Source organism: Giraffa tippelskirchi, chromosome 3 (assembly GCF_054371585.1).
Source record: "Giraffa tippelskirchi isolate mGirTip1 chromosome 3, T2T-mGirTip1v1.2.pri, whole genome shotgun sequence".
Lineage (NCBI taxonomy): Eukaryota > Metazoa > Chordata > Mammalia > Artiodactyla > Giraffidae > Giraffa > Giraffa tippelskirchi.
This window is the reverse complement of record NC_137277.1, coordinates 96441097-97586325: the sequence shown is the minus strand read 5'-3', so window position 1 is coordinate 97586325 and position 1145229 is coordinate 96441097. Positions and strand designations below refer to the sequence as shown.

General features: G+C 37.3%; 5 protein-coding genes, 3 long non-coding RNA genes, 2 other non-coding genes and 5 pseudogenes across 54 annotated transcripts; 8 read left to right on the top strand and 7 right to left on the bottom strand.

Annotated features, from left to right (window-relative positions):
- Positions 1 to 111509: 111509 nt before the first annotated feature.
- On the bottom strand, positions 111510 to 117329 carry LOC145540765 (uncharacterized). The gene is made up of 3 exons (XR_014078542.1): positions 117287 to 117329; positions 114263 to 114394; positions 111510 to 112184 (listed from the first exon to the last, which is right to left on the bottom strand). It is a non-coding gene; the product is annotated as an uncharacterized LOC145540765 (long non-coding RNA).
- Positions 117330 to 117341: 12 nt separating this feature from the next.
- Positions 117342 to 287413, top strand: LOC145540764 (uncharacterized). Of its 9 annotated transcripts, XR_014078537.1 has the most exons (7): positions 117342 to 117462; positions 118621 to 119065; positions 121182 to 121336; positions 156456 to 156624; positions 205389 to 205509; positions 219811 to 220027; positions 237054 to 238211. XR_014078537.1 is itself a non-coding variant. In XM_081575844.1 (6 exons), the coding sequence occupies exons 2-6, from the start codon at positions 119050 to 119052 to the stop codon at positions 184378 to 184380; spliced, it is 453 nt and encodes a 150-aa protein (XP_081431970.1). In that variant the 5' UTR covers positions 117342 to 117462; positions 118621 to 119049; the 3' UTR covers positions 184381 to 184792. The 9 variants fall into 9 exon arrangements, 1 of the variants encoding a protein (XP_081431970.1); XR_014078538.1 differs by lacking the exons at positions 205389 to 205509; positions 219811 to 220027; positions 237054 to 238211 and adding exons at positions 182963 to 183027; positions 184355 to 184792; XM_081575844.1 differs by lacking the exons at positions 205389 to 205509; positions 219811 to 220027; positions 237054 to 238211 and adding exons at positions 182963 to 183027; positions 184355 to 184792 and having other exon boundaries at positions 156434 to 156624.
- LOC145540763 (transmembrane protein 126A-like) lies at positions 206767 to 208505 on the bottom strand (annotated as a pseudogene). Its single transcript, XR_014078533.1, has 2 exons — positions 207116 to 208505; positions 206767 to 206898 (listed from the first exon to the last, which is right to left on the bottom strand). The product of XR_014078533.1 is annotated as a transmembrane protein 126A-like (transcript).
- A 91119-nt stretch (positions 287414 to 378532) lies between the features above and the next one.
- On the bottom strand, positions 378533 to 412281 carry LOC145540452 (transcription initiation factor TFIID subunit 12 pseudogene; annotated as a pseudogene).
- Positions 412282 to 423871: 11590 nt separating this feature from the next.
- TANK (TRAF family member associated NFKB activator) lies at positions 423872 to 518283 on the top strand. Of its 30 annotated transcripts, XM_081581639.1 has the most exons (12): positions 441430 to 441493; positions 468167 to 468314; positions 479251 to 479425; positions 482303 to 482424; positions 484955 to 485076; positions 485675 to 485753; positions 486972 to 487080; positions 488184 to 488302; positions 506959 to 507035; positions 507673 to 507797; positions 513395 to 513975; positions 517428 to 518283. In XM_081581639.1, the coding sequence occupies exons 6-12, from the start codon at positions 485685 to 485687 to the stop codon at positions 517602 to 517604; spliced, it is 1257 nt and encodes a 418-aa protein (XP_081437765.1). In that variant the 5' UTR covers positions 441430 to 441493; positions 468167 to 468314; positions 479251 to 479425; positions 482303 to 482424; positions 484955 to 485076; positions 485675 to 485684; the 3' UTR covers positions 517605 to 518283. The 30 variants fall into 30 exon arrangements, 26 of the variants coding, with proteins under 26 accessions (XP_081437768.1, XP_081437758.1, XP_081437753.1 ...); XM_081581637.1 differs by lacking the exons at positions 441430 to 441493; positions 479251 to 479425; positions 482303 to 482424; positions 484955 to 485076; positions 485675 to 485753 and adding exons at positions 447719 to 447902; positions 449609 to 449779; positions 449918 to 450084; XM_081581636.1 differs by lacking the exons at positions 441430 to 441493; positions 479251 to 479425; positions 482303 to 482424; positions 484955 to 485076; positions 485675 to 485753 and adding exons at positions 447719 to 447910; positions 449619 to 449779; positions 449918 to 450084.
- Positions 427183 to 427581, bottom strand: LOC145542576 (large ribosomal subunit protein eL36 pseudogene; annotated as a pseudogene). Its single transcript, XR_014079949.1, has one exon. The product of XR_014079949.1 is annotated as a large ribosomal subunit protein eL36 pseudogene (transcript).
- On the bottom strand, positions 440522 to 441764 carry LOC145542577 (uncharacterized). Its single transcript, XR_014079950.1, has 2 exons — positions 441191 to 441764; positions 440522 to 440602 (listed from the first exon to the last, which is right to left on the bottom strand). It is a non-coding gene; the product is annotated as an uncharacterized LOC145542577 (long non-coding RNA).
- LOC145542578 (uncharacterized) lies at positions 468815 to 475514 on the top strand. The gene is made up of 2 exons (XR_014079951.1): positions 468815 to 468851; positions 474839 to 475514. It is a non-coding gene; the product is annotated as an uncharacterized LOC145542578 (long non-coding RNA).
- Positions 518284 to 558840: 40557 nt separating the features above from the next.
- On the top strand, positions 558841 to 558922 carry TRNAS-CGA (transfer RNA serine (anticodon CGA)). Its single transcript has one exon. It is a non-coding gene; the product is annotated as a tRNA-Ser (tRNA).
- Positions 558923 to 569139: 10217 nt separating this feature from the next.
- TRNAE-UUC (transfer RNA glutamic acid (anticodon UUC)) lies at positions 569140 to 569212 on the bottom strand. The gene has a single exon. It is a non-coding gene; the product is annotated as a tRNA-Glu (tRNA).
- An 8288-nt stretch (positions 569213 to 577500) lies between these two features.
- PSMD14 (proteasome 26S subunit, non-ATPase 14) lies at positions 577501 to 678969 on the top strand. Of its 5 annotated transcripts, XM_081581616.1 has the most exons (14): positions 577501 to 577665; positions 585216 to 585342; positions 587670 to 587721; positions 614890 to 614927; positions 621513 to 621638; positions 635139 to 635210; positions 635439 to 635558; positions 637581 to 637651; positions 638642 to 638792; positions 653054 to 653161; positions 659181 to 659255; positions 665252 to 665377; positions 676074 to 676136; positions 678559 to 678969. In XM_081581616.1, the coding sequence occupies exons 7-14, from the start codon at positions 635439 to 635441 to the stop codon at positions 678655 to 678657; spliced, it is 813 nt and encodes a 270-aa protein (XP_081437742.1). In that variant the 5' UTR covers positions 577501 to 577665; positions 585216 to 585342; positions 587670 to 587721; positions 614890 to 614927; positions 621513 to 621638; positions 635139 to 635210; the 3' UTR covers positions 678658 to 678969. The 5 variants fall into 5 exon arrangements, with proteins under 5 accessions (XP_081437742.1, XP_081437741.1, XP_081437740.1 ...); XM_081581615.1 differs by lacking the exon at positions 614890 to 614927; XM_081581614.1 differs by lacking the exon at positions 621513 to 621638.
- Positions 678970 to 684042: 5073 nt separating this feature from the next.
- Positions 684043 to 693354, top strand: TBR1 (T-box brain transcription factor 1). The gene is made up of 6 exons (XM_081581610.1): positions 684043 to 684734; positions 685332 to 685486; positions 685845 to 685966; positions 686549 to 686707; positions 687655 to 687716; positions 690835 to 693354. The coding sequence occupies exons 1-6, from the start codon at positions 684043 to 684045 to the stop codon at positions 691691 to 691693; spliced, it is 2049 nt and encodes a 682-aa protein (XP_081437736.1). The 3' UTR covers positions 691694 to 693354.
- A 1017-nt stretch (positions 693355 to 694371) lies between these two features.
- On the top strand, positions 694372 to 1144982 carry SLC4A10 (solute carrier family 4 member 10). 2 transcript variants are annotated; one of them, XM_081581598.1, is made up of 33 exons: positions 739475 to 739600; positions 785808 to 785873; positions 787769 to 787835; positions 824794 to 824882; positions 898065 to 898206; positions 901804 to 901877; positions 911994 to 912101; positions 924319 to 924454; positions 952258 to 952339; positions 976382 to 976528; positions 990692 to 990830; positions 1000741 to 1000901; positions 1011759 to 1011947; positions 1021171 to 1021262; positions 1022223 to 1022312; positions 1030431 to 1030588; positions 1034594 to 1034681; positions 1038510 to 1038656; positions 1045311 to 1045411; positions 1048376 to 1048550; positions 1049124 to 1049257; positions 1049659 to 1049904; positions 1100254 to 1100359; positions 1106000 to 1106161; positions 1107652 to 1107765; positions 1108770 to 1108931; positions 1116486 to 1116737; positions 1117646 to 1117714; positions 1123802 to 1123975; positions 1124686 to 1124808; positions 1134496 to 1134563; positions 1137150 to 1137266; positions 1142907 to 1144982. In XM_081581598.1, exons 8-33 carry the CDS (start codon positions 924374 to 924376, stop codon positions 1142971 to 1142973), a joined length of 3444 nt encoding a protein of 1147 aa, XP_081437724.1. In that variant the 5' UTR covers positions 739475 to 739600; positions 785808 to 785873; positions 787769 to 787835; positions 824794 to 824882; positions 898065 to 898206; positions 901804 to 901877; positions 911994 to 912101; positions 924319 to 924373; the 3' UTR covers positions 1142974 to 1144982. The 2 variants fall into 2 exon arrangements, with proteins under 2 accessions (XP_081437725.1, XP_081437724.1); XM_081581599.1 differs by lacking the exons at positions 739475 to 739600; positions 824794 to 824882; positions 898065 to 898206; ... (2 more) ...; positions 924319 to 924454; positions 1022223 to 1022312 and adding an exon at positions 694372 to 694908.
- LOC145542573 (ATP synthase F(0) complex subunit f, mitochondrial pseudogene) lies at positions 749533 to 749797 on the top strand (annotated as a pseudogene).
- On the bottom strand, positions 1068206 to 1068846 carry LOC145542501 (ribulose-phosphate 3-epimerase pseudogene; annotated as a pseudogene).
- Positions 1144983 to 1145229: the final 247 nt, after the last annotated feature.

The following is a 1145229-nucleotide window of genomic DNA, read 5'->3' as shown; positions in this document are numbered from 1 at the left end:
CCACTATTCACCCTTTGGTGTCTGACATTCACTTAGCATTATATCCTCATGGTTCATCCATATTGTCTCATGTCAGAATTTTCTTCCTTTTTAAAGCTGAGTAATATGCTATTGCGTATGTATAGACCACTTTTTGCTTGTCCTTTTATCTTTCTATGATCATCTGAATTGTTTCCAAATCTTGACTGTTGATAATGCAGGTTGCTGTTATGAAAATGGGAATTCAAATATGTCTTTGAGGTCCTGCTTTCAATTATTTTGGAAGTATAGCCAAAAGTGGGAGTTTGCAAGTTTGTATGGTAATTCTATTTTTCATTTTTTGAGGAACTGCCATACTGTTTTCCATAGCAGCTATGCCATTTTACATTCCCACCAACAGTGAACAAAGATTTCAATTCTCATTAACAATTATTCCCTCATTTTTTGTAGGAGCTCTTAATAGGTATGACATAATATTTTGTCATGATTTTAATTTGCATTTCTCTAATGATTAGTCATGTTGACCATCTTTTTATCTGCTTATTTTTGGCCATTTGTATATATTCTTTGGAGAAATTTGTCTATTTTTAAGAATTGGGTCATTGGGTTTTTTTATTGTTGAGTTGTATGAGTTTTTTATATGCTGTGGATATTAACTAACTCATTATCAGATACATGATCTGCAAATTTCACCCATTCTGTTGCTTGTTTTTTCACTCTGTTGATTATGTCCTTTGATGTATAATCATTCTACTGGTATTTTGATTTCTGAGAGAGGTATATTAGTCTTTGTTATGATAGAACATTTATTAATTTCCCCTTATAGTTCCATCATATTTTGTGTTATATTGCCAGTACTCTTGCCTGGAAAATCCCATGGATGGAGGAGCCTGGTAGGCTGCAGTCCATGGGGTCGCTAAGAGTCGGACACGACTGAGCGACTTCACTTTCACTTTTCACTTTCATGCACTGGAGAAGGAAATGGCAACCCACTCCAGTGTTCTTGCCTGGAGAATCCCAGGGATGGTGGAGCCTGGTGGGCTACCATCTGTGGGGTTGCACTGAGTCAGATACGACTGAAGAGACTTAGCATCTAAAGTTTTATTGTTTGCTGTGTGAAGTTTCTTGATTGACCATAACTCTTACTAATGAAAAGTATAACTTTATTTGCCCATTCTTTAAAAATGTTTTTTTCTAGAATTCCATTTTGTCTGGCATCATACAGTCTTAACATTTCCAAAGTTGCTATTAAAATATGATTCTTGATTCAAAAAAACTTTTCAGAACTTTGATAAACCTCTCTACTGTCTTCTTATCCTTGGCATTGCCAATAAGAAATCTGCTACCAATCTGATTTTTTAGATGATATTTTTTTTCTTCCTGAAAAGCTTGAAAGTTTTCTCTGTAGCTTTAAAATTTCACTACAATATTTCTAAGTGTTACATTTCTGTTATTATTCTGCTTAGCCTTCAATGATCCCTTAAGTCTGAGAAACCAAGTCTTTTTAAGTTAAAAGACTTTACATTGTGACTTCTGGAGGACCTCCCAGGTGGCATTAGTGGTAAAGAACCTGCCAATAGAGGAGAAATAAGATACTTGGGTTCAGTCCCTGGGTTGGGAAGATCCCCTGGAGGAGGACATGGCAACCTACTCCAGTATTCTTGCCTGAAGAATCCCATGGAAAAAGGAGCCTGGTGCGTTACAGTACATAGGGTCCCAAAGAGTTGCAGATGACTAAAACAACTTAACACATGCACACACAGATTTCTGGACGAGAGGAAGTTCTGGCCAATATGGGGAGGAAGTATGGATGAGTGGTCACTGATGAAGAAAGAAACACCCAGAGCTCACACAGGGGGAGGGAGCTCATGGGCTCAGTCCATGGTCCTGATTCAGCTTCTGCCTGAATAACTTTCAAGCTTCCAGTTATTTATGGTCTATATTTTAACATAAGGAATCTCATATTAATTTTTATCTTAAACCTGGTATAGATGGGAGCAGACCCAGCACTGAGCTCCACACTTCAGATGTGATCCCAGACCCACATTTTTGAAGGTCTGTCTAGTGCCCAGCACTGCACATACTACCTACTACATGTTCACTGAAGTTTTGTGATTAAATGAATAAAGTGCAAACAGACAGCTGAAAAGGAAGAAAAATAAATAGATTTTAATAGTAAAAAAGAAGATGTAAATGAAGCAATGGGTAAAAATAAAAGAGATCTACAATAATACATGCATGCTAAGTTGCTTCAGTCATGTCTGACTCTTTTCGACTCCATGAACTGTAGCCTGCCAGGCTCTTTAGTCCATGGGATTCTCCAGGCAAGAATGCTGGAGTGGTAGCCATTCTCTTCTCCAGGGCATCCTTTCAGAACAGGGATCGAGTCTAAGTCTCCTGCATTGTAGGGGGATTCTTGACCACTGAACCACCAGGGAACACAAAATAAATACAGACATTTTTAAAAGTACAGTTTTAGGTTCAAAACAAAATTGAGAGGGATGTATAAAGATTATCCACATACCCCTTGCCTCCATACATGTATAGCCCCCTATATTATCAACATTAAAATCACACATTTTTTATAATTATAGCTAAGAAATAGGACAAATGTATTTTACTACAGTTATCTACTGCTGAGTAGCAAATATCTTAAAAATATAAAATAGCAATCATTTTAATATGGCCACAGATTCTTCTGGCCAGAAATTAAGCAGTCTGAGCAGGGACAGCTTGTCTTTGCTCTACAATGTTAGGATTCTCACTTTGGAAATCCTGAATGCTTGAGAGTGACCGAATCAAGTGATCCTGGAGTTACTTGGAGTCTCTACACAGATTCCTGGTACATGGGATGGAAGGACTAAAAGGGTGGGTTCAGCCAGGACAATTAGCCACAGGTTCTATGTGTGGTCTTAACATGTAGCTTGGGCTTGCTCTCACGTGGTGGCTAAGAGGGGCAACTTCTGAGGGAGCATCAGAAGGATGAGAATTCCCAGAGAATCAGGTGTGTTTGAATGACCTGTTAAAGTCCAGCAGTAGAAATTATGTAGCATCACTTCTGCCTCATTCTATTGACTATCAGTGAGTCCCCCAGGCCAGCCCTGACTCAAGAAAGTGAAATGGGGGAGTGACAAGGACACATGCAGAAAAGCAGGGGAATGGAAGATGTCATTGCAACCACTTTCAAATACAACAATCTGCCACACCTATGACTCGTGTTTGGATAAGAGAACAAGAAACTGATAAATGTTTCTCTGGAGAAATTGGAATATGTGTGCATATACCTCTTAAAATTTTTTTTTTATAAATTGTTTGTTTTTGCAAAAACATTTTTTGGGGGTGATCATGCCCCTTGGCAATGTGTAATCTGCACAGCAATGTTGGCTCCACTTTCCGGTCTACTTATCATATCTTCCCGATAGAAGAGGCAACTGTAGCACTTGTTTCCTAAACTAAATTGAACTTAAGAAAAAATGCAAAGGAGAGCTATTATCTAAACAGGAGGGATGTGGCTTATTTGTCTTCAGGGTTATCACCGTGACTTATTAGAAATGGTTTAAACTATTGCTGAAATGATTTAGAACCAAAGAAGAATCTCTGGTACAATAAAGTTTGTTCAAAACTTGAATGAGTTTTCTGGAGGAAGATCACGAAATCCCCTTTCTTTTAACTGTCAGTCTCACTTGAAAGTTCGCAAAAATGTGATAAACACAGAATGAACAGGATGAATGATAGCCCATTAGTAGTCAAGCAGATGTTCTACCTTGACCTTGGGAGGCCCAGCTCTCTCAGTGAGTACTGCGGGACTAAATTTACTCTTCCGGAAGAGGGAAGTGGAAGGGAGGTGTTTGAACTCCGAGGTAGATTGTTTCTCTCTGTGCTTTGAGCCTAGAATTTTCCCAAGTCTTGTAATAAGGATGATTGAGTTTTGTGGTGTCATTAAAAAGATTCCCATTGCTTCTATTTAGAAAAGCATTGCCTAGATTTTGCCCAAATATTAGTTTATGAGTTGAAGCATTTTTCCAAGTCTTAGTAATTTTTGGTGAACTTCTGCTACTTCGTTATAGTAAGCCAATGTAAATGTGAAATTAAATCCATAGAACTAAATAAATGTGCATGATGAATGGAACTTTGGCTTGTGTTGAGTAGTCTCACTTAGAGTATTACTGAGCTTGAAGAAACAGGGAGCAGCCATCAATGGAAACGTTGTGCTCTGCAGAAACCGGCCTACATAAATATTTTATTTAGCTGAGATAATAACAGATTCTTAGAAGACCTTTTTTTTTTTTTTTTTACTGTTGCAATCAAATGTGACTTGGTCCATTAAATTTTGACTATAAATTTAATACCAGTGAAGTTAAGCAATTATTTAGGCTCATCAAAGATTAATTTTGATTAATCTTTTAGAACAATACACAGAATATCATAGCTAGGTGAGATCCATAGCTCTTTTTATGAGTAACCGTTTTCCCAGTTACGCTGAATATATTTTGCATATAATTTTTCAAAAGAGTAACTTTAGGGTTGTTACATAAAATGTAATTTTTTTCCCTAAAATAACCTAGATTTTTAATAATTCAGCGAAGTGTGAACTAATAGCTTACATTTTATACTTTTGAAACTTTTACAACCTTCAAAAATCAAAATAATTCTTAAGAAACCCAGAGATTTATATTTTGGAAAAAAGCATTATGATCTGAGAATTTCTAGGAGTATAAAATGCAAGTAATGGAATGTCATTAAGATATGCTACCCGTCCACAGTCTTCTTTATGCCCCCCCCCCCCAGATTTCTGTCCTTCATCTCTACTGGAAGAAAGAACAAAGGAAAGCAGTTTAATCCCCAAGAAGAGAGATTATCATTAATTACAAGGCAGAAGAGCCTGTCCTTGAGAGCTATTAAGCAGCAAGCACTGCTGTTTGGGAATATCCTTTTCATATTTTAAAGTTGGATAAGTTCCCAGGTCCAGGCTGGGAAGATGGACAGCAAGCCTGTCACTCTGCTCCCAAAAGAACAGCTTCAGTGCTGGAGCACTCATCAGTCAATGTTGTCCTACTCAGTCTTGGTCCCCAGAGACCCAGGAATCTTTGCAAACCAAAATGACCAGAAAAAGAGTGTTGTCTCCCAGCATAGAGACAGAATTCACTTGTTTTCTGGCTCCCCACTCAGTCTCAGGACTCTTGTTCTATTTTCCTGAAGATGGTGGTACAGACATGGAACATCAACAGCAATTCTGATACCACAGCAGCAGCAACCACAACCACAACCACAACAAAGACTATGGAATCCACTCATGGAAATGGCACCACCTCATTCATGTAAAGCCATGTACAATGAAGCCTTTACATTTTATTCATACTTGGTTTTAAAATAATGTTCTATTTTGATGATTCACTAGAAACTACTGAAGTCTTTTCCTTAAGGGCTAATATTGGTACCCATACTTCTTTTTTTGTAAGACTAATCATGTAACTCAACTGATTGTGTTTTTTTTCAATCACTGTTTCACTTAGGTGGATAAAACAACATCAATGAGATTGATGAAAATTAATAAACATTAGTAATGGTGAACATATATTGAGGTCTATGTGCCAGGCATTGTGTGTGTACTTTTATCTCATTCTATATTAATAGTCACCAAAAGTCTATGAAGTATCACTCATTATTATCATCCCATTTTACAGGTGAGTACCCTGAAGCTTACAGAGATGAGGTAAATTGCTTGAAATCACAAGCCAGTAAGTGGCATAGCCAGAATTAGACACTAGCTCTGCATGACTCCCAAACCCAACCTGGTAACTGTCTTCATGCTCATGGGGTTATGAAGAATGACAACCAAATACAATGTCATGCTGATGTGGCAAATTCAGAAATTGCTTGGTTCCAGTGATTGACAAAAACAGTTAGCTCAAGACAATTCTTATCCATCTAAAACTTCAATTTAAGGCACGCTGAAGTGATGCCAGGAGGCCAGGGACATTAATTTGACAAATGAGGAGTGTACATTGTCACCCCTGGGCAAGGAAGTATGCTTTCAGAATACTGTTGCCTGTCTCTGTACTAGCTTGTAAATCTCAAGCTTTCTATACTCCAACACTGAGGTAAAAGTCCAGTTGGGCATTACAAGTTTCAGACCTAGACTGGGGCAATGATTCATGGCCAATTCAAATATTCTGCGAATTAAGCAAAAGACACACTCTCAAGGTAGAAAATCCTCATTAAAATCGACAACTTGTAACAAAAATATTGTCTAAAACTTTTTATGTTCTGAAGGTAATCCTTAGCAAATATTAATTTCTCCAGATATTAGTTATGCTAAGAGATAACTTTTATTGAGCATTTACTATATATCAGATACCTTGCTGAACTTTGTTATGTATCGATCCACTATATCCTCATATCTACCTTATGCATGAAAGACTATTATTAACATTGTTTGCTGCTGAGAAGATTTAGACTTAAAGAAGTTAAAGAACTTTCCCAGTCACATGGTAATTAGGAGAGCTTGTATATATGATTCAGTAGTCAGTGCTTACAGTGTAAGGAGGACACACAAGAAGAGAGAACAAGCTAAATTCAGAAAGGGAAGTGAATTTCTACCTCTTCCTTTTTCTTTATTTATGGAGATAAATCCTTCAAGGGCAGCCTTCAGGTTGATAGGAGTTAGACATTCCTTGGTCATTAATTTTCTCCTGTCTTCTAGTGCCTTCCTAGCTCCTCTTTCCACCTCTGCAGCTAATGCTCTATATTCTGTATCCTCACCTATCCTCTCCTCTGCACTGTCATTTTCCTTTTCTCTTGTTTTCTCTCAAAACCTGGCATATAAACCTCCAGTCCTGATGAATCCAGCTTTTGCTTCTCTTCGAACAAAGCCCCACCAGCTCCCAGCAACTGACAGAGAAAACTCTCCCAGCCAAATGGACGTCTCACTCCTCATGCTTGAGTAGTACTTAATAGTACAGACCCCTGGGCATGTGCTTAGTTGTGCTTAGTCACTCAGTAGTGTCTGACTCTTTGTGAGTCCTTGGCCTGTGACCCACTAGGCTCCACTGTCCTTGGGATTTTCCAGGCAGAAATACTAGAATGGGTTGCCATTTCCCACTCTAGGGGATCTTCCCACCCTAGGGATTGCACCTGCTTTTCTTGAGTTTCCTGCATTGGCAGGTGAGTTCTTTACCTCTTCTCCACCTGGGAAGCCATCCCAGGGCAGATGCTTCGTTAATTCTCCTTCATCTCTTTGCTGTATTTTTACCCCTTGCCCTGTTATTGCACATCTGCCCCTCAGTCCCAAGAAAAGAACTCCCATCTTCTTCACCAAGAAGCTATCTAAGCTTGACCTTTTTTATCTCATCGCTACCCTCACTACTGTATGGACCCGTACTTCATGGGAACTTCCCATGGGAAATTGTATGGATGACAGCCAAAATCTTGAGGATGTGTGAGATTGCCCCAGTGTATAGTGAGAATCTAAAGGAACTAAGATAGAAGTTGACATTTATTAGATGGTCAAAGCAACAAAGATAGTGAAATGGGGAAGAGAATATCAGAGGAGGGATCCAGGAGGAGGTGGTGTTGGATAAGACAGCAGAGGAATGGAAGGTCTGTAGTGTTAAAGATGTAGAAGGATCGACTTAATACTTGAAAGTCAATTGGTAGATTTCATTGTGAGAAGTTCAGCAAGTACATGTGCCCAAGAATATTCAGTGAAAGGACAGGAATACAAGGTCAGAATGCTGTGGGTTGAAAAACAAATGGTAGATTTCATGAAAGTCGTGAATCTAGAACACTCTGTGTTTAGGGGAGTGTTCAGGACTCTATCATACTTTATTTTCCTGGTCTCTACTTGCCTTCTCTACCTAACTCCAGTTCTGCATGATTTACCAGCACTTATAGGCAAAGCACTAGAGCATCTTTCAAGATGTTCAGTTATAAACAAAGCAGAAATAGGTAGAAGAGAATAAAAATGAATGTGGGGCTGGCAAGAAGTTATTTTCATTTTTTAAGATGGGACAGGCTCATGCATCACCAGATAATTGGTTCCTATCTACAAGAATATTTTAGCTGAGCTCTGTGCAAGGCTAGGCCCTAGCCCTCATGGGGTCAAAGTCCATCATGATTAAATAATTATATTAATTAATTAATTAAATAATTCTAAACAAATTATAATTGGATAAACCATGGCATAACAGATACTCTGAGACTATAAGAGAAGGATTGCCTGTGGGTTTGAGGAAGGACACATAAGAGCTAGCCAAGTGAAAGGAAGAGTGGAATGAAGAGAGTATTCAACCATAGTGTAAAGCCTGTGCAAAGGCCCTGAGGCAGGAGGGTGCATACCTGGAACCAATAGGCAGTACAGTGTGGCTGGAGCACAGAGAGAGAGAATGAAGAACAGCTGAGGTGAGGCTGGAGATGCAGATAGGAACCATGCTGGGAATGTAGCTCCAACATACAGGGGAGGAGCTTACAGAGAAGGTAAGATTGGAAATAAAGAAGGGAGGGGATAATTGCCATAGCAACCTCCTGGAAAAATCAGAAAGAAATGGACTACTGACTACCTTTAGTCAATTTCACATTGGTTTTCCAGAGTTTTCTCCCATGCCTCAAAAATGGAATTCATCTCTTCTCTTTTGTACCCCTCTTCTTAGATTTCCTCCCTACTTCACCCTTCTGTGCTAGCTTTTACCCTGTATTCTCCTTCCTGGAAAATGAGATCAATCATGACCAAGATGCCTAGTTTAGAAAGTCATGAACCCAGAGGTGGGATTACTCTAAACTGCTAGTAACTCTTATCTGCTTAATGTGATCAGGTCCTGAGTCCTTAGATGTCTAAATCCTAACAGCTTTCAGATCTGTTCCCTCTTCTCTACCCCCAGACACTGTCCTATTTCAGTCTCTCAGCTTCTCTTGGCTGGACCATTGTAACAACCTCCCAAGCCCTCTTCCTGTCTCTAATCCATCAAGTGCGCAACTGGTAATGCAGCCTTTTTTATATTTGCATATATGGATGTGACTCTTTTCTATAAGAGAAAGAAATCTTTCCTACTTTCTCCATTATCTATAGTGTAAAATCCAAACTCCTTAGCTGAACATGATACCTCTGGAATCTGGAAGACTTCCATATCATCTCTTGCTTTGCTACCTCATGCGTATTTCAGAGCTATTTGCAACCTCTTCACTTATGCACATCAGCCTGGAAATCCCCATCAGCCTGGAAATCCCCTCCAATTACACGTATCAGCCTGGAAATCCACAGATATGTGCTAATTCAAATCATCCTCCAGGTCAAGTGTTAATTCCTCCAGAATGTCTCCCCTGTCCTTCCCACCCCAGGCAGGTTATGGTCCCTCCTCACTCTCTCAGAGTGCCATGTGTGTGCACCGCCCACATCACTTATCACACACTGCCATGGCTGTTGGCTTGCTCTCTGATTTTTCTACTTAACTGTGCACCTTGGGGCTAGGAACTGACATAGACTTCTTAATTGTCAAGTTTCCAGAACTCAGCACCGTGCCTGGCATAAGGCAGATACTCAACATAAATGTTGGACTCCATATACAGTCCATGAGTCACAAAAAGGCTCACACATGACTTAGCAACTAAATAATGACAACAATGTGAATGATGAATTGGATCTATTTCTTTGACAATTAACCAGGAATAGGAAGTATGTATAAAATTTTGCTGGAGTGCCCCAAATTACAGCAATGAAACAGTGTTTAGATTTTGATTTAGAAGTCAGATTAGCCAGGAAATTATATCCCATACATCTGAGTTGTGATTACATGGTATCAGAAATTATCTGAGAAGCTTTTGTAGTAACCTGTCACAATTTGATGTATCTAATTTGTTGTTATGACCTTTCAGATCCAAAGAGATTTAAGGTGGTTTGTAAAAATAACATAAAATTCCAGAAGATGGTTATGTTGGTCTCTACTGATTGTGAGCTTTCTACTCTTTCTAAATCAAACACGGATTTTGTCCATGTGGCAATGGGCCCAGCAAAGCAAATTCATTTCCCAGTGTTCCTTCCACCTAGGGTTGGTCACATGATAAAGTTTTGGCTAATGAAAATAAGCAGAAATGGTATGTGCCTTTTATATTTGTGTTTCTTCTTCATTTTTGGAGTGAGGATTCAGTGCCGGAGAAGAATAGCCACCTTGAGTGCACACAACTGTGGAAAGGAAAATCTCCTTATCTACTAAAGGAAAGATTCATGGTTATATGAGCAAAACAAAACTCTCTTTGTTTGGTCTTCTATTTAAGGAGTTTCTCAAGTTCACAGCCAAACCTAATTCTTAATTGATAGAATGTTGTTGTTGTCTAGTCACTAAGTCATGTCTGACTCTTTTGTGATGCAATGAACTGTAGCCTGCCAGACTCCTCTGTCCATGGGATTTCCCAGGCAAGAAGACTAGAGTGGGTTGACGTTTTCTTCTCCAGGGAATCTTCCTGACCCAGGGATTGAACCCATGTCTCCTGCACTGGCAGGTAGATTCTTTACCACTGAGCCACCTGGGAAGCCCTAATTGATAGGATAATGACTATTAAAAGTAGATGAGAAATATGAGACAAAGGTCATGTACATAAAATAGAACCAGGGATGTATTTAATACAAAAGGTCTATACTGTGAAGTACAGTATACTTTGCATGGGAAGACCACACGTTTGTTTCTAAGATGTCTAGAAGACAATGGCAAGAGGGAAATGTGGTCAGTTATCTATCCATAAGAGAAAAAGCAAAGTCACTTAGAAGAAGAAAATGAATTTTGATAGCAACACAAGACAGATATTTCCTTCCAAGGCTTCTTATACAAGGAACAGCATGACATAGTAAACAATGTCCTTGTTAGCTTCCTTACAGAGGCAAACAGCTCTGGGTTGTCCCAATAATTGATGGCCTCATCCAAAGTGCAGTGAAGCAAAACAGAACATCTAGACAAATGATGGGTCACACTCCAGGCAATCCTCCACAGATAAACTTTCTTTAATTTTTTAGATGACTACATTAAAAATCTGATAAAAACTGTAGGTCTTCCAACAGAAAATGCACATGTGCACCACACTTTAACTACAATTTCAAGAAGCTGTGGACTTTCTAAGGATTAAGAAGTTCTAGGCTAAGAACCCAGCTTCAATCTGAATTTTTTGTACCTAGTAGCAATGAGGACTTATTTTATTACACGTCCGTGTTTTCACGTAAGAAGGGTAATTAACTATCTGGTTTTAGTTAGTTAGACCGAGGGGTTTTCTGAGATGCAGGACTTTAGTGCTAAAACCAGGTCAGTCTCAGGCAACCTGGTAGAGTTGGTCATAGTATATATAAGGGAAGAACCACATGGCTTAACATTCAGCCAAGTTTCTGTGTATGTGTGAGTTGTAAAGGTAGGCAGACTTCTTTCTATGAAAATTAAGGAATTCACAAGGATACATGTTTGAATTCATAGTCATCTATACCGAGGAACTCTCACTAGCAAATCCAAGAAGCTTCATTAAAGTCAGTTTTGAATGTACCCAAATGTACAAACAAACAGATAAACATGTTTCCAAAATCCAGTCCTTTTTCATAAATCTACAATGATTTGTATCCAGTACTCATCTTGATGGTTTTTTGTTGTTGTTGTTGTTGTTCCCGGGTACTGATAATTGTAGCTTCTTGGTATATTTTCTGAAATAAATATTTTGCAAAATGTATTTCAAAGTAAGTAAATTGAGAGATTTGCTATGTGGAAATAAGTAGCCATAAACCATTTACTAGTTGGGGAGAATTATTAACAGTATATAACTTTGGTTGTAGGATGGTTGGTTTTAGTTTTTAGAGTCAATGAGGTTCTTCTTTGTGGTAATATTTGTGTAGCAGGGCCAGACTTTATTAAAGGCACAACTAGACTCTCATAATGAAACCATATTACTAGGTGCAAAGCAATTGTTAATTTTATAATCTCTCTAACAGGAAGGTTGGCTCTCAAAAGATGGTTAAGCAATAAAAATGGTTATTAAATTCAAAAATGGTTGTTATATTGGTAGAGAAGTCAAAATCTCTTTGCTTCATCTGTTTGGCAGTTGTTAACTGTCTGGTCAAGAGGGCTTTCCTACCATCTTTTTCTTACAGTAGGTAGTATGCTCATAAAATTCTGAAGGAGCTTCGATGGTCAGTGTTCTCAATTCAAGTTGTTTGCCCATCCCCCAAATTCAAACTCTTGTAAAAGTCAAGAAACACTGAAAACAATCATGTAATATTTCTGACGATTTCTTCACAAGAAAGATAAGGAGCCTCTCACTTGTAGGAGATACAGAGGATACCGGCAGGGACCGGTCATGTTTGGATTGGGAAGAAGCAGCTAGATAGTGGCTGAAAACCTTTTGCATGAGCATTTCTGGCAAGAGAGCTCCCAGAAAATCTCCAAGACTCTCTAAATTTCTTGTGATTGCTTCTCTCATTCTAAAATGTACCTGATTTTGTGTTTGTAATTTTATATTATTCTTATTAAAAGTGGCCTTCCAAATTGTATAAGCGTCCAGTGCCACAAAACAGGAAACTGCCTCCTGCGAAGACCACTAGATCCTTCTTTCCCTGAGACACTCTCTGTCTTGCCAACAAGAGACTTGCATATGTCTTTTCTATAGAACAGTTAAGAAACTAACTAAGGCCAAGGTCTAGCTTTTAGTAAGTAACCTGTTAGACCTTTTGGTTCAACTCCAAGGAGCAAAGGCACTGAAAGGCGGAGCACAGAAGGTTAATACTCCACAAGTTCCTCTGAGCACCAGAAACGGCTATTTATCGTGACTTGGGCAAGTTCCAGTCCTTAATACAGAGTAAGCTGGGGCAAAGTAAGAACAATAGGCATCATCCTGGTTGAGTAGGAGAGAAAAGTGATAGAAGTGGAGCCAGAGGCATTATTTTGCATTATACAAATAGAAAGTATGGCACTGGGCTTGCCTAGAACAAACGTACAGCTCTGTTAGAAAAATTGTGTGTGCATGTGTGTATATCGAATGTGGGCTCTCCTATTGTAAAAGATAAAAATCATTCCAGAGTCTTCTTGAGTTGGTGATTTAGTCAGTATGTCATATCTGACGCTTGTGACCCCGTGGACTGTAGCTTCCCAGGCTCCTCTGTCCATGGGATTTCCCAGGCAAGAATATTGGAGTGTTTTGCCATTTCTTTCTCCAGGGGATCTTCCCCGTGCAGGGATGGAACCTGTGTTAGATCATTAGATATTATCACCAACTCAATGGACTTGAGTTTGAGCAAACTCTGGGAGATAGTGAAGGACAGGGAAGCTTGGTGTGCTGCAGTCCATGGGGTCACAAAGAGTTGGACAAGACTTAGCGACAAAGCAACAACAACAAATCAAAGTAAATGACCTCCTATAGAATTGATCAGTCTGGGATTCAAGTGTCAGAAGGCCATCGGGATAAGAATAAGAGCATCAAGAAAAATAATCTTTGTGTTTAGCTTTATGGATAAAAGATATCATGTTGATTTGGTGGAGCAGTGGTTAATTACGGGAAGATGAAATTTCCCTTAAAACCCCAAACAGCCATTGCATAGGTAGAATACACTTTACCTTTCAAAACTTTCCTAAGATTAGAGGGGCAGATGAAAAGAATTTGTAAGCAAAGTTAGTCTTAGCACCAGTGACATCGAAAAAACAGCACCTGTTTGCCAAACCCCAGGTTATATCCCAATAGTGTTTGAAAAACTGGGAGTTAAGTGTATTAGTCAGTCAAGCACATTATCAACATGAATGCAGAGGTGCTTTGTCATTCATTCCTCATCTCATGTCTCTCATTGCATGTTTCCAGATTACTGATGCTTCCCTTCAAAGGAATAAACCACTGGACAAAGAAAAATGAATACATACCACTTTGGGATACCAGGTATGGCTTTCTGAGTCAATAAAATTTGACATTTTAGGTGTCCAAGTGAAGAAAGAAAGATAGAGGGTGGGAAGGATTTTTTTTTTTAATTGTTGTAAGCTGAATACGAAGAGCTTGGTGACTTTGGGTGTTAACTTCTTAGTTCTTCCAATTGAAATGGTGTTTTTGTCTCTGAATTTCTGCTACATTATATAACTTAGGATTTGTGAATACCTTTATTTTCTTTTTAAATTAAAAAATGTCTTTTACTGCCTTACCAAATAGCTTTTCCTGCTGTTTGTGATGAGGGCTCCATTTCCCTTTGGTTAAGGGATACACGAATTGGTCTTATTATAACAACTAATCTTGAGCCAAATTTGAAGCAACATTATTAACACAAACCTAATCTCTTCTATGTGTCTCTGTTTTACAAGGGCATGTTCTGAAACATGATAAGAAAAGCTATCCTTGAAGTATTTCTAGACAAATTAAAAGCAGGAAATACCAGAGATTTCATGTGCTGAACTCTCATGAGATTTACTGCCCAATTTAGCAGTTTCAGCATGAGCCTGGGACATGCCTCTGTACATTTTGATTTGAATTCCAAGTGGACTGAACTTGTAAAGCTTTAGAATTTCATCCATCACTTAGCATTTCTTTGATTTGGGGTTACATGTCACCATTAATCATAAAAATACAAGATCCCTTGAAGTATGGCTACTTGGGCTCTTCTGTGGAATTAATGGGATAAAAACACAAACCAACAAACAAATCAAGCTGATCTGGGAGTATAATGATCCAGATTTAAGTCTAAAAATTACATTAAAATTTTCAAATTATTTTCAGAATGACTTAAGTATAGCATTCTCTGAGGAGTCTGATGTGACTTTCTGGAATGCTTTTCTTTGTCTTGGTGAGGAAATTTAGCAGCAAATGTGAAACCTGAAGCCACATATGAAGTCTCTTGGGTGTCCTGCCCTTGATATAGCTATCACCACACTGCTAACGCCCCTCTGACATCCTGGTCCCCACATTGTTAAGACAATGAAGCAGGCGATTACATGAAATAAGAACAAATATGTGTGGAACTCGTGGCTAATGGTTCCAGTGAAATATGAGTTATTTTTATCTAGAAAAAAGGAAGGTTGTTGAATTCTCTTACTCGAAGTTTTTCATTAGTTCTTCACTAGCTATATCTAAGGTTCTAGGATTCAAGCTCATGAAATAAGCACTAATCTGTGATAAAAGTTTTAACATATTGAGGTTAAAGGAGAAGCAAAGATAATTATTGGGAGTTTCTTTTGCACGGAATAAATTTACTCATTTAAAGGATCTTTGCTGGGATTATGTTCTTTATACATTTTTTGACATTAAAAAAATTTCCTTTATGAAATGCTGGTATTTGTAAATGTAAATTTGAGGAAAAAATGACTCAGTTGGACAAGAAAGACTTGGTAATCTTAAAATGTCTTTGAAATTTACTGGTCTGTAAAAGTCAAAAGTTTAGGAATCACTGCCCTGTGAAATGACAATTAACTTCTTATTATGGCATGTAAGACCCTTCCTAGTTAGGCCATTGTTTGTTTTGTAACCTCATTTTCACCACTTTAAACACAGGAATTGTGGAACAGAGACATGCTTAATGAGTTGTATCATACACTGTGAAATTCCTTCCATTTCTTGTCCTTCTGGAAAACTCCTAATTATTCTTCAAAACTCAGGGAGGAAAATGTTACCTCCCCTGTGAAGCTTTCCGGGACAACCCCATCTGATCTCCCCAGGAAGAAACTGGACACTCTTCGTTTTCCGTTCCTCCTGCTTCCAGGTATGACCCTGGTCACATTTCATCATAACAGTGTGTTTGCTTGACCACGTGCTCCATATAGAGTGAGATGCTTAGACTAGAAATTTTTCTTTTCTTGTTTATTTCTTTATCTTCAGCATATAAACCAATGATTGACACATTGTAGGTGCACAATAAATGTATGATTGGATTTTGAACGGATGAATGACTGAATTTTATTTTGCAAATTGTCTTTTCATTCATCTCTTTAGCCATTTATAAGGAAATATTTAAGTGCCTATTATGAAATAGCTTTATGAAGCACCTTAATAATGCCTAGTGTAAAATACAACCTTTATTTGTGACTCGCTTATAATCCAATTGGGAAAGACCAAAAAAATTCACATAGAAAATGTTATATAACCAACACACAAAATGATCAAAGATGAGGGTAGCATGTTATATGTGAATTAGTGGATCCCAAGGTCAGTGTTTTCTACTTTTATTAGGAGACTTTGTAACAGTTTACATTGGCCAAATGTTTCAAGGAGGATGTGGGAATTGGTACAAATATTATGATCCCTCTGTGCTATGTAGCCAGGGCCACATAAAATCAGAACTCTTGTTCTCTGTCCCAAAGTTGCTCCCTCCATCCACTCCACAACCCTTTGACTCATCTGCCTGTTTATAGCCTCACCTCATCCCTCATGCTTGACATCCAGGACTGCTTCTCTGTCTCTGATCCTTCAGTTTTTCTTTCTCAATAGTAATTGATACTTGCTGGTTCATTTTGCAGCCTTTCATAAAGGCTTAGGGTAAATAATCCACCTGGTATTTTCCAATCCATCCTTTTATTTTGTTGACAAGGAATCTGAGACCTGGGGTGGCCACGACTCACCTGGGATCCTCCAGCTATGATTAAATTTCTACCTCCAGGATTCTTCCCACTCTCTTACTCTGTATGCACATGAAACATCCTTAAGATGATCAAAACAAATTAAAATGTGGGTCTCTCTGAATTGGGTTTTGTTGCTTCCATGAAAGCTTGGTCACTGTCCTATTCACTTGAGGGCAAAGGATCTATAACTTATTGAATCAAATGTGCGTTAGATTTTTTTTATATGAATTATACTTGACTTTGATACTTTTTATTAAAAATATTAAATGTTAAGTAGAAATAAAAATAAAAAGAAGCTAAGAGAAAACTGAATGATGAAATTTGCATTGTAAAGGGCTACCTGAGTGCCACACTATACTTTGTGTGTCTTTTCTTGGTCTCAGTTCACTCATATGTAGGAGGAGGCAGAGATTATTTATTTATATACAGCTGCATGCATGGGTGCTCAGTCGTGTCTGATTCTTTGGGACCCCATGGACTGTAGCTTGTCAGGCTCCTCTGTCCATGGGATTTCCCAGGCAAGAAAAATGGATTGGGTTCCTATTTCCTTCTCCAGGAGGTCTTCCCGATCCAAGGATAGAACCCATGTCTCCTGCGTCTCCAGCAATTGGCGGCAGATTCTTTACGACTTAAGCCACCTGGAAAGCCATTATATATACCTATTCCTAACATAAATATGTACATTACACACACTCACATGCACAGTCATACCCAGAAATGTAAGACACTGATTTCCCTTTATTCAAATTCACTTGTCGGTTATCTTTCAGACTAGTTTCCCTAGGACGCAGAAAGTAAACCCTAAAATACCTTTCTTTCTTCCTAATTTAGTCTATGAAAAGTGGCATTCAAATAATAATAATTTACAGAATTAAACACCATTGAATCTTAGCAATTATTTGTAAGGAAATAACTACTTTCATTCCTAATTGCAATAAAGTAGAAAAAATTCGAAGGTCATTTTTTATTCAAGCCGCTGGGTTTACTTTATTTCTTTTAAATCAACTTTCAAGCAGCATTTAAATATGATTTTGTTTAATTTAAACCAATTTGTACCCTATTTGTATTTATTGAGATGTGACAGAAGTCCCAGCTTTCCATGGTTCTGTTTTTGTTTTTGGATGAAATCTTAGTTGTTTAATGAACTTCAATATTTATATTTAGTTAAAGCTCTGCTATCATTTATAACCAGATGAGACAGCCATGGGAAGATAAATTGATAATTTATTCCTTCTGCATTAGGGAAACAGTTCTTGTATTTACAATATGCTTAGCATAGCAATTCCCTGCCTAGCCTCCTAATATTTGTGTACATTTTATGGTGGAGTGTGACTTTCAAATTAAAAATGATTTGTTGCAAGAATATTGGCTAGGAAATACATTCAGAGAAGAGGTAGCAGAGAAAATGTAATGAAAATTTTCACCACTCTTAGCCCTGGGCTATTCAATAATTTTTGTTCTTTAAAGCTAAGAGGAAGAAAGGGAGCCTCAGACTGAGTGGCAGATGTTAAGTCAGGAAATGGGAACTCCGCCTTCCTCAGAGCTTCCAGTCTTCTCTCTGACCTTTGTGACCTTGTTGAAAGGATTTCTCTGAATTGAATGACAAGGCAGAGGCTGTGGGTAGTGTTGCAAATCAGGGAATGCGGGTGTGACGGAGAAGCCATGACCCTTGCCCTGCATGGTAGTTCAGACCTAGGTTAGGGGAGAGGTGTGAAGGACTTTGCAGCACTGGGTGGTCTGGTGGGGTCTGAGGTCCTCCCAAAAGGAGGACTCAAGAGGCTTACTCCCTGTGCTCCCACCCTGGCTCCTCCTCCAAGTCTCTGGGTCTATCCTCCAAGTCTTCCTTCGGTATATCTCCCAATCGAGTAGCGTTTAATGCTCAGGCATGCAAACGTAGATACACAGAATATGTCAGAAAATCATTCCTCTCTCCCACCCACCTCAGGGTGTCCACACCATGGTGTGGCTCAGAACAGATGCAAAGTCTTAAGTAAGAGGACACCAGTTGGTACAGGATTGAGTGACAGGAAAAACCGTTCTGAGAAGAGTCTTCCCTCCCACTAGCTTTACTGGGATATGATTGACACATAACACTGTGTAAGTTTAAGGTATAAAAGGTGAGGGTTTGATACACATTTATATTGCAAAAGGATTACCACCATCCGTCATCTCACATAGTCACCTGTTTTTTTTGCAGTGAGAACTTGGTGAATTTCAAGTACTATATACAATAAAGTATTGTGAACTGTAGTCACCATGCTCTTCATTCAGTTCAGTTCAGTTCAGTCGCTCAGTTGTGTCCGATTCTTTGCGACCCTATGAACCACAGCATGCCAGGCCTCCCTGTCCTTCACCGACTCCCAGAGTCCACTCAACCCACGTCCATCGAGTTGGTGATGCCATCCAACCATCTCATCCTCTGTCGTCCCCTTCTCCTCCTGCCCTCAATCTTTCCCAGCATCAGAGTCTTTTCCAATGAGTCAGCTCTTCGCATCAAGTGGCCAAAGTATTGGAGTTTCAACTTCAACATCAGTCCTTCCAATGAACACCCAGGACTGATCTCCTTTAGGATGGACTGGTTGGATCTCCTTGCAGTTCAAGGGACTCTCAAGAGTCTTCTCCAACACCACAGTTCAAAAGCATCATTCTTCGGTGCTCAGCTTTCTTTATAGTCCAACTCTCACATCCATACATGACCACTGGAAAAACCATAGCCTTGACTAGATGGACCTTTGTTGGTAAAGTAATGTCTCTGCTTTGAAATATGCTATCTAGGTTGGTCATAACCTTCCTTCCAAGGAGTAAGCGTCTTTTAATTTCATGGCTGCAATCACCATCAGCAGTGAGTTTGGAGCCCAACAAAATAAAGTCTGCCACTCTTTCCACTGTTTCCCCATCTATTTGCCATGAAGTGATGGGACCAGATGCCATGATCTTAGTTTTCTGAACGTTGAGCTTTAAGCCAACTTTTTCACTCTCCTCTTTCACTTTCATCAAGAGGCTCTTTAGTCCCTCTTCACTTTCTGCCATAAGGGTGGTGTCATCTGCATATATGAGGTTATTGATATTTTTCCGAGCATTCTTGATTCCAGCTTGTGCTTCCTCCAGCCCAGCATTTTTCATCATGTACTCTGTATATAAGTTAGATCTCCAGAAATTACTCATCTTACAACTGAAAGTTTGTTTTGTCCCTATTTATCACCTTTACCCATTCTTGTTGTTCAGGGTTGTCCAACTCTTTTCAACCCCACGGACTGCAGCATGCGGAGCTTACTTGTCCTTCACTACCTCCCACCTTCCAAACCCCTAATCATCAATCTACTCTCTGTTTCAATGACTTTGGTTATTTTAGATTCCACATATAAGTGAGGTCATATGATATCTGTTTTTTCCTGACTTATTTGAACAGGGTCTTTTGAGGTAGAACTCTTCATGCCATTTTTGTTGTCATTACTGCAAAAATCAATGAAATAATCCTGTAACAATTTAACTTTTTAAGTAGGAAATTTGAGAAATTTTTTTTTTTTTTGCTTATATGTGTTTTTAAGAGATACCAGTTACCAACTCTAAGCAATATATTGCCTTCTTTATTCAACTTGGTCTATTTTTCCAAAACCTGCATCTTTTACAAATATCACAGTTTGAGTCACTCCTGTCTCTCTGAATGTATTTGTCCAATATGTATTATCTTGTGTTCTCCCATCATTGCTTGTTAACCTAGTAACCCATTAGAATATGTGGCTTTTAGCAGCTTTCCCTGTGCTTCCCTATGTGAAACCTACTGCCAAGCAGATGAGAATGGTATTTATCACAGAGGGGCAGGTTTTCACTGCCAATAAGCATCAGCTGTCTAGAGATCAGGCATGGAAAAGTGATAGAGCAGTTTCTATGAAAAGGAGAAAACATGGAGAAATGAGGACCCTAAAGGGAATTCCCAAGTGGGTTGAAGAGAAGGGGAGTTCTATGAAAAAAGGGATTCTCCAGAAAGTAAAGTAGTTTAGAAAAGAAGAGCATTAGCAGAAAGGAAATACCTTAGATCTCAGAATGTGGCACAATGATTTTATCTGAAATGATTGGGCAAGGCCATCAGCTACTGGGTTTCTGAAGATATACCCTGTTACTTTTCTTTTATGGGGTTCTTTTATTTTGGAGAGAGGCTGAAATACATTCCCTTCCCAAGGGGTTAGGATTTACTCTAAGAAGACTCTTTTGGACTTCTGCTGAACTGGAAAAAGAAGGGATTAAAAACCCAGGCAATGGCAGGATCAAGGTATTGGCTATGATGAGACCCTGCAATGGAGGCACTTCTGATTTTGAGAGTACAGTTTCTTGTGATGACAAGTTTCGGGGTGTGGCAAGGGCAATGGGAAGCAAGAATGAAGTAGAGATGAAAATCATCAAGACTCAGCAGTAGAAAAGCTTTAAGTCAAGATGCTGAGGTTTGTCCACATTGAGTTATGGAAAAAAAAAAAGACAAAAATTCAAACAATGTAGAAAGGTGTAAAATGAAAAGTGGAAAGTTTCTATCCCAAATCCGCCCCCCACCTTCTGACACTTGAGGTGTTCATTATTTAAAAATATTTTAATGTGGGTGGTGTTGGAGGTCCATACAGTGCATAACCTTTGCAAGGGACTGGGAACTACTGTGCTGGTGGTATTATGTTTCTTGATCTGGGAGCTAGTTATACAGTTGTATTGAGTTTGTGAAACTTTTGTCAAACTTTGTACTAATTTTTTTTTTGCCTATATTATACTTAAAGTTTAAAAGTTGATTTACTTAAGCTGTATTTATTTTTAAATATTTCAAACTTACAATAAGATGCTAAGAATAATGCAGCAAGCACAAGCATGCACTTAACCACCATTTTTAAGAGATGCAGTATTACAAAGACCATATTCATCTTCACTTGAGCACATTTCCTTCCTCTTCTCCAGATAACTACTATCCTCATTTTGTCACTTTCCTTTTCTCATGAGTTTTTCCAAATATATATGTACCCACATATATATGTAGCAGTTCCCTCCCACTATGGGACAGTAGAGCCATTCCTATGAAACCTTTCACAAGCAGAAATGGTGCAAAGAGGAGAAGCAGTTACCTTAAGACATCTTCCTAATGGATGCACAAAGTAAATCTAGATAAAGCACAGAGACTCCCGCACTTTGAAGCTCTGGTGGCCCGTTACTGAGCTGCTGAGTTCGGTTCCAGGGAAGAAGCTTGGCTGTGTCACTCTTACTGCTTGGGATGTGCTCCCATTCTACAGTGGCTCCCTGTAAAACAAATGCTGAAGGCTATTTTCACTTTTTGCGTTTTTCCCTAAAAGCAAAAATCCACTTTGTTTTCTCTTGGTTAGTGAAACAGGTACTAACATAAGTCTTTTGTAAAAGCGAAGTGTTATAACAGGTACTTTTGAAAATTAGAGATGCTTGTATTCCTAAACAATTTACATATTGTTTTGAGTGTTCCATGGTTTCCTCCCATATGTATCTCTTCACAATTTGTCTCATTTTTAAAAACTGAGGTAAAATTCACAACATACAGTTAACCATTTTAACAGTACAATGAAGTGATATTTAGTATATTCACAATGCTGTATAGCTGCCAGCTATTTCTAATTTCAATACTTTGTCATCACCCCATAAAACACCTCATACTCATTAAGGAATCACTCCCCATTTCCATCTCCTCTTAACCCCTGGTAAACTCTATAATCTACTTTCTGTCTCTAAGGATTTGCCTATTCTGAATATCTCAATAAAAAGGATCATATTATATGTGACCTTGTTGTCTGTCTTCTTTTACTTAGCATAAAGTTTTCAAGGTTCATCCAAGTTGTAGCACGTTTCAATACTTCATTGATTTTTTTATTAAAGCCATCCTACTGGGTGTGAAATGGTATCTCATTTTGGTTTAATTTGCATTTCCTGACTAATTGGAGAAGGCAATGGCACCCCACTCCAGTACTCTTGCCTGAGAAATCCCATGGACGGAGGAGCCTGGTAGGCTACAGTTCATGGGGTCACAAAGAGTCAGACACGACTGAGCGACTTCACTTTCACTTTTTCCTTTCATGCACTGGAGAAGGAAATGGCAACCCACTCCAGTGTTCTTGCCTGGAGAATCCCAGGGATGGCGGAGCCTGGTGGGCTGCCATCTATGGGGTCGCACAGAGTCAGACACGACTGATGCGACTTAGCAGCAGCAGCAGCAGCAATGACTAATTATGCTGAACATCTCCTGTTGGGCCATTTGTATATTGTCTTTGGAGAAATGTTTATTCAAGTCTTTTGTCCAGTTTTAATTGGGTTGTTTTTCTTTTTATTATTGAGTTGTAACAGTTCTTTATATATCCTGGATACTAGACACTTATCAGATACATGAGTTGCAGTTATTTTCTCCCATTCTATAGGTTGTCATTTTCACTTTATTAATAGTTTCCTGTCATATACAAAATATTTTAATATTGATGAAGTCCATTTGTCACTTTTTTTCTTTTGTTTCTTGTGCTTTTAGGGTCCTATCTAAGAAGACTTGCTTAACTCAGTTATGTAGATTTACTCTCATATTTTTCTGAAAAATTTTAGAGTTTTAGCTCTTACATTTAGGTATATGGTCCATTTTGAATTAATTTTTGTGTACAGTGTCAGAAATTCATTTTTTTTCACTATGAGGCTATCCAGTTGTCCCAGCACCATTTGCAGAAGAGACTATTATTTTATCATTGGATTATCTTGCACCCTTGTTGAAAACCAACCATCCTTGTGTCATTGCTGCACAGGTTTGACTTCTGTAACTTTGCATTAAAATTTGAAATTGGGAAATCTGAGTTCTCCAACTTTGTTGCTCCTTCTCTGGATCATTTTGGCTAATCCAGGTTCCTTGAGTTTTCATATGATTTTAAGATGGCCTTTCAATATCTGCAAAATACCAGCTGGAATTTTGATACAAATTGCCTTGAATCTATATATCTGTTTGGGAACTATTGCCATCTTAGCAATATTAAGCTTTCATAAACTTGGGATGCCTTTATTTAGGTCTTCTCTAGCTTTTCCCAACAACATTTTGCGGTTTTCAGAGTGTAAGTTTCACATTTCTTTGTTAAATTTATTGCTAAGTATTTTATTCTTTTTGATGGTATTATAAATGCAATTTTTTTCTAATTTCATTTTTGGAGTTTCCATTGCTAGTATATGGAAATACAATTGATTTTTGTGTATTGATCTTGTGCTCTGCAACTTTGATGAACATGTTCAAATAGCTTTTTAGTGGATTCATTTGACTTTCTTTGACAAGGTCATGTCATCAGCAAACTTATATAGTTTTATTTCTTCCTTCCTTTCAAATCTAGATGACTTTCGTTTCATTTCCTTACCTAATTTCCCTGGCCCTACCTCCTGTACAAGTGGCAAAAGTAGACATCCTTGGCTTATTCCTGATCTTATGGGAAATTTCATTGATTTATGTTCTCATATTTATTATAATCTCCTTTCTGCCTGATTTAAGTTTCATTTACTCTTTCTTCTAGTTTAAGTTGGAAGCTTAGATGAATTATTTTAGATATTTTTGCTTTCTAATATATGTATTTAATGCTGCACATTTCCCTCTAAGCACTGTATAGCTGCATCCCACGAATTTTGGTATTTGTATTTTTACTTAGTTCAAAATCATTTAAAGTTTCCCTTGAGATTTCTCTTTGACCCTTCGGTTATTTAGAAGCCTTTTCTTTGATTTACAAATAGTTAGGAATTTTACAGACATCTTTCTAGTACTATTTTCTGTTTATTTTTATTATTGTCTAAGAACAAACTTGTATGATTTCTAATATTTTAAATGTGTAAAAATTTTGTTATTGCCCAGAATATGGTGCACCTTAGAGAATAACTCATGTGCACTTGAGAAGAACGTGTATTCTACTATTGTCCAGTGAAACGTTTTATAAGTATCAATTACATCAAGTTGTTTGATCATGCTGTTCGGGTCATGTTTATTCTTACTGGTTTTCTATCTACTTGCTCTATCAATTCCCAAGAAAGGAATGTTGACATCTCCAAGTATAATTATGGATTTGTCTATTCTCCTTTCAGATATATCAGGCTTTTGCTTTGTGTATCATAAAAGTCTGTTGTCGGGCAAATACACATTTAAGATTCCTATGTCCTCTGGGAGAATTTGTTCCTTTGTCATTGTGTAGTATCCACCTTTATCCCTGATAATCTTGCTTGTTCTGAGATTTACTTTGATTGAAATTACTAGAGCTATTTCAGTTTCCTTAGATTAACATTTAATAGTTTATCTTTATTCTTTTACTTGTAAACTTAGTCTTTATATTTAAAGTGGTTATTATGAACAGTATATAATCTATAGTTTTCTATGTAAACTAATGCAGTTTATGAATTTTCCCCAAGAAGGTCAAGATCTTTTTCTTCTTGAAATACATGTAATCACTGGACTATAACAGAAAATTTTTATAAACAGTTTCCTTGGATTTTCTCAGAGTCACAAATACTTATTTTCTAAAGATGCTTCCTTCAGGTGCACTTGTTTAATATTGAACATGATGAGTTGACACAATTATGTGGCTAAGGGGCCAGAGGACTCCAGGAAGATAAAATTACTAATCTGAGGAATCCTGAGTTTCAGGAATCTTTTCTTAAATTCAGAAAGGAGTACATCATCATATGCTTATGCCTTAACAGAGCAACAATTTGAACTGAGTGCAAGCATAGAGTTTAGATGAGATCAAGTTCAACACTGTTTTGATTCACAGATGCTGCTGCTGCTGCTAAGTCGCCTCAGTCGTGTCCCACTCTGTGCGACCCCATAGACGGCAGCTCACCAGGCTCCGCCGTCCCTGGGATTCTCCAGGCGAGAAGACTGGAGTGGGTTGCTATTTCCTTCTCCAATGCATGACAGTGAAAAGTGAAATTGAAGTCGCTCAGTTGCGTCCAACCCCATGGACTGCAGATGAGGAATCTGAGAACAAGAGCTAAGTGGCTCTTTCCATCTTGTTTTCCTGGTGGTCTCAGCAGGATGGAGAAAGTTACATTGTTATATTGTTTCTGTGATTGTTTTACCAGTAAGATCCACCCCAGCAACTACTTAGATGGACGCTTGTGAGTGATCATGAGCGTAGAGAGAAATTTCTTTCTCTGCTAAGGGTTGGAGTTCAGGAAGTGCGTTATAATAAATAATTTGTACCAACCTTGAGGTGTGCTCCGTGTCTAGTCTCTTTTTCAGCCATTTCTCAACATTCTTGTGTTGATTTTCTTATTTACAACTTTGAGATTTGAATGAAGTTTTTCCATTTGTATTTGCCAATTCCAACCTAAATTGCCTTTTTGTGAGACTAATTTTCTCTTTGTTTCTGCATCCCTTATCTTCCAGCTAGAAGGTTTATTGTATAAATGACTACTACTTGGCTATACACAGCTAACGTTTCAGACTTACCATCTCTGGTGTAAGTTATATAAACAAGGGCCTGAGAATTTCAGAGTCAGTTTTGATTTGGTTACAAAATAGTCCAAAATTAAAAACAAAATAAAAAACAAAAAAACCCACAAAGATCAGAATTGTGCAAAGCTCAAATATAATGTAAATATATTTTATATTTATATTATAAAAATAACAAGAGCTCTTCCTTAGATATTTTAAGTTTTTTATTCTAATTATTCATGATAACCAGCAAATAAAAAACATCTTTGATTTAGAGAAAACAATCACCAAATATTTGCAGCATTTTTCTTTTCAAACGTTTGAATTGTTGGTTTTGTTTCAGCATGGTTCTTAATTTATCCAAAGAGACTTCTCAGCCTGTGCTATTACAGGGACTCCTCACAGTATAAGCAGAATGACAGTGTTAGTATGTCTTTCCATTATTACAGAAACTCTATTTTTTGAAAGTGCCTTTAGCAGGATTCTGGGAATTCAGTGTAGGTTAACAGTGGGGCTCCCACCATTTAGAATTCTTTTCTCCTAATGAAAGGAGTCTGAACCCTTGAACTCTGTCAGGGACTTAGGCATGTTCCCTGGGCCTGATTTTCATCCTCAGAAAATGGAGGTCAGACACATGTCAAGAATAAAGGAAGGGCAGATTAGAGTACTTAAAGACTTTGTATATGTCCAGATGACGCTAAAGTGTTGACCATGGTGTCTGGAACCTGCTAGGCACTTGGTGAGTGAGTGAATGAACAAACGAATCAATGAGTAAATAGTGAGTAGAAATGACAGCGAATAATCAGGGAAGCAACTAATTATACACATGGTAGAATGTCTTACTTTCAATGTGTTAGCCTGGGCTAAATGGAAATTGTTATAAAAAATGTAATGTTTCCCAGAGATGCTCCTTTTCTAAGGGATTAAGGCAGTATAATTTGGCAATACATTTTCATAAAGAAATGGTTACTGGAGATGTTAATATAGGATGATAAGAGTTTCATCATTTCTATGGAAATTGGCTTTATGACCACCTTACCTGATGATAGTACTTGTGCTCCTCATAGCCACTTTCTTCCTTCATTGATACAGTTTGATAAACATGTGACCTAAAATAAAGAGGACAATAATGTCTGCATTCTACTTTTGTAATTACGATACTTGGTTTATAAGTGCAGGTGTGCAAGACATAAAAGTTTCTTCATTGACTCAACTTCTATTAGGTTGGCAGAAAGGGGGGAAAAACTCGAAATCTTTGTTAGACTCCACACACACACAGATACACTCGGCTCTTGGAATTGTGCCAAGTTTCTGGGAATTTACATCTGAATAGCACTCAGATTTGAATGGGGGGAAGGTGCAACGTACATTATTCCAGTCATTGTACCTACCTGATACTGCCAAGATGTCCCTCATCCTCGTATGTATGGCTTCATCAGGTCCAGATGGAATCCTGGCTCAAACCTGAGCTACAGGAATTTTTTGGTAAAGCTGCCTAAAAGACCATTTTGCTAGATGTGCACCCTGGTGCCCTTCCTCTTTGGGGTCTTCCTCTGTGGGGCTTCGCTACCAGCCTGGTGAGCTTCAAGGGATGTGTTTCTCTCCCTCATCTCAGCCTCCCTCATCTCAGCCTGCACTATCTATCCTTCACTTCTGCTGCTGCTCCCCAACCAAAGAAACAACTGTAGCAGAGCGGTGATCCATCTGTATGTATTTCCAAGGCACTCAGTCAGTGGCTTTTAGTGAAACATGATGAAGACTTACAAAGAGCTTTAATATTTTGCTCTGCCACTTACCACCCTTTCACCAACTCCCTGCTTGAAGTAGGACAGGAAAAAGAAGCTGACAAGAAAAAAAAAAAAACCACCCAAACAAAAAAATTCTTTTAATCCATAAACAAATCTCTCAAAGTAACAACACAATCAGAGTGAAGTACAAGGGGGAGTCAATGTTATTATTTTACTATGTTCCAAGCTTTCTGCTAGAGTCTTTCAGATGTTTTACTTCATTTCATCATTAAAACAAGACTGTGAGTGGACGTGCTAATTCCATTTTACAATCAGGAAACCGAGAGTTAGAGAGATTAAATAGCCTACTCAATATTAAATTTAAAGTTAGGGAGTGAAATTCTAAATTCTGTACTTTTCTCTATCTACTTTGTTTCACTTCATAACCATACACATGTGATGATCAAGGAAAGCAAGCATTGCAAATGAGAAATATGGGAGGATAGCTATTTCGGATTATATTTGACCAGTTAAAAGCTATATGGGGACATATGGAATGAGAATGAAGGTCAGAAACTTAAAGTTCAGTTAACATGGACCTCACTCTTTGCAGAACATACAGTACAGTGTTGCTCAGCCCAAATATCTGTCAACTGGGGAAGTGAAAAACTAACTGTGGTGCACCACAATGGAATATTACTCAGCCACAAAGAGGAACACACCACCGATACACTCAACAATGTGGATCAGTCTCAAATGCCTGATGACAAGTGAAGAGAGCCAAACTAAAGGCTGCCGAGTCTGTGATTCCATGGATATGACTCTCTGGAAAAGCCAAAATTATAAGGATTGTTTCATACTTTGATTGAGGTGGTGATTACATGACTAAACATGTTTGTCAAAAATTGCAGAAATGTACAGTAAAGGAGTGAATAATACCAGGTGCAAATTATACTTTAATCTTTAAAAATAGAGAAAAACACAAAGTTGTTTAAAATTAGCTGTTTTACTAATTTCATTAGAAATGTCTTACCTTATGGTTTTTAGGTAAAATTTGAAAAATCGAATGAATTCAATCCCTTAATAACTAACTTCTTCTTAATATTATGTAAAACTCACAGACATAAGGTACCCCAAAGGTCATGTTTCCTCAACTAAGTAACGATACATGATAAGTTGCTTCAGTCATGTCCGACTCTTTGAGACACTGTGGACTATAGCTTGTCAGGTTCCTCTGTTCATGGGATTCTCTGGGCAAGAATACTTGAGTGGGTTTCCATTTCCTCTTCCAGGGGATCTTTTCCACCCAGGGATTGAACCTGTGTCTTTTATGTCTCCTGCATTAGCAGGTGGGTTCTTTACCACTAGTGCCACCTAGGAAGCCCATAGTGAAATCGAGATGCTTCTTAAACTGAAGAGAAGAGAAAATTGTCAGGTGCCTACAGACCAATAAGTTTTGAAGTAGTTCTTATTATTTGCAAACATATAAAATGTACAAAATGAGCCACTAAGTAATTAATAATTAAACTTAAGTTTATTAATTATTGCTTTAAATACTCATAAAACAACTATACTTGGCTGTATGATATTTTTACACAGAAGATTGACAACTGCCAGTAATCCAATTTAAGGCAGAAGAAACTGCTCAGTCCTGCATAAACAAGATGCTTCAAAGCTGGGAGAGTTTGGGGGCCATCATTTAATGTTTTTGGAGAATCATTACTCAAGCCCTGAATATCTACCTTTGATAAGACAACATAAGCCATCAACTCTCCTTCCTGCCATGGAGAAGTCTCTTGATCATCCCCTTGGTTTTTGGGCTTTGTAGTGGCAATTTCATGGTAGGCGAGAAGAAGACAGTCAGCTTGGCTAATCCACACTGAGAAAAGCAAAGGGTTTCTTAAGGATGGGAGAAAGAGACCCAGAAAGACGAGGGAGGAGAAGAAAGAGAAGGAGAGCCTAAACATACATGGAGAAAGAATATTCGAATTTATTTTTATGTGTGGTATAAACAAACGCCTCTTCTGGCATTTTTAAAAGACTGCAGTAAAGATTTAAATTGCTTTTCCATTATTTCTGGACATGAAGATTGCTTTTTCTCCTGAAGGTGACACCATGCCAGGGTGAGCTGTGAAGAGGCTCAAGTTTTATAAGTAACATATCTGTCAAAAGCTTCAGGCTGACTTTCAAGAAAAGCTGTTTAACTTCCAGTGATGTGTAATTTAATGAAGGAAAAATATAAAACTATTAGTTTAACCAAATAGGAAATGCAGAAGAAACTCTAATATTTTCAGCATCTCTCAGAATTATACTGTCAATCTTCAAGAGCTAAAGAAACCAAAATGATGAGCCCTGGTGATGCAAAACAGCTTGTCAACATGATTCCAGGCATATCTGTCAAGGGTGATTGTGAATCCAAAGACTCTTTAGACAGCATATATGAACAAATCTTTGACTCAAACTTTGGTCATTACACTGAAGAGGGAAGTTAGTTTGTAATTATCTGGGTGCTTAAATGCTTTTTCAGTTATTAAAAGTACACACTTACACAATTAATATGTGGGCCTCCTGAAAAGCTACTATTAAATCTATGACACATCACACAATTTAAGTCATCTTAGGATTGGGTGCACGATACTCCAAAAGTAATTTTTCAGCTACCATATTTTTATTCCAAGAGACTCACAGAAGATATTTGACTAGCATGTTTCTTTGGTCCACATCTGTTTTCTAGTATTGTTCTCACTACCTCCACACATCCTGAACTGTTCCGATTTTGGATGCTCCAAAAGTTTGACTAGCACCTCGTATAAGAATTTAACTGGATGGGGGACATGAGTGGAGGAGGAGGAGGTGGAGAGGCAGTAAAGGAACTGATGGTGGAGAAAGAGGGGTAGGAGGAAGAGAAAGGGCAAAAAATGTTGGCAGGTGTGCCCTGCTTTTTATAGAATGTGGCCCTGAACACCTGCCCTCAAGCATGGTGTGTGTGAGAGACAGAAGGGTTGACAATAAAGTGACAGTGCTCGTTGGTGGCTCTTTTCTTTTCATCCATACCCACAGGGTTTGGCAGGCTTTGCTGCTTGCAGTTTGGGATCCTGCTTTCTTAACTATTCCTGTGGTTTGTGATGGATCCACCAGGGATCACAAAGCAAGAGTCCCCTCTTGTAAATTTGGAGCTGTCTGTCCCCTGCACCAGCATCTGGGGATATTTCAACTAGGGTTGTGGGAAGGTATGGGCTTATTTGACTGGCTGAACAACACCTTGGGAATTTTTCTTTAGTAGGAAGCATGTCTCTGCATTGCCTGTATACTTGGTTTTTATGTGCTTTTGGCTTGCACCTTGCACTCTTGTTGATCAAACTCATTCGTATTTGGAGGGAGCAATAATGATTAAAAATAGCTCTATGATTTGAAAAATTCATCATTTTTTCCAGAATTCTAAGTGATAAGACTGATCTCTGTTTCCTTAACTATTAACAGCTTGGTAGTGTTTAATTACTTGCTGGGTGTACATCTCCTATCGAGGAAAATCAAGACTAAAGCAAGAACTCAAAAACCCAAGAATTCAGTTCAGTTCAGTCGCTCAGTTGTGTCTGACTCTTTGTGACCCCATGAATTGCAGCACGCCAGGCCTCTCTGTCCATCACCAATTCCCGGAGTCTACCCAAACCCATGTCCATCGAGTCGGTGATGCCATCCAACCATCTCATCCTCTGTCGTCCCCTTCTCCTCCTGCCCCCAATCCTAACCAGCATTAGGGTCTTTTCCAATGAGTCACTTCTTCGCATGAGGTGGCCAAAATATTGGAGTTTCGGCTTCAACACCAGCCCTTCCAATGAACACCCAGGATTGATCTCCTTTAGGATGGATTGATTGGATCAATCAAGAAAACCTGACTTTATCAGTAAAGCAAGTATCATGTGCTCTACTTGACATCAGCAGAAGATCAACTAAAGAGATCAAAGACTGACTATGTCCTTAAATGGGAGGAGTCTAGCATTTAATTATAATTTATTCAGCAAATGGCTGTGCCAAGCGTTGCTCTGGGTGGTGGGTTTACAACTAGTCCAGAGCAACTGAGTCTTGGCTCGGTTGCTGCCTATGTTGTGGTGTAGGAATAATGCACAACTGTGGTTAGCAGTGTGCTGTATTCAGAGCAGGTTTCACATTGAACTTCTCTGAGCTCATTTCTCAAAGAATTTCACTTATTACTTTCTGTCAGTTGTTCATTATTTTCCTTTATAAATGAATTGGCTAAGTGACATGCATTACAGATATATCATATTTCTAAACCTCCTGAACCTTACTTCTGGTAAACATAAGCATTCGCCTTGAACAGAGGAAGTCACAGTAGCAAGCTGAAATTGTTATAGAAACAATGAGAACACTTCAATATTCAGGAATCATCATGTTTTCTAGAGTAAATGATACGATTAATGCTTGATGCTGGATTGTTTACAGACTTCCTCCTGACTCACAGCTCTTCACCTGTCAGTCCCAAAGAGATGGAAGGGTAATTCAGAAGACTTAAATAATAATTCAAATATTGGTATATGGTGCTGCTTTAAAAAATCTTGACAGGCTTTTGCCTGTGATAGATTTATACTTCTTTCACTATTGTAACAGAACATCAAAAATCGCATCTAAGAAAATTAAACTTTCTTCCTTTCTTCAGAGGACAGCTAAAAGATGCTCATTTAAGTAAGTATTTTTGCGTGTCCAGAGAAGACCATGGAACAGTAGAAGAGCTTAGCACACATGGGCTGTGGAGCCAAGTGGGCTGGATTTGGGTCCTGGCTCTGCTGCTTCCAGCTGAGTGACCTTGGGCAATACTCTCCTTCATACTACCTCAGTTTTCCCATCTGGACTATGAAGATGGTAAAGTAAACTTCTTTCATGGGGTTATTTTGAGGCTAATGTACATTACACAAGGGCATTTGCCTGAAGAAAGGATTAAAAGAAAATATTTCCTTTTCTAATATCTGGTTCACGCACACTAAGTAGCTTCAGTCGTGTCCTACTCTTTGTGACCCTATGGCAGTGTAGCCTACCAGGCTCTCTGTCCATGAGATTCTCCAAGAAAGAATACTGGAGTGGGTTGCCATTTACTCCTCCAGGGGATTTTCCCAACCCAGGGATCCAATCAGCGTCTCTTTTATCTCCTGCATTGGGAGGTGGTTTCTTCACCACTAGTGCTGCCTGGAAAGCCCCTATATCTGATTCACATATTCACATTTGTGTAACGTTTGATTCTGGCAAGATGACGATGCTATTATAGTTGCTCATTACCTTCTTAAATTTCTCTATGGAACAAAGTATTTTATCTAGAGTATCTTCCCAGAGTATGGATCAAAAAGTTACTTAGAGTGCTTCAGTGTCCTCTCTGTTTTTGCCTGTGGGGATTAAATGATGGGAAGCAGCATGGAATTATGGAAGGAACAAGGTCTTTGGAGTCAGGCTACTGTGGTTCACGTCTAAGCTCTGCCACAGACAATGACTTAAGTACATTTACCACCTGCAAATGGAGGCACTGATACTTACCTCCTAAGACTGTTGTGAGGTAAGTGCAGTATATGTACTTAGCATATATCCTAAAGATTAACAGATGTTGGTTCCTGATTGGAAGAACAGTCCTAATCCATCCCTTGAGCAGAATGGCCAACATCTGACTCAACTAGGCCCATCCTCCTTACATTCTATTTTGCCACCTACAAACCTCTCAAACCACTATAAACACAGCCAATTCAAACAGAAGTCAGACGTTTAATAGGTTGATCTACAGCCTACAAAGTCAACTGGTATGAAAAACTCTCTTCAAATCAAGGTGATGAGATCAGCTTGACCAATCAGCACCTGTTTCAGTAAAAAAAAAAAAAAAAAAAAAAAAAATGAAAGATTTATGGAGGGAAGAAGCAGGAGCTAAAAAGCCAAGACTTGAAGTGGTCAGGCCAACAGATATGTTGATGTGATGAGGAAGCAGAATCTATGGGTTGGCATCAGACTGTGAGACAGCAAGACAGAGTTAAGGGAAGAGAGGGTGAGTTGCTTGGCCAGCAGCATGAGCATCAGGACAAACAAAGCCCAAAGATCCAAGCCATCCAGATGGCAAAACCTCCTTCACCTCCTGCTCCTGAGGGAGTTCCTAGAGGGACGCTATACATGGACTCCCCAGTTGGTTAACCTCCTTGAGATTGACCCTCCTCACTTTCCCTTCTTCCATGAAACTAGGGGGTTCATATTCCTACGCATTCCCAAGAAGGTCTGGGCCAATGGCAGAGGCTCTTGTTTTATCCGTTTCTATTTCCATTCACAATATAAATTACCTCTATTTTATTTGGGTCCACTTAAGTAAGTTCCTATTCCTCTCTCCTCCAAAATCAGTATTGTACCTTCTATGTCTGATACCAAAGGAAGATAGTCTCTGAGTGTGGGGTCTCATGTTGCCTGTGGAATTGTCCTGTTTATTTCTGGGTCCCAGCTCGGCTAGCTTTTTTTGTATAGATCTTAGTAGGAATTGGCTTCCTAAGCTTGGGTATTAGATGTCAGACACTTGTAGGGACTAGTGACTAATTAACTCTTCTTACAACCTTTAATTTTTGTGCCCTTAGATAGAGGCAGTGTATAGAGAGGTTAAGAACATGGGTGTGACATCAGATTACTTGTGTTTTATTTCTGCCTCTACCACCTACAAGCTTGGACAGGATTCTTATTGCTCTATGTCTCACTTTCTTTATTACTATATGCTGTACTTAAAAATTATTGCTGAATATCACCTATCTTCTATCAAAACACTTATTTGTTTTATCTGTCTGCTTAGTTATATTTCTCTTGTTTGACTTTTATCTCCTTGAGAGTAGATGGAAATGTACTTTTGCATTTCCATTACTTAACACATAGTAGATGCTCAATAAATTATTTTAATATCTCCTTTTTGAAAACAGCATTCTTGAAAAACTGTCATCCTGCTAACTTTTGGTTCTCTGAATCTTATACAGACTTTTATATCTCTAATTCTTTTACCTTGTAAAAGAATTGGACGTAAACATGCAGTATGTATTACGCTTACTTTATTAATTAATTTTATTAATTATTCTGTTATTTAATTAACTTCAGTTCAGCAAATTTAAGGCCCTTTAGAGTTCACTTTTATTTATCACGCTTGTCCCATTCTTCTAACATATTCTTTTTTGCTCTACTCTAAATTAATTATTGTGCTTATCATTCTTTATTGTTTAAATTAAGGTATAATTGACTTATACCTAATGTTTTACGTTATGTTAGTTTCAGGTCTACAACATAGTGATTCTATATTTTTATACATTACAAAATGATCACCACTATAAGCCTAGTTACCATCTGTCACCATACAAAGTTATTACAATATTATTGACTATATTCTCTATTATGTATATTGCATCCCCTGACTTATTAATTTTATAACTGGAAGTTTGTGCCTCTTAATCATATTTACTTATTTTGTCCATCCTCCTCATCCACCTTCACTCTGACAAGCACTAGTTTGTTCTCTTGTATCTATGAGTCTGTTTCTGTTTTGTTTGGTTGGTTCTTTTTTCTTTTTTTAGATCCCACGTTGTGTTGATCATTTTTGCATGTCTTTCTGCTGGATCTATCTGCTTCTCCAACTTAGCAAGGTCATTTTGAATTTCAATCTCATCTGCTTTGGAGTACACTTTTTCTCCAGGTAACTATGCCAGCTAAATCAATGAGTTACTATTTCTTTTTAAAAATAAATCACTGATAGAAGGTTAAATAAATAGTATCCACCTGATTTACAAATACAATTTGTATGCTTGAAAGCTATAAAACCATAATTAGATATGTGAAGAACCATGTTTAATGAGAGTACAATTGTTTTGTAGAAAACATTTTTAAAAATGTATATATTTATTTAATTTTTGGTTGCACTGGGTCTTCATTGCCCACAGGCTTTCTCTGATTGCAGTGAGCCAGGCCTACTTTCAGTTGCCACGCACAGGCGTCTCAATGTGGTGGCTTCTCTTTTTGCAGAGCACAGGCTCCATGCATATGTACTTCAAGTTGCAACACATCGGCTCAGCAGTTGTGGTTCACAGGCCTTAGAGTACAGACTCAGCAGTTGTGCACACAGGCTTAGTTGCTCCACAGCATGTGGAATCTTCCTGGATCTGGGATCAAAAACCATGTCCCTCGAATTGCCAGGTGGATTATTAACCACTGTACCGCCAGGGAAGTCCCTGTAGAAAACATTTTTATGTAAGAAAAACTTTTGTTTGTGAGGACGAATGGTCCAATAAATTTATAATTGCTCAATGCCCTAGAACCCAACATTTCAATTTATTAAGCCAAGAATTAGCCTCATGTAATTGAAGAAAGTAGGGAAAACCACTAGTCCATTCAGGTATGATGTAGATCAAATCCCTTATGAGTATACAGTAGAAGTGACAAATAGATTTAAGGGACTAGACCTGATAGACAGAGTGCCTGATGAACTATGGACAGAGGTTCATGACACTGCACAGGAGACAGGGATCAAGACCATCCCCATGGAAAAGAAATGCAAAAAAGCAAAATGGCTGTCTGAGGAGGCCTTACAGATAGCTGGGAAGAGAAGAGAAGCAAAAAGCAAAAGAGAAAAGGAAAGATATTCCCATCTGAATGCAGAATTCCAAAGAATAGCAAGGAGAGATAAGAAAGCCTTCCTCAGGGATCAATGCAAAGAAATAGAGGAAAACAACAGAATGGGAAAGACTAGAGATCTTTTCAAAAAATTAGAGATACCAAGGGAACATTTCATGCAAAGATGGGCTCGATAAAGGACAGAAATGGTATGGACCTAATAGAAGCAGAAGATATTAAGAAGAGGTGGCAAGAAGACAGAGAAGAACTGTACAAAAAAGATCTTCATGACCCAGATAATCACGATGGTGTGATCACTCACCTAGAGCCAGACATCCTGGAATGTGAAGTCAAGTGGGCCTTAGAAAGCATCACTACGAACAAAGCTAGTGGAGGTGATGGAATTCCAGTTGAGCTATTTCAAATCCTGCAAGATGATGCTGTGAAAGTGCTGCACTCAATATGCCAGCAAATTTGGAAAACTCAGCAGTGGCCACAGGACTGGAAAAGGTCAGTTTTTGTTCCAATCCCAAAGGAAGGTAATGCCAAAGAATGCTCAAACTACCGCACAATTGCACTCATCTCACATGCTAGTAAAGTAATGCTCAAAATTCTCCAGGTCAGGCTTCAGCAATACGTGAACCGTGAACTTCCAGATGTTCAAGCTGGATTTAGAAAAGGCAGAGGAACCAGAGATCAAATTGCCAACATCTGCTGGATCATCGAAAAAGCAAGAGAGTTCCAGAAAAACATCTATTTCTGCTTTATTGACTATGCCAAAGCCTTTGACTGTGTGGATCACAATAAACTGTGGAAAATTCTGAAAGAGATGGGAATACCAGACCATCTGACCTGTCTCTTGAGAAACCTGTATGCAGGTCAGGAAGCAACAGTTAGAACTGGACATGGAACAACAGGCTGGTTCCAAATAGGAAAAGGAGTACATCAAGGCTGTATATGGTCACCCTGCTTACTTAACTTATATGCAGAGTACATCATGAGAAACGCTGGGCTGGAAGAAACACAAGCTGGAATCAAGATTGCCAGGAGAAATATCAATAACCTCAGATATGCGGATGACACCACCCTTATGGCAGAAAGTGAAGAAGAACTAAAGAGCCTCTTGATGAAAGTGAAAGAGGAGAGTGAAAAAGTTGGCTTAAAGCTCAACGTTCAGAAAACTAAGATCATGGCATCTGGTCCCATCACTTCATGGCAAATAGATGGGGAAACAGTGTCAGGCTTTATTTTTTTGGGCTCCAAATCACTGCTGATGGTGATTGCAGCCATGAAATTAAAAGATGCTTACTCCTTGGAAGGAAGGTTATGGCCAACCTAGATAGCATATTGAAAAGCAGAGACATTACTTTGCCAACAAAGGTCCGTCTAGTCAAGGCTATGGTTTTTCCAGTGGTCATATATGGATGTGAGAGTTGGACGGTGAAGAAAGCTGAGCGCCTCAGAATTGATGCTTTTGAACTGTGGTGTTGGAGGAGACTCTTGAGAGTCCCTTGGACTGCAAGGAGATCCAATCAATCCACCCTAAGAGATCAATCCTTGGTGTTCATTGGAAGGACTAATGTTGAAGCTGAAACTCCAGTACTTTGGCTACCTCATGCAAAGAGTTGACTCATCAGAAAAGACCCTAATGCTGGGTAGGATTGGGGGCAGGAGGAGAAGGGGACGACAGAGGATGAGATGGTTGGATGGCATCACTGACTCAGTGGACATGGGTTTGGGTAGACTCTGGGAGTTGGTGATGGACAGAGAGGCCTGGCATGCTGCAATTCATGGGGTCGCAAAGAGTCGGACACGATTGAGTGACTGAACTGAACTGAGTTTTTTTTAGTTGTTTTAAGCTTAACTCGAGCCTGCCCACATCTGGATTTATCCAGTATATACACATAGTATCCTATATGTGGGTGTAAATAAAAATTTAGCAAACCAGCAATGAAGAATGTATCCTAATTTTAGCGCAGTTTTGATGAACAGCAGTTACAGTCTGAATTAGAACAGTTTGCATAGATTTTCAGTAATAATTGGTAGAGGTGAAACTCTGACTCCGAGGTATGTTACTCTAAAGAGAAAGATGAACCAACAGATCAAAATCCTTTATTGTTTCATTTGATGAAAGTAATAAACCTCAATAATGTGTTTTCAGATAAAAGGAAATCATTCTTTTTTATCTTGGAAAAATGCATCCTTATTAGAAATCTAAGATAGCATCTTATGTAAAGTTATACTCCAAAACACCTCGCCTTATTTAAAAGTGTGTTCAGCTTTCTTGGTGTTATGCTACTCTGCAGGTCACAGAAAGTGACCTGAGCTCTTTACCATTGGTTCTTACAGGTTTCTGTTCAGTCCTCAGGAGAATGTCATTTCATTGCTCATTCAACCAAACAGACCTACAGCAGTTTGTTTATACGATCACCTCCTGAAACAGTAGAAAGAATCACGACAAAAGTGATGATTTACAGTCATAGTTACAATTTAGGCTGAATTTTAGTGGATTAATTTGCTTCATTGAAAAAGTCTTCTGCAGAGGTCTGAAGCCCTGTATTCAAAGACTGAAACAGTCTTCTGGGGCTTCCAGCTTGATTTTTTTGTTTTGCCCAACTGGGGCTTTTCCTTAGGTTGTAAATTCCAGCTTTCTAATGTCAGATCCCTCTTTTGTTGAGCTTTAAGGCATTTCTGGAATTACTCAGCAAAGGGACTCTGACAATTCCCTGCCCTGTTCTTAGGTCATAGAGCTGATTTATGTCTGAAGGAGGTTCTCTAAACAGTAGATGAAATTGGTGAAATGTTATCCATTTATTAAAGTGGGTTCAAGAGTTCCTCCTGCTGATCAGTGGGAGTTGTCCTAAAAAAAAATCGACCCTGAGTGCATTGATGTATTGTTATTTTGTGTTTTATTACAGGAAAGTGAAAGTCACTCTTAAAGAAATTGTTTAAGGTTGAGTAAACCAACGGTGTTTGGCACATTCTAAATATGCTATTTCAGGTTGGTAGCACATAAGCAGTTATAGGAATGACTGTTCTTATTAACATGAATGCACAAATTAAATATTTATTTAACCAACATTTATGAAGTATCATTTCTCTTCAGGAACTGCTCTATGTACTGTGGACATGGCAGCGAATAAGTCAGACAAACTCTCTGCCTTTGTAACTGAGTGGGGACAAATATCAAATAATAACAAATAAATGTATAGCAAAATGGTAGGTAATGTTCAGGATTGTAAAGAAAAGCACAACCTAGCATGCAGAATTGGGAGTCATAGTCCTTTTAGGTATGTAGACATTTTCTACTGCTGCTTTAAAAAAATTACCATAAATTTCATGGTTTAAAGTAATTTAAATTTATTATCTTATAACTCTGTAGGTTAAAAGTTTTACATTCTTAAAATCAGTCCTAAAACCAGAGCATCGGCAGGCCCCAGGGGGAATCCTTTTCCTTGATTCCAGATGCTTCTCAACATTTCTTGGCTTATAGTCCCCTTCCTCCATCTTCAAAGGCAGAAATATCACATCTCTCCTATCTTTCATTTGTTATCATATCTCTTTCTGACCACGGCTGGGAAAGGTTTTTCTGTTTTGAAAGCTCGTGTGATTAGATTAGCCCACCCAGATAATCCAGGACAAGCTCTTTCTTTTAAGGTCAGTTAATTAGCAACCTCAATTCTAGCTGCAACCTTAATTCCCTTTGCCACATTAGAAAACATATTCTCATTTATTCAGATGCTCAAAGTATATCAGATTTCACCAGTGGGAGCCTTTTCAAGCTAGGACCTGAGTTCTTCTGACATGTGTCTGCCATCATTTGAGCACTTTCTCACTTCCGGCTCAGTAAGACGATCCAGGTTCACTTTTGTACATTCCCAGTCCCAGCCCAAGAAGCAGTCATTTCTCTAGGAATTCTTGGTTTCTTTTAGTGAAAAACTAGTTCTTGGCTGCTAGGTCTATTTAATGTTTTTGAGGTCTGGATATGTTCTGAAGACGGAGTCTGAAGGCATGAGTTTAAAAAAAGGGAAACAAGATGAGTCCAAATTTTTTATTATTATTTTTTTTACCTGAGCTAACAGACGGATGGAGTTACCATGAACAGAGTTGGGGAAGCCTGCAGTGAGAGGCAGTTTTGGAGGGAGGTTCTGAACTCAGTTTAGCCACATTAGGCTGAGATGCCCATTAACCATTGTAGTGGAGTTGGCAAATTGGCAGTTAGATATCTGGGTCTATAGTTTTGGAGAGAATCCTGGAGTGGGAATCATCAGAGTATTGGCGGTATTTAAATCCACGGGGAAGGATAAGAGCATCAAGGAAATACGTGAAAGGAAAGGATCCGAGGTCTGAAGTCTGGGGCACATCTGCAGACTTCAGAGGTCAGGGAGAAGAGGAATGAAGGAGACAACAGGAGGGATCACTGAGGTAGAGGGAAGGCAGAGAACTTGGTGTTCCAGAAAGTGAAAGTCGCTCAATTGTGTCTGACTCTTTGTGACCCCATGGACTGTGGAATTCTCCAGGCCAGAATACTGGAGTGGGTAGCTTTTCCCTTCTCCAGGGGATCTTCCCAACCCAGGGATCGAGCTCAGGTCTCCCACATTGCAGGCGGATTCTTTATCAGCTGAGCCACAAGGGAAACCTAAGAATACTGGAGTGGGTTGCCTATCCCTTCTCCAGGGGATCTTCCTGACTCAGGAATCGAACCAGGATCTCCTGCATTGCCGGTGGATTCTTTACCAGCTGAGCTATGAGGGAACACCTTCTGGTGTTCCAGAAGGCAGATGGAAAAAAACATATCAAGGAGGAAAGAGTGATTGACTGGGTCAAATGCTGCTACTAGATTAAGTAAAGAGAGGACTAAGAACTGACTGTCATTGGGCAGCAGGGGCAGTTAACTTGGTCAGCATGGGTTTAAGCCAGAATAGGAAATATGGAATTACATAGAACAAGTGTAGACAAATTCTTTTAAGGTACTTGCTGCAAAGAGGAGCAAAGGAATAGGGTAGTAACTACTGGAGAATTAGGGTCACAAGAAGGTGTTTTTTTTTAATAAGATGGAAGAAATACCAGCATTTCTGTATGTTCATGGAAGTCATGATTGAGTAAGGAGTGGAAAAACTAATAAATGGCAGCAGGTGGGGTGAGCAGAATCTGTTTCTTTGTCACATCTAGCCGTGTCCCTTGGCTCTTGTCTGCCTTTTGGCATTTTCAAACCGGTAGTAACAGGTGAGTCCTTTGCATACAACTTTCATACCTCTTCCTGTTACCTTCTCTCTGCCTTTGCATCCAGGGAACATTTCAGATTTTAGGATTCATATAGTTAGTTTGGATCCACCTGACAATTCATGAGTGTCTCCCCATCCCAAGGACATTAACCTTGATCACATCTGCAAAATCCTTTCTGTCATGTAAAGTAACTTAATCACAGGTTTTGGTGATAAGAACTCCCTAGGGTCATTATTCTATCAACCACAAAATCCCAGGGATATCAGAATTCTTGAAATAGATGGTTTCTTAGTTGGTTTTGTTTATTCCTTTAACCTCCTTAGCTAACTCTTTAATTATTTAAACTGAAGTAAACTTCTTGTAAATTTGCTTGAATTCTAAATGGCTAGGGCTCAGTTCTATGTGCACCTATACACGGGCTTCATGGATCTGTCATTTAAGTTATGCTGACGAGCTTTGCACTCACTCAACTGTCATTGAAAGAGAAGCTCTCAGGTTCATTTCCCAATCTTCTCATGCAAATACTGTTTTCCAGACTTCCTTGCACCTGGCTTCTAGCTCTAAGTTCCAACAGCAGAAGCCTGGTTAGAGACTAGATTGCAGGATGAAGGAAGGAGCCTCTATTTCTATTTCTAGTCCTGAAGTGACTATATTTGTTTGTGGTTCCCACTCTCCTGGGTAGCACCATGGTTCACGGTTCCAGCTCCCACTGGAGGCCGGGCTTCTGGATTCTAGTACCATCATCCCCTCTCTCAGAATGGTGTGGCTTCCTGCTGTTGTTAGTCTTTTGGTGGCCTCCGTTCCCTGTTTGGTTTCTTAGCTCTTCTGTCATTGTGTAATCCATTAATTATATTAAATTTCCTCTATTTGAAATATCTAGAGTAGTTTCTGTCTTCCTGACTCAACTTTCACTGATAGAATGGAAAATAAAACTATACTAGTTTCAATCTTGCATTTGAAAAATAATCTTCTCATCAATCTGAAAGGGACTCTGGCATTCTTAAAAAAGAAAAAGTTCAACAGAAAATCCATTCCGCTTGTTTAGAGGTATATAAAGATATTTTAGCACCCTCTTGTCATTTCTGACATGAAATATGCAGCTTGATGTTTACTTACTGAGACTGATGTCATAGGGTGAGCTTTACTGGTACATGAGAAAGGAATTTCAGGAAGCCATTCTGTGAACTGCTGGGGATTGTATTTCTGAATGATGAGCCCAGTGGTGTTGGTATAGCAGAGAATGGGACCATATTCCACTGACAATGCCAATCAAGGACACTCAATCATGGCTTTAGGGCACAAAGAACAGAATAAAGAGAATTCCACATGTCTGAGAAGTGGTTTCCTCTATTTCAAGGAGAGGGAAAACTAGGGCAAGAATGCAATCTGGGCTGCTGGGTGGTTGGCTAATATTCATTGCTTCTTAAAAAAAAATTATACACACACAGTGGAAAAGGGACGAAGGGAAGCCTGCTCTCCTCTGAATAGCAAGGCTATTAGCAAGAAGAAAGAGATTTAAAAATAATTTACATACATGATTATTAGGACGGAAAAGGATGACTCCAACTGCAGTTCTTGACACAACTTTGTGGCTTTCTGTGGTTGAGATAATGTACATAAAGCAGAGACCCCACCATCTGACTAATTAACTCGGCAGCAGGGAGGGAATGGATGAAAGGATAATTAATAGGTCAAAGACCCAATGCTGTGTTATGATTATTTGAATAATATTATGATAATTTGAATAACGTACAAGAGTTTCTGAAAATTGGTTGCCGGCTAGGACTCCAGCTGACAAAACATTTGAATCATACTCATTTTATACCTCCTGGGTAGCTTTCCTTCCTTCCTGAAAGTAGTAAGCATATGTTTGAATATGGGGGGAGGAGAGGGAAGAGGAGGCCATGGGGAATGACTGTGGAAAGAGAGACTGTTTTAAATGTCTGTGACAGAACGATACTGTTGTAAAAGTCCACAACAGAAATCCCCCAGTTCAGTTCACATTGAAGTGACCTTAATTGGCAAGCACGGGTGCAGGCCGAGACAATAGATACGTTGGTATTCAAGTTCACAAGGACTGTTCAATGAAATGAAAAACCCCGTGCCTATTTCCCGGTTAAAAAAAAAAAAGAAAGAAAAGATGAATTAATTAGTTTAGATCTGTGGTTGATGGATTTGTATCTTTATTTAGAAAAACAATACCAAAGGATCATTTTTATTTCAAGCCAGTAGGGGTTTTAAACCAGGACATTTATTTAGAATTTTTTAAGCACGCTGTATGTTGAAACTGTCCTACACAAAAATTTGTTTTAAAACTCATTCAGGTTATTGACAAATGTGGAAGCATTTATAATATAATATTCCCACAATTGACAATCGTGCTGCCCCATATAGTATATCAGGCTTCCCTTGTGGCTCAGCTGGTAAAGAATCTGCCTGCAATGTGGGAGACCTGGGTTCAATCCCTGGGTTGGGAAGATCCCCTGGAGAAGGGAAAGACTACCCACTCCAGAATTCTGGCCTGGAGAATTCCATGGACTATATAGTCCATGGGGTCACAAAGAGTCGGACACGACGGAGCGACTTTCACTTTCACATATCGTATATCATGCCAGTGGCTTTTTTCCCCCTTAAATTCCTTTTACTGAGAAAATGGACTTCACTGTCAGCATCCAAGCAGCAATCTAGAAGGAAGCATGAGGGTCTTTAGGGCAACTAATAAAAAGGCCAACCTGTTTTCCTCTGCATGAGTTTATTTCCTGCAGGAGTTCTGTGTGAGTTTTATTACTTATATGAAAAGAGTAGCTTCCATCTACCTTCCCATTAATCCAGTGATTCTCATCTGGGGACAGTTTTGTCCACTAGGGGACGTTTGACAATATGTGAAGACAGTTGCAAATGTCACGATTTAGGGGAGATACTGGTAGGGAAAACCGCTAGACCATTCAGGTATGACCTAAATCAAATCCTTTATAATTATACAGTGGATGTGAGAAATAGATATAAGGGATTAGATCTGATAGACAGAGTGCCTGATGAACTATGGACAGAGGTTCATGACATTGTACAAGAGACAGAGATCAAGATCATCCCCATGGAAAAGAAATGCAAAAAAGCAAAATGGTTGCCTGAGGCGGCCTTACAGATAGCTATGAAAAGAAGAGAAGCAAAAAACAAAGGAGAAAAGGAAAGATATTCCCATCTGAATGCAGAGTTCCAAAGAATAGCAAGGAGAGATAAGAAAGCCTTCCTCAGCGATCAGTGCAAACAAATAGAGGAAAACAACAGAATGGGAAAGACTAGAGATCTCTTCAAGAAAATTAGAGATACCAAGGGAACATTTCATGCAAAGATGGGCTCGATAAAGGACAGATAGTATGGACCCAACAGAAGCAGAAGATATTAAGAAGAGGTGGCAAGAATACACAGAAGAACTGTACAAAAAAGATCTTCATGACCCAGATAGTCATGATGGTGTGATCACTCACCTAGAGCCAGACATCCTGGAATGTGAAGTCAAGTGGGCCTTAGAAAGCATCACTACGAACAAAGCTAGTGGAGGTGATGGAATTCCAGTTGAGCTATTTCAAATCCTCAAAGGTGATGCTGTGAAAGTGTTGCACTCGATATGCCAACAAATCTGGAAAACTCAGCAGTGGCCACAGGACTGGAAAAGGTCAATTTTCATTCCAACCCCAAAGAAAGGCAATGCCAAGGAATGCTCAAACTACCACACAATTGCACTCATCTCACGCTAGCCACGTAATACTCAAAATTCTCCAAACCAGGCTTCAACAGTACGTGAACCATGAACTTCCAGATGTTCAAGCTGGTTTTAGAAAAGGCAGAGGAACCAGAGATCAAATTGCCAACATCTGCTGGATCATCGAAAAAGCAAGAGAGTTCCAGAAAAACATCTATTTCTGCTTTATTGACTATGCCAAAACCTTTGACTGTGTGGATCACAATAAACTGTGGAAAATTCTGAAAGAGATGGGAATAGCAGACCGCCTGACCTGCCTCTTGAGAAACCTGTATGCAGGTCAGGAAGTAACAGTTAGAACTGGACATGGAACGACAGACTGGTTCTAAATAGGAAAAGGAGTATGTCAAGGCTGTATATTGTCACCCTGCTTACTTAACTTATATGCAGAGTACATCATGAGAAACGCTGAGCTGGGAGAAGCACAGGCTGGAATCAAGATTGCCAGGAGAAATATCAATAACCTCAGATATGCAGACGACACCACCCTTATGGCAGAAAGTGAAGAAGAACTAAAGAGCCTCTTGATGAAAGTGAAAGAGAAGAGTGAAAAAGTTGGCTTAAATTTCAACATTCAGGAAACTAAGATCATGGCATCCGGTCCAATCACTTCATGGCAAATAGATGGAGAAACAGTGGAAACAGTCGCTGGCTTTATTTTTGGGGGCTCCAAAATCACTGTAGATGGTGATTGCAGCCATGAAATTAAGAGACGCTTACTCCTTGGAAGGAAAGTTATGACCAACCTAGATAGCATTTTAAAAAGCAGAGACATTACTTTGTCAGCAAAGGTCCGTCTAGTCAAGGCTATGGTTTTTCCAGTTGTCATGTATGGATGTGAGAGCTGGACCTTAAAGAAAGCTGAGTGCTGAAGAATTGATGCTTTTGAACTGTGGTGTTGGAGAAGACTAGAGAGTCCCTTGGACTGCAAGGAGATCCAACCAGTCCATCCTAAAGGAGATCAGTCCTGGGTGTTCATTGGAAGGACTGATGTTGAAGCTGAAACTCCAATACTCTGGCCACCTAATGCGAAGAGTTGACTCATTGGAAAAGACCCTGATGCCGGAAGGATTGGGGGCAGGAGGAGAGGGAGATAACAGAGGATGAAATGGCTGGACAGCATCACCGACTTGATGGACTTGGGTTTGGGTAGACTCCGGGAGTTGGTGATAGACAGGGAGGCCTGGCGTGCTGCGATTCATGGGGTCACAAAGTGTCGGACACGACTGAGTGCCTGAACTGAACTGAACTGGTATCTAGAAGATGAAGACTAGGGATGCTGCTAAACATCCTACAATGCGCAGGACAGCCTCCACAATGAAATCTGCAAAGGGCTGAGGCCGAGAAGCTGTATTAATCCAAATGTGGCCTTGAGTGAATGCAAGAATGACGCTGCCTAGTCCAATGGCTGCACAGTTGTCAAGTGTGAATGGAAGCATTATAAACACTGCTATATTAGTTAATAGTAATGAATTTTTACTTGGGACCCATCCAGCATTCAATGTGTTTTGAATGTTCAAGTAATCCTTAACATTTCTGTAAGCTTTGGTCCTTCACTTCTAAGGTTATACTTCTAAAAATAGGGGAAATGGAGCAGGCACCCCATTGCATATGACTAAACGTCTAAGCTTTTACACTAGCATGTTAGGTATAGTTGTTGTTGTTATTGTGTAATCATTATGTCTGATTCTTTTGTGACCCCATGGACTGCCAGACTCCTCTGTCCATGGGATTCTCCAGGCAAGAATATTGGAGTGGATTGTCATTTCCTTCTCCAGGGAATCTTCCCAACCCAGGGATTGAACCCGAGTCTCCTTTTTGGCAGGCAGATTCTTTACCACTGAACAACCAGGGAAGCCCAGGTATAGTTGTTATATGGCTATGATTTGGTTATTAAGGATTAACATTAGTGAATGAGAAAGTGCAAGTAATTCTCATTTCCAAGAAGTCATAGGTCAAAGACGAACCTAGGCAGTAGAAAGAGTATATGTTTCCAAAGGGCTGTTCAGATAAGCAGCAACCCTCAGAGGAGCTATAAGACCACTGGCACTGCTTGTGCAGCCTGATGGGATAGAGCTGTGAGTACTGAGAAAGGCAAGCAGGACCTCAGAACAAAGCAGGGCTCTGTGCCCCTAAAGATACGATGTAGGTGCCCACCTGTGCAGGGATTGCAATTCTGTATGTTCTCCCTTGCTATTTTAAAAAGTTTTCATTCTCAAAGATTCAGTTGAGGGTGTGCCTGCCACATATTATTTATTATGACTGGTAGGTAAATGAGACAGACGGCTTTATTTCTGAAGTTGAACCACAAACAGGGACTACACACTTTCAGGGGACAGCATTGAGAATAAAGAAAATGCTGCTTCGTATTTAAGCATGCTTATCATACAATTTGGTTAAGAATTTTACTTCAATTTTGGAAATGGTGGCAGGACTTTAGACTAGATTAGAATTTCAGTTTTCCAGCTTAAATATTCTCTCCTTGTTTTCATCCTAAAGCAAACATTATTAACATATAGGTTGTCAAGCAGCCCACGAGAAACACCTGTGTCCACCATCCAGTTTCTGTAAATAAATAGAAAAATCTAAAAGGAGAACAAGTATCACTTCTATATAGTCAAGTTGCTTGATGTAGAGCAAGAAATGATATATATTTTAATAATTAGAATGTAATTATTGAACTATAAATATCTCTGGTTATGTACTGATATGTAATGCTTAAGTTACAAGGGTACATAGTTATATAGCTATCTTTGAGAAATAGGAGTCATCAGATGCAGAAATTTTCATGATCTCATGTTGTGAGGATGTGGAATAATACATTCTCTCCTGCTTTCTGTCACTTATTAAGCCTTATATTAATATTATAAATGCATGTTTCTTATTTTTGTATCCTTAATCTAAATGAAAATTTAATGAAGTCTTCCTGTGTTACAAAAATGGAGAATGTAAAAAAAATATATTGACTTTTGCTGTTGACAAAAGGATTAGGAAGTAAGTGATAAAGGTATACTCCCTGACATCCATCAACACAGTGGGAGATAAAATATGTGGGAATGCACTTTAAATTTCTATTACATAATAAACTATATTTAAATAATAAGCATTTACACACATTGTGGGGCTTTCCCAATGGCTCAGCAGGTAAAGAATCCACCAGCAGTGCAGGAGCCACAGGAGATACAGGTTTGGCCCCTAGGTTAGGAAGATCCCCTGAAGGAGGAAATGGCAACCCACTCCAGTATTCTTGCCTGGGAAATCCCATGGACAGAGGAACCTGGTGGGCTACAATCCATGGGGTTGCAAGGAGTTGGACATGACTGAGCACATGTGCACCATGCACACTGTGGTGTTAAGTTATGAAGAAATGATTGTGATGTTTAGTTCGGGAATTTGAAGTAGAAAATTAAGTAAAATTTTGGTAGCTAGAAACAGTATTTAAAAGCCAGAATTCTGTTGGACTGATATTATGAAATCCCATTGATAATACATTGAATAACATGACTCTTCTGTAACATGAGGATTGTCAATATATGCTAGAAAAAGAAGCTGAATATTAAAGAAGGAAAGTTATTTTCCTGGAGGGAGCATAAACAAAAAACAAGCAAACAAATGCTAGAAGACTATTAAAAGCTATGATCTGCGATTGATGGGCCAAATGGTAAATGATAAGAAAAACAAAGAATGAGTGTGTGTGTGTGTGTAACAGACATTAAAGAAGGGCCACTAAAATACAGAGGTCTTGCTTTCTAGAAGATTCCTTCTCCAAAGCAGAGATCAGTTCTTAGGATACAGATGCAACCATGAACAAGATCAGTTGAAGTCTTTTTTTAATTCAACAAGGGTCAGGTAGACATACGAGAAGTAGTTTCAAAAGGGACTCCCCTGTGATGTTCCTTGATGGGAAGTACTCTCTCCCTGGGGCTGGGAGGATGAGATTTGGCAGAGAAGAGGGTGATCCTAAAGCCATTTTGTCCTAGCTAGCTTTGATAGGGCTTTCCAGGTACCGCTAGTGGGAAAGGATCCACCTGCCAATGCAGGAGACATAAGAGATGACAGGTTCGATCCTTGGGTCGGGAAGATTTCCTGGCGAAGCAAATGGCAACCCACTCTAGAGGAGCCTGGCAGGCTACAGTCCATGGAGCTGCAAAGAGTCAGACTCGGCTGAACACACAACACAGTCCTTGATAGCTCTGAGAAGAGCAACTCTATTGACTTGCTAACATCAATTAACATAAACTGACAGAAAAGAAATAGTGGGCATGTGACTTACTGACTTCATGACACACTATTATAAAAGCATGTCAGCCAGAAGTGTATTTCTTACCTGCGATTATCATAATATCTAGCAGCTCCTGACTGAATGGAATTTTCAGTAGGGACTCCGGTTTTTTCACCAAACACAGTCACTATTTGCTAGCGGTAGTGTATCTGTGATTTGTAATAGACTCTTACTTCATCTCCTAGCTTCTAATTTGAACCCAACTCCAAACTGAGGGTTCTGGTGCCCAGCTCACCAAGTTTCTCTCTAGTTCAACTTCTAAAATGATCTCGGGTAAACACAGCAGGTGTTATCAAAGCAACAGCTCTACCCCTTGGCACTCACTGCTGTCAGATCCACTGGTAATGCTGATGACAAGCTCCTGTGAATCTAGTCTAACGACAAGAGTGCCTCGAAGTTACTGCTACCAGGAACTGCTCTTCTGTCAATGAAAAAAAGAGAGTTTGGGAAAGAAATATCCCAGCTTTCCAACTGCTAGAGGGAGTGTGGATCACTGTGACAGGTTCCCTGAGGTCTCTCCTGGAATCACCCAGAAGGAGTGAGCCCCAGTTGCCCACAGTGGTAACCTGCTAAATAATGCACCATAATGTTGGTTTCTTTCCTTTTCCTCCACTTCTCCCATTCTCCTGCCACTGCTTCCTGGGATCACCTCCCAAATAAACTTCTGGCACTCAAATCTTTATCTTAGGGTTGACTGCAAGGAAAGGGCTTCCCGGGTGGCTCAGTGGTAAATAATCCACCTGCAATGCAGGAGACTCTGATTTGATCCCTGGGTTGGGAAGATCCCCTGGAGTAGGAAATAGCACCCTACTCCTGTATTCTTGCCTGGAAATTCCCATTGACAGAGGAGCCTGGAGAGCTACAGCCTGTGGGGTTGCAAAGAGTAGGACACAACTGAGCACTACTTTGAGGGAAACCCAACTGAAGAAAGTAATTGTGAAATACACATGGACAATTTCACTAAGACCCTGACACTAAGACTCTGTAACTCACTTCTCCTCAACTTGGCCATTCCAAATCTCCTCTTTGAACTTATCTACATCTGCAGCCTTGGGTCTCCTCTGAATTTGATGTCACCTTCCCCATATCCATACCCACTGTTGGTCAGTTTAATTATGTTCACTTGCATCCTCTATGTTCTTTTAATCCCTTGATCACCTTCTACTCTGGTCTTGAACATCATCAAACATAGGTTAACTAGATCATATTCTTTACATTCAACTTCCTATCACCAATCTTGCCCACATGCTCAATATATTCCAGCTACATACATCACCTCATTATTTACTGAAAATACTATATTTTTCCGTACAACTCAGTCTGTGTTTCTGGTATGTTCTTCTGGTCTTTGGAACTCTTCTCCTGCTTAAAGATCACCCCCTCAGTGGTGCCTTCCCTGACACTCCCAGGCAGAATTAATTGCTATCTGCTGTGGGTTTCATATCATTTTTATACATGACTGTTACAACAGTCACCACATGGAACTGTAATTATTTCCATGTCTACCCTCTTAGCCAGAGTAAGAATTTGAGGACAAGGATAGTCTTTAATCATCAATATCCTGAATTCCTAAGACTAGATTGGCTGGAAGATAGTGGGCAATAATTTAATGTGAGATGAATGAATAAAAATTACTCATTAAAGTCATGGCCCTTGTTTCCCCAATACACTGATTTTCACAGAAAACAAATTTGTCTCTTCTGTGGGACCTAGTTTTTTTTTTTTTTTTTAAATTTAAAGTCCTTTATTTTAGCTTATCTTAACAGATGGTTGGTATATGTCATTCCCAATTCTGACATGATTGGCCCACTGGTTTGTTCTGCTCACATATCTTAAATTTCAGCTAGGTATTTTAATTACTAGCTTAGCTCAGACTGACAGAAATCAGATTGCCTTCTGCCACCACAGAAACCATGAAGCAGCTTAGTGTCTAATTTGATCTGCTATCTCCCAGGCATAGTTCTACTTCTAGACTCCTGTTTTGGTAAACAGTAGATGTCCTTATGGTTTAAGTCATTGTTAGTTTGGCTTTTAATTAATTATAGCTAAGATAAACCCTAGGTGATGATCATATGAAATACTTTTAAGTTGTATTAAGGGATGGACACGTATTTAGAGAAGAAGACCAGAAGGAGCAGTAGAGGAAGTGAGAAGAGTGAGCGAGAAGTGAGGAGTGAGGAAGAATTGACCTATGGAGGCTTTAGGTCCTTGACAAGTCTTAAACAGATCATTAACTACAACAGAGGCATGGTTTGATAAAAAGGAGACGTGAACATTCTTGAATGGGCATTTTCAATGACTTAGAGATGGGAGAGAGTAAGGGAATTCATTTTTCCCAAAAAACAATCTACTTAAAAGCAAACATTTGGAACACAAGTGTTCATGAATTAGCAGAACTCTATACCTGACTTACCCGACACAGTGTTTATGTGAAGAGCACAACATTATCGGGGCATAATGGAGAGACAATTGTATTAGACACCGTATGGGAGCACTGGGGAACAGGGTTCCACTGCTGCACGGGAAGGGACTCAGGAACACCCTGGCATTACTAAGATCATGTGTTCAAGAATATGTGAAGCAGATCTGTACTGTCTTGGTTACAATATCAGATAATAGTATGATTTAAAGCTAACCACTTAATACTGCTCAATTCATTCATTTTAAAAAAACAGAAGGAATCTGATGATTCAGAGTCCTTACAACTCTACATTCATGGCTTAATGGTCCCAAAGCTGAAAGATACTTCCTCCTACAAATTCTGCCTTAATAACTTTATATTTTCTAAATCTTTGTTTAAAATATGGTGAAATTCTTAAACATTACAAAATAAAAGTGTAAGAGTAGGGCACTGGAGAAGGTTATCAAGAAATATTATATTTCATATTCAATAAACTTTCTGAACCAAATTACTCTTAACAGAGGATTTTCTGCTTTTGCTACTTTTAACTGCTCATTGCTTTTTGCCCATTAGATGTGTGATAAATGCTCTGAGTTGTACTTCAAGCACTAAGTTTTGTCAATACTAAATAAATAATTACAGCATTTCCTTTCTGCTTCTGGGATCATGGGCCATGATCATAAAATTTTTTAATTTTCAGAAGAGTGAAAACATTTCCCTTTCTCAAAGAGCACACAGTTTTGAGGATAACATGTGCAATATAGAGTACACCTCAATTAGAAAAATAGCTGCTTTATAGTAGAGCAGCCTATGGCAGCCTATGATGCACTGGACAGGTTCTGGGTCTTACAGAAACCAGTGTTCGCAGATTCTGACAGCTCATGACCACCTGCTGATCTTGGATCAAACAGCTGCACACAGCATCTCAGTCTACATTGTCAAATGGAAAATGACCCAAAACTCACATCTAAAAATCCATGAGGCAACCTGACAGATGTTGACGATGGTCTTGGACACAATATTTCAGACACAACTTAGAACCACCAGTGAACATTAGAAGAAAATCTTGAGATATTAGATCTATCTGCCTGTAAAATTGTATTTGTATGGGTAAGTAAATTATACTTTCTCTTTTTTAACTGTATATGTCAAAATTTCTTTGACTAATTGGCTCCATGTAGAATGTCTTTTTAAAAGCAAGACATGTATTTCTCTAAATTTCCAGGTGTCTACCTAAGGATTGTCCTGTATGCTCTTTGGTAGTGTTTAGCTTTGTAATATATGTGGATGTGCTCAGTCGTGTCTGACTGCAACCCCATGAACGTAGCCTGCTAGGCTTCTCTGTCCATGAGATTTCCCAGGCAAGAATACTGGAGCAGGTTGCCATTTCCTTCTCCAGGGATCTTCCTGAATGGAGACAGAACTCACATCTGTCTCCTGCAAGTTAGGTGGGTTCTTTACCCACTGAGCCACTGGAAGCAATTTGTAATGTATATGGACGGCAGATATTTTGGGCCTACACAATAATATAAGTGATTAATTCTAACATGACTTAAAAGCCTTTGTTTTTAACCTTGGAGAGTATACTTGTATTGAGGGTTATGTTTAAGTTGTTATTGTTTTGTTTTGGTCTGAACTTCATCTCACTTTTTTATCCTTATGGCTGTGGCATGAAGGATAATTAAATCTGTATTGAGTTTTGTGAACCCTGTGGAGAAAAGATTTATATCCACCTAGGAAATCTTGGAGCATGAAGTTTTGTACACAAATTCTGGGATTTCTGTTGCTAGCTTGTTAGAAATCTTGAGATTTAGCCCAGAAGTAGAAATGCGGAGCACATTTAGAGAATCTGGGAAAAAATTAGGTATATTGACATTCAAAAATGTGAATGTCAGAATTTACCCTGAAATAGCTGAAGTAGATTGTCTAGATGAGATTGGGTCAAGAATAGAAGCATAGTAAGAATTGATTTTTGAGATCAAAGATATGAAGGCTATGAGGGTATATAATCACAAATAACAGAGTTTATACACAACTGTTTTAAATATTTAATCATGAACATTTTTTATCAATCATTTTTTACCATTGGTGAATTTTTTAGGAGGGCATACAATTAGATTCAGTAGGAAAAAATTGTAAGCTGAAATTATAATAGTAACATATTCCCTAAGCCTTTTCTTGTGTATGAAATAGGAATGTGTGTTTGATACAACATATGATGGTTAAATGATCCACTGAGCACCGGATGTATTCAAAAAACATGTTTCCAGAACATTTGAAGAACACTAAAGGTCTGAATAAATTGTTTTATAGAAGCTGGCTTTATTAGAGAAATGATTCACAAGAAACATTGTTAATTATTAATAAAGAGTACCATCTGAAAAAAACACAAAGCTGAGTGGTCTACTGAGTGTGTGGACATAATGGTGGGGAAAAGCCAGGTTGGTACAGCTGTGTATTACCTTAGAAGGCAGGAAAGAGCAGACAGGTTAAACGTTTCCTTTTCTGAAAATATTTGTCTGTAACTTCCTGCTGGCTGGCTATTGCCAGAAAGACAAGATACAGGCCAATTCTTTTGATTTGTATTTTGGTGACATTTCCCAACTTTTTACTGGTTTATTAAAGTGAAGTGAAAGTTGCTCAGTCACGTCTGACTCTTTGCTACCCTATGGAGTATACAGTCCGTGGAATTCTCCAGGCCAGAATACTCGAGTGGGTAGCCTTTCCCTTCTCCAGGGGATCTTCCCAACCCAGAGATTGAACCCAGGTCTCCTGCATAGCAAGCAGATTCTTTACCGGCTGAGCCACAAGGGAAGCCCTTGTGTTTATTTAAAAGGTCTATTAAAAGCCAGACCTTAATGGGGCTTCTCAGGTGGCACTAGTGGTAAAGAATCTGCCTGTAATGCAGGAGACACAGGTTTAATCCCTGGGTCAAGAAGATCCTCTTGAGAAGAGAATGGCAACCTGCTGCAGTATTGGAGAATGGACAGAGGAGCCTGGTGGGCCACAGTCCATGGGCTTGTAAAGATCTGGACTTGACTGAGCACACACAGACTTTTCTGAGTTACCTTAATTGATATTTTTGCAAGTGCACCTTCCTTGTGATCAATTAAGCCTTAGAAAACATTCCTTTCCACTGAAAACAAAACAAAATAAGATAAAAAGGTCAGAGAGTCAGCATAGACTATTTTCTCACAAAATCTGTCCTTGACTAAAACCTTCGCTGAGTTTAAAAGTATTATTGTATTCATTACTCCATGCTCATGGATTGGAAGACTTGGTGCCACGTCTTCCCCAAGTTGATCTCAATGCAATCACAATAAAAATTCTAACAGGTGTGTGTGTTTGTGAAAACAACAGTTTGACTCTAAAATTTATATGAACTACATAGACCCAAGAGTTACCAAGACAGTCTTAAAAAAGTGCAAAGCTAGAAGCCTTCCACTGCCAGATAGGAAGAGTTATTGTAAAGCTACCAAAATTAAGACAATGTGGTTTGCAGCAGGAATAAACAAATAGTCTGCAGAACAAGATAGAATTTCCAGAAACAGAACTACACATTTATGTCACCTGATTATGATTGCCTGATTCATGACAAAAGTAACCTTGCAGTGCAGAGGGGAAAAGGTGGTCTTTTCAATAAATGACAATGGATCAATTTGGCTATTTGTAAAGGAAAAGTTTATCTTTACCCCTATGTCACACTATACATGAAAACAGACACACAGAGATCACTCAAAATGGATGAAAGACTTGTGTAAACATATAACCTGGAACTGTAAAACTCCTAGAAGAAAACATAAGAAAAAGATTTTTAAAATGGGACACAGAAAGCACTAACAATAAAGAAATAATTTGGGAAATTGGCCTATGTTAAAAGTACAAAATTCTCTTTATCCAAAGACATCATTCAGAGAGTGAAAAGGCAAAGAACAGAGCAGAATATTCTTTTCAACATATAAAACTTACAAAGAGCTCATATACAAGATAATCCCAACACATTGGTAAGAAAAATATAATAAACCAACCCAACAGAAAAAAAATGCAACAGACTCATACAAGCATGTTTCAAAAGAGAATATATAAATGTCAATAAATACATAAGATTTGTGTTGTATTAACCTCAATAGTCATCAAGGAAATGAAAGATAAACTACAATGAGAAATAGCTTCACACCTACTGAAAGGACTAAAATGTAGAAGGCCAGTAATATCAAGTCTTGACAAGGATATGGATAACTGAAACTCTCAAACAGTTGGTAGACAATTTTGTAGTATCTAATAAATTTGGACATAAAACATGCCCTATGACCAGCAACTTTTACCCTTCAACACATGGTTGAAAATAAATTCATATCTATGTTCTTGAACTGTGGTGTTGGAGAAGACTCTTGAGAGTCCCTTGGATGGCAAGGAGATCCAATTAGTCCATCCTAAAGGAGATCAGCCTTGAGTATTCATTGGAAGGACTGATGCTGAAGCTGAAACTCCAATACTTTGGCCACCTGATGAGAAGAACTAACTCATTGGAAAAGACCCTGATGCTGGGAAAGTTTTAAGGTGGGAGGAGAAGGGGACAACAGAGGATGAGATGGTTGAATGGCATCACCGACTTGATGGATATGAGTTTGAGCAAGCTCTGGGAGCTGGTGATGGACAGGGAAACCTGGCGTGCTACAGTCCATGGGGTCGCAAAGAGTCGGACATGACTCAAGGACTGAACTGAACTGATGTTCACCAAAATAGATGTACAAGAATATTCTCAACAGTATTGTTTGTAATAGTGTAAATCTGAGAAGAATGTATTGTTCATCAATATTTGAGTGGACAAATAAATTGAGTCAAATAAAGTCAATAAAATAAACATGTTTTTACTACATGCAGCAGTTATGGAGACCATCACAAATGAAATGTTTTACAAAAGCAGCCACAAAGAGTTACACACAGTATGATTCCTTTTATATGAAGCTCAAAAAGTGGCAAAGTTAATCATGGTATAGATGTCAAGAGAGCAGATACCTTGAGAGGGCATGAGAAGGACTTCTGAAGAGTTGGCAACTCTGTCGATCCATTTAGGTCCTGGGTACATGGGTATGCTCGCTTTGTGAAGAGCTGATGCTGTACATTTATGAGTTATTTACATTTCTGTGTTATGTCATACATTAATAAAATGTTCATTAAAAAGAGTCATTATCTTATCTGCACATAATTCAAGCTTTGTGGTAGAAAGTTTGGCAAATTCTATTAAAATTTTATTGCATTTATAGCCTTCAATCAAGCAATTTCACTTTTAGGAAATTATGCTACTAAAAGACTTGAACAAAGGGACAGATACATGTTTAATGCCCACTGGTCATTCCTTTCCACTGGCACATTGTCATTTCTGTTTACATGGCACAGCATGCCTCTAGTTTCTCTCTGTGACATTTCTTCTCGGTCTTCTTCACTCCCACCTCTTCATCCACCCTCTAAACTCAGGCGAGTCCCCCAGCTCTGTGTCGTGCCTTCATCCCTTCTCTCCAAGTTCTTTCCCCACGTGACTCCTTTCAGTCTAATGGCTTCAAGTGCCACCTGTACACCAGTGACTCCCAATTTATTTCTCTTGTCCCCGGGTTTCCCTTAAACTCTAGATTCATATGTTCAACTTCTAACTTGCCATCTCTAATCGGCTTTCTAATAGGCATAGTAGATTTAATACATTCAAAAAGGCAGTCTTTATACTTAGCTTGATCAAACTCGCTTCTGCTCAGTCTTCCCCATCTCAGTAAATGGCATCCTCCCCCCCGTTTCGGACCCAGATCTAAGAGTCTTCCATTACACATCCCCTTCCTTTACAATCCATTTCATTCACCAAGATGATTGTTGTACTTGAATCTGTTTGCTTCTCTTCATCTCTGCCACCATCACTGGAGTCATTAAATCCCAATTAGGTAATTTAAATATGCCCTTAGATGGCTTCTTTAATTCAATTCTTCCCTTTTAAAAGTTCATTTTCTAGCCAGAGTAATATTTTAAATCATAAACTAGACCATGCCACTCCCTTTCTTGAGACCTTAAATGGTTTCCTATTGCTTTTACTTGAAAATCGAGACTCTTCCCCACAAGTCTACAAGGTCCTGCCTTTTCCAGTTCCTCCTTATATGATACACCTCTTATCATCCACTGTTTCCCCTTGCTCTCTGCGCTTCAATCACACTGGCCTCTCTCTGTTCCTTGAACATCCCAAGCCTCTCCTACCGTCTGGGTCTTCGTATTTGCTTTTCCCTTTGCCAAGAGGGTTTACCTCTGCAGATAGCTGGCTCCTTCTCATCTTTTACATCTCTGCTCAAATGTCCACTACCCAAAGAAATCTGCCCCCACCACTCCACCTAAAGTGGCCTCACAGCTTCCACACCGTCTCACCCTTTTATTTCCTTCATGGCATTTATCATGAACTGAAAAATGTATGTCTATTCACAATCTACAATTTACATATTTTCTTTCTTAAGAAATATAAGCAGAATGAAGGCAAGTTCTATGTTTTTTTTTCCATTAACTGCATCTATTACATTTGATGGAAATGCTGGACATTCAAAAACTTTTGTTGACTTAAGGTAGTGGGCCCTAACCTCCTTGGCACCAGGGACTGGTTTCGTGGAAGACAGTTTTTCTACAGACCCAGGATGGGTGATGGTTTGGGGATGATTCAAGCACATTACACTTATTGTGCTCTTTATTTCTATTATTATTATATCTGCTCCACCTCAGATCACCAGGTATTAGATCCTGGAGGTTGGAGACCCCTGACTTAAGGAATACCTAAATTGCAACATTCCTTGTAATTATGAAAAATTGTAAATAGCATAATTACTGGTTAAACAAGTTGTGGTGTGTTCCTATAATAGAGTGCAATGAAGGCATTAGAAAGAATATCTGAATATATTGAAGGAAGTACATATACATATACATCTTATGTAATACAGCTGAGAAATTCAGAAAGCAATATACCCAAAAAGGAGAAAATGACTTAAAGACAAATTCGATGACAGACAATATGCACGTGGGTGGGTTCCAGGGCTTCAAGTGATAAGTCCAGAATTTCTCCTGGTCAGTGTTCTCATCTGAGGGTGTCTTGGTCCCCCAGGAGATATTTGACAATGACTGAAGACATTGCTGATTTTCACAACTTGAAGAGGGAGGAGGTGCTTCCGGTATCTAGAGGGTAGAGACCAAGGATGCTGCTGAGCATCCTGCAATACCCAGGACAGCTTCCACAAAAAAAGAATTATCCAATTGCCAGTAGTGCTGGGAGGTAGGGAAACTCTGGATGAGGGGATGCTATGTCTCTGTCTGTTACTAGTCAATGTCTGTTTCGGGACTTGAGCTACATGGAATGGTGGTTCAGTTTTAGGTCTTTACTTTTTAAAAACTGCCCACATCCAGCAGCCATCCAGACTGATAGAAACTGATATATTTATCACTAGCTATTAGAATGGCCAGGATTTTCCTACGTCATTCAGCCTGAGTAATTTCCTAATTTTTAGTATTTTCTGCATAGTTCAGACTAGAGACATATTTTTCAAATATTTTAGGAGGCATTTGGTTTGTGACTGCCCTTCTGCTTCTCTTCCCCAGTGGATAATTAGAAGGATTTATTCTCTGGAGATGTCAAGTAGGCACCTTTCTCATTACCTAAATTCACTTAGAGAAAAATAAATCAGTATCCAGATGAAAGTGCAGGAAGTATCCAAGGGAGCTGTTGCAATCCAGAGAAAATATTTTCTACTATGTATAGTCAGAAAGATGCCAAAGAATTCTTTACCTCCTCTTTTTGTAATAACCTTCCTACAGTCCCCAAAACTGTGTTGAAGCAGAATTTATAACTTGCTTAATTTACAGTGAAAAAAAAAAGAAGCCTCTACTCCCTAGCATTTTTTTTTCAATCAGTTCCAGGGTCATGTGAGGTGGGAGGTGATCACAAGTTTCCCAGGACAGAGTGAGGATATCACTTTCAGTAGAAATAATGTTATCATCTACCTTTTACAAGGCTCCAATGAGAGAAAAATCAAATAAGTGCCAGGGAACAGCGCTTTCTGGAAGTTGCTGCATAAAGAGAAGAAAAATAGTATAAGAAGATAGAGGGGAAGCCTAAAATGGCATTTCTCCAATTCAAAGTCATGGCTCTTGAATTCAGAAGGGCCAGGCCACAGAAAGACTGTCGTGGTGTGTGTTACACCCCTCCCTGTCTTAAGCATGACAAGGAGGAGAGAGAGAATGAAGAATCTCTTTCTCAGGTGACACTACATTGGGAGCCCTTGTCTTGGTCATTTCATACTGCTGAAACAAAGTATTGTAGACTGGGTGGCTTATGAACCACAGACATTTATCTTTCATGATTCTGGAGGTTGGGAAGTCCAAAATTGAGGTGCCAGATCAAAGTGAGTTCTGAGGAGGATCCACTCCCTGGTTGCAGACTACTGATTTCTCATAGTATTATCACATGGCAGAAAAATAAAAACGGCACTTTTATAAACACACTAATTCCATTGATGAAGGCTCCACCCTCATGACCTAATCACCTCCCAAAGGCCTTACTTTCTAATACCATTACACTGGAGCTGAGGACTTTGTGGTGGGACACAAAATTTCATTTCATTGCAGACCAAGCCCTGATTTGTTTTGGTCTCTGACAGGACAGAGAAGCTCTTAAACTTTGCTAACACAAGGTAAAATGGTAGAACTACATTTCTGTGTTGTGCATCCCCAGGAGGCAATCATTTAGATTTCCTTTTTCCCTTCTACATGATGGGAAAATGTTGAGGGTGGTGAATATAGATGAAGAGTATCATGTCTGAAAGACTCTTGGGATCAACCTGAACACTGCCCCAGCACCTCCCCCACCCTGCCCATTCCTCTCAGAGGACGGTAGAAGCATTGGATAGCATACCTTCCTGCACAGCCTCATTCAAACACTCCTGATCTCCACCATCGCCAAATAGACCAGGAAAGTCAGAATACCTGAGCTGAATGAGTCTAACCTCTCTGAGTGAATTCAGGCTCGGGGGCTGGGCTCCTGTATTTAATTCTCAGCTTCAGCACCCAAGTCAGTGCTATCTGGGGGAAGCAACTGCCTCTGCTTTCTTATCTTCAACGATTGTGTCTGCTTCTTGGGTTTAGGGGGCGGATTAAATGACTGAATGCATGGAAAGCACTTAGCATGGTTCCTGACACATAGTAAAGCCTCAGTAAATGTTGTCAGCTGCTATTACCGCTGTTAATAATTCTAACAGAAACAAGGGATCTGCTGCTAGATGGTGAATAAGAAATAAAGGAGGAGAAGATGTGTCACTTCTACTAGAATCCAAGTGGGCCCTGCTTAAGATCGAAGAGGGGATAATAAAAGTAGGGAACAGCTCATCCTCTATCTCGGAGAAGGCAGTGGCAGCCCACTCCAGTACTCTTGCCTGGAAAATCCCATGGATGGAGGAGCCTGGCGGGCTGCAGCCCATGGGGTCGCGAAGAGTGGGAAACAACTGAGCGACTTCACTTTCCCTTTTCACTTTCATGCATTGGAGAAGGAAATGGCAACCCACTCCAGTGTTCTTGCCTGGAGAATCCAGGGACGGGGTAGCCTGGTGGGCTGCCATCTATGGGGTCGCAGAGTCGGACACGACTGAAGCGACTTCGCAGCAGCAGCAGCAGCATCCTCTATCTTAAGAGGCACTGAACACTTCACCCTGAGCCCACCTTACAGATGACTTGAGCCACACTCACCTCACTGCTATGCCAGTTTCATGTCCTCCAAAGCCACCTTCCCTGGCTTCCTCTCTTTTCCTTCTCTGATTCCACCACTTCTATGCCTAAATGCTATACTTCCTCTTCAGAATGCCCCTCAAAGTTGTCCTTGTTCCTCCCCTCATTCCAGTGAGCCGGCCTTTCTGCATCACAACACTTGCTTCTGCTCCTCTCACTCCAGGCCCCTTGAAGGCAGAGACTGTACCTTTATCCCCAGTGACTCTCCCAGTTTCCAGCACATGGTGGGTCCTGAACGGCCGTTGGTGAAACAGTCCCCAGGCACCATATGCCTGAAGACACTGCTTCAGATAACTGGGGATTGGACTATAACTCTTCATATGTATGCTGTATCCTCTTAACCAGAATGGAAATTCCTTAAGAGAAGGAAAATACATTTATTTGTCTTGGTCTAATGATATTGCACAGATGCCAGCAATGCCCTGCTCCCACATCCCCAGACCTCACCACTGTGTGCACGCAGGCTCAGCTTCCCGATCCCAGCGTCCCATCTCTTTGTCTAAGGGTGTTCTTTGACAGCCAGCATCTACTCTGTCCCCTGTGCTTGAGCACATGGCAGGTCAGAAATGTCAGAGGACTAATACTCACCACTGGGAGCAGCCCTCAGCCGATTACTGATGGAACTGGTGTATTAATACCTCACCCTTTGGTGGCATAATTCCGAACTGGATGTTGTACACTGACTGCCAGAAATCCCAGAAAGATGAAGCTCCAATTACCCAAAGAAGTACCTTGATACTACGTATTTTACTGGTGGCTAACTTAATCTGTTTGGGCTGCTATAACCAAATATAATAGACTGGGTGGCTTATTAACAACAGGAATTTATTTCACATAGTTTTGAAGGCTGGGAAGTCCAAGGTCAAGTTACCAGCATGGTTGAGTTTTATGAGAGCCCTCTTTCTAGTTCATAGCCAGCACCTGCTCACAGTGTCCACACTGTGTCATAGGGGCATGAGATCTCTATGGGGTCTCTCAGTTGTGTCTCCTCTGTCCATGGAATTTCCTAGGCAAGAATACTGGGGTGGGTTGGCATTCCCTTCTCCAGGGGATCTTCCCAATCTAGGGACTGAAACTGTGCCTCCTGCATTGCAGGTGGGTTCTTTACTGTCTGAGCCATCAGGGAAGCCCTGATAAGAACACTAATCCAGGGACTTCCCTGGTGGTCCAGCGGTTAAGGATCTGCCTTACAATGCAGGGGATGAGGATTTGATCCTTAGTCAGGGAACTAAGATCCCACATGTTGCAGGGCAACTAAGCCTGCATGCTGCAACTAAGACCCAGTGCCGTCGAAAGAAAAATAAATTCATCAATAAAATACTTAAAAAAGTTTTTATAAAGAATACTAATCACAATGATGAGGGCTCCACCCTCATGACCTACGTATTTCCCAAAGGCCCTACTTCCTAATATCATCATCTTTGTGGGTTAGAATTTCAACTGATGAATTTGAGGGAAGACTACAGACATTCAGACCATGGCAGCTGCCTACCTACCTTTCCCCATCTCCCCTACCAGTGTTTTCTAGGTAGGTGTACCTTCCAAATAAACTATCACACAGAATCCTTGAATATCAGAATCTGCTTCTGGGAGAATCCAAACTAAAACAGATATGAACAAGCTGTATGAGAATCCCACCTTCAGTGTCAGTGAGTGATGACACCAGGAACTGAGAAAAACAGATGGAGTTGCTCTTCCATGAGACAAGAAAAAAAAATATGTTTGCTCCAGAGAAGTTGTGAGATGGAGTAAAGTGGCACAAAGTTGTGCACTGGGATGATGGAAAGGGAAGCTGAAGCGAGGCTGTAAGGACTGGGGTGAGCCTCATGTCAAGTGAGGTATAAATGGAGCTGTGGTAGGTGCAGTAGGCTCTTTCTCTGCCTCTTGTGGGACCTTCAGTAAACCTGCTGTGGCTCTCTCAGGAGATCAGTGGAAGTGAATTCTATTTGCAGATGGTCAGAGGTGCTGAGTGCCATCTAATGGTGGGTGTGATGAAATCACATGTTGAGGCAACTGGACATTTGACTTATATTTGTGTCATTCACAACACCTAGCTCAGGGGTAAGGTGCACAAGAATTATTTACTGAATTCTTAATGAAAAACTGCATACATAAATGTATAAATTTCCACCTTTGATCTTCCCTGGTGGCTTAGTCGGTAAAGAGTCTGTCTGTGATGCAGAAGACCTGGGTTCGATCCTTGGGCCGGGAAGATCCCCTGGAGGAGGGCATAGCAACCTACTGCAGTATTCTTGCCTGGAGAATCCCCATGGATAGAGGAGCCTGGTGGACTACAGTCCACAGGGTTGCAAAGAGTCGGACACAACTGAGCGCGACTAACACTTTCACTTTCCATCTTCTGATAGATATGTCGATTAATAATCAATGATAATCATCTTCTGTGCTCTCTGGTTGAAACTGCTTCAACTTCAAAGCATATCTGTCTACTTATAGTCGTTTATTTCCTCCTTCTACCCTTATGTTAGTATACATACACACACAGAGCACAGCTCTTCTAATACAATCACTTAAACAAACACTCACAGAATTTAGTATTGGTGCTGCCCAGGAAAGACCAGGAGAATAAAACTCATTTAATCATTCAACAAATATTTATGCAACAAATATTTTTAAGTTATTGGAGACTCAAAGATGAAAAATAGGGTTCTTGTTTTCAAAAAAGTCTCAGCCTGAATTATGGTCATTATTCTCCCTCCAACACTCTTCTTTCACTGTAAACCAGTGGTGAGTCACTCCATGGAAAATGCCTGTGTCTCATTCAGTTCCGTTCTTTGAAGACAGACTTGCTTTGCCATTAATGTATCACCAGTCTTCTTTCTTTAAAGAAAACTCTTGACTATACTTCTTTTTGTCCTGGGAAGGAGGGCACATAAACTAGAACATAAGCCCATGTATTGCAATCTTTTTCATCCCCAGACTTTCTTTCAAACACCCACCTCCCCTGATAACTTGCCCCAACGGCAAAGCAGAGTGGCTGGACATTTGATTAAAAGAAAAAAGCTGGGAAACACACAGCTTCATTTATTTGGAAAGCACAGCCACTGTGGGTTGATGGCTATTACAATGTAAGGCAGTTACAAGTCAAAACTGAGCCAAGAACTCTATGCAAGGTTGGAGGAAGAGGAATAGGGAGCAAAGGGGAATGGAGATGGTTTTAAAGCACAATGTGAGAGGACTTTGTGAAAATCTATAAGCTTTCTATAAAAAAGTAATTTTACAGTTTATTACTGGCTTTGGGACTGTCAGTGTTATTCTTTGGAAATTACCCATTTGAACGTCTCAGAAAATCTGATGGATAAAACGAAAAAGAGAACAGCAAAAATAGTAAAGAAGCTTAAGTTGTAAGTTACAAATCCAGTGATTTTGACTTTAACCTTCAAAGAGAAAGAAAAATAGTTTCTGGCTTGAAAAAGAACAATTATGCACTCTTGCCTGTTCTCAGGCTCAATTTTTCTGTAAGCCCTTAAAAGATAAATCTGACCATAAATCACCTTAGAAAACGGACTTGGAATCTGAGAGGGACTATATTGTTTGCTTTTTGTTCCTTTCTACCCTTGATTTGTGTTTAAAAAGTTCTTTGACCCTAACAAATTCATCTCATGGATTTCAGATTATTTCTCACTAATGTACAGTGGTACTTTTAACAACTATTTTTATCATGCAGTTGTTTCTTTTTAATAGCAAATAATAAAATGTACATTTTTATAAATATAAATATAATATATAGTATAGTATTTTATAAGACAAATATGAATATATATATATATACATGCACACATACATAAAGGAAGGCCAGTGAGTACTAAAGCAGATACTAGGTTCTTGACCATGTTGTAAAGGATCTGCATGGTGGTTTTCTCTGGCTCTCTCGGTTCTTTTTGATGCCATTTAAAAAGACACACATAGCATTGTCCCTGACCTTGAAGGAACTTACAGTCTTACTGAAGACATAGTATTTTATTTACATACAATAAATGGAAAATAATACAGAGCACTCTATGTTTGTTTTTAAAGTTGAGAACTATAGGGATTCAGAGAAAGGCAAGGTCAATCTAGGTTATAGGAATGTGTCAAACTTTAATCAGTTAATTCAATGTTCATTCATACAATGGCAACTAGAGGACTCTGTGATTGGAGCTGGGCATCAGGAAGGTGCGAAAACCATGTGCTGCCCAGAAAGGTGTATGTATGGGAAGGGTGATGTGGGCCCGGGCAAGCTCTGGTTGAGAAGAGAGGGTTCAAAAAATGTAATATGATCAGAGAGAAAAGATGGAGCCTGGTGACAAAGGGACTTGAAGGAGGGACATGACAGGGTAATTTCCTTGATGAATCTATGGCAAGTAGTAACTTATATCTTCAAAGAAGCTATTGTTACAGTTTTTCTTGATTAAATCAGTAAAATCTCTAGTCTTTTAATGAAAAAAAAAAAAATCAGATTTTCTCCAGTTGAAAGAATAAACTTTCCTGAGGTTTAAGTAAACACTGAAGTGAGAAATCTAGTTATTTTTTCCAGCCATGATTAAGCAAAGAGTTATTCCTTTCAAAAATCATAATATATATTTAAAAGCATAGCTTGATTTTCAGGCATCTTAACTACATGAAGAGCCAGTATTTCTAGGCCCTCCATAGGAACCTAAAATATGCAGGGAAAGAGAATTTTTTAAAAGTACAGGCACAGACAAATACATTCCTCCTCTGCCGTCTAAGCTAATATAAAATTCATGCAACTCTGGCTAGTGACGTGAAATGTGCTATACACAAGAAAAGTATTAGGCTGTACTTCAGGATTAGATGACTGATTTGAACATGTATCTTACCAAAACTAGTTTTGCTTGATTATTGAGAATCTTGAAGGTGGAAAGTTCAGCTAAATAAATACCCAAAGATATTTTAGAATTCCTTGGTATTTATTTTTACCTCATTTCCCCTGTGTACAAATCTAAGACCATTTAACTTAGTTAATTATCACCTTCAAATCTATGTAAGATTTGCAACTTCATTTAAAAAATATACTGCTAATTTGTTTAAGAGAAATAACAGTAACCATCATCATTTAAGCCAGAGGTTGGTAAACTTTTTCTTAAATGGCTAAATAATAAATATTTTAGACTTGAAACTAAACAGCTCCACTGTTGTGGAGTCAAAGAAGCTGGTGGGAAAAAAAAAATTGGCAAGGATGTGTTCCAATAAAAACAAATACATGAAAACAGGTAGTTGTCTCAGGATTGCAGTCTGCTTATTTCTCATCTAAATGATATTGCCACCATTCAGGTAGCTGCTAAACCTCTTCCAAGTTGAACACCAGCATAAGCTCTCTCATCTCTAATTAGAACTGCTGCTGAGGGTGGGGAGTTAGTATGTGGAAATAGCAGGGGAAGGGGAGAAATAGGCTATTGGCATAAACAACTGTATTTTATCCATAAATACTATGTATTCCTCTTCATATTTTAATTTTTAATTCTGAAATATGTCAAGCAGGTAGATAAGTAAAAAAGTAATATAACAAATACATTATCCTTACCACACAGATTTCTCTCCACTTAATGTTTTTATATTTGCTCCAGGTAAACATTCAAATATTTAAATATTTTTTTTAAAGAAATAAAATGTCACAGATATAACTAAATGCTTGTTCCAATTCCATCCTCCTTTCTCCATTCTAAAAGGGTAATTAGTCCTTTATAGATAATCTGTCTTTTTTCTCTGGTTGTTTTTAGGATTTTCTTATTGTCTTTAATGTTCAGACATCTGTGGATTCATATCTTCTCTCAGTGCTGAAAAATAATTGGGGAATATCACTTTGAATGTGGTATCTTCCCATACTCTATTCTCCCTCCTTCTGGAACTCCTGTCTCAACATATGTTGGATCCTCTCTCCTAGAGGTTTCTAACCTCTGTTTTGTACTTTTTTTTTTTAATGTCTCTGTGTGGCAATTGGGGTAATTTCCTAGATTAGTTTTCCAATTTCTTAATCCTCTCTCAAATTGTCTAATCTTTATTTACGTGAATTGAATTTTTAATTTAAATTTCTAAATATACATATTTCTTATCTAAATCTGTCATATATCTTAAAGTGTCCTATTCTTTGAAATTTATTTTTATTCCTTCTTAAAAAAATTCTACTCATTTAGTATTACAGATTATTTCAGATGTTTTTATTATATCATGTTTGATTAGGGGAAGAAAAGCTTACCTAATCCTCATATATGTTGTATATGCTGCTTTCCCTCATGGCTTGCTATTTGTGTGTGTGAGAACGCATTATAACAAACAAATATTCTTGTCTTTGTGTGTTTTCTTTGTTTTCCTGTTGGAGTCTTTGAACTTACAGAAGTGCTATTTTGGAATGATTTTGTATTTGTTTTTACTGGCTGTTCCAGGGATTTCACCAAACTGAGATTAGTCTTATTATTGCTATCTCAGATTAGGCATGTCCATACCCATGGTTAATAGAAATTTGGACAAGCTTGGAGGTTTTTTTTCCGTAGATGAGTTCATTTTTTCCTTAAAATCCTAGATAAACACGTTTCCTTCTTGGTTTCTTGTGCCAGTAGGTAGAATTCTGTTCCCCCCTTCACTAAGAGGATGCTCTTCCATTATCCTAAATTTACAATGGAGTGTTATGCATTAGCTTCCCAACCTTGCCTAAGCCCAAAGGTATGTCTTCTATACCTATATGGGCATTAAAAGATTTTTAGGTATACCTCGGGCAATTTTCCTCTTGGTTGCTGGAGTACTAGTTCCTGAATTTACCAATCTGATTTTCAAGATCTCCCTTATATCTGTCATTTTCTTGCTTTCTAACCCAGATTTGTAAAAGTAAACATTATGCTATTGTACATATGCATCATTTATTAATATATGTGTTTGTGATTGAACAATAAAGCTCTGACTTATTCTATCATATTGCTGGAACCATTCTTTAAGTCACCATGGTATCATTTCAAAGATTTATATATTTATGATATATTTTTAAAATTACAAATCTCTTTTGCTTTTTTTTTTAATTTAAAAGATGCTTTATTCCTTTTTTGCAAATTATATGTTCTCTCATAGAATTTGTCCAGTTGAGTTGGGTCTGAACAAAAAACTTTGTTTAATAGTTATTTAACTATAGAGAAATCATTTGAAAAATTCTTGACTTTAGGTACTATTTTCCTTGAGTGTATAATATACAGTATTAGTAGTACTATACATTCACTTTTTAAAAAACTTTAAGATTTCACAATTTTCCCCTTGATACATAATTGAACATGTTGTTTACCATTATGCCAAAAGAAAGCCAGCATACTCCACAGTCAAAGATGCTTTTGCAAGCATTTTTGGAAATTACTTTTTTACATTGTAGGAAAATGTACGGCATTATACATTTGCAAATGATACTCACACTGCCAGGAATCCAAACATTTAATATGACTTGGAAGCAGATCTTGCATATTACATCTATAATTTTGTTAATTCCATTCCTAATAAGGATCAGCATTGCAGCTAAATTTCTGCTTAAGGTGCTTCTTTCTAATGACTGGACCACAGACCATAGCCCTCTGAAATTGGGAGCCCACATGAAAGTTGCAGACTGGTCGTCCTTAACATCCTCTCCTCCTCATCATCCTACAAAACAGAATTTTAGAAAGTGCTTCTGAATCCAGTTGTCCTCACATGGTTGGGATTGTGCCTAGGGAAGCACCATGTGCTGAAATGCTAAACTTAAATGATTGTTAACACTAGGTCTTCCTGGAAGATGTAACAGCAAAATGGCTCTGCCTCCCACCCTCCACAAAAAGTTTATAGCATCAAATAAATATCACAAGTTTAAGTATTTTCAAACTGGAAATTTAAAAATCACGTGACAGCTAGAATCATTTTGTTAATATATTTAGGCACTCGTGTTTGTCCGATTACAGCATGGATAAAACAGACACTCAGTCTGGGTGATTGGCGCCAACAGCCAAGCTTTTCAGGCAAACAGATTGGCCTAATCCTCACTTGTTAAAATTTGTTTCCAACCCTTAGCTCATTAGCTTCTCCTTTTCTCCTGACCTCATCCTTTTGTGTTTTCTTGATCATTGGAATGCCTCCCTTGGAAATCCAGACTTCAGTCAATTCTAAACAGAGCTACAGAAAAAGTGGTAGTGCTTTCATTGTGTTTTCTTTACTCACTGAATGAGGCCCAATTTTTCCCCTCCTCTTGATATAATTAGCATTGTTTTCTCCAAGAGTCACTTGAAGAGTGATCTTTCTTCTTTATCTCTCATAAAACTCATTCTAACTCAGGTAAGTGTTGGGAGAACAGAAACTAGGACAACAGATCTTTGCAATCAGGCTTAGGGCAAAATAACTTCTTTCTTCTGATTTTCTCAAGTGATCTTTAGTTTCTTCCTCTTAAATGTATCTTATCTGATACCATAAAGGTTTTCAGTCTCAACAATGCTAGAAGATTACAGAGGTGAGTGATTTCTCAATTTAAAATGCATTAGAGTTATTTCTATGTCTTTTTGGCTTTATAAGTGCTTCCTGATGTATTTCCTGAAAGTGAACTTTTTCATTTCTCTTTATACCTCTAAACTCAAACCATCATTTTATCTCTATAAAAGATGCACTGACCTACTTCCCTTTTTGCATACAGAAACATTTGAGCTTGACCTTAACATGAAAAGTAGGTAATATACTGTGCTATAAGCTGGCTCTTTTAAAGTAGTCTATAAAATAGGTTATTTACCAAATAGTGACAGATAACTATAGAATGACCTTACCCACTACCAGCATATATATTTAGATATAGTTATCTAATAACTCCTGAGTTCTAAGATGTGCATAGCAAAATAAAAGGAAGTACAACCTCTAAAACTTTTCAAGATCAGTAGATATATAGAAAGGTATAATATCACCTTTCCTATAAAGGAAATTTCAATTCACCAATAAAATTGGTGAATTCCCGTTAGTCACAGATTTCCTCTATTAATCTTCCTTCTGAGGTTGGCAAAGTCACCCACATTAGTGGTTATATCTTTTTAAATGTCGACATAAATCAAAGGAATCAAAATGGATCACAAATATTTAAGATAGTGAAAACTGCCAGGCAAAAAAGTCTCTTGAAACTTAAATAAGAAGAATAAAAATGATATATGTGGATCTGGACACTTGAGTTTATACTTTTTCAAGCCCAGGAAGAGAATGTGTCAGACCAGAATCACACTTAACACTCAATCAGGAGAGAAGTAACCACAGGAAATGAAAATGTCTTCCCTGTCCCCTGCAGTTCTAGAGAAAGTGTTAGGATTAGAAGTGTCCTTAGAAAGATGGATCATTAAGCAAGTGTTATCAGTGGTGGAATATCTGAGGAACAGGGCAGTATATCTTCAATAAGAGAATTCCATTAAGCAGCAAAAGCTTAACTTTTGAAAAAATAATTTACGTCTTTCAAAAAAGACTAAACCCACTTTTAACTCTTACATTGGATTTTAGGTAGGACACATTTTTTCTGAGCTACGTCCAAGACTAGTCTTAAAGAAAAAAACAACAGAAACCTTATCTTGTGTCAGAGTGTCAATGAAGTATTTTCTGAACATTTCAAATGAAATTCAAGATAGTGAGTATACTTTTTGGTCCTTGTGGGCATGAGCAGATCTTATATTTTTGTAACTCGTCACTCCTAACACCATTTGTATGCTACATATATAATAGATTCTTAAAAACACTTTGTGATAATTTTGTGATCAATCATTAATTACAGAACAAATTAATGTTAGAGCTGGGTATTCCATGTCCCAGTTCAGAATTTTTTATAGACACCAATAAAAATAATTTGATTGGGGAAAAGCAAGTAGTATTGCCTAAACAGTTTATATGAGAATTTCTTAGCTTAATATTTAATAAGACTTTTAAGGATTTAAAATCAACCATCTTTCCAACAGAAATAAATGCAGCCCTAAATACTCTTGGTGAGTTACCATTCAACTGGTGAATTTTACCCTGACTTTTTTCACCACTTATTTCAATGAGTGACTTTTCATCTGCTGGAAGTGCTGGGACAGTCTATCATCCATTAAATTCAAATGCTGATTTCTCAATGAACTCTGAAATATGAGTATTAAATTTGATTAACATGGAATGTAAGGGAATAGAATTTTAGTCAAAGACAGTAATTTATATATAATTGAGGATAAAACCAAAATAAGGCATGTTTTCTAGCATTAGCTACTGTAATTGCTTTGAAACCTTCAGGAATACTTATCATAAATGAATCAAAGGATGATTATATTCTCACAGTATCATTTAAAACAAAAACAAGATCATGCTGTTCTCTTGCATAAAATATTCCAATGATTTTCCAAGGGATTTAGAATAAAATTCAGACTACTTACCATGGCCTCACAGACTCTGAGTGATCTAATCTAGTCTGTGCCTACATCTCTTACCATCCTATTCTGCTTTCAAGAGGCCTTGGCCATTGGCTGCCCAAACAAGCCACACTCATGCCATCTTAGGACCTTTGCAATTGCTTTCATCTGCCTGGAATCCTCTTCTTCTATATCCTGCCCCTCTTCCTTATTTCTAGGGCTTCCCTGGTGGCTCAGACAATAAAGAATCTGTCGTCAGTGAGGGAGACCCAGGTTCAATCCTTGGGTCAGGAACATACCCTGGAGAAGGGCATGGCAATCCACTCCAGTACTCTTGGCTGGGGAATTCCATGGACAGAGGAGCCTGGTGGGCTACAGTCCCTAGGGTCACAAAGAGTTGAACACTGAACAGCTAACACTTTCACTTTTTCAGAGTCCTTCCAAACCACCAAAGTTAACTTATATCCCTGAGCATGCACATGTGCCTGTATACACACACACACGCACACACACACACACACACACACACACACACACACACACACACACACCACTCATTCCCTCTATCATTTTGCCAAGTTTTTTAATCATGGTACTTACATTTTTCAGGGTCTATCTGTGTTTGCTCAGATGTTTTCACCTGTGATAGCTGCCTCGGGGCCACATGTCACACCCCTTCAACCCACCCTGATTTTAACTGCAGCTGCAATACACGTTTCCCTGAAAGCTCAGGCTTACCTCCCAAACGGTGACCCTTCTTAGCATCTCCACTGGTCTTTCTACTTTCTTTTCTAGGGTTTTCTCTGGCCCCAGGTGTTTTTTACAGCCAAGCATAAGCACAGCCAATGGGAGATGGGAACTAGTGTCTGAATGCTTCAGTCTCCCAGTCTTCAAGGGAACCAGCCTGGCAGGCCTTTGGTAATAACTTCAGAGATACCAGCAGAAGCCAAGACCCTGATACCATAGCAGCAACCTTAGTATTGGCTGTTCCTCTTTTCCCATCATGTACTCTCCTTCCCCTTATGCCTGTTTCCTGGGATCACCTCCAAACTTACCATCAGTAACCAGTATTCAAGATTTTGCCTCATGCTCTGCTTTCAGGGGCGCCTTAATTAAGATATATTATATAGTGTTAATATATATGGTCCATAAGAGCCAAAGGCCTTATCTTTTATGTGTTTTGTTGTTGTTTACAATATGCAGGGCTTGGCATACAGTGAGTGTATATTTTTTTGAAAGAGTTATAGCAAAAGCAGAGGTTATGGGCAAATTTAGGAAGGAAATGATATTCATGAGAAAGGGATGCTAGAAGAAAAAAATTCAGAAGGTATAGAATAGTAGGTATAGGATAGTATGAGAAGAATAATGCTAACTAAACAAAGAGAACATGTAAAACATGTGTAGAAGTTACTACAAAGTTCTAAGACCGTCAATCAGATACAAGAGGGTTCAAGATTGGAAAAATCTGGGAAATTTCTATTATGTGTTGATCATCCTGTCAGAGAAGTCAGGTGGTGTTATTATTTTATTTTTAGTTGTTTGAACACTGAAAATTACATTTTCTTGGAATTTCCAAGCTGATTCACATGATAAAAGGATGATTTGGAATTCAAAAATAATTTGCTAACTAGTACTTTTTTTAAAACAGAGGTGCAGGTCTCAACATTCATTGCAGCACTATTTACAATAGCCAGGACATGGAAGCAACCTAGATGTCCGTTAACAGAAGAATGGATAAAGAAGGTGTGGTACACATCTGTAATCAAACACTACTCAGTCACAAAAGGAACAAAACAATGCCATTTGTAGTAACATGGATGGATCTAAAATTGTCATAATGAGTGAAGTAAGTCAGACACAGAAAGACAAATATCATATGATATTGTTTATATGTGGAATCTTTTTAAAAAATGGGTACAAATGAACTTATTTATAAAATGGAAGTAGAGTCACAGATAAAGAAAATAAACTTATGGAGAGGAGGATAAATTGGGAGATAAAGATTTACATATACACACTACTAAATATAAAATAAATAATAAGTACACCACATTACCAAATTGAAAGATAAAAACCATATGATTATCTCAATAGATGAAGAAAAAGCCTTTGACAAAATTCAACATCCATTTATGATAAAAACCCTCCAGAAAGCAGGAATAGAAGGAACATACCTCAACATAATAAAAGCTATATATGACAAACCCACAGCAAACATTATCCTCAATGGTGAAAAATTGAAAGCATTTCCCCTAAAGTCAGGAACAAGGCAAGGGTGCCCACTTTCACCACTACTATTCAACATAGTTTTGGAAGTTTTGGCCACAGCAATCAGAGCTGAAAAAGAAATAAAAGGAATACAGGTAGGAAAAGAAGAAGTAAAACTCTCACTGTTTGCAGATGACATGATCCTCTACATAGAAAACCCTAAAGATTCTACCACAAAATTACTAGAGCTAATCAATGAATATAGTAAAGTTGCAGGATATAAAATTAACACACAGAAATCCCTTGCATTCCTATACTCCAATAATGAGAAAACAGAAAGAGAAATTAAGGGAACAATACCATTCACCATTGCAACAAAAAGAATAAAATACTTAGGAATATATCTACCTAAAGAAACAAAAGACTTATATATAGAAAACTATAAAACACTGGTGAAAGAAATCAAAGAGGACACAAACGGATGGAGAAATATACCGTGTTCATGGATTGGAAGAATTAATATAGTGAAAATGAGTACACTACCCAAAGCAATCTATAGATTCAATGCAATCCCTATCAAACTACCAATGGTATTTTTCACAGAACTAGAACAAATATTTTCACAATTTGTATGGAAATATAAAAAACCTCGAATAGCCAAAGCAATCTTGAGAAAGAAGAATGGAACTGGAGGAATTAACCTGCCTGACTTCAGGCTCTACTGCAAAGACACAGTCATCAAGACAGTATGGTACTGGCTCAAGGGCAGAAATATAGATCAATGGAACAAAACAGAAAGCCCAGACATAAATCCACGCACCTATGGACACCTTATCTTTGACAAAGGAGGCAAGAATATACAATGGAGAAAAGACAATCTCTTTAACAAGTGGTGCTGGGAAAACTGGTCAACCACTTGTAAAAGAATGACACTAGAACACTTTCTAACACCATACACAAAAATAAACTCAAAATGGATTAAAGATCTAAACATAAGACCAGAAACTATAAAACTCCTAGAGGAAAACATAGGCAAAACACTCTGCGACATAAATCACAGCAGGATCCTCCATGACCCACCTCCCAGAATATCGGAAATAAAAGCAAAAATAAGCAAATGGGACCGAATTAAAATTAAAAGCTATTGCACAACAAAGGAAACTATAAGCAAGGTGAAAAGACAGTCTTCAGAATGGGAGAAAATAATAGCAAACGAAGCAACAGGCAAACAATTAATCTCAAAAATATACAAGCAACTCCTGCAGCTCAATTCCAGAAAAATAAACGACTCAATCAAAAAATGGGCCAAAGAACTCAACAGACATTTCTCCAAAAAAGACATACAAATGGCTAACAAACACATGACAAGATGCTCAACATCACTCATTATTAGAGAAATGCAAATCAAAACCACAATGAGGTACCATTTCACACCAGTCAGAATGGCTGCTATCCAAAAGTCTACAAGCAATAAATGCTGGAGAGGGTGTGGAGAAAAGGGAACCCTCTTACACTGTTGGTGGGAATGCAAACTAATACAGCCACTATGGAGAACAGTGTGGAGATTCCTTAAAAAACTGGGAATAGAACTGCCATACGACCCAGCAATCCCACTGCTGGGCATACACATCGAGGAAACCAGAATTGAAAGAGACACATGTACCCCAATGTTCCTCACAGCACTTTTTATAATAGCCAGGACATGGAGGCAACCTAGATGTCCATCAGCAGACGAATGGATAAGGAAGCTGTGGTACATATACACAATGGAATATTACTCAGCCATTAAAAAGAATACATTTGAATCAGTTCTATTGAGATGGATGAAACTGGAGCCCATTATACAGAGTGAAGTAAGCCAGAAAGAAAAACACCAATACAGTATACTAATGCATATATATGGAATTTGAAAGATGGTAACGATAACCCTATGCAAGACAGAATAAGAGACACAGATGCATAGAACAGTCTTATGGACTCCGAGGGAGAAGGTGAGGGTGGGACGTTCTGAGAGAATAGCATTGAAACATGTATATTATCATATGTGAAACAGAACACCATTCCAGGTTCAATGCATGAGACAAATGCTCAGGGTTGGGGCAATGGGATGACCCAGAGGGATGCGATGGGGAGGGAGGTGGGAGGGGGGTTCAGGATGGGGAACACATGTAAATCCATGGCTGATTCATATCAATGTGTGGCAAAAACCACTATAATACTGTAAAGTAATTAGCCCCCAACTAAAATAAATAAATTTATTAATAAATAAATACATAAATAAATAAATAATAACCTGCTGTAGAGTACAGGAAACTCTACTCAGTACTCTGTAATGGCCTATATGGGAAAAGAATCTTAAAAAAAAGAGTGGATATATGTATACATATAACTGATTTACTTTGCTGTACACCTAAAACTAATACAACATTGTAAGTTGACTATACTCCAATACAAATTTTAAAACAAACAAACAAATAAAAAACAAAAAAGCAGGGATGCAAGGACTTCTAGTTACAGTTATGCCAGAATAACTGGCACTGGATCTGTCCCACCATAAACAATGAGACAATATACATGAGGCAAATGTTCTCAGTAACTAACACAGGGACCACAGGATTGGGAACTTTGAGAGAAGAAAAACATGTAAGTTGAGCCCCATATTTACCCTGGATTTCTGCCTGAAGACACTTACCAGCTGGCACAGGCTGCCAAAGGCAAAGCTTTGCTGAACAGAAAAAGCTGAGGTGAGAGTTTGGGGTGGCGGAAGTGCCTAGAATTAGCTGAAAAGAGTGCCTGATAGGAAGGAGCTGCCTGGGGAAGAGAGGTAGCTGGGAGAGGCACCTGCATGGCTGACAGCTAGAGACAGCATCAGAAGTCTTGCTGGGCCAGATAATATTGGAGCTCCAGTCTAGCCACAGTGGAGAGAGCTCACTGAATTCCTCAGATACTCAGTTTAAAACCTAGAAAGGCCAGACCTTCCAGGTATGCACCATACTCTAGAGCAAGAGCCACACCCTCAGACTAAAGCAAAAACCAAAATAGATGTGAACTAACAAAGAATAACATTAAGCTTGACAAGATCAAAGTTGTCCACAAGTCATTTAATTAGTTGCTGGAACATAACTCAACACTCTTTAAAGGAGGACACTGTAATCAGGACTCTTTACAACATGTCATATATAATGTCCAACATTCAGTAAAGAATAGTGTTTTGAAAATAACTATTATAGTGATAAAACCCTAATTAGATTAATAAAAAGAAAGCAAGCTCAAATTACTAATAACAGGAACGAAATAGACTATGTCTTACAGATCCCACTTAAAGTAGAAAGATAATCAGGGAATTTTATAAACAACTTTATCTTAATACATTTGACAACTTAAAGGAAAAATTTAAGTAACACAATTTACAAAGATGGACACAATAATCCGAAACTTTAATAGTGTGTGTGCATCTCTTTAGTTGTGTCAGACTGTTTGCAACCTCATGTGCTCTAGCCCACCAGGCTCCTCTGTCCATGGGATTCTCCAGGCAAGAATACTGGAGTGGGTTGCCATGCTCTCCTCCAAGGGAAACTTCCCAAACCAGGGATCCAACTCATGTCTCCTGTGTTCGCAGGCGGGTTCTTTACCACTAGCACTACCTGGGAAGCCTCACAATTTAATAGCAGGGGCCTGAAAGTCAAAATTATTCCTATAATCATATGAGGAACTTTGTTTCTTTCCACTTTTAGTCTCTCACAAGCAGTTTCCCAGAGACTGCTATCTTCTATTAATTTATACATTAAAAAGATTGGTAAAAACAGAGGACACATTTTTTCGTAAGACACATCTCAAGAGTGTTTGTCAGTGATTCATTATTAGTTAAAACAGAAGACTCTGTTACTTAGATATCTCTTACTTAGGATCCCCTAAAGGTCAATTTTTTTTCTATTTCCTTGCCGATGGTACATATTTATTAAATGAGTAGGCATCAAGGAGTTGTTTGGAAATAATCAGATTCTTATTTAGCCTTTTTATCTCAACTACTTAACTCCTTGGAATCAATATGTTGACATACTTCTGGAAAAGTCTCTTGCACACATCAAAACTTTAAAAAAATTGAGACAGAATGTATGAAGATGAGTTATTGCAATTAATTCTTGTGCAGAATATGGATATCCACAGCCATACAAACCAATTTAGCTTTACCTGCTACCAGACAGATGAGGGTGAATAAAACTGCTAATATTTCAGAAAGCATTTCAAAGAGCTCATGAAATTACAGCAATGAGTTTCTAATATGTCAATAGATCAGTTAATAAAAATTTTAGGATCTAAAGGCAGAAAAGTGTTTCCCTGGTACCTCGGTGGTAAAGAATCCGCCTGCAATGCAGGAGATGTGGGTTAGATTCCTGGGTGGAGAAGATCCCCCCTGGAGAAGTAAATGGCAACCCACTCTAGTATCTTTGCCTGAAGAATCCCATGGACAGAGGAGCCTGCCAGTATACAGTCCATGGGGTCGCAGAGTCAGACATGACTTAAAAAACAGCAATAACAAAAGGCGGTAAAGAGCATACAAGAAGGAGAAATAGAACTTTCATTCTATACTAGACAGTCATTCTCAGACTTGGAGTGTGTACACCTCCTCTGCATTTATCCTATAAAACCAAACTCTCTTGTGACAGCAGAGTTGGGAAGCTGGGGGGTGCTAAATGCTAAACAAAAGCAAATATATCTGTCATAATCCTTTATTTCATGGAATCCGTTGTATTAGAGTGTGCCGTCCACCAAGTAAAGGTTGATTTTTATAAACTCATCTTTCTAAGGCCAAAATTCCATTTAGAATAAGAAAATATTCCTTGGATCTGTCTATTTGAGCAAAAGAAATGCCTCAAGCTTATGATAAATACTTGTATTGCACAGTGCTTTACAAAGTCAGCCAATTTGTGGCCTCTAAAGAATTTCTCCAGTAACTTCCTGAGTCCATTCCCTTGAATACGCATATTTGCCTGACTCAGTCAAAGATGTCATCAATCAGGATTATGCAGTAAATAATAGTGTAGAGATTATTCCCTGAGCACAGTGAGTGATTGTTCCAACACACAATCTTCAGGATTATTAGATGAGAAATAAAGAGTTGTGGCAGGATGAATTTTGCCCAGAGCTGAAGGCAGGTGACTCCTGCTTGCTACTGGCAGGAAGCATGTCATGGGGAAAAGACTAAAATAATATGAATATGAAATTCATATTGATCTTATTCAATAGGTATAAGTGCCTATAAAGATGACCAACACAAAGTCCTTGACTGTGGAAATGCTCAACATTTTACACGTTATGAGAGCCACAGGTCACGAAAGTATTTTCCTTAAAATTTCTGCAACTTTGACATTAATTTGAAATTGCTTTTTCTATAACATACAAAACTTTATCAACATGTATATATATCACTTGTGAAATGCCTTTGAATAAGTTAGGTGTGTGAATATCCAGTAATAATTGTTATCCTCTGTCCCTAAATAAGGTATGGACTACTTGGAAAGCTTTCAATCAACCTTCAAGACAGCTTTTCTGTCACTTTCTAGGACTTTGCTTTTTTTTTCTTTTACACAGGAAGATGAATTGCTCCACCAGCTTGTGCCAGCAATTATAGTAATAGCAATAATAGTTCACAATTATCAAGTGCTTTCTATATGTCAAAGACTCTTCTAAGAAGTAAGTCATTTAATTCTCATAAAACTGTATAACATGAACATTGCTATTGTACCTATTTTACATTTAAGGAAAACGAGGCATGGGAAAGTTTATATGTTGCTCAGGGTCTCACATGGGCTTCCCAGGTGGCTCAGTGGTAAAGAATACACCTGCCAGTGCAGGAGATGCAGGTTCCATCTCTGGGCTGGGAAGATCCCCTGGAGAAGAAAATAGCAAGTCAAAGTGTTAGTTGCTCAGTCATGTCTGACTCTTTGCAATCCCATGGACTATAGCCAGCCAGGCTCCTCTGTCCATGGAATTTACCAGGCAAGAATACTGGAGTGGGTAGCCATTCCCTTCTCCAGGGCATCTTCTAGATTCAGGGATCAAACCTGGGTCTTCTGCATTGCAAGCAGATTCTTCACCGTTGGAGCCACGAGGGAAGCGGCAACCCACTCCAGTATTCTTGCCTGGGAAATCCAATGGAGAGAGGAGCCTGGCAGGCTACAGTCCATGGGGTCGCAAAAGAATCAGACATGGCTTAGTGGCTAAACAACAACAACAGTCAGTAAGTGACAGAGCTGCCACGTGGACCCGGCTGATTGTATCATTTTGCTATGCTATGCTCCTTCTCACTAGCACTCATATATATCCATCACAGAGTATTAAGTTGGAGTTTGGGATTTCATTTCACTGTAGACTCTTTTCTCTGTTAAGAGTAGGGCTATCCTTCATTATAGAGGACAATTAAACCCTACGACAATAACATCCAGGGTTCTTGTTTTTACTTATTCACAAGTCACTGTCTACCAAATTTATTCATGACCCCCTCCTCCCATGCCCAAACAAACAAAAGCACTCTTTGTCCTAGCTAAAGGAGTGACCCACTCCAGCATTTTATAAAAACAATACCCTGTTTCACTCCAGAGAGATTACAGGTTAGGTTTTAATGACGAAGGAAGCACTTTGTGCGAATATTTGAACAGTACCACCTGTTGAAACTTGTAATGTTATTGCCTGAGACTCTTCAGAATCCAAGATTTAAGCTTTCCTTTAGTCACAAGAGAGCTTATGTGAGTATTGCCAAGAAAATAATGACCAGATCCTCTGTCCCTGAAACTCAGACATTTCTGAGTCCAGCTTCAGGGAGAAACAGCTCTCTGCACCAACAGCTGAGGCACGTTGTGTCAACAAGATGGAATGCACCCGATTTCACTTTGCAGCGTACACTGGAACCCAAGCCACGGCAGGATGACTTTTTTGACGTGTGCAGTTACTTGGGAATAATGGCAGCACCCTTGCAATGTGCTGTGATGGGAAACAGCTGTCAGATTTGAAGCCCTGGTTAGATGTGGCCATCCTTGGTGTGTCCAGTGACTGCTTTTGTTCAGTTCCTATTGGTTAAGGAGAACAAGGGATGGAATTGTTTATTTCTTCAAAAAAACGATTGTATGTATAGAGACTTTCTGGGCAGAGCTCAAGAAAAACAAACATCAATGCTTACTGCCCATTATACAGAGAAATCTAGTAGTCTGGTTTTGAAAATGTGGTATTCAACATAAATCTACAGTGACTGTAGTGAGAGGGCCATAGGCTGGAGGTTGTTCCTTTATGCAATCTATGTTGCTCTGCCCAGCTGGTTCAGAAAATATAGATTTAACTAATTTTAAGGGAAATGTTTTATATTCTTTCTGTTTATAATTGACAATTCCATGGGAAATACGGAGGAGATAATGGAAACTGATGGAACCAACAACCGTAATAAAAAGTGGAAAGGATAAAAAGTCATTTTGTTGTTCAGTCCTAAGTCATGTCCAACTCTTTTGCATCCCCATGGACTGTAGCCCACCAGGCTCCTCTGTCTGTAGGATTTCCCAGGCAAGAATACTGGAGTGGGTTGCCATTTCCTTCTTAAGTCAGTGAGAAAATGAATTTCAAAAACAGATGTCATTAACTTTTCTTTCAAGTCCTTTATGTTAATGGGAATAAGAAGGAAGTGAAACTCAAAACATAGTATTGTATTATCTATCTATCTATTTTTAGTCCAGTTCCTTGATTCACCTTGTCAGAGCCCAAGGACTCCTTTGCCTTCGGATTCAAACAAGAGCAAGTTTCCATTCATTTCCCCATGTTTCTGAACATTTTAAAATGATAGCTGAGTTATGAGTCATTGCCAAGCTCTTCAGCATCATTGTACCAAAAGCACATAACATGTTTTCTACCTGTCGATGTAAATTATTGCCTGTGTGTAGAACTCCAGGAACGATTTGGCTTCCTGCCCACACAAATGACTTCTCATCATTCAGGTTTCAATTTAATGCCAGTATGTACTGTAAGATGTATGTTCAATCCTACAAATGAGTTGCATGTGCATTTCCATTTCAGAAAACCTGGACTGAATTTTAAAAGAAAGCATTTGGGATCTATTGTATTGGAGGTACTTCTGAGTTAAGTGCATTCTCCATAGAATGTAACACTACAGAAATAGAGTTAGACATTGGGTACTACACCAAATTTTTTGAAAAGAAAAAAAAAACCACAAATGATGTCTTCAGTTTTTGAACTTCCTTTTCCAGAGAATGAAAAGATATATTATGAGTTTTCTTTTTCCAGTTACCTTTGCTTTTTAAAATTTCTGTTTGCTTTCTCTTGTCTGTCCACTGGCCTAAGAAGTCAAATCAACTTGAAGAGGAAAAGGTCTTAAATAGAAAGCTAAGGATTTAGAAAGTTTTGTTGAATAGGCAGAATCTACTCCAAGCTCTAATAAGAAAGATGTTAATGCTTTTAGACTTCCTTGCTTCTTATTAGTGAATCTGTTGATGTATGAAAATATATATGAAATGAATTAGAATGTACTCTAAATTTAATAAATTAAAAATATTGTCAAAAATGCCTTTTTGTAAATGTGGCAAAAAGTACTGCGTGTGCAAGCTAGTAAAAAGGTTCAAGGACTTAATAATGATAATAATAATAACACAAAGAAATATGATCATCTACAAAAAGAGCATCAAAATATAAGATAAATCAGAAACAGGAGTGTTCTGAAATAACTGAAAATAAGGAATGTCTTATGTTGTTTTTTATTACCAAAAATAGATGCAGCATTCTACTGACCAAAAGTACATCAGTAACAAGGATTAAGGCATTCTTCTTTACAGTATGTGTGTAACTTCTGTAAAATCCATCATCTCATTCTGCCACATAATCACACAGGTAATAAATATTACATGTTATGCCAATATGTTTTAATGGCTTCTCTTTCACTCAGTTATAGAACAAAACCAACAAAGTAAAACAGAAGTGGCAAGAATACACAGAACTGTACAAAAAAGATCTTCACAACCCAGATAATCATGATGGTGTGATCACTCACCTAGAGCCAGACATCCTGGAATGTGAAGTCAAGTGGGCCTTAGAAAGCATCACTATGAACAAAGCTAGTGGAGATGATGGAATTCCAGTTGAGCTATTTCAAATCCTCAAAGGTGATGCTGTGAAAGTGCTGCACTCGATATGCCAGCAAATTTGGAAAACTCAGCAGTGGCCACAGGACTGGAAAAGGTCAGTTTTTGTTCCAATCCCAAAGAAAGGCAATGCCAAAGAATGCTCAAACTACCGCACAATTGCACTCATCTCACATGCTAGTAAAGTAATGCTCAAAATTCCCCAGGTCAGGCTTTAGCAATATGTGAACCGTGAACTTCCAGATGTTCAAGCTGGTTTTAGAAAAGGCAGAGGAACCAGAGATCAAATTGCCCATATCCGCTGGATCATCGAAAAAGCAAGAGAGTTCCAGAAAAACATCTATTTCTGCTTTATTGACTATGCCAAAGCCTTTGACTGTGTGGATCATAATAAACTGTGGAAAATTTTGAAAGAGATGGGAATACCAGACCATCTGACCTGTCTCTTGAGAAACCTGTATGCAGGTCAGGAAGCAACAGTTAGAACTGGACATGGAACAACAGACTGGTTCCAAATAGGAAAAGGAGTCTGTCAAGGCTGTATATTGCCACCGTGCTTATTTAACTTATATGCAGAGAACATCATGAGAAACGCTGGGCTGGAAGAAACACAAGCCGGAATCAAGATTGCCGGGAGAAATATCAATAACCTCAGATATGCGGATGACACCACCCTTATGGCAGAAAGTGAAGAAGAACTAAAGAGCCTCTTGATGAAAGTGAAAGAGGAGAGTGAAAAAGTTGGCTTAAAGCTCAACGTTCAGAAAACTAAGATCATGGCATCTGGTCCCATCACTTCATGGGAAATAGATGGGGAAACAGTGGAAACAGTGTCAGACTTTATTTTGGGGGACTCCAAAATCACTGCTGATGGTGATTGCAGCAATGAAATTAAAAGAGGCTTACTCCTTGGAAGGAAGGTTATGGCCAACCTAGATAGCATATTGAAAAGGAGAGACATTACTTTGCCAACAAAAGTCCGTCTAGTCAAGGCTGTGGTTTTTCCAGTGGTCATGTATGGATGTGAGAGTTGGACGGTGAAGAAAGCTGAGCGCCGCATAATTGATGCTTTTGAACTGTGGTGTTGGGGAAGACTCGTGAGAGTCCCTTGGACTGCAAGGAGATCCAACCAGTCCATCCTAAAGGAGATCAATCCTGGGTGTTCATTGGAAGGACTGATGTTGAAGCTGAAACTCCAATACTTTGGCCACCTCATGTGAAGGGTTGACTCATTGGAAAAGACCCTAATGCTGGGTAGGACTGGGGGCAGGAGGAGAAGGGGACGACAGAGGATGAGATGGTTGGATGGCATCACCGACTCGATGGACATGGGTTTGGGTAAACTCCGGGAGTTGGTGATGGACAGAGAACTGTCCATCACCATGGCATGCTGCGATTCATGGGGTCGGAAAGAGTCGGGCACGACTGAGCGACTGAACTGAACTGAAGTCACCATTGCTTAAACTGAGAAAAAAAGAAGATTGGGATTTTATACTCTAACACTTCTTTATTTTTTATTTTTTTTCTCTTAGCAGAACATTTAAGTTTGTATTTTCACTGAATACAGGGTCACAATATTTTCTACTTAGTAGAATTCTACTTGGTTTCAGAGAATACGTTGTTCTACATTATATCAAAGTCTATGGGCAAAGAAACACTGGAGACATGATGGTGTTGTTGGTTGTAAACTACAACCTCATGCACTCTTCCGACTCTTAGATCTAAGGTGATGTTTGTTCTTATACTTTATTATGTATTGCCATGTGCTATTTCTCTATGTTTGTATTATGGCCAAAAGTAGGTGGGAAGTTTCTTGAAAATAAGAACCATTTTCCTGATTAGTTTTATAGTATGATGTCAGACTCTGACGCAGTTTTGGCTTTAACTCTGTGTTCACTCAGAGTTTTGATATAGGTCCTGTACTATCGGTATCAATAATCTCTTCCTTTGCTATCAATCCTAATGTTCACAGAATTGTAGAACTAAAACATGCATTCCAGATAATCAAGCTCTTTATTTCACAGACAAGAAAACCCAGACTCAGAGCCATTAAGTATTTGGCTCAAAGTCAAAAGGAGATTCATAGCTTTCAAACATAGGAAAAGAGTTCATCTTATATTTGAGTAAACTCCGGCCCAGACACCTGCTGTTTCTTGGCAGCCTGCCGTAACAAGGATCATAACTGATGAATGGACATTTACAGTTTATTCAAATTAAGATAAATTTCTCTCATCAGTTGGAATAAGGTAAATTAATCCCTAAGCGTAATTTTTAGAAACCAAATGCTTTGGTGCAAATAAGGAAGCAAGCTCAGTAGCCTAGGTGAAGATGCCAAGTTTTCCTATAAAGTCTCCCTATAAGGGTTTAGCAAACTACTTAAGAATCACTTAATTGCTTTATTCACTCATGCATGGACATATGTGAATACAGCAATACATCTGACAGCCTCCTTTCTAAAGATTTTAAAAGAGTCATCAAATTCTCTAAAACATGCTGTCAGGATTTTCTAGGTTAGAAGGATTTGATTGAAATGGCACTGAATATTTTTCAGAAATAATTGCTTTTCCTTGGTGTTGAATGAAAAATACTTGCTGAAGTGATTGATGTATGAATTAGTAAAAGGACTTTGGATAAAAGCTTTCTGAACTTTAAATAAACAAATATTAGAACAAGATAAAGGGCATAGGAGGAGTTTCATAATGGATACCAGGTATCTTGCTTTCTTTTCCAGGTTGTGCTGGTTGCCTTGTGGCAAATCACCAAGTTTCTTAACATTCCTCTGGGTAAGGGTAGAAGCAAAACTTGAGCCTGGAATTCTTTTCTAATAGACTTTCCAAGAGAAGCCAAAGGGGTTAAAAAGTTAGGAGCATAAATTAAGCTGAAAATTAATAGTGCTCTTATGCAATAGTCCTCTCTAGTCTTATTTCTACAGTATGTATAGAGAATACATATGCTCCATGTTTTTTTTTGAAAACTCGAAGTTTAATCTTGATATGGATTGAGACCAAGTTCTCTAATCAATTTCTTTGTACTTTCTATTCTCAAAAATCATAATTTGATATTAACATCAATAAGCAGGATTTTCAACACTGCACCCATCAGATAATTTGTTCTAATTATCTGTGTAGAAAAAGAGAATACTTGAAAATGGATTTGACTTTCTGTCAAACTGTCAAGACAACAGAGGGCTGCATTTTTCTTTTCTAATAAACCAAGAATATTTTTTCCTCCTAATCATATTCCTTTTTATTGAGATATGATTTACTTATAAGGAAAAGCATGTATTTATTTAATTGTATAATTAAATGATGTTGGAAAAAAATCACATCTGTGCAACCCTTAATTCGGAAAGGCCTTTATTTTTGAGTGCAGTCACACATTTGTTTTGTTTATTTAGAACTTTAAATAAATAAGATTGCACAGTAAGCACTCATTTTCTGTCTGACTTTTGCCCAACGTAATGCTTTTGTGATTTGTCCATGCCATTCCAGACATCAGAAAATCATTCTTTTTCAGTGCTGAGTGGCATTCCATTAAGTAAATATGCCACAATTTGCTTATCCATTCCAATTTTGATGGTCAATGAGTCGTTTCCAATTCGGGGAAATTATTTTTAAAAATCTATTATGAACATTCTTGTACATAACTTTTTATAAAATAGTTTGTGTCTTAGGGTCATGATCCCTTTTAAAATACATTGCTGGACTACTTCCCACCAGGTATGTGTGAAGAGTTTCAATTGTTCTACTTCCTCATCGTTATCTGATATTGTCAGCCTTTCTAGTTTTTGCCATTCTAGTGGATGTGAAGTTAAATCTCATGGTTTTATTTGCTTTTCTCTGATGTACCATTTCATGTACTTATTGGACATTTACATTGTTTTGCTGATTTATGACCTAGCATGAAGTATGTTTTGGTGATAATCCCATATATGCTTGAGAAGAATCTATGTTCTACAGTGATTAGGTATAATATTTTATAAATGTCAGTGATAGTTGTTCAAATATTCCACATTATTACAGATATTTTTGGTCAGCTTCTGTCCTCAATTACTGATAAAGCGAAGTTAAACCTCTGGTGAGGATTGTAGGTGTGTCTATATTCCCCTTTAATTATGCTAGTTTTTGCATCACATACTTTAGAGTTCTATTATTAAATACATATAATTTAGGTACATTAAGCTTTTTGGGGAAATGACTTTTTAATCATTATGAAATGTCCTTCTTTATGGTAATACTCCTTATATTGAATATTGTATATTGTATATTGAAGACAACATTTGTCTGATATTAATATAGTGCCACCAGCTTTCTTATGCTTAGTAGTTGTATGGAATATCTTTTTATGTCCTTTATTTTTTAAAATAAACTTTAATTCTTTGAGCATTTTTAGATTCATGGAAAATTTGAATAGAAGACACAGAGATTTCCCATGTACCCCCTTCCCCCCATACACACAGTCTCTCCCACTGTCACCATCCTGCACCAGGGTGGTTCATTTGTTACAACTGATGAACCTATATTGTGAGTGTGAAAGTTGCTCAGTCATGTCCGATTCTGTGACCCCACTGGACTATATAGTCCATGGAATTCTCCAAACCAGAATACTGGAGTGGGTAGCTGTTCCATTCTCCAGTGGATCTTCCTGACCCAAGGATCAAACCCGGGTCTCCCTCATTGCAGGCAGATTCTTTACCAGCTGAACCACAAGGGAAGCCCAAGAATACTGGAGTAGGTAGCTTATCCCTTCTCCAGTGGATATTCCTGACCCAAGGATCAAATTGGGGTCTCCTGCATTTCAGGTGGATTATTTACCATCTGAGTTGCCTACATTAATCCATTAGTATCACCTAAAGTTCATAATTTACTCTAGGTTTCAGTCTTGGTGTATACATTCTATTGATTTAGACAGATGTATAATGAAATGTATCCACCAATAGAGTATCATACAGAATAGTATAACAGCTCTAAAAATCCTCTGCCTACTGTCTACTCATCCCTTCCTGATCCCTAAACTCTGGCAACAACTGTTCTTTTTTTACTATCTTCATAGTTTTGTCTTTTATAGAGAGTCACATATTTGGAATTATACAGTCTTTAGCATTTTCATATTGGTTTCTTACACTTAATAATATGCATTTATGGTCCCTCTATATCTTATGGCTTGATAGCTCATTTCTTTTCAGCACTTAATAATACTCTATTGTGTGGATTTACCAGTTTGTTTATATATTCACCTACTGATGGACATCTTGGTTGCTTCCAAGTTTTGACAATTATGAATAAAGCTGATATAAACTAGATCTGTAATTTTCTTTCTTTGTAGTCTTTTCTTTCACAATAAACTGTGGAAAATTCTTAAAGAGATGGGAATAACAGACCATCTCACGTGTCTCCTGAGAAATCTGTATGCAGGTCAAGAAGCAACAGTTAGAACCGGACATGGAACAACAGATTGGTTCCAAAATGGAAAGGAGTACATCAAAGTGGTATATTATCACTGTGTTTATTTAATTTATATGCAGAGTACCTCATGAGGAATGCTTGGCTGGATGAAGCACAAGCTGGAATCAAGATTGTTGGGAGAAATACCAATAATCTCAGATATGCAGATGACACCACTCCAATGGCAGGAAATGAAGAAGAACTAAAGATCCTCTTGATGAAAATGAAAGAAGAGAGTGAAAAAGTTGGCTTAAAACTCAACATTCAGAAAAGTAAGACCATGGCATCCAGTTCCATCACTTCATGGCAAATAGATGGGGAAACAGTGGAAACAGTGACAAACTTTATTTTGGGGGGGCTCCAAAATCACTGCAGATTGTGACTGCAGCCATGAAATTAAAAGACGCTTTCCCCTTGGAAGAAACATTATGACCAACCTAGTTCAGTACAGTTCAGTCATTCAGTCGTGTCTGACTCTTTGTAATCCCATGAACCGCAGCACACCAGGCCTCCCTGTCCATCACCAACTCCTGGAGTCCACCCAAACCCATGTCCATTAAGTCAGTGATGCCATCCAACCATCTCATCCTCTGTCATCTCCTTCTCCTCCTGCCCTCAATCTTTCCCAGCATCAGGGTTTTCAAATGAGTCAGCTCTTCACATCAGGTGGCCAAAGTATTGGAGTCTCAGCTTCAACATCATTCCTTTCAATGAACACCCAGGACTGATCTCCTTTAGGATGGACTGGTTGGATCTCCTTGCAGTCCAAGGCACTCTCAAGAGTCTTCTCCAACACCACAGGTCAAAAGCATCAATTCTTCAGCACTCAGCTTTCTTTATAGTCCAACTCTCACATCCATACGTGACCACTGGAAAAACCATAGCCTTGACTAGACGAACCTTTGTTGACAAAGTAATGTCTCTGCTTTTCAATATGCTGTCTAGGTTGGTCCTAACTTTCCTTCCAAGGAGTAAGTGTCTTTTAATTTCATGGCTGCAATCACCATCTGCAGTGATTTTGGAGCCCCCCAAAATAAAGTCAGCCACTGTTTCCACTGTTTCCCCATCTATTTGCCATGAAGTGATGGGACTGGATGCCATGATCTTAGTTTTCTGAATGTTGAGCTTTAACTCAACTTTTTCACTCTCCTCTTTCACTTTCATCAAGAGGCTCTTTAGTTATTCTTCACTTTCTGCCATAAGGGTGGTGTCATCTGCATATCTGAGGTTATCGATATTTCTTCTGGCCATCTTGATTCCGGCTTGTGTTTCTTCCAGCCCAGCGTTTCTCATGATGTACTCTGCATATAAGTTAAATACGCAGGGTGACAATATACAGCCTTGATGTACTCCTTTTCTAGCCTTGACAGCATATTAAAAAGCAGAGACATTACTTTACCAACAAAGGTCCATATAGTCAAAGCTATGGTTTTTCCAGTAGTCATGTATGGATGTGAGAGTTGGACTATAAAAAAAGCTGAATACCAAAGAATTGATGCTTTTGAACCGTGGTGTTGGAGAAGACTCTTGAGAGTCCCTTGGACTGCAAGGAGATCTAGTCAGTCCATCCTAAAGGAAATCAGTCCTGAATATTCATTGGAAGGACTGATGCTGAACCTGAAACTCCAATACTTCGGCCACCTGATGTGAATAAATGACTCATTGGAAAAGACCCTGATGTTGGGAAAGATTGAAGGCAGGAGGAGAAGGGGACAACAGAGGATGAGATGGTTGGATGGCATCACCGACTCAATGGACATGAGTTTGAATAAGCTCTGGGAGCTGGTAATGGACAGGGAAGCCTGGCATGCTGTAGTCTATGCAACAAGTCGGACATGACTGAGTGACTGAACTGAGTCTTTTCTTGGTTTGGGTTATTAGGATAATTCTGATCTCATTCAATATATTTCCTCTGTTTGTATCCTCTAAAAGTGATTGTGCAGAATTGGTAAAATTTTTTCATAAATTCTTGGCAGAATTCATAAGTAAACCCATCAGAGCCTTGTTCTTTCTACTTTAAACAGTTATTAATTATTGATTCAATGTCTTTATTGAAAATAAGTTTATTCAGATTGTGTATTTCTTCTATAAGTTTTTACAGATTATGCCTTTCAAAAAATTGTTTTAAAAGTCCATTTCATCTTGGTTACTGAATATGTGAGCACAGATCTCTTTATGGTATTCCTTTATTATTATTTGTATCCATAGAATTTGTAGTGATATCCCCTACATTCATTTTGGTACTAATGATTTGTGTCTTCTCCTTTTTAAACATTAGCTTGGCTAGAGATATTAATTTTAATGATGTTTCCAAATAACAAGCTTTTCATTTCAGTTAGTTTCTGTTGATTTCCTGTTTGCATTTTCATTGATTTCTACTCTTATTTTTTTAATTAATTAATTTAAATATTTTAATTGTAGGCTGATTACTTTACAATATTGTAGTGGGTTTTGCCATACATTGATATGACTCAGCCATGGGTGTACATGTGTCCCCCATCCTGAACCCCCCTCCCAACTCCCTCCCCTCTGCTCTTATTTTTATTAATTGTTTTCCACTATGTACTTTGCATTTAATTTGCTCTTTTTCTAATTTCTTTAAGTAGGAGCTTAGATCATTGATTTTAGATCATCCTTCCTTGCTAAAATATACATTAAATAGTATAGATTTCCCTAGAAGCATTGTTTTCACTGCATCCCACAAATTTTGTTATGTGTTCATTTTCATTTAATTCGAAGTATTTTTCACTCTCTTCAGACTTCTCCTTTAACCCATGTTATTTAGAAGCATGATATTTAACCTCCAAGTGTTCAGGGATTTTCCAACTATCTTTCTATTATTAACTTCTAGTTTAATTCCACTGTGTCTGAGAGCATATAGTGTATGATTCTTTTTTTTTTTTTAATTTGATGTGTGCTTTATGTGCCTATTTTAGAGATTTTTGTGAGGCTGGTTATTTGGGGAGAGGGTATTGCTAAATACATGAAAAATTGGTTAGACAATGCTTATTGACTGGAGTGCTTTACTTGTAAACATCTTGACATTTAATACTCAATCTTAGACTTTAGTCTGCAATACCAATTGTACCTATAAGTAAATGAAAGTCGCTCAGTCCTGTCTGACTCTTTGCAACCCCATGGACTATACAGTCCATGGAATTCTCCAGGCCAGAATACTGGAATGGGTAGCCTTTCACCTCTCCCTTCTCCCCGGGAATCTTCCCAACCAAGGTATAGAACCCATGTCTCCTGCATTGCAGGCAAATTCTTTACCAACTGATCCACAGGGAAAGCCCAAGAATACTGGAGTGGGTAGCCTATCCCTTCTCCAGCAGATCTTCTTCACCCAGATCTTCCCGACCCAGCAACTGGGGTCTCCTGCATTGCAGGCAGCTTTACCAACTGAGCTATTAGGGAAGCCCAGTTGTACCTATAGGCCAGTCTGATGCTATGTTTTGGCAACTTGTCCCTGCTCCAAGCATTGTTTTGTAGCTTTGGCTGGTATTCCACTATTTTAGTCCAGGAAGTAGTTGAAGGCACACACATTTTGGCTGGGTGCAGATTACTCTGAGAATAGCTCTCCTGCTCCAGCATTGCAACAAACCTATGACGCATCTTTTGAAAAAAATATTTCCCCTTTGCCATCACTGGTTGAGACAGGTCAGGTCTGACATTGCCAAGGGAACCACCTGAGGGCTTTCCTCAACTCTCTAATGGCTGCTGGATTCATAGAATTTTATCTGTAATTAAATCTATTTTGTCTAATTTAAGAACAGACTCTGGTAAAGATTTCAGTTTCAGTGTGAAAGACAGGTAGAATTCTTTTTAGCTGCAGACAGTTTAGAGCTGTATAATCTTTTATTCTCATTTTGTTTAGGTTTTTCCAATTTGACTTTGGGTATTTGCTTAATCTTTTTGTGTCTCAATATTTTAATTTTCCAAAGGGGCAGCCAATTTCAAAAACGTTTGAAAAAGAGTATATATTGTTCTAAAATCTATCTTTGCAAAAGTATTAAAAATTTAGCTGAATTGTAATGAGGTGAATTGGCTTAATGTCAGTGCTGCGCGTTCAGTTAACCTCAAAGTCACAAAATCTGACTTATAAATAGAGCATAATTCTACATAAAAATGATGTTTTGCACTTCATTAGATTTGACTGATCTCAAGCACAGTTATGTATATGCTACAGATTAGCTTAAATAGGATTTCAACTTTTAGGTGACTCCTTAGATTCTAAAATATCTTCCTAATTACTTGCCTCCTGATAGACTAGAAATCCTTGTACATTGAGGGGATTAACTGTTACTGTGCTTTTAAAGAGATTAGGTTCTCAGAGAGAAAAAAATGGGACCATTGAAAAATGGAAGCTTATCACCCTGTCTGAAATACAATTCTATCCCTGTATGGGGAGGCATACAGAACAGTTTGGTGAACCTTCCCCCAAACAGCATTTTCTTGCTTTATATCATGTTGTAAAATAGAGCTTAAATTTATTTTTTGAATATCTATGTACAATTTTAGTGAGTTCAAGTTTAACGTGAAGGATCTCTCAAAACTGACCTCAAAATTAGATTTACCAGCTTAAATCTCAAGGCCTGGAAAAAAAAAAAAAGGCTAATCTTTGGTGCACGACGAACTTGAGGGGGCCAGAGAGGTTTCTTTTCACAGGCAACTACAAGCAGCAATGATTTGATCACTATTTGTCTTTAGTGCCTGCACAGACTGGGATCTTAACAATAAAACCCTTTATGTTTCTTTAGCATGCCGGTAGTCTTTAAGAGCAGTGAGCGTCTCACAGAGCGTATTTGTAAGATTGATACATTTTCTTGTATCAGTCCTTCTTAAATCCAGTCTCTTAGCCCTCTTCACAAAACTCAATAAAATAGCTTCCTTGATTTAAAATTTTTTTAGGAGAAAAAAAGAGAGTCTGTGAAATTAAGAGCCTAATAATTACACCATTTTAAAACCCAACATCCTCCTTTGATGATATTCTTTCCATTCCTGACTCCCTTTCTCCCAATATAGGAGCATAAACAAGCAAACTTTCCAAATTGGTAAGAGTTTCAGAAAAAAAAAAATGTTCTAAAGCATAAGACAGTGTAGCACAAGTGATTAATGGTCCCCTATACAAATTTCCCTCTTTTTGTGTGGCAGTAAAATCTCTAATTTTTATCTGGGACTATGTCTACTCAGAACAAAGATAATTTTCCCCAGCTTTGCTTTTATCTATATGTGGCTGTATGGCTAAATTCTGACCCGTGAGTAGTATGCGGAAAATTCTCATGGCAACATTTGAGAAGTTTTCTTAAAAGGAGCTGGTGTGTATCTTTTGCTCTTTCCTCTTTATCCTGTACCGTCTTCTAGATGAAATTCAGATGTCATGCCTGGACCTGATATAGCCAAGAAAGACCATTGGCAATGGCACCTGTTTCTCTGAAGGTCCCTTCTTTGAACTGCCTGCTACTAGAATTCTACATGAAGAAAAAAATCAACATTTATGTTGTTTCAACTACTGTTTTTCAGGTGCTTTTTACTTGCAGATAAACCTACCTCTAACTAGTATATTTAGTATTTCTCATCCTTATTGGAAAGATTTTCCCCAAAGTTATAATTATAACAAATACCATTTCAATTACTGTAATTTGTGAATTAAAAGTCAACAAATATTTGAAATGTCAGTCTTTTTTATTTTTGTGCACCAATAAGAAAATTTGCATTCCTAACTCAAAATGTATTTGTATATAAATTTTCATCTTTGAATAATCTTGACAAATAATCAATTCTTCCATCTCCTGAAATATCACTGTTGATTTAAGGATGATCCACACTGATACAAATGATCATTGGGAATCTACTTCATCCCAACTTTGTGTCCAGTTACTCTGTGTCTCTATTATTATTTTTTGAAACATCCAAAAAAATGAGGGTGTGGTTTCTAGTTCTACACATAAGGAATTTGGAAGTCAACATTACATCCTAACAGCAAGTGAAAAGCTGAATAGACTATAAAAATCAACTTTCTTTTTTGATTCATAAAGGATATGAAGACACAGGACAAACCACTGCTCCTGATATTTAAGCGGAAGACAAGTAAATACAAGAGAGTCACAGCTAACCAGGGCAAAGACTCACCAGAAGCCATTGTGGGAACCAGTGCCAGGATAGGAAAACCTGAACTGTAACTGATAAACTGCTGGAGGCTCAGTGTGGACAATTCTGACAGTTAAAAACTCCAGGACGACCCAGTCATAATGTGGGATACCACAATACTGTGATTTACCTCTAGGAGCTTTAAAGGGTTCCCATGGTAAATATCAGAGAAAATACTCCTTGAACTTCTGACAGGGGGAGAGAAAAAGAAACAATTTTGAAATATGCCATAGCAGGCTGTTTTTCTTTAAAAGTTTGCTCTCATGAGAAATTGGTTAACCAGAGCCTAACCTGTAGGGTATTATCAGAGCCGAGCAGAACTGGGGGAAGGGGAATGACCCAACTCCAGCCCACTCTAACCCCACTGCAGCCATCCTCTCACAACTGTGGGAGGGAAAAAGCCCTGAGAAATACTGGTGAAATTCATAGTGTGGGGACATAAGCTCATTAAAAGACTGAGGCCTAACTAAGAGACTACAGAACACTTTCTGCCCCCCATCTCAAACCACATTACTAATAGCCTATATACAGCAACTTTGTTTTTTATATCTAATACATGGTATCTAGCTACCAAGAAATAATTACAAAGCGTATCAAAAGGCAAATGACCCAATCTGAAGAGGTAAAATTAGTATCAGAACCTGCAATATTGGAATTATCAAACTAGGAGTTTAAAACTACCGTGATTAATATAAGGCTTCCCAGGTGGCTCAGTGGTAAAGAATCTGCCTGCAATGCAGGAGATTCGAGTTCAGTCCCTGGGTTGGAAGCATCTCCAGGAGGAGGAAATGGCAACCCACACCATTATGCTTGTCTGGAAAATCCCATGGACAGAGGAGCCTGGTGGGCCACAGTCCATGGGGTCACAAAGAATTGAACATGACTGAGTGACTGAGCACAGCACAGCACATATTAATTCAATATTCTAAAACTCTAGTGGATAAAATATAGGGCACTTAAAAACAGATGGCACGGTAAGCAGGGACATGGAAATCCTAAGAATGCACTAAAAAGAAATACTAGAGATAAAAAACACTGCAACAGCAATGTAGAATGCCATTGATGGGCTTATTATAAAATGGGACATGGCTGAGGAAAGAATCTCTGAGGATATCTCAATAGAGTTTGAGGCTATCTCAATAGACACCTCTAAAACTGAAAAGCAAAGAGAACAAGGGCTGAAGGAAAAAGCCAGAACAGAATATTCAAGGACTATGGAACAACTATAAAAGATGTAACATAGGTGTAAGAGGAATAGTAAAGGAGAAAAAAAGAAAAGAAAAGAAGAAATAATTGAAACAATAATGAATAAGAAATTCTCACAAATTAATGTCAGATGCCAAATCATGGATCCAGGAAACTCAAAGGGATGCCAATCAAGATGAATGCCCCAAGATACACATAGCCATATCATTTTCAAACTATAGAAAATCAGAGATAAAGAGAAAAATCATGAAAGAACCTAGAGAGAAAAAGCACCTTACTTTAAATAGAACAAAGATAAGAATTACATTCATTTTCTATTTATAATCATGCAAGCAAGTAAAAGAGTGGAGTGAAATATTTGAAGTATTGAGAGAAAGAAATCACTGATTTTGTACCCTGTGAAATTTTGGACCTAGATTTTGTACCCTGTGAAATTATCCTTCAAAATTGAAGGAGAAATAAAGATTTTCTCAGACAAAAATTGAGGGAATTTGTTGCCAGACCTGCCTTATAAGAGATGTTACAAGTAGTTCTTCAGAGAGAAAGAAAGTAACATAGGTCAGAAACTTAGTTCTGTATAAAGAAAGGAAAAACATCAGAGAGAGAGTAAGTAAAGGTAAAATTAAAACTTTTGTTTTTCTTAGTTGATCTAATAGGCAACAATTGGCTCAAATTAATAATAGCAACAATATTTAATTAGGTATGCTTATGTACAATATATGTCATATATATGTAAGCAGAGAAATACTTAGGTGTAAATCTAACAAAATATGCATGAGATCTATGAGAAAAACTAGGAAACTGATGAATGAAATCAAAGAACTAAATAAATGGAGAGATATTTCATGTTTCTTGATAGGTAAACTCAATATCATCAAGGTGTCAGTTTTCTTCCCAACTTAATCTATAGATTCAATGGAGTCCTAATCAAAATGTCAACAAATTAATTTATGGCTATTAACAAACTAATTCTACAGTTTATATGAGGAGACAAAAGACTATTCTTATTTCTATGAGTTCAACTTTGCTTTTTCTTTTTTTAAGATTTCACATGTAACTGCTATTATACAGTACTTACCTTTCTCTGTCTGGCTTACTGTACTCACAGAATGCCCTCCAAGGTCATTTTCATTTATGTTGCTGCAAGTGGTAGGATTTCCTTCTTTTTTAAGGCTGGATAATATTTCAGGTGTATATGTGTGTGTGCCACATTTTTTTTATCTGATCATACATTGACAGACCCTTAGATTGTTTCCAAACTTTAGCTATTGTGAATAATGCTGTGATAAACGTGGGAGTTCAAATCTCTCCTTGAGATAATTATTTTGTTTTCTTTGGATAATTATTCAAAAGTAAGATTGAAATTAGGATGTATGATGGCTCTAGATTTGTTCTTTTTCGAGATTGCTTTGGTTATTTGGGATCATTTTGTGGTACCACACAAATTTTTGGATCGTTTGTTCTGTTTCTTTGAAAAATGCCATTGGAATTTTGATAGGCATTCATAGAGTCTGTACATTGCTTTGGGTGGTATTGATATTTTAACAATATTAATTCATTCTATGAATGAGCACAAAATATCTTTCCATTTATTTTTGTCATTTTCTTTCATCAATATTTTATAGTTAGATTTTTCAACTCTTTGGTTAAACTTATTCCCAAGCATTTATTCTTTTTGGTGCTCTTAGAAATGTTATTTTTTCTTATTTTCTCTTTCCAGTAGTTAGTATATAGAAGCACAACTGATTTTGTATATCAATTTTGTATCCTGCATCTTTACTAATTTTTTTATTTCTAACAACTTTTTGGTAGAGTTTTTAGGATTTTTTTATATATATAATAAAAGTATAAATAGTGTAATAATTTACACATTTGTAAATAGTGATAACCTTATTTCTTCCTTTCTGATTGGATGACTTTTGTTTATTATCCTTATCTAATTGCTCTGGCTAGGACTTCCAGTACAATATTGAATAAACGTGGTAGGAGTGGGCATTCTTGTCTTGTTCCTGATCTTAGAAGAAAAGCGTTCAGTTTTTTACCTTTCAGTATGATATTAGCCATGTGTATGTCATATATGGCCTTTATTATACTTCCTTCAGTACTCAATTTGTTAAAGTTTTTATCATGAAAGGATGTTAAATTTTGACAAATGCTTTTTCTTCATCTATTGAAGTGACCATATGATTTTTATCCTTCATTATGTTAGTGTGATATATGTATCACAGTGAATGATTTTCAGATGTTGAGCCATCAGACAGTGAAGTATTATTCAGTGTTAAAAAGACACAAGCTATTAGTCCATGAAGACATCAGTTCAGTTCAGTCGCTCAGTCGTGTCCGACTTTTTGTGATCCCATGAACCGCAGCACACCAGGCCTCCCTGTCCATCACCAACTCCCAGAGTCCACCCAAACCCATGTCCATTGAGTCGGTGATGCCATCCAACCATCTCACCTTCTGTCATCCCCTTCTCTTCCTGCCCTCAATCTTTCCCAGCATCAGGGTCTTTTCAAATGAGTCAGCTCTTTGCATGAGGTGGCCAAATTATTGGAGTTTCAGCTTCAGCATCAGTCCTTCCAATGAACACCCAGGACTGATCTCCTTTAGGATGGACTGGTTGGATCTCCTTGCAGTCCAAGGGACTCTCAAGAGTCTTCTCCAACACCACAGTTCAAAAGCATCAATTCTTTGGCGCTCAGCTTTCTTTATGGTCCAACTCTCACATCCATACATGACTACTGGAAAAACCATAGCCTTGACTAGACGGACCTTTGTTGACAAAGTAATGTCTCTGCTTTTCAATATGCTGTCTAGGTTGGTCCTAACTTTCCTTCCGAGGAGTAAGCGTCTTTTAATTTCATGGCTACAATCACCATCTGCAGTGATTTTGGAGCCCCCAAAATAAAGTCAGCCACTGTTTCCACTGTTTGCCCATCTATTTGCCATGAAGTGATGAGACCAGATACCATGATCTTAGTTTTCTGAATGTTGAGCTTTAAGCCAACTTTTTCACTCTCCTCTTTCACTTTCATCAACAGACTCTTTAGTTACTCTTCACTTTCTGCCATAAGGGTGGTGTCATCTGCATATCTGAGGTTATCGATAATTCTTCCAGCAATCTTGATTCCAGCTTGTGCTTCCTCCGGCCCAGCGTTTCTCATGATGTACTCTGCATACAAGTTAAATAAGCAGGGTGACAATATACAGCCTTGATGTACTCCTTTCCCATAGCAAAACATTAAATGAATATTGCTAAGTGGAAGAAGTCAATCTGAGAATATATATTGTATGACTCCAACTATATGATATTTTGGTAAAGGCAATACTATAGAGACAGTAAAAAGATCAGTGGTTGCCAGGAGATGTAGAAAGTGGGGAGGAATGGTTAGGCAAAATACAGACAATTTTTAGGGGAGTGAAAAATACTTGATAAAATACTATAATGGATACATATCATTACTGTTACTGCTAAGTCACCTCAGTCGTGTCCGAGTCTGTGCGACCCCATAGATGGCAGCCCACCAGGCTCCGCTGTCCCTGGGATTCTCCAGGCAAGAACACTTGTGTGGGTTGCCATTTCCTTCTCCAATGCATGAAAGTGAAAAGTGAAAAGTGAAAGTGAAGTCGCTCAGTCGTGTCCGACTCTTAGCGATCCCATGGACTGCAGCCTACCAGGCTCCTCCATCCATGGGATTTTCCAGGCAAGAGTACTGGAGTGGGGTGCCATTGCCTTCTCCACATATCATTACACATTTGCCTAAACACATAGAACATGCAACACCAAGAATGAACTCTATAGTAAACTATGGACTTTAGCTGAATTCAATGTGTCAATGTTGGTTCATCAACTATAAAAAATGTACTTTTGGTGATGGATGTTGATAAAAGGAGAGGCTATGCTGTGAGTCAGGGGATAAATGGGAAATTTCTGTATCTTCTCAATTTTTCTGTGAATCTAAAACTGCACTAAAAAAAAAAAAAATCTATAAAAAAATGACCTCAAGAAAAATAGCCTCCAGGAACTCCCTGATGGTGCAGTGGTTAAGACTCCACTCTTTCGCTACAGGAGGCTCAGGTTTGATCCTTGGTTGGGGAACTAAGATCCTACAAGCCATGCAGCAAGGCCAAAAAACAAAACCATAAAAGACAAGAAAGAAGAAAAAGACAGACAAAATGAGGCTGAGAATGAAAGTAGTTTAGAGTAGAAAGTTTAGAAACAAATAATGCTATTTAGGTGTCTCTGCCTGCAGTAAGATTTTTACCCAGATGGTATCTGGTTAAACGTTATGGATCAAGAAAAACTTAGAGCTTAAACATCAATTAGTAGGTATTAGTCATGTAGGGAAGAATTATAGTCAAGAACAACATGCTCTCAGGAGATAAAATTGAGAAATTTGGAAGGAATATATAGCTAAGCAGCAGCAACTGAGTTTTATTCTAGTGTTTCAGCTATTACAGACCTGCAAACCTCACTTTCTTTCAAAACAAGACCCTAATGATTGCTCCAATCTACTAATCCCAATGGATGTCTTAGAATAATAATAATAGTGGTTTTCTTAAAGTCCAAATTCTTAACCTGTCATGACCAGTAATTTATGACATGATTCCTGGCCATTTTCTCACCATTTTCCCTCTGGGCAACCGCATGCAGTCTATGTGTCCTCCAAATAAGCCCTTTTGCATCTTGAGTTTTTGTGCAATATTGTTCTCCCAGCTTTAACTACCCCACTCTTCTTTTTCTTATGGGTGGACACTCTCAGATCACAGCTCATATATCGTCTTGTGGGTTAAAGCATTCTTCAATCTCTCTCCTTGTGTCCTCCCTAGAGGGAGGGGGGAACTACCTTCTCTGTGTGCCCACAACACCAGGTATGTGGTATGTCTCTAACTTACCACAGTTTATTATGATAAAGTGTGTGTTTGGCTTTCTCTCCCACTATGCTGTGAATTCTTTGGAAGCTGAAGCAGTCTTATTCCGATACCCACTAGGTTTCCTGGTATTACCTCTGTGAGCCCCGTTGCTGCAATACATGAAACATGACCCCCTGGCAGAAACATACCACAGCAACCACATCATTTAACACTGCATTCCTTAAGCGATCTGATTCTGGGTAGAAAGTATTTGAAGTATAGGCCAGAAGATCTGGAAATGCTCTTGTTAGGGTATAATATCACAAATCAGGGATTTCTGATAGGGTTGGATATGACCAGATTCCTATGTTGCATATTTTATTTCAAATGCAAATGCATAAGGGGGAAAATACTTACGAATATATGTATTTAATATATTTCTAGTATCTCCCAAATGTAACCACCTTGCTATTCCCAAGTCCTCAGCTTCAGCAGTCATTTTTGTCTTTCATATTTAAATAAAGTAGCTCAAACTTCCCTCTTTCTCCCCAATATCTCTCAAGATTATTGGGTGCCTGATCCTTTTCCTGATTACCTCTGATTCTAATTTCTCATATTGTGTTTTGATCTCTGATCTGAAAGTCACTTCTTAATCCCTTCTCTTCCCTCCTGCATCTCTTGTCTACTCTCTACCATAACACTTAATATGACCCGGCATCCTTCATTTTCCTAGTAAACTATTATCATAGACTTGTGTGTAAATCAGATTTTACTGAAGTTTGAGGGAAGAAGCATAGCATACTCTAAGCAATGACTTCAAAGTTAATATTTAGACATCACTGGCATAAAATGTCAACATTCTTTGTTTGCTAAGGGAATTCCTTACTAGCTAGGATTCCTTCAGCCAGAACTTGCCATCTTTTCTGGACTCTATTTTTCCCATCAAGATATTTCAGCTGCCAGCTCACAGTATTCTAATATACTTATATTTTGTACAGAGAATTTAACCATCTCTACTCTAATTCAGCCTCCAATATGTTTTCAATCTACTTTTCATTTCCAGAAACTAGTAGGAAGCTCTGAAAAATGGCATGATCATCTCTAGCATTCAGCAGCATAAAGAACCTGCAGATATTTTGAAATTCCAATTTCTATTCTTATGTAATTAAATTCTTAGATGAGACTCCTTCCATACCAGTATGCAAAAAAGAAAAATACTTTTCTCTCTATGTACAAAGTCTCCAGAGGTCATGAATCTCACATTCACATGCACAAGCACACAAATACATTACACTCTGTAAGTACCAAAATGTTTAGTCAGGTTCTTGCATATATAGTTTCTGAGTGCTTGATGAAGAGATTCATAATCCACATTCTGGTCATGTTTAATAAACTGATAGTCTCAGACTGGAGAAAGGGTTTTCTTAGCCAGGAATCAGAGGCTGAGAGTTTCTTTTGACTTTCCAGAAAAGGTGTATGCACCAAGCCATTCATGAGGGTATACAAGATCCATCTTTTTGTGTGGGTTTTTCAACAGCCTTGAGAATATTGTGTACATTCCCAAGGGCTTAGACCCAGAGCAGTCTAGAAGTGAGCACAAAGGCAATATTTTGTCCTGCTATTTTGTGCTCCAATGAGAGGCTTGTCTGAGCGCCGAGGTACTACAAGACAAGCCTGCTCCATTTGGCTGCTTCTGATGAAGAAATATGATGAGTATTATCTGACTCCTTGTTCTTATTGTCGTTGTCTTCATGGTACAAGGAACGTGCAATCAAAGAGAAAAGCAACGTTTTTGTGGCCCTCAACATCTTAATAACACAGCTAATTTGACTGGTGTACCGGCAGGAATATAGCTAGGCTAACAGAGCATTAATAAAGGTAGGTCTCTCCTTTGTTGAGTCCTGCATCCAGCACATAAACATCAATTATTTACTTAACATATGTTAGCCAGTGTTGTAAAGAGGACCAAGTAGAGACATAGGTACTAATACAAATCTCATAATTATCAAAATCAGAAAACAAGCCAATGAGCAAACTAATAAGGATAAGGAGTAAGCATATTGTTACAGGCTTTTTGCAGAAATCTCTTATCAACTCTACAACTTAACAAGTTATCTAGGAGGAGAAAGTGGGGGAATGGCAATGTATATTAAGCTGACTACTGTTTCACATTTATGAAGCAGAATGGAACTTAAAACTTGATCACTGTAATCTAAATTGTTTTATTTAATCCATGCTATCTCCAGTTCACAGTTAAGGAAACTAAGATTCAGAGAAGTTAGGTAATGTGACCAGGACCACAAAAGTGCCAAAGGATAGAGTGTGGACTCAGATAGGTGTTATGACTCTGGTCTAGATTTTCTTCCACGTGCAATTGCTGCTTCTGAAACCAAGTTTACCTTGTACATAATACAGAAAATTCTATTAATATTATTGTCATATAATCTAATGCCAAGGCTTCTCAGGTGGCTCAGTGGTAAAGAATCTGCCTGCCAGTGCAAGAGACGTGGGTTCAATCCCTGGGTTGGGAAGATCCTCTGGAGAAGAAAATGGCAAGCCACTCCAGTATTCTTGCTTGGGAAACCCCATGGACAGAGGAGCCTGGTGGGCTGCAATCCATGGGGTCACAAAAGTGTTAGACATGACTTAGTGGCTAAGCAACAATCTAATGCCAGCAATTTCCAGAAACCTCTGTGCTGAATGATATGCTCAGCTCTTAGGTAACCTTCTTGCCATTCTTTTTTTTTTTTTTTTTGCATATGTTTATATATTTACAAGTCTTTACAGAGTATCTTGAATAGATGAAGAAGATTAGGGTTTCAAAGAAGATAATGATTTGTTGATTCAGACCTGAGTTAGACTCACCCCAGGTAAAGTCATACTTCAAATATAAGCAAAGCTAGAAAACTTCTTGGTTGTGCAGTTTCCAAAGGAAGCAAAATACACACTAGTGACAGGAGGTACAGCTCTCATCAGAACCCAGGTCCTTTGCCTTGGGAATAAATAGGAAAGAAGTTGTCCTCTTTTGCCCTTGAATCCAGGAACACTTGAAGTTCTTCTATATGTGGATGAAGTGGGAGGAGAGAAAGACTTCAGTTGTCTTCTTATATCTCATCTCTTAAATGAAATTCTTGCAAAAGCAGTCATTTCATAGATGAAGTTCCTTGAACTTTGCATATATTCAGAATAGGGAGTACCTTTATATTGCACAATTTCACTTATTTTAAATATAGTTCTAGGAGGGAAAAATAGTTCTGTGAAACCCAAAATCAACATGGCAAGAATTTGTTTCCCTTATTCTCTTCTGAGCACATTTATTTTAAGATAAGTTAAATGTGGCAGTGTGGGGCTTCCTGTCTATTCTCTTTTAGCTTTGAGAGTAATAGCTCACAGCAATGATGCACTGGAAATGGGCAGGATGGAAAAGAGAAGGAGAGGAAGAGGGAGCAGGAGAAGAAAAGAGAGAAGATCAGGACAAAAAGCAACTTGTGTCTTGACCACAAGTTACTGGAGCAGATTAAAGCTGAATACCCCTTGAGAGAAGAGTTGAAAGGAATAAGTAGGGGGATTTTCTAGTATTTATGTGATGAAAAGACTACTTCAGGCTACCAGGGGAAACTTAACCATCCAATGGGCTTAAAATATATTTATAGTCAGCTCCAGTGAAGATGAAGTTTTTTCGCATGATGGACTGAGCTCATGCATTTTCCGTCTTTGTTCAGTGGGGCAGTAGGATTATGGATATAATGTTTGTATTATTTTTATTCATATTCAAGGAGACATGTGACTCCAACAGACTGGCCATCCTGCTAAAATGCTAAGTACCTAGATTACGGAAGCAAACTACCTGCTGTATGGTGATGCATCAACCTCTCTTTCTTCCCTAGTAGTAAAGCTAGTGTTGGATAGTCTCATTAGATAGAACACTAAACATGTGCTTATGTCACACAATAGCAGGAGCAAAATTCCTGGTCAGATTCAGGCATTTGATGTTTTTAAATATGTTAAAGGCAAATAGGCACATGAAAATATTCCTAATGTCACTAATTACCAGAGAAATGAATATCAAAACACAATGAGATCCCATCAACATAAAAAGATAATAAAGAAATACTAGGGAAAAGTCTATGTCCTTAAGTTTGATAACCTAAATAATAGGGACAAAGTCCTTGAAAGATACTATCAGCCAAAATTCATGCAAGAAGAAGTAAGCAAACTAAATAGTCCTATATCTATTAAAGAAATTAAATTAAGTCAATAATTAATAACCTTCCACTGTACACTTAAAACTAACACAGCACTGTAAATCAACCATACTTCAATTTTTAAAAAAAGAAAAAATAACTGATAACCTTCCAAAACACAAATCACCAGGTATAGATGGGTTCATTAGCAAATTCTACCAAACATTTAAAGAATAGACTATACCAATTCTATACAATCTCTTCAGAGGGTAGAAGCAGCAGGACTACTTTCTAAATCATCATATAAAGCTGTATTACCTTATACAAACAAGCAGACATTGCTAGAAAACCATAGACCTGTATCTCTCATGAACACACATGCAACAATCCTTAAAAAATATTAGCAAATCAATCTAATAATGTATAGTGTTAGTTGCTCAGTCATGTCCAACTGTTTGTGACCCCATGGACTGTAGCCTGCCAGGCTCGTCTGTCGATGGAATTCTCTAGGCAGCAATACTAGAGTGGGTTGCCATGCCCTCCTGCAGGGGATCTTCCCGACTCAGGAATCGAATTCGGGTCTCCCGCGTTGCAGGCAGATTCTTTACCGTCTGAGGTACTGGGAAGTCTAACGATGTATAGAAAAAATCATATACCAAAACCAAGGGGATTTATACTAGGTATGCAAGGCTGATTCAGCTTTGCAAAAATCAATTAAGAATCAATCCATCACATCCAATAGGCTAAAAAAAGAAAAATCATATGATTATAACAATAAATACAAGAAAAAGCATTTTACAAACTTCAACATTCATTCATGATATACACTGACATTAACTTCATCAACTTGATAAAGAATATTTATGGGACTTCATTGATGGTACAGTGGTTAGGACTCAGCACTTTTCCTGCTGTGGCCCCACATTCAATCCCTGGTCAAGGAACTAAAATCCCAAAGCTGCACGGAGTTGCCAAAAAAAAAAAACCCAAACGTAAAATTTACAAAAAACCTTCCGTTAATATCATTCTTAATGGTGAAAAACTTGAGCTTTCTCACTACGGTCAGGTACAAGCCAAGAATGTTCCCTCTGATCATTCCTATTTAACATTTTGCTGGAAGTCCTTGTTAATGCTGAAAAGTAAAGGAAATAAAAGGTACACAGATTTGTAAGGAAAAAATAAATCTGTTTTTCTTCCCAGATAAAATGATTGTCTACGTAGGAAATTTGAAAGAATAACCAAAAACCTGGAACTACTGAGTGATTAAAGCAAATTTTCAGATTACAAGGTTAATATAGAAACATTAATTGCTTTTCTATAACCAGTAATGAACAAGTGGAATTTGAAATTCAATACACAATATCATTTACATTAGCATCTGAAAGTGAAATACTTAGTTAGAAATCTAACAAAATATAAGATCCACATGAAGAAAACTATAAACTTTTATGAATTATCAAAGAAGAAATAAGTAAATGGAGAAATATTTCACACTAAAGGATAGGAAGGCTCCTATTATTATTATTATTATTATTAAAATGTCGGTTCCTCCCTACTTGATCTATAGACTCAACACAATCTCATTTAAAATCCCCAAAAGTTATTTTGTTGATATTGACAAACTAAATGTAAAGTTTATATGAAGAGGCAAAAGACCCAGAACACCCAAGACAATGTTGAAGGTAAAAACAAAGTTAGAGGACTGATAAGACAATGTGGTTTCAGCCAAAAAAAGAAAAAGAGAGAAAAGAAAAGATAGATCTGTGGAACAGAATAGGGAGACCAGAAGTAAATCCATGCACTTATGGTCAGTTAATCTATGGCAATGGAGATAAGAATACACAATGGAGGAAAGAGAATCTCTTCAGTAAGTGGTGCAAGGAAAACTTAACAACTTTATGTAAAAGAATGAGATTATATTACCTCACATTATGTACAAAAATAAATCCAAAATGGATTAAAGAACTAATGTAAGACCTGAAACAATAAAACTCCTAAAAGAAAATATAGGCAGAACACTCTTTGACACAAATCGTAGCAATAGTTTTTTTGGATCTGTCTCCTAAGACAAAAAAAAAATAAAAGCAAAACTAAACAAATGGAACCTAAACTAAATAGAGTATTGTAAATCAACTACACTTCAAGTTTTTTAAAAAGTCTTTATTCTTAGGAAATACATGATGAAATATTTAGGAATATACTGTCAAAAAGTATAAAAATTACTTTTAAATGATATGCAAATGTATGAAGCAAATATGACAAAATGTTAATCATTTAACCCAATGGTGAGTACAGAGTTTTTGAAAACTTTCATGTTAAAACAATGGTATCAAAAGGAAACTGAGCTCTAATCCTGGATCCAAGGTGGGTGAGTTTTCCTTAGCCTCAGTTTCCTTATTTGTAAAGTGAGAGAATTGGACTTCAGTGCATCTGTGGTCCCTTCCACTGTTCACATTCTGTAAGTCAGGAAAAGTTGGTTTCCTTTATAACAGATTTTTTTTTTACAATAACCACCTTCTACTTTGAAATCTGTCACTCCAGGATATCAAGAGGTGATTCATCAATCTGGGTGACTAAATGGGGGGCCACTTTCTCCCTCACAACTCCTTAGGTGTCTCATCCAAAACAGCAGTCAAAGAGGAGAACTTCCAAGACTGAAAACTGTATATATATGCTCAGACACTCAATTGTGTCTGACTCTTTGTGACAAAATGGACTGTAGCTCACCAGACTCCTCTGTCCATGGGATTTTCCAGGCAAGAATACTAGAGTGGGTTGGCATTCCTTCTCCAGAGGACCTTCTCCACTCAGAGGTCAAACCTGGGTCTCCTGCATTGCAGCTGTGGATCCTTTACCAACTGAGCCACCAGGGAAAACTATACTTTGATTGTAACGAATTCTACCTCTCAACATAGATATTTCCCATGGAGTGTAAGAAATTATTTGAAAATCCAATTTATTCTGTTTGTTTACTTTGTCCTCAACTATTTTTAAAATAGTTTTGGGTGATCAGAAAATTCAAAAGATAGTACTGAGATTTCCCATATACTTCACACCAAATTTCTCTTATTGTTAGTAAGATATATTTGTTACAATAAATCAACCAATATTAATATAGCTTTATATAATGTCTATACTTTATTCAGTTTTCCTTGGTGGTGCTGGTGGTGGTGGTAGTTCAGTCGTTTCAATCGTGTCTGACTCTTTGCGAACCCATGGACTCTAGCCTCTGTCCATGGAACTTTCCAGACAAGAATACTGGAGTGGGTTGCTATGCCTTCCTCCGGGGGATCTTCCCAACCCAGGGATTGAACCCACGTCTCCTGTGTCTCCTGCATTGCAGACAGATTCTTTACCGCTGAGCCACTGGGGAAGCCCTCAGTTTTTCTTAGTTTTTACCTGATACATTTTCTCTGTTGCAGGATCCCATTCAGGATACTACATTTAGTCATCATGTCTCCTTAGGCTCCTCTTGATATTGACCATATCTCAGACTTTCCCTGTATTTGATGACCTTTGACAGTTTTTGAGATTACTGGGCAAGTGTTTTGTATTATAGATGTCTCAAAGTTTTTCTCATGATTCAGTTCAATTCAGTTCCATTCAGTCACTCAGTCAAGTCCAGCTCTTTGCGATCCTATGAACTGCAGGACGCCAGGCCTCCCTGTCCATCACCAACTCCCGGAGTCCACCCAAACCCATGTTCATTGAGTCGGTGATGCCATCCAACTATCTCATCCTCTGTCATCCCCTTCTCCTCCCACCTTCAATCTTTCCCAGCATCAGGGTCTTTTCCAATGAGTCAGTTTTTGCATCAGGTGGCCAAGGTATCGGAGCTTCAACTTCAGCATCAGTCCTTCCAATGAATATTCAGGACTGATTTCCTTTAGGATTGACTGGTTGGATCTCCTTGCTGTCCAAGGGACTCTTAAGAGTCTTCTCCAACACTACAATTCAAAAACATCAATTCTTCGGTGCTCAGCTTATTTTTCTCCTAGGTATATTTCAAATTAGTTACATTTACCCTCCCATTGCCCAAATCATAAAAGGATTTTTCTTCAGTCTTCACAGGAAGAACTTGTGGGGTTCTTAGAAGTAAAACCCATCAAAGTGTGACTCCTCCAAACTCAAAACTGGGTCTGCTGGAGTTTTCAAGTCTCAGCTGATCTACATTCAGCCATCAGTGATTCAAGGTTACCAGTAAGCGTTCCTACCAGTTTATTGCTCTAGTAGCTTCTGCTCCAGGTAAGCAGATCATGGCTGGATCTTTCTGGAGATAGCTGTCTTTCCAAATTTGGGGGTGGCTTTTTGTCCTTTAACCTTAGTTTTCTGATACATTCAAGAGAAGTCATTGATTTTCAGTTTGGACAGCTTTTTCATGTTGTAAGGCCAGAAGTGATGTCTTCCAGTCCCTTTACATGTCGAAGCTGCATAGTTCACTCTGTTTTAATGCAAGTTTATTCAGCACTACTCCTAAAGGAAATAAAATTAGTGGTCTAAAACCCTTACTTTAATAGGCAAGTGATCTTTGAATTGAGTTATCTGCTAAGCTGCTTTCACTGTATGAAATTTAGAGTGCCTTGGAAACCAGCTTTCAACTGATTCCTCTGGACTAATTTGGCTTCATTCTGTTTAGAGGTACATGGTAAAAGATAAAAGCATCATATTTTGAGTGCAAAGATAGAGATTTAGGGGCTCTGGAATAAAAACTTACTAGACCATCTCTATCTCTGTGAGACTCAGTCTCCACATTTTTAAATTTCTTGGCTACAAGAATGTGTCATCTGATTTATCTTTTTACCTTAAGTGTCTAGCATAAAGCCTGACCTAGAGTAGGCCTCCCTGAAAATTGAAAATGCCTTCTCTATCAATCTCAGAGTGTTGTTTTGAGGACTAAATAAAATAATGTACATGAAAGCTCTTTGCAGACTTCAAAGAGCCTTACGAATGCTACACCTTTATTTATTTATCAGTCATCAATCTTGAATGCCTGTCTACATGTAAGCATTTCACATTACTGGAGAGTTTGTTTGTTTGTTTGTTTGTGATATTATGCAGATAAGGAGGAAGTCACTCTAAAGAGTTAATTTTTACTCAAATTGTGGGTTGATTTCTGTTATAGCAACAACAATATACATTCCTCAACGTGTCCAATTTAAAAACCTGGCAGTGTTTTGATATTTGACAGCTCTGCTGTCAAGTAATTTTGTTCTACAATTAATCATGCCATAGCCATTTCTTCCACTACTGCCACAATATAATGGCATCATTGTCTATGCATACATAGTACACTTGTATACTGTTTAAAAGGAGACAGAGCAAATGAACTTGAAAAATTTACTACTCTGTAGATTGCAGTTATATTGCTAAGATTTATTATTAAACCCATTTTATTTTAATGCTATTACTGCTCCAATCTGAGCTTAGATAAAACCATTCAGACATTGCAGTTTTCTATTTCCTTGGTCGGGAAATTGAGATTCTATGTTCTTTGAGACGTGTCAGCTAGGTGTGCTGTACAAATGGCTAGGATCTTTAATGATTGAATGTTAGCTCCTGGGTTTTGATTGCTGTTTGTCTGGATCAGTGCTAGATGCAACTGTGGTGTCTATTCCCTCTGCACCCCCACTGTCAGCCACCTTCTGAGGCAAATGAGTTTGCCACAAATCAAGATGCTTTCAACAAACATCTCTATGAACCTGTTCCATCTCTCCTTGGCAACTTGCCACTTTGCCTCAGTCTTAACATTGAAACCTTTGCTTTTACCAAATGTCTTGGCTTCTTAGTCGATTAACTATTTCATGGGAACCCTAGCCTTGTATAAGAATCATATGTTTCTTATAGGCAGACATCTTACTTTTTCAGTGATCTCAGTTAGGTTTGAACAAATACATCATCGCTATTTTTCATTAAAGATCACTTCATGTTTAGATGCCTAATCAGTCAAGAATCCAATCACAGATCACATAAAAGACAATCTAGAAAGTACAGATATGTGTTGGTCAAAAATTCATGTAAAAATAGATTTAATCTGTTGCCTTCAGAGGTAATTGAACTACTTAACACTAATGCTATTTTGTGACTTTTCAACTGTCTTGGCTAGTATTTTTATGCAACTGTATAATCACCTCTGGGAGAAGAATGCTATGAATTACTATGAATTGCTCAAGACAAATGTGATGCAAACACAATCACAACTTCATTTTAAGGGTTAAAAAATATATCAACAGAGAACTGCACTTTATGTGTATACTGATAAGTACCAGAATAAGGTACCGTGGTCACTTAGGGAAGCAAGAGAATGTAATTACTGAGTAAACATGGTCCAGATCACATTGACTCTGTGTGAGGAAAGAGGGGGTGGCTGTGCCCAAGATTGCATGTGCACTGTCAGGATTTTCAAGCTCTTAATTTTATTTTGCCTCCAATGATGAGTAGTTTGATCTTCAATAATTTCTGGAGTCTTTTGTTTTCCTTAGAAGAGATTTTTTCTTAAAAGAAATATTATTTCTTAAACTAGAAATACCAGAAATATATGACATAATTTTGCACTTAGCTCTGCATTTGTCAAGAGAAAATGAGTTCGGTTTCATGCACCACTCTGTCATGGTCATAGAGGCTGTATGTTATGGTAGCCTCATGAGATAACAATAATTCCAGGTCAGGTTGTTCTTGTTATGGTCACCAATCTTCATGTGTACACAACTCAACTACTCCTAAACCAGTACTCCTACAACCAGTGTTTCTCTGGCTCCACTACTGAAGGAATAAAAATGAAATTGTTCTCACTTTGTTTTGTTTTCCAGCAGTAAAGATTTTCATTGCTGTGGCCTCTTATTCAGTTCCTCTTGTCATCAAGAACTTAGTTGAGTGATCACTATACTTTGTAGTCATAGAAGAAAGCAAATTGAAAAGAATCTTTCAGGAATCAAGTTTACACGTGTACCATCATTAGTACCCATGTCCATTTATGTAAGGTAACTAGCAATTTATTAAAATGCTGCACCAACTCAAGTAATGGAGTCAAAGTCTTTGCAGATAGCTTCCTAGCTACTTTTTCATCAAGAATGTAATGAAATGTGGTTTTGGAAATTTAAGTCAATACTCAAGAAAAGACTGTACCCAAAGTATGTAATTTTTAACTTTATCTTTTAGTCATATAAGTTCTCTGAGTCTGAATTTTCTCACTTGGAAAGTGAGATGTTTATTACCTACCTTCTCTGGTAATAATAGTTATCAGTTTTAAACCTCTGCCTTGTGATGGATGCTATGAGACAGTCCATAGTCATCACCATAATCCATTCTATTTTGTAAACTAATGTTACATCCATTTTACAAATGAGAAAACTCAGGTAGGAGTTAAATAACTTGCCCTAAGTTAAAGAGGTAAATGATGGAAGGGCTAAGATTTGAACTGATGTCTCTCAGATGTTAAACCATCATGAGCTATCTTAGGGGATTATTAAATTTTGAGGACATACAAAGAAAAATTAATATACCATATATAAACTGTCAGAATATTCTGTCAGTGTTTCTGAGGTTTCAGTCACTTGCTCCCTCTACCTTCATGATTTTGGCTCTATCTACTTACTATATTTGTTATGTATTTAACATTTTAAGTTGACTCACTTTTTAATTTGAAATTTTAAAAAATTTATTTTCTCCCTCTATATTTATGATCTGAGTTAGGACCCCTCAAAGAATATTTTTTACAAATCGTCGGCCCCTTACTGTAATCCATGAACTCGCGGATTTGTAAAAAATCTCTATGTGTAAGACTATTTAGGCAGGGACAATAATATGAAAAGGAAGTAGCAAAATTCACATACTCTAATATATGTAAATTGACTTTCACATTAATATCTTTCAGGTAAGTTGAAATCAGATAGACCGAGTAATTATCTGTCTCCCTTATATATAGTGTCTTTTAGAAGCAGAAACGAAGGAAAGGGGAAAAAAACATCTTTTCTCCGACATATACTAGTGAGACACAGGCTCATATTATTCCAAATCATTAAAATGTTGAAGGAATTATCAAATCTAAATTATCTCTTTTTTGCTCCATTATCCATATTATCTTTCTGGGTTGTTCCCATTTTTAAAGCAATCATCCCTTTGGAAAACTGCAAAATGGAATCTCTGTGGCTGAAAAGTCATTAGTCATCTCCTTCAAGTACATATGTAGCTCAAATTCTGTAAGCTAAAAGATCAACATTCAGAGAGAAGATTGGAATCAACAGTTCTCATCAGCTTATCCCTGCCTAAAACTACCCCAACAAATTAGTATCCTGTTAGCTGGGTACACCAAAGTATTAATTTAATGTCTCATCTACTACAAATTGATCTAGCTCTCCCTTCCTCCAACTGACATTTCTTACTAGGACTTTGTTATTTCTCTATTAGTAAGTGTCATAAGTTATAGAACACTTTTTTTTTTTAGAGTATTTTCTATTCTTTAGCTCATTTGATTCTCCTATGCATGGTGGGAGGCCCAATAAGTATATTTTTGTTTAGTCACTAAGTCATGTCCAACTCTTTGCAATCCCATGGACTGTGGCCTTTCAGGCTCCTCTGACAATAGGATTTCCTGGGCAAGAAAACTGGAGTGGGTTGCCATTTCCTTCTTCAGGGGATCTTTCCAAACTAGAGACCAAACCTACATCTCCTGCATTGGCAGGCAGATTCTTTATCACTGAGTCACCAGGGAAGGCCAGTAAGTATCATGGTGGTGGTGGTGGTTTAGTCATTTCTGTCATGTCCAACTCTTGAGCCCCCATGGACTATAGCCCATTAGACTCCTCTGTCCATGGGATTTCCCAGGCAAGAATACTAGAGTGAATTGCCATTTCTTTCTCCAGGGGATCCTCCTGGCCCAGGGATTGAACACACATCTCCTACATTGTAGACAGATTTGTTACTGCTGAGTCGCCAGGTAGGCCCAAATAAGTATCTTACCTGCCTATATTTACAGAGGAGCAACTTGAGGTGGCTTGCCCAATATCACAGAGCAAACTGGTGATTGGACCAAGTCTAAATCCAGTTCAAGTTCTAGGTTCTTTCTCTTTCTACCACACAACACTGGGTGGTCTAGAATACAAAAAAAAAAAAAAAAAATCCTTTCTATTATTTATGCTGCTTTTTTCCCCTCAAAGCTTTTTATAAGACTATTTTTCTTTCCCAAGACTAAAGAAGTAGCCATTACAACACTGAGGCTGGCATAGCATTGTATAGTTCTTCCTGATAGCTCTAGTATCTGAGGCAGAAAAAAATTTATCCCCTTTGTCCTCTGACCAGTGCTGCTGCTGCTGCTTAGTCGCTTCAGTCTTGTCTGACTCCGTGCGACCCCATAGACAGCAGCCCACCAGGCTCCCCCGTCCCTGGGATTCTCCAGGCAAGAACGCTGGAGTGGGTTGCCATTTCCTTCTCCAATGCATGAAGGTGAAAAGTGAAAGTGAAGTCGCTCAGTCGTGTCCGACTCTTCATGACCCCATGGACTACAGCCTATCAGGCTCCTCCGTCTGTGGGATTTTCCAGGCAAGAGTACTGGAGTGGGGTGCCAGTGCCTTCTCCCCTCTGACCAGTGAGCAAACTTTTATTTCTATGAATTCAAATAACTTTCTTCGCATGCTGAGGGAGCCAACTTCGTATTTCAGTTAGCTAGTTACTCCTCCCTGAAAAATCCAGTCATTAGTAAAGAGCAGACTGGAGGCCTGAACGAGTTAATATTGCTTCCAAAGGTGAATTTATAACCTAGAAGTAATTTAGGCAGCAAGAAAAAAATGTCTCACTTCAAAGATGGCAATGCTGAAGCATGCATACAAACGTGACTGCTAACTCGTGTGTGACTCAAAATCAGCAACCGTGGATTCCAGGGACTAAAAAGGACCTCAAGAAGCCATCTGGTCCGCCCCCACTTTCACATAATTAAAGTCTTCTCTTCAGTTCAGATGTGTAGCACCTGAAGCCCAGAGGAGTAAGGGACCTGGTAGCAGAAAGGCTGGTGAGAGAGAAAAGATGCCTAGAATTCAAGTCTCTACTTGCCCACTTGTAGTGCATTTCTCTTTGCTATGGACACCATCTTTTGGTCAGCCTAATTTGCTTCAAGAATGAGAGAATGAAATATATGAAATGAGTTAAATGATCAAGAAAGAAAAGGTCACAATAATCCTTTAGATTTGTCCATGTAGGGACCTTAATAAACACAATGTTAGTGCCAGGGTGGAGGGGAACAGAAGACAGAACAGAAAGTTAAAAACAGCGCTTTCAAGACATTGGCTTTGAAGATAAGGAAAAAGATAGAGCAGTAGTTGGAGGAGAAATGCTGAGGGGAGGAAGCTCTGAGGGTTTTGTTTTGGGTTTGCTTTTAAGGAGACAAAAGAGGGAAGATTGCCTTTAAGATTGAAGAGTCTACAATCTTTTGAAGTGATGCTGGGAAGAATCCAGTAAAGAGAAAAAGGAATGTGAGAAACAGGATAAATAAAGTGTTCTTGATAAATTAACCATGTGTAAGGTGCTTATTTAACTTATATGCAGAGTACATCATGAGAAACACTGGGCTGGATGAAGCACAAGCTGGAATCAAGATTTCTTGGAGAAATATCAATAACCTCAGATATGTGGATGACACCACCCTTATGGCAGAAAGTGAAGAAGAGCTAAAGAGCCTCTTGATGAAAGTGAAAGAGGAGAGTGAAAAAGTTGGCTTAAAGCTCAACGTTCAGAAAACTAAGATCATGGCATCTTGTCCCATCACTTCATGGCAAATAGATGGGGAAACTGTGGAAACAGTGTCAGACTTTATTTTGAGGGGCTCCAAAATCACTGCTGATGGTGATTGCAGCCATGAAATTAAAAGACGCTTCCTCCTTGGAAGGAAAGTTATGACCAACCTAGATAGCATATTTAAAAGCAGAGACATTACTTTGCCAACAAAGGTCCGTCTAGTCAATGCTATGGTTTTTCCAGTGGTCATGTATGGATGTGAGAGTTGGCCAAAGAATTGATGCTTTTGAACTGTGGTGTTGGAGAAGACTCTTGAGAGTCCCTTGGACTGCAAGGAGATCCAACCAGTCCATCCTAAAGGAGATCAGTCCTGGGTGTTCATTGGAAGGACTGATGTTGAAGCTGAAACTCCAGTACTTTGGCCACCTCATGCGAAGAGTTGACTCATTGGAAAAGACCCTAATGCTGAGAAGGATTGGGGGCAGGAGGAGAAGGGGATGACAGAGAATGAGATGGTTGGATGGCATCACTAACTCAATGGACATGGGTTTAGGTAAACTCCGAGAGTTGGTGATGGACAGGGAGGCCTGGCGTGCTGCGATTCATGGGGTCACAAAGAGTCGGACACGACTGAGTGACTGAACTGAACTGAACTGAAGGTCCAGAGGACAGAAGGAAATACGGAGGAAAGGATGCCTAATGCACTGTAATAGGAGAGAGCAAGGAGGATGAAGAAACCTCACAGGTGGAGCTGCAGACCTGGTGGATTAGTAATTCAGCAATTAGTTTCCAAAGGCTTCTAATTTCTCTATGATACAGAAGGCAAGGTCAGTAGACTGACAGTAGGGAGGCATGTATTGCTGTTGGGAAGTGGTCAAAGGTTTGAGAATAGGAGAACTTTGTGGTGGTTGTTGAAAAGGGTATAGAGAAGAGTAGCCAGGTGGTGTTGGAAAACCACTTTAAGTTGGAGACATGAATGTGTAGCAATCCGTGCACCCTCAATTGCCCAAGTATATTCACGAAGAGAAAGTAGAGATCCTCAAATTGTTTTCTCTTTTTAAATGTGAATGTGATGGAAGGAAAAGGTATGGGAACTTATCATACATTAAAAAGAGTGTTTAAAATAAAACATGGATCTGAGCTGTAGAGAGAGGAAAGTGAAACAAGAGGAGTTCGATAGATGAAGAAGGAGTATGGCTATCAGTGTTTGGGAAACCCTGATGAAGTGAAAGAACACTGGCAGAGGGTGTACTTTACCAAACAAATTGGAAGTTTAGGGAGTTGCCATCAGAAACGGAATGTTCAAATCAGTGACTTCAGAGGTGGGGCCGTACCACTGACAAGCTTCTAAGTGCGACTTAGAAAGAAGTGGCTGGAGTGGAATGGCAGAGACTGCCATTGGAAATGAGGAATTCAAGGGCTGAAGAAGCAAGGTTGAGAGTCTTTAATGAGAGGAAGACTAAACTGTGGGTTTTCACTGAATAGAGAGAGGAGAATAACAGAAATGAGGAGTATGGTGAAGAGTGCTGTGGTCCGATGATCTGAGTCTCATGGGAACAGACATTTGTTTGTTAGCAAAGGAGTGAAGATCTAGTCTAGGGCTGAAAGGCCTTGTTGTAGTAAAGACAATGAGGGGGAGGAGAAAGCACTGACTTTACCTTCTAATCCTGATGGCTGTGTGCAAAAAATCTCTATCTGAGAGCAATCTTACAGGGACAGTCAGATTTTAAAGACAGAAATATGTCAAGGAGACTGAAGTATAGGAAACTTTTTTAAACTTGATTTTTTTTTTTTATCAGAGCATAGTTGCTTTACACTGTTGTATTAGTTTCTGCTGTACAGCAAAGTAAATCAGTTATATGCATACACATATCCCCCCTTTTTTGGATTTCCTTCCCATTTAGGTCACCACAGAGCACTGAGTAGAGTTCCCTGTCCTATACAGTAGGTTCTTATCAGTTATGCATTTTATACAGAGTAATATAAATGTCAGTCCCAATCTCCCATTCATCCCACCCTCCCCTGTCTCCGCTGATAATCATAAAGAACTTATTGATCGTAAGGGGTGACTTGAGAGGGCACAGTAGGAGGGTTTCAGATGGAGGGAAGGAGGGTAAACTGGGTCAAAGAGGAGACACATCAAGGTCCAGTGCAGACCAGCTCTCTCGTGGCTCCCTACACGGAGCAGTTCACTAAACCCCACTCCACTGCTCCACCAGCACTAGACTTAACCCCTCTCCATCTCTGCTTTCTTCCCATGCATTTATGTCAATTACTCTATTCTTTCTTCACATCAAATTTTTCCTAAAATAGGTTCCCTCAATCGTTTTCCATCAGTCCTCATGGGCAGAGCATTCATGTCATAGCATGTACTGGCCAGGGGCCCAGTCCTGGTTCAGCTCTCCAGAGTGCATGGTCGCATGTACCAGCAAGGGAAGTTATTTGACTTGAATTCCATAGAAAGAACCTGAGAAACTGGAACCCTCATATTTTGTTGATGAGGCTATAAGATAGAAGAGCCATTTTAAAAAATACCTTGGTAGTTCCTTGAAAAGTTTAATATATACTTAACCCAACAATTTTGTTTCTAGGTACCTACCCAAGAGAAATGAATATAACGAAAGCTATGAAAACTGAAAGCAATCTATGTGTCCATCATCTGATGAAAAGAGAAGCAAAATGTGGTATACCATATAAGGGAATATGACTCAGCAATGAAAAGGAACAAAATACTAGGATATGCAAGGATATGCAATGACATGGATGAGCCTCAAAAACATTCTAAGTGAAAGAAGCCAGATACAGAAGACTGTTTTTATTATTCTGCTTGTATGAAATTTCTAAAAAAGGTGAATCTGTAGATTCAAAAAGCAGATCTATGGTTCCTGGGAGTAAAAATGTGGATTGATGACAAACACGTAGGAGGGAGCTTCTGATCAGATGGAAATGTTCTAAAAGTGGATTGTGATGATGGTTGCAAAACTGTATGAAGTTATTAGAGATCACTTTGTATTCTTACAATGGATGAATTTTATGGTATGTACATTATACTTTAAGTAAAGCTATTTTTTTAATTTTTAGAATCTTTTAAAGGGTAAAAGATTTGAACAAACAATTCATCAAAAAAGATATATGGGTGGCATTTAAGTACAAAAAAAATATTCAACGTCATTAGTCATTAGAGAAATGCAAATATAAATCACACATACCCATTCAAATGGTTTCTTTAAAAGACAAACAATACCAAATGTAGGTGAGAATGAGCAGCAACTAGAACTTATTTATGCTGTTGATAAGAATCAATGATTCAGTCATTGTGGAAAACAGTTGAGCAATTTCTTAGAAAGTTACACATAACACCTATCATACAACTTAACCTTCCCATTCCTTTGTATATATCCAAGAGAAATGAAGACATACATCCACAAGAAAACTTGTCCACAAGTGTTCATAACAAGTTTGTTTTTAATAGCCACAAATGCAAATAATCCAAATATCCTTTAGTAGGTGAAAGGATAAACAAATTATGTATATCCATATTATAGAATACTCTCACCAATGGAAAAAAAAAACCATGGATTCAGATAGCAATATAGATTAATAACGAAATAATTATGCTAAGATCCTCAATAAATAAGAGTATATACAGTATGCATATGTGTATGCGTGCACGCTAAATAGCTTCAGTTGTGTCTGACTCTTTGTAACCCTATGGACTGTAGCCCCTGAGGCTCCTCTGTTTGTGGGATTCTCCAGGCAAGAATATAGGAGTGGGCAGCCATGCCCTCTTCCTGGGGATCTTCCCAACCTAGGAATGGAACCCATATCTCTTAATATCTCCTATATTGGCAGATGGGTTCTTTACCACTAGCACCACCTGGGAAGCCCATATATAGTATAATGCCATTTATATGAAAGCAGATCACTATTTGCTGGGGATAGATGTGGGAAATTAGGTTGTGAACAGAGAGATTACAAAGGGTTGCATGGGAACTTCTGAGAGTAATGGGTATATTCATTATTTTGATTTTGGTGATGGTTTCATAGGTGTATTAATATATTGAAACTCATCAAATTGTGCATTTAAACAATATGAGGGTTTTTTTTTTATATCTGTTATACCTCAATACACATATTTTAAAACTGCCAGCCACCACTACTTTTCCCTTCCACAGGGGCATCAGTATGTCATAAGAGAAAACTGAAGGGTCCCTCCTCAGTGTCCTTTGCCCAAGCATTGCTATAACATCAAAAAATCTACCACTGACTCTTTCATTCCCCTTGAGATCATTACTGTTCCATAAGGCAGCACACTTGGGTGCATTTTTCAACCCCAATTTGAAACCTAACTTGAACTCTCTTGAATTAAAACAGGGATTTTATTGAGCAAACCAAAGACAGAAGAGACTTGGAAATGGCCTTGGGAGTATATCCTGCACTCCACCACAGTCACTTACCGCTGTCTCATTCTCCTCTCACTCTCCCAAGTGCTCTCACTCTCATGGTCTCTCTCTCTTACCTTTCTCTCCACATTTCTGGAATGTTCTAGTTTGGCTACATTCTATCAACCTGGCTATCCCCAAGAGATCAGAACAATGACCTTAGTCAGTTCAATCCTGCCTTCTTAAAACTTCAGAGCCAAAGAAGAAAGAGGGATGTCCCCACAAGTTCAGCTTTATTTAAAAGCAAACAAAAACAAAAACAGAACAATGCAGCTTATATTCCAGGCTTGTGCTAACGAGTGGGCAGGCTCACAGTGATTGGAAGAGTGAGACTTGAAAAGTCTTTACTGCATACTCAAGGGAGTTGGGAGAAAGGGGAGAGTGAATTAAAATGAAGAGCCACATGCAATGAATTTTCTATTTCATGATCTTGCTTAGTATCAGCCTAGATCCCAAACTCTGGCAAGATCAAAAACTGTTGTTTGTTTTATTTTGTTTTTACTGACTGTGGCACCAGGCATGGCTTCCTTTCCCAGAACTGCCTTCACAAGTAGCTAACACTGCTAATAGAACCCTTGAGACCACTTCTCTGCCTATCTAAAACTGTCTTATGACATTCTGTTTTTCTCACCTCAAAAACAGGAAACTACCTTAATGCTCATCCTTCTCAACTCCTTATGAAATAGTGATTATAATTTTTCATCTTCCAGAAAGATTCCTCATACTCTCCCCATTAGATGAAAAAGCCAAGGATGTTTGCATGCAAAATGACTCAGAAAGGAAGTGTTGCCAAAGGCTGCTGGCTCCTTCTGCCCTAGGAACATGTTCCCGCCCCTTGAGAAGGAAGTCAGTTCAACCTACAAATGTGAGTGAAGAACTAGTTAACAAATAGTTGAATATACCCATGCTGCATTGCCCAATAACAGTGAAAATGATGCAACCTACTATTTTGTTACTACCAATTATTGAGTTAGCAATAGGAACCTATTTAGGAACCTATAGTTAGCAAATAGGGACTTTGTGCAAAAGTACAAAGATTTTTCATTTTACAAATGTCAAAACTTTTACATTTCAATTTCTGTTTGGTTTTGAAAAAAAGTAAAGTTAAAAATTGCTACTTTTTATAAATTTTTGTTTTGTTTCCCATTACCATTAAAAACACAAAAACTCCAACTACAATCTTCTCACATTTTATCTTGAAAGTGTCTGACTCTTTGCGATCTCATGAACTGTAGCCCACCAGGCTCCTCTGTCTGTGGGATTCTCCAGGGAAGAATACTGGAGTAGGTTGTTATTCCTCCTTCAGGGGATTTTCCTGACTCAGGTATCAAACCTGCATCTCTTATGTCTCCTGCTTTGGCAGGTGGGTTCTTTACCACTAGCACCACCTGGGAAACCCCTTAAAATATGCCTATTTGCCTCCAAAAACGGTCATGAAAATGGGAACCATTCCTGTCCTTGTCTAACCCCCCCCCCACTTCAAAGAGGACATTCTTTGTAAATTATTTTTCAGTATTTTGAATTCACTTCAAAGAGTCTGGATAATATTTAAAAGGTTTTTTCCAAAGTCTTAGACATTACCACATGCACAGGTTTGATCTCATAAGCATTACTACTGCAAGCCAACTGGTAATTCTATTTGAAGAATTCAAGTTTCTCTTGTTCTGGACCATATCTATTGACATTTCTTGAAAATATCACACACACACACACACACACACACTCCTTGTGGCATGGCTATATAGTTTCTAAACCATGCAGCATCGAAAAGTGCGTTACAAATTTGGCTTTTAAATCTTTAAGTTTATCTAAACCACTGTGCCCCCAAAAGTGTAGTAGATGGATGTCATTCACAAATGTGATAGGAAGATCTTCAGCATAGCCATATACTTTCCCCCAAATTCATAGAGAATGGAGCAAGTACAAGCCTGAATTGTTTGCTTGTTTTTGCTGTCATCATTATTATCATTATCTAAAATATTTAGATAGTTTTATTATCACCAAAGTCATTTATCAGATAGTATTAAAACATCGCGGCTTCGCAGGTGGATCAGTGGTAAAGAATCCTACCAATGCAGGAGAAACGGGTACGATCCCTGTGTCGGGAAGATCCCCTAGAGAAGAAAATGTTAACCCACTCCAGTATTCTTGGTTGGAGAATCCCATGGACAGAGGAGACTGGCAGGCTACAGTCCATGGGGTTGCAAAGAGTCGGGCACAACTTAGCGACTGAGCACACACGCAGGCACTAAAATATTGACAAGAAAAACAACAATCCCTTTCTTCAGGCCCCATGCTTCCTAACTTACCAGCTCGATTTATTAGAGGCAGCCACTATATATTCTCTTTGCTATTTCATCAGAGAGTTACCTTCTTGCTGCTGTTGCTGCTGCTAAGTCGCTTCAGTCGTGTCCGACTCTGTGCGATCCCATAGACGGCAGCCCACCAGGCTCCTCCGTCCTTGGGGTTCTCCAGGCAAGAACACTGGAGTGGGTTGCCATTTCCTTCTCCAATGCATGAGAGTGAAAAGGGAAAGTGAAGTCACTCAGTCGTGTCTGACTCTTCGAGACCCCATGGTCTGCAGCCTACCAGGCAAATAATTGCACGCTGCTACTCCTCAATTTGTTGATTTTAGACATTGGCTTCCTCTTATTATAAACAGGATTTAGCTCTCGTAACTGGATATGCAAATATTATGTCTTAAATTTTTTTCCCCAAATCATCATAATATCTTTCAACAATTTATCTCGCTTTTGTTTTGTTTTGTTTTTCCAAGTGACCTCTCTTATCAGATGACCCATTTCCTGGTGGCCTCCTCTTGGCACCCTCTGTCCTCTGGCTGCATTCAGGACCAGTCACTTCCCAGATGCGCCGTTGAGCTGTAATCTGAAATATGTCTTTCCTGTGCTCTTAAGTTTGATACACAGCTTTCTGGATCCTATATCACTCTTGTGCTTAGTTTAGTACTTCTTTTCATTGGAACCTGCCCAGCTTCTCAGGAAAGGGATATGGAAAGTAAATTTCCTGAGTCCTTAATGTCCAGAAATGTCTTTTTCTGTCCTCAGACTTTATTAATGATTTGACATTCCAAATTGAAGATCATGTTCTCTCAGATTTTTGAAGTCATTGCTCCATTACTGTCTAACATCCAGTAGTGTTGTTGGGGAGTCTCACCTGAATTTATTCTACAACTGGGTATTGATTGCCTGCAATGCAATAGGCAGTGCTGGAAATACAGCAATGTAAAAAGAAACAAACCTCTCACCATCATGGACCTTACATTTCAGTGTTGAAAACAGAACCCCCCCCCCCAAAAAAAACAACCACAAGTAATAAATAAATGAGATGATTACAAATTATAAAAAGTCTGTGAAGAAAACAAGATGGTATAAAGGAGTAGAAGTGCATGTGCTGCTTTCTGATGGCGGTTGGGGGGAAGCGGTACTAGGGGGGTGGCATCTGGGCTGAAACCCAGACAGTGGCTAATGGGTCTGGAGGTAGAACCAGGTCACACTGAAGCAACCTCAATGACTGGAGCCTGGTGAAGAAGTGGTGAGAAGCCTGCTTCTGGGCTTACATCATGAAGACTCTTAGAGAGCAGAGTTCTTCTTCATGGCAACAGAGAACCACTGGAAGGTTTTAAAATAAGGTAATGAAGCAGTCCAATTTAAGCTTTTAAAAGATCATGAAAGTATGAAAACTGTAAGAGTAGAAGCGAAAATACTGGTTAGGGAGCTCTTTGTTGCTCTGGATTCTGTGAGAGGCGACAGTGGTCTGGGATGTGGCGATAGCAGTGGAGCTGTGAGCAGTGACTGTATTGGGGATATAGTTGAGGAGCAAATCCAACAAGATCTCCTAAAATTAACATGTGGGAAAAGAGGGAAAGAAAGCTTCAAAGGAGTCTTCAACATAAGAGTGATATTTTGTGTCTTTAAAAATATGTATACAAAGAGAATAAGGGAAATGTTAATATATTTGAGAAGCCTGGTTTGAACGTTCATTGTATTCTCTTCAATTCTCTATTATGCATTTTTTTTTTTGCTCCCTTGTTAATCGTGGCCTTAAAGAGCTAGCTAGAACACCACATTTGTGGATAAAACTTGCAGCTTCCCTGAAGGGTGGCTGGCAGAGACTGGTACAGACAGATGTGCAGACTTTCAGCTGCTCCTATGCTCAGTCTTGCATTTCCTTGTGAGTCCCAAGCCTGTCCGTTTCAGGATGTCTTGAGTAGGGATGGACACAAATTTTATGGAGCCTGAAGATGTTGCAATATGGGACTCTCTTGAATGAAAAGAATACCAAATCAGGAATCCAAATTTAGTATGAAAGTGACTATAATGAGAAAAATTTATGATAAACGCTACATTTGAAAAAACTGACAAATTCCACAAATTTCACAAAATCTGGGGATTTTATTAATTCATTGTATAAGACCTTTTCTCCTACATTCTTTTGCAATAGACTCTGCCTCTTCATATAATAGTCATATAATATCATTTCTGTACAGAGACTAGGAAAATAATTCCTCTAGCTTGACTGAGGACTTCCCAGGTGGATCAGTGGTAAAGAATCCACCTGCAATACAAGAGACGCAGTTTGACTCCTGAGTTAGGAAGATCTTCTGCAGAAAGAAATGGTTACCCACTCCAGTATTCTTGCCTGGGAAATCCCATGGACAGAGGAGCCTGGCAGGCTACAGTCCATTGGCTCACAAAAGAGCTGGACATGACTGAGCGACTAAACAACAACAGCTTGATTGAATATTTGAAAAAATAGTGATAGCTTAGTTGCTTCTTTCAGCTTCACAATTCATGGCTGATGTCATGTAAATTAAGATTGCTGGCAAATCTGAGGAGGCTTCTGTTATGTTTCTTTCATCATAAGGTGAGAAATTTCAGAGCATTTCAAGGTGTCTTGTGAAATGACTAGTCTTTAAAATTTTTAAATTGATGACATTCATTAACTCGCTTGTCATCAGTGTCTGCATTGTGGTGGCAATTATGAATTTCATATTATCTTTACAATATCAATATTTTATGTAAAACCGTCAGAAATTAAATTTTTTTCCCATTGTGTTCACAGGATTCTCTTCCAAAAGTCATTATTTCTATTTAAATTTTTTTTCTCTCTCAGTGAATTATTGCCTTAATATAACCTGAAAATTGCTTGTTTCAAGTTGCTTCTTTATCTCAGAATAATTTCTACCAATGTCAGCTGTCACTGTTACCACTTTCGTTTCATGTTTCTTTAAATGTCTGTCTAAATTTTCTTTCAGTCGCTAAATAAAGACCTATACTACATATTTTGTCTTACTTTCTAACATATATGAATTTTAACACTAGAGCCATTTGTTTTAGAACATTTTGCCTTGAAGGAAGTCTGATCCATTGGGATACCTAAATCATGTGACTTCACACAAACACACTTGCTATGTGTATGTGTTTGTATTCACACACACAGGAATTCTGACTTTTATTCTATTTTGTGCAATTCGCATAAAAATACATACATGTATAGTGTATTTAAAATTACACAAATTGCATTATCGTGGATGTTTCTGACAAGACAGAATTTCCATTTTGATCAGATATTGATGGGAACCAAATTTTTTGCTTTCTATTTATAAGCCTGCTGATTGGAACAATTTTTCATAGATTAACTTGTCTTTTCTCCATTATTTATTATTCCTTGTACTCAAAACCATTCCATTGTTTGACTTTTGTCCATTTAATTGATACACTGGATGGTAGTTGATACAATGGACTGCCCCTTCTACATTGGGATAACTAACACACTTTAACTATACACAGAAATGCCTAAAACCACATAAACCTATCCTGTAAATCCATGTTAAATGGATGTCCAATTCAACTTTCCCTTAGATAAGTCCTCCAAATGACATAGTCATTCCAAAGTTGTCTGAAATGAAAGAGAGTGTGATGGAGAGGAACTTGACTTGGGAAGAAATAGAAATCTTCAATAATTGTAGTTAATACGTTTTACTTTTGCAAAGTTTAAAAAATACACATGGCTGTGTGAACACAGCTTAGGGCCCCTTCCAGGTGCTCTCTCTTACAATGGGCCCACACTTGTGTGGGACTTTGAAGTATAAGCTTTATTACCCTCTCAGTAAATCTGCCTCTGCTCTCTTGAAGAAAGTTCTGGTGTCTTCCTGTGTGGAGAAGGTAGGAATGCATAGGAGAGCATTGATCTGTTGCTCTGTGTGGAGGGGCTAGTGTTGGGAGTGACAGTCTTCTTACCTAGTCTTTAGTTCAGTGTCCATTTGCTCCAACTGGGGCTTCATCTCCTCCTCCTATGGTGCCTCCAAATGCTGAGCTTCCCATTGGTTCTGTGGTGCCAATCCATCCGCTTCATCCAGCCTTCCTCTCTGTAAGCATTATAAACCACGCCTCCTCCTCCTCTTCAGTCAGCTACCACACTTCTACCTGCCCCTTGACGGCTTTAAATCTTACATGCACCTGGATGCCTCAGCAGGTAAATAGGCTGCTCTAACAGGACTTACGATCCCAGGCTGACCAAGCAGAATTGTTTATAACCTAGTCGTAGGAGTCCGCAATTTTGTTCTATTATGAATAGACATAATTAGGTTGGTGTATATTAACTAGGTTACATAATAGATTAGGTGAGTATATGTGAACCAGAAGGAAAGAGAGTCATTTGCACTCCCACTACAAAGTAAATTACAAACAAAAAATTCATATTTCCTAATGTTAAGTCTTCATGTCTCTTGTTCTCAAGGGTTCATGCTTTCTGTACTCCTTTTTCTTCTGATTTTATTGAGATAAAGTTGACATATAACACTGTATAAGTTTAAGGTATACAGCATAATCATTTGACTTGCATATGTCATAAAATGATTACCACAGTACCTTTAGCAAACAGCTATAGTCTTGTATGGATACAAATTAAAGAAATAGAAAATTTTTTTCTTGGGATGAGAGCTCTTAGGATTTACTCTCTTAGTAGCTTTCATACATAACACAGAGCAGTGCTAATTCTATTTATCGTGATGTACACTATGTCCCTAGTACGTATTTATCTTGTAACTGAATCTTGTATCTTGTACTTTTTGACCATCTTCATTCAATTACCCCTCTTTCTGCCACCCCTGCTTATGGTAACCACAAATCTGATCTTTTTCTATGAGTCTGTTTGTTTTTGAAATATGCTTGTTACTTGAATAAAGTGATATAAATGATATCCATAATTATAAAACTGTTTTGGTTGACTTACTCTATAACTGTTTTAAAAACCCCATTATATGGCAAGAATTGGTTTTTAATCTCCATGAGACCAGAGACTTGATCTGTCTTGTCCACCTTTGAACCAAGCCCACAGAAGGCCCACAGTATACAATCATTGTTGTCAAATAAGTAATTGAATATGTAATAGCTAATTGGGGGGCATAAATAAATGTAGTAATCTACTAGAGAAACCAGATAGAAGCATATCTAGTGTATTAGTTTGTTATCACTACTATAACAGATTACCACAAATTTAAGTGACTTAAAACAACACAAATTTATTATATTACACTTGAGGAGCTCAGTAGTCCAAAAATCGTTATGTTGGTAGGACTTCCTTCTGAAAGCTGTAGGGGAGAATCTTTTTCCTTGCCTTCTTTAGCTTCTAGAGGCCACCTGCTTTCCTTGCTTGGGGCCCCTTCTTTCATCTTCAAAGGCAGTAGGGCAGCATCATCAAATCTGTTCTCTCCCTCCCTGTCCTCCCACTTGTTCCTCTGATTGCATTGTCACAGCGCCTTCTCACTCTGACATTTCTGTTTCCCTCTTGAGCTTACATTGAGCCTATCAGATAATTCAGATAATTTCTTACCTCAAAATTTTTAACTTAGTCACATCTGCAAAGTCTCTTCCACGAGGTAAGGTAACATATTGTAAAAGTCCCAGAACTGTGGACATATGGGAGGTCATTTATTCTTTTTGCCACACCTAGGACACAATGAGCCACAGAGGCAAGGAGTTTCATTTCAACTGGAATACAGAAAAAGGTTTGTGGGAAGGTTATTGTTGCCCCAAGTCAAGAACATAAGCAGATAACAAAGAATTTTAAAGCACCGAAAACAGCATGAGACTAAGGAAGAAGGCAAGAAATAGCAGGTTTTGTCTGATGACCTCATGAGGTTTAGTAAGATTTGAGTGTGGAACAAGATGGATAATTGGAGAGCAAGTGTTGAAGAAAAAAATAGCTAAAGAAGTCTGTCATCAGCATTTCATGAAGAGTATTGTAGGACTTGCTAAGGAGTTAGGACTTTATCCTGTAGACAAGTTTAATCAATGAAGGATTTTAAAAAGCTTAAAATGTTTCAATGGTTTCTCATTGTACTTGGGAGAAAACTTAATATCCTTAGTATGGTGCCATGTTGGTCCCCTGTGGGAGTCTGTTGAAACCTATGAACCCCTTCCCAGAATAATATTTTACATACATAAAATTTAAAAGAATGTAGAGTTACAAAGGAAACCAATTTCGTTGAAATGTAAAGTTATATCCATCGGCCTACTGGGAGTCTGTGGATCCCAGGTTACAAACCACTCAAGTGTCTGGCTTCCCTGGTGGCTCAGTGGTAAAGAATCTGCCTGCCAATGCAGGAAACACAGGAGACCCGGATTTGATCCCCGAGTCAGGAAGATTCCATGGAGAAGGAAATGGCAACCCACTCCAGTATTCTTGCCTGGGAAATTCCATGGACAGAGGAGACTAGCGGGCTACAGTCTGTGGGGTCGCAAAGAGCTGGGCACAACTTAGCAGCTAAACAACAAGTGTCTGACTTCTCTTTCCTCTCTCTCTTTCTTTCCTCTCCCATCTTGAGCTCAAAACTCCAAGAAGGATCTTTGCTCTATAAAAATGTGAAATTCTTTCTGCCTTAGCACTTTACAATGTAATATTCCTTTGTTTTTAGTGTTTTTCTTCCCCTCAACCCCTTCCCAACCCACACCTAGATAACTCCTACTTGGTTTGACTATCACTTTATTGGGAAGATCCACATAACCCTCAGATTAAGGTAAGTCTTCCATTAGGATATCATATCATTCAGTAACTTTCTTTTAAAAAATTAGGAATATTTATTGTTATTAATGTGATTATTTACTAACATCTGTCTCACTGACCAGACAAGAATTTCCACGGATGCAGGGGCTATTACCTGTATTCCCAATGTATAGCTCAGTACCTGGCACATTGTAGACACTGCATTTTTTAATTGTAAAACAGCTTTAGAGAAAAATTACAAAGAGCTCAACAGCTTCTCCTATTATTAATATCTTACATTAGTATGTTTCATCACAATAAATGAATAATATTGATATATTTATGCTAAGGCACTTTAGTTGTGGTCAACTCTTTGTGACCCTATGGACTGTAGCCCATCAGGTTCCTCTGACCATGGAATTCTCCAGGTAAGAATACTAGAGTGGGTTACCATGCCCTCCTCCAGGGGATCTTCCCAACCCAGGGATTGAAACTGCATCTCTTATGCCTCTTGCACTGGGAAAAAAGCGAGAGAGTTCCAGAAAAATATCTACATCTGCTTTATTGACTATGCCAAAGCCTTTGACTGTGTGGATCACAACAAACTGTGGAAAATTTTTAAAGAGATGACCTGTCTCCTGAGAAATCTGTATGCAGGTCAGGAAGCAACAGTTAGAACTGGACATGGAACAACAGACTGGTTCCAAATAGGAAAAGGAGTACGTCAAGGCTGTATATTGTCACCCTGCTTATTTAACTTATATGCAGAGTACATCATGAGAAACGCTGGGCTGGAAGAAACACAAGCTGGAATCAAGATTGCTGGGAGAAATATCAATAACTTCAGATACACCACCCTCATGGCAGAAAGCAAAGAAGAATTGAAGAGCTTCTTGATGAAAGTGAAAGAGGAGAATGAAAAAGTTGACTTAAAGCTCAACAGTCAGAATTGATTGGCAGATGGGTTATTTACCACTAGTGCCACCTGAGAAACCTTATCGATATATTCAGTTCAATTCAGTTCAGTCGCTCAGTCGTGTCTGACTCTTTGTGACTCCATGGACTGCAGCATGCCAGGCCTCCCTGTCCATCACCAACTCCCAGAGCTTACTCAAACCCATGTCCATCGAGTCGGTGATGCCATCCAACCATCTCATCCTCTGTCGTCCCCTTCTCCTCCTGCCCCCAGTCCTACCCAGCATCAGGGTCTTTTCAAATGAGTCAGCTCTTCACATCAGGTGGCCAAAATATTAGAGTTTCAGCTTCAACATCTGTCCTTCCAATGACCATTCAGGACTGATCTCCTTTAGGATGGACTGGTTGGATCTTCCTGTAGTCCAAGGGACTCTCAAGAGTCTTCTCCAACACCACAGTTCAAAAGCATCAATTCTTTGGTGCTCAGCTTTCTTTATAGTCCAACTCTCACATCCATACATGACTACTGGAAAAACCATAGCCTTGACTCAATGGACCTTTGTTGGTAAAGTAATGTCTCTGCTTTTTAATATGCTGTCTAGGTTGGTCTTAACTTTCCTTCCAAGCAGTAAGCGTCTTTTAATTTCATGGCTGCAGTCACCATCTGCAGTGATTTTGGAACCCAAAAAAATAAAGTCAGCCACTGTTTCCACTGGTTCCCCATCTATTTGCCATGAAGTGATGGGATCGGATGCCATGATCTTAGTTTTCTGAATGTTGAGCTTTAACTCAACTTTTTCACTCTCCTCTTTCACTTTCATCAAGAGGCTCTTTAGTTCTTCTTCACTTTCTGCCATAAGGGTGGTGCCATCTGCATATCTGAGGTTATTGATATTTCTCCCGGCAATCTTGACTCCAGCTTGTGCTTCATCCAGCCCAGCATTTCTCATGATGTACTCTGCATATAAGTTAAATATATTATGATTAAGTAAATTCCATACATTATTTAGATTTTTCTTTTTAATCTAGTGCTATTTTTCTGTTCCAGGCCCCATCCAGGATATCACGTGACATTTAGTCATCATGTCTCCTTTGGCTCTTTTTGGCTGTATTTCTCAGACTTTCTTAGCCTCTGATAACCTTGAGAATTTTCAAAAATACAGGTCAGGTATTTTGTAGAATGTCTCTAATTGTGGTTTGTCTGATGGTTAAACTGGAGTTATGGGTTTAAGGGAGGAAGATCATAAAAGTAGAGTTATTTTTATCACATCATATCAAGGGTGCAACTTGACATCACCGTTGTTGACCTTGATCACCTGGCCAAGGTCATGTTTGTGAGCTTCCTCCATGGTACAGTGACTTTATTTTTGTCTTTTGCATATTATATTTTTGGGAGAAAGTCACTGCACTTGTAAGGAGTAAAGATTTATGCTCTAACTTCTTGAGGTTGGAGTATCTACATAAATTACATGGCTTTTTTTTTTTTCTGTGTGAGACATTTGCCTATTCTGCCCATTTATTTCTTCAGTCATTTATTTATAACAATATTAACTCAAGGGCTTCCCTAGTAGCTCAGTTGGTAAAGCATCCACCTGCAATGCAGGAGACCTGGGCTCAATTCCTGGATAGGGAAGATCACCTGGAGAAGGAAATGGCAACCCACTCCAGTATCCTTGCCTGGAAAATTTCATGGACAGAGGTGCCTGACAGGCTATAGTCCATGGGGTCACAAAGAATTGGACACGACTGAGCAACTAACAAACACGCATATTAACTCATGGTTTTTATTTTATATTTTTTGTTACAATCCAATACTACTTTATCTTTTTCCTCAAATTATTCCAGCTTTGGCCATTGGGAGATTTTTTAGTTGGTTCCTCTGTCCCTTTTATATACCCCCATTAGTGTGTGTGTGAGTGCATGTGTGTGTGTGTGTTTTCCCTCTCACTTCTTTATTTTCTGGTATGAAAGGATACTCAAAGCTCATCATGTACACTTCCTGCCCCAGTCCTAGAATTGGCTATTTTCCAAGGACCCCTAGCTCCTTTCATTGGAAAATCAAATTAGAAATCAAGATCTGAGTTCATTACTACCAACAGCTGGGCTTCCCAAGTGGCACTCACAGCACCAATGGTTATTCCTTCTAGGTCCTCTCATCTGACACAACAAAGAAACACGTTTGCATACTAATTCATGTCTGTATATATTTATATATACAGATATTAAATATATATAATATTTAACATATAAATATATGTAATATTTCCATAAATATTTATCTGTGTGTCTGTATACAAATGGAGCTAAACATGAGTTCATACTCATGTCTCCAACCCTAATTCATTACCACAGGGCAATTCTAGCCTCCTCCCCTTGCTTATCTGTAACTTCACACTGCATTATTGGGAAACCTGGCTCCCACCATATGCCATTCATTAACAGAACTGTTCAATTCCATTATACACATACAGTAGATTCAGAATTGTTAACCCATATACCTATGGGAAACAACTTCATTAACTAGATTACAATGCTTATGTACAGTTCCTTTTACCTTTAATCTCATAGATTTCAATCATCTCCAAAATTACTGAAGTCAGCACCTTTTTCCTTCATACACCATAGTAAGGTTGTTTCATATATTTGTAATACCATTAGATTCTTTTGTCTCAGACTGCATCCCATTCTGGGACCTCCCTGATCACCTAAATGATTTTTAAATTTGCATAGATTAATATTCACTCACTATAAAGTTTTAAGCTTTTGACAAATGTACCATGTCACATTTCCACCATTACACTGTTATGCACAATGGTTTCACCATCCTAAAATACCTCTTATGCTTCACCTATTTAAGTCTTTCTTCTTCCCAACCCCTAACCCCCTGACAAACACTATTTACCATCTTTACAGTTCTTCCTTTTCCAGAATGTCATATAAATGAAATCATATAATGTGAATTTTTTCAGAGTGACTTTTTTTAACTGAGCAAAACACATTTAAGATTATCCATGTCTTTGCCAGATTTAATAACTCATTCCTTTTTATCTCTGAAGATGTCATTTTATGGATGTACCACAATTTATTTATCTACTCACCTGTTGAGGGACATTTTGATTGCTTCCAGTTTCTGATAATTGTGAATAAAACTGCCATAAACATACTTTTCAGGTTTTTATATTGATATGTGTTTTCAAATCAGCTGGGTAAATACCGAAAGGCATAATTGCTAGATTGTATGGTAAGATCATGTCTAGCATTGTAAGAAACTGCTAAACTGTCTTCTGAAATGTGTGTGCTTCAGTCCATTCTTAATGGATTATGAAGAGGTCATTCTGGAGGCAGTGTGCAGATGTCAATAAAATTGAAAACTGGAGGTTAAATTTAGTTAAGAAACTGCTGCAATGGTTCTGGTTAGAGACAATGAATGTCTGGAAAACAGAGAACCTGGGAGGATAGAAGGCAGTTTCATAGCCATGAAGAGATAAGGATGTAGCATCCTGGCCACTAACTAGATAGGGGACTGTGATGATGGGTGGGGCTCCCAGGTGTCTAGTTCAGGTAGCTCAGTATTTGGGAATAGAGAGGAGAGGCACTTTGAGAAGACTGGGGCTTTGGGGGACATTCTGATCACATGAGTCCAAAGTGCCTATGGGACTTGCCAAGGGAAATATCTAGAATGCAGTTGTATGCAGAAGTTTGAGCTCCATAATAAAACATGTTTACTAGCATAGAAAGAAATAAAATTATTCACAGCTGTAAAGAGAAGCCCGTAGTAAATTCTACCTTAGTAAACTGTCAATTTTAGTTTAAGAATCACCATTTCCAGTAAATTTAAATCTTTTCTGTGCAATGTATTCGTCTGTTAAGTGACAGAGGCTTTAAAATGAAGATAGATACCTACATCTCCATCCTCGTATGCTGGATTGCTAAATTATTCTACCTGCCAGCCTGTATAATTCAACCTCCATTCACCAACTGTATTCTGAATATTCCCTTAGAGTACCAACATTTTCTAATTTAAAACCAAGAAAGAGCTTGGAGACCATCTAGTTTGACCACTTATTCTTGAATATAAATTTAATTGTGTATGTAGTTGAACCTAATCAATTTAATTACCATCATCTTGCTATACTTCCTTGCTTCTAATTAAATCAAGTATCTAAGATATCTTAAAGAAAAAGCAACATTAATGTTGAAGTTCAAAAGAATAAGTTGTTCCAAACCCTGGAATGAAAATAGTGTTGCATTTCTTCATTTTTCTTAATCTAATCAACCCTAACTCCAATTCTCTGCCTACCAAAATTTTTAGGAAGTCCAGGTCCAGTGTCAATAGATTCTGGGGACCCCTTCTCTTTCTTGGGCATATGAGGTCCTGGAAAATGAGAGCAGAACTTGGTCTCAGGTTTTAGAGGTTGCTACTGCCCTTGTACTTTGCAGAGGCCCCTGAGGGCTGGAAAAAGATGATGGCTCTAGAGTGGCTCTAGTTCTTTATGGCAAGCTTAGTTACTGGAAACTCTTACCAAGGCTGAGCAGTTAGTTCTTAGGGCTCAGAGGCCCTTTCCTGCTCTGGCCATATCAGACATGTGCCTTCCAGAAGGCTCTTTACCATGCTCCCATTATTCTTATTCTATTCCCAGAAGATGCAGCTTCACTAGGGTTAAACCACTCTCTTCTTTAACCTCAAATCACAAACTTCCATTTCTTTGACTCTTCTAGACAATCTACCTTAATTTTCTGGAAAAGCATAGACAAGGAATTGTAATTTCTGTTGATCAGAACTTTTGTTGATGAGAGCAAATAAGGTGTAAACTGGCCAGGTATATGACTGACAAGTTAGGGACTACATACTCTGTCTATAGGGTACAGACACCACCCAAAAATACCAGATATTTGGTTCAACAAGAGAAGCCACTGTAAACTCTTATAGAGAAATTCTTCCAAGTTTCAAAAGTTGGTGACTATTTCAAAATATTTTAAAATTCCCTTTGGACCAAACCAAGAATATCTGTAATGAATGGGCCACCATTTTGAAATCCTTTACCTTGATCTTCTAAATGTACTAGTATGTTAAAAAAAGGACACATTCCAGAAAATTCTACAGTCCAACCCTAGAATTAAAAAATAAAAATAAATGATAGTTACTCCTAACTGGAGTTAAGGGAAATTCACCACCTAAGCAACAAAGGCTAAGTAGTGAGTGAGAGAATTCAGAAAATAATTTTTTATAATGAGTGTTCATTAAGTCTGTGCCCCAACCAGCAATGCTGAAGAAGTTGAAGTTGAATGATTCTATGAAGACCAACAAGACCTTCTAGAACTGACATTCAAAATGATGTCCTTTTTATTACAGGGGATTGGAATGCAAAAGTAGGAAGTCAAGAAATACGTAGAGGTAACAGGCAAATTTGGCCTTGGAGTACAGAATGAAACAGGGCAAAGCCTATTAGAGTTATGCCAAGAGAACAAATTGGTCATAGCAAACACTCTCTTCCAAGAAAACAGAAGACTCTACACATGAACATCAGCAGATTCAGATCAGTTCACTTCAGTTCAGTCACTCAGTCGTGTCTGACTCTCTGCGACCCCATGACCTGCAGCATGCCAGGCCTCCCTGTCCATCACCAACTGGTGGAGTCCACCCAAACCCATGTCCATTGAGTTCGTGATGCAATACAACCATCTTATCCTCTGTCATCCCCTTCTCCTCCTGCCCTCAATCGTTCCCAGCATCAGGGTCTTATCAAATGAGTCAGCTCTTTGCATCAGGTGGCCAAAGTATTGCAGTTTCATCTTCAACATCAGTCCTTTCAATGAACATCCAGGACTGATCTCCTTTAGGATGGACTGGTTGGATCTCCTTGAAGTCCAAGGGACTCTCAAGAGTCTTCTCCAACACCACAGTTCAAAAGCATCAATTCTTTGGTGCTCAGCTTTCTTTATAGTCCAAATCTCACATCCATACATGACTACTGGAAAAAACATAGCCTTGACTAGACAGATCTTTGTTGACAAAGTAATGTCTCTGCTTTTTAATATGCTATCTAGGTTGGTCATAACTTTCCTTCCAAGGAGTAAGCGTCTTTTAATTTCATGGCTACAATCACCATCCACAGTGAATTTGGAGACCCCCAAAATTAAGTCAGCCACTGTTTCCACTGGTTCCCCATCTATTTGCCATGAAGTGATGGGACCAGATGCCATGATCTTAGTTTTCTGAATGTTGAGCATTAAGCCAACTTTTTCACTCTCTTCTTTCACTTTCATCAAGAGGCTCATTAGTTCGTCTTCACTTTCTGCCATAAGGGTGGTGTCATCTGCATATCTGAGGTTATTGATGTTTCTCCCAGCAATCTTGATTCCAGCTTGTGTTTCATCCAGCCCAGCATTTCTCATGATGTACTCTGCATATAAGTTAAATAAGCAGGGTGACAATATACCGCTTTGATGTACTTCTTCTCCTATTTGGAACCAGTCTGTTGTTCCATGTCCAGTTCTAACTGTTGCTTCCTGACCTGCATACAGGTTTCTCAAGAGGCAGGTCAGGTATTCTGTTATTCCCATCACCAGATGGTCAATACCAAAATCAGATTAATTATATTCTTTGCAGCCAAAAATGGAGCTCTATACAGTCAGCAAAAAGAAGACCAGGAGCCTACCATGGCTCAGATCATGAACTCCTTATTGCCAAATTCAGACTTATATTGAAGAAAGTAGGGAAAACCACTAGACCATTCAGTTATGACCAAATCAAATCCCTTAAAATTATACAGTAGCAGTGACAAATAGATTCAAGGGATTATATCTGACAGACAGAGTGCCTGAAGAACTATGGATGGAGGTTCATGACATTGTACATGAGGCAGTGATCAAGACCATCCCCAAGAAAAAGAAATACAAAAAGGCAAAATGGTTGTCTGATGAGGCCTTACAGATAGCTGTGAAAAGAAGAGAAGTGAAAGGCAAAGGAGAAAAGAAAAGATCTACCCATTTGCATGCAGAGTTCCAAAGAATAGCAAGGAGAGATAAGAAAGCCTTCCTCAGTAATCAGTGCAAAGAAATAGAAGAAAACAATAGAATGGGAAAGACTAGAGATCTATTCAAGAAAATTGGAGATACCAAGGGAACATTTCATATAAAGATGGACACAATAAAAGGACAGAAATGGTATGGACCTAACAGAAGTAGAAGATATTAAGAAGAGGTGGCAAGAATACACAAAATAACTATACAAAAAAAGATCTTCATGACCCATATAACTGCAATGCTGAGATCACTAACCTAGAGCCAGACATCTTGGAATGTAAGTCAAGTGGGCCTTAGGAAGCATCACTACAAACAAAGCTAGTGGGGGTGATGGAATTCCAGTTGAGCTACTTCAAATCCTAAAAGATAATGCTGTGAAAGTGCTGCACTCAATATGCCAGCAAATCTGGAAAACTCAACAGTGGCCACAGGCCTGGAAAAGTTCGATTTTTATTCCAATCCCAAAGAAAGGCAATGCCAAAGAAAGCTCAAACTACCACACAATTGCACTCATCTCATGCTAGCAAAGTAATACTCAAAATTCTCCAAGTTAGGCTTCAACAGTACATGAACCATGAACTTCCAGATGTTCAAGCTGGGTTTAGAAAAGACAGAGGAATCAGAGATCAAATTGTCAACATCTGTTGGATCATCGAAAAAGTGAGACAGTTCCAGAAAAACATCTACTTCTGCTTTATTGACTATGCCAAAGCCTTTGACTGTGTGGATCACAACAAACTGTCGAAAATTCTTAAAGAGATGACCTGTCTGCTGAGAAATCTGTATGTAGGTCAGGAAGCAACAGGTAGAACTGGACATGGAACAACAGACTGGTTCCTAATCGGGACAGGAGTACATCAAGGCTGTATATTGTCACCCTGATTATTTAACTTATATGCAGAGTACATCATGAGAAATGCTGGGCTGGATGAAACACAAGCTGGAATCAAGATTGCTGGGAGAAATATCAGTAATTTCAGATATGTGGAGTTTATCTAATAACCACCCTTATGGCAGAAAGAGAAGAACTAAAGAGCCTCTTGATGAAAGTGAAAGAGGAGAATGAAAAAGTTGGCTTAAAGCTCAACATTCAGAAAACTAAGATCATGGCATCCGATCCCATCACTTCATGGCAAATAGATGGGGAACCAGTGGAAACAGTGGCTGACTTTATTTTCTGGGGCTCCAAAATCACTGCTGATGGTGATTTCAGCCATGAAATTAAAAGACACTTGCTCCCTGGAAGGAAAGTTATGATCAATCTAGACAGCATATTATAAAGCAGAGACATTACTTTGCCATCAAAGGTCTGTCTAGTCAAAACTATGGTTTTCCAGTAGTCATGTATGGATGTGATAGTTGAACTATAAAGAAAGCTGAGCTCCGAAGAATTAATGTTTTTGAACTAGGGTGTTGGAGAAGACTCTTGAGAGTCCCTTGGACTTCAAGGAGATCCAAGTAGTCCATCCTAAAGGAAGTCAGTCCTGGGTGTTCATTGGAAGGACTGATGCTAAAGCTGAAGATGGGAAGAACTGACTCATTGGAAAAGACCCTGATGCTGGGAAGGATTGAAAGCAGGAGGAGAAGGGGATCACAGAGGATCAGATCATTGGATTGCATCACTGACTCGATGGACATGAGTGTGAGTAAGCTCTGGGAGTTGGTGATAGACAGGGAAACTTGGCGTGCTGTAATCCATGGGGTCACAAAGAGTCGGACAAGACTAAGCAACTGAACTGAACTGAACTGAATGAGTGTTCAGCAGGAGAATTTATTTGAAAGTTAAACTTTCTACCTTGTTACATATACCATACAGTGCTTCATATATATGATCTAATTTGGATAGGTGAATGATATATATTTGTGTTGTAACATATGGCATTTGGGTCAGTATTGAATCCCTGACTTCTCTCCTATTGACTTTGCCCAGTGCTTTCCTCAGTGAGTTCAAAAACTATATAGATAATTGATGGGTTAATGGAAAGGAGGAAGAATAATCTAGTTACTATTTCCTGGTGATATAACAAGATAACTGAATAATGCATTTCTGTTTGAATAATTTTTTTGATAATGATGTGTGAGTTTGTGCGTGTGTGTATATATATGAAAAAATTTGGTTATGACTATTTGTCTTAGTCCATTCTGGCAGCCACAACTAATTACCACAGACTGGGTGGCTTATAAACAACCGAAATTTATTTTCACAGTTCTGGAGACTGGGAACTCCAAGTTGCTGACAGATTCAGTGTCTGGTGAAAATCTGCTTCCTAATTTATAGACAGCCATCTTCTCTTTGTGTCCTCACATGATGGAAGGGTGTGAGGGAGTTCTCTTGGTCTCTCTCATAAGGGCACTAATCCCATCATTAGAGCTTCACCCATAGACCTGTCCACATCCTACCTAGGCCATCAGCGTGTGTGTGCTCAGCCACACTCTTTGCAGCCCCACTGACTGTAGCCCACCAGACTCCTCTGTCTGTGGAATTCTCCAGGCAAAAAATACTGAAGTGGGCTGCCATTTCCAATCACCTCCCAAAGGCCCCACCTCCTAATGCTCTTACAGTGGGAGTTAGAAAGGAGTGGGTGTCACAAACACTCAGTCTAGAGCAGTATTGAAGCATTTTATGAAAATCATTTGGAGGCACAGGCATAAGTCCAATCAGTGGACTCATATAACAGAGCATGTGTGCATGTTCAATCGCTCAGTCGTGTCTGACTCTTTGCGACCCCATGGACTGTAGCCCATCAGGTTCCTTAGTCCATGGGATTCTTCCGGCAAGAATACTGGAGTGTGTTGCCATTTCCTCCTCCAGGGAATCTCCCTGACTCAGGGGCCAAAACCATGTCCTCTGCATTGGCAGGCAGATTCTTTACCACTGAGCCACCTGGAAAGGCGCCATATAGTAGAAAGATACCTGCAAAATGAAGAGGCCTTTCTCACGGAACTGAGATGGAGTAATGGGACCCTTCCTTCCCGCTTCAATTTGGGAAAACCTGGTTTTTGACTTACTGAAATGAGTTAGTATCTCCGTGTCTTGAATTTTTAGAAAGTAAAAACTCATTCTAATTTACCATGATTGCAAAAAATATTCACAGTAAATCACTGTGCACCTTTGTTTTCTTGAAATACAAAGAGCTCCATGCTTAGTATTCAATGCAATATGATTCTGAATGACAGCCAGCCCTAGGAGGACCACCATATTCCACACTCAGAGGCCTCCTTAACTCAGTGGTATGCACCATGCATTCATTTCCTCATCATCTAATCAACTCTGTACATGTTACCCTACCGTGCCTCTGTAGTATTCTTCCCCCAAACCCATCATCTTGTTCTAATCGTGTGAAAAATATCAGACAAACTCAAATTGAAAGACAGTTTATGAGATACAAACCAGTGCTCTTCAAACTGTCAAGGTCATGAAAAACAAGGGAAAAATGGAGAAACTGCCATAGACCAGAGGAGATTAAGAAGATATGACAACTAAATGCAATGTGATATCTTAGATGGAATTCTGGAACAGAGGGAAAGCCTGAGTGGGAAACCCAAATAAAATCTGGTAACTTAGGTATTAGCAATGAGCCAGTGTTTTGACAAAAATGCCATGGTTATGTGAGAGGTTAACAGTAGAGGAAACCAGGCAAAGAGTTTATGGGAACTTTCTGTAATGTCCTTGCAACTTTTTGTAAATACATAATTACCAAAACCAAAAAGGTTATTTAAAGCAAAAAAAAAATTTTTTTTAATTGTTCTTAACTTCCTGGATACCCAGTCTAACTGGGCTTCTTTGATCAAGCAAGTTGATAATAGGCTTTAGACATCAACACGAAGCTCCACGTGAAGTTTTCTTCTTCATTATCTTATGGCCTCTAGAGAGTTTGTCCTAAATCAATACATCAGTCAGGAAGGAATCTTTTGGTTTCAAGTGACAGAAATTTCAAATTGAAGCAACAAAAAAAATGACAATTTCTTGGTTCATGTAATTGAAAGTCCAAGGTTGCACTGTCTCTAGAGTAAAAGAAATGTTGTCACCAGTTCTTCCTAAGTTCTGGGTCCTGCCTTCTGCTGTGCCTTCATCCTGACGTCTTTTATCATGATCCTCTGCAGATCCAGACTCACATCCCTAGGAAAGGGAGGGGAGATGCAAACAATAAACATATGAACTAAATAATATATACTTCTAGTGCATGATGCATGCTTTGTACAACAAAAAAAAATGGACTGGAGTAAGGGGTATTGGGAGAGTTAGTGGGGAGAGAAGTTGTACTATAAATTGGATGGTCAGAGCAGGTTTTCTTTTGGAGGGGACTTCTGAGAAAAAAAACTAGAAGGAGTTAGCCAAATAGTTATAATAACACAGCTAGATCAAAGTTCCTAAAGTGGAAGCATGCCTGGCCTGTTCTAGCAGCAGTAAAGTCAGTGAGGCTGGAGCAGGGTGAGAGAGGAGAATGAGAATTGGGAAAGTCAGAGGGACATCAAGTAGCCATGTCATGGGTGGCCTTGTGGATGATTAGAAGAACTGTGGTTTTTACTGAGTGACACAGGATTCATTGGAGGATTTTGAGCAGAGGAGTGTCATACTATGTTGTGGAATAAATTACTGGCAATAAGGGAAAATAAGGGAGACCAATAAGAAAGCCTCAGCAGTAATGCAAGTCGTTACAGCAATAAATGAGGGGAAAATGCTAGTAGCTAGCACTGGGTGATAGGAGCAGAGATGATGAGAACTGGTAGGGTTATACATACATTCAGAAGAAAGAGCCTACAAAAATTCCTAATGTATCAGATGAGACATTGTAGGGAAATAAATGAGTCAGGGCATTTCATCAGAGCAATTGGAAAGATGGTGTTGTCATCAACTAGATAGGGGAAGGCAGCTGGCAGTACAAGTTTGAAAGTAAAACACGGAGTTTAGTTTTAAACACAATGAGATGAGGAATAGGCAGTTGGATGTAGGAGTCTGATCAAAAAAGAGAGTTCTGGGCTTAAAAGGTTCAGCATATAGACCACGTATCAGTCAAAGTCCTGGCATGAAACAGAAGGCCAGTTCAAACTGAATGACTAGTTTGCATTCCCACCAACAGTGTAAGAGGGTTCCCTTTTCTCCACACCCTCTCCAGCATTTATTGCTTGTAGACTTTTGGATAGCAGCCATTCTGACTGGTGTGAAATGATACCTCATTGTGGTTTTGATTTGCATTTCTCTAATAATGAGTGATGTTGAGCATCTTTTCATGTGTTTGTTAGCCATCTGTATGTCTTCTTTGGAGAAATGTCTGTTGAGTTCTTTGGCACATTTTTTGATTGGGTCGTTTATTTTTCTGGAATTCAGCTGCAGAAGTTGCTTGTATATTTTTGAGATTAATTGTTTGTCTGTTGCTTCATTTGCTATTATTTTCTCCCATTCCGAAGACTGTCTTTTCACCTTGCTTATAGTTTCCTTTGTTGTGCAAAAGCTTTTAATTTTAATTAGGTCCCATTTGTTTATTTTTGCTTTTATTTCCAATATTCTGGGAGGTGGGTCATGGAGGATCCTGCTGTGATTTATGTCGGAGAGTGTTTTGCCTATGTTTTCCTCTAGGAGTTTTATAGTTTCTGGTCTTACGTTTAGATCTTTAATCCATTTTGAGTTTATTTTTGTGTACGGTGTTAGGAAGTGTTCTAGTTTCATTCTTTTACAAGTGGTTGACCAGTTTTCCCAGCACCACTTGTTAAAGAGATTGTCTTTTCTCCATTGTATATTCTTGCCTCCTTTGTCGAAGACAAGGTGTCCATATGTGCGTGGGTTTATCTCTGGGCTTTCTATTTTGTTCCATTGATCTATATTTCTATCTTTGTGCCAGTACCATACTGTCTTGATGACTGTGTCTTTGTAGTAGAGCCTGAAGTCAGGCAGGTTGATTCCTCCAGTTCCATTCTTCTTCCTCAAGATTGCTTTGGGAGATTCCTTAAAAAACTGGGAATAGAACTGCCATATGACCCAGCAATCCCACTGCTGGGCATATACACCGAGGAAACCAGAATTGAAAGAGACGCGTGTACCCCAATGTTCATCGCAGCACTGTTTACAATAGCCAGGACATGGAAGCAACCTAGATGTCCATCAGCAGACGAATGGATTAGGAAGCTGTGGTACATATACACAATGGAATATTACTCAGCCATTAAAAAAAATACATTTGAATCAGTTCTACTGAGATGGATGAAACTGGAGCCCATTATACAGAGTGAAGTAAGCCAGAAAGAAAAACAACAATACAGTATACTAATGCATATATATATGGAATTTGAAAGATGGTAACGATAACCCTATATGCGAGACAGAATAAGAGACACAGATGCATAGAACAATTTTATGGACTCTGAGGGAGAAGGTGAGGGTGGGACATTCTGGGAGAATAGCATTGAAACATGTATATTATCATATGTGAAACAGAACACCGTTCCTTGTTCGATGCATGAGACAAGGGCTCAGGGCCGGGGCAATGGGATGACCCAGAGGGATGGGATGGGGAGGGAGGTGGGTGGGGGGTCCAGGAAGGGAAACACATGTAAACCCATGGCTGATTCATGTCAATGTATGGCAAAAACTATTACAATATTGTAAAGTAATTAGCCCCCAACTAAAATAAATAAATTTATTAAAAAAAATAAAAAAAAATAAAATAAAATACTCTCGGGAATCAAAAAAAAAAAAAAAAACTGAATGACTGAGAAGAGAAACATCAACAAAAGTGTGGCAGGATTAAGGGAACACAACAAGGAATGGTAGAAAACTCCAAAGGTGAGAACATCCTGGTGTAAGGCATGTGGAGACAGTACTCATCATCCTGAAGAGGGTGGCTGTGCTGAGGGGCCAGTTTGACAAGAGATGCAGCCTTCAGTGGAGGACCTCACCCAAGCTGTGGAACCTGTCTGGGAATAGACCCTCCAGGCTAGCTTTCCTTCTACCCACGAGTCTCATGCCAGTGCCTCCCATGGGCCAAACCCGAATGAAAAGTAGAGATCAAGGGAGTATGTTGCTGTGCTTCCAGGAGAGCAGGGTGGAAATGGGTAAAGAGTGAGTCTAGGAAGATCAACAGAAAAGATGAAGCATACGTACTATTTAAAGCTAAAGTGTCTGGATAAGATTAGTAGAGAAGTACATGTGGAAAAAGAATCAGGAGGACTAAAGTCTAAGCCCTGAACATTCCAGCATGAAGGGGAGCTGAGGATAGTGGTGAACAGGGAAGTAGGAGGAAAATCAAGCACCGTGTCAGTGACTCAGGGAGGAGAAAATAACTTTATTGAAAGCTGTGGCAGCATCAGATAAGATGAGGGCTAAAAACCAGCTATGGATTCTGTAGCATGGAACTTATTGGTCCTGTGCACAGGAGTGGTGTGTGCAGAACATGAGGGCACACAGCTGGCTGAGTCAAGTGAAGAAGAAATGGGATGAAGGGACTCGCCTGCACTGAGTGTTATTTCAAGGCATTTTTCTGCAAAAGGAATAAGAAACAGGATGGTAGCCACCAAGGGAAGTAGAGTCAGGAAAGGGGTTTGTTGTTTTCTTTGGTTGTTTTGTCTTTAAAGAGAGAAGAACTAACACTATGTTTGCTTTCCAATGGGGATGACCTAATGAAGGTGCCTAGGTGGCACTGGTGGTAAAGAACCCACTTGCCAATGCAGGAGATGCAAAAGACGCAGGTTCAATTGCTGAGTCAGGAAGATTCCGTGGAGAAGGGAATGGCAACCCATTCCAGTATTCTTGCCTGGAAAATCCCATGAACAGAGGAGCCTGGCAGACTGTAGTCCATGTGGTCACAAAGAGTTGGATGCAACTAACACCATGTTTACCTTCTAGTGGGCATGATCCAGTAGATAATAATTAATGATGTAGGGGTGAGAGGGGAGGACCAATGTCCTCTCACTATATAAAGAGGTAGAGAGCTGGTACAAAAGCACATATTAAGAAAAATTTCAGTACAGAACTCACAGGCCTGCAGTGAGGAGTGAAAGAAATAATGCATGAAGACTAGTTGTTTCTAGCATAATAGTAATTATTATAATTTTATAATTAAAATTTTAATAGATTTTTCTCATCTATAGAAAGAAGCCGGCATATACTTTTTTTTTTTATAAATTTATTTATTTTAGTTGGGGGCTAATTACTTTACAATATTGTAATAGTTTTTGCCATACATTGACATGAATCAGCCATGGGTTTACATGTGTTCCCCTTCCTGGACCCCCCACCCACCTCCCTCCCCATCCCAACCCTCTGGGTCATCCCATTGCCCCGGCCCTGAGCCTTTGTCTCATGCATCGAACAAGGAATGGTGTTCTGTTTCACATATGATAATATACATGTTTCAATGCTATTCTCCCAGAACGTCCCACCCTCACCTTCTCCCTCAGAGTCCATAAAATTGTTCTATGCATCTGTGTCTCTTATTCTGTCTCGCATATAGGGTTATCGTTACCATCTTTCAAATTCCATATATATGCATTAGTATACTGTATTGTTGTTTTTCTTTCTGGCTTACTTCACTCTGTATAATGGGCTCCAGTTTCATCCGTCTCAGTAGAACCGATTCAAATGTATTTTTTTTAATGGCTGAGTAATATTCCATTGTGTATATGTACCACAGCTTCCTTATCCATTCGTCTGCTGATGGACATCTAGGTTGCTTCCATGTCCTGGCTATTGTAAACAGTGCTGCGATGAACATTGGGGTACACGCGTCTCTTTCAATTCTGGTTTCCTCGGTGTATATGCCCAGCAGTGGGATTGCTGGGTCATATGGCAGTTTTTTAACTGGGAATAGAACGGCATATACTTTTAAAGTGCTGTCCGGCTCTAACAAGTTTTGAGATAAGGTAACTCGGGAAGCTGCATGTGATGTCTAAAGAAAACCTAATTTCCAGGCTGAAGTCATGAGGTCACTTGGTAATATTTAAACTGAAATGTATATACAACTTAAATGTATACAATTCAACAGCAGGCACCATGAGGAATTATAATGCCATGGGGTTGATTGCTATAGTAGGAAAACGGTTAAGAAAAAATTCTTGGAACACCTGAGTCTCTAAGACTCTCTAAAAGCAACTGAGTCGTGCAACACCAATCCTAGCCTGGGTTGCTATGTAAACTGTGCTCCATAAGGCATTTAAAGACTTAGCACAAGTGGCTTGACGTTTAATCTTTTAATTCCATTGCTCCATGAGTTCCTTGTAGGTTCAGTGAACAAGGAATTTAGACATAATATTAGAAACCTATTTTCAGGAAAGGGCTTAAGCATGGAAAAAATGCCCTGCATTTTAGTGCACAAAAGAGGCTCCAGACTAATCTCTAGATTTACTCAGTCTAAGGGTAATTCTCGTGCAGGGATCCTGCTGCAAAGACTCGTGCTTACACAGTAAATTGTCTGAGCTGTGCCCCTCTATCATCAACTCTCCTCCCTCAGCACCTCCAAAGAACTCTTTCATTAAAGGACTTGTGTAGATGGAAAAGCTCACACACACGCCAATTTGGGTCATTTTCTCTCTGATGAAAGCCCAATTCACTGTGAAATATCCTGTGCCACTTACGGACTTCGCGATACTGGCACTTGCGAACAGCACATGTAATCACGTGATGATGTGATCAAGCCCAGCGTGGATGTTCCTACCACTTACCGCCCAGCCAAGCAGAATGGTGTCCGTAACTCCCTGAAACCCCAGATGAACATTCGATGCTCCGTCTGCGGCGCTGCTCCCTGCTTGGGAAAAGCTGCACACCCAGCCTTAAAGCAACTCTGTGACGATCTCAGAGGTTGATGGGATGAAGACCAGTTAAAGTCATATAACCCACAGAGGCAAACAGACATGTTTCTGTGACATTTAGTAACCACATCCTATATTGAATATGTGCACATTAGCAGCCCTGTAATAGATGGAGAAATAGAGTGTCAGGAAAAACAAGTCACAATTTATCCAGCCTGAATAGGCAAAGCTAGTTTACATATATCAGATTTAATTTTATTTTTCACGAGTCACTTGAGGGCACATTTTGCCTTTGAGCTTTGAGGAAGTGCTGAATTTGCTCTCCTCACTTTCCCTCCTTCCCCTGGGAACTTGACGAGTTACTTGACACTTTCTAAAATAACTTATCAGAATCTTCTTCAGTTTTTAATTTTCAGTTCCTTTAACTGCTCAGTAATTCTAGGTGCTTGGACCAGGATTTATGACACTGGAGGGCCACGAGTTAAGTCCCTGGGATCAGGGGGGTCGGGTGGAGAGCTTGTAATAAGCTTGTGGCCCACACATGATGTCCCAGATTTCTTGTTTGGACAAAGAAGATAATTATCTGCACTTTCATTTTCCTATCTGGAAAACCCAGACAATGATAATCCCTTCAAAGGAATGTTGGACGAATTAGTAAAGTACTCTAAAATCTCTTGGCATTTCTGGACTCTAAATTCCACTACTATTATTTTACATTATTATATATATTATGCTTTATTTTGATAATGGTACTGTCATGGATGTTTCTTCTTTAACCCCTAGTTCTGTGTATCATAGGGTTTAAAAAGAAAACCTCATCTAAGTTTGCAGAGAGAAAAACACAAGGAAAGTATGTTTGATATAGTAAAGCAATTTTACTCTGAGCCATCAAGGCATCAGGGAGAGAGAAATTGTGGCATGTTTTATGACTTCAAGATAATAAACCCAAATTTCACTGATGTTTATAAAAGTTTAACATTAAGCCAAATATCATTGCCGCTTATAAAAGTGTAACACTGAAACAAGAAAATTCTTTTAAAGTAAAGATTTCTATTAGAACTATTATTGTATGTATTTTGCCAGATGGCTCAGTTGTAAAGAATCTGTCTGCCAATGCAAGAGACATAGTTTCCGTCCCTAAGTTGGGAAGATCCCCTGGAGAAGGAAATGGCAACTCACTCCAGTATTCTTGCCTGGAGAATCTCATGGACATATGAGCCTGGCAGACTACAGTCCATGGGGTTGCAAAAGAGTCAGACATGACTTAGCAACTACAACAACAACTGCTATGACAAGAGTTTGGAATTTTCATCTCCTTTTTGCTATATTGGTGCTCAGACCTGCCTAATCTTGGTGGCAAACATGCTAGGATTACCAGATTTAGCAAATAAAAATACAGAACACACAAATAAATAAGAATATCAGATAAATAACAACAATTTTTAGTATAAGTATGTCTCATGCAGTATATGGGACACATGCTGAAAACTCATTTGTTTACGTGACATTCAAGCTTAACTGGATGTCTTGTGCGGTATCTGCCAACCCTAGCATGCTGACATTGTTTGACACATCTGTGGAAGAGGGGTGAGCATGCTAGCATTGTCTAACAGACCTGTGGAAGAGGGGTGAGCTGGGTTTGGCAGAGTTAAGGGACCTAGGGTCAGATGCTCCCCCAAGAAACATGGATCACAGTGCTTGAGGGCTATCGTTACTCTTGGTGAGGCCTGACTTGATACTGAGAGAGCAGAGCTGGTGGGTGTGGGTAGCAGAGGCAGGAAGAACAGAAAAGATGGAGCTTCTGCCCCTCTGTGCTCAGGCTCAGGTAGGCGGCCTCACACAACATTCCAAGGACCTGTGTGGAGCTGATGCTGAAGTCCTGGAAGCAGCAGTCCAAGGACTCATTGGGGAATTCTGGCCTTGGATGGCAGAGCAATTCCAGACCTTACCTTTCAGGTGAAAAGTTTAGTTCTTGCAGCCAAAAGGAGCTAGGGCAGGTCAAGTGGCCTGATGTACAAATGTTTTCACATTTTAAACTTCAGCATAGAATTATTATTATTATCACTTCATGCTTGATATTTCACTGGTATAAAATGAGGATCAAAAGTACTGGCTTTCAAGTCAAACTGACTTGGGTTTGAATCCTGGCTTCACCTTCTAGTTGTTAGACTTTGAGAAAATTGTGTGAACTTCTGAACTCTGTAAATAAAGGTACTAACGCTACTTCACAGGGATACTGGAAGGATTAAAATAAGTCATTTCTAAAATTCTTGATACAGTACCTGTCATAGTGTAAAATCTCAGTAAATAGTGTCTATGTAGGGTGGATGTGGTCAGTTGCTCAGTCGTGTCTGACCCTATGCACTGTTGTCCATCAGACTCCTCTGCCCATGGGATTCTCCAGGCAAGAATGCTGGTGGGGGTTGCCATTTTCTACTCCAGGGGATCTTCCTGACCCAGGGATCAAACCTATGTCTTGTGTCTTCTGTATTGGCAGGCAGATGCTTTACCACTAGCGCCCCCTGGGAAGACCCAAATAGTGTCTGTGTGTTATTACAAACTTTTCTAAAGGTCAAGTCCTTAATCTGAACTGAAATCACACAAGAAGCTGTGTTCCAGTTGTAGACTTAATGATATTCATTGACAATCTCTGATGAAAAATCCATAGCAAGTGTTAGATTGACCCTTAATCATTATCATCCTATTAGGGCAGAGAAGCCATTAGAATCCAGTGATTAAACTTTTTATTACTTAAGCTATAACCCCATAATTACTGATGAAAAAAAGCTTCTCTGAGTAACTAAATGCATGAGCTCCAACCAAAGAAAATCCTTCAACTCAATACAGGTATTTGTATTGATCAAAATGAGCTATTTCATTGATTCTTCAGTAACATGTCCAAATGTGAACACTGCTTGCCCATAATATTGTCACTCCCCAGACACGTCTTGGGTGCTGAGAGTTAGCTCATGTGGAGTTGGTGGTTCTCATTTTGGATGTACTAAAGCATCGTCTGGAAGGCTTCAAAAGAAAATAAATAAAAGCAAAAACAAACACAAACAAACTAAGAAAGACCAATTTAATTAAAATCTTCATGGCAAATAAATGGGGAAACAATGACAAACTTCATTTTATTGGGCTCCAAAATCACTGCAGATGGTGACTGCAGTCATGAAGTTAAAAGACGCTTGCTCCTTGGAAGAAAAGTTATGACCAACCTAGACAGCATATTAAAAAGCAGAGACATTACTTTGCCAACAAAGGTCTATCTAGTCAAAGCTATGGTTTTTCCAGTCATCATGTATGGATGTAAGAGTTGGACAGTGAAGAAAGCTGAGCGCCGAAGAATTGATGCTTTTGAACTGTGGTGTTGGAGGAGACTGTTGAGAATCCTTTGGACTACAAGGAGATCCAGTCAGTCCATCCTAAAGGAAATCAGTCCTGAATATTCATTGGAAGGACCAATGCTGAAGGTGAAGCTCCAATACTTTGGCCACCTGATGTGAAGAACTGACTCTAGAAAAGATTCTGATTCTGGGAAAGATTGAAGGCAGGAGGAGAAGGGGACGACAGAGGATGAGATGGTTGGATGGCATCACTGACACAATGGACATGAGTTTGAGCAAGCTCTGGGAGTTGGTGATGGACAGGGAAGCCTGGCGTGCTGCAGTCCATGGGGTCATAAAGAGTCAGACACGACTGAGCAATTGAACTGAACTGAGCTGAACTGAACTGAATTGAACTGAGGTAAGACATGAACACCACTATGTATCAAAAGCTTCTAACTGATTGTAACAAGTCAATTTGAAAATATCAGGTAGAGGAAAGAGCATGAGTTTTTGAGCCATAGCAGGTTATGTTCAAAACCTAGTTTTTGTGTTTGTTAGCTGTGTTGCTTTGTACAATTAACTAGTTTTTCACAGCATCACTTCTTTTTATGAGAAAAATAATGGAAATACTTAATCTCCTAAGAGATCCATGAAGTTACTATAAAAATTGTTATTATTCTAGGGTTTGTGTAGAAGAAGGTGGTCTTATTTAGACATCTCCAGCCAACCAGAGCATTCCTTTCTTTCCATTCACAAAGACTGCCAAATTACAGGAGTTCACCTGGGAATTCTGGCCTTGGACAGCAGAGCAATTCCAGACCTTACCTTTCAGGTGAAAAGTTTGGCCTCTGCAGCTAGATGGAGCTAGGGCAGACTGAGTGGAGTGATGTTCAAATGTTCCCACATTTTGAACTTTGGCGAGAAATGTTTAGTCTCATATGTTTAAGTAAGTATAAAATAAGGATCAAAAATAAAATATCCAAGTATTATATATAACTATTATAATTTTTTCAGTATTTGTCTCTCTTGCCTTTCTCTTTCTATTGTGTGCTTGAAGTCTGGTTCTAACTGTAAACATATTTCTCAATTATAATATATATATATATATATACATATATGTATATATATATATATTATTTTGTCATCTTGGCACTTTCCAGAACCATTTCTGAAAACTGGACCTGAAAAACTGAAGATTCTGGTAACACAATTTTAATAAAGGAAATTTAAATTGGCTTTACCATACTTTTATTATTATGTCCTTATGCTTCCCGCCTTTAGTTTTATAGTAGAAGAATTTCTCCTATTGTGCCCTTCTTACTAAAGAGTTTCCACTTTCTCCTCTTAATCCCAAATTTCCAGATTTGGAGGTTGATTCTCATACTTAATATTTATTTCACGGTAATCTCTCTTGCTAAAATTACTGTTTAATACAGGTTTATTTTTAATTTTTTATACACTTAATTGTCAGAATATGCTTTAATTCTCATTGCAGCCCTAGGGATTCTGGTGACAAAAGTGTCACATAGTTAGGGTTAGAAACCCTATCTCCAACTATCTTAGAGATAAATGGATGTAATGGTTGTAAAAGAGTTGACATCAAAGAATCTTAAAAACCAGCACTATAATATATATTATAAATAATACAATTAAAAGTGTAGTTTCTCCTTTTATCAAATGTAACCATATTTATGGTAAAATTATTATTAATCAAGTAACATGAGATGTAGCAACAAATCATCTTATCAACTCATTTTGATAACTTCCAAATAATTTATTGGTTTTTAAAAAATGTATTATCTAGATTGAAGGCAAAAGGAGAAGAGGGTAGCAGAAGATGAGATGGTTAGATAGCATCACCCACTCAATGGATATGAATCTGAGCAAACTATGGGTATAGTGAAGGACAGGGAAGCCTGACGAGCTACGGTCCAGTTCAGTTCAGTTGTTCAGTCGTGTCTGACTCTTTGGGACCCCATGGACTGCAGCACACCAGGCTTCTTTGTCCATCACCAACTCCCAGAGCCTACTCAAACTCATGTCCATTGCATCGGTGATGCCATCCAACCATCTCATCCAACGTTGTTCCCTTCTCCTTTCGCCTTCAATCTTTCCCTTCATCAGGGAGTTTTCCAATGAGTCAGTTCTTCACATCAGGTGGCCAAAGTATTGGAGCTTCACCTTCAGCATCAGCCCTTCCACTGGTTTGCTCTCCTTGCAGTCCAAGGGACTCTCAAGAGTCTTCTCTAGTACCACTAAAACATCAATTGATTGAAAACATAAATTCTTCGATGCTCAGCTTCCTTTATACTCCAACTCTCACATCCGTACATGACTACTGGAAAAATCATAGCTTTAACTAGATGGACCTTTGTTGGTAAAGTAATGTCTTTGCTTTTTAATATGCTGTCTAGGTTGGTTGTAACTTTTCTTCTAAGGACCAAGTGTCTTTTAATTTCATGGCTGCAGTCACCATCTGCAGTGATTTTGGAGCCCCAGAAAATAAAGTCTGTCACTGTTTCCATTGTTTCCCCATCTATTTGCCATGAAGTGATGGGACCAGATGCCATGATCTTAGTTTTCTGAATGCTGAGTTTTAAGCCAACTTTTTCACTCTCCTCTTTCACTTTCATCAAGAAGCTCTTCACTTACTTTTCACTTTCTGCCATAAGGGTGGTGTCATCTGCAAGTCTGAGGTTATTGATATTTCTCCCAGCAATCTTGATTCCAGCTTGTGCTTCATCCAGCCCAGCGTTTCTCATGATGTACTCTGCATATAAGCTAAATAAGCAGGGTGACAATATACAGCCTTGACATACTCCTTTCCTGATTTGGAACCAGTCTGTTGGTCCATGTCCACTTCTAACTGTTGCTTCCTGATCTGCATACAGGCTTCTCAAGAGGCAGGTCAGGTGGTCTGATATTTCCACCTCTTTAAGAATTTTCCAGTTTGTTGTGATCCACATAGTCAAAGGCTTCGGCATAGTCAATGAAGCAGAAGTAGATATTTTTCTGGAACTCTCTTGCTTTTTCTGTGATCCAAAGGATGTCGGCAATTTGATCTCTGTTTCCTCTGCCTTTTCTAAATCCAGCTTGGACATCTGGAAGTTTATAGTTCATGTACTGTGAAGTCTGGCTTGGAGAATTTTGAGCATTACTTTGCTAGTGTGTAAGATCAGTACAACTGTGTGGTGATTTGAGCATTCTTTGGTGTTGCCTTTCTTTGGGATTGGAATGAAAACTGACCTTTTCCTCCTGTGGCCGCTGTTGAGTTTTCCAAATTTGCTGACATATTGAGTGCAGCACTTTCGCAGCATCATCTTTTAGGATTTGAAATGGCTCAACTGGAATTCCATCACCTCCACTAGCTTTGGAGAAGGCTATGGCACCCCACTCCAGTACTCTTGCCTGGAAAATCCCATGGACGGAGGAGCCTGGTGGGCTGCAGTCCATGGGGTCGCTAAGAGTCAGACACGACTGAGCAACTTCACTTTCACTTTTCACTTTCATGCATTGGAGAAGGAAAGGGCAACCCACTCCAGTGTTCTTGCCTAGAGAATCCCAGGGTCGGGGGAGCCTGGCAGGCTGCCATCTATGGGGTCTCTCAGAGTCGGACAGACTGAAGCGCCTTAGCAGCAGCAGCAGCAGTGGCAGCCACTAGCTTTGTTTGTAGTGATGCTTCCTAAGGCCCACTTGACTTTGCATTCGAGAATGTCTGCCTCTAGGTGAGTGATCACACCATCGTGGTTATCTGGGTCATGAAGATCTTTTTTGCATAGTTCTTCTGTGTATTCTTGCCACCTCTTCTTAATATCTTCTGCTTCTTTAAGGTCCATACCATTTCTGTCCTTTATTGTGCTCATCTTTGCATGAAATATTCCCATGGTATCTCTAATTTTCTTGAAGAGATCTCTACTCCTTCCCATTCTATTGTTTTCCTCTCTTTCTTTGCACTGATCACTGAGGAAGGCTTTCTTATCTCTCCTTGCTATTCTTTGGAACTCTGCATTCAAATGGGTATATCTTTTCTTTTCTCCTTTGCTTTTCACTTCCCTTCTTTTCACAGCTATTTGTAAGGCCTCCTCAGACAATCATTTTGCCTTTTTGCATTTCTTTTTCTCGGGGATGGTCTTGATCATTGCTTCCTGTACAATGTCAGGAACCTCCGTACATTGCTCTTCAGGCACTCTGTCTATCAGATCTAATCCCTTGAATCTATTTGTCACTTCCACTGTATAATCCTAAGAGTTTGATTTAGGTCATACCTGAATGGTCTAGTGGTTTTCCCTACTTGCTTCAATTTAAGTCTGTGTTTGGCAATAAGGAGTTCGTGATCTGAGCATGGGGTCACAAAAAATTGGACACAACTTAGTGACTGAACAACAACAACAAAAGGGACTTCCTTGGTGGTCAGTGGTTAAGACTTTGCTTTTCAATACAGGGGGTGAGGTTTGATCCCTGGTCAAGCAGTTAAGATTCCACATGCCTCACAGCCAAAAAACCAAAACATAAAACAGAAGCAATACTGTAACAAATTCGATAAAAACTAAAAATGGTCCACATTCAAAAAAAATCTTTTAAAAAATGTGTTATCATTTCACTCACTTGGTTTTTTGGCTTTGCTGGTTTGTTTAATATGGTTATCACTAGTTAAATCACAATTTCATCTGAGCTGTGACTTAACACAAAAAACTTCGTAAAACTCCATTGAACTCTTCCATTGGCTTTGCCATAAAGTAGATTGTCATCAGTCTCAGAGAGAAGAGTGCTTTTTTAATATTACGGGTGTTGCACATGGGACAGAGCCTTAGAACCTTAAAGTTTTTTAACATTTTTATTTTCTTTTTATAATACTTTTAAGAGAAACAGTTAAAGTTTCATTGATCGTCATTTTAATGCATTAAGTTTGCTCAGATGGTAAAGAATCCACTTGCAGTTCAGGGTTCAATCCCTGGGCCAGGAAGATCTCCTGGAGAAGGGAATGGCAACCCACTCCAGTATTCTTGTCTGGAGAATTCCATGGACAGAGGAGCCTGGTGAGCTGCAGTTCATAGGATCACAAAGAGTTGGACACAACTGAGCAACTAATACTTTCACCTTCAGTGTTTAATGCATTGATTTATAAGCTTTCAAAAATGTTGTTTTCTCATTTTGGTAGATAAAGATGTTACCAAGAGTTAGAAATAATTCCAGGTTGTAAAGACCCACTCATACAAACTCACTTTAAAGATAATCCTTTAAGTATCTTATGACTATGTCTTGTTAAGCTTTTTTTTTTTAATAAAATTTTCAGTTTTGGAAAAATTTTTTATTTTCAGAATAGTTGCAAATATAGTACAGAAAGTTTTCACATCCCTCTACCCAGTTTACTTTAATGTTAACATCTTACATAAATAACCATTGTCCATTTGTGAAAAACAAGAAATTAACATTGGCAAAATACTATTTACCAAACTATAAACTTTATTTGGATTTCAGTAAAACTCAAGTCCCCTTCATTACCAATTGCACATTTCTCCATAAAGGTAAGTACTATTACTAGTTAAGTTTGTGTGCTTATCATATGCATATCTATAGACCTACCTGTAGAATTATAGTGTTCCATTTTATGGTTGTGTTGTTAGATATTTTTTCACAAAATGTTATCATATTGGTCAAGTTCTCTTTATTCAAAGACATGCATGTTATTGTGATTTTTCCCAGCAATATTTCTTCTTTGATGTCTGTCTGATATCAATATAGACACTGTAACTTCCTTTTGATTAGAGTTAGAATGACATAACTTGTTTCATCATTTTGTTTTTAACTTATCTATGTCTTTATATTTAAAGTGGTTTCCTTGCAGATGATATTTAGTTGTGTCCTGCTTTAATATGCAGTCTGACAATATCTGTCTTTAATTGAGGTCTTCATACCATTTATGTTTAATGCAATGATTAATGAAGTTGGGCTTCCCTGGTGGCTCAGATGATAAACTGCCTGCAATGGAGGAGATCCAAGTTCGATCCCTGGGTAGGGAAGATCCCCTGGAGAAGGAAATGGCTACCCACTCCAATATTCTTGCCTGGAGAATTCCATGGACAGAGGAGCCTGGCGGGCCACAGTCCAGTGGACTGCAAAGAGTGGATATGACTGGGTAACTAACACTTTCACACTTTCTTTTCTTTGATAGAATTGGATTTAAACTAGGAACTTGCCAGTTACTAGTCTTATCTGTTATTTATTCCTTTTTCCTTCTTTTTCTGCCTTCTATTGGATTACTTTTTATGGTTGGTTTGATTTACATTATTTGCTTATAAGTTATACTTCTTTTAAAATTTTTCTGGTGGTTGCTGTAAGGTTTGCAATATACGTTTTTAACTTGTCACAGTTTATCTTTAAATGATATTGTAAGATTTGCTATATAAGAGCCTTACACCAGCATACACTCTTTTTCTCCTTTCCATTGTTCGTGCTATTTTTGTCATATATTTTACTTCTACATAAATTATAACTCCATAATAAATTGTTACTGGTTTTGCTTTAGACTAAGTATCAGCAAACTATGGCCTATAAGTCAGTCACATGTTTCTGTAAATAAATTTTTATGTGATTACTGCCCACTCATTTATTTACATTTTGTCCACATCTACTTTCATGCTGTAGCAGCAGAGTTGAACAGTTACAGCAGAGACTTTTATGGCCTTCCAGTCTAAAATATTCACTGTCTGGTCCTTTAAGAAAAAGTTTGCTAACTCTTATCTTAGACAATTATTTTTTAAGTTGATTAAAATTAAGAAACAATTTTTTTTATGTTTGCTCTTATTTTTGTACTTTTTGTCCTTTGTTTTTAACACTGTACTTTATGTAGATCTAAATTTTTATTGAAATATAGTTGATTTACAGTATTAGTTTCAGATATATAGCATTGTGATTCAGTAATTTTACAGATTATACTCTATTAAAAGTTATTATAACATAATGGTTATAATGCCCTATTCCATACAATATATCCTTGTCACTTATCCATCATATACATAGTAGTTTGTGTCTCTTAATCCCATATCCCTATCTTGCTCCTTTTCCCTTCCCTCTCCCTACTGGTAACCTCCAGTTTGTTTTCTATATCTGTGAGTCTGTTTCTGTGAATTTGGTAGAACGTTCACATGTATATTATTCTTTTTAACTGTGGCATTGAATTCTACAGTGAGACGTATCATGGTCCAAAAGAATTTATCCCAAGTGGTTCAAATAAGGAGACTTTATTGAAGGACTATTCATAGATGTATGAACAGGTTTAGGGGAATAAGTAACTTGCTTGAAGTTTCTAGTATTTGTGTATGTTCCTTAATCCCCAGATGCATGTGGAAGTGGGAAACATCATAAGCATAAACCAAGTGAGCCTGCTGTCAATTGGATTTCTTTTGTTTCAAGGCAGTTGTATTAGTCGGGGTTCTCTAGATAAATAGAACCAACAGGATATGAACATGTAGAAAGAAATTTATTTTTTAAAGAATTGACAATTATGGGGGCAAATCCCAAAATCTGCAAGGTGAATTGGTGGGCTAGAAACAGGGAATGATTATGAGTTTATTCCAGTCTAAGTCCAAAGTCCTGAGAACTAGGGGAATCAATAGTGTAGTTCCTGTATAAAGGCCGGTAGACTCAAAACCCAGGAAGAGCTAATGTTTCAGTGCAAAGACAGGGAGAAAAAAAAAGGCCAGTGTCTCCATATTAAGGCAGTCAGGCAGGAATAATTCTCTCTTGCTTGGGGTCAGCCTTTTTGTTCTATTTAGGTCTTCCACTGATTGTATGAAGCCCACCCATATTAGAGAGGGCTATCTGCTTTATTCAATCTAGTGATTTAAATGTTAATCTCATCCAAAAACATCCTCCTAGCAACACCCAGAATAATGTTTAATCCAATATCTGGGCACCCTATGGACCAGTCAAGTTGACACATAAAATTAACCATTATAGCAGGGAATAGACCATCTGCTTATTTCAATTCATGAGGCACTTTATCTTTGAGAACTGTCATTCTTTCTAATTAAGAGCTGATGGTGATGTCCTTTTTGGGTAATATAGGCATGACAGCATGTGTGTGTGTAATACATGCTTATATATGCACACATACATAGTTATATATTTTTTTATAGGAAACACAAGATCTTTGGACCAGAGAACAAACCATTTATTATTCACTGAGCATTTAGCTACGTGCTTCAGTCCCCATGAGGGCTTGATGCCACTGTGCACGTGCAGTAGAATTGCACCATAAGAGAGGAACCTCAAATTATGAAACTTAGAGCCTTTGTAGGTTGTTCACACATTCATTTATCTTCCCTTCCAAAGGGGGAGGAAGACCTTTACTCCGAAATGTATTAATAAACAAGATCTTCTCTGGAGGGGAGAGTGGAAGGAGTCTACCTTTTTTTTTTAAACTATCCTGGAATGCGAAAAAATGATGCCAGCGGGGATAAGTGCTATACTTTCTCCAGAACAACACACTGTGTCCAATTTCCAAGGCACATTTTCCTTTCAGATTTTAAACGCAATGATCTTCCTTTCTGATTTCCTCAGAGTGATTATTAATTACTAAGATTTCAGTTCAGTTGGCAAAATAATCTCTGGCAAAATAAGGTGCCAGAGATCTTTATAAATCACAAATAAAGACAATTTTTCTCTTTAGTTGGTTTTCCTAATCCTTTTCCCCACTGATAAGCAAGAAATGTAGACGGCCTTAGAAGTTTGCCTCCTTTTTTCTTTCTGTAACTTAGACGAGAGCTGGCTCAGCTGAACTAAGCCAGTCTGCAGAGGGGTAGAAAGCCTTTGGTTGATGTCAATACTCATGGTAGGCAGGGTATTCCCAGGGTCCAATGTGTATACTCCTGAGGGCTTTTTGTGTCTAGAAGACCCTTGATATATTTATTGCAACTTAGAAAAATTATATGTCTCCAATCCTTCTAAGGTTAACCTACAGGTAGGTACTACGGTGCAGGAATGGGACCCATTTTTGTTGTTGGAGTGCTCTCTGACTGTTGGTCAAAGCAGGACCCTGTATGTGGGAACTTGTCCATGGTGGAGATAGAACATTTCTGCCAGGAATGTGCTGTGGAATACTTGAGGGGTTGAGAGATGACATGTTTTCTACTTCTCTGGGTTTTGTTTTTGTTTTGGCTGCACTAGGTCTTCATTGCTGCATGCAGGCTTTCTCTATTTGCAGAGAGTGAGGGCTGATCTCTAGTTGCGGTGCACAGGCTTCTCATTGCAACGGCTTCTCTTGCTGTGGAGCACAGGCTCTAGGGCACTTAGGCTTCAGTAGCTGCAGTGGATGGGCTCAGTAGTTGTGGCACAATGCTTAGTTGCCTCACAGCATGTGGAATCTTTCCGGGCATTGAACCCATGTCCCCTGTGTTGGCAGGCAGATTCTTAACTACTGGACCATCAGGGAAGCCCACTATTTCTCTATTTTTAAGATTTTCTCCCCATCAATATAATTTTGTACCTTTGCTGTGTATTGCTAGTGTGACCATTATGACTGTATGACAGTAAAGACTGCAGATCTTTTATTTTGAAAGCCAAAGACAAAGCTTTCAAAAGCTTTTTTAAACTTTCTTTGCCAGGACCTTTTTCCAAGAAGCAGTTTCCTGGTGATCAAACAGCCCATATTCATTCCCTTCAGGTTGAAACTGCCTCATTCCACTTATCCTAATTGGAAGTAATAAAATTACTGTTCTCTCTGATATCTTCATTGAAATACTTTGTCATTTTGCTGTCATCAGTTTCTAGAAGTTTCTGTGAGTGAAATTTCACCCCTCTGATTGTCTCATTTTATGGAATATGATTTTAAGTATGACGTTTTTCTTCCTCATGATTATAATTTTTTCTATCTAGAGAGATTATGGATAACTGAAACACAAATCCTTGTATCATATCTCAGACATAATATCCTTCTACAACAGAAAATATACTCAAAATGCTAATGTGCTTACCAAGCAGGTGGTGTTTGATAACACTAAGAAATATCACCATAATCACGTCTGCCCAGTGGAAAAGAGGAAGTTCTGTTTTTCATCTTGCATCCCAAACTGGAAGCTACTTTTCTGTGAAAAGGAGAGGGTTTATATGATTTTTCCACAGTGACAGCCAGAGAAAAGGGACTAACTTAGGTTTAAAGCACCAAGTCAACCTGTCCAGGACCGCTGAAAGATTTGAGCATCAGAATAGATACTGCCAGAAACAGAGCCTCTCAAACAGAGAAGCTAGACCCAGATGTCAAGAGAAAATGTGAGACACTTTTGTAGTATATGTGAGGAAAGTCTAGCCCTTTAACAATAAGCTTCAGCTTAGGGAAGCACAAGGAATAATAAACCTCTAAGGTCCCTAGAAACCAGTACAGTGGCTGGAACATGGTAAGCACTTAATAAATGCCAGCTGAATAAATAAATGAATGAATGACTATCCCTGAGCACATGGCCCAAGGGTGCCAGGCTTACTGTATTGACTTTTCAGGAGAGGTTATTCCAGATACCTTACCTCTCTTAGGCTACATGCTTGGTAGTCTCATTCCCAGTGATGTGGTAAACTTCACGTTCATTCATCTGCTCTTCCAGGAAGAACAAACCCACCACTGATTTCTCACTACTAGCCTAGGATCCAGGGTAGAAAGATCCTGGATTGATAGCATTGTTCTAGAAAGACTGCAGAGAGTACTGGGGGACCAGATGAATGGGGTGGTGGTGGTTTAGTGGCTAAGTCGTGTCCAACTATTGCAACCCCGCGGACTGTAGCTTGCCAGGTCCTTCTGTCCATGGGATTCTCCAGGCAAGAATACTGGAGTGAGTTGCCATTTCCTTCTCTAGGGGATATTCCTGACCCAGGAATCGAACCCAGCTCTCCCACATTGCAGGTAGATTCTTTACCTACTGAGCTATGAAGGAAGCCCCATGGATGGATAGGGAAAGTTAGCACAATTAAGTGATTTATGAGCAATCTGGACCCTAGCTGTGTCTCTTTCTGTGGTAGGGCCATTCTGAGGGTTTAACACTCTCTTAACAGATCATCTTCTCAAAGAAGGGACACTTTTGTTCCTGCATCACTTCAAGGATGTAAAAACCTTATCTGCCTCTGTCCTTACCTAGGTCTACCTTAATCCAACTTCATTCTTATAGCATTTAAGCTAATTGCTTCTCCAACAGTCATGGAACTCACCCACTGTAGTCACTCTAGGTTGCCTCCATGTGGATGCTTTGGAGAAACTGACCCCTGCCCCATTCCATTAAGACTAGAAATTGTTTAAAAAAAAAAAAAAAAACCAACACAACAGATAGAAGATGAGAATAGTGATCTAGAGGAAGGAATATCACTGAGAATTTGGATGGTCAAGGAAAGCTTCATTGAAGTAATGACCTCCATTGGGTCTTGCAGGGAGTATCGGTAAGAAGAGGAGAGTGTTGGTAGGAAATGGTGGGGGCAGAGGCAGATGAGGGATGTTGTCTTCTGAAGACAATCAGCAGACCATCAGACAGAAGATGTAGGTGTGGGGTAAGAATTGTGGGTGATAGGGTGGAAAAGTTGAGTGTGCAGCTCAAAAATGGCTTCAAATTTCAGGCTAAAAGGTGAGACTTTCTTCTGTGAGCTAGACTATGAAATTTTCAGGTGAGTTTCACAACTCAACCAACTTTAGCAAAAAGAACAGGATATGGTTAATGCACTTAGGAAAAAAAAGTCTAAACATCTTACCATAGCTAACAAGACCCCACAACATCTGCCTACCTCCCCAACCCTGAAGTGAAGTGAAATTAAGAAGTTGCTCAGTCATGTCTGACTCTTTGCAACCCCGTGGACTATACAGCCCATGGAATTCTCCAGGCCAGAATACTGGTGTGGGTAGCTGTTCCCTTCTCCAGGGGAACTTCCCAACCTAGGGATCAAACCCAGGTCTCCCAGTTTGCAGGCAGGTTCTTTACCAACTGAGCCATCAGGGAAGCCTTCCCCAACCTTCTATCTCCCCAAAGAAGGTGGACAGCTGACAGCCTCTTCCACAGCACTCGCAACAGTGGGGAAAACAAATCCTTTACTGAAGGACAATCAGGATGGGTATCACACCTGGATTGGGATCACACACGAGGAGGAAGTGACCACCTGCAAACCTGGAAGCAGTTCCTCTCCAGGAACAGAAATTGTCAGCACCTTAACCCTGGACTTCCCAGTCTCCAAAACTATGAGAAATGAACGTCTGCTGTCTAAGCCACTATGGCATTTTGTTATAGCAGCCCAAGCAAACTAAGACATGGGCATTGTGGTTGAATGGTAGAGAGGAAACACTGCTTTCTTTCTCTCTCTTTTAGAGACCCAGTGCCTTCTGCTCTTTAAGTTTAAAAACCTCTCCCCTCCCCCCATCCATTAGCCTTCTGCTTTATTGTTCTCTTTTTTTCTTTCCAGTACCCCTTTCTCTTGCCATGCCGCAAATTGTGGTGGTAAGTAGGTACATTTAAGATGTGGAAGCAGGAAACATTTTAATATACCATTTCCTCCGACTGGCAGTACTGCCAGAAGCACACTGTTTTGTTTTCTCAGTTCACTCTCTTGCCTTAGTAACCAGATTTTGTTTGTCATCTTTTTGTTTTTTTTTTTTGCCCATTCTTAAGTTATACAGTAGGTACATTGAGTCCCGTTATATCATGCTTACTTGTGAACCCTTTTAGTAATCCTATAATTTTCTTGGGGAATAACCTATAGTTCGTAAAATGGGCCATAAAAACCTGGTATAACAAGTCATCCTTAAATTTGAGTTGTTTCCTACATTAGGGAAGAGTAATACTTGGCACCTCAGGATGCCACCGAGTACTTCACGTACTCATCCCTGTTCATCATTGTAAGCTGTTTATTGACACCTAGAGTTCATAATATTGTACAACAGATCCCGGCACAGGGTCTTGAGCAAAAGACAATAAATCCTGACAGCTTTTAAAGAGTGCCTTACAAGCTACAATCTCTTAGGAGATGGCAGAATCCTAAAATACTTTTCTTTCCAAATAAGTCCGCAGTATTATCCCAAGTATTATAATTACACCATTAATTTATGATGATGCCACTTTTAAGTCAAGTAGAGCTTCATAATTTTCAGCTTAATTTGCAGGTATAGTGTATTTGGAAGTAGGGCAGTGGTGGATAAGGAAAACATGAACAAAACTGTTGAAAAAGGAAACTTTGACCAGCGCAGGTGAGAATAAAATTAAATCCTGTGTTTACTTTTAAAAAGGTCATTAAACCCTGATTTGAGACTAGTTGGAAATTATTTAATTCTGCCAGCAGTTAAAGGTTTGAAGCGTAAAGCCATTGTATTTAACACTTCAGTTTAAGGTGGAGGATGAGAACAGGAGCTGGGTTTAAATACCTCCCAGGGAGCTTGTGCTCTGTGTGTGTGTGTGTGTTTGGGGGAGAGCAGTGGTTGACATGCAAGACATTTATTTTATAATTTAAAGGCTGTGGGAAGACTTTTGAATCACTAATTGGGGGTCATGACATTAAATGTGGGCTTTAGTAGGATAGGGCTTAGCAGGATAGGAGATTCAGTTCATTGTTGGGCCTGTAATTTAGGGTTTGAGTATTGCATGTCTTTAAGCAAGACTGGATCTCATGAGTCCTGGATGATCTTGAAATTCTAAAATTCTGTAGTCTCTGTATTATTTGTAACACTGAAGAATCCTAAAATAAAATATCAGAAGTGGAAAGAAATTTGAGGACTGTAGGATCCAATCTTTTGGCTGTGAATATAAAAAGAATACAAAGAGATCTTTCCAGATGGTACAGTGGTAAAGAATCTGTCTGCCAATGCAGGAGACGCAAGAGCTGCAGGTTCAATCTCTGGGTCGGGAAGATGCCCTGGAGAAGGAAATGGCATCCCACTCCAGTACTCTTGCTTGGAGGATCCCACGGACAGAGGAGTCTGGCAGGCTACAGCCCGTGGGGTCACAGAGAGTCAGGCACGATTGAGCGACTGAGCACGCACACACATGCTCATAGAGAAACCAGAGCCAAGCATGGGAGCAAACTAACTCGGGATAATTCTGGTAATTACTGCAAATTCAGGCTTGGAAACTGAAGTTGGTGACTCCCGGGCCAGTGTTCTTCCTGATGACTCAAGATAGGTACCGAGGAGCACCACAGAGTTTCAAGTGCATGTTCATGGCACTCCCTTGATGTCCAGCTTTTGCGTCATCCTCCTCCTAACACCTGCTTTCTCTCCAAGCTGTGAACTGTATGTGCATATAAGAAGTATCTAGAATGGAAAAAAATTCAGAATTTCTTCTTAAAATCTAGCTTGAGGCATCTACCTGGGTAGACTTTTAATCTCATTATGAACCTGTAACTTGTTGTGTTTGAACTGTATCTTAATGTGTGATAACACAGTAATATTCTGGTGTGATGAGATAATCTCAATTCACTATAAAACATCTGTATGTGGTGCATTGTCTGATGCTCTCAAGTAGGAATATTGCTTCTCTAGGTAGGATTCTCAGCATCTCAATTTTCTGTCTGGCTTTTAAATTGTGCCTAATTAAAGGATTTCTCATTCTTTCATAATATCGCCTACTCAAGCAGAAATGAAATGACAGAACCACTTTTTTGTTTTGTTTTTTTGTTATGAAAGACATTCTGTTAATATTTGGGTGGGTTATTTCTCCTGAAATGTGTTAATTACATTAATTAGCCTTACTTCAAGAACAGTAGCTAGAAGTTGCTGGAATGAATCTGAGCTAGATTACTGCCCTTGGAAAACCTCCCTTCCCTTCCTCATCCCCCACCCTTCCCCAGTCTTCCCACCAAAAAGAGACCAGAATATTGAAACGTCCTACTCACTTGGAATTGCCATCACATCAAGTGTGTTATTTTTGAGAGGAAAGCATAGAAGTTAGAAAATAATATTCAATAATTTTATTAATCTCACAAAGAATGATGAGGATCACAGAATAAAAGCTGCACAGGAATCATGCACACATAATAGAGGATTCTAATCTTAACAGAGGTAAGGCCATCTTATGTTTTCCCCACGTGTATTCATTGAGTCACCTACCAGGAAAAGAGAAGAAAGAAAGAACAATCTGTGGGGTGGCAGCCCTGAGCAGGCAGGGCACCGTGAGCTTCCAATCACCTTTATTGAAGCAGAAAATACTGTGGGCTAAACTCCCTCCACAGACATCACTATTTATGGAAACTAAAAAGGACCACAATTTTTTTGTGTGTATGCTGGCTGCTGATGGAAAAACATTACAAAATCCTGAAAGAATAAAGAACTTGGCTGATGTAAACTCTGTCATCATTTCCAAGGCAGCCATGCCCTATGGACTTTGACAAGGGTCACCTCCTATTAAGGCAGGCGAGGAAAAACAACCGTGATGCCAGGTCTCTATTCAAACTCTGCAAAGGTCACTGCCCTCACTCCAGCTCTCAGTGGAATGCAGAGACTGTATTTTACCCGCTTGTAGGCTCAATGAAGCTACCTGCCAAGATGGAGCTTCTGTCTTCTATGTATATGTAAATCATTTGAGGATCCTGCTGTAAAATACAGATTCTAGCTCAATAGGTTGGGGGTATACCTGTGTCTCTGACAAGCTCCACCAAAGCTTATGCTGTTGATACACATATCATACTTTGAGCAGCAATAGTCAAGGACAGTGGCTTTTAAAATGTGTTGATTATGACTCAAGTAAGAAATATATTTTATATTATACATTATATTTATATATTTTATGCCATAATTTTGTATAAATGCATATTATGTGTCTGTGAATATGAATATAAAACAAAACTGAAACAGCAGCTTCATGGAGCAATTCTTATCTTTACTAGTTGATTATTTTCTAAACTAATTTTATTTCTGGTGTTATCTTGTGTTGATAGGGGCTTCCCAGGTGGTTCAGTGGTAAAGAATCCACCTGCCAATGCAGGAGATGCAAATTTGATCCCTGGGTCAGGAAGAGCCTCTGGAGAAGGAAATGGAAACCCACTCCAGTATTTCCTGCTTGGGAAATCACATGGACAGAGGTGCCTGGAGGACTATAGTCCATGCAGTGGCAAAAGAGTTGGGCACAACTTAGGGACTAAAACAACAGCAACAATCTTGTGTTGGCATTTTCATGAATCTACACATGCGATAAAATTGCATCTGTGAATGTATATGCACAGGGCTTGCCAGGTGGCGCTAGTGTTAAAGAACCCACCTGCAAATCCAGAAGATGTAAGAGACACTGGGTTCCATCCTGGGGTCGGGAAGATCCCCAGGAGAAGGTCATGGAAACCCACACCAGTATTCTTGCCTGGAGAATTTCATGGGCAGGAGCCTGGTGGACTACAGTCCATAGGGTTGCAAAGAGTCGGACACAACTAAAGCAACTTAGCATGCATGCATATATATGCACACTCAAATATACATGTATTGTTAAATCTGTAATGTAATTATATGTAATGTAATCTGAATAACTCTGAGAGCTGTACCAATGTCAAGTTCCTGGTTTGGATATTGTGCTCTAGTTACATAAGACGGCAACAGTGGGAGTGGCAGTCAAGTGTGTGTGGAGCCTGTCTGTACATTACTTTGTAATCTCCTGTGAGTCTACCACAGTTTCAAAGTAAAAAGTAGGGTGGTATGGATTGGGAGATTGCAATTGGCATATATACACTTGTTGCTTAGTTGCTAAGTCGTGTCCAACTCTTTGGGCCCCCATGAACTGTAGCCCACCAGGCTCCTCTGTCCATGGGATTTCCCAGGCAAGAATATTGGAGTGGGTTGCCGGTTCTGTCTCCAGGGGCTCTTCCCAACCCAAGGATGGAACCCAGGTCTCCTGCATTGGCAGGTGGGTTCTTTACCACTAGCACCATCTGGGAAGCCCACTACCATGTATAAAATAGATAACTAAAGAGAACTGACTGTACCACACAGGGAACTCTATTCAGTGATCTGTGGTGACCTAAATGGGAAGAAAATCCAAGGAAGAGGGGATATATGTATACATGTGGCTGATTCACTGTGCTGTACAGTAGAAACTAACACAGCATTGTAAAGCAACTGTACTCCAATAAGAAAAAATTAAAAGTAAGAAATAAATAAATAAATGGATTGGAACATGCAAAATTGTTATCAAGACTACTAATGCAGTGAAAGAGTTTGGATGACTCTAGGATATTGTGAACTTTGATGGGTTGTTTTCCCAGAGCAGCTGCTAGAGGTGGGTGGGGCTGATCTGAGCCTTGGACTGGGATGTGAAGGTGGCCAGGGTATGAGAGGAATGTGAGGAGGAAGAGAGGAGCCTGGGAAGAGGCTCTCAAAGGCCTGCTGGGCAAGAGATGACACAGATAGTGTCTCACAGAGCTTCGGGGGTAGCCCACAAGGGACGGGAAATAAGAAACACTCACCACTGTCAACTGGCTGCCAAAAATGTATCTCCTGACACTTCCAGCCTTTCAGAGTGGAGCCCATTCAGAGTTTTGTTTTTGCTTGCGTGTGTTTTCAAAGTCTGTGGTGCTGTGTAATGCAATGTAAACAGGGACCCAAGAGGACTTGAAGGAGAGGTTTGGGGAGGAGGGAATCTGGAGGATATTTGGAACATAGAAAGTGGGAAATACTTGTATAAAGGCAAGCCTGGAAATAGGGTCAGGGCTTGGGGAATGGCCATGACTGTTAGCCCAAAATTCAGATGAAGGAATCTAAGAAGCAATTTTATGTATTTAGCTTGTTAGATATTATAATAGAGCAACAGTACCACGCAAACCACAGAATTGTACGGTCTCATTTTTCTCAGAATAATACAAATCACAAGAAAAAGAGTAAGGAAAAGTACATTCTTTGGTCAGAGGCTCATGAATGTAAAACAGGTGACAGGGTGTGTCTTCATCAACCTTTACTGTTGTTCAGTTCCATTCAGTTCAATTACACAGTCATGTCTGACTCTTTGCAACCCCATGGACTGCAGCATGCCAGGCTTCCCTGTCCATCACCAGCTTCCAGAAATTACTCAGACTCATGTCCATCCAGTCAGTGATCTCATCCAACCATCTCATCCTCTGTCATCCCCTTCTCTTCCTGCCTTCAGTCTCTCCCAGGATCAGGGTCTTTTCAAATGAGTCAGTTCTTCACATCAGATGGCCAAAGTATTGGAGTTTGAGCTTCAGCATCAGTCCTTCCAATGAATATTCAGGACTGATTTCCTTTAGGATTGACTGACTTGATCTCCTTGCAGTCCAAGGGACTCTCAAGAGTCTTCTCCAACAGTTCAAAAGCAACAATTCTTTGGTGCTCAGCTTTCTTTATAGTTCAACTCTCACATCCACACATGACGACTGGAAAAACCATAGCTTTGACAAGACAGACTTTTGATGGCAAAGTAATGTCTCTATTTATAATATACTATCTAGGTTGATCATAGCTTTTCTTCCAGGAGTAAGCATCTTTTAATTTCATGGCTGCAGTCACCATCTGCAGTGATTTTGGAGCCCCCAAAAATAAAGTCTCTCACTGTTTCCATTGTTTCCCCATCTATTTGCCATGAAGTGATGGGACCAGATGCCATGATCTTAATTTTCTGAATATTGAGTTTTAAGCCAACCTTTTCACTTTCCTCTTTCACTTTCATCAAGAGGCTCTTCAGTTCTTCTTTGCTTTCTGCCATAAGAGTGCTGTCATCTGCAAATCTGAGGTTATTGATATTTCTCCCAGCAATCTTGATTCCAGCTTGTGCTTCATCCAGTCCAGCATTTCTCATGATGCACTCTGCATATAAGTTAAATAAGCAGGGTGACAATATACAGCCTTGTCCTACTCCTTTCCAGATTTGGAACCAGTCTGTTGTTCCATGTCCAGTTCTAACTGTTGCTTCCTGACCTGCATACAGGTTTCTCAAGAGCAGGTCAGGTGGTCTGGTATTCCCATCTCTTGAAGAATTTTCCACAATTTGTTGTGATCCACACAGTCAAAGGATTTGGCATAGTCAATAAAGCAGAAGATGTATTTCTGGAATTCTCTTGCTTTTTCGATGATCCAGCAGATGCTGGCAATTTGATCTCTGGTTCTCTGCCTTTTCTAATCCAGCTTGAACATCTGGAAGTTCATGGTTCATGTGCTATTGAAGCCTGGCTTGGAGAATTTTGAGCATTACTTTGCTAGCGTGCTAGATGAGCGCAATTGTGCGGTAGTTTGAGCATTCTTTGGTATTGCCTTTCTTTGGGATTGGAATGAAAACTGAACTTTTCCAGTCCTGTGGCCACTGCTGAGTTTTCCAAATTTGCTGGCATATTGAGTGCAGCTCTTCAATAGCATCAACTTTTAGGATTTGAAATAGCTCAACTGGAATTCCATCACTTCCACTAGCTTTGTTTGTAGTGATGCTTCCTAAGGCCCACTTGACTTTGCATTCCAGGATGTCTGGCTCTAGGTGAGTGATCACACCATCATGGTTATCTGGGCCATGAAGATATTTTTGTACAATTCTTCTGTGTACACTTTTCACCTCTTCTTAACATTTTATGCTTCTGTTAGGTCCATACAATTTCTGTCCTTTATTGCACCCATCTTTGCATGAAATGTTCCCTTGGTATCTCCAATTTTCTTAAAGAGATTTCTAGTCTTTCCCATTCTATTGTTTCCCTCAATTTCTTTGCATTGATCATTGAAGAAGGCTTTCTTAACTCTCTTCTTGCTATTCTTTGGAGCTTTGCATTCACATGGGTGTATCTTTCCTTTTCTTCTTTGCCTTTCACTTCTCTTCTTTTCACAGCTATTTGAAAGGTTTCCTCAGACAACCATTTTGCCTTTTTGCATTTCTTTTTCGTGGAGATGGTCTTGATCACTGCCTCCTGTACAATGTCACGAACCTTTGTGCATAATTCTTCAGGCACTGTATCTGTCAGATCTAATCCCCAGATTCTATTTGTCATTTCCACCGTATAATTGTAAGGGATTTGATTTCAGTCATACCTGAATCAATTCAGTTCAGTTCAGTCACTCAGTCATGTCCGAATCTTTGCGACCTCATGAAACACAGCACGCCAGGCCTCCCTGTCCATCACCAACACCTGGAGTCCACCCAGACCCATGTCCACTGAGTCGGTGATGCCATCCAACCATCTCATCTTCTGTCATCCCCTTCTCCTCCTGCTCTCAATCTTTCCCAGCATCAGTGTCTTTTCAAATGAGTCAGCTCTTCACATCAGGTGGCCAAAGTATTGGAGTTTCAGCTTCAACATCAGTCCTTCCAATGAACACCCAGGACTGATCTCCTTTAGGATGGACTGGTTGGATCTCCTTGCAGTCCAAAGGACTCTCAAGAGTCTTCTCCAACACCACAGTTCAAAAGCATCAATTCTTCAGCACTCAGCTTTCTCTATAGTCTAACTTTCACATCCATACATGATGACTGGAAAAACCATAGCCTTGACTAGATGCACCTTTGTTGACGAATTAATGTCTCTGCTTTTCAATATGCTGTCTAGGTTGGTCATAACTTTCCTTCCCAGGAGTAAGTGTCTTTTAATTTCATGGCTGCAATCACCATCTGCAGTGATTTTGGAGCCCAGAAAAATAAAGTCAGCCACAGTTTCCACTGTTTCCCTATCTTTTTGCCATGAAATGATGGGACTGGATGCCATGATCTTAGTTTTCTGAATGTTGAGCTGAATACCTGACCATACCTGAATGGTCTAGTGGTTTTCCCTACTTTCTTCAAGTCTGAATTTGGCAATAAGGAGTTCATGGTTTGCGCCACAGTCAGCCCGCAGTCTTGTTTTTGCTGACTGTATAGAACTTCTCCACCTTTGGCTGCAAAGAATATAATCAATTTGATTTCGGTATTGACCATCTGGTGATGTCCATGTATAGAGTCTTCTCTTGTTTTGTTGGAAGAGGGTGTTTGCTATGACCAGTGTGTTCTCTTGGCAAAACTCTGTTAGCCTTTGCCCTGCTTTCTTTTGTACTCCAAGGCCAAATTTGCCTGTTATTCCAGGTATCTCTTGACTTCCTACTTTTGCATTCCAGTCCCCTATAATGACTTCCCTGGTGGCTCAGATGGTAAAGTGTCTGTCTACAATGTGGGATACCCGGGTTTGATCCCTGGATTGGTAAGATCCCCTGGAGAAGGAAATAGCAACCCACTCCAGTAATCTTGCCGGGAAAATCCCATGGATGGAGGAGTCTGGTAGGTTACAGTCTATGGGGTCGCAAAGAGTCGGACATGACTGAGCGACTTCACTTCACTTCACTCCCCTATAATGAAGAGGACATCTTTTTTGGGTGTTAGTTCTAGCGGGTCTTGTAGGTCTTCATAGAACCATTCAACTTCAGCTTCTTTCACATTACAGTTGGGGCATAGACTAGGATTACTGTGATATTGAATGCAACTGTTGTAATGTGAGGGAAAGAATGACATAGCCCAAGACACAACATAAACTGATTAGAATCAAATGGATCCAAGATGGCAGACAAGTCGACTTTGATTAGACCTTGATCCTCAATCAGCAAGCTAAACGACACACCCAATTACAAGTCACTTCCAATGACAGTTCCAAGGCACTGTCCAAAGACCAAGGAGTGGGCAGTGGCTGAATTCCTGGAAATCTCCACCCCTTCCCCAAAGTTCAGTTCAGTCACTCAGTCGTGTCCTACTCATTGCAACCCCATGGACTGCAGCATGCCAGGCTTCCCTGTCCATCACCATTTCCCGGAGCTTGCTCAAACTCATGTCCATCAAGTCAGTGAAGCCATGCAACCACCTCATCCTCTGTCATCGCCTTCTCCTCCTGCTTTCAATCCTTCCCAGCATCAGGGTCTTTTCCAATGAGTCAGTTCTTCACATAGATGGTCAAAATATTGGAGTTTCAGCTTCAGCATCAGTCCTTCCAATGAATATTCAGGACTGATCTCCTTTAGGATGGACTGATTGGATCTCCTTGCTGTCCAAGGGACTCTCAAGAGTCTTCTCCAAAACCACAGTTCAAAAGCATCAATTTTTCAGTGCTCAGCTTTCTTTATGGTCCAACTCTCTTATCCATACATGACTACTGGAAAAACCATAGCTTTGATGAGAAGGACCTTTGTTGGAAAAGTCTCTGCTTTTTAATATGCTTTCTAGGTTGACCATAGCTTTTCTTCCAAGGAGCAAGCGTGTTTTAATTTCATGGCTGCAGTCACCATCGACAGTGATTTTAGAGCCCAAGAAAATAGTCTGTCACTGTTTCCACCGTTTCCCCATCTATTTGCCATAAAGTGATGGGACCAGATGCCATGATCTTAGTTTCCTGAATGTTGAGCTTTAAGCCAACTTTTTCACTCTCTTCTTTCACTTTCCTCAAGAGGCTCTTTAATTCTTCACTTTCTCCCCTCCATTAGCACATGAAATTATCCAGCCCATAAAAACTGACCACACCACATTTCACTGCTGCACTCACATTCTATAATGGCCCAGAGCCTGTCTGTGGTGGAGTGTGCTTCTTCCTGAATCTGAATAAATCCACTTCTTATCTATCACTTTGTCTCTCACTGAATTCTTTCTGCAATGAGACATCAAGAACCTGAGCTTCATTAGGTCCTGAAACCAGGTACCGTGCATTTTGGCTGGGTTCGAGTCCCAGCCACGTGGGTTCAAGTCCTAATCTGAGATAAAGGGTTTCACTGTCATGAAGTGCTGAAAATATGAATCATACAATTGTTTGAAACGAATACCTCATTGATTTATTTAGATTTAAGGATGAACTTACACCATTTTTGTCAGGCTTGTTTTCTGTCATTCACTTTATTTTTGCTGAGATGCATAGTTCTTTTCTAACTAAATAATTCTGAAGCATTATTTTGCTCTCATAATTCAGTTGCAGGTAAATCAGAGATATCTGCAAAGTCTAATTTAGAAGAAAAGAAGGATTTTTCTGCCTGGTATAATAATCCATTTCAATTAGCATGATGAAACCAACTGCAGAGTCATTTTTCACTGAAAATGTTGTGGTGGAGTTCAGGGAAATATTAAAGACATTTCTAGAAGCACAAACAAGCTTACACACGCACTTAGTCACCCTAAGGAAAAAGAGATTACAAATCATCTCATCACACAGATAAGAATGCTCTGTCCTCTTCAACACTATGGTGAAAGGGGATTGTATGTAGCTTATTTAGAAGCACTCATCATGATCCCAGGACATGTCCCATAAAAAGAATCCTTTTATTTGCATTCTTCTTTTTTAATGCAGTTATCTAAGGAAAAGATAAAATAGAGTCTATTGTAGGTTTTAATGAAAATATTATAGAAAAATATCAATAAGAACAGATATCATTTCCAGGAGCCAAATGATATTGAATAAAACTGATATAAGTAAGTGTTCCCAAGAAATTTCTGATACAAGCTTAAGGAGATTTTAAATTTTGTAAATAAGAAATGTAAAAAGATAAATCTAATTAATGTAGAGTCTGTCTTGCCCGTGAATATATGTGTTGGTAGAGATGGAATGAGCAAAGCCAGTTGACTTGTAACAAACTGAAGAATGAAATAGTGGGAGGGCAAGACGAGCTGTAAAACTAATTGGGGTCCAATATGTTTTGGGCTGCATTTAATTTTCTTGAGGGGAAAAGAGGTCAGGAATGGAATGAAGTCAATGAGAACTAGAATAAGACTCACCGGAAAAAGTAAAAAGCAAAATAGCCAACATTGAAAGGTCAGTGAATATCCTAGAGACAGGAAATGAACTTTAAACAAAATAGAAGGTGGTATTTCTATCTGTTTGAGAGCTGTTAAAATTGCTATTGAAAAAGGCAACATAAATCGCCAGGTGTTGCTTGCATGAAATCTATTTAACTTATTAGAAATATCAAAAACATAGATGTTTTGCACTGGGCCATAAAAGAAATATTAAAACTCACAGCAAAATTGGTGCTATTTATCAAAACTCACTTCAAATTTTACTATGATACTTTTTCTTGAAAGGAGAAAAAAACACTCCTAAATTATCTCACCTAGGAAGTCTTCATTAAGCTAATGATTATTAGTATAAAATTTTACCCATAAATGTGAAATCAAATAAGCTAATTTCCTTCTTTCATTAAAAAGCTGCTGCCAGTCAAAACCTTTTAGGTTTGATATCTGACATGCAGCATTTTATATCAGAAAAATATGACTGCAAGTTTGGTTGATGTTCTCTTGCACTCACTGTCTTAAGCAGTAGCAATGACTGAATAATGCAAATAACAAATTAACGTCCAAATACTTTCAAAGTAAAACTAAAGCAAATAATTGCTACTTTGAATTGCCCCATCTAAAGGCATCTTTTGATTTTAGAAAGACTGGTTTTTAGAAATAAACATTCATGGGGTTTTTTTGAGGGTTAATAATCTATCTATAATGCAGGAGACTCAGGAGATGCAGGCTCCAACCCTAGGTTGGGAAGATCCCCCGAAGGAGGCCATGGCAATCCACTCCAGTATTCTTGCCTGGAGAATCCCATAGACAGAGGAGCCTGGCGGGCTCACTTCAGTTGGACATGACTGAAGTGATTCAGCACAGCACACAGCAATCATTAAAATTAATACCAATTGTTAGATGGTTTCTCTCCTCAAGGAGGCATTCATAATTGTGATGTATTGGTGTCCTTGTCTTCTGCCTTCCTGTCTGATGCTATGAGATTCTGGGAAAGACCATATGATGTAGCAGGATGATGCTGGGGTAACAGACAGCATAAACAGGCTTCTAAAACTCCAACAGGTCGCCAACAAACCCGGTGTTGTGCCTAGAGCTTCCAGTTAACACTCGCGTTCTCTCTTTTCCCCCAAGCATTCTGTTAAGCTTTTTTTCATATATCACTATTGCATGTAAATATTTGGACTGGCCCTTTCTGGCACTATACACCTATGTTATGCTTTAAAAACTGTGACTTGTCCGCTTCCACCCACTTGTGGCAAAAACTGTTTTGCCTACATTTTTTTCCCTAGTCACACGTATTCTGAATCTTTTTGGCATCGCCGCCACGCGACAGTTCGCTCTCATTTGGCTCTGCAGTGGAGTGTCACCAAGGCTCTCTTTCCCCCTCCCTTTAAGTAAAGGAATGAATTGGAAAATGTGCTATACTTTGCTATCTTGGCAAGAGATGAGGAGGGTCAGAAAGGAAACAGGAATGTTCTTTGCTCATGCAGGTGGAGCTCTTATAGAAAGTTGGAATTCAATGGAAAAGTAGCCTGGTGGCATTCATTATAAAGACATATACCCAAAACTCTTCAAAATTGCTTAAAGGCAGCACTCTGATTGTTGAGGGGACAAAGGGACTTGCTTTGAAGCCATATTTGTTCCACAAATGTGCTTTTTTACTTTGATTGTATGTTTATTTGGGAAGAATGATGGGGTTTGTGGATTAGGATTAAAGATCTAGAGTTCTCCCCTCCCCACCACTCCTCCTGCAAAATAGACCTCCTGCTGCCCCAAATTTAGCCATCACAAAAATCTACTGACATGTATTTATAATGTACTTGAACTATGAAAGTATAATATATGTTTACACACTATATATGTTTTTTCCCTTCAGTCCTTTGTTAAGCACATGAATGGTAAACAGAAAGAACTTATCTTAAAAATCAGCAGGGCAGCACTAGCTGGAATGTAATTTTACAAAACCTGGCCATCTTTCAACAAGAGTGGGTGGATTTTTAGCGCTACAAATGTTTGTGTATTATGAAGTATTTGCCATGGTGACAAAGCTGGGAGAAACATCCCATTAGCCACAGACGGGCTACAGATTGTTCTGATTATCCATGTCCAAAACTCAGTCTGGCTACAGCTTTGTGTTATTTTCAGTGTTTTTAAGTGCTACGTTTTTTTCTCTCTTTTTTTTTCTCCTAACACACTAACCTACAACTTAGCAAATATGGATATATGTAGGCATTTCATTTAAAGTTATCTTTAAACATGTTTAGGACTTGTTCGTATAACACATGTGTGGATTCTGTGTGTGTCATAATTACGTTTAGAGTGAATGTCTTTATAGTGTTAAAAATAATAAGCTTTGAAAGAGAGAGAAACTTGTGAAAAACATCCTGCAGCACTTATTAAAAATAAAAAGGGTCATGGAGAGGGAAAATGAACAAGAAGCAATGAAGTATCTGCCCTGATTTATTTCCAGAGATTTCTGACTATTGATTTCAGTTTTAAAAGTTATAGCCTCTATTTTTAAAAGTGACTTTTATCTCAAATACATGGGGAGAAATGTGAATTATAAATAGCCAACAGAAGATCTGCCACTGCATGTAAAGAATCCACATTTTTCTTGTTCCAAACATTTCCCTGCTAAGAAAAACATAGGAAAAATTTTAATGACTCCTTTTGCCCCTATTTTTGGGGAGAAAGTTTATAAGCAAACGTTGTTTTATATAGTAGAATGAATCGCCATGTAACCAAAACCTAGTATCAGACAGAGAATTGCTTTGAAGTTACTCATGGCTGTGCAAGGTAGAAGGCAGGTAGAATAAGAGAAAGTATATCTAAAAAAAAAGGTCATATAAAGGTTAAAGAAAATAGGTCACAGCAAATTAATCCTTATCATCTGAGTAGCATTGCTGCTAAATTAAACCACAGTGGAAGCTGGAACAGTCTGAAAACTTAGTGAAAAGACATTACACAATTACTTCTGCAACTGTGATGTCTCAAACTTTTTCTTAGTTTTCTAGGTGACTTTTAGTGGAGGTGACACTGATGTTTCTTTCTCACATAAACAAGGAAAAAATTCTAATTCACTTATTTAGCATTCAGTCTTTCAGGGCAGGCAATGTAGCAGATCATTTCACTAAACAGGGCTGAGGACAGACATTTTAAAGAGGGAATAAAATGCCTGTTACAGGTATCTTGAGCAAACAAAGTTTTGCTTACTCCTTCCAAAAGTGTGCTCATTCAAGTGCACATCTGTGCAAACTGAACAGTTGTTTCGATAAAATATAATAAGGTTTTCATACTCCCTAAATATACTCATGTTCAAAAGGGGACCTACCAGTACATTATACAATTTTGGAAGAGGCAAATTAAAGAAACTTAGTTTTACAAGGACAAAGGATTCTAAAATCTTATTTCTAGGATATTGAATATGTTTGAATTAAGCATTTTAAATAATCCTATTTCTAGAATTTGTCTTGAGATTTGATTCTAATACCCATTACATTCGTTCTTGCCAATAAACAAGTTAGTTAAGGCTGGGAATATACATTGAAGACTTCAGCACTCATACAATGCAAGTTCCTAGCACAGCTAAACAATTTCAATGGCCAAGGAGCAGAAAGTCGGAATGGTGCATGGGCACCCAGGGCAGTATTCTATGTAATATTTGGCCATAGTCATTTATTTCTGGCCTACATTTGCTTCAGAATTTACATTTGGCATTCTCCAAAAGACAACCTGGACCACTGCCTTCTAAACTTCAGCTGAGATGTTCTTTGGAGATTTCTCTATCATATTTGGCTCATGACTAAATAGAACTAGACAGACATAAAAGACTAAATTTCTGACACATCTCTTAGAATGGCAAATTTTCATATTTAAAGAATGCCCGGCACATATTTGTGTTTCAACTGAGCCCTACACATCTGTTACTTATTTTGGAGCAGCCTCTATCACATATGCAAAAGTCTTTTGCAGATAAATTACTGCATTTCAATCTAAAATTACATATAAAGGATTTCATTCTTTAGAAGAAAATTCTTTGCATGGTTATCACAAAAGGATCATGTGGGTCCCCACAAAGGAGTTCAGCATCATACTGCGAGTGTATAAACGTGTGTTGGGTTACCAGAGGTACTGCTGTAATAATAGTATGCATGCTTTCTTTGTTTGAAGGCACAGATGCACAACAACATCATTGAGGGTATAGACAAACAAAAGCCTCCTATTTACCTTACAACTAGGGGCCTAGGATTTATATAGGTTCCTCTTTGGAAAATGTATTGTGTACCTTCTTCATCCCATAACTTCTCTGCCAAAGCCAAGAGAGTCAGCAGGAAGATATTTGCAAGAATGCTTCCTCTGTATTTGCATTTCCTGTACACCAGCTTCTTCACCCCTCCCTCCCACTTGGTAAGTAGAATACTAGATGCGTACCCCTCAAAGAACCAGTCATTCAAATCTGGGAAGTTTTGAAACCCTGGAAGGCATAGCACTAGAAGACCCTACCATCCCTTCTCTTTACTCCCAAGGGAAGAGGACTGGCTTATCTGATTGGTGAGAATGGATACAACGCCATATTCCCATTAGAAACCCACCCTTTCAAAAGCTCCCTGGGCCTGACTCCTCACAAACAAACCACATTCTCCTTTTTATTTTCTTCTATCTTGTCTGTACTAACCAGACCAACTGCTCTGCTCATCATCGCCTGAAGATCAGTTCGGGGGGAAGTAAAGCCTAGTGGCCTTGGGTTTAAGCCATATTCTCTAACACATTATTAGCAAGAAAGCCTTCTTTTGATTCCTATCTGACCCCTTTGATTTACTTACCTACCTCAAATTCAGAGAGAATAAGAAGTAAGCTATCTGGGATTTTGAAAACACCAATTCTCCTTTATAGCAATTATCTCATTGGGCTTTAAGATTTGCTTGGCCATATACTCTCTTACTGGGCTTCCCTCGTGGCGACAGTAAAGAATCTGCCTGCAATGCAGGAAATCCAGGTTGGGAAGATCCCCTGGGGAAGGGAATGGCTACCCACTCCAGTATTCTTGCCTGGAGAAATTCACGCACAGAGGAGCCTAGCGGGCTGCAGTCCGTGAGGTAGCAAAGAGTCGGACAAGACTGAGTGACTAACACTTTCACTTTTCATTATTTTCTTGCTAGACTAAGCAACTTGACAGTGAGACATATTTCTTTCCATCTTTGTAAACCCTGGCTTAACATGCAACACACTATTCAATTAATGTGGTTTATATCCATCAACCAATGGCACTAGTACCAAATAAAATAGTAATGAAATGATAATCTGGCTTAAAAGAACTTCACTCAACCAATTACATCAGCTGCATTAATAGATATAAAAACATCATCTAGGGAAAGTGCCATATTGTTTGATTTAACTTAGTAAATCTTAGAAGTACTGATGTGTACCTCCCCTCCTGTCACTCCCCCTAGTACTCCCCTTTCTACTACATACAAACTACTATAATGTATAAAACGCTCCACTTTTCAACTAGCCATTATGGAGACTGAGTAAATAATAAGGCAGAGAGTATGTAAACGTCTCATATATCAGGAATCTCCAGTCTTTTCTTGAAGAATGTTGTTGTTGTTTAGTCACTAAGTTGGATTCAGCTCTTCTGTGACCCCATGACTGTAGCCCTCTAGTTTCCTCTGTCCATGGGATTCTCCAGGCAAGAATATTGGAGTGGATTGCCATTTCCTTCTCCAGGAGATCTTCCCAACCCAGGGACCAAACCTGAATCTCCTGCATTGGCGGAAGGATTCTTTACCACTGAGCCACTGGGGAAGCCCTTCTTGAAGAATAACACTTTGTTATTTCCCTAGAGTGTTTCAATTATTCTGGGCCCAAGGACTGAGCTAGGAGCTTCTTCTCTTCTTTTGCTCTCACAAAAAGGAGAGAGGGCCAAGAGCAAGATGACATGGATCTCTGAAAACCTTCACAATCCTTGTGGAATTTCCTGAAGTTACACACACAAGCTTGAATGTATTCTTCACGCAAAATTTGAGTCCTGCTAAATACTTTTCCCATAAATATATGTGGCTCTAAACATGGGCCAACTCAAGTAAGTTGTTGTTCTTAGCAATAAGCATTAAACAGTCATAAATGAACTAGAAAACTTAATTTTAAGAGTCACTATAAGACAAACAGATTCACATGAAGGGAACTAAAGCAACACAGATTATAATATCCAGAGAGAGGGCTGAAGAGCTGTGAATTCTACTTTTTTAGTTCAGCTACCCATGAATGAATTGCCATCTTTCATTTTGTTATTGCTATTGTTTTTACTGTTATTGTTTGAGAGTTTGCATAGTTTCTGATGACAGGTGATTATGGTCAAGTCTCTTCATCATTATGCACATCCGTGATGCTCATATTCTGTCTCAGATAATTGGAGTAATGAGCAATTAATTTTTTTTGCCAATAGAGACTACTAAATAAACCTGAAAACCCATTAACAGCACCAATACTTTCTCTTGTGTATTCTGACCCATTAATTTGACTAAATCCACTGAACTAGTCCACTAATCTATTTAATCAAATCAAATCTCTTCAAATTGTCCCTCATCCTCTTTGTCAGAAAAGCAAGAATGGATTTAGTTATACATATTCTGGATAGAAGAAAACATTGAGGAAGCAATGTTTACCTAACTCCTGGCTTAGTAGGAGGTGGAAGAAAGAATGGATCATGGAAGAGGTAGTAAGAGGATATAGATGGTCCCCAGCTTCCAATGGTCCACTTACAGTTTTTCCAGTTTATGATGGTGGGAAGGTGATAAGCATTCAGTAGAAACCATCCTTTGAATTGTGAATTTTGATCTTCCCCTGGGCTAGTGATATGTGGTACAATCTTCTCTTGTGATGTGAGGCGACCACACTATCAAGAGACTAAACAACTGACACATTTACAGGTACCCTGTTTTATACTTTCAGTGGTCAGTAAAGTCCATGAGACATTCAACTTTATTATAAAATTGGCTTTGTGTTGGAGGATTTTGCCAACCTGGGAGCTGAAAGGTTGTTCTGAGTGCCTTTAAGGTAGGCTGGGCTCAGCTATGATGTTAGGTGTAGTAAATACATTTTTCATTTATATTTTCAACTTACGATGGTTTTATCGGGATGTAATCCTAAGTTGAGGAAGATCCGTATAAGGGTTTTGGAGAAGATGAATGAGAGAGGCCAAGGGTTGAGAGGAAGATGAGAGGCACTGTTGGTGACAGGAGACGGGGAATTCTGGGAATGTGAACTGAGGTTATTGGGAAGAGTGTTGACGATGGCTGACACTGATGTTTTTTTCCAAATATTATAGAATGAGCTGTGATATCATTAGAAGATCAATGAGCTATAAGATCACTTTGTAGCTGCTCAAGCAAACTTCCCTTCTAGGCTACTTCCATATGGATGTGAGACAGAACTCCAGCTAAGGGACAATAAATAAGCCCACTTCTCTGTTTTTCAAAACAAGATGTCCCTTTTGCTGCCTGATATTGAAAATATATGCATCTGGCTTTAATATAAACTATATCTAAACTCTAAATACTTGTCAGAGAGCTTAACCTGGCCCATTGTGTGCAGTTTTACTGCATTTTACCTTGAGTTCTCTTCAGGAGTAAGTAGGATATAAATTATAAATAAAACAAACTTTAAAAACAAACCCTTCTGCTACAGGGTTGACAACACTATTAGATATCCCTGAATCAAAGAGAAAATATGCCTTGTATTTTCTTTGCTCTGTTAAACAAGACAAGAACCTGTTGTCTATTTTAGAAAGATTTTTATCCACAATCATACCTTAAAATGTAAAGGTGTTGGCATAAGAAAGAGTTGGCTGCAGTTATCTGGAAAATGTGTTTACGTGGAACACTTCATTCCCCTGCAATGTCAACCAAACGATGTTTGCTACAAGAAGCATGGATGCATAACATCAAAGACAGTTGGACTCACCACATTTCACCACCCTTCTGCTAGCATTCCAGAACACCTTCTCATTCTGCCTTCTTACCACGGCTACAAGAGTCAAGTGAAATATCCAGAGTTATCCCTGGCAATTATATAAAAAATACTTTTATTTTTGAATCTCCATTAAACTCCAGGAGATAGCAAAGGACAGGGAAGCCTGTGCTGCAGTTCAACTTAACGATTGAACAACATTAGAAATTAATGCCTGGCTATGTGACAAGGGAAAAGGAAGCAATAATGTGAAAAGCTTAGGCACATCATAACTTTATCATTTTCTACAAAGGTTCTTACATTTTAAAGTAGACAGCAATGAGTCATTAGAGGAAAGCTATTGCATCCTTGTATCACAACGTTACTGAGTTTAATGCTGAATGTGTTTTCATCAGCCACAGAGAGGAAAAGAGAGGGTAGAGTTGCTCTTCACTGACCTTTCAGGCATTATTCAAGACCATGGCCACATCATGCAAATATTTAATCAGCTTCTGAAAATTGTCAGCAAGAGACGGTTAGAGGCAGCATTCTTCATTTATTACTGGCATTGCTGTAATAGCACTTAAATACAGAGGAGCATGTTAATCCCTTGTCCTTTAGCTATACTACTGGGAATTCTCACTCCATCAGCAAAATGTGTCTGCCTAAAGGGAGATATAAAGTCCTGAAGACAATTTCATTTGAAAAAACATGAAAAAGTGTTAAATGATGGAAACAAAATCTGGAAATTTTTAATTCCTATTGGCTTACAAAGGGCTTTCACTGCCCCTCAGACTGTAATATGCCCCCCCTTTCTGGTGATAATATAACAAAGCTCCCTAAAACCATCTTCTCAATAATTTTTTCTAGATTGTCCAGGATACCTAATCCAGACCACCATGGAAATCATGAGGCTGCTCCAGATGGAGGCTCAGGTTCAAAATCACAGGACTTCTCCTTCTCCGGTCCCTTTCTTAGTTTTCGGTTAGGGCTCTGGACAACCATGTCACATGAGGACACAAGGGGAAGACAACATTGTGTAAAAAACAGAGTTTTGCAATCCAGAGAGCCCTGTTGACCACAGATCCATAAATTTAGACAAGTCATTTAAGAATAAGGAGGACATACAAGTTGGTTTGTCTACAGTGGTGCCAGTTAATGGCTACTGTCCCAGAAAATTTGTAAATAGTGCCTCGCTACTCTTAAATATCCCAATTTGCATTTTGTATTATCTGGGCATACTGTTAGAGACACCATTTACAAAAATGATCTTCTGATTGAAAAAGGTATACAAAAAACCATTTGTAAGTGGAAACACACTGTAGATAGCTAAAATAGGTTCTGTTTACTAAAGAATCAGCTCTGGTAAATTGACAGTAAAAAGTAGGATCTTATAGAAATGTAAATCCTTTTAGAATTGCTATCTTCATCTCTATGTTGGCAGCAGTGGTAGTAGTTGGAAGGTGTTTTGTGTGTGTGTGTGTGTGTGTGTGTGTGTGTGTGTGTGTGTGTGAAATTATTTTTTAAAACTGCCTCTTAAAAAGCTTTAGGAATCTCTAAGTAAACATTTTATACAAAGTAGTATTATTACAGGGCTTCCCAGGTGGTGCTAGTGGTAAAGAACTCACCTGCCAATGCCGGAGACCAGAGACATGGGTATAACTTGTAATTGATGAAAAAGGTTTAAAAAGCATTTGAAAAGGCACAGAGGAAGGGCATGGTCAGGGAAATGGAGTGGCTGCACTTCTGAGTGACTGTAAGACCCTATCTTCTGTCTCATGAAGAATATGTGGGATGCAACATACACACATGCACACATTCACACATGTGCACACTCGGAATGACACCAAACGCCAGCAGATCTATCAGCGGCACCACGAGAAGCTCAAAGCTGTGTGTGTGTGTCCTTTACTTGAGGGAGTGGCAGCAGGATTAGTGGGGCATTTGTATTAGGAAATTGTGGCAAGAGAGAGAAACCTTGATAGTGTTTAATTCTTTCCAGAGAACTTTGCCCTTGAGAGTGGGCTGAGCTAGTTGTCACCCAGCTCGCTGGGGAGTAAAGAATCGGCAGCGGGCGCCTTTAGGGTCTGGAAGCAGAGCACAGATATTGCCCCCAGAAGCAGGGTGGGGTCGTGGGAAGGCTTTGGCTATTTCAGAGTCTTACTGGGATCCCTTTAAGGTCCCCTCATCTTTCTATCAATCACATCTAGCATGGAAACCACTTCACAACACTCGTTTCTTTTCTGCCCTTTTTGTCTGTAGCTGTAAAACGCATGAAAACCTCGTGAAGTATAACATAAGAGGGCCTGACATGATGGTGATTTTGTTCCTCTCCATTCAAGAGGCAGAAGTGAGCCCAGATATGGGTAACAGGAGTCCAGGAGGTGGAGGCCCCATTTACTTCCTTGTAATGGCTCCAGCCGACGTTGTCTTGTATCCACTTAGGCCCACACGACAAGTTCACTCTGGAAATCTCTTCAGCTTGGCTGCGTGCAGATGTAATCGGACCTGCTCTGGGCAGCCTTAATTGCAAACACATTTCTCTCCCTCCGCGGCCACTCCTAAGCAGGCAGTGGTCAGAGCCTTGCCAGGGTTTTCTGGCATCTTTTTCCTGCTTTGTTTCCAAACCTGCATTTTTCTATGAGAAAAGATGTATGCGAGATTGTAAACAGGATAATTATATGGCAATATGATTTCCAACGTAGGCTTTCCTTGTGGATTATTTCGAATGTGTAGGGGTTTGTTTTGGTGTGTTTTTTTTCCACTCAGCCTGTGAGTCAGGGAAATGAAATGTTGTTTTGAAAGCACAAGTATATGGATCCACGAGAAACCTCCTACGACGTTCAGACATTTTATGAAAGATTATCGGGAGGAACCGCAAACAAAAGAGAAGCGACGGGAGGGGCGAGTAGGAGCACAGGCTCGGGCGTCTGGCTCACATCGCGGTGGACGGGGAGGGTGTCCTCTCCTTTCTAGAACAGCAGAGAGAAATAAGAAAACACACAACAGCTGCAAGTTCAAAGTGTTAGGGAGTTACAGAGTTATCCTGCCTGAGATGACAGTGCTTTGGCTTGGGGTGGAGTGTTTAATAGGACGATCCTCTGAAAGGACACATCCTCCTGCCCTCCGCTGTGCCTTTGCTAAACTTCGCGCTGTCCAACAGCTCTGAATCTATCGATGGGATGGGGTAATATCAGCACATGCTCAGCCTTCACACTGCCTGTGTAGACACAGTGCGTTGGTTTCTGTGGGTATGTAGGATCCTATGACTTGTGACAGTTTCAGCAAAGGTGCACACCAGAGGGCTGTGGGGCATACTCCCAGGCTGCGTTGGGCACGTGGACAGTGGTGTGATTGGTGCCCCTGGTGCTTTATGGCAAAAATGCCCTAGTCCAGATGGTCTGTTTTTTCACTGATGGTTTGTCCACACTGTCTGGAGTATATATTAGGTGCTCAGGAAAGTTTGTTAAATTTCTGCTCTGCCACCAGAAGACTGAGCTTGCTGGTAGTGTGGGTAACTCTGAAAAACAAACTATTGCTTCATTCTTCCAACAGCCAGGAGCGTAGGGATAAAGAAAGTACCATCCTGCTCCCAGGAAGCTACAGTGTAATGAGAACAACACACCTACACTAGTTGGGTAAACACACGTGGAGCACAGAGAGAAGTGAGGAAAGGTTTCACAGAGCAAATGATCCGAGCAAAGCATATTTTGCAGTCTGCAGTTCCATATAGCACAGGAAATAAAGCCAATGTCTGATCTCTACCAGTCCCTACATTTTCAAGAAGAGGGGAGACAGTGATTTCAGATCTATTAGAAACTTTACTAACTTTGAATAATAGAAGCTAACATAATTTTCCTGTATATCTCCCTCAAACAGAACAAGTTCTCTTTCTGAAAAGTTCTTCCTACATATATTGGGGAACGGCTTGATGCTAAAGAGTCAAGCAATCCTAGGTGTACATTTATTAGCTGAGTGGTCTTGAGAACATTACTTGTCATCTTTGATGACACCTTCATCCTAAAATGATGTGCAGTTCAGTTCAGTCGTTCAGTTGTGTCCAACTCTTTGTGACCCCATGAACTGCAGTACGCCAGGCCTCCCTTTCCATCACCAACTCCCAGAACTTGCTCAAACTCATGTCCATTGAGTCAGTGATGCCATCCAACCATCCCATCCTCTGTCATCCCCTTCCCCTCCTGCCTTCAATCTTTCCCAGCATCAGGGTCTTTTCCAATGAGTCAGCTCTTCACATCAGGTGGCCAAAGTATTGGAGTTTCATCTTCAGCATCAGTCCTTCCAATGAATATTCAGGACTGATTTCCTTTAGGATGGACTGACTGGATCTCCTTGTAGTCCAAAGGATTCTCAAGAGTCTTCTCCAACACCACAGTTCAAAAGCATCAATTCTTCGGCGCTCAGCTTTCTTCACTGTCCAACTCTTACATCCATACATGATGACTGGAAAAACCATAGCTTTGACTAGATAGACCTTTGTTGGCAAAGTAATGTCTCTGCTTTTTAATATGCTGTCTAGGTTGGTCATAACTTTTCTTCCAAGGAGCAAGCGTCTTTTAATTTCATGGCTGCAGTCACCATCTGCGGTGATTTTGGAGCCCAAAAAAATAAACTTTGTCACTGTTTCCACTGTTTCCCTATCTATTTGCCATGAAGTGATGGGACCAGATGCCATGATCTTAGCTTTCTGAATGTTGAGCTTTAAGCTAACTTTTTCACTCTCCTCTTTCACTTTCATCAAGAGGCTCTTTAGTTCTTCTTTGCTTGCTGCCATAAGGGTGGTGTCATCTGCATATCTGAGGTTATTGATATTTCTCCCGTCAGTCTTGATTCCAGCTTGAGCTTCATCCAGCCCAGTGTTTCTCATGATGTGCTCTGCATGTAAGCTAAATAAGCAGGGTGACAATATACAGCCTTGACGTACTCCTTTCCAGATTTGGAACCAGTCTGTTGTTCCATGTCCAGTTCTAACTGTTGCTTCCTGACCTGCATACAGGTTTCTCAAAAGGCAGGTCTGGTATTCCCATCTCTTGAAGAATTTTTCACAGTTTGTTGTGATCCACACAGTCAAAGGCCTTGGCATAGTCAATAAAGCAGAAGTAGATGTTTTTCTGGAATTCTCTTGGTTTTTCGATGATCCAGCGGATATTGGCAATTTGATCTCTGGTTCCTCTGCCTTTTCTAAATCCAGCTTGAACATCTGGAAGTTCACAGTTCATGTACTGTTGAAACCTGGCTTGGAGAATTTTGAGAATTACTTTGCTAGTGTGTGAGATGAGTGCAATTGTGCGGTAGTTTGAGCATTCTTTGGCATTGCCTTTCTTTGGGACTGGAATGAAAACTGACCTTTTCCAGTCCTGTGGCCACTGCTGAGTTTTCCAAATTTGCTAGCATATTGAGTGCAGCACTTTCACAGCATCATCTTTTAGGATTTGAAATAACTCAGCTGGAATTCCATCACCTCCACTAGCTTTGTTCATAGTGATGCTTCCTAAGGCCCACTTGACTTTGCATTCCAGGATGTCTGGCTCTAGGTGAGTGATCACACCGTCACGATTATCTGGGTTGTGAAGATCTTTTTTGTATAGTTCTTCTGTGTATTCTTGCCACCTCTTCTTAATATCTTTTGCTTCTGTTAGGTCCATACCATTTCTGTTCCTTATTGTGCCCATCTTTGCATGACATGTTCCCTTGGTATCTCTAAAATGGGGTAGTATATGTCAAATGCCCATGACTACCATCCCTGCTCTTATATTCCCCACCTGAGGGACACTGGGTATGTTAACATTTTTATGAATAACCTACTTGGAGAACGGGGGTTGATAACCATCACAAAGGTTGTAAAGATTCTTATTGAATAGATCACTGATATTTTGCCTCTTAATCTTCTCAAACCTAAACAATAGCAACACTGTTTCTCTTTGAAGAGTTTCCTGGGGGAGGCAGGGGGTGAGACTCTAAAACATTAATCTGGAGTACCAATAGTTCACCATTATCTTTATCAGAAGAGGAGACTTTGAACACTATCAAGCAACACATCAACCTCTACCAACTGATAGGATAGATATTTGTAGCCAGTGGTACCATTCAGCCATTCCATTTTTAATATTAGTAAGGGAAATGAAATCTTTCACAGAATATTTTAAAATTAAACATATTTGATAAGTCTATTTTCTTTTGACTCCTAATTATATTTTTATTTTAAAAGTTCTTGACTACCACGTCTAATTTCACTCTAGGAACAGTTAAAAATTTGCTGGAAAGAGTTTCAGGAAAGTCTGTTTGGAAGAATCCTTTGAAAGATGTTCAGAAATCTCCATAATTCATGTAAACAGAGGCAAGAAGAAAACCCTGATCAATGACATTTTAGTTAATTCCAGAGTCTTGTTTATAGCAGTTCAGTTGAATTTATTTCAGCTTTCTTCCTTGAAGACTTTTCTCATGGCTGCTAAGTAACATATTCCTTTTCTTAGTCTCCTGGTTGTGTTATTAATTAGCATCAATATCCTCTCTCCCCTCCCCAGTAAAAGAGGGTAGGAAAAGAAATTAGAATCTTATGTAATTAGACCTAGCTAATAGATTGACTCAATAGCTGAGCTATGACAAATTCTACACTTAAGTCTAGATTATCCATCCATAGACAATCCTTAAGGCAATAATTATAGAGCATAGTGTGACATCTGCTTTGGTAGGTACTGAGAAGACATTTTTTCACTACTTTATGTATCTTCAGCACGTAGGATAGCATCTAGTATGTTGTGGGGTCTCAATAAATGTTTCCTGATTGAATAAAAGAATAAAAAAGGACAACATGGATCTTTTCATGTGGTCACTGTTTAGTGGGAAAATTGACATGTATACCATTAATTAAATACCTCACAACCCATCATGGTCTCTTTTCACCCCCCTCTTCATGATTTCCAGACTTCTTTAGGTCACCTTGTAAAGTCTTTTCTAATTCCAGAGTAGAATGGGAAAATATTTCAAGTAAAAGAGGCTTGGCTTCAATTTTTGGCTTCACTACTAGCTGTGTGCCTTCAGACAAATTATTTACCAACTTTAATCTTTAGTCTTTGATTTATCAAATGGAAGTAATAGTACTTGCCATGTAGAGACACTCTGGAGAATTAAATGACATTGTGTAAAACCTTTAGTGAGGGTTTGTCACACAGTAATTACTTAAGGAACTAAATCTCCAATATTGATCCCTTTCTTTCCTCCTCCCTAGCTTTCTCCCCCAGCTGTATTCATCTTTCCTGGGGATCCCTGTCTTGCTAGTCACTTTAAGGTAGTGGTTCCCCACCATGGTTGAGTTCAGAAGCACTGGGCTCAGCCCAGACCTATAAAACTGGATTCTCTTGAACAGGTCTCAAAACTTGATCAGCTATGTTTGGGGATCACTGCTCTCCAGCAATCAAATGTTCCTCAGGACAGTGGTTCTCAAACTTGAATGTGCTTCAGAATTTCCTGGAGGGCTTGTTAAACTATAATTTGCTGGGATCCCCAGCCCCCCTCCCCCAGAGTTTCTGATTCAGTCGGTCTGGAGTGTGACCTAAAAATCCACATTTCTAACAGATTCCCAGAGGATTAGATGCTTCTGATGCCAGGATCACACTTTGAGGTCTTGTTTTAAGGTCTTGCTACTCAGAACATGATCTGCTGACCAGCAGCCTCAGCATTTCCAGGGAGCATCTTAAAAATGCAGATCCTCACTCCCCATCCCAGACTGACATTGAGGTTTGAGAAGTACAGATTAAGGGAAGAGTTTCATAAAGGTGGTCTTGAAATGCAGATTCCTGGGCCCCATATACTAGTGATTCTGTTAGAGCCAAGGAATCTGCATTTTAGTGATGTCATTGGGTGCATTCAATTCCTAAACTGCACCCAGAAAAGCACGGCTCAAGTGGCTCCCTGCATCAGACTCTTAGCCACAACAGTCTGTTAGCCACAAAATCAGTCAGGGTGCTTGCTACTTGAGTCTGCCACATGAGCCTGGCCAGCCTTGCTAGTTATCTTGCTGTTACAAGGATTCTAGCAACCATGCAATCACATTGCACAGATTTTTTTCTATGTATCAGTCAAAGAGATTATCTGTGCTTTCCAGCAATCTAATCATGACCTGCTAGAATAAGATAAGGATTGAAATGGATTCATTTTGAAGACAGATGTGTCTAGAGAAGAATGTCTGAAATCATTACTTATACTCATTCATCAAGGTTATTTTGATTCTAAGTAACAGAAACCCGCTGCCTCAGGCATGCACACACTCAAAGTGAAAAAGTGCATCTTCTGGAAAGAGACAAGGTATCCAACAAAAACAAAGGAAGGCAGTACAATTGGATATCATCTCTTGAGGGTCCAGAATTGAGGTTATCTTCTGTGGCAGATTGCATTTTCCAAAATGGTCACAACAATGTTTTACACCCACATCTCTTCCTGAACCTTACCACTCCTAAAGAGCTGGAGTCTACGACCCTTCTTTTGAAACTTCATGGGCTTTTGTGACTGCCCAACTAAGAGAGAACCATAGTGGCAGAGCGCCATGACATGGGAAGCAAAATCATGTCATAGAAAATGATGTGGTTTTCATTTGGCCACCTCTTGTGGTTTTTACTTGGCTATCTCTTGTGGCATTTGCTCCTATAACCCTGAGCCTCAATATAAGAAGTTCAGGTCCCCTGAAGCTGCTTATGTGGGAAAGACCACTTAGAAAGGCCACATGGAGTTAGAGATGCCCAAGGAACCCCATGTGTTCCAATCCAGCTGTTTGAGTCTTCCTAACCCAGGAACCAGACACGTGAGACAGAAGTCATCAAAATGATTCCATGGGTACTGTCTGACTGAAACCACATGAGAGACTCCAAGGAGAGCCACCAGTTAACCCCAGAACTGTAAGAGATGTTAATAATGACTGTTGCTTTACACCACTTTGCAACAACAGTAATGGGAGTGCTCTCACTGTTGGTCTAGAGCTCTGTGATTTTGCTCCTCTGTTTCTCTTGGCAAACCTGATTTATTCTCTGTCTGCAGATCAGGCTCAGGCGTGTGTTCAAGTACACAAAACAATATGGTTTTTTGGTTAGACTGCTTATCCTATAGAAGTGCTGTCTTAAGCTTCAACATGTTTGTTAAAATTCAGATTCTGATTCAGTAGTTCTAGGTGGGACCCAGAAGTGTGCATTTCTACAAGCTCCCAGATAATGTTTTTCCTCTGTGAACCACTGGACCAGAGTTTCCCTGGTGGACCTGCCCTTCCCTGGCTTTCCTGGTAGCGCAGACAGTAAAGAATCTGCCTGCAATGCAGGAGACCCAGGTTTTATCCCTGGGTCAGGAAGTTCCCCTGGAGAAGGAAATGGCAACCCACTCCAGTATTCTTGCCTGGAGAATCCCATGGACAGAGGAGCCTGGTGGGCTACACCCCATGGGGTCACAGAGAGTCGGACATTCCGGAGTGACTTTCAAATTCACATTCATATGCTCACTTGCCCTCTCTTTCCTCTCTCTTTTTCTCACTCTCCCTTTGTCCGTCCATCTAATTATCTTGGATCACTTGAAAACAAGGAGCAGACTTCATGGTAGTTCACCACTAGATCCTTCAGTATAACTCTTCTAAGAAAAAGAGCATTTTTTTTATATATAATCAGGATACTATTATACAGTTCATATTCAAATGTCCTCATTTGTCTCAAAGACATCTTTCAGAGAAGCTCCTTCCATCACCTTTGATCCAGGACTCAACCATTGATCATGTATCTTTGATACCCTATACTCTAGTATAGTTACTTTACTTTTTCTTGGAGTGCCTTTGATATTCTTGGAGAGTTCAAGTCAGTTGTCTAATGAAATAGCCCATAATCCAGATTTGATTGCTTCCTCATGAAGTGACTCAAGCTGTACATTTCTTACTTCCTAGCTCTCAAGGATGTACCTCACATGGCAACATGTCAGGAGATTCATGGTATCTCTTTGCCCTTTTTTTGCTGACTAGGTTGGATCACTTAGTTATGATGGTGTCTTGTGTTCTTTTTGAAATGCAAAGAAGTTATTTTTCAAGACAGCCCCCAGCTGACTTCCTCTTTCATCTTATTGGCCAAAATAGATCACATGATCACCACCACCCACTCATCAACAAAGAAAAGAATATTTTATGACCTGCTTATCACAGGGGATGGAGAGTAACTCAGCCTTCCTGGAGGTGGAGATTTATCAACCTGTGGATTAGCTGATCAATGAGAGTTATTAGCATGGAAGAATGGCATTTGGGTAGACAATCAAGAATGCCTACCACATTTACCTAATGTTACAGAGATAGTTAGAGGAAGAACTGCTCTCTGATTCCTATTCCAACTTAGCATGCTGCCTCCTCAGGAGATTAAGGATTTATGGCTTATAAAATACTTTGTAGGTCTCTTGTGAGAAATCCAATATTTATTTGCCCTGTAAGATAAAAACAGAAATTTATTTTTTTCTTATTTTCTCTTCAGATTTTCTCAACCCATGATTCTTTACAGTATGATAATGATATAGCCATATACATCCTCTGCAAAAACCCACATTTTTTCCTTCCAAAATTGGCCAATAAGTTACACAAAGAATAGGTTGTTGGAATGTAAATAGTATAATTTAAAACACTTTGCACTCTATTATTCTTTCAAAAAGTTCTAGAGATGGAAAATCAAAAGGAATTATACTGCTATCAGAAGAAGAAGCCAAAATTGTAGATGCTTTTATGAAGTTTATCGAGACCATTATTAATGGCTAACCAAACTTTCGGAATCTGCAGAACTGGGATGGATATTTTCAAACTGTAGTTTTCTTAAGAGAATTCTGGCACTTCTGAATCTTGCTTCAGCTGAAAACTAGGTATGGAAAACATTAAGTTGATTCTGAATCTCAGAAAAATGTTCGGTTTAATTCTGAAAATCAAATGTAGTGTCTTGGGCCGGATACAAGGACCACTGATCATGCCAACCAAGTGATACTTTTCCCCAGCTATAGTAACCTATTGTTCCTGCCTTGAGAAGAAGTAGGATAGGCAACTCTCCACATTCTATGATTTAAAGGATTCAAATACAGCTCTTTTACTAGTTTGTACCAGCACCTAAAAGTTTTATCATTTGAATCTTAAAGTCACACCTCACGCCATTTCCAGCAATGATCTCTACCCATACCCACACCTATCCTCACTGGACCAAAGCTATTTCCCTTTTGTTTATCTATATAATGAGCCCAAAGTCGACTCTGCCTAGATTTAAGCTATAGTCACCTCTCCACATCTCTCCCAAGCATTGGTCAGGATTATAGCAATAGAACTTTAGGTTCCATTGAAAGCTAAGTGCCCAGAGGCCCAGAAAAACATGTGCAGAATGGGATTAAGGTGAAGGAGAGGAGTGGAGGTGTAGGGGGAGAGGAAAAAGGAGAGAATATTGAAGACAAGCTTTACTTGCTTCACAATTTGCCAAAACCAAGCTTCCATTTTTAGAGCTCACCACTCTTCCTTTTCAGTAAGTCTGACCTCAATCTTCATGAACTCTTTCTTTCTTTGTTGTAATCTTGACTTCAGTAGAATGGTGCTTGTGATTTATCTAACCTTGTTTCACCCTGAAACTAAAAAACAGGAGATGGCCAAATACCACAGAGAACTGTGGAGTTATTTTTGTATGGGCACCAAACAAGATTTCTACATAGATTTATCATCTGCTCCCATACAATGAATGGGTTTTTAAAACATGGAGAGATTGCTCAAAACTATTATTCCAGCTATTTTGCTCTTTGGCATTTACCCACGTACCCCAAGAGAGGCAGATATGAAAAAACAGTATTTGACCATGTAGCTATAGTTACAGGCCACAAACAGCCAAGGGAACAGAAATTTAAAGATGAATGTAATATGCAACTTTGGCCTGATTCTGTCTCCCTAGATAAACTCTGCTCACCACTTACATCTAAGTGTTCCCTAGCCCTAGGTAATTGACAGGCAGTGGGAGGAGGTAAAATCAAGTCTAAATTGAACACCGAATAGAAAAGCAGCTCCTTTCCAAGAAAAATTCCATTTTATTGTGGAATGATGAAAATGCCCCATTCTTTTGTTTAGATAAATTCCAATAGTGTTTGTGCTGATTTCCCCACGGGGAGAAAAAGAGACTCTGAAAAGCGATGAACACAAAAAGACTCAGGTTCAATTTTTTTCATCCTGAAGGTCGAAGTAAAACAATTCTTTTAAGGGTTTATAAATAAGATATTCATTAATTAAGCTTTACAATATTACTTTGAAGTGAATACTATTGAATTCATTTAACTAGTGATGAGATTCCGGGAGAGAAATTGAGCAATTAGACTTGTTCAGTAAAGCATTTAAAAGTCTAGAAAAAGAATTTGGGAGTTGCCTCCATGTTGAATCCTCTCTGTTTTAGAATCAGAAAATCAGCGTGTAATTGCAATAAGGGAATTCTGCTGTGACCTAGATAGAATTGTAAGTATAACCGAGACAAACTGCTTATTATAGGATCAGTATTTCCCATCTGGAATAGCTATCCAAAACATATCACATCTGGACGAAGAAGCTTCTGGTAAGACCATGAGTGCTTTCAGAGGCCTTTCCCAGAGCTGAACATCTGTCCTGACCACTTCTCCGGTTTTGAAGCAATCTCAGACACCCCGCCCCAAGGCAGTTCTGCTCTTAGACAGTTCTGATATTATAGCCCCAGAGCATCTTGGGTATCAGAATTTTTCCTCAAGGTCAATCTAGCGATCTAACTCTGATGGAACTCTGCCTGCTTCTGATTCCTCTCTTTTTATATCTCAACAACATCCACACGTGTCAGCTTGTCGCTGGTCCCCAAGCCCAGGCATTTTTTTTGTTGCCACATCCCTCTTCCACCTGATTCAGGACTTAATTATAGTATCCTGTAATCTCTTCCTTCAGCACTCTTTTCTTTCCTGTCTCTCCTTCTGTCTATTGCTAACATTTCTTTCATTTTGTCAGGAAGGACACCTTCTTTGCCTGGTCCAAGTCACTCCTCCCCCTCAGCTTCAAGGTCTTCTCCCCCGATGCCCAGAATCCTTTATTCTCATCTCACACTCAGGCAAGCAAGGCCTCTCCAGGTATCCCGCAGGCAACTTTCTTTTGTTTCTTTATCATTGCTATAGTGATGCATTCCTCAGATTTCTTTGCATGTCTTCAGGATCAGTTCATCTACTAACCTTTAACTGAGCCTCATGGTCCACTTATTGTCCATCCTTCCCCTGTGCAGTTTTACACAATAATTCAATAAATATTTATTGCCATGTCCTTGTGCAACACATTGTATGTAACAAGGATGCTTCAAAGATAATTCAGATACACAATCTGAATTTGAGGACCTTTCTGTCTTGTAGAGAGGTAAGATGTAGATGGACCACATAAATTATTCTAATACACAGAAAGTAGTAAACACCACTAAAACAATATAGATAAAGTGATATAAGAGTTCAAAATCAGGAAAAATTACTTCCAAAAATGAAAACCAAGAGCAGAATCAGGACAATTTCATGGGAGAATTAGCTTCTTAGTAAGCCTTGTAGACAGATATATCAGACAAAGAAAGGTATTTCAGGTATTAAAACTACCAGCAAAAACATGGAGTGGGGAAGAAACCAGGAGTAACAGATGTAACCAAGTGCAGACTTGCTAGAACATGGAATATATAAAGGATGTTGGAATGGTATGCTATGGTGTCTAAGCTACTGTTTTGAAGCCTCTGATGATAAGTGAGATGATCAGAGCTGGACTCTAGAAGATGAAGGTAGCATTGGCACAGGCAAAACAAGAAGCAAGGAGTTTTAGGAAACTATTATAACCAACCCCAAGGAAAAAAGCATTGAGAAACTGAACCAAGATAGTGACATTGGGAATGGAAAGGAAGAAATAGATCTAAAAAAGATTGTAAAAGTAGAATCAGCCGAAATTGGCAATGGGCTGAATTAGAGGATTAAAAAGACTAGGGGAGAAAGTGACTCCAAGATTTTATAATAATGCTGGAATATGGATGTACTGAACAGATAGCTGCTCTTTTATTCAGGTAACAAGTACTTACTGAGCACTGACTGTATTCCCAGAACTAGGCAAGAAGGAGATATAGTAACCAATGAAATAAATAGACTCCTGCCACAAGGGAGCTGCCAATCTGAAGAAAGAGCTACATACAGAGAAAAAAATGTTGGAGACATTGGGAGAGGTCTGGCTCAGAATACAGAGGGCGCCCCAGGAAGGGGTGGTTAAGTCACTGTTGCATAGAAAAGCCTCAGAGCCTAGGTTGTCTCAAACCTGGCTGCACGTGACCATGTGTACAAGTATGGAGAAGCTTATCTCCTCTGGGAAAATTCCTCTCCCTCTATTTGGATGCCTGCATCTCAGCCTTAAGTAAAATTATACATGGGTTATACTGAATTCTTTCTTTCACTCTTACCCAAAAGATGTCATTTCCATTGCATTTGTATCAGGTAATGGTATCAGGCGATATGACATGTGGCAGTGAAAGAAGGGGTCTAGCAGCTGATGTCATGCAAAGAGCTCTAAATTCAGTCAGTTAACCAGACTTACTCTCTGGTTCTCCCACTGATTAGCAGGATGAATTTTTAACAAATATTTAACTTCTCTTAGCCACAGTTTTCTCACTCATAAAAGGGCAATTTAAAACGAAAGCCAGCTTTACTTACATCATATTTTGTTGTAAAGATCAAAAAATAAAATCAATTTGCAAAAGGCTGTGGGTCCTCCAGGCTCCTCTGTCCATGGGATTCTCCAAACAAGAATACTGGAGTGGGTTGCCATGGCCTCCTCCAGGGGATCTTTCCAACCCAGGAATCGAACCCAGGTCTCTCACATTGCAGGTGAATTCTTTACCATCTGAGACACCAAGGAAACTCTATAAAATAATACTAGATATATCTGTTTCAGTCAAGATTCCTAGAGAAGGCAAATGGTGTACTTACATTAGATTGGAGGAGAGTTTATTTACAAAGGGCTATTTTGAAAGGGCAAACAGGGTCAGGGGAGCAGAACAGTTCTCCAGGGTAAGGTCAGAGGAGCTGTTACCACATCCAGGCCCAAAGGGATAAGAAGTGTGAGTCACTGTAGGATAAAAATCAGGAAAAAAGAAAGTCTTATGGGTTACAGAAGGCTGCCTTCAGGCAACATAGCTAAGGAAGCTCATGAAATACCTGTCATATTTCTTCTTTCCTCTAATCAGTTTCCAAGGTCCACTGGCCAATGAAGTAAGAGAATGTGTTAGTCACTCACTCATGTTGGACTCTTTGTTACCCCATGGACTGACTGTAGCCTGCCAAGCTTCTCTGTCCATGGGATTCTCCAGGCAACAATACTGGAGTGGGTCACCATGCCCTTCTCCAGGGGATCTTCCCAACCCATGGATCGAACCTGCGTCTCCTTACATTACAGGCAAATTCTTTACCATCTGAGCTACCAGGGAACCCCACTGGCCAGAGCCAACCAGAATTCAGAGGAGAGGTCTTGGTTGATGTGGTGCATCTAGGTCAGCCTCTGGGATCAGTGACTGGGATGGAGAGGGTATCTGTCCCAAAATCGGTGGTTATCTATTAGTTAGCTTTAGTAGTGAATGTGAGCTTGTTAGACCTCAAAGTCCTATGTACCCAGCAATGTGACATTTTACTGAGCATCGCACAGATTCTGATGCACATGGTCAATGGACTACATTTTGAGAAGGCTGTAGTAGGTAGCTTAGTTTTCTAGATAGATTAGTATGTTATTTCAAAGAACTTAAAAAGATCTTGTGATGGGGGTGTCTTAGGAGTAAGATCAAACTAACCCACTAGGAAAGAAAGCATTTGATTCACTTCCCCACTGATCTGTATACCTTGAAAACTGAGGTGTGAGTCTCGAGAGTTGCATTTTTTCTAGGACTCTTGCCTTGGCACAGTTCAAAGGGGCTCTAAGATCATCCTTTGCCTGTAAATGAGACCTGAATCAGGTAAGAAAAGAGAGTTTGACTAAAACATTATGTTTCCTTGCACTGTTGTTTAAGGAAATGATGCAGAATATCACTCCATAGAGAAGGGTTCAGGTTTTTTACAGTATCCTGTTGCACTGGAAAACACTGCATTTTTTCTATCTTTGTATCTCTAGTACCAGCACATAGGATAGATGATAAATGCTCAGTAAATGTCAATAGGCATCATTTTATTACCGGACAGAAAGGAAATGAGTGTAGTTTAAATGTATGTTGTAAGTCTAGTGTGTGTTACAAAGGCATGGCAAGCATGGTCAATCATGTCTGACTCTGTGTGACCCCATGGACTGTAGCCTGCCAGGCTTCGCTGTCCGTGGGATTCTCCAGGCAAGAATACTGGAGTGGGTTGCCATTTCCTACTCCAGGGGATCTTCCTGACCCAGGGATAGAACCCAGATCTCCAGTGTCTCCTGCATTGCAGGTGGATGCTTTACAGCTGAGCCACCTGGGAAGCCCATGTGTTACCAAAAAACAACCAAAAAACCTTTCTTTTAAAAAACTATCTTTTAAACTTCCATTTAAAACCAAACCCTACAAAAGTTCAAACAAGTTTTGAAGATTGCATGCAGTTACAACACTTTCCTAACATACTGAGCAGGTCTCTGGGAGAAAGAAGCCTGCAAATCTGTCTGTCACTCCTCTCAGGCTCCCACCTACTGTTTTGCACGTCTGTGTCGTTGTTATTCAAAGTAACTGAATTTTTTAAGAAATGATTATCTTGTGAAGACAATGCCACCATGGAAATGTAGGCTTCTCTTTTTAAGAGTCTTTGAGCATTTCAGTCATAGACCTGCTTTCCTATGTGTGTAACTCAAAAGTCAAATCTTAACAACTAGATTACAGAACTTGAGCCTAAGAGTAAATTTATTTCACTCTGGTGTACACTGCCCATGGCACACCTGTTCCCTGTGGAAGATATTAAGCATTTTGTGCACACCTACACATATTCTTGGGGCAGGAATCACAGCTGTTTGTAATTTAACTGTAGCTGTAATCCCAAGTGTGAAATAGAACTAAAACAGTCAGTTATGAGACCTTAAAATAAAGATTCATGCAGATGACCCTTTTGTGGTAAAGTCTCAAAAGTGTAAAATAAAGAACGAGGTAACTGGAACAATAATTTCCAAAAGGAGTGAGCACAGTTGAATTATTTTCTGAAGATGAATAATGTTTTCAAGATTTCTTCCACAGAATGGGCTGATTCATGTCAATGTATAGCAAAACCCACCACAGTATTGTAAAGTAATTAGCCTCCAATTAAAATAAATTAATTAATTAAAAAAAAAAGATTTCTTCCACAGAATAAAACAGCCTGTCACCACAGGAAATCTCTTCACTGCACCTTTGTTCCTACTTCTATATCAGTCCTAAGACAATTATTCATTTCTGGAATCTTAAATGCACTCATTTAGCCTGACCTTCTTAGCCAGTGAAAGTTAAGTTCTTTGTTATCTGAAGGAAAATGACCCAAATACCATTATGTCATTATCTTAAACTCTCTAGGGTTGACTAATGTTTATTACCTACTAACTGTCTTCTGATGGTTTTTGTGTTAGTTTGGTTGCTTTCAGCTTCAAGTAGAAGCTTGAAGACCCAACTCAAAATGGCTTAAAGAACAAAAGGATTTCTTTTCTCTCAACACAAGGAGTGCTAAACAAGGGAGTTTCTAGGACTGATTAACTCAAAAGTTAAAATCATATTATAAAAGACCCAAGTTCATTCCATATTTTCACTCTTTCATCTGAATTTCCAGACTGAAAAAAAGGACAGTGTATTAGGGTTTTCCAAGAAACAGAACCAGAAGGTTAGCTAGCTAGCCAGAGAGATTTCAAATAATTGTTTTCTGTGATTGTGGTAGCTGGCAAGTTTGGAAGCTCTCAGGCAGGAGCTGATGCTGCAAGCTTGAGGCAGAATTTCCTCTTCCTCAGGGAATCAATTCTGCTCTTGGGATCTCCCAACTGATTGGAAAATCACTCAGGTTATCGAATGTAACTTTCTTTATCTAAAGTAAATGACTGTAGATGGTTACCATATCTGTTGTACTTTCACGGCAACACCTAGATGAGTGTTTAACTGAATAACTTGCTACTATAGCCTAGCCACATTTATACATAAAACTATCACAGACAGCTTCTTCCCTGTGCAACTATTAAGAGCAAAAAATCTTTTACAGAACCTCTCCCCACCAACAGGCTTACTTTCAATTTCCATTGGCCAGTGTTGAGATTTGTACCCTTCATGAAAACAATCCTTTGCAAGGGAAATGAAATCAACATTGCTTTAAAACAATTGGGTTTCAGTTGTGCCATGTGGGCCAAGAGTAGATATTAAAACTAAATTTTTAGGTTGTATCACGTGGAAAAAGGGAAACATTGTTGGTGGATAGGCACATGGAACTTAGCAGGAGCTCAATAAATACTTGAAAAAAATCAATAAATGAATGGTAACGCTAGTGGAGGTGACGGAATTCCAGTTGAGCTATTTCAAATCCTGAAAGATGATATTGTGAAAGTGCTGCACTCAATATGCCAGCAAATCTGGAAAACTCAGTAGTGGCCACAGGACTGGAAAAGGTCAGTTTTCATTCCAATCCCAAAGAAAGGCAATGCCAAAGAATGCTCGAACTACCGCACAATTGCACTCATCTCACACGCTAGTAAAGTAATGCTCAAAATTCTCCAAGCCAGGCTTCAGCAATACGTGAACTGTGAACTTCCAGATGTTCAAGCTGGTTTTAGAAAAGGCAGAGGAACCAGAGGTCAAACTGCCAACATCCGCTGGATCATCAAAAAAGCAAGAGAGTTCCAGAAAAACATCTATTTCTGCTTTCTTGACTATGCCAAAGCCTTTGACTGTGTGGATCACAATAAACGGTGGAAAATTATGAAAGAGATGGGAATACCAGACCATCTGACCTGTCTCTTGAGAAACCTGTATGCAGGTCAGGAAGCAACAGTTAGAACTGGACATGGAACAACAGACTGGTTCCAAATAGGAAAAGGAGTGCGTCAAGGCTGTATATTGTCACCCTGCTTATTTAACTTATATGCAGAGTACATCATGAGAAACGCTGGGCTGGAAGAAACAAGCTGGAATCAAGATTGCTGGGAGAAATATCAATAACCTCAGATATGCGGATGACACCACCCTTATGGTAGAAAGTGAAGAAGAACTAAAGAGCCTCTTGATGAAAGTGAAAGAGGAGAGTGAAAAAGTTGGCTTAAAGCTCAACATTCAGAAAACTAAGATCATGACATCTGGTCCCATCACTTCATGGGAAATAGATGGGGAAACAGTGGAAACAGTGTCAGACTTTATTTTTTTGGGCTCCAAAATCACTGCAGATGGTGATTGCAGCCATGAAGTTAAAAGATGCTTACTCCTTGGAAAGAAAGTTATGACCAACCCAGACAGCATATTAAAAAGCAGAGACATTACTTTGCCAACAAAGGTCCATCTAATCTAGGCTATGGTTTTTCCAGTAGTCACATATGGATGTGAGAGTTGGACGGTGAAGAAAGCTGAGCGCCAAAGAATTGATGCTTTTGACCTGTGGTGTTGGAGAAGACTCTTGAGAGTTCCTTAGATTGCAAGGTGATCCAACCAGTCCATCCTAAAGGAGATCAGTCCTGGGTGTTCATTGGAAGGACTGATGTTGAAGCTGAAACTCCAATACTTTGGCCACCTCATGCAAAGAGTTGACTCATTGGAAAAGACTCTAATTCTGGTAAGGATTGGGAGCAGGAGGAGAAGGGGACGACAGAGGATGAGATGGCTGGATGGCATCACCAACTAGATGGACATGGGTTTGGGTAGACTCTGGGAGCTGGTGATGGACAGGGAGGCCTGGCATGCTGCTATTCATGGGGTCGCAAAGAGTCAGACACAACTGAGCAACTGAACTGAACTGAAGTGAATGCCTACTGAGGATAATGAGTTCTAATTATCATTCAAGAAACAACTTTAGCAGGTAAACAGTATATGTGCTGTATGTGTGACATATGACTCATTTTTGTGTGAAATGACACTCAAATCTTTGCCCTACAATGTCAGGGATGATCACTCATAAATACTAAGTGAATATAAACTATAATCATGGGAATGAACTGAAAAAAGAAAGCCAGAGAAATACTATTCTATGTTTATAATCTATTTAATTTAGAACATTAAATGCAAAAGCTTCCATGTTGGTTTACCTTAATTCCTAATTCTAGAACACACACCAAGATATAGTTTTTTGATAAATAAGACTACAATCTAGAGAAGTCTCCTAGGAAAGCAGAAAACCTTGTGTGTGGGCTATGCATTTTTCCAGAGTATCAAGGTATACTCAGGGGGAAAAAAATGACACCTTCTTGTTGCATTTGTTAAGGTTTTTATATTTAACTGTCTAGTCAGGGCTTCTTTGGGCCAAGAGTCTGAGTTGATATAACATGTGATATAGGAATAAAGTGAGATATGCTCAAAATAATTGAGATACTGATTTACCACACACACACATACACAGCTTAACACTACACCTAGTATTTACTATTTTCTCACCAATTTAATAATTAGAGACTGTGCTGAGTTCCTTTAATACTACTTTTTCGGGGAAACACTCAGCTGGCCCAAAAGAAATTATTTCTAGTTGTCTGGCTAAAATGCAATGTTGTGTATTAAAAATATTATCGGAAACTTGTGAGGAGTTCCTGTGCATATGAAGAAGTCTGTGGCTAATTTCTCTTTCTTAAGCATTTTGAAAACCACTTCCCTTCATCTTCCTCCTTTCTGTGTGGATCCTGGCCAATTTATTCCTATGTATTAGTCTTATAATCCTGGCAGAGTTCTTTACTCTTTCGAAGATTTAGTTTGTTTCTTTCCATGCAAAATAGGAAGAACAATAGTTTTCTTAAATGCCTTAGAAAGTTCTAGACTTCTGTTGTCAATGTCAGTTTTTTCCACTAAAATGTGATATTCTTGGACTCAGAAATTATGTCATTTTCACCTTTATCCCTAGGTTTTCAATAAGTATTGGCTGGTTGAGGTAATGAAATAACCATGCCATATCAATTAAGATTCTGCCTCAAGTATTTGTAAAGCATTTCCTTCTACCAACCTATTTTCTAATTGTTCACTTGAGCTCTTGCTCTAGAACCACTTTTGTATTGTTCTTCATGCTTCTTCTTCCCAGTGGAGTTGTGCTGCTTGGGAAACTCTTGAGAAGAGTTTTAGACCTTGGCTTTTGGTCACCATGTCTTACTTTTAGCTAAGAGTGGTTTAGATATGGACAAGATGCTAGGCGAGGCTTATGCAAGGTAAGAGGTTGCTAACCATTATTTATTGATGATTATATTTGATAAATATTGATAGTGAATCACCACATATTGCCTCTCATAATATAGTGTGGTTATCTGAATAAGAACTTGAATATTTAACCAAGAAGATTAAGATTCTCTTGGGAAAGCAGCAATAAGATATTTACTTCATCTAGACCAATTGAATGTGGGAAGAGCAATGGTATCTGAATCCATTTTATTCATGAAAAGGGTAAAATTTAGGCCCATGCACATTATTTCCATTACACCAAAATAAAGTGGATAGAAACAGTGACAGGTGACTATTTTTAAAATTGTGTGGTTTGAGGGAAAAAAAAAAAAACCCTCTCCCTTTTTACTACTGAAAATGTTTTCTGGAAGTGGTTAAAATATGAAATGTCATTTTAATAAGATTTGGGAGGGCTTCCCTGGTGGCTCAGTAATAAAGAATCCTCCTGCCAATGCAAGAGACATGGGTTCAATCCTTGATCTGGGAAGATCACACATGCCGTGGAGAAACTAATCCCATGTGTCACAACCACTGACACAACTATGCTCTAGAGCCTGGGAGCCACAACATCTGAAGCCCTTGAGCCTGTGCTCTGCAACAAGGGAAGCCACCAAAATACGCCCGTGCACCACAACTAGAGAGCAGCCTCAGCTTGCCACAACTAGAGAAAACCTACGCAGCAATGAAGACCCAGCACAGCCAAAAATAAATGAATAGATAGATAAAAAAATAAAATTATCATAAGACTTGATAGTGGCTGATGACCTGGGATAAAACTAGGACTTCACTTTTACTTTATTTGAGAAAGGCAATCCAGGACCAGAGCAGATACATGAGAAGTGTGAGACATGGCAGTGAGACCACAGATAAAGAGTGAGAAAAACTCAAAAAGTAGATGTTCAAAGTAGGACTGTAAGCAGCCAAGGTTCAACATCTGGGCAACTAAAGAAAGAAAACAGGGTCATTAATGCCTCTATCTTGAATTTGCTTCTCAAAATTTTGACTATATAGAGGGGATTTAAAATTTTATTGAACTATAGTTGGCTTACAATATTATATTACCTTCAGGTGTACAACATTGTTATCCAATATTTCTATAGATACTGCACCATACAAAGTACATATCCTATTATTGACTATATTCCCTGTGCCATACATTACATCCTCGTGACTTATTTATTTTATAAATGGTAGTTTTTACGTCTTAATCCCGTTTGCCTATTTTCTCCATCTCCCATTACACTTCCCCCAATGCAAACACTAGTTCTATATTGGTGAGTCTGTTTCTATTTTGTTATAATCATTTATTTATTTTATTTTTTAGATTCCAATATAAGTGATAACATACAGTATTTGTCTTTGTCTGACTTATTTCACTAAGCATAGTGCCCTCCATTCATCCATAGGTCCATTTATATTGCAAATGGCAAAATTTCATTGCTTTTTTTTTTTTGGCTGAGTAGTATTCCATTCTGTGTGTGTGTGTGTGTGTGTGTGTGTGTGTGTAAATGTATATATATGAATCACGTAGTAGTTCTGTTTTTAGTTTTTTGAGACACCTCCATGATGAACGGGTATATGTATGAGGAAAAATGAAAGCGCCAGTTCAAAAAGATGCAGGCACCCTGATGTTCATAGCAGCACTATTTACAATAGCCAAGATATGGAAGCAACCTAAGTGTCTGCCAACAGATGAATGGATAAAGAAGATGTAACATATAAGTGGTGTTGGGGAAAAAGGATGCTACATGTGAAAGAATGAAAATAGACCATTTTCTCACACCATATATAAACTCAAATTGAATTAAAGACTTAAATATAACAACTGAAGCCATGAAACTCCTCAATGAAAAAAATGGGAATTTAATATTTTTAATTTAACTTCCCATTAGAGACCAAAAGGAATAGAGTGTTAAAATGGACTCATTATGTCCTCTTTGTAGGTGTGCATCTAAAAGTGCAGAAGACAAGACGGAGGCTCTTAAGAGGAACTGTTACCACAAGAACTTATTTCTGAGACTTTTGAAAACTACTGAGATCTCTTTGTCATTTTCCAAATCTGAAGTAAGAAACTTTCAAAAAATGCAATGCTAACAGGACCACGAGTATCTTTCAATTTACCAGACATCAAGGAAACAGTAGACATTTTTCTAGTAGTGTACTGTCATGCAGAGAAGGTTAAACTATTTGGTTTCCCTAAAAACTGAGAATAGAGGTTTGCAACTGGGTGATGGGAAGTGGGCCCTGCGGTGGGGAGGGGAGAACGTATAGAGCATATAGCCTGGCATATCATTGTGCTATCCACACGGAAGATGATGGGGGAGAGCAGAGGCTCGTCTGCCTTTCTTGTTTTGCGTTTGACTTGGATTATAATCATGGAATGCAGGTAGCCCTCGGCAAATTGTGGTTTGAGCTTGCTGGAATTAGATAGCACATGCAGCCCTAGCACCAGAGTACACTTTAACATCTGTATGGTCAGTCTGGCTTTTTCTAGATTCCACGGGATTTGGAGTTCTCATCTCTACCTTCAGATTTCCATCTGCAGTGTGAAATTATGAGTCTCCAAAGATGAGGTTAAGGTAAACTTGCCCCTTAAAATAAAGGCCACAAGTGTCTCTCTAGGCATTATATAGTATTTTTCTGTTGGGGGCACTTGAGATACTACTATGTGTGAGCATGCTTTATAAACTGTAAAGTTTATCTAGAATCTAGATAAAAGTTTTGTAGCTACTGCATGGTTTAATGAAGCTTTGCAATGAAAGGAGAATTGTGATTGTGACTGAACTGCAATTCTCAGTCTGGAGCCCACTTTCAATTAGGTTTATGGTTTCATCAATTTCCTATTTAATTGTTTTAAGCCATCCAAGTGTCAGGCAATGTTCTTGTATTCTTTCTTTCATTAAGCAGTAGAACAAATACTTAAGTTTAATGTAAAAGTTGACATAGAGAAAATATTTTTGTTTTTAGGACATTAAAAGGCAGATATTTGGAGAAATGCTGTTAAAACATTTTGGATTCAGGCTAAGTCCATGGCTTTCACCAGCTGTCCCCCTAGTTTGTCTCTCTCAGCTTCCTCCCATCTTCAAGAGCCTGTATTGAAGCTTTCCTCACTGATGTCAGTTGGTCCAGTGGCTCCATGTGTTGGATGTCTAGAGAGGATTATGCCACTTTATTTTTAGACTCATAGTGACTTAAAAAATTAAGAAATTATCCTAATAGATTAGCAAAATTATGGCATATTTTTAAATTATGTCTGCTTATTCATACTTAGATGTAGGTTATTTTTATAGTTTTATTTTTGTGTACAGATTCACTTAACAATCACTGAATTTCTAGGCCAGTTTCAGGTAACTGAAGCACCTTTGAAAGTAGCTGATATTGTCTGCAGCTGGGATGCTGCAGCCCAGTCTGGAGCAAAATTGGAAGTAACATCTTTCTAAAGACAGGCTTGGGCTTCCCCAGTGACTCAGTGGTAAAGAATCTGCCTGCAATGCAGAAGACACAGGTTCAATCCCTGGGTTGAGAAGATTCCCCTGGAGTGGAAAATGGCAACCCATTCCAGTATTCTTGCCTGGGTAATCCCATGGACAGAGGAGCCTGGCGGGCTACAGTCCATGGGTTCACAAAAGAATTGGACATGACTTAGCGACTAAACAACAACCACAAAGACAGGCCTAGAAATCCTAGTCCAATCATTTAAGATGTTTCCTTTCTTGGGGAGCAGGACTGAGTTATACCTGGCTGCTAGGCCATTGTTCACAGGGGACAGCCAAGAAAACAGTGCAGGCCACCGAAAACAAGACCAACCAATCCACCTCACATAATGCAAATCACAAAACCTTTGTAAGATACGTGTGCCATCAAAAATGGAATCACTGCCTTTGGTAAGCCACCAGCTATATGAGCCTGTGACACAGGTAAGATGGGTTGAAAAAGACTATTTGCTATTAGGCCACAGAAAGCAGCATTCAGTCCAATATATGTTGATCCATTTTCAAGCAGATTCCTTTCTGCTTCCAGTAGTTGGTTGATTTTTCTGATTATAATATCAATTAAGTTCTCCTTGACAGTATCATCTGGTTCATGATGTTCCATCTTGAGTTCCTCCCTCTTCCCCCAGCAATCTTCCTCGGTCTTCTTCAGCCACACAAGGGCTCACTCAAGCCTTTGCTCAACTTACTCAGGCACAGCCATCTTTTGGCTTATTTTTAATGTTCATACGTAACAAATGAACACCCTTGACACAAAGGAATAGATATTTTAAAAACTTAAGTTGACGCACTGAAGTTTAATATACTGGGCATAAAGATGATTAAGACATAATAATTCCTCAAGGAATTCTCAATCCAGTAAACTGTATAATAATATATGATAAACAATTGCACATAATTGTTGATAAGCTAACACAACCAGAAAGTACTTCTATTGCATCGCTTTTTTTTTCATAGAGAAGGTCAAAACTTCAAACCAAAATTCTTTCCTATGTGGAAACCTAGACCAAGGAAACTCTCCACCCCTTCATGGGCCCTGGGTGCACTGGGCTGGCTGTTCACCTCCCCAGGGACCTACTCTCTGGGCCACTGAGGTTGCTGGAGAATATGCAGCCACATTCTTTTCACTGTGATTTTCAAGGTGACGGTGTGAGTTGCCATTTCACAACTGGGAAAGCCCCATTGTCTCCTTGCCCATCAGTGGTGCTGAAGCTTTTTTCAAACCAGTTCTCTCACTTTGAAAGCTCTTTTCATGTTTCAAAACACCAGAGAGAGCAAACTGATGCTAAATTACGTAAGCTGTAGAGCAATTCATCGGACTAGGGGAGAAAAAAGTTGGCCTGGCTATTTTGTTCCACTCTGCACAGATAACACTCAATATCCTAATGGAACTAAAACACATTACTGTCTAGGAGAGAGAGAGACTACAATAACAAGCAGTCAACTTTCCCTCCTGAAAAACTTCTTTTTGAGAAGACATACTGAATATATTCTACACAAATCCTAGTTCCTATTTGCACATTGTAATGCTTCAATATACCTGAGGATTTTTTGACCTCATGAGATACCTCCCAATCTGTGCCTTGTGTATCTCCTGTCTCACCATTAACTCAGAGCAATTGGAAGAGAGTAAGAGATTCAGTTCTGAAAAACAAACCTCATCATAATGGAAAATCCAATTAACTTTAGATACAGTAGCCACATACCAGTAACAGCACTGTAATTTTGCCTTCTATGAAAATGGCTTAGCTGTTTGTTGGATAGCATGTCAAAAATTAAACAATGCTGATTATTTTCCTTGTCTTGAGATCTAACACTACCTGGTGAATTAGAAGACCAACTACTGATATACATTTAACTAGATTTAATTCCTGGAATCTTTGTGTTTTACTGATTTATTTAACATGTTCTGGGGTGAAGGAAAATAATTATCTCTGGGAACCCAGACTGAACTCCTGTTCCACAGTTCGCAGATTGTGAAATGATGATGTTGATAATGTTGAGGTCATTTTTAGCTTTCCCAAGTGAAAAGTGATATGAAATAGTGATATTATCATGCTTACTGTCTTGGCTGCTTTGTGAGAGAAGTCAGAAAGTGATTGTTATCCCTTCTTAAGGGAAGATAAAGTGGGAGGCTGCAGGAAATGTTGCTGAAATGTTCATACATGATTGCTGGTAGAGCTGAAACAAAAGCCAATCTCAATACCAAGCTCAGTGTCCAGCCTCCAGACTATTCCTTCTCACATTGGCGAAGGGGGCACACTCTGGGTTTCCAGTGCAAACCTTACTCTTATTCCTTTTTACAGATATGAGTTAGTTGCTTTCAAAACAAATATCTAGTTTTTACCAAAAATGGCAAAGGATAGAAAGATGGTTAAGTCCTAATCCTTGTCCTCTAAAGGGTTTAAACAATATGAAAAATACAAAGTATGGAAACCATAGCCAGCATATTAGACATATAAGAAAATTATATTAATGTCTTCTTGAAAGTAGGTAAACTATAAATTATGGGTGTGTAAGTACATACTCGGAGAAGGCAATGGCACCCCACTCCAGTACTCTTGCCTGGAAAATCCCATGGACGGAGGAGCCTGGTAGGCTACAGTCCATGGGGTCGCTAAGAGTCGGACACGACTGAGCGACTTCACTTTCACTTTCTCATGCAATGGAGAAGGAAATGGCAACCCACTCCGGTATTCTTGCCTGGAGAATCCTAGGGACGGCGGAGCCTGGTGAGCTGCCGTCTATGGGGTCGCACAGACCCGGACACGACTGAAGCGACTTAGCATAGCATAGCATAAGTACATACTGGGGCTTCCCTGGTGGCTCAGATAGTAAAGAATCCACCTGCAGTGCAGGAGACCTGGGTTCAATCCCTGGGTCACAAAGGTCCCCTGGAGAAGGGAATGGCAACCCACTCCAGTATTCTTGCCTGGAAAATACCATGGACAGAGAAGCCTGGAGGGCTACAGTCCATGGGGTCACAAAGAGTCAGATATGACTGAGCAACTAACACTTTCACTTTTCTAATACATACTTTTAAGTTCAGGAGTGATGTGGAACGAGGTCTCTTGAAAGGAAAATCAGGGAAAGCAGATGGGGAAAGAGGGGAGAAGGACTAGGCTGCACTTCCCTCCCCTGTGGTTTCTTTTCGTTTAGCCAGCCTGCTCTTCTCCAAGCGGTTTCTGCAACTTAATACTGCATGTAAGACCTACCGAGGGAAATTTTTTTTTTTTTAAATGCAGATTTGTAGGTTCCACCCACAGACATCCAGATACCACTGGTTCAGAGTGATATTTGAAATCTCCATTTTAAGTCAGCCTCCAGCAGCTGAGAGGCAAGCTTTGGACTTTGAGTTGGGAAACAGTGCTCTGAGATCAGTCGTGTGTTGTAAGGAAGGGAGAGAACTGACTTGGAAGATATGGGTGATATGGGGGTTCACACACGGTGGTCTCTGCAATCTTTGTCTTATAGGAGAGTAGGACTGAAAGAGGAGAGGAAATGTCAGCTGTCTGCAATTAACTAACACAGCCTTCTCCCAGCCCAAGTGTACTTGGGCACAGCCCCATGTGCCTGCATCAGAGAAATATGACTCCTGACAGTGTTTCCACTTTCCCTGTCCTTCTCCTGCATTCCCTCTGACCCTCCTATTATGCTCCATCTGGGGCATGGCTGCTCCCGCTTTCCATTTATGAATAATTTGGGGCTATATTTAGGCATCTCCAGTCATTAGGTACCTACGGTTTCTGTATACAGCTTATAAGATTTTATTTTATTTTTTAGAATTCTAGAAATTCATGAGAAAGAAAGCTCTTAATATTAGGTCACTTAGTCAATTACCTCCTTTCCTGCCTAATGCAAAATTATTCCCAATAGTCCTGTTTCTAGTGCTCTGTCGCCTATTTTTAAATGTACTGATGGTGATTCTGCCCCTCCCCTCAGGAGACCCTTATCCCGCCTCACCGAGCTCAGTGTCAGGGGCTTTCCCTGGTAATTAGCTCCAACTTGCTATTTCTTCTCTTTCCCATTATCCTTGGTTATCAATTCCCTTGTAACAATGTTATTTCTCTCATATAGGCTCTATATTTTTAGACAGTTTCCACAATTTCACAAGCCACTATTAGAAAGAGTTGAGCTACTTAGTACCAGCCCATATCTTAATTAGTCGCACCATTGGACGTTGAAGACAGACCTAATGGAAAGTGTCTTTGGGTCCCACTGTGTCCCGCCACTGGCCACATTACTTTGTGCCTGCATCTCTGTGCTTCTCTGCATTGATTTTATCAGTCTGAGGTCATCCCCCTCTACAGAGCAGTGTCTCTTTAAGCATAATGTGTCTAGATCATATGAAGGTGTATAAAAAAGGGCCATCTCGTTATCTGAAAATTGAGAATGAGACAGCCTACTTGGTTACATTAAATGATATGTTAAATGATACCAGGTTCAGGAAAAAATTAGCAAAAATTCTACTGTGCAGTCAACATAATAAAATCCTGAAGCATATCTATATGGTACTAATATGAATATACCTCATTCTGTTTTTAGCTCCCTCACTTGCTAGTTGTATGACATCAACACAATGTGCAATGATCTATTATATAATCCTTCACAGTTGCTGGACTGAATATTCTTTGAGGAGAGGAACTGTGCCTTATTTATCTTGCTGCCCAGGACATCAGACTTAAATGTATCAGCCTGTTGTTTTACCTTCCTGAGCCTCAGTGTTCACTTCTGTGAAATGAGCACCGATGATCTGCCTTTGGCTCAGACACATTTTATGCCCTAGCTGGCATCTTCCTAGCCCACATTTTTGCTCCAGCCATTGCTGCAGACACCACACTTGCACAGGAAGAGATGGAGGACACCTCACTTCCCCTGCACCCTGAGGAATCCTGCCAACACCCAAGGGACATCTGCAGGAGCCTGGGTCCAATCACCCAAGCAGTGGTTCTCACCGGGAAGATGCAGTGATCACACTGTGGGAAGGAGCTGAGAGAAACACATTTGTCTGCCCAAAAGTTGCAGAAGCTGTGATAATCTGTTCTAGGAAAATACACCCTACTAGAAAGAGGCCAGGGACACCGTTAACAACCAACAATATACAAGGTAGCCCCAGTGACAGAGAATTGCCCTACCCATATGCCAGTGGTGCTGCTGTTGAGAAACCCAGACCAAGAGACCCTACAAAAACCTCATCTGAGGAAAATGCCTCATAATATATGCTCCTTCCTCTTGTGTTCAGGCCCTGTCACTTTCTTCCCTCCAGAATGGACCCATTAGAAGGTTATTGCTCTGCTCTATAAGTACATACACAAATACAAAAGATTTATTTATATAGAGTCGGACATGACTGAGCGACTAAGCACAACCCAAGAGCAAGACATTGGTGCCTACCCTGTAGAGTCAGAGCTGTAATGCTAGGAGTGCTCAGGGCACAGCACCATCACAGGGATATATGCTCCTTGCTCTGGGAAGAAACAGCAGAGCTAAAGAACTGCAAGGCAGAAACCAAGGGAACAAGTGTAGGAGCAGATGCTGAAGGTGCTCATATACAAGGTTAGAGTATGATACTAGAGAGGGGAGAATTTACTGATACTGGAAACTTCTCCCATGATCTAGAATTTGATGTCTTAGTGAGGACAAACAAAATTGGTCCTATTGCATTGCTGGGATCGTTCTTTGACAGTTATCTGACCCAAGTAAATTAGGAATAGAATTGCCTTGGCAGAGTAATGGGGAAAGGATCAAAAGGCTCAGAGAGATGGAATGTTGTCATGGATTTATGTTAGAACAAAGTGCTCACAACCCAACTATGATCCCTGAGGAGGTCTAAAGGATACTCTTCCACCTGGTTAATAAAGAATGTGTCAACACGGTGGAGAAACTTGGCTGTAGCTGCCGACTGATGGTGGGAGATACTACATTGGAACTGGTTTCCCTGGTATTGCTGGGATTCTAAAATAGCGGAAGCAATTTTGTCTTTACAGAAACAAGGTGGACATCATTATTGAAATGGGCAGCAAGGCCAGAGTGACAATCAGAGTGCCTTAACCTCTAGGGATCTGTGGGAATGGTTAATAGATCATGAGTGCAAGATGGATGGGTAGCCAGCTAGAGTTAGGCTTCATCTGTATAACCAGAAGGTGAAATTTGGCAAGCAAAAGAACTGCTGCCAGCCACTACAATAGAAAAATCACACACTCACCCATTTTCTAGGATCTAAGTCAATTCTCAGAGTCTGAGCTCAGTCTCAGATCCAGAGCTCACTGACTAATGAAGAGGCTAGATCCTCTCAAGGAAGTATCCTGAAACACCACTGTAAATACATGATAAATATTTCCCAATTCCCAGGGAACTCTGAAGCTAGTTACCAGAATAAGCATGTACTAGGGAAATAAGAATTCCCAGACCATTCAAGAGGCTATAAGGCAGAGGATCACAGTTGACTCTGATAGCAAGAAATCTAAAATTCCACTATACCCTTCATTAGAGCAAGGCTCATGTAAGCAAGACTATAAACGGAATCCTGGCCCATGGCCCTCCCAGAGAGGTCCAATGGGTCTACCGATGTCTGTGCAGTTATTGCCCATTCCCTTATGCAATCAAAATTGTTTCCTCGACTGAAGGAATAAGAGCAATGGTGTTTGGAAAGGACAAGAGGAAGTCTCTAAACCTGCACTGTTATGTCTCAGAAGGAATTTCAGAAATTAGCATCACTATCAAAGATTTGGATGAAAGGATACCCCCATTCAGTTTGCCTATTTGGTTGCTGCAAAAACTAGAGGGATCATGGTGAATGACAGTGGACCAAAACAAACATAAAAAGTGGTTGTCATAATCACAACTGCGATACAAGATGTGGTATTTTCCTAGAAAATTATCACAGCTTCTGGTACTTAATATGCAGCTTTTGAGCAGACAAATGTATTTTTCTCAATCCCCATAAATAATAAGGATCAAAAGCTGTTTGCTGTGATGTTTGCTGCATCTGAATGCAGAGTTCCAAAGGAAAGATATACCCATCTCAATGCAGACTTCCAAAGAATAGCAAGGAGAGATAAGAAAGCCTTCCTCAGTGATACAGAGGAAAACAATAGAATGGGAAAGACTAGAGATATCTTCAAGAAAATTGGAGATACTAAGGGAACATTTCATGCAAAGATGGGTACAGTAAAGGACAGAAATGGTATGGACCTAACAGAAGCAGAAAATATTAAGAAGAGGTGGCAAGAATACACAGAAGAACGATACAAAAAAGATCTTCACGACCCAGATATCCACGATGGTGTGATCACTCACCTAGAGCCAGACATGCTGGAAAGTGAAGTCAAGTGGGCTTTAGGAAGCATCACTACAAACAAAACTAGTGGAAGTGATGGAATTCCAGTTGAGCTATTTCAAATCCTAAAAGATGATGCTGTCAAAGTGCTGCACTCAATATGCCAGCAAATTTGGAAAACTCAGCAGCCGCCACAGGACTGGAAAAGGTCAGTTTTCATTCCAATCCCAAAGAAAGGTAATGCCAAAGAATGTTCAAACTACTGCACAATTGCACTCATCTCACACACTGGCAAAGTAATGCTCAAAATTCTCCAAGCAAGGCTTCAATAGCACATGAACTGAAAACTTCCAGATGTTCAAGCTGGATTTAGAAAAGGCAGAGGGACGAGAGATCAAATTGTCAACAACCATTGGAACATCGAGAAAGCAAGAGAGTTCCATAAAACCATCTACTTCTGCTTCATTGACTATGCTAAAGCCTTTGACTGTGTGGATCACAACAAACTGTGGAAAAGTCTTAAAGATATGGGAATACCAGACCATCTGACCTGCCTCCTGAGAAATCTGTACGCAGGTCAAGAAGCAACAGTGAGAACCGGACATGGAACAAAAGACAGGTTCCAAATTGAGAAAGGAGTATGTCAAGACTTAATATTGTCACTCTGTTTATTTAACTTCTGTGCAGGGTACATGAAGAGAAATGCTGGACTGGATGAAGCACAAGCTGGAATCAAGATTGCCAGGAGAAATATCAATAACCTCAGATATGCAGATGACATCACCCTTTTGGCAGAAAGCAAAGAGGAACTAAAGAGCCTCTTGATGAAAGTGAAAGAGGAGAATGAAACAGTTGGCTTAAAACTCGACATTCAAAAAACAAATATCATGGCATCTGGTCCCATCACTTCATAGCAAAGAGATGGGGAAATAATGGAAACAGTGACAGATTTTATTTTCTTGGGCTCCAAAATCACAGCAGATGGTACCTGCAGCCATGAAATTAAAAGATGCTTGGTCCTTGGATGAAAAGCTATGACCAACCTAGACAGCATATTAAAAAGCAGAGACATTATTTTGCCAACAAAGGTCCACCTAGTCAAAGCTATGGTTTTTCCAGTAGTCATGTATGGATGTGAGAGTTGGATCATAAAGAAAGCTGAACACTGAAGAATTGATGCTTTTGAACTGTGGTGTTGGAGAAGACTCTTGAGAGTCTTGAACTGCAAGGAGATCAAGCCAGTCAATCCTAAAGGAAATCAGTCTTGAATATTCACTGGAAGGACTGATGCTGAAGCTGAAGTTCCAATACTTCGGTCACCTGATGCAAAGAACTGATTCATTAGAAAAGATCCTGATGCTGGGAAAGATTGAAGGCAGGAGGAGAAGGGAATGACAGACGATGAGATGGTTAGATGGCATCACCAACTCAATGGACATGAGTGTGAGCAAGCTCCAAGTGTTGATGATGGACAGGGAAGCCTGGGGTGCTGCAGTCCATGGGGTCACAAAGAGTCCAATAAAACTGAGGAAATACCTATTGTTCATTGTCTGCTTTATCCTAGGACCAGATTAAATCTCTGTTCTCTGTCACAATATAGTCCACAGAGATCTTGATTATCTTGATATTCCACAGAACCAGCGTGATTGCTGGTTGACAACACTGATGACACCAGGGTAATTGGTGAGTAGGAAGCAGCAAGTGTTTAGATTGTCCTGGTAAAACATATTTTATTTTCTTGGGCTCTGAAATCACTGTAGGCAGTGACTGTAGCCTTGAAACTAAAAGACACTTGCTCCTTGGAAAGAAAGCTATGACAAACCTAAACAGCGTGTTAAAAAGCAAAGACATCACTTTGCCGACAAAGATCCACACAGTCAAAGCTATGGTTTTTCCGGTAGTCATGTATTGATGTGAGAGTTGGACCATAAAGAAGGCTGAGCCCTGAAGAATTGATGCTTTTGAATTGTGGTGCTGGAGAAGACTCTTGAGAGTCCCTTGGACACCAAGGAAATCAAACCAGTTAATATTAAAGGAAATCAACTCTGAATAATCATTAGAAGGACTGATGCTAAAGCTGAAGTTCCAATACTTTGGCTACCTGATGTGAAGAGCCAAATCATTGGAAACGATCCTGATTCTGGGAAAGATTGGAGGCAAAAGGAGAAGGGGTGGTAGAGGATGAGATGGTTAGATAGCATCACTGACTCAATGGACATGAATTTGAGCAAACTCCAAGAGATAAAGACAGGGAAGCCTGGTGTGCTGCACCCCATGGGGTTGCAAAGAGTTGGATATGACTTAATGACTGAACAACCACAACAAGAGGGCAATAAAACCCTCAAAGTTTTCAAATACCTACCGCGTGAGTGATGTTTTAAAAGATACAATGAACTGAAACATGTGGGGAAAATCTCCTCTAATATATTGTGTCCACCTCTTTGCCACCCCATGGACTGTAGCCCTCCAGGCTCCTCTGTCCATGAAATTTTCCAGGCAAGAATACTTGAGTGGGTTGCCATTTCCACCTCCAGAGGATCTTCCAGAGCCAGAGATACAACCAACATCTCTTGCGTCTCCTGCACTGGCAAACAGATTCTTTACCACTACACCACCTGGGAAAGCCCTTTTTAAATATATCAATAAATGACAAATTGTTCACCTATGTGTCCTACCACTAAGCTAGAGGCACTGCACCTGGTAGATTTATAGTTTTTTAAAGCACTTTAATTTTTTATTTTGTGTTGAAGTATAGCCAGTTGACAATGTTGTGATAGTTTCAGGTGGGCAGCAAAGGGACTTTACATACACATGTATCCATTCTCCCCCAAACTCCCCACAGGGACCTCTGCTCAGTGCTGTATGGCAGCCTGGAAGGTAGGCTTATTTGGATACTGATGTTGGCACATACCACACATACTCTGTGAACCAGTTATCAACATCTTGGAAGGCTGCCATTTGTAGGTTCAGTATATGCTGCCCAGAATCATCAGACCTGCCTAGAGGAGGTCCAGGCTGCACTCTGAGCTGCCCTGATGCTCAAATAGTATAGAAGATGAATGCCGCATTAGGATGCTGTATAGAGTGTCTGTCAAACCTCATTATGAGAGTCCCAGCACAAACCCTGGTTACGGAGCAAGGTCAAACCTTTGAAGACATGGAACAACTCGCCATTTCAAAAGCAGCTCCTGGCATGCTTCTGAGCCCTAGCAGAGGCTAGGACATCAAGTGCGTCTAAGTACCTAGAGCTGCCTATGATGAGTTGGAATTGTGAGATCCACAGTCATAAGGTTATCCAGGAATGGAAGGAAACCTCTATATGATGTGAATAGTACATTACATGGAGGACTGAACTGAGGCAGACCAGAGAGCACAAGTTGCATAGCCACATGGCTTCAACTTCCACGTGACTTTCCTTTGTTGCACTGATGTCTTCCTTTAGCTACACCGATGATCTCGTGGAGGCTTCCCTATGACCAGCTTACAGAGGAGAAAACATTTGAGCCTAGTTCACAGGTGGATTAGCTCAATTTATTTATGATAACTGAAAATGCACATTACAGCCACACTCAAAGGTGGCCCTGAAGGTAAGTGGAAAATGAAAGTTTTCCCAGGAGCTATAAGAGGAGCCAAGTGTTTACTGTTTATATACCTTGTATGCAGGAAGAAACTGCCTGAAGTGAAGATAGGCAGTAGACTTCTGGGCAGACAGATGGCTTTACTGATTGGTCAGGGTCCTGAAATGACCACAATTAGAGGCTTGGAGACAAGGAAGTTTGAGAAACAGTTTTGTGGATGAATCTTGGCAGAGACACCAAACCATGTATGGGTATTTGTGTCTTGTGTTAATGTTTGCTTTGAACATTCTAGAGTGTTCAGAGAGGTTCTGGACAATCTTGTGAATGGGTTTACTTGTCCAGGGGATATCAGTCAGCTTCTGCCTTCAGCCACCCTGGTGCTTGCACAGTGGTCCCATGGATGAAGCAAACTTAAAGGCAGAGATGGACTCTCTCTCACTAAGATGGAACTGACCATTGTCACTGATGAATTCCTAAGCTGCCAGCAGCAGATATGCAGTATGTTGCCTCAGTATAGAAATATCCCTCAAGAAGGTCAACTATGTGGTGACAAGTTGGTGACATCCTAGAAGGGCAGTAATATATCTTAACACTTGCTTTGATTATGAGTTTGCTTTTCTTATCCAAGATTCCTCAGTTAGCATCATTCTGAGGGCTTGAAGACTGTATGGTTTACAACTTAGGATCCCAGTAACAGAGATCGAGGGACACATTTTATAGTGAAAGTAAATGAAATGAGTGCATGGCAAAATAATCCTCAGATCCCACAGTGTACCATAGCACTGTGAAGAAGCCAGCCTGGTAAAATGATGAAATTGCCTATTAAGGGTCCAGCTAGGAGACCAGCTTGGGTACCACATCCAGCAAGGTTGACTGTGTCCTCCAAGATTCCCTAAATATAGTGAAGCTATAGCCAACACACAGTGAAGTGTTACTAAAATTCAGGATCTGAAAAACAGGGGATAAAAGTAGGATTGGCCCCTTTATCCCCACCCCTAGTGACCCACTTTCAGAATTCATGCTGCCTATTTCTACATCCTTAGGCTCTGCTGTTGTTGTTATTGCTGTTTAGTCACTAAGTTGTGTCCAACTCTTGCAATCCTATGGACTGTAGCCTGCCAGGGTCCTCTTTCCATGGGATTTCCCAGGCAAGAATACTGGAGTGGGTTGCCATTTTCTTCTGCAGGGGATCTTCCTGACCCAGGGATTGAACCCACATCTCCTGCATTGAAGGGAGATTCTTTACCGCTGAGCCAACAGGGAAGCCCTCCTTAGGCTCTACTGGATTAAAAACCCTGAGTCCTGGCATTCGGAGTGAAAATGAAGGGTAGGAGAAAGAGTTTCTGCCAGAGAACACAGAAAGAGTTACACTGAATTTAAAGCTATGACTACTACATATTCTGTCATTTGGGAGCCTCTCAAACCAATGGACCAACAAGCAAAGAAAAGAGCTGCCACACTCCCAGGCAACTAATGGGGCAACTGACTCTGATTATCATCAGGAAATTTGATATTTCTGTATGATATCACTATGCATGCATGCTAAGCTGCTTCAGTTGTATCCAACTGTATGTGACCCTATGGACTATAGCCCACCAGGCTCCTGTGTCCATTGGGATTCTCCAGGCAAGAATACTGGAATGGGTTGCCATGCCCTCCTCCAGGGATGATATCACTATCTGTGGAACCTAAAATATACAACAAAGTAGTGAATATAATATAAAAGAGGCAGACTCACAGATACAGAGAAGAAATGAGTGGTTACCAGTGAGGAGGGCAATATAGAGTGGGGCAGTGGGGGGCACAAACTTTTGGAGGAAAGAGGTTCAAGTATGTATTATACAAATGGGAAATATAGCCAATATTTTGTAATAACTGTAGATGGAAAGTGATCTTTAAAAACTATATAACTATTTTTTTAAACTTAAAGAAATTAGATATTTGCTACACAATTGTGGCATGAAGGAACGTAACTCTAATCCACGGTATTCACTGGGGCTTCTCTTGATGCTTGCAGACAATTTCAGCAAACAGTCTAACAAAGGTAAAGCAAGTAAGAGATCCAGATTCTGGAAGATAAATGCTCAAATCAGGAACTCAAAGCATGTTAACATCCTCTGGAGCAACTTTTGGCTAAGGAGGGAATGGAAGCTGGTGGATAAATACTTTCCTTCTCCTATTTCAAGTGAATAAGCCTGAAGCACAGCTGACACAATTCCTCAAAAGGCCCCCAGGTAAACTGAACCCTAGTTGCCCAGGTTGGTAACCAGCTCAATACTGTACCTGGAGCCTGGCTTTCCCTCCTCCCCGCCTTCACTCTTCCCAGTACCCTCAGTCTCATTCCCTGTGATAACTTCCCCGAATCAGCTGCCCACACTGTCATCATCTCAGTCTCTGCTTTTTGGAAGATTCCCCAAAGTATAATTATGACAACCTCCAAGAGTATTATTGTGAATATCTAGTGAAATAGCCTAGAGCTGGCATAGGATATCGGGGAAAAAATGTACAAGAACTGAAATATATCTTGGTAACTTTTCTAATGCCCAAGGATAAAAATAAAATCCTTCAAACTTCCAGGTAGAAAATAAACATAATAATAATAACAGGTCACCTGGAAAGGAAAAAGAATTCACACTAATATTGAAAATCTCATCTATAACACTAAAAACTAGAAAACAGTCATATTTGCAAGTAAGAAGAATGTGACTCTAAGATTCTATAGCCAAACTATTCTTGTGTGACAGCAAGAAACAGACATTTTCAGATAGGTAGGGGCTTCAGAAAGTTGCACAACAGCAGAGACTATCTAGAAACATCACTTGAGGTAATCTTTAACCAGAGGAAACTGTAAAAATAACTTAAGAAAATGGAATACATGGTATATAAAAAACCATGGTGAGTATTGAAATTAGTAAAATGGATAGGTAAATCTAGCTATCATGATGCTGTATCACTAAAAAGGTTATAGAAATCTAATATTAAAAATATGACTACTTATTTTGTGTGCCACCACAGTCCTATGGACATTGTTATTGTTGTTATTGTTGTTCAGTCACTAAGTCATGTCCAACTGTGAACCCATGAACTGTAGCATGTTAGGCTTCTCTGTCCTTCACTATCTCCCGGAGTTTGCTCAGACTCACAGCCATTGAGTCGGTGATGCCATCCTATTATTTCATCCTCTGTCGCTAGGGACACAGTAAATATTAAAAGCCAATTTGTTCCTTTCCTGACCTGTTATTAATATTTCATGTCATCATGAAACACACATTCAAACAAAAGAATGCATATATAACATATAACATGCATGCATGCTGGCTAAGTCACTTCAGTCACGTCCAACTCTTTGTGACGCTATGGACTGTAGCCTGTCAGGCTCCTCTGTCCATGGGATTTTCTAGGCAAGAATACTGGAGTGGGATTTTTAAGAGTTTAGGGAAGAACAAGATGGTGGAGGAGTAGGTGGACGTGGAGTACATCTCTCTCCACAGACACATCAGGAATACACCTTCAGACACAGAACTGCATGAAGAACACCAGCTGAGAGCAGACAGGAATACCTGAATAGTGGAAAAGAATATATAGAACCATGCAAAACTCGGTAAGATGAAGGAACTAGCGGGAAAAACAGGAGTGTTAATAGGACTGGACCTGCCCTCAGCAGGTGGGGAAACTGAAGCAGGGATCCGATCCCCATATCGGGGCAATTGTCTGAGTCAGAGGAGAAACATATAAGGCTGAGAATGAAACAGCTGATCTGCGACAGCCTAAATGGAATGAGAATCAGACAGTCCTTGCAGCAGCCATACATACCCCAGACAGGAACGCTGGTCCCCTGGAAGATAGTTTAGGGATCGTGGAGCAATCCCAGGGCGAGGACTGCTGTTGACTGCAGAGAGACGGATTGAGAGGATGTGAGGGAGGAGATCGTGGTGGGCAATGCCGGGAGCCAGACAGCCATGGAAGCAAGGTGATACTGCTGAGTCATGCTTAGGGGGTAGAACCATCACCATAGCTTCTCTCTCCCCACACGCCAGTATGGCAGCTGAACAATAGAGAGGCTGGCCCATCAAATGCCTGACACACTGAACTACAGAGTACTACCCCACCCAGGGTGCTCCTTTAAGTGCCTGATGCCCTGATCTACAGAGTAGGACCCCAGCCAGGGGGGCCCCTCTCTGTGCCTGATGAATGGAGCAACAGAGAAGGACCCAAGGCAAGGGAGCCCTCTGAGTGCCTGAACGGGTGGAGCTATGGAGAAAGACTAGCCAAAGAGGCCTTCTGATTGCCAGCTATAAGAAGCTCCAAAAAAAGACTCTGCTAGGGCCATAACTCCCTCAGCAGAGGCAGTCCATGTCCCTGCACTCTTGGTGCCGCCAGGGTCCCCACAAGCCAAGCAGCTGCACCACCTTCACACTCAACATTCACTGGGGCAGAACTGCCACAGGCAAAAGAAGTCTTGCGTCTATGCGGACAGGATCACTTCGGTGGTGTCCAACTCTTTGCAACCCTGTAGACTGTGGCCTGCCAGGTATCTTTGTCAGAGAGAGGCTCTCCAGGCAAGAATACTGGAGCTTATTGGCCAACACTGGTTACCATACCCTTCTAGAGCACCATATTTCCTGCTGCCCTAGCCACCAACACCCCCCACCCCCACCCAAGTACCTGGTGTTGCCAGAAATCCTACGACACAAGCAGCTGCACCACCCTCACGCCTGATCCTCACAGGGGCAAATCCAAGACCTCCAGAGCAGCCTCAGGAGCAAAACTCCAGTGGATGACACACATGTAGAGGTGGAAATAAAACCACAATTGAAACCCAGGGGCAGCGTGGCTAAGGAAGAAGACACAAAACCTTCCCACCAACTGTACAAACTGCAGATTAAATCCACATGATCAACCAGGCAGACTCTGTGTCTATGGAATATATAAAAGGACATTGAGAGCTCCCACAAAAGAAAACACATGAGTCCTGATAGCTTTGGACATTGGAGGCAAGAACACATAGGAGTAGGACCAGATTAGAATCTGAGCTGCCCCCCCAAAAGGTCCAGAGACCAGCACAGCGTTGGACGGCATCCTAGGGAGCTGAGACAGACTGTGACTCTCGGTGACTCTGACAGCAGTGACTCAAGAAAAACATTTATTATTCTTATTTCTTTTTTTTAATTTATTTATTTTAGTTGGGGGCTAATTACTTTACAATATTGTAGTGGTTTTTGCCATACATTGACATGAATCAGCCATGGGTTTACATGTGTTCCCCATCCTGAACCCCCTCCCACCCCCCTCCCCATCCCATCCCTCTGGGTCATCCCATTGCCCCAGCCCTGAGCATTTGTCTCATGCATCGAACCTGGAATGGTATTCTGTTTCATATATGATAATATACATGTTTCAATGCTATTCTCTCAGAACGTCCCACCCTCACCTTCTCCCTCAGAGTCCATAAGACTGTTCTATGCATCTGTGTCTCTTATTCTGTCTTGCATATAGGGTTATCATTACCATCTTTCAAATTCCATATATATGCATTAGTATACTGTATTGGTGTTTTTCTTTCTGGCTTACTTCACTCTGTACAATGGGCTCCAGTTACATCCATCTCAATAGAACTGATTCAAATGTACTTTTTAATGGCTGAGTAATATTTCATAGTGTATGTGTACCACAGCTTCCTTATCCATTCGTCTGATGATGGACATCTAGGTTGCTTCCATGTCCTGGCTATTATATACAGTGCTGTGATGAACATTGGGGTACACGTGTCTCTTTCAATTCTGGTTTCCTCGGTGTGTATGCCCAGCAGTGGGATTGCTGGGTCATATGGCAGTTCTCTTCCCAGTTTTTTAAGGAATCTCCACACTGTTCTCCATAGTGGCTGTACTAGTTTGCATTCCCACCAACAGTGTAAGAGGGTTCCCTTATTCTCCACACCCTATCCAGCATTTATTGCTTGTAGACTTTTGGATAGCATCCATTCTGACGGGAGTGAAATTGTACCTCATTGTGGTTTTGATTTGCATTTCTCTAATAATGAGTGATGTTGAGCATCTTTTCATGTGTTTGTTAGCCATCTGTATGTCTTCTTTGGAGAAATGTCTGTTTAGTTCTTTGGCACATTTTTTGATTGGGTCACTTATTTTTCTGGAATTGAGCTGCAGGAGTTGCTTGTATATTTTTGAGATTAATTGTTTGTCCGTTCCTTCGTTTGCTATTATTTTCTCCCATTCTAAAGGCTGTCTTTTCACCTTGCTTATAGTCTCCTTTGTTGTGCAAAAGCTTTTAATTTTAATTAGGTCCCAATTGTTTATTTTTGCTTTTATTTCCAATATTCTGGGAGGTGGGTCATGGAGGATCCTGCTGTGATTTATGTCGCAGAGTGTTTTGCCTATGTGTTCCTCTAGGAGTTTTATAGTTTCTGGTCTTACGTTTACATCTTTAATCCATTTTGAGTTTATTTTTATGTATGGTGTTAGAAAGTGTTCTCGTTTCATTCTTTTACAAGTGGTTGACCAGTTTTCCCAGCACCACTTGTTAAAGAGATTGTCTTTTCTCCATTGTATATTCTTGCCTCCTTTGTCAAAGATAAGGTGTCCATAGGTGTGTGGATTTATCTCTGGGCTTTCTATTTTGTTCCATTGATCTATATTTCTATCTTTGTGCCAGTACCATACTGTCTTGATGACTGTGTCTTTGCAGTAGAGCCTGAAGTCAGGCAGGTTAATTCCTCCAGTTCCATTCTTCTTTCTCAAGATTGCTTTGGCTATTAGAGGTTTTTTATATTTCCATACAAATTGTGAAATTATTTGTTCTAGTTCTGTGAAAAATACTGTTGGTAGCTTAATAGGGATTGCACTGAATCTGTAGATTGCTTTGGGTAGTATACTCATTTTCACTATATTAATTCTTCCAATCCATGAACACAGTATACTTCTCCATCTATTTGTGTCCTCTTTGATTTCTTTCACCAGTGTTTTATAGTTTTCTATATATAAGTCTTTTGTTTCTTTAGGTAGATATATTTCTAAGTAGTTTATTCTTTTCGTTGCAATAGTGAATGGTATTGTTTCCTTAATTTCTCTTTCTGTTTTCTCACTGTTAGTGTATAGGAATGCAAGGGATTCCTGTGCATTAATTTTATATCCTGCAACTTTACTATATTCATTGATTAGCTCTAGTAATTTTGTTGTAGAATCTTTAGGGTTTTCTATGTAGAGGATCATGTCATCTGTAAACAGTGAGAGTTTTACTTCTTCTTTTCCTATCTGGATTCCTTTTATTTCTTTTTCTGCTCTGATTGCTGTGACCAAACCTTTCAAAACTATGTTGAAAAGTAGTGGTGAGAGTGGGCACCCTTGCCTTGTTCCTAACATTAGGGGAAATGCTTCCAGTTTTTCACCATTGAGGATAATGTTTGCTGTGGGTTTGTCATATATAGCTTTTATTATGTTGAGGTATGTTCCTTCTATTCCTGCTTTCTGGAGGGTTTTTATCATAAATGGATGTTGAATTTTGTCAGAGGCTTTTTCTGCATCTATTGAGATAATCATATGGTTTTTATCTTTCAATTTGTTAATGTGGTGTATTGCATTGATTGATTTGCGGATATTATAGAAACCTTGCATCCCTGGGATAAAGCCCACTTGGTCATGATGTATGATCTTTTTAATATGTTGTTGGATTCTGTTTGCTAGAACTTTGTTAAGGATTTTTGCATCTATGTTCATCAGTGATATTGGCCTGTAGTTTTCTTTTTTTGTGGCATCTTTGTCTGGTTTTGGAATTAGGGTGATCGTGGCCTCCTAGAATGAGTTTGGAAGTTTACCTTCTTCTGCAATTTTCTGGAAGAGTTTGAGTAAGATAGGTGTTAGCTCTTCTCTAAATATTTGGTAGAATTCAGCTGTGAAGCCATCTGGTCCTGGGCTTTTGTTTGCTGGAACATTTCTGATTACAGTTTCGATTTCCGTGCTTGTGATGGGTCTGTTAAGATCTTCTATTTCTTCCTGGTTCAGTTTTGGAATATTATTCTTATTTCTTGACTTGTTCTCTAGATTCTTTTGGGTTCCCCCCCTCCACTTCTCACCGTCCGTTGTAGTTGTCAATTTTATTGACACCAAGAAATCCAATTAAGCTTTTGAGCTTTTTTTTTTCTTTCCTCAGTCACATTTTTTATTGTTGTCATAAACCTCTGCCTCTACATTGGGCTTTTGCAGTTCTATGGAGTTTTCTCTTTTTTTTCTTTTCTTTTTTTTTCTTTTCTCTTGTTTTAATTTTAATTTTTTAAACCTATTATTATTTTTTCTATATTTATTCTTTTGTCTGCTTTTCTTACAGTTCTTTTTGCCTTGCAGTTAAACTTTAATGTATATAAATCTTCTTTATCTACCTCTATTTAACATTGCATATCAATTCTTTCTTTCTTCTCTTTCTCTCCTTTCCTCTCAACATATTTGTTAGTTTTATTTTCATTGCTTAATTTCCCAATTGGCACCTTGCTTTAGTTTTGTTTGCCAGCTTGTGCCTTAATTAGTTTTGTTCTAGTAGATATAATTTTTGGTTTTCTTTGTTCACTGGGTCAATCTATTGTACTTTATTTTTGTTGGACTGTTTTGATTTTGTTTATGGGTGTAAATATATATGTGTATATTCCATTATTTTAATTATTATTTGCCTGATTTTGTTACTGCCATTTGTCTGGGGTTCATCTTTGGTTTCTCATTTTTGGATATTTGTTTTAATCTCATATAATGCCATAAAAAAAACCACATGTGGAATCTTCATTCCTGACCAGAAATCAAGCCCTGAGCCTTTGGAGTGGGAGCACTGACTCCGAGACTCTAGAGTACCAGAGAACTAACCCTAGGGTGTAGGGTTAGTGAGAACTCACACAAAGGAAACCATTTGAATACAAGACCCAGCATCACCCAACCACCAGTAGCACCCTGTGCAGGATGCCTCATCTAAACAACAAACAAAACAAAAATACAAACCCAATCATAGCAGACAGGATTACCACCTCACTCAGCCTTGCCCATCAGAGGAAAAACAAACAAACAACCAAACAAAAACTCAGCACAAATCTCACCCTATAGGAAGTTCACAGAAACCATCGGACCAAACTTAGGAGGGCAGAAACCAAACGGAAGAAGGTATTCAACCTTCTTCAAGGAAAGAATTCAACTTTCCTTGAAGCCTAGGAAAAGGAGACCTCAAACACAATAAGTTAAAAGAAATAATGAAAAGGCAGAGACATACTACATAAATGAAGGAACAAACTAGAAACATAGAAGTCCAATAAATGAAGAGGAAATAGGCAAAGAATTCAGAATAATGATAGTAAAGATGATCAAAAACCTTGAAAACAAAATGGAGAAGATTCAAGAAGCATTTAACAGAGACCTAGAAGAATTAAAGACTAAACATACAGTGACAAACAACACAGTTACTGAAATTAAAAATACACTAGAAGGAATCAATAGAATATCTGAAGCAGAAGAATGAATCAGTGAGCTGTAAGATAAAATGGTGGAAATAACTTCTGAAGAGCAGAATAAAGTAAAAAGAATGAAAAAAACTGAGGACAGTCTCAGAGACCTCTGGGACCATATCAAACACATCAACATTCAAATTATAGGGGTCCCAGAAGAAGAATAGAAAAAGAAAGAGTAAGAGAAAATTTTTGAAGAGATTATAGTTGCAAATTTCCCCAACATGGAAAAGGAAATAGTCAATCAAGTCCGAGAGGCACAAAGAGTCCCATACAGGATAAAACCAAGGAGAAAAACACCAAAACACATACTAATCAAAATAACAAAGACTAAACACAAAGAAAGAATATTGAAAGCAGCAGGGGAGAAGCAGTAAGTAATATACAAGAGAAACCCCATATGTGTAACAGCTGATCTTTCAGCAGAAACACTGCAGGCCAGAAGGGAATGACAGGATATGGTTAAAGTACTGAAAGGAAAAATTCTACAGCTGAGATTACTGTACCCAGCAAGAATCTCATTCAAAATTGATGGAGAAATAAAAAGCTTTTCAGACAAGCAAAAGTTAAGAGAATTCAGTACCACCAAACCAGCTTTACAACAAAGGTTAAAGGGACTTATATATTCAAGAAATAAAAGAGAAGGAAAAATATCTACAAAATCAACCACAAACAATTAAGAAAATGGCAATAGGAACATATGTATCAATACTTACTTTAAATGTAAATGGATGAAATACTCCAACCAAAAGATGCAGACTGGCTGAATGGATACAAAAACAAGACCCATATATATGCTATCTAAAAGAAACCCACTTCAGACCTCAAGACACATATAGACTGAAAGTGAGAGGATGGAAAAGTATATTCCATGCAAATGGGAAGCAAAAGAAAGCTGGAGTAGCAATCCTCATATCAGACAAAATAGACCCTAAAATAAAGAAGATTACAAGAGATAAGGAAGGACACTACATAACAACCAAGGGATCAACCCAAGAGGAAGACATAGCAATTGTAAATATCTATGCACCCAACATAAGAGCACCTCAGTACATAAGACAAACACTAACTGACATAAAAGGAGAAATTGACAGTAACACAATAATAGTAAGAGATTATAACAGCCCACTCACACCAATGGACAGATCATCAAAACAGAAAATGAATCAGGAAACACGAGTCTTAAATGATACATTAGATGAGATGGATCTTATTGATATCTTCAGGACATTCCATCCAAATACAGACGAATACACTTTCTTCTCAAGTGCACATGGAACATTCTCCAGGATAGACCACATCTTGGGTCACAAATCAAAACTCAGTAAATTTAAGAAAATTGAAATCATATCAAGCATCTTCTCTGACCACAATGCTATGAGATTAGATATCAATTACAAGAAAAAAAAGTGTAAGAAACACAAACACATGGAGATTAAACAACACATTTCTAAATAACCAACAGGTTACTGAAGAAATCAAAAGGGAAATCAAAAAATTTCTACAAAAAAATGACAATGAAAACACGACAACTCAAAACCTATAGGATGCAGCAAAAGGAGTTCTAAGAGGGAAGTTTATAGCAATACAGTCCTACCCAAAGAAACAAGAAAAAATAGAATAGATAACCTAACTTTACACCTAAAACAACTGGAAAAAGAAGAACAAAAAAAAAAAACCAGAATTAGTAGAAGGAAAGAAATCATAAAGATAAGAGCAGAAATAAGTGAAAAAGAAATGAAAGAAACAATAGTAAAGATTAATAAAACTAAAAGCTTGTTCTTTGAGACGATAAACAAAATTGACAAACCTTTAGCCAGACTCATCAAGAAAAAAAGAGAGAAGAATCAAACCAACAAAATTAGAAATGAAAAAGGAGAGGTTACAACAGACAATGCAGAAATACAAAGGATTATAAGAGACTATTATGAACAACTATATGGCAATAAAGTGGATATCCTGGAAGAAATGAACAGATTCTTAGAAAAGTTCAGTCTTTCAAGACTGAACCAGGAAGAAATAGAAAATATGAACAACCTAATTACAAGCACTGAAATCGAAGCTGTGATCAAAAATCTCCCCCAAAACAAAAGCCCAGGACCAGATGGCTTCACAGGAGAATTCTAATAAACAGTTAGAGAAGAGCTAATGCCTATCCTTCTAACACTCTTTCAAAATATTGCAGAGGAAGGAGCACTCTGCATTCTATAAATTGCAGAGGAAGGAGCATTCTATCAGGCCACCATCACGCTGATACCAAAACCAAAGACAACACACAAAAAAGGAAAACTATAGGCCAATATCACTGATGAACATAGATGCAAAAATCCTCAAAAAATTTTAGCAAACAGAATTCGGCAGCACATCAAAAAGCTCATACACCATGATCAAGTTGGGTTTATTCCAGGGATGCAAGGATTCTGCAATATACATAAATCAATCAATGTGATACACCATATTAACAAATTGAAAGATAAAAATCACATAATCTCAAAAAACGCAGAAAAAGCCTTTGACAAAATTCAGCACCCATTTATGATTAAAGCGCTTCAAAAAATGGGCATAGAAGGAACCTGCCTCAACATAGTAGAGGCCATATATGGTAAACCTACAGCAAACATTATTCTCAATGGTGAAAAACTGAAAGCATTCCCCCCAAGACCAGGAACAACACAAAGGTGTCCACTTTCACCATTATTCAACATAGTTGGAACTCTTAGCTACAGCAATCAAAGAAGAAAAAGAAATAAAAGGAATCCAGATCACAAAAGAAGTAAAGCTCTCACTGTTTGCAGATGACATGATACTGTACATAGAAAACACTAAAGATAGTATCAGAAAATTACTAGAGCTAATCAGTGAATTTAGCAAAGTTGAGGATACAAAATCAATACACAGAAGTCACTTGCTTTTCTATATACTAACAATGAAAAACCAGAAAGAGAAATTAAGTAATCAATCCCATTCACCATTGCAACCAAAAGAATTAAATATCTAGGAATAAACTTACCTAAGGAGACAAAAGAACTGTACACAGAAAATTATGACACAAATGAAAGAAATCAAAGATGACATAAACAGATGGAGAGATATTCCATGTTCCTGGGTAGGAAGAATCAATATTGTGAAAATGAATATACTACCAAATACAATCTACAGATCCAATGTGATCCCTATCAAATTACCAATGGGATTTTTCACAGAACTAGAACAAAAAATTTCACAATTCATACGGAAACACAAAAGACCCTAAATAGCCAACACAGTCTTGAGAAAGAAGAATGGAGCTGGAGAAATCAACCTTCCTGACTGCAGATTATACTACAAAGGTACAGTCATCAAGACAGTATGGTAGTGACAAAAACAGAAATATAGACCAATGCAGCAAGATAGAAAGTCCAGAAATAAACCCATGCACCCATGGGTACCTTATTTTTGACAAAGGAGGCAAGAATATACAATGGGGCAAAGACAGCCTCTTCAATAAATGGTGCTGGGAAAACTGGACAGCTACATGTAAAAGAATGAAATTAAAACACCTCCTAGCACCATACACAAAAATAAACCCAAAATGGATTAAGACCTAAATGTAAGACCAGAAACTATAAAACTCTTAGGGGAAAACATAGGCAGAACACTCAATGACATAAATCAAAGCAAGATCCTCTATGACCCACCTCCTAGAGTAATGGAAATAAAAACAAAAGTAAACAGTGGGACCTGATTAAACTTAAAAGAAACTATAAGCAAAGTGAAAAGACAACCCTCGGAATGGGAGAAAATAATACCAAATGAAATAACTGACAAAGGATTGATTTCCAAAATATACAAGCAGCTCATATAACTCAATATCAGAAAAACAAACAACCCAATCAAAAAGTGGGTAAAAAGACCTAAACAGACATTTCTCCAAAGAAGTCATACAGAAGGCTAACAAACATACGAAAAGATGCTCAACGTCAGTCATTATTAGAGAAATGCAAATCAAAACTACAATGAGATATCACCTCACACCAGTCAGAACGACCCTCATCAAAAAGTCTACAAACAATAAATGCTGGAAAGGGTGTGGAGAAAAGGCAACAATCTTGCCTTTTCTTGCCAATCTTGCATTCCCTTGTTGATGGGAATGCAAATTGATACAGCCACTATGGAAGACGGTATGGAGATTCCTTAAAAAACTAGGAATAAAACAACCATATGACCCACCTTCCCACTCCTAGGCATATACCTTGAGGAAACCAAAATGAAACAGGTACATGTATCCCATTGTTCACTGCAGCACTATTTACAATAGCTGGAACATGGAAGCAACCTAGACGTCCATTGATAGTTGAATGGATAATGAAGTAGTGGTACATATAAAGAATGGAATATTATTCAGCCATAAAAAGGAACACATGTGAGTCAGTTCTGATCAGGTGGATGAACCTAGAGCCTACTATACAGATTGAAGTAAGTCAGAAAGAGAAAGATAAATATCATACTCTAACACATATATATGGAATCTAGAAAATGGTACCAAAGAATTTATTTACAGCGTCTCAATGGAGAAACATACCTAGAAAACAGACTTATGGACATGGGGAGAGGGGAAGAAAGGGTGAGATGTATGGAAAGAGTAACATGAAAACTTACATTACCATATGTAAAATAGATAGTCAATGGGAATTTGCTATATGGCTCTGGAAACTCAAACAGAGGCTCTGCATCAGCCTAGAGGGGTGGGATTGGAAGGGAGATGGGAGGGAGGTTCAAAAGGGAGGGGATGTATGTATACCTATGGCTGATTCATGTTGAGATTTGACAGAAAAAAGCAAAATTCTGTAAAGCAATTATCCTTCAATTAAAATGAAATAAATTTTTTAAAATCCAAAAAAAATAAAGAAAGATAGAAAAGAAGAATACTGGAGTGGGTTGCCATGCCTCCTACAGGGGGTTTTCCTGACCATGGGATTGAACTCACGTCTCTTATGTCTCCTGCTTTAGCAGGCAGGTTCTTTACCACTAGCACCACCTAGGAAGCCCCCAACATATGACATAAATATAGTTTAAAAATAATAATGATAGAAAAAAATATATGCTTCCTCCATCTAGCTCAAGATTATCTTTTCCTTTTTTTAATATTTTTAATTTTTGTAGAGAAACCTAACTTCTCTAGTGGTTCAGATGGTAAAGAATCTGCTTGCAATGCAAGAGACCTGAGTTCGATCCCTGGGTCAAGAAGATCCCTGGAGAAGGGAATGGCAACCCCCTCCAGTATACTTCACTAACACACTTCTGTTTTTTTACAATGAAAAAGTTCTTAACTTCTTACTTTTTAAAATTTTTTTAATTTTTAAAAATTTTAATTGTAATTTTTCCTATCTTTTGTTTACTTCTTGAACTAATAAGGCTCTAGAACAAATCTCTGCTACCACCATTAGCTGTGTGAACTAGATCCAGAGACTAGATCTCTTGGAACCTCAGTCTTCTCTTTTGTGACATAGGGACCAAAATCCTTACTTTCTCGCTAGGAGCATCACGAGAAGTATGGAAGAAGCACATCATCACTGTGGAAGAAGTGCTCCATAATGTGTAATTACTTCTGTTACTGTTTGGCCTAAAGTAAAGAACGGAGGAGCATATACATAAGAAAAGCATCTGAAATAACACAGTGTGTCTGTTCCCCAAAGCTCATGCTATCAATTCTGCAGAAATGCTTGGACAGGATGGGTTTCCCCTGGCTAAACTTTCTTTAGTCTTCCTGATCTGGCATATCCTATTTCCCTTTGTTTACCATTTGTGCTCATCAATATATGCTTTTGCTCTTTTCTCCCTTTTAAAAATCCAATACATGAAGGAATCACCACTGAGTTTGAAAAAACTGCTTGAAGGAAAAACTAAAATAAACAAATGTATCTGTTACAAGGTGCCAGCAGTAAATTTTCAAAATAGCTCTGTGCAATGGCCAGAATTAACTTTCCTTTTATTCTTCTGGCAGGATGTCTCTACAGAGTTTGGCAGAGACATTTAACAGAACAGAACAAAACTTTATTTTCTCCTTGTACTGGTCTGACACTGTCAGCTTGAGCATCTTTTGGAATGCCCCGGTGCACTCAGAATGGGCTCCTTGAGCTCACAGGAGGCTGGAATAATGGCCTGCAGACTGCTGAAGTGAGCAGTCCTGCAACCTGGAGCCACACCAGCCCTGCTGGGAAGGAAGCCTATCTGTTTATCAAATTGACAGCAAGGCAGCAAAGGGACCTGCTCAAGCATCCTTTGCCAAGTACAGGCATCATGCAGAAAAATACGTGATTGCTGCTCATGAATGAATATATTTCTAGTTCGATGGTTGGACCATATCGCTGGTCACCTAAGGCAATGGCCAGTAAAGAGTGACCAAGAATCACATCCTTCAAACAAAGCTGAAAATTGATTTATCTAAAGTGAGTTATTGGGTTGAAGTCAGACTTACTGGCCTCATTGAAGGAATAGAACCCTGACCACCATCTCACTTCCATTCCAAAAGCTACTAAAGTCCTCACCTTAAAGAACACCCAACGTACTGTGATCATGAGTCAAGGTTACCCTGTTTTAGTTTAGAACCTCCTTTTCCCCATGTGGTTCAAACTACGTTGGCAAGAAGCTATCATGTTTAGACAGATTCCAACTAAGCAACTTCTTCAAGACAATACTGGAGACACTATTGCTGTCTCTCGGAAGAGTAGTTTCCAATGTATTTTTACACAGGATGAGAAAAATGTGTGCTATTTCTAGATTCTATTTCACTATCACTATGAAAAGCCATTTTGCTTGGGAAAGCCAATATTACCACTAAAATATAGAAGGCAGAGTAGTATGTTGTCATTCCTCCCATTTACAGCACTGTCGCTACTGCAATATTACAGTGTTACCATCATTTATGTGATTACTGACTTGATGTTATCCCAACCATCAAGCTATAAACTCCATGAAGCCAGGAGATGTCTATTTTTGTTCACCTATTACAGTCCCTGGTATGCATAACATAACCAAAAATATGTTTGTTCAATTAATATTGTTTAGCAGGGTCATTTGTAATGATTTTTATATTAGCTACTCATGATATGTTCAGAATTGGATAATACATAAAGGAACCATCAGTGTAGGCTCAGTATAGGCTCCAGTCTTGAGAAGTTTACAGTCTAAGTTTGTTCTGGGTGACAATGTTCTAGGTAACTAACACCCACACATCCTCCCCAGTATTCCTGGTCCACTGCTTTCCCATGGCATTGATCACCTTCTAGCATACTATATAGTTCACTTTTTTGGCTTTTTCACTGTCCCCCCCTAGAGACAGATTAGAATATCAAATACAGGAGCAGGACTTTTTCATCTGTTTTGTTAGTGGATGTTTTCCCTGTACCTAGTAATTATACCAATTGGTCATTACCTCCTCTTTGGAATACTTGTGTATTTCTGCACTGGCTACCTTTTCTCTCCTACCATATCTCCTATCCTCACTCACACCATTCTAGCCACATGGAGGGGCTTCATTGGTGCAGCCTTGTGGTTTCTGCACTTACCAGCCCTTCTCAACAGGATGTTTTTCCACCAGTTACCTCCATGCTCATTCCCTTACCTATTTCAGATCTTTATTCCAAAGACAGCAAGGTATTCCCTGATAGTCTTATTTAAGTCTGAATCCCTTCCCTGCAAGCCACACACATACTCTTGGAACTTGCCAAATTCCTGCCCTGCTTTTTCTCAGTAACACTCATCACAGTCAAATATACAAGGTTAGTTATATGTTGTCTGTTGGTCTCCCTCCCCTTCCCCCCACCCACAGACACATATATTCTAAGCTTCATGAAGGCAAACATTATCCTCTCCTTTGCTCACTGTTATTTCCCCAAGATCTAGAATACTGTGTTACACTTGGCACTTGATAAATATTTGTTGAATGGATGAATTATCATAAAGACAATTTTTATATGTAAAATACCAGTTTTTAGAATGTCCCACTTTAGTTCAGAGAGCATACATGGGATTATAATAAGATGTTTGAATTTCAAATAAGAAGTTGAATATGAAATAAAAAATATAATAAGAAGCGGGTGGCTTGGAAAGGTCAAGTAATACAAGGCGTACATCTTTGCCTTTGATGAATATGCTGCTAGAGTTTAGGTTGTTGATACATTTTGGCTTGAAAATCTCTAAGCAGTTGTTTGCTATCAGATGCTAGTTTTGAAGGCAACAATCGAAACACACAAACACACACACACATCCTAGCCCTCACAGACAAGTTTGCATCTGGTGCCCAGGGAAAATGAGAGGAAATGACTTTTAAATGGCTAAGGAAAGTGTTCATGATTCATTAGTTCAGTGAAACAGCAGACCAGGCATCCACTTAATGAAACAGGCAGAACCAACCTTAACCAGGTAAGAGTCTATGTGGAGACTCGTTGACCAAATGCCTACAGTTACAGCTGTGTGACGATGAATGACCCTGAGAATCAGAAATCTCAGGGTAACACTACAAGATCTTCCTCTTCCTTTCCCATCAGCCTGGAGACAGGAAATTTGCAAGGAATAATTCTCTCTTTGTGAAATCCAGTCCAAAGTATACATCCTTCCTCCATCCAGGGACTCGTGAGCAGAATTTGCAAGCGTAGAAGCTATTGTTTGTTCTCTCTGTGACTGACATAGAATCACATCATTTCAGAGCACAGACCTTCAGAAGCATGCCCTCCAATCACAGTGTTTTATGAAGGAAAATAACTGAACCAAAATTTTCTCAGCTAACTTGGAGGGAATACCCCAAATAGCCTCAAGATCCCTGAAACCCACACCAGTGTGCCCTCCCCAGGTTGGAGTGTCATTGCTGATGCTCCAGTTAGATTTCCAGAGAAGCACTCATTTCAGCCCAAATAACGCATACGTTCAAATCTATGTATGCATAGTAGAGAGACTGAGGGATAGACATAGAGAAATGCAGATGTACTACATGTAGAAAATTGGTGTCATAAACCTCATTGATCTTATTTGTTTTTTAACAAAGAGAAGAATGAAGGAGAAAGTTTCTCCTAATCTCAATGCCTTAATAACACCTATTGATATTTAAGTCCTTGAATATTTAACACTCTTAGGGCTTTCATCTAAATAGTATATAGTCACAATCTCTTGACCAGTTTCTATGTACCAGGTTCTGTCATAGGGAAATTATTTATGTCAACTTCATAGCAACCCTCTGATGGATGTATTATCAGCCCCGTTTTACAGAGGAAGGGATGAAGTTCAGGAAGTTGACACAGAAAGTAAATTGGCCAAAGCTAAACAGCCCAGGCAGAGAAGGCAATGGCACCCCACTCCAGTACTCTTGCCTGGAAAATCTCATGGATGGAGGAGTCTGGTAGGCTGCAGTCCATGGGGTCGCACAGAGTTGGACACGACTGAAGCGACTTAGCAGCAGCAGCAGCAAACAGCCCAGGTGGGGCTGGGTCTGTTCCGAAACCCAAATCAATCAATCTCCAAGGCCAGCATTGCTCCTAGTGCCCCTCACTGCAACCCCCCTTCCCTCCAGGAAATAAAAGCCCCCTTTTCTTCCTCATACAGGATAGATACTTAAACCCCATATTTATGAGGACGGCTAAAAATTACAGTCACTTTATTTAGATAGCAATGAAGTAACATCACTAATATTTAAATAACAAACTTTATTGCAGTTTAAAATCCATGTAAGATGACTTTATTTTTCACCCATGTATTTGACAATCAGGTCTGTAAAGTCAAAGCTATGTTCTTTCCAGTAGTCATGTACGGATATGAGAGTTGGACCGTAAAGAAGGCTGAGTGCTGAAGAATTGACGCTTTCGAATCGTGGTGCTGGAGAAGACTCTTGAGAGTCCCCTGGACACCAAGGAGATCAAACCAGTTAATCCTAAAGGAAATCAATCCTGAATATTCATTGGAAGGACTGATGCTGCAGCTGAAACTCCAATACTTTGGCCACCTGATGCAGAGCCGACTCACTGGAAAAGACCCTGATGCTGGGAAAGATTTAGGGCAGGAGGAGAAGGGGATGACAGAGGATGAGATGGTTAAATAGCATCACTGACTGAATGGACGTGAATGTGAGCAAACTCGAGGAGATAGATGGAGGAGCCTGGCATGCTGCAGTCCATGGGGTCGCAAAGAGTCAGACACAACTTAGTGACTGAATAACAACATCTGACAATCAACCTGAGCAAAACCCTCCAGGCCAGGAGTGGTGTTTCTCTGGCTGTCAGTTGAAGACTTAGCCTCATGTGGAGAAGCAAGCATCTCAGTGATTTTTCTTGTTCGTGCCCTGCCAATAATGCTTTCCTCCAAGCAGGACAGATTTATAGATTTGGAAAGAAAGGTTGACTGAACCAGGAAGACATGATGTCTCCTTTTGGAATGAACAGGCCATGCTGAGAGGAGACTGGGCTGTGTTCCTCCATGGAGGTAGCAGGTAGAATCACTAGGGTTTGGCCCCAAAATGTGGCTGGGATTCCAAGCAACACCCCTCTCAGGGGCGCAGGAGACAGGCAAAATGTCTGTGTTCCTTCAGATTCACTCCCAGTTCTACACCCTGTCCCCAGGTCAAGTAAAGATTTCTTGTCAAGATCTTTGGCAGGAGAATAATACAACTTAAAGAGCTTCCTTTAAGAACTTAAGGAGTCTTTCCAGAAATAGCCAGAGGGCGAGAGGGGCGCTGCCAGTCAACCTCCTGGGATCCAAACTCTGAGAGAACAGGAGATGGCTTTCCAGAGCCCCACCTTCCCAGTTCTGATCCCTGGCATCTGCAGTCTCCCTGGGGAAACTGAGGGGTGGAGACCTGGAGGCAGGAAGGAAATCTTTGGGTCTGCTCTTCATTCATTGTCCCATCATTCTGGAGACTGTCAGCCTTTATTTTTTTAAGCATTAAACACGTCAACAGCATTGCTTTATTTTTCTTTCAAGGAGATAATGTTCTACTATAAAAGGGGGAAAAACTTGTTTGTTGCTTCCAAAGGAAATGAGATGTTTTAGATTTTTAATTTTGTCTCAAACTAAGAGGTTTCAGATGGTGCAAAGTGAGCTTTGCCTTTCTTACTTAAGTTATCCTATTTTTCATGTTCCTTTTTTCCCATTGACACAGAATACAATTATTGCCACCCTTTTTTTGGCTAGCTAGCTGGCTCTTTCTTATGAAAATGCAAACAATAAGTTGAAGAGACTTCTTGGCAGGTCTCTCCATAGCAAACTCTTCCATGCCCTAGGTCACTAGAATGCTCTTGGGAGGATTTCCTCGTAGGGTTCTATTGTATAGTTCTCAGAAGCTACAATCTATTCAATTGTTTCTACCAGACTACATGGCACAATTCATTCCAGGACACTTTCTTCTTAATAGTTTTCCCTTCAACCCATCTTATTTCTACTATGGGCTTCCCTGGTGGCTCAGATGGTAAAGAATAGGCCTGCAATGCAGGAGACCCCAGTTCAATCCCTATTTCTACTAGTTGTGTTCAAATGTGTCCACATTACAACTCATTTTGTTGAATCCCAGCAGTCAAAAAGTCTCAGAGGTGTCAGCACCAAATACATTTATCCGTGTATATGCAAACATATAGATCTGATAAGGTTAGTGCCCTTAGTCATCTGGCCACCAATCCTTTCTGCTTTGAGGAACTCAGAATGATATTAGTAGAATGTATTCATAAACAGAAACATAGATAACAGCTATTCTGTAGAATACAAGATATTATCTCTCTATTAACCCAGAGAACAATATAGATGCCAACAAATAAAGTTCACTGAAGTTCAGCATTATTGATGTTCTTTTATTTCCTTTGCTCAGTTTCTTCTTCAAATTAAAGTGTTTTGCTAAATATGGTCTTACTTATCAAATTCTTTCTCAATCATTTAGAATGTGGGTGTACAGATTTCTGTTTCCTATTTACTGAATTCAATCACAGGTATTTAAGCATGTATAAAAGATAAGGGAAAAGAGAATACCACTTTGTATTATCTTTAGAAGCACAATGTCCTTCTAAAAGCCGTTTTATCACTAAATAATGTTTAGAGCATTGTGGAACAGAAATAAACCTCTTCATAATAAAGAAAATTAGTCACAAAGAACTCAAACAAATCACTACATAGTCACTGATTAGTTAACAAATGGAACTCAAAGTCCTATTACTCTTATATGATTTTTTCATATGCAAATGGAAGGAAAGCTATAGCAAACTTGGGTCAAAAATGTCAACTTTCTCAGTAAGTACATCAGTAGATGCCAAGGGCCAGAGATGGCAGGTGGGGTAGGGAGGGGGAATGGGAACTTCATGTTTAACACAGATGGAGTTTCAGTTTGGGCTTCCCAGGTGCTGTGCTAGTAGTGGTAAGGAACCTGTCTACCAATGCAGGAGACATAAGCAACAGGGGTTTAATCCCTGAGTCAGGAAGATCCCCTGGAGGAGGTAATAGCAACCCACTCCAGTATTCTTGCCTGGAGAATCCCATGAACAGAGGAGCCTGGTGGGCTATGGTCCATGGGGTCACAGAGAGTTAGACACAACTAAAGTGACTTAGCAAGCATGGATAGTTTCCATTTAGGAAGGTGAAAAATTCAGGAGATGGATGAGCGTTGCACAACAATGTCAATATAATTAGTGCCACTGAATCGCACAGTTAAATATGTTTAAAATAGTATGTTTTATATTATGTGGCTTTTACCGCAATAAAAGAAAAAATGTTTAAAAAAGGGTCAGCTCTTGGGGACTTCCCTGGTGGTCCAGTGCTTCCAATGCAGAGGGTGCGGGTTCCATCCCTGGTAGAGGAACTGAGTTCCCACAAGCTGCACGGCCAAAAAAAAAAAAAAGAAAGTCAACTCTCAGGGAGAATACAGTCAGCCCTCTGTGTCCTCAGGTTCCACAAATTTGACCAACAAAGGATAGAAAATATTCCGGTGAAAAAAAAATCCCAGAAATTTCCAGAAAGCAAAACTTTTGCTGCATCAGAAACTATTTACATAGCATTTACATTGTATTTACAACTATTTACATAGCATATACACCATGTTAGGTATTATAAGCAATCTAGAGATGAATTCAAGTGCACGGGAGGATGCGTGTAGGTTATATGGAAATATTTTGTCATTTTTTACAAGGAACTTGAGCATCCCTAGGAGGTCCTAGAACCAATCCCCATGGCTATGGAGAGACACAACTGTAATTTTAAAAATGGAAAAGCCTACACCTGATATTTTCTTTGATATACCATTGTCCTTAATGCTAAGAAGAAACAAAATATTCTTTCTTGTAGATATATCTCATATCATCCTAAATAATTTATGTTCCTTAAGACAGTTCTAGACCAAAATCTAACTTTCCTTATAAAGTACACAGTTTTCCCAAGTTGGGAACAGGCTTTGTGAAGCCATAAAAGCTCCTGGAAGTTTTCCTTTGTGACACCTGCATGCTCTGCTTAGCCATGTGGCAGTATACCATTGCCAGCAAAGACATTCGGGTAAGTAATCACTCCACAGGCTTGCGAGCTCTGCCCTCAGAACTCACTGCTGCTGAACCATTAGTGAGAAGAGAATAAGTGATGCCAGAATTCTGAAAGAAATCACAGAATCTCTAGGTTGTAAGAGAACTTAAATTTCATCCAGTCCCACTACATCAGAATAATCTGCAAGCATCCTTGAAAAGCATTTTAAAGTGAGATAATGTTACAAGTTGAGGAAGATTAATGGCAGACAAATCATCATAGCACCCACAGGTAGAATGCTTTAAGAACACCAAAAAGAATGCACTTGGAACTCAGAAAAAGTACACCAAAAAGGTCTTGTTCCTCTTTGAAATTTGAGAAGTAACAATCCTTTTAACACTCTCCAGGACTTCTATAACCCAAGAGCAGGTGTTACAAATTTAGAGTTGCTTTTTTTCTCACTCATTTATTCAATAATATTTAGCTAGTACCTACCATGTGAAAGATAATCTATCAAAGTGAAGATTAACACTTATGACCACTACAAAAGTCATTTCTGTCCCCCCAGAAAATCTCCATTCAAAGTTTTTTTTAACATGTTTCACATAGGTGACCATGAATCATATATACTTCTACTTTTCTAAAGAGAAAAATACTTCATAATAAAACAAAGATCAAAATCTTATAAAAATGATTTAAAAATCTTAGAAATCCTTACTAACTCACTAGCTACTATTACTAGAGTAAACAGGAACCAAAATCTAATAGATATCTGAACCCAGATATAAAACATGAGAGTATTGGTTAGTATGAGCAAAAAGGTGAGAATTAAGAGAATGAAGAAATGAGGGACACCCTTGGTGATGCAGTGTTCCCTGGATGCTATGACTCTGTGCTCTCAATGCTGGGGGGCCAGGCTCAATCCCTGATTAGGGAATTAGATCCTGCATGCTTCAAGAAAGATTAAAGAGCCTATGCAACTAAAACCCAGTGCAGCCAAATAAACAATTAAAAAAAAAAAAAAAGAGAGAGGGAATGAAGAAATGAAATCATGTGAAAATTTAAAGTAGGTGCTGAGTAAAGTTTCAATTAATGGACTATAGAAAGATGATGAAAGGGCAGAGTACAGAGAGGGGATTTTGTATGTAAGTTTTCTCTAACACAACCTGAGCTATGAGTTCTCATCATCCCCTCTTTCTCCAGATGAAGGGGTTGCTGACACTTCTCTCCAAGGCTAGAGCTAGGGGCTTCAACAGGAGCTCTCAGAGATGTAAGGTCTTTGAATAGAGAAGGCTTGGTAGACTAGAACCAGACTCATCTGATAAACTTTAAGCAGCCCATGGCAACACAGAGAGGGCTGCAGCTGGAATGTATACACACCTCTCCTCAGCATTGAGTCAAACAGCATGTCCCAGGAACCCAGTGTAGAGCCTATGATAGGACTTCCAGGACCAGAGCATGTAAATGAAATTCTGGTTAGGACAGCAAACAGCCAAGGTGAAGGGAATACAGAATTAAGAGTCTGAGTGCAGAAAATGCTGTGGAGGGGGATGGGTTAATCATAAGTGGTTTTGGCAAGTGTATGCACCCCGAGTCTTAGATCTTTAACATTAATTCTCCATGACTCTAACTTGCAGACATTAGAGCCAAGATCATCCTGTCAAGTTGGCACCTCCACAGACTATAAAATGTAGCAGTGATGACATCATTGAGATTGTCAAGTCAATATGGCAGAAACTGAAGTGACAGAGAAGGATTCTCCCTTGTGGAAAAATTAACCAAAAAAACAAAATTTGGATACACAATCAAATTTCAAATTTGGAGAGTGAAATCTCTGAGTGTGAAAAGAGGAGCTAAAGTCAGAGAACTGAATAGGATCTTAAATCAAAGCAGCTATTAAGTTCCATACCCTTAATGGATATAGAACTTAATAGGAACTGGGGCTATAGAACCATCACTAGCACAAGGGTTCAAAATGTCATTCCATGAGTGCATAGAGCCAACAGAGACTAACAGAAGATGTCCACTGGTGACAAAAATGCTGGAATACAATGAAGTAATATTTTCAGAGTGGTAAAAGGACGTTACTATTGACCACTTAAACTCTGTCAAGTGAAGATAAATAAATGTAAATATAAAGAAAGAGTTTACTATCCATAGAAGCTTACTTTCAAAATTACTAAATAACATTCAGCAAGAATAACAGTAACTAGAAGAAAAGAGTGGACACATGAAATAATGATAAGGAAATGAAGCTGGCAAGCATGTTTGTAAATCTAAATTAACTTCAGATATAAAACAAAGATAATACTCACTAATTTATCTTGCTTCAATGCAAGATAAAACTAAAATGCTAGATGATAACTTGGAATATATTGTTCAACAAGAAGATAGAGAATTTGGATAACTTTACATTGTGTTCTGATCATGCCATCTGGCCCCATTACTTCATGGCAAATAGAAGGAAAAAAGGTGGAAGTGGTAACAGATTTCCCCTTCTTGGGCTCTAAAATCACTGTGAATTGTGACTGCAGCCATGAAATCGAAGATGAATTGCTTCTTGGCAGGAAAACTATGTCAAACCTAGACAGTGTGTTGGAAAGGTGAGACATTACTCTGCTGACAAAGGTCTGAATAGTCAAGGCTATGGTCTTCCTAGTGGTCATGTACAGTTGTGAGAGCTGCACCGTAAAGAAGGCAGAGAACTGAAGAATTGATGTCTTCAAAGTGTGGTGCTAGAGAAGATTCTGAGAGTCCTTTGGACAGCAAGGATATCAAACCAGTCAATCTTAAGGGAAAAACCCCAAACACTCATTGGAAGGACTGATGCTGAAGCTGAAGCTCCAGTATTTTGATCGCCTGATGTGAACAGCCAGCTCATTGGAAAAGTCCCTGATGCTGGGAAAGATTGACGGCAGAAGAAGAGGGCATCAGAGGATGAGATGGCTGGATGGCATCACCAAAGCAATGGATATGAACTTAGGCAAACTTCGGGAGATAGTGAGGAACAGGGAGACCTAGTGTGCTGCAGTCCATGGGGTCACAAAGAGTCAGACACGACTGGGAGAATGAACAACAACAACACATTTTCTTAAGTCAGATATACATGTTAGAAACTTAAGAAAAACTACCAAAAAGAATAAAAGTCAATTGTGTAATTACCAAAAGAGTTGAGAGGAAGTAAAAGAATAAAGAAGATTTGGTCATTTAAAAAAATTAAGAAAAGAGAAAAAGCACAAAAACATAAAATCAGATAGTGCATTAGGCACTAATATATTAATAATCACAATAGACACACAAAGATTAAAATCATCTTAAAATGGATTCTATAAAAAGAAAATAACATCTAGCAATTTTATTTAAAGAAGTATACACAAAATGTAATGACACAGAAATAGATGAACAAATGTTTACCAGTAAACATTGATCAGAAGATCAATAGTTTGGGAATTCCCTGGCAGTTCAGTGGTTACAACTCTGCACTTTCATTGTTGGGTGCATAGGTTCCATCCCTGGTCGGGGAACTAGATCATGCATGCATGCTGCAACTAAAAGTCTGCATGCCACAACTAAGAAGATCCTGAGAGCTGCAATGAAGACCCAGACTAAGTAAATATTAAAAAAAAGGACTCAAAAGCTGTTGCACAACAAGGGAAACCATCAGCAAAACAAAAGATAACCTACTGAATGAGAGAAAAGTTTTGCAAATAATATGATCAATAAAGTGTTAACATCCGAAATACATAAATGGCTCTTACAATTCAACATCAAAAACAAAACAAACAGCCTGAAGACCTAAATAAATATTTTTCAAAATAAGACCTATAGGTGACCAACAGGCACAGGAAAGGATGCTCAACATCATTAATCATCAGGGAAATACAAATCAAAACCCCAAAGAGATAGCACCTCACACCTATCAGAAGGGCTATCACCAAAAAAAAAAAAAGACAAATAACAAATGTTGGCAAGGAGGTAGAGAAATGAGAACACTTGTGCACTGTTGGTAGGTATGTAAATTTGTATAATCATTCTGAAAATAGTATACAATTTCCTCAAAAAAGTAAAAATAGAACTACCATATGATCCAGAATTCCACTCAGGGTACATATCCAAAGAAAATGAAAGCATTAATTCAAGCATGTTCATAGCAGTATTATTTACAATAGTGAAGATATGGGGGCAACATAAGTTTCCATCAACACACATCACACATGCACAGTGGAATACTACTCAGCTGTAAAAAAGAATGAAATGCTGCCATTTGTGACAACAGGGATGAACGTGGAGGGTTTTATGTTTAGTAAAATAAGTCAGAGAAAAACAAATACTGTATGATATCACTGAAATGTGGACTCCTAAAAATAAAACAAATGAATGAATGTATCAAAACCAAAACAGACTCACAGATATAGAGAACAAGCTAATGATTACCATGGAGAGAAGGATGAGGGAAGGGGCAAGATAGGGGTGTGGGATTAAGAGGAATAAACTATTGTGAATAAAATAAGTAAGTTACAAGGATATATTGTACAACACAGAATGTAACCAATAATAATCATAAATAGAGTATAACCTTAAAAAAGACAGCTAGGGTTGCAATTTTCAAATCAAACAACATAGAGTTTTAAGTCAAGAGGCATTGATAGAAATATAGTTTCATAAGATACAAAGAACAACTCAACAAGAAAACAAAAGTCATGAAATTGTATATAGTTAGCAACATGGCCTTGAAATACATAAAAAATATAAGGAGGAATTGACGAATCTACAATCGTAGGGGGAAATTTTCATATACCTCTCTCTCAGAAACTGACACATCAGGCATACCATAAAAAAGTATTAAGGATTTACAAGATATTTGAACAACCCAAAGAGTTAACCTAAAAGACTTACTTATATGTAGGAACCTACACATAGTAATTAGAAAATAGAAAATATACATTCTTTTCAAGCACAAATGAAACTGTCAAAAGAACTGACCACACAGCAGGTCAAACAGGAAATTTCAAGAAATAACAAAGAACCTATATCACATCTCTGTATTGTAAAATAGCCTAGTAGTCAAAGAGGAAATCACATGAGAATACTGTTTTATAAATAGTGCTATATGCCAATATAGCACTTTATATGACAATAAAGTGCTATATGCCAAAACTGGAGGATATTTCTCAAGCAATACTTTACCCTTAAGTGAATTTACTTAACATAAAAGACTGGAAGTAAATGAGCAAGAGATGACATTGATAATTAGGGTGTTAAAAGCATAAGAATAAAGACAGTAGAAGCAAGGATATAATGAAGATAAAAGCAGAAATTAATGAAATTGAAAACAAAACCAATAAAGATGGTGAGGCCATCAAAATATTCCATCTGGCTCCTAAATAGTCCCTGAGAGTCCATGATAAAGGACGAAGCTGTCTCATTCTTCAGTTGCCTCTGGTGTGAATTATCTACCAGCACTACCCTTCAGAAATACAGGGTGAGCCATGTATACAATTTAAACTTTATGGTAGTCATATTCTAAAAGTAAGGAGAGACTGATGAATTTAACTTTAACAATGTATTTTATTTAAGGCAATGTATCAAAAATATTATTTCAACACAAAATCAATATTAAAAAATTATTGAACTATTTTAAATTCTTTTTTCTACACTAAGTCTTTAAATCTGGTTTATATTTGTAATTGCAGCACATCTCAATTTCAAGTAGCCATCTTTCAATTGCTCAGTAACCACATGCTAATGTCTATTGAATTGGACAGAGCAAATCTATACTCAAATAGCATATCATATAATTTCAGAATTCCTCCTTCACAGAACTTTTTGCATCATATCTGTTTCTTGATTTTTCAGACAAGGTAAAGATCTGTATAAGCATCATCATTTGTCTGCATTCTAGGTTCTGCAAGGTGGTGGCAAAGGTTCAGTTACTTTGCCGCCATATAGAGGTATGGCATCACTTTAGCAGCCAAAGTTCTGATGGTCAAGTAGTCGATGGCATCTCAACGACAGACCTACTTACTTTTTTTACTTACTTTTGGTATTAGTGTTTACACAACAGAGAGTCACTACATTCATCTCTATTCCCCAAGAGTTTCATGCTGAAATAACGAAATGGCCTAGATCTGCCTGAAGATAAATTGCTTTAATTATTAGGCAGATTGTGAAGCTCACTCTTTCAAATATCAGGTCAGTGCAGTGCCCAGCATCAGCAATGGTTTTACTGTGATATTTCTCCACATGCTACAGTTGAGCCTTAATATTAATGAAATGCCTCCATTTAGGACTAGCTTTATCTGCGAGATTTGTTCACTTCTTCAATAGGAAAAAAAAACTGATCTCAGTAATTGGGGGAAGAGATTATTATTTTCCAATATTGCAATATTTGCTTTTTGACAGTTTAATTGTCAGCATTGTTGCTAATAGCTATGGAAATCTCACAGTAGAATTTTTTAGATCTTAGAATGTATATACTGAAGTTTTATAGATACTTTTCAACTTTTACATTTTTAACACTTCATGTGAGATCACAGAAGAGAATACAGTGGTTAAAACCAAGAGCACACAGACCGAAGTTAGACTACCTGGGTTTGAATTCCATTTACCAGTTGTGCATCTGAATTTCAGCTTCCTGTTTTGAAATAGTTGCAAAGAGGGTCACACAAAGCACATATATGTTAAGCACATATAAAGTGCTTAACACAGTGCCCAAGAGAAGTACCAGAAGTATTTCATATACATTAACTAGGTCACTTTAGGTTCATAATTCAGGCAAATTTGGGAGCATTAAAAAAGTGATCATCTGATAGCTTTTCTAAAGCAGAGAAGACAATTTTTTCCAAAAGAAATTCTAGTTGACTTGCTTCTCTAAATCAAAAAGGTTTCCCTAAATATGATGACTTGACTTCCTTTCTAGATATTTATTATGCAACTATGCTAACATTTTGGTTTGGAAATGCCCTGACTCAGATCTCATTATCAAGAACCAAGCCAGATTAAAGTTTTCTAAACATAATTGGCATCAGATAGTGAAGTAACCAAGTTGATATATTTTTTTTAATTGGAGGGTAATTACTTTACAATGTTGTGTTAGTTTCTGCCATACAACAATGTGAACCAGCCTTAGTTTTATACATATATACATATATATGTATGTATATATATCCTCTCCCTCTTGAGCCCCCCTCCTGCCTCCTATTCCACCCCCCTGGGTCATCACAGAGTGTCAGTCTGTGCTCCTTGTGTTATACAGCAGCTTCCCACTAGCTATCCACTCTACACATGTTAGTTTCAGTTCCATTCAGTTCAGTCGCTCAGTCATATCTGACTCTTTGCAACCCCATGAAGTGCAGCACACCAGGCCTCCTTGTCCATCACCAACTCCCAGAGCTTGTTCAAACTCACATCCATCAAGTCAGTGATGCCGTCCAACCATCTTATCCTCTGTCCATCTTATCCACGTGTTAGTGTATATATGTCAAAGCTACTTTCTCAATTTGACCTATCCTCTCCTTCCCCTGCTGTGTCTACAAGTTCATTCTCTACATCTTCGTCTCCATTCCTTCCCTGCAAATAGGTTCATCAGTACTATTTTTCTAGATTCTATATATGTGTGTGTTAATATATGATACTTTTCTCTTTCTGACCAGATTCAGTCTGTATGACAGATCTAGTTCTTCCACACCACTAAAACTGATTCAATTTCATTCTGTTTTATGGCTGAGTTATATTCCATTGTGTATATGTACCACATCTTCTTTATCCATCTAGATTGCTTCCATGTCCTGACTGTTGTAAGTAGTGCAATAAACATTGGGTAACTGAGTTTTGATATGTCATTTTCCTGAATTTTGCTCTGAATCAAGAGAAGACATTGTAAGGCCAACAACTTTTAAATTTTCTTTTTTCCTAACTACATGATTTTTTTGTTAACACATTTGCTCAGGGTAAGGGGAGGCCAAGTCTGAACTGAGTAAATGAAATAATAGGATTCATGTAAGCAAGGTGGGCTTCTCCGGTGGCTCAGATGGTTAAGAATCCGCTTTTAATGCAGGAGACCTGGGTTTGATCCCTGGATTTGGAAGATCCCCCAAAAGAGGGCATGGCAACCACTCCAGTATTCTTGCCTGGAGAATCCTCATTGACAGAGGAGGCTGCAGGATACAATCCATGGCATCTCAAAGAGTCAGACACCACTGAGCGACTAAGCACAGCACAGCAAGCCACGTATTCAGATGGGAGTTTCATCCCAAGGTATTTCTTCCTCTGCCGCGAGCTTAAAGCTCATTTTTGGACACTCACATATCTTGGTGGGCAATTCTCCCCTGTCTTGCTATTTACATATATACCTCCTCTCTTTGAGGTTAATGTTCATTAAAACTATAATTTTCACGCCCACTATCCATCTGTTGAAGTTTTAGTATTCTGGAGCTAAAATTTCACTTTCAGAGAATTTTTATCAATTATTCGATAATGTGGTGTAAAACTAGATAAGTTTTTGCCATGTTTTCAGGAAATCTGCTTTAATGCTAAAATATTCTCTTTTAAAAATCCAGGTTAATAGTTACTGCAATGATTAGTGTATGCCAGGCACCAAAATATTAATATTTTGTTTTACATAATAATGCTATTAAATCCTCACAATAACCCTATAAGGAAGATGTTAATTGTCATGATTTTCACTTCATAGATGAGAAATATAACAGATAAAGAGGTGAAAGATTGTCAAGTTTTTATAGTCGCCAAGTGATGAAACCAGGATTTGAATGCAGCACATATTTCAGAGTCTAAGCTTTTAACCATAATGACACATTCTGCCTCTCACAAATAGTATTAGCATATTAAAGTGAAAAAGAAGACTTTGTGTGTTAAAAAGCAAGTTTGTCACATTTTAACATATCTTTGGAACCCAAAATAAATAACCCATTCTTAATTTATATATAGCTCAGAAACCATATGTCTTATAAACCACCAGTGGGTAGGGATATCAAACAATTATGAAAATGAACCAGAAGGTCAATCTAGTTTCCACGATGGTACTTAGGTGTCTTCATTACAGAATCAGTACTCTTCCTCCACCCACATTCCCCAGCTGTAAAAAGGAAGAGAAGAGATCTTGTGCTTTGGATGATGTTTACCTTTTTTTTTTCAGTTGTGCAGAAAATCATTATCCAAGCCCAGCCACAAATATGTGCTACAAAACAATTTATCTACCAAGAGTTCATGGGCAGCTGGATTGGGAAAAAACACATTAATTATCATTCAAGTGGAATTGCCCCCATAGACATACCATTTAATTAACAGAGAGGCCAATATTGGAAATGAATAATTTGAGGCAAGGCAGAGAGAGATGTGTGAGATAAACCCTTAGGTGATTTAAGGTTATTATCTGTGAATAAATATTTTTTTAAAATACATGAAATATACTTCTACCTTATAAATGCCTTAAAAAATTAAAAGGCATCTTAGAAAAAAAGACCCTTTCAAGCCTTTTCCTTGCCTGGATTAAAAGACATCATCTGCGAGCAGAAGCAGAAAGCTAGTTGGGATTTCAGGAACATCAGTTCCTTTAGAGGCTGGAATATTCCACTCCCGTGAATTTAAACTCTGAAAAGATGAAAGCTAAAATCACTTTGTGTGGCAGACTTCCTCTGTCTCCAAAAACCCTTGAAATTTGTACCTCTGCCAAGATTAAAAATAGAAGTGATATGGCAGCAGCGGATTGATCATTCTGCTAAATGTGCTCATCCCATTTGGGATAGTTTTATGAAGCATGGCGGCAGCTGGGGCAGTGGTGGCTGCCACCACTGCCGCTGCTACTGCAGCAGAATGCCTTTCCATTTTTTATTTCTTTACCGAGCAAAGCCAGAAGAGATTTTCCTAAAGCATTAAAAAAGTAAAATAAAATTACAGCCTAAAGGCTGTTTGCTGAAGCATTCTGAGAGGCAGAATCTGAAATGAAATTGCATACACCCATTGAGTCCCTGCAAATATGCCAAAAATCAAAATCCTGGGACCCAGTTTGGCATCGTTTTGTCAGTTTTGTGTCATGATCCTTGAAAATATCACCCTTAATAAGATAAGCCAAATGCCATATCCAGCTGGAATGGAAGGTAGGTTTTCATTTCTGACCTTGGTATTTTCCTTGAAACCATCTGTAAAGAGAGACAAGTTCACCTTCAGTGATATTTCTTTCTTTTTTTTTTTGGTATTCTCCTCTTGACTTTCAGCTTCTCTTTTCTTTAACAGCACCGTGCCTGCAAGCATGCTAAGTCACTTCAGTCATGTCCAACTCTTTGAGACCCCTTGGACTGTAGCCCACCAGACTCCTCTGTCCGTGGAATTCTCCACGCAAGAATACTGGCATGGATTGCCATCCCCTCCTCCAAGGGCTCTTCCTGACCCAGGGATTGAACCTGAGTCTCTTATGTCTCCTGAATTGGCGGGTATGTTCTTTACCCCTAGCACTACCTGGGAAACCCTTAACAGCCCCAGGGTTCTTCATTTAATTCAATTCAAGGAGTATTTATTGAGCACCTATTGAGCGCTCAGTACTGTACTAGATATGTGGAGAAGAGAATATACTTTTAGAAATAAACAAAGCATCTTCATAATAAACTCCATAGCACTGGAATAAGAAATGAGGGTGCAGAGAAGGGTGGAGAGGAGATTTGTGACCTTATTTCTGGCTCCCTCCCAGGTTTTACATTCACTGTGGAAGCCTTTCCCTCTGCTTTTCTACATCACTTTCATGGTCATCTCTGCAAGTGATCTCATTGTAAGCAAAAACTATTCCCATACCCAGCTGAGAGAATTTCAACAAACGTTTCCAAAATTCCAAGAATTAACAAATGAAAGAAAAACTGAGAATGCAATATTCAAGATAATCTAGCTACAAGGGAAATAGGTTATCTCCCCTAAAATTTTTTTCAGCAGGAAAACCTGTACTTCAAACAGAATCTTACCCAAAGACCTAACAGACAAAACAGAAAACCCCAGCGCCACTCTGTTAAGTGCAGGGGAGAAACACTCCTCCAGGCTCTTACTCACTACTGATCTACACCCTCAAGGAGATCCAGGAGGCTCTTCTGTGGATCCCTAGGGCATCTCTGAGCATCTTTTGAAAACTACCTTAAGAAGAGACCTCTATGTGGCAGGTACTATCTTTAACACACTTCATGTTCACAACACACACACATTCCAACCCCTCCTTCAAAGTCAAGACCAAAGCAATACTGCACTCCTCTCTCCCACACCATCAGTGCTGATCTAATATATAGGTTCCTTCCCCAAGTGACAGATATTAGACTAAACCTTATTTTTCAGCTGCAGTTGGATTCCAGATATGGATGTGACCTGTCCCAAATATATGCCTTTCCCATAAAATAACAACATATTAATATAAAATAAGAACCTAACATTTACTTCCTAGGAAAGTAATGTAGAGGAAGTAATTTCTTCACAAACTAAAATGGTTCCCATTTCCTATAAGATTTTAATGTTTTAGATGAGACAAAAAATGTTTACACATGAAGCAATCTGACTTATTGTGAAAGATTTCTAAACGGAAAATGAACAAATTATTAAATGTGTAAGTACTGGGGTGGTAAGAAAGGGAGGGATCTGTATTGGCTGGACTGATCAGTGAATATATGAAAGTATTAATAGTTTAGACTTAAGACCCTTTAGGAGGAATAAAGAGTAGAGATGGAAAGAGAGGTAAGGCGTTCCTGGTAAGGGTCTGGTAAACTAAGGCATGTTCTCCAGGAAGTTTATATTCTAGGGGAAGAATGCCCAAGTAGAACTGAGTTTTACTCATAAAAATAAACATCTAAGAAGAAATTTAAGTTACACTTGATCCTTGCTGGATGAGGCATTGTCCTACTGAGGATGTAGGTGGAACTTCTCAAATAACTTTCGGCAACCCACCTATCTCTAATTTCTATGTGATGAGATCTCTGCTCAAGGCATTTTAGGGAAGAAATATGAATAACCTAGAAGTTTGCATTCCACTGTGTTGCTGGCTGTAATTTTGAGACACTGACCAGTATATTTCTCTTCCTACTTATACCTCTCTTTGCCTTCCATCCCAGCTGTTCTAAGCTCATTGCTTGAGAAAGGGAATACGATCGCAGAAAAGTAGAAAAAAAGGAGACTTTTTCTCTTTTTTGACTTTCAAAATCCTAGATGAAAGATTTGGAAGAAAATAGGGTGACTCCTGGGAAGTTGTCCTCATCCATACCTTTACCTCCCATCTCTCCATCCTCTCTCAAAGCTAAGAAAGAATTCCCCAAACTTGGAGAAAGGGTGGGATAATAGATAGGAGGGAAGTGATGTGAGGAAAAGATCCTGGAAGAAGGCCTTGGACCCAATGAGACCTGAAGAACAAGAGTTGACCAAGTTCAACAGCCACCCCCGCCTAAGGACTGTGCTCCCTGTCCCTGGTGAGTCCTGGCAACTAGTGAGGCTTCTCTTTCACAGCATTCAGCACTTTGGTCATTGACTCACTTGAACTCCATCTCTTTTTTCCAAATTTCATGTAAATGTCTACATAGTCTAGTGGTTTTCAAACATTCAAATACATCAGAGTCACTTGGAAGGCTTGTTTTATACAAATGGTCAGGTTCCACCCAGAGTTTCTGATGTATTAGGTCTGGGGCAGGGCCTGAGAATGTGCATTTCTGACAAGCTCTCAAGGTAGGCATGCTAATGCTGCATGTTTCGGGCTGACACTTTGAGAATGCCTGCCCTAGGCAACCTTGTAAGACATTCATAACACAGAGAAGGGAAATGGGATGCTATGCATCTAGATTTTCATGACAAAAACAAAAGAGAGGGTAGGTCCTCACATTTGAACTGGGAGGAGGTTAAACAGAACCAGCTTGAGCTGTCCTCTGAGGGCTTGCATGATGATAAAAGAATACTGGGGGGAAAACAGCTTGAAATGATAGTGTGCTTTATCCCTGGGTATCTAAAACTACAGTCCCAACTGAGTGCCCTTGGTCTCCTTAGTTTCACTAACAATTCTTTGCCCTGGAGATTCTTTGACTAGATCACACCGGGAAAGGACATCTTGGGTCATTTAGGTGTGATGTCTAACCTTGGGGAAGGATTTCCACTTCCCCCATCCAAATGACATACATGTTCCCTGAGGGCCTGGTCTCTTTACAACTATGTTGAGTTTAGCAGAAGGAATATACTATTGGGATCTAAGTCTCCCTTTCTCTGATATTCTTAAATGGTTACCAAATATGTCTGATTCTAACTTGAAAGCCTGATATCTATGCTATGTCATCATCTATGAATCACAATACACAGTAACAATTTATCAGGTTCTGGGATTAAGAAACTTGACTTTGAATTTTAGCAATTATACTTACAAGTTGCATCAACTGAGCCACATTTCCTTACCTTTCTGTCCCTCAATTTCCTTATGTAAAAGAAAAAAAAAAAAAGATATAGTACCTGCGTCATACAGTTCTGGTGAAGACCAAATGAAAAGTTGCTAAAGCATTTGGCAAGGGACTGGCTCACGGCACATAAATATTGCTGGCTATTCTTTATAATGCTTTCCAGGTGGCTCAGTGGTAAAGAATCTGCCTGCTAATGCAGGAGACGTGGGAGACACCAGTTTGATCCCTAGGTGAGAGAAGATCCCCCAGAGAAGGAAATGGCAATTCATTCCAGTTTTCTTGCCTGGAAAATTCCATGGACAGAGGAGCCTGGTGGGCTACAGTCCATAGGGTAGCAAAGAGTCAAACACGACTGAGCACACACACCACCATTCTTTTTAATAGTACTTCGTATAATGCCTTTGGTGGCTCAGATGGTAGACAATCTGCCTACAATGCGGGAGACCCGGGGTTTGATCCCTGGGTCAGGAAGATCCCCTGGAGAAGGTAATGGCAACCCACTCTAGTATTCTTGCCTGGAGAATTCTATGGACAGAGACCCTGAAGAGCTGCAGTCCATGGGGTCACAAAGAGTCAGACACGACTGAGCGACTAACACTTTCACTTTTTTCACATAATTAAGTACTCTTGCCTGGAAAATCCGATGGACGGAGGAGCATGGTAGGCTACAGTCCCATGGTCGCAGAGTCAGAAACAACAGAGCGTCTTCACTTTCACTTTCAAGTCTTCAATAAATGTTTTCTGGCTAGTTGAACTGTCACCAAATTTCAAAAGTCTCAAAAGTAAGTTTGAATATACTTCCATCCCTCTCTATTTTCATGCCCACACCTTAACAATGACAGGACCCAGAAATTTATATTGCCTGGACCTGAGCATGTGTTCCCTTCAAACCCATCTTCCAGACCCTGCCAATGAAATTTAAAGACTGGCAGACATGAGGCTTCTGTTGTTGAGAATCAAACTCCCAGGGTTGTGGTCCCAGCAGGAATTCAAAACCTCCCCGTATTCTCAGCTCCCATTTATCTTGGGTTGAACCTTTGTTAGGATTAAGAAAAAAAAAAAAAAAAAAGGCTAAGTGGTCTTGTGAAAACCAGCTTCTCGGTAAACTATATAGGCACTTCCTGGTTACCCATGATATGGGAATAACCTTTAAACTATTTCCATTTCTGATCCCGGCTGGAAACAGGAAACGCATGGGGTACAGCTTTAAACAAAAACAAAAGGACCAAAAGATAAATCAAATTGTCCCAGAGTTCAGAAGAGGTTTACTCTGAGTGTTAGGAGGTTCAGATTTAGTGAATCCTCCCCTAGTTTGTGTCATTCCAGAAATTCCTTTCGAGGGGTGGGGGAGTGAAGGCTTGTACTAAACTGCACAGCACTGCCATCTTCAGGGCCAGCTGGGAAAATTTCTCAGGGTCAATTAGATAAATCATCCTCCTAAACATTTGATTTAAATATAATCAGATGGTTAAAAATTTGACAGCAGATAGATTGGAACAGATTTTTCTACTGTTTCCAATGTTTGAAAAGTCAGTAGACACAGCTTTTTTGTGGTGTATGCACATTTTAAAAATATTTGCTGATTGAAAAGCCATTTACAATAAATAGGAAAGTTTAAATAGCTCATACTGCATTGCCAAATGATGGGAGTAACACAGACACAAACATATTGTTCTGAAAAAAAAAAGTTCCTTAAAAAGGAAAGTATGAATCAAATGATTTCAAAGTGCTGTTTGAACAGATGGTGTGATTAACAACTACCATGTTAGCCATCTCAGGAGCTTACAAAGAAGTAAACAAATGCAAGAGGAAAAATCATTTTATTCCCCCAAAGAGTGTTTAGTTCATTTCATTAGGAAAATTTGAAAGTCTGCAATTTGAAAGTTGGATATCCCTAGGGGATATTGGGAATAAGAAATGAAGGGAGTCTTTTTGGAGAAAAACCACATCGAGACAAATGCTGATGCTCCATGCACGGCTGAGGATGAGATGGAAGAAGCTTAGACTGTTGTCGTCATCCAAAATGACAGAGGCAGGTGGCACGATACAGAACACGATGGCTTTGGACTCAGGCGTCAGGTTCTCATCCTGGCTCTAGCATCAGCTGCTGCTGGCCTTGGAGCCATCCTTGGTCTCTCCGGTCCTCAGTTTCTTGTTTGGAAAATGAGTGAGAACCAGATGAGCTGTACAGCTGTGCTTGAAAATGCTAATGTACACCTGGGGATCTCATTAAAATATAGATTCTAACTGGTAGGCCCGAGGAAGGGCCTGAAAGTCAGAATTTCTTACAGGCCCCCAGGTAATGCTGACGCTGCTGATCCACAGACCACATGTTTACAGTCAGGGCTCTAAACTCCTTCCAGTGATGATACTCTGGTCTTCTGATACATTAGGTGTGGCTCAGAACAAGGTGAAAAAGACCACGTGTCTACCTTCCAGGTAGAATGACTCAGAAATGTGTATGGATAAAGGTGCATAATGAACATGCCAAATGCTGAATCAATCTTCAAAGCAACTCAAGTATTTATTTATAATACATAATAAACACTTTGAATTAACTTTTGAGCAAGTGATGTGAGAGCAAAGTACAGGGAATTGGATATGGAGATCAAATATGTAGGGATGAGATGAGGGGGAGATTGGGAAAATTGAGTATCAACCAGTTTCCACATAAGTATTCAAGACCAAGCCTGAGACTTCATTGGATTTTAAAACTTTTGCTCTGTAAAAGACTGTTAAGAAAATGAAAAGGTAATCTACAAACTGGGAGAAAATACTCACAAATCATGTATCTGACAAAGAACTTGTATCCAGAGTATATGAAGGATTCTCAAAACTCAAAAGTAAGAAAACAACTCAGTTTTTTAAGTGGGAAAAAGACTTGAACATATACTTAACCAGAAAGGAGATATGGATGGCAAAAAGCAAATGAAAAGATGTTCAACATTATTATTCATTAAGGAAATTCAAGTTATACCTATGATGAGATACCATCATATACCTATTACAATGACTAAAATAAAAAACATTGACAATATCAAGTGCTGATAAGAATGTGAAGGAACTGGATCATATATATTGCTAGGAGAAATATAAAAATAAGGCAGAATCTCTGGAAAACATTTTCAGCAGTTTCTTATGAAGTTAAACATAAACTTTCCACATGACTCAGCAATCCCAATTTTACATATTTACCCTAGAGAAATACTTATATTTGCACAAAAACCAGTATGAAAGTGTTTATAGCAATTCTACTCATAAACACCAAAAAATAGAAACAATTCAAACATCTTTTAGTAAGTGAGTAGAAAAGTAAACAGTGATACATCCATACAATGGAATATTACTCAGAAATATAAAGGACCAAACTGTTGATACACACAACTTGGATGAATCTCAAAAGCATTATGCAGAGTGAAAGAAGCCAGTCTCAAATTTTTCCTACCATATGATTGCATTCATATGGTATTCTCAAGAAAAACAAAACTAAAGTGATAGAAAATAGATCAGTGGTGGCCAAGGGTGAGAGGTGGAAAGAGAGGTGAGTACAAAGGAATAACAAAAGGGAGTTTATGGGAAATGTAACCGTTCCCCACCTTGATCATGGTGGTGGTTACACAGATCTACCCATGTGTTAAAATTCATTGAAATACACAGCCAAAAAAGTCAGTTTTACTGTATGCTATATTAATTTTTAACAAATCTGAAAAAAAATGGATTTTTCTTTCTAAATTTTGAGCAAAAGCGTACAGGCACTATAGAAAATATAGAGGTTCCTTAAAATACAAAAAATAAAGCTACCATATGATCCAGCAATCCTTCTCCTGGGTATATATCTGAAAAAAAATAAAAACTCTAATTCAAAATAATACATGCACCCCAATGTTTATAGCAGCACTATTTGCAATAACCAAGACATGGAAACAACCCAAGTGCCTATCAGTAGATTGGTTTAAGAAAGTGTAATGTATGTGTGTGTATATATACAATGAAATATTACTTGGCCATAAAACAGAATAAAATATTGCCATTTGTAGCAATGTGGATGGACCTAAAAGAGAATTATATTCAGTGAAGTAACTCGGACAAATACTATACGATATCACTTACATGTAGAATCTAAAAAATGATACAAAAGAATCTATGTGCAAAACAGAAACAGACTCACAGTCAGAACCAAATGGGAGAGGGAGGTGGGGAAGGACACATCAGAAGTATGAGATTAACAGATAGAAACCTCTACACATAAAATAAATAAGCAATAAGGATTAACTATGTAGCACAGGGAACTATATTCAATATTTTTCAGATAATTTATGTCAAACAGTTCCTTGGGGGAGCGGGAAAGACAGACAGGCATATAGCTATAAGAAAATATTCAACTTTATTAGTAATTTAAGAATTGCAAATTAGGGTACAATGCTTTTTTTAATCTATTGGCTTTGTGAAGGTTAATAGAATGATATTATACTACATTGGGAAAGGTGTGGGGAGATAGGGCATGGAGGTAAACTGATTCACCTTTCAAGAGATCTGTTTAGCAGTCTGCATCAAAAGCCTTAAAAATGAGCATTGTCTCTGGGATGGAAATTCAACTTCTAGGAATTCACTATAAGAAGTAATCAAACAAGGAAATTCTGCTTAGCATTGTTTTAATGGTATAATATTGAATGCCAAAGTTCTAAAATCAGTTCCAGTGAATAGAGATAAATACTCTATAATTCACTGTTGGTGGGATTGTGAATTGGGGCAGCCACTGTGGAAGAGAATATGGAGGTTCTTCAAAAAATCAAAACTAGAACTACCTTATGACCCAGCAGTTCCACTTCTGGAAATATATTCAGAGGAAACGAAAACACTCACCTGAAAATGCATTTGTACCCCCCATGTTCATAGCAGCATTATTTACAATAGCCAAGACAGGAAAACAAGCGTCCATTGATGGAAGAATAGATAAAGTTGTGGTACTGAATATGCACATGTGTGCTCAGTCACTAAGTCGTGTCTGACTCTTTGCGACCCCATGGTCTGTAGCCCGCCAGGCTCCTCTGTTCATTGTATATATACAATGGGATATAAGTCAGTCATTTAAAAAATGAGAACATCCTGCCGTTTGCAATAATATGGAAGGACCTTGAAGGACAGGAAGGCCCGGCATGCTGCAGTCTATGGGATCTCAAAGAGTCGGACATGACTGAGCAACTGAACTGAACAGAAGGTATTATGCTAAGTGAAATAAGTCAAAGACAAATAGTGTATAATCTCTTACATGTGTAATCTAAAAAAAAAAAAATCACATGAAAAAAGAGATCAGGCTTGTGGTTACCAGACTTGTGGAGGGGAGGGGCAAGAGGAATTGAAGGAAGGTAGTCAAAAGGTACAGACTTCCAATCATAAATAAGTAAGTACTAGGGGTATAATATACAACGATGACTACAGCTAACACTGCTATATGGTTTATAGGAAAGTTAAGTAAATCCTAAGAGTTCTCATCACAAGGAGAAAATTTTTTTCCTTTTTTCTTCTTTCTTTTCATTATATCTATTGATATATGAGAAAGTAGATGTTAACTGAACATATTATGGTAATCATTTCTCAATATATGTAAATCAAATTATGCTGCATGCCTTAAACTTATACAGTGATGTGTGTGTCTCAGTAAAACTGAAAAAAATATTCTATCATCTCCTGTGTGCTAGATGCTGCACAGAACATAATATTATAGTCTGAGAGTATAATATGATTCACAAATCTATACAGATTAATACATATAAAGAGCCTACTGAGAGCAAAATATTGAACTGATTTTTAAAAGTAAATCAAATATTTATTTAAATTATGTGACCAAACATAATCCAATTATCAAAAAGATAAATTAAACTACATAATGTCCAAACACTAAAAACTGATATTGTATCTACTTTTACTGACATAGATGAATTTGCATTTCATACGTTTCTAAGTGAAAAATGCAGACTATGAAATTATATTGTCTCATTTTTATACAAAATGTACTGAAAGACAGAAAACATATATATGAGGGAAAATCTATAAGAATATACCTTAAGATTTTACTGTGGTTATTGCTGCATAGTGGGATGATAATCGATTTTTATTTTCTTCTTTATATATTTTTCTGTTTTTTTCAGGTTTTTTCAATGAGAGTATATTACCTTCATGACTGAAAAAGTCCAATAAAACTATTTCGAGAAACAACTCGCAGTTGCATCCCAGATAGTTTTCTTTACATTAACATCGTTGCCTTTCTCCCTGAGAAGGATATGGTTCTTCCTGCCTTTCTTGACAGATTCTGCCAGCTTGCAGGGAAATCAACCATGGCCCAGAGCACTTAGAGTCACGTGGCAAACCCCCAGCCATTGGCACTGTGGCTCAATGAACAGCTGGGGATACATATTGAACATACCTAAAGTCCATTCAAAGATCTTAGGTGGGAATCAGTCACTCCCAATGAATTGCTTCATCCTGACTTTTCTTAGTAGCTCACAACTGTCTGCTTCCAAAGTTAGCTTGGAAGCAGGATGTAGCCTCAAAATCTTTCCATATCATCTTCCTTTGATATTTTACCAAAAAAAGGTTTTGAAACTTTTCAGTAAAATTTGCAGTGTTTCTAATTTTTTTCCTGTAATAAAAAGCAAAAGAGATAAGATCTGCATTTTCTGAACTTTTTTTTCTTTTTAGGTGCTGTTTGTATTTCTAGTCAAGAAAAAGGAAAGAATAAATGAATTAACTGGATTACATCATTTATTTTCCAACTATACACATTACTTTTTCTTAGCTATGTAGCTTGCTGATTCGATGTATCTGAAAACAATCATGTTATTATTAATTTCAGAAAAGTTTGCCATGCACTTCTAGAATTATTTAGTCATTAAATTCATTTAGTTCATCCTTAATACCTTGACATTTTATCTTTGACAAATAATTTTTATAAACTCATAATAATGCTTTTAGTCAGCCTTTAGGGTTTTTTCTTTTAATGTTACTTTAAAATCTGTTTCAGCCAAGTTTTCTGACTAGTGCTTAAATTTTTTTCTAAAAGGGTGATTTTTACTTTAACCTACTTGCTAAAATATTGAATTGATCCTGCTATTATGTCATGAAAAATCACTCATAACCACCTGACTAAACCAGTTCATGTTCATTACACAAACATTCCATGTTATGCAGGGTTATTTTACTTTGTTAAAATTAGTCATTTGTCTCATCCTAAAATCTCATCTCTGCATTTCAGTCTGAATTAGGTAGCCTGACAACTGACTGGTAGATAATTGAAGTTTTTAATTTCTTACCTGACCTACCTTTCCAGCTTCCTCAGTTTCATTGGGAAACTGATTTCCAATAATCTGGTCAAGCACTTTTTTCTATTTATATTGTTTTTAATTTTTTAAAATAATTATGGAATTTATGCCAGCAGAGATTTTAAAGGGATACTTGCCTAGAAAAAATTCTGATGTCATTTTTAATGGTATTTTCCCTCACAGAGAATGACACAACTCCCTGAACTCTAGCCTAGATGTACCATTTGTTACCCATCTTTCTCTAATTATATCAAGACCACTTATTTCACACCGACCCTCCCTCACATACCACCAAGCATTCCATTTCATCTAGTTAATGGTTTCCGCATTTTTATATTTTGACCTGACTTTTCTCTCATTTCCCACAAATGTCAAATAGCATTCTTCTGATAAATTGGACACCATTTTCCTCAAATAAATCATTGGCTTCCCTCCAGTGACTGTAACTACTTATCATGTGCTTTTCTTAACTTGTTGGCTTCTCTGTTATTTACAAATTATTCCATCTCCTAAAATTTTTTTTAACCAGCTTCCTGATATTCTTCCTTCCTTATTTATCCTCCATGACTCCAAAAGTTTTGTAGTTAATGATAATAGCTACTATTTATCAACTACTATTTATTAACTATTTACCAACCACTTTTGAAACATTATATCTTATCCCCTTACAAATATTGTAAGGAAAAAATACTGTTATTCCAGTTTCACAAATGAGAAAACTGAGGGTCAGGAGTTTAAGTAATTTGCCCAAGCAAGCTCAGCTAGTAAGTTACCACTGGGATTCAGATTTGGGTCTCTCTGATACCAAAGTTACTTCTTTCTTTATGTCTCCAGGTCTTACCTGAATGCAAGGCACCCACATCTAATTGTCTTGTCTGGTTCATGGACCACTTGCTCCAGTATTGCCCTGAACTCTGAGCTTCCTGTCTGCAATAATAAGCTATGCCAAATGAGACTGGCATAGGAATAATCAGATGTAAGTTTCTCTCAATTAATAATTTTATGGTCTTCTCTTGGTGCCCCTAAAGAGCCTCCCAAATGCATTATATTTTCCTTTCAAAAACTTAATTCCCTTTTTCAAGTCTTATGTGGTTCCTTAAGCTAACACTACTTTTCCCTGCTCTCTCAACAGAGCTGGTTATTGAATTATTACTTTTTCTGTGTGGCAGTAGATCAATACAGCAGGTAGCAGTTTGTCAGATGATCCAAGAATGCAGGACAACTATATTCTTAGGGAAATGAACACCAGGCCTTCCTGTTTGGGAATCGTGGGTGATCCTATCTTCCCAGCCCTTTTTTTGTACTGGAGCAGAAAAAGCTGGTCTGGTGATTATTTACATTACATTTCCAGCTTTGCCATTCCCTTGGGCACTAACTTATTTTCTGGCGTTTGAAAAGATTACTCTCCCAGGGTTTAATTGCAATTAGAGGAACAGGTTAGAGAGAACATCAAATTGGGATCTGGATTTTTTTTTACTATGGAGAAAGGAAGTTAGATGGTAAGAAGAAAAAAAAAAGTTAATAATTTCCAAAATACATTTTACAGAAACACAAAGCTAATAACTTATACTTGGTGTTCATTCTGCTTTTGCTATTTGGCTCTTGACAGGCAATTTTATTTACCACTCTCTAAATTAATCACAAAATCAAACTGCTGCATAGCATGCATGTCCACTGGCTCCCTAAATTATCCCTGCATCCACTGGCTGACAGTTCTGACATGTGCATATAGTTCCAGCCGTGAAATGCTGACCTACCTTAACCTGAGATACATCTTTACCCCATCCCTTTAGGGGTTGAGCTACCTACCCCTTTGGCAAAGCAAATCAGTGCTGTCTAGACCAACTAAACTTCCCATGGGGGTCCCTGCAGCCTTTTGAGCTTCCTGTGTTTTGAAGAAATAGCTTTTAAAAACTCACAGTTCTTTCCAAGGCATCTTGCCTAAGGAACTTTTTGTGTGTGTGGTAAAATATAAAGAAACTCTTTTTAAATTTTTTTAATTGAAGTATAGTTAATTTATAATGTGTTAATTTCTGGTATACAAAAATATATATGTATATATATATTTACAGATATATAACTGAATATATATATTCTTTTTCATATTATTTTCCATTATGGTTTATTATAATATATGGAATATAGTTCCCTATACTATACAGTATTATTGCATATCTATTTTATACATAGTAAGCTTGCATCTGCCAATCCTGTGTATCTCTCCCCCACCACCTGAATTGATGCTTTTAAACTGTGGTGTTGGAGAAGACTCTTGAGAGTCCCTTGGACTGCAAGGAGATCAAACAAGTCCAGCCTAAAGGAAATCAGTCCTGAATATTCATTGGAAGGACTGATGCTGAAGTTGAAACTCCAATACTTTGGCCACCTGTTAAGAAGAATTGACTCACTGGAAAAGACTCTGATGATGGGCAAGATTGAAGGCAGGAGGAGAAGGGGACAACAGAGGATGAAGTGGTTGGATGGCATCACGGACTCGATGGACATGAATTTGAGCAGGTTCCGGGAGTTGGTGATGGACAGGGAAGCCTGGCATGCTGCAGTCCATGGGGGTCACAAAGAGTTCGACACGACTGAGCGACTGAACTGAACTGAATCATAAGTTTGTTTTCCATGTCTGTGAATCTGTTTCTCTTTTGTAAATAACTTCATTTGTAACATATTTGAGATTTCATATGTGTGATATTATGTGATACTTGTCTTTCTCTGTCTTACTTCATGTGGAATGACAATGTCTAGGTCCATCCATGTGGCTGCAAATGGCATTATTTCATTTTTTATTATGGTTGAGTAATATTCCAGAGTGTGTTGTGTGTGTGTGTGTGTGTGTGTGTGTGTGTGTGTGTGTGTGTGTGTGTGTACCACGTCTTCTTTATCCATTCATCTGTTGGTGGACACTTAGGTTGCTTCCATGTCTTGGCTTGTATTGTTAATAGTGTTACTATGAACACTGGGGTGCATTTATGTTTTCAAATTAGAGTTTTCTCCAGATATATGCCCAAGAGTGGGACTGCTGGACTATATGGTAGCTCTATTTTTGGTTTTTTTAAGAAACATTTATATTGCTTTCCATGGCTGCACCAATTTACATTGACGGACCTTTTTTATACATACCAAACTTAAAGTCAAATTTGTTCATCAAACACCTCAAAATTAGATCGAATCACAAACTGAGTCTTTGCCTGCTCTTCAGAGCTCTAAATTACCTACTCCTACCTGCTGCAGTCCCAGCTCCTCGGAGTGATCTCCCTCACTTCCTGTGTGTCTTCTGTGCCGTACTGTGCTTAGTCACTCAGTCATACCTGATTCTGTGCAACCCCATGGATGATAGCCTTGGGGACAATATTTATCTTTAAGAATTTCATTCTACCAATTTTTTTTAATATCAGTAAGCCATTTTAAATTTTATTTGGAACAAAAGAAGGTATACATAAGGAAATTACATGTCTGGAAAGGAGCCTCGATCAGGAAATAAGATTTACCAATAATCAGCTGCGGGACCTGGAGTAGGTCATTTAAATGTTCTGGGTCGCCATTTCCTCATCTGCAAAATTAAGACTTTAGAATAAAATAATCTCTAAGTTGTCTTTTTTTCTCTCATTCTGATTTTGATGTAATAGAACTGCCAGTCAACAGAACAGATAAAAATAGAGGGAATATCTCAACTACCAATACTGAATTAGCTCTTCATATTCTTCCCACTTCCTTCCTATGTGTGTTTCTGTACTTCAGAGGCTGCAAAGCTGAAAAGTACATTCCTCGGTCTCACAGCTAGAGACCTCGATGTGAATAAGGTTCCACCCCTAGATGTGCTTGCATGATATTTAAAAGATAGAAATGAAATAGAAACTACTTCAGTGCTTTTTGTTGCTGGTGGGAAACAGTGTCAAGGGAATGCCGGTGTCCAGTCTCCAGCTTCATGGGGCAGGAGGAGGTAAAAGAGTGGTGAATGTCACACTCGGTGTTCCAGGCCTAATCACTATATTTCGTCGGGAGTTGTTGAGAAACATTTGTGGTAGCAGTTTTTGTGTCTTCCCAAGCCTGGCTTTATTAACCACTATTTTATATTTTTTGATTGTGAATCCAGCGCCTGGCAAGAGTCTTATCTATGGAAGTTATTGCTTGTCTACCTCTAGAGCCTACTCTTTTGTTCCTCTAACGGTTTTGTGAGCATCTAGTTCTCTGTATTCCCTGGCTCAGTGGTAAAGACTCTGCTTGTCAATGCAGGAGACTTGGGTTTAATCCTTGGGTCAGGAAGATCTTCTGGAGAAGGAAATGGCACTCCACTCCAGTATTCTTGACTGTGAAATCCCATGGACAGAGGAGCCTGGTGGGATACAGTCCATGGGGTCACAAAGAGTTGGACATGACTTAGAGACTAAACATGCACAGTTCTCTGTATTCAGTTCAGTTCAGTTCAGTCGCTCAGTCATGTCTGACTTTTTGTGACCCCATGGACTGCAGCACCCCAGGCTACCCTGTCCATCATCAACTCCCAGAGCTTGCTCAGACTCATGTCCGTTGAGTTGGTGATGCCATCCAACCATCTCATCCTCTGTCATCCCCTTCTCCTCCTGCCTTCAATCTTTCCCAGCATCAGGGTCTTTTCCAATGAATCAGTTCTTCACATCAGGTGGCCAAAGTATTGGAGTTTCAGCTTTAGTATCACTCCTTCCAATGAATATTCAGTTCTGATTTCCTTCAGGATTGACTGGTTTGATTTCCTTGCACTCCAAGGGATTCTCAAGAGTCTTCTCCAACACCACAGTTCAAAAGCATCAATTCTTTGGCGCTCAGCTTTCTTTGTAGTCCATCTCACACCCATACATGACTACTGGAAAAACCATAGCTTTGACTAGATGGCCTTTGTTGGCAAAGTAATGTCTCTGCTTTTTAATATGCTATCTAGGTTGGTCATAACTTTTCTTCCAAGGAGCAAGTGTCTTTTAATTTCATGGCTGCAGTCACCATCTGCAGTGATTTTGGAGCCCAAGAAAATAAAGTCTCTCACTGTTTCCATTGTCTCCCCATCTATTTGCCATGAAGCGATGGGACCGGATGCCATGATCTTAATTTTCTAAATGTTGAGTTTTAAGTGAACTTTTTCATTCTCCTCTTTCACTTTCATCAAGAGGCTCTTTAGTTCTTCTCTTTCTGCCATAAGGGTGGTGTCATCTCTGCATCTGAGGTTATTGATATTTCTCCTGGCAATATTTATTCCAGCTTGTGCTTCATCCAGCCTGGCATTTTGTATGATGTACTCTGCATAGAATTTAAATAAGCAGGGTGACAATATACAGCCTTGATGTACTCCTTTCCTGATTTGGAACAAGTCTATTTGTTCTCTGTATTAAATTCTCTTTTCTTTAAGATACTGAAGGGGGTCAGAAGTTTCCACCACAAAATATGTTACTTTGGTGTAAGGATTATTTTGAACTGAAGGCAACTGGGAAATAGCAGACACAGAAAAAACTCTACTCTCCTCCCTTTATGCCTAAAGATAGGGTATAAATTTCCCTTTGTGGAGGTGTTCCTTCTCTCCTGCTCAATACCTGGAAGAGGAAGCAACTCATACTGGAAACAACACTGACTTGAATCTGCATAAAGTTGATTAAAAATCCCTTATCTTCCATTAGCTACACCCCACCTCGCACACAAGTATTCACTTTCCCACAATTTATCACTCCTAGAAGTCCACTTCTCCTTTATCTCATCATTTGTCTGCCAATGTATCACTTTTTATTAAAATGCTATATATATAAGCTCTCAAGCCAAACTTTGTCTTTGAGTTCTCACTTCCTTTTCTGTGAGAGACCCTCATGTACACCTAAAAATTAAAATATTAACATCAAATAAAATATGCAAGCCTTTTCTCCTGTTAACCTGTCTTTTGTCAGTTTAATTTGCAAGAGCTCAATTCCTGAACATAAGAGGGTAGAGGAAAAAGCTTTTATACTATGATACCTAGAGTAGATTTAGATCCCTTTCCTCTAGCATATATTTCTTTTGAGGTCTAGTTTCTTCTTCCCTAGTTCTTGCTAATTTGTTATTGTTGTCCAATTATATTTTGTTTACATAATGCCAAACCTGGTCCTGTGAGAGCTTGTTTTAATACCCATTCCAGTTCAGCTTTTTTTTCTTCAAATCAAGCCAAATGTTCTTCCCAACTTGTTCAGTTCTCAGTGCAATTATATCCTACCTCCTCTTTTGCACAAGGACAAGCATGATCCAGGGTTTTCTTGGAAACAATGTATATTGTTTATCTTTCTATTTATTTGCCTCTAGTTTGATCTGCTATTTTGAATTTAAGCTTTTACCCTTCAATACCTGAATTAAAATATATATGGTGGTGGTAGTTTAGTTACTAAGTCCTGTCTGATTCTTGTAACCCTGTGGACTATACCCCACCAGGCTCCTCTGTCTGTGGAATTTTCCAGGCAAGAATACTGGAGTGGGTTGTTGTTCCCTTCTCCAGGGGATCTTTGGATCAAACCTGAGTCTCCTGCATTGTAGACAAATTCTTTACCATTTAACTTTTTACATTAAAATAATTATAGATTCATTAGATGTAGGAAAAAAGTAGTACTGAGAGATCTAGTGTACCCTATACTTTAACAAATACCTTTTATCATCAATAAAATTTTAGTCACTAACCCTCTAACTTTTCTAACATATTTCATGCCACACTATTTTCCTTCTCATAAACCTAAAGTAGAAAATACCATCCCTGAAAATGGCAGGGTGGAAAATTCCAGAGCTCCATCCATCATAAAATCAACTCATAGATAGTAATGGTTGCACAACAATGTGAATGTAATTAATGCCACTAAACACTTACTGCCAATTGTACACTAAACACTTGTTTAAATAGCAAGCTTTATTTACAAATGTTTTACCAAAATGGAAACAAAATTTTAATACATGAGAGAAAAAGAAGCAGCTAAGACACTGGCATAAATTGTCAGACTCAAGTTTTGCAAAACACTGGGTCTAGTCAAATGGTCACAACAACTGTGTCATTTTGTATTGCCTATCTACCATCCCTCTTTCCCCAGAGCAGCAACGGCCATGAAGATGGTAGCATGCACTCCTGATATACGTTGCTACTGGAAGAGGAAGCAATATAGACATTAGTCTGGAAGAATTGTGGTTGTGTGTATCAGGGTCTTTAGTGGCTCCTTAAAGGACCAGTACAACGGTGTGCCTTTGTTTTGCTCTACTCAGAGCATGCCCAGGGCTGGAGTGACTTCCCCAGATGGCATTTGCCAAAAGCATTTAAAAGCAAAAGAATTGATCACAGGAGCTTGAGGCAAGGGATAGCAATCAAGACAAACAACAGACAGCTTGAAAAGTCTGAGGAAGGAAGAGAAAAGGAAAGGAGATACAGAGGAGGATAGGGAATTTAGAAACTCCTACCTGCACTGGAGCATCTAAATCCCTATCCTCCTCTGGATCTCACAGCGTTGCAAAGAGTTGAACATGACTGAGGCATGTACATATATTGGGGAACTGAAAAGACCACACACATTCCCAAAGCTGAATGAATGTTCAGAAAGTCCTGAGAAGACCTTAAGTTTTCACCTCTAGCTGACCTTCAAACTCAGAGCAAGCAGGGAAAGGCAGAGCTATAAATGATGTGCCTAATTCTTTAAGACGTAACCCAAACCAGAACCAATCACCAATCAATAAAAACTGGAAAAGTTTGGAGCTTTTTTTTTTTTCTTTGCCTCCAGGCATTTCAGGAAATTCTGTCAAAGCACTGGGTGAACACCAAGCTAATAAAACACAGATTTCAGTACCTACACATGACAAAGAATACAGACTTTATATAAATAGTTTAGAAAAGTCACTAAATAAGCAAACAACAGCCCAAACGAAGCAGCATCAACAAAATGCAGAGAAGACAGAGAATCTGATTTTCAGAGTTGCCATACTATAATATTTGAAATGTCCAGTTTTCAGCTAAAAAAAAATATGAGGCACACAGAGAAACAAGAAAGTGAAGGACAACAAGATGGAAGAGGAGTAGGTGGATGTGGAGTACATCTCTCTCCACGGATACATAAGGAATATACTTTCAGACACAGAAGTGCATGCAGAACACCAGCTGAAAGTGGACAGGAGAACCTGACCAGAGGAAACCAGGTAAAACTTGGTAGGATGAAGGAACTAGGGAAAAAAACAGGAGTGTTAGCAGGACTGGACCTGCCCTCGGTGAGAGGGGGAACTGAAGAAGTTATCCGATCCCCCACATCGGGGCAATTGTCTGAGTGAGAGGAGAAACATTTAAGGCTGAGAGTGAAACAGCTGATCTGTGGCAGCCTAAGTGGAATGAGATTCAAAGTCCTTGCTGCAGTCGTACATACCCCAGACAGAGATGCAGGTCCCCTAGAAGGCACAGCGGCTGGCAGCTGGAGTTTAGAGATTATGGAGCAATCCCAGGGCAAGAGCTTCTGTTGACCACAGAGAGACAGATGGAGGGGTATGAGGGAGGAGACTGGTGGTAAATGCCAGCGGAGGAAAGCCGGGCAGCCATGGAAGCAAGACATTACTGCTGAGTCACACGTAGGGGATGGAGCCATCACCATAGCCTCTCTCTTCCCACATGCCAGCATCAGCAACTGAACAATAGAGAGGCTGGCCTGATGCACTGAACTACAGGGTAGGACCCCACCCAGGGTGCTCCTTTAAGTGACTGATGCCCCAAACTACAGAGAAGGACCCCAACCAGGGTGCCCATTTAAGTGTCTGATGCGCTGATCTACAGAGTAGGACACTAGCTGGGCGGGGGTGGGGGGGGCCCTCTATGTGCCTGATGCATAGAACAGCAGAGAAGGACCCCAGGCAAGAGAGCCCTCTAAGTGCCTGAACAGGTGGAGCTATGGAAAAAGACTGGCCAAAGAGATCTTCTGATCACCAGCTACAAGAGGCTTGAAAAAAAACTCTGCTAGGGCCATAACTCCTGCAGCAGAGGCAGTCCATGTCCCTGCACTCTTGGTGCCGCCAGGGTCCCCACAAGCCAAGCAGCTGCACCACCTTCACACTCAACCTTCAATGGGGCAGAGCTGTCACAAGCAAAAAAAAGTCTTGCGTCTATGCGGACAGGGTCACTTCGGTGGTGTCCAACTCTGTGACCCTGTAGACTGTGGCCTGCCACGTATCTCTGTCAGAGAGAGGTTCTCCAGGCAAGAATACTGGAGCGCATTGGCCAATGCTGGTTACCATACCAAGAGCACCAGATTTCCTGCTGCCCTAGCCGCCAACCCCCCTGAGTACCTGGTGCTGCCAGAATCCCTGCAACCCAAGCAGCTACACCACCTCCACCCATGGCCCTCACAGGAGCAGACCCAAGTACTCCAGGGCAGCCTCAGAAGCAAACCCCAGGGGATGACTCACATATAGAGGTGGAAATAAAACCACATTTGAAACCTAGGGGCAGTGTGGCTAAGGAAGAAGACCCAAAACCTTCCCACCAACTGTACAAACTGCAGATTAAATCCACATGATCAACCAGGCAGACTCTGTGTCTATGGAATATATAAAAGGACATTGAGAGCTCCCACAAAAGAAAATCCACTAGTTCTGATAGCTGTGGACACTGGAGGCAAGAATACACAGGAGTAGGACCAGATTAGAATCTGAACTGCCCCCACAGCAGGTCCAGAGACCAGCACAGGGTTGGAGGGCATCCTAGAGAGCTGAGGTGGACTGTGACTCCCAGTGAGGGAAAGGACTCTGACAGCAGTGACTCAAGAAAAACATTTATTATTCTTCTGTTGTGACTTCTTCTGTAGATTCTTTTGGATCTTTTTACTTTTTTGTTTTTCTCTTTCCCTTCCCCCTACCCCATAGTTGTCGATTTTATTGGCACTATGAAATCTAATTAAGCTTTTGATAAGCTTTTGAGCTTTCTTCCCCTCAGTCACATTTTTTTATTGTTGTTATAAACCTCTGCCTCTACATTGGGCTTTTGCTGTTCTGTGGAGTTTTCCTTTTTTTTTTTTTTTCCTTTCTTCTTCCTTTTTTTTCCCTCTCTTATTATTTTTAATTTTTTTAAACCTATTATTATTTTTCTACATTTATTCCTTTGTTTGCTTTTCCTACTGTTCTTTTCCCCTTGCAGTTAAACATTAATGAATATAAATCTTCTTTATCTACTTCTATTTAACCTTGCATATCTATTCTTTCTTTTCTTTCTTTCCTTTCCTCTCAACATATTTCTTAGCTTTGTTTTCATTGCTTTATTCCTCATTTGGCACCTTGCTTTAGTTTTGTTTTCCAGTCGTGCTTTAGTTAGTTTTGTTCTTAACTAGTAGATATACTTTTTTATTTCATTTGCTCATTGAGTCAATCTACTGTACTTTATTTTTGCTGATCTCTTTTAATTTTGCTTGTGAGTGTATATGTATATGTGTATGTTCCATTATTTTAATTATTATATGCCTGATTTTGTAACTGCCATTTGTCTGGGGTTTATCTTTGGTTTCTCGTTTATGAGTATTTGCTTTTATCTCACTTAATGCCATAACAAACCACTTGTGGAATCTTTGTTTTTGAACAGAGATCAAGCCCTGAGCCTTTGGAGTGGGATCATTGACTCCAAGACCTTAGATTACCAGAGAACTAACTCTAGGGAATATCAAATAGTGAGAAGTCACACTAAGGAAACCACTTGAATACAAGACCCGAAATTACCCAACCAACAGTAGCACACCGTGCAGGATGCCTCATCTAAACAACAAACAGAACAAAAATACAAACCAGATCATCATCAGACAGGATTACCACCTCACTCAGCCTTGTCTGTCAGAAGGGAAAAAAAAACCTCAGGACAAATCTCACCCTATACAAAGTTTACACAAACCACTCGACCAAACGTAGGAGGGCAGAAACCAAAAGGAAGAAAGAATTCAATTGTTGAAACCTGGGAAAAGGAGACCTCAAACACAATAAGTTAAAAAAAAAATAACAAAAAGGCAGAGAAATACTACGCAAGTGAAGGAACAAACTAGAAACATAGAAGTCCAATAAATGGAGAGGAAGTAGGCAAAGAATTCATAATAATAATGATAGTAAAGATGATCAAAATAATAATAATAATAATAGTAAAGATGATCAAAAACCTTGAAAACAAAATGGAGAAAATTCAAAAAGCATTTAACTGAGACCTAGAAGAATTAAAGAATAAACATACAGAGACAAACAACACAGTTACTGAAATTAAAAATACTCTAGAAGGAATCAATAGCAGAATATCTGAAGCAGAAGAATGAATCAGTGAGCTGGAAGACAAAATGGTGGAAATAACTTCTGAAGAGCAGAATAAAGTAAAACGAATGAAAAGAACTGAGGATAATCTCAGAGACCTCTGAGACCATATCAAATGTACCAACATTTGAATTATAGGGGTCCCAGAAGAAGAAGAGAAAAAGAAAGAATATAAGAAAATTTTTGAAGAGATTATAGTTAAAATTTTCCCCAACTTGGAAAAGGAAATAGTCAATCAAATCCAAGAGGCACAAAGAGTCCCTTACAGGATAAACCAAGGAAAAACACCACAAGACACACACCAATCAAACTAACAAAGACTAGACACAAAGAAAGAATATTAAAGGCAGCAAGGGAAAAGCAACAAGCAAAATACAAGGGAAATCCCATGCTCTTAACAGCTGATATTTCAGCAGAAACTCTGCGGGCCAGAGGGGAATGGCAGAATATATTTAAAGTACTGAAAAGGGAAAACCTACAACCAAGATTACTGTACCCAGCAAGAATCTCATTCAAAATTGATGGAGAAATAAAAAGCTTTTCAGACAAGCAAAAGTTAAGAGAATTCAATACCACCAAACCCAGCTTTACAACAAATGTTACAGAGACTTATATATTCAAGAAATACAAGAGAAGAAAAGATCTACAAAATCAACCACAAACAATTAAGAAAATGGCAATAGGAACATATGTATATCAATAATTACTTTAAATGCAAATAGATTAAATACTCCAACCAAAAGACTTGCAGACTGGCTGAATCGATAAAAAAAACAAGACCCATATATATGCTATCTACAAGAAACCCACTTCAGACCTCAAAACACATATAGACTTAAAGTGAGAGGATGGAAAAGTATATTCCATGCAAATGGGAAGCAAAAGAAAGCTGGAGTAGCATTCCTCATATCAGACAAAGTAGACCCTAAAATAAAGAAGATTACAAGAGATAAGGAAGGACACTACATAACAACCAAGGGATCAACCCAAGAGGAAGACATAACAATTGTAAATATCTATGCACCCAACATAAGAGCACCTCAGTACATAAGACAAACACTAACTGACATAGAAGGAGAAATTGACAGTAACACAGTAATAATAGGAGATTTTAACACCGACTCACACCAATGGACAGATCATTAAAACAGAAAATTAATCAGGAAAAAAAGCTTTAAATAATACGTAGCTCACTGATATCTTTAGGACATCCCATCCAAATGCAGAAAAATACACTTTCTTCTCAAGTGCACATGGAACATTCTCCAGGATAGGCCACATCCTGGGTCACAAATCAAATCTCAGTAAATTTAAGAAAATTGAAATCATATCAAGCATCTTCTTTGAACACACACTTTGAGATTAGATTTCAATTACAAGAAAAAAAAGTGTAAGAAACACAAACACATGGAGATTAAACAACACATTTCTAAATAACCAACAGGTTACTGAAGAAATCAAAAGGGAAATCAAAAAATTTCTACAAACAAATGACAATGAAAACACAACAACTCATAACCTATGGGATGCAGCAAAAGCAATTCTAAGAGAGAAGTTTACAGAAATACAGTCCCACCGAAAGAAACAAGAAAAAATAGAATAGATAACCTAACTTTACACCTAAAACAACTGGAAAAAGAAGGACAAAAAAAATTAGTAGAAGGAAAGATATCATAAAGATAAGAGCAGAAATAAGTGAAAAAGAAATGAAAGAAACAATAGTAAAGATTAATAAAACTAAAAGCTTGTTCTTTGAGACGATAAACAAAATTGACAAACCTTTAGCCAGACTCATCAAGAAAAAAACAGAGAAGAATCAAATCAACAAAATTAGAAATGAAAAAGGAGAGGTTACAACAGACAATGCAGAAATACAAAGGATTATAAGAAATTATTATGAACAACTATATGGCAATAAAGTGGATAACCTGGAAGAAATGAACAGATTCTTAGAAAAGTTCATTCTTCCAAGACTGAACCAGGAAGAAATAGAAATTATGAACAACCCAATTACAAGCACTGAAATTGAAACTGTGAACAAAATCTTCCCTCCAAAAAAGGCCAGGACCAGATGGCCTCACAGGAGAATTCTATTAAACATTTAGAGAGGAGCTAATGACTATCCTTCTAAAACTCTTTCAAAAAATTACAGAGGAAGGAGCACTTCCAAACTCATTCTATGAGGCCACCATCACCCTGATACCAAAACCAGACAAAGACAACACACAAAAAAGAACACTACAGGCCAATATCACTGCTGAACATAGATGCAAAAATCCTCAACAAAATCTTAGCAAACAGAATTCAGCAGCACATCAAAAAGCTCATACACCATGATCAAATTGGGTTTATTCCAGGGATGCAAGGATTCTTCAATATACATAAATCAATCAATGTGATACACCGTATTAACAAACTGAAAAATAAAAACCATATGATAATCTCAAAAAATACAGAAAAAGCCTTTGACAAAATTCAGCACCCATTTATGATTAAAGCTCTTCAAAAAATGGGCATAGAAGGAACCTGCCTCAACATAGTAGAGGCCATATATGGTAAACCTACAGCAAACATTATTCTCAATGGTGAAAAACTGAAAGCATTCTCCCTAAGATCAGGAACAACACAAAGGTGTCCACTTTCACCATTATTCAACATAGTTGGAACTCTTAGCTACAGCAATCAAAGAAGAAAAAGAAATAAAAGGAATCCAGATCACAAAAGAAGTAAAGCTCTCACTGTTTGCAGATGACATGATACTGTACATAGAAAACACTAAAGATAGTATCAGAAAATTACTAGAGCTAATCAGTGAATTTAGCAAAGTTGCAGGATACAAAATCAATACACAGAAGTCACTTGCCTTTCTATATACTAACCATGAAAAATCAGAAAGAGAAATTAAGGAAGCAATCTCATTCACCATTGAAACCAAAAGAATTAAATATCTAGGAATAAACTTACCTAAGGAGACAAAAGAACTGTACACAGAAAATTATGACACAAATGAAAGAAATCAAAGATGACATAAACAGATGGAGAGATATTTCATGTTCCTGGGTAGGAAGAATCAATATTGTGAAAATGAATATACTACCAAATACCATCTACAGATCCAATGTGATCCCTATCAAATTACCAATAGGATTTTTCACAGAACTAAAACAAAAAATTTCACAATTCATATGGAAACACAAAAGACCCTGAATAGCCAACACAGTTTTGAGAAAAAGAATCGAGCTGAAGAAATCAGCCTTCTTGACTTCAGATTATACTACAAAGGTGCAGTCATCAAGACAGTATGGTAGTGACAAAAACAGAAATATAGACCAATGGAGCAAGATAGAAAGTCCAGAAATAAACCCATGCACCTATGGGTACCTTATTTTTGACCAAGGAAGCAAGAATACACAGTGGGGCAAAGACAGCCTCTTCAATAAATGGTGCTGGGAAAACTGGACAGCTCCATGTAAAAGAACGAAATTAGAATACCTCCTAGCACCATACGCAAAGATAAACCCAAAATGGATTAAGACCTAAATGTAAGACCAGAAACTATAAAACTCTTAGGAGAAAACATAGGCAGAACACTCAATGACATAAATCAAAGCAAGATCCTCTATGACCCACCTCCTAGAGTGATGGAAATAAAAGTAAACAAGTGGGACCTGATTAAACTTAAAAGCTTTTGCACAGCAAAGGAAACTATAAGCAAGGTGAAAACAACCCTCAGAATGGAAGAAAATAATAGCTAATGAAACAAAGGACAAAGGATTAATTTCCAAAATATACAAGCAGCTCATACAACTCAATACCAGAAAAACAAAAAACTCAATCAAAAAGTGGGGAAAAGACCTAAACAGACATTTCTCCAAAGAAGACATACAGATGGCTAACAAACACATGAAAAGATGTTCAACATCACTCATTATTAGAGAAATGCAAATCAAAACTACAATGAGATATCACCTCACACCAGTCAGAATAGCCCTCATCAAAAAGTCTACAAACAATAAATGCTGGAGAGGGTGTGGAGAAAAGGGAACACTCTTGCACTGTTGATGGGGATGTAAATTGATACAGCCACTGTGGAAGACGGTATGGAGATTCCTTAAAAAAATAGGAATAAAACCACCATATGACCCACTTTCCCACTCCTAGGCATATATCTTGAGGAAACCAAAATTGAAAGAGGCACATGTATCCCATTGTTCACTGCAGCACTATTTACAATAGCTAGAACATGGAAGCAACCTAGATGTCCATTGACAGATGAATGGATAATGAAGTAGTGGTACATATAAAGAATGGAATATTATTCAGCCATAAAAAGGAACGCATGTGAGCCAGTTCTGATCAGGTGGATGAAACTAGAGTCTACTATACAGATTGAAGTAAGTCAGAAAGAGAAAGATAAATATCATATTCTAACACATATATATGGAATCTAGAAAATGGTACCAAAGAATTTATTTACAGGGTCACAATGGAGAAACATACATAGAGAACAGACTTATGGACATGAGGAGAGGGGAAGAAAGGGTGAGATGTATGGAAAGAGTAACATGAAAACTTATATTACCATATGTAAAATAGATAGTCAATGGGAATATGCTATATGGCTCAGGAAACTCAAACAGGGGCTCTGTATCAACCTAGAGGGAGGGTATGGGAAGGGAGATGGGAGGGAGGTTCAAAAGGGAGGGCATATATGTATACCTACCGCTGATTACTGTTGAGGTTTGACAGAAAACAAGAAAATTCTGTAAAGCAATTATTCTTCAATTAAAAAATAAATTAATTAATTTTAAAAAAGAAACAAGAAAACATGGCCACTCACTGGGGGGGGAGGGAATTAATAGATGCTGTCCCCATGGAATCACAAGCATTGGACTTGCTAGACAAAGATTTTCAATAAACTACATTTAATATGCTGAAAGGGATTAAGGATATCATGGACAAAGAATTAAAGGAAACTTGGAGAATAATATTCCACAAAATTAATGTACAGATTCAATGCAATCCTTATCAAAATCCCAAGAGCATTTTTTTGCAAACATAAAAACGTTGACCTTAAAATGTATACAGAATTGCAATAGTCAAAATCATCTGAAAAAATGAAAGTAAAGGTGAATGACTCATATTTCCCACTTTCAAAACTGCCACAAAGGCAGCAGCAATTGAAATTGTGTGGTACTGATGAAAGCATAGTCATATGATCAACAGACTAGAACTGAGAGTGAAGTATAAATGGATTAATATACAGTGAATTGATTTCTTACAAAGATGGACACCATCATACCGTATGCAAAAATTAAAATGGATCTAAGACCTAAATGTAAGAGCTAAAACTATTACATTCTCAGAAGAAACCTTAGGGAAAAATCTTATCGACCTTGGATTTGGCAATGGATCTTAGATATGACACCAAAAAACTGCAAAGTACAACAGTAACAAAATTAATTAGACTTTATAAAAAGTTAGTGTTTGTGCATCAAAAGATACTATCAAGATAGTGAAGATATCAAGAGAGTGAAAAGATAACACACAAAAAGGGAGCAAATATTTTCAAATCCTATCTTTAGTAAGAGTCTATCACCAAAATACATAAAAAGTTCTGACAACTCAACAACAAGAAGGCAATCCATTAAAATATAGGTAGAGGACTTGAATAGACAATACTCTAAAGAAGATATACAAATGGTCAACAAGGACGTGAAAAGATACTCAACTAGATCACCAATCATTAGGGAAATACAAATCAAAACGATAATAAGACATCATTTCACACCCAGTGGGATGGTTATAATTTTTTTTAAATGGAAAATAACAAGTGTTGGAGTGGCTGTGGAGAAATTGGAATCAACTTACGTTGCCAATGGAATGTCAAATAGTACAATCATGGTGGGAAACAATTTTCAGTTCCTCAAAAAGTTAAGCATAGAATTACGGTATGGCCCAGCTATTCCACTCTTAATTATACAATCAGAGAATTGAAAACAGGTATTCAAACAAAAATGGGTACATAAATGTTCAGTGCAGCACCACTCACAATGGCAAAAAAATGGAAATAATCCAAACTTCCATCAAGTCTTAAATAGATAAATATGTTGTGATATATCTGTACAATGGAATAGTATCCATCCATGCAAAGTGGGGATTCCCTTGAGGTTCAAAGGGTAAAGAGTCTGCCTGCAATGTGGAAGACCTGAGTTCGATCCCTGGTCGGGAAGATTCCCTGGAGAAGAAAATGGCAACCCACTCCAGTATTCTTGCCTGGAAAATCCCATGGACAGAGGAGGCTGGTGGGCTACAGGGCTATAGTCCACAGAGTCGCAAAGGGTCAGACATGACTGAGTGACTTCACTTTGACTTTCATGCAAAGGAAAGTGGTACTGATATATACTACAACATGGATGGATCTCAAAAACATTATACCAAGTGGAAGAACCTGGACATATAAGGTCACATAATATATGACTTCATTTAAATGACATATCCAGAATAGGTAAATCAATAGAAACAGAAAATACAGGTTGCCAGGGGTTGGGGAGAAAGTGGAGTAGACAGTGATTGCTTAATGGGTACAGGGTTTCTCTTTTGGATGATGATAAGTTCTGGAACCAAATAATGATGATGGTGCGCAACATTGTAAATGTGCTAAATGCCACTGAATTGTATGTACAAAACTTTAAAATGGTTTGCTTTGGTACTTCCCTGGTGGTGATGGTCCAGTGGTTAAGAATCCACATTCCAGTGCAGGGGACCTGAGTTCAGTCGCTGCTTGGGAAACGAAAGTCCCACAGGCCACAGGGCAACTAAGCCTGTGTGCCACAATTACTGAAGCCACGTGTTCCAGAACCTGCATGAATCAACGAAGATCCCACAGGCCACAGGGCAACTAAGCCTGTGTGCCACAATTACTGAAGCCACGTGTTCCAGAACCTGCATGAATCATCGAAGATCCCACAGGCCACAGCTAAGGCCCAACACAGGCAAATAAACAAATATTTCAAAAAGAAGAAAGAAAAAGACACATTATAATAGATAAATAAATAAATAGTTTGTTTTATGTCATGTGAAATTTGTCTCAATTAAAAAGAAAACCCAGGGCTTCCACGGTGGCTCAGTGGTAAAGAATCCACCTGCCACCAGAGATTCGAGTTTATCCTTGGGTCAGGAAGATCCCCTGGAGTAGGAAATGGTAACCCACTCCAGTATTCTTGTCAGGAAATCCCATGAATGGAGGAGCCCAGTGGGCTACAGTCCATGGGGTAGCAAAAGAATCAGACACGACTTAGCTACTAAACAACAGCTCAGTGTGTATACAAAAGTGTATATGTGCAGCATCTTTGAATAAACAGTTCACGAAAAACTACAAACAAAACCTGAAGCAGCTTCCTCTTGTGTTGTCTGCAGAATAAAGCACAAATCCCTCACTTAATCCGGCATTCACTCCTTTTCATCATCTGGCCCTATGTCTCTCCAACCTCATCTTCCACATCCCAATCTCACCAGAGACGTACTAATCACTTGACTCTTCCACACTCTCACTCACCTCCTTGTCTTTTTACATGACATGTCCTTTCTTTTGCTTTCTCTTGCTTGGCTAACTCTTACTTCTACTTTAAGATTCTGCTCCTTGATTTACCTTCTGCAGGAAGCATTTCCTAATTCCCTTCCCCAATCTTATTCCTTTGCTGTAGTTGGAGTATGGATTTATAACCATGGGCTCCCACAACACCCTTTGCATACTGCATTTGTCACACTACCTTCTAGTTATCTCCCCTTCTAAACTGTGAGATTCTCAAGAGCAGAGATTGTGCCAGAAATAGCTCCTGGCAGTGGTCCTGGCACAGAGCACATGCTCACAAAGTGTTGAATTGTTCAACTGGATCACAACTTTCTCCAGCATGATTTTTGCTCATGTGCTTCCTTGTTTGGGCACCAGTCTTCCTCTGTTTCTTTCCTTCAACCTTTACTTCAAACTGAAGTGCGTGCTAAGTCACTTCAGTTGTGTCTGACTCTTTGTGACCCTATGGACAGTAGCCCGCCAGGCTCCTCTGTCCACAGGATTCTACAGGCAAGAATACTGGAGTGGGTTGTTGTGCTCTCCCATAGGGGATCTTCCTGACCCAGGAATCGAGCCCATGTCTCTTACACCCCCTGCATTGGCAGGCAGGTTCTTTACCATTAGTGCCACCTGGGAAGCCCTCTTTACTTCAGACCACAGTCTAACCTAGTCAGTGCCCTCACCCTTGTAGGCCATTGTTTACCAGGAGCCCCAGGAGAGTGTGGGACTGTATCCTGACACATACACGACCTCTGGAGAAACAGCTCAGCAGTCACACCTTTTTTCTGGTGGATCGGAAATTCCATCTTTATTCAATAGTATACAAGGGGAGGAACATAAGGGTCTTGGAGTCAGAACAAAGTTCAAGTTCCTGCACCATTCACTTGTGCAATTTGGTCAAGTCACTTATGCCATATGGGATTCTTTTTCCTCATCTATAAAACAGGGATGAAAATAACTGCTCTGTGTTATTTACAAAGTTGAGGATTAAAATGAAATCGAACAATGTGTTCATGTAGATTTTGTTTTCTAAATGTTAGAGACCTCAAAATTTTTCAAATCCATTCATGATAGATTGAGAATAAACCAAAATTGATCACCTTCCCAGTCGTGATCAGCAACTTTTCACAGAATACATATAAACAGATAAAAATTCTAAGATGATATACCAACTACATATTCATTGTCTCCCTAAGCTTCCCACGTGTCATAATGGTAAAGAATCCACCTGCCAATGCAAGAGACGGAAGAGACATAGGTTCAATCTCTGAGTCAGAAAGATCCCCTGGAGGAGGAAATGGCAACCCACTCCAGTATTCTTGCCCAGAGAATCCCATGGACAGAGAAACCTGATGGGCTATGGTCCACAGGGTCTCAAGGAGTCAGACATGACTGAAGCGACTTAGCACACAGGCAGCATGTCTCCCTAAGGCAGCATTATTGAGACTTATTCTTAGAGGAATGTTACAAAGAGTCTCTGTCCCACATATTTGACTAACTGGGTCTATTGGAATGAGCTGGATTCTGGTTTATCACGATATACTCATACGTGATCTATGATATCATTGTTAGGAAATGAGACAGTGTGGGGCAGTCACGTCCATGCTCATCACTATGGAAGCTGCTTAAACTCCCAGATTTGATCATATTGTTTTAAATATCCCAATAAATAGCTCCCTGGCTTGAGACTGGAATTAAAATTCTTCAGTAATGGAGTTGCTTGATTTTACATGATATGGAAAATATTGCTATATATTTTTCCAATGAGCTATATTTTTTAAATGCTATTCTTGCACTAGGTCTGATACACAGAGTGCCTGATGAACTATGGACAGAGGTTTGTAACATTCTACAGGAGACAGGGATCAAGACCATCCCCATGGAAAAGAAATGCAAAAAAGCAAAATGGCTGTCTGAGGAGACCTTACAGATAGCTGGGAGGAGAAGAGAAGCCAAAAGCAAAGGAAAATAGGAAAGATATTCCCATCTGAATGCAGAGTTCCAAAGAATAGCAAGGAGAGATAAGAAAGCCTTCCTCAGGGATCAATGCAAAGAAATAGAGGAAAACAACAGATTGGGAAAGACTAGAGATCTCTTCAAGAAAATTAGAGATACCAAGGGAACATTTCATGCAAAGATAGGCTCGATAGAGGACAGAAATGGTATGGACCTAACAGAAGCAGAAGATATTAAGAAGAGGTGGCAAGAATACACAGAAGAACTGTACAAAAAAGATCTTCATGACCCAGATAATCATGATGGTGTGACCACTCACCTAGAGCCAGACATCCTGGAATGTGAAGTCAAGTGGGCCTTAGAAAGCATCACTATGAACAAAGCTAGTGGAGGTGATGGAATTCCAGTTGAGCTATTTCAAATCCTCAAAGGTGATGCTGTGAAAGTGCTGCACTCGATATGCCAGCAAATCTGGAAAACTTGGCAGTGGCCACAGGACTGGAAAAGGTCAGTTTTCGTTCCAATCCCAAAGAAAGGCAATGCCAAAGAATGCTCAAACTATGCACAATTGCACTCATCTCACATGCTAGTAAAGTAATGCTCAAAATTCTCCAAGCCAGGCTTCAGCAATACGTGAACCATGAACTTCCAGATGTTCAAGCTGGTTTTAGAAAAGGCAGAGGAACCAGAGATCAAATTGCCAATATCCGCTGGATCATCGAAAAAGCAAGAGAGTTCCAGAAAAACATCTATTTCTGCTTTATTGACCATGCCAAAGCCTTTGACTGTGTGGATCACAATAAACTGTGGAAAATTCTGAAAGAGATGGGAATACCAGACCATCTGACCTGTCTCTTGAGAAACCTGTATGCAGGTCAGGAAGCAACAGTTAGAACTGGACATGGAACAACAGACTGGTTCCAAATAGGAAAAGGAGTATGTCAAGACTTAATATTGTCACCCTGTTCTTTTAACTTATATGCAGAGTACATCATGAGAAATGCTGGGCTGGAAGAAACACAAGCTGGAATCAAGATTGCTGGGAAAAATATCAATAACCTCAGATATACAGATGACACCACCCTTATGGCAGCAAGTGAAGAAGAACTAAAGAGCCTCTTGATGAAAGTGAAAGAGGAGAGTGAAAAAGTTAGCTTAAAGCTCAACGTTCAGAAAACTAAGATCATGGCATCTGGTTCCATCACTTCATGGGAAATAGATGGGGAAACAGTGGAAACAGTGTCAGACTTTATTTTTTGGGGCTCCAAAATCACTGCTTTGGCTCCATCCCATCATTCTTTCTGGAGTTATTTCTCCACTGATCTCCAGTAGCATATTGGGCACTTACTGACCTGGGGAGTTCATCTTTCAGTGTCCTATCTTTTTGCCTTTTCATACTGTTCATGGGGTTCTCAAGGCAAGAATACTGAAGTGGTTTGCCATGCCCTTCTCCAGTGGACCACATTCCGCCAGACCTCTCCACCATGACCCATCCGTCTTGGGTGGCCCCACATGGCATGGCTTAGTTTCATTGAGATAGACAAGGCTGTGGTCCATGTGATCAGATTAGCTAGTTTTCTGTAATTTTAGTTTCAGTGTGTCTGCCCTCTAATGCCCTCTCGCAACACCTACCATCTTACTTGGGTTTCTCTTACCTTGGACGTGGGGTATTTCTTCACGGCTGCTCCAGCAAAGTGTGGACAAGAATCCCTTCTTGTGGACAAGAAGACCTGTCTCTTGAGAAACCTGTATGCATGTCAGGAAGCAACAGTTAGAGTGGACATGGAACAACAGACTGGTTCCAAAGAGGAAAAGGAGTGCGTCAAGGCTATATATTGTCACCCTGCTTATTTAACTTCTATGCAGAGTACATCATGACAAACTTCCAGCTGGGCTGGAAGAAACACAACCTGGAATCAAGATTGCTGGGAGAAATATCAATAACCTCATATATGCAGATGACACCACCCTTACGGCAGAAAGTGAAGAAGAATTAAAGAGCCTCTTGATGAAAGTGAAAGAGGAGAGTGAAAAAGTTGGCTTAAAGCTCAACGTTCAGAAAACTAAGATCATGGCATCTGGTCCCATCACTTCATGGGAAATAGATGGGGAAACAGTGGAAACAGTGTCAGACTTTATTTTTGGGGGCTTAAAATCACTGCTGATGGTGATTGCAGCCATGAAATTAAAAGATACTTACTCCTTGGAAGGAAGGTTATGGCCAACATAGATAGCATATTTAAAAGCAGAGACATTACTTTGCCAGCAAAAGTCCGTCTAGTCAAGGCTATGGTTTTTCCAGCGGTCATGTATGGATGTGAGGGTTGGACGGTAAAGAAAGCTGAGAGCCGAAGAATTGATGCTTTTGAACTGTGGTGTTGGAGAAGACTCTTGAGAGTCCCTTGGACTGCAAGGAGATCCAATCAATCCATCCTAAAGGAGATCAATACTGGGTGTTCATTGGAAAGACTGATGTTGAAGCTGAAACTCCAATATTTTGGCCACCTCATGTGAAGAGTTGACTCATTGGAAAAGACCCCAATGCTGGGAAGGATTGGGGGCAGGAGGAGAAGTGGACGACAGAGGATGAGATGGTTGGATGGCATCACTGACTAGATGGATATGGGTTTGGGTAGACTCCAGGAGCTGGTGATGGACAGAGAGGCCTGGCGTGCTGCAATTCATGTGGTCGCAAAGAGTCAGACACGACTGAGCAACTAAACTGAACTCAACTGAAAATCACTGCTAATGGTGATTGCAGCCATGAAATTAAAAGACGCTTACTCCTTGGAAGGAAGGTTATGACCAACCTAGATAGGATATTTAAAAGCAGAGATGTTACTTGCCAACAAAGATCCATCTAGTCAAGGGTATGGTTTTTCCAGTGGTCATGTATGGATGTGAGAGTTGTATGGTGAAGAAAGCTGAGCTCTGAAGAATTGGTGTTTTTGAACTGTGGTGTTGGAGAAGACTCTTGAGAGTCCCTTGGACTGCAAGGAGATCCAACCAGTCCATCCTAAAGGAGATCAGTCCTGGGTGTTCATTGGAAGGTCTGATGTTGAAGCTGAAACTCCAATACTTTGGCCACCTCATGCGAAGAGTTGACTCATTGGAAAAGACCCTAATGCTGGGAAGGATTGGGGGCAGGAGGAGAAGTGGATGACAGAGGATGAGATGGTTGGATGGCATCACCGACTCGATGGACATGGGTTTGGGTAAACTCCGGGAGTTGGTGATGGACAGGGAGGCCTGGCGTGCTGCGATTCACGGGATCGCAAAGAGTTGGACATGACTGAGCGACTGAACTGAACTGAACTGAACTTGCACTGAAATACTTTATGACCCCATTTTGCAGCTCCCACTAGTGATACCTCAAAGGTCACTTTAACCTGTCTCTTCATCATAGAAACTTAGTGTCAACTAAAATTTCCTACACAAAGTCCAAGACTATAAGCCTCTCTGAGATATTAACATAAAGAACCAGTGAGTAAGTTTTCACATCATTAACAGTGATTATGGAGAATATGCTAATTGCCTAGCGAAGACCAGAATGTGCAGCTTTGTACTGTTTTCTAGCAGTGAATTCGTATCAACAGAGACCAACAGGCAGACAGGGAGGTCTGAAAATATGTTCATCTGTGTCATGCTCTACTCTTGTGTGGCAGAAAATACAAAAACCAACTGGAAAAGATAAGTACTATGCTGCATGCTTTAGAATTCTTCAGCGAGGTTGTTAGTGAAGATGCATTGTGAGGATTTATAGTGAAGAAAGGAAATAAATACCTGATTTAACTTATTTAAAATATATATAACATATACACTGTGCTCTGTTGTCATGGTCTGTTGTTCTGACGTTTACCTTGTGGCTCAGCTGGTAAAGAATCCGCCTGCAATGCGGGAGACCTGGGTTTGATGCCTGGATTGGAAAGATCCCCTGGAGAAGGGAAAGGCTACCCACTTCAGTATTCCGGCCTGGAGAATTTCATGGACTGTATAGTTGTTGTTCTGAAGTGTAGTTGTGCTGGTTAGTTTTTCTTCATCCCTGTTCTACCCTAGGGCATCCCTGGTAGCTCAGCTCGTAAAGAATCCACCTACAACACAGGAGACCCCAGTTCGATTCCTGGGTCAGGAAGGTCCCCTGGAGAAGGAATAAGCTACCCACTCCAGTATTCTTGGGCTTCCCTGGTGGCCCAGATGGCAAAGAATCCTCCTGCAATGTGGGAGACACAGTTTGATCCCTGAGTTGGGAAGATCCCCCAGAGGAGGGCATGATAACCCACTCCAGTATCCTTGCCTGGAGAATCCCCATCGACAGAGGAGCCTGGTGGGCTATATCCATGGGGTCGCAAAGAGCTGGACACGACTGAGCGACTATGCGCTACAGTTCTACCCTATTCTCTGCTTTGCCCTTTGCCCTGGGAGGCTGATTGGATTGACTGCATCATCAGCTGCCTGGCCCTCTGGCTTCCAGGTGGCTCTGACCCATAGGAGTCACTGGCTGAGGTCAAAGGGCAGGGAAAGACTGATGTCTATTCCCCTGCCCTCTCCGCACTCAGGGTTCTGGCAGTGCTGCTTTCCTGGCAGCCCCTCTTCCATGCCTGCGGCTCTCCTCAGACTCATAATCCTGTTCCCAGCTGAGGGCGCCTTCTGTTTCTTGTGGCTGACTGACACAATAGTCACCTGCTCATGACTGAAAAAATGTGTGATTAAAAGATATATTGCTTAGGTGATTCCATTTCTTACTCTAGCGTGTCTTCCACTGAACGACCCCTCGGCTAAAACTTGTAGTATTGAAAGGAGATTGTAAGAGTTGAGAAGGGCAACGATAGAAATTTTCAGTTATGTTTTGCCCATTCATTGATTCATTGACTTTTGCCCATTTCAGAAAGATCACGAGCTTTGGTGGAACAACAGAAACTTCCTCCTGGAGATTGTTTTATACATTGATGATTAGACTTCACCGGGAACAAGTGTCTGAAGCTGCTCCTCTCATTACTCCTGCAAATGACCTCCTCAGGAAAGAGCTGAGCCACTGTGGCTCAATTCCATCCAACTCAATAAGGCTGTTTCAAATATCCCTGATGGTTCAATGGTGTCATTGAATAAAAAGGGAGTGTATATCTAGGGAGGCTTGTTTGGCCATGTGTTATGTGTTATCTGTGTCAGATTTTACTTGTTTGAAAACACTTTGGATTCTCTCGCGATGATTATTGGTGCAGAACCATATTTTCAAAAAGACTCTTTAATTCTTGGCAGTAAAAGTAGTTCACCTGATCTCTGCACATTTTTCAAAATGGTTTGAGTTGCCTAATTATTTGCACCATCTCACCCTTCCCTTTCCAGATCCTGAATGCTCGTAGCAGATCCTACAAGCCTGTGGATGATGTTGTCTGTCACGTCTAAGTGACAATTCTAAGAGCCTTTCTCTGGAAAGGCAGATTCTTCTGGGAGTTAAAAGTAATAAATGCCAAAAAATTGTTTTTCAGATGTTTGAGGTTTAAAAAAACACAGGATGTGCACTGACAGGTAGCACCATGTTCATTTTTAAGCTGTCCTTATGTTATCATAAATTTGCCTGAAACACTGCCTTATGTTACTTTGCCTTTCTGTTTGCCTACATTTCTGTGCAGAATTCTTAGGACTCCAGACTTTTTAAAGACCCTTTTAAAAATAACCACCAACAAAAAAAAGATGTAAAAACCAAAATTTTTTTCAAGGCCTCAGGCCATTGCATTCAGGTAGGAGCAAAGAATTTCAGTTGAGGTTCAAAAGTAACAAGGTTTATAGGAAGTTCAAACATAGCCCAGTACTACCTGCTTGAAAATTTCTTCGTATAGATGCCCTTACTGTCCTTCTCATTGTATTAAAATAGTTTAAATAAAAATGGGTGAAGTGGTTTGGGTTTTGGTGTTTTTGTTTTAAATAAAGTCAATTACTTTAAAAAGAAAAAAGAGAAGAAAGAAAGAAAGCAGAGAAGGAGCTTGGAGCCTTAGCTCAGCATCGCGGTGCTGGCCTAGGAGACATCGCCCAGGTAGGGACTGTGGTGGTAGGTGCTGCTAAGAGGCGTCCATCATAGGAGGGTCCTGGATAAGGAGGAATCTGGGCGAAAAAAGGATGGGTGGGGACTCATTTGACAGTGACTCTAAAAATAAAAATAATTTAAGATATAAATTATCTCTACAATATCAATTGTATTCAGAGCCACAAACAGTGGTGTCATTGTGGTGAATAGCTGTTCTCAGCTCTGGGCTGGCAAAAGCCAGATTTTTGGAGGCTGATGGTTTGAGTCAGTAGGTACTCTCTGGGTTTCTGCAGTAACCATGGAGTCCGTTGAGCCCCTCCTGCCTCAGAGGGTCAGAAGACAACACTTAACGCAATCCTCGCTCTATCTTGAGTTCACCATTAACAGTGCCAGCAGTATAACAAGAGAGAAGTAAGAAGCACCACCCCAGCTCTTAGGAACCCCTAAGAAGTCAGAAATAATCCAGACAAAGTGAGCCCACAAGAGCTGGGTCCATACAGAAAGAATGTTTCCCAACACTATTAGAATGTCCAAAGATGCAGCCTAAAGGAGTTCATTTTCATCCTCTGTGTTGTATGTCTAGGAGAGGAATATAATCAAAATGATTTTGAATTCAGTCTACCATGAAGCCCTTCTCCATGGCCATGCCTAGAAGCATGTTAATTACAGTCATGAAGTCCATGTTATTGCCTTTCAACCATATTATATTGTAAGTTAATTTGGCAGTTAGTGAGCCCATGAAACTGTACTGACCGAGCACCCTACCAGGTATCTGGGTAGAGGAATATAGATAAATAATCAAATATGGTTCCTGACATCAGACTTGCCATTTGTCTTAGAAAAACAGTCATAATCAGATAACATGGTTGAAGGAAATTAGCAAGTTCATGCCCCAAAGTACAAAATAACACAGTACATACTGTCTTCACTGGAATCAAGGTAGGCAACCACATTACTAATGAGAACAGGATTGAGATCACCAAAAATGCCTGTCAACTAATTACTTGGTGATACGAGTTGTGTCTCTCAAGCAAAACCCAACCCTCCTACAAGGCCCTCCAGAGAGCAGCAGTTTTATTCCTCTTCTTCTTGCTGGCTGGAATACTTATTTTAGATAAATGGTATGCTGCTGCTGCTGCTGCTGCTGCTAAGTCGCTTCAGTCGTGTCCGACTCTGTGTGACCCCATAGACGGCAGCCCACCAGGCTCCGCCGTCCCTGGGATTCTCCAGGCAAGAATACTGGAGTGGGTTGCCATTTCCTTCTCCAGGGCATGAAAGGGAAAAGGGAAAGTGAAGTCGCTCAGTCGTGTCCGACTCTTAGCGACCCCATGGACTATAGCCCACGAGGCTCCTCCGTCCATGGGATTTTCCAGGCAAGAGTACTGGAGTGGGGGATAAATGGTATACTGAGCTTTTAAGATAAATATGATTTCTTCTTTTTTTTTTTTAATAATTCTACTCTATTCAGGATTCAATGTCTTTCAGACCTGATACATGTTCATGAGGAAAAGTCAGGAAATTGTTTTCAAAGTGTGATTTAAGAAACTCCTACATCAAAATCAACTGGATAAATGTTAAAATTAAGTTTTCTGAGCTGCACCAAGCCTAAGACTTTCTAAACTAAAATACCTGGTGGAACAGACCAAGAATCTTAACTTTAGTAAATCCAGGTTATTATTATGCCTCACCACCAACAATTTGAGGACCACTAATTAAGGGCATGTACTGATTTTTTGGCATTTTCCTAACTCTATTCTTATTGATGAAATTTATGTTAAGAATCCCTCCCTTTCAGTTACATTCTTCTGTATATTGCAGGAATTCTTAGCACCCACCACCCCCGCCCCCACCCCCATTCCACTGCCAGCTCATGGATTTCCAAAATCCTTGGATGGGCTTCAAGACAGGCTTAAAAGCCTTTGAATGGATATGCTAAGTGGTGTGCAGTTGTGTGCTTTTTTCTGGGGTAAAAATCCATAGATACATCCAGATTATCAGAGGCTCCAGGACTCAAATGGTTGACTCATTGCTTTATAGGACTGAGGTATTATATGTAAACTCTAGGTCCTCATTACTGAAATTAGTTTTCCCTCTGACATGTATGGATACTAAGCAACCAGATTAATAGGAACAGGATTAATAGGCTACATAGTAAAATGAATAAACATTTATTGAGCAACCTGGGTGATGAGAATACAGTGAACACACATGCATTCCTCATACAACTCTTTAGCTCTTTAGGGTGGAAAGTAGTGTTACTTCTATCTAGGTCTCTAATAACAATAACAAAACAATAATTTATTGAGCACTTACTATTTGCCAAATAGTATTCTAAACACTACACATGTAGTAGCTAATTTAAATCTTACAACTCTGTAAGTGAGTTCCACTATTACCCCCATTTTACAGATAAGGAAACTGAGACTTTTCATGAAGTCCTCTTCCCTTACCTCTGCATCCTAATGACAATAATAAGAATAACAATAATAAAAATAGCTAATTTTCATTGAACTTATTACATGCCAGGCACTACTCTAAGCACTCATTTTATAGAAAAAGAACCTGAGGCACATAGTCACTTTCTCAAAGTCAACCAGACAGTAGTATAACGGCTAGGATTCAAGCTCGAATCTGGCTACAGAGCCCACACCCAGCCATGATTTCTCATTGCCACAACTTCTAGCCTCCAGCTTACTGAATAATTACTGATTCCATGAGCTTTGGTTTCTGTGGATGCCCACCTCTCATCTAATGGATTTTTTTCTTTCATCATTTTAAAGCTCCAATTTCCATCAAAAGCTTCCAGGAGTGCCCCTGCCCAGGTTCCACAAATGTCCCTACAGCCAGCTCAGGCTGCCTGAGAGTCCTGGGTGACAGTGTTCCCAGCACCCCAGCTCTGCCATGGTTCCCAGACCACACAAGGTTACACCAGCTGCTCAGGGGTGTTGGGGCTCTCAGATGCCTTTACAATCACAGATACAATAGGACCTGCAGATGTGCTGGCTGGCAGGAAACTGAGCAGTATCACATTTCAAATATTGCCTCTGCTTAATGCTGAGACCATTCAGAGCCCCGTTAAAAAAAAAAAACATAGTCACGACTCTCCTCGGGACAGGAGCTGTTGATTTTGTTAGGTGAGATCACTTGAGGAATGTAAAACGAAAGAGAAAGAGTAGTAGCAAAGAGGAAAAACAATAGGTGGGTAGAAAGGGTCATATAAAAGTCACAAAGTGGTGGAGGAACAGCCTGGCCACACAGCGTTCCGCTCAGTTTAAACCTAGGATTTAAAAGGCGAAGAAATAATCAATCTCTACTTGTTTCTATTCCTTCCCAACTTTAAAATGTTTACTTGCATGGTGGCTTTTCATTCTCTGTGTGTGTGTGTGTCTATAAAAGAAACTAAACTGATTCTCTTAAAAATCCTGACAGCAGCCAGCACAGCAAAGGTTTTGTGTTCAAAGTACACACCATCCATAAGGCTAAGCATCTATTGATGCTGGGCTTTTAATATTATGCAAGACTTTTTCCTTTCTTTACTCGCCACTGACTGTGCTGATTCAACATTTTATAGACGTATAAATTTCCCTTCAGAGGTTGTGCCGAGAATGTGTGCCTCCCTGGGCCAGTTTCTTATTGAAATCAGATGATGCAGAAAGTAGATTCTCGCATTTCAGTGAGAGGCTGCCCCCTAGTGAAAATTTTCAGCTACACACTTCAACCAACAAATTTGCTGTTGCAAACACTGCACAGGTTTCTTGACGCAAAGGAGAAACATGGTTCAGTTGCCAAGGAAGTGACAGCATTGTGTAATTTAACCATCAATCAGATGTTGCTTTCCTTTCAACTTCCTTCCAGCCTATTTTTGGTATGGTTCAGTGTTCTGTTAAGTTTTCTTTGATAATTCAAGAAGTCTCTGATTGCTAAATATACTCACAAGATCTATTCTTTTCTAAGCCAATAAAAAATATTTTCATGGAACTAAGGGTAAGATATTGATGACCACAGTCCTTTCCTTGTTGTTTCAACATTGAGTTGTACATGTATTTCCATTTCCACTTATTTTGACTGTTTTATGGTATTTTTTCCTATCTAGAATAACTACGCAAAGTAAATAATTTTGCTTTTAGAAGTATTCAACACCATACCTCTTAGTGTTGAATGCCTCAACTTTAAATCAGTGTGTAATATTTATCCTCATGCAAGTCTAAGAGATAATTCATGAAGCATTTGAATAGTTCCTTACATGACAAGCCTTAAAAATAGTCATTACTACTATTATTACAGAATTATCCATTATAAACAAAAATCATTTTGAATGTCAAAAAAGAATACAGCTAGTGTTTTGTCTACAGGTTATTTCTTCATTATTGTACAGAAGTGAAATAGTTGCCATGACAAGGATGAACAGTCTCTCCATTAAAAACTAGTATTTAGAAACTTGAAAATAGTGGCAAATTTGTCTTTCTTTGCTACTTTATTTCCCCATCTCCCATCCCTCCCATCCATCTAATGTCACTAGAAGGGATAATAAGTTGTCTGAATTAACCTTTTTGAAACTTGTAAGACTTAAGGGTGAAAATTCAATGACTGTGAACAATTACTATAATATCTGGGTGTTTGCAAATTACTCCTCTCTGCTCTTCTAATTTTGTACAGATGTCATCCAAGATTAGAATCAAAGGATGCTCTTCACTTTATTCAGATGATTCTGCCACAGATTTCAAACTCTTTAGAGTCAAAGTTCTTTTCGTTTCTCCTACTCATGTAAACTAATGAATACCCTCCATTTTGCAGGTACCTGAGAACTAATCTGTGTGAAACTCATGACAATGCCGTGCGAGAGGTAATAGTAGTTTGGCTCAGAGAAGTGGTGTCGCTTTTCCAAGGACACACAGCTCACTATTGGCATCTGAATTCAAACTTTGGCCAACTTAGCCCAAGCTGTGTGTTCTTTCTCATCAAGGTTGCTCCACATCCTGCCCTTGGCTTGTTGTTCATTAAATCTTAACAGGCCATGTTGTCCCCATTTTAAAAGAGAAAATTACACCAAGAAAGAATCAAAAGCCAAAAAGTACATACAAATGTCAGCATTTCTTCACTAAGTCTACTCAGATGTTCTAAATTAAGGAAATCTACTCTCACTGAGCCTTGGGAAGAATGAACGACAGCTGTCCCTAAGGAAGAGAAAAGGACTGGTAATGCCGCTTTGCAGTGATTTCTCACGAAGGATGGATCCTTATCCCAGCCATGAATAAGTTATGAAGGTGAACTTTCTCTACTTACACAAAGACGCTGTCATGGTGAGAAAGAAGAGGACTTCAGATAGACTTTGCTAAGAGCAGATGGCAAGATCTGGGATGACAAACAAACTGCCCCTTGTGGGATTATAGCATCATGGAAGCTCATGAAAGCTGTTAGACAGCAATAACCATAAACTGTGATTCAGAATTGGATTTGAAGTTTCACGGCTGAGGGAATATTGGCAATATTTTTTCCTTCAGTTATTAAACTGAGGTTTTTTTTTTTCTTTTGTTTTACTTTTTGTTTTGTTTTTGTTGTTGTTCTGGTTTGATTTGGGGTATTTTTTTCGTCCACTGTCTACACTCAGGATGAACAACAACATAGAATTCTTGCTTCTGAAAGTTTTAGAATCTTACTAGAATGCTTAATCTGTTTTTTTAAAAACATATCAAGGTGATCTGTAGCTATTTTTCTTTTAAAAAAAAAAGATGAATTCATTTATAAAGAAGGGGCAGCTTACTTAATTGGGGTCAAGTAAGTAATTGTTAAGCAAATAAATATTCACTTGCTTTCTTTGGGAGGATATATATACTTACTTCCCTTCCTTGTTGTTGTTGACCTTGACCGTGTGATTTGCTATAGCCATGGAAGGTGGGTGGAAGTAAGAATATCTTAGGTCCAAGCCTAAGCCTTAAGAGGCATCCTGAGTCTATGTTCATCCCTCTTGTCTCCTTATCTTTGAGTTCAAATAGCTCCAGGACCAAGAACACATCTTAGGGCAATCCTGTATCCAATCTAGAGTATTGAGCTAAACACAACTAAACCCACCTGGATTAGCACACCTCCAGCTGACCTGCAAACAAACAAACAAAAACACACAAATGCTTATTGTTGTATGTCATTTAGTTGTGGGATGGTTATTGTGGCAACAGTTGACTAATACAAAGCCTAATAATACCCTCTCATGATGTACTCTGCATATAAGTTAAATAAGCAGGGTGACAATATACAGCCTTGACGTACTCCTTTTCCTATTTGGAACCAGTCTGTTGTTCCATGTCCAGTTCGAACTGTTGCTTCCTGACCTGCATACAGGTTTCTCAAGAGACAGGTCAGATGGTCTGGTATTCTCATCTCTTTCAGAATTTTCCACAGTTTATTGTGATCCACACAGTCAAAGGCTTTGGCATAGTCAATAAAGCAGAAATAGATGTTTTTCTGGAACTCTCTTGCTTTTTCGATGATCCAGCGGATATTGGCAATTTGATCTCTTGTTCCTCTGCCTTTTCTAAATCCAGCTTGAACATCTGGAAGTTCACGGTTCACGTATTGCTGAAGCCTGGCTTGGAGAATTTTGAGCATTACTTTACTAGCATGTGAGATGAGTGCAATTGTGCATAGTTTGAGCATTCTTTGGCATTGCCTTTCTTTGGGATTGGAACGAAAACTGACCTTTTCCAGTCCTGTGGCCACTGCTGAGTTTTCCAAATTCGTTGGCATATCGAGTGCAGCACTTTCACAGCATCACCTTTGAGGATTTGAAATAGCTCAACTGGAATTCCATCACCTCCACTAGCTTTGTTTGTAGTGATGCTTTCTAAGGCCCACTTGACTTCACATTCCAGGATGTCTGGCTCTAGGTGAGTGATCACACCATCGTGATTATCTGGGTCATGAAGATCTTTTTTGTACAGTTCTTCTGTGTATTCTTGCCACCTCTTCTTAATATCTTCTGCTTCTGTTAGGTCCATACCATTTCTGTCCTTTATCGAGCCCATCTTTGCATGAAATGTTCCTTTGGTGTCTCTAATTTTCTTGAAGAGATCTCTAGTCTTTCCCAATCTGTTGTTTTCCTCTATTTCTTTGCACTGATCACTGAGGAAGGCTTTCTTATCTCTCCTTGCTATTCTTTGGAACTCTGCATTCAGATGGGAATATCTTTCCTTTTCTCCTTTGCTTTTCGCTTCTCTTCTCTTCCCAGCTATCTGTAAGGCCTCCTCAGACAGCCATTTTGCTTTTTTGCATTTCTTTTCCATGGGGATTTTCTTGATCCCTGTCTCCTGTACAATGTCACGAACTTCTGTCCATAGTTCATCAGGCACTCTGTCTATCAGGTCTAGTCCCTTAAATCTATTTGTCACTTCCACTGTATACTCATAAGGGATTTGATCTAGGTCATACCTGAATGGACTAGTGGTTTTCCCTACTTTCTTCAATTTAAGTCTGAATTTGGCAATAAGCAGTTCATGATCTGAGCCACAGTCTGCTCCTGGTCTTGTTTTTGCTGACTGTATAGAGCTTCTCCATCTTTGGCTGCAAAGAATATAATCAATCTGATTTCGGTGTTGACCATCTGGTGATGTCCACGTGTAGAGTCTTCTCTTGTGTTGTTGGAATAGGGTGTTTGCTATTACCAGTGCGTTCTCGTGGCAAAACTCTATTAGCCTTTGCCCTGCTTCATTCTGTACTCCAAGGCCAAACTTGCCTGTTACGCCAAGTGTTTCTTGACTTCCTACTGGAACTGGACATGGAAAAACAGACTGGTTCCAAATAGGAAAAGGAGTACGTCAAGGCTGTATATTGTCACCCTGCTTATTTAACTTATATGCAGAGTACATCATGAGAAACGCTGGGCTGGAAGAAACACAAGCTGGAATCAAGATTGCTGGGAGAAATATCAATAACCTCAGATATGCGGATGACACCACCTTTATGGCAGAAAGTGAAGAAGAACTAAAAAGCCTCTTGATAAAGGTGAAAGAGAAGAGTGAAAAAGTTGGCTTAAAGCTCAACGTTCAGAAAACTAAGATCATGGCATCTGGTCCCATCACTTCATGGGAAATAGATGGGGAAACAGTGGAAACAGTGTCAGACTTTACTTTTTGGGGCTCCAGAATCACTGCTGATGGTGACTGCAGCCATGAAATTAAAAGACGCTTACTCCTTGGAAGGAAGATTATGGCCAACCTAGATAGCATATTTAAAAGCAGAGACATTACTTTGCCAGCAAAAGTCCGTCTAGTCAAGGCTATGGTTTTTCCAGTGGTCATGTATGGATGTGAGAGTTGGACGGTGAAGAAAGCTGAGTGCCGATGAATTGATGCTTTTGAACTGTGGTGTTGGAGAAGACTCTTGAGAGTCCCTTGGACTGCAAGGAGATCCAATCAATGCATCCTAAAAGAGATCAATCCTGGGTGTTCATTGGAAGGTCTGATGTTGAAGCTGAAACTCCAATACATTGGCCACCTCATGCGAGGGGTTGACTCATTGGAAAAGACCTTAGTGCTGGGTAGGATTGGGGGCGGGAGGAGAAGGGGACGACAGAGGATGAGATGGTTGGATGGCATCACCGACTCGATGGACATGGGTTTGGGTAGACTCCGGGAGTTGGTGATGGACAGGGAGGCCTGGCGTGCTGCAATTCATGGGGTCGCAAAGATTCGGACACGACTGAGCAATTGAACTGAACTGAACTGAATAATATCCTCATGGACTCTATACTGTATAAACAGTATATTTACCTACCTCTCAAGTATCAGATAATCATGTAACTAGTCAATTTGGTCACCTAGATCGTGAGTGAAGAATGGAAAAAATGCAAAGCTGGTCCTTGAGTTACCAAAAAAGATGCCCCATAGTCTGTGTGCTAACATCTGCACACTTTATTCGTAGGAGAGACACTCACTGAAAACCTTTTTAATGTTATTCTAACAAACTCCGTTATCTAATTTCTCAGCCACTTTGCAGTAGGCAGGGAGAAATTACAGGAAGCCAACTTTCTGGTAACAAGGAAAAGGTAACTGATGCATCAGGGAAGAAGGAGACAGAAATACCAATACAAGGCAAGGATAAATTAATAAGAAAACAATATCCCTAAATGTGTCATTTCACCAATAGGAAAAATGAAATAGGAAAGTTAGATCAATTTCTAAACATTTACTTTAAGAATTGCTTAAAACAGGAGTTCTTGGGGTGTTTTTTGTTATTATTATTATGGTCCATTTTGAAGGACTTGTAAAAATTATGGATTATCTCTTCAGAAAAATGCATGTGAGGAAAAAACTCACAGACTCTTCCATATAATTTGAGGCAGTTCAAAAACTCCCTAGAACTGATCCATGAACCCTGGGTTACAAACAGCTATTTTAAATACAAAAATAGTCTTACTTCCAGGTGAGGTATAATTTAATTATCTGAAATTTTTTATTTCTGTGAACCAGCTTATTCCTGTGAAACATAATTCCAGATAAATGAAGGGTCCTGAAATTCATAAAGCTATTAGAGGCCTTTGCCAATCACCACTCTATTACAGGCAAGACTCGCCTTGGAAGAGATGAATGATCTTCGCATCTCCTGAGACTCCATGATATCCTTTAGAGATACACTTCCTCATCTCTCAATTTTGTTTTATCAACTTCAAGTTTACAAGAGCTTAGTAACTAGATCATTGTTCTATATTCTTGCAATCCTAGCTTTCACGTCACTGGTCCACTGTTAGAAAAATAGAAAGCCACTGGATCCATTTTATTCTTTTTAGTGATACTATAAAGGGTTTTTTCTTCCACATCTGCCCCTTAACTTTGATTCCTTCTGTGAAATATGAGGCATCCTTCCTGCCTTTGCCTATAGAAATTTCTACTATATAAGTAGTTATCAAATTTTCCATCTCAGGCTCTGGGATATTTATTTCTACAAGCCCTTACTCTCTCTTCCAAGAAGGAAAAAAAAGCCACACTGGCAGTTATTATTACAGATATCACAACAGTTCAGTGTTCTACAGCTACAAATTCTTTAGGATCAAATTTATAGACTTTAAAAACCAAGGTGGAAGTCCAGCGATGATTCTTAATAAAATTAAGTAACAGAGATTGCACCAGGAGGGGCCCAAGGCAGCCTTCCAGACTCCTACTGTCCCCATCAAAACATTAGGCACAAACCAACACCTTCCCCCACTGCTCAGAGAGGCTGGAGAACCTATGAGAGCCTCAATTAGAATAAAAAGAACTCTGTCTAGGTCAGTGGTCCAGATTCCCAGAGATCACTGAGACTTTTTCAGGGCATCCATGAGTTAAATCTATTTTCATAATAATACTAAGATATTGTTTGCCATTTTAATTGTTTTGATATTAGCACTAAAAATGCAAAAGCAATAGTGAGTTAAACTGCTGGTGCCTTAACACGAGTTAAGTCAGTAGCACCAAACTGTACTAGCTGTCTTTATATTCTTGATCACTGCACACTTATACATTTTAATGCCAACTGCACTTAAGAATGTCCTTGATGAGACAGCACAAGTTGTTAATCTTATGAAATCCAGTCGTTTGAGTATAAGCATTTTAATATCCCATGTAATGAAATGGAAAGTATGCATAAAGCCCCTCTGCTGCATTTTAAAGCACAGTGGTTGTGTCAGGAACCGCCAAGGTACAATTGAGTTGCCAACTGAACTAGATACCCTTTTCATGGAACACCACTTTTATTTCCTTGAAGGACTGAAAGATAAATTATGGTTATTCAAACTTGAGCATTTAACAGATCTGAGTATTTGCTAGGAAATGAACCAAATGAGCCTGGTACTTCAAAACAAAAAATGAGCAGACTGTACTGTCCATCATACAATTCAAGCTTTCAAGAAAACAAAATAGAATTTTGGAAAACTCGTATCTACCTCTGTAATCTTGACAGCTTCCTATGAATTCCTGTAATCTTGACAGCTTCCTATGAATTAGAGTTTTCTTATTAAATAAAACATGCTATCAATGAATCTTTTTTGCTGTTGTATGTTAAAATATATCAACATTTAGAAGATATGATTAACTCAGTGGATCAATTTTCCAAATGACCAATGCATGATGTTATAAAATCCTGCACAGGTAGAAGATTCATTTAGAGTGCAAGACAGAACAGTGGATTTCAATGTGACAAAATATGAAAAGCTTTTTACTATGGTTTCAGATTCCACATTGCAACTAACCTTTGAGAAATGACCACCTGTTGACTTTTGGTATAGTACTAAAGAAGAATATGTGCAGTTATCTGAAAGAGCTATTAGATATTCCTCTCTTTGCCAACCACATGTCTGCATAAGGCCAGATTGTCTTTACGTGGTTCAACCAAAATAGCATATCACAACAGATTGAATACAATAAGAGATGAAAATTCAGCTTTTTCCTATGAAGCCAGATATTAAGATTTACAGAAATGTTTTTAAAGCTACTCTTCTCACTATTTTTTTATTTTGCAAAATGTGGTTATTTTCATAAATAATGTTATTTAGGTTCATATGGAATGGCTTTTAGTTTTTAACTGAAAAAAGCAAATATCTCCAAATTTTCTGTTTTAATCACCAATATAAATATTGATGGATATAACTCACAAAAACAAAATTATTGGCGGTTACAATAATTTTTAAGTGCAAATGACTTTTGAGACCAAAAAGTTTGAGAACTGCTGGTCCAGGTTGATGACCTGAGATAAAAGGGGACTCAGATATTGTGGTGGTTACATGTGAAAACGTGGGTACATGTGAAAAGAAGCTGTGCCAAGGAAACAGGCAGGGTTGCATATTGCAATGGACACCAACATAGTACATCCTCCAGAAATAGATATTTCCCAGATGCCTTAATACTATAGCATTAAAGTTTGCCACCAGAGAGGTGAATTTGACTGAAATGATGAGTTTAAAACCTGAAATGACTAAGACCCTGGAATTAACTAGGTTGATTTTTCTTTCACTAGATAGAATGGTCACTTAAGAGATACACTCCTGTTCAATCAGTGAGAAACAAGCAAAAAAGTCATATCTTTTTGGAGACCTAACTTTATGGCTTTGAAACATCTTGGCCACTGGGATCACTAGCAGCCCCACAGGAGAAGCCCATTGACTACTGGATAGAGATGATGTAAGGCACTTTCTGCTTGCAGGAAACTTAAGACTACAAACAGGTGCTCAAAGTCCTTCCCCAAATCTTCAGAATTCTGCATGTTCTCATACTTGATGTTACTAAAAAAATTCCTGTTAACTAGAGAAGGTGTGATTATTCCCTACAGAAAGAGACCAAGACCCAGGAGGCACAGGGCTACTAGAGGTGGCCAAGGTAGAAATTCATCAAAGTCCCCATTAATTAAACAGAAAATGTATGATCAGCAGGGGGACTGTAAAGTCTGTGAAAATAACTTAATTTTCTCTCCCTTCAACTGAACAGATGTTCACTCTGCACTTATCAAGAACACAGAGAATATTAAGATGAACCAGGATGGTCTCCAGCCCCCACAGAGAATATTAAGATGAACCAGAATGGTCTCAGCACCCAGGGACTCTCAGTTCAGGCTGGATGGAGGGCATGTTCCACTAAAAACAGATTACTGTGCTACAGGAATACAGAGCAAAGAGGAATTAATTGTGACATTAACAGTTAATGTCAAAACTTCCAACCGTCAGTTCTAGGTCAAGTGGAAATATTTGATCCCTTCTCTGTAAGTCTCCCTGCAATGGGGAGGCTGGCCACTGAGTTGAAGTCGCACACTAGTTTTGATGGAATTTAGTAGAACACAGATCTTTCCATTCTATTACCCTGGGGTGGGGGGTGGGGGGGCTCCACAGGACTCCACTGCAACCCATCATTCACTGCCCACAATGACATTGGTGCCCAAAGTAATTGTGCAAGTGGTTATTTTTCTTTACATGCTCATGAGGTTTGGCAGGAAGACAATGTACTTTGCATGAGGAAATAACAGTTTGTTAAACCAAATTGCCCCAGTGGTAGCCTCTTCTAGGAGGGCTCCCAGCTTTGTGACCTTGGCTGGTGAGTGGAGTGCATTCTTTTCCTGGGATGAGTTGCTGTTCCTCAAATCCATCTCTATAAGCACCAAGGGTAACCAATGGCTTTGTGTTCTGAAAATAAGCCTCCCAGCTTCTCTATTCCACCCAGAGGTTGCTTTTCTGCTGCTTTTCCAAGTGCAATTAATATTAAAGCCATGAGTGCTATAGATGACTGATTGTACTAAGCTTTATGTTTGGGTACTAGACACAGTGAATAAATCACAAATTTTTCTTTTGTTCACTCAGCCATAATTTGTGTTAGGAACTTCAGTCAGTCATTGAAAAACAAGTATATATTTTGCAATGGCTGTTATATTTTATATATTGATTGGGTCCACCAACCCAACCCTCCCCTTAGAAGAAAAACAAAACTCTGAGTGTCAGTAACATAGTAAAATAAAAAAGCATATTAACCATATCCATGGTTAATAGTATGCCAAAACTATGTATGTCTGTAAAGAAAAGAAAGACAAAGGATAACACAGGCTTTGGTGTTTGGCTTTAAATGAGTATTTGGTTCCCCAAAGGTGTGAACTATGGTTTAGCAAATAGAAAGAAAGCACTTCTGGGAATGGTGCCCTCTTTCCCCTTCAGATCTGTGAGAATCTAAATGGTTTATTTATACAGAGTGCTATGTATTGATTCAGTTCAGTTCAGTTCAGTCACTCAGTCGTGTCCGACTCTCTGCGACCCCATGAATTGCAGCACGCCAGGCCTCTCTGTCCATCACCAACTCCCAGAGTCTACCCAAACCCATGTTCATCGAGTCGGTGATGCCATCCAACCATCTCATCCTCTGTCGTCCCCTTCTCCTCCCGCCCCCAATCCTACCCAGCATTAGGGTCTTTTCCAATGAGTCAACCCTTCGCATGAGGTGGCCAAAGTATTGGAGTTTCAGCTTCAACATCAGACCTTCCAATGAACACCCAGGATTGATCTCTTTTAGGATGGATTGATTGGATCTCCTTGCAGTCCAAGAAACTCTCAAGAGTCTTCTCCAACACCACAGTTCAAAAGCATCAATTCTGCGGTGCTCAGCTTTCTTCACCGTCCAACTCTCACATCCATACATGACCACTGGAAAAACCATAGTCTTGACTAGACGGACTTTTGTTGGCAAAGTAATGTCTCTGCTTTTAAACATGCTATCTAGGTTGGCCATAACCTTCCTTCCAAGTAGTAAGCGTCTTTTAATTTCATGGCTGCAGTCATCATCAGTAGTGATTCTGGAGCCCAAAAAAGTAAAGTCTGACACTGTTTCCACTGTTTCCCCATCTATTTCCCATGGAGTGATGGGACCAGATGCCATGATCTTAGTTTTCTGAACATTGAGCTTTAAGCCAACTTTTTCACTCTCCTCTTTCACCTTCATCAAGAGGCATTACATTATGTTAAATATTACATGATACAGTAACCATTAAATGCATTCTGATTTCTCCTGGTTCTGTTTGGTTCAAAAATAACCTCTCATTTTTCAGATTGTGATGAAGAATTCTTTCAAAATTGAATTATATAGTTGAGCTATAATTGAATATTTGGTTCCAACCCAAAAAGAAGCAGTCCAGAAAGACTGTGGTAAATGACAATTGTGTATGGGATAGGAGAAATTGGGAGTCTTATTACTCTAGGCTGAGGTGCTACTACACTAACACCCTCTCAGGGCATCACAGGGCAAAACGTCAGAAATTGAGAGCTTCCTTGAGAGGTAATGGGAGCACTATTTCAGTTAGGGAGAATGGGAGCTTTAGGAAGGTGGAGACATGATTATATTGTTCATCATTTTTATCCCAGAGCCTAACGCAATAGCTCTATAGGAGTTGCTCGCTTAATTGTCTGTTGAGTGAATGAGTGAAGGAACAATGTAAATGACAGGGCAATAAACTCTAGCAGTTCATTGACTCCAGTGGTTCCAGTAAGGCAGGCAAGGTGCAGACAAGTCCTGAGCGACAGAGGCACCAGAAGCATCCTGGAGTTGGGTGACTCAAGACTCAGGTAAGTGTATCTTTTCCTACTTCTCATTTCAAGCTGGTAGTTTGAAATTGGCCATAGTGGAAGAGAAATCAGCAAACTCCACAAATAAGGCTTTTTCCCTCTTTTTAAAAAAGAGCCAGTTTACCAGTGCGTATCTACTAAACTTGTGCTAGCTCAGAATTCTAACACTAGAAAGTCCTCTAAACCCTGACCAAAACAGGGAATATAAGAAGGAAGCTCAGCTAGAAGGGATGATGAAGGAATTTTCCATCTTCCTTACAAGGTTGTGGAAGGGCTTTTGATTTATAATTAGAGAAGTTAGAAGCATCTGTTGTGGTTTAGTCACTAAGTTGTGTCTGACTCTTGTAACCCCATGGACTGTACCCCACCGGGCTCCTCTGTCCATGGGATTTCCCAGGTATTGGAGTGTGTTGCAATTTCCTTCTCCAGGGAGAAGGTCTCAAATGCCTCAAGGAATCATGTTTTCTTTCTCCTTGCAGTCCATGAGAGTTCATAATCTCAAATATTAAATTGGGACCCCAGCTTCCTTTTTGGCCTAAATTCAATGACTTACTCATTAATTGAACAAATATTTGTTGAGCACTCACTAAGTACCAGACATAAGGATAAAATCTATGGTAGATCAGTTGCAAAACAGCCCATATTCTCCACTCCCTCTATACCCATACCCTTTGTAATTTGACTTTTCTGCCTCCCCATTAATGGATAGTTCATTTCCACACTGCTTGAATCTGAGCTGGCCATGAGATTTGCTTTGACCACTGAATGCAGAGGAAATGAATGTGCTCATTCTGAACTTGGGTCTCAAGAGGTCTTGCTCTCCTCACCTCTGGCTCTGCCTAGATAATAAGCCCAGGATAACCTGATGGAGAATGAGAGACCAATGGAGCACAGCCAAGTCATCCAAGCCAAAATCACTAGATCATCCAATCCCCATTGAACCCACAGCTAACTGAACACACACTCATGAGTCCATTTGAGATCAGTGAGCCTCACCCAGCTCAACAGAACTGACTCTGGACAACTGTGTAGATTCTAGTGAAACAATAAGTGATTAGTGGTGTCTCTTTAAGTAATTCTTTGAGGTCGAATTCACATAACCTAAAAGCAACCATTTTAAAGTGAACAATTCAATAGTATTTAGAATATTCCCAATGATATGCAACTACCAACTCTATCTAGTTCTAAAACATTTCTGTCACTCCGAAAGGAAATTCTGTACCCATTAAGGAATATCTACTCCAACTTCTTCCTCCCTGAAGCCATCAATCTGCATTATATCTCTATGGATTTACCTCTTAAATATTTCATATAAATGGAATCATATGATATGTGCTGTTTTGTGTCTGGCTTCTTTCACTCAGCATGATGTTTTCAAGGTTCATCCTTAATCAGTAGTATACATCAATACTTCATTCCTCTTTGTGGCTGAGTACTGTATTATATGCCTAAATTTTTGAGAAAACATCAAACTCTTTTCCATAGTGATGGAAAACCAGTTGAAAGGGGAATGGAGTGGGAAATTATTTAGGCGACTCTTTTAGTAGGGAAAAAAATAACAGTAAATATGGATATATAAGATTCAAAATTATTCCTATAACTTCAACTGAATTGAATATTAGGAAGAACAAGCTATCAGAGATGACACCTGGATTTCTGTCTTGAGTAAATGAATATAAGATGGCGCTCATCACAGAGACTGGGAATGCAGATTGAAGACTAAGTTTGAGACAGAAGATCTAGAGTTTCAAGTGTCATATAAGTAGAGCTATTAGGTAATAATTATACATACAAGCCTGATGCTTAAATGAAAAGTTAGGCTAGCAACACAAATTTGTAAGTCATATGCACTGCGAGGAATACTGAAGCCTTGGACATGTATGAGATCTCAAAGGAAGAGAATGAAAAATATCAACACGGGAAGGATGAGACAGGCTTGAGCTTCCAACTGTTTGTGTAAAGGAAGATGAATCTGAAAAAGAGACTGAAAAAAAGCCACCTTGTAAAGTGTAAAGCGAGAGTCACAGAAGACAAGAGTGTTTGAGATAGGCAACAGTAGTCAGCATTGCAAAAGCTAATGAGAACGCAAGTCAGACAAGGACCGAAATATGTCTATGGTTTGTGGCAATCGTACATCAGTGAATTCAGCAACAGCTGTTTGTATGGAGGGGGCAAGGGGCCAGTTAGAGTGGGTTGAAGATGAGTGGGAGGTGAATAGTTCTCTAGAAGTACTGTATTCATCATAGCATCATCTTCCTGAGCTGACCAGATCAAACCACTCCCAAGCCAACTGGTCAAGGTCCATTCTGAGATTTCCTAGCAGCAACTCACTCTGAGTCTAACATAGCCTAGACCTGTCTGGAGGCTAATGGGAACTCTCACACCCAGACTTATTGGGCAGAGAACTGTCTATGTCTCTGGGCAGGTAGTAATTTTAAGCTAATAGAGTATGAATAGTATCTGGACCAGAGAAAATTTCAGCCAAGTATGAACTGTATCTATTTATTCAACAAATATTTATTGAATCTCATAACCACTATCTCCTAAGAAGTAGGGGTTCACAGTAAAATAAGATAAAATCCTTTCACTAAGAAATCTACAACAGAAAAAGAAAGACAGAAACAGACCAGTGGTTACAGTACAGAGAGTGATAACTGCTCTGAGAGAGTAAACACTGGGAAAGAGCAGCTAAATCAGACTGGGATTTCAAAGGAGATTTCTGAGAAGATATTCTCCAGTGATATTTTGAATGGCAAATAGAATGAGATAAGATGAAGAAAAAGATACTGAAAGACTTTCTAGATAGAGAGCCCAGAGCTTAAACCGTTTGTACATTAGTGCATTAGTCAAGAATCTTCTTAAGTCATAGAAAAACAATTCAAAAATCCTAAACAACATAATTTGGAATAGAATGACTCCAGTTACTAGAGAATTCAAAAGGTAACGAAGCTTTTCAATATGGCTGGTTACAAATCTTAGCTAATGTCATCATCTTATCATCAATGCATCCCTGGTGGCTCAGACGGTAAAGCATCTGCCTGCAATGTGGGAGACCCGGGTTCGATCCCTGGGTTGGGAAGATCCCCTGGAGAAGGAAATGGCAACCCACTCCAGTACTCTTGCCTGGAAAATTCCATGGGCGGAAGAGCCTGGTAGGCTACAGTCCATGGGGTTGCAAAGAGTCGGACATGACTGAGCGACTTCACTTTCACTTTATCATCAATGCAGGAATTTCTCTTCAACTCCCAGTCTAACTTTCATTGGCTTGGATCCTGTGTCCAACCCTAAACCAGTGTCTACAGCTAAGAGCAGGCACATAACCTAGGCCTGGCTCTAGCCTGCTCTTAGACCCATGAGCTTTAGTCAAGTCCACGCAAATTATGTGGAATGAGAGTGGGACAAGAAAAAAACAGTGGATGTCTATGCTACCACACAGAGGGCCTTAAATTTTATCTTAAGGAAAAGGGACATCATTGAAGGATTGTAAGTAGGGCTGTAGAATGATCAGATTTTCATTTCAGAAAAATCTACATTGCAGTTGTAAAGGAAATGAGTTAGAGGAGTTCAAACTCGAGGCAATTAAAACTCCTATAGTTGTCCAGGGAATGGAGGTTAAACATGAACAATGGCCCTGAGGACAGGAAACCTTCTTCCCTCCGTGGGATCATTAAGAAGCTCATCAGCCAGCCGTGATGATGTGGGTTTTTTACTCTTTCCATTTAGATTTTAGTAAGAAGGCGTCTACAAAATCAGTGACACAAATAAGAAATTGTTCTTCTTCACTGTTGTGCACTTCTAAAGTAATAGATCTTTAATTCTATAGATCCCTTGACATTATGACTCTGTGTGTACCTGGGACAATTCAACCACACACGTTTATCCCTTGTGTTACCAGTGTGAGGATCCTTGATACAGAAGACTATACTCTGTTTCTCTACACGTATCTGGAGTGTTATCTTCCAGTTCATTCAACTGAAGATGGAAATTGGAGCAGGTGAGAGTAGTTGCCAGCGCCCCCCCCCCCAAATGCCCACTGACTTCCAATTTAGGACATCAGCGCACGCAGTGCTGCCTTAGATTTATGGAAAAGGCCCACAAATGATGGTCTTAAATACATACTGTATCTTCAGCCTACAAAAGCCCTTTCTTATGTTGTTAATTCATTGAATACTTCCAACAATTCTTTAAGATGGGCAGTAGCAGCCCCATCTTATAGAATCAAAGGCTCAGAGAGGGAAAGTGAGTTGCCCTAAGTAGCTGAGAGAAGGGGGTAGGTCTTTGGGCTACACTCCTGTATCTTCTGTGAAACCTACTGTGGAGTAGTGATTGTGAGCAAAATCTCTGGAGCCAGCTTCTCAAGTTTGAAATCTTGGCTTGCTACTGATGAGCTAAGTGGGGTTTTTTTGGGGTTTTTTTTGGGGGGGTGGGTTGTGGGTTTTTTTTTTTAATATATTTATTTATTTGTTTGGCTATGCTGGGTATTAGTGAGGTGTGTAGGATCTTCATTATGGCATACAGGGTCTTTAGTTGTGGCATGTGAACTCCTAGTTGAGGCATGTGGGATCTAGTTCCCTGACTAGGGATCAAACCTGGGCACTCTGCATCAGAAGCATGGAGTCTTAGTCACTGGACCACCAGGGAAGTTCCTAGCTAAGTATTTCAAGCAACATGTTACTGTATGTCTCCAGCCTTCCATTTTCTCAACTGTAAATAGAAAAAACAAAGTTTTTGAAATCTACTTCAGAGTGTTAGTTTGAAGATTAAATGAGTAAACACAAATAAAGAAGGTAACCACATAGTTTGTCTAAAAAGTGTATTTCTGAAAGTAAAAAGGGGCACTAAGGATAAATAAAATATGTATATAATTATTTTTGAAATATGTGTTTATTGACCAACATATTTTTTTTATTTATTGATAGATCTATGAAGTTGTTCTACTCAAAAACTGTTTCAGAATCAATTTTTCCACAAAAATAAAATAATACAATTCAGTATACATTAAAACTAAAATATTTCTTGAACCTTTTTATATTGGTTTCCTAAACATTTGAAAAAACAATACAAGCAGAATAATCATTCTTGGTAGCCGTTCACATGCTTGAATCAATTTCAGAGCCGTGTTTGTCCCCAGTGTCTCTCCTTCTGCCTCTATCTCTCGGGCCTCCGCACGCCTGACTGGTCACCCTGTGGCAGCAGGGTCAGCTTATGGGCTCCTCTCCCTAACTCCACATGGCCTGGAGGCCCTCAGCTGCCCCAAGTTGCTCCTCCCCAGGAGCACTTCATTTTAATAGCATTTCTGAGTGCAGATCATGAGAAGTGGTACTTATAATGTATCTGGAAGGGATTGAAAAAGTGAAATGGGTTATCATGGTTAATTCTATAGTGTGTTAGTCGGTCAGTCATGTCTGACTCTTTGGGACCTCACAGACTGTAGCCCGCCAGATTCCTCTGTCCATGGAATTCCCCAGGCAAGAATACTGGAATGGGTTTCCATTCTCTTCTCCAGGGGATCTTCCCAACCCAGGGATCAAACTCACATCTCTTGCATTGGCAGGCAGATTCTTTACTGTCTGTGCCATGAGGAAAACCCTAATTCTATATACAGTGGTCAACTAGCGAAACTTACTCTGACTTATTTTAATGCAACTATTAATAAAATTCTGCTTTAAAAAATATTGAAGATCAAAGTTAAACTGAATAGAATATCCCAGGACTTTCCTGGGCCAACTGGCCATTAGTCACCCTAAGAATAAAGCACCAGAATATAGTCTGGCTCACAGAAAGCACTAGCCATTTTTATTGCTGTAACCCTCCTTGTTGTTAGCAGGATGGTATTGCTTTTATACGTTTACTATAAACAATACACTGTGCTTTATAAACGTGGTGCATACTCAGTCGTGTCTGACTCTTTGTGACCACATAGATTGTGGCCAGCCAGGCTCCTCTGTCAATGGGATTTCCCAGGCAAGAATACTGGAGTGGGTTGCCATTTCATACTCCAAGGAATCTTCCTGACCCAGGGACTGAACCCCTGTCTTCTGCATTTCCTGCATTGTCAGGTTGATTCTTTACCACTGTGCCACTTGGCAACCCTGCTTTATAAACATCATCTCATATAATTTTCCCCAAACCCCTGCCTGCCTAATTCATTTGCTTTACTGCCATGACCCTTAAAGTCATTTAAACTGGAACTTTACAAATCTAGTCTGGAGCCTGAATCATTACACTAGACTTTCTCTTCCTATTCTCTACTCTTACAGTATTTTAAGTATAGAGCATAATGTATGGGACATAATCTGATACACTATCTTATCTATTCCTGATGTTTCCCATGGTGTTATTCAGTCACCTCCAAACCAACCGAAGACTAAACTCCTGAGGGCATGGCCCAATGGATCAATGGCAGTTCTCAGATGCAAGCAATAGAAACCATTGGCTCATAACCCGTGGCTAATGAAAGCAGAAAAATGATTTATTAAAATACATTAAGTAGTTCACATAATCTTCAGGAGGGCTGGAAAACTAGTCTCAAAGACTATGCAGCCAAGATCAAGGCCTTGTCCACACCATAGAACTGGTTGGTTCTATGAGACAAACTACCAGCATCACGGGACATAGACCACCACCACCCCTGCAACTTATACCTCCAACACCCCACAATTGGACCCTAAACACCACAAACAGACCTGTTGTCACAAACACCTGTTGCCACCTCAGAAATCCCTGTATAGCCATCCTCCTTAGGATAAAACGTGACTATTCTGAGTCTCTTTGTTTCATCGGCTTCTCAAAAAGGGGTGAGTGCACCCAGCTAGCAGAATCTAGGTATCTTTGTCTTCTCAGGCTGCTGTAAGAAAATACCATACACTGGGTGGCTTAATCACCAACAATTACTTCTTACCATCTGGAAGTTGGGACGTCCAAGACCAAAGTGTTGGTTTCTGTTGAGGGCCTTCTTCCTAGCTTGCAAATTAGCCGCCTTCTTGCTGTGACCTCACAAGCTGGAGAGACAGAGAAAACAAGCTCTCTGGTCTCTTCTTATAAGGGGACTTTGAAGATCCCATCAGAAGGACCTCACCTCAGAACCTCGTCTAAATCTAATCAGACTCCCAAGAACCCTATCTCCAAATGCCATCACATTGGGAGTGAGAGCTTCAACATAAGAATTTGGGGGAGACGCATTCAGTCCAAAGCCAGTCCAAGTCATTTTCCATGCTCTGCTACAAGGAAGGCCAGGAAAACAAGTATTTGGTGTTTTCATCTTCTTTGATGATAGAAAGACTTTGCCTCATAAGATGAAAATTCCCCTAAACATAGGCAGAGGGTCCAGGTACTAGGCACTTAAAAATCATGATGAATGTCTACTATAGACATGTCTTGCACATTTTTAGTCTCCTTCTCAAAGCTGAGCACCACTGAACCCTGGGGACTTGCTCCCCACTGATGTCATCAATGATCAAAGTGATGCAATGGGGACCAGTTTAAACAACAGGACTTCAAAGAGCTAGGAACATGAAAATGTGACTATTAGCATTTCAGAACGCTTTTCACTTAAGGTCTCTTTAGCAATATGAGGGTTTAAAGCAGTCTACAAATTCACTGATAAACTTAGAACAAAAAGAGAAGACTGTACCAACTATAAATTTCTTTGGTCTCTTGGCTTTAAAGCAAAGTAGGGAAAAACTAATTAAAGAGAAAACATGTCTTTGTATCTATTAATCAAGTGATGGCTTCCCAGGAAAACACTTGACATCTTAATAGCCATTGTTCAGTTAAACCTCAAATCCTTCCTATCAAATCCCCTCAATTCCAAGACTACTGAGTTTACAGCAGTCAACGTATGGCATCATTAGTATTGCTCAATTCAGTTCAGTCACTCAGTCGTGTCCGACTCTTTGCCACCTCATGGACTGCAGCACGCTAGGCTTCTCTTTCCATCACCAACTCCCAGAGCTTGCTCATGTCCATCGAGTCGGTGATGCTATCCAACCATCTCATCCTCTGTCATCCCCTTCTCCTCCTGCCTTCAATCTTTCCCAGCATCAGGGTCTTTTCCAATGAGTCAGCTCTTTGCATCAGGTGGCCAGAGTATTGGAGGTTCAGCTTCAACATCAGTCCTTCCAATGATTACTCAGGGCTGATCTCCTTTAGGATAGACTGGTTGGATCTCCTTGCTGTCCAAGGGACTCTCAAGAGTCTTCTCCAACACCACTGTTCAAAAGCATCAATTCATCGGTGCTCAGCTTTCTTTATGGTGCAACTCTCACATCCATACATGACCACTGGAAGAACCATAGCTTTGACTATATGGACCTTTGTCAATAAAGTAATGTCCCTGCTTTTTAATATGCTGGGAAGAATTAGGGGCAGGAGGAGAGGGGAGGACAGAGGATGAGATGGCTGGATGGCATCACCAACTCTATGGACATGGGTTTGGGTGGACTCCGGGAGTTGGTGATGGACAGGGAGGCCTGGCGTGCTGCGATTCATGGGGTTGCAAAGAGTCGGACATGACTGAGAGACTGAACTGAACTGAACTAGGTTGGTCACAACTTTTTTTCCAAGGAACAAGCGTCTTTTAATTTAATGGCTGCGGTCATCATCTGCAGTGATTTGGGAGCCCAATAAAATAAAGCCTGTCACTGTTGATAAAATGACACAAGGAAAATAATGATGAAAAAAACAAAATCCCAGGACCATAATCCAAAGAAGAGCTGAAAAAGAGCACAAAACATACAAGCTGACCCTGCACAACTTGAAAGATTTCATCTATTACTCATCAGACCACCAAAGGCTCTAATACTGATTGAAAGGAAGCTGAGAATTGTCCTCAGACACCAGACACTTGCCTTGACAGGGGCAGTGTTGGCCTTTCATGACTTCCATGTGCTGAGAACTCACCAAGCATTTTTACTTTGCTTAGCACTTTGATGAAAAATCAAAGAGAAAAAAAAATGCCATGCCCCCAGCTATATACTGTATAGAAAATTAGACAATAAGAATCCAAATTGCTATAAGGTAGAATGTGATAAATGTCCTGAGGGTTGTGTCAAGTGCATGAGGATTCCATGAAGTGAGAGAGCAGGGAACTCATGAAAGGCAAACGGAAGGAAAAAAGAAAATGCAACATCTAAAGCCTCCTTCATGACTGCAAATCATGTTCACAGATGATAAACACAGTTAAGGCTAAAACAGACCCTACGGATGATCCAGAATGATCTCCTTTTGTGTTAAAGAAAATGAGTCAAGAAAGTGAGAAGCAGAATCTGAACTAGAACCCAGGTCTCCTGACTCTGAAACCCATTTGATTCCTCTATAGTCATGAGAGATTTATAAAGAGAAATTTATCCTGTCCATTCCCATGCCCTAAACACCACTCTACCCTTATACCCTGAACATGGTGAGAGGCCATTTGATCTTGTCACTCGGTGGTGTGGCCCTGAGGAGTACATGTCTGGGGAGGAGAGTGATCACAGGGACTCTTCTGGGACCCAGTAGAGATGCCTGCTTAGCTTAGCTGAGGCTCTGATAGACCTAACGTTCTATGAAAGCCCTTTAGCACATAGGCTCCTGGAGGCAGTTGGGAGAGACGCCGTGGTTGCCAGCTGCCAGACTGAGGCTCTGAAGTGAGGATTGAAAATTCAATCTGAGATTGAGCTGATGTGGCTGGAGTTCTGTTCTGTGTGCATTGTGCATGCTCAGTCATGTCCGACTCTTTGCAATCCCATGGACTGTAGCCCACCAGGCCCCTCTGCCCATGGGGTTTTCTGGGCAAGAATACTGTAGTAGATTACCATTTCCTTCTCCAATAGATCTGTCTGAGCAGATGTGAACTCAGATGTCTCAGCTTCAGGATGTCATCGGTTGACACAGAAGGGCATAGTGCAAGGCACAGTTGATGGCAGCAGAGAAAGAATGGGAACCCTATATGCCTTGCCCAAAGCCAAGAAATCAAAGTCAAGGAGTCCCAATTAAGCTTTGAAATATTGCTTCACAAGGAGGATGCTGATTCCTCCTTGGTTCTGTCCCCTCCCCTGACTCTGGCGGATGATTTCACCTCGTAATTAGCTGGTAATATTCCACATCATTTCCTTCCCAGGAAGTTCCCGAGTTTCATATATCCCTGATACACTCATGCCAATTTTTCTTTTTCTCTGTTTTCTCAGCATGGTATTTTTGTTCTTGTTTTGTTTAGTGTTTGATTTGGGTCCCCAAAAGAAGCCTTATTAACTAATATAGTGGATACCGCTCTTGATTTTCAGATATTTTCTTCCCTTTAATGTCAGGACCATGAACCAGCTATGAGCAAGTATCTCAACTGCAGGCTGGAGTCTTGGGGTCTTCAAGGTGTCACTAAGCTACTTGTCAGAATGGAGTAGACATAGAAATGTTCATGATTGCCACCCTATTGGCATTGAGGCTTTCTTGTGGGAACTTATTTGCTGCAAATAATGGGCCCTCTGGAGTTAGCTGTGATTGATTTGGTCTTTTGCTGCCACCAAAACCAAAATAATTCTTGGTACATTAAACTTGCTCTGATTATGCCACCTACCAGCTCCCAAATCCTTAACTATTGTAAACTTTGTGACAATGTCTCTATAATGACCTCTGCCATGTGCTAAAGTCTGCATGACATGTCTTTTCATGGAAGGGAAGGAAGGGAAGTCGCTCAGTCGTGTCCGACTCTTTGCGACCCCGTGGACTGTAGCCTACCAGGCTCCTTCGTCCATGGGATTCTCCAGGCAAGAATACTGGAGTGATTTGCCATTTCCTTCTCCAGGGGATCTTCCCGACCCAGGGATCGAACCCAGGTCTCCCGCATTGGAGGCAGACGCTTTAACCTCTGAGCCACCCTTAAACAGGCATCACAGTCAAGTTTTCTCTCCTATTGACAAGATCAGGTTCAAGAGGGAAGGGAAGAGCAGACTCCAGCTGAAGCCCAAACATTCCTAAATCTGACAGTGGCTGCAGTGAGCAGCAGCTTTCTGAGACAATCATGGGTCCTCTTGGCACTTTCTGGGTACCAGTTCTATGCAGGATGCCTTAGGAGCACCACATAAAGAGATGGTTTGTCCTTAAATCCTTTGTACTTGTGCTTCAAAAACAACCAAGAAGCAAATTGGTTGCTGTGACTCGGAACCAGGAAAGCATAAAGACTCCTGGCTCCATGCTAGGTGAAAGGGGAACACACCTCCGTATCCTCTTCCATTGCCTCCAGTGGGACACGGAGACTGAAAAAGATCTTTCCTTAAGAAGTTTACATTATCTACAGTTGTAAGAATTGTTCATAGTAGACACTTCCCTTTTAGTCCATGGCAATCACTCTGATAGTCCTATCTTGGGAAACAAGTTGTGGCTGGGTTCAAAATCAAGACAAGAATGATGAACTTGCCTGGTGGTCCAGTGACTAAGACTTCATGCTCCTAATAAAGGAGGCCTGGGTTGGATTCCTGGGCAGGAAACTAGGTCCCACATGACGCAATTAAGAGATTCTGCATGCCACGCAGAAGATGGAAGATCTCAATGGATGCTGCTACTGAGACACAGAGAAGCCAAATAAATAACACACAAAAAAATATTGAGAAAGAAGAAAATTGAGGAGCATTTCACCTCCCTCCACCAGCTCTGCAAACAAATGTGGTTTATCTTGCTGCTGAAAGTGCACCAGCTAAGCCCCATTCTGCATGACCTTTATTTTCACAGACCTGCTCCTCCACCTAAGCCTTTGGGGGCAGCCTGCTTACACAAGAATCAGCTTTTTTCACATTTTACAGAGTAAATTAAAACAAGAAATATTTGGATTAGATAATAACTTAGAGTAAGGAAGAAGATCCTCGTTGGAAGTTTAAAACACTAAAATATTGATGGAATGTTCTTCTGCACTCCTTTCAGATTAAGGTGGATCATATCAAGTCATGTGCAATGAAACTAAATAATAGAAGGAAGAGAAACTCATAGTTTTTGCTTAGATGCTACTGATGGATCATGTTGCTTATGCATTCTGTGCTATGAGAAAGGTATTAATATTAGTGTCCTCACATCTTACAGATGAGGAAACGGTGACTTACTCAAATTCATATATTTTAAAATAGAAAGTCAAAGTTCCACCTAAAGCTGTCAGATATCAAGGTTCATAGTTTTTCAATATATTAATAGCAACTCATCCAAATAGAGCCATATTATCATTTCATTGTAGCTCTCTGATTCCACATTTCCATTCTTTAAGCCCCTTGTCTAGCACCATCAGTCCCTTTAATTCTTTATCAGTAAGCCAGTATTTGCCGGTAGAAAGACTTTGCCTTGATGAAAAATATTAGAAATTGTACAATATCTTGGAAAATAGAAGAATTTAAAAAAATAAAAATAAAGTAAAATAGCTGTCTGAGGGAAATCCCTGGTGTAACACCCTACGGTCTGACAAGGGTGACAGGATGTGGAGGTGGGGGGCAGCTTCCTGAAAACTGTCTCAGCCCCAGATGCCAAGTCTGTTTCACAAAAATGGCAGGGGGGTGGGGGGGATGGGGAACTGAGCAGTATATTGAAAGCCCTGACCAACTGGTAATTGTCCTCAATTGTACACACAGAATGAACGGTGACAAATTCTCAGAAAATCGTGTCTTATCAACAAAGATCTTGGGAGGTCATAAACCAGGTTCACATACATTGGTGCAGAGATTCTTCTGATTCTTCCGTTGGTCCTACTATGGTTCTCTTGAGTTCTAGGATTTGAAATAAACAGGTGTGGTTCGGTGACTCAGATGGTAAAGAATCTGTCAGTAATGCAGGAGAGCCAGGGTAAATCCCTGGGTCAGGAAGATTCCCTGGAGAAGGAATGTCTCCCCACTCCAGTATTCTTGCCTGGAGAATCCCATGGACAGAGGAGAGGAGCCAGGCAGGGAGTCATAAAGAGTCGGACACAACTGAGCCACCAACACACACATAGGTGTGGTTCAGTTTAAGAAGGCCCCAAGTTCACACTGATACAAATAAGACTTTGTTATGTCATCTCAGAATGCAGATACTCTTCTGAAAGTTTGGTAACCCAGTATTTAAGATCTCTGGAAAAGGACTGGCCCTCACTGAGTTTCTATCCCCCTCCAACTCAAACCGTGATTGGCTCCAGAGATGGCTGGTAGATAGGATTCCCCTCAGGGCAAATATGTGGTTACAGGATACTACCTCCCACTGCTTTGCCCCTGGCACACATCACTAATTGATGATAGTCCACTTTCCTGCTGAGCCTAGATACAGCCTCAGAATCCTCAGCACAACTCCAGGCAACCACCAGCAATCATTTGGAGCTGGCATTCAAAAGGAAATCTGTTTTGCTAACTGGCCCTCAATAGTCAGATGATTTTTTGTGCCCATCTTCCCAGAAGCTGAGCCATTATTCAGAGAAACATCCAATAGAAGATGAAAGAAGACCTCGGTTTATTACTACCTTTAAAACAGACTTGAGAATAATTTATTCAATCATTCAACAACAACAAAGCTGCTTCTATCTTCTAGGCACCTACTTTTCTTTACAGATACAAAGAAGAGGAGGTTGTATTTCTTACTCTTAAGATGCTCTCGGTCTAGAAAAAGATGTGTGTGTGGGTGTGTGTGCACTCAGTCGTGTCCGACTCTTTGTAACCCTATGGACCACAACTCATCAGACTCCTCTCTCTGTGGGATTTCCCAATCAAGAATACTGGAGTGGGTTGCCATGTCCTCCTCTAGGGCATCTTCCCAACTCAGGGATCAGAATCACACCTCTTGTGTCCCCTACCCCGGCAGGCAGATTCTTTACCAGCTGCATCAACCTGGGAAGCCCTCTAGAAAGAGATAAAAACAAGTAGATCATGGTGTGTTCTCTGACAGCTACACATCAGTCAGCAAGGCCCAAGGAGTCACAACCTTTATCTACTTACACACACACACAGGCCACTTCCATACATTCGCACTTAACTGTCTGAGGAAACTCATCTCTTCTTATTTTCCAAGAAATGTTATTCTTGCATCAGAAAGCTACTTGGGCAGACTGAAATATACATAAACTAGGAAATGTGTGCACCTCTGACGATTAACACATGACTTGGTAAAAAGTTCCACTGGTTTTCAAGGTTCCATATTTTTCTCCCTGATTTCTCGAAACTTCAATAAGAAAAAAATTTTTTTTTCTCAGCCCAAGTATTTTGGTTTCAGCATTACCAGTTGGGACTAATTACTTAAACATTCTCATCAATCTTTAAAGACCCCATATGCGTTATCACTCAGTCATGTCCAACTCTTAGTGACCCCATGACTGAGCCCACCAGGCTCCTCTGTCCATGAAATTCTCTAGGCAAGAATATTGGAGTGGGTTGCCATTTCCTTCTCCAAAGTCTCATGCATCACTGGCAATTTGTTACAAAGCAGATTTTTATTCATGAGAACTAGGGTTTATTCCCTCTTAACTCTTTTTCCATTTCTTTATATCTTTGCACTGTATTTTGAGAAATTTTGAAAATTGTTATTATAGTGTAGTGATCAAATACAAGGGCTCTCCTTGAATTCAAGACTAGTGGTATAAGTTTGGGTAAATTAATTATCTTCTCTTTGTCTTGGTTTCCTAATCAGTAAAAAGAGGACATATATTCTTATAAGAATTAAATGAGATAACACATGGTAAATGCTTGAATAATACCTGGCACATAGTAAGCACTCAATATATATATTTGGATAATATTAGTTTTTCTTCAGCTCTATTTTATGGTTCATTAATTCAGTCTTCAGTTATTTCCAGTCTGCTATGTTTAGTTTTGTTATTTCAGCAACTTTATTTTTCATCAAATTGGTTCTTTTCCATAGTATCCTATTTTGGATTCATAGCCTCTTATTCTTATTTCATAAGCTCTTGCTCTTGTTTTATAGACACTTTCACTCATTTATCTCCTCAGTTCAGTTCAGTTGCACAGTCATGTCTGACTGTTTGCGACCTCATGGTCTGCAGCATGCCAGGCTTCCCTGTCCATTACCAATTCCCAGAGCTTGCTCAAACTCATGTCCATCAAGTCAGTGATGCCATCCAACCATCTCATCCTCTGTCGTCCCCTTCTCCTCCTGCCTTCAATCTTTCCCAGCATCAGGGTCTTTTCTAATGAGTCAGTTCTTCACGTAAGGTGGCCAAAGTATTGGAATTTCAGCTTCAGCATCAGTCCTTCCGATGAATATTCAGGACTGATTTCCTTTAGGATTGACTGGTTTCATCTCCTTGCAGTCCAAGGGACTCTCAGTCCAAGAGTCTTCTCCGACACCACTGTTCAAAGCATCAGTTCTTCAGCACTCAGCCTTCTTTATGGTCCAACTCTCACATCCATACATGACTACTGGAAAAACCATAGCTTTGACGAGATGGACCTTTGTTGGCAAAGTAATGCCTCTACTTTTTAATATGCTGTCTAGGTTTGTCATAGCTTTTCTTCCAAAGAGCAGCTGTCTTTTAATTTCATGGCTGCAGTCACCATCTGCAATGATTTTGGAGCCCAAGATAATAAAGTCTCTCACTGTTTCCATTGTTTCCCCATCTATTTGCCATGAAATGATGGGACTGGATGCCATGATCTTAGATTTTTGAATGTTGAATTTTAAGCCAACTTTTTCACTCTCCTCTCTCACTTTCATCAAGAGGCACTGAAGAAGGGAATGGCAAATCACTTCAGTATTCTTGCCTTGAGAACCCCATGAACAGTATCTCCTCAAGGTTATTAAATATATTTACAATTTTCATCACATGAAACTGCTACTTTTTCTTTACTTCTTCAGGTGTATATTTTTTCTTTTTTTGTGTGTTTTCCCTTTATATCTGGGAAGCCCTCATGGCTCAGATGGTAAAGAATCTGCCTGCAATGCAGGAGACATGGGTTCGATCCCTGAGTCGAGAAGATCCCCTGGAGAAGGGAATGGCAACCCACTCCAGTATTCTTGCCTGGAGAATTCCATGGGTAGAAGAGCCTGGCAGGCTATAGTCCCTGGGATTTCAAAGAGTTGGACATGCTGCTGCTAAGTCGCTTCAGTCGTGTTCGACTCTGTGTGACCCTATAGACAGCAGCCCACCAGGCTCCGCCATCTCTGGGATTCTCCAGGCAAGAATATTGGAGTGGGTTGCCATTTCCTTCTCCAGTGCATGAAAGGGAAAAGTGAAAGTGAAGTCGCTCAGTCGTCCGACTCTTAGCAACCCCATGGACTGTAGCCTACCAGGCTCCTCCGTCCATGGGATTTTCCACTGAGTGACTAATACTCTCATTTTTATATCTGGAGGAGGTTACTATTAACTCACTATGGCCAGGAGATTTTCCAGTCTCCGTGCTGATTACCATCCCATTCCACACCCAACTTCCCATATGAGGTTTAAGCAGAGCATTGTGCAGGTGCACAGGCTTGCTCAGGTAGCTGTGGCAAGGACATCCTGCCAGGAGGTAAGGTTCCAGACCTTGTTTCTGCAGGTGCAACACACTGTGTTGCTACTCTGACCCCTGGCCTTGTTCTGGCTACCCAGCTCTAGGCTCAGAGGGTTCCCATTGGCAGACTGGCAGGGCAGTTTCACCTCAGCATCTTATGGCCCTCTGCAGACTTACCTTCTTGGACCCTTTTCTTACATCTTCCAGTTCTGCCATTTATTCATTCAACTTCTCTGAGCCCAACCTGCCATTTTCCTCCTTCGTTTCATTCTCAGTCTTTTCTCATATGCTTTATCTCTTCCCACCTTGCCATGACCCACATTTTCCCCTTAACTCTGTCCTTAACAATACACTTACATTTAACAAAACAAGATAGTCTTTATCAAAAATATTTAGGGACACATTTGTTTTCACCTCCTGACCTCTCTAGCCCCAAGCTGCAGAAGCTTACAAACCTGTCATGCCATACACTCAAAAACCTACAATCTCTCTAAGCCTCTCATTTCCCTCCACAGGGATCCTTGCAAGAGACACCAATACCACAATCTATTTGAGCTTTGGCACCACCAATCATTTGGCATGACAGCAAGTCCTGAATCCAGGAAGAGGGGGTGGAAGGCAATTAAAGTGCCAGGAAGTGAAGGAGATTATCATATTCATACAGATCTTAGCTCTCTGCAACCTCTCTCCTTGTTTTAAGGCTTTCTCTTCATATTTACTGAAGAATTCTGCTGCAAGATATAGCACCACAGAAGACAATAACCATCATCATGACCTCATGGTAGACCCCTTTTTTCTCCCTTAATACTATGGGCTGGACTTGGTAGCTTTTTCTCCTCCAATCACATATATATGAAAAAAGTACACTCACACACAAATATACACACACATCTCAAGATGGGTTAAATTGTATGGTAATACTAGCTGCCTTCTTCCATGATTCATTTCCCCCTTTCCATATGCTCTCTGCCTACATAAATACCTTTAGCCTATTCATTGGTTCCTTGGTAAATATATTCAGTTCTTCCCTCTGTTCCTTTTCTCCAACACTCCAGTTGCTTTTTAGAAGTTTTAGCTCTAACCTTATGCTCTCTGTCTCTCTAGCCCCCCAGTGATTGTCACTATCTTTCTGTGTTTCTCTCTCTTCAAAGTCTTGTAAAATATAACATACTGCAAAGCAGTGGTGCTCCTAAAATTTAGCATTTGGGGTGGCAGATGGGGTGGTAACAAATCTGCTCGTGGGGGCTGGTATATCCCCCAGCACTCTCAACCCATTGCATACATTTTGAATTATAAATATGAAGGATAATGGAATTAGAAGCACATTAATGTGTCATTTAATCTGTTTAAGAGTAGGTGAGAAAACAAACTCTTTACTAATACTTCATCCAGCACAACTAACATATAGCAAAACATAATCCCCTTGATGGCAAACAGCTATGAAGATTTAGCTTTTGTGGTCTCCTACAACTTAGCCATTGGTGGAGAAGGCACTGGCAAAGGAGTAGCTCCAGCAAAAGAAGCTAAGGTTGGCTACCAACCATGTTGCACTTAGACTTCCTTTTTGAACCTTGGTTGCCACCGGCTCTTTCCACCCTAATTATCCACACTCATTTTATAATAAGCTGAGACAGCTGTTGCTTATTCTTAATGTTTTCAGTTATTCCTCTATGTATATCCTCCATCTAGATTTTGTAAACTCTTTTGAGGACAAGGACTATGTTAATCCCCTGTCATGGGATACATGGTTTACATAGTAGGTGGAAAGCAAATTATGTTTGTAGAGCAAAATGTCCTGTGCAGGCATTTCACTTAAATATTCTTATGTATCCATCACAGCAACCTATGTCCATAGGTGTCATTATGGAAGCTCATAAAGGAGAAGTAATTTTACTGAGATCACAAGGCTAGTAAGAGAGCCTGGATGCAAACTCCAATTTTAACTGTAAAACATATATTCTTTATACCGCATTATGCCATTCAATGCTGAACAAAAGCATGATGAATGATGAATGGATCAATCAATCCTGGACCCAAGACACTTTGATTCTGCCAGCTTAACTCTCTGATTGCAAAATAAAGGGTGGTCACTTAACAATGGATGTGAAAAAAATGGGTGTGTTCTGTGGAAAGAATAATATTGGGTTATAATTAAAATTTTCAAAATTTAGATATGATAAAACTGCACAGCAAAAATTCTCCCTACCAGTTTAGAATGCATATCAGTTTTATAATCCCATTTGACAATTGACTGAATGGAAACAGAGAGATTTAGAGAGAGAGGCTGGGTCAATGTCACATGAGCTGTTGTCAATATAGAATTAGAACCAAGAGCTTTTGAAAGCTACATCCTCTGCTCAGCAATCCATAATTTTTCAAATACTAATGTACAGTTCTTCACCCCAAACACTAACAGAAACTCTGCACCAGTAGGAAAACTTTATTATCAATTAACCAGCACTGAGTCCCTATTTAGGACAGACACTGTGAGTGTGCTTTTGGGTTGTCTAGAGTAGAAAAACAGACTTCCATTCCAGCCTCCTTTTGTGATGTAATGGTAGTGAAGCTAGAGAATTACATCAAGCAGTGCAGATGGTATAGAATATCCTAATTACAATTCCAAATTGCACTAAATGCTTTTCTAAATAGCTAAAACCCCAGATAAATAAATTTGAAAGGACATATAAAATTGCAGTCATAGGGAGATAAAGCTTTCATTAGCAAATCTTTCCATTTTGCCTGACCACTTCCAAGTAACATTTAGATCACTAAGGACACACACACACACAATTTTCTACGGCTAATGAAAAAAGAAAAAGCACCTCCATAATACTCGGCTTACTTTGAAGAATTCCCTGAGGAATTCTTCTAAAGTTGAAGCAAATCAGCATACACAAATACAGCCATTTACAATCTCCTTGGAAACTAGAATTCCTGGCCAATTCAGGCAGCAAGCAGCAAAATATTTTCTCCAGGTTTACGTGAAGAGAGAAAAATATTGTGAAAAATGCAAAGGAAGGTGTATGTTGGGTTTCAGGGTCTGATGTGCTATCCTCCAGGGGCCTACGTTTCCATGCACCAGAAAGACTGCTGCTTTATGCCAAGTCTGCTTGCTGTGCCATCAAAATGAAATAAGCTAGAGAAAAATGATGATAATAAAAATGACTTACCCTAAGCAGATGCAGGCACTACACCAAGCAATTCACTTACATTCTCATCACCACTCTAGGATGGAGGCATCATCTCCCTGATTTTACAGACTAGGGAACGGAGGCTCATTGATGATAAGGAACTCACCTAAGGTCACACAGCTAGTACAACTGGATGGCCACCAACCCAGGTCTATCTGTTCCCTGACTCAAAAGCCATGCAACAGTACCCATGCTCAGAACACATGCTACATTCCCATGGGGACAATTGTGTTGACTATCCCTCCACAGTTCAATGATGTAGTTAATGCCAAGCTTCAGGAAGATTTTCTATTGAAAATGCTTAAAAGCAAGCACAACTTTTGAGTGCAGACAGAGAACTGCCAAAATTAAGGAGCTGTCCCCCTAGATCGTATGGTCATCAATCAATTTACCTATTCCTCACGATGCCCTTAGCCATAAATCTATTCCATAAGGATAAAACCACAATAAGGAAAGCAAATTATTTGTGTTATACCTCTAGATGGACAAAAAGATTAAGAGGCGTACTGACACACTCATGCACACACAAATGGAAAACACAGATTTGTTTTGACAATCTATTATACTACAAAAATATTTATGAATGTAAACTGCAGCAAAGTTGCATCCATCTTCCAAAAGCGCATATACCCCGCCAAAGACTGCTTAGATGTGAGGAAGGTGAGAATACCCCCTCAAAATTAACTGCCCTCGGGCTAAGGAGGAAGCCTCCAGTTTTCTATGATCAGGATTTCTTATCATGTCGTTCTTTTCACAGAACACTCATGTTCCTCACATCCATGGTTAAGTGACCACCCTTTATTTTGCAATCAGAGAGTCGAGCTGGCAGAACTGAAGTGGCTTGGCAGCTGCAGAGATGAAACTCAACTGAACAAACAGATTAAGTGATGCTTAGATGAAAGAACTTGGACATGCTTCAGATTTTTTTTTAAATTCATTTAAATGTGTGATTGAATCCTGCTCATTACCCTCTCAGCAACATATTATATATTCAGTTCTTTATTGTATAATAATGCTAAGAGTAGAAAATAAGAAAGGTACAATATTACCAATTCTTCTTATTATAGAAAGAAGAGCAGCTTTGTTTATGTTATAAACAATAGTCAATAAATGCATATAACAAGTTAATTTTTCACAGCAATCCGTACCCAGAACTCGAAATATGCTATTTTATTCTTTGATCCAAATTTCTTGAGACAAATAAATCCTTCTGCACAGTAATCATGCTAAATCTTGGAGTAAACAGCATATAAGAGCTTCCAGACCAGTTTAGAATGTTTCTCAGGGCAGACGGGTGACAAATGACTTTGCCACAGCACCGCCCATACCTCACTGACTTCTTTTCGCGACATCCTCCTCTGTTCACTCTTACTGCTCCAGCCAGACCCACTTCCTTCCAACAAGTGACCCAAATATGCTCCTTCTGCTTCGCCTCCCTCAGGGTCACTGCTCTTGCCTCTGCTTGAAACCCTCCTTCCCCGGATAGCCACACGACTTAAGCCCTCACTTCTTTCAAGTGTTTGCTCAAATGTCACCTTACACTATACCCACCATTCTCTCTTCTCCTAACCTGCTAATTATGAACCTACTCAAAGATAAGCTGTGTGAGCCAGGGTCTTTGTTCACTGCTGAACCTCAGCACCTGGAATGGTACTTGTACAAAGCTGGGGAGGGAATAAGTGAATGGATATCACCAGAGCCGGTTTAGGGCTAGGGGTACACCAGGGGTGGCTGCCTAAAGTGTCGATCTATAATAGGTGGCACAGTCATCATTAGAAAAGTAATGAGATTGATTTAGAACTCTCAAGAAAAATCCTGAAATTTTTTTCTTTCCACATTTTTTTATTGAAGTATAGTTGATTTACAGTGTTGTGTTAGTTGCAGATGTACAGCAATGTAATCCAGTTACACACACACATATATATATATTAAATGTTTATAAGGAAGAATTTGATCAACCTCATGGTGCTTTGCTGGTGGCACTAGTGGTAAAAACTCTGCCTGCCAATGCAGGAGATGCAAGAGTCACGGGTTCAATCCCTGGGTCGGGAAGATCCTTTGAAGTAGGAAATGGCAACCCACCCCAGTATTCTTACTTGGGAAATCTCATGACAGAGGAGCCTGGTGGGCTAAAATCCATGGGGTGGCAAAGAGTCAGACACAACTGAGCTACATGGATCTGGGGGAGAATGAACCTCCCCTAAGGAAAGTGTTTGGATAAACTGCCCTCTATGGGCTATAAGAGTTTTTCTTTTACTGTATGGAGTTCACAAGTTTTGGACAGAGCAGGACTGCCTGGGTCTAACTAAGAGAGGCCAAAACAGCCACCAGTGGTTCTTCTTCCCCTCCCTTCCCTATGTTCTGCTCAGCTGCACCTCTAAATTGCTGTTGCGTGAATTGTTAAATAATACTGGTTTGAAAAAAAAAATAATAATACTGGTTTGAAGAAGTGCCGTTTCATCTACTGCCCTGTGTACCACATACCTCTCCTCTGTTTAAGGACCTACAGTGCTTCTCAATTACCTTTTGGATCTCATTCAAACTCCTCAGCTTTGGCACTCAGTTCCTGGAACCCGATTTCTTTCTTTCCTTGGCACAAGGGACTTTGCATATAGAATGAAGATAATAGGCCTTAAAATAGGAAGTTTAGCAGATAATCTGATTGGGCCCAGTGTGATCAGATGGGCCCTTAAAAGTGGAATAGGAAAGCTAAAGAATCAGAGAGACATAGCAGAAGAGAGAAGCATGGGGTGATTCAAGATGTGAAAAAGACTCAACTGTTGGCTTTGAAGATGGAGGGAGGAGATCACAGCAAAGAATATATGCGGCCTTTAGCAGCTGAGAACAGCCTCCTTCCAACAGCCAGCAAGGAGGAGAAGGGCCTCAGTCCTGTGACCACATGGAACTAACCCTGCCAACAACCTGGGTGAGCCTGAAGTGGGTTCTGCCCCAGAACCCAGCCACACCAGACCTTAACCTTGGCCATCTGAGCTCAAAGCAGAGACACCAGTCAAGCCCACTAGACTTCTGACCTACAAAACCATAAGATAATAACTTTGAACTGTGTAAAACTGCTAAATCTGTGGCAGTCTGTTATGGAAGCAATAGAAAAATTCAAGACCTTCAGCAAACTGGATCCAGCTTATATACTCAAAACATCTCATTGCTTTGAAATCTGTATCCACTGCTCTAGCCAACTCGTCTCCTTTCAGCCCATGAACATGTTCTTTTGTTATGAATGCCATACTGTCCCTCCATTCAAGCTCTTCCTCCTGCCACACCCACTGAAAGCCAGTCCTCCAAGGCTGAGTCAGACCCAGGTTCCCCCTCTTTCACCTTTTAATCTGGTTGTCCAGCAGGATTTTCCACTTAGGTACTTCAAAATGTCACGCTGTGCTTCATATAATTATGTCTTTCTGTCAAGTATCATTTTCTTTCCCAACAAAACTCTGAGCCCGTCATAAGCTGAAATCGTGGCTCCTTTGTGTCTAGCAAAGTACAAAACAATGGATTCATAGCAAACATTTACAAGTAACTTACTCACTTCACTTTAAAATGATCACTTGGATAGGCCTTCCCTACCAGTCCAATGGTTAAGACAGCCACCATTCCATTGCAGGAGGTGTGGATTCAATCCTGAAGTCTGTGAGGTGCAGCCAAAAAAAAAAAAGAAATGACCACTTGAAGATTTTTTCTATGTAGAATATTTTCTAATCTGCTAATGTGACAGGATTAGCAAATATTTTTTGTGATAGAGTTGATTTCAGCTTGTTCAGAGATCAGAGATGCAGAATCCTAACAGATTCAATCCAGTGACACAAAACAATTAATTTCTTTTATTTCTACCAACTAGGTGTTTTTTGCCAGCACAGCATTCTCATCTGATGCCTACTTCTCCACTCCATCTTGATTCTATGGTACTAACAGCATGTAAGTCATAGCATACTACGTGGGGACAACTCATCTGCCTTTATTGTTGTTTGGTCACTCAGTCGTGTCTGACTTTTTGCAACCCCATGGACTGCAGCACACCAGGCTTCCCTGTCCTTCACTATCTCCTGAAGTTTACTCCAATTCACATCCATTGAGTCAATGATGCCATTCAACCATCTCATCCTCTGTCACCCCCTTCTCCTCCTGCCCTCAATCTTTCCCAGCATCAGGGTCATCCCAATGAGTCAGCTCTTTGCATCAGGTGGCCAAAGTAGTGGAGCTTCAGCTTTAGCATCAGTCCTTCCAGTGAATATTCAGCGTTGATTTCCATTAGGATTGACTGGTTTGATCTCCTTGCTGCCTGAGTGACTCTCAAGAGTCTTCTCCGGCACCACAGTCTGAAAGTATCAGTTCTTTGGCGTTCAGCCTTCTTTATGGTCCAACTCCCACATCCGTACATGACTATTGCCTTAGTTAGAGCAAACAGTATTGCGTCTCATTGCCTAAGCATCTTCATCTTTCATTGCAGTAAGTAGACCAGATAAACAATGACACCTGCTTTCTCTCAAGAATGAGTTGTCCTAATAAAAAGAATTTGAAGTTTTTGTCTTGATATGAAGAGGTTTTGAATCAGCACACATACAGTGAGAAACCTGTCTATGGACCTCATAAAAGCAATTTAAAAGGTAGCAAGCTGTAAAATATTTATCGTACTGTCCTGTGTTTAAAAACACGAATCTATACATTTTATTTACTTCACATTTATCCTCACCACAGTCACAAAGATGATAACCAAGAGGTTCAGACATCCATTCAATTAAAAATTATATTTTTCAGAGCAATGCTAATAGCCTTCATTATAAATTGTGTCCATTTCTATACAAAGCCATGCTTACTCAGGGGTCTACTATCTGGTAGAGGATGCAATCAGGTGACAAACCAAGGCAGTGCATCTTTAGTGGTTCAGAGAAGATGCTGTGGGGACTTAGAGCAAGAGAGCATTCCTGGCTAAAGGCATCAGGAAAGACTTTATGGAGCAAATGGCATTTGAGTGGAGCATTGAACCAAATGTTCTTTACCAAGTAGAGCTGGAGGTGGAAAAGAGGAGGGACTTGAGCAAGAGTAACATAAGCAGAAAGGAGAATATATACAGAAGTGTGGAGGTAAAAGTCTATGAAATGTATGGGGAAACAATAAGAGATCCAGGGTATATTCAAGAGAACAGCATGAGATAAAAATGAAAAGAAAAATCATGATATGTGGTCCTTGACTATCGAGAAAATGATAAGGACTTTATTAAATAGGCATGGAACTGGTATTAAAGATATTTTGAATAAAGAAAAGACATAATCAGATACAATCAGAGTCTTTTGGGGAGATTACTCAAGCAGTGATGTGAAAGATGTATTAGAAGTCACAGGAGGCTAGACGCTCAGAGATTCCTGCAATAGTACAGCCAAGAGCTAAATAGAGGTCTTGATTAGGAAGGCAGCCATGTGAAAGGCATGCTAAAGAAAGAGAAGAAGAGAGACCAGTTTCAAAGAAAAACTCAATAGGACATAATGACTTATTGGGTATAGGGGACTGGAGGTGTAGGAGGAGTCAGAGTTTAAGGTATGGTAATGTGATACGGGGATGCCACTAAAAGAATCTGGAAAGTCAGGAGGAGGAACAAGTTTAACAGTAAAAATGATTAACTTAGTTTACAGGTGTTAAGTTTCAAGAACCAGCAGGACATAAAATAAAGGTGCCAAGAAAAGATGTGTTTGGAATATAAATGCAAGAATCATTCCATGGAGAATATAACTGAAGCCATAGGCATTTATAACATCACAAAGGGAGAGAGTGAATATCCTAAAGTTTAAGGAACATCCATAATTAATGAATGGTGGAAGTATAGGAGCTAACCAAAAAGACCAGGACCAAAAAGTGATTTCATTAAAGAAGTAATGATAGTCCTCACAGCCTTAGAGAATGAACTTACGGTTGCCAGTGGGGAAAGACGGGGGGCAATGATAATCAGGGAGTTTGGGATGGACATGTACACTCTGCTTTATTTAGAATGGATAACCAGCAAGGGCCTACTGTGTAGCACAGGGAACTCTGCTCAGTGTTCTGTGGCAGCCTGGATGGGAGGGGAGTTTGGGGAAGAATGGATACATGTATATGTATGGCTGAAACTATCACAATGTTGTTAATCAGCCATGATTGATTTAGCCGCTAAGTCATGTCGGACTCTTGCAACCCCGGGGGGTGTAGCCCACCAGGCTCCTCTGTCCATGGGATCTTCCAGGCAAGAATACTGAAGTGGATTGACATTTTCTTCGCCAGGGGATCTTCCTGACCCAGGGAGATCAAACCAACTCTTCCACATCACAGGAGGATTCTTTACCGCTGAGCCACCAGGGATTCCTTAAATCCAATACAAAATAAAGTTGTTGTTTTTTTTTTTTAAGTAATGAGAGTCCAAATGCCAAAAAAAGAGCAGAATTCAAGGCAGAAAGGGATTTTATGGAAGGATCATCAATATCAAATGTCGAAAATTTTAAAAATGTACTATCAAGGCACAGATTGCTATATATGTTTTTAGGAGGTCACTTTTTTTCAATGGACACAGAGGCCAAATTGTAAGGGGATACAGACAAATTGATAATGAATTAGGATTGTAGATAAATGATTCAAGAAGTTTAAGGGTAAAATTTGTTGTTGTTGTTCAGTCTCTCAGTCATGTCCGACTCTTTGTGACCCCGTGGACTGTAGCACACCAGGCTTCCCTATCCTTCACAATCTGCCAGAGCTTGCTCAAATTCATGGTGATGCCATCCAACCATCTCATCCTTTGTCATCCCCTTCTCCTCCTGCCTTCAATCTTTCCCAGCATCAGGCTCTCTTCTAATGAGTCAGCTCTTCCCATCAGGTGGCCAAAGTATTGGAGCTTCAGCTTCAGCATCAGTCCTTCCAATGAATATTCAGGGTTGATTTCCTTTAGGATGGACTAGTTTGATCTCCTTGCAGTCCAAGGGACTCTCAAGAGTCTTCTCCAACACCACAGTTTAAAAGCATCAATTCTTCGCTGCTCAGCCTTCTTTATGGTCCAGCTCTCACATCCATACATGACCACTGGAAAAACCATAGCTTTGACTAGACAGAACTTTGTTGGCAAAGTAATGTCTCTACTTTTTAATATGCTGTCTGGGTTTGTCATAGCTTTTCTTCCAAGGAACAAGCATAGCAGAAGCCAATTTCAAGGAGAAATGGAATCAAAAGAAAGTTGACTCTTTCAGGTGTTTATTGCTTCCCCCCTCCCAACTTCTAGAATAAATGGTTTTACTCCAATCACTGTTTAGTATCTGTGCCTACCTGTGTCCTTGTGCTTGCTGGGGAAATCCAGAGGTGATTAGAAATTGATCCTTATGCTCAAGCAATAAACAATTTAGTGGATAAACTTGCTCAACACGATGTGATAAGAACTGCGATCAAGATAGGCAGAAGGCTGTGGGAACACTGGGCAGAGGTGTTAGCTTGGAGGGAGGCTGCCCTGTGGGTCCTGAAGGAGTAGGAGTTAGATAGTTTCAATAAAAGAGCGGGAAAGAGAATACTTCTGTATGTTTTCTGCAAAGACAAAGAACCTTACAGGACAGAAAAGCAGAAGTTGATGAGAGCGTAAACAAAGGCAGTTTGGTTCTGAGGTAGAAAAGTACAAGCTCAAACAGGCAGGGAAAGGAATTTGCCTTTCCCGGGAGGAGACGACAAGGAAAGAGACAGAAATTGTGAAGAAACAGGGTGATGTTCAGGCAGTAAGGAAAGAGACGGGGGTCAGGAGGCCAGGTGTTCTGCTTCGTTCCTCTTTGTACAATGGAAAGTCAGCCATCTGCTGAGAGCAGGGTGGGGGCAGAGAAGCGAGGATTGCTAGATTAATAGTCTTTCATTCCTTTTAAATAAATGCATTTATTTAAATCAAAGGTGATGTTCAGCTTAGTCTCTTCCTAGTACCTACAGGGTAAGAAGCAATTTAGCCCAGAAGGTGCAGAATTTGGAGTCTGAAACCAGACTCCCTCGGTTTGTCTTGTCTGTTCCACATATTAGCAGGAGATGCAAGTGATTTTATGATATAAATAATCTCTCTGTGTCTGTATTTGCTCATCCAGAAGTGGGACAAATAATAGCACCTAACTCATAGATTTGCAACGAGGCATAAAAGGATGAATACCTGTAAAGCACTGAGAACAGTGCCTGGTATGTAATATATATTCAAAGATGTTAACTCTTATTATTATTATTAGACTGGTGCTATTTACTAGAACTTTCTGAGGTGGTGGAAATGTCCACTGTCCTCTCCAACACAGTAGCCAGTAGCCACATGTGGCCATAGAGCTCTGGAACTGTGGCTAGTGTGACTAAAATTTTAATTTTTACTCATCTCAATTAAAAATGTCATATGTGTCCTTACAGAACAAGGAGCAACCATTTTAAACAGGGTTTTGTGGATATAAAAAAAGACACTGAAGTCCATTCCCTAAAGACCTTGTTCCTCAAATAGTAAAAAACAGACCCAACCAGGTAAAGATATGGCTGTGGCTCTTAGGAGTCAGCCTTATTTTGTCAGTGGTGATGATCAAGATAGAATGTGAGAATATAGGAGAATATCAAAGATAGTATGTGATAGTATAGAAGACATGTTCACAGCCCCTGTAATTCCAAAGGAGGTTTTAGTATCTGGTAGGATATTTGTCAGATAAACAAGAGGCAAGTTGCATGTCCCCAGGTGAACAGAACAAAGGTTCAGCAAGCTTTCTGCTCAAGTCAGTCAGTTGAGAGCCATTAGGAAGGGCGGCTGGAGCTCAGACAGAAACCAAGAACTGCTACCAGATGTAGTCTTGAGCCTCATTAACATCTGATGACAATGGAGTCATTGCACATCAGAACCACTAATATCACACTCTGCGCGACAACATAAAACTCAGATAGTCCACACTATTGATAAAACACAAAAGGAGAGAGGAGAAAGGTTATCAATGAATAATGCATTTCTTTTTGTGGAAGCAGGAGGAGAAGAAACAAATGGATCATTAATGGACTTAATGCGATTAGGGTCCACGGTGAAAGAGGGGGCCAGCCCCAGCTCCTGCCGGTAAGGCCACCAGGAAAGGAGACTGCCATTAAGGGCGGGGTAGGGGGATGTTATAATACAGCTCTTTGGGAGCTGCTGCTTTCAGTTCGTAATATTTTCAAAACCTCTTCTCGAATCCAAAATTGGTTGTGTTATCTCTGTTTCTAGAATAAAATAGCAGAGTGGTGACAACAGCGTATTCCTAAGAATTTATGAAAAGGTACGATCACATTTGAAAAGCTTAATTAAGATAGCAGTTTGGGGAAATGAAGGATAAAGCAACTCAAATAAAAGGACAGGAAGTAATTAAGTGAAGAAAAGAACATTCTTGAGCATTGCCAAGATAACAGGCACTCAAAAGTTGCAAGTTGTAGTTTCCTTTGTACAGTAAGGCACTTTCCTATAGAGTGGCATATCTTGACCTTTTCAAAATGAAATGTTTGAAATTCACGAATATATTTCACTGTTTAGGGGAATTCTGGGTGTTCAATGTGTATGTACATTAAAACAACAACAAAACCCACCTCTTTTTGGTATAAATAATGCTACCAAATCAAGGTCCCATTACAGGAATTCCTCTTCCTGTTCCATAGAGCAGTTATAGGCTTTGGAGGCCTGCACACCTAGATTAAAACCAAGTCCACTTCTTATTGTCATGTGATCTTGGGTCAGTTATTTTACCTCATTGAGCCTCAATTTCCGTAGCGGTAAAACTGTGATGTTAATACATACTCACGCAATGTTGTAGAATTGAATAAGATGAGGCAGCCTATGCAAAAGATCTAAATGTGGGGCTTTCCTGGGGTCCAGTGAATAGACTCCATGCTCCCACTGCAGAAGGCATGGGTTCAATCCCTAGTGGGGGAACTAAGATCCCACATGCCAGCCAAAAAAAATTTTTAATTAAAAAAATAAAAACCTAAATGTGCCTATATTCTAGTAAGGGCTTAACAAATGCTAGCTGCTCCTTCAGGAAGGAGTCAGTGTGTGCATTCTCTTGAGAAGAATCAGACTCCTCAGAAACTGGACACAGTAAAGGGCTGACTTTACCCTCATTTAGACACAGAAACCAAGAACTCTTGGCTCTAACTCTTCCTTCTCCCAGGAAACACACTTACCCTGGAGATCCTTTTAGGCCTTCAGGATAAGCCAGAGTCCAGGAATAAAGAGCAGCTTCTGCCTCAGGCTCCAGATAAAGCCCTAACTCCTGGGAACTCCCCCTGAGGGTGTTAGGACCCTTGCTGAAGCTGGCTAATGTCAGCATTGAACTATGACCACTCTGACCCCCATCTGCCATCCCAACCTCCAGCGACAGGCTGCTGATTCACACATTGAATTCTCAACTGTTCAGCTAAGCTTACTGTTTCCATCTAGAACAAGGAGCACTGCCTAGGCCATCAGATTTTAGGTTTTGATTTTCAAGTATCATCTTTTCTGACATTGAACAACGTGTTTGTACTATAGCAAAAGAAATAAAAACATGTTTAAAGGAAGCAAACTGCTAGCAAACAGCCTAAGGCAGGTACTGGGGTTAGCCGGAAACTGAGGCTTGTTAAGGTTGCCACAAGGTCCAAGAAGGTCAAAGAAGGTCAGACACAGTTTGAGACAAGTTGTTGCCCTGTTGTTAGTCAAGCCACTTAGGACATGGTTAGAGTGGCCTGATATCAGACCAGAGGCCAGAGCTCAGACACTGACCTTGACCAAGCAGGGAGAGGTCCAGGCAGAGATGAGTCTGTTCTTATTCTAGGTTTTTTGTTAGAGAAGGTGACCTGGAAGCTCATTAAGTCAGTTTCCTCTCGGAAATGTCTAGATCTTAAAGGAACTACAGTCTTTGTATCTACGATGCTGGAAAACATCCTCATGAATCTCTGGTTACCCTCATAAGGGAGACCAATCTTCCAGCCTGATAAGAGCTTCTAAAGAAAAATTGTATCTTCATGGAAACATATTCTCATCATCTTCAGAAATTTTGTGAGAACTCAAATTGTCCACAGTCTCTCTTATTCGTAGGACAGGAACTTAGCATCAGGCTAGAATCCCAAAATATTTAGAAAATAAGTGGTAGAAAAATGCTAACAACTTGCATATCAATGGGAAGTAATTGCCAGGATTAATATAGAGAATGTTTGGGAAAGACACAGAAAGTGATCCTCCCGTGAATATACACAAGGCCTTTTTACAAAGGAGCCATCAACATCCATGTGTGTCTGTGATGCTGTAATACAATGGCTTGTCCTGGTTTTAGGATCTGGCCCTAAAAGACAAATGCAGTCTCGATGGTATGGATCTATGGGAAGAAATTCCACTGGCCTTCCCCTTGAGGATAAAACCTGGGTTCTCATTAGAGTTTCATTAAGGGTAGCCCTATTCTGAAACTTTTAGGCCTTGGAATTTAATTAGAGATAAAAAGATACATTTCCAATCATCTAGGGCCTTTGGTCCATTTCTATTCAGTGCCTCCACATTCTTATAAGCTTCCAAGAGAATCTTCACCTCCCTGACAGAAAGAATGAACAAAATGCTAAAGTCTAAGCTGCCTCCCACTCTCCATCTCCCATCCAGAAAATCAGTTAAGAGTGTGAGCCTTATGGTGATCCCACCATGAGTTATACAATCAGGAAGAACACACCCACCTCCTCTTTTCTCCAAGTCCTCCTGGAAAAATGCATATAATGTCACAGCTGGCTTATCCTCAACAAGAAGACCTGGAATTTCAAATGTTCTTGAGTTCCTTGTAAGAAAGTTCACATTCCTGTGAAATACAAATAATGACAGAGAAATGCCCTGAAATAAGACTTGTTTCCATTTTAAGGGAACTGGAACAAAAGGGCACTTTGAGATGTAAGAGCAAGATAAGAAAAATAAATAGCAGCCCAGATGTTCTATTTCCCTTTCGGTGATAAGTGCTTACAGCACTGGCAGGTCTGGCTGGGCCTGACTGCAGGTGAGGGCTGAATCACAGTAACAGAAAGCACTGGTTGGCTCAAACCACCTGTACGCTAACTCACTATTCACCCGGGTGGGCCTTTATCACAGAAGCACTGTCTCCCTTCACTGACAGAATAGCATCATGAACAGATGTGGTCAGAGTGATGGCCCCAAAAACAAGGATTAAAAATGAAATCCTCCAGACTATTCCAAGGGTATCTTGCTGTCACCCCACCATCTCTGTACCCTAATAAATTCTTTCCACTTCTTTCAATCCTCATCTCCTTTCCCTTGCTTTACTCTAGGAATTAAAGTGGGGCTTGTAGGAAGAGGACTACAAGCCCCATGAGCTATAGCTCATGTTTCAAGGGGTCTGAGGTGGAAGAAGATAGCAGCTGCCTGTCCCCTCGACCTGCCCCAAAAGAGACGATCTCTTTCCTCTACATATCAGTCCTTATTTATTATCATTAATATCTGTGGTGCATTTCATAAGCGCTATATAAGTAGAATTCCCTAAGAACTAGCCCCTTGAATTTACTGTTTTACATATACATTTATAGAGATTTATTATGTCAAATCAATATATTAAAATGCTTCCCTCCACATGTGGTTTTCTAGAACACACAAAATATGCAAAACCTGCCCTCTGACTGTTACTCATCTCTGGGCTCTAAGAACTCCGAACAGCCCCAAGGGCAACTGACAATTTTCTTGCACACAGCTCACCTGCAAAAATCCTTTTGTTTTAGAAATGAAACAGGGCAGTCTAGCCAGCCATTAGCTCAGAAGTGAATTACGTACCTCTTATCAAAGCTTGGCCCCAATATCCCCCTTCTTACATTTCTTGGCTTTGTGTTTTTGCTGTTTTCTTTTCTTCTCGAAAATTATAGACATGGTAATTCACTTGCAATGCACTAAGAATCTTAATCCAGCACCAATGTTCTTGGTAAATTGCTTCCTTTTAGTGTGAGATAGGGCAGCTTGCACTTGCGATGATGGATCAAACAGCCATTTTCATGCCTCTCCGCAACAGCAAGCAGAAGCTCGCACTTGCTAACAGAACAACCATGTTTCTGTCTCAGAATAACAAATGAAAAGCACGACGATGGCATATTTCAGAGCCGGAGGAGACAGAATCCCAACACACCACCAAAGAATCCCAATAAGCCACTCCGGTTAGTTTGGATCTTTGTGTGGATTGAGGGAAAGGGAAGCACAGAAAAGAAATCATCACCTGTTCATGATCTCTCAATCAAGTTGTACCAGTTCACTAACTGAATGAGAGAACCCTGAATTCTATTAATAACTGATCTCAGATCCTGGACAATGAAGGCTGGCCAGATTTGTCACAAGTCAGAATGTCAGAAGAAGATGTCATAATTTGTATTAATTCTCTCTCTTTTCCTGTTTCTTAGTTTTATAATAAGAATGACTCTGTGCAGAAGGAAGTGGAAACCCACTCCAGTATTCCTGCCTGGGAAATCCCAGGGATGGAGGAGCCTGGTGGGCTACAGTCCATGGGGTCACAGAGAGTCGGCCATGACTGCGCGACTGAACAGCAACAAGAACAAAATGTGAGTGAGTATAAAAATGTAAGTATTAATTTGGGAGGTTTCCAGTTTTGGCAAGTAGGCAAATTTACAAAAACTGAATCTGTTAAAAAATGAGGCTTGACTAATTGTCTTGCCATAAATTATGCATATTTAAAGACAAAAAAAAAGAGAATGCCTCTAGTTAAGAGGGACAGATTTAATTTCCTTGGGCTACAAAATCACTGTTGATGGTGACTACAGCCATGAAATTAAAACATGCTTGTTCCTTGGAAGGAAAGTTATGACAAACCTAAACAGCATATTAAAAAGCAGAGACATCGCTTTGCCAACAAAGGTCTGCATAGACAAAGCTATGGTTTTTCCAGTAGTCATGCATGGATGTGCAACTTGGACCGTAAAGAAGGCTGAGTGCTGAAGAATTGATGCTTTTGAATTGTGGTACTGGAGAAGACTCTTGAGATTTCCTTGGACAGCAAGGAGATCAAACCAGCCACTCCAAAAGGAAATCAACCCTGAATATTCATTGGAAAGACTGATGCTGAAGTTAAAGCTCTACTACTTTGGCCACCTGATGAAAAGAGCCAATTCACTGGAAAAGACCCTGATGCTAGGAAAGATTGAAGACAAAAGAAGGGGACGGCAGAGAATGAAATGGTTAGATAGCATCACTGACTCAATGGAAATGAATTTGAGCAAACTCCAGGAGACAATGAAGGACAGGGAAGCTTGGCGTGTCACAGTCCATGGGGTTACAAAGAGTTGGACACGACTTGGTAACTGAACAACAAATAGTAGAGCAACTTCTTTAGGGTCACTTGATGTTATCATTTAGGGTGCTTGACTATTGCAACATTTGTCTACTGGGGATTTGACTATAAAAGCTAACCAGACCTGGTAGACAGGACTCCCCTTGGTCTTCACCCACCTGCCATGTGTTATTTCACAAGGAGATGAGCAACCTGAGTCTGTCTTATGTGGAACAAACTTCTTGAGCCAAACAAAAGGCAAGCCCCCTTTTAATCAAGGGCTCCACAGTCTGAACAGCTGTGTTGATTAAATATAGATACATATTTTTTCTTCCTATGCCTCATGTAAGGGCCTCTACGACATCTGTACAAAGATGAGTCTTCCCCATGTGTCCTGTATTTTCAGCAAGGTACCAAGAATCTCAGACAGCACAGGACATGCACCAGGCCAGAGCGGAGTATCTCTTACATCATCCTGAGCTTTTCCCAAGCAGCTGCTATTTCTAATGTGTGAGAGATATGGCTTCAACCCTTTCTGCTTGTCATTTCTGACTTTTTGATTCTGGCTACAAAATTAGTGATGAGGCCACCTTGGAAGGACCTGCTGTTGCTGTGGTCCCCATCATTTTGGCTTGCCTGTTCTTGGTATTCTCTAAGTTGCCAGGTAGAAAACTGTTTAGGTTTCCTCTAGGCTAGACAGTGATCTAAAGTGCCCACACCTGCTCCTTCTCACGCACAATGTTTATTGCTGCTCTGGCAGCCTGCCTCTGCCAGTACTTATTCTGAAAGTCAGTCAGAATCTTCACATTTCCAAGAGAAATGCCCCCTCTCGTGGTGGTTTCTGGATACTGCAGCCCAAGCTTCAGGCAGGAGCGCTCTAAAATACCAGTATCCTGCACATAGACCTGTGTGCATACTAGGAACTCAAGTCAGCCCAGAGTGTAGAAAACTGTGACTTCTTGTTGTGAAAGCTAAATTCTCTCTAACTGCATCAGGCTTTCAGATAAATTTTGAACCAGATGAAATTGCCAATAGTGAGCCATTTATATTCTATAAAATGGGAATTTCATACAGCTCAATGTAATACATAAAGATAAGCCAAGCAGGGAAACTTCTGCCAACTTCTATGGTTTTAGCTGAGCCCTATGAATACTAGCCAAGAATGGAAATCCTTTCTATTCTCATAACTACAGTGAGAAGTTTTAAACACAATAAATAAATATTTTTCAAGCCCTGAATGCTAGAAACTTTGCCAAACTCTGAATATAACCTTCTCATGTTTCTTGGTCAATTGGCAGTCATTATAAAGCACAGGCTTAGAAAGTTGTACTTCCCTAGATCTGTCATTTATATGTTAAGGAGTATTTGCCAAATAACTGACAAAACTACCTCTATTCTGGCACAGGTGCCTAGTAGTCTTAACAGGCTTCTTTACCTAAGGCAAAGTAAATAGGGTAATGCTAAATGGAGTGACGCATCTTTCTCATAGATGTGATTATTTTTGGAAGTGCCTGATTTATTTGCTTTTTAATATTTTAATATGAGAAATTAATGTGATGAATTATGGTAAGCAATCTTTTTCATCATGCCAGCAAATATCTTAAAGTAAAATGTCATGTTTAATTGTTCAATATTCAAAATCACTGATGTTGAATGGGACATCTGTAACCTCATATCAGACAGGCTTTACAGTAAATAAAGATGTCCTAGAAGTCAATCTAGAAAAAAGACCAAAAGCTTAGTATGCAAAGACTGTGATCAGGCAATTCACATCTTTTAAATGGCTAAACATATGAAAAAAGTTCAACTTTACTCAAACTTAAAACAATGAAAATTAAACCTACATTGAGATACCATTTTCATCTCTCAGAATGGCAAAATTTCAAAATTTAATTGACACTTAAAAATTAAAAACTTAATTCTTGGCAGTCATGAAGAAATAGGCAGTAGTAACATTTCTGGTATAAGTATAAATTGGGGTACACTTCTTAGAAAAGTCAAATTAGCAAAAACTATCAACACCATAAATATATATCCTTCAGGCCTAGACAACTTTCATGTCTGGTAGTACAGTCTGCAGATGTGCTTGTACAAATATAATAACATACGAAATGATATTAATTGTAGAATTACATGTAATAGCCCAAATTGCAAGCAACCTAAAGTAAAGAAGAACACAGTTACATCACTAATCATCAAGGGAATGTAAATCAAAACCACAACAAGTTGTCATCTCATATCTATTAGAATGGCTACTATCAGAAACATAAGAAATAACAGGGTTGGTGAGGTTGGAAAAAAGGGATCCTTTCTGCATTGTTGGTAACAATGTAAATTGGCGCAGTCTTATGGAAACTTTTTTGAAGGTTCTTCAAAAAATTAAAAATAGGAGACTCCCCTGGTGGGCCAGTTGTGAAGACTTCATGCTTCCAATGCAGAGGGTGCCGGGTTCAATCCCTGGTTGAGGAACTAAGATCTCACATGCTGCATGGAGTGGTCAGAAAAAAATAAATAAAATAAAAATAGAACTATCATATGATCCAGGAATATACATATGTGTGTGTAATGGAAATATATATATATACATGTGTGTATATATATATATATATATATATATATACATGTATATAATGGAATACTATTCAGCCATAAAAAATGAAAATTTGCCATTGTGACAACACAGATAGAACTTGAGGGCATTATGTTAAGTGAAATAATTTAAGAGAAAGATAAATACAGGCAAACTTCATTTTACTGATCTTTACTTTATTGTGCTTTGCAGACATTATATTCTGTTATGTATTGGGAGGTTTGTGGCAAGCCTGCATCAAGCAAGTCTATCTGTGTCATTTTTCTAGCAGCATTTGCTCACTTCATGTTTCTGTGTCTTTTGGTGATTCTTGCAAATTTCAAACTTTTTCATTATTATTATACTTGTTATGGTGACCTATGATCAGTGAACTTTGATGTTCCTTTTGCAAAAAGATTACAACTCTTTAAAGGCACAGATAGTGGTTAGCAATTTTTTTTTGCCACAAAGTATTTTTAAATTAAAGTATGTATATTATTTGGGGGCTTACCTGGTGGCTCAGATGGTAAAGGATCTTCCTGCCATGCAGGAGACCCAGGCCTAATCCCTTGGTTTTGTTTATTAGACATAATTGCTTTATTAGACATAATTCTATGTCACACAATAGACTACAGTATAGTGTATGCATAACTTCTATATGCACTGGGAAGCCAACAAATCTGTGTGATTTCCTTTATTCCAATATTCACTTTATCATTGTGGTTTGAAACCAAACCAAACCTACAGTATCTCCATGATGGGCCTGTATATAAAAATACTGAATCATTAAGTTGCATACCTGAAACTAATATAATATCATATGTCAATTATACTTCAGTTTTTACAAACTCTCAAAAAAGAGAAGAATACAGCTAAATAAAATACCTCCATATGATGGAATATTATACAGCTGTTAAGAAAAAACAATAGGAAGCTCTCCATGTAGAGCTATCTCCAAGGATAAATTACTTGAAAAAAAACAAAAACAAGGTACAAAATTGTGCATAACATGCCAATTTATAATTACAGAATTTTTTTTTTGTTTTATAAATATAAAGAAATTCTAGAAAGACATCCAAAAAAGTAATAACAATGGTTAATGAAAAAGGCAGATTGTGGGAAGAAAACATTTCACTATATTCTTATGGGGAAAGGAGGAATATATGAAAGTATCACATATACAAATATTAAATGTAACAAATCATTTATTCCAATAGGTTAAAAAAGAATTTCTCCTTTCATCTTCAACAAATGTAATGAATTGTGTATTGATGTTAGAAAGAGTGTAAGTTAAACTGTCTAAAAGGCACATATACTTATTCCTTACTGCCAACCTCCTTGTCTGATCCCAACAAGCTAAGGGTATTCCTTTCCCACCCACTAACAGTAACAGAATTTGAGATAAACTGGAGCCCCTAACTTTAAGATAATAGCTCTGCTGAGTGCCTGGATTTTCTTCACACACCACTTTTAGCATGAGATGATGTCCAATGATGGGTGAATAAGTTCTTTTCATGTGAAATGAGTTCAACTAATACTTAAATGGACTTCCCCAGTGGCTCAGCAGTAAAGAATCCATCTGCAATGCAGGAGACATAGGTTTGATCCCTGGGTCAGGAAGATCCCCTGGAAGAGGAAATGGCAACTCACTCCAGTAATCTTGCTGGGAAAATCCCATGGACAGAGGAGCCTGGCTGGCCACAGTCTGTCCATAGGGTTGCAAGGAGTCAGATATGGCTGAGTGACTGAGCACAATACTTAATTTAAAATTCACAAGTACTCAGTCTTTCTGAGCCATTTTCTACCAATATCGACACATTCACTCATAATTATGATCACCTACTACCAGGTGCTCTTCTGGGAGTGTTGAGTAGACCATCTGTGAGTAGCCTCAAAACACAGTAGTTTGAATGATGAACATTCTAAAGTCAAGAACTCCCCCAGTGTCAGCTTGTTCCTTGTTGACCTCCAAGACGTTGAAATTTATTTATTTATTGCTTCAGGGTGAGATGGCATAAATAAACCCACCTACAAATCCAGAAAGGAGTCAAGTCAAAGGGAAAGACATCATAAGGGGATCGTTGAGCTTGGCAGTATGGTAAATGGTTCTTGGGCCTTTTTGTTTCTATGAACAGTGGATTTTAAAAAATAAACACATGCACATACACCAACCGACTAGTTGTGTGGTTGGGCAGCTGTTTTCACTCTCTGACTTTCCTCATCTGTCCTCTGAAAAATGAGGTAACTTGAGTTAGAGGAGTGTTTCTCAACCTTTTCTCATTATCACCACCCCCTCTCTCGCTGACCAAGAAGCCCTTTTAGACTTCTTTTTCTCCAATCATCTTCCACCATAAAATGTTCATACCATCCTTATACTGCATATTGTGTATGTACTGTATTTATATCTGTGCTTTCCATATAAAAAGTACTTCTTTGTCCCCTATGATGGTTAGTCTTCTATGGGAACTTGACTGGGCTAAGGGATGCCCAGATATCTGGTAAAACATTTGGGGCTGTATCTGTAAGGATGTTTCTGCAAAAGATTCGTACTTGAATCCTTAGGCTGAGTGAAGAAGGTCTCCTGGGACTTCCCTGATGGTCCAGTGGCTAAGACTCTGTGCTCCCAATGCAGGGTGCCCGGGTTTGATCCCTAGTCAGGGAACTAGATCCCATATGCTGCAACTAAAAGTCCCAAGTGCTGAAACTAAGATCCCGCACTGCCAAATAAACGCAAAAAAAAAAAAAAGTAGCCATTAAAAAAAAGTTCTCCTCACCAATGTGAGTGGGCATCCATCAACTTACTGAGGACCTGAACAGAACAAAAAGATAGAGGAAGAGTGAATTTGTTCTCTTTACTTGAGCAGGAACATCCACCTCCTCCTGCCTCATATATTCACGCTCTGGTTCTCAGGCCTTCACAATCAGACTGAATTACGTCACTGGCTTTCTTGTTTCTCCAGCTTTCAGACAGTAGATTGTGAGATTTCATGACCTCCATAATCACCTAAGCCAGTTCTTAGGATAAGTTCCCCTTATAATGTCTATCTATCTTCTTGTCTATTCATCCTATTGGTTCTGTTTCTCTGGAGCACCCTGATTAACACAACCTCCAAGAACCAAATTCTGCTCGGATTGCAAATGTGCGAATTATATCCACAAGAAGAATTCACATGATTCCTTCCACTTGTAAAACCAAGGGAATGGTACAGTGCTGTGGGGAAGTGCATGTACCTAGGCACCAGATCCTGACTCTACTGTTTGCGTATTGCATGACCTTAGTAAGTTACTTAACTTATCCTCATGTGTCAACAGGTGTAATGATAGCTACATCTCATGACATATCTCATTGGCTACAGCAAGGTGGGAAAAGCCCCTGGCACCATACCTGGAACACGGGACACAACCAATAATTGGCACCTTTTCATTTGTTTAATTTAAAAAAGTCTAAACCAGACATCTGTATATCTAAAAGATGAAACACAAATCACAGTAACATATGCAATTCTTATAATCAATAACTCAGTAATCTATATATAACATGCTTTCGCATGTGCTTGGAATGTAGCCTTGCCCCAAATGCTAGCCTTATTATGACTTCAAAATTTTCTCCAAGTTTCAAGACCAATATCAAATGTCACCTGCTTCAGTGAAACTTTCTCCAGTTTTACCAAATGAAAATCTCCCCGTTCTTTCAGCGCCCATAGTGTACTCTATTCACAGTACCATTAAGGTGTTGAAAACATTCTGCTTTAGAGTTTACATACATTTTAAATATCTTCAGAATGGGAACTCTGTTTTATTCTCTGTGCTACACACACACACACACACACACACACACACTCAACATAATAGATTTTCAGTGTTTGTTCCATAAATGAATCCCAAAGTTGGATCTCAAAAATCAGATGTAACAGTAGCTAATAAAAACAAAAGGAAATCAATCAAATTAATATCTATGTTAACATAATGACCTATATAAAAGAAACTAAAATATATACAGAACTGACTTTGGTTTTGTCATTATCTATCCCTGCAATCCTAAACATGAATCCCAAGTAAGAGTTCATTTTTTCAAACTGCAGAGATTTGTGAAAAGTCCTTCTGGTAAGAGTCAATTTATGAGACATATGAATTAAAACAGGCTATTGGCTGCTTCCTAATACATATCAAGCTTGATTTCTATTAAAATTGCACAGAGTATCTGTGTAACAGTCAGACAGTTTTGTGGATCTTCTATTCTATTACTATTATTGATGGTCGTTTTTTGTCACACTCCTGCTTCAGCTGGGGGAAATTCTGTGATAAAAGAAGCACATACGTCAAATGTAATAGCAGAAAGCAAAAAGAAGCCAGAAAGAGAGAGAGTGACTATGTGAAGCATTTGTTTTTCAGACCCTATGATGTTTTAAGCATATACCTAATGCTTCTTACACATGCCGAATAACCAGGCTAATTAAAAAGCCCATACAGCTCTTGTTAAAATCTGTTCAAATTTTTTGGAGCACCTGTTATAACAGAATGCCCACAGACTTGATAGTTTGGAGCCAAGACACCTGCTACCTTATGTCTCACAGTATGTTCAGTTTTATACTGTTAGCAAAAAAATAAACACTTTTTGACATTTAGCAATCTTATACAAATGATATGAAATAGTCAGGAAAGACTGATAGTTTAACCCTTCCTGTGCTGCTCTGGGAAACTCTACCCTTTATTCTGTAGGAAATGGATTCCGATGGTTTACTCATGAATCTTTTAAAGTCATCCCTAATCATGCAAGTTTTTCTAATGACCCCAAGTATCTTCTTGGGTGTATGGAGCAGTGGAGCAGAGCATTTTTTCCTAGTTAAAAGGAGTTCTCAGTGAGGCTCCCTAAAGAAGCTCATCACTATTTTGACTTTGTCAACTGTTTCTAAAATTCCAAGACAGGTTTTAATATTATTATTCCTGGTGAGATTTTTGCTAGAACATTATTTGAAAATGCATGTCCTTTTGAAGGATAAATATTATACTAATTTTCCACAGTTAAGGAATATTCATAGTCCAGACATGTGCATAGGAACATTTAAATATCTCTTTTAGATTTGATTTTATGGCTTATAAACAATCTTATGAGATAACGTGAGAATGGTTTGCAAGATATATAATTTCTAAACAACTGCCATTTCATCTAAGGTATTTAACTCCTTTGAAGTCTGGAACCATGTCTCATTTGACTTATAGCCCAATAGAGTGAAAAAATATTTCACCTTGATAGAAAACTTTTTCAACTTTATGCTGTCATAGCTTAAACTTTAATTTGTACTAATTACATTTCTATTAAGAAAGTCTTCTTTTGATCTAGCAATGCCGCTTCTAGAATTACATCCTACAGTAAAATCACATATATAGAATTACAAGAATATTAAATAGAAGAATATTATATCCATACTTTTCATAAAACAAAGGATTTGAAACAACATAAACACCCATTAATAGAGAACCAGGTAAATAAATTATGATAGATCAATACAATAGCTGCTGCTACTGCTGCTGCTGCTGCTAAGTCGCTTCAGTCGTGTCCGACCCTGTGCGACCCCATGGACGGCAGCCCACCAGGCTCCGCCGTCCCTGGGATTCTCCAGGCAAGAACACTGGAGTGGGTTGCCATTTCCTTCTCCAGTGCATGAATGGGAAAAGTGAAAGTGAAGTCGCTCAGTCGTGTCCGACTCGTAGCGACCCCATGGACTGCAGCCCACCAGGCTCCTCCGTCCATGGGATTTTCTAGGCAAGAGTACTGGAGTGGGGTGCCATTGCCTTCTCCGCAATACAATAGAATACTATGTAATTGGTTAGTGAAGAAAGCAGATCTGTATATAGACTTGAAACAATCTCCAAGATATACTGTTAAGTGAAAAAGGGTAAACACACACACACACACACACACACACACACACACACACACATTTGAAAACTCATAGCAACATGGAATATCTTTGGGAGGAAACAATAAACTTACCACACTGGTTCTCTCTGCCGGGGGGGGGGGGGGGGGGGGGGTCGGTGGGGGGGTGGTGTGCATGCTAAGTTGCTTCAGTCATGTCCAGCTCTTTGCAATCCTATGGACCATAGCATGCCTGGCTCCTCTGTCCATTGGATTCTCAAGGCATGAATACTGGAGTGGGCTGCCAGTGCCCTCCTCCAGGGGATCTTCCCAATCCAGGAATTGAACCCATGTGTCCTAAGTCTCCTCCTTCGGCAGGCGGATTCTTTAACATTAGCACCATCTGAGAGCCCATCTCTGGGCGGGGGAGTGGGGGAGTTAGGGGGTGGCATTCAAGAATTAGGGAACACAGAGGAAAGGAACACTTTCTTTTCACTAAAAAAATCCTTTTGTAACTTTAGCTACTTGTATTACAATTATTGTTGTGGTTCAGTCTCACAGTCATGTCCAACTCTGCAACACCATGGACTGCAGCACGCCAGGCTTTACTGTCCTTCACCATCTCCTGGAGCTTGCTCAAATTCATGTCCATTGAGTTGGTGATGCCATCCAACCATCTCGTCCTCTGTTGTCCCCTTCTCCTCCTGCCTTCAATCTTTCCCAGTATCAGGGTCTTTTCTAATGAGTCAGCTACCTATTCAAAATATTTTAAGGTAAAAATTCAAATAATTCACTAATTTGGGAGAAAAAATGTAATAAATTATAGGATACTTTAATATCTTAAAGTACTTCCAAATTTCCAGACCTTTACATAGTTAACTCCAAATCAGTATTTAACAACATAAATCACAATTTAATGTCTAATTATCATGACGAAAACAGCTTTTGAATGTTGAATGTGTATAGCTGTATTCAAATACAAGCTGTTTTGACTTTTAACCAACATACCAGAACTGGGAGTGATTTTGTTGCATAATTAAAAAGCAACCTAGAATATATTTTTCTAAGATGTTTTTAAAGATAATGGGAAACATTTTTAAATATTCAAGAGAGGAGATGCTTTAGTTCCTAGTTATCTATCAGAAGAGAAAGGCAGAATTCTATTTGTATGGGCACCATCTTCAGCACATACCTTGCTATTTTGTTCTAGAAGCATCCCAAACTGGAGACTCCTAGGCCCTATTTCCTGAAATAGACAGGAATGGATCCTGTGACTTCTCTAGGACTTACAACTAACTGCAAAGCCATACATGGTGCATAGCCCTGTAAGTCTCCACACCCATAGTCAGGACTCGCTCTTGGCAGCATATTGAAGGAGATGACTTACCTTCAGTCATCCTTTATGCCTTCATAGAAAAAGGTTTCAGTGTTTCAAAAACAACTTTTCCACCCCCAAGAGCCCTGCAACAACCAGCTCTCCAAAACCAGCAGATGAACACACTAAATTTATTGTATACTTAAAGTTTCTTTTCATTTTAAAAGAGAAAATAAAATTATCTGGAATTAACATAAGTAGTTGATTCTGATGAAGGGATGTCAGGCCTCAGTAGGGCGGCATGAGGAGGATGAATGAGGGAAAATGATCGCACCATGTCAGCCTCAGCCACCCAGGTTTCTTGGTCCATGGTGGACAGACTTTAAGAATTCACATTATCCCCTCATGCCAGTAGCAATGCCACGTTAGGCATTATTAATCCTCATCAGATAGTTCTGGTTTGCTGCTTTCTGGTCCATGGTAGGATTCTGTTTCCAGGCTCTCTTGTGAGGTGGCGTCATCTGACCATCCCCGGCTATAGTGATATGAGAAGAGGTGATATGTGACACTTCTGGACAAGAGAATTTACTTGCTTGAAGCCAACAGGAGATCCTTACAGAACTGACTTTTCCTCTGCTGTGGAGCTTGGCAATCTTCCAAATAACAAAATGCTGTCACCTGGGTCCTGGACTAGGAAATAAACTTATGTAAACAAGGAATAAACCTTTGTTGTCTTAAGCCACTAATATTTGGGGCTATTTGTTAACCACCAATATACCCTAACTTCCCTTACTGATACATACAGGAGACATAGTAAACATATACAAATGACTCAGAATAGCCCTCAGTTTTACAAACGTAGTACTGACTGCTGAGTTATCAAACTGGAAGTTTGATTTTTCCCTCCTTTAATTTTATAAAATAGTTTTACTTGCTCATTAAGGTCTTTTTCTAAACACAAATTCTGACTAACTTCCTGGAAGAAGTAAGGATTACCCAGTTTGGAAACAGGATATAAGAAACAGTGCCTCTCTCAGTTCAAAAGCATCAGTTCTTCGGCGCTCAGCTTTCTTTATAGTCCAGCTCTCGTATCCATACATGACCACTGGAAAAACCATAGCCTTGACTAGACAGACCTTTGATGGCAAAGTGATGTCTCTGCTTTTTAATATGCTGTCTAGGTTGGTCATAACTTTCCTTCCAAGGAGTAAGCATCTTTTAATTTCATTGCTGCAATCACCATCTGCAGTGATTTTGGAGCTCAGAAAAATAAAGTCAGCCACTGTTTCCACTGTTTCCCCATCTATTTGCCATGAAGTGATGGGACCAGATACCATGACCTTAATTTTCTGAAGGTTGAGCTTTAAGCCAACTTTTTCACTCTCCGCTTTCACTTTCATCAAGAGGCTCTTTAGTTCTTCTTCACTTTCTGCCATAAGGGTGGTGTCATCCACACATCTGAGGTTATTGATATTTCTCCCAGCAATCTTGATTCCAGCTTGTGTTTCTTCCAGTCCAGTGTTTCTCATGATGTACTCTGCATATAAGTTAAATAAGCAGGGTGACAATATACAGCCTTGACGTACTCCTTTTCCTATTTGGAACCAGTCTGTTGTTCCATGTCCAGTTCTAACTGTTGCTTCCTGACCTGCATACAGGTTTCTCAAGAGACAGGTCAGATAGTCTGGTATTCCCATCTCTTTCAGAATTTTCCACAGTTTATTGTGATCCACACAGTCAAAGGCTTTGGCGTAGTCAATAAAGCAGAAATAGATGTTTTTCTGGAACTCTCTTGCTTTTTCGATGATCCAGCGGATATTGGCAATTTGATCTCTTGTTCCTCTGCCTTTTCTAAAACCAGCTTGAACATCTGGAAGTTCACAGTTCACGTATTGCTGAAGCCTGGCTTGGAGAATTTTGAGCATTACTTTACTAGCATGTGAGATGAGTGCAATTGTGCAGTAGTTTGAGCATTCTTTGGCATTGCCTTTCTTTGGGATTGGAACGAAAACTGACCTTTTCCAGTCTTGTGGCCACTGCTGAGTTTTCCAAATTTGCTGGCATATCGAGTGCAGCACTTTCACAGCATCACCTTTGAGGATTTGAAATAGCTCAACTGGAATTCCATCACCTCCACTAGCTTATGGGGAAACGACCATAATTCCATAGCAGTCTAAATTATTCAATTTACCACATGGTCCCTCTGGAAGAAAAGAGGTCACGCAGGCATAGAGTAAACTGCTATAGGCAAAGAAAGTCTTGGAAAAAATAGAACTCAACTCTAAGGATATGGTCATCCCACATTTGTACAGCATTTTACTATCCGAAGAGTACTGTCTTTATATGACCTTTCTCAGATTCTTTCTTTATCTTGCCTGGGTTTCCTCTGTGGATGAATAAGTCCATGCAACAACACTGTGCATTTTTCAGAAGTTCTTCAGTTCAGTTCAGTCGCTCAGTTGTATCCGACTCTTTGTGACCCCGTGAACCACAGCAGGCCAGGCTTCCCTGTCCATCACCAACTCCTAGAGTCTACCCAAACCCATGTCCATTGAGTCGGTGATGCCATCCAGCCATCTCATTCTCTGTCGTCTCCTTCTCCTCCTGCCCCCAATCCTACCCAGCATCAGGATCTTTTCCAATGAGTCAACTCTTCGCATGAGGTGGCCAAAGTATTGGAGTTTCAGCTTCAACATCAGTCCTTCCAATGGACACTCAGGACTGATTTCCTTTAGGATGGACTGGTTGGATCTTCTTGCAGTCCAAGGGACTCTCAAGAGTCTTCTCCAACACCACAGTTCAAAAGCATCAATTCTTCGGTGCTCAGCTTTCTTCACCATCCAACTCTCACAGCCATACACGACCATTGGAAAAACCGTAGCCTTGACTAGATGGACCTTTGTTGTCAAAGTAATGTCTCTGCTTTTAAATATGCTCTGTAGATTGGTCATAACCTTCCTTCCAAGGAGTAAGCGTCTTTTAATTTCATGGCTGCAATCACCATCTGCTGTGATTTTGGAGCCTCAAAAAATAAAGTCTGACACTGTTTCCACTGTTTCCCCATCTATTTCCCATGAAGTGATGGGACTGGATGCCATGATCTTAGTTTTCTGAACGTTGAGCTTTAAGCCAACTTTTTCACTCTCCGCTTTCACTTTCATCAAGAGGCTCTTTAGTTCTTCTTCACTTTCTGCCATAAGGGTGGTTTCATCTGCATATCTGAGGTTATTGATATTTCTCTCAGCAATCTTGATTCCAGTTTGTGTTTCTTCCAGCCCAGCGTTTCTCATGATGTACTCTGCATATAAGTTAAGAAAGCAGGGTGACAATATACAGCCTTGACGTACTCCTTTTCCTATTTGGAACCAGTCTGTTGTTCCATGTCCAGTTCTAACTGTTGCTTCCTGACCTGCATACAGGTTTCTCAAGAGACAGGTCAGATGGTCTGGTATTCCCATCTCTTTCAGAATTTTCCACAGTTTCTTGTGATCCACACAGTCAAAGGCTTTGGCATAGTCAGTAAAGCAGAAATAGATGTTTTTCTGGAACTCTCTTGCTTTTTTGATGATCCAGCAGATGTTGGCAATTTGATCTCTTGTTCCTCTGACTTTTCTAAAACCATCTTGAACATCTGGAAGTTCATGGTTCACGTATTGCTGAAGCCTGGCTTGGAGAATTTTGAGCATTACTAGTGTGTGAGATGAATGCAATTGTGCAGTAGTTCAAGCATTCTTTGGCATTGCCTTTCTTTGGGATTGGGATGAAAACTGACTTTTTCCAGTCCTGTGGCCACTGCCAAGTTTTCCAGATTTGCTGGCATATCGAGTGCAGCACTTTCATAGCATCATCTTTCAGGATTTGAAATAGCTCAACTGGAATTCCATCACCTCCACTAGCTTTGTTCATAGTGATGTTTTCTAAGGCCCACTTGACTTCACATTCCAGGATGTCTGGCTCTAGGTGAGTGATCACACCATCGTGATTATCTGGGTCGTGAAGATCTTTTTTGTACAGTTCTTCTGTGTATTCTTGCCACCTCTTCTTAATATCTTCTGCTTCTGTTAGGTCCATACCATTTCTGTCCTTTATCGAGCCCATCTTTGCATGAAATGTTCCCTTGGTATATCTAATTTTCTTGAAGAGATCTCTAGTCTTTCCCATTCTACTGTTTTCCTCTATTTCTTTGCATTGATCACTGAGAAAGGCTTTCTTATCTCTCCTTGCTATTCCTTGGAACTCTGCATTCAGATGGGAATATCTTTCTTTTTCTCCTTTGCTTTTTGCTTCTCTTCTTTTCCCAGCTATTTGTAAGCCCTCCTCAGAAAGCCATTTTGCTTTTTTGCATTTCTTTTTCTTGGGGATGGTCTTGATCCTTGTCTCCTGTACAGGGTCACGAACTTCTGTCCATAGTTCATCAGGCACTCTGTCTATCAGATCTAGTCCCTTAAATCTATTTCTCACTTCCACTGTATAATCATAAGGGGTTTGATTTAGGTCATACCTGAATGGTCTAGTGGTTTTCCCTACTTTCTTCAATTTAAGTCTAAATTTGGCAATAAGGAGCTCATGATATGAGCCACAGTCTGCTCCTGGTCTTGTTTTTGCTGACTGTATAAAGTTTCTCCATCTTTGGCTGCAAAGAATATAATCAATCTGATTTCAGTGTTGACCATCTGGTGATGTCCATGTGTAGAGTCTTCTCTTGTGTTGTTGGAATAGGGTGTTTGCTATGACCAGTGTGTTCTCTTGGCAAAACTCTATTAGGAGAAGTTCTTAGTTCTACATTATTGGCAAGGAAATTGAAGCTCAGTGAGTCTAAGTGATTAACTTGTCCAAAATGTCATAGGCAACAAGTGACAGACTTAAGATGCAAAATCAAGTTTTCTGACCAAGTCTAGAGAATTCTGTCACTCTTTTACTCTTCTCAGTAAAAATAGAGATGACGTAAAGAAAAAGTCCAAAGAAACCTCAGCCTGTGGTCAGGGAGAACTTCCTCGAAGCAGGGATCCTTGTGCACTGCCCTGCAGGGTGTGTGCCTTCCCACTAGTCAGTGATTATCTTCAGCATGGAGCTTAATGTTTATTGAATGAATGAACAAATGTACTGAATGAATTAAACACGTGATGAAATTTCATTCTTAAGAGAGTGCACATTTAATCCCTGAACTCAGAGTCACAGGCCTTGACTCCAGCTCAGGCTCACTTCTAGCATTTGCAGAACTCAAAGCAACAGTAAAAATGGGAGCCCTTAGTGCTATTCAAATAGTTAAGTTTTGTTTTGAGGACATCAAGCACATTTAGAGAAGTGCTCCCCTGGAGCTGGGATGGTGTTGGTCATGAGACTGATTGTTTAGCATCATCAAGTGATTGAGGCACCCATGTGTTCTTCAGTGATTCTATTTTATGTGTAAAATGAGGGACCCTCTACAGTGTGGAACCTGCACAGAGGCCCCTTTTGCCCTGGCTAAGAGCTGTGCTGCTGAAGACCAATTGCAGTGATGTTAAGAGCCATTCCAGCAGGGATTAAGCCACTTCTATAAATTCCTTAGGAGAGATTTTTGCCAGCCACCTTTTCACTTTACCTGGACATCATCAATAATTTATATTATAAATATCATAATGTAAGCAAAAGAAAATAGTAATAGTATTATTTAGCACATATATTCTCAAGCATTGATACAAGCATTTTCCATATATTAACATATTTAATCCTGACAGCAATCAACAAGGTGGATAGTCTTACTATTCCCCTTCTGATAAATGAGAAAATTGAATGACAAGATCCTACTGTATAGCACAAGGAACTATATTCAATATACTGTGATAAGCCATAATGGAAGAGTGTTAAAAAAGAATGGATGTATAAGTGAATCATTCTGCTGTTCAGCAGAAATTAACAAACATTATAAATCAACTATCCTTCAACTGAAAAAAAGAAAGAAAACTGAGACACATGAAAGTTAAGTAACTTGCTTCAGGTCACAGAGGTAATAAAATGGAGCTAGTGCCTAAAATGAGGAAGGCTGCCAACAGAGCTTTCACTCACAGGACATAAGTTAGTCATGATCTTTTTATTTTTATAATGTTCTCTTTCTTCAGTTCTTAATTTTGATTTGATTTTGATCACTTATAAAGTAATTTTTAACTACATTTTGAGGAGCACACAGTGAATGTTGAAAGCACCTGGTTCAAATCCTAGTTTTACCACTTACCAACTGCATGACCTTGAAAAATTCAGTCTGTAAAGCAGAAAGTCACAGTACAGACCTTACAGGTTTAGTTTGAGGAGTAAACGGGTTATTAATATATGGCGCTCATAAAGGTAAATGTCAGGTAAATAATTGCTTTTGTTGGTATTGTTAGGTATGGTTTATTTTCTGAGCTCTCCAATAATGATAAAAATAGTGCCTCCCTCAGAGGTTTGTTGAGTATGAGATGAGTTGAAATATGGATGGCACTTAGAACAATACCTGACACAAAGTGAATTCTGTTTGATAGTTATATCATCACCATTATTTATTATTCTTATTCTCATTACCTGTGGTGTATTTTCTGAGTCTCCCAACACATAAGAAAAATCTTTTCATTTCTTTCAATTCGGTATAAATCAACTCAATATAAATCATTGGGTCGCTGCTTTTTTTTTTAGATTTTTTTTATGTGGACCATTTTTAATATCTTTATTGAATTTGTTAAAATGTTGCTCTGTATTATGTTTTTTGACCACAAGGCAAAGGGGGGCGGTTCTCAGCTCCTTGACCAGAGATGGAACACACACCCCCTGCACTGGAAGGTGAAGTCTCAACCACTGAACCACAAGGAAGGTCCTGAGTCACTGCTTTTTGTGCTTTAAAATTTTACAGGTGAGTGGAGCTCATCTCAACGTTTTATTTTTGTTTCATCCCAGCACACTGAGGCATGAAGCACACTTCCAGCAACAGCAGGGCCTATTGAGATATTTGAGACTATGTAGATGGTGAGCAGAAAGAACAAATAGGGGAGAGAGAGCTAAACATGAAAAAGAAATAAAGAAGGATGATAGGAATGAGGCTTGGAGGAATTGGGAGGAATGAAACTCCAGGCAGCTAGTAAGGAATTACCCTTAGCAAGGAAGAAGAGCACATCTTCCTTTGTACTATGAGGTGAGGAAGTGCTGAGAATGCTGGGAAGTTTGCAGGTTTGCTGATGAAATGTGGGGAAATTTCTCTCTGGTGACCTCAATTTCCCCTACAAAATAGGAAGTGAAGTCATCGGCTGGTATTGAGGGTGGAGATGGTAAGGTCCAGGTTTTGAAGAAGAGAATAGAGGAAGTTTGAAATAGTGGTTGTGGGGAAGGGGAGAGACGACGGGCAGTGATGAGGGCCTAAATGACTTTACTGTGGCTCAGCAGACACAGTGTGGTTGTGTGGTTTCCTTCAACCGTGCTCAGAAACGCTGTATGGGCACGGCCAAGACAGCTGGGTGGGGGTTTTGCAAGGCTGTTGCAATGGAAGGAAAACAGAAGGCTGAAGATATTGACAAGACATAGGATGAATGATAAATCATACAGATGAAGCAGAGAAAGAGGAAGACAGAGAGAACTGAAAGGGAGGAAGCGGGCTTTCTTTGGGAATGTCAGCGAGGTTAAAGAATGGATTTTCAAGACTGTGTAACTACAGTCAGAGATTAGTAAACAGTACAGGTTTGAATAGAATATTTCAGAAATTGGCAGATCTGGATGATGATAACATCAGGGTGCTGCCCTGGAGAGGATTGAGAGGGAGTATTGATGAGGAATGAAAGTGAAGTTCCCTGGAGATTAAAAAAAAATTGAAAAACCTGAGAGTCCAGGCAACTAGATGATGTATTCATTTACTAAGACTGCCATTACAAAGGGGCTTCCCTGGTGGCTTAGAAATAAAGAATCAGCCTGCCAATGCAGGAGACTCAGGTTCAATCCCTGGGTCAGGAAGATCCCCTGGAGAAGGAAATGGCAACCCACTCCAATATTATTGCCTGGGAAATCCCATGGACAGAGGAGGCTGGCTGGGAACAGTCCATGGGGTCACAAAAGAGTTGGACACAATTAACGGCAACAACAAAGCACTACAGACTGGGTGGCTTAAACAACAGAAATTTATTTCCTCGTTTTGGAGGATAGAAATCTGAGAACAAGGTCTCAGAAGCGTTGATTTCGTCTGAGGCCTCTCTCCTCAACTTGTATGTGACTGTTTTTCACTCTGTGCTTTCACATCATCTTTTTCCTGTGCATATATGTCCTCATCTCCTCTTCTTGTAAGGACACCAGTCATATTGGATCAGAGCTCATTTCAATGATCTGTTTACCTTAATCACTCTTTTAAGACCTTATCTCCAAATATAATCAGATTCTGACATACCAGAGGTTTGGACTTCAACAGATGAACTTTGGGAGTACACAGTTCAGCCTATAATAGATGGGTCACCCACAAACAGGCTAAAGGCATTAAAATGGTAGAACGCCACAAGGTAGAAATGAAGAGGGTGAATGAAGTAAGAAACTCTTTAATGATTAAGGGAGTGGCTAGTCAGTTCTGTTTCATAGAGGCCATACTTCTTGCATATCATTTAGGATTCCAAACCTTTTTCCTCTTGCAGTTTTTGCAGTATTTTTTCATAGACACATAACCCATGTTATTTATTTATTTATTTTTTTTGCATCGTTCATGTTTGTCTTTTGCCAAATGACAAGCTATGTGGCTTGCACAATCCTATCACTTGGACATTGGTTTGATCTCCTCATTGACTATGCAGCTGGGGCTGTGGCTGATGTGAAGGCGGCCATGTCCAGTGTCTGACGTTCATTTTGTGTGACGGTGCAAAACTGAGCTAGAACCACTCTTATCCCATGGCTAGATTCTCTGACACACTGAACATAGAGAGGACACAAAATAAAGCCAAACCTACAACACACACACACACATACATACTTGCTAGAACTATTCAGTCTTTCCCATTTTCTGCCCTTCTTTGTCATAATAAAAATAATACCTACCTTGTATAGAACAAAACTTTGTACCAGGCCCTGTTCTTTGACTTCTACATTCATTGTCTCATTTAATAAGTATAGCAACCCCAAATGAGGAAATTGAGTAAAAATAACTTACCCAAAGTCACCCTTCTGGTAAGCGACAAGTCTGTGTTGCCCTTAAGTACCTTACTCAACTACCATGTTCTATGTATGTGGACTAGATCTTCCTAGATGCAATGACACCCCATCAATCCCATTTCCTGCCAGGATGTTCACATACTGACGTAGCAAGTGGGAATGAAGAAAAAAAACATATGTTTCAAAAAGAACTTCTTATGCTGTCCATTTTTCTCCAACTGTTCTAAACCCTGAATCAATTCATCTGGGATCAGTGGAGCAAGATATAGCTTTTACCTTCTTTCAGCCTAGCTGTACTGTTCTATTTCAGGAGGCAAAGATTAGTTAGGTCATAAACTGTTTTTTTCAATTTATTTGGCTTGTGAACATGGGTAAATTCTTCACCGGTTTTAGCAATAGATTATCTGTCAGTTTTAGGTTTTTGCATGAGGTAATGTGAGGTTTTGTCTTTTTGTCAATACTTCATAGACATTTCAGTGTGAGATCGAGAAAAACTGAATCTAGGCCTAATATTTGCATGTCATTTTGTCATAGAATTTATATCTCTTTTTCTAACTTTTTATATTAAACTTTCTACAATCTCCAAAAATCATTGAGTCATTGACAAATCAGTATTTGAAGATGTTAAGCTAATGCTGGGAAGAACATTCCTGTAAAATCGTAATGAGAATCCACCTACCAATTAATTAAGTAGGTTTTCCTCTTAAGGGATTGGGGATGAAAGGATTCCGGCAGAAAGAAGAGAATAATTTCTTGCTCTGGAAGTTTGTCTTTTAAACACTCACTTTATTTGACTTGGGGCTTCCCAGATGGCATCAGTTGTAAAGAATCTCCCTGCCAGTGCAGGGGACCAAAGAGACTGGAGTTTGATCCCTGAGTAGGGAACCTCCCCTGGAGTAGGAAATGGCAACTGACTCCAGTATTCTTGCCTGGAAAACTCCATAGACAGAGGAGCCTGGTGGGCTACAGAACATGGGGTTGCAAAGAGCCGGACACAACTGAGCATGCAAGCATGCTGTTTGACTTGGGTTCAGGTTAATAAATTCATGAGACATAAAAGACTTCACCCATCTCCAAATTTACTTTGTTTTAAGAAAGCATCAGAACAAGTAACAGTACAGCATACAAATAACATGTAGTACAGGTCTCATGCTCCAAGGGACAGCTCCCAAAGTTCCAGGTTCTAGATACCTTGGACAGGCATGGTCACGGTGACAGATGAAGTTGAGTGGACAATGCCTCACCCTCTCAGTCCAAGGAAGCCATCGGTTCTGAGTGGCTTCAGCGTTTATGCCTCGCTAATCATGTAACCTCCCTAGGGGGTCGGAACTCCTACCCACTCTCTGGTACAACTGCATCTCCTCGATACAGGTCACTTACTACTTGAGGAACGATCTCAACTATGACGTGTGGGTGCCTGGTATAGTTTGTAACAGGATTCTCATATATTTGGAATTCCTAGTAGTTTCTTGAGTTGCGTTGCAAGAAGGATTAAGACCAAAGGTCCTAACCACGGGCATCCTGAGGTAAATGAATAAGAACCTGACGTGAACCCTTTCTCCAAGCCTACAAGGCCAGCTGTAAAAGCAAGTTTCCATTATCCAAAAGTTCTCTTACTTTACAGGAAGCACTTATCATTTTTCAAAAGACAATGCATCTTTCAAACATAAAAAAAATAAAAAACTGAGAAAGAAGAGAATTTCAATTCCCGAAATTCATTCCCCTTTTTTAAAATAAACAAACATTGGCTTTCTAACCCAAAACACATTTTATTCTAGCTAGCATTCTCCCTATCAAATGAACATCCATAAGCATCATAATCAGAATACGGTTTGAGGGAATCTATTGATCAGAAAACCTTATCAAAAAATCAAGCACATACATTCATTGATAACTCATTTCTGCTGTTTTGCTAATCTTATATCAAGGCAGATATTACTCATGATAGAGACACTTTTATTTCTATAGGCATGCCTATGTGGGTATGGGCAAGGAACATTATTATATTGTTTAATCTATAAGGCATATAATAGTTTTCTTTTATAACTTCTTGTCCACAACCATCTGTTACAGCCATTTATTATGTAAAAAATATAATAATTACATACCCTAAATTTAAAAAAAAATTCTTAGGGAAAACTTTATTATACCTTTAAAATTCTTACTATTTTGACACATTTCACTGCTAAATAAAACTTTTAATATAAGTTAAGAAAACTAATTGGTATCAGATACTAAAAGTTCTTGCAAGTTGTTGAAAGTGTTAGTTCTGGGAGTAGCATTTTTATATTTTTCTTATTGATTTGCCTTTGAGACAAACTGCAACAAGAAAGCAGGTGATAAGCCTTTGTTAATGCCTCTGGGAGAAAATGCTGTAGCTACAGACTACTGTTGATAAACAGATTTTGAATTAATTAGTTCTGCATAATTATGTGAGCCATCAAGTCTCTGAAAGCAAATGCAACTGGTCTTATATTGCTTTATATAGAAAGAAGAAAAGAAAATCTTTGTTGCTTTCGAACTTACCTTTTTTAGAGCATAGTTTTAATTTTTAAAAGCAATGATTAAATTTTTAAATGGCATATGTTGCAGGCATATTATATATTTACTCTTAGATTTATAAAATGAGATAAGAAGGGATTCACTTTTTATAAATTGTATAAATTGTTACCAATAGTGGTAGAACTAGGATTCAGAGCATGCTATCATTCCTGCCTCATACTTAGTGGAAGTTAAATTTTGCTACCAGAAAATGTCAATGTGAACACCTCAAGAAAAATAGCCTGCAACAATTCCCTAGAAGTCCAGTGGTTGACTCCACAGTTTAACTGCCAAGAGTCTGGGTACAAGCCTTCCTTGGGGAGCTAAGATGTCACAAGCTTCATGGCACTGCCAAAAAAGAAAAGAAAGAAAAATAGCCTGACAATAAAATGGCAGAGATGTTTCAGAAGATACTTCCGAGAATTTTGTCCACAGATCTCTAATTGCAACAAAAAAATTTTTTGAAAAATGCACTTGAAGAAAAATGCTTAAAAAGTAGTAAGCAGGGGGAAAAACTTCAGATATTTCTGAAAGATATAAAATAGAGCTTCAATAAATGGAGAGATGTATGGGAAAATGAGATAAGATTCAATATTGTGGAGATGTTATGTTGATCTCCAAGTCAACATATAGTGTTACTACAATTTATTCGAAAGTTCAATTAGATTTTTTGGACTTTTGGCCAATTTTTTAAAATATTTATTTATTTGGCCATGCCAGGTCTTAGTTACAGCACGCAGGATCTTTGTTGCGGCATGCGGCATCTTAATTTTTTTAGTTGTAGCAGGCAAACTTTGAGTTGTGGGATCTAGGTCCCTGATCAGGGATCAAACCTGAGCCATTGCAGTGAGAAGCCCATACACCTCAACGGAAAGGAGCCCCACTTGCTGCCACTAGAGAAAGACCTCTAAGCAATGAACACCCAGCACAGCCAAAAATTAAACAGAAACTTTTTAAAATCATAAAAAATGAAAACATAAATTTGACAAATAAATAATTGCATTAAAAGTGCTTGTAAAAATATTCAGTGTATAATGTTCATGATTCAATTCTATTCATATTCATTCATATTTTCATATATGAGTATATATAAACAATAAACATATATTCATTTATATTTACACACTTGATTTTTAAAACATTTAAAGGAATATATCAAAGAATAAAATTAGTTAGCTGTGTATAATAAATTTATGTTACTTTTTACTTTCTCTTTTACATTTGTTGGTATTTCCCAAATTTCCTACTATTTTTGGCATCTAGGAAATTTTATATCTACCTCTACCTCAAGAAAAGAGTGAGATGCTAAAATAATTGTTTAAATGCTTTTAAAATTTAATTTAATTGTTATAGTCAGGTTATGACTTATTCAACTCTGTTAATACTGACTTGAGGAACTTAAAATTTAAAGTCTGGTTTCTCTGTGCCTCAAATTTTCAAAATTCAAAGGTCATGTTTTCCTTTGGGTGCTACATAAACCACCAAACACCTGACAAGAACATATAAATAGGATATATGCCACTTTACCAACAGTAATAATAATTTGCCATTAATAATAATTTGCCATTCGATATCTGACTGTTGTACAATTATATTGCACTTCTCAATAGAACAAAGCCTACTTTTTTATACCAAGATAATAATTCTCAGTGGGGTGAGGCCTATTTAGAATTCATCTTTGAATCATTTCTTATGTACAAATAACAGAGATCCTCAACTCAAATTTATATGAACAATGAGGAAATTTACTGTCCCATATAAGAAGTCTGGAGCCTGGGAGGCTCCAAGTAATATGACCAATGGCTCAGTTATGCCAAAAGAAGCTCAAATCCTTTTACTGCTCCATGCAGATATTGCTAAAGTGTCGGCTTTGTTCTCAGGCTGATTTCTTTCATGGGAACATGAAGGCTGCAGCATTTTTAATCATAAAATATCAAGAAGAGTAAAATGAATCATCTCTTTCTGTATCTCTTTGTGAGAAGTAAGGAAAACTCTCACAGACGCTCTCTTCAAACTACTCCTCAAATCTCCTTGGCCAAAACTTGGTCACGTGGCCATTCTTAAATAAATGGCATGGAGAAGGAAATGAAAATAATTGTCATAGACAGATCAGGCATGGAGTTGCTTCCCCTGAAACACTTGGAGGATGGCTATGTAGACACGATCTGGGTTCTGCTGTGAAAGAAGGAGATAGAGAGTGGAGGCAGGAAATGGGGGTAAGAGTGAGGTGTATGGCCTGAATGTTGGGTAGGCTATTTTCTCTGTTCCAATTCTCCATGGTGTTAATGACATGAGAAGAGGGAAGATTCTTTTTTAATTGAAGGTAGTAACAGACACTGTGATCAATGCTGAGGATATAATAGTGGGCAGGACCTAACCTCTCTTCCCCAGGAACTTACAGTTTTAAGAGGAGATACACAAGTAAACTATGTAAATTGCTACATAAAATGTTACATCATGGTGCCAGGGAAGCTCCTTGGATGAGGCACCCAATCAGCCTTGAGTCCCAAAATAAGGCAACATGCAAGCTGGGTCCTGAAAGTTGGGAATGAGGTAGTCCTGTGACAACTGAGAAGACATGTCTAAGAAGCTAGACAGCATTGAGGCTAGAGATGTAAGCAGACTAGAGATCAGATAAGGCCTTGAAGGCCAAGCTTACATTTGGACCTGAACCCGTTAAAGGGTTATAAACAAGAAATAACATAATCCGATTTCCTTTTTCGAGCATTCACTTCATTTGCAGAGTGGGACATGGATCAGAGGTGATCAAGCCTAGGTTTAGAGAAACCATCTAGATACTTATACAGTAATTGAGGCCAGAAATATAGAAATTAGAGGATAATTTAAATTCATGGTTTAGGTAACTAAATGGATACTTATACACATATAGTATAAACAATAATGGAGAAGATTATGACTTTAGTTGAGGACATTGTAATTTTGAAGTGTTTATGGGACTTCTAAGGGGAAATGTGAAGTAGATGGAACCGCTTGGCTGGGCTGTTATGATTATAAATGGCATTATTAAATTGCTATTAAATATTCCCATGAAAACCTCATTGAATAATATTAGTAATTGTCAGATTATCCAGGCATTTTTTTTCTTTCCAGCTCTGACATGATTTGAGTGATACGATGAGAAAAAGTCATAGCAAATGTTTTACATGCTGACAATTCAAACTAATAGATATTTTTAGATGTTGTGTAAGAAAAGAGCTCTGGGCTAAAAATGATGCTGACATTTAAAGGCTCTCTGTAAATGTGGGCAGGACCACATTTACACATCTGCATCTACCACATTTACCACATTCTGCATCTCTACAGAAATGTGTAGCCTTAAACATCAAGGCTAGTAGTTTAGAAATAATGCTTAAGATCTAGACTTAATGCTTTTCCAACTTTATTTTCTCTCTTGGACTCAGATATTCCCATCCCTATGCGCTTTTAAGATGTTTACTCTTTTATGTTGGACCCTAAGAGCCTCATTTATATTGAGTCAGAGTATTTACGTCAGGTCTGTCCAAGGTGCTTCGTCCCTCTGGAGGTCAGAAAGTCTTTTTCCCTATTTAAGACAAATGCTCCTTTCTCTAAAATACATGGATGTAAATCCTTTTTAATGTTCATCCAAACCATATTCTCAGGACTTTTGTTTTGCATATTTATATTATATAGGTTCATGGTAAAACTTTGGAAAATACAGAAAAGCATAAAGAAAGTAAAATGGAATCATAATAGTACTACCCAGAAACAACAATGGTTAACATTTCACTATCTTTATAATCTTCTTTTATGTCTGTGTGTGTGTGTATATATATATATAATTGTTTTCTCACAAATTGGGGTCATATCATACATAATATTCTGCAGATCTGATTTTTTTGTTTACCATTTATCATGATGTTCTCTCAATATGTTTAAGTATGCTGCAAGAACATGGTTTGTTTTTTTTAAATAACTGGATTATATTCCATCATATTATATGATGGAAACAGTATCTTACCAAGCAATCCTGGCTTTTGTGGACATTTAGGCAATTTCCAATCTTTTATAATATAAATAAATGCTGGGTGAATATACATAACCATGCCTTCATGACTTTCTCTAATTATTGGGAAAATTTCCAACAGCTGACTTACTGGGTCAAAAGCTGTGAAACTGGGTTTAAAGCTTTTGGTGCATATTGCCAAATGCTTAATTCCAGGAAGTGTAGACAGATCTGTGCTATCACCACTGGTTCATTATACCATTTAGTCAGAGTAAATGACTTGTGTTTTTCCCTCTCTAATAAATTCCCTAAGAACAAATCTTTTTAATATCTTCATAATTCCCAATCAGCTTTCTTAAACTGTGAGATTGACCAGTGAGGTTCTTCTATTTATTCTGAAACTACAGCCCCCTGGGAGGGGAAAAGAGCCATGAATTTGGGGCTAGAGAACCAGATTCTAGTCTTAGCACTTTTACAAACTTTAATATGGCAACTTGACTACCTTATGTCCTGCCTAAATGAAAAGATGGTACAAGAGTCTTTATAGTACCCTTCACTAAGTAAAACAATAACAACAACAAAATCTTTATAAGTAGAGCAAGAATTTTGCAAACAGACCAATAGTCTCAGTAATAATTTTGTAAAATCTGATCTAAGAATATGGCATGATGGTCTTCTCCAAGTAAATTTTTCTTTCTCTGACAAGCTAGTCTTCTTCCTCTGTAAGCAGATTCTGAGGCTTAGACAGGGCTGAACTTAGAACTAGTAGGGTGGCCAGCCATTCAGGTGATGTGATAAGAAGAGACCCCATAATCTCCCCCTCATTTCATTAATTTTACCTTTACATCCTAATCCTTATGTGTTTAGTGAAAATAATCCTAGGAAGAAATTTGTAATCATGGTTTTCAAAAGACTAGGTCTCTACTGGAAGTAGGAATCCTGGGTCCATTTAAATTAACTGGTAGTGAGAGCCAGTGCTATAAAAAAAACCAACACTAAAGTATCTTACAAATCACCACAAGACAATGTCTATAAACAAATAGGATTTGTTAGCACAACCAAAAGACGTTAGATTCCTTTTCTACTACTTTTCCCCTCTATCACTCAGGGGCATTTGAAAGTGTTTTCCAGCCATTTTCCTTCTTGCCAGATTTTCAAATCATTTAGCTCATCCATATTTAAATCCTAAGAGGCAATATATCTGTTGAGCACAAAATTTCAGATATGTTTGGTCGACAGATTTTGAACAAGACATTATTTTTCTGGAAAACGAAAAGCTAACAGTAACAACACAACCCCCCCTCCCCCGCCCCGAATGATTCAATGAAGTACTAAATTATTTTACAGATAGAAGGGTACCATAACTATCTTTGGTTCCTAGGAACTCTTGCTTTGCCCACTCTTTATTTGTGACAAGCAAGCAGATATGCAATCGCCAGTTGTCTGGTGATTCCAGCGAGCAACAGGATTACAGCAAGGGTTTGAGGTGAGAGGCAGGCAAGTATCTTCATGTCAAGACTACCCAGATTGGATCCCAAAGGAAATCTGACCTTGGTTTGGTAGTATACCTTAAAAATGTGTGGCTCAACTCTTAAACCTTGGTAGCTATTGAACCCAAAATACCAGTGCAAATTAACTTTGATTAAATCAATTTCTTAGAGAAAGTGAATTTCAATGTTTTTGCCTAAACAGACAAATGAAGGTGGTTCTCAACTTTGGCTGCCCATTAGAATCATCTGGAAAACTTTAAAAAATCTCAAATCCTGTGCTTCACCCCTAAACAAGTAAATCAATATTTCTAACCGTAGGACCCAGGCTTCGGTATGTTTTAAGGCTCCCCAGGTGATTCCAAAATGTGCCCAAAACACCCACTAATATAAGATTTACCTCAAACAATTATGTCATGTACTTGAGTTTATTGTTCTTACTTGACCAATATAGAGCCAAAAATTATGGGAATAATTAATGAAGAGTGTTCCCCTTGAGCCCCTAGCCCCAGTAGATCCAACCAATTTTGGCCCTTTCCCTCTTCATAGGGTACCAGCTGTGGTATTTATCATATCCCAGTCTGAATCCTCAGTCTCCTGCTTGGGAGTCCTAAGGTCATCCCAGGACTTCTGACACACTTCATGACATCTTCCATCGTTTTCTAAGCCTAGTCCCAAACTGCTTAGCTCAGAATTCCTGAGAGTTCCCAGAGTCATCTTTCCCCTTGAAATGCTAAAGCCAGCTACAGTGGATGGATATAAATGGATGTGAATCTTCAGGGTTCTTTTAGTTCTGTGAAGCGTGTTGAAAAGTCTAGTGCATGGCAGCTTCAAGAGATGACTGGGAGAGAGGGAAGAATCTCTAGACCTTGCTCAGCCTTCATCCCTTTTGTGCCCATTATTCTTTGTGATATAAACAATTCACATTTCTCTCTGTCTTATAGACCTTATATTAGGTGACAGAAAGAACACAGCTTCTAAGTACGAGAAGGATTCTCTTGTCAAGAGGACAAGCACCCACTCAACCCCTCTATTTAGCCATCTATGCTCTCTGTCTGGGTGTACATAATATGCTGCTACCAAAAATGGTATATTTGAAATATCCTGTTAGGATTTTCACTCATACTGCACAGCTGGCCTTCCAAACTCAAAGCCAAAATTTTTAAATGTTGTGGGGTGTTTTCTTAACTTAGATTGACTATATTTGCACTGACACATTTAGGAAGTAGATAAATGCTGTTTGTGTGCTACAGTTTTGGTAAGCATATTGAATACAATGCTTGTCAAGCAAAATTTCCATGTGCAATTTTAGACAACAGATTCCAAAATGTGACCATATATAACCACCCCTTTCCTACTGAGTATGTAGTTAAGAATCATGAGTAGTCCTGTCTCAGACTAAATATAAAAATCTTCTTAGCAAAAATCTGTTTTGCTTAAGGAGCAAATTTGGTTTCCACAGAGAATCACTGAACCCAGATTTGTGGTTCAAACACAAAAGCCTTCTACTTGTCTGGCCTCTCATTTTTCCTAGCTTTGTTTGCAGCCTGAGATTGCTGCAATTAGGTCTCCTCATTTCATCCTATAGTTCTATACATCATATATATCCTGAATATATATGATGTTCAGTTTGTCCAGTCCCTGTCAATTTACCTATTATAAATGTGTGTTAAATTTCAGTATTTCTGGGACTGCATTGTGCTTTCATAATTAGGACTCGATAAAATTACAGCTCAGTTCAGATCTCAACAGAGGTTTGCAGGGTTTGTTTATAAGTCTGAATGCCATATGCTCCTCTAAGAAAAAAATATGCTTATTACCAAGGAAGAAATGGGATAAGAAAACACGAAATTGCTGCAGACCTACTATGTAAACAAGCAAGATGCTTTCTGTGCAATGGAAATCAATTTGACAAAACCACTTTCTTGTTCTTTCTTATTCAGCTGAATCTACACAGAAGTGGATAAAGAGAGAGAAAAAGCCACTTTCTAGCAGCTATAGTATATATATTAGATTGACATATTTCATCTTGTAAGTCTGAACTGTCTCCCATCCTTATTTTGGTCCTGATAACTTTAAAGATATAATAAGATATTGAATCAAAATTTGTGTACAAGCAACCTGAACTGAGTAATTACAACAGACCAAATAAAAGCAGGTTCTTCTCTTTCACTTTGTGCTTCTTGAACCTGCTGCCCTTCTCCAACTTTGCATCTTCACACTAGAACTTGTTGTGAGGGGAAATGTCAATTTCAGTCAATCATTTGTCTCCAAAATAACTGCTGATGTTTGAATTCAACTCTTCAGGGTTTTATCTTTTCTCCAGCTGGTTTGTGATTACAGACTATGCTTTAAGAGGATAAAAAGAATAGAAAGAAAAGAAGGAAACTACACAGCTTTTCTATCCAAAAACACATGAACTAGACATTCTGACACAGTGAGCTGTGCCTTAAAGCAGAGTTTCCATGCCAAGGCACTTTCCTCCATGCCGTATATACACCCAAGACTCTTCAAATGCAAATGTCTACACAGAACTTCCTCCAGAAAAAAAAAAAAAAAACTGAGGCAATATGTCTAATAGCCATTTATAGTTTGGTATCTCCAAAGGTTAGGACCTATACTGGCAGTCTAAATCCAAGGCTAGCCCTCAGCACTTTCGTAAAGTAAGCAAACAGGCAATTAGGTTTGGTTTGTCTTGCTGGCAAACTAAATTAAGTAAAATACAGGCAAACTTTTAGCAAATGACCCCTTAATGAGGTAAAAACTTTTGGAGGCTAACTCCGCTTCTACTCAGTTTAGCCTAATAATTACAAAAATTCCAAAAGAGTGAACACAACATTTAGCCACACTGTTTCCCATGGGAAAGCTATGATCTTTCCCACACAAAGATCCTCATCTCCTTAGCTCTCAATATTTTATCCACCAAGGAGTCAGGATGGTGTACAGTTTTAGAGTCACACAGATTCAAGTTTAAGTCCGATATATTTTATAACACAGACTGGTCTCGATTTCAGTTTCTGCATCTTCAAAATGGAGTTGATAATTTTGCAGGAGCATCATGAGTGTTTGGGGGATGTTTTCTCCCCGCTACTTGCTTCTGCCCAGAGGGAGGATATGACCTCAGCACTCTCTCTCTCCAGCAAGAAGATGACTATTGGGTGGAACAAATATTGTCTTCAAGTTGGCAAATTCCACAACAGCATAAAGGGTCTCCTGCAGGGAAATTTTCAGTAGGTTCTGTGACACAGTAAGAATTAAAACACAAAAGTCAATAACTGTGGCAGAACAAGACCTGATTTTGTATGGGAATAGGGCGATGCGATAGACATGAACTTGGGCAAACTTCAGGAGATGGTAAAGGACAGGGAGGCCTGGTGTGCTGCAGTCCATGGGGTTGCAGAGAGTCGGACAACAACGGGGCGACTGAACAACAGCAACAGGATGGAACTTCATGTACTGTCATGAGGTCATCCCTCAATGCCATCCTAAATTAGCCCACAGTTGTGGGCTACTTTGATTTTGTGGAGACTTCACCCTGCCGAGACTGACAAAAACACCAAATTTCAGGCACACATCTGTTTGCTGGTTAGATAAGAAAACAAAGCAAAAGTGACCTTAAGCAAGTCCAGGACATCATTCTTGACAATCCTCAAATCCAGTTGGATTTTGTAGTTGGGAGTCACTCTCCATGAAGCTCTACATCCTGGTAGCCAATGGAGTGACTTTATAATTGTCCCAGATGAAAAAATGTGGTAGCAAACTCCAAGAGAGTTTTTAATCACTAGACCATAAATTCATTAAGGACAGATGTATATACCATTGTATACCCTGTGTATTTGAAATAGCTCAACTGGATTTCCATCACCTCCACTAGCTTTGTTCGTAGTGATGCTTTCCAAGGCCCACTTGACTTCACATTCCAGGATGTCTGGCTCTAGGTGAGTGATCACACCATCGTGATTATCTGGGTCGTGAAGATCTTTTTTGTACAGTTCTTCTGTGTATTCTTGCCACCTCTTCTTAATATCTTCTGCTTCTGTTAGGTCCATACCATTTCTGTCCTCTATCGAGCCCATCTTTGCATGAAATGTTCCCTTGGTATCTCTAATTTTCTTGAAGAGATCTCTAGTCTTTCCCAATCTGTTGTTTTCCTCTATTTCTTTGCATTGATCGCTGAGGAAGGCTTTCTTATCTCTCCTTGCTATTCTTTGGAACTCTGCATTCAAATGGCTATATCTTTCCTTTTCTCCTTTGTTTTTGCCTCTCTTCTTTTCCCAGCTATTTGCAAGGCCTCCTCAAATAGCCATTTTGCTTTTTTGCATTTCTTTTCCATGGGGATGGTCTTGATCCCTGTCTCCTGCACAATGTCATGAACCTCTGTCCATAGTTCATCAGACACTCTGTCTATCAGATCTAGTCCCTTAAATCTATTTGTCACTTCCACTGTATAATCATAAGGGATTTGATTTAGGTCACACCTGAGTGGTCTAGTGGTTTTCCCTACTTTCTTCAATTTAAGTTTGAATTTGGCAATAAGGAGTTCATGATCTGAACCACAGTCTGCTCCCAGTCTTGTTTTTGCTGACTGTATAGAGCTTCTCCATCTTTGGCTGCAAAGAATATAATCAATCCTAAAGGAGATCAGTCCTGGGTGTTCATTGGAAGGACTGATGTTGAAGCTGAAACTCCAATACTTTGGCTGCCTCATGCAAAGAGTTGACTCATTGGAAAAGACCCTAATGCTGGGAAGGATTGGGGGCAGGAGGAGAAGGGGACGACAGAGGATGAGATGGTTGGATGGCATCACCGACTCGATGGACATGGGTTTGGGTAAACTCCGGGAATTGGTGATGAACAGGGAGGCCTGGCGTGCTGCAATTCATGGGATCACAAAGAGCTAGACACGACTGAGTGACTGAGCTGAACTGAACCCTGTGTATATACCACTGTGCCCAGCACATCATAGGTGTTTGATAAATAGTTTTAAATGTACTAGCTATCTAATGATTGAACAAACTATTGCAGCTTTCCCTCTTCTAATCTTGGGTAGAGTGGGTATAATAGCATTATACAAGGATGTTCATAGCAGTTTCATGCAAGAATGCTTATTTAAAATAGCCAAGAATGGGAAATAAGCCAAATGTTCATCAACAGGTGAATGAATAAACGTATTGTAGTGTATTTAGACAACGGTATACTACTTAGCAATCAAAAGGAACATACTTCTGTTATGTGAAATAACATGATGTCCTGTACTTCATATAAATGAAATAATACAATATGTACTCTGGCTTATTTTGATCAATATAATGATTTTGACATCTGTGCTAGGATTGCTAGAGTCGGTTTGCAACAGTTCACAACAACTGATTGTATATATCTCTTCCCAACTCTACATTCAGTGGTGTCACATGGGTAGCTAAATATTGGCTATGGTGGGAGCATTTATATGACAGAAATTAGCAAATGGACGTAAATCTGAGGAGGTGGAGAACCCCCAAAAACTGATATTTTATTTCAAATTTTTTTAAGTTAAAAAGATGCAGAAGTCCCAATATCTTTTCACTTGCTTATCTTCTGATGTTTGCACATTCAAACCATCTCTGAAAATGCACCTAGGATCCAGTGATTCTACTCTTAGGTGCCTTTTGCATAATGGACTTAGAGTCCGTACCAACTCTCAGCTCAGCCAAGCTGTCCATCCAGGATGAGTGCCTAGTTTGCACCACCATCCTCCAAAAGACTCCTAAAGATCTAAAGACATGGATGTTTCAGACACTAACCCCTAGTTGTATGAGCCAGTTCCTTTAGAAGTAGCTTTTGTGTTATGCTTTTGAAGCTAGTAGTGGAAATGTCTTGGTGATGAAAGAAATCACCTTCCCCACTGCTTTGCCTTACCATCCTTCACTGTAATCTCTTCTTACCTTGCTCCTCAAATCCTTGATTCTATAACCTGGACCCAAACTTAAGTTCCAGAGTTTATATTTACCCTGGCTGTCAGCCCTTGGCTTCTGGAGTCATATCACTCTAGAGAGCTGTGACTTGATTGACACTAAGTATCCACAAGTAGAAAGAGCTTTTTTATCTTTAAATAACTCATCAAGTAAGTCATATCGTGAGCAAAGTACAACTTCCCACACTATTGCTCTGAATAAAAACGCAAATTTCACTAATGAAAGAAATCAAAAATGACATAAACAGATGGAGAGATATTCCATGTTCCTGGGTAGGAAGAATCAATATTGTGAAACTGAATATACTACCAAGTACAATCTACAGATCCAATGCAATCCCTATCAAATTACCAATGGCATTTTTCACAGAACTAGAACAAAAAATTTCACAATTCATATGGAAACACAAAAGGCCCTGAATAGCCAAAGCAGTCTTGAGAAAGAAGAATTAAACTGAAGGAATCAAGCTCCCTGACTTCAGATTATACTACAAAGCTACAGTCATCAAGACAGTATGGTACTGGCTCAAAAACAGAAATATAATCCAATGGAACAAGATAGAATGTCCAGAAATAAATCCATGCACGTATGGGTACTTTATTTTTGACAAAAGAGGCAAGAATATACAATGAGGCAAAGACAGCCTCTTCAATAAATGGTGCTGGGAAAACTAGACAACCACATGTAAAAGAATGAAATTAGAACACCTCCTAACACCACACACAAAGATAAACTCACAATGGATTAAAGACCTAAATGTAAGACCAGAAACTATAAAACTCTTAGAGGAAAACAAAGGCAGAACACTCGATGACATAAATCAAAGCAAGATCCTCTATGACCCACCTCCTAGAGTAATGGAAATAAAAACAAAAGCAAACAGTGGGACCTTATTAAACTTAAAAGAAACTATAAGCAAAGTGAAAAGACAACTGTCAGAATGGGAGAAAATAATAGCAAATGGAATAACTGACAAAGGATTGATTTCCAAAATATACAAGCAGCTCATATAACTCAATGCCAGAAAAACAAACAACCCAATCAAAAAGTGGGTAAAAAGACCTAAACAGACATTTCTCCAAAGAAGACATACAGATGGCTAACAAACACATGAAAAGATGCTCAACATCACTCATTATTAGAGAAATGCAAATCAAAATTACAATGAGATATCACCTCACACCAGTCAGAATAGCCCTCATCAAAAAGTTTACAAACAATAAATGCTGGAGAGGGTGTGGAGAAAAGGGAACACTCTTGCACTGTTGATGGGAATGTAAATTGATACAGCCAATGTGGAAGACGGTATGGAGATTCTTAAAAAATTATAAATAAAATCACCATATGACCCAGCAATCCCACTTCTAGGCATATACCTTGAGGAAACCAAAATTAGAGGCACATGTATCCTATTGTTCACTGCAGCACTATTTACAATAGCTAGAACATGGAAGCAACCTAGATGTCCATCGACAGATGAATGGATAAAAAAGTTGTGGTATATATTTACAATGGAATATTACTCAACCATAAAAAGGAATGCATTTGAGTCAGTTCTGATGAGGTGGATGAACCCAGAACCTATTATACAAAGTGAAGTAAGTCAGAAAAAGAAAGATAAATATCACATTCTAACACATATATATGGAATCTAGAAAAATGGTACTAAAGAATTTATTTACAGGGCAGCAATGGAGAAACAGACATAGAGAATAGACTTATGGACATGGGGAGAAGGGAGGACAGGGTGAGATGTATGGAAAGAATAACACAGAAACTTACATTACCATATTTAAAATAGATAGCCAACAGGAATTTTCTGTATGGCTCAGGAAACTCAAACAGGGGCTCTGAATCAACCTAGCGGGGTGGGTTGGGGAGGGAGATAGGAGGGAGTTTCAAAAGGGAGGGGATATGTATGTACCTATGGTTGATTCATGTTGAGGTTTGATAGAAAACAGCAAAATTCTGTAAAGCAATTATCCTTCAATAAAAAATAAATTAATTTTAAAAAAACACAAATTTCTATTTGTATGATTCCTAAGCCATTGCTGTTTTTAATGATTAATAGTTAAATATCACTTCACAGCTTACAAAATGCTTTCATCTGTTGTCTCTTTTAGTCCTCATAGCAATCCAAATAAATAAGTAATGTTGTTATTATCCCTAAATAGATGAGGAAACAGAGGCAGAAAAAAGGTTAAATCTCAGAATCATTTAGCTATGACCGAGGATCTCAACCTAGTGCTTCTATTTACCATGTAGTTGATCTTGGAAAATGTGTGGTGGCTTCAGCTTTGTGAAAAGTATATAGTGATTTCAATCTTATGAAAAGTATATAGTGGCTTCAGTCTTTTTTTTTTTATTGATAAAATTTGATTGATTTATTTATTTTTTTTAATAAATTTATTTATTTTAGTTGGGGGCTAATTACTTTACAATATTGTAATAGTTTTTGCCATACATTGACATGAATCAGCCATGGGTTTACATGTGTTCCCCTTCCTGGACCCCCCACCCACGTCCCTCCCCATCCCATCCCTCTGGGTCATCCCATTGCCCCGGCCCTGAGCCCTTGTCTCATGCATCGAACATGGAATGGTGTTCTGTTTCACATATGATAATATACATGTTTCAATGCTATTCTCCCAGAATGTCCCACCCTCACCTTCTCCCTCAGAGTCCATAAAATTGTTCTATGCATCTGTGTCTCTTATTCCGTCTCGCATATAGGGTTATCATTACCATCTTTCAAATTCCATATATATGCATTAGTATACTGTATTGTTGTTTTTCTTTCTGGCTTACTTCACTCTGTATAATGGGCTCCAGTTTCATCCATCTCAGTAGAACCGATTCAAATGTATTTTTTTTAATGGCTGAGTAATATTCCATTGTGTATATGTACCACAGCTTCCTTATCCATTCGTCTGCTGATGGACATCTAGGTTGCTTCCATGTCCTGGCTATTGTAAACAGTGCTGCGAAAGAGAATAATCTACAACCCAGATTACTGTACCCAGCAAGGATCTCATTCAGATATGAAGGAGAATTCAAAAGCTTTACAGACAAGCAAGAGCTGAGGGAATTCAGCACCACCAAACCAGCTCTCCAACAAATGCTAAAGGATCTTCTCTAAACAGGAAACACAGAAAGGATGTTTCAACACGAACTCAAAACAACAAAGTAAATGGCAACGGGATCATACTTATCAATAATTACCTTAAATGTAAATGGGTTGAACGCCCCAACCAAAAGACAAAGGCTTACTGAATGGATACAAAAACAAGACCCCTATATATGCTGTCTACAAGAGACCCACCTCAAAACTAGGGACACACACAGGCTGAAAGTGAAGGGATGGAAAAACATATTTCATGCAAACGGAGACCAAAAGAAAGCAGGAGTCGCAATACTCATTTCAGATAAAATAGACTTTAAAATAAAGGATGTGAAAAGGGACAAAGAAGGACACTACATAAAGATCAAAGGATCAATCCAAGAAGAAGACGTAACAATCATAAATATATATGCACCCAACATAGGAGCACCACAATATATAAGGCAAATACTAACAAGTATGAAAGGGGAAATTAACAATAACACAATAATAGTGGGAGACTTTAATACTCCACTCACGCATATGGATAGATCAACTAAACAGAAAATTAACAAGGAAACACAAACTTTAAATGATACAATAGACAAATTAGATTTAATTGATATTTACAGGACTTTCCACCCCAAAACAATCAATTTTACCTTTTTCTCAAGTGCACATGGAAATTTCTCCAGGATAGATCACATCCTGGGCCATAAATCTAGCCTTGGTAAATTCAAAAAAATTGAAATCATCCCAGCCATCTTCTCTGACCACAATGCAGTAAGATTAGACCTCAATTACAGGAAAAAAACTATTAAAAATTCCAACATATGGAGGCTAAACAACACGCTTCTGAAGAAGACATACAGATGGCTAACAAACACATGAAAAGATGCTCAACATCACTCATTATTAGAGAAATGCAAATCAAAACCACAATGAGGTATCATTTCACACCAGTCAGAATGGCTGCTATCCAAAAGTCTAGAAGCAATAAATGCTGGAGAGGGTGTGGAGAAAAGGGAACCCTCTTACACTGTTGGTGGGAATGCAAACTAGTACAGCCACTATGGAGAACAGTGTGGAGATTCCTTAAAAAACTGGGAATAGAACTTCCATATGACCCAGCAATCCCACTGCTGGGCATATACACCGAGGAAACCAGAATTGAAAGAGATGCGGGTACCCCAATGTTCATGGCTTCAGTCTTTTGAAGTATGCATGCTGGCTTCAACCTTGTGACTTTGAAGCATCTTCAAGGCTTCAGGACACCTAAATAACTGAAATATCTGATGACAGGCAATATACATTGCCATGACGCTTCCTAAACTTGATTAAAATGGAATTGTAGGGAGGCAGGGGAGAGGTTAGTGGTATTTAACTTTATTTCAACAATTTTTATTACAAAATAGTGTTCATTTATCATTAAAAAATAAATGTTATATGACTCTTTACTTCAGTTCCTTCTCTGTGTATCCTTCCAGAAAGTGTATTTACAGATACAAGAAGGCTAGCTGTGTCACCGCCCAGGGCTGCCCAAGTACCTCACATGTTGGGCTTTCCCTTCCTGATTCCAGTGTGCTTCTGGAAATCAAAGACCTTGCATTACATTTCTAGGAAGGAGGAAACCACATGGGGCAATAAGACGAGACTGGAAAAAATAACATGTCACAGCAAAAAGAGGTCACAACTGTTGAACAATCTAGATGCCATGTGCAGGCAACTTTTCATGAAAGACTCTCACCAGAGCCATAATAAGGAAACAGCCCAGCAGTCTTTCAGCACAGGCTATGGGTGGTATTCTCTGGATGGCAACAGATGGTCTGTACTGGCGGGCTCCCACGGGAGTCCCTGCTGCCTGCGACTGGCAGTACCTTGCTCTCTGCACTGGTAACTCTGCTGCCCTGCATATCATACAAATCCAGTCTCCTCACCTCGGGTCCCACCAACCTCTTTCAGAGTCCTTTCCCACTCACTTTTCTTTCATCTCTACTATCGCAAGTGAATCTCAGTTGCTTGTGTCCATTGCCTAGCTCTCTATTGGGTTATTCCTCTTTTTCTTATTGATTTATAAGCATTCTTTGCATATTAATGGAACTTGTTTCTTTTTCCCACCTTTGCTGAAGTTATTCTTCCCCAATATTTATCTCTTAACTTTTTAAGTAATGATTTTTTTTCTTTTCAAAAGTCTGCAATTTTCACTAGTCAAATGTGTCTCTTACTTTATGATGTCTAGATTTTGGGTCAAGATACAAAAAAAGACTTCCTTGTTTCAATTTTCTAAATTATTTTGTCCAGTGTTTCTTACAATTTTTATGTAAGAAATTTTATGTAAAAAGATTTATTTTTTACATTCAATGTTTGATAGGTCTACAACTTATTTCAGCTATGGAGTAAGTTAGTGATACAACTTTATATTTTTCAGATAGCTAGCCAAAACTCCACCATTTTTGCTGAATAATGGATATCTGTTCCTCTAATTTGAAATTCCAACACACTAAATTCCTTACACATTCAGGTCTATTTCTCGACTCTCATTTCTATTTCTTTGGTCTGTGTAGTTTCAAAGTTATAAAATTGTTATAATTACAGTGTTCCTGGCCCCATTCCTGATTTTTAGTCTTTTGCCTCATAATTTGCTGGTTCTTTCTCTATCTCAACCCCATGATAAACTTTAGTATCATTTTGCATCATGTCTGACCTCAGGAATGCAGCAAGAAATGGAAAATGAGAGGCTAGTTCCTGCTAATGAGATATTATATAGACTGTAGACCTTGATCCACAGGCTGTAATTAGTTTCCTTCGTTTTTATTGTTTCTATAGTACAGCAGGCCTGGACTCACAATTGAGCCTGGCCAATCATTCACCAGCCAGTCTTAGCACATGATTTAATTGCTCCTTCAGTTGCTGGCAAGCAAGGGGGTCATATGAAACCAGCTCTGAGCTAGACTATAGGCAGCAGGGAAACCTGGATACATTGCTCCTGCCACTGCAACACTGGTAAGTAGCACAAGTGAATGTGAGGGGGAACAGGCAATGAATGATTTGCCATTTAGAAAACACTGGGCTAAGAGAAACTACACTCTTTTTCTTATCTCCAAGGCAAGCAACCAAAGTCATTTCCTTGTTTCATATGTTAAAGGACAAATAGATGGGCTATCCTTTGTGCTCAGAATGGCTTAAACCAACTTGGAGTGGAGGAAGTGGAGAATTTGACTTCCACACTCTTAAGTAGGTCTGGTGTACATTTACTAGGAAGTTATCTCCTTTCCCACAATGGAGAATACTTACAGTTATCACAATAATACAGTTTTACTAACTAGATTTCTTTTTTTAGAAAAAATATAAAATTTGGGTTTTTTTATGAAGTATGGTTGGAAAATCTCATTGTGAACTCCACATCAAAGGTGATTCTTCAAGTTCTAATCTAAAATTGGAAAAAAAAATATTCAGAGTAGGAACAAATGGCACATCTGCACAATGGAAGCAAGATGCCTTCCCCAGGCTATAGACTTCATCTGTGAAACTGAAGCATCCAAATAGTCCCTAATGTTGTTATGAACTACCAGAACTGGGGCTGCTTCCCCGACAGCAAGCAAAGTTTTACTTGGGTTTTCTCATCACGGTGAAGTGGAAGTTTTAAACCAAATGCTTCTATTCTCCTCTTCTTCCCTGACACATACAGCACTAGACAATATTCAAATAATGCCTCCCAACTCCTAGGCATCTGTTGAAGTTGGGACACTTTGCATATAAGACTCCTCTGGACTGCTTCTCTTGGTCTTAGGAATGGCTGTTAGGAAAACTTTTGATCTCAGACGATAGCCAGGCTCCAAGGTGGCAGGTATGCAATTGCTTCAAGTGGGAAAAAGACTACTTCCTCTTTTGTTACCTCCACTGAAGCAGAATTGGGAGGTTGTGAGGGTCTTATGTCACTTAAGCTAAGATCTACGGTAATATCAATCTCAAATTTCTTGATTTGTTCAATGCACTGAAAAGCAAGTTCTACTCTGTTCACTAATAGAAACAATAGAGAGTAAACAGGCATAATTTCTTGATAATGAGGGGCTTTTTGTAATCCTAGGGCTTCCCTGATAGCTCAGTTGGTAAAGAATCTGCCTGCAATGCAGAAGACCTGTGTTCGATCCCTGGGTTGTGAAGATCCCTGGAGAATTAGAAAGACTACCCACTCCAGTATTCTGGCCTGGAGAATTCCATGGACCATATAGTCCATGGGGTCACAAGGAGTTGGACATCACTGAGCGAATTCCATTTCACTCTTTGTAATCCTTGGACAAACATTATGTGAGTTCTTCCCTTGCTGCCATATGTATAAGAGATATATACATATCTTTTGAAAAGAGACTTACAGATCCATCCTTGGTACTTCACAGTTGTGGTCACAGTTTACTAACCTCAAAATAACATTAAGAGTCCTAAGATACACATGCCCTTTAACCCAGTAATTTCACTTCCAGTATTTTATCCAAAGTGCAAAATTAGTAAGTCAAAGAAAACAAAAATTATATATGTCAAAAAATATTTCTAACAATAAAAAAAGAAAACAACTAAAATGTCCAACAGTTATTTAACTGTTGACCTATAAGACAAATTATTATACAGCTGTAAAGAGAATGTTTTCAAAGACTAATCAATGATATAGAGAGATATGTACCAAAACAAATGTATTTATTAAAATATTTACAGAGTATCTATAAATGTATGGTGTTCACAAAAAGTTCAATATCTAAATCCAAATTTCCCCTAGGTCCCCTCAATTTATTAATAGGAAAAGACTCATTATCCAAGGGCTCGTTAGATCTTTTTTTTTTTAATATCCTTTATTTGGCTTAATAGATTGTTTGCAGCTTAAATTTTTTTATTTTTATTATTTTTTTGATTAATAACTTCTTTATTCTGGAAACGCAAATGAAAGTCATATTCATATAAACACTGACATTACAAAGTACAGGGAGAAGGGTGAGGGAGAAGGGAACAGAAACCTCTACAAATCCTGCTAATATTAATACTCTCTCACCAAACAAAACCATAATGCTTTGTCCCCTATTCAATCACTTTTATAATAAACCACAAATAAAATCTTCTCTGGAAGATACACTGCTCTTCTTTGAGATGGCAGGGAAAAGGGACTGGAAGTTGGGGTAGGAGGCTTTATTCTTTTGGCAGATCTTCTCAGTCATTATAGATATTGCTGCACTGTTAATTAAAAAATATATGCTTCTGTGTAAAGCCTTAAAAAAAAAAAAATCCAAGGATGAGATGGCTGAGGTCTCAGCTCAAGTATCTCTGAATACATTGCTGTCCATCCCCTGACCTTTCCGTGCGTTATTTCTTGGTTGTTTTCCAGATCAACGCCATTCTCTGTGAGCTTCTGTGGTGCAAGTTTTTTGTAGGGTCGGATTTCTTCAGAGCCAAACCCCGGGATCCACATGTTCCACTGGCGTTCTAGATGCAGCTGGACATCTTTCACCTCCAGGGTGCTGGATTTGCGATGCTGAGCAAGCTGGCAGTCAGCTGTCACCACACTCTCAATAAAATCATCGGCAATCTGCAGCAGCATCTCCTCCACATCTTCATCCAATTGCTCATTAGGATCCACTTCTCTTACCAAGTCCTGTAATTTCTTCTTGGTCAATACCTGATTGTTTTCAGGGCTGAGACGCCCTCCTTTCCCAGGAGTGCCTGGGATCTTTACCACTGCAGTGCTATTGGCCATGGAGCCTTGTGGAGGAATGCTAGCTGGTTCCGGTTTTATTGATGAGAAATTGGACAGGTTGATTAGGGCTGAGGGACAAACTGTTTCATAATCTGTCTTGCTTTGGACTTCAGCTCATAGAGCTTATCGAGATCTTGTTTCTTTTTGGAGCTATGAGGACCAAGGCCAATCAAAGGCAGCAGCGTCTATCTCCCCATGATATGAGGAGACTGCCCCAGTGAAGCGTTCGTCTCAGCAGCCTGTCCGACTGCTCGGCCCTCCCTCTCTCTTTTTAATTGAAGTATAATTGATTTACAATATTATGTTAGCTTTAGGTGTACAGCAAAGTGATTGGGATATACATATATAAAATATATATATATTCTTTTCCATTGTAGTTTATTATAAGATAGTGAATATAGTTTCCTTTGGGGATCATTAGCTCTTAACTTAAAAGTTACAAACCCTCAGGCTTCCTTCTGCTGAATACCCCTGGAAGTGAAACTGATAGTTGCTCAGTCGTGTCTGACTCTTTGCGACCCCATGGACTGTAGCCTGCCAGGCTCCTCTGTCCATGGAATTCTCTAGGCAAGAATACTGGAGTGGGTTGCCATTCCCTTCTCCAGGGGATCTTCCTGACCCAGGGATGGAATCCAGGTCTCCAGCATTGCAGGCAGATTCTTTACCATCTGAGCCACAAGGGAAGCCCCTTAGGAGAACCCAAAGAGCACGTAGATTCTCCAAGATGAAGTCCATGGGCAGGACCCAGGCTGGCATGGATGCATTTTCCCTCTTAGCCTGGAACTCCCTGCTCCCTTGTAGCAATCAGGAACCGTGAATAGCAATGAAACAAAGAAACAGCTCCTCAGGACTCCAGCAATCACCTTACAGAAAATGGCCAGAAATTCCACATATGATTCTGCTCACGTCTCATTGGTAAGAAGTTTGTCATATGGCCACATCTAGCCTCAAGGGAACCTGGGACATGTAGATTATAGTTGGATGGCCATGTACCCCAGAAGAAGAGCAGAATGAATTTTGAGGTCAACCAATAGTCTACCACATCTCATTATAGACAATAAAAAATAGAAAACAAAGGAAGGAAATATACCCATTTATGGTGGCCATCTCTACTATGGTTTGGTGTAATTTTTCTCTTTCCACTTTCTAAATTTTCTAAACTTTCTACAGTTGTTATCTATTTCGTTCATAAGATAATGAGAAACATTGTTAATTTAAAAGAAAAAAGACTAGAAATTAATATTCTGAAATATTATCAGAGGTTGTCTTTGAAAAATGATACTACGTGTAATTTTTTCTTTATATTTTCTAAATTTTTTATAATCTATTTGGAGTCTTAGAAAGTAGTTCACCAAATGTCTTAGTTCCTACAAGGGCAGGTAGAAATAGTGTTATGGCCTATATTTGGGTTTCACACATGGTCACAATTACAGTGTTCTTCTGTCAGAGCCCTCTGTTTTCTTTGTTTTAAAATAGAAAGTAAGCCTGTTTGTGTATCACTCTCAGTAAAATGATGAACAACATGAAATTTTTCAACCTGCCCCCCAAAGCTACCGTTTTAAGCAATTAGTCTGTTCAGTTCTAGAATGGAAGCTATATTCAACTGCTAACTAGTTTCCTTCCTAGTAGATTACAACTCTCCCCATCTATATAACAACTTCTCACCTCCCTGCTCAGCTACCCTCTTGGAGTTTTGCTGGCTCTTCCAGGCTCATACTTAGAGTATACGCGTTACATTCTAGTAGGTTTATCTCACTGAATTAAGTCCACCCCCACCTCCCACCCTGGTTTGTCTGTAGAAGGCTTAAGATGTCACCTTTCCCAGTATAACGAAATTTCAACCGGACATTTTTGAAGACCTGAAGAAATAAATTCTGAATAATCAAACCATAGAGACTGAAAGAGAAAGAAATTAAAATATTAGGGAAGAAATAGGATTCCCCCAGTAACACTTAAACCGTAAAAGTAACACTTTGCTCAAAGACAACTCTGTTTAGGAGCATGTACAACACAGAAAAATTAAGGAAAGCAAACTTCAACGAAAGAAAACAGTAAGCATTAGTACAGTGGAAATGTTATAAAATTGCAAAATACTTCTATTTTTTCCCCTTCTTGCTTACCTTCCTATACCTGGAATACTACATACCTGAACATCACAAGAAATCCAAATACTATTGCAAAAAAAAAAAAAACACTAATAGAAACATCATCTCTCAGTATTTATAAGAACAAAAACTCCACCTTCACTTTTTCAGGGCACAACTGATATGGTTCATAGTACGGCATTTTACTCTGTGAGTCCCACCAGATGATTTAATTGAAATAGGAATATGTATTGTCAGAATCACTCTGCATTAGGGATACTGAGCTCCTAGATAACTGGTGTACATCTTCACGGTGTACCTGACCTGTGTGATGGTTGATTAGGTAGGGAAGAAGGAAGAGAGGAGAGACGATGACAAATAGGAATACAGTTATGTTTCACTTCTTATCTTACATTAAAGTTCCAAAATATCTTCTTTCTTCTCCATCTCCAACTTACAAAACCTACTGACTGATCTACTCTAGCTCATTTACTTTCTCCTTCAATTGTTCTGCCGATACTATAATTCTTTTAAACTTCATAACATTGTAATTTCCTAATCATTTGCTGTGGCATAGTCCTTATTTCCTACTGTTTTTCTTCTTTCCCCCTTGAGAAACATAAGTTACATTGGTTCCTGACAGCTGTTCTGCATCTCTTTGTAAAGACTGAGACAAAAAATCAGCTAAGTCTGACATATTTATCTGCCAAATTATCCTGGAATTTTGTATTTATAACTACTATTTTATTTATAATATGGAAAGAATAAGTTTTTATTTATTTCCCTACTTCCAGGTTTCATTTTCCTCCCTAGACTATCATATATGAAATGAAAGTGAAAGTGAAAGTTAGTCGCACAGCTGTGTAGGATTCTTTGCGATTCAATGGATTACACCCTGTCCCTCTCCTCTGTCCATGGAATTCTCCAGGCAAGAGTACTGGAGCGGGTTGCCATTTTCTCCTCCAGGGGATCTTCCCGACCCAGAGATTGAACCTGGGTCTCCTGCATTGCAGGCAGATTCTTTACCAACTGAGCCACTAGGGAAGCCCCATCATCTATGAAATACAATAGACAACTAAGATATGGGTAGATACCTTACATTAAAAAAAAAAAAAGAAAGAAAGAGGGGGAAGGGGGGAAACTTACTTGAAACACTCAGAAACTCAAGGCTTTGTAGAATAATCTAAAGATTATTGCTATCTTTGTAGACACAGCTTCTTACAATCCCTAACCCTTTAACACTCTCCAGGTCTTAGAGCTTTTGGACTTCTGAATGAGGAATTACGTTTGTATCCCTATCAGTAAATTCCCTTGAAAATGTTAAACTTGGCAACTGTGCTAGCTAAAGTCATCACTGTCTAGAAAATAGTTTAACAATAGCCTTTGTTGCAGTTTATTTTTAGCTTGAGTTGATAGGCTAGGTCACCACCAATTTTTGACTTAACTAGGAATCCTTTCTTTCTAGCAAATGGGTCTTCCAGGAGAGAACAGCATATACAGAATGACATGTTTGATGTTAATAAAACAGATTTCTTTGTTTTACTAGAGCCCACATTCATTGTCTCCCATAGGAGATATTGTTCTGTCCAAAGGAAAACAGTCCCCATTGGTTCCAGGACAACAGAAAAAAAGAGAGCTTAGATGGGGAATGAGGCTAAGTCATTTAAATGGTAGCTTCCTTTCTAAAACAGAAAGAAAGCATCATTGCTATTTTTTTATAATAAGGAAGAGGCAAATTCTTGATATAAATTTTGCAAATCTGTGAACTGATAATAAATTGTTAATCAGAGCTAAGATTTTTTTAAGATAAGCTCCATGAAATTATGAATACAGAACATGTAGAGGAAATTTAGTTGCTATTGCCATCTGGAAGGCAAACTTGGAAGGTCAAAGACATTTAAGTCTGGAAAAATGTAGATGAGGCGATAGGATGAATAGCTGCTCCTTTTGCAAATGCTGTTGATTTTCTTAACAACTAGCAATTGTAGACTTTTATTGGATGCTTTCTTGATCATTGTTTATAGCAGAATACGATGAAAGACTCTAAATATGCAGAGGGGTTTTGGAACAGTAGATTTTAAGGGGGGAATGTCAATTTTTTAAAATAAATCTGAAGAGGGGACGTACTTAGGATAATTCACTTTGACCTTCAAAACTAACTATACATTCTGAAATAAAATAAAATTCACATTGGCTTCTGTGTAATAAATGCTGCCTAGATTCGCATGGCCCTAATACAATAAGATTAAAAATATTCTATCACTGTTTATCCTTTGTGATCAGTTGTTTATCCCGTGTTAAACAAATATTGTGGGAAGAATAGATGGGAACAGGCTCCAAAACCGTTCCTTGGATGCTCATCAACAGAAACACAGAGAGACAGCCGAGCTCAGAACTTGGACAGATAAAATCCAACAGGAAAACCAAAAGAAAACTGACTAGAATTTTAAATCTTTAACAATGAATAGAGTCGTGGGATTACTGGTATCAGTGCAAACCTGATGCTGCGGAAAATAACTTTGGATTTTTTTATTCCAAAAAATAAATATATCAACTTGACTTTCCAAGGAGATCCTTAATGATACATGTGCCAAGGAAATGTATGCATGTATATATATAATGTGTTTTATATATAGTCTTTTTGAAAAAAAGCAAGAGAAAAAAAAACATGAAGAACATATAACATATGGCATTCCCTATCGCCTCAGCTGGTGTTTGCCATTTCCTGCTTGTAACTTTCTTAATTTTACATCTTCTCCTCAATTTCAATATACTAGACATTTTAATCAGATTTGCAAGCTGGCCTTCCCAGTTTCTTCATGTGCTGCTCCAGCTCCTATTAATCTTTTCAGTTATATGACTAGGCCTATTTGATTTGAAGAAAAGCTAATAATTACAATGCCTAGGGCGTCTTCATGAATAATCAATAATGTGCTCAGTGTGATGTGGCTGTCTGGGAAGCTACGCTCAGATGCAAAAAGCAATCAAATAAAAATGTATTCTAACATTTTAATCAAATTTTATGGGATGAGTATACGTGATGTTAGTGAGAGTAAAAACCAATGAGTGGCGTGCAGGCAGCTGATGAAACAAAAAATATAACTGACTTCGAGTAGCTTAAGTATTAGCCCTTGGAGTTGGGTCTCAATTTTGTTAACTTCTGGCCCCAGCCAAAGCTAGGCCACATAATGAAGCAGTTCTCTTTCAGAAAAACAGGAAAGCAAAACTGGCCATTTAGCATCAGGCAAATGGACTGTATGTCCACTGCCCAAAAGTAACTAACAAGGAGTTCCAGGGCTCTAGGCTAGCTGATGCTGAAGCTGAAGAAGCTCCAACACTTTGGCCACCTGATGCAAAGAGCTGACTCACTGGGAAAGACCCTGATGCTGGGAAAGATTGAGGGCAGGTGGAGAAAGGGTGACAGAGGATAAGATGGTTGGATGGCATCATCAACTCAATGGATACAAATTTGATCAAGCTCCAAGAGATAGTGAAGGACAAGGAAGCTTGATGTGCTGCAATCCCTGGGGTAACAAAGAGTTGGACACAACTTAGTGACTGAAAACAGGCTGGCAAAACCTTCCTCCCCAATTCCAAGGTCAAAAGTGAAAGCAAATAGAAACAAGGCAAAAAGTGAAAACCATTCAACCAATTCTAGAATAAATGCCAAGTTGTTCTTAACTATAAATCAGAGTTACTGGGAAATATTAGCAATTCAGGGTGATACCCCATTCCAAGCATCTTATTGCAGCCCTAAGAGCTACAGAGTTCTTACAGTTTACTTCAGCAATTATTCCCAAGAGTATAGCTGGCAAATGCATAGAGCAACCCACTCGAAACATATTCTATCAGATGCTGGCAGCAATGTCTAAGGAATTAATGTGATCAGCCAGTGCTCAGATGTTCAGTCATGTCCGACTCTGTGACCCCATGTATTGTAGCCCACCAGGCTCCTCTGTCCATGAGATTCTCCCAGCAAGAATACTCGAGTGGGTTTCCATTTCCTCCTCTGCAAACAGCCAGGGCTTGATGTTAGGTTTTCCGGAGTGATTCTGAGCTAATTTCTTAAAAGTGTATATACATAGGCAGGAATCCCTCCCATTTTCTCAGTGTCACTAATTAAGGTGGTTATTAGAGAGCTGGGATTTCACATTATTCTAAATGTCCCAGCATGTGTGATTTGCAAACTCACCCTAGCATCCTAGCACCTTCTTAGTGTACCTCCTCACGAAATTTTCTAATGGAGAATATGATTGATTACCTCTTCACAAGTCCTTCTCCTCATGAGGATGATCAGGTTTTAATGTGAGTTTTACAGATACTACTAGAGAGATTTATAAAATTTGAGAAGTGGGAAATAAGATAAAAAAAAAGATACACATTCTCTAGGCAACCAGTTTTGATATCATTTCCATTGGATCATCTAGCTTTTTTAAAAAAAAGTTTATTTATTTATTTGAATGCACTGAGTCTTAAGTAGTCTTAGCCACTGGACCACCAGGGAAATCCAGATTATCTAGCTCTTGATATAGAAGTTCATACATCAAAGTGTGAATCCACAAATACAGAACCAGGACCCCATATACCAAACAGCACAGACATACTTCCTCAGTTACAGAAATTAAAACTCTCTTCTGGTTACAAACCTCCTATTTAGAATCTTTTAAATTTTTTAAACTTACTCATAAGAAGAACTTTCACTATCTTATGTCAATGTAAAATTAATTTCTCTACAAAACAAAATCAGCAGACAAATTCAAAATTAAAACATCTGAGAATCTCACATGGATCGGAGTTCCAAAACTGGTAGCTGCAATTAAGACTAGAGGTGTCGGAAAGAAATTGTAAGGCAAGAGAATCTTTAAATATGAAAGAAATCATGTCTGAATAACGCTAGATATAAGCATTTACATTAGCAAATGAAATAGACGATAAAAATGACACAGTTAAGGAAGACCAAAACTTAGCCTGTCCTCACATGTAATTCAACATTCCCTTGTTCTAAAGCCTTAACCTAGCCTAAAGAATTCATAGGAAACTAACACCTGTGGCAATTGGTATAACCGTCTGTAAATCACCCAGAAAATGATTGAAAGTGTAGTATCAAAAGACTGAAAAGAAGGAAACTCTTATGATGAGAATTTACAGCATTCAAGGGAAAAAAGCAGTGAAGCCAGATGTCAAAATATGTATTTAGTGACTCATAAAATTTCATTGCCCCAAAGTGAAAAAAAATGAATACCACAGTTCGGCAACATTTTCAGCAGATGCCCCTAAAATACTTCTAACTTTAAAATAGTTCTTGAAATGCTTGCTATTCACTTATATTTCTTTTCATTTATTAACGTTTTTTTTTTTTACCACTGTCCTACAGAATTAAGAACTGGATCCAGGAGAAAAATCAAGGTAAACTGAACTTCAGGTTCATCATACTCTGCTTCAGTTCAATTCAGTTCAGTCACTCAGTCGTGTCCGACTCTTTGCGACCCCATGAATTGCAGCACTCCAGGCCTCCCTGTCCATCACCAACTACAGGAGTCCACCCAAACCCATGTCCATCGAGTCGGTGATGCCATCCAACCATCTCATCCTCTGTCTCTGCATGTAATTCACACTAGCTCCAAACAAGTCATCAGAGGGGATAGTTGGGGAATAAAACAAGAGAAGGAAATGGATCCATTTTAATCATATCCCTCTCCTCCATCTTTATAAAAGGCAATCGACAAGATGTACCTCTTACATGTACCTCTTACATTTAATGTTTTAATGTTGTTTCAAAAATCTCGGCTTTTAAAAAAAAACCTGGCTTCCCTGATAGCTCAGTTGGTAAAGAATCCACCTGCAATGCAGGAGACCCTGGTTCAATTCCTGGGTGGGGAAGATCCGCTGGAGAAGGGATAGGCTACCCACCTCAGTATTCTTGGGCTTCCCTTGTGGCTCAGCTGGAAAAGAATCCACCTTCAATGTGGGAGACCTGGGTTGAATCCCTGGGTTGGGAAGATCCCCTGAGAAGGGAAAAGGCTACCCACCCCAGTATTCTGTCCTGGAAAATTCCATGGGCTGTATAGTCCATGGGGTCACAAAGAGTTGGACATGACTGAGTGTCTTTCACTTTCACTTAAAAAACCCAAAAAAGAAAATAGTACTGATTCTTCCACATTGGAGAATCTGAAGAAAACACTAGGCATGAGAAGACTCTCTCCAACCCCTCAACCCCCAGAAGACTTTAGATTCAGGTACAAGTGGAGACCCAGGAGCCAAATCTGTCCACAGGTATGTTTTGTTAACTGGGGTGCCTTTCCATGGAGCAACTTTGCGACCCCATGGATTGTCACCCACCAGGCTCCTCTGTCCATGGACTTCTTCAAGCAAGAATACTGGAGTGGGTTGCCATTCCCTTCTCCAGGGGGTCTTCCCAACCTAGGGACCGAACCCTGGTCTCCTGCCTTGCAGACAGATTCTTTACCATCTGAGCCACCAGGGAAGCCCTTCCATAGAGCATCATTCCTCAGTTGCCAAAACCCCCACCACTACATATTATATTTCACAGAAGCACTTCACAGTTTACTTTTTTAAAAACTGGAGGATAATTGCTTTACAATTCTGTGCCAGCCTCCACCATACAACAATATGAATCAGTCACGAGTTTACATATATCCCCTCCCTCCCAAACCCCCCCACACACAATTCTCTTATCTATTACTCATTGTATACATTTCAGATTTTGACCCCTTCAAATGAAGATTTATCTTCATGCTTTCACATGAACTTAACCTTAAAGTCTGTCACCTAGAACAATCATTCACTAGGTAATTCAGTTCAGTTCAGTTCAGTCGCTCAGTCGTGTCCGACTCTTTGCGACCCCATGGACTGCAGTACGTCAGGCTTCCCTGTCTATTACCAACTTCTGGAGCTTACTCAAACTCGTGTCCATTGAACCAGTGATGCCATCCAACCATCTCATCTTCTATCGTCCCCTTCTCCTCCCACCTTCAATCATTCCCAGCATCATGGTCTTTTCAAATGAGTCAGTTCTTCGCATCAGGTGGCCAAAGTATTGGAGTTTCAGCTTCAGCATCAGTCCTTCCAATGAATATTCAGGACTGATTTCCTTTAGGATGGACTGGTTGATCTCCTTGCTGTCCAAGGGACTCTCAAGAGTCTTCTGCAACACCATAGTTAGACTATCTAATACATTTCTGCCTTGATCTTGGCATATCAGAAACATCAGAAGGGCTTCTTGCAAATATAGATGCCTGAACCCCATCCCTGATCTACTGAATTAAATATCTAAGGGTGGAGGTGGGGTTGGGGTGGGTGGATGGAAATAGTCTAAACATCTACACAGGAGGATCTGATGAGCTGCGAAGGTTACAAACCATTTCTTTATTATATCCAGTAATGAAGAACTCACTGCCTCCCAACAGATTTTTGGATAACAATGTAAGAAAGTTCTTTCCTCAGGCAAACCTTAGTGTTCAGACTAGAAATGGAGAAGTGTTATCTGCCTCTTAGCCTGGGGTGGTGTGACAGTCTATCAGGGAGCCCTGTCAAAACTCGCAGGAGTTTGTTACAGAAACTATTCTCCACTTCTTCCACTTCCAGCCATATGTTTCATACCCTACTGGCTCCGTTTTGAGAACATATTCCACCTCTATGTCCATATGAAAGCTGAAGCTACCTATTCAGGTGTTGCAGCTGTCACTAACAATATCCTCGTGATGGGATGAAATAGATTTTGCCTCAGAAACTATGAAAAGAAATCCGGTGTGCAAAAATGACACGTTACGAAATGATGAAGTACAACATCTGGCTCCAAAGTGAGTAATACAGGTGCCATTAAGGAGATAAACAGGAAGCTTCTTTATTAAATAGCGAAGTTAAATTTCCAGGCTATTTTGGACTTTCTCTACAGGTGTTGGAGAGATTAATTCTCATGCCTATTTATCAATTCAGTCAAAATAACATTACAATGGATTTCACCAGGTGTTTGGTTGATTTAGGTGAAAGAGCTGGTTATTATAACAAAAATTCATTCACATGATTGTCAACAGAAATTTACCAGCTATATGTCAAAAATATATTATTATAATACCAAGTCAAAACTGGACAGCACAGTACATGCTCACAAATAATCTCTTCAAAACTTTAAAGAAATCTTGAATTCCATATGATAGATGAAGATATAGAGACTTCTGTCAAATGACTTATCCAAATTTACTCAGTAAGGATCAGAACCTGCACAAATCCCAGATTTCCCATATCCAAGGACGTGCTCAAGGTCTGGGGACTAGATTACAAAAGTAAGGTAAAACAAAACAATAACCAATGTTTATCTAACCATGATTCTAGAAAACACATGATCAAACAGGACAAAATGCAGTAAAGAAAGAAAATGTGAAAAACATCTATCTCTGACTACTTAGGGGATGTGCCAGTTTTCAAATTGAACTCTAAGATATCACTGATGGTGTAAACATCTACAACCAATCCTCAAGCCCCTCAGGAGTCAGTTGTCAAAGGCACAGATATAGGGCAGGGAACAGAGGAATGAGGCCACCATACAGGTGTGTAGCCCTTTGAACAGTCACACTGAAGAGATGAGACCTATTTCCCTGCCTGGTAAACACTGGCTGAGGAGTCTTAAGACACAGGAGCATGTGAGGAAATAACATGTGAAGTACAGCCGAAAGGGCTCTGCAGGGACTTCCCTGGTGGTCCAGTGGTTAAGAATCTGCCTTGCAATGCAAGGGATGCAAGGTCAATCCCCAGTTGGAGAACTAAGATTTCACATACCATGGAGCAAAGATCCTCTATGACACAACTTAGTCCTGTGTGCCACAGCTAAGACCCAATGCAGCCAAATAAATAAATATTAAAAAGAAAAAAAAAGAGCAGCAGGGCTCTGTAAACCTCAGCCACAATAGTGCTGGTGGTCAACCATGATAGGAGATAGAGCTAAAGTCCAAGACAGATACTCTACTCAGTAAATAAAGAACTTTGAAAATATAGTACATTATGTGTTATTTTATTCCACCATGTTTGGTTCAGCATGCAAAGTTAAGTCATGGTAAAGTGAGGAAGAATGTCTCTTAAATATCAAGATCTTAATGCCCTAAATGATTCAGCACCTGGATCGTTAGTCTGAGACAAGGAGAAACTGACAGTGAAAACAGTGCACCCACTTTATTAAAATGTATGAGGATGAAATTAGACATTGAATAACTTCCTCTTCCTACATAATTCCTTGCTATTTAGGACATTTTACTAGAACTCAGCTATGAAATTGTTAGCGGACTGCAAATTTCTTATAAATATGAAATACATAGTTTCATTTTATTTCACTCTCCAAAATATATTAATTTTTACATTGATTTTTAGGATCAAGAAACTTATTCAAAATGTTATGTATCCTTATTCTAATATTTCTTAAATATATATTGCTCACTGAGTCCTGACTCTTTGCAACCCCATGGACTATAGCCTGCCAGGCTCCTCTGTCCATGGAATTTTCCAGGCAAGAATACTGGAGGTGGTTGCTATTTCCTCCTCCAAGGGATCTTTCCAACCCATGGGTTGAACCCGAATCTCCTGCATCTCTTGCACTGGCACGCAGATTCTTTACCACTGCGCCACTTGGGAAGCCCATATATATATATGTATATGTACATATGGGCTTACATATATATATACACATACATATAAAACAGATACATTTCTCCTGGACCAGCTATAAGCCTCTCAGAAAAAGCCTCACAGTCACATGGACCCTGAGCAGTAGAGTAGTAACTACAGGAGGTACTTGACAGGCAGGCCTAGGAGAGCACTTTCTCCCCCAGGGCCAGCACGTGGCTGAGTGATCACAGAAGATTGTTCAGTGTGTGGGCCGTCATGCTCATAGGCAGTTCACTAAGATTATGGGGGAGGAAGCTGTAACAGAGCCACTGCTAAGCCAGGATTGCAGCCAGACCCCAGACATTTTCTCTCACTAGAACTAAGGGGAGGGCCAAGTCAGCAAAACACCATGTTACGAGGCCAAGGGCACTTCAGAGCTCCTTCAGCAAGAATCCAGAGGGCAGGCCAAGGCAAACATCACTCACCCATTGCCAAAAGGATAATAGCATCTTCTCTCACCCATCTTGAGAAGAAGAAAGAAGGGAAGATTCTTGAGAAGGGGAAGGGAAAGACAAATCCAGGTTTTATAGTGTCTGAAGCTTTTATAATATGAAGACTCATGTTCAGGAAAAAGAATGCAAAATAGAAATAGGAAATTGCTAGGGTGACTCCCAAGGACTTGGGAGGGTCCCAGGAAAGTGAATCCCTGAAGCACAGGCTTCTCTTAAATTCACCCCTGGGAAGGGACCCTGAAAAACTGGGTAATTACAGAAAAGAGACTGTTTTGAACCTGCAGAGAAGAAGGTATGTGTTACTGGCATAGCCAATGCGCTCTGCCATCAGTGGGAATGAGGTCTCTGGAGAACCATGAAATCAGTTGTAGGAAATAAAGTGAAAATATGAGTCTTGGTGTGTAAATTTCTACCACCTGCTACATTTTCTATGTTCAGAAATGTAAAAGTCAGTTTGTAAATCACTCAAAAAGAAATAAGCTACTGAAAGTCAGATTTGAGTTTTATAGCTGTCTGAGTTTAACCCAACATGTGCCCATAACAATGGGGGATATAAACCACTTGAAAGCAATAAATGTAAGGATGATTAAGATCACCAGATATATAATTTCCACGAATATTTTTCACTTTTCTCAAAATTGCACTAAAAGCTACTCTAAAACAGTAGGTTCTCAGAGGACACACGAGGTTCACCCTTTTCCAACTACAAAGCTGTATAAGACTGGATTTTTTAAAATATACACTTCAAGCAAAACAGCATTTCACAACAGATTGAATGCAAGAGCAGACATGCGAATCCAGCTGTCTTCTATTAAGCCAAAAAAAAATGGAGATTTTCAAAGATGCAGAACAATGTGAGCCACAGTTCTATTTTTTTATTTTAAGAAATAATATTTATATATGAATGTATAATAAATATACGTTACTTATGTTAGAAATAATAAGTCCATCATATATTAAATAAATGCTTAAATTTCTCTAACTATTTATATGTTAAATATTAATATAACCCACATAAACCAAAGGTCTTTGGGGTCCTTAACAGTTGTTAAGGGTGTAAAGGGATCCTGAGAACCACTGGCCTGTGAGAACCAAGGCATGTGTTGTATAGCAAGCTTTACAGCAAAGGAATCAACAATAAAATGTTGTTCTACTTTTACAGCATTAAGGATCGAGTAGAGAGAAAGAACACATAAATAGCACAGATATCATATTAACAGTGACTTCGGGCCTCAACTTCAATGTCACTCTCTTAGAAAATCTTCCATGACCATCCCATCCAAAGGTGTCTCCCTCTCCCTCCTTCTCTCCTTCTCCTCCTCTTTTACTGAGTGGACATCTCCTTACCCTATTTCCTTCAGAGCACTTTTTAAAAATCTCTATTTTATTTCTTTGTTTTGTTTCCTACGTGTTAGTTTTCTGTAGTCCCCACTCTTTTCTTGCTATTACCTACATGTATGCATGCTCAATCGCATCTGACTCTGTGACCCAGTGGACCGTAGCCCGCCAAGCTCCTCTGTCCCTGGAATTCTCCAGGCAAGAATGCTGGAGTGGGTTGCCATTTATTTCCTCCTTCAAGGGATCTTCCCAACTCAGGGATCGAATTGTATCTCCTGCTTGGCAGGCATATTCTTTACCATTGAGCCACCTGGGAAGACCTATTATTATCTACCTCTCCCCTCAAATATCAGTTTCATGCAGACAGGGACCTGGATTATCTTATTCTATGCTCTGGCCTCAGCACCTTCATAAAGGTCTGACACATAGCAGGGGCTTCATTAATATTTGTCAGTTGACTGAATGAACTAACTGAATCTGTTAGATACTTGTTTTCAGAGCTATAAAATAAGAAGAACTGAGAAATCCAGATGACATTTTAAAAAAATGTGTTACTTGTCCTCTTCTGAAGCACTAGATATTTCTTAAACATTAAAGGAGCTACTGGTCTCCCTATAGTTTCTCTGTGAAGCACTGTGGTCGTGCCCATAGCCAAGGATATGGACCTCCAGTTGAAATATTTTCCATCATTGGAAGATGACACCCAACTGCATATCCTGGAGAAACCTGCTGGATTGCATCTAAGACTGAGAGAACTTTGTTACATATTTACCTCTGACCAGATTTACTGTTGCTTTTTGTATAAATTTGCTCTACTAGCACTAGCTCAGATTTGACCAGCATATCAAACATGCACACACCACACACACAGAAAGAGCGAAACTCAGGCCATGATAAATATATATTTCCATCTAAACAAGAAATTTGTGCTAGAGAAAGGCTGTTAGGTGATAATCCTTTAAGTGTTTTCACCTAGGCAAAGGAAGCTCATCATGCTTTTAGAAAGAATGTATATTATTATGTATGCAACTAGTGTTCCCTTAAGCAGAGAACCTGATCTTTGCTTACAGTTAGCTTATGAACAATGTTGTTCAGGACATTATACTGCCTCTGGGTCTGCACAGATCTAAACAGTGTAGCTGCTGCAAAGGTGTATCATAGTCATGGCATACGGTCCACATCCTCTATCTGCCCCAGCCAACAGCATGTGACATGCTTAGTCACTCAGTCATATCCGACTCTTTGTCACCCCTGGACAGTAGCCCACCAGGCTCCTCTGCCCATGGAGACTCTCCAGGCAAGAATACTGGAGAGGGTTGCCATGTCCTCCTCCAGGGTATCTTCCCAACCCAAGATCGAACCCCGGTCTCACTCATTGCAGGCGGATTCTTTACCAGCTGAATCCCAGCCAAGAGCATGACCTTGCTTAAATCACTAACCCTTGTACCACAGTGTTTCTACTTGTAAGATTTGGATCATAATTCCTGTCCCATGTGCTCCTGTAAGAATGTTGTAAAAAAAATGAGATTACTGATAGCAAAGCTCTTTGAAAGGTGCTATTTAAATCACAAGTACTATTATTAGGGCTGTCTGCAATTTTTCAGCTAATGGACGATGCAACAGATGGGACCTAGAAGATGTTTGATACTATTGATATTTCTCCTGGAGTTTTTTCTTCTTCCCACCTCTCTTATTTATTATTTATTAAAACTCTAGCTCTCATCTACATAACAAGAAGAAAACAGAAAGCTTCTGTGTTCGGGCTGAATTTGCAAAGATCACCTTATCCAGACAGTTTAAAAATGTATTATTCCAGTGCATTTCTTCCCCTTGACAACACCGTGTAGCATGTGGGATCTTAATTCCCAGACCAGGGATCAAACCCATGACCCCTGCAGGGGAAGCGTGGAGTCTTAACCACCGGACCACAAAGGAAGTCCCCACCTCTTCATTTTTAAATGCATTGAGGTCTTACCAAGCAGAAACAACAGACACAACTGGATTAAGATGTTATAGATGTGCTAGGATTTCTTTCTTTTCTTTTAAAATCTCCTTTTTAGGTGTTTGGGGCTTATAAAATAAAAATTAAAAAAAGATTTTTGAACCCTACCTATACTAAAAATGCTTATCTGGAAGGTATAATGTAAACACTTTAATTGAGTAGCATTAACTACTGGCCAGAGATACACTGAGCATTTACAGTTCAATGAAAGGAGGGATCAGGAAAACCTGGTAATGAAGGCCCTGCCCACTAGGAAACAGAAGGAGAGGGTTGGAGGTGTGATCTAGCAGGTGGAGGTGTGAAAGCAGAGACACAGGAGGTTTGTAAATGGCAGCTTGATTCATAGACCCAAGCCCACAGCAGTCTCCGTCGCCTGCTTATTCTTTGCCTAAAATCACCTATGACCAAACCAATTCCATCCTGAATGTGACTGAGTCTTCCTTTTAATACAAGTTATTTCAACAGTTGACTGACTGACATGGTGCACTTTAAGCTGTAAAACACAACTAAGGTGAGAGAGAGAGAGATGCCTCCTAAGACCCTTTGTGTGCATGTGTGCTCAGGTGCTTCAGTCGTGTCCAACTCTTTTCGAACCCATGGACTGTACCCTGCCAGGCTCCTCTGTCCATGGGATTTCCCAGGAATGGGTTGCCATTTCCTTCCCCAGGGGACTTTCCCGACCCAGGGATGGAACCCGCATCTCCTGCTTAGCAGGCAGATTCTTTACCATTGAGTCACCTGGGAAGCCCCAAGAAAGACACATTATTTAGTCCCAGTTTGATTTAACTCAGGCACCTAAAGGATGCTGTTAAAGCTACTGAAGCAAGTCTCCAATGAGCAGGCTGCTGCCGGGCAGAATAGGGGAGAAAGGAACGGGTTGTGCCTGTTTATTGCCACTTGGTGTTGATCCCAAATAAATGGATGCTAATTGAGAGGCAGTGTGGCTTCATAGTTTATGACACCCTGAGTGTATGCTAGGAAGTCTCAGGAGGGCCACTTTAAATTAAACCTAATGTTAAACTCTGCTTAATTAGCACTGCTGTAGAGGATTTCACTTTTTCCTGTTAGGAGAAGAATGTGGTATGTTACAGTTTTCCTGCTGCAAAACACTAAACTATCAGATAGAGGTGAAGAAGTGATTTGGGAACTGAATGACTTGCTGGCGAAGAACCAGACAGGATGGCATTTTACTAATTAAGATGAGTGGTGTGCTAACCAGATGGGAAGAATACAGAGTGGAACAATGGAGAGAAATCCTCAGAATGACACCATTATTTTGGAAACTGTTATGAATCAGATGGATGCTGGGGGCCTATAAACAATTCCCAATAAAAATGAGCCAGTCATTCTTGGACATTCTGAGAGTAAAAGCATTAAGGCTATTGAGAACCAAAACTTCTGACTTCCATGTAATTCATCTGTACCTGATGGGGTTATGACAGTAATAGCAGAGGCAGAAAGAGCCCCTACTTTTGCCAAATATCACTGCCAGTCAGCACACTGCTCTGCCTTTGATCTCCCTTAATCTTATCCCTGACACTTGCTTTTGCTTTGTTCCCATTTACACATAAGCTGTGCAGGCTTTATGCTTTAGTTTAAGTTCCTTTGTCAAGTGCCAGACCCAGAGGAGCCCCCTAGGCTAGTCACCCAATCTGTTGGTGACTTCATTTGCAGCAGACATGGAAGCACAAGATTGGTTGTCTCTGGACTGACCACCAGATACTTGGCTCTGGGCAACACATAAAGTCCAACCGGGGCCAGAGGTGCCTTCACAGATTGATACAGCAACAAGCTGACCCAAAAGAGAGAGAAATTCAAGCTTGCAGCTTTACCTAAAAGCTACTAAGTGAACCGTCCTACTCAAAGTCTCAGGAGGAAAACTCTGATGTTGACCACTGCACAGCTGCCTTCCTCTGCCAATGACAACTACTGTCATCCCATAATAAAGAGATGATTATTCAGCTCTCTGATGCAAGTCAAAACACTCGCATCTCCTGCTTACAAGGAGCCAGCATAAAATGGGTACTGAGCTCGGAGAACAGGTGTGTTTGCGCTTGGAGGAAGCAGCTAGGGATATGAAAATGACTTAGCAGCTGGTGAAAAAGAAGATTGAAGCTGTGCCAAGCAAAGGGTGTTTTTTCACTAATTATGCAAAAGCCTTAATTTCATTGATCATGTTGTTCTCTTCTTTCTCCATCTAAATAATATAAAATCTATGTAACCACTCTTTGGGGAAGTCAAAAACATTGCCAGGAACGCTTATTAAGGGAATGAGGGTCGAAAAACACTCTTTAGTGGATAACCTTGCCATTTTCTCAGGGTTTGTGAACCATGCTAAGCTTAATTAGAAAAAAATGAAAGATGTAATAAAAAGAGATGTAGTCATTAGAGCTGGAAAAAAAAAAAAAACAGCCTAGAAAGAGTAACCTCTGAAAACAAGATCCAGGAAACCTGAAAGGCTCTTTTTTATTTGCACTGCTATTTAATTGTTGGCATGCATTCCTTTATTCATTTGACAAGCATGTATTTTGTGCCAGGCACTGAGACACACTTTTAGAATATAAGGATGAAAAGTTCGTTTTCTGCCTTCCACAACAGCACATAATCTAGAGGTAAAAAATTGTTTCACCCTAATTCAGTTGAAGTGGTAGTGCGGGCAGCTGCTTAGACAGAACTTCATTCTAATTGAGAAGGTTAGCCTGACCTTTTATCTCACGCGCAAGTTCCAGTTTCTAAAGTTGCAGTTCGGTCGAGTCCTTGTGATGATTTGTGAGAAACTTAACAAATGATTTAAAGTGAGATCAAGGACCTTGCTCACTCACATACGACGATGCGACCCAGAAGGCTTGCTCCGTAATCCTGTAAGTAATCCTATGTGAGCATATGACCCATATGTGCTCACCTTCTCCAAACCAAATAAAGTTAAAGACCCAAATCAACAAAGTAAGAAACCTCCCCAACATTCACATTGAAAAGAACAACTGCTTGAAAAATATGTTCATAACATCACTGCCCTTTGCCTCGTTTCTTTCCCAGTCAAGGAAGCAACGTGTGCCAAGAGAGCAAGGAGCGGAAGCTACCTTCTGACTCTACAGCTTGTGGCTGTGAACCGACATGACACATCTCTCCACACTGTCAGAAACGGCGTCAGCTGTCCCCCGAGCTGGAAACAGCAGTCACAGGCTGAGGTTCCATGTCTCTCTGTTTGACTTAGAGAGTGTCAATCACTGTGTGGTCTCAGATACATTGACTTGTTCACTGTTTGGTAACATTGCAATGACAATGTGTTTTAAATATATGCTGGAAGGACAATTTAAACACTTGACAGCAGTGAGAATCAAGACAGACCATATTTTCCTTGCTGAATCTAGTATGCAAGAGAATCTGCACAAACCGCCAGTGTTTTATTGTCATTTACATAGTCTTCAAGTGCAGAAGGGCTGGTTAAGCAGGCAATTCGCTGGTTAGTTTTACCTTGAGAGCCTGATAGAGGGATGAAAGGTTACTAGTTGAAGAGAACAAAGAGGACTAGAACCACAGCCGCCATCCCACAGGTTTCCTATTCATTTTGCTCATTCTCTGTGCTGCCTCTTTCCTTAAACCCTGCTCCCACCCCCAGGCTACTGTTCGGGAACTGTATGCTTAACACGGTCCATGCAACACTTTCAAACCGGTCATCCACTTTTATTAAAGGAAAGAACCCAAGGAGAATGCAAAGAAAGAAAAAATATAAAACACAGTATGGCAGGATAGTTTACTGATGTACTAAATTATGCTTTATTCTCAAATTACACTTCCATCTTCAGTCCATTTCCAGAAAAAGAGCCACACCCTTTAGATTCCTTTGTTGCAGGAGCTCAGTGTTTCCTTTTTGACTTTGTTTGTCAAAACTTAAGAGCTCCTTGACGGTATCATGATATTATGTCATAAGGATGATGAGAAAGAAGTTGATCTGACAGAGAGAGGGGGTTCCTTCCTCTCTCATTTGGGAAGAGAGGAGCTTACAACCTGTACCGCTTACCGTACATGGAGCTTCGGCAGAGATGATGTCCAGGGTCAGGTGTCATGGCAACAGCACGGTTGGCTGCTTCAAGGGGACACTCACTGGCTTAGACAAAGTGCATATCAGTGGTGACTATGCGGTCTCTGACTCTATTTTCTGGGCAAAATTTAAACCTCTGGAAGGAAGCGAAAGGAGTGATGATAACAAAGGTTGGATTTTTGTTTAACTTGCTTAGTAACTCACAGAAAATAAAGTAATACAACATTTCTTAGTCACACATATGTATGATTCTAAATTGGACAGCTTCAAATACAAACAAACTAGATTAAGCACATTTGTTAGCAGTGCATTCTACTTAGGTGTCTTTTTCTCCCAGGGCTTGTGTGGCTGCTGGTATTTCTTCTTTGGTTATACTTTGTTGGGCAGTACCGACTTCTCCAAGGACCACGATTCTGTGATCAGAAGACCCAGACTCTATTATCTGGGCTTTGATTCTTTTCTATGGTCGTTAGTTAATTGAACACCATTTTGTGGTTGTCAAGAATTGTGAAGGGTGTGAGATTTTACTTACTGATTAGATAACAATAGTTAGCCTGCCATAGTTTCATGTATGTTGGCTGATGACATAAGACTCTTGGGTCAAAGATGAAGGACTTATTACTCATAGCACAGCAAGTAGCATGGGTAGCATAGGTCAGTTCTTCCTTGTTTTCAAATCCCAGGAAGGCAATGCAGATGAGCCCAGATGGATGCTGCACATGTGTAGGTTGCATTTCAGAAAAAGATTTTTGAATTTAGGGAACTTAGATCTTTTATACTGGACAGCAAGCATGTCTGCCCTTTGTTCTGGTAGGAAACACTCTGTCTTCAAAGGCTGTTTGCTATTCAAACCTTCTTGAAAAGACATTTTGGAGCAAATGTCAGTCCGTGTCTCTGCTCCCGAGACATGCAGAAATGTGATGGACACAGAGAAAATAGTGCTGAGCCTGCCGTAGCATTTATAAAGGCTAAAAACTAAGATGACCTCAACTCTCAATTAATCCAGTAAAAGAAACCAACTAGCTGGTGTGCGAAACAGAAAACTTCATTTTCCAGAGCTTCTCTTCCTGTGATTATGAAATAGGATGATATCCACTCAATCACTGCTTATTTTGAGAAATAAAGGAAAAAGAACAGTCTGACAAATGCTCTGAGTTTCATGATGGACACTCTGAAATAGAAGAGCATCATATGAAAACATTCTGGGTTCTAATCACACTTTTATTCTCTGATGCCCTTGAAGGAAGTATGATAAGCATACAAATATTTCATTCTAATAATGTGAAAATACTAATTTTTTAATGCTGAATGTGAATTTAAGCCATTAATTTCATCAAACTATAAAGCTGACTTGTTTAGTTGCTCAGTCATGTCTGATTCTTTGTAACCCCATGGACTGTAGCTTGCCAGTTTCCACTGTCTGTGGGACTTCCTAGGCAAGAATACTGGAGTGGGTTACCATTTCCTCCTCCAGGGGGATCTTATTGACCCAGAGATCAAACTTGCCTCTTTTGCATCTCCTGCAGTGGTAGATGGATTCTTTACCACTAAGCCACCTGGGAAGCCATAAAGTTAACTGCCTGTGTGCCTGCTAAGTCATTTCACTCGTGTTCGACTGTTTGCAAACCTAGGGACTGTAGCCCACCAGGTTCCTCTGTCTGTGGGATTCTCCAGGCATGAATACTAGTGTGGGTTGCCATGCCCTCTTCCAGGGGATCTTCCCAACCTGAGTCTCTTAGGTTTCCTACATTTGCAGGTGGGTTCTTTACCACTAGCACCACCTGGGAAGCCCATAAAGCTGACTAGATGTGCTTTAATGTTCTGTTTTTATTGAAATCACTGTTTAGACTTCTTAAGAAAGCCAACAGATTTGTTGTCTGTAACATTGCTGCATAGCTCAGGAACCCTGGGTTCTCCTTACAACATCTTCCCCGCACCCCTATGTCTTTTCCTGAAGACAACGATTCTTTATCACATATACTCTATATCCCCTATACAAGGAAGTCTAGAGCCACACTCTAGATCTAGTTAATCGATACATCTAAGGATAGAGTCTGAATGTGCTTTTAAAAAGGCCCCAGGTGATTCTGGAAGTCACTAAAGTTTGAGGAACAAACCTTTAAAATAACCACCAATAGAATTTCAGTAATTGTATTCATTTTCTAAATTATAGAATACAAGACAGATGCATAGGCCAAGAAAGAGAAAAGAATTGTTTTTTAATTAAATAGAATGACTTCTAAAGACCAAGTATATCTTAATTATATATATGTAAATAGCCTGATTAACAACAATGGAAAAGTGTTACATAAAGTATTATATGTCCACTCGATGAAATATTTTGTGGTTGTTGTAAATGATCATTATGAAAACTAATTAAGCAATATAAAAATATTTATGAGAGATATACAAAAATGTAGAGTACAAAATTGCACACACATAATTTCTACAACTAAATATATGTCTGAGTTTAGGAAAAACTAAGAGAGAAAAGGTCAGAATTATAAGATTATGGATGAATACACCACTTTGTATTTTTTCAAAAATATATTTAATGTATTTTTTCTACTATTTAAGCTAAAGAAATAGATTGTGATAGAGTTTGGGAATCCAAATTGAAGCCTCTGATAATTCTATCTAGTGGAATAACAGTGAAATTTTGTAAGTATTATGAAATGAGAGTAAGTGAAAGTGACTAGTTCTGTATATTTTGATTTCTGATGGGGCCTAGATTTCACATTAATGTATTAAGCTCTTTTCATTCCCATCATCTTCCCCCTAACATCCAAACACTTATCATCAAGACTTTTAACTCACTTCTCAAACTAGAAACCAAACACTCTCCCTTTTCTCCTCCCTCCCCCAGTGGCTTCAAGTTCCTGCATCTGTCCACTGTCTCTCAAGGGATAGCACCATTATCTAGCCTCCCAAAAGTACCAACATTTCCCCTCTCTGGAAACCCACAGTAGAATTCACAATAAATTTTGCTCTGTAGTGCAAAAGTCACCTGATTGACCTACAAAAATTAGACATACTTGGGGTTTGTTTTTTTTTTTTTTTAGAGATTTTTGATTCTTCTTAGAGTTTCAGTTTAGGAGGAAAGAATTTTTTCCCTCTACTTACAAGTTGAAACCATGATATTGAGACTCTGAAGATGAAATACCTGTCTTCAACCACCCCCTTTTCTCATAAGCAGTAAACTAATGTAACTAAAATAAAATCTTGTGTCAGGAATGCCATGAAATGTTGTGCAGGAGGTGCAGCTACAAGAGTTCAGGCAAGAGATTAAGTGGTGGCCAACATGCAGCCAGAACCCTACTTACTAAACCTGTTCCTTTGTTTAAGGGACTGTACATTCTCCTCAGGGCTTCCCCAGTAGCTCAGACGGTAAAGAATCTGCCTGCAATACAGGAGACCTGGGTTCTATCTCTGACTCAGGAAGATCTCCTGGAGAAGGGATGGGTTACCCACTCCATTATTCTTTCATGGAGAATTCCATGGACAGAGGAGCCTGGCAGCTACTGTCCATGGGGTCACAAAGAATCAGACAGGACTCAGTGATTAACACTTTCACATTCTCCACTGGGAGATGAAATCCTCCTTATGTTTGTTTATTTTTGAAGCTCCTTGATTGCATGGTTTTCACCCCGTCAAAATGCCTACCCAGGAAAGACTTCAAGATAGCAGACAACCTGTGAATATAGAACTGTTCCCTTTCTTAGCACTTTTCCCCCACCTGTCCTTTTAACCATACTGGAAAAGAAAGGAACTAGATCAGACAGACCCTCCCAAGACTACTCCTGGTGCTCAATTTCTTCAGGGAATACAGACTCCTGAACAGCATATGACTCATGTTTACTTGACTTAACTCTAGCATCTGTCCCACTCAAGCACAATTCCAGGGAAGCTCAATAATAATGATGCTGGTGCTTCTAAAAATGCCATAACTCCTTCAGGATATTGAGAACAAAAGGTAAGCTGGTTCTTTGTATCTACAATAAGTCCTCCCTATCAAACGATACAAACTTCCAGTTATAAAATAGGCAAATACTCAGGATGTAATGTATAATATGATAAGTGTAATTAACACTGCAATATGTTACATGTGAAAGTTTATCCTGAGTTCTCATCATAAGAAAAAAATTTTTACTATTTCTTTAATTTGGCAACTATGTAAGATGTAGATGTTCATTAAATTTATTATGGTAATCATTTCATGATATATGTAAATTAAATAATTTTTCTGTATGCCTTAAATGTAATTACAGTTCTATATGTCAATTTTATCTCAATAAAACTTGAAAAAAATTTTAAGTAACAAAATGTCCTTTCTCCTTATGAGCTTTAACTTCAGAAATAATGTGTGCTTACAAGTGCTTAACACAAAATCCAGAACCATTGTGTACCTAATGAATAACAAGTATTCTTATCATTGTTGTCTTTCTCATCTAAACTTTGAGTAAAGAGGAAACCAGTCAAACATTCAATTGTAGGTGGGAAGAACACAAAGTAATGCACTGGGTAAGTTTCAGACTAGTTCCAAAACTGTATTTTCCGCTTAGCCAACCCTTACCCAGATTAATGAATGTTCATGTCATGCTTAGTATTGAAACCATAACTTGTGACAGTCATGTGCCCACACAGCTGCCCCAAACCACCACAAAACTGCTTCTACCACCAAACCCATTTTATTGTTATCAATTCTTTAACCACTGATTTTTTCATAGAATTACTTATTTTTAGCCTTTTCTCTAATTCAACTCTAACAAAAACTACAGCTTTAATTTTAGTTATTTAATAGTGTCCATTTTGTGGTTACTATCAGAAAATTTTTCCTATGAGCTCATCTTAGTGCGGAGAAGGCAATGGCAACCCACTCCAGTACTCTTGCCTGGAAAATCCCATGGACGGAGGAGCCTGGTAGGCTGCGGTCCATGGGGTCGCTAAGAGTCGGACACGACTAAGCGACTTCACTTTCACTTTTCACTTTCATGCATTGGAGAAGGAAATGGCAACCCACTCCAGTGTTCTTGCCTAGAGAATCCCAGGGACGGGGGAGCCTGGTGGGCTGCCGTCTATGGGGTCGCACAGAGTCGGACACGACTGAAGCGACTTAGCAGCAGCAGCAGCAGCATCTTAGTGATTCAAGCAGTATATTTTTTCATTTATATTTTTAAAATTATGAATATGATAACATTTACAGGAGACTTAGAAAATACAGAACAAAATTACATATAGTTCCACTATATATTAAAATTAATTTTTTAAGTAGATAAAGATTTTTAGTTGGAGTTTCAATATCAAACTCAAAAATTAATAGAATAAATATTATTCTATCTAAAAAATAGAATAAACAAATAAATATACAGAGAAGTAGAAGGATATAGTAGACCTGAAAAGCACTGTGAACCAATTCAACATAATTAAGATTTATACAATTTTCACACAACAGTAAGATACAAATTCTATTCAAGTTCCCATAGGCTGTAAACTAGGAGAGACTGGAACATATCCAAAGACATAAAACAAGGTACAAAAATTTCATGGCCTAAAGGTATTAAAATCATACAAGGTCTGTTCTCTTATCATTGTGGAATTGTGTTAGAAATCAATATCAAAAGATATTTGAAAATAACCCACATATTTTCAAATGCAATGTGACATTTTCAAGCAGTCTTGAATACATCAAATTATACAGAAGAAGCAGCCCCAGAATTAACCTTTGACAACAATTTTATTCAGTTCTATCAATAATTCAGAAATATGAAGAGTCTTAGAAACCCATAATGTTAACTACTGAGTGTTAAGACTGAATAAATCTCTGAATTAGACTGTTTGAAGTTATGAGTCTATCCCAGTTCCACCTGTATCTAATTCAAATCAAGGCTCAGACACCATGCAGCTCATTGAATTCTCTTGGTGTCTCCAGGCTTGGTCCAATCTGACCCTCCAACTAAAGTGGCAAAGACTGTCAGGCCAGAATTAGTAGGTATAGGATTTATAGAGTCTAGGAGTTAGACTGGCATTTGCCTCTCATCTCCACGGGGAGAGAAGGAGCATATCATAGAATTGGAATAGACGAAGATTTATCAGAAAGAGAATGGTGAGAGATGATGGAAAGTGAGAGGAGCAGATCACAGCTCACTGCCATGATATAAAACACAGCTGGACACACCTACCTAATGTGTGTGTCAGGTGTAACTTGACTTGGATTCTTAAAGAAATACTTGTCAGACATCCATCATGTTTGGGAAATATCTTTATGGGTATCAAAATACATGATCTAACAGGCCCTTCTGCCCTCTGGAGAACACAGCATGTATGGCATACAAAGATCACAGGCCCTAGAGACAGACATACCTGGATTCAAATCCTTGTCTGCCATTTACTACGTCCAAGTTACTTGGTCCCTCAGAGCCTGTTTTATCCTCTGAAAAACATCTAACTCACAAGTGAGTAGTGAAAATGCAATGAGAAAGCCTAGCCCAGCACATAATAAGCTCCCAATTTAAAAAAAAAAAAAAAAAAGATGTTAGCTTCCTGCTCCTTGCCTTCATAGGAATTTGCCTACTAGGTGTTAAGGTAATAAAAAGAATCTCTGAATTTCCAAGATTAGCCTTTTGTGGAGTGGCTCCACTTCAAAGCAGTCCAATTAACACCCACTCTTCACCTTCACCCATGTGTTCATCAGTCTCAACAGGGTTAATCACTAGAAGGAGGTCACAGAGCAGATTCAGGCCTCCTGATTCTTAATCCCAATTTAACTTCTGAGTATCTGTTTGCAACAGGAAACCTGAAGTGCAAAGGCTTTATGTGTAGTTTTAAAAAAATAAATGGCTCTTCAAATTCATGCTCCCCCCCCATCTTTCCAGGTTCTAACACAATAAAAAAAGTGAAAGTGAAGTGAAGTCACTCAGTCATGTCAGACTCTTTGCGACCCCATGGACTGTAGCCTACCACACTCCTCCGTTCATGGGATTTTCCAGGCAAGAGACCAAAATATGTCTGCCCTCCTAGCCACATCCCCCAACACACACACAACACCCCTTTGGAATGATGCCAGAATTACCATTTTACTTGAATAGCATTAGGTAGTCTGTTTAATCTGATCTAAACTTTAGGAAATGCAGTATCAGTAAAATCTCTAAGGTCAGCCAGTGATTTTTAAGGCTGCACACGCAGAGGAACAGGCTGCACACCCTCCAGCCCCGGCTTTCAAGCTCTCTAGTACCAGGCATTTTTAGTTGAGAAATCAGCAGTATAGTACTAACTTCAGTTCAGTTCAGTTCAGTCACTCAGTCGCGTCCAACTCTTTGCGACCCCATGAACTGCAGCATGTCAGGCCTCCCTGTCCATCACCAACTCCTGGAGTCCACCCAAACCCATATCCATTGAGTCAGTGATGCCATCTAACCATCTCATCCTCTGTTGTCCCCTTCTCCTCCTGCCCTCAATCTTTCCCAGCATCAGGGTCTTTTCCAATGAGTCAGCTCTCCACATCAGGTGGCCAAAGTATTGGAGTTTCAGCTTCAACATCAGTCCTTCCAATGAACACCCAGGATTGATCTCCTTTAGGATGGACTGGTTGGATCTCCTTGCAGTCCAAGGGACTCTCAAGAGTCTTCTCCAACACCACAGTTCAAAAGCATCAATTCTTTGGCGCTCAGCTTTCTTTATAGTCCAACTCTCACATCCATACATGACCACTGGAAAAACCATAGCCTGGACTAGATGGACCTTTGTTGGCAAAGTAATGGCTCTGCTTTTTAATATGCTGTCCAGGTTGGTCATAACTTTCCTTCTAAGGAGTAAGCATCTTTTAATTTCATGGCTGCAATCACCATCTGCAGTGATTTTGAACCCCAGAAAAATAAAGTCAGCCACTGTTTCCCCATCTATTTGCCATGAAGTGATGGGACCAGATGCCATGATCTTAGTTTTCTGAATGTTGAGCTTTAAGCCAACTTTTTCACTCTCCTCTTTCACTTTCATCAAGAGGCTCTTTAGTTCTTCTTCACTTTCTGCCATAAGGGTGGTGTCATCTGCATATCTGAGGTTATTGATAAAAAGATATTTCTAATTAAATGTTTACAATAATTTTTATATTAATTTATGTCACATATATTTATGCTATAGGAGAGCTGCTTTTTATGAAGTATAGATACTTATTATTATTTTTCCCCTGCAGGGTTTTCTTTTAAGGGTCTTTAAAGAAATAAAATATCAAGACTTTGCAAAGCTGTTTGCACAGAACAATCAACTGGGGACATTTTAAAAATAATGACACTTGGGACAGATCTTAGACCAATTAAATCAGCCTCTCTTGGGGTGGTACCAGGCACTGGAGGGTTTCTAAGGTCCCCCAGATGATTGTAATGAGCAGCTTGAGGGAAGCAGGATGGAAAAGCCATGACTAGTTCTCTCCTCTTTGTTTATTATACCTCTCCCCACTGATTAATCTCTGAGTCCCGACTCCAGCCAAGGCTCTGGATGGGATTTTTAGAAGAGCCACATCATCCCTTTCCAGGAAAGAGCCCAGTGAGTCTGCACTCACTTCCCAAGCTCAGCCCCAAAGCATTTCCTATGACACAGCTGTTCCTTTGCACCCTCCTAATGACTTGGCTTGGTTCCATGTCCCCACTGCACTGGGCTCCTCTTTTAAACTTGTGCTAAGAATGCCTCCATCCTGTGGTCATGAGAGATTTTGTTCTGTCTGCTAGTCCTTCGGGTTCAGGTTTCCTTGACAGAGCAAGAATCACCTGGGGATCTTGTCAGAATGCAGAGGCAGGGCCCACAAATTCTGCATGTATAATAGCCTGATGGTGCCGCTGGTCCGTCAACCACATGTAGGTAGCAAGGACATGGATGGTCTTTTCATCCTTAAATTCTAAGGAAGAATCAATTCTGTTGTTTCAAGGCCTTTTTTTCCTTTTGTGGGACATTCTTTGCTACTTCCAGTATATTTGATGTTGAGCATTTAAAGCACATTAAAGCATCGCTCCCACACAAAAGTACAATCCATTCTGTGAAAACCCACTTTTATATTCAGTTCACAGGAAGTACCATGGTAAAAAGAAAGAATTTTTCTTTGTAAATTAACTGAAAGCTACAATTAGGAGCAGTATATCCAATGAAGATATCAACCCCAGTTGGTAAATAAACACCACCACATTGCCTCTGGAGCCCTTGGCAGATATCAGTGACCATTCATAGTATTCTTTCTCTTTGAGCACAAATTTAGCCTTAGAATCCTCCCCAACACAGTATCCAATATCCAATATTTGCATCCCTGACCTGGATGTGATGAGAAACAACTCCAAGAAGAGCATTTCCCAAAGGGAGTAGAATTTTATTTATTCTGGCCAAACAATAACATTTCTTGGTGACACCAACCTAACAGTGAAAATAAATTAGTATGTTTAAATGGTCACACACTTAAGATAACATTATATATATATATTATCCATAACTATGTAATTATATTTGTGCTTTATCAATACTTCTGATATCCTTGATTTTAGTCTTCCTAATCTACTATCAACAACAAACAGCAATAGTTTCAAATGGTACTCTAAAATAGCTTTGATAGAAAACCCATAAAAGACATTTAGGATGTTTGTTCCACACCCCATTTGTTACCATGAAAAGAACATGGTTTCTCCCTGATTACATTTCCTGGTTCCTTGTCAGTTGGTGTATATCTGGAAAGCATGTGGCTTAAGTCAGAACTCCCAAAACGTTTGGATTTTATGCACTAGTAATATTTTCAAAAAATATTTTGGAGATCAATATGAAGTTGTTCATCTTTAATTTACTAAGCAAAGATATAAAACAAATAATCTAACACTGTTGTTTTATTTTTTAAAAGCACACATTAATACCAAAAAAATTAAGTAGGAGGGAACAACTGTCAGAATAAAAAGTGGTTCTTTAAAGTGAATAAAGTTAGTTTTAGGAAAAAAATCACCACATTATCTTCCTTATTTCACATAGTCTGTTAAAAACTTTATGATAGACAACAGACGATATACTGTCCTTTGGGCACTATGGATTTAAGTAATTAGAACTCTGGGTGGCAGGTAATGTTTTCTTCATCAACAACAAGAACTAGGGTCTTTCTTTGCTCAGGGAATGAATTGGCTCTATTTGAACCAGACTTGGAAATCAGTACCTGCCTAAATCAGCCCTGTACATATCGTGTTGTGCTCTGCATGGAGGACACCCAGCTGTCCCTGGAGGGCCAGCTCCTGTATCCAGTGGCTCCATCTCAGCTCCTTTCCCTCATCTGCTTATCCATAGCGATAAATTCTATCATGTCTACATATGGCAATCCTCTCTCCAACCTACTGAGGAAAAGGCCAGATTATGGACAAAATGAGCTTTCCCTTTCTTCATTTATTCTGGAATGTGAACCTCTGATTTCTAGCAAGTCACCATAGACTATTTTACACTGTGTGGGTTGCTTTTATGAACCCACTTGTGAGGCAGCCCACATAGTATTAAGTACTTAGAAGAGGAACAAGTTTCTGATTCTCTGTCAGATTTTAATCCTGCCATTGCTTTTAAGAAGCTGCATTGGCTTTAAAAAGAAGGCAAAACAATTATGTTTTCTCCCAGTCTTAAGCTGGCCTCAATGACAGAAAAGATGAAATCAAAGAAAAAAAACTGGAGGGATTAGAGAAATAATAACGTTTGAAATCTTTACTAGCAGGTAGGCTGTGAAAGCAGTGGCAGGATTTCAAGCAAGGGAATGGCAGGAATCAGGCCAAGACTGTAACATCAAGATTGGAAGTTAGAGTAAAGCGGAATCAAGAGTAAAGCAGAAATAGCACAGGCCACGGCTGTGAGTCTTGATCATGCCAAAACTAGGAACACAATAGATTAGCATTAGATTATTATTTGAGACTCAGGAACATAAAAGGCCAGAGCCAGGAGGATGCTTAGTGAAGCCCCTGATTCAGGCTTTCTGGAAAAGAAGACCTAAGAGACCTTAAATAGGCCTCTTGGAAATCTGCTCCTCTGTTAGACCTAGCCTAAAAAAATAAATCTCATTTGAACAGCCTATTCATCGCCTGTTCGTGGAAACTACCCTGAAAGAATGATGAAAGCCTCTGAGGGTGATTCTACACACCAAACTGGTTCAGTCATATTGACTAAAGCAATACTTTAAATAAGGCTGTAAATTAAGCCATTGTGTTCTGTTGATAGATATAGCCTGAATCTACACTTTGTGTTAAAATTGTCTCAATAATAAAATCACTGATGTGTGTAGCAGTATAAGTAGACTTGTTCCTGTTGCCTCTGGTTTTCTTCTGAAGTCCCAGAGCAGAGAACAGTGTTAAGAGCTCACATCATAAATTTTCTCAGGAGTCACTCAAAAAAGCTAATCCAAAAACTCAACTTTAAAAATAAAAGGCAGTAAGGTGATGAATCCTAACAAGACTATAGTTGGCATGGGGGTGGGATGGGGGTTGGGGGATGTGGGGGAAGGAATTGTTCAGAGAGAGTAATCATTTACTGAGAAATTTCAAAAGGAAATGGTAACAAAAGACAAAAGATAAATACTGGTGTGCATCTAGAAAGAAGGGAACACTTTTGCAATATTAGTGGGATTGTAAATTGATATAGCCACCATGGAAAACAGTATGGAGGTTCACAAAAAAATTAAAAATAGAGCTACTATATGATCCAGCAATTCCACTTCTGGGAATATACCCAAAGAAAATGAAAACACAAACTCAAAAAGATATCTGCATCACCATGTTCATAGTAGTATTATTTACAGTAACCAAGACACAGAAGCCACCTAAGTGTCCGTCAATGGATGAATAAAGAAGTTGTGAGATACATGCATATATATACATATATATATGAATATTATTCACCCATACAAAAGCACAAGGAAATCCTACCATTTGTTACCATCCATAAGCATGGATAGACCTTGAAGTCATTATACTTGGTGAAAGAAGACAAAGAAGGAATAAGATCTCACTTATATGTGGAATCTAATATAAAACAAAGAAACAAACCAACTCACCAAATTCATTGAAAAAGAAATTAGGTTTGTGGTTACCAGAGGTAGAGTGTGGGAGGAAAAGGAGTTCAAGGAAGGTGGTCAGAAGATACAAACTTCCAGTTGTAAATAAGTGCTAGAGATGTAATGTCCAACATGATGACCATAGTTAACACTGCTACATGACATCTAGGAAAGTGAAGAGAGTAGATCCTAAGAGTTCTTATCACAAGGAATTTTTTTTCCTTTTATTTTTGTTATGTCTATAAGAAATGATGGATGCTAACTAAACCTAGTATGGTAATTATTTCATGATATTTGTAAATCAAACCATTATGCCATATACCTTAAACTTAAACAGTGATGTATGTCCATTATTTCTCAGTGGACTTATGGGAAAAAGGGAAAATAATGATTGAGATACAGAGCTTCAATTAGTATCCTCAGATTTTGACAGGATTTACCACCTTAATATTTAATGGGTGGACTTAAATCCTTGCTAGTTTATCATGGCATCCGGTCCCATCTGCTGCTGCTGCTGCTGCTAAGTCGCTTCAGTCGTGTCCGACTCTGTGCGACCCCATAGACGGCAGCCCATCAGGCTCCGCTGTCCCTGGGATTCTCCAGGCAAGAATACTGGAGTGGATTGCCATTTCCTTCTCCAGTGCATGAAAGGGAAAAGTGAAAGTGAAGTCGCTCAGTCGTGTCCGACTCTTAGCAACCCCATGGACTGTAGCCTACCAGGCTCCTCCATCCATGGGATTTTCCCCAGGCAAGGGTACTGGAGTGGGGTGCCATTGCCTTCTCCGCCGGTCCCATCACTTCATGGCAAATAGATGGGGAAACAATGGAAACAGTGGCAGACTTTACTTTTTGGGGCTCCAAAATCACTGCAGATGGTGATTGCAGCCATGAAATTAAAAGATGCTTGCTCCTTAGAGGAAAACCTATGACCAACCTAGACAGCATACTAAAAAGCAGAGATATTACTTTGCCAACAAAGGTCCATCTAGTCAAAGCTATGGTTTTTCCAATAGTCATGTATGGATGTGAGAGTTGGACTATAAAGAAAGCTGAGTGCCCAAGAACTGATGTTTTTGAACTGTGGTATTGGAGAAGACTCTTGAGAATCCCTTGGACTGCAAGGAGATCAAACCAGTCAATCCTAAAGGAGATCAGTCCTGAATATTCATTGGAAGGACTAACGCTGAAGCTGAAACTCCAATACTTTGGCCACCTGATGCGAAGAGCTGACTCATTGGAAAAGACCCTGATGCTGGGAAAGACTGAAGGCAGGAGGAGAAGGGGATGACAGAGGATAAGATGGTTGGATCGCATCACTGACTTGATGGACATGAGTTTGAGTAAGCTCCAGGAGTTGGTGATGGACAGGGAAGCCTGGCGTGCTGCCGTCCATGGGGTCGCAAAGAGTAGGACGTGACTGAGTGACTGAACTGAACTGAATTTATCTCCACACAGAGGCTCGACTGCCCTTGAATATCAACTTCCATAAAACTGAACATCTCCTCACCACCATAGTCCCATTCTCTCTACATCCTTCATCTAGATTCTAGGGTGACTACAAAGTTTCAGTGAAATGAGAGATTTGCATACAGTATCTAGAATGTTGTCTGCAACAGCAGTTTCTCTCAGTCACTGGCATTACCAACTTTCCAGTCATCTACTTACAGATCCAGTAACATCATCAACAACTGCCTTTCCTTGGTTTTCCACAATCAGTCCCCACATTCTGCCAATTTTACAGTCAAATCATCATTCGTAACTGACCTCCTTACCTCTGGCCTCCTTCTCTTCATTACATTATAATGTTTTATACCTCTCTGTATCCCACAAACTAGTACAAAGTAATTTCTTCTACTCAGAGCTTTCAGCCAATAAATAACCATTTCCTCTGACGGCTCAGAAGAGAATGGTATATACAAAAGATGTTTCCTCTAGATGACAGAAATTTTTAAAACATAATGGGAAATTCCAACATATAAATATCCAAGGTACGTTTAGCCTCAGAAATTTACAAGACTTCAAAGCTATTCTAGCTGTGGTTCCACCTGTTTCCAGAGCATGACCCCCTAACTCTGGCAAGGAGCACTCAACTGGAAAAAAAAAAAACCTTGCCCAGTACACCCCTGCCTGCTGGGTCACCGATTGGGTGAAAACTGGTTCTTGTGCAGGCAGCTTCCCTGACAAGCCCCCACTTCATTCCAACCAATTTCATTCAAAACTACAAACCCAGTCCCCATGGAAATGTTCTCTGCATTTAGAGGAGACTCAGGTTGTGTACCTAAACTAAGTGAATTTCCCTCTCATTCTGATTATTATAGATTCTCTTCTCAAGAAAGAGTATGTCATATGGTAGAAAGAGCCTGGGCTCCAGAACCAGACAGGCCTCAATTCAAATCCTGGTTCCACTTAGTAATTGTGTGACCTTGCCATCTCTGTTTTTTCCCCTGCAGAATGAGAACAAAATCTACTTAATAGTGTGGTTGAGATGAGTCATTGAGATAATGTATTTGTACAGAGCAGTTAGTATGGCACCTAGCACAACGAAGTTGCTTAGTAAATGTGTTTCTTTATCTTCTTTATTAATATTTATTTTTGGCTCTCTTGTCTTGTGCCTGGAATTATTTTGAAGATCTTTGGGGAAAGCCTGGAGTCCTGCCAGTGATGACTCATAATGATCATTGTCATAAAGTTTCTTTGTTGTATACCTTGGACCATAATTCTTATAAATGGGTAGGACCAAGGTATTCAATTGTGTAGTTTCCTCAAGTTTCTGGGTGGGATTCAATTCCCCAAAAGAGGGAATGTCCAAAGCCTTTAAGTCTCTTTTTTCTGTGAATAAGAGTCTTGTTACTATAGGAAGTTTTTCTTAACATGTAATGCCAATAGGAAATTCTTCCTTTGGATATATCATTAACTCAAATGTATAATTAACCTCATAGGATTTCTGGGTACTGTGAGGGTACAAATTATGTGCAAATCATGGCCTCTACTCTCAAAATACATGGAATAATTCTACAACAATAAAAGAATATATAAGATATAGCTAAACTGTGTGTTTCAGAATTTCAGTGCTTAGAAAAATTCCAAAGAGACAGGAAAGTCTCCCTAATAATAGGGGAAAGTTTCAGCTTAGGGAAAACAAAAAAGGTTTCTAATTCAAGAACAGAATGTTCACAATGAATGTGTCATCAAATACTAAATTAACTATGTTTGTTCCAAGTTGGATAGTTTCATTTTTCTTCTCAAGAATCCCAACCTCAGCCTTGCACACTGGGCAAGAGCCCATCTCTGCAGCCCACCTGCACTCAACCATAGTTGTTCACATTTGCATTCCCCACCTTTACCTGTTCTCCACTGTCTTTGCTTCTCAATTTTCTCCTATGTCCTAGCCCCTCATAAACAAGTTCTGTGTTAGAAGTTTCAATGATGACAAGAAATAGAATGATAAAGTATTGATGTGTTAGAGCCAGATATCATTTTAGACATCATAGATTACCCTTCCCTTCATCCACTGTATGCAAAGGACTTTCCATCTTCCACTACTGTTCAGTTATTCATTATTTCACTTCAAAAATATCTAAGCCACCCTACCATATACAAAGTTCCCAGGAACTGTATTCACTGCTAAATCCCATTTTTCCTTAAGAATCTTATGTCCTGCCCCTTCTCTATGTCATCAGGTTAAACAAAACTGAGAAATGGATAAAACTTTTTGGTACTCCTAACCTCTTCATTCTTAGCCCACATTCCTCTTCAGTGACCACCCCCATCCTAGTTCCTCAAAAATTTCTCATTTCCCTTATCAATAGTTATGATTAGAGTCTTCAGTTACGCTAAGGTTTAATGGCCCATAACAGTATAACAGTTCTTCTTTCTGAATTACATTTTAATTGGGTAAAAGACTTCTATTACAAGTGAAAGTGAAGTCGCTCAGTCTTGTCCGACTCTTTGCATCCCCATGGACTGCACCCTACCAGGCTCCTGTGTCTATGGGATTTTCCAGGCAAGAGTACTGGAGTGGGTTGCCATTTCCTTCTCCAGGAGATATTCCCAACCCAGGGATTGAACCCGGGTCTCCCACATTGTAAGCAGATGTTTTACTGTCTGAGCTACCAGGGAAGTCCCATTACAAGTAAAGGTCTAGCCTATTTTGGACACCAGTCAAGGAGGATTTGGGGAGCCCCAAGGCTTTGGTGGGGAGCTGAAAAAACATTTTAGAGCTAACACCCTTTATATCTATCTTCAAGTAATATAGATAATATACTTCAATAAAAGCTACTGTTGAACATTGTCATACAGGCTAAAATGAAAACAAATCCCCTACATTCAAAAGTTTCCAGGTAAAACTGTATATTGCCTCCCAGTTCCAGAACCACTCTTTGTTGTATGCCCTATGAAATGGAGCTGAAATGTTGGAATATTTCTTCTTTCAATATGTGCAATGTCAAGCTTTGTCAGTGTAGAGAACTGGAGAGACACTATGAGAGGAACAGGGCTTTTCCTACTGATTCTGGTACTTTCCATTTGCTTCTTCTTGTTCCCAGCTCATTGGTGCCAGCTTCATGTTTGAAGTTCATCCAGTGGCACTCATCTCCATCAAGTTACTGTGGCACATGTACAGACAGCTTCTCATCAAGTTTCAGCAGCACCCTGATTGACAGCTTCCTAATGAGTCTTATAGGCATCCCAGAAGTCAGTTACCCAGCCTTGGCCCATCTGCACTTTGGAGGAGTGGTTCCTGCTTGTCCAGTGTCCACAGATCAGTCCTAATCTGGGCAACCAGATTGCAAAGTTCTCTGTAATCTAGTGGTCCACAGGCATACCTTTTCCAGTGTGGCCTTAATCTCAGCCTTGGGGAAGAGAAATATTTTCCACATTTGCTCCCTCTTTGGGTACCCTCTCTGAACCCTAGGCTATTCTTTTGAGTTATCTTTACCCTTTATAAATCACCATCTGTTACAATTAATAATTCTTTATATAAAATTTTTCCTGTTTAAATTACTCTATGGTGTCTGTTTCCTCTATTGGCTTCTCACTGATATAAGAAGGGGGAGGAAAAAATCTTCATTTCTGAGGAATAAACTATCAAAGCATTTGTTTAAAAACTCAAAAAATGCAAAGAATCAGACAGTTTGACTTTCTGCCACAGCAATCTGTTACAAATGAATGTAATATCTTGATTATAAGAAATGAGATAGAAAAAAAAACCAGTGAACATTCAAATCTTAGGGAAAAATTCTCATATTAAGCCTGCAATAAAACAAAGCAAAATAAACAAACAAAATTAAAAATTCAAACCTAAATACACAAGGGCCCTAATCAATTGTCAAGTTTCAGTAGTGTTGTGCCCAAATGATTATGTCCTGTACTTATTTTAAAAAATCATCTGAGGGATCAAGGAAAAGGAAGCCAAACTAGTTAGACTTTTATATTTGTTTTCTGCAAAAATATTAGTACAAAATACGCCACAAACAGGATCTGCTGGTAGCATAAGGCTTACAGTCATACTTTGTACATGACGTTCAGAGTTTCACTCTTTGACTCATGAGATTCATAACTGTCTCACAGAGTTATTTATAAAGATCAGTACCTAGGACAGTGCTTGCCACATAGCAACTTCTCCAAAAGTCTTTTTTTTTTCTTTCTGATGGCTATTGCTGTTATTCATGATTTCTTTTTTCACTATAATGAGGATTATAGCAAGAAGATTTTGGTTTCCAGTAACAGAAAAGCCAACTCAAATTAGCTTAAACAATTTTTAAAAGTGCTACATAATAGGGAAGTCAAGAGATAAAGGAAAGTAAGCTCTGTATTCCAGACGAGAGTTCTGCAACTCACTCAGATTAGATTGACTTGAGTCACTTAATAGCTCTCACCAATAGATCTGCTCACCACAATAGCAAAGTTCAGGGAAACGTTATATGCTGACTGATTTAAGCCAATCCTAGCTTACCCATGGAACCAAGGGTGGAGTTTTCCCAAACTGCACATAGACTATAAGGGGGAAAAAGAAAAAACAATATGGATGTTACACAGAGATATAAAAAGATCTTGCTTAAATAATTCAATTTCCCTCTGTCTAGTTTTCCTATAAAGCTCATTTAAATTCACATTGTGATTTTATAGAGACAGTGAATAAACAACAACAAAAATCTCACATAGTCTCATCATGTGCTAAGTGGTTAAATTCTTTAGACACACGCATTCAGTCCTCAAAACTACCGTAAGATTTAGGCAAGGAGCTATCCAAGAATGGAGTTAAGATTTGGAACCTAGACAATAAGTCTCCAGGAACTGTGTGCCTAACCCTTCTGCTAGACTACCTCTCAATAAAGCAGTGATTTTTCCCATTCAAAGCCTGAAACCCAATGACAAGAGACAAAGCACATAGGCCATTCACTTACAGAGTAATCTAAAGTTCTCTATAAATATTCAGAAAACTAAGATCATGGCATCTGGTCCCATCACTTCATGGCAAATAGATGGGGAAACAGTGGAAACAGTGTCAGACTTTATTTTGGGCTCCAAATCACTGCAGATGATGATTGCAGCCATGAAATTAAAAGATGCTTACTCCTTGGAAGGAAGGTTATGGCCAACCTACATAGTATATTAAAAAGCAGAGACATTACTTTGTCAACAAAGGTCTGTCTAGTCAAGACTATGGTTTTTCCAGTGGTCATGTATGGATGTGAGAGTTGGACAGTGAAGAAAGCTGAGCGCCGAAGAATTGATGCTTTTGAACTGTGGTGTTGGAGAAGACTCTTGAGAGTCCCTTGGACTGCAAGGAGATCCAACCAGTCCATCCTAAAGGAGATCAGTCCTGGATGTTCATTGGAAGGACCGATGTTGAAGCTGAAACTCCAATGCTTTGGCCATCTGATGCAAAGAGTTGACTCATTGGAAAAGACCCTGATGCTGGGAAAGATGGGGGCAGGAGGAGAAGGGGACGACAGAGGATGAGATGGCTGGATGGCATCACTGACTTGATGGACATGAGTTTGGGTAGACTCCAGGAGTTGGTGATGGACAGGGAGGCCTGGTGTGCTGCGATTCATGGGGTCACAAAGAGTCAGACACGACTGAGCGACTGAACTGAACTGAACTGAACAGAAAGTTCTCTAGTCACCTCCATTCAGCTTCCAAACCTTAACGGCATCCTCATGTTATAAAGTCAAAGATGATCAGGTACATGGGATCTACCATCTCTAATTCTTAAAGATAGGAAAGCTGTCAACACTATCAATCAGATGCTTGATCATGAAAAAATCATTCTGAATCTTAGTTTCTTCATCTTTGAAGTAGAGGACTACAGCTAGGGTTGTCTAAAGAACAGCATGTACACATGCTGCTGCTGCTGCTGCTGCTAAGTCGCTTCAGTCGTGTCCGACTGTGTGACCCCATAGACGGCAGCCCACCAGGCTCCGCCGTCCCTGGGATTCTCCAGGAAAGAATACTGGAGTGGGTTGCCATTTCACATATACACACACAATCACTCCTACACTTCTAGTACCACCTCAATTTTTCCTCCTTAAACAATAGCTTGTGATTTTACTTGGAACCTATGTTTATTGAATTTTTTATCATGTTTCTAGCATCTCTCCAAATCTGATCAAATTAAAAAGAAACTTAACTGGTAAACCAAAGAATAAATAACACACAAGAAATCATGAAATATCTCTGCAAGATTCAGCTAGTTAATCCTCCCAACATCCCTCTGGAATCAAGCTAAACCATTTTCAAAGGTCAGATCTTTGAAAGCCTGACTTATTTTATTAAAGCCATAGAAAAATCCAGAGTTTATGGATTATCCTTTCTGTCTCTCCCTCTTTTCTCTTCTCACTGCCATCATGTCTTAGAGGTTATAGATGGGGTAAAATGTTTTTTTATCTCCTCATTTGTATAGAATTACAAGTTGGAACTATTAATCCTGCTAATGTTAGAAACTATATCAGGACTAAATTACTGTGCTGTGTGCTCACATAGAAAATTATTGATGCACCTTAAGCACCTCAGAGCAATTTCAATTTCATAAATTTATAAATCCAAAATAAATATGTCTCAGGTAGTGCAAAATTTGCTTTCCACCATTTATAAATTCTGGACCTTCATAAAGAATCCAAATAATTTCTAATTTCTCTGTTCTAATACCTAAACCATTTTCTGGGTTTCTCAGCTTGATAGAAACTGCCTGTGAGACTCATTCTTTTGGTTGGTGATTCTCATTAACCTCAGACAAGAGAAATCCCAGTACATAGATCAAAATGAAAGGACTAGATGGCAATAAACTAAATATATTGCTACATTGGCCACTAAAAGAGAAAGTAGAATGTATAATACTGAAACAAACCTTTCTGTGATGAGGTACCTTCATTCCCTGATGAAATTCTGTCAACTTACAGAGATTTTTTATGGAGACTTAGATCGTTCACCTTGTATCTGGTAGGAAGTAACATGGATTTTTTTATGAGACTTACTGAGCAATCCATAACAGGTTAGAAGGGAAAAAAATTGAAGGCTAAGTAAATCTGCAGAAACAAAATGTGCACTGTCATCTTCCTTAACTAATGGTATTGAATCTGCTCCAAGGCTACTCTAAATTGACACTTAGAAAAAGCAGCAAGCCTAAACCTCCTCCACTTCTCCCCATGATCCCTACTCTTGCCCCACACTCCTTTTGCTGTCTCTAGTAATATCATCCTTACATGCCCATCCTAAGACCAAACTGGTAGATATCATGCAGGGATCGGAGGTGACAATATGCTCAGTTTGTTAATTTCCTGGCAGGCTGGAAGCTTTCAAATTGGACGTGAGAAGAAATAAAAAGTGGTGGAGAACACATCTGAATTCCTTTCTGCCTCTAAGATTTTGTGCTCTCAGTGACTGAAGGAACCTGTATTCAATAAAGTACACTGTAACAGACATCCCAGATGCACTACTGTGAAGCTGTTAAGAACACGGACTTTAGAGACAAATGTCAGAAAGTGAAAGTGAAAGTTGCTAAGTCGTGTCCGACTCTTTGCGACCCCATAGACTATACAGTCCATGGAATTCTCTAGGCCAGAATACTGCAGTGGGTAGCCTTTCCCTTCTCCAGGGGATCTTCCCCAACCCAGGTCTCCCTTATTGCAGGCGGATTCTTTACCAGCTGAGCCACCAGGGAAGCCCAAGTATGCTGGAGTGAGTAGCCTATCCCTTCACCAGCGGATCTTCCTGACCTGGGAATCCGAACTGGGGTCTCCTGCATTGCAGGCAGAGGTTTACACTTACTAGCTATGTGCACTTGGATTAATTAGTTAGCTCTCTTTATGCCTCAGTTTTTGTATCTATAAAAGAGCACCTTCTTCGTAGGGTACTTCAAAGAATTAAATGAGGTAACACATTAGAATTGTGCCAGGACCACAGGAAATGCTATATAGGTATTAGCCATTATTATCTTAGCTGAGACTTTTTATAACCTTTCAGTGTTCCCAAGCAGCGGTCATTTATCCTATGTTGATTTTTCCCCAGACCATGGAACTGATTTTCTCCCAAGGTAACTTACTGTTTTTCTTAATTGATCTTTCTACAGTGAAGCAAAATTGTTTTCCTTTTGTCTCCTACTTACCTTGAGGTTTACCTTGGAACTCTACAGAAGAGTATAATTGATATTTAAATGCTGTTATTTCCATTCTATAAGCTAAACATCTTCCATGCCTGCAAGCACACATATGTAACATGGATGAGTTTATAACTAGTTTATCTATGGTCTTTTTAAAGAGTGACACCTGGAAACATGGTCCTGGAAGAAGAACTAATGCTTCCCTCATTCTAGAGGGAATTCAAAGGTCCTATTCATTTTGGAATTTTATTATCATCCCCCTATATCCACCTCAGGTGAAAGTCTTAAGTCTTTTTTTGTATGACTGCTACAAATTGCATCTCATCGTCCCTTTCTGACCATATGCAATTTTTTCCTGTTTTTTGTTTGTGTATAGGATGGTGGATGGTTGTAGAGTAATGTAGTCTGTAAGTAAAAGTAGTAACTAGACAACTTGATAGTTACTCCTGTTATAGTTCATAAGGCATCAGCCTACAGCATGAGTTTGTCAAGATATTTTTGGATTTTAGTTTTATCAACCTTTATTTCTTCATACATAATGAAGTGTCCTCTTTCTTTTGATAGCCCAAAATATGTAGCCATCATACAATGAGGATGACAGAGTACTGGGAAAGGTAGAGTCCTACTTTTATTCCTAATCTTAAAACAACAGGCCTAACATACTTAAATGCTCAGGCTCTCTGGGTACCTCGCAGCTTTGGTTTGTAACAATAGTTACCCAAAACATTAAAATAGTGTCTATCTATCATCAAGACTGTAAATTATCCTTTAGAATGTTAAAAGCCAAATTAAGATTTTAGAAAAATTTTACTTATAAATCTATAGAGATGAGCAAAAAGCCACAAGGTTAGCCTAAAGGAAATCAGAATGAACTTATTGAGACTATGCAAAAGGTACAAAATTGATTTTTAACCCTTGATCTTTTGCTTGCTCAGTTCCTGGATGTCTAGGCGGGCATCTTCTCATGAGTCGCTCTAGCTCTGAGAACTGCCTCTCTGCCCACACAGCATCTTGTACGTATCTCTGCTCTCATCTTTGGCAATGGGCGGAGGAAAACGTTGTTTGCCTGTCTATCTATTCCTTAAGATCACGAGCCCCTCAAAGGCAAGAGAAAGCATTTTAATGATTTTTACACCCAGCATAGAAGCCAACACTTAATAGATAACATATATTTATTGAATTAGCATGCCTACCTCCTCCCTACTTCCACCAAATCTTCTTCCCCTGCTCACTCTAAGGGCACTTTGATTCTACAAGTCTCTATGACAGAAAATACATATCCCTACTGGAGCAATACTTTGGAAGAAATTTATGTTGCAAACTATCCATACCAACCATTCCTCCCAGTGCTGTTTATAGAGATTGAGGTGGTAGTGAAAAAAGAGTATCCATCATCCCTGCAAATGCCAGCACTGCTGTGGCCATTGGCCAATGAAATCCCAGAGCATCAGCCCACCAGCAAGTAGAGGCTAGAAAATTCTGCTTCTCCCACAAATACCATGCCTGGAACATGGATTTGTACTGCAGGTGTCTTTGTCATCAAGTTTCCCAATTAAACACCTACCTGTGCAGCCTGGCTGTCTATCTCCTTGGCCACAGTTACAGGCACCTGGGTCCCCTCCTGAAGGAAGAAGCCTATCTCTAAATCCCAGTCAGCAATGAGCAACACCAGCTTTTGTGCCTTCCACCTCCTCCAGGGTAGACTCTGCTTTCCAGGAACTCTTCTTTGGGAGGCCTTTCACCCAGACCTGCCTAGAGAACCTTGTTGTCCTATGGTGGCAATCTCTTCATTCTTTGATTAGCAAACTGTTGGTCATTCACCTCTGCCTGAATGGGAAACTGACTTGTGGCTCCCAACCCCTAATTTGGGCTTGGAGCTCCCCACCCACTGAGTCCCCTCCAGTCCTAAACATAATACTTTAACCCTTGTCAATACCAGCTTGGCTCTCTTGGCTCTCCATACCGATTTGCTCCTTCCTCCCCTGCAGAAATCACTGTATTTCTGTCTGCTCTAGTCACATGGTGTATGACTCTGAGAGGAAAACAGGAGGGGGAGGGAATAGGAAAAGGAACCACTAGAGACAACAAAAACTTCCATCTGCCTCACATGTTTTGCCTAGAGCCAGAACCAGCATAGGTTCTACATTCCACACACACAGCCAAAATTTCCTCCAAAAGAGTCTCTGCATCTTCTTTCTCTTGGCCTCAGGACCTTCTTGCAAACAGTGCTCGTTGAGACCGATTACCCAGGATTAGCTGGTTCTGCTGTGACTTTGGCTCATACCAAGCTCATACACCAAAGTAAAAAAAAAAAAAAGGAAGAAGAGGGAAGGGGCCCAGAATGCAGGGATCACTGGGGCATTTCCCAGTTAAAGCATCAACAGCGATTTAAAAACAAACAAAACTATGTTTTTAAAATCCAACTCAAAAAAGTAAATTCTTGAGAGAAAAGTTTTCCTTTCACCAATGGCTAGTTCACTTTTTTCTTGGCTATATTTACAGTATTAGATAGGTTTTCCCATTACACACAAGAGAGTTTGAGGTTTATACCAGTAAGCTAATTAGACAATGTAAGGTGCTAAAGGGTATTAATACTTCCTTATATGCTAGATAAGTAAATGGAATGTTTTTAATCATAAGCTTATTCATCATTTTAGATTAATTCAGAATTATTTCCTTTTTATACAATAATTTCTTCAGGAGTAGAAATAGCTCAGGCTTATTTGACACTTAAAAGAGGGTGGTGTGTTAAAGTGGAAAAGAAACTAGACCAAGAATCTGAAGTTCTAAATTTTAGTCTTTTACTGACTGGGAACCTTTGAGTAAGATCTCAGATTTCTCATCCACAAAATGCAGGAGTTGAACGAGGAGAGGGCTCCATTGCCACAGTCCTTTTCCTGTTTAATAACCTGCTACACTAAGAAAAACACACTTAGATTCAAAAAATAGATTTTAATCTGAGTGCTGCCTCTAACCTTCTTGGTGACTTTGAGCATTTGCCCTCTCCTGTTTCCTCATCTGTAATAAAAAGGAAATGGAACAGATGGTGTCTATGGACACCAGCTCTGAAATTTTACAACAAAGAAAAATATCTGGGGTGCATATGCTGGCTTCTATTTGCATGTAGAACTTGATGTTTTGCTCCAAGTAGCCTGAGAAGAATCTATGTGTTTGTAAAGCATTTCCCCAGTGTTCTGGCACATATACTTGTCTGTAGAAGAGCGAATCTTAATTCCCTGGGAGGAAAACTCTTAAGAAAGCAGAAAATTGTGGTCAGACTCTGGAATCCAGCATAAAATTTATTATTATGAGGCTTCATTCTAGTGACCTCTGTAGGCCATGAAGCAAAGACAGCTATACTAAAATCTTGTTTTCACCTGCTGTTTATAATTATACTGCTTAGGTCCAAAAGTGACTTCCTAAAGCCTTAAAAAGCCATTTATCAAATAAGCTTTCTTTAAAATTTTCTGACATGAAAATGTGCTTAATCCAAATGTATTTTGGGATTTACAATTTCTGGACTTTTGTTAAAATGTCCTAGCTCTTCAAGTAAAGTATCTGCTTCAAAAGGAAGTCAAAGCTACAGTCACGGTGGTTTACAGACATTTCTGGTAGCCTTTGCTTCATTTCAATGTCTTGCCACGATTGGCTGTTGATATTTACAAAAAAGGAAGTCTTCAAGTTGGGGGATTTCTCAGTGGAAGTTCCCAGTTTAACACAAGGGAGATCTCAGGACAGTTTAAGCTGCAATACTAGAGCCTGCAGATAAAACTTCCAGACTCTGTAACTTTCTACTTCTTTAAAGAGCAGTAGTCTACGAAGGAAGTCTTGTAACCTGCAGAAGAGGTCATCAGAACTTTAGTAGTTCCTACCATTTCACAAACTAGCAAGGTAGCCTGGATGTCTTAAACTGCTGTGTTGCAGATTCGCTCTACAATTGATTCTGTTAAGTGAGTAATTTATGATGTGATTCAATAACATCTTTTGTTCATTGCCCTAGTTGGAAATTCAGCCTTTTAAAAAATGTGGTCCCTAGCCAAGATTATGAGAAATTTTTAAAAACTGTGATCCTTTTGCTACTGTCTCAACTTGTAAGATAAAATTTATGTCTCTACTTGAAATTTTTTTTTAAAGTTTATGTCTGGAATACAGCCTTCTCCAGTGAGTGGTTTCTATAACCTAAAACTTAAAAGGTATCTATTTGGTATAAGTTAAGTTGTATATAGCTTATTAGGTTGAAAAGTAAATACTATATATATATATTTATACTTTTTTGGTGAAATTTTTAAAGATCAGTTCTGACCTGATTCAGTGTGTTCATTCAAGCATTAACTTGCATTTATTATTTTTCCATCTTCTAAGAAATATGTTTATAAATATTTCTTTACAGTATTGTCCTTATATTAATAGAAAACTTTGCATTATGTATCTTCAAACATTTAAATTTATACAAAAATAGCAATCCAGTCTTATTTCATTGTCAGTCGGCCTTTATTTTCACAACAAGTGAATATTAAAGATTGTGTAGTATATTCTTAAGAATAAGTTGATTGTTCAAAAAAGATGAAACTACAAGGGTCATCACCACTGTTATATAAACACCTGCCATTTATTTTGTCTGCCAGAGGGAAGATGATCACAGGACCTTCCAACTAGTAAATAGCAGAGCCAGGGCTTAACCATAAGTCCACAGCACTTCTTTGTTTCTGGCTCTCTGTTACCACTGCCCTGCCTTCTTACAATATTGAAAAATATTTTGAGATATCTTATCCAAACTGCAAAAAGATGGAGTTTGGGGGGAAGGGCAATACTGGGCCAAGGTCACAGGAAAGCCAAGTCATTTACAGAAACTTAGAATTCATTCCTAGGTCTTCCTTGTCCTTACTTGCCTACCCCATCTCCTCACTCCCTCCAGGGCTCTCTTCCACCTGGGCACAGGTGCCCACATTTATCTGCCCCCATGCAGGACAAGGACCTGGGACTGTATTCCAGGTCTAACCTGACTGAAGTTCCTGCTAGCAGTCAACTAAAGCAATCTCCAATTATTTCTCTTCAACACTTGTGACAGTGAAAGAGATTATCAACTGGAAGATTCAAAGAAATCTCTAAAATTCCTCCCTAAAAGTATTGGTTGGAATTTCATGAAACTTATGCACTAATTTGAAGAAAACAATCATTCTTAACAGGAAAGAAACTTCCTGTCTGCAAACATTTTTTCTTTCCATGTGTTAAGGCCTCAGGAAACAGGTTGTTTATTATAAAATGTATTCCAACGTATTTTATCTTCTTCATGAGGGTAATAGGGATGCGATATTGATAAGGACATTCTTTCCATTGTATTTTCTAACTAAATACTGCTGACATTTAGGAAAGTTCTTGATATAATAATTTCATCTTGCGTCCAGTCATTGCGTTGATATTTTACTTATTCTAAATTACTTTGGGTAATTCACATGCAATGCCCAGATAGGAAAAACATAACTTTGTCTTCTTTTTTTCTTCTGATGGTAACATTGGCCAGAACTTCTAGAACAGTGTTTAATAACAGGAGATAGCAGCCAACCTCATCATGTTCTGATCTCAGTGGGAATTTCCCTAGTGGTTAACATTAAGGATGACGTTGACTATTGGTTTGAGATAAACACCTTAATCATAAAAACCAAATAACTACCAAACATACTCCTAACCCTAATTTGCTAAAAGTGAATCAAGACTTCTTGTTAAACTATACTCATTGTCTTTTTTATATCATTAGAGACAACTGTACAGTCTTTCTACTTTTAAACTATATGGGTCCTGCAGTTATATGATACAGTAATTGCATTTTTTAAAGTACATGTTATTAAAAAATCATCCCACAGTAATAAAAGTAGGTTTATAATTATAAAGTGTATTTTGTTATCGCTCTAGATAATAAATTGGCTGATCAAAAAAAAAACAAACCAAACCTACACATTTCCTCATTTTCTCTTCAGTCCACATGCTTTACGCCTCTCCTCTATTATTTTGGCTTCACAATTCAGTTCACAACTCAAATTAACAGAAAAGAATGAAAACAATGTGGCATAGCCAAGGAACCCTATCAAGGCAGAGCAACCATTACTCAAACAAAGCAGTTGCTCCTACACGTTGTGCAAAAAGCTTTCTCTCTATTTTAGCCGTGCTATCTGCAGGCCACAGTTCAGGCAACAGTGGTGTGCAAAATGTGTGTCCAAATTGATTTACCTTATACTAGTTTATATTAACAAAATACATACTGAAAAAGAAATGCCTACAATTTATTGAGAATTTTTGCATTCCTATTTATAAGTGAAATTAATCTGCATTTTTATTTTCTGATAAAACTACCAAACATTTCCATGTTCTAAAAAAGTTTCATGGGACTTAGCGGCTCCTTGAGATGTTTAAAGAGAAAATCTTAGCACATTTGTCCTTGGCACACATTTTTGGAAGTAATTCTTTAAAAGCTTTTCAATGTTTTCTGTTGCTATTGATCTATTCAAGTTTTACCCTTATTTTTCACACAGTTTAGGTTTTTTATGTATTTTATAAGTGAAGTTTTATCAAAGTTTTCAAATGAATTAATATGCAAAGTATTGTATTTCTGATCATCTTCATAACCATATGTATAACCATTTTCATTACTAACTTTGTCCATTTATGTTTTCTCTCTCTTTTTTCCCTGATATGACACGTCAAAGTGTGACTCTCTTGGATGTATCACTTTTATGGTTAGCTCTTTTTTGAATAATTAATTTTTGCCTTCATCTTTATTCTATTTTCTTACTGCCCTTCCCTCTTTTTAGACTATTTTATTTTTCCTTTCCTCAGTTTTAGAATCGGATGCTTGTATTACTTCTATTCTTTCTTATTTTGGAATCAAATTATTTAAGGCTAGGAATTTTCTGAATACCATTTTAACGACTCTTAAACACATTTTCTATGTCAATTTCACATTATTATTTTGTTTTTTAATTGCCATTTTATTTCCTCTCTGATTCAGAGTTATTTAGGAAAACAAAGGGTTTTTTTTTTTTTTTTAAAAAAGATTTATTGTGAACAGAGGAGAAGGGCTCAGTCCTTCTTGGCTGCCGCTTTCCTCATGGCGGCCAAGACGTTGCTCAGCTCCTCTCTCTTCCTCTTCGCGCGGATGTGTGTCCCCACCCTTTTCTTGATGAACTTGAGGGCCCGCTTGTCCTTGGAGACCTTGAGCAGCTCCATGGCTCGTCGCTCGTACGGGGCGAAGCCACACACCTCCCGGATCATGTCTCGCACAAACTTGGTGTGTTTGGTGAGACGCCCGCGGCGGCGGCGGCTGTGCCTCGGCTTGCCCACGTTCTTGGTCACCTTGTGACCCTTGTTGAGGCCCACGGCCATGGGGTAGCGCAGAGCCATGGCTGTTGTCCTACAATGGCTGCCGCGGCGGAAGGCGGTTTTTTTCTTTAGCTAATAGATTTTTTTAGAACAGTTTTAGATTTAGAGAAAAAGTGAACAAACCCTACAGAGTTCCATGTACAACTCTGCCTCTTCCCCATCCTTCCCCCTGCTCCCCAAGATACATAGTTTCCCCTATTATTAACATATTAATGTATGGTACATTTGTGACGATTGAGGAACAATATTGGTACATTCTTATTAACTCAGTTTGTAGTTTATTTAAATTTCCTTATTTTTTTCTTTTAAAAAATTGAGGTAAAATTCACAGAGCAAAATTAAGCATTGTAAAGTGAACAATTCAGTGGTATTTGGTCCACTCACAATCTTGTGCAACCACTACATCTATCTGGTTTCAAAGCATTTTTATTACCCCAAAAGGAAACCCTGTACCCATTAAACAGTTGCTCTGCTTTCCTGCTCTCTTCAGTCCCAAGGGACAACCAGTCTGTGTTCTGTCTATATGAATATAGCTATTCTGCATATTTCATGTGAGTGAAATCATATATGTGACTTTTTCTGTCTGACTTTTTTCACCTAGCATAAAGTTTTCAAGGTACATCTATGTAATGCGTATACACAATTTATCAATCCATTCATCTTTTGATGGACAGGGTAGCTGAGCTGTTTTCCCTTTTTGGCTGTTGTAAACAATGCTGCTATGACTGTGCATTTGCATTGTTTGAGTACCTAATTTCAGTTCTTTTAAGTATATGCCTTATACTTATATGCCATATACTTAAGTATATGCCTTATATGTAGTGTAATTGTGCATTTGAATGATTTTCTTATGTTTAACCTCCCTTTCATTCCAGGGATAAATCACACTTGATCATGATGTATAATCCACTTAATATGCTACTAAATTCAGTTTGCAAGTATTTTGTGGAGAATTGTTGCATCTTCACCCATAAAGAACACTGGTTTTTAGTTTTCTTTTCTTGCAGTATCTTTGTCTGGCTTTGGTATCTCAGTAATGCTGGCCTCATAGAATGAATTGGGAAGTATTCCCTCCTCTATTTTTTTAAGAGTTTGAGAAGGATTGGTGTTCATTCTTCTCTAAGTGTTCAGTAGAATTCACTGGTGAAGCCATCTGGTCCTGAACTGCTTTGTTGGGAGGTTTTTGATTACTGAGTCAATGTCTTTATTTGATATAAATCTATTCAATTTTTTTTTTCTAGATTCAGTTTTGTTGGTATTTTGTGTTTCTATGAATTTATACATTTCATCTAGATTATCTAATATTTTGGTGGGTGGTTATTCACACTATTCTTTTATAAATTATTTTTTTTTTTCTATTTGGTGTAGTAATGTCCCCATTTTCATTTCTGATTTTAGTTACTTGTTATTCTTTGCCCTTTTCTTATAAGTCTAGCTAAACTTTCTTCTATTTTTTTGATCTTTTCAAAGAACTGACTTTGACTTCATTGATATTATTGTTTTTCTCTTCTTTATTTCATTCATCTCTGCTCTAATCTTTATTATTTCCTTCCTTCTTCTGTCTTTGGATTTAGTTTGCTCTTTCTCTCTACTTCCTTGAGCTGTAAAGTTAGGTTACTGATTTAAGATCTTTCTTCTTTTTTAATGTAGACATTTACTTCTATTAATTTCCCTCTGAGCACTGCTTTCACTGCATCCTATAAGTTCTGGTATGATTTAACTTTTTTCACCCATCTCTAAGTCTAATCTCCCACATGATTTCCTTTTTTAACTCATTTGTTATTTTAAAATGTGTTGGTTGATTTCCATATTTGTGGATTTTTCATTTTTCCTTCTGTTATTGATTTCCAGCTTCATTTCATTTGGTTGGAGAATATACTTTGCATGATTTCAATCTTTTTAAATATATTGAGACTTTTTGTGGCTTAACATTTGATCTGTCTGGGAGAAGGTTCTATATCCACTTCAGAAGAATGTGTATTTTGCTGCTGTTGGGTGGAATATTCTATCTATATACCTGTTAGATCTATTATTTATGGTATTATTTAAGTTTACTATATCCTTTTTGGTCTTCTGCTTTTCTATCTATTATTAAAAATGATGCAGTGAAGTCTCCAACTGTTAGTGCAGTACTCTCTATCTCTCCCTTCAGTTCTATCATTATTTGCTTCATATACTTGGGGGGGTGCTCTATTGTTTGATGTGTCTACGTGTGTAATTGTCATGTCTTCTTGATAAATGACACTTTTGTCATACATAAGGTCTCTTTTTTGTCTCTAGTAACAGTTTTTAACTTAATCTATTTTGTTTGATACCGATTTAGTCACCCCATCTCTCTTCCACCATTTGCATGAAAAATTTTTTTCTGTTATTTTATTTCAACATACTTGTGTCTATGGATCTAAAGCAAGCCTATTATAGACACTATATTGCTTGATCTTGTTATATTATCCACTCCACAAAACTCTGCCTTTTGATTAAGAGGTTAATCTATTAGTAGTTAAGGAATTACTGATAAGTAAGGGTTTACTTCTGCATTTTTATTATTTAATTTCTATATACCTTATACCATTTTTTTCTGGTCTTCACTTCCTCTACTACTGCCTTCTTTTGTGTTTGATTCTTTTCTGTGTACCATATTATTCCCTTCTTATTTTCTTTTACGTATTTTTTCAGATATTGTCATAGTGGTTATCATGGGGATTATAATTTGAAACATTTATAACAATCTAATTTGAGTTAATACCAGCTTAGCCTTAATAATATATAAAGCTCTACTCCTATACAGTTTATTTCCCTCTTTTACATCCTTGTAATCACAAATTTCATCTTTATACATTGTGTGCCTATTAACATAGATTGATAAATTATTTTTAAGCATTTTCTTTTAAATATGTAAGAAATAAAAAGTTACAAACCAAAAACAAAATCATGGCAATCTTTATAGCTACCTAGATAGTTGCCTTAACCAAAGTGTATTTCTTTGTGTTGCTCTGAATTATTGACCCTTTTATCTGAGTGATAGTTGCTCAGTCATGCCTGACTGTTTGCAACCCCATGGATTGTAGCCTGCCAGGCTCCTCTGTCCATGGAATTCTCCAGGCAAGATTACTGGAGTGGTTGCCATTTCCTTCTCCATTTTATCTGAAGGACCCTCTATAATTCCTTTAAGCGTAGGTCTACTAGCAACAAACTTTCTCAGCTTTTAACTTTCTCAGCTTTTTTTTTTGTATCTCAGAATGTCATAATTTCTCTTTCATTTTTGAAAAATGGTTTCACCAGATACAGAATTTTTGATTGACACCTATTTTTTTCCCCAGCATTTTAAGTATGTCATCCCACCACCTTCTGGCCTCCATGATTCCAAAGTGAAATTGGCTGTTAATCTTACAGAGGATCCCTTGTATATAAAGAGTTGCTTCTCTCTTGCTGCTTTCAAGATTCTCTCATTATTGTCTTTGGCATTCAACACTTTGATTATAATGTATCTCAGGGCGAATCTATGAGTTTAGCCTACTTGAGTTCATTGAAGTGCTTGAATATGCAGATTCATTCTTTCAACATATCAGGAAGTTTTCAGCCATTATTTCTTTAAATTTATTTTCTGCTCCTTTACTCTCACCTCTCCTTCAGAACTTCCATAATGTATATTTTGGTTTGCAAGATTATGTTTCATAGGTCTCTTAGACTCTATACACTTTTCTTTATTCTTTTTTATCTGTCCCTCTATCTGGATAGTTTCAATTATCTTATCATCACATTTACTAACTTATTCTGCCTGCTCAAATCTGTTGTCAAACTCTTCTAGTGAATTTTCCATTTCACTTATTGTATTGTTCATCTCCAAAATTTCTATTTGGTTTATTTTTACAATTTTTTATCCCTTTACTGATAATCTCATTTTGTTCATATACCATTTTCTGACTTCCTTTGGTTGTTTGTCCATGGTTTCCTTTAGCTCTTTGGGCATATGTGAGACAATTGATTTAAAGTAAGATATTTTTCTACTAAGTACAATCTCTACATTTCCTTAAGGTAAACTTTTAAAGACTTTTTAAATGATAATTCTGACTACTTACTTAAATTAAAAATCAACTGCATGTATAACCAGCTACTTAAGTTACAGATATTATCTGTACAACATGGGTTTGAACTGGTGGGGCCATAACACATGGATTATTTTTGACAATCATGTACTACAGTACTACTTCTCTGGTGGCTCAGTGGGTAAAAAATCCACCTGTAAAACAGGAGACTGCTTGCAATGCAGGAGATCTGGGTTCAGTCCCTGGGTCAGGAAAATCCCCTGGAGATGGAAATGGCAACCCACTCCAGTATTCTCACCTGGGAAATCCCATGGGCAGAGGAGCTTGGCAGACTATAGTCCATGGGGTCGCAAGAGTCGGACACAACTTAGTGACTAAACCACCAACTACCACCACCACAGTCCTACATGATTTGTAGTTGGTTGAATCTGCAGCTACAGAACCATGGATATGGAGGGACTGATTGTAAAGTTACATGTGTATTTTCAACTCCTTAGCGGGGTTGGTATCCCAACCTTCTGGTTGTTCAACTATCAACTGTATTAGCTAATATTTACTGAGTTCCTCCTATAATTCAGGTGCTGTTCATATATTATCTCACTGTACATACACACATATAGACACAACATTTGAGGCCAGTAATATTATAATTTATACTTGACAGGAGAAGAAACTGAAGCTCAGGGTTGATAAAGTCATGTGGTTAGTGAATGGCAATACCAACAGATGAATGAGGCAATTTTAATGAGAACTCTCATTTATAGTCTGTTAGCATTAGCCTATATCAGCTTGAGTTTGCCTTTGTGAGGGCAATAGCCATCTAGGCCTCAGACTGGTATTGCAAGTTTCTTTAATGTCAGTTGTAATAGCCATTCTAACTTCAAAAACATCTAAATATGTGTCTTAGAATTTAAAGTGTGATGCATATCATAAAGGGAAACGGATAGGGTGAAATATGAGCCCATAGTTCTAACCTGGAAAAGAAGTGAAGTGGGGGCCTTGCTTTGACTCAGACCATTCAGCTGAGGCCTTAACAGACCAAGCAAAATGTGAAGGAAACATGCTCTGCGATGAAGAAAACACACTAGCAAACAGGACAGAACTATTCTGTCTGAAAAGAACGAAACAGGGAGCATCTGAGGTATTGAAAAAAGCCAGAAGAGGAGGCAGGATATGAGTCTATAGAGAAGTAAGAAGAAACCTCATACTATGTTTAGAGTTTGGGTTTTATCCTAAGGTTAATAGGAAGTGACTTTAGGTGCTAGGAACATAATCAAATTTACACAGTATGGAGAATCCTTAAAACCTAGGAATAAACTACCATATGACTCAACAATACCATTACTGGGCATATACCCTGAAGAAACCATAATTGAAAAAAATACACATACTCCAATGTTCACTGCAGCACTTTTTTTTTTTTTTACAATAGCTAGGACATGGAAACAACCTAAATCTCCATCAAAAGATGAATGGATAAAGAAGTTACATATATAATATTCCACTACATATATGCAGTGGAATATTACTCAGCCATAAAAAGGAATGCATTTGAATCTGTTCTAAAGAGGTGGAAGAATCTAGAGCTTATTATACAGAGCAAAGTAAGTCTGTATCTTACTTCACAGATGAAAGAAAGAGAAAAACAAATATATTTACACATATATTTGAAGTCTAGAAAGATGATACTGATGAACCTATTTGCAGAGCAGCAATGGCGACACAGACATAGAGAACAGACTTGTGGATACTCAGGGAAGGGGAGACAGGGATGAATTGAAAGAGTAACATTGAAACATATCTATTACCATATGTAAAATAGAGAGCCAGTGAGAATTTGTTGTCAAGACTCAGGGAACTCAAACTGAGTGCTCTGTGACAACCTAGAGGGGTGGGATGGGGTGGGAGGTGCAAGGGAGGTTCAAGAGGGAGGAACATATGTATACCTATGGCTGATTCATGTTGATATATGGCAGAAACTAACACAATATTGTAAAGCAATTATCCTCCAATTAAAAATTTTAAAAAGAATATTTTTAAAAAAAGAAAAAAATTAGAATTTGCCAAGAGAGAAAGTTAGGAGAAAAGTTAGAAGACAAACATGGTAAATATGAATTTGATGATGGTCTGAACAAAGACTGTCAATAGAAACAGTGTGAAGGTGAGGACAGAGGGTGACAATGAGGACAGAGTGAAAGTGAAGGTCATCAGATGTGTCTGACTCTTTGTGACCCCATGGACTATACAGTCTATGGAATTCTCCAGGCCAGAATACTGGAGTGGGCAGCCATTCCCTTCTCCAGGAGATCTTCCCAACCCAGGGATTGAACTCAGGTCTCCCGCATTGCAGGCGGATTCTTTACCAGCTGGGCCACAAGGGAAGCCCAAGGACAGAGTATATGCTTGCAAAAAAAACCAAAACAGACTTTCCTGCCAGTCCAGTGGTTAAGACTCTGAGCTTTGACTGCAGGGGGCATGGGTCTGATCCCTGGTTGGGGAACTAAGATTCCACATGCCATGTGGTGCAGCCAAAAAAATTTTTTTAAATGTTGTAGAGGAATGCTCACAAGAGTTCCTTATTGGATGATTGATAAACCACTGGAATGAGAGTTTTACATCTTTGTTATCTGATCAATGTTTTCCTTTCTTTGTTCCTCTATTGAGGAACATGAAAAAATAAGGAATTACCTGGTGGGCCAGTGGTTAGAATTCTGTGCTTTCACTGCTGAGGGTCTGGGTTCAATTCCTGGTAAGGAACTAAGAACCCATGAGCCATGAGATGTGGCAAAAAAAATAAATAAACATGAAAAAATAAACACATAATTTTCAATTCTATTTGTAATTATTTACCTTCATGTTTTAAAAAAAAACATAAAATAGTATATGTTCAATTACAATGTCATTGTTAGAATGAGAACCTATCATTTCCTTGTTTTCACAAATAGAAAATAAGAAAATGAGGAAATTAGAACTTTCTTCTTCCTGCCACCTCTTTTCCAACCACTTGAGATTTTGTTGATATAATCAGGAAGTTTAGAACACATTATTATGAAATTATTTATTTATACTTGGACTGTATGTCTTAAAGATCACTTTTAATATTCTCATATTTGCGACAAGTTTTTGCCTCATCCAATATTTAAATTATTTCAAATATTTATAGGTATTTCTTTTATATCAGAATTTCATCTTTCTTAGTTTTTGTACTTTGATTTCCTTCCTGACTTACTAAAGTGTATATTCAATTATTTTGGTACAGAGGTGATATATTTCTGAACTATGAGGTATCTAAGAATGTCTTAGTTTTCCTTTCCTATGCAAATGATAATTTGTGTGGGTATAAACTTTGTAAGTCAAATCTATTTCAGGCTATAGTATATGTTATTCTATTCAGCTTCTGAAGTTTAATGTTGAAGATAAGTCTATTTTTCTTTTTCTTCCTTTGAAAGTAGTTTCTTTTTTCTGAATTCTTTTTTTCTTTTAGCTGCACTGTCTTAGTTGCAGCATGTGGGATCTTAGTTGTGGAATGTGGGATCTAGTTCCCTGACCAAGAATTGAACCTGGGCCTCTTTCTTTGGAAGTGGGGAATCTTAGACATTGGACCACCAAAGAAGTTTATTCTCTAGATTTTTATTGAATTGTTTCCATACCTGAGACTGAGAAAGCTTTCCCTCACCCCTTCTCTCTAATGTTTTTTGAGTGCCCTGTTCTTACCCCATTGTAATGTTATAATACCACTTTGTGTAGCAATTGCCTGTTTCTTACATGCATATACTCCACAAAAGACACTGAATTCTTTTTTAGGTAGAACTGTGTCTTTGTAGTCTTTGTGACCCTAACTTTTAGCATATAACAAGCACTCACAAAATAGCTCCTGAATTAATGAATGAATTGATACATCATTGAATGGTAAATTTTTTCTCCGGATAGATCAAAATGTTTGCTCTCTTTTTATTGGTACGTTTCAAAACACATTGAGGTTTTTCATCTCTGATTGCCTTATATCAAAGTATCACTTCAGATATATTCTGATATATCTTTAGCTGCTATTTCTATTCCATTTCCTCAGATTTCTTTTTCAGAAGATGGAGCACTCTCTCTCCATTATTATTATTTCCATTTAATTGTTTCCATCCATTTATCCTTTCCCTGGTAGCTCAGATGGTAAAGAATCCTCCTGCAATGTGGGTAGACCCAGGTTCAATCCTTGGGTTGGGAAGATCCCCTGGAGAAAGGAATGGCTACCCACTCCAGCATTCTTGCCTGGAGAATTCCAGGGACAGAGAAGACTGACTTCTGTCCATGGGATCAGAAAGAGTCAGACGTGACTGAGCAACTGACACTTTCTCTTTTTCACTTCATTATCTTTCCTCTAATCATTGATTTAACATTCTGTAGTATGGATTCCTTTTCTTATGTTCAAATAAATATTCAGATTTTGACACTGCATGTTCTGTGTCCTTACAGCCTTATCTTACCCATCTTTGTTATTTCTCCCTTCTTATCTTAGTCTAATATCATGTCTTAGATTTCAAGTTGTGTATCACAGAGAATACAAATCCGATTCTTTCCATTTACTTACGGTTATGGCAAACCATTTTCTAAAGTGTTCACTTTCCCAAAATTTGGGGGGACTTTATTTTTCCTTTATGCAGCACAATCTTTTCAAAAGGATGCTTTATCTTGTATTACACTTATTAATATAAGTTTATCTTGTATTAAACTCATTCCAAGTTTTTTGTAGCCCTTATAACCAGATGTGTGGATTTTATTTGGTTCTTCTCATTATCTGCCTGATTTCTACTAGCTCCTCAGCATAGGTCTTGAGCTGGGAGACATAAAGATATGCATAGCTCATATCTAACTTTTGAATCTAAAGCTAACCTTTATCAATGTTCTCACTATGAGTACTGGCCTGAGGCGAGATCCCTCACCCTTATTGCCTAGTTATTTTAATATGAAGAAGATAATTCCTGGTTAATTAGAAAAAAAATCATTCGTCTTTTCCTTGACTGGCACCATGTATGAAAAATTAAACTCTCAGAGGGTCAAACACACAGGTCTGTCTGCCCAGGCCCTTCCAATATTTGCTTCACATAACCTTAGATACAGAATATCACATGTGTCTACACCTATTGGAATCATGTTGGTATTCTCCAAACCAGAGCTCCAAACTATCAATAGATAATAAAAAGAAGTACTAATGGGGAAATGATGGGGCAACAAAATGTAAAAAAAAAAAAAAAATAGGACTTGGAGTTAACACGTAGTAGTGGAGTTACTACTGTCCATTTCACTAGTAGGTGCCATGAGGCAGGCAGCTTGCTTACTATCCTTAAAGTCACAAGTTTGCTCACCTTCAATCTACAAAGCTTCATGTCCATTTCGGCCCTATGGTTCTTGAAAATGGTGAAAAATCTTGTCAAATTCTTGTCAAACCCTGTCAACATGGTTATATCTACTCTGGAAGCCTAAGTCCCAAGGTAGCAAAGCTTGGCAAGTGAATGCCTATTTCAATTGAGGGTCCTGTACTCGGTATAGCTTCTCAGCCATGTGCAGTGGGTCTGGTCATCAATCCTGCCTTTTGATGCTGTTAGGAGTTCTCATATTTTTCTGATTTTTCATAAGGCATTTAATTCAGAGAGTCTGAGACAAACACAGCTAGTCCAGATGTCATCCTAAATCAGAAGTCAATGAGATTCTATTAATAGTGATATTTCACATCAAAGATTTGACTGAGCTCACTGATGCATACCTGACATTCCAAGTTGTAGTAGTATTTATACTGGTAGCTTTCCTTGTTTCTGGATTTATAGTCAGAACTCTCAATAAAATATTTAGCAGTTTTGAAAATAGGTTCTGAAATGGTTTTAATAAGCCTGCAGTTTTCATTTTCATTTCATCCTACCCTCCAATACTTGCTTGCTAACCTTAGGTACATAATAATATAAGGAAAACGAGAGTGAAATCGCATCATTTTAAAAGGGTTATTCCTCAAATTCCTAACCTTAATACAACATATTGTATTTAATGAGTTTATCATCGGGCTTCCCTGGTGGCTTGTTAGTAAAGAATCCACCTGCCAATGCAGGGGACACAGATTCCATCCCTGGTCTGGGAAGACCCCACATGCTGCAGAGTAACTAAGCCTATGTGCCACAACTATTGAGCCTGTGCTCTAGAGCCCAGGAGTGACAACTACTGAAGACCATGTGGCCTAGAGCCCGGGCTCTGCAACAAGAGAAGCCACCATGATGAAAAGCCATGCACCACAACTAGAGAGTAGCCCCCACTCTCCACAACTAGAGAAAAGCCCACGCAGCAACGAAGGCCAAGCATAGCCAAAAATAAAATTTTAAAAAATCATTATAAAAAAGGAAAATGTTTGACACCATTTTAGCACAAAACTCATCCATTTAGCCCAGCATTTATGCATATTTCACCCATTGGAGAAGTATGCAGCCACTTCTCTTCATGACTACAACATTATGGGAGTGGAAAGAGATAAAAATATATAGTTAAGAAATGGATATGTTTAATTTTTTCTTTCTTTATTTAAAATGTTTAGCACTTTCATATTTCAAAATGCTCATGAATTCAGTTTTAGATTCTGAGTGTATTATTAAATTCTACTATTTAAATTAGAAATAGTCAAAGTAGCTCCTTCAATTTGCTCAAAAGCAATGCTGGATAAGTTAGACTTCATTAAAATTAAATTTTTTTGCTCTGCAAAAGACACTGTAAAGAGAATTAAAAGACAAGCCACAGAATGGTAGAAATATTTTCAAAAGATACATCTGATAAAGGACTTATTTTGTTATACAATATATACAGAGAATTCTTAAAATTCAACAATAAGAGAACAAACAATCTAGTTTTAAAATGGGTCAAGAACTTTAACAGATAGTTTACAAAAAAGATATACAGATTAAAATCACCATGTGAAAAGATGCTCCACATTATATATCATCAGGGAAATGAAAATTAAAACACAATGAGATACCACTGCAATCCTTTTAAAATGGCTGAAATCCAGAACACTGACAACACTAAATGCTGATGAGGATGTGAAGCAAAAATAATTCTCTTTCATTGTTGATGTGGATACAAAATGGTATAACCACTTTGGAATACACTTTGGCAGCTTGTTACAAAATTAAACATGCTCCTGCTCTACAACCCAACAATCACACTCCTTGATATTTAGGAATGTGAAAGTAGCTGAAAACACATGCAAAGACCTGCACACTAATGTTTATAGTAGCTTTATTCATAATTGCCAAAAGTTGGAAGCAACCAAGATGTCTTTCAGTAGGAATGGATAAACTGTGGTACATCCAGACAATGGAGTATTACTCAGCAGTAAAAAGAAATGATTTTTCAAGCCATGAAAAGACATGGAGGAAATTCAAATGCATATTACTAAGTGAAAGAAACCAATCTGAAAAGGCTACATAATGTGTGGTTCCAACATATGACATTCTGGAAAAGGCGCAACTATGAAGACAGTAAAAAGATCAGTGGTTGTCAGAGATTAGGGAGAGGAAGAAATGAATAAGTGGAGAATAGAGGATTTTTAGGATAATGAAATTATTCTAGTATAGTATGGTACTACAATTATGGATACATGTCAGAGTATATAGAGTATACTTGTATCCTCCAGTATAGTATAATACTATAATGATAGATATACGTCATTATGCCTCTGTCCACATTCATAGAATGTATAATACCAAGAGTGAACCCTAATGTAAACTATGGACTTCGGATGATAATGATATGTCAATGTAGTTTCATCAGTTGTGACAAATGTATCACTCTGGTGGGAAGTGATGATGATGAAGAGTCTTATGCATGTTTCAGAGTAGGGAGTGTATGGAAAATCTCTATATGTTCCTTGCAAATTTGCTATGAACTTAAAATCACTCAAAAACTCTTTTTTAAAAAGGTACTGTACTGTCATGATTAACTCAATTACTTATTGCAAGAAAACTGTTCAACTGGTCACAATGCTATACTAAAAAGTTTCTGTTTTTTAAAAAGACAATGTTTTTAAAATTATGTTTTGGCTTTGACTTAAAAAATAAGCCAAATATTCAAGATAATCCAGTAGAATACACTGTAATTTGGCAAGTTTTTAAATCCTTGGATGTACTGTGCCTAAGGAAAGAAGTATAAACATCCATGATTCAGAAGTGTAGGGAGAAATTGAGGCAATCAGAACTTGATCCTTATGCTGTAACAGAGAAAAGTTACTATCCTAGGAGGAGCAAGATCCTGGACTCCTCTGGAGGTATAGCAGCTTCTAAGTTATATGCAGCAGTTCAACTAGAAAAAAAGGAGCTCAAGACTGCAGAGCTAGGCTTGAAACGTTCAGGATGAAGAAAGAATCTTGGATGGACTGAAGACCTGTCCAAGCATGGCTTGTCCAAGATCACTAGGACAGGCATGTTCTCAAATTTGGGAATTTCATCAAGTCTGTGGATATAAAGCTATGTTCTAGAGCAGGCTCTGGCTGACAACAATATATAGTATTCATGGTCATTTTAATCTTGGCTTTGAAATCGCTTTTTTCAACACCCTTAATATGCTTGTGCTTGGTGATAAAGTCTTTTTCAAACACCACCAACTCTTGTCAGATACATGCAAAAAGAGTGAGAGTTTTTTAAAATATTGTTTTAATTAAATAAATAGTAGGTCATCGCCGTGGAAGCTTCTGAAAGTGTTACATGCATTCAGCCAAATACAGTTATACTTCAGTCAATGTGGAGAGTCCCAACCTTCAGTGTTCTCAGGGAGAGTCCATATGTGTATATGCTGTGGATTTGACTACTCTTTTCCTAAAAGGAATCCTAGGAATGAGCTTGATGGTGGGAAGGAGCCAGGATGACATGACTGACTCCAGACAGCCCCTTTCATTTGCAGAGCATTTTGAATTTTACCATTTTTCTTTTTCTTTTTGGCTTACATTATCAGTTGATCCTGCAACCATCCATCCAGTGAAGTAGGTTATCATTGTCCTTTGCTGTCAGGTTTTAGAAAATCAAGATTCATTAGATTAAGCAACTTGCCTGAGATGGTAGATAACCGAGCTAAAACTTTTCTTGAGGTATCTGTCTAAAATTTTCATCTTGGAAAATATTCAAGCATGGATAGGAAATGGAATAACGGAGAATCCTAAGTTAGGGGGAATTTTTTTAACAGAGGTCTACTTGCATGTAGCAATCATTCAACTTTAGCAAGTACTTTTAATGATAGGTGTTGCTAGTTGGGGAAAACCCAGATGGGTGTGTGTGTGTGTGTGTGTGTGTGTGTGGTTTTTCTCAGCATGTGGAGCTTAATAACATTAATAAGCTTATTCACATTCACATGAATATCTGCTGAAAATGAGGATTCCTGGAATTCATCTCAGTTGCTCTTAACTCTTGGAGAAGGGCATGGCAACCCACTCCAGTATTTTTGCCTGGAGAATCCCATGGACTGAGAAGCCTGATGGGCTACCATCCACTAAGTCTCAAAGAGTTGGACAAGACTGAAGCGACTTAGCTGCGCTCTTAACTCGGGGAGTCTCTAAGGGTGAATTTGTATCTTTAACAAGATACCCTCAACTGACCTTTAAACTCGACTTCGCGTGCCTTTCCGGGCCTATGGTTTTCCCCCTGGAGTCCGGGCAGGGCTGCGCTGGGCGGGGCAGGGCTGTGCTGGGCGAGGCAGGGCTGGGCGGGGCTTGGGTGAGGTGGAGGGGAGTGGCGGGAGGGGCACGGTCTGGCTTGGACGGGTGGAGGGTGAAGGGTTAAGGGATCCGGGCGCAGGCGCTGCCCTCTGAACTGGAACGGAAAACAACTTCCGGTTGGAGTCACTCGGCCGGGCGCCGGGCGACCTGAGGCTCGAGAGACCGGTGCGGAAGCCCTGAGCTGTGAGTAAGAAACTTCGCTAGCGAGTTACTGTGTTCGAATGAGTCGGGCACGGCGACGGAGAACTTGTGTGTGTGAGCGAGAGGGATACGCTGGCCGTATGGGCGCCGCGGGGAGAGAAGCCGAGGAGCTGCAGAGACAACCAGTTCCCATGGTGGGGAGGGACTTTGTGCGAGAGAAATCACCTGGGTCCCAGTCCCGGAGCGGACCGGGAGGTTCTTTCCGGGCCCACGGCGTCTGCGCAGCAACTACGGCCCCCGCTGCCACGGCTGCAGGGGAGGGATCCTGCCCGACTCCGCGTCGGCAGCTCTCTGTGACTTGACTTCTTGGCCGGCCAACCGGGGAGGCAGGCCTGTGATGTCAGGGTGAGCAGTGGACCCCACCTGGAGGTCCCAGCCTCCCTTGAGGACTGGGGGCTGCCTTCCAGAAGTTGGTGCTATCTTTGTTACTCTTTCAGAAACTTCCTAGGTTCTTTCTGTTGTTTTTTCCCCAAGGTTATTGCAGTTTCTCTCTCAGCTTTCCTGTGGAGTGTCATCATAGCCTTGTCAATGAGAAGTTGGGTAACCTCCCCGAGGGTCAAGGAGAAACTGAACGGCTGAGGCGGAAAGAGCAGAAGCAAAGCCTGCCCCCAGTGGGAACCGGGTGTTAGGCGGAATCCCTAGCGCGGTGTAAACTGACTAGTGACGAGTTACACGTGTAACAAGCTGTGCTCGTCACGAAGTGAAGCAAGGAGGGGGAAGAGACTCAAACCAAAGAGTCTCTGTGTCTCTTACTATGCTGTAACAAGGAGAGGTAGAGCAGCCTTTGCTATGTAAAGTGTCATGTGTCTCACAGATTCTTTTGACAAGTTGTATCTTGAGAGAAATGGTAGTAAAGGAAGTGAAGTGACACGAAAGTGAAGCAAAATAGCGTGATCTGTCTCCCTACCACGACGGAATACACATTTCAAAGAGGGGGAGCAGAGAAGCGAGCTCTGTAGTCTGCTGAAAAAATTTTTTGTTCCTCTCATTGCGGAGAAGAGAACCCTAAAGTGGTAACCGTCGTGTTTTAAAGCAGAAAATGAAACTCCTTCACGGCCCTTTCCCCAGCCACAGGTACTCCAACGCCTTGCACATCTCTCTTATGTGTACAGAAATATGTTATTTCGCTTTCTTATGAAAATAAGATTGTATGTGCATACAGTCCTATTATTTGGTTTTTCAGATAGAATATATATAGTGGAAATCTTAACCATATATAGCTCTGCTTTACCTTAATGTCAGCATGGGATTTCTTTGCCTGAATGTTCCAAATGTAGTTAAACATCTCTTAATATGGCCTGTCTATATATTTTGCCCTTGTTCTTCACAATTATTTAATCTATATTTCATTAGGATACAGATATATTAACCCTTTGTGAATTATATGGCGAATATTTTCAAGAACTACCAGTCTTTGGGTTAAAATGCCCAGGTTTTGTATCGCTTAAGAAGATGCTCCTCACTCAAAAATTATTAAAATATTTTCCTACATTGTTCATTAAATCTTCTTACAGTTTTGTTATGCTTTACTCATTAAAACGTATGAAAATTATTTTTGAACATTGTATAAGGTAGGGACTTAGCCATTTTTGCTGAAATCAATTCATTCCCAACTGACTAGAAATACTACCTTAATGTAGTAAATTTCCAGACATACATGAGTCTTTTCTGGATTCTTGTGTTCCTTTGTTCTGTTTGCTTCTTCCTATACAATTACCAATCTCTCTTTGATTAGGCACTTTGTGGTCATTCATAAAGCAAGTCCCTCTTCAAATATCCTTGGTGATTGTGTTCTCTCTCAGGTAAAATTTAAAGTAAACTATTTATGTTTCATTAAGAAAGGTTTCTTTGGGGAGTTTTGTTGTTGTTGTATAGTTGCTCAGTCATGTCCAACTCTTTGTGACCCCATGGACTGTAGTAACCCACCAGGCTCCTCTGTCCCTGGGATTTCCCAGGCAAGAAAGCTGAAACCGGTTGCCATTTCCTTCTCCAGAGGAGAGATCTTTTTAACCCAGGGATTGAACCCGATTCTGCATTGAAGGTAGATTCTTTACCACTGAGTCACCAGGGAAGCCCTTGGGGGGTTTTAACTATCCACTAATATTTTGTGATTGACATGTAGATGATTTATATATCTGGCCAACTTTCTAGAATTCAGTTCAGTTCAGTTGCTCAGTCGTGTCCGACTCTTTGCGACCCCATGAATTGCAGCACGCCAGGCCTCCCTGTCCATCATCAACTCCTGGAGTCTACCCAAACCCATGTCCATCGAGTCGGTGATGCCATCCAACCATCTCATCCTCTGTCGTCCCCTTCTCCTCCCGCCCCCAATCCTACCCAGCATTAGGGTCTTTTCCAATGAGTCAACCCTTCGCATGAGGTGGCCAAAGTAAATTGTCTCTTGAATTTTCTAGGAAAATAGTCTTCTGAATATAATCTTACCTCCTTCTTTATACTTATTTCTTTCTTTGGTTTATAAATTTCTAGCTTCTCCAAAACAATGATATATAATAACAGTGATTCTGGCCATCCTTATCATATTTATTCATTTGTAATTGTTTTTATTGTGTAATCATTGAATATGAATTTTATAATTTCAGATAATTTTATTTATCAAAGAAGTGTCTTTAATATTTCTAGCTACTGAGATTTTTGCAGGGAATGGATTTTGGATTGTGTCTAAAGTTAGGGTTTTTTTATTTTGTTTTTTCTTTTGCATTGACTAGCACTTTGAGAGCAGTTTTGAATAGTAGATGTTGAGCGTTCATTTGGTGTATATATTTCTTGTTGATGTATTTTCATTGCTACTTAACTAAACATTCTTATCAGGAGTGGAAGTTGAGTTTCGTCATATATGGCATTTTGGCGTCTAATATGGCCGATCATGTGGTTTTCTTCCTTGACCTTTTAGAATGGTAAATTGTTTTAGTAGATTTCTACCTTTGTTGTTGTTGTTGTTAATTTTTATTGGAGTATAATTGATTTATGATGTGTTAATTTCAGGTGTACAGCAAAGTATATGTACATATATCCACTTTTTTTGTTTGCTTGTTTGTTTTCGCATATAGGCCATTAGTCAGTTCAATTGTTCAGTTGTGTCTGACACTTTGTGACCCCATGGACTGCAGCATACCAGGCTTCCCTGTCCATCACCAACTCCCAGAGCTTGCTCAAACTCATGTCCAGCAAGTCGGGAATGTCATCCAACCATCTCATCCTCTGTCGTCCCCTTCTCCTCCTGCCTTCAGTCTTTCCCAGCATCAAGGTCTTCTCCAGTGAGTCAGTTCTTCGCATCAGGTGGCCAAAGTATTGGCATTTCAGCTTCAGCATCAGACCTTCCAAAGAATATTCAGGACTGATTTCCTTTAGAATTGACTGAGTGGATCTCCTTGCAGTCCAAGGAGGACTCTTGAGAGTCCTTTGGACTCTATGACTAGACAGACCTTTGCTGGCAAAGTAATGTCTCTGCTTTTTAATATGCTCTCTAGGTTGGTCATAGGTTTTCCTCCAAGGAGCAAGCATCTTTTAATTTCATGGCTGCAGTTACCATTTGCAGTGATTTTGGAGCCCCCCAAAATAAAGTCTGTCACTGTTTCCATTGTTTCCCCATCTATTTGCCATGAAATGATGGGACTGGATGCCATGATCTTAGTTTCCTGAATGTTGAGTTTTAAGCCAACTTTTTCACTCTCCTCTTTCACTTTCATCAAGAGGCTCTTTAGTTCTTTGCTTTCTGCCATAAGAGTGGTGTCATCTGCGTATCTGAGGTTATTGATATTTCTCCTGGCAGTCTTGATTCCAGCTTGTGCTTCATCCAGCCTGGCATTTCGCATGATGTTCTCTGCATATAAGTTAAATAAGCAGGGTGACAATGACAATATACAGCCTTGACGTACTCCTTTCCTGATTTGGAACCAATCTGTTGTTCCATGTACAGTTCTAACTGTTGCTTCTTGACCTGCATACTGATTATGGAGTATTTAATAGATTTCTCTGTGCTGTACAGCAGGTTCATGAGTTATTTTATATAGTGTGTATATGTCAGCCCCAGTCTTCCAATTTATCCCTCTCCCCTTTATCTCTTGTTAACTGTAAGTTTGTTTTCTACATCTGCGCTCTACTTCTGTTTTGTAAATAAGTTCATTTGTATCTTTGATTTCTACTTTTTGAACCAAACTTACACTTTATCATTGTGTTAAACTTAAGCATATAGGTTTCTTTTTGGTAACAATTTTATTTAAAATCAGTAATTGAGTTACATCTGTAGTTATCTTTTTTCCTATGTTATCTTTGCCAGAGTTTAATGTCAAGACTATGCTGATTTTCTAAAAAGAATTTAGACTAGTTCTTTCTTTTCTCTGCTTTGAGGTAGTTTAAATAGCTTGTTGTTTAGTTGCTAAGTTGTGTCTAACTCTTGGCAACCCCATGTATTGTAGCCCACCAGGCTCCTCTGTCCATGGGATTTCCCAGGCAAGAATACTGGAGTGAGTTGCCATTTCCTTCTCTAGGGGATCTTCCTAACTCAGGGATTAAACTCAGCATCTCTTGCAATGGCAGACTCAGCTCAACTTGCTGAGCCACCAGTGAAACCTAAATTAGTTTAAGAGCTCTCTGTTTGAAAGTCTGAAAGAATTAATTCATGAAACCATCTGAAAGTACAGTGGACCCTTGAATAATACTTGGAGGTTAGGGGTGCCACAGCTCCCAACAGTTGAAAATCTGCATGCAATTTATAGTCAGCCCTCTGTTTCCGAGGTTGTGCATCTTTAGGTACAATCAACTGCAGATAGTGTAGTACTGTAGTATGTATTTAGTGGGGGAGAAAATTCACCTGTAAGTATATCCATGCAGTTAAAACCCATGTTGTTCAAGGTCAACTGTACGTTGTTCTTAAGGCAGCAGTAATATTCAGCAGAAAGATCCAGAACTTTAAAAAGCAAACAAAACCTCCTTAGAGTAAATCCTTATAATTGAAGGGGTGTGAAGCACCAATAATGTAGAGAATGAAGAACTGCTGTACTAATCCTGGTCATTTTTATCCTCCACCTTTTTTTATTTTTCAGGGAAAATGCTGTAGGTAGACTGAGGGTACTAATAAAGTGCTTTACTGTTTTTTCTCTCCTCTACTCCAATTTATAAAGGAAAGGGTGTTGCTTCTACATGGGCAAGCTTTCATGCCCTGAAAGAAACATTGAGTGAAACTCAACCAAAAAAGCATCAGTTTCACTTTGTTGTCATCAGCTTCCCAATTTTCCCAGGAAATTTCTTGCTTTAGAGGTAGTAACCAAGCTGACATTCTACTCTAGCCAAATCCTATAGGGGAGTTTCAAAATGAGTGGCTGAGAAAATATGCAAGCTCAGCATACTTTTACTTACTGAATATGAAGTGAAAATCAGTAATAGTCTAGGTATGTACATAGCCTGTGGACACATATAAGAACAGGGCTGGCTTCTGGGGCATATAAACCATATAACCACAGCCACTGTTTTACTCAGCTAACGAATGGCTTACTGTTAATATGTGAATAGTAGTGTATTATGTAATCTTTGGGAGAGCTATTCACTTTTGTAAATGATTATTTGAAATACTGTTTGATTGCTTTCAAGCAAGACTATTACCTTAGATAATGCAGTTTAGCAATATACATCTGTGAACTGGAGGAAACTTCAAAACGCTCATAAATGTTACTTACAGAAAAATGCAGGTATTCTGTCAGTGTTTGGATATTTGAGTATCTTAACTTAAACATCTGCTAATCTAGAACAAGTGATTATTGGCATAATTTAGGGGCATGCCCTTCCCTGGTAGCTCACTGGTAAAGAATCTTCTGCCAATGCAGGAAATACTGATTCTATCCCTGGGTTGGGAAAATTCCTTGGAGTAGGAAATGGTAACTCACTCCAGTATTCTTGCCTAGGAAATCCCATGGACAGAGGATCCTGGCGGGCTACAGTCCATGGAGTCATAAAGAGTCAGACACAACTTAGCGACTAAACAACAACCTATAGCAGACAAAGACTGCATATTTTTTAAAAGCATACCAATTATCTGTCAGGAAATGGTAAAAAAAAAAAAAAGAATACATAGCCTCTTGATGTAAAACACTATTCTAACTACAGTTGGTCCTTGAACAACATGGAGGTTAGGCATGACAGCCCTCTGCTCAGTTTAAAATCTGTATGTAAAGTTAACCTTCTGTATCCAAGGTTCCTGTGTATCTGCGGTTCCACCATATCAGCAATTCCACATCCAAGGATTCGACCAACAACAGATCGTATAGTACTGCAGTATTTACTCATGAAAATATCCATGGATAAGTGGACTTGTGCAGTTCAAACTGGTGGTGTTCAAGAGCCAGCCATATACTCATGCTTTAGCTGATCAGCTGTTGCTACTATATATCCTTTTGTTTTCTAACAGCTTTCTAAGCATGAATATTACTATTCAGTTTCAACTTGATTGTGTGTAATTATGTCAAACCAAGTTTTAGTTTCTATTTTCTGTAGGATTTATGTTGTGGCTGCCATTCATCCCATGTTGTCTCTTACGCTTACTGCTACGGTTTTCAATCATGGGCAGAGGAAAAGAGGAGGCTGTTAGCAAGAATAGGTAACAAAATTTCTCTGTAGTCCAAGACCAAGATTCTGAATCATTTTCAAAAAAGGATAACAGAGAATATGAATTGAACTCCTTGTGGGTGGGTGGCACATTAGTGTATGGAATCTTTTGAACTGTGTTCATTGTTTGAAAACTGTTCAAAAAAGTTGAGGAGGATTGAAACAGGCAGTGGTACCAGAGTCTTTGCAACTGAAAACAAGCCTTTGGGAGCTATGTAATTGTATATATTACAGTTTTTCAATTCCTAATCTATAAAAACATTTTTTTAAATTGTGGTAAAATACACATAACGTGAAGTTTACCACCTTAGTCATTTTTAAGTGTATAGTTCAGTAGTGTTGAGTGTATTCACATTGTTGTTCAAGCAAGAGAAGCATTTCTTAGACTTTTTTAATTATTTTAAGAAAAAGGTTTGGGAAGTAAATAATAATGATAATTGCTTGTCTCATGGGAGAAGTGTCCTGAACAGTAACCTTGTTTTCTTCCTTTTTAACTTCAGAGATATACTTTCTGTAATGGTAATTATCATTACTAAATTATGAAGGTAAACATTTTGAGCAATGATCTGTAGTAGCTTTCACTTACCACCATGCTTTTTTCTTTGCAAAAAAAAGAAGGGTCTATTGAAAATAGATTGTTAACAGTGAAAACAGTCTGTCTACAAGTCATTGTAGTTATGAATTATTGGAAATTGAGTGGACTAAGAAAAATAATGAGTTCTAGTTTGATGGTTACTTAGTTGAAGTTATAGGAATCCTTGAGATATTTGCAGTAGAATGAGGTATGGAGAATTGTTCTCTTCAGCACCAGAATAAACTCAATCAGGTGATTTTGCTATGAAGAATGATTTGCTCTAAGGACAGAAATCAGGGACTCAAGTCCCTTCAAGATGACAATGATTTTAAATTACTCGAAAAAAAATCAACTGTTCTTGTGGGATATTTAAGTAGTTTGACTATTTCTAGCCAATAAATATGTGGCTTTTACCATGATTAATTTCGTGATTTTATATATTTGCTATCCCTAAACTAAGATGCCTTTCCCTTGATAGTGATGTTTTTCGGCCTTTTTAAATCCATATTTCCTTTTTTATAAACATTAAAATGCCACAAATCCTAGGAGATAAAAATATGTGACCTTTCTTCCCACAAAGTTCTTACACCTCCTCATACTGAATGTAAACTTCCTCTTGAAGTTTTCCCCATCCAAGAATATTCTGTAGAGCCCTACTTTATATGATTTATGAAAGACAGATTTTTTAATATTAGGTAACCATTTTAAACTGATAACTCTTTATCTCCAGATATCACCAGATAACTCCTCATCTCTAGATTCTAACATGGCCCCTACTCAGAGGAAAGGATACCCCTTAACATGGCTAAGCAAGCTAACTGAGCAGTGCCTCAGATGGGTAGAACATCACATGTCTAGTTTCCCTTTTGGTGTTACACTATTTAGTTTTGCACTTTAACCCGTAGAATTTTATACAACTTGAGGAAAAGAAGTGCTACTGGAGATAAAAAAGGAAGTGAGACAATGCTGAGACTCATGGGTGTGGTCTTTGGCTAGGAAGTCTCCTTTTAACTCTTAGAAGATAACAGAAAGTTTCACCAAGTTCTGACATCCAGAAAAATAGAGAACCTAGTTTGGTGAGTTTTGGGTTTGATCTGTGGGATTGTCTTACCTTATCTATTCTGATGCATTTAGCCAACCAGCTTATTAAAAGAATGCAAAATGTAAATTCTGACTCTGCTGGATCTATGATATTTAAGTTTCTATGATTTCAGCTGCCTGATTGGAACAGTGTTACACAGTGACAGTGTAATGCAGTGTGCTATGGGTATATCCATAACCGAAGTTTACAACCTGGAAAGTGAGAATAGAAATGGAAGTTGTCATTTTGGGGAACTGGCTGCTTGTACTAATGGAACTCTCTTAAAAGTGGGAAATGATTGTAAGTAAATGTCAGGAGTGACAGTTCTCTTCCATTTCCTTTCGTCAAGTAAGGAAACACATATACTTTTCAGTGCCATCAAAGGTTTACCTTAACCATTTAAGACAGAAGATGTTCTTTTATTTATGTGTATATACTACATTATTGACTTTTTTTCTGCTTTTTGCTTTTGTTGCTTTTTGTGGCTGAGGAGTCAAACATAGAGCTAAATAGAAAAGACAGGATGTATCTCTCACTCACTTACTTACCTCTTCCTTTGCTAAGATGGCAACTTTTCTGAAGTAGAATATGAACTGTTATTATTATTCATACCCCAAGGGGTTGGGAAAAACAGGTGACTTTCTTTTCTAGGGCAGAGTAGAAGAGGTAAACAGTTACTCTAGAATCACCCCATCCTGAAATCGCTTTAGATTTGAACTGGCCTCTTACCACAAGTGTCAACCCTGGTAGAACACTTACCCAGAAGCATAATAATCTCAGCAATAGAGAAAACCCAGGAGAGGACCCTTTTTCTACTTACTAAATCACCCACACTTGTCCACAAAAAGTAGACCTTGTTAAAGATGCTTTTGAACTGTGGTGCTGGAGAAGACTCTTGAGAGTACCTTGGACGGCATGGAGATCAAACCAGTCAATTTTAAAGAAAATCAACCCTGAATACTCATTGGAAGGACTAATGCTGAAGCTGAAGCTCCAATACTTTGGCCACCTGATGCAAACAGCCGACTCACTGGAAAAAACCCCTAATGCTAGGAAAGATCGAAGGCAGAAGGAGAAGAGGGTGACAGAGAATGAGATGGTTGGATGACATCATCTATTCAGTGGACATGAACTTGGGGAAACTCACGGAGATGGTGAGGGACTGCATTCTGCAGTCCATGAGGTCCAAAGAGTAGACATGACTTGGCGACTAAAAAACACAAGGGTTGGAGGTGGTGGAAGTCTGCCTTTAAGCGTGTGATTCTTTTCAAACTTGAAATCCAAATATGTATAACTAATCAACGTTGAGCTGCTCTGGTTGAACTGGGCGATTGGTAGTAGAGCATTGTTCAGCTACACACCTCAGTGGAGTTCCAGAAACACACTATTTTCCTTGATTATTACTTTTTATTGAGAATTGGTTAGACACCATTTGTCATCACAGTGCTTGTTGTCAAAGACAACAAACTTAAGATTTATTTATCTTTAAAGTAAGGGGGTAAATGTTTGTTTAAAAAGAAAGAGGTAGGAGGAGTTAGAGTACCATTTCAGAAAATTTAACATCCTGGTAGTAGGAGTCCCAAATAGGCACAGAGAAGGAATGAAATGGCCCAAAAAGTAATTCAAGAAAATTTGCAACAGCTGAAGGATGAACTTCCAGATGGGTTAAGTACAAGAGCAGGAATCAAAATGGCCCTGAACTTCAACAAAAACAAAAGGGAGTGTAGCAAAACTTACAAAATTCTGAGGAAAAATTACTTCCAACCTGGGACTCTTAACCTGGCGAACTGTCAGTTAAATCTTAGGGTAAAGATATTTTCAGTTATCTGAAATATAATTTCAGCAAGGTCTGAATATATACTTTCAGCAAGGTCTCAAAAAATTTACTTTGCAAGCACTTCATCAGAAAGCTACTAGAGAGTTTACCCCACCAAATTGAAGAGTGAAACAGGAAGGATGAAGATTTGGGATACTGAGAATGAAAGATTCAGCTAGAGAGAGAGATGAATAAAGGGAATCATCAAATTCAGGTTGAAAGAAGGTCTCAAGGTGAAGGCTTTCCTCTCGGCACAGAGATGAACAAGTCTAAACTTGAGCAAGTCAGAAAGCTCAAGGAGAGATCCTTGTAAGAAAATGAAATTGATAGAGTAATGTCTGAACTTATTGAGGAGTTGTGTTAGTAAGAAATAAAGCAAATAAGTTTTTTCAGGAAAAATATTTTTCAGGAAAGGAAAAGGACCCATAGTATATTATATGGCTCAGCAGTGAATAGCATTACACAGTCATAAGAAAGTAAAAGTGGAATGTAAATCTAATCAAAAATAGTACGTAACTATTAGAAGGATGAGGAGGACATAAAGGGAGGGGAGATTTTAAAAGAGAGCTGAATCCTTGTCTTGCGTAATGGGAAGACAAGTAAAATAGAAATCAGTAGTGACAATATTAGCAAATTATTTAGAAATACAAATATAAATACCAAAAAGAATCAAAAGAGCTGAAAATTGTTGCCTGGGTGAAGCAAGAAGTGGGGAGGGAGGAGAGGAGAGTAAGGGACTACTGTTTTTCTTAAACCTTATAAAGTTATTTCTCTCATTAAAATATAGATACATTATGCTTTGATTAAAAATAAAATAGAAATTAAATTATGGTGAAAAGAACTAAGATGTTGGTCTTGTCACATCAAAGAGACCTGGATTTATCTGGGTCTTCCATTTTTCTAATCTGTTGACATTAGGCAACTTATTTATTTAACTTTTTTTTATATATATAAAATTATTCTTTTTTAATTAGTTTATTTTCTATTTTTTAACTTTACAGTATTTTTAACTTTACAATATTGTATTTGTTTGCCATACATTGACATGAATCCACCATGTGGATTGTCTGGAGAGGGAAGATTAAAATAAGGTAGTTTATGTAAAGTAGCCGGCAAGTAATTTTTATCTCAGTAGGTGTAAGACTCTATCCCTGTCCCTAATGTTTCCCAGGAGGAAATAGGGAACAACCACCATTGTTGGGATGCTTGCTTTTCAGATATAAGATTCTTAGTGTTCAGAATCTTCCGGTTCATGGCTGTGTGTGTGCCTGTTCAGATTGAAGGCCTGTCACTGGGATCTCTGTCCTTTATCAACTATCTGTAGATAGAGAATTTAAAAAGAATTAAGATGATTTGGAATGTTGGTAGCAGGGAGAATCAAATTATAAGGACTGCTTGGTAGGAGAAGAGCTGTGGTCTCAGATTTGTCTTTCAACACGAACTTCAATGCAAATGCCATTAATGGTGTCTCTTCCATTAGTAGAGAAAACACTTGTCACATAGACTGATGAATTGTGGAGATTTCATGAACCAAGATCAGCAAGAGTGCTATTGCTCTGAACCATCTGCCAAAGTATCAAAATACCTTTTTTTTTTTTAAAAAAAAAAAACATCTACCTTAGCAACTGCTATTTTTGATTCTGAATTCTATGCACTTGTAGAACAATTAAAAAAACAGATCACTGTGGAACAATAGGACACTTTACGTAAGCCCATTTCCCTGCCTTGATACATATTTGTGTAGTATTTTTAAGAGTTCAGTGCTTTCCCATTATAACTTGACCCTCTGCGGCAGTGATTTAAAATCTCTCACACTTGTTTCTCTCTTTTTCTACCCTCACTTACCTCCCCGCTACTCCACCCCATGCCAAAAAAAAATTATGGTCCTAGAAGTCTTGGACAGGGTTTGTTAGTCTGTTTTTTTGGTTTGTTTGTTTGTTTTAACTGCCCTGGATTATTCTGATGTACTGACAGGTTGGGAACTATTGTCCTACAGCATGTTGTACCCCAGACATTCTAAACTGGGGCAGATGAGGGAACTGAGGTTCACAGAAAGGTTATAACTTATTCACTCTCACCCATCAACAAGCATGTCTAGCTTGGACATGTATTTTGCGCTCCAACTCTGATTTTATCTTTGGTTGACTAGGCTTTTTAATTTTGATTCTCTGATTTGTATTAAGAGAAGCTAATATATTTACACAAGATGTGGCCTCAGTTAAAAATAAGATTTGGAATTTTTATTTTATAGCATCTTTTTATTTTTTCCAGATGCAAAAGGAAATGAAATGTCAAATCAAAATTTTTAATAAACTCTTGCTTCTCCACAATAGGATAGCATAGCAAATGCTAGGACTTACTAGATCTGAGTATTCACATTTGAGAAAAACTGGGTGGCCCTGAAGAGTGGAAATATGGGTAATTTTGGCACAGAGACAGGTTTGAGAAGTTGGTTTGTAGGGTTCCTCAGAGACTTGGGGTCCTGTATTCAGGAGTATTTGACAGTAGGAGTAAGAAAGTGTGTTGCGTGGTATAAAAATATTGTATCTGGTTTTAAACTTTTATCATATTATACATTTACAGTCATACCCTAAATTTCTTGGGAATGCCTGGAATTGGAGATCTGGAAATCTCTGAAACCTTATTTATTTTCTCACTGGAGTTCTCTCAATTACTTCTAATAAAACAAGTTGTGACTTGGCAAGCATTGGCCCAACAGCCTCTAGGTGTCCTCAGGGAAATTAAAAGCCGGAGTTTGAAGAGTTCTGTGCCAGTGGTTAAGAGCACAGAATACAGCTTATAATTATGTAGACTTGCCTGTTCCCATTTATCATTGGTAATATTCTCAAGGCTAAATGACTGCCCAGCAATTTAAACTGCAGTTTAAGAGGAAATAGGCCTTTTTGTGAAAAAGGTCCTCTGTCTCCTGAAGTTTCATTCTCTTTTCATAGACAAGCTCTCTCATTTCATAGTGATTGTGATTTAGTAAATGACTCAGAGTTGTTGGAGGGGCCCCTAATCTGTTAACTCATGAAATTTTAACTACTTTTTCAAAAACGACTTTGCCTTTTATGAATCTGGTACAGCCTGTGACATCTCTTATACTATTGTTTTCGGGATGGAGGGATCTTTTTTTCAAACTTTTTTAGTTAAAACCAGAAAATAGGTAGAAACTGTTCTACTCCTGTGAAAGATGATTACTAATACTATTTCATTATCATAAGTTTGGTAGAGTAGAATAGAAAGACTTAAGAAAAATCACACATTCAAACACTCTACCAGAAAGTTATTTTTCTTGTTATTTAACAGTGTATAAGGGTTAACAGGAGAAGGCACTGGCACCCCACTCCAGTACTCTTGCCTGGAAAATCCCATGAACGGAGGAGCCTGGCGGGCTGCAGTCCATGGGGTCACTGAGTCGGACACGACTGAGCGACTCCCCTTTCACTTTTCACTTTCATGCCCTGGAGAAGGAAATGGCAACCCACTCCAGTACTCTTGCCTGGAGAATCCCAGGGACGGGGGAGCCTGGTGGGCTGCCGTCTCTGGGGTCGCACAGAGTCGGACACGACTGACGCGACTTAGCAGCAGCAGCAGCAGCAAGGGTTAACACAGCAAGCACTAGACAATATTCCGACCTATATTTCGGTTTGTATTTGGGAGAAAGAAAGGTGTATATCTTGTGACACAAAAGTGGTACAATAATGAGTTTTGCTTCTTTCTCGCTCCACTGTTTTCTTTTAAAACAATGTAGATGCTCAGGGCTGGGGCAATGGGATGACCCAGAGGGATGGGATGGGGAGGGAGGTGGGAAGGGGGTTCAGGATGGGGAACACATGTAAACCCAGGGCTGATTCATGTCAATGTATGACAAAAACCACTACAATATTGTAAAGTAATTAACCCCTAACTAAAATAAATAAATTTATTTAAAAAAAAATAAAACAATGTAGAGCTTTTGTTTATTTGTTTTTTGGTAGAAAGATTTTGGCCTGGTTGAGTGTCAGCCAGTATTAGAGGACATTAAAAACAGGACTTTAAGAATAGTAGCTGGAGGGAAGGCTTACTTAGCCATCATTTCTTCCTTTAGATTTTGTTATCACTCAGTTGGTACATTTTTTCCTGCCTGTTGTTAATTATGTCTCTGTTAGCACTCTTGTCCAAAATTGAATTCAGTATCCTCTCCTGTCTCTCTCAGTTTTTCTTCCTATTTCTCTGTGGCTGACTGGCATTGCTGTTTGCCCTATATTTTAAAAAATATGGCTGGCCAATCACCTTTAACAAAATAAACCGGTTACTTTGCTTATTAAAATATACATTCTAGGACTCCATCCCAGGCCAACTCGCTCAGAATTACTGAATGCTTCCTTCTTGTCTGTTGTACACATGCAGTTGGCCAGTGAATCCTGTTAATTTTGCCTTTAAAATGTCTCTTGAATCCATTCATCTTTCATTTCCCTTACTCTAGTTCAAGCCCTTATCTTTTACCAGAATACAACAATAGTTTCCTATGGATATACTCACTTTGTCTCTCTCATTAGTTTGTATTCTGCTGGTATCTGGTTTATCTTTCTAAAATATATTCATCTCCTGCTTGAAAATTCCTTAATGTCAGCAGGTTAAAATTAGAGTGACATTCAAGGTCTATTGCAGTCTGGCCATATCTAAGTCTGCTGTGTACAGTTTATGTAGTTAGTACACTCTGTAACTCTAGGGTGCTTCATTCCAATTATGGTCTACATGATTGGGACCCATAGGGTTTTTTCAGTGCAGGACAGTCATATGTGGTGGCCCCAACTATCCTGTCTTAGCACCCTGACCTTTCCATCCTTTCTGTATACATACCTCACTTGCATAAATATTATACTCACCACCAGTCCTTAAATGCACTATACTAGTGATTTCTCAGAGCATTTGCTTTTTCAGAGTGAATGTTCGTTCTCCTTTCACTCTACTTGTTGAAATCATTCTCATATTTCAGTGTCAGATCCTCTGTGACGCCTTCCACAGTTCTCTCATTTTAATTGTTCCTTCTAGTATACCTTTTTACTGCTTACACTTTTACTTAACAGTTCTTTTCTTCTTCCTTTGAGGTAAAACCTATATACAATGAAATGCACATATCTGCAGTGAACCTTTGGGTGAGCTCATGTGTTTTTGCCTTACTAAATTATAAGCTCTAATTAGAGAAAAAGGCAAAGACAATATAAGTTTGTCTCTTTCCCATGGAAAAAATGGGAACCTACTGTGTCTTCATTGCTGGGTCAGTCTTGAATATGGTACCAATTGGGATACAGCTCAGCTTTTCTTTTAAGAACTCCCCAATGGCAGTGGCTTAAACCAACAAGATGGATATTTTATTTCTCTCATGTATGACAATTCAAAGTAAAAGATGTCCAGAGCCAATACAGCAGCTCCACAGGGTCAAGGACCTAGGCATCTTTATTCCTGTCGTTCCACATCCCCTTATTGTTCCACCATCCAGAAGTGTTGCCCTCATCACAATGCTTCGGGTGACTCACCACAATAAAGGAAAAGGAAAGGGGAAAAAAAAGAGAGCTTGTCTTGGAAGTTACACTTACTTGCCTATGACCAGAACATAGTCACGGGACCATATCAGCTAAAATTCAGGAACACTAGAAGAGTAGAGAATGGGTATTGAGAAACAGTTAACAGATATGTTTCACATGTGATCTCAGTCTTCACAATAAACCTACAAACTATATATAAAAAACTAATACTCAGAGAAACTAAGTAAATAGCCAGAAAAGTTGCAGGTCTGAGATCTGAATTCAAAGCCTGTACCTAGTAAAGTGTTAGGAGGGAATATATAATTGTTAAAGTCATTAATTTTCACAGTGTTACATCATGTATTCTCATATCACATATTTTCACAGTATCGTATCATCTCTTCTAGGACATCCCATGTAACTTTATTCCACACTTCTCACTATCATGAAATGAATTGCCATGCTGCTGCTGCTGCTGCTGCTGCTAAGTTGCTTCAGTTATGTCCGACTCTGTGCGACCCCATAGATGGCAGCCCACCAGGCTCCCCCATCCCTGGGATTCTCCAGGCAAGAACACTGGAGTGGGTTGCCATTTCCTTCTCCAATGCATGAAAGTGAAAAGTGAAAGTGAAGTCTCTCAGTCGTGTCCGACTCTTAGCGACCCCATGGACCGTAGCCCACCAGGCTTCTCCGTCCATGGGATTTTCCAGGCAAGAGTACTGGAGTGGGGTGCCATTGCCTTCTCCAGAATTGCCATGCTAACTTGTTTTTAATTTTTAAATCTAAGATATCATTTATGAGGAAAACTAAATCACAATGTTTGCTGAATAAAAGCTTCTGTACTTTGTATTTGTTTAGAAATGTTATCTAATCGTAAAGTTGACAAGGATGATATCTTGTCAGTTTTCAGTTCAGTTCAGTTGCTCAGTTCTGTCCGACTCTTTGCGACCCATGAATTGCAGCACGCCAGGCCTCTCTGTCCATCACCAACTCCTGGAGTCTACCCAAACTCATGTCCATCGAGTCAGTGATGCCATCCAACCATCTCATCCTCTGTCGTCCCCTTCTCCTCCTGCCCCCAATCCTACCCAGCATTAGGGTCTTTTCCAATGAGTCAACTCTTCGCATGAGGTGGCCCAAGTATTGGAGTTTCAGCTTCAACATCAGTCCTTCCAATGAACACTCAGGATTGATCTCCTTTAGGATGGATTGATTAGTTCAGCTCAGTTGTGTTGACTCTTTGCGACCCCATGGACTGCAGCACACCAGGCTTCCCTGTCCATCACCAACTCCCAGAGCTTGCTCAAACTCATGTCCGATGAGTCGGTGATGCCATCCAACCATCTCATCCTCTGTCGTCCCCTTCTCCTCCTGTCTTCAGTCTTTCCCAGCATCAGGGTCTTTTCTGATGAGTCAGTTCTTCACAACAGGTGGCCCAAGTATTGGCTTTTCAGCATCAGTCCTTCCAATGAATGTTCTAAAGGAAATCAATCCTTTAGAATTGACTGGTTTGATCTCGTTGCAGTCCAAGGGACTCTCAAGAGTCTTCTCCAACACCACAGTTCAAAAGCATCAATTCTTTGGTGCTCAGCTTTCTTTATAGTCCAAATCTCACATCCACACATGACTACTGGAAAAACCATAGCTTTGACGAGGAAGACCTTTGTTAGCAAAGTAATGTCTCTTCTTTTTAATGTGCTCTCTATGTTGGTCATAGGTTTTCTTCCAAGGAGCAAGCATCTTTTAATTTCATGGCTGTAGTCGCCATCTGCAGTGATTTTGGAGCCCCCCCAAAATAAAGTCTCTCACTGTTTCCATTGTTTCCCTATCTATTTGCCATGAAGTGATGGGACTGGATGCCATAATGTTAGTTTTCTGAATGTTGAGTTTTAAGCCAACTTTTTCACTCTCTTCTTTCACTTTCATCAAGAGGCTCTTTAGTTCCTCTTCGCATTTTGCCATAAGTGTGGTGTCATCTGTATATCTGAGGTTATTGATATTTCTCCTGGCAATGTTGATTTCCAGCCTGTGTTTCATCAAACCTGGCATTTTGCATAATGTGCTCTGCATATAAGTTAAATAAGCAGGGTGACATTATACAGCCTTGATGTACTCCTTTCCCAATTTGGAACCAGTCCATTATTTCGTGTCCAGTTCTAACTGTTGCTTCTTGACCTGCATACAGGTTTCTCATGAAGCAGGTAAAGTAGTCTGGTATTCCTATCTCTTTAAGAATTTTCCACAGTTTGTTGTGATCCACACAGTCAAAGGCATTAGTGTAGTCAATGAAGCAGAAGTAGATATTTTCTCTGGAATTCTCTTGCTTTTTCTATGATCCAGTGGATGTTGGCAGTTTGATATGGGTTCCTCTGCCTTTTCTAAATCCAGCTTGAACATCTGGAAGTTCTCCATTCACATACTAGTGAAGCCTCGGTTGGATAATTTTGAGCATTCCTCTGCTAGCATGTAAAATGAGTACAATTGTGTGGTAGTTGAACATTCTTTGGCATTGCTTTTCTTTGGGATTGGAATGAAAGCTGACCTTTTCCAGTCCTGTGGCCACTGCTGAGATATCCAAATTTGCTGCCATATTGAGTGCAGCACTTTAACAGCATCATCTTTTAGAATTTGAAGTAGCTCAGCTGGAATTCTATCACCTCCACTAGCTTTGTTCATGGTGATGCTTCCTAAGGCCCACTTGACTTCCCATTCCAGGATGTCTGGCTCTAGGTGAGTGATCATACTATCTTGATTATCTGAGTCACTAAGATCTCTTTTGTATAGCTCTTCTGTGTATTCTTGCCACCTCTTCTTAATACCATTTCTGTCCTTTATTGTGTCCATCTTTGTATGAACTATTCCCTTGATGTCTCTAATTTTCTTGAAGAGATCTCTAGCCTTTCCCATTCTATTATTTTCCTCTCTTTCTTTGCGTTGATCACTTAGGAAGGCTTTCTTATCTGTCCTTGCTATTATTTGGAACTCTGCATCAAATGGGTATATTTCTCCTTTTCTCCTTTGCCTTTTGCTTATATTCTCAGATATTTGTAAGGCCTCCTCAGACAACCATTTTGCCTTTTTGCATTTCTTTTCCTTGGGGATGGTTTTGATCACCGTCTCCTGTACAATGTCATGAACCTCCATCCATAGTTCTTCAGGCCATGTGTCTATCAGATCTAATCCCTTGAGTCTATTTGTCAATTCCACTGTGTAATAATAAGGGATTTGATTTTAGGTCATACCTGAATGGTCTAGTGGTTTTCCCTACTTACTTCAACTTAAGTCTGAATTTTGCAATGAGGAGTTCATGATCTGAGCCACAGTCAGCTCCTGGTCTTGTTTTTTCTGACTGTATAGAGCTTCTCCATCTTCGGCTGCAAGGAATATAATCTGATTTTGGTATTGACCATCTTGTATTGATATCTTTAACCCCTTCATTTTAAAAGCAAGGAAAATCGAGGTCCACAGGAGGCAGGACTTGCCCTTGATGTCATTACCACCGTTGCTTCATCTCAAGCATCGTAGGGCAAACACTAGGCTAGTTCATCATTTCTCTAAGTAACTGTCAGTGGTATACTTAACAGTTGTCTCAGGTTTACAGAGTGGTTCTGATCTGGAAATTCAGGCTGGACAATGCACATGAAATATATATAATCCTGGCCTGTTTTAGTGACGAATGAGTATTATCTAGCACTAAAAACGTCTTTATAGCTATCAGGAGCCTGTTTTAGAAAGGATGACTGCTATTTGATAGTCAAATAAAAGGAATGGGTGCAGTCATTCCTACTCATAATTCAGAACCCAAATCAGGTGACATCTACCTCTCAAAGCCTTTCCTAAACCTCATAATCATTAGATGTGAGCACTCTGCTTTCCAAACTCTAGCCTTTAGATATATCCAGGTACTCATATATATTCTTTAAATTACAGCTAGTGGTGCCTTCATGAGGGTGAGTTTCGTGTCTGTTTTGTTCTCACAATGGTGAGAACATCAGTGATGCCCAGCCCAGGCTTTGTTTTTTGTTTTATTGAATGAAATATCCATCATGGCATCCTGGGAGAATATTTTGCAGCTGGCTGTAAAAAACAATCCTTGAACTAAGATTTTCAGAAACTTAGTCCTAGTCACTCAGTTATAGCTTTGTAGATATACTCAGGTCATTTAACTCCTCTGAGCCTTGTCAGTCAAATAGAAATATGAGTAGTAGGAAATGAAGAACTGGTGGGAAAAAACTTCGTAAAAGGCACATAAAACTAAGGTGGCAGTATCCCTAAAGCTCCTTGCTGCATCTGCACAGTGCGTTATATGTATTAAGCAAACATGTGCTTTACTTTTTCTCATTTAATTGGATAGTAATGGTATATATTTTATTAAAATTAAAATTTGGCCCTTGTAGTCGATACATCTTTGTTGGAGCTGGGAAATTTTACCAAGGGAAAATAAAATTATCGCCCTTGTGCAGGCTGACTTTCCTACTACAAGACAGTTTCATTATGTACCAAGGATCAATGAAAAGAGAAAGCAGCCTGATGCCCATGAATTTTCTTAGTGCTTCCTACTGGACGAGCACCTGCTGGACCTGGGAGGTAGAACAGGAACTTGCTGCCCTCTCCATCTTCCATCTTACAGGAAGTACCCAAAGGAAAAAAGGAAATACTGTCAGAGTAGTAGAGGTGGATATGACAAGACTACCTTGACTTCAAGAGGATTACCCTAGGGGTGGCATGCTTTGTATTTTGCCCACCCAGCTATAGTGTTGGGTGAGTTAATCTCTTCCTGGTATAAGTATAAGGAAACCAGCAAACCAAACCCAGACATAAATTAGCACAGAGGGCTTTCCTGAAAACACATTTTAAAGAGTGAAACCATAACTAAAAAGAGTGTTTCCATGGCAGAAGTGGCTCTAGCTTGGGCCTCCTGGGTTTGGGGGATGGTAGTGGCTATTAGGGGCTTCCCTGGTAGCTCAGACAGTAAAGAATCCGCCTATAATGCAGGAGACATGGGTTCGGTCCCTGGGTTGGGAAGATCCCCTGAAGGAGGGCATGGCAGCCTACTCCAGTATTCTTACCTAGAGAATCCCCACGGACAGAGGAACCTGGTGGGCTACAGTCCATGGGGTCACCAAGAGTTGGACGCGACTAAGTGACTAAGCACAGCACAGTAGCCATTAGGTTTGAGTTGGACATGTTTATTATAAATAAAACCGTTTCCTTGGAGCCCAGCAACATTTGAAGAAGGGATACCAAAATGTAATTGAAATGTGACTACCTCTTGAATTGTGAAATTAATTTTACACTTAACAAATGCTTTAAAAAATAGAGGAACAAGTGGCTTTAAAGTTCAGGGTGTTAATATTTGAAATATGTCCAGTTTAACTAGCTGGGTTCCAGAGACTGTTTCCTTTTTCTCTAGTCAGTGTCACTGATCTGACACCCAATTTTCTTCTTGGCTGTGAGATAGGAATTAAATGTATCATTTATTTAGTTGTATTGACCTGAATCATATCTCCCCAGCATACATTCTACTTCAGGAAATAGGATGCATCCATGTGGAATTTACTCAGTAACTCTTCATAGTGACATTTGTGTGATCTAATTCAAGGACCTGAAATGAAGACTCCACATGATTTACTTGCATATGATGCAGCTATTTATAGTACTGTATTTACATTTTTAAAAACAAGAATGCACCTTCTTGATGGAACAGACATGCATTTTTCATTCACAGACGCAAGAGGTGTAGAACAAAGAAGTTTCTTAGAAATCAAATCCAAACATCTTTTTTTGTTTGAAGGGAGAGAAACTTGAGTCCAAAAAGATTTAGTAGCCCTGAACTAAGGTCCCACAGTCAGTCAGTGACAGAATAAAACAAGAAACTAGATGAGTTCCCAGTTCAAGATACTTGTTTTTCCCAGATTTTAAAATTTAAGTATGGTTTACATTGACAGTTTATTATGACATCTGCAGTTTGTTAAGACAGTTTTAGGCACTCAAGCCACATAGCTACTTAAATTGTCTAATTTCTGTATGAGCATATTATAATATGCTATAGTCCCTATAGCTCCCTACCCTTACTTTTCTTTTCCTGCTCATATACTTATTTTTAATCTCAAGTGCTTTTTAAAGCCACCCTAAATCCTTTTTTGAATGATAATAGTATCTAAATAAATACTTAAAATGATGCTTTGTACTAATGCTAGTTGCTCTGTTTCCATAGTGTCTATGGTATGTTAGAGATCCTGGCAATGTTAATTATCTTAACAGTATTTCATCTTTTCCATCTATCAGAGGTAGCAATCAAAACAGACTTCCTAACTGGAATGCCAAAAAAACTATCACTTTCATTGCTTCAGGGCTTCCCTAGTGGCTCAGACGGTAAAGCGTCTGCTTGCAATGCGAGAGACCTGGGTTTGATCCCTGGGTCAGGAAGATCCCCTGGAGAAGGAAATGGCAACCCACTCCAGTACTCTTGCCTGGAAAATTCATGGACTGAGGAGCCTGGTAGGTTGCAGTCCATGGGTTCGCAGAGTCGGACACGACTGAGCAACTTCACTTACTTCAGTCACTTCATTGCTTCACAAGGTAAAAACACTGTGATCCCCATAATGTTGTTGTTGTTCAGTCGCTAAGTCATGTCCACAACTCTTTATGACCCCATGGACTGCAGCACTCCAGACTTCCCTTTCCATCACCATCTCATGGAATTTGCCAAAGTTCGTGTCCATTGAGTCAGTGATGACATCCAAACATCTCATCCTATGTCGTCCTCTTCTCCTTCTGCCTCCAATCTTTCCTAGCATCAGGGTCTTTTCCAATAAATTAGCTGTTCACATCAGGTGGCCAAAGTATTGGAGCTTCAGCTTCAGCGTCAGTCCTTCCAATGAATATTCAGGGTTGATTTCCTTTAAAATTGACTGGTTTGATCTCCTTGCTATCCAAGGGACTCTAAGGAGTCTTCTCCAGCATCAATTCGAAAGCATCAATTCTTCAGCACTCTGCTTTCTTTATTGTCCAGCGCTGACAACCATACGTGACTACTGGAAAGACCACAGCCTTGACTATACACCTTTGTCAGCAAAGTGATGTCTTTGCTTTTTAACGCACTGTCTGGGTTTGTCACAGCTTTCCTGCCAAGAAGCAGTCATCTTCCAGTTTCATGCTGCAGTCACTATCCACAGTGACTTAGAGCCCAAGGAGATGAAATCTGTCACTGCTTTCACCTTTTCACCTTCTATTTGCCATGAAGTGATGGGGCTGGATTCCATGATCTTAGTTTTTTTAATATTGAGTTTTAAGCCAGCTTTTTCACTCTCCTCCTTCACCCTTATTAAGAGGGTCTTTATTTCCTCTTCGCTTTCTGCCATTAGAGTGGTATCATCTACATATCTGAGGTTGTTGATATTTCTCCCAGCAGTCTTGATTCCAGCTTGTAACTCATCTAGCCCGGCATTTCTCATGATGTGCTCTGCGTATAAGTTAAATAAACAAAGTAACAATAAACAGCCTTGTTGTACTCCTTTCTCAATCCTGAACCAGTCAGTTGTTCCATACAAGGTTCTAACTGTTGCTTCTTGACCGGCATACAGGTTTCTCAAGATGGTCTGGTATTCCCATCTCTTGAAGAGTTTCTGTAGTTTGATCCCCATAATAAAATCCTTGAAAATTATTCTTTACCAAGTCTAGAAAATGATGTAGGAGTGTGCTTAGTATCTTAAAGCCTGCCTGATAGGATTGAAATATTACCTAGGTATTTAAGGGCATTGTGATGTATGGTCAGCTGGTTTTCAACAAGGATGCCAAGGGCATTCAGTGGGAAAAGAATAGCCTTTTCAACAAATGATGCCAGGACAACTCACCAGCCACATACAGAGGAATGAATCTGGAGCCCTACCTCATACTGTATTACATAGATTAACTCAATACAGATCAAAGGTCTAAATGTAAAAGCTAAAATAAAATTTCTAAAAGAAAATATAGGTGAAAATCTGTGTGATCTTGGTTGGATTAGTCAGGAGTTTCTTAGATATGAAAAGCACAAGAACAAAAGAAAAAAGATAAATTGGACTTCATCAAAATTAAAACTTTGTCAAAGGACACTATCAAACAAAAATATAATCTACAGAATGGAAGAAAATATTGCAAATTATATATATGCATGTACATATACATAAATATATATGAGAAGGAAATAGCAACCCATTCCTGTGTTCTTGTCTGGTAAATTCCATGACTGGGGAGCCTGGCAGGCTACAGTTCATAGGGGTCACAAAGAGTCAGACACGACAGAGCATGCATGCACATGTATATATACACATATACACATATGTGTGTGTGCTGCTGCTTAGTCACTTCAGTCGTGTCCGACTCTGTGACCCCATAGACGGCAGCCCACCAGACTCCCCTGTCCCTGGGATTCTCCAGGCAAGAACACTGGAGTGGGTTGCCATTTCCTTCTCCAATGCATGAAAGAGAAAAGTGAAAGGGAAGTCGCTCAGCCGTGTCCGACTCCTAGCGACCCCATGGACTGCAGCCTACCAGGCTCCTCCATCCATGGGATTCTCCAGGCAAGAGTACTGGAGTGGGCTGCCATTGCCTTCTCCACATATATGTTTATGTGTGTATATATATGCCTTCCCAGGTGGCACTAATGGTAAGGAACCCTGCTTGCAATGCAGGAGATGTAGAGATGCAGGCTCAATCCCTGGGTTGGGATGATCCCCTGGAGAAGGGAGGACATGGCAACCCACTCCAGTATTCTTGCCTGGAGAACTCCATGGATAGAGGAGCTTGGCAGGATACAGTCCATGCGGTTGCAAAGAGTCAGACATGAATGAAATGACTTAGCATGCACATATAGGCACATACATGCATATATATATATATATATATATACACACACACACATGCACATATCAAGTGGGCAAAGGATTTGACTAGGCATTTGATTTACATAAACACACACACATATATATAAATACGTGTGTGTATATATGTATACATGTATGTATATATATACATATATGTGTGTGTGCACATATATGAAAAGTAGGCAGAAGAATTTGATTAGACATTTCTCCAAAGAAGATATTCAAATGCCCAATAAGTACTATAAAGATGCTCAACATCAAAACTGTAATGAGGTACCACTTCACACCCAGTGGGATCCTAACATATTTTTAAATGGACAATAATTATTGATGAAAATGTGGAGAAATTGGAACTCTTGGTCATTGCTGGTGAAAATATAAAATGATACAGCTTCTGTGGAAATGGCTGTAATGTCTGTGGTAGTTCCTCAAAAAGTTAAGGACTGTCATCTGACTCAGCAGTTCTGCTCCTAGGTATATATCTAAGAGAATTGACAACATGTGTTCACACAGATATGTATGCACAAATTGTAACTTTATTCAAAATAACCAAAAAGTGTAAACAACCCAAATATCCATTAATTGAGGAATGGATAAATAAAATGTAGTATATCCATAAAATGGAATGTTATTCAGACATAAAAAGCAATGAAGTACTATTACATGCTACAACATGTTTAAAGATTGGAAATTTTATGCTTCGTGAAAAAAGCCAGACACACTGGCATATACTTTGATTTTAAACATTCAGAATAAGCACATCCATAGGGTCAGAAAGGAAATTAGTGATTGTCAGGGGTTACAGGGGAGATAAGAATTGGGTCTAACTGCTAGTAGGTACAGAGTTTCTTTCTATGATGATAAAAATGTTCTGTGATTAGATTTTGGTGATAGTTGCGCAACATTGTGAATATACAGAAAACCACAGAAGTGTATGCTTTAAAATGGTGAGTTTATTTTATATGAATTATATCTTAATGTAAAATATGGAAAGCAGGTATACTCAAAGATAAAATAAAGATGTTATGAAAGAGACTGATATTATGAAGGATTTCCAGTCATAAAGGGAGTGAAATAATTTGGTATCCCCAAAACCCCCTGTGACTGATAGACAACTTTGTCTATTCTGTGGCTTTCAGAGGATTAAGAGAAAGGCTCCATGATGTGGTTTTTACAGCTTGACAAGAAAAATCAGTCATTAGATAGATGATCCTCTGCTCAGAGTCAGGGAATGTCTTTAGAGATATAATGCAAATTGAAGTGATAAAACTAAATTACCTCCACTAAGGAAATCACCTGTAGTTCAGAAATAGCAGAGAGGTCAGAAAACTAATATAGATTAGGGGTAAGACTGATGGGGTGTGATTTTTCTTTTTTAATGTACAATCAAATGGCAGTTTTCCCTAGATTTTGTGCTAAAATAAGAGCATTTTCACACATTTTAATTGCTGTGTGATAACAACAGTGTGAACTCCATCCACAAACATTTATTATCTACTTAATTTTGCTCTAATTTCAGTATAGCAAGCATTCACCTTGTAAGTGGAAGTAACTGTCCATTTAGTAAAAAGAAATCCCTTCTCACATTGCTAAGCCTGTTGTGCATTTCTATAATAAAAGATTAATAACAAGTGACCTTTTATATTTTTCCATTTTTAACTTGCATTTATTGAATACCATTTGCAAAGTAGCATCTTTATGAACTGGAACCTTAATTACTCCTTAAACATTCATAAAGAATATTTCAAAATTGTAGAAGTTAAGGTTTCACAATATTCCAGGATTAAAATATGATCAGGATTTTATATGAGACTTTTTTGCCTTTATAAATCTGTTTTATATGGGGACTTCCTTGATGATCTAGTGGTTAAGAATCTGCCTTGCAATGAAGGGTTCATGGGTTCAATCCCTGGTTGGGGAGCTGAGATCCCACATGCCACAAAGCAGCTAAGCCCACACACCACAATGACTGAAGCCTGTGGCTCAGGAACCCAGGCACCGCAATGAAAGATCCCATGTGCTGTGACTAAGACCTGACATGGCCAAAGAAATAAATAAATATGCTTTTAAAAACTTTATAGTATTTGATTCCATAATGTTCAGGATAAATAATGCAGAACTGTCTTTGAGGCACTTTTTAAAAATGATTTCTACTTGATAGCTATCTAAATTGTTCAATTATTTTCCAGATCTGTCATTTACTCCATCATTTATAGTGATGCAACAGGACAGAGAGGAATGGATAAAAACATTGGCGAGCAACTCAATAAAGCTTATGAAGCCTTTCGACAGGCATGCATGGATAGAGATTCTGCAGTAAAAGAACTACAGCAAAAGGTATGTGGTTTTAGTTTTGAAAGTTGTTATTTATCCTGGTGAATGGGATTTGAATCTTTTGCAATGGAAAATATTATATTGTTAGAACTAAAGAACTTCTTGAAGAACTAAAACACAGGGATATATTAGTAGATGAAATTTGAGATTTTTATTTGCTAACTTTTTAAAGAATATTGTGACCTATGGAAAGAATTCATTTTAAGATGATTGTATTGAGGAAAGATAAGTATGTTATCTTCCATGAATAATTTTTAAGTAAAATGACAAACTAAAAGTCAGAGTATCACTATCTCAGCTAGTTTTTTTGTTTGTTTTTTTCATATTGCTACTTGGCTGACTGGAAGACTATACAAATCTTAAAATATCCTGGAACTAAATTTGTTATTAGTTTATTCTTTAACTATAAGTTAAAAATAAACTTATTTCAGTGAAATCATTAATGTCTTACCAGAAGTTTCAGCTTCTTAAAATACTCCTGTTCACATAAAATTTCCGCTTAGTGTTTGCAGTTTCTAAAGAAAGTAAATTGGAAGAAAGGTGTATCCAGGCAAAAATTACCTGGTTAAGTAGTTCCTCGGCATGTCTGTTAATGGTCCTTGATAAGGTTTTCACCAACCTACAGTAAAATGAGGAAAATAAGAATAAGGTAATGAACTTCTTATAATGCTAAGTTTATTCCATTTAAAATTCTATACTTTATTCTGATACTGTTTCTATGTTTCTATACTGTCAGAATAAAGAGCAAAATTTTATTAACATACCCATTTGTCAAATGATAATCATAGAGTTTTGGGGTTTTTTTTTTTGCTTATTTAGTATCATTACTTAGTGTTTTGGGAGTCCCCAGTACACCCAGACATTCTGCAATTCTCTAAAAGGATTTACAGGACTTAGTAAAACTGTCATATTCAGAGTTAAGGTTTATTACCGAGACTAGTAAAGAAACAGCCAGATCATTGATGGAGAAAGATGCTGAGTGGGGTCTGGAGGAAGCCATATGCAGGTTTCCTATGCTCTTCCCCTTCTGTGAGGAGGCGTACAGGGTGCGCTCTCTCCAGCTTCAGAAGTTCACCCAGCATACATGCAGTGCTTTGGCATGGGGAACTCCATTTGAGACTCAAGAGCTTGGGGTATATTTAAGGGTTGGTTACATAGGCACCCTGTGTCAGAAGGAAAGTAGTTATTCACCATAAATCTCATGGTAGTCTAAGTAGGTTGGCACAGCACTTAAAATCTTACCACTTAAGAAATGTTTTCAAAGATTACATTCCCAGATGCCTTGCAAATAGGCCTTTCTGAAGATAAATAGCTTAAGGCGTGCTATGTTAAATTATTCCTGTAAGGCTGTTGAAAGTAGAGGATCTGAATGTTGGTTCCCTCAATTAAAAAAAAAAGTTTTTTTTATTAGTCTGTGATATTCTGAAGTCTTAAGAAATATGCTAGCCATGCAGTTCTTAGTTTTCTCCATAAGTATAGGAATACACAATTCCCTTTCTCTTTTCTATTTGATACATCTACTGTAAAACTAGTGTTATCCATACTGTACTCCATTTCTCAAAAATTATCTTTTTTTTTGTGATTCTCATATTGATTTACAAAAGAATACTCCCAGTTATATAGGTAAACTTAATGGTCTAGAGATCTTCAGTAAGGATGCATAAGAGAAACAGAGATAGGATAATGACAGACACTTTCTCGATTATTGAAGTGAAGTTTAGAATTTGGATTTGTTTTCCTTTCCAGTTCATGTATAAAGCAAAATCACTTTTTTAAAAGAGTAACAAAAATGCCCAGCTTTTATTCTTATTTTCTCATTAGGTTCTTTAAGAAACTTCAACAATGCTGTGCCTGTTCTAGGGACATTGGGAAATACAGAATTAGGGAATAGGAATATTGAGATATGCTTGCGATAAGATAGAGACAGGTATTTCTCTATCTCCTGATCTTTCTGCCCTGGCCAGTAGTAAGCAACTGAAAACTCGTATAATTTAATCTCTGCCGTGGAAGAAACCTTTATTCACTATGGCACCTATCCTAAAGAGGGGAAAGGGAAATATTTTTTATGTTTCTCAAAAATAGGAGAAGAAAAAATGTTAAACTTTAGACATTCTAATTTATTTAAGAAACATTATTGAGTGTCTGCTATATACTGAGCTCTTATTAAGGTTCTGAGAATACTGACATAAAATATGGTTTATGTCCTTAAGGACTTTCAGTAAGTAAAAAAGATCAGTAGTTAATACTATGGCATGCTAAGTGCTGTAGAGATCTGTACAGGATAACATGTGAGCACAGTGAAGAGGTACTTAACTCACTCTAGGAGGATCAGGTCATAAGCCTACCACTAAACCCAACCCTTGAGTCAAGATTAGGAGCAGCTGCGTAAATTAGGGAAGATGGATCCTGAAAGCAGGGAGAGAAATATATATAGTAAAAACTCAGAAGTGAGGGAGTACAGGAAAAGAAGCTGTGAAGATAGATTAGGGCCTTATGATGATGATTATAACCAAGTAGTTTTGTACTGTATTCTTATTCATTCAAAATATATTGAAGGACTTAATACGTGCTTTAGAAAAGTCTTCCTGACAGTGGGATAGAGGATAGATAGGATAGAGAGTAGTGTGGAATTGGCTCAACACACATATTGGTGCTAAGCAGTGGTCTAAGATCAGGAGTATAAAAATAAGTGGCAACCATCAATTTGCACTTTAGTATATATAAATATATAATTATATACCTGTTAATATGCCATGCCTGTGTGTTTAGTCATGTCCAGTGACCCTTTGAACTGTAGCCTGCCAGGCTTCTCTGTCCATGGAGTTTTCCAGGCAAGAATACTGGAGCAGGTTGCCATTTCCTTCTCCAGGGGATTTTCCCAACCCAGTGATCGAACCTTCATCTCCTGCGTCTCCTGCATTGTAGGCAGATTCTTTACCCCTGAGCCTTCGGGGAAGCCCACCTATTAATATACATATGTTACATACATCATGAGAAACGCTGCACTGGGTGAAGCACGAGCTGGGATCGAGATTGCTGGGAGAAATATCAATAACCTCAGATATGCAGATGACACCACCCTTATGGCAGTAAGCGAAGAAGAACTAAAGAGCCTCTTGATGAAGTGAAAGAGGAGAGTGAAACAGTTGGCTTAAAACTCTGAATTTCTTAAAATTCAGAAAACTTAAGATCATGGCATCTGGTCCCATCAGTTCATGGCAAATAGATAGGGAAACAATGGAAACAGTGACAGACTTTATTTTGGGGGGCCTCAAAATCACTGCAGATGGTGACTGCAGCCATGAAATTAAAAGACGCTTGCTCGTTGGAAGAAAAGTTATGACCAACCTAGACAGCATATTAAAAAGCAGAGACATTACTTTGCCAACAAAGGTCCATCTAGTCAAAGCTACGATTTTTCCAGTAATCATGTATGGATGTGAGATTTGGACTCTAAAGAAAGCTGAGTGCCGAAGAATTGATGCTTTTGAACTGTGGTGTTGGAGAAGACTCTTGAGAGTCCCTTGGACTGCGGGGAGATCCAACCAGTCCATCCTAAAGGAAATCAGTCCTGAATATTCATTGGAAGGACTGATGCTGAAGCTGAAACTCCAATACTTTGGCCACCTGATGTGAAGAACTGACTCATTGGAAAAGAGCCTGATACGGGAAAGATTGAAGGCAGGAGGAGAAGGGGACAACAGAGGATGAGATGGTTGGATGGCATCACTAACTCAATGGACATGAGTTTGAGTAAGCTCTGGGAGTTGGTGATGGACAGGGAAGCCTGACATGCTACAGTCCATGGGGTCGCAAAGGGTCGAACACAACTGAGTGAACTGAACTGAACTGATTATTACATTTCAATTTACTAAAGAAAAATGAATGGCAATCGTTTGGTTACCTATGGGACATAGAGGTGAAAATGTCCTGAATTGGAGATTATAGATATAGATTATAGAACAACTTCATTATAGTCCTGAGTGTGTATGTCCGAATTATAATGTGTAGGGTGAAGGAATATTTGAAAAACAGAAGAGGAAGAGGAAGGAAATATGGCCAACCAGTTGGTTGCTAGAGATTCATAAATAGGTTAAGGAATTTACTCTGAACGTGAAGAAACACCCATTCCTCTGAGAATTGGAGGGCACAGGAGAGAAAAATAGCTGCAAACGAAAATAATTTTGTGTGTAAGAAGTGGAGATGGCAGGAAGTTTAAAGGGATTATCATGTATTACTTATATCTGGAATCCAAAAAAAGTCAAACCTGTAAAAAAAAAACAACAGTAAAATGATGGTTACTTGGGAGATGGAGAGAGACAGATAAGATTGGTGGTGTTTAAATTTATAACAAGTAGTAAATAAGCCATGGAGATCTAATGCACGTTATAATGAATATAAACGTAATATTATAATATAATTATTTAATGTGTTAAGTATGACTACAACAATTGTGTTACAAAATAAATGTATCATTAACTCACTATGCACCTTAAACTTACACAATATTATATGTCAGATTTATTTGATTAAAAAAATCAAACAAAAAGTAGATTTTCTTGTGAGAGTCTGTTTTTTTTCCTGTGAGATACAAGATAAGATCATCTACTGAGTGAAATGACTTTAGGATTTTAGGATAGTCTGAAACTGATAACAAAGACTTGAAAGCTTCAGTTAAGTGAAAGAAGAAAAATGTGGCATCCAACCTTTATCATGAATTTTTGGTAGTGTCAATCCGTGTTTGCTGGTTATTCTTTCAACAGCTTTCTTAATGTAAAAGTAATTGGATGGCCAGATCCAAGATTAAGAGATTGTAGAGTTAAAGTGAAAGAATTTTTGGTTAGGTGACCCGAAAGTACATAGAAAAGCAATCGAAGTTGTGTGCTTTGAGATATAAGCTAAAATCAGAAAGAAGCTGACCCAGAAGGAGTCTATGACTTAAGAACAAAAAAGTCTTCATGGAGTGAGAGGACAGATACAGAGGGAGTAGAAGAATGTGAGTTCAAAGGAGGGATTATTGTCAGTGAGCAAAGATTGATGTTTAGTATCTTCTGTTTTCATAATGAGTCGTGAAAGTGGATAGCTGGAAGGAGATTGAGGAATTCAGGAAACTCTTAAGTTAAGACTAGAGCACTTCTCCTAGAATGGTGGTAGATTTAAGAACATTTAGAGAGATGTTGTGAAGCGAAGAGCAAAAATTCTTGAATGTAAGGAAATGACTAGTATCTTGGAAGATAACTGTTTTGAGGAGAGATTGGTATAATTGAAATACCTTGTGATTGGCTTTTTGCTTAAGTTTAAAGGAATAATGGCCCAGAACTGGCAATAATGAAGCAAATGACTTATCTTTTTGTTCTCCTGCATCTAACTCCATTGCCCAATCCCTGTTTGATATAACACTAGACAGCTTCATATGAGGGGGTTACAGAGGCATCTATAATTATTAGGAGACAACATAATTATTCCCATTTTAATGTGAGATGCTAGACTTGCTGAAATTCAGTTTTATTGACCATTACATTCTCTATAGCACAATGAAATAAGAGTTTAGAAATTTGATCTCATTCATTACTTTTTTTTTAAATTTACATTTTTCTAAAACATTTTTGTGAGAAAACCTTTATACATCATTTTGACATTTTTTGGATTTTATTTTATGAAGCATTTATTTTTAAAATTATACACTCAAATGTACCAAGTGTAAATCACTAATTTCTCCTTATTGGTCTACTTCCAGAAGTGAGATTGAACTTTGAAAAGTTCAAGCAAGTTAGGTATTCCCCATTCATAATCTTTAGTAATAAGATACATACACATTTTCAAACTTGTAGTATGAGAAGATAAGAACAAATATCACTTCCAAGATTTTTAGCCTGGATAAATGGAAGATTGATGATCCAGGCACAGAAAAAAAGAATGCTGATTTTGATAAAGGAAGTTATTTGGTTTTATGTGATATTTTGAGTTCAAGAATTAGAAAATCATTGGGGAAAATTATCAGCAGACGATTGAGTTACAGATCTTTGAAGTAAAGTACCAATTGAAAATATAAATTTAGGAATTATCTTTGTAGAGATGATACTTGGAGTGATAGAAGAAGGTACTAAGGAGAAAGAGAATAGAGCAAAGGAAGAAGGGAAGCAAGAAAATAACCTTGGAGAAGTTGCCTGGCCTTCTGAAAAGGCCCTAGGAGCTGTACGCTGAGTGAGCTTGGCTGTGGTTCCGAACATTAAGCTTAAAATAATTGGTCTGTTGAGTGACATCAGCAAGGTGACAAAGTAGCAAGATCCAGTCCCCTGATTTTCCACAAAAACATCAAATAGACTGGAAAAAATTTTTTAGGAATTCTGGAAATCAGTCAGTGATGTATGGCAACAAAGCAAACACTTAGTCAAGAAAAACCTAAATTGAAAATAGAGAAAATTTAATGGCATTTTACTCACCCTTGACCCACCTCCTCCCCAGTATGGCATGGTGCATTTGGAAGGAAGCAGCCCAGTTCCTGACTCCCTCAAGAGGGAAGAAAGGAAGAAGCAAAGTGGAACATTTTTGAAACATCCTGGCCAGTCTGTGGACTACCCAAGGGACTATTTTCTATCTTAATATGAATTGAAGCTTGGAGTTGGGAATGACTGCATAGTTTAGGTCTCAGACTGGCAACTGTGGAAAGCAGTGGTGGGCATCATAACATATGGAAACTGCAGGGAGGGGATTGCAGTGAACACGTGATGCAAGAGATGTGGGAAAAGGAGTATAATGGAACCTCTGAAGCCCCGAGAAGACACTTCCAAACAGCCAGGAAAAATCAAGAGGGAAAAAATCACAAACAGAGAACCAAACAGGATACACACCCAGAAAATACTTGAGAAAACCTTAAACCTTTACCCTGGACTAATGGCAAGGTTAAAGGGCCTGCTAATTAGTGAAGATCATCCACACTAGGTTGCAGGCTTGGAGAGTGACTGTGCAAACACCCAGTTTTCAACCATGGCAAAGCATTCAAAAAAATCAGAATGTGGCCCTTTCAAAGGAAAAAAATAAATTCCCAGAAACAGCCCCTGAAGAAATACATGCATCAGATTTACTAGACAAAAACTTTCAAAGAATTGTTGTAAACATGCTCAAAGAGCTAAAGTAAGACAGAATCAAAGAGCTAAAGTAAATCAGGAAAGCAATAATATGAACAAAATGAGAAAATAAAAATTTTACCCTAGAGGTTCAAGAATATACTTGAACAAGCAGAGAAGAGAATCAGTGAGCTGAAAGGTCATTTGAAAGATTGGAATCCGAGGAACAAAAAGAAAAAAAGAATAAAGAAAAGTTAGCAAAGCCTAAGGGAATTACAGGACACTGTCAAGTACAGCAATATGCACTACGGGAGTCTATATTAATGGGTTTACAATATATAAAGGTGTAATTTGTGATGTCAGTAACAAAGTGGGGTGCAGAGCTAGAAAATCTGAATAGGCCAATACCTAGTAAAGAAATTGAAACAGTTACCAAAAAGTTTACAACAAAGAAAGCCCAGGACTTAATGGCTTCACTGCTGATTTCTACCAAACATTCAAAGAATTAACACCAGTCCTTCTCACGCTCTTCCAAAAAATGGATCAAGATAGACTATTTCCTCACTCAATTCTGTGAGACCAGCATTACACTAATTTCAAAGCCAGATACGGCACTACAAGAAAACTACAGGCTGATATCCCTTATCAACAGTGATGCAGAAATCCTCAACAAAATACTAGCAAACCGGATTCAGTGTGTTAAAAGGATTATACACCTTAACCAATTATACACCTTACTCCAGCAATGCAAGAATGGTCAAATCAGTGAATGTAACACACCACTCTAACAGAATGAAGAGGGGGACAAAAGCACAGGATCATCTCAATTGATGCAGAAGAATTTACAAAATTCAACACCTTTTTTTTTTAATGTAAAAACACTCAACAAATGGACTTTATGGAACTATTACAATATATTAAAGGCTATGTGTGAGAAAATCACATCTAACATAATACTCCACAGTGAAAGGCTGAAAGCTTTATTTTTCTGAGATAAGGAACAAGACAAAGATGTACACTTCCACTACTTTTATTCAACATAGCACTATAAGCCCTATCCAAAGCAGTCAGGCAAGAAAAATATCTAAGTTGGAAAGAGAAGAAAAATTATCTCTCTTTGTTTGCCGATTTCTGGATCCTATGTATAGAAAACCGTAAAGCTTCCATCAAACTGTTAGAAGTAATAAATTCAGCAAAGTTGTAAGATATAAAATAAACACACAAAAATTAACTGCATTGCTATACATTAACATTAAACAAGCTGAAAAGGAAATTAAGAAAATTCAATTTACAATAGTATCAGAATGAATAATATACTTAGGAATTGACTTAACCAAGTAGGCGACAGACTTATACACTGAAAACTACAAAATGTTGCTGAAAGAAATTTTTAAAAGATGGGAGTTCCCTGGTGGCCTAATGGGTAGGATTCCAAGCTTTCACTGCCATGGCCCAGGTTCAGTCCCAGCTCAGGGAATTGAGATTTCACAAGCTACATGGTGTACTCAAAAAAAATAAAAAAAATCAACATTTGGGGGAAAGTCTGTGTTCATGGGTTGGACCCTTACCTTTCACCATATACAGATCAACCTAAACCTGATCAAAGACCTAAATGCAAGAGCCAATACGGTAAAGCTCTTAGAAGAAATCATAGGGGAAAGACTTCATGACTTTGGATTTGGGAGAGGGTTCTTAGCTATGGGCTTCCCTGATAGCTCAGTTGTTAAAGAATCCGCCTGCAATGCAGGAGACCCCAGTTCGATTCCTGGGTCTGGAAGATCTGCTGGAGAAGGGATAGGCTACCCACTCCAGTATCTTGGGCTTCCCTTGTGGCTCAGCTGGTAAAGAATCTGCCTGCAATGCAGGAGACCTGGGTTCAATCGTGAGTTGGGAAGATCCCCTGGAGAAGGAAAAGACTACCCACTCCAGTTTTCTGGCCTGGAGAATTCCATGGACTGTATAGTCCATGGGGTCACAAAGAGTCGGACACGACTGAGTGACCTTCACTTTCTTAGCTATGACTCCAAAAGCACAGACAGCAAGAGGAAAATTAATAAGTTGGACTTCATCAAAATTAAAACTTTTGTGCATCAAAAGACACACAGCAGAGTGAAAGGCAACCCAAGGAATGTGGGGAGATAATTGCAAATCAGGTGTCTGATAAAGGATTGATATTTAGAGTGTATAAAGAACTACGTTCAACAACAACAAAAAACAACCTGATTAAAAAATCGACCAAGGATATGAATAGATATTCTCCAAAGAAGTTATACAAATGACCAATAAGCACATGAAAAGATGCCCGACATCATTGTTCAATCACTCAGTCGTTGTGTCCAGCTCTTTACAGTGCTAATGACTGTAGTCCACCAGGCTGCTCTGTCCATGAGACTTTCCAGGCATGAATACTAGAGTAGGTTGCCATTTCTTCCTCCAGGGGATCTTCCCAACCCAGGGATTGAACCTGTGTCTCCTGCATTGGCAGGCAGATTCTTTATACCACTGAGCCACCTGGAAAAGTGAAAGGAAAGTGAAAGTGAAAGTCGCTCGGTCATGTCTGACTCTTTGTGACCCCATGGACTGTACAGTCCATGGAATTGTCTAGGCCAGAATACTGGATTGGGTAGCCTTTTCCTTCTCCAGGGGATCTTCCCAACCCAGGGATCAAACCCAGGTCTCCCACATTGCATGCGGATTCTTTACCAGCTGAGCCACAAGGGAAGCCCAAGAATACTGAAGTGGATAGCCTACCTGGGAAGCCATCATTAATTCGACGTCATTAGGGAAGTGCAAGTTGAGGTCACTGTGCTTAGTCGCTCAATCGTGTTCTGACTCCTTGTGACCCCATGAACTGTAGCCCACCAGGCTCCTCTGTCCCTAGGATTCTCCAGGCAAGAAAACTGGAGTGGGTTGCCATGCCCTCCTCCAGGGGATCTTCCCAACCCAGGGATCGAACCCATGTCTCCTCATTGCAAGCAGATTCTTTACCGTATGAGCCACCAGGGAAGCCCAAGAATACTGGAGTGAGTAGCCTAACCCTTCTCCAGGAGATCTTCCCGACCCAAGAATTGAATCAGGGTTTCCTGCATTGCAGGTGGATTCTTTACCAGCCGAGCTACCAAGAAAGCCCTGAAACCACACTAATCCTATTCACATTGGGATGGCTGCTATAAAAAATAAAATTAAAAAAAAAGTATTGGGGAGGATGTAGGGAAGTTAGAACTCCTGTACATTGTTGATGGGACTATAAAATGATGTATCAACTGTGAAAAATAAATGATGTTTCTTCAAAACAAAACATAGGATTATTACCATATAGTCTAGCAAGTCCACTTCTGGATAGATACCAAAATGAACTGAAAGCAAGGATTCAAAAAGATATTTGTATGCCTATGTTTGTAGCAGCCTCATTTACAGTGGGCAAAAGGTAGAAGCAACTCAAGTGCCCTTCAGTGGATACATAGATAAACAAAATATACATACATTTTGTATATGTATATACAATATGCAAGAAAACAATATATACATAGAATGGATAGAATAGAGACAGAGACAGAAAGTAGAAGAGTGGTTCCTAGAGGCTGGGGGAAGGGAGTGGGGAATTCATGTTGAAAAGGACAGCATTTCAGTTGGGGAAAATGAAAAAGCTCTGGAAATGTATGATAGTGATGCTTGCACAACAGTGGCTGTACTTAATGCCACAGAACTATACACTTAAAAATGATTAAAATGGCAAATTTTATGCTATATATATTTTACCAAACTTTTTAAAAAATCTATTACTAAAAAATTAGCATAGGTTCTCTATCTATATTTTATTGCTATTCACCTGTCATTCCTTAGTTTATACTTGCCCACCTTTTACCACTCAGCTGTCCATACTCCAAGCCAGTTCTTCTCGCAGTGTTTCTTCTAGTTCACTTCAGTTTAAGATTCAGAAGCTCCTCTTTGAAAAGTCAGTGTGCTACATCCATTTTAGAACATTCTGTCAAGCAAAGACGTCTGAGTATTCCATATCAATAAAGGAGACAAAGACAAATAAGACAGGTAAGTGATTTTTTAAAAATATTACTAGCTAAAATTACAAAAGCAGCACATGCTGATTGAAAAAAATGCAGATAATCTAAGATATACAGAGTATAAAGTGATGGTCTTCTCCCTCATTTCCCAGAGGTAACCACTGTTAATAACATACCTTTATCCTTCCAGAATATGTGAATCATATCTTTTCAAAAATGGAGTTGTGCTAATTTGAAAAAGGTTTTAAAATTTTAAAACTATGTTTATCTTCACCATCATCATCACTAAGATTTATTGAGGCTTATATTTGGCAAAGTGTTACAGTCATCTCATTTAATTATTATATGGCTCTTAAGGGTAAGTTGTTATTTAAATTTTTCAAATGAAACTGAAATGCAAAAAGGTGAAATAACAAGCACTCCACTAATAAGTAGTAGAACTATGATTTGAAAAAAATTGCTTGACCACGGATTTCACATCTATAACTTCTTTGCCTAAAATCATTGATAGTCTTTCAAGTTCACACATATAAAACTACTTTATTCCATTTAATAACTGATTGTATCTCTTGTGCTACCTCTTACTTAAAGCACTATTTTTCCTTAACATTTCAGACACCATATTTGATTTTTCTCATTCCTTTTTGGGTTGCAATTCCTCATTTTTCTTTGTAGGTTTATTCTCTGCTACCAGGCCACTAAATATTAGACTTATCCAAGCCCTTCTTTGTATCTTACTTTATATTCTTGTATGAGCTATTTCATCTTCTATGTCTTCAGATACTTATGGCAATAACTCCTAAATTTATCTCCATACTCCAGATTTACCCTCTGAGCTCTAGATCCATATGTCTCATTGTCACTTGAAAGCCATATTTTACTGAATGTCAGACCTGAGCTTATACATCCACTATTTTTTCCCACCTATACCATATTAAAAGAGTAATGAGTCTTATAAGCTACTGTGTGGAATAATGGTGCCTTTTATTTATCCTAAATTATCTCACTTAAATTTCCAAGGATGATTCCTCATACTGCTACTAATGTCCTGTTGGTCATCAAGTATATTCACTTTCCCTGGGACCTGAAAGGTGTTCTTCTCGATACCAAATTTTCCATTGTTATACCTAGACACTCCTGCCACCATGACATTAAATTGTTTGTCTAAGGACCTCTAGTCTTTATGAAAACTTGACTGTTTTTAGCTTTTCCTCACAGGATAGCCTTTTTCCTAGACCATACTAAAATGTCAGGTAATCCCAGATAATACTGAACCAATTGTATTCTCTTTGCTCCTTCAATCCTTAAATTCATATTACTTCTTAAAGCAGAAAGGAGAATTAACTTTTTATGAATAAGTGTATTATACAAATGTTACATCCTTTACATGTAAATATGCCCAGCCCTACAAAGTTGGCATTATTACCCCCATTCTCAAATGAAGAACCTGAGACTCAGAAATAAATCAATATTGCAACATAAGTGGAAAAATCGATACTGAAACTGAGCTTATCTGACTCCTCTAAGTTTGTAATCATTATACTAACCTAGTTAAATCACAGCCCTTCCCAGGTATTCCAACTGTTTTCTTCCCATTGCTGCAAATAACAAATGCTTTTTCATTAGCTCTTGGCCACATAGAGAGTTCAAAGGAGAGTTCTGCTGGAAGGAGAATTTGAAAGTCTGGCAAATAACCAACCACTGGGAATGAGATTGCCTGAGGGGAGTGTTGTTTTTCAGTCACTGAGTCCTGTCTAACTCTTTGGGACCCCATGGACTGCACTGTCTCCTAGAGTTTGCTCAAACTCATGCCCATTGATTCAGTGATACCATCCAACCTTTTCATTCTCTCTTGCCCTCTTTTCCTGCCCTCAATCATTCCCAGCATCAGGGTCTTTTCCAGTGAGTCAGCTTGTCATATCAGGTGGCCAAAGTAGTGGAGCTTCAGCTTCAGCATTAGTCTTCAATGAATAGTCAGGATTGATTTCCTTTAGGATTGACTAGTTTAATCTCCTTGCAGTCCACAGTGATTTTGGAGCCCAAGAAAATAAAATCTGCCACTGTTTCCATTTTTTCCCCTTCTGTTTGCCATGAAGTGATGGGATCAGATGCCATGATCTTTGTTTTCTGAATGTTGAGTTTTAAACCAGCTTTTTCACTCTCCTCTTTCACCTTCATCAAGAGGATCTTTAGTTCCTCTTGGCTTTCTGCCGTAAGGGTGGTGTCATCTGCATATCCAAGGGAAGAGTAAATAGCAAAAAGAGGATCTTGGTAGAGCTAGATAGACTCTTGTGCATTTAGTCATGGTGATTATTCAAGGGGCTTGGGCATTGCAGTCAGGCTAACCTGGATTCAAATCCCAGCTCTACTTCCTACTGAGAAACTTTGAGCAGGTTATTTTCTAGCTCTTTTTCTATTTTTTCTCATCTATAAAATGTGGGAAATAATCTCAGGAGGTTAATTTAATGCTTTTAAGTGAAAGAGAAAATAAAGCTCTCTGATTCTGGTGCATAGTAGTCAGTGAAATGATCATATAATAATATGTTGATGAAAAATTTGGTTGCAGAACAATTCACATTTTTTAAAAAGATGCATACACATGTACCCTGAAGTTTTGAAAGGACACATACCAAAATGTTAATAGGAATTAGCTCTAAAGAGGAATGGAGGGCAAAGTAAAGGAAGAGACTGTTATTTTTTTACTTTGTACACATCTGAGGTTTTGACATGGTTGTGATGGTGGACATTTTGTTGTTTTTTGCATTGTTTTCAACAAATGTGCTACTTTTGTAATTTTTAACAACCATTTTGTTTCTTAATCATTTTGAGCCTATTTTGTCTCTTTGTAAACTTTGAACAACCAGAGTTTGTTTACTAATTAATTTATTTGTTTATTGCTTCATAGAATGTTTTTGATTCAATGAAGATACCACACTGATTTTTCAGAAAAAAGCTTCTGAGTCTTAAATTACAGTGAACTATAAGAAGAATTGAAAAAACTAGCATAGAGCATGGGGTGGTTGTGTGGTAAGTCTGGTGACAAATTATATATGTAGTGATAATCAATGATAATCAGTGATAATCAGAGCTTTAATTAATGGACATACGCACACATGTTATAATCGTATGTAGATACCTTGTTCATTATTACAGGAAAGGAGCTAACGTTTGCAAAGAGCTTACTACATACCATACATATTATACATGCCATCTACTTCAGTACTTCAAGTGAATATTATTTTTATTTCAAAGTGAAAGAAACTAAGGCTCAAAGAACCTAAGTAAATTAATCAGGACCAAAACACAATATTATAAAATAAAAATAGTTTACCGTTTGGCATACAGAGAAATTGGTGACAGCACCATCACTTAATAGTAGATAACCAGATTGATAATCTAATGTCAGACTGCAGGTCTCCTGGATAAGTCTTGGTATCAGGAGGGTGGGAGAGGGCAGAATTTATAACTCCCTAGTTATAGGAGAATATAACAGAGTTTGGTTTAGAAATGAACTGTAGAAACCAGATCTCCAGTTGCTAATCCTATGCAGTCTCTCTTTTTCTTAACCTAAAATTGAAGTTGATGTTTTTAATTTACTAATTTCAATATAGTTTTTGTCTAAAATGTTATGTATTGGAATAATTGATATTTAATTATCTTCCTTCATGAACTGTGGAGTTCCCCATTGAGAGTTTTTGTAGTAGCCAAGCAAACCTTCAATAAAGCTTTTGTTCTTTTTGTTAATCTTGCAATAGTTTGGAAGGTTTTTAAACTTTTTCTTTGAATCCATTCAATATTCACTAAATTTCTATTCTTTTTTATAGTTGGAAGAAAAAAATGGTATTTCTCAGAATATTGGGATTAGTTCTTGAGGATGCGAGAGATTATGTTTGTAGAGTATTATGGATGACTGAGGACACTTGAACTTTTTTTCCCATTTAGGAAATAAGTGCTTTGGAAAGTATGAAAAATGAGAATTTTCAATGTCAGCAATAGAAAAAAATTCAGTTTATAGAACTCTGTTTTAATATTTATGAAACCCATGAAAACTTGAGCAGCTGTATGTCCAAAATTATAGAAAATATGCTGCCTTAATTTTGAAGATAGGTTGAAATTTTGCCAGGATAAAGGGACTTTTCTTAAGATAAGCTTTTTGCTTTATTTATGATAGTCGAGAGAGTGTATGGACAACCATTTTTAGTAAATTCAAGGTGTATGCTATATTTGATCACCATTGTTATAAGTTTTGCTTTTGAACACTGAGAAAGGATATAAAGTATATTCTGGCACAAGTACCTCAGTACCTGTTTACCTCTTTGATGCTGGTAGACCACTTGTTTTGCTAGTCTTTGGAATTGGAAGGAGTGTCAGATACACAGAAGCCAGAGTCATCTTGGCCAGATGGTGTTTGATACAGATGGATGGTTAGTTGTCATGCAGCTCTTCTAGTTGGTAACTTGTTGCTGCCATCTGACTCAAAGAATCATTCACACACACTGGCTGTCAAAAGCATCTTCTCTTCTGTCTGTTTTAGCTGTCATGTCTGTGCTCTGTACAGAAGTGTTGACAAGACATTGCTGTTGTACATTTACAATGTGGTTGTTAGTAATTTTTCTGTTTTGTAGGGTCTTTGGTAGTGCTGGAATGTACTTGCTTTGTAACGGTACTGATTTTTGTGTGTGTAAATACTATGACAGTGCAACAATTATCTGACCTTTTAAAAGTTTTCAGATAATAAGTTTATATACATCTATTCAGTGAACAAAAAGCACTTAATAAAAAGAAGAAAAGCCTCTTGTTTCTGTTAGTTTCCAAACATAGCAAGTAAATTCAGTTCTGCTGGTTATTTCCCAGTTTGATACAATATCCTCTTCTGGACTTTCCCTCTCATGGCTTTGTGGTCAAAGTCTTTATACTGCTTCTAAATATTTTCTCTTCTCAAATTAGTAATTTTTTTTTCTGACAGTATAAGCTTCCCTTTTTTTTCGAAAAAAAGGAAAAACGAAAAAATCTTCAGACATAGCCAGTTTTTTTGCGTCTATCTTCTGAAACTTAATTTTCTTTTGTCTTATTTACTTACTGACTTACTATCTCTATTTTTCCTATTTTTCTTCAGAAATGTAAGCAAAACCTTATCTCCATTCCTTCAGGTTAACTTCTGAAGACATATCTATTTCTCTTATATTTTCTTAACTTAATTAGATTATTTATTTGACTAATATTTATTGAGCCTTTCAATATGTGCCAGGTACTCTGGAGATATCAGAAGAAAATAGTCTCTGTCCTTGAGGAGGTCATAGTCTAAAGAAAAATCATACATATAAACAACTAGGCTAGACTAATAATTGATATAATGAAAGTGTTTGGAAATAACTTAAAAGAACATGGGTTATAGCTATTCTGTTTCCCCTGCTATATATCAGTTTTTTAAATTATTACAGAATTTGCTTAAGTTTATAAAGTACTTTGTTAAGTGGTTTACTAAATACTGAAAACTTCAACTTGAAATTGTTGATCTCTTGATTTTTTTTTTCCCTGCTAATGAAAACATTTTCAGCATTATTCATTTATTATAATATGTTATATGGAGATGTGCTAAAGTATGTTTTTAAGCCAGAAACTAGAAGATGAAAATTACCTGGCAGAGGCTTTCTGAGTTGGTTCCAAAAGAAAATACAGGTCATTTGTTTTTTCATTAAGGTTGGGAAAATATATGTAGTAGATAGAGAATGGGCTGAGGTTTGAATAACTTATACATTTATTCTGAGTGTGTCTCTAACTTAGTAAGTTTTTTGTACTGATCATTTAATGCTGGATAGTAAATTATATATACCTATCAAAAATAGTGAAAGAATGGATAATTTTTGGTTAATGTTTATGAAAAGCTTGGAGTTCTGTAGAGGAAGTTCTAAATACACAAAAGTAGATAAAACAAACCATAATATCGGGCATGTTTGCTGATTCCTCAGCCCTGGTAGCTCTGTGTAGACAGGCACATTTAAAGTATTACAGAATTAGCATTAGAGGTTTAAACCCTTCTTATAGTCAACCCACCCACTCTTTATAGGGACTTGGATGCAAATTTATTTATGAATAAGTCTTGTTCTGGGAAGCCTGGCCCTAGGCTGGAATTTGGTATCCAAGGTTCTGTTGTCACACTCCTAGTCATAGGACGTATGGTTCAGATAGATTCAAAAGATTCATTCTTTTGCTTATAATAATAAAATTTACTTGAATTTTATTTTAATTGGATTCTTTTTTTTTTTCTTCCAATAAGCTTGTACTGAATGTGTCCCATGTATAAGTTACTTTGCATAGGAATATCAAGTTACATTGAGACTACCCTCAGGCAACATGTAAGACAAAACACCACTTGGATTACTTACCAGCTTTGTCAGTTACTCATGTTTAAAATGTAATACAAAATTTCACCTCTTATTTGGGAAAATGTGCTATTTTGCTTTCATTTCTTAAGCTAATTTCTTTTGGGACTGTAGAAACAGCTGTGTCATTTATAAAGCACTTAATGTTTGTGGATCTCTGAAAATACTAGAGCTTCACTAATTTTGATCATTGATTAAGAATCAATTCAAAATCAAATATTTAGTATCTATTGAAGGACATTCCAAGATTATTAGAACCCCATTTTATATTTCAAGGAATTTACAATTTAGTCATTTATATGTTCTAGTGATAGAAATTGGTAAAGAATTCTCTATTATTTTTTGGTTATATATTTTTCAGACTTTGCTAATTTGGTCATTGTAATGGAGTGTTTTGCAAATCTGATTTTGCAACATTTGTATGCTGCAGTGTGAACTTGTGTCTTCTTTCACTGCTCCCATCCAAGTACTAACTACGCCTGACCCTGCTTAGCATCCAAAATCAGACAAGATTGGGCTCATTCAGGTGCCATAGACTCTTTCATTGCTTAATTCTCACAGCCATTGCAATAGTAGTAAGGTGACTGGATTAAAAATACAAGGGAAACCGTGGTATTTAAGATGTCTATTAGAAATTAACCATGTGCTTTCTTGACTTCTTAAATCTTAATCTTGGAAGTTTCTGATCAATGTAATTTTATAATTTATGCTTGTACCTTTGATTTTCATGGTGTTTTAGCTATAACTACTTCCTTTGTGTTTTTGTACTCTAAAAATAAATTCAAAAGTGCATTTATTTTAAGAACATGAAATCTTAATTTTTTAAGTTAGTATTTTTATAGAATAACTTTAATGTAGCATCCATTTTATCATCCATGCTTTTTTGTTACCATTACAGATTAAATTCTAAATTACAATTTTTATACAAGAAACTGTACATTGAGCTCTTAACTGAAATTTCTTTAAGGTGATTTTTAAAATTTTATAGTGTTTAAAGTGTTTAAAATCACTTTTGTTTGTAATGATTATAAGTACATGATTGAATCCTGTTTTCAGCTCGTAAATAAATGCCCCTGTACCTGGGAAATGGCAATATGGGTAACTCATACCTATATGTAATTACTAGTGGACATTAAATGTATGTACATGTCTGTCAGTAAATATCAGGCTAACTGGTTTTTATGTCAGCAGACTGAAAACTATGAGCAGAGAATACGTGAGCAACAGGAACAGCTGTCACTTCAACAAACTATTATTGACAAGCTAAAATCACAGTTACTTCTTGTGAATTCCAGTCGAGGTATGTTCATGTTAGATTTTTAAGTATTTCTTAAACCTGTGTGGAAAAGAAAGGTAAAGTTCAGTTTTTCTGTTTTATTTCTCCTGTGTTTCTCAGTATTTCTGGTATCTTAATAACTGTGGTGCAGTTAAGTTTTATGTTTATTTAAGAAATGAACACTTGCAGGAAATGGGGAAGTGGACAGCCACATGTACCATATGGTGGCACTCTTAAGTTGGTAAAACTTCCTAGAAGACAATTTTTCAGTAAATAGCAAAAGCTTTTTAAATGTGTGTGCCTTTTAAACCACAAATTTGAGTCCTAAGAATGTATCATAAAAAAATATTTCTTCAGGTACTCAAGGTATATATTACAAGGATGCTCATCACAGTAATAATTTCTAATAATGGAATGTTCAACTGTTAAATTACAGTCATTCATGTAGTGAACAGCTGTGTAGCCAAGTAAAGTGATGATAATAGGTGTTCACTTACAAACATGAGACATATTCATGATATATAGCACAATGAGAAAAGCAAGATAAAAAACATATAATTTTATCTATGTAAAAAAATTGTTTCTTGTGAATTTATATGTATTGAAAAAGAAAAATTCTGGTAAAATATAAACCAAAATGTTAATAGGAATCATTCACAGATGATAAAAACTGTGAGTAGCTCTTTATTTATTCTTTTCAGCATGTCTGCATTTTCTGATTTTTTTATAATAAACATAGAGTCATTATACAAGTAAATAAACAACAAAGGCATACGTGAATATATTTCTTAAATAAAAATGTAATTGCGGTTGCTGATGATAAGATATAAACAGCATACTTCTAGTTTTGTAAATTCTACGGATTCTGTATACTAATACTGGAAGTGTAGGAATTTTGTGTCTTTATTGGGAATGAAAATTTAAAAATACGAATCAAATATGCCAAAATCTAAGTGGGCAAATCTAAATTGTTTAAAGTAACTATTATCTAAAGAATTTTTAAAATCCATAGTTTAAAATCTCTGCTCTTTAAAATTAGAGGTTTGGGTGTATATTCTTTTTACTTTTCTAAGTGGTACCCAAAACAAGAATTTCCCACTTAGGTCCAAGAGGTTTTTGTCTTACAGATAACAGTTGTGGCTGTGTTCCCCTGCTTGAAGACAGTGAAGCAAGGAAGAATAATTTGACTCTTGATCAGCCACATGATAAAACAAAATCAGGAATACCAAGAGAAAAAGAATCAAAGGTAGACTGTGCTGCCATTTTATTCTCTAAAGGAAATAAATGAGAAATCAGACTTTCTGAATTATTTAGTCAGTATTCTGTTACATTTGGGGTGGGCAGGAAAGTTGGAAAAAGCGGACAAGATTCTTTTCAACCCTAACACTGTTATTACAAGAAGTAGAATTTAAATGCTAGCATATAACACATCTTCCTCATTTTGTTTTCTTGAAGTGAATCCACCACTGGAATTCTAAACAGAAGTTCTTTGTATACAAGCAAGTAACTTACATGTTCCTAAATATATCTGAAGCACTATTTCCAAGTAAAATAAAGACTTAAATTTCTTATTTTCTAGTATTCACTTTTCTATAGCACAGGTGTTTACCAAAGAGATAAAATATTTAACAAAGAAAAATAATATAGTAAGACACAGATGATTCTGGGCTAGAAAATAGCATTTTTTTTTCCATTTGCCTGTGCTTAATTAAAAAACAAAATCCACCTAACTAGCTTAAGCAAAAGTCTTCATTGAAGCAGTGTAAAAATGAATATTGCATATCTGTGGAGGAGACATGCACGAGGATATTCATGGTACTTTGGTTAGAAATAACCTAAATATCCATCAGTAGCACAGTGGTACATCATTACAGTTAAACGTTTTTCAGAAAAATTAAACTAAATATTTACATATTACTATACCTGGATTTCAAAAGCAGTGTTGAATAAATAATGAAGATTACAAAATGATAAAATAGGAATAATTTATTTAGATTTTTTTAAATGTAAAGCATGACATCATTTATAAAAACATAAATGCATAATAAAAGTAGAAAAATACATGCAGGAAGGGTACATATTTTCTTAAGAAAAATAAAGATGGGGAGAACTAAGACTATCTTAACTTGTTTTTATTTAACATCAAATTGAGAAATCCTGTTTGATACTTCCCTATAAATAAAAATTTTAGAATGAAAATTTTCCTACAGTATCTCTCAATTCATAGTTCTTTATTAAGAATCAGTATTGGTTTTTTATTTGAATCATTCAGCTCTCTTCACCCTCACTCCAATTTCCATTTATCTAAAACTGCTAGTAAACACAAGAAACCATGCCACTGGAATATGTTTAGATTTATTTTGCCAAACACAAAATTCAGAAACAGTGATTCTGACTTTTAGAATGCAGTTTTGTGATAGAGCCTAGTAAGTACATTTTAAAATCATTACACTACTATAAAATGCTGACTTATAAAGGTAGTGCTTAAGTAAGTAATATTTGCAGACCATTTTCTTGTTTCAAGGACTTCTGAATGTCATGATTTACCATTAATTTTTAGTCACAATTCTTATATTTATTCTAATTATAATATCTTTGAAGATAGTAAAATATCTCCAGTTCAAAATCCATAGAAGGTATTTTTGAAAATAGCAATCTTGATTAGAACAAAAGGGGTAAGGTGAAAAACTCTTAAGATGTGTTACTAATTTAGTTTATTTTAAATTTGGATAATTTGTCATTATTTGAAAGTTTTAGCATCTGTTGGTTATGAACACTTGAGCTGAAATTAAGTGTAACAGGAATCATGTCAAAGGTAGCTTATTATCAAAAAATTAATAATGTTGCATTGATTATATTTGTGGACAGATGATAAGAGGAAAATATATAAAGCTCCAAATAAGAAATCTAAAATTCATTGAGTTCTCTTAATTCTCCTTACTATATTTGACAACTGTATATTTAATGTGAGCAGTTGAGCACACATATACATTAAAAATGGGCTTCCCAGGTGGCACAGTGGTAAAGAATCCATCTACCAATGCAAGAGATAGAAGCAATGCAGATTCGATCGTTGTGTCGGGAAGATCCCCTGGAGTAGGAAATGGCAACCCACTCCAGTATTTTTGCCTGGAGAATTCCATGGACAGAGGAGCCTGGCAGGCTACAGTCCATGGGGTCGCAAAACAGTCCATGGGGTCGCAAAGAGTCGGACACTTACTGAGTGACTGAGCACACACATGTATTTAATACTTTGAATAGCTCATCAACTCGGTCTTTTTGTACTATAATAAAAATTAATGATTTTAGATTTCAGTTTTCTCATCTCCTTTTATAAATCTAGAGCCAAAGTGCTAAGAAGCTCTAAACATATAAAGGATTAAAGAGAACAAATATGTTCTAAAGGAATGGATAAATTGGATTTATTAAGTATTTAAGAGCTAGATATATATTCATTGTAAAACCTTAGACCTAATTTATAAAAATACTGGCCAGTTGAAATTAAAATCTTTTCCATTGGCATATATGTTGGTCTGTGCTTTAGTAAGTTATAATTAAATACACTTTTAGCTAATACAAGTGAAATTCTTTGCTAAAAACTTTAAATGGTATGGATACATTTAAGATTTTTCCAGAATGAAAAAATTCCATATTGGTTGCTTGCAGTTTTATAAAAGTATGCATATATACACAAGATAAACTTAGCAGGTAGTATTCAGAAATGGCTAAGATAGTGGCACAATTTTTTTCCTGTTTTCAATGTGACTTTATGTTTATTAGCCTTCTCAAAAACTAATTAATTTTGTTGTTTTTAATTGAAGTATAGTTGATTTACAATGTGTTAATTTCTACTGTATAGCAAAGTGAGTCAGTTATACATATACTGTAAACATTCTTTTCTGTATGTTCTTTTCCATTATGGTTTATCTGAATATAGTCCTCTGTGTTATAAAAAACTCTTAACTGATTTCATTCCCAATCAGTTGGCCAAGTCTCTAATGAATTAGTGACTTAACAGAAATGATTTGAACCAGTAACAGAAGGCATCTGCTACTAACCACTCACAGCCCTTTCCTCCTTCTATTTGGTGAATAGTTTTGAGGAATATTTATCTTGTTTAGGACTTGATTATGGTATTTGAAAAGGGAAAGATCTCTGAACATTATAGTAAATGTCAACTATGGCTGCCTTGGAAAATGAGGCACAGAATGAAGGGAAAAGAGGCCCTTTTAGAAAATTGTATTTGAGAAATATGAAATCTATAGTTCAGTCTCTGTTTATGGTAATCCTACACAAGGAACCTGACTGCCACAAGTCCATCGGGTCACAAAAAATCAGACATGACTGAGGGACTAACACTTTCACTTTTTTTACACAAAGAACATGCACGAATCCTTCGATTTCTAAAAGGATATAAAGAGTCAAGATAGCAGAACCTATATCATTGAATGACCCTTAGTATTCTGTTTACAGTTTAGAGGCATTAGGGGAGAAGACCTCAGTTTAAAGGAAAACCTGAGTTTCACTTCTTGTTCACCACAATAGTTTGCACAGTGTTTCTTGATGAGATAGAATTCATTATATTATCTATCGTATAACAAACCACCTCAGATTTACCCTAGTACTTAGCAATTACTATCACTTCCTGTGAATCAGAAATTCAGGGGTGACTTAGCTGGGTGGTACTGGTTCAGGATCCCACGTTATTGAAGTCAAGATGTGGCCAAGGCCTTCCAGTCATCTGAAGGCTTTACTGTGGTTGGAGAATCCACTTTCAAGATGGCTTACTCCAAGATGGCTTTTGACAAGAGACCTGGCCACACAGGCCTCTCATCACACGGACAGGTATCTTAACTCAGACTAAGAAAGAAAGAAATACAAGATAGTGAGGAGGAGGCCATAGTGCTTTCTAAAATCTAGTCTCTAAATCACACCTTTGCTTCTGCTTTATTCTGCTTATTAGGAATGAATCACCAAGTGCTCCAGAGATAAGAAAATAAGTTCTTCCTCTTGAAAAGAAAAAAAGATTATCGAAGTTTTTGTAGACCTACTGTATTTAAAAGCATCAAAGGGATTGTAGATTGTGGCGTACAGAAGAGGGTACCAAAAAGATCAAGGGTGCATGGGGGGACAGCAAAGTGCTTCATTTACCATGTGATAAATATGAATGAAAAGTAAAGGAATCTGGCAGAATTTAATAATGAATTTGACTTCTTGAATTCTATTATTATTCATCTCAGAGTAAAGAAACATCATAGTCTATTTATCTTGAGAGTAGTGTCAAAAATTCTAATGTGAATATAGACTTTCCAGGGGAGATTAGCTGAGCAGTGCTTTAGAGAACCAAGAAACTTGCATATTATTACTGTGAAAATTAAAAATTGTAAAGAATCAAATCATTCAAAAATACATATACTTACTCTTGGCAAAGACTACACTCTTGTTTGCAGGACACCATTGTCAGACATAGTAACATATGTCAGGATGGCAGTTATTACTTAGCAAATTTTGTATTTTAATGTAAATACAAATTGGCATTGTTTAATTTACTTTTACAGAAAAGCTAGGATTGTAATATACTGGGGGTTGTTTTGGCTGTGCCACGTGGCTTGTGGGATCTTAGTTCCCTGACCAGGACTTGAACCCAGGCCAAATGCAGTGGAAACACAGAGTCCTAATCACTGGACTGCCAGAAAAACCCCCTGGGTCATTTTTATGATCTTGAGAACGAAATTTCCTGTAATAGTGCTTTAGGAACCACTTCATTTGTCAAACTGAATGCTATCCTAAGTGTATAGGGTATGACAAAAAATTTTTTCATCTTTCTTTTCCAGTTGTGTGTGTGTGTAAGTTATACAGAAGTCTAGAGTGTTTTGACACAATATAGAGAGAGCAATAATGTAAAATACATAAAAGAATTTAGCAATATTAGTAAATTTTTTCACTCATTAATTCAATACCTCTAAACTGCCCTCTGACTTAAAGTCCTGATTTAATAACCAAATAGACATTATTGAGTGGTCTAGGATCCAGGATACAAAGTAGATATTGTATGATGAGTTTATTTGAACTTTTGGCTATTTAGAGACCATGTATTCATGTCTATAAAGAGCTGTTTTTATGCTTTACTTCTGATTATATATAATTTATGCTTTATGCATCTTTTCTTCATCTGAGGTATTTACTTTAAACAAAAATTTAAAAATACAAAGAACACAGTTGTTGCTGAAAGATGCCAGTTAGACACTTGGCAAATTTCTAATGTAGCTATCGTTGTGATTAGATCAGCAAATATATCGTAGCATTGAGGAGCAGGAAAAATTTTGTAGGTTCAGAATAGTAAAAGAGTGATGGAACTGTGGAGCTGCCATCAGCGCTAACGTTAAGGAAATAAGATATGCTGTACCTGGCAATTGCAAGTATATATAGAAGCTATGACATGTTCAAAGAAAACTGATGTCTAAAAATTCACTTGTCAATCACTTAGACAAGAAGTATTTGTTGAACTCCTTCTATTTTCCCAGTCTTGCTAGTCTTTGATAGGAATACAAAAAAAAAAAAAAGGTAAGATCTGCCTCCTTTAAGGAGCTACAACCTAGTTGGGGAAACAAAGATTTGCAGACCCATAGTAATAGCAAGCAAATTATAAGACAATATTAAATCCTAATTACATGACAAAATGAAATCGTAATTATCATTTTATGGTACAGATAAATATGTGTGAAAGTCACTCAGTTGTGTCTGACTCTTTGCAACCCCATAGGCTATACACAGTCCATGGAATTCTCCAGGCCAGAATACTGGAGTGGGTAGCCTTTCCCTTTTCCAGGAGATCTTCCCAACCCAGGGATCGAGCCCAGGTCTCCCGCATTGCAGGCAGATTCTTTACCAGCTGAGCCACAAGGGAAGCCCACAGATAAATATATAGAACCTTAATTTAGAAATAAATATTCTCAGCTAAAGGTAGGCTTGATCAGGCACTCAACATTTAGTTTAAGTAGGGGGAAAAAAACAAATTCTTAACTTGCTTATATCTTAATAGTATATGTGTAAACACGTAAACTTAAGTTTTGTTCAGTATTTTAATGGAAAAAGAATAATTTCTAGGCAAGGACCAATATTATTCCAGGCTACTATGGAGAACATAAAATAAACGGAAAGCTCAAACTGAGGGTTTTGAAAAACCAATTTCATTTACTATAACCTTTTTTAAATGACATAATCATGACTTCAGAGGATAGTGCTTCTTTTTCTTTCTATATTCTGTAGACAGTTCTTCATTGAGAGAATTTACCCATGGTGTGTTCCTCCATTTATTATGTGTGACAATTTTGGCAGGCACTGTAGCTTATAAAATCCTTGCTTCACAAGTCTAGGTCTTGGATGGCCTTGGAAGGTTTCCATCTTTGAATTGTTCGTATCTCATATACTCTGGACTTCAAGTGCACCTCTCACTTCGAGATCTCATCTGAGTTTCAGGCCCCCATAGCTTCTCTCACCACTGTAGATACTTTCTCTGTTGTTAAGTCTCTTAAACTAGATTTATTTGATGGCTAGGTTGCTATATATTATCAGGTACCTGGTTTTATATACATAGTAAATGCTTTAAAATAAAAGTTATCATATACAGGTATATGATAAATATTTTTTTATTATTTGAACAGAAATTAGACCATTAGTCAAGATAGATAACTATCAAGTGATTTCCATGACAAAATAAAATATGATTTACATCATCAAACACACAGTAGCTTTCCTGAGAGGGGAACTTTAAAAAAAATACGACTTCTTACTTTCTTACTTTTGTAAAAAGAAAAAAGTATATATGTATCCCTTATTCCATTAAGGCTTGATTCATCTTTTATTAGATAGAAATGCCAACTATACAATGGCACATGACAGCCTAGCCTAAGGATTATGAAGGGTTGGAGAAAACATGTTTGTGTATAGCAGCTTGCGTTCTCAGAGCAAATGTTCCATTCCCCCTGGTTTTATTTTTAGAGATTGGATCAAATATGCCTTCTTTTTATATGTAACATTTCTATATTACTTTCTTTGATGATTAGTCTTTGTAAACTTTCTGGTAGAATAATAATAAGAAAGTTGCTTTCAACAAGTTTATTCTTTAAAGTTTTCCCAAAGTGTCATAATAAATATATCACAAACTCTAAGAAAAAAATTGATATCCAGATCATTTTAATATTTACATTGAAATTTCTGTTGTAAAAATTGAAGAACTGACTTATTAGGAAAGACCCTTATGCTGGGAAAGATTGAAGGCAGGAGGAGAAGGGGATGACAGAGGATGAGATGGTTGGATGGCATCACTGACTCGATGGACATGAGTTTGAGCAAGCTCTGGGAGTTGGTGATGGACAGGGAAGCCTGGCGTGCTGCAGTCCATGGGGTCGCAGAGAGTCGGACACAACTGAGTAACTAAACTGAACTGATTCTGACCAGTCTGAGGTGGTACCTCACTATAGTTTTGATTTGCATTTATCTAATGATTAATAATTTTGAGCATCTTTTCATGTGCCTATTGGCAATCTTACATCTTCTTTGGAGAAATGTCTATTTAGGTCTGCCTATATTTTTTTTTAATTTCTTTTAATTGGAGGCTAATTACTTTACAGTATTGTGGTGGTTTTTGCCATACATTCACATGAATCAGCCATGGGTGTATATGTGTTCCCCATCCTGAACCCCCCTCCCACCTCTCCCCATCCCATCCCTCAGGGTCATCCCAGTGCACCAGCCCTGAGCACCCTGTCTTATGCATCAAACCTGAACTGGCGATCTATTTCACATATGATAATATACATGTTTCAATGCTATTCTCTCAAATCATCCCACCCTCGCCTTCTCCCACAGAGTCCAAAAGTCTGTTCTTTACATCTGTGTCTCTTTTGCTGTCTCGCATATAGGGTCATTGTTACCATCTTTCTAAATTCCATATATATTTCTGCCTGTATTTTGATAGAGGTTTTTTTTTTTTCTGTTAATGAGTTGTGTCAGCTGTTTGTATATTTTGGAAATTAAGCTCTTGTCAGTCACATCATTGGCAAATATTTTCTCCCATTCTGTAGGTTAGCTTTTCTTTTTGTTTATACTTTTGCTGTGCAAAATCTTACAAGTTTGATTAGGCCCCATTTGTTTGTTTTTAGTCTTATTTCTGTTGGAAGACTGACCAAAGAAAACATTGGTACGATTTATGTCAGAGAATGTTTTACCTATGTTCTCTTCTAGGAGCTTTATGGGGTCATGTCTTATATTTAAGTCTCAAAGCCATTTTGAGTTTATTTTTGTGTATAGTGGGAGGGTGTGTTCTAACTTAATAGATTTCTGTCTTTCCCAATAACCACTTGCTGAAGAAACTTTTTTCTCTATTGTATATTCTTGCCTCCTTTCTTGAAGATGAATTGACTATAGGTGCATGAGTATTTCTAGGCTGTCCGTTCTGTTCCATTGATCCATCTGTTTGTGCCAGTACAGTGCTGTTTTAATTACTACAGCTTTGTAGTATTGTCTGAAATCTGGGCGGGTTATACCTCCAGCTTTGTTCTTTTTCCTTAGGATTGCTTTGGCAATTCTGGGTTTTTTAGGGTTCTATATAAATTTTAGGCTTATTTGTTCTAGTTCTGTGAAAAATGTCATGGGTAATTTGATAAGGATCACATTAAATTTGTAGATTACTTTGAGTAGTACAGCCATTTTAACAATATTAATTCTTCCAATCCAAAAGCATGGAATGTCTTTCCATTTCCTTGAATCATCTACTGTGTCCTTTATTAATGTTTTTTAGTTCTCAGCATATAAGCCTTTCACCTCCTTGATCAGGTTTATTTCTAAGTGTTTTTATTTATTTTGTGATGTGATTTTAAAAGGGATTATTCTTTTATTGATATCTTCCAGTTCTGATACTTAAGTTAATTTAAATTGTTAATTTATTGTTAATGTAAAAAGACACAACAGATTTCTCTACGTTATCTTGGTGAGTCTCTGGTTTTTAATTTAATATGTAATTTTAGGTTTTGCTTTGTTATTATACTGGAAATAAATTTTGAGGGGAGAAGATAATGAGACGTGGCATATTATTTTTTAAATCTTTTTCTCTGACTTCTAAGCAAATTTAAATATCTCTAATGTGGCTTTCCTCCCCTTATTTCCCCCTTTTGTACGCTTTCTTACATTTCCCATGTTTCTTTTTTCTGCTCTTCTCCAGAGTCCACAAAACAGAGTTACTGTGTTCTGTTCATCCCTGATTTATCTTGACCAAGGCAGGGATCGAACCTGTGTGGCCTGCAGTGGAAGCATGGCATCTTAACCACTGGACCACCAGGAAAGTTGCTACTTTAACAACTCTTATTGAATTTGTAGTCTTCTTTAAGATATTGCTAGAATTTGATGGGAAAGAGATGGGGAGGGCACACCTAATTTATCATTTGTACCTAATATGTTATGCTCTTTCAGTGTCTTTGTTGCTTGCTTAAGGCACTCTTGCCCTGTTATGAAAGCTGACTTTTTCCCTGAAAGATTTTTTTTTTCCTTACCAATTAAACATCTTTCCATACACTTGATACTTTGCTCTAAAATAGCAAGATCCTAGAATCCTAATAAAACTATTGTAAATTAGTTCCTGGGTATTCTCTAAGCCATTAAATGTGATTTTTTTTTTTTTCTCCTTCTCTGGTAAGTTCCTTTTGGAAAACCAAATAATTCTGAGGTGGCTATCTTTTGTTTTCTCTCTCCTCTTTTGTTTATCAGTAGTGATTTTTGTATTCCATATTGCATGGGTTTACCCACTGCTGTTTCTACCTCTAATTGCTCTTCACTATTCAACATTAAGGCAGCACATTTCTTTCTACATTTCATCCAAATAATGCTGCAAGGAGTCACTGACTTGTCCAGATTCCCTGAAAGTGTAATTTAGGATGTATCCCTGCTGGATGGTCAGTTGCCACAGTAAATCTTGCTTTCCTTCTTGATGCTGCTGATTGAACCTTCTTTCCTCCTCCTCTTTTCCCATGTTGGCAGTCACAGAAGCCCTGTTCTTGTCCCAGCTCTGTTTCTTATCTTGTCCTGAGGACAGAGTGAAAACTTTTGGTAAAGCTAAATTTAAAACTCTCCCTTCTACTTTTTTGATAAATGTCCATGTTTCTTCTTTTTTAAAATTTATTTGGTTACACCAGATCTTAATTGTGGCACGGAGGATCTTTGGTCTTCATTTACAGCATGTGGGATCTTTAGTTGCGGCATGTGAACTCTTATTTGCAACATATGGAATCTGGTTCCCTGACCAGGGATCAAACCCAGGCCTCCTTAGGGAGTGCAAAGTCTTAGACACTGGACCACCAAGGAAGTCCCTCAATTTCTCGTTTATATGAAAAAGATAATAGATCTTTTTAGTTAGTTGTTTTTACTAAGCTTTTTCTTGGCAGAATAAAAAGTTGGTAGCACTTTATCGGACCTCTAGTTTTGTTTTGAATTTTACTATTCCAGAAAAGCCTAATCTCAGTTTCCTTAAGGTTTTATTCTTTCTCTAAGGTTTTTTGATGCTAAGGAGAATGGCCTTATATTAATAAAGGAAAATGAAGATTAGAAGTGTGAATCAGATTTGAGGAAATGGTCATTACATTATATGTTAAAATGTGGCGCTCTACAATAGGCAACAGAATAGGTGAAAATATATTGGATTCAAAGAAAATTGAGTGGCTATCAAGAGAGACGGTGAGCCTGAAGATAGACTTTAAGAAATGAATACTCAATGGACATAACATGAGAATGAATAATAATAAAGATGTGTAGTGAGGGAAGAACAGTATTCCCTCATGTCTTAATCTTAGAGAATACCCACATTTTTAGTCTTGGAAGAATAAGGACCAGTGAAAACACCAGAACTTAAGAAACCTAAATATTATACTGGTAGCCAAAGAATTATCAAGAAAGAAAAGCTGCTCACTAGGGTGAAAAACTGTCAAATGACCATTAAGCAGAAGGTGAACTTTAGGAAAGGTCGTTGGATTGGTGATGAAGACATCTCTAGAAAACCATGATGAATCCTCAAAAGAATGGAGGGGTTAACAAAAGAAAATTGAGTTTGGAAGTTCAGCTTATGTTACAATGAGGAATAAGTACTGAGGAAACCAGTTCTCTACAAATAACAGTAATAACTGTGCAACATAAACAAAACAGTTATCTGAGGACCTTAGATATGAACTTTGCATATTTTGGAGAGGAGTCAAAATGTGGAGCATGTAATTGGCTCAGAGTAAATTCACAAGTTTTCTGTGGTTTTGTCTTGAGGGTGGCCACAATTCTAGTGGCTGAAATTCCACTTGAGAGCCTACCACCATCCTGGCTGCAAGAACCAGAAAGGAAAATGAGCCCAGAATAACAACTGTCACCAGAGAGGAAAGGAGCCCCATAGAGGAGAGAGCCAGAGAAAATGAACTCAAAGTTCTGTGTTTAAACTAAGCCTAAGTCTCTGGATCTCCCCAAAACCAAGGATGTGTGGGCACACTGAAAGCAGTTTGCAGCTAAAGCATAAAGGAATGAGCTGAGATCTGAGCTGCTGCTCTTCAGAGGAGTGACAGTGTGGAGTCTGCGTCTAAACAACTTAATTACCTGGCGAAAACAAAAAACATCAACACCCTTTGGCACCATAAAATAGTGTCTCCCCAATGTAATATTGACAATGTTTGGGGTATAGTCCAAAATTATTCAACATATGGTGAGTCAAGAAAATATCACTCAGTTTCAAGGGAACAGATATCAATCATGAGATAATGTACCAACGGAGATTATCAGACAAAGACTTTCAGTCAGCTACTGTAACTATGTCCAGTTGTCTATTAGGAGGTATTTAGGAAGGCAGATAGAGAAGTAAGGTTTTGAAAGGATAGAATTAAGGTACTCCAGTTGTCATGCATTGTCAAATGGTTAGCTTTTAATGACAAGTTTGAGAAACACTTAAACTGAAATTTTGGTTAAGAAACTGTTGCCAAATTGCCTCTGATAATACATGAACTGGTTTGTAAAGCTTCAGTAAATCTATCGAGGTGATTTGGAGGTTTAAATTTCTTCTTGACATTCTTGAGCACAAAAAAAGACCATACCAAAAGTTTCTTCCCCCAGGTAATATTTAAAATCAAAACTTGGCTTATAACTATGCCTCACTGAGAACTATAATTGTTATATGACAGACAAGTTTTAGAATCTTACAGTTAGTTTGCATTGGTGTAATGTGTAAGTGTTATCCTTCTACATCTTCTTCACCACGCTAGATGAAGTGAAGTGAAAGTCGCTCAGTAATGTTCAACTCTGTGACCCCGTGGACTATATTAGTCCATGGAATTCTCCAGGCCAGAATACTGGAGTGGGTAGCCTTTCCCTTCTCCAGGTTAGATAACCTTACTCTTTTACTTCTCTAGCAATTAGGACCTATAAACCAAGAAGTTGAGAGCCTGGGGCAGTAAGACTTGGGTTCCAATTGTAGCTTCTCTTTCTACTAGACGGTAGACAAATTATTTGACCTCTCCAAAGCCTTAGTAACTGTTATTGTTTAGTCGCTAAGTCATGTACGACTCTTTGCAACTCCATAGACTGTAGCCCACCAGGCTCCTCTGTCCATGGGATTTCCCAGGCAAGAATACTAGAGTGGGTTGCCGTTTCTTTCTCCAGGGGATGTTCTGGACACAGGGATCGAACCTGCGTCTTCTGCCCTCGAGGAGGCCTCTAGCAAAGCCTCTAGCAAACTTTAAAATCAAATTCAAGTATTAATACTTAATTCACAAGGTTGAGCTTCCTTGGTGGCTCAGTGGTAAAGAATCCATCTGCCAATACAAGAGATGCAAGTTCAATTCCTGGGAAGATCCCTTGCAGAAGGAAGTGGCCAGCCTACTCCAGTATTCTTGCCTGGAAAATCCCATGGACAGAGGAGACTGGTGGGCCACAGTCCATGGGGTTGCAAAGTCAGACACGACTTAGCAACTAAACAACAATTCACAAGATTATGTGGATTAAGTTAAATAATATATGCAAGTTGCTTAAATAACAGCTTTTTTCATGAAGATATTCTCTGTTCACCATGGTAATGATAAAACATAAAATGAGTAGTTAATGAAAAGAATTTTCCCAGATTATTTCGTTTTAAATGTAGTGTTCAGCAAAGGGGTGGGGGAAGTATGAGAAGCCTTACTTTTTAAAATTAATCATTTATTTTCTGTTCCACATAAAAAGGCATTCCCACAATTAAATATAATTATTTGTTAAGAAAATTCATCAAGATAACTTTTTTTAATGTTTTATTGTAACATTGAATTGATAGAAGTTTGGAGGGATTAACATTAAACCAAAACCCTGTGAAGTACTGGAAATCATTGGGATATTTAATGTTATTTTTATATTGTTTATTTTCTTGCCATTTCCTTCAGAACTCTGGGATGGATCCCATCTTGCCCTGGAATTGTTCCTGCACTGGCAGTGGATCTGCCTAGCACACGACATCATGCAGAATCAATAAGGCTCCTAGAATTTGTGCTCCTCTTGTTTTCTAGATTTTCAGTAATACTACTGAGAGTGGGAGAACCATAGATTTCACATGGCCATAAGTTCTTATAATACAGTTTCTGTGTATTTTTTAAAATTATATTTTGTCTTCAAACTTTTCTTTTAATATGCTTTTATATTCTTATCAAATCTCTTGTAACTTTTTTGTTCCTATTTTCTACTTTAAGCTCTTCCCTTTCTCAGCCCATTTTTGTCTCAGTATATCTAAACTAATAAATGCAACCTCAGTTTCTCCTTTAACATTTCATTCTCAGTTTCAGAAATCTAAGTGATAACTGAATCCTTATTTTCAGTTTCTTTTTCCATTGCTCAGTTTTCTTTTTCTGTAATAAATTTTATTAAGCTAGTGTTTATAACTAGTCCACAGTTTATATTCCCTTTACTGATCCATCCCATCTCACCTTGACTTCTTAGTTGATATTGCTAAGTCACCTCAGTCGTGTCCGACTCTGTGCAGCCCCATAGATGGCAGCCCACCAGGCTCTGCCGTCCCTGGGATTCTCCAGGCAAGAACAGTGGAGTGGGTTGCCATTTCCTTCTCCAGCGCATGAAAGTGAAAAGTGAAAGTGAAGTCGCTCAGTCGTATCCGACTCTTGGCGACCCCATGGACTGCAGCCTACCAGGCTTCTCCATCCATGGGGTTTTTCCAGGCAAGAGTACTGGAGTGGGGTGCCATTGCTTTCTCCAATCCCACACTAGAGTAGAAGTTAATTCTGTTGTTAAGACCATTGTTACCAGGGGAAAGCATGCACGCAGTCGGTTCCAAGTAAAAACATAGCTCTCTTTTCTGTTTTAAAAGCATAATCTCAGAAGTAAAATGAAATATAGCCTACACTCAGTGGCCTGAGATACCGGAAAATAAGTATTCCTTTTGCATGAAAGGATCTCAGCTAAATTTAGAGAGAATCTTTGATATGAATCCTAGAATAAAGTGATAGTCATTGCTGTAGTTCAAATACATATCATTGAAGACTTACCACCTTTATTCAGTATTAGCCTTGTAAAGTTAAGATTCCTTACATATGAGAGAATATACCCTACCCTAAAAGTACTGAAGAGTTTGAAATAACTCAGTTTAATTTTGCTGACTTTAGTTGTTCAAAATTTTTAAAAACTAATGATTTTTAAGAGAAACTAACAAAAATCAACTAATGATTCTGATTAAAATTGTTTTTTGCATTTCTTCTTCTCCCTTAGCTTTTTGGAGGTATAAATTGACAAATAAAAATTATATATATTTACAATGTGTAATATGTTTTGATATATGTATCCATTATGAGATGATCACCACAGTCAAGCTAATTAACATATCTATCACTTCATATAATTATTTTTCTTTTTTATTGTGGTGAAAAAATTGAAGATTTATACTCTTAGCAGATTTCAAGTATACAGTATAGTAGTATTAACTGTAGTTGTCATACTCTGCTTTAGATCTCCAGGATTGATCCATCTTGCATGACTTAAACTTTGTACTCAACATTTCCCCCCTACAATCCCCCAAACCCTGGCAGCTTCCGTTCTGCACTGCTTCTATGAGTTTGACTTTTTTAGATTTCACATATAAGCAAGATTGTGCTATATTTGTTTTTCTGTGCCTGTCTTATCTTATTCCACATAACATAATGTCCTGTAGATTTATCCATATTGTCTCAAATGACAGGATTTTCTTCTTTTTTAAAGCTGATGTCTTCAGCCTTAAAATGTGTGTGTGTATACGCACACAATATTCTATTGCATATATATCATGTTTTCTTTCACTATTTATCCATCATCAATTGACACACAGATTGAATTCATATGTGTGCTATTGTGAATCATTTCTGTATTTTTTTACATTGATTTATAAAAAGAACAAAATACTTTTAGTGCCAAATATTAAAAAGGCAGGCATTGGGGAAAATATACATTTCTTTCTTTGAAATGTTGATGTGTGACAAATCTTGGATTCCAACACAAAACTATTTGCCGTTATCATATGCATTAAGAATAAGAACGTTTTGGACTAATGAAATATTAGCACTTTTTCATTTTTCTCCTTCTTATATATCTTTGCATATTTAACTAGGTCTTGAACAGAACATTTTTTTATGTATACTACTCATCTATGAGAAACCTAAATTGATTTACACTAAAACAAATTCTCCCAATTTACATAAGAGGAAATTTAAGGAATCATTTCACAACGTCTTCCAACTGTTTCAAATGGGTTTATCTTAATGATTTAGTTGAATGACTTATCCAGTGCCATACTGGAAGTGTAAATGAAAAGTACGACGTGTAAAACTCTTATTTCAGTATTCATTCCACAAGTTCGCCATTTCCAAACTAGTACTTGGAACAGTTTATAATGTTAAGTATTTTAAGTTTTAGTACCTCAAAATAAATTCATTTGTTGAATGATTTCATGTTAAAGTCTCCTAAAATATAACGTTCAGAGTTTTCTTGCTTCCTTATCTGAAGTTGTAGTAACTTCCTGCAGTGCAGGACCCACCTGGATAATATTTGAAAACAGCAAAATATTAGTTATCTCTTCTAATGTTTACTTACTCTCTGAGATGCTCACAAAACTGAGTAGTCTTCATTAGGTAAGATAATTTTACCACTTAAAAGAAATTCTGAGCTTCTGAGTTGCTATTAACTATACTAATCTTAAATCCCATGAGAAAATAGATGATCTTTTTTAGATAATTGCGTATGATTGCTACAATGGAAAATAACATTAACTTTCTCTACCCATTCTAGATAAACCCTGCTTCAAAATGTCAGAGAATTACTTTCCTTTATTTTTTTTTAACTAGCATGTTAAGATCTCTTGAATTTTCTCTTGGGATGTGGGAGATAAAAATTTCATTTGAAATATATCAATAGTAACAGAAATAATAGTAAGTAGAGCCATTCCTAACTCCAAAGAAGCTTGAAGTCCTTAATTTAGATGCTTCATAGATTCCTCAGTAAGTCTGTCTTCTTTACCCCCTGCCAATACAACCCCAGAATCTTTTCCAGATAAATTCAGAAGTGAGTCAACACGAGTTATTTGGCAAGCCAAACAAAAATTCATCATTCTTTTCGTACCTTTTTCTTCACCTCTTTTCTCCCCACCCATTAGTCTTCAGGCTTCTTTAGTTTCAGAAGCAATCATTCCTACTTTATGTCTAAATCAGTATACTTTGAAAACTGGAATAGTCTTCATCACTGTTTTCTTTAACTGTCTTCATTTTCAGGCTAAAATTATAGGAGTTACTTCTCTTTGGTTATTTCTAGCTCCTAAGAGAGTTTTTTTTCCCCATGTTGAGAATTTCAGATACTAAATTTTAAAAGGAGATTATTAGTCAGTTTAATCACCTATTTTATTATTTAAATTGTCAGATGTTTCTGTTTTCTTAATATTAGTTCTTCTCTATTTTGTTGCTATAGATTTAATATAACCTTTTAAGAGGCTTTTATTCTTGTAGTGTCCTGAAATGATTGGTTAGCTTTAAAATGTTGCCTTTTTGCCTAGTCTACACTAAAATCTACTGAGTGTTCTAATTGCACATAACACTAAAGAAAAACCTTGTCTACCACTTTTAAAAACAAACTGTGAATGTGAAAATGTCTTTTATATGACTGCTTTGTAAAGCTCGATGTGTGCATGCGTGCATGCTTGGTCACTTCAGTTATGTCCGACTCTTTGGACAGTATCCCACTAGGCTCCTTCGTCTGTGGGATTCTCCAGGCAAGAATACTGGAGGGGTTGCAGTGCCCTTCTTCAGGGGATTTCCTGACCCAGGGATCAAATCCATTCTCCTGCATTTCTAGCTTTGCAGGTGGCTTCTTTACCCACTGAGCCACCTGGGAAGCCATAAAGCTCAACAAAGCAGTTTTAATCCAGAAGAAGAAATGACCTAAATATTGCAGACAAAAAGTATGCATCAGCAAATGATCTTTGTTTTACCTCAGTATGAAAACATAATACATAAAATCACATATGTTTGTATTGCCAAGATTATATTTTACTGCTTACTGTAATCTAATAACACTATTTTAGAAATGTTAAGCAAACGCTCTTATTTAGAAAAAGCTGGAAAAGTAGAACAATAAACTGAAGAAATTGGAGAAGATACGAATTTTAAGAAAAGCAAACTAGAGTCAGATTTTTCCCTAAAGAACAAACAATACTCTTAAGAAATTGAAAGAACCTATTGGAAAGTAAGGTTATAAGGGAGATGTACTCAGGTGGTAAGCAATGAAGTAAAATTATCCATTTTAGTAATAGCTACAATGACCTTAGTTGAATAAAATCTGAAAAGTCACATAATACAAAATACTGATTTGAATTTGAACTTAAATAAGATCCCATGCAGTTTGGCCAAATTATAAATAATTTAATAATATTAAGATTTTTTCAAATATTTGAATTTATCAATTTGTAGTTTTAAAAGGTACACAAAGTTCTCTAGGTGTGATTGAAGATTTTTTAAAAATTTAAAGTATGCAGTAGATTATTATATGTTCTTCAGTGTTGACTTGTGTCATGATAAGTGTAATACCAGTGGAAGCCACAGGGTGGTGGCAAGAACTTGTGTTAAAAGAGCTTAAATTCATAATTACACTGTCTTTAAAAATGCTTGTTAAATGCTAAAGAGCTGTAACTTGGTTTTCTTCATTCCTCTTATACAGCTGCATTTCTCATCAAAGAATCTATAGCAAAATACAAAGACATTGATTTAGATGTATAGGCCAGTAACAGAAAAGAAGTAAACTCACATGGATTTTTTTCCTAAAGTTTCTAGTCATGTTAGATGCTTGGTGATCAGAGTAGCAATTTCATCAAGATATGAATTTGAGGAAATTCCTTGAATTATAAATACTGGAAATAGTATTGAAGTTACCAGAAATATTTCATGACTTCATCTTATTTTTCTACTTTCATTTTCCTTTTTCTACTGAATGTTCTCATTTTTTAAAAATCTGTTGTAATATATACATATATATGGGGCTTCCCTGCCTGATGCCTCACATGATGAATCTGCCAGCAATGCAGGAGACCAGGGTTCAATCACTGGGTCAGGAAGATTCCCTGGAGAAGGGATGACTGCTTACTCCGGTATTCTTGCCTGGAGAATCCCATGGACAGGGGAACCTGGCGGGCCACAGTCCATGGGGTCACAAAGAGTTGGACACGACTGAGGGACTAACATTTTCACTTTAATATATATAAACATATATATATGTAAAACTAACTAAACTTACTTTTCAGTGAAGAAACTAAATTTTCCATTGTTTTCTGTTAATAGATTCTCATTTGAGTTTGGAAGCACTTTAAAGTGGTAATCATTTTATATCTTTAAGGTAAGAAGACAAGAGGTTTCCTCTCCAAGAAAAGAAACTTCACCAAGGAGTCTTGGCGTTCCTTTATTCCACGAAAGGTAGTTCTATATCCTTCTTTGCCCACTCTACAAATTATAAATATTGAAATAATTTTTATTTACATATTTAAGTTTTTAGCAATTGTAAGAAACAGCAGCCTTTTAAAACTAGAAGACATGAACTCAAGGCTTCTCCATGTTAAAATGACCTAAATAAGTCATACAGTTACTATCAGAGATTGTTCTAAAAACTGAATTCTCTGAAGTTCTCCTATTTCAGTAGAACAAGTATTATGGCCACATCATTTTATATGGATAGATCTTTAATCTTTTCAATGTGAAAAATAAAAAATTAAGTTTTTTCTGTTTAAAATATCCACAGAGGACAAAAAGTCAATACATTGCAGTTTCTAATGTAAGAATTAGAGAGCCAGCATAAGTGGAATATGTGTATAAGGAGACATGCTAGTTTGTGCAGTATGTATGTATTAGAACTTTATCACTTACTTTGTGCCTGACTCACCAAATATTAAAGTTGTTTTAGGAAATATTGTCTAGGAATTTAAAATTATATTTTTAAACTTGAACCTTTCAGTAATTATTTTGTGGTACATTCAAAGGTGCTTGTAAATTCAATCATGATTTTTAAAATTTGAAGATATAGTCTTTACATTTTAAAATGTTGATTTATTTTTAGAAGCTATATAGAGAAGACTATAGATCACTTCCGTGATCTAAAAGAAGAATTTCATAGAATATGCTTGCTAGCTAAAGCACAAAAAGACCACTTAAGCAAACTTAATGTACCAACCACTGCAACTGGTAAGGTTTCATTTAATATACAGTAATGTTAATTTTATTGGTTGAAATTGATTTCTTTTTGATTGTGAAAATATTTCTAAATGCTTAAGTGCTGAGGATTGTGACTTGTGCCTTTCACCACTTATAATGGGTAAGTACTGTTAAAATTCTGTAACTATTACATTATACAATTATTGGTCTCTTCCCTCTCTATTTTGTGTAGCACTATACAGATTGAATTGATTGACATAATTACTAATCCTCTTAATTAGGAAAAATAAATATAGGATATATCTCTCAAAATCTTCAATTGCTATTGGATGTCTTATTAAACATTAATTGATATATTAGTAAACAACCTAGAAGCTACACTATCATATATGAGCTAAATAAAATTATAACATTAGATTTGTTTTTTAACTTCTGCCTGAAAGTTAATTGGACACCATAGATACATTCTTTGTAATTTGATTGAAGAAATAAACATTTCACATTTCATGAGTCCAGTTCTGTTGAAGGCACAAAGTGCAAATTTAGTATAAAATACAACTCAAAAGAAATATTTGTTTTACAGATATAGTTTGGGGTGGTTTTTAAAAACTCTACCCTTCCCTAAAACCCCAGACAGGCTTCCTGGTATTTGCTTCAGTAGTAAAATATGAATAGCAAAATACCAAGGATTGAATTTGGCTACCAAGCACCTCTGTAAACAAAAGAAAGGTAAACTGATGATTTATAATGATAAATTCTCCTTTACCCTTGTGATTTGAGATATTCTGCATACAGTTCCAAAGAGATGTGATTTACAGTTTTCAATCTGAAAGATGTTGCAGCAGTGCTAACACCCCTTTAATTAAAGATCACTTCCCATTTCTTAAAACTCATAGCTAGGCTATTTAAGAAATCATTTTATTGTGTAAATTTACTTTTTGCTTACTACTACCATTTTGTTTTCAGAAAAGGTACACAGTGTTCTGTTGGAAAAGCAAAACAATCTTCGTAGACAAACATACTTTACTTCTCCTCCCTTTGCTCTACTTCCCCAGAAAGAGCTCTGATTTTTTACACTTTAATTTCTGTCATTTTCATGAAAAATTGATCTTTTCTACAGACTGAAAACACTAGATACTTCTGAAGTAAAAGAATTATCTTTATTTAAAATCTACTAGCTATAGAGATGTAGTACCTAGAATTCATAAACATGCCTCTTTGAACATCAGCATCTTATCAAAACATTGTTATGGTGACATATTCATTGTTACACAGAGAACCTACCCATTATCAATGGCATAATACTTTGACCATTTTTAAGTTGCACAGGTCTAAATCTGAGTATGTATCTGTCAACTGGAATACTTAACAACTGGAGTGTTTAACTTCAATTTCTTTCCCACTAAAACTGCTTTGTAACAATATTCTTACGTTTTATATTAACTGTGTCACAAATAATAAATACAGCATTATTCTTGAAATATTTTAGGTCTTTTGTGCTACAAACTCCAATGAAGTTTTCTGACTCCAAACAAACCACAATATCAAATATTATGCTTCTGAAAGGAGTAGATCAAAGGGGAAAAAAAGAAAAAGAAATGTTTAGAGGTGGATTGGGGAAGTCACCTGCCTGTTCAGGTTTATTTTAAGGGTGAACACTATGTTGAATACAAATATAAAGTAACTGTTTTAATGTGATTTGCATAATATAACTGGAAAGAGTGTATTTAACATGATTGTCCCCTGTGTTATTTTTTGTTAAAATTTGATTTTTACTTTTAAGAAACAGATATAATTCATAAATTGCTGAGTTAGTAGAATTATAAATTATCTTTTAATTTTTTCTTCTCTTCCACATATGACAATAACCTTGAGAAAGGATAAAGATGAAATGTATGCTTAAGCAATTATGGCTTCAGGAAAAAGTGCTGTTTGGTCCATGAAGCAAGGTCATATTTCAGTGGGGATCAGGAGATGAGGATATAGGACTATAAGTTAAAACAACTGTCAGATCTTTTGTCATATACCAGCTAATTAAACTGAGAAGTAGTCCAAATGGACAGCCTGTTCTTAAAATTTAGAAATCTAAAATTTAGAGATAAGTGTCCTTGAAGTAAACAAAGTAGAAAGACAGTTAGCTCACCTAATCATGTTTCTTAGTATAGTGTCAGAATGACAAGTGCTTTCATGCAGCTTGTTTGGGTTTTAAATTTTCTAAGCTTAGATTTCTAATAGTCTTAGAAATCTTAGGTTTAAACGAATTTTTTGTTTTTGTAAATAGTAACTCTCATTGCTTGAACAGATTAATTCAGAAGATTAATGTGCTGAGAGGTATGCCAGCTAGCTATACTGAAAGAAAATATATGCTTTTTTACACTTGTTTGGGTTTTCTATGTTTTGTTCGCAAAGGGGATAGATCTACTTCTGGAAAATATATTTAAAGCACATTTCTATCATTTTGGAGTCTTTTCTATAATGTAGAAAGCGCACGTTCAGTGTGTCATAATGATTCAGAACACAGGCTCTAGAGTTAGGCTGCCTGAGTTTCAGTTCCAGATCTACCACTCATTCATTAGCTGTGTAGCCCTGGAATTAACACCTGAGTTAACACACATACAATGGTTATAAGTGTGTGGCACATAGAAGTTCTATTAATGTTAATAGTTGTCATTATCAGCAGCAGCAGATTCTTTCTCATTCACCCTGTTCTCCTATTGAAGAACATTTAGATAAGTGTTTCCTCCTTCTCAGGTGTTAACAAAATTTAGTTACCTCAGGAGGTGGTTTTCCTGATTTATTATTTGCAATTAGTAAGTGTAATCTACAAAGAAAGTACTATTTCCTAGAATTTCCTACCATTTTTTAAGTCTACTACCAGGAAAAATGACTACTTGAGAGTTAATGGACTTTAAGAACCTCAGAAGACAAAGAAATCCTGCCAACCAGTTGTGCTTGATCTTAATTACTGTACCACTTCCCTTGTGGCTCAGCTGGTAAAGAATCTGCCTGCAATGCGGGAGACCTGGGTTCAATCCCTGAGTTGGGAAGATCCCCTCGAGAAGGGAAAGGCTACCCACTCCAGTATTCTGGCCTGGAGAATTCTATGGACCGTATAGTCCATGGGGTCGCAAAGAGTCGGACACGACTGAGAGACTTGCACTTTCACTTTCACTCCTAGTTACAGAGAGATTATCTAGCAAATGTATATGATTATGCTAAGCTCCATGGGAAAGAGAACACAGATTCATTCAGAATGCATTCATTGAGGGCATACTATGTGCAAGTTCTGAGCAGCATACTGGAGAAAGTCGGAAACAAAACATAGTTTAGGACCTCAAGAAATCTACCTTAATGGGAGAAAGAGGTAATTTGCAAATAAAATGCAGAGTGTTTAGTCCTCAGGGCACCCACGAGTCATTACTAAACCAGTCTTGGGAAGCCAGAGCCAGCCATCCAGAGAAGTGAATGCCTGAGCCAAGAAATGAAGAGCATATAAGAGTAAGGCAAAGAGTAACAGAAGAGGGCAGTTCAGATAGTCTGCACAGCATGTGCGAAGGCCCAAAGACAAGAGAGTATGGCCTTTTGGACAACTGTGCCAAAGTTCATTAAAGCTGGGGTAAGGAGTGGAGCAGGTGTGGTGAAAGATGACAGCATGGAGAGGTGATCAAGGATCAGTCATGCACAGTTTTATATGAATTTGAGGGCTGAAGGTCTTGGAGAGCCATGAAAAGGTTTTATTAAGAAAATAACCTGACCAAGTATGTATTTTAGAAAAACTAAGGCAGGGTAGGGGAAAGCAGTGTAGATAGTGGAGTGGATATGAGAAAAATTTAGGTGCAAGGAAGCGGTTCAAAGGCTGCTGTAGTTAATCCAGTAAGAGAAGATGGTACATACTAAAGAGAAGCAGAGGAATGTAACAGGATGAACTAAAGAAGCTGTTGGCATTGTACTACAATCATGTCCAAACAGTAAACATCTTGTGTTGGAATGTGGCTTGGCAAAGAAGGAAAAGGTGTCATGAGACTGTAAACACCAAAAGGAAAAGAAAAGAATGACATTTATTAGGTGCTTACTGATCTGGGCAAATGCTGTATGCACAGTGCTCTCTATACCCTGTCTGCTTCAGTTGGCATCATTGGTTAATGTACAGCTTCACTGATGACTACTTTTTTAGCGTGCTGATTTAAAAAAAAATCACCAGGCTTCCTTGGTGGCTCAGACAGTAAAGCGTCTGTCTGCAAAGCGGGAGACCCGGGTACAATCCCTCGGTCAGGAAGATCCAGTGGCAAAGGAAATGGCAACCCACTCCAGTACTCTTGCCTGGAAAATTCCATGGATGGAGGAGCCTGGTGAGCTACAGTCCATGGGGTTGCAAAGAGTTGGACACAACTGAGCGACTTCACTTTCAGTTAAAAAAAAAATTTTTTTACCATTTGTCCATTTAATGAAAATATACATATTACCAGCCTCCAATTTCACTGTCTTCTTGAAATAACATTGTGGAGCATAATTTAGCTTTTTCTAATCTCTCAGTATCATCAACATGGAGAGTGCTTTGATCATTAGTTTTTTGCATTGAAAAATGTAGCCCTTGTTGGCCCTACACCGAACTGTAGTGTTTTCTGAGTTCTTATATCTGCTTTTTTGTTTTTCTTGTCTCGTGCTTTCAGCTCTTACTGATACCTGCGTCTGCTTTCAACAACTCAGGTCCGTTTCTTATAGTTTGCTGCTTCTAACCAGCTATGAACTAGGCAGACATCATCAAACTTGTTAGAATGAATCTAAAATGAGAATAAGAGCAAAATTCATCTGTGGGCCTTGTGGCTCTAAACCTGACTCCTCAAAAGCACTATTTTCTTATTTTCTAGCTTTTGCCTATGTCATTGAGAGCTGAATTTGTTGGAAAATTATCTTCTAGGTAAATGAGCTTTGGAGTTTCTAATATCTACCTGATAACTACCTGTTAACTAGAGAGGCCTTTTCTGAATGAGAAAATGCTATATTCACATAGAGTTTTCTGAACGTGCATTCTAAAATTTCATCCTTCTTTTGCTTCCAGTCTTTTCTCTCCCTAACACCCACCACCACCACTCCCTCACATAGAGTAGACAGTGGCTAAGCTGATTGGTGATATATTAATATTTGTCACACAGATATGTTATAGGGGAGTAAATGACCTAATTCATATAGATTCTTAACATGTATAGTAAATTAATATATATACTGGTGAGGAGTTTCCCTTTTAATAACTTACTTCTCTAAGCAAGCTAACAGTTGCAGCTTCCATTACTGACAAAATGTTGAAATGTATATACTATAAGCAAGTGTTTTTAAGTATAGAGCAGAATAACTGTGAACAAGACTCAAGGCTTACAGCACAAGACCTAGGAAAAGACAAAGTAGTTAAACTGTGACTAATAAGTTATATTCCAGTTCACCCACTGGAGACTGCTAATATTTCTGTGTAAGATAGTCACAAATGTAAAAAAAAAAATGCCAGTTGCCTTCAGTTACTATAAAAACCAATAGAAAAAATAATACTCATCTATCCAAAGCTAATTGAACATTCATATTTTTAAGAATGATTGAAATGCGACTGTTTTCCTTTTGTGTTTTTTTCTCTGCAGAGACACAGTGCTCTATGCCTATACAGTGTACGGATAAAACAGATAAACAAGAAGTGCTGTTTAAGCCTCAGGCAAAAGATGATATAAATAGAGGTGCACCGTGCATCACATCTGTCACACCAAGAGGACTGGGCCAAGATGAGGAAGACACATCTTTTGAATCACTTTCTAAATTCAATGTCAAGTTTCCACCTACGGACAGTGACTCTACTTTCTTACATAGCACTCCAGAAAGACCCGATGTCCTTGGTTCTGTCACATCTGAGACTGTGTGCCAGGATCAGTTTAATATGGAGCCCAAAGACAATCCAGGAAACTTTGTCAAAACAGAAGAAACTTTATTTGAAATTCAGGGAATTGACCCCATAGCTTCAGCTATACAAAACCTTAAAACAACTGACAAAACAAAACCCTCAGATCTTATCAATACTTGTATTAGGACATCTCTGGACAGAGCTCTGTGTTTGCCACCTGGAGACCATAATGCATTATTTGTAAATACATTCCCAATTCAGGACCCATCTGATGCACCTTTTCCTTCACTCGATTCCCCAGGAAAAGCTATCCGAGGACCACAGCAGGTAACTGTTTTGCATTAACAAATATATTATGTGTGAAACACATTTTGCTGTGCATGCACAGATACGCATCTCTTTCAGGTTATCAGACATCTTTTTTAAACTACTGACTAGCCAAAGTTGAGCTTTCAACTAACAAAATCCAGGTCTTATAATAAATGACATGAAATTTAAAAGATGATTATGGCAAAGGGCTATTATAAAGTACCTTAAAATTTGTGGCACATTTAAAAATACATGTAAACCTTATCTATATCTAGTGTGTGTCATTATCTTACCTAGTCCCTTACTCAGATTTTTACTTAATATCATTGTTATAATAAGATTCTTTATTAAATTTCATTCTGTGTAGCAGATGTCATTTTTTATCAAAAAGTTGTATATATTATAAGATGCATCATTCTTTATAAGAATGCATCCTTTTTTAATAAGTAAGTAATCACATTGTATGTTTCTATTTCTGAAAATAAGTAAACTGTCTTTCAAATAATACTTTTGTTGCAGTCTCATTTATACAGTACTTAGGATCTGGACGGTTTGGTTTTGGTTTCTAATCTGGCCCTGAACATGCAGCCTAATATATTTTTTAAATAGTCTCTACATATGTATAATTTTTATCAAATTCTTTAATGTTTCTAAAGCTTGCAGACTACTTACAGCCCACCCTTACGCCACCCCAGTCCCCCCCCACCCTCCCTTTTATTCAGGTGCTATTACAAAATGATTTCTTTAAGTTTAAAAAAAAATGGGGGGGGTTGTTTAATGCCTGAAGACAACTGAAAAATATACAGTTGTTAAAATAAACACAAGCTTGTAAAAAAATGCAGATTGATACAAGTGTCTAAAACAACTTGAGGACATTTGTTTGATTTCCCTTTGCCTTGAGATATTTTACTGAAAGCCAAAAAACACCAACAACTTGATTAATACTCCTTGGCTTTGTCAGTATTTTTATAGGTTATAGACTTTTAAATCCACATACAAAGAAGGCAATAGTCAAGCTGTGGTATAGTTTAGCAATGGAGAAAAGGAGGCAGCTCTGACAATAAGCTTTAATTATTGACTCACTTATGTTCTACATTGTACCTTATTTTACATCATAGTCACAGTTATAGTTACTACTTAATGAAACAAATTAAACAATTTCATTTATTGCAAGTAGAATTCCTGTGGAGCTGTGAAGTGCATCAGTTCTAATGCTTGTTACTTTTTTCTCCATTATATCTCTTGCTTGTTCTTTTACTAGTCTGTACAGTCATGTTTCAGTAGATGGCACCCTGCATTGTGCATTTGCTTTCTCTGCTACAGCAAGGGAAACAGCTGGTATGTGATTACAACTTGATGGAAAAGTATTCAGCTTAAAAAATGCAGGAGAATTGGTGTTGAGCTGTCACAAGACATGGGGCATAAGGTTAGATAATTGATATTTTGGCAGAAAAGGCAGAGAAATTCGTTTGTTTTGAATGCTGTGTTACAGTTTAGGATTCAAAGGATATTTCTTAAAATGGGTTTTTTAAAACATTTTGTTGTTTTATTTGTTTTAGTAAAGCTACTATGAGGAATACAGAATTCTTGAGTTGTTGATAACAAAAGGAAGTGAAATTTTGGTTTCATATTCAGATTTTTCCTTTTATATCATTACTACTTAACACCTTTTTTATACATTCAGCTATCATAATAAAGTCTAAAATATATCTGTTTATTTTGTTCTATGTGAGTTTCTTTTCTTCCTACTTTTGCTGAGTCAGTCATTGGGGTCCCAACCGAATTCTGTGAAAAGATCAAATCTGAACTAATAGCTCTTAACAGAGAAGGACAAGTATGGACTTTGAAAATAAATTGGCAGTAGAAGATTGGCTTATCAAATTTAAAAGCTAGTTTGCTCCTGAGCCTGTTACTATTTTACAAATTTTAATTAAAACTATCTTTAACTTAATAATCTTTTATTTATATCTGTATCAATTTCCCATTAGAATGGTACCTATTAATTGTACTTTTTGTTTAAACTGCCAACACTAAAATTTAAGTCTAGTTAACTCTTATATACTCACAGTTAGTACTGCTTTTCTTTTATCATGGGAAAAGGAAATGATTTCACCCCAAATTTCAACTATGTATTTTAAATATTACTGTTTTTTGTTATAAAATTGCCGCTTCTCACAAAAGGATTTGAGTCAATGTTATAAGCCCTCTGTACTGATACTTGAATGTATCTGGGTGGTTAGACAGACTTTGTATATTTACACCAACTGTACACAGCTGTCCAGTAAAATGTTTATAAGAAGACAGTGATGACGTGAAACCCAAATGCTTCAATTAGTAATATACTGTTTACGTAATGATTGGTTAACCAGGATGAAAGAGATTGGTTAAGGGAATGAAAACTAACACTGTATCAAGAGTTGGATTAGGTTGTTATTTTAAAAGCAAATTAGTAATAGGAGCACAAAGGGGTCTCTTTAAGTTGGCTTTTTGAGGTGATTTTCCTCAAAGTGCCAGAGTTTAGGTATTTCAAGATAAGAAAGCGAATTTTAGAAATAATTTGGCTTATAGCATTTCAGGAAAATAAGATATTCCAGTCAACAAACATTTACAGAGCACCTACTCTTGAACTAAATGTTTTTTCTTGCCCTTCTAAATATTTTTTTTAATAGTAAATACAGTTAAGAGTATGTATGTGCTGCTTACTATACTGGAGGTAGTTCTGTTGAATTATGCTTTTCCATAATTCTTTAATTGGGCAACTGTTGGCAGGCTTCACTTTATTTAGCCACAAGAAAGGGTAAGAAGGCCAAAGTATGCACTGTATAACAGGAGCAAAATAATAAGTCAAAAGAATGCATCCAATGTTGGATTTTGTTGAATGATTAAATATTTGAGGTTTCAAAAAACAACTGATCAATAGAATTTATTTCATACTTTAAAAATATTATTTTCAAAAATTAAAGTACTTCTATGATTTATTCATTGTGGATTTGCTGGTAAATAGTAGTAAAATTTAAATTACTCTTGATCAAAATGCATGCTCACACACATCAGGTCTAGTGTGCTGTGTATTACTAAAGGTCCTATAACTGAAAATTTCCAGTTAAAATAAAAAAGATAGAATTTTAATTTTTTTTAAGTCTCATTATTGACTGTTGCTCCAAAACTATTATCACTGTGATAATGGGTATTAAAACATGCTGGTGTTAAAGCTGAAAGATTTTTTAGTTTGTGAAGATAAAGTGTGAATGTGTATTTTATAAAGTGATTCTTTAAGTTAAGCTATACCTTTTATGAAAAAGAGAATTGAGTCATGTCCTCATGCTAATTGTATGGAAAGGTAATTTGCTTTCATATTAGGGAATTTCATATATATGTATATAACCCATTCAAAAAATTTGAATTTGAAATTCAGTGCAAGTTGATTTTAAATACGAATAACAGAAGATGTTTTTATTTGTTTCCTGCAGCCCATTTGGAAGCCCTTTCCTAATCAAGACAGTGACTTATCGGTACTAAGTGGCACAGCCTCCGAACTGCATGTACCTCGAGTATGTGAATTCTGTCAAGCAGTTTTCCCACCATCCATTACATCCAGGGGTGATTTCCTCCGGCATCTTAATTCACACTTTAATGGGGAGACTTAAGATGCATTTGAAAACAGACATGTCAAGTTCTACATGATGGTTTTGGGTTTGTAATATTATATATTAATACTTGATTGCAAACTTAGCTCAAGATCATTTATTGAAAGATCCAGTCACTGCTATTTGAATTTTTTTCTAAACTGAATATTGTAACTGTCTTTTATTACCTTTTAAAAGATTGTTTTGTTCAAAACTATAATGCATTGTATTCATGTTTACAGTGTTTATTATGTATGGGATTATGCAATTGTGTAACAATAATTTATGTTCTTTCAAATGTCTAAGCTTATTGCTTGGGTTTCTAGTTAGATCTATTGAATGTGGCGATGTCAAATGTTTATAGGGTTTTTTAAATTTGTTTTCATTTTAAAATTTAGATTATTTATGCGTTGGGTGTTCTTTCTGAATAAACCTAGAATAGAGAATAGCAGACAAGATAAATATCTGAGGAAAAACTCAACTTAAGACATTTCTTGCTCCGTGATAAAAATCACTGGTGGGATTATTTAAAATCTTTACTGTTTTTTTTTCTTTAATAATAGACATAGGTTTAATTTTTTCTGTATGTGTAGCTACATGATGAAGTTAGTTAAATATTAAGTTACTTATGTTGTGATGGTTAATGTGTCCTTTGTTCCTGAATAAAAAAATAAATCACATTTGGGGGAAATTCATAAAATTCATGTTTCTTTCCAATAATTTGAAAGGGTGATACCAGATCTGGTGACATTTTATTACAACTAATAGATCACTTTGAAATTTAAAATTATTTTTCAGGCTAAACTTTCTAAAGGACCACATTTGTCTTTAATGGGAGCAAATCTAAAACCTTGTAAGGATTATCCATATCTATTAATTTATATTAGAAATGTTCACATTCTTGTTGAGAAATTTGTCAATTCATTGTTAGCAGCCTGATTGATGACCAGTGGAGGATATTTGAGAGGATACCAAATTCAGAAGACTGCAGAATTTTGTTTAAAATGTGACTTCCTATGATTCTTGTCATTTAGGTTTCTCTTCCCTCCCCCACCCCACTCTAAATTTTTTAAAATGTTTGAGGCATGGCTTCTCTTTTATGAAGTAAACACTGATTTGCAACTCTCAAAACAGAAATTTAAGCCTTCTTGGGAGCAAGTGTTTTATAAAACTGGAGGGAGGGTTTCTGATAAGGAGTTGGAGCAATTTGTTCACATTTCACCTGTGCCACAGCGAAGGGCCTTAGCTTGTGGAAGAATGAGAGTGGTGCCTCGACTTCTCAGGGTGCCAAGCACGTCACGTTGACATCTTCCTCTCCAAGGTGACAGTGATTATTAGGCATTCACTGTGAAGGGTTCTGAGACATGTACATCTTTCTTTCATTGCCACTGGGGCTGAATGGAAATGCCTAGACAATTATCCAAGTCTCTTCCCTTCCCCCCACCTCCCGCCCACCCAACCTCCCCTCTCACTCACTCCTCCCACACACACGCAAAATTAAAAAAACTTCCCAACGTATTCCAGCCAGAATATACCACTGCATCTATCTAGTGAAAGGGGGTTCTTTTTCCTTCTCTTTTCCTAGGTAAGGAAGAGTTCCTCTCACAGTTGACATCTACTAGCCTACTGACAACGGAAGGAGATGATGGCCCAGAAAGGGGCTCAGAGTGTATCACTGACTCCTCCAGTCCACCCTTTTCCCACCTCCATCACTTCTAGTAAGCGGGGAACTCTTGTTTTCTGCTAGGTTCCAGTGCTACCCCAAGCTCCAACTTGTAAGGGCCAGAGGCCTTCTCGGGCCAAGGGACAGGCCGCCTGGAAACCCAGGCTCCAAGCCCGCACTGCAGAGGTGGCGCTGGCTGCAGCCTGTTAAATGGCGCGGGCACCCGCCGGGTCTCCTCTCTTAATCCTGAGTCGTGTAGGGGCTGCATCTTGGCATCTGCTACGCGTGGCCGGGTAAGAACAGCTCCCAGGTAAAAAAGCTTCACACGCGAAACGCTGAGTCTGAAAAAACCACCCCCGCCGAGGCGAGGCAGTTGTGAGCGGGATGCCTGAGAAGTGGGAGGTGAATGTCCTCGGGAGGGCCCCCGTCCCCCCCTCATCCCCCACCCCCACCCCGTGCAGCTTTCCCTGGAGGCTGAGGCTGCTGCCAGCGGGGACATCTGCTTTCTTACACTCCAGCCTGGCTCACCCCGCCCCCTCAGCCCCGGGTTGCGTGGTTATTTTACCAACACCGGGGGAGGGAGAGCTCGGGGAGGTAGAAAAAGGGTGGATGGAAGCTCGGGAGATGTTCTTCCCACTCCCCCACGCCCCCTCCTTTTTTCTTCACATCTTTTAACCTTCAAGGTAAAGACTTTATAAATATGAAACGATCAGCGTGTCCGCTGGCTCCCAGGCCCGCCTTCTGCTCGCGGGGCTCTCGGGTGCGGGGCCTTGCCCTCCTCTCCAGCCTCCCCGGAGGAGGCCCGGGTTTCGGCGGTTCTGCCGCGCGCAGGGGCCGGCTGGGTGCGCTCAGCCTGTGGCGACTTTTCTCCCGGGCTGCTGCCTCGACAGCTGCTTGTAGCTACAGTAATTAGACTGTCAGTGCTTGTTAGAGGAGAGAAGGGGAAACACGCTTCTGACAGCAGATTCCGAGACTCCCCAGTTTGTTAATTTCTAAGAGATCTTTAAAGCATTAATTGAGGTCTCCCCAACTCTCCTCTCCCGTCCCTCTCCCCAACTCCTCCCTTCCCAAAAATATCTTTAGGAGAAGAGAATTCTCTCCGCGTGGAAGCAGTGTTTTCCGCAAAACTGCCAGCCCGCCCCCGACTCACGCACACGCACACTATTTTACATATACATCTATATGCACACATGTATACGCAGAAGGTTAACTCGGCACAGGCCTCGTCCAAATAGGAACCAGGATTGCATTTAAAATAATAATAATAATAAATAAGTAAATAAATAAACTAGGAAGGAAAGTAGGGGGGGAAGGGAAGCAGAAGTCGGGAAGAAAAGAGAAAAGCAGCAGGCTGATTACGAGGTGTCAAAACTGCCAGGAGCAAGAAGGTGATAGCAATCAGGGGTGAGAAGAGTGCGGCATTCGTGCGGGGCAACTAATTATCCGTCTCATTTGAGAAGAGCAGCATTTGAGGCAGCAGCGTTCGCCTGCTGAACGGTGACAGATTGGCGCGGAGGAGAGGGGAGGTGTTAAAACAATGGAGCCGGGCGCGCGAGCGCTGCTGCATGCTAATCAGCCCTCCCTCCGCCTGCCTGCCGCGCTCCCTCCTTCCTCCCGGCCTCCCTCCTCCGCGCTCCCCCTCCCGCCTGCGGCGCTCCCTCCTTTCCAGCGGGCCCGCCGCCGCCGCCGCCGCCACCCGCTTCCTGCTCCCTCGCTTTCCCGCGCGTCCTTCCCGCCGCTGGCAAGTGGAGCCCGGGCAGGGTCGCCGTGCCCCACGCGGTCCAGGAGCCTCCACGCTGTTCCCCGCGGGCGCCCTCTCGGGCCCGGGCCGCACGCGAGCCACCGGCGAGCGCTCCCCTGCGCGATGCTCCGAGGGCCGGCCCGCTCCCCGCGCGCCACTTCGGGGGCGTGGGTCTCGGAGGAGAGGCCGGGGAACCTGCCTTCTCGCGGTGGACAGCTAGTGGGAAAGACAAGCGAAGTCAAGTAGGGCGAGGGGCAGCCTGGGGTGGGAAAACAGTCGGGGCCAGGAAGGCGGAAAAGTTTCCCCGGACCGACGGCAGACCCCTCGACGCGGCCCTGGAGCCGCCCCCCACCCCTAAGCAGCCGCGCAGGCCGCGGGCGAGGTCACTCCCGGGCAGAGTCTACCCCCTGGTCGACCTCCCCTCGCCAGCCCGGCCAGAACTAAACGGACATGGTTTAATATGCACCTCTGCGAGGAAGACAAATAAAGGGCCTGAGCATTAGTTGTGCTGCCTAAGGCTTGACCTCCTGACCCCAAGACCAGGTTTAGGGGCCCCCGGACCCCTAGAGATACACCATTACATTGTCGCGGGGGAAAAAACTCCTTTAGGAAACCGTCCCCTGCCCTCCGCCCTCCGCCGCAGTGACCAGAGGTCGGAGGGGTCCGGGCCATCTCTCTCAGTACAGCTCCCCGCCAGGCTGCTGCGCTCTGGCCTCAGGGAAGCTGGTCGAAGCCGCAGGGCCGTGCCTGCCCCTGGACGGAGACTCTACTGGAACCTTTCTGCTGGAAAAGTTCGCCTTAAACCTGTTGAGGCAGGCCTGTGACCTGAGTTTCTTCCTGCTTTTTGAATTTAAAAGCCCATTGTTGAGCTTTAAGTTTTTGCCCCAAATGCACTTTTATTTGTACGTTTTTACTATTATAGATTTACATAAACTTCCCTTAGAGATTGAAACACATTGAAACACTGACGTTCTTAAGTAGGTTAAGCGAAACACAGTTACAGAGAACTGATAGGTATTTAGACTTGAAGGAGAATGCAGTTTCCTTTCTAAAGAGTTCTGTACTACCTAACTACTACTTAGCTAACCAGGTGTCTAAATTAACATAAAATACTTTCTTCCCCCAGTGATAAATGGAAAAGGAAAGCAGTTGAAAGATAATCCATACAGTATAATTTTTGTTCTGCCGAACTTTACCACTGCATAACTTTACACACACAATTGTTTGTTTAAAAAATCAACATAAAATGTGAAAGTTTGAAAAAATTGTCATATATATATATATATACACACGAGGGTTTATAGTATTCTCTCTACCCTTCTCTATTTGTAATGTTTCATTAAAAAAGTATAACACAAAAAATAAAATGACTTGAGTAAATTTTGATATTATTGATCTTCATCCCTGATCTAGTCCTATGAAAAACTACACGAACACAGAGAATGAATAATTTTTCCTTTTAGAATGTGCCCAGGCATACCAATACAATAGCTGAAAGCAGAATTGTTAGAATCTACTGAAATTATACAGAATGTTTAAAAGTTTTAAAATTGAGATTTCTGAAAAGACTCATATAAAGAATTATGTGTAGATAAATATTAATGCTTTTTTGTTTCCACTCTGGAAAACCACTAAGCAGGCCTCTCTGCCCTTAGTACATCACAGACTTTTTAGTGCTACAGTATTATCTGGCATTTAGAAAATTCCCTGGCATCTGAATCTGTTAAAATAGCAACCTATCTAACAGAAAAAAAAATAATAACTTTACATTTCTTAATGTAAACTTGGAAATTCAGATGCTCCTTCAGTATCAAAATTCAGCAGTTTATTAACTATTCATCAGCCTTTTCTTCATTAACCAACTCTATGTAAGCCAAGTGTCTCTCTCTGATGCAGTAAACCTTTAGAGTTCAAATAAATTTAGTTCAATTCTATGTTGTGTTATGTATTTCTAATACATAATCAAATTCTTTACCTTCTAACAACTTGGTTATTATGGATTTACTGTAATTTCTTCTCAGTCTATAGACTTTGCAAATTTGCATGATTGTTTTAATGGTGTATTTGCAGATAAGTTTTTATTTGCACATAAGGACAAAAAGTTGAAGTGAAATTTGGTCCCAATGGAAACCTGTTAGGTTCCCTGAACATATGGCTCATTGGGCTGTTACTTCCTTTTTGAGATCATTTTCCAAGATTTTTTAATATATACATCAACTTGACACCAGTTATAAAGAAAATATATTGACTTTGTAGAGGCCTCCTGTACCTGGGGAACATCTCTCAAAAACAAACCATGCAGTCAGGTGCACCGTTAAATGTACAGGTGTCCAGTCTCAAGAACAGGGCATCATTTGAAATTAGTCAGAACTGACAGTTGATTTTACACTGTCTTTGAAATTAGGTAGTTCTTTGGATTCTTAGAATGCCACAATGACTTGATTAATACAATTAGGGGTGACTACTTAAAACTCCTTTTTTACAGAGGCTGTGCATTTGGAATCTACAGTATTACAATGATTTCTCTCAGTAAATACAAGTGATGTAAGTCTCATTTATTCAAAGTGTGTGGTGCCAGCTTAAGACTTAAGGGGAAAATCACAGCACTTTGAAAAAGATGTAAATGTTCAATTGGTAAAAAAGGGGGGAAAACCGTGCTAAAACATGTGCCTATTTCCATTATGCTTAATTTACTATTCAAAACAAGTTTTTCCTAATAAGCTCTATTGTTTCTTTCTGTTTTGTAAAATTTAATATGTGTGAGACAAAAACCAGATTCAGAATGTGAATGAAATCTGGTTAGCGAAAGCTTGTTGGAGCTTTCAGTTCAAGGAGGGCCTCAAATTAAAAGACATATCACGTTATGACACTGATAATATATAAGGAAGCAAAGTGTCTCAGGTTGTTTCCAGAAACAGTTACAATGAGATTTGCTGAATTCCTCCAGCCTCCGAGCGGATAAGTGCAGCAAACACTGGAATATTCGGAGCGATAGTGCTGCAAATATTTACTAAGTAACTTTAATTTTTGCTTTATTGCAGTTCTCTTCTTTCTGAGATCGAGATTCCCAAACAGGACTGAAATACAAGTTCTCAAACATGTTATCCCCTTGTCTTATCTGTACAAGGTCCTTTGTCTTTAAGTCAATCACACTTTTCCAGAGTATTTGCGCCTGATTATGGAAGCCCTTGATGCCTAACTGGTCTCTCTCATTTGAATACCTCCTCGGGATCTGAAATGTCTGATAACTTGGAGTGTGCCCATGCCTCCTTTGTTGTTTAAGGTCTATATCATGAATACATTTAAAAAATATCCTGCTTGTACCCTTTGGAAGCACTGTACATAAGATGAGTTATCACTTATTAATTCAAGGACTGATTGTTTTAGAAATAACCAAATCTTAAAGATTGCCTTCTTTTTGTGTGGACCAAAAACAAAAAAACTCAAGAAAAACAAAAAGACTGTGTCTAAAGAGAATGAATGAGTCCTTCAAACCTACTCAAGAACCCATCTCAAGCTCTCCTGCCTTTTGATCCACTATTTTTTCCATAATAATGCTTCACCTCAAGATAGAAATAACTTTTTCACTGTCTTTGTACTTCCCTTCATAGGAAGCTTAAATCACTTTATATCTGGAATCTTTTGTACACAAAGAAACTAACTAATATGCTAAACCACAGAGACATTAGGGAACCTGGCATTACCTGACCATGAGGTGGGGTGGCTATTGGGGTAATTATCGATTTATCACCACCCTAACCCAGGGCCCCAGAACTTGTCTGCTGGGAGAAGCATCTTAGCACACTGAGTGTGAGATTCCCCATACCTCCTCCAATAAGCAAACAACAAGTGTTGGAATGTATTTTGTAGCGTAGGAAGTAGGAGAAAATCTGAGATAGGAGAAAAGGTAAAAAGGATTTGTACCTCTAAAGCATGGAGTTAAACCTCACCATGACACCCAAACCACACTGCTAATTGTTTAATAGTCCAAATTCTGAATCAAAGATTATAGTTTGTACAGGAAATTAAAAGAAAAAAGTTAACCAGTATGAACTGGAAGTGAGCCTATGTATTTTCTAAAACTATTAATCTGGAACTAAAACATTTTCTAAACCAAACAAACACTTCCTTTACTTCAAGAACTGGCCTTTGCTTGTCTCCTTGGACTTGAGACTCAGGAGGAGGTCTCAGCTTTATATTCTCTTCCCTAGAGTGTTGGTGAATCAACTCTGAAAACAGCTCTCATTAGACAAATAGTTTCTCCATTTGCAGTTGTTAAATGGCACTAATCGCCAGTAAGAAAGGGGCATCCTGTGTGAGTGTATTCATACAACTTCAAGCAATTGGTTTAAAAGGAAGGCAAGCTCACTAGGAATCTGAGGTATCAGTAAGGGTGATAAAGCTTGCTGGAAAAAGCTCTCTCTAACCAGGACTGAGGAAGAAATGCAAGCAGCAGGCTTCCTCTGCTAAAGCAGCTTTGTGACACACTCACACATACACACACACACACATACACACTCTCTCTCTCACACACACACACACTCACTCACTCACTCACTCACTCACTCCAATATCCTGAGGTTTTATTACTGGCATTTTGAAAGTCTCTTCCTTCAGCATCTGTAAGGCAAGACCAGGATGAGATCTATTTGTAGGTTAGGGCATTTGGTGAATTTCAAAGCAGATTTTGCTCCACCTTGCCATCTTTAAAGTTATCAAGTCCCAACTTAGTTTATTTTGAAATACAATTAATACCAAGGAGTAGTGTGACTCTATAGCAAGAGTTAGGAAAAAAACACATGATCCCAATTTGGAAGTACCATTGTAAGTGACACTCTACTTGCAGAGGGTGCTATAGTACCCGGGACTGGCTTGGAAAGAAACTGGCCACAGAGAGGGAGCACTGGTCCATTGTCTAGTCAAGAGTCAACAAGAGTCAAAAAACTCTGCCACTTCTGCCAAAACATAAGGACATTTCCAGACGTTTCAGTCATTTCTTCCTGGTTCACCCTACAATATGCTTGGGAAAGTGTGCCATGGGGGTAACTCATTTCCTTTCCAAGGCAAAGCCCCACTAAAAATGTCTCGAATATCCCAATTAGTATACATCAGAGAATGACCCTTGCTTCCTCAATCTAGTATTTTTTAGTTAGGATTGCCTAGTTTAGCAAATAAAAGTACAGGATGCCCAGTTAAATCTCAGTTTCAGATAACTAATAAATAATTTTTTTGGCTGTAAGAATGCCCTGTGCAATGTTGGCACTCCTATTTTTAAATCTTGTTGACTAAAAAGATGTGAAATCAAGTCTTAACAGGTATTTCTCTAGTTTTTTACTTTTTGTGGATTTGGGAGTGGGGTGGGGGGGATTAGGTGCAGATCAGATACCCTTTTGTGCCTGGAATTTTCTTTCTTCCTTTCTCATTCCGCAGGGAAAGTCTCAGTGCCTCTTAAGCATCTCAGCCTCCCGCTCTACACGCCACTCTCCTTGCTTTTGATTATACAAGGTTTGGGGTTGTATTGAAATGTGTGTGTGTGTTTGTCTAGTCTCCTCTAGGATAATGTGAGCTTTTTCAAAGGGAGAAGGACCTTATCACCTGGCTTCCACCCTTCCACAGGCTTCCCTGGCGCCTGGCTAGACTCTGCTTCCTGGCTGCCCAGGTGGACAAGGAGACGCAGAGGGAATTCTCCACTCCCACCTCTGACCCAGGTGCCAAGGGAAGCTGAGACTGGGCAGTTGGGCCCCTGGAAGCGTGGGGAAGGAAAGGGAGAGGACGCAGGAGCGCTAGGTCCTTCCAGCCCCGCTCTGGGAAGGGGTGAGGGCCCTAGCAGGCCCTTCCTGAGGCCCGGCCTGGAGGCCTTCTCCCGCTGCCCGGGCCTGCCCGCCTCCCTGCCTGCCGGCCCCCCGGCCCAGCCCCGCGAGGCCGAGAGCTGGGCCGCCTGGGCCCGGGGCCCCTGTGGGCGGCGGGCGGCGCGGGTACCGACGGCTCGGAGCGCCCGGGGGTCGGGAAGGCCGGAACCCTCGGCCCCGGGCCCTTCTCCGCCCGGCGGGCCGCTCGGCGCCTCGCTACAGCCAGGCGATTCTTCCCCTCATTTGTTGCATTGTTTGCATTAATATGAATATCTTGTTCTGTTTGTTTTGTCTCCTGGGAGCCAATAAAGCTGTGAGTTTTTTCTTTACACCAAATGCAGCTCTACAGGCGATCAATCAATGGGGTAGTCTTCGGATAATCTGTGAGAGTGAGAAATCTAATAAAACTAGCGACTAAAAAAGGAAAACAAAATCTATTTTTCTCCTAGGTTCACTACGTCAGGATGAGTGTGTTCCACTTCTGCTGCTTGAGGTGGGTTTAATTTTTTTGTTTGTTTGCTTTAAACAAATAGAGTTAAATGTCAAGATGGGAGGGGAAGGGATTTGAGGGAAGAGTGAGAAGAAGAGGGGTGTAGGGGGGCTTCTTACATTTTTCTGATGATTGGGCGGTTCTTGCAAGAAGAGAAAAGAAAGTACTTGCTAACATCCCAGGGAACCAGAGAGATGCACTTTGCATCTGATAAGAGGTACTTTGGCAAGGAAGACTTTCCTTAGTTCTCCAAGCACACAGGGAATGTAAATTAATAAAGAAGTTAACTAAGTAAGGATAATAAACCAGGTTATTTTCGTGTCCCCTGCCCCCTTCGCCAGCTTCCTCCTGCTAGACACTAAACTCCCCAAACACATTTTGGGAAGGCCCCTCAGCTACCCTGAGCAATGCAGGGAGGATGAGAAAGATTGGCCTGGCTGCAGCAGCCTCCTCATAGCACAATGCAACCTCAATTATTTATAAACAGATCAAAATAACAATCTGAATTATCTAACATTAACAGCTGAACTAAAGAGCCCAAGATTATGTGATGAATTGTTAAATTGCAGTAGCATTGTTTTGGATTGCTAATTAAAAAAAATAAGCAAACCCCATGACTCTAGATATGACAACTGAAAATACCCACAAATTATTTAATAAATGAAGCGTCTAACAACTTTAACACTTCCTGGTCGCCTTGTTAATAAATGTAATTTGAGGTAGATTTTTTAAATCTTCAATCTAAACAGTGAATTCATTACGCGCCATTCAGATCTCTGGATGCCTATGGACTTCTTGGAATTAGGTGTTAAATAGACAAAAGTGAACCAAACTGCCTTTAAAAGCACAGCATGACCATGTAATTCTTTTTCCAGTTTGTGGTAAAAAATGATGAAACTTCTTTCCAAGTAGCTATCACCCAGATTTAGTGTGAAAAGTAGTGTAATTGTAATTCACGCCATCAGGGTCTATCGCTGATAGACGATCAGCTGTTCTGTAGTGGGGAGAGGCTTTCTTTTCAAATAGGAAAGCTGCCAAGTGCTCTGCGATACCTCCAGCAAGCTTATCGGATTGAGTTCAGAGCCAAAACAGCAGCTGCACACATATGCAAATTGGCAATTAATAGTATAACATTCTGCAAAAAAAAAATGTTTAAAAAAATTTTTTAAGAAAATAGAAAGAAGCTACCTGAACATTAACCTTAAGTGTAACTGGGACTTCTAGGATGAATGACTAATGATTAATTACCCTCTGGAGAGGACTTGCTCTTTATTACCTTCTCTCCTACAGATCAAGTCTTTGTTGTCTTGCTGAGTTTTGTCTGTTTTATGGAACACAATAATGGACTCAAAGGAAGAAGTTTAAAAATAACTAAAATTCCTTATATTTTGATTCCAGAAAGAAGGAAATTAAGCCCTTTCCACTGATCATTCTTTCTCTGCACAGAGAACACAAAGCAAGAGCTTTCACATCCTCATGAAAAAGACATTTTGTTCTGGATATCATCATCTCTTTCCACTACAGCTTGCAATAGGAGCAAGCTTCACGTCCTGGGGGTGCTGCCTGTCTGTGTCTTGATTTCTGTCTGTCTCTTCCTCTTGTTGACAGAAATGCCGTTTGTAGGCTTCACGCAGCAGTTTGCAGAAATCCAGCTAGATTTATGTTGCCCAGCATGAATAAACACAACACTCTCAAATGTTTAAGGGAAAAAAAATCATATGAATTTGTTAAATTTCTTAACATCCTGTCCCCCCACCTCATCCCAGTTCTCACACACGAGTACACTGTTTCCCCTGATACAGTCATACCGTGGTTGTGGCTGGGATTAGGTTGACAACCTAAACCCCAAGAAGGGCCTGGCGTTTTCACAGCAGCCTTTTCCCAATGCTCTGAGTCTTCCTCTCTCTCTCACTCCCTTCTCTCTCTCTCTCTCTCTCTCTCTCTCTAGCATGGGGATGGGGTGATTAGCAAATGTTTCAGATAATCTGTGAATTCTTAATAGTCATATTTCCATGGTTGAAGATCTGCCTGTTTCTGGGATATAGCAGGTTTCAGAAGTGTTGGTGTTGAAGGTTTTACAGATATTTCCAAGTTCCAGGAGTTTGAAATTTGGGTCAGTATCCTGATTCCCTTCATTGTGTAAGGATGAAGTAGGTTTTATTTTGCTTTATTTTCTGGATGTTTTAGGGTGAGATTGGGTCACTCCTGACTGTACCATATATCATAATTGCAGAATTGCGACCGTTATTTCTGTCTTTTTCTCCTTTGATCACCTACATGTCTGGCATTAGTACTTGCAGTTTTATTGCAAATCAAATGTGCATTTAGCTTAAAAATATTCTTATTCTTATGCCCTGGGAACACTTCTTTTATAATCTGAGACAAGTTTTGGATTATTAACATTCCAGTTGAAAGCATACTGTACATTTTCATTACTAATATTGGCTCTGAATTTTGAATATTAAATTTTTAATAAGAACTTCACTCATGTAGATTTAAATGTTTGTCTATATTATTTGGAAAAAAATTCAATAACTGTCAATTAAACAACCAATCCCATTTGGGGTACAGAAAGATGTCAGCCTTTAATAAAAAGCACAAAAATCCTATCCTCTGGGTCAGTAGATTACACTTTTCTAAATATTTATGATTAACAGAACTCTTTTGGTCTGATTCCAATAAAAGTAGCCTATGTTCCGAAGATTATAAAGTATAGAAGAAAATCATCAAGCCTATATTTTATTCATAAGTATTATTTTTCTTGATTTGTGATCCAATTAGGATGCAGTTAGACTTTTCTTATGACTAATGAAAACTGATTTAAAATGCTATATAGCAAGTCAATTGAAAAGTTGCTTTTCAATAAAACAGAACAATGGGAATGCCAACTTTCCTTCTCTATGACTTCATTAACATGGTTGTATAGACATTTGCATGTAAAATGTAGTTAACAAAAATTACACAGAAGTAAATTTAGTCCTTTAGTGCCTACCTCTATGGTAAAATCAGACCATTTGGCATAGTTTGAAGTCTTCCAAGAAGCCTGGTTTCCACCTGGAAAATAAATTACTAAATTTGAATGTGTTACTTATACTATGATGAGTTGTCTATCTGTTACATTTTATTTTAGTACATATACTAGAAATTGTACTTAGAGTTTTCTAAAATTGTCATCTGTTAAGGTAGAGAATTATAATAATATAATTATACCCATAAGAAAGTGTTCTGACTTGAGATTATTTTGGTACTGTAACAAATATGATGCATTTTTAAAATTTCAGAATGTTTGTCACAAATTCATTTGTTTCCTTGTCAAATTGTGAGTTAATTTAGATTAGCTATAACTGTTCTAACCCAAGTTTATTTTCTTTGCATTTATTGATACACAGGTCATGCTTATAAATGGGCTTCAATTTTACACATATACACTATTGCACTAGCTGTACTTACTTTGCACCATCTTTAAATGAAACTTCATCTCAAAATTTTCTCAGTTTGACAAATATCAGATATTTATCAAATCAGTTCTCAGTTCAATATGTCCTATTTTAAATCATAAACAATTTGCAGTATAAAAGCTATTTTGAGTAATCAAAATTCTATGCTGTATGACAGAGAGCATCATGAGATGATTGGTGAGATGTCACAGACAGTGAGGACAACACTCAGTTAACTTTTGCAGACAGAAACTCTGCTTTCTAATGCAGGTGTGCACAGTGGGAGGAGATGGAGATGTGGGACTCATGGCTCAGTAAAAACTCTTCACAACAATCATGAGAAGGGGAAATCATGTCTCATTAGAATGTGTCTGTAAGTTTTTCTTCATCTTAAAGAAAAGTGCATTTATCTCCAAAAGAAAGCAATATTTCTCCCTGAAGGGTACATTTTCTAACTTGAATGAAATAACCAGAATGGGTGTGGTTGTGGAACTCTATATTCTCAAACCCAGAAACTTTATAATTCAGTAAAATATACCCAAATATGTCTCATCCCTCGGACGTGTTCATAATAATTAAAATTTTTATCTTTGACTTTTTTTAAACTCTAAAGTGTTTTGTGAATCCAGGTGAATATATAATAGATACCACCTTCTGTGGGAGTGAAAAGAAGAAACCCTTGATTCATCTTTAAAGGTGCTGTATTTAAGCAATATGATGTTAAAATGTTTTGTCTAAGCACAAGGTATTCATTTTGAAGAATTTATCTGGAGGATTCTATGTGGTAGCTGAATGAGGAGCCTTTACTTAATGTGATAAAAGAATAGTATTTTTAGAAAATCATGCTTCTAGGAAATCTATTTGGCCGTTGGATTACTAGTCTAGAAAATGATGGTGATAGAGTAATAATAATTCTTGGTTCTGGCCAGGCACTTTACATACATTCCCTCACTCAGTCATAATAATATCCTTGTGAGACCAGCATCATTATTTTACTGATGAAGAAAATGAGGATAAGTCTAAATCAAATAGCTGGTAGTGGACGAGCCCCTCTGGCTGTGGAACCCTGAAGACCACACTCTTATCATATAAGGCATTTCCATTCTGATATCTAAAGGATAGAGGCCTGGAGGTTGAAAAACCATTTCTACCCTCTTAACATTCCATTTTTCCTTTACAAAATCAAAGAGAGTCAATGAAACAGTTCCAGAATTTCACAGTGTAGTCCAGGTTCCTTTGATTGGGAAGTCTTCATATGACTAGGAACAGCACTGCTTTGGCACATGCATGAAGAAGACTCAGGCGATCTACACACCCATCCTCAAATTTAGCAATTCGAAGCAGTTAGCTATACGGACAGTTTTGTATGCATTGCTAAATGCAGACACAAAAACTGCATTTGCAAAAAGAGGAAACCCAGTTAAACTAGGTTGCAAATTTGGCCCTAATTTAGCGTAGCATTTGTGATACATATAGGTTAGAGTGACATTTATATAATGGTGTGAAATATGAGAAAGTTCCAATGCTAGACACAAAGACTTTTTAAAATTGCTTTTGCCTACTTTGGTTAGTTTAAGAAGCAGGAGGGAGAATTTGGTTTTTCAAGTGATGGGAAGGCTTTAAGGATGTTGGAATACTGTTCAGTCCCCTGGGGTTCTGCCTGCTGTACAATTTTAAATGTCTTTTAGCTAAAAAATTGGCCAACAAGGGAAACATAGAGATGAAATTTCTTCTCCCTTCTCTGGGAAGTAAGAAGCTATAGGTGGCTAACATAATCCAGTTGTCATAGTCTAATAGATGGTCAGTTTAGGCGGTCATTCCTCCTATTTAATATTTCTATTTAACTAGAGTAACTACCTGTATATTAGAATTTACTCGAGGTTCTATCCTTATACTCGGTTACTCAGTTGTAGATATAGGTTTCAGCTTAAGAAACATAGCCAGAAATAAGACTAGGTAAATACAATGTTTTACATAAACGCTGCAGTCATGGTACCTGAAACTATTTCCGTTTCTCCAGTGAAGACCACTGGAGGGCAGTGTTTTCTCCTTTGGGACCATCACCAAGTTTCAGATGGAGAGTGCGTTGATGTGTAAAAAAGTCTGGGTTAAGGAAAATGAGTTGCACTTCTGATTCAGACAATGCTTGGAATTTACCCCCTCCTGTTTACCTGTTATACAGGTTGTTGCTTATCATACTGCCAGACTAATTAGTCATACCTAAAAATCAGACCCTAGAAGATCATATACAGTATTTGCTACTTGGGAGTCTTTAATATTATTTTGCCCTTTGGGGATTATGCAAAGTTGTTTTATTAATATAAATGGAAAATGATGGGCATATAAACAAGAATGAGTCCTTTTAACTAGCTGCTTTGCACTTCATAATTTCAATATTTTGTTAAGTTTACATTAATTTTATTTTCAATATAATATATGTACATATGCTTGTCACAAAATCAGTGTCAGTATTTTCTAGAAAGAACAAATGAAGACTTTTCCTGGAAGTTATATGCCATATTTTATGGTATGACTTATTCTCTAGGGATAGTATATGAGAAAATATTTAGAAATTTTTTATTTAAAAAATGATCTGTTGCTGAGTGTCAAGTTATAAAATTATACCTATTTGTGTCCCAAGTTAAAAAATGAAACTGAATTACATAATATATTTTGATGAAGAGCTATTTAATCTTTATTTAAAGACATGTAATGCTAATTGAAGGCTTTAATTAGACTAATTTGTTTCATTTTAAAAAATGAAAATATATTCTAGCTCTGTGGAAAAAAGATTGCTAATTTTTGAAAAAACATATAATTTTATTATACTGATTTATTTTTTCAATGAAATGCCTAGAAACTGGCCTCAAATCATGCCTAAACAACATTAAGCAATGCAAAGCTACCAGTCCCTTGAGAAAAAACATACATTTTAATATCTACATCTCAAATAATTGTTTAACGTATTTTATTTTTATAACATTATTTTTGGTTATAAAACTAATATGTGTTTATTTTGGCAGTCAGGAAAATAATATAATAAAATAAAATCGCACATAACCTATCCAGTTAGAGAGAGACCAGTTAATTTTTTAGAGTATATACTTATAGCACATTTTCCTATGCACTAATATAAATTAAAAATAACTATAATACATGAACTATACTTTTCACTTAAAATATATCACAAATATTTCCCCATGTCATTAAATATTTGTTAACAGTTATTTTGAATGCCTATGTAGTACACCATAATTTGCCTAACAAGTTCTCAAAGTCTATTTGATGGTTTCTAATTTTTCTTCATTATAAACAATGCTATGATGAACATCTCTCTCTGTTTCCTCCAGATGAATTTCCAAAAGGAGAACTTCAAGGTCAAATTTGTTAGTTTTGGGGATTTTTTTGCAACTTTTGATACTTAAGGTCAAAGTGTCTTCCAAAATGGGAATATATGAGAGTGTCCACTTATCCATACCTTCACCAATCCCAAGTGTTATTAGGGTTTTAATCTTCTTTAATTCAGTGAGGGTTTCTCAGGTGGCGCTAGTGGTAAAGAACCCGCCTGCCAATGCTGAAGACATAAGAGACATGTGTTGGATCCCTGGGTCAGGAAGATCCCGTGAAGGAGGGCATGGGAACCCACTCCAGTATTCTTTTTTTTTTTTTTTTTTAACTCACTCCAGTATTCTTGCTTGGAGAATCCCATGGACAGAGGAGCCTGGCAGGCTACAGTCCAGTGTCGCAAAGAGTTAGACACAACTGAAGTGACTTAGCACGTACGCACAATTCAATGTATGGGCTTCCCTGGTGGCTAAGACTGTGAAGAATCCGCCTGCAATGCAGAAGACCTGGGTTTGATCCCTGGGTTGGGAAGATCCCCTGGAGGAGGGCATAGCAACCCACTCCAGTGTTCTTGCCTGGAGAATCCCCATGGACAGAGGAGCCTGGTGGGCTACAGCCTATGAAGTCACAAAGAGTTGGACATGGCTGAGCAACTAAGCACACAAAATTCGATGTATGAAAAAGATTTTTGTTCTTTTAGTTTTTGTTACTTTGGTTATTTGAAAAACTTAATATATTTCAATGGCACCCCACTCCAGTACTCTTGCCTGGAGAATCCCATGGATGGAGGAGCCTGGTAGGCTGCAGCCCATGGGGTCGCTAAGAGTCAGACACGACTGAGCGACTTCACTTTCACTTTTCACTTTCATGCATTGGAGAAGGAAATGGCAACCCACTCCAGTGTTCTTGCCTGGAGAATCCCAGGGACCATGGAGCCTGCTGGACTGCCATCTATGGGGTCGCACAGAGTCGGACACGACTGAGGTGACTTAGCAGTAGCAGTAATATATTTCATACATTCATTTGCTATTCATTTGCTATTTATATTGTTTCGTTATGGCTTGCTTTTTCCTATGCCTCACCCATTTTTCTCTCGGGATGTTTCTATTTTTAAGTTAGTTTATGACAGTTCTTCATATATATTAATAATAAGGATACTGACTCTGTGTCATATATTTCACAAGTATTTTTCTAATCTAATATCATATTTTGTTATTGACTTCATTTTAAAATTATTGACTACTTGAATGTTATTAAAATTTCTATCCTTGCTTATCACATTTAAAAAATATTCCTCACCAAGATTTTTCACTTATATTTTTCTCCTACACATTTGATGACTTTGTTTTATTTCTGTTTTTTTTTGTTTTCATTTCATGCTTTAATCAATTTGTAATTTACTTTAGTATATCATGTCAAGTGAAGATTTGATCATTTTTTCCAGTTGTTAAGCAATTGCCTCTGAATATTTATTGAATAATATACTTCTTCCCTATTGACTGATTTACAAAGATTTTTTGAATCAAGTTGATAGCTTTTATGTTCCAGGGTGCAGTACTTAGACTAATTTCTGCTCCACTGATAACTCTTCCACTTTTATCACAATATTTATTTTAAAAAATTTTTATTTATCATTTTGTGTGTACGTGTGTGTGTTGTTTGATTGTTTTATCTGAGGGTCCACATTGGTCCACGGAAATATTTAATAGTATGTTTCTTTATATTATTTATTTATATATTTTTTTGGCCATGCCTGCAGTTTGTGGGATCTAATTCTCTAACCAGGGATTGAACCCGCATTCTCGGCAATGAAAGTGAGGAGCCTTAACCACTGGACCCCCAGGGAATTCCCACAGTATTTTGATTATACATTTTTACATTTGGTGTTGCAGGTCCTTCTAAAGTAGTTTTTTTCTGAAAGTTTTCTTTGTTATTCTTGCTAATTTATTATCTTCTTCAGAATTACTTTATTAAGTTAAAAAATTCACTTGAGAACATATGTTTTACTATGGAAAAATGCCCAGGATATATTAAGTGAAAAAAGCAAGTTGTAGAACAGTGTGTATAATATTATCACTCCTAGGGGGAAAAAAAAAAAAAGAGCATGTAAGTGTGTGTGTTGCCCATGCGTATGTGACTACGTGCCATATTGTGGTTGTTTTGGTCATTGTGTCCAGTTTTTTTTGTGACCCCATGAACTGTAGCCCGCCAAGCTCCTCTGTCCATGGAATTTGTCAGGCAAGAATACTGGAGTGGGTTGCCATCTCCTCCTCCAGGGGATCTTCCTAACCCAGGGATGGAACCCACATCTCCTGCATTTCGGGCAGATTCTTTATCGCTGAGCCAATGGGGAAGCTCACATGCCTTATATACACATACAAAATTTCTGGAAGAATAGACAAAAAAAATTATTAACACTGATTGTCTTTGGGAAGTAGGAATGGACACTGTGGGAAAGAGAACTTTTTTTCTGTTTTACTAAACCATAGTCTTCTTTAGGCAGTTTGGATTTTAAAATATTCCTGAAATTCTAAACAGAATCACATTAAATTTATAAATGAAGTGGGACACCCTTCTAATGCCATTTTCCCATATAAGAACACTTTTGAAAAAAATATATGTTCCTCTGTAGAGTATTGTAGTTTTCTTCAGATATGGGTACTATACAAGCCCTGTAATTTATTAGCTTACCCCTGGATTTTATATAGTTATAGTTATATGTTAATTATATATCTATAACTAATGACTGATATACAAACATGTAAAGTTATATTTCATAAATGGATATATTGCATAATTGCTGTTGTTTGAAAAGTTAATTTGTCTAATTGAAGACTACTTCCTAATTGTTTTTTCTTTAAATAACTGAAAGAAATGATTGATTTTTAATTTTCTTGACTTTAAAGATAATCCTAAAGTAACCGGTTAGTTCAAGTTCAGCTAAAACTATTGGTTTAGGTAAAAATATTCTAACTTTACTTAATATAATTTTTTTAATTTGTATGACATTTTTTAGTCATATAAACATGGTTTAAGAAAATAGAAATTGTGAAGATCCTCTAAAATAAAAATGACTACAGAATATAATACCTATCATGTTCTGAAAAGAAATTTAAAGGAGTAATGAAAAAATAATTGTTAGTATAGATAGAATTTCTATAAATAATTTATGAGGACCTAGACAAGGAAGAAACAATAGATATGACCTATTTGGAGTTCTGTAGACTTTTTGCCACATTTGTAGTAGAAGATACTCCTATTTTTTATAGTTTTTCTTTTCAAAAGGAAAGTATTTTATTCCTGACTATAATATTCTCATTGTAAAAAGCATTCAATATTATAGAAAAAAATGCTTTCTTTTTTGAAGATCACCCATAACTCTATCATCCAGAAAAAAAAAAAACTATTCATATTTTGCCTATTCTTCATGAATTTATTCATATGTATTTCATATATTTATAAATGAGATCACACTATACTTACTGCTTTATAGCTTGCTTTTTTCTTTTAATTTATAATCACTGCTGTATTTTTATGTCCATAAATGCAGATCTTCATAATTCTTAGTATTTGCCATTGAAATGTACATTTTATTTCACAATGTTCCATAATTTATGTGATCAGCCCTCCATTCATCAACATTTTTTAATATTTACTTTATTTTACTTATTTATTTGGCTGCGCCAGGGCTTAGTTGCAGCATGTAGGGTCTTTGATCTTCATTTCAGCATGCAGGATCTTTTAGTTTCAACCCACAAACTCTTAGTTGAAAAATGTGGGATCTAGTTCCCTGACCAAGAATCAAACTCAGGTCCCTCAAATTGTGAGTATGGAGTCTCAGCCACTGGACCTCCATGGAAATTCCTTGATCAATATTTAGTTTTCAGTATTTTACAATGAATATTCTAAAACATCTTTTTACATTTGACACATTATTTTCTTAAGAAATAGAAATGGTAGATCAATGAATCTGCATAATTTTAAGACTTTTGATACATACTGCCTGTCTTCCAAAAAGTCATAGTGATTTTATTCTCAAGCCTTCCCAATACTATTGGTTAATATTATTTTAAAAATCTTTTATAATCTGATAGGTAGGAAATGGTATTTTATTGTTCTTTTAATTTCCAGAATTTGATTAGCAGTGATTTGATTAGCAGAAGCAGAAGCAGTAGATATTAAGAAGAGGTGGCAAGAATACACAGAAGAACTGTACAAAAAGGATCTTCATGACCCAGATAATCACAATGGTGTGATCACTCACCTAGAGCCAGACATCCTGGAATGGGAAGTCAAGTGGGCCTTAGGAAGCATCACTACGAACAAAGCTAGTGGAGGTGATGGAATTCTAGTTGAGTTATTTCAAATCCTAAAAGATGATGCTGTGAAAGTGCTGCACTCGATATGCCAGCAAATTTGGAAAACTCAGCAGTGGCCACAGGCCTGGAAAAGGTCAGTTTTCATTCCAATCCCAAAGAAAGGCAATGCCAAAGAATGTTCAAACTACTGCACAATTGCACTCATCTCACATGCTAGTAAAGTAATGCTCAAAATTATCCAACTGAGGCTTCAATAGTATGTGAACGGAGAACTTCCAAATGTTCAAGCTGGTTTTAGAAAAGGCAGAGGAACCGGAGATCAAATAGCCAAATTCCGCCGGATCATCAAAAAAGCAGGGGAGTTCCAGAAAAACATCTATTTCTGCTTTATTGACTATGCCAAAGCCTTTGACTGTGTGGATCACAAGAAACTGTGGAAAATTCTGAAAGAGATAGGAATATAAGACTACCTGATCTGCCTCTTGAGAAATCTGTATGCAGGTCAGGAAGCAACAGTTAGAACTGGACATGGAACAACAGACTGGTTCCAAATAGGAAAAGGAGTACGTCAAGGCTGTATATTGTCACCCTGCTTATTTAACTTATATGCAGAATACATCATGAGAAACACTGGGCTGGATGTAGCACAAGCTGGAATCAAGATTGCCGAGAGAAATATCAATAACCTCAGATATTCAGATGATACCACCCTTATGGCAGAAAGTGAAGCAGAACTAAAGAGCCTCTTGATGAAAGTGAAAGAGGAGAGTGAAAACACTGGCTTAAAGCTCAACATTCAGAAAACTAAGATCATGGCAACTGGTCCCATCACTTCATGGCAAATAGATGGGGAAACAGTGGCAGACTTTATTTTTGGGGGCTCCAAAATCACTGCAGATGGTGATTGCAGCCATGAAATTAAAAGATGCTTACTCCTTGGAAGGAAAGTTATGGCCGACCTAGACAGCATATTAAAAAGCAGAGACATTACTTTGCCAACAAAGGTTCATCTAGTCAAGGCTACGGTTTTTCCAGTAGTCATGTATGGATGGGAGAGTTGGACTATAAAGAAAGCTGAGCGTCAAAGAATGGATGCTTTTGAACTGTGGTGTTGGAGAAGACTTTTGAGAGTCCCTTGGACTGCAAGGAGATCCAACCAATCCATCCTAAAGGAGTTCAGTCCTGAGTGTCCATTGGAAGGACTGATGTTGAAGCTGAAACTCCAATACTTTGGCCACCTGATGTGAACAACTGACTCATTGGAAAAGACCCTGATGCTGGGAAAGATTGAAGGCGGCAGGAGAAGGGGATGACAGAGGATGAGATGGTTGGATGGCATCACCGACTCAATGAACATGAGTTTGGGTAAACTCCGGAGTTGGTGATGGACAGGGAGGCCTGGCGTGCTGCAGTCCATGGGGTCGCAAAGAGTCGGAGACGACTGAGTGACTGAACTGAACTGAACTAAACTGAAGTTTATCATGTTCTCATATGTTTATGGTTTATTTTTATTAAGTTCTCATGTGTTATGCTCTTTTGTTATTTCTGTGTTTGTGAATTATCTATTCTATCTGATTCTCCCCCTTTTTGGAGTATATATCTTACTGTTTTTGACTCATAAATGGTTCTTTAAAGATTGAAAATATGATTGTTTTGTTTGTGATATGTATGTCTTTCAGTATGTCTTTAGTCTTTCTATCTTTTTTGTGTCATTTTTTGGGCTTCCCTGGTGGCTCAGCTGGTTGTCATACAGTTTTGTATGTAATCAAATTTACAAGATATCACTGAATTCAAAGTCTTTGGTATCATTATAGAAAGACATTTTCTGTAATATTAGTAATAAAAATTCTGCTGTTTTACTCTAACTATAGTTATGTTTTCATATTTTGCATTTAAATCTTTAACCTATTTAAACTTTCTTTTTAAGATGTAAGTAGAGATCTAGCCATATTTTTCCTTAAATCATTTGTTAATGTCTCTATGCCACTTTTGAGCAACCTACATTTTCTTCACTAAGTTACTGGATATCTTGGAATCTAGGTCCAGATTTTATCTTCTGTTTCATTCATCTGTATTACCATGATCCTTATTAGTGAGATTCTGAGAATATTGCTCAGGCTAGGCTGCAATAGTGATGTGTAACACACTCCCCCCAAATCTCTGTGACTTACGACAAACATTTATTCCTCCCTCATAGGTATCTGGGTGAACTGTAACACCGCAGTGTTCTGCTGAACATAAATGGACTTTGCTCTGGGCTCCAGGTCAAGTTTATGACTGTTTCTGTTGCCTCTCTTTTCAAGCTGAAGTAGTAACAGCTCCCTAGAACATATTCTTCTCATGATAAATGGCAGGAGTTCAAGATGGCTGGTGAAAACTTAGCCACACTTCTTAAATTGCATCCAATGGAACTGGTCTGAGAAAAATCACCTGGCCAAGCCCTAAGTGAATAGAAAAGGAAAATATATTGGGATTTTCCCAGTGGTTCAGTGGCTAAGACTGCACGCTCCCAAAGTAGGGGTCCCTGGTTCGATCCCTGATGAGGGAACTAGATCCCAAATGCTGCAACTAAGAGTTCATATGCTGCAACTAAAGATCCTGCATGCCACAACTAATATATGATGCAGTCAAATAAATAAATATAAATTTTAAAAGTTTTTTAAAAAGGAAAGTATATTGCCTTCATGGGTCAAGAACTTGGGGAAAATAAAGACTTGTAAATAAAGGATACTGTCTACCACATTGGCTAGTTATATTTTTTAAGTCTCTGGTTCCTCACTATTAAAATGTGACTATTGTAAAGACTCAATGATATAGATGATAAATGCCAAACATGTTGAACCTGGCATCTGGTAATTCAAAAAAATGGGTATTTGCTTCTCTACAGTATACTGTCTATAGCTTTGCAGGATATAATACTTTAATATGTGGAAAAGTATAATAGCTCCTACCCTATCACTCTTTCTTTTACAGGATTTTTCTATTTTCTACCATTTTTTTTCCCAAATAAATACATAGATATTTGATCCCATCACATATATTCTTCTCATTAATAACTGAGGAAAATATCTTCTCAATCATAGTACTTTTAGAATGATGAGCAAGTTGTCTCAAGGCCTTACCAAGAGAGAGCTGAGGGATTACTTTTGGGCCCCATAATAGTCAACATATTTTCTGTTTATTCTAAAGAGTCAAAACTATACTGTACAACTTTTCAAATGATATTAAAGCAATTGCAGTGACTAGAATCCCCAAAAATTAAAATTCAATTTAGGGTAATGATCATATAAAAAATGATGCTTAGAAGAAGCAAATGCTCATAACTGTTCAGTGCAGTATAGGTTTAGACAAGAGTGTCTAGGCAAAAAAGACAGAAGAAAAATCTTTAAGGTTTGTTGACAAAGTCCAAATGGTCAACGATGTAGGAGAAAACAAACATTTTTTATGATTTCCTGAAAAACCTTAGATCAGCAAAGGACAGTGCCTCCTCTTGTCAAATATTAATTTTACTTTTGTTTGAAAATGACTTCCTGTTTTGGATCACATTTTAAAGGATGTGGAGAAATTTATGAGAGTTGAAAGAAGAAAAATAAAGCTAAAGATGTATTTCAGGTCCTTGAGAAAAGCTAAGGAATTGCCATTAACCAGTCTTAAAAGGCTAAGGTGTGACTTGATTGGTATTCAGTTGTATTATTTTCAGAGAAAAGATGCTGACCAGGGGTTCTTCATGTCTAAATAATAAAAAGATGTTTATTAAAACAGACAATTTTATGTGATTTTTATGAGGAAGTAGTTTTTGTTAGGTCAAGGAAACAATACAGATGAATACCAAGAAAGATTTAAAATTTTCTTTCTGGAAATGCAAACATTCTACTTTATAAGTAAGAGAGTAGGTAATTATGAGTCTGGTTAAAACTGTCATTTGAACATCAGTGACAGACCTGATGAGTGCTTCCAACACCGTGAGCCTATGAATTTATCTCAGGATAAGTGGCCTAGCACTTTAATCTGTATTATTAGTTAATGAGTTAATGCAAATATTTATGTATGGTACTGACACATTTATGTACATTTGAACATAAAACCAAATTTCCTCTTAATAAATAGCAATTAATATATTAGAAATACATCACTTATGTTACGTGCACCATTTTGGGCTATTACAAGCATACAATAAAATATTGCTAAAATTATACTCATTCATTTTTGATTATAACATAGAAATTCAGAGTTTTAAATGTACTTTCAAGCATCACTTTGAGGATTAATTTTAGAGCCATATATTCAAAGTTTAGAGCCATATATTCAAAGCCATATATCCAAAGATTCAAGTTTTGAAAATAAAATGCCATCTTCAATGTTATCTGCTAGTTCTGAAAAACTGAATTTTGAAAGGGGGCATCTTCAAAGCTTTTAAAAAGGAATCTGTAATATAAAACATAAGAAATTTTTAGTAAAAGGGCAATTGGGAAGAGCTGAGACTAAAAACTTTGCTTTTAGTATTATGAGGCACTGACTGTTTTTTGTGTGTGTGTGTGCGTGCGCATGTGCGCGCATCTCATATATATATGAGAATTTTTTTGAAGATTTATTTAGTTTTGGTTGTGCTGGATCTTTGTTGCTGCACAAGGGTTTTTCTCTAGTTGCACAGAGTAGGAGCAACTTCTATTTGCAGTGCACATGCTTCTCATTGCAGTGGCTTCTCTTGTTGCAGAGCACAGGCTTTAGGCTCACGGGCTTCAGCAGTTGCAGCACATGGGCGCAATAGTTGGGGCTCTCGGGCTCTAGATCACAAGCTCAGCAGTTATGGTCCATGGGCTTAGTTGCTCTGCAACACGTGGGATCTTCCCAGACCAGGGATTGAAACCCTGTCCCCTGCATTGCAAGGCAGATTCTTAACCACTGAACCACTAGGGAAGCCCTGAGAATTTTTGAGAAAGAAAAAATGTCACTTTTCAAAAATATAACACAAATCTGTCAATTAATTTAGATCCAGTCATAAGAAATGTGTTTTGGTAGAAAGCAAGAATGAAGTAAAGTGGTTTCGTTTTTGTTTAATCATCTGTGAATGATCCTGATAAATATGTATATAGATATGTGGAAAGCCACATTAGTTTATTCCCCAGTCTTAGTTCAGCGGTGTCACCTTTATGTAAGAAAGCAGTGCATTTGCGTATTATAAATGGGTAAATTAATCTTGCTCAATTTTTTAAAAATATTCTTTCCCAAATGCTAATATTATTTGCCATGATCTTATTTTGGTGCAAGTGAAGGCCTGTTCTCAGGTTTCACCGCTTTACTTATCTTTATCTGATTAAACAACCTTCACTCCTTGAAAGCCTCCCAGCGGGCTCCATGTTTTGTTTTCACTGCATTTTTCCACCTACTGATAACTTTGAATATGCATAACTAATAGGCTATCAAAGTGTGTTGATGTCTCTGTTTGTTTTGAATAGCCCTTAAACTTTGCATTTTATCTAGAGAGATTAACCGATTTGGAGGACAATATGTTCAAAAGTGGCTCAGATGGTAAAGCGTCTGCCTGCAATGTGGGAGATATGGGTTCGATCCCTGGGTCGGGAAGATCCCCTGGAGAAGGAAATGGCACCCCACTCCAGTATTCTTGCCTGGAAAATTCCATGGATGGAGGAGCCTGGTAGGCTACAGCCCATGGGGTCGCAAAGAGTCGGACACAACTGAGCGACTTCATTTTCAGTTTCACTTCACTTTGTTCAAAAGTGGCCTCCTTGCTCTCTTGGGCATAGAATTGCCAATACATGCACATATAAGTGGATCTTCCCAGGTGGTGCTGGTGGTAAAGAACCTACCTGCCAATGCAAGGCACTAAGAAACATAGGTCTGATCCCTGGGTGGGGAAGATCCCCTGGAGGAGAGCAGGGAAGCCAACTCCAGTTTTCTCACCTGGAGAATCCCATGGACAGAGGAGCCTGGCGGGCTATGGTCCACAGGGCCACAAAGAGTCGGACACAACTGATGGAACTTAGCACGCATGCACATATAAGCACAAACTGGAAATAATGTAAGATGCCTACTTCAGTTTGAAAAATCAATTTAGTTTTGTATTATTTTCTATTTTATTCAAACATTCTTTCCTTTTTGTAAGACAAAGAGAAAATTATATCATAGGACCCCACTGTCAGAACTATGATCTTAAGGGTGAAGACAATGTTTATTCTACCTTGAAACTTACTGTCCCACCACTAACCTGCACTTGAGGTGTGGCAGCACTCAATACGTATTTGTTGCTTGGATGAATTAACCATGTAATCTAATGGTCAAAATGGGCCCTTTGGTTCTTTGATTCTCTACATAACTGTTGTTTCTAAAGCTACAGGTTAAAGTGTTTAGCTGGCATTTTCATTCATTATGGTCAACAATTTAGCAGTGTTTATAAAATTTAATACATATGCATTTGATCCAGCATTTCCAGTTCTGTGAACCTATTCTATAAAATACTCAAACATACCCTCAAAGATAGGTAAAAGAGACTACTCATTGCATCATTGTTTTCAATAGAAAATACTTGAAAGAACTGAAATAACCTGCCATAAACAGTGGCACAGTTAAATAAAGTGGGGTACATCTGTGCTTTGGAACACTATGCAGCAGTTTTAAAAGAAGGATCTGGGGAATTCCCTGGTGGTCCAGTGGTTAGGATTTGGCCAAGGGCCCATGTTCAATCCCTGTTCAGCAAACCAAGATCCCACAAGCCACGTAGCATGGCCAAAAATAAATAAATAATAAAAGAAAAAGGTATAGCTATATATAAGTATAGAGAAAAATATACAAGATATATTGTTGAGAGTTAAAAAACCAACCAAACAAAACTCCAAACAATTTATGTGATGTAAATGCATAAGAGTATGTTCTGAATTGATAGGCACCACACTTATTACCTCTAGGATAGGGAGGTATAGTGATAATAAACGATACATTTTAAAGATGCTGAGCTTTCATTTTTTTACTCTATTGGTGTATTGTTTTCATTTTTTACTTTATTGGTGTATTGTTTTAATTTTTAACAATGAGCATACATTTACGTATTCAATAATTAAATAAAACCTGTGATTTTTTAAAAATAATACTTTTTCATACAGAGAAACTTTTCCTTGGTAAGCAATGATTAAAGTATAATTTAAAACATTTACAGCTATTCTCTACATCTCTTTCTTTTCTGACATTCCTCTCTTCACACATCCCACCCATTACAAGGCTACAAAGAGTAAACAAAAATCTCTTAAAAAATGAAACAGCAAAAAAAATATAAAGATATGCCCAGAAAATGCTTTGCACAGATTATGTCCCTCTCTTTGTTTAGAGGCAAAATAACAAAGTTCTACTTAATCCATCATGTAATATTGTAACTACCAGAGAATCTGGAGTGTTGGTCCCGCCTGATAAACTTTAGGGAAATGCAGCTGATCATGCCTACGAAGATTTAAAGGTAGAATAGTTCTTAAATATTTCTTTGAATGAGTAGATATATATCATGTCAGGATTTTATCTGATTGTCTTATATTGATTAATTTCTCACAGTATTATATTTTTCTTTAAGTCCATCTTACATTGCTTTAATCCCAGTAGGTATTAATATTTGTTAATTTATATTCCATTGTGATATATTACTTCCTGTATATTTGCCTGCCTCACACATTTCATTATTTATTGCTGAAACTAAGTCTTATCCATGCCTTTGTAATTCAAATACAAATACAAAAGCATTACTTATCACTTTCTTAATCTCTACTCTTACATATACTTGTATACAATCTGTTTCCTTATAAAATTATTTTGTTTCTATATTATGAGAAATATTTTAAATAATGAATCAGTTCAGTTCAGTTCAGTTGCTCAGTCGTGTCCGACTCTTTGCGACCCCATGAACTGCAGCACGCCAGACCTCCCTGTCCATCACCAACTAAGGAGTCCACCCAAACCCATGTCCATTGAGTCAGTGATGCCATCCAACCATCTCATCCTCTGTCGTCCCCTTCTCCTTCTTCCCTCAATCTTTCCGAGCATCAGGGTCTTTTCAAATGAGTCAGCTCTTCGCATCAGGTGGCCAAAGTATTGGAGTTTCAGCTTCAACATCAGTCCTTCCAATGAATATCAAGACTGATATCCTTTAGGATGGACTGGTTGGATCTCCCTGCAGTCCAAGGGACTCTCAAGAGTCTTCTCCAGCACCACAGTTCAAAAGCATCAATTCTTCGGCGCTCAGCTTTCTTTATAGTCCAACTCTCACATCCATACATGACTACTGGAGAAACCATAGCCTTGACTAGACGGACCTTTGATATATAATGAGAAGTTGACTTCCAAAAAAGGTACATTTTTATTTTAATGTATTTTTATAATGTTTATTTTTTTTAAGATTTATTTGTTTATGTTTTGACTGTGGTGGGTCTTTGTTGCTGCACATCAGCTTTCTCTAGTGTGCAGTAGCACATCAGGGGCTACTCTCTAGTTGCACTGCTCAGGCTTGTCATTGCAGTGGCTTCTTTTGCTGCAGAGCATGGGCTCTAAGCACATGGGCTCAGTATTGTGGTTCCCAGACTCTAGAGAACAGGCTCAATAGTAATGGTGCACAGGCTTAGTTGCTCCTTGGCATGTGAAATCTTCCTGGACCAGGGATTGAACCAGTGTCATTTGCATTGCAAGGTTGATTCCTAAACACTGGATGACCAGGGAAGCCTGAAGGTAAATTTTTAAATGTTCTAAGTGCGTAAACTTATGCTTGCTGAATGTAAACTCTCACTTAGATTTCTGCTACAGGTTTTGATCTCCACTTTTCAAAGCTTCTAATGTCTAAACCAAACCTCTCATTATTTTCTCTGAAGTCTAGCAATCTGAACAGCTGTTTTTCTTGAAAAGAGGAACTTTTTTATGATTGAGGCCTGATGTTGTCTCATTCAGTGACATTTTGAGCTGACTTCTAGCATAAGATTATTAAGAAGAAAATTAAAGCATCACCTGTCCCATTAGCTTCTACAGAATCTGACCTAGTCAGTAGAAAAACTACTAACCAAATAATCATTTCATACAACTTATCACTGTATTTTAAATTAAAAGGCATTAAACTAATAAGATGATAGAAAATCTAATGATAGCTACCCTCTTCTGCTCTACCTATTCAAATGCAGAAATAGCCAAGCATTTTTCCAAGAAGAGAAACATTTTAACTAAATAAGTAGAAAATAAAGCTACCTTCATTTTTCTACTGAAACATTCCCAGGAAGAAAGAGGCAGGTAAAACACTTAAAGCAGAAAAATACAGCAAGAAATAGTGTGGCTTTTTGTTTGTTTCTCCTCACTCATTATTTTCTTTATTCTTTAAATCTACTGCTCTTTCCTTCTAAAACAGCTCTATTTATAGAATCAATGGAAAATGAAGATATTTTTGCAGACCAAGTAATAAGAGATATGTTAATGATGTGTAAAAATAAGGAAATTCCTACTGAGGTCTTTACAGTTCTTCAGGACATTGGCCTCTCCTTACATTCTATGATCATACCTCCCTCCACCTCCATTTTTCATCAGCACTGTTGTCATTACTGACTGAGACCAGCAGAATAAATGATGCTGTGGGAACTACAACTTTCATTTAAATGTAGCTCAGATTTTAAAACAGTTGATGGTGTAATAGGATAGACAGGATAAATTCGAAATGAATTCACCTAAAATAAGCTAACATGGATTATTCAGTTTTTCTAGTTATTTTTATGTTTTCTCCATCCATTATATGTATTATTGCATATGAACTCATGCACACGAAAGAGAGGAAATGGTCAATTGTTCTGTATTAGTCAGAAATGGCTTTTAAGAGAAGGGAATTTCACATATCTCAACACACGGTTGGCTAATAATTTCATGCTTATAGAAAGCTTTAAGATTATAATGGACTGAGGGATTACCTGAAAAAGTTCAGGATCTTTGTTCTCTGACCAGGGATTGAACCTGTTCCCCCTACAGGGGAGCACAGAGTCTTAACCATTGGACTGCCAGAGAAGTCCCACCTTGAAATTTTTAATTCTAGAAATTTCAGTGTTGTCACAGGAATGATTGTTCTCTATGGAACAACTGAAAAACATAATAAAAATTATTATATACAATTATTGTTATTGGCCTGTTCACCTTAAGATGAGATACTTCCCTTCTTTGAGCTTTGTTTCTAATGAACTAGAAATAACTTCACATATAAAGAGGAAAATTTTCTTTCTGTTTTCCATTTCGGAACAACAAATATGCACAACAAACATAGTTTGATAACTGAATTCTACTTTAGGACTATTTTTCACATAAATCTAAATACTAAACATTGAAACAAAGGTCTATTGTCAGCAGGAAGGGAAATTGTTTAATAAGTTTTTTTCTATTTATTTATTTGTTTTTGGCTGCACTGGGTCATCATTGCTGTGAGTGGACTTTCTGTAGTTGCAGTGCGTGGAGGCTACTCTTTACTTGCGGTGCACAGCCTTCTTGTTTGTGGTGGCTTCTCTTGTTGCAGAGACCAGCTCTAGGGTGCTTCAGTACTTGTTGTTGGGCTTAGTTGCCCTGAGGCATGTAGAATCTTAGTTCTTGGACCAGGGATTGAACCCATGTCCCCTGCATTCCCACTGGACCACTTGGGAAGTCCCCAGGAATGGAGATTTCACTAGAAATCACTGGTCTGTATTTACTAGAAATACAACCAGTCCTCATGTAACCTTCACTCAAAAGAGCCAAGATCAAGATAAATGCATCCCATTTACTGAAACCACCATTTATCTTTCTAACGTTGATGATTTTAGTAAATTTATCACAATAAACTGTGGAAAATTCTGAAAGAGATGGGAATACCAGACCACCTGACCTGCCTCTTGAGAAACCTGTATGCAGGTCAGGAAGCAACAGTTAGAACTGGACATGGAACAACAGACTGGTTCCAAATAGGAAAAGGAGTACGTCAAGGCTGTATACTGTCACCCTGATTATTTAACTTATATGCAGAGTACATCATGAGAAATGCTGGGCTGGAAGAAGCACAAGCTGGAATCAAGATTGCTGGGACAAATATCAATAACCTCAAATATGCAGATGACACCCCCTTATGGCAGAAAGTGAAGAAGAACTAAAAAGCCTCTTAATGAAAGTGAAAGAGGAGAGTGAAAAAGTTGGCTTAAAGCTCAACATTCAGAAAACTAAGATCATGGCATCTAGTCCCATCACTTCATGGTAAATAGACGGGGAAACAGCGGCTGGCTTTATTTTTCTGGGCTCCAAAATCACTGCAGATGGTGATTGCAGCCATGAAATTAAAAGATGCTTACTCCTTGGAAGGAAAGTTATGACCAATCTAGACAGCATATTAAATAGCAGAGACATTACTTTGCCAACAAAGGTCCGTCCAGTCAAGGCTATGGTTTCTCCAGTAGTCATGTATGGATGTGAGAGTTGGACTATAAAGAAAGCTGAGCACCGAAGAATTGATGCTTTTGAACTGTGGTGTTGGAGAAGACTCTTGAGAGTCCCTTGGACTGCAGGGAGATCCAACCAGTCCATCCTAAAGGAGATCAGTCCTGGGTGTTCATTGGAGGGACTGATGTTGGAGCTGAAACTCCAATACTTCGGCCACCTCATGCAAAGAGCTGACTCATTGGAAAAGACCCTGATGCTGGGAAAGATTGAAGGCAGGAGGAGAAGGGGATGACAGAGGATGAGATGGTTGGATGGCATCACCGACTCAATGGACATGGGTTTGGGTGGACTCCGGGAGTTGGTGATGGACAGGGAGGCCTGGAGTGCTGCAGTTCATGGCGTGGCAAAGAGTTGGACACGACTGAGCAACTGAACTGAACTGAACTGATATTTTAAAACAGCTTAAACTGGAATGATTGTTTCCCTGTACCTGTTTGAAGAAATTAATGAAACTATAAAAATAATTTTATCTATTTGTTAGCTAGCCTATGCTTCTATAGGAATTTAACTCCAACAAATCCGCTCTTAACTGATGTTTTTCTTGTCCTTGTTGGGGTGAGTTGGGATATCCTCCTGATATTTTTTTGTACTGAGGATATTTCTGTCATACTTCAAAATCCAAATAATCTTGAAGATCCCATCTAACATTACTTTGGTTAAGGATATATTATCTAACTGTAACTAGACTGCAAAAATTAATTTATGTTTAACAGCAAGATGGGAAAAGAGATATTCTGAGTTACATCTAAACATGGTTCATTTTTCTATAGGGTACAATGAACAATTAAACAACTTTCTCCCCCTAGTTTTCTTGGTTAAATGAGCTTTTCATAGTAGAACAAGCCACCTAAATGGTTTTCTTTTGAGATAGGAAGTTCTATTGAGACACTGGATTACTTTACCCAACACTTTTTTGCCATGACCAACAGATGGTTATGTTCTGAACCAGACTGTTACATGTCTTTCATGGTCTAATTTTATAGCTTCTGGGGAATGGAGCTTCCACTACTTTCCTGGGAAGACAGTTCTCCAGTGTAGTCCCTCTAATTATTTAAGGTAGGTCTTCATTTCTTTAAAAGAGCTAAATTATTCAAATTGGAAAAGCAGCTACTGCGTAAGCAGCCTGACTTAAACTGACAAAAGCAAGGAAATTCTGGATCCATAATTCACCTTCCACCCCTTGACCTCACAAGCCGCCATATTAGCGTGATCACACCAAAATACCAGCTTGTGTTTACAGTTTCAGTCCTCCTGATGGCGGACGGGCGCGTGTACACGAGCACTCGCTCTGTGTGCACTGAATAGGATCACGATCCGGAGAGCTGAAAATGTAAACACAAGCTGGTATTATGGTGTGACTGGCGGTTTGTGGTTCTTTGTTTGAATACTTTAAAAATGGGCACCCTGGCAAGAACAAAAGAGGCAGAAACAGAACTGCTCTGAAATGGCTTCTCTCATCTTTGTCCCGCCTCAGGTAGACCCAAAATAACTTACCCACTTGACGGGGTTCCCCTCAACCGTTTGTTTTTGCCTAGTTGGCTACACTTCAATGCAACAGTTTTGTTTTCAAAGGCAGGCCGTTCATTCTTTGCCTTTCGTAATTGTAAATTATTTTCTGAGTATTTGCTAGCACTATATTTCTCCAGTCATTATTTACATCAAAATCTTCCAAGTGGCAAATTCATTGCAATGTCTGATGAGTTTAAGCAAGAACCTAAGTGCCTTCTGTGGCCTTGCTTTAATATTTGCAAATCAGGAATGGTTCTTTTACTTCAAATGAGGATTGGCATCAGTATAACCCTATCAGACAACCTATCTACCTAGTGTTCTTGCTCATGCTATTTTAGTCGTTAATTTTGAAGCGCAGAAGTTGACTTTAAGAGAGATGTAAAGGGTATAAACACTCGAAATTATAAACTTTATTTTAGCGTAACATCTACTTGCATTGGTGGACCTTTCGTTTTCTCTGTAGCCTTTGTCATTTCTCCATCTTCACACTAAATAAGTTCAATCATTGGTTTCCCACTGTGAAGTTTGATTCTGAAATAGATTTACTTGTAGGATGAAGAGATGAGCATATCATTTCAGGGAGAAAATTAAGACATATAAAGAAAGAAGCCTGAAAGAAACTCATTTCCTGAAAAATGTCAACGTATTTCATGCTATGCTTGACTTCGTAGTAAAGTACATTATCTTGTTTTTTAAAAAACAAAATTTTCTCTTTGGAATTAGGTATACCATCACTACCAAAAATCGATAAATAAAGGAACAGTGGGTAGTATGGCAGGTCCCTTTTCTTAAATAAAAATTGCAAAATTGATTTTACACCTATTGAGGCAGCCATTCACTACTGTAAACTTATTTCTGACAACTGTTTCTTTTAGAATCTAATAAGCAATTGAAAAACAAAAGTTATTTTCTCAATATAATCGAAAGGCAGTTAATGTAAAGACATATACACAAACAACTCATGGTTGTAGACAGTTTTGATGTAGACTGCAGTACTTAATAAAGGAATAAGAGGGATCCTAGCTTGGGATTTTTAATGAAATGCCACTCAAATAGAAGCAAGTGATTTCAGAAGTGTTGTCAGTCACTTTAGACTGAAAAGAAATAACAAGAAATAGGTTTTAAGATATCAAATAATTTGCACTCAAATGCTGTACTATAGCACCTCGTCTTTGAATAGGCCAACAATTTGCCTTGTTTGTGTAAAACCTATTGTACTTGATCCCTTCACGAAACTGCACAACTTGACTGATCTTTGCCATCTTGTATCTTTCTTATCTCTCTCCTTGTGAAATCCCTCACCAGTAGAGCTTGCAAGCATTTCACAAATTATAATAAAGGAACCAACTACATGTACATCAATACTGACAGATCTCGATCATCTTATTTTCATGTGATGTATGTTCAGGCTCAACTGATGACTAAATTATGGAATTAATAGTTATACTGGAAAAGTAAGTTTGGTCTTATCTTACACACATGTTTTAAGAACGGCTGTATGAAGCTATTTTAGAAACTCAATATCTATGGTAATATGTTCAAATACACACATAATTAATGTACAAAGAATTGATATTTTCTTAGATTTTATCTACAATATCATATAAGTTCATATCTTCTGTGCTATATTTCATATTCTAGCAGAAAAAGTTTTGCTACAGGATTTCATAGATTTGAAGTTTAGCTTTTAGTTTTAGAGATTCTTTTAAAAATTCTTGATTTCAAATATATGATTGTAGTTTTGCAGAAAGTTCAGAACATCCTTGAGCCTATAAACATTCTTATGACTGCTCGAAATTTGTGTTGGCCCATACTTGCTAGTGCCATCACTTTCTTTAGCTACCTCATGCCACTAGTATCTGTTGATAGCAAATACAGACAAACAGCATTTAGGTTAGAAGGACTTTGGCAAATTTGTCTTGTGGAAACCTGCTAAGAAAGGTAAAATGGGGGTCAGAAAAGCTGTAGCAATGGTCTAATTCTGCATCTGTAGCAATAAGTGTTAAAAAGAAAATGATAGGTTGTAGAGATGGATGACGGTGATGATTGTTCACCAGTGTGAATTTACTTAATGCTACTGAACTATGTGCTTAAAATGACTAAAATGGTGAATTTTATGTTTTGTGTATTTTACCACAATAAAAAAAAATAGAGGTTAAAATTGTCTCTGATGGGAAATTAGAGACTGACTCTAAGAACCTACTTGCCCAACAAAAAAAGTGATTTCACTGCAGAAAAGATATAAACATATGTGAAAACAGGAACACCAAACTTTCTTTTCAAATCATTGGAGCAAACATAAGAATTCTTTGCCTTTGGAATTGATTCAAGCACAGATTATCATGTAAAATCACCAAGTGATAATAGTAAAGTAAGACAAAGTTTATCAAATATTCTTTAGTTCCTCTCTATATTTTTTGCAATTGGCCATCTTTTTTTCTAGGTTATTTTTCTGAGTCAACGCACATGAGCATATAGCTTATTTGTATGACTATTTATAAAAATGAAAAAGAATGAAGTTAAAAGTAGTGAAAAATAACACTGCCTTAAATACTAATGAATTTTAAGTAGTTGAATTTTTAAAAAGTAAACTCTAAGTCATACTGTAGGGCCTACTTTCCTAACTTTTAATAGCTTTCTAAAAAAACTCAAACCTTGAAGTGCATGCAATTAGAAACATGCAACAGTGAGGCTAGGCTTAGTCACAGTACTATTTCAACGCAAACTGCTTCTATTTTTGGTGTCCTACAGAGAAATAGAATTAGAATGTTCTAACCTCTGCTCATTCTGTAGGTGAAAGTATAAAGCTGACTGCTTAAAAAATTGCGGTAGGGGGAGTCCTTTCAAGCCAATTCTTTCTCATGTTTTATGTATTAGGTGATTACTTTACTATGAAGTAGGTAATTGTTTAAGGAAAAATAATTAATTTTGTGTAAGTAATCAGTTCCAAACTCACTACGACAGATTGTCATGAATGTGGCCTCTCTGTTGGCATCAGAACATGGTTTATGCCTCATATTCGTACTATCCTGGTGGGTTTTCTTTCCCTGCTATATGGTTTGTAAAGCTAAAACAGAGCAATGTTACTTAAGTTTATAGAATCATAGAGCTGGGTGAAGTTTGAATTCATCCAGTTCAAGCACCCCTTTGATGCCTGAATCTCTTTAAGTACTTACACAGCCTTAGTGTTAACAGTTCTAGTGATGATAATGCTTACTTCTGCTGGAGCATATATAATTGAGAACAGGAAAGCTAAGAAGTCAGGAATAAATTACAATTTCTTCATCTGTAAAAGATGTATACAGTTGAGGATTAAATGAAACAACCTATACGATCAGGCCTAGCACAGTACTAGAAATATAATGCTTACTAAAAATTTATATCACACTCACTACTCTTTATGTTTCAAATATCTAGTGCTTATTAATGTCACATAATTTGAGGGGAGTTACCTGGTTGTCTGTTATTATGTTGGGCTTCCCTGGTGGCTCAGACAGTAAAGAATCTACCTGCAATGTAGGAGACCCTGGAGTAGGAAATGGCAACCCACTCCAGAATTCTTGCCTGGAAAATCATATGGACAGAGGAGCTTGGCAAGCTACAGTCCATGGGGTTGCAAAGAGTCAGACATGACTGAGCAAGTAACATACACACTACCTGCTTGTCTGTTACTATGTTAAGATTTGGGTCACTGAAGTATCATCAGACTAATATTATGATATAGAACCGGGTCACAATTTTTTTAACATAAAAAAATGAAGATACTTCTAATGCCTTAGATCCTTGTGGTGTCAGAGTAAATAGCTGTGTCATGTTGTTGGTCAGTTATTAAGGCATGTCTGATTTTTCAAGACCCCCTTGCACTGCAGCATGCCAAACTTCCCTGTCCCTCACCACTTCCCGGAGTTTGCCGACGTTCGTGTCCATTGAATCAGTGATGCCGTCCAACCATTTCATCCTCGTGTCATGATATATTTACATAAATATTTACCTGTTCAAATTTTATTTTAACTTCCTACTCACTCCACTTGTTCTAAAATCTCATCACAAAGTTTAAAATCACCAGAAATTTTATAATAGCCTCAGTTATGCTTGTCTTCAAAAATACATGGTTGCTTTTTTTCTTTCATTTACATATTCTGATTAATTAGATATTGACTACAAAAACCTACTAAATTCTACATCTAGAATATTCCTATTTCTTAATTTCATATTCAGATATTTAAAAAACCCACAAAACTATGCTCTGATAAAATTGCATTAAAGTAACAATTATAAGTCTCTAGCTGTTTTTAAATATTCCTAAAAAATTTCTAGTTCTATGATTATGATTATTATTAAAGCAATCTAAATATAAGCAGTTTTGTTGAAGATAAAGTAATTCAAATTATGAATATGTAACCTACAATTTCTTAGAGTAATTAGCAGCTCTGGTTTACCTGAAAGATGCAGTTATCAGGAGCATGTAGTTTAATATTAGCACATCTCTAATATCAATGTTATTTAAAGCCATACATTAAGAATCATAAGCATCTGTAGTGACAGAAGAAGCATGCAACAAAGTACTGAAAAACTGGAATAGAATTAATTGGTTTTGGTCTACCCACTTCAAATGAGAAAATAGCAACAGAAAAAAAATTAAACACTAAATGTATTTGTTAGGCAGGATCAGCAATCATGCTGCCCACACATGATCTGCAATTAATTTGTAAATAAGAAGATTCATCACCCGGAGGATAATAAACTCTAGTTTTATGGCCCAAAAGACTAGACAAGCAAAAACCACTAATGAATGTACTGTATAAACACAGGGGCAAGAATGTGCATTGGTTGAACAAGTGAGGATAACAAGGAGACTCTGTTTTGTTATTAAAGTAGATCAAAAGATACGTGACACATATCTGGAGATTTCTCTGAAGTGTTAACACTGCTCAAAACAGGGTCACTTAAAAGACATGGAAAAGTGTTACTACAAGGTAAGAAAGGCAAAAGTTGATTTTTAGAAAGAGCATTGTTTTAAAAAGTAAAGATCTGTTTTTTAAAAAAACAGAGATTAATATCTTAATTTTAATTGATTTTTCATAACTGCATTTTAGAAAATCTTACTAATAATAAACTGAAGTGATTTTAGTTTAGATCTTAGTTTAGATTTAGTTTAAATCTTTATATGTGACTTAGACTATGAAGAGATGCCTTCAAAGATTATTTATTGAGAAAATAAGTATTAAATGGAATTTCCAGTATTTCCATACTTTGGGAAGAGGCTTTGTTGTGAAAACTACTTTCCTTCCTATAAGTTACAGTTGTATAACATGCCTTAATTTTGAACCATAAATAAAACACTCAATTTTATGTTGAACACTCAAATGAAACTCCATTCAGATGAGAATTTATTCTTTAGTGCCAACTGAGAATTTTGAGAAACACAGAGAGATAAAAGAATCAATTTGGATGTTTATTTAAAATACAGGGTCCTGGTCTCCACCTCATACCAAGTGAAATACAATCTCTGCACGTGGAGTCTTGGCATCTGTATACAATTGTAGCAAAACCTCTAGTTGATTTTGAAGCATACTAAAGTTTAAGAATGACTTTATTGTTACTAAATATTTATTAGTTGGACTATAAACAAAGCTGAGCGTGGAAGAATTGATGCTTTCTAACTATGGTGTTGGAGAAGACTTTTGAGAGTCCCTTGGACTGCAAGGAGATCCAACCAATCCATCCTAAAGGAGATCAGTCCTGAGTGTTCATTGGAAGGACTGATATTGAAGCTGAAACTCCAATACTTTGGCCACCTGATGTGAAGAACTGACTCCTTGGAAAAGACCCTGATGCTGGCAAAGATTGAAGGCATGAGGAGAAGGGTTCGACAAGAGGATGAGATGGTTGGATAGCATCACCAACTCGATGGACATGAGTTTGGGTAAACTTCGGGAGTTGGTGATGGACAGGGAGGCCTGCTGTGCTGCAATCCACGGGGGGTTGCAAAGAGTCGGACACGGCTGAGTGACTGAACTTAACTCAACTGAAGCTGTTTCAATTATTAAAATACTCTAGTACTCAAATGTCATAAAGTATTCAAAATAAATGCTATAAAACGTGCAAAGGTCTATGCAATTCATCAATAAGATTTGACCCAGTTCTAATAATTCTGCTGGATCATCGAAAAAGCAAGAGAGTTCCAGAAAAACATCTATTTCTGCTTTATTGACTATGCCAAAGCCTTTGACTGTGTGGATCACAAGAAACTGTGGAAAATTCTGAAAGAGATGGGAATACCAGACCATCTGACCTGTCTCTTGAGAAACCTGTATGCAGGTCAGGAAGCAACCGTTAGAACTGGACATGGAACAACAGACTGGTTCCAAATAGGAAAAGGAGTACGTCAAGGCTGTATATTGTCACCCTGCTTATTTAACTTATATGCAGAGTACATCATGAGAAACGCTGGGCTGGAAGAAACACAAGCTGGAATCAAGATAGCCGGGAGAAATATCAATAACCTCAGATATGCGGATGACACCACCCTTATGGCAGAAAGTGAAGAAGAACTAAAGAGCCTCTTGATGAAAGTGAAAGAGGAGAGTGAAAAAGTTGGCTTAAAGCTCAACGTTCAGAAAACTAAGATCATGGCATCTGGTCCCATTACTTCATGGGAAATAGATGGGGAAACAGTGGAAACAGTGTCAGACTTTATTTTTGGTGGCTCCAAAATCACTGCTGATGGTGATTGCAGCCATGAAATTAAAAGACGCTTACTCCTTGGAAGGAAGGTTATGGCCAACCTAGATAGCATATTTAAAAGCAGAGACATTCCTTTGCCAACAAAAGTACGTCTAGTCAAGGCTGTGGTTTCTCCAGTAGTCATGTATGGATGTGAGAGTTGGACAGTGAAGAAAGCTGAGCGCCGAAGAATTGATGCTTTTGAACTGTGGTGTTGGAGAAGACTCGTGAGAGTCCCTTGGACTGCAAGGAGATCCAATCAATCCATCCTAAAAGAGATCAGTCCTGGGTGTTCATTGGAAGGTCTGATGTTGAAGCTGAAACTCCAATACTTTGGGCACCTCATGCGAAGGGTTGACTCATTGGGAAAGACCCTAATGCTGGGTAGGATTGGGGGCGGGAGGAGAAGGGGACGACAGAGGATGAGATGGTTGGATGGCATCACCAACTCGATGGACATGGGTTTGCGTAGACTCAGGGAGTTGGTGATGGACAGAGAGGCCTGGCGTGCTGCAATTCATGGGGTCGCAAAGAGTCGGACACAACTGAGCGACTGAACTGAACTGAACTGAACTGAATAATTCTGCCTGCTTTATTTGATTATTTAACATTAGAAGTAGCCGTATTTTAAAACAAAATTGGGGGAAAGGAAGCATTTGCTGCTAGCAGTTACTTTTAAGAAGTGGTATCTGGAAATAGAGCTGTGATGTCTGGGTGGTCAAAGCATTGGACTCGAAATCCAACGGGGTCTCCCTGCCCAGGTTAGAATCCTGCTCACAGCATTTCTCAGTGAAATGAAAAGATGTTGGCTCCTTGGAAGAAAAACGATGACAAACCTAGACAGTGTATTAAAAAGCAGAGACATTACTTTGCCTACCAATGTCCGTATAGTCAAAGCTATGGTTTTTTCCAGTAGTATGTACAGATGTGAGATCTGGACAATTAAAAAGGCTGGGCACTGAAAAATCGATGCCTTTGAACTGTGGTGTTGGAGAAGACTCTTGAGAGTTCCTTGGACAGTAAGGAGATCAAACCAGTCAGTTCTAAAGGAAATCAACCCTGAGTATTCATTGGAAGCACTGATGCTGAAGCTGAAGTTCCAATACTTTGGCCACCTGATGCAAAGAGCCGACTCATTGGAAAAGACCCTGATGCTGGGAAAGACCAAAGGCAAGAGAAGGGGACAACAGAGGATGAGATGACTGGATGGCATCACCAACTCAATAGACATGATTGAAAGCCCATTTTAGAAAGATCTTAATCTGGATTGTTTAAAATGAACTTTTCTCTAAATCTTAAAGAGATAAATTTCACCAAACCTGAAAATTCACTTATGGGATTTACCTCAAAGGAAGTCAGGGTTTTTTCCAAATAGTTTAACTTAAAGAATAGACATTGTTACTTAGACATAGGCGCCATCTAGTGGCAAAAGGTAGTAGTTTGGGGGTAATTGTTTTCTCATTGGGTAAGAACAATATGAAACTGACTACATTTAAAGGTTTTGTTAAAGGCTTAAAAAAACGTCATTTTAAATTGTAGAGATTATTTACTGAATTTCAAAATAATTTATATTAATGAACATCAAAGAGCGAGGAAGAGGTTGAAAATGATGAAGGTAATATCAGCATATATAGTAAAGATATGGGTGATATAAAATGGAAAATCAATACAAATAGAATTTAAGAAAAAAGTTTTTGAATATTGTTATAGATACTTACTGTATACACACATTTTATGAAGAATAGTCTTCTTATGATCAGAGCTCATTTTAAAAATTATTAATATGTAGTGGGATTCTCTTTTCTCTGATGAAAGTGGTTACATCACTATATATTCAAAAAATTAGCCCATTGTAAGGAAAATTGGACTTTCTGATTATTTATAATTAACCAGTAAATGTTTACTAAGTAGGTATTCTACATAACTAGGTTCTGGGGAATGACTGTGATTGAAAAAATATATAGTCTCTATTTATAATCTAACAAACTATAGCTGACATGACAAGAAATTAATTACAAAAGAAAACATTTAGTAGGAAAATTAATTTAAATGACATTCAAAACATATAACCACTGAATAAACAAAGCTCAAGAAATAGCATATTTGCTTATTCTGGTGCTTTGTACCAGCTCAAGAGAAATCATCTCTATTAAAAGTTTATTATATGTGCTCATTACTTTTCTTCCACTGGTATGTTCAAACATAAATATAATGTTTTCTTATATAAAGAATTAATAATGTCAATTGTATGAAACCATATGTAACATTGCCGGGTGATGGTAGATATTTTGTTCCTTTAATTCTTTTAATCTTTAATACAGATAATCAAGAATAGTTACTGTGAAAACTGAACAAGTACTGAAGCGGAATGTTTTAGATGGGGTATGATTAGACAAAGGAAGATTTAAGATGTTTTGAGTAAGATCTGGAACAGAGTGATAGTATAAAATGACAAAAGAAGTAGCAAAAATGCATATAAAATAGGAGCATAAAATTGAAAGTTAACATGTTGTATTAATGATGTAGAGATCCATGCAAATGTAGAGGTCAATGTGGAAAGTAAAAAGAAATAACACAAGAATGTGATTAGAATCATGCAAGGAATTCTCTCTTAAAGATTTATTTTATATCAATAAGATAGGCAATAGGGAAAATTGTACTCGATATTAGAGTTGTAAAGACTGATAAGATTAGGTTCCTGCACTGAAAGAACACGTAATCAACTAGGGTAGAACATTTGCTGGGTATCCAAAATTATTTTGAATTTTACTCAGTTTATTGATAAGTATATCCGTTCGATGTTTTTATTTCTGAAGTGTTAATTTTCAAATTCTCATGCACTAATCACAGGGAAAGTGTGCATAGTTCTTTTGGTTGAAGAACCAAAGAACCATATTCCAGGATGGTCCCTAATGTCAGTGCATTTTTCTCGATCCTAATGATTTCCAGGGTGATTGTCAAGAGGTAGTTTGGCCATGTAGTTTCATGATATCCTCCTTAGATATCATTTGTTAATTCAGTATTCTACAGCAAGATTTGGAATGACTTGATGAAGTGTGCTGAATATTTTCTGCTGTTCATCCTCTTCACCCTGCTCTCTGCCCTAGGAGACTGGTTCCTAAAGACCAAATCATCTGGAAGCTGGTCTTAGCTTGAGACTGTCTGAATTATACTAAGGCCAGAGCTCCTGTCAGGTGGCCCATCCCCCATAGCAACACTCTCATTTCAGCTTTGGTTACTACTACCTCCATTTGCCCCTCAAGTCTAGGGAGAGTAACACCTTCATGTTGGCAGGTACTTCAATTGAATTCCTTTAAATTTGCCCAGATCTTTGATTAAACTATCTTTCAATGATATCTTTTGAATGTGTTTCTGTTTCCTGCTGGAATTCTGATATAAGGCTTCCAGTCACAGTCCCAGGAAGAAGATTATAGAAAAGGAATATACACTAAAAAGAGAGAGACTAGGCAGAAGAGGCTATGTTTATGTTGTGGTAACAAACAAGAACTAAAATCTTAGTGGTTTAACACAGAGAAGATTATTTCTCTGTCACTCAAAGGTCACTATCATCGATGTAATTCTTCAAGGCAGCTATCATTCATGTGTCACTTAGCAATCTCATCTTCTTTGATTTTCTGGCTTCAGTGTCTTACCACAAGACATCCACATTTGCTGCTGCAGGGGGAAAGGGAACTGGAAAATTGCACAGTGGCTTTTTACTGCCTCAGCCGAGAAGAAAAACACATCACTTCTTCTCACAGTTGATTGACTTGAAGTATCAGATCTCCCTGGCCAACTCCTAAGGGGCTGGGAACTTTAGTCCTGTGTGAGCTCAGGAAGGAAAAAGGACATAGAATACCTACTATTGTGGTATAATAAGCAATATGTGCATGCACAGTCACTAAGTCCTGTTTGACTTTTTGCAACCCCATGAACTGTAGCCCATCAGGCTCCTCTGTCCATGGGATTTCCCAGGCAAGAATACTGGAGTGGGTTGCCATTTCCTCCTCCAGGGGATCTTCTCAACCCAGGGATCAAACCCGCATCTCCTGTGTCTCCTGCACTGGCAGCAGATTCTTTATCACTAAGCCACCTGGGAAGCCCCATAATAAGCAATATCTTTGGCTTTTGTCTGTGGTTCCCGGCACAGGGTTCCATTTTAACTTTCTGAGTGCTAGGAGTGACCTTTGTCATTCACAATAAGCCCCTTTATATCACACTTAAGTTTATGCTAATGAGATAACTTAGAAAAAGGTCCCTAGGTAGCCTCAGGATGGGCCTGGTCACCAGAAAGACCAAGCGATTAGAGGGTAGGAAATTGCACCCCCACCCACTGACTTCCAGTGGGGGGAGAGGGGCTGGATATTGAACTCTTTAAAACTCCTTAACAATGAAATTTAGAGAGCTTCCAGATTGATGAACAGATCAAGTTGGTGGGAGGGTGGCATACCTGGAGAGGACAAGGAAGCTCTGTGCCCTCACCACCTTATGTACTTTTCCATCTGCCTATTCCTCTGTGTCTTTCATAATCAACTGGAATTATAAGCATAGCATTTTCTTGAGTCCTATGAGTCATTCTAGCAAATTATCAAAACTTGGAGAGAGAATTTGGAATTTGTAGCCAAGTTAGATGTGGACTGTCTGGTACCAGGGACTTGGTACTTAGGCCTGATGTTTGAGTGAGAGCAGTGTTAGGAGACTAAGTCCTTAAACTTGTGAAGTCCAACACTAACTCTGGGTAGTTAGGGTAGTTAGTATCAGAATAGTACTGAATTGTAGGACACTCAGATGGTGTCAGAGAATCAGAGAGTTAGAGATGTAGTGTTGGAAAAGACTAAATGTAGACATTGATAAGTTAAACTGTCATGTTAAAATTTAAGAGTAGCAAATGAAAAAGATCAGATATCATATACAAAGTCAATTGATTTATAGGTCATATGCAATAACTATAATAATAGCATAATGTTTACTAAATGCTTTACAAATATTAAGCCATTTTATCCTCATAACAACCCTATTTAACAAGTAGCATAATTGTCCACATTCTGTCTCTAGAATTCATGCTGCTAACCGCTAATGCTAACATTATATATATATATGTCTTTATTTGACAATTGCAATAGATATCAGCATATTTTATACAGGTAGCAATAAACAATAGTAAATGTGGCATGAAAAGATATACAAAATGTTAACAATTAGTATGTGAAACTGAAAATCTTCATAGTTTAGAAAAAAATAAAGCATTTGCTCTTGGCAGTTGGTGGAGATAGAATCATCTCTAAAACTAAAGTACTAGAAAATAGAAACGGTGGTGGTTTAGTCGCTAAGTCGTGTCAGACTCTTTGTGACCCCATGAATTGTAGCCTGCCAGGTTCCTCTGTCCATGATTTTCCAGGCAAGAATACTAGAGTGGGTTGTCATTTACTTCTCCAGGGGATCTTCCCTGATCTTCCTCACAAAGGGATCAAACCCACGTCTCCTGCGTTACAAGTAGATTCTTTACCGACTGAGCCACCAGGGAAGCCAATAGATTTGATGATATGTGAGAACTTATTACAGAAGTGTGACATTTCAAATCAGTAAGATAAAGACAAATTACTTAATAAAGTGAAGAACAGTTAGGTAGTAATCTTGAAAGAAGTGAGAATTTAGGGACCTACTTTACTCCTTACACAAAAATGAAATCCAGATTGATCAACAGTTTAAATGTAAAAGTGTTTGAAGAAGGAAGAATGATTGTTTAAATTTCTTTATGCGGTGAAATCCTTTTCTTTCTGGGTTGAGTATATGCAACCCAGAAGCAAAAGCAAAATCAGCAAGCTTTCTTTGAAAGTTTTATGCAGTGAAAAGTAACAAACAAATTTACAGAGGGCGCCAGGTTTTCTCACCCACCACATCGATAGAGCAGTTCGGCATTAGTCTATGTACTGACGCTCCAAGTAAGGTTCTAGCTGACAAAATGTTCTTGTACTAGAATAAGATAAAGAAGAGGAAGAAGTTGAGAAACACTCTCCAGTTGTGCACACTAAGGCCCAGAGCAGTTAAAGTCACAGAGCCACAATCTGCTCCAGGCTTGTGCTGTTTTGTCGTTTGTTTTGTTTCTTTTTATTATCCCTTTGTTAAGATTAAAGAAACACTATATTGCCATTAAAATAAAGCCTCTTTTTCAGTAATAAAATAGCCTATTGATTTTTTTCAGTTTGCTTAACCCTTAATAGCTTTGAATCTTTTTCATGTGTCCCATTATTGATTATTTAATTACTTAATAGCACTGTCTAAAAATATGTAGGTTAGGAAGAATGGAATAGACTTTGCAAAGAAACATACAATGGGTGTGTTTCTTTTAGAGTTATTTAAAAATTCTTCCAAACAGTTAAAAATTCATTAGCAACACCCAGCCTAATGAAATTTGGCATAATGCCAAATGTCCAAAGTATCTTATTATAAAGAAGATGATACCTTCAAGGCAATTGCATAGCACAGATACCATGGTTGGTATCACAACTCTAGCAAGCCTTTTTAACATGTTAGTCTCATAAAGTTACTTCTTATAAACATACATAAATTAGCATTTATATATATGTGTACATACATGATTTGATGTTGCATTGCATGTAATATTAATTTAAGATTTTTTATCAAAATGATTAATAATTCAGTTGCTCGTGTAATATTGATGGTCCAATCATGTTTTGAAATGTGAAATAAAAAATTCTTTCTCAGTAGGCACAAGTAATCTGTGTTTATTTAATTCTTAATCAAATTATTTGTACTTTGAACATTGTACTAAATGGCTGAGATTTATTGCAAATGTTACCATCTACCTACAGAGAACTCTTGTCATTCATGAACATCAAATCCTCTTCACAAATTAGTTTATTTTCTCCCAAATTGTTTGGAATTCATTTATTTACACTAACATTTTAAAGCATTAAGGTTATTGCTTAATTTATTAAATACACAATAGTTATACAAAGCTATCATAAAATGCTAGGAAAAAAAGATTAACAGGGTTTATAGTGAACTAATCTACAAATCAAATAAATTCATTACAAAAATAATTATACTCTAATAATAGGACTCTTTATAGATTCAATTAATATCATCCAACAAAGATAATCTTGTTCAAGCTACCTCATTAGAGGCTAAGTAAGCTTTTGAAGTTTAAATGGAGCAGTATTTTCTGATATTTAATACATTTTTTATTTAATTTTCTTATTTCTAAGTGGATCAAATTTATTTTATAAAAGGTTCAGAAATATAAGTCCTAACCAATGGTTCACTAATATTTTTCTCTTAAAACAGGAGCCAAGTGTAAGTTTCTGGATTTTATAAAATTAATAAAAAAATTTTTTTTCTAATTCTTAAGAAGAGAATGGATTTTATACAAACAATATTGTGCATGTTGAAACAAATAATAAATGACAGTATTTTATTTCTTTGAATCCTGCGGTAGAAAAGCAGTTGGGTTTTTAGTAGTGATCTGATACAGCCAATTGCCTTAAGTGAGAATACACATAGATAGAGTCTCCAAGTGATCACTTAAAATTAAAATATAAAAAGAAGCCATAATCTAGAGACACTGAGCTATTAGGTCTTCACTCTTCTACTTTTTTTTGGGCACTCTCTACTCTAACAATTTTAGGAGAGATACTTTAGTTTCCTTCACTTATAAACTCCCAAAGAAGTAAATGGAAGATAGGACATTATCAGTCAAAAAATTGGGTATCTCCCTGTGCCTCTTATTTTAAAGCTCTCAAGAACTGAAATATTTGATACTATCCTTGCCAATGATAAAGCCTTCTTTGATTATAGCTAATGAAGCTCTTCAAAACTGTCATGCTATATATTATGTGGAATATAGAACATTCAGTATTTTTCTCAAAATAACATTCAATTGAATTCACCTGTTAGTTTTATTTTCTAGGTTAAAACTCCCAAATTACTCTCATCTTTATTCATGCTTTCTATTATTAAAACAATTGCTATTGTTGTTTGTTCTTTTTCTTAAAATGTGATAAAAGCTAGATATAGGATTCTAAAAGGGGCCAGTCAATGGCAAAAATAGGAAGAAATTACTTCCTTGCATATGCTTTCGTGAACAAGAATGGAGAGGGGGAGGTTAAGAAGTATACATATGAGAAAGATGGAGATTTTGGTGAACTTTGTAACTGTAGGTAGTGGTAAGGAGGAGATATATATCCTAAAAGCATTGAATGTGCCTATGAAAATGGCCAGAAGCATTATACCGTTACACTGTATGGAAAGGGGCAAGCAGCTTTGGGGTGGGGGGTGGTGAGGAGAGAAAATATGATGAAGATTAGTCATGCACCAAAATGGAAAATAAATTTTTAGGATTAAAATTAAATGTATTCTTTATCAGCCATCATGTGTGATGAAGTCAGCTTTTAACTGTGGAATACCACAGTCATTTTTCCTGTGTATGCTAGCAGAATTACATTACATGACAGTTTCAACTCACTGAAGAAAGTAAAAATTTGGGAATATTTATGCAAAGTTAATAACGAAACATGCATATTTTGAAGCAAAAAACAATGAAGAGATCTTAAAAATCTACTCAGGAGTATGTAAAACCATTAAAAGAGAGTCAGATGGATTGGGTAGTGACTTTAAGGATTTGCCTGGGGGCATTTGTGTTGAGATTTAGAGTATGATAAGCAGGATTTGATTTTTTTTGTTTGTTTTTCTGCTACAAAGTGAAACGGGTAGACTCTGAATATGTGAAATAGTGGTCACTAGATATTTAAATTTGAAATTCTTATAGACAAAAATCTGTGCAAAATGACTCAATATCATATATCATTTGCTTACATTTGTATATTCAGCTTATAGGCCACCATGGCTATTCTAAATATACTATTCTGAAATGAGAGCTTTTTCTTATAATTAATACTATCTATTCTTTGAATTTGGGATTATTAGAAGTGAAGTTTAAACTATTGGATAATTCTACCTATCATACCATACTCTTTGGTTATCTATATTTTTCAAGCTGAATATGCTTAATTCTAAGTACTGCTGCTGCTGCTGCTGCTAAGTTGCTTCAGCTGTGTCCGACTCTGTGCGAACCCACAGATGGCAGCCCACCGGGCTCTGCCATCCCTGGGATTCTCCAGGCAAGAATACTGGAGTGGGGTGCCATTGCCTTCTCCGAATTCTAAGTACCATCCTAGACAAAATGTTACACATCTGCTTTTAAAGTCCTATGTAAATATGTAAATAAGTATTAAGGTATTCTACAGCCAAAGTATTTGAGAAGAGAGAAGGTGTGAATCATTAGAAAAGATTGACCTGGGGTTGAAACTTGTGTGCTGTATACTAAGTCGCTTTAGTCATGTCCAACTCTTTACAACCCTATGGACTGTAGCCCACAGGCTCCTCTGTACATGGGTTTCTCCAGGAAAGAATAGTGGAATCGGTTGCCATCTCTCCTCCAGGGGATCTTCGCAACCCAGGGATCAAACCCCTGTCTCTTACGTCTCCTGCATTGGCCGGTGAGTTCTTTACCACTGGTGCCACCTGGGAAGCCCTTGGGCTTGAAACTTGGATTTTCTAAATTTCATGCTCATCACTTGAAAAGTAATGATGTTGGACTTTTAAGTACATGGTCAATTATTTTCTTGTTAACTCTTTGCCTGAGATAGTTGAACCTCAATTTGCTTCTAAGGCCCTAAAGGATACAGTGATAATCAACACAGATATAGTCCCTGTCTTATAAAGCTTGGGGTTGAGTGATAGTAAAAGCTGATATTATTTTTATAGGCCCAGTACTGTGCTAAGTGCATCATATGCACTATTTTATTTAGTCACATAATCCTACCAGGTTGTTAATATTATTTTGATTTTATAGAGAAGGAGACTCAAGCTTATAGAGATTAGGTGACTTGCCCAAGGTAAGTAAAAGATGGAACCAATATTTGATTCTAGAACTGTCAGATACCACAGTCTGGATTATTGTAGTTATGTAATAAGTCTTGGAGTCAGGTAGCATAAATAATTTACCTTCATTTTCTTTTTATTCCACAGTTGATTTGGTTATTTTAAGTCCTTCACATTTCCATATGAATTTAAGAATCAGCTTGGGGAGAATTGATAACCCAGCTGCTGCTGCTAAGTCGCTTCAGTCATGTCCGACTCTGTGCGATCCCATAGATGGCAGCCCACCAGGCTCCCCCCTCCCTGGGATTCTGCAGGCAAGAATACTGGAGTGGGTTGCCATTTCCTTCTCCAGTGCATGAAAGGGAAAAGTGAAAGTGAAGTCGCTCAGTCGTGTTCGACTCTTAGCGACCCCATGGACTGTAGCCTACCAGGCTCCTCCGTCCATGGGGTTTTCCAGGCAAGAGTACTGGAGTGGGGTGCCATTGCCTTCTCCGTGATAACCCAGCATTAAATCTGATTCCGTTACTTAGAAATATTTTGATCCTTTGGGGTCTGCTTTTAAGCTTTTAAGTAGGACCAAACCTGCTTTTCACGTATGGCTAGTTATTCCCCATTATTGAAACATACCATTCTTGGTGCTCTTACTGATGCTGTTTTAATTATAAGGTTTTTTCCTAAGGCTAGCATTTATTATTATTATTATTCCCGGCCCTTATGAACCACTCTACCCTCTAATTCTTTCACATGGTTCTTTCCCCAGCCACATGCATGCACTGATTACCAATCAACTGAATATTCAAGGTGGTCACTCTGTAGATCTCTGGCATTCTCCCTGTGTATCTCTCTCCTCTCTAGTTCTCTGCCTGATGAACTCTAGGAGCCTGGCTTCCCCAGACTCCCACCTCTGTCTCTTCAATTCTGGTAGGCCTCTGGGTTCACCTGAGTTCTTTTCTTCCTGTGTTGAGGTTTGGACATTTTCCCCAGGCAGTAAACTGGGACAACTGGAAGAACTAGAGCACTCTGCTCACTTGTTTTCCATCTCTCAGGGTTCATTGTCTTTTTGTTTTGGCTGCACCATGTGCTTCTGGAATCTTAGTTCCCCAACTAGGAATTGAACCCAGGCCCTCAACAATGAAAGCACAGAGTCCTAACCACTGGACCACTGGGGACTTCCCCTCATTGTCCTTTGATGCTTGATGTCCATTGTCTTCTTCCTTCTCACTAGAGATGACAGTCTCTCTAGCAGTTAGCCATTAGAGTGTAAACAAAAGTGATTATGTGTAAGTTCTGGTTCAAGCTCTTAACTAAAAGTTGCTTGCCCCTGATTCCTCTTTCCCTTTCCCACATGCCATAATATGAGAGGATGATGGCACAGCTGGGAGACGGACCCCAGGCTTCTGAGAACCTCATGGAGCAGTGCCACTCTGACCCCCTCACTACTGTGATCTTCAGGTGAGATAGAAAGAAATGTGATAACCTGTTTTGTTGTCATTCAGTTGCTCAGTCGTGTCCTACTCTTTGGGGCACCATGGACTGCACCATGACAGGCTTCCCTGTCTTTCACTATCTCCCAGAGGTTGCTCAAACTCATGTCCATTGAGTCACTGATGCCATCCAACCATCTCATCCTCTGTCATCCCCTTCTCCTCCTGCCTTCAATCTTTCCCAGCATCACTGGGATCCCAATGAGTTGGTTCTTCACATCAGGTGGCCAAAGTTTTGGAGCTTCAGCTTCAGCATCAGTCCTTCCAATGACTATTCAGGATTGATTTCCTTTAGGATACTGTTTTGATCTCCTTGCTGTCCAGAGGACCCTAAGAGTCTTCTCCAACACCACAGTTCAAAAGCATCAATTCTTCGACACTCAGCTTTCTTTACAATCCAACTCATGTCCATACATGATTACTGGAAAAACCATAGCTTTGAGTATACGGAACTTTATAGGCAAAGTAACGTCTCTGCTTTTTAATATGCTGTATAGATTGGTCATAGATTTTCTTCCAAGGAGCAAGCGTCTTTTAATTTCATGGCTGCAGTCACCATCTGTAGCGATTTTGGATAACTTGTTTAAGTCGTTACTATTTTGGTCTTTGTTGCTGCTGCTGCTGCTAAGTTGCTTCAGTTGTGTCCAACTCCCCATAGATGGCAGCCCACCAGGCTCCCCCGTCCCTGGGATTCTCCAGGCAAGAACACTGGAGTGGGTTGCCATTTCCTTTAATGCATGAAAGTGAAAAGTGAAAGTGAAGTCTCTCAGTTGTGTCTGACTCTTAGAGACCCCATGGACTGCAGCCTACCAGGCTCCTTTGTCCATGGGATTTTCTAGGCAAGAGTACTGGAGTGGGTTGCCATTGCCTTCTCCATGGTCTTTTGCTAAAGCAACTCATATACTAATCAGTACAGCCAAGGAAAGTAAATAACTTCCCAGATTCATACACATAGGAAGTAATGGAGTTAATTTCTCAACCCAGATTTATCTATAATCATAATCATTGTCCCAGGTTTCCCAAATTTTGGTTATATTTGTGCCATTTTCACAATTTTTCCCATATCCACTTTTTATTTGTGTCATTGTTTACTTAATATTTTTCCTTAAATAGATGCTTTTAGAAGAAATTGTTATCTTAAGCAATAATAGTCATTAAATTAAAGGTCTGATATGCTCTTTATATATTTTTCTAGTATACATCAAAATAAGTATATATCCATTAATGTAAAAGATGTCCACAGATGTCCAAAATCATCTTGTGTACCACCCATGGTATTCATGAAAAACACTGAGAAATACACTGTATTTTGATTTTGCCTCTTAATCAATTAATCACAATGAGTAGAGATCACAGTGAGTAGAAAGACCAGACTCATCTGGAAGAATTAATTACATGATAGACTTCCCTCACTCTATCCCCAAGAATCCAAGATAGTTGTTCACCAATTTCTTCTATTATTTGCCAATATTATGAACAGATCTATGACTTTTCAAATTTCCCTGTTGAATGTCGTCTCCTTGGAGCAGCATTCCAACCTCAGTGGACTGCTAAACCCATGCATCTGCCTGTTTTAGAAAGAAGGTAGTCACATACATTCTAAAGTGTCACAGACATCTAAAATTATACCTGTTAACACTTTAGAAAAATAAAATGATAACATAGAAGGAAGTGACATTAATTGCATATCAGTTGCTTTTCCACCAAATTAAAAAAATAATCACTGGTTACTATGAATTTTAATTCTGCTACTAACCAGCAACAGGACCTTTCTCATGCAAAGTATCCTCTTAGGGTTACATTTTACTGAAATGAAAATGAAGAGTTTGAAAGTATACAAAACAATAATAACTCCATAGTAAAGAATGTGCCAAAGTCATGACTTGGCATTTCAGAAAAGAGTAAGTATAAATGGTCAACAAACACTTGAAAGATATTCAACTTTATTAGTAATCAGGAACATGTAAATTAAAGCAAAATGATACATCATTGTACTTTCATTAGATTGGCAAAAATTAAGAAGTCCAACAAAATTAAATGCTAGTGATGATGTAGAGCAACAAGAAAGTTTGAACGTTAAATGGGATTACAGTTTGACATTATCAAGTTGAAATTGACAACATGCATGCCTTTGAACCCAGCAATTTTACTTGTAGGTATATAGTCTTGAGAATCTCTTGGTTAGATAGACCAGGGAATATAGAGAATATATAGAGAATATTTATAGCAGTGTTGTTCATAATAGCAAAAAACAAAAAATTAGAAACAATCCAAATGACCATCAACTGGAGAATGATAAATGGTGATATAGTAATCAGTTCAGTTCATTTCAGTTGCTCAGTCGTGTCCAACTCTTTGCAGCCCCATGGACCCCCTGGCAGCATGCCAGGCTTCCCTGTCCATCACCAACTCCTGGAGCCTACTCAAACTCATGTCCATTGTGTCGGTGATGCCATCCAACCATCTCATCCTCTGTCGTCCCCGTAATACAACAAAGAAAAACCTGGAAAAACAGACAATAGAAATTTGCAAGTCTTCAGAAGGTACATGGTAATTAAAACTTTCAGCCAGAATAAAATAGTACATAAAGCCCTATAGAATAAAAGGAGAATTGGATGGAAAATGGCAGAGGAAAAAGGACCAACAAATTTCCTTTTCAAAAGGCAGAGGAAAAATATCTATACAAAACCTTTATTTTAATATTCATCTAGTATCAATTTCCTTTACCCATTATAGATGAAGTGTTATTTTCTGTGTCTTCCATACAGTTTCTTTCATCAGAAACCCTTTTGTATTGATTAAAATACTTTGTAATACAAATTATTATTTTGTAATCTTTTTTTTTTGGCTACACTGGCTTCCCTAGTGACTCATGTGGTAAAGAATCTGCTTGCAATGCAGGAGACCTGGGTTTGTTTCCGGGTTTGGAAGATCCCCTGCAGAAGGAAATGCTACCCACTCCAGTATTCTTGCCCAGAGTATCCCATGGACAGAGGAGCCTGGCAGGCTACAGTCCACGGGGTCACAAAGAACTGGACACGACTTAGCAACTAACACATGCAGCAATGTGCAGGGCTTGCTGGATCTCAGTTTCCCGACCAAGGAATCAAACCTGTGCCCCCAGCGGCGGAAGGGTGAAGTCTGAACTACTGGACCCCGAAGGAATCCCTCCCCACTTTTTAAAAATCTTAACAATATATTGGGTTTCTGAACTTAAGGGATGTCAATTTAGAATCATTTGAGTTATCCTGTGTATTTTACTTACTTTGCTAGAATGCAGTAAGTTACATTTTAGAGGCTTCTTGGAAACAGAGGTTATGCTTTTTTACCCAGTAGTAACTTGAATACATACTCTGAATTCTGATTTATCCTTTTTATGGCATCTTTTCTTTGTAGGTGCTAAAAAACAATCTCTGTTGAGTTATTTGCTCAAAGAACAATAAGGAAATTACTTGAGAAAATTAAATTTTATTGACACCAAGTATACTTAGGCCACATCACAAAAAATAATTATGGCAATATCAGTAGTGCCTTTTAAATTAAATGACAAATTGGAAGTGTTTAACAACATATGGTCCCTTTTTCTTGACATATATGATTAAGAATATATCTTTTTATCAAAATGTAAAATACCATCTGGCAGAAGTAACAATTATTCTATTGGCTTTATACATTAAATTACTGTACTTCAAAAAGTAAATATTTTCCTATTTTTCCTTTTTCTTCTACTAGATCTATTTATAATATTCAAAACTGTATAATTCAACCACTATAATTAGGTATAACAATTAAAACTGATTTTGAATTTTGAACAGAAAACAATGTTTATTAAATCTTTCCAAACATTTCTTAAAAATTCATTTTGCAATAGCTCTTTTCTAATATTCATGATTGTAAATTCAGGCTATCTGAAAACCTACTGTTACAACTTCTTGTCAGATACATAGTTAGACTTTGTATATAAAAGGAGTTATATGTATATGCATGTAGTGCTCTTTACAAAAAGGAAGGAATTTTTATAATAAGGTTCATGCATTTTGAACGTATGTAGTAATGCTAATAGCCAGAGTTATTCTTTCATTTGACAAACCTATCAGATTCAGAAGATACCAAATGAGCAGGAAAAGTTTCTCTCTGACACAGGTATATTATATATCTAATAAGGTAAACTTCTGCAATATATGATTTTAGGAAACATATCAAACAATTCACAATTTTGTGCATATAGTGTTCTCCAAAGCCACACTGGGACTAACCCAAACAATGAATGCTTTAAGCATTAGATGTAATATTTGTATCAGATACGTGGCCTGAATTCTATAAATTTTGTTGTTTATTTAACCTTAAAGAATTGATAATTTCAAGAGAGGCTATTAGATTTTAGATATTTCTGATCCTTTTGAGTATTCTTAGCAAGCAAACTACTTGAATAAATATCACTCTAATATTTAAGTATCTATGATGGCTAGGGCCTACCCCCTGTTTTCAAGAAGCTTAAAATTTAGATGCCAAGGCAGACAAGTAAAACAAGGATGCTAGAGTAGAATTGTAGGGTAAGCAATGTGACTGTTATTTACTGACCATACTTCAACCACTGGGGTAAAGTATAGGGATGGGAGATGGAAGAAAGGACATTTTAGACAGAAGTCATACTTTGGTATGAGTAAGGAAAGGACTAAATAACAAATTTGAGGATTTTCTTCTCTTTTATATCAATTATATTGTAGGATGAACTATATACAATAAAATGTATGTAAGTGTACAGTTTGATGAGTTTTGATAAGCCACCACAATAAAGAGATAGAATATTTCTGACAACCCAAAAAGTTCTTTCACATCCCATGCAGTCAATCCTCCCACCTAACTCCACATTGAACCCCCAAGAGAATCACTGATCTGCTTTCTGTCTCTATGTATTTGATTCCATTTGTTTAGAGTTCATTAATATTGTATTTTACAATATGTACTCTTTTGTGTCTCTTTTTCATCAGTACGATGTTTTTGAAAGTCATCCATGTTGTTGCATATATAAGTGGTTTCCTCTTTACTGCTGAACATCATTGTGTTGTAAGGACATTACACACTTTATCCACTTACCACTTGGGAAACATTGGGATTATTTCCAGTTTGGGGCTATTATGAATAAAACTGCTATGAACTATTATGTTTAAGTCTTGGTGTGAACAAATGTTTTTATTTACTTTTCGTAAATATATAAAGTGGAGCTGCTGGGTCAAGTGGTAATTGTATTTTTTTTTTTTTTTTTTACCTTGCAGGATCTTAGTTCCCTGAACAGAGATTGAACCTGGGCCACAGAAGTGAAAGCACTGAGTGCTAACCACTGGACCACTGAGGAATTCTCTGGTAATTGTACTTTTTAACTTCATTTTTGAAAAAAAATGCCAGAATGGGAATTCCCTAGAGGTACAGTTGTTAGGACTCTGTTCTTTCACTGCCTAGGTCTCCGTGTAGCCTGCTGCCACCCCTCCCTCCCCCCAAAATCCAACAATACCAGAACAATTTTCAAAGTGGTCAGACAATTTAAGTTACTGTCTGCATGGTAAATATACTTTTCATCCTCTTAGTTTCAAAATGTTTTGTCTTTAAATCTAAAATGTGTCTCTTGTGGCTTGCATATGGTTTTTTTTTTAACCCATTCTACAAATCTCTTTTAATTAGAATATTTAATCCATTTGTGATGCATTTATTTAGTTACATTTAATGTAATTACTGATAAGATAGTATTTATGCGTGACATTTTGCTATTTGTTTTCTTAATGTCATATATTTTTCTGTTCTTCTATTTCCCTGTTACTCCCGCCTTTTATGTTAAATACTTATTTGTATCTATAATTACTTTGTACTTTTAATTACCAGTCCATCCTAAAGGAAATCAGTCGTGCGTATTCATTGGAAGGACTGATGTTGAAGGTGAAACTCCCAATAGTTTGGCCACCTGATGCAAAGAGCTGACTCATCTGAAAAGACCCTGATGTTAGGAAAGATTGAAGGCAGGAGGAGAAGGGGTCGACAGAGGATGAGATGGTTGGATGGGATCACCGATTCAATGGACTTCAGTTTGAGCAAGCTCCAGGAGTTGGTGATGGACAGGGAAGCCTGGCATGCTGCAGTCCATGGGGTCCCAAAGAGTCAGACCTGACTGAGCAACTGAACCGAACTGGGGATTACAATCACCAATTTAGAACAATACAGCTTGGATTAATACCAGTTTAATTTCAATAGTATACAAAAACTTAGCTACTGTATAGCTTCATTCCCGCTTGCTTCCTTTGTACTATAATTATGATACAAATTAGATCCTTATACATAATATGCCTATCAACAAAGATTTATAATTACTATGCAGCTGTATTTTAAATGGGAGAAAAAAGAATTATAAACAAAAAATACATTTATACTTTTATAATTACTTATGTAGTTACAGGTTTCCTTTATATGGGTTTGAGTTATTGTCTAGTTTTTCATTTCAACCTGAAAGACTCCCTTTAGAATTTCTTGTATGGCAAGTTTCCTAGTGACAAATTCTTGTTATTTTTGTTTATACATGCATTTGGGGAATGTACTAATTTCTCCTTCATTTTTGAAGGATAGTTTTCCTGGATACAGAAGTCTTAGCTGACAGTCTTTCAGCATTTTGAACGTGTCATCCCACTGCTTTCTGCTTCAGTAGTTTTGGTTGTAAACCTTATTTAGGATTATGTGACGAGTGGCTTCTCTCTTGACACTTTCAAGATTCACTCCTTGACTTTGGTTTTCAACAGGTTAATTATAATGTGTCCAGGTGTATATTTCTTTAATTTATCCCACTTAGACTTTATTAAGCTTCATGGATGTGTGGATTAATGTTTTTTAATAAATTTGGAAAGTTTGTGACCATTAAGTGTCATCACATAGTATCAATAGTGTATACATGTCAATCCCAATCTCTCAATCCTTTCTGTTCTCCCCTTTCCCCCTTAGTATCCATCCTTTTGTTCTCTACATCTGTGCTGCTATTTCTGCTTTGTAAATAAGATGGTCTATGCCGATTTTTTAGATAGCGATTTTTGAGTGGGAAATTCTGTATAATTGTGCCACTCAAACAGCTTTGGATTCAGATGTCGCAATCCTTCCTTTCCCTCTATCCAGTAGATTGATTACCTTTCTTGTATTAGGAATGCTTTAAAGATGCTAATTATTTAGAACATATCTGACAAAGTGAGAGGGCTTGGTAAACGTCCGGCTCTAAACAGAGCCTGTACTGAATTGTGATGTAAACTTGTCAATAGTCATTTCTTGGGCGGTTTTGCTCTCAACACCTAGCAGGGGAGCTAATGGGTAAAACGTTATTGTTGATAATTACTTGGAGAAATGTGAGTAAATGATTTCTTAAGTTTTGTAAATTAAATTGGGCTTAAAATAGATGGTTTCGCTGTTAGCGAAATGTTTGTTTTCCTTGACATTGTATCTTCGCAAATTGGTAAAGACAAGAAGGTGAGTAGACTGCACTATGGAAAAGAACATCAGACCGACCGATTTCCACTGTTTTCACACTTCTCCCTTTTCTCTCTTGCTTCTCAGATAACCACGTTAAGTTTAGTTCAACTGAACCTTTTCGTTTTGAAGTAGGGCCGCGATGAACTCCAAAACGAAAGGAGTTCTGGACTTCGCATTCTTGCACTTCCATTTCCTATCCAGTCACCTCGCAGGGTGCGTAGGCCAGCGTCTCGGATCTCAGCGCTGGCCGAGCGCGGAGAAGCGGGGAAGGCAGACATGAGGGCGGAGCAGCGAGGATGTCCGAGGATGTCCGGCGCTAACTTCCGCCTCGCCCTCCGAGCCTGGAGTCAAGAAGCTGGCCCGCTCCGTCTGTCGCGGGCGCTACTCCAGGGACGCCTGCCCGACTCCCGAGTCGTCTCCAATTGGCCGTCGGAGGAACGGAAGCCGAAGAGGAGCAGTGAACCCGGAAGTGCTTCGCAGCAGAGGCCCGGGCGACTCTTTTGAATGGAATCGGGCTGATTCATCGCCGGTTCGCCGAGCCAGAGCCGGGCCCAGTCCGAGCTGCTGCTGTCGCTGTCGCCGCGTGTTGCTCCTGGAAGACAAGGGTCCAGACCGCGACCTCCCGCTCCGCCCGCCTTCAGGTAAGCCCGTGAAGGCAGGCCTCAGACGTCCGCGGAGGCAGCCGCGCTAGGCCGCTGCTAGCCCCGTGCTTTCCTGAGTCACGTTGCCCAGCCGAGTTGCCACTGGGGCCCCGGGCGGTGAGGGTGGAGTCCAGGTTCCTTCGTCCTCCTCGCTGGCTTCCCGGGTCTCTGATTAAGTTAGGTCTGGATGTAGTTTCCTTCCGGGCGTTTCTGCTCCGCTGAATTCACCACACTTTGGGAACCTCTCCTCCCTATACGGGGAGAATCCTTGGTTTTGGTCACTGTTTGTGTTCTGTTGAAAGTTACCCTTGTGTTGAAAAACTTCCCACCAGACAGGAAACAGGGCGAGAGAATAAAATGAACTTTACCGTTGAGTGCATGTTTGCTTTATCACTTCTCCCAAGGATAGGCCTTGACCCATTTTCATTTAGTTTTAGGTTTTTTGTCTCCCTTCAAAAACAAACAAAACCCAGAGGTGCACTGGTTTTTAACCTTGAAACTCTTAAAAACAAAGTGCAGTTATTTCTGCTCTGCCTTTGAACTTACTTTCAATTTGTCCTAATTGAGTAGTTGTTGATGAGTTGATTACATTTCTTGTTTTCGGTTAAGTAGCGACTTGCTACTGTGTGTTACATCTTGGAGCTCAGTTTTCCTGGGGACACTACGTTGTGTCAGTCAAAGAAGAAAAATGTAAACTTCTTGAAAAAGTTTGAAAATAATTCCTGTGATCGAAGGAAAAATTCTTGAAATTAAACTGGTATCCAAAAGTTGGTAAAAGATTTAATGGGAAAGGCAAGGAAGAGGTTTTTATAATGAGCAAGAAATGTACTTCTAGGGTGAAAATTATTTTTTTCCACTGCCCACAAAATTACTTAGTGCTGCTGACTTGATGTTTGTGAGTAAGCAAGAAGACGGCCACTGATAATGGTGAAATAACAAGAACTGAATACAGTTGTAGTGCAGATGATTAATATAATAGTAGCCTTCTAGTCTTGTCTTATAAAACTACCAGCTGGCTCATGTAAAGTTTAAATTGGGTATGTTTTAAACATACAAACTTAAGTGGGTTATTGTGCATTTAAAGAGATTAAGATATGTGGTGGCTGAGAATTAACTACAGGATGCATTAAGTGAAGTGGTATTTCTTGAAAAACCTGAATATTGTCTTGATTTTGTTTCAGAACAAAGTTACATGTGGCCAACAGGAGAAAGTTCTGAAGTCATGATCTTTCAATGTAGCCCCACCTGTTGAGTTTGGGAGATTTTTTTCCCCCTAGGATGCTTGATAAATATTATATTGTTGTTCTAATTGAAAAGCTGAATTTTTAACCTGTCTGACATGGGTTTAATTTACTTTTATACCTGTCTGTAAACCTTGTGTTTAATACTTAGTTTCAGAACCCTTGTTTGAAAATCAGTAACACAAAGCAATTGTGCTTAAAATTTGTTTTTAGTTTTATAGCAATGTTTGTTTCCTTAGTTGCTGTCCACCTGTGAAGGCCTTGCCTAAGCACTTGTGATTATTACTCGTGAACTTGTCTTATACCCAGTTTGTTGCACTCACTTGACACTCATTATGTTTTATGATATTTTGGTGTCCCCATCTGTAAAGTGAGAATTGGATTAAATAATCTCTTCTGGCTCTACGAGAATACTAATAACAGTTACTGAGTATCTGTGAATGTCTCAGGCACCGTGTTAGGTTCTGTATTTTTTTTTCTTACAGCAGACTTGCAAGAAAGATACTACTCTCATTTTAAGATGAGATCTAGACTCTAGATCTAGAGTCTAGAAGAAGGGAACTTGTTCACATCATATAGAGAGAGAGTAGGTGAAGACATCAGAATTCAAATCTAGGTCTGATTGCCTCCAGAGCCTTTCCAGCGAATCTTTTCACTTTATGCTTTTTTTCTTGGGTTGTATCATTCCTCTCAGGTAGATGGTAAATTCTTTTGGTGAAAGTCACTAAATTCCTTAGTGACTCTATTTCTGTATCATCTTATATACAACAATCATGAAGCCCTCATTTGTTAGTTGGTAAGTTGTGTCCCACTTTTTGTAAGTTGTGTCCCACTTTTTGTAGCCTGCCAGGCTCCTCTGTCCATGGGATTTCCCTGGAGTGGGTTGCCATTTCCTTCTCCCTGGGATCTTCCCGACCCAGGTACTGAACCTCGGGTCTCCTGCATTGGCAAACAAATTCTTTATCTCTGAGCCACCAGGGAAGCCCTATATACTAGGAACTATTTAATAAATGTTTTGTTTCAGTGCTGTAATTAGGAGATAGCACAAGATATTTACAATAATTCTATCCTTACTGTTCTAAATGGGGGGGGTGGGAATCTTGTTTTCCAAATTTTCTTTATATAATTGAATTTAATGTTGACTGTTTCTATTTCTTTCACTGAAGAAAGCCCTGAAGAAAGTGATAGAAAGAAATTCCTAATTACTTTACACAAATCAGAGAGTAGAGGAATTAGAAATACAGTGAGATCACAAATATGGAGTAAAGGATTTATCTGAGAAGATAAATTTAGTCTGAGAAGAGTATATAAGTGTAGCATGGGTTGAGAAGTAAAAATGAAAAAATGAACTGGAAAACAAGAAAAACAGATAAGGGCTTCATGATTTTGTTAGCTCAGTTTGGGAGATGAAAAAGTGGAAAATCATGAGGATTTTGAAATTACTGATACTTATTTTTTACTGTTTTTTACCAGAGTTCTAGACATTATATATGACACGTTAGGCATAAACACTTTTTTCATATTATCTGATAATTTTTTAGCTAATAATATCAGGAACGAGCTCTTGAGTCTTTTTCTTTTTGATAGATGTAAAAACTTAGTTTTGGTCCATAGACATTTTGCATTGCTTTTATTTCTGAGTATTTGAAATATTCTTTTTTTGTAAGTATTCTTTTATGTTCTAGTGTAACAACTTAAATTTTATGACCCCCTTTGCTAAGTTCTGCAAAAAACAAGTCCCTCTTCTTCAGTGTGATTGATTCAGTTTTTGCTGTGAAATATGCCCAGTGTTTTGAAATTCATTAAATGTCAAACTGTTTGGGAAGAAGAACCTTTGTTGAATGAGTGGTAGCTATGCTCATAGGATGAGCAGCTGATGACAGCAGCTAGCATTCATTTTTTACTTCCTATGTGCCAAGCATTATTAAATGTTATTTAATTGCATTGTCTTCTTTAATATTCTAAACAATTCTATGAGATAGATATTATCATTATCCTCATTTTACAGATGAGAAAACTGAGCCTGAGAGAGGTAACTGGCCCAAGGACACAGAGCTAAAATGTGTTGGAACCAGGATTTGAATCCTGGCACTGAGACTCTAGACTCTTAAGGTCTTAACCTTAATATACCAAGAAAAACAGTCGTCACCATTTACCACCTGGGTCCAGTAGATCTTTTAAAATTTCTTACACCTTTAAGTCAGTTTTTGAATAATTTATAGAAGTAAAAATAAAGGAATAGTAAAAAAAAAAAAGTATATTAGAAATGTTAATGAAATTTAAACATAGCACATGCAAATTTTTGTTCTGTATTTTCCTGGTTTTGAAGGTATATGTACCTGAAATGGATAACATCATTTAAATGTAATTAGCTATTCATCATCCATCATACATGAACCTACATGTTTTTAATAACGTCTCTTAAGAGGCCCTAGCTTATCTTTTCTTCTGGTTCTACTTGTACTTTCAATAATTGGTGTGTGTGTATGTGTGTTAAAATATGCATGTAATAAAATTTACCATTTTAACCTTTGTTAGGCCTACAGTTCAGTGGCATTTAAGTACATTCACACTGTGCAATCATCACTACTGTCCATTCCTAGAACTGTTTCATCTTCCCTGATGCAATAGTTTTTAATTGTATAAGATAGTTTTAAAGTAAGCTTGTATTTTGCTGAAGCAGGGGTAGCCATCATCTTTGCTCATAAAACATTCTTATTTTTAGATTTATGAACACCATTTAGTTAGTGCAGTGATTTTTTTTTTTAATTTGTGTTCTATCCTTTTACTCACCTTCGTGTACACTTCAGCATTTGTCCACATTTGAACTGCATCAACATCATAAATGATAACAGAATATGTCACCTCTTTCGCAAAACAGGTTCTTGTTGTCAAAGTGTGTAAAGAGTCCTTGTTGAATACTAACTGGATATTTCATATTTCCTTCTGATCTTAGAAATTCATTGTCCAACTCATTGATCCTTTAAAAAATAATTTTTGAGGTAAAATTCACATAACACAAAATTAACTTAAAAATTTTTTTTTAGTTCTTTTTTTTAATTCATGTATAGTTGATTTGTAATTTGTATCAATCTGCTGTACAGCAAAGTGACTCAGTTATGCACATATATACATTCTTATATTCTTTTCATAATTAACCATTTTAAAGTGAACAGTTTAATATCATTTCAGTTCAGTTCAGTCGCTCAGTTGTGTCCGACTCTTTGCGACTCCATGAACTGCAGCACTCCAGGCCTCCCTGTCCATCACCAACTCCCGGAGTTCTCTCAAACTCAGGTCCATTGAGTCATTGATGTCATCCAACCATCTCATCCTCTGTCGTCCCCTTCTCCTGCCTTCAATCTTTCCCAACATCAGGGTCTTTTCCAATGAGTCAGCTCTTTGCATCAGGTGGTCAAAGTATTGGAGTTTCAGCTTCAACATCACTCCTTCCAATGGACACTCAGGACTGATCTCCTTTAGGATGCACTGGTTGGATCTCCTTGCAGTCCAAGGGACTCTCAAGAGTCTTCTCTAACACCACAGTTCAAAAGCATCAATTCTTCTGCGCTCAGCTTTCTTTATAGTCCAACTCTCCCATCCATACATGACTAATGGAAAAACCACAGCCTTGACTAGACGGACCTTTGTTGACAAAGTAATGTCTCTGCCTTTTAGTGTGCTGTCTAGGTTGGTCATAACTTTCCTTTCAAGGAGCAAGCGTCTTTTAATTTCATGGCTGCAGTCACCATCTGCAGTGCTTTTGGAGCCCCCCAAAATAAAGTCAGCCACTGTTTTCCACTGTTTCCCCATCTATTTTCCAGGAAGTGATGGGACCACATGCCATGATCTTAGTTTTCTGAATGTTGAGCTTTAAGCCAAGTTTTTCACTCTCCTCTTTCACTTTCATCAAGAGGCTCTTTAGTTCTTCACTTTTTGCCATAAAGAAAGTGGTGTCATCTGCATATCTGAGGTTATTGGTATTTGTCCCAGCAGTCTTGATTCCAGCTTGTGCTTCTTCCAGCCCAGCGTTTCTCATGATGTACTCTGCATATAAGTTAAGTAAGCAGGGTGACAATATACAGCCTTGACATACACCTTTTCCTATTTGGAACCAGTCTGTTGTTCCATGTCCAGTTCTAACTGTTGCTTCCTGACCTGCATACAGGTTTCTCAAGAGGCAGGTCAGGTGTTCTGGTATTCCCATGTCTTTCGGAATTTTCCACATTTTGTTGTGATCCACACAGTCAAAGGCTTGGCATAGTCAATAAAGCAGATATAGATATTTTTCTGGAATTCTCTTGCTTTTTTGATGATCCATTGGATGTTGGCAATTTGATCTCTGGTTCCTTTGCCTTTTCTAAAACCAGCTTGAACATCTGGAAGTTCATGGTTCACGTATTGCTGGAGCCTGGCTTGAAGAATTTTGAGCATTACTTTACTAGTGTGTGAGATGAGTGCAATTGTATGGTAGTTTGAGCATTCTTTGGCATTGCCTTTCTTAGGGATTGGAACGAAAACTGACCTTTTCCAGTCATTTAGTAGACTCATAATGTTGTACAACTACCCTCTCTATACATTAATAATTCTGAAACATTTCCATTCTTCTGAAGTAAAATCCCCTGTCCACTAAGGAGTTTCTTCATTTTTTTCCTTTTTCTAGCCCCTGGGAATCACCAGTCTGCATTTGGTCTCTATGGATTTATATATTTTGGATATTTCATATAAATGGAATCATTCAATGTATGACGTTTTGAATATAACTTCTTTCACAGAGCATGTTTTGAGATTCATCCACTCTGTAACATTTATCAATATTTAATACCTTTTTATAGTTGAATAACATTCCGTATGTTCCACTGTATGTATATAGAGTTTGTTTATCTTTTCCTCCTTTTAAGGACATTTGGGCTATTTCCACCTTTTGGCTGCTGTGAATAGTGATGGTATAAACATGCATGTACATGTACTTGTTTTGAATACCTGTTTTCAGTTCTTCTGGATATATACCTGGGAGTAGAATTTCTGGGTCATGTGGTAATTCTGTGTTGAACTTCTTGAAGCACTCCCAGTGTTTCCAGCACTCATTGGATTTTAAGTTTGAGAAAATTATCTAGGATATTGTCAGTGGTCTGAGATGTTGTTTATATCAGGGTGATTTTACCTGGATGATTTTACCCTTCCAGGGTACATTTAGCAATATCTGGAGACATTTTTTTAAAAGTATAGTTGATTTGCAATATTGTGTTAGTTTCAAGTGTACAGCAAAGTGATTCAGTTATATATATATATATATATACACACACATATATATACATATATATTAGATTATTTTCCATTATATTACAAGATATTGAACATTGTTCACCGTGTTATATAGCAAATCCTTGTTACTTATCTATTTTCTGAATAGTAGTTTATACTGTTAATCCCATACTCCAAGTTTATCCTTTCCTCACCCCCTTTCTCCTTTGGTCACTGTATTTCTTTTCTGTGTCTTTGAGTTTGTTTTGCATATAGATTTATTTGTATTATTTTTTTAGATTCCACATATAGGTGATGTTTTTATCCTCTCTGTCTGACTTTGCTTAGTATGATAATCTCTAGGTCCATCTATGTTGCTGCAAGTGGCAATGGTTCATTCTATTTTTTATGGCTGAGTAATATTCCTGTATGTGTGTGTATGTGTGCGTGAGAGAGAGAGAGAGAAATATTCTTGAACCAGTCATCTGTTGATGGGCACTTGGGTTGCTTCCATGTCTTGACATTTATAAATAGTGCTGCTATAAACATTGGGATACATGTATCTTTTCTAATTGTCATCTTTTCCAGATATATGCCCAGGAGTGCGATTGCTGGATCATATGGTAGTTCTATTTTTAGTTTTTTAAGAAACCTCCATGTTGTTTTTCATAATAGCTGCACTGGTTTACATCCCCACCAACAGGGTGGGAAGGTTCCCTTTTTTGGAGACGGTTGTGATTATCACAGCTGTACTTGCTATCGGATCTAGTGGGTAGAGGCCAGGGATGGATGCTGCTAAACATCCTGTAATGCACAAGACAGCCCTCTACAACAGAAAAATTACTTAGCTCTGAATGTCAGTAGTGCCAAGGAAACCTTGGCTTATGTCAACTTTATTGTCATCATTAGAGTGCTGTTACTTTTTTTTTTTTTTACCTATACTCTCAGGAAATGATAATTAAAAATCAATTTTGATTTCTATTTTGTTTTTAGAAATTTTGCTTGATGTATGTCCCTCCTTAGTTCTTTTTATCTTATTTAATTAATTAATTATTTTTGTTTTAGGAGAGAGGGGAATAAAAAGCCTTGGCAAAAATAATACCTGCCAGTATTAACAAGAGCTTGAATTAAGAAATTTTTCAAACTCAGCAAATTGAAGCTTAACAGCACAAGAGCTGTAGCTACTGATCAGGTAAGAATTAAGAATGTATTTTACTTTTATTTATTCTTTCAGGATATTGTTATAACAATATTATGAAAATGTATTACTTTTAACACGGGTCAAAAGCCCAGATTTAAGAGCTCTTGGAAGTCACAAGTAGCATTTTTGTTCTTGTCTGCTTTCTATAAACTTCTTAAAAGTAGTGTAACTTAGAACACTTATCAATATATTTTATTTCCAAATGTTGTTTTTTTATTAAACCATATTATCTTATCTTAAATGTGTTAGTTTGCTAAATATTTTTTTCTGTTTGCTGAGACATTTCATTTTGCTAAAAACACAAGTTTGACCTGCCAGATTTTCTTTCCCTCTTCTCCCCACATAGCTCATGTATATTCACAGCATCTGGAGTCTGTGTAAAGTCATCAGAAATAACACAGGGGGAATAGATAAACTAAACACAGCTGGGAATTTACTTTGGCCTGGAATATATGAAATGTCTAAAATTTTTTCCCCCATTTGTTCTATACGTTGGTAAGCTTGCACTGATCCAGAAGAATTTTTTTTTTCTTGGAAGGGAATAATATCTTGTAGAGGAATAAATGTCTTTTATATTTTAAATACACAGGGCTTTATTTTGTTTTGTTTTCAGTCAACAGCCTTTAAAAAGTACTGTGTATTGAATGCCATATTTGAGTTATGGAATTTTAATGAGAATTTAATGGAGAATTTGTTTGTAAATGTTGCTGTTAGGAGGGTGGGTTAAGATTGTGAAGTGGAAATTTTGTTTGGACTATCAGGTTTTCTTATGTGCCTTTTCGTTTTTTAAAGAGAGTTATGGGGTCACACAGAGTCGGACACGACTGAAGCGACTTAGCAGCGGCAGTAGCAGTATCTATTATCAGTCTCACGAACTTGTGGAGTGAAGGATGCCAGACCCAAAACATATTATTTTATTTATATAAAATTCAAAAACCCTGAGAAGGTGTGCTGTTAGACTTTGAAATTCTACCTTTGCAGAGTGTTGGAGACTAGGAAGGGAGCATAAGAGATTCTTAGGTGCTGGTAAGATTCTCTTTCTTCATGTAGGTGTTGGTTATGGTGGTATATTCACTTGGTACAGATTCCATGGTTGTATCATTTGGGCATTTTTCTAAATTAGGATTTGAATGAAGTTTGCAGTATTAACAATGTTAAATATTCACAGGATTAAATTGTTAGCAGTATTCAACAAACATGATTAGGCAACAGTGTAATGATTATAAGTTAGTAGAGTTAGTGCAGATGTTCTAACTAGTAAAACAACTTGGACAAGTGACTAAATTAATCTGTTAGTGTTTATTTAGTTTCAAATATAATTTGTAGTAATACCATTTTCTAAAGCATACATGTAGGAAGAAGAGGAATTTTAAGGCATAGTAGCAATTTTCAAGTAGAAAAAATTGCTTCATTATTATGTTTATTTAATTGTACTAATATTAATTTTTATAGTTTGATTACTCCTTTTTGTGTATTTGTGGCCATATTAGTACCCTTCTATTTTTTCCTTTGATTTCTTCTGTGAAATTTTTGAACTTTTAAGACTATCTTCTGTAGTTACTCCAGAGATGAAAAAAATTCAGATCGACATTTCAAAGTTAATCTTCTTTGTATTGATTTACTCTAAAATTGAGACCCGCAGCCGAATTTCCTTAGTGAAAATGGTGTATATCTTCACAGTATCTGAAATAATGCAGACTATCTGTGTGGATTCTAGAACACTATCCTAATGCATTTAATGTTTACTTTATAATATTTCGTTTAGTATAATGAGTGCGTTTTAAAGCCTTTGATGCTAATTCAGAGATCCATAATCTGCTCACAATGTCTTTCACAGTAGTTTTGATGATAACTGACAAGCTGTAAGTTAATTAGCACAGAACTTACTAATGAGGATGTTAAAATTTAATTTAAAAGTGAGGATTTTTATTTGTACACTCTGGACAAATTGAAGGAAATTCAATCATACATATGATAAGCATTTCAGGCACTTTTTCCTCACTCAGGTACTTTATTAGATAACAATAAGAAAATATAATTAACTTAATGATAGCAAAGTTTTGAAAGTATGCTAAGATTGCTTGTCTTTAAAACTGGGGATAACCCAAAACCAAAGCAGTAAAATAAGGTCTGTTAATTAGCATGGAAGACAGCTTCTTGAATTAATATGTGGTGTTAATTAACAGGAAGTCTGATGTTGTGTTGTAATTACCACCAATATTTTTGACATACTGAGTGACTGAAGGTGAATTACATAGATAGCAATTGAGTCAACACTTTTGTGCTTAGGAACGTTTTTCTTTGTTTCTGTTTTCTAGAAATATGGACAGACTTCTTAGACTTGGAGGAGGTATGCCTGGACTGGGCCAGGTTAGTATATGGACTAAGTATTTCTTTGTATGTTAATTACTAGCCTTTCACTAGTTATCCATACAGAAAGAAATCACTCCCAAGAAACTCTCCTCATAGATAACCTTATGGTAAGAAGCTTCCCTTACTGCTGGTTGTTGTATACCAACACTAAATAACTTGTGAGAATATGTTCTATTATCTTAATTTAATTTTCTCCTAGGAATAAGAATTTTCTCTGCTTTGATTTGAACTTTTGAGATATGCAAGATAATCAAACTTGCCTTTTGGTTAAAAAAAGAGAGACTCATAATATCGTATTTCTGAGTTTACAGTGTAGACTTTAAAAGTAACACATAAAAAAGTAAACATTGCGTACTATTGGCAAGATCCAGAAAACCCATAGAATGTTGGTATGTACAATCTTAACACTGATAAATTCCTTCTGGTAATTATGATACATGGATGAATAAGTAATACCTCTCTTTCCTTTAAATTTGGTATATATGATATCTTTCACATTCTTATTAAAATTAAATTAATTTTCAGTTATTTTTAATATTATCATTTATCTTGTTCTGTATAGTTGAGGCAAATGGCCTCCAGATAGATTTCTATCTTAGAATATTCTGTCTGCTTTCAGCTGAAGAAGAAATTTCTGCCTTTTTTGAATTCTACAGTGATTGTCTTCCCAGTCTTCAGTCACAAAAAAAGATGACTATGTGAGACTTTTATGTAATATATTATTTTATGTCAACATTTTGGGAGTATTTTTCTAACCTGCCTTTAGAACCCTTTTTAGTGATCAGCTTTCCCATATTTCCATATTGCTATCAATGACTTTGTCTTCCTTTATTCATAGTAGGCTAATATTTTGTGTGAGAAATAGTTGTGTTTGAGATTTCATGAAATTTTCAATGTTTCTTAGGCACTTTTACAAGAATTCTGTGTTAGACCCGTTGTGCTTGATGGCTAATAAACCTTTTCCTTTTAGGATGTTGAAATCATTTTATGATTCTGTATTGCATCCTTGAATAGACCATTTGTTAGTTTTGACTGTTTCTCATGTTCCTTTTCTGTAAGCATGTTTCTTTATGATTCTTCATTTTTCTAAAATCTTTGTAATACATTTGCTTAAGAGGTCTAAGTTTCTCTGAACTTGGCCCCTAAAGGTGCTTTCATACTTTTGCAAACATTACAGATAGCTTCTAGAATTTTCTGATTCATTCTAAAATCAGCAATAATATTGTTTAGGTATATAGAAGTGTCAAAAGTGAACTGAGGTGGTGTATAGATACTTCACATTTACCTGCAAATTACAGGTAAAGGTATTACCTTACAGGAATTCTTAAGAGAAGTTGCTTCAAATTTAAATACCAAAATAACTTTTCCCTTAAGTAGTAGATGCAGTAAATTATGTATCCATGCCAGAATCCATGCCTGTAAATTGCTGGACATGAAATGATGTTTTGACTGACCACAAATTGATTTACATCATACCTCAGTGACCACTGCAAACCTTTGTATTGAGCAGAAAACTAAGTGTTGGTTCAGTAACCTAGCCTTGGTTTTGGATAATTTCATCAGCCCGTGTTCCTCCTCAATTGTACTCTTGTTTGAACTTAAAAATATGTTGTCTGAGAATCTGTTACTTCATGTGTTTCATTTTTCTGGTTAGATGACAGACTTTCAAAAGAATGATATATAGGGTTCTTATTTCTGTGATAACCTCGTTTATCAAATACTAGGTATTCAATATTTCTGTGATAACCTTGTTTATCAAATACTAGGTATTCAATAATTATATTTTTTCTTAAAATTTTATTTTATTCTTGTTCTAGACTAAATTGACAAACAGATATGATGTTACTTCTACAAAATGAAATGTTGTGTTTTATTTTGTAATAAGGAATAAAAAGGTTAAGTGTATTGTTTATTAAAAAATTTTTTTTTGGCTGTGCATGCATGGCATACAGGATCTTAGTTCTCTCACCAGGGATCAAACCCACGCCTCTGCAGTGGAAGCAGGGAGTCTTAAGCACTGGAGTGCCAGGGAAGTCCCAAGTGTATCATTTAGTTTTAATAAAAAGTCAAAGATCTTTGGATTGATAATAGCTATTGTTTCCATTTGATAATGCGTAGCAAGTGTAGCAACCAATACAAGTAGAAAAGGAGATATAAGTTGTTTTATCCCTCCAAAAATAAGTGGGAAATGTTACTATCTTACCATATAATGAAAAAGTCAGAATTTCTTCATAAATAGGGGCAGGATACTTGCTGTTAACTTTGTTGATGGCCCTTTTAAAACATTGAAATTGTAGCAGAATGAAGTTTTCCATCCATCCTCCTGACTCAGCTTTCTTTGACTAGAAATGACTTCTCTTTTCCGTGGCTAATCCTTTCACTTATTCTCTGATCCCATCCTGTCTTGAAACCTTACTTATCTCCACTGACCTTCTTCTCTGTTACAAAGATATTTAAATGAACTGTATCTCCCCAAAACTTCACTGCATCCTGCCATTAAACGTTTCATTTCTAGAATTCCTGTAATAATAGCTTAGACTCACATACTCTACCTCCTTACTTCCATTGACGGAGAAGGCAGTGGCACCCCACTCCAGTACTCTTGCCTGGAGAATCCCATGGACGGAGGAGCCTGGTAGGCTACAGTCCATGGGGTCGCTAAGAGTTGGATACGACTGAGTGACTTCACTTTCACTTTTCCCTTTCATGCACTGGAGAAGGAAATGGCAACCCACTCCAGTATTCTTGCCTGGAGAATCCCAGGGATGGTGGAGCCTGGTGGGCTGCCGTCTATGGGGTCGCACAGAGTCGGACACGACTGAAGCGACTTAGCAGCAGCAGCAGCAGCACTTCCATTGACTGATGAGATTATATTCTGGCCTCCATTACTGTACTAGAATTGTTCAAATTGCCCAGTCTGTTGGCTCACTTTTAGTTCTCTTTTCACTGTTTTAATATATCACATTGTTCACAGTGTCTTTCTTGAATCTTTCTTCCATTAGCTTTATCCTGTTACTTTTTCCTAGTTTTTCATTATGGTATGCATACCCTATAAGACAACCTAACTTTTTTTTTAATATTACATTTTCAAATGTTATTATTTGAAAGTAGCAGGCTAAAATCATTAAATCTGTCCATAATATCCTACTTCAGTATAACTTATCAGTAGTGAAGCAAAAACAGATGTTTTATTAGAACTATTACAATTTGTAAATGAATAGCTTTTTGTTTCAAATATGTTTTTATTTACTTTGCTATAGTGCTTATGAACTTGAAATTACTGAAAGATATGAGATGATTGTATTAAAAGCATTTATTGCTCTCATTAGACTGCTTGATTGTTTTTATAACTATCCCAACCTAGGTCTTGGCAACTAAGCTATTTCTAAAAGCAGTCAAGACTAAACCCAAGAGATGGGCATAGCCAAAGCATAGTCAGCAGTCTCTAAAAGTTTCTTTTAAAATAATATAATAATAGTTACTTTATTTTATTTATTTATATTTTGACCTTGCCATGTGGCTTACAGATCTTAGGTCTCTGATGGGTGATCGAACTCGTGTTTCCTGAAGTGGAAGCTCAGAGTCCTAACCACTGAACTACCAGGGAATTCCATCCACAAGTTTAGGGACTTCTCTTCTGATCTAGTGGCTAAGACTCTGCACTCCCAATGGAGGGGGCCTGGGTTCAATCCCTGGTCAGGAAACTAGATCCCACATGCCTCAGCTAAGTGTTCATGCCACAACTGAAAGATTCTACATGCCACCGCTGAGACCTGGTGCAACCCAATAAATACATATTAAAACAAATTTAAATAGAAATTTTAGTTTAAGTCTCTTGGTCAATTTTAACTTTAGAAAGAGTTGAGATAAGCGTAAAAGTGAATGAAACTGGAGTAAAATGTCAGTGGCATTATCTTGTATTTGAATTCTTTAGACCAGTGTTGTGACTTTTTTAATATGTTGGTTGTTATGCTATGGGGAATACCAGAGTAAACAAGAATATCATTATTTAGTCTAGGGATCTAACAAACTAGTAGACATACAGCAGTTATGTTTTAAGGGCCTGGCACATATTAACTACTTCAAATTAGCAAATGTTAGTGCTTTTTATAAATAATGTGATTTTTATAGGATATGGTATTTAATATTTTACACAAAAAGGGAAAGTGAGACTGAATTGAGGAAATGATGCTTGAACTAAATTTTGGATTATAACCAAGACATACTGAGGAAAGCCAGGAGTGTAGGTGATATGAGGGAAAAGAATGGGGAAGGAAGCTGGTAAGGGAGTTTTCAGTAGATTAGATATAGGCATTCAACAGGTATTGAATGCCATTCTTAGTGATTTTTACTTTTTCTCCAACTGTTGTTGTACTTTGATGAAGACTTTATATTTTTTTATCAGAGTTGTGAGATAATTCCACCTGTGTTTTTGAAAAGTACTTCTAGTGGTAGTTTGGAGGATAGGTAGGAGGAAAGAGTTTAAAGGTAAAGTCATCAATTATATGAGGTATTTTTGGCTTTTAACCTTCTAGGAACATAGTAGGACTATGCCTTTCCATCATTTTTGCACTTAGCCTGCTTGTGATTTTGCTTTGGCCAGTGGAGTGTGAATTGGAAATTAACAGGTCACTTTTAGACAGAAACTTTAAGAATCAATGTGTGATTTGCCTGCCCTGGTAACCCAGGAAGCATGGAAATGGAATCTCCTGAATGGAATCTCTGAGAGAGAGTGACATAACATCCTGTAAGTCAGAAATCCTATGATTTTTGTGTGAAATTCCTGAAATTTTTTAGTCTCTAGTTTTTAAGAAACATGATATAGGCCAAACTAAAAACAAACTAAAAACATATGTTTTACCTGTAAGTTACCAGATTGTATCTTTCTAACACTGACTTCAGTAATTTCTGATGCAAAAATAAGGGAAAGTACTATAGGGGGGTGGTCAGAAAAAGCTTTCTGAAAGTGGTGAGATGTAAGTTACATTTTGAAGGATTATTCCGGGTGACTAGACTTAAAAAAAAAAGCTTCACAAATTGAATTTGATCTATTTTATTTGTCATAACTCCCAAATCCACAGCGTATGGATTTTGTATTTAAAACCAATAACTATTTTTTGGTTTCTGTTATGAGTCTTGGAGTAGAAATGTTCTTTTAATTATTTATCTTACAGGTTTTAGTGTTAACATTTTATAGAAGGGATTAATTTAATATAGTAATGGGGGAAATGACTGGAATAAATGACGAGGTAACACCATTTTCCTGAATGATGTTTCAATATCACATGCCAGTTCTCTCCAGTTAATCATAAATTCAATGCAGTTCCAATAAAAATACCAACCAGAATTTTCATGCAGTTAGAAAACTGATTATAAAATTTATATAGGAGAAAAAAAACCCCAAGAATAGCAAAGAGATTCTTAGAAAGGAAAAAGAAATTTTGTTTTACCAAATATCAAAATATATTTTAATGCTGTGTGACTCAAGTAGTGTTTTATTGGTGTAGAGATAGGTGGTGGTGGTTGTTCCGTCCCCAGGTTGTGTCCGATTCTTTGCAACTCCATGGATTGTAGCACACCAGTCTTCCCTGTCCCTCACCATCTCCTGGAGTTTTCCCAAGATAGACATAGGTAGATCAGTTTAATCAAATAGAAAGTCCAGAAATAGACTCATGTATATATGGAAACTTGATTTATAGTAGAGACGGTATTAAAAATTAGTGGGGAAGGAGAGGCCTATTCATTAAATGATGCTGAAGCAGGTGGCTTTCTTTATGGGAAGGAAAACTAATACTAAATTCCTACCTAATTCTGTACACAAAAATCTATAGCAAATGGATTAAAGATCTACCTATGAAAATTAAACTTTATAATTTTAGAAGACACACCTGTTAGGATAGTTATTATCCAAAAAATGTAGCAAATAAACAACTGTTGGTGAGAGTATAGAGAAACCCTTGTGCATTGCTGGTAGGAATGTAAAATTGTGTGACCTCTGTGGAAAATGGTATGGTGGTTCCTCAAAAAATTAAATAGAATTATATGATCCAGCAATTCCATATCTGGGTATATAACCCAAATAATTGAAATTAGGGGCTCAAATAGATATTTGTACAGCCGCTTTATAGCAGCAGTATTTGTAATAGCCAAAAGGTAGAAGCAGCTTGTATTTATTGATGGCTCAGTGGATAAACAAAATGTGGTATATTAATACTGTGGATTATTATTCAACCTAAAAAGTGCTGAGACATGCCTCCACATGGGTGAACCTTGAAGACATTATGCTGAATGAAATTAACCAGTCACAAAATGACAAATATTTTATGATTTTGCTTAAATGAGTTACTAGTCTGATTCATAGAGACAAAAAGTAGGATGGTGGTTGCCAGGAGTTGGGGGTTGTAGTGGAATGAAGAGTTGGTGTTTAGTGGTACAGAGTTTCAGGTTGGGAAGATGAAAGTTATGTAGACAGTGGTGATGATTGTATTACAGTGTGAATATACTTAATGACATGAAATTGTACACTTAACAGTGGTTAAAATGGTAAATTTTATGTTATGAAAATAAAACAAATGTTAGATTAATTTTTTTTAAACAAACACTTTTTGTGACGTGTTAATGAAGACTTAGGAAGCAACAGTTCTCATGGAAGCCTTTTTCCTTAGGGTTGGTCTGGGTGTGACAGTTTGGATTATTGAAAAATTGCAAAGTACTTAAGCGTCAAAATGCATTATGATGGAATATTATATAGCAGTTAAAGTGAACTAGGTTATATATCTCAGTATGCATAATAGAAACATATTAAGAGAAAATTTCCAGTTGTAGATACATATATACACTATGAAAGCATTAATGCTAATTCTTAAAATAGAATAACTTTTTTTAAAGGTAAAAGTATTACAAGTTCTAAAGCATCTCTGTCCAATAGAACTTTATGCTGTGAAGGAAATGTTCTGTGTGTGCTAATACAATAGCTATTAGCCATATGTGGCTATTGTTAAGGACTTACAGGTGGTGCTAGTGGTAAAGAACCACCTGCCAATGCAGGAGATGTAAGCACTGCAGGTTCGATCCTTGGGTTGGGAAGGTTCCCTGGAGGAGGGCATGGCAACCCACTCCAGTGTTCTTACTTAGAGAATTCCATGGATAGAGGAGCCTGGCAGGCTATGGTCCACAGGGTTGCAAAGAGCAGACATGACTGAAGTGACTTAGCATCCACACATGGCTATTTTTAAGCCTTTGAAATGTGACTGGAACAACTGAATTTTTAATTTTACTTAATTTTAATTCACTTAAATTCCACAGCTGCATGTTGAGTCCACAGTGTGTACCAGAATGACTTGAAGAACTGAATTTTTAATTTTACTTAAATTTGAGGAATCACATGTAGCTAGTGGCTACCATGTTGTATACCACAGGTCTGAATAACCCAAATCAGGTTCATGAGAAGGGAGGGAGACAAAAGGAATTTCCACTTCATAAATAATGTTCTTTCTTTTTAATAAGAACAACAATACAGAAAATGAACAACTCAGTGAATAACATTAATTAACATTTTCCTTTAAACTTCTTTTAAAAGCTGCCAAGTAAAACAAAATCAGAAATTCATTTTAATTTTATTTTCATGCCTTACTTAGATGTTCCATATTCTCTCTTAATCTTGGAGTTGAAGAGGGTAACACTTTAGAGGTTGCCAGAGACTAAATCATGTAGGGCCTTGTAGGAAATTCTCTTCCAACTGACTTGGGAAGTTGTTAGAGATGTCTGAGCACAGGAGTTTTGCTCATCATACTTCCATTTCTAAAGAACCTGGATACTCTTGGAGATGAGACTTAAGGCAGGAATGAAAGCAGAGACAAGAAGCTACTATACTGTTTTGAAATAAATTACAGATTATTATGTTTTATTTTTATTGTGTGTCTACTAGGGAGATTCTAGTGTGGCTTCGGCCAGCGTAGATTAATGTGTACAGTTGATGTTTACACCTGTCACATTTGAAACAAAACTTTTGTTTATTGCTGGTGCAGTAGCTTGAAAATCAACAGGTGTTTACAAAAGGCTTTTTATGAGTTCTTTATGTTCCTGAGCTCTTTAACCTGTCTTTATTAACGGTTTTTATATACCGATGGATGCTTCTGGTTACATTTTTTCCCCATGTGATTCTTTAAGTATCTATCCTAATGTGATCCCCTGAACATTTACAAAGAGCCTTTCTAAACATTGATAGATAATTTGGTCATTTTTCTTCCTATTAAGAAGTAGATAAAGTGTGAAAGTGTTAGTCGCTCATCATGTCTGACTCTCTGTGACCTGATGGACTGTAGCCCACGAGCCTCCTCTGTCCATGGAATTCTCCAGGCAAGAATACTGGAATGGGTTGCCATGCCCTTCTCCAGTGGAGCTTCCTGACCCAGGGATTGAACCTAGGTCTCTCGCATTGCAGACAGATTCTTTACTGTTTGAGCTAAAGGGTCAAGAAATTTGAATTGTTTTCTTTCTTTGCTTAACTACAAATAAATAATGATTTTGCTTTAGAAACAAAGTAAAAATACAAAATGCATGTAATTCTCTTCATTTGCTGCTCTTGACGTAATAATTTTATTATTTTAAAAAGTATAGTTCCTAATTATTTTATTCATGTACTTGAGCTGATGTTTCAATGTAGAAAATTAAGAAAGAGGTCAGGTCAAAAGCAAGCTAATTAGAGCATACTCTTTTTAGGTGTCATTGTAATGTAATTCTTCTGCATAGATATTAAACCCTATGAAAAATGTGATGCTCCTGAGAAGTCTCATATCTGTTTTTGGGTGTTCTCAAGTGAAAGGGAAACCAATTTCTGGTGGTTGCACTGTGGTTAATCTGTGTTGTTTTGTTTGAACTTTCCAGTTGTGACTGGTCTTTCAAGGGGAAAGGTCTTTGACATTTGTGAATGTTTAATTCCTATTTTAATATGAAATTACCATAAATGATTTGCTTGAATTCTTTAGAACATAAGGGGAGCAGTGATGTGTTTTCAATTACAGTGAAATTGTCTTCCAGAATTGATCACATTCTGATGAAATAAAAAGTCAAAATTCTGAGGAAAAACAAAATGTTAAGATTTTAAAATTAAAGTCAAGGATATCATGGATCCATGACAACTGATACTGCTTTTGGTAGAAAGGGTATATGGAGTGAGAAATAAGAGAAGATACTTTTGTCTAGTACAGGAAACTAAGATATTATAGTAATATCTTATATTCCACATATGTGGGATGTAATGATCATAAAAATTCAATTTATATCTTTTCCTTCCTTTCCCTCAACATCATTTTACATGTTTGATTTACTGGTCACCTTGCTCATTTGGTACACTGATCTTTGGGCTTCCAATCTTAAACTTGCATAATATGATTTCTAATTTTTTAGTTCATATTATCATTTGGGCAGTTCTTTAGGTATCATGCTCACTTAAAATCTAGACAGTCATGGCCAGTGTTCTATCTCCACAGCATACGTTCAAGGTGGTTCTTCATGAGTTATTATCTGGGTTGAGCATCCTGGAAGTATGCCCCCAAGAGCAGGGCGATGGTCTCTACTGGGCAGCCTCCCAGTGCTGCTTTTCAAACTGTTGTCAGTGATTTCACAGGCTCTCCCTCGAGGAGACTGAATGAATACCTGTGTTGGGCACAATGGGAAGGCTTAGGGACAATAAAAAGTTAAGTGATGACTGGGTTAATTGTACTTTTCTCTGTTTCATTGTATATACATTTCCTATCTTTTTACTTGATTACATTCTTACCTGCCTGTGCTCTCTTTCTGTTAACTGTCAGTTCTTTGTAGTGTTGTAAACACAAGAACCTGAGTAATTAGAAGCAAAACGCTTATCAAAAGTAGACAGAATGATAAAATATAATTTTGGAAAAACACCCCTTTCTGTTTTATAGAAAAGATGTTCTTTTACTTCATGGGAAATTATTGTTTTATTACCTAGAAAAATACTTTTTTGTTACTATTATATTGCTGTATCGCTATAAAGAGATAATTGTGATTTTACTGCAGTTTGTAACTCGTTCCAGAGTTTCTGGCTACGATTGCCTTCCCCCTTGCTGATTCTGATTACTATATGCATTTCCTAGTTTCTGCTTTATAGGTAGAAACTGAGGTCTTCAAATATTTTATAGCTCAGTCTTTCTACAAGGTTCTTCCTTGGGCCTTTCCTTGGGGTCTGAAAATTGTAGGAATATAGGGAGATAGCCAGATTATCTGAATAGGGAATGTACGTTTCAGTGGGATTTGGAACAAATGTATGGACCTGTAAAGAGAATGCATGTATTTTGACAATTGTATCAGGATTCTTCTCTGAAATTTATAGAAGTAGGGTGGAGAAAGGGATGAGAGCTAAATGGATGAATGTTGAGGGCTTGCATGATTTAATGTGAGTATTCTATGTATATAATCTCCTCATTTAATCCTCACAACAATCCTCTATGGATAGGGATAATTATTTCCATATTATTGGGTCAAGTCTTGGAACTAATAGGAAGTGGAGCTAGAGTTGAAACACAAGTCTTTCTGAGACCAAAGCCTATTCTGCATCAACACCATGTCCTTAGGTAGATAATATCTATGATGTTAGATACTTGCTTCATATAACATTAGGCTACTTGCTTCATAAATTAGAAAGCCTTAACAGTCTGGAATTTTTACTGGGCAAAATGTAGGTAAAGAGAAGATGCCTGCTTTACAATTTTTTTAGGAAACCTAAAATATTTGAGAGGATTTTTCTTTATGATGACATTTGTTACATGGCCTATGTTTTTAAAATATTTAAGGAATGAGTAACCATTCATTTTAGTCCTTATGACTGTATATCTTGACATTGATAAAGACAGAGGAAACAAACAGTACAACTTTTTAAAGAAGATTTACGTTTCTTACTCCTTTTAGTTTATAAAACATTTTCCTTACTGTTCAGAAACTGATTAGTACTCTAAGCTAGTTGTCAAAGTGTGTTGTTTCATTAAAAAATTTATTTGGGGAAAGAGGTTTCTATTAAGCTAATTTGAATGACCAATCTTGTTGTACCTTGACTTGTAATAATGAAAGAAGAGGTACAGAGAGCTGTTTTATTTGAATAATAGACTTGCCAATTAGCCATCAAGTGCTTCCATCTGTGAAATTGTTGATCAGATGGGTTAGCTGGGTTGTTTCCAGACTAGGGCATCATAAATGGCACTTGAAAACTGTCACTTTGATGATGAGGTTTCAAGTATTACACTGCTTGATGTTGTGGAACCTTTTTTTTCCTTTGCAGTACCATGTTTTTTTAGAACATACTGATCCCACTTATGAATTCTGTGGCATCAAGAGAACTTGGGAGACCTGCCACTGATGTAAAGTTCTGCTTAATCTGCTGCTCTGGCCTGTGCTGAGATTAAACCAGAGTATTTAACAGCTTCTTTCATGGCCTTCACAGCAATGTTGGTTGGTGATCTGATTGGCACAGGCAGGCGGTGCTCATTGCCTGTGGGCCATGGAACTGGCACATGTTGACAAGTTTCCTTGCACTTTTCCATTAATATAAACTCATTTTCAGATGTTTACTCCCCTAAGTACATGTATAGTAGTCTAAGGCCACATTAAGTGTTTCTATGTAGTAATCATATGAAGTGAATTTAACATCTGTCATATATATATTTAAAGGATTTAGGTTACATATTGATAATTATTATATTTAAAAATTTAATAATAACTTGGAAATATAAATTTCTGGAAATAATTGTCATATATCCTTCTTTACAATGCTGTGTCTTCCTTGCTTGGTTTTATATTTTATAGGATGTTTTCATTAGTAAGTTGACTTCCTTGAATGCTTGTGGATATGATTAGATGTTGGAGTCCCTAAATGATTTTCCTGTCTCATAGGACTGTGTCTTGCTTTTCTTTCCCTATAAACCCAGATTCCTGAAATTTGGGCAGACTTCCTGGTCACCAGTCTGTGTGGGGACAAATTTATGCCCTTTTCCCTTTGTGGGCACCAGCTTGCCCTTCTGTTTACCCTGGCACAGATCTCTGACCTGCCTAAACTCATTGTGAAAGGCAGTATGTTTTGGGCAATGATGAAAGGCATGCTCTGGAACTAGGCTAGATCCAACAATGGCTGAGCTCTATGGAAGAGGAAGAGAGTAAGAATGCTGTGTCAGTGTGCAGGAAAGTGGATGTTTGGGATCTTGTTCCTATTTATTTTTCTTCCAGGGTAGATTTTCATATATTTGAATCATCCCCAGGTCCTTCAGCTTCCCTGAGCTGATCCTCTGTCTCCCAATGAGAGAAAAGAATCAGTTCTAATGTTTGGTTGTTTGTTATTTGGGAGTATCTGACCACTGTGCCTTTTTGTTCTCAAAGGTTTGACTATTCCCTCTCCTAGGCAAAAATGTCCAGTAGTAAGTGAATAACATTGATTAGGCAACAGGTTTCTGTTTTACAGGTGAGGAAATTGAGGCATGTAACAATTCAGTTGTTAAGTGTGCTGTGTCATTTGAAGAAATACGACATTTGGGGAAAACAGTGACTTTAAAGCAGAACCGAGATTGTCGCTGTTAAGTGCTCTTCTATAGAGCTTTAAACAGAAGTGTAAGAAGAGAGGAGTTGTGACAGTGTCACTGTGCCTTTCTTCCCCAAAGAACAGAACTTCCTCCTGTGCCTTTGGACCTTTTTCATACCTTGTAAGCATTCTTTCCCTGATGTTTTTTTTCTGTCTCCGTTGCTTAATTCCTCAGAAATAGCAGCTCTGTAATTTTTTGCAGGGTGTCTCAAATAGTATTGTGAATAGAAGAACAGTTCGTAAAGTTAGGGTAGTGGGCAGGAGCGTTTCTAGGAGTCTAGGAGAGAGGATTTCTGTCCCTTACCCTCTAGCTGTTATGCCTTGGAACTTCTGAGCCTTTTATGCTTCTGAGTAGCATAAATCATGCAGTTCTTTTAAGAACCAAACAAGGTATTTTAAAAAAGGTAAATCATTATTTTAAAATAGGTGGTATTTGACATGTTACAAAGTTAAGAAGTTAACTGTGCTTGTGTGAAATGTGTCCATGCCTTTTCTGTCCCCGTCCCTAGGAACTGTTACTAATTTCATTCTGTTCTTCCAAAAATATTCTATATCAGTGCTGTCCAATAGAACATTCCTTGAGCAGAGAAATGTGTTATATCTAGCTGCCTAGTATGGTAGCCACGAGCCATGTGGCTATTAAGCCCTTTAAGTATGAGTGGTATGACTGAAGAACTAAATTTTAAATTTGATTTTAAATAGTTTAAAGTTTAAGTACCTGCATATGACCAATGGCTACTGTATTAAACAGTGTTGTATATATATTTGGGTTGCCAAAAATTTCATTTTTTTCCCCATAAGATGGCTCTAGTAGTGCTTAGTTGTCTTCAACTTCATTTGAAACAATTTTGTTAGATTGTATTGTGACAGCTGTCGTATCAGTGTACATTAGAAAAAAGCTTATCAAGATAGGTGAATTTTTGTGTAGCCATTTTAATATTGAAGATTGAAGAAAAAGCAACGTTTTAGGCATCTTATGTCTTATTATTTCAAGAAAGATAAAAAATGCAACTGAAATGCAAAAAAACAAAGACTTGTGCAGTGTGTGGAGAAGGTGCTGTGACTGATTGAAGGTGTCAAAAATCGTTTGTGAAGTTTCGAGCTGGAGATGTCTTGCTGGATGATGCTCCACGGTCAAGTAGACCAGTTGAGATTGATGGTGATCAAACTGAGTCTTTAATTGAGAATAATTAATGTTATACCATGCAGGAGAGAGTCAGCATACTTAAAATATACAAATCAAATGTTGAAAATAATATACTAGCTTGGTTATATTAATCGCTTTGATGTTTGGGTTCCATGTAAGTTAAGTGAAAAAAACTTTCTTGACTATATTTCCACATGTGATTCTCCACTTAAATGAAAGTGTTCGTTTTTAAAACAAATTGTGATGGATGATGAAAAATGGCTACTGTACAATAATGTGAAGCAGAAGAGATAGTAGAGCAAGCTAGATGAACTACTAGCAACCACATCAAAAGCCAGTCTTCATCCAAGAAGGTGATGTTGTGTTTATGGTAGGATTGGAAGGGAGTCCTCTGTTGGGAACTCCTTCTGGAAAACCAAATGATCAATTCCAACAGGTACTGCTACCAATTAGGCCAAATGAAAGCAGCACTGAACAAAAAGCGTTTGGAATTAGTCAGAAGAAAACGCATTCGTCCATCAGGATAACACAAGACCTCTTATTTCTTTGATGGCTAGGCATAAACTGCTGGGGAATTCTGACTGACCCACTTATTCACCAGACATTATACCTTCAGATTTCCATTTGTTTTAGTCTTTACAAAATTCTCTTAATGGAGAAACTTGCAGTTCCTTGGAAGACTGTAAAAGGCACCCGGAACTGTTCTTTGCTCAAAAAGATAAAAAGTCTTGGGAAGATAGAATTATGAAGTTGTCTGAAAAATGGCAAAAGGTAGTGGAACAAAGTGGTGAATACCTTGTTCAGCATAGTGAAATGAAAATTTGTCTTTTACTTAAAAACCGAAGGAGATTTTTGGCCAACCCAATACTTAGTAGTACCTTCTGGAGATTGGCCCCTCGTGTATATTGATACATGTGTATATAGGTGCCTCCTTTTCTTTAAATGGTTGTTTGCTATTCCATTTTATGTATGAACCATAATGTATTTAACCAGTCCTCTGTCAATACATGCTTAGTTTGATTCTGTTTTAATGTTTTCACAAGGATATTTACTACATCATTGGCAGCTTTGAATTTAGGCTTCACCACTTACCTTGATCACCTTGGACACATTGATTGACTTTGAGCCTCGGCTTCCTCATTTTTACATGGCAGGCACAGTAGTATCTACTTTGTAGGATTATGTGATTATTAGAAGTAATTTATGTAAAAATTCAAGAATGGTATTAGGAGCTCAACTTAGGTGTAGTAGATAATAGCCGTACTGTTACTTACTGTTTTAATAATGAGACCATAACCACTCCAGAGGCTGATGTTTAATATTAAATGGTGGCAGAACATTCAAAAGGCTTTGCTTAGCTCATTTCAGGTTTGTAAGTACAGACAATCTCTACCTTTTATTCCCTTCTGTGAATTGTACATAGCCATCTGTGGATTACTTTTCATATGCTAATTTAGAACTTTTGTATATCAGCTGGCAAAATTGTACATTTCAAGCTCTTAACATGGTGCCTTGCCTGTCAGCCAATGGTTAAATTTAAGCAAGATCACAGTCTTAATACAACATTGCCTGTGCTTGAATATTTTATAATATATTTGAATATTGGTGGAAAACAGGAAAATTAAAATGCTGATACTATTTAGAAGCAGCCATAAAATTACATGGATTAGGAAGCATAATTATGAGTTTAGATATAATTTTTTCTTTAGTATTTTCAGTGATATTGTTTATAAATAAAATCTTTAGAAGTATATTGAAAAAGTAAACTCTTTTGCAGTATGAGTTCTTGACCACAGGTGATTTTTACGTTCTTAATACACTGGCAACTATTAATAAGTGTATTTTAAGTTTTTCTTGACTTCACTTTTCATGAAATTTAAGATCTGTTGTTAACACTTTGCACTGTCATAAGAATTTTTTCTTATTCAAAGTTCTTCACAGAAAAGTTAGATTAATTTTTTAAAGTTAATAATCAAAATTTTAATAGGTATACAAGTATACAGATTAAGAACCAATTTCAGGCATGTTCTTTGTCTGTATACTATGAAGGATATGTGCTGGGGGGTTTTTGTTACTGTTTTTAATCTGAGTACCTAAATGGCATGTGTATGAGTGAAACTCAGTTAAAGGAAAAACAAAGTATTAGCCTTGTTACGTCTAAATTTAGTTAGCTGTAGTATTAATATTTATTTCTAAAGCATATATACATATAGTATTAAAATTAGAATTGCTATTTTTTGATAGACACTGGTAATTTAAATATTATAAATTTATCATTAAAACTAGTAGGTAGAATGGTAGCAGCTGTGTGCCAGGTACTGTATATATGCAGTACATGTTTATGCCATTTAATCCTCATAGTAACCAGGACTGTGGGTATGATTTGCCCCATTTCACAAGGAAAAGTGAGCCTGAGTTTTAAACTGTGCTGCTGCTGCTGCTGCTGCTAAGTCTCTACAGTCGTGTCCGACTCTGTGCGAACCCACAGACGGCAGCCCACCAGGCTCCGCTGTCCCCGGGATTCTCCAGGCAAGAATACTGGAGTGGGTTGCCATTTCCTTCTCCAGTGCATGAAAGGGAAAAGTGAAAGTGAAGTCGTTCAGTCGTGTCCGACTCTTAGCGACCCCATGGACTGTAGCCTACCAGGCTCCTCCATCCATGGGATTTTCCAGGCAAGAGTACTGGAGTGGGGTGCCATTGCCTTCTCCATTAAACTGTGCAGTGAGGCATAAACCGCATATTTAGTTTTCTAATTCCAAAATAGTTTGGGAGGGAGTTTATCAGATTGCTCATAAGCATTATCATCGTCCTTATTTACTGACTTTATAGGAATTACCCGGTGCAAATGGTTATTTTTTGTTCATGGTGAAGGTCTTAGGACTGCCTCTGCATATGATTTTGATCAGCAAGTAATAATATTTTTAGTATTTGTAATCATTGAAATGATACACTGAATCAAAGGGATTGGACTGTGGGCCAAGAGATTTGGTTCCAAATATACCTGACATGTAGATTGCACAGTTATTTAAATTATCTATGTTTATTTTCCTATGTGTATCTGTTCCTATCTGTATGTTCTATAGAAGTGTGATTATACCTCTTTGACTGCTTCATTGTTTTAAGGATCAATTAAAAATAAAACAATGAAGATTTAAAAATGTTTTGTAAAGTCATACAGCACTCAGCAAATACTTTAAAATATTGGCTATCTCCAGGCACATAACATTGTGGTGAGTTGTCAAGCCTTGATGAAGCATCCCTGAACTAGATTTGTCTCCTTACACCATAATTTCTCTTAACTTTTGGAGCTGCCTTTGGAACTGCAAATTATGAGATAAGAGATTTGGAAACTGCAGAGAGAATGAGGGCGAAGGAGTGTGTGTGTGTGTGTGTGTGTGTGCGTGTGTGTGTATAAGTAAACACAGGTGCTATAATCCAGTTACACTGTAGATACAAGCAGAAGTTGATATTTTTTTCTGAAAGAAAAGCTCTTAAAATGTTTTAATTGGCAACTCTGAATGAGTGCTACTTTTTGACATGCCTGAATTTGCTGAATAGCTGTAACAGATCATATTATCTACCCTGCTTGTAGGTCTTTTTTCGGTTTTATGCTTACAAAAGAGTTTTATTTTGTAGTCACTATATTTAAGAATGATTGTAAGAGAAGGTACTAAAAAGGGCATTAAATAACTTTACAATATGTTTGAGTTATACTCAACCCACTCCAGTATTCTTGCCTGGAGAATCCCGGGGACGGCGGAGCCTGGTGGGCTGCCGTCTATGGGGTCGCACAGAGTCGGACACGACTGAAGCGACTAAGCAGCAGCAGCAGCAGCAACCCCAATTCACCCCCCTTTTCTTTGCTTTTTATGTCTGTGAGTCTGTTTCTGTTATGTAGGTAAGTTCATTTGTATCATGTTTTAGATTCCACATGTAAGTTACATCATATGATATTTGTCTTTCTAACTTGGGAGACCCTGGTAGCTAGCTGGTAAAGAATCCGCCTGTAATGCAGGAGACCCTGGTTCGATTCTTGGGTCGGTAAGATCCCCTGGAGCAGGAATAGGCTACCCACTCCAGTACTCTGGCTTGGAGAATTCCATGGACTGTATAGGCCATGGGGTCACAAAGAGCTGGACATGACTGAGCGACTTTCACTTTCTGACTTACTTAGTGTGCTAATCTCTAGGTCTGCCTATGTTGCTGCAAATCATATTCTTTCTTATTTTATGGCTGAGTCCCTGGTATTCCGTTGTACATATGCGGCACATCTTCTTTATCCATTCGTCTGTTGACAGGTGTTTAGACTGCTTCCATGTCTTGACTGGTGTAGATAGTGCTGCTGTGAACATTGGGATGCATGTGTCTTCTTGAATTAGTTTTCTCTGGATATATGCCCAGGAATGGGATTGCTGGATCATGTGGTAACTCTATTTTTAGTTTTCTGAGGACCCTCAGTAGTGTTTTCCAAAGTGACTGTACTCACTTGCATGCTCACCAACAGTGTAGGAGTGTTCTCTTTTCTCCACACCCTCTCCAGTATTTTATTATTTGTAAACTTTTTAATGATAACCGTTCTGACCAGTGTGAAGTAGTGCCTCATCATAGTCCTGATTTGCATTTCTGTAACAGCGATTTTGAGCATGTTTTCAAGGGCCTGTTGGTGATCTGCATGTCTTCTTTGGAGAAATGTCTATTTAGGTTTTCTGTCTGTTTTTTGATTTATGTTCTTTGTTTTTTTGTTATTGAGTTGTATGAACTCTTAGTATGTTTTGGGAATTAAGTCCTTGTTGATTTTATAATTTACAAATAGTTTCTCCCAGTTCATAGGTTGTCCTTGTTTTGTTGATGGTTTCCTTTGCTGTGTGAAAACTTGTAAATTTGATTAGATCCTATTTGTTTATTTTTGCTTTTTATTTCTATTGTCTTGGGAGACTGACCTAAGAAAACATTGCTACAATTGATGTCGGAGAGTGTTTTGCCTGTGTTCTCATCTAAGAATTTTATGGTATCATGCCTTATAAGTCTTTAAGTCATTTTGAGTTTACTTTTGTGTATGGTGTGAGCGAGTGTTTTAGCTTCATTATTAAATATTTGAGAATTTTTTTCACTTAATATATTAAAATAACAAGTGCAAAGTAAAAAAAAAAAGTTAGGATAGAAGTATTTATAAGCCTTTTGTTTTATTTACTAAGATATAATTAGCATACACTAAACAGTGCATAGTTAAAGTATGTAATTTGGTAAGTTTTGAGATGTATACATACACTTATGAAACTCACTACAGTCATGATGGTGAACATCCACCAACCCCCCCTCAAATTTATTTAGACATTTTGTAATCCCTCTTCTTTTACTCTTCCTCAGGCAACCATTCATCTGCTTTTATACATTAGATTTAATTTTCTAGACTGTTAAGCAAGTGGAATTATAGAGTAGATACTCTTTTTGGACTGGTTTTCATTAACATAAGTATTCTGAGATTCTTCTCTGAGTGGTTATCAGTAGCTTGTTCTCTTTTATTACTAAGTAGTAAATTTCATTGGCTAGACATACCACACTTTATCTATTCACCTGTTCATAAGTATTCTAGTGTTTTCTGATTTGGGGCTGTTACAAATAAAACTGCTATGAACATTGTGTACATGTTTTATTTCTCTTGGATAAATACCTAGATGTGGAATGGCTGGATTATATGGTAAGTGTGTGTTTAACTTACTGAAAACTGCCAAAGTTTTCAAAAATGATTTACTGTTTTCTATTCCCATTAAAGTGTGAGAATTCCAGTCCCTTCACGTCCTTGCAAACATTTGGTGTGTGTTATGGTTAATCTTTTTCATTTTAACCATTCCAAAAGGTGGTAGTATCCGATTATACTTTTAGTTTGCGTATTCTAAATGATTAATGATGTTGAACATTTTTTCATGTGCTAATTTTCCATTTATATGTCTTTTTTAGTGTGGTCTTTATTCAGGTTTGCTGCCCAGTTTTTACTGGGCTATTATATTAATGAATTTTGTGAATTCTTTATATATATTCTACATATAAGTCCTTTATCAAATATGTGATTTGCAGATATTTTCTCCCAATCTTTGGCTTATTTTTTTACTCTGTTAGTGTTTTTCAAAGAGCGGAGTTCTTAACTTTGGAGTCTATAAAATTTTTCTGTTATAAATTGTACTTTGGTGTGATATCTAAGACATTTATGCCAGTTTAAGGTCACAAAGATATCCTCTTATCATTTCTTCAAGAAGTTTTATAGTTTATCATTTTACATTTGGTTCTGTGATCCATTTTGAATTAATTTTTGTATATGATGCAAGATATGGATCATGTTCAGTTTTTAAAACAACTTTGCGTGTGAATATCCAATTGTTATAGCACCAGTTGTTGATTATTTTTTCTCTACCTTTGCATTGTACTGTTATTGGAAATCAGTTCTCCCTATATGTGTGGTCCTATATCTGGAATCTCCATTTTATTCCATTATATTTATCTTTTTAAGCCAGTATTGCACAGTCTTGAATACTGGAACTCTATAACACATGTTGAAATCAGGTTGTATTAGTCCTGCAGGGTTTTTTATTAACAGCCACTGTTAAATGTTGTTATTGGCCACTCTAGGGCCCTTTGTATCTTCATATATGCTTCAAAATTAAGTACATAAATTTCAATAAATAAAAATCTGGGGTTTTGACTAATGGTATATCAGATCTATACATCAGTTTGGGGAGTATTGACATCTTAATCATATTGAGTCTTCCAACCATGAGCACAGGTTATCTTTCTATTTAGATCTTCTTTAATTTTTCTCAGTAATTTTTTGTAGTTTTCAGTGTACAGAGGTTATATCCTGTCATGTTTATGTCCAAGTATTTCATATCTTTGATACTATTATAAGCAGTATTTTTATTTCATTGATTTTCTTGTCTATAAAAAAGGCAATTTTACTTTTTCCTTTCCAATCTGGATGGCTTTTATTTCTTCCTTATTGGACTGACTGTAAATGTCAGTAAACTGTTGAATAGGAGTGGTTAAAGTAGACATTCCTGTCTTGTTCCTGATCTTAGGGGAAAAGCATTTATTATTTCACCATCAGGTGTGGTATTAGCTGTATGTTTCAAATAGATGTTCTTTATTAGATTACAGAAGTTCTCTACTTACTATTTTTACTTTCTACCAAGTTTTCATCAGCAATGGATGTTGGATGTTTTTAAAATCCATATTCTGCATCTTTTGAGATGATCATATTGGCTCTTTATTGATATATAATGTTTTCTTTTAGCTCTTGCAATGTTCTGTGATCTGAAATTGTTTGATAGCATCCCAGCTTTCTTTTGATTGCTATTAATGTGGTATATCTTTTCCTGTCTTTTTCCTGTTAATATATTCGGGTCTTCATTCAACCTATTTGAAGTACCTTTCTTGTAAGCAGTATATAGGTAGGTTTTGTTTGTTTTTAATCCACTCTGATAATCTTGGCTTTTTTAATTGAGACTTTAAGATTATTTGCATTTAATGCAATTATTTATATAATTAAGTTTCAGTCTGTTGTTGTTCAGTCACTTAGTTGTGTCTGACTCTTTGCAACCCCATGGACTGCAGCACGCCAGGCTTCCCTGTCCTTTACTATTTCCTAGAGTTTGCTTAAACTCATGTCCATTGAGTCGGTGATGCCATCCAACGATCTCATTCTGTGTTGCCCCCTTTTCCTCCTGCCTTCAGTCTTTCCTAGCGTCAGGATCTTTTCCAGTGAGTCGGCTCTTTGTATCAGGTGGCCAAAGTATTGGAGCCTCAGCTTCAGCATCAGTCCTTCCAATGAATATTCAGGGTTGATTTCCTTTAGGATTGACTGGTTTGATCGATTGCAGTCTAAGGGACTCTCAAGAGTCTCTCCAAACCACAGTTCAAAAGCATCAATTCTTTGGCACTCAGCATTCTTTACAATCCAACTCTCATATCTGTACAGTGACTACTGCAAAAACCATAGCTTTGACTATACGGACTTTGTCAGCACAGTGATGTGTCTGCTTTTTAATATGTTTTCTAGTTTTGTCATAGCTTTTTTTTCCAAGGAGCAAGTGTCTTTTGATTCATGGCTGTAGTAACTGTCCACAAAGATTTGGAGCCCAAGAAAATAAAGTTTCAGTCTATTATATTACTATTGTCATAGTATTTTTCTTATTTGTTCTTTTGTTGTTTTTTCCTTTTTCTGCCTCCTTCAGGTCATATTATATTACCTCACTTATAGCAAATGAATGTTAAAATAATATATTTTGTATCTTATGGTGGTGTGTTGGGCTTTCCAGGTGGCTCAGTGGTAAAGAATCTGCATGCCACTTCAGGAGACTCAGTTTGATCCTTGGATTGGGAGATCCCCTGGAGTAGGAAATGGCAACCCACTCCACTGTTCTTGCCTAGAAAATTCCATGGACAGAGGAAGTTGGTGGGCTTCAGTCCATGGGGTGGCGAAGAGTTGGATGTGACTTAGTGACTGAGCATGCACTGGTACATTGCTGTTATAATTTTTAGTCTTACTTGTTATAAAGTCTATAGTTTATTTTTATTATTTTTGATTGAGTAGTCTTTTTTTTATTATACTAAAATATTTGTTAACAAAATTTGCCCATTTAATGATTCTTAAGTGTACAGTTCAGACATTAGGTACTGATGTGCACTTAACACCACCATTCTACTCCAAAACTTTTTCATCTTCCCATGCAGAAACATACAGAAAAAAGAGGGCTTCCCTGGTGACTCAGACAGTGAAGAATCTGCCTGCAGTGTGGGATCCCTGGATCAGGAAGATCCCCTGGAGCAGGAAATGGCAACCCACTCCAGTAGTTTTGCTTGGAGAATTCCATGGGCAGACAGTACAGTCCATGGGGTTGCAAAGAGTTGGACACTACTGAGCAACTAACACACACACATACATACAGAAACTCTGTACCTCTTACTAAGCAATAATTCATCATTCCCCTCTCCTCCAACCCCTGACAACCACCATTTTACTTTCTGTTTCTACTCTCGGTGCCTCATATAAGTGGAATCATATAGTATTTGCCGTTTTGTGACTGGCTTGTTTTGTTTAACCTAATATATATCTTCAGGGTTCATCCATGTGTACCATGTGTCAGAATTTTCTTCCTTTTTAAGGCTGACTAATATTCCGTGTATGATATACCACATTTTGTTTATTCATCTGATGTTGGAATATTTGGGTTGTTTCAACCTTTTGACTATTGTGAATAATGCTGCTGTGAACATTGGTGTACAAATACCTGTTCTAATCAATGAGTTTAATTCTTTTGGGTATATACTCAGAAGTGGAATTGCTGGATTCGTTAATTAATTCTGTTTTTAAGGTTTTGAGGAACTGCTGTACTATTTTTTTACAGCAGTGTATTATCTTTTAAAGAGATTTAAATAATAAGAAAAAAATGTTTACATATGTCCTTTTAGTTTTCTGTGTTCTGTCTTTTGTGTGGATGTATATTTTATCTGATATTTTCTGTTTGCATGAAGGACATAATATATTTTGTAATGCAGGTCTGCTGCCCACTAAAAAAAAAAAAAGGACTATTTTTCTTTTAATATTGAGCTGTTAGAGTTCTTTACATATTATGGACAGAAGCCTCCTTATATGATTTGCAAATATTTTCTTCCAGTCTATGGGTTCTCTTTTCACTTTTTAAGATTTAATTTCTTTATTTTTATTGGGGGCCAATTACTTTACAATATTGTGGTGGTTTTTGCCATACATTGACATGGATCAGCCACAGGTGCACATGTGTCCCCCCATCCTGAAGCCACCTCCCTCCCCACCCCATCCCTCTGGGCTGTCTCAGAGCACTGGCTTTCAGTGCCCTGCTTCATGCATCAAACTTGCACTGGTCATCTACTTTACATATGGTAATATACATGTTTCAACGCTATTCTCGCAAATCATCCCACCCTCGCCTTCTCCCACAGAGTCCAAAAGTCTGTTCTTTACATCTGTGTCTCTTTTGCTGTCTTTCATATAGGATTGTCATTACCATCTTTCTAAATTCCATATATATGTGTTAATATACTGTATTGGTGTTTTTCTTTCTGACTTACTTCACTCTGTATAATAGGCTCCAGTTTCATCCACCTCATTAGAATTGACTCAAATGCATTCTTTTTTATACCTGAGTAATATTCCATTGTGTGTATGTACCACAACTTAACTTACCCATTCATCTGCCAATGGACATCTAGGTTGCTTCCACGTCCTAACTATTGTAAATAGTGCTGCAGTGAACATTGAGGTACATGTGTGTCTTTCAATTCTGGTTTCCTTGGTGGTACGTCTAGCAGTGGGATTGCTGGGTCGTATGGCAGTTCTATTTCCAGTTTTTAAAGGAATCTCCACACTGTTCTCCATAGTGGCTGTACTAGTTTGCATTCCCACCAACAGTGTAAGAGGGTTCCCTTTTCTCTGCACCCTCTCCAGCATTTATTGTTTGTAGACTTTGATGGCGGCCATTCTGACCGGCATGAGATGATACTTCTTTGTAGTTTTGATTTGCATTTCTCTGATAATGAGTGATGTTGAGCATTTTTTCATGTGTCTGTTAGCCATCTGTACGTCTTCTTTGGAGAAATGCTTGTTTAGTTCTCTGGCCCGCTTTGATTGGGTCGTTTATTTTTCTGGTATTGAGCTGCATGAGCTGCTTGTATATTTTAGAGATTAATTCTTTGTCAGTTGTTTCATTTGCTACTGTTTTCTCCCATTCTTATGGCTAACTTTTCACCTTGCTTATAGTTTCCTTCGTTGTGCAAAAGCTTTTAAATTTAATTAGGTCCCATTTGTTTATTTTTGTTTTTATTTCCATTACTCTGGAAGGTGGGTCCTAGAGTTTCTTGCAGTGATTTATGTCAGATAGAGTTCTGCCTATGTTTTCCTATAAGAGTTTTATAGTTTCTGGTCTTTTCACTTTCTTGATGATGATCAGTCTTCTTTTATGACCTGTGCTTTTTTTTTTTTCCTTTTGGCTGCACTGTGTGGCATGCGAGATCTTAGTTCTCAGACCAGGGATCTAACCCATGACCCTTACAGTGGAAGTAGTCTGTTAAGTCTACAGACTTAACCACTGGACTGCCAGGCAAGTCCTATGACTTGTGCTTTGATGTTGTATTGAAAAATCATTGTTTAGCCAGAGTTCATGAAGATTTACTCCTCTGTTTTCTTCTAAGAGTTTTATGGTTTTAACTCTTACATTTAGTTCTGTCATCCACTTTGTGCATGATGTGAGGTGGAGATCTTGCTTTTGCATGTAGATGCCTAATTGTCTCAACACTGTCTGTTGAAAAGACTTTCCCTGTTGAATTGTCTTGGCTCCTTTATCAAAGATTTATTGATCATAAATGTTAGAATTTATTTCTGAACTTTCCAATCTGTTTCATTGTCTCTGTATCTCTCCTTTTTCTGCAATACTTTAAAGATTTTTCTTATCACTTGTTTTTAGTTGTGATGGGTAGTGATGAAGGTTTCTTCATATTTCTTGTGCTTAATGTTTTGCTGAGCTTCCCGTATCTGTAGGCTTATTATTTTCACCAAGTTTCAACAAAATTTGAAAATTTTTAAAAATAATTTTTCTGTTCTCCTATCACCTTTCCCACCCTTTCAAGAATCATAGTGACATGCGTATTTTTCTGTCTGTAGTTTTCCCGTTGTTTTTGATGGCTCTGTTAGTTTTATTTCCAATGTCTTTGGTTTCATTTCCCATTGTTGTGTCTTCAAGTTCACTCTTTTTTTTTTTTCCTGTGCAATGTTTGATCTTCCATTAATCCTATCCAATATATTTTTCATCTTACAGCTTTTTTTTTCACTTTTTGACCACCTGTGGACACCCTAAAGATAAAGCTCCCCCAAGTGTCTCTAGATTCACTGCATCCTTTATCCTGTTGCCACTGATGAATTGTGGCATTCATTAGAAGAAGTTTGATTTGGGTCATTTTTATGTCTTTCATGTCTCTACTTAACTTTTTGACAGTTATAATAAGATTTTAATATCCTTGTCTATTAATTTTTACCATCTTTGTTTATTCTAGATTGGTTTTAATTAACTGATTTATCTCCTAATTGTGCATGCCTGGTAATTTTTTTAACTAGTGCCTGACATTGTGAGTTTTGCCTTGTATGTTGGCTGTTTTTTATTCTTATGAGATATTCTTGATATTTGTTATGGGATACAGTTAAATTATTTGGAACCTGTTTGATTCTTTCTAGTTTTGCTTTTATAACTTGTTAGGTGAGACTGGAGCAGTGCTTAGTCTTAGACTCGTTTTTTTCCACTATTGAGGCAAGGCCTTTCTGTCTAATCAATGCCTTGTGCATTCTCATGTTTTTCTGTTTGGCTGATGGGAATGAGCATTATTACTAGTGCTATGTGAGAGGTATACTCCTCTCTCTGATCTTTTTGGTGTTCTTTCCCCGCGCTCATGCAGTTTCCTCATACACTTGTACTGATCAATACTCAGTTGATTATTCAAGGAGGAGACTCAGAAGATCCCAAGGTCTTTTTCTCTCTGATACCCTTTGCTGTTAACTCTAGCTGCTTTGGTCTCCCAGTAATCTCAGCTCTTAACATCTCAGTTCAGAGAGTCCAGTAGACTGCCTTGTTTCCTTCCCCCTGCACTGCAGCTTGGAAACTCTCAAGGCAACAAACTAGGGTAGTAGCAGGCTTCACCTCCTTTGTTTTCCAAGTTCTCAGAGGTCGCTGTCTTTTGTTGCCTGATCAACAATGTCTTACAAGCTTTTCTTTTATATAGTTTTGTCTATTTTTTATTTGTTTCTGTTGGGAATGTAAATATAGTCTTTTATTACTCTCTCTTTAACATAAGCAGATGCCTCTTTTATTTACTTTTTAATAGGAAAAATGGTGTGGGACTGGAGATTCTGGAGGGGATTTTCCTTTCTTTTGAAACTTCAAAGAGATCAGTATTAGAATTGTACTTAGATTTTAAGAAAATATGCTGACAGTGAATATTTAAAGAGATCAGTATTATTAGAATTGTACTTAGATTTTAAGAAAATATGCTGACAGTGAATAATAATTGAAATCAAATTAACAGAAAGTGCTCTTCTTTCTTAGCTTTCAGAGGTACTAAATAAACAAGATAGGTTATTGCTTTCTGAACACAAAATTAAATATGTAGGGCAGAATTTCTTAAATACGATAGCACGAATACTAAAGGGACAGTTATAAATTTACGTTGAAACTTAAAATTTGTTTTCCTTTATGATATGATAAAATAAATAGTTAATATTAAGTAGTTAATATTTGTGGAACACTTACATGTGCCAGGCACTGTTCTAAGTATTTTAAATATATTAACTCATTCAGTCTTTTCAGTGATTATATGAAGTTGGGTTATTGTTACAATCTTCATTTTTTTTTTTCAGATAAAACTGAGGCATGAAGAAATGTAAAAAGCAAAGTGGTGAGCCACAGATTGGGAAAGATATATATATGTAACATATAATGGACAAAACACTAGTCATGAATATATGTATTTTGTTTCTATAAATCAGTAAGAAAACGATATTTTTAAATGGGCAAAAGATAGGAATATTAGAAGAAGGAACACGAATGGTTTATAAACATGTATAAGCTAGTAGTAGTGTACAGCCATTTTGTGCATTTTGGTAAAATCTAGTAATGGTAAAGATTGGGTTACCCTGTATCCTGAGAGATCTTTTCCTAATTATATTCCCTAGGGAAAGTATCCCCTGTGGATGTAAGAACATTCACAACAGTATTGTTTATAACCCCTTGGTACTCCTTTCTTAAAGGTCTGGGTCATAAATATTTTAGACTTGTGGACCAAATGGTTTCTGTTGCAACCACTCAATTTCATCCTGCCATTGTAGTGTTAAAGCAGCCATACATAATACAAAATGAATGTGCCTGGCTGTATTCCAACAAAACTTCATTTTCAAAAACAGTCAGCTGGCTCTCCCACAGGCCCCAGTTTGCTGATCTGTAGTTTATAATATCAGAAAAACTGAAAACAACCTAATTGTCCATCAGGAGGAAGATATGTAACTTTGCTTAACAGTGGGGCTTTTGTAAAGTAGGTGATCTTCACATATCTGCATGATGAATCCATATTAACATACTAGAGGAAAAAGGCAAGTAAAGGAATAAATATGTTCTGAGTTTTAATATATAATTTTAAAACATGCAAATACTATAATACTATATATTATCTATATCTGCTTACATAGTGAAAGTATGAGAAAATGCATGATAATCACCAAAAATTAGAATAGTGGCTACATCAGGGGTTATGGAGAGAGTGCAGTCAGTCAGGAGGATGATGCAGAAGGCTCAGCCTAACTTTCAGTGATGTTTTATTTCATAAGCTGTTTAGTGAGTGTACTGCAGTCTTTTGTGTCTCTTCAATAAGTTTTTAAAGAAACTTAACAGTGGTTAGAAAAAAACGTTAGTTGTTTGCTGTGTGGATAGTTGTCACTTTGCTCTCTTTCCCTCTCAGCTGCTCACCTAATTGCCTCATTGGCCTCTCTTTTGCCCAGGGAGGCAACTTTCTACTCTTAGGCCTAAGGCAGATTTAATTCCCTAAATAATAACCCTTGTGTCCAGTCTGCTGCCTAATTGGCTTCCTATCTCAGTTTCTTAGTCTCTTTCTAGTATGTTTTGTTGTTGTTCAGTTGCTAGGTTGTGTCCAACTCTTTCGACCCCATGACCTGCAACAAGCCAGGCTTCCCTGTCTTTCACTATCTCTCCTCAGAGTTTGCTAAATTCATGTCCACTGAGTTGTTAGCTTCCTTTTCTCTAGCCTCTCATTTATTCAGACTTGTGGATATATACTTCTCCTCCTGAGAGAAGGGATCTACAATTCTTAATGGAGACCACACAAGCATAGGATTGCCTTTGGCATTTTCATGTCTGCTTGGCTCACAGAGGCATCAGAACGCCCTTCTTGGCATGTTTGTGGGTGAGATAGTGATCAAAAAAATAAAAATCGAAACTGCATTTATTTATAAAGAGATTGTGGAGTTATTTATTGAGCATCTTTTTGTGTGTGTGCAGGATACTGTTTCTCTAGTGTGGAATTCTCTCAATTATGATAGTAGCCTTTCCTATTAGGTAGTCTATCAACGAGCAATAGTAGTATGCAGAGTACTGACCCAGTGCTGCACGAAGTTACGAACAGGTGAATCCCAAGCCCTTATACGGTGTTTTACTTAATGGGGACTTCATAACACAATGAGAAGAATGTGTAGCAGAGAAAATCTAGTGCCACTAAGGAGTGTGGCTCTGGGTATGCTTGGTGAGTCCACTGTCAGCAACTGAGTCCACTGTCTGCAGACACCAACAGGGCCATGTGTACAGTGTGCTCAGAACTATATTTCTTACCTAAAGTAAAAAGTGTATTTGTCATTTAATGAGTGATTATTTTAACATTTAGAGAGACATTTTAACATTTTAACATATTTCAAAGTAGATGCTGATTTCCAATAAGAATAAAAATATGATTTGTGTATCATTAAGATATAAATTTCATGTGTGCTTTTTTTTTTCTGTAAGAGGAAACTGAGAGACCATTTGGCAAGAGCACTTTGTTACTTAATTGAAGACAAAGAGATAACAGTACATTTTGAAAAAGCTATTGGTGTGTGTGATAATATAAAGTTGCCTCAGGCTTAAGCTACACAGAACAAATGAAATGGGGGAGAGAGTTAGAATATGGACTTAGAACAGAAACTGCTTGTTACTTGGGAATAGGGTTGTCATAGTTCACAAATAAAAATACTGGATGCCCAGTTAAGTTTGAATTTCAGGTAAACAATAAATATTTTAAAAATTGAAGTATGTCCCAAATATTGCATGGGATGTACATATTAAAAAGTATTCATTTATCTAAATTCAGATTTAACTAATAGTTTATTTTGCAGCCCTACTTGAGGATAAACTTCAGTGATTTATACTGAGAAGAAAACTAGTCCCACTGAGACTAAAATGTTAGGATGCTTAATTTTCAGTGAATTACTGATTGCTCTAATGGCTTTTGGTAGTCTTACATTGTTGCTCTTTGGGCAGGGGGTAACCCGCCATGTAGATAGACTACATATAGTGTTAATGATAGCTGCATTGGTTTGAATTTCCACTTTGTGTAGTAATATCAGGTCTTGATTAAACAAGGTAATAGGAAGGAAAGAAGATCTCAGATAATTTCTAATAAGAATAAAACAAAATTAGTTAAAGGGGAGATATAGATGGATTTTATGTCCATGTAATGTTTATAGTTATCACCAGAGTGTTATTATGTCGGTGGTAAGAGGCAATCAGATTCTGGAGATTTGGGATATGGCCTGAGGTTTATTTACTTATATGATTGTCTTGTCTCCTACCTCCCTTTTAAAGACTAGCACAGCATGGAATTGGTTCATCATATACCTAGTGCCTGTCACAGTTCATAGCACACAGAGTTTTCCCAAGTCCTTTTTTTTTTCCTCTCCTATTCACGCCAACATGTTTTTTGAATTCTCTCTCCTCTGTATGTATGGTACTTTTTCTTATATATCATTCCTTAGTCTTTCTCTTATTTCATTAGATGAGATAAATAACATGCTTGAAAAAATATAAAGCAGGATACACCCAAACAGGCAAGGTTATTAGTATTCTGTCTTAACACCTCTAAAGCCTGGCTCTTATGACTGCTTAGTGGCTCTAACAGCTGATCACAGTAGCATCCATTTAACCCTTGGCTCCTCTGATCAGTGATCCAGCTAATCCCAGTCTTACACTGTGTCTTCTCTTCCAGGGGTACCCATTGCTTGGATATCACATAATCAGCTTTTTATAAATACTTACTGAAAAAAATTTTTACTTTGAGAACTTTATATGTTAAACAGAAATAGCCCTTGGCCTCAAGATTGAGTCAGGTAGAATATTTGTGCAAATTCCATAAACCAAAGAGATACTACATATTACTTACTGTATGACAGCATTTTGTATGGAAAGCATGTCATCTTCTCTATTGTCTTACAGCTGTATATTTCTTTTAAGCATGTCAACGAACTCCAAACTGATTTGTATTCTGAAGTGCTGAACATTTTTCATAAAAGGCAAGAGCGTGGATAAGAAAAGGCATTTCTTTTAAAAATGGTCTTTGAAAAAAGTCACATCCTCAGTAAAATACACATTGAAGTGAAAGCAGTATTAACTCATGTTTGGCTGCTTAAGAATCCATTTGTTGTTCAGTTGCTGAGTTGTGTGTGACCCTGTGGACTGCAGCATGCCAGGCTTCTCTATCCTTCACCATCTCCTGGAGTTTGCTCAGACTCATGTCCATTGAGTCATTGATGCCATCCAACCATTTCATCCTCTGTCTTGCCCTTCTTCTCTTGTCCTCAAATCTTTCCCTGCATCAGTGTATTTTCCAGTGAGTTGGCTCTTCATATCAGGTGGCCAAAGTATTGGAGCTTCAGCTTCAGCATCAGTCTTTTTCAATGAATATTCAGGGTTGATTTCCTTTAGGATTGACTGGTTTGATCTTCAGCCCATTTTATTTTTTAAAAAGCTTTGAATGGTAATGTGCAGGATAATGGCTTTTTTGTGTCTCTGTGCCTTTAAATGTGTTATTTTCTTTCATTGGAATGCCTTCCTTGCCACTCCTCTCTTTTGTTTTGCTTGGATAAGTTCTACATATTTTTCAGTTCTTAGCATAAGGGAGGAGTAGGCAATGGCACCCCACTCCAATACTCTTGCCTGGAAAATCCCATGGACGGAGAAGCCTGGTAGGCTGCAGTCCATGGGGTCGCCAAGAGTCGGACACGACTGAGCGACTTCACTTTCACTTTTCACTTTCATGCATTGGGGAAGGAAATGGCAACCCCCTCCAGTGTTCTTGTCTAGAGAATTCCAGGGATGGGGGAGCCTGGTAGGCTGCCGTCTATGGCGTCACACAGAGTCGGACACAACTGAAGTGACTTAGCAGCAGCAGCAGCAGTATAAGGGAAGATTGTATCAAATACATAACTCTGACTTCTGTGTCCACTATATATGCTTGTGTGGTGCTTTTATAATTTTTTTTGCTTGCCCTCTGGTTTGTAAGCCTATTCAGGACATCCATGCGTGTGTGCTAAGTCACTTCAGTTGAGTCCCACTCTTTGTGACCCTATGGACTGTAGCCCACCAAGCTCTTCTGTCCATGGGATTCTCCAGGCAAGAATATTGGAATGGGTTGCCATGCCCTTCTGCAGGGGATCTTCTTGACCCAGGGATTGAACTTGCGTTGATCTCTGACTACTGTATCCACAGTATATGCTTTTGTAGTTTTTCTTGGCTCTCTTCTGGTGTGTAAACTTTTTAAGGGCAGGGGCCTGTTTACCTTTGTATAACCAGTACATGGCATTGGGCTCTCAGGTCTGTGGTGGTGAGTAAATAAATAAAATATGCACTCTTTGTATGTGTGTATAACATTCCATACATGACTTTGCATACTATACTTTAGAAGATGAGCAGCTACTTAATTATGAATGCTTCCAAAAATAACCAGTTTATTTGTGGCTGACTATATTTTACATGTTTTGTAATTTAAATACATAAATAGTTGAACAGTATAAAAGGAATAAGGGCCATCAGTGCCTATAAAAGCTTTAAAGTCAAAGCCAATTGGGTCTGTTTTGGAACAGTTCTAATACCTTAATGCTCTGTTGTAGGACTTTTGAGATTCTCCTTGATTCCGGGACCCTATATCCGATTATAAAGGATGGCATGTTTTAGCCACTCCTAAACATTTGAAGTTATAGCTTCTGAGATCATGCCATAAAAGGAGTTTTGGCTTTTTGGCAACCAGTCATCAGGATATGCTTTGATAGCGTACCCTATCAAAATAATGAAACTTAAGTACAAAGGTGTTTAACTCATATATGTTTCAAAACATTTTCATAATAGGGCTTCTTGTATGGACATTGTGGAAATTAAAAGTTTAACTAAGCAGTCCTCTATGAATTATGCTTCTTTATAACAGAGGTAGTTAAGCATTGTACTTGTTCCTTCCTCATTGCTATGGGGCAGAGTGAAAGTCACCCAGAATGGGAGACAGTTGGTCCCTTTTCTAATAAGACAGACTTCATAAATGGCTAAAGTGGTTGGTGGTTATGGCATATTTTACACACACACATTTTTAAGTAGGTGAAAACTGTTTCCAAGTATCAGGAGTGGTCTTAAAGAGAAAGAAATGTCACAGTTGGGCGTTATTCACTAGGCCACCAGTCCCTGTGTTACTTTGATCAGGTGTCTTTATAAACAAGTAATGATGTTGTCTCCCCATTTCCCCGACTGTTACCTTGCCTCACCCCACTGCCTGTTCCCCACTGAAATTTTTATATTCTCAAAATATTGACTCCAGGATAGTTCCTTAGGTTTGCTATATTGGAGGAGCTCAGTAGACCTTAGGGAAAAGGTCAGTTTCCAGAGAGGCAGGAACTGAGTTTGTCAGTGATCAAAAGACTTGAAAGAAGGAGATGAATGATAAAAGGGAGGAAAAGAATAAATATTAGAGTTTAGGGATATAGCATGTATAATTCTCATTTTTTGACATCTTCAAACCATTAAATTGCCTACTGTTATCTCAACCCTTGCTGATCAAGTTTTTAGTTAAGTGTATTGTTGGTTAGAGTTACTTGAGAGCTCCACTGTACAACAGTAGATGAAATTATGTCTCTATTGTCATGCTGGTAATTTTTTATTGATTTATCACAAGTCATAGTTTTAGGTATTATAGATTTATTAGTGTTCAGTTCTTACTCTGATAATATTTTTATTAAGGAAAACACTTCCAAGATTGTTCAGTGGTGAAAGATGCAGCATATGTGTGTTAATTTTTTAATCATAATATTTAGAATATTATTTATGTAATTGAGTTAAATGGCTATAATGCTTATTATATGGGAATATTAGTATTTATACATATGGTATTTCAAAAGCAATGCATCATTATTTTAACATTCCTATTCTTATTCTTCTTTCCTTCTTTTTGTCTTTTTTTTTAAAGAATTAATGTGCCATCTGGAAACCTCTGAGATCATGCCATAAAAGGAATTTTGGCTTTTTGGCAACCAGTCATCAGGATATGCTTTGACTCTGCACCTTATCAGAATAATGAAACTTAATTAGAAAGGTGTTTAACTTGTATATTGTTTCAAAACATTTTCATAATGGAGTTTCTTGTATGAACATTGTGGAAATTAAAAAATTATTATTACTTTTTCCCAAGGTTAAGATATTTAAGTTACCATTATGAGATAGCCCATATATCTTAAACAGAATTGTAAATCAAAGCCCTATGTGACTAAATGGTTCTGAGCTATTTTTAAACACTATATCCTGTATCTTTTTTTGGTGTTAAAATAAGCAAATATGTTTAGTTTATATGTTTTTCAGAGAGGAGAGTTGCAATAATATTACAATGCAATTAACTTGCTCTGTTCTTCTCTTCTGAATAATGTAGACATTGGAACTGTCAGCCAAAGGACCTTTTTTTGGAACATTTTTTTTTAACTCTGAAAAGTAACAAGTTTTTAAAATTAATTGAGAGAAAACAGCTGAAAGCATGCATTGAAAGGGTTAAGTCGACATGAAAGAATTCATTTCCACTTTAATGACCTAGCCTTGCTGGGTTAGGACGATGGGGAACATGCTTCTGACTTGTACTCCTATTGCCAATTAACACCTCCTATAACAGGTTGCCTCAGCTAGTCATTGAAGCTCAGGCAGTAGAAATAGTTTACATGCAGCTTGTTTTTCACACTAGTTGTTTAATACTCACAAAATTGAAGTATTAAAAGGTTGTTTCTTACCTTGCTCGGTAAGAGATAAACAGTACAGTGGTAGTTATTTGTGTATATTTGAATTTGCTTCTTTCCTGTTCAGGTACCCCCTGCCTAGGGGTTTTTAACTGAGGAAATTGAAGATGGTGGTTTCATCAAATTTTTTAATTTTTGACGAAATTTGTGAAGGGCTGTATTGCAGTGCCAGAAATTAAGAATTATTTCCTGTCAGCTATTTAATATATGCTTAGATTTTATTTTATTTATTAGAATAGTCACCTTCATTTGTTAATAAAATGTTTTTTTTGTTGTTGAAAAACATTTTAAGAGACCTAAAAGATAATTCTATAATGCAGGACCAAATATATACTTTAAAATAGCCATTATAAAAATAAATAAACCCATGTAATATTGTAATCCTAGAACAACTTTTAAATAAGTCTAGAAATGTTTTATGTCATTGCCCAAGGTAACTTATATTTTTAGTTTATTTTGGACTGTTGCAATTCAGTGATATTACTTATTTTACATTTCTTTTTAAGTGACACTTTGGTTCATGTTTAATCAGCAGGTATTTTAATAACATTGTAGAATTGGCTAAATAATTGATACCAGTTCACACTAAGAGAAAGGTGGAGTAATATAACTAATAGTGTTAACAAGTTTGTTAAAAGGCCTGAGTAGGTAACACTTTAAGGTGTTAGTTTTTATCCTGTTATAATGGTAAATGCCTTATTTTTTTAAGCACTTAGTCAACAAGGGTTGCCCAAGTAAAAGTCGTGGCTTTTTATGCTGGATCAGATTTTAACCTTCTAATGAGGGCGGGTGGGGAAGCCCCACAAAAACAACTCATATCTCTCTTAATTTAACCACATTTAAAATTTGTGGACCTGGGTGACAGTTTGTTTTACTAAATGTAACAGATCAAAACAGATCAAAATGTAACAGATTAAAACTCAGTTGTACAGAGTTTGATGCCCTTGTGGAGTTCCTGATAGGTATTATATCACCGGTCAGGTAGATCTTCATATATGTGTAAAGGTCAGTCAGGTCAGTCACACTGCTTGTGCCTGTGGCTTACCTGTTTTACCTTGCAGTTCTGTTAGATAGCTAACTTATACTCTTAGTCTGTTTAAAGCTATGAATTCACCCTACCTCATTCTAAATAAACTTACTTTAAAAAGTCAGGTGGGATGAGGAGGGAGATGGGAAGGAGGTTCACGAGGGAGGGGACATGGATGTACCTATGGCTGATTCTTGTTGATGTATGACAGAAACCCACAAAATTCTGTAAAGCAATTATCCTTCAGTTAAAGAAATGAAGTGGCAAAAAAAGAGTCAGGCTTACTTAAAGTGATTTTAGCGTTATGCCTGTAGGATTTAAGTATTATGGATTTATATAGCAAAAGTAATTAATTATTTCAGTTTCTTATTTGTATGAGTGAAAGTGAAGGTCACTCAGTCATGTCCGACTCTTTGCAACCCCATGGACTATACAGTCCATGGAATTCTCCAGGCCAGAATATTGCAATGGGTAGCCTTTCCCTTCTCCAGGGGATCTTCCCAACCCAGGGATTGAACGCAGGTCTCCTGCATTGCAGGTGGATTCTTTACCAGCTGAGCCACAAGGGAAGCGCTATTTGTATGAGGGGTATGTGCATTTTAGTTCCATGTCTTTTTATAGCAGTATGTAACTAAATCATTCTCCAGTTTTTTTCCAATTTTCAAATTGTTAGCATCCATTTAAGTTTTAACAATAGACTATAAGGTTGTAGAATATTCAGATATTTCTTATTTTGCTAATCTGTTGTGAATGATGTATGTATTTATTGTGTAAAGTACAGACCAATTGTCTTTAGTTTTTTTTTTCTTTTGCTTAATACCATTTTAGTTATTAAAATGCCTTTAGTTATTCTAATAGTTGTTTTTTAAAGAACCTTGGAGTTTGTTATATCATATTCAATATTTTAAAAATAAATAACTTTCTGTACTTGTTTAATGGTGGTTAGAAGAGTTGTTATAAGGTCAACAGAGTTAACTTAAACAGTTCACATACCATCTAAGTTGGCAGTTTTAGAGCTATGCTGTTGATTAAGCACCAGAAAGAAACATTTTCTTCATTGTTTATTTTTGTAATAATAATATCCTAAGCCAATATTTGAAATTCAAAAAATATTGGGGCCAAGATTTTCATTTGATTTATATCATTATATTATTTAAAGTTTTTTTAGTTTAGTTAGCCAGCATTTTGCCTAGTTCTTTATAAACATAATAAATTCTCATTAAATGAAAGATAATTGAAGTAATTTAAATTCTGTACATTTATTCAGATATTTTTCATCCTTTGAATGGAAGATACATAATTTGTCATTGTATGTGATCACTATGATGTTCATTTTAGTTGAACGTAAACATAGCCTAACAGGTGATTTAAATCTAACATTAAAGTTTGTATCAGTTTCTAATTGTGAAATCTTTTGTTTCTGACTAAAGTCATAGGATTGTAAATTCAAGACACGAGGATAGGGGTAAAGGGACTTGGAAACTTTCTATGGTTGAGGAATGAAAACCATCCTGTGTCTTTTCCTGGATGGCACCTCCCAATCCCGGAAGTCCCTCTTTGCCCATTACCACTTCATGTATATTTCTCCTGTTTGATCCCTTCAGGTATTTAACATTTGAGCTAGAGCTATACCTGGATATCTCTATTTGCCTAGGGTATAGCCATCTAGCAACTCAAGTATCTTAAAAACTTAGTTGATATCTCTACTTCTGTAAGAATTAGAGTCCTATTTTGTTGAGTATATTTACTCACTACTTTAAAATACATTAAAGTAATACTCAAGTAATTTTGTATGCATATATATATATGTATATATACACACACACACACACACACAGCCATGATTTAATCATTTGAATAAGGTGATATGTTTGTGAACTGTGCTTGCTTTATTATTTTTCTACCATTTGTGTAAGGGTTAGTTGCTCAGTTGCATCTGATTCTTTGCAACCCCATGGACTGTAGCCCGCCAGGCTCCTCTGTCCATGCAGTTTTCCAGGCAAGAATACTGGAGTGGGTTGCCATTTCCTTCTACAGGGGTTCTTCTTGATCCAGGGCTCGAACTCAGGTCTCTTGCATTGCAGGCAGATTCATTACCATCTGAGCCACCAGGGAAGCCCTTTGTAAGCTGTGATTGAAAAACAGCCCTAAATGTTACGTGTGACTTATTTCTTACAGTATGTTTTAATAAAAAGACATATTTTTGTTTTCATAGTAGTGTACAAACTGTTACAAGTAAATTCAGTAGTGCCTTTTGCTCTGCTAAGCCCCCTATGCCCATCTAGATTTCAGTAAATAAAGGGAAGCCCAGAGATGTTCCCTGTTGTCAGTGGGCATACTAACTTTCAGGTAGAAAGAACATCTATTTATTCTCAAGACTTATTTCTGTTTTCTTTAATAGGAAATGGCTCCAGGTGGCAGAGGATTCTAAAATTGTAAACAAAGGAAAAGAACTAAGCCTCCAGAATAAAAGTAGATTTGGCCATCTGAAAATGGGATGGTATGCTATAGTGGAAAGAGCACATTGCTAGAAGTCAAAAATTGGATTTTATTTCTGATAATCTGTGCCAGTGTGTGTTTAATTTGTCTTTCCAACTACACTATAAGCTTCTTGAAGCTTTAGTGCTAGACCCATGGTAAATACTTAAGTATTATTTGGAACCTGAGCTTGATCTCTGCCTCACATTTGAAAAAATGATAAATTGTTTCACAGCCTGAAAAGGAAAGTCCAGATTTTCTCTGAGAGGACCATGTGGGCCATGGAGTTAATTGGAAAACTTCAGGTTAAACAAAGATAAACAGATTTTTTTCCACTCCAGGATTTTTCTTAGACATGAATTTGAGGGGTAGAGTGGATATTCATGATATCCATGGGTTCGCAAAGAGTCGGATACGACTGAGTGACTGAACTGAACTGAGACTTACTTACCTGGGAGTGAACTATTATGGATGGTATTTTCTTGAAACTCTTTTCCCCAAAATGAATATTTTAAAATATATCTCTTTCATACTGCAGAATAACAAAAGAATTGATAAAACTTGGTGATGTATTGACTATAAGGGCTGAAGGAGAGTCAGTGAAAATTTTGCCTAGGTTTCTAGTTTTGAGACTTAAGATTAAAATAAATTGGGAAGCTTAGTTTGTAGAGAAACATGGTACGTTTGATTTTTGAAGATGTTGAATTTGAGATGGCTCCCTTGGGAAACAATATGATAATTGGTAGTATTACTAAGTTAGAAACAAACCCCCAAAATATTTAATTAGTCATCAAATATTTGAACACCTTCAGTAACATTTTCCCCACTTGAACCAATTATGTTTGAATAACTGCAATTACAGGGAACTCATTAACTGGAACTCTTTAGATAGTTTGGACCAATAGAAGCTTTTTCTTATGTAGAGCCCAAATTCAGTCTCCCCATAAGCTTTATTCCATTTACCCGTAGTTCTACAAACTATGTGGTCTAAGTCACTGGTTCTCAAGTTTTAGCAGGCATCAGAATCACCTCGAGGGCTTTCAAAAACTAAGATTTCAGGACTCTCCTCCCAGAATTTCTGATTCAGTAGGAATGTGCATTTATAACAAATTACCAGGTGGTGCTAATGTATCTGATTTAGGGACTGCACTTTAAGAGCTGTTAGCCTGAACTTTGTCTGACAACTCTTCATATATTTGAAGATAGCTGTTTTGTACCTTGTCTTTTCCAAGCTTTATAAGGTTCTTTTGAATATTTCCTGTTTATCATGATATTGTCACTTTTCCATACTGGTAGCTCAAGTTCTGAGAATGAAGAACTCTGAAGTGGAATCCCTTACATATAGTCAAAAGCCAGTCAAAAAAAGACCTCATCCTTCAATGCTCTTACATACTTTGCACTGGTAAATGTAGAAGCTTGTGTGATTGCTCGTAATTTACCTCTGTTATCATAAGCCTCCAGGACGGGAGAGAATTCTGCCTCCAGTGAGTGTACTGAACAGCCATACTCCTTTTTATTAGCTTTCTTTTTAAATTAGGGGAAGGTTCCTTCAATATTGTGAGTTAAAATTATTCATTCAATATAGCAGCAGGCTAGGGTAGTTTTAACTTAAGGTAAGGTAATATTGCTAATTAAGATGGCTAGAGTCATCTGAGATCTCAGAAAGGAGTTTTAAACAGTATTTTTAAATTAGTGGTTGTTATTTTGTTCTTAGGTTTATCTGTATTATTAAAACATTTATCATGAATGTTCTGGTTCATGCCAACATCTCTGTTTATTTACTTAAATAATTTCTGGTAGTGTAAAAGCAGGTTAAAAAGTTTGTGCAGTTGTAAGGCTCTTGATGTACATTGCTCAGTTGCTTTTCTGATAGATTGTACTAATTCACTTTCCTACCAATAGTGCTGAGAGTGTGTCTTTTATCATACCTGCTCCACAATTGGGCATTGTAAAGCTTATTTGATAGGAACAACAGCAACAACAATGTCTTAATGTGTTAATTGGCATTTCTTAATTAAAGGAGGTCAACTAGTGAGGTTGAACGTTTTTCATATCTATTTCATTATTTCTTATGTAATTAGTTGCTTTATATTCTTTGCCCATGTTTCCAGTAAGATTTTAGTATTTTGTTAACTTGGGTATTGACTTGTCATAAATGGGGCAACTATTTTTTCACTGTTTTTTCTTTTTTAATGGAGGCATACCTCATTTTACCTAGTTTCACTTTATTGTCCTTTGCAGATAATTGTTTGTTGTTTTTTTTTTTTTACAAATTGAGCATTTGTGGTAACCCTGCATTGAGAACGTCTATTGTACCATTTTTCTAACAGCATTTATTTACTTCGTGTCTCTATGTCATGTTTTGGTAGTTCTCAATATTTCAAACCCTCCACCAGCAAAAAGATTATGACTCACTGAAGCCTGAGATGACGATTAACGTTTTTTAGCAGTAAAGTACTTTTAAATTAAAGTATGTACATTTTTTTAAACATAGTGGTATTGCACACTTAGCAGACTACAGTATAGTATAAACATAACTTTTATATGTATTTGAAAACCAAAATATTTATATGGCTTGAATTATTGCAATACTTACTTTATTGGAATGGTCTGGAATTGAATTCACAATGCTTCCAATATATGCCTATATTCAACAATTTTAGATTATATCATCAGTTTTATATTGTTTTATTTGTTCAGTTGAGTTTGTACCTAGAATGTGTTTCCTTGCCTAGCTCTAATTAATTAACTGGTTTAAACTAAAATATCCATCAATAAACATTAATTTTCCATACTCCTCTTCTTGTAGCCCCTAACAGCCATCATTATATTGTCTGTCTTTATGATTTTGACTGCTCTAAGTACTTCATCATATAAGTGGAATCATAGAATCATATAGTACTTGTCATTTTTGATTAGGTTATTAGGTTATTTCACTTAAAATAACCTCTTCAAAGTTCACCCATATTGTAGCATATTGCAGAATTTTGTTTTAAAGACTGAGTAGTATTCCACCATGTGTGTGTATACCACATTTTGCTTATCCATTCATTCATTGGTGGACATTTGGCTTGCTTTCCCTCTTTAGCTCTTGTGGATAATGTTGCTGTGAACACTGGTGTACAGACGTCTTTTTGAGAACCTGCTTTCATTTTCGGCATGTTATATACCCAGATATAGAATTACCACATCTTACAGTATTCTGTTTTTAATTTTTGAGAAACTACCATGCTGTTTTTCACAATGGGTGTCCTATTTTGTATTCCCACCAATGGTCGCAAGGTTTTCTGTTTATTCACATCCTCACCAGTACTTGTTTTCTGTTTTTTTTGTGTGTGTTTTGTTAGTAGCCATACTAGTAGGTGGTATTTCATATATATTTTATTTGGAGAAATATCTGTTCAAGTTCTTTGCCCATTTTTAATCAGGTTTCTTGTTGTTTTAGGAGTTCTCTTTGTATTTTGGATATATAATTTACAGATATTGTTTTGGCACCCTTGGCATTCTTGTTAAAAATCATTTGATTGTATACACCAGGGTTTATTTTTGAGCTTTCTGTTCAGTTCCACTGGTTTTTATGTCTGTCCCTATGTGTAGTACCATATTTTTTTTTATTGCTGTCTTTGTAGTAATTTTGGAATCAGGGAGTGTGAGTCTTTTAATTTTGTTTTCTTTTGAAGATTGTTTGGCTATTCAGGGTCCCTTGAGATTTCATATGATTTTAGGATAGGTATTCTGTTTCTGCAAAAGTTTTCATTGAAATTTTGACAGAGATTGCTTTGAATCTGTAGATCACTTTGAGTAGTCTTGACATTTTAACAATATTAAATTTTCCAGTCCATGAACATGGGATGTGTTTCTATTTATTTATATCTTCTCTAATTTCTTGCAGCAGTATTTGTGGTTTTCATTGTACAAGTCTTTCGTTTCCTTGGTTAACTTAATTCCTTAAGTATCTCATTCTTTTTTATGACATTGTAAATGAAGTTATCTTTGTCATTTCTTTTTCAGATTGTTCATTATTTGTTAATGAAATGCATTGTTTTTGAGTGTTGACTTTGTGTCCTGCTGCTTACTGAATTTACTTTTAGATCTGACTTCCTCTTTGTGGAGACTTTAGAGTTTTTTTGGTGGAGTTTTCAGGGAATGGCAGCTCGCTCAAGTATTCTTGCCTGAAGAATTCGTGGACAGAGGAGCCTGCTGGCTCCATGAGGTGGCAGAGAGTCAGAAATGACTGAGTAACTAACATACTTTCAGGATTTTCTATGTATAAGATTATATTATCTCAAATAGATAATTTTAGTTTTTCCTTTCTAGTTGGCGTGCCATTTACTTTTGTTTCTTGCCTAATTGCTCTCACTAGAACTTCCAGTACTGTGTTGAGTGGTGGTGGTGGTTTAGTTGCATGTCTGATTCTTAAACCCCATGGACTGTATGTAGCCCATCAGGTTCCTCTGTCCATGGGATTTCCCAGGCAAGCATACTGGATTGGGCTGCCATTCCATTCTCCAGGGGATCTTCCCAACACAGGGGTCAAACCCACGTCTCCTTCATTGCAGGCTAACTCTTTAGTGATGGAGCCACCAGGGAAGCAAGTGGTGAAAACAAGCATCTTTGCCTTGTTCCTCATCTTAGAGGAAAAGTTTTCAGTTTTTCACCAACATGGGACATTGTGTTCACTGTGGATTTTTCATCTATGACTTTTATTGTGTTGAGGTAGTTTTCTTCTGTACCTAGTTTGTCAAAGTGTTTTTATCATGAAAGAGTGTTGAATTTTGTCAGATACTTTTTCTGCATAGAAATGATCATTTATCCTCCTCCCCTTCACTTGGTTAATGTGGTGTATTACATTGCTCAGTTTCTGTTTGTTGAACCATCCTTGTATTGCAAGTTTTAATACTAATATGTAAAGTAATATAAATAAATATATTTTTAAATGTTAGCATAATAATAAATCAAACTTGAGCAATTTATCCTGGAAATGTAAAGGTGATTTACTACTAGGAAATCTATTGTTGTAATACATCCCTGAAGAAAGGCAAGGTGGGTAAAACACAGTGGCCATTGTGGGTTGTTTTATAAAAAGAAACATATACATGAATTTCCATTTTAAACCACATGTGAGAGACTTTTACTTCATTTATATTTTTTCATTACTTAGGTTGTTTGCTATTTTTGTTTTGTTACCTTCTTGGTACCCTGATTTTTATTGTTGGTTTTGTCTTAGCTTTTTCTTCTCCAGTGGTTTGGTAAGGCCTATATTCAACTTTAATGGTTATCATGGTTATTTTAAAGTTGTTCAAAAGACTCTTAAATCCATATTTACGTACTAGTGTAAGTCAGCACTTAAACAAATCTCTTTTTTCCCCTTCTATATGTCAGATAGTTTTGTATACTTTATTTCTCTCCATTGCTCCATATAGTTATTGGGTAATATCTGTAGTTTTGAACCCTGGTTATTTATATTATTTAGATCTGTCTCTGTTTTTAACTGTCTTTCAGTAGTCTTAACAGATTGTTTTATATAATGGTTTTTCCATTTTTGACTTTCTAATTTTGATTTGTGGGGTCTCAACTGGATCATTTTCAAGAAGTTCTTTGAAGGAAGATTCCTGGAATCATATTTTTTGAGTCCTTGTATATTTAGTAATATATTTGTAGGCTTTCAGACCTTTTTTTGATCAAGTATAATGTATTTGACGTCACAGGGTTTCTCTCTTAAAAGCCTGAAACTGTGCCGTTTAATGTTGCAAAGAAATCCAAAGTCAACCTGAGTTGCATTTTTTTCTTCAGGTTATTGAGTTTTCCTATTTGTATGATTTTAGAAATTATGCTTTATCTGTGCAGTTAAGATTTACCTAAAATTTTACAAGCACTTTTCTTCATTGGTTATTGCCATTGACATTTAGTAGTACAAAAGTTGAGTTTGTTTTTTTTTTTCATTCAAGAAATTTTTCTTTTGCTTTGTCTTAATTGATGCTTTCCATTTCTTATTTTCTCCTTAGGACCAACTGTATTTCATAGCTTACATCTCCTTTTCTCTTTAAGTATCATTATGTTTTCATCTCTAACTTTTTACTCTGCATTCTAAGACATTTTCTAAAGTTTATATTTTATATCTGAATTAAATGTGTGATAGTATTATTTTTATCCTTGTTTCCTCCAGTGTAATTTTAATTCTGCATTATTTTTCATGCTTTCACCTTGCTCTGTCCTCCAATATTCCATTCCAGAGATAAGAAATCATGTTGTAATCTACTGATACCAAACAGTTTTCTAGAAATTTGTTTATGATTCCTACTTTTAAATGACTTTCCTCTCCTTGAATTGTCTGAATGGTATTCCTCATGAGTGTTTGCCGAAAGGCAATGTAGGTAAGTTGTCCATGCTGCTGCTGCTAAGTCGCTTCAGTCGTGTCCAACTCTGTGCGACCCCATAGAAGGCAGCCCACCAGGCTCCCCCGTCCCTGGGATTCTCCAGGCAAGAACGCTGAAGTGGGTTGCCATTTCTCTCTCCAATGCATGAAAGTGAAAAGTGAAAGTGAAGTCACTCAGTCGTGTCCGACTCTTAGCGACCCCGTGGACTGCAGCCTGCCAGGCTCCTCCGTCCATGGGATTTTCCAGGCAAGAGTACTGGAGTGGGGTGCCATTGCCTTCTCCGTAGCTCCACATTTTTCTCAGCTCAGGTCATCTTTGACCTACAGCTGTACTGGCTCTTACATAATTGTCTTAGCTTAGTTTCCAGAGTCTTTTTTTTTTTTTTTAGTTTCCAGAGTCTTTAATGGGGTTTTTTTCACCTTCATTTCCTGGTTGTGTGCTATTCTGAACAAGTGAGCATAATGATAGAAAAATGATAGCAGATATTCTCTGCTACTGGAGATCCTTAACACATCTATCCCATAGACAGTGTTTTACATAGACAGTGTCTTGCCAAGTTGTTTTGGGGGAAATTTATTCTAACTAGAACAAGAAACAGAATAGTAATGGAGGGGCACTAGAAAATATCACTGACTGCCATCGGGGTCGTGATGAGTCGGACATGACTGAGCAACTTCACTTTCACTTTTCACTTTCATGCATTGGAGAAGGAAATGGCAACCCACTCCAGCGTTCTTGCCTGGAGAATCCCAGGGATGGCGGCGCCTGGTGGGCTGCCGTCTGTGGGGTCGCACAGAGTCGGACACGACTGAAGCGACTTAGCAGCCATCTCAAAACACAACACCCGTACAATAGAGAAACCAGCCGCGTGGTTTTCTGTTAGTGTTTCTGAATCAGAAGAACATAGAGAGGAGCTAAGGATCTTTACATATACTTGCATATGGCTTGTTCTCACACCCAGGGTAACTAACTGGTGGGTATTTTTCCTTTCTGTTCTTTTGACTTGCACTACCTTAATTTGTTCATTCTTTTGTTTTTTCCAACCATTTCTTACTGAGTTCCATGTGCCAGGCACTTCGCTAGATACTGGGTATTATATACTGTTGAACAGAACAGTGTGCTTTCATTGATGGGAGAAATAGTTTCTGAGTTTTGTCGGCAGTGCATTTTGGTGATGATGTGATGTTTTATTTCCCTATTCTTTTCCTTTTTTTTTTCTTGGTAAGTATTTCGTGGCAAGTTGAGAAAGGCTATATTAATAACTATAACCTAAGTACCAGTTTTAAATTCTTTTGTTGTGGGCATTTTTTAAGTTGCTCTGAATCAGAAAATAATTTTTATAAATATAATGTTCATTATCCTGACCTTAAAGTATTATTTCTCCCAAAACTTCTTGTGATGACTAATTTACTACTATCTTCTCTTTTTTCTTAAAGTTTCTTAACTTTCTTAGATGAATAAAATTGTCATATCAACAAAATTATCATGTTTTATATGATGACCTCAACAAATGTTTTGGCATTATAGCACTTTAGTTTACCTTAGAGTTTTCATAACTATTTGAAAGGCAAGCAGTAAAGCTGCATTAGGTGACAATAGATTGAAGAATTTGGTACTTTTAAAAATGTATTATCTGGTATTTATTTTTAAACATAATATTTGAAGGATTTTATTTTTCTCACCAATTTGTATATAAGTGAATAGAGGTAATTTTTGTATGTGTTGCTTATATTAGAGAAAATTTATTCTGGAACTTTTTATACTCAGTACTTCCAGTAAATATTAATGAGCTTTTAAACAAAACAGAAAATCACAGAATTTGGCATATAAATAGACAAGAAGAAGCATAAAGTACATAAAGACCTATAAGTGTGAAATGTAATGAGTAAAGCAATTGTTTAATTTTAGTAATAAGCAAGTCCGTAAAAGCTAGTTAGAGCATTGACTTACAGTTTAGATAAACTAACATATTCATTATATAATTTGAAACAGTTATTGTTAAGGAAAGGGAACTTTAAGCAAAACAGGACCTAGCAGTTAAAAGTACATGTCATTTTATTTTCCCAGAATCCTCAGTATTAAAAAAAAGTTTTCTATATGCACTGATTGGGGCAGAATTAATTTTACAAGATTGTAGTCATCTTGAGGGTAAGAACTATATGTAAATTACTTTGTGCAGCAGAATGTTATAGTAAAAAAAGATTTGGGCTTTTGATGAAGAAGACAGAATCTTTAGGGAGAAACATAATGTCTTCTTAGGCTGTAGTAAGTTTAATAGTAATGTTTTCTTTAAAGGTAGTTGTCAGGATTTGGAAGTCTTTTCCATTAGCTACACCAGTCTCAGCCAGTTTGCTCACATCTGGGGCAGTTGTGTTACATTTGATGTTGTGTAGGGGAAGGGAACAACTTCAGGTGAAGTGCAGAGCATGTTGTTTTCACAGCTCTTTCACCTAGGGATTAGAAGTCTTCTCCGCCCCCCTACTTCATCCCCATACCAAAGTATCGGCAGAGATCCCAAAGCCCCAATCTACATGCTATGCTGTCTTTAGCTGAAAATCACGCTCACAGAATTTACTGTTTGTGTTGGTTCTTCAGTTAATCATACTAGTCCAACAGCAGTTAACATTCACATTGAGGTAAGAAACATAGCTAATTGGTGCATTGTATCTATTTTGTAGTGGAGCTAAGCTAGCATTGCTGAAAGATTCATGCATTATATCCACTGGAAACTTGCCTGAATACTAAGTTTGATATTTTCTACAGGTTTGATATTTGCAAGCTTGTTTTGATTGTTTATGTTGTAGCTGAATAAAAGGATACTTAACATGTTTTCTCTAAACTCTTTTAAAATAATCATGTTTAAATAATGTGGGACTTTAATTTTGAACTCATAATTTCTCTGTATTCATAATGATTTCTATGCTTGTTTCTAGGGTCCACCTACAGACGCTCCTGCAGTGGACACAGCAGAACAAGTCTATATCTCTTCCCTGGCACTGTTAAAAGTAAGTGTTGAATGGAGTTAACTGGTTTTACTGAGCTCTGCTGCTTTCTCTGTGTCTTTTACACTGAAATATTTTTCACGTTAATCCTCTCATACATAAACTTGTTTTAGGTGCATGTATAAAATAGAGTGGTTTTATTTCCACTGAAACACAATTAGATTATTAATTAAAAGGAGGGGTGTTCAAAGATCTCAAAGGCTTTGTGTCTGTGTATCTTCCTCTTTACAGATGTTAAAACATGGTCGAGCTGGAGTTCCAATGGAAGTTATGGGTCTTATGCTTGGAGAATTTGTGGATGATTACACCGTCAGAGTGATTGATGTGTTTGCTATGCCACAGTCAGGAACAGTGAGTACTTTTATGGTTGCCTGCTGCAAGTAAATGTGTTTCTTTTTTCTTTTCCTGTGCAAAATAACTGTTATCATATTGTAATTTTCTTGATAGAAAAATTAATTATAAAAGATTAATAACAATTTTTAGACTGCATTGAGTTAAATCTTTTAGATGAATTATGAATTACCTATAGGTCTACAGACCGAGTGATGCTAACATTTAATCCCTTTACTTGTTCTTTCAGCTTTAACTAGCATAGTGTACTGGATTTATGTTACTTATTTTAAGATAGTAGGATATTAGTTTGATTAGTTTGAATACTTGGTTCAAAAGATTTCAGAGACTTAATTAAAGTTTTAATTCATGTACATTTTCTAGTCCTCATGTTTTGTTCTTATTGTTTTGAAATAGCACCCTTTTAAAAATGTTCTATATATGGTGATAAATGACTCTTAAGCTTTTCCTATTCAAAATGTTAAGTTTAAAAAAAACAGAAACCATGACAGACTTTAGTTCTTTTTGCCTGGGTGTGGTAATCTGTCATAGACTAAGCATACTGCATACTGTTTGTGAAAGTCCTCTACCCATCTACCCATGGGAGTTTTTTGTGGGGTAGTTTTTTTTTTTGTCTGTTTTGTTTAATGCGTTAGACTTGTAGATAGATGTGTATTTAGATTTTTAAAAACTGGCCAAAACCAATAACCATTTACTGACCTTCCAAAAAATAACACACATATTCTTTTCATCCTTTTGCCTAAGAAAATATGTATATTCATCTGATGAATGACCTTATGTGGATATCTGTTAGAGTAAAGGGTTCTTAAGTTTTAATATCCTTTATTTTGTTGTAAATGCTTGTTTGATCATATAAAATAGAATATTTGATCTCTATGTTCACTCTGTGTAGTAGAATTGGAAAGTTTCTCTTCAAGCCCAAGAGTTAGCAAACTTTTTCTGTAAAGACATATGTCTCTGTCTCATATTCTTGTTTTTTTTTTTAAACCACCCTTTAAAAATGTAAAAAAACATTCTTAGCCTGTAGGCAGCAGATTGCATACCCCTGTTCTTGAGGATGCACTCTCAATTAGAATTCAAAATACTGTTTGTTTTGCTGGGAAGAAGTGCTTATGTTAACTGGTTTGTTTAAGTAGATTAGACTTAAATTCCTGATGTTAGAGGGAAGCCTTGAGAGAGCTATAATGGCAGTAATCTATCACTGGAGAGATGATATGAATGCCTTTAATTCTTACATGTCCTAAAATTTTCTTTTGGTTGAACTAGCAAAATAATGTAGCATTTAAAAGACTTGGTTACAGTTTGTCTCTTGTGGGAAATTTTTTGAGAATGCTTTTATATTTGAGGTAATATTCAAATGTATGTGTTTCCCTCCATTGCCTAATCTGCCAAGAAGTCCTAACAAGCACTGAACTTCCTCCACTCCCACCCAGCTCAGCCACCCCAAAAAACAAGCAAAAGCAAAACTCTTTAAATTGTTAGATTATTTTCCTTCCAAGGGTCTTTACATTACTGAAGGAAAAAAAAAGGAAAAGACTTGAACTGTTGGTTATAACAATAGCCAAATAGTCATAGAACATTGAATGAGATGGAAGAGACTTACTGCCTATCAGTTATCAGAGGGTGATTTTAGGAAGTATGCTTGCCTAGACAGATCTAAACAAGAAGTTATTGATTTACTAATATGATATTTCTTGTGTGGGTGTGTATTTGTGTGTGTACACATTAGTCATGACCGTAAACTCTTAAAAAGCATCCTAAAAATTACCTTAACTCATTAACAGCAGTTTGGTACTTGACAGTTTTTTGGTACTTGGCAATTTAAAAAGTTTTATTGATGTATGGTTTATAATTGAATGACATGGGTATCAAATATGGGTATCAAAATCTATTAAATTATTTTGGTATCCCCAAATAATGTACATAGGTTTCTTGGCAGTAGCTTTTTGTTCATTATCTTGTAATACAATTTTTTTTCATTGTTGTAGAAGTTAATCATTTTTTTTTTTCTTTCTAAACCAGGGCGTCAGTGTGGAGGCAGTTGATCCAGTGTTCCAAGCCAAAATGTTGGATATGTTGAAACAGACAGGAAGGTAAATATTTCAAGTGATCATATAATGGAATAATGGGAAATATTTTCAACAGTATGTCTCAGAATTTTAGATGTTTGTGAATATCATTCTTAAGAAAAAAAAAGACTATGTTATTAATGTGATAGTGTTACTCTTAGTGCTTACCTATCTAGTATCTCTTTCCTGTAGAATCAAAGAAACTTGCCAGTCAGAAAAATGCCTCATGTTAAAATTCTCAACCATTACATAGTAAACTTGGACTGTAGCTTCCCTCTGTTTAGCATATGGAGTTACTCTCTAGTCACTTATAATTAAAAGAGCTTGTATGTTCCAAAATTCAAGAGTTGCAGCTAAATAAAATTCTGAATATTGAATTATATTTGTAGTCATATCGAGTTTTACAGACAGAGAAAGTAGAATTCAAATATTGTTGAGGTTTTTTACCCTAGATTAAATCTCTCAATAGTTGTCATTCTCTCGCTCAAATTCTTCTACTGTGGAAAAAACTTCAAAATTAATGTTAGCAAAAGGCTCAGCAGCTGGGCAGAACAGTGCAAATTGGTTTTTGACTGAGTTCCTAGTTCTCTTGCTGGTTTAATTGATATTTAATCCTTTCACAACAGTGGATCCTGGTGTCCATTGTTAAAAATGTACTCTGCCTGAAAAATTCAACTCCCAGAGCTAAGGAGTTAAAGAGTAGATATTTACTTGAATGCTGAAAGGGTAAAAACTGGCTCTGAGAAAGTGTGGTAACAAGGTGAAAAACTGAAAGCCTTATCTACCACTGCTAATGTGCATCTCTTAATGATAGCACTCCTTTGTCACACTTACTCATTTCCATGTTTTCTGGGTAATATGGTGTATGATTTCAGTGTTTCTAATGGTGTTTTTTCACACCTGTGTGTTTTTCATCTCTTCTTAATTTATACCCTGTTAGTGTGTTGTTTCTTTTCATATCATAAATGTATTACCTGTTCTATTCTGAACGGCTAAATGCCCTCTTTGTTTCAGGCCTGAGATGGTTGTTGGTTGGTATCACAGTCACCCTGGCTTTGGTTGTTGGCTTTCTGGTGTGGATATCAACACTCAGCAGAGCTTTGAAGCTTTGTCAGAGAGAGCCGTGGCAGTGGTTGTGGATCCCATTCAGAGTGTAAAAGGAAAGGTAGAGTGGATTCTGTCTTTATTAGCATCTCCTGCCACATTCTGTTTACAGATACATTAAATAAAAATCTATTTTGTTTAAAGCTTTTCTTAATTACACACTGAAACCCTGGTCTCTTTACTTAAAAAACAACCAAACAAAAAACTTACAAGTCAATAAATGTGTCTTGGTATTATTATTAGCAATTTAACTGTTTAGAGATGTGTTCTTCTTCTTTAATCAGTCTAATCATAAGTGTTTATCTTTAAATAATTTTATTTCATAGATTTAAGAATGTTAAATCATACTGAAAGCCTGCTTTTCACATTTTATTAATATTTTAATAAACATTTCTCTACCTTTTATTTTAAAATGGTAAATTTGGGATTGGCACAATGTTTACCAAATCTAGTTAAATAGCTCTGTTTTGCAGACATTGTACAGGGCATATTCTGGAGTTGTATGTTCCAAATATTTTAGACAATGAAAACTTGCCCCAAACACTTGGTATCAACCGTTTGCATTTTTGGAGTGAGGACAGAGATGAATGATTAGATATGCTAAATGATTCTGAAAAGAGATTAACTTGCAAAGCATATTGGGTTATATTTGTTCTTTGTTGAAATCTTTTGTTCTTGTTTAGTTCATTTTTCCTTCTTTCTTTTCTTTTTCCCTTCTTCTTTTTGTTCGTTCTTTTTTTTTTTTTCCTTCTTTTTCTTTCTTACTAGCCCCATATGCCATTTTCCTATTTCCTGCCTCATGACAGCAGGGAGCAGCTCTATTATCACCTTCACAGAGCTGTCTGCAAATGTGAGAGGCAATTCGATTTTGCTCAACCACAGGGAGAGTGGATTAGAAAAACTACAGAACATACAGAAATTGGCTAGGTGGTTACTGCTTTAAAATACTGCTGAGGTGTCTTGTTTGAGCATGTACTTCCATTGTAGTGTAGAATAATTGTTAAAATAAAATCACAATACATTTACGGAATCCTTTTTATGCAGCTTTTACAAATAATTTTTGGAGCACTTAAAAATAAATATTAGCTTGCTATCTATCAGACCTGGAGTTTGATAGTAATGCAGATTACATTTACATCTGCTCACCAGCTCAAACAAGCTAAATATGGCTGTTAAAACATGGAGTTTTTATCTGTCATGAATTTGAAGTTGAACACTTTTTGACATTATACTACTATGATGAATAAAAATTGAGGTCTTCTATAAATCATGATACTATTAGATGTGATTTAGCTTTTCAGAGGCAGAAACTAGCCACAAAAATAATAATAGAACTGATACTGGGCATATCTGAATGGATAACTTCTGAGGCTTGCTATATACCTGTATTTCAATTTATTTACTTTCTTTTCTTACTAAATGTGTTGTTTTTTAACTGATATAGATAAAAGGAATTGAAAACCCTTGAATTTTGTTAGTTTTATGAATTATAGTACAGTATAGTATTTCTTAAGTTTAATTCTCTGATAATTAAGATACCTTTTAAAAAAGTAACCCATAAGTAACTCATTTAAGTAATAATTATTTTAGAAATATAACTCTCTGATTAAATTCCCTCACCACAACACTTACAAATAATAATTGAAACTTAAATTTAAATATAATTAGAATTCTGTTTTGTAGTTGTAGTATGACTTTTTATGATACTTAACTATGTGATAGTGGCTAGTTTGTAAAGGAAAATATAAAGTTAAATACAATGAAAGAAAGCATTTTCAAAATAGAATGTAAGTAAATGAATATGTGTTTTGGTTATCTTGTTTATAGTATTTTAAATGGCAGTTTTAGTTTCCAAACCTAGTTTAGGTATTATATAATAGTGGAGTTTGCATTGTTTGTTTCTAATTAAGCATAATTCATGTTAAAAGAGTGCATTCATTAAAAAATACACATGTATCACATGACAGTTGTAATGTGGTAAAATGTAGTATTTTAAAATATATAGCAAAAACTACTTTATGGAATACTTGTATCACTGTCTAGTCTTAAACATCTTGAAAAAATATGTTTGGAAAAAATTTAGTATAAGCATCTATCATTGATTCACATCACTTGTTGTACCTAACATATATATTCATGCAATTATATTACCTCATATAGGATCTAGTTCTTTGTCAATAATTTAACTTCATTTATAAGGTACCTGAGTTTGATTATCATATATAGTTCTCTCAGTATCTCAAAACTATGAATTAAGTTTTAGTAAATCCATGGCCAGAGTGTTCTAGTTAAATCATTAAATTTAAGAATATAAACTTTAAAAAGAAAAGAATAATAACATAGGACTTGCCCTTCCCCTTCTCTGTTCATGATTTAGCAAAGCTGTTAAAATGATTAGAGCAAAAGTTAAAAAATGACAGTCTATGTATAAATGATTTAAGTTGGGTCTCTGTTCTTTTAATACTTCTTTCCTGTATATGTTTATCTTTTCATTTTTGTAAGTCCTAGTATTATCCCCCTGATTTTGAGTGATTAGGTAAAAATGGATTCTTTCTTTGTAATCTCAATCCATAAAGTTTGATTTCCTTTTATTATTTCACTTTTTTCCTTGACTTGACTCTATATGGATTTCTTGCTATGTGCCAGGTATTGTGGTAATAACCGTATGAACTTAACTCATTTATTCTTTTTGATAATTCTGAAAATACTCTATTATTCTGTTTGTCAATGAAAGAGTAAAAAAATTTATAGAATCAGAGATCAGCTTGCCCCAAATCATCCTATTATGTAATAAGCAGCAGAACAAGAATAAGAATCTAGGTCTATAAAAGTAAAGAACTCAAGCTGTTTACTGACTCTTTAATATGAACAATGTAATTAGAATCACTTAGGGATGGAAAATTAGTACCAAAGTCATTTCAGGGCCTTTTCTTAACTAACATTGGTAGATGTCATTCTCTTCAGCATAAGTCAGAGGAAGGAACTATACATTTTCTCAGAGTTCTCAATAGTTCTGTGTGCTATTTTTAGTAGGTATTATATATTAATTGAGTTTCTTAAATAGTATTTTTCTATTAATTAAAAACAATTTAGGCAGACTCATGTCTGTCAGCTTTTGTGACATCCCTAACTAGCATAAACAATAAAATGTACTATATGATAAATAATTCATATCTCTGTATATTGTGTAAGCCTGTAAGTATTTTAAAATGATACAGGTGAAAAATCAATGATAATAATATTTGTAATTTGAATGGAGTGTATGTAAGCTTTTAGAAATTACCAGTGAGTTTCACTCTAAATTTACCAGTGAAATAGTTTTTAGGATTCTGTTTTAGTTTACTTATAATGAAAACACATATGAAAATGTTTTAAACTTCATTTTTTAAGAGGCGTGGTGTCATCCTCTTGCTTAATGTTTTGTTATCCTGTATGTTCAGCCTACAACTGGACTCGATCCAGCGATGAATTTAGAAGTAAATTCAGCTTGTAATATGACTGTATTTCTTCATTAGGGCAAAAAGAACAACCACTTTTTGCAAAGTCAAAACTAGACTACAACTATTACTACTTTTTTTGAGAACTAATTTTCTTGATAGGATTCCTGTCAATAAAATGTTCAGATGTTACCTGCTGACTCCAAACAATCTTTATATTCTCTATTTTGAAAGCATAAAAAAAAAAATCAATGAAACCCCTTTATCCCAAATAGATCTTCACACTGGCTGGACTTTCTTGAAGATTTTTTGTTCACTTTGATTGGAATATCCAATGGGCTTCTGAAAATGTGTTGTTTATCTTGTTTCAGATCAACTCATCATCAGATGCTTCTTGAGTGTACCTGATATACTTATTTGCTAATGATTTTGGGGTACAAAATAAATAAAAAATGGTCTTAGCCTCTTTGAGAAGTCATACATATTTAGTGTCACTAGTGAGCCAGGTAACATTCTGCCAATTATATGCTGGTAATCCTACACTGCATACTGATATAATACAAACTAACTATACTATACTGCTTTGTTTCTGTAAGTATTGAATTGGTTGCTAGTGACAAATAATTCAACTAATACTTACTTAGAACCTTTTATGTGTCGACATGCAATAAAATAGTACTTGTGTAGCAAACATAGTAAATGCAAATTAAATTAAATGTAGGCAGAAATCAGTGTAAGCTGCACAGAGTAGATGAAGCTTGGACCAAATTTTAAGGACATTACTTAGAAAAAAGGAGCTTGTACTTTATGGGGAAAATGTAGAAATGATACCATTCAAAGTGGTTCTTTGTTCATTCTTCTTTGGCAGATATATTAGAATATAAAATGAGTAGTTTTTGTTGTTGTGTTTTAATCAGTGTTTTACAAAAAAGGTAGGGCTTTGAAGAGTAGAAACAAATAGAGGAAAGAATTAGGGAATGAATAAGAGCTTACTTTTCCTTTTCAGATACCTAGAAGGTTATGTCTTTTTCAAGGTAAGGGGGGAAATAGTTTACTTATCCAAGAAATTTTTTATTAGAAAGTTTTAAGATGGTGGAGATTTTAAACTGTTCAATAATAGTTTTGATTTAGCACTTTCTTATTATTAAAAATTATATTTCATAAAGGCTGAGAATAAGTAAAGACCACAGGCTTTGGGGTCAAGTCTGCATTAGAATCCAGTTTTTAACTCTTTTTTACAGCATGACTTTGAGTAAGTTATCTAATATTCTTGAGTTTCAGTTTTCTCATCTGTGAAACAGGGATTTTAGTGTCTATCTTATAGTGTTATGAATATTGGGAAGTGATATATATATATAGTGTGCACATGCATATAGAAGATGTGCAATAAATGTCACTTCACTATTCTAAAGATTAAAATAATTGATACTTAAAAGGAAAAATGACTAGCATATTTTTAAAAATAGAATCTGAATATTTTTGAAAATTTTAAGAATAAATGTATAAATTAATTACTAATTTGCTCACTTTAGGAAGGTGAAGGTAACAGCTACAAAAGAAATGAAAACGTTCCTTTTTTCTATTTTGTACACTCAGACTAATTTAGGAATAGTCATCTGATTCAGCTGATTTTTTTATTGGGCACTTATTGCTTTTCCAACATATTTCTTTGTGGCATGCTGATGAAAAAGAATGTGAATATAGTATGTTAAAGTTCTGGCCTCTGAGGTAATTGATGTGATTAAAATCATTTTGTGTTTTATTCATCTGTCTGTGGGCTTCCCCAGTGGCTCAGTGGTAAAGAATTCACCTGCAGTGCAGGAGCTGCAGGAGATGGGGGTTTGATCCCTGCTGCTGCTGCTGCTGCTAAGTCGCTTCAGTCGTGTCCGACTCTGTGCGACCCCACAGACGGCAGCCCACCAGGCTCCGCCGTCCCTGGGATTCTCCAGGCAAGAACACTGGAGTGGGTTGCCATTTCCTTCTCCAATGTATGAAAGTGAAAAGGGAAAGTGAAGTCGCTCAGTCGTTTCCGACTCTTAGCGACCCCATGGTCTGCAGCCTACCAGGCTCCTCTGTCCATGGGATTGTCCAGGCAAGAGTACTGGAGTGGGGTGCCATCGCCTTGATCCCTGAGTTGGGAAGATCTCCTGGAGGAGGGCATGGCAACCCACTCCCCCTGCCTGGAGAATCCCATGGACAGTGGAGCCTGGCGGGCTGTAGTCCGTAGAGTTGCAAAGAGTCAAACACGACTGAAACGACTTTACACACACACACACACACACACACACACACACACACACACACACGTCTAAATATTGTCTCCCCCACAAGATTTGAGCTTCTTTTAAGGGAGAAATTTTTCCTTATCCTGAAATTCATGCAGTGTCTGCAAAAAATAGTTTTTTCATAAGTGGTTATAAAGTAAAATCAAGGAATGAGTGTGTCAGTGGTCAGCTATTACCAATTCTGACTTAACATTAACAAAACTGCAGCTAATTTTATGAGGTTTAGAAAGTAATTTGTATATGTTAGTGATGATAGAGTCGTATTTTAAATGAGTGAAACATGAGATTGACAAGGTCAGTGAGCCAGTGTTTCATAGACATTAGCCTTGATAAATGTGGATTTTGTGTAATCAGAGCTAGAGTTCAACTTTGTCATGTCATTTGTCTTTTAAAGCTAGTGGAATATATTTAGCTATTATTCATAAGATTTTCTTTTCATCAGTATCCCATAAAAGTTAATTTAAGGGCTGAATAGTCCTTATCTCGAATTTTGTATACACACACACCTTTTCTTTGCCTAGTTTTCCAGGCTGAAAGAGAAAAATAGAAAATAGGACACATAAAAATTCTATTTCTATTCCTAATATAGCTTTGTGAGCATACTCATCCAACTCTTGGAACAAGTTTAGTTACTATATTATCTTTTGTTTGTGCCCTGTTTTTCACTCTTAGTATCAATTTGAAGTTTTATAACATTCAGATATAATCTGTGAGGATGTCTAAGAAAATATTTAAGGTGTTAATGTGCATTAACTATTCCTGATAGACTTAATAGTTTATAACACTAATCTGTATAATCAGACATTGTCAGCTAAGAATGTTAAAGCAATTTTATGTTTAAAATTCTAAGTATAAATCTGATATACAACTAACAGTTCTTAAGTGTCATTCTTTTAATTGCAAACTTCTGTATTAATAATACAATTTGTGGGCAAATTTATTGTTGTTTAGTAATTTCTATGCATTTGAATGATAGAAATTGGCTTCAAATTAGTTTGAATCCAACTGTTTCTTTAAAGATGCAGGAAAACCTTTAAAGCAATGTCCCATTATCTATAAAAATATTATTTATTGACTCTTTTGCCTCTTGAATGCTTTTCTGTCTTCAATCTAATGAACCCTGGTCATTCATTCAACAGACATTTATCGATCATACTGTGTGCCAGGCATGCAGTGAACACACAGGGCACTAAGACCTACTCCCTATTTTAATGCCAGTGTTGTACCAGAAAATGGAACCTGTGACTTTAAAAGGTCTTTTCATAACCCATATGTATTAGTTGCTTAAGATCATACTCGAATGATTTGACATTAACCCTTGTTAATTGTGAGGATGTTTCTGAGCCTAGAACTTAGTTTTGTCCGCTTTAGCGTGTTGTTATCTGTGTAATTTCCTCAGGAGGGTAGAATTGACTACGATTGTAGTTTTTCTTCTAGGTCATAGTTGATCATTATTCTAATAATCAGTGGTTATTCTTAGACTACTAGTAAGCTTTTCAATTGATGCCTGCTGCCACTTTTTATATTCCAAATAGCTTTTCTGTGTGCAGTTTTTATTCCTAATTAAACACAAATCAAAGGGAAAGGGACTTTCCTGGCAGTCTAGTGGTTAAACTCCGTGTTTCCATTGCTGGGTGTGTGGTTTCCATCCCTGGTCAGCAAACTAAGATCCCACATGCCATGCAGTGTGGCCAAAAAAAAAACCAACCAAAAAACCAGTAACCAAAAATGCTTTCTTGGAGCTTTTCAGTTTAATAGATAATCTGTTAAATCTTTTCTGTACTATATGTATTAGGGGTCCCAAGTACTCTGCTGGGGAATGGATATTTGGTGGCATATAAGACACAAACCTTGCTGGAAAGTAACTGAATCTGAGTGGTCTTTTTTTTTGCTTTGTGTTAGGATAACTGTTCCATCAGATAACTTGGTGATGAAGACTACTGGCTTTGGCATCCTGTGTATGTACAGATGATAGTGGTGTCACTTACTGGTTGTCATCTCATTTAATTTATTCAAGTCTTTGGAGCCTCAGTTTTCTTATCCATAAATTAAGATATTAATGCCTACCTCTTGGTTGTTGAGTATTCGTGTAATTTCTATGCAATATTTAATTAATAAGCCCAGTAAAAATGTGTAAAAAGGATACATACCAAAGTAATTGAGCTTTTCTTCTTTTCCCTATGAAAATGACTGTGCCTTTTGAGAAATGGCAGTTTGAAGGATATATTTGTATTTTTTTTTGAAGGTGATGTTAAAGCACAAGAAATGTATGTAAATCCTTTATTTCCCTTATCCCCTCCCTACTACCTTTCTAACGTGAATGAGCCCTAGCATTTAGTCTCTGGAGCCTTTTATTCCTTTACTTTATGTGGAACTGTCAATAAACATACTAATTGTGTTGCTTTCTTTTGCCTACTAAACAGGAGGTGGAAGTCACTTGTCCTTTTTGTGTTGACTGACAGGGTAGCCACCAGATAGATTTGGTAATCTTAAGTTTGTTACCCAACCGGTGACCCAGAGATGCTGGTCTCTTGTAGCTCATTAATAGTCCCTGAGGAATTCAGTTTTTAAGTTCACTGTTTATTGGTCACCTCTAATTCTAGAGATACCTATCATAGAGGAATGCCAAAATTCTAGGCATACTGTCTTTTTCTTTTTTAAATATTCAGTGTAGCTATTACATTTTTTATTTTATTTAGAAATTTTCCCAGGGGAATATGTCTTAAACTTTAACACTGTACTGCAGTAGCAATATTCTGCTTAGTTTACTGTGTCAGTTTGAGTGCTCCAAGATTCAAATGCCAAAATGAAATTTGGTCTATGCAAGAGATTTATTTGGGGAAACACCTTTAATAGATAAAGGGGAGACTCTTCAGACAGCAGTACAGGTCTGACTGTGTGGAAGGAGAAAGAGAAGGTAGGATTGAGTAGGAAGGGCATCATACTGCAGCATATTCCTAAGAAAGTTTCAGCCAGGCTGTTGCGGAGTCCTTGAGACTGTTGTCCTTTAGAAGAAGCCCTTATTTGGTAGCAATGGCTATGTTTGTAGTACCCTTGGTGTGCCCAGTCATTGACTGGGAATAGCCCTAGGGAGATGTGTCCTGGGGAACCCCCAGAGGATCCACAAGTGTAGCATCTGGAGTTTGTGAGTCAGCTATGCTCTCTGCAGTAAGTTCTACTGAAAGGAGATCCAAGCTGGGCAAGCCCATGACAGCCACAGTTAGTAACACTAAGAACCATAGTGGTAGGTACACAAATACTGTTTTATTTAATTTTATCATCAAATGGTATCATTCATGAGCACATGATGACATGGAAAAGTCAAATAGCAGTTAACTTAGCTCACTTAACTCACAGGTGATAGAACCAGAATTCTAACTTAGGCAGGATTCTGACTCCACAGGGTGTCTTAAAGCATTTAAATACCTATACATCATACCGAGTACATGCATCGACTATAAAAATTCTGCTAAACTTTATTTCGTGACTTAACTATATTCTTTTTAGAAAGTTTCATGAATCTAAAAATGTCTAATTACCTTTCACCATACTAGTTTCCAGAGATCGATTTGTTTTCATTAAAGTATATATATTCAGAGCTGTGGCTTTACTGTTTGAATTTTGATGCATGTCTTCACTTGTCAAAAAAAAGTACATTATGCTAGTTACACTCCATCCCCCTTTTTTCCCAATATATTGAAGTTGTACTACAAATCTCTAGCTACAATAAGCAATTCTCCAAGGATGAAGAAAGAAAATGTACATACACACAGGAATTTCTTTTCCAGAACTAAAATTGACGTTTTATAAATAATTTCCATGTTGCAAAGTTGAGACTAAGAAATCACAGCAATTCAGTGATATGCATTTGGCATGAGTCAGTTTTAGTTCTTAGTGCTTTTCATTGGAAATGGCATAAAAAGTAAGATTTCTTTGAATTTTTTATGCTGTGGGCTTACAAGAGACATAAGATGTTTTTCTCTTATAGATGTCTGGCAGTGCATGGCAGCAGAAGTAACGAAATGGTCACAAACCCCAGCAGTACTTTCCCAGGTCACATGCACTCTTAATTTTTAAAGAATCTAGAAACAACCTAAGCAGTTGATAACAGGTCATTTCTAGGTGATAAAGGATATTTGATATGGGGTGTTGCTTTTCTTTCCACACCTAGCATTTTTATAGTCATTTAGAGACCTACTTTACATGGTGGTGGGTTTATATGTGTTTAAATATGTAACCTAACTGATAATTGAATTGTAACTCTTTTCTTCTTTTCTTGATGTTTGACATTGATTTTGAGGTCTGAAATTTTTTTTCAAGCTTTTTTCCCCTGGCTCATTTTATATATAAACACTTCCGATAGTCATTGACTTCAAAATAAGGGCAGTTGGAAATGCCAAACGCAGCTACTGTTGAAAAAACAAAAGAGAGAAGGAGAGAAATTGTGAATTATAGTATCTACTGCCGGAAGTACTTAGGCATTTTTCTTTCAGACACCTTTGTATTAAAGTAATTTTACAAGCTTTACTCAAAAAATAGTCTCCTTTGAATGTAAAAATTGGGAAACTATAGATTGATGCTTTAGAAATTTGGTCTAGTCTTTCAGTGACCTAGTAGTTGATATGAAAACATGAATATAAAAATAAATAGCATATTGGCTAAACTGTACTATACTCATGAAAGAAGCCAAAAAATTATGGATTAAACTGAATCTGAAAATAATTACAGTTTTGTGTCCTAAACCAGATTCGTTTTTAAAATGAAATGATAGGTCCTTGACCCTTGGATGTGCTTGGAATAAATATGGAACACAGTATTGTTTTTAAAACTATTTTGCTTTTATAAGCTAAGACAGATGTACAAAAAAGATGCAGTTTTTATTTTGTATTGGCAGCTTCCAAATATTTAGTATCTATTTCCAAGAGTTGCAATTAGTAAAGCTACCATGGTACTGAAATCTGCACATCCCACAAGCTAATTATATTTGCAAGGTCAGAGTGAATACATATTTTCAGAAAAATAAAGGGTTATATAAATATGTGTCTTTTACTTGGCTGTTATATCACAGTTTGTTGATCTGGAGTATAATGTGTACAATTCACAAATTTGTCTGATAACAGAAAGTGGTGTGTGATTGTGTTTATTTTACTAACCAGTATATTCACAGCAATCACTTCCAAATATCTCTCCAGTAAAGATGTGTTAATTACAAAACAGACAAGGTCTTCTATTATATTAAAGCTACTAACAAGAAGACAGCAGGAATCACACATGTAAATAGCATCATCAACCCCTATTTTAGTCCTCTGTTTTGATCTGTGAGTTGCGCATAGACCAAAGGTGCTATTAAAGACTGAGTGTATGAAATAGGCAGCATTATATGAACAAAATTTATTCAACAAGAAAACAGACCTTTAACATGAATTTAACAAGCCTGAGAAATTATAAACTATCATATGCTGCAGATTCATGCAGTGATAATAAACAAAAAAGGAAAGTAAGAGGTTTCTCTAAGCTAGCCAAACTGCTAATGGTTTTGTTATAAGCTGTCTACTGTTGCAGTGACCTCTGAAAAGTCTCAAGGCACTTGTACCAGAAAAAATTAAGTGGTCAGGCTGGTGAACAGAGATTCAACGTGGTGTGTAGGACTGTAGCACGGAAAGGAATTATAAAAGTCTAGCCTCATATTCCTGAAAATATTTGTCATACTTTAGCTTGGAAGTTTTTGTTGGTACATATTAAGGAGAGAGTTTTTGGGCAAAGTTTTTTGTCTAAATTACTTTTTGGATTTATAAGCTTATGACATAGGCTGAACTGGTTTAATGTATATATACATTAAAAAATACCATTCAGAAAATTCATATAGCTCGAAAACATGGATTTTGCCCCTGCCCCCCTCCCATACCTTAATTAATCCTAGGGGGTTCTTTGTTCAGTATATTGTATCTAAGATTTCCATCCTCATCCATGGAGTGACCACTTTGCTGTCATTCTGTTGCATCATGCTGTAAATGCATAAACATGGAGAAACGCCTTCAGCTTATACACACCTCCAAGTGCTCACTAGGGCTTTTTCTTGAATCTTAGTGTGGCATAATTAACACCTTCTTCACCCATTGCTCATTAGTGCACTGGACATTAATGAGTCTATTTTGATAGTTGTTCTGAAGGAGAAACTTACTTATTCTCACAGTGCAAAAAGCAATTATAAAATTGTATAGAAATTAAAATGTAGACTATATTGCCATATTTATATTTTTATTGCATACTAAATCTAATTTTAGTCTGCAGGTTGTTGAACATGTTAGTTTCCTTAAGACAGTTGCTATAGTGATGGCAGCAAATTCCTTTGATCTTGGTGAAGTTATTCATTTTCTATTGGCTATCATATTGTCAGTCAGAAGTTGTCAGTCTAAGCATTTAATTTCACATAGGTTGGAACAGCATATTAAATTCTTGAATTTTTCTCTTTAATTTTAAAAAAGAATTAAAAATTTAAATGTCAGATTGTTTTTAACTGGTTGCAATATCTATTTAGCTGGTATTTCCATTTCCTTTTTATGAAGTTTCATACCTGTTTATAATATTCCAGAGAAATATTAGAGACTTTTTCCTGTAAAATAGCTAGTTTGCTGCTTTGGTTTGAAGGCATTCTATATAAAAATACATCTTGATATATAATGGAATTTTCATAGTTTTGTAGGAGTGTTCTTTTTGTATAAATTGTACTGAAATCTTTAAATGGGATCAAACTATTTTAAAAAACAATTGGACCAAAGTGATGCTTTGCTGTTAAATATTTACTGCTGTTGGTTAGGGAATCAATTCTTAATTTTGTATTTATTTAAGTTGTACTTCTGTCTATCAGAATAGTCTCTTTTCCCTTCTTTGGCCTACATTTTATCTTATTTTTATGTGCTTTTTAGTAGAAAATGTTAGAACATTTTACTTTGATATGTTTTTAAACAACTGTCTGATAACATCTGATTAAAGCATGTTTGATAGTAGTACTTATTTTTATTATTGCTTTATGAAAAATATGATTAAAATTAAGTGTAAGCAAGAGGTATAAACCTAGACCATATTTATTTATACATAAATGTGAAAATTAAGACTGAATTACAGTTATTGTATAAGAAGAAAAAAGTTTTCACAAACTTTTAAATCATGCATGTTCTGGGGATACTTGGTTTTATTTTAAGGCAAAAAGAATCTTTGGGGGAATTCAAACTGTTAGAAATAAAAGCAGAAGGCAGGGTTGATTATTTATTTCTTTATTTATTTGGCTGCTGGAATAGACAGGGGCCTTAGATTGTGTCACTTGTCACAGTGCTTTGATCTAAGTTTGTGTACTTTTGTACCTTCATGGCAGCCTTTTAGAAAGAGTGACTCTTTCAGTCTTGTTCTTGTCATATAGCATTTAGTAATATACTTCCTTGATTTTTCAGCCTTTATTACATTCCAATTGACTTATTTTGGAATTTTTTTTTTTAGTTAGTATCCTCAAACAATAATTATACAAATGAGAAATAGTCTAGTTGACAACAGCTTTTGAAACATTGATAAATCTCAGTTGTTTAGCACCTTGAAAGGCAAACCTAGAAATACTATTGTATCCTGCTTTAAGATATTTTTATATGAAGAATGTGTTGAGTTTATTCTCTAGGTGATTTGATTTACGTTCTCTAAAAGAGACATGTGTCTTGAGATCCCAGGTTCTTTGCATAAAACTTAACAACATTTAAAACCTTTAACAAGTTCTTTCAAATCCATGATAATGAACAGAGAAAAGCATTCAGATAATAGGTGATTCTTGTTAAATCTCATACTATATAAGAGCTAATTGATGATTTGTATCATATAAGGATTTGAAGTTTTTCTCTACAAAAATATTGACTCCACCCAGCAAAAAGAGAATACCTATCATTATTTGTTTACTTTGAACTTAGAACTGTATCATTCTATACCATCTTCCTAACTTAAAGCATGGATGACCTTGGTTTTCTTGTATTGTGCCTCTTATTCTTGAGAGTGGTTTGGACATTAAAGGCCATCAGACAAGGTATAAAGTCTTTTATAGTCACAAGAAGTAAAAGGTATCTGACTAGAAGAGAATACGTGGAGCAACTGCCTTGCTGGTTGTAATTTTGTTGTCATTTCAAGTATCGTGGTAGTATAATTGATGTGACAGGGCTGGGCTTTAGATGTGGTCCCTTAGCTTGTGCTCACTTTCAGTTTTAGTTTCTCTTTGTCATTCATTTTGATTAGGTAAAATTTAGGTGACAGACATATGCACACCAATGAAGGCTGTTTGGTATAAGTTTAGTAATGACATGTTTCAATAATAAAGATGCAAAGTTAATATTTTCCTTTACTGCTTCATGAAAATTGCAATAATTGGTGTCACCTTACATTACAAGATAGAGGGTGGTGTGCTGATGGCACAGTCAGCAGGGGTTCTTTTTTATTAATATTATAATTAAATGATTTTCTGGAAATAGGCCAGAAACAGATGCAAGTTGATCATGCCTTGTCCACTGTTGCTTGGCATCATCACTTGCTTTTTAAAAAAGAAATGACCTGACACCTTGTTTTTACAGGTTGTTATCGATGCCTTCAGATTGATCAATGCTAATATGATGGTCTTAGGACATGAACCAAGACAAACAACCTCAAATCTGGGTCACCTAAACAAGCCATCTATTCAGGTAATGCCTGTATTTGATTTTGTGTTAAAACTGTTTTAAATTTTTAAAGCCTATTATAAATGACCAGTGTAAGATCCAATACTTAGTCTTTTAATTTGTTTAGCAATTAATTTTTCTTGTGCTTTGAAAGGAGATTATGAAAATAGTGTTGCAAAAGTTAGATTTGTTGTATATGAATCCGCTTTTAGTGATGTCTTTAAACTTCACTAACATAGCTTGAGGACATCCTTTTGGGGGGCATGGTAGATCCTTAATCTTGAGAGTACCTTACAGCTTTGTTGGTTAACAGTGTAGTAAAGGACTGATAGGGGTTTAAGTGGAGTGTGTTAGGTATCATAGTATCATTATTAATTGGTTAGTACACTTTTCTCTTAGTACCTAATGGTAAATTGCTGTATTCTTTAAGGGGTTCCCAGAAGCAGTTCCTAAATAGTACTTAAATATTTCTTTTCTTTTTTTTTGCTTAATCCCTTCTTTTAAAACAATTCATACAAGACACAGCTACATACTACTTTCAATTAGTTTGTATCTTGTTCTTTCTAGTGATGTCAGCCACATTATTAAAGTTATTTAGACACTTAATATCCTCCTGAGTGATGAGTGTTTTCTTTGTATTGTTCACATACCTCATTGTTTTTACACAAATCTTTATTGTCTGCAGAAATTATTTTAATATGTTTTTAAATGCACCACAACCTGTGTCTGTATAGTTAATTGCTTCTCTGAAGATTAATTAAAAGGACAGAAATACCATGTTTGGTTAAATAGAACACACAGGACAGAGACATTATAGTAGCTATTGCTGCTCCGCTTCTGAAACCTTGCTCTGTCGTGTGGTTGTCTTTGGGGAGTTGTGGCTTTGACAGTTAGCCATGGTTAAGCTTGGCTATACTTTGATAACTTTATACTTTCAGATGCTTAGTTTTTCAGCAGTCACTCATCTGAAGCCTTCATCAAAGTGAAAAAAAAATTTTTCCCAAAGGACTGAGGTGTGTTGCTTCTGAAAAAATTATTTTAGATGTCAGAGAAAACTACAAAGTACAATGAGTATGAAATAAGCTACTAGTGTTTTTGATTGGGTACAGACAAGCCCATGCTTGCATGTTCCAGGAGAATATATTATTGGACCAGTTTAGCCTGTGATAATGACCTTTCTTGTAAACCCCCATAGCATCATACTGCTTCATTATTTTTTTGCAAAAGGTTAAGTAGCATCTCACAGTCTAAGATCATTGTGATTACTGCATGGTGTGTTTCTGCCAGAAGTTTCTACTAATTGCAAGTCAACAGCCACCTGTTGCAGATATTGTCTTTTAAATTTAAATACTGCTGTTTAACCTTAAAAATTGAGTGTAATTAAATAATTAAAATCTGGTTCTTTTTACATCAATCCAGTTTGTATTTTTTACCTGATAGTCTGTAATTTAAGGTGAACCTTAAGAAGCTTTCCAAACTGAAGTTAAAGGGACCTGTGTATATAACAGCTATAGCATCATTGTTTTTCATTTCTTCTTAGTTTGTTTTGCCTTCCAATTAAAATATGTAAATATATTTATTTCACAGTTTGTATAGCACCCATCAGGAAGATATCTATCTGGGTGCTTTGCAGTTTTGAGATAATTCCAGTACTAAAACACTCAAATGGGATCAAGCCAAAAAGTGACAGAACAAGGGAACACCTTAATACAATTTCTTAGTTTTCTTAAGACAAGGTAGAAAGAAAGCAACCTAGAAGAACTTGAAGTGATTGGTGATATTCATAATAGAATTTTAAGATGTGTTGGAAGAATCTGTACCTCAGGGATCAGAAACCTTCAGAACAGCCATACCTCTTATTTTGGAGGAAAATTAGTTTGTGTTTAGAGGGATCTTGTTCCTAAACCAACTTATAAGTAGTAGGAATAGGAACCTGACAGGTACCATCAGCCCTCATGCTGGTGTTTGCTAATGCTTTTGCTAATGCTTTGCTGATTTTTTTCACTATCATACTTAAAGTAGGGGGGGGTATTAGGGTTATATTGTAAACTACTATTTAATACATTGAGAAAAGTTCAAAATATGTTAAGGTAAAGATTATAAAATCACATACACAAGTTCTCCTCTTTGAAAAAATATATGTTAAAAACTGTGCCCATGTATTTATACCACAGTGTTAGTATTGATTGTCTTTGGGTAATAGGATTATGGATTTTTTTCTTGTTTTTCCTTCTCTGTATTTCTTAAACTTTTGCAGTGAAACATACTGCTTTTAGAAGATGTTACTTTTAAGCACTAATAGCAATGTTGAAGTATCTACAACAAAACAAAGCTCATAGACAAAGTTTATATGAACTTTCATGTTTTAAATAGAGAAGTCATTAATAGAGTCATTTCCAACAGAGAGGGAAAAGTGTAATGCCTGTACTGTAGAGTTTTCTATTAATGTTTGTGACTGTAATACTATTTTGTATGTGGAACATTTGACCAATACTGTCAAATGTATAGAATTGAGAATTAGCAAACATTTATTTTATTAAACCTATTTCACTAAAAATTCTTCAACATTTCAAGTCCTTAAAGGTCACAGTTTGTATGAAGATTGGTTGTCAGCTGCATGGAAATTTACTGACTATTGATGCACAGATACATTGTACTAGGATTGTGAGCCCCTTAAGTGTAGCTCTGAGTACAACTGCATTGTCTAACAGAATTAAACTCTTCAAAAAACATTATTTTCAGTAGTTGTTAAGCAGTTGTAAATCAGTTGCTCTAGAAAGAACCATTGTGGCCATTTTGTAGATGAGGAAACTTGAGGCCCAGCATGTTTGTGATTTGCCTAGATTACCTAGTGAGGTGTAGGAACTGTAAGCAGAGCTTTCCCTTTTATACTATATTTAGAAGATTCACTAATTCATTAATTTTTGCATAGATAATGTACATATACAGCTCAAAATTCAAAACTTATGAAAAAGTATTTAGCAAAAATTCTCCCTTCTGCATTTGCCATTTGCAGCCTAGTTCTCCACCCAAAAGGAAACAAAGGACATGTTTTGTTTCTTTTCAGTTATTATATTTATATAAAGAAAGCTTCATTTTAAAGTATGACTTAATGGATGATATTTAGCAGCACACTTTCAGTTTATCAATGTAAAATAAGACAAACATTCATCTTTAGATCTAAATAAATATCCCTTAAGGGCATGAAACTTTTTTTTAACCTATCAAGAACCTATAAATAGGTTATTACACATTTCATAAGCTGTGTGTTTTATAATATGCCTGTTTTCCACACAGTGGGCAAATGAAGTTAGAACTTCTAATTTCTCCTGAGTAGTCTGGACATTGCTAGTGAAATATGATTTCACCATAATGATTATTGGTGTACTTTTCTTCAGATCTGTCATACCAACAAGATTATAAAGCTCTACTCTAAAGATTAACTTAAATATAGAAATAACCTGAAAGTCAAATCAGTGGGATCTCAAAACTCCTCTTTGTCTCATTACTTCTCCAGATTACTCTTTGTCTAAAATAAATAGCGTCTTAGACTGATATTGAGTATCAAACCTAGGAAGAACTCCCTTCTTTGAAAGTTTGACAGCCTTTGAGCAAAGAAAACAAGGGTCAGCATATCCACAAAGCAAATAAGCTAAGTCCTGTTAGTAATTCTAAAATGTATTGTCCTAGAAACAGCACTCTAAAAGGTGATTTAGCTTCCCAGGTCAGCCACTGAAAGCTTACAACCCACAATATAAACAGTATAGAACAGAACCTTGCTTTTTAACAGTGCTTCTGTGAGAAAGTGTTGCAGGTTTCAAATAATTAATGCATGAGCTTCAGGACAAAATCCCGTTTTACTGAAGAATTGCCTAAATTTTCCTAAATCCATCATGTGTTTTGTTAAGTATAGATTTAAAAATTAGGTATTGATGTTTTCCAGAATTTCCTGGTTATGTAACTTTTTTTTGGCCTGATAGACTACAGCATTTTCAATTTGGCCCTTTCAAGAGGCTAGTCTTCCCCTTGGTAAAGCTAATCTTATATTTGGTGTATGCTGCCACAACTTGTAATTCAGTGTCAACTAGATTGGTGAATTTGAGAAAATTTATTTTTCACTAAGCTAAATAAAAGAGCCTGCGCCTTTTGGGCTTATATGGAAGAAGGACTCCACAGGGCCAGTTTACTTAAGATTTGGGATGAATGTAATGGGGGCACGCAGCAGATGAGTAAGTGAAATTAGAAGATAGTTTGAGGATATCAGTTGGATTAAATTTATATTTGTTTATTATTGTCCCTGCTAATCTTTCATACTACCTGTGTTAGTTTTACTACTTTTATCTGAATAATGTAATTGAAAATCAAGTAGGTAGCGCCTTCAGGTTCTAAACTGTGTATTTCAGCAGTACAGTTTATCTCCAAAATGTGGACCTGTGTGCCCATTTGGCTGACTTCTGTATCTGTTAGCTATACTGTTACTAGCTTTCTGGCCCCTTTGTAAAATTATACAGTTGGAGCACGGCATAAAAGCATTTGTATGAGAGATCAGTTGGCACCTGAAATCTAGCCTAAGCTTCACTCTCTAGCCAGGCTGTGTCTGCTTGGAGCACTTGGGCACCTTTTTTAAATTCTTCCACCCAGAGGATGTACTTCCTAATTTGCCTAAAGGTGAAACTGTTTAAGGGAGTCACTGATTAGTCTTCACAGTAGTACAGCATATCTATGCATTGAAATTTAAATCACTGTTCTTCATTTCTGAAATGAATAAGAATTTAATAGATCCTCTTAGTACTTAAATTTCATATGTCAACCGTTTTATTATAGCAGGTGTTAGAAATACGAGAATGGATTTTTGTGGTACATAATCTAAAATGGGTTAGTATTTGGTGGGGTGATTTTGCTAGCAAAATTTAGTAATACCCCTTTTTTTACCTCAACACCTTAAGACTACACTATAAAAATCTATTTATTAGAGAATGAGTGGTTGTTTTAGTTTATCTTTAGATTCCTGAGAGTTAACCCCAAAGCCATTTTTGTTTTTGTACTTGAAAATATATCCAATGTATATTTCTGTGCTTTAATGTCTTAGAAGGGTGATTGAGGAGTCCATAGAAAGTGTTCTGGACCTCATTTGAACCTCTGCTGCTAAGTTATTTAAGCAGTTGTGAAGCGTTTCCAGCACATACAGGGTTATTGTTTCTTAATAAAACCATGACATTAGCTTAAGTTTTTATTATGGTCTGCCTGTTTTTCTCAGTGATCAAGTACAGTGGAAAGAAATAGCCAAATGGACACACAGACAGGTCCATATTTTAGAGATTAATTTTTCTGCTGAAATTCCCAGTTTTGAACTTGAAGGCACTACCTACTTGATTTTCAATTAGGGTATTAAGATAAAAAGTAGTAAAACTAACACAAGCAGTATGAAAGATTAACAGGGACAATAATAAACAAATATAAATTTAATCCAATGATATCTACAAGTACTGCTTAGTGAGATTGCCTGTCTCTAGACCCAGTACAGAACAGATTCCATTTTATTAATTTAAAGACATGTGCAGACAGTTATTTTTCATATATTAGAGCTGAATTAAAAAGGGAAACTCCAGATTAATATTTGGGTGAAGGAATAATTATTTTATTACAGCTTTTTAGTCTTTGCTCTAAGTAAGAAACAGCCCCTGCCTAGATGATCATAAAGTTAGACTTAATAAATTATGTGCTATTTATAAATTATGAATAGTTAATTTCTAAGTTAGATTATGATGAAGTCAAACTCTATCTGACTCTGAGCAAGGCTACTAAAACTGTTGAATTTGTGCTGCTATATCATGCTTTAAAGAATGTGTGCCCCATACCTCAGAACCTCACGCCTAAACTTTAGCTGAGAAAAAAATAGTTTAGTATTTATTTTGGATAAAAATTCATTTTTAGAAGATAAAGATATTGTCTACTAGATGTGTCAATAGTTTCAAACAGATGTATTTATTTTATTAGATGAAAAATACTAATTTGTCCTTTTTCTAATCATTTATCTATACAGGCATTAATTCATGGACTAAACAGACATTATTACTCCATTACTATTAACTATCGGAAAAATGAATTGGAACAGAAGGTGAGCTTAAATTTTTTACCTTCAAGGAGGAAAAACGTCTAGTTCAAACAACTGAGCTATTACCAGGTTTATTTGAATTTAAATTGTTGACCTCTTTCATTCATTGTATTCAAAAGTTTTTTCATTCCTCTTGAATTGCAGCATAAAATAAAGGAATATTTTACTGGACAAATTGAAGGACGGTTTTACCTTCTTGGTATGTGCTAAAGCAGAGGAAGAAGTAGGAAACAAACATTCCAGCTTGGTTATATGATAAATTATAAAAATCTTTCTTCTAGGTCTGTGATTTTTCTGGTTAATTTATCTTCTCCAATAAAATGACCTTTTGTCACTAAACTGCTCAATAGATAACTTTCCAGATTTGAAAGGAATAAATTAGATTGTAATTCTATCGTATTTTTTTTAAAGTACCATGGTTACTTAGGATAAACTAAAGGTGAGTCAAAAGGAAAATGCATTTTAAGGATTTTCAGATATTCAGATCTAAATTTGTACACCTTTTTATAGTAGAAAAATTTGATACTTTAAAAATTACCTCGCATCTTGACGAATTAGCATTTTTTCAGTCCAGTTCAGTCGCTCAGTCGTGTCCGACTCTTTGCCACCCCATGAACCGCAGCACACCAGGCCTCCCTGTCCATTACCAACTCCCAGAGTTTACCCAAACTCATGTCCATCGAGTCGGTGATGTCATCCAATCATCTCATCCTCTGTTGTCCCCTTCTCCTCCTGCCTTCAGTCTTTCCCAGTATCAGGATCTTTTCCAATGAATCAGCTCTTTGCATCAGGTGGCCAAAGTATTGGAGTCACAGCTTCAACATCAGTCCTTCCAATGAACACCCAGGACTGATCTCCTTTAGGATGGACTGGTTGGATCTCCTTGTAGTCCAAGGGAATCGAAAGCGTCTTCTCCAACAGCACAGTTCAAAAGCATCAATTCTTCGGCGCTCAGCTTTCTTTATAGTCCAACTCTCACATCCATATGTGACTACTGGAAAAACCATAGTCTTGACTAGATGGACCTTTGTTGGCAAAGTAATGTCTCTGTTTTTTAGTGTGCTGTCTAGGTTGGTCATAACTTTCCTTCCAAGGAGTAAGCATCTTTTAATTTCATGGCTGCAGTCACCATCTGCAGTGATTTTGGAGCCCCAAAAATAAAGTCAGCCACTTTTCCCACTGTTTCCCCATCTATTTGCCAGGAAGTGATGGGACCACATGCCATGATCTTAGTTTTCTGAATGTTGAGCTTTAAGCCAACTTTTTCACTCTTCTCTTTCATCAAGAGGTTCTTTAGTTCTTCTTCACTTTCTGCCATAAAGAAAGTGGTGTCATCTGCATATCTGAGGTTATTGATATTTCTTCCGGCAATCTTGATTCCAGCTTGTGCTTCTTCCAGCCCAGCGTTTCTCATGATGTACTCTGCATATAAGTTAAATAAGCAGGGTGACAATATACAGCCTTAACGTACTCCTTTTCCTATTTGGAACTAGTCTGTTGTTCCATGTCCAGTTCTAATGGTTGCTTCCTGACCTGCATACAGGTTTCTCAAGAGGCAGGTCAGGCGGTCTGGTATTCCCATCTCTTTCAGAATTTTCCACATTTTGTTGTGATCCACACAGTCAAAGACTTTGGCATAGTCGATAAAGCAGATATAGATGTTTTTCTGGAACTCTCTTGCTTTTTTTATGACCCAGTGGATGTTAGCGATTTGATGATCTCTGGTTCCTCTGCCTTTTCTAAAACCAGCTTGAACATCTAGAAGTTCATGGTTCATGTATTGCTGAAGCCTGGCTTGTGGAGAATTTGAGCATTACTTTACTGGTGTGTGAGATGAGTGCAATTGTACGGTAGTTTGAGCATTCTTTGGCATTGCCTTTCTTTGGGATTGGCATGAAAACTGACCTTTTCCAGTCGTGTGGCCACTGTTGAGTTTTCCAAATTTGCCGGCATATTGAGTACAACGCTTTCACAGCATCATCTTTTAGAATTTGAAATAGCTCAACTGGAATTCCATCACCTCCACTAGCTTTGTTCATAGTGATGCTTCCTAAGGCCTGCTTGACTTCGCATTCCAGGATGTCTGGCTCTAGGTGAGTGATCACATCATCATGGTTATCTGGTTCATGAAGATCTTTTGTGTATAGTTCTTCTGTGTATTCTTGCCACCTCTTTTTAATATCTTCTGCTTCTCTTAGGTCCATACCATTTCTGTCCTTTATTGAGCCCATCTTTGCATGAAATATTCCCTTGGTATCTCTAATTTTCTTGAAGAGATCTCTAGTCTTTCCCATTCCATTGTTTTCCTCTATTTCTTTGCATTGATTGCTGAGGAAGGCTTTCTTATCTCTCCTTGCTATTCTTTGGAACTCTGCATTCAAATGCATATATCTTTCCTTTTCTCCTTTGCTTTTCGCTTCTCTTCTTTTCACAGCTATTTATAAGGCCTCCTCAGAAAGCCATTTTGCCTTTTTGCATTTCTTTTTCATGAGGATGGTCTTGATCCCTGTCTCCTGTACAATGTCATGAACCTCCATCCATAGTTCATCAGGTACTCTGTCTATCAGATCTAGTCCCTTAAATCTATTTCTCACTTCCACTGTATAATCATAAGGGATTTGATTTGGGTCATAACCTGAATGGTCTAGTGGTTTTCCCCACTTTCTTTAAGTTAAGTCTGAATTTGGCAATAAGAAGTTCGTGATCTGAGCCACAGTCAGCTCCCGGTCTTGTTTTTGCTGACTGTATAGAGCTTCTCCATCTTTGGCTGCAAAGAATATGATCAGTCTGATTTCGGTGTTGGCCACCTGGTGATGTCCATGTGTAGAGTCTTCTCTTGTGTTGTTGGAAGAGGGTGTTTCCTATGACCAGTGCTTTCTCTTGGAAAAACTCTATTAGCCTCTGCCCTGCTTCATTCTGTACTCCAAGGCCAAATTTGCCTTTACTCCAGGTGTTTCTTGACTTCCTGCTTTTGCATTCCAGTCCCCTATAATGAAAAGGACATGTTTTTTCGGTAAAATTTGATACTTTTAAAAATTACATAACATCTTTATGAATTAGCTTCTACTATTTTAGGGTTATCTTGAATACAGTTTCTCTCAACTAGTTAGAGATATTCTACCTGTTGCTTTTTGAAATTATAACCTGAACTGCTTTTTTCTTTCTTTATTACTGCAATTGGTCATCCTCCAAATAAGCTTCTTTCGTTTCTCTCTTAGAAAGACTTAAGAAAGTCTTAAAGAACATGAGTACTATTGACAGCCAGTAAGCTTTGATTACTACATGCACTCTGAAGTTCAAACGTGATAAGTAATCAGTAGTAAACAAGATCTTCTTACTAGTTGAAAGTGTTCCCCATAGAGTTACCTTAGAAGGGATTCTAGTGCATATGGTGTGTGGGAGGTAGAATAAGAGGGCTCCCCATAATACTCCCTCTTTCAACCAGATCACTTCCATTTTCTGGCTCATTTATATTTTGTGGGGAGCATGTGCCATGTAAGATTTTCTGAAGTTTGATAAGCTATTGATTTAAAACTTCTAAGCCACCAATAAATTCCCTTAAAGGTCCTAGGTGCTTGAGCATGGTTTTGAGTGAGGTGCTGCAGGGGACCAGTTCTTCCTTGACCTGAGGGGAGACACAGAGCCATACAGCTCTCTTCCATCTGTTTGCTTTTGTTCCAAAGTTCATACCAGCTTTGGTAGATTTAGTTGATAACTGGAAGTACATTTTCAACACTTATTTTAATTTTATGTAGACTAGGTACAGGCCATGGGTAAAAAGGGTACCACTCAGACACAAACTGAAAAATTCATTCAGATACATAAATATATTGCCAGTCTTATATCTGACACCCAACTGTTTGTAAATATCCATCTAATTACATCAGACTTTCTTTTTCTTCTTTCTTTTATAGTATCCTGTAAACTTAGCTACCATCCTTGGTATAAAAAAGCACACATATAAATAATTAATAGTATATTTATTTTCCTAGCATAGCTCAGTTCAGGTGCTTTCTTAATGTCAAAAGCCCTGCCTTTATTCTTGTCCCACCAACTTGTATACTTAACTCGAAGTCTTACCTGAGGGGCCCAGTGCAATCCTTGTCCAAGCAGGGTGGGATTATTATTCTGCTCTGTGAGAACTGTTTTTGTTTGCTTTTGAAGTGTACAAAAATCCAGTTCTCAACACTTAATTATAGGTAGCTTTATAACATTGATATATATAGCTTTATAGCATTCCCTGGGTTGGGAAGATCCCCTGGAGAAGGAAATGGCAACTCACTCCAGTATTCTTGGTTGGAGAATTCCGTGGACAGAGGAACCTGGTGGGCTACAGTCCATGGGGTCACAAAGAGCTGGACACAACTGAGGGAATAACACTTTCACTTTCTTATAACATTAGTAGTTGCAACTGCACCAAAATTTCCCGAAGATGTATTTTCTAAAACATTATCCATGGCGAAGATGGGAAGCATTCAAAGAAACTGGGACTATATGTGCAGGAGTTTTCTGGGTTTTTTCAAACTACTCTTGCCTCCATGAGCCCTAGGGGAGAAATCAGGGAATTTGGAGCTTTTGTGTCTTGAAAATTCTCATAGGTGATTTTGACTTGTACCTTATTCTTCAGCATAAAGAAAACTTTGTACTGATTTTAGCTGTAAACAGTTCTTTTAAACTAAACTCACTTCTGACTATGTCTTTAGACCCGGTGCCTTGTGGATCTCACTTAAAGTATACTGCTTCTAGGACCTACTGTATAGCACAGGGAACTCTGCTTAATGGTATATGACAGCCTGGATGGGAGGGTACTTTTGGGGAGAATGGTTATATGTATATGTATGGCTGAGTCCATTTGCTGTCCCCTGAAGCTATCACAACATTGTTAATCGGTATACCCCAATACAAAATAAAAAGTTAAATTAAGTATACTGGTTCTCATAGCAAGAAAACAACATTCTGTAGCCACCATTTTTTTGATACTGTGTAATTTTATCAATCATTTAGAAAATTCTTCTTATTCACTGGTAGTCCTCAACTGAAGGACATTATTTATAGAATAGGACTTCAAGAAAAACTCTTAGGAATTTGAACTTGAAAACTGACAATTTCCAAGAATATGTATTCAGAACTAGGAGTCCAGTTTGAGAAATAATGAGCTAAGGTGTTTAGTTCTGTGATCACTAATAGGATGCTGATGTCATTGCAAACTAGATGAATCTGATTTTTTCCCAGTTTTATGACTTTTCATTCTGATATAAAATTTAAATTTAAAAAATTATGGACAGAATATTGGAATTTGAAGGAAACTTGGAGATTATCTACAAGCCTTCAATTCATAGATAATGTAAACAGAGGCTCAGAAAGACTGACACAAAGTCATTCAGTAAATGGGAGCATTTACCTCCTTATCTTGGTATTTGAAAGCTGGGCTATATGAACTGTTAGAAATCCTATGCATAACATAGTTTCATTTATTCAATATATACTTATTGAGTATTTGCTATGATTAGATTATCATCTAGATTCTAGAATCTAGACCTTGGTGGTCTTGAATTAAAGTCCTTGCCCTGTTGATTTCTCTTTAGTGAGAGAGAAATGCACTAAATAAGAAAACACAAGTTTCAGCTGTTTATAATGTTATAAAAATAATAAAATAGGTTAAGGAAAGAAAGATGTTTAGGATAGTGTGGGGTGGCTTTTTTATAAGGTAGTGAGAAGTGGCATCTATCTCTAAGGACGTGAGAAAGGTAAGCTATACAAAGATAAAGAAAATAGCCTTTGAGGCAGAGGGACAGCAAATGCAAAGGCCATGGGGTTGGAGTATTCCTTAGAGTTTTATTAATATAAATATAGGAGGAAGCTCTTTAGGGTTTATTTAAATTAATAAAATTATATTTAAATTCATTAATTCCAAAAGTTGTTTGTGAAGTTGTTTTTCAAGACATAAAGGAAATTTCTTCAGTATAGAAACATAATTAATTTTTCTTTATGTTTTTTAGATGTTGTTAAATTTGCATAAGAAGAGTTGGATGGAAGGTTTGACACTTCAGGATTACAGTGAACACTGTAAACATAATGAATCAGTGGTAAAAGAGATGTTGGAATTAGCAAAAAATTACAATAAGGTAAAAACTTACTTTCAACATTTATTTCTTATAACCTTTGGAATATGTGCGATTAGATATCAGGCATTATATAAATAGTTAAAAGCAGAGTGGCCTATTTCATAGATCAAATAGTAAATATTTTAGGCTTTACAGGCCATCCTGGCCATCCAGTCTGTTGCAACTACTCAACTCTGCCGTAACAGTGTAAACGTAGCCACAGACAATAAATACATAAAGGAATGAGTGAAGCTGTGTCTTAGTAAAACATTTACTAAAACTGGCATCCAGTGAGATTTGACCCATGGCCTGTAGTTAGCCAGCCCCTGTTGTAGACCATGTAAAATGGTCTTTTACATTTGAAATCTCTCCATTATTCAGAGGACTTTTTCTTGGAAGGGAAGGAGGAACAAGGAGATGTGAACAATAAAAGCATTTAATACTTCATAACATGTAACTCCTGTTTTTCATTAAATAAGTATTTATTGAAAACCTGTTAGATGCCAGGCTCTGCGGATATAGTAAGAAATAAAACCTATCCTCGTGGAATTTATTTTCTGGCAGGGGAAACAGAAAGTCAACAAATACAACACAACACAATACATTATAATTAGTGCTGGGAAGACAGTAGACAGGATGATATAAAGAAGAAGAGCAAGGGGAGACCACTTCATAGGAGGATGTAAGAAAAGTTATAATTTTGAGAATCTCCTAAAAATATTTATTGTATGCTAAAGTGTATGGGGGGCTTTCCAGGTGGCTCAGTGGTAAAGAATCCACCTGCCAATGCAGGAGACACAGGAGACTTGGATTCGATTCCTGGTTCAGGAAGATCCCCTGGAATAGGAAATAGCAAACCACTCCGGTATTCTTGCCTGGGAAATCTCATGGTCAGAAGAGGCTGGCAGGGTACAGTCCACGGGGTTGCAAAAAGTCAGATGTGCCTGAAAGACTGAGCACATGCGCGCACACACACAAATATACATGGTCATGACAACATTTTATTCACAGATTTCTGTTCTTTTACAGTTTGAAGTTAGAAGTCCAAAATCAAGGTATTGGCAGGGCCTTAATCCCTGTGTAGCCTCTAGCAGAGGAGGATCCCTTTTCTTTTCCAGCTTCTATTGGTCCCCATGTATTCTTTGGCTTATGGCAGCATAATTCTAAGCTATAACCAAGGTTATGATTTCAGTGTATCCTTGTAGGGCAGACATGATTCAACTCATAACGTATGTTTTTCTACTTGTTTGACCAAAATCCATATAAAGAATAGATTTTACGTTTCAACCCAATACATGAAATGTATTTGTATATATGTGTATATATTACAACAGAAGTGAAGTGAAGTGAAAGTTACTCAGTTGTGTCCGACTCTTTGCAACCCTATAGGACTATACAGTTCATGGAATTCTCCAGGCCAGAATACTGGGGTGGGTAGCCTTTCCCGTCTCCAGGGATTACAACAGAAGTTCTATGAAACAATATTTACCCTTTTACAAGTGATATATTCTATTTTCTTTCTCATTTGACTCGATTTCATTCTGTTTCAGTTATATATGTACATACTATGTACATGGACATATAGCTTGCAATCTAGTAAAGGATTGAAAACCTGCAATTTGTAAAACATATATACATACTGTACAGTGTTATGGTTACAAATATTTATCAAATATCTTCTGTACAATTTTCAGTGAAAAACAGGGATTCTTCCTTCATTTTTAGGAAAACAAGAGCAGTAAGAAAAATTCAGTACCAGAGGACTAGACCATAACTGGTGTGTTTGATAACACCTTAGTATGCAGATTTTCCACAGACCAGCTGCATCAGTTTCACTTGTAATCTTGTTAGAAATTCAGGCTCTTTGACCTACTAAATCAGAATCTACATTTAACAAGATTTCCAAGAAATATGTATACCCATTCAAGTTAGAACTTAGAGAACAGTGCCATAGAGAAGTCCAGGTGAAGTCCTGTAGTTCAAAGCTTTTTGCTTTCAGCTGAGAGGGACCCACGATGCTGTTTTAGAGAATAATAACATCTGAACTAGACCTTAAAGCATGAGTAAAATTTGGATATACAAAGAAATGTTACCCCAAGCCAGCTAAATATCATGAGCAAAGACTCGGAGACAGAATAGGCAAGGGCATCTTTAGGAAACTGTGTTTGGGTAGAGTACATAAGAAGCATGTATGTAAAAGGGTTAATAGTGGGGAATTGAGATTTTTAAATTACTGAAGTCAAGTAACAGTCTGGAAAATCAAGATAGTTTATTTTTTGATTAGGGGCATGATATACCCAGAACCTGACTTTAGAAACATAATTTAACAAGGGTATAGAAAAAAGTATTGTAAGAGGAGATTTGAAATGGAGATTCTTCTTAGGAGGAACTTCCTGTTACGCAAACAAAAGGTAGTTAAGTGTCTGTGTGGATTATAGTAGTGGTAGTAGGAACAGAGGTATCAACAGATTAGTAAAATAAAATGTGCCGTTGGATAGATAAAGTGAAAGAAGAAGGAATCAAAGATGAATTAAAGTTCTCCTGCCTAGGTAACTACAGAGGTATCAACAGATTAGTAAAATAAAATGTGCCGTTGGATAGATAAAGTGAAAGAAGAAGGAATCAAAGATGAATTAAAGTTCTCCTGCCTAGGTAACTAGAAGTATGTTAATACTGTTAACATTTCCAATATAAGTAGAAGTAGAAAGATTGAGGGGCTTCCCTGGTAAAGAATCCGCCTGCAGTGCAGGAGATACGGGTTTGATCCCTGGGTCAGGAGGATCCCCTGGAGGAGAGCATGGCAACCCACTCCAGTATTCTTGCCTGGAGAATCTCATGGACAAAGGAGCCTGGTGGGCTATAGTTCATAGGGTTGCACAGAGCCAGACACCACTGAAGCGACTTAGCACACATGCATGCACTGAAAGATTGAGAAAGGATATAAAAAGATTAAACCAGTAAGGAATTCCCTGGCAGTCCATTAGTTAGGATTCCACACTTTAACTGCTGAGGGTACAGGTTTAATCCTTGGTCAGGGAACTAAGATCCCACAAGCCACAGTGTGGCAAAAAAGAAAAATAGAATTTAAACAAGCAGTTCACTAAGTGGGACTAAAAATTGACAGCAAGGGCTAGAGCTTGTGGAGACAGTTAAAATTGATATTAGTTGTCACAGTAAAAAAAAAAAATTTTTTTTTTTCTTTTTAATTTAAAGACATCTTACAAAATATTAGTCAAGGGATAGTGTATAAGATTTGCCAAGAGTTAACATCCAGTCTTTTGAGAGAATGGAGAGCTTTGGAAAAAATGCTGATGGACCCATACAAGCTAAAATGCAGTGGAATTAGGGTTGGCTTTGAAGAGCATTGCCCTGATTTATATGTAGTGTTTCAGCTAGAAATCTCCATTGGTTCTAGATTATAGGGAAATATATATATATATATATAATGTTTCTAGTATATGTTTTCATGTTGTAGAGATTAAAGAGAAGAAATTATTTATCATATTTAAAACAGTTAACTTTTATAAATTAAAAAGTTAAAACTTAAGTTATTATTCAGCGGACTGTAGGAATGGTTTTCATTTCTCTGTAACATTACAAGTTTAAGTAAATTCTTATTGGTATCACTGCCAGGAAATAACCTATTTATGGTTACTGCTGCCCATCCACAGAAGTTTTTCCTATTTTACAGTTTTAAAAAATCTCTGTAGTACTCAAAAACTTGTAAGGTTTGGTTATAAAATGAAAACAATGTGTAAGCTGTGATATGAAGGAGTCCAAATTTGGGGCTGTAATTCCCTCTGTGATTGAAAGAGAATGTGGTGGAGTTTTTAGTAACACTTAAAATATAAAAAGAAAGGCCCATACAACTAGTTCTCATAGTGTTCTTTTTAATTGGTTGGCGTTTTAAACTAAGGTAATTACAGTTAGGTGCCAGTTAGCTCTGAAAGTGAAAGAAGGTTAGAAAATAATTAAATTCTTTTGTATCAACTTTTTGATTTCAAGTCTGAAGTCCACACTGAGATTTTTCTTGACTGTTAATCATTGATTTCTCTGTAATTACTGAACTTCAACACCCACAGCTCTTTTATTCCAAATCTACTAGTTTATTCATGCCAAGATGCATCCGTATTTTAAAACTGATGATATTTGATTAGATTTTTGTAAATAAGTATGCCAGTGAAAAAAGGAATTGTAGAAGACTTTTTTAAGAATAGCATAAATACATAAAAATTTACTTTGTTTTCAAACATGTGGCCCTATAAATTCAGAGATTTGATAGTTTACATTTTGGGTAGAAAAACTTCCTGCTTAGTAACCTGTGAGAAAGTTTGGATGCAACTTGTATGTAACATAAAACAAGTAATTATATGATTACATTTGGTTTACCAAAGTAGCTGTATTAAATAAGAAAGTCTTGTTTTGTGCTACTGCAATAAGATAAGAAAAACAAAATAATATATAAATATTAGGAAATCAGGCCAGATTATCATTATTTAAGTATGATAAGATATGTTTGCAATCAAACATAGAAATATATGAAACTAAACTAGAATACTATTACAACTATTATGATTGAGAATTATATAGGTTACAGTAACCATGCAGTTACATATGGTGAAATGAGTTATAAAAGGCAAATCAATTCACAGTAGCATCCAAAATTACAAAATACTTAGGAATAACTACCATAAAAATGTAAATGTATAAATATATATATGACTTCTTTGAAATACAGTAAAAAAAAATTTGTGAATAAATTCCCTTGTTTCTGTAAGGGAAGACTAAATATTTGTAAAGATGTGGTCAAGCTTCCCAAAGGTTACTTTAGTGTTAGTAAAAATATCAGTGAGCTTTTAAAATTTTGATAACTTAACAGTAAAGTTTGTCTGCAATAAAAATGACATTTACTGAATGCTTGTTAGGAGTCCAGCCATCAGAAAATATTTATACCTATAACACAGAAAAGGCTAATATCCAAAGAGTACACAATAGACACATAATTCCTACAAAATAATTTTAAAAAACAATAATAAATTGACAACAAAACTGGAAAACTCACTGAAAACAGGTGGCATATCAACATGAAAAAAAGTTCAACTTTATTATAAAGTATTCAAAGAAAAAGTATGTTATTTCTTTTTTCTTTTCAAATAGAAAAAAAGTGGTTTGGGAGAATGTGCCACTAGTGGGAAAATAAAGTGATATATGACATTTTTGAAGGCCATCTCCCATTTTATCTTTCACTTTTAAGTGCATGTAGCTCTTTAAGCCAACATGTTCTCTTTTAAGGATTTATTATGAAGAATGAAATTCTATAAATACTAACTTAGAGAAATATTTAAAACTTGCTCTTATGTATATAAAATGAAATTGTGTAGCAATATTAAAAGTTCCTGCTATGTTACCTTCCCTCCATTTTTCAGTGGTACCTCTCTATCTCACATATATCTCAATGTATTATGCTGTTAACAGTGTCACCTCTAAGGTGGATGGTAGGGGAATTTTATACTTCATGTAAATCCTAAGAGTTTTTTCAGTTTTTGCACCAAGTATGTTTTATTTATATCTAAGATTGTGTTAGCTTGAAGTAACAATGGCTTAAACAAGATAGGAGTGTTTATCTCTTGCAGTTCAAGGCCATGTGAAACTTTGAAATTACTGCAAACCCAGATATCTCCACCTTTTGCCCCACTTTCCCTTTATTGGCTTTTGTCCTTTGTATTTCCTCATGATTTCCTGGTGGTTGCTAAAGCTTTAGCCATCCCATTTGAGTTTCAAGCAACAGGAAGAAATGCAGGGGCAAAAAAGGATACTTCTCAGATAAATCAGTTCCTTTTCAGGATCCTTTCTGTAAGTCCCACACAGCACTTCTGATTATATCTCATTGGCAGAACTTAATCAAGTGGACATACTTTGCTTTGAGAAAGGCTCTATAATGCAGTCTTTTACCTGGGAGCATAGCTGCCTTTAATAAAATCAAGGCTATATTACAAAAGAAGGAAAAGACATATATTGGGTATGTGACTAGTAGTAGACTCTGCCATAGAAATTTTTTTCTACAAGCTAAACTGCAGTTTCTATTATGCATACAACACTTGTTTGGGCACACACATATGCTGTTTATTTTATATGTTTTATATAATTACATTTTAAAGTTGGATTCCTTCTAGTATTTTTAGAAAGAATTTACATTGTTCAGGGTCACTTAATAAATCATGGATTTGCTTTATTCAGAATGTGTCATTAAAAACTAATTATTTTCCAAATGGCCATGAATGTTGCTTTGAGATCTTTGGAGATAGATAGGGCTATATATATATATATATATATATTTTTTTTTTTTTTAGGGCTATATTTAAGTCACAATTTTATTGTGACTTATTGGCTGTGTGTCCCCATCATTCATTGACTGTACTTCTTTTTTGCTTATTTCATACTGTATTATAATTTGTGGTTTATAGGCAGGTAGAGTTAAACCTCAAATGTGACCTTCTTGAAGAACTGTCTTACTTGTAGTGAGTAGTTAATAGTTACTTACTAATATATAAAATAGTGAAAATTCTACTCTTGAGGACATGCATGAAATGTACTGGAGTGTTATAAACACTTTCAAAAGGAGAGTTAGAAAGAAAATTTATAGTATATATATTGATGTAATTAACATATAGGAAGGAGATAGTGCCTAATTTCTTTATGTAAAATGTAGATTAACTATTTCACTGGAATGTTTTTAAGAATTCCATCAATTACTATGTATATGTTAACGTTTAATCACTAGTGATTGTAGGAAACCCATTTTTTTGTTCTCCATATTCACACCTGTAATACTTTCTCAGAGAGTTTTCTAATTGTTTCATGTTTGTTAATTTTGCTTTCCCAAGTATGTTTTATAAAAGCCATTTCTTTAAACTTACTCTCAATCCTCATAACCCATAATATTATTTTCAGTTAAATAGTCAATTCATTGACTCTATAAAAATCAAGAAAAAAGTAAAATGCCTGTTACATTCACTGGCAGTTATGCAGAGATTGTTTAATGATGAAATAATATACCATACACAAGATTTTTATAAAGCATGTGCTTAAATGGGAGCATGGCATGTTATAGAGTGAATACATATCAAAGAGAAACATGTCAAACATGTCAAAGGGAAAAAAAGAAGCTGAAGAAATGGGCTTGGGTGGAATGATTGGTTGGTATCACCAACTTAATGGACTTGAGTTTGAGCAAACTCTGGGAGATATTTGTGAAAGCAGGAAAGCCTGGCGTGCTCCAGTCCATGGGGTTGCAAAGAATCAGACATGACTTAGTGACATGAACAACAGTAAAGTGAAATAAGAGACATGATGTCATAAAAGCAGAGGTTAAAGAATTAAAAGAGAAAAGGGTGTATTAGAAAAGGTCTTCAGAAAGTCCAGGTAAACGGAATCTATTGGAATTTACCAGGTGGAGAGATCCTTAAAATCATATTAATGAAGTGCCAAGGATCCAGTCCATGTTTGTCAAAGGGAAAATAAAATGGTTGAATTTAAAACATAAGTTTTCCATTTGAGAAATTTGACCATTACCAGAAAAAAAACAGTGAGATTAATGGGTTTGGTAAAAGCCTCTTTAAGATAGGGGGTACATCTGAGGGGATTGTGATAACATAACAGACCAAATTCCAGGAATTTCTTAGAACTGTGCAGACCGTGCATGATGGGATAGCCATCTGGGGGTCTTTGTTGATAAACTGTTAAAAACGTTTCTAGTGTGAATAGCCACAAACATTTTCAGTGCTTTTTTGTTGGTTGAGTAAACCGAAGAGCACGAATGCAAAAGCAAAATTTGATGCCAAATCACAGAAGTTGCCATAAACACAGAAGTTCCCCTAGTGAGGACATTGCCTGTGCCTGAATTTCATTTGTTTCTGCTGGTACCATTTCTTAATTTTTCCTGGTGACTAGCCAGAATGAAGACAAACTGGTCTTGCCCAGAATGGTAAAATGATAAAGGTAACTTAGGTAGATGGAGAAATATTTAGGGGTTTGTTGTGATGATCTGGTCTATCTCAGAATGTAAGAGATGTGCTTACTCTTTTGTCATGGGGGTTTGCAACCTTCGTATATGCCTAAATCTACAGCTGCTCCTCATTTTCCAGATGGCATCTATGGCTGGGAGTACTTTTTACCATCTGCACTTCTCAAAGAGTTTGTGAACTCTCTCTTTTAATTATTGGAAATGGAAAAACTAATTGGTAAAGTGGTTAAATGATACACAAGATTTTAAAAATTGAGTGAGAGCTTTTTATATTCTTTTTATTTTTATATTCTGTTTAACCTTTCAAATAAGATCAATGCTTTAAGTGGTTTTTTTACTTTCATCTTTGCATGTCTGCCATCTTTGATATTTGCAACACTCCAGAATACTGCATAATAACTGTTTTGTACATGGATTGGTATTTTGAGCCAAATTCCAAAACCCTTACCTCCTTCCAATGCTGTAAAGTACTATTGTTGGCATGAGCATGGAACAACTAACACTGAATGGATATAGAGTACAAACTTATGTGAATTGTTCCATTCATCTAATGTTTTCAGATTGGTAAGATACAGTGTCATGATTTGTAAAGGTAATTTAGAAAGACAAACTTGCTATGTGTTGCCAGTGTTTGCATATATGTAAAACACTAAGATAATGGGAGACACAATTTTGGAGATCCTTTTTTTAACTAGCTGAGAATAATGAGTGACATCTGACTCTGAAAATGAACATATTCTCTGTCTAGGGAATTCTGGATTTGGAGTGTTATTAACTTATTTTCTCTTCTTTCAGTCTTACGAGTCATAACTGTATTTCCTAATGATGTGTTGTAAATAAGGATCCTGTAATAATCAGTAGATAGATACAATACTTATTCACCATCTTTTCTCTTTAGGTTGGTTCTACTGGGGAAAATTCTCCAGATAGTTTGTCCATTTATAAAATTAGATACTTGCCATCTTTGCTCATTTTCAAGTTCTCTGTTTACAAAACTATTAAGAAGGTGTGAAACGCAGCCAAACTTCCCAGTTTATGGGAAATGTCTGATGATTGCATTTCCTACATGTTCATTGTTCACACATGAAGAAATTTGGCAGCTGTGAGATTATTAAGTTTAGAGTATCCAAATCTAACCCTCACTGGGATTTTGGTTTCCTGCTTTCTATCCCTACTTTCTCACCGCCCACCCCCCCACCCTTTGTAACCATATTAAGTGCTGTGGTATTATTTCTTAAGATTGATGATACTTAAATTTTCTTCATTTTCCATTTATTAAAATGCTATGAATAAATCATAGGAGTTCACCTGATGCAGAGTCCTAGTTTCAGGCAGTGGCATACTCAAAACTGTTAAGAAGGGGGTTCCTTAAACTTAAAATTCTCAATAAAGAGTTTATGTGGTGGTGCCATTATTAGGGTAGAGGGCAAGAGTGGTAGCTAATATAAATGCTGTAATTATTTCAAAATTATTCTGCTAGAATATTTATGATCATACACATAAAAGTTTGTAGCTGACTCTGAAAATAGTAGAAAGGGATTTGTTTATATGGTTTGATTGATTTAATTTGATTTGGCATTTAATTCAAGTCATTTTTTGGTGTTGAAAACCTCAGATTATTTCTTCATGATTATGAAAAATCGTGGAGAAATGAGATTTTTTTCTGAATACATATTTTACTTTTAGAGATTTTAAATATGTAAAAGTATTAAGGGAAGATACTATATGATCTGTTAGGTGTGGATCAAAAGTCAGCAGCAGGTCCTTTGATCCTAAGTGTTTTGCTGTGCTGTGCTTAGTTGCTCAGTCTTGTCTGACTCTTTGTGCCCCATGGACTGTAGCCTGCTAGGCTCCTCTGTCCATGGAATTCTCCAGGCAAGAATACTGGAGTGGGTTGCCATGCCCTTCTCCAGGGGATCTTCCCAACCCAGGGGTCAAACCCAGGTCTCCCAAAATTGCAGGTCGGTTCTTTACCATCTGAGCCACCAGGGAAGCTCCCTAAATGTTTTGTGCTAAGTCACCTCAGTCGTGTCCACCTCTTTGCGACTCTATGGACTGTAGCCCACCAGACTCCTGTGTCCTTGGGATTCAAGCAAGAATACTGGAGTGAGTTGCCATGCCTTCCTCCAGGGCATCTTCCCAACCCAGGGATTGAACTCGTGTGTCTTAGGTCTCCTGCATTGGTAGAGGGTCCTTTATCACTAGTGCCACCTGGGAAGCCGCCTAATAGATACTGGGTGTGCATGGGTTTGGCTGATAAGAAAAAGGAGATAAAAATAATAGGAAATTGTGGGAGAAACATAGAGAAAGTAGGAAAGGAAGACAAAATAAACTAGTTACTATCCCAGTGACACAAACAGCTGCCTTAGGTTTTTCCTTCCTCCAGTTTAGCCATCCATCAGATAATTCCATAACAGTTTTCAAATGGTTAACACTTCCATTTGGTGATCCAATTTGATATTTTCCATTTTGGGCGGTTTTTTTGGACAAATTTCTTAAGTCTGTTTTCAAAATGATGGTGGTGATAGTTTTTATTACCATGAAGGATTAGCAGAATTGCTTTTTTTGCCCAATAAATTGCTTGAATAAAAGATTCTGTGAATGAAATTAATGATCATCATCATCTTTGATTATTTTGCAGTGGGAAAAGCACATTTAGAATTTGAAACTCTGTCCTTTGTATTTCATTCACAGGCTGTAGAAGAAGAAGATAAGATGACCCCTGAACAGCTGGCAATAAAGAATGTTGGCAAGCAGGTGAGGTATACTGTAATAGGTTATATAGTCACATAATAACATGTTCTTGTAGAGTTAAAACTATTTTGGAGGCTGTATGATTTTTTTTTCCCCTGTGTTCACTCTACATTTTTCTTCTGTCATGCAAATGTGATGCTAATTTTAAAGGTCACTGAATTATTTGATGTCAGTCTTTTTGCCATCTATAGAGAAGTAAATCACAAATACATACCTATGAGATACTATCTTTAGTGAAAATAGTAGAAATAAATTAGGAATCTTGCATCCTGAGTTAATTTTCCAAGTATTATTTTTATCTGAAATAATATTATCCTTGAAGATAATAGAATGGTGGGTTTATTTCATACATAACAGTTTTTAAAATGATATATAATTTGTCGATATGTAGACTTCAATTTATAGGTAATATTCTTGAGAAAGCTTAAAGCCCTGTTGGATTTTACTGAGTGAAGAGAAAGGGTTTCAAGTATTTGCTCTTTCACTTTACCAAGATGAAATATATATTTTAGTTCCTATTTTTCTGAAGATTGGGGGGGAACACACCAACCAATTAAAAGAATCTACAGATTAATTAGACTGTTTTTTAAAGAATGTTGATTACATTTTTTCATTTCATGGAACATGGTTATCATATTGCTGATGTTGGCAGAATCTTGATATTTCAGATGCAAGACACTAAGCTGTCTTTGCTTTCAGCCATCCTACCATATGCTCTGATCCCATCACATCTCACAAGCTATGTAGGTTTGGGCCAGGACCATTCTTGGATGGGAAATCTCTAAGAATCACCCAGCTGCCACAAGAAGTAATGTAGATAACTGCGGGAAGTGTGTTACCAATTTGCCGCAAAACCAGTTACTCCAATAGAGCAGTAGGGGCAAAGGTTCTAACTTAAATATCGTAATTGATGAAGTCTAATCCCACTGCATTCTGAATATTATGGTTTAAATAACAGTAGAAACCCTCCAAAACCAAAATGAGATATAATTCATCTTATTCTTTAATCCTGTGTGATACAGTCACCCTTGTTGTCTTTTCCCACTACATATTTTATTCTAATATGTAATATTAGATCACCAACTTGGAACCTAGCATTCACTAACTATTTCTTGAATAAATGACTCTGATGCTATAGTTTCTTGATGTAGATTCAATTTAACAGTTAGCAGCAAATAAAAGGAGTAAAGTAAAAGTGAAACTGAAAATACATATAATTGCAAAGTTTAATAATCATCAGAATCATGTTTTAAAATATACTTCACTAGTTTGGCCTACTGCATGGCAAAGGCAAAACTAGCTATAATGGAATCAGACCAGTGTCTTTTTCTTTCGCCAGTGTTAGACTCATTCACCTAAAATGCCCTAAGGCTTGTTTTTTTTTAACTAAAGAAAATTTAATATTATGGTCTAGTTATTTGAAATTAGCTGTAGCGTGTTGTATCTCTGGGTGTTTTAAAGAAATCAATGTATTGAAATTGTAGTTCAGAAAGCAACAGCCAAGAAGTAATTTCAGTGGTGAGCATTTTTTAAAGTTAGGATTCTTGGTATTTTAGCTATGCATATAAGAAAATAATGCTTTAATTGAGAGTTTTTTATTTTGTACAGTGTATACCCATTATTTTAAAGCTTTCAAGTTTTTAGCTGAAATATTTCAACCAGCTCAGCCTTAAACATAAATGTGTATTAAGCATTGTAATTTAACTTCCTTTATTACAGTGCAGTTTTAAGCCTTATTTTTAACTCATATATCAAATACAGATTTGATCAGGTTCAAGTTAACGGATTGTACCTATATTCTTTTCTGTGATACATTTTCTCAAAATAGCTACATGAAATATACTTCATATTTTAGAATTGATCCAAATTGTATTTAAATTTTAAGTTACTAATAGTGACTTTTGATCCAAGAGTATTTCTGATTTAAAGTACTATTTGTGAAATATTAAAATTATATAGAAATTAAATTAAAATTATAGAGGAAGTGATGAGATTCACATTGAACTCTTACCTATTGGTATCTGTCTGTTTTGAGCAAAGTACCCTGTCAGATATGTGAATGGCAGAAAATATACACCTATAATCAGGCTTATACATACGTATAAAACGCTCTTAACTTTTTTTATCAGATGAGTACAAACTGTATAGAATTCCTTGTGACTCTTTATAATTTCTGCTGCAATCATAACATTGTGTAAATCAACCTTTCATTTATTTTATCAGCTCCTTAACATTTTAACAGATGTAGTAATCCTGAAAATGTAATAGTATATTAGGAAAACAAAATTTTAAAATATATATATACATTTAAGTTTGGCTTTCTTTACCGATTTCATCAGCTACTGAAAAAAATCTAAGCAATTCGTCTACCAGTAATATGGTTCTTGTTTTTTTTTTTTCCTTTCCTTATTCTTTTTTCTTTTAGGACCCCAAACGTCATTTGGAGGAACATGTGGATGTACTTATGACTTCAAATATTGTCCAGTGTTTAGCAGCTATGTTGGATACTGTTGTATTTAAATAAAGTAATGGAAAAAGCTTTTAGTGATACTTTCAGTGTATACTGTTGTTCCTAATGCTCAAAATCAAGGGACCTCTGAAGGTGTATTTGGTTAAAAGTAAGACATCTGGCATCATTTGCAGCACTGTAACACCTTCAGTCTCCATTGTGCAATTACTTCTGTTTCTTTAGTCAGGGTCTTTGCAGATTCCAAAGTTGTATAAGAATACATCAAAGTGGACAAATTTTGTTAAGATCCCATTTAATATTTGAAGAAATCAGTAACACAAATATATTTTGATTGTTGCTTACAAAATAAAATACATTTACAATCTATGTCTCCTGAGGTCTTTTTGGCACTGGGTGGAATTGACAGAATAACATTTGACAGTGCTCTAGAAATCTCACACAAAGATATGTTTCCCTTTGCAATTTAAAATAACACAAAACATCAGTATGATAACAAAACTTCACAAATGTAAAATGACTGCCATTAATGAGTGGCTACCTCATTAGTGAGTAACCCAGGAAAATGTTGACATATTAAAAGTATTTGTCACAAGTTAATATTGTATACTCAATATCTTGTTAACACATTATACTTCCAGTATTTCAGATAAGTAATATAAGAAGAAAAGGGAGGCAATTTAAATTTAGACTTCTATGATTTTCTTTTTAAAGGGTACATTCCACCAACAATGTTGAGATTGTCTGGGAGTTAGTTGCCTGCTGCATACTTCACTAGACTTTAGCTGAGACAGCTGTAGAAGGTGTGTAATGTCTTCAAAGCAAAATGAGAAATGGAGCCATAATGTGAATTTAATATCTTGAGTACATAAGCAATAAGTTTGTCACTGTTTTCTCTCAAATTAACTGAGAACGACCCAGTTTCCTGATAAAGACAAAAATTTGACTAATGGCAGTTTTCAGAGATATTTCAACCTGTTTCTAACTTGATGTACATAAGTAATTGTTCTCATTAGTACTCATTCATGGGATAGTACACTACCAGGTGCTCCAAGAAATGGGCAAAAAGTGTGGAGACAAATAACATTTAATTCTGTCTCTCCCTTTGTGACAATATGGTAAAAATGTTTCTAAGGCTTCATTAAAGGGGAGTTTACTTGGGGATTTAGAATTGAGACTTAGCCTCTGCTGGAGGTGGTATGAATAATATGATGAACCAAATTACTGTCCTGTTTGAATAATCCTAGGCTTTCCTTGGTAGCCTAATGAAAAGTTGCTAGAAACTTAAGTGAAAATGGCTTAAATTCCCAGTATGTTTTACAGTCTTATTTTTGGCCAAATTACTGTCCTGTTTGAATAATCCTAGGCTTTCCTTGGTAGCCTAATGAAAAGTTGCTAGAAACTTAAGTGAAAATGGCTTAAATTCCCAGTATGTTTCACAGTCTTATTTTTGGTGGAATAAGAGGTATTTTGAGCATTTCTTGATTGTCCTGTGGTTTCTTCTTTTAAAGACAGTGATGGTATATTTTATGTAGGACATGTAATATGTATTAATTGTTGGGATTATAACAGCTAACCATTTACAATTAAAATACAAGAGTTGAAGTTAGTAGAAGTTTTCCTTTTGCCTGCTTTAAACTTGTGTGCAAGCTGGTTTTTTTTTTTGATACATGATTTTCCCCCATACATAAATAAGGTTCTGTGACTTCTTTCACAGATACTGTTCATGAGAGCTACTCAAGATTTTTTTGGTACAATATGCCCTCAGAAGAAGGTCTGAGTAATCCAAGGGCTGTTCTCAACATTCCATTTGAAACTTTTTTTTCTTTCTCTTTCACTTTAGTCCCCTGAAAAAAAGCTCCTGAGTGAATAAAATGAATGAGAAGGCTTATACAAGGCCTGCCTTTTGTTCTTACTTGATCACCTCATCTTCCTGGACTTCCCACAGTCATATACCACGTTCTCCCACTTGATTCATGTTGGAGACATTCAAAACCTTACCAAAATCCCTTCTAGCAAAAAACCTGAATTTTTATAGATTTGGAGTCCATCAAAATGAGGATGCCCAAAGAAGAGGCTCTGTGAACACCTTTGTCTTGGAATGCACAGCTCCTTCAGCAGCAGCAGCAGCCTGATGGTCTAGGCAGGCATTGGAACAACTTATTTAACCATAAGCTCTATAAGCCAGTTCAGGTGTGTGTGTATACTGCTGCTACTGCTGCTAAGTCGCTTCAGTCGTGTCCGACTCTGTGCGACCCCATAGACGGCAGCCCACCCGGCTCCCCCGTCCCTGGGATTCTCCAGGCAAGAACACTGGAGTGGGTTGCCATTTCCTTCTCCAATGTGTATACATGTGTGCTTATATGAGCACATATATGGATTTGCTGCACTAGAACCAAAACTTAGCTCAGATGTCCTGCTTTCTTCTTAGACTAGTATGGGGGCATCGAAAACTCCAGCCTCACTATTCAGTGTGATCTGCTTGGACCAGGAGCACCTGGGTCTTCTTGCATACAGACCTACTGAGTCAAAATCAAGAATCCTGGTGTGGGTCATATGCACTTTTAAAGTTTGAGAAGCCCAGCTCTACAGAAGTATGAGTCAAAAGAGCAGATGTGCTGATCCTGAGAAAAACCTTAGTTTTCCTTAAGCATCCATATTAAAGGCATAAACCTGTATGGAGGAATCATTGAATGCAGTCCTGATTATCCGAGTGTTCCTGTTCATCTTCTAATCCAACGCCTTAAAAACTGAGGAAGGTGCACTCTCCCTCTTCTAAACTTTAACATGTCATTTTAGCATTCTTCATTTTTTAAAAAAGCCAACTCAGGGTACTAGGAATAAAAAAACCTGACAAAGAGCCCAGGTAGAGTCTCTCCTTTTTTGCTGCACACTTAAGGCTCTGTTCCACTGAGGGAGAGGGAGGTGGGCAACCTTGGAAACAGTGGAAAGAAAGGCATTCGGGGACGAAGAAGTTAATGAAAGGAGAAAGCAACAGTAGGCAAAACAGGGCAAAAGGCTCTCAGGAGAAATGGAGGTAGAGGTAAGAGGCAAAAAAAAAAACAAAACACATCAATAATGTCATAGCCACGGTCCCTTCCCCCACCTCCCAACACCTTAGTAATTAAGCCCCTGCTTGTTTATGGAGCTTCTTAAAGGAAAATGGGGTCTGGCTGTATTTTTCTCCCAGAAAACTATCTCAGCTTGAGTCTGGGACATCTGGTCGTCAATCCTTCCAGCCCTGGGCCGCCCGCGTCGGACCTTGCTTGCGGCGCCGTGGTGGAGGCCACAGCTGATGCCCTCTGCGGCCGAGGCGCCCGAACCGCCACGGGGGCGCAGTCCGGGCTGGACGCTGACCGCTGGGCCCACCCAGGCGGCGCTCTCCAAATGCGCCCGCGTAGGCACAGTTCGAGTCTGGCAACCCCTCGCTATCAAGAGCAGGACCTACCCAGTGTCCCCGGCGCCCTTTCCCTCCGGGAGTGGCGGGGGCTTGGGGAAGGCAGATACACTCCCGGAGGAAGACACGAGCTCCACCGGGCGGAGGCGCCCAGGCCTAGCCTCCGGCACGTAAAGAGCGTGTCCCCCTGGGGTACGCGCCAGCCGCCGCGCTCCCCGGGTATCCGGGCGGCTCCCCCTCGCGATCGCCAGGGTACTGGGGAGCCTACTCTCGGGCCGCTTAGAGACCTTAGACAATAGAGCCGGAGCAAGGCGGCTGGCCTAGGGCCGAGCGCCGAGCGCGGGGGTGGCTTCTCCCGCCGCCGGCCCCAGTGGTGACCCGCGTGGAGCCGGCCCGCCAGCCAGCTCGGGGGCCGAGCCGTGCTCCGGTGCTGCGCTCCTCCTCCTGGTTCCCGCGCGGCTCGGCCGTCCTGCAAAAGCCACAGGAGGGCAGACTGACGGGTGCCGGCCACGCGAAGCAGCTTTGGGCGGTGAACCCTCTGCTGCTCTTGGCTCTCTGGTTCGGGCGGAGACTGAATTGCTCCGTGGAGCCAGTACCAGGAGATCTCTTCTTACACCTCGGGGTTGCTTTGGGCCTCGTGCTATCTATTTGTGCCAACATCCTTTCAAACTGGTTCTTTTCTCTATCCCTCTTTAAATTTTTTCTCATTTTAAAATTATTGGCATTGATTCTTTTTCTCCCCTCCAGATTATATAAACATCACACACACACACACACACACACACACACACACACACACGAGTCTTCCATAAAGATCACTGCGTTGACACCACTTCCACTCTGTCTCCCCAGATCAGCGCTTCTAGCGAACCCATTTGCGCGAGGACTCGGCCCTCTCTTTTCCTGGCGAGGCTTTTGAACCTGTCGCCAAGGCCGTACCTCGGAGAGAAGGAAGTGCAGTGGGACGTGAGGGATGCGTGGCGCCTGCCCCCAGTTAGATGCTCTTCAGATAATCTGCGACCAAGCTCGCTGATTAAATATTTAGGAAAGACCTCGTAAACATCACTGCAAATACATTAAGGCACTTCAACCCGAGAGCTTATGATTATTTCAAAACTTAAAAAGGAGATCATTGATTGTCACTGTTTCTGTGCTCAACCAAGAAACCGAATCTTCCCGAGGTGGGTGGATGGGGTGGCTGAATTGCTTGCTTTTCTCCACCGCGACTCCCCCTTCCCGCTCACTTTCATGGCTGTGGCGCTCAGTAGCAGTGATTTATTTATTTCTGTATGGAGTTAAAAGGGTGTGAGTTGGTGGGGGTGTTCGTTGAGGACACGCAGGACCTGATCACAAAAGACTGGCTCAGGTGTCTTGTGCTTCTGTATTAACTGGAAAAGACAGACTCTGGAACTTTTACAGGGCGAGAAGAGGCCACCGGCTCGCGCTTTGTATACTTTGCACTTGAAATCGTTACATTCAACTGAATATTTGGCTCATTCAGATCCGAAAAGTCTCGGAGCATCGTCGAATTTCCTCCTCCGCCCCTCAGCTCCAAACGAGGGGGAGGGGGAAGGTAGGAAATGTTTAGTAAATTGCACATCTTTGAATCTTCCTAAAGCAGTGGTCACAAAGCTTAAAGGTGACACAACAGTGCTCACGTAAAAGCAACACACATTCCCCACCCCCCTAAACCAACAATAAAATCATCCCCTTCAATTTGCCATGATCACTGCGACCAGGAGCCAGGTGATTATCCTAATTAATGTCTATCTAATTAAATTACTGTCAGCAGTTAACCAATGGCAGGAGCCGTTTCATCGGCTGCACAAGCAGCAAGATCAAAAGTGAGCCTTTTCTGATTGCTGCATAGTGTCAATTGGCCAATCTCTTCTCCCAGGGAAAAAAAAAAGTAAATCAAACCTTTGAGAAGCATTTGCTGGTTGAAGTGCTTTCTGTCTAGTGAGGGGGTCTGTGGATTTCTAGTTTATGATAAATAGGACTTTAAAAACCAGGGACAGGAGGGCGAGTGTTCTGGTTCTAGAGCTATGCAGCTGGAGCACTGCCTTTCTCCTTCTATCATGCTCTCCAAGAAATTTCTCAATGTGAGCAGCAGCTACCCACATTCAGGCGGATCTGAGCTTGTCTTGCACGATCATCCCATTATCTCGACCACTGACAACCTGGAGAGAAGTTCACCTTTGAAAAAAATTACCAGGGGGATGACGAATCAGTCAGATACAGACAATTTTCCTGACTCCAAGGACTCACCAGGGGACGTCCAGAGAAGTAAACTCTCTCCTGTCTTGGACGGGGTCTCTGAGCTTCGTCACAGTTTCGATGGCTCTGCTGCAGATCGCTACCTCCTCTCTCAGTCCAGCCAGCCACAGTCTGCGGCCACTGCTCCCAGTGCCATGTTCCCGTACCCCGGCCAGCACGGACCGGCTCACCCCGCCTTCTCCATCGGCAGCCCCAGCCGCTACATGGCCCACCACCCGGTCATCACCAACGGAGCCTACAACAGCCTCCTGTCCAACTCCTCACCGCAGGGCTACCCCACCGCCGGCTACCCCTACCCACAGCAGTACGGCCACTCCTACCAAGGAGCCCCGTTCTACCAGTTCTCCTCCACACAGCCCGGGCTGGTGCCCGGCAAAGCGCAGGTGTACCTGTGCAACAGGCCCCTTTGGCTGAAATTTCACCGGCACCAAACGGAGATGATCATCACCAAACAGGGAAGGTAATGCTACATTCTTGGCTGCCGCTGCTCCAGGCGCGGCCGGGGGGCATGTGAACCCGGGCAGTGACCGCCGCGGCAGCGAGGATTTGGGGTCGGGAGCGGAGTGGAAGGCGCTCTGGCGCGTCCTAGAGTTGGCTGGTGTTGGAAAAACGGAAAGTGGAAGGTATAACCACCGCGGTGATGTCGGGGAGCGGGGCGGGAGGGGGGGTTCCCGCTCTAGAAAGGTGGTCGGAGAGCCAGTCAGTGGCCGGAGAAAGGAGAGAGAGAGAGGGGGAGAGCCCTGGCCTGTGGCCGGGAGATGGGAGGGACACATCAATGCCGGATACACCGACAGGTGGAGATTCGGGTCGCCAACCTCGCTTTCCACCTGGGCAGTGATACCTGCCGACTCCCCATTCCAGTTCATCCGCCGATCTCCCAGACTTCAGTCTCTTCTTTTTCTCCCCCACCACCCATTTTCCAACCCAGCAAACGTTCGTTCAACGATGCTGAGAGAATAAGTTTTGCTTTGCTATCTGGCGCCGCGCTTCTTGCATTTAATCTTTAACATTTATGTTTTTTCCCCCTTGTTGTCTCCCCCCTCCCTAATTTAAATAGGCGCATGTTTCCTTTTTTAAGTTTTAACATTTCTGGTCTCGATCCCACGGCTCATTACAATATTTTTGTGGATGTGATTTTGGCGGATCCCAATCACTGGAGGTTTCAAGGAGGCAAATGGGTTCCTTGCGGCAAAGCGGACACCAATGTGCAAGGCAAGTCCTTCCAATTAACACGTCTTCCTGACACTTATTTAGGTGAGAATGATTAATTAAAGCCTTTGTGGACTGGCTCGAGCGACTTTTAAAACGATCGGCCAATGACTTCTAAAAGGAAACTAGGAGGATAGGGGGAGAGACTGAGCGACGAGAAGGGGGAGGATTATGCAAAAGCTATTTTAATCATTCCCAGTTAATAGGAAGAAAGCGCGGCCTTAAAAAAAGCCCCAGCTAATGGGCCTTACAGTGGAATAAGGGGTGTATGTCTGTGTATGTGTGTGTGTGTCCTACGTGGTGAGGAGTTGGAACTGGGCAATGCCCCGGGCACATGTAAACAACTTGTCTCTTTCTCTAGGAAATCGGGTCTATATGCATCCGGATTCCCCTAACACGGGGGCTCACTGGATGCGTCAAGAAATCTCTTTTGGAAAATTAAAACTTACAAACAACAAAGGAGCGTCAAACAACAATGGGCAGGTCAGTGGTTCAAGCGTTCATTTTTCTCTCTCTCACACACACACTCACTTATACACACTCGTTCCTGCCTAAGATCCAGTTCATCACTTTAAATTAACATGAGGAACGACACATGTTTCTTTGCTTCATTAAAAAGAGTTTTTAAAAATTCTATTTCCGTCCTCCCAAATTATACTAAACAATCTACAAAGTTGCTCTTGTCCCCCTCTTCCCCCCTCCCTCGCCCAATTCCCGAGTTCCCAACCTTCACAAGTACAAATATTTGGTTGATTTTGAGAAGGAAACGCGTAGGATCTGCAGATTGTGAAAATCTTTGTTGCTCCTTAAAGGAGAACTGGGAGAAGGGCCCTGAGGATTGGGCGGTCGGGTTCGGTTTTCCTCTGGTGCTCGGGCGTTGCGTGCTCCAGGGGAACCAGGGCAGGTCTGCTTCCGCCAGCCAGTCACCAGCCGGGCGAGGCCCGCGATCCGTTTCCCGGGGCGGCGGGCTCCTGGCAGACTCCACACGGCCCGCGGCTCACAGCCGCCTGCACGCAGACCGCATTAACGTGCCGCCGGGCGCTTCCCTTTCTTTCCGCCGGACAGATGGTGGTTTTGCAGTCCTTGCACAAGTACCAGCCCCGCCTGCATGTAGTGGAAGTGAACGAGGACGGCACGGAGGACACCAGCCAGCCCGGCCGCGTGCAGACGTTCACTTTTCCAGAGACTCAATTCATCGCCGTCACTGCCTACCAGAACACCGATGTAAGGAGGCCTGGGGCTGGGCGCGCGGCGGGCGGCGGGCGGCGGGCGGCGCAGGCTTCCCCCGGCCCGCGGCGGTACCCGGGGCCGTCCCCGGCTCGGGCACTAACATCTGCCACAGCTGTCTCTGCTATGCCTTTTAGGAGTAGGGCTAGGGGCCTGCTGGGCACCTGCCATGTATACCTAACCGGTGGGAAAACGCTTCCTATTCGTCTCCGACGCGGGTCACACGGGCCACCTTCAAGCTGACCAGGATTTCTAGAGCCTCTTGGGAATTTTGTTTTAGTTTTCAAACATCCGTTTCAGGGTGATCGAAAGAAACGTACATTCATGATTTAAAAACTAAAATAAATCAAATTACTGGGGACTATGGAGTGAGCTTCCTAGCACTCATTTGCAAGTTTGCAAAAACTTATTTTACTACTGTTGATTTGACTACTAGAAGTGATAATGTTTCTTTTAAAACAGGAAAATATCATAAATGAAAGATATGCATTTATTTGCAATCAAAACTGATTTCAAGATGCAACTTGTGGGTTCTTCAAGTTGTGTATCAGAAGCGACTAACTAAAAAATATGATGAAGCATTTAAGATAGGCAACATTTTTTAGGAATGAATTCAAGTGCCCCTTAAAAATTTTTGCCTGAGTAAGTGCATTTACATAACAAGCATTTTTAAAAATGAGCATTTTGAACCAGTTTAGGACACATGGGAGAGCTAATGGAAAGCTATACTTCAGTTTTAGTCACCATTAATTTAAACATAACTTTCATCATACTTTTTTCCCCTTTCCACCTATTCCCTCAAAAATTTCATTTAGGGAAACCTTGCTATTTAATGAAATTGTAGGCCTTTAGCCCCTGTAAAAAGTGGCAGATGACATATTCTTAAACACCCAATCTGCTGTATAAAAAGTAAAATTATATTAATCTTTTTTTCTCTTTTCCAGATTACACAACTGAAAATAGATCACAATCCCTTTGCTAAAGGATTTCGGGATAATTATGATACGTAAGTAGTTTTGCACCTTTCTTCTCAAATTTGTGGAATTGGGCTTTGGGTCAAAGGTGGATTGTTTTGTACAAGGCTTTTGGAAGCTATAAAGTGTGAAGACAAAGTTGTTTTTGGGGTTTTCCCTTTCTTTTTTGACGGCTCCTCTTCCCTCTGGTGACCTGGCTTGGTACTTCTGCGTTTTGGGTCAAAGGTTTCCTCCACCTACTTTTAGCTTTCATATGAATTACAAAGTTGTTGGCGGGGACCCTGGGGCTGGCTGGCTGGGGAAGCTGCCCTGGTTCCCGGGTGCGGGAGTTGTGTGTGGTGCTGCAGATGCTCAGCTCAGATTGTCTGTGTCTGAAACCGCCCGATTCTGCCTGAAAGTGCATGTGGCTCTGGCAGTTGTTACAGTCTCCTTGGCATATGTGACTTTTATTTACCCATTTCCAAGTTTTGTGTAATAGCTTTTCCTGTGCAAGTTTACCATGGACTGAATAAAAATGTGCACCCATTACAGGCAAGTTCACGAGCACAGCTGATGGTGCAGTCATTTCAGGCTTTGGGAAGGACCCAGGTGCTGTTGCAGTGTATTATTTATGCTTTGAAAGAAAAATATTTCCTCTTTTATCGTTTGTATCTAGGTGTGTTTTAATTAAATGTGCTGCTTTCCTTTTCTCCAGGCCTCCCTTACCTATCTCCATTTCTTGTCTATCAAAATGCTGTCCTCTGGGGGCAACAGTAGGTGTAAACTGAACCCTTCCTGGGCTTGTTCTGGCTTTCTCTCGCTCAGAGCCCAGGTACAGTGCAGAGGAGTTCACAAAGAGTTATATGGCAAGATCTAAATCTGGACTGTGGGGATCCCTTCACTTTTCTCTGACCATAGAAGGAAAGGATACATTAATTTTAATTTTATGGCTTGCATTAAGGGTTGGGGCTAGAACTACACAGTTGAAGCTATCTTTGATTAGGAATAGATTAAATCTGTGGAGGAGACAAGTGGCTCTCTCCAGGTAGATACCAAACTTCCCTCCTGATATTTTTATAACAAATTGAAGAGAATCATCGACAGTTATACACTATCACTGTACAATTAGTTATACACTATATAGTTATACACTATAACTGTCACGTGTATCCCTCAAAAGTGATCCAGAGGAACTGATCCAAATCATCAGTATGATTCCCCAGGAAAAAAAAAAAAAAGAAAAACTTGGCTACTCTAGTCCTTCCTCACAATCTAAAAAGGTGGGCTCAGCACGGTGGAAAGCGTGTGGCCCAGGAGACCAGATATACTGGTCTCTGTACTAGGGGGGTCTAGTAGATTTTGAGCTTTTAATTCTGCTGTGAACATCTGTTCCAAAGCATTTTATTTTGCACAAATCAATTCGGTAATCCCAAGTGGGTTGGGGCCTGGATGGCCATATAAACTGTATCTTTTGCAGATTGTTTTTTTTTTTTTATTTTCCTTTTAAAAATATTGTGGTGGTAAACAGAGAAGATATTTGCACCTTGCTGGTTATGTTCCCTTCCTGCCTCCCTCTACTTGTTCTCATTTGAGACTGGAATTAAGTTTCAGGAGGGAAATTTTGTTCAGTCAGCAAACTGCATGCGAGCAGCCACAGCATAACCCTCATCTGTCCCTCTTCTGGCTGACTTCTGTTGGAAAAGCCACTTCCGTTTGATTCTTAAATCACTATGTATTTATCATAAAAAGCTTCTTTAGCTATACAAATGGCTATCTTATTAGAGATTTATGGCTTAGAGTAGAATGGTTTTTGCAACTCTCTCTCTTTCCACCTTACGTTGGTTATTGGGGCCTGGCTCACTTTTGGAGAAACAGGGAGAGCAATAAAGAGTTCAGGGGGACCAGGGTGTTTGCTTGGCCACTCACCAGGGAATTTCCTCCCCAAAGTATTGAGGTCTGACAAGACTGAGGCTCTCTTTCAAAACAGTCTGTTGATTAAAGATTAAAACATTTATGTGTGGGATAAAAAAAAAGGGAGGCATGTGTGTGATGTGTATGAGAAAATAAGTCTACCAATCTTGATCCAGTCTCTGGTTCCTTCTCAATTCTAATGGGATCTTATAGGCCCCTGTGGGGCCTAGAGTGAACCTTTGATTATCTTATCTAAGGTAATTGCCAGTAACACAATCACTGTCTGTGGTTGGGCAAGTTATTTAACTTTCCTTTGACTCAATTTCTTCATCTGTAAGGTAGGATAATAATGGTACCTAACTTGGAAAACTGTGATGGTTAAATAATGATCTGTACAGACCTAGACAAGGGTGCCTGGAACATAGTCAAGTTGTATAAGGATGAGCTGTTAACCAGTGGGAGATTCTTGGCGGAGGTTGATAATTGTACTTTTAAGAGTTTGCCCACATTTTTTTTCCTTTTTTTAACCAGTAACAAATCAAAAGCTGGGGAGAGACGCTCAAAGAATACTTTTCCTTTGTAAAATAATTTTACTGATTGATGACTTTATTTCCACGTAGTAATTCTAGTTTGTATGGTTGGCGGGGTGGGGGTGCGGGGGTGATTATAGGAACACACAGGGGAAAACAATAGACAGTAAGTACCATGGAGGCTTCCAGCAGTAACCCTCGGGTCTCAGAAGACTGTACAGGGCCAGTCTGATGCTCAGTACTAGAGGGGTCCCCGCGTGTGTGTCAGATGGAAGAAAGTGGTCTTGAAAGGGTGGAGTGGGTAACCGGTTTAGAAATTTCACTCAGAAACTCTCACCGCAGAAGAAAGGCCCACTGGGGCAAATGCCACCTGAGCCCCTGGGCAGATCTGCCTCAATGTGCGCACATATATTGGAGAAGTGGGTGAGCATCCCCTGCTGTGCTCTTCTCTCGGCCCTCTGTGCACTTGCTGAGAGCGCAAGAGAGGAGGGAAGCCTTCCTCTTCATCTGTATCAGCTTTAGGTCCCTGAAGGGACAAATCGGTTCCTTTATAATTCCACGATTTATTCTGGAGAGGATGCAAGTCTGTGACCTTTTGTCTGTCTCTATCTTGGACGGCAGGTTACATGTGGAGAGTGTGGGGGTGGGCGACCAGGGGTGGTCTTCTCTTTAGCGCCCCCGAAAGGACCTTGCGCCACCCTTCGGTTCTCTCTCTCTCCCTCCTTCGCAGGATCTACACCGGCTGCGACATGGACCGCCTGACCCCCTCGCCCAACGACTCCCCGCGCTCGCAGATTGTGCCCGGGGCCCGCTACGCCATGGCCGGCTCTTTCCTGCAGGACCAGTTCGTGAGCAACTACGCCAAGGCCCGTTTCCACCCGGGCGCGGGCGCCGGCCCGGGGCCGGGCACGGACCGCAGCGTGCCGCACACCAACGGGCTGCTGTCGCCGCAGCAGGCCGAGGACCCGGGCGCGCCGTCGCCGCAGCGCTGGTTTGTGACTCCGGCCAACAACAGGCTGGACTTCGCCGCCTCGGCCTACGACACAGCTACGGACTTCGCGGGCAACGCGGCCACGCTGCTCTCATACGCGGCGGCGGGCGTGAAGGCGCTGCCTCTGCAGGCGGCTGGCTGCACGGGTCGCCCGCTCGGCTACTACGCCGACCCGTCGGGCTGGGGCGCGCGCAGCCCACCGCAGTACTGCGGCGCCAAGTCGGGCTCGGTGCTGCCCTGCTGGCCCAACAGCGCCGCGGCCGCCGCGCGCATGGCCGGCGCCAACCCCTACCTGGGCGAGGAGGCCGAGGGCCTGGCCGCCGAGCGCTCGCCGCTGCCGCCGGGCGCCGCCGAGGACGCCAAGCCCAAGGACCTGTCCGACTCCAGCTGGATCGAGACGCCCTCCTCTATCAAGTCCATCGACTCGAGCGACTCGGGGATTTACGAGCAGGCCAAACGGAGGCGAATCTCGCCCGCCGACACGCCGGTGTCCGAGAGCTCGTCCCCACTCAAGAGCGAGGTGCTGGCCCAGCGGGACTGCGAGAAGAACTGCGCCAAGGACATAGGCGGCTACTACGGCTTCTACTCGCACAGCTAGGCCGGCCCTGCCCGCCCTGGCCCCGCGCCCCACCGCGGCCCGGCCCCTGCCGGCTCTTCGCGCCTCTCCCCCTGCGCCTCCTGCTCACGCCCCACCTCGCGCACTCCCTCAGTTTATTTGACCCTCGAACACCGTCTGCAGCGAATTAGTACAGGTCTCCTGAGTGTGATTTTAACCTTTTTTTTTTTTTTTGCACAGCAGTTTCTGCAGTTAGCGCACCGACCTACAACTTGGCTGTAAACCTTTTTGGTTTGCCTACTTACTCTCCTTCTGTGAAGTTATCATAACAGTTCCCCTCCCCCTCGTCTTTTTCTCACCCTCTCCTTGTCTTTCTCCTCATGAAACTCTTCACCTTTAGGAGACCTGGGCAGTCCTGTCAGGCAGCAGCGATTCCGACCCGCCAAGTCTCGGCCTCCCCATTAACCGTAGGATGTTGACTGTAGAACCTGGACCCACCCAGCGCGTCCTTTCTTATCCCCGAGTGGATGGATGGATGGATGGTAGGGATGTTAATAATTCTAGTGGAACAAAGCCTGTGAAATGACTGTATATAGTGTTAATTTATTGTAACGAATGGCTAGTTTTTATTCATTGTCAAGGCACAAAACCAGTTCACGCTTAAACTTTCTCATTCATTTCTTTTCCTTTTCCTCCAACTCCCCCTGCCCCTGAAAATGTTTTCTTGTGAGATTATTAACAGTAATCTAAGAGGCTCTGGAAACTCGAAAGACTAGATAATGAAGAGTTTCTCACTTCTCCTCAATCCACTGCATGAAATAACTACCCTGTGCCCTACTGCACACAAATAGCTAAGGAGAATCTGACAAACACCTGTAAAGGATAGGTGTCTGTTCATAGGCAAGTCGATTAAGTGGCATGATGCCTGCAAAGCAAAGTTAACGAGTTACATGTTTTTTCCCCCTTCCTTCTAAATAGAATAGCTCGACATCAGCAATATTATTTTGCCTTATTTGTTTTTCCCCAAAGTGCCAAATCCATTACTGGTCTGTGCAGGTGCCAAATATGCTGACAAACTGTTTCTGAATATCTTTCAGTTCCCCCCTCCACCTTTATATGCTGTAAATCTTTGTAATGAATATTCTACTAATGATATAGATGACTGAATTGTTGGTTAACTATAGTGTAGTCTAGTGAAGATGAATTGTGTGAGTTGTATATTTTGCTGCATTTTAGTTTTGAAAATGATTTCCCCGCCACCTAGAACAGCTGAAATTTGACTTCCTTGGGAAAACACTAGCATTAATGCAAATAAGACTGTTTATTCCCCCCTCTAAGTCTTGTTATATTTGATAAGGAGCACTGATCCCCCTGAAAATAGATTAGTAGAATTTCTAATGTTGTGTAGCAAACCTATACTTTTTTTTTTGTATTTTAAAATTAATGTGAAATATGCATCATACACAATACTCAATCTAGATTCCAGTCCATTGGGGGGATTTTTTTTCCTAATAGGAATTCAGGGTCTAAACGTGTGTATATTTTGGCTCTTCTGTAAATCTAATGTTGTGATTTTTATATTTGTTTCGTTTTGTCTGTGAACTGAATAATTTATACAAGGACACACTCCATTGAGAAACGTTTTGTTTTTTGCTCGTTTGTATCGTCTGTGTATAACAAGTAAAATAAATCTGGTAAAACTCTATGGTGTTTGAAAGCAGTTTACAGTTTGAAAATTTAATTAGAGGTGATTATTTTTAAGGGCTGAGGAAGAATAGCCTGTCTCTACTCCAGTATGGGGCAGTCTATGTAGTGGGAACTACATCCCATTTTCCTCTTAAATTTGTTAATATACCACTACCAGTAATTACTTTTTTCTGTCTTATTTACAACTACTTAGTTCCCTGTGAGTCGAGTTCACTTTGTTACACTCGTTTTTTTTTTCTTCAGGAAAATGTACATGCTTCCTTATATCTGCAAGTAGGAAATACTATGAGCAGGAAATGGAGGGTCCTTCATAAGAAATTGAGTATTTCTTGAAATTTCACCAAGTCAAGAGGGAGGCTTTGGGCAAGAGAAGAGTGTAATGTAAATGCTTGTCAAAATAGGCTGTTGACCGCAGCTTTAGGCAGATGTTGAAAATTCTGGTCTTTAAATACAAGGCCTTGGAGTTGAGTGGTGAATCCGTAAATGAAAACACAGAATGGCCTACATTTCTTGAGTGGATTATTTTGGGGGGATAGGGAGGGGTTGGAGTAGGGAAAGTACTCATAGAGCAAACTCATGAAAGGTCGATATTTAACCACTGAGCTTAAAACTTGCTTTAGGAGGTATATGTGGGGCATCACTCCATCTCTTGTACAGTGGATTTCCTGCGCCCATCTTGCCCAAGCCAAGTCCCCATCCCTTGAGAAAAAATGCAGAAATGTGGATATTCCAGCTGGGAGGGGGCTAGTTGCGTCTTAGTCAAGGGGTCCACAGAGCTCTCTTTTACTCTTATCTCCAGAGAAAGGAGACCCAAGAAAGGTGGAAAATGGTCCAGCATTCTTGTTTGGCCTAGGCCAGTCTCAGGTTATGGGGCGAAATTTACCACCACCCAGAGACGGTCCTGTATCCCCTTTGCAATTTGACAGATGCAGAGAGGCGTCAAAGTACCAATTAAAATGAAAACTGGAGGGGGGAACAAAACCGATTCGCCTTCATTGGGTAATTTGGCCACTAGACGGCGTTCCGCCGAGTTTTGTCTGCCACAGAGAAAAGCGCTGACTGATTTTCCTTTGTGTTTGTTTCTTCCGGATCACACCTAAGAACTAAACAAGAGGACAAAAAGTACAGAACAGGGGGCCTGCGTGGCGAGTGAAGTGGAGCGGTGTATTCCTGTAATCATCCCCTGGCCCTGCACTCCTGCGACCTCGGTGCCAGCGAGCGGGAGGCGCACGTGCAGTCGGGAGGCCCGGGGGCGCCCAGGCCGAGGGCGAGGGGCTGCGGAGCCGCTAAGGGTTCCGAGGAGTGAGCCTGGAGGTCGGAGTGCGGCGCCGGGCCAGGCCCGCCGCCCTCGGGCCAGAGTCACCGCGAGCAAAGGAGTCGTTGTCATGTGCGGAAACGAAGCTTAGATGCCGAGGATAGATTTCACAGGAACGTAGTGCCTTGTACTGAAAGACGCACTTAGCTGCTATTAGGAAGTACTTAAAAAAATTGGGGAGGTCGTTTCCCTTGCAGCTCTGCACCATCTGCTGTGTGGACTGAGTCAGCGTGAGGTAAATTTGCAGCTCCGCGCTCCTCTCGGAGGCAGTGTGCTTTCCTGTCCCTTTCAAGCATGATCGTTTCTCCTGGCTTCCAAGGAGTCTTGGGTGTCTAGTGAAGTGCCACTGTCAGTGTGTCTGAGAAGCTGCTGCTGTTTCAAGGAAATCAGAGTGTTTTGGGGGAGGGCCTCCGGGAACCAGAGTTCGCGTCCCGGGTTAGGTTTCGAGTTGCCTTTTTATCTCCCTGATGGTAGGAGTCAGGGTAGGGACGGAGAAGGATGACGAATCCTCCCCGTAAACTGCAGATTTTCTGTTTTCAAAAGTGGCTTTTCAAAAAGAGAAAGGAAGAAAAAAAAAGACGAGCGTGCGGCTCTTTATTCTGGCTCAAGCCTTCCCGCCACTCGCGTCGCGCGCCATCTTAACTCCTTGCCCACCAGCAGCTTGGGGCCGAGCGCGGCGGGCCGGCGCCGCTGGAGCCCAGAGATGCTGAGCCCTAGGTGCCTCACCTTGGGGCCGAAGCCGCGGGGTCAGGGCAGCCGACTGGCGGGCACTGAGCGCGCTGTGATCGAAGGCATTCGGGAGCCCAGGCCGGCGGGGACGGACGTCCGCACGAGCTCGGCCGGCCGTGCGGCGGCTCCGAAGGCCTGGTCCCGCCGCTGAGCCTGGGCCCAGGCTCTCTGGCTTCGCCGTTGGGTGGGCGCGCTGCTCTCTTCTGGCTCTTCCGGCCGCGGGTTCCAGGCCGCGAGTCCAGATAGGGATCCAGGCCGCGGGTCTAGACAGGGGGCCCAGCGAAGGTCCAGACCTGGAGTCCAGGCTGTTCTCCTGTTCCTTCAAGAGCCTGGTCCAGCGTGGCTCCCGGCCTTGCCTCTAGCCTTGGGTGCGGCCCTCCTGCGCATGTGGCTCCGCCAGAACCAAGCCAGGCAACCTACTAGGATTTAGGACATGGAAGCCTTTTTAGGTCTTGGGGAAATGTACTGGGTTTGTTTCAAAAAATCAGGTCGTTTCTGACTCTTCAGGACTGACTTACATCCCCTGAACTCTTAAAATGTTGTAATTTAGGGTCTACAGAGAACTTTATGAACCTTCTTTCCTCCTGCACTTAAATTTTCTTATAAAAAGAAAAATTTTCCTGCTGTTAAAACTGGTTTACTTATGATCCACTTTGTGTGTGTGTGTGTGATGTTAAGTATCTATTCTTTTAGTACTGACGCCTTCAGGGATGTTGTACTTTCTGTTTAGGGTGCAGGCTTGAAAAAAAGCCGTGTTAAATAGAGGTCGTTACATTCCTGAAGAATTTAAAATGCATTGTAGCAATATTTGGGCAAGGTATTTGTGTCCATAGTGATTTTATAAAATACTCTGCTTGTCCTCTGGTGCAACACCCTTTCTGTCTGTGTATGAGTTCTTTTATCATGTATATGTTTTAGCCATGGAGATAGGAAAAAATCACAGAGCTTATGATCTTGTGTGAAAACAGACCAGTCTAGGTCCCCCAAGGGAAACAGTAACAATTATTTTTATTTTTAGAATTAAAAAAAAAAAAACTTACTTTGAAGAAGTCAGCAGCTTTAAAGACCAATGATAAGCATTCAATTTTTAAGATATTTAATTTACTCTGGTGTGTGGGCAATTGCTTGGTTAATTTTAATATTTTAAAGAGTAAATGTTCTTCTTAATATCAGTAGAATCAATCTTTTAAAAGGTGGCTGAGAATTTTTAAGCAAGTTGAATCTGTATGATTTGTTGAATTTACAATCTGAGTGCAAGATTTCCTTTTGGGCAGTTAGATTTTCTTTTGCCACAACAAGATACGTTTCTCAAGGAAGACAGAGACAAAGTAGGCAGGATTTTAGACATTGCATTATACTTGATTTAATGTTGTTGCTTTGAGATTTGTGTCTTCCTGGTTCTGGTCTTCAGCTTGTAAATTAGGTTGCAGCATATTTAAAAATATATTCACTTGAAAGAAAACCCCACTGCTTTCACAATAAAGTAAACTTGATGGTGTACAAGTCACTGGTCTCATCTGAGATGATTATATCTGCCTTGCATGTATTTTACACCCACAGTATGGTTTGCAGCGGTGTTCAAGGCATAGCGTGAAAAATTTGATTTGAATAGTTCCATTAAAGCAATGGAAAAAAAAAAACATGGCTTAATAGACCTTCTAGTGATAGCTCCCCCTCTTACTATGCTAACTCTGAAATAAATATGTGATCTAGTATTAGGAACATGGCATTTAGAAGAACCTTGCTGGTAATATTTAATTTAATAAACATACAAACTGTGACATTATTAGTGCGATGAAGCTTGTACCACAAGCTGATTCTTTCAGGTTGTTTGACCTATTACTTATCACTAGATTCCTTATAAACATATGCTGTGATTTATAACTGGAATTTTATATTAAAATTATTTTGAATTTTAACTATGAAAATACCTGCAGGCCAAGGTACTCATTATATATATATATATATATATATATATATATATATATATAAATCATTTATACTTGTATATCTTGGCAGACCTGAGGAGGAGGAAGAGGGAATTTATGAAGGGAGAGCATCTCTAGGGCTATATCTCTGGTTATTTTAGCTAATATAGTTATTTTGTTCAACTACTAGTAGGAAAAAATATAAGATTAAGTTTTGGGGCAAGAGTTATACTTATTTAGTATATATATGTGTTGCCTGGGAAATCTCATGGACAGAGGAGCTTAGTGGGCTATAGTCCATGGGGTTGCAAAAGAGTTGGACATGACTTAGTGACTAAATAACAACAACAAAAGCATGTCTTATATATGTGTGTTATATATGTATTCAGATACACACTTAAGTTTCAAGAAATGTCAAATTAATGGAACTTTCTGCTTGAAAGGATCTTCCTAACTCACATTTCAACTTTTAAGATGTATTTGTCTTTTATTTTGTCATTCCTAGTATGAAGGGGAAGGCATTTTTCAATCTTAGGATAATTCAGAAGCAATTTTTTGGTTCTCGGTTAATTCAGTCTCATCTTAAAAGTTCAAATTTAGCAAAGCACATGTTCCCTTGTTCATGCCAAGTGTGATAAAAACTAGTCGAAAAATAAAACTATTGCAAACAAGTAGAGCGCTGCACTTCACTGCATTCTGTACAGGCCACATCATTTCTAGGTCTGATGTCACTGCCTACTGGGCTGCCATTTGTGGGTACAAGTAAGGCAGCCTTTGAAAGTTGATAGAAGGTACTAGTGTTCCAGATATGTGTGTCTGAACTGTGTTTGTGTGTTTTGAATATCCTTTTTGAATAGTGACATGCACACTTGCAAGCATTCAAACATTTGCCATCTTCTGTCAACAAAAGGTTATTCTTTATAGGCTCCAGGATGTTTTTCTCACTCTGCATTGGGAGCTCTTTTCTTTATATCTAAATCAGCAAAATCATCTCTCCCACTTTGTAATATACTCAAATTCTAGACTATTCTGTGTAATTATAACTTCTTAATAGTTTAATCTTTCTGTTTACAATATTAGGCTACCACATATATATTTTAACATCCTTGAACTTCAATGGATGAAATACATGTTATACAGATTCAGTTTAGGCCATCTGCAATCGTCAGTGATATTTTATGAGAGTTTCTCAGTTGTTATATAGATTTCTATTACTTTGAGTAGCTCACTCAGGAATTTACAAAAGGTGAAACTGTTATTTCAAATAAAAAATGTTTCAAAGGTGGTTAGTACTTTTATAGACTGATTTGTTTATTTACCTAAAATTTTATGATTTTGGATGTAATTTTGTCAGATAATAGTAATGTTTACTACTCGGCACCATCCTGAGAAAATAGAAGCTGTAATTAGGACTTACCCTTTCCTTTCACAGTTTACCTACCACAGAATGCTATATATTTTGTTCAAATGAAACTTTTTCCTACCTCTGTCTTGATTTGCTATGTATATATGTGTTTAATATATATGTATATACATTAATGACTGCATTCTAAATAATTTTTAGAACTCACTCACCTTTGGGATTGACTCTTACTTAATACTCACATTCTACTTTGTTCCTATGAAGAAAGTCAAAGAAACATACTGACTTCCTCCTCAACAAATTTGTTCTTTCCTCCTCCAACTCTGCTGTCTTTCTGACACTCATTTTGCCCTTGTTGACTCTCTTGCCAACAACTTTTTTAAAAAAACTTACTCTTCCTTCTCACGCTACCACCCTAAACCTGAATCTTGATAAAATCTATGCCTGATTCATCGGTTAGTTTATTTCAGATCAAAATTTTTATGCTTTTCCCAAAAGCAGTTGTGAAGTTTTCAGGACAATATCAGATACAATTTGTCTTTTTTATTTAGCTTCTCCCCCATTGGGTTTTATTTTTTTTTAATTTTGTGCTTTTTTGTCTATTTATTTCTAATCACTTCTCTCAATATTCACTTTATTATCTGGGCTTTTTTGTGAAAGGCCAATATTTTTCTTTTATTGGTATTTCTGTGTTCTTTATCTTGACATTCTTAGCTATGTGAGGCACTCCATTTTCCCCTGCTTTCTTTTGTACTTCAGACCCATCTTTCAATGCTTTCTTTGATCCTTTTCAATTCAGCTTCCTCATTTGCACAGACATTAAAATCTTTCTTACTACATTTACCAGTGTGCCCTTAACCAAATGTAATGACCTTGTTACAGACTAATCTTGATTGTCTTAGCTGTTTAAAAATCATAATTAGCCCTTTGGGTGATTCAGAATCACAGATTCTGCAACTCCTTCACTTTCCCTTCCTTCCTCCAGCTTTTCTTTCATGGGTCTCAATGCTTGTTTGTTTGTTTATGCAGTTCCTAGGTTTCTATAGGTTTGCTCTTCACAGGGTGTGCCCTCAAATACCTCTTCTAAGGAAACTTGCTGGACATGTGTTATGTATGGCAGAAAGAGGTGGGAAAAAGATCTAGTACTAGTTTTCCTAATATATACCTTCCACCCATTGCTCAACAACCTTCACCTACTTCATGGTTTCTTATTTCATATAGCCTGATACATTTTAATTGACATTCTAAATCTTTCTATTTGTCCTTCCTTGAATCATCTGATATAGATTCATGTTCTCTTGCCCTTAAGTTGAATGTGATGAAGATTAAAATGTATTTAAAAGATTTAATTTTTCTTATTTAATATTAACATAGCCCATTAAGGAGATGGGAACGTGAAGTGTATGTGCCAGAACCATTAAGGAGGAAGCCTTTTTTTAAAAAAAATGGCTATACAATTATGTGTACTATATCTTATTAATGACATCACTATCAGCCCTTTCTCTGCATAGTTACAAGAAATAAAGTACCAAACCGAAGAGGTTCAGGCCTTACAGATCATGAGAAACAGTTCTACATGCATCACCATTTTTTAGGAAACTCTTTGCTCCAGAGTTTAAAGTTACATAGATTTTTAATTTCATTTTCAATTCTTTTTGCAGATTCTTTACAGTAATCCTTAAAAATATAAATGTGTTAATCTCTGTGTGTCTGTGTATGACGCCATAATGAAACTGGAGAACAAGAACATAAAATCGAGAATAGTGAGTGGGAATTTCTGACAGTCCTTTCATCCTGCAGTCCTAGATACTGTCATAATTGTGTGCTTTTTTGAGGATCTCTTATTGGAGCCTGAATACTTAATAATCTCCTATCTATGAAAATAATTCTATACCTGTGAGCACTAGAGTCAAGAGCCTTTAAATTTATTACTTAATTTGCACACAGTACACTTTCCATTTGAGTACAAAGTTTGCGTGAATGTCACCATATCAATGGAATGTTCTCATAAGATGACTGAAAATCTGTAGTTGTTGTCAAGGCAATTTAGTGTGTGAAATACCTGCCTTAAATTTGTTTTGTAAATATAGGTTTCAGAGGAACCTGACTCTTAAGGTGCAGTAGAAAACACTGGACACAAGACATTTTATTTTTATGATTTTCAGTATCCTCATTTGTAAAATGAAGCGATAAACAAATCTGTAAGTATCTTCCAGTTATATAAAGAACTTTGCTTTTTTGTGGACCTCTGATTTTCTATGCAGTTTGAGTTCACATGTTCTAAGCTACAGTAGAACAATCTCTAGGGCAGTGGCTTTTAAAGTTTTTAAACTGTGAGTCACAGTAATAAATGGGTCTTCTCTGGTGGCTCAGTAGGTAAAGAATCTGCCTGCAATTCAGGAGATCCCGGTTTTATCCCTGGGTTGGGAAGATATCCTGCAGTAGGAAATGGCAACTCACGGTGATATTCTTGCCTGGAAAATCCCATGGACAGAGAAGCCTGGAGGGCCATAGTCCATAGAGTTGCTAGAGTCAACGTGACTTGGCGACTAAACCATCACCACAGTAATAAATAAATACTCACACAAGTTTCACAAAACATTTTCCTTTACTGTATTCAACACTCTGATATTTTTTCTTTTATGTTCAACTTCTTTGAAAAGAACTTTAGCTATGACCTAGTAAATTTGACAGTGACTTGAGGTTTGAGAAACATTGCCTTAGTGATGGTGTTAACTTTACTAGTGTGTAATGTCCTGTTTCCTCTTATATCTATTTTAATATTTCTTTTCTAGAATGTCAGATTATATATATTAGCAAAATAGAATCACTTTTTAATAACCTACTTGAATATATGTTATAAAGGATGTTTTGATATAAAAATCAAGAGACTTGTCATTTACAATATTCTTTCCATTATTATCTGCAATTAAAAAATTAAGTTCTTTCTCTTTGAGATTGCTAAACTTTATTTAAAACTTAACTTTTTTTATTTTTTGGCATTTAACAATTCTCTCTCTCTCCAATACACAATGGAGAAGGAAATGGCAACCCACTCCAGTATTCTTGCCTGGAGAATTCCCATGGATGGAGGAGCCTGGCAGTCTATAGTCTGTGGGGTTGCAGAGAGTCAGACACGACTGAGTAACTTCACAAGCAAGCCAATACACAAACATACTTACTGTAAGCATATTGATTTATTGAAATCAAAGTCACTTCTAATCTTTGAAATAAACAGGCCCATATCTGCTGGTGTGGTTCTTTGTAGGAACTACCTCTTGCCCTTTTTTGACATGGATGGAGGAAGAGGCTGTCAGCATCTCATACCTTTATATCAGTGTTTTCACATTTGAATCATCAAGGGAACTTTTAGAAATTCTGTTTTCTGGGTTTGCATTCCATCCCAAATAAATCAGAGTATGAGTGTTTGGTGGTCAGAACTAGGCAGTAGTGTTTTTAAAAGATTGCTTGGTGATTCCAATGTGCAGCAAAATCTGGAACCACTCTTGTAGGATTTTTTGTTTGTTTTTATTAAAATGAAAGAAAAGGTAGAACGTTTTTCTTTTTTAAATTTAACAGCTATTAATCACAGTGGCAAACTATCTGTCCATTGTAATTTCATACCTAGGGACTCTGGGATGGTAACTTTCCTAAAAATAGAAGTAAGTTCATAAGAGTTTAACTATTTTCAAATGACTTTTTTTTTTTTTTTTTTTAATAAAACACTGTGATGGTATGGTCATGTTTTAGAACAGGCAGTTTTTCACCTTGACTGTAAGAGAAGAGCAACCTGGAAAATACAGTCTTCTCAATTACTATGTAGAAGAAGCATTTGTACTTCCCCTCCAGCTTATCACGATTAAAACGTGGTGATCAGTGCTGTCTCTGGAACCTCTACAGACATCCATAAGGTAGCTTTTCTCCAGATATACTGAAATTGGAAGGTTGTCCGGAAGTACTGCATGTTTGACATCTGATAGCATTCTCAAAAGAATAAATGCCACAGTATTGAGAATAGTTCTAATCCATGGAACAAATGCAGGATTCGAGGGGAGGAATTCAGTATAGCCATGCCAGCCATTTATCATATTTCTGTGCAGTTATAGAGGGATTACCTCCAAAATGTACTAGATGGAAAAATTTCTTACCCTTAATATAGGCCAGATACAAGCAGCTTATTTAGATAGCTTCATAGTTCATGGCAACCTCCCAAGTCATTCATTTTTAAGTGGTTGCATCCATTTGAGTCATGATGAGAACATCACCCAGCAAACTGAGTCATAAGTTACTTTACATATTTGAGAAGTTGTATTCTGTATATTGCAATAGAAATATCACCTAAATTTTGTATTTTTGTTTCATTCAGATTCAGAATCCACAAAAGTATGGAAGGTTATTATTTTCTGTTATTGTCTTTAGGAATAGTAAGTTTGAATTGAGCTGTTTGGGTTTACATAATATTTATATATTGGAGCTGCTGCTGCTGCTGCTGCTGCTAAGTCACTTCAGTTGTGTCCGACTCTTTGCGACCCCATAGACGGCAGCCCACCAGGCTCCCCCTTCCCTGGGATTCTCCAGGCAAGAATACTGGAGTGGGTTGCCATTTCCTTCTCCAGTGCATGAAAGGGAAAAGTGAAAGTGAAGTCGCTCAGTCATGTCCGACTCTTAGCGACCCCATGGACTGTAGCCTACCAGGCTCCTCCGTCCATGGGATTTTCCAGGCAAGAGTACTGGAGTGGGGTGCCATTGCCTTCTCCGATATATTGGAGCATTATATCATAACCAGCAGATAAGATGAAATCTGTTCATTTACTGAGAAATGTAATTTAGGATATATAAATTCATCAGCTCTAGGACAAAAAATATTAAAACTCAGAAGGTTAAAAGGAAAAAGCTTGGTTAAATATATTTTGGGTTTCCTAAACTTAAAGTATTAGAAAAATTATAGTTTTTGTTATATACAAACAATGCAATTTGTCAGTCTTTAGAAATCTGCAGGTTCTGGGATTTAAAAATAAAAGAGAACCACAGCAATGGGGAAAGTTAAAGTTATTGATTCTACTTATTTTTTTACACTGCCTACTACCCACCTCTCCAAATGCAATATTTCATCTGTGCTAGAATTAAGTATTTATTAATGTTCAAGAACTAGGCAGTCATCTGACCATGCCTTATTATAGCTCACTCCTAAATTTAGAAGTGTTTCCAGATTGAAAAATGGTAAAGGGAATAGAGAACAAATGCACAGTTTTTAGTTTACTCCTTGTTTTGGATTTTATATATTTTTTGAAGCTAGATTTTATTATCCTAATCAGACTGTATTGAGCTTTTTAAGAGACTGAGGTAAAATTGTGTTAGAATTTTTTGAGATCTGAAGGTTATATTTGTATAAATATATTTCTTTTGTTTAATTGGCATACTTTCTAGAAATGATATATAGTCAATTTTTAAAAATTCAGACGTTTCCTATTTCTGAATTATCTGTGTACGTTGCTTCTCACTTGCTTCCATCTGCCAGTCTTTTGATTACTTTTACTCCTTATTTTTACTCGATAACAAAAAAGGGAAGTTTATGGTAAAAAATGAAATCTGTTTATCAGTGAATGCAATTTGGCAAGAAGGAGGATACAAATATTTCTAAAATGAAATCTTCAGACTAATGGATTTTATTTATTCTTGCTCTTTTTGCAGTCTTAAACTACAATTAAAGGTTTTATTTTTATTGAAAACTGAAAGCAACACTGTAATAGTTCATTTCATAGAAATCCTAGTGAATATGTACTTCAAGAGTGAGCTCTTTAACATGAATGCCTGAACCAAAGCTCAGGATTTCTCTACCATTATTTCAAAAGCCTCCCTGATAGATCTCCAGACCAGTTGTCTGAATACTCCTCTTTTTTCTCTATGGATTGCCAGTTGAAAGATAAATTATAATGGACGATGGTGCACCCTCATTTCCATTATGAGTTAGGAACAGTGGTACACCTGCATGGCTCTGTTTACGGTTACTGTAGTTTAGATAAATTTTCTCTCTCTTCTACCACTCTTTTGTGTTCACAACTTTGAGAAATGACAGGTAGCTCCTCTCCACAGAAAGACTGGGGACTCTTCAGTTAAGGTAAAACTGATAGAATAAGAACTTTTTATGTTGATCTGAGTATTTTAATATAGCAAGCCTTTGTTGATTGCTTACTATGATAGAGGCTTAGATATAGGCACCATGGAAAATGTAGGATGAATTAAATATGGATTATCTGTGACTTGTGAAACACTATATTGCATGATAAAAAGTGGTGAGTGATGGATTCTAGAAGAGAAGCACAGGTAGACTCCTTTGGGACCATAGGAGAAAATGTGATTACACATCTAGCTGAGGGAATCATGAAAGGCTTCATGGATGTGTTACTTGTTGAGCTTGGATTTGCAGAAGTCAGGAGTTGGAAAGACATTCTGGAAAGGAAAAAAAAAGTCTTAGGCCAAGTGTAGGAGGTAGAGAAGCAGAAGCCTATTTGGGAAATAGGTGATAGATTTGATGCTTAGGAAATAAGTGTAGAGAAGGTAATAGAATGATAAGTCTGGAAACACCTGACGCCATAAAATGGATCATCTTGATGCAACACCTTGAGTCTTAGGTTAAGACAAACAGGGCTTCTGATTAAATGAAAATAACTCAATTTGATTAAATTTAACTGACTTTTTAGTATGAATTCCATTAGAAGAAACCATGTTGTGCTGTTGTGAAACTTAAATTGTTCATTTAATATTTTAAGGCTATATTTCTAAATCAGTACAAGATTGCATTCTCCTAACATCTTTACTATTAAAGATAGTAAAGTAAATAGTAAAGTAGTAGAAAAAAATAGATAGTAAAGTAAATTTATGGGTAAATTATATCTGGCTTAACTAGTCCTTACTGATACACATGTAGTTGTTACTAGGTTTTTCTATTGTAAAAAAATGCTATGTTATACGTTTATCTCTGTGTACTTGTGTTAGATATCTATTTGGTAAGCTTCTAAAAGTGGAATTTCTGGGCTAAAGGCTGTTTCAATTTACAGTTACTTCATGGGTGTATGAGATTTTGTTTCCTCACCCACTTACCAATTCCAACTGTGTCAGTTGACGTAATTAAAAATTTGACTGTAGTGATGAAATTAGAAGTTGACATCTAAAATAGGGAGGTATCCACTAGCTTCAGAAAATGTAATTTTGTAGGATGTGTAATCCTGGGATAAGGGATGATGTGACAATTTAAGAGAAAGTTTATAAGGATAGTATTATGTGCCTTTCTAGGTTGTTAGTTAAAGTTTTGGGAGGAAAATATTTTCATTTTAAAACAAGCTGAATATTTCAAAGGTAGAATTTGGTATTTATATTATTTTTTAATAAAATGAATATTTATAATGTTTCATTATTAATGTTTATGATAGCATTTTTTTCATATTGGAGTGCTGTACAAATTTTATTAGTGTGTTAGTCAACAACCTATTACAGGACATAAAATCTCCTTTCATTGCTCAACCAAACCATCAGTTTATAAGAAAAAGAGATGGCAAATTGTTCATTTCTTCAAATGTTCTAGTAGAAGAATTTCATACACAAATCAAAAGTGTCATAGAGAAGAATTTAGTTATAAACACCTGCTTCTCTCTTTTTGTTTTTCAGTTTGTAGGCAAACTGTTACATTGCCTTAACTAATTTTACTTATTTCTTATACATTTTGCTTTTAATAAACACGTCACTCTTTAAACTTACAGATATCAAATGATTTTCTTATAGCTACCACATAAGCTACACTACTCCCTTGACTGGTAGATGAATTGAAGGGGATAGAGGCTAATTCATATTTAATATAACACATTCAATAGAAAGAAGCTAAGAAAAGATATGTACTTTTCAGTCAGTCTGAGTTTCTCTAGGAGGATTTCAAAATTCTTTAGCAGCACAACCCTTTTTCAAAGTGCAGAATATAAAGTGTAAAAGTGGCAGTGTTCTGTTGGGGCAAGGTGAGGTCTGTGGATTTCTGGTCACCAGGCCTTTCTTCCTTAGTTCTCCAGTGACTCCTGGGGTTATCTCCAGCATGTTTAGATTGTTGGGAACATAGTGCAGGAACAATAGGCAATTTTGATCCTCTTGCTTTTTAGGAGCCACTAGGTGAAGGCCCACAGATAACTCAATGCATTATTCTGTACTGCAAATAAGTCCTGAATTTACTATATGAAACTCTAAAGGCCCCAGGTTTTAGGTTCCATTTTTCTTGGCTGAAGCAAGACAGGTCTTTGAATTTCATCTTATTATATTGTTTGCATGAGCTAGGTAACCATAGTTAATAAAGCAGGCTACCTTTGCGACCCTCAAAGAACTTCCCTGTTATGATTCATTGACCTTTCTCTATGGATTTCTTTTAGAACATGAATCTTCAGGGAAATTTTATAATTGAGCTGGATGCTTTGGGCTCTTACCTGACTTCTGGGCTCTCCTAAGTCAAAATAGTTATTTTGGTGGAAAAGTTAAAAAAAAAAACTCCTTAAATTTTATAGCAATCTCCTTTAAACAATTATGTATTTATGTTAAGTAAGCTTTGATGGTTAACTTATTGATTCATTTTAAAGGTAGATTTATTCCAAAAATTCTGCCTTAAAGTATTGTATTATAATAATAGCCCTTCTTTATCAATCAACATGCTGCAGATACATGACATCTATCAACATAACAGCAGATCTATGACATGTGGCAGATAATTAAACTAATGCCAGCGCTGTGCATTAAAACTTATTAAACCCCAAAGGAGATTGGAAGTGTCATAAAGTGTTCCTGTTGACATTCAAAAACTTTGTCCATGAGGTATGAACCCAGATTGAACTGAAAAGACAGAAACTATATAGAGAGTTTTCTTTTTTGTCAGTATTCTTTGATAAATACTTTAAATTATTATGGTAGTTAGTGACAGTGAGCAGAGGAGTCTGTATAACCTGAAATATTCTAGATAACGCTCAGTATAAACAGTATACATGGACATCAAGCCAGCTTTCTTACTTAATGCCATGGTTTGCAAAGGTATTAAGTTACCTGTGTTACCTTGTGGATTTAGTTAAAATTTTTAAAAATGATCTTTTTACCTTTGACTAATGAATGAGTTAGATAAAGTTGACTATTCTGCATTTTCTAACCAGGTTCATAGCATTTTCAGTTCTGATTAGCATTATATGAACCCTTTGACTATTTAAATTACAATTTTTCTTAAAGAAAATATTTATGAAATGCTAATAAACTATTAAGTGAACAAGTAATACAATATGTGATAATTTTTACACCATTCCTACATTGCATAAGATTTTAATACAAATTTACTGTATACTTGATAACAATTTACATGTTTATTTTACCTTCTGGTAAATGTGTAAATGAGATTTTGAGAAGCACGTTTCATATTCACTTTAACAACTTATTCTTGACAGTATGTGCCCTCTTACGTATTGACTGGAAGGATCTTAAAAATTTTTGAAAAGGATGAGTCTAGGAAAAAAAAATTCATGTTCTAGTTTGTTTGTTTTAAAAATATTATGGATATTTAAGACTTAGTTTTTAGTAAAAAAAAATTCATGTTCTAGTTTGTTTGTTTTAAAAATATTATGGATATTTAAGACTTAGTTTTTAGTAGCAAACCGAGGGATTGTGTTGTTTGCTGACTTTTACCAGACATCCTGCTAATTAGAATAGAATAATCAGAGCAGCTTCCAAACATTATATCATGTACATCAAATCTTACTAACACTATAGGGCACATAGGTAGCAACAATAAATTAAATATGGTTCTCTGTGTTGTTGTATAACAGTATCACATCTTTTTCAGAGTGTTTGGCTTGCTATCGCTTGTGTCTAAATATGGGAAGACCATTTTTTCCAATGTGTTGCAGTGAACCTCCAGTGGATAGTTTTTATCGAATACTTTAACAGCATTTATGACACTTTGGCCTTCTGCCTTTTTTGTTTTATCCTATTTATTGGTCTCACTGGAATTAATCTCAGGGACTTAAAACAAGCAAGTATATAATTCCCTATTTACTTTTGTTTTAATACACTCTTTCTTAGCTGGTAATAATCTAAAAACCTTTGTAAAATTTCATGGACTACCTCTATATACTAATTACCATCTGCCTATCTACAATGAAGACGTCTGATAAGCAAATTGCATATATTGGCTTTAACAAATATGCTCATCACAAAATATTTAATTTGAAATAAAAATAAAACTCAAAACCACATTTTAATCTATTAGATTTAGAAATCAATGTATAGGTGTATCTTAAAAATATTTTTGTAAATAAATCATATCACCAATTTCTTTTTAATTCTAAATTTATAGCATTCTAAACTCAGATTAGTTTTTTGACTTGTGTTTCCTCAAAAAATACATATTTCACTGTTATGATTATATAACATTTCTGAAAAATATTGTCATCAGTGTACATCTTTATTTACAGCTATGATGTTAAGCTATATTATTCCTAATAATTTATAAAGCTTATAAACTACTCTCTACAAGAACCCTGCAAGATGAGGATTGGCTTCATTTTACAGATAGACTGAAGCACAAGTTTGTTATCTTTCCCATGGGTATATGACTAGTAAATGTTAGAGCGAGAATTTAACCTCAGATTTGCCTTGCCTGAAACCACGTACTCTTCAATACATTATTGGGTGCCTCAAATTTTTAATCATGAGGACATGTGCATGCACACTAAGTCGCTTCAGTCGTGTCTGACTCTTTGCGACCCTGTGGACTGTAGCCCGCCAGGGTCCTCTGCCCATGGAATTCTCCAGGCAAGAATACTGGGATGGGTTGATGCATTGCCATTTCCTCCTCCAGGTTTATTGAAGTATTTAAAAGTCCAGTATAGAGTCATTTGGTCTTGGAAGAAGGAAGCTGCCTGATATAGGTGTGAGATGGTAGGGGTGGAGACTGGGAAGAGAGGGAAGAAATGCTGATAACCCTTGAGAATCCTTTCAGCACTTTGATTTTATATTTCTAAAATCTGCCTCTGTACAAATTATTATTATCATGCCTCTAGCCCTTGCTACTGCTAAGTCGCTTCAGTCGTGTCCGACTCTGTGCGACCCCATAGACGGCAGCCCACCAGGCTCCCCCGTCCCTGGGATTCTCCAGGCAAGAACACTGGAGTGGGTTGCAATTTCTTTCTCTAATGCATGAAAGAGAAAAGTGAAAGGGAAGTCGCTCAGTCATGTTTGACTCCTAGTGACCCCATGGACTGCAGCCTACCAGGCTCCTCCATCCATGGGATTTTCCAGGCAAGAGTACTGGAGTGGGTTGCCATTGCCTTCTCTGGCCCTTACCTCAAATAAATACCCTTGGATTCAGTTTATTATAATATGGGTTAGGAATTCAAGTCAAGTATTTAAGAATCAACTAATATTCAGATTTTTGAAAAACAAGCAAAAATAATATTTCAGACACCAAGGCAACTCTGGAAGATGATTTTAAAAAATACTAAAAATATTATAGTGATAATAATAATAAATACTTACTGAATGCTTTCTTTATGACATTTGTTCTAAGGTATATTAACTATGTATAATGTATATGAACTAATTCAATTCTCATAACAATCCAGTGAGATACTTTTCCTCGTTTTTCAGATGAAGAATAGAGTCATTTGCCTAAAGACATTGTAAACAGTAGCTGAGTTAGGATTTGAACTCAGGTAATCTGATTTCAGAAAAATGACTGTTATTAGCAATGCTATTAAAATAAATGATATGGTAACTGATCTCTTTTTCAACTGCTACAAAAGCAGTATGAAGAAAAAAAATTGTATCAAATAAGAGTTAAGAACTCAAGAAGGAAAGTAAATCTTCAATGGATCCTTTAGAACTTTAGTTTATTTAAGGATATAAATATGAGCAAAATAATTTTCATTTTTCAAGAAATAATATTTTATTTCAGGAATACAATATTCATTATTTATTCCAAATGGAATAATAAGATAGTATGTTTGTGAATGGGCTAAGATTTTCCTCTTTGTTGGTCTCTCATGATTCTTTATAGTTTCTAATAAGTAGACCAATTTCTAATAAGTAGAATTATGAACAGTTTAGGCTATTGTAAGCTTGTTTTATACATCATGAACTGAAAGGATTTCAGCTTTTGTTCAAAATTATCAATGTTTCAGTTATATTTTTGTTATATGGCTTCTTCATACAACAGAAATGCAATATATCTGGTAAAGTAAAATTATTTTGAATTAGAAAAAAAGCATTTTCACCAATAAAATGTACATTTTAAAAGAAAGACAGTATTTGTAGAATTAATTAGAAACTTGTTAAATTTCTAAAGAATTAGCTAGTCTCTCATTTGGCCAGTAATAATGGTTAGAACCTTTGAATGAGATTGCTAAATGAAAAGTTTTAATAGCTTTTTCTGATGTTTGTTTAGAGTGCAAGATTTACTAAAATTCTTATGTAGCATACATGGTAGGTTTAATCATTGGGTATTTATTTACACTTAGAGATCAAGTTTTGGGTTTGTTTTTGTTTTTTGGTAACAGTTTTTGTATTAAAGTTGGACATCCTCTATTTTATTTTTTAAGAACTTTTTATTTTATATTGGAGTATGACATTTGTTCTAAGGTATATCAACCTCGTAGTTAACAATGTGATAGTTTCAGATGCACAGCAGAGAAACTCGGCCAGACATATACATGTATCCATTCTTCCTCAAATTCCCCTCCCATTCAGGCTATTTTATATGCTTTGTTTTATTATTAACTTCAAAATGTAAATCTTTTTTTTTTTTTCCTTAGAAAGGAGCAATTTCCACAAAAAGGGAGATAGGACATGTAAAAGAAAAAAAATAGTAAAGAAAGTATTTCTTTTCTACTTATGTGGCTTATTTTGAGTATCAGTTACCTATGTGCAAATTGTGAAATAATTTTTCTCTCATAGTTTAAAAATGTGTGTTTTTATGAATGCACTTTTATTTTATGATCTAAACTTTCAAATAAGGCTATAAAAGGGAGTGACTACTTCTGCATTAGAAATTATTTTCAATAATTTAATCCATACCTTATTATGGAAAAACTCATTGATCCTGTTTGTGAAAACAAACTCCACAAAACTCATTTCTGTGTCTGCAGTGATAAATGATCTGAAACTAGATTTTTATACATTTTCTCCCCAGACACATTGCTCCCTCTCTTCCCACCCCAACGCTGTCCTTCTGAATAAGTCCTTGGTTTGCTTTGTTGGGCAAAACAAAATTGTAACCCTTGTTTTTGACTTCCCTCCCCAAACTGTGTGTCTGTTTTATATATTATTTTTCTCTTTCCTCAGTTACCTCATATGCTCTTGCTTTCTCCTGTATCTATTCAAATTTGCTCAAATACTCTCCCAGTGGTTCTCAGTCATGGCTACCCATTAGAATCACCTAACATTCTCTACCATTTCTCCCCGCATGGCACCCCTTCTCCAAAAAAACGAAATACTCAGGGTAAAATAAGAATCTCTGTCATTTTTACAAACATATAAGCAAAAAAACAGATGCCTGGTGCATCGACATTTTTAAGAAGCGTCCCAGATAATTCTAATAATTAGCTAGGCAAAGTCATAAACAATATGCTATCCTATTATTCCATTTGGAATAAATAATGAATATTATATACCTGAAATAAAATCTTAATTCTTTTTTGAAAAATAAAATTTATTTTGCTCAGGGATTAGCCATTACATGAAATGATGAAATATTTGTTTCAGGAGTCATCAGACAGGGTGAAAAGAAGATATTTGGGGCCTGGGTACTTTTCCTGTATGCTTAAACTCATATTTACATGGAGAGTGCTTCATGAGCTTATCCAAAAAGCTAACCATGGTATACCTGGTAACCCAGTGAGGAGAGGCTGAGTAGAAGTGTGTGTCTGTAGAATTTGCTTCATTTGTGTTTATCATCCCCAAGTAGGTGGTGTTAGGAAAACAAGAAGTAAAATTTATCTATACCTTCTCCTAAGAGCTACTAATTCTCTTAATTTGACATTTAGAATAGCATAAACTATTCTGACTTAGTCTCCTCCTACCTAGTGTTTGCAAAAAAATCAATGCATTATATAATAGGAATTAATGCTAGTTTTGATAGCTTACCCATTATTCAAGTACCTTTGTAGAAGCAAAACAAAAAAACACCTTTTTTGGGTAGATCAATAAATAACATCCAGAGCTTGATTAAATCTGAGCACAGGCTCTGGCATTTAGATTAGGTGTTGTCTGAAACTTGCATGGATTAATCAATTTTTGTCTTTTAAAGATCTTACACTGAGATGCACCATAGTGGATCAAATATTTTTAATTAACTGAAATGAAAGCAGTATCCATCACCTACCTATGGTTTTGGAAATTGTTTTGCTGTTTGGTTGAACTAAGATTGTTCAGACTATCTGATGGAACCCTTTCAGACTGGTTCTTGAGGAATTAAACCCATTCGAGGTGTCTTTAAAGTCTGTATTACTTTGGATTAAGTAAGATTTTTGTAGAAAAATTAATTATATGTTGGGGAAGTAAGGTATTGGGAATTACTTCTGAGTTCTATAAGTCATTTAATTTCGTTGAGTCACTATTTCTCCACCAGCAGTTTGGGTTTAATAATGATTGCCCTGTACATACTTTAGAGGGATTTGGAGAAGGAAAATTTTGCTATAAATATATTAAAATTCAGTAAGTCTTTGTTGAAATATTTTAATAAAAGGGGTAATAAAGGTAGTGAATTCGAGCAATAAAAATTGTTAATATTATTAACAAATCAGCAGTCACAAATGGTGTGTTGTGTCCCCAAAGTACTTTATATTACCTTTGCTGCATAATTTTGAAAACGTATTTTAATGAGTCGCTTATGTCTATTTCTCCTATGAGGCTTAACTGATCTTGAGGGAAGGGACTGTATTTGTCTTTGTATTGAGTCTAATATAGCCCTTGGCACATAATAGGTTCAATAAATGTTCACTCAATGAGTATTTTTCTTATATATCTAGAATAGAAATGTTAATTACTTTAAAAATCATTATATCTATACGTCTTTATTTTTGGGGAGAATACTATTAGAAAACATAATTTTATTATCTCTGAAGTTATGCAAATACACATTTAAGAGAAGATTCAGTACTTTTGAAAATTCCCATTGGATTGGAAAGTGAATTATTTTAAGTCGGAGTGACCTAGTAGAGCACTCATGACTTGTTATAGTAGGTGGAGAGAAGTATCAAGGAAAGAGCATGGGTTTTGAAGCTGGACAGATCTGGATTTGAATCTGCCACTTTCAAGATAGGTGATCTTGGGGAAATTTCTTAATGTATCAGTTTCAATTTCTTTATTTGTGAAAAGGGGATAATACTATTTACTTCATAGACTATTTGAAATGAGTAAGTAGCATCCTTGGTAAAGCATCTGATACAATGTCTAGACATAGCAGGGGCTATATTAGCTGTTATTGATAAGCTAGCAAAAGCATTCTTTTCAGGTAGAAAATAATCTAAAGATGTGCTTTGCTTTTTCAAAGGCAGACTTCAATTGAATAGGAATTTCTGCCTTTTTACTTTTTCTTTTACTTTAATTTGCTGTAAGATAATTTTGAAAGGTTTTCAAATGAAACATTGTGAAAGATTGCATAGAATGTATTTTACTCCTTGCTCACAAGGGATCTTGTACTGTCAGAGGATTACAAGGTGAAGCTAAGCTGGTGGTTTTCATTCTAACCTCTGTTAGTCCCTGTCACCAAACTACCACACAATTTGGAGCGTTTGCCAGTGTTGGCTCAAGAGAGGCCAATCGAGACACTAATAGATGCATTTTCTCCATGAGTACACCCTTGGATCACACATAGAATTCCTATTAACAGCAATGAGAGTTAAACTTGTAAATCCCTTCTGCACTGATGGGAGAATAGACCTTTTAGTTTACTTAGCCATCTTCCAGTTATTTGGCACTTTCCCCATCCCTTGTGAGTTCTCCAACATTTTCATTAAAGGCTTTTCTATTTTCTATTCTGCTTCATTCAGTTTGGGTTGTAATTCACGTTGGCCTGATGCCTTGGCAGCAGTGAATAATTCTAATTGCCTCACTATCTATCTAGTCTGGCCTAATCATAAAGCCTTTCAACTTTTCATTCAGGCTTCCAGCAGTATCAACTTCATGGGTCACAAACTTCCCACTCATATCCTTTCATTGCATTTTAGCTGCTTACCTCTTATGTTTTTAAGAAACTCCAGAGAGTTCATCATTATTTCATTCCTTTTCTGTTATACCATCTTACCCTTTCTGTAAAACTAAAGCAAGCACTGCAGAAACCTAAAGATGCAAGACGACTTTTGTGCAGACATTGTATCAGACGAGCTAGATACCCTAGTTCTCATTTATTTTAGTCAGTTATAGTAAAGGGTTAGAAACTAGAAAGAAAGTTTTAAGTATTCTTCCATGTCTGTTCTGTCACCTCTTTATAGTTAGCTCCACTTCATTGTCTACCTACTTTAATACACATTTTTCTTTTCTGATCCTAAAAGATAGATATAGTATGAGAACCATAATGGTTACTGAAAACAAAGGTCTTACTTTGAACTCTTGTGATTTTTTGGCAGACAGGGACCCTTCTCCAAATCTCTATATAGTAAGGGTGTTCTGTTTGGATTCTGTATAGCAATGCTTAATGTTTATCTTAGAAATTTTACGGGAACCTTTCTCATATGGTAAAAAATGTGTTTTAAAGAAACTAAAAATATTTAAAAGGGAAGAAATACACATTCATTTATTATGAAATATTTTATTTTTCTTTATTACTTTTAAGAAATATTCTAAACATTTAAAATCTTTTGTTATGGAAAATTTCAAATATTTCAAATATAAAATAGTATGTAATGAATTTCCATTTATCTACTGATTGATCTAGAGGCTTTAACAGATTCAGGTTGGAGTTTTGTGTTAAGACTAGTACTTTTTTTTAAATTAGAAAAAAATTTAAAATGTGTATATTGTCTTTTTAAAATGCTTATTTGGCTGTGCCAGGTCTTAGTTGTGGCATGTGCAATTTTTTAGTTGCATGGCATATGTGATACTAGATCCCATACATGGGATCTAGTTCTCTGACCAGGGATTGAACCCGAATTCCCTGCTTTGGGAGCGCGAGATCTTAGCCACTGGACCATCAGGGAAATCCTAAGACTAGTATTTTAAATGTGATATTGTGTACATCAGTAATGTCTGTTTGTCTCTCTTCTGTTAGTCAAAAGAGATGTCTTTTTTGTGTCTATAAGCCAAAATGATTATTGCCTAGAACCATTAACTCATTGTTGTTGTTCAGTTGCTAAGTCGTGTCCAGCTATTTGCAACCCCATGGAAGGTAGCATGCCAAGTTCCTCTTTCCTCCACTATCTCCTGAAGTTTTCTCAAATTCATGTGCGTTGTGTTGGTGATGCTATCTAACCGTCTCATCCTATGCTGTTCCCTTTTCCTTTTTCCTCAGTCTTTCCCAGCATCAGGGTCTTTTCCAGTGAGTTGACTCTATGCAAGTGGCCAGACTGTTGGAGCTTCAGCTTTATCATCAGTCCTTCCAATGAATATTCAGGATTGGTTTCCTTTAGGATTGACTGATTTGATTTCCAGGCAGTCTAAGGGACTAATTCATTAGAGTTTACACAATGAAATTTAAAAATTCTTATCATTCTTTCATTTATTACATAGAATACATATTAAAGTATTACTCTCCCTTGTTTGGTTCAGTTCAGTTGCTTAGTCATGTCCAACTCTTTGCGACTGCATGGACTGCAGTACGCCAGGCTTTCCTGTCCATCACCAACTCCCTGGGCCTGCTCAAACTCATGTCCATTGAGTTGGTGATGCCATCCAACCATCTCATCCTCTGTCGGTCCCTTCTCCTTGTTTGGTTAGAACCAGGTAAATGAATCCTTTTCCTTTACCTTGGCTGAGTCCCTTTCCTGTTTAGCTGAAACTATTACAACATTGTTTGTTAATCAGCTATACCCCAATATGAAATAAAAAGTTTAAAAAAAGTAAAAAATGAATTGATTCATCAGTATTTTCCAAAGGTGACCAGGGAGTTGTTTTATCATTATAAACACATAGATTTAAATTTGTTGATGTGTTCTAGTCCATTGTAGTTACTATCAATTTGTCCCATCTTTGGTCCATGAATGGCTTATTCAGTATAAATCTTGAGTGCTTTTGAAAGAACTCCTGTGGTCTTTGATAACATCTTTTCCTTTCTTGTATAGCAAGATATTTTAGTTTCATCTTGAATTTTAAATGGTTCATCTAAATTCTATTTCCCACCCCTTACATGGAGTCAATTAGTTCCTTAATGACCTATAGTTCATTTTAGTGTGAAATGGAAATTAGAAACCACAGTCTGAATGCTAAAGGTGCTCATTTCTACTGGATTCATCTTTTCAGAAGTCTGTGCTATACACAGAGTAAGATTATAAAATAAGACACATGGGTTTGTACTAATACTTCCAGTTTCAATGAAGGATTCTAACATTTTTATATAAGCATCTTTAGTCTTAAACTTGTAATGGCTTTCCCTTATGTTGAAAATCTCTATTCCTTCTCATACTGAAATATCTGTTCTCTACATTATTAATCTAATTTTTTGCTTCCCTCTTACAATATACTCACAAATCTCATAATAAAAATACCGACAGCACTACCAGCAATATGATCAGTGAAAACAGTCTAAGATTCCATTATAATTCTTTCCATTATTAGACTATATCCCATTAAGTGTGCCAAGTCACTATGTTTTAAAGTCAGGTGGAATGTTCCTTTCTTAATGGTTTACTGCATCAAGTGGTGTGGTAGGCAAAACAGTGGCCTTCCTAAGATATGTGTGTCCTAAAATCTAGAACCTATGAGTATGTTATGTTACATGGCAAAAGAGATGTTACAGATGTGATTAAGTTAAGAGCTTGAGATGGGGAGATTTTCTTGTATCATCCAAGTGGGCCCAGTGTAATTACAGGGGTCCTTAACAGAGAAAGAAACAGAACAGTATGTTGGAGTGATGTGATATAAGAGGGAAATAAGCATATCCTTGCTGGCTTGAAGACAGAAAGTGATCAGTGACAATATGTGGTATTGTTCTCCAATAACTAAAATACCCACCTCTGATAACCAAAGGTGTGGAGGTGTGAGACTCTTGCTTGTTGCAGTTACATGTAATTGCAGGTTTTGGTACAAGTAGTTCGTATGTAATGCAAAATATACTTATCATGCTTATAATTCCAGGTTTTGGTACAAGGGAAGATTGATTGTACATTAGAAGATGGCATCTGACTCTTCACTGTTAGCATGGTTAATTGAACATTAAAAAAATTATTGATCGTTTTGACTGAATTAGTGGGAATGGAGTCTTCTCTTGCAATTTCATGTCTTGACAATTGGAGGGATTTTTCCATTAGACTAACTTCAGGGTCCATACATGGCTTCAGACACTTTCTCCCTCTATTTCCAGTGTGGGACAGATATTTCCAGTGTGGGACATATTAGCATGCAATGTAACCTCTGCATGATGAGGTCTGTGCCTTCATTGAGTGAGTCAGAACAATGTGAAGCAGAAGTATTTCTAAGAAGCCATTCGTATTGTGGGGTGGCTAGCAATGAGTCGTGGGAATTACCACATATATATCCAATTAAGCCAAAAGTAAATGTCCTTGATACAACTTCCAATTAGCATGATCCTCAGTATGCCTGCAACCAGCCATTTGAACACTACTCAGCATACAGTGAAGGAGAATTTGGAGTGAAAAGAGACACTGATCTTAAGCAATGGTGGTTAAACTATATTACTTTTGCACATTTTACAAAATCTTATTTCCATGTGAATCCATTCGTAAAACCTGTTCCAGGAATTTGGAAGAGGTTTGTATTAGTTTCATAGTGCTGCAGTAACAAATTACCACAAACTTGGTTGCTTAAACCAACACAAATTTATGATCTTATGGTTCTGGAGGTCAGAAGACTGAAATAGGTTTCACTGGTTTAGAATCAAGGTATCAGCGGGATTGTATTTCTTCTGGAGGCTCTATGGCAGAATCTATTTCTTTGCTGCTTTTAGCTTCTAGAGGTGGTCTGTATTCTTGACTCCCAGTCACCTTCTTCCATCTTCAAAGCCAGTGACATAGCATTCAAGTTTTTCTTTTTGACTTTCGTCCTTCTGCCTCCTTTTTATGAGTCTGTGTAGTTACATTGTTGTTTGGTTGCTAAGTCTAGTCGGACTTTTTGTGACTCCCGTGAACATTAGGCCCCAAGATAGCTATCTCAAGATCCTTAATTCAATTACATGTGCAAAGTTCATTTTACCATATAAGGTAACATAGACATAAATTCTGGGGATTAGATAATGGATATCTTTGGAGGGGGGAATTATTCAGCATATCACAGGATAAGTGAAGAGTCCTAGAACTAAGGAGGTGTTTTTTTTTTTTTTTCTTTTCATTTCACAGTAAATCTGCCCTGTCTTTTAGTAAGATTTTAAAGTTTTCTTCATACAGATCCTATAGGATCTTGTTAAATGTGTTTTAAATATTCTATATTTTATTGTCACAACTGTAAATAGCTTCCCCCCTCTCCGATTCCATTTCTGGATGGTTATAGGGGTATAGAGAAGTGCCACTAATTTTTATATGTTTCTACTTAAATGTGGTATTAAAAAGCCACACCACATTTCCTTATTAATTCTAGTGTTTTATTTTCACTAGAATCTCATATGCTTTATAGATATATAATTACATTATCAACAAAAGGATTGTCTTGTCTTGTCTTTACCAGTTATTTAATTTTTTCTTATTGTATTCACAGTCTTCACCTAATGCCCATATTTTGCTGAAATATATTCTAATTTAGTTTCAGATTATTGGAGAAGGCAATGGCAACCCACTCCAGTACTCTTGCCTGGCAAATCCCATGGATGGAGGAGCCTTGTAGGCTGCAGTCCATGGGGTCGCTAAGAGTTGGACATGACTGAGTGACTTCACTTTCACTTTTCACTTTCATGCATCGGAGAAGGAAATGGCAACCCACTCCAGTGTTCTTGCCTGGAGAATCCTGGGGATGGGGGAGCCTGGTGGGCTGCTGTCTGTGGGGTCACAGAGTCGGACACGACTGAAGTGACTAGCAGCAGCAGCAGCAGCAGTATGCCTCTTCTATTTCCTAAACTCTTATTTAGCACTTACATTACAACTTTTTGTCAATTTGTCATTATCTAAATGAATATTATAAATTATGTTGATTTTCAACCTGGGGCCAATTTTGCACCCCTAGGGAACATTTGTTAATGTCTGGTTTCATGACTAGGGAAGGGAGATGCTATTGGTATTTAGAGGGTAGAAGCCAGAGTCATGCTGAGTATCCCACAATGTACAAGTCACTCTCTCAGCCCTGAAATGAATAATGATCTGATACATATGCCCAAACTGAGAAACCTCAAGAGTATTATAAGGTTCATTGCTTACCTCTCTTCTTGTTTTCTTCATTTTCTTTTACTTAAGGTAGTTATTCTGTTGCATGTGGTGTTTTGAATGATTGCTATATTGATTTTTTATTTGGTTGGTTGGCTTAAGTTGATGATATATTCTCTGGATTCTTATATATCTGCAAGCATTTTTATTATGCTTGGCAAGTGAATGATACAATTTTTACATTGTAAATAACTTGCTTTTGAATGCTATCTTGGCTAGGTATAGAATTTTTGAATTGCATTCCCTCTCAGTATTGTGTCCATGTATTTTTTCTATTTCCCAGTGTTATTGATGCCGGTCTGAGTTTTTTCCATTATAAATAACATTTAGCTCTGAAGCTTGTTATATTGTTCTTTTTGTCTGTGAGACTTGAAAATTTTGCTAGGATATGCATAGGTATATTCCCTTTTTTCCTCCCTCCCTCCCTCCTTCCCTTCCTTAATCAGTGAACTCTTTCAGTTGTAGGCTTGATTTCTCTTCTTTATTCCAGAGTGAGTTTCCTTCTTTTATTTCTTGAATTATTATCCCTCTTCCGCTCTCCAGTTTCTTCTAGGGTTTCTGTTACTCACCTTTTAGGTGCCTTGGATCTGTTCTCCAGTGTTCTAAACTTTTCTCTCAAGATTTTTTTTTCTTTTTTTGTATTTTTTCCCTAAGTCAAACAATATGCTCTTCCTGAATTTTTAAAAATAAATTGAGATATAATTTGCACACAGTGAAATATACAGATCTTAAGTGTTTAGCCTTGTAAGTTTTGACATAGGTATATACCCATATAACCCACATCTTCTCAAGATACAAACATTTTTATCATTCTAGAAACATCCCTCATGCCCTTTCCCAGACATTTCCAATCCACCTCACTAGGCAAGCACTCTTCTGATTTCCTTCACCTTCGATTAGTTTTGCCTGTACTAGAATGGAATGTAACTAGAATCATAGTGTCTGGCTTCTTTTACTGAGCAAGATGTGTTTTGAGGTTCACTTGCGGGTATTACATATATCAGTAGTTTGTTTCTTTTTATTGCTTAGTTGTGTTCTGTATGGATATACCACAATTTTTGTTATAATTTCTCCTGATTTTGGATATTTAGTTTATTTCCATTTTTGTATTGTTATAAAATTCCTATGAACATCATTGTGAAAGAGTTTTGTGTACAGGTTTTTGTTTCTCTTGGGTAAATATGTAGAAGTAGAATTGTTAGGTCATAGGTAGGCACATATTTAACTTTATGAAAAACTGCCAGACCAATTTCCAAAGTAGTGGGAATATAAGATTCCAACTACTTTGGAAATTGCTTTGGTAACTTTATTGAAAATGAGTTGGTCATAGCAGCATGGCTCTGTTTCAGAACTCAGTATTTTGTTTCATTTATCTTTAAATTTTTAAATATTTTACATAAATTCCATACTGTTTTAATTACTGTAGCTCTATAATAAGTCTTGAAGTCAGGAGTGTAAGTCCTCTAGCTTTATTCTTGTTTGAGATTGGTTGGCTCTTTTTGCTTCTTTACATTTCCACTTGAATTTTAGAACCAGCTTGTCAATTTCTGTAAAAAAGCCTCTTATGAATCTATGGATAGATATATGTTAATATAACAATCTTTAGTGTTTCAATCCATGATGATGGTATATGTCTCTATTTATTGTCCTCCTTTGATTTCTTTTTTTAAAATTTATTTTTATCTATCTGGCTGCACCGGGTTTTTGTTGCAGCATGTGGGATCTTCGATCTTCATTGCATCTTGTGGAATCTTTAGTTTTGGCACGTGGGATCTAGATCTCTGACCGGGAACTGAACCCAGGCCCCTTGCATTGGGGGAGTGAAGAATTAGCCACTGATCCACCAGTGAAATCCTGGCCTCCTTTAATTTCTATTAGATATATTTTATAGTTTTCAGAGTAGAAGTCTTCTGTATATTTTGTTAAATTTATCCTTACATACTTTTTCTATTATAAATGGCATTGCTTTTAAAATTACTTTATTTTAAGATTTATTTTTATTTATGTAACATTGGTTTATAGCATTATATATTTCATGTGTATGATATTATATTTCTACTTCTGTATTCCCTACAGCATGCTCACTGTTAAAAGTTTGTTTCCATCTATCACCATATAGTTGATCTCCTTTACTCATTTCACTTTTCCTTTCTCTGTTCCCTCTCCTCTTCCTTTATAATCTGTTTGCCTTTTACTTCTTTTTCATGTCTTATTGAACTTGCTAGGATCTTAGTACTTATATCAAAAAGTAGTGCCAGTAGATAGCTTTGCTTTGTTCCTGACCTTGGGGAAAGAACATTCACTCTTTTACCGTTAAATCTGATATTAGTAGTAGGCATTTTGTAGATGTTCTTTATCAGTCAGATGATGAAATTTTCCTCTTCTAGTTGGCTGAGACTTAAATTTTGCCAAATAATTTTCCTACAGATACTGAGAATATCTGTCCTTTTTCTTTTTTATTCTGCTAAATTTTGCATTACATTCATTTAGTATTGATTCTTGAATATTAAACCAACCTTATGTCCCTGGAATAAACTTCAAGTAATAATCATGCTTTGTTATTTTTATTTCAATTACAGGTTCAGTTTGCTAATATGTTGCCAGTGCATTTTTGTGTCCATTATCATAAATGATGTTAGTTTGTAGTTTTTTTGTAATATTTTAAATGGCCATGAGGAGTCTTTAATAATGTTGTCCAACTACTTAGGAAAATATCATTGCAAACTTAGATGAAATAATAAAGAAAGCATGATTATAGTAGCTGCCCTTGCTTATTAGGAATATAGAGTCTTTTTTACTTTCTTGTACATCTTAAAAACATCTGTATAGAGCAATGATTGATAACTTTTATAAAGTAACATAAAATTATTTTTTTTGTAATACAGAATTATTATTATTTTTATTTTCTTGTAATGTTTTTATATGATTTTGATACTGGAGGAATGCTAACCTGAAACAACTTGAGAAGTACTCCTTTCTTCTCTGTTTTCTGAAAAAGTTTAAGATTGGTAGTTTTTCCTCCTCAAATGTTTCATAGTATTTACCAATGAAGACTTGTGGGCCTGGAATTATGTTTGTGGGAGGTTTTTAGTTATAAACTAAAAATTTAAAATGCATACAGGGCTATTCAGATTTTTCAATTGATTCTTGTGTCAGTTTTGGTAATTTGTTTCTTTTAGACTTGGTCCTCCTCAATTAAGTTGTCAAATTTGTTGTCATGAAGTTGTTTATGGTATCCTATTATTATTCTTTTAATATCTGTAATATCTATAATAATGTACCTTCTTTCATTTCTGATATTGGTAATTTGTGTTTCTTTTGTCTTGGCATTGATTTATCGATTTAATTAATTTTTCAAAAAAACAGCTTTTGATTTCATTGACTTTAATGTTTTCCCATTTTATATTTCATTACATTATTATTTACTATTTTATGCTTTGAATTTTATTTTCTGTCTACAGAATTCTTGGTTTAATTTTTTTCCAGCATGCAAGAAATGTGATTCCATTCTTCTCTAGCTTGCATAGTTCTGACAAGAGTTATGAATTTCTTAACATGGTTCTTCTGTAAATAGTGTCTTTTTTTCTGGATGTTTTAAAGATTTTTTAAAAATTTGTTTTCAACAATTTGATTATGATGTACTTGGTAATTTTCTTTGTGTTTGTTTTGCTTTGTTTGTTTTCATTGACCTTCTAGGACCTACCAGTTTATATTTTCCATCAATTTTAGAAAAAAATTCAGGCATATCTCCTTAATTTTTCCTGTCACTTTTATTCAACTCAAAATAAATTATAATTTTCCCATGACTGTTTTTTTGTAGACTTATTTAGAAGTGTATTATTTAATTTCCAAATATTTAAGAATTTCCTGTTTATTTTTCTTTCCCCCCTAGATTAATTCTGTTATGGTCAAAGATCATCCTTTGAGTGATTTAGTTCTTTATAATTTTTGAAGATTTGTTTTATGGGCCAGGATATGGTCTGTCTTGGTAAATGTTACAGGAATTTTGAGTTGAGAATTCTATAAATGTCAGTTAGAATAAGATCTTCTATATACTAATTTTCTACATTTTCAATTGATTGTTAAGAGGAGTTTGGCATCTTTATTATTTTAAATTTGTCTGGTTTTTCCTTCAAGTTCTATCAGTTATTGCTTCATATATTTTGAAGTTCTGTTGTTGCTACATACTCATCTAGAATTTTTGTATCTTAGCGAATTGACACTTTTATCATTACACAGTATCCCTGTTTATCCTTGGTAATATTTCTTGTTCTGAATTCTACTTTATATGATATTAATATAGCCACTCTAGCTATCTTTGGATTAACATTGTAAGTTGTTTTTTACCCCTTACTTTTAATCTAACTACCTGTTTATATTTAAAGTGATTTTTTTCTTTTTTTCCCAATAATACATAGCTGGGTCTTCTTTTCTTCCCATCTGTCTTCTCTGGGAGTCTCTTTTTCCCTAAAGCAGTTCCTGTTTTTATTACTCTGGTCAGAAAGATGGAATTTATTTTGGAATTGTAGTCAAGAAGCTCACTTTCTTGAAGGTTGCTTGTTCCAGTTTTGATCACTTTTTATGATTTTCCTATTTTTTTAAATTAAAAAAAATATGTTGTGGTGGGGAGCAGAGGCAGACCTGTGGGGCAGCAGTGGTGGGAAAAAAAAGAAAAAGGAAAACACATAACATATAAAATTTACCATCTTGATTACTTTGAAATGAACAGGTTAGTAGTGTTAAATATATTCACACTGGTGGGTAACAAATCTCCCAGCTTTTTCATCTTGGAAAATTGAAATTCTGTACCCATGAAACAACAACTCCCCATTTCTCCATCTCTCCATTTCTATGAATTTGACTACTCTAGGTAGGTCATATGGGCTTCCCTGGTAGCTCAGCTGGTAAAGAATCTGCTTGAAATGCAGGAGACCCTGGTTCCGTTCCTAAGTCGGGAAGGTCTCCTCAAGACAGGATAGGCTACCCATTTCAGTATTCATGGGCTTTCCTGGTGGCTCAGACGATAAAGAATCTGCCTGCAATGCGGGAGACCTGGGTTCGATTCCTGGGTTGAGAAGATCCCCTGGAGGAGGGCATGGCGACCTACTCCAGTATTCTTGCTTGGAGAATCCCCATAGACAGAGGAGCCTGGCGGGTTACAGCCCATGGGATTGCAAAGAGTTGGACACAACTGAGCAACTAGGCACAGCACAGCACAGGTAGGTCATATAAGTGGAACCAAGTAGTATTTGTCTCTCACAATTGGCTTATTTCACTTAGCATAATGTCCTCAAATTTCATCCATGTTGTACTGTGTGTCAGGATTTCCTCCTTTTCTAAGACTGAATAGTATTCCACTGTATATAGTACCACATTTGTTTATCCATTCATCCACTGATGGACATTTGGGTTGCTCTACAACTTGGCTGTTGTGAGTACTGCTGCTGTGAACATAGCAATAAAATACTTATATTGATTTAAGTATAAGTTTAATTCTTTTGGATATATATGATCAATATAAATACTTATATTGACATATATATATCTTATGCTTATATATAAAAATACTTATATTGATATAAAGTATTGGAGCTTCAGCTTCAGCAATAGTCCTTCCAACGAATATTCACTCCTCTGTATTATCTCACAACTTCTGTTCATCTCAGTTTGCCTGAACTCTAGGCTCTGCCTTCTCAACTCAAGTGGTACTGCTGAGCTCTGTTTTGATTTTATTTCCCTGTACCACAGGGATGCTACTGCTGGGGGCCAATTTGGTTGTCTCTCTTCTCTCAGGAATTATTGTCTTATACTACCATTGTCTGAGGTCTGAAATTAGTTGTTTTATGTATTTTGTTTTTCTAGCTGTTTATGGCATAAGGGTAAGTCCCAGAGCAGTTATTCCTTTGTGGATTGAAGCTGAAGACCATCGCTTTATATTTTTCTCTGGCTTTGAGATTATTTCTTCTTGGGCTTCTCACTTAATTTTTTGTAATGATCACCCTTCTTTTTAATTCAGCTACTGAATTTTGTAATTGGAAAAATCATGCTTAATTCTAAAGTCTTTTTGAATGCTATAATTGAATCTCATGTATTCCTTTTATTTTTATGTTAAAGTTATTTATCTTCAGTATTTCTATTTCATTAGCAACTTCTTTTTCTTAATTTTTTGTTTTTATTTGTTCCTGAGGTATTTGAATCCCCTTAACTGTGTTGTTAATTTAAAAAATTTTACTTTTAGTTACTGTCAGGGCTCATAACTTTTGTGATACTTAGAGGAGGAGTAGTAAACTCATGAAGAGAAGGAGGGCTAACAGTGTTTTCTCTTGTGGGTTATTGATGCATTAACTGGTAATCTGTCAGACTTTTGTCATGCCAAGATAAAGTCCAGAATTTTTGGCATTATATTTAGTGTCCTTGTCATTTTGTTAACTCCTTTTGTCATCTTCACAAATACAAAGATGACATCCTGTGTTCAAGGCATTCTGTTTGGGATTCCATATGCAAATTATTTTCTTAAGCAGCACTACTTTGTATCTACTATTGCTTCTGCCTGGTATACTTTTCTCCGCTCTTGTCCTCTCAGTATACTCTCTCTTATTTATACTTTGAGATTCAGCTGAGTAGGCCTTTCATCCCAAGAAGAGTAAGGCATGCCTCAGTGGTTGATCACATTGATGAGACAGGATCAGAGAGAACACACACTGGGCAGATAGTTTTGAAGTAGAAAGTTAAGTAGTGTCCGTGCTATATATATGTATTATATTAATCATCCTCAAAAGACAAACGTAGGCTCTGGAATATAAGTCTCTTATCATATTTCCAGATAAATACTAGTGAGAAATGAAGAAAGGACAAGCGCCTCTTTCCCAATATTTCTGAGAGGTCAAATGTTTCATTTCATAGGCCAAGGCAGGAACATGGAAGAGAAAGAGAAAATGGTTATTTCTCTAGTCCTGGTTCTCTACCTCAATACAATTTAGAATTTTGATACTTGAATTAGTATTTTCTCTATACTCTTAAGTCTTGTCATCATTCTGGAAACTGGAGTGTCAGAGACCCGTCCAAATGTTCCCAAGTTCAGTGATGTTTTGTGCCCTCCAGATCCAAAAGCATTTCCTCTGGTCATATATGAAAATTGAACTGTCCATATCTGAAATCTTAAACTTCCAATCTTATTCTTCTACAATAATTTCCTGTTTTACTAGTTCTCTACATTTTTATGCTTCTTTGTTTCTTGTTGATACTTAAGAATCTTTGATGCTCCATCTTCTTTCAAAGTATTAACACCCTTCTAGTTATATTATTATCTAGCCTAGGCATATGGTATATTAGGGTATACAAATTCAACTCTCTTGTCAATAATTTCACCTCTCTTGCCATTTGTCATTTCACCATATCCAATCTTCACAACCTCAAATCAGAAACAGTCCAACAACCTGTCTTCTCTATTCCAAAAAGGATTCTGGAAAAAATAACAGCCATGAATATTGGTATTAAAAATAGTAGAATAGTGTATGATGTTGTTAATAATATCACACACTTATATTTGTTTATAATGTAAATCCAACCAATTCTTTAGTGAAACCCAAGTTTTCATGGTAATATGCCAAGACAAAAGTTGCTCCCAAAATTCACAGAGAGAATAGTTTATGATGTATTGAAAATATTGTAGAAAGAGTGTTTTAGAACTGTATCACAACCTACAATCAACAATATCATATGAAAATTTATCTCTGTAAAGATAGTTAAAGGGGGCCAGCATAATATGACCGAGACACATTATGGTAGTCAGTTTACCTAATTTAACCCTTTGAACAATCTTTCTTTTATCATTCCGCATTTGTGGTTGCCCCTAGAGGAGGAAATGGCAACTCACTCCAGTATTCTTGTCTGGAGAATTCCATAAACAGAGGAGCATGGTGGGCTACAGTCCATGGGGTCACAAAGAGTCAGACACGACTGAGTGTGCACGCACACACGCACACATACGTACATACATTCTTGGTTGCAAATGAAAAAAGCAACTCTAATTTAGACGCAAAAAAAAAAATTATTGGAAAGATATCATGTAGGATTAATAACAATCTGGATAACAAGGCCTGAAAAAAAGGGTGGGAATCAAGAAAGGCAGGGCCCAGAAAAGACCCTGTCATAGAAGTAATCTTCTAAGGAAAATCATGTTGCTGCACTTAAATAGACTCTTGCCCCTATTCCGTGATTCTCATTTCCGTTGCCACCACTGTGGCAAAAAATCTGATTGTCTCTGCATCTTTGCTTCCCTTTGTTATGATGTCATGTCAAAGTCCCAGGGTAACAGATCGTCCAGTCAGTCAAGCCTAAATACCATGTATACTTCTAGCTTCTAGAGAGTACTCTTTGGTGTTTGCAGGGGGAAGCAGGACCCTGCCTCTTGGGATTTCCCCAATATAAGATGGGCATTTATATGTTAAGCTGACAGAAATAGCAAATGTCCACTCTATCTTTCAAGCAGTCCTCCTTAAATATTGTTTATCTTGGCCAAGATTTTGATCGGTATTGGACAGCATGAGTTCAAGATTGTATTTGCTGACAACTACCTGGAGTGCTGCTAGTCTATGTTGCCAATTAAATAAAGACCCATATGCTTTAACAGACAGTTGAATTGGGAGTAGGATTGATATCCTCTTGTGAAATTTGAGTTGCCTAATATAGACACTCGGCTGACTAGAAGGCCACCCCCGGTGCAAAGCAAGCTGTGGGAGTACTCAGAGGCATGGCCAAGAATCCACTTTTAAAAATGATTATGATTTTCTCCAGTGTAGAGACAAAGGGAACATTCATGCCCCATGTAGCAAAACCACAATAATATAAGCCTGGAAATTTTTAAGAAATTATAGAAAATGCCATATTTTATCCATAAAAATAAATTCAGTAAGGTCCCATAGAACAGAATGCCTGGCTTTGGAAAATTGCTACTGAATATTGCTTCTATATGGTACATTTTTTACCAGAGAAGATATTTGAGAAATGGATTTGAGGATAACTTAAAAAGGAAACTTCCATGGCATTTTTAATTTTGAAAAATGTGGATGTAAAAGAATCTTATGTTAAAATTTAATTTGAAGAGATAATGTGGTCATGTGGTTAAAAAATGGTATGGAGTATGAAATCTTCTACCCCATTTCTCTAGTGATCTCTCGCCATCATTTTTAACCACATAAATTGGTTTTTGTATTTCATTTCACTGCTAAGTCGCTTCAGTTGTGTCCAACTCTGTGCGACCCCATAGACGGCAGCCCACCAGGCTCCCCCGTCCCAGTTACTCATATACAAATATAATCAGTATGTGTGTGTAGTCTTGTTTACCTTCTTTAAAAAACACAAGTAATATACTATATTCACTTTCTTGTACTAAAAAAATAGTAGACATTGAAATCTTTCCACAGAAGTAAGTAAAAAGCTTTCTCATTCTTTCTCTTTTAGGTGACATTCCATTATGTAGATGTACCGTACATTTTAAAAACTAGTCCTTTACTGAAGGAGATTTGAGTTGTTACCCATCTTGTGCTATTACATCAATGCTGTAATGTCAACTTGTACATAAATTATTATGCACATGTCTTAAGTTTATATGTAGGCTGTATAACCAGAAGTGGAATTGTTGGGTCAAAGGTATTTGTATTTGTAATTCTGATAAATATTGCTAAATTATACTCTTAAATTATATTGCTAAATTAAATTTGTTCTTCTACTGGTGTTACCTGAGGATATCTCAGGATATCTGTTTTCCTGCAGACTGTTTAATAGTAGTTTTATTACAGTCTTGGAATTTAAAAAAAATCTGATAGTGCAAATGGTATCTGAGCACAGTTTTAATTTATTTAATAGGTTCATTTTGCTTTGAGTGAGGTTGAGAATCTTCTCCTGTATTTGAAAACTATTTGCGTTTCTTTTCCTGGGACTTAATTGATCCTATCTTTTGCTCTTTTTGCTATTTGGTATGTTTATTTTTTCAATTTTTATGAACTCTTTATGAATTTGTGAGATTAATTCTTTGTTTATGATATGAGTTGTAGGCATTTTTTAACTGGCTTATAATTGCCTTGGGGCTTCCCTAGTACTCAGAGGGTAAAAAATCTGCCTGCAATGTAGAAGACCTGGGTTTGATCCCTGGGTTGGGTAGATCCCCTGGAGGAGGGCATGGCAATCCACTCCAGTATTCTTGCCTGGAGAATCCCCATGGACAGAGGAGCCTGGCAAGCTGCAGTCCATGGTATTGTAAAGAGTTGGACACAACTGAGCGACTAAGCACAATACATAATTGCCTAATGACTTTACCTATTTTTTTTTTTTTGGTACTACTTTGAAGACTGACTTTTTATTTTAATTTCTCTTGTGGCTTCTGGATTTTGAGTTATTTTACTGGTATGGCTTGTGGATTTAAAATCATGGTCAATTTTATTTATTTTTAATTGAAATATAGTTGAAATATAACATTAAATATATTTGAATATATTTTGAAATGTAAATTGAAATATAGTCATATTAGTTTCAGGTATACTACATGGTGACTTGACATTTGTGTACATTATGAAATGATCACCATAAATCTAGTAGCCATATGTTCCCATTCAGTTTTTATAATATAATTAACCATATTAGGCTTCCCTGGTGGCTCAGCTGCCACAAGGGAATCTGCCTGCAATGTGGGAGACCTGGGTTTGATCCCTGGGTTGGGAAGATCCCCTGGAGAAGGGAAAGGCTACCCACTCCAGTATTCTGGCCTGGAGAATTCCATGGACTGTATAGTCCATGAGATCACAAAGAGTCGGACACGACTGAGTGACTTTCACTTCACTAACCATATTCATTACACTGTTATATCCCCATGGCTTATTTATTTTGTGTTGAAATCTATTAATCTCCCTCACCTGTTTTACCCTACTCCCACCCCTCTCCTCTCTGGCAGAAACCCCTGTGTTCTGTGTATCTAGTAATCTGTTTTCATTTCTTATTTTAGATTCCACATATAAGTAAGATTACATGGTATTTGACGTAATTTCACTTAGCATAATACCCTATAGATCCATCCATGTTGTCATAAATGATAAGATTTCATTTTTTTTATGGCTAATACTTGATTGTATATATACACTACATCTTCTTTATCCGTTCTTCTATTGATGGACACTTGGGTTGCCTCCCTATCTTTGCTATTGTAAATAATGCTGCAGTGACCAGGGACGGCGGAGCCTGGTGGGCTGCCGTCTATGGGGTCGCACAGAGTCAGACACGATAGCAGCAGCAGCAGCAGAACATTGAGATGCATATATCTTTTTGAAATAATGTTTTATTTTCTTTAGTAAATACCACCCCCCAAATGAAATTACTGGGTCATATGGCACTTCCATTTTAATTTTTTGAGGAAACCTCATAATGTTCTCTGTAGTAGCTGCACCAATTTATAGTTCCACGAACAGTGCATGAGGATTTCCTTTTCTCCACATTGTTGCCAACTTTTGTTGTTGTCTTTTAGTGATTGCCATTCTGACAGATGTGAGGTTGTGGTTTTGATGTGCATTTACCTAAACATTAGTGATATTGAGTATCTTTTAATGTCTGCTGGCCATCTGTATATCTTTCGAAAAATGTTCAGGTCCTCTGCCCATCTTTTAATTGAATTGTTTGTTTTTTATGTTAAGTTGTATAAATTATTTATGTATTTTGAATATTAATCTATTATTGGATATACTGTTTGTAAATACCTTTTCCTGTTCAGTAGACTGCATTTTTAGTTTGTTGATAATTTTCTTCACTGTGCACAGCCTTTTTAGATTGATGTAGTCCCACTTGTTTATTTTTGCCTTTGTTCCCTTACCTGAGGAAATATATCTAAAACAAATATTGCTAATACCAGTGTCAAAGAATATATGGCCTATGTTTTCTTCTAAGATTTTTATGGTTTTAGGACTTACACTTAAGTTTTTAATATATTTTGAATTCATTTTTGTATATGGCATGAGAAAGTAGTACCATTGATCTCTTTGCATGTAGCTGTCCAGTTTTTCCAGCACCATTTATTGAAGAGACTGTTTTTTCCCTGTTTCATTGTCTTGCCTCCTTTTTCATGGATTAGTTGCCCATTAATGAACCTCATATGTATGGGTTCATTTCTGGGCTCTCTATTCTGCTCCATTGATCTATGTGTTTGTGTTTGTGTTAGTACCATACTGGTATAATTACTATTGCCTTGTAGTATAGTTTGAAATCAAGGTGCATGATACCTCCAGCTTTGTTCTTTCTCAAGATTGCTTTGACTATTCAGGGTCTTTTGTTTCCTATACATATTTTACAATTATTTGTCCTAGTACTCTGAAAAAAATGCTTTTGGTGTTTTGTTAGGGATTGCATTGAATCTGTAGATTATTTTGGGTTATATGATTATTTTAACAATATTAATTCTTCTAAATGAGCATGATATATCTTTCCACTTATTTCTGTTGTTTTCAATTGTTTTCATCAGTGTCATAGTTTTCAGAGTACAATTCTTTTACCTTTTTGATTAGATTTATTCCTAGGTATTTTATTCTTTTTGATGTAACTGTAAATGAGATTTCCACCTGCAATACAGGAGACCTGGGTTCGATGCCTGGATTGGGAAGATCCCCTGGAGAAGGGAAAGGCCACCCATGCCAGTATTCTGGCCTGGAGAATTCCATAGACTGTACAGTCCATGGGTTGCATTGTTTCTTAATTTCTCTTTCTCAGAGTTTGTTATTAATGAATAGAAATCTAACAGATTTATAAATATTAGTTTTGTATGTTGCAACTTTACTGAATTCATTTGTTAGAACTAATAGTTTTCTGCTGAAGACTTTAGTGTTTCTGTATATAGTATCATGTCATCTACATATGGTGACAGTTTTGTTTCTTCTTTTCCATCTTGGGTTCATTTTATCTATTTTGTCCTCATCTGATTTCTGTTGAATAAGAGTGGTGAAAGTGGCATTCTTGTCTTGCTCCTGATCTCCGAGGAAATGCTTTCAGCTTTTTACCATTGAGTATGATGTTGGTTGTGGGTTTATCATGGTGACTTTTATTATATTGAGTTATGCTCCTTCTATATCCACTTTGTTGAGAGTTTTCATAAATGGATGTTGAATTTTTTCAAATTATCGTTGAATATTTGTTCTCTAAAATTTTTGCTATTTTAGTTTTTTCTTTGACCTGACAAAGAAAAAAGTTATTGTGCAGAGAGTTAAAAATTTTCCAGGGGAAAGAGTCTATTTTCTGATTTTGTTAATTTCCAGTGGTATTACATAGTGACCAGACTATTGCCTGTTTATTTTGTTTTATGGAATTTGTAGACAGAATGTAAAAGCATTTATGACAATTTAGATATCCTCTATAAAGCCAGATATTAGCTATATTTTCTCTTTAAACTATGGCAGCTCAAGGTATTTTTTTTATTTCTTATTGAAGCTCCTGAAATGAATTGTATATGCTTCCTTAATAGTCATTCACTCACGAAACACCACAATCTGGCTTCCAGGTTTAATCACAGTTTTGAAAGTATTTTTATTTTGAGTACTAGTAATTTTGGCTTATGATTTTCAGTTAATATCTTACATGATCTCTCTGTAGCATATTGACAATGCTGACCACTATGTTCTGTGTTGGTTTTCATGATGCTCGGTGGTGGTTTAGTTGCTAAGTCTTGTCCGAATCTTGCAACCCCATGGACTGTATATAGCCCGCCAAGCTCCTCTGTCCATGGGATTCTCCAGGCAAGAATACTGGAGTGGGTTGCCATTTCCTTCTCCAGGGGATCTTTCCTACCCAGGAATCAAACCCAGATCTTCTGCATTGCAGGCAGATTCTTTACTTTCTTCTCACCATTCTGACTTCTGAATTTTCTTTGTGATTTCTCTTCTCTTTGTTCCTGCTCCTTAGGAATAAAAATGATATATATTTGACTATCTTCTTTTTGTAATCTTCTTGGGAAATATGATCTATCCCTATGGCTTTAATTTCCATCTTAAAATAGTTTAAGACCTTTCATCTTCACAAATTTATTAAAAATCTACTGTTTTAGCATAGCATACAAAATTTTAAATATCTGGCCTTTTCTTCTTTTCATTGCTTTTAGAAAATTATATATGCTCACTGAAATAATTTTAAGACTATGGGAAGGTACACAAATTAAAAAATAGCCTAAATTCCACTATTCAGAAAATATCATTAGCATTAGGTGAATATTATTCTAGATAGCTTTCTTTCTTCAGAACTTGTGCAGGTATCTTTTCTTCTAAATGCAAAGCTGTATATATATATATGTATATACACTTACATACATATGTATGTACATATAAGCAGAAGTGTAGATAAAAAGAAATAATGTAGGATGGTAGATATAAAAATAGTTTAATGAAAGTGGATCATTTTGAATTAATAGATTCTAATTTTTAAAAAACTGTATAATTTTATTTTATTTGAATTTATTAGAAGTAAAAGAGACTGAACTTAAAGTTAAGCCATTTTAAACTTCAAATAAATGCCTTTTTATCACAGGACTTATTTCTTTTAAGATTCTTTTATGACTAAAAAGTATTGTGAAAAAACTAAGAAGTTGGATAATTTTGTTTTATTAAATGAATATTTTAATTTTATGTGGAGTTGACATTCTACTATGAAAAGTGAGAATAACAGGTCTCTTACATCCTTGTGACTTACCACCCTCCAACTTTTATGTTATATTATTATTGCTACATTGTCTATGTTTATAATATCCATAATCTATTAACCAAATCCTGCAGTTATTCTGCTGTTCTTCGTTAGTTCTGTATATAAATGAATTCATTGTTTACCACAAGCCTTGTCTATTTTATTTTTTTATGTTTTGTTTGGTTAATCTCTTAAGTGACTGATTAGCAAGCTAGAGTTATGGCTTTTGTAATATCTGTGTTCTTTAGTATTTGAAGATGCCTGTTATCTTTGTATTTGTTTTTTTTAGTTAATTGATTTATTTTAATTGGAGGCTAATTACTTTACAATATTGTAGTGGTTTTTGCCATACTTTGACATGAATCAGCCACAGGCGCACATGTGTTCCCCATCCAGAACCCCCTTCCCACCCCCTTCCCCATCCCATCCCTCAGGGTCATCCCAGTGCACCAGGCCTGAGCACCCTGTCTCATGCATTGAACCTGGTCCAGCGATTCACTTCACATATGATAATATACACGTTTCAATGCTACCCTCTCAAATCATCCCACCCTCGCCTTCTCCCATAGAGTCCAAAAGACTTCTTTACATCTGTGTCTCTTTTGCTGTCTTGCATATAGGGTCATCGTTACCATCTTTCTAAATTCCATATATATGCGTTAATATACCGTATTGGTGTTTTTCTTTCTGACTTACTTCACTCTGTATAATAGGCTCCGGTTTCATCCACCTCATTAGAACTGATTCAAATGCATTCTTTTTAATACCTGAGTAATATTCCATTGTGTATATGTACCACAGCTTTCCTATCCATTCGTCTGCTGATGGACATCTAGGTTGCTTCCATGTCCTGGCTATTGTAAACAGTGCTGCAATGAACATTTGGGTACACGTGTCTCTTTCAATTCTGGTTTCCTCAGTGTGTATGCCCAGCAGTGGGATTGCTGGGTTGTATGGCAGTTCTATTTCCAGTTTTTTAAGGAATCTCCACACTGTTCTCCATAGTGGCTGTACTAGTTTGCATTCCCACCAGCAGTGTAAGAGGGTTCCTTTTTCTCCACACCCTCTCCAGCATTTCTTGTTTGTAGACTTTTTGATAGCAGCCATTCTGACCAGCATGAGATGGTACCTCATTGTGGTTTTGATTTGCATTTCTTTGATAATGAGTGATGTTGAGCATTTTTTCATGTGTCTGTTAGCCATCTGTATTTCTTCTTTGGAGAAATGTCTGTTTAGTTCTTTGGCCCATTTTTTGATTGGGTCGTTTATCTTTCTGGTATTGAGCTGCATGAGCTGCTTGTATATTTTTGAAATTAATTCTTTGTCAGTTGCTTCATTTGCTATTATTTTCTCCCCTTCTGAAGGCTGTCTTTTCACCTTGCTTATAGTTTCCTTCATTGTGCAAAAGCTTTTAAATTTGATTAGGTCCCATTTGTTTATTTTTGCTTTTATTTCCATTACTCTGGGGGGTGAGTCACAGAGGATCCTGCTGTGATTTATGTCAGAGAGTGTTTTGCCTATGTTTTCCTCTAGGAGTTTTATAGTTTCTGGTCTTATGTTTAGATCTTTAATCCATTTTGAGTTTATTTTTGTGTATGGTGTTAGAAAGTGTTCTAGTTTCATTCTTTTACAGGTGGTTGACCAGTTTTCCAAGCATCATTTGTTAAAGAGATTGTCTTTTCTCCATTGTATATTCTTGCCTCCTTTGTCAAAGATAAGGTGTCCATAGGTGCGTGTATTTATCTCTGGGCTTTCTATTTTGTTCCATTGATATGTATTTCTGTCCTTGTGCCAGTACCATACTGTCTTGATGACTGGGACTTTGTAGTATAGCCTGAAGTCAGGCAGGTTGATTCCTCCAGTTCCATTCTTCTTTCTCAAGATTGCTTTGGGTATTTGAGGTTTTTTGTATTTCCATACAAATTGTGAGATGATTTGTTCCAGTTCTGTGAAAAGTACCATTGGTAGCTTGATAGGGATTGCACTGAATCTATAGATTGCTTTGGGTAGTATACTCATTTTCACTATATTTATTCTTCCGATCCACGAGCATGGTATATTTCTCCATCTATTTGTGTCATCTTTGATTTCTTTCACCAGTGTTTTATAGTTTTCTATATATAGGTCTTTTGTTTCTTTAGGTAGATTTATTCCTAAGTATTTTATTCTTTTCGTTGCAATGGTGAATGGAATTGTTTCCTTAATTTCTCTTTCTGTTTTCTCATTGTTAGTGTATAGGAATGCAAAGGATTTCTGTGTGTTAATTTTATGTCCTGCAACTTTACAATATTTATTGATTAGCTCTAGTAATTTTCTGGTGGAGTCTTTCGGGTTTTCTATGTAGAGGATCTTGTCATCTGCAAACAGTGAGAGTTTTACTTCTTTTCCAATCTGGATTCCTTTTATTTATTTTTCTTCTCTGATTGCTGTGGCTAAAACTTCCAAAACTATGTTGAATAGTAGTGGTGAGAGTGGGCACCCTTGTCTTGTTCCTGACTTTAGGGGAAATGCTTTCAATTTTTCACCGTTGAGGATAATGTTTGCTGTGGGTTTATCATATATGGCTTTTATTATGTTGAAATATGTTCCTTCTGTGCCTGCTTTCTGGAAGGTTTTTATCATAAATGAATGTTGAATTTTGTCGAAGGCTTTCTCTGCATCTATTGAGATAATCATATGGTTTTTATCTTTCAATTTGTTAATGTGGTGTAACACATTGATTGATTTGCAAATATTGAAGAATCCTTGCATCCCTGGGATAAAGCCCACTTGGTCATGACATATGATCTTTTCAATATGTTGTTGGATTCTGTTTGCTAGAATTATGTTAAGGATTTTTGCATCTATGTTCATCAGTGATATTGGCCTGTAGTTTTCTTTTCTTGTGGCATCTTTGCCTGGTTTTGATATTAGGGTGATGGTGGCCTCATAGAATGAGTTTGGAAGTTTACCTTCCTCTGCAATTTTCTGGAAGAGTTTGAGTAGGATAGGTGTTAGCTCTTCTCTAAATTTTTGGTAGAATTCAGCTGTGAAGCCATCTGATCCTGGGCTTTGTTTGCTGGAAGACTCCTGATTACAGTTTCAATTTCTGTACTTGTGATGGGTCTGTTAAGATTTTCTATTTCTTCCTGGTTCAGGTTTGGAAAGTTATACTTTTCTAAGAATTTGTCCATTTCTTCCACATTGTCCATTTTATTGGCATATAGTTGCTGATAATAGTCTCTTGTGATCCTTTGTATTTCTGTGTTGTCTGTTGTGATTTCTCCATTTTCATTTGTAATTTTGTTGATTTGATTCTTCTTCCTTTTTTTCTTGATGAGTCTGGCTAATGGTTTGCCTATTTTATTTATCTTCTTAAAGAACCAGCTTTTAGCTTTGTTGATTTTTGCTGTGGTCTCCTTTGATTCTTTTGCATTTATTTCTGCCCTAATTGTTATGATTTCTTTCCTTTTACTAACCCTGGGGTTCTTCATTTCTTCTTTTTCTAGTTGCTTTAGGTGTAGAGTTAGGTTATTTGATTTTTCTCCTGTTTCTTGAGGTAGGCTTGTATTGCTATGAACCTTCCCCTTAGCACTGCTTTTACTGAATCCCATAGGTTTTGGGTTGTTGTGTTTTCATTTGAATGTCGTGTTGACTCTTGTATTGGTCAGAGTTCATAGTTGCTGGCAATGGAATCCACTTTAGTAAGTTTAAGTAGGAAAGAATTATTAAGCTCACAAAATTAGTGGGAGAGCAGAAATAGTAGGCTCTAGGTTGAGCTTTGTTGTAGGTTGAGTTCTCAGGAAGCAGGCACAGTTTTGAGTATAAAATGTTTATTAGGGGTTAACACCTGTGAGTTAACACCTGTGACTCTGGGAGTTGGTGATGGACAGGGAGGCCTGGCGTGCTGCAGTCCATGGGGTCTCAAAGAGTTGGACATGACTGAGCAACTGAACTGAACTGGATACCTGTGAGAGTAAAGGGGAGGGAGTAGGATTGTGCGGAGGAAGAAGTCCAACTGCTCGTGGAGATCAAATAATATCTTATCTCATGTAGAGGCCTATATCATCAACAATTCACCCATAGTACTATTCAGATTTACTTCCCCATATGTTTGTGAAGTAGCTCCATCAAGATTCTGATGGTTCTTTCTTCCTGAGGAGAAACTTAGAAGAGGGAGATTAGGAGGACAAGCCACAGTATCTGTCACTATAGTGGGACTCTGTGTTGCAAATGATGCTCATTGTTTTCTTCCTCCATTATCCAGCTTAGATTTCTCTACTCTCACTGGCCACTCTGTTGGCCTCGAGAGCTCATTTAGTGTCATGAGCCAGCCTCTACTTAGGTCAAGGTTGCTGTGACTATGTATTTATAGTCACAGTCTGGTAAGAGAGTGTTAAGAGGTGCCCACTCATGTTCTATGCTCCACTCATGTTCCTCCCTACCCCAGTGTGTAACTGTAGTCCTGCCTCCTTCTGATGACCAGGGTCATCAGACCTTCCAAGATAATGATTTTTCTTCTTGCCTACTGGGATAATGATTCCAAAGTTGCCTAGGTTACATCCATAGCTTATAATAAAGTGGGATTCTTTCTGTATCACTGGGTAAAAGCGTGCCTGCTTTGAGGATCAGCTCTAGATTCCAAAAGCTGCAGTGATGGGAAGCACAGAGTCCTCCCATGGGCCATTAGTAGTAATGGTAAGTAGAGCCACACTTGCTTCTGCCTGTTAGTTCCCAGGCCGTATACTTTTTTATTTTGGGGACATTGTTATGTATATTGTTCTGTATAATGGTCTTTGATCTATTAATAGTTAAGTATTGTGTCTGAAGCATGATACTCTATTCTTAAAGAGTACTCTCTCTGAGATGTTCTAGTTGTGGCTTCTCCAGAGAGCTGAATGGTAATCAGGTGGACAATCCCTCTATTCCCTTAGTGATATATTCTGTAAGAAGACTATCAAAGAGTGCCATCTTTGTTCCAGTTCTTACAGTGATGTGAAATGCTTGTTTTTAAATTCTGCTTGGAGGGTACTACTCACTGCAGAAATCACTGATAATTAAGAAGGGTGAGTTTGGAAACCTGTAATGAGACTTCCCTTTTCCTTTGAACAATTAAGTTTTTCTGAATTCTTTGTGCCTCTCTTATTTCTTCCTTTAGGTTATCTTCCTGCTCCCTCCAACCAAGAATGGACCTCATGGATTAATAATAGGATTTTGGGTAGTGGAGATAAGAATGAGGCGATTTATGTCAGCTAGAACTTCAGCCAGTATTCATAAATGTTCCAGCATGCCCTATGAACTGGATTAGAGGCCCACCAGAAGTCATTTTGCTTTTAAAATTTTTTCCTGGAGAAAGGAGTATTTTTGAGTTAGTGCAAAGCTGGCATGTGAATGCAATAGTGTCTTGTCTGTTTCAGGCATTAGTTCCATATCTTGGCTCAGTGGACTCATCCAGTTCTGGGGAGAGAAAGGCCGCATGTAGTAATTGAAGAAGCTTTCACGTGACTCTGGGTTTATGGGCACAAGTACCGTTACTTGGGCTTAAATGTCTCACATGGCACAGAGTGGGAACAAGGTTATCTCTAACAACTTAGAAATTGGTGGCTCTAGAATCATTGGATAGTAGCACCTTTGACAGACACAGCAGTCTTTTCATGGTGGGTACCATCAATATAGCAAAACCTGGCAACCCTTAAAGTACATTTAAGGCAACAAATACTTTGGGTGGAATGGGAGAGAAAGAATGACAAACATTCTAAAGTAATTGTATTTGAAAAACTGATTAATATTCACATTTGAAACATTCCTTGTTGGAGAGTGCCTTACAAGTTTAATGTTGTCATGTGTTAGTCGCTCAGTTGTGTCTGACTCTTTGCGACCCCGTGGACTGTAGTCTGCCAGGCTCCTCTGTCCATGGGGATTCTCCAGGCAAGAATACTGGAGTGGGTTGCCATTTCCTTCTCCAGGACATCTTCCCAATCCAGGGATCGAACATGTGTCTCCTGCATTGCAGGCAGATTCTTTACCATCTGAGCCACCAGGGAAGCCCAGTGTTGTCATATTAAGGGATTATTAGGAGCTAATATGTTTGTGATGAGAAAAACCAACATGGACACCAAAATTACTTTGTAGTATTATTGGAAGGCTTGCATTTAGATCATAGGTAAAATGTTGAAAATAGTTTTAAAAAAACATGGAAATAGAGATATAGAAAATTTTTTAAAGTTGTAGAAAATATATGTTTAGACTCCCTGACATTATTATGCTTATTTCTGTAGCCTCAATCTGGCATAATATCCAAATCATAGTAAATACTTTGTAGCTCCGAGGGAACAAATCCCTTTATGGTTCTCTTTATTAACATTGACTATTAATTTTCTTGGATAACAGCTTACTTTTTGTCAGTTTATTTTGGACTTTCAGTTTATTGAGGGCTTTCTAATGTTTCTTCTTGTCACTATTTAGACGTAGTAGGTTTTTATCCCCCCAAACAGAAGTACTTTAGAGAATCATTCCCCTTTTTGCCTTCTCCAACTTCTTTTACAATTCAGTTTAAATTGTTACCATTTGGGACTAAAAGAAGAGTCAATAACCAGGTTGTGTCTCTTAACTTGTAGCCCAATGGTCTTTGCAGTAGGCTATGCTACAAATCAATTCTATGGGATTAGATCTGTCCCATCACCTTAAATATAAGTATTTGTGGATAGGAATATGCAAATTAATTATGCCTGTATAATCAATATTATATAATAATTATATACATGTAACATAATGTCCTGAGCATGCAGAGTTGATACTGCTCACCTTGTGTCAATAGCAGGACATATCTGTGAATGAACTGCTTTTTCAAATATGGTGTCTTACTCTTCAGTACTCTATACACCTTGGTCACCTTTTCTGATGTTGATGAAATGGTGGGCCTTTTATCCATCATTGAGATATAGTTTGTAACCCTAAAGCAAAATCTGGCCTTTTTCCCCCCAGCTAATTGGTTATTATAACACTTGAACCCACATCTTTATCTTAATTAGCATAATGTTTCTCAGTTATGTTAAGTGGCTTAGATATTTGATCCTAAAATATCATTGCAGGAGAAGATAAAAATTTGGAGATATGAAAAAGTCTGTGAACATGAGGCTATTAGAATGTTTTACATGTGTTCAGTATGTCTAAGAGTTAAAGCAAAACACAGCAATCATTTATTTGGAGGAGTTGAGGTACAGAGTTTATCAATGTCATCCCACTGATGGCATGAGAAGAAAGGTCTTATATAGTCAGCTGGCTGGAACTAAAGGCCAAATCACCATGATGAGAAAATTTGCTGAAAATGATGATGTGTGAGATGAAATGATCATTTCCTTCTTGACAATTATGAAGTTAGGATAGATAGTGTGGGAGGTGTAAGGGTTACAAAGAGGATTAGGTGTAAGAATAATAAGGCAGAGTGGGAGGATAGCTTTTAGTGCAGATGGTAATGTAATATATTGTGGCTATATTGTAGGGCACATTAAAACTAGCTAAACAGACAATTATAAAGCTGATGGAAATGAACATTTTTCAAGTTATCTTTATAAAGAGTGAATATTACCCTTTTATCAAAATTAGGAATTGTTAACTCATTTATGAAATAAAACACATTTTGACTATATTAACAAAATGAGTGGATATCACTTTTGTAGAAGCCTAAGTGAAGTGATTATACCTGTTTTGAGCAAATCTGTATAAATAGTAGAGGCCTAAGTATTGTACTCCACTCTTTTAGTAAGCATTTATTTGGATAGCCTGGCCTAATAAAAAGTAAACAGATTGTTGAGCAAGTTGGGTAGAGTGCAGAAGAAAATGCAGTTATCTTGACTAAATTGGTAGTGATACCATAGCACAGGGATTTATATATTAGAAAGTTTCTCCTATAAATTTAATAATTTCATAATATACCTGTACTGCAGTCCATGGGGTCGCAGAGTCGGATATGACTGAGTGACGTCACTTTCACTGCCTATAAACAGGTGCTCCATTTTAAGAAGCTTGAGTGATCCACACTAATTGCTGCTGATAAAACATGCTTCAGCAATGTATTTATTCCCAGAAACATCTAAAAATAAAATGTTAGGAAGGATAGCTTTCTGCTGAAATTAAAGTCCATTCTCCTGTGGGGAGCATATTTGTACTCATGAAGACTGCCTGGTGCCTTAACAAAGTAGGCACTCAATAATGTTTATTGAACAAATGTGTGAATGAATGAGAATTGCACACAATGGGTAATCTTATAAAAAAGGCTAGCAAGAATCATGCAAGTGAAGTCATTTGAGGGATTTTAGGAGGGCCATTCTGTTCCAATTCATTATCCCCGTGATCTTTATCATATTGTCTAAAATTGCATATTTGAGATTCTTGCTGTTAAGGCACTGCTTTATATAGGATTTCTTATTAAAATGAAAAAAGTCAGAAAAAGGTAATAAATTATCTATAACACATAACAACACACTGGTTTATACTTTAGAAATTTTACCCCATAAAAACTGAAGAGAAATAATGAGGGTGAGGTTAGAGGTTTGGTCAGAGGGAGGGAGAGATAGCTTAAGCTTTTTTTGGGGGCGAGGAGAAAGAAATTTCCTAGGAGGAAGAGCCCTATTTGTTTCTTAGGTAGGTGGTATGAAAATTTGTTGTCAGTAATGGGAAGAAAAGGAGTGAAAGAAAATAATCAAAGAGAAAGATCTACTTTGTTATTTTTATATTAGAGAAGAATCCAAGAAGCTAAGTGACTATTGTGTTTTCATACAGTCTGAGGAAAATGGCCATGTAGATTTCTTGAATAAGGCTTCATGTTTTATATCATGTGACCTGATACTCTGGTCATAAGACTGGTAACTGGAGATTGGTGTTATTGCCAAGACACCCATCTGACTATCTATTGGGTGGCCTGACTGGAATAGACACTCACTGTTGAGTGGTGATTAGATCAGCAAGGATTGTCTGTCTCAAGAGTTTTGAATTCCTGACAAACAGAAACAGAGTCAGTAGAGGAAAAGGTAGACAGACACTGAGTCATAAAAAGTAGTTAGCTCATTAAACAAATACTGAATATGCTCTATGTACCACACACTGCTCTAAAGTGCACAAGATGCAGTAAGTAGTGAACCAAAGTTTACCTTCATGGGCTTACATTCTGGTTGGGGAGACTGACAATGAGTAAAGAATAATTATGTAATATTATTTTGGGTAGTGTTAAGTCCAGAAAGCAAAATGAATCCGAGAAACGAATAGATTTCTTTTAGGGTGGTCAAGGAAGGCCTCCCTTAAGGTATAGTTGGCCTGCTATATCTATGGGCTCCCCATTCTTGGAGTCAACCAACTGCTGCTGGAAAATATTCAGAAAAAAATTCCAGAAGGTTCCAAAGCAAAACTTGAATTTGCTGCATGCTCAATAACTATTTACATGGCATTTCCATTATATTAGGTATTATAAGTTATCTAGAGATGATTATAAGGGATTATGTTCATAGATTATATGCAAATGCAGTATTTTTTATTTTTTTTTTATTTTTATTTTTATTTTTATTTTTATAAATTTATTTATTTTAGTTGGGGGCTAATTACTTTACAATATTGTAATAGTTTTTGCCATACATTGACATGAATCAGCTATGGGTTTACATGTGTTCCCCTTCCTGGACCCCCCACCCACCTCCCTCCCCATCCCATCCTTCTGGATCATCCCATTGCCCCGGCCCTGAGCCCTTGTCACATGCATCGAACATGGAATGGTGTTCTGTTTCACATATGATAATATATATGTTTCAATGCTATTCTCCCAGAACGTCCCACCCTCACCTTCTCCCTCAGAGTCCATAAAATTGTTCCATGCATCTGTGTCTCTTATTCTGTCTCGCATATAGGGTTATCGTTACCATCTTTCAAATTCCATATATATGCATTAGTATACTGTATTGTTGTTTTTCTTTCTGGCTTACTTCACTCTGTATAATGGGCTCCAGTTTCATCCATCTCAGTAGAACCGATTCAAATGTATTTTTTTTAATGGCTGAGTAATATTCCATTGTGTATATGTACCACAGCTTCCTTATCCATTCGTCTGCTGATGGACATCTAGGTTGCTTCCATGTCCTGGCTATTGTAAACAGTGCTGCGATGAACATTGGGGTACACGCGTCTCTTTCAATTCTGGTTTCCTCGGTGTATATGCCCAGCAGTGGGATTGCTGGGTCATATGGCAGTTCTATTCCCAGTTTTTTAAGGAATCTCCACACTGTTCTCCATAGTGGCTGTACTAGTTTGCATTCCCACCAACAGTGTAAGAGGGTTCCCTTTTCTCCACACCCTCTCCAGCATTTATTGCTTGTAGACTTTTGCATAGCAGCCATTCTGACTGGTGTGAAATGATACCTCATTGTGGTTTTGATTTGCATTTCTCTAATAATGAGTGATGTTGAGCATCTTTTCATGTGTTTGTTAGCCATCTGTATGTCTTCTTTGGAGAAATGTCTGTTTAGTTCTTTGGCCCATTTTTTGATTGGGTCGTTTATTTTTCGGGAATTCAGCTGCAGAAGTTGCTTGTATATTTTTGATATTAATTGTTTGTCTGTTGCTTCATTTGCTATTATTTTCTCCCATTCTGAAGGCTGTCTTTTCACCTTGTTTATAGTTTCCTTTGTTGTGCAAAAGCTTTTAATTTTAATTAGGTCCCATTTGTTTATTTTTGCTTTTATTTCCAATATTCTGGGAGGTGGGTCATGGAGGATCCTGCTGTGATTTATGTCGGAGAGTGTTTTGCCTATGTTTTCCTCTAGGAGTTTTATTGTTTCTGGTCTTACGTTTAGATCTTTAATCCATTTTGAGTTTATTTTTGTGTACGGTGTTAGGAAGTGTTCTAGTTTCATTCTTTTACAAGTGGTTGACCAGTTTTCCCAGCACCACTTGTTAAAGAGATTGTCTTTTCTCCATTGTATATTCTTGCCTCCTTTGTCGAAGATAAGGTGACCATATGTGCGTGGGTTTATCTCTGGGCTTTCTATTTTGTTCCATTGATCTATATTTCTATCTTTGTGCCAGTACCATACTGTCTTGATGACTGTGGCTTTGTAGTAGAGCCTGAAGTCAGGCAGGTTGATTCCTCCAGTTCCATTCTTCTTCCTCAAGATTGCTTTGGCTATTCGAGGTTTCTTATATTTCCATACAAATTGTGAGATGATTTGTTCTAGTTCTGTGAAAAATACCATTGGTAGCTTGATAGGGATTGCATTGAATCTATAGATTGCTTTGGGTAGTATACTCATTTTCACTATATTAATTCTTCCAATCCATGAACACGGTATATTTCTCCATCTGTTTGTGTCCTCTTTGATTTCTTTCATCAGTGTTTTATAGTTTTCTATATATAAGTCTTTTGTTTCTTTAGGTAGATAAATTCCTAAGTATTTTATTCTTTTTGATGCAATGGTGAATGGTATTGTTTCCTTAATTTCTCTTTCTGTTTTCTCATTATTGGAGTATAGGAATGCAAGGGATTTCTGTGTGTTAATTTTATATCCTGCAACTTTACTATATTCATTGATCAACTCTAGTAATTTTCTAGTAGAATCTTTAGGGTTTTCTATGTAGAGGATCATGTCATCTGCAAATGCAGTATTTTATTTAAAGAAGTTCATATGCAGTGTTTGGCATCCAAAGGGATCCTGGAATCAATCTCTTGAGACTACCAAGGTATGACTGTGGTTGAATAGATAGAAATCTAGGTGACATGAAGGAGAGAACCATGAGAGCATCTGGGGTAAGTCTGGGGTAAGTATTTACAGACAGACAAAATAATATGTGGAGAAGTTTGAGGCAGGAGTATGTTTGTTATGGGTAAGGAATAGCAAGAAGGCAAAGGAGCAATGAGAGGTAGAGTATGAGATTGGTAGCTAATGAAATTGGGAAGTTTCCAGGGATAAAATTATATAAAGCCTTACAAACCATGGTGAAGCACTTTTGTATTATTTTAAATGTGATGGGAAGCCAACAGGCAATTTTGAACAGGAAAATGACATGATATGATAAGCACTTTAAGAAGAACTTGGGCTGCTGTGGGGGCGAACTGACTGAGGGAAGAAAGTGGAAATAGGATGATAGGTTAGGAGGGTCTTGCAGTAGTTGACGAGACAGAGGATGGTGGCTTGAGAATGTATTAGCTGTGGAGGTCACAGGAAATTGTTATATTCAGGCTGTGTTTTGAATTTAGAGCAGTCAGGGTATGCTAATGATTTTGTTGTTGTGTATGAAAAAAAGAAGACTGAAGGATGGCTTAAAAATGGCAGAATTACTCTAAGACAGGCAGTACATACTTGAGACAGAGGAGGTCATTAGATGAGCACATTATCAGGGCAGCTAGTTGGTTACAAGAGCTGCTTTGGGGGCTTTAAAACTGCTGTTGTATTCTGAACAACAAGGAGCTATTTTTGCACTTCTCCATGTTGTCTGGTTGTACAGTGGCTGAGTCAGTTTCTTGAATTTTCTTTCTTCTCATGTATTTTTGCAATAAATATGCATCATATGGGTGCATCTATATTCCCTGCAACATGAAAGGCCATAATATAGTTTTGCTGAACACTCTCCAACTCCCCAGGTTCACATAAATATTACTGATGTTTATACCACTTAATACAGTATCTTGTCAACATTTTCAAGCATTAAGCTTTACTCTTAAAAAACTTTGGTTTATCTCTAATGTTTCTTAATAATGGTCTTATAAAGCAAAATTTAAACTGTTTGAAAAATCTGTTTTTAAAAAAAATCACCTGAAACGAGGGATGCCATGACCTTTTCCAGAATTATTTAGTTGTTTGAATAGTTGTGTATTCAGTACCCTCACAAAAAGAGTAACCTCCTCGAGAACTGGAACTGTATTTGTGCTCTATTACATCATTTAATGCCTTGCCTAGTGCCTGACAAGCAGAAGTACAGCAAGTCTTATCTTAAGGAATGAATGAATTGATGTATGCCAAAACAACAACAACAAATATTCCATCTATACTGTTTAATTTATATAGAGAGACTATCATTCTTTTTTCCTGGGGTATTCCGACAAGTTTAGTGATCTGGCGCAAAACTTCCTTACAGTTAATGTAGCAGTTGATGTGAAAAGGATATATAACTACAGAGGGTAGATTTCAAGGAGCTGAGCCAGAACTTACTTATTTGGGTTTGAAATGTACATGTCATTTGTTTACTTAAGCTATCCCCAACCCAGTTTTGTGTGTTACATAAAAATAAGCATAACTAGAATAAGAAGAGGTTATTTTTGTTAACATCTGTGTACAAATTATTATTAGCACTGCTAATCCAAGAGCTTAATCATTGGCATGATACCTGTATCACCACCAGATGCAAGCTTTCTGAATCTAACAGTAAATAAATGATTTTGAATAATTTTAAAAAGAAACAAAAATGTAAACATTTTTTTCCAAAGCTATCTCATTGGTTCAAGGCTAGCCCATTTATAAATGAATATTTTAAAAATGTGCCATTGTGTTTCTAAATTACAGTTTTCCTTTCATATAAAACAAAAATAGACATCCGTGAATAGTAGTTGTTATGAAAACAGAATTTTAGTGGATGTACCAACATAACTAGAAAAAAATACAGAAAGATTTTCAAACAATTTCAATCCTCAAGACAAGAAACTAACTTTTGTTAAAAATGGAAACCTACCACCAGCCACATCTGCCAATGAAATATTTTGTGGACAGGCTTGGGATAAAATAGGTGGTGAAGACACATTGAACTTGTAGAGGTATAGTGAATTAAGAATATAAAAACTGTATGGAGTTGGCCCACAATTTTTCTTGCTCTCTATTTAATTTCTACTGGTAGAATCAAAGGATATGTTATAGGTAGGAAGGCTTTCTTTTCCTTATATCAGTCTCAAAAAGTTAGATTTGGGGTTGGGCACTCGCTTTGAACTGGTTAACTTTGCAACTCCATAGGACACCTCCAACGATGAAGCAGGTGACTTCTACCTCGGGTTTTTTCCTTGCTTCTTGAAGTCAACGGCTTGTGAATGACATCCATCCAAGCGAGAAACCAGTAGGTTGCCACGGACACGACTGTGCAAAGGGAACACAAGCTGGCAAGGAATGGTGTGGTTTTCTGGACTCTGTTTTTCTGATAAAGGAACCCTGAGGACCAGTTTTTGCAAGTCTAAAACCATGGCCCGGGGACCAATAACACCCAGGGATGTGGTCATAGAGTTCTTTCTGCATGAGTGGGAATTTCTCAACCCTCTTCAAAAGAAATTGTATTGCAATGTGATGATGGAGAATTATAGTAATTTGGTCTCAATTGGCCATTTCATTTCTAAGCCAGACATCATTGTGTTATTGGAGGAAGGAAGAGACCCCTGGATGGTTGTGAGGGAAGAAACAAGAAACTGGAATACAGATTTAGATTCAAGTTATAAAATAATCAGCAATAGGAAAATGTTTGTATCTGGGAAACATTCATCTCTTTTTCTGCATCAGATCATTCACAGTGGTGAGAAACCCTATGAAGAATGTGCGAAGGCTTTTTGTTGTGCCTCAAACCTTGCTCAACACAGAAGAGTTCATACTGGAGCAGACTGCCAGGACTCCAAGATGGCATCAGTTGTACCATTTAAGGAAAAGAAACTCCTGGATGTCAAATTAAGGGAGCTGTCAAGCTGGATACTAATGTGAGATTTCATCCCTAAAGGCATTGCTGGAGCATTTCAGAGAGGTTATTGCCAGTATTACAACAAGTTAAACATGAAGAAAGGGAGCGTCGCCGGGCTTTCTATGGTTCTGGCAGCTTACATGCTTTCCAACTGTTTGCCGTTCTTACAAGGAACTTAAACAAGAGCAGCCAAGCAAGTACCACTGAAGAGGGCACATTCTGCATTCTTTGCTGGGCACCCCTGAATCCTTTCATAGCCTAATGGAGAATTAACAGCCAATAAAAGATGACTGGTTAAAAAAAATCTCTCTTAGCAACTTTCACGTCAAGAAATATGAACTATCATCACCATTCTGTATATTATATCTCCATGAGTTAATTATTTTATAATTGGAAATTTGTAGCTTTTGGCCTCCTTCACATGTTTCAGCCACTGCCTCTGGCAGCCATTAGTTTCTTCTCTGTTATCTGTGGCTTCGGTTTCATCTTTTTTTTTCTTTTTTCAAAGTCCATTTGTAAGTGAGATCATACAGTATTGGTATATGTCTTTCTCTGTCTGACTTCACTTAGTAAAAGCCATGTTGTCACAAATGGCAGGATTTCCTTCTTTTTATTATTGAATAATATTCAGTTGAATACATGCCATATTAAAAAAAACTCTCTTAATGATCTCTTGTTTCCATGTCTTGGCAGTTGTAAAAAATGCTTCTTTGAACACTGGGGTGCAGATATATTTTCAAGATAGTGATTTCGTTTCCTTTGGGTAAATACCAAAGGAACTGTTGGGTTATATGATAGTTCTAGTTTTAATTTTTTGAGGAATCTTCATACTGTTTTTCATAATATCTGCGCTAGTTGACATTCCCTCCAGCAGTATGGGGCTTCCCTGGTGGCTCTTGGATGGTAAAGAATCTGCCAGCTGTGTGGGAGACTTGGTTTCAATTCCTGGGTCAGCAAGATCCCCTGGAGAAGGGAATGACAACCCACTCCAGTTTTCTTGCCTGGAGAATTCCATAGCAAAGGAACCTGGCGGGCTACAGTCTGTGGGGTGGCAAAGAGTTGGACACGACTGAGCAACTAACACACACACACACAGACAGGTACCAGCAGAACATAAGGGCTCCCTTTTCTCCATGTTCTTGCCAACATTTGTTATTTCTTGTTTTTTTGGTAATAGCCATTCTTACAGATGTGAGGTGACATTTTATTGTAGTTTTGATCTGCATTTCCCTGATGATTGCACTCATCTCACATGCTAGTAAAGTAATGCTCAAAATTATCCAAGCCAGACTTCAGCAATACATGAACCGTGAACTTCAAGATGTTCAAGCTGGTTTTAGAAAAGGCAGAGGAACCAGAGATCAAATTGCCAACATCTGCTGGATCATCGAGAAAGCAAGAGAGTTCCAGAATAACATTTATTTCTGCTTTATTGACTATGCCAAAGCCTTTGACTATGTGGATCACAAGAAACTGTGGAAACTTCTGAAAGAGATGGGAATACCAGACCACCTGACCTGCCTCTTGAGAAACCTGTATGCAGGTCAAGAAGCAACAGTTAGAACTGGATATGGAACAACAGACTGGTTCCAAATAGGAAAAGGAGTACGTCAAGGCTGTATATTGTCACCCTGCTTATTTAACTTCTATGCAGAGTACATCACGAGAAACGCTGGGCTGGAGGAAGCACAAGCTGGAATCAAGATTGCTGTGAGAAATATCAATAACCTCAGATATGCAGATGACACCACCCTTATGGTAGAAAGTGAAGAAGAACTAAAGAGCCTCTGATGAAAGAAGAGAGTGAAAAAGTTGGCTTAAAACTCAACATTCAGAAAACTAAGATCATGGCATCCGGTCCCATCACTTTATGGCAAATAGATGGGAAAACAGTGGAAACAGTGGCTGACTTTATCTTTCTGGGCTCCAAAATCACTGCAGATGGTGATTGCAGCCATGAAATTAAAAGATGCTTACTCCTTGGAAGGAAAGTTATGACCAACCTAGACAGCATATTAAAAAGCAGAGACATTACTTTGTCAACAAAGGTCTGTCTAGTCAAGGCTATGGTTTTTCCAGTGGTCATGTATGGATGGGAGAGTTGGAGTATAAAGAAAGCTGAGTGCTTAAGAATTGATGCTTTTGAACTGTGGTGTTGGAGAAGACTCTTGAGAGTCCCTTGGACTGCAAGGAGATCCAACCAGTCCATCCTAAAGGAGATCAGTCTTGGTTGTTCATTGGAAGGACTGATGTTGAACCTGAGACTCCAGTACTTTGGCTACCTGATGCGAAGAGCTGACTCATTGGAAAAGACCCTGATGCTGGGAAAGATTGAAGGCAGGAGGAGAAGGGGATGACAGAGGATGAGATGCCTGGATGGCATCACCGACTCAATGGACATGGGTTTGGGTGGACTCCGGGAGTTGGTGACGGACAGGGAGGCCTGGCGTGCTGCAGCTCATGGGGTTGCAAAGAGTCGGACACAACTGAGCAACTGAACTGAACTGAACTGAACTGATGATTAGTGATGTTGAGCACCTTTTTCTGTACCTGTTGGACATTTGTATGTCTTCTTTGGAAAAATGTCTATTCAGAGTCTCTCCTCATTTTTAATTGGGTTGTTTGCTTTTCTGTTAAGTTGTAGAAGGGTTTTTAAAATATATGTTGTAGATTATAAATCAATTTATACTCCAATAGAAAATAAAAGTGGAAAAAAGTTAAGATTTGAAACATTGCAAATTTTCTTAAGTCGTTATGGCTATCATATTATACTTTAAATAATTTTGAAGTTGTTTACATGATCAGTTTGTATTTCCTTGGGAGTACTAAATTTCACATTGCTACCTCTTATTGTTGTAATGGGTTTCCCTGGGGGCTCATATGGTAAAGAATCTGCCTGAAATGTAGGAGACCCAGGTTCAATCCCTGGGTCTGGAAGATCCCCTGGAGAAGGGAATGGCAACCCACTCCAGTATTCTTGCCTGGAAAATCCCATGGACAGAAGAGTCTGGTGGTCCACAGGATTGCAAGGAGTCGGACACAACTGAAACGACTTAGCATGCACTCATTGTTGTAATGTTCTTTTTTTCAAATTAATAAACTCATCATTGCCATGAAAGAAAAGGTGCTCCCCTCAGAGTCTTGGCAATAAACTTAGTACTTTGTACTAACTTTGAAATCTTATATAGGATTACTAATCTTCTTATTTCTAGAAATAAGAAATAAAGTAAGCAAAGATGGTGTGACTTATTGTCACTTGAACGTGGCCATTGAACATTTTTCTCCATATATATTTTATTATGACAAATAAATAATATAAAATTCAGCATTTTAAGCATTTTAGTATCCAGTTAAGTTATATTTAGTACATTCACAATGATGTACAACTATCATTACTTGCTAGTCTCAGAATAGTTTCATCACCCCAAAAAGAAACTCCAGACCCATTCCACAGTCACTCCCCATTTCTCGCTTCCTATGAACTCTGACAGCCACTAATCTGCTATGGATTTGCCCATTCTAGGTATTTCATATGAATGGAACCACGCAGCATAGGGCCTTTTGTGTTTGGCTTCGTCATTACTTCTTACATTTGTTTTCTGTGTGTCATATTTTTTGTTTCTCAATTTCTCCATTATCACTTTCTTTTGTGTTTAATTGATTTTTTTTTATGGTATACTGTTTTGTTTCCTTTCTTCTTGTTATTTCTATATTTTTTAGTCATTTTCTTAGTGGTTGCCATAGGGATTAAAGTTTATAACAATCTTGTTTGAATTATTACCAGCTTATTTTCAGTAGTACACAGAAACTCTGCTATTATACAGCTCTATCCCCATTCATGTTTGCATTGTCATATGCCTCTACATTATGTGTCTATTAACATAGATTTGTAATTATTGTTTTATGCATTTGTCTTTTAAATTATATTGGAAACAAAAACAACAATATACATTTCTTTTTTAAATTATATTACAAACCAAAAATACAATACCACTAGATTTTATGTTTATCTATATAGGTGCTTTTGCCAGTGTTCTTATTTTTTCATATGGTTTTAAGTAACTGTTTAGTGTTCTTTCATTTCAGCCTGAAAGACTCCCTTTTAACATTTCTGGGGCTCGTCTTTAGTAATGGACTCTCTCATCTGGAAATGCTTTAATTTCTTCTTTATTTTTGAAGGAGATTTTTGCCAGGTATAGAATTGTGGTTAACAGGTTTTTGTTTTTCCCTTTCACCACTTTATTTATTTATTTTTTTATTTTATTTTATTTTTTATTTTTTTTTTATAAATTTATTTATTTTAGTTGGGGGCTAATTACTTTACAATATTGTAATAGTTTTTGCCATACATTGACATGAATCAGCCATGGGTTTACATGTGTTCCCCTTCCTGGACCCCCCACCCACCTCCCTCCCCATCCCATCCCTCTGGGTCATCCCATTGCCCCGGCCCTGAGCCCTTGTCTCATGCATCGAACATGGAATGGTGTTCTGTTTCACATATGATAATATACATGTTTCAATGCTATTCTCCCAGAACGTCCCACCCTCACCTTCTCCCTCAGAGTCCATAAAATTGTTCCATGCATCTGTGTCTCTTATTCTGTCTCGCATATAGGGTTATCGTTACCATCTTTCAAATTCCATATATATGCATTAGTATACTGTATTGTTGTTTTTCTTTCTGGCTTACTTCACTCTGTATAATGGGCTCCAGTTTCATCCATCTCAGTAGAACCGATTCAAATGTATTTTTTTTAATGGCTGAGTAATATTCCATTGTGTATATGTACCACAGCTTCCTTATCCATTCACCTGCTGATGGGCATCTAGGCTGCTTCCATGTCCTGGCTATTGTAAACAGTGCTGTGATGAACATTGGGGTACACGCGTCTCTTTCAATTCTGGTTTCCTCGGTGTATATGCCCAGCAGTGGGATTGCTGGGTCATATGGCAGTTCTATTCCCAGTTTTTTAAGGAATCTCCACATTGTTCTCCATAGTGGCTGTACTAGTTTGCATTCCCACCAACAGTGTAAGAGGGTTCCCTTTTCTCCACACCCTCTCCAGCATTTATTACTTGTAGACTTTTGGATAGCAGCCATTCTGACTGGTGTGAAATGATACCTCATTGTGGTTTTGATTTGCATTTCTCTAATAATGAGTGATGTTGAGCATCTTTTCATGTGTTTGTTAGCCATCTGTATGTCTTCTTTGGAGAAATGTCTGTTTAGTTCTTTGGCCCATTTTTTGATTGGGTCGTTTATTTTTCGGGAATTCAGCTGCAGAAGTTGCTTGTATATTTTTGAGATTAATTGTTTGTCTGTTGCTTCGTTTGCTATAATTTTCTCCCATTCTGAAGGCTGTCTTTTCACCTTGCTTATAGTTTCCTTTGTTGTGCAAAAGCTTTTAATTTTAATTAGGTCCCATTTGTTTATTTTTGCTTTTATTTCCAATATTCTGGGAGGTGGGTCATGGAGGATCCTGCTGTGATTTATGTCGGAGAGTGTTTTGCCTATGTTTTCCTCTAGGAGTTTTATAGTTTCTGGTCTTACGTTTAGATCTTTAATCCATTTTGAGTTTATTTTTGTGTACGGTGTTAGGAAGTGTTCTAGTTTCATTCTTTTACAAGTGGTTGACCAGTTTTCCCAGCACCACTTGTTAAAGAGATTGTCTTTTCTCCATTGTATATTCTTGCCTCCTTTGTCGAAGATAAGGTGTCCATATGTGCGTGGGTTTATCTCTGGGCTTTCTATTTTGTTCCATTGATCTATATTTCTATCTTTGTGCCAGTACCATACTGTCTTGATGACTGTGGCTTTGTAGTAGAGCCTGAAGTCAGGCAGGTTGATTCCTCCAGTTCCATTCTTCTTCCTCAAGATTGCTTTGGCTATTCGAGGTTTCTTATATTTCCATACAAATTGTGAGATGATTTGTTCTAGTTCTGTGAAAAATACCATTGGTAGCTTGATAGGGATTGCATTGAATCTATAGATTGCTTTGGGTAGTATACTCATTTTCACTATATTAATTCTTCCAATCCATGAACACGATATATTTCTCCATCTGTTTGTGTCCTCTTTGATTTCTTTCATCAGTGTTTTATAGTTTTCTATATATAAGTCTTTTGTTTCTTTAGGTAGATAAATTCCTAAGTATTTTATTCTTTTTGATGCAATGGTGAATGGTATTGTTTCCTTAATTTCTCTTTCTGTTTTCTCATTATTGGAGTATAGGAATGCAAGGGATTTCTGTGTGTTAATTTTATATCCTGTAACTTTACTATATTCATTGATCAACTCTAGTAATTTTCTAGTAGAGTCTTTAGGGTTTTCTATGTAGAGGATCATGTCATCTGCAAACAGTGAGAGTTTTACTTCTTCTTTTCCTATCTGTATTCCTTTTATTTCTTTTTCAGCTCTGATTGCTGTGGCCAAAACTTCCAAAACTATGTTGAATAGTAGTGGTGAAAGTGGGCATCCTTGCCTTGTTCCTGACTTTAGGGGAAATGCTTTCAATTTTTCACCATTGAGGATAATGTTTGCTGTGGGTTTGTCATATATAGCTTTTATTATGTTGAGATATGTTCCTTCTATTCCTGCTTTCTGGAGGGTTTTTATCATAAATGGATGCTGAATTTTGTCAAAGGCTTTTTCTGCATCTGTTGAGATAACCATATGGTTTTTTTCTTTCAATTTGTTAATGTGGTGTATTACATTGATTGATTTGCGGATGTTAAAAAAACCTTGCATTCCTGGGATAAAGCCCACTTGGACATGATGTATGATCTTTTTAATATGATGTTGGATTCTGTTTGCTAGAATTTTATTAAGGATTTTTGCATCTATGTTCATCAGTGATATTGGCCTGTAGTTTTCCTTTTTTGTGACATCTTTGTCTGGTTTTGGAATTAGGGTGATGGTGGCCTCATAGAATGAGTTTGGAAGTTTACCATCTTCTGCAATTTTCTGGAAGAGTTTGAGTAGGATAGGTGTTAGCTCTTCTCTAAATTTTTGGTAGAATTCAACTGTGAAGCCGTCTGGTCCTGGGCTTTTGTTTGCTGGAAGATTTCTGATTACAGTTTCGATTTCTGAGCTTGTGATGGGTCTGTTAAGATCTTCTATTTCTTCCTGGTTCAGTTTTGGAAAGTTATACTTTTCTAAGAATTTGTCCATTTCTTCCAAGTTGTCCATTTTATTGGCATATAGCTGTTGGTAGTAGTCTCTTATGATCCTTTGTATTTCTGTGGAGTCTGTTGTGATCTCTCCATTTTCATTTCTAATTTTGTTGATCTGATTCTTCTCCCTTTGTTTCTTGATGAGTCTGGCTAATGGCTTGTCAATTTTGTTTATCTTCTCGAAAAACCAGCTTTTAGTTTTGTTGATTTTTGCTATGGTCTCTTTTGTTTCTTTTGCATTTATTTCTGCCCTAATTTTTAAGATTTCTTTCCTTCTACTGACCCTGGGGTTTTTCATTTCTTCCTTCTCTAGTTGCTTTAGGTGTAGAGTTAGTTGATTTATTTGATTTTTTTCTTGTTTCTTGAGGTACGCCTGTATTGCTATGAACCTTCCCCTTAGTATTGCTTTTACAGTGTCCCATAGGTTTTGGGTTGTTGTGTTTTCATTTTCATTCGTTTCTATGCATAATTTGATTTCTTTTTTGATTTCTTCTGTGATTTGTTGGTTATTCAGAAGCGTGTTGTATAGCCTCCATATGTTGGAATTTTTAATAGTTTTTTTCCTGTAATTGAGGTCTAATCTTACTGCATTGTGGTCAGAGAAGATGGCTGGGATGATTTCAATTTTTTGGAATTTACCAAGGCTAGATTTATGGCCCAGGATGTGATCTATCCTGGAGAAAGTTCCATGTGCACTTGAGAAAAAGGTAAAATTGATTGTTTTGGGGTGGAAAGTCCTGTAAATATCAATTAAATCTAATTTGTCTGTTATATCATTTAAAGTTTGTGTTTCCTTGTTAATTTTCTGTTTAGTTGATATATCCATATGCATGAGTGGAGTATTAAAGTCTCCCACTATTATTGTGTTATTGTTAATTTCCCCTTTCATACTTGTTAGTATTTGCCTTATAAATTGTGGTGCTCCTATGTTGTGTGCATATATATTTATGATTGTTATGTCTTCTTCTTGGATTGATCCTTTGATCTTTATGTAGTGTCCTTCTTTGTCCCTTTTCACATCCTTTATTTTAAAGTCTATTTTATCTGAAATGAGTATTGCGACTCCTGCTTTCTTTTGGTCTCCGTTTGCATGAAATATGTTTTTCCATCCCTTCACTTTCAGCCTGTGTGTGTCCCTAGTTTTGAGGTGGGTCTCTTGTAGACAGCATATATAGGGGTCTTGTTTTTGTATCCATTCAGCAAGCCTTTGTCTTTTGGTTGGGGCATTCAACCCATTTACATTTAAGGTAATTATTGATAAGTATGATCCCGTTGCCATTTACTTTGTTGTTTTGAGTTCGTGTTGAAACATCCTTTCTGTGTTTGCTGTTTAGAGAAGATCCTTTAGCATTTGTTGGAGAGCTGGTTTGGCCTTTCACCACTTTAAATAGATCTTTCCACTGCCTCCTGGCCTCCACGTTTTTGGATGAAGAAATTGGCTGTTAATCTTACTGAGGTTTCCTTATATAATGGCAAGTTGCTTCTGTCTTGATACCTTCAAGATATTCTCTCTTACTTTGTCATCTTACAGTTTGATAATAATATGTCTTAGTATGGACCTCTTTGAGTTTATGTTATTTGGAGTTCACTGAACTTCTTGAAAGTGTAGATTCATGCCTTTCATCAAATTTGTTAAGTTTTCAGCCATATTTCTTAAAATATTCTTTCTCTTCTCTCCTTCTGACACTGCCATTTTGTGTATATGTTGGTATGCTTTATGGTACCCCGTAAGTCTTTTAGGCTGTTCTTTTTCTTTATTCCTTTTACTTTCTGCTTCTCAGAGTATAATTTAAATTGTCCCATCTTCAGGCTCACTGATTTCTTCCTTCAGTCTGCTCAAATCTGCTGTTGAACTTCTCTTGAGTTCAATTAGAGGAGCTGTTGTACTTTTCAGCACAATATTGTATGTATTGTTTAACTGTTGTACTTTTACAGCTGTAGAATTTCTATTTGATTCCTTTTTATGATTTTTATCCCTTTTTAGATATTCACTGCTGAATCATACATCATTCTCCTGATTTCTTTTAGTTTTTTTGTCCTGTGTTTCCTTTAGCTATTCAGTGGAAAAGTTATGATCAACCTAGACAGCATATTAAACAGCAGAGACATTACTTTGCCAACAAAGGTCTGTCTAGTCAAGGCTGTGGTTTTTCCAGTGGTCATGTATGGATGTGAGAGTTGGACTATAAAGAAAGCTGAGTGCTGAAGAATTGATGCTTTTGAACTGTGGTGTTGGAGAAGACTCTTGAGAGTCCCTTCGACATCAAGGATATCCAACCTATCCTAAAGGAAATCAATCCTGAATATTCATTGGAAGAACTGGTGTTGAAGCTGAAACTCCAATAGTTTGGCTCCCTGATGTGAAGAACTGACTCATTTGAAAAGACCCTGATGCTGGGAAAGATTGAAGGTGGAGGAGAAGGGGACGACAGAGGATGAGATGGTTGGATGGCATCACTGACTCAATGGACTTGAGTTTGAGTAAACTCTGGAAGGTGGTGATGGACAGGGAGGCCTGGCGTGCTGCAGTCCATGAGTTTGCAAAGAGTTGGGCATGACTGAGTGACTGAACTGAACTGATAAGTAAAACAGTTAACTCAAAATTATTGTACATTAATAGTATGTCTGGTATCTGTGTTTCCTCAGAGATGGTTTCTTTCAGTTTTTTTCCTATGAGTGGGCCATACTTTCCTTTTTATTTGTATGCTTTTAATCCTGAACATTTTGAATATTGTGATATTGTGACTCTGGAAATAAAAATCTCCTTCCTCTCTTGGGATTGCTGTTATTGCTTTCTGAAGGCTGCAACCATCTCCTTAATGACTTTTCCAAGGCTTTTTTGCAAAACAGAGTATCATGCAAGATACCATCATGCACAGTCTTGAAGTCTGTGTTTCATTATCTCACGGTCAGTCAGTGATCTAGAAGAGACTTCCTTCAAAGCTTGGATCCAATAAGAAAAGAAATAAAAATATGTTCTCACCTTAAATTCTTTAGACAGAGACTTCTTGGGAAGCTGCTTTAGGTCGGTGGGTTGAAGTAATAGCCAGCCTCTGGGCTAGTCCCCTGGAAGGGTACTACTAGGCAGATAAGAACACTTACCACAATTTTTGGAGGTCAGGGTCCCTATTGCATAACTTGGCAACATCTAGCTACACCAAGAATTGGGCTTCTATTCCTATGGCTACGTGCTATATGTAGACTGATGGGTAATAGAAGCTGCTATGCAAAACACTGAAATTCATAAAATTTATCAGCCTCTTTCTTCATCAAGCACTCCTCTGAACACTGCAAGTGTTTGCCTAGATTCTGGAGTTTCTTGTTAGTTGATTTTGCCAGCTTTTGCCAGCTAAATGGTTGTCTTCATGGAGGGATTGATTCCTGGAGTTTCCTACTTGGCCATCTTCTGTGACATCACTCTGGGCCATGTTTTAAAATTCACTAGCTAATTTTCTCTTGGTGCATTTGGATCATTTACACTTAATGTAGGGCTTCCCAGGTGATGCAGGTGGTAAAGGTTCCATCTGCCAGTGCAGGAGATGCAAGAGATATGGGTTTGATCCCTTGGTAGGGAAGATCCCCTGGTGTAGGAAATGGCAACCCATTCCAGTATTCTTGCCTGAAAAATTCCATGGATAGAAGAGCCTGGTGGGCTATAGCCTATGGGTCGCAAAGAGTTTGACATGACTGGGCAACTGAGTATGCAGGCACACTTAATGAAATTATTGATATAATCTGCTGTTTTGTTGCTTGTTCTTTCTTTTCTCATTATATTGTTTCATTTTTCTTGTTTTTATGTTTGTTACTTGAATTTAGAATTTCATTTTAACTAATCTTTAGAATTTTAAAATGTGTTTCTCTGTATATATTTTAAAATAGTTGTTCTAAGCATTACATTATATGCACATAACTTATTGCAGTCTTACTGGTGTCAACGTTTACTTCCATTTAGGTCCCTTTAAATGCCTTTGGTGGCTCAGACGGTAGAGAATATGCCTGCAAAGCGGGAGACCCAGGTTCAATCCCTGGGTTGGGAAGATCCCCTGGAGAAGGGAATGGCAGCCCGCTCCAGTATTCTTGCCTGGAGAATTCCATGGACAGAGGAGCCTGAAGAGCTGCAGTCCATGGGGTCGCAAAGAGTCGGACACCACTGAGCGACAAACACTTTCACTTTCAGGTCCCTTTATACTCCTCTTTATAACATTGTTGTTGTTCAGTCACTCAGTCATGTTTGGCTCTTTGCGACCCCATGGACTGCAGCACGCCAGGCTTCCCTGTTCTTCACCATCTCCCAGAGCTTGCTGAAACTCATGTCCATTGAGTCAGTGATGCCATCCAACAACCTCATCCTCTGTCAACTCCTTCTCCTCCTGCCTTCATTCTTTCCCAGCATCAGGTTCTTTTCTAATGAGTTGGCTGTTCACATCAGATGGCCAAAGTATTGCAGCTTTCAGCTTCAGCATCAGTCCTTCTAGGGAATATTTAGGATTGAGTTCTTTTATGATTGACTGGTTTGATCTCCTTGCAGTCCAAGGGACTCTCAAGAGTCTTCTCCAACACCACAGTTCAAAAGCATCAATTCTTTGGCATTCAGCCTTCTTTCTAGTCCAACTCTCACATCCATACATGACTACTGGAAAAACCATAGCCTTGACTAGAAGGACCTTTGTTGGCAGAGTAATGTCTCTGCTTTTTAACACACTATGTTTATGACAACTGTCCTCAATATTTTCCTTCTTATACACTGAGAATTGCATCACACAGTGTTATAATTTTTACTTAAACTGCCTAACATAGTCTGGAAAACCCAAGAGGAGAAAGATAGTCTATTATGTCTACCCATAGTTTTGCTCTTACTGTATTCCATTCTTTCTTAATTCCATATATTCAGAGTTCCCTTCTTTTATCATTCCCTGTCTGTTTGAAGAGTTTCTCTTAGCTATTCTTTTTGAGTAGATCTTCTGGAGATAAATTTTGTTACTTTTTTACATCCCCAAATTCCCTTCATTCCTGAAGGATATCATAACTGAGTATAGAATCTTGGGTTGACAGGTTTTCTATAAAACTAAAACTGTTCTAAAAAGTCTATTTTAAAAAAGGACACAAGAGATTGATATTAAACCAAAGAATTTCTTTGAAAATTGTTAACTGGAGGGCAATGCTTAAATATTTCATCTTTCCTATAGGAACTATATTTCAGGGCCACTAAAAGGGAAAGCCCTATTTTAAAAAATAATGGCACAGTTAGAGAAAGCTCTATTTTTTCATAAACAGTGCCATAAGCTTAGAAAAAAAGCTAGAATTAGAAAATTACCATTTCACAATTCCTAATGAAATTATTATTTCAGGCAATGAGTATTAGTTGGTGTTAAAACGGTTAGATGAATGGTTGAAAATGAGCTGGACACTTGAATGGTGCTAAAGTCATATCACAGAGGTTCCCTTTGAAAACGGGAAGGACAATATACAATGGATGAGTAGTGTTGTCAGCACCCTAATGCTGTTTAAAAACAGTTGTTTTCTTTTTTTTTTTAAGGCAAAACTAAAGAGTACATGGTTTAGGGATCCATATACACATGGATAAAACTTTGTGTTTAAACAAAGGGATGATGACATTCAGGATAGTGATGACTTTGAGGGAGGCAGAGAAGTAGGACCAGAGAACACAGAGTTTTAATCTTACTGATAATTTTCTTATTTTAAAAACATATGCTGGATTCATGTATTGTTTTGTATGTATGATGTATCAAATATTTCCTAGTAAAAATAAGAAATATTTATGAAATACTTATAGTGAATGTTAGGTTACATTCTTACGTATGAATATTTATTCACTGAAAATGAAAAATAATATTCTTATCTTTAAATTGCTTTTTTCTTGATGTTGAAAGTAGTTTAATAGCTAAAGAGCTGAGATGGCGCTATTTTTAATAGGTCTTTCTTTGTTAAAAAAAAGAATGTTTAGTTCTGTTTCTCCATCTGGATAGCCTAATATGCATTTCCTAGTTTCTTTTTGCCAAGCCATCTAAAATGGCATGGTATCTGAGAGGCCGTACCTAACTTAAACCTTTTAATGGTTATTGAAGTGAGACTTGGTATAGATTTCATTTCATATAATACTTTAGAATTCATCATATATATCTTTAGGATGAAATTTACATAGGAGCTAACAGTAAGAGTGTATTTTTTAGTCTTTTATTACTGTTTCATTAAGGATATTTACAGGACATGTTATAGAGACAGTATGGTTTTACAAATTTATGAGTGTAATTCCAAGATAATGTGATGAAGAAATTTGTTTTTCCTATAATATACAAACCCAGCATCATTACAGAAATCTTCAGAAGTGACCTAGGCACTATATAAAATCGAAATTCTATCTATTGACTTAATATAAGGCACAGTTCAGAGAAGACACAAAATTCTTATATGGTACCAATTTCATTCATAACTAGACGTAAGTAATGCATTGTCACAAAATATGAAGCACGTTTGTTCCTAAGGGTCTCTAAAACAGACACGTTAGACTTTATGGTGGCTCTCAATTTCTGTCAGAGCACTGCAGAATATTATATTAGCAAAACAAAACAAAGAAGATAGAGAGATTGTATGCACATGTGCTTGTATGCTGGTTCTAAGCAAAACTGTAAAACAGACAAAATTAGTGTTACATGACTCTCCCCCCACCCTCCCTCCATCAGCCTTCCAAGTTTGTTTATGATTTGTATTAGTTTCTAGTTTATTTTTCCAGGATTTATTTTGCATATTAGGCAAATACGTAAACACACACACACGTATTCTTGTGTCTCTTCCTTTCTTATGAAAAGGGTAGCATGTTTTGTGTCTTGCTTTTTTCAGATAACATATCCTGTAGGTCACATCATGGCAATACAGTGAGATCTCTTCAGTCTTTTGTTGTGGCTGGTTGCTATCTATACATTTTATGGATGTATGACAGTTTAGTTAACCTGTCACTTCTAAAGGATATTTGAATTGTTTTCAATTGTTTGGTATGACAGTATTTCATTGAATAACCTTCTGCTGTGTTGTTTTGTATTTCTTGAAGTTTATCTTCAGGGAAGATTGCGAGAAGTGGGATTGCTGGGTTAAATGGTAAACACATCTGTAATTTTTTTGATATTACCTATTTCTCAATAGAGCTCACATCATTTTGTATTCTGGCCACAAATGTTTGAGAGTGCCTGTTTCTTTATAGCCTTGGCAACAGAATGTATTGTCAAAATTTTGGATTTTTGCCAATATTATAGGTTGAAAAAATGGATCTCAGTATAGCTTTTTGTATTTTTCTTATGAGGTGGTAGAACATATTTTAACTTGTCTAAGGGCTATTAGCAATTTTTCCTGTTTTTCTGTTAGATTTTGGTCATTTTCTTTGTTTTTCAAGGCTCTCTTTGTAGATATCTATATGCACACATACATATGTATATATTTTTTCCATGCAAATTTATTTTGTATTTATAAAGTCAAACTTGTCAATCTTTTATTTTATTTTATGGTTTCTGAATTTTAAATCATAGTTAGAAAGACTTTCCCATTCCCAGGTTATAAAGGTATCCAACCATAATTTCTTCTAGTACTTACATGCTTTCAATTTTTATATTTAGACTTCTGAGCCATTTGGAGTTTATTCTGTACTGATCCAATTTTATCTTCTTCCAAATGGTTATCCAATTGTCCCAGCGTCATTTATTAAAAAGTCCCTTTCCCCAATCATTTGAGATGCCACTTTAATGATATACTAAAATTTGCTATGTACATGGCTCTATTTCTAGACTTTATAGTAGTCTGTTCCATTGGTCTATTTATGTGTCAGTAAATTATAGAGGCTTTGTGTTGTTTTTAAGATCTGATGAGGCTAGCCATTCCCATCCATATTACTTTTCTTTATGTGTAAACTTTAGAATCAACATATCTAGATCCAAGAATTTCTTGGGTTTTTTTTGAGATTGTGTTAAATTAAACTTTTAGGAGAACTGATCATCTCAGGAGCTTGATATACCTTTCTGTTGTTCACATCTATTTTTTATTTTATTTAATGAGAGTTTCATAGTCTTCTATATGTAGGTTTGCACATTTGTTTTTCAGTGTAGAGGTTTTCTATTACATTCTAGTTGGTTTTAAGCTGTATTATATATGAAAGCTGTTGATTTATGGGTTAATTTTCTCTCCTGGTATCTTACAGAATTAACTATTGCTGTAGTTTTCCCATTGATTTTCTTGGGTTTTCCAGTTGTATCACCTTGTTATTTGAAAATAATTTTCTTTTTTTCTAATTTTTATTTATTTATTCTTTATTTGATTGAGTTGAATAAAATTTCAAATACAATTTATTTAGCTGTGCAGCTTTATTTCTGACTTAATTTAGAATATATTTAGCATTTTTTTCAACTTCTGCAAGGCTCCTTCTATGCCCCCATTAGGCCTGGACAGCCTCTTTACTTCTACTAGGTCTTTTTCACCCATCTTCTTAGCATTCATCCCTATCAAAATATGCTTTTTTTGGGCATACTTACTGAGGGCCATGCTTTCCCTTCTGAATTGCAGTTTTGTAAATGAGGAAAATTCCCTTGTATTCAGTTTTAGTCCTTCATCAGGCAGCTTAAACCTAAATCCCATTGTTTGTTTTTTAGTAGAAGTAGACAAATAGTCCTTATAAGTATGAAAAAATTTCTTATGTTTTAAGACTGCTGCTAAAATATCACTGTTCCTACCATCAGTAATATAATATATGTTTTCTATGGGTAATTAAGATGCAATTAATAAAGCATGATTGCTACTTCTCTGGTTCTTGGCTAAGCTTTAATTGCTCTCTTCTGTTTTGTTTCAAGCTTTATGCCAGCTGGCTTAGTGCCTTTAATCTCCAAAGTAGCCACACTGTATCACTGGTGTGAACTTCTTTAGAATATGGAAGATTGAATAGGATGCAGAACTATGGGACAAATCTTTGGAAGGTTGGACAAAAATGAGAAGATGAGTCTTACTACTGGGAAACTCAAATAATTTCAGATCAAAATATAATTTTCTCTTTCAAATGTTTAAACTCAAGACAAATATGAGTAGCATAACATGTTTAGCATAACATGTTTTAACTATTAATTTTTCTGAAACAAAAAAAATTTTTTACTCTGAATTTTATCACAATACACTTTACCAGATATATGTTCAACTCAAAATGACATGTATGATATATGAAAAGAATATGCACTATCAATCTCAAACAACCTAAAGTCTACCAGAGATGGCAAATAACTCATTTCATGTCAATTTTGATTGACTAGCTTAGAAGATTATGTTAAGAGTGGTTCTGAACTTGCGTCTAGGTTCAGAGGAAAGGGTGTTGTGATGTCTGCCAAGAGCAGCGATGGAAAAATAGTGACATATATACCTTTTTGAGGGCTTCCCGGGTGGCTCAGTGGTAAAGAATCTGCCTGTGATGCAAGAGACACAGAAGACGTGGGTTCAATCCTTGGTTCGGGAAGATCCCCTAGAGGAGAGCATGGCAACCCACTTCAGTATTCTTGCCTAGAGAATCCCATGGACAAAGGAGCCTGGTGGGCTACCATCCACAGGGTCGCAAAGAGTCAGATATGACTGAAGCGACTGAGCATGTACACGTGCCTATTTAGAATACCTCACCTGTGCTTCAAAACACCAAACACAGGGCATGGGCACTAATGAACCATGTTTTAGAAAGCAGCCTTTAAATCTAGATTTAAAAATAACTTCATTTTCTGTAAAGTAATCTCATGTGTTTTTAATGTGTCCAACTCTGAATTTCTAAAGGCCATCTTTTTCTATGGTTTAAGCATGAAAATCACTAAACAATTATGGAATAACTTGTAGATATTCCCAGTAGATCAACCATAAGGAGGTAGTGTAGTTGATCTTTTCCACGTGGGAACGATGGCAAACTATTAATCAAAGCCTTTACAAATTGTCATTCATTACCTTGGGATCAAGCCCTCAGCTCAACAGACATAGTGCCTTAATTTTGTCATTAAATTCAATCCATATATTATCGATGAGTCACAGTAGTCAAGCACGTAGTGTATATTTGCTAATTTGTGCTGACAACTTTACTGGAACAGGTACTAAAAAATCATAATTAAAGTCTGATTAGCTCGTGATACTTGTAGTCAAGTTACTTGGGAAGCCAAATCTTAATCCAAATATCAAATTATTGATTTATGAATAAAAATGTAACTGCCATTAGAACTAGAATGAATGCTCAGATCTGCATACCTACATGGGAGTTAAAGTAATAGTGTTCTTTTCTGAGCTTTAATTAGAACAAAGAAAGTTTGATTTATTTAATAGTCTTTTCAGTGAGTTTTGTTTTGGCCCAGCACTGCCAAAGTGTAGCCCTCTGAGGCTTCCTTATCTATGTATTTGGTTGACCAATTCCTTTGTTTATGATGTATTTAATAAAGCGTGGTAATATAATTGGTCAACTAGCAGCCAGATCTTTTAGGCTTGGCTTCCATTTGCCTTTCAAGCTAACTTTGAATCTCTACACTTGCCTTTAGGCATTCAAGAGTTTTATAGTCATAGAACAACCTTACTTCTCTAATTTCCAGGTTCTTGTGGGAAGCCTCACTAGCTCATAAGTACTTAGAATATATCTTTCTGAAGAATTGTATTTAGGTTTATTTTTAGTGAGTAACCTGAGAATTATTTCATTATCTCAGTTGTTTAAAACAGATACTATAGAGTAAGGAAGGGGAAAGATGATTAAAAGTCACAAGTTGTATGCCAAACAGAGAAAGTTTTTAGTGGATGTTAGTATTCAGTAAACTATTTCAGAAGTGCACAGCTTTTTGCACATTTTTTGCTGCATGCTCTAGCTTTAGCCCTCAGACCTCTTATGCAGACAGCACATATGTTCCATGGGGCTGTGCTGTTAAAGTTAGTATCTAACGATGTGTGCTATTAGTCTGTGGTAATGGGTCCTTGGAAGTTGAACTGGGCTCAGATTGTTATCCAGACAGTACTTCAATGCTTACTAAAAATGTATTTCTGTTTCTTTTCCTCATTTTATTTGAGATTATGTTTCTAATGATTTTTATTTCTGTAAACCCCACACTTCTCAAATTCTGTTCTATTCAACCCTGAAAAACAAAAGCTTGACCCCATTACCGGTTTCACAGTAAATGCATACTATTAAGCTTTACAGCAACACTTAGTCCTCTGTAGCAGTTTCTAGTTGAGGAGCTCTAAACTTTTCATAAACATAGCTTTCTCATTTGGGGGAAAAGGAAAGAAAGTGGAAAGTTTAACTTTAGCGTTAATTCTGTGGTCCCTGTGTGGAATTATAATTGGTTATGGTGAAAACATTTCCAAAAGGGAAATAATTATTTTATATGAAATAAAATTCACAGGTATAACTTGGGGACTTACTACTTCTCTAGAGAACTGGGGACATTTACAAATGATTTTTATTTTGAAAGATCTTATGGTATGTAGTAAGATAAAATATTACAAAACAAAGGATTGTTAGTTTTAAATTAATATATCTGAATTTTGAGGTGGAAGGTGTCTGAAGAAAGAGTTTAAGAAGATTGTATTGCACTTGGATAAGACTTGTGCACCTCAAGATTCTTGGCGATGTTTCAAGGAGAAGATGAGAAAAAGAGATCCCAGCATTGTTTTTCTTGTGATTTGAAGTTAGGGAAATCTTTTGGGGATGAGTAAGGAGTCTTTGACTGGGGCAGGTTAAAGAGGAAATTGGGACTGGGGGACAGAGTGAGACAGAAGTGAGACTGTGAGTAGACAGTGGAGGTGATGGTAATAGTTCTGAATCTTTGAGTCAGTGCATTCAGCAACTAATTCCAACTTTTTGGGGACAAGTTTTAATAATGTTTACACTTTAATAATGAAAAGATATTGCGTAATGTGAATCCAGAGCTGGGCCCTAAAAATGGAGGTATGTGGCATTTGAGCTTACTAAGAAACGATTCTCCCTCCATTGAGCATAATTAGAGGGGCACAATTCTAACATCCAGAAAGAGGATGCAGAGTCTAATTCTGTGTTTCAACTCCTTTCCTTCAGGAATAGATCTTCCAACTTCTGGATACATTTTCTGAGTTTGGATATCATTTGCTTCCTTGAAAATCTGTGTTCTCAATTGAGAGACTTCTTACAGCCTTTTTCTGTGACAAGATATTGAGTTGTCCTTTTCCTGTTGACTAGAACTCGAAGTTGGGGACAGGGAGGCCTCATGTGGCTTAAATAGCATGCAACAATTAGAGGCTAGGCCCTGTACCTGTTTAGAACTTATTAAGAGGTACACAGGTTCTACTACTCCTAACCATCATCTCAGTGCCAACCTGATCTCTTTCCTCCTCCTCCCTCTTAGCTTTCCAAACAAAAAGCCAGAAAACTAGGGTGAAGGAAAGAAAAAGTGCTGGAGTTGAATCATTAGCCTAGAGGGAGAGCTATGTGGCTTTTCTTTTTCTTTTTTCACCGAAGAGAAGAAGAAGGGGTATTCAGCCCACCTAAGCCAAGTAAGAGAGGTTTGCTTGGAAATATTTTAAAGTTCTGGTTTGATGTCTGCTTAGTTGTAGACTTGCTGATCTGTCCAGTGCCTATCAGAACAGGAGTGTAGAAATTGGAGAGAGTGCAGGGTAGGGTGAGGGGCAGTGTGGAGCAGCCTGCACTCCATTGTAATTTTAGGCCAATGAAAGATGGTGTGAGTTTCTGAAGAGTCGAGTGTGATGGTCACTGGGCTTTAGACATCTTGACAGAAACCTACTCAAGAGAGATTGCCACCAGACCAAGTATATCCTGGCAGAAAGAAGATGTGAAATGAAGCAATCTCCAGGGCTGTAAACTGAAGGGACATTGGAAGAGGAAGGACGAGCTGGAGACAGATTTTCTACCTCATGGAACCATGTTTTCCTACTGAAGGAGCCAGCATTTGAATGCCTGCCACACAGAGCTCATCAATACCCAGCTTTGGCCAAGAAAAGATACCAACAGGGATCAGATAAGAAAGAGCCACTTATCTCCAGCTCTTTCCTTCTTGTCACGATGGGCACTGAGAAAGGCTCCCAGCAATGGGGCTGGGGAGGAGGAGTAACAGATCAGACCATTTTCTTTCTCACTCTAGGTCTTTAAAGCCTGGATACCACTGCAGGGGAGAGGATGAAATAAGCTCCAGGTTGGAACTTTCATATCAGATTGGGCTATTTTATACCTGAAAAATGATCCAAAAAGTTCTGTAATTGTTCGGAGATATCAGTAAGGGACAAGAAAGGGAGAATTAAACTAGTATATCTGAAGATAGTGAATGGAGAAATATAAAACCCTTGAATGTCTATATCCTATCTGAGTCAGACTGCTCTGCATTCTGGGGCTGCTTAGTCATATGTATTCCATAAAAGTCACTTTCATAAAAACCAAAACCCCTCGATTCACGTCTGTGAATTGTCACCAGAATCCATCTCATCTCCACCTGTAGCACTATGTGAAAGCAGTTGAGGGAGGAAATGAAAAGGATTGTAATCTAGCAGATCCTGTTCAACTTAATTGGGAGCCTGCTTCCTTGACTAGCAGTAGAACTGAGATTTTCGATGAATTTGTATTACCAGTTCAAGGTGTTACCCCAACACTCATGGTTGTTATAGGAGCACGAGTACTTGCTTTAGATTCTGGCTTCAGTCTCTACCTGCCAAGGCCAGTTTTTACCCAGAAGTAATACTCCTCTGTCACAGCCAGTGTGCCCAGATGGGATGGACCCTCTAGACTCTTTTTCTAAAAGAATTTGGGACCTCTCAGTATCCACAGAGGAAGAACTTCTACAGCAGTGGGAGATTGACTGCTTTCTCCTTGTTACTAGTGGTTTAGGCAAAGGAGCATTGCCCCTTGGGGATATTTATTGCACTCTAAATTGTTATGTGATACTCTGTGTTTATATCATTAAATTTTTAATTTTCCATGTAATTGCATAGTCTTCATAATTATTAAACTACTACTACATAATACATTCATTCCTTGATATATTGGGGGATTAGTTTTAGGTCTCCCCCTCCAGATACCAAAATCCACCAATGCTCAGGTCCCTTATATAAAATGGTGTGCTATTTTATTTGCCTATAACCTATGCACATCCTCCACTATACTTTAAATCATCTCTAGATTACTCATAGTATTTAATGCAATGTAATTGCTATGTGAATAATTGTAAATACAATATAAATGCTATGTAAATAGTTTCCTGCATACCAGCAATCTCAAGTTTTGCTTTTTGGAACTTCCTGGAATTTTTTCCCTAATATTTGTGAACCCTTTTGGTTGAATTCAAGGATGTGGAACCTGCAAATTCAGGGAGCTGACTGTATTCTATTAAGAATATATATCACACTTTCCCCAATTTTGGATATTGAACTGTTTTTATTTTTTCCTCATAGAAATGTTACTTTGTATACCTGTTATTTGCCTTTCGTGGATTTTTGTTTCTTAATTTAAATTTTTTTATGAATTGTTTCTTCAGTAGAAGAATTTAATAGGCATAAGTGTTCAGACACTTTTAAGAATCTTTAAACATATCTAGATGCATATTCATGAAAAATATTTCAAAATTGTCCTTTGCCGCCTCCAAACCTTCTACATCCCTGTCTGATTAACCTTCCAGATACACTTTTTTTTTCATATCATTCTTGTGTTCAGAATTTTTAGTGGTTTCCATTGTCTCTTATTTTGTATGAGCTAAAACTTTTGACTTCATGTTTTTCATTCCAGTCTTTTTCGTTCCAAAGTTCTTTTAGTCCTTGTCACCTACTGTATTTGCATATTGATTCCTTACTCTATCCTAATTGCTCTGCTCACTGTTGCTAAAATGCACTGCCTCACACCTTTGCTCACATCATTCCATCTACATGAATGCCTTCTTTTCACTTTTAATTCTAAGTTCTATCCATATATTAATGTGTACTTTTAAAAAATATACTTTTTTTTTTTTAACGAAGTTTTACTTACCCATTCCTACCATGTGCAAATTTGCTTTTGTCAGTTCTGAAGGTTTTTTTCCTCACCTCCAAACTTTTAAAGTATTTATTTTAGTGTTAATTTTTCACCATCATTTATTTTTCTGTGCTTCCCAGGTGGCACTAGTGGTAAAGGATCCGCCTGCCAATGCAGGAGATATGAGACATAGGTTCTATCCCTGAGTTGGAAAGATCTCCTGGAGGAGGGGAGAGCAACCCACTCCAGTATTTGTGCATGGAGAATCCCATGGATAGAGGAGCCTGGTGGGCTATGGTCCATGAGGTCTCAAAGAGTCAGACATGACTGAAGTGACTTGGCATGCATGCACATTTATTTTTCTGCCTACTATTATAGATTGCCCAGCATGAAATGCCCAAGACTAAACAAACAAAAACAAAAATGAAACCAAATGAATAAGCTCCCCACTCCCCACAACATACTCACCTGAATGGGACTAGTAGAATCTAGAGAGCTGTTATTTCAAGATGGAAGTAGTCTGTCCTGCGAGAATAGATATTTGGGTAATTCTGAGCATAGACATTTGAAGGGATTCTTTAATTGTGGTGAAACTCCAGCAACAACATACATTTTTATCCTGTAATGGTGCAGTGGCATAACCAGAAAAATATACAATAATATTGCTCTCTTAAGGTAACAAGACTCTTGCATATGATGAATATATGGCTGAAAATCTAGTTATTTTAAACTTTGAGTTTGTATCTGTTGAATTATGTAGAAAATACCTGCAAGAGGCAAAGCATTATGCTGCTGTCTACAGTTTATGCATGTCTTGGAAATGAGGTCTACAACTTGTGAGCCTTGGGGAAATTCTAACATTAACTTAAATCTTTGTTTCCAGTGTAGAGGGAAAATGTGTCTTACCTCTTTTCTCAAATGCCGGAGCCTGAATGGAACCTCTTTGGCATTGGCTTTCTCGTACAGTATCAGCTCAGCTTGAAACAATGAAAGTAGTGTATCTGATCACAAGCAGTTGATCCCCAGACATGTTTATTGATGGCACTATCAAGGAAAACAGCATACTGACATACAATACAAAGAAACTTGGCAGACTTTAGAGTGGCAATTCAGTTTTGGCATTTATATTGGTAAAAACAGATTACAAGGCTTAGTGCAGCTCAAACCTTATTTAAGCTTGCAAAATGTCTGATTTGATCAGTTGGCATTCCACTGAGAGCAACACCTCTATCTCTAGGAATTCCTCTTCTGCAGTTTACACTGGTGTATTGCCTGTGCTTTGCTTTGAGTGTGTTATATAATCTAATCTTTTTCTTTCCCCCTGATTGACCCCATTAAAAAAAAAAATCAAGTCACCGCGCCCGTCAGTGCAGTTCTAAAATTTTTAACTGAACAGTGACACTTAGTGGCTAGAAATATTCATTACAGTGCTCTTCCGTAGGAATCTCCATTAACATGTCCCATGGTAATAAAATAAATGATAACCAAAATTTAGTCTTCTTGGCAAAGTAATATATAGTATTTGAAGTGTTGTTGGTTTTGCAGCAGCTGTCATTCCATACCAACCCATTTAGTTAAAAAGCAAACAGGTGGCTTACACATATTGTTTGTACTACATACATTTTAAAATCTTCTTTAGTCCTACGGAAATCAATGGGGGCATTTTTGCTGTTGATTTCAATTTACCAGAATATATAACAATGTAGTGAAGATATTATTAATTAAGAGCACTGTTGAAAGTGATTTCTTTCTTCTAAGCAAATATCTATTGCCCTGAAATATGAACAAGTATCTTAAGCTAGACAAGTAATTTGCACTTATACCTATGAGACTGATAAAAAAAAAAGCAGACAAAAAAATTACTGTCCTTAATTAACCCCTTTGTTTTGGTACCATGGCATGTAAGAAGTTAAATTATAGTGAGGTTTTTAAATGTTTACTCCAAGATCAAGAGTTTATTCCTTTAAGATCTAGGTTAAGTTTTCTCTCAACTTTTATTGTATTTATGGATTTATTTTTGACCTTTAAAGAAGGTTTCAGGACAGTAATTAGTGTTTTATTTTCCTGTAAAATGAAAGCAAGCTTTCTTGCCTGAGGTTAATGTGTTTTTGAATCTCTTGAGGTACTGTGATTGGAAAGCAATTTAAAATGTTGTCTTCTGCTAGTGTCACATGTAACAGAGATGAGTTGAAAATATTTGATTAGTGGGTATGACAGCATATGGCAAGATAGTCATGGAAGTGAATGAAAACCATATTGTTAGACTTATGTATTCGATTTTTAGATACCAAAGTAAATACAATGAAAAGAAATTTTTTGAAAGAACTGATTTTAGGGAGTGGGAGAGGAGAGGTGATACAGTCATCTTTTAAAAGTGTAGTGAAAAGTCTTCTTAAACTTACTTTACCAAAAGATAAATTAGAATGTAATTATGAGGTTTATAGAAACACCAAAAGTGCTTTAAAAGCCCTTAAGTAAGACACACATTATCCAAAATGATAATTTTACTTAGATACTTTCTCAATTGAGTAAATTGAGTAAGCAATTAACTTAATTCTCTACTCTCTGGCTCTTTTGAACTCTTATTCCTCCTCTTTTTACCCTTTCTACCTACCATCAGGAGATGATGGTTCCTCTTATAGCTGTCAGGATATTATGGATGTACTCTTAATCCTTAACAGGCTGTATTGAAATTGCCTGTAATTGTCTGTTTTTTCTCAGTTGGCAAACTCTTTGAGACTTGGGAGTGTGTGTCTTATTCACTGTCTCTAGCATCTAGCACAGTGCCTGACATGTAGTAAGTACTGATTACTTAATGTCTGTAGGGGCCAGAATGTTGGAGTTCAGTTAGAGTGAAGAGGCAAAGTAAAATTTCTTCCTGGTCTCTAAGGGGTTAGGGACCCCATTGCTTATGGGGCTCTCTTTTGTGCTTTTCCAGAAGGGATGATGAGCCTCTGGGCTGTTAATGTTTCTTTTTGCTGTTGACAGTTTAGAGGTAATGGTTTGGGATTCAATCATCGTATATAAAAGTGGCCATTCTGTTTTAGAGAGTGAGCAGTTTCAGGTGGTATACAGCAGATTCTTTATGTAATTCTCCAAATAGACATATTATCAAAGAGACTGTGTTCAGTCTTAGGAAAGTGGTGTGGAAGTACTATGGTGGAAATGATGTTGAATTGTTGAATGGGAGCTTAGACCTGGAAGGTTAAATCTAGTTCTTCTACTAACTCTATATTTAACCTTGACCATATCATTTAATTTCTTTGATTCTCAATTTCTTTTACAAAATGAAAGAGTTGGGCTGAATGACCTCTAAGGATCCTTCTTATCTTTAATACTAAGCTTGCATTGCTCACAAGGACATAAAACAAAGATATTGAGTTAGATTTTAATTACTTAGAAGGTCAAGACAGGGCTGTCCACTAGGTGAAGTATAGGCCAACAGAAATTGCCTACTCTTTCTTTCATTATTTGATTTAATACAGATGTTCAACATGTATTTTGTTGACTGATGAGATAACATTTCTTTTAGTTTTTTAAGCAAAAATAATGTTTTATTTTTAAAAAAACTTTAATGTTGGTATAATTATAGATTTACATACAGTGTGATAAGAAGGAATGGGCTTCCTGGGTAGCTCAGCTAGTAAAGAATCTGCCTGCAGTGCAAGAGACACGTTTTTGATTCCTGGGTCAGGAAGTTCCCCTGGAGAAGGGATTGGCTACCCACTCCAGTATTCTTGGTCTTCCCTGCTGGCTCAGATGGTAAACAACCTGCCTGCAATGTGAGAGACCTGGGTTCAATCCTTGGGTTGGGAAGATCTCCTGGAGGAGGGCATAGCAACCCAGTTCACTATTCTTGCCTGGAGGATCCCCATGGACAGAGGAGCCTGGCGGGCTGTAGTCCTTGGGTCACAAAGAGTGGAACATGACTGAGCAACTAAGCACACAGCACACACATAAGAAGGAATATAGGGAACTCCTGTATATTCTTTACCAAATGTTAACAGTTTACAAAACTGTGATTCAAGTACAGTATCACAATAGGACATTGACATTAATATAGTCAAGATACAGAATATTTACATCACAACGGTTCAGTTCAGTCGCTCAGTTGTGTCTGACTCTTTGCAACCCCATGGACTGCAGCACGCCAGGCTTCCTTGTCCTTCACCATCTCCCAGAGCTTTCTCAAACTCATGTCCATCAAGTTTGTGATGCCATCCAACCATCTCATCCTCTGTCATCCCCTTCTCCTCCTGCTTTCAATCTTTCCCAGCATCAGGGTCTTTTCAAGTGAGTCAGTTCTTTGCATCAGTGGCCAAAGTATTGGAGTTTCAGCTTCAGCATTAGTCCTTCCAATGAATATTCAGGACTGATCTCCTTTAGGATGGACTGGTTGGATCTCCTTGCAGTCCAAGGGACTCTCAAGAGTCTTCTCCAACACCACAGTTCAAAAGCATCAATTCTTCGGTGCTCAGCTTTCTTGATGGTCCAACTCTCACATCCATACATGACTACTGGAAAAAACATAGCTTCGACTAGATGAACGTTTGTCGGCAAAGTAATGTCTCTGTTTTTCAATACGCTGTCTAGGTTGGTCATAGCTTTTCTTCCAAGGAGCAAGCATCTTTTAATTTCATGGCTTCAGTCACCATCTGCAGTGATTTTGAAGCCCAAATTACAGAGTCAAGCTACAGAATATTTGGAGTCAAGATACAGAATTTGGAGTCAAGATACAGAGTATTTCCATCACAACAAGGGTCCCCTCATATTGCCCTTTTATACTAACTCCCAACTCCTTCCCAAACCCATTTCTAAACCCGGATAACCCTAATATTTTATCCATTTCTATAATTTTGCCTTTTTAAGAATGTTATATAAATGGAATCATACAGCATATAACCTCTTGTGATTGACTTTTTTTCATGTATTACAGTTCTCTGGAGATTTATCCAGGTTGTTGCATGTGTCGATAATTTATTACATTTTATTACTCAGTAGCATTTCCCAGCATGAATGTACTACAGCTTGCTTAACAGTTGGCTCATGGAAAGACATCTACATTGTTCCCAGTTTTTTTCTATTATGAATAAAGCTGTTATAAACATATTCAGGCTTTTGTGTGACCATAGCTTTGAGATAAATGCCTGGGAGTAAAATTGCTGGGTCATATGGTAGTTGCATGTTTGAGTCTTAAAAGAAACTACCAAATTGTTTTTGAATAGCTGTACCATTTACTTTCATACCATCAATATATGAGTGATTCAGTTTCTCTGTATCCTCACCAGTGTATGGTGTTGTCATTATTTTTTATTTTAGCCAGTGTGATAGGTATGATATCTCATTGTGATTTTAATTTGCATTTCACTAATGACTAAAGGTGTTAAACATCTTTTCATGTGCTGATTTGACATTGTTGTATCTTCTTTAGTGAAATGTCTCTTCATGCTTTTTTGCCTGTTTTCTAATTGATTTTTTAAAACTGTTCAGTTTTGAGTGTTCTTTATATATTCTAGATACTAGTCTTTTGTTGGCTATATGGTTCACAAATATTTTCTCCTAGTCTATAACTTATCTTTTTTATCATCTTAGCAAAGTCTTTCAATGAGTAAATTTGAAAAATTAGAAGAAGTCCAACTCATCAATTTTTCCATTTATGGACTGTACTTTCTGTACAATCTGTTAAATCTTAGTACTCTGTCTACCCCTAGATCCTAAAGATTATCCCCTCTTTTTAAAAAATGTTTTACTGTTTTAAGTTTTATATTTAAATCTATGATTCATTTTGAGCTGCGTTTTGTATAACAGGTGAGGCTTATGTTGAAGTTTATCTTATTGCCTGTGGATGTCCATTGGCTTCCCAGATGGTATGTGGCATTAGTGGTAAAGAACCTGCCTACCAGTACTGAAGATGTGAGACAGGAGTTCAGTCTCTGGATTGAGAAGATCTTCTGGAGGAAGACATGGTAACCCACTCCAGTATTCTTGCCTGGAGAATCCCCATGGATAGAGGAGCCTGGTGGGCTATAGTCCATAGGGTCATAAAGAGTTGGACGTGGCTGACATGACTTAGCACCCATGCATGGATGTCCGATAGCTCCAGCACCATTTGTTGAAAAGGCTATCTTTCCTTCATTAAATTCTTTTGTACCTTTGTTAAAAATCAGTTAGCCATAATTAGTATGGGTTTTTCCCTGTGTTCTCTGTTTTTTTATTCCATTCATCTATGTGTCTGTCCTTCCACCAATACCACACTATCTTGATTATAAGTCCTGAAATCAAGTAGAGTGATTCTTCCCATTCTGTTCTTTTTCAAGATTGTTTCACTGTTCTAGTTTTTTTGGCTTTTCCATATAAATTTAAGAATAAACTATGTATCTAAAAAATCTCACTGGGATTTTGATAGGAATCACATTAAACCTGTATGTCAGTTTGGAGATAATTGACATCTTTAGTATTATTGAATCTACCAATCCATGATCATGGTCTCTCTATCTATCTATCTATTGTTTGGTTTCTTTTATCATCTTTGTATAATTTTCAGCATGTAAATTTTGGATATATCTTGTTAGAATTATATTTAAGTATTTCATTTTGAGCAATAATAAATGGCACTACATTTTAAGTATCAGTGTTTATATATTTTTAGCTACCATATAGAAATAAAACTGATTTTGGTATGTTAATCTTGTATCCTGTGACCTCACTGAAATAATTTATTAGCTCTAGGAGATTGATTGTGTGTGTTTGTGTGTACAGATTTCTTGGCATTTTCTGTATAGATAATCATGCCACCTGTGAAAAGGAACAATTTTATTTCTTCTTTTTCATCTTTGTATCTTTTTTTTTCTTTCTTATTGCAGTGGCTAGAACTTCTCTGACTATGTGTTGAACCAAGAGTGGTCAAAGCAGACATTTTGTCCTCTTCTCAATTTTAGTGGGAAAGTCACTGTTAAGTTTAATGTTAGTTAGGTATACATTTTTTGTAGATACCTTTTTACCAAGTTGAGGGAGTTCCAGCTATGATTATTTATCAGAGTTTTTTTTTTTTTTTTTGAATCATGAGTGATTGTTGAATTTGTTAAATGCTTCTGCATTGATTGATATGATCATGTGATTTTTCTTCTTTAGTTTGTCAAAATGGTGGATTACACTGATTGGCTCAAATATTGAACTAGCCTTGAATTCCTGAAAGAAATTTCAGTTCGTCATGGTGCATAATTCTTTGTAACATATTGCTGAATTCCATTTTCAAATATTTTGATAAAGAGTTTTATATCTAATTCATGAGGGCTATTTATCTGTAGTTTTCCCTTTCTTTCTTTCTTTTACTATCTTTGTCTGGTTTAGGTGTCAGTGCAATTAGTATTAATTCATAAAACAAATTGGGAAAGATTTCCTTCTTTTTTATTTTCTAGAGAGATTGTGTAGAATTAGTGTTAATTTTCCCTCAAATATTTGGTAGAATTATCTAGTGAAACCATCTGGGCCTGGAGATTTCTTTTTTTAAATTGATAATTCAATTTCTTTTATAGTTACAGAGATATTCAAATTATATATTTAATATGAGACAAGTTATGGTAGTTTGGGCTTTTGGGAATTAGTTCACTTCATCTGGGCTTCCCTGATAGCTCAGTTGGTAAAGAATTCACCTGCAGTGCAGGAAACCCCAGTTCTATTCCTGGGTCAGGAAGATCCACTGGAGAAGGTATTGGCTACCCATTCCGGTGTTTTTGGGCTTCCCTTGTGGTTCAACTGCTAGAGAATCCACCTGCAATGTGGGAGACCTGGGTTCAATCCCTGGATTGGGAAGATCCTCTAGAGAACGAAAGGCTGCCCACTAGTATTCTGGCGTGGAGAATTCCATGGACTGTATAGTCCATAGGGTTGCAAAGAGTTGGACACGACAGAGCAACTTTCACTTTTCACTTCATCTAGGTTGTCAAATATGTATATAGAGTTATTTATAGTATTCCTTCATCTGTTTGGTGTCTGGAAGGTTTGTAGTGATGTTTCCTCTTTCATTCTTGGTATTGGTAATTTGTGTCTTCTCTCATTTTTTCCTTGTCAGTCTTGCCTGCAGTTTGCAATTAAACTGATCTTTTCGAAGAACCAGCTCTTTTTTTTTTTCATTGATTTCCTGTATTGTTTTTGTTTAGTTTAATTGATTTCTGTTCTTACCTTTATTATCCCTTCTTTCTGCTTGGTTTGGGTTTATTTTTCTCTGTTTCTATTGTTTGCATTTAGTGCTATAAATTTCTATTTTAGCACTGTTTTAGCTGTGTCCAACAAATTTTATGTTGTATTTTTATTTTTGTTCATTTCTATATATTTTAAAAATTTCCCTTGAGACTTGTGTCTAGTTTCCTTTTTTTTTTTTTTTTTTGAGATTTTCTTGTTGTCTTTCTGTTTTTGATTTCCAGTTTGATTCTATTATGGTCAGAGAACATTCCCCATGATTTCAATTCTTTTAGATTTGTTGAGGTTTGTTTTACAGCTCAGAATATAGCCTCTGTTTGTAAATGTTCCTTGGGCATGTGAAAAGAATGTGTATTCTGCTCTAACTGTGTAGAGTGTTCTCTAAATGTTGATTCAATTCTATTGATTGATAGTGGTATTGAGTTTTTTCTTCTATACCCTTGCTGATATTTTATTTCTTCTATAAAATGTTCAGTGGGAGTACTGAAGTCTGTAAGTATAATAATACTGTATTTATGTGTTTCTTCTTTCAGTTCTGCTGTTTTGTGCATACACATTTAGGATTGCTTTGTCTTGGGGGATTGACCCTTTTATCTTTTATGATGTATCTCTCTGTTCTGGTGACTTTCTTTGTACTGAAATCTATTACTTTATCTAATATTAATATAGCCACTGCTGGTTAACTTTGATTAACGTTTGCGTGTTGTGTGTTTTCCCATCTTTTTACTTTAACTAGGCCTATATTGTTCTATTTGGAGTGAGTTTCTTGAAGATAGTATTGTATTTTTCTAAAATTTCCATTTGATTCTTTATATCTTCTCTGTTTTAGCTTTCTATTTTTTTGTTTCAAATATGTTTGCAATTGCTCATTAAAGCACTTTGTAATGGTGACTTTAAAATATTTATTAGATAATACTAGTACCTCTGACATTTCTTATTGGCAGCTATTGACTTTTTAAAAATTCAGTTTGAGGCCTTCCTGGTCGTCAGTGTGGTAAGTGATTTTTGATCGAAACCTGGACATTTTCATATTATTATGAGACTTTGAATTTTATTTAACCTTCCCTTTTGGTTGACTTTCTCTGACACCACAGTGGAAGGAGGTGAGGAAGTCTACTTTGTTAATATCGGGTGGAGTAGATGTTGACACTTGAGTGGGAATGGCTCCTTATACTGCTGGGGGGGGGTTGAGGATTCTGGTTCCCCACATGGTCTCCACTGACGCTGTGGTAAGAGTGATCTAATTACCTTTGGTTGATGGCACAAGTCTTGTTCTGCACTAGAGCCCCTCTGACACCCCCAGTGTGCTAGGGAGAGTGCTCATTACTGCTCGGTTAGGGAGAAAATTCCCATCCTTCATGTGGTTTCTACTGATACTGTAGGGAGGAGGAGATTATATTACTGTCCAGCAGAGGTGAAAGTCTCAGCTTTCTACTTGGCTTTCTTTGACAGCACTCTGGTGAAGGTATTGGAGCAGCTCATATGAGAATTGAAATCTAGGCTTTCCTGTCAGCCTTTTCAAGTATGTCTTGGAGTAGAGTCACAGTTTTCTTAAAATTAATTAATTAATTTGACTGCACCAGTTCTTAGTTGTGCCATGTGGGATTTTTGATCTTCCTTGCAGCATGCAGGATCTTTAGTTGTAGCGTGTGAACTCTCAGTTATGCCCTGTAAACAACTCTTAGTGGCAGCATATGAGATCTAGTTCCCTGACCAGGGGTTGAAACCAGGCTTCCTGCATTCGGAGCACAGAGTCTTAGCCACTGGACCACCAGGGAAATCCGAAGTCACAGTTTTTATTGTGGTATTTGGCTGGAGTAGATAAGTTATTGTATAAAAGGTTTCCATTTCACTAGGCTGACCTTTTGTTCACCCTTTGATTGGTGAAAACAAGCTTTCATTGGGACTGTTTTGTCTGTGGGCTTCCCTGATGGCTCAGCAGTGAATAATCTGCCAGCAATGCAGGAGATGCGGGTTTGATCCCTGGGTTGGGGAGATCTCCTGGAGGAGGAAATGGCAACCCACTCCAGTATTCTTGCCTGAAAGATCCCATGGACAGATGAACCTGGTGGGCTACAGTCCAAAGGGTCACAAAAACTTAGACATGACTGAGTGTCTGAGCATTTTGTCAGTACCTGCTGATGTCGTCAGGTTCTTGGGTTCTTCAGCTGCAAGTCTGGGATATATGAGGCAAAAATAAAACCCAAGGAACTCACCATCATGTTGTTCCTTGTGTTTTGATGTACTTGGCCAATCTGCTTTCTTCTCTCTGCCTTTCAGAATCTTCTGTTTATTTTATATATAGCCAGGATTTGGGGGGTGATTTTTAAAATTGTAGTATAGTTGATGTACAAGGTTATATAATTGTACAATATAGTGGTTCACAATTTTTAAAGGTTATAGTCCACTTATATAAAATATTAGCTATATTCCCTATATTGTATAATATATCTTTGTGGATATATATAATATATATTGTATAATATACTCTGTCACTCCTATAATATAGCCTTGTAGCTTATTTTATGCATAATAGTTTGTTCCTCTTAATTTCCTACCCCTATGTTGCCTCTCCCCTCTCCTCACTGGTAACCACTGATTTGTTTTCTGTATCTCTGAGTCTGTTTCTTTTTTGTTATATTCACTGGTTTGTGTATTTTTTATATTCCACATGTAAGTTATATCACGTAGTGTTTGTCTTTATCTGTCTGGCTAGTGTTATACCCTCCAAGTTCATCCACACTGCTGCAAATGGCAAAATTTCATCCATTTTTATGGCCGAGTAGCATTCCATTGTGTGTGTGTACGTCTCTCTCTCTCTATATATATATATGTGTATATATAAATATACACACCACATTTTCTTTATCCATTAATCTGTTGATGAACACTTAGGTTGCTTCCGTACCTTGGCTATTGTAAATAAGGCTCCTATGAACATTGGGGTGCATGTATATTCTTAAATTAGTGGGGTTTTTTTGTATATATACCCAGGAGTAGAATTGCTGAGTCCTAGGGTAATTCTATTTGTAGTTTTTTGATAAACCTCCATACTGTTGTCCACAGTGGCTGCACCAATTTACATTCCTACTAACAGTGTACAAGGTTTCCTTTTTCTCCACATCCTTGTTAACATTTGTCATTTGTAGACTTTTTGATGATAGTCATTCTGACAGGTGTGAGGTGATGTCTCATTGTGGTTTTGATTTACATTTCTCTGCTGATTAGCAATGTTGAGCATCTTTTCATGTGCCAGTTGGCCGTCTGCATGTACTCTTTGGAGAAATGTCTCTTTAGGTCTTCTGCCCATTTTTTTAATCAGTTTTTTTTTATGTTGGATAGTATGAACTGTTTATATATTTTCATATCCAGGATTTCTAGTTGTACCCAGTGGTAGGAATATGGGAAAATACCTCTACTCCATTTTCCTGGAATAATGTGTCTTAATTCCTCAAAATAGAGATGTTTTATTAGGAAGTTAGGAGTTGTTGCGAACAAGAGTGGAATAGTTATGGGGAAAAGAAGAGAGTATCACTGTGGTTTATTTATAGTGTTTTTGAATGTTTGAGAAGAGTAGAGGGAAACAGATTCTGCCACTCCTAAAAAAAGTGTGAGTACCAATTGAATATTGGTGCATTCATTCATTCACCATTCAGCACACATTTAGAAATCAACTGTATGCCTGGCAGTGTGATTGATGCTAGGAATATAAAGACAGCTAAGTTTCTTTTTGCCTATTAGGAGCTCAAAAACTAGTCTGTCAAAGCCTGACATCCAAATAAGCAAATAATGATAACATCTTATGGTAAGTAAACTGAGTATTGAAGGATGAGTTCAAGTTCTATAGGTGAACTGGAAAAAGATAATGAAGGCAAAGAAATGGCTTGCTTAAGAGCACAAAAGCATAACATTTTGTGAATTTAGGAAAACGGCAAGCATCAGTGTGGAAAGAATAAGGGGGTCATATATGTGAGTGGTGCAATATTAGGCTAAAAATACAGGTTTGGACAGATTATAGAGGGCTTTAATATGGTATGTCATGCTAAGGAAGTTTTACAGTCTGCAGGCAATGGAGAGTATACTTTAAGCTATTTGATTGAGCATTTTAAAATAATGATTTTTGTTATATTTATATATATTCAAATGTATCCTTTAATATCCTTTTACATATGTGGATGTAAGACTTGACATTCTGACTTCTCTCTTTCTGCTTCTACTTTCCCCTGTACGATCATCTGTGGCTAGAAATGGGGGAGAGAAATGTTCACTTAAACATCTAGAGTGATTTGTGTAAATGTAACAGATGCACAAGTGCAGCTCAGGATGAAGCTATTGTTTCAAACCTGTTCTCACAGACAGTTTCAGTTTTACTGGCTGGGTGTGTGACTATGTGTTTAAATACAGTAACACCCAGTATTAATCCTAATAATCACCTCACAATTTGTTTATCCCCTCAGTCATTTCAGTTTACTTATAAACAGTGGTCTTTCATAGATTCTAGTAGAACTGTACACTGATGGGGCATATTAATTTTAGGAAATGAAAAATCCATATCTTCTTCAAGAATGGGAATGTATGATTTAGCTCATTTTGTTAAAATAGTTAAGATATTCTTTATCAGGCAGAGTGTTACATTAATTTTTCACTGTTTTCTTCTTAATCGTTCACATTTATGATCACTATTTCTTCTTGTCTTAGATATATTCTATTAGTATTTATAAATGTTTCTGCTCTTCTGTAATAGCATATATTCAAACCTTATGGTATCCCAATGTATTGGTGTATTTAAAAAAACTCCGTATACAATAACACTTTATTTTTATGCTGTCTAAATCTTTTATTTAAAGACATCTGGTATGCTTGGCTCAGCGGACAAAATATGACAGTGCTGAAAAGTAGTATTAGCAATTCTTATGACTTCTTACATATTTTAAGATGTTTATGGCAGAAATTACATACTGTAGTGGATAGAGTAGCAGACTAAGAAAAATTTATCACTGATATACAATTGCTTACTTGTTTGTGACCTTGGGAAGATCAGTAGCCTTTTCTGATTGAATGATTCTAATTTTAACCACAATTTTATAATTGTGAAAGAAGCAAAAATTGCCTGAAGTATCTGTGTAATAAGAATACTGAGATTTTAGACACAGTTCTTGTTTTTTAAATTTAGCATATTATATTGCTACTGTTAATGTTCCTGAAGTGGCTCACTTGAATTCAGTTTCTTGTAATGATTAAAAACACGCTCTTGATATAGCCAGTGGAAACTTTTTGGCTTGAATTTCTGAATGAATTATAAATGAAAATATAATACTCACCTGTACTTCTACTTGTTAGATAAATTCTTTAGATATTAAAACTGAATTAGTATTAAACTAAATTTGAGACGTTGTTATAAATTTCAATTATGTTTTGCTGCTTACAATTTTATTTCAGAAATATTAATTGACCGAATCCTATCTCTGTAATGAGACCATGACAAATAATGCTATGTATTAGATATGTGTACGAACCAGCTCATAGTTTGTGATATTTCAGCTTGTGTGTACTGTCCTCTGCTGGATGGAAAATGTTCTCCCAGTTCAAATGAGTCAGCACTTTGCTGCCTTACTAGTGATTTATTTTGCTTAAACTTTGAAAGTCTTTGTGTTATATTTGCTAAGGATGGAGTGCAGAAAGTTTCACTCACAAGCCAGATTCCCTCACATATAGGTGATTCTGGGAAGTTCTTTGATTGAAGAATAATTAATTGTTCTATAAAATTTTTACAGTTATCTGGGAAACGGGTTAAAAGGGGAACTTAAGTTACTATGGTATGTCTATAATTTACATGTATTTATGTATCTTTTATTGAAGCCAAAGGTCAAGATTCAGTCAAACCAGGAAACTCAGCAAGTCATGACCATCGGCAGTTTATGTATGGTGAGTGGCCTTGTGATTTTTGTGCATTTCTTTTTAAAACTGAAGTTACTTAAAAATTGTGCATGCTTGGTAGAGGTGCATGAGAAGAAGAATCCTGGAATTTGATCTAATTCGCTATACACATGCCAGATATATTTTGCTTTCCTGAAAAAGTTGTACTATCTTTACTCCTCTAAATCTGTTGCCTTTCTAAGTACGATACCAAAGGCAAATATCCTGAGAAAAAGAGTGATAGATTTTACTAAAAAATTTTAAAGTTTCTGTCTGCCAAAATTCACTATAAACAAGATCAAAAGGCAACTGACAACTGGGGACAATGAGTGCAATACATATGGTGAACAAAGAGTTAAAATAAAAAAGCATGTGGTACATGTTAGGTCGTCATTTCATCTGGAGAGCTAAGTACTGTTGTTATCTTTATGTTATAGATGAGGAAATTGAAGCTCGCAGAGGTCTTACTGTTGGTGATAGATTAAGGCTTCAAAATTCAGGCAGTCGTAGCCCAAGCCTATGCTGTTAACCACTGTATTACCTGCCCTGCATTCCTGTAGATATCCAGAGACATGAACAGGCAATTCACAAAGACGTCCAGTAGCCAGTAATCATGTAAAACATATTTACTTTTTAAAGAAGTCAAGTAAGAGCAAATGAAAATAAGAAGGTACTTTTTTTGTATATGAAACTGTAACAGAGATGAAAAAATGATTATGCTCATTATTGGCAAGATACAGAAAAACCACACTATTGATAAATCCTTTCATTGGGACAATTACCTAAAAAATTCTATAAAGTTTTAACATTACAATTCAATTTTTAGTTCTTTGTCTGAGAAAATAATTGTGTTTGTATGAGGTCTGGTTTCAAGGATGTGAACCCAATATTTGTTTATGATAGCTACACAGTGGAGTCAGCCAAAATACCCAGCAATACAGTGGTTAAAAAATTAGTGTGGGTTTATAAAATGAAATACCAGTAGTTGTTTAAAATGGTAAAAATTATTTAATTATATATATATATATAAAAGTATTAAGAGGAAAACCTGGTCATTAAATCATGAGGATTCCATTTAGACATGTAAATTTTACATTAATAAAAGGCTGGAAAATTTAGAACAAAATATTGGTAGTGATTATCTCCAATTAGTGGGAGTACAAGTTGGTGTTTTAAAATTTCCTAAAATTTCCATAATTTAAAACTTTTGAGTTATGTTGAGGTTTGACAGAAAACAACAAAATTCTGTAAAACAATTATCCTTCAATAAAATATAAATTAATTAAAAAAAGAGCCACTATGAAATTTCCTTTAAATTACCTATTTTTAAGATTTTATAAAGCATAGCCACAGATTTGCAAAATGGAAATTTTGGTCTCTCTATTTTTTAAGTTCTGATTAACAATACATCTGGATCATTATTTTGGTCTTAAAATTGATAGTTATCAGTAATGTTATTCCCAAGTAAACTTGAATGATGTTATTTTATTCATAATTTCAATGTGAATTTTTCTTTATTTCATTTGTTGGCCAAATTTTTCCTTTTTTCTTTTCTTTAATCTCTCCACATTCATATTTGCCTTTCTATTAGCTATTTTTTCCAGTGTATTTTATACTTTTTAAAAACGCCTCTCTTGTTTTTAATATTTATTCTTTTGTAACACACTATTCTGTTGTTCATTTTTCCAATCCTCCTTATCCCCATGCAGTGAAAATTTTGCAAATTTGGTGTGAAATTTGTTGTGATGAATAGAAAATGCCTACTTGGTTATTTTATCATTAATTATTAAATATAATTACGATTATAGAACCTAATTCTCATAATTGATGTTTTAATTTCAGCATTTGTTTATAAAATTGCATCAGTGTTTTTATTTTCTGTTAATGTGTGATTTATTTGTTAGGTCTTGTTCCTGAATAGCTGGATTTTTTTCTTCTCTGAGAAAGTGACCTGTCTTCCCTCTACTTTCAGTAAGTCAGTTCTGATTTATATTTGGAGTCATGGCACAGTACTAGATGATTCAAGCAGAGGAAGAAAAAAAGATCTGTGGCACTTTATTTTCCACTTTACCCTGATAAAAGTCGTAAAGGTATCTAATATATGCTGTTTTGCATTTTGCTCGTATGTGTCAGGCAGAGTAAAGTGGGCAGGGATTAGAGACCTTTATATTGAAAGGAATTATTTTGAGGGTGCTGTGACAAATTCGGTGGCTTTGACTTGCTGCAGTTCTGTAATTTGAACACTAAGTGGCACTAAAGCCTAGGTCACAGATAAAATATTGTCAATTTAAATTATAAGATTCAGGGGTCTCTTGATGGGTATGGCTTTAGGAAAATGCAAAAAAAGATCAGTGAAAGGTACTTTGAACTCAGAAAAAAAGATAAAAAGTTAGTTAGATAATCGAGTTATTTTTGGGAACTAGAAGTTTACCAACTCTATTGTTTGAATATATTTGAAAGCAGAAAGTAAACTTGTTAAAGTGACCAAAGATGATTTACCTCCCTGCAACCTATTCTTGATTATTTTCCCTTTTTCTTTGCAGAAGGGAAGTCTATACTTACAAGAAAGTTTGCAGACAGAGTGCTCCCTTATGTATGTTGTTAATCTCCTATTCATCCACAGGTGGCAATACTCACAGTAAACACTACTTCTGAGCCCAAGCATCTTTAGAGACGATTTAGTTATACCAATAAATATATGTTCATACATTTGATTGAATCTGGGATATATCAGTGTCATTCCAGTAAGAAAAAAATTAGAATTTATTTTGGAGGGGAAGAAAATTATACTTGTTTTGTTACTTCTCTAAGCATTAAATTCTTAATTTTTTTTTCTGCTAACATTCCACTGGATTGAATACTCTCCCCTGAAAAAAGGCATATTCTTATCTCTTAAATTTTTTTCTAGCATGTATTGGACTTCTGGCTGTATCTCTTTTCATTATTTTAAAATTATTTTTTAAAAGTTATTTTCTCTAAAATTGCAACACGTATACTTTACAGTCTCTTTAGGGTTAATATTTTACTAATTGATCTGAATGATAGGAATTTTGCATCATAATCCATTTACCTACCTTTTATCGTTATTATTGTAATTGTTACTTATCTTTTATAGAAATTAAGAGGAAAGAGCAATCTTTATATTTAGTCTGATATTTTCTATTTCTAATACTCTTAATGCTTCTACAAATATCTGATTTCCTCTCTGGTATCCTTTCTCTTCAGCCTGAAGAACTTCCTTTGTCATTACCTGTTGTTCAGGCATCCTGACAATAAAATTTCTTGTTTTTCTTTTATCTGAAGATGTCTTTATTTTGCCTTTATTCTTAAAGAATATTTTCACTGGGTATACAATTTTGGGTTGGCATTTTTTCCTTTTAGAATTTTCCTATGTTGTTCTACTGTCTTCTGATGACCATAATTTCTGATGAGAAGCCAGTGTCCATGTAAGTCCTTGTTCCTCTGTAAGTACTTTGTCATTTTTTTCCTGACTACTTTTAATACTCTTCTCTTTTTATTTGGTTTTCATGTTTTTGATCATACTGTGCTTAGACTTTTATTGCTAAGTTACTGAAACTGTACATTCATATCTTTCACCATAGATGAGAGATTTGGGGCCATTATTTCTTCCATTTTTTTTGAAAGGGGGTACACCAATTTTATTTTTCTTTCTTGTATCTGGGTCTTGGATTCTATTTTCACCTTTTAGTCTTTTTGATATTTTCCTACAGATCTCTTTAAGGACCAGCTCACATATTATTTATTTTATATTAGAGGTAGTGTTCCCTCATCTGATCTTCAATTATTATTTGTTTATTGTAACATTCATAGTTAGTTAATCATATATGTCTTTCTGCCCAGCAGGATTTTACACTACATTAACCAGGAACTGATTCACAGATTTCACATATATGGTATTTAGCATAATAAATATTTTGAATTAAAAAAACTAGTGAAATTCCCTTATATATAATTTAATTGTGTTTATTGTCTTCTGGTTTCTAGTTCTAGTATTTGTATTGTAGCAAACAGAGTCTTGGTAAAGAAGAGAATATAAAAATGTTCATGTATATTAAACTCTAATTACAAGGGTAACATCCATTTTTATATTTTCATATAATATATGATTCATTTTTTCAGCTATTTTGTTTTCTTTTTAAATGGTGTTAAAATATACGTAACATAACAATTACCATCTTAACTATTTTTAAGTGTACACTTCAGTGGTAATAAATACATTTACATTGTTGTGTAGTCAATACCACCATCCATCCCCATAATTCTTTTCATCTTGTAAAACTGAAATCTATATCTATTAAACAGTAACTCTCCATTCTCTGCTTTCCCCAACTCTTGGCAGCCACCACTGTACTTTCTATCATTATGATTTTGACTATTTCATATAAGAGAATTAATATATAATTTGTCTTTTTGTGACTGGCTTATGTCACTTAGGTTGATGATCTCAAGGTTCATACATATTGCAGATCATACATATTGATAGGCCATCAATAAAAATGTGTGTGAGGTGATATTTCATTATGTTTTGATTTGCATTTTCCAAATGATTAGTGATGTTAAGCATCTTTTCATGAGCTTATTAACCATTTGTGTATCTTCTTTGGAGAAATGTCTACTCAGGTCCTTTGCACATTTCTGAATTGGCTTGTTTGGTTTACTTGTTAAATTTTAGGAATTCTGTATGTATTCTGAATATTGATCCCTTATCAGATACATGATTTGCAAATATCTTCTACTATTCTATAAGTTGCCTTTTTACTCTAAGTGAGTGAAGTCGCTCAGTTGTGTCCAACTCTTTGCAACCGCATGGACTGTAGCCTACCAGGATCCTCCATCCATGGGATTTTCCAGGCAAGAATACTGGAGTGGGTTGCCATTGCTATTTCTGCAAAAACATTGGGATTTAAAAAAATTGCAGTGTATTTCATTGACAATGTCATGTTCATTTTAGGTGTACAGCAAAGTGATTCAGCTGTATATATTCTTTTTCAGATTCTCTTCCATTTTAAGTTATTACAAAGTATTGAATATAATTCTCTGTGCTGTCCAATTTGTCCTTGCGGTTTATCTGTTTTATGTACAATGCAGTTCAGTTCAGTCGCTCAGTCGTGTCCGACTCTTTGCGACCCCATGAATTGCACCACGCCAGGCCTCTCTGTCCGTCACCAACTCCTGGAGTCTACCCAAACCCATGTCCATCGAGTCAGTGATGCCATCCAATCATCTCATCCTCTGTCGTCCCCTTCTCCTCAGGCCCCTAATCCTACCCAGCATTGGGGTCTTTTCCAATGAGTCAACTCTTCGCGTGAGGTGGCCAAAGTATTGGAGTTTCAGCTTCAACATCAGTCCTTCCAATGAACACCCAGGATTGATCTCCTTTAGGATGGATTGATTGGATCTCCTTGCAGTCCAAGGGACTCTCAAGAGTCTTCTCCAACACCACAGTTCAAAAGCATCAATTCTGCAGCGCTCAGCTTTCTTCACCATCCAACTCGCACATCCATACATGACCACTGGAAAAACCATAGCCTTGACTAGACGGACTTTTGTTGGCAAAGTAATGTCTCTGCTTTTAAATATGCTATCTAGGTTGGCCATAGCCTTCCTTCCAAGGAGTAAGCGTCTTTTAATTTCATGGCTGCAATCACCATCAGCAGTGATTTAAGAGCCTCAAAAAATAAAGTCTGACACTGTTTCCACTGTTTCCCCATCTATTTCCTATGAAGTGATGGGACTGGATGCCATGATCTTAGTTTTCTGAACGTTGAGCTTTAAGCCAACTTTTTCACTCTCCTCTTTCACTTTCATCAAGAGGCTCTTTAGTTCTTCTTCACTTTCTGCCATAAGGGTGGTGTCAGCTGCATATCTGAGGTTATTGATATTTCTCCCGGCAATCTTGATTCCAGGTTGTGTTTCTTCCAGCCCAGCATTTCTCATGATGTACTCTGCATATAAGTTAAATAAGCAGGGTGACAATATACAGCCTTGACGTACTCCTTTTCCTATTTGGAACCAGTCTGCTGTTCCATGTTCAGTTCTAACTGTTGCTTCCTGACCTGCATACAGGTTTCTCAAGAGACAGGTCAGATGGTCTGGTATTCCCATCTGTTTCAGAATTTTCCTCAGTTTATTGTGATCCACACAGTCAAAGGCTCCCACGTTCCTAATTTATACCTCACTACCTTCCCCCTTTGATAACCATAAATTTGTTTTCTATGTCTGTGACTGTGTTTCTGTTTTGTAAATAAGTCCATTTGTAAAATTTTTAAGATTTCATGTAAAAGTGATATCATATGGTATTTGTTTGACTTATTTAGTATGATAATATCTAGGTCTCTCCATGTTGTTGCAAATAGCATTATTTTGTTCTTTTTTATGACTGAGTAGTATCCTATTATATATATTTATATATATTAATATAGATATGTATATTACATGTATTATCCATCCATCTGTTGATGGGCATTTAGGTTGCTTTCATGTCTGGGCTATTGTAAATTGGGCTTCTATGAACGTTGGGGTGCACATATCTTTTCAAATTAGAGTTTTCATCTTTTCCAGATATAGACTCAGGAGTAGGATTGCTGCATCAAATGATAGCTCTACTTTTAGTTTTTTGAGAAACGTTCATATTGTTTTCCATAGTGGCGGCACCAATTTATGTCCCCACTAACAGTATAAGCTCCGATACTTTGGCCCCCTGATGCAAAGAGCCAGCTCATTAGAAAAGACCCTGATTTTGGGAAAGATTGAAGGCAGGAGGAGAAGGGGACGACAGAGGATGGGATGGTTGGAGGGCATCATCAGCTCAATGGACATGAGTTTGAGTAAACTCTGGGAGATGGTGAAGGACAGGACAACCTGGCATGCTGCAGTCCATGGGGTTGCAAAGAGCTGGACACGACTGAGTGACTGAACAACAACAACCATGTAAGAGGGTTTCCTTTTCTCTACACCCTCTGCAGCATTTATTATTTGTTAAGTTTTGATGATGGCCATTCTGATGGGTATGGGTGATATTTCATTGTAGTTTTGATTTGCGTTTCTCTAATAAGTAGCGATGTTGAGCACTTTTTCATGTGCCTGTCAGCCATCTGTTTGTCTTCTTTGGAGAAATGTGTATTTAGGTCCTCTGCCCACTTTAAAAAACATTTATTTACTTATTTATTTGACTGTGCCAGGTCTCAGTTGTGGCATGTGGGATCTTTTGGTTGTGGCATGTGAGATTTAGTTACCTGACCAAGGATCGAATTCAGGTCCCCTGCATTGGGAGCACAGAACCTTAACCATGATTGGGTTGTTTGGATTTTTTTTCTTTTTTTTTCGTCTGACATTACTATAGCCATTCCTGTTCTCTTTTGTTTGCTATTTGCATGAAATATCTTTTTTCATTCTTTCACTTTCAACCTGTTTGTGTCTTTGGATCTCAGGTGAGTCTCTTGTAGAAAGCATATAGTTGAATTATATGTTTTTATCCATTTTTCCAGTCTCTGACTTTTGATTAGGGTGTTTAATTCATTTACATTTAATTATAGAAGAAGGTGTAATCCAGAGCAAAATGTGATTAAAAATAGAGGTAGCTTTCTTAGTCCCCATGAGAAGCTTTTGAGTGTACTGGGGCAGGGTGAGTCATTTTATTTGGATATTAACGGAAAGGATGCAGGAAGTTGGAGCACTTAGGGACATCCGAATTACAAGTGAAAGAATGAGGTACCTATTGGGGTAAGTGTGGGCAAACTTTTGGAATGATAAGTGTCTATGGAGGGTTGTGGAGAAAACATCTAGAATGACTGAGAGTAATGGTAAATTCTAACTGATTACAAGTATTAAATCCATAGGTTCAAGCTGGAGGCTATAAACGAAAGGAAGGATTCTCTGCTTTTAAAAGTCTTTTCAAGCCCACAGCAAACATTATTCTCAATGGTGAAAAACTGAAAGCATTTCCTCTAAGATCAGGAACAAGACAAGGGTGTCCACTCTCACCACTGTTATTCAACATAGTTTTGGAAGTCCTAGCTACAGCAATTAGAGAAAAAAAGTAAATAAAAGGAATCCAGATCGGAAAAGAAGAAGTAAAACTCTCACTGTTTGCAGATGACATGATACTATATGTAGAAAACCCAAAGGAAACTATCAGAAAATTACTAGAGCTAATCAGTGAATTCAGCAAAGTTGCGGGATACAAGGTCAATACACAGAAATCACTTGCATTCCTATATACTAACAATGAAAAATCAGAAAGAGAATTTAAGGAATCAGTACCATCCACCATTGCAACAAAAATAATAAAATATCTAGGAATAAACCTACCCAAGGAGACAAAAGACCTGTATGTGGAAAACTATAAGACACTGATGAAAGAAATCAATCAAAGATGACATAAACAGATGGAGAGATATTCCATGTTCCTGGGTAGGAAGAATAAATATTGTGAAAATGATTATACTGTCAGATGCAATCTGCAGATTGAATGTGATCCCTATCAAATTACCAATGGCATTTTTCATAGAACTAGAATGAAAACTTTCACAATTTATATGGAAACATAAAAGACCCTGAATAGCCAAAGCAGTCTTGAGAAAGAAGAACGAAGCTGGAGGAGTCAACCTTCCTGACTTCAGGCTATACTACAAAGCTACAGTCATCAAGACCATACGGTACTGGCACAAAAACAGAAATATAGACCAATGGAACAAGATAGAGAACCCAGAGATAAACCCACGCACCTATGGGTACCTTATTTTTGACAAAGGAAGCAAGAATATACAATAGGGCAAAGATAGCCTCTTCAATAAGTGGTGCTGGGAAAACTGGACAGTATGTGCAAAAGAATGAAATTAGAACACTACCTATTGCCATACACAAAGATAAACTCAAAGTGGATTAAAGACCTAAATGTAAGGTCAGAAACTATTAAACTCTTAGAGGAAAACTTAGGCAGAACACTCTATGACATAAATCAAAGCAAGATCTTCTATGACCCACCTCCTAGAGTAATGGAAATAAAAATAAGCAAGTGAGACCTAATTAAACTTAAAAGCTTTTGCATAGCAAAGGAAACTATAAACAAGGTGAAAAGACGACCCTCAAAATGGGAGAAAATAATAGCTAAGGAAACAACTGGCGAAGAATTGATTTCTAAAATATATAAGCAGCTCATACAACTCCTACCAGAAAAGCAAACAACCCAATCAAAAAGTGGGAAAGGGACCTGAAGAGACATTTCTCCAAAGAAGACATACAGATGACTAACAAGCACATGAAAAGATGCTCAACATCACTCATTATTAGAGAAATGCAAAACTACAATGAGATACCACCTCACACCAGTCAGAATGGCCATCATCAAAGTCTACAAACAATAAATGCTGGAGAGGATGTGGAGAAAAGGGAACACTCTTGCATTCCTAGTGGGAATGTAAACTGATACAACCATTATGGAAGATGGAGTAAAACCACCATATGACCTAGCAATCCCACTCCTATGCATATACCCTGAGGAAATCAAAATTGAAAAAGGTACATGTACCCCAATGTTCATTGTAACACTATTTACAATAGCTAGAACATGGAAATAACCTAGATGTCCATTGACAGATGAATGGATAAAGAAACTGTGGTACATGTATTCAGCAAAATACTACTCAGCCATAAAAATGAATGCATTTGAATCCATTCTAATGAGGTGGATGAACCTAGAGCCTATTATACAGTGTAAAGTAAGTCAGAAAGAGAAATATAAATATTGTATACTGACACATATATAGGGAATCTAAAAAGATGCACTGATGAATTTATTTTCAGGGCAACAATGGAGAAACAGACATAGAGAATAGACTATGGACATGGAGGGAGGAGAAGAGGGAGAAGGGGAGATGTATGGAGGGAGTAACATAGAAATTTACAATACCATATGTAAAATAGATAGCCAATGGGAATTTGCTGTGTGACTGAGGAAAATCAAGCAGGGGCTCTGTGACAGGCTGAAGGGTGGGCATGGGGAGGGAGGGGACATGGGTGTACCTATGGCTGATTCTTATTGATATATGACAGAAAACCACAAAATTCTATAAAGCAATTATTCTTCAATTAAAAAATTAAAAAAAAAAGTCTTTTCAGATGTTATCTACTTTGGAAGTTCTTACAGGGAGGTCAAAGTATAACCTGTTGGAACTTGATGGTTACCTTAGTGTGATGAACACTGATTATTTTTTTCAGGCAAGTGTCAAATATTTAACTTTTTTCCTCTATATAATATTTTATATATTTATGTATTCAAATATATGAGTGTTTATGGTTTTTGTGCTGTGTGCTTCACCTAAAAATTATAAAGAATACAGTCCTCAACACGTGTACCCCAATGTTTATTGCAGCACTGTTTATAATAGCCAGGATATGGAAGTAACCTAGATGTCCATCAGCAGACAAATGGATAAGAAAGCTGTGGTACATATACACAATGGAATATTACTCAGCCATTAAAAGAATACATTTGAATCAGTTCTAATGAGGTGGATGAAACTGGAGCCTATTATACAGAGTGAAGTAAGTCAGAAAGAAAAACACCAATACAGTATACTAACCCATATATATGGAATTTAGAAAGATGGTAACTATAACCCTATATGGCAGACAGCAGTAGAGACACAGATATGTATAGAACAGTCTTTTGGACTCTGTGGGAGAGGGCGAGGGTGGGATGATTTGGGACATGGCATTGAAGCATGTATATTATCATATGTGAAATAGATTGCCAGTCCAGGTTCAATGCATGAGAGAGGGAGCTCAGGGCTGGTGGACTGGGATGACCCAGAGGGATGGGATAGGGAGGGAGCTGGGAGGGAGGTTCAGAATGGGGAACACATGTACACCCGTGGCGGATCCATGTCAATGTATGGCAAAACCACTACAATATTGTTAAGTAATTAGCCTCCAATTAAATAAATTTATATTAAAAAACAATAAAGACAATGGAGTTGGATTTTTAAAAAAAAGAATTCACTCCTCATGTTTTACTCTCTTCCATTCGTATATGGCTTAGTTATTATTTCTAAAGTTTGGATCTTTATTTTATCAGGAATACTTATTGATATAAGACATGAAATAAGATTTCAGCTTTATTTCATTTTAATTTAGAAAATGGCTAGCCAGGAGTGATGTCATCAACATAATGGAATAGAGTTTTCTGCTGTATTTCCCTCAAAAACTACCAACTTAGATTATTGCCCAGAGACAGGAAACCCTTTGTAGAAGTCCAGAGGTCCAATGGAGAAATTCCAGCACACTGTTGGAGCAAAAAAAAAATCTGGCATTGGATGCATTTAAGAGGGTAAGAGGACAATGCCAAAGAATGGTCAAACTACTGCACAGTTGCACTCATCTCACACACTAGTAAAGTAATGCTCAAAATTCTCTAAGCCAGGCTTCAACAGTACGTGAACCATGAACTTCCAGATGTTCAAGTTGGATTTAGAAAAGGCAGAGGAACCAGAGATCAAATTGCCAACATCCATTGGATCATCAAAAAAGAGAGTCCCAGAAAAACATGTGAAAGTGAAAGTGAAGTTGCTCAGTTGTGTCCGACTATTTGCAACCCCATGGACTGTAGCCTACCAGACTCCTCACTCCATGGGATTTTCCAGGCAAGAATACTGGAGTGGGTTGCCATTTCCTTCTCCAGGAGATCTTCTCGACCCAGGGTTTGAATCCGGGTCTCCCGCATTGTAGGCAGACGCTTTACCATCTGAGCCACCAGGGAAGTCCATACAGAAAAACATGTATTTCTGCTTTATTGTCTATGCCAAAGCCTTTGACTGTGTGGATCACAACAAACTGTGGAAATTCTTCAAGAGATGGGAATACCAGACCACCTGACCTGCCTCTTGAGGAATCTGTATGCAGGTCAGGAAGCAACAGTTAGAACTGGACATGGAACAACAGACTGGTTCCAAATTGGGAAAGAAGTACACCAAGGCTGTATATTGTCACCCTGCTTATTTAACTTCTATGCAGAGAACATCATGAGAAATGCTGGGCTAGGTGAAGCACAAGCTGGAATCAAGATTGCTGGGAGAAATATCAATAACCTCAGATATGCAGATGACACCAGCCTTATGGTAGAAAGTGAAGAAGAACTAAAGAGCCTCTGATGAAAGAAGAGAGTGAAAAAGTTGGCTTAAAGCTCAACATTCAGAAAACTAAGATCATGGCATCTGGTCCCATCACTTCATGGCAAATAGATGGGGAAACAGTGGAAACAGTGACAGACTTTGTTTTTCTGGGCTCCAAAATCACTGCAGATGGTGACTGAAGCCATGAAATTAAAAGATGCTTGCTCCTTGGAAGGGAAGTTATGACTAACCTAGACAGCATGTTAAAAAGCAGAGACATTACTTTGCCAACAAAGGTCCATCTAGTCAAGGCTATTGTTTTTCCAGTAGTCATGTATGGATGTGAGAGTTGGACTATAAAGAAAGCTGAGCGCCAGAGAATTGATGCTTTTGAACTGTGGTATTGGAGAAGACTCTTGAGAGTCCCTTGGACTGCAAAGAGATCAAACTAGTCAACTGTAAAGGAAATTAGTCCTGAATATTCATTGGAAGGACTGATGCTAAACCTGAAACTCCAATACTTTGGCCACCTCATGTGAAGAGCTGACTCATTGGAAAAGACCTTGATGCTAGGAAGGATTGAAGGCAGGAGGAGAAGGGGATGACAGAGGATGAGATGGTTGGGTGGCATCATGGACTCACTGGACATGAGTTTGAGTAAACTCCAGGAGGTGGTGATGGACAGGGAAGCCTGGCGTGCTGCAGTCCATGGCGTCACAAAGAGTTGGACACGACTGAGTTACTGAACTGAACTGAACTGTAGAGGGTAAGAAGAACCATTTCAATTGACCCATGTTACTTTTCCCCTAAGATGGCATAGCTCCATGTTGAAAGAGATCTCTGAGTCCATGACTTCTCCCATAGGGGAAAGTGAGAAATATGAGTTAGTGCCTGTTTCATCAGCTGTTTAGGATGCTGCCAAAGAGACTGACTTCTTTCTCACTCCGTATAGAATAGTCTGTAGTGTGCCCTAAATAGGAGAACAGCAAGCAGTGCTCTTGAAGGGCATCAAGGGCTTGCTGATCCTATTGTGTCATGGACTCCATCAGGAAGCCCATCCATGAGAAACTGGTGACTCCTTGCTTCCTCCCCGCTTGCCCACAGGCCCACCTCATCCACACACTCCCTCCCCAACCATGGGTGGCTACATGAAAGCAAGCCTTTATAGATGGCTAGTGACCATGAGCAGAAAGTCAGACTGACTCTACAGGACTGGGAAAAATCACACTAACTTTGAGCATCCAGCACTGTCCTAGGAAAAGCACAAGAGAGGCTGTTAGCACCTGGCCTGGCTTTGCATTATTAAAGGTGGCATACAATCTTAAGAATTCCCCCACCAGAGGGAACAAGAGGTATAGAGCAGGTGTATCCATAGGAAAAGTTTGAGAAAGCCTCAGAATTTAGAGTGGACAGAAGGTATTTCTCTTCTGAAGTCAGCCAGTAAAGATTGAAGGAATTGATTTCTTCTTCACATGTGAAAACAGCAATGAAAGACTTTGAGGAACATCAAAAATCAAGGAAACTGACCCCAAAAATATAAAGATCTGTGATTTTCCTAATACAGAATTTAAAATATATGTTTTAAGGAAGCTCAATGTCTAGTAAGACAATGCAGAAAGACAATTTAATAAAATCAGGAAAATAATGCATAATAACAAGAAGTCTAACAGAGATACAGAGGTCATAAAAAGGATTGAACAGGAATTTTGGAGCTCAAGAAGACAACAAGTGAAATGAAAAATGCAAGAGTGAGCAACAACAGGGTGGATCAAGCAGAAGAAAAAAATTTGTAAAATAGAAGATAGGTCATTTGGAATTATCCAGTCAGAGGAGAACAAAGGAAAAAGAATGAAAAAGTAAATAAAACCTACATGAATTATGGAATTCCGTTAAAAGAAATAGTCTATGCATTATACAAGCTCAACATTCGGTAAGCTGAGATCATGGCATCCGTTCCCATCACTTCATGGCAAATGGATGGGGAAACAGTGGCTGACTTTATTTTTTGGGGCTCCAAAGTCACTGCAGATGGTGACTGTAGCCATGAAATTAAAAGATGCTTACTCCTTGAAAGGAAAGTTATGACCAACTTAGCATATTAAAAAGCAGAGACATTACTTTGTCAACAAAGGTCCATCTAGGTAAGGCAATGGTTTTTCCAGTAGTCATGTATGGATGTGAGATTGGACTATAAAGAAATCTGAGCACCAAAGAATTGATGCTCTTGAACTGTGGTGTTGGAGAAGACTTTGGAGAGTCCCTTGGACAGCAAGGAGATCCAACCAGTCCATCCTAAAGGAGATCAGTCCTGAGTGTTCATTGGAAGGACTGATGTTGAAGCTGAAACTCCAATACTTTGGCCACCTGATGCAAAGATCTGACTCATTTGAAAAGACCCTGATGCTGGGAAAGATTGAAGGCTGGAGGAGAAGGGGATGACAGAGGATGAGATGGTTGGATGGCATCACTGACTCAATGGACATAAATTTGGGTAAACTTGGTGAGATGGTGATGTACGGGGAAGCCTGACATGCTGCAATGTATGGGGTCGCAAAGAGTCGCACACGACTGAGCGACTGAACTGAACTGAATGCATTATACATAATTGGAGTCCCAGAAGAAGAGAAGAGAGAAAGGGGGGTAGAGAGCTTATTTAAAGGAATAATGGATCAGAATATCAAAAATCTGGGGAGAGATTTGGATATCCAAATTTGTGAAGTTCACAGATTCCACCAAAATTTTGACCCAAAACAATCTTCTCCAAAACACAGTATAATAAAACTGCCTAAAATCAAAGAGAATTTTAAAAGCATCAAGAGAAAAGATATTCCTCACATACAAGGGAATCCCTGTAAGACGACCAGTGGATTTCATAGCGGAAACTTTGCAGACCAGAAGAGAGTGCTATTCTATGTTCAAACTGCTGAAAGGTAAAAACTGCCACTGAAAATACTCTATTTGTCAAAGTTGTCCTTCAAAATTAAGGAGACATAGCTGAAAGTTCTTTAAGCTGAAATGAAGGATGACAGTAGGGGCACAAGGGGACTGTGGACAAGCCAGCATTTTTTTCTAACTTTACCATATACTCAAAAATCTCAGGTCTTTTCCCATAGTTTGAATTATAAGAATTTGCTTTCTAATAAGTTCCCAGGTAATAACAAGGCTAATGATCCATGTAGAATACTTTGAGTTTCAAGGACTAATTCAGTGCATATTAAAATCACCTAGGGAGATTTTAAAATTCCCACTGTATGGTTCACAGCCTTACCATTTAAATCAGAATATAGAGGAGTGAGAACTAGGCATAAGTATTTTTTAGGGAACCCAGGTGATTCGAAAGTACAGTGAATTTTGGGAACCACTGGAAGTATGCTAAAATACTCCCCCACTACCTTCTTGTGAATACAAGGCAATTTGTTTAGGCCATTTTCATTGTAATATAAAATGGAGATCCAGCTGATTGGTGGGAATAGGCAAGTGGAAGATACCTATATATATATGTATTTATTTGTATACCTGTCTATCTAAAATCAATCAGTCTAACTGTCTATCTATCTACCTATCATCTATCTACCTTACATGACATATATAAGAGCTGGAGAGAGAATTAAAGTAGAAACTGAAGAATATGACTCTATATCACCCTGGTGTTTTTGGTGGAGGCACTTAACCCAGAAATGAATGACGTTTAAATGTTTCATTGCCAGAGGGGAAAAAAAAAACTTCCTTTACTAATTGCTCTTTGCTTACTGTCTATCCACATGTATAATCTCAGTTAAACCTGATGAAAATATTTGCAACACATACTCACAGAATAGTATCCAGAAGGTATAACAAACACCTAAAAGATGAAAACCCTAATTTAAAAAAAAAAATGAGCAAAAGACACAAACAGGAGTTTCTCCAAAGATAAAACACAAATAACCTATAAATATAGAAAGGCTGCTCAACCTTGTTTGTAATCAAGTAAATGCAAATAAAAATTGCAAGATACAATTTCAGATCCACAAGACTGGGAAAACAAATGGAATGGAATTTATTAAGTATTGATGAAGATATGGGACAACAAGAATTTCATCCTTTACTGTTGGCCCCAGAGAGTGACATGATCACTTTGGAAAACAATCTAGCTTTACCTACTAAAATTGAACTTCTTAGTGTCAGTCGCTCAGTCATGTCTGATTCTTTGTGATCCCATGGACTATACGGTCTGTGGAATTCTCTAGGCCAGAATACTGGAGTGGGTTGCCATGCTTTTCTCCAGGGAATCTTCCCCCAGCGATTGAACCTGAGTCTCCTGCATTACAGGCGGGTTCCTTACCGTCTGAGTCACTGACAGACTCACAGTACTAATAATAAGAGGGGCTTTCCTGGTGGGTCAAGTGGTAAAGAATCTACCTGCCAATGCAGGAACAACAGGATACATGTGTTGGATCCGTTGGGATCAATCCCCTGGAGATTGGTTGGGAAGATCCCCTGGAGAAGGAAATGGCAACCCACTCCTGTATTCTTGGAAAATCCCATGAACAGAGGAGCCTGATGGGCTTCAGTTCACGGGGTTGCAAAGAGTAGGCAAAACTGAGCACGCCTGCACCACACACACACACACACACACACACACACACACACACACACACAATCATAAAGAGCTGTGAAGTTGTTATTTGCCCAGCAATACTATACAGGCATTATACATATTATCAAATATAATCCTCAACAGTTAAATGATATTGATACAGTTATTATCTGCATTTTAAAATCAGGATACAGAAGTTTACAGAGAATTATAGATTTTCCCAAGGCAGTACTAGTTGATTCAGCATTTAAGTCCCAGATTTAGCTCTTAATCACCATGCCAATGGAATTGGGATATAGCAGCTTGTTCTTAAAGTGTGATCCCTGGACCAACATCATTAGAATCACCTGGCTATGTGTAAGACAAGGTGAGGCCCAACAATTAATAGCTTAACAAGCGTGAAAGTTTGCACGTAAAAGTTTGAGAACCACTGGACATACACGATTTTACTAAATTTAAAAAGAGGTTATTATTTCAAAAAGAGGGATAGTCACTAAATGATAATGAGTTAACTGGTGCATTGTCTTGAAACTTTTTAAAATCTTTTAACTTTTTCCAGCTTTAGTAAGATATAATTGGCATATAATATTGTGTAAGTTTAAGGTGTATAATGTGATGATTTGATACCCATGTATATTGCAAAATGATTACCACATTAAGGTTAGGTAATGCTTTCATCAACTCACGTAATTATCTTTTCTTGTAGTAAGAACATTTAAGATTTATTCTCCTAGCAACTTTCAAGTATATAATACAGTGTTAAATATAGTCACTATGTTCCCTGATGGCTGAGATGTTAAAGAATCTGTCTGCAATGCTGGAGGCTCGGATTCAATCCCTGGGTTGGGAAGTACCCTGGAGAAGGAAATGGCTACCCACGCTAGTATTCTTGCCTTCAGAATCTCATGGATAGAGGAGCCTGGTGAGCTACAGTCTATGGGGTTGCAAAGAATTGGACACAGCTGAGTGACTTTCACTTCACATGCTGTTTATTAGTTCCTCAGAACTTTTTAACATTATAATTAGTAGTTTGTACACTTTGACCAGTTATCTCCCCATTTTTTACCACCCTGTCACCTGGCAGTCACTATTCTACCCTCTTTCTATGAGTAAGGGTTTTTTAGATTCCATATATAAATTAGTATTTTTCTTAATCTGTTTTATTTATTACACTTAGCAGAATACCCTCAGGGTTCATCCATGTTGTCACAAGTGATAGCATTTCCTTATTTTTACGGCTGAATAATATTCCATTATATATATACCCTACATTTTCTTTATCCACTCATCTATAATAGATAGTTAGGTCATTTTCATATCTTGGCTGTTGTGAATAAATGTTGCCATGAACATGGTGGTGCAAATATCTTTTTAAGATAGTGATTTCTTTTCCTTCAGATATGTATCATGAAGCGGGATTGCTGGATCACATGGTACTTCTATTTCTAATTTTTGAGGAAGCTTCATGCTGGTTTTTCCCCCATAGTGGTAGCAAAGTGTGCCCTTTTGGTTTCTGAAAGAGTATATGATGTAATCACATTAACTTTTTTAAAAATGTTTGATGAAATTCACAGTGAAGCTGTCTGCATCTGTGCTTTTCTTTGTAGGAAGATTTTAAATTACTAATTTAATCTATTTTGCTTGTTATATGTCTATTCAGATTTTCTTTTCTTGTTTCAATTTTAATAGTTTATGTCTTTCTTGAAATATGTCCATTTGATATGTTATTAATTTGTTTGCATAATATTCCAATATTCATAATATTTCCTTATAATTCTTTACATCTCTGTAAGTATAGTAGTGTAGTCTATGTCTCTTTAACATAATGACTTATTTCTATGTCTTCTTGAAGTATGCGATATAGTTATAATAATCATTTTGTATTTGTCTACTATTTCTGCTTATCTGTTTTATTTCTGAGTCTATTTTTCTTGATTGATTTTTAAATCCTTACTGTGGGTTGTATTTTCCTGCATTTTTACATGCCTTATAATGTTATAATGTTTTATTAGTTGCTAAACACTGTAAATTTTACCTTGCTGAATACTGGGTAATTTTTAATTCCTGTAAATATTCTTGAGTTTTTTTTTTTATTTTTTTTAAGGACACAGTTAAGTTACTTGGGAACAATTTATCCTTTCAAATCTTGCTTTTAAGGAACAAAGCAGTCTTTAAACTAGGGCTAATTTTTCCCCACGTCTAACACAATGCATTTCTGAGTGATCTATCCAATGCCCTATGAATAATGTTTTTTTTTTACACACTTAATCATTATCCAGCTAAAAACTGGAGGGGTCCCTCTACATATCTCCTTCTCTGTATCTCTCTTTCCTCTTTTGTCTGCCTTGCTCACTCTAATTGCCTTGCTTCCCACCCTCCACCCCTGAAGGTAGTCTCTACTCCTAATTTCATCTGTTCAACTTAAGAAGGCTATCAAGCTATGTTTGAAGTCCCCCTTCTTGTACTATAGCCATTCTCTAAACTTTGGTAACCTGGGGCATTCAGAGGGTCCACTTTGTTTCCCTTTCTTAGGGATCACTGTTCTGCATTGCCCATGATAAATAACTGTGTTTCACATATTTTGTTCAGGATTTATAAAGGAGAGTAAATCTAATCACTGTTTCTGTAATGACTAGAAGTGAAAGTGGAGCTTATATTTTAGGGGAGATAGTTAATATAAAAGATGATTAATGTAAATTAAGATTTGAGTTCTTTCAAAAGAGATTTCAGGGAAAATTTCCTTGAGGATGAACTTTTAGCTTGAAATCTGAATAATGAGGAGAATGTCATTGAAGATCTGGGGGAAGAGAGTTCTGGCATAGGGTAAAAATCTGGCTAGTGCAGAGGTGCAGCACCTAGAATAGATGATTTGAATCAACCCTATCTCTTTCTTTTAAAATTAATTTATTTATTTTAATTGGAGGCTAATTACAATATTGTAGTGGTTTTTGCCATACACTGACATGAATCAGCCACGGGTGTACATGTGTTCCCCATCCTGAACCCCCCTCCCCCTTTCCTCCCCATCCCATCCCTCAGGGTCATCCCAGTGCACCAGCCCTGAGCACCCTGTCTCATGCACTGAACCTGGACTGGCGATCTATTTCACGTATGGTAATATACATGTTTCAATGCTATTCTCTCAGATCATCCCACTCTCACCTTCTCCCACAGAGTCCAAAAGTCTGTTCTTTACATCTGTGTCTCTTTTGCTGTCTCACATATAGGGTCATCATTACCATCTTTCTAAATTCCATATATATGTGTTAATACACTGTATTGGTGTTTCCTTTCAGTCTTACTTCACCCTGTATAATAGGCTCCAGTTTCATCCACCTCATTAGAACTGATTCAAATGCATTCTTTTTAATAGCTGAGTAATATTCCATTGCGTATATGTACCACAGCTTTCTTATCCATTCGTCTGCTGATGGACATCTAGGTTACTTCCATGTCCTGGCTATTGTAAACAGTGCTGCGATGAACATTGAGGTACATGTGTCTCTTTCAATTCTGATTTCCTCAGTGTGTATGCCCAGCAGTGGATTGCTGGGTTGTGTGGCAGTTCTGTTTCCAGTTTTTTAAGGAATCTCCACACTGTTCTCCATAGTGGCTGTACTAGTTTGCATTCCCACCAACAGTGTAAGAGGGTTCCTTTTCTCCGCACCCTCTCCAGCATTTATTGTTTGTAGACTTTTGGATAGCAGCCATTCTGACTGATGTGAGATGGTACCTCATTGTGGTTTTGATTTGCATTTCTCTGATAATGAGTGATGTTGAGCGTCTTTTCATGTGTTTGTTAGCCATCTGTATGTCTTCTTTGGAGAAATGTCTGTTTAGTTCTTTGGCCCATTTTTTGATTGGGTTCTTTATTTTTCTGGAATTGAGCTGCATGAGCTGTTTGTATATTTTTGAGATTTTAATTTCAACCGTATCTCTTTAACCTCATCATTTGCAGTTGCCTTATTGAAAGTGAAAGTGAAAGTGGTTCAGTCGTGTCCAACTCTTTGCAACCCCATGGACTATACAGTCCATGGAATTCTCCAGGCCAGAATACTGGAGTGGGTAGCAGTTGCCTTATTATGACCTTATTATTCAGCCAATATGAGCTCTTTTTAAAATTTATTTTTAATTGGAGGATAAGTGCTTTACAATATTGTGTTGGTTTCTGCTCTACATCAACATGAATCAGTCTTAGGTATACATATGTCCTCTCCCTCTTGAACCTCCCACCCACCCCTCACCCCATCCCACCCCTCTAGGTTGTCACAGAGAACACCTGGCTTGTGAGCTTTTTCAGTGCCTTAATTAAACTGCTGCTTTTCTGTCTCCACTTATGTCATCTCCTCAATGTAAAATGCCTTATTATTTATTTCTACCTCTGGAAATCTTACTTCTTGCTAATAACTAAGACCAGTTGCTATCTCCTTCATGGGTCTTCATTGATAGCCTCAGTCAGTCTTTTCCCTCTGAATTCCTAATGCATACATATATTTTGTTATACCCAAGGTTCTTAACCCTAACTAGGTACAGATTTTGGTACTTATTATAGTCTGATTTTTCTTAGTATTTTATTTTCTACTTTATCTTCAGTGCCTAGAACACCTCCTCGCATACAATAGAAAATTAATGAATGTATATTGGTTAAGTGGTTATATTATACTTATTTGTGAGTATCTTTCTCTGAAATGACAATTTGATATAGCCAATTTGAAGTAGCCCTTTTGATTTGTAAATTGTAAAAGTACTTAATTGTTTGGTTTTTATTGGGGGGATGGGGCTGTGCCATGCAACTTGCAGATCTTAGTTCCCTGACCAGGGATCAAATCCATGCCCCCTGCAGTGGAATCTGAGTCCTAACCACTAGACTGTCAGGAAAGTCCCTAAAAAGACTTTTTAGAATTTGTGTAATGTGTTCAACAATACTGACTTATATCCATACGTGAATCTTACCCTGCAGATTGTTTCTAATCAATTCCTGATCCCATAACCAATCCTTTTCGTCTTTACTGAACCTTCTTAAGTTAGACTCAGGGATAGCATACCAGTGTCTGTTGCACACATTCCTTGGTTGCTATAACACTTTATTTTTACTAAAGTAGCATTTAATATTTATTTCATTCTTCTCTAAAAGCTTCTCAAGAATGATTAATAGACTTTATTTCCTAGAGTTTCTAGTACTAATACACCAGTAAATGTCAAAATGCCCATAACATAGTCATTTCAGCATAAGGCAAATGGTTAGCGAAGGGGCACTGGTTTTAGAATTGTAAGAGAAAGAAATTTAGTTTAAACTAGCTTTGGAAGAAAATTGTTATTGGCTTTGGTAATCAAACCACAAGAAATGCTGGACTGTACATAGATTCGAGGGATAATTATTACTTGTCACTCATTACATCTCTCCTTGCTTATTTTCTGTGATATTTTATGCATTCTCCTGTAAGTATTTTTCCTATGGTGAGAGTCATGGTCTCATATCAGCTCTAGAGCCTCTCATTCCTCCATTAGAGAAGCATGGAGATTAGATGTGTACTGTATCAAGTTTAAGAACCCAGGAGAAAGATACTAATGCTGTTAGCTCACATTGGGTCAGATGCTCATTTCTGGACCAATAAATTCGAGCTAAACAGGACATTTTCCATAAGAGAGGCAAAACAATAAATTTCCAATAAAAGATCCAAACCATGGCTCTGAACTTGAATTCCACAGATAGGGTGGTTAATATGTTTTCTGCTAGATTCCTTTACCAAATTAATGTCTGGGACTACCAAAGGAATTTTTTGTGTTTTGCCGATATGTCTTGGTGGTTCTTTCCACCCTCTCCTAGTTGTTCACACACTGAACTATTGTTATTCTAGAGACGTACTGATGAATAAAGATGATCTTGAAGTTCTCAAAGCTGTTTTCCCCTTATCCATTTGCTCCCATGTGGCATCATGTGGCAGGGCAAGCTCAGTCCTCACCATAGAGAAATCTATAGCAATCCTGGATTTCAGAGAAGCTCCTTTTCATGCCCAGTCTAAGGCCTGCCCCATGATGATTGACAGAAAGAATCATCTACTTCTTCTGGGGAAGTCTCTACCCTCAGGTGTGATGTACTCTCCATTACCCAGACAAAGAATAAAAATATTGAATAGTATATTCCTAAAAGTCTCTGTAATTTAGTAATAAGTGATATCAAGTGGGAGATATTAATATATATGTGGGAAATATTTCTCTTATTCTAGAAGGGCACAGTTGGGCTAAAGATTAATCCATTTTATAGTGTTTAAATGACACACCTCTGAGCCTTCAACACCAGTATTCATATTTATGTTTACATCACAGATTTCTTCATGATTATTCTCTTGAAATAAAGACAGTCTTACTTTTAAGAAATGTAACTCTTGAACACCTCCAGTGCTTCTAAAACAAAGCCAATTTAATGTTTTACTTTACCAGTGAGGTTAGTAATAATTTTTGGTTTGAATAATCCAACGTGCAGTGTTTAAACTGTTCTAAATTTGTGGTACCAGTAGAGTTAGGTGTGGTGGTTTTTACTGTAGGAGTGTTTTTATTAGTTGAGGCTCTTCCTGTGAATTTATAGTCTTATGTAGTTTCATAGGACTAAGGTGCTATTCATTCATTTATTCATTTAACTAATTACTGCATGCTTTCATTCACTTGTTCACTAAAAGTATTTGTTGAATTCATAATAGACATGCAGTGCAATGATGGATCCTGGAAAAACAACAGAGAATGAGACAAATTTACTCCATACTATCATGGAAGAGACTCTAGTGGAATATTTTGAATGAAGCTCCAAATCAGTATCTTTTTTCACTCTTGGTGGAAAATAAAAACCCGAAAACTTCCATGCCCTTATGAAGGGCACTGTTGTTATCCCTGATGTCCTGACCTGACTCTGGAAATTTTATTTAGTTTACCATAATGATTCATTCATTCATTCAGCTGAATGGCATTCTTTGCTTCCTGTCTCCAGCAGATCTATGTCTACTGGACCACAGGAATTAAAATTTCATGGTGAGAGAACTGACACCATGATACAGTTTAAAAATATTTGTGCACTTTTATGTAATCAGAGATTTTAATAAAAGAAGTGATTCATATTTATTGCTGATCAAACTACTAAACTCTTTTCCCAGTGAATATTCTGCCTCCCCTTCTGAGGAAAAAGATTTGTTGCTTATTTTATACATGTTCTTACAGTTAATTTGTTTGAGACATTATTGTTACATTGTTGTAATTTGAGTTGAATGAGCCCAATTACTTCAATATTTTGCTAACTTGCTACAGGGAAGGAAGCAAAAACAACAAAAATAAACCTCACAAATAAGATATAGTGAAATAATTTGAAAAGACAAGATTAGGTGTTTATTTTCACTTTACTAGTCTAGTTTTCAAGGTAAACAATAACTGACTTCTATTTTTTTATTAGCCTACCTTCCCTACAATTTCTGCTCTCTTTGCTTTCTTTCCTAGTCTCCTGGAGTATAATTGTCTATACTTAAATTTCTCTCCTCCTAAGGTTTCTTAAATTGCTTCCCACCAACTTGATGAATTGCTCTTGTGAAAGTCTTCAATAACTTCCTTCTTGTTAAATACAAGTAGAATTCTCACTCCTCATCTGTTTTGAGTAATGGAAATGCCGTTCTTCCAATTTTCAGGCCCCAAACCTTGGCATCATCTTCAGTTCTTTTTTCTCCTACATGCTGCATTCCATCCTTAAGCAAATTCTGATGGCTCTACATTCAAAACATATCCAGAACTCCACCATTTCTCATCTAGTTCAAGCCATTATCATTTCTTGGTTGGGTTATTACAATAGCTTCTTACCTGGTTTCTCCACTTTCTTCTTTGCTAACCTGTCTATTCTTGACACTTTTTCTCTTTGCTGGAAAACTGATTCACCCAAATTATAGCTTCATGGTCCACTACTTCACTTCCTTCAGGTCTTCATTTACATGTTACCTTCTTAGTGAGGTCTTCTATGGCTACCTACTTAACGTTGAAAATCCAGACATTCCTTATTCTTCTTTCTTGCTCTCTATTTCTTCATTGTACTTATCATCATCTCAGATACTGTATGTTTTACTCATATACCTATTTACTTTTTGTCTTCTCTGTCCCTTTACACCAATCAGTCTTTTTGGATTTTTTATTTTCCTACTTTATCTCCAGTTCCTAGGACAGCAATTATCAAGTATCTGGCACATAAAAGTACTCAAATCATTATTCGTTGAAAGGAATAAATTTTGTTGCTACTAGGATAATTTTCCATTGGGTCAGAAATAGTCTGAATAGGTTTATTTCTACAGACATAGTTTTTACTGAGAGAGAGAATATTATATTTTTTTATTCAACTGTAATGCACAGCACAGCATAAGGTCTTGTAGGGTATTACAGTTTTGCAGGGGAGCTGAAGTAGATAAGACATCAACACAGATTTATACAAATAAAAACAATTTCAAGAATATATTGAATTTAAAGATACTTCTGAAGGTTGGGAAATGGTTAGATGTATTGGAAAAATGGTTTCTAGAGTTGTAAACTGGGAATCAGTAATAGTCAAAGCACATATTTAGGTAATAAATGGATCAATGAAAAGTCTGGAAGACTTGAACCTTTTGAAGAAACATATTCCATCATCAGGCTTTCTCCTGGCCCAAACCTATATTGCCAACTCTTTTCTGATTTGTCTGCCTTCAGACGACTGCCACAACCTCAAATTCAGTGGAATTTTTATAATGGCCACCATTTGTTGAGGAATTACCATTTACTTGCTGCTATTCTATGTGCTTCACATGTGCTAGCTGATTTAATCCTCAGAACAACCTTGAGTTGGTTCTTTTATTACTTTAGTTTTATAGGTGAGGAAACTGAGACTTTAGGGATTTTCAGAAATTTACCCAAGGCTACACAGATATTAGGGCTTCCCAGGTGGCTCAGTGGGAAAAGAATCTACCTGCAATTCGGGAGACATAGGAGATGCAGGTTTGATCCTTGGATCAGGAAGATCTCCTGGAGGAGGTCATGGCAACCTATTCCAGTATTCTTGTCTGAAGAATCCCATGGACAGAGGTGCCTGGCAGGCTACTGACTGTAGAGTCACAAAGCATTGAAAAGAACTGAAGTGACTAAATATGCAAGCATACTAATACTAAATGACAATTCTGAGTACAAAGTTACGTTCTTAATCACTGTTATTATTTTCAAGATAAAATTTTTTAGGTGTTGTCTCAGTCTGTTTCTTTTACTGTTTTCCATATATTGTTGAATATTACCACTATCTGTCAAGCCAAAATCCCACACATATTTATCTTCTTCTTTTTCTGCATCAGAATAATCAGTAAGTCAATGTATTTTTCCTTTTATATATCTCAGATATATAAAGATATATATATATAATCTTTTATCTGTTTTCTTTTGTCCATTATTACTGCAGATATCATAATTCAGGCTCTTAATCATCTCTTATCACCGAGGATAACTAGTCTCTCTGCCACCAGTCTTGTCCCAGCATCTTCCATGTGATAGATTTTTTTTAACTGCTTATATGTCATATCACTTTTCTGCTTAAGATCCTTAAAGAGCTTCTTATTATCTGTAGGATAAAGTCCAATCTTTTTTGAGAATGGCAAAAATAGCCTTTTATAATTGGGTGTATGTCTTTGCTTCTTCCTTCTTTCCCACCAGCTTTCTTTCATACATTCCATGTATCAGCCATATACAACTTCTTTGAGTTCTGTAACACTTGATATTCCTCTTGTCTGGAATACTTTTATTCTCTTCTCCTCTAGAACCCATTCTATAATAAGTTGTCATATGGAGTGTTAAGTGAATGTTTGTCTCTCCCACAGAGTTAGCTCTCTGAGGATTTGCTTTATGCCTTATTTTTCTTTCTAATCTTTGTCCCTTTATGCAGTTTTATTTATTTAGCACATATTGTAATTTATAATTTATTACAGCACATAATGTATGTACTAATTTGTAAACCATGAGTCAGTGAATAGACAAATATCCAGATGAGTATCAGTAGATATATATTTGGTTTTGCAATTTTGGGAATACTCTTCAAAGACTGAGTAGTTGAGGAAAGTAGTAGAGACAGTTATCTGATTAGACTGGTTAACAGTGAGGTACAGAGTTGGAAAAGTTTCCTTTTTGAGTTTAGTCGAATCTCTTATATTTTGGATTAGGAAATGGAAAATGAAATCCACTACAGTATTCTTACCTGGAAAAATCCCATGGACAGAGGAACCTTTTGGGCTACAGTTCATGGGATTGCAAACAGTCAGACATGACTGAGTGACTGAGCACACAGTCTCTTATTTAGTTAATAAAATAAACAAAGTACTAGCGTGAGTAATTTCAAAATTCCAGTTTTCATTCCAATCATAAAGAAAGGCAATGCCAAAGAATGTTCAAACTACCACACAGTTGCACTCATCTCATACACTAGCAAAGTAATGCTCAAAATTCTCCAAGCAAGGCTTCAACAGTACATGAACCATGAACTTCCAGATGTTCAAGCTGGATTTAGAAAAGGCAGAGGAACCAGAGATCAAATTGCCAACATCCATTGGATCATCGAAAAAGCAAGAAAATTCAAGAAAAACATCTACTTCTGCTTCATTGGCTACACTAAAGCCTTTGATGGTGTGGGTCACAAGAAACTGTGGAAAATTCTTCAAGAGATGGGAATACCAGACCACCTTACCTACCTCCTGAGAAATCACTGTGCAGGTCAAGAAGCAACAGTTAGAACTGGACATGGAACAACAGACTGGTTCCAAATTGGGAAAGGAGTATGTCAAGGCTGTATACTGTCACCCTGCTTATTTAACTTATATGAAGGGTACATCATGAGAAATGCTGGGCTTGATGAAGGACAAGCTGGAATCAAGATTGCTGGGAGAAATATTAATAACCTCAGATATGCAGATGACACCACCTTTATGGCAGAAAATAAAGAGGAACTAAAGAGCCTCTTGATGAAAGTGAAAGAGGGAAGTGAAAAAGATGGCTTAAAACTTAACATTCAAAATCTAAGATCATGACATGCCATGATCATGCCATCACTTCATGGCAAATAGATGGGGAAATAATGGAAACAGTGACAGATTTCATTTTCTTGGACTCCAAAATCACTGCAGATGGTGAATGCAGCCATGAAATTAAAAGACCCTTGCTCCTTGGAAGAAAAGCTATGACAAACCTAGGCAGCATATTAAAAAGCATAGACATTACTTTGCCAAAAAAGGTCCATCTAGTCAAAGCTGTGGTTTTTCCAGTAGTCATGTATGGATGGATATGCCAGCGAATTTGGAAAACTCAGCAGTGGCCACAGGACAAAAGGTCAGTTTTCGTTCCGATCCCAAAGAAAGGCAATGCCAAAGAATGCTCAAACTACCGCACAATTGCACTCATCTCACATGTTAGTAAAGTAATGCTCAAAATTCTCCAAGCCAGGCTTCAGCAATACGTGAACTGTGAACTTCCAGATGTTCAAGCTGGCTTTAGAAAAGGCAGAGGAACCAGAGATCACATTGCCAATATCCGCTGGATCATCGAAAAAGCAAGAGAGTTGCAGAAAAACATCTATTTCTGCTTTATTGACTACGCCAAAGCCTTTGACTGTGTGGATCACAATAAACTGTGGAAAATTCTTAAAGAGATGGGAATACCAGACCATCTGACCTGTCTCTTGAGAAACCTGTATGCAGGTCAGGAAGCAACAGTTAGAACTGGACATGGAACAACAGACTGGTTCCAAATAGGAAAAGGAGTACGTCAAGGCTGTATATTGTCACCCTGCTTATTTAACTTATGTTCAGAGTACATCATGCGAAATGCTGGGCTGGATGAAGGACAAGCTGGAATCAAGATTGCCGGGAGAAATATCAATAACCTCAGATATGCAGCTGACACCACCCTTAAGGCAGAAAGTGAAGAAGAACTAAAGAGCCTCTTGATGAAAGTGAAAGAGGAGAGTGAAAAAGTTGGCTTAAAGCTCAATGTTCAGAAAACTAAGATCATGGCATCTGGTCCCATCACTTCATGGCAAATAGATGGGGAAACAGTGGAAACAGTGTCAGACTTTATTTTTTGGGCTCCTAAATCACTGCTGATGGTGATTGCAGCCATGAAATTAAAAGACGCTTACTCCTTGCAAGGAAGGTTATGGCCAACCTAGATAGCATATTTAAAAGCAGAGACATTACTTTGCCAACAAAAGTCTGTCTAGTCAAGTCTATGTTTTTCCAGTGGTCATGTATGGATGTGAGAGTTGGACGGTGAAGAAAGCTGAGCACCGCAGAATTGATGCTTTTGAACTGTGGTGTTGGAGAAGACTCTTGAGAGTCCCTTGGACTGCAAGGAGATCCAATCAATCCATCCTGAAGGAGATCAGTCCTGGGTGTTCATTGGAAGGACTGATGTTGAAGCTGAAACTCCAATACTTTGGCCACCTCATGCGAAGAGTTGACTCATTGGAAAAGACCCTAATGCTGGGAAGGATTGGGGGCAGGAGGAGAAGGGGACGACAAAGGATGGGATGGTTGGATGGCATCACTGACTCGATGGACATGGGTTTGGGTAGACTCTGGGAGTTGGTGATGGACAGAGAGACCTGGTGTGCTGCAATTCATGGGGTCGCAAAGAGTCGGACACGACTGAGTGACTGAACTGAACTGAACTGAACTGAACATGTATGGATCTGAGAATTGGTCCATAAAGAAAGCTGAGTGCTAAAGAATTGATCCTTTTGAATTGTGATGTTGGAGAAGACTCTTGAGAGTCCCTTGGACTGCAAGGAGATCAAACCAGTCAACTGTAAAGGAAATCAGTCCTGAATATTCATTGGAAGGACTGATGCTGAAGCTCTGATATTTTGGCCACCTCATGTGAAGAACTGACTCATTGAAAAAGACCCTGATGCTGGAAAAGATTGAAGGCAGGAGGAGAAGGGGATGACAGAGGATGAGTTGGTTGGTTGGCTTCACTGACTCAATGGACATGAGTTTGAGCAAGCTCTGGGAGATGGTGAAGGACAGGGAAGCATGGCGTGGGCAGTTCATGGGGTCGCAAAGAGTCCGACCCAACGGGGTGACTGAACTGAGCTGAGGGTGAATAATCCATGGTTTCAGAACTACTTAGAGACAGAGATTTCAAATTCCATACCTTGCCCATTGTAAGACACAGAACATTCTTTTTGATGTTCTTTGGAAATTTTTGAGTATATGGTATATTTAGAAACCCAGAAATTTTTAGTGATAGGATACAGAATGGTTTGGATACTCAGAGTGTTGACTGACTGACCTAACCTCTTTCAACCAGTTAGTTGCTGGGCTTGAATTTGAATCATAGTCCTCAATTTACCTATTTTAGTATTATGTTAGTGCAGAATACAACACGTTTAGTCCAGTCTCTTATTTAACTAATAAAGAAAATACTAGGGTGTGTAATCTCTCCAGGTGGATCCAGAACTACTTAGAGACAGAAATTTCCAATTCCATGCTTTGCCCATTTTAAGATGTATTAAAATGTGGAGGTCAAGAAGCACAGGAGAGCAAACTTGCCTGGACTTAAATCCCAGCCTTGCCGTTTACTGAGTCTGTGATTTTGAAAAATTCAGTATTATTTTCTGTAGAGTGGGGAAGGTATCCACATCACAGGGCTAATGTGAAGCTTAAATAAGTTAATACAGTGACGCCCTCAGAAATTGCAGCATTGTAAGACTAATGAAGATATTCCCTATCATTTTTTATTTTAAAAGTGCAATAATAATGCTTTCTCCTCTACTGAGTTCCCACTGAGTCTACATTATAGGATCTGTCATTCTGTATTGCAATTCTTTTCATGTCTCTACCCTCTATGGACTGTGAGATTTTAAAGGGTAGATATCTTGCTCCAGTCAAGGATCTAGCATAGTGTCTAACACACGAGGCATTTGATATATATTTTTTAAAAAAACTAATAAACTTTCTTATCCTTGGAAAACAGCAATTAGATAAATATTTTATAGTCTTTAACACTAAAAAATAATTTATCGGAAATTTGTGAGTTATCAGGTCTATGAAAGAGAGCATGGAAAAAGCATGCTATGTGTTACTTGGCCAAAGGAAGACTTAAACCGCCTGGCTGTGGGCATCACCCCGTGCAAGAATTCTCACCCTGACACAGTAGTTACCACTCGTGATTTTGTCTAGACAAAGGATCACATGCTCCATACTCAGTGTTTTCTGAATGAACTTAAAGAAGCCTAAACATGAAACAGAGTTTGTATGCGTTGTTGGTGACACAGATGCTTCATTTTTGGCTTGATCAGGATTACTCTTAAACATTTATGTCTGTAGTACCAACTTTGAGTATGGATTTGGTGCTCTTATTCTTTTTTGTGGTAATTAAAACTGGGGTAAACTCTTCCTCTGGCAACCTGGAAAAATTAGAGATAAGTTACAGCATGACACAAAAAGAAAATGCTTCAAAGGCAGATGGCCCGGATTAGAATTCTGACTCTGCTGCTTAATAGCTGTGTGAATTTCAGTGTTATTTAACTTCACTTAGCTTCAGCATTCTCATGTATAAATAGAGGTTAAATTTACATATCTCAGAGTTTATATGAGGAGTAAATTAAATAATTATACAAAATACTTGATAGTATCTGACATGTAGTAAACACTAAATAAATGGTAGGTTTTTGTTTTTAAACAGTGGATGTCATGTTAGTTCATTTAGGATCTATCATAATACAGTGCTATATGTTGTTTGCTAAGTAATTATAGATATTTAGCTATTAAATATTAATACTATTAGATATAAATAATATAAAAACATTAAGATTTTTTCCTTTTAGGAAAGGTAAGGAGTATAGTTAGAGTAACATAAAGTATGGGGATCAGTTTTGAAATATGTGATGCACAGATATATCAGAGTCTCTTGTTAAAATGCAGATTCCATGTTGTCATCCCAATTTACTGGAGATGGGACCTAGAAATCACATATTTTCAGAAGCACTCAAATTTATTCTAATGTAAATTGCCCTTGGATAAGGTTTAAGAAATACTTACCTATAAGGTATGTTCTTAATTATTGAGAATTGTTAACTGATTTAAGTGTTTCATTTTTATATGAAGTTATTTCTACTGAGTTTACTTAACTTCTAACATTGGTAATACAACAAATGGTAGACCTCTTAGTTTGTGAGTATGTGAAATGATAGCATCTATATTTTCTGGGTGGAATTTCAAGGTCATATGAATTGTATTAATTCTTCTATTAAATCTATTGTCAATTTTATTTGAAAAAACATGCTTCTGATTATAATGTCCCATTTAAACTAATATTTGTAATAAATCAAGTTGAGTATTTAGTTTCTTTGCCCGTGTTAGTTATTTAATCTTGATTTAGAGACCATCAACTTTAAACACCAAAACAAGGCACACAAGCAAAAATAAAAACAGACCTGAAAGCAAACTCCAGTCCACCCTTTCTCCTGAATTCTGCATTGAGCAACAGTTACTATTTATACTTATAGTAGTGTGAACATAATAATGCTTCTTATGCTTTTTTATATGCCTCTCTACTAGTAATGTTCTCCGAACTTATTTTTTAATATGGCAAACTCTTTCATATGTTTCATATATGCTTCTCCTTTGGGAAGTCTTCTCTAATTTCCCTTGCTTCCGCTAATCTGGATTAGGTCCCCTTTCTATTTCTTTCATATGCTTGTCACAGTGTCATAAGAAATGTCTTGAGTGTTTATTTTCCTTCCATACTGTGAGCTCCTTGTGTCAGCCACTTTGGATTTTCAGTTCCTAGTACAATACTGGCTCATAGGAGGTACTTAGTAAATGTCTGCTGCTGCTACTGCTACATTGCTTCAGTCGTGTCCAACTCTGTGCGACCCCATAGACGGCAGCCTACCAGGCTTCCCCATCCCTGGGATTCTCCAGGCAAGAACACTGGAGTGGGTTGCCATTTCCTTCAATGAATGAGAGTGAAAAGTGAAAGTGAAGTCACTCAGTCGTGTCTGACTCCTAGCGACCCAATGGACTGCAGCCTACCAGGCTCCTCCGTCCATGGGATTTTCCAGGTAAGAGTACTGGAGTGGGTTGCCATTGCTTCTCCAGTAAATGTCTAGTAAATGAATAAATCAATTTATAATGTATTTTTCTGGATTTATAAGATGATTGTGAGAAGTGGCGTTGAATTCAAACACTTTAATCAAAGTTAACTTTCTTATCACAAATAAAACAAGAATTTTCAGTTCGATTTTGTCTTGTTTTATTAATATTGAAGTAAGATAGTCTTTTTAATCTTAATTGTTTTTCCCCCTACATTTACTTAACTGCCTTACATTTCCTTATTTGAATATTGGCATTTAATGTCTCAGAAATGAATGATGCAATAGAAAAGTCCATTTTAAGTTTGAGAAGCCTAAACCCAGGTGGATACAATTCCCAGTAACAGCATTGTAAGAAAAGATGAGTGCTGAAGAATTGATGCTTTTGAACTGTGGTATTGGAAAAAGACTGTTGAGAGTCCCTTGGACTGCAAGGAGATCAAAATAGTCAATCCTAAAGGAAATCAATCCTGAATTTTCATTGGAAGGACTGATGCTGAACCTGAAACTCCAATACTTCGGCCACCTGATGGGAAGAGCTGACTCATTAGAAAATACCCTGATGCAGGGAAAGGTTGAAGGCAGGAGAAGAAGGGGACAACAGAGGACAAGATGGTTGGATAGCATCACTGACTCATGGACATGTCCATGACTCAATGGACAAGATGATTGGATAGCATCACTGACTCAATGGACTCAATGAGCAAGCTCTGGGAGATGGTGAAGGACAGGTAAGCCTGGCATGCTGCAGTCCATGGGGTTTCACGAGTGACTGAACAACAACAAGAAAAGATGAAAAGCTAGGCTGTCCATAGCAGAAAATTCTCTGGAGGGGAGGGATTGGAAAGGAGCAAGAGCTTTAGTTGCCAGTGTGTAACCTTGAGAGAGAGCCATGAATTCTTTCTTCAGTTGTTGAGCCTTTGTTTGGGGTTGGAGGATAGAGAGAAAATGACAGATAATTCAGATAGATATGTAGTATTTGAAAGTAGAACCATTTCCCAGTCCTAAGTAGAGGCTTTGAAAGCTTCTCTCATTACAGATACAGCATGGAAGAATAGGATAGTTATATTTTTATAGTAGTAAATGATCACATTTAAAGGTTCTTTGGATATTATATTTTTCAGTCAGGACTTCAGTTTCATATTTATGATAGATAATTCTGTTGTTTGAAATGTGATGGAAATAAAAAATAAACAGAGCTGGAGGAATCACACTCCTGACTTCAGACTATACTACACATCTACAGTAGTCAAAACAGTATGATACTGGTATAAAAACAGATACATAGACAAATAGAACAAGATAGAGAGCCCAGAAAAAAATCCATACACTTATGGTAATTAATGTAAGACAAAAGAGGCAAGAATATACAATGGAGAAAAGGCAGTCTTTTTAATAAGTAGTTCTGGGAAAATTGGACAGCTGTGTGTAAAAAAAAATGAAATTAGAACATTCTCCAATACCATATTCAAAAATAAACTCAAAATGGATTAAAGACCTAAATATAAGCCTGGATACCATAAAAGTTCCTAGAGGAAAACATAGGGAGAACACTCTTTGACATAAATCACAGCAGTATTTTTTTGGATCTCTCCCCTACAGTAAAGGAAATAAAAGCATAAATAAACAAATGGGACTTAATTAAATTTAAAACCTTTTGCACAGCAAGGAAAATCACTGACAAAACAAAAAGACAACTTACTAAATGGGAGAAAATATCTGCATATGATATGACCAACAAGGAATTTATATCCAGTATGTATAAACAGCTCATATAACATCATCAAAAAACAGACAACCCAATTAAAAATCGTCAGAAGAACTGAATAGGCATTTCTCCAAAGAGAACATGCAGATGGTCAACAAGCACATGAAAAGATGCTCAACATAACTAATCATCAGGGAAATGCAAATCCAAACCACAATTGAGATTTTACCTCATCAGAATGGCTATCATCAAAAAGAACACAAATAACAAATGTTGGCAAGGATGTGGAGAAAAGGAAAAGCTTGTACACTGTTGGTGGGGAATGTAAATTGGTGCAGCCACTATAGAAAATGATATGGAGGTTTCTCAAAAAACTAAAAAGAAAACTTCCATATGACCTAGCAATTCCATTCCTGGCTATATAGCCAGAAAATACCAAAACACTAATTTGAAAAGATATATACATCCCAATGTCATAGCAGCTTTATTTACAATAGCCAAGATATGGAAGCAACTTAAGTGTCCATCAACAGATGAATGAACACAGAAGATTCATACACACACACACACACACAGGAAAACTACTCAGCTGTGGAAAAGAAGGAACTTTTGCAATTTACATCAACATAGATGGACTTGGAGGACATTATGCTAAGTGAAACAAGTTAGTGAAAGACAAATTATGATATCACATGTGGAATCTAAAAAAATACAATAAACTAATGAATATAACAGAAAAGAAGCTGACTGACAGATATAGAGAGCAAACTAGTAGTTACCAGTGTGGGGGCCGTATGAGGTCAGGGAATGGAGGTAAAATCTATTTGGGTGTAAGATAGGCTCAAGGATGTATTATACAACATGGGGAATATAGCCAATATTTTGTAATAACTAAATGGAAAGTAACCTTTAAAAATTGTATATAAAGTATTTTTACAGTTTAAAAAAATTAAAAAAGTATTCACCCATTAGGGAAAAAAAGTAATTCCCATCCCACCCCATAATTTTTTTTTTCACCCCATAATTTTTAAAAGGAATATGTAAGTGAAACATTCTGAAATATTAACAGTGATTATCTCTTGATGGTGGGATTATGAATGTCTGTCATTTTTATGTTTATACTGGTCTGAATATTGAAAAAAATTCCAGAATGAAATGGCTTGTGATTTCATTTTGGTTTGCTTGGTTAAATGTCACTCATTTTATAGTTCATGTCTTTATCTTCCCTGTTAATCCTTAGTTCAGCAGTGTATCCCTACTTCATACTATTTTAATATTCTGGACATCTCATTCTCTTATCACCATAGAACTTTGAAATAATCACCTGTTTCCTTGTCTAGAGAGGCAAGGATTATATCTTATTTATCTTTTTACTGACATATATTACAAAATAAGTGTTTAATAATTCTTTTTGTTGAACTAATTCAACAAAAGTTATTTTATGGATAGTCCAAATTATAGGCTCAGATAAGATTTTTCTTTCCATTAGAAAAAACTGTTTATAAATAAGTGGAATAGACATAAGTGCAAAGACATATGAATTGTGGAACTCTGAAAATTATTGCAAGTGTAGAACACAAGTTCAAGTTCTTAGTTAATGTAAGACCATGTATATAATGTATCTGAACATCGTGTGTAAAATATATCTGAAGACTATCTTCACTAATAGTTTGGTTGCTTGTGATGAAGCTTAGAAATCTCTGTGAGAAAGAGTTTTGATAGCTTTTCTTCCCTTTTTCCTGTATGGCATTTGTCATCTTTTTCTTTTTTTTTTTGATGGTGTAAACTCAATAATAAACACTGAGATATTTTTCTTGTTTGTCTTAATTTGAGAATGTATAGTAAAATTCACACATGAGACACTGTGAATAATGATTACTTTAGTGTAATTTTTCATAACTTGGTATAGAAAAAGGACAAGTTAAGGATTATTTAGCTATAAGATTATTTCAGTAATAAGTGTGATAGTGATTATTTTCAAGTTAGGAATATAAATGATACATTCAGGACCATTTAACAAAGACAGTGATAATTAGGCTTAAAGCCTGATAATTGGAGATGTAATAAGTTGAGGCATACATATACTTCTTGTTTACATAACAGGTAAAGAAAAATTAGAATTTTTTTCCCACAAAAAGAAATTCCCTAAGGATTTTAAATCTCTATAGTAAAGGTGAGAAAAATGCTATTAAAAGTTAATCACTTTGTCTTCTGGTCTACCTCTGTTTTATGAACATATTGTTACTTAAGCACTTGTCAAATATTTTATTTCTTCTTTTCTAAAGTGTGACCTCTGAGTCCAGGATTCTTGTTTGTTCTTGTATTATTGCTAGCACGATATGTACTCAAATGTTTACTGAATTGAGTTAAATTGGATTAAGATGGTATCCTCTACTACTCAATTTAGAGAGCAGACCTACTATAGGTTTCCCTGTATGAGTCAAAGAATGAAAATAAAGTCTTTGTTCCAATCTTTAGGACTGGAAAAGCCAGTCATGAACTAAGAGAAATGGGACTTGGAGGATTTCTTAAATCTGGACATTCGCCCAACATTGTAATGAGCTTCCTAATTATTTATTTCATATGTTCCTTTTCTAATAGTTGATGGCTAGAATCATGACTGTCGATCAAGTTGGTGGCTAAGAATATCTGTAAAAAGGAGTAATATTTGACACCTTTAAACTCTAGTATTATACAGTGAAGTTCCTTGTTGTGTGCCAGATTTGGGAGTGGAAATTCTTACCCTTTTCCTTGTTGGTCAAATATCATTATTTTTTTAAGATGATGTTCACTGTCAAGAAAGAACATTTTTGTTATTTCTTGAGTTTGTTAAATTTAACTAAATACTTTTGGATTGGTAAATCAGCCAGATCTACATAATATGTTTTAGTTGTTCAGAACATTTGTACAGGTTCCAAAAGATAGAAGTACAAAGGAATAAAAATAAGTAAGATATAAACAGTGCTATGATACTTTTACATATGTGAAAAAACAGTTTTTGAAATATTAACATTAAGCTAGTAATATAATCACCAATATAGTATTAGTATTCAGAATATATTTCTGATCTTGTTGCCTACCTAATGTTCAGATACAAAAAAGAGATGAAGCAAAGGACTTTGAAGTCCAAACCAAAAACCTGATATTACCAGAACTGAAAAGGTATTCTCCTGAAAGACTAGTGTTGGCAGTACTCTTTAGAATCCAGTGTCTTCTTCAAATACAAATGCTATTAGATGGCTTCTTTTCTAAGATAAACATTGCATTAATGTGCATATCTTAACCCCCAGGGCTTAAAATAGCAAAAGGAAATAGGAACTGAAAGGATATTGGATGCATGCTGACTTGTATACTTGGGGGATTAATAAAAAATTGAGGTCAGCAAGAGTCTCATGATGCAGGACAGATCAAGGAAGGAAGCCCCCATGGTGGTTGTGTTCCTTTCCTACTGGCCACAACGTGAGCAGCTGGAGAGGAAGGTGGCTCTTGTGTTTAGTGCTTTCTGTAATTCTTCTCTGTTTGTATGGTTGGTTTGTGGCCAATCATTGCTTTATTTCATTCATCAGAGAGGAAAATTCCACTTTAATATTGCTGGGTATGATAAGAAATAGCTTCAGTAGCACAGTGCCTTGCACATAGTAGGACTGACTGAATGAAAATCTGACTATTGTCTCATTCTAGTAGAGTGTCTGAAACATTCAGTTGGTTGGACAAATTCAGTCTTGCAGTATTTAATTTGGTGTTTGAAACTGTCAAAATGTTCTAATAAAATCTTATTGGATTTCTAAATAAGAACAGGCTAAATAGGAATGCATTTTTAACAATCTAGGATCCGAGGAAACTGGACTATAGTGTAAAGAGCTCGGGACTTGGAAAAGCATAAAAGTTACCTGGGAGTATTCCCAGTTACTTCCTCTTCTAGTCTCCAATAAGAACATAGCAGAATCTTCAAGGCAGACATTATGTAGTTGAAAAAAAGCAGCTCATGCAATTTGGATTTCCTCTTCCCAGCCTTCTGTTCCCTTTACCTCCTGAGTTTGAAAATCAATGGAGAAGTTGATCTCTAAGAGCCTGTTACTCCCATCCAAGTACTAGCCAGGCCTGACCTTGCTTAGCTTCTGAGATCAGAAGAGTTCAGGTGCATTCAGGGTGGATGGCCGCAGACAAGCCTATCTGTTAAATTGGATGGTTTGCCAGTAAAAATCCTACTACCTAGTGACAATTTTATTCCCAGAAGTTATCAATACATACCTCCTTCATTGGAACTTGTTTAATATCCAGATATATTCTCTCAGGTTATGAACCTTAATTTTAAAGCCTGAAGTTGATGACAAAGGTAGTAGATTAAATGAGGATTACTTTATCTTTCTCCATTTTGTTTTTGCTAGGCTAGCATTCAACCTCTTGGATCAGAGACCTTTAGATACATGGGCTTTTTTGGTCTTTAGAAGTCTAACATCTGCTGTCAAAATTCTGAGTAAGTCTTATACTGGTAGAAACTGTAGCTCTAGCATACGTAAGCACTTTAGAAATGATTGTTTCAGCAAAATACCTATATGGTTTAATAATACACATTGTAGGAAAATATTGATTATAAGTAACTTAAAATACTGTTTTATTTTTTATTTTGACTCTTGGAATAAAAGAGTTCAGACTTTTTCCTAGTTATATTTAAATTCTGTTTTTAAGAAATATAATCTGGGTGACTTAGGGTTTCTTAATGATATAGAAATAATTGTTCTAAATAGAAGTTATTTTTCTGCTAGTCCGTTGTGTGTGATTATCTGTTATAGTCATTTGAGTAAGAAGGGGGCTTTTATTCATCAGTTCATGGTAGAAAGTCAAGTTCAGAACTTATGGTTACCAAAGGAAAGGATAGGGGAAGGTATAGTTAGGGAGTTTGGGTGGACATTTACACACTACTATATTTTAAATCGATAACCAACAAGGATCTACTGTATAGCACGTTGAACTCTGCCCAATATTTTGTGGCAGGCTGGATGAGAGGCAAATTTAGGAGAGAACGGATACATATATAATGGCTGAGTCCCTTCACTGTTCACCTGAAACTATCACAACATTGTTTGTTAATCAGCTATACCCCAGTACAAAACAAAAAAATTAAAAAAAAAAAAAAGAAAATCTAGTTTAGCCCTAGATTAGCAAATTCTTAATCAGACATCTTATTGTTTAAATCCTTGGTTTCATCTCAATGTGCTATATACAAAGTTGCTACTCAAATATATTAATCATTATGGCTTAAGAATAAAATATTTTCTTATAAAATAATAGGAGTTTATATTATAAAAATTATATTAAGAAGGAAAATAGATATGTATAATTCCACCTATGATGAGCATTGTGGAAAATTTTTGTGTGTTGGAGAAAATAATATTCAATTCTGCTGATGAAGAGTTTTTAAAATCTGGTGAAAATTTTCTTATTTAAAATAAGCTATCTTAATAATTTTGTCATTATCTTTTAACCTTTCTTCCTTTGTAACCTCCTACTCAATCTGGGGTCCACTGATATATGACTTCATTACTTGAGGAAATATGTATAGTTACTCAGAAAACAGTATCAACCGCTTTTCATACAGAAGAGCTTCTTGAACTTTGTTTTTCTTCCGTGTATTAGTTGGAGAATTCCCCACCCCTCTTTCGCTGACACTTGTAAAGCAAAAGGGTGTGTTCTTGGGCTACTTTGGTTTAGATTCATTCTTTGCAAAGTTCTTTAGTTTCTTCATCGTTACTCTTCTTGGAGCAATGATACAAAAATACATGGGGAGGGAGATGGGAGGGGGGTTCAGCTGGGAGGGGACATGTGTATACCTGTGGCTGATTCGTGTTGATGTGTGGCAGAGGCTAACACAATATTGTGGAGCAGTTGTCCTCCGATAATTGTATTTTGTCCTATACTTCTCAATATTATACAATTATAATCTTTGATAATTATTAGTTACTCAAAAATACATTCTTTACCAGTTATTTTTGTTGGGAAATAATAGAAAGATATTTTATTTGTAACATATCTAAGGTTTTCACAATTAAAGTATTGAAAGTATTTGTCTGCCAAATTCTTATTAAATCAGCAATGACCTAAAATGCTGATTTTATTTGTTAGTGCATAATTTAGTTTCACTAAGAAATCAATTTTGATGTCATCTTATCTTTTTAGTGACCCCAGGTATTCAGAGCAGGATACCAAGTACCTTATTAGCATCATCTTGTTTGAATTTTGTCTCCTGTCGGTTTCTGGGAATAAAGTGAATTGGTTCAAATGTCAAAATCTGGCTGAGCTGATTGGAGTCCACCTTGGACTAGTCTACATAAGAAGTTAGCATCTTATGTGAATGTCTTAATGTCCATCAGACTTGCAGCATTGCAGACTGTACTTTATGCCAGTAGCCAGGTGTGGGCAGTGATACCGGGCTGGGGAAATCTCTCTTACCGGCCCAGGAATCCAAGGCATTCAGTGCAAAACCTGGCTAGCAGCCCGAGTGAGTAGGAGCCATGTGACTCTGGTGAGTTGGAGTGTGCAATTGCCTCCTGCTTCAGAGCTACCTGATCCGAATACTAAGCAGAGCGATTGCCGGGCTGAGTGTAAGACACTGAAGACACTGCAGAAAAAGGTGCTTATTCCAGAGGCGTTACAGAACATGGAGATTAAAGACCAGGGAGCCCAAATGGAGCCGCTGCTGCCTACGGTAAGAGACAACCTGCTGTCACGTAGATTAACAGCGTTTGCAGCAAAACCTGTCAGGCAAGCGGTCTGCAAGCTAGGTTCAGCGAGTGTACTTTTGGGGTGGTGGATAGCTCCCACAACATATGGACAGGGGTCTCCTCCCCTCTCGGGTGACTGAAATGCATAATACGAAGCACATGATTTTTCTCCCCCCTTCTCAATATGGATGCACGACGGTGATGAAATGTCTCATGTTTGCTGCTGTTTGAAGAGATAGCTAGGTTTAGCAGCAGGGGCAGCTGTGTATCTCTTTCCCTGCCTGTTACTGCCTGTCTCTCTGTCAGGCTGTGCAGTCAAGCCCCTGCAAATAAGCCCTCTTTTAATCATTTTTCTTCTGTGATAAATTTCCTCCCCATGCCTCATCCCCCTGCCAATGAGGTGAGGGAATCTGCTGCTGTTATAGCTCTAGAGATTTAGTCTCTGCACAAATGAGGGAAAAGGAAAACAGAAGGGTCGTGTGTGTGTGTGTGTGTGTGTGTGTGTGTGTGTGCTGTCAGTTTCTCTCAAAGGGTAATGTGTCATAGCTCACATACAAAGAAGGTATACATTTTGGGGATCAGGCACACGATTCAGTTTTGGATATCTGAAATGTTCCTGAACTGTCATTTAGAAATAGCCTGTTTATCTCTAGGTCACAGGCTGCCTCCCTGGATCTGATTCCTGGGTGAGTAGTTGATTTGCCTCTCCTCTCCGCAATCTTTGGCTGGCTCACAGACCTGGTAGTTCTTCAGGCAATATCCTTTCTCAGTCTAGAGCAGCTGATGTTGCTGTGTTCAAGGGGAAAAAAAAGAAAATAAAAACAACAATACTATTTTCTTGAGGCAACAGAGATGCCACGCGCTAGCTTCCAGCCATCTATCAGTGCTATGATGGCTCAGGGCAGCAGAAATCTCCTCCCTGCACCAAACCAGGCCGATGGGCTGTTCTCAGCTCTCTGTTACTCAGGTTGGTGACCCACCTTGCAGACTTAGGACTTGCAGCAAGCTGTCCATTTCTGAGCCCATTCCTAGTCTTTGAACACATCTTTCGATCAAATAATTCCCCAGGGGGACTTAGTAAATTCTGGGCCACTGTATTTTTAGGGCCTTACCTCTCCTGCCGGGCTCAGAATCTGCAAAAGATTCCAGTTTGCATCCCGGAATTGGCTGTGGCTACTGAGCATGCCCAGTTCTCCTCAGGACACCAGTCTTGGGCAGGGAGGGAGCTGGGAGATGAGAATAATGCAGGGGTCACCACTAAGAATGGAGCCTAGATAAAAGGCAGGGGGAGTGTCAAAGAGGGGGGAAAAAAGGAAAGCTTGCCAATTAGCCTGCCTGCTTAAAAATAGAGATATTTCTTTACAGATCAAAGTGGAGTTATTTTACAAAAATGAGACTAAAAGGTTTTTCTGTATTTCCAAACTTGAATAGATACATAAATCAGGATTCTGTGGGTATTCAGAATAAAGGGTATCGAGAATGTCAGAGAATAATTGTACCCGGTATGAGAGAGAGGAACTAAACACAGGAATTGGGGAATGGAGATTTAAGGAAGATTAAGATATAGCAGAAGAACCCCCCCTTTTTTTAATGGGGAAGGGGTTTGGAAGTTGTCCTAGAAAAGCAGGCTGAAGTCAGTTTGACGTGGTGTATGAATTGTCCCAGGTGGGAAATATTTAAAGGGTTTAGGACCAAATGAGGATTAACTGGAAAAATTTAGAAGATGATGACATTATTGGGCTAGATGGACAAACAGTTTGTGACTTAAAAGAGTAGAGAAAATAAAAGTTTGGCTAGAAAAGCTCTGCAGTAAGTTGGGTGGACATTTTTGAAGAGTTGAAAGTGCATTTCACATGGATTATGCCCAGCACAAAATTGTTACAAAAGTTAATTGCAAGAAAGAATCATCTTAGCAGTTCATTATAAGGAAAATAAGCCTGAGAGGCTAGAAATCTTGTTGAATTATTGGCCTACTTTTATGTCTGTATAGTATTTTCAACCTCTTCAATTGCTTTTATGACCTCCTCGCCTCAAATAATCATGCTGAGTAAAGCAGATTTTACTGTCTTAATTTTACATATAAAGAATGAAGACACAGGTAGTTTGAAAAACATGTTTAAGGTCATATAGTGATGAAACCAGAACTAGAATATAGGTCTTTTAAAGCTGCTGCTGCTGCTAAGTCGCTTCAGTAGTGTCCGACCCTGTGCAACCCCATAGACAGGAGCCCACCAGGATCCTCTGTCCCTGGGATTCTCCAGGCAAGAACACTGGAGTGAGTTGTCATTTCTTTCTCCAATGCATGAGAGTGAAAAGTGAAAATGAAGTCGCTCAGTCGTGTCCGACTCTGCGACCCCATGGACTGTAGCCTACCAGGCTCCTCCATCCATGGGATTTTCCAGGCAAGAGTACTGGAGTGGGTTACCATTTCCTTCTCCATTTTTACAGCTAGTTCAGAAAATAAAGCTTTTTTTTATAAATATTATTAACCACACCTGTAATAGTCAGACACTGGGCTGGAATTTTTATACTTGGAAGAAAAAGGAAGAAATAGTTTGGGGCTCTGTTTTGGAAAATTAATCAGATGACTTTGCAAATAATTATGTGAGAGGCAGTATGACATAGTATTTTAAAACATGGTCTTACAGGTTCTAGCGCTGCTATTTACATGCTATATAATCTTGAAAGACTGTTTTATGTCTTAATTTTGTCAACTGAAAAATGGAAAGGTGATGGTACTTTTCTCTTGTGTTTTGTGATGAGCAAATGAAATAATCTATGTGAAATGGCTGGCATTTAGTTCTAAATAAAAACTGCTATTATCATTGTTGATGGAAGTATAGATGAGATGAATTCTAGGTTTAAGGCTTTTATGAAAGATGGCTTATCAGTACTATCTGCTCAGAAGGAAAAGTGGGGAAATGGAACACTGGAAAACACTGTACAGTGGAGACGGAAGGTGAAGTTTTTAGTTATAGCTGTGGAAACTTTGCAGTATGGTTGGAAAGCCATTTCGAAAGGCATTAAAAGCCGAGATTAGATATGGGAAAGAGGCAGTCAGAGGTAGGTAGAGAAATAAGAGAGAAAGAAAAACAATAAGAATGGATAAGAATGCCAAATAAGTGAATATATTAATTCTGACTTAAGTGAAAGGGTAGAATATATTCTTATTAAGCCTCCAATTTTTACTTTAATTTAATATATATAAAGTACATCTTCAGACTTGTGTGAAGGAGGCCCTACCATGTCCCCTTTTCTCTTAGTACTTCCAAGGGAGTGTCAGAGATTACTTTTTGTTGCACCAGGCATTGTTGCATTTGTAGGCCCTAGACACCCTAAAGTTAAGACATTCAACTCTAATAGGCTCAGAATTCAGTCTGATTTTCATAGCACCTGACTGTTATGTCTGAAGCAATAGAACAAAATCAGGTTCAGAAGATTCATTAACTTATTAAATGCCTGTGTGCTGTGCTTAGTTGCTCAGTCATGTCTGACTCTTTGTGACCCCATGGACTGTAGTCCACCAGGCTCCTCTGTCCATGAGAATTCTCCAGGCAAGGAAACTGGAGTGGGTTGCCATGCCCTCCTGCAGGGGATCTTCCCAACCCAGGGATCAAACCCAGGTCTCCTGCATTGCAGGTGGATTTTTTACCAGCTGAGTTACCAGGGAAGCCCATTAAATGCCTACTATTGGCCAAACATGTTCTTGGTAGTAGGGGTAAAGCAATGAACAAGACAGACAAATGCCCGTGCACATGGACCTCACAATCTAGCTAAACTAGAGTAGAGATAGGACGCCATTTAACTTTTTGAGAAACTGCTGTTTTGTCTTCAAATATTTAATCATAGTTGTAAGCTCTTTGATATGGATATATATAGAAACTCTATGTAATAATGATGATGGCATTACTTTAGAGGATGGAATTAATCTTTTAAAAGCATGAACCAAAAAAACAAGTAGTATAAACCAGTTTATTGCACATCATTTTCAATTTTCTATTGACAGTGCTGAATTTGTTTTAGGAGTAAATAATTGGATAATCTTTAAATTATAGGCTATGGAGGAGGCTTCTAGGTGAATCTTTTTATAACAAATATTTTTATTTTATACCTTTAATCTTAGATGATATGTAGTGGTACATGTTAGATCCCTTCTAAAATTCAGATGTCCCGAAAGGAACATATTTTAAGTTAAACTTACTTATAAAATTGCCTTGAGTTATGCTGCTAGAATAGAGGTTGCTTTTTTAAAGATCATGTAGTATAGCATAGGTGGTAGAGTTTAGTACCGTTTAGAATACTAATTCCAGATTTCCAAATGACCCAGTTTATTGAATTGTTTTATTTGTGAAAAAATATTATGAAAACATTTTATATTATTATCTTAAGGAAAAGAAAAATGGAACTTAAATATCAAAGTAACAAAAAGAGCAACGTAGTTTGACTAAGTTATGTTGATATTTCTATTTTATTATAATTTAGATTATGTGAATTTAAAGAAAATGTACTCATTATTTTCACTTTCATGACTCACTTTCATGGTGAGTGAATATAGAAATAAATTATATGTGTAGGATGCTAAGGCTGGTAATGAGTTGTTGTTGGTCAGTCGCTCAGTCATGTCCAGCTCTTTGCGACCCCATGGACTGCAGCATGCCAGGCTTCCCTGTCCTTCACTGACTCCTGGAGCTTGCTCAAACTAATGTCCATCGAGTCGGTGATGCCATCTAACCATCTCATCCTCTGTCATCCCCTTCTCCTCCTGCCTTCAGTCTTTCCCAGCATCAGGGTCTTTTCCACTGAGTCAGTTCTTTGCATTAGCTGGCCAAAGTATTGGAGCTTTAGCTTCAGTATCAGTCCTTCCAATGAATATTCACAGTTGATTTGCTTTAGGATTGACTGATTTGATCTCCTTGCAGTCCAAGGGACTCCGAAGAGTCTTCTCCACTACCATAATGTGAAAGCATCCATTCTTCGGCGCTCAGCTATCTTTATGGTCCAACTCTCACATTCATACATGACTACTGGGAAAAACATAGCTTTGACGAGATGGACCTTTGTTGGCAAAATAATGTCTCTGCTTTTTAATATGCTGTCTAGGTTTGTCATAGCTTTTCTCCCAAGGAGCAAGCGTCTTTTAATTTCACGACTGCAGTCACCATCTGCAGTGATTATGGAGCCCAAGAAAATAAAGTCTGTTATTGTTTCCATTGTTTCCCCATCTATTTGCCATGAAATGATGGGACCAAATGCCATTATCTTCATTTTTTGAAAGTTGAGTTTTAAGCCAGCTTTTTCACTGTCCTGTTTCGCCTTCATCTAGAGGCTCTTTAGTTTCTCTTTAATTTCTGCCAAATGGGTGGTGTCATCTGCATATCTGAGGTTACTGATATTTCTCCCAGCAATCTTGATTCCAGCTTGTGCTTCATTCAGCCTGGCATTTTGTATGATGTACTCTGCATATAAGTTAAATAAGTGGAGTGACAGTATAGAGCCTTGATGTACTCCTTTCCCCAGTTTGAACCAGTCTTTTGTTCCACGTCTGGTTCTAACTGTTGCTTCTTGACCTAGTACTAATGGATGGTAGAATCTAAAAGCCTGCAAATATTAATTTTGTGTTGAAAATATTGTGATCAGATAAGAAAGTGGGATAGTTTATGATGGAGGATTACAAAATATCTGAACCTTCATCTAGAACTCAGATAGTCAAGAGAGCTTGGCAGAAAAATAATCATACTTCCAATGTGTCATTTCTTTCTAACCTTGGAATGATGGTTATTTCAGAAGTCTAAACTGGGTATAGACTGCAGTGCATTGTAAGATGCTTCAAGTGAGTGGAGACATGTGGATGCCATTCTCAACTCATTTTCTATGCAGAGAAAATTCCACTCTTCCCTTCTCATATCTCACAGGATACATGCCCCTTGATCATTAGGCTTTTTGTGAAGATACTACTTTCAATCTATATAGTAAACATTAGTTACATCTTATTTATTTTTAGATAAATGTAAATTAAACTTCTAGTATTTCCTTCCTATTTAAAGAATTGTCTCAGATACTCCTTGAGATTTATTGCTCTTATTTAGAAAAAGGGAATAACTAATGTATAATGCATTTACTGTTTGAAATAAGATATGTTTTGGTCAGAAAAGGACTGTAGCAATCAACTGGAGACGAGAATTTTAAACTAACTTCTTAATTTACAGATGAAGCTGAACCTCAATGATATAAGGACATATATTTAAGGGCAGGCACTTATACTAGTTAATGGCAGAGCTTGGTCTAGAGTTCCCATTTTTTGACTCACAGTTCATCATTCTTTCCACTGTCCTATTCTAGAATAAACAAATGAGTGCTGAATTGAAATGATGATGATAATTAGACAATCTTTGTGAAGTAATAATGTTAATAGGTATTGTCTCAGGCTTGTGTTAAGCACAAACATCTCTAGTCTTTATGATTCTCTTGATAGGTTGCTAATGTTATCCAGCCTTGACAGATGAGAAACTGATGCTGAAACAGATTGAATAAGTTACCCAGATTCACATAGCTAAAAACTGAGCTAGGATTTAAAAATATTGCATCTAACTAAAAATTCATTCAATTCTTTTAAATTAAAGCCAATTAAAAATAAATTGCACTCATCTCACATGCTAGTAAAGCAATGCTCAAAATTCTTCAAGCCAGGCTTCAGCAATACATGAACCGTGAACTGCCAGATGTTCAAGCTGGTTTTAGAAAAGGCAGAGGAATCAGAGGTCATATTGCCAACACCCGCTGGATCATCGAAAAAGCAATAGAGTTCCAGAAAACATCTATTTCTGCTTTATTGACTATGCCAAAACCTTTGAATGTATACATAACAATAAACTGTGGAAAATTCTTAAAGAGATGGGAATACCAGACCACCTGACCTGCCTCTTGAGAAACCTGTATGCAGGTCAGGAAGCAACAGTTAGAACTGGACATGGAACAACGGACTGAAAAGGAGTACATCAAGGTTCCAAATAGGAAAAGGTTCCAAATAGGAAAAGGAGTACGTCAAGGCTGTATATTGTCACCTTTCTTATTTAACTTATGTTCAGAGTACATCATGCGAAATGCTGGGCTGGATGAAGGACAAGCTGGAATCAAGATTGCTGGGAGAAATACCAATAACCTCAGATATGCAGATGACACTATTTTCTTTATGGCAGAAAGTGAAGAAGAACTAAAGAGCCTCTTGATGAAAGTGAAAGAGGAGAGTGAAAAAGTTGGGTTAAAGCTCAACATTCAGAAAACTAAGATCATGGCATCCAGTCCCATCACTTCTTGGCAAATATATGGGGAAACAGTGGAAACAGTGGCTGACTTTATTTTTCTGGGCTCCAAAATCACTGCAGATGGTGATTGCAGCCATGAAATTAAAAGACGCTTACTCCTTGGAAGGAAAGTTATGACCAATCTAGACAGCATATTAAAAAGCAGAGACATTACTTTGCCAACAAAGGCCCGTCTAGTTAAGGTTATGGTTTTTCTAGTAATCATGTATGGATGTGAGGTTGGACTATAAAGAAAGCTGAGCGCCAAAGAATTGATGGTTTTGAACTGTGGTGTTGGAGAAGACTCTTGAGAGTCCCTTGGACTGCAAGGAGATCTAACCAGTCCATCCTAAAGGAGATCAGTCCTGAGTGTTCATTGGAAGGACTGATGTTGAAGCTGAAACTCCTATACTTTGGTCACTTGATGCAAAGAGCTGACTCCTTTGAAAAGACCCTGATACTAGGAAAGATTGAAGGCGGGAGGAGAAGGGGACGATAGAGAATGAGATGGTTGAATGGCATCACCAACTCAATGGACATGAGTTTGAGTAAGCTCTGGGGGTTGGTGATGGACAGGGGGACCTGGAGTGCTGCAGTCCATGGGGTCGCAAAGAGTCGGACACGACTGAGCACCTGAACTGAACTGAAAAATAAATAAAAATAGGAATCCCATTATAAAGTGAGCTTTCATATCTACATCTTCAAAAATGAAAGTTCTATGAAACAAGGTGCTATAAAGTATAAGGCATTGTAGGTTGCATATTGCAGGATTCCATTTATTGAAATGTCTGTAATAGGCACATTCTTAGAGACTAAAGTGGATTAATGTTTTCCAGGGCTTGGGGTGTAGTAGAGAACTGAGAACTAACAGCTCTGGGGTTTCTTTTTGGAGTGATGGGAGTGTTCTGGAAGTAGTTAGTGGTGATGGTTCCACAACATTGTGGAAGTACTGGACACCGCTGAATTGTACATGGCAAAATGGTCAATTTATGTAAGAAAATTGCAAAATAATTAAGTTATTGTTTACTCATTATCACTAACAGGGAGAAGGTTGATTTAACCAATGCTTGTATTATTCATATTTATACAAATCAATGAAAGGGCAAATAAGATACTCACAAAAATTAAAAATTACTTCATGCATACACACACACCCAGTCTCTACCATAAAATTTGTTCTCTTTGTGATAATAATGTTGAGGTTGGCCATGGTTTCAGCAAACTATTTGTAGAGATCTTTTGAAATATATATTCAAAGCTGAGTTAAGAAAATGTATGTCACATATAATATATAAGAGAGGAAGAGAACTATTTAACTTGGGTCAAATTGTTATTTCTTATCCAAATCACCTTTCTAAATTTCTCCTGATACTCTTTAAACATTAACATAAGGAAAATCAAAGCAACTAAATTTCTGAGAAGCTACTTTTTTCCATTAAAGCTCACTTTGTTTTACTAATATTTTTAGGATCATTGTTGGTCTAGCGTCATAAAATACTAAGTTACTGTATGGTAGGGTTATAGTTAATGCTTAAAGAAATTTCCAGACTATTTTCAATGAGATTGTGCCATTTTACAATATTGGTTTTTCCACACTTTACCAACACTTTTTTTTTTTAATGAATATCCATTCTGAGTTCATTTTTATGTATGGTATGAGATAAAAGTTGTTATTTTTTGTTTTTGCTTTTTTTTCTTTAAAAAAAAATAGATATCCAATTTCACCAACATCACCACCTTTGTTGAAAACACCACCTTTCTACATTGAATTTTCTTGGCAGCTTTGTTGAAATTAAATTGATAATAAGGTTATTTGTTTTGGACTCTGATTCTGCCCTGTTGATGTACATGCATAAGTGAATGAAGTCGCTCAGTCATGTCGACTCTTTGCGACCACATGGACTGTAGCCTACCAGGCTTCTCCGTCCATGGAATTTTCCAGACAAGAGTACTGGAGTGGGTTGCCATTTCCTTTGCATATCTTCACCTTAATACCACTGTCTGATTATTGAAGCTTTCTAATAATATTTAAAATCAAGTGGTATAAATCTTTCACTTTTGTTCTTTTTCTAAGTTGTTTTGGCTATTCTAGATACTTTACATTTCCATATAAATTTTAGGGCCTACTTGTTGACTGCTATGAAAAGCCTGCAAGGGTCTTAATCAGAATTGCTTTGAATTTATAGATCAATTTGAAAATTGCTATCTTGACAATATTGAGTCTTCCAAATGTGTACGTGAACTGTCTCTACAGTTTTTAGATCTTTAATTTCTCGTGGCAGTGTTTCCTAGTTTTGTCTTGTGAGAATTTTTATGCACTGTTTCAAGGATGACATAAAAATTCTTGAGGTGCCATTTGTACAGAAGTTTCTATATTAAGCTTAGACCCAATTCCAAATAGTTCAGAACTTCAGAGGTTTTCTCAGAGGGCCTAAATGGATTTTAATATATGGACTCTGTGGGGTAGAGTGAGAATGTATTGTAGCCAAGGAGTCTGTATAGTTTTGATATAATGATAAAGACCTTATATTATCAGTATCATCAAAACTTGCTCATTCATCATGAAAATTGTGCTCTAAAAATCTAATAAGCAAGTTTTAAAAGAATTTTTCCATTCCATATTGAATGTGTTAGGTTGCTGGAGTGCCTCCAATATTTATTTGTACTTCTGGTTCTTGCATATCCCGAGAAACCAAAATTATTTAGAGATTGCTATTGCTTCCTAATGGCTTTTTTTCCCTTTTTGACACATGAGGGTTTGATATCAAAGATGACCTAATCGAATTCCAGAAAGCAAATGCCATAAAAAGTAGTTAGATATATAACAACTACTGTAAAACATAGCTTTGTTTATGAAGCATATTTGATTATTGTTATATTTGTACTGCTTCTTTATTAAGTACAGTGGGCATAAATACAATGGTGATTTTTTGTTGATATTTAAGCTTCTCTGGTAACGTGTTTGTTCAAACTCTTTGATTTGCTGGGAAACAAGAATATGGTTAAAAAATGAAAAAGAAATGTAGACAGCAAGACATAACCCTAATATATAATATAATTGCAATTTGAGTGGATACTGTACACTTTGTTTTATTAACAAACAACTTCACAGTATAATGCCTATGCAAAAATCTGATTTTTATGTAATCCTACAGAGCACTTCTGGTAGATATAAAATTGTGATTTTTTTTTCTGCTAAACATGGAAAATCTTAAACTCAGAGACCACTTGCATCAGAATCATCAGGAGAACTCATTAAAAATGCAAGTTCTGGGCCTTACTCAAGCTTATAGGCTTAGAATTTCAAAGGGATGGTGCCAATAAACAAGGAACTTAAAGAACTCTCCAGGTGATCCTTGTGAATATAAAAGCTTGGGAATCTTTACCTAAACAAAATAAAAAAAAATTCTTTGAAATATTTTTCCTGTGGGAATGGTAGAAGACAAAAGCTTTCAATAAAATAGAGCTGTTTTTTTAAATAAGTCATAATGGATTAGAAAATTAAGTTCTTACTACTTGTTTTACTCATTTAGCACATATTACATATCACTTTGCAATTTCTATATGTATGTAAAACTATTTTTACTTATATATAAATACACATACATGTAACTTGTTTCCTCAATTAGAGTGTAGGTTCTTAAAAGTAGAGTCTACTTTAGATACTTTTGTGCTGCTTTCACAAAGCTAAATGCAGGAAAGTCCTTCTTAAACGTCTCATGGGTTATTAGGCAGCGACACCAGTAGACATCAGCTATCAAGAACTGAAACTCTGAAGACAGACAGTTCTAGCTGTTCTAATTTGTAGGTATGACAGCATTAGCAAGTTGCCTAGTGGTTCAAAGCCTCCCTTTACTTATCTATAAAATAAGGATGATAACAATAATAGCATCTGTCTCATGGGCTTGTGAGAATAAATGAATTATGTACATATTACATACACAATTGTGTACCCATACATATATATTTGCATGCATAAATATTATGCACTCATATTATGTGCCCATGTATATATATTTGTATATATGTTATACTTTTTTGGAGTAATGACAAAGATAATAGTGATTATTGTTGTTATTAGCTTAATTTTTTCCCTTTGAAAATAATTATATTGAAGATTTTTATACCTAATCTGCACAATTCATTCAATCAGTAATTCAATAATGCTTATAAAATAACTTTATTCATTTGACAGTAATAAGATGTGAGCCAGTAATATAATCTTGAAAGTATAATAAAATATATTTTTCCTAATTATAAAATTAATATATTTTAGGGTAGCTTAGAAAGGATAGAAAAATAAATACAAAAGAAAACATTCATTTTACTATTTTTTAGCTCTTTATTTTGAGATTATTTTATACCTAAAGAATAATTGTAAAAACAATACAAAGAGTTCTTGAATACCTTTCATCTATGTTGCCATGCTAATACCTTACATAACTACAGTTATTAAATCCATGAAATTAACATTGGGACAATTCTATTAACTAAACCAAATATTTATTAGCATATTAGCAGTTTTTCCACTAATATCCTTTTTCTGTTCCAGGATTACATTTTGTGTTTAGATATCATGTCTCTAATCATCTCCAATTTGTAAGGTACTATCTTCCCTTATCTTTCATAACTTTGACACTCTTGAGGTATACAGTCAGATTTTTTTTTTTTTTTTGTAGATTATCTCTCAGTTTGTGCTTGTCTGCAGTTCTCCTAATTACCCTGAGGTCATGCATATTTTTTTGGTTAATATCACTGAAATGAAATGAACTCTTCTCAGTGCATCATGTCAGGGGATAGATGATGTTTTATTTCTAGGGATATTAACCTTGATTATAGAAGTGTTGGTTGGATTTTCCACTGTAAAGTTAAAATTTTCCCTTTGCAGTAATATCTTGGGGGAGATACTTTGAGACTATGCAAATATCTTGTTTCTCTTCAAACTTTTGCCTACTAATTTTAGTGTTCATCAGTGAATATTTCCTGCTTATTACCTATTCATTACTTTATTTATTTGCTTAATAGTGACTTGCTGTTTCTCTCATTCTTTCTGCATTTGGAAATTAGAGTTTTTTTCCTGTAAGGAATGGCTGTCACTTTTCCTCTGTTTATTTATTTATTTAATTGCTTAAATGTCAACTCACTCCAATATTCTTCCCTGGGAAATCCCATGGACAGAGGAACCTTGCAGTCTGCAGTCCATGGAGTCACAAGAGTCAGATATGACTTAGTGATTAAACAACACAAAGATATTTATTTTATTTTATGGGCCATAATCCAGTACTCTAAGAATTCATTTAGTTGCTCAAATGGTTTTATATTTGGAGATTAGCAACTCCTTTCATCTGACTTTCGTCCTTTCAGCATGCTCCCATTCTTTTTTGAGCATTTCTGTAGTATCTGGGACCGTAAGATTTTCCAGGGTCATCTTTTATTTACCTGGCCTAGACCCAGAATCTGGAGAAGGAAATGGCAACCCACTCCAGTATTCTTGCCTGGAGAATCCTGTGGACAGAGGAGCCTGGTGGGCTGCAGTCCATGGGGTCGCACAGAGTCAGACACGACTGAAGCGACTTAGCCTGCATGCATGCATTGGAGAAGGAAATGGCAACCCACTCCAGTATTATTGCCTGGAAAATCCCAGGGACAGAGGAGCCTGGTGGGTTGCTGTCTATGGGGTCGCACAGAGTTGGACACTACTGAAGTGACTTAACAGCAGCAGCAGCGGACCCAGAATCAACTATTTCTTTAAGGAGCTACTAGGCTAAGTGTTAAGGATATTTATAAACGCTGCCAATTTTTTTTTTTTCCTGGAAAGATTATATAACCAATTTTAACTTCCTCTTGAAGTTTCACTCGTGTTTTAAAAACTGACAATTTGCCTGGTTAACTTTTTAACAACATACCCTTTTGTGTTCCATTTCCAACTTTGTTTACTCTTATGTAGTGTTTTTCTATAAAGTAGGTTCTTCATAAGAGGAAACATTGAACTACTTGAAAAATCCCTCTGTTTAATTCACCTTACTTAAGGTATTACCGAAATGCTGCATAAGTCAATTATTAACATCTGTTTTATACATGGCTCCCTTGTATAGTGAAGGTATGAGCCTCAAGCCTGTCATTACAGATCTGTACTAGGTACCATTTTGGCCATGAGAATTTTCAGTCTGGTAGAATGAAATGGTTCCTCTACTTTCTCAGAAACCACAGACATTATTTTTAAAAAATTTTTAAAATAATGACGTTGAGATCAGTCCAATTAATAAGATGTTTCAGCGTCTTGTCATTTTCCTCAGCCTTACTGTTTATTGTGCTTCCCAGGTAGTGCTATTGGTAAAGAACCTGTCTGCCAATGCAGGAGACATAAGAGACATGGGTCTGTTATAGAATAGATATAAACACTCAGATTTTATTTTCTGTGTTAAGATGATTCTTATGTACAGTGGTTTCAGTTTTATTGATCCTTAAGATGATAAGACTATCATTCTTATTTGAGCCATCTAGGATCTTTCATGTCATCAAAATCATGTTGGAAGAAGTACTTGAAGATCCTGACTGATGACAAACTTGACAAAAGTGAAATTTCTAGACCTTCCTATATGTTGTTATTTAAATAAGACATGATGATTTGGACTCAGCATAATTCTCTGATTTAATAATTCTTTGTATCTTATTAGTGGTTTGAAAAAAATTTGTTCATAAGAACTGGGATTAGGATTAATCTTTTTTAAATCAAGTAATTTAGTGACAGTTGTACAACAGTAACTGTTTCACATTTGTCTTGGCATTGTTAGTAAAAAAGTACTTTCTATTTAGGTCTTTAACATAAATATCCATTATAAATGGTTATCATAAAAGCTTAATAATAATAATTTCTGAATATTAATTCTCTTAGCTTGGTATTAGAAGCTTAGATACCAGTACCAGTCTAATAAAAGATACTTGGAATGTCATCAGACCATTTCTGTAATGTAAGGTGATAAAAAATATTTTTTCAAATCTTTATGAGGACAAAAACACAGAAATGGTGAACTCTGATTTTGTCCATTCAAAAATCAATGATGCTTGCTCATAATTCAGGAAATTCTAACCCTAGTATATTCATTTAAAACGTATTGAGTCAACCTTGAACCCAGCTTTAAAAAGATCAGCCTTATACGAACTCAGTTTTAGTAGCTTATAATTTTGCTTGTTTCCCTTTTATGATTTAAAAACATTATTTCACTTCCTTTCATACCCTTAACCTTAACTACCTCTCTTACCTATATAATTCAGTACTCCTAGTCTGTCTCCTCTAAGTAAATTTCTCCCATCTTTGCAGATGATTGCATGGTCTAGCATAGGACAAAAAAGGGCTTGTATCTTTGATTTTGCAGAATAATGTGTCTTGATGCAAAGTATCTAGTTAGCTCACAGTATCTAGTTAGCTCAATAGCTCTTGATTTCATATAGACCAAATATTTACCACCTAACTTCATGGTTGCATTGAAGCTTTTGACATTAGAATCAGTTTTTCTTGGAAAAATATACTTTCCTGATGTTTTTCTTGGTTCAGAAAATATCTTGAAGGAAGGAATGGAAATCCTTTAAAAGTCTATTGAATCTCAGATTGTTCCATAAAATAATAATTTGATGATGATGTTTCAGTAATTTATAAACACATGTTTATATTTATCATAAAAGTACCTGCATATATAGAAAGCAAGAAGCAAGAGCACTTGGCAAAATGCAAGTGAACTTAATATATAAATAGTTCATGTTATTTAGTGAATCTGAAATTTCAATTAATTAATTTACATTAATTAATATTATAGGAGCCCTTATATTGGGTGAGAATGGAGGAGTAAAGAAGTAGCTTTACTGTCTTTTAAGAAATGCAGCAAGGATTCTATTAATACCTCCCTGGGAGCTATCATGAAATGTTCCAATCATGGCCTTAAGAAATATTTTGCACTGCTTTGATCATGATGTCTTTGTGCAGATGATCTATTATAAAAGGAGAATAAGATCAGTACAAATAAATGAAACTCAAAGATAATTAAAGTGATCTTTTTAAGTCAATAGTTTCAGTGTTCTTTGTTTTTTTGTAAGATGGTCAGTTAGGTACACCCAGGAAAGGCTGAGTAAAATAAAATTTTTCATCCCTATCCGGTATTCTTCAAAGAAAAATAAACACACAAACTAGAAAAATATATTTGTCAAAACATTTTGAGGGCTTTTGTACTACAATTTGAAATGACAGTAAGGTTAGAGTAAGATAAGCAAGTAAGATGGATCTTAATCCATCTAATGCTTCACAATAAGTGGTTAGGCATGTGAGAGTTAAAGACCATTTGATTTTCAAAGGTAATAATTTAATAATCAGAAGCAATTGAGGAGGACATTATGCTAAATGAAATAAACCAGACTCAGAAAGAGAAATGCCGCATGATCTCACTCATATTTGGAATCTAAAATAGTCATATAGAAGTAGTTAATAAGAGAGTGATTACCAGGATCTGGGGAGAAGGGGAAGTGGGAGGTGGTGGTCAAAGGGTACAAAATTTCAGTTATGAAAAATAAATACTTTCTGGAGAGCCACTGTATAAAAAGTGAACAGAAAATATATTTTAAAAAAAGGTCAGGAGGAGCACTATTTTACAAAATTTGTCAATATTTAACAAAAGATATGATGGAAAATATGTGTCAGTTGATCAAGTATTAATAAATATGTAAAGGCAAATTATGTATGTGTCTGGAACAATATGATTACAAGTGACACGGCTATCTCTAAAAGAGTTTTATTCTGTGTTCTTTTATAAGGTCATTTGTTACAATGGGCAGCCAGTTGTGGAAGAGACATGGGAGAGGCTTAGGAAAACCACGTTTATTATACTTATAGGCCATAAACAGGTCATCCAGGTCGAACGGAAGCCCAGGTTTTAGTCATGTGGCAGGAGACAAGAGCAAGGAAAAAGCTGAGGCCAGGGCCTTTATTGGGGTTTCTGCCGGAAAGGCAAGGTAGGGTAAGCAGTTTAGAACTGTCCAGTTTGAATACCTCTGGCAGGCTTTGTCTATTGGGGTGATCTCTAGTTGCCTGGTTACCTAGTCCTAGGATGATTTAGGGCAGGAGAAGTATTGGCTTGGTTGTGTAAGTTTAACAAGGAGGAAGTTGAAGGTATAGACTTGGGTTTGGTTGGTTTGCATATGAAAGGCATGTTTATGGACAAGTCCTTAATTTTCTGTAGAATTTAGCTAGGCTTCAAAGGAACAGGCTCTCCTCCAGTCTGTAAGGTTCTAGATACCATAGTACAAATAGTACAAAAAATAAGAACATATATATAGTTACCATAATTGTTCTGATGATGAACAGATGTCAAATAAATACAGAATCTAAGAAACACAGAACAAATGGATATCCTGTATTTATCTATAAATTCTCTTTAAAACAAAATAAAATAACTGTCAGGCCAGGTGTGACCAACCCACTTTATCTACATCCATTTGTGGGAAGGATTTTGGGAATTCCCCCAATACCTTTTTATTTCTTAGTTTTATATGCTCCTATGAAACTATGGACTTTGATGGAATTTTTATTAAAAATTGCAGATATATCAGTGATATATTTTATATTATACAATCTCATGGTTTTACTTGCTCATAGCTAATGTATGTGTGTGTATGTGTGTGTGTATATATATATATATGTATATATACTAATGCATATATATTTATATATATTGGAGAAGGAAATGGCAACCCACTCAAGTATTATTTCCTGGGAAATTTCATGGACAGAGGAGCCTGGTGGGCTACATCCATGGAGTCACAAAGAGTGGGACATGACTGAGTACATAAACACACACACACACACAAACGTGTATATATGTATATATATGACATCAGCAAAGAGAAGTGTATAGGAAAGACAATGTATAGTTCTCGTTAGCCTCACACTGATTTTTCTCTCTACCCTTTCACAAATGGATTAGTGATTATTTAATGTTAGTCTGACTTCCTAATTACATATTCCTTTCTGATAAGACATTACAGTGGTTTGTTTTATGTAAATAAAGGTTCAAGGGTTCACCTTTGATTATTTTGGATAAAGCCTGCATGAGAAAACACATTATATTGTTTGGACTTTGATATATTTTCAGGAAGCTAAGTTTCTTAAAAATGTAATATTCCCAAGAATTTATTGTTGGCGGAACATTCAAGTTGAAAACCAAGTAAAGGAATTTTACATAAATCTGAGGGCCAGTCAAAATAAAGACCAGAGAACGTTTATCAAATGCTGAGAATGTATTTGGAAATTTCTTGAATCTTGGTTCATTTTTGTTCTCCTGAATTATATACAAAACTCCATTTAATATTAGTAAGCATTTACGTATGAATGAAAGGAAAAGACTAAGATTCATTACAGACAGCTTCTATACTGCACATGACTATTCTATGAATTAAATCAAGTTTTTATAAAAGTTTCACAGAATCTTACATTTCCATTTAATATAATAGTTAACTAACTACAAAATTTAGTAATTGCCCAATGTTTTCTTTGACAATTTTAACTTCTAGTACTAGTGACAATTTTTGGGGAAAGTCGGTGGAATTCTGTGATCTATTTGTAATTTAGCTAAACAGATAAATTGATTAAATTTCTGAAAGAGTCATTTTCAGAGTCAAGGTAGCAGTGCATAAAAGTAAAGTATGTTATGGCTTGTATTTAAAATTTAGAGTACTCTCTGTTTAGACCCCTTGGATTAATCCCATTAAAGTGTGGCTACATTTATTTGTGATGTTCTTCAACTTGAATTGTTAAAATTTGTTTTAAAAATTTCTTTAAGTCCAATTGACTCTTAGGATACAAAAATTTCTCTTCAACTCATTTTTCCAGTTTAAATTTTGCATCACAAATATATGGGAACTGTTTTGATCTGTGAAGCAAAAAACAAAAAAACTTCAGACTAAATTGATAATTTTCACACTATAATTTCAGGTACTGTGGAAGTCTTTATAGCTACACATTACAGCTCAGATTCATTCCTGTATAGACCATTGACTGATTTGAAATTTCTATGTGGGGATCAAAAGAGAATCAAAAGAGAACATGTCTCCAAATGTCTAAATAAGTAAAAATATATTTTATAATCAGCACTGCTGATAGTGCTCTGAAGTTTTAACCAGCAAATGATTTCTCCCTTGTAAATTAAATTAATTGCTTCAAAATTAGACATAACCAATGTCACAATTTTTATCCTTGATATATTGACAAAAGATTATGGCACGCCTACCTACTATGATATAAAAACATTTCACATTTGTTGAATTTCTTCCTTTTGTCTGATGTATTATTTCTGGAATTTTCATTATTTTTGGAAAGCAGAATTTTATGACAGCACAATTTCTAAGATTTTCCTCATCTATTCATAATTCTAAAATAGATACTATTCTTGTAGGACTGCTTATCTTTTATGCTCAAAAAATTTAGAACAGTCGTTTAAACATTCATCCTTTTTCTGGAATGATTATACAGAATCTTATTAATTGAAGACTATTACCAAAATCTATTCTGGTTGTTCTCTCATTTGGAGAAATCAAATCACCCCAATTTAACTGGTTCCTTAGATGTCATTGTAACCATGTAGTTAGCTATACTTACATACCTATCATGTTTAATATGTTGTAATTCTTCAAACAATTGAACAAAATAATTTCAAGTGTTTTAAAGTCTGTCAGAGTTATTGTCAAGGAACACATATTTTCATGTCCAAATTAGAGGTGATTAAACCATGAAGAATTTGAAACATTGATAATCAAGAAGATATGTCCAAATCAATGAACAAGTCTTATTTTTATGTACATGATTATAATTGAATTTTTGATGTTGTGTTTGATCAATATTTTAGAGCATTTAATACAAAATAATTTATAGTTTTCAACTAGTGTAGATATCCACCAAAATTTGAAATTAATTTCACAGCCAACTTAGAATAAATGTATAAATTATTTTGTTTAAGGAAAAAGCTCTTGGAAAAGGGGCAAGCGCAACATGGTTACCAGAGTGATTAGTTATCTAATATGTTTCTATCATCAAAAAAGGAAACCTAGGTTGATTGAGCTAAAATGAAAGTATTAGTATGACATTATTGAAATTTATGATAATTCTCTTGGAAACTATTCTTTCTCTACATTCGGTTTCTTTAAAATTTGAATATGAGCTGCCTTGGTGACCCAGTGATAAAGAATCTGCCCTCAGTGAAGGAACTGCAGGAAACAGGGATATGATTTCTGTTTTGGGAAGATCCTCTGGAAGAGGGCATGGCAAACCACTCCATTTTTCCACTTCTTACCTGGAGAATCCCAGGACAGAGGAGCCTGGTGGGCTATAGCCCATAGTGTTGCAAAGAGTTGGACATGAACATGACTGAAGTGACTTAGCATCCACACATTTCTGGATTTTTTACATTACAAAATTTCTTTCCATCATCCAGATGTCATATAGACTAACAATTTAGGTTACAGGAGTAGGTCTAGTGTCATGGGCCAGTTCTTCACTAAGAGCAGTTGGGCAGAGCAATGATACCAACCCAATCAAATAGCATGATGACTGGTTTTTAAAAATTCCCCAAAAGTTCTTGTACTAGTATAGCATCCATGCATTTTTCAAAATATTATTATATACATATCTCACTTCCGTCTCCCCCCCTCCTCTCTCACATCTCTATGAGGTTAGTAGGGCAGGCAGCATTATTTTCCTGAAAATATGATCAACAAATTCAAGCTCAAGTGGGCATTTGACCATCTTGCAGTAAGTTAGTCTCTACTGCGTTAGTTGCTCAGTCGTGACCAGCTCTTTGCGACCTCATGTACTGTAGCCTGCCAGGCTTCTCTGTTCATGGAATTCTCAGGCAAGAATACTGGAGTGGATTGCCATTCCCTTCTCCAGAGGAACTTCCCAATCCAGGGATTGAACCCAGGTCTCCTGCCTTGCAGGCAGATTCTTTACTCTTTGAGCTACAGGGAAATCCTAGTTAGTCTCTAAAGCAGGGCTAAAACTCAAATGTCTTAAATCTTAATTTTGTCAACATTTTTCTGTTACTGTGTGAAATGGCAGGATTCCCTTATGATTTCCTTAGGTGAGGCTGCAACTGTATTTTCCAAAATAGTTTTCTTCTGTAGTACTTCATTCACTCATACACTTATTCATTCAGTTATTTATTGAAGACATACAGTATGTGCCACTGAATGTTAAGAACTTGTCTCAGCTGATTTCAGTTTTCCTTTATGCTTGGTACTTCCTTGGTACTTCAAAGAACTTTGAAGTGATAGTTGTAATGTTTATTAGCATATTGTTCTTGCTAAGATTCTATTAATTGATAAGTAGGACTAAAATATTCTTAAAACAAGAAATTCATAAAGCTTAAAAAAATTAGTGTATTTCCATTTAAGAAAATATAGAGGCCAAGGTTTCTGTTGATCACCACCCTGACTGCTTGCTCCCTCCATTCTTCACAGAATTAACCACGGTTTTCAGTTTGGTGAGTGTGCTTCTAGACACGGCATGTACACATAGATAATACATAACATTGCAAATGTTTACAAAATGACATCATACTATTGCTTTATAAATTGCTTTTTCTTTTTTTTTTAATTTAAGCAGTATGATTTGGGAATCTATATGTATTGGATAACTGATCTACTTAATTGTTTGTCTGTTTCATATTTCATGGTCTGTGTAACCATTTTATATTATGGGCATTTATGCTGTTTTCAATTTTCTTTTTCTTTATGAACAATGCCATAGCAAAACATGTACTCTAGAGTTGCATTTAATGCATTTTAATTGCATTAACATTTTTAATAGTTGCTGAGAAAATTACCCTCCAAATTGGCTGATCCAATTTTATGCCTCTTCTGAAATATTTTTGCTAACCCATGCCTTTTCCTGAATGTGATACTGTATTAAAAGTTGGTTTTGCTAAGCTAATATATGAAAAACAATTTGTAATAATTAAAAAATTTTTATTTCCTTAGAATATTTTTATGCAGCCTATGAGGTTTTTTAATTCTTGCCTTCTTTCAAACATTTTATGAAACTTTTGTTTTGCCAATCTAATGGATAAAAAACTATGTTTTTAAAACATATTTAAATTATTTAAAAATTATTTCCTTTGAATATATTTTTGATTTTATTGTCCATTTCTTTTTCTGTCCACTTGAAAAAGGCTTTTTCTTGTAGATTCTTATATAATCCTTATGCTATGCTATGCTAAGTTGCTTCAGTCATGTCTGACTCTTTGCGACCCCATAGACTGTAGCCCACCAGGCTCCTCTGTACATGGGATTCTTCAGGCAAGAATACTGGAGTGGGTTGCCATGCCCTTCTCCAATATAATCCTTATAGACTCTAATATTTGTCTGTTAATTACATTATACATTTTATTTTGCAGATTTTATGTGTTTGTTTGTGATATTCTTCCTATAGAAGTGTTTCATTGTGAAGTAGTCAAATACTTGGGTAGACTTTCTTGTAGTGATTCAAAACCTAATGACTTTTTAAAACTAGCCATTTTACTTTGGAATAAATTGAGATTTATAGGAAAGGTGCAGAGATGCAGAGTCCCCATACACTCTTCACCCATTTTCTCTAATATTAACATCTTAAGTGGTGCATTTGTCAAAACTAATAAATTAATGTAGGCATATTCATTTCAACTATACTGCAAACTCTATTCAGGTTTCACCAGTTTATCCACTTTTGCTAATTTTCTGTCTGGGATCTTATCCAAGATACACTGCATTCAGTATTTGTGTCTTCTTAGACTCTTCTATCTATGATAGTTTCTCTTTCCTCATTTTTCATGACTTTCAGTTTGAGTTTGTCTCACATTTTTCTCATAATTAAACTGAGGTTATGTGGTTTAGGGAAGATTACCACAGAGGTGAACTGCTTTTCTCTTTACGTTATATCAGGTCGTACATGATACCAACTTGACTTATCAGTGTTGATGTTAATTAACCTTGATCACTTGGTTAAAGTAATGTTTGCCAGGTTTTCGTCATTATAAAGTTACTGTTTTATCCTTTCCATACTCTATGGAAGCAAGTCATTAAGTTCAGTCCACATTCAAAGAGAGAGGAAGTTCTGCCTGCTGGAAAGGGGTAAGTATCTACATATATTATTTGAAATTCTTCTCTGAGAAAGATTTATCCCTTCTCTTCCATTAATCTATGTATCCAATCATTTATTTATATCAATATGGACTCATGTATATTTATTTTATTCATTGGATTATGATCCAATACTGTGTTAGTATTTTTTTTCTCAAATTATTCTAGCTTTGGCCATTGGAAATTTTCAGTTTGGCTCCTCATTATTTTTCATTGTTGTTTTGAGGGATCATGTTGAATTAAAGAGAAAAGATATATATGGCTTGGGTTAAAAAAAATCAAAAGTAATAACACATACAAATATACTTATTTTTCCAATTATATTGAAATTATATGTATATATAATTTGCAGTTATATTGACCTTTTGCTTTGAAAATACCTAGCACTTAAAGTGATATAGGACATTTCATTTTACAGAATTCTTTTGTATTTTGACAAGTCTCTTTATAAAGTTGTTTCAACTTATTACTGTCTAGTTATATTTTGTGTGTGCATGCTAAGTTGCTTCAGTTGCGTCTGACTCTGTGACTCTATAGACTGTAGCCTACCAGGCTCCTCTGTCCATGGGGATTCTCCAGGCAAGAATACTCGAGTGGGTTGTCACGTTCTCCTCCAGGGGATCTTCCCGACCCATGGATCAAATCCGCGTCTCTTAGGTCTCCTGCATTGGCAGGCAGGTTCTTTACCACTAGTGCCACCTGGGAGTGGCAGCATATTAAATAATGAATGATTTGTCCACTATATATAAAGGTTGCTGTTAAATTAAAAAATATTTGCAAACAAGAAATATAGGAAACGTTGCTTATCAATTGCAAAATTTTGGTTTTAAATAAGTGACTATATGTAGAATATATTAAAATAAAAGTGACCACTACTTAACAATTACTTATTCAGAATTTTTGGAAAATCTCTTATCTTTGAAACTGTATTCTAATAACATGTATAAAATTAGTATAACGTAAAACTAAATAACATATTTTTGCATAAAAGTGATAACTTGAAAAAGAAAATACTGTTTGGTGCATGGGTCACCTGTCATTCAAAGATTCCTAACTTGATGCCAATATTCAAGCCAATAAAACATAGACCTCAGAATTAGAACATTCTTTTGTAAGAATTTAAAAAAAAAGTCTGATTTATAAATATATTGTGAAATGCGTATGTATTCTTAATATAGGTGTCTATTTTGTTTAGTTTCATATGATAAAAACCAAAGCTCATTTAAAATGAAAATTGAGAATTGTATGGGCTTAAAAATTGGTGTCCTGAACATGAAAAATATTTACAGTGTGATCAAATTTACAAAGATTTACAATTTGCTGGATTCTAAGACAAAACATTTCAGATGATATCGAGAAGTATTTGATGATTTCTCTTTCTACTTCAAACAGTAAATCTATCATCATTAAAATTAATGATGTTACTCTATGAATTTTTTTCATTAATTAAATTATATGGTCACTGGGTGGGAAGATAAAACACTCTGTCTTAACTAGCTTACTCTGAACCTCAGTTTATCTGAAAAACAGAGATCTAATAACACCTATATTGCATGGTTTTTGTAGTAATTAATGAGATAATGTATTAGAAACATCTAACATTAACCCTGGAACATAAATATAGATATACAAATGTTAATTCCTTTCTTTTTTGCTTTACCATATAAAACTTATAAAAAAATAAGTGTTTTATAGTTCACTGATCCAGATTTTTTTCTAGAGTTATTAGTTATTTATAATATATTGCTTATATTTGATCTGTTTAGACCACTATGGATATTTATAATGAATCAATACAAACAAACATTTTATAGGAGTTTTTTTTTTTCCCCATGGGGCAAATGTTCATAATTGGCTGAGAACACATTTTATAAAGAAACTATAACAACAACTTTTTGTTATATAAGACACTACTAACTAAAGAATGTCACTCACTATTCAGCTCTACAAGGATTAGGTCACTAGCCACAGCAGGCACTGACTTTTAACACACTCTGAAAGGAGTTTGCTTCCTAGGTGGTTTAGCAGTTAAAAAAAAAAAAATCTGCCTGCTAATGCAGAACATGCTGGAGACATGGCTTTGATCCTTGGGTTGGGAAAATCTCCTGGAGAAGAAAATGGCAACACACTCAAGCATTCTTGCCTGGGAAACTCCATGGACAGAGGAGCCTGGTGGGCTACAGTCCATGGGGTTGCAGAGGGTTGGACACAACTTAGTGACTGAGCAACGCACCAAAAGGTGTTTAGGGCAGAGATCAGGAATGAGGCACTCTGTGCTCTGGAAGAAACTGGAAGAACAGGCATTGAGATAATTAGATATTTTCAGGAGAAAATTTTAAGAACCCAATTTCTTATATCTTCTCATAAGCATTAAAATCATTAATGGAGACACCTGCTCCTTGTGACTGGCAGCAACCTTTTACTGAAATGTGTGCTTGATATCATACCTTTCACCAAAATCATATATACACTGACCTCCCCCACCACCTCTTTGGAGCAGATCCTCAGAGCTACCTGAAAGGCTGTGTCCTGGGCTATAGTCCTCAGTAAGCCCCAAATAAAACTGAACTCACAGCTCTCACATTGTATATTTTATTTTTGTCTTAGTTGACAATATGATGACAGGCATTTATGGTCGATTTGATAGATTTATTAAAGCTACCCTTTCTGTAATTTGGAGATTGTTACTATGGGAAGCAAAAAAGATATTCCCATGAAATTAAAGTGCTAGCTTAAAAAACTAAAATAGGAAATTATAATAGACATGGGTACATTTGTGCTAAGTCACTTCAGTCATGTCTGACTCTTTGCAACCCTACGGACTGTAGCCCACCAGACTCCTCTGTTCATGGGATTCTCCAGGCAAGAATACTGGAGTGGATTGCTGTGCCCTTCTCCAGGGGATCTTCCTGATTCAGAGATGGAACCCACATCCCTTATAACTCCTGCATTGGCAGGCGGGTTCTTTACCACTAGCACCATCTAGGAAGTCAGTAGACATGGGACCAAGATGCAGTCCTCTGGGCAATGACAGTAAGTGACAGAGTATTTTAGTTAATAACATGCTTTGTTTTTCCTATTTATGGTGAGCTTCCCTGGTGGCTCAGACGGTAAAGCGTCTGCCTGCAATGCGGGAGACTCGGGTTCAATCCCTGGGTTGGAAAGATTCCCTGGAGAAGGAAATGGCAACCCACTCCTGTACTCTTGCCTAGAAAATTCCATAGACTAAGGAGCCTAGTAGGCTATGGTCCATGGGGTTGCAAAGAGTCAGACACGACTGACTGACTTCACTTATTTATAATAAGCTCATGCCATACTTGCTTATATTTTTTCTTTCCCTGCAAGCAATGTGTGGCTTTTAGATGTTTTCACTGACTTGTTAATTTAGGAGATGGTTACTGTCCTTAACATATGCTTACATTTCTTTTAGATTATTTTATTTGTTGATATATAATTATTTATGCTAATATCTTATGATCCCATGTATTTATGTAGTATCAGTTGTAATGTCTCTTGTTTTATTCTGATTTTATTTTTTGAGTCTTCTCTCCTTTTTTCTTAGTCTAGCTAAAGTTTTGTCAATTTGTTTATCTTTTCAAAAAGCCAGCTTAGTATTGTTAATCTTTTGAGTCATTTTTCATTTCAGCATATGTTTACAGATTCCTTTGCCATCTCTAAAAATAAGAGTTTACAGTTCTTAGTTGTTTGCTCTTTTTTTCTTATTCAGAGTCAATCGGGCTTCTTAAATCTGTGACTTGATGCTTTTCATTAGCTTTGGGAAATTCTTAGCATTTATATTTTTGAATATTGCCTCACTTATTTTTATTTCCTATCCTCCTGGGATTTCATTCAATTTAGGTTAGATCATCTCCATATCTTTGACATCTTACTCTTTCTCTTGTATTTTCTATAGACTAACTCTTTATCCTTTTTTTTCCCTAGATATTTTTTGACCTATCTCTCATTCATTGAGGTCTTAGTTTCATTCATAATAGGTTTTAGCTCGATATTTTAGTTCTTTCTAGATGATTCTTTCAACAACATGTGAGACTCCCTTTTATAGTTTTAGCTTTAGAGACATTTTAACTGATTTTTGTGGCCATAACTATAGTAAGTACAGTTAAAAAAACAAAGTTCTGTCTCTGACAATTCTTTTCCAAGATGGGAAAGTGGTGAATGTGTTTCTGTTTGTTATTTATGGTGGTCCCTATTCATGTTATTATAGCTCATTTTCTATCTGGTTAGGTTTGGTCATGTGCTGAATATTGTGTTTGTGAAAATATTCATAGAAATAAGTTAAGGTCTAAGATGATGCTATAAAAGACATTTTCTTCGCTCTGCTACTACCAGGCATCCAGGGAACCAGCAATTCTGGAACATCTTAATCCATTTTCAATATGTGAAATCTTTCTGTGCCATTCAGATAACTCAGTGCATGACCAAAATCAATGTAAAGGCTGTTTTACTTTCAGTTTATCTTTATATCTAGGTTCCTGCCTTTTGACATCTCAGTCACAACTACAACTCCTCTAGACTTTACTCCCCAATTCAAAGAGGCTGTCAGAAGATATAGTTCATCCTCTCAACCAGATTGGATCAGGTCAGAGCAGCAACTGGCCCCAAATCTGTATTCACCTCTTTGCTTTTCAGTCTGCTTTTTGCCCATTAATTCCTTACTGTTTCATTAACTCTTCTATGCTTTTAGAAAGATTTTAGTTATGGTTCACCCATAATTTTAAAGTTTATTTAAAGGATTTTAGAGTTATCAGTGGGACAGTTGGTCTGAATACTCAATCCACTATTACCAGAAGTTCAAGTCCCTCTACAATGCCTGTTCACATTGGAATTAAAAATATATCATTATACAGTTCTTTGCAGGAAAATATGGGCAGTCAGTCAGTCAGTCCAGTTGCTCAGTCGTGTCCGACTCTTTGTGACCCCATGGACTGCAGCACGCTAGGCTTCCCTGTCCATCACCAACTCCCAGAACTTACTCAACTCCTGTCCATTGAGTAGGTTATGCCATCCAAACATCTCATCCTCTGTCATCCCTTCTATTCCCACCTCCAGTCTTTACCAGTGTCAAGGTCTTTTCCAATGAGTCAGTTCTTCAAATCAAGTGGCCAAAGTATTGGGAGTTTCAGCTTCAGCATCAGTCCTTCCAGTGAATATTCAGGACTGATTTCTTTTATGATTGACTGATTTGATATCCTTGCAGTCCAAGGTACTCTCAAGAGTCTTCTCCAACACCACAGTTCAGGAGCATCAATTCTTCAGCACTCAGTTTTCTTTATGGTCCAACTGTCACATTCATACAAGACTACTGGAAAAACCATAGCTTTGATTATAAGGACCATTGTTGGCAAAGTAATGTCTCTGCTTTTTAATATGCTGTCTAGGTTGGTCATAGCTTTTCTTCCAAGGAGCAAGTGTCTTTTAATTTAATGGCTGCAGTCAATATCTGCAGTGATTATGGAGCCCAAGAAAATAAAATCTGTCACTGTTTCCATTGTTTCCCCATCTATTCGCCATGAAGTGATGGGACCAGATGCCATGATCTTAGTTTCTTGAATGATTTAGTTTTAAGCCAGCTTTTTAACTTTCCTCTTTCACTTTCATCAAGAGGCTCTTTAGTTCCTCTTTGCTTTCTGCCAAAAGGGTGGTGTCATCTACATATCTGAGGTTATTGATGTTTCTCCCTGCAATCTTGATTCCAGCTTGAGCTTCATCAGATCTGACATTTCACATGATGTACTCTGCATATAAGTTAAATAAGCAGGGTGACAGTATACAGACTTGACATGGTCCTTTCGAAATTTGGAGCCTATCCATTGTTCCATGTCTGGTTCTGACTGTTGCTTCTTGACCTGCATACAGACTTCTCAGGAAGCAGGTAAGTTGGTCTGGTAATTCCTATCTCTTTAATAATTTTCCACAGTTTGTTGTGATCCACACAGTCAAGGCTTTAGCGTAGTCAAGCATAAATTTTTATGGGATTCTCTTGCTTTTTCTATGATCCAGCGGATGTTGGCAATTTGATCTCTGGTTCCTCTGCCTTTTCTAAATCCTACTTGAACATCTGGTAGTTCTCGGTTCACATACTGTTGAAGCCTGGCTTGGAGAATTTTGGGCATTACTTTGCCAACTTGTGAGAAGTGCAATTGTGCAATAGTTTGAACATTCTTTGGCATTGCCTTTCTTTGGGATTGGAATGAAAACTGACCTTTTCTAGTCCTGAAGCCACTGCTGAGTTTTCCAAATTTGCTCGCATATTGAGTGCAGCACTTTCACAGCATCATCTTTTAGGATTTGAAATAGCTCAGCTGGAATTCCATCACCTCCACTAGCTTTGTTCATAGTGTTGCTTCCTAAGGCTTGCTTGACTTTGTATTCCAGGATGTCTGGTTCTAGGTGAGGGATCACACCATTGTGGTTATCTGGGTTATTAGGATCTTTTTTGTGTAGTTCTTCTATGTAGTCTTGTCACCTCTTCTTAATAGTTTCTGCTTCTGTTAGGTCCATGTCATTTCTGTCCTTTATTGTGCCTGTCTTTGCATGAAATGTTCCCTTGATATCTCTAATTTTCTTGAAGAGATCTCTAGTCTTTCCCATTCTGTTGTTTTCCTCTATTTCTTTGCATTATTTACTTAAGAAGTCTATCTTCTCTCTCCTTGCTATTCTTTGGAACTCTGCATTCAGACGGGTATATCTTTCCTTTGCTCCTTTGCCTTTCTGTCTCTTCTTTTCTCAGCTATTTGTTAGGTCTCTTCAGACAACCATTTTGGCTTTTTTCATTTCTTTTTCTTGGGAATGGTCTTGATTGCAGCCTCTTGTACAGTGTTACAAACCTCTGTCCATAGTTCTTTAGGCACTCTTGTCGGTCAGATCTAATCCCTTGAATCCATTTTCACTTCCTCTGTATAATCATTAGGGATTTGATTTAGGTCACACCTGAATGGTCTAGTTGTTTTCCCTATACTTTTCAATTTAAGTTAATTTGGCTGGATCTTATCAGGGTCTCATGAGCTCCACCATAGAGCCTCCGAGCCTACAATCCACAAACTGGAGAACAGTTATATCAAAGAAGTTCTTGCACTGTTGCAAAGTTCTAGGGACCACAACAGATTCCCCATCCTGGGGGTCTGGTATAGGGACTGAGAACCCCCAGGGAATTTGACTTTGAAGATCAGCCGGATTTGATTACAAGACTTCCACAGGACTGGGGAAAGAGGCTCTTGGAGGGCACAAACAAAACCTTGTGTGCACTAGGACCCAGGAGAAAGGAGCTGACCCTACAAGAGACTGAACCAGACTTGCCTGTGAGTCTTCAGAAATCTCTAGTGGAGACGTCGGTCAACAGTGGCCTGCTGTGGGATCAGGGACACTGACTGCAACAGTCCTGGAAGTGCTGGCCTAAGTCCTTTTGAAAGAGGTCAGCATTACCCCTACCATAGTTTGGCCTTAGGCCAAACTACAGAGGGGAACACAGCCTCACCCATCAATAGAAAACTGGATTAAAGATTTACTGAGCATGGCCCCACCCATCAGAGCAAGACACAGATTCCCCCTCAGCCCAGTCCCTTCCATCAGGAAACTTCCACAAGCCTCTTATCTTTATCCATCAGGGGGCATATAGAAGGAAAACCACAATCAAAGAAAAATAACGAAAGTGATCACATGGATCACAGCCTTGTCTTACCCAATGAAACTATGAGCCATGCCAGGCAGGGCCACCCAAGATGGATGGGTCATGATGGAGAGTTCTGACAAAATGTGGTCCACTGGAGAAGGGAGTGGCAAATTCAATTCAGTTACACACTTGTGTCCAACTCTTTGCAAACCCATGGACTGCAGCACGCCAGGCTTCTCTGTCTACCACCAACTCCTGGAGCTTGCTCAAACTCATGTCCATCGAGTCAATGATGCCATCCAACTATCTCATCCTCTGTCATCCCCTTTTCCTCCTGCCTTCAGTCTTTCCCAGCATCAGGGTCTTTTCCATTCAGTCAGTTCTTCCCATCGGGTGGCCAAAGTATTGGAGCTTCAGCTTCAGCATCAGTCCTTCCAATGAATGTTCAGGACTGATTTCCTTTAGGATTGACTGGTTTGATCTCCTTGCAGTCCAAGGGACTCTCAAGAGTCTTTTTCAACACCACAGTTCAAAAGCATCAATTCTTCAGTGCTCAGCTTTCTTTATGGTCCAACTCTCACATCCATACATGACTACTGGAAAAACCATAGCTTTTACTAGATGGACCTCTGTCAGCAAAGTAATGTCTCAGCTTTTTAATATGCTGTCTTTTCTTCCAAGGAGAAAGCATCTTTTAACTTTATGACTGCAGTCACCATATACAGTGATTTTTTGCCTTGAGAACTGCATAAGCAGTATGAAAAGGCAAAAAGATATGACACTGAAAGATGAACTCCCCAGATCGGTAGGTACCCAATGTGCTGCTGGAGAGGAGTGAAGAAATAACTCCAGAAAGAATGAAGAGGCTGAGCCAACGCAAAAACAACACCCAGTAGTCAGTGTGACTGATGATGGAAATAAAGTCTGATGCTATAAAGAACAATATTGCATAGGAACCTGGAATGTTAGGTTCATGAATCAAGGTAAACTGAAAGTGGTCAAATGGGAGATGGCAAGAGCGAACATTGATATTTTAGGAATCGTGAACTAAAATGGACTGGAATGGGCAAATTTAATTCAGATGACCACTACATCTACTACTGTGGGCAACTATTCCTTAGAAGAAGTGGAGTAGCCCTCATAGTCAACAAAAGAGTCCAAAATGCCATACTTGGGTGCAATCTCAAAAACGACAGAATGATTTCTGTTCATTCCCAGGCAAACCATTCAGTATCACAGTAACCCAGGTCTATGCCCCAAACCACTAATGCTAAAGAAGCTGAAGTTGAATGATTCTGTGAAGACCTACAAGACCTTCTAGAACTAACACCGAAAAAAGATGTCCTTTTCATCAGAGGGGACTGGAATGGAAAAGTAGGAAGTCAAGTGATACCTGGAGTAACAGTCAGGTTTAGCCTTGGAGTACAAAATGAAGCAGGGTGAAGGCTAATAGAGTTTTGCCAAGAAGACACACTGGTCATAGCAAACACTCCCTTTCAACAACACTAGAGAAGACTCTATACATGGACATCACCAGGTGGTCAATACTGATATTAGACTGATTATATTCTTTGCAGCTGAATATGGAAAAGCTCTATACAGTCAGCAAAAACAAGATCGGAAGCTGAATGTGGCTCAGATCATGAACTCCTTATTGCAAAAAATATGGGCAGAGAATTAAAATTTTATTCTATATATAAAATTAAAAACAAATCCCCATGGCTATATTTTGTTGATTGTTTGCTATTTCAACTTGAGATCTATTCTAACTCAGAATGTTTGAGTGGATCAGTTCAGTTCACTTGCTCAGTTGTGTCCGACTCTTTACAAATCCATGAATTGCAGCACGCCAGGCCTCTCTCTCCATTACCAACTCCTGGAGTTTACCCAAACCCATGTCCATCGAGTCAGTGATGCCATCCAACCATCTCATCCTCTGTCGTCCCCTTCTCCTCCTGCCCCCAATCCTACCCAGCATTAGGGTCTTTTCCAGTGAGTCAACTATTCACATGAGGTGCCCAAAGTATTGGAGTTTCAGCTTCAACATCAGTCCTTCCAATGAACACCCAGGATTGATCTCCTTTAGGATGGATTGATTGGATCTCCTTGCAGTCCAAGGGACTCTCAAGAGTCTTCTCCAACACCACAGTTCAAAAGCATCAATTCTTCGACACTCTGCTTTCTTCACTGTCCAACTCTCACATCCATACATGACCGCTGGAAAAACCATAGCCTTGACTAGATGGACTTTTGTTGGCAAAGTAATGTCTCTGCTTTTAAATATGCTATCTAGGTTGGCCATAACCTTCCTTCCAAGGAGTAAGCATCTTTTAATTTCATGGCTGCAATCACCATCTGCAGTGATTTTGGAGCCCAGAAAAATAAAGTCTGCCACTGTTTCCACTGTTTCCCCATCTATTTCCATGAAGTGATGGGACCAGAAGCCATGATCTTAGTTTTCTGAATGTTGAGCTTCAAGCCAACTTTTTCACTCTCCTCTTTCACTTTCATCAAGAGGCTCTTTAGTTCTTCTTCACTTTCTGCCATAAGGGTGGTGTCATCTGCATATCTGAGGTTATTGATATTTCTCCCATCAGTCTTGATTCCAGCTTGTGTTTCTTCCAGCCCAGCGTTTCTCGTGATGTACTCTGCATATAAGTTAAATAAGCAGGGTGACAATATACAGCCTTGACGTACTCCTTTTCCTATTTGGAGCCAGTGTGCCGTTCCATATTCAGTTCTAACTGTTGCTTCCTGACCTGCATACAGGTTTCTCAAGAGACAGGTCAGATGGTCTGGTATTCCCATCTCTTTCAGAATTTTCCACAGTTTATTGTGATCCACACAGTCAAAGGCTTTGGCATAGTCAATGCAGAAATAGATGTTTTTCTGGAACTCTCTTGCTTTTTCAATGATCCAGCGGATGTTGGCAATTTGATCTCTGGTTCCTCTGCCTTTTCTAAAACCAGCTTGAACATCTGGAAGTTCACGGTTCACGTATTGTTGAAGCCTGGCTTGGAGAATTTTAAGCATTACTTTACTAGCATTGAGATGAGTGCAATTGTGTGGTAGTTTGAGCATTCTTTGGCATTGCCCTTCTTTGGGATTAGAACGAAAACTGACCTTTTCCAGTCCTGTGGACACTGCTGAGTTTTCCAAATTTGCTGGCATAGTGAGTGCAGCACTTTCACAGCATCATCTTTCAGGATTTGAAATAGCTCAACTGGAATTCCATCACCTCCACTAGCTTTGTTCGTAGTGATTCTTTCTAAGGCCCATTTGACTTCACATTCCAGGATGTCTGGCTCTAGGTGAGTGATCACAGCATCGTGATTATCTGGGTCTTGAAGATCTTTTTTGTACAGTTCTTCTGTGTATTCTTGCCACCTCTTCTTAATATCTTCTGCTTCTGGTAGGTCCATACCATTTCTGTCCTTTATTGAGCCTATCTTTGCATGAAATGTTCCTTTGGTATCTCTAATTTTCTTGAAGAGATCTCTAGTCTTTCCCATTCTGTTGTTTTCCTGTATTTCTTTGCATTGATCGCTGAGGAATGCTTTCTTATCTCTCCTTGCTATTCTTTGGAACCCTGCATTCAGATGAGAATATCTTTCCTTTTCTCCTTTGCTTTTGGCTTCTCTTCTCTTCCCAGCTATCTGTAAGGCCTCCTCAGACAGCCATCTTGCTTTTTTGCATTTCTTTTCCATGGGGATGGTCTTGATCCCTGTCTCCTGTACAATGTCACGAACCTCTGTCCATAATTCATCAGGCACTCTGTCTACAGATCTGGTCCCTTAAATCTATTTGTCACTTCTACTGTATACTCATAAGGGATTTGATCTAGGTCATACCTGAAGAGACTAGTGGTTTTCCCTACTTTCTTCAATTTAAGTCTGAATTTGGCAATAATTTGAGTGGATGACTACATGTAAATTTAAAGCTTTATAGGAATCTCTATTTCTGGTAAATAATTAACTTTTAAGGAAAAATACTAGTGAGTATATAGATGGCTGTGCCATTTTGTTAGAAATAAAATTTATAACACATGTTCAAAAATTTGAGTTAGATTTGAAATCTTACTCTGAAACTTTTTGTTAAATTAGTTTATTTGTCTATTTTTTAACTTTATAATATTGTATTTGTTTTGCCATACATTGACATGAAACTTTTAAAAGAGGAAATAATGTGTCAGAAAATAGCATTACTATAATTAGATTATGTCTATCAAGTAGATTTAAATGGCTAGGTCTTATTTAAGGTGTAAAGTTTGATTTTACGTCTTCCATTTGACTGCAATCATCCATGTACATTATAACTAAAATGTCAGTTATGATGAAGTACTATAAAAAGATGTATTTAGTTTTGTATTTAACTTATTTAGTTAAAAATCTATTATTTTTAATTTTTGTAGGTATAGAAGCAATAAAGAAGAGTGAAGGAAATATTTCCTTAGTTGATGTTTGAGAGAATCCTATTGATTATCTTTTAGAGCGAGTGTATCTTTTAATATAATTTCATTGTTTAATGCCAAGCATTGTGCTCCCTTGTCCTGTTTCCTGGATTGTATGGTCACCATATATTTCATGAGGTTTTATGTGATTGCAACACTTATCTTCATTAGCAGAAGTGATTCTATGCATGATCATATAGGGCAGAGGTAAACCAGTCAGCAGCGTTTTGGGTAAGAAGGGGTTCAGTATTACTCATGCTGCCTTGCTTGAAGTACTTCTGTACATTATGCACTTACCATGGGGACCAATGAGTAGGGAACCAAGTAGGGCACACAAAGAAAAGATTAAAAAGTCATTATAATTTGATAAAAACTTAGTTGGTAGATACTTAGGCATCAAAAAAGCATCACTTCAAACATTCTAAAACCCATTTAACTTTTAATAACAAAACATTTGCCTCTTTTGGTTTCTTTTTCTTTCCTCTTTTTATTTTGAAAGAATATTGAGTTAAAGAGCCTTTCAGTCCTGTATTTCATATAATATAATTCCTAGAGTTCTAAGGAGGACTTCTGCAACTAGACACTGTAATAGAGCAATGTAAATCTCTATAGGTAAAAAGGAGAAGATGATGGTTCAAAATGTTTGAAGGAAGATTTAGAGGGAAACAAAGCAAATAGGAAGAAGAAATGTTTAAAGACAGCTATGGATAGTGCAGGAAGTAGCAAGAGCATATGAAAGAATAAGGAGAGTGGAGGAACTAGATCAGTTAGTTGTCCTGTGTCATTTTTGCAGAAGACTGGAGAAGAATGAAGGATAACAAAAGCGAAGGAGTATGCCAGTAGATCCTTCAGTTGATGCCGTATCTGTGAATCTACTTTTTCAGGCTTACAAATAAAAAAAGGACATCATAGACTGCGAACAGAGAGCATTTAGTGACTGATGGAAGTTAACTAGATGCTTGATTGTAGAAACTCAGGGATCGAACCCCGGTCTCCCACATTGCAGGCGAATTCTTTACCAGCCAAGCCACAGGGGAAGCCCAAGAAAACCGGAGTGGGTAGCCTATCCCTTCTGCAGCGAATCTTCCTGACCCAGGAATCAAACCAGGATCTCCTGCATTGCAAGTGGATTCTTTACCAACTGAGCTATCAGGGAAGCCCAGTGCTTGATTGATGCTTTTGAACTGTGGTGTTGGAGAAGACTCTTGAGAGTCCCTTGAACTACAAGGAGATCCAACTAGTCCATCCTAAAGGAAATCAGTCCTGAATATTCATTGGAAGGACTGATGCTGAAGCTGAAACTCCAATACTTTGGCCACCTGGTGGGAAGAACTGACTCCTTGGAAAAGACCCTGATGCTGTGAAAGCAGGAGGAGAAGGGGACGACAGAGGGTGAGATGGTTGGATGGCATCATCGACTCAATGGACATAACTTTGAGCAAGCTCCAAGAGTTGGTGATAGACAGGGAAGCCTGGCATGCTGCAGTCCATGGGGTTGCAAAGAGTTGGACATGACTGAGTGACTGAACTGAACATATGAAAATAGGGCATCATTGTTAGAGGACAGCTACAATTAGAGCTACAGATGTTTTATTTTCTTTTTCTGTCCTTGACTTCTCTCTTAAGTGTTGTAGAAAAGGATATTGTGAAAAAGGTAGGAGGCCAGGCATCAGAAGGCCAAAATCTAGTTCTTATTCACTAATTGATTGACAAGCCAACCTCTGAATGGTAGTTTCTATAGCTATAAAGTGGAAATAATAATAACCATTATATTACTTTCCTATATGGCTTCCGTATTTTAGTATAAGGAAGCATTATCGTAGGGAGTCTTAGAGACCTAAGTGTAAATCCTGACAGTCTCTTCTCCCCTTTTGTCTCATTTAATTTGTCTGATTAGAAATATTCTTATTTATACAATAAAGGTACAGTAACTGCCTTACAGGATTGTGAGAATTAAATATGGCACTGTTTGTGAAGAATCTAGTGGGGTACTTGGCACATAGTAGGTGGAAAATGTGAGCCCCTTCCTTTACGTATTAACATTAAAAATTTGCTCCATGGCCTTTGGTCAGCTTGTGTGGTTCTGTTTCTTTAGTCATTATTTATGCCTACCCCATTTGCACTCTGATATATTTTGTTTTTACATTTCTTGTAGCTATTTGCCATGCAGTATAGATAATTATCTGTATGTTTCTGACTCTGCCAATAAATGCTAAGCTGCTGAAGGATAGAAACCCGTCTTGTTCACTCCATATTCTCCACCATACATAAATCATAGACAGTTTGTCAATGTTCTGTATTGAAAGGATCATATTAGGTTCTGAATGAAGCTTCTTTGCTTGGTAGTGTCTTCAACTTGACTCTAAAGAATGGTTAACATTATAATACATAAGGATGATTATTTAGAAATTCAACCCTATGTTTGTTCATCTGCTTTTGGATTTTGTCCTCATGCATGTATCTGTAAGCAATTGTCTTAAGTTGATACTTGAGTAGATACTGATTATTTTTGTAATGTTGCTACTTTAAGTCTATAATCTCTAGATCCTCTTTTAAAGGCTTCATTTGATTAGGTCAAGCCTTCCCAGAAAAACATCCTTTTTGATTAAATTACTATTCATTAAGGGACCTTAATTGCATGTACAAAATCCCTTCTCTTTTGCCACGTAACATAACACAATTATGGGAGTTACATGCTTCACTTCTGCCTATTTTCTGGGTTAGAAGCAGTTATAGGTCCTGCCCATGCACAAGGGTAGGGGATAACACAAAGCTGTAAATACCAGGGAGTCTGAATCATGGGGGCCAGCTTAGACTTCTGCTTACCAAAGTGTTACAAAAATTTGTGTCTCTGATTGTAAATTATGCCAACAAACAAACACTATGATTTGAGAAGTTCTACTGACACTTTGAAATTAGTGATACTTTAATTCATTACTGTGAATGAATTAAAATTTTGCATTAGGATTGTTTAGTTTCTTAGACTGAATCAATTACATTTTAGATATCCTGACCTAGAAACAAAAAAAAAATCAATTTAAAGAAAAATCCAGATGAATAAAAACATTTAGAATAAAACATAGTAATGCAAGCTGGAATCAAGATTGCTGGGAGAAGTATCAGTAAGCACATATATGCAGATGACACCACCCTTATGGCAGAAAGTGAAGAAGAACTAAAGAACCTCTTGATGAAAGTGAAAGAGGAGAGTGAAAAAGTTGGCTTAAAGCTCAACATTCAGAAAACTAAGATCATGGCATCTGGTCCCATCACTTCATGGCAAATAGATGGGGAAACAGTGGAAACTGGCTGACTTTATTTTTCTGGGCCCCAAAATCACTGCAGATGGTGATTGCAGCCATGAAATTAAAAGATACTTACTCCTTGGAAGAAAAGTTATGACCAACCTAGACAGCATATTAAAAAGCAGAGACATTACTTTGCCAACAAAAGTCCATCTAGTCAAGGCTATGGTTTTTCCAGCGGTCATGTATGGATGTGAGAGTTGGACTAGAAAGAAAGCTGAGCGCTGAAGAATTGATGCTTTTGAACTGTGGTGTTGGAGAAGAATCTTGAGAGTCCCTTGGACTGCAAGGAGATCCAACCAGTCTATCCTAAAGGAGATTGGTCCTGAGTGTTCATTGGAAGGACTGATGCAGAAGCTGAAACTCCAATACTTTGGCCACCTGATGCGAAGAGCTGACTCATTGGAAAAGACCCTGATGCTGGGAAAGACTGAAGGCAGGAGGAGAAGGGGACGACAGAGGATGAGGTGGTTGGATGGCATCACCGACTCAATGGATATGGGTTTGGGTGGACTCCGGGAGTTGGTGATGGACAGGGAGGCCTGGTGTGCTGCGGCGTATGGGGTTGCAGAGTCGGACATGACTGAGCAACTGAACTGAACTGAACTGAATGTTTACCTTGCTTGTTTAATAGGTTCATGCCTTTTTGGTTTACTTGATAGAGAGCAGGAGATAGGAGTTTGTGAAAAATTCCTGGTTTTGTGTCTCTTGGAACTTAAATCTGGTGATTGTTTTAATGGTTTAGCAATTTTGACTGAAATTCAAAATATAAGGGGGACTGGAACTGTGTATAGTATGGCAAACTTATGTTTTATCGATAATCATAACCACCAAGAAAAGGTATCTTGCACTTACGAAATATTTTACTATGTCTTAATAATTTTTTATATCTTTTAAAAGTGAGTATTCAAAAATGGAATTGCTGGGGAAAATATGCTCACAAAAAAACTGTATAAGAATAATTATAGGAATGTTATTTATAATAGACAAAACATGCAAAAACCTGAATGCCCATTGACTGATAAATGGTTAAATAAAGTATAGTATATCCACATATGGAAATATTATGTGTCAATAAAGAGGAATAAAGTACTGATACATGTCATAACATGAACAAACTTTGTAAACATTATGCTAGTTGAAAGAAATCATTCACAAAACATCACATATTGCATGATTCTATTTATATGAAATGTCCAGATTACACAAAGCCATAGAGACAGAAAGTAGATTAGTGGTTCCCTAGGGTTGGTGAGGGGAAGAGGGTTGACAGGGGAAGATACGTGACTAATAATAGGCACAGAGTTTCTTTTTGGGGTGATAAAAGGATTTTGAAATCAGTTGTTGTGATTGCATAACTCTGTGAACATACTAAAGACTATTGGATTGTACACTTTAAGTGTGTGGATTATATGTAATTATTTCTCAATAAAGGTGTAAAGAACATGGAGTTGCATGGCATTCTAGCATTTTGATGCAGCCAAATTATATACTGCTCTCCTTATCTCTCTTTACTTTGTTCTGAGCAGTTTATTATGTGGCAAGTTTAATCTGCTAAAACATGAGTATACAAAATTAAAAAATGTTATTTTATATTAACGATTTTCAGTAAGAAGCAGTGGAGGTATGTGAGAGCATTATTGTCCAACTTTTACTATATTTTCTCAAAAGCAGTATACAATCTGCTTGAATGAAAGTAAAGGACAAATGTACCTTGTGTATTCATTAAATACTTCTGTGTGTGCTGTGCTATGCTCAGTTTCTTCAGTAGTGTCCGACTCTTTGCCACCCCATGGACTGTAGCCTGCCAGGCTCCTCTGTCCATGGGATTCTTCAGGCAAGAATACTGGAGTGGGTTGCCATGCCCTTCTTCAAGGGGATCTTCCCGACCTAGGAATTGAACCCATATCTCTGGCATCTCTTGCATTGCAGGCAGGTTCTTTACCCACTGAGCTACCTCGGACACCCATGAAATCAGATATAAGCACTGATTATATGAATACAATTTCAGAACACTGCAGATCACAAGTTGTCAATTTAAAATTGTAATCTCAGCAATTCTTAATTTATATTATATAGCTTTCTTTTCTCACTGCTGCTCATTAGAATATTTCAATTTAATTTACTTCTCTGCTAGTGTAATCATAGAGAGTCAAATAAGAATAATGTTTAATGACAATGTAGGTGAAACAGAATAGACACAGGTCTTTATTCTGATTGTATTCAGAGCAGAAGCTTTCATGACAGTCTGGATCCTTAGTTTCTGTTTGAAAATGCTTTATGAAAATTTCTTAGAGATAGAAAGCCTCTGAGAATGTACTTCTTTTCTTCCAAGTAATGTTTGTTTATGGTTCGCTGAAGAATTCAATGGAGTGGGTTGCCATTTCCTCCTCCAGGGTATATAGTCCAGACCCAGGGATTGAACCCATGTCTCCTGTGGCTCCTGCATTGCAGGCAGATTCTTTACCACTGAGCCACAGGGGAAGCCAAATATTTTTAAGTTTTCTGTTTGCTGGTTTCATTCCCATTTTGCAGATTGAATTATTCAAACTGCATAGTTCAGGTGATTTGTCCAAAGCTGAGTAGGTAGTATAAGTGTTGAAACATAAGCTTTCAGCAGAAAATTATGTGTTTTCACTATAAATTCATATTTTAGTACATTAAGATATTTTACTTCAGGCAACAGAATTTTATTTCACCTTGTGATAATACTCATAAGCTAAGCACAAGACCTCATATCCATTACTTTTAAAAAGCATAAATAGTAGTCGTAAGAAATATTCTTTATGAAGAGATTCTCCTCATTAATAACTATTTTTATAGTGAATAATAATATCCTGACTATATGGAATCTTTAATTTTTTCCCAGTGCTATGACCTAATATGGTGTGATAAGCACTGTGTACATTCCTGATATCATAGACAAGTGCTGAAGAGACCCAGGCTCTTTCTGTATGCCTTGGTGGATTAAGTCAAATATTTTAGAGATTGTTTTTTTTTTAATAAAAAACATTGCTTAATTGTTTGTATTTAAAAGTATATCTAAAATAACCAAACCTCTTTATTCATTGTTTTGAGGATGCAAATACAGAATGGCACTGTAGTCTCTTTAAAATTATAATTTATCTTAGTTTTTATATAATTATTATAATTATAATTAGTTTAGGGTCTTCCCTTGTGGCTCAGACAGTTAAGAATCTACAGGATGGGGAACACATGTAAACCTATGGCTAATTCATGTTAATGTATGGCAAAAACCACTACAATATTGTAAAGTAATTAGCCTCCAACTAAAATAAATTAATTAATAATAATAATAAAAATATAATCTACCTACAATCAGGAGACCTGGGTTTGATCCTGGGATCGGGAAGATCCCCTGGAGAAAGGAATAACAATCTACTCCAATATTCTTGCCTGGAGAATCCCATAGACAGAGGAGCCTGGCAGACTAGAGTCCACGGGGTCGCAAAGAATCGGACTTGACTGAATGACTTTCACATAATTCAGTTCAGTTCAGTCGCTTAGTCGTGTCCGACTATTTGTGACCCCATGAATCGCAGCACGCCAGGCCTCCCTGTCCATCACCAACTCGCGGAGTTTACCCAAACCCATGTCCATCGAATCAGTGATGCCATCCAACCATCTCATCCTCTGTCATCCCCTTCTCCTGCCCCCAATCCTTCCCAGCATTAGGGTCTTTTCCAATGAGTCAACTCTTTGCATGAGGTGGCCAAAGTATTGGAGTTTCAGCTTCAACATCAGTCCTTCCAATGAACAAACAGGACTGATCTCCTTTAGGATGGACTGGTTCGATCTCCTTGCAGTCCAAGGGACTCTCAAGAGTCTTCTCCAGCACCACAGTTCAAAAGCATCAATTCTTCGGCACTCAGCTTTCTTCACTGTCCAACTCTCACATCCATACATGACCAATAATTAGTTTGTATTTAAAAGGAGAAGCAGTTTTAAAAATAATTAACTGTCAATAATCCCTGTGACTAGAAATTATTCTATCTTATTGAAATAGTAGTTGTTGTTTAATTGCTAAGTTGTGTTCAAATCTTTGCAACCCCATGGACTGCAGCACGCCAGGCCTTGCTGTCTCTGTCTCCCAGAGTTTGCCCAAGTTCATGTCCACTGAGTTGGTGAAGCTATCCAGCCATCTCATCCTCTGCCGCCTTCTTCTCCTTTGGCCTTCAATCTTTCCCAGCATCAAGGTATTTTCCAATGAGTCAGGTCTTCTTATCAGATGGCCAAAGTATTGGCTCTTCAGCTTTAGCATCAGTCTTTCCAATGAATACTGAGGGTTGATTTTCTTTAGAAGTAACTGATTTGATCTCCATGCAGTCCAAGGGACTCTCAAGAGTCTTTTCCAGTACCACAATTTGAAAGCATCAGTTCTTCGGTGCTCAGCCTTCTTTATGGTCCAAGTCTCTCATCCATACATGACTACTGGAAAAAACATAGCTTTGACTATAGCGACCTTTATTGGCAAAGTAATGTCTCTGCTTTTTAATATGCTATCTAGGTTTGTCATAGATTTTCTTCCAAGGAGCAAGCGTGTTTTAATTTCATGGCTGCAGTCACCATCTTCAGTGATTTTGGAGCCCAAGAAACTAAAGTCTGTCACTGTTTCCATTGTTTGCCCATCTATTTGCATGAAATGATGGGACCAGATCCATGATCTCGTTATTTAAATGTTGAGTTTTAAGCCAGCTTTTTCACTCCCCTCTTTCACCTTCATCAAGAGGCTCTTTAGTTCCTCTTCAATTTCTGCCATTAGAGTGGTGTCATATGCATAGCTGAGGTTATTGACATTTCTTCCTGCAATCTTGATTCCAGCTTGTGCTTCATCCAGCCTGATACTTCACATGATTTACTCTGCATATAAGTTAAATAAGCAAGGTGACAATATACAGCCTTGATGTACTCCTTTCCCAATTTGGAACCAGTCTGTGTTCCATGTCTGGTTCTAACTGTTGTTTCTTGACCTGCATACATGTTTCTCAGGAGGCAGGTAGGGTGGTCTGGTATTGCCACTTTAAGAATTTTCCATAGTTTGTTGTCATCCACACAGTCAAAGGCTTTAGCATAGTCAATAAAGCAGAAGTAGAGGTTTTTCTGGACTTCTCTTGCTTTTCCTGTGATCCAACTGATGTTGGCAATATGATCTCTAGTTCCTTTGCCTTTTTTAATCCAGCTTGAACATCTGGAAGTTCTCTGCTCAGGTGCTGTTGAAGCCTAGCTTGGAGAATTTTCAGCATTACTTTGCTAGTTGTGAAACGAGTGCAATTGTGTGGTAGTTAGAGCATTCTTTGGCACTGCCCTTCTTTGAGATTGGAAGGAAAACTGACCTTTTCCAGTCCTGTGGCCTCTGCTGAGTTTTTCAGATTTTCTGGTATATTGAGTGTAGCACTTTAACAGCCTCATCTTTTAGGATTTGCAATAGCTCACCTGGAATTCCATCATCTCCACTAGCTTTGTTCATGGTGATTCTTCCTAAGGCCCATTTGACTTCACACTTCAAGATGTCTGGCTCTGAATGAGTGATCACACCTTCATGATTATCTGGGTCATTCAGATCTTTTTTTATATAGTTCTTCTATGTATTCTTGCCACTCTTCTTAATATCTTCTGCTTCTGTTAAGTCCATATCATTTCTTTCCGTTACTGCACCCATCTTTGCATGAAATGTTCCCTTGGTATCTCTAATTTTCTTGACGAGATCTCTAGTCTTTCCCATTCTATTGTTTTCCTCTATTTCTTTGCATTGTTTACTTAGGAAGGCTTTCTTATCTTTCCTTGCTGTTCTTTGGAACTCTGCATTCAGATGGGTATATCTTTCCTTTGCTCCTTTGCCTTTCTGTCTCTTCTTTTCTCAGATATTTGTAAGACTTCCTCAGATACCCATTTTGCCTTTTTGCATTTCTTCTTCTTGGAGATGGTTTTCACCACTACCTCCTGTATAATGTCATGAACCTCCATCCATAGTTCTTTAGGCACTTTTGTCTATCAGTCTAATCCGTTGAATCTATTTGTCACTTCTCCTGTATAATCATAAGGGATTTGATTTAGGTCGTACCTGAATGGCCTAGTAATTTTCCCTACTTTTTTCAATTTAAATCTGAATTTTGCAATTAGGAGTTCATTATCTGAGCCACAGTCAGCTCCCAGTCTTGTTTCGGCTGATTGTATAAAGCTTCTCCATCTTTGGCTGCAAAGAATATAATCAATCTGATTTCAGTATTGACCATCTGGTGATGTCCATGTGTTGACATAAATATATTAGACATATATATGTATTTATGTATGTCCATACATATTATTTTCAGGTTCTTTTCCAGTATAGGTTATTACATGATAGTGAATATAGTTCCCTGTGCTATTCAGTAAATCCTTGTTGTTTATCTATTTTATATATAGTAGTATGTATCTGTTGATCCCATACTTCTGATTTATCCTCCACCACTCCTCTCCCCTTTGGTGACCATAAGGTTGTTTTCTACGTCTGTGGGTCTGGTCCTGTCTTGTAAAGAAATTTATTTGTATTGTTTTTTGGGGACTTCCCCAGGGGTTCAGCTTTGATTCCGTATATACATGGTATACAATACTTGTCTTTCCCTGTCTGACTTACTTTATTTAGTATGATATTCTCTAGGTTCATCCATGTTGCTGCAAATGGCATTATTTTACTCTTTTTTATGGCTGAGTAATATTCCATTGTGTATATATACCACATCTTTTTTAAAAAAAATACATTTTATTGAAATATAGTTGATTTACAGTGTTCTGTTAGTTTCAGTTGTACGGCAAAGTGATTCAGTTACACGGCAAAGTGATTCAGTTATACATATATGTATTTTTATTCTTTTTCAGATTTTTTCCTATACAAGTTATTACAGAATATTGAGCAGAGTTCCCTTGTTGCAGTAGGTCCTTGTTGCTTATCTACTCTGTATATAGTAGTGGGTAAATATTAATCCCTTACTCCTAATTTATCCCTCCTCCCACCTTTCTCTTTGTTAACCATAAGTTTGTTTTCTATGTCTGTAAGTCTGTTTCTGTTTTGTAAATAAGTTCATTTGTATCATTTTTTTTCAGATTACAAATGTTAAGGGATATCATATGATTTTGTCTTTATCTTTTTGACTTACTTCGTTTAGTATGATGGTCTCTAGGTCCATCCATGTTGCTGCAAATAGCATTATTTCATTCTTTTTATGGCTGAGTAATATCCCATTATATACATATACCATATCTCCTTTACCCATTCATCTGTTATTGGGCATTTAGGTTGTTTCCATGTCTTGGCTATTGTAAATAGTGCTGCAGTGAACATTAGGGCGCATGTATCTTTTCAAATTATGATTTTCTCTGTATATATGCCCAAGAGTGAGATTGCAGGATCATATGATAGAGCATATGATATATGACATAATAGATCATATGATATCAGATCATATGATAGACCATATTTTTAGTTTTTAAGAAATCTGCATACTGTTTTCCACAGTAGTTGTACCAACTTACACTCCTATTAACAGTGGAGAGTTTGCCCATTTTTTAAATTGGGTTGTTTTGTTTTTTGTTATTGAGTTATATGAGCTATCCATGGAGAAGGGAATTGCTACCCACTCCAGTGTTCTTGCTTGGAGAATTCCATGGAGAGAGGAGCCTGGCAGGCTACAGTCCATGGGATCTCAAAGAGTCGGACACAACTTAGCAACTAACACTATATGAACTATATTTAGATTTTCGAAATTAGCCCCTTCTCAGTTGCATTCTTTGTAAATATTTTCTCTCAGTTCATAATTTGTCTTTTCATTTTGCTTATGATTTCCTTTGCTTTGCAAAAGTTTTAGGTTTGATAACATCCCATTTGTTTATTTTTGCTTTTATTTCTATTGCTTTGGGAGACTGGTCTAAGAAAATACTGTGATTTATGTCAGAGTATGGTTTGCCTGTTTTCTCTTCTAGGAGTTTTACGGTGGCATGTCTTATACTTTGGTCTTTAAATTGTTTTGAGTTTATTTTTGTATATGGTATGAGGGTATGAGAGAAATCAATAACATTGATTTACATGTAGCTGTCTAACTTTTCTAATACTACTTGCTGAAGAGACTGTCTTTTCTTCATTGTGTGTTCTTGCCTTCTTTGTTGAAGATTAATGGACCATAGATGTATGGGTTTATTATGGGCTCTCTGTTCTCTTCCATTGATCCTTATGTGTGTTTTTGTGTCAATACTCTTTTGATTACTGTAGCTTTACAGTATTGTCTGAAGTCTGGGAGCGTTATGCATCCAGCTTTGCTCTTTTTCCTCAGGATTGCTTTGGGTCTTTTATGACTTTATATAAATTTTAGGATTATTTGTTCTGTATTCTTGTTTCTCTACCCAGGACTGAACCAGTTGAATATATGCTTAGTAACAGTTACCTATTGGTCCCTAAACTAACAAATTATTGTTACCTGTGTATGTCCTAAGTAAAGCTTCTTGCAAGTGTCTATTTTGTCTAGAAGTGGATATTTTTGAAAAAGCAACTTGTCGATGAGGGTGATTGTCAGACTGACAACATGTTTCTTTTTAACTTTCAATCAAGAGGAAAGATAGATATGAACCTGGTAGTTTTGGTTGTATGTGTTGTTTCCTCTGCTGAGCCACTTGGCTTTATCAGCTAATCTGCTAATTCACTGTAGAGAAGAACGACAATATCACGCTACTGCTCGCAGTACCTCACTTGCCTTTTAGGAATCTCTCTACAAGTCAGTTTAACTGTTTATGTCCTATGTCACTTCTGAAGGGACTGAAAAAAATGTTTTACAGTACTGGAGCTAAGTTTTCTAGAGAAAAACACCCACATTGTAAACCAATTTTGGGGAGATAGGAATATTTCCCCAACCCCTGCAAAAGACTCTCCCAAAACTGAAGTCCAGAATGAGAAGTTTATCTTTGCTTATTTTGTGCTTATAGTTACTCATCTTTTTCTTTGGTAGCTTGGTTTTAGAGTTCAGTTTTTCTCTACACAGTTATTTTAGGTCACTATTTTTCACCATTTTTGTTCATTCTGAATCGTTGCTTTCTCTTTTAAAGATTGTTATTAAGCTGTAATATGATATTGTAATCATTACATCCCATTAGAATGTAATATTATCTAACACTTCCCTTTAACATATTTGAATCTAGACATCAGTTCAGTTCAGTCGCTCAGTCGTGTCCGACTCTTTGCGACTCCATACACTGCAGCACGCCAGGCCTCCCTGTCCATCATCAACTCCCGGAGTCCACCCAAACCCATGTCCGTTGAGTTGGTGATGCCATCCAACCATCTCATCCTCTGTCGTCCCCTTCTCCTCCTGCCCTCAATCTTTCCCAGCATCAAGGTCTTTTCCAGTGGGTCAGCTCTTTGCATCAGGTGGCCAAAGTATTGGAGTTTCAGCTTCAACATCAGTCCTACCAGTGAACACTCAGTACTGATCTCCTTTAGGATGGACTGGTTGGATCTCCTTGCAGTCCAAGGGACTGGTAAGAGTCTTCTCCAACACCACAGTCCAAAAGCATCAATTCTTCAGCGCTCAGCTTTCGTTATAGTCCAACTCTCATATCCATACATGACCACTGGAAAAATCAAAGTCTTGACTAGACAGACCTTATTGACAAAGTAATGTCTCTGCTGAATCTAGACATAGTCCTTATGAAATGGAGAAAGAGGATATAAAGTGGAGGAAAATTTAAGTTTTAAAACTGTTTAGTTAAAGAAGGTGAGGACCAGAAAACTGTGGGGTGAGGGTGGTAATATAGGAGAAGCAGAAAACTCTCTTTGAACATACGATTGCATTATCTCTGTTGCAAGGTATTATGAAGTTGGAGCAGTAGTAAAAATTTGTTTTACCTGTACACTATTTTTCTTTCAGGTTTTTCCAGAGATGTTGATAAAACAGATTATTTCTATTTACAATTATTTTTCAAATTATTTCTATTCTATAATATGAATTTTCTTGATAGCTGCTAGTTTACTATGAGACCTTGGTATTTATGTAGAAATGTGGAAGATATGTATTTCATAATTATATGAGTTTTATGTTAATAGATATTTATAACTTTTTTTAACCTACCAAGAAAATTTCTGAAGCAAAGTAATATAATCTTGAAGAGCGTTTTGCAGTTAGATTTGCTTTATTGCACTAGTAAAATGTTAAGCTTCAATTAGGAAATATTTTAAATTGTTGCTGTTGATTGTTGAACTATAAAAAATGAAAACAAGAAGCTCTGGGATTCTAACACTGATTCTTCTTTTTTGATCTTGCATGTAATGCTCTTTTCTTAATAAAATACCTAAGAGTTTTTTGGCTGTATCTATGATTTAATCCATTTGAGCTGCTATAACAAAAATGCCACAGACTAGGCATTTATAAACAAAACAAATTTATTTCTCACAGTTCTATAGTTTTGGAAGTCTAGGATCAAGGTGTTGGCACCTTCATTGTCTGGTGAGTGCCCATTTCCCTGTTCACAGAGAGCCTCCTTTTGCTGGGTCCTCACTTGGTGGATGAGGGCAAAGAGCTGTCCAGAGTATCATTTACCAAAGCACTAAATCCCATTTATAACTGCTCTTCCTTCACAACCTCCAAAAAGGCCATCTCTATATACTTTGAATTGAAGATTAGGTTTTAACATGTGAATCTGGGGTGGGATTGAGGGGGGCACAAACATTCATGTTATTGCAATGAATGTGTCTCAAAAATTGATATGAAGAAATGAACAGAATAGTTGAAACTTTTGTGCAATGTTATTGAAAAAATCCCTAAAAGTTACCTGGGCTAGCAAATAGAACAGCATTTGTGTTTAAACCTTGGTAAATTGTAGAATGTTGATAAATTAGATATTTGATATCTAATGAATAAACCAACAGGAAAGCAATTTTAGAATTATAACCAAAGATAATGACCCCACAGGAGCCATTACAGATTCCATTACAATGGCTTCATGTAAACAAACTGCCTTTAGTACATTTAGAGGGTACATTTAATTTAGTCTATTACTAGACCAAATTAAATTACTTAGATTTATAGTTCATCTTTGAATACATCCTTTTCCAACAGTATTGCTTTTTTAAAAATGAACTGTATAAAGCATTAAAAATTTAAAAAGAATAAAAATATAAATGGGAAACATTGACATCTTATGTCTAAATTTAGTGGGGATTGTTTTTCGTTTTTGGTCTTTTCTGATTTTTAGAGGAATGAGTTAATATGACATCAGAAAGTTATGTAGTTCCATAGTTGCTTTTATGGACAAAGTTAGGTACTTTGGGGCTTCCTGCCTAGCTCAGTCGGTAAGGCATCTGCCTGCAATGAGGGAGACCTGGCTTCGATCCCTGGGTTGGGAATATCCCCAGGAAAAGGAAATGGCAACACAACTCCAGTAGTCTTGCCTGGAGAATGCCATGGACAGAGGAGCCTGGCAGGCTACAGTTCATGGGGTCGCAAGAGTCAGACACGACTTAACGCTATCTTTAGGTGCTTTAGCTGATTTTCATAATCTTGTGGTTTTATATGTACATATGGTTTTTCCAGTGGGCACGTTTATTTTTGTGTGGGTATTTGAAGTTTTGAAAAATAGTCTAAGAAGTGGCAACACCAAAAGATTCTATTTAATATCTTGACATTTATTTTACATTTATTATAAATATTTATTAATAATGTTATTTATTAATGAATATACTACAATTAAAATTTGAAATATATTCCTAGAAAAGTCTATTATGACATTTCATATGTGAAATATTTCAGAAATTGAAGGATGTATTTCTGTAAACAGAATTGCAGTAGCATAACTGAAATCATCCTATGAAAGACAGGTTTAATCTAAAAATAGTATCTTTTGATAAGTGCTACAATAGTAATTCCTTAGAATGAGGTATTTTGCCCTTGGAATTAGTGATAAATTATTTTGTACCTTAGCTTTTCCAAAGAAATTATTTTATCTTATTTTACTTTTCAGGGTTATGTGTCTGAGAGACTGTGTGGTATGCTGATAACAAAGGTAGAAGATTAATATTTTAGCCTGGCCTATGGCATGGATAGTCATTTTTTAGAAAAATATAGTTGATGCACAATATTAATTTCAGGTGCACTGCATAGTGATTTGATATTTACATATATTGTGAAATGGTCACCATAATGAGTCGAGTAAACATATATCCACATACAAAGTTATAATATTATTGACCATATTCTTTATGCTATATATTATATCCCCATGGCCTATTTATTTTATATCTGAAAGTTTTTACCTCTTAATCTCTTTTGCCTATTTTGCCCAACATTCTACCTCCCTCCCCTCTGACAACCACCTGTTTTTTTCTCTGTATGTATGAGTCTGTTTTCATTTTGTTTTGTTTACTTGTTTGTTTTGTCTTTAGATATAATTATGTTTTGAATGAAGCCAGCTGTGGTGTTCTGTTATCACTAACTAAATATGATACATATGTTCTAATCTTAGTTGAATCTTTTTGCTTTGTGTAGTTAAATTGTATATGTAAAATGGCAATGATTTTCACAGAAAAGAAGAAATAGGAGAAAACAAGATAGGTTATGTCCTGTGAAAAACAAAGCATGTTTGAAGATTGGTTTCACCACTCATGTTGGGCTATGGGGATTTAAATTAAAGGTTGAATACATAGTACCAGACACTTTGAATTCCTTAATTCTCAAAAAGGAACCAAATCCTAAGGTCTTTAACAGATGGAAAGAGACATTTATTTTTATTTTCATGAATAAACTCCATCTTATTATAAAAGTTAAGGTTTATGTGCAGACTTTCACATATCACACCGAGCCATAGAACATTGGTTTATATAATTTAAACAGTCACATTTGAGGTAGCTAGATAAAAAGTAGAAGAGCCCAGAGACCATCTTTTCATACAGTTTATGTGTTGATATGTCATGACCATTCATATATTTTCTCTTTGTTTGTTCAAAATTAAGTCTTTCTTTGGAGAACTCTGCATATAGCCCTTAAAATGTTATCATTTAATAGGAAATTATTTTATTAAAGTGACACTGTGATTTTTTGTCCTTATCTATAAATAAACACACAGACTCTCAGATATTTTAAATTTCAGTGTAAGAAAAAAATACAAAATAGTAAAACAAGGACAGGCATCATATACTTGTGTTATTGGCAGAACCAAGTTGAGATAAAAAGCTGTGTTATTCAAAAAGTAATTGCTAACAATGAAATATTTTTTGAGACTAAAAAAATTAACATACGGTTTTGTCATGGCAAATATTGAACCAAAGAAAATTTTAGAAGCTTGAAATGATACTCTCTTTGTTAGTATGCCAGTTCCTTGGGTATGTGTTTTCCTTTTGTCACCTGGGGCAATTTTTCCAACACGTAACACATGTGATGTTTTTTCTGCATTTGGAATAATCAGCTTTTCCCTGTGCTCATTAAGGGGGAAGAAACTGCAGCCAAGGTATTAACACAAAGCAAGGTATTAACAGTGCCCAATCTCTACCAAATACCAAGTTCCTTTGTCTATTACCTAATTAACATACTTTAATGAGTTCACCAAGTTTAATGAATACTTCATGTAAAACTCAGCTCTTTCTACCTCCTAGATTAATCTGACACCTGATGTAACAGATCTGGCTAGATATTATGAATAATTCATGAGCAAGTATTTCTCAAATAACAAATAATAAAGAATATGAAACATTTAATATGGAAGGAGTTCTTAAAGATTTGCTATATACTTACTTGAATATACTATAATTCTTTCCAGCATCCATTGAAATTCATGTTTTAGTTAATAATAGCTTGAAAGAAACAGTGTAATTTATGTAAATATATTTCTGTTCATGCTAATGATTTTTAAAATGCAATGAACCATTTAATAGTAAAACTCACTGCTTATAAGTTATAGTCTATAAATAGACTTGGTTACTTTGACACTGTTGCATTGGTTTGCAAAGTCTTCAGTTTTACCAAGTGAATAATAAACATACCTTTCATTCAAAATAGGCTTTTTGAACTATTGAAACTGGAAAGAGTATTTATCATAATTTTTATTGATTTGTATTGACATATAGTTTATGGACTCATAGTATGTGCAACATTTCATTTACCATTATATTTGGGGGTATAATAGGTCTGAGAATTTTAAGCACCCTGTCTCAAGGTAGCATGTGGATGGTAGGATCTGTTTTCTTCCCATTTTTCCAACCTACTGAAAAAAAGAGGGGTGAAATATATGGATAAGTTATTTAATTTTATGATTTTTGAAAATATTAAGAATATTACAAGTATTATTATTGTGTTCCAGGTTCTGTTCAAGAAGCTGGTGAAACAGTGATGAAAATGAACACTTCTGCCCTCAGGGAGCTTATGTTCTAATGGGAAAGACAAGTTAGCAAATAATTGCAATACCCAATATGTAATATATTATGTACATACACTTAGCCATTTATAATTCAGCAGTAAAAAGAAATGTCTAATTTGACATTGCAAAAAGTGGAACAGGAAGAAATTGTGACATCCCTACTTACTATTTCAGCGTATGTTAAATATAAGCTACACATGCTAAGTCGCTTTAGTCGTGTCCTACTCTTTGTGACCCTATGGGCGGTAGGCCACCACACTTCTCTGTCCATGGGATTCTCCAGGCAAGAATACTGGAATGGGTTGCCATTCCCTTCTCCAGGGGATCTTTCTAACCCAGGGATCAAACCTGTGTCTCTTACATCTCCTGCATTGGCTGGTGGGTTCTTTACCACTAGTGCCACCAATATAATCTATGCTGCTAAGTCACTTCAGTCGTGTCCGACTCTGTGCGACCCCATAGACGGCAGCCCACCAGGCTCCGCCATCCCTGGGATTCTCCAGGCAAGAATACTGGAGTGGGTTGCCATTTCCTTCTCCAGTGCATGAATGGGAAAACTGAAAGTGAAGTTGCTCAGTCGTGTCCAACTCTTAGCGACCCCATGGACTGTAGCCTACCAGGCTCCTCCGTCCATGGGATTTTCCAGGCAAGAGTACTGGAGTGGGTGCCATTGCCTTCTATAACCATAAGCTAATATGGGGTTTTTAACATATCAAAATCTAACTATTACAATATCCTGATGTCAGTTACTTTGAGAAAAAAATACATTCAAATAATACTGCCTTGATTCAAACTATGTTTGCTCTTCTTTTTTTTGACTTGTATTCAGAGCCTACAGCAAATTGCTTTGATTTAGAGTAGCAGATTTTCATGCTTTGAGGGTAGATTTGGTTTTCCAAAAGAACCAGAAATTATCCAGAACAAAAGATATCAAATACAGTAATTAAATAACAGTGCAAAATTTTTTTTGTTGTTTAAAAATTATAATAAAATAACAGTTACAGTAATCCAACAAGAGTGTGACTATGAGGCACTGAGTTTCATTTTATTATATACTTGTACACTGACTGTAAAGGCAGTTTCAAAAAAGGTGTTATCAAAACATGCTGCATTGGAGCAACAACGCTGACATATGTTGCTTCAGTAACAGCAACTTTATAGTTGCAGCGTGTATGTATTAGTTAACTAATAAATGACTTATTGGGCTCAGATGGTAAAGAATCTTCCTGCAATGCAGGAGATCCGGGTTTGATCCTTGGGTTGGGAAGATTCCCCTGGAGAAGGGAATGGCAGCCCACTCCAGTATTCAGACAGAGGAGCCTGGTGGGCTACAATCCATGGGGTCGCAAAGAGTTGGACATGACTGAGTGAATGATAAACTAAATGACATTGCAAACTTTTAAATATTCTACTAGAATAAGGAATTTCAGATTTTCATAAGCCCTCGTCTAGGGATTCCCTGATAGCTCAGTTAGTAAAAAATCCTCCTGCAATGCAGGAGACCCTGGTTCCATTCCTGGGTCAGGAAGATCCGCTGGAGAAGGGATAGGCTACCTACTCCAGTATTCTTGGGCTTCCCTTGTGGCTCAGCTGGTACAGAATCCGTCTTCAATGTGGGAGTCCTGGGTTCAATTCCTGGGTTGGGAAGATCCCCTGGAGAAGGGAAAGGCTATCCACTCCAGTATTCTGGCCTAGAGAATTCCATGGACTGTATAGTCCATGGGGTCATTAAGAGTTGGACATGACTGAGTGACTTTCACTTCACTCACTTCTAGTCTGTGTACTTAAGAGTTTTGAATTGAAGAGGAGAACAGCTGGGGTTGAAGAAGAGGAGAAGAAACTTGAATGTGCCACCAAGGAATGGGTGAAGGAGTCAAGAAAATCTGGCCTAGATGGAAGAGAATTCAGAGAAGATATGTTAATTGTTTGAAATTATCTGAAGGGCTTTCATGTAGAAGAATTAGGATTATTCTATGTGTTCTAGAGAACAAAGCTAGAGCCAGTGAACGTGTGATGCAGAGAAACAGTTATCTTCATTGGAATAGGCACCTTCAGAAGCAGTAAGCTCCTCATCACTAGAAGTATTCAGGTAGAGAACACATGATCAGTTGATTATATTGAGGAGAAATTGAAATATTAGATGATAGTGTTTTGTCAACCTGTGATTCTGTCTGTGACAGCTGAAGATTTTCTTTTCCAAAATAGACTTTACTGGTGCAGGGAATCCAAAACATTCTTTACATACATTTCAATTCTCATATCTTGGAATATATTCAGGCTATAATATAGTCTCTTGGAATGCATTACTTGGTTTTGTTTTTTTTATCCCCAGAGAATACGGATATGCATAATCTCCCCCTTTTAGAGGAGTCTTTTATAGAGTATTTCTAACATTAATTTATCCTTATTCTTGGTTCTCTATCTTAAATTTGTGCACAAAGAAATAAGGCTGCATTTTTACCTTTCAATTTGTTTGACTTTGAATGTCTTCAAGATGCCAAATTTCATTAAATTAAAGCATTGTGTCATGCTATCAAGTTCTAGTTTCTCATGATTTATGCTAGAAATTTTGTGTGGAAGTTTTCCTCCTTTGAGTGAATCAGTTTGTTTCTGCTTCATGCTGAAGTTTGCCTTCTGTCAGTATTTGTGATAAGCTAGCATCTGAATGGACCTAACAGAAGCAGAAGATATTAAGAAGAGGTGACAAGAATACACAGAAGAGCTGCACAAAAAAAGATCTTCACAACCCAGATAATCAAGATGGTATGGTAACTCACCTAGAGCCAGACATCCTGGAATGCGAAGTCAAGTGGGCCTTAGGAAGCATCCCTACGAACAAAGCTAGTGGTGATGGAATTCCAGTTGAGCTATTTCAGATCCTGAAAGATGATGCTGTGAAAGTGCTGCACTCAGTATGCCAGCAAATTTGGAAAACTCAGCAGTGGCCACGGGACTGGAAAAGGTCAGTTTTCATTTGGTGATGGACAGGGAGGTCTGGCATGCTGCAGTCCATGGGGTCACAGAGTCGGACATTACTGAGCAACTAAACTGAACCGAGCACCTGAATATAATTTGAAATGCTAGATACAAGCTATGTGACTATAAAACAGTTCCCACTATAGCAGATGAAACAGTTGTTTTTGGCCCACTAGTATGAATGTTTTCTTTTTTCTTTCTTTTTGGAGATGCAAGGCAATTCAGTGTCTTTGCTACCAAATTGGGATTATGGGACTGGGTAGGATTTGTGGCCTTTGTAGACAAACATTTCCTACCCAGAAACACTGAAAGATATCTCTAAGTAAAAAGGCACTTGGTCTGTTTCACTTATTTGAGATTATATATTTTAAAAAATACAGATTAGTGTTTTTTGGACTGCTCCTGTTCACATCTAAGCAGATTAATTTGGCAGTTAAATGTGCCATGGTTACTTTTGGTGCAATTAATTTGGTACACAGGTAATGTTATACACAATGCTAATACGAAGGCTTCCCTGGTGGCTCATTGGTAAAGGAATCTGCCTTCCAATGCAGGAGACACAGGTTCCATCCCTGGGTTGGGAAATTGCCTGGAGAGGAAAATGGCAACACACTCCAGCATTCTTGCCTGGGAAATCCCATGGGGTCACAAAAGAGTTGCGCATGACTTAATGACTAAACAACAGCAACACAACAATAATGTGAATAACACATTTGGATTTAGAGCTCATTTTATAATGATAGGTACCTTTTATAGTATTAAATTGGTAATAAGAATATCATGTGATATATAAACATAAAGCCCAGTTGATACTGTGATTAACCGTCACTATTCATCCAGAGTAGGCAGAGGAAAGTACGTTACTCTTAATTTTTAAGGATGAGCCGACAGATGCTCATTGTTGCTGTCACTCTGTAAAATAGTACCGTGGTGAGTCATAATTTGATTTCCCATCCAGGTCTTCAACTGGGTGACTCAGTGAAACTGACTAGACACATTCTGAAGCTGTGGTTTGATACATTCTCCAAAGTCTGAAGAAAATGACCTCCTTTTCAGGGTTATAAGTGCAGGGCCTGGAGTCAAATGATCTGTGTTACAATTCCGGTTGTACTGCTTACTGTCTGTATGCATTTTGCTCTCACTTTGATCCTCAGTTCTTGTATCCATAAATTTGTTATAATAATTGTACCTACTTTTTTGAGTTGTGGTGAGGATTAAATGAATTGTTACATATAAAATGTTTATAACTATGCCTGGCACAGAGTGATAAATATTATTATTTCAGACTCTAGGGTTACAGTATCTGTTTTTCTGAAAACAACCTTTTAAGTTGCTGTTTCCAGTTTTCCCTCCCTCCCTCTTTTCTTTCACAGGCATTTATTGAGCATTTCCTATGCTGTAGTCATTGTATATGAAGGGAAGAATATTTCCTTTCCCCTGTTTGTTAGAGTGAACAATCTGCTGGTCTAGAAGTCCTGTTGTTTTGAATTGTTCTGCTATCCAGAATGAAGGAGGCAAGGGTACTAGACTCTTTGATCCCCTCATTTCTTCTGGTCTTTCAGATTTTGAGTCCTTTCTGCTCTTGGCTAAATTTTATCCTATATCCACCTAATTTACTCCCCTGTTAACTTCGCTTTCAGATCATAATCAGGTCACAAAATTAACTCTGTCTGCAAGTGTTTTTTTTTTTTAGTCTGGCCCAACCTAATTTTCTTAGTTTTTCAAAAATTATGATTATTTCTCTTGAGCATGTTTGTCTCTACACCTTTGCTTACATAGTTCATTCTACTTGAATGTAGTGTTTCCTGTGGTCAGGTAATTACATTCTCCAGATCCCAGATCAAACCTCATTCTTCAATAAAGCCTTCTTAGATCACTCTAGGTGCAATTTGTCTTCCTTCTTCGAGAGCCTGTTGCTGAACATTCTTTGAGTGTGGAAGCCATTTTAATATTTCTTTGTATCCTTCCTTCTGACATTTGGTGTTGAACAGGTAAAATAATAATAAATCTTCAGTAAATATCAGTTGATTTCATTTATTGACACATGAGGCAGTTTCTTTATATTACACATTTTAGTGTTAAATGTAATGTAAATTCCATGTCTGAATATAATTGAACTATGTTAAATCTTTTTCATAGCAATTCAGAGTTTAGGGAATTTTTAGCTTTTAGATTATAATCATAATGCTAGGTACTGTGGGGGTATGTAGAAGGTTAATATGATCTTTGATCTCAAGGTACTTAGAAAGGGAGGGAAAGCTTAAAAAGGCCAAAAGGAAAAGATTCTTAAGAACTGGTATTACTGGTGTGGGGAAAGGACTATTTAATTTTGCTTAGGAGAATATTTTATTAAGAAAATTGAGCTGAGCTTTAACTTCCAAAAGGAATTTGTTAGAAGGAGAATGGGGCTGTTGGCAAACTGTCATGATGGGAAGGTAGGGTCCTTGATGGGATGTGCTGAGGTGAGGTTGGTGATGTAGTTGGGAATCAGTTCATTAAAGATTTGATGGCTTTTGAGAAGTGAAATAACATGGACCAAACAGGTTAAGCATGACAGCCCTGCTGGACTCTTTATTTAGTGATAAATGAGATTTGAATGGTTTGTAAAGGGAATTTCAATTTTATTGTAAGTAATTTTTCTGCTTTATGCATTTTTAGAAACTTGAAAAATATCTAAGGAGTGTCTTTCAAAATTTAATGTTGTAAAAAAGGCCCAGCATTTCTAATGAGAAATTAAGTAACAAATATCTACCTTCCCTTTCTGTTTTGAATTAGAGGCAGCAGTCTTTCTGATTAACTGAGTTGTTCCTTTGCCTTATTGATCTTCTGTATTGTCTTTTACTTTGAGGGGTGTTAGAAATACGAAAACATTTTATGCCGTACTACTTACTTAAGTTTTTGTGTATAGAGTTTTGTTCTTTCAAGATAAACAAGCAGTTCACAATTTAGCAGAATTAATTGTGGCATTAACAATTGAGGTTATCAGGCTTTAACCTAGGATACAAATTATGATCTAATTCTTAGTCATTATTAAATTCCAGTGCTAAATTATACCAAAGTGACTGTCTAATTTTATACTTGTTTAAGTATAAAGAATGCTATGAAGGATTTTTTTGAGTTTTTTCACTTAGTTGTAATTATTATGGTTATTTTAGAAATTTGTGTTCAGAGATGCAAGGTAAAAGAAAAACATCTTGGAATGGTGCAGCTCTGGAAATAAGGACAGTTATTTTAGGTCATCAAAAAAAAGGGCAAACCACTCTGGAGTTTTCTGAGACTCAGACCAAGGCTTATATTGTCTGGGTATGTTAATATAGTGTTATCTCATTGGGAAACTGCCTCAGGCAGGAAGCTGAGGAATGAATTGTACACTAACTGATACACTAAACTATAGAGCTAACACTCTTGAAGCGGTGGAATAACTAAGAATGGAATTAGCAACATGGAATTAGCTACAGCATTCTTGGATGGATGTTGAAAATGTCTGAGATTGTATTTGGCCTCTTTCCCTAACTCACTGTGTGACCCTGAGATTTCAGTTTCCTCACTTTAGAGCACAGCCTTCATTGCCTTGATTTCAGTTGGTAATGGTTTTATCTTGAGGGTTCGTTTCATCAGATCAAGGTCTTTGAAAAATATTTGATAGAAATAACCTAGTGAAATAATAATCACTGTTTCCAATGATGGTAGTTACTTTAAAAAAAGAGAAATTAACATTAATTCTGAGTAAATTGCTGGGGTTGCAAATGGGGAGGAGATGAATAACGATTTTATCAAAATTATCTAAAAGATGCAGCCTGGTAAGATTTTTCCTGAGAGCAATGAGTATGATTTACTTTGACAAACAGATTAAACAAGTAACACAGCCTCTGCTTCTATAATTCATTAAAATGCCACATAATATTTTTTAAAAGTTGCCCTGAAATTGGGTATATTCAGATAATAATGCATTTTTTTCCTTAAATGAAGAGTAGAAGTTCATTATTTGAAAAAAATCTATTTCCAATCAGACATGTTTGAAAAAATAGAATCTATTAATATATTTAAAAATAGATACACTTCAATAAAATGGTCACCTTTATTATCAGGTGAAATGTTTAAACATTTAATTGATAAATATTTATTAAATATTTTCCTAAGAAGGCAATGGGGTGTACTGAAATGATGTGGAATGTGGCATTAAACAGGTTTGAATTTGAAATCCAGATCTGATATTCCTCTATGTGAGACTTTAGGAAGTATCTTGACCTCTCTGAACCTTAGTGTGCCTTTAAATTTTTTTTTAAATTGAAGGATAGTTACTTTACAATGTTGTGTTAATTTCTGCTGTACAGCAAAGTGATTTAATTATATATATATATACATTCTTTTAAAAATATTCTTTTCCATTATGGTTTATCATAGGATATTGAATATAGTCCCTTGTGCTATACAGTAGGATCTTGTTGTTTATCCGTTCCATATATAGGAATTTGTATCTTCTAACCCCAAATTCCCACTCCATCCCTCCCCCACCAAGGGGGGAGCCCCTTGGCAACCATGAGTCCTGTTCTATCTGTGAGTCTGTTTCTGTTTTGTAGATAAGTTCATTTGTGTCTTATTTTAGATTCCATATATAAGTGATGTCTATTGTATTTGTCTTTTTCTTCTTACTTCACTTAGTATAATAATCTCTAGGTCCATCCATGCTGTTGTAAATGGCATTATTTCATTCTTTTTTATGACTGAGTAGTAATCCATTGTATATATGTAACCACATCTGTTGATGGTCATTTAGGCTACTTCTGTGTCTTGACTGTGGTAAATAGTGCTGCAGCGAACATTGTAGGGCATGTATCTTTTCGACTTATGGTTTTGTCTGGATATATGCCCAGGAGGGAGATTGCTGGATCATAAGGTAATTCTATTTTTAGTGTCTTGAGGAACCTTCATGCTGTTTTCCATAGTGGCTGCACCAACTTACATTCTCACCAACATTGTAGGAGGGTTCCATATACACATGTTAATATAAGGTATTTGTTTTTCTCTTTCTGACTTACTTCAATCTGTATAACAGGCTCTAGGTTCATCCACCTCACTAGAACTGACTCAAATTCGCCCTTTTCTATAGTTGAGTAATATTCCATTGTATATATGTGCCAAATCTTCTTTATCCATTGCTCTGTTGATGGGCATTTAGGTTGCTTCCACATCCTGGCTATTGTAAATAGTGCTGCAATGAACACTAGGGTTCATGTGCCTTCTAGAATTGTAACTTTCTCAGGGTATATGCCCAGTAGTGGGATTACTGGATCATATGGTAGATTTATTTCTAGTTTTTTTTTTAAGGAATCTCCATAATGTTCTCCATAATGGAGAACACCAACGTGTAGGAGGGTTCCCTTTTCTCCACAAAATTTGCTAGAATTTTGGTGAGGAGTTTTGCATCTATGTTCATCAGTGATATTAGCCTGTAATTTTCTCTCCTGGTAGTATCTTCATCTTATTTTGGTATTGGGGTGATGCTTCCATTGATTCTTAAGTCTATTTTTGTGCCAGTATCATGCTGTTTTGATTATTGCAGCTTCGTAGTATTGTGTGAAGTCTAGGAGGGTTATGCCTCCTGCTTTTGAACCTTAGTATTCTTATCTGTAAAATGGAATAAAATTCTTACTTCACAAATTCGGGAGAGTTAGGAGTGTTCTTGCCTGGAGAACCCCAGGGACGGGGGAGCCTGGTGGGCTGCCGTCTACGGGGTTGCACAGAGTCGGACATGACTGAAGCGACTTAGCAGCAGCAGCAGCAGCAGTACCTGGTAGGTACTAAATGAGTGATGTATTATAGAAGATATTTAATAGATAGTAATTATAAATATTTCTTCTATAAATATGTAAATAGTTTTGTTGAGCATGTACTTGACACAAACTACTGTATTATGTCCTAGGGATATATCAGTGAATAGGATAGAAATGACTCCTGCTATTAACAAGTCTGCATTCTACTGAGACAGACATAAAGAGCTAAGGTTTTTTGTTAAGATAACTCAAACATTAAAAAAGAAACCAAATATCTTCATTTTCCAGCATCTATCTTTCAGGCATAACATTTCTCAAAATTGTGCAAGCATCTAGTGCTTGTTTCAGGTTGTAGCAGCTTAATGGGACTTTTAATAAAAAGTTCTTAACACAGCAGACCTATCCCATTTCAATAATCTTAAGAAAATAAAATCCATTTCAAGATTAGAATTGTGAAGTCGCAATCGAACCAGCTCACTGTAGGTGTAATTAACTTTGTGTGACAGCGTCCTGTAAGGCCAGAGCCTGTATTATGTGATGAGGGATAACTTCCACTTGGCCACTGACTTAATTGTGCCCTTGAGGCCTTCTTGAAACCTCATGAGTTTCCTCTCATTCTATTTTTGTATTTGATTGCCCTTACCATATACTAAAGACGACCTTCATCATAGTGAATATCATTCTGACAGAGAGAGGATAGACCTGAAGTCTGCTTGCACAGTGTCTGTCCAGCTTAGAGGGCTCAGAATATCAGTTGCTCTGTTAGCTTTTTTCAAGTAATAATCTTTTCAAAAATAAAAAAAAGGCTTCATTGCAGTTTTTATTTTGAAAGATAGTTATAGGATTAAAAAAATTAAGATGTAAAAGTAAAGAAAGCATAATATGTGCTGCACTTGTTAGCTATGTGACTTTAGGCAAGGCTTTTCACCTTTTTGGCTTTCCCTTTTCCTCATCTATACAATACAAGGATTCTAATATTTTCTAAGTACTTTTCTAACTCCCAAAGAATTCTATACTTTTGTAGTTCTTGGACTCTTTTTCTTATATATTATTTTACATTTCTACATTTTGTCTGCTTAAATATAAAATAGTTATATTCTGCTGCAATTCACTTTTACCAAAAAAAATTGTGAGAAATGTGTAAAGCATAAGCTCCTAATTTAGCATTTTTATTTCAAAATAAATACCGTATATCTTGGCTTTGCTTTTCTATGCCTATTTTTAAAATTCTACTGTCACAAGTATTTGAATCCCTCAATGAAATAATGTATCTTTCCTTTGGATTTTTATTCAAAATTAGATTTCCATTTTTGAATTAAGCAGGCTGGGAAAAGCACCATTTATACTAAACTTCTAGACTAGAACCTGAGGGCCAGAGAGCATGGATACATTTCAAGGTTCCATGAATCACTTGAAACTGTAGGCACAACACTTTGTGGATGTGTCTTATATGTATATGATAAGAGAGCTGTTGTCAGATTATAAAAAGCTGTTGTCAGATTATGTTGTTGTTTAGTCGCTCAGTTGTCTCCGACTCTGTGACCGTATGGACTGTAGCCTGCTAGGCTCTTCTGTCTGTGGGATTTTTCAGGGAAAAATACTGGAGTGGATTGCCATATCCTCCTCCAGGGGTTCTTCCTGACCCAGGGATCAAACCAGCGTTTCCTGTGTCTCCTGCATTGCAGGCATATTCTTTACCTGCTGAGCCATCAGAGAGGCCCCAAAAGAGCTCATAATCCCCTCAAATTTAAGAGCTGCTTACTGCTTCAGGTAGATGAGCAAAAAGGTGTTATTTTGAAAGAGGGAGGCCTTTTTTCTCTTCTTCACCAATATCATTTTCTTTCTTTTCTCTCTTTTGCTGTGTATTTTAAAATGTTGACTTTAGACAGATTCATTTTTTTCATAACCTGAATTCCTCCAGTTGAATTTCTTTGAGGACAAAGTTTGGATGCTTAATTTAGATAATGAATCTGGGGGAGTTAGGAAGTGATTGAGTATGAAATGGGAATACAGCATTGCATTCAAGCTCTGGATACCTCCAAAGAGATGAAGAAAGTGCTTTACCTACTTAAAAAGTAGTTCATTTCGGCTGTTTATAGAGAGGAAATATTATACACATGAAGCTAGATGCTCATATTTTCCCTCAAAATGTGAAAGTTTATTTTTATTAATGCCAAAATGAGGGATGATATAAATATTTAAAATTTGTATTGAATTATAATATGCACATGATAAAATGCATATATCTTAATTGTGCAGCAAGTGAATGTTTGCATATGCATACACCTGTGTAACCACCATTCTAGTGAATAGATACAATTTTTTTCAACACCTAAGAATCATCTCTCTTGCCCTTTTCAGTCAGTTTTCTTTCTTATAAAGAAGTAACCATTTTTCCAGTGTTTATCACCATAGATTAATTTTTCCTGTTCTTGAGCTTCCTATACATGGAAATCATATGGTATAAATTCTTCTTTTTCCTTATAGCAGTTTTTAAAAAGATTTATTTATTTATTTATGGCTTTGCTGAGTCTTCGTTGCTGCGTGTGGACCTTCTCCATTTGTGGCAAATAGGGGCTACTCTCTAATTGTGATATGTGGACTTCTCATTGCAGGGGTTTCTCTTGTTGTGGAGCATGGACTCTAGGCACTCAGACTTCAATAGTAGTGGCTCATGGCTTTAGAGCCACAACTCAATAGCTCATGGCTCAATAGTTGTGGCACACAGGCTTTGTCGTCCCGTGGCCTGTAGGCTCTTCCCGGACCAGGGATGGAACCTGTGTCCCCTGCGTTGGCAGGCAGATTCTTTACCACTGAGCCACCAGGGTAGCTTCCTGAATTCTACTTTTGATTATCATTATATCTATGAGATCCATCCATGAACTTGCATGTGGTAATATTTCACTCTTTTGTCTGTGTAGTATTCCATTACATTAATATACACCACAATTTATTTTTTGCCCATTTTACTTTTGATCGATAATGAGTTATTTCAATTTTTAGCCATTATGAATAAAATTGACAAGAACATTCTTGTGTATTTCTTTTGTAAAAAATGTTTATTTATTTATTTGTCTGCTGCTGCTGCTGCTGCTAAGTCACTTCAGTCGTGTCCGACTCTGTGCGACCCCATAGACAGCAGCCCACCAGGCTCCCCCGTCCCTGGGATTCTTCAGGTAAGAACACTGGAGTGGGTGGCCATTTCCTTCTCCAATGCATGAAAGTGAAAAGTAAAAGTGAAGTCGCTCAGCCGTGTCCGACTCTTTGTGACCCCATGGACTGCAGCCTACCAGGCTCCTCCGTCCATGGGATTTTCCAGGCAGGAGTACTGGAGTGGGGTGCCATCGCTTTCTCTGGGGCTTAGTTGTGGGATCTTTAGTTGTGGCATGTGGGATGTAGTTCCCTGATCAGGGATTGAATCTGGGCCCCCTGCATTGGGAGCTTGGAACCTCAGCCACTGGACCACCAGGGAAGTCCCCATATTTCTTTTTTATAGACATATAAACTTCTTTCTCCTGGGCATATAACTCGGGCTAAAATTATTGCGTCATAATGTACGCATACATTGTGCTTTAGTACCTGTTGCCCAACAGTTTTCCAAAGTGGTTTCACATTTCCACCAGTTACATATGAGAATTCTATTTGTTCCACATACTTGCTAATTCTTGGTATTGGCAGCCGTATTTTAGCCATTCTGGTGATTGTTTGGTGACATAGATAGTTGGTTCATGCACAGGGAGGAATTTAAGACTTGTGTATATTTAATTTGTTTTTCAGCTCAATAAATATCAATATTTATTTCAAACTTCTTGTGTTCAAGGTGCTCAAATGTATTTAGTCCAAACTCATAAAGTCACATTTTGGTTAATGGAGCATAAAATAATTTATTAATTAGACATTTACTGATACTTGTTAAGTACTTAGTAGTGTGTGTACTGCTCAGAAGGATACAAGAAGTAAAAGTAGAAGCCTAGTGCTTGCTCTCAATGATTGCACAGTCTGTGTAGGGAGATAAAAACAATGCATATAAAATGCAAAGTCCAAAATGACATGATGGTGTATAAATGCTGAGTTGTATGTGATAGAGTGAGTAGTATGGAAAAAAGGAATTGACATTGGTGTTTTTTTAGATAAACTTTACAAGCACTTTTCTTCCTCAGTTTCCCATATTGAATCAATTACTAAATGCTGTCAATTCTGCTTTCCGAATATCTGAAATCTCTTTGCTTCTTTTACTGTAACTTCAGGTCAACATTTTTGACTTGCTGGTTTGTGTGTCCTATATTGAAATTGCCTTGGGAGTGGTAATTCTCCCTTCATTTCGAGTCCCTTTTTGTCTGTTTTCCCATTAGAGTGCTCTCTCTAAAAGCTAGGTCTCATCATTTGAAGTCACTCTCCTACTTGATATTCTTCAATTGTTTCCTATTATTTTGGGAGCAAAATCAAACTCTTTACCAAGTTACTTAAGATTTTTGTCATATTCTAGCTCTGGAAAACATTTTTTGCCTCATATGTTGCCACCTCACACGGGTATACAAATAATTTTCTGTATACCCTGAATTACTTCCATTTTTCTGAATCTGCTATGATATTTCATACTTTTGCATATGATATTTTCCTTTGCGTTTCTATTCCTTTAAAACTTGAATGAAAGTTTACTTCTAGGAAACCATTTTTGATTGACCATATCTGGGTTAAATGTTCCTTCTCTGTGCTCCATATATTCAGAACTCCAAGTATTCTGCTCACAGAATATTGTAATTGTTGGTTTATTTATTCATTTTCTCTAGTTGACTGTGACCTTCTTGAGGGCAAGGCTGCTGTCATTTGTAATTAATAGGCAGTCAATAAATATGTAGATTGGCTGGAATTTTAGTCACTTACTATATAGAATTTTTATAAATGAACAGGATGGGATAAAGTATTTTTGAGAAGTGGAACATATACGAAAAGCATGGAGGTGGGAATTAACATTATGTGTATGGACAATAGGAGAATTAAATGGAGAGGTGTCTAGAAGAGTGGTCTCTACTGGACTGAATGGATAGTTTATGTTGAGGAACAGAGGAATAGAGACTGAAAAGGTGGGATGAAGTCAGATTATGGAGGCCTTTAAGAGTCTTGTTAAGAGGTTTATGCTTGATACGGATAGCAAGAGGAAGTCATTAGAGGTCTTTGAATAGGAGAGTAATGTAATGAAAGAAAGTTTTAAGAATATTATTTTAATAGAAACCTGCAGAATGAATATTAGAGGAGATATTAGAGCCAATGAGATCAACTGTAAGTTTTTCAACGTAATCAAGATGAGATGATGAGAATTTAGATAACAATAATGACCCTGTGGATACAGAGGAAGGGATAGATAAAGTAATATTTTAAAGGAAATATTGATATGACCAAACAATAGACTGGGACATAAATTCATTTCTCTTGAACTCTTTTCTGTTCAGTAAGAAACCGGGGATATTGGCTTACTCAGTTTTACATGAATATCAAATTGTACACCTTTCTTTCCTTCATCTTGGGTGAAGTTGATACCCCTTACTTAAGATCTTCATTATCATTTACTATCCACCCAGATCCATTTATAACGCTCATAGAGAACATAATGGACTGACAATCTTCATTTCCCTGTGGTTTGCTGTGAACATCATGCTCATGACTCATATAATTCCTCACTGTCAGCACTTCAAATCAACCATGCAGTGTTGAAGACTTAATCATCATGTGGCAGGAATCCACTTTGAATCAGAGGGTCATAGAAGTTTGAAAACAGAAAGAATTTTCTACTATATATATATATATATATATATATATATATAGTATATAACTATACAGTTAATATTCATTTTTTAGGTGAGAATCTGAGGCTAGAAATATCACCTGACTTATCTAATGTAATAAGGCAAGTTACTTCTTATTCTTCTGAATTTTAGTCCAATAAGCTTTTAATTATATCATAATGTATTTTCTAACCCTAATATTCTGTATTCCAAAACATGATTAGATCTTTCTTAGACCAAAATTTTAATAGCTTTACTCCTTTATTCCTGTACTAACTGAACAAACTTCTCATCTTTACCAGGATCTGTGTCTTCAGGAGCTACTTAACTCAATTACACACCTTCTATTAATACCTTCCTACACATGACTGCCTGTTTGGTCTATAGGACATATATAGCTGTTAAAATACACTCTTACTAATGTACTAAGCTTTCCTTGTATTTTAAATCTTTTAACATGATTACTGTGGATATTTCTTTCTCGTCTCAATTTTTGTGTTTCTGCTCTGAGAATGCAAAGCTAATTTAGGGCAAAAAGAGGCTCATGCAGTTATGCTGACATGAACCACTACAGTTTCATGCTATTGCTTCTTAGTATTGTTGTACCTATCCCCATCTCTACTTTGAGCTGATGTTTCTGTTTTTCTGTGCTTTTTATTAAAGTATAGTATACGTACAAAAAAAAATGTGCTTTTGCTCTAGACTTTTGAGAAAATAAAGATCTCCAGAAACAGTCAGACTTGTCCTCTTTTTTTCCTTGACCTTATGTATGTGCTCAATTGCTCAGTCGTGTCCAATTCTTTGTGACCCCATGGACTGTAGCATGCCAGGCTCGTGTCCTTGGGGGATTCTCTAGGCAAGATACTAGAGTGGGTTGCTGTGCCCTCCTCCAGGGGATCTTCCCAACCCAGGGATTGAATCCAGGTCTCCCACATTGCAGGTGGATTCTTTACCAACTGAGCCACCAGGGAAGCCCTGTGTTAGTTGCTCAGCTAACTCTTGGTATCCAACTCTTTGCAAACCCATGGACTATAGCCCACCATGCTCCTCTGTCCATGGGATTCTCCAGGCAAGAATACTGAAGTGGGTTGCCATTACCTTCTCTAGAGGATCTTCCCGACCCAGGGATCGAACCTGGATCTTCCACATTGCCACCCACCTGGAAATTGTTTCTTCATCTTAATATGTCACTTTATCTTTACTTTGTCCATTTTCCTAAAGTGTGTTTAAAAAGCCAGTGCCACCAAATACTTTGTGGAAAACAGAATTCCAAATCAAATATATTTGGAAAATACTCATTTTATATTTCTTTCTTAAATTCAGTGAACTCAATAGCAAAGACTCTAAGAAATCTAATAGTAAAGACAATTTCATAATTTATATAATCCAGTGTTTTTCAAGTTTACTTGTTTGTGGAAATTATTTTTGTTCTAACATTAATTATATCCCTTAATACTAATGCGCCTTAAAAGGAGTGAATATAGATGATGTTTTTAGACTTCTATACTTGTAAGAATGGTAAGTGCTACAGGGAAAAGGAAGCTGGCCAGATGAAACTCGAATGGGAAGATAGATAATTCAGTTTATAGTTTCTAAGATTGAGAAGTTAATGTGTATTTGAAAGTTTACAGGATTTAAGTATGGTGAGATGCTGTTTTGTTTATCTAATTCTGCACAACAAACCAACCCAAATTTAAATACTAGTCATTTAATTTGCTCATGATTCTGCAATCTGGACTGGGCACATATTGATGCCTGTTTAGCTGTTCTTGAGAGTTCTCATCTAGGGTTGGCTAGGAGCTGGGCTCAGCTAAGACTCTGGGGTGGCTGGGTTTTTTGCCTCGCTCCATATAGTCATGGGACCTCTCCTAATTGTATCTCTCGTGGGGTAGACAAACTTTTTACATGGCAGCTTATGGTTCCCAACAATGCAAAAGTGGAAGCTGCCAGGCTTCCTGCAGACATTGACTCAGAATTGGCACAATATTCTGCATTTTTCTGTTTAAAGCAAGTCACAGGCCTAGCTCAGCTTCAAGGTGAGATGACTACATAAGGATGTAAATACAGAGTAGCATTGTTGACAGGGGGCCACCATACAACAGATTACTACAGATGCCATACAGCAAAGGGAATAGAAAGTGGGTCCATTTGAGAAAAAGTTTTTAATTTCCTATATAGTTAAGTTTTCCCACACTAGAACTTTGAGTCAAGGGTTGTATTTGGTTTTCTATTACATTCCTGGGCTTCCCAGGTGGCGCTTCCCTGATAGCTCAGTTGGTAAAGAATCCGCCTGCAATGCAGGAGACACTGGTTCTATTCCTGGGTCAGGAAGATCCGCTGGAAAAGGGATAGGCTACCCACTCCAGTATTCTTGGGCTTCCCTTGTGGCTCATCTGGTAAAGAATCTGAATGCAATGTGGGAGACCTGGGTTTGATCCCTGGGTTGGGAAGATCCTCTGGAGTAGGAAATGACAACCCACTCCAGTATTGTTGCCTAGAGAATCCTGTGGACAGAGGAACCTGACAGGCTACAGATCACAGGATCACCAAGAGTCGTAGATGACTGAAGTGATTTAGCACACATTATATTCCTAGCTATTTGCACAGTGCGAAGTACTTAGGAAGAATTCAATAAACTTTTGTTTAATAAATGGATATATCTAAAGAGAAGAGCAGAGGCTTAACTACTGAAAACATAGAAATGATTCACAGATTGGGATATGTAGAAGACAGAATTAGCCAAAGGGACAGTTTCAATGGAAAGGATGGTGGATGATAGTATTCACTGTAAAAGTCAAGGAGAATTAAGGTAGAGAAAATCCTATAAGATTTTATTACTATTCCTTAAAGCAGCAAGTATCATTCCTATTCTGTTTTGCTTTGTTGGTTGGTTGAAGAGATTTCTCAAATTTGTAAATCTCTAATTTAACTAAATTTCTTGCTTTGGGCACTTTAAAGTGTAATGACCCCAGTGAATTCATATTATGATAATTAGACTGAAAGGGGAATAATGCTTTACAAGTAACTGAAACACTTTTGTAAAATGTTATAATTTTGTAAAATCTTTAATAATATGTATAAAAACTTGTAGGATCAGGAAATACAATAAACTGTAGAGTCACAATCAGCAGTGGAAATCATATCTAGGTTTTTTAAATTGTGATAAAATTTACCATTTTAACCCTTTTGAATGTTCAGTTCAGTGGCATTAAACACATTCACATTGTTGTGTAATCATTATCACTGTCTATCTCCAGAAATTTTTTGTCACCTAATTCTGAAATTCTGTAGCCATTAAACATGAACTCCCCATTTTCCCCTCTGCCCCTTACAATTCCTGGTAATACTATTTTACTTTCTTTCTCTATAAATGTAACTACTCTACATTCTTATATAAGTGGAATCATACAACAGTTTTCCCTTTGTATTTGGCTTATTTGACTTAGCATGATGTTTTCAAGGCTCACCCATGTTGAAGCATGATTCAGAATTCCATTCCTTTATAAGGCTGAATGGTATTCCATTGCATGTATATACCACCGTCTGTTTACCCATTATCCATTCACCTGTCCATAGATTGTTTCCACCTTTTACTTTTTGTGACTTTTTTCTTTTTTTTTTGCATGAGAATGGTAATTTTGAATTTTTCTTAGCTTGAAGTCTATTTGAATTCTCCATATTTCCTTTCCTAGTTCTGCTTATTCAAAAAATTTTCTGGAAAGATGCCCTGGAGAGAACAGTAAAAGACATATTACAACTGTAGATAGAAAGCAGGGCCATGCTTTTCTCATGGTTGGAGAAGGGCTTGAATAAGATGATGATGTTTGTGTGGAAACAGAGTTTTTATAAAAAGAAAGGGACATAGTTTTGCCACTTAGGTAGCTGTGTGATCTTGGATAACATACCAGATCTACCTGAACCTTGGTTTCTGCAACTGTAAATGTAGAAATATCTATCTCACAGGTTTGTTGCAGGAATTAAATGAAAGTACTTAGCTCATTAGAGGTTAATAAATTAATGAAGTTTCTGCACATTTTCCCCCTGACACCGTGGATTTTGGATTTCACTAATATAGATCAAATGCCTGGGATGATATAACTTAAAATGTGGATTTGTTGCATAATCTTTCAGGGGCTGAAGAAAATGTAGTGAAAAATGGGTAATCATCTTCTTCCAGAGCTGCTGATACTGAAGTCCAGAAAGAAACTAGCTAAGAAGTCACATGGTGCACATATTAAGATGCTATGGGAGGAGAAGATAAGCAACAAGTTCACATATGGACCCCATAGAGAAGCATAAGGCAGACAGCCTGATTGTAGGTATTGTATTGCAATTGAGCAGCTTTATCACCTGGGAAACTCAATTTTGCTAGACTCAGGGTGATTCCCAGCAGAAATTTATTTATTCAGTTATGGTTAATGATTCTTTTAAGCAACACTAGGTAGGTCAGTTAAAAACTAATAATAGGTACCACTTATTGAATGTTTACTATGTTCTAGACCTTGTGTTAAGTGCATTACCTGTGTCATCTCATATAATCCTCACAACCATTCTATGATGTATGTACCATCATGAATCCCATCTTATAGATGAAGAACTTGAGGTTTAAGTAATTTGTCCAAGATTATATACTAAAAAGTGGTGAAGTTGGAATTTGAACTCAAGCACTTTGTCTTAACTGAGCTTTTAACTACTACACAAAAATGAATTTTCCCCTTTTTATATCCTGATAACTATCATCCAGAGTTATTTGACTTAATACCAATTACATTTACCCAGAATTTATCTCAAATATTCTCAATTACTAAGTTATAAAAGGAATAATTAAGAAGGTTAAAATGAGAAAATAATCAGTATTTTGCTTAATGTTAATTTTTGACTCCCTACATTTCTACAAAGAGAAGCGCTATACATCAAAATAATTCAGGGGCAAAGATGTTGCATTTAAGCTTGAAGAGGATGTTATGAAATCACTGAATATTGTCTTTTTCAAGTAATATTTTTATTCTTAACTTTCCTTCTCTGGAAATTGTACCAGAGCAAAGGGACATTCTTTCATTACATTCATCTGATAAATATTTATTAAACATCTCCTGGATATTATGTATTCTCCATATTTTTTAATTATAAAGGTTTAGATTTGCAATATTAAGAAAGGAGTCTTGCCTTCATGGAGGTGATAGTCTGGTGGTGGGGATGGACAGACAAGTACTATAATGAAGTACAAGGTCCTGGGGGCAGAAGAGTTAGCCCCCAACATGGAGGTGGAGAAAAAAGCTAGAGGAAAGACAATCCAGTTGAAGCTGAGTTGCCTGAAAGTTTAAGGAGAAATTATTAAAAAGAAACAACAAACTAAAAACCAAGTGACAAATTTGGAAAAAGATGTACACTATATGTGATACAAAATATGTGATATTTTTAGTATGTATACCGCTTTTAAAAATCAAACTTCTTAGGCTAGGTTTTGAGAGAGGAAATTAACAAAGCACATTGTTAATGTCTTTGTGGAAGAATAAATAGAACAAGCAATTCTCAAAAGAATCACAAATGACCATAAAATAATAGAAATGACAAAAATGATATCTGTTTTTCAAATATCAACTTATTAAAAATGAAAAGCTTGATAATAGCCAGTGTTGATGAGGCAAGGGTAAGAGAAAGGGGCACTACCATTCTCTTATAGACACAGATTAAACAGTTTCATGTTTCTTAAAGGATCCTTTGCCAACATGTACTGGGAGCATTCATTTCTTCTGTAAGAAAAATTTACTACTAGTACTTCATTTGAAGGAAATAGATAATCAGAAGTCTGAGAAAAATTGTGTGTAGGAGTTATATTGCAGTATCATTTACATCAGCAAAATGATGGAAATCGTATTGGTTGATTGATGAGGTTTGTTTTTGTGACAGATTGATATCCTGCCATTAGCAATGGGTTGTAGAAGACTTTTTTTGTATGTGTAAGACTTTTCAAGATAGTAACAAAAAACATCTATAATGAATTCCTAAGTTAAAAAAGGCGTGTGTATATATATATATATATATATGTATATATATATATACACATATATATGTGTGTGTGTGTGTATATACATTCCTAATCTATATATTTTTAGAATATGTATATGCTTTTTTCAAAATACATATATATACTCACACACATATATGTATTCTGATTCTGTGGGTGCCTTTAAATATTGGAGGGACATACATTAAAATGTTTGCAGTGGTTCTCTCATTGTGTTAAAACTGCAGGTAAGTTTTTCTTCTTTGTGCTCTGTTTTCCATAATAAGCAGGTATATTTTAGCAATTAAGAAAAAGTAAATGGACCTAGTTTAAAATAATATCTTGGATTTATAAATTAAAATGATCATATAAGCTAATTTAGTGAGTGTCAGTTCAGTTATGTAATTAAGTGAATTATAATAATTTAAAAGTTTAATATAGCCTTTCCTAACTTCACTGATTTTTTTCTCCCTAATCTATACTTTTTTCCAAATAAAATGTCTTATAGACATTTATTAAGCAATGTCTTCATGTTAAGAGACATGGTCAGCTATGATTATCTTTCTCCCAGTACAGTTGTTCTTTATTGCTCATAAGAAAAAACAGTATAATTGTAGTTTATTCAGTTATCAAAGTTAAAGGTCTTAATTATAGTAAAACCACTTATAAACAAAATTTTTTAAAAATTTTGTTTTTAAAGTAAACACTAAATAATGTTACCAAGGATAAGCTCTCCATTCTAAAAATCATGTCTAAAAATAGGATAGAAAAGTCATTTGCTTCAGAAGGCTTAGGTGTTAATCTTTACTGAGGCAGAATCACTTGACTTAATGACCTCTTGTAATTGCTTATAATTTTTAATTTTATAGTCTTTAAGAAAGAATATTTTCTCCATTCTTTGTATTTAGAATAATGAAAAGTATATCCTAGAATAATGATTATAAAGTTACTGACTCAAATAGAGTCTCTAAATGTATCTCCTGTGTAGAGTCTGAAATGCATTAGTACTCACTGAGATTAGATAGTTAAGACCACAACTATTACATTGTTTCACTCATTAGTTCTATAAATTATTAGGTAAAAACTTTTACCATCAAAACTATGGTTTGAAAATTGTTCTTTAAAACTATTGCTTTCATGTTAAGGAATGATTTTTTTATTGGGTAGGAACTGACTAAAGTATCTCTTTTGGCATTTTTATGTCCTTTCTTTAGTCTTCTACTCACAACTAAGTGATAACGTATATTCACAATATTGTTGATGTAATTTAGTGGTTGGTTTCACTATTCAGGAAGGAATAGAGGGAAAATTATGAAAGCAAGCAGAGTACTATCACACATTATTGATTTTCTAGTAATTAAGATTTAGAGATCATCGTCTTTTAAAAGCAAAATCTTTACAGATGTTATAATGAATTTTTTATTTATGCTTCTCGGCACCAAAGCATTTTGCTATTTAAATCAGCACTTTAGTGGGCAAGTCAACTCTGCAGTAAGAACGGCAGGCTCTTGGCAAAATTGTGAAGTAAAACAAACACATTTCTGGACCTTTCACCTTTTCTTTTGGGACATTTCTTTTCAGATTCTTTATCTAGATTCTATTTGGCATGCTCTGCCCTGAGTACCCCCATATTCCCAGACTACTTAAAACTTTCTCATTTTTCAAAGAAAGTAGTGGATTCATAACACATACTCATCATCAAAATGAATTAGAAGTTCCATTTAAGTAACATAATTTCTTAATCCAGTAAAATATGGAATGACAGCTGGTCCTGAGAATTTCAGGCACTGTTGGGATTTTTCCTGTGTCTTAAATCCCAGTGTGTGAGCCTGCCCAGTCCATCTTGGTCTGTTTCCAAATCTACTCATGCAGAACCTTGCTTACTTGGTTTCCTTTTATACTATGGCAGGTGCTGTTTGTGTACTAAAAAGATCTGGAGTCAACAACGTAGAATCAATTTTCTTAAACTGGAATTTTAAAGAGGTGAGGGTCACATTAATATAGATACTAATAGGTATTAATTTTATTTCTGTGTGAATATACACTATATATACATGTGTGTGCATAGAGTCTATATAAAATATCTTTCACATTGTATTTTATTGTCTGCAATCAGATATTATACAGAGATGAGAATATAAACTTTTATTGTACATCAAGAGAATAAAAAGCACATTTATACATGTTTAGCCCAACAGTTTATTGCCTTAAAAAGAGAAAGTTTAGAATTTAATTTTGAAAACTAGAGACTGTATTCCTACAGATAAATAATTAATATTGTCATCAATAAAAATATTACTGAGCACTTATTATGCACTCAATTCTGTGGTTTTAAATAATCATAAAGTGTTTCCTGCTATAACTAAGTTTATAATCTAAATGAAAAGATAGCCTTTTATTCTTTGGTTCAGCAGATATTTATTGAATGTTTATATATATAATTAAAAATCCTTTCAGAAAAATGTTACATATGAACCTATTTGCAAAGCAGAAATAGAGACATAGGTATAGAGAATAAACATATGGATACCAATGGGGGAAAGAAGAGATGGGATGAATGGGAGATTGGGGTAGATATACACACACTACTATGTATAAAATAGATAACAAGAACCTACTGTATAGCACAGGGAACTCTACTCAGTGCTCTGTGGTGACCTAAATGGGAAGGAATTCCAAAAAACAGGGGATATGTATATATGTATAGCTGATTCACTCTGCTATACAGCAGAAACTAACACAACACTGTAAAGTACTATACTCCAATAAAAATTCTTAATAAAGAGTCTTAACAGGTAAGGATGGACAGTTCAAAAATATTGTTTTTATTTAGACCTTGTTGCAGCTGTGCCTTTCTCTGATATGGTGTTCAGCTACACTGTCTAACAGTTACATATGGACCACCTAAAGAGTTTTAACCATATTTGAATAAATCGTTTATTACAACATCCTCTTTCTCACCTATCAAAGAGCCGGCCTTCTGCTACAGCATACAGAGCATGGTCTGAAACACACTGTGCATCCTTAGGTTCCATATGCATCAGGACATAGGCAGTTAAAAGACTCCCATTCTTTTTCAAGTGCCTTGTAACAAATTTGATTTGTTAGAAGAATCTTTGAATTTTATCAATAAAAACTGAATAAAAATTTTTAAAAGAAAAAAATCCTTTCTCTGAGGAGTTTACAGGCTAAGGAGGAGAAAAAACACACACATGAATATTATGAAACAAGCCTCTGAGTGGTAAACTACATTAAATAGACTTTCAAATAAAACATTATGTATTTGGGAGGTCATGTGCATAAAAAGAAAGATGCCAATGTAAGGTAACATAGGCTAAATGCCAAATAAGTGAGGTTCATAATACGGAGCTTTAGAGGAAAGAGGAAAGAATAGTCATCTAGATATGGGTAACTGAAGAAAATTCCACTTATGAGGTAAGACTTAAATTCTCATTAAAAAAGCAAAAAAATACTTAGTAGAGCCTGTTGGCAGAACACTCTAGGATAAGGACTTAAAAACATATTGTTCCACTTACTGGATTTGCCTTTTCATAAATTAACATTTTTCAAAGATTTTAAAAGTTTTTTGTTGATACATAGAAATATAAGATCAAATTATTCAAATAGAATGTGTTCAGTTCAGTTCAGTACAGTTGCTCAGTCGTATCCGACTCTTTGCGACCCCATGAATCGCAGCACGCCAGGCCTCCCTGTCCATCACCAACTCCCGGAGTCCACCCAAACCCATGACCATCGAGTTGGTGATGCCATCCAACCATCTCATCCTCTGTCGTCCCCTTCTTCTCCTGTCCTCAATCTTTCCCAGCATCAGGGTCTTTTCCAGTGAGTCAGCTCTTCGCATCAGGTGGCCAAAGAATTGGAGTTTCAGTTTCAACATCAGTCCTTCCAATGAACACCCAGGACTGATCTCCTTTAGGATGGGCTGGTTGGATCTCCTTGCAGTCCAAGGGACTCTCAAGAGTCTTCTCCAACACCACAGTTCAAAAGCATCAATTCTTCGGTGCTCAGCTTTCTTTATAGTCCAGCTCTCACGTCCATACATGACCACTGGAAAAACCATAGCCTTGACTAGATGGACCTTTGTTGACAAAGTAATGTCTCTGCTTTTTAACATGCTGTCTAGATTGGTTATAACATTCCTTCCAAGGAGTAAGCATCTTTCAATTTCATGGCTGCAATCACCATCTGCAGTGATTTTGGAGCCCAGAAAAATAAAGTCTGCCACTGTTTCCACTGTTTCCCCATCTATTTACCATGAAGTGATGGGACAAGATACCATGATCTTAGTTTTCCAAATGTTGAGCTTTAAGCCAACTTTTTCACTCTCCACTTTCACTTTCATCAAGAGGCTCTTTAGTTCTTCACTTTCTGCCATAAGGGTGGTGACATCTGCATATCTGAGGTTATTGATATTTCTCCCGGCAATCTTGATTCCAGCTTGTGCTTCCTCCAGCCCAGCGTTTCTCATGATGTACTCTGCATATAAGTTAAATAAGCAGGGTGACAATATACAGCCTTGGCATACTCCTTTTCCTATTTGGAATGAATCTGTTATTCCATGTCCAGTTCTAACTATTGCTTCCTGACCTGCATACAGATTTCTCAAGAGGCAGGTCAGGTGGTCTGGTGTTCCCATCTCTTTCAGAATTTTCCATAGTTTATTGTGATCCACACAGTCAAAGGCTTTGGCATAGTCAATGCAGAAATAGATGTTTTTCTGGTACTCTCTTGCTTTTTCAATGATCCATCGGATGTTGGCAATTTGATCTCTGCTTCCTCTGCATTTTCTAAAGCCAGCTTGAACATCTGGAAGTTCATGGTTCACGTATTGCTGAAGCCTGGCTTGGAGAATTTTAAGCATTACTTTACTAGCATGTGAGATGAGTGCAATTGTACGGTAGTTTGAGCATTCTTTGGCATTGCCTTTCTTTGGGATTAGAATGAAAATTGACCTTTTCCAGTCTTGTGGCCACTGCTGAGTTTTCCAAATTTGCTGGCATATTGAGTGCAGCACTTTCATAGCATCATCTTTCAGGATTTGAAATAGCTCAACTGGAATTCCATTACTTCCACTAGCTTTGTTCGTAGTGATGCTTTCTAAGGCCCACTTGACTTCACATTCCAGGATGTCTGGCTCTAGGTGAGTGATCACACCATCGTGATTATCTGCGTCGTGAGGATCTTTTTTGTACAATTCTGTATATTCTTGCCACCTCTTCTTAATATCTTCTGCTTCTATTAGGTCCCTACCATTTCTGTCCTTTATTGATCCCATCTGCATAAATTGTTCCCTTAGTATCTCTAATTTTCTTGAAGAGATCTCTAGTCTTTCCCATTCTATTGTTTTCCTCTATTTGTAAGAATAATGAAATATTATACATTTTCCTGTGGGATTCAATTTTAAATGTCATTTCATTGTGGGAAAATATTCCTTGTATGCATTATGGTAGAATTTTCTTCCAGCATGTTGCACCCAAATTATTTAAATACAAGGTAATAAGTACTTTATGAGAATTAAACCTTAGAGCCAACATATAATCCATAGAGATATGAAACATTGATTTAAAGGGACCAAATGACTCCCAAATCTAAGAAAGTTTATTCAACTATTAACATTGGTAAGGAAAGACTATCCAGTCAGAAGGAGGAATAGTAAGCAGCTAAACATGGACAAAAGAAGATGAATAGGACAAATTCTGATAGTACCCATAAAATCCAGGGTAGGGAACTGTGTCCTTGACCTATCAAACACATCAAATGACCTATGGATATAGATGAGATGTCTTGAAACAATCAAACATTGTACTTTATAACTTAGTCATCTAGGTTTGATGCTATCCTCACTAAAACAGGACTTCCCTGGTAGCTCAGATGATAAAGAATCTGCCTGCGGTGCAGGAGGCCCCAGTTTGATCCCTGGGTCAGGAAGATTCCCTGGAGAATGGAATGACTACTGGCTCCAGTATTCTGGACTAGAGAATGCCATGGACTGTATAGATCATGGGATTGCAAAGAGTTGGACACGACTGAGCAACTTTCACTCACTCACTAAAACACTTTCTAATTACAATTTTTGCTTTCTGTGGTGATGTATTGGAGAGAGTTACTCCACATTTGTATACTTTAAAGTAATAAATCTTGGTAAACAAACAAAATTGTATTCCATAGGGTGAAAGTGCCAGTACCATGCTCTTTTGATTACTATAGCTTTATAGTATAGACTAAAGTCAGGGAATGTGGTTCCTCTAGCTCTGTTAGTCTTTCTCAAGATTGTTTTGGCTATTTGGGTCTTTTGTTTTGGATATTTGGGTCTTTTGTGTTTCCATACAAACTTTAAGATTATTTGTTGTCATTCTGTGAAAAATACCTTTAATATTTTGATAGGGATTGCATTGAATCTGTAGACTGCCTTGGGTATGACCATTTTAATAATATTAATTCTTCCTATCTAAGAATATGGTATATCTTTCCATGTGTTATTTCTTTTTCAATTTCTTTCACCAGTGTCTTTTAGTTTTCTGAGTACAAGTCTTTTACCTCCTTAGGTAGGTTTATTCCTGGTTATCTTATTCTTTTTGATATGATGGTAAATGGAGCTGTTTCCTTAACTTCTCTTTCTGATAGTTCATTGTTAGTATATTGAAATGCAACAGATTTTGGTATATTAATTTTGCATCCTTCAACTTTACTGAATTAACTGATGAGCTATAGAGCTTAATAGGCTAATTCTTGCATTCTACAACTATAGCACTAAAGAGAATAAAAATTCAACAGAACAAACATTGTGTGACATTTACTGGCATTTATCATACTTGCCTTATTGAATCATCTCTGAAACCTGTCTTCTATTTGCCATTAGAGTACCAGTTTTGAAACAACTATCCCAGAAAGGAAGATATGGATTTCATTCTTTCGCTAATTCCATAGATATTTTCACGTACATATTAAGTTCAGGACACTATATTAAGTGCAATATCAGTTCAGTTCAGTTCAGTCCCTCAGTCGTGTCCGACTCTTTGTGACCCCATGAACCGCAGCACACCAGGCTTCCTTGTCCATCACCAACTCCCTGAGTCCACCTAAACCCATGTCCATTGAGTTGGTGATACCATCCAGCCATCTCATCCTCTGTCATCCCCTTCTCCTCCTGCCCTCAATCTTTCCTAGCATCAGGGTCTTTTCCAATGAGTCAGCTCTTCGCATCAGGTGGCCAAAATATTGGAGTTTCAGCCTCAACATCAGTCCTTCCAATGCATATTCAGGACAGGTCTCCTTTAGGATGGACTGACTGGATCTCCTTGCAGTCCAAGGCACTCTCAAGAGTCTTCTCCAGCACCACAGTTCAAAAGCATCAATTCTTCGGCGCTCAGCTTTCTTTATAATCCAACTCTTACATCCGTACATGGCCACTGGAAAAACCGTAGCCTTGACTAGAAGGACCTTTGTTGGCAAAGTAATGTCTCTGGTTTTTAATATGCTATCTAGGTTGGTCCTAACTTTCCTTCCAAGGAGTAAGCGTCTTTCAATTTCATGGCTGCAATCACCATCTGCAGTGATTTTGGAACCCAGAAAAATAAAGTCTGCCACTGTTTCCACTGTTGCCCCATCTATTTACCATGAAGTGATGGGACAAGATACCATGATCTTAGTTTTGTAAATGTTGAGCTTTAAACTAACTTTTTCACTCTCTTCTTTCACTTTCATCAAGAGGCTCTTTAGTTCTTCTTCACTTTCTGCCATAAGGGTGGTGTCATCTGCATATCTGAGGTTATTGATATTTCTCCTGGCAATCTTGATTCCAGCTTGTGCTTCCTCCATTCCAGCATTTCTCATGATGTACTCTGCATATAAGTTAAATAAGCAGGGTGACAATATACAGCCTTGACATACTCCTTTTCCTATTTGGAACCAGTCTGTTGTTCCATGTCCAGTTGTAACTGTTGCTTGCTGACCTGCATACAGGTTTCTCAAGAGGCACGTCAGGTGGTCTGGTATTCCCATCTCTTTCAGAATTTTCCACAGTTTAGAGAAGCTCTATACAGTCAGCACAAACAAGACCGGGAGCTGACTGTGGATCAGACCATGAACTCCTTATTGCCAAATTCAGGCTGAAATTGCAGAAAGTGGAGAAAACCACTAGACCATTCAAGTATGACCTAAATCAAATCCCTTATAACTATACAGTAAAAGTGAGAAGTAGATTTAAAGGACTAGATCTGATAGACAGAATGCCTGATGAACTATGGATGGAGGTTTGTGACATTGTACAGGAGACAGGGATCAAGACCATCCCCAAGAAAAAGAAATGCAAAAAAGCAAAATGGCTGTTTGAGTAGGCCTTACAAATAGCTGTGAAAAGATGGGAAGTGAAAAGCAAAGGAGAAAAGGAAAGATATACCCATTTGAATGCAGAGTTCCAAAGAATAGCTAGGAGAGATAAGAAAGCCTTCCTCAGTGATCAATGCAAAGAAATAGAGGAAAACAACAGAATGGGAAAGACTAGAGATCTTTTCAAGAAAATTAGAGATACCAAGGGAACATTTCATGCAAAGATAGGCTCGATAAATGGCAGAAATGGTATGGACCTAACAGAAGCAGAAGATATTAAGAAGAGGTGGCAAGAATACACAGAAGAATTGTACAAAAAGTTCTTCATGACCCAGACAATCACAATGGTGTGATCACTCACCTAGAGCCAGACATCCTGGAATGTGAAATCAAGTGGGTCTTAGGAAGCATCACTATGAACAAAGCTAGTGGAGGTGATGGAATTCCAGTTGAGCTATTTCAAATCCTGAAAGACAGTGCTGTGAAAGTGCTGCACTCAATATGCCAGCAAATGTGGAAAACTCAGCAGTGGCTACAGGACTGGAAAAGGTCAGTTTTCATTCCAATCCCAAAGAAAGGCAATGCCAAAGAATGCTCAAACAACCGCATAATTGCACTCATCTCACACGCTAGTAAAGTAATGCTTAAAATTCTCCAAGCCAGGCTTCAGCAATACATGAACTGTGAACTTTCAGATGTTCAAGCTGGTTTTAGAAAAGGCAGAAGAACCAGAGATCAAATTGCCAACATCCAATGGATCATTGAAAAAGCAAGAGAGTTCCAGAAAAACATCTATTTCTGCTTTATTGACCATGCCAAAGCCTTTGACTGTGTGGATCACAATAAAGTGAAATATAAAAATGATCAAATATAGATTTGTGTCTTAACTTAATAATTAACAGAGATTAGATAAGGGCATATATAACTCTAAAAGAAAGCATAAGTATTTCAGAGAAGTCAGGAAGAATAATTGAGGATTTGTTAAAGAGCTGTGAGAGAGCTAGGTAAGACTGAAAGTTTGTGGTAAGAGGAATCATGGAGGATGTGTTGTGTTAAATTTTGATGAATTCATATGTGTGTGTGGAGAAATAAGCTAAATTCAATATCTAATCAATTTAGACCTATGGAAATGAGGGGAAGAAGGCATGCATTCTAACAATAACAATAATAGTTGTAAAGCATTTATTATGTTCCAGGTAGTCACTGTGTGCATTAAGCATTTTATATTTTTATATCATCTAATCCCCCAGGAACACTATATAGATAGGTGCTGTTATTTTCTCCACTTTACTAATAGGGAACCTTAGGCCTGTGGAAGTTTTATAACTTGTAAAGTGGTCTTCAGTAATAAACAGCAGCACCAGGGTCTGAACCAAGATTAATATGTAATAGCATGCACAAACTAGAGGCCTCAAGCACAGAATGATTATTGGGAATGGTGAGCTATTGAGTTTAGGTGCAATATCAGACAACTTAAGGAGGACCCTGTTAATAACATTGGAAAGATATTTCAGGGTCAGACCATGGAGGTCATCAAATACTAAACTAGAATATTTGTAGAGAGTTCCTGACTAGATAGTGACACAGTAGTTTGAGATAAGTTGCAAATAACAAAGATAAAAAATGGTTGCTGGATTTGGTGACTAGCTGATTATTAATAAATCAACCACATTTATTCTGTGGTTACATTATGCCAGGATTTTGGGGCGAATGCTGCCAAAATTTAGAATAATGAGGGCAGAGGTGGTTACTGTATTTGACAAAGGGAAAGGAACTGGTCATCTTCCCTTGTGTATTATATACTATCCCCCCTACCTTTAGCTTAACAACTTTTAAAATGATCTGTTGATTCTTCTTTTCCCTGAACCAATAAACCATAATAGTATTATTATTATTTTTATTGTTTATTGAGTTTATATTGTGTTGGCCAAAAAGTTTATTTGGGTTTTTCTCTACCATCTTAAGGAAAAACTTGAATAAACTCTTTGGCCAACTCAATATATTAGTAGTCTCTGCTGACTGCCTTATGTATATTCTCTTACTTAACCTTCAAAACAGCTTTGTGAGATAGATGAAATGATTCACTATGATTAAGTGTATTTTACAGGTGAAGAAACAGGTGAGGAGTTTAAGCAACTTGCTCTTGGTCACTAACTGGTGAATCTAAGATTTAATCAATGTTTGTCTGACTTCAAAGCCACTATAGTATAAAAGTTGTGTTATATACCTAATTTTTTTTAATGTATTCTGCTTAACCAGGTCTGGAGGGTCTACACTCTCATCCTCAGATCTTCAACTCAATCATTTATATACTTCCAATTGTTTTATAATCTTTATGTAGTTGTTTCTTCTTTTTCATTTTTTGGCAGTATAACAAACTTATAACTGTGTCTTTCTTAGAATGGCAATAGCAAATATTTATTCAGTGCTTCCTCTGTGCCAGGCACTGCTTTAACTGCTTTATATGTGTTAATTACATTTCATCCTTACAACAACGCTAGTAGGATTATCATCATTTTACATAAGCAAACTGAGGCAGGGGCTTTCCAGGTGGCGCTAGAGGTAAAGAACCTGCCTACTAATGCAGGAGACAGAAGAGACTGGGGGTTTGATCCCTGGGTCAGGAAGATGCCCTGGAGGCGGCACTGGCAACCCACTCTAGAATTCTTGCCTGGAGAATTCCATGGACAGAGGAGCCTGGAGGGTTACAGTCCATAGGATCACACCACACAGAGTCAGACAAGACTGAAGTGACTTAGCATGCAAGCATGCACAAACTGAGGCAGACAGTATATAAATATTCCAAGTTTGTAAAATCAGGATTTGAACTTCACAATTTGCCTCCATAGCTTGTGCTTTTAGCTATAAGCCTGAATCCTTTTGACAAAGGTTGTTTAGAGGTATTTTCTGAGTTGTTTATTTGCAGTAAATAAAATTTATTTTTAATGTGACTCAGCCTATATTAAAATCAGAAAGGACAAACTTGTTTTCAATTTTTCATAATCTTCCCTTTAAATACAATTTTAGTATTGCCCAAATTGTATTTTAATGATAGCTAAATCTATCAGAAAATTCTACTAAAAGACTGTTATTTTACTGATTTTTTAAAAAATGGCAATAGCTTTTAAAGATCAAACACATTGTATATTTTAATTTGTTTTTCCATCATATACTCATCTCTGGGATGAGTGATGCTTGGAGAAACTACATTTTACATACAAACATTGTTTTTTACACATGACATTTTGGGAGACTTTGTGGTTCTCCTGAGTGGTTCCTTGGTTGGAAGTGTATCTGCTATTTGAAAGATTTCCTAAGGTTGGAAACTCTATTTTTATGTTTGTATGTTTCATATTTTGTATGAATCAAATCACATTGTGCTGATTCAAATGACTTCCCTTCTCTAGATTGATTTATTCAACACATGTCACAGAGGAAAAAAAAACAAAAAACAATGATATTCACATTTGTATTTGTTTTAAATTAGTCTTTGCCACCGTTTAATAACTTGTATTCAAAGGTTGTTGTTTTGCTTTACAATTCTAGGTATATTCCCTAAGGAATGTGTTCTATCCTTGTGAATAAATGTAGAAACTAGGAAAGTTTATTTTTTCTAGGTTTTTGCTATTGTTGTTGTTAGAATAATAACAATATAGGTTTATAAAGATAAATCTATTTGGTTTAATTAAATTTAAGTCTTTGACTTAATGTGTTCCTGATTTCCCTTTATTTGCTTCTTTACTTATTGAGACTACTATTCTGCATAAAGTCTGGATGATAATACCTGGTTCTGGCAAGACAATGAAAAAAGAGTGTTCTTCTTTTGGAGAATTTAAATGGATATAGCCTATCTGTAAGGTAATTTAGCAATTCTTATCTAAAACCTCAAAAATGTTCATATCCTTTGATCCAGTAAGTCTATTTGTTGGAGTTTATCCTAAGGAAATAGAGAATGTGTATAAGGCTACATGCACAAAGGTGTTATTATACTATTATTTATAATATTGAAAAATGGAAAAAAATTAAATGTCTAAGAATAGGAGATTGGATAAAGTGTGGTACCTCTATTTGTTAAAGTAACATTAAACAGTGTTATAGAAAATGATGACTCAGGGAGATGTCCATAATATAATACTAGGTAGAGTTGAATAGTTTAATATAGTCTTTACTTGTTTATTAACCAAGAACTGGAAGTAAAATATCAATAATATCTGCACTGATTCTCAGTGCTTTCCACTGTCCTGCCATTTGTAAAAGTCAGTTTAGATTATCCCACAAGTTGAGTCAAGACAAATAGTAACACAAAGTCATTCCACACAAATTCTTCCCATTGTTTTCATTAATACTGAAACTGGTGTGAGAGGTAATTTTCCAAAAAAAGTCTATACCAGTGTAAGCCCAATATAGTGTTATAACAAATAATCACACACATAAATAATGATATAAATTAATCATAATTATATTTAAAGTATAGATAGACTAACAGAGTAGATTTTAATATTTTCATTAAGTTGGAGCAGAAATATGAGTACAGCATTAGAAAGAGTAATATATGAGATGTAATTTTTAATGGAAGGATGAAGTACATGGAAACAGGAGTATATATTCAATTATTAAAATACTACTCAGGAACTATTTTCTAATTTTATAGAAAATCATGAAATCTGAAGGTATATATTTGTGAGATACATTATATTAGGGGCCATCTTTTAAAATTTAAAACTTTGTCTGTTTTTTCAGGGTATATTTTACATAGCTGAGATGGTTCTGTTCAGTTCAGTCGCTCAGTCATGTCCTACTCTGCGACCCAATGGACTACAGCACGCCAGGCTTCCCTGTCCTTCACCATCGCCTAGAGCTTGCTCAAATTCGTGTCCATTGAGTCGGTTATGCCATCCAACCATCTCATCCTCTGTCATCCTCTTCTCCTCCTGCCTTCAATCTTTCCCAGCGTCAGGGTTTTTTCCAATGAGCTAATTCCTTGCATCAGGTGGCCAAAGTATTGGAGCTTCAGCTTCAGAATCAGTCCTTCCAATGAATATTCAGGACCGATTTTCTTTAGGATTGACTAGTTTCATCTTGCAGTCTAAGGGACTCTCAAGAGTCTTCTCCAGCACCACAGTTTGAAAGCATCAGTTCTTCGGCTTTCAGCTTTCTTTATGGTCCAACTCTCACATCCATACATGATGACTGGAAAAACCACAGTTTTGACTATATGGACCTTTGTGGGCAAAGTAATGTCTCTGCTTTTTAATATCTTGTCTAGGTTGGTCATAGCTTTTCTTTCAAGGAGCAAGCGTCTTTTAATTTCATGGCTGCAGTCACCATCTGTAGTGATTTTGGAGTCCAAGAAAATAAAGTCTCTCACAGTTTCCGTTGTTTCCCCATCTATTTGCCATGAAGTAATGGGACCAGATGCCATGATCTTAATTTTCTGAATGTTGAGTTTTAGGTCAACTTTTTCAGTCTCTTCTTTCATCTTCATCAAGAGGCTATTTAGTTCTTCACTTTCTGCCATAAGGGTGGTGTCATCTGCATATCTGAGGTTATTGATATTTCTCCCAGCAATCTTGATTCCAGCTTGTGCTTCCTCCAGGCTGGCATTTCCCATGATGTACTCTACATATAAGTTAAAAAAGTGGGGTGACAATATATAGCGTTGATGTACTCCTTTCCTGATTTGGAACCAGTCTGTTGTTCCATGTCTGGTTCTGTTTCTTCTTGACCTGCCTACAGATTTCTCAGGAAGCAGGTTAGGTGGTCTGGTTATTCCCATCTTTTGAAGAATTTTCCACAGTTTGTTGTGACCCACACAGTCAAAGGCTTTAGTGTAGTCAGTGAAGCAGAAATAGATGTTTTTCTGGATTTTGTTTGCTTTTTCTATGATCCAGTGGATGTTGGCAATTTGATCTCTGGTTCTTTTGCCTTTTTTTAAATCCAGCTTGAACATCTGGAAGTTCATGGTTCATGTATTGTTGAAGCCTAGCTTGGTGATGCATTACTTTGCTAGCATGTGAGATGAGTGCAGTTGTGCAGTCATTTGAACATTCTTTGGCATTACCTTTCTTTGGGATTAGAATGAAAACTGACCTTTTCCAGTCCTGTGGCCATTGCTGAGTTTTCCAAATTTGCTGGCATATTGAGTGCAGCACTTTCACAGCATCGTCTTTTAGGATTTGAAATAGCTCAACTGGAATTCCATCACCTCCACTAGCTTTGTTCGTAGTGATGCTTCCTAAGGTCCACTTGACTTCACACTCCAGGATGTCTGGCTCTAGGTGAGTGATCACACCATCATGGTTATCGGGGTCATTAAGATCTTTTTTGTATAGTTCTTCTGTTTATTCTTGCCATCTTTTCTTAATGTCTTCTGCTTCTGTTAGATCCATACTGTTTCTGTCCTTTATTGTGCCCATCTTTACATGAAATGTTCCCTTGGTATCTCTAATTTTCTTGAAGAGATCTCTAGTCTTTCCCATTCTGTTTTTTCCCTCTATTTCTTTGCATTGATTTCAGATTGTACTACATAAATATATTGGGATTTTGTTTCTCATTCAATATTCTATTACAGTACACGTTTTCCTTGTCATTAACATCTTTATTGGTTACTAATGAATTCCATTTTGTTGTCTCATAATTTAGTTAACCTTTCTCTTATTATTTCTATTTTTTCTCTTCTAATAATGTAGCACCAAACATCTTTGTGCAGAAACCTTCATCTTCCTATTTCTTTTGTACAGATTCTCCATATGAAATACTAGAAAGGACTCAATGTTTTTAAGAATTGTAATATATTTTGCTAAATTACTTTGGAAAGTGGACTAATTTAGACTTTAAAAAGCAAATAAATAAATAAATAAATAAATAAAAAGCAGCATTACATAAAACAAAATAGATTACTTAGGTTTTCAGAGGTATTCTCTGGAATAAGTTGTTTTTGGGGAAGGAGGTCAGCTTCAAGCAATAGGAGCAGCCCCAGCATGCCACCCAGCCATACCTTGGGTGGCTCCAGAGTCTCATACATTTGCTTCACACTAAAGATGATATTGTAGAGGATGCTACCCTCCCATTAGTAGTCCTCACCCACCATGGATTGTGGGGTCAGTGGCCTGGCTGTATCTGAAGTGAGTTTTTTTAATTATGTAAGTTTCTTGGGTATAACATTATAATTTTGCATCTGTGGACAAAGTGATCACCACCAGTTACCATCCATCACCATGCACCTCCTTCATCCATTTTGCCCACCCTCCAACCCCTTTCCCCCAGTAACCACTGATCTGTTCTCTGTATCTATGAGTTTGTTTTTTATTTTATTTTGTCTGTTTTGTCCTTTTAGATTTCACATATGAGTGAAATCATACAATGTTTGTCTTTCTCTGTCTTATTTCACTTAACATAATACCCACTAGGTCCATCCACATTGTCACAAATGATAGGATTTCACCCTTTTTATTGTTGAGTAGTATTCCATTGTGTATATGTACCACATCTTCATTAACAATTTACCCATTGATGGACACTTATGTTGCTTCCAGATCTTGGCTATTGTAAATAATGCTGCAATGAACACAGGAGTTTCAAATTAGTATTTTCATGTTTTTCACTTAAATACCCAGAAGTGGAATAGCTGAGTCATGTAGTAGTTCTATTCTTGATTTTTTTTTTTTTTTTGAGGAATCTCCATACTTTTTCCATACTGGCTACACCAATTTGCAGTCCCACTAACAGTTTAGGATTTCCATTTCTCTACATTCTTCCTAACATTTTTCACATCTTGTCTTTTTGATGATAGCCATTCTAACACATGTGAAGTAATAGCTCATTATGGTTTTAGTTTGTATTTTCCTAACAATGACATGATATTGGACATCTTTTCATGTGCTTGTTGGCCAACTGTATGTCTTCTTTGGAAAACATGTCTGCTCAGCTACTGGGTCCATTTTCAAATCAGGTTGTTTGTTGTTGTTGTTGAGTTGTATGAGTTGTTTATATAATTTTTGGATATTAACTTCTTATCACATATATGATTTGCAAATATCTTCTCTCATTCAGTATGTTGCCTTTCATTGTGATGATGGATTCCTTCATTGTGCAGAAGATTTTTAGTTTGATGTAGTCCCGTTTGCTTGGGGCTTCCCAGGTGGCACTAGTGGTAAAGAACCCACCTGCCAATGCCGGTAGAGATAAGGATTCGATCCCTGGGTCAGGAAGGTCCCCTAGAGGAGGGCATGGCAAACCACTCCAGTGTTCTTCCCTGGAGAATCCCATGGATGGAGAAGCTTGGCAGGTTATGATCCGTAGCATCCCAAAGAGTCAGACACGATTGAAGTGACTTAGCATGCACAGTCCCATTTGTTTATGTTTGCTTTTAATCCCTTGCGTTTGGAGTCAAATCCTCAAAAACATTGCTAAGACTTACGTGCGTTAGGTTACAGCTTGTGTTTTCCTCAAAGAATTTTATGGTTTCAGTTCTTACATTCAAATTTTTAGTTCATTTTGAGTTAATTTTTGTGTATGCTGTCAGATAGTGGCCTAGCTTCATTCTTTTGCTTGTGGCTATACCAGTTTCCCCAATACCATTTATTAAAGAGTCTATTGTTTTTCTATTGTATGTTCTTTGCTTGTTTATCATAAATTTATTGTATATATACATGTGAGATTTCTATTCTGTTCCATTGATCTGTGTTTCTTTTTTTATGCTAGTACCCATAGTGTTTTGAACACTATAAGCTTCGTAGTATAGTTTGAAATCAGGGAGCATGATACCTCCCACTTCTTTCTTTCTCAAGGTTGTTTGAGCTGTTTGAGATATTTTGTGGTTCCATACATACTTTATTTTTTAAAAATATTATTTTAAATATTTATTTATTTATTTGGCCATGCCATGCAGCATGCAGGATCTTAGTTCCCTGACCAGGAGTAGAATCCATGACACCTGGAGTGGAAGCACAGTCTTAACCACTGGACCACCAAGGAAGTCCCTCCATACACATCTTAGAATTATTTTTCTAGTTTTGTGAAACAGACCATTGGATTTTTGATAGGAATTGCATTAAACCTGTAGATTTCTATGGGTAGTGTGGGGTAGTATGGACCTTTAAACAATATTAATTCCTGCATTTCATAAACACTGGATATATTTCTATTTATTTGTGTATTCTTCAGTTTCTTTCATCAGTCTTATAGTTACTGGTGTACAGCTCTTTCACCTTCTTGAAATATTCCTAGATATTTTATTTTTTTGATGCTAATGGTGATGCAGACATAGAGAACAGACTTGTGGACACAGTGGGGAAAAGAGAAAGTGGGATGAGTGGAGAGAGTAGCATTGAAACATGTATATCTCCATATGTAAAACAGATAGCCAGTGGGAATTTGCTGTAGGACACAGGGAGCTCAAACCTGGTACTGTGTGGCAACCAAGAGGGGTGGTTGATTCAAGCTGATGCATTGCAGAAACCAACACAATTTTGTAAAGCAAGTATCCTCCAATTAAAAAGAAAATTAAAAAAGAGAATGTTATATCAATTTGTCTTTCTGGTAGTTCACTATAAGTGAATAGAAATGCCAAAGATTTCTGTATCTTGATGTATCCTGTGGCTTTGCTGAATTTATTTATTATTTCTAACAGATTTTGGAGGGTTCCATCTTTAGGGTTTTCTATATATAATACCATGTCATCTGCAAATAGTGACTGTTTTGCTTCTTTCTTTCCAATTTGGTTGCCCACTACTTCTTTTTCTTGCTGAATTCTGTGGCTAGGAATTCCAATTCTTTGTTGAAGAGAAGTGGCAAGAGTGGGCATCCATCTTTTTCATGATCTTAGAGGAAAAGATTTCAAATTTTCACCATTGAGAATAACATTAACTGCTTGTTTGTCATATATACTCTTTTATTATGTTGAGGTACGTTCCCTCTATGGGCTTCCCAGGTGGTTCAGTGGTAAAGAATCTGCCTGCTAATGCAGGAGACATGGGAGACGTGGATTTGATCCCTAGGTCAAGAAGATCCCCTAGAAAAGGAGATGGCAACCAACTCCAGTATTCTTGCCTGGAAAATTCTATGGACAGAGAAGCCTAGTGGGCTGCAGTCTATAGGGATGCAAAGAGTCAGAGATGACTTTTCTGCGTTTGAAATGACTATATGATTTTTATCCTCAGTTTTATTGATATGATGTATCACATTGATTTGTAGGTGTTAGAGCTCTCCTTGTGCCCCTGGAATAAATTTGACTTGATCATCTTGGGGCATGATTCTTTTAAAGTATGGTTTTATTTGGTTTACTAGTATTTGTTTAGGGCTTTTGCATCTGTGTTCATCAAGGATACTGGGCTGTAGTTTTCCTCTTTTTTTTTTTTGGTGTTCTTATCTGGTTTTGGTTTCACAAAATGTGTTTGTAAAGTTTCTTTCCAGTTTTTTAGAAGAGCTTGGGAAAGATAGGTATTAAATCTTTGAATGTTTTGTAGAATTTTTCAGTGAAGCCATCTGGTCCCGGATTTCTGTTTGGGGGAGATTTTTGATTACCATTTTAACCTCCTTATTAGTGATAAATCTATTCAGACTTCTGTTTCTTGATGATTCAGCCTTGAAAGATTGTATGTTTCTAGGAATTTATTCATTTCTTCTAAGGCACCCAATTCATTGGTGTATAATTTTTCATAGAAGTTTCTCATGATCCTTTGTATTTCTATAGCATCAGTTATAACTTCTTTTATTTCTGAGAATCCTCTACTTTTTTCTTAGTTAGCTAAAAGTTTGTTGATTTTGTTTATATTTTCAAATAAACAGTTGTTAGGTTCATTTATTCTTTGAAAAAATGTAACTAAAGTTGATGTACAATATTGTGCTAGTTTTCTGATGTATAGCTCCATATTCTTTTTCCTTTGATCTTTTCCATTTTTTTAGTCTCCATTTCATTCATTTCCCCTCTGGTCTTTGTGTGTGTGCCTTTTTAAAAGTTATTTATTTATTTACATTATTTAATTTTTTTATACAACTTTTAGAGATTACTTTCCATTTACCAAATATTGGCTATATTCCCTGTGTTGTACAATACATCCTTGAGCCTGTCTTACACTCATTAGTTTATATCTCCCTTTCTTCCACTGCTCCATTGCCCCTCCCTCTGGTAATGACTAGTTTGTTCTCTTTATCTGTGAGTCTGCTTCTTTATTGTTAAAATTTGTATAGAAACACAAAAGACCCTGCATAGCCAAAACAATCGTGAGAAAAAAAGACCAGAGCTGGAGGAATCATGATCCCTGACTTCAGACTACTACAAAAATATAGTAGTCAAAACAATATGGTTCTGGCATAAACCAGATATATAGATCAATGCAACAGGATAGAGAGCCTGGAAACAAACCCATGCCCTTATGGTCATTTAATCTACAACAAAGGGGGCAATAATATACAATGGAGAAAAGACAGTCTCTTCAATAGATGTTGCTAGGAAAGCTGATCAGATACATGTAAAAGAAGGAAATTAGAACATTCTCTAACACCATATATAAAATTAAACATAAAATGGATTAAAGACCAAAATCTAAGACTGGATATTATAAAACTCCTGGAGGAAAACATAGGCAGAACACAGCATAAGTCACAGCAATAATTTTTGGATCCACCTCCTAAAGTAAAGGAAATAAAAGCAAAACTAAACAACTGGGGCCTAAATAAAAGCTTTTCATGGCTTTTATTTAGGAAACCATGAAAAAAATGAAAATAAAACCTGCTGCTGATGAATGGATAAAGAAGATGTAGTATATACACACAATGGAATACTACTCAGCCATATAAAAAAGAATTAAATTTTGCCATCTGTAGCAACATGGATGGACTTGGAGGGCATTATGCTAAGTGAAATAAGTCAAAGAAAGACAAATACTGTATGATATCACTTATATGTAGAAGCTAAAAAATACAACGAAGTAGTGACTATTACAAAAAAAGAAGCATACTCTGTTCTGATCATCAGTGTTGTGACAAAATATATGAAAGGAAAGTACAATTTTCAGTTTATTTTTTGTTTATTCATTTATAATAATTTTGCTCAAATTTAAGCACATTTTGAGAGGTCACAGAATGAATGTCAGATGAGCCTTCCTTTACAACAGTTTCTGGCTATTTTATAAAAATTAAACACATACATGTGAAATAGATTAATGACAATACAATGGAGCATGTGTTGAAAGTATATGGACTGTAAAAACGAAATCTATAATAATTTAGGAGGTTATGAATAAACCTTGACACTTCTCTCTACCTCATTTCTCACATTTAGTCTCCCATCACATTCTTTCTAACTAAAAAGTATGTCTGGAATCTATCAATTTCTCTCCATCCCTACTGCCACCACTTTGGTTCACGCCATCATTATCCCCTGCCCTGAATTATGTATCTTGTCTTTTTCCAGGTTCATTTTACTCAATTGATTCTTTCCCATAGCCAGAATAATATTAAACTACAAAAATGGTTGGGTTTAAGGATTCCCATTCTCCTGAAGATTAAGTCCATCCTCTTTAAATGGCTTCTGAAGAGTCCTGTGGATAGACCTTGGTTTACCTTTCAGCCTCATCTCTTCCCTCTGTCCTACTAATTCATGGTCTCACCATGCTGTATTTCAGTTCAGTTCAGTTCAGTTGCTCAGTCGTGTCCGACTCTTTGCGACCCCATGAATTGCAGCACGCCAGGCCTCCCTGTCCATCACCAACTCCTGGAGTTTACCCAAACTCATGTCCATCGAGTCGGTGATGCCATCCAACCATCTCATCCTCTGCTGTCCCCTTCTCCTTGTCCCCGCCAATCCTTCCCAGAATCAGGGTATTTTCCAAGGAGTCAACTCTTCGTATGAAGTGGCCAAAGTATTGGAGTTTCAGCCTCAACATCAGTCCTTCCATTGAACACCCAGGACTGATCTCCTTTAGGATGACTGGTTGGATCTCCTTGCAGTCCAAGGGACTCTCAAGAGTCTTCTCCAACACCACAGTTCAAAAGCATCAATTCTGTGGCACTTAGCTTTCTTCACAGTCCAACTCTCACATCTATACATGACCACGGGGAAAACGATAGCCTTGACCAGACCGACCTTTGTTGGCAAAGTAATGTCCCTGCTTTTTAATATGCTGTCTAGATTGGTCCTAACTTTCCTTCCAAGGAGTAAGCGTCTTTTAATTTCATGGCTGCAGTCACCATCTGCAGTGATTGTGGAGCCCCCCAAAATAAAGTCTGACACTGTTTCCACTGTTACCCCATCTATTTCCCATGAAGTGATGGGACCAGGTGCCATCATCTTAGTTTTCTGAATGTTGAATTTTAAGCCAACTTTTTCACTCTCTTCTCTCACTTTCATCAAAAGGCTTTTTAGTTCCTCTTCACTTTCTGCCATAAGGGTGGTGTCATCTGCATATCTGAGGTTATTGATATTTCTCCCATCAGTCTTGATTCCAGCTTGTGTTTCTTCCAGCCCAGCATTTCTCATGATGTACTCTGCATATAAGCTAGATAAGCAGGGTGACAATATACAGCCTTGACGTACTCCTTTTCCTATTTGGAACCAGTCTGTTGTTCCATGTCCTGTTCTAACTGTTGCTTCATGACCTGCATACAGGTTTCTCAAGAGGCAGGTCAGGTGGTCTGGTATTCCCATCTCTTTCAGAATTTTCCAAAATTTATTGTGATCCACACAGTCAAAGGCTTTGGCATAGTCAATAAAGCAGAAATAGATGTTTTTCTGGAACTCTCTTGCTTTTTCAGTGATCCAGTGGATGTTGACAATTTGATCTCTGGTTCCTCTGCCTTTTCTAAAACCAGCTTGAACATCTGGAAGTTCACGGTTCACATATTGCTGAAGCCTGGCTTGGAGAATTTTGAGCATTACTTTACCAGCGTGTGAGATGAGTGCAATTGTGCGGTAGTTTGAGCATTCTTTGGCATTGCCTTTCTTTGGGATTGGGATGAAAACTGACCTTTTCCAGTCCTGTGGCCACTGCTGAGTTTTCCATATTTACTGGCATATTGAGTGCAGCACTTTCACAGCATCATCTTTCAGGATTTGAAATAGCTCAACTGGAATTCCATCACCTCCACTAGCTTTGTTCATAGTGATGCTTCCTAAGACCCACTTGACTTCACATTCCAGGATGTCTGGCTCTAGGTGAGTGATCACACCATCGTGATTATCTGGGTCATGAAGATCTTTTTTGTACAGGTCTTCTGTGTATTCTTGCCACCTCTTCTTAATATCTTCTGCTTTTGTTAGGTCTCTACCATTTCTGTCCTTTATCGAGCCCATCTTGGCATGAAATATTCCCTTGGTGTATCTAATTTTCTTGAAGAGATCTCTAGTCTTTCCCATTCTGTTGTTTTCCTCTATTTCTTTGCATTGATTGCTGAGGAAGGCTTTCTTATCTCTCCATGCTATTCTTTGGAGTTCTGCATTCAAATGGGAATATCTTTCCTTTTCTCCTTTGCTTTTCACTTCTCTTCTTTTCACAGCTATTTGTAAGGCCTCCTCAGACAGCCAGTTTGCTTTCTTGCATTTCTTTTTCATGGTGATGGTCTTGATCCCTGTCTCCTGTACAATGTCACGAACCTCCATCCATAGTTCATCAGGCACTCTGTTTATCAGATCTAGTCCCTTAAATCTATTTCTCACTTCCACTGTATAATCATAAGGGATTTGATTTGGGTCATACCTGAATGGTATAGTGGTTTTCCCTACTTTCTTCAGTTTAAGTCTGATTTTGGCAATAAGGAGTTCATGATCTGAGCCACAGTCTCCTAGCTCCCAGTCTTGTTTTTGCCGACTGTATAGAGCTTCTCCATCTTTGGCTGCAAAGAGTATGATCAGTCTGATTTTGGTCAACACCGAATCAGTTTGCTGATTCCTAGAATGTTGACATTTACTATTGTCATCTCCTGTTTAACCACTTCCAATTTGCCTTGATTCCTGGACCTAACATTCCAGGTTCCTACGCAATATTGCTCTTTATACCACTGGACCTTGCTTCTTCCACCAGTCACATCCACAACTGTGTATTGTTTTTGCTTTGGCTCCATCCCTTCATTCTTTCTGGAGTTATTTCTCCACTGATCTTCAGTAGCATATTGGGCACCTACCGGCCTTGAGACTTCCTCTTTCAGTATCCTATCATTTTGCCTTTTCATACTGTTCATGTTATTAATCTTAAAATTCCCTAATTCTACTCTGTTGTGGTAAAAGAAAGCATTATAAGAATCTCGATAAACACAAATAAGACGCAATGAAAAATCACAATAAAAATGCCGATAACATAGGTTTAATTTCCTAGATTTAGATTTAACCATGCAGTTTTGGAATTTGATAATAGCATTTTGTGTTTTGTGTATTAAGTTCTATAGGAGATTTTGTACCTTTTATTAATATTGTAAAAATTATTTTGATTTGAAGTGTGTTGCTCTGAAAGATATAAAATAAAAATAAATTTCCTGAGAATTAAAAAGTGAATATTCACTTACCTATTTATCTATCTGCTATTATACACAATTATCAAAGATTGCCAGAAGAAACTTTCATCATTTTTAGGGACTTCTAATTTTGATGAGTTGGATGAGTGATGATGCATGTGGTTTGGAGGAAAGAGTCCTTTAAGAGAGAGTACGATGTTGCTTCTTAAAGCATTAAACCTTAGTCAGACATGGAGAAAATTGCCTAATAATTAAGAACTAACGCTTTAATATGGCAACAGATGCATTGGACAGTTAATTAAATAGAACATTGCTTATTTGTAAAGAAATGACAAAAAAAATCAAACTTTCTTGGGCACGTGAAATCTTTATAGTATCAGAAGTGGGAAACCTGAAAGACGTGACTCATTCTCTGTTTGGATGATGCAGAAATGCTCTAAGCAGTAAGCTTACTGTTTTCAGACAGCATTAGCAGCTTCAGCACATACAACTGTGTCATCCTCCCTTAATACGCAGTGTTTATAACTGCAAAGGGGAGATGATAAACAGCATATGAGATCTGATATTTTCATGATGACTTAAACAGATACTGATGGACAGATCTGCTGTTTGATGTTTTCTTCACTAGCCCTGAAGATGCTGAGACATAGAGGTGGCTGTGATTATCTTTTGTAAGACAGGAAATGCAATCTTTAGGGATCTCTGGAAATAGAAAGGTCATGCAATCTGGAACCTGTGAGTCTTTTCAATCTCTAAGTCATCAGGTATGACCTCATGAATTATGATGATGCTGTTAGATTGTAGAGTTATTGCTTTTTCTACTCATTTAGAATATATTAATCAATGTAATTGTTTATTATTAGATTCTCCTTAGGATATTTGAACAAGTAATATTTATAGTAATAGATGCCAGATAAACAATATGAATTTTAGAAATGTGTGTGTATTTAAGTTTGTGTTTACTTTAGCTTTTTATGGGGAAGTGGGAAGTGAAGAAAGAGATCCTTTGTATGTGATTAAGGGCAAGGTTTTAGGCTCTACAGATTTTTCCAGATTAAACCTGAATACAGTCATGTTGCAGCTTTTATTTTGAATGATAAAAATAGCATAAATTTTTCATACTGAAGTACACACCATAGCTAGCTGCTTATATATAGAGACATATTAAATTTTTTTATCTGAGATTTCTTAAGCATAGAAATAGATGTTACTGCCCCTGTACTGTTCAACCACACAGCAACCCAACTGTGATGAGTAGAATTATGTTTATCAGCATCTGAGCTATTTTCTTGAAATTATCTTTCAGTATCTAAATTGTTTAAAAGGCATTACTTTCAATTATTTCTCAGATCTATTGACATAATGATGCTTTGGTTCTCTTAATGTAGAGATCTGTAAGGCACTGCTTATAGATTAAAGCAGATAATAAATCTTTTTTTTTCTTTGTTTTTTTACAAAGAAATATGGTGACGTATAAGCTTGTTTAAAATTTTTGACCCAGAGATATTCTACTTTTGCTTACTCTCATTTTCAAAATGAAAGACTTAATTATATTAAACATATTAACTACAGAGAATAGAAAATCATCACATTAAAGAATTTGGATTTATATATCCATTTTATTCTGAAACTCTGCTATTTATTTTTAACCATTTTCACCTATCATGTTATAATGCATTTAACTTTGGTTTTTAATAGCATATCCTCAGGGTTACATGCTTGGATAAGAAGCCTTGCCTCTGTTTGACATTCAAGTTTTGAAGGAATTTTTTTTTTTTGTATTACACATATTTCTGCCTCAATATTAGGGGACTTGGCAGATACTTGACAAGGCATCTCATTTTAAATGAACAAAAACAGAGAAAATGTTATAGCATTTCTCAGAAGATAGTGTTGTTTTCATGATTCCATAGCTTGATTAGGATTTAATGCCCCATCAAGGTAAAATGTTGTATTAAATATGAATATACTTATCAAAGACTAAAATGGAAATCTGAAACAGTGATTTGATTCAGTTAAGGGATCAGTTTCTCCTTTTTAATTAAAAGCACACTAAAAATTATACCTACTGATATTGACTATTATTTTTTATATGCTATTCAGACTACTTAGCCTGCTTAGATTCTTATTAGCAGGGAAGTTTGCCATATTCTTAAGCTTGATTAGTTTTGGAATGATTTGAATATACCTTTTAGTTGCTACAAAACCTGTTTAATCTGTTAGAATTTATTTCCAGTATTTGCATGTATTAGTCACTATGAGTACATTCTGTTTCTTGGCATTGCTTTGGGATTCCTCTAAGTATTGGTTTCACAACATTCTGCTAGATTTTTCACTGTGTTTGTGACCTTTCAAAAGAACCAAACCATGAAGATTTTTAGTTACTTTCTTCAGTGACACTTAAATGAGGATATCTCAATAATTCTGTAAGGTGAAAAAATTACAGTCTTAGTCTCATTTGTTGTACAAGGTGGAGAAAAGTGTCTCTCTGTTGCTATGTCAAAATATATAACATTAAAAAGTAAATATTGGTTAGAATGTCAGAGACATTTAATATAATATGAGTCCTTTTCCTGTATAGCAAGATGATCTTGACCTTTTGAATGGTGAAATTGATTGTAAATCTGCTCAGTAACAATTGGTCATCTTCTTTTTGCAATGGTTACCTTTATCGGTACCATTTTATACATGCATTTCATTATACATTGTAAAGATTTCTAAAGGTAAGCTGTCTATAAACAACTATTTGGGTAATTGTTCAATTAAGTGAGCATTATGTGAAAGCTGATCATTTGCACAATATTGTATTTGGTGTTGAGAGGAATGCAGAAAAGAGTTTTTCCTGCTTCCAAGATTATGAGAAAGTGTACATAATGAATTATGCTCACATTTTGAATTGACTTTTCAAAAGTGATATGCTACTATCAGTTCTAATTTACTAATTGGTGAACCTTAGGATAAATTATATATAATTCTTTTTTTCTCATGTAAATCTCTTGATATTAGAGACATTAAATATTGGATCAAACTATAAAATCAAGCATTATATAATTTTGATAACTGCATTAACTTCTTTTATAATACATAAAATTATTTTTATTAGGGCATTATAAACTGTTAATAAAATTACATTGTATGTTTTATAAACCATAGTTTTCAATTTGAGAGCAAAAGTATTGGCAGCATGCAGAAGCAGGGACCCCAACAATCATTTCAAAACAGAGATGTGACCAATTTTGTATAATTCCAGTTTGGTGGTGGTTTAGTCAATAAGTTGTGTCTGACTCTTGCAACCCCATGTACTGTAGCCTGACAGGCTCCTCTGTCCATGGGGTTCTCTACGCAAGAATACTGGAGTGGGTTGCCATTTCCTTCTCCAGGGGATCTTCCCGAACCAGGAATCGAACCCAGGTCTCCTGCATTGCAGGCAGATTCTTTACTGACTGAGCTATATAGGTTATTATGGAAGGGGATTTTGATTTCATAGGGATTAAGTTTTGGAAGTAAGGAGTAGCAAGTTTTGGACTGATACTAGGTAGGTCAGGGTCATTTGGGGCGCCTTTTGAATAAATTGGGGAAGATAGGATTTACCTTAGGCTCTGAGGAAGGAGACTGGGAGGAATTAGTAGGGAAGTAGACCTTAACCATCTGGCTGTTGGACATCCGTGCACAACTCTCTTTTCTTTCATACCAGTGTGCTGGCTGAAAGCAGCATGGAGGTGGGTTGTTGTTGTTCAGTTGCTCAGTCGTGTCCGACTCTTTGCAACCCCGTGGGCTGCTACATGCCAGGCTTCCCTGTCCTTCACCATCTCCCAGAGCTTGCTCATGTCCATCGAGTCAGTGATGCCATCCAACCATCTCATCCTCTGTCATCCCCTTCTCCTCCTGCCTTCAATCTTTCCCAGCATCAGGGTCTTTTCCAATGAGACAGTTCTTCGCATCAGGTGGCCAAAGTGATTGGAGTTTCAGCTTCAGCATCAGTCCTTCCAATGAATATTTAGGACTGATTTCCTTTAGGATGGACTGGTTGGATCTCCTTGCAGTCCAAGGGACTGTCAAGAGTCTTCTCCAACACCACAGTTCAAAAGTATGAATTCTTCGGCACTCAGTCTTCTTTATGGTCCAGATCTCACATCGATACATGACTATTAGAAAAACCATAGCTTTGACTATACTGACCTTTGTTGGCAAAGTAATGTCTCTGCTTTTTAATATGCTGTCTAGGCTTGTTTTAGCTTTTCTTCCAAGGAGCAAGCATGTTTTAATTTCATGGCTACAGTCACCATCTGCAGTGATTTTTGGGCCCCCAAAAATGAAGTCTGTCACTGATTCCATTGTTTCCCCATCTATTTGCCATGAAGGGAGGTGGGTAGAGAAGATGCAAAAACCTTATTTCTCTGGAATCCTAGGCTGGTGCATGCTGCCCAATAATGCTTGTTTTCTTGAATTAAAGCAATAGAAAATTATTTACAAGTTCTTCTGGTTTGTACAGTATGGTAGTTAAGCATCCAGACTGCCATGATCACTAGATTCAAATCTTAGCTACACCACTTACCAGCTTTATGATTGTGGGCAAGTTACTTAACCTTTCTGGGTTTCAGTTTCCTCAGTGTGATACAGACATAGTAATGGTGCCTGTGTCAAAGAATTGTGAAGGTCAAATGAGTTAAGGCATGTAAAGCACCTTAAGAGTTCTGAAATATACTAAGCACACTACTGCCAACATTACTTAGTGGCAGACATTATTATATACATTCTTAGAGCTAGGATGAGCTATTGGTAATGATCATTGTGAGTTTAATTTTGACCTCTCACCCTCATTCTTCTTATCAAGTAAGAAATTCAGCTAAAAACACTTCATAACAGAAGATTACTGAGTCTTTTGGAAAGCTTAACAGCAATATCAGGTCTTTTTTTAAAAGTACTAGTTAGAGATTAAAATTAAGGAGTAAAAATCAAGGTTTAAGTAAAATAATAGAGAAGTTATAGAGCTTAGGTTTAATGATCTGAGTTATTTTTTAAATCATAAAAAATATCCTTGATGAATACTCCACTCAAATTTATACACAGCTTGTTTTAGTAATTTTATTTGTTAATGAAAATTTATATTCTAGATGAAAGACTAAAATGAAATATATTATAAATACAATACTACACATGAATACAACAATTCAAGTTTGATAGAGTATAATATTTTGCATTACTGATCCTTATTTAGTGTAAAGACATCAATGTGGTTAAAAACTGTCAAGCTCCTAAGTACAAGTGTGTAATTTGATGCTTGGATGAAATCTAAATCTAAATCTTAAGTAATCTTGTGTTACATTTTGTAACATTTTTGCATTTTAATTCTCTTCTCTTGAGCAATTTTCTCAATGTGCAGCTATCTCCCCGGGATTGGCATAAGGTCGATCAAATTTCAGCACAATACAATTTGTTAAAGCAAACAAAAAGCCAAACATGCAAAACCCTATAGTATTGCAGTAAGTGCAGTACAGGGCAAGGATATAAAGACCAATAGGTCCTTGCCTTCAGGAAATCATAGATAGTGAATTGTAAACACAAAATACAAATGACTATAACAGAATGTGAAAAGTAGTGAGTGCCGTAGAGGTTCAAAAATGAGATGAAAGAGGCATAAATCATTCTGCTGAGTTCAGCTGGCAGAATATTTCAAGCTAAGTGAGGAGAGAGAAAGAAAAGCTAGATGGGGAGTTGGGGAAGTATGTCAAGGGGCATATGAGGTAGACCTTGAAGACTGGCCAAGACGGGAATAAGGTCATTTTGGGTAGAGGAAATGACATGAGCAAAAGTTGGGAGACAGAAAGCAAATAATATGTTTGAGTAGTATGGAATAGTTCATTTTGGTCTATAGCCCAGTTGGGTAACTCAGACTATCACAGGAAAGATTTGTTGGGACCAGGTAATGTAGAATCTTGAGTGTTAGATTATGAATTTCTAAACTGAGAACATTTCTGTGCTGAACTACTTATTTTTGGGAGAAAATAAAATAAAAGATAAAAAAACAGCACCTATATTTTGCAGTCATATTCAGAGCTCTAACCCTCCTGAGACTTTGAAAATGAAAATTAAATTCCTGAGTAGATTTAGTAGTTAGTAGACAAGGTAGGGGGTAGAAGCAAAATGAAGGATTTTAATCAAATTCTCTATCAGAGTTGCACGTGAGAGCATTTCTCGGTCTGTCCACAACCACTCAGGAGTCCTAGATTTCAGACCCTAAGAGACCTCCTGCTTGTCCCTGATGTAAACTCCATTTTATTGTTAAGTAATCAGCTTTAGCTTTGGCTTTATTTTAGACATTTCCTAGACCAAGGACAATCTAGAAGGATCATTTTAATGCAATGAATATACATGTCACTGTGGTGAATATTTGGATAATAAAGACTGTGTCTTAGGAAAAATTGGAAGGAGAAATTGCTACTGATAATCATGGAAGCTACAGGGATATTTAAGCTCTGCTCATTGCTAATATAGCAATGATAAAGTAAGTGTCATTGCTAATACCTTTAAATTTTCTATTCCATACACCAGAACTTATTCAGTATTGTGTGAGGTTAATAAAAAGGCTGGGTAACATCCAAGAGCAGATCTCCCTTAGGTGTGACATCTGCGATGTGACTTTTGTTGTCAGGAGGATAGCATTTGTGCATGGGAACTGAAAAAACTGGAATTGAATTCTCTCATTTAGTACATCATCCATATAAAGGATGTCAGAAGTAAACATGGAATTCCACAGTGTGAGTAAAAATGAAACCAGACACTGTTGCTCTTCTGGCCCATTATTTAGAGCAATAGCAGACCCATGTAATTGAGAATACTCAGTTTCTTCCTGTAGAATACTGAATTATTTGAAAAATCCATTTTTCTAGAAGTTCCTATGAAGTTGTTCTTATTAATCCTGTGACTTCACATTGCCTTGGGAAATAGCTATACATATGGTAGTGGCCCAGCAAATTTTCAATACTTATTTTAGAACCATAGATCCATTTCTGGGAGAAACTTTGGAGAATACTAGATTTTAGATTTTTTAAAAAACTTTTAAACATTCAAACACTTTTTACCTTGCTTGCATGCTCAGTCATTCAGTTGTGTCTGACTCTGCGAACCCATGGACTATATAGCCTGCCAGGCTCCTCTATCCATGGGATTTTCCAGGCAAGAATACTGGAGTGGTTTGCCATTTCCTCCTTCAGAAGATCTTCTTGACCCAGGGATCAAACTCATGTCTCCTGCATCTCCTAGATTGGCAGGCAGATTCTTTACCACTGAACCGCCGGAAAGCCCTCCTTAAAAAACAGATAAAAGACATTTACTGATATGATCCTTTCCTTATCCCAAGTCTTTTAAAAAATGATAATACAGGAATATAAATAAGTTAAAAAGACAATTGAATAATCTTTTATCCAATTTCTCTTTATAAAAGGCAACAGAACTTGGTTCATGAAATATACAATGCAAAATATGCTGCATGTAAATGTATATTATCTATTTCTAGCCATTCCTTTTTTTGGTAAAATTTTATTCAAACTCGTAATAATTTATTGAGTCTTATTGTGTAGTGTGGAGGGAGGCAGTATAGCACAGTAGTTAAGAGCCAGAGTTATGGAGCTGGATTTGTTTGTTTAGAGCCTGTATCCTCCATTTGCAGATATAGTTTATTTTAGTAATGTTATCTAATCTCTCTCTTCCTCAGTACTGTCATCTATAAAATGAGGATGCTGCTGCTGCTGCTGCTGCTAAGTCGCTTCACTCGTGTCTGATTCTGTGCAACCCCATAGACGGTAGCCCACCAGGCTCCCCCGTCCCTGGGATTCTCCACACAAGAACACTGGAGTGGGTTGCCATTTCCTTCTCAAGTGCATGAAAGTGAAAAGTTAAAGTGAAGTCGCTCAGTCGTGTTTGACTCTTAGTGACCCCGTGGACGGAAAATCCTCCGTCAATGGGATTTTCTAGGCAAGAGTAATGGAGTGGGGTGCCGTTGCCTTCTCCATAAAATGAGGATACTAATGCACTAATCTCTAGGCTTGTAATGAAAACCAATCAAATTAATGAATTAGTGTAAGTAATTACTTGAAACAGCGCATAGCTTAACAAATATTGCTTATTAAAATTCAGTTCAGTTCAATCGCTCAGTCGTGTCTGACTCTTTGCTACCCCATCACAGCACGCTAGGCCTCCCTGTCCATCACCAACTCCCGGAGTTTACCCAAATTCATGTCCGTCGAGTCGGTGATGCCATCCAGCCATCTCATCCTCTGTCGTCCCCTTCTCCTCCTGCCCCCAATCCTTCCCAGAATCAGGATCTTTTCCAATGAGTCAACTCTTTGCATGAAGTGGCAAAAGTATTGGAGTTTCAGCCTCAACATCAGTCCTTCCATTGAACACTGAGGACTAATCTCCTTTAGGATGGACTGGTTGAATCTCCTTGCTGTCCAAGGGACTCTCAAGAGTCTTCTCCAACACCACAGGTCAAAAGCATCAATTCTTCTGTGCTCAGCTTTCTTCACAGTCCAGCTCTCATATCCATACATGACCACTGGAAAAACAATAGCCTTGACCAGACGGACCTTTATTGGCAAAGTAATGTCTCTGCTTTTTAATATGCTTTCTAGGGTGGTCATAACTTTCCTTCCAAGGAGTAAGCATCTTTTAATTTCATGGCTGCAATCACCATCTGCAGTGATTTTGGAGCCCAGAAAAATAAAGTCTGACACTTTTTCTACTGTTTCCCCATCTATCTGCCATGAAGTGATGGGACCAGATGCCATGATCTTAGTTTTCTGAATGTAGAGCTTTAAGCCAACTTTTTCACTCTCCTCTTTCACTTTCACCAAGAGGCTGTTTAGTTCTTCTTCACTTTCTGCCATAAGGGTGGTGTCATCTGCATATCTGAGATTATTGATATTTCTCCTGGAAATCTTGATTCCAGCTTGTGCTTCTTCCAGCCCAGCGTTTCTCATGATGTACTCTGCATATAAGCTAAATAAGCAGGGTGACAATATACAGCCTTGACGTACTCCTTTTCCTATTTGGAACCAGTCTGTTGTTCCATGTCCAGTTCGAACTGTTACTTCCTGACCTGCATACAGATTTCTCAAGAGGCAGGTCAAGCGGTCTGGTATTCCCATCTCTTTCAGAATTTTCCACGATTTATTATGATCCACACAGTCAAAGGCTTTGGCATAGTCAATGCAGAAATAGATGTTTTTCTGGAACTCTCTTGCTTTTTCGATGCTCCAGCGGATGTTGGCAATTTGATCTCTGGTTTCTCTGCCTTTTCTAAATCCAGCTTGAACATCTGGAAGTTCACGGTTCACGTATTGCTAAAGCCTGACTTGGAGAATTTTGAGCATTACTTTACCAGCATGTGAGATGAGTGCAATTGTGTGGTAGTTTGAGCATTCTTTGGCATTGCCTTTCTTTGGGAATGGAATGAAAACTGACCTTTTCCAGTCCCGTGGCCACTGCTGAGTTTTCCAAATTTGCTGGCATATTGAATGCAACACTTTCACAGCATCATCTTTTAGGATTTGAAATAGCTCAACTGGAATTCCATCACCTCCACTAGCTTTGTTCATAGTGATGCTTCCTAAGGCCCACTTGACTTCACATTCCAGGATGTCTGGCTCTAGTTGAGTGATCACACCATCGTGATTATCTGGATCGTGAAGATCTTTTTTGTACAGTTCTTCTGTGTATTCTTGCCACCTCTTCTTAATATCTTCTGCTTTTGTTAGGTCTCTACCATTTCTGTCCTTTATCAAGCCCATCTTGGCATGAAATGTTCCCTTGGTATCTCTAGTTTTCTTGAAGAGATCTCTAGTCTTTCCCATTCTGTTGTTTTCCTCTATTTCTTTGCATTGATTGCTGAGGAAGGCTTTCTTATCTCTCTTTGCTATTTTTTGGAGCTCTGCATTGAAATGGGAATGTCTTTCCTTTTCTCCTTTGCTTTTCGCTTCTCTTCTTTTCACAGCTATTTGTAAGGCCTCCTCAGACAGCCAGTTTGCTTTCTTGCATTTCTTTTTCATGGTGATGGTCTTGATCCCTGTCTCCTGTACAATGTCACGAACCTCCATCCATAGTTCATCAGGCACTCTGTTTATCAGATCTAGTCCCTTAAATCTATTTCTCACTTCCACTGTATAATTATAAGGGATTTGATTTGGGTCATACCTGAATGATATGGTGATTTTCCCTACTTTCTTCAATTTAAGTCTGAATCTGGCAATAAGGAGTTCATGTTCTGAGCCACAGTCACCTAGCTCCTGGTCTTGTTTTTGCCGAATGTATAGAGCTTCTCCATCTTTGGCTGCAGAGAATATAATCAATCTGATTTTGGTGTTGACCATCTGTTGATGTCCATGTGTAAAGTCTTCTCTTGTGATGTTGGAAGAGGGTGTTTGCTGTGACCAGTGCGTTCTCTTGGCAAAACTCTATTAGCCTTTGCCCTGCTTCATTCTGTACTCCAAGGCCAAATTTGCTTGTTTTCCAGGTGTTTCTTGACTTCCTACTTTTGCATTCCAGTCCCCTATAATGAAAAGGACATCTTTTTGGTGTGTTAATTCTAAAAGGTCTTATAGGTCTTCATAGAACCGTTCAACTTCAGCTTCTTCAGCGTTACTGGTTGGGGCATAGGCTTGGATTACCATGATATTGAATGGTTTGCCTTGGAAATGAACAGAGATCATTCTGTCATTTTTGAGATTGCAGCCAAGGACTGCATTTTGGTCTCTTTTGTTGACCATGATGGCTACTCCATTTCTTCTAAGGGATTCCTGCCCACAGTAGTCAATATAATGGTCATCTGAGTTAAATTCACCCATTCCAGTCCATCTTAGTTCACTGATTCCTAGAATGTCAGTGTTCACTCTTGCTATCTCCTGTGTGACCACTTCCAATTTGCCTTGCTTTGTGGACCTAACATTCCAGGTTCCTATGCAATATTGCTCTTTACAGCATTGAACCTTGCTTCTATCACCAGTCCCATCCACAACTGGGTGTTGTTTTTCTTTTGGATCCATCCCTTCCTTCTTTCTGTTGTTATTTCTCCATTGATTTCCAGTAGCATATTGGGCACCTACCGACCTGGGGAGTTCCTCTCTCAGTATCCTATCATTTTGCCTTTTCATACTGTTCTTGGGCTTCTCAAGGCAAGAATACTGAAGTGGTTTGCCATTCCCTTCTCCAGTGGACCACTTTCTGTCAGACCTCTCCACCATGACCCATCCATCTTGGGTGGCCCCACACGGCATGGCCTAGTTTCATTGAGTTAGATAAGGCTGTAATCAAATTGGCTAGTTGTCTGTGTTTGTGGTTTCAGTCTATCTGCCCTCTGATGCCCTCTCTCAGGGCCTACCGTCTTACTTGGTTTTCTCTTACCTTGGATGTGGGGTATCTCTTCACTGCTGTCCAGCAAAGCCCAGCTGCTGTTCCTTACCTTGGATGTGGGGTAGCTCTAATTATTAAAATGCATCCCCACTGAACTAGGTAAAGTTGAGGAGAAAGTTACAAAAGATAAACAAGATACAAAATAAATCCATCAATTGAAGGAATTTGTGTGTGTGTGTGCTCATTTGTGTCCAACTCTTTGTAACCTCATGGAATGTAGCCTGCCAGGCTCCTCTGTTCATGGAATTTTTCAGGCAAGAATACTGGAGCGGGTTGCCATTTCCTCCTCCAGGATCTTCCTGACCCAGCGAGCGAACCCCTATCTCTTGCATCTCCTGCATTGGCAGGCAGAGTCTTTACCACTTGATTTACCTGGGAAGGAATTTACATTTTCGTATGTGTAAAGTATCATATATAAGTTATATATATAACATGCATACACAAATACACATATTTAGTACATATGTCTGGAGAAGGCAATGGCACCCCACTCCAGTACTCTTGCCTGTAAAATCCCATGGACGGAGGAGCCTGGTAGGCTGCAGTCCATGGGATCGCGAAGAGTTGGACACGACTGAGTGACTTCACTTTCACTTTTCATTTTCATGCATTGGAGAAGGAAATGGCAACCCACTCCAGTGTTCTTGCCTGGAGAACCCCAAGGATGGGGGAGCCAGGTGGGCTGCTGACTATGGGGTTGCACAGAGTCGGACATGACTGAAGCGACTTAGCAGCAGCAGTATATATGTATGTATAGTGTATTAGTTGCTCAGTCGTGTCCGACCCTTTGCGTCCCCATGAACTATAGCCTGCCAGACTCCCCTGTCTATGGAATTCTTCAGGCAAGAATACTGGAGTGGATTGCCATTCCCTTCTCCAGGGAATCTTCCCAGCCCGGGGATTGAACCTGGGTCTCCTGCATTGGAGGCAGATGCTGTTACCATCTGAGCCACCCAGTAACACCCATTATACATACATAACACACATATTATATATAACAGCTTGTCTAAGATCAAAATTGCCTGTAAAAGATAGGACGATATGGAGTTCAAACCAGGAAGTCTTAACTGAGCTCTTGCTCTTAACTACTGTGTTATATATATATGGCTTAGAGCTATAAACATCCAAATTAGGTTTTAAATAGCCATGAATAAGTTCATATATTGTAAATGAGACGTCCAAATTGAGACGAGCGACATCAAGGTAAACTGAAAGTGCTGTGGAAAACTTCATGGAAGAAGGGCGACAAGTTTCATATGACCCACTCTTTGATCTCTTTTTTACTGCAAATAACATGTGTAAAGTCTTTAGTACAGTTTTTACCATAGGTACTCAATAAATTATAGTTGCTATTATTATATTAATCTTTCTGATAATTTCTTCTAAATCTCCCCTAATTGGACAATGTGCTTTTTGAAATCCTTAATTATAATCTATACTCATGACTTAAATTACCCACCAGTGATTCTTAATTGTAATTATGCATCAAAATCAAATGTCTAGCTTTTAAAAAATATTGATACTCCAGGCTTATTTCAGAAGTATTAAATAAAATCTATGGATTTATAACCTATGTTTCATATTTGCAAGAAACTTTCCAAGTGAATCTGATGGGAAGCCAAAATTGAAAACTGCTGCTTTACATGGTGATGAATTGCAAATCTGTACCTTAAATCCACACCTTAACCTCTGTCTAGTTTTCCAGACATAGCATCTCTACTCATTTATCTTATCAATATCTCAAACTTGGTATGTCCTAAGCAAAACTTACTATTTTATCTTCAAAACCTCTTTGTTTTTCCTAGCATGATGACCTAATAATAATTCTCAACTTTTTAATCCAAACCATAGGGCCAATTACTCACCAAGTTATGTAGATTATTTCTCCTAAGGAATCCAAAATTTACCTTTTCTTTCCATTCTCCATTGTCTTGACCTCAGTGTAAATTCACATTCGTTTCTCACCTGGACTATTGTAGTCATTTCTTAATTGGTATTTCTTTTTCTTCCCATTGCTCATCTCCAAAGCAGCCTACTCACCAATCAGCTGCCAGAGTATTCTTTCTAAGATGGAAACCAGGAACAGATACTTCCCTACTTAAATTCATTCTAACACTCCCCATTACGTTCATAGTTTTTGGAGTTGAGATAAGTGAGAACATGCAATATTTATCTTCCCCTCTGTGACTTATTTCACTTAGCATAGTGCCCTCAAGCTTTATCCATTTCACTGCAAATGGCAAGATTGCCTTCTTTCTCATGGCTAAATAATATTCCGTTGCATTTACTCCATTCATTCATTTATTGATATACACTTAGATTGTTCCCATATTTTAGATATTGTCAATAGTGTGGCAATGAACACGGGAGTGTAGATACCTCTTTGAGACAGTTATTTTATTTCCTTCGAATACATACACAGAAGTGGTTCTGCTAGATCATATGGTAGTTCTATTTTTAATTTTTTGAGGAATGAGGAAGTGACATTTAAACTTAGCCATTTTTAGTTAAACTCACTCTAAATTCTACTAGTTAGACAGAGACAGGCTCTCTCAAACCTTTTAAAATGCTGTTCTCTTTGCCTATAATGTCTTTAGTCCCTCATTTCACTTGTTTTTACCTGGTAAACTATTTCTTATATCTCAAGATTTATTTAGATTATGCAGTGCCTCCTTTTGAAACATTCCTCCATCTCTTCAGAGTGAATTAGATGTTTTGTACGTGTGTTCTTAAGGATTCTAGTATTTACCTTAAATGAAGCCCAATACACGCTGTATTGAAGCCATTGATTTTCCTGTCTTGACTGTGAGCTGTTTCAAAGGCCAAAAGTCTTTTACTTTTTCACACCAGCACTAATATTGTTCCTGGCACACTGTAACTACTTAATAAATTTTTGTTGAATATCCAAATGGGTAATGAGTATGAAATGTTTGTGGAAACATATAGTCTAGGTCACTTTGGACACCATTAGGAATTTATATTCACTGAGGTGTATAAGTCTTTCCTATTTTCTATTTCCTATCTATTTCTTTGCATTGATCACTGAGGAAGGCTTTCTTGTCTCTCCTTGCTGTTCTTTGGAACTCTGCATTCAAATGGGTATACCTTTCCTTTTCTCCTTTGTCTTTAGCTTCTCTTCTTTTCTCAGCTATTTATCAGGCTTCCTCAGACAACCATTTTTCCTTTTTGCATTTCTTTTTCCTGAGGATAGTCTTGATCACTGCCTCCTATACAGTGTCACAAACCTCCATCCATAGTTTCTTCAGGCACTTTATCAGATATAATCCCTTGAATCTATTTGTCACTCCCCCTGAATAATCATAAGAGATTTGATTTAGGTCATACCTGAATGGTCTGGAGGTGTTCCCTACTTTCTTCAATTTAAGTCTGAATCTGGCAATAAGGAGTTCATGATCTGAGCCGCAGTCAGCTCCCAGGCTTGTTTTTGCCAACTGAATAGAGCTTCTCCATCTTTGGCTGCAAAGAATATAATCAATCTGATTTTGGTGTTGACCATCTGTTGATGTCCATGTGTAGAATCTTCTCTTGTGTTGTTGAAAGAGGGTGTTTTCTATGACCAGCGTGTTCTCTTGGAACAACTCTATTAGCCTTTGCCCTGCTTCATTCTGTACTCCAAGGCCAAATTTGCCTGTTATTCCAAGTGCTTCTTGACTTCTTACTTTTGCATTCCAGTCCCCTCTAATGAAAAGGAGATCTTTTTTGGTGTTAGTTCTAGAAGGTCTTATAGATCTTCATAGAACCATTCAACTTCAGCTTCTTCAGCATTACTGGTCGTGGCATAGATTTGGATTACTGTGATATTGAATAGCTTGCCTTGGAAATGAACAGAGATCATTCTGTCATTTTTGAGATTGCATGCATGTACTGCATTTCAGACTCTTTTGTTGACTGTCATGGCTACTCCATTTCTTCTAAGTGATGCTTGACCAAAGTAGTAGATATAATGGTCGTCTGAGTTAAATTCACACATTCAAGTCAGTTTTAGTTTGCTAATTCCTAAAATGTCAATTTTCACTCTTCCCATCTCCTGTCTGACCACTTGCAATTTGCCTTGATTCCTGGACCTAACATTCCAGGTTCCTATGTAATATTGCTATTTACAGCATCAGACTTTACTTCTATCACCAGTCACATCCACAACTGGGTGTTGTTTTTGCTTTGGCTCCATCTCTTCATTCTTTCTGGAGTTATTTTTCCACTCTTCTCCAGTAGCATATTGGGCACCTACTGACCTGGTAAGTTCATTTTTCAGTGTCCTATCTTTTTGTCTTTTCATACTGTTCATGGGGTTCTCAAGGCAAGAATACTGAAGTGGTTTGCCATTCCCTTCTCCAGTGAGCCATGTTTTGTCAGAACTCTCCACCATGACCCATCAATCTTGGGTGGCCCTACACATATTGGATCATAGTTTCATTGAGCTAGACAAGGCTGTGGTCCATGTGATCCGATTGGTTAGTGTTCTGTGTGGTTGTCAGTCTGTCTGCCCTCTGATGGAGAAGGATAAGAGGCTTATGGAAGCTTCCTGATCGGAGAGACTGACTGAGGGGGAAACTGGGTCTTGTTCTGATGGGCAGGGCCATGCTCAGTTCAGTTCAGTTCAGTCACTCAGTCGTGTCCAACTCTTTGTGACCCCGTGGACTGCAGCACGCCAGGCCTCCCTGGCCATCACCAACTCACTCAGTTTACTCAAACTCATGTCTGTTGAGTTGGTGATGCCATCCAACCATCTCATCCTCTGTTGTCCCCTTCTCTTCCCGCCTTCAATCTTTCCCAGCATCAGGGTCTTTTCAAATGAGTCAGTTCTTCGCATCAGATGGCCAAAGTATTGGAGTTTCAGCTTCAACATCAGTCCTTCCAATGAATATTCAGGACTGATTTCCTTTAGGATGAACTGATTGAATTTCCTTGCAGTCCAAGGGACTCTCAAGATTCTTCTCCAACACCATAGTTCAAAAGCATCAATTCTTCGGTGCTCAGCTTTCTTTATAGTCCAACCCTCACATCCATACATGACCACTGGAAAAACCATAGTCCTGATTATGCGGACCTTTGTTGGCAAAGTAATGTCTCAGTTTAATATGCTGTCTAGGTTGGTCATAACTTTTCTTCCAAGGAGTAAGCATCTTTTAATTTCATGGCTGCAGTCACCATTTGCAGTGATTTTGGAGCCCCGCAAAATAAAGTCAGCCACTGTTTCCACTGTTTGCCCATCTATTTGCCATGAAGTGATGGGACCAGATGCCATGATCTTAGGTTTCTCAATTTACTGGGCCATACTCAGTAAATCTTTAATTCAATTTTCTGTTGATGGGCGGGGCTGTGTTCCCTCCCTTTTATTTGACCTGAAGCCAAACTATGGTGGAGGTAATGAAGATTATGGTGACCTCCTTCAAAAGGTCCCATGCATGCACTGCTACACTCAGTGCCACCAACTCTGCAGCAGGCCAGCGCCGACCCTTGCCTCCACCGGAGACTCCTTTACCTTTATGGACTAGTCTGGGTCAGTCTCTTGTGGGGTCACTGCTCCTTTCTACTGGGTCCTGGTGCACACAACGTTTTGTTTGTGCCCTCCATGAGTCTGTTTCCCCAGTCCTGTGTAAGTTCTCACAGCTCTATGGTGGGGTTAATGGCAACCTCCTTCAAGAGGGCTTATACTGTACCCAGGTCTATTGCACCCAGAGCCCTTGCCCCTGCAGCAGTCCACTGCTGTCCCTTACCTCCTCAGAAATCCTCAAACACTGTTCTGTCTCAGTCTCTGTAGGGTCTCTGGGTCCTAGTGCATACAAGGTATGTTTGCGCCCTCTGAGCGTCTCTTGTGGGTGTGGGGTTTGATCCTAAATGTCATTTCACCTTTCCTACCATCTTTCTGGGGCTTCAAAGATTAGAGATCTCTTCAAGAATATTAGAGATACCAACGGAAATTTTCATGCAAAGATGGGCACAATAAAGGACAGAAGTGGTATGAACCTAACAGAAGCAGAAAATATTAAGAAGAGGTGGCAAAAGTACACAGAAGAACTATACAAAAAAGATCTTCACTACCCAGATAATCATGATGGTGTGATTTCTCACCTAGAGCCATACATCCTGGAATACAAAGTCAAGTGGGCCTTAGGAAGCATCACTACGAACAAAGCTAGTGGAGGTGATGAGATTTCAGTTGAGCTATTTCAAATCCTAAAAGATGATGCTGTGAAAGTACTGCATTCAATATGCCAGCAAATTTGGAAAACTCAGCAGTGGCCACAGGACGGGAAAAGGTCAGTTTTTATCCCAATCCCGAAGAAAGGCAATGCCAAAGAATGCTCAAACTACCACACAAATGCACTCATCTCACACGCTAGCAAAGTAATGCTCAAAATTCTCTAAGCCAGGCTTCAACAGTACGTGAACTGAGAATTTCCAGATGTTCAAGCTGGTTTTAGAAAAGACAGAGGAACCAGAGATCAAATTGCCAACATCCATTGGATCATCAAAAAAGTGAGAGAGTTCCAGAAAAACATCTACTTCTGCTTTATTGACTATGCTAAAGCCTCTGACTGTGTGGATCACAACAAACTGTGGAAAATTCTTCAAGGGATGGGAATACCAGACCACCTGACCTGCCTCTTGAGAAATCTGTATGCAGGTTGAGAAGCAACCGTTAGAACTGGACATGGAACAACAGACTGGCTCCAAATCAGGAAAGGAGTACATCAAGGCTGTATATTGTCACCCTGCTTATTTAACTTATATGCAGAGTACATCATGAGAAACCCTGGGCTGGACGAAGCACAAGCTGGAATCAAGATTGCAGGAATACACATCAATAACCTCAGATATGCAGATGACACCACCCTTATGGCAGAAAGCAAAGAGGAACTAAAGAGCCTCTTGATGACAGTGAAAGAGGATAGTGAAAAAGTTGGCTTAAAACTCAACATTCAGAAAACTAAGATCATGGCATCTGGTCCCATCACTTCGTGGCAAATATATGGGGAAACAGTGACAGTCTCTCTTTTGGGGGGTCTCCAAAATCATTGCATATGGTGACTCAAGCCATAAAATTAAAAGATGCTTACTCTTTGGAAGAAATATTATAAAAAACCTAGACAGCATATTAAAAAGCAGAGACATTACTTTGCCAACAAAAGTCCGTTTAGTCAAGCCTATGGTTTTTCCAGTAGTCATGTATGGATGTGAGAGTTGGACTATAAACAAAGCTGAGTGCAGAAGAATTGATGCTTTTGAACTGTGGTGTTGGAGAAGACTCTTGAGAGTCCCTTGGACTGCAAGGAGATCCAACCAGTCCATCCTAAAGGAAATCAACCCTTTGTATTCACTGGAAGGACTGATGTTGAAGCTGAAACTCCAATCCTTTGGCCACCTGATGTGAAGAGTTGACTCATTGGAAAAGACCCTGATGCTGGGAAAGATTGAAGGCAGGAGCAGAAGGGGACCACAGAGGATGAGATGGTTGGATGGCATCACTGACTCAACGGACATGAGTCTGAGTAAAGTGAGTGAGTTGGTGATGGCCAGGGAGGCCTGTCGTGCTGCAATCCCTGTGGTTTGCGAATAGTCGTACATGACTGAACGACTGACCTGAACTGAGCTGCACTGATTCCCACTGCTTGTATAGATAACTGGCATATGTTAAATTATTAGTACATATTAAATCAATAGGTGGATTATGTCATGTAAGTTTAAGAATACTAAGGTATAAGTTTATTGAGGGGTTGTTGTGCTGTGAATTAGAGATTAGAAAATGTGATAATAGTTACAATGAACTATAATAGTAGCATAATAAATGTTAATAATAAAATAATTTTAAGAAGATAATATTACCCTGGTAGATATTTTCTGAAAGGGTAGCAAAGATAAGGGAAAATCAGGAGACTTTTTGTAAAACTACAAAGTAGAATACCCACAACTACTTTTCCTTTCTCCCAAAATCCCATGAAAAAAGAAGTAATGGTTTTTTAAAAATTTTTTTCTATACTAAAACTGTATTAAGGTGGGGAGAATGGGAGGAGAACAAGGAAACGGTGGCACATTTTGTCAGTCGAGAAACAGGAGGAAAATGCCAAGTGATGTGGCTAACGGAGAAAACAGAATTGTTAACTGGCAGTGGCAAAAGCTGAGAAACAGCCCAGTCTATCCTGAAACATCCTGAACGCCACCAGATACCTTTGAAAGAGAGAATCAAGCTGCTAGTTTATTGCATTGAAATTCAATCGTATTTCTGTATCATCTTCCTCCTTCACTTCAGTCAACTGGCAAATATTCCAATGCCACTCCATCAGTAGACTGAAGTTTTATTCTATGGAGGGGGTAAAATAGAATCTCTTTGGACTGAGAAACCCAGGAACAGATAAATTCATAAAATACCATATTAAAACAACTTTGGTAAGAATACTGTGATCCCAACTCTCCTCCATTTTGCTCCTAGAAGGTTGACAGCCAGGCCTTAACCTGTCAGGCAGGATAATAAAAGATCCAAGTAGGCTCAACAAGCTCAGGAGGAATGTCCCAGACATATTGACATCAGGGTTCCCCCAAGAAACAACCAAACCATATCACTTTACAATATACTCAAAGCTGACAAGCCGTATCCAAATACCCAGGGCTTTCAATTCACTTTTTTATTTCATCCTTGTACATATAAGCATGAAAGCAAAGAATGCAAGACCTCTGAAGAGAACTTCTAATATAAAAGATAGAGACCAGTGAATTTTTTTTGAATTTGATATGAAAAACAAAGGTAACTAAAGAAAAAGTAAACAAGTAGAACTACATTAAATTAAAAAGCTGTTTCATAGTAAAGAAAACTATCAACAAAGTGAAGAGGCAACCTACTGAATGGGAGAAAATATTTGCAAATCATACATCTGATAAGGGATAAATATGTAGAGAACTCATACAGCTCAGTAGCAAAAAGAATTGGATTAAAAAGTGGGCAGAGCACCCGAATAGACATTTTTTTTTTTCACAGAAAATGTATGAACACCCAACAGGTACATGAAAAGTTGCTCACTAATTTTCAGGGAAATGCAAATGAAAACCACTTCACATTCATTAAAATGGCTGTTATCAAAAAGCCAACAAATGGCAAGTGTTGGAGAGGATGTGGAGAAAGGGAATCCCTATGCACTGTTGGTGGAAATGTAAACCGGGGAAACCACTATGGAAAACAGTATGGAGACTCCTCAAAATTAGAACTACCAAATGTCCCAGCAATTCCACATCTAGCTATTTATCCAAAGTAAACAAAAGCACTAATTCATAAGATATATATGTGTATGTCCTAACAGTCATGAAGTAATGTTTAAATTTATCTTATTTTAATTTTATTTTTCTTTATATCCTTCAGTTTTTGGCTCAGGATTCCTTCTTGCATCTCAGACATTCTTTCTGGGATAGTTTTATTTCCTCCTGATGTATGTACTTAGAAGTTCCTTTAGAAAGGGTGCCTTAGTGATAAATTCTTTTAATTTCTATTTGTCTAAAGTATGTTTCTTGAATGATAGCTTAAGTAAATATTTACTTCTAGATTAACAATTTTTTTGTTAGTATCCTGAATATATTATTTTACTGTCTTCTGGCTTCTATTTTTATTAGTTTGTCATTCCTTTGTAGGTAATCTTTTTTTTCCTTGCTGCTTTAAAAATGTGTCATTCTGCAGTTCCACATGATATGTGTATTTGTTAATTGTCTTTTAATTATTCTGTTTGTAATTCATTGTGATTCGTGAATCTGAGGATTCACGTCTTCTATCAATTTTGGAAGATTTTCACCTATTTTCAAACAGTACTTCTTCATTTTTCTCTATTCTCATCTTCTAGAACTCCAAGTATATGTTAGACTTTATCATATTAGCCCTCATTTAAAAAAATATCTATTTCATATTTTTCACAATGTTTTTCTGTGATATAGTCTGCATAATTTTTTTCAGATATTTCCCCCAATTCCTTAATTGTCTTTCCAGCCTGCTGTTTTACCCATTCATGGAATTTTAAATTTCAAGAATATTATATATATGTGTGTATATGCAAGTAATGTGAAGAGAGTAAAGACAGCATGAAGCAGCAGCAGGAAATTTAGCAGCAGTTAGCATTATTTTTCTGGGTACAAAATTGGGTTAATCTGGAGAAATGAGGATGTAAGAGGACTCAGTGACAAGGCAGGAGTTGATAATTCAAAACAAGCAAACAAATCTGGAGGATTACATGGGCAAACAAGATACTCAATTATAAAGAATGATTGTCCATTAGAATATTTTTGACTAATTGAAATTGTTCTTAATGTCTCATACATTTTTTATCCTTAAACCATCAGATGTAAGGCCCCCTAGGAGGCCTGACAGGAGAGAGAGTATTCTTTGAATCACAGTGATGGTAATAAATACAGTATTATATGTTGTGATGAAGGTAATCCTGAGCCAGAGATAGCTTAGCATTGGAAGATTTTCATCACTAAACTTCTCAACATTTTAACATTTCAGTATTTCAAACCTGATTCTGGACTACTTCATTTCCCTGTCATAACTCTGTAGTCTCTGATAGGTCTTTAAAATTTGCATGGGTGAAGTTTTCCAAGTAAATAGGAGAGAAAAATCTTAAAATTTCTACATGATGATTAGTTTATGCCTTCTTATCCCTATTCCTATGATAGAGGGTTTTACTCTCCAACTCTTATTCTCAGTTCTATTTTTTCTTGTATGTGTAAAGATGAAATAACACATTTACTTTGCATAAGCAAATGAAACCTAATTGCCACCTCCCCAGTTAGACACTTTAGAAGTGAACTCATCGCTTTTTTATTAAAAAGCATCAAAAGGATAAAATTTCTTGTGCTACTTTAGAATAAATATATTTCATATAATTCAGTTAGTACAGTGTATAAATTAGATGGATTGAACTTATATTACCATGAAATGGTATAGTCTATATTTTAAAGTAGATACAAGATTTAAATACTTAATTTCAAAATAATATGCTAGTAAAAATATATGGGTTCATTTATTTTATTGAAATATAATATACTAAATGAAACTCAAAGTTAAGCCTGATATATGCTTAGATTTCAGTTCAGCTAGTATTTACTGAACTCTTATGAAATGTTAATCTCTGAGCTGATGCTTTCACATCTATTGCACTGTGTAATACAGCATAATATAACTAGAGGTTAAACAATTGACCTTTTTCAATTTGTATAATGCTTTAGCTCACATGGAAAAATGAAAAAAATAGGATGTCTCCAGAGTAAATATGGACACATTTGGTGAATAGTAACACTGAATTCAGGTGTTAATGTTCACTTTTTATATTTTCACAATTTAAAATAAAAAGTAATGACATGGATAAGAAAACCAAGAAGTTAAAATTCTGCATGTTTTCAGTGAAACAGTAGCAACCCATTATTAAAACAAAGTATGATAATAATGTGGTATGTGAGATGTTAAAGTTATAGAAAACATGTTTTAACATTTGTGAAGTGAATAAAATCAACCTTCATTTTCTGTGAAGTATTTTAAAATTAATGAGAACTGACAAGTTTGGAGCCCTTAGAAATAATGAAGAAATGAGCCCTCAGGTCATGTTTATAAAATACATGTGTCTGTATATTCCTACCAATTCTTAAATCAATACTGGAAAATGTTTCATTAATATTAACCAAGATAATCCATAGGTTGAGAGAGACCCTGTTAACTAAATTAAAAGGTAATTTCTGTGTAGAGCCTCATGGCTAGAAATGTATACAGATATTACTTCTTTGCAAGTGTTTAATACTTATATTTGATTAGTTACTCTTTTTATTCCCTTTTGCACATCCAGAAGTTTATTCTATCCCTTATTTTTTATTTATTTCATAAATTAAGCATTCTTGAGTTGTTTATGCTACTGACAGTTCTTTGATGATTCAGTCTCCTCCCTACCATTTTTCCAATCTTCATTTAACAGTATTTTTTGTTAATCATAACATTTTTTGAATTGTATTTTTTGTTACAGATTGTTTGTATACAAAAAGATTGTATATTTGTAAAAATACAGATGTGATTATATTTATTTATTTAGGTGGTATGTGTTTTTTATTCAAATATAGTTGCTTTACAATGTCATATTAGTTTCAGGTGTACAGAATAGTGATTCAATATTTTTTATAGATTATACTCCTTTAAAGTTATTACAAAATAATGGCTACGTTGTCCTGTGCTGTATAATGTATCTTTGTTGCTTATCTATTTTATGCATAGTAGTTTGTATCTTATTAATTCCATACTCCTATCTTGTCTCTCTCCCTTCCTTCTCTCAGTGGTAACTGCTAGTTTGTTTTCTATATCTGTGAGTCTGTTTCTGTTTTGTTATATACATTCATTTGCTTTATTTTCTAGATTCCACATATAAGTGAAAATGTAGTATTTGTATTTCTCTGATTTATTTCACTAAGTATAATATACTCTAGGTCCATGCACGGTGTTACAACTGGCAGAATTTCATTCTTTTTATGGCTGAATAATATTTCATTGTATATACATACCCCATGTTCTTTATCCATTCATCTGTTGATGGACACTTGGGTTGCTTCCATATCTTGGTTAGTGTAAATAATGCTGGTAAAGCAATGTTGAGAAAAAAGAATAAAACTGGAAGTATGCGTTTTGACTTCAGACTATGCCACAAAACTACAGAAATAAAAACAGCATGGTACTGACACAAAAACAAACACATAGATCAATGAAACAGAATAGAAAGCTCAGAAATAAAGCCATTGACTATGATCAATTGTTAATAGACTATGACAAAGCAGGCAAAAAACAATCAGAGAAAAGACAATCTCTTCAATAAGTGATGCTGGGAAACCTGGACAGCTTCATGTACGAGAATGAAATTAGAACATTTCCTCACAGCATATAGAAAAACAAACTTAAAATAGGTAAGATCTAAATCTAAGACTTGAAACCATAAAACTCCTAGAAGAGAACATAGGCAGAACACTCTGTAACATAAATGGTAACAATATTTTTTTTTGGATCTGTCTCCGAAGACAAAAGGAATAAAAGCAAAAATAAGCAATATACCTAGTTGAACATTAGACAGTGTTTTTGACAGATATTTTTTAGTCAAAGTTCTGTATGTAGGTAACCATTTTGATTATATGTTCATCTCTACAAAACTAGATGTCATAGTATTTAATCATTAAAATAAATGTGACATGTGAATCAGAGTCATAGCAAGAAAGATATTGTCACTCAAAATGTGTGAGAAAAAAATTTAATGAAAGGACTGATTTGGATAAAATATATACACTACTAAATAAAAAATAATTATTAAAGACCTACTGTATAGCACAGGGAACTCTACTCAGTTCTCTATAATGACCTATATGGGAAAAGAATCTAAAATGACTGAATATATGTATTAACTGATTCACTTTGCTGTATGCCCAAAACTAATACTGCATTGTAAACCAACTATACTCCAATAAAATTTTTTTTAAAAGTGTAGGCAGGATAAAGGGTAATCAAGTAGGTTTAGTGAAATTCTAGAAATGTGCAACAGCTGGAAACTGTTACTACTCCTAGGCCTAAAGGAGCAAGGAAGTAGTGAATGCAAACCAGTGAGATCTGTAGCTGTAGAAGTCACATGACAAGAGCTTTGTTCTTTGATAAAAGATCACAGTCATTGCCAGGCTATGGTCCAACAGGGGCTATGTTTCTCTGGTCCCAACTCTATGCGGCTGAGTGCTCTGTCATTATAGGAAGCTAAAAGTCAAGGGATCCTAGTAATGCAGTCTGTAAAGAAACAGAGCATGGTGAATAAGAGTGGAAAGTGGATCTGTAAGGATTAGTGGAGAATATATAGGACACCATACTATCCTAATATCTAGTATTTTTTAAAAAGGCAGAAAAAGTGGTTACTTTTTAAAAAGTATGATAAATAGTTCTAAGGAAGAAAAAATTCTGAATTGAAAATGAACTGCTTTCTCCTCTATTAATCCATTTTCAAATGAGATGAGAATTATCAAAAGGACATGAAAAAGTTTCACTTTTTCCTTCCCAGAGGATTGCTGTTAGATTTTGGCTTGTAAAACTAGAAAAGTTTATATCATTGATGACTGTGCTCAAGAGCCATGGTAAATCAGAAAAAGGTGTTTTTTGCATACTCTTAGAGCTGATGATATTTATAAACAATTCTAGAAGAAATTTCTGTGTGAATGTGTTAGTCTGTCCCGGGGTCATAGTCTATACCAATGATTTTCAAATTGCAGGTCACAAGCCATTTTTCAGTCCTTAAATAAATGTAATGGGTAGTGACTAGGACTTCTGAATGAAGTACTATACCCTTGAACAGAAAATATCAGAGTGCATTGTTTATAGTAAGAATAAATGCTAGTTTGCGAAACTTTTGATTACATGTATATGAATATGTGACTGTGTTGGGATATGTATTTTTCACAATGGGCCATGTTCCCCTGTCCAATTAAAACACTGTTTGCTGGACTCAACCATCTTAAAAGTGTTTACCCAACAGTTTAGCAAAGGTGAATTGTATTGAAATGCAGTGTAATATATTTATGTGTTGTCTCTCTAACATAGTGCTAAAATTTGCTCCTAGATGAGTAAATATTAATACATATGGAAATTAGGGCACACTAATATATATTTGATTTTCACCAATTCTAAAGATAATGACAGTTCAAGATGAAGTAAAAATTTTACTTATTGCTCTATTTGGGATTACCACATAGACTGGACCCAGTGCCATAGTTGCTCTGCATTTCCCATTATCACACCTCATGTTTACCTGCTCCTGGTAATATGGGGGAAGGGAACTACTCTGCTAAAAGTTTTGAATAATACTGAAGCAATCTTTTGAGCTATAGCCAAAGTTGAGGAATTTCAGTATATGTATTGGCATTAATCTATATCTTGGGAATTTTTAGCTGCAAATATGGAACAACTAGGGAGTATTTAAAGAGGATAATGTGAAACTACAAAATGAGTCACTTAAATTGAGTTATATTCATATTCTAGCTTCTAGTTCTTTCTCTTTTAAAGAAAAATTAAAATTAGGTCACTTCTGCTTGTAACCTGCATAGTAATTAAACAATCAGCTATTTCCTATTTAGAGTCTACTTCTACTCCTGATGCAGAATTTTATTTTACCTCAATATCTTAACATTAGCTATTCAAGAGAATTATCTTTTGTATACAGAGAGTATACATGCTTTATATAAATAAGGGGAAAAAACATTTCGTATAAGTTGAAAATTGCTTCAGGTCCTTGAAATCAAAATCAAATATTTATTGTATGGGGAAAAACCTCTTCATATATTCTCTATAAAGCTTTCCATTTTGCAGTTGTTTTCAGAGACTGCCATTTTGAGTTATAGTGGAACAGTGCTCTTTCTGACCTTTGAACAAGAATGCATGACTTAGCTTTTGGCATTCTTCCTAACAACACCCCAGAGGGCAGAGTTGTATTCCAATGTGACATATATTTGAAAATGTATTGCACAGAGGATAAATTTCATTTGTAAATGTATCAAGAGCAGATTCAAAATAGGCTGAAGCTTGCCATTTATCTGGTTCAGGAAAATGATATGTCTTGACTTTGGCTATTGCTATTATTGCTTAAACCAACAGATTTTCTTAAACTTTGCCAAATAGAAGAGCAATGGGTTCTGAAATCTATCTTTATTTTAATTTTTTCTCTCATTGTATTGTAAGTTTCTTTAATTCTAATTGCAAAGACTTTACCCTGCCTTGTGTCAGCACAAGTTGTCAGAAAGACAATAGGGTATAAAGCATGTCCTTCTGCTACATATTTCACTGCATTTGAAGCATATGAGAGCTTATCTTTTCAGATTGAAATATGTCTATAATCTGGGTTTCCCTGGTGGTTCAGACAGTAAAGAATCTGTGTGCAGTGCAGGAGACCTGGGTTCAGTCCCTGAGTCAGGAAGATCCCCTGGAGAAGGGAATGGCAACCCACCAGTTTTCTTGCCTGGAGAATCCTGTGGACAGAGGAGCCTGGTGGGCTAGAGTCCATGGGGTCTCAGAGTCAGACATGACTGAGCGACTAACACTTTCACTTTTCCCATGTCTATAATCCTACAGCTGAAAGTACTGATTTGCTGAATATGAAGGACAAATCTTTATTAAGATTATGATCAGGAATTAAAAGACTTTCAGAGAAGAAACAAAAATATTTTACTTTTCTTATAGTTATAAACTTGAATAAGCTTAGACATAGATCTTGGAAGATTCGTTCAACTTTATTCTACCTTTTCATTTTTTCTTTTGTGCCCAGTGTTCACTTTTAAGGCAGATTTTACAGAGATCTTCACAATCAGATACAAGTTGTAAATAATCTTTATTTCTCTTCATTCAGTATTTTGTATTTTGTCCATTCCTACATGGTCAAAATGGAATATGCTCACACCTCCCCCATTATTTTACTGAATACCTAATCACTGAGTCTACTGTTTTGAGTATGTGTACAGTGTTCAAAATATAGAGCCTATGTCCAGTTCTTCTAAATAGGTAAAAAAATTTAGAAAAACTGAATGAATGTTTAATGCATATGATTGTAATTTACAGTTTAGTTTGAATAAGATGCATTATACTGAAGCAAAGTCACTAGAGTTGTACTTTATTTAGTAATTGCTACTAATTGCTTTCAAGAGGTTAGTTCTTCTCAACCATGTTTATAATGGCAATGGAATTATTTGTCCCTGCCATAGCATTAGTGGTGTTAATATTAATGATTTTCACATTTCTCTTGTACAGCTCAAAATGTCATCTTGTTAACAAGAATTCTTCATCAGAGATAAAAATGCATGTTACTAAATTGACAGGATAGCTATTGTTTTCTATTTTTCTTCTCACTAACAAATGATGCCAACTAGAATGTTTGAATGCCCTCAATTTCATGGAAAATCAAGTGACATTTCTTCTCTGAAAGTGTGGTCGAATTAATCTTAGTCTTTTCTTTTGTAAACGAACACTTGATAATCAAACAGAATAGTCATGTGCAAATAGGTTTATGTTACTGAATTCGACCTCTAAATTATCAGGTCACGTTAAAATTTATTTTCTGAAATGAAGAGAATATATAGTACTATCATTTAGTCTTCTTTCTCTCTCTTCCAGAGAAATGATGAAGAAGCAGTTGTGGATAGAGGTGGAACTCGTTCTATTCTCAAAACACACTTTGAGAAAGAAGATTTAGAAGGTAAGACTTTTGGGGGGGAGGGGATACCTATTGGTATTTCAAAGAGAAGTGTGAAGTTTTAGTAACATGGAGAACTGCAAAAGTTGAAATCAGAGTAGTGGTGGTGGTGCGATGTGGATATGGCCATTTTGGTGTAGTCTGGAGTGCCAGTAGGCAGTCCTGCAAACAAGGAGGGCGTTAATTCAACAGACATTTATTGAACCTCTCCTGTACTCATGTACTGTATTGTGTGCCAGTCTTTCAGTAACCCTTGCTTCAAGGAGTTAAAAGTAATTGGGAAATGAAAAGAAAAAAATTATGACAGACTAACATCTTGGGTGGGGACCATGTGACAGAGGAGGACAGGAGAGGCATCTCACTCAGTCTGTGTTATCAGAGTAGACTGTCATTGGGAGTTAAGGACAATTGGTGTTCTAGTTTTATTGAGATATCTGTGAGAGAGGGCTCAAGGCATCATTTGTGTGATCAGAATAATTCAACAGGGAGATTCTGAACCAGAATATACTGGGTTTAAATATCAGCTCTGTCCCTTATATGCAACAGAACCTTTAGCTAGTTAATTAGTTAGCTTCTCTGTGGCTTCCCTAGTGGCTCAGATGGTAAAACATCTGCCTGCAATGCAGGAGACCTGAGTTCAATCCGTGGGTCAGGAAAAGCCCCTGGAGAAGGAAATGGCAACCCACTCTAGGATCCTAGCCTGGAAAATTCAATAGAGGGTAGGAGCCTGGCAAAGAGTCAGACATGACTGAGTGACTTCACTTTCACTTTCTCTGCGCCTCAGTTTTTTTCTCTGTTGTTAAAATAAAGATAACAATGGAATGTGTTTCCTGAAGTTTTTGTGAGAAATAAAGGGAAAATACTTAGAATAGTACCTGGTGCAAGAGCTACATAAGTGTTGTCAATTATTAAGTTCAGTTCAATCGCTCAGTCGTGTTTGACTCTTTGTGACCTCATGGACTGCAGCATGCCAGGTTTCCCTGTCCATCACCAACTCCCAGAGCTTACTCAAACTCATATCCATTGAGTTGGTGATGCCATCCAACCATCTCATCTTCTGTCGGCCCCTTCTCCTCCTGCCCTCAATCTTTCCCAGCATCAGATTCTTTTCCAATGAGTCAGTTCTTCCATCAGGTGGCCGAAGTATTGGAGTTTCAGCTTCAACATCAGTCCTTCCAATGAATACTCAGGATTGATTTCCTTTAAGATGGACTGGTTGGATCTCCTTGCCATCCAAGGGGCTCTCAAGAGTCTTCTCCAATACCACAATTCAAAAGCATCAGTTCTTTGGCGCTCAGCTTTCTTTATAGTCCAACTCTCACATCCATACATGACTACTGGAAAAACCATAGCCTTGACTAGATGGACCTTTGTTGACAAAGTAATGTCTCTGCTTTTTAATATGCTGTCTCGGTTGGTCATAGATTTTCTTCCGAGGAGCAAGTGTCTTTTAATTTCATGGCTGCAGTCACTATCTGCAGTGATTTTAGAGCCCCCCAAAATAGTCTGTCACTGTATGCACTGTTTCCCATCTATTTGCCATGAAGTGATGGGACAAGATACCATGATCTTAGTTTTCTGAATGTTGAGCTTTAAGCCAACTTTTTCACTCTCCTCTTTCACTTTCATCAAGAGGCTCTTTAGTTCTTCTTCACTTTCTGCCATAAGGGTGGTGTCATCTGCATATCTGAGGTTACTGATATTTCTCCCGGCAATCTTGATTCCAGCTTGTGCTTCCTCCAGCCCAGTGTTTCTCATGATGTACTCTGCATATAAGTTAAATAAGCAGGGTGACAATGTATAGCCTTGATGTACTCCTTTCCTGATTTGGAGCCAGTCTGTTGTTCCATGTCCAGTTCTAACTGTTACTTCCTGGTCTGCATACAGATTTCTCAGGAGGCAGGTCAGGTGGTCTGGTATTCCCATCTGTTGAAGAATTTTCCAGTTTGTTGTTATCCACACAGTCAAAGGCTTTGGCATAGTCAATAAAGCAGAAGTAGATGTTTTTCTGGAACTCTCTTGCTTTTTCAATGATCCAACAGATGTGGGAAATTTGATCTCTGGTTCCTCTGCCTTTTCTAAATCCAGGTTGGATATCTGGAAGTTCACAGTTCACGTACTTTGAAGCCTGGCTTGGAGAATTTTGAGCATTACTTTACTAGCATGTGAGATGAATGCAGTTGTGCGGTTGACATTCTTTGGCAATTATTATTATACCACAATTTATGTGTACATACCTTCAGTTGATTTTTTTATATTAAGAAAATTTAGGGCTTCCCTTGTGGCTTAGCTGGTAAAGAATCTGCCTGGATTGTGGGAGACCTGGGTTCAATCCCTGGGTCGGGAAGATCCCCTGGGGATGGAAAAAACTACCCACTCCGGTATTCTGGCCTGGACACAACTGAGCGACTTAAAAAAAAAAAAAGAAAGAAAATTTAGTGAAAAAATTAGGGAATAAAATAGGTTACTATGGTGCAATTTCTACAGATTTTCAAATGCAGCTGTGCTTCCAAAATCTTGGAATTAATAGTGCTCAAAATTCCTCGGCCTTCTGTTTATTAAGCAGCAGGGTGTTTAGCAAACAGAGGGCTAGACTAAAAACCAAGAGACCTGTATTTTAGCTTTGACCTTGTACTAAAGTGTATAGTTTTAGGCTGAGCCATTAAACCTACCAAACAATAAAGAGGGTGAAATAGACAATGATTATTACTAGTGGGATACAAGGTATATCGTATTTTTCATCTTTTTGTTGAAAAGTGATACCCAAATCATCTTAAGTAAAATAAATTGGAGATAGCTCCTAATAATCTACTGCAGTCCAATATGTTTATTCCCCTTAAGAATTGTAATGTAGCCACTTAAATTACGATTAAATTCACTATTCTTGGGTCTTACCTTTAGGTAAAACAATTAAATAAGAGGAGAGGTAATATACTATCTAGAGACAACTTTCAAACTATACCCACTCTATGCCTGACATTTTGCTTGATTCACAGAAAACCCCCAAGGTCTAGAAAGTTTTTACTTGCTGAGTGGGCTCGGTAATTTGCATGCTATCCATATTTATTATATAAATTGAAATGAGCAGAAACTTGAAAAATCTAACCCAGTAATGAATATAAAAGTAATTTTTCTTTAGATTTGAAATGCTATTACTTTTTTCTCAGCAGTGTATTTACTGTCCTACTTAAGTTGTACCATGACTTAAACCATGCTTATATTCACTAAATTCACACAAGAAAACCTAACAAAACAAGAATTTAGTGTAAAAATATACTCCATTCCAGGGAAAAATCATCTTGGGTTTAAAGATTGTGGTTGATAATCCACACACAGATAAATGGAAGTTAACAGTTAGTAAGTTATAAATGGGGCTTCCCCTGGTAGCTCAGACGGTAAAGTGTCTGCCTGCAATGTGGGAGACTTGGGTTTGATCCCTGGGTCGGGAAGATCCCCTGGAGAAGGAAATTTATAAATAGCTAAAGTCAAATGGTAAATGGTCCCTTTGAATGGAAAATACATAATGCTAAAATAAGATTTACTAAGGTCATTTTAATTATTGTGTTAACATATATTACATACATTTCCTTTTACTGGGAATGATTAGGAAATACACATAACAGTACACAATGCTTTAAAAGAGATTTCTGATTGAAAAAACACAATTGGATAAATCATATTTGTTTCATTTGCTGGTGTCTATAGTGGGAATTTTAATCCCAGAAATGAATAATTGTGACTAAGTTACTGGTGATTGAAAATAACATCACAGAATGGAAACATAATATTACATTATAGAATTTTAAAAAATGAGTAAAACCTTATTTATGTTGGTTTTCTAAGTATTTGTTTTGCTCCCAGATCATAGTGAGTAGATAAATATTCCAACATTTGAGGATGCTGTAGAGGATTCTATTGTGATGCACGCAAATAATAAACAAATCTGTTAGTGATTCCCAAGTTGATTACCCTGCATCGGAAAATAATGCAGGGGCAATGAAGTAGTTATCATGGTTCAGAAAAAATCAACTGGTAGCATAATATATTATAACATGGGTAAGGTGAGAGCACCAGTCAGAAAGGTGGCATTACTGAGGGTAATGGAGGTAGAATAGTAGTTTCTCCTTTTGTGTAATTAAAGGAAAAGGCAGGAGCACCACTTTTTAAGAGCTTCTTTAGTAACACAGATAAAATATACCAATAGATAGTTATTTGAAATGAAATAGAAGTTCTTTGTGGTAAAAAAGCATAACATAAAATTTATCATCATAACCAATTCTAAGTGTACAGTTCAGTGTTGTTAAACCTATTCACAATGTTGTATAAGCCATCTCCAGAACTTTTTCATCCTCAAAACTGAAATTCTGTAAAACAACTCTCCATTTCCTTCTCCCCCGGCAACCACCATTCTACCTTCTGTTTCTATGAATTTGGCTACCCTATACATGATTACACATACAAGTGAACTCATGCAGTATTTGTCTTTTTTGACAGATTTATTTCACTTAGCATAATGTCTTGAAGGTTTATCCATGTTGTAGCATGTGTTAGACTTACTATCCTTCTGAAGACTGAGTAATATCCATTGTATGTATATACTACATTCTATTTATCCATTCATCTATTTATGGACATAATTGCTTTCATCTCTTTGCTATTGTGAGTAGTGCTGTTATGAGCATGAATATGCAGATATTTCTTTGAGACCCTGCTTTCAATTCTTTTGAGTATATACCCCTAAGTGGACTTGCTAGATCCTAGGGTCAATCCTAAAGGAATATCCATTGGAAAAATATCCATTGGAATATCCTGAATATTCAATCCTGAATATCCATTGGAAGAACTCTGATACTTTGGCTACCTGATGCAAAGAGCTGACTCATCGGAAAAGATCTTGATTCTGTGAAAGATTGAAGGCAAAAGGAGAAGTGGGTGGCAGAGAATGAGATGGTTAGATAGTATCACCAACTCAATGGACATGAATCAGAGCAAACTCTGGAGATAGTGGAGGACAGAGAAGCCTGGTATACTGTGGTCCATGGGGTTGCAAAGAGTCGTATACAACTTAGAGACTGAACAATAACAACAAAGGTCATTCTATTTTTAATTTTCAGAGGAATTGTCTTATTGTTTTTCATAGCTTATGCACAATTCTACTTTCCCACCAAACTGCACAAGGGTTCCAATTTTTTTTAACCTCCTCACTAATACTTGCAGTTTTCCCAGTTTTCTTGATAGTAGCCATCCTAATGGATGTGAGGTGATTTCTCATTGTGGTTTTGCATTTTCCTAATAATTAGTGGTATTAAACATCTTCTCATATGCTTATTGGCCATTTGTGTGTCATCTTTGGAGAAGTGTCTATTCAAGTCTTTTGTGCATTATTTGTATTTTTAATGTTGTTGATACCTGATTTGTAAATATTTTCTCCTGTTCAATAGGCTGTCCCTTCACTCTGTTGACTGTGTCCTTTGATACCCATTAAATTTTAATGTTTTGATGTAGTCCAATTTGTATAGTTTTACTTTTGTTGCCTATGTTTTTGGTGTTATTTTCAAGAAATAGTTGCCAAATCCAATGTCATAAAGCTTTTTCCTATGTTTCCTTCTAATTTATAGTTTTGGGTCTTACCTTTAGGTCTTTGTTTCATTTTGAGTTAGTTTCTGTATATGGTATAGAATGCTTGCCCTTTTGTCCTTCATATTTCTTTGTTGCCTAACTTATACTTGTTACAGTTTGCACTCCTCCTCACAGGTTAAACTTTACCCAAAATCATTGATATATATAAATAAATTCTTTAGTGAGTGAGATACAATTTGTTTTCTGTGTTTTTAGCACATATTTCTAAAATAGTACCTGCTATTTTCTACAGCTTGAGAACATATAGGAGGCAGTAAAACCTTAAGAATATTATTAGAAACTTTGTGTTCAAAACCTTTTAGTTGTTCCATACCAAATTGGAGGCTTCCAAGGTGGCTCAGTGGTAAAGAATCTGCCTGCAGTGCGGGAGACCTGGGTTTGATACCTGGGTTGGGAAGATCCCCTGGAGGAGGGCATGGCAACCCACTCCGGTATTTTTGCCTGGAAAATCCCCATGGACAGAGGATCCTGGTGGGCCACAGTCTACAGAGTTGCAAAGAGTCATACACAACTGAGCAACTAAGCACACAAATTGGGAGCTTCCCAGGTGGCTCAGTGGTAAAGAATCCACCTGCAATGCTGGAGATGCAGATTAGATCCTGGGTTGGGAAGAGCCCCTGGAGAGGGAAATGGCAACCCACTTCAGTATTCTTGCCTGGACAGAAATCCCATGGACAGAGGAGCCTGGTGGGCTACAGTCTGTGGAGTTGCAAAGAGTAGACACGACTTCGTGACTAAACAACAACAATACCAAATTGGTGCCTTCTCATCTTCTCCACAAAGAATAGAATGTTCATTCTGCCCACCCTTTAGTGTTACTTAATCCCTCCTGGCAGAATAATTATCTTCCTCCTTCAGATAGCTCTTTCTGAATTGACATCGTTTCATATATTATTATTACGTATATATTTCTTATCATTCTTATTTGATTACAAGCTTGTTCAGGAACAAATCTTTTTCTTACCTGTTATTTGCATTATATTATGGTATCTATCCAGCACTTTTTCTTAAACTTGATAAATACTAAACAATGTGTTGCATTGAATCTCATTTATATGTAATTCAATAATATGTCACTAAACATGTAAGAAATTAAGTTTATGTAATATAATTAGATGCATAATCAACACTTATCAAATATTTAATTACCTTTCAAACATTTAACACGTAAATACAGGAGGTTCTGATTATGTTGCACTGTACTAAGATAAATAAAACTGCTGCGGCTGCTGCTAAGTCACTTCAGTCGTGTCCGACTCTGTGTGACCCCATAGATGGCAGCCCACCAGGCTCTGCCGTCCCTGGGATTCTCCAGGCAAGAATGCTGGAGTGGGTTGCCATTTCCTTCTCCAGTGCATGAAAGGGAAAAGTGAAAGTGAAGTTGCTCAGTCGTGTCCGACTCTTAGCGACCCCATGGACTGTAGCCTACCAGGCTCCTCCATCCATGGGATTTTCCAGGCAAGAGTACTGGAGTGGGGTGCCATTGCCTTCTCCTAAATAAAACTAGTTACATCTTAATTGGATATTCAGGAATTCATAAATTTAAAATTTTAATGGAAAAGTTAAGCTAATATTTAAATCTTGGCCTACAAATTAAATTAAAAAGACGTTTTCTTTATTTTATGTTGCTTTTAGCAGAGAGCAAAATATTTTTAAGTCATGGATTTAATAGAGAAAATTATACCTATATCTTGATATTCTTTTGCTCATTTTATTTTAGACAAAAAATTAGGTTTACTAGTTTACTTCTTTTAGGACCATTCACTATATTGTGGACCCAAAGTCCAGAGAAAATATAAGTAAAATACCTAGTGCAAAGCTGTCATGAAACATAATTTTATCAGTGATAATACCTTCCCACTTTCTTCATTTCACCTAATGCATTACTGCGCTCTTAAGATAACTAAAATGCTTTTCTGACCATAATTATTGTAATGTCAAAAGTATTTTTCACTAAAAAACAGAAGATAAGTGCTGATCCTATTATTATGATATGATATTTTTCAACCAAAGTAAAAAATAATTTAAAAAATAAAGAAAAATCCAAAAATTAGGCTTACACCTTTTTCTTTCTGATTTTTTAATCTCCAAAAATTGCCGTCCGAAGGCAAAAATGAATTCTGCTGAGAGAAACAAAAGTTGCCTTCAGAGAGATTGAGATGGGCTTAGAAGGATGAATGAGATTTCTGAGGACAAAGAAGGAAGGATTTATCATATTCTGGGAATGGCAAATATGGTGTGGCTAACACACTGGAATTGTGTACATAGGGGTAAGGAAGTGACTGGAAATGAAGTTTAAATATTTGCATAAGGTAAGTCAAATAATGAAGAATGAATTAATTTTTAAAAGTTACTCAGTGTGGTAAGTGCTATTATCATCTCCATTTTATGGATAAAGAAACCAAAGCCCCAAAGATTGACTTGCCCAGGCCCTGACTAGCAAGTGTAAGAGCAGGGATTCAGACGCTCAAGGGTCTGGGCTTTAAACACCTAGACATAAACATGATGTGGAGACTTGTTTTTTAGGTGACTGAATGGGGCAAGATGTGTATTAACTGGAAGACTGGGGCATATTTACTCAGTCATAACTATTTTTAAAAAGTTGATATTATCCTATGAAGCAATAAAGAGTTTGATAGTACCTGCATTGCAATAGCTTTCCAAATAATTTTGCACAAATTTGAAGAATTTTATAACTAGTAAATTCCCATTAGACGGATTCATTTCCACAAAAGGAAAAGCTCTATCCCATTGGAGACAATTTTTAATATAACCTCATAATTCTCTTATTTTAAATTCTTGTCTCTGCTGTACCACAGAATGAATAATCTTATTGTTTCATTATTTCAAATGTCTTTTATCTGAAAAAGAAAGAACCATTTTTCCTGCTATTTTTGGTTGGTGCTTTTGTGCAATTTAATATTGTGATACAGGTTCAATGTTATTTGTTGGAGAAATTCTAACTGGTATTTGGTCCATTGGTAATAATTAATGGAGTTAATTAACTACATAGGCTCCCATTTAAAATTGTACATTCTGCCTGCAAACACTTTAGATATTTGAAGATGGGAATTAGGCAGATAGACTAATAGTGAAGATACCAGAAAAAAAATAGCCACTAGTAAAATTTTATTTCCTAATTGACTGTCTTGGCCACCTATGTACATTTCACAATGAATTGTTTTATTTTTCTCCTGGGTATCCTAAAAATAAAAACTAAGTATGAGAATGTTTGTTTTTAAACAGTCTAATGATGGAATTACTTTTATTCCTAAAATTAACTCCCAGGTGAGCTATACATCATGTTCCATATTTCTTCATATTAATTGTTCCTCATGAATTTTATGTGTGACCCACATCTTTATTTTGATATATAAACTTATTGGTGATATTTTTTTCTATTTGGAGTGGTAGCTTGATAGTTATTTATAGTCTGTTTTTAGAGTATATTGTAAATTTTAAAGATCTATTTTTCTAAATTTGGTCATGGCTTACTAGATCATTTGCAAATAGTTATATCATTTGCAAGTATGTCCTTGCATGAGGATAGTAATAGTAACAAATATTCTAATGTGTATATGTGACTAAGAAATCCATCAAATTTATAGTTTCATAATTTAGGAGTCCTTGTTGTATTTTTTCCATCCCTAGTTTACGATGTCAGTTTTTAGGCATCTGATTTTAGAATAAGAGCATATATTCTTAATCTCCCTCATTGTTCCTTATAAATCTGTCTCTATTTAGAACCTGTTCTCTACTTATCAAAGGCACAGTACAGCTTTGAAGTGCTATGTAATGTGTCCTAAGACATATCCTTTGTGAATAAGGAGAACTGTATATTTGTGTGTGTATATGTAAAATTTTCAATCATTTGCTATTTTAGTGATATAATAGATGAAAAGAAATCCCTTTTCATTACCTTAAATATAATCCTATAAATATTAAAAGAGGGTGTTTTGCAGCAAAGAATTTATTCCTTTAATCCTTCTATATTTTTCTTCAAAAATATTTAATACTTTGAAGACAAACTACAAATGACTAAAGCTTCTTAATATGTTTATATTAACACTATACTTTTGAGTTTTCCAGACATCTGAGACTTAAATGAGTTGATTATTTAGTTTTACAGTTTAATAGTGTGGGAGTAGTATTCTGAAAGTGACATTGTGAAGGAATCAATTTAGTCTACTTCTTGATTAAATTCTTCAGTCTCTATTTCCACTAGCTCCCCCCAGAGCTATCCTAGTTTAAAGCCCCTTGGCTGCATGTGATCATAACCTCCCCAGGTTATCCCCTCACAATTGAAGCACAGGTGGGCTACCAATCAATTTGGACTTCCCTTGGGAAGTCATCTGGAGAAGGCAATGGCAGCCCACTCCAGTACTCTTGCCTGGACAATCCCATGGACGGAGGAGCCTGGTAGGCTGCGGTCCATGGGATCGCTAAGAGTCGGACACGACTGAGCGTCTTCACTTTCACTTTTCACTTTCATGCACTGGAGAAGGAAATGGCAACCCACTCCAGTATTCTTGCTTGGAGAATCCCAGGGACAGGGGAGCCTGGTGGGCTGCCATTTATGGGGTCGCAAAGAGTCGGACACGACTGAAGCAACTTAGCAGCAGCAGCTTGTGAAGTCATCATCATTTACCAATATTAATTGAGTGCTAATGGTATACAGTTCAGTTCAGTTCAGTCGCTCAGTCGTGTCTGACTCTTTGCGACCTCATGAACTGCATCACGCCAGGCCTCCCTGTCCATCACCAACTCCCTGAGTCCACACAAACCCATGTCCATCGAGTCGGTGATGCCATCCAACCATCTCATCCTCTGTCGTCCCTTTTCCTCCTGCCCTCAATCTTTCCCAGCATCAGGGTCTTTTCCAGTGAGTCAGCTCTTTGCATCAGGTGGCCAAAGTATTGGAGTTTCAGCTTCAACCTCAGTCCTTCCAATGAACACCCAGGACTGATCTCCTTTAGGATGGACTGGTTGGATCTCCTTGCAGTCCAAGGGACTGGTAAGAGTCTTCTCCAACACCACAGTTCAAAAGCATCAATTCTTTGGCGCTCAGCTTTCTTTATAGTCGAACTCTCATATCCATACATGACCACTGGAAAAACCATAGCCTTGAGTAGATGGACCTTTGTTGGCAAAGTAATGTCTCTGCTTTTTAATATGCTATCTAGGTTGGTCATAACTTTCCTTCCAAGGAGTAAGCGTCTTTCAATTTCATGGCTGTGGTCACCATCTGCAGAGATTTTGGAGCCCAGAAAAATAAATTCAGCCCCCGTTTCCACTGTTTCCCCATCTATCTGCCATGAAGTGATTGGACCGGATGCCATGATCTTAGTTTTCTGAATGTTGAGCTTTAAGCCAACTTTTTCACTCTCCTCTTTCTCTCTCATCAAGAGGCTCTTTAGATAGCTAAATTACCTGTAAGTGAATTATAGTATAATTCATAATATTTTAAAATATTCTCTTCATTAAAAATTAAGCATCATTCCATGTTAATATTGATAGTGTCCATTTTAATCGTACTTTGTATTTCATTGCATGATTATATCATGCTTTATTTAACCAATCCCTTATCAATGGACATTTTATTTCTCATTTATCTCTTTTAAACAATGTTTCAGTGAATTATTATAATATATATATTTTTGTGCACTTGACTTTCCTGATGTAATTCTCAGAAGGATCACTGACTCAAAAGGTTATGGAGTTTAAAAATTTTGATCTATGTTTTACCCTCCCACTTATATAATGTGAGAGGTTCCATCCATTTCATCAGAGCTTTGTCTATTCTCATCTATCTTTCAACTGTTGGTTATTCTCTATATATCTGTCCTTGATTTTTTTTCTTCTTATTCTTTATTTTATCTCTCTATGATTCACTTCTTGGAATGTTATTCACATCTTGGAATGTTATTTCCACCTATAAGAGCTATAGGAGTCTATATGGATGTATCCAAAGTGTTCCATGTGCATCATACGGACCTTCATACAGTGAATATGCCTAAAGTAGACGCTGAAAAAGATGAATGTTACCAAAGTAGAGGGCATCTTATACAAATATTAGTTGAGGAAAATACTAAGGGAATACTTAGAACATAACTGATAAATAACTGAGTATTTGAAAGACTGTTACATGAGAGATGAACTGTATCATTGTTTTATGTTACATGGAAATAGTAGAGTTTTGCATGAGGAAAAAAACTTAAGTTTTTAAAATTTCCCTATTGGATACAATTACTTAGAAATGTTTAGTTTTAGCAGTGTTGGGTTAAATTTGTCAATTTCTGTTTATTTCACATTTGTTTCTGTTTATTTCTCTCATGAAAATGAGAGAATCAATCAGGTGCTCTCTAAAGAATTTTGCAGCTCTAAATTCTATGATCTTTAAATGAATTTCTAGAGTATGCTTTAAAATTTAAATTTCATGTTAACTTTGCTTAATATTTAAATACTTTGAAGTTTTCAGTTCTGTGACTGACAAGAAAAGTTCATTAGTTTTGAATTTGAAAAGGACTGCTTGCTCTGTATAAGTGAGTGAAAGTGAAAGTCACTCAGTCCTGTCCGACTCTTTGGGACACCGTGGACTATATAGTCCACGGAATTCTCCAGGCCAGGATACTGGAGTGAGTAGCCTTTCCCTTCTCCAGGGGATCTTCCCAACCCAGATCTCCTGCATTGCAGATGGATTCTTTACCAGCTGAGCCACAAGGTAAGCCCAAGAATACTGGAGTGCATAGCCTATCCCTTCTCCAGCAGCTCTTCCCAACCCAGAAATTGAACTGGTGTCTCCTACATTGTAGGAGGATTCTTTACCAACTGAGCTATCAGGGAAGCCCTTTGTGTAAGTGAAGGGTTTAAAAAAATGTCCTATTAATGATTCATGCTTCTTGAAAACCATGAAAAATTATTCTTTACCTTTCTTGAGGAAGAAAGAAATTTGAAGTAGAAGAGATATGGCAAAATAACCTCAAATATAAATTTTTTATGGAAAGGGTATATCTGGCTTTATCATTTTGAGATATAAAATTAGGTCATATTTGGTTAGCATTGACAGTATATAAGAGCTCAGAGGTACAACCTGTCTGGATATTCCAAAAGTATGGCATTTCTCCTGGGGTTCTCCTCTCGATTTCCAAAGGGTTACTTAAGACTAAATGGTTTAATCAGTCCTTAATATATCTAACCAGTTGCCACCTTCAGTGAGAATTAATGGGACTTCAGATTCTCTAATTCATTCATTCCTCCAATTCTACTTAATGCCTATTATTAAGTGCTGGCTCAGTGGTAAAGAATCTGCCTGCCAACACAGGAGACGCAGGTTTGATCCCTGGGTCAGGAAGATCCCCTGGAGAAGGAAACAGCAACCCATTCCAGTATTCTTGCCTGGGAAATCCCATGGACAGAAAAGTCTGTGGGCTACAGTCCATGCAGTCACAAAGAGTTGGACCTGACTTGGGAACTCAACAACAACAACAACAAAGATACTACTCTAGGTACTAGTAATATAGCAGTGAAAAAAGAGATAAAATATGGACCTTATAAACTAGATATCTCCCTCATGGTTGATCTCAACAACTGTTTAACTCTAGAAAACTTAACCTATTAGTCTCAGTATCTTCTACTACCAAGTAGAAATCTGCTGGCGTCCAGGGAGTTGGGGTGATGCAAGTTGCACTGGAGTTTGTGACATGCCCAGCTAGTTCTAGTTCTGGCAGATTGGTATAAGCCAGTTTCAGCACACCATTGCCGTCAGGTTATATGTGTTAAAGTCATGGGCTTCATCTAAAATATCCCATAAAATGTTTTAAAAATAAGAAGTGTGGTTTCCACATGTAGTATAGGTATATGTTTATTCATGAGTGATGAATAAGCCCTTGATTGCTCAGGTTACCTTTGATTTCACTCTGTTATGAACTCCTACAGCATTTAATGCTTGATACAGCACAACAACATTAGCTTTAATACAGATTTTTTTTCTACTTTTTATTTGTATCATTGCTTGCTATTTTCTTTTCTTGCATTTGATTTTTGAGCAATTGGATGGCTATCTTTTTTTTTTTTTTTAAGTGCAGGGATCATATCTTGTAAGCATTTATTATTATTCCTGTTTCTTGACTGATTTTGATTAGATTCCCTTTGAGCACCCTAAACATCCAACATCAAGATGTCTTACAATCTATCAAAATGGGAAATTCTCTTTTTTTCCTTAGAAAATGCATGTTATTAGGATTCATTCATTTAGTCAAGAAATATTGAGGCTTATTATCCTCCAAGATAAAAGCTAACATTGATATCTCAAGGTACAAAGTAATTTAGTTGTTATGTTTTGCTCAAGATAGTGTTATAAACTTAAAAGAAATAGTATATTTAAAAATATTCCACAGTATCTTCTAAACTAATAAACTTCAAGCTGTGATTTCTTTGATGAACAACTTTAACATTTTCAAGATTTTTATTTTCTGTATAGAATAGTCACAGTCACGTGGTCTTTTGTTTTGTAATCATTACATATATGGTCCTAGCATCAGGTGACTATGACCAGCATTGGTGTGACTTTTTAATTCTTTCAGCAAAATAGCACAAGAAACAACAGTGCAGTAAGTAGCCTAATAGTATCTCTTTCCAATGTACACACACACACGCTCACTTAACACCCTCTTGGTTTCTTTTCTTTCTCTCTATAGTTGTAATCTCAGAAGACAGTTTCTGTTGGACTTAGAGCTCTTTGATATGTTATGATAAATGATGCCTTGTTGTGTTTTCTGATTCTGTTAGAGTATCCATGGAATTAAAGATCACATGCTTATTCAGCTTAATGTACTTGACCTTTTCCCATGATTGACATGTCTAAATAAATGGCCGGTAGCAACTCAGTAATTATGCACCAGCTGTGTTATATTCGTTTCATGGAAAAAACACACAGTTCTCCTCACCAGTAGATAGCTTGACCCCTTTCCTGCCAGCTAAATAAAGCAGAGTAGTTAATTAGCATTATTATGAATCATAGAGGATTCCTTTCCATCCCCAAATGCATCTCTTTTCTCAAAGCATTTTGTAAACACTCAGTATACTGTGACCACAGACACATAAAGTGTTGTTTCAGTACTGGTATTTCTTACATAATGAAAATATTTACAATAATTCTGGACCTGCTCAATAAGATAGTTCCACACAATATAAGGGTCAGAAATCCAGGATTTGTTAACAAGATTTGTGTTCAGAAAGCAGTATTACCTTTAATGAACCCTTTGTTTTTCTAATGGGGAAACTATTTTCCCTCAACTGACATCCAAGTAAATTTCAAATAAATTCTTGTGTTCAGTGGTTATTTCTTTTAATAGCAGTGTTGCATTCTCACTTTAAAATATATTCATCTCTAAGTAATCAGTATTTTTATTAATTTGGGTTTTTTAACATTATATAAAGTTAATTCTTATTGGCCATCTTGATGAATTTAAGAAATGCCCATTGGAAACAATTCCTTTTTTAAATAAAATTCTGGACTTTATCATAAAATAAAAATTGTTCCATATCTAATCTTGAAAAATAATTCCAATGATGTTTAATAAGTCATTTCAGAACCATGTCATTTATCACTAAGTTTCTTGAATTCCTTATCTTCTTAAGTGGTGTCTATTAAAATTTGGATATAATATTGTAGGAAAATTTTATGATGACATTAACCTGGAAATATTACTTGTATATGTTTTTCTACAGAGTCTAAGGTGTTTCTCTAATTTCTTGCTGCTAAGTCGCTTCAGTTGTGTCCGACTCTGTGCGACCCCATAGACGGCAGCCCACCAGGCTCCGCCGTCCTTGGGATTATCCAGGCAAGAATACTGGAGTGGGTTGCCAGTTCCTTCTCCAGTGCATGAAAGGGAAAAGTGAAAGTGAAGTCGCTCAGTCGTGTCCGACTCTTAGCGACCCCGTGGACTGTAGCCTACCAGGCTCCTCCGTCCATGGGATTTTCCAGGCAAGAGTACTGGAGTGGGGTGCCATTGCCTTCTCCGTCTAATTTCTTAGGCCAGGCTTTATGTAGTTAGGATTAGAAAAGTTGGCAATATATCGAAAAGCTGGAAGACAATGAAAGAAGACAGAAAAATTGTCTTCATCTTTCTTTAAGCCATTGAGAGTGAGTAGCGTGAAAGGGGAAGGGAACTAACCCAAGTGTCTACCATGTGATAGGCAACATGTTCAATATTTTATACCAGTTATATTATCTCAAATAATCTTTGTAGAAAATCTAAACCTATTGATAAATTTTTAATACATATATTATTTAATTCATCCTAAAATCAAGCACAACGTTTCTGTATCAGAGGACTATTATTATTTAACAGCAGTAACCACATTTGTTCTTCACACCCCATTCTTCCCCTTCAGCATAATGAGATGAGAACCAGATGGTAATATGCATAGAAGGGGAGCCCCAAAATTATGAATCTGGAAATTTATATAGGAACTACTATACAACAGTCTTTTTCCACCTTGAGAGGCAGATAAATCTTTTCTACTTTATGTAAACAAATCTCAGGGAAGATAAGGGGAAGGTCCCCAGTTTAAACCCTTTGGAATACAAACCAGTAGCTCTGGGGCTTTTATTATCTTTTGAAATGTAAACATATAAATCTGGGAGATAAGTGTCTATATCTCTTTGAAGGTGTCTATCTTTTTAGGCAATTTTTAACTTCCAAAGTTTACCCTTTAACCTAGGTTTCAGTTTATTTGGTGTATAAGTCTCTAACCATACAGATAATATTTTCTCTGTTTCATAGCCATGAATTGTGGCAATTTCAGTATTAGTGCACTGAAATTTGTGGCCGTTAGCTTTGTTTCTATTCTTAAGTTTTTTAGTGTGTTTAGTAGCATAATGCATCATTATGTCTGTTATCTGTGTATTTTACTAAAAATATCATCTCTATGAAAAGATTTATATGAGCAATAAAATTTTTTTAAGCATTAGGAACTATTGAGCACCATTCTAGATACTTGGGATACATCAGTGAACAAATTAGAGATCCCTGCTCTTCTGAAATTTAAAAACTTTCAGAAAAAACTAGAAATTCAACACTAATCATTTATTATGCTTATGTAAATAACTTGGTATAGAAAGTTCCTGGGTGGCAGTGCGAATCCCAGGGAAACCAGTGTGGCTGGAGTGGAGTGACGGGGAAATCAGCAGGGGAGGCGATGGAAGAGCTGACAGGAATGGGGAAATTTCAGGGGACATGCGGATCTCAGAGGGCCTCATAGAGCGTTAGAGAAACCTTGGCCTTTTCTCTGAGTGAAACAAGTTAGCAGAAGCTGAGGAATGACATAATCTAATCTGCCTTTTAAGAGGGCTACATTAGCTGCTGCATTTAGAACAGATCCTAGGGGTTAAAGGTAGACTCAAGAAGACCTGTCTGGAGGCTAATGCAGTAATTCAGGTTGGGTGTCATGTGGCCTGACCAGAGCTGTGAAATGAAATAATAAGCCGACAAATTTTGGATGTATTTTGAAAGTTGTCTCAACAGATTTTCCAGTGGATTTGTTTGTAAGCTTAAGAAGAAAGGTCAAAAATGATTCCAAGGTTTTTGTTCTTCTGAGCAACTTGAAAAATGTTTTATCATCGACTGAGATAGACAAGATTGTGGGGGAGCAGTTTATTTGGGGAGTTGGGTTGGGATAGATTAGGAGTGTAGTCGTGAACATGTTGATCTTGAGATGTCTTTTAGACATGCAGTGGAGGTATCAGGTAAGCAGTTGGAAATGCTAGTTTGGAGTTTGGGAAAGAAATTTGAGCTGGAGATAGAAAAATGGGAGCTGCTCACATAAAGCTTGTATTAGGGGCAGATTGAGGCTTTGTGTGACCCGAAGCTTAAGCAATTTTGAGGATTCTCTAAGAGAAAGAATTCAAAATTTGAATTCAAATTACATACAAAGGTGAATATTTATTTATAATGAGAAAAATCAAAACACTTATTTGGAAACTGAAAAGCAGTGCAAAATCATAACATTTGGAGAAATGGCATAATATTTTTAATAACTGCCTGACCTACCTCTGCTCAATGGACATGAGTTTGAGCCAACTCTGAAAGTTAGTGATAGGAAAGCCTGGCGTGTTGTAGTTCGTGGAATTGCAGAGTTGGACACGGCTTAGTGACTGAACAACGGCAACAACATACATCTGTAATACTTTTCTTCCAACATTCTTGAACTTTAATGTCAAAGATTTTAAAACATTATTTTCTGTTGAGAATATGGAAAGTTAAATCAGTCTTTATCATGATAAATTAAAATTTAAATTTTACTAGTGATAGTCTAGAAAGATTTCTTTCATCTTTACAACTTATTTACAATTTTATGAAAATTTTCAGGGTTGTCTTAAAGTTTAAAACTTCTATGAAGCTTCTTGCATATATAACTTGAAAGATTTGGAAGAATTTTCCAAAGATTAACTCTGAGTCTATGCAATTGAAACCATGCTTCTTTTCCACTGCCCACATGCTTCCAATACTAGGCAGATTATGATACCTTTGCATATTATGACACCATTTCAGCCCTGAACATTTGTGTCACAATGTAGCACAATGAGTACTAGGCCACTGGAAACTATTCCTACTTTAGGATAGTTGGGATAGCTAACTAATAATTTACTCATATCTGGAAGTGATTGTGAATCACATAAATATGTTTCTTTAAACCCAACCTAAATATATCTCCAACTCTATTTCCTCTTGTTATTGTTGTTTAGTTGCTAAGTCATGTCCAACTTTTTTTGTAGCCCCATGGACTATAGCCTGCCAGGCTCCTCTGTCTGTGAGATTTCCCAAACAAGAATACTGGAGTGCGTTGCCATATCCTTCTCCTGGGGATCTTCCCTACTAGGGAATGAACCCGTCCCTCCTGCATTGGCACATGGATTCTTTACCACTGAGCCACCAAGGAAGCCCCTATTTCCTCTTAGTTTCCCCAAAATGTTTCCAGATACACAATGCCCCCCCCCATTTTGAAGATATTTTATATTTACAGATTTTCCTAAAATATATGACCATGAGAACATAATTTTTTAAAAAATTGAAAGACTTTACTTTTCAGAGCAGTTTTAGGTTTGGGGACATTATACAGAAAATACAGAGTTCCCATATGTTCTTTCTCTCCCCTGCACATAGTTTTCCTATTATTAACATTTTGCATTAGTGGAGTACATTTGTTACAAATGATAAACAAATATTAATAGATTATTATTAACTAAACCCCATAGTTGACATTTGGATTTATTCTTTGTTTTGTATATTTCTGTGGGTTTTGGCAAGTGTACAATATTACATATACATCATTACAGTATCATCCAGGATAGTGTCATTTCTGTAAAAATGCCTGATGCTTCACCTCTTCATTCCTAATCCTGCTCCCTGAACCCCTGGAATCTCTGACATTTTTAACTGTCTCTAGGTTTTACCGTTTCCAGAATGTCATATACAGGTTAACATCTTAAGAGTATGTTGCTTTTTCACTGACTTCTTTCACTCAGCAATATGAATTTAAGTTTCCTCTGTGTCTTTGTTGTTGTTGATACTCCATTGCATGGATGCACCACAGTTTGTTTATTCATTCATCTAGTAAAGGACATCTTGGTTGTTTCTCAGTTTTTGATGATTATAAATAAAGCTGTTATAACAATTTGTGTGCATGCTTTTGCATGGGCATTAGTTTTCAACTCATAGTGTCAAATGGCTAGTGAGTAAATTAGCACTTAGATTAGGATCTAGATACAGACCTTACACCTTTCACAAAAATTAACTCCAAATGGATCATTTACCTAAATGTAAAAAAAATTATACAACTTATAGAAGATAACATAGGAGAAAATCTAGGTGACCTTGAGCTTGGAGGTGACTTCTTATATGCAACTACAAAAAGCACAATCCATGAAAAAATTTTGATAAATTAGACTTCTTTAAAATGAAAATTTCTACTCTGTGAAAGACACCGTTAAAGAATTGAAAAGACAAGCTGCAGACAGGAGAATACACTTGCAGAAGATAACTGATAAAAGACTGTTACCCTAAATATACAAAAAAACTCTTAAAATTCAACAATAAAAAAATAATCCAATTACAAAATAGGAAAGGATCTGAAGAGAAATCTCAGTAGAGAAGATATATGTATGGTAAATAGGCATATAAAAAGATGCTCAACATCATATGTCATTAGGGAATTGCAAGTTAAAGAAATGAGATACCATTACACATATATTAGAATGGCTAAAATCCAAAACATTGACATCATCAAATGTTGGCAAGGATGTGGTGCAACAGGATCTCTCATTCTTTGCTCACTGGAATGCAAAATGGTACAACTACTTTGGAAGATAGTCTGGTAGTTTCTAACGAAGGTAAACCTAAGCTTACCATATAATCCATCAATTACACTAATAGTGAAAAACCCAAATGAGTCTTTTCTTCTTAACCAACGCTGTAGGATTCTGTGTCAGGAAATTCCTTCCGAGTGTTCTTTCTTTTCTGAACTAAAGACATTAGTTCAGCTCTGTGTCTTGGCATCCTCTTCTTATCTGAATATATTTGGATATAGTTTCAGATTGTTTATTTCAGCCTTGACTTGGCAACTTCTTAGGATGTTACTTCTGGCAATTGCCCATAATATTCACATTCTACAAACAAAGGCAATATTCATTACACTCAACCACGCCCTCTGGACTGGCCGGTCAGGTCCACGATTCTCCTTATCTTTGTCTGTCTGGTAATCAGTTCAGTTCAGTTCAGTTTCTCAGTCATGTCCAACTCTTTGCGACCCCATGGACTGTCTGGTAATGGCTTTCTTCATTAACAATTGTTAGAAACCTTTACAACCTTAAAGGCTTAGCTCTAGGAAATAGTCACTGTCTAAACTTTCACAACTTTTATTCATTTTCCTATCCACTGAAACTGCTCTCAAGAAAGTTACAGATAAACATTAATTTCCAAATGTAATAGCTAATTTTTAGTCAATTTTTGTTTGACTCCTTTTTAGCATATAAGCTGGTAACTCTCACCTTCTTAAAACTCTTTTTCTTTGGTTTATTTTAAAATTTTTAAAATTGTGAGCTGAAGTGTACATATGGAAAAGTGCATAAAGCTATGTACAAAGTTTAACAAATATTTTTAAAGCAAAAACTTGTATCATGAAACAGAACATTTTTAGCACCCCAGAAGCTTTTCATGTGGTAAGAAGCAGCTGTTTAATCTCCCATGTTTAATTTAATAGGAAATTTATGTCCTCATTTTTTTTTTTTATTGTTTCTTAAGTCTTTGATTTTTTCCGTAACTCTTCGGTGTTAGTTTTATGCAAGTCTCAATCTTTGTTGCTTTATACCTTCTCCGTGATTAATAGCCTTCAACTTACTAGAGTAGAGGATTACAATGTAGTGATGTCCAAGTAATTCAAAATTATTAATGTTAAATGCCAATGTTTGTGACTTATTTTAAATATTTAACTTTGTGGTATGCCCTGTTATCTTGTAAGGTAAGTTCTCCTTCCTAGAGCTTCCTCAAAAGATTTTTTGTTATTTTCCTTTTAATTAATTCATTAAAATTTTATTTTTATATGTTTTAAAGGTTGCAGTCCATTTATAGTTATTACAAAATATTGGCTATATTCCCTGTGTTGTTCAATACATCTTTTAACCTGTCTTATGTCCAGTAGTTTGTACCTTCTGCTCCCTCTCTTCTATATCCCCCCTCCCACCATTGGTAACTGCTAGTTTGTTCTCTATATCTGTGAATCTGCTTCTTTTTTAATTATATTCACTAGTTTATTGTATTTTAGTTCCACATATAAGAGATATCCTACAGTATTTGTCTTTCTCTGTCTGACTTATTTCACTCAGCACAATGCCCTCCAGATCCATCCATGTTGTTGCAAATGGCAAAATTTCATTCTTTTTTGATGGCTAAGTAGTATTTCATTGTATGTGTGTGTGTGTGTGTATGTATACACACACAAGCGCGCGCACACACACACACACACACACACACACACACACACACACACACAAACAGGGCTTCCCTGATGGCTCAGTGACAAGAAATTAACTGTAATTTAGGAGATGCTCAAGAGGAGTCTTTGATCCCTTAGTTGGGAAGATCCCGTGGAGGAGTGCATGGAAACCCACTCCAGTATTCTTGCTTGGAGAATCCCATGGACAGAGGAGCTTAGTGGGCTACAGTCCATAGGGTTGGAAAGAATTGGACATGACTGAAGTAACTGAACACACACACACACAGATATATATCACACCTTTATCCATTCATCTGCTGATAGATACAGGTTGCTTCGATATCTTGGCAATTGTAAATAATGCTGGTTATTTTTCTTTAAAGTTTTTCTGTGTATATTTTAGATTGTTCCAGGTCTGTTAAAATAATGATGGTGGACATTTTCAGTTTTTTCAGTATATAGATTAAATCATGTCTTTTTGAGGGGGTGGGTTCACATCTTCAAACTGATCCTAATATGTACATTCAGAGCAATATACCACACTTGTGAATGCTAGTTTTTATATAAATTGGAGAAGGCTGAAACCAGCTGATTTGTAAGAATAAAATCATGTCTTATTTATATTTGTATCCCTGATACCCATCACAATACCATTCAATAAGTTGTTCATTTCAGTAAACATTTGCTAGGCATCTGTTATATGCTAGGCACTGTGTCAGGTGACAAAGATACAAAATAACTGACACATGGACTTTCCCTAGAGAAGATTCACAAGAAGACTGCTTATAAGTAAACAACTACAATCAAGTGCTTTGATGTATATGGTTAAGCACCAGAGGATCCTAAGGGGAAAAACAGTCATGTATATTTAGACTGGTGGGCTGCAGTCCATGGGGTCGCTAAGAGTCGGACACAACAGAGCGACTTCACTTTCACTTTTCCCTTTCATGCACTGGAGAAGGAAATGGCAACCCACTCCAGTATTCTTGCCTGGAGAATCCCAGGGACGGCGGAGCCTGGTGGGCTGCCGTCTATGGGGTCACACAGAGTCGGACATGACTGAAGTGACTTAGCAGCAGCAGCAGCAGCATATTTAGACTGAGGGAATATGAAAAGTTTCATAGATGGCGTAATCCTTGAACTAAGACTTGGGAGATGAATTAGGTATTCATCAGGAAAGACAAAGATATTTCATACAATTGGAAGAATAGTACCAGCATTAAGTGAAAGAGAGACTTGAGAACACCTGGCAATTTAGGAATGAAAGGATACATACTGCCTTATTGTGTGTGTGGCAGAGTGGAAGCCTAGAGAAATAGGCAGATGTCAGCTATTATTTGGCTTTATAGATACTAAAAGCTTTATCCTTTAGGCAACAGAAAGCAATCAATGAGCCTATAACAAGGGAGTAATATAGTCAGATTTGCATTTTGGGAAAAAATGGCATCAGTATTCAGAATGGGACAAGATTGGAATTAGAAAAGAAAATGCTAGGGAGAATGCTCTAGTAGTCCTGTTGAGAGATGAGGGTCCAAATTAAGACAGCGGCACCAGTGATTTTGAAGAGAGAATGAATTAATGGGATGTAAAAGAGGACCTGGTTACAAATTGGATGTGCTTTGAGATGACTGGACAGAGCTTTCATTTACTGAGATAGATGTTGGATAGATGATACTTGGGGTGGGGGACAAAGTAAAGGATGAGTTCCATGGAATTTAACATGCCTATGGGAAGAATGTCTAGGTAAATATCTCTAATAGGTGGATGGATGGTTATGTAAGTCTACAGTCTAAGAGAGAATTGGTGTCAAATCCTGGGGATCCCAATCGTGAATGAATAAATACAAGGAGAGTCAGAAAAGGAAACTAATTTGAGCAAAAAAAGAAAAATAAAGGAGGAGGATGACCTAGAGAAAGTTAAATCATAGAGAAGAGACTGGTCAGTAGTATCAAGTACCACATATAGAAACAGTAGAGCCTAAAAATTCCACAGGATTTGGCATTACTGGGATCTTGGTGAAATCTGTTTGAATTAGAGATAATGATCATTTCACACACTTAACTGTGAAGGGAAGTGAACTGGTAAAATAACTGGTTAGTTAAGTGTAGGGAGAAAATAGAACAAAAAAATTTTAATGAAAATATATAATTATGAATTATGGGAAAAAGACACAGGGGATTATTGTGATAGTTAATAAAATAATGGTGGTTATAAAATACTGTATAACCAAATACTTAGTATTGTAGATGTTTGGTAGACCTATGTACCAAAGTACAGTGCTAAGCTGCAAGCTTATACTCAAGAACCATTTGATGGGTTGAATTGTATTGGGTTTCCAATAACAAGAAACTAATCAGCTTCTGTGCCTTGGAATAATTAAAAGTTTAATTTGTGTATTTACTTCTGATAAAGGTCATCGGACACTATTTATTGGAGTTCATGTGCCCCTGGGAGGAAGAAAAAGCCATCGACGTCACAGGCATCGTGGTCATAAACACAGAAAGAGAGACAGAGAGAGAGATTCAGGACTAGAGGATGGAAGGGAGTCACCTTCCTTTGGTAAGAATCTTCCTCTTTGTTTTAATTAAATTTATCATTGTAATATTATACTTGTTTAGAAAATCCATAATTAGCAGTAATACTTCATACTCATAAAATTGTTTATACCTTTATAAAAGATGTTGGGCAGATTGGGGAGAAGTGGGAGAGAAAATGTTTAATCTTTTTCTCTTGTGCATCTGTTTTGTGAAGGTGAGAATTAGCTTAGATTTGTGATTGAGGAAATACACTTAGGTAGTAGAATTTATTGTATTAATTCTTGATGATTTATACAAATAATAGTGCTTGCTCTAAGTAGTTTCAAAATCCAGATGGAAATGTCTTTATCAAGTTCCCATTTCTGCTACTGCTGATGCTCTCCAAATTTCATTCTTAAGATGTGAAATTTCTACTATTTTAAATGTTATTCCTTTGAAAGTGTACAATTGACCTTTGAACAATACAGATTTGAAGTTGGAGTGTCTACTTGTACATGAATTTTTTTTTCAATAGTAAATACCACAGCACTACATTGTTCGTGGTTGGTTGAATCCATGGATATGGAACCAGATATGAGTGACCATAAATTACATATGAATTTTCAACTGGGAGGAAGGTCAGTCCCCCTAATTCTCACATTGTTCATGGGTCAACTGTATACAGAATATCAAAGCACAGTGATATGGAAGTCACTAACAATCCCTGAGTGCCATGAGAGTCTGCGTATATGACATAATTAAGACCGTGGCTTTCAGCTGTCTGCCCGTCCCACTTCCTGTGGCCTCCTTCACTGCACCTTGTTCACTTACTCACCTGGAGTCACGCCTCCTCTGAAGTCACTAATGCGTTCATTTTGCTCTCTGACCACAGCTTCTCTCCTTATTTGCTTGTTCAACTACTTGGCCTCTCTCCTTTTTTTCTATCCATGTTACATTTATTTCCTTATCCTACTCTGATTTCATGGCCAATTTTAGTAGTACTTTCGCTAATATTCTAAATTACCTTAGGTTCCTTGTTTTAGTTTTATCCATACCTTCACCTCTACCTTAAAAACCATATTTATGTTGGGGTTCCTCTATGTGCCTACTTCCCCTGGTAGGCATGCTCTGCAAGATGTAGTCATTCAACAGGCAGATTGTAGCAATTTAAATTCATCACTCAAGGGGATTATTCTTGTCATCTATCCTTCCAGCTGCCTCAAACCCACCTTCCCCCATCAGATTGTATTCAAATATGAGGTTAAGTTAGCATGTGAAGTTTGGGGTAACAATTTTATATTTAATACTCTATAGGCATTGCTTTGTTCAATACCTGGTTTTGCTAAGTATTGCAGAGAAGTTTTTAGTCTCTATATTTTTTCATTTTTAAAATTTATTTCTTTTACGTTTGAATGCTTATAGTTTTTTTTTTTTTTGCATTCTCTTATTTTAAAAAACTTGCTAAGATAGGCCTAATGGTGAATATATTAAAATGCCTTTATAGTCTGCACACACTGATGTATTCCATATAGAGAACATTTTCCTGTCTTTTCTGATTTTGTTCCACTTACTTTGGTCTCTTCTTTGTGAATTATTAATACATCTGCATCTTGGATTTATGATATCTGCTCTTTGTCCTTTTTTTATAGCTTGAAGTTAATCTCTCATTATTCATTTGATTATCTGCAGTATCAGTTCTGCATTTTACTACTTCTATTAGGGGTTTTGATTTTGCTGTTGTATTTTTAGTTTTCTTGAGTTAATTTCTTATCTCATCTGATTTTTGTTTACATTTCCTCCTGTCCTTTCCTAGATTTTGGTTTTCCTGATTGATGAGCTTCCCTGGTGGCTCAGATAGTAAAGAATCTGCCTGGGATGCAGGAAACCCAGGTTTGATCCTTGAATCGGGAAGATCCCCCTGGATAAGGGAATGGCAATCCACTGCAGTATTCTTTTTTAAAAAAATAATTTATTTTAGTTTTGGCTGCACTGGGTCTTTGTTGCTTTGTGGCCTTTCTCTAATTGAGTGAGTGAGGGCTACTCTTCGTTGTGGCTCACAGGCTTAATTGTCCTGTAGCATGTGGAATCTTCCCGGAAGAGGGATCTAACCCGTGTCCCAGCAGGGTTGGCAGGTGTATTCTTAACCACTGGACCATCAGGGAAGTCCCCACTCCAGTATTCTTGCCTGGAGAATCCCATGGACAGAGGAGCCTGATGGGCTACAGTCCATGGGGCTGCAAAGCGTGAAACACCGCTGAATGACTAACACTTTTTTTGCTGGAGAGCCTGTGGTTTTAGTCCTTTGATGGTCTCCATTATTTCTGGACATTTTCTTTTGATTCTGAAGCAGATAATTTTCAGAGGTATGATATTCTTTTCGGCCACAAGATTATTTTGAGTTTCCATTGATTTGTAGTAATTTTACAGGCTCCCAGTTTTTTTTCTTTTTACTCAGCAAAGATACCCATACTATATATGTCCAGCTTTATCCTAAGAGTGCTTAGAGAGCCATTCCCCTCAGTGTGCTGTTTGTCTACATTGCTGTCTATAGTTATGGGCATTAAAATTCCTCAGATACACTGTACTTAATGTCAGAGGTAGATTGATTGATAGTGGGGAGTATATAAAGAAAAATACTCTGAGTCTCCTACACTAGCATGTTGGAAGGATGGTCGTCTCTGAATCAGTGGGCAGAGAGTGGAGGTACGAAAGTGTCTCCCACACTTTTAGGGTTTTTTGTTTTATGAAGTGGGGTCTGGGAGTATGATAAAGACAAACCTGGGTAGATTTCTGTTTCTCCAGCTCCATCTGTGTAGTTAGGAGAGACTCCCTTGTAAACTCTAAGAATGGAATATCTGTTGGAATTAGCTTTCATGGTTACTTTGAGTTTTCATTCTCTTCTAATATTGGAGAAAATATATTCACATTATCTTAGAAATGATTAGTTGCTGCTGCTGCTGCTAAGTTGCTTCAGTTGTGTCCGACTCTGTGCGACCCCATAGATGGCAGCCCACCAGGCTCTGCCGTCCCTGGGATTCTCCAGGCAAGAATACTGGAGTGGGTTGCCATTTCCTTCTCCAGTGCATGAAAGAGAAAAGTGAAAGTGAAGTCGCTCAGTCGTGTCCGACTCTTCTCGACCCCATGGACTGCAGCCCACCAGGCTCCTCCGTCCATGGGATTTTCCAGGCAAGAGTACTGATTAGTAAACAAACAAAAATAAGCTTGTTCCCTCTGCTTCTGTCATTTTATTCTTTTTTTCCCATAATTGGATACATTATGTCAGTTTTTCTAGAACAGTGGCTCTCACCTTTAAAACCCAGGAATTTTAAAGACATTTTAATGGCCAAACCCCATACTGATCAGAATCTCTGTGGGTGGGGCATAGGTATTTTTAAAAGTACCTCAGATTATTCATATGTGCAGCCAAGATTGAGATCCACTCTTCTAGATACTTTGCTATGCAAAGTGTGATTCATGAGCCAGCAATATTAGCATCACATTTGAGCTTAGAAATACAGAATCTGATACCCATTCCTAGACCTATTGAATAGGAATCCATGCATTAATGACAACCTTAGGTAATTTATATACTCATTAAAATTAGACAGACTCTAGAATATTGCTTGTCAAATCTTGTTACATGCTAGAGTCACATGAAGAGCTCTTAAAAAATATTGATTCTCAAAGAGTTTTACTTACTTAATTTTGGGTGTTTCTCTGGACACTGGTATTTTTTAAAAAGTACCCAGGTGATTTAATATCCAGCAAGGATCAAGAGCCATTGATCTTAAGAGAGTCCTGCTTCTTTATTTGGTGAAACTTCGCAATAAGTCAGGTGAGCCAGAGTCTCTCTCTGTTGTGTCAGCCACTGTTTTTGGATGCCATCTATTCCTCCCCCAACCATGTGAGTATCTTTATTGATATTGAAACCTAAGATGTGTTTTATCAGGGACAAACGTTTGGCACTCTGGTGATCTCTAAGCAGTAGAACTTCCCAGATTTCACTTTTTTTTCAGTTTCTTCAGGACTAATAATCTGCTTTTATTCCTATCCCACAGTCAGTTTAAATGCCTTGATAATTTAGTATTCAGATACATGCTAAGACTGAAACCATGTTATGAACACCATTCCCTTGATTTGGGCTTTAATATTCAGCATAGTGTGAATATATGTGATTACTATTTTGAAGGCTTTGAAGAAAATTTCTGACTACTTAAGAAATGTTTATTTTACTTGGAAAGATTTCCAAGAAAATCTTTTGAATGCATACCTACAAGTGCTTTAAAATGATTAAAAATTCAACTTCCAAAGAGGTATGGGTTAGAGGAGAGTGTGAGGAAGCATCAGGTTCCTCTGCTGGGCTCCCAGAGGTTTTACATTGTAAATTGGAGTGTGTGTCTATGGAGACATGGAATAATTTGGACTCATATTTCTGGAGCAAGGATCAATTTAACAAAAAGATTTTAGTGTAAATGTTTGAATTTTGGCACTCCTAAAAATTCTGTTACTCCAGTGTATGAGAAACATCCAGAATCCCATTTTATTATATGACCCTGTCACATAAAGCAATGCTGTTAGGAACTTGACTGTGTTAGTGCTGCATCCAGGGAAAACTGAGCAGGCCTTACTGAAGCCAAAGAGCCTGCTCAAGTCACAGGCCTGGGATAGCTGGGTCTAGGCCACCAGGGCCTATGGTTGGAATGCGATTTCTAGGTGACTCTGCCTTTGGACTTTTGTCAGCTTTTTGGCTGTGCAGTAATGGTGGTGGTGATACTTTGATTATACAAAAAACTTTTTTTTTCCATTTTTTCTTCTTTTTTATATTCTACTTTTATCTTATTTTTACAAACCCTTGTGTTGAGGGCTGACTTTGAGTAGATCACAGCGAGGGAGCTGCTCTGCTACGAACAAACCCTGACCCAGAAGCAGGTCATCTACGAATGGTTAAGCACCAAGTTGCCCACGAACATGGGGTGCCTGACCGGCGAGGGGACAGTCACCGTTCTGGCCATCCCCTACAGAAAACTTTGATTCTTGAAGTTAAATTCAACCTACTTTTGTTACTGCACTTAAACACAATTGTTTGTATAAGAATGTGATGATTAAGTAATTTTTCTTCATACTGTAATCAATTTCCTGGTGACAGAAAACTGCTAAAACTTTACATCTTGTTATTTTTAATGTCATCTTTCATTCACCTAATATAATTTAAAATTATATTTTCAACTGGGAATGTGGATGAGTTGTTTAAAAATAAGTTTGAAGCATGAGCTTGAAGTCAGTGAAAATATAAAAGATACTGAGGGAAGTTCAGAACACTTTAATGTTAATTTGCTCCTCAGCCTCCCAACAAAGAATATAACAGGAATATGTACATTATAATTAGTTAATGTATAAGCACTGGAAATGAATACTAAAAATATATACTTTATTAAATGCTTATTTAAAATATGGTACTCAAAGATACTATGTGAATTAACACAACCCTGGAATTAGGCTTGGGGTTTTTCTTTTCTTAGATGTTAAATTGTGTACATACTTTAGGAAAAATGAAGCAAATACAGAAAACATCTAAGTTCAAATCTATTTATTGATGGCAATGGCTTTCTGTTCCTATTTAACTCACAGCTAGCTGATAGATGAGAATATCAATTAGTTTTTTAAAAATATTTTTAATAAAGTATAACACAAATATTTATAAATGTTAAAACATAGAAATGCAAGTGTACAACTCAATGGTTTATCACAAAGAAACATTTGTGTAACTGTTAATTCGGCTAGCGCTCCAGAAACCCACTTTGTCCTCACTCCCAGTTACTACTCTCTCCCTTCTCCTCAAAAGGATCTCTAGTCTGTCTTTTTACATTGGGTGTCCTGACTGTTTTTGAATTTTTTATAAATGAAGTCATACAGGAGGTATATGTGTCTTGATCAGTTGCTCAACAGTGTGTTAGTGGGATTCAAAATGTTTTTGGCTGTTCAGTTCAGTTCAGTCGCTCAGTCGTGTCCAACTCTGCGACCCCATGAATTGCAGCACACCAGGCCTCCCTGTCCATCACCAACTCTCGGAGTCTACCCAAACCCATGTCCATCGAGTTAGTGATGCCATCCAACCATCTCATCCTCTGTTTTGGCTGTAGCTTTGGTTTATTCATTTTTATTATGGCATAGTGTTCATTCATTTGTATATACCATGCATTCTACTATTTATGGACATTTAGATCATTTAATTTTTGGAGATATTATGAAGAACAGTGCTATGAACATATGTCTCTTGGCTCTTGGTGCATATATGCATTTCTCATACCTAAGAATGAAATTATTACTGCGTCATAGGATATGTGTATTTCAATTTTAGTAGATGATACCAGTTTCCAAAGTAGGGTGCATGTCTATACTTTTACCAGTAAAGTGTGAGAGCGTTGGTTGTTTTACATTCTAACTAACACCTGACAATTTCATTCTATTAACATTAACCATCTGATCAGGGGCATATGGTATGTCATTCTCTTAATTTGCATTTCTTGATTACCAGGGAGGTTCTGTAACTTAGCATTTGCTTTTTGGCCATTTGGATAGTCTCTTCTATGGAGTGCCTATTCAAGTATTATGCTTGTTTGTTCTTTTTCAATTGGATTGTTTTTTTCTTTTTGATTTGTGGAAGTTCTTTACATATTATGGATATAAGTCTTTTGTTTTCATATTTCAATTATCTTCCACACTTGTGACTTATACTTTCATTCTTTTAATGATATTGTTTGATGTATCTACAGATTCCAGAAGAGGCTACTAAGAGGCTGAGACCCTTATTCACTAGTGTAGTTTTCTATATTTTGTAATTTATTTCCATTATAATTTTACTAAATACAGAAACAGATCCTTATCTTAATCTATTAGAGTCTTAGCTACAGTTTGTATTACAATGATCTAGGGACAGAGGAGCTTGGCGGGCTATATAGTCCCTGAGGTTGCAAAGAGTCGGACATGACTGAGCATGCAGGTCAGGATGTTTTCAGTGGCTATCTTAAAAATGAATAAAATAGCTATCAACATAAGAAAAATATTTATGCTTAGAAATTTTTTTCTGATATTGATATTACTATAATTTACATTATTTATGTCATATAATTTTAAGTTGAATAGACATTTAAAAGGTCATTGAATAACACATTTTGAACATTTTCTGTGTTGAAACATAATATGAATCTCTTTTAAGACATTAAAAATATGGTGATAGGATGATCATAAAAATATTTTTGTGAGCATAATCTAATATCTGTAAAATCATTTCTACTTTAAAGAATGAAAAGCCAGATACAAGGAGTTCTATTTATTTAAAATCCAAATGAAATATCTTTTGTCCAAGAATAAATTATCCTACTTTTAAAATTATTTCCTATGCTATTATTACTGTGTCTTTGAGAAGTCTTTTAAATATATGACACCCTACCTCAGACTTTCCAAACCTCTTTATTCATAACTGTGAGGTTCATATTATTTCATGGCTATGTTGTGATGAGTGATCCTCATGCTTTATTAGGGGACACTAAGAAGTCTTAAACATAAGGTTCCTGCACATAGTAGAGTTAGGGAGATTGGGTACATGGTAAATATTATAGATACCCAGATTACTGATGCAGAATACACTGAAATAAGTCACTGAAAACAGTGATGAGAGAAATTGTTTCAAAAGCATGAGAAGCATAATGCCAGTGTTGAGGCATGGCTCTCTGGAATGTGATAAGTGAGTTTAGTTGTTAAAACAGGCTGTTGTGAGATACAAAACTGCTATGTCTTGTCACAGAGGTAGGTCTAATAGAAAAATATAATTGATTTCTTAGTGTGACTCTAAAATTGCAATTTTTGCTCTTTTTTTATAGCTATTTGAAGCTCTGATTTAAGGTTTTTTTTTTTGGTCCAGAGCAACCAGTCATAAAGGTAACAGGCTGTCTTGACTCTGATATGATTGGGTTTAGTATTTATTATTATCACCTAGATATTATGCTTTTAGGAAAAATATAATATTAGCATCTTATTTCAGACAAACTAAATCATAAATGTATCTGCTACACTGTAATTTCCTTAAGGACATTCATGGGAATTCAGCAGCCTCATTTCAAAATCAACATTCATATTACATCTAGGAAATTGGCATCTTCTTTTGAAGTAGTTAAGCTGGAGACTTGGCTAGTGACTTAATTCTTATTCATTTTGCTGTAAAATTTAGTTAACAAATTTCTTAAAATATTTGGTAATAAAACCAAATCTTACATGTTAGCATTCTAAAAGAGAAATGTTTTGCTAATGCCTGAAGCAAATAAACTATGTAAATGTAGTTTCTTTTTCCTTTTTCTTATAATTTCTTGAATATATGTCATTATATATATGATACAGTGGTGCATATTGGTGGGAACAATTAAACAATTTGAAAACTGAGGTGCCCTACATTTTAAACCTTAATTTTTAGAACAGTTTTAGGTTTATGTCAAAATTCACAGGAAGGTACAGAGAATTCCCATATACTCATTGCTCCCACTCCTTGCCTCCCCTACTATTAATATTGCTCATCAGAATGGTACATTTTTACCAAGGATGAAACTGTGTGGACACATCATAATCATGTCCAAAGCCATAGGTTTACCTTAGGGCTCACTTTGGTGTTGTATATCTATGGGATTGAACGAATGTATAATGGCATATACCTGTCATTTTAATATCATACAGAATGTTTTAATGCCCTAAAAATCCTCTATATTTAGTACCTTCATCCCACTCCCACTTCCAACAACCACTGACCTTTTTACTCTCACCATAGTTTTCCAAAATGTCACATAGTTGAAATCATACAGAATGTAGCCTTTTCAGATTAGGTTCTTTCACCAGCTAATACACATGTAAGATTCCTCCATGTCTTTTCATGGCTTAGTATCTCATTTAACTTTAGCATTGAAAAATATTTTGTTGTCCAGATGAATCATAACATATTTATCCATTCACCTACTGAAGGACATCTTGCTTTCTTCCAAGTTTTGGCAATTATGAATAACGCTGCTATAAACATCCATGTATAGGGTTTCTTTGGTAGGCATAAGTTTCAACTCCTTTGGGTAAATACGAAGGAGAGCAATTACTGGATCATATAGTAAAAGTATGGTTAGTTTTGTAAGAAGCTAAGCCATCTTCCAAAGTGGCTGTAACATTTTACATTTCCAGCAGCAGTGAATGAGCATTTCTGTTGCTGCACATCGTTGCCGGGATTTGGTGTGGTTAGAATTCTGGATTGAGGGCATTTTAATAGGTGCATAATGTTGTCTCATTGTTTTAATCTGAATTTCCCTGATAACATATGATGTGGAGCACCTTTTCATATACTTATTTCTCATCTGTATATCTTCTTTGGTGAGTTACCCATTAAAATTGTTGACCAGTTTTTTAAAAATCAAGTTGTTGGTTTTATTCAGTTCAGTTTAGTCGTGTCCAACTCTTTGTGACTCCATGAACTGCAGTACTCCAGGCCTCCCAGTCCATCACTGACTCCCAAAGTTTACTCAAACTCTTGTCCATTGAGTTGGTGATGCCATCCAACCATCTCATCCTCTGTCGTCCCCTTCTCCTCCCACCTTCAATCTTTCCCAGCATCAGGGTCTTGTCCAGGGAGTCAGTTCTTCGCATCAGGTGGCCGAAGTATTGGAGTTTCAGCTTCAGCATCAGTCCTTCCAATGAATATTCAGGACTGATTTCCTTTAGGACGGACTGGTTGGATCTCCTTGCAGTCCAAGGGACTCTCATATTGGTTTTATTAATGTTGAGTATTAACAGGTCTTTGTGTATTTTGGATAATGGCCCTTTATCAGATGTGCCTTCTTCAAGTCTGTAGCTTGTCTTCCAATTTTTTTTGACATTGTCTTTCATTCATGGATAGTTATCTTTGGTGCTATATCAAAAAAGGCATCACCATACTCAAGGTCAACTAGGTTTTTTCCTATGTTATCTTCTGAGGGTTTTATGTATTTGTGTTTTACATGTAGATCTATGATCCATTTTTGGGACTTCCAGGTGGCGCACTGGTAAAGAATCTGCCTGCCAATGCAGGAGTCTCAGGAGATGTGGGTTTGATCTTTGGGTGGAGAAGATCCCCTGGAGGAGGAAATGGCAACCCACTCCACTCTCACCTGGAAAATCCCATGCACAGAGGAGCCTGGTGGGCTACAGCCCCTGGGGTTGTAAAAGAGTCAGACATGATTGAGCACACATACACACACACACATGATCCTCTTTGAGTTTATTTTGGAAAAGTGTTGTAAGGTCTGTGTCTAGATCAGTGTTGAAGAAACTTTACCACCCTGGCACCTTTGTCAAAAATCAGATGACTGTTATTTACGGAATTCTATTGTTGGGCTCTTTATTCTGTTCCATTGATCTATTTGTCTGTTCTTCTGTCATTATCACACTGTCTTGCTTGTTGTAGCTCTATAGTAAGTCTTGAAGTTGTGGAATGTCAGCTTCTAACTTTGTTCTACTCCTCCAATATTTTGTTGGCTATTCTGGGTCTTCTGCCTTTACCTTTCCATATAAACTTTAGAATCAGTTTGTTGGTGTCCATAAAATAACTTGATGGGATTTTGATTGGGATTGCATTAAATCTACAGATCAAGTTGGGAAGAACTGTCATCCTGTTACTATTGAGTCTTCTTATCCATGACATGGATGTTCTAGCTCTTTCAGTATGTTCATTTCATTTTCAGACTGAGTGATGTGTGTCCTTTTGAGTAGGTTATTATTCAGACATAAAGAGATATTATATGAAAATGCTTGATCTAGAGAAGATATTGATACTTTTAAAAATCTGTTTTGACTTTTTCCCTTGTCTTATAATCTCACCATAGCTAACCACTTTATAATTAGCATGTGAGTAACTAAAGCAGTTTGAGTAACATAACTAGTAATGAAAAGATTAAAGTTTGCAAAGGAACTTGCTTATTTCCAATTATGATTCTATTAGTGGTTTTCTTCCTATAGTATAACTTTGTAAATTTGATTTTAAGTAACCATTTGTTGAAAATATGATCTATATTCCAAATAGAAATAGTTTATTTGTGATTGTAAAAGTAATATATGGTCTTTGGGATTCCAGTGCTATTGAATATTAAGCTATTAAAATCCTATTGCTCTTAGTTCTCATCATTGATTCTACAGCATCTGACATTATTGACTTGTTCTTTTCTCCCTTGACCCTGTTATACTACTCTCTTCATCAAATGTAAGTTTTATAAGGGCAGAGGGTTTTTTCTTTCTGTTTATGTCTGTCTAATTCACCTGACCAACGGAAGGTATTCATTATCTATTTGTTCAGTGTACCAATCCTTGTACATATCTATCTAATCCTTTTCTGATTTTTTTAACTCCTCTTCCTCATCCTAAATATTAAATCATATTATTCCCCTGATACTGAGCCTTCTCTTGTCTTTCATTTTTGAGTCCTCATTCGTTGTAATCATATTACTTCTCAAGTTAAATGCAACCTATATGTTTACCTCTGACCTTGTCCTCTTTTCCAGAATCAAATATCCAGAAGTCCTGTGACCATCTTTATATGTTTGAACTATAATCACCTCAAACTCAGCATATCTAAAAGATGTCTCCTGTGCTCTCAGCCTACAATACTGGCTCCTCATTCTGACAAACCTTTTTTCCCGAGTTTTATTGAAAAATAACTGACATACCTCACGGTATAAGTACATGATAGTTTCCTTTACATATGTTGTGAAATGACTACCATGATAGGTTTACTTAACATTCATCACATTATCTCTTATAGGTACAATGAAAAGAAAAGAAAAAGGTGTCTCCTCGAGATGAGAACTCGTAGAATTTACTCAACAACTTACTTACATATCATAAAGCTGTATTAAGTATAGTCATCATGTTGTCTATTACATCCCTAGTACTTACAACTGGAAGTTTATACCTTTTGAACATTTTTCTCCACTTTCTCCTCTTTCCACTCCGTACTTCTGATAAGCACAAATCTGATCTCTTTTTTCATGACTTTAGCTCAGACAGTAAAGAATCTGCCTGCAACACAGGAGATATGAGTTCAGTCCCTGGGTCAGGAAGATCCATTGGAGAAGGGAATGGCGACTGTCCATGCCAGTATTCTTGCCTGGAGAATTCCATGGACAGAGGAGCCTGGTGGGCTATAGTCCATGGGGTCACAAAGACTGAGCAGCTAATGCTTTGGTTTTATTGTTTTGTCTTTTTTTAGATTCCACATATAAGTAAGATCATATATTAATAGTATTTGTGTTTCTCTGTCTGACATTTCACTTAGCATCTTCAAGGCTCATCCATGTTATAATCCTCTTTCAGTTAATGGCACTACTATTTTCTCATTCTCCCTGCTTCAAATTCTAAGCCTCTCTATTTTGACAGGGCTATATTTTCATTGTATCCATCCCCACTACCACTAGCATCAGCATCAGTCATCATATTTGTATGATGCTTTATAATTTTAAAAGTATTTCTTGCATGCGTTATTCTTCTTTAGGGACTTGATCCTATATTCTTCTGGGAAACTAATTCTGTCAGCTGGAAATAATTTTTACTTAAAGTATTTAATTTGTTATTAAACAGTAAATTTTAAATTGCAATTAAGAAAAGTATAACAAGGAGAAATATAGAGTGCTGTGAATTAAGATAACAGGTGCCTGACTTAATTGTTGCATATGAGTGTGCTCATGTGTGGTATGTGTGTGTGTGTGTGCATGTGTGTGTGTGTCATGAGTCTGACTAGGTAGGCTTGCCAAAGTATATTATGGTGAAGTAGATGATGAAAGATATAGGAGATCTAGAGGACACAGTATATGCAGTGGCTCTGAAATGGAAAGGAACATGCTATTTTTGAAATTCTGAAAGAAAACTAAGATACCCAGAGTGGAGTGGAATTACAAGGCAGAAGGTAAGGCTATTAAGATAGGCAGAAGCTAGGGCCCCACTGCAAACATTTATTGATACAAAAAGTATGAGACTATATCATATTTTTTATTATATGTATCTTTTTCCCTTTTGTCTTCCAAAATCCTCCCAATTGTGACTTAATTATAACCTAATCCTTTAAATTACTTATCAATTGGTTTATTTTCACAAAATATTTAATATTATAGATTTAAGTGATCACTATGGTTTGTTACTGATTTATTCATTCTCTTGTGTTTTAAAAAATAGTTTAAAATACCAGATATTTTATTGTAATAGCATTGAATTTATAAGATGGTTTTCCACTATTGGGCTTTTCCATTAATATAAATATATTCATTTATTTAGGTCTACTTTTATATCATTCAATAAAGTTTTATAATTTTCATTGCAAATGTATTGACTGAACATATATTTACCAGGTAACCCAGCAATTCTACTCCTAGGTATTTACCCCAGAGAATAAAAATTTACACTCACACAAAAATTTAGAATGTTTATAGCAGTTCTATTCATAATTGAAAAAACTGTAAATTTAATATCCTTCAACAAGTGAATAGATAAGCAAAACAAGGTACATTCATATAATGGACTATTACTTAGCAATAAAAAGAATGAATTACTGATATATTCAGTGACACAGATAAATCTCAAAACCTTAAAGGCACATTGGTAAGTGAATAACAGTCTCTAAAAGCTATACACCATATGTTTCCACTTGTATAGCATTCTGGAAAAGGCAAAACTATAGCAGTAGGGACCAGATTAATGGTTGCCAGGAGTGAGGGGAAGGATAAGGGTGTGATTGCCAAGAAGCCTTGCAAAGGAGTTCTTTTTGGTGAATTATATTCAGCACAGTTTTAATATAAGTGAATTTTATCATAGTCTACTCTTCTGAATATGACCATAAAATGTAGCAATGTGATGAGAGAAACTGTGCATGTGTGTATGAGAGATGTGGAAATATTTTCCATGATGCTTAAGTAATCCAAAATAATCATCACATTTGATTTTATCTTTGATAATATAGTACATTATATATTTACATTATACATGTTTATAATCCCATATTTTACTGGACTTAATGTAATACTGAATCCATCTTCATTTCTCAAGTCTATGCTGGATGAGTGCTGCAGTGGGGGAGATGTGAGTGCTGTGGAAGGTGGTAACAGGGACTTTTGCAGTTCCAGGTCTTGTTGATGCGTGTTCCTGTTTCTGGTATCCATAGACACCCCATCACAGCGAGTACAGTTTATTCTTGGGACTGAGGATGATGATGAGGAGCACATTCCTCATGACCTCTTCACGGAACTCGATGAGATTTGCTGGCGTGAAGGTGAGGATGCTGAGTGGCGAGAAACAGCCAGGTGAGGAATTTTTGGTTGAAGGGGGAAGTGATACTAAAGAATTTTCATACTACCAGAAAAAAGAGATTTCTATTGCCACAGTTTTGCAAACATCCATCAGTGCTGCTTATTTCTGAAATTGCTCATCTGGCCTGGGCATATCCTATAAATGAGAAATGGGTCAGAATGAAATCCGAAGGCTGTAATTATAGTAAACAGTGACGCAGAATCAGCAGCAGCTGCAGTCTTAAAGATAAACAGCATAATTTGTGTGTCATCAGGGAAACAATAGCTATCGAACAGTAATTTATTTGTATCTTTTCAACTATTAATTTTTGCTCCAACTGGTGATATTATGTGGGACTTTTTAAAAGAAAGGACAAAAATTTTAAGAGATTTTAGTTGGAGTCCTGGATTTATGTACTATTTATTGAGGGTAAAAATATTTGTAATGTGTTTCTATGATATGTATACATTTAAACATAGTGGTTTTTAAAAAATAATTCTTAAGAGATTACTTTTTCTGTCACTTATAATGAATATTTCTATATTTCCATTTGATGACTTGTGATAAAAGAGCAATAAATTTGCATTTATTTATTTATAAATACAATAAATTTATTTGCAAAATAAATAAATTTGCATTTATTTTTTCATTCTTCTTTTCTTGTGTATTTACTCATTTATTTAACAAACACTTATGGTCTATTATGTGCTAAGTGCAATAGAACAGCAACAACAACAAAAATCGTAGTGAATACCCTGTCTGTTCAGTGGTTAGGACTTCGTGCTTTTACTGCAGAGGGCGCAGGTTCAGTCCCTGGTTGGGGAACAAAGATCATACAAGCTGCTCTGTGCAGCCAAACAAGGAAAACAAACAACTTAGATCTTGCTTTTAACAACCTCACCTCTAATGTGGGATTTAGATAAGTAAACAAAGTTGTGAATACTGTATAATGAATGCTGTGATCCAGGTGTGCACAAGGAACTGCAGGCATACCTAGGGTTAACAATAAAATGGGAAAGTTAGAGACACCAAGGAAACATCTCATACAAAGATGGGAAAAATAAAGGACAGAAATGATATGGGCCTAACGGAAGCAGAAGATATTAGGAAGAGGTGGCAAGAATACACAGAACTATAAAAAAAGATCTTCATGACCTAGATAACCACGATGGTGTGATCCCTCACCTACAGCCAGACATGCTGTTATGTGAAGTCAAGTAGGCCTTAGGAAACATCATTTCGAACAAAGCTAGTGGGGGTGACGGAATGCCAGTTGAGCTATTTCAAATCCTAAAAGATGATGCTGTGAAAGTGCTGCACTCAATATGCCAGCAAATTTGGCAAACTCAGCAGTGGCCACAGGACAGGAAAAGGTCAGTTTTCATTCCAATCCCAAAGAAAGGCAATACCAAAGAATATTCAAACTACCACACAATTGCACTCATCTCACATGCTAGCAAAGTAATGCTCATAATTCTCCAAGCCAGGCTTCAACAGTATGTGAACCGAGAATTTCCAGATGTTCAAGCTGGATTTAGAAAAGGCAGAGGGACCAGAGATCAAATTGCCAACATCCGATGGATCATCGAAAAAGCAAGAGAATTCCAGAAAAACATCTACCTCTGCTTTATTGACTGTGCTACAGCCTTTGACTGTGTGGATCACAACAAACTGTGGAAAATTCTTCAAGAGATGGGAATACCAGACCACCTGACCTGCCTCCTGAGAAATCTGTATGCAGGTCAAGAAGCAACAGTTAGAACTGAACATGGAACAACAGACTGGTTCCAAATAGGGAAAAGAGTACTTCAAGGCTGTATATTGTCACCTTGCTTATTTAACTTACATGCAGAGTATATCATGCAAAATGCTGGGCTGGATGAAGCACAAGCTGGAATCAAGACTGATGGGAGAAATATCAATAACCTTATGGCAGAAAGTGAAGAAGAACTAAAGAGCCTCTTGATGAAAGTGAAAGAGGAGAGTGAAAAAGTTGGCTTAAAGCTCAACATTCAGAAAACTAAGATCATGGCATCCGGTCCCGTCCCTTTATGGCAAATAGGGAAACAATGGAAACAGTGAGAGACTATTTTTTTGGTCTTCAAAATCACCGCAGATGGTGACTGCAGCCATGAAATTAAAAGACACTTGCTCCTTGGAAGTAAAACTTATGACCAACCTAGACAGTATATTAAAATGCAGAGACATTACTTTGCCAACAAAGGTTTGTCTAGTCAAACCTATGGTTTTTCCAGTGGTCATGTATGGATGTGAGAGTTGGACTATAAAGAATGCTGAGTGCCAAAGAGTTGATGCTTTTGAACTGTGGTGTTGGAGAAGACTCTTGAGAGTCCCTTGGACAGCAACGAGATCCAACGAGTCTATCCTAAAGAAGTCAGTCCTGAATATTCATCGGAAAGACTGATGCTGAAGCTGAAACTCCAATTCTTTGGCCACCTGATGAGAAGAACTGACTCACTAGAAAGGACCTTGATGCTGGGAAAGATTGAAGGCAGGAGGAGAAGGGGATGACAGAGGATGAAATTGTTGGATGACATCACTGACTCAATGGACATGAGTTTGAGCAAGCTCCGGGAGTTGGTGATGGACAGGGAGGCCTGGTGTGCTGCAGTCCATGGGGTCACAAAGAGTCGGACATGACTGAGCAACTGAACTGAACTACCAAATTTTAATTTTACATATCACCAAGGTTCTTGTTGAGATGTAGATTCAGTAGGCCTCAGGGACAGAGTTTCAGATCTTGCATTTAAACATTGTTTGATTCCTGGGTCAGGACGATCCCCTAAAGATCCTGGGAAATCCCATAGACAGAGGAGCCTAGCAGGGTACAGTCCATGTGTTACAAAGAGTCAGACAGGACTGAGCACTCATGCATTTAACTCTAGCCATAGAGAAGTAAAAAAGCAAGAGTATTGCTCTATTCTTATTTATAGCATCTCTCCTCAAAGGCAATCACTGTTAATTGCTTCTAGTATATCTTTTCATAAACATTTTAATGCCCACATCTGCATGTAAATGTATGCCCTTTTTATGTTTATATAAGAGGAATTTATACTGTGTTCATTCCTTGCTTTTTTGACCTAATATGTTTGGATCATTTTCCACATTATCAGTATAGATTACTCAGTCCTTTTAATCTCATTAATGACTGCATTACATTTAATTATATGGAGGAACTTTATTTATCCAGTCTTGATAAGGATTTAGGTTGTTTTATTTTTTGTTTTTTTGCTGTAATAATCATTTATACATATATTTTGGCATTATTTTGTAGGTATTTATGTAGGGTGACTTTTTAACAGTGGAATTTATATATCAAAGAGAGCAGACTTTTTACTTTTGTAGATATTGCAAAATTGCCTTCATAAAACATTTTGGTAATTTGCACTTTCTTCAACAATGTATGAGGATTCTTATTTCCCTCAAACCTTTGCCACCCAAAATCATCAAACTTGTAAAAATTTTAGCTAATTTTAGGTGCAGAATAAATTTCATTGTTTTAATCTGTAATTTAAAAATTTAATAATTTTTAATTATTAGTGAGATTGAACATCTTTTCATATGTTTTTATGTTTTTCCTGAGAACTAGCTATTTATTTCCTTTACCAGTTTTATTTCAGGTCATTCATTTTTGTTGCTGTGTTTTTTAATGCCTTTAAACTATAGTATGTTATTCTGTGTGAATTACCCTTTTTAATGATAAATATATATAAATTAAATTCTTTCTGATGCCATTATAATATTTTAAATATAGAACTAAATTTGAAACAGTTTTTATTAATATATGACCTGGAAAATTTTAAGATTAAGAACCATCTACCTAATTTTTTTCTTCCAACTGCATCAAAACCTAAGTACTATTTTCAAAGACATAATATGTGTGCTCATCTTCTTTGATGACAGAAAAACAATATATGATAATATTCTCCACCAATTAGTGTTATAAATTTTGCTCTTTTATGAGGAAAAGTTGTTGATAAGGAATTTAAAGTGCAAACCTCCCTGTTTAAGGCTAGAAGCATCCATCCTCAACTAGTTCTAAGAAACAAGTGTTCCTGGCTGACTTAAAGGAAGAAGATTGATGGTTATGATGACTGTACAGCTCTGATTACAGTTTCTTTAATCAATTGCTGAGAATTACTTCTTGGCAGCATTTTTTAAAAATATATTTCTTTCTTCTTTCTCATCCCTCAGAATAGAGCAGAGGAATAAGATAGGAATATGTGTTTTGATGTAAAAATCTAGAGTTTTTACCTTCTAGATCGAATGGTGACCTATTCCTTTTAAGCACTAACTTCTTGTAACTTTCCCACTCTCTTCAAGCTAGGAGATAGCAGAGTAATACCAGAATCTAGCTCTCTGCCTATCACAGTTGAGCGGGTAAGGTTTTATCATGCTCTAATGGATTAACTTGAACAACATTTTATTCTAAGTCACCAAAATATGTTGCTACTTATTTATAAAGAATGAAAGAGATGATTTAGTTAATTATTAGTATTCTCTAATATTATTAGTTAAGACCTGTGTTCTTAGCCCTGCTTCTGGTGCATATATTTGAGGTTCAGAGAAACATCTGATGAACAGTCAAAATAGTAATAGACATTGAAGAGGAGAGTAGATAAATTTTGGCTGAGGCACAGTACATCAGGAAAGAACAGAACATATTTATTGAGGACTTAGAAATGGAGTAGTTTTCAAAGTGGTGAAAGTAATTTTGTTCTGGATAACCTAGTTCATCTAAAAAGACTAATTTTAGTTAATTCATGACTCCATCTGATTTTTCAAATGCAGTTTAATTCTAATAGATTATTAGCCTAATGATTTGAACTAGTTCTTTCTTTTGATTAGTATTCCAGGGGCAGTTAATAATTTTCTACCCTAATAGTAGAAATTAAAAAGGATATTTTATCAGCACATTGCACCTGCCACATATCACACCTAGAATTTTCATGCCCACTGTTGTTGCCAATTAAAGCTTAAGTAAAGTTTTAGATTTTGAAGCTAAATTTTGAATCATAATTATTTAATAAATGTTTGTGAAAACCGGCTGTTCACTTTTAAAGACCCTAAAAGAAGCCATATGACTGGACTAATGAAATCAGCACAATTACAATGTCGTGCTTATAAATAACATGTAATGTTATTAATAGAAAAGTACGCAAAGATACCACGGCTGTGCAATTGTGGAAACAACATATTTGACTCACTGTGGTTGCCCTTTTAAAATGTTTCCCACAAATGAGCTCAGCAGAGGCAAACCAAGGGGTAGCAGTTAGGCCTTTGATACATAGATGGTAATGTGGAAAAGCATTATTAAATCAAACCAGTTTTATTGATGATGTGAAGGTATTTGATATTCAAAATTGGTAGAGGTTCAAGTCATCAAGATTTTTCAGTGGAGTGTGAGGTGTGAAAATAATATGGATAAAGAACAGCTAATGTCAATAAACTCTAAGTTTGGATATATTTTGTTTTCCCTTTCCCCTTGAAATAGGCACTTTATGATCACCTATGTTATTCTCCAGCCCCTATCCTAACCATGTTCCCCTTTAACCCTCAATATCCTTAACTCTACCCAATAGAAAGATGTTTTCTCTTGAAAATTCATGACTTTCCCCAAGGCTATGATTTTAGATGATACAGTAACTCCCTATTTGGATAGAATCAGAGAATAAAATTATTAGAAAAGTTAAACTGAATTAGTGAGAATAAAATAAACAGAAAGAGTAAATTCCATAGAAAAAGTCCATTTCTAATTTACAGAAGAATTTTATTTTGTAGATTTCTTATATGTGTATTGTAGAGAAGATTATCATCAACTTAATCCTCAAAGAATTCAGGAAACACCTATTTTGTGTTGTTGCTTAGTAGAAAGAGATTCCAATGTGTTAATTATGGATGAAAACAGACCCAGACATACTGAAGAAAATGAAAATAAACTCAAAAGAGTTTAAATCCACCCTTCCCCCATAGAAAATATCATGCAATTGGCCTACAATTTCAGGTTTTTTTATTGTCTTTCACATCTCATTCATGCTCATGAGACTCCTGTTTGCTTTGGTTTGCTAGTCAAACAAGTGTCAGCTGAGTTTATCTGAAAACTGGAATCAATTACAGCAGTTTAGGTCATTAACTGCAGTCAGGCATTTTGCAACTGACAGTATATTCAGTGACTACAAATCTTGAAACAGGATTTGGTGTGTTCTCAGGCCTGCTAATTTCTATCTTTAGAGTATGAAATGGAATGAAAAACAGAAAAGAGAGATATACGTATATATCTTTAAAATATATTCATTTAAATATCTTTCAAAGCTTTTGGCATCATTCTGGAGTTGGCATAAAGAACTGAATCTTGAAGTGTTTAGTAACTTGATATTTGTAACTTGTGGGTTCCTTTTTATGGGAAGCATCTGATGTTTCCTCCTGTAATGTTCATAATGGTTATATCAAACCATCCATGCATATAACTTATATTTGGTCATCCAAACTGCATGAAACTCCCAAGAGTCTCCATTCTTTTCTGAAAGACCAAGCCCTCAATTTGAAGGAAATTATTCTAAAGGAAGTAGTTTTGTTTTTAAAATGTCTTTTCAGAGACACGTAGATCAATGGAACAGAATAGAGAATTAAGAAAGACTAACCCAAGTTCTGTGGTGTTGGAGAAGACTCTTGAGAATCCCTTGGACTGCAAGGAGGTCCAACCAGTCCATCCTAAAGGAAATCAGTCCTGAATATTCACTGGAAGGACTGATGTTGAAACTGAAACTGCAATACTTTGGCCACCTGCTGCGAAGAGCTGACTCATTGGAAAAGGCCCTGATGCTGGGAAAGATTAAAGGCGGGAGGAGAAGGGGACGCCAGAGGATAAGATGGTTGGATGGCATCACCGACTCAATGGACATGAGTTTGAGTAAACTCCAGGAGTTGGTGATGGACAGGGAGGCCTGGAGTGCTGCAGTCCATGGGGTCGCAAAGAGTCGGACACGACTGAGCAACTGAACTGAACTGAATCCAAGTTCAGCTAAGCAATTTTTGACAGAGGTGAAGGAAGAATTGTCTTTTCAACAAATGGTACTAGAATAATTAGAGTTCTATAAGTAAAAAAAAAAAAATTGACTTCAATATAAACTTCACAGTGTACATAATATTAATTCAAAATAAATTGTAAATCTAAATGTAAAACATAAAGCTATATAAATGTTAGGGAAAATGTAGGAGAAAATCTTCAGGACCAAGGGCTAGAAGGTGAGTTTTTTAGACATGATACTGAAGGCACAATCTTTTAACTAAAAGAAAATACTTTAAAATTGGACTTCATCAGAATTAAAAACTTTTTGCTGTGAAAATAACAAAACCTGTTAGAGGATGAAGACAAACTACTGACAGGGAGAAAATATTTGCAAACCACATATTTGACAAAAATATTATATCTTGAATATGTAAAGAGCTCTCAAAGTTCAACAGTATAAGAACAAATCAATTAGGAAAACGTGCAAAAACAAGCAAACAAACAAAAAAAGCCCTTTCAGAGAAGAGATACACATTGCAAATAAAGATGTAAACAGTGTTCAAAATCATCAGTCATTAGAGAAATGTAAATTAAAACCACTGTGAGATACCACTGCACACCTAATAGAATAACTAAAATAAAATAGTCATAATAGCAAATGCTGATGAGGATTCAAGAGACTGGATCTCTCAGCTATTGCTGGCACAAATGTAAAATGGTAGTGCTACTCTAGAAAACAGTTTGACAGTTTCTTATAAAACTAAGCATGTGTTAGTAAATAGGACTCAGCAATCACAGTCTTGGGCATAGCAGCTTCATTTGTAATAGCAAAAACCTATAAACAACTCAAATATCCTTCAGTGGGTGAGTGGTTAAATAAACTGATACATCCATACAGTGGAAAACTTTTCACCAATAAAAAGGAACAATCTACTGGTATATACAATAGCTTGGATGGATCTCAAAGACATTGTGCTTTAGTGAAAGATGTCTATCTCCAAAAGTTGCAAACTGTATTACATTTACCTAATGTCCTCAAAATGACAAAACTATCGTGATGAAGAAAAGATTAATGATTACTAGGGGACAGAAACAGGGTGAAGATTGAGAATATAAAGGAAGCTCATTTGTGATGATGAAACAGTTCTATATTTTGATTATGGTGGCTGCTACTGAATCTTTTGTTGTTCGGTTGTAAGCTATACTTGACAAGCTGTATTAATGACTATCACATGGTCTGTGATGCATTATGACCCTGAAAGGACTAAAAATTGATAAGATTCACTAATATGAAAATATTCTGAACTGTATAGGCAAAAATACATATATATATAGTATATAGATGTATATATAAAATTGCTATAAAATTGCCACCATTTGAAGAGATGTTGTCAGTGATTTGTGTTCAAGTGTGTTTTTTCAACCTTCAAACATTCTATAAACTCATGATGGGCATAGGTATACTCCCCTCTCTAAACTTGTAGCAGACACAGCCGTTTTTCCCTATTAGTTTCCTTTTTACTTCCTGACATTTTGGTCCTTGAACACTAAGAACAGATCCAAAGTTTATCTTTTTGGAACTCTACGCATTAATCTTTCTTACTAGCCCCTTTGGTTAGCTTTTTTAGCTGACCAGTATACTGATTCTTTACTAGACAACATACTTGTCCTCTATCAGAGTTGGAGTTAGAGTGTTTGATTGTATAATTGTTTTATGTAAAATGGTAATATAATATCATATAGAGAGGAAGTTTGAGTGATATTTCATGACAAGAGAAAGTTAGGGCAAAAGTGACAAGGAGAGAAAAAAAATGAGGAAAATGGTATGGAGTGAAGAGAGGAGAGGCATTTAGGTGAAAGTTCATTAGAAATGACGGAATTAAATCGGTTATCTACTGAGATTAAAAAGGAAGTCCTTAAAAGAATAAGAGATTTAGTATGACTGCCAAGCAGTAAAATCATCAGTTTCTCTTTATTCCTTCAATTTATCTTAGTTAGAAAAAATCTTAGATATTACTGTTCATTTCACTCCAAGAAGGCAATGGTTTCCCATTTGGCACTGTAATATCAAGAGTCTTCTATTCTTATCCCTGGCAGGAACACTTAGGTAATGCAATCTGAGCTCAGTTCTCATAGATTTAGTCCCTAGAAGTGACTGCAATCACAAGATTTTATTCAAGCAGGCCTAATAAGTATTTTTCCTGCGAATAATCCCTAAATTATACTAGTTTCTCTAAAAATCAAAGGGCAAAATTTTCAAAAGATTCATATATTGTTTTAAGACCTTCCACTAAATAAAAATGACTACTCTTTCATTTCCTTTTGCATTTTATTGTCATTCCATGAACTATACTCTCTTTATTAGTTCTACTACAGATTCCCTGTGACCACTGATTAAACATTTGTTTTTGTTTACTTGCTAAGTACTGTCTGACTCTTGCCACCCCGTGGACTGTAGCCCGCCAGGCTCCTCTGTCCGTGATATTCCCAGGCAAGTATACTGGAGTGAAATGCCATTTTCTTCTGGAGATCTTCCTAATTCAGAGATCAAACTCATGTCTCTTGCACTGGCAGGCAGATTCTTTACCACTAGAGCCACCAGGGAAGCCCAATTAAACATTTATATTAATATATTTTTCAGTGCCAGAAAATTAATAAAAATAACAAAGTTTTTCTTTGTTTTCAATGTATCTTTCAGTGACAGACAGAATGTTTGTTAAATGGAATTAAAATGAAATAAACCAGATGTCTTGGGTTGGCTTTTACCTCTAAAACCCTTGAAACCAAGAAGTAATGTCAATATCTTTATGTCTCTACCTTTTATTATTGAGATAAAGATTCATTTATCTACAATGTAACACTCAATGTGCTGATAATATTATTTATTTGTATAGGTGGTTGAAGTTTGAAGAAGATGTGGAAGATGGAGGGGAAAGGTGGAGCAAGCCTTATGTGGCTACTCTTTCACTGCACAGCTTATTTGAGTTAAGAAGTTGTATTCTGAATGGAACTGTGTTGCTGGACATGCACGCCAATACTTTAGAAGAAATTGCAGGTATATCTTTTATTCTCCTTAGTCTATTTCATCTTATGGTGCAGCTGATATTTTTTACTCATTTTTTCTTATAGTTCTGTACATGTATAATTTTTAGGAAATTAATTCTCATGATCAGTGTATGAGACCTTAAAAATAACTTTGTTTTACCACCTCATTTAAGATAAAAGAAGTTGAATCTCAAAAATATATGGTCTAACTTCCACTGGCAAGTAGAACAAGAAGCTATATATCTTGGCTCCTATCTAGACTATACTGTTTTTTGTTTTTTGGTTTTTTTTGTCTGGCAAAGAGATTTTTATTCAATATTTTATTACATAAATGTAAAACAGAGAGATGTTTATACCATGACCTATCCAGTGACCAAATTATACTTATACCTGTCACCTGAACTCTAAAATTAACAGTTATATTTGTTTTACCACACATCTAACCATCTATACATCTATCAAACATTAATCCATCTTATTTTTTGATACATTTCAAAGTAAGTTGCAAGCATGAGTACAGTGCATGCATGCTCAGTCATGCCCTGTCTGACTCTTTGTGACCCCATGGACTGTAGCCCGCCAGGCTCCTCTATCCATGGTGTTTTTGTTTTTCAACATAGTATCTAATTAGGCTGCCATGAGGAAATAGAAAGGAAAATCCATAAAGCTAGAGATTGATTTTTTCAATATTCAGATACATAAAATTACCAAATGAAAAAATTTCAATAAATAGGAAAAAAATTAGCTTAGAATAGAACAGAAAGGTATGGCCATTTATTTTAAATTATTTATTTATTTATGACTGTGCTGGGTCTTTGTTGCTGTGCACTGGCTTTCTCTGGTTTTGGTGCACAGGCTTCTTATTGTGGTGGCTTCTCTTGTTCTGGAGCATCAAGCTCTAAGTGCACGGGCTTCAGTAGTTGCAGCACATGGGCTCAGTGATTGTGACTCACCAGCTCTAGAGCACAGGCTCAGTAGCTGTGCTACATCGACTTAGTTGCCTCAAGCATATGGGATATTTCCACACCAGGGATGGAACCTGTGTCTCCTACATTGGTAGGCAGATTCTTAACCATTGGACCACTAGGGATGCCCCTGGTGATTTTTTTTTTAATTTTTTTTTTATTGAAGGATAATTGCTTTACAGAATTTTGTTGTTTTCTGTCAAACCTCAACATGAATCAGCCATAGGTATACATATATCCCCTCTCTTTTGAACCTCCCTCCCATCTCCTTCCTCATCCCACACCCTAGGTTGATACAGAGCCCCTGTTTGAGTTTCCTGAGCCATACAGCAAATTCCTATTGGCTATCTATTTTACATATGGTGATGTAAGTTTCCATGTTACTCTTTCCATACATCTTACCCTCTCCTCCCCTCTCCCCTTGTCCTTATGTCTATTCTCTATGTCTGTTTATCCATTGCTTCCCTGTAAATAAATTCTTCAGGACTATTTTGCTACATTTTGTATATGTGCATTAGAATATGATATTTACCTTTCCTTTTCTGACTCACTTCACTCTGTATAATAGGTTCTACGTTCATCCACCTCATCAGAACTGACTCAAATGCATTCCTTTTTATGGCTGAGTAATATTCAATTGTGTATATGTACCACAACTTCTTTATCCATTCATCTGTTGATGGGCATCTAGGTTGCTTCCATGTTCTAGCTATTGTAAATAGTGCTACATTGAACAATGGGATACATGTGTATTTTTCAACCCTGCTTTCTTCAGAGTATATTCCTAGGAGTGGGATTGCTGGGTCATATGGTGGTTTTATTCCTAGTTTTTTAAGGAATCTCAGTACTGTCTTCCATAGTGGCTGTATCAATTTACATTCCCACCAACAGTGCAAGAGCATTCCCTTTTCTCCACACCCTCTCCAGCATTTATTGTTTGTAGACTTTTTGATGGTGGCCATTCTGACTGGTGCGAGGAGGTTTTGATTTGCATTTCTCTTAATATTGAGCAATGTTGAGCATCTTTTCATGTGTTTGTTAGCCATCTGTATGTTTTCTTTGGAGAAATGTCTGTTTAGGTTTTTTTCCCACTTTTTGATTGGGTTGTTTGTTTTGCTAGTATTGAGTTGTATGAGCTATTTATATATTTTGGAAATTAATCCTTTGTCAGTTGTTTCATTTGCTATTTCTCCCATTCCAAGGGTTGTCTTTTCACCTTGCTTATAGTTTCCTTTGCTGTACAAAAGCTTTTAGGATTAATCAGGTCCCAATTATTTACTTTTGTTTTTATATTCTATTTATTTTAAAGTGAATTAAAAGTCTTGAATTCCAGAGGAAGCCAAGTGATATGGTTGAGATTAGTTTGTAACTGAAAACTGTAATTTGCCTCTGAGATGAATGATTTGAACTAGAAGCCTGTTATCACACAAACAGTTATATTTAGGAAGCTTCTGGAATTAAAGGAAAAGAACTCCTGTATCTTTTGATCTGGAAGACAAACACATTTTAGTAAAAACAAAATAATACGAAAGAAACCCCCATAGAAATGAGTTTTGAAGGGGTATAACTAAAATGGTTAATGAAGGTTTTTTCAAAATAGAAACAAAGCTAAGACTCAAGCAGTTTTAAAAAGATTTCTAGTTTGGAAAAAAATAAAAGCAGTTTCATGTGGAATTTATTTGTAGAATAGAAAGACTTCAGAGAGATTTCAATGTCTTAATTATATTGTAGGGATGGGAAAAAAACCCAAAACACTCTGTTTTTTGATCACATAAATAAGAAAATGTTGTATTAGAAAAATAATGTATCTAATTTAATCTTCAAATAGCCTCATAAAGTGTCATTCCCATATTTCAATAAGAAAATAGAAATTCTGAAACTTTCACGGTTCAAGTTCCATTTAAGGTCCTCTGACTTTATGCTCCATGTTTTTTCTATTACATTACAACTACCGTCTGAAGAAAGAGATGGCTTGAAATGGATGTCGTTAATTCCTCTAAAATTATTTATTTGGTAGTTGGTGCTAGTAAGCATACATACATTGCAATATGTGGGGAAAAAAGTAAGCATGGAGAGATATTTTGTTTGTTAAAGCACAAACAAAACACACACACACAGGGAAGATAAGCTTTCTTCCCCTCAGTCATACAACACTTAGAAAGAAGTTACATTTTAAAATACAGAACTAGAGCCTAAATGACTATATAAAGTATACACAGCATACTTTTTGGAAGAACACAGGATACGGTAACAGGTCACATTAACCAAGACTTAACAGTCTGTGGGGTTGCAAAGAGTTGGATGACTTAGCGACTATAACAACAACGTGGAAATTAGCAAACTTCCTGAGAATGTTGGTATAGTAGCCTTCCAACTCAATTTCCTAGCTTTACATTCTGGAGTATGCCTGATACCAATAAAAATTTTATGTTTTAATTAAAAATTAAATGGTAAGGCTTTCTCTAGCACTTTGCCATTTAGGAAGCTCTTGATAGTAATTCTACAGCTATCTTTTTGTTTCTCAGAACAGACTTGGAACTTAGTAGTATTATTGTTATCCTTCATAAATGAAGAGACTCAGAAGTTTACAAGTCTTGCTGAAAATAAGGAGTTTATTTATGCTACTTAGTCAGTGGTGGCATGACCTTTGAAAATGGATTAATTCAAATGAGTTTTATATTGGCTCTCTGTAATGAAGCTGTCAAATTCCTAGGCCTGGCAAAATTAGCCTCAGGAAGTAGTCCTCATAGTTTTACCAGGCTTTAAATTTCTTAAAACGTGTAATTTCGAATGGCTTCCTTAGGAATTTATTTCCACCAGAGAATATTCTGTTATAGTTTGACTAAATCACCTCTCACCCTAGCCTGGTTTTGACGTATGAATTTGTGTTTCCTTTCCCTGACCCTGCCCTCTTCCCCAAGCTCAGCTCGGTACAATATGTAAAGGTCGTTAGCTGTGTTGAATCTAGTTTTTTTAAAGCAGATTACATTTTCTAAGTCTATTCTTACAAATGAAAGTAGTTCAGTGGAAGTCTCCATACCCCAAATATTAATAGCTTTTTAGTATTCTTTATTCTCTTCTAATTAGTCTGTATCTTTCTGGCTCCAAAGTAGACTAACTTTTTTAATGTCTCATTTTCAATGTACCACAGTCTGTAAATTGCCATTCAGAAAAGGTCAGTAGTTTAGAGCTAATACCATGTAGGAAAATATGATTACAAATACTTGTGTAGATGATTATTACCTTAGGTTCCTTTTCAGTCATTAATGAGACGAGATCCTCTCTCTTTGAGTAATTTTAATTTGGCTTATTTAATCCAAATGTATTTATTTCTGTCCTTAATAAAATCTCATTAAAACATTTTCTCCTGATAGCTTGTAATTATTTTCTTGTTGTTTCAGTTCAGTTCAGTCGCTCAGTCATGTCCGACTCTTTGTGACCCCATGAACCGCAGCACACCAGGCCTCCCTGTCCATCACTAACTCCCTAAGTCCACCCAAACCCATGTCCATCGAGTCGGTGATGCCATCCAGGCATCTCATCCTCTGTCGTCCCCTTCTCCTCCTGCCCTCAATCTTTCCCAGCATCAGGGTCTTTTCTAGTGAGTCAGCTCTTCCCATCAGGTGGCCAAAGTATTGGAGTTTCAGCTTCAACATCAGTCCTTCCAATGAACACCCAGGACTGATCTCCTTTAGGATGGACTGGTTGGATCTCCTTGCAGTCCAAGGGACTGGTAAGAGTCTTCTCCAACACCATAGTTCAAAAGCATCAATTATTCGGCACTCAGCTTTCTTCACCGTCCAACTCTCACATCCATACATGACCACTGGAAAAACCATAGCCTTGACTAGACGGACCTTTGTTGGCAAAGTAATGTCTCTGCTTTTTAATATGCTATCTAGGTTGGTCATAACTTTCTTTCCAAGGAGTAAGCGTCTTTTAATTTCATGACTGTAATGACCATCTGCAGTGATTTTGGAGCCCCAAAAATAAAGTCAGCCACTGTTTCTACTGTTTCCCCATCTATCTGCTATGAAGTGATGGGACCAGATGCCATGATCTTAGTTTTCTGAATGTTGAGCTTTAAGCCAACTTTTTCACTCTCCATTTTCACTTTCATCAAGAGGCTCTTTAGTTCTTCTTCACTTTCTGCCATAAGGGTGGTGTCATCTGCATATCTGAGGTTATTGATATTTCTCCCATCAGTCTTGATTCCAGCTTGTGCTTCCTCCAGCTCAGTGTTTCTCATAATATACTCTGCATATAAGTTAAATAAGCAGGGTGACAATATACAGCCTTGACGTACTCCTTTTCCTATTTGGAACCAGTCTGTTGTTCCATGTCCAGTTCTAACTGTTGCTTCCTGACCTGCATACAGGTTTCTCAAGAGGCAGGTCAGGTAGTCTGGTATTCCCATCTCTTTCAGAATTTTCCACAGTTTATTGTGATCCACACAGTCAAAGGCTTTGGCATAGTCAATGAAGCAGAAATAGATGTTTTTTTGGTACTCTCTTGCTTTTTCGATGATCCGTCGGATGTTGGCAATTTGATCTCTGATTCCTCTGCCTTTTCTAAAACCAGCTTGAAGATCTGGAAGTTCACGGTTCACGTACTGCTGAAGCTTGGTTTGGAGAATTTTAAGCATTAATTTACTAGCATGTGAGATGAGTGCAATTGTGTGATAGTTTGAGCATTCTTTGGCATTGCCTTTCTTTGGGATTGGAATGAAAACTGACCTTTTCCAGTCCTGTGGCCACTACTGAGTTTTCCATATTTGCTGGCATATTGAGTGCAGCACTTTCACAGCATCATCTTTGAGGATTTGAAATAGCTCAACTGGAACTCCATCAGCTCCACTAGCTTTACTTACTGCTATTTTTACTTTGTGACAATTCAGCTATATTATTGAGTGTGTAGTAAATATGTTTTACATTTTGAAGACTTCTAACTTTGCATTTTCACATTCATTACTATATTTTATTATCACAGACACCTTGTGAGGTAGGGAGGAAAGTATTTCCTCCATTTTATAAACAGATTAATAGTGATATATTACAGGTAACACCTGCAGGAGATGGGAAATAGCTTCTTTTGATTAACCTATAATCATAAATTTTGTTTTATTCTGTTTCCTGATAATTTGGGGCCATAGTGATTATTATTAACTTTAAGATTTGGAAGTTTTTCTTCACCTCTTATTTATTATATTTTTGTATACATTAGGCAGTTATTAATGTATTAGTCACTAGTTTCTGTCTTGTGAGAACTAGATATAATTGTTTATCTTTAAGAGCTCTAAGCCCTGGTACTTTGTAAATGCACAGACTCTACAGCTTAATGTTTTCTAGACATTTCCTAGTAGAGGAATATGGCCCAGATGTTGTTTTAGAATGGTCAAGGATTTTTATATCAATGTTCTGATATGTTTTTAATAGACTCTTAAATAATTCCTTAAAGAGATTTTTGTAGACTTAGTAGGAGAAAATCCCATTTGTATCTGGCAGGTCTGTCAAGAATTTCTGGTGTAATTAAAGTAGGATTTTCTCCTGGATAAAGTTAATTTAAAAATGTCTATTTCCCAATGTTTTAAGGAACTGAGAATAAATTTAAACTTATTCCTTCAAAATATTACTTAATCTTTTCAAAGATATATTTGAAAATATATATTTTCACAATTTATTCTGATATAGATTAATTATATTAAGGATGCTTCTCAATTATATTCATATAAATTATAGGTAATTTTGCAATCTATGTTAATCTCTTTTAAATTCAGCACTATAAAGATTAATAATGGAAATATTACCTCTGTTGTATTTATATTTTAACCTAATTCTGTCAATGAAGGTAAGATATGAAAACCAAACCAGAGTTAGTATCATGGACAGATTAGCAATCATAGATCTCAGCTCGTTAAAACAACTTTTGTTGTTTAAAATTTTTTGTCCAAGGAAAATCCATAATTTGCTCCACTGAATATACTCTGCAGATTTGGAAGTATGAGAATAGCCATATATATGTTTTAAATGCCTATACTGTTACCATTCTTGGTCAGGAAATTAAGTATTTTTATAGTAGTTTATATCCCCTGAAGGAAGGCATGGCAACCCATTCGAATATTCTTGCCTGGCGAATCCCATGGACAGAGGAGCCTGGCAGGCTACAGTTCATGGGATTGCAGTCAGACGCGACTGAATTAACTTAGCACCAGCACCATGGTAGTTTACATTTTTATTATACACGGTGCTGTTGGTACTGTCAACCAAATTACAATTTAGAAGCCTCTATCCTCCACTTTTCCTCCAACATCTTTTAAGTTAAGAAAACAGATTATTAAGACAAAACAATTATATGATCATCTTTGAAGAGGCAGAGATTTATATAGAGTCTGTAGAATCTCATGGTCTCTAGAGGCTTTCATTCAGTAGTCAAAATGGACTATTCATGGTGACATAATTGCCTTATTAGGACGAGAAGTATTTTTTCACTTTCTGAGGTCTTTTTACACAAATGCTACTAATTTTTCTGGAGCTTGTTTAGTGCTAGAAGATTGACCAATTTATCCTTTTTCTTCCTGCTCTTTCTGTTACCATAAGGTCCTGGCATTGTGCTCTGGCAGGCTAGACTGTGTTATTTAGGCATCAGAGCCTGTGGAGATGGTCGGTCTTGACTCTGGGCCGAAAGCCATTATGACCCATTATCCTTTCCTACTTTTCAAGGTTAATACTAATGTATATTATAGTGGTGAGGAGAACAATGTAAGTGATTAGTGAGTCACACTCCCTTTGGTACTTAAATTCCACCTTTAGTATGAGTTATATTTTTAAGCAAGTAGATTAACTTTTATAGTTCATTAAGGCATTGCTAGATGCAGTTACTTCAGAGGAGTTTACTGTGTATTTATTCTGTGTGACTAATGAGCAGATGAGGGTTTTTTTTTTTTTACCTTTTCTCTTATTCAACTGTTTTATATAAAGTCCTTATCTCTGAAAAACTTTTAAGCCAGTGACTTATTTTTCATAGTGCTCAAGCCTGGAAAGCTGTGCTTTGATAAGAATGAAAAATTATAAGCATGTACATGTCTTATTATATTATTAATTTTTATTCTGATTAGAATATTGAACTTGGGTTACATATCATGACTTATAGATAAAACTGCTGTGTGATGGTATCTGAATAACCTATTTTACAACTCCTATTATGAAGTATATAATGCATATTGGGGAAGATTCCCTGGAGAAGGAAATGTCAACCCACTCCACTATTCTTGCCTGGAAAATGGACAGAGGATCCTGGCAGGTTACCGTCCATCGGGTTGCAAGAGTTGGACATGACTTGGCAACTAAAACAACAACAATGATGCATGTTTTATATACATTTTCCCTCTTGGCAGGGTTGTAATGTGAAGTCATATATGTTGACAATTTGCCATTTCCTTTATTTCAAATTAATCCAAGTGTATTTTAACTACTAGTCTCCAAAAAATTGAGATATAAGTTTAAATATATTATTACATTTTCAGAAGAGACTTTCAGGTAATTATAGAGGATTTTATGGCTTATTCCCAGACATGCATTTTACCTCTTTCCATTGTAAATAGCCAAGTGATAGAGCAAAGGCTGGCAAATTATGCTCTGTGTGCAAATATGGCCACTGCCTGATCTTGTTAGGCATGTGTGCTAACAAGGAATATTACATTTTACATTATTAAAAGCAATAAAAAGGAGATTAATATTTTGAAATGTGAAAATTTTGTGAAATCCAAATTTAGTTTCCATAAAAATGTTTTATTGAAACACAGTTATGGTAATTTGTACATGTTGTCTGTGGCTACTTTCATACTATATAAATGGAGTTGAATAGTTGTGACAGAGATTGTATGGCTCGCAAAGCCTAAAATATTTATTAACTGACCCAGTACATAGAAGGTTTGTCTATCTCTGAATTAGGGAAATGACTCTAGAGTAATAGGAAATTTTTGATTAGCCTAAGGCAAGTGGGGATTCCATCTTCTTAGTCAGTGATTGGCTCAGCAAAGATAGACAGGACTATGTCAGCCAAGCTTAGAATTGTCACTAGGAAGGGAGAAAAGGAACTCTCTTTTAAGAGAAAGTCAACAAGCAAAGAAACTCTGATATGAAAGAAGATGTGTGTTTCTTTGTTGCTGCTGGCAGCCACCTTATGATAATATGGAAAACAGCCTGAGGTTAAAGCTCACCCCTCCTCACCTTGAGGTAGGGGAGTCTGATAGAATAACTGAAAAAATGAAATGAATCCAACCTAACTTTGATTTTTCTGCTATGTGAGCCAATGAAATTTATTGTTTTAGATAGTTTGATTTGGATTTTCTGTTACTGATAAATCCAACTTTGCCTCTGCTTGATATACTATTATAAAATAGAGATAAATGAATTAAAACTATCCAAAAGCTTAAACCACAAACCAATAACCTACTTAAAGGAAATTGCAAAGAAAATCTTGTACCTGGAAATTACTGAGGACCTCCATATTCCAATCATGCCTTCTGTTCTGGCAACAGTGCTGGTATGAGATAGCTATTATCTCTGTCTTAGAAATAAGGACACTGCAATTATTCAAAATTACAAGGCCACATAGCTGGAACGTGAGACAGGACCCAAGTCTGTTTCTCCAGTCATTTGCCTTTCATATGGAAGGAAAACATTGTTTGGAAGGAGGATTCTGCTGGTTTTCAAATCTTCAGTACACTCAATGGGGCAGTGGAAGGCAATTCATTATAATCTGCTTTATATAAGAAAATCAAACAGAGTTAATATTTGGTCATAGGAAAGCAGATTAATTACACTGAGGTTTAGTGAGGTGAACTTTGTATTACCAAGAAACCTAAAAATGCCTTTACTCATCCACTTATTTTATAGGCATTTCTGACACATATGATAAATATCAATCTGCCTAATTATAGCCTTCTGAAAATCTCATCTTTTATTCTTTATTTTATGGATATAGAATGTTTTTTCTTAAATATAAACACATTATCAAGGAAGATTTGAGAGGATTGACTTTGTATTAATGTGAAAGAGTTGTTTACTTGACTTCCCAGGTCACTCAGTGGTAAAGAATCCACCTGCCAATCAGGGTTCCATCCCTGGGTCAGGAAGATCCCCTGGAGGAGGAAATGGCACCCCACTCCAGTATTCTCAGCTGGAATATCCAATGGACAGAGGAGCCTGGCTGTTGACAGTCCATGGGGTTGCAAAGAATCGGACATGACTAAGCACACACACACAGATAGTTGCCTAAGCCACCTTGCACCAGATTTTTACAGGTGGAGTTTTGTTCACTTAAAGAAAAAACATGGAAGTTATTCTCTACTAGAAAAGGAGAGGAAGGCCATATTAAAATATAAGTATGAGGCTATTTTCCAATTTTAGACATACTATTTGTATTTATATTACCCCTACTACTATTCCCTCTCATCAGTGTAAATAATGGAGACAAGAAAGCATTTTGTTCTCAATTCATATTTGAAAAATAAAACTCCATATGATACATGTTTTAAAAAGTATGATTTATAATGAAAAAGTTCCCAAGTCTTTCTTCTCCAGGGAAGAACACTGGAGTGGGTTGCCATTTCCTTCTCCAATGCATGAAAGTGAAAAGTGAAAGTGAAGCCGCTCAGTCGTGTCCGACTCTTCATGACCCCATGGACTGCAGCCTACCAGGCTCCTCCGTCCATGGGATTTTCCAGGCAAGAGTACTGGAGTGGGTTGCCATTGCCTTCTCTGATCTTGTGTAACACTTCTACAAAGACAAACTTCTGTTTCTAAGATTATCTAGGGTATGCATATTTGGACTCAGTGGTTCACTACTGTCACATCACAGGAAAGCTGTGCTTATATCTTCTTTCTGTCTTCACTCTGCAGATATGGTCCTTGATCAACAAGTGAGCTCAGGTCAGCTCAATGAGGATGTACGCCACAGGGTCCACGAGGCTCTGATGAAACAGCATCACCACCAAAATCAGAAGAAGCTCACCAATAGGATTCCCATTGTTCGTTCCTTTGCTGATATTGGCAAGAAACAATCAGAACCAAATTCCATGGATAAAAATGGTAAATGTTTCTTTATTGTACTCATTGTTTATTACAGTTATCTGAAATATCAAAATGCTTTAAAATATATCTTACTTGAAAATTATCTATTGAAATTCAAATTGTAGAAATTTTGACAAAGAATTTAAGTTTCCTGAAAAGCTCATGAAAGAATGCAAGGGAAACTTTTTTCTAATAGGAGGTTATAGACTTGTAGCAAACATAAACTGTCAGTTGCATCCCAAATAAGATCCTAGTCTTTGTGTCGTAGCTTAATGAGTATCTCATAGCTTAACAGTGGTTTGACTTAATGTCTTTTAGTTAAAATGAATAATCATCAAGATTTAGTGATGGTGAGAGAAAAATTTTGGCTTCATGTTGTTCATGGTCAACGAATCCCTTTTGAGATCACAACTGAAAAGAGCAGCTAGTACCTTACTTGTGTCTCTACATATATTTCTAGTTCACAGGCTCATTGCTTTTTGCAGTACTGTTTCATTCATGTCCGTGGAGCCACCATACTTACCATCTTGGCACACCAACATAGATGATGCCAACCATTGTTTTCTAGTAGTCATTCATGACTTACTCCTTAGCAATCATGAAGCCAAAACAATGTTTCTGACTGTTTTATCCTTTCTGTGTATTTTGTTCCCTCCTGGTATCCATTTGACCCTTCATCTTTTACACTAAGGAAGTTGCTTAGAGATCTGTCACTCATCCTTCCCATCAGTCCTGTGAAGTAAAGTGAAGTTATCATACAGATGATATGAGTTTATTATACTTCTGCTAGCTAGAAAAGTTCCCAGTTTTAAAAAATACAAATTAGTGAAAAGTAATTTCAGGTGGTTTACTAGAGAGATTGATTTCCACAAACGGACTGAAGCTTGTATATTGACAACATAGACTTTATGTAATTTCACTCCTGTTTTCAAAAGCTTCAAAGATGCCTTAAATACAAATGCATGAAAATGAGGTGTTTCTGGATTCTACTTTATATAGATACTTTGGTAATTTCCATACTACCAAATCAAATATAGACAGAAAGAAGAAATACTTTAATAAATCAATAAAGATGGTTAGAGGTACTATTGTTTCAGAACACAGAACCAGTTCTAAATGGCAAAATAATTTTTGAAATACTCATTTGATTTTTTTAAAGAGCCTTTAATGACTGAATGTAAATCATTGTTATATTGAAAACTTGTGCATATATTAATTTCAATAAAAGTGTTATGAGTGCTTTATAGAATATACCATATTGTATTTATCAATCCCACTGGATATTTTGAGTATTTATAGCTTGCTTTGAATTACATCATATATTTAAAATATATTCATATTCTAAATCACAATTTATTTAAAAATATGTTATATATGAAAATGACAAAATGAAGTTTTTATATTCTAAAACTTATTATAAATATAGTGCTTTTATTATGCTCACAATACTAGTATTTACTTGATATTTTTTGAGAAAACAGATTAAGAAACAAAACATATTGAGATATTTGCTAATTTTGACTATTGACTTATATCTACATGATTCTAAAGACCTTATTAAAATATTATCATGACATAAATCTCTTTGAATGCAAGCAAATTTTATGAAAGTTAATTTCTGTCTTTATTTCATTACCTTTATTGGAAATCAGACAATAAAATATATGTCTGTAAGAATAATATGTGTTTATTCAAAGATGCAAGGACCTGATGAGCTAGCCATAATTTGTATCTCAGATTTCACTGGGGGTAACATTTACTATAAAATGATTTTATTACATTATACTTTTGGAGGGAAAGGGCACTGAATTCACCGGATGAATTATTTATTGTAATATCATGTAGCCCTAGACACATTATTTGTTACAGCTTTAAACTTTCATTAAACATAAGAAGAGGTGATAGAATTATAGCCTTAAATTAAAAATCCACAAATAGATACAAAGTTTTTCTGAGAGCCTGCTTTTTGTCTTATTCAGGCAGTTGCTTAGTTTTTCTCAAAACTAGAATATGAATAGTTCTGAAGTGGTTCTGTCACCATCTGTATAATCAGTCTTTATCTGAACACATAAGATCTTTTTGAGGCGTATATTAGGGTAATAAAAACTTAGAAATATTTCTAATAAAATTCATACACCCAATTAAGTATTGTCATAAAGTACACTGTCAGAAGTGGTTTTCTAAGCCTAGGCTTATAACACCTCCCTGTGACTCTGTTTTGCTTCCTCACACACTTTGCATAATTATTTGTGTTAAGAATTCTGAAAATGTGAATAGACATCACCAATTTAGAAATAAATCTCCTATCCAGAAGTGAAAGAGGGTGAAAAGTGAAAGTGAAAAAGAGGGTGAAAGACCTTTATTACTAAGGTTCTCAATCTACTTATGAACTCTAAAAACTGATTAACTCTAAATAAATAAGCAAATCAAAATTCATAACTATAAATATAGATTTGACATTCTGCTTCAAGATATGTAATAGAGATTACATTTTTTGTGCAGTATACCACAGAAAGATACAAAAGGGTTTCAATACATCCAAAATGGTAAAAATAATATTCTCATTATTTAAAAATAGTTCTTCACTAGAGTATTTTATGCAAAAGAAACTTTTAAAAATTAAAACTATAGAATAGGAATTAAATAGAGTGAGGATTTCCTAGAAACTTGAAAACAGAAAACATTTTCCTTGCCAAGTACAGGGATGGAAACAAGCCCCCTTTTGTTTAAAGTATTATATAATAAAATATTATATAATACCTTTTTCGAAGTGAAACAATTGATATTCCCTCAGCAACAAACTGATACTTGGATAGAGAACTCTATAAAAGAGTCATATCGAATAAAGTTTCTGCTTCCTTGGTTGACCATGTTCCTTGAACATGCTACCTTGGTACCAAGAGTTAAACATTTAGACATTTTCAACCTGAAGATCAGTGGGATTCTTCCCCAAGTTGTAGATTAGATTTACAAGATAGTGATTTTGTTGCTCTTCTCCCCCATGTACATATGTATTTTGTACATAACTTTTTTAGTAACTTGTGATCATTTATCAATCTTACCTCCAAGTATGCTAGCTTAACTTTTTTGTATGATTTTTTTCTTGGTGTACTGCACATTCTCTTAAGGGCTAAGACACAGGATGTTATGGATTCACCATGCATTTTTAATGCCACCATGCTGTGTTTAACTTTCACTTTTCATTAAACATCAAAACTGTGAGAATTAAATGTCTGATTCTGATGTTTCGATAAAAAGTGACAGTTCTATCTGGCAAAACAACGGCAAAAATATAATAGAAAACTCATATCTTCTTTAACATTAGAACTCAAAAGAATATTGTAGAAAGTACTCAAATATATAAAGAATATTTGAATAATTTCTTGAAACTGGAAGGACTTTCTAAAATAAAACAAAGGCCTTTGTATTTAATGATTTAGAAAGCAAGATATACCAGTATTTGTAGTCATCATTTAGATCATACATTCAATTGTATTTTTGAGACTCTGGATTACAAATCTATTCTAAAATATTGTTACCCTTGTGATAACCTTTACATTAAAAAAATAACTTAGATTTAGTTTCCTTAGGTGTAGGCTGTCTTCATTCCACTGTTTCCTTTACTAATAATTCTAACTCTATTTCTTTTCCTTCACTTATCTTTTCTCTCTCCTGTTCTGAACACTTTCCAGTTGCACCTTTTATTCAGGATCTTAAAGGGAATTGCAGATCAGAAGGTCTCTGACTTACTTTCAAAACTGTAGGTTTCTGGAAAACATTTAGATTTGGAAGGATGAAATGACTTGACTCCTTAGGCTTGAATAGATTTCAGCCCTTAAAGTGATGTACACGTCTGTATTGTGAATGGTTTTTTTTTATAGCTTTTAAAATCAGTATTATGGCTTTATAATTGCATCTTTTACAAATGCTGTACTTTTTTATTTTCAGATATATAATGTTTTATGTGTTTACATATTTATGTGCTTTCTTATTTTTTAAATACCATTATCTCATAAGAGATATCAAGAGTTTAAAAAATATCCGTTATAATGTTTTACCTTGATGGAAAAAAAAGCTAGAATAATAATTCTTAGAATTACTTGAGAGAAAACATTTAAAAACTCATGTAGATGATACAGTTAAATGTTATATAATAAAAGTATTTTCCATTTCTCAAAAAAAATCAAGCTGACATTGTGGACACAACCGGTGGGGCTGTTGAGAAACTGTACTGTGGCTACTTAGTTTTGGAAACTCAAGACTATGTCTTAACAGCAAAAATATTTCTAGGATGATGTGTTTAAATTTGCTATTTCTTATATTACATAATTATTTTCAGACATACTAATTTTTCTCCAAGTTTAATTATGTGCATACTTTCCATGTTTTTAAAGTATAGCTCGCCTAATCAACATTTTCTAAATATTTAGCCTTTCTTTCTTCATGTTTTCTATTCCCATGGATAAATGTATTGTTACACATGTATGTAACCTTGTCATCCATTTTTATATTTCTTTATTTTGCTCTGTCTTGTGTCTGTCTCTAACAGGCTCATCTCATCTCTGTACCTCCCTCATCTCCTACCCTTTGGGTACTCTAAATGCGTTGAAGGTTTCTGAGGTAGTGTAAACCAGCTTGGTCTATAGGTTAACAGTGATGTACCTCCATGTCTTCATCCCAGTTTCCTTCTATTACATGTGCTTTTTCAGTGGATTAAGCAATAGAAAATACTGGTTTACTTCAGTGATATATTTTTCTCCTATTGATTTGAATTTGGCCAAACAGATTTAAAGGCTGCTATTTTATATACATAATTTATTTAAAGAGGAATAAAACTATAAGTAAGGACTTAAATGAATTAATGTAATTTTAATAATCTTTTTGAGAACTTTTCTATGGTTGTGTTTCAGTATTGAGAGGCTTTAATGATACTGACACTACTTAAAGTAAAAAGAAAAGACTAATTCTTTTGAGATAATCTCATGTTCCTACCCCACAACTTTATGGTGAGGGAAATGATTCTGCCAGTCTCACAATGGACTTGGTGAAAAATTTTTGTGTAACAAGCAGAGCTTCTATTTTCTAGTTATAGGTTGCTTGAATTGCTGTCAGTTTCCTCCTGTGCTTGCCCATACCTTTTATGATTTGCCTTGAAAAAGTACATGGCATATAATAACTTTTTATTTAACTTATATATGATCCCTACATGGAGGTCCAGAGATAAAAAATGAATTCATGACTCAAAGGAAAATTGATTCAAGCAGTTGTTGATGTGAATACTATGTAATATATACTTTCATAAGATGTATAACAAATACTGGAATTTTGGATTTAAGATGGTGAACTCTTTGAATTTGAAAGGCTGGAAAAATAAAAGTACTGGTTTCTTAAGTGTTTACATTTAAATAATCATGAATGGTAGCCATTCCCTTCTCCAAGGGATCTTTCTGACCTAGGGATTGAACCCAGGCCTCCTGTATGGCAGGCACATTATTTGCCATCCGAGTCACTAGGGAAACCCAATCATGAACAGCTAATTTTTAGCTAATTCATCAGTTTTTGAATAATTTACCCTAGATATAATAAAGTTTTAAGCTAATAAATGTCTTTTTTTGGATAATCATCTTAATCTCTAAAAGTTATTTAGATATTATAATAAATTGATTAAATACTGCAGTGGACAGTGATCAATGGTCGAAGTGAAGGTAATATAAAGAAACAGGCAAAAACATGTATGTTCAAAAACATTGTGGCATATTGATTGGAAAAATTATAATAAAAATAGCATTCATAGAACTTCTACATGTATATGGGAGAAGGAAATGGCAACCCACTCCTGTATTCTTTCCTGGAGAATCCCGTGGACAGGGGAACCTGGTGGGCTGCTGTCCATAGGGTCGCACCATAGGGTCGCACAGAGTCGGACACGACTGAAGCGACTTAGCATGCATGCATGCATTGGAGAAGGAAATGGCAACCCACTCCAGTATTCATGCCTGGAGACTCCCAGGGACAGGGGAGCCTGGTGGGCTGCCATCTATGGGGTCGCACAGAGTTGGCCACAACTGAAGCGACTTAGCTGCAGCAGCAGCAGCTACATGTATATGTGAATGCTAAATCCTAACTTTATACTCTTTCATCCTGGAGGGGGGAAAATCCTAGCAAGTTCTTTGTTATCCTTTTAGGAAACATATTCACTTCTGGCTGAGTATAAAATCCTGTACCTGAAAATTGTATTCTGTGAACTAGTATTGCTTTAGATATGAAAGAGAAAATAAGGGATGCTCTTTCAAAACCTAAATTTACTGATTCTTCTTATGTAATAATATTTGAGTTAATGAGAGTCGTTTTGAAATCTAAGCCATCACCTTCTTCTGAAAGGCAGTGGTAACTGGAATAAACTAAAAAAATCAGCGTATAGACAGAAAAAGATAGTTGATAACAGAATTATAAAAATGATTTAATTTATGAAATTTTCAGTAACTAAATAGACATAGTTCATGTGCACATTTTAGACAGATAGATAGGTAGATAGAACAAATAAAATTTTAAGCTTTATTTAAAGGCTTCAATTTTTTCAAAATAACCCAAACCAAACCTCGTGTTTAATTTTTCAATAATAATATTATACCTGTGCATTTTTCTGTATCCTGTCATTTTCAGATACTGTCTTAAAGTGTATACATTTAATATGTGTTGTTTCATTTCAACAAATTAACATACACATTAAGAAATAAGAGTTGGAGTACTTTTTAAACTTTGATGAAATTATATGTATTTACTAATATTTGCTAATATTTAACTATTATCTCTGACATATGAGTGATATCAAACTTTTGGGTTATATTCATATGTCACACACTTTTAGTTTTTATGCTTTTTGTCCCCTGCATTGGCATATGCATTCTATGTATATAGAATCTGGAACTAGTAGGAAAATTATTATAATCTGTCTCCTGCTAGTTAAATACTCTCCACTGGTTATTATCCAGGTCACTAAAACAGTTATAGAAAACATTTTTCAAATTCCTTCCTGGTGATCAACTTTATGAGGTAATATTTTGTAAAATTTTTAGAATAAGAATAGCATAGAACAGTAAATCTCAAAATATATTAATGTTTATAAGAGGAAATACAAGTGACAGTTTTAAACATATCTCATGAGTTAAAAGTAAATTTATGAAATAGTCTGCTTTTGGAGTATATATATATATGAAAACATAGGCTGTACAATTTCTTCAGATTTTAAGTTGCAGCATATTTTCTACCCCATGAAATCTTTTTAAAGTTGACGATTTTTTATTAGGTTGACTATTTTTGTGTCTGCTCATTAAGTAAAATAATTGTTCTTCCATGTGGTTTTCTATCACATGAAATAAATTATTATAAGAAAGCAGATATATGTTTATTTACTTTATCCATGCCTTGAATTTCACTATTCAGTTTTATGGAACATTCAGTAAATTTAGGTTTAAATATATCTAATGTTCTAACTCATATGGAGAAATGATGTGAAACTGGTGATTGAAGACATCTGTTAGTAGCACAAATGCATTATGTAAAAGGTTTTTTTTAAGTATAGTTATTATTTTGAGAATGATAAATGAGATGTCTGCTAATGAACAGTTCACAGTCATAGCTGCACACTGCAGTTAGAAATGGGAGAATGAAAATAACTGACGCAGCTTAAGTCTGTCACCTCTCTGAAATGTAATTTTTGGAATTTGCTGTAATCAGAATTGGTATACATGATTTAAGGTGAATTTTCTCTTAAATCATTTAAAAAATCTTCATCAAATGTGTCACTTTACTTTGTTTAATGAAAGCAGTGAAATATTTGAACTTTAGAAGAATCTTAAGCCCATTACTCTCTGGCAAGATAATAATTTTAAACCATAAAAACTGTACCTATTAAAAATGACCCCTGCCTGAGAGGCTTAATGTTCAAAAAGCAAAATAATAGTAATATTTGAAAGTAAATTATTAGTGTTTTACATCATACTTGGTAATTTCTAGGTATCAGTGAAAAAGTGGATGTCAAGAGAGAATTTAAAGAAGTATTATTTGTATGCCCCCTGGCAGTTTAGAGAACTTCAGATAAGTACAGACTGCAGTAATTAGAGATGAGTCTAAAGGTAAGCTTCGAATAAAGTTGGGATTTAGGGAGGTAGAGAGAAGAGTTAGGCAGAGAAAAATGAGAATATTACCATCTAAGACAGTGGGAAATAAGAGCAGTATTTTGGAGTAACTGAGTGATGGTCGTAAAATATGGTCAAGGCTTCAAAGCTGGATTGTCATTACTCATATCACAGTAAAAGTAACAAGTGAGGATAGGGAGAGAGAGGTTAGGGAAAAGAGAGATACATGTGAGATTAAGCAAACATTTATTTTTATAACTTAATTGCTAAATATGAACAGATTTCAGATAATGTGATTGAAAAGAATGTTTCATATTTAGTGAATAATGAAATGTAATTACCCTTCGTTAGCCATTGTCACGTTCTTAGCTGTACTGTCCATTTAACTAATATCATAAGCTTTCTTTTAATGGGAAAAAGACTACAAAATAATTAAGTTGCTAGTTAGTATTAATGGAAAACAAATACAATTCAAATTTATTGATCTTTTGCAGACCAATATCAGTATATTTACACAAATGAATAGTGAGAAGCATAATATATTCACCATATTTGTAATATGTGAGGTGAAGGTATTTCTAACTGAATTTCTCATATAGAAATTTCCAAAAGCTGTTGTCAAAGAACTTTTTCTCTTTGGTTTGTTTTTCAGATGCAGTAGAAAACTGTAAATATGCTATGTACTTTTCAGATAAATATTAGCTTTTTAAAAAAAAAAATCTATAAAATTCTTCAGTCTGAGTTTAGATCATAAGAGATGTATATATATCATTAGTTTTAGATAAAATTTAAAAATCACTGATGTTTCAAGACTGTAATTAGATTAAAATAATTTTTGTAGTTGTTCTTTCTTCTTAGAGAGTAACTGTTAGTTTTAATCTGAGAATGAATTTTCATTTCCTTGACTGAATTCTCCCATTTCTATCTGTAACTGATAAATAAGAATATTTGTATTTCTTGATATCTATTTATATTGACCCTTCATGTTTACCTCATAAATTCATTAAAAAAACCTATGTTAGTTTAGCTTAATTCATATTGCATGCAATATGTCTAGAATTATGTAAGTAATTGTTTGTATTTTGTAATAACAATCTCTTTAGCAGGCCAAGTTGTTTCTCCTCAGTCTGCACCAGCCTGTGTTGAAAATAAAAATGATGTGAGCAGGGAAAACAGCACAGTTGACTTTAGCAAGGTAAGGTTTTCTCCTTCTCATTTAAGTAAGCTGTTAAGTTATTACTAGATATTACCAACCATTTTAAGAGGTGTTGACACAATTTTTTGCATGCATATATGTTGTTTCTTAGCCAAAGCTTGATATTGTTATAATGTTAGCATTAAGTTCAGTGTAATGTTTTGCCTATTCATAAAATCAAATGTGTATATTTTACACATAGTCTTCAGGTTTCAGCCACTTGGTATGATGCATCTCTTCCAGTAAAAAGGATAACTGAACCTCACAGGGAATTCAACAGAAGTTTACTGTTTAAAATTTTCACTGGTTTCATTTTTAAAATCATTTCCCCCTTTCTTTGTGGAAAAGTAAATCGTATAACTTAAAGCTTCATTGTCGTAATTAAGAGCAAGGCATTAGTGTTAAGAAACATTAGAACATATTAAGACTGACAGAGTTTTGAATAAAAACATAATAAAGACTGACTCTCTTGAGGGATCCATCTAATTGGAGACAATTCAAGTGAAAAATCATTTATTTGAATGTATTCTGTGAAAACAATGTGAGTTTGCTTAGCAAATTCCTGATATCCTATATGTGCTATTGTAGGCTGTGGCAAACTAAACAATCATGAAAGAATTTTAATATTGACCAGAAATAAAGGGAGTCAACAATTTTCTTTATTGAAGTGGCTGAAACAGCAGTACCTCAGAGTAATTTTTCTTTTTCCATAAAGTCCTTAGTACTGGCAACGGTTTTAACAGTGGGAGGAGATGGGAATGGGAGGCAGTGTATAGGAGGTTGCCTGCATCAAGCTTCTGAAAAGAGTAATAGCGACCAGCCCCTTGTTGCTGTTTCAGAACCCCTCTGCCAAGGCCCAAATGGTCTAGATTAGTCCCGTGCATGCTGCCCCTCTGGTGCCTGGTGGAGTCCCTGTGGGAGCATGGTGTACCAGCTTAAGTCTGTTAATTATGCGTGCAGGGGCTGGGAGGCCAACAAAAGGGGCATACTAGTCCATGTGGGATGAAACAAAGACATGAAAAAGGACCTCCACACCAGCAAGAGAGAGAGGTGAGGGCATACTCGGGCTCTGTTTCGACAGTGGTTCAAAGCTCATCTCACTGTATGGAGGCATGTGATTCAAATATTAAGCCAGTTCAAATGTATTCCATTTCTACTCCAAAAAATATCTTTTTTAAAGCATTACATCTTCATTCATCTGCAAGTTGGAATAAAATTTTCGCAAATTGCCATACATTTAATTTCTTTATGTTCTTCATTTGAAATAATATCTTAAAAGCAATGACATAAAAAATTGCTTACTTATTTGTGCAGGCATTAACAGTATAACAAGGGCACAGTGAACATTCTCAAAAACAGTGATAATAAATCACATCTTTTCAAATAAATTACCTTTTACCTTTTCTTAAGGGATATAACCCACTGACACTGAATTTTATATCTCTGTATCATTTTGCTTTTAGTTGTCTGACCTATTTTTGCAGCCTTCAAAAATACTTCAACACATTTGAAAGAAAATGAATATAGCCAATGGGAGACAGTAGTCTTATCTTCAGGTTCCCTGGAATAATTTGAACTATAAAAGAGTGAAAAATAGATTTTCTTTTCTTTAATCCTTTACTTCCTTATTACATTTCAAATCACTGGACCACTCCACTTTTTAATGGGAAAGTTAAATTTCTAGAGCTCTCTATGCAGTGCCAACCATCTGTATTTCTTGGTCTCTTGCCCATAGCATGGCACACTGAAAAGAACATGTTTTTTGAGAACAAGTATGGGATCTTAACTCTACAATTTATAATCTACCTGATATTGAAGAAGTTCTCTGAACTTAACCTTTGTCACTTGTAAAATAAGAATAGTACCAATTTATAATTTTTGTGAAGATTAAATGAGAAAATAGAGAGAGCCTTTCAGAGTGCTGGGTTTATAGTGTTCCTGTTGTTCAGTCGCTAAGTACTGTCTAACTCTTTGTGACCCCCATGGACTGTAGCCCACCAGGCTCCTCTGTCCTCTACTATCTCCTGGAGTTTGCTCAGATTCATGTCTGTTGAGTCAGTGATGCTATCTAACCATCTAATTCTCTGCCAACCCTTTGGGTGTTCAATAAAATGTGGCTGCTACTATTATTGCTGTATTGTTGTTGATATTAGCGGAAACAGTAGTGCCAAAAGTAAACACTAGAGCAAAATTTAATATGATTTGGTCTCTATTGGATCTTTAGTGTCTTGAACAGTGTCTTGGATGTATGTGTACAATGAATCCTGTGAGGTTCAAGACAATTTAAACCTTTGGCTCTGGATTTTTTTTTTCCCCAGCAAAGTAATACTTCTTACCTTATATTGTGGAAGGGTAGAGAAGTAGGATTTGGAAGGAACAAAAGTGGTACATCATTATGGAAAGAGACTTCAGTGCCAGATTTTGCAGGTATATGTGTTAAGGATTTTTAACCTAGGGATTTCAGATTGGTAGAAATTTATCAAAGTGAATCAGTTAGTTTACATATTACCTTAAGTATTTTAAGTTTAATATGTAGATTGCAAACCCTGGTAGAATTTTGAAATATGAAGGTGAAAAAAAGTCTTTTTTCATTTCATGTTACTTGATCCTATGTTCTATCTACATTCAAACCATGTATTTTTTAACCCTTCCAGTGGTTAGGCCCATCAAACTTACTCATTTAGGAGTGTTTTTGAATATAATCTGAATTGTCAGTTTCTTTTTTTTGATTCCTATAATGCTTTTAAAAAGCAGATATGTTGTGTTTTTAAACTGACATATAGACTATTTTATTATTTGACTATATATATGACTATTTTCGGAGAAGGCAATGGCACCCCACTCCAGTACTCTTGCCTGGAAAATCCCATGGACGGAGGAGCCTGGTAGGCTACAGTCCATGGGGTCGCTAAGAGTCGGACACGACTGAGTGACTTCACTTTCACTTTTCCCTTTCATGCACTGGAGAAAGAAATAGCAACCCACTCCAGTGTTCTTGCCTGGAGAATCCTAGGGACGGCAGAGCCTGGTGAGCTGCCGTCTATGGGGTCGCACAGAGTCGGACACGACTGAAGCGACTTAGCATAGCATAGCATAGCATAGCATGACTATTTTATTATTTCCCAAATTTGATCAGTTCAGTTCAGTCGCTCAGTTGTGCCTGACTCTTTCCAACTCCATGGACTGAAGCACAACAACCTTCCCTGTCCATCACCAACTCCCAAAGCTTGCTCAAACTCCTGTCCATTGAGTCAGTGAGGCTATCCAACCATCTCATCTTCTGTCATTCCCTTCTCCTCTTGCCTTCAATCTTTCCCAGCATCAGGGTCTTTTCAAATGAGTCAGCTCTTTGCATCAGGTGGCCAAAGTATTGGAGTCTCAGCTTCAACATCAGTCCTTCCAATGAACACCCAGGATTGATCTCCTTTAGGATGGACTGGTTGGATCTCCTTGCTGTCCAAGGGACTATCAAGAGCCTTCTCCAACACCACAATTCAAAAGTATCAATTCTTTGGTGCTCAGTTTTCTTTATGGTCCAACTCTCACATCCATACATGACTACTGGAAAAACCAAAGCTTTGACTAGATGGACCTTTGTAGGCAAAGTAATGCCTCCGCTTTTTAATATGCTGTCTATGTTGGTCATAGCTTTTCTTCCAAGGATCAAGCGTCTTTTAATTTCATGGCTGCAGTCACCGCCTGCAGTGATTATGGAGCCCCCCAAAATAGAGTCTCTCACTGTTTCCATTGTTTCCCAACTATTTGCCATGAAGGGATGGGACCAGATGCCATGATCTTAGTTTTCTGAATGTTGAGTTTTAAGCCAACTTTTTCACTCTCCTCTTTCACTTTCATCAAGAGGTTCTTTAGTTCTTCTTCACTTTCTGCCATAAGGGTGTTTTCATCTGCATATCTAAGGCTATTGATATTTCTCCAGGCAATCTTGATTCCAGTTTATGCTTCATCCAGCCTGGCATTTCTCATGATATACTCTGCATATAAGTTAACTAAGCAAGGTGACAATATGCAACCTTTCCCGATTTGGAACCAGTCTGTTGTTCCATGTCCAGTTCTAACTGTTGCTTCTTGACCTGCATACAGATTTCTCAGGAAGCAGGTAAGGTGTTCTGGTATTCCCATCTCTTAAAGAATTTTCCACAGTTTGTTGTGATCCACACAGTCAAAGGCTTTGGCAAAGTCAATAAAGCAGGAGTAGATGTTTTTCTGGAATTCTCTTGCTTTTTCAATGATCCAACAGATGTTGGCAGTTTGATCTCTGGTTCCTCTGCCTTTTCTAAAACGAGCTTGAATATCTAGAAGTTCACAGTTCATGTACTGTTGAAGTCTGACTTGGAGAATTTTAAGCATTACTTTGCTAGCATGTGAGATGAGTTCAATTGTGCAGTAGTTTGAGCATTCTTTGGCATTGCCTTTCTTTGGGACTGGAATGAAAACTGACCTTTTCCAGTCCTGTGGCCACTGCTGAGTTTTCCAAATTTTCTGGTATATTGAGTGCAGAACTTTCACAGCATCATCTTTTAGGATTTGAAATACTTCAACTGAAATTCCATCACCTCCACTAGGTTTGTTCATAGTGATGCTTCCTAAGGCCCACTTGACTTCTCATTCCAGGATGTCTGGCTCAGAGTGAGTGATCACACCATCGTGGTTATCTGGGTCTGAAGATCTTTTTTGTATAGTTCTTCTGTATATTTTTGCCACCTCTTCTTAATATCTTCTGCTTCTGTTAGGTCCATACCATTCCTGTCCTTTATTGTGCCCATCTTCGCATGAAATGTTCCCTTGGTATCTCTAATTTTCTTGAAGAGATCTCCAGTCTTTCCCATTCTATTGTTTTCCTCTATTTCTTTACATTGATCACTGAGGAAGGCTTTCTTATCTCTCCTTGCTATTCTTTGATACTCTGCATTCAAATGGGTATATCTTTTCTTTTCTCCTTTGCTTTTCTCTTCTCTTCTTTTCTAAGCTATTTGTAAGGCCTCCTCAGACAAGCATTTTGCCTTTTTGCATTTCTTTTTCTTGGGGATGGCCTTGATCACTACCTCCTGTACAATGTCATGAGCCTCTGTCCATAGTTCTTCAGGCACTGTTGTCTATCTGACCTAATCCTTTGAATTTATTTGTCACTTCCACTGTATAATCATAAAGGATTTGATTTAGGTCATACCTGAATGGTCTAGTGGTTTTCTCTGCTTTCTTCAATTTAAGTCTGAATTTGGCAATAAGGAGTTCATGATCTGACTGTGGCTCAGATCAAATGTTGATGACTTCTTTTAATTTCAAGTGACTTAAAGAAACTGCCACATTACTTTCTATGTAGAAGGAACTCACTTCAGCATTAGTGTTTAACATATGAATTATGAAGAGTTGTTGCAGTATAAAATCCTAGAATTGTAGGAAACCTTAAAAATCTCATTGAGAAGGGGAGAAAACTGAATCCCAGATTAAGAGAGCTAATAGAGATCACTCGCTTGTTAGTGTCACAAGACCATGTGTCCCCAGGGAATTTCTATTCATTTTCCTGTACTTTCTACAATGGGCTTGAGACTTAAACTTTCTTCCTAAAGATTCATGTGTATTTCCTTCACATCTTAGTGTGTAGTTTATCCAGACACTTCTGGTTCCACCATTATCTTCGGTCTAACCTTGTTCCCCAGAGATATAACTGTTTCTCATTCACAACTTAAGTACCAAATAACCAGAATAAAGCATGTTTTCCTTCCTAGTGTAAAGGTCTGGAGACCCCTGATGCATAAGTCCAGATCCATAAGAGTATAGCTTGGTTTCTTCAAGATTCAGTTCAGAGGACCAGAAAATTCCAGGATTTCTTTATTCCGTATTTGAGTCCACTTGAGGACTGTCTTAGGGATGTAGGTCAACCTAATTCCTCAGAGCTATTTTTGATATTTGTAGTTTTATAAAAAGTTAAACTGTGGTCCTTAAATGTGACCTTTTGTTGTATTAAAAGATTGCCAAATAAGGTTCTTTATGAATTGTATGTTAACATAAGTATAAAAATATAGGGTTATCACAGGAATAATATATAATTGTATAATATAATAAAATAAGTAGATAATATATATCTATTACCTTCAAATATATAGCTAGTCCAAGAATAATATAATAAGTACTATAATGTATAGTGGGCTTACCTAATAGCTCAGTTGGTAAAGAATCTGCCTGCAATGCAGGAGATCCTGGTTTGATTCCAAAGTTGGGAAGACCCGCTGGAGAAGTAATAGGCTACCCACTCCAGTATTCCTGGGCTTCCCTTGTGGCTAGCTAGTAAAGAATCCGCCTGCAATGCAGGAGACCTGGGTTCGATCCCTGGGTTGGGAAGATCCCCTGGAGAAAGGAAAGGCTACCCACTCCAGTATTCTGGCCTGGAGAATAGTATTATACTATATATATTAGTATATAGTATAGTATTATACTATATATAGCATATAGTATTGCAATAATATAATGAGTCTTTTGATATATATGTTATTTATATATAATTTGTTACATTTTAAATCAGAATAAATTTCTTAATCCTGAAATTAAATTCTAAATATTTTAGTGAATTTTCTAAGTAATGGATATCAATCAGTAATATATCAAGTATTATATAATGCAAAAAAAAATGTAAGGACCATGTATTTTCTTTATAAAATTAAGCTATTTTAGCATACTGGTTGGGCTTCTCAGGTGGCACTAGTGGTAAAGAACCCACCTGTAATACAGGAGATACGAGAGATGCACGTTTGATCCCTGAGTTGAGAAGATCCCCTGGAGAAGGGTGTGTCAACCCACTCCAATATTCTTGCCTGGAGAGTCCCATAGGCAGAGGAGCCTGGCGGGCTACAGTCCATAGGGTCACACAGAGTTGGACATGACTGAAGCAATTTAGCACACATGCACACAGCATACTAGGTACTCCTTGATTAAATTAAATTAAATCTTAAAGCAGTCATGTGTGTAGTTGCCCCATGCCTGAGGCACAGACATCAATAGTTAAGGTTATGGCATATGTCAGGAAATATTGAATAAAGGAATTTACACAGTCTTCCAAGTTGAACTCAAACTTCTCATTAGAGTCATGACAGATATTACCAATATGACTCATATTGCTACCAGTTGTAGATTTTCTTAAAAAGCCATTTTCTCTTTATTCCAGTGTATTAATATCATATTTCTATTGGGGAAAAAATTAATAGTTTATTTTACTTTTTTAGGCTCTGAAAGACTTATGGAGATTTAATATGTTTTTCTCACTGAGCTAATAGTGTATAGGTATTACAAGTTTCGGAGAAGGCAATGGCACCCCACTCCAGTACTCTTGCCTAGAAAATCCCATGGACGGAGGAGCCTGGTAGGCTACAGTCCATGGGGTCGCTAAGAGTTGGACACGACTGAGCAACTTCACTTTCAGTTTTCCCTTTCATGCACTGGAGAAGGAAATGGCAACCCACTCCAGTGTTCTTGCCTGGAAAATCCCAGGGACGGCGGAGCCTGGTGGGCTGCCATCTCTGGGGTTGCACAGAGTCGGACACAACTGAAGCGACTTAGCAGCAGCAGCAGCATTACAAGTTTACAAATTTATATTTGGAAGTATATTTATCGGTTAAAAATTTTGAAATTTATAATGTTCATCAAATTTTATAGGCAGTTTTGCTTTGTTAAATCATTTTCTTTTTCTTTAAAATAGAACATTACTTCTATTTGATATTATAGTGGCATTCTAGATTATTTTTATATTTAATCCTTATGATAAAAAATATTTCATATAATGGGTTTTATATTTTGAGGCACCCTTATCTCACAGAAAATTAAGTAGTTATAAACCTTCTATACAAGTGTGCTGAGGTCTTGATTTCAGAAAGCAGCAAATTTAATATAGTCACTGTAGTCTGACTATGAACTTCCTAAGTTATTCCTCCTAAAAGTTTTAATTTTTTTTTCATTTTAAACTGCTTGAAAAAAATTCTAAAATCATTAAACAGAAGGAGTGTCTGGCCCCCCAAAAAGTCTTGTTGACCTCACGTATTTGTCAGAGCTCTTTTCTCGCCCCCATCTCTCTCTTCTTTCTCCTCTTATTTTTCGTCTCTTCCTTTCCACTTCCTCCTCATCTTCTCATCTCCCTCCCTCTCCTTCTTTCTCCTTCTTTTTCTTTTCCTTCTCTCTGCCTCACTCTATCCTATTCCTACTTTGGCCTTTAGTCTCCATTTCATTAGGAGCATAGAGAGAATTATTACAGCAATCATTATTACCTACCAATAGGTTTCCATTAAAAGCAACTCAATGAATTAGAAATAAGAAATAGGCTTTGTAAAATTGACTTTAAAAATCACTACTTGGTTTTCACTGAGACTCTCTATGTGAGAACTGATAGTTATTCTTAAGAATATTTTACATTCATTTTCAGACTTCACCCTTTAAGCATTTCTTTTTATTAATGATGGATTTGTTTTATGTGCATTCATTTCAGTCATAGACATCTCATATCAGAAATTCAACTGTGGCTCTTCAGCAACTCTAAATATTAATATTTTTATTCTTGTTTCCTTTACTCTGCCATATCTAGATACTCTGATGAGAAATTAAATTTGAAGGTTGATCAGGACAAGTATAAAATGTGAAGGATATAGAACAATTAAGATAAAGTTGAAGACTAAAGTCATAATTTATATTATAAGGAAAATTTTGATTATATTTCTTTTGAAATAGACATATTTTACATATTAATTAATTGAAATGTATTATGTACAAAATTAAGATAATATAGTATACAAATATTTAAATATATTGGCAAATACTAATTAAATTATGATTAGAGTATGTGCATTTAATTGAACACATACTCTTCTCCCTGAAAATTTCAAGATTACTGATGCTGAAAAGCACCTTTGAAAAATACTGATCAGAAAACTAGAGTATTCAATGTATTATTAACAAATTCCAAAAATACAGAAGTAAAAGAAAAAAGTATTTTTAAAGGGCAAGAAAGATGTTTAACTATCTTAAATTTGATTTAAATAATACTTATATAAGCTATATTTATTTAAACTATATTTAATGATGGATTACCATGTGTGAAGTACTTGGCTAGGAATGATTTAACAAATTTTTCCAATTTTGATTTATTTTACTTTGTGATGCTCTCAGGTCGATTTGCATTTTATGAAGAAGATTCCTCCAGGTGCTGAAGCTTCAAACATCTTAGTTGGGGAATTGGAGTTTTTGGATCGAACTGTAGTTGCATTTGTCAGGTTGTCCCCAGCTGTACTGCTTCAAGGATTAGCTGAGGTCCCAATCCCAACCAGGTAAAAAGTATAAGAGCATCTTTTGCACTTTCTTAAGCCATTTTTTGTGTGTGTGTGTGGGAAAAAAGGTGTAAATATAATTTCCTCTGAGAGTTTTTTTCTTGAAACTAAAGTATAATCCACAAAACTGTTGTTTCTTCTTTGTGGAAGAGGGCAAAAAGTGCTTTAAAAATTGTTCTGTTCTGTCTTCCTTCTTCTCAAATTTCTATGTTTTCTTTTAGGCACGCTCCTTATCTCTGAATACCCTGGTCTATATCATCATGAAGTGAAGTGAAAGTCTCTCATTCATGTGCAACTCTTTGCGACCCCATGGACCATATCGTTCATGGAATTCTCCAGGCCAGAATACTGGAGTGGGTAGCCTTTCCCTTCTCCAGGGGACCTTCCTAACGCAGGGGTGGATTGAACCCAGGTTTCCCTCATTGCAGGCAGATTCTTTACCAGCTGAGCCACAAGGGAAGCCCAAGAATACTGGAGTGGGTAGTCTATCCCTTCTCCAGGGGATCTTCCTGACCCAGGAATCGAACTGGTGTCTCCTGCATTGCAGGAGGATTATTTTTATCAACTGAGCTATCAGGGAATCCCTCTAAAAGTGTATAATCATTCTCTAGGCCAGAATACTGGAACTCCTTTTTTAGATTTTTGGTGAAAAGTGATAAAGAATTAGGCTTTTCTCAAAGATTGCATTAAACTATGGGCTAAACAGGGCCCCCAGGTGGCGCTAGTGGTAAAGAAAGTGAAAGTGTTTATCGCTCTGTCCTGTGGAATTCTTTGCGACCCCATGGACTGGAGCCCCCTAGGCTCCTCTGTCCATGGAATTCTCCAGGCAAGAATACTGGAGTGGGTAGCCATTCCCTTCTCCAAGGGATCTTCCCTACCCAGGGATGGAACCTGGGTCTCCTGCATTGCAGGCGTTCTTTACAGTCTGAGCCAGTGGTAAAGAACTTGCCTGCCAATGCAGGAAAGAGAGGCAGGTTCCATCCCTGAATCAGGAAGATTCTCTAGAGAAGAGAATGACTACCCACTCCAGTATTCTTGCCCAGAGAATCCCATGGACAGAGGAGCTTGGCAGGCTACAGTCTGTAGGGTCGTAAAGAGTTGAACACGACTGAAATGACTTAGCAGGCACGCATGCATGGATCTTGTATATAAGTGTGATCATATTCGAAAAGATCAAAGTTTTCAAGGCTTGGTTTATGCTTAAGTGCCATCATTAGGATACTACCTGCTGTATCTTACATACTGTATGTTTTAATCTTACTCATAGTATAGTTCCCATACATAGAGTCTTAATAATCATTGGTAGTTACTGTGGTTGAATCTGAATCAAAAGGACAAATTTAACTTGATTACCTGAACTTGTTTTTCATTTAGGTGCAATAAAAACTAACAACTTTGCCGTAATACAAACTGAATTTTGTTATTTATTATTTATCTCCATGTTATAGAGATAAGACTGTCCATGGACAAATTCATGAAGAAAAATGAATATTGGCCACAGCACATTACATTCCTAGCAATTCCTCTAGGGAACCTTGTTTTCTTCCTTTCTCCCTCCATAAAATGTGATTCCTGTGTGTAGACAGCCTTTCACTCTGATCCTGTTCCCACAGCAAAACTTATCTATGTATGGCCCCATTTCCTTCATGACTGATGCCATAGTTGTCTCTTGGGCTTCCCTGGTGGCTCAGTCAGAATAGAATCCACTTGCAATGCAAGAGACCTGGATTCGATCCGTGGGTTGGGAAGATCCCCTGGAGGACGGCATGGCAACGCACTCCAGTATTCTTGCATGGAGAATCCCCAAGGACAGAGGGGCCTGGTGGGCTGCAGTCCATGGGGTCACAAAGAGTCAGACATGACTGAGCAACTAAGCACGACGCAGCATATAATTGTCTCAGATGCTGTTAATTGTCTCCTCTTTCAAACATTGAAGGTCTTAGTCAAGTTAAACTGATGATAATTTCAGGTGCTGTGGTAACTGGGTTGGTAGAATGTTTCTTCTATGAACCTTTCAACCTTAACTCAAAACATAGCCAGTTACATCACTCTGTGTTTTGACTGTGGATACGATATTCCAAAAATACAGAATAGTTTAGTCAGGAGAGGCCTCATTTCATTAGAGCTCAGCTGATTGGAATGGGATTCAGTGTTTGAGAACCTCTACCTGAACCTGTGGATGAACAGATTTGAGGCAGGAAACTAGCTACCAATTCAAGTTATAGAGAGAAGTGTGTCTGTTCATCTGGAGGGCTACCAAGACCTCTGATGCATACCAAGTTTTATTAAAAAAGAGAAGGATGAACATTAAGGTGTTGTCTGACGTATGATTAAGGCTGCATTTTTCCGTATACACCCTGTAATCTGTTCAGAATTTCTGGGAATTTGGGATTCAGATTTAACATGTGAAATTTACTAACCATAGCAATATTATTTTAGTAGATTAAAATTCCTTTGTGTCTTCCAAGCAGTGCATTCTTGTTCTACCAGCTAAGAAGGTGTCCGATGAACTCTGAGTAAATGATGGTTATTTCTGACAGTGATAGCTCTTGTATTTCAAAGGAAAGAAAAAAAATTCCCAAGAGTAGAGAAAAGCCATAATGGGGTTATATACCCTCACTTTGAAAACTGTCAAGGTTTAAGTGACCTCATTTCATACTGACATAGCAAAATGTGTCTAGAGAACAGTGCAGGAAAAATTAGGGGCACAGTAGAGGCACGGTATAAGGAGAGATTTAAAAGACTAGACTGTTTAGTTAGGAAAGGTGAAAAATGGAAGATTAGTTAGACAAATAGAATAAAGAAAGCCATTCAAGGTTCCTAATTATCCTTTCTTAGGAGGACAAAAGGGCACACTGTGTCTATAACAGTAACACATAGTAAAAATACCAGAAAATAATTTTAGGATTTATAAATAGTCCATGGCATAGAAACATGAAAATAGTAAGATGTACATAGGTTAGGAAATTTCTTAAAAGTACTATAGTTAGTAAAGCATCTGCCACCACACTAAGTTATTCCTTTTTTAAATGTATAGTGGACATTTCTGTGTAATAAAATTGGATTCAGTTACAACTGACACAAAAAATTAATGTCAGATCCTCTAAGACTGTAATGTATGCATCATGTAAAAATGTGTACAATCTCTAAAGTTTATAACTGAATGAAAAGTATAATTGTGATATCTATGTCAGCATACCTTATAAAGTCATTAGTCTTCATACTTAAAAGCAAAAACCATTTAACAAGTGAACGCTGTAGTTATATTACCGAATACAGGGCAACTTAAAATTCTCATAATTTTCTTGTAGAATTGACCTTTTCAGAGACAGGACAGTAATTGGTCCTCCAAAGTTAAAACACATGTTGATTTCTTCAAAATTTCCAGTTGTGATGATGAATTTGCTAGACTTTCAACCTTATATAGATGGACTATCACAGTTCAGCTGCTATTACTATTCCTCTAGCATTGGAATTAATGGATTTTTTAAATTCTATCTAATTTTTTATTCCTGGCAATCATTTTTTCTATTTAATGTAAATTTTGCACACACCCACTGTTTTTTTTGACCATATATTCTTTGTTTGCTTATACTACTGTATTACCATTCCCCTCTTCTACCTAATTCTACAGTTTTCATATGTGATAGTGAGTTCTCTATCTTACAATTCAAAAAGATTTAATCAGATTCTATTTTTCTTAACTTTCTCCCATAAGAATTATAGAATCCTTAAAATTCACACTAACTGCATAGGCATTATAGTTAACTAAATGAAAGAAACAGCAAAATACCCCAGATTCCAATTGCTCAAGGATCTTAAACATGAGTCATTTTGAAACATAAAATATTTCAAAATATGTAATAATAACCTGTGGAAAAATATGGAAATACTTTACATCAAAACCCTATCTTCAGTAATTCCTTTGAGATGAGTAATGCTGCACTACTAAAATTATTTTTTATTTCTACCTTGAAACATATGTTTTTTTCTTCTTCATTACAGATTTTTGTTCATTCTTCTGGGACCCCTGGGAAAGGGTCAACAGTACCATGAGATTGGCAGATCAATTGCAACCCTAATGACAGATGAGGTATTTATTCAAGTTCATTGGGAACATTTCCCCCTACTAGGTACACCTAACTTTTGGAGTTCTGTATTCATGACAGTTTACTGTGAATCAGATTTCTCTGTATTGAATTCCCCTTTAAATGCTTCTACTATAAAATTTCCCTTGGAAAAATTTGTTCAAAAGGGGTAATAAATTCACACACATGAACATTTTAAAACCCTATAATTTAAAGAAAATCTGTCATTTAGGGAATTTAGAATGTATTTATTAATATTCCCTTAATAGCATTTGTGTTGCCAAAGTAAGCACCATTGTTAATATCATTGCAGGTCTTGTTTGGGGCAAAAAGTTTTAAGGTCTCAAAAAATAAAAGAGACAGTTTATCTGGATAGTATACATGACACCAAAAGCCATAAGACATCTATCAACTCTCTTTGTAATTGCCTAAATATAGATGTTTTTAACCTTGAAGCCTTTTAACCATTAGAGGAGCTGAAGATAGATTTCAAGGAGGCTTGTGATCTCTGACTCAACACACAATTTTTTCTGTGTACAAACACTGTATGTAGTTTTTTGGACTGGAAAAAGCTTTCGTCAGCTTCTCAAAGAAATATGTCTCAAAAATGTAAGATCATAAAAATAAACATAAAATATCATATCATATAACTGGTTTCTTGGATTCTACAATGCCTTGCAAAAATCTATTTTTATTGTAAAAGAAGAGCAGATGCAAAAATCATGGAAGTGACATAAATTCAAACTTCAGTAGTAAATACCAAATGAGATTATACATTTCTGAAATCTCATCTAAATAATTTAATAATTTATTGAAATACTTGAAAATCTATGAAAAGAACTAATTAGTATTGTATATAACTTTTCCTAGGTTTATGAAATCTGAAAATTTGAACTCATGTTTGAAGTTCAATATAAATTCTTCTATTATATCTGTTCAAATTATGTTTATTGGTTTTATATGAGTTAGTTATTGATATTTACATATAGGAAACCAAAAGTTAGAACAAAACTAATTATTTCATCTGTTTTAGAAAGAACCAACTTAAAGAGAGTATTAATTTCCTATATATACATGTATAGGACACGACTTAGCAACTAAACAACAAATCAGCCCTTGAATGAAGGCTCAAACATGAATCCTTTAGACTTGAAAGTTTAGCTTAGAGCAATTTGTAACTCTCTGTGAGGAGTGAAATAGAGAAGAGGAAACTCAGCCAGAAAGTTATTGCAAAAGATGAGAGCTGTTAATTATAATAGGATATGTTAATTATGATAGTACATTCATTGAATACTAAAAGAAAATTTAAATACTTTTAAAAGAGAATAAACGGTTTTTATTGTTCAAAGCTCAGGTGGAGAAATTGTTGTGTCATCTAGCTACTTTGAAATACATTGAATAATTATATTCAAGAATAAAATTCAATATGTTGATTCATACAATTTAAGAAAATGATGAATTGAATTTCATTATTAAGCTATGAATTCCATGTGAGCAGTTACCATTAATATTCATTTTTGTTCCTTGATTTTGTCAGGTGCTCAAATAACTATTTGTTGACTAAGCTGTTCTTTTCCTCTCTGACTGGGGACTTCTTGTAGGTAGACTGTCTTTTCCTTTTGTATCTTCATATTTAGCATGGAGTCTGACCTTCAGTCAGAGTTCAATAGTTTTTTTTTTTTAATGAATTAATGACTGAATGTTCTAGTCATCCTAGCAACACCTTATCTTGAATTAAGCTAGCCTCTTTTCTCCCTTTCTGTTGAGCATGACTAGAGAGAAATCATATGATTTTGTTTATTGGCACTATTACCAATTTATTAATCCCTTTATAGTCTTAAAAATTATTAGGCACTCCAAAGAGCTTTTGTTTATATTGATAATATGCTGATATTTATAATTCAGTTCAGTTCAGTCGCTCAGTTGTGTCCAACTCTCTGCGACCCCATGAATCGCAGCAAGCGAGGCCTCCCAGTCCATCACCAACTCCCGGAGTTTACCCAAACCCATGTCCATCGAGTCAGTGATGCCATCCAACCATCTCATCCTCTGTCGTCCCCTTCTCCTCCTGCCCCCAGTCCTACCCAGCATTAGGGTCTTTTCCAATGAGTCAACTCTTCGCATGAGGTGGCCAAAGTATTGGAGTTTCAGCTTCAACATCAGTCCTTCCAATGAACACCCAGGACTGATCTCCTTTAGGATGGACTGGTTGGATCTTCTTGCAGTCCAAGGGACTCTCAAGAGTCTTCTCCAACACCACAGTTCAAAAGCATCAATTCTGCGGCGCTCAGCTTTCTTCACTGTCCAACTCTCACATCCATACTTATCCATATTTATAAGAGAACTTAAAAATGAGAATTTTAAAAAGTATATTTGTGAATTTATTTTACAATAATAATAAAGTAATTGTATACCAATGTAAATCACATAATTTTATAAGAACAAAAGCAAAAACAAAAGAAACGTTACTTTTCTTTTTTCTTGTTCTGGACTTTTGTGTCAACAGTTTTCTCTCTGTGTCACTTAGCTAAGTCAACACTAACTCCTTTCATTCATTTAGCAAACAGGCCTAACATATAGTAACTACTTAGAAAATACATATGAAATAAAAGGCCAGAATTTTCCCATCCTTAAAATTTCTTACTCCTTAACATAGCATGTCCCACTGAAGTGTTGATTGAACCTGAATCTTAAGAGTTTTGAAAGAGTGATCTCTACTTGGTCTTGAATATCATAATTTCATTTATCTCAATGTATTACAGTTTAATTTTTGTCACTACTACTCTACTGAAATTGCTTTCTGTAAGGTCATCATTTACAAAATATACTCTCTTATGTTCAGTACTCATGTCACTTAATCTCTTATTGGCATTTGACATTACAACACGTAGATTTTTTTCTCCTTGAAGAACAGCAAAAATTAGTTACGTGCTTGTTTTGACACTACACTAAATCTTTGAGATTTGTATTACTGTTTACTTACTCTGAGGTCATAAATATATCCTTCTACATCATGTCCAATTAATTTAATGGTTTAACGCTCATATTTAAGTTTTCAATATTTAGAATTGCTTTTTAAGTGGGATATGGATAAAGATCCTGTTTTACTTTTATATAGATAATTACTTGGCTTAGTACTGTTTATTAATTAGTCCATCATTTATTCAATAGTATTATTTTATGCCATGGCATAAATATTGTTATAAACTTTTATCTCTTATTTTAAAGCAAGGGCTTCTTTCAGAAGTTTGATTTACATATATATAAACAATGTTTACCCCACTCCAGTACTCTTGCCTGGAAAATCCCATGGACTGAGGGGCCTGGTAGGCTACAGTCCATGGGGTCGCTAAGAGTCGGACACGACTGAGCGACTTCACTTTCACTTTTCCCTTTCATGCACTGGAGAAGGAAATGGCAACCCACTCCAGTATTCTTGCCTGGAGAATCCCAGGGACGGTGGAGCCTGGTGGGCTGCCGTCTATGGGGTCGCACAGAGTCAGACACGACTGAAGCGACTTAGCAGCAAACAATGTTTGTCAAACCTGAATCATTAATTCTAGTTTCATGAACTTCCTTCTATTCTCCTTTTCCTTCTTTTCCTCTTTCCACCAGAAATTTCAACATTCATCTAGCATTCTAAGAAAGATAAACATCTGTGCAATCATAGAATAAAAGAGGTTATAATATTTTACACTAAAACTTCTTTAGTTAGAGCTTCCTATTCAAATTGTTACAATCACATGTGTGCTAACTGGGAAATGAAAACACAAAATACATTAAGATTTTAAAGCTATTTTTTTAATCTATAAATGATTGTTTTCTTTCTATAGGTATTTCATGATGTTGCTTACAAAGCAAAAGATCGTAATGACTTGGTATCAGGAATTGACGAATTTCTGGATCAGGTTACTGTTCTCCCTCCTGGAGAATGGGATCCAAGCATTCGAATAGAGCCTCCCAAAAATGTTCCTTCCCAGGTATGTATATATGAAAATACTCTTAGGACTACCATCGTTTTTTTGCCTTTTAAATATATGTACTAAAATAGTATAACCGAAGATTCAAATAATTTAAATTATAACTTCTGTGATGTGATTATAATAAGAAATATTTATCTGATCTCTGTCCCTATTTCTGGCACAAGAGCTCTTAAAATGCTTGGAATTTTCTAAGTGATGAAAGCAACAAAGATGTCTTTGTTATGTTAATGAGGTTAATTTAGCAACTCTCTTAAGAATGGGAGCTGATTGCCAGTTGGAGCCTTACCAAGAGATTAGAGTTTGGAGCTTTCAGTTCCACCCTCCTGCCTCCAGGGAGGGAAGAGGGGCTGGAGTTTGAGTTCAGTCATCAATGGCCAGTGTTTTAATCAATCATAGCTGTGTAATGAAGCCTCCATAAACCCGCAAAGGGGCAGGGTTCAGAGAGTTTTTGGGTTGGTGAACACGTGGCTATTGGGAAGAGTGGTGTGCCTAGAGAGGGTATGGAAGTTTCTCTCCCTTTCCCCATGCCTTGTCCTATGCATCTCTTCAATCTGGCTGCTCCTGAGTTATATCCTTTAGTACTAAAACTGGTGATCAAGTAAGTAAAATGTTTCTCTAGGTCTATAAGCCATTCTAGCAAATTAGTCCAACCTGAGAAGGGGTTCACAGGAGCTTCAGATATATCCCCAGTGGGTTCGGAGAACCAGCAATAACCCGAGCTTGTGACGGGCATCTGAAATGGGGTGTGAGGGGTGGGTAGTCTTCCAGGGCTGAACTCTCAACCTGTGGAATCTGATGCTATTTCCAGGTAGATGGTGTCAGAATTGAGTTAAATTTCCCACCACATTTGATTTGGTGTGTGTTAGTCGCTCAGTTGTGTCCGACTCTTTGCAACTCCATGGACTGTAGCCCACCAGTCTCCTCTGTCCATGGGATTTCCCAGATAAGAATACTGGAGTGGGTTGCCATTTCCTTTTCCAGGGGACCTTCCTGAACCAAGGATTGAACCTAAGTCTCCTGCATTGCTTGCAGATTCTTTACCATCTGAGCAACCAGTGCACCAGAACCTACTTAACCTCTAAGAAGGCAGGGACATGAAATTCCCTGACACAAAATCTTCCTTCTTTTTATTCAACACAAATTTGGTGTATCGATGATACTCTACTAAATAACAGTACCACGTGCCTGAAAAGATTTTAGGCCCACCTTAAAGCATACTATACTGGAGGAAAATTTAAGTTTTAATGAGGATGGAAAATATGCTTAAGAAAAGCCTATTACGGACTCGCCATACTCTGATACATAGCTTTGAAGTTGGTAAATGTTAGGAAAATTCAAAAGCATGGTTGTCATTTTGTATGGAAAACTCCCTACTACTGTTGTTAATCACATTTATGATTTCAAGAATTTTCTTCATAATTCTTATGTTTGTATTACCTTTGTGTGGGCATGTGGTATGAAAATTGTAAAAATTCTCCATATAAAAATCTGATGTGCATTTTACTTGCATACAATGCAGAGAGAAATAAAGACCATTGATACTGTTTGAGGTCATTTTCTTATTGCAGGCATGACTTTGTTGAGGGTGGTGGCCAAATGTGTTTTAAGCCCACTGATATTGCCGTCTATATTCCTAGTGAATCTGCCTCCTACAGCTCTCCCTGTTGTCATCTACTCACTCTTGCCTTTGGCTCTGGTCCCTGTGGAGTCCAGCTGCGTTTGTAGTTGACTCTGCTGCCTTAGTTGAAGTAACAGATGGCCTAATTGACCCAGCTCTAGGCATAGGTGTTTTTCTGGTTAGCCAGAGATGGGTAAATGACTGAGTAAAAGACTCAACCATGAGTCTTCTAAAAAGTCATCTCAAACCTGCTATTAATTGAAGGAAACTATACTGATGGCTCATTTCTACATTTCTATCCTGAAGTTATTTCATAATTATTGAAGGTTATTTGCTCTCCTTTTCTCAGAGGAGATTCTAGAGTCTGGGATTCTATAATCACAATCACATAATTTCAGTTGATGTACTACTAAAGTTAGTAAGTTGCTTAGAGAGTAATTTTAAGGGTTTAGATTGTTTTATTTTGTACTTGTATATATCCTCACACTAACAGTATTAATAAAGACAGTATAATACTTCTTAAAGTAGTAAGAAAGACTCTCTTTAATTGATATTATTTGGAAAATTCAGTAAAAATATTAATATGCTGATGTGAGAGTTTTAAAATCACTTGTTAACACCAATTTATTTTTCAAACATTAAAACTAAAGTCAAGCATTTTTGGAAACACCTTGCCTTTGAGAAATGATGTTTCTGAGACAAGTGGAGACATGGGAGCTAAAATTAATTTTATGAGACTTTAAGACCAGGATTAATTGTTGGATGTTGGAATCTGAATATTGAGAAACGGTAGGCTCAGTATGCCAATGCAAGAGTGAAATGAAGTGAAGTGAACGTCACTCAGTTGTGTCCGACTCTTTGCGACCCCATGGACTGCATAGTCCATGGAATTCTCCAGTACAGAACACTGGAGTGGGTAGCCTTTCCCTTCTCCAGGGAATCTTCCCAACACAGGGATCAAACCCAGGACTCCTGCATTGCAGGTGGATTCTCTACAAGCTGAGCTATGAGGGAAGTCCCCAGTACAAGAGACTCGGGTTCAATCCCTGGGGTCAGGAAGGTTTCCTGGAGGAGGAAATGATAACTTACTCTAGTATTCTTGTCTAGGAAATCCCATGGACAGAGGAACCTGGCGTGCTACAGTCCATGGAATTGCAAAAGAGTCGGACATGACTTAGAGACTAAACAATGACAACAACAGTAGAAAGAACATTGAACTAAGAATCAAGGCACCTGGGTTCTGATATTATCTCTTTTTATTACCTTAAACAGATGCTGTAACCTCTCTGTACTGATGTTATATATCAGTGTGTCCAGTAGAACTTTCTGCAATGGTAGAAATGTTCTATATCTATGCTATCTATTAAGTCAAGCCACTATTGAGCAATAGAAATGTGCTTATGCAAGTGAGGAACTTAATTTTTAATTTTAATTAGTTTAAATCTAAATAGCCACATGTAGTTAGTGGCTATCATGTTAGACAGCACAATTTTATATAATGAGTTTGAATTAGATATGCTCTGTGTTTCTTTACAACATTAGTATTTTTAAAATGTATGTTGGAATTGAATAATAGATACTATGAAACTATGTTTTCTTTTATGAAGTGGAGCAAAATGAATCAAAATAAATTAAGTACTGAATTTATATTCATTCAAATATTTTCCTCTCTGGGATAATCTCCATGGTTTTTATTCTTCCAGAAATGTGTAAATCATAGTATTTTTAAAAAATATTTCTTACTTTCAGTTAAGAGAATAATAACCAGTCACCTCAAGGGATACCCCTAAAAATACTCATTAGAACTTTATGTCAGTCATTATAATCACTCCCTTATGTATACCCTCAACTTCCTTGCTTTTCTCTCATGCCATTTACCTGCTTAGATTCCCCAAACCACATTTATCTACCTGCCAGCATCTGCACCTACATTCTCTGCCTGCTGCTATATTACTGTTTATGAATTATCCAAAGTCAGTTTTCTACCTGTGCAGTAGATCCCATCTCTTCATACCTACTCAAAGAGATTACCCCACCAATTCCCTCTTTATCCCCTATGTCATCAGTTCTTTTGCTCCAAGCTACCATCATTTTTCTCCTGGATTACTGAAATAGCCCCCTAACCAGTCTCCTTGCTTCTACTCTTGGTTCCTAGAATCTGTTCTTGACACAGCAGCCAGAGTGTTAGATCATGCTCTCCTTTCCTTAAAATCCTGCGAAAGCTCCTCATTTCACTGAGAATAAAAGCCAAATACTTAAAATGATCTACTAAACCCACACAGTATGGCTTCCTTTTGCCTCTAAGTCATCTCCTATCTCTTTTTTTCTTGCTCACTCCTCTCCTTGGCCTCCTGCCTCCTTATTCTTCAATCTCTGCAGCACACTCCTGCCTTAAGACTCTCCCACTCACTGGCTGTTCTTTGCCTGGATGTTCCCCTAGTTATTTTATGGCTAATTCTCTTGGCTCCCTCAAGTTTTTCTCAAATGACACTCTCTCTGAGCCTGCCTGATCACTCTATTTATCACTGCCATTTCTTCCTCCCCACACCTCACAGATCCCTTTAGTATGCTCTAAATTTTTGCTTTTCCATCATTTTTATTTCTTTATTTTTTCTTTATTATTATAAATTCTGCATATGAAAAATAAGTTTAACATCATAACTCTCTCTAGAATCTGGCATGTACATAATGCTACATAAATATGGACATCTTGGGGATCTTATTAAATCTATCAAACCTCTCTCAATCCCCAAAAGGAAGAAGCAGATCTGTTCAGTGTTTCCTTCCAGTAATTTAGATTGAAGATATCAGAAGAAACTCGGAAACAAATTTTATTTGTTTATTTGCTTTTAATTTTTATTGAAATATAGTTGATTTACAATGTGTTTGTTTCAGGTGTATAACAGTGATTCAATTTTATACATATACGTATAAATATACATATATATATGTGTGTATATATATTATTTTAAAAATTATTTCCTGTTATAGGTTGTTATAAGATACTGAGTATAGTTCCCTGTGCTGTACAGTGGGTCCTTGTCAGTCAAGTCTGAACAACAAAAAACATTTCCTTTATTTCCCTCAGAATATTCACCAGTACACAATTATTTTTTCTAAACTCTTTCTCCCTACTGTAAGATGACCACTCCTTGAGGAAATAGGTACTTTAGAATGATGAATATCTTTCATGGTTTATCATTTGCCTTATCAGTGTATAAGGCAAATAGCTTTTCCCATTGTAAAACAATGAATTAATTTATGCAGTAAGGGATAATTCCCCAGAAGAACAAATAATACCACTTGCCTTCTTAGACTTGCTAAAAAATGTTTCCGCAGGTGATTATTGGGTATTGAGGGTATTAAGGGCCACTGTTAAAGCCCTTTACTAACATATGATAGTTATTTAACTGTAAAGGCAGTTCCTTCATCTGTTGACAGACATACTGTCTTTTATCTTTGAACTTAAGTTCATTGTATCTGTTTATACACCTAGGAAATTATAAAATATTAATGAACTTTCCTATATTTTTTGCATTTCAAAATATATTTTTATCATGTTTTAAATCTGTACCATTTTATCTAAGATCATTTGATAATTCCCACTTGTTCAGTTTACACTAAGCATGAAGAACATGTTTATATGTTTACACTATTTTGGAATGGCAGTTAAATAAAAAATTTAATTTCACCATTAATTTTTTTTTTCCTTTTAAGCACTTTTGAACACATCGATATGCTCTAAGATCACCAGTAGGAAGGATTTTCTAATTTTTTAAACTCTCTATCACTGACAAAAGTGGGTGTAATAAACCTGTAGAGAAACAGCACTTACATAACCACAGTATTTTGTTGTTGGCTCAATTAGAAGCTTCCTTTTGCAGTAGTCTTTCTGATTGCTTTGTATCAGAAGCAAGCTTAGGTAGGAAAATATGAGCCAGAATCAGAGAGGGAAACATACTTTAAAAATAGCTAATGATAACAGTTAATGTTCATTGAACTGTTGAACTAGACCAGGCCTATACCACCATTAACACCTCCTTACCTCAACCTATCCTAATCCCAGTCTCCTCTCACCCCTTCTTGTTTTAGTTTTTTTCAGATCTCTATCTCAGAGTAGTAGCGAGAGTGTTAGTTGCTCAGTCATGTCCGATTTTTTGCGACCCCATGGATTGTAGCCCGCCAGGCTCCTCTGTCCAAGGAATTCTCCGGGCAAGAATACTGGAATGTGTAGCTATTCCCTTCTTCAGGGGATCTCCTGGAGCCAAAGATTGAACCCAGGTCTCCTGCATTGCAGGCAAGTTCTTTACTGTCTCTGGGTAGGGAAGATCCCCTGGAGAAGTGAATAGCTACCCACTCCAGTTTTCTTGCCTGGAGAATCCCATGGACAGAGGAGCCTGGTGGGCTACAGTAGCCCATGGGATCACTCAGAGTCAGACATGACTGAGCAACTAACACTGTTAGCTGTATCATCTCTATCTCTACCTGACATTATAGGTTTATTTTGTCTCCACTAACAGAATGCTTTTTCATGCTCACTTTTGCATCTATAGCATCCCATAAAAATGAATGGCACACACTAGGCACTCAATAAATATTCATTGAAAGAAAAAATAAGTATCCCTCACCTCATTTCATTTTGTCAATGAAAGTGAAAGTGGAGTCTCTCAGTCGTGTCCGACTCTTTGCCCACTCCTTGGACTGTAGCCTACCAGGCTCCTCGGTCCATGGGATTTTCCAGGCAAGAGTACTGGAGTGGGTTGCCATTTCCTTCTCCAGGGGATCTTCCCTAACCAGGGATCGAATCCATGTCTCCCGCATTGCAGGCAAATGCTTTACCGTCAGAGTTATCACCAGTAAAACGAAGCGAGAACTGAGGCTTTAGGTGGCTAAATAACTTTCTAGAGGTCGTATAGCAAATAAGTACAGAGCCTGAATTCTTAACTGCTCTGCATATTGCCTCAAGGGAAAAAAATTGCTTTTATTGTTTACAACTAGCACCTGAAATTAAAAAACAAAAAAACTTCCTACAGGAGAAGAGGAAGATTCCTGCTGTACCAAATGGAACAGCAGCTCATGGGGAAGCTGAGCCCCATGGAGGACATAGTGGACCTGAACTCCAGCGAACCGGAAGGTTAGTGAAAAGCCTTTGTATGGGACTTCAAAGACCAAATATTCTATCACTTTTGTGTTGGGAATTACTGTTTTGAGGACTAATTTGTTTTTATATTTTGAATACCTACTCTTTGGGGGTAAATATGCTAATAAGTTTGATATATCATCATTAATGATTGTCATTATTGTTAAACCAGAACAGTGAATACACCAATCCATTTTATATACGTAGTCTTTCACATTGCTATGCATAAAACACATTCACAGATTCTTAGAATGAATGAGAAAACTGTCAGTTGTCCCTTCCAAAAGAGCCTGTTGAAAACTTCAAGTTCAAGATGGAAATGAAAATAAATACCAAGAACTCAGTCTTATAGACTCTGTCTCATTACATGCAAGTAGGATGTATATAATAATATTTTTTATTTTTATGATAGTAATCTGAAAGAGCTATATGATTTATTTTTCTAATCACACATCTTTGAAGAGATGAAAGCTTCAGTTTATTTCTTAAAATGATTCTTTATGTTTTTTTGACAGCTTGTCTCTCTCCAAGAAATGTGTGAGCAGAAAATCAGAAACCTTTGGGTGGGTCTTTCTTCAGGGAATATGTGCACACAGCCTCCATTATAATTGAAGGCAATTGCACAAACTTTGCAGGCTTGGTGCTCCCCTCCCCTCAGGGCCATTTCTTGTACTGCTTTTACTGTGTCCTCTAAGCTGACTTTCCAGTTCCTGACAACTCAGTGCATTTTAATTCTCTTCTGTTCTTTCTCTTTTTCTATGTTTTGTCTCTAAGGAAATGTCTTCCTCAGACTGGTACCTAATTTGAGATGATTCAGACCATTTTTTCCCTTTCCCTTTACTGGAAACATTGTTACTCCTTCTGTTTACTTCCATATTTTCAAATGCTGTCTTTTTATTTTTGGTGTTATTTTCTTTTTCCTCTCTCTCAGGCGTAAGGTGCCACATAGCTTAGATTATTTTTTTTTTCAAAGTTCACTTTTCCTTACTGCTTCCTAAATCCTCCCAGGTCACCAATATCCGGTATCTTCGCTTCTCCAGAGTTCTTCCACAGATTCTGTTGCTGACAGGACTTGAAGTTTCCATTACTCATCTGCTCTCCTGGAGTTGCTGGTGCACACCTGGGCTGCTCTTGTACTGTTCTCTGCAATGACCTCCCACTTCCGGATTTAGATTTTTTCTGCTAAAAGCACGTTTATTACACTGTAATATAACAGCTATTTAGACTAATGTATGGCCTAATAAGTAATTAATTAGAAAACAGTAGTCTAATAGAAAGTGCTATCAAACCTATAAATATTAACTACGAAGTGATCATTCATAACCACCTCACATGCTTTTGGGGATTAGGTGGGATGTAAGAAATAAGTACATGAATAAATAGACTAGTAGATTAAATCTGTTCTGAATTATGACTTTGAGAAGTTAACACATCATTCAGAAATGATCCCCCAAATAAAAAGTATGCATGTGTTTTACTAAACACAAGTAGGAGAACCTAAACTAAGATGATCTTTGTGTATGTATGTGAATTTTCAAAGGTTCTTTGCAAACTTTCTGAATTTTAAATGTCCTTTTTTTTTTCAATTGAAATTTCATCCTTTTCAACCTCTCCTACTCCACATCCCTCTGGTGGATGTGGAAAACGTAATGATTCAATCACTCACATAATAATAAGATAGTTATTAATATGTTACTATTGTGTCTATATCAGGGCAATTAAAAATAATAGAATTTTCAGTTATTCTGAAGAGGTACGTTTTTCAAGGCAGATAGGAATTTGCTTCCCAAGAGAACAATCATTTTTGAAGTGATTCTTAGATTGCCACATTATATTCCTATTTAGAAAATAAAGAACAAACCTTTAATATTTTTCCATAACCCAGGTGTATTTAGCATACTTGCAGTATGTTGAACATAATAGTTTTTTTTAACCTCCATGTAGGAACTTAATCATAGCCTTATTCATTTTAATATGACATCTCTATTCCAAAGAGCACAAAGAGCTTTTAGTAGTCAAATGTTAAATCTGCATATTGTTAGTAAGTGTTCAAAGAGAATGAGAATACTTGTTTAATGCTCTCATTCCTAATAGATTAAAAAATTTCATCCTCAGATTTTAGACAACATTTCACAATTTAATGCTTCTCCTACTCCCCTCCTCTTACCAAAAAATCATCCTTTACATGTTTTTAATGTGATTTTTGATATTTTTAGAATACATGCATTTACCCCAAGTAAGGTCACTATTGTCTTGTTAATTATAGATGTTTGAATATGTTTAGTGGATCAAAAGTACATTTATCTAGGTTGCTTATTATAAGGCCCCTGTGTTAGTTTTCTAAAAATGAAAACAATAATGGAACTTACCTCTCTCTACTAAGTATTTTTGTTATCCATAAGGCCATTTAAGTGCCTGTATGAAATATTATTTGGCAAGCGATTTTTTTTGACAAAGAGAGTGAATAGCTGGAGCCATGGTTATATACCACCTTTTCTCTCTAGGTTGATGTTCACTATTGGGCTATGTAAAAATTAGTTTACCTTCCCTCCTTCACTTTCTGCTACACTAAATGGAATGTAAACAATTCCAATATTGCCAATGACTGAGGATAAGAGGCCTGATTTTAGGACTAGGTTTTTGTAAAATGGAACAGAGATTAGAGTAATCCTTAAATCTCACTGTTTGAATTTTGATTGTTGAACTGCTGAGAACCTAGTTTGAGAGAACCTAGGGTTTTTGAAGTTGTTGACACAATTTTTCACTAAGAATTGAAGTGCCTTAGTGGTACAAAGCTATTTCTGTAGATCATGATGTAAAACCTAGCAGGTTAATACGGGTCTCATCTCTGCTAATGGAAAACCTATACTGTGACCTGGCAGCAAAGCAAATGAGTATTTTGACTTATGTGTTTTTTATCTTTGTATGTCACTATTGTGTTTTCCCCCCCTGTCTTAGGATTTTTGGGGGACTTATTTTAGATATCAAAAGAAAAGCTCCATACTTCTGGAGTGACTTCACAGATGCTTTCAGCCTGCAGTGTTTAGCATCTTTTCTGTTTCTCTACTGCGCATGTATGTCTCCTGTCATCACATTTGGAGGACTGTTGGGAGAAGCAACTGAGGGTCGAATAGTATGTATTATTCTTTTCTCTGAACTTTGAATTTGAATCAGCATTAAAAATTCGTAGTTAGATGAGTATGCATTTCATTTTGAATTCCTTTAGGAGGAGAGATTTGATGTATGGTCTGGCAGATAAACTTCATATGAATTTCTTGACTAGTGGAACTGGTAATCAGGGAGTGGAATATCTCAGAACAGATAGTTCTTATGTTACACAAGGTTCTGATCTCATCCTTGGCCCCCAGTCTTAGGCTAGCTTTAGATTGGTTCTTATCTCTTAAGAGGTCCATTTCCCACTTATATATAGGCCATGCTTCTGCCAGACATTTGTTGTGAATACATGTAAACTTTTAGTAAGTGAAAGAAAGGTAAGATAAAGGAAGAGAGAGATAATGCATACTTGTCTACTACCATTCATATTTTGACGGCCTGCCCCTTTTTTAATTCTCCCACCCCACCTCCTGCCCAAGGTTGCTAGTAGGTGCTTCACAGAATAGACCCCATGTATTTTATATATTTTTTCCCCAGTTATAATGGTGGTCTGTACAGCTTAGATAATGGAATCCTTTATATCTCCACATAGAGTGCAATCGAGTCTCTCTTTGGAGCGTCCATGACTGGGATAGCCTATTCTCTCTTTGGTGGACAGCCTCTTACCATACTAGGCAGTACAGGACCAGTTTTGGTGTTTGAAAAGATTTTATTTAAATTTTGCAAGTAAGTATTATATACTTTTCACTCTTAGTCCCTGTCTATCCCTCTACTGTATTTATGCTTCTCTCAACATCACATTTGGAAATCTGCTGGCAGAGGTGGAAGTTGCTGATTTGATTCAGTTTGCCATTTTTGTCTCTCCATGGAAATAAAGAAACAGTAAAATATTTATGTATTTTTAATGTAATATTTATAAAAAAATTATATTCAGTTCTAAGCACTGAGAAACCTCTTTGAGTTTTGTACCCTTAGGTGTTCCCTGTAGACAAAGTTTTGAGTTTAGATACTCATGGGATGTGAAGCTTATTTACTTTTGCTTCCTGAATTAGACTTATTTCCATCTACTAAAAATGGTGACAAGCTGTTCAATGACCTTCTTTCTCCTGCTCTTTCCCTCCTCCTAGAGAATATGGGCTGTCATACCTATCTTTAAGAGCTAGTATTGGACTTTGGACTGCAACCCTGTGTATCATACTTGTGGCCACTGATGCAAGCTCCCTTGTCTGCTATATCACCCGGTTTACTGAAGAAGCTTTTGCATCTCTTATTTGCATCATTTTCATTTATGAGGCCCTAGAGAAGTTGTTTGAACTCAGCGAAGCATATCCAATCAACATGCATAATGATTTGGAACTGCTGACACAATACTCGTAAGTACCATTTCCCCTGTTGGCTGTGGGGCTTTTCTTTATACAAATATTACTATTGTTATAAGAAACATGAGAAACTTAGTCAGCAGATCGACTTCCTTGAATTGATTCATGACCTAAATCTTGGTCTCTCAGAGCTGTACAGGATTTCATCTAATCAGCTACTCATCTGATATATGAGTTTTCTTTATAACATCTATTCCAAGAATATCTTTTTGAAGTTCTATTTGTCAAGCATTCTCTGTTAAGCAAATAATGAACCATGATCAATTTTGCTATACAGAGATTGCTTTATTGCAAAATATTTTTGATTTTGGTCTTCCTTAGGACCTTTTCCATTTAATATAATCTGAAGAAACATAGTAGTGAAAAGATAAGATTCCAGATTTAAAGCAGTGAGGTAAAAGATACTCATTGGGTCTAAATTGCATTAGCTTCGTGTTTGAAAATATGATAAACTCTTAAATAAAATAGCATTGAATTGAAATGTAATTTTGCTCTTGGATCCTATGACATTTATGATGAAAGTACTCTAATATGGTTGCTGAGGGTGATGTTACACTTTAGGATTAAAGATGGAATTGTACTATTACACTTTCTAGCTTTGTATGCCAGCAGTTTGGAATTTCTCTAAGGCCATATTTACAGAGTATATGTGAACATTATATTACTCTTCTTTGATTTAATTTTAGGATTTTTTGTTTGTTATTATATATACATTTTAAAGAGAAAATATTGAAAGCAATATGTTATTTACCAGGCGGTTATAATCTCTATATCAGCTACCAATGCTTTTCTTATAAACTGCTCAGATATGCCCTCAAAATCTTCCTTTGAAGATTTTTCATCTTTGTTTACTATTAGAAGTTGATATTGTTAATGTTAGGCCAAAATAGTGCAATGTTATAATCTTGTTAAGAATGATGTAATGATACAGAGTTGAAAACAAGATGAATTAGTGTTTTGATGTTTTCTTGGTCATTGCAGATATCTTTAACAGTGCATCTCTGTTTTAGGACAAAAAAAAAAAAAAATCAGTGGAATATAAAATAACTTCCCCAATAAAAGTAAATGGTGAGGATGTTGTGAACAGGATTCAAAAGTAGATGAAGGAGGTGTCAGGGACACTCAGAAAGCAGGCAGATGGGGAGAGCAGTTTGATCACAATGAGAGATAACATTGATACATGCCTGTTCATTTATGTTTAGTTGAAAAGAGAGCAGTGTCACCTAGTTGGGTATGTTTGCTGGATATAAAATTATCTCTGCTTGGGATTTCAAACCTACTACATGCCCTAAGCTAGGTAAATCGTGAATATTATTCTGTTCTCAATGAGCTTCCAGTTTAGTAGGAAATATAGACCAACAGACAACCGAGTAAGTACTGTGTTAAAGGATTGGTTAAGAATACTATGGTTCCATGTCAGAAGAACACCTAACCCAGATCGCAGAATCAGAGAAGACTTCCTGGAGGAGGTGACAGAAAACCAAACAATCAGTAGGAATTAGAAAGGTGCTGGGGAGTAGAGCAGGAGAGTGGTTTAGGTGGAGGGAGGGACACAAGCTTAGACTTAGAAATTTTTAATGCTTTGAAATATTTGTCCAAAGTTACGTAGATAGTGGTAAAACAAATTAGACTCAGGCTTTATGATCCTGATGTAGTTTTCAGTAAATTAGTGAAGCTCTCCAAAATAAACAATATGGAACAAATAAACAGATAAAATCAGAGCTATTCTGTTTGAAGTAGTGGGAAGGCACCAGTTGGCCACACTTTCATCCATTCCCTGGGTTCTCAGTGGCAGCTTCTAAGGTATTTTAGATCAAGGAACACAATTTAAAATCCTCTGGTCTAGAAAGGAAAACAAACAAACAAAAAAAACAGACAAGCAAGGACTGAACTCTGAATAATGGTCACAGTTTGAGGGAAGAAGAATGAAAAAATGCAACCAATAGGCAAAAAACAAGAAAGAGTCATCAGAAAGGCAGAAAACCATGAATAATTTCAGACTATAGAAGGCAAGGGTCAAGACTGTATCAAGAAATTTTTAGAGAAGACAGTGGTATAGAGATCAAACAGAATAAGGGAAAGAGATCATTGTTAGTTTTAAGGAAAGGTATTGGGTGAGGAGGGGAGCAGGACTAGAAGCCTGTTGGCAAAAAATTCAGAAGGGAGGAGATGGTAAAGAAATGGAAAAAGCATTGCATAGGCCATTTTGGTGTCAAAAAGTGAAAAAAGTGCCTCTGGAGAAGGCAATGAGATCATAAGAATGGTAACTTGTGATAGAAAAAGAGCTACATGTGTTTGAAAATGAGAACAGAGAGATGAAGGAAAGAGAGAGATTAAAGATCATGTAGAGAGCGCAGATAAACATGGATTGCAGCCTCCCAGAAGTCAAAATGTGATGAGATCAAGTCAAATTGTGGGGATAAGACAAATAATCAGAGGATATTTTGAGGATAAAAATAGCTGTATTTGTCCATGATTCCTTCCTATCATAGCAATCAAGAGAAGAGTGGCACAGGTCCTCTCCTTTTCCATCTCCATGGTTTAAAGAAAGATCCCACAAGTTTAAGTTACAGTTATGGTTTATCACAGTGTGCTTGTCTGAAACCTAACAGTTTGAAGATTGAGCAAGAATGGTGTGCTAATCACTGTGTTCCTTTGCCCAACTGTCCTCCCCAACGCAAATTAGGAGGTAGAAGCGATGGAAAGTCTGGTTCATCCTGATAGTGAGATTTTAGTGGTGCTTGACCCTGAAATGGGTAAAAGAAAAACACATAGAATAAAAGTCTCCCTGAGAAATGTGGTGCTGACCACATACCCTTACTGCACTGTCTTCAGCTTTCATATCATGATTCCCTAATTTCTGGAACTACTCACATTGTATACATGAATCTCATTAGGTACTGCCATTACTTACTCTTTGGAGTAGTAAAACCAATCTCTTTTGCTATGCATATAATGCCTGTATTTATCATTGTACTTTAAGTCATGTGCATTAAATGAAAGTTATTGCTGACTATAGTGGCTACTCTAATGTATTATATAACCTCACACTTTTGCACAAAACATTTTCTATTTCATGAACTCCACATGACACTTTTGGTGGCTGATTCGTTCTTGTCACTGTGACATTTTGACACTAATCAATCTTTAAGCATCGTTATCTTTCCTTTTCTCCTTTGCTTTTCACTTCTCTTCTTTTCACAGCTATTTGTAAGGCCTCTTTAGACAGCCATTTTGCTTTTTTGCATTTCTTTTTCTTGGGGATGGTCTTGATCCCTGTCTCCTGTACAGTGTCACAAACCTCCGTCCATAGTTCATAAGGCACTCTGTCTATCAGATCTAGTCCCTTAAAGCTATTTCTCACTTCTACTGTATAATCGTAAGGGATTTGATTTAGGTCTGGTGGTTTTCCCTACTTTCTTCAATTTAATTCTGAATTTGACAATAAGGAGTTCATGATCCAAGCAACTGTCAACTCCTGGTCTTGTTTTTGCTGACTGTATAGAGCTTATCCACCTTTGGCTGCAAAGAATATGATCAGTCTGATTTTGGTATTGACCATCTGGTGATGTCCAGATGGTATAGAGTCTTCTCTTGTGTAGCAAGAATAGCAAGGAGAGATAAGAAAGCCTTCCTCAGTGATCAGTGCAAAGAAATAGACGAAAACAATAGAATGGGAAAGACAAGAGATCTCTTCAAGAAAATTAGAGATACCAAGAGAACATTTCATGCAAAGATGGGCTCAATAAAGGACAGAAATGGTATGGACCTACCAGAAGCAGAAGATATTAAGAAGAGGTGGCAAGAATACACAGAAGAACTATGCAAAATAGATCTTCATGACCCAGATAATCACGATGGTGTGATCACCAACCTAGATTTCGCATCCTGGAATGAGAAGTCAAGTGGTCCTTAGGAAACATCACTACGAGCAAAGCTAGTGGAGGTGATGGAATCCCAGTTGAGCTATTTCAAATCCTAAAAGATGATGCTGTGAAAGTGCTTCACTCAATATGCCACCAAATTTGGAAAACTCAGAAGTAGCCACAGGCCTGGAAAAGGTCAGTTTTCATTCCAATCCCCAAGAAAGGCAATGCCAAAGAATGCTCAAACTACTATACAATTGCACTCATCTCACACGCTCGCAAAGTAATGCTCAAAATTCTCCAAGCCAGGCATTAACAGTACGTGAACTGTGAACTTCCAGATGTTCATGCTGGTTTTAGAAAAGGCAGAGGAACCAGAGATCAAATTGCCACCATCTATTGGATCATTGAAAAAGTAAGAGAGTTCCAGAAAAACATCTATTTCTGCTTTATTGACTATGCTGAAGTCATGACACCACCCTTATGGCAGAAAGTGAAGAAGAACTAAAGAGTCTCTTGATGAAAGTGAAAGAGGAGAGTGAAAAAGTTGGCTTAAAGCTCAACATTCAGAAAACTAAGATCATGGCATGCGGTCCCATCACTTCATGGGAAATAGATGGGTAAACAGTGAAAACAGTGGCTGACTTTATTTTGGGGGGCTCCAAAATCACTGCAGATGGTGATTGCAGCCATGAAATTAAAAGACGCTTACTCCTTGGAAGGAAAGTTATGACCAACTTAGACAGCATATTAAAAAGCAGAGACATTGCTTTGCCAACAAAGGTCCGTCTAGTCAAGGCTGTGGTTTTTCCAGTAGTCATGTATGGATGTGAGAGTTGGACTATAAAGAAAGCTGAGCGCCGAAGAATTGATACTTTTGAACTGTGGTGTTGGAAAAGACTCTTGAGAGTCCCTTGGACTGCAAGGAGATCCAACCAGTCCATCCTAAAGGAGATCAGTCCTGGGTGTTCATTGAAAGGACTGATGTTGAAGCTGAAACTCCAATACATTGGCCACCTGATGCAAAGAGCTGGCTCACTTGAAAAGACCCTGCTGCTGGGAAAGATTGAGGGCAGGAGAAGAAGGGGACGACAGAGGATGAGATGGTTGGATGGCATCACCGACTCAATGAGCATGGGTTTGGGTGGACTCCGGGAGTTGGTGATGGACAGGGAGGCCTGGCGTGCTGTGGTTCATGGGGTCGCAAAGAGTCGGACACGACTGAGCGACTGAACAGAACTGAACTGAACGCCTTTGACTGTGTGGAGCACCACAAACTGTGGAAAATTCTGAAAGAGATGGGAACACCAGACCACCTGACCTGCCTCTTGAGAAATCTGTATGCAGGTCAGGAAGCAACAGTTAGAACTGGACATGAAACAACAGACTGGTTCCCAATAGGAAAAGGAGTACGTCAAGGCTGTATATTGTCACCCTGCTTATTTAACTTATATGCAGTGTACATCGTGAGAAACGCTGGGCTGGAGGAAGCACAAGCTAGAATCAAGATTGCCAGGAGACATATCAGTAACTTCAGATATGCAGGTGACACCACCCTCAGGGCAGAAAGTGAAGAAGAACTAAAGAGCCTTGATGAAAGTGAAAAAGTAGAGGACTGCATCACAGAGTCAAGAGACGTGAGTTTGAGCAAGCTCTGGGAGTTGGTGATGGACAGGGTGGCCTGGAGTGCTGCAGTCCATGGGGTCACAGAGTCGGACATGACTGAGTGACTGAAGTGTGTAAGCATCGTTATACTTATGCTCACCTAAGGTTTTGTACTGATATTACTGGCCTCATGCTTTCACAGTTTTTATGAGAAAAATTATTAGAAAGTGTCATAGCTAGGATGCAGAATATCTGAGCTTGCAATCTTTGTAAGCTTGATATGCTTGTGCTGCCACATATTTTGTTTAAGTGTGAGATATTGAAAAAGAGGTTTTATATTTAGCACCTACATTTCAGATATTCTTTATACTTGGGCTTCCTATATTCAGATATCTTTAAATTCATAGTTTTACCAACCAAATAACAAAGTGTCTTTAATTTTTTGAAAAGAGTTTCTTAGCTCCTCTATCATCCTAACCTTATAATGTGGTAATATATAACCCTATCTTTGAAGCAATAAGCTTTCCTCTTTTGCCAAGAACAAGTGTCAAGTTAATCTAGTTTCAAGAATATACCAATTACCCCAGATGATCAAGGTGAATATTTCGTTAGCAATAAGTAATCATTTTGTGGAAATAGTTTTCTCTAGGTTGTTGTGATTTTAACAAATGGCAAAATAGAATAAATCATTCTGCTTATGTAAGATGAAATATTTCTTCAATATAGTAGTAAGCTAAAGCTCTCAAGATAGCTAAAGAAAGACTAGAAATGTATTCATCTTTGCAGTTGGTTGGTTCAACACAAAGAAGAGGATCTATTACTCTAGTATCCAATATATTAGCAGACTAATTTTTTATGTGTTTGTGTGATGTATGTGTAACTCCAATAGATTAACCTCCATAATTTAGGTCCATGACTAGTTAGCACATATTTGTACCCACCGTGTTTAGCACATATAGCACTTAGCATGTTTAAAATGAACATGTTTGTTAACATTTTTTTAATTTTTGAAAATGTATCTTATAACCAATATACACATTTAACATAGAATTTAGAGTTTTTTTCTCCCTTAAAAAGCTAATATTAAGAAACTGAATTATATGACATTTCAGAATCAAATAAACATGATAGCACGTACTCAATAAACCAGTCAGTTCAGTTCAGTTGCTCAGTCGTGTCCGACTCTTTGCGACCCCATGAACCGCAGCATGCTAGGCCTCCCTGTCCATCAACAACTCGCGGAGTTTACCCAAACTCATGTCCATTGAGTCAGTGATGCCATCCAACCATCTCATCCTCTGTCGTCCCCTTCTCCTCCTGCCTTCAATCTTTCCCAGCATCAGGGTCTTTTCAAATGAGTCAGCTCTTTGCATCAGGTGGCCAAAGTATTGGAGTCTCAGCTTCAACATCAGTCCTTCCAATGAACACCCAGGACTGATCTCCTTTAGGATGGACTGGTTGGCTCTCCTTGCAATCCAAGGGACTCTCAAGAGTCTTCTCCAACACCACAGTTCAAAAGCAACAATTCTTTGGCGCTCAGCTTTCTTTATAATCCAACTCTCACATCGATACATGACTCCTGGAAAAACTATAGCCTTGACTAGATGGACCTTTTTTGACAAAGTAATGTTTCTGCTTAATATGCTGTCTAGGTTGGTAATAACTTTCCTTCCAAGGAGTAAGCATCTTTTAATTTATATTCAACAACTAAACTTCTGAAAGCCCATCTAATTCTTGATTCTTAATCTAAACACTTGCTGTCCTTGGTTTCCCTTCTTGCTTTTGAACAAAATTCTTATCTTTATGATAAAGTTTTGAATAGCAATAATATCAAGTATACGTTTAATATTTACTTGTGTTATCCTCACTGTTCCTAATCTAATGGATTATGAGTCTTTTGTGTACGAGATTGTCCTTTTAACTTTTTGCCTCCAGAAAGCCAGGGAGGTTGGTAGAAATCAGTAAGACTTTCTCAAATGTTTTTCAACAATGTTACTTCTCAAATCCACCTTTAGCTATTACTTTTCTTCTCTGTAACTACAGATATATAGCACTTAAGTAGAATTATTTTTATACTTTTTTATCAAGTAGCTATAAAAGGGCAGAAATTTAAATGAGCATCCCATATTAGTGCGAGAGCACTAAGCAGGAATTGATGGTTTCTTCTTTAAGATGCATTGAATGACCAAAAGTCATGTGGCTACATATCAAATACAGAATATTTCACTTTGTGGAGATGTGATGACCATTATCAGAGAGTTCACAGTCTTTAAAGTACTGACCCCATTTCTCTTTCTGAATTGACCTACATTTAAGGATATATTCTGAAATACTTAAAGTGGAATGTTATGATGTTTTTTAAAAAAATTTTACTGGAGTATAGTTAATTTACAATGTTGTGTTAGTTTCAAGTGTACAGCAAAGTGAATCTATTATACATATACATATATCCACATTTTTAGATTCTTTTCCCATATAGGCTGTTACAGAGTATTGAGTATAGTTCCCTGTGCTATACAGTAGGTTCTTACTCATTATCTATTTTGTAGGTAGTACTGTGTGTATATGTGTGTCAATCCTAATCTTCCAATTTATCCCCACCCCGCCCTTACCCTCTGGGAACCACAAGTTTGTTTTCTACATCTGTAACTCTATTCCTGTTTTTTAAATAAGTTCATTTATAGCCTTTTTTAAAGATTCCATGTATAAGTGATATCATATGATATTTGTCTTTCTCTGTGTGACTTACTTCACTCAGTATGACAATAACTGGTCCATCCATGTTGCTACAAATGGCATTATTTCCTTCCCTTCTATGTCTGAGTAATATTCCATTGTATATATGTACCACATCTTCTTTATACATTCCTTTGTTGATGGACTTCTAGGCTGCTTCCATATCCTGGATATATATAATGATGTATTAATTTATGTTAAAACTCAGCCTAGACCCTAAGGTAGCATGTGTATGTATGTGTCAGATTAAGTTACAACCATGTACAGCTAATATTTTGATCAGGAGTTTAAACTCCAGAAGTGGTTAGCTAATATTAAAACTGAAAGTCTAAACTCCAGAAAAGGTTACTACAAACCCATCTGGTATCCACATTTCAGTCAACACTAAGACTTTGCTGAATGATAGAAATGGATGTTCACTAGTGAAAGTACTAGCTTGTGAATCAGTGTACTGAACTGTACTGGTAACATTACAGGTAATCACTTTGAATTAAACAAAAATGAAAACACAGTTTATAAAAAGTTGTGGGATGTCATAAAAGCAGTGCTTACAAGGAAATTTTGGCCCATGAATGGTGGAGCCTGGTAGGATACTGTCCATGGGGTCACAAAGAGTTAGACACGATTGAGTGACTTCACTTTTGCATTCACTTTCACAAGGAAATTTATAACAAAAAATTCATTTTTTTAGAAAAGAATATCTAAAATCAATGATCTGAGCTTCAACATTAGGAAACTAGAAAAAAAAATGGAAATTAATGATAAAGTAAGCAAAAGAAAAGAAATGATAAAAAATTAAAGAAATCAATGAACTCAAAAACAGGGAACCAATAGAGAAAATTAATGATCTAAAATATGTTTTTGAGAAGATAAATAAAATTGATAGCCTCTAGCCACACTAATTAAGAGAAAAAAAGAAAGGGCACAAATTGCTAATATCAGAAATGAAAGAGGGAGCATCACGAAAAGTCCCGTGAATAATAAACTAGTACCATGAACAACTGTATGCCCCCAAATTTGCTACCATAGATGAAATGGGCCAATCCTTGAAAGACACAATATGCCAAAATTCACACAAGAATAAATAGGCCTATATCTGAATAGGCCTATATCTATTAAAGAAATTGGATCAGTAATTAATAAGCTTCCAAAAAAGAAAGCACCAGACCCAGATGAGTTCATTGTTGAGTTATACCAAACATTTAAGGATGAAATTATACTAATTCTCTATAATCACTTTCAGAGTATAGAGGCAGAGAAAATACTCCCTAACTTGTTCTATAAGGCTAGCCTTAGACTAATACCAAAACCAGACAAATACATTATTTTTTAAAAAAGAAATTATAGGCCAATATCTCTCATGAGCATAGATACAAAAAATTCTTAACAAAATTTTAGCAAATCAAATCCAATGATGTATTTAAAAATTATACATGACAACCAAGTGGAATTTATCTCAGATGTGCAAGCCTGGTTCAACATCTAAAATCAAGTAATGTAAGGCATCCCATCAACAGACTATCAATGAAAAAAATCACATGATCATACCAATAAATACAGTAAAAGCATTTGACAGAATCCAACACCCACTCATGATAAAATTCTCAGTAAACTGGGAATAGAGGTGAACTTCCTCAAAATGTTAAAGAATATCTATGGAAAACACAGCTAATGTCTTATTTAATGGTGAGAAACTAGAAGTTTTCCCATTAAGATCAGAAAACAAGTCAAGGATATTGAGTTGTATGAGCTGTTTATATAGTTTGGATATTAACCCTTTATGAGTCATATAATTTGCAAATATCTTTCCCAGTCAGTAGTTTGCCTTTTTGTTTTGTAGGTCCATTTGGTTTTATAGCTCATGAACTTTTTTCTATGATGTATTAAAACAAAAGTAATAGTAAAGTTTCATTTTTATTATAATTCTTTAAAGGCAGTAACTGTCATATATTTCTTAGCATAACACTGTACAATTTTAAACTGTTAAATCACTGAATCAACAAACAAGACTACATGCTATGTGCCAGACACTTGGGTGTAAAAGTAGCAACACAGGTGAGTCTCTGTTGCAGTGCAGCATATTATCTACTGAAAGACATAAACATTAAATATCATACAAATAATTACTAATTATATATGACATAAGTGCTATCACATAAAGATACAAAATGCCATGAGAGTGAGAAATACTTCCAAAGTTATTTGTATTTGGGGGCCAAGGAGAGACTAGCTATATGAATGGAGATAAAATTCAGATGAGAAAAAGTTTAAGAAGAATTTCAGGGAGAATGTATGTTTTTAGTTTTAGCTAATAGTGCTGGTGTTTTGCAGAGTTATTTTACACATTTTGAAAAGCTGTTTCCTGCATAATATGATATAGCTATAAGTTTAAATAATTTGTTAGAGAGAAGTGTTAAGTACTTACAGAATATCTTCTAAGAATAAGATCTGAAACATGGAAATAGATGTACTCAAAAGAGACTATGATTTACATAGTTATCTTAATGGAAAACAGATTAAAGGTTTAGTAATAGAAGAATGAGTGAACTATATCACACCCATTAAAAATTGTGGTTATGAAGAGTAATGAGCAAATATTAATAGAAAGTATAAAGTTAGAAAGTATAATAGAAAGTATAAAATTAATTTATAGTTCTATATCAAAGAGATTAGAAATGTATGCTCATAAATATGTTGAAAATATACATAAGAAAAATTACTTAAGAAATATACCAAAAAATTAGTTACTGGTGGGTTCTGAGAGATTTCTTTTTCAGTTTTTATTTTATAAATATTCTATAATGTGGCTTTAGTTTTTTTGAAATTCATAATACTTTTTGAAAAAGAGAAATGAATAGGCACACAAACAGGTTTGACTTCTACAGATACATCATAATTCTCTGATTTTATGCCTTGTATTAATACCTAACTTGTCATACAGCACTCTTAAGGTTATTTTATTAATAAACAAAGAGACTTAAAAAAAAAGAACTACAAACATTACTGTTCAGTGCACGCAGGATGGTACTAATAATTTACAAAGGCAAAGCAGAGCATCTGCAACTCAGGTACTAAAATTGGTAGTAATGTTGAAGGGAGTTCTACCAAATTATGTTTTCTAGAAGGCACCCGTAGGCCCTTCTTATGTAAGGAAGACTGATCACCTTCATTAGCCTTGTAAGGAAAGCAGAGATTTCTGGATGAAGGCATTTAATTACAATGTTCATCTAATCATTCCATAGCCATTTATATATATATAATTACGGTGGTTTAGAGCACATAATTTTCTTTGGGTAGTAAAGGATAGTAGGGGCTGTGTTTGGTGAAGAATATGTTTTAAGCCAAACAGTCCAACACCAATGATGGCATTTTATGCAGGTGTTTTAAAAAAATGTAGGAAAAGTGCCGATACTGCCCATTTTTTTGCCTTTGGATTATTGAACTTTCTAATATATGAGCTGGCAGTAGCCACAATTGTAATAACCGCTACAACAATGATGATACCTAACACCTAATTAGTATTTCCTTATGCCAGACCCTGTTATAGATGCTTTTACCTATATTAACTCATTTTACCCTCATAGTAACCCTATGAAGTAGATTGATATCACTATTCCAACTTTAAGAAAACTAAAACATAGAGAGATTAAGTAATTTGTCTAAGGTCACGCAGTTAAGTGCGTGGATTTGAATGATACAGGAACTCTGGCTGAAGAATCCAAAGTCCAGTGTCATAGACACCAGGCTATCTTATGTACCTAAAGATTTTTTTTTGCATTAATATTTCCATCTTAAGGACAGAGGCACTAAATTTTATTTTAGTACTTAATAATATGTACTTAACAGAAGTTCTTATTCTAAACTCATATTCTGTCTCCTCACATTGCTTTCTCTAGTTCTTTTTTCTTTTCTTTTTTGTAGGTTTGGATAAAAAATTATTTGGACTAAGTTCATCAATATAGGTGAAAAAAAAGAAAGTGGGATTTTTTTCTCATTTTATCTTATTTATTTAGAATATCTGCTTCTGACATTTTAAAAGCATAAAATCCAAGCCAAAGCTCTCTTTATGCCCTCAAGGGTTGGTACAGAGATCTTTATCAAATTTCCTGTATAAATGTGAAGCCTCTGAGAAGTATCTGCAGAGATTTCAAATATTAGAGGTGTGGACCCAGGAAAGATCAATGATGATTTACTTGGTATCTGTGATGTATAAATCTTTCAGGTTAAAAAACATACCTTTTCTCCTTGGATTTGATTTCTGGAAGAGGAATATTATTAACCGGAGAAAGTCCTGATAAGGAGGCATAGGTGACTAATGTTCACTTATAGAGCTGACTCCCTCCCAAAAATATCTCCCCTATGAGCTTGACATTTTTATCCCAAATTTCTTAATACTTTTGTTACCAAGTCCAAGCTCATTCTGCTCACTGTGCGATAGGGCAGTGAATTCAAGAGAGGAGGTGTTGAGGCAAGGAAGAGAATTTAATTGGGGAGCCGGCAGACCGAGAAGATGGCAGGCTAGCACCTCAAAATAACCATCTTATTGGGATCTGGATGCCAGGTTCTTTTATAGATTAGAGGGAAAGAAGCAATGAGGAACTAAAGTCAAAAGGCAGAATAGAGAGGGAGATGAAGTGGGGAAGTAAAGTGAAAGGGTCTTCAGTCTTGCAAAACATCTCCAAAGGAATGGTGAGCCTTCAGAAAAGTGAAAGTGAAAGTAAAAGTCGCTCAGTTGTGTCCGACTCTTTGCGACCCCATGGACTGTACTGTCCATGGAATTCTCCAGGCCAGAATACTGAAGTGGGTAGCCTTTCCCTTCTCCAGGGGATCTTCCCAACCCAGGATCGAACCCAGGTTTCCTGCATTACAGGCGGATTCTTTACCAGCCGAGCCACAAGGAAAGCCCAGAAAGGTTGTGTTAATCTCTTCTATTCACAGGTGGGCAAGGACAAACTATCTCTCCATGAACTGAACAAAGACACTTTAGTTTACAGACAAGCAGATAGACAGGGTCCTCCAGGCAAAGCCATGGAGTATGATTATAATAATAAAAGTAAGTCAAAGAAACAGTTTCCAACATGGAGTCAGAATTGGCTTTCCCCCCCCCCGCAACACTTTCAGAAAGTCACTGTTGTAATGTAAATGCACTCGCAGGAATAGAGTAACACATTAAGCCATTGTCCTCACTAACATAGTACCAGCACATTGGAAAACAAGAGACCATGGCCCAAAGAGAATGGTGCACACAGCAAGCAAAGTGAATGGAGAAGTGATACGAGCCTGGTGGCCAGATTTACATGAGGCTGTGAGAAAATAGGAATCTGGAAGTTGGACAAGGGAGGTGATAGTGGTGTAGTTGTCATAATATGAAGGCTGGGCTGCAGGGTGTTTTGGGGGGAATAACTTAAAGGAGCTGCTGCTATTCAGTTGCTCAGTCGTGTCCAACTCTTCTTAACTCTATGACTACAGCCCACTAGGCTTCTCTGTCTGTAGAATTCTCCAGGCAAGAATACAGGAGTCGGTTGCCATACCCTTCTCCAAGGGATCTTCCTGACCCAGGGATCCAACCTGGGTTTCCTACATTGCAGGCGGATTCTTTACAGTGTGAGCTACCAGTGAAGCCTATATATACATATACCTATGCAGATATTAAAATAATTATTTTGATCTCTGTAGCAGTTTAAATACTTTCTATGATTCTAATAAGATGTCTTTAGGGAGCGTACCCCAGTTTCAAAACCAGGCACATGTTCACATGGCTCTAAGTTCGAGATCCCTGACCAAAGGATTGGACACCATCTATCACGAGGACCTTGAGGTTTTTTAGCTGGCAGGTCGAGTGGCTTTCCAAGGTGTTTGCTGCTTCCTCACTCGGGCAAACTTTGTTAGCTGGGATTCCCAGTTGGGAAGTGAAGGTAGGTAGAATTTTGTCCTTCCCCTCACTTCCTTCAGTATACTTTATTCTCAAAACCATCCCCAGAGATTTAAAAGCATCAGGAATATAAAAAATATCTCTTCCTCACAAGGTTGGAGGCCATAATAAAATATATATCATTGGGGACAATATCCATAGTTCTAGAATATTCCTAGCCATTTGGTTCTGTTACAGAATAAAGTTAAACTGGAAATAAGACAGTGTTAAGTAAAAAAGCTTCCTTTGCCCACCTTACCTTACATGGGCTCCATTTTGGGGGGTATATACCATAATGATTTAATGATATATATTATATTGTGAAATGATCATCACAGTAAGTTTAATCATAACATCCATCACCACACATAGTGAATATTTTTTTTGTGCGAGAAAATTAGAAACTTTCAAATATGCAATACAGCATTGTTAACAATATCACCATGCTGTATATTGCATTCCCAGAATTCATCTTCCAACTAGAAGTTTTTACCTTTTGATCACCTTCACCATTTCACCTTTATTCTTGATGAATATTTGACTAGTTATAGAGTTCTGGGTTGCCAAGTGTTTTCTTTTAACCCATTAATGACCTTATTCCATTGATTTCAAGTTTAGGTCAGTTCTATTTTTAATTTTTTAAGGAATCTCTATATTGTTTTCCATAGTGACTGTACCAGTTTACATTCTTGTCAACAGAGCATGAGGATTCCCTTTCTCTACATTCTCACTGATGCTTGTTATTTGTTGTGATTTTGAGAAGAGTCATTCTGACAGATGTGAAGTAATATCTCACTGTGGTTTTTATTTGCATTCCTCTGATGATTGGTGTTATTGAGCATCTTTTCATGTGCCTGTTGGTCATCACTATATCTTCTTTGGAAAAATATCTCTTCATATTCTCTGCCCATTTTTTAGTTGGGTTGTTTGTTTATTTGATGTTGAGTTGTATGAGTTCTTTGTATATTTTGGATATTAACCCCTTGTTGGATATATCATTTGTAAATACCTCTTTCCATTCAGTGAGTGGACTTTTCATTTTGTTGACAGTTCCTTTGCTGTGCACAGTTGTTGTTTTTTGTTTTTTTTTTTGTTTGATATAGTCCCATTTGTTTATTTGATAAGACCATTATCTAAGAGGATGCCACCTATGTTTTCTTCTAGAATGTTTATTCTTTGAAGTTTTACATGTCTTTAATCCATTTTGAGTTTATTTTTTATATATTGTTAGAAAATAGTCCAGTTTGATTCTTTTGTATGTAGCTGTTCAGTTTTCTCAACACTAATACTGAAGAGGCTCTCTGTCCTATTGTATATTCTTGCCTTTTTCATCATAGATTAATACACATATGAGTTCATTTTTGGGCTCTCTACTTTATTCTATTCACCTGTGTTTCTGTTTTTGATACCATTTTGATTACTGTACCATTGTAGTACAGTTTGAAATCAGGAGGTATGAACCTCCAGTTTTGTTCTTTCTTAAAACTGTTTTAGCTGTTCAGAGTCTTTTTGTTTCCATACAAATTTTAGAATTATTTTTTCTAGTTCTGTGAAAAATGGCATTGGTATTTTGATAGAGATTGCATTAAATCTGTAGATTACCTTTGGTAATTTGATCATTTTAACAATATTAATTCATCCAGTCCCTGAACATGGTATGTATTTTCATCTTTTTTGTGTTGAGTTTGGTTTCTTTATTCAGTGTCTTAATCATTTTTTTCTGAGTGCAGGTCTTTTACCTCCTTAGTTAGATTTATTCACGGGTATTTTCTTTTTTTTTGATGCAATTGTTAATGGGATTATTTTTTTTAATTTCTCTTTCTGATGGTTCTCATTGTTAGTATACAGAAATGTAACAGATTTCTGTATATTAATTTTATGTCCTGCAATTTGATCAATTCATTGATTAGTTCTAATATTTTTTTTGTGTGTGTGGTATCTGTAGAGTTTTCTACGTGTACTGTCATGTCATCTGCAAACAGTGACAGTTTAATTACTACCTTTCCAGTTTGGATTCCTTTTATTTCATTTTCTGTCTGGTTGCTGTGGCTAAGACTTCTGATACTACCTTGAATGTAAGTGGCAAGAGTGGGCATTGTTGTCTTATTCCTGATCTTAGAAGAAATGCTTTCAATTTTTTTGCCATTAAGTATGACATTAACTGTGGGCTTGTCACATGGTCTTTATTTTGTTGGAATGTGTTGCCTATGGGTTCCATTTTTAAAAGAGTACAGACCAGAAATCCTATGCCCTACTAGAGCTTCTCTATGGTACCAGACTGCTGGTGAGCTTTAGTTTCTTATTTTTAAATGGGGGCAAAAGTACTGTCCTAGCAGTCATAAGAATGATTTATAAATTTAATTCAATTATACCAAAGTACTTTATAACTCATGATATAAACTTATAAAATGATAGCTACTTTGTATTAAGCATCTGCTAAATTCTAGGAATAGTACTGGAAGTTTTACTTATATTATGGTACTTCTTTTAAGGCTCAACATGACCCTACACAATTGTTAAAATACATTTGATATATAATAATTAATAAAAGCTCAAAGAGGTTGTGTGATTTTCAGAGGTCAAATCGACCTAAAGGGGCAGAGTCAAGATTTAGCTCAATATTACTTCCAAATAGAGATTTTACTTTTCTTTGTATTCAGAACTAAGGCAACAGGGTTATTTAATATTTTATGGTAGGTGGCATTAAGAAAGTGGCAAAAGTCACTGAATAATCTGCTCCTTCAGCAAAGCTAGCAAAGAAAACACCCAGATAAAGTTGTGCTTATATTTTAGAGCAGATCACCTGAAAACCCTTAGGCTTCACACGTTTTTAAAATAGTTTTTGTGTATTTGACTACGAAGTAAAAAGGGAAAAAAATAGATGTTTTAGATGCAAAAGGAATATGGCATGCCACCCTGCCAGATTCAAGCTTATATTTTTCATTAGTTTTATTTTGCTCATTTTATCAAATCACAAGTGATGAAACAGGAGAAACATAAGGACTTCATTGCTTTTGGCTAACAGATGGGAAACAACAGAAAATTCTTTCCATAAATGCAGAAAAATAATTTTCTTCATAATAGCTAATATGCCTTCTTTAGGCATTAAGATGCATTTCTGTTTATAATCTTAAGACAGCTATACTTTTACTCTTTGTAAAAATCAAGCCTCCCAATAAAAACAGGGTATTTCAGTGCCCTAATCTTTATTTTTTAAAATTAATTTTTATTGGTGTATGGTTGATTTACAATGTTGTATTAATTTCTGCTGTACAGCAAAGTGAATCAGTATATACAAATGCATATATCCATTCTTTTCTAGATTCTTTTCCAATGTAGATCATTACAGAGTATTGAGTAGAGTCCCCAGGGCTACACTGTAGTCCTTACTAGTTATCTGTTTTATGTATAGTAGTGTGTATGTCAATCCTAATCTCCTTATTTATCCCTCTTCTCTTCCCCTTTGGTAATCATAAGTTTGTTTTCTACATCTGTGACTCTATTTCTGTTTTGTAAATAAGTTCATTAACATTTTTTTAAGATTCCACATAAAAGTGATATCATGATGTTTGTCTTTCTCTGTCTAACTTACTTCACTCAGGATAACAATCTCTAGGTCTATCCATATTGCTGCAAATGGCATCATTTCATTCTTTTTAATGACTGAATAATATTCCATTGTATGTATGTATCACATCTTGATCCATTCCTCTGTTTATGGAATGCTTCCATTTCCTGGCTATATTTTCTCCAGATACATGCTTAGGAGTGGAATTACTGGATCACATTCAGTACCCTAATCTTTAAATTTGGTTAGAAATGGTTAGATTGCTTCACTGATTCAATGGACATGAATTTGAGCAAATTCCAGGACATAGTGGAGGACAGAGGAGCGTGGTATGCTACAGTCCATGGAGTTGCAAAGAGTAGGGCATGACTCAGTGACTGAACAACAACAATCTTTAAATTCCATCCTCAAATTCTATCCTTAAAAATGTAGGTGTGCACCCCAGTTTCTAATCTCTTAGAACATTTTGCACAGTAGGTTTTAATCATTGGAGTGAATAATTGCTCAGGAAAGCAGTACAGCTTCATGCAATATGACTTGGTAGTCAACATTCTTATTTTCCAATAAAAGGGAAATTTCATGAACAGAAACATTGGACTCCTTGAAATTTCACCTGTGAAGAGAATTTTTCTGAGCGGCTTCTTGAGAAAATATATCTTAATAGGTTTATCATGAATATGGGGTCTTCATTCCTTATAATATCACTGACAGACACAATCATGTTAGCCACTGTGTTTGCATAGTTATGGAGAGTGTCATGATCTGTTTTACCATTAACTGTCTGCCAAAAGACAGGAACTGTGTTCTCAACCAACAAACTTTGGTATCATATCTTCAGTAAACTTCTACCCTCAAAATCCAGGTTCAACTGACATAACCAAGGCCATGTCTATCTGATTAGCCCATGGTACCAAATACTCACCTGTAGTTCCTAGTTTGATGGCAAGTCCAACCTTTATCTCATTCCCCTGGGTTCTTGTATATATGGATTGACTCCTATTATAGCCATTGGCTTTACCTACTCTTCCAGCCTAGAAACCATCCTGTGCGTGTCAAAGAAAGGATCTTGTCCTCGCTGCTTTTGGAGACTCTACCATAGGGTGACCAAATGTAATGTTGTGAACAAAATACCCATCTGTTGTATCCAGGTGCAGATAATCAGCCTCAGAGTCCAGCATTTAGAGATATTCAGCCCCTGAATTGGCCAGGTTGCTGCTGAAGATGGATAGGTCAATCTCATAGCTAGGCATCATGATCCTGGTTCCCAGGAGCCAAGTTACATGAGTCTTCCAGTAAGATGAAGGCTTTATCCTGATTTCTTCTTCTTTTAAAATGTACTAATTAAAACCTTAATCTTTGAACAATGACTAGTAAATACTTTAATTTTTGAACAAGGACTAAATTTTCATTTGAAATAATGATTAATTTTCCCCAGTGTAAAGTAAAGGGCATGAGTTATAGCTTTAAAGAGTTTGTTTTATAAACAGTTAGGTCCTAAATATATTTGCCTATTATTCAAATGAGTCAGAACTAGTAGTTTGCTTGGTTTTTGTTGCTTCAGTGTGGTAAGTTAACAGAAGAGCTGACTAATTTAGTGATTTTTGTAAAATAAATAACCTGAAATATCCATGGATGAGCTGTTTGTTAATATCTTGCTGTTGTTGTTCAGTTGCTAAGTCATGTCCAACGCTTTGTGGCCCCATGAACTGCAACACGCCAAACTTCCCTGTCCTCTGATTTAGTAATAAAAATGGGATCAAATGGCTAGCTAATAAATGTTTTTGTTCCCAACTTTCTTTCAAATAAAATTCTGTTATATATACATGTATATTTATGTTAGATGTATATTTAATGCATACATTTACTATAATGCTAGTTCCTTCTTACTGTATTCTCCTGTTAGACATTTGGCATATTTTCTCTATTTTGCATTTTGGTTTTCTTTTGTCATCAATAAAGTTATCAAGTTTTCTGAATATAAAAGTATTTTCCCAGATTTTCCCCATCAAGTTCCTATGGTATTAAGCCGTTTTTGTTTTTGTTTTTGTTTTTGTTTTGAGGCAAAGTAACAAAGATTCATTTGGAGGAATTTCCCATCATAGAAATACACTACCCCTTACTAGTGAACAGCCTTACAGACAGATGTTGGCAAGTTCATATATGTATGAGCAGGACAGCAGCAAGACATTTGTATACCTGCAAGTCTTGCTTTTTCACCTAATCTAATCCTAGCACAACTGTAAAATTGGAGCAAGACATTTAAGACAAGACATTTGTAGGCACCATGGATAATTTTTGGAAGCTACCATAGGTGTAATCAAATCTCTAAGCCTCCATTTAGAGGAGGATTCATAATCAGTGTGGATAATTTTTTTTCTTTTGCTATTTTTTTTTTTTTTTTTAGGGCTTCCCTGATGGCTCAGCAGGTAAAGAATCTGCCTGCAATGCAAGAGATATAAAAGACGCGGGTTTGATCCCTGGGTTGGGAAGATCCCCTGGAGAAGGAAATGGCAACCCACTCCAGTATTCATGCCTGAAAAATCCCATGGACAGAGGAGGCTGGTGGGCTACATTCCAATGGAACAAAGAGTCAAACACAACTAAATATACATTTTTTTTTAAAACATGTGGTCATATTACTTCACACTGTAGACGTGCTACTTGGATCTCTATTGTTAATTTTTTTGTTCCCAGGCCAGTGTCTGGGTATCTTCATTAAGAGTGGAAAGGTTTTTCATATTAGAATTTGTCCTTGGATCTCAACCTGGGACCCGGAAATCATGTCTTGGATAACGTGGGTTAGGCATCTGTAGTAGCTCACCTGATCTGACTCTATACTTCCCTTGGTGAGTGGCAGATGAAGGACCTTTCCTACCACAATTCCCTGCTATGTCCACTGACTCTTCTTGAAAGACCTCTCAGTGACCTGAGTACTTTGCTTTAATGTCATTCCTTGAGAGCTTGAGCTGTGATTAATCTATGTATGCCTAGATCTGATCTTTTCAACTAATGATTTAAGTACTGTAAATGAGGGCTGCATAACCAACATACATTACAAAAACCACAGTAACAATGGGATAAAAAAAATCTCTCAGAAAATTCTTCAAAGGCTTCCTATGGTTCTCATTTTAGGATTCAGAGTACTTACTAGGACCTTCAATGCTGAATTCATACAGTCGGTGCCTTGCTTATGTCACAGTCCCACCCCTCATCACTTCCTGACTACCCTTCTGTTTCAGCTATGCTAACCTTCCTGTGCATGTCTGCTCCTGACTCAGGCTTTCTACCTGCTTTTTGCTCTCTCTAGTCCACCGCCCCCAACCCCCCACCCCCACCACTCTGTCCACACCATTTCTTACTAAATTTTGTGAATCTTTTAGATCTCAACTTAAACCTTGTTTTGTTCAAGTTTTCTTTGAGTATCCAGACTCAAAGTGTGGCTCTCCTTTTATTTACCTTTTTAGCAACCTAGACCTCTTCATAGTACATTTCACAAATGTGCTTATATAATTGTAATTGACTGTGTTGTATTTCTCTTCTGCATTAAAAAAAAACAACACTAGGATCATGTCTCTTATTTAATACGACACTTAGCATGGTGTCTTAGCATGGGCTTCCCTGCAGCTCAGTTGGTAAAGAATCCACCTGCAATGCGGGAGACCTGGGTTCAATCCCTGGATTGGGAAGATCCCCTGGAGAAGGGACTGGCTACCCACTCCAGTATTCTGGCCTGGAGAATTCCATGGACTATACAGCCCATGGGGCTGCAAAGAGTTGGATACGACTGAGCAACTTTCACTTAGCACAGTGTCTTGCATGATACTCACTACCTTTTTATTGAATTAAGCATTGTGAATAATGCCTCATGACTGCACTTTCTATGAATCCTTTTTTCTGTTATCACACATTTAGAACAAAACATACTGTAACCTCAGTTCCCCTCAAAGCATAGCCTAAGTCAGAGGCTTCCTTGAAGGTCAATTGATCTTAAGGAGCAGGAGTGAAGAACAGTAAGAGTGTGATTGCTATGAGCTGAATTATGTCCCTTCAGAAGTCATATTTTGAAGCCCTAACTCCCAGTGACTGTGTTTGGAGAGAGTGTCTCAGAAAGTAATCAAGATTAAATAAGGTAATAAGAGTGGGGCCCATATCTGATCAGTTGTGTGCTTGTAAGGAGGGGGAAGTGTTCTTATCTCTCTCTGCCATGTAAGGACACAGGGAGAAAATGGTCTTCTGCAAGCCAGAAGGGTGTCTTCAGAAGAACTCAACCATGCTGGCACCCTGGTCTTGGACTTGCAGCCTCCAGGTCTGTGAGAAAATATATTTATATTGTTTAAACCACTCAGTCTATGGCATTTTGTTATGGCAGCCTGAGTAGGCTAATACAGTGACATAGGGAAAGAGATAAAGCCAATAAGAAATTGTGTTACTGCATTGGTTAAAAGTATAGGTGAGTGACGCTTGATTTGAAGACTTATGAAATTCAGCTCACAATTGTTTTCCCTGGGGATGAAAATGGGAAGCATATATCCATCAGCCTTTGTAGCCCATTGGTTAAGGATGGCAGAAGTGTAAGAGTAGGAAGTAAGATATGTGATGCAACCTGAAGAAAGGCATCAAAGCATTGCACTTGAAAGTGAGCTGTTGAAATCCATGAAGAATTGATCACTGCAGCAGAGGCTGGAAGAAGAGGTGTGGCTGATAGGATTTGAAGTGGTATACAAATTATCTGAGACATAGACCACCACAAAAGTATCCTGTATTCAATATCCACAAGTAATTTATGTTTTTAGTATTTCTACAATGCTTATTCTACATGGAAAAATAAGTGAGGCAGTTTTTATAAACTAAAATTGATAAAAAAAAAGTTTGATTGCAAGTAAATGCTAACTCTGACATTATTGTAGTGATTCTTACAAATAAAATCTCGAAACATAATTTTTCTAGGTGTCAAAAGAAATGTTAATGACAGTCTAAGCATTGTTTATCTCCGAATCTAAACAAATGGATATGTTACTGACAAGAAAGCAAATTTAACATGTTTCTTTATCACAGAAGCAGTAAGCTTTGAATTACAGTGAAAATGGCATTGAGAAATAACCTGTTTTGTATCTACCAGGGACAGATACTGCTAAAGATAATAACTTTTTAACATTAGTTGATGTTCAAAATAATTATAAGTTGAAAACAATCCAAATAGCTTGAGAATATAATTCTGATCAATCTGAGTATGACTTAAGAGAAATACTGGAATGGTTTCCCCTTGATTGCAAAACTTTTGAATATTTTAAAGAGAGAAAAAAAAGATAAAACTAAATACAAGAGGGACCTCAAGATAATTTGTACACATTGAAATAAGAAAGTAAATTTAGAGCTTCCACAAGGGGAACCAGTTATTTTTTCAGGTACATTTTATGGTTATCAAAATAATCCATATACACCCTGGAAATGCAAATAATAAAGATTATAATCAAAACACCAGCTCACTGAAAGGCAAAACTTTTAATCTAGATTTGTGTCTATTTTTGGTGGTACCTAAATTTTTCTAAATAATATGCTTATATTACTATTTCTTTATTTACCAATATTAAATGTGACTAATTTACTTTTGCTGTTATGAATATGGATTTAGTTCCCTTTCTACTCCCACCTCCAGCCTTTCTTGTTGCTCTGTCTCTCCTTCCAAAATAATTCTATCATATCTTAAGTTCCATCATTCCCATAACCTTTGTAACCATAAATAAACAAGTAACCACAAGTAACATAAACTTCTATTTCTGTCTCCACAGGTTATAGATAATTCTCTTTACTTTCTACTTTTTATTGACTTAAATAGACTGCAAGTTATTTCTCTAGCAAAAAACGGGTTTATTCAGGATCAGCAAAGAATTGCAGTTTGGGATCTGAAACCATGGCAAGCTGTGTACAGGACCCATGAAAAAATGGAGAGAACTCTTTTATAGGTGGAAAGGAAATTGGGAAGGCCATAGTAACCCAGTAGTCCATTGCTTTCCAATGGCCGAGTTCTGAAGTCTCTCATTGGATGAATTCTTGCCTGGAAAGAAAACAAACTTTTTCTTCTCCCTGTTGGGTTTTGCTGTTGTGATAGGACATGAGAGCTTCACCTTCTCGTCTCCTGACTCTATTTTGTTGAGGTTTCTGTTTATCAATTTTTTACATTTTCTCCTTTTGATAAACATCTTCCTCTGAAAATACTGCTGGTCAAGAGTCAGGTTTTCTGCACTGTTTGATATAAATCACAGCAAGATCCTCTATGACCAACCATCTAGAGTAATGGAAATAAAAGCAAAAATAAACAAGTGGGATCTAATTAAACTTAATTAACAGAAGATAATCAATAGAAAATTAGATTAAAGATTTATTGAGCATAGCTCCGCCCATCAGAACAAGACCCAGTCTTCCCCCAGTTAGTCTCTCCCATCAGGAAGCTTCCATAAGCCTCTTATCCTTCTCCATCAGAGGGAAGACAGCCTGAAAACCAAAATCACAGAACACTAACCAATCTGATCACATGGACCACAGCCTTGTCTAACTCAATGAACTATGAGCCATGTTATGTAGGGCCACCCAAGACGGACGGGTCATGGTGGAGAGTTCTGACAAAACGTGGCACCCTGGAGAAGGGAATGGCAAACCACTTCAGTATTCTTGCCTTGAGAACCCCATGAACAGTATGAAAAGGCAAGAAGATAGGACACTGAAAGATGAACTCCCCAGGTCGGTAGGTGCCCAGTATGCTACTGGAGATCAGCAGAGAAATAACTCCAGAAAGAATGAAGAGACGGAGACAAAGCAAAAACAACACCCAGTTTTGGATGTGACTGGTGACAGAAGCAAAGACCAATGGTGTAAAGAACAATATTGCATAGGAACGTGGAATGTCAGGTCCATGAATCAAGAAAAATTGGAAGTGGTCAAACAGGAGATGGCAAGAGTGAACATTGACATTTTAGGAATCAGCAAAATAAAATGGACTGAAATGGGTGAATTTAACTCAGAGGACCATTATATCTACTACTGTGGGCAAGAATCCCTTAGAAGAAATGGAGTAACCATCATAGTTACAAAAGAGTCCGAAATGCAGTACTTGGATACAATCTCAAAAACAACAGAATGATCTCCATTTGTTTCCAAGGCAAACCATTCAATATCATGGTAATCCAAGTCTATGCCCCGACCAGTAATGCAGAAGAAGCTGAAGTTGAACGGTTCTATGAAGACCTACAAGACCTTCTAGAACTAACACCCAAAAAAGATGTCCTTTTCATTATAGGGGACTGGAATGCAAAAATAGGAAGTCAAGAAACACCTGGAGTAACAGGCAAATTTGACCTTGAAGTACAGAATGAAGCATGGAAAAAGCTAATAGAGTTTTGCCAAGAGAATGCACTGATCATACCAAACACCATCTTCCAACAACATAAGAAATGACTCTACACATGGACATCACCAGATGGTCAATACCAAAGTCAGATTGGTTATATTCTTTGCAGCCAAAGGTGGAGAAGCAAAACAAGACTATACAGTCAGCAAAAACAAGACTGGAAGCTGCTGTGACTCAGATCATGAACTCTTTCTTGTGAAATTCAGAGTTAAATTGAAGAAAATAGGGAAAACCACTAGACCATTCAGGTATGACTTAAATCCCTTATGATTATACAGTGGAAGTGAAAAATAGATTCAAGGGATTAGATCTGATAGACAGAGTGCCTGAAAAACTATGGACAGAGGTTCGTGACATTATACAGGAGACAGGGATCAAGGCCATCCCCAAGAAAAAGAAAGGCAAAAAAGCAAAATGGCTGTCTGAAGAGGCCTTACAAATAGCTGAGTAAAGAAGGGAAGTGAAAAGCAAAGGATAGAAGGAAAGATATACCCATTTGAATGCAGAGTTCCAAAGAATAGCAAGGAGAGATAAGAAAGCCTTCCTCAGTATTCAGTGCAAAGAATAGAGGAAAACAATAGAATGGGAAAGATTAGAGATCTCTTCAAGAAAATTATAGATACCAAGGGAACATTTCATGCAAAGATGTGCTCAATAAAGGACAGAAATTAAGAGAAGCAGAAGATATTAAGAAAAGGTGGCAAGAATACACAGAAAAATTATACAAAATAGATCTTCACTACCCAGATAATCATGATGGTATGATCACTCACCTAGAGCCAGACATCCTGGACTGTGAAGTCAAGTGGGCCTTAGGAAGCATCACTACGAACAAAGCTAGTGGAGGTGATGGAATTTCAATAGTTGAGCTATTTCAAGTCCTAAAAGGTGATGCTGTGAAAGTGCTGCACTAAATATGCCAGCAAATTTGGAAAACACAGCAGTTGCCACAGGACTGGAAAAGGTCAGGTTTCCTAACAATCCCCAAGAAAGGCAATGCCAAAGAATGCTCAAACTACCACACAATTGCACTCATCTCACACACTCGTAAAGTAATGCTCAAAATTCTCCAAGCCAGGCTTCAACAGTACATGAACCATGAATTTCCAGATGTTCAAGCTGGATTTAGAAAAGGCAGAGGAACCAGAGGTTGACAAGTTGACACAATATCTGTTGGATCATCGAAAAAGTGAGAAAGTTACAGAAAAACATCTATTTCTGCTTTATTGACTATGCCAAAGCCTTTGACTGTGTGGATCACAACAAACTGTGGAAAATTCTTAAAGAGATGGGAATACCAGACCACCTGACCTGCCTCTTGAGAAACCTGTATGCAGGTCAGAAAGCAACAGTTAGAACTGGACATGGAACAGCAGACTGGTTCCAAACTGGGAAAGGAGTACGTCAAGGCTGTATATTATCACCCTGCTTATTTAACTTATATGCAGAGTACATCATGAGAAACACTGGGCTGGATGAAGCTCAAGCTGGAATCAAGATTGCTGGGAGAAATATCAATAACCTCAGATATGTGGATGACACCATCCTTGTGGCAGAAAGCAAAGAAGAACTAAAGAGCCTCTCGATGAAAGTGAAAGAGGAGAGTGAAAAAGTAGGCTTAAAGTTCAACATTCAGAAAACTAAGATCATGGCATCCGGTCCCATCCCTTCATGGCAAATAGGTGGGGAAACAATGGAAACAGTGACAATAAATGCTGGAGAGGGTGTGGAGAAAAGGGAACCACTGTTGAAACCACTTGCACTGTTGGTGGGAATGTAAAATGATACAGCCACCATGATGAACCGTGTGGAGATTCCTTAAAAAATTAGAAATAAAACTACCATATGACCCAGCAATCCCACTACTGGGCATATACCCTAAAAAAAAAACAGAATTAAAAAAGACACATGTACCCAATGTTCATTGCAGCACTATTTACAATAGCCAGGAAATGGAAGCAACCTAGATACCCATCAACAGATGAATAGACAAAGAAGTTGTGGTACATATATACAATGGCCTATTACTCAGTCACACAAAGGAATGTATCTGAGTCAGTTCTAACAAGGTAGATGAACCTAGAGCCTATTATACAGAGTGAAGTGAATCAGAAAGTGAAAAACCAATATCATACATCAGCACATATATATGAAATCTAGAAAGATGGTACTGGTGAACCTATTTGCAGGGCAGCAGTGGAGACACAGACATAGAGAACAAACTTGTGGACACAGTGGGGGAAGGAGAGGGTAGGACGAATTGAGAGGATAGCATGGAAACGTATATTATCATATGTAAAATAGATAGCCAGTGGAAATTTGCTGTATGATGCAGGGAGCTCAAACCCATACTCTGTGACAACCTACAGGGTGGGAAAGAGGTTCAAGAGGTGTGGGACATATGTATACATATGGTTGATTCATGTTGATATATGGCAGAAACCAACACAATATTGTAAAGCAATTATCCTCCAATTAAAAATAAATAAATTTGTTAAAAAAGAGGTTTTCTGGTTTCACCAATTTTTTGTCCTTCAGTATAAGGAAGGACCTTACCTGAGTATAATGTCCCAGGTTAGAAAGAAAGTGCACAAATTTGAAACCTATTTAGGTCACATTTGAGTAACAAGGAGATCTAGGAAGAACTCTCAGATACTTTTTATCTAAGTCCATGTTATCAAAATCATAGACATTGGAGATCATCTGAACATATGACATCATCAAAAGTTTGGTGACAGATATCCAATGGGCCTGGTTTGTGTAACATGGAAAAGATGTCTCATCAGATGTAATGTCCTTCAGTTCTGGAAAATCTTTACTTTGAAGTCAACAGATAATGTGCAATCCAGTTAGGATTTGTTGCTTTTTAGATGTGTCATGTGGAGAAGGCAATGGCACCCCACTCCAGTACTCTTGCCTGGAAAATCCCATGGATGGAGGAGCCTGGTAGGCCACAGTCCATGGGGTCGCTAAGAGTCGGACACGACTGAGCGACTTCACTTTCACTTTTCCCTTTTATGCACTGGAGAAGGAAATGGCAACCCACTCCAATATTCTTGCCTGGAGCATCCTAGGGACGTCGGAGCCCAGTGGCTGCCGTCTATGGGGTCGCACAGAGTCGGACACGACTGAAGCGACTTAGCAGCAGCAGCAGCAGCAGATGTGTCATGTGAACTCAAGAGTCTATTCCCTGGAGTTGGTAGCACAAGGGTCAGTTAGCAACACCTAATAGGAACCTTTCCAGCAAGGTTCAAGAGAGTCCTTCTGCATGTGTTTTTTCCAACGACAAAATTTCAGATTTCAAGGTCTGATGCTCAAGGTCTTTGTCTCCTGAGAGTGAGCTATGAAAAGATTGCTCCACTGAAATATTTTGCATTTTTAATAGAAGTAATCAGGCCTCTGCAATATTGGAATATCTACTTTCATTGGTTTGGAGAAGGAAATGGCAACTCACTCCTGTATTCTTGCCTAGAGAATCCCGTGGACAGAGGAGCCTGGTGGGCTTCTGTCCGTACAGAGTCGGACATGACTGAAGCGACTTAACATGCATTAATGCATTGGAGAAGGAAATGGCAACCCACTCCAGTATTCTTGCCTGGAGAATCCCAGGGATGGAGGAGCATGGTGGGCTGCCATTTATGGGGTCTCACAGAGTTGGACACGACTGAAGCGACTTAGCAACAGCAGCAGCCGCCTTTCATTGGTTATGGATCAAAAGAGGCAGGAACCAAGTGCATTGGGCATCCAGAGACTGTCTCAAAGAGCGAGAACTTATGAATTCTAAAAGAGGTGAATTTGAGATTTAAAAAGACCAATAGCAATGCATTTGGCCAATATATTTGGAGGAATTTTACAAATTTTGCCAACTGAGTCTTAATAATGCTATTAATGGGCTTCCCAAGTGGCGCTAGTGGTAAAGAACTTGCCTGCCAATGCAGGAGATATAAGACAGGTGAGTTCAATTCCTGGATGGGGAAGATCCCCTGGAGGAGGGCATGGCAACCCACTCCAGTATTTCGGCCTGGAGAATCCCATGGACAGAGGAGCCTGGAGGGCTATAGTCCATAGCATTGCAAAGAGGTGGGCACGACTGAAGAAACTTAGCACGCACACACAATGCCGTTCATGCATTCAGCTAAACCAGAGGACTGAGGTGGTATACACAGTAAAAATGTTGTAAGACAAGCCAAACAGTTCAGACTTGTTGAAGTACCTGACTAGTAAAATGAGATCACTATGAAGTTCAAGATGAGTTCCCTAGATGAGGATACTCTTTTCCAAAAGAACTTTAACCTCAGAAGAGGCAGTGGCTTGTCTACAAGAGAAAGTTTCAGTCCAGTGTGAAAACATACAGACCATGACTAAAACATATTCATGAGACAGAGGAAATTGGATCACTCCATTTGCCAGACCTCAAATGGTCAATTAGGTGGTTTAAAATGTCCAGAAACAGTACAAACAGACTTCCCTGGATTGTACTTCAGACAAGCCAACAAGTAAAGTAGGCACTTTTTGTGGCATTGTTAAGTTTCCCTACCAATATTAATTCATGAAGGCTATCATTTTGTCAGTAGACCAGAGATTTAATGCATGTACAGTGGTGAGGAGTGGGAATTTTAGAGTCTCCAGTAGGGCTAGGTTGTTATTTGGTCCAAACCAGAGCTTTCTCTTTTTATCAAACCAGCAATTCTTGAATTTCTAATCTTGCCTTTCCTTTTCAAGGTCAATTGTTGGGCTTCTCTAGCCAGTGTTTCTAAGTTGTCATTTGGAGAAATATCCCTTTGGACCATGGAAAGGTTTCGCTGCTGTTAGTTCCTTTAAGGGCAGCATTCCTTGTGAAAATGTAAGCAAGGCAATTTCCCTAAGCTTTCAGAGAGTCAAGTTTAGAATGACCCAGCATACTGATAATAGCTAAGGTGGCCGATGGCTCCCCTGGTGACTCAGATGGTAAAGAGTCTGCCTGCAATGCAGTCCCTGGGTCAGGAAGATCCCCTGGAGAAGGAAACGGCTACCAACTTCAATATTCTTGCCTGGAGAATTCTATGGACAGAGGAGCCTGACAGCTATAGTCCATGAAGTCACAAAGAGTCAGACATAACTGAGTGACTAATACTTTCACTACTTTTCGCAAAGTGGCAAATAAAAGTAATGCATCCAATAATTCTTAATCATAGGGGCCATTTTAAACTTTATTTCCAATGGAAGTAAGGAAGCCATATTGTTCCATAATATTAAAAAATAATGAGTTACTCTGAAAGCATATCTACTGTCAGTCTAAATATTGACAGTTTTGCCCTTGGTTAAAGTACAACCCTGTGTAAGAGTGCATAATTCAGCCTTTGGGACCAAAGTACTCAGAGGAAAAGACACTCCCTCAAAAATATTAAAGGCAGTTAGTTGCAATAGCATAGCCAGCACAATATATGTCATTTTCACCTTTAAAATAAGAGCCATCAGTGAACCATGAGAAATCAGTATTACCAAAATGAATTTTCTGTAGATCATCATGAGTAGTCAGAAGGTGATTCATCAGCATTAAGCAGTTGTGAGAGACTTCATCAATGACAGAGGAGAAAAGAGTATCAGGATTAAGGTTATTACAACATAAAAAAGGAGGAATTAACAAAAGGACTTCATAAGAGATGAGGAAGCCAATTGAAAAATGTTGAGTGGATTGAGAATTCAGGAGGGCTTACATTGCATGAGGTACAAAAATTGTCAAAGAGATCCCACAACATTTTTCTCACGGCCTTAACCAAAAGGGCAGTGTTAGTAATGGCTCTAAGACAACAGGGTTTGTCCTCTTGTCACAGGTTCTAATTACTTGCTAAAGTACTCAGCTCGTTGATGGTGGTCCCCGTGTTTAGTTGAGTACCCTAAAGGCATTCCCTTCCTTTTCACATACACAAAGGAAATCTGAGAATAGGGATGCCCACGGGCAAGTGGGTTTATCAAACTCTCCTTTAAGTATTAGAATATTGTATCATCTTATTCTTCCATAAAATTGAGTCAGGGTGGTTACTTATCAAAAAATACAGACTTTTGACCATAGGAGAGAAATAGAAATCCAATTTCAGCAATAACCAGCTAGAAAACCTTGCAGTTGGTGCTTAGTTTTGGGTTTGGGAAAACTTAGACACCATGAAGCCTATCCGAATTTAGGTGTAACCCTTGTTATGATATTAGAGGCCCCAATTATCAAACTTGGGTTTGGGAAAACTGCAGTTTTTCCTTGGAAATCTAATGTCCCTTTAAGCTAAAAGCTTTAGCAAATGGATGCTGAGGAGGCTTGAGACAGAGAGCAAAGAAGCAAGTTATCCGTATATTACAAAAAAGTAGAACCCCTGGGAACTTTATGTCAACCAGATCAGCCTTCAGAATTTGTGAGAAATAAAAAGGACTCTCAGTAATACTCTGAGGCATTACTGTCCAGGTGAATTGTTTTTCTTTCCAAGTAAAGGCAAAAAAGTATTGGCTAACTTCATCAACTGGAATAATAAAGAATGCACCACATCAGTCAACTAGAGTAAAGAATTTATTTCCAATGGGAATGGATGTTAGAAGCATATGAGGGTTAGAAACAACAGGGTGTCAAGGGATAATAATATTGTTTATTGCTTGGACGTCCTAGGCAAACCTCCATCCTTTTTACCAAAAGGAGTTACTGTTATAATTTTGTGTAAAACTTGTCTTTTCCTTTGCCCCCAATTTTTTTTTGGTAAATAAATAAAGCTTGGTTCTTACTTAAGGAATAAAACTCTCTCAACACCCACTGTGCCCCACCCCACAAAAATTAGGAGTATCATAGGACCTAACTGACAAGGACAAGGGATAATGCAGTCTTGAGCCTTGTAAGCTTTTATTGTTGTTCAGTCGCCCAGTGATGTCCAACTCTTTGCAACCCCATGGACTGCAGTATACCAGGCTTCCCTGTCCTTCGTTATCTCCCTGAGTTTGCTCAAGCTCATGTCCATTGAGTTGGTGCCATCCAAGCATCTCATCCTCTGTCATCCCCTTCTTCTCCTGCCTTGAATCTTTCCCAACATCAGGGTTTTTTCCATTGAGTCAGTTTTTCTCATTAGGTAGACAAAGCATTGGAGCTTCAGCTTCAGCATCAGTCCTTCTAATGAATATTCAGGACTGATTTCCTTTAGGATTGACTGGTTTGATCTCCTTGCTGTCCAAGGGACTTTCAAGAGTCTTCTCCAGCACCACAGTTCAAAAGCATCAATTCTTTGGCACTCGGGTTTTTTATGGACTTTATAACTTGAAGGATTTCTTTAATTATAGGCTATTGACTAATTCCAGGAAGAACTTTTGAAGGATGTATTTGAATCTTGATGAGACTTGTGTTATGAATTTTGCAAATGTTAGTTGGAGATTTTCTCCATGAGGAGAATGGTAGCTGATTCAATAGGGAGAAATGATCAGTGTTTCCTGAATTCGGCTCTAGCACCATCAGAGAGAGAGCAAGTAAAAAATGTCAAAGAGTCATTTAAATTATCTTCTTGGCTTCCTAGATGACTACTGTGAAGTTCTAGAATTGTTTACTCCTTTTGGGAGAAAGAAATTCTGGCATGATAGTTCTATAAGAAGTCTCAGCCTAGCAAATGCTTAGAGGTGGAAGAACTAAGAAGAAAGGGTGTGTATCTCTCAAAGAGCTTTAACAAAAGGAAATAGCTTCAGAGACAGGAACCTCTTGAAGTTCATTAGAAGAACTAAGAAGAAAGAGTGTGTATCTCTCAAAGAGCTTTAACAAAAGGAAATAGCTTCAGAGACAGGAACCTCTTGAAGTTCATTAGATGCCTATTTGTGTATAGGACAAAACTATCTGGACTGTTTTAGTACACCAAGACAGAGGCTGCTTTGTTGTAGTGGAATTGAGGACCCAGAGTGTGGTTCTCTTGTCAGTTAGGACTGGGAGAGTGTCATCCTCAGTCTGAAGAAGGTTTCTTTAAATCAGTTAGGAAGAAGATTGGGGAGAGCCCCTGTAGTCCCTCAGAGTCACATCATTGAGAATTGAGAGGACATTGGAAAGGCTGGTTAGAGGGCTGAAAGTAAATTTGTAACAATCTCCTTCCCAATATTCTCTTTGCAATACTAGCAGAAACTAGGAGGGTTTTGGTTTCATTTAGGGGGTTTAATTTGCTGGAGTTGAAGATCAAGAATTTTAGCAGTCTTCTTTTTAGGTTACTCATCTAGATCATGAAAGAGCTGGTTTGCCAGATTAAATCTAGAGTGAACACAGTTTCCTATTCCATCCTGGTCCTTCATACTAGAAAGGAAAGATCCAGTTTCATCCAACTAATAAATACAGAGTTAAAAGCTACCTTGGTGAGATGAACATCTGAAGGAAGACCAGAATTTTCTTTAAATATAATCTGAAATTGTTTGTAATAGTAATGAACAGTTATTAGGATTTTGTGTATAGGACCGAATTTTGTTTCAATTAATAGGCTTTGGAAAAGCCCTAGGAATTGCCCTATGAAGACACCTAGCAATTGCCTGAGCCTGATCATATAATTAGCTTTTCAGGTGGCACTCGTGGTATAGAACCTGCCTGCCAGTGCAAGAGACATAAGAGATGCGGGTTCAATCCCTAGGTTGGTAGGATTGTGTGATTGAAGGAAATAGTGCATATGATGCACTTAGCGTAGTACTGGGCCTATAAAAATAATGTCAGCTTTTATTATCACTCAACCTCAAGCTCTATAAGACAGGGACTGTATCTATCTTGATTATCACTGTATCCTTTAAGGCCTTAGAAGAAAATTGAGGTTCAACTATCTCAGGCAAAGAGTTAACAAGAAAATAGTTAACCATGTACTTAAAAGTCTGACACCATCACTTTTCAAATGATGGGCATGAAATTTAGATAATCCAAGTTTCAAGCCCAGGGGCTTCCAAGGTGGCACTAGTTGAAAAGAATTCACCTGCCAATGTAGGAGACATAAGAGACGGGACTTTGATCCCTAGATTGGGAAGATCCCCTGGAGGAGACCATGGCAATCCACTCTAGTATTCTTGCCTCAAGAATCCCATGAACAGAGGAGACTAGCAGGCTACAGTCCATAGGGTCACACAAAGTCAGGCAACTTAGCACAATCATATAATAAGTTTGTGGGCTGCTCTGTTTGTAATTCTAGAGACCTTTCAGGATTTTCCCATCTGGCATTTTTCATCTAATGCTGGGTCTGGTCATCATGACAAGTGTATGAACTAGTTGATATTAGTTAGAGAAATCCAGTTGATAAATCTGACTGAGTATTAATTAAATCCCTGAGCAAATCTGTGAGAATCTTCCTTTATTTTAGGAAAATCTTTGGCTATGGCTGGCAATTCTGCTTTAATCCAGGGAGTAGAAGAAGTTAAACATTTAGCCTCTGGATCCTTAGAAGGTTTAATTTTAAGGGACAAGTTCAGAGCAAAGGGAGAGTGTGTTGTTTCAGAGAAGAAGGAAACTTCAACTGTGTATATAGATTGTGTGTTAGTCACTCAGTCATGTTTACAACTCCATGGCCTGTAGCCCACCAGGCTCTTCTATTTATAGAATTCTCCAGGCAAGAATACGGGAGTGGGTTGCCATTCCCTTCCTCAGGGGATCATTCCCACCTAGGGATGGAACCCAGGTCTCCTGCATTGCTGGCAGATTCCTTCCATCTGAGCCACCAAATAGAGGAGCTGTATATAGCATAGCAGGAAAGGAGGAAGATAGCACAAGAGGTGAGGCTTGAGATAAAGAAGCCAAGGAAGAAGATCATGAGGCTTAAGGAGCCATTTTGACTTTGTTTGTTTTCCTCAGTAAATCTTCAAATCTTATTATGTGGTGTGGTAATTTTAAGCTCCTGTTAACATTTGGAAGCCTCAAATGACTGATTGAAATATAAATTCTATTCAGTTTTGGAAATTTTAGAGCTGTGGTTGTCCAGTTCAGCCTTAAGAAAAGTTAAAGGGATTTCAAAAATTTCTCATAATGGCCATACGTAGATACTATACATTGTTTTTGATTGGGTCAATACATTTAGTTAGAAATGTGCCTGAAGAAGAATCATGGTTTTCAAATAGAAATTGGCCGGAGTCCCTGTAAGAGGGGTACCCTGAAAATATTTAGATACCTGGGATCCCAAATCTTGGAGGGTTTTCTCTAGAGTAAGAGAATAATTTTCAAGCAGCTCAAACAACTCAAATAGCTCAGATAGCGTAAACAGTGCAAATAGCCTGCAGGCCTAATACCAGCCAGTTCTAAGGGAACAGTCTGGTCCCAGAGGAGCCAGGCCAAAAGCTGCTCAGCACAGTTCCAATATAACAGCCCCTATTCAAAATGGAATGGGGCCAAAGGCTGAATCGGCACAGCTCCAGTGAAACATCCCATGTTCCAAAAGGAATGGGCCGAAAGCTAGCGAGTTCCAGCTGGAACAGTCTGATTTCAAAATCAGACCAAAGTGCCAAATGAATACTCACATACAGAACAAGGCCTTAACCAGAAAGGAAGAAACCTTAAAATAGATACTGAGTAAAACCTGGAGAGCTTCAAAATGCAAAGTAGATGGAAGCTCAGATCCAGGGGAAAGCTGCTGCTGCTGCTAAGTTGCTTCAGTCCTGTCTGACTCTCTGTGACCCCACAGACGGCAGCCCATCAGGCTCCGCCATCCCCGGGATTCTCCATGCAAGAACACTGGAGTGGGTTGCCATTTCCTTCTCCAACGCATGAAAGTGAAAAGTGAAAGTGAATTCGCTCAGTTGTGTCCAACTCTTTGCAACCCCATGGACTGCAGCCTACCAGGCTCCTCTGTCCATGGGATTTTCCAGGCAAGAGGACTGGAGTGGGTTGTCATTGCCTTCTCCACCAGGAGAAAGACCCACCCTCAAACTCCAGAGTTGGTGAGAAAAGCAGTGAGAAGCAATAGGCTCAATGTTGGTACCACACCTGTTGGCTCATCAGCTTCAGAGCTTTTGGGGCTTTCTGGGGATCCTCTTAAGGGCCATTAAATTGTTTACCTATAACAAATAGACTACCAGTTATTTCTCTAGCAAAAATTAAAAAAGAATTTATTCTGGACCTGTAAAGAATTTCAATCTGGGATTTGCAACCATAGCAGCATGTAAGCCCCCTGCAAAAACAGAAAGGAGAACTCTTCTAAATGAGGAAACGAAGTTGGGAGGGCCATAGTGACCAAACAGTCCATGGCATTTTATTGACTGAATTGGATGAGCTCTTGCCAGAGAAGAAGAGGAAATGTTTCTTCTTATTATTGGGGTCTGCTGTTGTCTCAGGGTGTCAGGCTCCCCTATCTGGTCTCACAAGGCTATTTAATTGAGGTTGCTGTTTATTAATTTTTTACACTTGTAAGAAGAGATAAATAAATCTATCTTTCCTTCCAATTCTCTGTTACTCCTCCTATCTCCCTACCTCTTATTCTATTGTTCAGTTCAGTTCACTCACTCAGTCGTGTCTGACTCTTTGTGACCCCATGAATCGCAGCATGCCAGGCCTCCCTGTCCATCACCAACTCCCGGAGTTTACCCAAACCCATGTCCATCGAGTCGGTGATGCCATCCAACCATCTCATCCTCTGTCGTCCCCTTCTCCTCCTGCCCCCAATCCTTCCCATCATTAGGGTCTTTTCCAATGAGTCAACTCTTCGCACGAGGTGGCCAAAGTATTGGAGCTTCAGCTTCAACATCAGTCCTTCCAATGAACACTCAGGACTGATCTCCTTTAGGATGGACTGGTTGGATCTCCTTGCAGTCCAAGGGACTCTCAAGAGTCTTCTCCAACACCACAGTACAAAAGCATCAATTCTTCGGCACTGAGCTTTCTTTATAGTCCAACTCTCGCATCCATACATGACCACTGGAAAAACCATAGCCTTGACTAGACGGACCTTTGTTGACAAAGTAATGTCTCCACTTTTAAATATGCTATCTAGGTTGGTCATAACCTTCCTTCCAAGGAGTAAGCGTCTTTTAATTTCATGGCTGCAGTCACCATCTGCAGTGATTTTGGAGCCCCCCAAAATAAAGCCTGACACTGTTTCCACTGTTTCCCCATCTATTTCCCATGAAGTGATGGGACCAGATGCCATGATCTTAGTTTTCTGAACGTTGAGCTTTAAGCCAACTTTTTCACTCTCCACTTTCACTTTCATCAAGAGGCTCTTTAGTTCTTCTTCACTTTCTGCCATAAGGGTGGTGTCATCTGCATATCTGAGGTTATTGATATTTCTCCTGGCAATCTTGATTCCAGCTTGTGTTTCTTCCAGCCCAGCGTTTCTCATGATGTACTCTGCATATAAGTTAAATAAACAGGGTGACAATATACAACCTCGATGTACTCCTTTTCCTATTTGGAACTAGTCTGTTGTTCCATGTCCAGTTCTAACTGTTGCTTCCTGACCTGTATACAGGCTTCTCAAGAGACAGGTCAGATGGTCTGGTATTCCCATCTCTTTCAGAATTCTCCACAGTTTATTGTGATCCGCACAGTCAAAGGCTTTGGCATAGTCAATAAAGCAGAAATAGATGTTTTTCTGGAACTCGCTTGCTTTTTCGATGATCCAGCGGATGTTGGCAATTTGATCTCTGGTTCCTCTGCCTTTTCTAAAACCAGCTTGAACATTCTATTGTAGTAGTCTTTTATTCTGTAACCAAAGTTAAGTGTTAAGTAATTTGCCTAATCTCACATGCTAGCAAATAAAAGGTCAAAATTCTTTAAGTGAGGCTTCAACAGTAACTGAACCGAGAACTTCCAGATGTTCAAACTGGATTTAGAAAAAGCAGAGGAGTTAGAGATCAAATTGCCAACATTCATTGGATCATTGAAAAAGAAAGATTGTTCCAGAAAACCATCTATTCTGCTTTACTGACTATGCCAGAGCCTTTGACTGTGTGGATCACGACAAGCTGGAAAATTCTGAAAGAGATGGGAATACCAGATCACCTGACCTGCCTCCTGAGAAATCTGTATGCAGGTCATGAAGCACCAACCAGAACTGTACATGGAACAATGGACTGGTTCCAAATTGCAAAAGAGTATGTCAAGGCTGTATATTGTCACCCTGCTTATTTAACTTATATGCAGAGTACATCATAAGAAATGCCAGGCTGGATGAAGCACAAACTGGAATCAAGATTGCCGGGAGAAATATCAATAATCGATATGAAGTTGACACCACCCTTATGGCAGAAAGCAAAGGAACTGAAGAACCTCTTGATGAAAGTGAAAGAGGAGAGTGAAAAAACTGGCTAAAAACTAAACATTTGAAAAACGAATATCATGGCATTATGTCCCATCACTTCATAGCAAATAGATGGGGAAACAATGGAAACAGTGAGAGACTGTACTTTCTTGGGCTCCAAAATCACTGCAGATGGTGACTGCAGTCATGAAATTAAAAGACGTTTGCTCCTTGGAAGGAAAGTTATGACCAACCTAGATGGCATATTGAAAAGCAGAAACATTACTTTACCAACAAAGGTCTGTCTTGTCAAAGCTATGGTTTTTCCATTAATCATGTATGGATGTGAGAGTTGGACCAGAAAGAAAGCTGAGTGCCGAAGAATTGATGCTTTTGAATTGTGGTATTGGAGAAGACTCTTGAGAGTCCCTTGGGCTGCAAGGAGATCAAACTAGTCCATCCTAAAGGAAATTAGTCCTTAATATTCATTTGAAGAACTGATGCTGAAGCTGAAGCTCCAATGCTTTGGCCACCTGATAAGAAGAACAGACTCATTCAAAAAGACCCGATGCTGGGAAAGATTGAAGGCAGGAGGAGAAGGCAACGACAGAGGATGAAATGGTTGGATGGCATCACTGACTCGATGGACATGAGTTTGAGGAAGCTCTGGGAGTTGGTGATGGACAGGGAAGCCTGACATGCTGCAGTCCATGGGGTCACAAAGAGTTGGAGACGACTGAGCAACTAAACTGCATAGAGTTTGCATAAAGATTGATTCTAAAATGTTTTTTTAAACCCACATTTTAAAAAACCTTTACATAGTTATATCAATGTAAATATTTCTCACTCTAGTCAAGTAGTGTGCTTAGGTTACATTTGCTTCTTATGGCTCTAGTATTGTGACTCCTTTGGCATTCAGAAAACAATGTTCTTTCAGAATGGTATCATAAGGAACTCTAAGGACCCTCACACTGGTGAAACAACTGTACCAGTAAAAAATCATTTTAGGAAGCAATAATAGAAATTGTTTTAAGGGCATAAATCACTTTTATGTGAAATCTTAAAAAAAAAAAAAATGAACATTTCCAAAGCAGAAACTGGCTCACAGACTTTGAAAACAAACTTAGGGTTACCAATGATGAAAGTTGAGAGAGATAAATTAGGAGTTTGGAATCAACTCATACACACTACCGTGTATAACATAACCAACAAGAACCTACTGTATAACATAGGGAACTGTACTCAGTACAGTATTCTGTAATAACCCATATGGGAAAAGAATCTGGAAAGGAATGGATATATGTATATGTATAAGTGAATCACTTTGCTGTACACCTAAAACTAACACAACATTGTAAATTAACTCTACTCTCATATAAAATAAAAGTTTAACTAAGTTTAAAAAATATTGGAAGTTTTGTTAAGAAGCAATTAAGAGAAGGTAGGTAGCTTTATGAGAGACAGACTAAACAGGGCAGTTACTATACCAGAGAGAACCAGGGAAAGAGACAGCTAAGGAAAGTCCTCTTGGGGTCAGAAAAAACTCAAACAATGACCTCAGTTGCGAAGAAACTAGAGTTTAATTGCATCATGACATCAGAGCGTTTTATGCCCTAGGTTTTTTAGCCTCCAATTAAAATAAATAAATTAATTTTTTAAAAAATCCTGATTAAAAAAAAAAAAAAATAACCCGACAGTTAATGGAGCCTAATAACTGAATGTATGTGGTAATCCCTACAGTAAGTCCTAAGAAAATAACTGAAAATATGTATAGTGAAGAATAAAAACCCAACAATGTTCATAACATCATGATAAAATGAATTTTCCTTTCAACATTTCATGAGCTGCTCAAAATCATTATATGTACTTCAGTTTTCTTCCTCCTTGGAACATGTTTTTCTTGTAAAGCTTTTTTTCCCCCTAGTATTGCTAACTGCCCTTTTTCCAGCCTTCTGTACTTGAATATCCTCAAGCTTTGCCAAGAATTCAATAATTCTACCCTGTTAACTGCATATTAAAAGTATAAGTATATAGTACAGCAGATGTTGCACGGCAGATCTCTAGAACTTTTTCATGGTGCATAACTAAAGTTCTATACCCATTGAAACAACTCATTTCTCTCTTCCCGTCTTTGGAAACCACAATTCTACTTTCTATTTCTATGAGTTTTACTACTTTAAATACCTCATGTAAGTGGAATCATGCAGTATTTGCCGTTCTGTGGCTGGCTATTTCACTTTGCACAATATCCTCAGTGTTCATCCATGTTGCTGCATATGAGAGAATTTCCTTCTTTTTTTTTTAAATGGCTAAATAATATTCCATTGTATATATAACTACACTTTAAAAAAATTCATTGATTTGTTGGTGGATATTTAGACTGTTTTCACTTCTTGGCTATTTTAAACAATGCTGCAATGAATATGGGAATACACTATCTTTTCAAGATCCGAGTTTCTTTGGATCCAAAAATGAGATTTCTGGATCCTGTAGCTCTCTTTTTATTTTTTGGAGGAAACTATATAGTGTTTTTCATAATGGCTGCACCATTAAACATATGTTTTATTACTGTTGAGTTGTAGTTACTCCTTATACATTTTGGATATTAATATCTTACCAGATAGAGTTTGCAGGTATTTCCTCCCATTCCATAGGTTGTTTTCTGACTCTGCGTGTTGTTTCCTGGCTATGTAAAAACTTTTTAGTTTAATGAAGTCCAATTGTCTATTTTTTTGCTTATATTACCTGTGTTTTGGTGTCATATCCAAGAAATCATTGTTAAGGCCAATGTAATAAAGCATTCCCCTGTGTTTTCTTCTAGAAAATTTTTAGTTTCAGGTCTAATGTTTAAGTCTTTTATTCATTTTGGATTGATTTCTGTGTATGGTAAAAGGTCCAGTGTTATTCTTTTGTTTGTGAGTATCCAATTTTCCCAGCATTGCTTGTTGAAGAGACTTCAACATTTCCACATTGTGTAGTTTTGCCTTTCTTGTCGAAGATCTTTGACTGCGTAGGTGAAGGTTTATTTCTGGGCTCTCTGTTCTGTTCTATTGGTCTTTGTTCCAGTACCATACTATGTTTTCTTTTTTTTTAATTACTCTAGCTTTGCTATATATTTTGAAATTAGGAAGAGTGAGACTTCCAACTTTGTTCTTTTTGCTCAAAATATTGTTTTGACTGTTCAGAATCTTTCATGGTTTTATATGAATTTTAGGATTAATTTTTCTATTTCTATAAAAAATGTCATTGATATTTTGGTAGTGATTGCACTGAATTTGTAGATCACCTTGGGTAGTGTGGATATTTTTAACAAATTAAATCTTCTAGTTAATGAACACATTTCTTTCTTTTCAGTTATCTGTGTCCTCTTTAATTTCTTTCAGCAGTATTTTGTAGTTTTAAGTGTACAAGTCTTTCACATTTTTGGTTAAATTTATTTCTAAGTATTTTATTCTTATTGATGCTATTGCAAATGGGTTTGTTAATTTCCTTTTTAGATTATTCATTGCTACTTTATAGACACTCTACTGAGTTTTTTAATGTTTTAATGTTGATTTTGATCCTGCAACTTTGCTGAATTCATTTATTCTAACAGTGTGTGTGTGTGTGTGTGTGTGTGTGTGTGTGTAAAATCTTTAGAGTTTTCTTTGTATTAGATTATGCAATCAGCAAGTAGGGATAATTTTCCTTCTTCCTTTTCAATTTGGATGTTTTTTTTTTTCCTTAACCTAATTGCTTTAACTAGGACCTTCAGTACTGTTTTGAATTGAAATGGCAGAAATGGGCATCCTTGTTTTGTTCTTTATCTTAGAGAAAAATCTTCTGTTTCCTTCCCCATTGTTTACTATGTTAGCTGTGGGCTTGTCATACCTGGATTTTATTATGTTGAGATAATATCCTTCTACTCCTAGTTTGATGAGTACTTTTATCATGAAAGGATGTTGAATTTATCAGATGCTTTTTGTGCATCTATTGAGTTGATCATATGATTTTATCCTTTGTTCCATTAACGTGGTGTAATACAATGACTGATATTTGTTTGTTGAACCATTCTTGTGTTCCAGGGATAAATCCCACTTGGTTATGATGTATGATCCTTTTAATGTGTTGTTGAATTTAGTTTGCTAATATTTTGTTGAAGATTTTTGTATCTATATTCATTAAGGATATTGTTTTTTAGTTTTCTTTTGATGTCTTTTTCTTTGGTATCAGGGTAATTCTGGCTTCATAAAATGAGTTTGGAAGTGTTCCCTCCTCTTCAATTTCTGGAAGAGCTTGAGAAGGATTGGCATCAGTTCTTTAAATGTGTGGTAGAATTCGCCAGTGAAACCATCTGGTCATGGGCTTTTCTTTGTTGGGAGGTTTTTGATTACCCATTCAGTCTCCTTGCTAGTTATAGATCTGTTCAGAATTTCTATTTCTTCATGATTCAGTCTTGGTAGAATACATATTTCTAGGAATTTATCCATTTCTTCCAGGCTATCTAAATTGTTGGCTTGGAATTTCTCATAGTAATCTCTTATAATCTTTTAAATTTCTGTGGCATTAGTTGTAATATCTCCTCTCTAATAATTTTGATTCTTCTTAATTTTTTTCTTAGTCTAGCTAAAAGTTTGTCAATTTTTTTGATTTTTTGAAAAAAAAGAAAACAATTCCGTTTCATTGATCTCTACTATTGTTTTTCTATTTTCTATTTCATGTATTTTTGTTCTGATGATTATTATTTCCTTCCTTCTGCTAACTTGGGGATTAGTTTGTTTTTATTTTTTTAGTCTCTTGTGTTTTAAAGTTAGGTTGTTTATTTGAGAATTTTCATCTTTTTAATATAGGCAATTATTGCTATAAACCTACCTTTTTGTGCTGCTTTTGCTGCATCTTATAAGTTTTAGTATTTTTTTGTTTTGTTTTCATTTGTCTTAAGATACTTTCTAATTTCTCTCTTGATATCTTCTTTGGCTTATTGGTTGTTCAAGAATGCATTGCTTAATTTCCATATATTTTTGAATTTTTTAGTTTCCTTCTGTTTTTGATTTCTAGCTTCATTGTACTGTGCTTTGAAAGTACACTTACTTTGATTTCAGTCTTCTCAAATTTGTTAAGACTAGGTTGTGACCTAAAATGTGATCTCTTATGGAGAATGGTTTGTGTGTGCTTGAAAACACTATATTCTGTTGCTGTTGGATGAAATGCCATGTATATGATATTTGGTTCATTTGGCCTATAGTATTTTACAAATCCTTTGTTTCCTTATTCTTCTTCTGTTGGATTCTATCCATTATTTAAAGTGAGGTATTGAAATCTCCTAATATTATTGTGTTATTATCTATCTTTCCCTTCAATTCTGTCAGTGTTTCCTTCATATATTTGGGTGCTCTGCTATTAGGTACGTAGATCTTTTAAATTGTTGTATCTACCCAGTTAATTGACCCTTTTATCATTTACCATGTCCTTCCTTGTCTCCTCTGACAGTTTTTGACTTAAAGTCTATTTTGTCTAATATGATTATGGCCCACCCTGGCCCCTGCTCTCTTTCAGTTACCATTTGCATATTTTTTTCTATTCTTTAACTTTCATTCTATGTGTGTTCCTAAATCAAAAATCTTTTCTAGGCAGCATATAGTTGGATTTTTTTTAAATCCATTTAACCATTCTATATCTTCTGATTAGGGAGTAAAATTCATTTACATTTAAGTAGTTATTGATAGAGAAGAACTTAATATTGCCATTTTGTTAGTTGTTTTCTGTCTTATATTTATCCTTCACCCTCTTTCCTCTCTTTTTTTCTTCCTTTATGTTTTGTTAATTTCTTTTGGTAGTGATATGTTTTGATCCCTTTTTAATTTTCTTTTGTGGATGTTCTACACAAAATGGTACCTTCTTGGTGGTTACCAGGGGGCTTACATAAAGCATCGTATATTTATAACAACCTATTTTAAGCTGATAAAACTTAACTTTAATTGCATACAAATACTCTTCACATTGACTCCCTCTTCCTTATACTTTCTATGTTATTGATGTCAAAAAATTACATCCTTCTAAATTATATATCCATTAACATATTTTTATAGTAATAGTTTTTAAAAATACTTTTGTCCTTCAACCCCTATACCAGAAGTAAAAGTGATTTATGTACCATTATTACAGTATTTTGTATTTGTCTGTATATTTACCTTTACTAGCAAGCTTTATACTTTCATATGTTTTTGTGTTGTAGTTCAGCATCCTTTTGTTTGAGCTTGAAGGAATCCCTTTAGCATTTCTTGTAGGCAGTTATAGTGATGATGAACTCCCTCAGCATTTTTTTTTTTTTTAAACATGAGAAGGTTTTATTTTTCCTTCATTTTTCGAGTACCACGTTTTTTTGCCACGTGTAGTGTTCTTGGTTGGCAGTTTTTCCCTTTTAGCACCTTGAATATATCATCCCACTGCCTTCTGCCCTGTAGAGTTCCTGCTGAAAAATTCACTGATAGTATTGTGGGATTTCTCTTCCACATGGTGATTCACTTTTCTCTTGTTGCTGTTAGAATTTTCTCTGTATTTTTCTTTTGACAGTTTGATTATAATGTGTCTTAGTGTGGCTTTCTTTGGATTTTCTATGGTTGGAATCCATTGGGTTTCTTAAATATGAATATAATTTCCTTCGTTAGTTTTGGGAAGTTTGGGGGCACTATTTCTTTAAATAAGCTTTCTGTCCCTTATACTCTTTCTTCTTCCAGGGCTCCCATGATGCATATATTGATTTGCTTATGATATCCCATGTGTTCCTCAGGCTTTCTTCACTCTGTTTCATTCTTTTTTCTGATCTGGTCTTCTGACTGGATAATTTCAAGTGACCTGTCCTCAAGTTCACTGATTCTTTCTTCAGCTTAATTGAACCTAATGTTAAATCCTCCTACTGAATTTTTTTACTTCAATTATTGTATTCTTTAGCTCCAAATTTTCTGTTTTGTTCTTTTTAATGTTTTCTTTTTTGCTGATATTTTCATTTTGTTTATGCATCATTTTCTTGATCTCATAGAGTATCATTATAATGGTTGTTTTCTCTGTCAGGTAATTTATATGCCTCCATTTCTTTAAGATAAATTTGATTTATTTTATTCTTTTGTATGGGCCATGTTTCCCTGTTTCTTCATGTATCCCATAACTTTGTTATAGGATTGGCTCACTTGAAATAAAAGCCACATCTCATAGCCTTTATAGACTGGCCCTTTTTGCAGAAGACTTCTAATCAGCTTGACTAGAGATTCTGGGGGGTCTCTGTAACCTTTTCTTAGAGGGAAGGGAATGCAAATTCTTTGAGCCTGTGTGTGCAATTCTCAATTAGGTAGAGTTGGCTGATTTCTTTTTCCAGGGACTCATAATTTTTTGCTCTACCTGGGGTCACTCTGTGGTACTGCAAGTTCTCTGGTTTTACAATATGTGTTTGTGTTCAGTTGTGTCTAGTTCTTCATGACCCCATGGACTGTAGCCTGTCAGACCCTCTGTCCGTGTAATTTTCCAGGCAAGAATACCGGAGTGGATTGGCATTTTCTGTTCCAGGGGATCTTCTTGACTCAGGGATTGAACCTGCATTTCCTGCAGGTCCTGCATTGGCAGGCAGATTCTTCACCACTCTGCCACCTAGGAAGTCCTGGTTTTACAGTAGCAAGCTGCTATGATGTCCCTTGTTCTCAGAAGCCTCCAGATTTCTGCTGTATGCTCACTCCCCATCAGCATCCTGAGTTAGGTGAGACAGATACCAGCCCCTTCTGCACTCTTCTGAAGAGCTTGAACATCAGACATATGCTCCTTTCACTCCTTTGAGAGGGAGAAGCCTCAGATTGTTCTCCTACCCCTAACTGATTGAGCCATCCTAATCCCTGAAAACCAATTTACCCATTCTTCTTTGTTCTCAGTGGCACCAAGGCATCCAAACTGCAATGGTTCTGTCAGTGCTCTGAATTAGACAAGACAGATACCAGTTCCTCAGTAGCCCTCTGAAGAGCTGGAATGTTAGACTGCTACTGCTAAGTCGCGTCAGTCATGTCCGACTCTGTGCGACCCCATAGACTGCAGCCCACCAGGCTTCACATCCCTGGGATTCTCCAGGCAAGAACACTGGAGTGGGTTGCCATTTCCTTCACAGCCTCTACTTTTCTCTTCACCCCAGTGTAAAAAGTGTGAGCCAGGTTATTCTCTACCACTGCTGAGCTGTACCAGCTTAGAAAAGGGGCTGAGGCAATTAAAGTGAAATTGCTCTTCTTATCCATTTGAATGTGGCTTTTCACAGTTTTGTACTCTGGTACTGCAACATCTTGACTAGATTCTAGAATTCTCATTACAGTATTTTGGTCCATATATTGTTAAATTGCAGTTTCTGTGGGGGAAAGAGAGTGGACCTTTCCATTCATCCATCTTGTGATTCACTCCCTCTGTGACTTACTCTTGGGCTCTGCTGCGTTTGTCATTCTGAGAGTCCTTTCACCGCTTTCTTAGGTTGCAAGCCCTCTTCCCTTCATCCCATATCTTCTTTGTTTACTTACAAGTTATGCTTTCTAATTAATGACACATGCACGAAAAACTAAAATCTGCAAAGAATAAACTTTTTTTTCCCATTCTTCCTTACATTTGATTTGATGATTTCACTCAATATAGACCTCTAGGTCCAAAGTAATTTTGCCTTACAGTGTTGATGTTATTGCTTAGAGAAAAGACTGAGGCTATTCTTGGAGTGCTATGTATGTAAGTCTGTAGCAGCTGGGGATGGATTTCTGGTATCAACTATTGTATAGTCAAACTTTGAACTAGTTCTCATATTTTTGGCTCCATCTGTTTACTCTGTTTTTTTTTTGAGTATAAACTCTTCTCTTAGTCAAGACCCTCCTTGATATTCTACTCATCAGGCCAGCTCCCTCTTTTACTCCAGTTGGAAGAATATATATATATACTCACACACACATATATATATCCTATGTAAATATATATATCCTATATAAATTTATAAATTTTATTTTTATATATAAATACATATATCTGTTTATATATATATAAATATATATATATATATATATATTCATGAGTGAGTGAGTAAGAGGACTACCTAGGTTTAAATTATGGCTCTGAAGTTTCTAGCTGTATAAACTTGGCCATGTCACTTGTGTCTTGATATATTCATGTGACAACCTAGTTTAAGGATTAAATGTAAAGGTACTATTATTGTTAGTATTGCTGTTCTGTTCTGCTTTTTCAAAAATCCTATTTTCATATGACTTTCATATTCCATTTGTTTACATAACTTTCTTTTTTATGTTTCTCTTCATGTCTCTTTTTATATTATTCTTTAGCTTAGTGAATTCTAGGTAATAACAAAATAAACATGTGTGTTCAGTCCTCTTTTTTAAGCTAGAAGCCAAATCTGTTTTTTAATTTTAGAAAATATTCAGTGATTTAATAGTTTTAATGTAATGTTAATAATGTAATCTGTTTTTAAGTGAAATTATTCTCTCTATTCATATATTATCTTTACTATATTTGCCTAGTGATCTAATGACCCAGAGTCAAAATTGAATGGGAATTTTCTTTCTTTTGATAGATTCTTAGTAATAGTAGTGAAACTATTTTAATGCTGGTCAGAATTTAATTCTCTTTAAAGAATTGGAAACAAAATAAAAGAAAATATCAGCATGTTAGAGAAAAGCCTATTGTTCTTTTTTGTGTTACATCAATTGAAAGTTAACAGTTTTATTACATCTTATGAAAAACCAAAAAATGAACCAGAAAATAATGATGATAATCATGATGATGATAGGAGCAACAATTACAAAATGCATAAGTGTACACATGCCATTTAATATATATCATGTTACATATTCTTCATAATAGCTCTACTAGGTAAGCATTTCAGTCCTCATTTTACTTTATGAGGAAACCAAGGTTTAGAGTGCTTAAATAACTTGCCCATGGCCACACAACCAATAAAGCACAAAGCTTTCTGACACAAAGGCCTGTGTTCTGTGATTATGTACAACTAATCTGGGACTTGGGAACCTATAGATTTGAGCAAATTGCATTGATGAATGACTATGCTGCTGCTGCTGCTGCTGCTAAGTCGCTTCAGTCGTGTCCGACTCTGTGCGACCCCATAGACGGCAGCCCACCAGGCTCCACCGTCCCTGGGATTCTCCAGGCAAGAATACTGGAGTGGGTTGCCATTTCCTTCTCCAGTGCATGAAAGGGAAAAGTGAAAGTGAAGTCGCTCAGTCGTGTCCGACTCTTAGCGACCCCATGGACTGTAGCCTACCAGGCTCCTCCATCCATGGGATTTTCCAGACAAGAGTACTGGAGTGGGGTGCCATTGCCTTCTCCAGAATGACTATGACTGCCTCTCAAAGACCTTTGTTTCCCTTTTGCTATGTCTCCTCCCTCTGATACCACAGTGGTCACTGCAGCTACTCATAATACTTCTTTCTCTCATTCCCTTAAAATCCCCATTAACAACTTTCTCATTGGAATCCTCTGTTTTTTTAGTGTCCCAGTCCCAAGTGAGCCCAGGTGGGAATACTCGAACCATCCTTAGTGAGAATAGGAGCAGGCCTGTCTGTATTGCTCAAGTCAAGTAGGATTTCTTATAATAATAGACACTGAGTACGCTTTGAAAAATGAATGAGTAGTGATAAAAAAGAACAGACTAAAATTCCTGATGTAGAAAGAGAGACTGTAGCTCAGGCAAAGGAATTTATCAAGTAGAAACTGTAATATATTTTCGTATAGAAATAATGGTAGTTGAGTTCTACAGTTCAATTAATATCACTAAAATAGCAGTCCAACCTATTTTTAAGTTTTGTAGTATTTGTGGGTTAACCTAGAGACCAAATACGATTTTTATAAAATGCTTCTAAAAGAAAATGCTCTCTGAAGGGCAAATAATAGACAATGAATTTTTTAAACAAACCATTTGTAAATTGAAGTTAATATCTAAGACCATTAACTTGTTGATTACCTTTGCTTGTGCCTTCTCATTTACTTACAAAGTTATAAAGAATGTGATATCAAAAGCTGTTTTTTATTTCATAGTAGTAACAATTGCCCAAATCTTTCCTATTCTTTCTGCTCTTACCCTCAGCATTCATCATGTTACCTTGTATGTAGTTGCTGTTCAGTCACTCAGTTGTGTTCTACCCTTTGCAACCCCATGGACTGCAGCAGGCCAGGTTTCCTTGTCGTCCACTATCTTTGAGTCTGCCCAAACTCACGTCCATTCAGTCAGAGATGCCATCCAACCATTTCATCCGCTGTTGCCTTCTCCTGCCTTCAATCTTTACCAGTATCAGGGTCTTTTCTAATGAGTCGGATCTTTGCATCAGGTGGTCAAAGTATTGGAGCTTCAGCTTCAGCATCAGTCCTTCCAATGAGTATGGGGATGACAGAGGATTGATTTTCTTTTAGTATTGACTGGTTTGCTCTTACCCTCAGCATTCGTCTTGTTACCTTGCATATAGTAGCTATTCAAAAAATTTTTGCATATTGATTGTTTGAGGTTTAATAAGACTATCACTCATCATAAAGAAAAGTATATCTTGAGATACACAGGGTTCTTACTTCAACTTAGCTTTAATTTTAAATTACATAGCATAATTCTAAGTGATCTCTAGGATATGAAATAGATATATAAACACATATGATGTTTTTGCAATATTAATAAAAATAAATTATAAAAATATATTTGGATGTTTATCATTTTTTCCCACTTGACTTATAATTTAGAGGTAAATGATTATTGTAAGATTTAGAAAGCATCTTGATTTAAAAGGCCCCCAAAGCCTTGTGTTCTAACCTATACTTTAAAAAATTTCCTCTGACTGGAACAGAGAATGACCTCTCATTCCAGGAAACATTAAAAGTGCTCTAATGTCCTAGTAATATATCTATCATATGTCTGAAAATAGTGTGTTTGGGGATATTTAGGATGACCTACCTATCTATCTCTCAGATGGAGGAAGGCTGTGACTGGGGAAGAAGGATCACTTACACATCTATTTTAAGTCTGGTCACAAAAAGATACTTATTTCATAAAAGACCCTGTTTTGTCTTTGCAGATGTAACTGTGTGGAACCGCATAATCCTAGTAATACTACATTGAAGGAATGGAGGGAGTCTAATATTTCTGCCTCCGACATAATTTGGGAGAACCTAACTGTTTCGGTAAGTGAAACATGTCTTAAATCTTATTACTATAAGGCCTTTTTTGACATTTTGAATGAATTATTGCCACTAAGGTAAATTATTTTAAATAAATACTATTACAAAAGTGATAGTTTTATTTCATCCATTCAAATATGCATAAGCTAACGGGGGATTGTCTTTCATTATTAAGCTTTTCCAGTAGTTAGTAGTCCTGAATTACTCCAAAAGCACACATATATGGCATAATGTGACTAGATTAACTGAAAGCACATTAAATAAGAGTAATGTTGACCTAAATGAAACCATATGACAGAACTAAGTCAGCCTTCTGTGTAAAGAATGCTTTTACTTCGCTCCATAATACTGCTCCAGCTGTTCAGAATATGTTGAGGGGGAGGGGATGTTTGTTAATATTTTGGTATAAATATTGAACTTTTGGGGAAAACCAAAGTCACTTTTCTTAAAATTTTGGCACCTCCCTCAGAAAGAGTTTTCTTACTTCCGTTTTCTCCTTATCTTCCTTCCATTGAAGAAAGAGAATGACAACATATTTTTCATCTATCAAAGTTAAATCTTATACCTTTAAAAATATTTCTCTTTCCTCTTTTTTATGATATCGTCCCCCCCCATAGTTGAATGTCTCTATTTTTCTTAATCTCTTGTAATATTTGTGCACACCTGTTTCCATCTATACTTACATCCTTTACTTCTGGTCAATCAAATCTCATAATTGGAAAAAATTGGATAGATTCTGCTTTTAATAAGTATTAAAATCTGAGTCATTCTAGTTTCTTTTCTGTTCTTCTCAGTTACAAACATTACAGTCCAAAGCTTCTGCCAATTTACCTACCTGTATAATCTCAAATCCCATTATAACCATCAGCATAAAACTATATGAATTCTAGTTTATTTTATGAGAAACACATTTTAGTAAGTGAGTCAGTTAGTGATACACACAAACCTTTTTTGTTGTACAATTACAAAACTCTAAACATGATTCTTACAAGAGCACTTGACCTGTTGCCTGTTTTTCTCACTTTTCCTCATTAAGTATTTTTTTCAGAATCAAAATTTAAAAAATTCTATCTTTTGACCTGTATTTTACTACCTTTCTTCTTACCCTAGTCATTTGCTCTAAAATGTCTTCACTTTCATTTTTTTTTTGTTATAGTTAACATTTATTCTGTTGTATTTTTCCTTAGAAAAAAGATTACCGAACTTCTTCCTTTCAGAGAGCCATTTAAGTTGACCAATAAAAGAAATGAGCTGAACAAGAAAGAATGCTACAGTTGTTCAGAATTTAGACATGGTTGATCCATTCAGCAATGCATCTTCCATTTATATTCCCCTTTTATAAACTATAAGGATATTATATTTTAAGAGTTCCTTGCTTTTGTCCCCTATCTTGGTGTCCCCTTCAGTACACTTACCCAATAATTTCATCTCTAAATTTTTTAATATGATAATTACTCTATGTGTTTTATAGTCTTGAATAATTTAATGTTAAACAACAATATTTATTCCATATAGTAACAAATCCTGAATCATAAATTTCTAAGAGACTCATAGCACAATTGATCTACCTAGGCATGAGTTAATTTTAAATATTAGAAGTTTTAGGGTCAAGCAGAGTACAGTGAAAAATATTTTGCAATCAAACAATCAAAGCAAATCTAATCCTGAGGTGTGTTTTTTTTTTCCCCTTTGTTAAGTTCTGCACTAGGTGTTAACATTCTGGCAGAAATTTTCATATTATTTTTCATTAGGTAAAAGCACTGTTTGCAATGAGTAATTGCTACTCTTGACCAGAAACAGCATTTATCACCAAAGGGTATTCTACATAATGAAAAAAAACTTACAATTTTAAGTCATTGAGGGCCATAATGATTTGTCTTAATTGTTGTTCTATTTTTTCTCAGCATAACCATCAGGATCATCAAAAGCATTTTATTAATTTTATTAATAAAGCACTGTGCTAATGGCTGTTATAACTAGTGTTGTAAAAATGGTCATGTCATATTTACTCTGTGTATTAGTCATTTGATAATTTTTAATTGAATTGTTACATATCTCATGAACTGTAATTTTTACCTTGCTAACTCAGCAATGGCAAGAACTTTAACTTTCTTTGATTCTCCCAAATAATTGTGTGCATAGTAAGTGTTCAATAAACATTTAATGATTTCAAATTTTGAAAAGCAGTCTCAAATCACAGATTTACTATTTAATGTAAATGTCTTGGTTTATTTTGTTTTCTAGCTTTATTGAGGTATAATTGACAAATAAAAGTTATATATTTAAGGTATAAAATGTGATGTTTTGATGAATATATACAAGGTGAATGATGACCACAGTCAAGCTAATTAACACACATATTACCTCACATAGGCACCTTTTTACTTGGTGAAAACAATTAAGATCTACTCTCCCAGCAAATTTCAATTATTTAATGCAATATTATTAACCATAATCACTGTTATACATTAGCACTTCATAATTTATTTATCCTGCATAAATGAAACTTTGTTCCCTTCAACCAATATTTCCCCATTTTTCTTCTCTCCCTAGTCATTGGTAACTATCGTTCTACTCTCTGCTTCTGAGTTTGACTTTTAGCTTCCACAAAGAAGATAAATCATACAGCATTTGTCTTTCTGTGTCTGGCTTGTTTCAGTTAGCATGTGTTACAGGTTCATTCATGTTGTTGCAGTGACGACATTTCCTTCCTTTTTAAGGGTGAATGATATTCTATTGTATATTTATACTACAGTTTCTTAACCCATTCGTCCATTGACAGACATCTAGGTTATTTTCATATCTTGACTATTGTGAATAATGCTTAATTCAAGTGTTTTATAGCAAGCTAGAGTACTTAGGTTTCTATGTTTATATATATATTTTAACAGTATATCAAAGTCTGTCATTATAAGGAATTCCTGGACAAGGTTTAAAATATTCACAGGCAATTAACTAGCAATTGGTTAAGAATTGTTTCAATGCCAGAATTACATATTTAGCTTATACATAAATAAGGGGCAGGACACTAATGCCAATTCTAATTTCTTATTTTATCAAACTTAATTTTTACCAACTTATAAAATTGTTGAAGCTTAAAACGTGTTGAAGAATAATTAGTAGAAATGAGTTTGTCAACAAGCATTTTTTTCATTTTTGTAAGTGAAACCATATGTGAGACTCAAAATAAGAGAACAGGATTTAGATTTAGTTTTCTCTTCCAAATCTCAGGACTTCGTGTGTGTATGTGTGTTTTAAGGGTACAGTTGGTATAAACCAGAAAATAAATGTAGAATATAGTAGCTCACAATTTTTCCTTTTTAAATAACATACTGCCCCCCTAAAAGAAAGAAAAATATACTTTTCAAATTTGCTTTGAATTAAAGTGACTAGGCAGACTAATGGCAATGTATTATAGCTTATAAGAAACTTAAATAATTCTTTAAATGGTTTCTATATTACTAAGAATTGAGAACAAGACTCAACCAAGTCCAAGACTTGGAAGTCTTTTATATCTGCACAAAAGGTTGAAGATGATCACAAACATATAGGTAATGTGTTTACAAAGGAACTTTTAGCTCCTCTTTGTATTTATCCCTTCTTCTCTTTTTCATTTACTTTTAATTGGAGGATGATTGCTTTACAGTGTAGTGTTAGTTTCTGCCATACAACAGCATGAATCAGCCATACGTATACATATACCTGCTCCGTCTTGAACTTCTCCCCCAACATCCCACCCCTCTAGGTCATCACAGAGCACCGGGTTGAGCTCCCTGTGTTACACAGCAACTTCCCACTAGCTATTTTACACATGGCAATGTATGTATTTCAGAGCTACTCTCAATTCATCCCACCCTCTCCTTCACCCATTCACAAGTCCAGTCTCTATGTTTGGGTCTGTATTCTTGCCCTGCAGATAGGCTCATCAGTATCATTTTTCTAGATTCCATATATATATATATATATATGTTCCATTACTTTGCTTAGTAATTGCTTTACTAGTAAAGCTGAACAAGGGGCAAGAGAAGGGACTAAAAATTTCAAGAATTTGTTTTTACTACTTTATCCATTTTAACAGAGTTTTGAGACAAGGAAAAACTAAAGCTATAATTAAGGCTTGGGGATTTTTTTTTTTTTAATTTTCCAATTAGCAAAGTTTCTGTGCTCGGTATTAACGTGGTTATTTGGAATTCAACTTTAGCTAGCAAAAAATGTAGCATTTGCAGTTAGATTAGAAAAAGGAACAGAATTGTTTTAGATAATTATAAAGTATACAAACAATATTTCTCAAAAATCCTAGCCTTACTGGTAACTGTCCCAAGTGATTTTACTAGTTTGTTTTCGGATAACAAGGTAGCAGTCTGTGATTTAGTCTAGAATCTTTCAGAGGTATTTGTTTCCTGCTGTATGTACTCCAGGGCTTGAGGCTTTGTTCATTGGATAGTCTCTGCTGGTGATCAATCTGGCAGTCCATATTTTCTCCTAAGATCTTTCTGTACCATGGCACAATTCAATTCCTAATTCAGGTTCAGAATTATCTCAAGTACTAGCAAGGTCACTGGATCACTTAAACCATTCTTTTCTGTTTTGAAATAAAAAATTAAAATTTAATGTTCTAATCTTTAAAATGAAATGGTAAAATCCAATCTAATATGAGCTTTAAAAAAAAGTCTTAATTTCAAAATAATATTGTTTAAAATGCTGTTTTTTCCTCCAAGAAAGAAAAATTTTTTGACTTTGCTGCCACCTCATGGCTAAGACAGCAATTAGAAATGATTCTTCAGGGACTTATAAAATATATACCAGGAAAAAAAAAAAAGATCATGAAGTCATTTGTTGTTGTTGTTATATAGTCGCCCAGTCGTGTCTGACTCTTTGTGACACCATGGAGTATAGTTTGCCAGGCTCCTCTGTCCATGGAATTCTCCAGGCAAGAATCCTGGAGTGGTTTGCCATTTCCTTCTCCAGGGTATCTGCCTTACCCAGGGATGGAACCCGGGTCTCCTGCATTGGCAGGTGGGTTCTTTACCCCTGAGCCACCTGAGAAGCTCCTGAAGAAGTCATAGTAAATATGAACTTTGCCCTGCTCCTATGGTACTTTTTCTCTTTTGTTCTATAATTTAAGTTTGAGCCCCATCTTTGACTTCTAGTTTCACTTCAGTAATAATATATCGTATTTTTTTATTGTTGCTTTTCTCACCTTTCTTGGGAGCTTTAGGACTAGATAATTCTACAGAATCACTGTTTTCCTTTAATATGCAATAATATTCCCACCAAAGGCATCATGTTTGTATCACAACTCTGCTGCCACTCAGCAGTGGTGAGGCCATAGCAAATTACTTACCTTCTCTACACCATAGTTTCCTCAGATGCAAAATGGAAATAATAGCAACTACCTATTTTATAGAGTTGATGTGATACTTAATTAAGATGATGATTGGTGAATCAATTAGTTTTATAGATTTAATTTTTAAAAGGCAAAACTTTTAGAAATGGTTCATATTGCTCACTACCTATCCAAACATGAGCCTTAATTAAAAACCTTGGCAACTCAACTGCAAGTGATCTTAAGACATTCATTTCCTGAAAGACTATGTCCACCTTTTTTCTTAATAGTTCCATTTGTTTTACTTCCTGTGGCAGGAATGCAAATCACTGCACGGGGAGTATGTTGGACGAGCCTGCGGCCATGAGCACCCCTATGTTCCAGATGTTCTGTTTTGGTCAGTGATCCTCTTCTTTTCCACAGTTACTCTGTCAGCCACATTGAAGCAGTTCAAGACTAGCCGCTATTTTCCAACCAAGGTACTTAGACTACAGTTTTTCTGATCAAAATGTGAACCAGCATAAAGCATGTTACGGTGATATGTGTATTTTAGGGCAAAAAAAAAGAGGAGCAATTGCTGTCATTAACGGGGCCACTAAAAGGTTTTTGTGTGATTGAGCTGCCATATTAGGAGCAAGGTTTGGTGAGGTCGGGTAGAGGAAGCATTTTGTGAGACTGGTGCTGGGAGTGCAAATTGCCTCTAGGCTTATCTCCTAACTTCAAATCCCAGAGATAAACTCCCACTTTTCAACTTTCATTTTTGGAACTCAAAAGCACACACTGCATTACTGATTGTCACTTTCTTGCCCAGTGAACAGTGGGAACTATTCCAGCCTGACAGACACCTCATAGGAGCCACTGTTACATTTTGTAATTGGGAAAGCCCCTGCAAGACTCATTGGAACACTATCCTCTTTTTCATTTTTAAAGTGTCAGTCCCTCCCCCTAACCCACCACGTTTGCATCTGCATATTTGGAAAAGAAAGTAAACAGAGAAACAGCTTAGTTCAATATTTAACACTGCAAAGTAACACCTATAAGGCCTGACTCAGCCAAAAAAGGACTAAGGAAGGAAGGGAGGGAGAGAAAAGAAAAGAAAGAAGAGAAACAAGAAAACAAGCTTTTGGGAGATGAGCTAAAAATTGTGATGAAAATTCTACTCTGGGAAAATGTTTTAAGAACTGTTTGAGAGAAGCTTCTGTTTTTGTTACCTCTTCCTTCCCTAAGGTGGAGGATTCATTTCTTTCCCCAAAAAGCTTGATTTGATTAATATAGAATTGGTTTTTTTAATTAAACTCCTGAATTTTGTATGTGTTTGTGTGTGTGACATAAAGGCATCCTAATAAAAGCCAGATCTTACTGAATATTGTTTAAGGATTTTGCTCAAAGAAGCCTTTATAAATGAGAAATAGAATAACTTTTAAATTTACTTACTCTATTGTGCACATTACCTGCTGCTGTACTTATATCTCAGATAAACTAAATGTTGTGATAGTTCAATAAAAACAGATTTTATTTTATAGTGTTTGGGGTTTATCATATTAAAATGTTACCTGTGAGAGAAACAGTATTAAAATTTAGCCAAATTATCTCCATGCAATGTTGTTCTGTATTTTAAATATTCACACACTGGAATTCATAATAAACTTAGAATTTTATCAGCATCACTGGTGTAATAGTACCATGCAAGAGTCCCATAATAAACTTAGATTTTAAATAAATACTGAAAACAGCACAATCACCATTATAGCTGTTCCATAATGCCTCATTTTGAAAAGATTGAGTGTATATTTATCTTAATGACAGAGGTACATAAATATAAATATGACAGAGTTAACAGTAATATTATAGTATGCATAAAAAGTAATATTATGATATCATGTCATAAAGTGTGATTCTAGATTATGTTCCTGAGTATTCCTAACTATTTATAGTTCCTTCAAGTGACAGGTGTTTTAATTATCTTTAGGTTCGATCCATAGTGAGCGACTTTGCTGTCTTCCTTACGATTCTATGTATGGTTTTAATTGACTATGCCATTGGGATCCCGTCTCCAAAACTACAAGTACCAAGTGTTTTCAAGGTGAAGTTATCATAACATTTACTATCTCTCCATCTCTGTAGGTCTAATTTTTATTCAGATGATGGCTATAAACCTAGCATTTGGGATTTTCATGAAAATATAAAGAATATTGATTAATATAACAGAAAATAAAATGCCCACAGCCCAACTACAATTTTGGTCTAATATTAAAAAATAAATAGTAATCACAGAAATAGAGACCTGGAAGCCACTTGAAAAAGTTTCCTGTTAATTCTTCCAGTAGGAATATCTATATTCCGAAAAGATAAGGAAACATTTTGAAAATAAGGAAAATGCATTTTCTTGATGCAGAGTTGCACAATGGATAGGGATTGGAAAACAAAATTAGGTCTGGAATAGAGTTTGAACCACATTACATCTATGACCTGGGCCAGTTACTTAATCTCTTTGAACCTATTTTCTCGCCTATCAAACAGAGCTGGGGACTTCCTCAAAGAATTGTCAAAATGAATTCATTTGGGACTCATCTCAGGCACCAGCCATGTGTAGAACCCTTCCCTGAGTGTCTTTTTGCTGTTTTTACTTAGTGGCCTGGATATACATTTAAATGAGTTATACACAGTTGTCAATATGATATTTGTAAAAGTGAATGAATTTGCCAATCCAATAGCACATATGATAATGGTAATATAATTTTATTTAATATAGATATTATTGAGAACACAGATTTTTGAGCCAGTCTGTCAGAGTTGAAATCTTGTCTTCACCACTCACTAGCTTTGGGACCTTAAAAAGTTTATTCTCTATGCCTATTTCCTTGTCTGTAACTTCTCTAGACTGTTGTGAAGAAAAAAGTGAGTTGAAATATTTAAAACACTTAGAATGGTGCCTGGTACCATGTTTTGTGAATATTATTATTAAATATAATTCACTTGGCATATCAGTTTATAATTAGGGCTTTCCTGGTATTGTCTATAAGACTTCATTTGATTAGATATTTATTAATCCAGTTAATAACTATGCATTCTTTTATTTTTTTACAGCCCACAAGAGATGATCGTGGCTGGTTTGTTACACCTTTAGGTCCAAATCCATGGTGGACAGTAATAGCTGCTATTATTCCAGCTTTACTTTGTACTATTCTAATTTTTATGGACCAACAGATTACAGCTGTCATTATCAACAGAAAAGAACATAAGCTAAAGGTATATTTTAGCATCCATTTTAACATAAATCATTATGATTTAACTGAGATCAATTGATGTTTGTTTTATTTATTATGCTTTGTATTCTATATTATATTTAGTATTCTATAGCATTTGCATAGTGAAATATTAAAATTTTCAGATTTATAATTTTGTTTTCTATATTCATGGTACTTTGTCTTACAATAAGCTTAAAATTAATTATTATTTAATTTATTTATGGCACTTGGCTGAGCTCTAAATTCTAAAACCCTACCTCTAGGACTTAAAATTTAAAAATGTTGCCAAAGTTCTAGTGTTCTTTACCATGTTTAACACATTTTAATGAAATGGTCTATTTTGGTGAAGTGTGGCTTTACCAATTTGTCTTACATCTGAGATTCTTCTATTTCTATATTTGACTCTAAGTATGTCTGTTAGATGGCATTCATTTTGGAACAAATTAGATCTTCAAATAATTCTCATTTTTCTTTAGTTATTTTTCCATCTATAATGTCTATGACATCAAAATCAAGTTACAAATGTTATAGTTTTTAAGTGACATCTTTGTTGAGTTTTATTGCAGATTTCAATGACTTTCTTTTACAAAGAGAATAAATATAAATATATTTTATTTATTATATTCTGACCCTTCCATTTTGCAACTGTGAATAAAGTTGTTCATTGGTATGAGATATGTAATGTGAGCACTGTCATTTATAGGACTATATTAAGTTAAATTGAACCAACAAAATCATTGAATGGTTAAAAGTACTCTGAATCAAACCTTATAAAAATTAGAACATGCACAATTTTGTTTTTTCTGGTATCATGGGATAATGGTGAGCTATTGTCATTTATTCTTTAAATTCTAGGAAAAATTTTGTCAGAGCAACATAAATTATACTTTATAGAATTTTTAAGTATGTACCTTAGAAAGATTTTAAAAACCTAATCGAACTATTTGATAGGAAGTAGTAATGACATAAATATAAGAAAGCACAGTTATTTGCAATAAATCCTACTGAAAAGGAATTTTGTCTATTATATTGGGGAGAATGTGTATCTATTTTAAAATAAAGAGCATTTTTTTATTCTTTTTAGAAAGTAACAAGAGTGCTCAAAACCTTTTTAAAAAATGAGTTCATATTAACTTCTTGTTTTTGTCAAAGAAAAATTGTAATTATTAAAGATATAGTCTACAAAAATATCACATGAAGTCTTAGGAACTAGACCAGTGATGTGCTGGTACATGTTTAACAACCAGTTCTCTTGTGTGTAAAAAAAACCCCTGATTTATAATGTTTGCCGATTTTCATGATGTGAATGCTCCCATCATGGCCCATTTCAGGCTACCAAAGTGACATCAATTGGCAGGAAGAAAATTGAAAATTAAACAATTGGCTCTTATAAGTCTATATGAGCTGGCTCCAAAATACTGCTGAACTACATTATTCAATATTGGAAATTTTGAATCATTTACAGCTCTCAAAATAAGAAATTCAAATTTCCAAGTTAGTAGTCGACTTATTTAATATCAATCATTCAAGAATATTTGATATTAAAATATCAGCCTTCTGCAAAAGCAAATACTGCCACAACCTAATTATTTAAGTTACAGAGTTAAGTAATCTATAAAGCTGGTGTTAAGAACTTTATGTTGAACATTGTTAGTCTGCTATTCTCTAAGAAGTAGGAAAACATTTTTCCTAGACACCAGTTTATTTTTTAAAACTGAAAACATCTCTATTTTTCTCATCTCTATTTTTATTGTATACTGAAATATGCATTTTCATACTGCATATGTTACATGTTGCTTTTTTTTTTTGCATAAGAGCATTATCATGGTAATCCTCCCATGTCAACAGTATAGGCTGCATTATCGTTTTAACAGAAGTTTATGTATTTCCATGTTTTTAAATGAACTAAAAGACTCCTGTTTTAGAAAGAAAGGTATATAATCATTGTTTCCCTTTCAAAGGAAGTTGGGTTTTTTGGGGGTTTTTTTTTTGGCTTTTATAATTAGGCATAAATATTACTGATTTCACTGAAAAATTCTCTTTGTATATTTGTTTTCCAAATATTAGTGGAATTATATTAAAACAGAATGTAGAAGTAAGTGAAGAATTGCCAAGGGTGATGTTACCTCTTTGGCTGCCCTGTATGCTTGCTCTTTCCAAATCTCTCTACCTCATAATCACATAATGCTTGCTCCTTGTTCTTCCTGAGTCCATGGTAGGCCCTTGACATTCACAGACTTTCCAAAGCTCCAGATCAATAAATGTACTGTTATTCCACCTTTATGTATCATGTAGAATAGCTAAAATATAGTAAAGCATTCTCTAAGTGGTCCTTTCAATTACCTGCTTTTTTAGAATTAAATGTAGAATTAAAGCATTTAATATTTTTGTCACTAAAATTAAGTTGAGACTATATTATTAAACTATATTATATTATTTGTACATTACTTTTTATTGTACAAATTGCCGTATAGTCAAAAGATGCCTATTTTACCCCTTAATAGCCTGGATTTAATAGACAGAACAAATCTGGTTTAATCATAAAGCCAGATAAGGCTTTGCTATATTGTCACAAGAAGAAGAGTTGGTCTTTTCTTGGCCACTGTGAGTCTGAACACCCCCAGTTTCCTTTGGATATGGATATTTTCAAAGTAAGTTCTGTCTAGTGAAGACGTATTTTATCTACACTGAATACTTTTTTTTTTGGCCTCTAACCCTGTGTTCTCTAAACTTCAGTATCACGTGGCCTGCTGCTACTGATTTTCCTGTTAACAACAGCAAAAAATCCCTTTCTCAGAATGTTCTTTACTCAGAGTAACGGTCTGTTCCATAACCGCTCTCCCCACCTGTTGCTTCCCTGAAATGTCTGCACAGTCTCTGGCTTTTATTTGAACCACGTTGTCACAAAAAGACACCTGTTTCTTGAATATATCCCCAGACCACAAGTTAACCACATTATCAACTTTTGATGATTATCTTTTCTTATTTGAAAACCCATTTTTGCTTTGGTTGGGGGGGCATTCCCTGAGATAGTTAGATGAATGACGATTTCTAGATTCTGTATCAAGCACCTGGTAGAGGTCATGTTATATATTTAAGTGGACATCACATAGCCAAGTCATCTAGAAATTTCATCATTTCATTCTTTATCTCTTCCAAACTTATGTTTTAGATCTTTTCACTTTTTCTTCCCTTCCATCACCAAAACCAGTTGCTGAGGTTTTCTCCTAGAGGAATTAAATTTTTTTGTCATTTTGTGTTACTACATATGCAATAAAGCTGTGTTGAGCTGAAGAGTCTAGCGCCAGCTCACAGGGTAAGTGACTGACTCCTCCCTCAGAATGAAGAATTTCAAGACCAGCAGAACTCTAACTCACGACACCTCGTGATCCTTTAGGTCACTCAAAAGCATCAGAAGTTGCAAATATAAAAACTTGAGAATACAAATTACCATTCATATTATATGTAGATGTAAATCCATACTCTCTCTAGCATTTCTCATTTGTTTGTTTCTACCCTAGAGAAGTAGAATAAGCTTTGGTTAACTGAATCTCTTTGAAAAATCATGAAAAATTTCCACTTTTAAAAGAAGTATATTCTCTAAAAGTGGAAAGATACTGTCTTTGAGAAAAGAAAGTTTCTGTTAAGATATAACTGTGGGCTTTTCTTCATGTTTCTGTAGACAGTTCAGGCTTCTTTTGACATCATTTTTTAATAAACAGCAATACAATCCCAGATCACTTGAGTAAATGAATGCATTTGCCACATTCATTTGGCAACACATTCTCTTGATGATTATGGCATTTGATATGTTCTTTTTTGCCCTCTTTGTCAGCCTGGTTCTTCATGTCAATCTATAGTCTTTTATGTGGTTAACTTGACAGATGCAGGAAATTGCTGCCAAGCTTTGAAATGAATTTTTTCAGCAGTGGCATCTGGGTATCAGATGGTCCTCTTGGCTGGCCTCTTGTCTTGCTGCATGTTGGTTTTAGTGGGGTCTGGTGTAGCATCACCTGTTGCTATGCTCCCTTTTCCTCCCATATGTCCATTTCCCGTGTTTCATGGATGAATGTGAGAATAGAAGCTCTGATTCTGTCTTTATTTCAGAAAAAAAATCTACAGAAATATGTTAGAAGGTACAGAGTTCTCTCTCTGACAAAAGGATACTTCCCTTTGGCTGGCATGCCTATCAGCTAATAATTTGGTTACAAAGACCATGGTTTTAAAGACATTTTAAATGGAAGGCAAGACGAAGGATGATGATTAATTAGTGGAAGTGCCAGAACTGCTTTATTTCCTTTGATTCACATTAAATTAAGCTGTTCCCATTGTTGTACAACATAATCAGGGGGAAATTGTATTTTTGATTTTATTATCTGCTTGGACTTTACAAAGCTAGCTTTCTAAATTTAAAAAGGAAATTATTCTCTTGGAAAGTGTTATTTTGTCTGCTTACTGCAGTCTAGCATCCCACAGTTTACATTTGTATCATTTTTTTTTTAACAGCAAGCAAGTCATTTTATTTTTTAAAAACTTTTAATTTTGTTCTGGGGTATAGCCAACTAACAATGTTGTGATAGTTTCAGGTAAACAGCGAAGGGATTCAGCCCTACATCCTCCTCCAAACTCCCCTCCCATCCAGGCTACCACATCATATTTTTGAAACACTAAGACAAGAACTATAGGAAATGGCTGTCATGAAGAAGGCCTTCCTCATATTCTTATGCCATAGGGGAGCATATACCGTGGGAAAGACTGGGGTGTCGTGAAAGCATAAACTTGACTCTCAAGTCCCCATGTCCTCTACCCTCCTCTCATGTCTATCTCTCAGCTGCTAGCACCTCTTCCATTCTCTCTTAGCAATATCACAGATTTGCAAAACAGCCCAGGGGGCACCATTTACATTGTACTGCCTCAGTGGCAAGGGCTTGAAGATCAGGTCCTTTGCTGTCCTATGTTCTTCACACTGCACAGTTCCTAGTACAACACTTGTCTAACTGGTTAAGACTCTGTCCTTAAATGGGACTGAAATTTTTTATTTAATTAATTAATTTATTATTTTTGACTGCACTGGGTCTTCGTTGCTGTCCAGGCTTTTCTCTAGTTGTGGTGAGTGGGGGATACTCTCTAGTTGCAATGCACAGACTTCTCATTGTGGTAGCTTCTCTTGTGGAGCACAGGTTCTAGAGCATGTGGACTCAGTAGTTGCGACTTGCAGGCTCTAGAGAACAGGCTCAGTAGTTGTGGCACGTGGGCTTAACTGTCCCTCAGCAGGTGGGATCTTCCTCGACCAGGGATTGAACCCATGTCTCCTGCATTGGCAGGAGGATTCTTTTCCACTGAGTCACAGGGAGCCCAATGGGACTAAAATTTGAGTTCTATCCTGTGCAACTACATCTTCCAAGATGTTCTGCAGAAGGACTAGGGGACTATAGTCTGGCTGTGGTGAAGCTTCTTATACTTTCTTGGTCATGCTGACACAAAGGTGTTTCTCTTCCTGCCTTGCAGCTCTCTCCAGAAAATCTCTCCAGAGTTATTAGCAGAAAATCTCTCCAGATTTATTAGCCGAAAAATTTTATAGGGTCATATTCACAAGTGAAATTGAGTTTAGGCATTTGGGTGAACCTGGAGCATTACCCCAGCTAAGCTGACCCAAGGAAGGGTGCCACTGAATTGGTGACAATGTGGGAGAAAAAAAGGTTCTTGTGTGGATATGTCTTATTTTCTTTTCTCTGTCATCTCCTTCACTTTTATAATTTGGCAGGGGTAAGCAGAAAGGGAATGAAGTACAACTGATTTTAAGGGTGTTTTTCTTAATAAAACAATGAAATAAAATAGCAGAAAGAAAACACTACCATGACAAATACACATGAAATACTCAGTATGTTTTACCCTCAAGGCTATACTACCTTTCAGATAAACTAGAAACTGCTTGCAGCTTGGTAAAACTGCCCGTAAAAAAAGTCAAAATTATTCCTCTAGAATAATTGGTAACTTCTGCTCACATTCATAATAATAAATTTAACAGTTATATTTATTTTAAAATTACACCTAAATTTGATTCTAAAAATGTTTCAGTTATGCATATTTCCTGTTAAAATTGTCAGTCTGTGACTTTTTGATTGCTTATTGTATGTTAATGATTGCACTAAAAACTGGGATATACTGAGAAATTATGTGATAAGTTTACCTGCCCTTAAGAAACATATACATATTTTTATTAAGGAGCCTTGAAACAAGTAAGTACAAAAGAAAAAAGTTTTTGTTCAACTGCGAAAATATGATAGTCCCTAACATTTATTGGGTGCTTACTAATATATCAGACATTGTTCTAAATGATGTGACAATCATTTGTAAATTATTTAATTCTCAGAACAACTCAGCACTATGTCTCTTGTCATCAACATCACCATTTTTCAGATAGGGAAACATAGGCACAAAAGTTTAGATGATTTGTCCAAGATCATTGCTTAAGCCTGGCAACCTGTCTCCAGAACTTATACTCTTAACCATCTTATTACACTACCTCTCATGAAGTAGCCATTAAAAGTTGGAAGGTAAAGTAGCGTTTGCTAACTCTTAGGCTTTACACTGTCAGTTTCCTATGGATGATGGTGACAGAGCTGTTCCCCATCTTGTTTGTGTCCTCTAAGCACTCTTAGCCAATCCGTTTCCTCAAGGGAACAGTCTTCAGTTCTCCGCATCTCCACATGTCCCATGCATCCATTTTTCCTGATTTACATTTCCTATCTAGTTCAAGAGAGCACTGAAGTTTGCAACATCTGGAAGTCAGTGATGGAATAGAATCATATAGGGGATAGAAAACACAAAACTCATTTTACGGAGAGGCCAAATTTTTCTAGTGCTGCAAGAGATGAGAACAAGATAGTTCTATGCTAGGATAAAAATGAGTATGTAAAAGGAAGTTTAGGTTCTATGATATTATTTTTCACAATAAAAGTCGACCACTGAGACAAAAGAGGGTAAATGGAAAGGGCCTAACAAGAGTTTATCCTTTAGGAATTCTTAGCAAAAAAGCTTCCTGGATATTGTCAGGAAGTGGTGTCTAGTCACAACCAGGCCATTCTTAGCTCTACTGGGGACACAGTCGTTACTTTGTTTTCTCAGCCTAATGCCTGATGTATAATTGATGCTCAATAATTTTTTGTATAAATTAATGATGAAAGACAAGAATTACAAATTAACCTGCTCATTTAAGGAATCAAAGCAGAGGGACTGTATTTGTATTTTACCTATTCAGTAGAAATAGAATGCAAACTAATGTACTAGTAAGCCAGAATTATATCTATTAAAATATGTAGAAGTCACTATAATCATAATTGCAGTAGGAACATCTGTAGCTTTTCTTTAAGTGGACTGTATATTTTGAGACTATTCTCTTTTTATCTTTAATTTATTTTGCATTTTAGAATCAGTTACATAAGATTCAAAATAGTATCTCTTTTCTGTTCTTTTCTGTTCTGTGGCGGTGGTGTCATTGGTATTTATGCCAAGTTCAGGTAGAATGAGAATCCTGTTTTCTTTCTCTTCACAGAAAGGTTGTGGGTACCATCTGGATCTGTTAATGGTGGCTGTCATGTTGGGTGTGTGCTCCATCATGGGCCTGCCGTGGTTTGTGGCTGCCACTGTCCTTTCCATAACTCATGTCAACAGCCTGAAACTGGAATCTGAATGTTCAGCTCCAGGAGAACAACCCAAATTTCTTGGCATTCGGGAGCAAAGAGTTACTGGGCTTATGATTTTCATTCTCATGGGGTCATCAGTCTTTATGACTAGTATTCTGAAGGTAATGAAATCTCCCTTTGTGAATCTGAAAGAAGGCAGAATATATATATTATTGTTTAAGAAATTTCATTTGAGTCTAAGCCATCAATTTGTAAATATTGTATGGCATGTGATGAAAGTGATGAATTTTTTTTACCATGTTTATATAGCTTCTTACCAAGGGAAATTATGTGCTATATTTTAGAATCCTTAAGTATGTAAAAAATTTAATCTGGCAAAGTAAATTTGATGTATAAATTATTATTGTAATTTTGAAATGGTAATCAAGTTCTGGGAAACAGTCACTCATCTCTGACTAACTTGTGACCTGAGTTTACTGTACGCCTACACAAAAGAAAGTTTCTAATTTTTTGTCAGTGGACAGATATATTTGCAATTAATATTACTTAGTAAAGGGTGAAGTGTAGAGATAAGCAGTGCCACTGTCATGGCCACATATGCAGTTTTGTATTTTAAGTGTTCCATAAAATTACTACATGGACATCGTTATTGGATATACTTTTTTTTCAATGTTTAAAATAATTGAATTCATTTTAAAGATTTTAATTCATTTTAAATAACTGAATTCATTTAAATTTCCCTATTGTAGCATAATAATATACTTGATATTTATTGTTTATTATGCATCATATGTGATTTTATTGATTTTGACCTATTAAATATGTCTAATGGACCTATTATTATCCCTTTTTAGATATTGGGAAACTAAGGCACAGAAACCTTAGGTAACTTACCTGAGGTTATGCAGCTAAAAAGTACTAGAGCTGGGATTTGAACCCATGTCTTCTGACTATGCCCCATACTTCTAAAATATTTACCTTTCTGTGTTTTTCTTTGGAAATACAAAATGTCTCGACCACATTGTATTTGAAAATAACCCGTGCCTTTTTTCTAATTGTTCTTTTACAGTTTATTCCTATGCCAGTGCTATATGGAGTGTTTCTTTATATGGGTGCTTCATCACTAAAAGGAATTCAGGTAAATTACTTTATAATAATATAGTAAGTAAAGTATATACAGTAAAGCTGTGATGACATATCTTAAGGTCTGTTGATGCAAAGTCATTTGAGAGCTAAGAAAATGTCATTATCTGAGGAATAGCTTTCAGTCTACAGTTAAATTTCTTAAAAATTTCTTAAAAATGGTTCATAATCTGAGGGTACTTCTGTTTACTATGATTATATTGAAACTGTGGGGCTTCTCTGGTGGCTCACACAGTACAGAATCTGCTTGCAATGTGGGAGACCCAAGTTCAATCCCTGGGTTGGAAAAATCCCCTGGAGATGGGAATGGCAACCTACTCCAGTATTCTGGCCTGGAGAATCCCACGGACAGAGGAGCCTGGCAGGCTATAGTCCATGGGGTCGCAAACAGCTGGACATCTGAGTGACTAACACACACACATGTTAAAACTGTGAAAAGTTTATACTTTATAATCCTTTTAGAAAAGGATATCAATATATTTAAAACTATTTAAAGTATTAAAATGCTTTTAATCTTTGATACTGTGATGATGTATATGGACATCTATCAATGAAAATAGTAAAAAAAAAAAGCACAAAGATGTTCCTTGTAACACATATTATCAAAATATTGGAAACAATACAATTACTCAACAACAGTAAAATAATTAAGCAATCTATGGTTAATTTAAATTTGATAAATTAATTTAAAATTTATAAATGTGATGACCATAAAAATAACACAGTAAAAATGCTTCTGACAAAGTGAAATGTGAAGTAAAAAAGTGGAAAAACAAGTTGTAACTACCACAGATTTAAGAAACTGTGAGTGTGGGTAGATTAAAAAGGAAGGTGGAGAAATAAAAACAATTTGTTAAGGTAATAAGATTATGGGTGATTTTTGCCTTTTATGTTTGCTTTTCCATTATTATTGCAATTGTCTTTATAGAATTATTTTATAAATTAATAAGGAAAACCTTAGAGATTGTTTAATTATTGGTTAAATAAATATAGTTTTCGCATTAATTTCCCATTGTTACCTAAAAAATTGCTATAAAACTTATTGGCTTAAAACAGTAAACATTTATTATCTCACAGTTTCTGTGGGTCATAAACTTGGGAACATAATAGCTGGGTGATTTTGGCTCAAGATGCCTTATGCGGCTGCTAGCAAGATGTGGACAAGAACTGCAGTCGTTTGAAGGCTTGGATAGGACTAGAAGGTGTTTATCCAACAACACTGTAGGCAAGAGATGGTAGTTCCTCTCTGGCTATTGGTAAGCAGCCTCTCCATCAGACATTTAAGTGTCATCACAACAGAGATCCTAACCTCCATCCGAATGAGAAATATGAGGCAGAGTGAGGCTGAAGTCACTGTGTCTACTGACAGTCTACAAAGTCACACATGGTCACTTCCACTTTTCTTATATTTGTTAGAAGCCAGTCATTGTGGCCAGTTTGCACACACGAGGAGGGAAATTTAGACTCCATCGCTTGAAGAGAATAATATCAAAGAATTTGTGGACACATTTAAAAAATACCACAAGAGGAACTTCCCTAGTGGTACAGTGGATGAGAATCTGCCTGCCAGTGCAGGGGACACTGGTTTGATCCCTGGTTCGGGAAGACTCCACCTACCATGGAGCCGCTGAGCCCGTGCGCCACAACTATTGAGCCAGCACTCTAGGGCCCTCAGGTCACAATTACTGAGCCCATATGCTGCAACTACTGAAGCCTGTGTGCCCTAGAGCCCATGCTGTGCAGCAGAGTAGCCCCAACTTGTAGCAACTGGAGAAAACCTGCATGTAGCAATGAAGACCCAGAGCAGCCCAAAATTAAGTGAATAAAATTTTAAAACATTTTTTTTAAAGTGCCACAAGATTATTTTAAATTTTTACTGAGGCTGTTGGCAAATTATTCCTGCTCATGTTATTATAGTGGGTTGAATAGTGCCCCTTCCCAGCATATCCACCTGGAATCTCAGAATGTGACCTTATTTGGAAATAAAGTCTTTGTAGATAAAATCAGTTATGGATTTCAAGAGGAGCTCACCCTGAATTTAGGATGAACCCTAAATCCAATGACTGGAGTCCTTATAAGAAGATGAGAGGACACAGAGAGACACAGGGAAGAAAGCCACATAAAGGTTGAGGCAGAGATTGGAACTTTGCCACCACAAGCCAAGGTATATCAGGAACCAGCAGAAGCTGGAAGAGGCAAGAAAATTTTCTTCCCTGCAGCCTTCAGACAGAACAGGGCCCCACCAAAACCTCGATTTTGAAATTCTGGCCTCCACACCTGTGAGAAAATAAATTTCTATTGTTGAAGCCACTGAGTTGTAATTTGTTACAGCAGCACTAAGAAACTAATACAGATTTCTATTTAAAATTTCCTTTGAATAATCTTGTTGTATAACAATACTGTTGTTCCCAAACACGTAAAATTTTCCTGAAAAAGAGACTAGTTTGAGGATTATTTATTGTATAGTTTATTTTTGTTGGCTAAAAGAAAATATAAATTGCCACTTTTTCTTTGACAAGATAGACTCATTACTGTTCAGTGACCTATAAAGGAACAGTCATCTGACTAAATGTTATGAGTTTGTCAAATTAACACTTTTTAAGTGGAGCACAGGGTGTTAGATGGTGAACTGGTGGTTTAACAGCAGACCACAAGAGAAACAGAAATAGAAAAGTTTATCACTCATAGGTCTTCACAGGAAGAACCTGGCCTTGAGGGGCCACGTGGGGGAGGCCAAGACAAAATGGAGACAGAGAGAGAGAGACAGGACCTAGGGCAGATGCCTTTATTAGGGTCAGTGGGTGGAGCACTTTGGGGTTCCTTGGCTAAGGCTGAAACTGGACTTTTCAAGTCGGAAGAGCAGGGTTTGGTGAGCTTTGCAGAGGTCTTATCTAAGGGGTGCGTAAGGAGAAGGAGGCAGGGGAGGTTGTTGATCACAAGGGCCACTGGGGAAATTATGTCAGGAACTTATATTTACTTGTGACTCTGCAGGTAGCTATCTAAGGCATGCACTTGCATGAGGGGCTTGGCTGATTTAAGGTCGCTGCAGCCTGCTTGACCGGACAAAATGGGTGATGAGGCAGCAGCACTGTGGAAGAGCTTGGCTAAACTCTCAACGCTGAGGGACAGACAGTACAGGAACTCTTCTCCTGAATAAATAATTAATCAGCTTCTGACCTTGGGAGAAGGAAAACCTCTTAGGCCGGAGGATACTATTGGTTGTCAGAACCAAGACAGAACTTTAACATGAAGTTACTGTAAGATCACTAATCACCTAAAGTCGATAGGATGAGTGTGTTCATCCTGATACTGGGTAAAAGTAACTTGGGAGGAGATGTGTTGAATCTTAAGAAATAAAGTAAAATCCTCAGGGTTACAACTGAATGTTTCACTGTTATAACACTTGAGAAGTGTTATGCATTTAATTTTATTCTAACTACATTTAATTTGTTCATTTATAACTTTATGTATGAAAAATATATTTTAAAAGAATTGGTCTGGTAAGACAGATAGGGAAGAGTGCTGAAGAGGTTTTGTTTATTTGTTTTGCTGGGGTTTTTTTTTGCCTTTGGCAAAAGTTCTATGAGTACTAATTTCATCTGTAAGTGAAAAGTATTTATAATTAGGCCTCAGGCTCACATAAATACAGCAGCAGAAGTTTAAGAAACAAAGTAAAATCATTTTGATAGCTTCAACAGATTTCCGCCCCTAATTCCACTCACATGATTTTATTATACCCATGAGCTTTGAAACTAAACAAGAATGTCAAATTTTGGAATTATTTGGGGTGTGAATCTTTCAAATGAAAGTTGAGGAAACTATCAAAGACCCATGAGAAAAGTATAAAGAGTTCTAAATAGCACAAATGAAATGGGAAATAGAGTCTCACACTAAGAAACAGAGTTAGTGAAAATTTAAGTGAGCCCTGAACTCAGGGAGCTGAAATTCCTATTTGGAATATTGTGGCTAACTGGATGGGGAAATGGGATGCTGATACTAGGACAAGATCAAAGGTACATACAAAACTCAGAATACATTTATCATGACTATCATTAGGTACTTGAGTAATAATAATTAAAAATGTGCTGAATATCAGCAGTTCAAGAAACATGTTAACTTGTTACCCCACTTGTTCAAAGAATCTTGTATATTACCTGTTTGGCAATATTAATACATTTATCTAGGTTTCTTACTGTGCAACATGGCAGGAAAAACAGAACATAGTGTTCTTAGGAACGCTGTTTCTGTACTCAGATATATAACCATATATATATGAATATATATATTCATTCCAACACTTTAAGAATCCAAAGTAAAGCAAATGTGCCATTTAAGCAATAACAATGGAATCACCCACACACTGAAGTACAGTTATGCAATAACATAACTTCACACATGGAGAAATGGTAGCTGGGAAAAAAATTAGTTCTGTAGAAACTGAAACATTCATTTATAGCCCTGAGGATTTTACTTTATTTCTTCCCTGTTCCTATCTCCACCATGCACTGAGTTTTATTTATTTAATGACATGTAATTTTAAGAGATATTTAGGAATTAGAGATAAAAAGACCCAGTGAAATATTTATGGACAATATAGAGAGGAACAAACCAGGAACTAATTCAGCACTTAGTATTCTACATAGGTTTTCAACAAATTTTTTAGAAGGTATAAATGAATATGACTAAATAAATGAACACTGGATGGACTCAACTATGTGTGATTCTGGTTTAGATGCCCGAGGGAAGGTCATGCTGTGCCATAACACAGGGAAAAAACAGAAGGAAAGATGAGTTTGTGTTGAATTGGGGATATGAGAAGGTGTCAGTAAAACATGATGTATGACACTAAACTAACACTAATTTGACTCTATGGGCATTTTTGTTCCTTGGCGTATTAGAGTAATTTTGGAAAATTTGATAAAGATTTCTTACAATTTTCTCATATAAATTAGCTAAGGACTAAATCTAATGTTACTCTTAAAACACATAGGAGATATTCCATGGTATGAAATAGAACTGACAGTGATTGAAACTGTCATTTTCTAAATCATCACTTCTTGTTGGAAACATTGAAAACTGTAAAATTTGGCCTGAGAAAAATTAAACAAAATGATCTGCATGAAACAAAGCTAACATGCAGTACATTTTGTTAATAAGTAAAATATGATTGAAGATTTCAGATTCTTGTGAACATTTAATCTATAAAATTTGAATTGAGAAAATTAACTTTGATGGATAAAAATGTCAAAGCTATTAAAATAATATCTAGTCCAAAAATAATGTACTGTCTTTATGATAAAGTTTAAACAGAAATAACCTTGATCCAGATGAAAATAATGTTAATAAGATACAATTGAAAATATATATAAATGATTTGACAGTGTAGTAGAGGAAACTGATCAATAAAATTAAACTGAGTTAAAATTTGCTCTGGAAATACTTTATTAATAATAATTCATCTAGGTTAAATCTTTATGGCCAAGGTATTTGTATTTTTAGAAACAGCACCAAAACCTTTTATGAGGATGAAAGTGGCAAGGTCAAAACAGCAGAGTCAAAATAAGGAGGTACATCCTACGCAGCAGCTGCATGTGGGTCTGGAGCTCAAGACAGAAAGAGCTGCAGTAGAGATTGAGGGCTGAGAGTCTAGCAAGTATGTGAAAGTTGAAACAGTGGGTATGGATGAAATATTCAGTAAAGAAGGGTGCAGGAAATCCCAGTACTTAAAGGACAAGTAAAGGAAGAAATTGAGATGTGATGATGAAGACGAGGGTGATGATTTTGTTTTGTCTCAAGGCTATACTCTCTGAGGGAGCAATGTTTAGCATTGGCATCAATGTTATTAAACTCTTCTAAATTATAACCTGTCTTCTATAATTATACACATTTGAGAAAATATGGGATATTATAAAACTGAAGTTGTGGTATTTCAGAATATACACTTAACAATCCCATAATCCTGATGCCCAGATGTCAATGTAAATGTTATCTAGATGTATCATATATTGGACTATATTATACATTTACTTGTTCTACTTTTATTGTTTTCTGTAAAAAGCAATTTAGTCTGTTTATCTTTTAGTTCTTTGATAGAATAAAGCTCTTCTGGATGCCTGCAAAACATCAACCAGATTTTATATATCTAAGGCATGTGCCACTTCGAAAAGTCCATCTCTTCACAGTTATTCAGATGAGTTGCCTCGGCCTTTTGTGGATAATAAAAGTTTCACGAGCTGCTATTGTCTTTCCCATGATGGTACGAAACTTCTAAGTCAGCTCTTTTTCTCCCTCTGATTTTCTGCTCTCACTAAAAAATCCATGAACAAATCGGAACAATAGAATAATTTTGAACAGTTATTGGAAACCTTGGTATAAACTTTAGCCACTAAAATGAGTAATTAAGATTGGGTTTTAGATTATATATGAATTTCAGTGATTCATAATAGTTTTGTCTCTATCATTCTGAACATTAGTTTGAATCAATTAAAGTTGGGTGGAAAATGTAAACTTTCACAATTTAACTTTAAAAGATATACTAGCAAATCTGAAAAGTTAAGGAGATTTTTAAAATTAAATTTTATTAAGTATTTTAGATGAGTTTCAAATATTTCAAAGCTAAAGTATTAGAATTTGAATGACTATAAATTCAAATATTATTAGCATAGGTATTAAAGTTTCAATATTCTTAAAGTGTTTTTAAGGAAATGGTCAAAAATATAGTATTTTTTCATTGCTCCTTTAAATGCCTCCTATAATGGGTAGAATCTCAGCCATCTGGAGATGTGGTAAGAAAAGAAATTGAAGGAAGCAAAAGTTAGACAATATCTATTATACACACATATATCAAAATTTCACTTTAATATCAGACCTAATTGTAGTTGACTTGTTTCTACCAAAAAACAAATAAATCTAAATCTCTCATGTATATTTTTTCCTTGTTTTAAAATCTTTTATTATTCCCTTCAGGTGTTAGCTCTGGTATTTGTAAGAAAACTTATGGACTTTTTGTTTACCAAACGGGAACTCAGCTGGTTGGATGATTTAATGCCTGAGAGTAAGAAAAAGAAACTAGAAGATGCCGAAAAAGAAGTAAGTCAGAGAAAAATCAATATCTTATAAAGAAAAAGCAACATGTGCACAGTAACAGCTCTGTAGAATAAATTATTGTGTTTATCTTTAGTGATTACTAATAAGCACAGGTGGACTACTTTGAAAGATGAGTGTTTAAAATCATAAAGCTGAAACTTGAACAGAGAGAGCACATATCTTATATGAGCAAACTCTGGTGAAATATGCAAATACTTTGTACTTCATTATCCTTCGATTTATAAGGTTTATTTTTCTGATTCCTCCCCTTAGGATGGCAGAAACTTACTGATCCTTAACTGTTTCCAAATTGTGATCAAACAGTGATTGCTTTTTGGTTGAATATGTGAGAAGAAGAAAAAAGAGACATTATTACTGTTGATATTTTCCTAGGGAACAAAGTTTTAATCAAAAGATTCTAATTCTAATTAAAAGATAAAATTAGTTATTCTTGACATAGATTAAATGTTTAATAGGAAAGCATGTTGATCTGATTTGCTTTCATCACTTCTCAGCCTTTTGGCTAAGATCAAGTGTGATTTTCTTTCAAAGTGCTTTCAGTTCAGTTCAATCACTCAGTTGTGTCCGACTCTGCAACCCCATGAACTGCAGCACACCAGGCCTCCCTGTCCATCACCATCTCCCGGAGTTTACCCAAACTCATGTCCATTGAGTCGGTGATGCCATCCAACCATCTCATCCTCTGTCGTCACCTTCTCCTGCCCTCAATCTTTCAAAGTGCTTTAGGATTGAGTAAATATTGTTTGAGAAACTTTGGGGATTTTATTACTTTCGCAAACTACTGATTTATCCTATTCTGTTTTACATGTTAAAACAATTTAAGTTTTATGACATTTAAAATTCATGTATAAATCTGGATCCATTTTGAAGGCTAGTAGTCATAATATTTTTAAAGTATTGCAAAGAGTATAAATGAAAAAAAAAATGACCAGTACATCATTTAGCAGAATGACTGAGTCCATAAGTTGTAAAACAGAAAAACAAAATTTCTGTGTAACTAGAAATGAATTTGAAAGAAAATAGTTAGTGAGATTTGTGCATTATTCTCTCCATTTTTTCTTCTATAAAGCAGTCAGCAAATGTATTTAGTTTCCTCTCTGTGGTTTATTTTCTCAAGCCATGGGCATATTCCTCTTTCTTCTGGGGAATTTGTTTGCAAACATTTCAATGGTCTTAGGTTTTACTTAACCATTAGATGAGTCCAGATTAGGTCACGAAGTCTAATGGGATTTCTGCTCAGATGTTTCTACAAACATGCCTACATAATATGTGACTGGCATTTCTTCACTCTTCCATGGTGAAGAGATTTTCCTATATGTTGTAGAAGGCATACTTTGAATTATACTTCTAGCCACACTAAGGGAATGGCAAACCACTCCGGTATTCTTGCCTCAAGAACCTCATGAACCGTATGAGAAGTAATACTGATATAATGTTGAAAATGTCAATATAAAGTTATCAAGCTTCTTTATTTTTCTAAGGTTGATATACTTATATTTAAGTATGAGAATTTTTTTTTAAAATAGTGCTTTATTTTTCTGTTTTTTTCTAAGCTTTAACTACTTTTCTAAGTTTATACTCTCATTTAAGTGTGAGAGTTTTTTAATAGTGCTTTAACTAGGATATTTGGATAATCTGTATATGTTTTTAGGGCTTTATTAAAGGTTTGCTGTCATCCTCAGGTACTATTCAAGAAAAATGAAACAGAATTTGGTATAAAATAAGCGTAAATAAAGTTAACATGAGTATAGAAATATTAAAGGCTTAAACTATTCATACTTGACATAATTAAAATTTATTTAGGTTGAAAATAATTTCTAAGAAGTTTCAAATTCTAAGGAAGACAACTTTGAATACAAAACTCATTGACCACAAGGTTTTCCTTAGTTTCCCTGATAATGAGAATGTTAAGTATTCTGATGCTGCTGCTGCTGCTAAGTCGCTTCAGTCGTGTCCGACTCTGTGCGACCCCATAGACGGCAGCCCACCAGGCTCCGCCGTCCCTGGGATTCTCCAGGCAAGAATACTGGAGTGGGTTGCCATTTCCTTCTCCAGTGCATGAAAGGGAAAAGTGAAAGTGAAGTCGCTCAGTCGTGTCCGACTCTTAGCGACCCCATGGACTGCAGCCTACCAGGCTCCTCCATCCATGGGATTTTCCAGGCAAGAGTACTGGAGTGGGGTGCCATTGCCTTCTCTGATTCTGATGCAGTAACTTGTAAATGTAATTTTGCCTTATTTTCTTGTTTTGATTTCCTGTCAAATGTCTTTACTACCTCTGTAGGAATCAGCTAGCAACAGCCCTAGGCATACAATCATATCTTCTACAGCATTCATGTGATGCCATATCCATACCATGGAGCATTCTTGCCCTTCTAAAACTTTGTGAAAAGAAAAGTACCACGTATATAAAATTGTTGTCGTCTTTCAGTCACTAAGTTGTGTCCTACTCTTTGCAACCTCATGGACTGCAACACTCCAGGCTCCTCTGTTCTCCACTATCTCCTGGAGTTTGCTCAGATTTGTGTTCATCAAGTTGATGATGCTATCTAACCATCTCATTCTCTGCCACCCCCTTCTCCTTTTGTCTTCAGTATTTCCGAGCATTAGACTCTTTTCCAATGAGTCGGCTCTTCGCATCAGATGACCAAAGTATTGGAGCTTCAGCTTCAGCATCAGTCCTTCCAAAGAATATTCAGGGTTGATTTCCTTTAGGATTGACTGGCTTGATCCCTATGAATAGTATATACAATATATTATGCTTAATATTTCTTCCCTTTTTTCATTCAAAGAAGATTTCATATTCTTCCTTTATATGTCTGTGAAATAGGAGAAAACAAATTTGACAGTAATCATAAATGTATTAGAATATGCTACTTCCATTGCTGAGAACCATTCACATAGCTGCATATGTATGGTACTCATATGTATGTGTGCCATATGTCCATTTTGGAATTTAGTAACTTCAGATAGGCAGAGATGCTATAGAATGAGCTTCTAATCTTTTTACATTATAGACTCATTATATACCAATGGTTATTGACTGTTTTCTGATTATGTAGATAAAGAATTTAGAAGTAATTAATATTATAAAATCTCCTAAGTATTTTCTAAAAGGATTCAAAAAGAGATAAAGTATTTATTGAGGAAAAGTTACAGCTGTATCCTTCAGTTCAGAGTATGATAAAAAGTAAAGGAAAATGCCTTGCAATACATTAATCAGGTAGGTTTACAGACCTTTAAATTCTCAGTTAGATTAATATGATGTACTTTAATGTGATCCTCAGTACTTATAAAGAAACAAGTAAACCAATAATACAGTCATGAAATAATCCATAGTAGGACATTATAATATAGTTCTGACCAGCACAAAGAAAGATAATTCTACATTTGACAACTGGAGAGAGAAAGTATAAATTAAAGATACTAAATTTCTAACCTGGAATTAGTATTAAAAGTATATGATCAGTATAGACAGTAGGAAGATTTAAGAAGGATTATACTGAAACTAAAATTCTGGTTGATTTTCTACTTGGTAACCCAGATTTCGGTATTTCATTTGCTTGAGGCTTATGGACTCCATTGAAGAATGTTATCTTCCTGTAGCATCTTATACCAAGACCCAGTCTTCCAGGAGAAGGCTGGAGAAGACAATTATATGAATGTAGTAAATGAACAAGTTCTACCCAAGATGTTGCGTTTCTGCAATTACTTAGATTAATTGAGTAACTCTGATTGTGATCCGGAAAGATGGTAAACAGCAGAAATGTCTCAGCTCACTGAGATTTGAATTTTAAGTAGACTCACCTCTTGTCCTTTTGATGATAGTTACAAGCTTGTACCTTTATCTTTCAGGGCTTTACTATCAGTAGCCCACTTCTGGTCTTATGGCATTGAGAAAACATTAGTTTGACCTTAAAATTCAATAATGAGTTAAGCAGAATAAATAGCTACACAGGCCAGTCCAAGGTCGCAGAGCTTCTGTTCCAAATTTTCATGTACTTCATGCATATGCATATGCATATGGTTCAGTTTTTAGAAAGAAAGGATTATAATCAGGATAGAAATGAATATTGGAACCCTGACATTTTGCACATTGCTCTGTGTAAAGGGAAGACTGCAGAATCAAATTCTGGATGTCCAAATGTGCTCAGAGTACCAACACACTTTACTTCCTACTTCAGTATTCTCTAGGACATTGTACACATTTGACAAAAGGGCTGCTGATAAAGCAGAAAGCCCCAGCAGACTGTTTGCTCCTCAGTGAGGGAGGAGGAGGTTAATGTTAGATAAATCCTAGAAATCCAGCTCTGCTCAGTGATCATGGTATTGACATCTCTTGGTTTGTGGGAGGTTCACTCCAACATATATGCTATGGGGAAGAAAAGAAGGGGTGCAAGTGGGACTTACAATCTGTCTGAAGCAGGCTCGTGAACAAGGCCAAGATTATACATATTAGAGAGCATATCTTATGCTAAGAAAGATCAGAATCAGTTGTGGATTTAGAAAGCATGGCCTAATTATTGTACAGACAAATCTTACTTCTAGTTGAATCTCAGAGCAAGGCAAGCATATTATTCTTCCTCAAGCAGTGGTTTTCAAAGTGTGGTCCTAGGATCTCTGCTGTATCAGCCAACACCTGTCAACTTGTCATAAATCTGAATTCTTGGACCCTACTCCAGACCTACTGAATCAAAACTCTGGATATGGGCCCAGAAATCTGTGTTAACAAGACCTCCAAGGTGATTCTCATGAGTTCTGAAATTTGAGGTATGACCTTTCCTAAACCCCCAGACTCTGTATCACCAGAATATATTCCTCTAAATCCAGAGTTACTCTGTCAGAATTTTTTTATTTTACAATAATTTTGATAAGTCAATTAGAGAAACTGAATCAAATATGCTGATGAAAAACGTATGTTGCATCCATCTGTTTATATGAATTCTATATGGACTACTCCTCCTCCCTGTTTTTTTCTTTTCACTTTTCATTGTTCAAGTGAGTAGTTGTATGTATTGGCTCTTCTGCATATTGGAAGTCTTAAGGAATATCTCTTATAATACTTCATGGTTTACAAATAACTATAGGGGTATGTATGTATGTTTGTGTGTGTGTGTGTGATGTTTGCAGCATTATCTATTCTACTAGTAATTGAGGAAGGAGATGCTCAAGCACTTCTTGCATTCTGTTGCATTTCGTGTTCTCTTGCATGAAATTAAAGGGGTTGAACTTGATTTCTGAATTCCCTTCCATTTTTTAATATCTAAGAATTCTAAAATTGCTAAATGTTTTCTTTAATACTCTAGACACCTTTGTGAACATTTGAGCTGTTTGAGGACTCCTCCATAGATACAGACTTTACATGAAAAGTGGATACAGTAACATGCTATCTGTTTCACTAAAGGTAGAGCATTTGTTAGATATCATAATATATGAATTGTATTTTTTACACTATCACAAACCATAATTCAGATTCATGATCTAACTTTATATGTAAATCCTTCATCAAAACACACCACAATTTACCTCTGATTTTATTTTCCTTTTCTACTTAGCACAGGCCTTTCACCCCAGCCAGGCTAGTTGTTCGTTATTGTGAAAACATGTCTTATTTATTCCTACCTTTTATTATCCTGTTTCTTCCTACCTAAATTTCTTCCTTTCTATTACCAAACTGATCAAATGAGACTGGCCCAGATACCACTGCCTCTTGCTCTATTCTTTTTACAGTGATCCTTCTTGTCCTCTGAGAGTAAGGTTTATGACTCTCTTTTCATTGTTGTATGCCCAGTACCTAGCATTACAACCTGTCGTGAAATCATGCTTAATATGTATTTGCTTATTGGATTCCTGAATAGCTCCTGGATTATTCTTTTTATTCACTGTGTGCTTAGCACATGATACATACCCAGTAAATGTTTGAGTGCTATTGAAGAGATTCATTTTTAAGCCTCTATATTTCTGCTTTTTACTGGGTGTAGAATCAACTGTCCTTCACTTGTTTAGTATCCAAACAATGCTTTGGCTATCTAAATGAAAATTTGGTGTTCAAATCAGACTATGAACATTCCTATAGTCAAATTGGCAAAACCCCATCAAGTGCTCTTTGGTAAATTTTGATCATCATCCTTGTAGAGCTCAGCAGATTTTTGATGGACACTGTGTAAATGAAATGCTGAATGGAACTCATTTTAGGATATTTCAGACTAACAAAGTTAAGGATACCCAGTAAGCTTTTTGCTTTCTCTCTCTTTCCTTGTATGATGGAGATAAAAGAGGTTGTGATTGTCGTGACGGCTAGTGCCTGATTTGACTGCTCCTCCCCAGAAAGTCTCGATTTTTGGCTTCCTCACAGAGCTGCCTGGGATGCAGCCGGCCCTCTATCCCCAAGCTCTGGGGCCCACCCAGCTTCCTTCTGGCACTGAAGGCAGCGGCTGCTCCGCCACCCTTCTCTTCAGATAAGCATGGCTTGGAAATGCTATCTTTAGAGGTGATGAGTTTTTGTTTGGATAGAATTATGACTAGTATAAAGCCCACACATGCTAACAAGCCACAGAGTGCAAAATAATTATTGAAAGTAATTTGAGAGAAAAGTGGAAAATCATCTGAGGAAAAAAACAAAATTGTTCCTAAAGCTTTGATCCAATTTTTTGCTGTTAGATTGAATCTCGAGCCTTAGTTTTCTGCTGCCAGGTAACCCAGGCATTGATGGCACCGTTCTTCTCTTCAGCTGTGTTTTTTTTCCCCCAATTTTTACTCTTTATTAAGCCTTTCCACCTGGCTTCTTTACATTTTATTATGAGTTGGTCAGAAAAGATACTACATACCAATCTTACCTTTCAGTGGGCAACCAAGAAACGAATTACATTTTGCTTGTATTTGGTTTTACTTAAATAGCATTGGGGATTGCAGATTGTTTTCTCTTTATGTCCCTCCATGTGCATCATCAGGGCTTCCCTCATAGCTCAGATGGTAAAGAATCCACCTGCAATGCAGGAGACCCAGTTCGATTCCTGGGTCGGGAAGATCCGCTAGAGAAGGGATAGGCTACCCACTCCAGTGTTCTTGGGCTTCTCTTGTGGCTCAGCTGGTAAAGAATCTGCCTACAATGCGGGAAACTTGAGTTAGATCCCTGGGTTGGGAAGATCCCCTGGATAAGGGAAAGGCTACCCACTCCAGTATTCTGGCCTGGAGAATTCCACAGACTATATAGTCCATGGGGTCACAAAGAGTCGGACATGACTGAGAGACTTTCACTTTCACGTGTGCATTAAATAACCTTTTCTATAGAAAAAGTAATCTTTTCTTCCTGAAAGGATAAATGTGTTCTACCCATGGCCTCAATGATGTGCATATAAATTAATACGGTCCATGTTTCATTTCCATATATAGAAACTAATCCATTTGCAAGGCGTGCATCATTTTAGACTACAGATTAGCTCTGCACAAGTGCTTAAATATATAATTTCAAACCAATGATACTGTTTACTCACTTTGAATTAGTTCTGATGGTACCTCCACATAACATGGGGAACAGGCATAATACATAAGAAATAATATATATCTGAGAGGTCTTCAAAGAAAAATTTTCCTTGAAATGTAACAGAGAAAGAGAATAGAATAAACTCCCATAATGTAAAGGGATAACAGCTACATGCCGATAGTATCACAGAGTACAGATATAACACTGGGTTGGTTGGGAGGGCAGCTTCTAAGCAGAGAAATAGCAGATCCCATACAGTCCCCTGCCCTCTCCTTTATTACACAGCATAGGTTGGGCAGAGGTATTCTAAGGCCTAAGGCCTTAGGGCTAAGGGCTCAGCAGAGGCTGAGGGCTCAGCAGAGGGGAGCCTGCCTGGTCACAGGTTAGATGTGTACAGAGATCATTTCAAGAGTGAAAACGAGACCTGCCCCCACATTGCTTCATAAATTCATAGGCTAGCTGAAGAGGAGGTAGAAAACACCATTTCTTTAAGTAACAAGAAATATGGCAGTGGTTCTTCAGACTAGGCGGCATGCAAACTGAGGACCCTAGGAATAGTCTTGTATGCCAGGAAAAATGACATCAACCAAAGCTGATTTAGACCAGCCAAGCTTCTGCTAAGCTACTGAAAGAAGGAAAGCAATGACCCTCCAGGGCCTTCCTTTTTTTCTCTCTTCAGTTCCCATTTGGTCAGGAAAGTGACCTAGCTCTTCATCTCTCCACAACTTAAAATTTCATTTCTGGAGTTAGGGCCAATAATTCTAACAGTTTTAAATGGCCCCAAATAGTTCTCTAAACTTGAACATTCCTAATTGACCCATTTGAAAATAAATGCATGAAAAAGGAGCTATAATCTGTAGGTACTACATTTAATTTTTCGTACATGGAAAAAGGCTAATGATAACATTATTGTAAATTAAACTAGGGTATTTCAGTGCTACATAAGTTTATCTTCATCCCAAAGATACACTTTTAAGACATTTGTTGTTCAATTTCTAAGTTATGTCCGACTCTTTGTGACCCCATGAACTTCAGCACACCAGGCTTCCCTGTCCCTCACTATCTCTTGGAGTTTGCTCAAACTCATGTCCATTGAGTCTGTGATGCCATCCAACCATCTCATCCTCTGCTGCCTTCTTCTCCTTTTACGTTCAATCTTTCCCAGCATCAGGGTCTTTTCCAGTGAGTCAGCTCTTCTCATCAGGTGGCCAAGATATCAGAGCTTCAGCTTCAGCATCAGTCCTTCCAATGAATATTCAGGGTTGATTTCCTTTAGGATTAACTGACTTGGTCTCCTTGCTGTCCAAGGAACTCTCAAGAGTTTTTTCCAACACCAGTTTGAAAGCATCAATTCTTTGGCACTCAGCTTTCTTTATGGTCCAATTCTCACATCCATACATGACTACTAGAAAAACTATAACTTTGACTATATGGACTTTCTATATGAAGAAATGAATACATGAAACATTTCTACCCTTTGGAGAAGGGTGGAATATTGTGTTGAAGAAGAAATCTGAGGCCTAAAACAAAAGCTTATAATGAGTCTTAAGTGGAAAGTACTCCTGTGTTCTGGTCCATACAGGGAGATATCTTCTACTGTCTGTTACCAAGTCTCTAGAGTAGTGGTTCTCAAAGTGTGGTCTTCAGATCAGCATAATCAGCATCATCCAAGATGTGTACTTAGGCCCTACTCCAAATCGACTGAATCAGACTCTGGGAGGTGCAGTCCAGTAATCTATATGTTTAATAAACCTTCCAGGTGATTCTGGTGTAAACAAAAGTTTGAGAACCACTGCTCTAAATACATCTCTTGTTCTTTTCTAATAGAGCATTCTGGGAATGTAATTTCAACTTTACAATAATGAAAATGATTACCAATACATTTGTCCTTGTAAAATTTAGATTTTTGTTTTAATCTGCTTGGAAATTAACCATATTTTACATTGAATGACATGAAGGAGATTGTTGTTAGCATTTAAATTGCTTTGTGGTATGAGACTCTCATTAATTACTTCTGTTCTTGGTAGCTGATGCTTTATTGAAAGGACCTGTGCTAGCATTAATAAATGCAAGCAAAGTGGAAGGTTCTGAGGTTAATGAGATAGTGAAATATTAATTTCTGTTTCTTCTTTAATGTAAAATGGAGGCTCATTGGATTCACATTGTATATTTTACATTTGTCTTTCCAGGAAGAACAAAGTATGCTAGCTATGGAAGATGAGGGCACAGTACAACTCCCACTGGAAGGGCACTATAGGTAAGATATAAATGTAAAAACACACCAATTGGAGTAATGTAATATGTTGTTATATGCGCTACTTGAGAATTTCATATGTGTGGATTCCTACTGAGGTTTGTTGAAGTTGTGTTAGAGTGGAAAGAACTAAAACTGGGTGTTAGATTATCCTGCCCCAGTTCTGCCACTAGAAGTTCTGCCACTAGAAGCCGTGTGACTCTGGCTAAGTAGCTTAAAATGAAGTGAGGTGGGAAACTGTTCTCTTAGGTCTTGTATTTTATAATGAGCATGAAAGTTCTTTCATATTCTCTTTAAGTAGCACCTGAAGACAGATTAGTATTCAATTCTGGAATAAATAAGTTAGGTATTCACTAAAGCCATCACATGTAAATGTTTGAACTCTGGGAAAAACATAGGATTTACCCCTACTGAAAGACACTTCCAAAGAGATAATCTATTTCCTGAATTGAAGAATTCAGTTATACTAGTAATTTTAGGAAATATTTATGTAACTCTCCAAAATATGCTAATCTTCTTCATGCACAGAGACATAGCAAAAAAAAGCAAATGCCTCTAAGTTATAATAAAAATGTTTGAAAGTATTTGGCAAAAAATTATATATATATGATCCCAAAGTGCTTAAGGATAATTTAGGGCCATGCCAAGAAAAAAGCATAGAAGGCTTTTGACTAAGGAGGGAATTTTTCATAGCATTAAAAAAATAGGAGTGGATCTTCAGGGTCTGACTGTAAGATCGTATGTCCTAGATATAAAAAATACAATTATCATCTACCACTTAAGAGTGAGCACAAGTACAAGTACAGAAGACATTTTTCCCTTTCTTGCTCTTTCTTTTTTTTAAATAATATTTAAGTTTTAAAATCCTGTTGATTGTTTAGTTGAATCAGCATATTCTCAACTGTATTCTATAGAAATCTGCCTAGTTTCCTGTGGTACCCCTCTTAAAAGGATTTTGTGGTTTAATAAGTCTGAAAAATGTTCTATACCACATTCAGTTTAGAACGTCACAATGCACACTGGCATATTAGAGAATCTAACTAGTATTGGCATTTTTTTAAAAAGTTTAACTTTGTTGTAGCCAGCATTTTTTAAACTCTTTTGCTCACAAGACTCTTTTTCACATAATGTTATGAAAAACTTGTATTCTCCATGACTCTTTTGGAAAGTAGTTGATCTCATTCTTTGTTACCAAGGGCTGGATGAATGAGAGGTATTAAGGAACACATGTCCAGATTAGGAAGGAAGGAGCCTGTGAGAACTGTTTTGCTCCAGACTCTCAGTGTTCCTCTTAAAAATTTAATTTGTTGCCCTCTTGTGAATATCCACAATGAGGGGTATGAGAGGTCAGTTTAGGATTTCTGTAGAACATGACTTTTTCCATAGCAGAGTATCATTTTTACCTGTGGTAGAAGAGAGTACTGATTTCTCACACAATGAAACTTTCTTTGGTTTGGCCTGTGTTTTATCTCTGTTGATACTTGGTTGCCTTTCTGGCCCTGGGAATGTTTTAGAGAGTTCTAAATGGACTTATAATTGGTGCAGTTTTAAAATGTAAAAAAAAAAAAAATGAATCCAGCATAGTTACAGGCCCTAATATTAGAGGCTCCCCCAGCCACTGAATAAAATATTTGTTGAGTGGATACCAAATGTCAGACTTTGTCTGGGTCATGGCGAAACAGCAGGAGACCAATGTTCAAGAATCCTTGTTCTCATGAAGCTTGCATTCAAGTAGAATAGAGGTGGGGGAGACAGAAAATACATAAATGAACAAGTAATATAGTATAGTATTTCAAATGGTGAAAAATGAAACAAAAACACAAAGCAGAAAGAGGGATGAAGTTGCTATGGGGAGATGGAAACAGAAATTTTAAATAAAGCAGTCAACAAAGGCGTATTGGAGCAGGTGACATTTGAACTAAGAATGGAAAGGGTTATTTATGTTTGGTTGGCCAAAATGTTTGCTTGGGTTTTTCCTTAAGTTATGGAAAAACCCTGACACACTTTCAGCCAAACCCATACCATGTAAAGGAACATTATAGGCAGAGGAAGAGTGACTACAAGACCCTGAGGGAGCAACAAGCCTGTAGGGTCCCAGGACAATCAGGAAGCTGTTGCACTGTAGCTGGAGAGGAAAGAGCAGGGGTGTTAATAGCAGAAGGTAAAGTTGTAGGGGAAGCAAGCAAGGGGACAGAGCCTTATAGTCCATCTACTGGGCTTTTACTTTGAATGGGTGGGAGCCACTATGGATCCTGAGCAGAGGGGTGGTGAAGTGCTATGCTGGGCTATGAATATAGGGACAAGAGGCCCAGCAGTGAATATGCAGAACCTAAATTCCGTCATTGGGAAAGAATTAGGAAAACTGTACCCCAAAACAGTTTCTGTGTAACTAGAATCTTTCATTTAGATTTTTATTTTTCATAGTTGTGAAATTGTTTGGAGAGAACAATTATTAATAATACTTAATTTTTAACTATCAAAAATACTGTACAGAGGCATAATACTGTCCTGTATTTAGTGTCTATGGATAGATAACTGCAGTTTCTTATTTAATGTTTATTATCTCATTTTGGGTAAACTCCTATCTAGAGATGATCCATCTGTGATCAATATTTCTGATGAAATGTCAAAGACTGCCTTGTGGAGGAACCTTCTGATTACTGCCGATAACTCAAAAGATAAGGAGTCAAGCTTTCCTTCTAAAAGGTTTGAATTCTAAAATAATGTGAATTTGTACTGAACCCAGTCATTTAATGACATGACTCCATGAGCAAAAGAATAGTATTGGTTTCCATTTAATTTAGTTCTAAAATATTTCAGAAAATTAAAAAGTGGTTAGAAATCACAAAGATCCCATTTGTTGGTATGTTTTCAATATCTCCCTTTCAAATTAAAAGCTCACTCCAAAACTATGACAGTGGGGAGAAGTAGGGCTATAAATGAGTTTCAATGCAGGACATTTTTGGACATTCATTTTGGCCCAATCTTTGACAGTAGGATTTTAGTGTATTCCTTCATCATCCACTTCTTAGGACCCCCTTAGATGTCTGACCATATTTTGCATTCTCCTGTTGTTCTTTTTAAAACCCATATGGCACCTGCAATTGTAATTTTGTATTTAGTTTATTTCCAGTCCCTTATTCCAGCCCTGAAAAATCTTCCCTAACCTTTTTACCCCAAAACTTTCAGCTCCAGAAAGTTTTATGCATTTTTCTTCTCTGTATGCAAACATTACATACAACTCCTATAGCTGTGGATGACAGTTTTAAATGCATGAGGTGGGAAGAATGTGTTCTTAAATACCAAGAGTCATCACAAGATTTCCAAAATACATTTTCCAGAATTTATAAGTAAGAGTTCAAACCATCTTGTCTTCTTAGATGTTGATCTGAAGAAAAATCTTTGTGTTATGCTAATATTTCTTCTTATTAAGAGAGACTGAGGGATTTGGAACAGTGTTTAATTATTAATTTCCTTTATTTTCATGACCTTAAATTAACTTTTTCTACTTAATTTTTTATATTACATTTTTTGTCATAAGCTCCCCTTCCTAATCACTCTAGAAGCTGATTTCCCAAAGGTAAGAACCTTTCCCTCAAACCTATTCCTTGGTTGCATTTCCTTTTGTTAAGTGGTGTCTTCCAGAAACCTGGTCAGCCTATGTTCTTTGTGTGAGTTTTGGGGAGGCAAAAGGCATGGAAAGTCTTGGGCTTAGGTCCAGTATCAGACTGTCTACAGTGTTCCTAAAACTACAAAGCTCTTTAAGAGGGTTTGCAACTTGAGTACTTTTTTTCCCCACGTGACTTATACAAATGCATCATATATAAATCAATAAATCTCATAAAACTGTATTTTGTAATAACATCAGACTTCTATATTGGAAAAAGAAAATTTATCCCTTGAATTAAGAAATTGCAAAGCTGAGAGCTTCCATTTACCATGCCTCCAAAACTGCAAGCTTTATCTTCATGAGAAGTATTTGGAAGCATGGGTTAGAAGAAGAGGCAACATTAAACTTAGAGACTATCTCTTGTTGCTGATTTTTGTCACCCCAAAATGGCATGCTGCTTCAGTGTCATATCTATGTCAAACAGCAGTGGATGTGCAGAGAGCCTAGGGGTCTTCACCCCATAAAGCTGGGGATTACTTCCATTTCTCTCTTGCTCTCTCTCCCCCTCCTTCTCCCTCTTTCTCCCCATCTCCCTCTCTTTCCCTCCTTCACATACCTCCAACACTTGTTCCAAAAGTTACTTGACAGGTTCTTTCAAAGACTTCTGGTTGATATTTTCTGTCTTTTAACAGGGCTTTAAAATCTTCATGTATTTCTTTGCTTGGCTCAAGTGGAAGTAGTATTTTATTCTAAGCCATGCTTGATCTTCCTTTCCCAAAGATCCCTGCTGCAGTTTTATAGAGTCATCCTCACAGTAACTCTGTTTTGCTAGAAGTCTTGGAAGAAAATCAGAGTCATGAGAAGGGTAGTTTCTCAAACATATTGAAATATATGCTTGGGGACCCTTTCTCATTAAAAATATGGCATTTCTCTGATTTTTAAAAATGTGAACCCCAAGTTTATGAGCTCAAAATAAAATTCCAGGCATGAGAATATGTGGAAAATTTGAGGCAATCAAATTTAGAGATTGCTTTTCTTCCTGCAATATAGATGAAAACGCTTTCCCTATTTTCCTTTGGTTCAAGCAGCAGTTTTATGTCATGATATTTTAGGTACCCCTTAAAGTAAATGTCATGTGATGCTTTCCACCAGATAAATTCAATTGTTTAAAATATCTATATCAGATTACTTCTCACAGTAGATTAATTCTAGTGAACAATGTACCATGCTTAAAAGCAGATCCAATTTTAAATAGATCATCCTTTATATTTTCATATAACCACTTTTTTTTTCTTATTCTTTGAACATATGTTCCCACTAGCATAAGATTCAAACTATTGTGGAGTGAAAGTTTGCCCAGTTTTCTTTACCTTTAAATGTGATAAAAATCTGTAGCTTTCCATGTGATAAAATGTCTATTGGTTAGTGATTAATGTCTTCGTAACAGTGGAAACTGGCAGAAAGAGTGTGGCTTCTAGAAATCCTAAAACCACCAATACTATTAACAGCAACACTCTCCCAAAACCACTGCTCTCTCTTGGTATCTGTTGAAGGCACTGCAGTTTGATGACTAGGAACTGCAGAAATGCTATACCTGCTAGAGAATCCATTGACAAGAAAAGCCCTAAAGACCAGCTTCCCAGGGTCTGTCTCTCGAGACCTAAGCTCGCTTCCCAGGGTCTCCGACACCCCAGCCCTAGTTGTTTCTCTCCTGTTCCCCCTATGGGCCCTAATGCCTATCAGAGAAGCCTAGATACCTTCTTCTGAGTGGCATTTGGAATAGCGGTTATATTTTCTCCATTATTTCATTTACTTTATTGTCTAAAAAAATTCATCCAGTTTATCTGAAAGAAGGATCTAAGAACTGACTGTGGGCTCTACCGCATCTGTGGAGTGTCTAATCTGATCCTAGTTCAACAGCGCTATACAAACCCGTGACAAGCTCCTCCACAGCTTATTTAAATGAACTGGTGAAAACTGGTCCCATTAAAAACCGCATTGACTCAGAGTAGGTGGCAACTGCTCTGATAGACTGACACCCAAGAGCAGCATTTCTTGGGCAGGTACCTGGCAGCACTTGGTTTTGTTTTGGTGGCAGAGACGGGGTCTAGGGACTCTCTCTCTGCTTTCCTCTATCCCTCCACCACACCCCACTCTGTGTTGGATGCTTCTTCGCGCTGTTTTGCTAGGCCTCAGCCCTCTCACAACTGCTTGGTAAACCTTGTGTATATCAGCTATTATGGTGTCATTGACAAATAACAGTTTCATAGCTTGCTTGGCAGCATGAAGGTAGTGGGTCATGTTTTGCCCTCTCATGAAATATGACTTCCGTATGTTTTGTCTCATTCATCTTGTGTCCCCTGATCCTTATAGAGTACCTGGTATATAATAGATATGCAATATGTGTTTATTGTGGTAGCATGTAATAGATATTATATAAATTTAATACATACATGTAATGTATTTGTTACAATGGAAGTTTAAAATTGATTGGCATACTGAAAATGATGTAGCAAGGAATAGAGTAATAGCCATGCACTAAGAAGATTCAAGTCAATAATATTTTTCATAGAAGTCTTGAGCGAGTTTTAAAATTTTTCCTTCATTGATGAAATCTGACCTGATACAAAAACTACTGGTTTTAAAGAGCAGGGCGGGTAGGGAAGGGGGAAGCCCAATTATTTAATTGGTTATTGTTTTGTCACAAACAACCAGTATGACCAAAGCAGGATATCAGAAGGAAGCATGTCTGTGAATGAAATTGACATTCTGAATGGCTCTTTTTTTGGTGGTGGTGGTGGTTAATGGTGCTGTGGGAGTTTGCTCATTTATCAAAAGGTTATGGAGCATAGTGCACACGGGAATTGTGCATGTGTAGAGACCAGTATGTCTCTGTCTCCACAGTCTCTCATAGATAGAATGTGCTTTTCTATCTTTCAAAAGGTAGAGCTCACTGGAATTGAGACTGTTAGCCTCAGGATTCTGGTATTCAAGCTGCAAGAAAATGAGAGGCCATTTAGTCCAAAACTAATTGACAGATGAGGAAACCAAGTCCCAGATAAATTAAATAACTAGTCTAAGGTCACATAGCTGCTTCTTTGCTTCCAGAACTTAATGTCATCATCTGACTCTAAGCCCAGGGCTTCTTCCACTGCTCTATGCTGCCCCTTTTCATTGGCTTTGTTTGCCAGAAGAGATTGGGAGTCAGGTAGTCCCCAGGGAAAAGTTAATTTGGAAAGTAGGGTAGCAGACACTTGTCATCTGAAAGGAACTTAAAAGTAGAAGAAAGTGAGTCATGCAGATAGAGCAGTTAAAAATACAGAGTTAAGCCTCTCAACACATCATGTGCACACTGTCATCTTTTCCCATGGAAGGAGAAAAGAAAAGAGAAAAAGTTGCTTTGCTCTGACCTGTAAGGAGTGTGTGCTGTGAAGTGTGGCAGGCACAAACCCGGGTGCCATAGACACCCGCTCACACCAGCTCTCAGTGCTGGCAGCGTGCCACAGATGGCAGAAGCTCCAGCACTTCTTACCTGATGGCGCCGGGTGGTGGTGACAACTGAGAAGGGCTGTTTCTAGCTTGAATTGGAGGAAAAAACAATTTAAAAAACACATTCTTAGAATGTGTCTAAGTTATTGACCAGTAAGAAAGCTGCACAGGAAGCCCCGTAGGAGAAAGGGGGTTTTAACTGTCACTTTTTTACTTAGAGGAGAGTTATATAAAACCAAGGGTTTCCCCACCATCAACCATTTCATAGTTATATTGAGCCAAAATTAGCACTAAAAATGTATGGGTTCTTGCAGCTGAGGGACCCAAAGGCTGACTGTGGGTTGCCCTCGAGTCAGCAGCAGGAGAGGCCAGGGAGAGGCCTCAGTGTGGGGCTCGCCTGTGCCGGACATGGTTGGGAGGGAGCCGAGCTGCCCTCTGGAGCATGTGCTGTTGGTGTGAGCTTCATGTGTGTCAGCACGTTATTTGAATTTTGCATAAAAACTGTCAACTCGAGATTAGGTAAAGTGTGCATTGGGAAAATATTTTTTAAAAAAATGAGAGAGTCATATTACCAGGTTGCCCACTGATAAAGTTAATTGGAGAATAGTAAAAACAGAAGCCACTTGGGAATGGGTTTGTTCCAAAAGGAGTGAGGTGAAACATGATTCCTCTAATGGACAGGAGGAGTTCGTGAGGAGATGGCATAGGTGTTTGGAGGGCAGTGTGCAGGGTGACCGGGTCCTCCAGACCAGCGGAGGCATGCCTGTTCCCCTGACAACAATGCAGTTCTCACGCAAGATCAGAATCCAGTCTGTTCACAAAGGATGCGCCACTTGCAGCAGGGCCCAGAAATACCTACTGCGACATCTTGTTTATGTCATTCATGTACAGTGCTATCTTAAGACAGGGAGGGGCATGACTGGCATTTGCAACAATCATCAGTGATTCATTTGGCCAAATGAGGACCATGGTATTAATCTTGCATGCTTTGGGAGCTGTTTTTAAAATGTCTGGTTTTGTTTTTTTAGTTTCTGTTTTTTAAATTTCCCTTTTTCTGCAGTTCTTGGTTTCTACCTCACTGAATGCAGAGGATTTTAATCGTTGCTATCTATCGATGCTTCACAGAATGAAAAAGCAATGCCTAAGGGCCCTTGTGGTCATTGAAATTGATGGGTTTTGTGTCTGAATGAGGTCTTCCAGGGGCCTCATTGGATTGAAGTAATACATTTCTCCTTTTTCCCCTGTAGCATTGAAAGCCGAAAAGAGAAGAAAGCTGACTCAGGGAAAGGTGTTGACAGGGAGACTTGTCTTTGACTGATCTTCACTTTATTTTTTACATATATAAGAGAAGAGTGCCACAGTTATTCATAAAACTGCTTTGATCATGTATTATAAATTCTGTCTTTCATCTCAAATCCACCTTCATACTGTAAGTAGTGCAATACTTGTTTCATTACTGTGTTTAAACTTCTGAACAGTGAGACACCCTTGTGAGCATATACAAAAGCTAATGCAAGAATCTCTGTGTTCCTTGCTGTATTTTAGACATTTGTAAACACTAGATTCTCATTGTCAGTTTTACGAGAGCAATAGCTTTCTTAAAGAGATAAGTCATATTTACCTAGTTTGTATTTTCCTACTTAGGGACCTGAAGATACATGATAATTTCATTCAGAAGAATTTTGGAAGGTAGTCTTACTTCTTTTTATTTTTTATAGCTTAGCATTAGTGACTTATTTCAAAATACCCAAATCAAAAAGTTAGTTTGAAAGCATTTTTAACAATTGTATTTATGCATTTCCTTGATTTAATATGATATTTAATACTTAAGAATTTATATGTAACTAAAACTTAAAGTCATTTTGAAAAATATATGTGGAAACCTATTCACAACTTGTTTAAAAGAATCCGATTCTAATGCAAAGAACCAAGTAGTATTTGCTTAATATTCAAGTTTTGATTACATGATCAAATACTAGGCTTGTATGAAATGCTTTAGAAAAACTTTGTAGGTTTTGTGAGATTTTCAATATAAATCTTTATCAGAAATATACTGTTAAATTTATCTCCCATTGACAGCAAGTCTTTTCCAAATAAGCCTATTATATACATACTTATGGAATGCCACGTGGTGAGTCATTGTATGTGAAATTCCACTCCTGTACATTTATTCCACTGCTAAAGGTCATGGACTGCTTAATGCTGCTTCTGAATCATGTTCTAATGTTAGACTAACGGTCTCCAATTGTCTTTTTTTTTTCTGCAGAGCTCTTTTCCACTTCTTAACTAAATGCATGTTGTAGAAAAATGATCTTTTAAATGAAAATCTCAGATTCTGTTTGAGAGGCTTCTATAGATATTTCAGTCTATATGAAATAATTCATCTTTACTAAGTTTATACAAGAGGAAGGAAAGTATAGAATTTTTGAGTCACGTGAGTTAATAAAGGTGAAATCTCATAGTACTCTTGTTTCCTAAGAATTCAATGATCATCAACCTTATAATCTTCCATGTCTGGTTTTGCAATAATTCAGAGCATTGTGGCTTTTGCAAACTATTTATTAATAGTCTGAGTATAAATGTACATGAAAGTGAAAAAAAAACAACACAGATCCTCTTGTGATTAAGCTTATGAAGGAAATAAACAACAGGGCCTCCACTAGGTTCAACATTTTGATACCTTCTGTAAAATTCCCCTCACAATTTTTCAAGGAGCCATTTCTTCAATGGCACATAAGCCTAAAAAATATAAGAAGAGTTTTCAGTTAATAAAGTCTGTGTTTATAAATGCCAAGGAAAAACTACAGAAACTTTCCATTCCAAATGCATTGCCTTTGTGTATTTTATAATACAGACACTAGATGTAAACATTCCTATTGTTTTATGAGTTAGACTAGCTGTACATGTCAGTCAGTCCCAAAAGCAGCCTTCTAGTGTTTTAATATATTAATAACTATTCTGTTTAAGATGATCATAGTGAATTAAAATCTTCAGATGATCAGCGATTTGAATAAGCACTCATATCCAATGAAATTCTGTATTTCTGAGTACTTTTATAGTCATTTTGTTCTTGTGTGAATTTTAATGCTATCCCTATGTTAATCTTAATATTTTGAAATCATATAAAATATAAGAAAAGCATAGTGTTATATATTTCCTCCTAATTTCAGATTCCTGGTCAAAATTATTGAATATCTTGAATGTAATTTATTGCAAAGTTTAAGTAATGTGTAAATGTGACTAGGATATTGTGTTTTTCACAACTCAGACATGTTATGTGGAAATAAATATTTATCCTAACTAATTTCCTTGCACATTTTAAATTGTGATGCAAAGTGTCTTGTCTTTTTTTCCTTTGTGTTAATCAGTAAATCAATGTAGAACATTTTGAACATAATATTTAAATTTAGACACAAGTAATGATGTCAAGAAAACTTGGTGACGTAGATGTTTCAAGAGTATTCAAACAATTTGAACTTCACGAACAAACTATGATGAGAGCTATATTAGGATGTACCTCTTCATTTTCCCAGAAAGCAGTGACTTAGATACAAGTGGCATTGTACTCAT

Coding starts and splice junctions, on each gene's coding strand:
- LOC145540764 (XM_081575844.1), top strand. Junction 121,337..156,433: donor AGTCAGTTCAACCTACAAAT/GTGAGTGAAGAA, acceptor TGATTAATGAAG/TTGGGCTTCCCTGGTGGCTC. Junction 183,028..184,354: donor TGCTCCAGATGGAGGCTCAG/GTTCAAAATCAC, acceptor TTTTGTCTGTAG/CTGTAAAACGCATGAAAACC.
- TANK (XM_081581618.1), top strand. CDS start 442,551: ATGAAACTCCTTCACGGCCCTTTCCCCAGCCACAG. Junction 442,586..468,166: donor GGCCCTTTCCCCAGCCACAG/GTACTCCAACGC, acceptor ATTATTTTCCAG/ATCTGTCATTTACTCCATCA. Junction 488,303..506,958: donor CAAGAGAAAAAGAATCAAAG/GTAGACTGTGCT, acceptor TATATCTTTAAG/GTAAGAAGACAAGAGGTTTC.
- PSMD14 (XM_081581613.1), top strand. CDS start 587,674: ATGGACAGACTTCTTAGACTTGGAGGAGGTATGCCTGGACTGGGCCAG. Junction 587,722..635,138: donor GTATGCCTGGACTGGGCCAG/GTTAGTATATGG, acceptor GCTTGTTTCTAG/GGTCCACCTACAGACGCTCC. Junction 653,162..659,180: donor TAAACAAGCCATCTATTCAG/GTAATGCCTGTA, acceptor TTATCTATACAG/GCATTAATTCATGGACTAAA.
- TBR1 (XM_081581610.1), top strand. CDS start 684,043: ATGCAGCTGGAGCACTGCCTTTCTCCTTCTATCATGCTCTCCAAGAAA. Junction 685,967..686,548: donor CGTCAAACAACAATGGGCAG/GTCAGTGGTTCA, acceptor TCCGCCGGACAG/ATGGTGGTTTTGCAGTCCTT. Junction 686,708..687,654: donor CTGCCTACCAGAACACCGAT/GTAAGGAGGCCT, acceptor TCTCTTTTCCAG/ATTACACAACTGAAAATAGA.
- SLC4A10 (XM_081581598.1), top strand. CDS start 924,374: ATGCAATCTTTAGGGATCTCTGGAAATAGAAAGGTCATGCAATCTGGA. Junction 990,831..1,000,740: donor GAGTGGCGAGAAACAGCCAG/GTGAGGAATTTT, acceptor TTATTTGTATAG/GTGGTTGAAGTTTGAAGAAG. Junction 1,038,657..1,045,310: donor CCAAAAATGTTCCTTCCCAG/GTATGTATATAT, acceptor AACTTCCTACAG/GAGAAGAGGAAGATTCCTGC.